Source organism: Sceloporus occidentalis, unplaced genomic scaffold (assembly GCF_023333645.1).
Source record: "Sceloporus occidentalis isolate IW3139 unplaced genomic scaffold, rSceOcc1.0.p SCAF_1, whole genome shotgun sequence".
In the NCBI taxonomy this organism is placed as follows: Eukaryota; Metazoa; Chordata; class Lepidosauria; order Squamata; family Phrynosomatidae; genus Sceloporus; species Sceloporus occidentalis.
The window spans coordinates 69,232,032-70,385,464 of NW_028316981.1; the positions used below are offsets into that span (position 1 = coordinate 69,232,032).

Below are 1,153,433 nucleotides of genomic sequence, written 5' to 3' on the forward strand. Positions count from 1 at the left end.
TTCCATTAATCTGAAAGTCCGCTTTTGAACCATGTTCGTATTTGGTGTGCTTGTTCATAATGCAGGATCAGCAACAACTGAATGATATCTGAAACATCCATCATTCATCAAGCACTTAGTCTTGCAGTCAACTTCTGTTCATGTAATCCTCTCCTCTTCTTCATTCCATTCTTGGAGGTTGTCCAAATATATTCTAGAGGGTCTGCCCAAACTTCCAGAAACAGTTTTGCACCAGGGAGGAATCTGTTCTATCAGTTCAGTTGGTGGAGGTACATCCCCAATATTTATCTTGTCATACACAATAATTTAAATGGAGGCTATGCCTTCAGGTGCTAGTGTGGCAAGACCAAATGAGAAGTTACCTTGCATAAGCTTCAAAACACAAAAGTATCCTGGAGTAATGTTACTTTTCCATTGCAAACTCCACAGGCCTTTTCACACAACATAGTTACAGCACTATGATTCTATACTTTAAATGGCTGCATCCTATAGAATCGTAAGATTTGAGAGGTTGCTGGCAGAGAATTCAAAATACCCCTTCATAAAATCAGGGATATAGCTGGGAAGAGAAATCAGTGCATTTCTCCAAATAAAAATTCGGCTCTCCAGTGCAATTTTCCCTTCAGTCCCCAAATTTCTAGAGTTGGAATAATTTAAAACTTCAGTTGGGTATTTACAAATAGCTTTATCCATTCAAAGAAAAGTGGCCAGCAGTAACCATGGAAATGCAAACACAGCAATGTCAGAGTTCTAGGTATGGATGGCTTTCACTCCCTCACTCACTGCAATGCTAAGAATTTAGGGACTAAAGGAGAATTTCATGGGATGGGGGTAGAATTTGGGGACAATGCTCTCACTACCTTCATATACCTACACAACTGTCTGAACTCCCAAATCCCAGAATTCCATAGCATGGAATCATAGTGCATTTTGTATTTTGAAAGGACCCTCACATTATATTTTGTATATAATACTGTATATTATAATTAAATGTATTTATTAACAAACACTTTAAAGCTGAAACTTTTTCTTTTGCCTACAGTATATATAATGTGAAGTCGAAGGTTTTCATGGCCAGCATCCATAGATTTTTGTGGGTTTTTCAGGCTATGTAGCCATTTTCTAGAAGAGTTTATTCCTGATGTTTTGCTAGCATCTGTGGCTGGCATCTTCAGAGAATGCTATATATATGAAGGGGTATCCAAAAATTTTAATTATCACCTGAAATAAAAAACATACAATAGTCACTTGCAGTGGTCAAAGTTAGTTCTTCTCCACATAGTCTCCCTGCAGAGTCATACATTTTTGCTAGCGTTTCTTCACCTGTTTCAAGCCCTCTTTGTAGAAGTCGTCTGCTTTGCTCAAAAACCAATGTTCCACTTTGAAAAGGATCTTCTCTGTCATCAAATCACCAACCACGAAGTGGTTTCTTCATCTCGGTAAAGAGGAAGAAGTCGCTTGGTGCAAGGTCAGATGAATAAGGTGGATGCTGCAAAAGTTCATAGCCTAACTGGTGGGCGGCGATAATGGATGCTTGGGCCGTATGGACGGATGCATTGTCGGCCAGGAGATGGCCGCCTTTGGTGATCATGCCACGATGTTTTGTTCATCATGCAGGTTGATGTCTTCTACAGCCTGTGGAAAGAAAACTACTTTAGACAAAGATTTGATATTTGCACAAGTATGCATGGCAATGACACTGATTATGCACATAAAGTTTCATGCAAATATCTCTATAACTTCTTTATGATAATTAAAACTTTTGGATACCCCCTCACTCTCCATGGCCACAATGAGAATTTAAAACAGGCTTTATATGTGTATGATCAATCCCTGGCAACTCTCAGATAGAGCGAGATAGAGCTATTATCACAGGTCAATAAGGGTTGACACATGTTGTAACGAGTTCATAGGGAAAGTTCAGTTTTCTCCTATGTGGCAAATACTCATCGTTGGTATCTGAACCTGCTATTTGAGATGAACTAGAACATACTTTTTGCATGGCTTAATACTTCATTTTATTTATCTATTTTATTTGTATGCAGCCTTTCTCCCAGTGAGAGACCCAAGGTGTTCACAGATTAAGTAATTATAAAAATTTACAATAAAAATGTGGAAACAATTAAAATTATCATGCTAAAACCATATAAAATCACATAAAACAAACAAAAGTTAAAAAGATACAGCACACACCATGTATAAAAACCTCCCTGACAACAATTATAAAGTTGGCCCTCCATTTTTGCGGGAGATTTGTTCTGGACCCCCCTGCAAAAACGGAGACTCACATAGGCTTGAATGGAGTGCGCGTCCACAAGTGCCCATGGGGGCATGCCCCATTGAGAATAATGGAGGTCACCTCTCCGTGAATAGTCAAGAGTACGGATTTCAAGTCCGTGAGAAAGGAGGGTGACTATATATTGAAAGCCTGTTTGACTAAAACGTTTTTGCCTACTTATGAAAGGAAAACAGGAAGAGAGCCATCCTAGCCTACCCTGGAAGGGAGTTCCAGAGGGTGGGAGCAGCCACCAAGAGGGCCCTCTCTCATGTCTTCACCAGGAAAATCTGTGTTGATGGCGGGACCAGAGACCTGTAGACGTTAGGACCCTTGCTGGTTGGTATGGGGAGGCATGGCCTTTCAGATAGTCTGGATCTAAGCTGTATAGGGCTTTATAGGTCATGACCAGCACTTTGACTGCAATTGCAATGCTTCAGTGATAAACAGTAGATAGTAAAAAGTCAATGAGACATCCTTTATCCATATCTATTGTTCCTGTAAGATAAAAGCATTCTGCAGGTGAAAACAGAATGTCAAAATCATAGAAGCGATTTTCAAGCTGCAATCTCCATGCCACAAACAAACAACACTAAATATAGAGACTGTGTACTGAAACTATTTCCATGGAGCCTTTGAAATATGTTTCATTGCCTTTTCTTTCCTTGGTTGGTGTGTGTGCATGAGGACCCATCATTCATAACTCAGACACAAAGCAACACACTGGGTTGATTTTCAGTTTACTAATACAGGAATGATCTGGCAGAATTTTATCTTCTACTACATAACAAGATAAATATTGGCTCTCGGGTATTGATATGCCTTCATTATATGCCTCAACACAGTGGATACTTCATCATCAGATATATTACACAGATCAATGCAATGCATACAAATATCCCACTTTACCATTACAGCTATAATTCATTGAGAGAAAACTGTTATTAGTAAACACAAAACAGACTAGTGATATATCCTCTCTCAAAAGCAGGAACAACTAACTACTCCTGGCACAAATATAGACTGTATTTTATATCTCTTTGCCTATTATGGAGGATGCAATCCAACTTTAGCCCCAACTAGAGTCAAAGACTTACTTAATGGTACTGTTAGTCTCCACTTCTGCAGTTCCAATTATTTCAATTATCTAATCAAGTTTGGTCTAAAAAAATGAATTTAGCTCACATCATGCTATATAGAAATATTTTAGGTTTTAAAAGGCTGAAGTACCTAAGACAACAAAGTGGAAGTTTTTCTGCAAGTATTAAAAACTAAATATGAGAGAAGACTACTTGACTGTGTAGGAACTGAAAAATGATGACAAGACCCCAATGCTTTATGGACAATTTCTGTTGCAAGGAAATGTCAACAAACTGAGCATCAAAATCTCAACATAAATTAATGAAACAGTAAACATGCCATCCTTTATTTATCAAAATATTTCTTATCTGCCCTATATTAAGAGATTTCAGGGCTGGATATAATCAGTATTATTATTATTATTATTATTATTATTATTTCCCATCCTTTCCCCAAAACTGGGGCTGAGGGTGGCTCACAACATTAAAATCCAGCTGAACTAAAAGCATACAAAAATGGTACATTAAAATAGAATTGGATTATTACAATATTAAAACAAATGCATGTTAAAAGAATAAAATACAGTTAAAAGGATAAAAAATTAAAAATACTTTAAAACAATACAACACCCCAGCCCATCCTTTAAAAGCTTTGTTTTAAATGCCTGTCTAAACAGCTAGGTATTAGCCTGCCAGCAGAAAGCCAACAAGGAAGAAGGCCATTCTGTTCTTCCTGGGAAGGGAGTTCCAGAGTCCAGGGGCAGCCACGGAAAAGCCCCTTTCTCGTGTCCCCACCAGCTGGGCTTGTGATGGTGGTGGGACTGAGAGAAGGGCCTCTTCTGAGGATCACAGATCCTAGGCCGGTTTTTAAAGGGAGATATGGTCTGCCAAATAGCCTGGACCTGAGCCATATAGGTCCTCACCAACACATAGAATTGTGCCTAGAAAGCAAAATGACAGCCAGTGCAGCTGTTTCAACAGGGGTGTTGTGTGATCTCTATGATCTGCCCCTATTAACAACCTGGCTGCAGCTCTTTGGGACAGCTGAAGTTTCCAAACACTCTTCAAAGGCAGGCCCAAGTCCACTGCATTACAGTAGTCCAAATGGGATGTAACCAAGGCATGTACTCAACCAGGTTGAAACAATTCACCCTGATAACATGCATGAGCCCTTTGCCTAATCTAATCATAGAGCTAGAAGAGACCCCAATTCTAGAGCAGATCATTAACTGAATTCTCAAAAATCAAAAAGGTCTATCTCTGCCCCCCCCCCCACTTGTTCACCCACACTCATTTGGGATAAGGTGGGGCTCAGTCTTTTCAGCTGTGGAAGCCACATATGATTTGATCATTGCTTGTAGATAGGGTTGGCATAAGTGAAGACCTCCTAACTGGGATAAATGTAGGACAACATATCAAAATGTAGGACTTTTTTTTTTAAACTCCTACATTTTGATATGTAGGCCTCGCCAGGGCCTGGGAGGGAGCGTCTCCGCGACCAGAGCTCCAACTGCGGAGAGCCCTCTCAGGCCTCAGCGAGGCCATGGAGCACCCTGCGGCCGGAGCTCTGGCCGTGGAGCTGCCTCCAAGGCCTCGCCAGGGCCCGGGAGGGAGCGTCTCCGCAGCCGGAGCTCCGACTGCGGAGAGCCCTCTCAGGCCTCAGCGAGGCCTTGGAGCACCCCGCAGCCAGAGCTCCGGACGTGGAGCCGCCTCCAAGGCCTCGCCGGGGCCTGGGAGGGAGCGTCTCCGCGGCCGGAGATCTGACTGCGGAGAGCCCTCTCAGGCCTCACCGAGGCCTTGGAGCACTCCGCGGCCGGAGCTCCGGCCGTGGAGCCGCCTCCAAGGCCTCGCCGGGACCTGGGAGGGCTCTCCGCGGTCCGAACTCCAGGCTTGGAGGACCCCGCGGCCAGAGCTCGGACCACGGAGAACCCTCCCAGGCCTCAGAGAGGCCTTGGAGGACCCCGCGGCCACAAAGAAGGTGCACGCGGGGGTGGAGGTGGCCGCGGGCGGGGCAGTCCCGGTTTTGGCGCGAAACCGGACCGGGACCGGGCCGGCACCGCCAAAAGCGGGATTGCCCCACCTACAGGCAGGATATGGCATCCCTACTTGTAGATCATGTATAATTTACATCCCATTTTTCTTCCAGTATGGAGACCAAGACAGATATCAGTTTGAATTGAAGCAAATTACAGTTAAAATGATGTAGTACAAAAGTTGTTTAAAAAACCAACAGTTAAACCAGCAATCACATTAAGAACAATTTATTTAAATTAGTTTTTAAAGGGCAGGTAAGATATAAATAAAATAATGATAAAAATACAAGTACAACACACCCTAATTAAAAGATCTTCTGCATTTGCCCTGGAAAAACAGAAAGGGCCTTGTCTGTCAGTGGCAAGCAAGCAGAAAGGGGTCCAATCTAGTGTTCTGTGGGAGGGAGTTCCACAGTCTGACAGCTGTCACCAAGAAGGTTCTCTCCCATAACTTTACCAAGCATGCCTGTAATGGTGGTGGACCTTAATTTTAATTGAGAATTTTAAACAATAGCCTGGCTCATTTTAGTTCTTTACTTACTAGAAGGGAATAGATAGCCTACTCGTACTCTCCATCTCCTGCCTTGGCAATCTTAATACAAATTATTCTTTCACCAGTTAGCAACAGTATGAAATCTGGAAGGGCATTTGGTAGCAGAGGCTAAGGAGTCAGGCCATCTGTGTATGGTGTGTGTGCATTTAATTCCTTAATAGTGGAAAGACAAACTACACATTCCTTCTCTAGAATTTAGCAATTAAACTTCTATGAAGCCCACATTATGAGCCATGAAGAATTATAGGATGATGAAGATGGATATGTTTACTGGCTGTAGCAAGAGACATCCCCTCTATCTTTCCAGGAGATGCCACCTTAGGAATTTGCTTAATTATGGTGTGCAGGCAGTTAGCAATATTATTGAATTGCAATAGTAGGAGTGCCTTTACTTTCATGAACATGGTAAAGATGCTGATTAAAATCAATATATTGAAGAGCCCAGCCCTTTACAATTCAGCAGAGTACAAAGGGATGCATCAGAGCAGATTCAGCAACTTAAACTTTGTTGGAGTCTGCATACATCCATGCAGCACTCATTTGCACTTACTTGTGAGTAGACAGGCACTTGGTAAATGAAATATATGTGTTCCTGAGTACAGTCATCCCTCCTTTTTTGTGGGGGATCTGTTCTGGACTCCTCTGCGAAACCAGAGTTTTGCTTATGTTCAAGCCCCATTGGCTTGAATATAGGAACTTCTCTGCAGACACATGCCTCATTGTTTCCCCCTCCGTTCATCCCTCACACATAGGTGAGGGAGGCGAGTCTCAAGACATTGAGAACAGAGGGAGGATTGTATAACAAGGAGCCCTGATGCAGGGACATAGCCAGGATTTTGAGAAGGGAGGGGACCAGACTAAGTGGCACCATTATAATGGGGCTTGGGTGCAGTGGTGCAGCGGTGCACACCATTCATTGTATGTAACAGAAGGGGGGTCCAGTCCCCATGGACACCCCCCCTTGGCTACATCCCTGGTGGCACAGTGGTCAACTGCCATTCCTGCAGCCACAAGGTTGTAAGTTTGATCCCAGGAAGGGCTCCAAGATCCACTCAGCCTTCCATCCTTTCGTAGGTCGCTAAAATGAGTACCGAGCTTGTTGGGGGCAATTGACTTTCACACTGTAAACAGGGAGTACCAGTTCACTGGTAAGCTGTATAGAAATGTACTTGCTCTTGCTATAACTTCAGTCCAAAAAATACTGCAGAATTTCAGACTGCTTTAACTGCCCTGGCTCAGAGCTAGGGAATCCTGGGAATTGTAATTTATTGTGGCCCCAGAGTGCTCTATCAGAGAAGGCTAAATGTCTCACAAAACTACAGTTCCCAGCATCCCCTAGCACTGAGCCAGGATGATTAAAGTGGTCTCAAACTGGATTATTTCTGTAGTGTGTTTTGGACCTTCTCTACCAGAAAAGAAATAACAAACACAAGTAATATGGAAAGAATACAAATATGTTCCTGTGCCACACACACAAAAAAGAAGTTCAACATGTTTTAGCAAGCTTTTTTATTTACCCAAAACAAACACTATGTACATGCAAAATGAGACAAACAGATCAGATAACTCTAAAACCTTTTAAAAACCTTTTAGGAGCAACCTGAAGGTTTTTTCCAAAATGCATCCAGAGATGACATTTTCTCTCCCCAGCCTCCATTTTCCTCTTACTATCATTTGGTCAACTTTACAAATCTATCCCTTTTTTGTATACTAGGTTAGATGGTGAGACAGGTTATTTCATCTCACCTTTTCTCTCAGTTTTCTGTTCACATTTGTTTGTAAGGGATTGTGGAGGCAGCTGCTGTTTTCCTTGCCTGTTGTAGGCAAGCACAGATGGAGCCACCGGAGAAGAATCCTATACTGTCCCAGCTCAAGCTTTATTATGTTGTTTACTACAAACACATGGCTGAAACCTTACACCACAGAAAGTCTTTGTTTCTTCAGCTCTCTCACCGTCTTCCCAATGCTGATGCCGTTAACGAAACACCTGCGAGACAGAAAGTGAGGAGGAAAGAGGGCTGGATGAGCACAAAGAGACTGTGCAAAAAGGGGCTTCACTGTCAGAAGCTTTGTTAACGGAGGCTGCATCCAAACTGCAGCAATAATATTTAAAGCTACCAGGTATGAAAATACATTTTCCTTATCATGTCAATGCGAATGGCCCAATCTGCAGAAGCCCCAGATCTGAGCTGCAGAAACCTTGTCTGATAAACACCTTTGACACCTCTGTAACTGCCATGACATAATGCTATGGGATCCTAGGAATTATAGCTTGATGTGACACCAGAGCACACTAATAGAGAAGGCTAAATGTCTCACAAAACTGCAAATCCCAGGACTTAATTAAGCCATGGTAGTCAAAGTGGTGACATCTGGGATGATTTCTGCAGTGTGGATGCTGCCTGAGATTTACCTGTCTAGGATAGTTTCCCCACTTACAGATGTGGTCTGGGAATAAAATAAAAACCATTGAAAGCCAGCTTTCAGTGTAGTTCTTCCTATAAGTTTTCAGAAGTTGAACAGGTGGCCACAAGAGAGCAGTCTCTGAGTTTCTTTTTTCTCCATTCAGCCTTAAGGAGATTGGTATACAATACAGTGACTTTTTCCATCCTCTTTCTTTTCAGGGCCTAAAGGTAGAACAGAAGAAAAGAAAAACCAGGCTTTTTGAACCTGGCCCTGTCTATCCGAAAGTTGTGATGAGGTAAAGAGGCTCAGAAGAAAGATACCTCTTATGGTGAAGAAATAATAATAATAATAATAATAATAATAATAATAAGTTTTATTTATATTTCCTGCCTCTCCCGATGGATCGAGGCAAGATTACAACCATAAAACAGCAGTAACATCTAGACTGCATGCAATAAAACAATACATCACTCAAAAATTACAGTTTAAAACAATAAAAACATAATCTAAAATGCACAATTACAGCCAGAAGTGGGATTTTTTCTTAGGTTCTTTATAAAAGACCGGATGGGTAGGCCTGCCAGAAGAGATCCATCTTAAGTGCTTTCTTGAAGGCATCTAAGGTGGTACAGTCAGCCCTTCTTATACACGGATTTTTTATACACGGATTCAAGCATACACGGTTTGAAAATATTCCAAAAAAAGTATAAATTTACCTTGATTTTCCATTTTTTATAAGGGACACCATTTTGCTATGTCATTATATCTAATGGGACTTGAGCATACACGGATTTTGTTATACACGGAGGATCTTGGAACCAAACCCCAGCGTATGACAAGGGTCCACTGTAATAAGACGGATCTCTTCTGGCAAGTTGTTCCATAACTTGGGGGCTATAGCTGTATATGCTCTATGGAAAGTTGATGTTAACCTGGTCTTTGAGTACTCTAATAAATTCTTCCCAGATATTCTGAGAGTGTGGAGCGGATTGTGTAGGGAGAGGCATTCCCTGAAGTAACTCGGGCCCAAGCCATATAGGGCTTTAAAGGTAATGACCAACACAATGTATTGCGCCAGGAAGCTAATTGGCAGCCAATGAAGAGATTTCAGCACTGGTGTTATATGGTCTGACCTGGATGTTCCAGTGATCAATCTGGCTGCTGCATTTTGAACCAACTGAAGCTTCCCAACTTGGTACAGAGGTAGCCCCATGTAGAGCGCCTTGCAGAAATCTAAATGAGAGATTACCAGTGCAAGTACCACTGCTGCAAGGTCCTTTTGGTCCAGGTAGGGGTTTGAGGAAATTTAGCCCATTAGATGGTAAAAGCATGGAAATAAGAGTAATAGAAGAAGAGACGTAGAGAAGAGGAGGGTTAGAAGAAGAAAGAAGAAGGGGAAATCTCCTGGTCCTAAGGAACTAAATGAAATGTACCAAACGAACCAATCTCATTTAGCCCCCATACAGAGAACAAATATGGAAATTGGGTTTGTTTTGTTTTACAAATAGAATTTGTTGTTTGAGGGTTATCTCCTCTGCATAAAAAACAAGGATCAACAAAAGACTGAGGCCATATAATGAAAACAACAGTTTATATAGAATTCGTTTATTTATAATAGATCTAAGAAGATATAGAACACACACAAAAAAAAAATACAGAAAGGAAGTGTATAAAGTAATGAGGATTTAAATGTAAACCGCTATTTTGTCACATTGGAAATTGATATTTTTTTTAAAATTGTAAATAAAAAAATAAATAGCTAAAGCCCACAAATTCAATAGGGCTTACTCCCAGGTACCTTTGGCTCTTGTTACCCTATTCATGGGGAAAGAAAGGCAGGTAAGAAATGATGATGATGATGATGATGAGTCTTCAAGTCATTTCTGATTTATGGCAACCCTAAGAGGGGCCTAGCATCATTGGGTTTTTCTTGGCCGGTTTCTTTCAGAAGGGGTTTGCCATTGCCATTCTCTGAGGCTGAGAGAGTGTGACTTGCCTAATGTCACCCAGTGGGTTTCCATAGGCAAGCAGGGATTCGAACCCTGGGCTCCAGAGCCATAGTCCACACAATTTGTCCTCCATTTTGGACAGAAGGTTCAAATGGAGGACGTCTGATACTTGACCATCATTTGATCACTCCTTACTGGTTACTCGACATCTCCGCTTCTTTCTGTCTTGGTTGTTTTAACTAATGGTTTTAATGATTTATTTTATATTTTATCATTGTTATATTTATGTATTTTGTTATATATGTAAAGAGGGGGGAACATTTATATTGCATTGTATGGTATTAGAGTTGTATTGCATTGTATGTGTGTATCGGTTTTTATTATTGTATTACTGTGTGGTGTTTTACTGTGTTTGTAAGCCGCCTTCATCCTACAAGAAAGGGCGGGGTATAAAGAAGATTTATTATTATTATTATTATTATGAGGAGGAAGAGGAGGAGGACTGAGGTCCGAAACACTGTGTGCAGAAATAATCCAGTTTGAAACCGCTTTAAGTGCCCTGGCTCAGTGCTGGGGAATTCTGGGAACTGTGGTCTCCTGACAGAACTCAAGAGAGATCTTGTGGCGCCTCTGAGACTCACTGAAAGGAAGACATTGGCAGCATGAGCTTTCCTAGGCTTCAGTCTACTTCTCAGAGGCATCTGAGGGGGAAGTAGATAGACTGAAGTCTGGCAGAGCTCATGCTGCCAATGTCCTCCTTTCAGCGATTCTCAGAGGCGCCACAAGATCTCTCTGGGTAGTTTTTGTGAGATATTAACCTTTCTCTGTCGGAGCCACAATAAACTACAATTCCCAGGATTCCCTAGCGCTGAACCTAGACAGCTATAGCGGTCCCCGAAGTGGATGATCCCTACTGAGAGAGTGTTCTGCCCCTCATTCCCCTCAGAAGAAGGCCCCGCCCCTTCCCCTTGGGCCCCGCCCCCTCCGAGGTCTCCTCTTTGGCCCAATCCGCGCGGGGCGACGTCGCTGGGCGGCAGTGAGTGACGCATGCGCGGCGCGCGAGGGCCCCTCCCCCTCCAGGAAGCGGAGCAGAGCAGAGCAGGAGGCGAGGCGCCCCTGGCTCCCCTGCCTCCCTCCCCTCCCCTCCCTCCCTCCCTCCCTCCCCCCAGGCGCCATGGGGGGCTCCCTGGTGGCCCCTAATGGCTCCCTGCCCCTGACGCCCGGAGGGGCAGCCTCCGCCGCCTCCGCCTCGTCTTCGGGGGCCGGTCCAGGCTCCCGTGGCTGCGAGAACGGGGCCTTCATGGACAGCTTCGGCATCTTCCTGCAGGGGCTGCTCGGGGTGGTGGCCTTCAGCCTCCTCATGCGTGAGTCCCTCCCTTTCTCTGGAACCCCGGGGGCTTCCCTGCCGATGGGGATCCTGGGATTTGTAGTCTCACAAAAGCTGTGTGGGATCCTGGGACCTGTGGTTTCCCCAGGGCTTTGGGGTCTTCCCTGCCTATGGCATCCTGGCATTTGTACTTTCACCAACTCCTTGGCCTTCCCGGACTATGGGATCCTGGGATCTGTAGTTTCACGGGGGTGGGTTGGGTGCCTCTACGCTGTAGAGAGAGTGCGGCTTTAAGTGCTGTAGGTCCATCTTGCAGAAGCCTGGGACTTGTACTTTCACAAAGGCTTTAGGCCTTGGGTGCCTCTAGCCTACACTGTAGAAGTAGAGCAGTTTTGACGCCTCTTTAGGTGCAGTAGTTGCATCCTGTGGCATCCTGGGAGTTGTACTTTCACGAGGCTTTTGGCCTCCTCTGCCAAAGCGGTGCTGGTGCATCGGCAAACTGCACATCCCAGAGGTTTTGTGAGGCACCAGCACTCTTTGGGAGAGAAGGCTGAAACTACAAATCCCAGGATTCAGAAGGACGGAGCCAGGGCAGCTAAAGCGGTCTCAAACAACAGGGAATGAGATTCCACCCAAGCATTAGGAAGAACTTCCTGACAGTAAGATCTGTTCAGCACAGAAGATTCTGATTTGGGGAGTGGTGGAGTCCTTCTTCTTCAAGCAGAGGCAGGATGGCCATCTGTCAGGGGGGCTGTGATTGTGTATTCCTGCATGGCAGAGGGTTGGCCTGGATGGCCCTTCTAGGGGTCTTTTCCAACTCTACCATTCTATGAAATTGCATTATTTGTGCAGGGTGGATGCACCCCAGAACTCTCCACCTGGGTCCTGCTGCCCCTTCCTTGCCTGCCAGAGCAGGGGGCTGACACACAAAAACACACACAATGATATAGTCGGCCAAGAGAGGAGAAAGTGGCCCCCATGTTCTGTTGCCTTGTGTTCCATTGTGAGGAATATCTGGGCCCATACAGACAGGCCAAAATAAAGCTGCTTTGAGTCACTTTGGAGATATGCTGTTTAAGTGATGCATGCGTCCTAAAAGACCAGAAGCTGTGCCAAAGCCATGCTCCAGTCCTATCATTTATACAGCATACCTCCAAAGTGACCCAAAGCAGCTTTATTTTGGCCTGTCTGTATGGGGCCTCTGTTAATGTTTTAAAGACACAGAATATGGGCAGGGAGCAATAGGAGATACATCTGACAGGTTGATGATGGCTAGTACAAGTTAATGAGACATATTCAGGGCTTGCCAGGTGGGTCATATAGCAAAGCACAACAATGTCCAAAATCCACAAAACAGTGACAGCTTTACAGGGCCTAAGGTGCATTTTGGATAAAGTTGTAAAAAGTTAAGGAAGTTGTAAGAGGGCAGAATCCTTTCCATTTCCAATAAGCCTGAGAAAACACCTGTCCAGCGTGAATGTTATTTAAGCAGCAGGCAGTGCAAACAAGTGACAAAGAAATAAACCAGGGGATCAGCCCACTTGGTGATAAGGCCTTTCTCGCTCTTCTCTTATCTCTCTCTCTCTTAGACTTTTCACTCCCTCCTCCTGGTACTTGAGCAGGTCCCATACTTGAACCCCAGAAAGCAAGGCTTCTCCAGTTCCCTTCTCCCTTGCTCTCTCTTGTCAGCCCCCTTCCTTTTGTTTCCCTGATTCGGTTGCCTTGGCTCTTTGTCAGCTGCTCCCTTGACTGCCTTCATCTAACCCCTTTCTCTTTTCAGCTCCTCCTTAGTTTGGAGAAAAGCTGGGATGTACCTGATAACGTTCCCTCTCTTTGCCAGAGAAATTGCTGAGCCATTGAGAGTATCTTTGTGCAAAGATGTTTTTGTTACATGGTGGTGTATTATACTTTTAAGATAATGAGTATTAGCTTATATAGGTGTATTTTTTTCAAAAAAAACCCTGCTTTTCCTGGGTCTTCCTAATTTCCCTATGTACAGTTGGCCTTCTCCATCCACAGATTCCTTATTCACAAATTTAACTATCTATGGCTTGAAAATAGTCTTTTTTAAATTATTTTTTGGCTTGAAAATATTATATACACACTCTCTCTCTCTCTCTCTCTCTCTCTCTCTCTCTCTCTCACACCAAAAAGCGAAACTTCTTTTGCCTTTTTATGTATGGGACACCATTTTACTGTGCCATTGCATTAATTGGAACATGAGAATTCACAGATTTTGGTATCCATGGGAGGTCCTGGAACCAAAAACCAGTGGATACCAAGGGCCTTCTGTATTCAAAGGATCCTTTTGATATTTCTTATTGGGTACATAATGTCTGTAGCAAGTTTGCTTACTCCCTTGAATATTTTGTTGGATGTGGAAATGGAGTTAAGCTTGTGCCAACTGTTCACTATCTTCCCATGAGAGATTCTCTATTTTGCACCAGACATTTTAACCCTGTCCTGTTGTCTGCCACCACTTATTCCAGTTGACACACTTGCACGTATTCACTGTTCATACTTTCTTATTAATCATGGCTGTCATTTTCCAGAGTAAACTACTCAAGATAATATTATGTTCTTCTTGGTTATAGTTAAACAAATTCTTATGGGATATGTGAAGTTGAAGGCTTTCATGGCCGGCATCCATACTTTTTTGTGGGTTTTTTGGGCTATGTGGCCATGTTCTAGAAGAGTTTCTTCCTGACGTTTCACCAGCATCTGTGGCTGGCATCTTCAGAGAATGCTTGCCTGGAAAGGATTTGGGTATATATATTGTGTGACCTGGAATATACATGCAAATCACTCCTACCTTTCCAGGTCACACAATATATATACCCGTCCTTTCCAGGCAAGCATTCTCTGAAGATGCCAGCCACAGTTGCTGGCAAAACATCAGGAAGAAACTTCTGATTGTATTAGGCAACCCTTGTTAAATGGTAATGATGAGCATATTTGTGGGGATCCGTTCCTGACCCCCCCCCCCCCCATGAACATGAAAATTTGAAAATATTCAAGCCCCATTGGCTTGAATGGCCACACACGCCATGGGTGCACATGCCATTTTAAGCCTCCCTGATTGCTGGTCTGCGAAGGACTGAGATGGCAGACTTGAAGTCCGCGAAAATGGAGGAATGACTGTATTTTGGACCTTGGAATTCCAGATAAGGGATACTCAGACTCTAGTGTGTATGTTGGCTGTTTAAAATCTGTGAAAAGCTTTTCAAAAATAACATCTGTTTTAGTATTTATTTCACAAGGATACGTGTATGAACTGGCAGACTTCTTTGAAAGATGTAGTTATAATAGTCTGTTTTCTCACTGTCTTATGTCGCTAGCTGAAACATCTTGATCTATTTTGATATTTCAAATACTACAAATCCAGTCCAGTGATTCATGTTGGTTCAAAAGTAAACTCTCCATCTTGAGAATTAAACATATGGTTAGGTAACTTTTTTTCTGATGATATTTAAAAACCTCATTCTCCAGTTCATAATTCTCAAGATAAAGAGTTTAATTTTGTACTGGAGTGGGGGACCTTGAATTTATGCGCTTTTTAATCGGTTTGTTTTGTTAGAATCCCAGAGTCCATTGAATAGAGTTGGTCACTTAAAGAGCCATACACTTTGTAAAAACAAAAAACAAAATCCAGTTTCAGGCTGCATATATGTTACTTGGGAGTGTTGCTTGGAAAGCATGTTGTTGCACTCATAGCCTGTTTTTGAAATTCCCATGAGCATCTTGTTGGTCATTAACAAAATATTACACTCGTTAGACTTCTGTTCTAATTTCTTCAGATGTTCTTATGAGCTCCGTAGATCTTAATGCAATAGAACCGCACAAAGAACTGGACAAAGGCAACCAATTATTTCTCATAATTTACACATAAACAATACTAAGGCTTATGAACACTAGGTCAATCATGCCACTTTTCACTTTTCAGAAGCACTTGCCATTCAGTTTTACTATTATTTCCTGAATTATATGATGTTGTAAATGCTTGAAGAGCTAGTGCACATCATTAAGAAATCTAGTACTAAATACTGATCTACCTTCTGCCTTCTCTTAAATTACCTTAGTGCACACTCAGTCCTCTTGACACTTTTCAGACCCATTGGTGATACTAATTTTTGTTGTCCAATAATTACATTCAGTCCTCTTGTTTTTCTTGTGCAAAATACAGTGTTAACCCAGTCTTTTGAACAACAGTACTTAAAAGATCCATGTGTTGGCTGCTGAACATATGATTAGCAGGAAAAATGGAGACACAGCTCAAGGTGTTCAGTGGATGAATTATTTATTGATAAAAAGCCTAACACATTTTAGCCTGTTCATACTCTCAAAGGTACTGTATAAAAGAAAGTGAAACAACACATAAATACATAATAAAACAATGCATTTTGCAATATATGGAAGAATTATTATATTTGTACATGGTCCTATAGCCTGTACATACCTATTTGAAATTTAACTTCAGAAATTTCTAGAGTCGAAACTCTTATACCATTTATTGGACAAAATGAAGAAATGTGAACTGAGGCTAAAGTTATGTTTTTAATGTCAGCAGATAGTTACAAAAAAAGTGATTGCTAGTTAACATTCAAGGATACTTGGATATAACAGGGTGAAGGAAAGGGAACCATAAAAATGGTGCCAGTTATGGATTCCTTTTGAATACTCTGTTCCATGCTTTGTCTCCAGAAGTCTGCCACATCTTATGGTAATCGAGCATGTTCAGTTCTCTTTGACCTATGGTGTCCCGTCCCCCCCCCCCCCCCCCGCGCACTTCTCCTTGTAGCATTTCCTTTCCTGGACATCTACCTCCTTCTAGTGCAGTGATGGTGAATCTTTTACAGACCGAGTGCCCAAACTGCAACCCAAACTCCACTTATTTATTGCAAAGTGTCACATCCCTCTGGCTTTCTAGTAAGAAACTCTGGCAAACTCTGTGTTAAGGCGACAGCATGTGTGCCCACAGAGAGGGCTCTGAGTGCCACCTCTGGCACGCATGCCATAGGTTCGCCATCACTGTTCTAGTGCAAGGTGTGTAGGCTGCAACATCTTCCATTTCTGCAGATGGTCCTGCGCTTTTTCATTGCTTCAGGTTTTTCAAAAAAGGCTATTTTGAGTCCAGTCCCCCCAAATAAAAGGTATTAAAACTTCAAAAATAGCCTTGTTGTAGAATTGTGGAGTCTGTCTGTTGTTGTTGTTTGCCTTCAAGTGGTTTCTGACTTATGGTGACCCAAAGATAAACCTATCCTGAGGTTTTCTTGGCAGGGTTCTTCAGAGGGGATTTGCCATCGCCATCCTCTCAGACTTAGGCTGCCTCCACATTGCAGAAATAACCCAATTTGAGACCACTTTTACTGTCATGGCTCCTTGCTATGGAATTCTGGGAACTGTAGTTTGGTGAGACATTTAGTCTTCCCTGTCAGCGCACTCTGGTTCCACAACATACTACTGTTACCAGAATTCCATAGCACTGAGCCATGGCAGTTAAAGTGGTGTCAAACCTGATTATTTCTGTAGTGTGGATACAGCCTGAGAGAGTTTGACTTGCCCAAGGTCATCCAGTGAGTTTACATGGTGAAACCAGGATTCAAACCCTGGTCTCCATAACAATGTATAAATTCTCATTTTGGAGTTGAATTTTCTTTCTTTCTTTCTTTAAAAAAACCCCCCAATATCATGCTTTGAGGGGTGGCTTTAAAGGACTTACACTGCACAATTCCTACCCCTTCTCTAGAGCATAAATGGTACTGTTTTTGTCAGAGAATTGGGATTCCTGTTAACAATTCTTGCTGTTTTGCCAATTTTTCAGTTGCCCTGAGTCTGCCTATACTTCCTTCTTATACATGACTTTGCCTATAGAGGTGATAGTACTCACAGAACTGGATTGGAACTAGAATAGAATTAGATTCCTAACTGCCAAGACTCAATTATGCAAATAATGTTCCTCCTTGAAATTCTATTAAACTTCCTGCTTTTAGCAGTATAAGAAATTTAACATAGTAAAACTCCTTGTGGGGTATTTACCATGAATGTAATACTTCTGTGATTTGATAGTGATGCAAAGCAGTAATATAGGTTGAGTAATGAAATTTCTTGATACTGAGCTTTGTGAATGTAGTAGTTAGCATTTTTAAAATGTAACACGAAGTACTGTACTGCAGTTGATTCTTCTATTTTACTGGGGGTGGGTAGATAATCTTTTGTAATACATGATTGCACTTTTCTTCTACTTAGTCCAAATGATGTTGGTTCAAAAGGCTTTTAAAGTGTCATTTGAGGACCATGGACAGTTCTTACAATGAGAACCAAGAGTTTCTGTTGTAATGGAAGGTGTCAGGGAAGGGAAAGCTGGTGCAAAGCATGATTTGGGAGTTCCTGGACTGCCGCTCCCATTCGTTACAGCTATGCTGGCTAGTATTTATGAAAGTTGCCATCCCAAGAACAGGTGGACCAGGTCATGCCATCTCTACTCCAATTTAAAGGACACTGCAACTTGCTTGTTCAGAAAGCATCAGTTAAGTGTAAAACACAAACACTATGTAAGCGTACATATTACTTTAGGCTGTGTAGTGCAGACACACTGAAGTCATGTTTGCCAGCAGAGTATTTTTGGTGGTTGGGCTGTCCTAGCACACAGCCACTGGAACCATGTGCCCTATAATGCATTAGAATCCTCTGCTCTGTGACTGATGTTATCATTTACTATAGGTCCACTGAATCTTTATTTGTAGGGACATGGCAAAAAGCTACCAAATTCCAGCAGGGTTGTACCCCATAAGGTCAGCAACTTCCAACTTTGTTTTGCCCTCATTGGAGAAAATTAAGTTTTGTGTTGGGGAAAGTGAGAAATGTGATATTCTCTCTCTCTCTCTCTCTCTCTCTGCCACTGTGCTGTATAGCTGTGAGGGACCTCCATTGTGGTGCATGATCACTTCAATGCTATATGGCAGGGTTCAGAAGAAGATAGACAGGGAGCTACTAGTAGATCTCTGGATGACCTGGAGTAGATCAGCAAGGATTTCTGGCTTCCATATTTTTAGTAGGAACAAGGACAAAAGGCTTTACCCTCTCCCTTCCCCCCCCCCCTCAAATTGGGCTGCTATAATCAAGAAAACAGAGATACCAGTATGTTGTGTGGAATGATCCGAGTGTGAGCTTCTCTACTGGTACTGCTAACAAATTCCATAGCTGAATATGTACTCAGAGGCATCTTTGTTGCTAGCTTCCATGTCTGCCCTTCTCAAGCCACAGTCATTACATTTGTAGATTGTGAGGAACAACAAAGATTTTGTAAGTCTGCCTATCTCTGGTATATTGCAAGGATTGGAGGAGGGATGGAAAGTGGAAAGGTATCCATTTTTGTCACAGAATCATAGAGTTGGAAGTGGTCTGATGGGCCACTGAGTCCAACCTCCTGCTCCATGTAGGATTTCCAGTTAAAGGACCCTCCAGCTAAAGGATCCTCAGCCTTGTTTTGGAGACATCTAGAGAAGGAGACCCCCACCACCTCTTTAGACAATTCTGTTGTCTAATCTGCTTTTACCATCAAGTTCCTTCTAATGTTCCTCCTATACCTTCAAAGCATTAGATCTTGTCCTAGCCTCTGGGGGAGCAGAGAACAAATCAGCTCCCTCCTCTCTGTGACAGCCCTTATTATTATTATTATTATTATTATTATTATTATTAACCTTTATTTATAAAGTGCTGAGTAAAATCACACCACACTGCATTCTTCTTTTTACCAATCTGAACAAGCCCAGCTCCTTCATACCTCTTACCCTCCTTGTTGCCCTCTTCTCTGAAATCTGCTCCAACTTGTCTAAATCCTGCTTAATGAGGCAACCAGAATTCAACATACTACTACAGATGAGGCCTGACCAGAATATAGTGGGACTATCTCCTTCTTTGGAGGTTTTTAAGCAGAGGCTAGTTGGCTATCTGTCAGGGGTCCTTTGATTGTGAGTTCCTGCATAACGGGGTGCGACTGGATGACCCTTGAGATCTCTTCCAGTTCTATGAGTCTACATCCCATGACCTGGAAATTATGCTTCTACTAATGCAGGCTACAATAGCATTCACTTTCTTTGTTGCCGCGTCATACTGCTGGCTCATGTTCAACATGATGAACAATAATTGCAAGGCCCTTTCATATGTAGTGCCTTTGAGCCATGTGTTCCCAATCCTATATCTGCACATTTGGTTTTTTTGTGACTTAAATGTAGAATTTTGCATTTGTCTCTATTGAATTTCTGCCCGATTTTCTTGTTTTGAATTCTTTTGCTATCTTCCACTGTTTTAGCCTCTGCTCCTAGTTTTATTTCGTATCATCTGAAAAACTTGATAAGGAATCCCTCCACCGTGTCATCTAAGTCATTGATTAAAATGTTGAAGACTAATGGGACCTAGAACAGAAACATGAGGCACTCCACTTGAGGCCTCCTTCCAGTTTGAAGCTCAGCCTTTGAGCATGATTTTCCAACCAATTACGGATCTATCTGATGATGATTCTATCTATTTCATATTTAATCAGTTTGCTAATCAAAATATCATGTGGTGCTTTACCAGATTCTTTGCTGAAATCCAGATGAATATCATCCATCCATCTACTAAGCAAATTATTTGTTTTTTGTTTTTTTGAAAAAAGATACGTTTGGCAGGATTTGTTCTTGACAAACCTTTGCTGGCTCCTACTAATCACTACTAAGATGCTTGCAGACAGAGTATTGTATAATTCATCCAAATAATTTTTCTGGTATTGAAGTCAGACTGACTGCTCTGTAATTTCCTGGGAGGGACAATGTTTGCTTGTCTCCAGTTCTCTGGCACCTCACCCATTCTCCAAGATTTCTCAAAAATGATGGCAAGTAATTATGTGAGTACATCAGGAAGTTCCTTCAATATTCTAGGATGCAGTTCATCTGGCCTTAGAGATCTGAACTCATACTTCTTACTAATCTTGATTTTCAATCCAGATTCCTTGTAAAGTCTCTGCTGTGCACAATCCTCTGTAAAAACTGAAGCAAACTTGGTATTGAACAGATATTTGCTTTTTCATTGTGATCTTTTCAGCATTTTATCACCCTTGTTGAGCAGCAGTCCCACCATTTCTTTTGTCATTTCTTAGCTTCAAAAATATGTTAAAAGACCCTTCTTGTTGCTCCTTGCTTGCCTAGCCAGACTCAGCTCATTTTGAATTTTAGCTTTCCATACACTATTAGCTTTCCATACACTATTAGCTTTCCATACACTGTGCATGCTTGGGCTACACATTCTTCCTTGGTGACTTGTCCTTCCTTCCATTTTTTATACATACTCTTTTTTTTCTATTCACTTCCTCCTCATGTTTACTGTGCAGCCACATTGGTTTTTTCAGATTTCCCATTTTTTCATCTTCTTCCATGGAATTGTTTGTGATTGTACTTTTAGAACTCCTTCTTCCTGTAGTCCCACCCATGCTGGGTGTCTTTTTCCTTTAGCATCTGTGGCCATGGATTCTACCCAATATTTACCTAAACTTGATAAAATCAGCTTTCTTAAAATCCAAGGTTCATGTTTACTATACTTTTACTTGGCCTGTCTCACAACCACAAAGTGTAGCAATACATCATTTGTTCCCTCTAAAGTACTGTGTCCTTTGAAAATCCATCAGTGATACATTTATTGGCCAACTGAAATGCACAATATACTTGTTGCAACTTTCGAAGCTCCATGGGCTTCTTCATCAGACAAGGTGTTACAAACGAAACAGGAGGAAAAAAAATTGGAGATGTTAGTCAAATGAGTTTATGTTGTTTCAGTCTTTAGTAAAGATGGCATGCTGGGGAGGTGTTTGTGCCAGTTTCTTCCAACTGTGAATTTAATTGATAGATTTGACAGTGGGCTTATATTTCAATGTGAACTGCCTGGAATACGAGTCTGAAAAAGTGTGGTGCAAATAACTGTAATAAGCAAAGTCTTAGCCTAGTATTTTGCTCTTGTTGTGTGCCTTCAAGTCATTTCCAACTTATGGCAACCCTAAGATTTTCTTGGCAGGTTTCTTCAGAGGGGGTTTGTCACTGTCATCCTCTGAGTATTGATTGTCCTTGTAGGTCTGAACACACATATGTAAAAGATTTTGATGCTTTTATTTAGTTCCTTCTATATGACAAGCTATGTGGTGCGTATGCTTTGCATAGTCTGCATGGAAGATGGAGGAAATGATACAGATGGTACACAAAAGGATGTACACAATCCTTATCTACAATCTGATTGTAAAGGGACGATTCTTAAAGGATTCTTTTATGCACCAGTTTCTGTGCTATTTTGTTGGGTTTTGTTTGTGTGTACGTGTGCGTGCACATTCACCGGGATGTTCAGATAGTTGTTATCTAGGCATGTGTAAATGGCAATGTAGTTTCACTCTGTGTGAAAAAGGTCTGTCCTACCTATGTTATGAACCAGAAATAACTGAGGAGCAGTATGTACCTCTCCACACTAATTATTAAACTCAAGCTCTAAATGGTATCTTGAATGTTCTGTTCTATATATACTGTTTAGCAATGATGTGGAATCTCCAGCCTATAGAATGATTGTGTAGTGGTGACTTAATAGAGGATTTTTACTTGTGCTTCATTGTCTTCCTCTTGGGACATGAAGAGATCCACTCTAGTTTTGGATTACATCATTAATGAAGGCACTCCTAGGACTGAAGCCAAGGTGCTCTTATTCAGTTTTGGCTGGCTTCCACAGAGTTGTCTTTCCTTGAAAGGGACAACCAAGATGATCAAGGAACTGGAGTGACTCCACTAGGATGAAAGGTTAAAAGGTATAGGGCTCTTCAGCTTAGAAAAAGGTGAGCAAGCTGAGATATGACTGAAGTGTGTAAAATTATACAACAAGCTTTTTGCCATTTTTCATGAATTATATCCTAGGTTTTCTCTGAAACAAAACAATGGCAAGTTTAGAAGATTGAAAGGGAAATACTTCAAACAGCAAATCGTTTAGTTGCAAGGAAACATAGTATGGACAGTTTTGTTTTTAACCTGTTCTGAAGTACAGTGTAGCAACCATGCCTGGCACTACCATGAAGGATAGGTGAGTGCTTTCCCAAGGCAAGCTCATCTTCCACAATTGTTCTGTCCCTGGTGTGTTTATATCTGGTGAATGGAGTAAATTGGCTACAAATCATCCCAATTAGTCATGTGTTACAAAATTTATAATCTGTCTAAGAAGATTATGTTCAAGCGTCAAATTCCGGAGTGAATGTCCCTGTGCCTTTCTGGGCATGCAGAAGATAGAGAGGACATGCTGAAGAATCCCAGAGATTAAAAGGGTGGCACAGCAGTGGAAAAAAAGTGTTTGAGACTGCTGCTTTTTTAAAGTTAATGCTTCCCCTGTTGTTCTGGTTGTAGCAAGGTGTGGCGATCCACCTGAGGAGCTGAGGTGTCCCGCATGCCTGAGGGGCAGTTTCCACCAGAAGGAGGCCCCAGGGCTGCTGGAGGTCACCAAGTCTCCAAATCCAGAGCTGGTGGGTTGTGGGAGCACAAGGGAGGGGCAAGAGAGAGAGGTGGAGGAAGAATGCTGATTGGTGGAGAGGGAGAGGCCTGTGGGGCCAAAGCAGGTTAAAAGCAAGGGTCAGGCAGACCTGGGAGGAGGACTGAGAGAGTGGGGCAGATATGTGTCAGGAACAAGGGAGAGTGTGAGGCAGAGCCACCCAGAATGCTAAGGGCTGACCACAGGTCTGCTTCACGCTGGGGCTGGAAGAGGTCTGATGATGGGGAGCAGGATAGGAGAGGACCCTGACCAGGAGAGGGATGAGGACAGTGCTAGTTATCTCTGAAGTGAGGGCTGGAGAACCCTCCCTTCAAGGGTGTCTTTTGACTAACTGGACTATGAGGGGGTGTGGTGGGACACCAGAGGTTGATGCTGAAAAGTCAGGTGAAGCCCTGCTCCTGTAGAGAAGCCCGACTGGGTATTCTTGGAGAAGGGAACTTGGTTGGGATGTGCGGCCCTGGAGCAAAGCATCTCAGAAGAGAGTGATATAGAGAGAAGCCTGAAGACTTAAGGTCGCCAGGCCTGTTGGCTGTCATTTACTTTTGTTCGGTGAGGGTATATTCCTTTGTTGGCAGTTCCAAATAAAGACAGAGGTGGGTTACAGACCACCGAAAAGCGGCGGCCTGCACCCACCCCTTTCCCAGCTGGATCAGGGCCTCAGTGGTCAGAGTGGCAGCCGCTGAGGCCCCGATCCGCCGCTTTCCAGGCTGCGGGGAAGTGGCAAAAGGCCCCTTCCCCGCAACCTGGAAAGGGGTGTCCTTGGGGCTTCAAGCCCCAAGGACACCCCGCAGCAGCAGGGAGGAGGAGAAAGGGGCCGCTTGGCCCTTTTCTCCTCTGCGTTGTTGGGCGCAGCCATCTGAAGGCTGCGCCCAGCAACGCAAACAGCAAAAGGAGCTCCGTTTTGGAGCTCCTTTTGCGGTCGGGGAAGGGGTGCACTATACGCCCTGGCACGGTGTGACGACGTCACGTCTGCGCTGCCCCGTATAGAGGCGGCGCGGTCGTGATGTCGTAATGGTGGCGGCCGTGTGGAACGGCCGCCGCCATTTTGTGTGCGCTCCGCGCATGCTAGGGTTGGGGGCATCCGGAAAGGATGCCCCTTTCTAACCCTAGCACGCGCGGAGTGCGCGCTTTTAGGCCCGTTTGTAACGGGCTCGAGTTAACTTATTGAGCATCCAAACCCGCTTCCACGTCTTCTTTTGGGCATGGAGTCTCTCCGGCAAGCCATGCCACACCCTACTGCGGAAAGGGGCAGGGCCACACAAGGGTATTTTATATGTGGAATAAATGAGGATCATGGAGGGTAATACCAAGCTTATGAAGAATTGAACTTCTAAATGTTTCTGTCTTTATGGCAGGCTCTACAGTGGCCAGGCTGGATGCAGAACAATTTAGGGTTAGTGACAAAGCAGTAATTATATCCTTAGACAAACTGAAACCAACAAATCTAGTTTATAATGGTTTGCTGGAAAGTACTAAATTTGATTTTATTGAAGTTAGAAATGAGTGGAATAAATAAATAGTTCTCTATAAATCAGCTAATGGAAAACTGCCCTAGTTTCCATTCCTAAACATTTCTTTCAACCTAAAACTACATTTGTTTTGGCAAAAATTGGTCTTTCACATACTGTATATTGGACACCATTGCAGCTCTTTAGAAAGAAACTGTCTGTTTCAATTATATATCTGTAATAATGCTTCCCTGTGGCATATGTTATAGATGTGTTCCATGTTTACCTGTTTGTGGTTGGATTAGGGTTACCCATTCAGAATTATCCCAGATGAATGACCCAAAATCAAGGTAAAGTTGGTGATGTAACTATTATGAATTCAGTATGAACTACACCCACTTACAGCTTGTAATTCAAACACACACACAAGGAGAACATATTTTCTTATTTGGAAATAGACAGAAGTCTTAGCTAAAAGGGCTGTTTCCAGATCATGGTGAAATGAAGGGGTTATTCCTTCTCACTTACTTAGGAAGATAGGATAAGGAACATTTAATCTTGCCTACTTGCTTCTAGTGAGGTAGTGAATGCAGAACAGAGGGTGAGCTCTGGTGCTCCAGTGACTGATGGTAAAAGAGGATTATAGCTGTAAATCATAGATCCAAGGAGAGTCTTCGATAATTAAGCCTTGTAGATTTTTACATGCAGCTGCTGTACTAGCTAGACTGGAGATTTGCACAGAGGCATTTCTTCCTGCCAGGAGCTAAGCCCATCAAAACTGGAGAATTTGCATCTTCAACTGCTGTCTGGAGATGACCCCTAAAAAATTGGCAACTCAGGGTCATGTCCTGAGATCTAGCAGCTCTAGATCGGATGGATATATTACAACTTACTGATTTTGCATTAGAAAAAAATCTTTGATATTTGTACATAGACGCACATGTGGGGAAAATTGTAGACAGAGCAGAACTCCTCTGTTACTATCTTTGATATAGAGCAATCCAAAAATGAATGGAGCTTCTATAAACTGCACTGCCCATGCTCAACTCAGACAGCTTCTTCACAAGAATCCTATAATCAGTAGTATCAAAAGCTGCTGAGAAGTCCTAGAGAATCAACAGTGTTGCAGTCCCCCTATGTCCCCTCCCCAAAAAGTGTCTCACAAGGCAAACCATACTGAAATTGATCTACAAAATTTGTTTCATCCAAGACTGATTGGATCTGATTTGACACACTGTTGTTTCTTCTTTAGCAAAAATGCACATACAATTAGTTTTATCCCTGATGGTACTGCAGATTTAGCACTTGGCAGAACGTTATTCTGAAAACATCTTATTGGAGAAACTGATAGGATGCTATTTTCTATGGAGAGGGCTTATATTATATGCTTTCAAGGTAATAAAAGCCAATCAGGCACAGTATAATTTAACAGTCTCTTAAAAGTACCTGTGCCCACTGAGGCACATTGGAGCTTATTAGGTAAGTGGGAAACCATAGATCTTTGAAGCCCTTATATAGTATAAGGGAAGAATTAAATGTATGTAGTGACTCCCAGTACAAGGAAAGTATTATTGAAGCTAGATAACAAAAACAGTAATAGAGTAGGGAAAATATTTCTACTAATTTCTAGCTGCTTTCTAGTTGTAAAATCAGTGTGGATCAGCAGAGTTACTCAAAAAAATTACTTAAAAAAGATATTTTGGCTTAAATGAAGACATATTTGTAGAAAATTTAAAATTATTGAAGCATACTTAACTGGATTCTTACCAGCTGATTGAACAGATCACTGTTAAAATTGGCTTTGTTGTTCATTTAAGAATGCATGGCATACAAAGTTTGATAACTATAAGCTATTATTAGACCTGTTTTGTGTTCTTATTTATCATACGATGAGCTACTAATCATTTTCAGGGGCCACTTTTGACCAGAAGGTTATAAATGTTAAATTATAATGACAATCAATTTTCCATAGTAAACTGTTTTGAAACAATAGAGGCTATCTGTGTTGCCTGCTAGGTAAATTTCCTAATTAAGCTTCTTATTTCTTGGAATAACATTTTGGAAAACTTATTTGGTACTTTAGTCCAATGGTTAGTTGGAGTAGTATGGTTCAGTTTATGGCAGCTTCACTGGCTATTGAATTATTTATATCACTTGAGATCGGTTTCCTTGTTGGGCCACCTTCTCCCATGCAAGCCTGCCTGAGTGATTTTCCAGTGAGGCTCTTCTCTCATTCTTGTCATTATCTGAAAACTCCTTAGGAGGGACAGAAGAGAAGACCTTCTCAGCAGCTGAACCTTAGCTTTGGGAAGACATGAAAGAGTTCCAAAGTTCAGCCCTTTCCTTGCCCTTTTTCAATGAAGTTATACTAGCTGACATAGGCTGGAGAGTTATGTTAGAGACTGGTCTTTTTTACTATTTATGATTATTTAATTGGTGGTTAGCTGGTGTTATTATTTTTACTTTGCTTTTTGATTAATTTTACCTGCTTTTCAATTTATATATTATGTACTTTTATATTTATTGTGGTTTCTTTTTTCTGTTGGTCACTCTCCATGTCACATGTTGAAAGGGAAGGTATAAATAAAAACTTTGAAATAAAAACAAAACTGTAATCTGTCAAAAAGATCACCTCCTTAGAGATTTTAGCCTCACTTATTCTACATGAAATTTCTGGATTTCCATAATCTCTAGGCCAATTGTGAAACCTTTTCAAAGTACAGTTACTATTTTTTCAAGAATGTTCTGCAAATCAAAGGGTATTTGAATTTTGAAGATCCTTTCCATGTTCTCCCACAGAGTATCACTCTCACTATTGGGAAGGCTCCACTTTTTCTTCCACTACTGTGATCACCAGATATGGGTGTTTTCCAACCCTCATCCCTCCAACTGTGCGATTTACACTTCAGCCATCCCATCTGTGCCACCATCTTGAGAATTCCTCTCAGGCAATCCCACCACTGGCTGAATGCCCTCAGGGTACCTATTATGCACCGTCTATCCACAATGGGTACCAACCCGCTGTCTTCAGTGCTGCCACCTTGTCTGAATCCAAGCTTTCAGAGAGATAGATCTAATCTGCCCTGCAGAATTAATGTGATTTGATGCTGCTTTAACTGCCATGGCTCCATCCTGTGGAACCCTGGGTTTTGTTGTGGCACTGAACTCTCTGACAGAGAAGGCTAAATATCACACAAAACTACCAATTCCAAATTCTGTAGCATTGAGCCAGGGCAGTTAAAGCGGTGTCAGACTGCATTCTTTCTGCAGTGCAGATTAGCCCATAGTGTTTCTGGGGGCCAAAAGTTTATAAAGACATAAATCTTTATTAACCAAAGGTAAACATAACACAAGGGATGTGGTGGCTTAGTGGTTAAGACATCAATTCTGACAATCAGAAGATTGGAAGGTTGGCAATTCAAAGGCTGAGTACTGCATGATGGAGTGAGCTTCTGTCACTAGTCCCAGCTTCTGCCAGCCTAACAGTTCACAAGCAAGCAAATGTGAGCAGATAAATAGGTACCACTTTGGGGAAAAGGTAATAGCATTTAGTGCAGCCATGCTGGCCACATGACCACCAGAGCAGTCCTTGGACAACACTGGCTCTTTGGCTTTGTGACAGAGATGAGCACTGCCCCCTACAATCAGTTATGACTAAACATGTCAAGGGACTACTTTTACCTTTACCTTTTAAATGTGATATAGGAGATTATTTATTTATTACATCTAAAATACTACATTCTTGTCACGTGCATTCAACTTAGGTTAATGCAGACCCTTACTCATAACTCAAGCTCCCTTCTCTCAATCCAACTCTAGTCTGACTCAAACTGTTTTCTAACTATGCTTTACTCAAGCCCTATGCTAATTGATTCCCCACTCAAACTGAAAACTCCCAGCTGTGATTCATCTGTTTTATGCAGTTTCCCCAGACATTCCACCAATCAGCATTCCCTTCACCTTTCCATTTCTGGCATTTCTCTCCCTTTCCTCATGCTCTAATATACATGTAATAAATAAAATACATATAAAGCATGACATCCTTCCAGCAAACATCAGACAAACTTGTATAGAGAAGGATGCTCCTTCAAGTGCCAGGGTCCCATAGCAGTTTATGGTGTTGAATGTCATCACCAACACTCTGGATTCAGATCAGAAGTATGGCAGCCAGCTGGCTGTAACTTCCAAGAGGAGCCTCATAAAATAAATTTTAGTGATTTGAAAATGAAGCAGTTGTGTTTTAAAAATTAAGCCTAGGTGGCCAGTGCATTTGAGTAGATTAATACTTAATAAAAATTAAAAGTAAATTATCTCAATCTGTTTCTGTCATAAATATATTTTAAACTTGAAACTTTCAGGGAAGAATTCAGTTATCACGATTTAGATACCTATGCCAGGAAGACCTTGCCAAGCTCCTCAAAGTCCCACTTCCATCTATTGCAGTCTGTGAGCTGTTTTATGTGAGAAAAGCTGGTCCTTCAAATAACCTAATCCAGAGTCATTTAGGACTCTATATAAAATGTATGATAGCAAATGATGCCAAATATGTGGTGGGAACCTCCCCCCTCCCTGCTCTCCTATCCTTGTTACTATTATAGAGGCATTTCTTCCTGAGCTTGTGATCTCAGCTTCATGCTAGAAGTCTTGTAAAGATGATGTCTCTTCAAATGGCTTTTTGTAATTTTCTTGGATTATTAGTCTGACAAGACCAATGAAGCAGCATTAGAGAATTGGAATAGTTTCAGAGCTTTCCCCCCCAAGAAAACAGCAGATTCCTTTCCAGCTCTCATATTTTATTTTCTAATCTGTTTCCAGCTGGCAGCTTACACTTCGCCTGTTGGCAGGTCTCAACTTCATTTTACTGCTTTGAAGAATTCTAATAATGTGTATGCAAACAACATTTTGGGGAGCATCTGCCAGTTGATTGATATCTATCTATAAACCAGCAAAGGTTTTTGTTTTTAAAAGATCCAAATCCACATTGTCAAGATACTCTCTGTACATGCAAGGTAGTATTTCCAGTTTAATGACTGTGTGGGCAGTGCTACTTTTTAGGCAGAATCCAATGGACCTATTGCAGTATTCCTTAATTAGTTTTTTTTTTCAAGCATCCCCCTTTCTTTGAGCCTCTTATATCATCTGGCAAGCTGTCCCCCCAAGTTAGAAGACTCTTGGTGCCCTTCCATAACACTTCAGAGGGTGCTAACAGAAAAAAGGATCACATAAACCCTTTTTATGTATGTGCAAATGTCTTTGAATCCCAGTCCATGACTTTATTTAACAAATTTGTGTGACAGCAGGCCTACTTTGAAGAAATTACTTTGAAGTGAGATCTATTAGGAAACTATGCAAACAGTGGTAAATAAATCTGGAAGGGTTCCTTTAGTTAACAGGCTTTTGAATTTTGAGGGAGATACTTTTATGTCAAGGTTGTGCAGCAGAAATTTTGAGGAAAAGAAACTGAATTCTAACTGAATTCTATCTTCAATCGCTCTCTCTCTACAGGCTCCTTCCCTTTGGACTTCAAACATGCTCTCATTTCCCCAATTCTGAAAAAAACCTTCTCTCGACCCCTCCTCTTTGTCTAGCTATCGTCCGATTTCTCTTCTTCCTTTTCTTTCTAAGGTTTTGGAACGGGTTGTTTATTCTCGCTGTCTTGAGTTTCTTGAAGCCAACTCCATCCTCGATCCCTTTCAGTCTGGTTTCCGCCCAAGGCATTCTACTGAGACAGCTCTCACTAAGATTTTGAATGACCTTTTACAGGCCAAGGCTAATGGCCTTTACTCTGTTCTCATCCTTCTTGATTTGTCTGCTGCCTTTGACACTGTTGATCACTGTCTTCTAGTTGATATACTTTCTGACCTTGGGTTCTCAGGCTCTGTTCTTGACTGGTTTAGATCTTACTTGTCTGGCAGATCTTTTGCAGTAGTTGCAGGGGGCCAGACTTCTTCTCCTGTTCCCTTATCTGTTGGAGTTCCCCAGGGCTCTGTTCTGGGTCCCCTTCTGTTTTCTCTCTACACACTGTCCTTAGGAAAACTCATTAGCGCTCTTGGCTTTTCCTACCATCTGTATGCCGATGACACCCAGCTGTATCTTTCCACCCCTGACCTTTCTCCAAGGCTTGAACAGCAAGTTTCGTCTTGCCTCACAGCTGTTTCGCAGTGGATGTGCCATCGGCGTTTGAAGCTCAACATGTCCAAGACTGAGCTTCTTGTCTTTCCTCCTAAGTCCACCCTTCAACACTCCTTTTCTGTCTCTGTGGACAACATTTCTATTCAACCCGTCCAGCAAGCCCGCAGTCTTGGTTTTATCTTTGATTCTTCTCTGTCGTGTATCCCTCAGATCCAGACCACAGCCAAGGCTTGTAGATTCTTTTTGTACAATATTGCCAAAATCCAACCATATCTCTCTGCCTCTACTGCCAAGATCCTGGTCCATGCCCTAGTGATCTCACGACTTGATTACTGTAACGTCCTCCTGGCTGGGCTTCCTCTTTCTCACCTCCGTCCTTTAATCTCTGTCCAGCATTCAGCTGCACGCATTATCACTTCCACCCACCGCTCTGACCACATCTCTCCTGTGTTGGCATCCCTTCACTGGCTCCCCCTCCCTTTCCGCATTCAGTATAAGCTCCTGCTGTCGACATTTAAAGCCCTCCATGGGCTGGCCCCCCCTTACTTATCAGACCTTATTTCTCCTCACCTTCCCACTAGGGCTTTCCGTTCTGGTAGTCAAGGTCTGCTGTCACAGCCCAGGATTTCCTCTGCCCCATCCCGGATTCGCCCCTTTTCACTTGCTGCCCCTCACTCCTGGAACCTTCTTCCCCCACAAGCAAGAGCCATCACTTCTTTAACCAGCTTCAAAACGGAGTTGAAAACCATCCTGTTCAGAGAAGCCTTCCCAGGCATTGCATAATTGCTGCTTACTATTTGATGTTCTTTTGGTGCCTGTTTATCAAACCATTTCCTGTATTGCTATGTACTGTATATGCATTATCCTACTTGAGAGTATGTATTTTCCCTGGAAGATTAACCATCCATTATGAAGCCAAGCCCTCCCTGCAGTCCATCTGCCTTGGTCCAGGCCTTGGAGGTAGAGAGGAACTGCTGGACCTCTTACCCTTTCCCTCCACCACTCCCTTCTCCTTCTGTGTCATGTCTTTTTAGATTGTAAGCCCGAGGGCAGGGATCCGTCTAGCTAAAAAGATTGCATGTACAGCGCTGTGTAAATTTACAGCGCTTCATAAATAAAGGATAATAATAATAATAATAATAATAATAATAATACATTTTTCTTAGGTCCAAAACACACTGCACAAATAAACCAGTTTGAGACCGCTTTAACTGCCCTAGCTCATTGCTAGGGAATCCTCAGAACTGTAGTTTATTGTGGTACCAGAGCTCTCTGAGAGAGAAGGCTAAATGTCTCACAGATTTACAGTTCCCAGAATTTCCTAGCTTTGAGCCAGGGCATTTAAAGTGGTCTGAAACTGGATTATTTCTGCAGTGTGTTTTGGACCTTAGGTACCTAATAGCTTTACTCATGTAGCTCTTTCCAAAACTTAGCAAATACCTCAGCAATTGCACAGAGTTTCCCATTTTGTTTTATAGCTGAGAGAAACTATGTGTGCAGCTTGGAGGTGGGATAATATCAAACTACACTGTAATAGCGCTATTATTCCACTTTAACTGCTATTGCTGCCTCCTGTGGAATCCTGGGATTTTAGGGAGAGACATTTAGAATTTTTAGCCAGAGAGCTCTTAGGCCTCACTGAACTATAAACCGCAAATTTCCACTGGAGGTAGCCATAGCAGTTAAAATGGAATGATAGCACTATAACAGTATAGTATGGTATTGTCTCTTTGGGAAGCTGAAAAGTCCTGATTCATTTAATAACTTCCATTTCTTCTAAGCACAAGGGTAATAGCCTCAATCTCATTGTATGAAGTGTTGTATGAGCTTTGAAAGAGCATGACAGTTTTTTCATTCTGGTTAGGTAGCCCAAATGATCAAACAACTGCATAAATTCCATGTTACCTTAAAGGGTAATAATCTTCAGGTGGATGCTGGCTTGAGAAGTCAGCTGATGTGAAGGTCTAGGTGCATTGAGACATGGTTAGAGAAGGCTTTTCTACAAGAATGGGACTTGGAAGTATGGGAACAAACATTACATAAAAGGTGGATGATGTTCCTTAATTAGTCCTCAGCTGTATCCTGTGTCTTATAAATATTAATACAGTAGTTGTTATAAAATTGTTGTTACTAAGACAAACATACTTAATACAGTACTTAAGATCTGCCATTGACTGAAAATAAACTTTTCGTCTATTAGAAATAGTAATAATTGAAAAATGTTCTCACTAATATGGGCACACAAATGAAGGAATAGTATCTAATGTTATATCCCGAGTTGTTCCATTTTTAAAATACCATGTCAACAGGTGGTTGGTTCACAAGGGCTATACCAAAGTACAACTCGGTGTTCTCCTTTTTGTGGCATCTGTACACATATTTGGGCCTAATTACAGACTGTTCTAGACATTTGGAGCATGAACCTTCCATTCTGTAAGATAACATTTATTTGATTTTTCCAACATCCAAAGTTTAAAAATTCATACAAAACAACTGACAGGGTGAACCAATAACTACACAAAAAAATAAACACAACTAATAAAGAGAAGCAAAAACATTTATTTACTTCCTTACCTACAATATTTAGTTTGAAAGCATATTGTCTCTTTCATGAAATATTCCTGCTTTATTCTACTACCACTACCTGTATTCCCCCCTTCTTAATCCTGCTATTAGTAAATAAGAAATACCGTATGTATTGGACTATGAGTCGATCACATGTATAAGTCAAGGGCAAGTTTTGGGGCCAAAGTAATGGATTTTGGAATGAACTGTGGATAGGTCAAGGGTAAAACCTTGAGGTTCCTCAGGTCCATGGTGGCTCTATAGCATTTCCCTGGCAGTGGACAGAGGCTGTTTCTCTGCCACAGTGAGGAAACCCCAAGGAGCCCTGGTTGCAGCCCTTTATTCCTTGGAGTTGGATTTAAACAGTCACAGGTGCCCTCTGCCCCTTCAATCCCTCCAAGAAACCTAATTTTACAGTAGACTTTCCCCGTAATGGAAGCTCTTTATTGCTGGCCCATCCACAGTTGTCTGCAGCGGCCGCCTTGTCTTCTCAAAGAGGATGAGGAGGAGGCAGGGGTGAAGAGTCCATTGGGGCAGAGCCAAACATAAGGCAGGCTAAGGCAGGCAGGGAGAGAAACTGTGTGTGTGCTGGACTAGAGAAAGTGGGGAGGAAGGTGTGTGTGTTTGTGATCAGCTGTTGCTCTGTGAGAAATAAAAATCACCCTGCACTCCCTTTGCTTCCAGCAGCCCAGGCAGATAAGGAAAGTGGGGAGGAAGGTGTGTGTCTGTGTCACCGAATGAGCTGACATCATCAACATTGCCATTTTGATACGTATACAAGTCAACCCAGGAATTTGGGGTCAATTTCTGGGCATGAATATCTCGACTTATAGACAAATATATACGGTACCTTTGTCCCTCTTCTTCTTAATTTCTTAATCCTGAACTCCCACAGTTGCCATATCTCTTCATTTTTTATTCAAGTAGCTAATCACACTATTCCAGTATTTCTTAAATTACTTCAGGTCTCCATCACAAATCTGCCTAGATAATCTGTCCATTTCAGCCATATACATTTTCAAGAACCAGTCTTCAGTTGTGGGAATCTTCTCTTTCCTCCACATCCTGGCATATAAATGTCTTGCAGCCGTTATCATATAAAACAAAACTCGCCCATGTTTTTTTCTGGGTCCTCATCTGGCATGTTTAGCAAAAATAAATCTGGTTTCAAGAACTTATTAATTTGTAAAATATCATTTATCAGCTTTAGTATTTACAGCCAATACTTTTTTACTTTGGGACAGGACTACCACATAGGGTAGAAGGTGCCTGTCTCTTTTAAACATTTCCAACAATGATTATTTGTCCCTTTGTACATTTTAGGGTCAAATGTCAAGATAACCTTGAGAAAAATCTAATCTGTCATAACCGGTGACCAATCTAGCTGCCACGTATTGAACTAATTGAAGCTTCTGAACTTGGTACAAAGGTAGCCCCATGTAGAGCACATTGCAGAAATCTAAACGAGAGATTACCAGTGCAAGTACCACTGCTGCAAGGTCCTTTTGGTTCAGGTAAGGGCGTAACAGCCGAAGTTGGTACCAAGCACTCCTAGCCGTCACTTCTACTTGAGATGACAACTGTAGAGACAGATCCAGGAGTACTCCCAAACTGCGAAATTCATTCTTTAGGGGAAGTGTGACCCCGTCCAGGACAGGTTGACAAAATTCCTTGCCTGGGCCAGGGGTTCCTATTGCAAGTACCTCCGTTTTCTCTGGATTCAACCTGAGTTTGTTTTCCCTCATCCAGCCCATTTAGAGGAGAGATGCCATCCTTGGTCACTGCAATAGTCGGAGGCATAGAGAAATAAATTTGAGTGTCATCAGCGTACTGATAACACTGCGCCCCATGCCTCTGGAAACAACTAAAACTTTACAACAAAAATTTTAAAAATGCCCATTGCCTTTGTTTCTGTGTTACTGTAGAATATTTCAAGTGTTTAATATTAACATGCCTTTTCTGAATGTTGCATAGACATCCTTATTTACAGACTTTTTTCTGCTTTTCAGCATTCATCTCTCTGTGTAACTCAAATAAATCATTTTCACCAGCATTCCCCCTGCAAATCTCTTTCTTGGCTTCTGATGTTGTTTTACAACTTTCTTACCCTCTCCATAATTTACATTGAAGGAATGTGATGAATGTAAATCAGCTAGATTACTGTACTGTCTAGACCAGGGGTAGGCAACCTGCGGCCCGCGGGCCGGATGCGGGCCGGATGCGGCCCGGCAAGGCCTTGGGACCGGCCCCAGCCCAGTCCTGCCACTGATTGCCGCCGGGGCCTTTGGCCTCTCGCGCGCAGGGGCAAGGGGGGCAATTGTCTATAGATGCCTCAGAAACATGCATTTATATTAACATTTTTTTAAAAATCAGCAATTTTTTTTGCGTGTCCTCCACTTTTTTTAAAAAAAAAGTGTCCCCCATTTGAAAATGTTGTCCTACATTTGTCCCAGTTTATTTATTTATTTAATTTTTAAAAATTTATTCATTTATTTATTTATTGGCTTTGGCCCCCCCAGTTGTTTGAGGGTCAGCAACCCGGCCCCCAGCTCAAAAAGATTGCCTACCCCTGGTCTAGACTATAAAGTTTAATACTGCTATGTGACGTTTAGGCAGGTAACTAACTATAACTTGTATGTAAAGTCGAAGGCTTATGTGCTTATATAAACTGGCATTTCAATCTTATTTCTAAGTTAGTGAAAAATAGCATTAAGAGAATCTGCCTTCCCTCCAGGGCTTTGCAGTTGTAGATCAGGTTGAGAGCTTTTCTCTAATTTTCATACTAGTTTAAGCTACAACCATAAAGAGTATGTCTCACCAGTATTCAGGCTGTTTCAATTACCACATTCTCAGTCGGCATCATATTAACTTTTTCAGGGTGACCTTTCAATTTCTTTCTTACTAAGTAAGCTACCTTAAATTTTGCTTCCCCTTGTTTTTATTATATAAACATTTCTTCATTTGTGTTTAACAGAATGGGCAGATTCAGTAGTTTTGCACCATGCTAAATGTAAAAGAGAACACTGGATTTAAAGTGTTCAAATTATAAATAGATTGCACACCAAAAGTCTTGAATTAAGGGCTAGTGCAAAGTAAAGTGTGCTGTATTAATAATAAAATATCAAAAATTCCAGGTATATTGGATTATAGTGTTGATTATTCCTAACCATTAGTCATGATGTTTAGCACTGATTGGAATTGTAGTTCAGATCATCTAGAAGGAGCTAGGCTGCCTATCCTTGAGCTGAAAGATAATTACTGACAAAGAACCTTTGTACTGAAAGCTTGAGTAATTCCTAGAATACCACTATAATGCTCTTCATAAGTATTCAATTGCAGTTTACTCTGAAATAATAGATGGCATTTCAGAAGATAAAAATTGGGGAAATTCCTAATTCAGATGAGCAGAGTATGTAGTTAAGTTGGTGTAACTGGCAGTCTGCTGATTATCCTTAATTCTCTTTCAGTGAAACGCTTTAGAGAACCAAAACATGAAAGACGTCCATGGAGGATTTGGTAAGAGTGTTAAGTATAATTCCTAGACTATATTCCTCTTTCCTAGATGGTTATCTTTGTAGACTTTGGGTAATATAGTACAAAAGGTGGGTAATTGCAACCTGATTAGTGCTTTTCAGATTGTATGTGCATAGAAGCAGAGATGTCCATGGATATGAACTCTTGATTCTGATGTTGCCCAACAAACTTTGGGTGGCTAATTCAAAATATGAGGCACTGTAGTAGATTTAGAAATTTTAAATCCCCCCCCCCAAAAAAAATCACCTTTTTAGAGCAAAAATATAATAGGCAATATGGATTCTTTTTTCCCCTTTTTTTATCTTACCATAGTTTGCTAGACATTCTGAAGTAAATCCCTTGTCCTAATTAGAGATTGGTTTTGCTTTCAAAGCCTATTATAAGCTTTGTTAGCTTCAGTAATGCACTCCTACTGTCAAACCTAAAGCTGCTAGCCTCTTCCTATAATCAAATTATGGTTGTGAAGAACCCAGCATTTTAAGAAGACTACCAAGCACTGGCTCTCTAGAATTCTCAGTGTGGCCCATGCCATCTCATCCACATTCTATAAAAATTATTTGCATCATCTTCAAGGCTGTAAAGCTGATGCCTTAATAGAGCTGTATTTTACACTACTTGATATTACTTTTCTCAGTGTCTCTTGGCATTCTCTTCAGGTGAGCAGTAGAGGTGTCAGGGAGGGTAGAAAGTAATAGAGAATCATCACAGTATGTGTGTCTTTACTAGCTATTAAGCTAAAAATCTAAGGAATAGGTGGTGGTAGCATCATGTAGAGACTTGGATATCAGTAATTTGGGTAAAAATATCTAGGGCTAGCCATGTTAGCCATATAGCAAATCCAATAACATCAAAACCATGATACCTTTATTGGGCTAACCAAAAATCTGCCAGTGACCACATGGCCAAAGGGGGAGATGCCAGCCTGCAGATAGCCCTCCCTACCATCTGAACTAAGACCAGAAAAAGAAAATACAGTACAGGCCTATGACTAACATCTTCAATTTCTTTCTCCTGTTTGCCTGATGAAGAAGCCAATATGATTTTGAAAGCTTGCAGCATGTAATTGTGCATTTTGTTTGTTCTAATAAAGGCATCATTATTTGGATGTTATAGTAATTTGGGTAGAATTTGAAAGAAGTCTCTGACATCTGCATTTGAATAACAGGAAGCATATCATTGGTATATGTAAAGTTCAGCTTCCCTGCTAATTGGCCTTATGAATATGAGGTATTTATATGTTTTTTTTTCTTTCCTTCAGTTAGATAAGTAAATTTGAAAATCCAGTAGTAAGGTAGATAGCCAGGCATGGAGAAACAGAATTTAATTTTTTTTTCAAACATCTTTTGTTGATGTATTGTCTTTCTAAACCTTACAATATTCTAGTGAAGAATTCTGTGCCATTAATGTTTAATGTGATTTTCCCCTTTTAATCTTTCTGTAGGTTTTTGGATACTTCTAAACAAGCCATAGGGATGTTATTCATCCACTTTGCCAATGTTTATTTATCAGACCTTACTAAAGAAGACCCTTGTTCACTGTAAGTAATATATTTTTGAGTGAACAATCTTACCTCAAGTTCAGTTGATAAAGATGCAAAAATCTGTGTTGACGGTTTTTCATAATAAGTAGCTGCACATCTTGCATTACTTATGCTGTTTTTTCTATTGTAAGTAATGGTTGGACATACTTCAGGAATGAAAATGCCTACCAACCTCTGGTGTGGAGCAATTGGGGCCATAGAGGGAGGTTTTTTTGTTTTTGCTTTTTAAACACACCAAATATATGGATAATGCTTTCCCCAAAATACACAAATTTAGAACCCTAAGTTAATTTTTTATTGTCAAGTTCTGTATTCCACAAGGTGGAGCAGTTCTACAGTATAAATTGAGAAACAGACACGGGCAATCAGAAGTATAAGAGTTACACAGCTTGATATTTATCAAGCTAAGATTGCCCTCTGGTGGAGTCTTTTATAATAACTACACACCTAAACCCATCAGTACTCTATCACTTCTTGTTGTGTGCCTTCAACACATTTCTGACTTATGGTGACCTATCATGGGTTTACTTGGCAAGATTTGTTCAGAAGTGGGTTTACCTTTGCTTCCCACTGAGGCTGAAAGAGTGTGACGTGCTCACAGTCACCCAGTGGGTTTCCATGCCTCAGTGGGGATTTGTACTCTGGTATACAGAGTCATAGTCCAATTCTCAAACCACTATGCTACATTGGCTCTCTATCACAATATGCCTGGGTGTGCCAGTATTTGCTATACTGGCATGATCATAGGAAGGAGGCAGTAACCAAGAACACTGGCAACACAGCCAAATGAAACACCCATCATGCTCATTAAGTTGAGGAGACAGAACATTCCTAAGCATCCAATTGCACTAATACCATATACATAACCAAACTGAATTTTGCCAGTCAGTAATAGGGTGGCACCAAAGACTGGTATTAATCTTTTAAAAAGTTGTAAGTCAGAAATGTCTTAAAGCAGAGCTGAATTCATCAGGCTTAAAATCCATTAATCTAATCATTAATTGACCAAAGGTTTCAGCCTTTACCCTCACAATGAGAAATAATACATTTCACTTTTGCATAGGTTACATAGAAGTTAAAACTCTTACATCAAAGAGGAAGTGTAGAGAGCCTGTGGTCCACTTTTTCTTTCAGTTTTTCCCTACCTGTTTTGGGTTTGTTTGTTTTTGCTATTGTGTCCTAGTCTTGGTTGAGAAGGTAAATAGTAAAGTGGTTTAGAGCCGTTATATTGCATAGTGGGTGAGGTCAAAAAGAACATGCAATACAAGGATATATTCATATTGTACACTGACATTGCTGTTCATTTGTATCTGGAAGGTGTTATAGCCTAGATGTTAGATTTTGTGTTACATTGCTGTTAATTATGTAAACTGCTGAGCATTAAGGCTAAAAATATAGAAGCACTTTCAAGGGCTTAGTAAAGATGATGGGTGGTAGTAATAAGGGTAGTTATTTTGATTTTTACCATTACATAACTAAAGTATGTCCATCCTTAGGTGCCTTTTGTTTTTGTTTTTTTCATCATCTTAGGTACCTTATCAACTTTCTGTTGGATGCCACTTTAGGAATGCTGCTAATTTATGCTGGAATACGGGCAGTAAGCAGCATTGTTGAATGGCAACAGTGGGAGTCTCTTCGCTTTGGTGAATATGGTAAGGATTTTAATTCTTAGCATGCTTTATGCCATTTAGTCACATCATTAGAAATTATGCAACATGGCTTTTTCCAAAGATGCAGATAATAGATGACTTCAAATGGCCAAAATATGGTCTTGTTTTGCTATACAGATTTCCAGAAAACCTATATAGCATACTTTGTGCTTTAGATAGCAGCACCGCAATGTAATAGGAGTGGGGTTTTTTAAAGCTTTGAAACATAGATTTTGAATCATAGGTGCAGTAGAGACCGCCGAAAAACAGCGGCCTGCCAGCACCTATTTTTTTGCCGGAGGGAAGCTGCAGCTGCCAAACCGTGCGGCTTCCCTCTGGCGGAAAAAGAACCCATGAAAAGTGGGTTCTTTTTACGCCGCAAGGGTGGCATAACGAGTGCGCCACTGGCGCACTCGTTACATAAGTGCCGTGTGGTGCTTACATAACAGTGGTGACGCCCATGTATACAGAGCGTCTCAATTATTATGCCCTCATCACATGCTAGGTTTGCAGGGTGTGTGGGCGCTCCGCCCCTAGGCAACCCTAGCACGTGACAAGGGCGTCACTGGGGCTCGTTTGTACCAGGCCATAGCCTCCTTTTCAGTGGCTGCCACCTGGGTTTGGAACTCTCTTTCAAGGGAAGCTACATTGGTTTCTCTAGCAGATGAAAACCTTTTCTGTTCAGATGGGGTTTGGCAATTGAAATTACTCCAGAGTAGAAGTCTCATATCCTCAACTTTTTGAGACTTTTAAAAACAAATTTTGAAAATTTACTAAGAGTAATTCAACACATCTTTTTTGATCTGAGAGAGATTAATATGTTTAAAACAAGTCCACATAAAGGGGGGAAAAGAATAAAATAGAGAGGAAACCAAATATAACTTCAATATTTTGAATATTGCTACTTTTGAAAAGCTACTTGTTGAAAAGGCTCTGACCTAAATCCAGTAGCAGTGGGATTTTCATCTCCTCTTCCTAAATACAGTGTAGTTCTTAAACCTTTTTGAAAAGCTGCTACCCTTTAAGAAGCTTGCCATTTTTTTCTTCATTCAAAAATATCTGCCTTTATATTAAATATACACTATGTTTTGAGACATATTCCAGTTTTTTCGGTTGCAACTATATGTGTATTTGCTTGGCAGTAGATGCTGCTTAACACAGAATGGTTATGCTTAAATGCCCAGGGTTGCACTGCTGCTGGCTTTTTTGAAAATCACTTTAGAGTTTCTCTTCTCATTGTAGGGTTACCACTTAAAGTACCTGAGTACAGTTTGTTTTTCAAAGGCTGCTCTAGAACTTGGAAATGTTACTTTTTTGGACTACATCTTACAGAATCCCTCTGCCAATGTGACCATTAATAATACTGCCTCAAAGACTATATAATCCAAAAAATAATAACTTTTCTAGCTCTGCCATCATCTATATTTCTAACTACTGTACACCAGGTAATACAGGTTAGTAATTACATCCTTTTCAGCATGCTGTGAGCTAATCTGAGCTAATCAATACTATTGGTATTCCCATTGGCCTGAGCCATATAGAAGTAGCTATTGTTGGTAATACCAAAGCAGGCACTCAGGAGTATTTATATCAATAACCCTTCACACCACACCATTTCATTGTGAAATTAGAATTGCCAGTTATTTCCATCAGAAAATCCTCCAGTGCATTCAAGAATTCATCAGATTTCAGTTGCACTGGCTGCTAGAGCTGAAATAACTTTGTCTTGAAGTCGTGACATATTGAGTATATTTGCAGAGGTAAACTAAATTAGACTGCTGCCCAATGGAGAATATTTTCATAAGTGCCTATAAATAATAAAATGAGCATTCTCTACTCCCTGATTTTACTAATGATACAAATATTGACCTTCCATTTTCATATTGTCATCTATGAGATAATCTGCTATTCTAGACATAGAAATGGATCCCTAGTGATTCATTGTTTCATGTTATTTGTGTTGGACACTCACTCAGTTCTTACGTAGAAAGCCTTTCTTAGACAGGGATTTAGTATGCATTAAGAAAACTGATACTACAATATACGGGAAAAAACTGCTGGCAATACAAGGAAAGTGGAGGAGTCTGAGACTAGCAAGTATCTTGTGTTCACAGTTGTCTTAAATATAGAGAATATTATTTTGGTAGAGAAAAGGGCAATCTGGAAAGAACCAGTAAACTACTACTGTTTATTTGTTGTCCCATTGTAGATGTAATGCTACTGATCTGTCAAGAGAACGACCAGGAGCAGGTTAAGCGCTTCCAAACTTCATAACCTATCCCATGAAAATCAAGGCCTTCCTTGTTTTGCCAGTATTAATTATGTGGTTTCATATCTTCATGAATGTTAAGGCAGTATCACTCTTCAAATACAGCTGGAAACTAGTTAATATTTAACTAGTAGGTAGGCCTATACTATATAAGACTTCATTTCATCTGATGCTGACCAGGGATTGAAGATCACAACAGGCAGTCCTCTAGCCTCCTCCTAATTTTTCAGGCAGTTTTAGTAGTGTTTTATCTTCATAATGCCCTGTCATCTTTGCTTTGACCTAAGAAGCAGTTTCACAAGGACTTAGTCAGTGCTTTCTATTGCTGGGTTACCTCATTCAGCAGGTAATGGCAACTATATTTGGGTAGTATAAAATGTATGTCATTGCAAACTATTAATTTTTTAAAAAATAAAACAAAACTGTGTCTATTATATGTGTTTCAGCAGATAATCTAATTATTTACCATGCCCTTTCAGTCCTAGAAGTAAATTGTACATTTGAAAATACTACTGTTTGAACTTGAAATAAGTAGTATAATTACTGATTTATATTTAGTGCTTGTCCACAGTTCTGCCCATTTATTATTATTAGAATTTATTTATTTATTTAGCACCATCAATATACCTGTGCATATAAATAATAAAGGAAGGTGAGCATGTAATTGAAGGGTAGATGCCAATATAAGAATCTAATCCTTCTTTTGGATTAGCCTAGTGATGGAGGAATTCTAACAGTGAATGGGTTATATAGCATAGAAGAAAAAATTAGCCTTATGTGTTGATCCCCCTGATGTTACATGCAATTATGTTTATTTTTAATAGTCAAATAGGCTTATAAATAATTAAAAGATATTTATTTCAGCTTTTTCATAACTAATTTAATATGCTTAAACTTAATAAATTCCAAGGTGTTATACAGTAGAAAACAGAATAGAAAACAGAACCTTGCCAGCAGGCTAGCAGTGTAAATAAACAGAAGGTAAGGGATAAGGGAATATAATAACTATGACTTGGTTTCAGAATCCCATCTGTAATGTTGATCTCTGCCAAAGTAAAGAGTAGAAACTTGTTTTTTCTTTTTTTTTAATCAGAACCAAAAATCCCTGTAATTTATAAGTTGCCAAAATGTATCTTCAGACAGAGGAAGAAAAAGAAGAGAAAGAAAGACATTAGAGTACGAGAGATGCTAATTTTTCCCCTTCTTGCTGTACACATTGTATGACATCCAGGTAGGAGGTGAGGGTGAAATGCCTTAGTTTTTCTGAAGATTCTGTCAAAAATAGTGCTACATTTAGTTAGTCCCCAGGACGTTGACTCCACAACCCTGTATATGTACTTGAAAATAAATCCCACTGAGTTCAGTGGGATTAGCAACAGGAAAATACATGAAAGATGGCAGTTGGAAAACCTTCCACCATCTCTATAATAATAATAGCAAGCAATACTTCAAATGTTAAACAGCAAAAAAAAAAAAAAAAAGCTACTGATAAAATAAATGGGAAGGTATCCAGAGGATTAGGAAAACTGTGAGGTTTACAGCCAGAAGGAGGGGAAACCCAAAAAAGTACCTATGAGGACAAAAGTCCAAAAAGGCATCGGGTGAGGACTGGCCATCTTCACTGGCCTCCAACAATCATGGAATGTTGAGGATCAGTTGGAAAAGAGAAACAGAGGACAAGAGTGAATTAGCTTCAAGTGTTTAAGAGGAGAGTGTGGCTGAAACCCTGAATGGCAATATTCTTATTAAGTGCTGAGGATATACTGCAATATTCTGTAAAAGATCTCATTGCAATGTTTCTGTCCTGCTAGCTAGTTCTCTACCCAGAAAAGCAGAGAATGATACAAATGGAAACATAGACTACAATGATAAAAATAGTCAAAAGGACATAAAACATGAAATACATCAACATTAAAATGTATATCAGGTGCAGAGAAGGCATTAAACGCATGTTGAAAGTAACATATATGATAGCCCTGTTTAAGTATTTGAAAAGGTGTCATATTGAGGATAGGGCAAGCTTGTATTCTGCTGCTCCAGAGAATAGGACCCGAAACAGTGGGTGCAAGCTACAAGAAAGAGGTTCCACCTCAACCTTAGGAGGAAGGAACTTCCTGACAGTGATAGCTGTTTGACAGTGGAATACACTGCCTCAGAAAGTGGTGAAATCTCCTTCTTTGGAGGGTTTTTAAATAGAGGCTGGATGGCCATCTGTCAGGGATGCTTTGATTGTGAGTTCCTGCATGGCAGGGGGTTAGCCTGGATGACCCTTGTGGTCTCTTCCAACTCTGTGATTCTATGATTCTGTGTTAATGTTCTCTGGAAAAAAACTCTTGAAGAGAATTCCTGGAGGATCTTGATTTGGAGAGTATGCTGTAGAGCTACTGTACTAACACAGGGAATGTTGTATTTCTTGAATTCTCTCTGTAGAAAATAGAAGCTATGTTGCCTCTAGCTGAGAAATGAGAGTACTGAGGGCCACTTGTACAGATATTCTCTAAATTATAAAGTTGAAGTTTTCCTAGTAAAGAAAAAGTCATAACCTTTAATATACACAAAATAAGTCATAGAAGGTAAGCCTACAAAATAGTTAACGCTTCAGACTCCATACTGAACAAAAAGAAAAAAGAAATGATCCCAATATAACATTTCAAAATCTGTATTGGAATAGCTAGACTTGAAGTTTTATTGCTGATTTTTAAAAATGATTTATAATTAACTTTTTACCCTGAATCCCTAGACAGAATTAAGTGCGAGTCCTTCAATATTTTTTCTTTAAGGAATGTCAAGACTTCCTGTTGAGTATGCAAGTGTCTATAGCACTGACATAAAAATATCATAAACATTGAGACCAGCAAGTAAAATATCTGGTATATGTCTTTCAAAGCTTTGCCAGAAAAGGAAATGGCCAGGGTTTATTTCACATTACAGCTGTTTAAAGGTATTTGAGTTTCCATTGCACAGTTCTCAGGCTCAGCTGTTAGTCTATATTTGAAGATACCGTAAAACTAACTTGAAAGTAAAGGATAAAGAATAGCTGTGTCTTAGAAGAGCTGACACTGCATATTAAAAACCATATAGCAAAGTGATCTGTGTTTACAAGCTTTTAAAAATTCATCTTATTTCTGGGACTTAGTTCCGTGCTCCAACTCTCTAATAACCAGGAACTTTGAACCAGTGTTCTTCTTAGCATGTTTTAGGCAGTCCAGGTCTACCTTCAGATAAATAAGCAATTTCATTTGCATGTAATTAAAAAATCCTACAGTGACTTCAGTTCTGTCATTTTAATAGCTTTCCTGTTCATTTAATTATTGTAGTAAAATATTTTGAGAATTTATCTTCTTTGGAGGCTAGAAAAACATGGATACAGTGTGCATCTTAAAAGAACATGACTGTTCTTTTAGTTTGCTTTCTGTACCTGGGAAGAAGCTGAAAGCCAACTTGAATTTGTTGTTGTTGTATGCCTTCAAGTCATTTCCAATTTATGGCAACTCTAAGACGAACCTATCATGGGGTTTTCTTGTCAATATTTATTCAGAGGTAGTTTGCCATTGCCTTCCCCTGAGGCTGAGAAAGTGTGACTTGCCCAAGGTTACCCAGTGGTTTTCATGGCCACACAGGGAAATATGAATGCATAGAACAACTTTAGTAATAGTGCAAATTAATTCAGACCTAATATCAAATTAATTTGCTGGAAGTACTGATTAGTCTATAAAGAGGTTCGGTGAGGCATTTGGTTTAATCCTGAATGGCATCCAACCTGCAAGGCAGCTGAAGAAAGATGGACTTGTTAAACCTTAATGAATCATGTGTACAGCTGACATAATACAGTGGATCCTTGGTATCTGCTGGGATTTGATTCCAGGATATCCTCACCCCATGCATACCAAAATCTGGGAATGCTCAAATCCCATTATATACAGTGGTGAAGTAAAGTAGTGTCTCTTATACAAAATGGCAAAACAAAGGTTTGTTTTTTGGATATTTTTTTAAAGATATTTTCAAGCCATGGGTGGTTGAAACAGAGACTGTAGTTCCTTCTCTGAAATGAAGAAGGGCCTAACAATGCCTTTGTGAAGTCCACAAGGAGAATATTAGGGCAGTATTAGTACTCTTCTGCTCATGTTTACTGTTAGCTTCTGTCATCTGACAAGAAAATAGAATATCTTGTCCTACAGTGATTTAGAGATATAATACCTCTGATACTGGAGATATGTAGATGTTGTGATTAGTAGACATTGATAGTCTTGTCCTCCATTAATTGTCTAACTTCTCATTAATGTATTTAGGTTGGTGGCATCATATATCTTGCAGAAGCCAATATCGTCATTTTATGCTGTGTGAGATGAGGAACTACTTGTGTCCTGAATTTCAGCAGGGAGAAATGTAAGGTAGAAAAATTAGGCAGAAACACAGATATAGGATGGGGGGACACCTGGACTGACAACAATGCAGGTGAAAAGGATCTAGGAGTCCTAGTAGACCACAAGTTGAACATGAATCAACAGTGGGATGCTGCAGCTAAAAAGGCCAATGTGATTCTAGGCTGCATCAATAGAAGTATAGTATCTAGATTGAGGGTAGTAATAATGCCATTCAACTTAAGGCAACTACAGTGGTACCCCGGGATACGAATTCACCGCGTTACGAAATTTCCGGGGTACGAAAAAGTTACATTGGAAAAAACTGTTCCGGGTTACGAAGGATTTTTCGGGTTACGAAATTAATTCCGGCGCGAAATTCAAATCGGAAGCCGCGGCTAGCGGCTTTCCAGCGCCTTTTCGGGTTGCGAAATGTATCGGGTTACGAACGGCGCCGCAGAACGAATTAAATTCGTAACCCGAGGTACCACTGTATCCAAATCCCCCCCAGGGGTGGAGGACCTATTAGGATGGTCCACCGTCGAAGGCTGATGGAACCCAAAAGGTTCCAAGAAGCCTTAGAGGGGTAAATGGTTGAATCTGACAGCGATTCTGTTGATGCCCTGACTAACATCTGGGATAATGATCTCTCCAGGGCTATACACAGTATCGCTCCTTTCCGACCCGCTTCTAATAAGAAACCCTAGTATACGGAAGATCTTCAGGAAATGAAGTGGGCTGCGCAACGACTAGAGCGCAGCTGGTGGAGACACCAGCGCTTATCCAACAAGACACTCCATGAGGCTCTTTTGAAGTCTTATGGAGTGGCAATAAGTGCAGCAAAGAACTCTTTCTATGCTGCAGGTATTGCATCTGCAGAGTCACATCCAGCAGAGCTGTTCAGGGTGGTTAGGGAGCTGACTCAGCTTCCTCCCACTCTGAACCCTATTTTAGAACCAATTAAGGCCTGCTGTGACGATTTTAACAACTTCTTTGCAGATAAAATCTCTCAATATAAGGGCTGACCTCGACGCTGGCATTTCAACTGAGACAATAGAAGAGGTGTCCAGAGCTTCCGTGGACTCCATTAAACTGGATCACTTTGAGTTTGTTGATACCAATGAAGTGAACAAGCTTCTTGGAAGTGTTAGGAGGACGACGTGTTCTCTCGATCCCTGTCCCTTCTGGCTGACCGCCCAGGGTGGTGATGCTGTAACATCATTATTGCAATGCATAATCAATGCATCATTCAGGGAGGGTAAATTTCCATCTAGTTTAAAATTGGCAACAGTTAAACCGTTGCTCAAAAAACCCTCCCTGGACCCCCTGGTGAGAAATAACTATAGACCGGTCTCATTATTGCCATTTTTAGGTAAGATGATCGAGAGGGCAGTTGCCTTCCAACTCCAAGCAGTCTTGGATGAAGCCGATTATCTGGACCCATTTCAAACTGGCTTCAGATCGGGATATGGAGTTGAGACTGCCATGGTCGCCTTAGTCGATGATCTCCGTCTGGGCATCGACAGGGGAAGTGTGACCTTGTTGGTGCTTTTGGACATCTCAGCGGCTTTCGATACCATTGACCACGCTGTCCTTCTGGAATGCCTGAGAGAGTTAGGTATCGAGGGCACTGCGCTCCAGTGGTTCCGTTCCTACCTCTCGGGTAGATTCCAGATGGTGCAGTTGGGGGACACTTGCTCCTCTAAGAGGGAACTGACATCTGGTGTCCCTCAGGGAGCTATTCTGTCCCCCACTTTGTTTAACATTTACATGAAACCGCTGGGAGAGATCATCCGGAGACATGGGGCGCGGTGTTATCAGTACGCTGATGACACCCAAATATATTTCTCTGTGTCTCCAACTGATGCAGTGACTAAGGATGGCGTCTCTCCTCTGAATGCCTTCCTGGAGTTGGTAATGGACTGGATGAGGGAAAACAAACTCAGTCTGAATCCAGAGAAAACGGAAGTACTGGTGATAGGTTCCCCAGGCCTGGGGAAGGAAATTTATCCACCTGTCCTGAATGGGGTCACACTTCCCCTGAAGGACGAAGTTCGCAGTTGAGGAGTACTTCTGGACTTGTCCCTGCAGTTGACATCTCAAGTGGATGCGACGGTCAGAAGTGCTTGCTATCAACTTTGGTTGATACGCCAACTGCGACCCTACCTGGGCCAAAGGGACCTTGAAACTGTGGTACATGCTCTGGTAACCTCTCGCTTAGATTTCTGTAATGCACTCTACATGGGGCTACCCTTGTACCAAGCTCGGAAGCTACAGTTAGTACAAAATATGGCAGCCAGACTGGTCACTGGGGCATCTAGGTTTGACCATATAACGCCTATTTTGAAAAATCTTCCCTGGCTGCCCATGCGCTTCCGAGTGCAATACAAGGTGTTGGTTATTACCTATAAAGCCCTATATGGCTTGGGCCCGAGTTACTTGAGGGACCACGTCCCCCCATATAATCCGCCCCACACACTCAGAACATCCGGGAAGAATCTGTTGGAAGTCCCTTCATCCAAATATGTCTCCACTTACCAAAAGTGGAATGATCTTCCTGAGGAGCTCCGTCTGACGACCCCCCTAGAAACATTTAAAAGGCGATTGAAAACCCTTCTCTTTTGTCAAGCCTTCCCCCCTGAAGAATGAAGTTGTGTATTCTGTTGCCATCGATTCTCTGTTTTACCCTTTGAATGATTGTGTTGGAGTTTTTAGTGTTATATATTGTATATTTACAATATGGATTTTTATGAGATGTGTTGTACTTGGTTTTATCGACTGTAAACCGCCTTGATCTTTGGAAAAGCGGTATACAAATTATTATTATTATTATTATTATTATTATTATTATTCTGCTTTGGTCAGGCCTCACCTGGAATACTATGTCCAGTTCTGGGCACTACAATTCAAAAAGGATGTTGAGAAGCGTGTGTCCAGAGGAGGGCGACCAAAATAGTGATGGGTCTGGAAACCATGCCTTATGGAGGCAAGGGAGCTGGGTGTGTTTAGCCTAGAGAAGAGAAGGTTAAGGGGTGATATGATACTCTTATTTAAATATTTGAAGGAGTATCACATTGAGGATAGAGCAAGCTTGTTTTCTGCTGCTCCAGAGAATAGGTCCTGGAACAATGGATTCAAACTACAGGAAAAGAGATTCCACCTAAACATTAGAAAGAACTTTCTGACAGAGCTGTTCCAAGAGCCTGGTGGAGTCTCCTCCTTAGGAGGTATTTAAACAGAGGCTGGATGGTCAACCAGCTTTGATTGTATATTGCTGCATGGCAGGGGTGGAATTTGATGGCTCGTGAGGTCTCCTCCAACTCTATGATTCTATGATTGTCCTCATGGGTTCTAGTATTCTATGGGAGGAAGAAAAAACATATCTATTTCCTCCATACCATGTACAATTTTTTAAACTTTCACAGTTCTCCTTTTTACTTTTTCCTAAATTGAAATAATACCAACATCATAGTTTTTCTGAGCCTAAAGTGATTAACCTTATGTTAATCAACATTCAAACTTGCTATGCAAAGTTATGTTTTGTGAATTGCTCAAATATAGTAAGTATACGTATATAACTGACATCTGTGGTAACCATCCTTTTTCTTTTTTCCTTTTTTTTTTTTTGTAGGTGACCCACTGCAGTGCAGCGCTTGGGTAGGCCAGTGTGCGTTGTACATTGTAATCATGATGTTTGAGAAAACCATCATTATTATAGTTCTTCTAATACCTCAGTGGAAAGAGGTATGAGCCTTTCAAAAATCTCATTAATATGCCAGATATTTCCAGTGTTTCAGTTTAACAAGATTAGGGCAGTGTGATGGCAAACAATAAAAATATTAATTGCTTATACTTTAATTGTTACCTTTAAAAACAAGGTAGTGGTTTATTATTAGGGTATGTTTAATCTTGTGTGCTAGACTTACTATATAACATTAAAAGTAGACATTTGCAGGTAATTGTTAAGGTTTGATGCTAGTTTTATTTTTGTTAATTGTTGTTCATTGTTTAGTAACTTGACTTCAACTGAAGGAACAGTTGATTCTGTTAGAACTACGAAAGGGGACATTTCTTTCCTCTTCACTGCTTCCCCCAAACTAACTCTACAGGGCTCAGAAATCCTCTAAAGATGGTTTTGAGAATGCATATTTTCCAGCGATGGAGAGAAGGCATCCTTGATGTATGGGTTAGACCCTGTGGCTCGCTCTAGGTCAGGCAGGAAGTAGACAAAACTTTAGAGGCGTGTCCACAGGATAGGACTAACCCCCAAAGCAAGTTTCAGTTTCGTTTCTGCCTCTGCTCTGGTCAGACGCTTTCAGATCAGCTCTGCTGCTTTTCCTCCTCTATTTCTTTCAACAACAAAAACAACAACAACAACTTTATTTCTCTCCTGTTCCTTTTGCCTCTGCCTCCTATCTGTCCCCTCTCCTGTCTCTTTGGACTGCCAGGGGACCAACAACGATGTCAGGGGCTGGGGATCAGGAGGACAGCCCAGGCATGTCCTGTGATTCCCTAAACTTGGCTAGGGAGCAACCCAGTCACTCTCTCAGCCCCTATGAAGACAAAGAGCCTGCTGCTAGGACTGCCAGGGACAGGTTGGAGGAGGGAGAACCCTCGTCTCCGAACCTACAGGGGCCCCACTGCACCCTCCAGCAAAAGGACTGGACCCAGGCCACATTGGAGGACTCAGAACAGGGTGTGAGTACTACCCCCACCCAACTGGCCCCCCAGCTGCAAGCATTGCCACCGGAGCTCTCCTCCATAATTGCTTCCCTCATCTCCTTCCAAGCTGCAGCTTTATCTGGCCAACAGCCCTGTCCTGCAGCCCTTCCCCTCTCTCTGGGGATGACTGGCACCATTTCAGACCACAGGAGACAGCCTTCCCTCCCTACCTCTCAGCCAGCTCCAGCCCAGTGCATCCCTGCCTCTGCCCAGAGAGCCCCAACCAGGACAAGGTCTTCCTCTTCCTCCTCTCCAGTTGCCCGCTCTTCCCTGGATTCCATCCCTCCCTCTGAAAGGGGAAAATTCACCCCCAGGGAAACTGCCCTCAAGCCTCACAAAAAGGGCGGGAAAAGTCTCCCGGGCTCCTCTGCAGCTGCTGCTAAGACAAAAACTAAGCGACCAGCGCCACCTACTGGCCAACAACACAAATCAAAAAAGCCCAAAGCCTCCATTATTCTGCATTCTTCTGATGATGTGGATGATGCAGAGGACCTTTCAAACAAATTATCTCACAGTGAAGAGGGCTTACTCACCCTTGACGAATTATCTGTTGATGATGATGATGGAGAAGATCCCACACCCTCCTCCAGCAGACTTTTCCCCCAAGAGGACTTTCAAATCCTGTTGAAAAAAGCAATAAAAACTCTTGAGTTGCCTATAAATGCCACCATCCCTCAAACTCAAGACACAGACCTTCCCCAGGGAAAGGGCGACTCCTTCCCACAACCTGGGCCCCCTTCTATCGAGGTCCCCTTTACTTCAGATTTTATGAAGGTTATTAGGGAAGAGTGGTCTAAGCCAGCCACAGCCAGACCAAATCCTCAATCATTCAAAAATTTTTATAACCTTCCCCAATCGGTCATGTCAAAGCTCCAAGTCCCCTTGGTTGATGCTCCCGTTGCAGCTTTGACCACGTCCGCGGTCTACTGCAAAGATGGAGACGATGCCCTAAAAAACCACGAAGACAAAAGAGCCGATTCGGCCTTAAGAAAATCATTTGATGCCTCCTCCACAGCCATCAGGGCTGCATCTACTGTCTCCATTCTCTCCAGGGCCGCTTTTACTTGGGCTAGAGACCTTATCCAAAAAATACCTAAGGGCAACATTAAATTACGCCAGGGCATCAATAAACTTCTCAAGGTGTTGGCTTTTTCTTCTGATGCTTCTCTTGACATCATGCAACTAAGTGCCAGGGCTCAAGCAGCATCTGTCCCAGTAAGGAGACAGATTTGGCTAAAAAATTGGACGGTTGATGCCAAGTCCAAACAAAACCTCACCATGGCCCCCTTCAGCGGACAAAAACTATTTGGAGACGCACTCGAACCCGTCCTCATAGAAACCAAGGACAAGAAAAAAGCCTTACCTTCACTACCCAAAAGAGATGAAAAGCGATCCTTTCGCCAGGGACAGGGTTCCTTTCGCTCATACAAAAACAATCAATCTTCCTTTCGTTCCAGAGACCCTAGGTCCAACAAAAATCAGTGGTCTGACCGAAAGCCATATGGCCGACAACAATACCACTCCCGAGGATTCGGAAGGCCTAACAACTCTTCCAACCAACAACAGGGGCCATCTATCTCCAAACAAAACCGTAATTCCCCCAGAGAATGACTGGCCGCCACACCTAGTGGGCGGCAGACTTCTACACTTCGCCCACATTTGGGAAGCCTCAACTGCAGACAAATGGGTTCTCACCACACTGAGACACGGTTATCTGATAGACTTTTACAACCTTCCTCACGACCACTTTGTTCCATCACCGATGTCTCAACGTCACAAAAAACACAAGTTGATGTTACAAGCCATAGATCACCTACTACAAATTGGAGCGATAGAACAAGTTCCATCTTCAGAAATATACAAAGGTTGCTACTCTATTTTGTTCATTGTGCCAAAAAAGGACGGGTCATGGAGGGCTGTACTGGACCTAAAATGGGTCAACAAATTTGTCAGAAAACGTCGTTTCCGTATGGAAACTCTAAAGACCATCCTAGAGGCCATCAGACCTCACGACTTTCTTTGTTCTCTAGATTTAACTCAAGCCTACCTTCATGTTCCTGTTCACCCTCTCCACCGCCGATTTCTGAGATTCTCCTACCACCACAACCATTACCAATACAAGGCCCTTCCATTTGGCCTCTCATCAGCTCCTCGGGTTTTTACAAAGATCATGATATCGCTGGTGGCCCATTGGAGATTACAGGGAATCCACGTCCATCCTTATTTGGACGACATCTTAATTCGCTCACCATCACTCCAACAAGGCCGTCAGGATGTCCATCTGGTCCTATCCTCATTGACAAGACATGGTTTTCTGGTCAATCGTGGAAAGAGCCACCTAGAGCCTTGCCAACATATTCTCCACCTCGGGGCGATCATCGATACCCTACACGGCAAGGTATACCTCTCACCAGAAAGAATAAACAAACTTCGTCAGACCATCAACCTCGTGTCCCGCTCTCACTCGACAAACCTTTTACTCCTGGCGAGATTACAAGGCTTAATGATATCAACGATAGACTGCACACCCTGGGCCCGATTTCACTCAAGGCCTCTTCAGTGGTTTCTCCTTCCTCACCAAAAACACATATCCTCAAAGGTCAACAAACGACTGATACTTCCTCACAGAGTCAGACGCTCCCTCCTTTGGTGGACTTCTCCCAATCTCAAAACAGGTCGGCCACTCTGGCCTCCTCAAGAACTACAACTGACGACAGATGCCAGTCTGCGGGGCTGGGGAGCCACACTCAACAACTCCTATACACAGGGAAGATGGTCCGTCCAAGAACAAAGCCACAACATAAATCTCCTAGAACTCAGAGCGGTGCGCCTGGCTCTTCTACAATTCTCATCCCTGGTCAAAGGACAACCAGTGTTGATTCAGACAGACAACATGTCAACAAAAGCCCACATAAATCGACAAGGAGGCACAAGATCAAAGTCTCTAATGAGCGAGACAGAGCTTCTTTTCAAGTGGTCACAAACAAATCTCCTCTCGATAAGATCAGAACACATCAAGGGGACTCTAAATCCGAGAGCCGACTGGCTCAGCAGACAGGACATAGACCAGTCAGAGTGGCAGCTACATCCCCAAGTCTTTCACATGGTGACACACAAGCTCAGAACGCCCCTGGTAGATCTCTTCGCATCGCCCATAAACAATCAACTGCCACGCTTCTTCTCTCGGTTCCTAACTCAAGGAGCGGAACAAATGGACGCTCTACATGCCCCATGGCCAGACGGGATTCTATATGCCTTCCCTCCAACGTCCATGATCAACAAGTGCCTAAAAAAGGCAAGAAAAGAAAGAGCGACAATAATTCTAATAGCCCCATACTGGCCAAGAAGACCATGGTTCTCAGAGATCCTGACAATGGCTCAAGAGTCTCTCAAGCTCCCGCTTCACCCAGACCTTCTATCCCAGGGTCAGTTTCACCATCCAGATCCAGCCTGGCTCAACCTTCACGCTTGGAGGTTGAACGCCAAAATATGATAAAACAAGGGCTCACGTCTAGGGTGATAGACACCATCATCAATGCTAGACGACCTTCCACCAGACGAATATACGAATATTCTTTCAGATCATTTGCCCGTTGGTGTAAGCTAAACAAACTTAACCCACTCAAGGCATCTGTGAGCTCTCTACTTTCTTACCTCCAAGAAGGACTTGATAAAGGTCTTAAGCCCAACACTCTCAAAAGACAGGTCTCTGCCATCACGTCTGCTTTTCCTCAAAAACACGCTAACAAACTGTCCAACAACTACTATGTCAGAAGGTTTCTTCGAGCAGCCACTGTCATCCGACCTCCCACAGTACACAGATACCCTAACTGGGACCTACACAAGGTACTTTCGGCTCTTACCAAAGCTCCGTTTGAACCACTAAAAGACATAGACTTAAAATTCCTTACCTGGAAGGTTCTATTCCTCACAGCCATCACCTCGGCCAAGAGAGTCTCAGAACTTGGCGCCCTGTCCATACGCAAAGAGCTCTGCGTGTTCAGAGAAGACTCTGTGTTGCTAAGACTAGATCCAACGTTTATAACCAAGATAAACTCTACATTCCACAGGTCCCAAGATATCATCCTACCTTCTTTTTGCCCTCAACCCAAAAAAGACTTGGAAAAGACCTGGCATACACTGGATGTTCGGAGGGCTCTCCGCACTTATATTAATAGAACTAAAAGGTTCCGTTTGACTGACAGCCTTTTTATCTCGTTCCACAAAAATTCCATGGGAAAAAAGGTGTCCGTTTCTACACTTTCTCGATGGATCAGGTCCTGCATATCCATGTGTTATACAGATTCTACAAGGCCTCTTCCTGGAACTGTTTTCGCTCATTCTACACGTAGTGCTTCAACCTCGGCGTCACTCTCCACTAATGCTTCTCTAGAAGAGATCTGCAGGGCAGCTACATGGTCCTCGACATCTACCTTTGTCCGACATTACCGCCTGGACTCCTTCCAGTCATCTGAGGCGGCTTTTGGAAGAAGGGTACTACAGGCTGTAGTACCTCATTAACTCAATCTCCTTCTACCCACCCTTATTTTTGGGGAGCTATGCCATATCCCATACATCAAGGATGCCTTCTCTCCATCGCTGGAAAAATAAACATTGGCTTACCTGGTGAGATGTTTGTTTTAAGCGATGGAGACGAAGGCATCCTCCCCTCCCTCTGATTGGTCTTGATCTCCTGGCACCCAGTTTTTGAGGTCAACCATTAGTGTTTTTTCTCGTCACATTGGACGTTTACAGTTTTTTGGTTACTGGGTCTTTTTCAGATGCCCTAAAATTTGGTTCTTAGTTGTTTGAGAGTTCTTAGAAACTTTCCTTCTCTAGGCTGTTACATTAACTGAAACTTGCTTTGGGGGTTAGTCCTATCCTGTGGACACGCCTCTAAAGTTTTGTCTACTTCCTGCCTGACCTAGAGCGAGCCACAGGGTCTAACCCATACATCAAGGATGCCTTCGTCTCCATCGCTTAAAACAAACATCTCACCAGGTAAGCCAATGTTTATATTTGCTGCAGGGGAGAGTGAAAAAGAAGGAGATCCCAAAAACTTCCTCCAGTTTCACGCATTCTTTAAACTGAGTTGCCACTGGCTGTCACATTGTCCCAAATAAGTATCAAATGTCAACATATGGATTTTCTTCTGTAGCCTCCCAAAATTGTAAGGAACAGCTATGCCTTTAATATTGTCATTGTACTGTTATGATGGAAGATGTATGAAATTGGCAAGAAATCCTTTTAGCTTTTAAAATACCTTTAGCACAGAACCCCTGACGTGATTCCATGTGTTCAGGTATACCTCAGCAATGTCTATTCATGCATAATTTCCAGATTGATAATGGTTGTGCTAATTTAGGATGAGAGGCAGAGGAGAGAGGTAAATGCATAGAAGGAAACACTCCATACTAAAAGATTTGTCAACATAAGGGTTGGTGGTAGATTCCAGATAGTGAGTAGGGTCTGATGACAGGCCTGAGGTTGTACAGAGCAAATAAACTTGAAAACTTAGTTGATAGGTGATACTAAATACCAAAACCAGAAGTGCTGTAAATCATTTGCATGTATTCTGCTTTCATATACTGTATATACTCATGTATAAGTCTAGACTTTTTTTGCCAAAAAATGGAGTCAAAAAACCTGGGTCACCTTATCCATCCAACATAAATACTGTACCTAAACTTTTATCAAAATAGGAACCTTCCCCTTCTCTGAGTAGAGTTGCAAAAAGCAAGAGTTTAGCCCAACTTAAAAGAAGCACCTGCCCTCTCTATACTACGGTGATGTTTCTGCCCTTTTTAAATGTTTGGGTGGGCAAATAGTGGCATGTTTTGGTAACATTTTTGTTTCCTTTATCCTTTAGATACTTTGTTGCATGCCTCTTAAGTTTGGGTCATATCAAAATCCATAATTTTGGCCACAAAACCTGCCCTTGACTAATACAGTCGGCCCGCCCCTTACGTTGCGGTTCTGTTTCAGACCCCTCCTCCTCACATAAGGGGAATTGAGCATATGCTCAAATCCCATTAAGAATATTGGGCACGTGCTCCTATGGTGTGCTGCAGTGCGTGCACCGCGGTTGCGTACCCCATTGTTTCTATCGGGACTTGCCTTCCACGTGAAGGCAAGCCCGCTTAAGGAGCAGGCCAGCTGTACATGAGGTCAATCTACAGTTGAGTAGTTCAGACACCTGGCTGAATGAAACTACATGTGAAAGGGATCTAGGAGTCCAAGTAGACCACAAGTTGAACATGAGTGAACAGTGTGATGCGGCAGCTAAAAAGGCCAATGCAATTTTAGGCTGCATCAATAAAAGTATAGTGTCTAGATCAAGAGAAGTAATAGTGCCACTGTATTCTGCTTTGGTCAGGCCCCACCTGGAATATTGTGTCCAGTTCTGGGTGCCACAATTCAGAAAGGACATTGAGAAACTGGAGTGTGTCCAAAGGAGGGCGACTAAAATGGTGAAGGGTCTGGAAACCATGTCCTATGAGGAACGACTTAGGGAGCTGGGGATGTTTAGCCTGGAGAAAAGAAGGTTAAGAGGTGATATGATAGCCCTGTTTAAATATTTGAAGGGATGTCATGTTGAGGAGGGAGCAAGCTTATTTTCTGCTGCTCCAGAGAGCAGAACCCGGAACAATGGATGCAAGCTACAGGAAAAGAGATTCCACCTCAACATTAGGAGGAACTTTCTGACAGTAAGGGCTGTTCAACAGTGGAACGCACTCCTTTGGAGGGTGATAGAGTCTCCTTCCTTGGAGGTCTTTAAACAGAGGCTGGATGGCCATCTGTCGGGGATGCTTTGATTGTGATTTCCTGCATGGCAGGGGGTTGGACTGGATGGCCCTAGTGGTCTCTTTCAACTCTACGATTCTATGATTCTATGATATACAGTAACTCATCTTTTTTTTCAGTATATTGAGCACAGCTTCTATGCAACTGACAGGAAAATAACAAGGCCAATACACTGCTAGTCTGCTTCCTCTGATGAAGTTTCAAGAGCAGAAATCTCTTGACAGTTGGGCCTGTACTGTTTTCAGCTTTGAACATCACCCATACTATATTAACACCTGCCCATTACTGATGACACAGGGCTATGTAATCATTTTGAGTTAAACTATAGTGTTTATCATTCAGGTCATTTTTAAAATCCCTAGCTGAGTAGAGTGTATACTTTATGTGTTTCTTAGCTTTGCATTTCCACTTACATAGCCCTATCATTATATTTGTATAAAACAATGTTCTGTCCCTACAACAATTTCCAATGCTACTAACTGTCTACCTGATATTGTGTATTGTGTAAATAGGAACAATGGAAGTCATAGTCATGCATACAATTCCATGATATTAATATGTTGCTGTTTTTCTTTTTCTAGGTAGCTTTATTGAACCCAATAGAGAATCCTCAGCTAGAGCTGGCAATTGTCATGCTGATCGTCCCCTTCTTTGTAAATGTTAGTATAAATGAGCATCTTTTTTATCCCCTGTGTTTTAAAATGATAATACTTGGGATTGGATCCAGACGTAGGTGTGTGTTATTGAGCTGGTGGAAGGGGCATTCTTAGTGGCACTGGTTCCCCATTCAACTATTCACCAGGCTTGATCTGCTTAGTTTCCAAGTTCAAGCAAGATCTCGTGCCTCCAGGTTCTTAATACTTGACAAATATTTGACGAGACAGATAACCAACTCGAGAAACTTCTTTCTAAGAAGCCTTTATACAGGCATCGTAAATTCAGAATTATGTCAGGCACAAATGTAATTTTTTTGGTGGGGACAATCCCTGGTAAATGCTCTGCTGCACCAACCTGGCACCATCTGGATGTGTTAGGACTACAATTCCCATTATTCCCAGAAGCATGGTTAATGGTCATGGGAAATGTTCTGCTACACCAACCTAGCGCCTTCTAGATGTGTTAGGACTACAACTCCCATTATTTCCAGTGCATGGTCAATGATCATTTTGGGAGCAAATGCACTGCACATTTCCTTTTGTGAACTTGAGAAATAACTGACTGAAATGAATTGCAGTTTAAAATATTTCTCCCTTAGTGGACCATATAACTTTGTATATTTATATGACTTTTTGATGCCCTATTGGGGCACTATGCTAGCAGAAAAAATCTTTACACTTTCTCAGTGGTTGCATATGTGCAACCTAGTGCAGCCAGTCACTGCAAGCCCATCCCCAGTGATCTCTCTCACTTTGGACTTTGGAGGTGTACATGGAATCAGCTGTTGCACAATGGATGAGTTCTAGGCCATGAAGCTCGCAGTCAGTTGTGCAATTGTAAGGGCCAGCATTATTGCACTCGTGTGTGTGTGTGCGCACGTGCACACGCACACACGCATGTTTATATATACTAATGATATTTAGGATCTTGTCCTAAATTATAAGTCATTAAATCTTACTTGTGTCCTATAGTATGAGTGATCTGTAGAACTTAACATTGGCTTCTCCTTTGTTGCAGGCATTAATGTTCTGGGTAGTTGATAACTTTCTTATGAAGAAAGGGAAAACAAAAGCTAAACTTGAAGAGAAAGAGCTAGGGCAGGATTCAAGGAATGGAAGCAAAGTACGATACAGAAGAGCAGCATCACATGAGGAATCTGAATCAGAGGCAAGTTTTGTATTTACAGTTTATTTAGTTCACTCCACTGCTTACTGCTGTGTATTTTTTTTTTTTTTTTGCATTTTTGGTCTGCAGCATTAATATTTTCCTGAGTTGTTCCTGTTAAGCATGGTGATTCAGTTGGATCCCCTACTTTAGCTAAATCAACTGAATTGGCCCAATGTACAGTATTACCTCAGAGGGCTCTACTCCTGTGATTCCCTACCTTCTAGCCTGCTATGACCCCCCCCCCCCAAATACTCCACCTTTCCTAGAAGATGGGGAGCAAATTTGCCATCTTTTTGCTGTCTACTGGGATGTTTTGGGCCCAGGAAAAGCTTTTTTAATCAAGAAGCTAACTTGCAACAGTTAATTTCCTATTTAAATGAAGGCCTCTACAAGGCCTGAAACAGCTTAGGGGGGGGTCAACAATGGTGTATAGGTGTTTTCTAGGTGTGTTTTTAAAAATTTCTGCCAGTATGGAGGGCTATGGTGTCCTTCCAGGCTACATGTAGTCCACAGATGACCATTTTCCCCCACACATCTTAAGATCTTCAGAGTTATCTAGTGGAATAAAATTAAGCACTGTCTGTTTTGTCAATTGTGATTTAATGCTGAGAGATGGAAATCCAAATAAAAGTATCAGCATTTATTCATAGTTAAGTACTGAGCTAGTAAGTGCAGAAGTTAGCAGGGATATGGCTGCATTTAGTAAAAGTGAGAGGTTGCAGAACTTAAATGCTGTGTCTTTGGAAATGTTAAGAAACCATAGACAGTTCCCACAAATAATCTATGTACCTTCTAGGCAGTCAAAGATAGTAACTATTCTGAAGTATTTCATGCCATAATATAATGACATTCATTCAGATCATAGTATGTACTGCTTCAAGATATACTGGTGAAAGAAAATATTATATTAATAGTTTAAATGGTTATATATTATTTCTTTAGCTATCAAGTTCCTTTTTAAAAGAAGTATGAGCTTGAAGATACTTCTGGTAGAGAGAAGGAAAAAGTTTTATCTAATCATATATCACTTTGTTTGTAGATCCTGATTTCAGCAGATGATGAAATGGAAGAATCAGATGTTGAAGAGGATCTCCGTAGATTAACTAATTTAAAGTCTGTTAAAAAAAAGAAGCATCGTTTTGGTTTGCCTGTATGACACAGATTCTGTGGCCTGTACATTTGCAGGTTTATGACAAAACTGGCCAGGGTCAGTGGTTTTTTACTTGGGAACACTATGCCTGTTGCCTGGAAATTGTGACTCGAATGGAATGCAGGCAGTTGGAAAAGCTACCTGTTCAATTGCACTATCATAACACTGACCAAATATGCAAGAGTATCCTCTTATCATGTGTGCAAAAATTGTTGTCACCAAGGAGATTTGATGTGATCCTTCAGAAGATAGGCCATAGGATATCATCATTGCAACAATGGTTCCTGAATGATATTCTGACAGAGACATCAGGATTAACAGAATTTGAATCAGTATGTTTTGTTACTAAAATTGACTTTTGCAGCATATTCCTACAGCAGAATAGTTTTATGGTTACAAATTGTAACTTAACATTCTTATGTCAGTTTACTACTTAAGGGTACCTATGGGACTAATAGGATGAACAAAGTTTTTTTTCCTTCCAAATTCCTGTTACCTGATTGAACTTTTGTATTTAAGTTATATTTTCATACTGGGATATTTATGGATTCTCTTTGTGAAAGATTATGCTTTTACTTTTTGCAAGTGGCAGAAAGGTCAAACTTCAACAAAGTTATTGTCATGGTCTCTGTTTCATATAGGAGGGTTACATGGTTGCAAAGGGAAATGATGGGCAAGTACTGGTAGTTCCTACAGCGCCTCACATTAAAGTGTTGCCCAAACCTGAATCATAGTGTGCTTGAATGGCAACAGTACTTGGTGGGTTTCACCACTGCTCACCTCTGTAATTTGGGTACTACTCTGTGTATGTGCAGTCCTGTGCACTTTAATATAAAAAAACAAACATTTACAATGATTTCTTCTGTACATCAGTTGGACACTGAAGAGACATTTAATAATGTTGGCTTCTTAAGTACTTGCAAGTACTCATCTGATACTGCTTCTCAACTAGTTCAAAACTGAATCAATGTTCTTTTTAAAACAATATTTTCTTCAAAAGATTATAGCCTCATGGGAATCAATAGCTCTCAACGCTATTGTAAGAGGTCCTCTGAAGAGCATTTTTGCTAATCCTCTTTATTACTCAGTTGGCTACTCTAAAGTTGAGTTATCATCACTTAGCAGTTTTCCCAAAAGTGCGGGGGGAAACCTGTCTGTCTCATTTAAGCTGGAACAGAATATAGCATGACAAATATATGCATCCATTAGTTTTAAGGAACATACTCCTTTCTGTCTGCAGTCCTGTGGTTACTGAAAAATTCTCACAATGGAATACTTTTCTATGTAATTTCAGCTACTCCATTCTCCATGTTTTTTGCATCTTCTGATTGTTACAAAATAGCAAAAGTAATTTCAGAAAAAATGCAAATTTACAGTGTCTGGATATCACACTGTATTTCAAGCCTTAAAATACATTAACTGGCAAGAGCTCAAAACTTTTCAGATATATTTTTTTACAGTTTTTATATGTGTAGTCTGCCTTAAACGTGGTTAGCTACACAGGTTGCTGGTTTTATGGGGGAAGCAGGGGGGATGATTAGGCCTTAGAAGACAAAGTCCATGGCACCATTGCTACTTTTATGGCTATTTGAATAGCAGTAGTTGTGTGGTAAGCATTGTCCACCTCACTCACTCTGCTGCCCTTAAGAGCAGGGCCAGCCTTGCCATTAGGCAGAGTGGGGCAGGGTGTGGATGGGAGGCAGCAACAAGTTGTTGGATGAAAGCGCTGAGTCACTTCCCTGTATCCCTTGAGACAGTCTGCTGCCTGCAAGTATGGTGGAGAACACAGTCCCATTTCTAGTGTTGGGGGGAAAAAGACTAACTACCAGTCTGGTAATATTTTAAACATGGAGTAGGAGAGTGTGCCACCTTGTTCTTTTCCTTGGATGGTAGATGTTTTGGGTCAGCCCTACATAAGGGTCATGTTACTGGACCATTCATTTTTGGAGTTACATAGTGGTCAGGGCTATCTTGCACTGCATCATACTTGCAATACATTGTTACTTGTGGGTGTTCAGGTTAAAAAGAAAGGGAAACAAACATTTAACTAAATAGAAAACTAAGCGGGGAGGACTCTATTATGAAGTAGAGGAATGCCCTTGATCAGTGTTGACTTCTAACTTTTTATATTAACATACATTTCTAAAGCTCTCGATTACTGTTCTTTTGAGCATTGTACCCTAAATCAGTTTTTGTCATATCTGTGTGATATTTCTTGGGTGCACGTGATAAATACATTTTTATCAATTCAAGCAGATACTAACAGACATCAGTTTAGTGATATAGTGATACTAAGAATTAGAAAACTGACTTGTTTTTGAGGTAATGAAACAAGTAGAGATAAACACCGGCTGTGTACCATTTATTTTTCATGCTAATAACATCCAACTAAATTGAAAAGCTTCACTTTATTTGTTTTCTCCTGTGGCTTCTGTTCAGTAAATTGTCTATTGAAACAGTGTTGGGTTGGGGAGTTCTTAACAAACCCAAAGCCTTAATTGTATTTGAGTAGTCTAATGTTAAGCAGACCTCAGATATTTATCATTTTCATTCAGTAGCATTAGGCAAAACAGAACAGCTTAACTCAAAGATGTAAAAAAGGAGATTCTGTACTGCTGATTTTTCCTTATTTTTTCTGTATTTCAAGAGTGTGTTTCACATGCATTTGACATCATGACAGAAGGAAGCACTATGGACCAAAGGTATAATTTAAAATGTCAAATGTAAATAAATGTGCATTGACTGTGCTTAGGAACATTAGGCATTATGTTAATGAATGACATGTCCTGTTTCTAGCAGAGCAGTCAGCCTCTATGGCAGTGTGGATAACCTCCTGGGTCCACATTTGCCCCATCCAGGACCTCAGAGGGCCATTCCTCCCTTCCATATACACCCCAAAACAGCCAGTTGTGCCCCCACTAGGAAATATGCTAGGGCATCTCACTCTTTTCCCTCCTGCAATAACAACAACAAAAAGACCCACCCAAGATTGAACAGTCACTTCTGGTTTTGAAAAAGGGCCCCATCAGCCTAAACAGATCAAGGAGGGGGAATGAGCCCAAGTGTCTATGTAGTATCAAGCGCAGATGAACAGTTATTTTTATCCCCCTCCAATGTGGGGGTTTGGGCAGGCAGAGACCACTGTGGAGCACTTTGCTCATCCCTACAGTTGTATGAGGTACGTTTCACTCAGCCCTACTCAGCTGTCAGGCAGGGCATGACATTGATAGCTTTCTCTTAAGTCCCCATCCCCATGTATTTTAAAATATACTATTTCTGTGGAGCTATCCATGTAACTATCAGTAACTGATAGGCATTGGTAGATTCATTCTAAAATTGTCTGAATTCTTTGAAAAAAACACTATTAAGTTGCCACACATTGTGGTATTGAATTCATAGGCACTGCACAGTGAACAAAATCAAGTGTTATGTGAGCAGGCTTCTATTCATGTAACAATTTATATTCCGCTCTCCATACTGCCTTTCTCATGTTCCCCCAAACTGCCTCCCTCAGAGGAGATTTGAGGGACCGCAAGAGGGAGCAAGAGTTCAGTCTGCCATAAATGTCAGTTCCACTAGTGGAAGGCTATAACTCTGTGGAGAAACTGAAGGATAAGTTTAAATTTTGCTCTGAGTTCTTCTGTCAAGTATTAAATTTGTTCTATTACACTTTGTTCCTCTCCACCACCACTCCCACACCCCAAAAACCTGCAGAAGTACATATTAGTTTAATTTGAACAAATGGCTTATTTTTTAAAGTTATAAACAAACACATATACACAGACCAGATACTAGTGCTTTATTTTGTCTTGCATTCAAATGGGTTTGACTGTATTGGTTTATTCTTCAGTGAGTTGTGAAAGTCTGGAGATGACAGACAAAGGCCTGATACAGACAGGCCAAAATAAAGCTGCTTTGAGTCACTTTGGAGGTATGCTGTTTAAATGATACATGCATCCTAAGAGTTCAGAAGCCACACCAAAGCCATGCTCCAGTCCTAAGGACTGGAGTGCAGCTTTGCTGCAGCTTCCAGACTCTTAGGACGCATGCATCATTGAAACACCATACCTCCAAAGTGACCTGAAGCAGCTTTATTTTGGCCTGTCTGTATAGGGCCAAAGCAAGCAAGATGTAAATTGTTCTTCAGTAGTTGTGCTCACTTTATCGGCCAATGTGCTCTTTTATTTGTTAAAGTTGCCGATAGGATTACTGTGACTTATTCAATTCATTTTATACTTATAAATGAATGGCACACTACTAAAATTGAAGAACAACTAGTAGCTTCTTGCAAAGCTGATAAGAAACAGCAATGAAACAGGTTGGGTTTGCATCACTGGCTATTCATGACATCAGGAGTCCAACATAATTATTTTGGAAATCCTATCATTATCCTGTAAGTCTTCATTGTTTTTTTATTTGTTATTTTAATATATTACTGTCTCCCTGATTTCGATAAAATAATGTATATTAATAATGCTGACAAAACATGTTAAAAGCTTCTTTTCAGGGAAAAGACCTTATACTCGTTGAATTATGAACCCAACTCAAGCAATGCAAAGTGTTCTGTAGGCATTCCCTCATAACTGTGTTCCAGATGTGCTTTTCTGTAAAGGAAGTGAGGGAGGGGAAAGAGTGGTGATCAACTTCAAAAATTCCTTGTTTGACATCTGAACATCAGTGCCCCATGTGCATAGCTAATTGCACCTCTGCAGCTGTTATACAAAAGGAGTGGTAGCCACTTAGAAATCTGACTGCATCAAATCATAGGAGACTTGCACTGCACCCAAACGTCTAAAATTTGAAGTTAAATGAGGGAAATTCACTATTTATTTTCAAGTAAAACTGCAGTATCTTTTTTTTAAGGGAGACTTTTTCGTTTGGACCCAGATTTGTCCTCTATGAATGGGAGGATTCTTGTAGAGGGAAACTGGGATCCAGCAGTGGTTCCCCACTGGAGAAAGCATGGAAACGTGATCACCAGTTCCCTCTTTCTCCAGTGTCACCTTCCACACCTCCAGAAGATCATCCTCTCCTCCAGAGCAGACTCCTAAGGGGCATAAGTCTTCAGAATGAAGAAGGAATTGCTGAACATCAATCACCACCTCAAACCTTTATTCCATTGTGAGTAAAACTCCATGGAGCACAAATCTGGATCTATCCCTTTGTATTCAGGGTTTTATATGCTTTGAGGATGGGTGGGTTTCGAAATGAAGATGTAAGTTAGCCTGTGAGGTTAAAAATGTGAACCATTATGCTCTTTAGATCATGTTTAATGAATGGTATTTCAGTAAAAAGGAAGGGATATGTGTTGTACCTAAATAATGGTTTACAATAAAGTTTTGGAAATGTTCATTAAACACTTCTTGTCTTCAGCTAATGACCTGGGTACTTTTGGAATACTTTTAATTTGTAATAGACAGTTAAAATAGCTGTAGCTTTGGAAATTCAGGGAAAAGCAGCTTAACAGCCTTATGTCTAGTAGTCATGTACCATTTGCTGAATCTTTGGAGCCCTGGAAATTCCCAAAAACTGCTCCCTTTGCCTGACTACTTCCCCGGAGCAGAAAAGGGGTAAAGGTGTGTAGTCCATTTCAGCTGTATCTCTGTCTGATCTGTTGCAGCAGTGCACCAGGGCCTTCCAATGCAAGTATAACCCTTGGTTATGCCGCCATATATCACCATCAGGGTGCCAGTGTTTTTTGGGGGAGGGCTTATGAATCTAATGCACAGTTGGCCCTCTATTTTCATGGGGGATTCATTCCAGCCCCCCCAAAAAAGGAGGCTCGCACATATCCAAGACCCATAGACTTGAATGGGGTGCACACTGCGGGGGGGGGGTGCCCCACTGGAAATAAGGGAGGTTGCCCCTCCGTAAGTATTCAAGGTTGCGGATCTGAGATCTGCAAGTTAGGAGGGGTGACTATTTGCATAAGGGAGGAATATGAAAGGCTGACAGTGAACAAAACCCCACCTCTGGTGGCTGTTTTCACAAGTCATTTGGCATATACAATGGGAATTGGGTTCTGGAGAAGTAATTTGCCTAAGAATGGCCATATTGGGCCAGACCATGAAATCCAAAATGTTGTTAACAGTGCCAATCAGTTGTCCACAAATAGCCTGCCAGGAGGGCAGAAAGGGCAGCTGCATCCTCCATCACCCATTTGTCAACGACTGACACACAAAAGGTCTTTGTTGTTAATTACAGTCACAACACTTGCAACTTATGATAACCCTATGAATGAGAGAGCTTCAGGACAGCCTGTTGACAACCCTGTTGAGATCTTGCATACACTGGGCCATGGCTTCCTTGATGGAATCAAATAGGGTTGCCATTAGTCAGGGCCTCCAAACCGGGACAAATGTAGGACAAAATTTTTAAATGTAGGACCTATTTTTTGGGGGGGGGTTCCTACATTTGAAAAAGAGCCTCACTGAGGAGAGGATTCCTTCTCCGCTTGGGCTCCGTTCACGGAGCCCAAGCGGAGAAGGAATCCGCCCCCAGGGAGGCATTCTTTTCCCCTTGGTCTCCGTTTTTGCCAACGGAGCCCAAGGGGAAAAGAATCCCTCCGCTCAGCGAGGATTCCTTCTCCGCTTGGGCTCCGTTCACGGAGCCCAAGCGGAGAAGGAATCCGCTCCCTTTCCCGGCCTCTGTGGAGGCTTGGCCTTCACAGAGGCCTGGAAAGAGGGAAGAGAGCCAGGCCACCTCCCTCGGCGGCGGAGGCCAAGCAGGGAAGGGGCCTCGCTCATGCAAAGCTCCTTTCCCTGCCTGGCGTCCGTTGCAGGGGGGGTGTCCTGGGGGCGGGGCCAAACCGGGGCGGGACCGTGCGGACCCGCCCCAAACTGGGAAAGTCCCGCCCCCAGCCGGGATATGGCATCCCTAGAATCAAACCACCTGTACTGGGGTTTTCCTTTTTCCACTGCCGTCCTCTGTGCTTACCAAGCATTATAGTATTTTCTAGTGAGTCATGTTAACTTGTCATAAACATTTCTCTACCATTACCCAAGATCCTTTTTATTGGTCAGTCACTACCAGATTAGTCCCCATCAGTGCATTAGAGAGTGGTTTGAGCATTGGGACTATGACTCTGGAGACCAGGATTCAAATCCCTGCATGGCCCTGAAACCCACTGGGTGACCTTGGGCATGTGACATGCTTTCAGATTTGGGGAAAGCAATGGCAAACACAAACCCCTGCTGAACAAAGCTTGCCAAGACAACCCCATGATAGGTTCACCTTAGGGTCACCATACATTGGAAATGACTTGAAGATACACAACAACAACAATATATACATTATTGTAACTTTCCTGTGTTCAGCCTCCTTTGCCAATTTCTTGTCCATTTCCAGTTTGATGAGATCCTTTTGAAGTGTTTTAGACTTCCCACCACTCTAAATAATTCAATGTCATTGGTAAATTCTGTCACATACTACTCAACCTTTACTCCAGATCATTCATGAAGAGGTTAAAATGCAGCAATCCCAGGGTGGATGACCGTGGGTCCCTATTATTGGCTTCCTTTCCTTGCAAGAGCTGGCCATTTATTCCTCCTTTCCGTTTCCTGTTCTTTAGTCAGTTTTCAATCCAAAAGTGGCTAGAGGTGTGGGATTTACCCAAAGCCCTCTGGAAGTCTAACTGGCATGGCTCAATGCTATGGAATTCTGAGAATTGTAGTTTTGTAAGACATTTAGCCTTCTCTGTCAGAAAGCTCTGGTGTGACAACAAACTACAAATTCCAGAATTCCCTAGTACTGAGCCACAGCAGTTAAATCAGTGTCAAACTGGATTAACTGCAGTGCAAATGAGCCCTGTCCAAATGTATATCAACACTTTCAGAGAACACAAAAGTTAGTGAGGAAGGACTTAACATTTGCAGAAGTCATGGTGATGCATAGCTTGCCTTTCTATTTGTTTGGGAATTTTATCCTTTCCATCAGCTTCAATAGAACAGGTGATAAGACAACCGGCCTTCATTTGCTAGATCCAGGGGCCTTTCTATCTGTGGAACTTTTAAATTGCCTATTTTAAAAATCAAGTCCTGGAAAACAAATGCTTGGATTCACAAAGTATTTTATACAGTGACTTCTCAGAAGTAAAGTTATTTCCACACTTGTCTTCTACTCTGCTTCCTAGTCTTTTGCCAGTTTTCCATCTATAAGAGGATTTACCCTCTTAACCCATGACTGCTAAATCCACACCAGGAGAACCCCTGGCAAAAAATTGCATTTGGTTCTTCGGGGAGAGGGAACTCCATCCAGGACAGGCTGAATTCTTCCATCCAAATTAGAAATTTGTGCAGCCAACAGCGTTTCCATCTCATTGAGGTTGTTCCAGTTTGTTTTCCCTTATCCAAGTGCCTTCTGCCCCTGTACTTACCACCGCAAGCTGGGCCTCTTTTGTTGCAGAGTCCAGCTATTGGGGAGGATGGTTCAGCTTAAAAATGGTGGAGGATACTTTGCAAAAACCAAAGGACAAAGATGAAGTTAGGACTTTATTTTATTTTATTTTACTTGCCACACTACGCATCATATAGTATTGCAGACTGAATACTCACCATATTCTCAATGCATATTGTTAACTGCATATCTGCCCAATCTTCCCAGTGATTTTACATATTTTCCCCAGTGTTGCCATTCTGAAGAAAACGGGTGTTGGGATTCCTGATGCCGCTGATACTTGATTCTGCCTTATCTGATTTTCAGTGGGTTTGACATACAGGGGCTTAGTACTGCAGCCTAGAAGACGGATCAGTAACACAAAGCATTGCCCTTTAAAGCTATAAATAGAGTCTTGGAGGGTTCCCTTGGAAGAAGGACTTTTTCAAGCAGGGAGGGTGAATTCTGCTTTCCCAGCTGTCTTCTCTTGTCACTTGTGAAGTTCTTCTCACTCTGGTCATCCTCTTCAATAAATGCTACAAACTTCAGTCACTGCTAAGAATAAACCTTTCAGCATCAAGGCTGTGTCAACCCCAAACACTCCAGGAACTACATTGGGAAGATGACCCACTAGAATGACCTCACTCAGGAGTCTATATAAGTTAGAGTAAGCAGGCTGCTGTGGAATTGGAACGTTGATGAAGGAGTCTACTAATTCTGTGCTCGGTTAAGTGCTGCCACCATGTCACAGGTATGATTTGTTTTCTCGGTTTACTGCAATTATAACTCCTGTTTTTTATTTATCAGGAATTCTGGTGGCTCTGCAGCCGTTAGTTATGAATTAAATGTACAGCATATTTGTGGCTACTGAATTCCATTCTTTCCTTTTTGTATGTTATCCTGTGCAACTGTTTTATCTTAGGTTTAGCAATTAATCTGTTCTGTGAGAGACATCACTTGGTAGTCATTCTAAATCAGAGTATGCTTTGGAGACTGATGCAAATGTAACATACCTTTTGCTTCTCCCTGATTTTTGTACCATATCAGTGTACATGTATCCAACACATTTAAGGCTATAGACATTTGCTAACCTCATGCTTTGATATAGGTAGAATAATTCAGCTTTGTTTGCAGAATGTCAGGAATGCTACTAAAAATGTTACTTGCTCTTGCTTGGGCTTCCCATTACTCAGATGTATATTTTGGCTACCAAGAAGTCTAAATGACTAGGAACATAAGTGTCTCCTAACTTTAAACAATAGGATAAAGATCATTGTTGAAAAAAAATCTCTAATAATATTCAAAGTAACTATCTGACCAAATAACTCCAACTGCTCTGGTTTTCTCCTGTCTCCTTCCTTGCATGCTCTCTCTCTTTCTCTTTGTCTCCATCCGTGTGTGTGTGTCGGTATTATCCTAACATGGACTTAGAATAGAACTATGCCTTGCTTGAACAAATACAGCTTTCTTCATAAGAGGGTATATAAGAAAATTCCAGTTTCCTAATGGGAACAACTATATTATAGCTAGAAATGGAGACCACAGCAGCTATTCAGAAGCTGTTCGAAGCGGCTGTGTAGAGGAATTTGGTTCTGCTTCTTTTCTATTCAAAGTCATAGCTAAAGGCAATACTGGAGCTCTTATAAACAAGCACTCTCTTCTCCTGTCACAGTTGCAGATAAATTGTTGGATAGATGGTTGTGCCTGTAAGCATAGGAATGTTTTCTTGGCAAAAACCATGCCTGTGACTAAACTTGTCACTTCAATAACACTGGAAATAATGCTGCTGTCTGGCAGGAATCATATTTTGGTCTTGGTGCCAGCAGGCCTCTTTCCAAATACGATCCACTCTTAACTATTGACTGCTTTGCTAGGTAAATCTAGTGTTGCGGGAGGGGGGGGGGGAATAATGAAGAGTGGACTAAATCTGCAGGTTGTCCTACCATATACAAATTATTTTAAACCATCTTCATGATATTATTGGCCATTTTGGCTTGCCATCTAACCAAGGAGATTAGCTCTGTCAACACAAATAATTAAATGTTGGCTGATGGTTGGAAAAAGTACCTCAAACCTAGTGAATCTTTCTCTAACAAGGGTGTGTCATATGATAACATTTTCCCTATGGAGTGCATTTACATTTGTGTATGGCAACACAACGTAAAATATTATATTCTGATTATATTATAAACTTCTTTGAGATTTTTTAATTCAAAAGTAGCATAAAAATTCTGTAAAATGAAGAAAACCAAATTGTTTCTCATCCAGCATTTGCCCTCACAGTATGACTGCCTTATTCTGTGGCTATAAAATATACCACGGAATGTTTACTCAGTGGCTGTTGGTCAATTATGGGAAAGCATTGGTTTTCAGTTTCCATGTTCTTTGGCTGGCTGTGTTTCTTGCTTCCCTTGGGATCTAAGATGTACTTTTTGTTCCCACAATGAGCTGAAAGCAAAATATTCCCATGCAGTCATTAAATATGTAGCTCTGTTTCTGTGCTCTACATAACCGGTTCAAAATTATCCTGCAAGCCATTTGCTATAACATGCATAGGATTTTGTATATATAACAAACCATGTCTCTCTTGAGACAAGGGCACCAGTCATAGTGTTACCTTCACCAAAACAGTATTACATTGGACAGTATTACATTAAATGTTTTTACTGTATATTGAGGATGGAGAAAGTCTCAAAGTGGAGGCAAACAATTAATATCCAAATTAAACAAAAGCTGTAATGCCATACTTCCAAAGCTGTGTGCACAGTGGTGTGGGGAGAGAAAGAATATTTAAAGACTCAAGAAAAATGAATGAAAAGGAGGCTTCTCACATGTTTTAAGAAAACCCAATGAAGCAAATACTGTTCCCAAAAGCACACCCCCTAATGAGAAGTCCCTACTGAGACACTGAATATTCAGTCCCAAAATACTATTCCTCACCCCTTACAGACTCACCATTTTCTTGCCTGTCCCCCTCCTCAGACAGTGGTGGTCAGGTAAGGGCAAGGGACAGATGAGAAACATCTGAGCACTTCTGACAGCTGGTGCATGATGATGCTTTTGCAGTCATTCTCCAGACTTCCTGCAGGATCTCCTGGCAGACCCTCAAGATTTCTCTGGATGAGGCCATCACCATGCATCCAGCTATCAGACCATAGCTGGACAATCTTCGGCTGTCCCCCATCTTGCCCAGGCCACACGCTGGTGTGTGTGTGTGTGTGTGTGTGTGTGTGTGTGTTTGGAAATGGTGAGCCTGAGAATGAGAAGACTTTCTCCTTACTATGAAAACATTTTCAGAAACTTCACAGCTTTCAAAGATGTTCTGGCAGCGGGAAGAAAATTGAATCCATTTCACATTCTCCCCGACAAGAACACATTTAAGGAAGAATCACGTACGTGGGGATATGACTCAATAGTCCCACTCCCATTTTTTATTAAAATTTCACTAGATGGAGTTGCTTTGAGAAAAGCTACAATGAAGCACATTTCCTTTTATACTGGTTGACAGCTAATCCAACATTGTGTCTAAGCTGCAGGTACCTAGGAAGAGACAGAGCAACAGCTATTCCCATGCTTTATTATCATCCTCATCTTTACTTAGAACTGAACCATCAGTTTCTAAAGTCTTTTACGGTAACATAAAGATCCTTGCCCCAAGCATCTTAAATTTTAATTTCACTGAGGAGAAGAAGAGAGAAAAAGCAAAGGTGGGATAAGAGTAAGTAAGGTAGACTACATGTATATATAAGTATTCTAGTTGAGGATATGACATTTTCAGAGGTGGTAGGGGGGATCCTTGGCATGTTGACATTGCTGTTTTTAACTGTCATCAAGTCGACTTCAGTGTATGGTGACTCTATGGATGAGAGACCTCCAAGTCGCCCTATCATCAACAGCCCTGCTCAAGTCTTGCAGACTCAGGGCTATGGCTTCCTTGATTGAGTCCATCCATCTGGAATGCTACCTTCCTGTTTTCCTACTGTCTTCTACCTTACCAAGTGTTATTGGTTTTTGGGGTGGGGGTTGTTTTTTTAGTGAGTCATGTCTTCTTATGAATCGCCAAAGTACAACAGTTTCAGTTTAGTCATCTTGGCTTTTAGGGAGAGTTCGGCCATGATTTGCTCTTGTGTGGGTGTGTTCTGTGCCTTCAAGTTGTTTCAAATTTATGCGATCCTAAGGCGAACCTATCATGGGGTTTTCTTGGCAAGATTTATTCAGAAGAGGTTTGCCCTTGCCTTCCTCTGAGGCTGAGAGATATGGCTTGCCCAAGGTCACCCAGTGGGTTTCATGGCTAAGCTGGGAGTTGAACCCTGGTCTCCAGAGTTGTAGTACAACACTCAAACCACTATGCCACACTGACTCTCATATGATTTGCTCTGGGATCCATTTATTTGTCTTTTAACAGTACACGATATTCATAGAATTCTTTTCCCACAACATATTTCAAATGAGTTGATTTTCTGCCTAGCAGCTTTCTTCATTGTCCAGCTTTCACAACCATACATAGAAATTGGAAACATGATGGCATAGACCACCCTCTTTAGTATTCAGTGATGTATCTTCACACTTCAGGATCTTGTCTAATTCCTTCATAGCTGTCCTTCCAAGCTGTCCTTCCCTAGTGTTCGTCTGATTTCTTGACCACAATCTCCATTCTGATTAATGACTGAACCAAGATGCTATTTCAGTGTCTTTATCTTTATTGTCTACTTTAAAGTTATGTAAATTATCTGTGGCCATTCTTTTTGTTTTCTTAATGTTCAGCTCCCCTTTCCCTTTCTTCTTTGGCTTTTTTTCAGGATTTGTTCCAAGTTTTTGCTATATTCTGCTATTAGCTTGGTGTTATCTGCTTATCGTAACCTGTTATGTTTCTCCCTCTTTTATTCATGCCTCCTTTCTCTAATCCTGCTTTATGTATGATATGTTCAGCATACAAGTTAAACAGATAGTTTGATAAAATGCAGCCTTGCCTGACCCCTTTGCCAACTGAAAACCATTCCACTTCTCCATATTCTGTCTTAATAATAGCCACTTTTTAAAATACAGGTTATGCATCAGGACATTCCAATGTTGTGGCATATCCAAAGAGCAATCCATAGTTTTTCATTATCTACACAGTCAAATGCTTTGGTATAATTTATAAAGCACAGCCTCATTTTCTTCTTAAATTCTTTGGTGTGCTCCATTATCCAATGTATGTTTGTAATATGATCCCTAATGCCTCTTCCTTTCCTAAACCCAGCTTGGATATCTGTCATTTCCCGCTCCATATACAGTAAAAGTCTTTGTTGTGGAATTTTGAGCATCACTTTGATTTCATGAGAAATTAATGCAATGGACTTCTGGTTACTGCAATTCTCAGTGCGCCCTTTCTTAGGGATTGAAATGTATACTGAGTGTTTCCAAACACTGGGCTATTTTGGTTGTTGTTGTTTTGCCATATTTGTTGACAGATTTTAGTTAGAACTAGAGTAGAGTAGTGTCTGTATCTTGAAGCAACTCTATTGGTATGTTGTCTGTTCCTAGTGATCTATTTGTTCCAAGTGCTCTGAGTACAGCTTCCACTTGATTTTCTAAAATTGTAGGTTCATTTTCAAATAGTTCTTCCTTGAATTTATCTGCCATCCTTTCATCTTTTTTATATAGTTCTTCAGTGTATTGTTTCCATGGTCTTTTTGTTTCTACTTGGTCATGTAATGTGTTTCCTTGCTGGTCCCTTCCCACTCTTGGTTTAAATTAGTCTTTGATTTCTTGGATCTTGTGGAAGAGGTTTCTTGTTCTTTCTTTCTTTCTTTCTTTCTTTCTCTCTCTCTCTCTCTCTCTTATTCTCATCTTTATTTCTCTACATTGGCTATTATAGTAAATCTCCTTTCCCTGAGCTCAAGTCATTGAATAGTTGCATTCAGTAGCAGGCTGACATGCTAGTTCAAATTATGCAGGTGGGAGACAGAATATTGTAGTGATGTGAATGTTGGACTAAGATTCTAGGAGACCAAGGTTCAAATGCCCAATCAGCCATGGGAATCCAATGGGGGACCTTGAGGAAACCATATACTCTCTCAGTTAGAAAGCTGTGGTAAACCTCCTCTAAATAAATCTTGCCAATAAAACCTTAGGAACTAGTTACTGTAGACTGGAGTCAATTTGAAGGCACATAACACCTATAAGAAGAAAGAAGCATGTTAGGTTAGGGGGAAAATAGGCCAGGGCACAATAGAGTTGCATAAACTTCACATGAATGACAGAACAGTTTTTTTCCCTGACATAATATGAAAATCTGGGTTCATACAATGAAATGTAGCTGTGGAAAATTCAGGACAAACTAAAGGAAGTACTTCCTCATATAACACACAGTTAACTATGAGATTTGCTACTGCAAAGTATAGTAATGGCCACCAACATAGATGGCTTTTATAGGGGATTAGAACCATCCATGGAGGATAAAGTTAACAGTGATTCCTATTCACTGTATACATTTTACTCCCTCCAGTACCAGATGTATTATGCTTCTGGATTTCAATTTTAGGCAATACAGGTAAGAAGATGCTGTAGTTCTCTTGTTCTGTTCAGCACTTCTCATAGGCAACTGGTTGATTATTGTTGGGAACAGAATGCTGGAACAGAAGGCTCTTGGTCAGACCTGGCATGGCTCTTTTTATGTTCTTTCACTTTTAATGTCCCCTTCAATTAATTCCAAGAGGGATTAACTTTAATCATCACTGATGACTTGAATGTCTCACTTTGTATAACATTTGGTTGTTGAAAACCTAAAGAGCACAGATCACTATTCCCACACTTACTTTCTCCCTTCCAAGGCTATATGCAAACACAGTATCAAGGTGGAGATCATTAGACCAATTACTTATGTGCCTGTGTTTAGAGAGCTGAATCCAGACTTAGTGATACTTAGAACAGGATCATCCTCAGATTAGATCCACTGAAACTGGTGACACTTAAGGAAGTCATTACTAAATTCAAGTTCCTTTCATTTCAGTCAACTCACTAGTTAACTCTAGTGTTTTATGTTACTTTGGCACCCTCTTGAGCATAAACAGAAAATCTCCATATTGCATTTGGGTGTAAATTTGGATGGGTGTAGTTCAGCCCACACTTTTGTAGCCCCCAAAGCCTTCCCTCAGTCCAATTGGGGGGGGGGGGGGATCTGTAATTTTCAGGCAATTTTTGTCTGAAGTCAAATAGAAATCCCCACAAAAGTATGAAGACATGCAAAAATATACTCACACCCCAAGTGCCCCAGTATTCACTGTATGTTATAATACAACCTTTTTAAAAATAAAATAAAATGAGAAACTGCTGGATTTTGCAGCATCAGACATATATACTTGTATATTAGTCAGTAATCTAAAATTCAATTGTTCATTTATTAATTCATTCATAATACAAACTTGTATCTCCCTTTTTAACAAAAATATTTATTGGTCAATCAATAAATCAATCCTTTCATTTATAGCCAGCTCCTGTTAAAAAGAAACGTCCTCCAGTGAAAGAGGAAGATCTCAAAGGAGCTAGAGGAAAACTCTCTAGCAACCAGGAAATCAAATCCAAAACCTACCAAGTCATGAAGCAGTGTGGTGAGTATGTTTCTCTATTCTGAGAGGAGTAGTTGTCATCTTGAAATATAACTTTAGAACTGAATGTTATGAGAATCTCTGGCTGTGGCAGCAAGCTCTTTAAAATAGCAGGTTATCCAATATCCAGATATGAGGACCACATGTTTCTAAACCTTTTTTCCAGTCAGGAAGAGTAGCCTCACAACAGTTGTTGGACAATAATTCTTGGCATCCCACCCATAGGACTAGTGAGAGCTGCAGTCGAACAAAATGTATGGAGGTCCACTTTTTCCCTCACCAATGTTTTAACATGTGTTCAAGCAAAACTTCATGACTGTCTACATACAATGGACAGAATGTAACCTGTGGACTGAGAGCTGCTTCTCGAGCTTACATCTAAAATGAACCATAGGACCTTATGTGATGGACTGTATCAGTTCTGCTTGGCTGTTCAGTTATAAGTGAGATTACAGTGGCATGAGATATGCAGGGGGTGGATATACTGAAGTAAAATATCAAAATGTTTGATTACAAGTTAGCCTGCCAATGAGGCACCATATGTACCAAAGCCTCCCTATGCTTGCATTGGTCTTTGGGTCTATCAACCAATACAGGCATTTAGAGATGAAAAGGTGAATTTCAGCCACACTTATAAGGTGAGAGCCATGGCCAGAAACTAACTCTGAAATAGGTTCTTGCCAAAGAGAACAAGGGGTCGGGTCTACACTGGCCAGAATGCTCAAAGCTGCTCCTGGAATATTCTGGCCCCAAAGCTGCCCTGAATTCCCCCCATTTCAGAACTATCCTGTGCAGCTGTCTGCACACACATCCCACAGTGCCGCCCACCACCACTGATGTGAATCACTCCCTCTGAGGTCAAAAATAAGGTGCCCAACATCCATCACATGGCTGGGTACCTCACTTTGACCACAGAAGGAGAAACTTGTGCCAGTGGTAGTAGGTGGCACAATAGGGTGCTATGTAAAAAGCCACCCAGAATTGCCCCAGAGCGCTCCAGATTTTCTTGGACGATCCAGAGTAAAAGGTAGGCTCTTAAAATATGGTCCAGATGGTAAAAACAGTGCACTACTGAACTGGGTCTTTGGTTTTGTGTTGTGAAGACAGGGCAATGCAAAGGTGGGGGAAAACTGGTTCATTTGGCATGTGTAGATATGCCCCAGTTCTTTCTAATAGATTATTCTCCTCTGATGGCAGCTTCTTATCCTTTCCCTTTTCTCTCTTTTTCTGGACAGGAATAGAGTTTTTAAAAAACCCTAAAAATCAGTGGATGTCTGAGCACCTGTTTTCTTTTGTATAAACAAAACAAAACCCTATAAGGTTACCTTTTCTCATGTCACACTATACTGTCGTGTCCAGAAAGCTACCTTCTCTCCTGTTTGTAAAAAATCTGAGTTCCCCGAATATACTGCTTCTTCTTATCCCCAAAGGCATGCTCTGCCATCCTCATTGAGGCAAGATTGCGCTTTCCCTTTAGGTTTATAGTGTGATCATTAGTTTTGGACAGTGCTGTTGTATCACTAAACAGGTAATCTCTACTGTCATAATTCACTGTCATGGAGCCACCTAACTTTAAACCCTAAATGATTAAAGATCATAGAATTTTATTTTTATTTTTTTAAGGAAAGAGTCTTCCAAACTGAGGAGGAAGGTGACACATTTTATACTCATGTAATTGTGCAGTTTTTAAAAACCATCTGCCTATGAGCTCCAGCATCCAACAGTTCTGTGCCTATTAAACCCTGGGACATGTGAGGAGCAGCTTCTTTTAAGCATACATGGTGGGCAGTTCAATGGAATGTGTGTCTTGCGTTCCACAGCTACCGCTGCATGCGAATCACTCCTGCTGAGGTATTAATTGACTTCTTTTTCTCTTTCCAGAGCAAGCTGGCTCTGCTGCGCCATCCGTATTCAGCCGAGATCGCACAGGAGGGGAAACGGTCTTTGATAAGCCCAAAGAAGAGCCTCCAAAGAGTGTCTTTGGCTGACTGCCAAGTTCAAGATCTGTGATGAATACTCATGGCCTCCTTCACCCCTCCTTTTGCTTTCACATACTCCAGTCTTACTACTGCACTGTTAACTTAATTCCTTTAATTATTAACTAACCCAAGAAACTGCATTGAAAGATGCCACTTCTTTTTTATATATATACTCACAGAGAGACATGTTATGGACTTTTTTTTACCCCTCAGCTGTGGATGATGGTGACAGGGTGCAGGCTGGTAGCATAATGACCAACTTTGTTACACTCATACATGATTCTTCTCTTTAAATATATGTTCCAGAACGGTATCCCAGTTCCAATTGTGTTGATATTTTTGTGATTTAAACCAATAAAAACATGGTGGTTTTGATCTTTGCTGACATTTCCCCTCCCTCCAAGAAAAGCAACTTTCATTATATAACTACTTTCTCATAGAGACAATTATGGAAATTTCAGTTTAAGCCCAAGAGATTAATATCATGAAGACTGTCTACTGTCCCCATGTTTCTATTTACTGTTAATAAAGGGCAGGCACCCAATACTGTTGTGCACAGCAGCCTACTGCTAGTTAATGACAGCTTATATATAGTCCCTGATCCTCCCAGGAGTCAATATTTCCAGTCTGCTGTCCAGAAAGAAGAGAGTTTTCCCCTTAGGCAGGAATACATCCAGAGATTACGCTATTCTTGACTGGCTGAGCAATGGGAATAGTAATGTTGAAACAGAAGCAAAAAAGAGGTATTGAATCTTCACTGTTGCAAAGTAGCCAGATTAGTGCTATCCATACTTGTGGAGAAGATGGACATCTAAAATTAATGGGGGGGGGGGGGAAGCAGTGGGAAATCAGAGGGTTACAAATGAATGATAATGCCATCTGAACTCTTCCTTCATTCAGTCTGCATGAACAACATATGGCAATTCCATTCTAAAGGCGTGTGTGGAAGGAGACACAGCTGCCACCACACTGCAGAATTCATGCAGTTTGACACCACTTTAACTGTCATTGCTCCATTCTATGGGATCTTTGGATTTGTAGTTTGTTGTAGCACCAGAACTCTCTGAAGGAGTATGCTAAATATCTTATAAAACTGCAAATCTCAAAATGCCATTGCATTGAGCCATGGCAGTTAACATGGTGTCAGACGGCATTATTTTTGCAGTGCAGATGCCACCCCAGTCTACCCTCTGCATGATAATTTTCCAGGATCTGATTTCACACTGTGGGGCATTCACAACAATACAATTGTTTCAGTGCTTCTCTCTGTCCCACCTCCCTCACATTTACATCTGATGGGAACACAGAAGTGGGCATTCTCGGCAGTTGTTCCCAAGCATTGGAACTCCTTACTCAGACAATTAAGACTGGCACCCTCCCTACTTACTTTTTGCACACAAAGACTTTACTATTCCAACACGCATTTGAGGAATGATTATACAAGGTCCATCTTATACAATGCACTGGATATTGTTAATTGTTGTGCTGGTATGAATGTGTGTGTGTGTGTGTGTGTGTTTTAATGATAAATGTTTTAACTTGGTTTTATTTTTTCTAATTGTTTGATTGTGTTTTAACTTTTGTATCCTGTTGATTTTTAACATTTTTAAAAATTATTATAAGCTGCTTTTACCCTACTACCATATATGGATGTGAGAGCTGGCCAAATAAGAAACAAAACAGGAAGAAAATCAGTTCATTTGAAATGTGATGCTGGAGAAGAGTGCTGAGGATTCCATGGAAGGCCAGAAAGACAAGCAAACAGGTCCTAGAGCAGATCAAGATAGAAATCTCCCTGGAAGCCAAAATGACAAAACTTAGGCTGTCGTATTTTGGATATATCATGAGAAGACATGACTCATTGGAAAAAACAATAATATGAAGTCAAAAGCTTTCATGGCCAACATCCATAGTTTTTTGTGGGTTTTTCAGGCTATGAGGCTGTGTTCTAGAAGAGTTTATTCCTGATGTTTTGCCAGCAGCTGTGGCTGGCATCTTCAGAGAAATCTTCTTTGAAGATGCCAGGCACAGCTGCTGGCGAAATGTCAGAAAAAAACTCTTCTAGAACTCTGCCCCATAGCCCAAAAATCCCACAAAAACTATAAAAACAATAATGCTGGGAAAAGTAGAGGGAAGTAGAAAGAGAGGAAGACCACATGCTCAATGGATGGACTCTATTAAGGAGGTCATGGATATGAATTTGTAGGAACTAAGCAGAGCAATGAAGAACAGGTATTCTTGGAGATGTCTCATCCACAGGGTCACCATGGGTCGAGATCGACTTGAGGGCAGTTAACAAGAACAACAAAGCTGCTTTCAATCCCAATCTGGGGAAAAGGTAGGATAGAAATAAATATAATAACAATAATTTCACCCACCTGCAATCTAAAGTGGCACAGTCTCAGTCTGTGAAATCTTTCCCATCACATTTTGCAGCATGTGCAATTCAAAAACTCCTGAGTCAATGGAAAACGGTCCTTATTGTAATTTATTTAGATGTTAACAGAAGGTGGGGCTATTGCACTGCTTTACCTGAGCTGTAAAGTATCAAACAGGAGAAATGTAAAGTAAGAGAGACATGACCATGGACTTTTTCACATAGGGAAAATTGGAAGGTTAAACTGGCCACAATGCAGGGTCATCCAGGGCATTAGGGACAATTTCCCAGTTGCTTTTCAAACAACACTGCGCACAAACTGGTCAGACTCCAGACAGAAAGTGAGGTGAATCAGGAAATACTGTATATACTCATGTATAAGTCTAGAATGTTGGTTAAAAAATCGACCCCAAAAAAACTGAGTCGACTTATCCATGGGTCAATGTAAGTACTGTGCTTTAAGTCAGATACAGTGGACCATTGTTATACGCTGGGGTTTGGTTCCAAGATCCCCCGTGGATAACAAAATCCGTGGATGCTCAAGTCCCATTAAATATAATGACATAGCAAAATGGCGTCCCTTATAAAAAATGGAAAATCAAGGTTTGATATTTGAAATTTATAGGGGTTTTTTTTTTTAACCTTTTCAAACTGTGGATGCTTAAATCCATGTATAAAAAAATCTGTGTATAAGAAGGGCCAGCTGTATATATAAACTAGACCCTGGTGAAAGACAATAATTTTATCTGCCCTGGAAGGACTGAGCCCATTCTACTCTCTCATTCATCCAGCCTTTAGTATCAGCAGGAATAATTATGCCTGCTGGAATTTTGTAAGCTCTTTGGCATTGTTTTCCTTTGCCTCATCCTTTACATCATTACATGCCTCCAAGTTTTACCCTCGACTTATCCATGGGTTATATCAAAATCTATAATTTTAGCCCTCAAACCTGTCCTCAACTTATACATGAGGTCGACTTATATGGTAAGCACTTTTGCAAAAATACTGTGTTTTCATGTCCTTTTCATTTGCAAATCTGCTCTCTTCATGTAATTGCAGCAGTGTGATAACCATGTCTCCGATTCTCCCTGTTCCCAGATTTCTTAGGGTTCCTTGCTGTGCCAAGGAGAGGGATAAAGCCTTGTTCTTAAAGGGATACACACACACACACACACACACACACACACACACCTATCTCTTTCCCTCGCTCGGCTGGTCTCCTCCTCTAATGGATCCTCTAAGCAACCTCTAAGGGAACAGCTGGTGGAAGAAGGTAGATAGAGAGGATATTTTGAAATTCCTCCTGTAGAAGAGGGAGAAATGGAGGATATGTCCTGGAAAAGGATGAAATCTGGGAGTTTTGACCATCGCTGAAATCAGGCAAGTTTATTGACCAGCCACCTCATCTTTCTTTCTAGTGTGTGTGTGTGTGGTTTTATGGGAGATTACAAAGGGAAACCTCAGCCTTCCTTCCTCTGAAACAGCTTCTGGGACAAAGAGGATTTTCCTCTCCAGTTTCCTTCCGTCTCTGGAGCATGTGTGGGTATGGACTTGTGCATGCGCAAAAAAGGTATTTCCAAGCTAGCAACGGGATTTGTCCTCATCTGTCTGAAACCCAAATTTGCTTTCGACCCACTTTCTTGGCCAAGTAATGTGCTTTTCACCCCTTGTTGTGCTCTGTGTGTGAGAAGCATTGGTGAATTTGCTTGCTTTTCCAATATGTCAACACTTTGACCATTTTCGGGATGGAATCACATAGGTTTCTGTGCGAAAAAGTCCCAGAGAGGCTTAAGGTTAACTGGATTTCAAAGTCTATAATATTCCCCAACGAAAGGCAGCAAACAAATCAGGGGAAATGGAGTCATTACATATTATGATGATCTCAAGTTTGCCAAGACAGAGTTTGGTAGTAATCATGGTTTTTAAATTTCTGAAGCAAATTTTTGAGCAATAGTAAACTTGTAGCCATTTTAGAAAAAGACACCATGAGGCTATGCTGTGATTTAGTAGAGCTGCTTAGGATTGCTCACCTGGAGATGCCTGCTGTCCCTTTAATGGCTGCACAGAAGCACTCCACTCAATTACTCAATCATGCAACCAGCAACATCTTGTGAAATTCCCACTTCTACAAGGAGACAGGAGACATCTCTAGTTTTCACCCGTTTTTTAATTGTAGATGCCTGGAGGTGCCAACATCTTTCAAATGCAAGGTGCCCTTAAAGGAGCTGGGCACTGGGCAGTTGGCCTAGGCCTGCCTCCCACATGGAGGGGGCACATCAATGCTGATATGGCTGCACTGTTGCCAGCTCCTTGCTTTCAGAATCCAAGTAACTTCAACTCTATAAATGGGCCAGTTGAGTGGGAATGATCATAGAAAATAAACTCTACAGGCTATAGTGTCATTTTGTAATGGCAGCATGAACTAGATGATTACAGACAGTGGTAGTGCTAATAGTAATGGCTCAAACCAACTAAAGTGTGACATTTTTATTACCATACCATACCATAACCTTTATTAGGCATCTCAATAAAAAAAAATCATACAAAGTTAAAATTTTAAACTAAAATTATTAACATAAATACTATAAAATTCCGTCCGTATAACATGTAATTCTATGAATTACATTTGTTCAATTTATACCAAATTTTTGTTGCCTCCATTAGAAAATTTGCCATCACTCATGTAATCTGCTCATTACAATCCTCCAATAAATGCACTAAAGTTATATCCATTACACAGAAGTTCATTTCCATTAGTTTCTTTATCAAATTCTTTCTCGGTTTTTGATATAATGGGCAAAGAAAAACAATATGTTGGAGGGTGTCTGGAACTGCCTCACATATACAAAGACGATTGACAAATGGAATTTTCATATATCTCCCCTTAGTAACACATGACGGATGGATGTTCAGCCTTGCAAAAAGGAAGGCTTTCCTCGCAGCCTGAAGGGACAACGATTGAAAATATTTTGGTATCTCACCACAACAGGGGGGAATGCCAAATACAAAAGGGGAGCATACTCTGGGAGAGGTAGAATAAATTTCCTTATGTTCCCAACTCAGCAAACAATCCTTAATTGTCTTGAAGCATTCGTGCTCCGTCAAAAGGAGTAAAGAGTCCAGATTTAAACCCATTAATTTTAGATTGTCTTCAAAGGCTTTTGACCAACTAGTATAATAATTATCAGATAAAAGAAACCCAATTAAACTAGATCTATTTGGTCTATAATGAATTTTAAGCCAATATTTATATGCCATCAACCAGGCAGTGGTCTCAAGTGTAACCAAACCAAGCTCGTCATATAGCGTTAAATAATGAACACATGGCGGAATAGATAGCAATTTCCTACAAAACCGAGATTGTAAATTTTCAACCTCCTTGTTGAAAGCTGTTACCCATACAGATATACTATATAATATTTGAGGTCTAATTTTGGTTTTATAGATTTTCAAGGCTGCAAGGACATCTTGATTTCCCTTCTTATAATAAAAGGATTGTAACATTGCCAACGCTCTTTTCCCAGAATGTATAACCTTTTCTCTCTGCTTTACCCAAAGACCATTGTAATGGAATAGAACTCCCAAATATGTATACATTTTTACCTGTTCTATAGATTGATTATTCATCTTCCATTTCCTTGGAGTGAATCCTTTTGAAAATACCAAGACCTTTGATTTGTTAACATTAGTCTGTAGGTGAAACCTAACACAATATTCACTAAATCTATTCAGGGCTCTCTTTAAGCCCACCTGAGTCCGCGACAATAATACAGTGTCATCAGCATATTGTAACACTAAAAGTGGGTGATTTCCTAACATAGGAGGATGGGTGTCAACTGATGACATGAAATTTGGAAGATCTGCTACAAATAAATTAAATAGATGAGGAGCTAGGACACAGCCTTGCCTTACTCCTATTCCTGAATAGATTGGGTCCGTTAAATGACCACTTTCAGTAAATTTTACCCTACAGCGATTGTTGGTATGAATTTGGCTCAACAAAAACAGGAGTCTTGAATCTATACTTAAACTATCCAATTTACTCCAAAGTGTAGGTCGATGAATAAGATCAAATGCCGCTTTTAGATCAATAAACGCAGCATATAATTTCCCTTTAGGACGGGAAATATATTTATTAATTAGAAATGAAATAACAGTAATATGATCAGTGGTAGACATGTGACCTCTAAAGCCCGCTTGTTCAGGTCCCAGGATGGCTTGAGTGGTCATCCAGCTTTGCAGTTTCTTTGCCAAATAGCTGTCATATAGTTTACCTACAATAGAAAGCAAGCTTATCGGGCGATAATTTGCTGGCTCATGCTTATCGCCTTTTTTAAAGATAGGAATAATTATTGAATCCTTCCAGCTTGTTGGAATCACCCCCGTGTTGTTTACCAGGGTGAATAAATTTGCCAAAGCTTTGGACCATAATTCTGGACAATGTTTCAAAACCTCTGCCGTAATAGTATCATAACCCAGCGATTTAGCAGATTTTAGTTTAAGAATTAATTGATATACTTCATCTGGTGAAACAGGACTCCAAATAATAGAGGGGTTTGCAATCACTACAATATTATCAATTGATTTAGTTTGCTTCTTATTAGTAAAATACGGTACCCATATTTGGGGCTGAATGCCAGGACTAGATAAATTCAGGTTGTTATTCAAATGCCTCCTTACTGCTATCCAGAATGTTTTGGTATCATTTGAATTCAGATCTCTATCTAGATCGGCCCAATTTTGCTGATAAAAAGCTTTCTTTTTATCTTCGATATACTTATAGAATTCTGCCCGGGCCTTTAGGTAAGGTCTGAAATTTTCCTCAGGGCTGTCTAAAGCAAGTTGGAAAATTTGTCTAAGGTTCTTTTTCTCTATAAGGCAACTTTTGTCAAACCACGAGTTCCTCCCTCTAATTGGATTTATATAAGTAGCTGTTTTATTACTCACAATAGATATTACTTTCCCATAATTTACCAGTGCATTTTCTATTGTAGTACTATTAGCTAGGTCATTTATTACTGTTAAGGCACAGGCTTCTTTAAGGATTTCACTGACTGCCTCTATTGTTCTAGAGTTCCAATAAATTCGTTTTAATCTTTCGTAACTAACAAATATCTCAGAATTTATGGAAGATGGAATAGCTAATCTGGGTAATACCATAGAGACTACTAGTGGCATATGATCACTTTCTATTCTATGGCAGACCTCAAAAGCTGTAATCAGATTCATCAGGACTGGACTAGATAATACATAATCAATAGAGCTTCTCCCTCCTGCAGCCATAAAAGTGAAACCATTTGTATTTGGAAAATACTCCGAACCATTTAGAATAAGTAAATTATGGGTGATACAGAAATTTGCCATCAATATCCCATTGTTGTTAGTAACTGAATCCAACCCAACCCGGGGGAGATTCAGTGGAAAGGGAGGCATATTAACATCGAGCATACACTGCTCACAAAGATAGTCATTAGAGGGGCCAATTCTAGCATTAAAGTCCCCCATCAATAAGCACCCTATAGGATCAGGTTTGTTAGTAAACTCATCAATATAATTAGATAGGTGGTCCCAATAAATTGAACTTGTTAAATTATTGTTAGATGCTGGTATATAAATGTTAACTAATATTACTTTAACCGACTCAAATTGGAGAAGAATTGCCTGAGCAATTTCCTCACAAGGGGTTAATATTACATGCTTAAGGCCACTAATTATTTTTATCATAATAGCTAATCCTCCCTTATATCGACCCCTTATACCGGTTCTTACTGCCGGGACACAAAAAGATGTATATCCATGTAAGCAAATGTCATAAGGACTCCATGTCTCCTGTAAACAAACAATGTCAAACTTATTGATATAATCAGTGAAATCAACATCCCCACTTTTCCTTCCCCAACCCGCAATATTCCATGAAAGTAGCGTAAAACTTGGGGAACTCTTAGGAGCACCCTCCGGCAGTCACTGGAAAGGATCAGGCACAATTGACGATGTAATTTGATCATCTAACTGGATACAGCCATTCCAGTTAGGATTAGACATTTTTATTTATTTCCTCCTCCTCCGGCTGCCACACTGTAATGTTTATAGCCCCCCTTCTTTCCCCTCAGGAACCTAAAACAGCTTACCCCCTACTCTCCCATCTGGGATATGAACTCATCCACAGGAGGGCGCCATGATGATGCAAGCATGGTGTAGCAACTGCATGTTGCGACACCATGCTTGCGTCACTGACGCACAATAGTGTACCACACGCGGGTTCTTTTTGCTGCAGAGGGAGGCCGCGCAGTTTGGCTGCTGCAGCCTCACTCAGGAACAAAAATGGGCACAGTCTGTCGAGCTCCCATATTTCCTGAGCCACAGTTCCACATTTTAACCCAGTGATTCTTAACCTGTTCTTTGCCATGATTCCCTTTAAATATCTTTTGTTGCCACGGAGCACCAAGACTTAATTCAATATTTAAAAGCCTAAAGTGCAGCAAATGTTTATTCAAAGTTGCGCATCATGGTTCTTCCAATTTGGAGAGAAGGGAGAAATAAGTAAATGTGCATATTCCTATTACAATATTTTTGTTTGCTGGGCATGCAGATGCCCATGCATGAGATCTGGAAGGATCAAGATTATTTTTCATTCTTCTCTCCTATGTGTTGTGTTGATGTGCAGGAGGAAGTTTTCTGAAAGCAGAGACACTCATATAAGCATGAGCACGTATACACAGGCCTAATACACTCCCTCACTCACAGATATCCACAGAATGGTTCCCTCTGCTCTAGTATGGCTACTCCTGCTGCTGCTTCTGTCACTCTGGTTACGCCAGCCAGCCTGCCTGCCTGCCTGCCCGCCTACCTACATTTCTCTGTTTCCCTCCATATCCAATTCTGTGCACACCAGCAGCCCCTAAACCTGTGTGCTGTACAACCCAGTTTTTTTACCCTGGCGAAAGAAAACAGGTGGGAGGGAAGGGAAGGAGCCATACAGACAGTGAGTAAGGGGGGGGGGGTGCCCAGCTGAGACCGTGAAGACCTTTTTTTTGGGGGGGGGGGGCAAAAGTGTCTTTGCTGAGAGGTATTTTCTTGCCCTTTTGGAGTTCCTGGAGGAACCAGACAAGAAATGGCTAAAGAGAGGAGGTCTGGGAAAGCAGAGAGATGAGAAGGAAAGAGAGCGAGGGCAGGGAGGCACAGCCATGCTGCTACTGCTTGGAAGAGCAGGAGAGGTGAGGCTCTCTCTCTTCTCCTCGCCCTCCTCTACCTCTCTTTCACTGTTCTTTTCAGCATGGGGTTGAACCCAACAGGGCTTGAGAAGGCAAAGGGAGGAGAATTGTCCTTTGCTGTGTTCCTATGGGGACATTGCAGCTTCCTGGGGTTCTGTGGGTCACAGGTTAAGAACTGCTGACTTTTGAACTGGAGAGAAAAGTGCATGTGTACCAGATGAGCCACAGAGAGAAAAGTGCATGTGTACAGAGGTTGTGGATTAGGAATGAGAGTGTTGTCTTTGACTTTCACCTGGTTCTATTTCTCCAGGAGGAGACATTGGGCAATGGTGGGACTTGCATTGCCAGAAAATTAGACTGTCATTTCCTCTTCCACCTACACTTGTGCAGTCATCATATTCTGCCTGCCATAGAGAAACAGCCTACAGAACCAACACTGAGGAAAACTATATTTGCCATTACATGATAGTTACAGGTTGGTCCACTGCTGGAACATTTCAGACAAACATCTGTTAAGATAGTAAAAACTAGTACAAATTCCCAGTTCCACCCCCACAAATCATTTATTTTCCTCTGGAAGTTCCAGTAAGGTCAGTGGCTGCTGGGTCAAAAGATGGCATCCATGCCACAGGATGTAAGCCTTGCCAAAGTGACACATTTATCTCAAGAGGTAAATTTCAACTGGACATTTGTGAAAGTGGCTTACAAAATGGGTCAAACAAAATGTTCTACCAATGTTCTACCAATAGTACCTATCTCCCGATAAAATCTCGAAAATATATAAAACTAATAATAATCTGTGTTGGAAATGTCGTAAGGAGATAGGTTCTTTCTACCATTGTTGGTAGACATGTAAGCGGGCTAAGGATTATTGGCTAATGGTCAAAATTCTATTAGTGAAATCTTGAATGTTAAAATTCAGCTAAAACCAGAGTTTTTCCTTTTGGGAATATTTGATGATACAATTAGTAAAGAACAAGAAAAAATTGTGTTTTATATGGTCTCTCTAGCACGGGTATGCTATGCTCAAAAATGGAAATGTAAAGAATCCCCGTGAAAGAAGATTGGTGGTTAAAATTGTACGATGGAATCATGTTGGACAAACTAACACAAGCACTGAGAGACAAACCAGAAGAACAATTTCTGAGTGAATGAAACAAAGTAATTAATTTCTTAGAAAATAACAGGAGAAAATGATAGTAAGATGATGATGTTTCCTTGCTGCTTTCCTCCCCCCTTTTTGTGAGATAGGATCCACTGTGTAGAAACAAATTAAGGAAGCCACTTACCCATGATTTAGTTAACTATTGGTAGGAAAAAAGTTAGTGTGTATGTGTTTAGGATGAGTTGGCTCGAGTGAATTTGTGTCTGAAGATGTGAAGATGTGAGATGGTAGAAGTATATGGAAGAAATTTGTATGATTAGTGATTAGTGTAATAATATGTATATTGAAGACTGTATTGTATTTAAGTTAGGGAAGGTTATGTAATGATGTAATTATGTGTTGTGGTCTATATGTTTTATGTATATTTGTTTTTTGTCCTAATAAAGTATTTTAATAAAAACATTAAAAAAGGGCCAAACAGCAAATTACAATCACACAAAACCTTTACAGAAGTAAATGCAATAAAACAGCAACCTAAGTAGCCTTAAAACAACGAGTAGAAATAAAATGGCACAACTTGAAGCTCCCAAGAAGCAGAGACTTTTATAAAATGGCTCTCACCCCACAGCATAGACTAATAAGGGAGATAGAAGACCTCTGGTCAAAAGGCCTTGGCTGAGGTGGGATTCAAACCTTGGTCTCCAGGGTCATAGTCCAATGCTCAAACCACTACACCATGCTATCAAATCTGTTAGTCAGTCTTAAACATGCCACCAGATTCTCTTTCCCCTCTTCAGTTCTTTGTTTATACAGTAGGACCTCCTCCGTGGATACCAAAATCCATGGCTGCTCAAGTCCCATTGTCCTCAAAGGTGGCACATGCATGTGGCTGCACCACCATTAGGGCCAATGGGACTTCAGGCTGCATGCACTTGCCACCACTGAGGACAACAGGGGCTGTTCCCTAATAGGAGTGCAGTCGTGTGCACATGCCACCATTAGAGACAATGCGGGCTTGCCATTCGTGGATGCTCAAATCCACGAATGGCAAGTCTGCAGATACTGAGGTCCCACTGTATACTGAAGTAGACTGGTCTCTTTGAAAATTGCTAACATCTAAGATTAAAATGAAACATTCTAGAGTATCTCTGAAAGGTTTACTGATATATTTGGAGATTGTCCACTCACTTGCTCAACCATGTTGAGAGATGGCCAGAAATGTTCTGATCCAATTGGTAAATATTAGGCTTATTCATCCTCTGTACGGTTGAGCAAGTGTGTGGGAGGTCAGAGTCCCACTGTGTCTCTGACCTTTTCATAGCTACTCTAGAAAGTTTAAGCTCTCTTATGTCAGCAGTTTTCAAAAGTAAATTGTAGTCTACTTCAGTATATAAAGAAGGGAACTGAGGACGGGGAAAGGAGTCTTGTGGCATGCTTAAAGTTGACTTATTTATTTTTAAACACTCCCTCTACTTTTCTTCTGTGGATTTGACACTCACAAAATGGAAGGACATTTTTTTGTTTTGTGGCTGATGTTTTCCTCACTGAAAGGTTTAGCAGAACCAGCTGTACCCAAGGTATTTGCTTTTTATTCTCAAACATCTCCCTCCTCCCCTTTCCCTCTCCTTTCTTTCTTTTAGAATATATACATATTTTATACTGCCAAAATATACATTTACAATGTTTAGTCATTAAATAGAACTTATTGTAATGTTGGAATTTGGGTAAATATACCACACAAATTGAAAAGGCATTTCTTACTTTTGAAACCTGAGATGGGATTTTCCATGGGCTTTGTTTGCCAGTGGACTCCTCAAAAGAACTGAAAATCCAAGAAAAATGGAGGCAATACTGAACTGCACATACATGTTCTTATATACAATCAAGTGTTTTTTAAAACTTTGAAATTTACTGCAATTCTCAATTTAAACTTACAATGTTGAATTAAGACTGCAATTTCTGGAAATACTGCCAGGAGATGAACTGCTGTTTTAATGTATAATCTAAGAGCCATAGCTCAAGGATAAAGTATTTGTTTTACATGCAAATGGTTACAGATTGAGTTTTGGGCCAGTCATGGCTGGGTTTAAAGGTCAGAGAATATAAATATTATTTTGGACTTTAAGCCAGCTTGGCCTTCTCTGTGGTCCAGCCTCCCTTCTTCCCATTTTTCAAAGCTCTGGGAAAGTCTTCTGCTTGAAAGCTTCAGGAGGTGCTATCAGCTTATATATATAACACAGAACAAAATAAGCCAGTGTTAAGAATTGTTAGAAGCCCCGTTGTTTTTTATGTTCCTATAAATAACAAATATTTATATTTGTTCAAAATAAAATGTGAGAGAAAAATCTCTCCCTAGTCTTAGCTTTGTTTCACTTCTGCTTGTACAAATCAAACCTGGAGGCTGCATGATATTTTGATTTAAACCAGTGATCACAAATAATGAGTTAAAATGATGCAGTTACAGTGGACCTTAGTAGTTTCCAGGACCTCCCATGGATACCAAAATCTGTGGATGCTCAAGTTCCAATGGAGGGACTTTATTACAGTGGTATAATAAAATGGAGTCCTTTATATAAAATGGCAAAATCAAGGTTTGCCTTTTGGGAAAAAATGTTTTGGGATAATATTTTCAAGCTGTGGATGGTTGAATCATTGGATGCAGAATACATGGATACGGAATCCATGGTACTTGATTCAACTGTATCAACATCCAGTACAATCAGAGACTTTTATACCAGTTCCCCAGGATGGTTTATTCTAATCAAATATAAAATTAGAAAGAAGAGGAACAAAATCTGGAACCTTTCAGTCAGTCAGTATGCACCCAACAGCAGGTTCTAGCAATATATTATGTATTCTAGTTACTTTTTCTATTTGCTTTTAAGAGCATATTAAAAAGATGTTTTAAAGATATTTAACCAGAAACTGATCATGTTTTATGCTTTTCATTATTGAAATAGTTAATTGTTGGAGGTAAGAAAGTATATAATCAATTTCATTCTGATGGGCAACAAATAGTTGTGTTATTTTTCTCCCCACTATAAAAAAAGTGTCTCTCAAACCTCAAGATTTTGGTTTTTCTTTTTTTAGTGGGGTTGTGGGTGTGCAAAACTGCATGTTGTTTCTCACAGAAATGTTGTTTTATATGGTAGAACTATTCTTTTCTGAATAGAAAACCATGTTTTCTACAGAGGAAACATGCTTTTTGCATTTTTGGCACAAAAATGTGAATTTTCACCAAGAATAAGTCCCGAACTGTGAAGTTTCCCAGCCAGCATTCTCCTCAGAAGGATCTCCTGATACTCAAGAACCCTATTTTTCATCTGTCATTTGAATAGTATTTTAGAATATTTATTTCATCCTTAGTCTGAAGGGTGATTGAACAGAACAAGCATGCTGATTTAGATTTCTGAACTAATTAGTTCTCAGTCTTGCTTGCCAATTGTGTTTCTCCAGTGAAGTAATCTTATGCAGCAAATTTTGATCCTTCAGCTCCTTATAAAAGTTCTCACACTCCATGATACAATTTTGTGAAGGAAGAGGGTTAGCAACCACAATTTCAAATGGAGATCTTCAAATCATTTTTGCAACATCACAGGGCATTTCCCTTGAAAATGGGACAAAGTCGACATTTATATTAAAACAGCAGGTCTGGAAATATGAAAAAATGGTACTGTCTTGTTTAAAATGGTATGTATGGTCAGCCTGCAAAATTCTGACTCTGCAAGAAAATCAGACCTCAGGTAGGAAAGCCATGGGAGCTGCTACCATATCCTATAAGTGTGCAGAGTCAGTATTATCCTGATATGTTATTCCAAAATGACTGTTATGTACGGTAAGTATACCCTTTGGACATCCATTTTTCTCTATACATTTAAAAGTTCCACAAGGAGAAAGTCCATAGTTGTTTGGTCAAAGAAAATGTTACTCCCCCAGTTTGTTAATGCAGCCAAATGTTGCAGGCAAGTAGCAGGAAGGATACACTAAGGTCTAACCTGCACTGCAGAATTAATGAAACTTGACATCACTTTCACTGCCATGGGTCAATGCTATGAAATTCTGGGTTTTGTATTCTGTAAAAAACAAAGCTTAAAAAACTACAAATCTCAGGATTCCATAGCACTGAGTTGTGACAATTAAAACAATGTCAAACTACTTTATTTCTGCAGTGCAGATTAGAACTAAGATTTACAGAATTCATGGGTCTATGCTGAACTAGCCTTTTCATTGCCAGTCAAACCTTCAACTGCTTTTTAAAAACATCTTAGAAAATAACATTTTGGTTTTTCCATTAATTTGACTTTTCTGATTGTTATAGCTCTGCGATCCCTCCTTCACCCATGTAAGAGCTAGACTGAATGGAATCCAGTTCAGTTGGATTCAGCTGTCCTTTTCTTCCCATAGAATGGCATTGAAATCTACAGCCTGCATGTGGACTGCAAAGTGACATCACGGTTTGCTCACACAGTCATCACCAGCAAAGTTGTCAACCGAGCAGAAGAGTCCCAGGAAGCTCTTTTTGAAGTGGAGTTACCCAAGACTGCTTTCATCACAAACTTTAGCATGTAAGCAGGGAAGGAAATCTTTGCTTATAGCATTCTTGGGGAGAGTTGAAGGGAAGAAAACACAGTGAAATGCTGGAAAATGAGAGATTCACTCCCGTGTTTTGTGGAACAAAACATTGTTAAGCTATGCTGTTGTTTAAAAAGGCTTTGATTTGTCCTGCTGATGCGTTTTAGAAAAACTCTTCTTCCCAAGCTGATTCTTTTGTTCTCTTTTTTTGTAGCCAGAGTTTTTAATGTTAAAATTTAATGCAGGATGAAGAAAAGTATTTTTTAACAACAGCATGGCTTAACAACATTTTGTTCCATGAAAACACCGAAGTACGTCTCCCATTTTCCATTCTATCATTCTTGCAAACAGGGACAAATTATTTCAAAGCTTTTATCCCTTATGGGTGAAACTGAGCAAGTTTTTCTACAATTTTCCAAGAGGTTTTCACTTCACGATTCTTTTTGTGAGAAATCTGCTTGTGTACAGAATATACCATTTTTGCACAAAATACACTGCAAAAACATTTGCGCTCAGAAAACTTATGTACCAAAATGTGGGTGTTTTTTTTTTTTACACAAATAATTCCTTTTGGACATAAACAAGGATGTTACAAACACTTTTTGTGCATTTAAAAAAAGACCTAAATAGTTGTTGAATGTGATAAATCTCATAGTAGCTGACTATTTTGTACAACTCAGGAAACAGTTTTCTTATTTGTATATATCTGAAAATGAAAAAGAGCTAAGTTTTCAGCATAGCTTTTTATAGACCTAATTTTTATTCAAAAGTGCAAATCTAAAATAACAATAACAGCAAGAGGTATAACACATCCTTAAATTAAATCACTTGACTATTTTTATTGATTGATTGATTGATTTTGCTGGGATGCTTTGGTGGGTTGAGACACTCTTTTCCACTGGAGATGGGGGGGAGTGTAAGTGGTTTGTTTTTGTTTTGTTTTTTTGCCTTCCTACATATAAACTCATCTCTTTGGGATATTTTAAAAGCCAGGGAGGGAGTGAATGGGTTTTGTTCTGGCAGTACAAATGTGAGGGCTTCCTTTTAATGACCCACTGAGAGGGATTAACTGGCTTGAAAGACAAAACAGCTTTGCAGGAACTGTTCATTGTCTTACAGAGTTAAAGTACAGGAATGTATATATTTGTTGTTGTGTCACTTCAAATTATTTCTGACTTACGACAACCTTAAGTTATCATGGGGTTTTCTTGGCAAGGTTTATTCAGAGGAGGTATGCCAAATATATACAGTGATAAAGCCTAGAATTAAATGTTGCTTGATCCCTTGGTTTTGTCATTTCTTCTAAAACCTGGACAATTAAAATGCAGAGGAAGTCATACTGATGAAATATAGGCTTTAGTTTTCTTTTACTTCATTATGCCAATGAATTTAGACCCCTGTGTGAGTTCTAACCCCTGTCTGAACTTTTATATGCACCTCTTCCTAATGACTGGAACCATTTGAAATAATCTTTTTAAAGGACCATAGATGGAAAAACATATCCTGGAATAATTAAAGAGAAGGAATCGGCACAAGTTCAGTATGATGATGCTGTTTCACGAGGGCAAAGTGCTGGATTGGTCAAGTAAGCAGCAAAGTTTTTTTCAAATTAGTTCCTTTCTTGGATAGAATAACAGCATAGAGAATCTATATATGAAGAGAACCTTTTAACAATGCATACATGTTGGTTGAAAAGCAACTGACTCGAAGTCAGAGCTTGGGAAAGTTACTTTCATGGACAACATTTCTGAGATTTCCCCAGCCACCAGGGTCAATGAGTGAAATGCACAAATCAGGTAGAGGATCTTTATGTGAACACACCTCCTCTTTGACAATAGTTCTTCCTTGAGAGCCTGTGGCCTCTAGAAAAGCCTGACAAAGTTGCAATGGGAGGTAGGTAGGTAGGTAGGTAGGTAGGTAGGTAGGTGTGTGTGTGTGTGTGTGTAGGAGCAGAGTGGAGAAGATTAATTGCCCTGGCTCATATAGTTTGAGATCTGACCCAATATATTTGATCAGATGATAGCCAGTCTAGTCTAAAATACTCTGCATATCTAATCAAGGAGACCTAGTGAGGGCCACAGATGCCATACCAAAAGCTCAGTGGTATTGGGTCACTGAAGTTCAAGATTTGCCTGGATTGGAATGTAAACTTCACAGATGACAATGCTCAATTGTATCACAAACTGAGCGCTATTACTCTCAAAAGTTCTTGTCTAGATCAGAACTTGGAAATGCTAATGTATTGGCTCATGTATTCTGAGATCTGTAATTCAAAGAGTAGTTCTTCCAAGCTCTTGTGAAGATCGATAAGGATCCAGTAGCTAATATCCCAGAGGACAGAATCAAAATTCAAAATGACCTTAATAAACTAGACAGCTGGGCCAAAACTAACAAAATGAAATTCAGCAGAGAGAAATGTAAGATACTGAACTCAGGTAGAAAAAATGAAATGCATAAATATAGGATGGGGGACATCTGGCTGAATGAGATGACGTGAAAGGGATCTAGGAGTCCTAGTAGACCACAAGTTGAACATGAGTCAACAGTGTGATGTGGCAGCTAAAAAAGCCAATGCGATTTTAGGCTGCATCAATAGAAGTATAGTGTCTAGATCTAGAGAAGTAATAGTGCCATTGTATTCTGCTTTAGTCAGGCCTCACCTGGAATATTGTGTCCACTTCTGGGCACCACAATTTAAAAAGGATGTTGAGAAACTTGAGTGTGTCCAAAGGAGGGTAACCAAAATGGTGAAGAGCCTGGAAACCATGCCTTATGAGGAAAGACTTAGGCAGCTGGGCATGTTTAGCCTGGAGAACAGAAGCCTGGAAAAGAGGCAGCTAAGAGGTGATATGATAGCCCTGTTTAAATATTTGAAGGGATGTCATATTGAGGAGGGAACAAGCTTGTTTTCTGCTGCTCCAGAGAACAGGACCCGGAACAATGGATGCAAGCTACAGGAAAAAAAATTCCACCTCAACATTAGGAGGAACTTCCTGACTATAAGGGCTGTTTGACAGTGGAACAAACTCCCTTGGAGAGTAATGGAGTCTCCTTCCTCTAGAGGTCTTTAAGCAGAGGCTGGATGGCCATCTGTTTGGGATGCTTGATTGAGAGTTCCTTCACAGCAGAATGCGGTTGGACTGGATGGCCCTTGCGGTCTCTTCCAGGTCTATGTTTCTATGATTCTTGGATCCCAAAATAGTCAGAAAGCATACATTGCATTCTTCTGCAGCCTGTTTGCCAGTGCTGCAGAACTCCTTTGCTCTGTACAGCTGCCTGACTTTTAATGTGTATTTTAGAGGCATTTGTGGCTGTAGCAATGGTACCACAATCATAAAAGTGAATATCAAACAGTTAGGGGGCTGTACGTCTAGATAATGACATCATAACTGCCCAATGTTTCTTGCCCACACAAATGTGAAGGTGAGCTGCCATATATATATATATATATATATATATATATATATATGCACCTAAATAAAGCCTAAATTATAGTTTCTTATTTCCAGATCAACTGGAAGAAAACTTGAACAGTTTCATGTTAAAGTCAACGTTGCAGCGGCTGCTAAGGTTACCTTTGAGCTGGTCTATGAAGAGTTACTAAAACGCAAACTAGGAAAGTATGAGCTGCTGATTAAAGTCAAGCCCAAACAGCTGGTTAATCACTTTCAGGTAAATCCTGGATAGTTTTGGTCACTGAGATAACTGCCTACTGATACTATTTTGCAGCTGAAAAACACAACTCTCCTGTACGCTTCTTTATTTCTCTCCAGATTGATACCCACATCTTTGAACCGCAGGGTATAAATTTCTTAGAGACTGAAAGCACTTTCATGACCAATGAACTGAATGATGCCCTCACAAAGGTGCAGGATGAGACCAAGGTAAACTCCATGACCAAAGTGTTCTTAATGGTCTTGAAACACCAACTCTTCTTCTTCAGTGTCAGATTAACTAATTGTTTTATCTGTGCCTCTAACTTTCAGGCTCATATTTCATTTAAACCAACTCTAAGTCAACAAAGAAAAAGCCCCGAACTGGAGGAAACGCTGCTGGATGGAGATTTTCTTATCCGTTACGATGTTAAAAGGAGTGTCACTGCAGGAGACATACAGGTAAAAGACAACTCTCTGATGGATATCATTTCATTAAATTCAAGAGAAACCTTGGAGGAAAAGGCCATTGACAAATTGTATGACCTCAGGTTTATGTACTGATTCCAGAACCATTCAGCATACTGAAGTGTGAAACCTTTAGGTGAAACACTAATGCTTTGTTTTGTTATGTATGCATGCATGGGTGTATTATTTGATTAATATTACATTTTAGTCCTGAAACTTTCAAAACAAGTGAAAAATGAAATACAATAAGGTTTAAACAAGTCAGAGATTCCATTTTAATAAAATAACCTATTATGGCTAACATACATGCAGGAACAAGAAAAAGAAAAGGAACAAGCTTAGTCTTCTTTGTAAAACATACAAAAGTAGTTTTGCTTACAATATTTGTTCATAATTAAATACAATGGACCCTTGTTATACGTTGGGATTTGGTTCCAAGATCCCTCGTGGATAACAAAATCTGTGGATGCTCAAGTCCCATTAAATATAATGACATAGCAAAATGGCGTCCCTTATAAAAATTGGAAAATCAAGGTTTGATATTTGAAATACACACACACACACACACACACACACACACTAACATTTTCAAACCGTGGATGCTTGAATCCGTGTATAAAAAAATCTGTGTATAAGAAGGGCCGACTGTACATGGTCTAATGGAGGAGAGAGAGTGAAGAAAAAATGGTTGCAGGTTAGAGTGATGCAGGAAGATGCAGGGTATGGAAAAAACAAAATCCAGGACATGATTATAAATATATGCTGTATCTAAACTCCTATAGAGTGAAATGCAAACTAGCAGTTAGTGGGTGTAGACATGTCAAGGTTGCTAACTAACAAATTTATGCAATTCTCTCGAGGGATACAATTCAACAATGTTCAAGTAAGACTTTGGTCTCTAGATTGATAGTACTGTTAAATGTTTTGGTCACTTTGATTTCAAACAGGGTGGTTGTATTTTTCATATGGTAGACTTTTGTCTGGCAGTATGTAAAAAAAAGCAACCTTTTAATGTAAATCCCATCATGGGAAATGTAACATCTTTGTATATGCAAGTTAATATTAGGCCTTGTCTGCACTGGCCAGGATACTTGGGGACAGCCTGGAGTATTCTGGTCCCCCAGCTGCCCCTATCTGCCCCCTTTACCTGGCTTTCTCTGTTCCTGTACCATGGCAGCTGTTGCTGCAACATGGCCCACTGAGTCTCCCAGCACATTTGCCACTGTCACAGGTGGCTCACTTCTGACTGAGGCACCCAATGGTGATCACATGCAGGGGACCTCATTCTGGCCTCAAAACAAGTGATCCATGGTGGCGGTAGATATGGTAGCTAGCTGAGTAGGATGGCTGTGCAGACAGCCGCCGTGGCATGGGAATAGAATTTACTCCCAGAAGATCTGGAGTTACAGTAACTTTTTAAAATCGGTGTTAAGGGAGGTGTAGCTCACTTCTGGTGTGAAACATGCTGGCTGTCATCTGGACTGCTCACATCAGAACCATGTTTGGGACATGTGTTCTCTGAACAGGAAAATGCCAGGATAGAGGGGAAATAAACCATTCAACTCATCCAGACAAGGCCTTACTCCCATGAATTGTTGTTCCCTGTACTGTTGCGCCTTCTTTTTCACAGGGGATCCATTCTGGATCCCCTTGCGAAAATGGAGTTTCACTTATATTCATGCCCCATTGGCTTGAATATAAGCGCAGGTACACAGCGGCATGCAGGGGTGCATCATGGATGCACACCCCATTCATCCCCCCTCCATTCGTCCCTCACACATAAGCAAGGGAAGCGAGTCTGAAGACCATGAGAATGGAGGGAGGACTGTACTGTTTCTTCTGATATTTTCAATGAATAATTCATCACTACTACTTTTGTTGTTTCAGATTGTGAATGGATATTTTGTGCATTATTTTGCTCCCAACCAACTACCGTCATTTCCTCTAAACATCATCTTTGTTATAGATCAAAGTGGGTCCATGGGTGGCATGAAAATTCAGCAGGTAATTTGTCACAAAAGAGAACACCCCCCCCCTTTTTTTTTTCAATTTCCTCATATTTGTGCCATACTAAGCTTGTGCCATATTCTTATAACCACAAGAATGTCTCTCTTTTTAAGTAATCATAGTGCAGCCTAGTTTATTAGCTATCCTTCAGCTCGTCCCACCCTCCTCCATCACTGATACCACAGAATCAGGAGAGCACTGTATGTGTCTAGAAGAGATGGAAAAATATTTTAAAATATTTCAAAATTGTTGACAAATGTATTTCTTGAACGTCCTAATGAGAAGAATCCTGGCCCAATTTTACCCACTGCAAACACATATATGAAACATGGAAAAATTATGTTGTTTTTAAATACATAAACCATATTCACTGTATCACAGCCCAGCTTAACAAGCCAACATGAACCAGGCTTGTGTTCCTGTGTGTTGTGTGTTGCCCCATGGTTTCTTCTGTCTGAGTGGGAGCAAACAAATGAAAATATTAGTTTCCCATTTTGTCCCAACCATAAAAATGTGGCTAATATATTAAATGTTATTACATAACTTATTTATTAATTAAATTATAATTATATAATTATAATTGTAAATATATAAATATATAATTATAATTAAGTTATAATTAAATAACAATTAATAAATGACATATTTATTTAATGGTTATCCTTCCTATCTCCTAACAGGGGATTCAAGATGGCTTACAACAAACCTAAAATTTAAAAACCCAATGATACAGAAGTTTTAAAAATAATTATACTAGCTACTTTTTTAAAAAGCCCATAACTTACAGCACTATTTTAAAAAATCATTTGAGAACCAGTGTTGATGTAGTGGTTTGAATGTTGGGCTGTGACTCTGGAAATCAGGGTTCAGTTCCCTGCTTGGCCATGAAACAGGTCACACTCTCTCAGCCTCAGATGAAAGCAATGGCAAACGTCCTCTGAATTAATATTTCCAAGAAAACTCCAGGATAGGGTTGGCGTAGGATTGTCGTAAGTCAGAACTGACTTGAAGGCACACAACAACAAAATCATTTAAAAGAAATAAAAATAGACATAAAATGCACCACACTCACTCACTGAAAAATGCCTTTTACTTACCAAGAAGAAGGAGGGAAAGGAAAAGAAGGACAAGGTACATGGAGGAGGGTATAAAGGAAGTGAAAAGGTAAGAGTAAGTGGATATTGGAACACATGGATACAAGGCTTAAAACAAGAAATATAATACAAGGAGATAGAAATAAAAGGATGATAACAAAAAAAGGGAGAGAAAGACTGGATTAGACTAAGATGAAGGAATGAAGGAAAGGATGGTTAGGGACAGAAATTAAAGGGAAAATTTGAGAAGAGGGAAAATGCTGAAGGCAATGAAAGGATAAAAATTAGAGGGTTTTGTAATTAACAATAGATATTGTAGGAATCAAGGAGATAATAGGAGTCAAGGAGACAATCAAGAAATAAATATGATATCTACAGACAAAAGAACTGAGGTGCAACAACATGTTCTGATGTCATAAACAATGTAACAATCATGTAATAACATGGGTAAAATAACATAATGCTAAAGGATTGTAAATAAGAAAGTGTAAAATAAAGATTTATTGAAAGAGGTAGAAAAAGAAAAAGATTTTCTATTTACCCAGTTAATCTCTAAATATTTGTATAAATAGAAAGGACATTAGCTACTGGCAAAGGGGGAGCAAGGATGGGGCCAGTATAACCTCTCATGGGAGGGTATTCCACAAGCTGGGAGTAGCCACTGAGAAGGCCCTCTCATGTATCCTCACCAGAACTCCATAAGGATCTCAAGATCCAGACAGTGAGATACAGGGCCCTTTCACACTACACAATTACAGTGCTATGATTCCACTTTAACTAACATAACCGCATCCTATGGAATCCTGTGATCTATAGTTTGTGGAGGCAATAGCGCTTTATGGCTGAGAATTCTCAATATCCTGCTGCCAAAATTGCAAATCCCAGGATTCCATAGGTGGGAGCTATAGCAGTTAAAGTGGAATCATAGTGCTATAACCAGATAATGTGAAAGGACCCAAAGGCTTTCAGATAATCTGAACCTAATCTGCATTGTTCGGAACAACCCCTCATTTGAAATGGTCTTAATATCCCAATTTCCAGAGCTTTTCGCTATAATTTGCTCACTCAGATGAAACAAGAAACTATACTAATGGAAGACATCTTAGTTAATTTGTTGTTGTTGTATGCCTTCAAGTCGTTTCTGATTTATGGAAAACCTATCATGGGGGTTTCTTGTTCCATCAGAGGGCGTTACCATGGTCATCCTCTGAGGCTGAGTGTAGCATGCCTAAGGTCACACATTGGGTTTCCATTGGGTTTAACAGCCACTGAAAAATGAAGAGAGAATGAACTGTATGCACAGCCTAAAGGTTCTTTCATATCTCTGCCTATTAGTCCATAATATGATCCTCTGAATCCTGTCATGTACGCTGCAGAAAACTTTAATGGAATGTAAATCTAATTTCCTACTTCATGATCTGACCATAACCATGAGCTAGAAAATTATATGCCGCTTTTCTCATTTTTACAGACAAGAGAGGCCCTGCAAAAGATTTTAGATGACCTGACTCCTGAAGATCATTTTAACCTGGTTGTCTTTAGTGGAAGTATTTCTGTGTGGAGTTTGTCAATGTTGAAAGCGACAGAAGAGAATGTGGAACTGGCTAAACAATATGTTAAGACCATTTTGGCTAATGGAGGTAAATCAGTTGATTAAGTCAGCATGTCAAGATTATCCACAGAGTTTTGAGCAGAAATGCAAAAAACAGATTTCAGCCCCTTATTTCATTCCCCCCCCCATTCAGTTACTCAGTGACTATTTCTATGCAAACATGCCACCTTCGTTCCTTTAAAAAATGTCCTTTCTGCATGAAATTTTAAATTTTGCTTATAATCATTAAGTATTTTCATTCATACCTGCATAAATTTTCAGTTTATATTTTGATTTCTATACTTTATATAAGGTATATGTTCCAACTTTTACTTTATTTTACTTGGGTTTTTTTTAGGTTATTTTCATTTCTTAAGCCATTGATTTCAACTTCTATAATTTATTTACATACATTTTCTTCTGCCTTTCCAAATGCCCTGCTGATATCTAATTTATTTGATCCTTTAGGGCTTCAATATTTATCTTTCCCCATAACTTTGAAGATTCCTCTGTATATATTGTTGATGAACAGCTTAATTCCATTATAAAATTCATTGTCATGATTTATTTCCTTTTACAGTAACCGATATAAATGGTGCACTGCTGACTGCAATAAATGTACTGGACAAAGCCACTTTTGCTGAATTATTGCCAGAGCAAAGTATTTCAATGATCATGTTGCTGACAGATGGTCAACCTACTACTGGTAAATTAGGAATTCTTTTGTAAACTCATTTTGCTTCTGTTTTCATTTAAATATATAATTTGTTAATACACATGGATCAGCAATGCATTTAGCTTCATTAAAAACAATATGAATTATTTTCTCCCTACTCTTTCACTTCAATAGTCTGCATTGTCAAAACTTTCCTGAAAGTTTCTCCTGCTAAAAAAAATCCAGAATATTTTTAAAGGCCCTTCAAGTCATTCACTATTCATATATCCATATACCTGAGAGAGATTCAATTAAGCAGAAAAGACTGAATTAGATAAAAAGGAGCAAAGAGAGGGAGAAAAAAAGAAAGGAAGGAAGAGCAAACTGATTCTCTACAGTTGCCTTCTTATTCTTTGTATATGTCCACTGATTTCTTCACAGATTATCGTTCATATATTTATTTGTACATGTTCTTTTTTTCTTTGGTTGGCAGTTTCCTTAATAGCCATGTGTCTATGGCTGGATCCACACTAACAAAAAAAGTCTGTACCCACCTTGATTCCTGTTCTTTTGGAACACATGACCACTTTTATAGTGAAAGCTCTTCTTCTTCTTCTTCTTCTTCTTCTTTTGGCTTTAATGTAATTTAGAAAAAATCACTTTTTACTCCACAATTCTGAGAGGAAAAAAACTTTTTTTCCTGTCCCCCCCCCCCCCCCCCGAATGAGTATCCTACTGGATTGGTGTGGCATTGAGGATGGGTGGGACAGATTGGTGGGTGGCATCTTCTATCTGGCAAATGTTTTGCCATGTTTTGCTCTTCTGCAGTGGATCCACCCAAGGAACAAATCCAGCCCTTGCTCTCCTACAGGCACAAATTCAAACTGAAAGTTTGTTTCCATCTCACATCAAAGCCCAGGGGTTGCATTCTCTGTTTCTGAAGAGTTCTGGCATCGGAAACACTTGGAAAGGGGAGGGTGGAGAACGAAGGGGATGGGAGAAGTAGTGCCAGCCAAGCATAAAGAGAAGAAGAGGCTTGTTCTGTAGACACTGGTTTTAATTCAATTAAGGATTCAGGATGGAAAGGAAGTGAGGAAAGAAACATTTTTTCTTTCTTTCTTTCTCCTTCTCCATGGGACTGTCTGGCTTGGGAGACATTTAAACTTCTCCCACTTACTCACGGGAGCATGAAGGGGGGAAGAGAACTGGATGCAAGAGCCATCCAGTGAGAGCGCAAAGTGGGAGGAAAGAGAGATTTTTAAAAAGACCAAGGAAGGCTATTAGCTGTGAAGGAAAAGAAAGGGAAGAAACATTGTACTGATTGTACAGGTTAAAATTGAAATTGTACCAATTAGAATTCAGCTGGGGGAAATGTGTGTGTATCAATACAGTATGAGTCTGGATTATGATGGGCCATTGTGGTGTAAATGGAGTGAAATCTGGGCAATCTGGATCTGGATTATTTTGCTGCTGTGCATTCAACTGCCCCTTCTGTTCATACAGAATTTGCCTTTTAAAAAGCAATTCATCTTTTCTGATCCAACCCAGGCATTCTTCTTTTAAATTCAAAGAGATTAACACTTTATTTTAATAGTAGTAGTAGTAGTAGTAGTAGTAATATAATTTATTTATATTCCACCTTTTCCCGAGGGGATCAAGGGGGATTACAAAAGACAGAATAACAATAAAATATAATAGAAATAAAATTTCACAATTATAAACAGTCCCCTATCCCAACCCTCCCCCGCTCATAAAAACAATGGCTAAAAAGCAATTAAGATAAAAATTAAACAACAAAATGGATTAAAATTTTTAAGATACAAATTTTCTCAAAATTAGAGGTAGATTTGCAGCGAGAAAAATAGCCTTTTTAAAGGCTTCAAGAGTAGTAATATGACAGATCTTCCGGCAGGTTGTTCCATAGCCTAGGAGCAGCAGATGAAAAGGTTCTCTAGGTCACTACAGCCAATCTGGTCTTCTTAGGTTGCAGCAAATTCTTCCTCGAGGACCTGAGTGTGTGGGGTGGGTTATGTGGAGGAAGGCACAAGTAGTCTGGGCCCAAGCCATGTAGGGCTTTAAAGGTTATGACCACACCTTCTACTGTGCCCAGAAACTAATGTGCAGCCAATGGAGAGATTTTAAGACTGGAGTAATATGGTCGGCTCTGGATGTTCCGGCAACCAGTCTGGCTGCCATATTTCGTACCTATTGAAGTTTCTGAACTTGGCACAAAGGTAGTCCCATGTAGAGCACATTGCAGAAGTCGAGAGGTTACCAGCGTATGTACCACTCTTTCTCGGTCACCCGGAACGGTAATAGTAATGTTGTGTTTGTGGAGAAAAGATGGATTAGCCTAGCAACAGCGGCTAATGAGATGCTAGCAAGGAGAGATTAGAAGTTCCATGGTGGCAGTTAAGAACTTCAGATAGGGTTTGGTTTTCAGAGCGAGAGGGTCTTGCTACATCCAGAGAGGGACAGTTATACTTAAAGTCCAGAAGTGAGGGACATATAGGGGTAGAGTCCAGTGTTGAGGGACTCCTTATGCACACAGAGCTTCAAGAGAGGGAGTTGCTGTGGGGTCATATCCTGAGGGATATTTCGCCTTGGTGGCTGGTATAGGTTTAGGAAAGGAACATAAAGATAAGGATGATGTGAGGGTCCTGGATATAAGTTTGTTAATTACAGGAGAGAGTGTGGAGGTGAACTAAATCTATAACTGAATAAAGCTAAGAAAACAATATCTGAAGGTAACAAATATATATACCATATCAATAAGCAAAATACTGTTTAAACCTTTTTATAAATAAAGTTTTATTCCTGGTTCAAATAGAGGCTTGTTTGACACCTGAATATTAAACTATGCTACCAAACTTTGGACAGAAAGGTGTTGTCCATCATAGGAGATACTTGTGGGTTTACATCACATAAATTGGTGGCAGTGGTGGGATGATAAGGCCCAGGGTGCTGTCATCAATTATACTTAGTGGTAGGACATAAAAAGTGTGTTCACATAAATTGGTGGCAGCGGTGGGATAAGCAGTCCCACGTGCATGCCATCATGGAAAAGGATAGTGGTGTGTGTCACATATTTTGGTGGCAGCAGTGGGATAAGCAATCCCAGGTGCCTGCCATCATAGAAAAGGATTGTGCGTGCTCGTCACAGTGCTATTCTACAATATACTTGTATTCTAGTATTTGTCATGTTATTGACCCTAATTGCCAAGGTATGCCAAAGTTGTTTCTTAAGTCATTGCTCTTATAAATTACTTGCAAAGTAGAGATATTTGGAGAAAGAAATCCAAAGCCCTTCCAGTTGCCACACAACCCACCCACCCCCGACATACATACACATTTAGCCTGAAGCTGTGCCTAAATTCCTTCTCATCGGTTGCACATTAATCAAATGAGAACAGGGAGCAAAACCGTTACATTCCTTCCATGCTACTTTTGTGAACCCAACAGGATTGTGGATGACATGTTCATTCACTTGACAATCTCCCCATTACAGTCCATAAAAAATTCTCCTTGTTTTTTTACACACACATATAGCTTGGAGTAAATCTCAATGAACTCAGTTGGATTTATTTCTGAGTAAATAGGCCTAGGATTACACTGTTAGTTGTTAGTCATTCGCTAGGAGTTGGTTGTTAATTGTGCTTGTTAGTCACAACTAAATTACTTGTTAGGTAGGACTAATGTTCAATTTAGGCCTTGTGTTACATTGGCTATGTTTGTATTTTTTTAAAAAATGTTACAGGTGAAGAAAATGTAGACAGGATTCAAGAAAATATAAAGAAGGCTAATAATGGAAAGTACTTCCTCTACTGCCTTGGCTTCGGTTTCGATGTCAGCTATGCATTTCTGGAGAAAATGGCCTTAGAAAATGGAGGAGTTGCTCGCCGTATATATGAGGACTCGGATGCAGCCTTGCAGCTTCAAGTAGGAAAGCCAATAATAAAAACCTAGTGTTATAATTAGTTGTATATAATGTCTAAAACATTTATTCAGCTATGCTTAAAAATCTGTCAATGTAGAGCTAGATTTAGCTCTTTATATCTACACTCTACACGCTTATGATTGATTGATTAATTGGTTAACTATATGCCTATATTACCTACACCTTTAATTATACACCTATTATCTTTTCATATTTTCCTGACTGGGAAATTAGATTTCTTCCTATGGTTATCTCTTCTGTCTGTCTCATAAAAGGGCTTTTACCGTGAGATTGCTACTCCCATCCTGAAGGAAATTGAAATGAAGTACCCAGACAATGCCGCTCTCGAGATCACTCAGAATAGTTTCAAGTTGCTCTTTGATGGCTCTGAAATTGTAGTAGCTGGAAAGCTTGGCAATGACATTGATGTTCTTCCTGTGGAAATTAAAGCTCAAGCAGTAAGTATTATGTGAAGCATAGCTTCTTTGCATGAAGACAAATCCATAGCTCCGGAGGTTTCTTTTAAATTGAGGACTTGAGGGCCTCCATGAAAGGGGCACAAAAAAGTCTTATCTCTGTGACCAAGATCCAGTGATGTACTTCCTTGTCCACCAACAGTGGAATTGGGAGTTTCTTCCTCCAGCTTTCTATTGTGTCCCCCCTTATCACCTGTAAGGAGATACAGAAGGATTTCTAGCTCTACAGAGCAGATTTGTAGAGTGTGTATGTGTACTTGGAGCTGCAGAAGGAAGGGGTGGATGGCTGATTCCGGCAGATCCAGACCTCCAGCAGAAGTATACAAATGGATTTTGACCAAAGGTGCTGGGAGCTCATAAGTCCATGGCTCTATGCCCTATATATATATATATATATATATATATATATATATATATATATATCATTGTTATCCATTTTATTTAGAAGCACATATGTTTCTGTTTTCCTGAAGAATTTACCAAGCATACCCTTTTTCATTTTTACAGGGGCTCATTTTTTCCCCAGGCAAATAGATATTTGAATACTGAACGTCACCATGTTAACAGAAAAACATGCTGAATTGAAAAAGTTAATGTATTCATTGAAAAGGCCATTTGACCCATTAGTAAGAGTCATACATTCAGAACTTGGTGGGAGTGTCATCTTAATTCTTTGTCTTTATGATTCAGTCAATAGATGTCTATTCTTTTCATGTTCTTAAAGATCTGTTCGAAAGAGATCTTTGAATTTTAGTTAAACCAACTTCACGTTTTGCTTATGGCCTAACTATAGTGTTGCCTTTGTGGATATTTGGTAGAACAAGATTTACCCCCACCCCCCGCCTATGACAGTACCCTTGCATAGTGCCCTCAAATTTGTTTTGGAGTATTCCTCAGGTTTTGATAGGGAGAAGTATTACCCTTTCTGGTTCTGCCGATGGAAGCAGCTATATCAGCAGAACAACAACACTATTATCTTCTATGTTCAGATCGGGTGTTACCATGAATAATCCACACTTCCTTTCCTTGCAGCATTCCAGTGACCTGACTGTTAAAGAAGATGCCAATGTAACAGAAAAGGAACAAGTATTTCAACATCAGAAATACATATTTGGAGATTTCATTGAAAGATTGTGGGCCTACTTAACAATTCAACAACTATTAGAAAAATCGTAAGAAAGAATATGTAATATTAACACTTTGCAAAATTATGTGACAAGAATTGATCGGAGCATGCAGGCTTCTCAAATGTACACACTAGCCTTTACTTTCAAAGTAAGGGTTATATGCTCTCAGTTTATTGGTGGCAGTTTCAAAACAGAGGTAAACCAATGTTGTGGTTTGGGCAATTAATTCCAATTCTCATTGTTCCATTGAAAGTGAGCGAATATTCTTAACACAAAATCAGGACTTTGAAGCATGTTATTCTCTGCTATCTGTTTATCTGAATGTTAAACTTGGCAGTCCCCTAGGAATGAGCCTTTCCCCCTCGTACAGGAAGATATCTAAAACATACATGTCTCAGCAATCAGACTTCCAAATTAAGCTGAAGACAAAATATGTAGGTGGGAAAAACCAACTACTATGTCAAACAGAGATATCTTTCACCACATGGAGGATCGCCATTGCCAAAAAACAAGAAAAATATATAATTTAGTTCAATCCTTGAATTATATATTAAGCGAAGTTGAATGCTTTCATGGCCAGCATCCATAGTTTTTTGTGGGTTTTTCGGGCTATGTGGTCATGTTTTATAAGAGTTTATTCTTGATGTTTCATTAGCCACAGATGCTGGCGAAATGTCAGGAATAAACTCTTATAGAACATGGCCACATAGCCCGAAAAACCCACAAAAAACTATATATTAAGCTCCTGTTTAATGAATGTTAAAGAAAGATATCTATAATCAAATAGTGCCTATGTTCTATTTTAGTGTTTTAGCTGAAGGACAAGAGCAGAAAGACCTGGAAAGCAAAGCTTTGAACCTCTCCTTGAAATTTAGCTTTGTTACACCCCTCACTTCCATGGTGGTCACCAAACCTGAATCTGAAGAGGTGGCAAATAAACCTACAGAGGCAGGTAAATGAGCACAAAATGTTTTGGTGTCAACAGAGAGGAAACGCAACTGATGGTAGCACGTTCCTTTCTCTTGAAAAGTATTCAGTTGATGTGACAGAAGAATGAATCAGGGGTGTCCTCTGTGTGTATATATACGTCTGTGTATGTGGGGTTGGGAGGAGTGGGTCAATAGTTCTGAATTGTGAAAACAAAAATAAAAGCCTTATCACATGACAAAAGAAAGCTGAGAGACAGCAAGAGAGAAGCACCTTTCTCTATGCCTCTTCCATTTTCTTCCCAAGGGAAATGGTCATAAAAGTGTGCCTTTTGTAGTATTGGAAAAATCCATCTGGCAAAAGGTACATACACTTTTACTACCATCTCTCTCTGGAAGGAGAACAGAAGTGCTATAGCAGCATGTGAAGAGGGAAAAAGAAAGCTACTTCTCTCGCGCCGCCTCTCGATTTTTTTTGGCATGTGATAAGGCTCTGAGTCTAAATGTCTTTCATATCTGATAAAGAGGAATGACGTCACTCTCAACACCAACATTTTATTGGTGTTGCACACATCTCTCAATTGACAAACAATTGCAGTGAAATAATGAAGCAGTTGGCAGGACAAGGAATTTATGTGAGGAGGATGAATGTGCAAAAATCAGCTGCCTCAATTTGCATGAGCTTTCCACTAAGGTGAATAAACCATGATATAGATGGTTTTAGAAAAAAGGCACCGTCACAAAGGTTGTTATAATTGTGGATTATGCTATATATTGAGTTTCTGAGATAGTTTTTAAAAATTATACATGGGAAGTTGGTCTTCAGTTCACTGTGTGTTGACGGGATATTTGTGCCATGTCTCATGCCTAGGTCACACTGAAAGATAGCTTGGTAAAGTGAGATGCAGTGGCTAGAATGGAAAACTTGTAGTAACTGGCCTATTTTGCCTGATCCTTGGCATTTGTTCAGGCCTCTGGCATGTACTCTTCTCCTTCACCCACCACTCCTTATTACAGACTGCCTCAGAGGGAATGCAAGTCTTGACAGAAAAAAGATCACCCTAACAATGCATTGCCCATTGATTCAGTGGGATTTAGAGTCAAATAATTTTTCATTTATTGGGTGATTTTGGTCCACCACTTTCTATCAGCCTGTTTCATAGTACTGATGTTGAAAGATAGGGATGGACCAAAGTAACCCAATCAGCAATATGGCTTAACAGGAGTTGTTATTGTTGTGTGTGTGTGTGTGGAAAAAAAAGAGAGAAAGAGAGTTAAATGGAAGTGTGGTGATCAAACACATCATCCTGAACTCTTTCAGGAAGGAAGGCATTGCATTGTAATGAAGCAGTCAGGAATTATTATTATTATTAAAGTCCTGTTAAACATTTGCGGTAGGTCAAAATAGTGAATTTAGTAGATTTCATTTCCTTTAGCAAGGGACTATGAGATCATCATGTGGATGAAAATGGGTATGTAACGATTCCCCACCACCTCACAATTCTTTCCTTCATTTCTTTCCAACACCCCTGTGGGGTTTTGAAGGGCAGTAGTGTGGATAGATTTTAAAATACAGACCAAGTGGATGTTTCAACTAGAATAAAAGTTTATTTTACAACAGAATAGGCAAAGGTAACTTTTGCGGGTTATAGACCACCCATTTGGGGTGGTCTGGACCCGCCCCTTTCCCCGGAGTATCGGGGCTTCAGCGGCTACACCAGCAGCCGCTGAGGCCCCGATCCGCCGCTTTTCAGGCTGCGGGGAAGCAGCAAAACGCCGCTTCCCTGCAGCCTGAAAAGGGGTGTCCTTGGGGCTTCAAGCCCCAAGGACACCCCGCGGCAGCAGGGAGGGGGAGAAAGGGGCCGCTTGGCCCCTTTCTCCCTTGCTTCGCTGGGCGCAGCCGTCTGAAGGCTGCGCCCAGCGAAGCAAAGCGGCGCCGCGGACCAGGAAGGAGCTCCGAAACGCAGCTCCTTCCTGGTCCGCGGAAAGGGCGCCCTAGGCACCCTGCCGCGGATTGAGGACGTCACGTCCGCGCCGCCCTGTCTAGAGGCGGCACGGCCGTGACGTCCTCACGGCGGCGGCCGTATGGAAGGGCCGCTGCCGTTTAGTGCGTGATGAGCATGCACTAGGGTTAGGGCGGTGCGGAAGCACCGCCCTTTTGTAACCGGCCCTAGACATTAAGTGGTTACTATGTCTTCTTTAGTTACATATATACAGGTCTGGTTTTAACTCTCTAATAATAACTCCGCCACACAGGCTATACTAGCACTCAAGAAATTATGTAACCCAAATCCCTCTTCCTGAGTCTGGCTACACTGAGTCTTTCCTCTCTAGACTCTCCAGAATGAATACTGTCCCTCTCTGGACAAAACAGTTCCTTAAGTAACTTATTCCCTTAGGAACTATGGGAACCCAGTCCTCTCTTGGACTCTACCGTTCCCTCTCTCTTTAATCCTAACTATCTCCCCAACTCCACTCCAGCCTTATCCCTCAGGATTCCAAACCCTAACTAACTCCACCCAACTGCCAAGCGTAATCTTCAAACTCCTCAGCCAGCACCTGATTGGCTTAGGATCTCTGGCTTCTGATTGGCTGGTTTGTAAGTCAGTTCGTCACAGAAGATGAGCAGTAGGACTGCACTAAAATAAAGTTGACATTAATTTTGTCACTGTTTCTTTGTCCAGATAATGAGAATTTCAGGAGCAGCATAATTCCAAGTTATGGTATGTAATCTCCATTAGCAATCTAATACCAACAGTTTATTCCTAACAATTCATGCTGTCAGAAAATTGTCTAACTCTAAGAATTTCTCACAGGGGGAATAGGAGGTTTTGTAGTGGCGGCTTTGAAACCACCAATTGATCCTGTTATTCCTGGACACAGTGGTAATGTTATTCCAAATATCCTTATTTTTTCTTTCTAAATCTTAAATGTAAATTTGATGAAATGTAGAAATACCTTTCTGCTCTAAAGCAGACCAGTCTGAGGGTGCATGTTTTGTTTTCTTAAAACATCTATAATGAATAGCATCTCAAAACTATTTCAAAGCTAAGAGTATTTTGAAGAGAGAATGGGGGTTGGGTGGTTGGGTTGAAGGAATGTCAGTTGTGATTTTCAGAACTGAAGGCATATAAATAACTACCTAAAGGCTGCTTGCATCTCATAAGACCTTTCAGTCTAATAGCTAAAATTACACCGACTTGAGCTGTGTATGCATATGGCGCTGTGGCTTTAATTCAGCCTTTTGTGCTTCTGCTCCTCATGCATCTAGGAAGCTCTCCTACAATTAAAACTCAAAAGGTATTGTGTGCCTATTTCACCTTCTATCATTAACGGTTTTTCTGAGGTGAGAAAAAGCTGAAAGAAGCTGTGGGACAACACAAGAAGGCTGTAGGAGGGAGAGGAGGAAAAAAGCTGGACTACCTGTAAAATGCCAGGATTGGAAGAGTGTGAAAGCAAAGTAAAAGCTTCACCTGAAAGCACTCTATCGAGAAGAGCCGCTTAATAACCACTCATTAAAGGAATAGTAGCAAGATCAACAGACAAAGTCAGGATGCTTTTAGAAGGAGAGCTCGCAGTGGTTACCAATCAAAAGCCATTGTGCATCCACACCATCATTTCCCTCTTAATGAACTTTCTGTGGCAAATACAAGGAAAAAAGATAAAAGTGATGGGGAAATATCAGAGAATTACTAATATGTATGTATGTCTGCATCTGCACTGCAGAAATAATCCAGCTTGATACCATGCCATAGTTCATTGTTATGGGATTCTGGGAATTGTAGTTTTGTGAGATATTTAGCCTTCTCTGTCTGAAACCATTATTAACTATAAAGTGCATCTATTTATTTGCACAATTTATTCTGCTTCTGCAGCTAACTGAGAAACCCCGTGAAGTGCCCCATTTTCTAATTTTGGTCTTGTTTTAGAAGCCTTATCGGCTTCCATACTTGGGATATATTTTCACCTGAGAATGTAGTCTTGATTTTAGCAATCAAAGGACCAGAGTCCCCGAGACTTCAGTGTATACTTCTGTTCTGTGAAAGGAACCTATGTTGCTTTGTTTCCTTAAACAAAAACACACACCCCAAAACAGCATACGGGCTCTTCTATGCTACTGCAAAGAAATGAGAGCATTCAAGACATAGATTTCCACTTATTACTAGTTGGTGTCTCATCATGTTGCTTCCAGACTCAGTCTGGTTTTAGTTCCTGTAAAGTCTACAGACATTGCTGGCACCTTTGCCAATCATCATTCATTTCTCATGAAATTGTAGGCTACTTGGCCAAATTTCAGCATGCAGATCTCTCATGGGCCTTTGCACTGAGCCCCAGTTTTCTTCTTTTAGAGAAACAGTGTTCTGAAAATCTTAATCAAATTGTAAGGATGTCCATTTTGCCACCCCCACCCCATGGCAGTGAGGAAAGACTAAGGAACACAGTACGAACCACAAGTATAGAACCATACAGCCCCTTTAGTGTTGAACACATGGAGTAAATGTTACTGTTGACAGTTGTATTTGTTGTTTTAATTCTTTGGGCTTTTTAAAAAGCAGACAATGTTTCTGTTGTCCTGGATCATTTGTACTATCCCAGTACAGGCAGAAACATTAAAAAAAAAAAAAAAACTAGGATACATCACAACCCCCCCAAAAATAAAACAAAATCCAAAGAGCTATACTTTACTTTACTTACAATAAACTTAGAAGAACATCAACTTCCAGCTTCATCTACCCTCTGTGCATGGTGTCACCTAAAGCAGGTTGCGTCACCTGCTGCGTAGATGGGGGAAGTTCCTATTTGACCAATGTATCATTTTTCCTGGGCAACTTCAACAGTGATGTTATATTTTTTTTCATTGTCTTTGTAATGAAGGTCTCTGAGAAGTTCAGTGTTATGTGATCTTCAACATGTATACCTTAACACTTTAAACACTGAGAAAATAATTGAATAACAATGAGCATTTCTTCTAGTTGTTTCTCGTCTTCTTGGTCTTACTGGTCCTCCTGATAATCCTTTAAAGAAAAGCTGTTGCAGGGGCTCTGGTACATCTTTTCACTTGAGGCTGGTAAATCGCAATAACAGTGGGACAATAGCATCTGTGGACGGTAATTATCACACAACATTATGTACCTGTTGCTGCTTTGCATTGCAATTATTGGTGGAGTGCACCTTTTCAGTGATGAGGAAAACCTGTCAATGGTTCCCAATATTGTTGCTTTTCCACTACTGCCTCTGGTTCTGATATTTCGGCAGTCGTGTTGATTGGACGTGATTTGTCTCCTCTTCGACTCCCTCTCACTATCACTATTACCAAGCAGGCTGAGGATGGTTTTACTTAGTTTTGCTTTCCTTTTCTATTTTTTAAATTTTATCATTTTACTGTAATTGCTCAATTATGGCAAATAAATTAATAAATCAATAAATCAAAAGGTAAGTATGTGAAGGCAAGTATGTGATGGATAGGACATACACAGAGAGGAAGGTGGAATTAACGAGGCAGTGTGGAATAGTGAGTGCAGGAAAGCAATATAATAGCAAGATTCCAGAGAAGTGCAATAGTGAGTGTTTTCCCACCAGAATATTCCCTTTGCAACATGATTGCTGAGAGACAACAGGCTGGTGCAATAAAGTCCTATTCGTTATTTTAATGGTTTATTAGGAAAAAAAGAACACAGACAAAAAATGTCCTGATATAAATCCTCCCTCCTCTTAGCTAGAAAGTGGCATTATAGACCCTTAGCTACTTTAAAGAAAATCTCATTTTGATTTTATAAAAATTAAATTCTAATGAGATCTGAAAGCACTGATTCATTTTGGGTTTTTTTTCATTTGATATCAACATCACATTATATTCCAAAAGAATACAGGGGAAACCATTGTGGTTTTGTAGTTTACAGTGTGAGGCCAGGATTTGGGAATTTGAGGTCTTCACTATGTAAGGAAATCTCATTAGGTAGCCTTGAATGGCTCACTCTCTTTCAGCCTGACCTACTTCACAGGGATGTTGTGGTGTGGATAAAGTGGGAAAGAGGAAAGCTATGTCTGCCACCTTGAACTCCATGGAGGAAAGGTGGCATACAATTGTAACTAGTAAACAAAAAAGGTTTTGGTCGGCAAGATCTGTCAGCTGCTGGGCTTGGTGTCCCCCTGCCCCATACCAACTTTAGGTGATATAGTCCACCATCTAGGAGTGTAGATCATATAGTTTAAGCCATCATAAGAGCAATTGTCTCATGCTAAGCACATCTATGGACATGTGCAATCTGGAGACCAGAGGCTTCCTAGTTAGCTATTTCCTGTTGCTTATCATGGTGATGGCCTTTGTTCCTTGTGAAGGAGAAATGCTGGGTTTTGTTGCATTTAAAGAAAGCCTTTGTTGCATTTAAAGAAAACTAGTAAGCCTTTGGTAATCATGACCATGATCCATGAGTTTTTTCCCTCCTCTTCTCTCCCCACTTGTTACCACAGAATGCTAGAGCTGGAAGAGACTCCCAGGAGCCATCCAATCCAACCCCATTCTGCCATGCAGGAATACATCGAATCCTAGATTTGGACAGGATTGTTGATATTGTTGTGCGCCTTAAAGTCGTTTCTGATTTATGGTGACCCTAAGGTCTATCATAGGAGTTTCTTGGCAAGACTGGTTCAGAGGAGATTAGCCATTGCTTTCCCCTGAGGCTGAAAGTATGACTTGCTCAAGGTCATACAGTGGGTTTACATGGCTGAGCTGGGATTCGAACCCTGGTCTCCAGAGTGCACATCTCCATAGATGTCCTTAGCATAAGACAACTGCTTAAAATATAAGTTTATAGCCACCTTGAGTCCCTATACTGGGAGCCAGCATGGTGTAGCATGGTTTGAGCACTGGACTATGACTCGGGAGACCAGGGTTTGAATGCCAGCTCAGCCATGTAAACCTACTGAGTGACCATGGGCAAGTCACATGCTCTCAGTCTCAGAGGATGGCAGTGGCAACCCCCCCCCCCCCCAAAGAAACTTGCCAAGAAAACCCCATGATAGGTCTGCCTTAGGGTCACCATAAATCAGAAATGACTTGAAGGCACACAGCAAAAACAACAAAGGGATATTAAATGAATAAAAACATAAATTGTAACTTTAAAAGGCTTTCGTTAAATGCAACAAGCCCCAGAATTTTCCCCTTTGCAAGCAGTAGGGCCATCATCATGACAAAGCAACAGGAAATAGACAACTAGTAAGCCTTTCTAGTAAGACCCTCTGGTAACACCCAGTCTGAATGGTTGCTTATATAAAATACAATCCTGCCCATTGAAATCTCCTTTCAAAGGTCTCATCCCTTTACTTCATTTGAAAATGATTTTCTTTAAAAAAAAATCTATCCCTTGGTCAAGAAGCTGCATGTTTTACAGCTTGTTAAAGAGCTTATGGAAGTATCGAGTAATCAATATCTTGTATGTTTAATGAATAGTGATGAGAATTCTTTACATCCCTACTGGAAACAAACTAAAGGATCTTGACATGATAACTTAGGGCCAAACTTTATGAGATGATGAATGTTTTATAATAAAGTATGTCAGAGTTTAAAATATTTTAATAAGAGGCATAGATCCTGTCTTCACTGGCCAGGATACTTTGGGGGTGCCCAAAGTATCCTGGCCCTGACCTCCCCCCGGTTACCTCAAGCCTCACGTTATCTCAAGTTCTGACACCAGGCAGATGTTCTTACATGTGTCCCAATGTGCTGCCTGATGGTGCATTACTTGTTCTGAGATCAGAACGAGTTGCCCAGTGTCAGTCACATGGCTGAGTACTTCGATTTGACCTGAGAGCAACTGATGTGCCATGGTGGTAGCTATGCAAGGTGGCACAGCAGGATATATTTAATTCAGCCACCCAGCATCAGAATGAAGGGCTCCAAATCTTCCCGGAAGATCTGGACCAAACTGATTTATTTTACTCCATATTAAGAGAGGTATACCCTGGGTTTGGTGCAGAATGGGCCAGACATCATCTGAAATATTCATGCCAGTCTTGGGGTTTGGGCCTTGCATCAACCAGACTTCTTACTGAGAGGACACAGGGAGACTGATTCATTTGGCCTATGCAGATAGGGCCATAGCAGTAGGTGGCTAGGGAAACACTGCCTTCATCTACACCTTTCTTTTTTAAGAAGAAAATCTAATATATTTTCTAAGTATGCATTCAGCATCATGCATAGTTTGTCCCATAGAATCCAAGCACAGTGTGCAAAAGTACATCTGTCAATTGTCACCTTAGCATTATTTTCATTTTTTTTTGCAAACATAGCAACCATTACTACAGTATTATATTAACTTTTAGAAATTTAAGATAATGCTATGTATAGTTTGTACATGTTACTTTTCCCAACTATTTATATTAGTAGATGTTGCTGCTCTGGAATAAGTAAAAGGAGATCTGATTATAGGTAAAATGTTTTTTCTTCTTTTTTCCAGCCAATTCATCATTTCCACAGATCATTTTGCAACTGCCTAGTGAAAATGATACCCTTTGTTTAATCATCAATGGACAACCAGAAACACATATAAACTTGTTATCTGATCCTGAAAAAGGTATGCTTGATGAACCTTCTACCTCATCCTCTTTTACTATGAGGTAGCTTTTGGGGGAATGTCCTTCTTCACATCTTTATGAAACCCTTTTCTTGGTCAGAATAAAAAATTTGAATGTTATGCCCTTCTAAGGCTGCATCTGCACTGTAGAATTAATGCAGTTCAACACTGCTTTAACTGCTATGGTTCAATGCTATGAAAGTCTGGGTTTGTAGTTTTGCAAGATATTTAGCCTTCTCTGCCAGAGAGCTCTGGTACCACAACAAACAGGATTCCATAATATTGAGCTGTAACAGTTAAAGCACTCTGAAACTGCATTAATTTTGCAGTATGGCAGCAGTCTAAATCTTTTTTCCACTTTGAATTAATGTTTGTTTGTAAGATGTGTTGATATGCTAATATTCCCAATGCATTTGGCTTGGTTGTCCAGAATACTTGAATCTGAATGTTGCAGAATTCCCAGGATTCCCTAGCATTGAGCCATGGCAGTAAAAGCAGTATGAAACTGCATTTATTCTGCAGTGTGGCAGCAACCCTACTGATGAAATTTAGGCTTTAGTTTTCTTTCACTTTATTATGCCATTGAATGCTATTCTTCCAGCCATACAATGCTTTTATATATAATTTTTAAAGAAACAACCAAGGAGCAACCCATAGTTATCCTTACTCTGTTTTTGGCATTTCAGGAATTCAGGTGACTGGCAAGCTTGGGAAAAGAAGACTATTTGTGCAGTTTGAAATAGCCTTTCAGAAACCTGATATACGAATCAACATCTCAAAACAAGATATTGTTGTGAATCTACATGGGAATGCAACCATGCTTCCATGGACAATGAGCACAACTTTCACAGTCGTGGGGTAAAACCTACTCTTCTTTTGGCAAATAGTTGGTCTGACTTTGAATCTGACATTGACTTATAATTTATACATCTATTTATATTTCTTTTATATATCTATTGCATATTTCTCTCTTGCTCCCTTTCCCTTGTTATTATAATTATGTAATTACATTATAATTATTACAATTTTATACAATTATATAATCTATGTATAGATTAGATAGATAGATTGCTTTCCATTCATCATAGCACATTAGTCTTGCAGTCATTTCTCCAATATTTTCAGGTGTAAAGGTTTTTATTTATTTTATTTAATTATTTTTAGTAAAGCTTATTAATCATTTAAAAACTTATACATTGACTTTAAAATGTCCTAATTGATACGTGTGAGTTTTTTGGGAAGGGGAAAGGCGTTATTACAATTTTTTTAAAAAATGCAGATAGCAGCTATGATTATTTATAAAAGTTGCAGATGATAAGTACAATCTTAAAAGATACCTGTTCCTGTTTATTACAGTGACTGCTTTTTCTATGATGCCCTTTATGATATGTATGTGTATAATTAAAAAATAAAGCTTGCTTTTCACTCCAGTAGTATTGTTTGTACTAATACACAGACTGACTTTTTAAATCCACTGATTGATTAATTAATTAAAAGTCATAATAATGCGATTAAGATAACTAAAAGTGAATTGCAGCCCTGTTTTTGAGACTGCATGCATGTGAATAGTGCTTGTTGTATATTTTTGTATGGAACCCAGGCATTTTAGGTGCTGTATAAAGTGTTCTGAGCTTTATTTTCAGGCTGAACATTATAGTTGAAGTTGAAGAAGAAAAGAGTCTATTGTTAAGAGTGGACAACATCACAATGAAGATATCACTTGTGAAGTTTCCTGAAGATTTTCTTGGGTTATACATCGTTGATAGCAATTTTTCTGAACACGTCACTGGACCTCTTGGTATGTCATAAATTAGAAGTGTGTAGGGGCATTTACACGCTGTCTGAAAAGCAGGTTTTCAGGGAAGATTCAACGGGGAGAGACTCATGCAAAATACACAACTCTAATCATATTACAAGAAGCATTAAAAATGCCCAATATAAAGAGATTTGAGCTGGAGTTCATTAAAAGGCCTGGGAAAATACAAAGGCCATAACTTGCTGCTCACCTTATTGACATTTTGTTGGCAGATGAGCTTTCCTTGAGAAGGTATTTCATAATTAGATGCAAGTGTTGAAAATGCCCTTGTCCCTAAAACCACTTTCCAAATCTCATTTAGGGATAACACTGAAAAGAGAACCTGACAAGTGGATGTTAAGGTCTGGGCACATATATGTGAAGGCAGGTGATCCTTTGCGTACTCTAGTCTCAAACTACAAAGTCCCATAATGTTCAAAGTCAGCACTTTGAATCAGACCCCAGGTGCAACAGGTTGAGAGGTTCCGAAGACATGGATAACTGAAGCCAGTGTATATTTGTTTAGGTAGAATTGTAGCTGGTGCACCAGCCCATGTTGATAAAAGGCACAATAAAATTGGACCAAAGGGCATCACCAGAAAGTGTTTTTGACCCTTTAGGAGGAATGCAACCCCACACACAAACACACACAAGCCAAACACTATTAACTGGGGAAGATAAATAACCTAATAACAATGTCTCAGTTTTGTCCACATCAAGCATGGATGTATTGGTCTTTATCTCATCTATGCCCAAGCACTGACTTAATACCCTGTCAATATATTTGATGTCAAGGAGAGAGATATTTGGTTGTCATCTATCTACTGATAACACCTCACCAGTGTGGCACAGTGGTTTCAGTGTCAGACTGTCACTCTGGAGGCCAGTGTCTGATTCCTCACTCAGCCATAGAAACCCACTGGGCGAGTCATATGTTCTTACCTTCAGGGGAAGGCAATGGCACCCCCACCCCTGCAACAAATTTTGCCATGAAAACCCCATGATAGGTTTACCTTATGGTTACCATAAGTCAGAAATGACTTGTAGGGCACAACAACAACTCCAAACCTAGTTCAGTATTTTCATATCAGCATTAAGCGCAAGAGTCAAAAGTCAAACTGTGGAATCCTGAAACATATGTGCCAAGAAATAAACAGAAAAATGGTAATGCCTTGGTAATCCCCAGTACAGTCCTCTGGAACTGTCCATCTGAACAGGAACGCAATGCTTGCAAAGCAGTATTTCCAGTTCCTAGCTGAGACAGCTTGTCCAGAAAGATACCAGAGCTGCTGATATTGAAAGGGAATTGAAGGGCAAGAAGAATTCCCCTATCTTTTTGCCAGCCAGAGCAAGGAAAGTGTGCCCATAATTAATCACCTTTTCTCAGTTATTTTGTTATATTGGTGCATAAAAGCGTACGTCTGGTCAGAATTAATCATTCACTTTTGAAGATTAACTTTTGCACCAGCAACCCTTAGAGCCTCTAGGTGGTCCCAGCAGCGTCCAGGGTACTCTAGAGGAAGAAACCATACCTTCCCTTGTGGCATGCTCAACCTCTTTGGAAAGTTAATAAGAGAGAAATAAAAGTACTCATTGCCTTGTAAGACAAATAAAGTAAGCACAGGAAAGAGCAAGAAGGGAAGGCTGGAGCGAGAAAGCATGGAGGCAAGTGGCAGCAAATGGGGAGGGGAAAATGGGAGAAATTAGAGGATAGAGTACTTAGGAATTTGTGTGGCCCCAGAAGGTGTATTGCCCAAAATCCTCCCAGTGCCTTTATTGATGAACCATATACATCAATTTAAAAACCAAATATCCCTATAAAATGCAGATAGCAACAAGGACCTAACTGTTATCTAGGGTGAGGCAGGAAATAGTCTGTCATTGAGGTTTAGCAGCTATTCCAGCAGAATGTCCAATCAAGTAATTTCTCTCCCCCCCCCCCACCTTTGCTTTTGTTCTGCAGGTCAGTTTTTCTTTAACACACATTTTGAAGGAGGATCACAAAACAAGAGAAGGAAAAAAATAATTGTTCAGGGGCAAAGGTATAATACCCTCAGGTAAAAGACATCAATAATCCCTTTCTTTGGAGCATTTTTTAATCTTGCACTAGCCTTGTACTCATTTGCAACAATGCCAAGATCTTTTTAACCTCTCTTGTATCATGTGCTCTAACATCTTCATATAATTGGGGTTTGTTCACCTAACGCATGGATACCTGGTCTGGTAAGCTGGATACATGGTCTAGTAAACAGTATCAAAATTAATAATTCTTAAGGTATTAAGTTGACCATAACAATATTTTTCACAGTGAGTTCCGTATTTCTACCATATGCTAAAGAGATGTAAAAATTAGACTGTGCCTGGAACAAAGTTGGTGACATATTTCCCCATAGCATGGGGTTACACACCTTATTTCAGTTTTTGGACATTTCACAAGGAGATAGTCACTAACCCTGGGCTGCTTCTAAGCCCTGGGAGTCCTGCCATGGCAACTTAACTAGCCATTGGGGGCAGGGGGAGGTATGAGTTGAGACTGCTTTCCTGGGTTACCTGGATCTCTAGTGATTTCTGACAAGGTAACCTCAGTTCTCTTCTCTGGTTGCAGAACTGTAGCCAGATGTTATCCTTGTCACCTGAGTAAGGGAGGGGTCTTTTCCGGATTGGAGTGCTTTTCCTGCTTTTTTCCAAAGGGGCTTTCAGATTTCACAGTTCCACATATTTTTAATGTATCTTGAAAATGTTTAAAAGTTGCAGTTTTCAGTCATTGTAAACTTAAAAAACTAAACCAAAAGGGGGTAAACTAAACAAAATCTTCTCTCTCTATAGCAACAGAATGAAGCCAGGATCTAGGTCTGGAGCAACACGGACTTTATCACATGGAGAGAATTGGGGAAAATGAGAGGTTTAAACAGTCATTTTCCCAGGAAAGTCGTGCAATAGTGGGAAATCCTGTGAATGAATTGTTGCTGGTTATACCCTGGTTATTCCTGGGATAAGTCCTCTGTAATCGCGGTGTGTGTGAAAATCTTCAACACAATCATGCAACTTTCCCAGGAAAATTACTGTTTAAACCCCCGATTTTCCCCCCATGTGATAAACTCCAAAAACAGCTTTGAAATGCCAGTTAGGGCCATGTGTATTGCTATATTTGAGTACAAATTTAAGAAATCCAATTTCACTGATGTGATAAATGAGGTTTTTGTCTTGGCTCTCCGCTATGAGTCACCAAACCAGGGAATTTATAACAAAATATAGACAAAAAAGAGTAAATCATGGATTGACACAATCATGACAATATTTTTGTGCACAAAAGAAAAGGTACATTTCATTCTACTAAGTGAATTCTCTTTTTCATGTGTCTCTGCTATAACTTGGCCTTATCTTGATTGCTAGTGACAGTGAAATCACAATGAAGACATAAAGACCTGAACTTGAGAAATCTAAATCTCATGTATATAAATCTATTCTTGGAAAGGTTTTCCTGTTTGTGTCAAAAAGCTCTGTGCATCCTGTGAGAACAGAATCATAGAGCTGGAAATTATGCCAAGGGCCACCTGTCCACTCCCTTCCCATGCAGAAATACACAGTTGAAGCACTCCCAAAAGATAGTCATCCAACCACTGTTTAAAGACCTCATAGAGTTTAGGTGGAATCTGTTTTCTTGTAATTTGAATCCACTGGTTTATGTCCCACTCTCTGGAGTGGCAAACAAAGAGGAGACAAGCTCCACATGCTCTAGGATCATCAGCTGTTTATTCAGTGTTTACAAAGCCCAACACTAAGCCTTTCTCAGGGGCTGCAAACAAATGTAAATACACTTAATATATCATATTAAAAAGATAGGACAACACTCGCCAAACAGTGATATTATATGAATATTTTGTTGACCATCTTAGAGCATATGGAGCTTGTCTCCTCTTAGTTTGCTGCTTGGCTACATGCTTTCAGTTCCTTACTTATATCAATCTCTGGAGCAGCCAAACACAAGTTTGCTCTTTCTTCTACATGACATCTCTTCAAATATTTACAGATGGCTATCACATCACCTCTCAGTCTTCTCTCCTCTGTAAGTGGATAGACTTATATTGTAAAGACTAAATAAGTGAATAGATTATGTATATAACTCTGTATAAGTGTATAGAGTTCCCTGTTTGCTGGCCATGGACATCCTTTTACATTCATTGGCTGGTATTTTGGTGGACTTTCTGTTTTGTGTACTATGCAGCCACAGATGTGAGGATATTTTAGATGGATTTAATTATAAAAAATCAAAAGATTAGGATATGAAGATTTTGGCTATTAGAGTTATTACCTTTGTTTGTTTCTTTTTCAGACAAAATAAGACAGACTACAGGACAGAGTCCCTTGGAGATGTTATTTCGTGTCGGACCCTGAATCTCAATTCTTGAGTAGTTTTCCAGCACTAAAAGTCCTGGAATTTAAAATACCACCTTGTGTATTAATTGTGCCAATGATTTAATTTTCTTAAACTTTATTTTTTAAATGTTTCAATATTTTTAAATGTTCCATGAGAATTTCAGATGTGTAGTTTATTAAGTTCCTAAACCAGAGCACTGAGGAACAAAAAGGCTACACAGAACCCAAACATGTGATATGGCTAATAAAGTGATTTCTCAGATCTGTTATTGATTTCTTGAATCTATAGTCCATATTTTTGCTTATTTCACAATAAGTTGAATCCTTCAATTGCTCTGCAACCCAAAATCCAATCAACAGCATGCAATTGAAATCAAGCATTTGCAGTGCAAATGTTACACATGTCTACTCAAGAATAAACCCAGTTATGTTCAATGGGATTTACACTATGGTGAGTATATATTGCAGAGGAGGGGGATCTCCAGCCCATGTGTCTAGCTGCAAATTTGGGGCTTGCAAATGGTCTGGATGCAGACCACAAGAGATAAGGCTTTTCTTCCTCCCCCAGATTTTGCTCCTTCCCCAGTTCAATCCCAGCATGTATCTCACTGTCCATTCCTCCACAGAACACTCCTACTCTCTCTTACAAATTCAAGTGGGGTTAGAAGAAATCCCACTGATATCTCAAATCTCACATGGGAAATAGCACCAGGATTTTCTTCCATCTCTCCACACACATATTACCTGCTGGGAATATAAACAGGGTGGAGGAGGGATACCTCTATTATCTCAGGTCTTTGATTGAAAACAGGACCAATGGAGGGGGACACCAATACAAATTACTGAGATTCAGTGGTCTGGAAGAAGGTCCAGAAGTACATTGCATAGGATTTTATCACATGACCCATGTTTTTGTCACAGTTGCGTTAATGAAAGGAAGGGCATACATTCAGTTTGGGAGCACTCCCTACTGCATATATATATATATATATATATATATGGAAGTAAAACAAAACAAAACAGGCTCTTCTGGAGTAACAAAGGAAAGGGGGGATATGGGAGTGAAGGAGACACTGACACTGCATGACTACCCAGTCTCAAAACTGCCATAGGAATAACTTACCACACTCAAGGGCAGGTGCTAACCCAGGGCAATTGGGAGCTTATTGATGGTCTTTCCTCATCAGAAGCAAAGTGCAAGCTAACCATCCTTGGAGGACAAGGCAGAGACGAGATGGAGACTACATCATATGATAACTATCACCAAAGGCACAATTATCAAACTTTTATCGTGGTTTAAAAGCTGCATGTGATAAAGTCCTTTGCCTTTCCTGGTAGTGTCATCATTTGTCAATTATTTTTGATAGCCATTATAAAATTTCAAAGATCAAAGTTCAATAATCAAAATTTAAATTCCATGCAATGGTTGTTACATGGTGCTCTGGGAGCTCAAAACTATAACCAGGCCAAGAAAGGAACCTAGACTCCTTGGGAGCCACTCCTGCAACCACCAGGCAAAGTGGCCTGACTGTGGGGACAAAAAGTGGAAAGTCCTCTTGCCTCCAGCCGATCCAGGCTCCAGACTACCCAGGCATTAGAGACTGTCTCCCATTCCTCAATGCCACCAGATTTGGTAGCTTCAGAGCATCTTTTGTGCCACCATCCTCTTTAGGAGCAGCCCATAACTTTTGTGATCTATGCAAAGGCTATAAAGCACATGCTGATTTTCTTCTGGAATTCCTTGGTATGCTCCATTCTCCATTGTATGTCTACAATGGGGTCCCTAGTGCCTCTTCCTTTCCTGAACCTCACTTGGACTTCTGGGATTTCACTCTCCATATATGGCTGGAGTCTGAAGAATTTTTAGCATAATATATACTTTTATAAAAAGTATTTGTACTTTTGGAATAGAGCTGCCTTTCTGCAAAATATCAGCACTTCTCAGGCAGCTACAACTTGATATATTGCATTTGGTCTCTTGCTCTCTTTTTCTCTCTCCTTCCTGCTCTCCTCCCCTTGCTGCTTTAACATATAATGTTCAAAATAATAAGAACCATACCTGTCCTAACAGCTGCAAAATAAATAAATAATAAATAAAATAAAACCCAACTTTAGCCAGCTAGCTGATCATAAAGCCAAAGTGCATTCAAACTATATAAGTTGATGACAGGGCTCACACAAATGAAAACAATCTTAAATAGAAGTAATTCAAAGCGTGCAAGGGAAAACAGGGTTGCAAAGAGCAGCAAATGAAAGTAGAGGACGATCAAAGATAGTTTTTCTGTTCTCGCTGTCCAATCATTGAACAAATGAGATCCAGAATCATTTTCCATTCTGGTCAAGCTTCTTCAAAAGAGATGGTTACACACACACACACACACACACACAGTGCTTCCACACCTGCACTCTGGTCTCATCCCTCTCTTTTTCCTTTGGAAATACACCTCCATTTAGACATAGATGGACATTATCTATCACTCTCCCCCCACACGGAGAAGTGTTCCTGCCCAGCCAGCTTACTAGAGCAATTCCAGCCAGTAAGTGTTTGACAGTCACTTAAAGAAGAAGAGAAAGGGGCTGGGAATGGCACACACATACACACTCACTCACCCCTCCTTTACTGCCTTAGCTACCTTCTTGGTGGAGAGAACTATGGCAGTGGAAAAGGGCACATGCTCATGTGCACATCTCTTTCCCCCGCTGCCTTGGCTTTCTTGGCTATGAGAGTCACAGCAGCAGGAAGGAAGGGGCAGGTGTAGGCAGCAGCACTGCATACACATGCCCTGAAGCAGGAGGACAGCCAGACCAGGTGTCAGCTGCCTTCTGAGGTGTCAGTGAGTGTGGTCCAGACTCCCTGCATCCCTGTAGTGATGCCGCTGTTTTTTTACTAAAGCCACCAAAGCAAACAGACTCAAAATGCCTGGCTGAAAACATTATTGAAAATTGAGAACAAATGGAAATAAGTACTTGCCCCAGAACCCTCTCATATCTAGCCCTTTTGCCATTGTACTGTTATAAAGATAACTCATCACCTTTCAGTAAATGGAAAAGCCATAATATACTGTTTATACAGTACAGTGTAGGATCTATTGAAAATGGCTATGCCCAACAAACCAGAGGAACTGATTACATAGGTTGCATCAAGGACAGTTAATTGGCTTCAGCTACTTGAAATACCATCCTTTACTTCTAACATGGTCACAAAGGGAAATACCCAGATCTCCGACAATCTTTGAAAAAATGTGCAACAAATCCAAAAATATACATCAGGGTCAGGCCTCTCTGATTTATACATTCCTAATTCAGCATAAATATGATAGCAGCTGAGTTTCCAGATGTGACTAGGAGTTGTAACTAAACTTGAAAATATTAGATAATGAATGGAATCAAATATCAACCTCCACTCACCTCAAATCTAGGTCAGCCCTAATAGAAGAAAATATCTGATGATTTACACAAATGCTATTTAACCCCAAACAAACTATCCAGATTGGCCAAAAATGTCACTTCTAAATGTTGGGGATGGTGTGATTTTAACAGTACATTTACTCACTTTCGGCTTGTTTATCTAAAGATAAATAATGTTTGGCACCTTATTCTCCAAAACAGTTTCTGAAATCACTGGCCAAAGATTTTGGTTTTGCTCTGGTGTGCTACTTTTATCTCTCTTTTTGCACAACAAGAAGAATCTAAAATACAAAAAGCTAATTGGGTTCTTTATTGCAGATCCCCTCATGGAAATAGGGGGGAAATGGAAAACGGGTGATATTCTTTTTAGAAACGTGCTGGGAAAGAATATGGGAGTATTTAGTAGTCAAATAAGGAAAGAAGGACTTTGGTTTCCATTTATTGATTACATCAACTCAAAAACATTACGTGAGAGCTCCTGAACATCATCTTCATCTCTGGATCTCTTGATCTTTTTTTAAAAAAGGGAACACAGATGACCCTAGCAAGGTATCCGCAGATTGGAAATGTGTTGGAAAAGAATATGGGACTATTGGGTGATGGAAAAATAATCAGATAATGTTCATGTCTTTTGGGGTCAAATAAGGGAAGAAGGGTTTTGGCTTCCATTTATTGACTACATCCACTCAAAAACATATCATGTGAGACCTCCCGAACATCATATTGATCTTTGGATCTTTAAAAATGTGGAGGGGTGGAGAGGGTCTTCTGTATCTGGACACAATGACCCTAGGAAGGTATTCTCAGATTCTTTCACAGTGCTTTAACTTCTTTGACAGATACGAAGCAAGCTTGTCTCATGCTGCATCTGCATTGCAGAATTAATGCAATTTGACACTTTAACTGCTATGGATCAATGTTATAGAATTCTGGGGTTTCTGCTTTTCATAATTTCATCTACACAGTTAAAATTATCCTGTTAAAACAGTATAAAATCATTGGCAGCCAATTTGTAACAGTGTCAAAGATATTGTCTTTACGGTCAAAAATGTACCCACTAACCCCCTTAAGATTGGGAACCCTCTTCTGCACCATTACTCAATCCTTTAAAATTAGAGACTGAAGTAACATTTCAAGAAAATAGCCTCCCAGTAGTAAGCAGCATTATACATGCAATGTGACATGCTTTTCTTAAAACTACTCTTCACTTTCTTGTATTCAGAATTACAGTAATTAGAATAGTGATTTTCAGTTATAGCTAACCTATCATGGAAAGGTCACCTAAACAATGAGGCCACACATACTTTCATACACTCCAACATTTCACAGATGAAAACCAGGACACATGTGGCCATGAAACATCAGAGTGTGATCCAGATGAAAAAAGCCATAATGAGGAAGAATACACAAGAAGCAAAGGCAAATTCCATCTATTCCTCTGTTGCATCTGAAAGTAACTGTTAGTTTAGACAGTTTAAAAACACCATCAGATAGTAAAACAAAACAAACAAACAACAAAACCGCTGGTGCAAACCATTTCTTCTACAGGGATAATGAAGCAGAATCTGACTTCATTGCTTTGTCCACAGCAGACCATCTGCTATTTTTAATCATATTTTCCTAATTAATATTGAAAGGAAAAATATATATTTTAATAATTTTAAATCAGGTTGAGTTATAAACTGAAACGGGGGTAGGACAAATCATAAGGAGATCAAGGGGAATGGAGAAGCCTTTAAAGATCAGAATAGAACAGAACAGAACAAAAAAGAAGATACTTTGGCTAGGAAACTTTTAGGCAAAGTCAGAGATATGTGTTGATCCCCTCATGGGCTTCCATCCATTTTGCCTTGCTGATTTAGTCCACTGCTTCTGTCAGAAGCAAAGTATGCCGTCCCAAACACTTTTGCCAGATTTTAAATGTCACATTCAGGCTTTCTCTGGAAAAGAGGGGGTACTTGTGAGTAAATATGCTTCTGCTTCCTTTGCTCAGCTGCTGGTCTCTTGCAGATGTTGGTTTGACAGTTCCTTTGGGACCAAAAAAGAAGTGTGGGATGGCTGCAGACTTGGTCCTTCCTTTTTTTATATTTTTTTAAAAAGGGGAAAGCGAGAGGGTGGGATTAGCCACCTTATCCAGGGAAGTCTGCTTTCTCTGGTGATCAGGGTTAGCTGAAAGCAACTTGGGGAAGAGACTGCAAGCTATCCCCCTTTCCTTCCATATCTTGGAAAACTGGCTAGCATGGTGGCAGCTCAGACATTAGGCCTTGACCCCATCAGCTCCCCACAACCAATGCTTGATAATGTAGACTCCACTGTGCACTGTTATTGACAGAACAGTTACACAAATATTTGGTAGTTTTCTCGAGCTACTTATTAACATTTTGCAAACTGCATTATAAGACTGCATTGCTAACTGTTTTTGTGCTTATTCTTCGACCATGGGGAACCAATTTCTGTTTTTTGCTCTGTTGGTGCTGATTCCTGCACTTGGATCATCTGATTTTTTTATAAATAATATCAGAAACATCAAGGTAAGTGTGCAAAAAAGTCATACCAACAGTATGTTTCATATCTATAATGCCATAGAATCATAATACTGCCTAAAGTCAACGCACTTCCAACTTTTAACATCCTTATTTATTTATTTATTTATTTATTTATTTATTTATTTATTTATTTTAGAATGATCAAATATTCCTGATAGTAAAAGGGAAATTATTTATGAATCATTCCTTCTGGAAATAAAACATAATCTTAATCATATGGAAAGAGTCTGCTTTTTCCTTTGGGCTACCAAGGTTCCTGTGTGGTGAATATGTCCATTGAAGCTGGTAGCTTGTATTGTATAAAACTATGAATATTTCCAGATTCTTCCAGTAATAATTGTAAGATAATGGTGCATTTTCTCTCTTTTTTCTTTACAGAAAAGAAATGCTGCAGATGCTGTAAGTACCATACCATTTATGTACAGCACATTTTCTGTTAAACTCAGTGGGGAAACTTTTAACTTCATCCTTTTGGTTTTGTGCTTACTCTTAGCACACACACACCATCTTCTTTCAAGATATACTAAACTGTCACATGAGAGCCATATAATCTGACTATATGGTGCCCCCCATTTAGTTTTAAAGCAACATAGAACAAAGAGAAGAAGAGGTGGTCTCCTGGCTCAGGCAGTTTTGACCTTGACAAAATGAGAGCCTTGATTCTTCACATTCTCTGGAAATTTTCCCTGAGATGGTAGTAGATGAAAAAATGACTCCACAACTTAGGTCTAATTCACACACAGTGATCCAGGGTTTCCAAACATAGCATACAACTTCCAAAGGTACAACTACACTTTGACTCCCCTCTCACCCCCCCCCCAGGCCCCTCTGTCTATCTGCCACCCTCCCCTCATTCAATGGCAATTCAGCTGATGGTGTAAAATGTGTGGGAGATCAGGGCAGAGTCCCCACAGCCAGACACAGGCCAAGGGAGATCCCCTGGGGTCTTCTGGGGGTCTTGATGGATGGTGTCATCAGTCTGCACCTGCCTACAAGAACACAGACAGATACTTCTCTGATTCTCACCACTCTTCCCCATGTTGGAAGTGCAATAATAAATAAATAAATAATAAATAAAATTTTTATTTATAGGCCGCCCTTCCTTCGATCAGGGCGGCTTACAGCAATAAAACATACAATTTAAATACATTTCAATAAAAACAATACACAAACATATACCCAACAATAAAAAGCCCCATAGCCCAACCTCTTGGCCACGAAAGAGGAGGGAGGCCCACAGGATATCTATTCGGGGAATGCCTGTTGGAATAGGAAGGTTTTAAGGTCCTTCCTAAATTGGGCCAGGGTGGTAGACGAGCGGAGCTTAGCACTGAAGAGTCAAGAATGAATTGAGAGTCAAGGATGAATAATGCTTAGCACTGAAGAGTCAAGTCGGTAGTAGTAATAGGTTTGGATAATTTGAGGGTGCCCTTTCTCTTTGTCCCTCCTGTGATGTAAACTGATACTCTTAGGGATGCTTCCACCTCATCTCCTTTCCAGACTTCTCTCCCCAAGAGAGTAGCTGGATTAGATTAGCACCCTGACAAACTTCCCTATCTTTAGAGTGGAGTTCCTGTAATAAAGCTTTACCTTTTGTTCCTCTCTAAGCCATTGGTGCCTTTCCTCCTTAGTTAGGAGCAAACTGACTGCCCCCACTCTCTACAGAGAATGAATAACCATGGAGAGGCAGCTATTGCAGTGAAATGGTAAGTTTGGGGGTGGGGGGGTGGGAGTTGGTTATTCTGGTGGGAAGGTGACAATACCACCTAATGCAATGACCAACACCACAAATATCACACTACACTGTTATAGCATTATTATTCCACTTTATCTGCTATGGCTGCCTCCTGTGGAATCTTGGGATTTGCAGTTTAGGGAGGGGCAATTAGAATTCTCATCCAGAAATTTTGGATTTGGCTCTTAGGTGTCACTAAATTACAAACCCCAGAATGCTACAAGAGGCAGCCATGGCAATTAAAGTGGAATAATAGCACTATAACAGTGTAGTGTGATGTTGACCCCAAAAAAGTATATATGTGGGTGTACACTGCACTTGTGCATGTATAAATCACAAACAGGATGGCGGCCATTACGTTTTTGTTTGAACACCTAAGAGCTTTGAAGGGTATCATTTAAAACGTAAATGAAGAATATGACAAACCCATGTATGCATACTTGTGTATCATCCTATTACCTTCGTTCAGGGATGTAAGAGGGGTGGTGTTTTTGACTGATTTTCATACTGCCTCCATGGTGGATATTTCCCAGTCTTGTTGAGCCAGTGGTGATGATTTTCCAATTTCCTTCTTTCCAGAACAGTGATGGTATAGATATCTACAGCATGAAAGTGGACTGTAAAGTTACCTCCCGATTTTCCCATAATGTCATCACGAGTAGAGCTGTCAACAGGGCCAATGTATCCAAGGAAGCCTTCTTTGATGTCGAGCTCCCCAAGACCGCCTTCATCACCAATTTTACCATGTGTGTAAAACTTATTTTCTGAACCATTGTGATGTGAATGCTCAAGTCACTCTTTGTGGGAACTAGTAGAGCTGGAATGAGCAAGCTGTTTTGCCCAATGAGAATATTTTCATACGTCTGCATAAAATTTCAGATATCTGTCTTTTCTCCTACAGGACAATTGATGGGGTCACCTATCCTGGAACTATAAAAGAAAAAGAAGCTGCTCAACAGCAATATCAACAGGCAGTTGCAAAAGGACAGACAGCAGGCCTAGTCAAGTGAGTATTAGATTTTTTTCATATTCTGATAGTTTATTTGTGAAGAAAAAAAGATAGAAATTTGTGGGCAGATATATGGATCTAAGTGAGATTTGGCAAGTCTATGTTATGTTGATCATTAGTCAACCTTGTGGACAACCTCTGATGGGCAGTGATAATGTAGCTCTGTTATCATGAGGATGTGATCTAGGAGTCAAGGCATCATATTTACACAGCATGTATGCTCAAGAACAGGATTGCATACAACATTTAAAAAAAAAAAAAGACCTGAAAAAGCTTTGTTTCTCATAGCTAGAAAATGTCTCTAGTTTCTTCATTCTGTACAATTACATCACTTTAATATCACTTTAATGACCATGGGTGCATCCTATGGCATCTTGGGATTTGTAGTTTGATTAGATACTAGGAATTGTCTCAGAACATTTGAAATTCCTCATGAAATGACAAATTCTAGAATTTCATAGGATAGAGACATAGGAGTCAAAGTGGTAGCAACGTGTTAATGATGCAGTGTGAAAGAGATTGCTTTTCCCACCTTCTTGCCTTCATAACCAAAACAAATGAAGCACTGGTAGAAGCAGCCAATTTTTGTCTTCCCTCTCTAACCACTTACATTTCCAGCAGGCAGTACCTGCATACAAAAAGGAAGCCAAAGATGGTGTATTGCACTTCTGTTTTCATTTTCCTGAAAGGCATGTGAAGGGAATGTCCGTGTCTTGGTTTGTTCCAGTCTACGCTCCTTGTTTACAAGGTCCAAAGGGGTTGCAGTGCCATTCAGTGAAAGGAGAGGTCTCTAGGAATTTACTGTGGCTTGCCAACAGTATCCTGGCTTCCTTGCTGACTCCGGAGGGTGGACCATGTCCTTCCCAGGAACTACAGTTTCCAAGAGACCTGGTCAATCCATGGACAGGCATGGCAGTACACACCAGAAGGCAGTCTCTTCCCACAAGCGCACCAAGTGACACACCCTTGGAGGTGTCACACAGTGTGATCTGAAAGCATCACCATATAGACACACATAAACCTAGAAATGATCCTGTACTGGAGAGCTCCTTGGAACAGGTCCTTTACAGTTCAGACTAAATCCTGGAACATATTTTCCACTCTACTGGGAGCCATAATCTTCAACAGCATTTTCTTATGATGAGCACACTCACATTATGGAATAAACATTTTGTTTTAATCTTGAAAGGACTGAAAAACAGGTTTGGCAGATTCATTAGAGAGAACTACTGAAGAAGAAAAAGATTTAAAACATCCAGATCAGATACTTCATCACAATGTTACCCCCAACCCAGTTGATTCATTTTGTTGTTGTTGTATGCTTTCAAGTTATTTCTGATTTATGACAACCTTAAGGGGGAATGTGTCCCAGGGTTTTCTCAGCAAGATTTATTCAGAGGAGGTTTGCCATTGCCTTCCTCTGAGGCTGAGAAAGTGTGGCTTGCACACAGTCATCTAGTGAGTTTCTAGGGCTGATAAGAGATTCAAAACCTGGTTTCTTTGAGTCCTAGTCCAACACTCAGACCATCATACCATGCTGGCTATGCCAGCTATACCTATTTGTTCTTCTAATTAAACTATTCAACTATATTTTAAACCCTGTCATCTTTGACATCTCTCCACTCTTTTCAAAGTCCAGTTAATTTTCTCTTGTTTTTTAAATCAGAAGACTAGATAGACAGACAGACAGATAGATAGATAGATAGATAGATAGATAGATAGATAGATAGATAGATAGATAATCCAGACTGTGTTACTTAACTGCAGCCAAAGCATGTATTTTCTTGACATAAAATATTAATTTTCTCTTGTTCTTTAAAAGAGTGGACTAGATAGATATATAGGCCTGAGACAAATGGGCCAAAAGCTCCATCTTGCCACAGAAACTAGAGTTCCATAGAGCATGGCAACTGCACGTTCCAGAACTCTAATACGTGCGGGTGGCTGCCTGATGGGGCCTCCCGTCCACAAGGGGTCCTCCATCTTTATGTAAGCGATGCACAGTGACCACATGTCATTGCACGTCTCTTATGCACCAGTGGTGCATTCACGACGTAACTCAGGCACCGCAAAAAGAACCCAGGAGAACCGGGTTCTTTTTAATCTGGAGGGACGTCACGCGATATGGCGGCTGCAGTGTCCCTCTGGAGTTAAAACAGGCACCTGCAGATTTCCATTTTCGGGTGGTCTGTCTCGGCCCATAGCAAGGTCACTTGACACCTAGATACAGGGTGTATCTCCTTTATCCAAAGTGGTTGGGACAAGAAGTGGTTTGGATTTCATTTTTTAAAAAATTTAAGAACACCTGTATTTGCACACACACACACACACACACACATGCACCTGCGCCATACGCAGGTGTGCCATACATGGCTTTAACCTTATGTGGAAGGCAAGCCCCAGAAGCAATAATGGTGTGTGCGCATGCAGTGCACACACCATGGCACATGCAGGAGCATGCGGACATTGTTTTAAATGGGGCTTGAGCATACACATTTTTTCCTTTACTCAGACCCCTCACATATGGAAAGGACCCACTGTGTGTGTGTACAGTACTCCCTTCCCTTACGTGGGGGGTCCGTTCTGGACAGACAGACACACACACACCATGTAAGGGGAAAACCACATATGTTCATGCCCCATTCATTAGATTGTACCGCAGCTTCAGTGTATACAGAAAGCCAGGAAAGGGAAGCTCACATATGGCGCAGGCTGACTATATGAGATATCTTGCAGATGGTACTCAAATCTTAACACAAAATTCATTTATGTTTCATGTACACATTATACACATAGCCTGGAGGTAATTTTATTCACAATATTTTTAAATATTTTGTGCATGAAACAAAGGTGCCTTACAGACAGGCCTAAGTGGCGCCGTCGTTGCGCCAGGAATACGCGTGAGGGGCGGCGCTTCCAGACGCGCCTTGCCCCTCGCGCGTATTCCGTATGGCAAGATGGCAGCGCCCTATACAGACGGGCGCGGCCATCTTGACATAACGGACGCACAGCGTCCGGACGTCTAAACCCGGAAGAGCCGTCGCGAGTGTGCGCTTTGGCACTTGCGGCGGCTCTTCCGGGTTGCCGGAAGGAGTGCGATTTCTGCACTCCTTTTTTGCAGCGCGGAGGAATCGCGCGGTTTGGCTGCTGCGGCTCCTCCGCGCTGCAACCGGCAGCAGCCCAAGACCGCCCCTTTTGGGCAGTCTGTAACGGGCCAAAGTTTCTACACATTGAACCATCAGAAAGCAAAGGTGTCAATATCTCAACCATGCATGAAAAAAAACTTTGGGCTTTGGAATATTTCAGAATTCTGGATAAAGGAGAATCGACCTGTAGCTAGAAGATGAGAGAGAGTGAGAGGGATGCCCAGATTGTGTTAATTTGCTGCAGGCACATCATATGTTTGGTTTTTTTGTTTTGGTTTTTTAACAGAAAATGCTTTCTGGTGCTTTGTAAGCTCACATTTCTCCTGGTTTTATCACAATAACATTATGAAACATCAAACTGACTCTGAGATGTCATTATGTCTCTCCCTTTCCCTTGCTTTATTTGATGCCCTGTTACTCCTATTAATATCTTTTCCTACCAGATGCAAATGTCAAAACATATGTCTGCTATGACATTGAAGAAAGGAGAGAAGGTAGTGCCATGTTAGTAGAGTTCATTCTAACTTACTATGTGGTTAAAATAAGCCATGGTTAAAATAAAAGTCTTGTTGGTAAATTGTACTATGACAAACTCAGATAAGAAACAAGAGTTTCTTCTTTACTTTTCCAAACTAAATGCTTTCATTTACAAAGAATAAGTCAACTGAATTTTATCTTTGTAAGAAAGTATGTACAATCTGGGAGAATGAGACATTTGCAGCCCCATTTTTCATATTCTCTAACAAATATTTTTGTAACTTCAAAGGGCTTCTGGAAGGAAAACTGAAAAGTTCAGTGTTTCAGTCAACATTGCTGCAGCCAGCAAAGTAACTTTTGAGCTGACCTATGAGGAATTACTGAAAAGACGGTTTGGAAAATATGAGCTGTTTCTAAAAGTAAACCCAAAGCAACTTGTCAACCACTTCGAGGTAATGTAACTCTAATATTAAAGAAATTGCGTTGTTGTAAAGCTTGCTGTAGTTCACAATGAAGGTGCTTCCAGACAGAAGAATCTTAGTGACATCAGTCAAAAAGCATTGTGCATTGACTTCCTCATGTCCTCTGCAATCCATTTTTTTTCTGATAAGGAAAATGATTTATGAAGCAGTAGAAAAACACAGGAGTTGTACAAATGGAAAACAAAGTCATCTGGATCCTTCATAATTCTGTGTTTCAGGAAGGGCAATTGTATGGAAGCATCTAGTAGGTCACAGAAAAGAGGTGTTCTGTCAGGTATAAAACATCGTGTTTTTGTTATTTGTGGTTTTTCCACATTCACGGGGGTCCTGTACCCCTAACCCCAGTGAATGTGGAGGGATGAGTGTACAGAGGAGGCTGCTCTCCACCTGGTTGTATGTCTCATCTCATATACTTTATTGCTTTTGGCCAATGGCCATTGCAAAATGAAAGTAATAGAACAATACACATAAAAATTCCATAAAAACAATATACCCGCCTCTGCCCGCCCCCAAGGACTGTGTTGCTGCTGCTGGGGCCACCGCTGTGCCGCTGGACGGCCCTCCGTGTTTGGAGGACACTGCGCTGCTGCGCACCCACGCGGAGGAGCCGCCCAGGACTTACCATCTGCGGCTCCCCAGAGAGCAAGCGCCCATCCCGGGGGGCCAGGAACACCTGGAGGAAGGCGGAGGAGGGGGCGTGTTGGTGAGAGCGACCTAGATAAATCCAACGCGTCTGGTCCTCCTCCTCCGTCCCGCCTCTGCCCGCCCCCAAGGACTGTGTTGCTGCTGCTGGGGCCACCGCTGTGCCGCTGGACGGCCCTCCGTGTTTGGAGGACACTGCGCTGCTGCGCACCCACGCGGAGGAGCCGCCCAGGACTTACCATCTGCGGCTCCCCAGAGAGCAAGCGCCCATCCCGGGGGCCAGGAACACCTGGAGGAAGGCGGAGGAGGGGGCGTGTCGGTGAGAGCGACCTAGATAAATCCAACGCGTCTGGCCCTCCTCCTCCGTCCCGCCTCTGCCCGCCCCCAAGGACTGTGTTGCTGCTGCTGGGGCCACCGCTGTGCCGCTGGACGGCCCTCCGTGTTTGGAGGACACTGCGCTGCTGCGCACCCACGCGGAGGAGCCGCCCAGGACTTACCATCTGCGGCTCCCCAGAGAGCAAGCGCCCATCCCGGGGGCCAGGAACACCTGGAGGAAGGCGGAGGAGGGGGCGTGTCGGTGAGAGCGACCTAGATAAATCCAACGCGTCTGGCCCTCCTCCTCCGTCCCGCCTCTGCCCGCCCCCAAGGACTGTGTTGCTGCTGCTGGGGCCACCGCTGTGCCGCTGGACGGCCCTCCGTGTTTGGAGGACACTGCGCTGCTGCGCACCCACGCGGAGGAGCCGCCCAGGACTTACCATCTGCGGCTCCCCAGAGAGCAAGCGCCCATCCCGGGGGCCAGGAACACCTGGAGGAAGGCGGAGGAGGGGGCGTGTCGGTGAGAGCGACCTAGATAAATCCAACGCGTCTGGCCCTCCTCCTCCGTCCCGCCTCTGCCCGCCCCCAAGGACTGTGTTGCTGCTGCTGGGGCCACCGCTGTGCCGCTGGACGGCCCTCCGTGTTTGGAGGACACTGCGCTGCTGCGCACCCACGCGGAGGAGCCGCCCAGGACTTACCATCTGCGGCTCCCCAGAGAGCAAGCGCCCATCCCGGGGGCCAGGAACACCTGGAGGAAGGCGGAGGAGGGGGCGTGTCGGTGAGAGCGACCTAGATAAATCCAACGCGTCTGGCCCTCCTCCTCCGTCCCGCCTCTGCCCGCCCCCAAGGACTGTGTTGCTGCTGCTGGGGCCACCGCTGTGCCGCTGGACGGCCCTCCGTGTTTGGAGGACACTGCGCTGCTGCGCACCCACGCGGAGGAGCCGCCCAGGACTTACCATCTGCGGCTCCCCAGAGAGCAAGCGCGCAGCTGCGCAACTGCGCAGCTGCGTTTTTTAGGTGGGTTAGGGAGGCTGGGTTCGAGCCCTTAGAGCAGGGGATGCCTGGGGTGGCTAAACCCCTGCTCTTTATATTGCCACGGTGGGATGGGGGGAGGAACTGGTGGCGGGGAATGCACAGGCTGGGGAGGGAAGGGATAACATCGTGCTGAGCGGAGCTCCTATTGAGGTAGTGTGGGGCAAGGGGAGGTATGGCGGTGGGAGAAGGGGCTTACGTTCCAGGGGAAGGAGGGATCGATGCATCATATCTATCCCTCCTTCCGGCCCCCCTCCCAACCAAAGGAACCTGAGGGTCGCTCCAACCGTGCCACAAACCCTGTCACTGCTCCTGTGCAATGCCAGGTCTATCAATAACAAGACCCACATCCTCCACGACCTTGTGGAGGACTCAAAATGTGACCTGGCTTGCATTACCGAGACCTGGCTAGGGCCTGAAGGGGATGCTGTGTGGGCTCAGGCCCTGCCTGCTGGGTTCTCGGTGAAGGACCAGCGCAGGTTAGGTGGGCGGGGGGGGGGTGTGGCCTTGATACATAGGAACACCGTGTCCCTCATCAGGAACCACATCCGACAGACGTCCCATATTGAGTGTATCTACCTGACCCTAAAGGCTAGGGACAGTCTAGGGATTCTGTTAGTGTATCGGCCACCCCGTGCATTAGCGGACTCCCTTAACGAGCTGACACAGTTGGTCGCAGAGCTGATGTTGGAGACGCCCAGGCTTCTTGTCCTGGGCGACCTCAACATCCCTCTTGCGGCCAGCTATGTTCCATCCGGTGCGGCTCGGGAATTCATGGAAACCATGGCAGCCATGGGCCTGTCCCAGCTGATACAGGGTCCCACACATTGTGCAGGTAATACTCTCGATTTGGTCTTCTGTTCGGATGCGGAAAATCCGTGGGCGGAAATAGTTAATATTTCCCCCTTGTCATGGACGGATCATTTCCTGGTAGAGGCAAAAATCAAGGTCTCTACCCAGATCCCCCCCGGGGGTGGTGGACCTATTCGGATGGTCCACCCTCGAAGGCTGATGGAACCTGGAAGGTTCCAAGAGGCCTTAGAGGGGCTCATGGTTGGTAGCGACGGCGATTCTGTTGATGCCCTCACCGGTATCTGGAATACCGGTCTTTCAAGGGCTATACACAGTATCGCCCCGAAGCGCCCTCTCAGGCCCGCTTCCAAATGTAAGCCTTGGTATACGGAAGACCTCCGGGCTAGGAAGCGGGCACTGCGACGGCTAGAGTACCGTTGGCGGAAATACCTTTGCTTAGACGACAAGGCTCTCCTAGACCAACTGTTAGAGGACTACGGAGAGGCAATACGAGCAACAAAGAATTCGTTCTATGCTGCTCGCATTGCGTCCGCAGAGTCGCGTCCAGCAGAGTTGTTCAGGGTGGTCAGGGAGCTAACTCAGCTCCCCCCCTCCCTGAACCAGATCCTTGAACCTTCTAAGGCCTGCTGTGACCAATTTAACGACTTTTTTGCGGATAAAACCTCTCGGATAAGCGAAGGTCTTAACGCCGACATTCAAGCAAAACCTAGGGTAGAGGTGTCCAGAGCCTCCGTGGACTTTATTGTACTGGATCGATTTGAGTTGGTGAGTACCGATGATGTGGACAAGCTCCTCGGAAGAGTCCGGAAGACGACCTGCTCTCTCGATCCCTGTCCCTCGTGGCTAGCGGCCCAGGGGGGACCGGCGGTAACTTCGTTGTTACGCCGGATTATTAATACATCTTTGAGGGAGGGCCAATTTCCATCAGAACTCAAATTGGCCATTGTAAAACCTATTCTGAAAAAGCCCTCCCTCGACCCCCTGGTATATAATAATTATCGGCCAGTTTCGCTGCTGCCATTTTTGGGGAAGGTGATCGAGAGGGCGGTTGCAATCCAACTTCAGACGGTCTTGGATGAAACGGATTATCTAGACCCATTTCAAACTGGCTTCCGGGCGGGTTACGGGGTTGAGACGGCCATGGTCGCCTTGGTCGATGATCTCCGTCTGGGTATCGACAGGGGAAGCGTGTCCCTGCTGGTGCTCTTGGACATCTCAGCGGCTTTCGATACCATAGACCATGGTATCCTTCTGGGGCGCCTAGCGGAGGTGGGAATCGGGGGCACTGCGCTCCAGTGGTTCCGGTCCTACCTCTCTGGGAGGTCCCAGATGGTGCAGCTGGGAGACGTATGCTCCGACGAGAGGCCCCTTAAAACCGGGGTCCCTCAAGGGGCCATTCTGTCTCCCATGCTATTTAACATTTACATGAAACCGCTGGGAGAGGTCATCCGGAGACATGGGGCGCGGGGTTATCAGTACGCTGATGACACCCAAATTATTTTCTCTATGTCTCCGACTGATGCAGTGACTGGGGATGGTGTCTCTCCTCTTGTGGCCTGTCTGGAGTCAGTAATGGGCTGGATGAGGGAAAACCGACTCAAGCTGAATCCAGAGAAAACGGAGGTACTAGTGATAGGTTCCCCTGGTCCTGGAATGGTGGTGGTTCCACCTGTCCTGAACGGGGTCACGCTCCCTGTGAAGGACTCCGTGCGCAGTCTGGGGGTGCTTCTGGATTCGTCGCTTCACCTGACTGCTCAGGTGAGTGCGACGGTCAGGAGCACATGTTATCAGCTTCGGCTGATTCGCCAGCTGCGCCCATACCTGGCCCAGAGGGACCTTGAAACGATCGTACATGCTCTGGTAACCTCAAGATTGGATTTTTGCAATGTACTCTACATGGGGCAACCCTTATACCAAACTCGGAAGCTACAATTGGTGCAGAATATGGCAGCCCGGCTGGTCACTGGTGCTCCCAGGACCAGCCATATAACACCGATTTTAAAAGATCTTCACTGGCTGCCTATTCGCTTCCGAGCTCAATATAAGGCGTTGGTAATTACCTATAAAGCCCTAAATGGCTTGGGTCCAGGATACCTGAAGGACCGCCTCTCCCCATATATTCCGTCCCGCACCCTCAGAACATCTGGGCAGCAACTCCTGAAGGTGCCAGGGGCTAGGCTTTCTTCCGTCACTAAGCGGACGTTTTCCATCGCCGCCCCGGCCCTCTGGAATACGCTGCCCGCTGAGCTCCGCTCGACTACCTCCCTGGCCCAATTTAAGAAGGATTTAAAGACCTTCTTATTTCATCAAGCATTCCCCCCATGAACATCTTTTTAGGGCCTCCCTCCTCTTCCGTGGCCATGAGGAAGGGCTAATTGGGGTTTTATCCTTTTTATTGTTTTTATTGTTTCTTTGATGCACTGTTTGCGCGCGATTTGTTGATTTATGTATTTTTCACTGTTGTAAACCGCCCTGATCTATGGAAGGTTGCGGTATATAAATAAAACTTTTATTATTTATTTTATTATTATACAACAAATTGTATCAGATAACAAAAGTTTAACATTAACAATTGTGGACAGCTTAGATAACATGAATATGTTAAAATTCACAGTTGGACCCATTTAGATCAAGTTATCCCCATTACAGAGAACAGCAATCTCTGCTATGTATTTCTTCCTAGTCTTTTTAGCAGCAAGAGCAAACAACGCTAAGCACCAGGTCACATATTTATTTGTGTCCATAAGGACACCCGGTCGTATGTCTATCTAGCACTTGTTATTGCCCACTCCAGCAGGAGCTATGCAGGCTCTCAGACAGGAAAGAGTCTGATGGTAAACCATTGATGATCCCTCCCACAGCTGCAAAAATGTTGTAATTTCACATTTAACAGTGTCTAGTGTCCGGTCTAACGTTTCCCATCCATGGGAAGCAGGGGAAGTTTCTGCCAGAAATTTAACCATACAGGTTAACCAGACGCTTGACTCCTTACTGACACATCTGGAATGTATACATATATATTATATTTTATGTTTATATATCTAAAATATTTTATATATATTTATATATACATATTATCAAAGAAGTTGCAAAACCGATTATAATACACAGGAAATTTTTTTTGACAGTAACTAAAAGCTCACCATATCCCCAAAATAATAATGCAGTTAGTATCGTACAAGCAGCGTGGGATGGCTTTGGGGGTCATGAAGAACCAACAAATGTTTTCAGAGAGAAGAGGATTCCACAAGCATTTCTGAAGAGGCTCTTTTCCCTCGTCAATATCTCCGAAATAGACGGGGGAAAGAATATTATAACTGGAGGAAATTTGGAGAACTCATAATTTAACACTGGCCTTTTTTTTTTTTTGGGGGGGGGGGGTCAGGCTATGTGGCCATTTTCGAGAAAAGTTTCTTCCTGATGTTTCACCAGCATCTGTGGCTGGCATCTTCAGAGAATGCTTGGCTGAAAAGGAGTTGGGTATATATACTGTGTGACCTGGGAAGGCAAGAGTGATTTGCATGTGGATTGTTCTGTTGCTAATGGCAGGCTTCAGGGTGGGAGAGTATGCAAAAGAGGATTAATGTCTGCTTAATTAGTGCTCATTGTCTGCTGGGAATCCCCTGACTCTGGGAGATTTCTCATTTGCATTTGTTGAGTTTTTTTCAGGACTGGTAGCCAAACCTTGTTTACTTTAAGGGTTTCCTCTTTGCTGTTGAAATTGTCGAGGTGTTTGTGGGTTTCAATGGCTTCCCTGTGCATCCTGACATGGTAGTGGATGGCATGGTCCAGAATTTCAGTGTTTTCAAGGTCACACAGTATATATACCCAAGTCCTTTCCAGCCAAGAAACTCTTCTAGAACATAGCTACATAACCTGAAAAACCCACAAAAAACTATGGATGCCGGCCATGAAAGCCTTCGACTTCACATAACACTGGTCTCTTTTTGCCAACTAGGTGGCTTACTAAGGGCTGTGCTACAAATTGCTTGGTCCCCGGGGATGAGTCATTTCCTCAAAGTGGCATCCCATAATTCTGTTTGGCACATGGAAGTTCAACATAAGAGAGAGAGTTAACACCATGTGGCTGAATCACAAGAGTTTTGGCCTTAAATGCAGAATCTCTTCATGCATCTCAGTTTTTTTCCTCCACTGGGGGTTTCCCTGTTGAAAGGCTGGTAGATATCAGGAGTGGAGAATTACCAGAGAGAGAAATCACTTCCTATATGGATCAACTTGGTGCCCTCTCAACAGATTGGGATTATTATTTTTCCAAAAAAATCACCCAGCTGTATGAGCTACACTGTCTGTGGAAGATGGGAATTGTGGTCCAGCACACCAGGTCAGGTTGGGATAATGGGCTTAAAAAGCCAAAGAGCTGCAGGGGGAATGTTTGGCAAACTGAATACAGTTATAATTGGTAGAGTTTTAATAAGTACCTAGCTGACTATGATCCTTACCTCCATCAAATTGCTGGAAGAGAATATGAGAGTGGCTTGTATGCTATCAACCAAAGCCAAAAAAATAAACATTTTGTGCTAGCTGGAGCACAGTTGTAAGCATCATCATCCAGCTATAACCAGATGTTGCCTCTTCCCTTCCATTGCTGTAGCAATGACTTCAAACAGTGCCACTTTAGCCTGCATAAAGGCATTAAGCATCACACTGAAATGGCCCTTGTTCTCAAAGAGCTCTTGAAGTCTCCCTCATCCTTGTGCCACTAGATGTGATGGACTTTGCCTCCTCAAATTTTCCCAGAAAATATAGCCTGCTGGGAGATTCTGTTACCTGGAGTCCATCACATCTGGCAAACACCAGGCTGGAGCAAAGTGTGAGAAAAGTTATGTTACATAGCCTTCCAAAGCAACCCACAACAATGTTACATTAGTGGCAGGGAACAAGTCCATTTTTCCTTCCAGCCCTAGCCAGTAATGTGTTAAATCCTATTCTTAGTTCCACATAAGAGTAAACCCAATGAATCGACTAGATTTATGTATGTACTGACTCATTCATCAAGAACTGATTCAATGGGTCTACTCTGTTTTGAACTAACCAACAAGATTTTATCCCAAAGAGCGCAAACATCCAACCTGGGATACTGCAAGTGAATCCTCCAAGAGAGAGAAGGACCAGGACGTAGAAAAATCCCCACCAAGTACCAGGGGACAGTTTATTGGCTTGGGCTGGTTTGGGCTAAAAAGACAGGCAGAACTCTGTGTCCACCCTCCGGTGTGGCTGTCCCATGATGTCTTCAAGTATTGAATCTCTTCCGCCTTTCTTTCCCAAAGACACATGCTTTTCCAGCCCATGGCAAGGAAGCTAGCCTCTGCTTAAAGCTGCAGCTTTTTGTTTTTAGGAAAACAACAAGCCCCTGACAGCACTGCATTGCCACCTCCCTAGAAATGCCCCTAAGTGACAGCATTATTTCAATTATCATTTCAGATTGATGCAAACATCTTTGAACCTCAGGGTATCAGCTATCTGGAAGCCGAAGGCTCATTCATCACCAATGACTTGTTACCACTTATACACAAATCTTTCTCAGGAAAAAAGGTATGTCCGGTAATCACCTTAGCATAAAATGAGGGTCTTATGTTCTTTTTTACAATGATATGTGAAGATAATCAGAAATTACTAAACAAAAAAAAAAGGAAAAAAGAAAGAAAGGAAAAGAAAACCCATACCATTGCACCCAAGAGAGCAATGATAATTTGGAAGTTTGGGCTGGCTTGTCGCATAGTAAGTTATTCACAGATCTGATTGAATACAGAGTGATAATTATTAAAATCTATACTGATGGCATCTTTTGCTTTCAGGGCCATGTGTCGTTCAAGCCAACCATTGACCAACAACGAAGCTGCCAAAATTGTCCAACAACACAACTGAATGGCGATTTTCTCATAACATATGATGTGAACAGAGAATCTCCAGGTGATCTACAGGTAAACAGAACTGATCTGGTCTGGTGTCTCGATGGAATTGCTGTTAATATCATGACACACACACTGTTTTCTTCTTGTTTTTCAGATTGTCAATGGGTATTTTGTGCACTTCTTTGCACCAAAAAACATTTCACGTTTATCTAAGAACATTATTTTTATAATTGATGTCAGTATTTCAATGTCTGGAAGAAAACTACAGCAGGTAACCAAATATTTTAAAATCAACTTTAAGTGTAACTAGCAGTTAAACTAGCAGAAAGGAGGATGCCTTCTGAGCAGTTCTTAGCTACATTTCTTGCAGATTCTGCTGATACTTTCAGTCAATAAGCAGCTAGAGCTTAGATGTCCCATATGGGAACATGTCCTGTACTGGCTACATTGGGTTATATACTGGGGTCCCATACCAGGAGAAAGATGGGATATAATAAGAATGAATGACTAAATATATTATATTATATTATATTATATTATATTATATTATATTATATTATATTAATATCCCAGTGTTTTCCCAAAACTGTGAGTCAGGGTGGCTCACAATATTAAAAAAACAATACAAATAAAGGCATACAAAAATAGGACATTAAAATAGAATTAAATTATTACAACATTAAAACAAGTTACAGTTTAAAAGAATAAAATACAATTAAGTAGATTAACATTTTTTTAAAAAATTAAAACATTATAACATCATTCCCTGCTTTAAAAACGTTCTGATTTAAAAGCCTGTCTAAACAGGTAGGTCTTAGCCTGCCAGTGGAAGGATAACAAGGAAGGGGCCATTCTGGCCTTCCTGGGCAGGGTGTTCCACCATCTAGGGGCAGCCACTGAAAGGGCCTTCTCTCCTGTCACCACCAACTGTACTTGTGATGGGGGTGGGACTGAGAGAAGGGCCTCTCACAAGGATCGCAGAGCCCAGGCTGGTTCATACACGGGGATATGGTCTGTCAAATAGCCTGGACCTGAGCCATATAGGGCTTTATACATCATAACCAGCACTTTGAATTGTTTAATTATGTTATTGCCTTGAAGCTCAGTACCTGCTGCAAGTTTTGGGAATTCCTTGTGGGAAATATTTTCCATGAGGCCTCCTGTTCCTCTCTGCTAAGACTCACTCACTCTTCCCATTTCCTCTGACCCTACATTCCCACAAGACCTGAAGGAAAAGTCAGAGAGCAAGCAAAGGTGGCTTTTGTTCATTCCATTCCTTTGCTTGCTTTCACTCTCCCTTCCAAGTCACAGAGATCTAGAGAAGATGAGGAGATGGCAATGGCAAGGATGTTGAGCAGCAGATGCAGAGAATCCGACTCAACGGCAGTGATCCACCCCCAATAAATCTCACCCTTCCATGTGAGGCCAGCAATGGCAGCTCCTCATGCTGTCCTAGCTGATACATATATTTTTTTTTCTGTCATTTTTCCTGCTGCTGTTTTTCCATTGTGTAACACTACCACATGTTGGAAGGCATGGCTTAGATGTCTTCTTATCTTTTCTGGGTCTCTTTTTATGTATGAAATTATCACATGAGCCTAAAAAAATGGAATTTCAACAGAATAAAAGCAGTTTTGTCCAGTACTTGTCAATGATGTCGTGTCTATCCTGCGATTGCCACCTTGCATTCCATTTGCTATTCTTGTACACCTTTTCATTGATGGGTAAAACCCATCAATAGGCTCTCAATATCACCACTAAGCCATTTCTACTTTGGTGCAGTAGGTCTTTTCCACTGGAGTTCTCCTTCTCAGGCAGTCATGTGGTATGAGTGGACATGATGCTGCTCCTCTCCCCATCCCCTTTGCATTGATGGCAGCTACCAGTACTTTTCTCAAGCCAGCTGATGTGTGCACATTCAGGAAGGTGTTGGCAGCTGGGAGCACTTGTCCCCCATGCTTTGAGAGCAGAGGGGAGGGGAAGGGAGGAGCAACACTTTCTCAGCCTCAATTCTACTGCCTGATCTCTCTTCTCCTCCGCTGCCCAATTTCTCTTCCCCATTCCCTCCGTGGCCATTCAAAGTCTCTTCTAAAGTATGGCAATAACTGGGAGGAAGCATAAGTAGATTAACAATAAAGATTGCTTCAATACCAGTATGTTTCTTCATGCTTCAAAAACACAATTGCTGCACTGTAGAAGCCTAGTGTGGTAATCTCCATAGAATCTTCAAACTTTGCATCCCTCCACACCTGCCATATGGCTGTAGGTACCACATTGCTTAGAATGTATGAAAGAGACTCAAAGGCTTTTTAGTAATGTGTATGTGAAAATTCCTGTCACTATCTAATGGTCCTGTTTCTACAGAAGGAATCGTCTGAGTCTGCGTTGCTCAGAAAATGCAAAACTGTAGGGAGAAATTCCATATCCCAGTGCCCAAGCTGAGGTTCTGTGTACAAAGCCATTTAAAGTAAAAAGTAAAAAAAGCCAACTTAATTCTTACGAGACAGATAGTTATTCCCCTTCTTCATCAAAATGTTAGTCGCTGTGATGTTACCTTGTTTTAAAGAGTATCTGTGCATGGTTTCTGTGCAGTCAGTACATTATGAAAATTGTTGTTGTTGTTGTTGTTGTTAAATGCCCTCAAATCAACTTTAATTTATAGCAGCCCTATGAATGAGAGACCTCCAAGTCACCCTATGATAAACAGCCCTTCTCAGGTCTGGCAGACTCTGAACCAAGCCTTCCAAATATGTATAATTTTCCATTTCGTAGCTGAACATTCCCTTTGGGATATGTTCTTGCAGCACCTTTTCTTGACATGTGGCACTGGGGAATCACCCTTGAGCATATATGTACATGCAAGAAAGTTACTGTTATGCATAGACATAGTTTAAGCTCAGAATAATAATTCTAAGTCTATTATTGCTACAGTCATCCAAAATGGCTGCTCTTTACATTTGTATATATCCTTATGTGTACAGACTTTCCTACAGATGATTGTTGAGACACGTCAAACCAATAAAAGGTTTTCTGTGTGGGGAAATCATGTTCTGGAAATCAGCCTTAAACTACAGCTTTCGCATCAGTGCTCTGTCTTTAGATGTTTGACTCCACATTTATTTTATTTTAGACAAAAGATGCACTGCTAAAAATACTGGAAGATATAAAAGAAGATGACTATCTGAATTTTGTATTGTTTGGTAATGAAGTGCATAAATGGAAAGATACTTTAATCAAAGCCACTCCTGAGAACCTGGATGAAGCAAGACGTTATGTTCAAAACATTGGCATAGCTGGATGTAAGCTTCCAAGGGAAATGCGACGAATAGCCAGAATCTTGTTGGGCCACCGTGTGCCCATAAGTGGACTTGCATCCGTGGAAAATAGATTTGCAAACATGCACAATGCTCACATTCAATAGAGGGCTGCTGTTCTGTAACTACATAGCATAGCCAACAAAAAGGGACCAATGAGCAACAGGACTGAAGAGAATCAGAACTGATGTGGTACTACATATCAAGACTGCTTAACTTCGAAAACCTCTTATTCCAATTTATCCCTGTTCTAAGTGGTTTGAGTCTTGTGACTCAAGCCTTGTAATTCTCCAGCTTTAAGAGAGTAATAAGAAGGAGGAGAACAAGGCTTGGGTGAAGAAACAACTGGGCAATGTATAAGGTTTTTGGTTGGTTCACAGTGTGAACCATTTAATTAATTAATAACGTAAAGAATAACGTAATTCTGTAGAAATATTTATGCTGAAATTCTAAAGTAAGTTAACATCTTTGGTTAAAAAAAACAAGTGGAATTAAGTAACTCCTCTTCATTTACAAATTTCCAACTCTAATTCATAGCTTTATTGATATTAATTAGTTATTTCTTATTAGTGCTTAGGAACTAATTATCATTCATAGAAAGACTTGCAGATTTCACTAACTATTTTTTCCACTCCATTTGCAAGTAGTGAAAATATGTAGATTTTAGTAATTTTTCAGGACATAGAACCAAGTGGATTTTGTGACCAAATGCTGTTCTACTCACTCTTTATTTTTAAATTTTGTTTTTCTTTCTGTGCCAGGGACAAATCTTCATGGTGGCTTAATGACTGGAATTGAAATGCTCAACGAAGCTCATAAAAAGGGTTCTCTCCCTGAAAGAAGTGCTTCCTTGATTATCATGTTAACAGATGGTCGTCCCACTAAAGGTATATTTCCTGACTGGGCAAATTAATCTTCTCATTCAACAAGAAGTTGAAGGGGAAAGTCAGATGTTCACAAATGTGCTGTAAGATCTGAAGAGAGACCCAAACTCACTGAAGGAAGGTATAAGGAAATGTTAACAAAATGGGAAAGATTTAGTGGTGAAGCAGATGAGCATGATGGAGTGGGCATAGGCCACTCTGCCCCCAATTGGGCTGGGACCACAGTGACTGCATGGCCTGCTCCTGAAGTGGGCCGTGGCGGCAGTCCTAAATGGGCCACCAGCAGGAGCAGATTGAATCCACTCCTGAAAAATCTGGCTCCTCAGCGCTGCTTCGGAGGGGCTTCTGGCTGTTTTGGAGGCATGTGCCATCGGAACACCAAAGTGGCCAGGAGCCACTTCTTTTGGCCTACCTGTTTCAGGCCTTACTGCCCCAAGGCCTGGCTTTTTTCTCTCTGTGTGTGAGAGAGAAGCACTTTAGTTCTCTTCAGGTTGTAAAAGTGTGGGAGAGGGTTGTAAAAATGTCATAAAAGTGTCCCTTTTGCCAAGCTGGAGAAATCTGTTTGGCAAAAGTGATGCTTTTACCACCCTTTCCCATGCTTTTACAACCTGAAGAGAATGAACATCATGCGGAAAGAGAAAATGAAAAGCTTATCTATCTATTTGCCTGCCAGGTATATTTGAAGAGGACTGGAGCGTAGCTTTGGCGTGGCTTCTGGCTTCTTAGGATGCATGCATCATTTAAACAGCATACCTCCAAAGTGACCTGAAGCAGCTTTATTTCGGCCGGTCTGTACAGGCCCTATAGTTTGCTTTGTTTGTCCCAACAGGTAGACTGTGGTCAACAGCTTCAAAACAAGCCAAGATATTCAGCCAGCTCCCAAAACTGCCTCCATTTCCTGACTTTTTTCAAAGCTGTTGTCTAGAATGTCAGTTTGGACCAGGGGTAGTAATGAAGCTGGCTAGGGCTAGGGCTTCTGGGACTTGCAGTTCAACAACACTAGCATCTGGAGGACCACATGATTCCCATCCTTGCTTTGGATGAAACAACAGATGGTAGACCTCCTGCTTTGTTCACTCTTTATGTGAAGTCTGGAACAGAAGGGCAGCATCTGTAGCCAAAGGCCAATATAAGGCTAATATATGATCATCTGAAAGTAATCAGTGTGTAGAACAAATAAGTAGGGCAATTATATCAGCACCATGAGACAGAATCACTTGTCACCTGAAAAGTATTGACTGGGGTGGGGGGGCTCTTTGAGTAGCCACAATGAATTCTTGTTCCCAAAGTAAATGATTGCCCAAAATCTGCACTCAGTTTTATCATTTGTGGAAAGTGGAAGAAAAGCTGCTAAAATTGGTCCACAACACAATACATAAATAATCCAGTTTATGACCACTTTAACTGTCCTGGCTCAGTGCTAGGGAATTCTGGGAACTGTAGTTTTGTGAAACACTTAGCCTTTTCTGTCAGAAAGCCCTGGTGTCACAATGAATTACAATTCCCAGGATTCCCTAGCACTGAGCCTGGACAGTTAAAGTGATCTCAAACGGAATTATTTCTGCAGTGTGTTTTGAACCATTGAAGCAAATGCAAATTTCTGTTTTTGTTTTGTTCTTTTAAATGAGATATCCAAGAAAAAAATCAAGACTAATTCTTTTGTGTGTTCTCATGCAGGTGAAAGAAACACCCAAATAATTATATCTGATGTCAAAAATGCAATTCAAGGAAAATACCCTTTATATAATCTTGGGTTTGGTTATGATCTCGACTACGCTTCTTTAGAAAGAATGGCAGCTGATAATAACGGGTTGGCTCGTCGAATTTATGAGGATTCTGATTCAGCCTTACAATTACAGGTAAGAAAAAAAAGAGTTAATATCAAAGTGGCATCAATATTTAAGTGGATTTATTTTTTTTAATTTTAATGATCACTACTTGATGTGCATGGTCTGGGGCAGAATATGTAGCTCTGAAGGAAGAGCGAAGGACTTAATAACATAGTTCTCCCTGTCTTGCTTGCAAAAGCGGCCTCTTCTTAGTGTATTCTCTGTTCAATTGTGTAGATTTGCCAGGTGTTACAGCTTAGTGCTGATTTGGAGTTTATTATTTTGCAAAATTTAAGTCACTCGGGCCTGAACAGCATGATTGTAAAGTATAATGGTAATATAAGATCTAAAGTATAAATTATAAAGCAGAAATATTTGTGTGCAATACTAATAAAATAAGCACTGACCAATTCCAGGCAAGAGGCCAACTTAACAGTAAACAATAAGCCTGGGAGAGAAGATAAACAAATGGCTGAGTTATAATGAACTTGAGAAAGGTAGTGCATGAAAGGGTTATTGGCAGAAGGAAAGCAGCCATGAACTGATGGTTACCAAGTGTTATATCACAAAGTAAAGACCAGTAAAGAGTTAGCATCTCTGGTCTGATTGGAGAAGAACATTGTTTACATAGGCGGGGACCAGTAAAGACCTCTGAATTGATTGGAGGCTAAGAAGGATATAAAATAAGCTCAAGAGAGATAGAAGCCAGACTGACCTGCACCTCAATCTCTCATGTATGGTGACAAATGTATAACAGCTTTGATGCTGCTAATTCTACTCTGAGCTGATAACTACCTAGACTGATAAGAGAGAATCTCTGTTCTTGAGTGGACTAGATATTATTCTTATCTATGGCCATTATGAATATACTGAATGACTATTATGGAGGAGTGTGTATGTGTGTGAGAGTGTTCACACACACATATAATGCAATAATTAGGTTGCACTGCCCACAAAATATTATTATCTTCCTTGGCCTGTGTGTTTCCTCCTCAGATGTTAAGTTGACATTCCTCTATGTGTTATGTTTAGAGATGCCTGGTTAGGGAAAAGGAGAAGACATAAAGGTTCAGTCCTTACAATACCTTAAATGTAACATATCAGAATGTAATGTGCCTAGACACTGAAAAGTCTATGTTCCTCACCAAGGGGAGTATAGATTTGTATATGTATGGAATATACAAGCTTTGATTGTGTGGGAGTTGGACTGGATGGCCTTTGTGGTCTCTTCCAACTCTATGACTCTAAGATCATTATGTGACTATTTTATTTATTTACAGTCAGTCCCCGAAATCTGTAGATTCTTCATCCACAGATTCAACCATACATGGCTTGAAAATATTCCAAAAAATATAAATTCCAAAAAACAAACAAACCTTGATTTTGCCATTTTACATGATGGACACCATTTCACTGTGACATTGTATTTAATGGGACTTGAGCATCCACATATTTTGGTATCCACAGGGGTCCTGGAACCAAACTCCAGCCAATACCTAGGGCCAGTTGAACTTACTTATAAAATATTTCCAGGCAAATTGACAGGCAAAATCATCTCAAGAGAGCCAACAACTGTATAATATTCATATAGTTCAATTTAAAATACAAATGCATTGGTCTATGACTGTAAATAAATATATTCTATACACAATTAAAATGCCACAATCTCAAATAGGTCAAAAATCTTAAAAAGCATCACAGCAAGCATTTAGTTTCAACTCATTTGGTTTAGACCTGTGTCTGGAAGTGAAATGTCTCAATGGAAAAGTAGTTGAAATAAATGAGTTTGAAAGGCCCCCATGAAATGTTAAAACTGGTGAGGGATACTGTATATCCCTTGGGAGGAGAATCTAAAGAGCAAGACCTACCACTGAGAAATCTGATTGATTTTAATAGTGTAGTCTAATGAGCTGGGTTCAATAATGATCTTAAGCAGTGAGTAGGTACATTAATTTTTGCTTTATTTTTGCTCTTTTCAAAAGCATTAGAAACTGCACAGAGGTTTGCAGGGACAGAGTAGAAGTTACATCTTGAAAAGTAAGTCTTTGACATCATGATGCTTAAGTGTTCATGATCTGCTTGTTTTTCTGATTTTTTAAAAAAGGGGTTTTATGATGAGGTAGCCAACCCTTTACTCACAGAAGTAGAGTTAAAGTACCCAGAAAATGCCATCTCCGATCTGACACAAAATCATTTTAAGCACTACTATGATGGTTCTGAACTTGTTGTGGCTGGACGTATTACAGACAATGACCTCAACAGTATTATTGCTGAGGTGAAAGCTCATGGGGTAAGTGTTTAGATAGTTCTGCCTGTTCTAAATGACGTTCTAAATGTTCTAAATGTTCACTAAAACATTTGATGCTCTGTTTAATAAAACATTTGACACTGATTTATACTAACCACAAGTAGTGCATATTCGCCAGCTTGATCTTATGGCTCTCTATTATGAAAAGTCTATATTCCGATATTTTGGAACCAGGAAGGTAACAGAGCCAGCTCTAGCTGGTTGAGAGGTATGATACTTTATCCAAAACCATTTGTCAAGATTTCTACCTGGCCTGGCTGAATTATTTTCTTAGGCAAGGAATCCTCAGAGGTGGTTTTGCCAGTCCCTTCCTCTGAAATATAGTTTATAGCAGCAAATATTCATTGGTGGTTTGCCATCCAAGTACTAACCATGGCTGGCCCTGCTTAGCTTTCAAGATCAGCTGGGATCTGGTGCCTTTAAGGTATTTTGGCAGGTTATGAAATTCATCCCTTACTGGTCAGAAGTTCATTTTTCAAGTACAGCACATGAAATTGTGCAACATTCATTCAGCCCTGATTGGCTCTTCATTTCCTGCCATTTTTAACATTGTTTAGTCTGAGAACATTTGCTGGTTTAAAAAGCAGGGCTCTAGCTCAGTCAGTTCATATTCAGTTAGGAACTTCTGGCTTGTATTTGGAAGATGTCATCCATTTTCATGCAGCTGTAGGAATGTTCCTAGAATTCCTCCTGCAATCTTGTTAAATATTAAGATCAAGTGGGGATTAGGGTTTTTTGCTTGGTCCCAACATTTTTCACAGGTACCGTTGGTGAGGATGCTTTTTTATAGGAGATAATAATACCTCCATAAATTCCAGAGGGGAGAAATAAGTGTATTGGTTATGAAATACAAAGGAATTTTTTATTTTTATTTTTATGATGGTAGTCCATTTGTTTAGGTTTCACAAAACAAGAAATAAAGCACTTCCTGCACTATCTCCACCTGGAAAGCTTGGGGATTTACTTTCTTAAAATAGTAAATTGCAATTATAGTCTTATGAGACTTCCTTGGTCTGCCTCTCCCAATTAGTTATTGTTATGATTGCAATTTTTTTTCCCAAAAAATCAGTCTTTACTTTCATGTTTCTCAAAGGTAACTTGTTTCTTTTTAGTGGTTTTAAAAAATCTCTATGATATAAGCTGAAGCTGAATATCCTATTATTTCTTAGATTGTACGCCATAGTCAGGTTCTTAGATTGTATGCCATAGGCAGGTTTACTCTTTTATATTTATTGTTTTTATGTACAGCGCTGTGCAAATCTACAGTGCTATATAAAATAATAATAATAATAATAATAATAATAATAATAATAATAATAATAATAATAAGGGCCAGCATGGTGGAATGGTTTGAACATTGGACTATGATTCTGGAGGCCAGGACTCAAATCCCAGTTTGGCCATGGAAACCCATTGGGTGACCCTGGATAAGTCACAGTTAGAGGAAGGCAAAGGTGACCAAATCTTGCCAAAAAAGCCCCTGTAATGGGGCTGCCTTAGGGTTGCCATAAATTGGAAGCAAGTTGAAAGCACATAGCAACAACAATAATGCTATAAGATGCTGATCTGTGATAAAAACACTCTCCTCTGGACTATGAGGTCACCGCAATGTCCACAACACAACATGAAGGTAGCAGCATGAGGTGCAGCATTAATCAGCACACAAAGCATGCCATATTTCTCCATTCTCCTGTTTAGTGAGATAATACCCACATTGGTATAAAAATAACTTATAAGTTACAGTTATGACACAAAAGAAGTGGAGAGATCCCTCACTAATGGTTATAATTATGTAATTACAATTTACAATTATAGCTTATATCATTATGATGTAACTTAGTTGGTGCAGTGGTTAAATGCTGGTGCTGCAGCTATAGCATTGCAATTGTTTGACTCTAGAGGAAAAGTGAAACAATGATGTCACTATCTATTGCTTTGCCTCAGAAGAAATGCTTTTTGTTGCTTTACTAGCAAGAAAGTAAAAAGATGTAGTGTGTGGTTGAATTAATTTAATTTTTTTTAAAAAAAATTCTTTTGAAAAATGTCTAACAGGCAGAAGACAATGTGACAATTACCGAACAAGCAGATGTTGAAGGAACAGCTAAAGGTTTTGAGGACCAACAGTACATCTTTGGGGATTATATTGAGAGACTCTGGGCATATCTCACCATTCAACAGCTTCTGGAAAAACGGTAATGAAGAATACTTTCTGCTGTCATGAGTGAGTTCAAAAAATTGTAGAGAACTATCCTACTGCCACTGCTATAAGGCTTCTAAGCACAACAGTATAGGAATTCCATTGAATGCAGTGTGGTTGTATTGTAAATATGTAGGATTACTTTTTGCTATCATGGCATGTTAAAAGCTTTCTGTGTTCACTCAAGATTCCAACTGTCAGAAATCTGCAGTCCTCAACAGATATGTTGTTTAAGCAATATGTATGTAGTATGGTTTGCCCCGCTTAGGGTATCTGAGCAACCATATTCTCCAATATTTTGAAATTTTCAGGGAAGGTCCTTCTTTCTGTCTCAATACCATCACAGGTACCTCTTGTGGGAACACAGGAGAGGGCCTTCATTTGGCAATCAGATTATTCTACTCTTCCAAGATGAAGCTCCAGTTATTATGGTTAATAGGCACTGACAAGCCTGTCTCTCCTGTATGTCTTTAAACATATGGTGATCAGCCAGAGAACTGACCGATAATTTATTTGGTTTTGTTCTTTCATCCAGGAATGCAGCAAAAGGAGATGAAAAGGCAAATCTTACTGCTCAAGCCCTGGAAATGTCTTTAAAATATAAATTTGTGACTCCTTTGACATCCATGATAGTCACAAAACCAGAAGACAATGAGGATAAGGCCGCACTTGCAGACAAACCTCTAGAAGGTACAAATACAATATTATTTTTTAAAGTGTCCTCCAGGTGAGAAGCGGTCCCAACTAACTGCCCATGTAGTTGGTGAATGTTAAGACAAAATTTAAAATACAACTGGGGACAGTGATGATTGGATTTCATTCAGTACTAAAAGGTGCTCTGAACTTGGCCAATACTTGGTAAACTTGGGCGCGTTACAGACTGCCCCTTTGAGGTGGCCTGTACCCGCCCCTTTCCCCGGGGTATCGGGGCCTCAGCGGCCAGAACGGCAGCCACTGAGGCCTCGATCCACTGCTTTCCAGGCTGTGGGGAAGCGGCAAAAGGCCGCTTCCCTGCAGCCTGGAAAGGGGTGTCCTTGGGGCTTCAAGCCCCAAGGACACCCCGCAGCAACGGGGAGGAGGAGAAAGGGGCTGCTTGGCCCCCTTCTCCTTTGTGTCGCTGGGTGCAGCCATGTGAAGGCTGCGCCCAGCTGTGCAAACCAGGAAGGAGCTCTGAAACATAGCTCCTTCCTGCTCTGCGCAAAGGGCGCACTAAGCGCCCTGGCGCAGAGTGACAACGTCACGTCCACGCCGCCCCGTATAGAGGCGGCGCGGTCGTGATGTCGTCATGGCGGCCCCCATGTAGATGGGGCGCTGCCATTTTGTACGGACTCAGTCCGTACTAGGGTTAGGGGGGTGCGGAAACACCGCACCTTCCTAACCCTAATACGGACTGACTACGTACTTTCATGGCGGTCTGTAACCCACCTTGGTGACATATTTATTAATCTTCATAACAGGCAGCTAAAGCTTACATTGACATGTGTCATGAATGCCAAGACGGGGATCATTAGATGGACTTCAAGCCACAGATGCTGGAGCCGTTGCCCCAAGATGGTCAAAAGTTCCCCAGGGCTCATGTAGGCAATGACAGGGCAATTATCTTGGGATAATACTTATTGAGTTATATTAAGGTGATTCATGTGGCATGACTCTTCCTCCTATATATCTATCCTAGAGGAGTCACACTGTCACTGTGAAGCAAAGAGAACATTATATGAGCACTTGATCTAATCGATGCCCATTTTTAAGAATGGCATAATTCCTTCTGTTCACAGATGTAGAATTTTTTATTCAACAATCTCTCTAAAGCTGTGTGTCTGGTCCCTTATGCTTATCCAAACTGCACTTTATTCACAGTGAACTTAATCACACCACCCCCTTCTCACCACAATGGTGTTAATGAAGGGAAGTGCATACATACCAGTTTGGGAGCACTCTTTACCCCATATTCCTTCATTAGTTCAACAAGCTGTTGCTAACCCCTTGCATTCTCCTCTGCCTTGCCCTTAATCCCTATGCCCTACCCAGCATGCCCATCATTTGTGTGTGGGGATATTTCTTTTTCTGGAGTTATGCTGCTCTGTACTCAAAGGTGCTATTATTGAACTTTTATGATGGTTTAGAAGCCTTGTGTGATAAAGTCTAATGTTTAAAAACAAAAAGTATATCAGAATGGCTGTTCATAAAAATTGTAACTCTTTTTGTTATTATTCTTTTCTTACTGACTGTTGGAAACAGCTGAGGGTAAGTTTAACTTCATTATTTTACCTATAAACAACATTTTCATTGAATTACTGCATCACTGCCCACAGAACAGGTACCATATGAGAACCATTGCTCCCAATGTGCAAGTCATTTGTTTGTGACAGTTGGTCATGGGGACAGCACAAAGCATTTTTGGGGATTCTTTAGCCTAAGTCTAGTCAAATGCAGAAGGTATGGAGAATCAGTGGGAATTTATGTAACTTGTGTTTGTTCTAGTTTGGACTAACATTTGGATTTAGACTTTTGTGATGTGTATACCCGAAGACCTGCAGAAAAAGTCCCCAGTTTCAACCATTGTTTTGAACCAGATGACTAAGTAAATATTATCTGCAGTTGCTTTCATCGGTACTTCCAATTATATGTCAACATAATCCATACTTATATTAATAATTTTTAAAAAAAACAGAATGTGGAAATTTAATTTAAGGCATACGACTGACATGCTGGCTGGAACATTCTTGGAGATATACTCCAAAATGTAGTTTTTTCCAAGCTCTAAATAAAAAACATTTACCGTAAAACTGTAAAATAACAGTAAGTTCACTGAAATCTCATTCATGCTTGTTCAAACCACTACACATAGAATCAAAGTACTGGAAGGGGCTTCATGGGCCATTGAATCCAGTCCTTTGCTCAGTGCAGAATCTCCAGCTATAACAGTTTTGCTGCCACATTCATATATATTCTAATCAATTTTTCTAACATAATACCTCATCATAAAGTTCATCTACATCTACGCAGCGGAGTTTCCAGCAAGTAGATAACTTGATAAGGATTCCTTTTACCTCATCATCTTAAGGGGTTGAAAACACAGGCAGAATATCACGGGCCAACCCTATAGGATCCTGCCAGTGGTTCTGGCCCATTCCTGCCCCTGGCACTTATCTGCTCCAGTGTGGTGAAAGGCAGGTGTTCAAACACCTACCCTCACTGCACTGTGGAGAACAGCACTCCCTTACCTACTGCCATCACTATCAACACATTTCCTGTGAAGAGCCCTGCCATTGCCTATAAGGGTGGAAACGGGGCACCTAGCTTCACTTATAGGGTCAGATGCCCCCTTCCAATGCCACAGGCCATGACAGGGGCCATCACAGGGGACATAGCTGTGGCAGGTAAGGGGGAGAGTGGCCATGTGGTCTGCTGACTGTCGCAGTGGAGTTTCCAGCAAAATCTGCCATAAACAGCCAGTTATCAAAGACCATGCTAATGCCTTTTTGGGCCAAGGTCAGGCTGAAAGTGCCTGATCGGCATCTGGTCTGTCTGATCCTAGCCTGGGGCTGTTTGCTTAAGTTGTCTTAAAAGGGTGACATCAGGCTCGGGGAGATCACAGGCCTTTTGCCCCATGTACAACCCGAATGTTTTTGATAAAATGTTAAGGAGTAATGACCCTAGGAAAGAACCTTTAGGCACTCCACTCAAGACCTCCCATTGGCATTCTATATATTTTTTTACTTTAGCGTAATGATTTATCTTTCTTTCTATATAGCATCAGCATCACCTGTTATTCCATCATACAGTAGTCCAGCCACCAGTCACATGTACACTAGTGGTGAGTTTTGTTTCAAATTGTTATCATTGGAGGGCAGAGTCTGAACTCAAAAGATTTAAGCTTTATAGTCTCTTTTATTATGGCCAAGTGTATCATAAGTCAGAGATACATTTCTTCTTCTTCTTCTTCTTCTTCTTCTTCTTCTTCTTCTTCTTCTTCTTCTTCTTGTATCCTCTTTTCCCAGAACTGGGACTCAGAGTGGCTGCATATCCCAAGCTCCACTGCTAAACATGGAGAATCTTTTCTGTGAATGTGGAATGATCTATTTATTTATGTAGAACAATGTTACACTGTCCATAATCTTATATCAACATAATATAAACAATAAATCTTAAGCATAGTTTCATATTTTTGCTGTTGTTATGTGTTGTCAGGTCATCTTTAATTTATGGCAAAGCTATGAATGAGAGGCTTCCAAGACCCCCTGTTATTACCAGTCCTGCTCAGATCTTGCAAATTCAGGGCCATGGCTCCTTTGAGTCAATCCACTTGTAATGTAGTCTTCCTCTTTCTGTCTTCACCTTTACCAAGCATTATCATTTTTTCAATTTATTCACATTTTTACATTAAGTTAACATTGTTATTAAGCGTATCTTGGATGGGGGCGGGGGGGAGAGAGAGAGAAACTATGGCTAAATCAGATATTTGCCTCCAGTATCTGATTAGTGGAATGCAGTGGCTTAGTGGTTAAGTCACCAGTTCTGAAGATCAGGAGGTAGGCAGTTCGAGGCCCAAGTGCTGCATGATGGGGTGAGCTCCTGTCACTAGTCCCAGCTTCTGCCAACCTAGCACTTTGAAAGCATGCAAATGCAAGTAGATAGACAGGTACCACTTCTCAGTGGGAAGGTAACAGTGTTCAGTGCAGTCATTCTGGCCACATGATCACCAGAGCAGTCCTCGGACAACCCTGGCTCTTCGGCTTATAAACAGAGATGAGCACCACCTCCTACAGCTGGTTATGGCTAGACATTCATGTCAAGGGACTACCTTTATCTTTTATCTGATTAGTAATCCTGAATGCAGAAGATTTGATCATGGCTATATACAGGCTATAAGGCAGATGTTCAGACTTCATACACATAATAATGTATATGTGGCTAGCATTCTATTCGGTAATAAAGTCATTATAAGGTGGTTTATGACATCATAGTTATTCCAGTTCGCATTTACAGGCCTTGTACAATCACAGTGATGAAAAGTGCTCACTTTGAAGCCTCTCACACAGCTATTTCAGAGACACTGGAGAGTAGGGCAGTGCACAATGATGTGTCCAGCCCTCTCCTTGTTGGATGTACAGAGGCAGATATCTTCAACAGATATCTTCAACTGGATCACAAAAGAAAGCAGGGATCTCTGCAGCTATCTGACTCAATTCTCCCTATGGCTGGGAAAGGACTAGATACATTGCTCATTGCCTTGCTCCCCAGCACATCAGAAATGGATGGGCTGGGGGCTGGGAAATGCAAAGTTTCTAGAACTGGGAGAGGTTGTAGAACTGGGAGAATGTGCAGGCAGGGGTAGTGCTTCACCCTTTTACAACCCTTTCACACATTTTCAAAACTTGACACCAAGTCAGATAATGCATAATGTCTGCAGAGAGCTTTGAACAATAAACAGAATGATCTAAATGGAAATCTGTATTTGCAGTTGATGGAGATCCACACTTCATTATAGATGTGCCCCTTAAAGAAGATGCTCTTTGCTTTAACATTAATGAGGATCCAGGTGTAGTATTAAACCTCATTAGAGACCCATCTACAGGTAAGCAGAATGCAGACATGGGCTTCCCATCTTATCTCCTTTAGAATTAAGGACTGGAATTCAGCATGGGAATGTTTTCATAAGTGGACTTATGTTTCTGGGAAACAGAATTGAGTAGTTTCACAACAGAGTGATTGATGTGCCACCGCCCCAGTGTGCACCAATGTGCATCAGAAGTACACAGTGCATCAGCAGTGCCCAGTGTACATCAGGAGTGCCCAATGCCCATCAGAAACATCCAATGTGCATTGGAACACACTTGCCAATGTCCAAATGCACATCTTTATAATTCACTAACAAGATTTCATTACATTTCCACAATGTATCTACAGATTCATAAAGTTATGAAATATAGACTATGATGTAGAATCTCAGCCCATGTTATTTCTCTTTAAAACTGTTATTTTATTTATGTGTATACTGCTTATTTTCTATAATACATTTTTAGACTGCTTCTTGAATTAGAAAGGTTAATTTCCCCCAGTATTTTTCTTTAATTGTGTTTCTTTCTCCGCTACAACCTTCATATCTCTCTATATCACTAGGTATTACTGTAAATGGGCAGCTTGTGGGAGACAAGCAGAGCAGTAATGATGCCGGTCCACACAATACTTACATTGGAAGACTTGGGATTCTAAACACGCAATTGAACATGAAACTTGAAATCACTCCTGAGAAAATTACTCTCCAAAACGGCACAAAGCAGATGAGTTTCACATGGCTTGATGAAGTCACCTTACGACATCCAGGGTAACATTCACTCCAGCCCACTAAACATGAAAATCATTTCTGACACTGACAGCCATTGCATTCATTGATCCATACTCTATTTTCTAATCAACTAGCTTGACTTTAAAAATTATCCGGAAAAAAAGTTTGGAAGTTTCAATGGGAGATGGAGCGACGTTTGTAGTGGTTTTGCATCAGGTCTGGAGAAAACATGCGACACATGGAGATTTTCTGGGGTTCTATACAATTGACAGTCACAAGTTGTCTGAATATACCCATGGCTTATTAGGTATGAATTCAATGAAGTTTTATTAGATAGATAGATAGATAGATAGATAGATAGATAGATAGATAGATGATAGATAGATATGCACAGCAAAAGAAGTTACAGTTGGCCTCCACATTTGCAGCTTTGACTTTTACAGCTTTTATTATTTGTGGGTTTGATTAATATGTTCTCTCTAGGAATCTCTAGGTCCTCCAGCACAATTCTGCTGGAGGTTTACCATAGAGTTGTACTGTACTGCAGAACCTAGAAGTTCTCTAGGTTCTCTAGGCATTTGTAGGTCCTCCAGCATGATTCTATGATCAACTTTTGGAAGATGTTGCACTGGAGGACCTGGGGATTCCTAGAGAGGTATTTGCTTAGGTAAAAAGTATAGTGGTTTTTATTTATGGTTTTTCCATATTCATGGGGGTCCTTCACCCCTAACCCCAGCAAATGTGGAAGGACCACTGCATTTGTTTTCCTGCGATATGGAAGCACTTGGCTCACATTGAGAGTCAGTCTTTGCTTTTGGTAAAGCATTGCATTTTTGCAAACCTTCCAACAAAGTATTGGAGAACAGCAAGCAAATGCTGTGGTTGCAATAGGGTGGACGACACTTGCACATTTGTGTTTTGGACTTTCAGCTGGGTCATGCAGTTCCCATTGGACCAGATAGCACTTTGTTCTGAAAAAACTTTAACAAAATCAGGCTACACTTCCGTTCATCGGAGGCCTGTAAAATAGGTCCTAATTTTTGAACCCAATGCATCTTCTGGATATATAAACAGAAATAACACAGTCCCTCCCTCCCGTTTTGCTTGTACACATTTAATTTTATTTTGTTAGCTACGAGAAAAGGGCTTTCACATTTTTTATGTCTATTTTGTTTCATAACTAATTTTTTATCATATTGTCCATATAGCTGTATGTTCCTTGGACAAATCTCACATCAAAGGAAAAATATAGGTGTCTATATACCTATGTATATTCTGTCCATCATAATACAGCTACCACATGCATTCCTGACCTAGTTGTTCAGACCCCAGGTTGTTTCTGCTTTAGTCATTTTCCCCCAGAATGGAAATATTTAATTTACTCAGTTTTTACCCCCCAAAAAATCCAGATGAGATTACTACCAAATAATTTTATTCTTATGTTTTCCTTGTTGTTCTCCTGTCTTTCTTTAAGATATCACTCTGCTTGATGATGATCTTTAAAATCCTAAAATGCAATTGAAGAATCAATCTTTTAGCAAAGTGCTAATGAGATTACCTTTTGTATTAGGAATTTAATTTTTAACTTCAGTTCCCATATTGGATCCAGAACAGGTTTCCTGTTACATTGATCCTTAACAGATTGTGGAGCAGAGAAGATATTGTAAAGCTCCATCAGGAAGGATGAAGGTACTTGTCTTGTCTCACTTTCTGAACCCCAGCTTTCAGCTGCAGCTATGTCCTCCCAACATGACTATTGCTTTGCCAGTGGAGGCATTAGGAGGGGCACAGAAACGTACCCAGGTCTTTTATTGTTGCTGGCTCCCTCATGTCCTCCATCACACCTCCATTGGTAGCTGTGTTGACAAAGAATGGTTGTGGCTGAAAGTTGAGGCTTGGAAGGTAAAGGAGGACAGATACATTTTCCCTGCTTGGTGGAGCTTTATGGCATGCGTCATGCTCCTAGCTCCATTACAAGAGACAGGTCTATTGTCAGCAACTCTACTGTTGACCCGTGGTGACCATGATGTTCATTCATGCAGCGCAACATTTCATCAGGTCTGGAGACTTTTAAGGAGGCACATATTTACTGTATTTTTTCTTTATAAGTTTATTTGAATGTAAATTGTTAATCTGTTAGGATCTTGTCTATACAGGCAGCCTTTTTGAGACTGGGAAATTTAACATTTTTCTATGTATTATCCACACAGTATACATCTTTTTAATCTTAGTTTCAGCTGACTGCAGAAGTAATCCAAAACAGTAGTAATAATTGATTTTCTCTTTTTAAAAACCTTTAGGGCAGTTTTTCCATCCAATTGACTTTAGCATACTTGAAGTACATCCTGGGTCTGATCCTAAGAAACCAGATGCTACCATGATAGTGAAAAATAACCAGCTGACAGTGACTAGGTAAGCAGTAATCCAGACATTTAGGCATCCATCTTTCTGTTTAAGCATTTTCAACCAGTTGAAGGATGAGCAGAAACACAGAGATGTGTTTCCCTCAGTTGTGAATATTCCAACTTTTTTTTTAAGAAGTTGTATGTTAAATTGGTATCATTCACTTTACACAACCCACCCCACAAAAACCCATTGCAAATTCATAAACAATAACAAAACTAAAAATAAGGTGTAATGGAATGTAATAGCAAAATACGTGAAAATGGTGTCTATATCCAATGAGAAAAGTCCTATCAACATAAATGCCAGCATACACAATTTGCAACAAGAAAGTACACATACATGTAACACTACCTAAAGTTATTTCACAAACTATTACCAAAATGGCAACATGCACACAGCACACTACCTAAAGATATAGTATAACAAGAAAAGTTGGCCCAAAATAAATAAAGTCTGAAACACTTTGTAATCTGTAGCTTCTTAAATTAATGGCAAACCAGGTTGACTACAATAAGAGTACACTCTGTAGCTGTTTGCAGAAATTTTGTAGTCCTTTCAAGAGCTCTCCAGTAAGATATTTTCAAACGTTTAGTCTGCCTGTTAACAACAATGGATGAGTTTCCCAAAGGTAACATACTCCAGTGTGGTAGCATTTTCCAAAAGGAAGCACAGACAAATTCCCTTTGTTCCCACAATGTATGGTTTCTGATCTTTTACACGTTCTTTCAATTGTTTTGTTTCCTTCAAAGTGGAGTGGTTAGGGATATTACCTTCCACTATCAATATTGCCCACCCCTTCCTACAATTTCAGGTCTATATGATGCCTTATTAGCCTGATGTAATCCTCTTTTTGCCAACAGTCTCAAGAACTTGATCAGGAGGGCTTTAAACTGAGTTCCATGGGGAAGGGAGACAATATTAAGGAAGGCGAAAGGGCTGGAGAAAATAGTCAAACAGACATAGAGGAAACAAGAAAAAAAGTGCAAGGACCCAACAGTGGGAGGCAAATAAACTTGCACAAGCAAAAAGTAAATGGGACCCGTGGTCTGCGATGCCTCTACACTAATGCACAGAGCATGGGAAATAAACAAAATGAACTTGAACTCCTAGTAGAGCAAAGCAAATATGATATAATAGGCATCACTGAAACCTGGTGGGATGAGTCTCATGATTGGAATGTGGAAATAGAGAGCTATAACCTTTTTAAGAGAAATAGGCCAAACAGGAAAGGAGGAGGAATAGCACTATATGTCAGAGATATTTACACCAGTGAAGAGATCCAGGACATCAATCCTGGAAGCCAAGTGGAGAGCATCGGGATAAGAATCAAAGGGGAGGGAAACAACAAGGATGTTACGGTGGGAGTCTACTACAGACCCCCAAGTCAGACTGAGGAATTGGATGATATCTTTCTAGAACAGATGACCACACATTCAGAAAGGAGAGATGTAGTAGTGATGGGTGACTTCAACTATCCTGATATTTGCTGGAAGTCAAACTCAGCCAAATCCACAAGGTCTAGCAAATTCCTCACTTGCCTGGAAGACTATTTCATGGTCCAAAAGGTAGAAGAGGCAACAAGGGGGTCATCTATTTTGGATCTGATCCTAACCAACAAGGATGACTTGGTTAATAGGGTGCAAGTGGTGGGATCCTTAGGTGGAAGTGACCATGTTCTCCTGGAGTATGTTATACAATGGAAAGGAGAAGCCAGGCATAGTCAAACACGCATCCTAGACTTTAGGAGAGCGGATTTCAGTAAACTTGGAGAAGGATTGAGGGTCATCCCATGCTCAGAAATACTAAAAGAGATGGGAGTTCAGGATGGATGGGAGTTCCTCAAAAGAGAGATATAAGAAATGGAAAAAGGGGGAAATCACGAAAAAGGAATTCAAAGAAATAGCAGGCATGTGTAGGGGTAAAGTCAGAAAAGCTAAAGTGCAGAATGAACTCAGGCTTGCTAGAGAGGTTAAGAACAACAAAAAGGGCTTTTTTGGATATGTCTGCAGCAAAAGGAAGAAGAAGGAAACGGTAGGGCCACTGCGTGGAGAAGATGGCAAAATGCTAACAGGAGACAGAGAAAAGGCAGAATTACTTAACACCTTCTTTGCCTCAGTCTTCTCAGAAAAGGCAAAGGGAACTCAACCTGTGGATAACGGAGCAGAGGACAGAATAGAGGAATTTCAGCACAGAATAAGTAAAGAGATAGTAGAGGAATACCTCGTTAATCTAAATGAATTTAAGTCTCCAGGACCAGATGAACTACATCCAAGGGTACTAAAAGAACTGGCAAACGTAATATTGGAGCCATTGGCAATCATATTTGAAAACTCCTGGAAAACAGGAGAAATCCCAGCAGACTGGAGGAGGGCAAACGTTGTCCCGATCTTCAAAAAGGGGAAAAAAGAGGATCCCAACAATTATCATCCAGTTAGTCTGACATCAATACCAGGAAAGATTCTAGAGCAGATAATTAAACAGAGAGTCTGTGAACATCTAGAAGGCAATGCCATAATCACAAAAAGTCAACATGGGTTTCAGAGAAACAAGTCATGCCAGACAAATCTTATCTCTTTCTTTGATAAAATTACCAGCTTGGTAGATGAAGGGAATGCTGTGGATATAGTATATCTTGATTTCAGTAAGGCCTTTGACAAGGTTTCCCATGACATTCTTGCAAACAAGCTTGTAAAATGTGGGCTAGACAAAGTAACTGTTAAATGAATCTGTAATTGGTTGACCGGCCGAACCCAAAGGGTGCTCAACAATGGCTCTTTTTCATCCTGGAGAGAAGTGACCAGTGGGGTCCCACAGGGCTCTGTCCTGGGCCCAGTGCTATTCAACATCTTTATCAATGACCTGGATGACAGAATTGGGAGCATACTTATCAGATTTGCAGATGACACCAAATTAGGAGGAATAGCTAATACTCCAGAGGACAGGATCAACATTCAAAATGATCTGAATAGACTAGAAAGCTGGGCCAAAGCTAACAAAATGAACTTCAACAGGGAGAAATGTAAGGTACTGCACTTAGGGCAGAAAAATGAAATGCACAGATATAGGATGGGAGACACATTGCTGAATGAAAGCACATGTGAAAGGGATCTAGGAGTCCAAGTAGACCATAAGTTTAACATGAGTCAACAGTGCGATGCGGCAACTATAAAAGTCAATGCAATTTTAGGCTGCATCAATAAAAGTATAGTGTCTAGATCAAGAGAAGCAATAGTGCCACTGTATTCTGCTCTGGTCAGGCCCCACCTGGAATATTGTGTCCAGTTCTGGGCACCACAATTCAAAAAGGACATTGAGAAACTGGAGCGTGTCCAGAGGAGGGCGACTAAAATGGTGAAAGGTCTGGAAACCATGCCCTATGAGGAACGACTCAGGGAGCTGGGGATGTTTAGCCTGGAGAAGAGAAGGTTAAGAGGTGATATGATAGCCCTGTTTAAATATTTGAAAGGATGTCATATTGAGGAGGGAGCAGGCTTGTTTTCTGCTGCTTCAGAGAACAGGACCAGGAACAATGGATCCAAGCTGCAGGAAAAGAGATTCCACCTGAACATTAGGAGGAACTTCCTGACAGTAAGGGCTGTTCAACAGTAGAACACACTCCCTTGGAGTGTAGTGGAGTCTCCTTCCTTGGAGGTCTTTAAGCAGAGGCTGGATGGCCATCTGTTGGGGATACTTTGATTTGGATTTCCTGCATGGCAGGGGGTTGGACTGGATGGCCCGTGCGGTCTCTTCCAACTCTATGATTCTATGGTTCTGTGATTCTTTATTTAGAATAACATCTTCCTTTGCATATCTCTCTATTAGCTCTTGTTGGCACACTGATTGTTTGGATCCATTTTCCCCCAATAAGAGAAGAGGGGGAAATGGGTTTGCATCAGCTTATCACTGGGGAGTTTATCAGACAAGGCAAATTGGAAGTATAATCCAATGGCAATCCGAACACAATCATGGGGTTTAATGTTATTGTGTGATAGGCTACCACAAGCAATTTCGGGCAATGGGAAGTCAGTCCGAACGCAACCATGGGGTTTTGCATTATTATGTGATAGACTACCACACGCAAATTCGGGTAATGGCATGCTATTTTTGGGCAATGGGAAGCCAGTTCAAATGCAATTCAAATTCACGTAAATTCGCTGAACTAGCGAATTCACATGAATGCTTTCTGGGCCCACTTTCTTTTCATTTGAAATTAAGAGAAATTCCTCCCATGTGATAAACTCCTCTATTTTCCTTAGGGAAAAGGAGCTAGAAGGAATAGGAGCTCTTGGTTAGTTAGACCTCCAGTCTTCCTCTAGGTGTTCCTCTGCTCTGTCAAACTAAAAGGGCTGCCTTTTCCCCCTCACAGTTGCAAATGTGCTGTTGCAGAAACTACTTCCCACTCCATTCCTGGAAGGGAACAGCTTATATCTCCTTCTTCTGCCAAAGAACTAAAGAAATGTGTGCATGCAGCTATTCAGCTTTCCTGTTTTGCCTTCTAGAATCCAGCCAGAGAGCTTAGGCACCTCCCAAAGGGATTGGTTCCTACAGAAGATTAATGGGGAATGGAGGAGAGAAACTGCTCCTCTTGACCAGGAAACTTCAGTCCACTTGCATGTGATGAATTACGCTGCAGTTCACAAAAGTTTGTCAAAATGAAACTCTTCAAGCTTTGATGCATCACAAGGCACAGTTTTCTTAGAAGGAAAGAGCCATTTGTGTGGGGGATCTTATTCCCTTGTAAATGTGCCTCTAGCTGTCACCCCAAATTGACTGGAGAATAAACCTCCATATACTTCAGTGGGTCTTTACTTTTGAGAAAATGCACCATGAGATTTGGTTTGAAGTCAGTCCAAGTTGATCTTTAACCCTCCCACTGCTAGATTCTGCCAGAAAGAAAGGATTGGGACAGATTTTGTCCCTTGCTTCTATAGTTTGCATCTTCTAACATGCTCCCCCTTCTTTCTCATGGAGACACTTCCATGCATAGCTAAGGTGACATTCACCTCTTTTGGACTCACCTGAAGCAAAAACATTGGAAGGGGGAGAGTAATAGCTTTGTTCTCCTCTAATGGCCCCATCCTCCTTCATGTGTGTTCTTGCAATGTCACTCTGTTTGTGTCCACATAGAAGTTCTCAATTCAATTCTGAGTGATTTTCCAGGTTTCAAAACTGTGGAGAACCTCCACACCTGCAGAAGGCTCTATGCTTTAGACTGTTACTCTCCATGTGAAGAGAGACACATTGGAGTGGGTCAGGGCTGCAATGCTTCCTCTCCCCTCTCCTCATGCGTTTACTTCTACTATTGGAGAGCACCCCAGTCCCAGTATTTTATCTGCCTGAAGAAGTCTGAACTTTGCATTTCTTTGATATTGTGCTTTTTTGTTTGTTTGTTTGTTTTCTCTTTTAGGGGCTGGCAGAAAGACTACACCGAAGATTCAAAGCATGGCACAAATGTCCCCTGTTGGTTTATTCACAACAATGGAGAAGGGCTAATTGATGGCACATACACTGATTATGTTGTTTCCAGCCTGTTTTAGCACAAGGAGATGTCCCTCTCAGCTACAGCACTTTGAAATGATAGAATGCAACTATTCTACATCACCAGTATTTACTGAATATAAATTTCAGAACAGATCACTGTTCTGTGTTTCCTACTTTAGTACAATACTGCTGTCTATCCTTGCAATATGTCATGTAGCTAGAACTTGTCTCTTGCAATACAATGGGTTGTTATCACCTCATATTCCTCACATTAAATACAATTATTTCTTTTATGGACATTGACAGAATGCTTGTGCTACTGTCTCTAAGGAATTCATGGGTAGCTGAGGGCAAGCAAAGAATGCATGGTATCCTTTTCTGGCATTCCTCCTTTTCTGGCATTCCGAGGTGAGGAATTAATTAATTTATTTATTTTTATTATTATTATTATTATTACATGTGTATGAGGCATTCTGGGGTGGCAAGGAGGGAGGATGCAGAGATGGCATTAGATTGCATTTTGGGTTTGAAAACGGGGCCAAGGGAAGATCCATAACCTGCAGTGACCCAAATACCCACAACACACACACAGAGGAGGTTTTTAAATTTGACAAAATCTGCACATATTGGAGCCTGTTTTTTTTTAAAGGAGAGGGGAAGCACACTTCCGATTGCCCAATGGGTGCAGGAAACGTCACCTATGACAAACGTGGGACTAAATTTGATTGACAGCAAAGGTGCCTTCATTTTAAACTGATTTCTCTGAGAGGGCATTCAGGGTTAAAATACCCTGATGAGGTAGTGAGCACTTGTTTCCGGAGGGATTCGCGGGGGGGGGGGGGGGGGGGACCTGAATCTTCCCAGTTCCTTCCAGCACAAAAAGGTCAGTATGAATGGGGCCCCTTTTCTCCAGAGTCATAGTTCAACACTCAAGCCACTACACCACACATATGATTCTACTGTTTCTGTAACCTAAATTAATGTGGCTACAAAAAGATTCAAATGAAGTTAAAGAGTCAGAGCACACCATCTTGTGTAATTATCTCATCTACTTTCTTTGGGAGCTACACTGGGTCCTGCTCTGGGAGAAAGGTATCATCACCATCATCATCATCATCGTCATCATCATCACCATCATCTTTTAAGGTCTTTCAGTGAGCATGTGTGTACTATAGCATCAAGTAGGAAAACATCATGTAGGCAGTCCCTCGCTGTTTTTCATACTGGCTACATTCATACACCCTGATGAGCCATAGTTCAATGCAATATGAGTCTAGGGCTTACTCTAACTCATTTCAGTTTGTGTATGTTGCACTAAACTGTGATTAATCAGTCCATATGCTCTATTATCCCACTGTTTTAGGTAAAAATGCTGCTCACAGCAGCTTCCACATACAATTAATATAAAAACATATTTTGGAATACAACTCCCCCAGTCCACCTCTCACCAAACACCATGCTGGCTGGCTGAGGAACACAGAATCCTCTGGTCTTATTCCACATTAACCCACTCTTAGGGGTCATTCCCACTTAAGTTTTACATCGTGATTAAATACACCGATATCAATAAAACCGGTGTAAAATACCACGCTGTTTACCCCGCGTTCCGATTCGTTGTTTTTTTCGTTCCCGTTTATCCATTTGATCCAGTTTTAATGTTCCCGATCGTTCCCATTTAAGAAATATATCGATATATATAGAAGCCGAATTTGCATATAAACCGGTTTTGTTGCTGTCAATCAATATTCGTCATTGATGACGTAGTATTAACCCGTGCTAACATACCCCGATGTATGTTCTATCTTTGTTCCCATTTATCTGACCGTTATCAAATTCTTTTTTTTTCTTTTTTTTGGCATTTTTTTTAATGGACCAATAAGGCGGCGCTTAAGCTGTGAAACGTCATGAGCGCTTCTGCCTTTAAAAGCCCGCCTGCTGCAGTTCCCCCTCCCTCTTGTGCTATTGCTTCCTTTAATGCCTACAGCCATGGACCCTCGAGGCGACCCACAACATATTTTTACTGTGATTAGCATGCTGATACATAACTTGATGGAGCAATGCACAATATTGATGTGTCTTTTTGACAACAGTGAGCATGACGCAGAAATGAGTGCATATCATCTGTCATCTCGGCCTCAGAGGGAGTGATCAGGGAGACCCAGCAACATCAGGGACTGCCTGAAGGAAGAGGCCCCTCCCTCCTCAACTGTCATCTTGGCCTCAGAGGGAGCCATCAGGCAGACCCAGCAACATCTTGGACTGCCTGAAGGAAGAGGCCCCTCCCTCCTCAACTGTCATCTCGGCCTCAGAGGGAGTGATCAGGGAGACCCAGCAACATCAGGGACTGCCTGAAGGAAGAGGCCCCTCCCTCCTCAACTGTCATCTCGGCCTAAGAGGGAGCCAGCAGGCAGACCAGCAACATCTTGGACTGCCTGAAGGATGAGACTTCTCCCTCCTTTAACTGTATTTTTATTGTATTAACGATTTTACTGTACACCGCTATGATCATCGCGGAATAGCGGTCTATAAATAAAACATATTATTATTATTATTATTATATCTGGAAGATCTTAATGGTATGCTTCGTTTCTACGCACAAACCTCCCAGTTGAGCATGCAGCCGATGTGTAGAAGGTGGTGGATATACCCCAAAACTGATGTTCACTGGAACGTTTATGCCAGAACTGTCTGGTCTGATGCGATGTGGAAACAGCACTTCAGAATGCCACACGCGATTTTTAATATGCTTGTGAAGGAGCTGCATCCTCATCTTACCCGGAGAGACACAAGGCTGTGTAAGGCTGTCCCTGTAGAAAAGCAAATAGCCATGGCCATCATGTACCTGGCCCATAAAGGCTCCTATGCCACAGTTGCTACTTTTTTTGGAGTTGGCAAGTCAACAGCGTACAAGGCGATAATTCAAGTGTTCCTTTGCATAGAGATGGTTCTACTCCGTAGAGCTGTCTACCTTGGAGACTACAGACAGGTGGGTTAGCTTTCTTGCATTTTCCTTTACATCCAATATATATAGATGACTTATTAAGTATTTCTTTAGTTTATCAAATTGCACTATTGTTATCATTACATTACTGTTGACAAAGTAAATACTGTTCCAGTGTTCCATATATATACACATACATACATACATCTATTTGGAAGTCTTTCAAATAGTTTTGTTAGCTTGCCATATTATAGTATTACACTATTATTATAATCCTGTTAACATATATATATATATATACACACACACACACACACACACACATACATACACATACACACACACACGCATATGTCTGGATATCTTGAACAATAATTTTGTTACCTTGATAAATTGTTCTAGATGTTAATACTGTTCTTGTGTTACACACACACATATATATATGTATATATATATGCCACATATATATATATATATATATATATATATATATTCCACCGATCCCATCATCCACTGCCTTCTCCTAGGCCCTTGTGTCAAGTCATACTCTCTCAGCATCACAGGGTGGAAATGGTGAACCCCATGTGAACAATCCTCCCACAACTAGCATGTGCATGCATATATATATATATATATATATATCATGTATATGCACATGCTAGTTATATATATAGATCGATGTATCATTACTGACTGCCACCGATCCCATCATCCAATGCCTTTCCCCAGGGGTCATCCATTCCGGCCCATTCCTCTTTCCTGCACGGACACCTAGGAGGCTGACAACGCAAGGGGCCCCTGGGGGTCATCCACTTGCAAATTCAAATGGGCATGCGTTCACATACATGTATTCGAGTATAGATATAGATATAGATGTAGATATATATATATATATATATATATATATATATATATATATACACACACACACACACACACACACACACATACATATATGTTAATATTTACTTATAATCAGAGATAGATAGATAGATGTGTGTGAAAATCACCCCTGTGGGGGAGTTGGGGGGGGGGGTTGCCTCAGCCATAGGGAGTTGTGAGGAAGGTGTGAGAGAGATAGAGGGAGGGACAGAGGAGGGAAAGAAGCCCACCTGCCTCCAAAGCAGTCTTTGGAGAGAAAAGAGAGAGGGGTGTAGTAGGGCTAGGCAGTGTTTGCTGTGCTCCATGTGGGGGGCCGGAGGAAGACAAGCTTGTGAGGGGCTGGTTGGAGAGAGAGAATCAAATAAGCTGGAGAACAAGTGTTGGGTTTTGTTGCTGCTGGTGCCAAAGCAGCCTTCCTCACATTTTGCTTTGGGGCGCCTGGCAGGGAAGGTTTCTTGTTTGGCACCAGATATGTGGATATCTGAAACCCTCCCAGAGAAAGCTATTCCCCCTCCCCAAAGCAAAAAAGGCCAACAAAATCTCCAAGGTGCATGTGCAAATATCCAAAGCTTGAGTCTGATAAACCCCTATATCTTCACCAATTTTTTTTCTAATAATATATCTAGGAAACTATCCATATATTTCTCTATCTTGTAATCGTTTAACGATCATTGACACAATATCTTCTCATGTTTCAAACCTAGGTAATGGCTGGTTTTGAGGAGCTAGGATTTCCACAGGTGGTTGGAGCAATAGACGGCTGCCACATTTCAATAATTGCACCTGCTCATGAGGGAGCGCAGTACATCAATCGGAAACAAGAGCACTCCATGATTCTGCAGGCAACATGTGACCATAAAGGAACATTTTTAGATTTTTTCACGGGGTTTGCTGGTGCAAACCACGACTCATTTGTACTTAAAGACTCCCCAATTTTCCACGCACTTAAGGCTGGAATTTATGTACCCGGGTGTCCGACTGTGACAATCGCGGGAAAACAAGTGGGCCCTATTCTGCTGGGAGACGGTGGTTACCCAATAAAACCTTTTTTTGCTTATCCCTTTCCAGGTGAGACATAACAGAAGGGAGGGGGTGTACAACAGAAGACTGTCAAAAGCGCGTTGTGTTGTGGAGAGGAGCTTCGGTCGATTGAAATCCAGATTTCGCGCCCTCCAGTGTGGGCTCGATCTCTCCGTGGAAAACATCCCGTCAGCGATTCTAGCCTGTTGCATTCTGCATAACATTATTGAAACCAATGGAGAGGTTCTAAATGGACGGAACACCTCTCCGGAAACATTTATCATTGACCCACGACGTTACCTCAGTGATGATGAGGAGAAGAGATTGGAGGAGGAGATAAGGGATGCCTTTGTGGAGTATTTTAATTCATAAATTTATCATGACCTAATAATTCTTTTATTCTTAGCTATTACAGAATAACATGACTTCAAAAAATGAAATCATTTATGTTTTCATGCGGAATATGTTTTAATAAAATGTTTTTCAAACAGCTGCAGTATCTCTTTTCTATGTATCAGATAAATTGATTAATCATTACTTTTCATTTTTTGATTTACCTTTCATTGTTAATTCATTATGATGTCTAATGTTGCAATCTGAAAGCAATTACGTCCCATGTGCATGCTTGTTTTCACTATCACTAATTTTTAATTGTATTTGCCTTACAATTATTCAAAACACTCCAATGAAAACCAAATCCTACATCTCCAGACAACTGCCAAGTAGCAATGTAATGTAATGCATTCATGATGGAGCCCTGGTGGCGCAGTGGTTAAATGCCTGTACTGCAGCCATTCATTCAAAACCACAATATATATATTTATATATATAATTATATGTTTCCATTTACATTGTATTGCTCTTTGCCCAGACCTAGAGCAGCCTATCCTATTGGCTAGTATGAGATTGCTACTTTTTATGTGACTAATTCAATCTGCTACTGATCCTCCATTCTGTGAACTGCTACTTTTCCAGTGACTAGGCTGCATCCTCACAGCAGAAATAATCCAGTTAGGCACCACATTAAAAGCCATGCCTCGGTGCTATGGAATTCTGGAAACTTTAGTTTTGTGAGTGAGACATTTAGTCTTCCCTGTCAACAAGCTCTGGTGCCACAACAAACTACTTATCCCAGTAATCCATAGGATGGAGCCATGGCACTGAAAGTGATTTAAATTGAATTATTTCTGCAGTGTGGATGCAGCCAAACATTATGCTCTTGATCTCCAAAGTATGAATTTTATTTGTCAGTGACTGTGGTTATTTCTGGTACTGTGCTTCAAACTGTAATCTACACAGAAATGCTACTTATTTGAGCTTCAAACTGTAATTAACACAGAAATGCTACTTCTTTCAGTGACCTGTGATTGTTTCTGCTACTGAGCTTCAAACTGTAGCTATCTTTCAAGACATCTCCTTCAAACCTAAAGAAACACCTGATGCGCAAACATCAAACTGTTCTAGTGTAATGATAACATTAACCACAGAAAATCACAGTTTCTAAACACAGAGATTTTCATATTACAGCAGTAAAAGTTTTCACTAATATCTGTAAACAACAGTTATTCCGTTCTACAGGAGCAGCCTCTTACATCACACAGGCGGTGCTAATCTCCCATTTTTTGCATTGAGCGGCAATTTTAAAAATGAACCTCCCCCATCTTGACAGACCATCCTTGCACAATTTCATTACTGGCGCTCTTGTGCTTTGGGCGCTTTTTCTTCGTTTCAATTTTGCGCCATCTATATATATATATATATATATGCATTCAAACATATATACATAGGTGAGGATTGCAAAACGACCCCTTCGCCTATGGATGACCTTCCTAGCAACATTGTTTCTAACATTGTCATTAACCTGTGGAAAGGAATACTTATATACATAGGTGGGGTTTTGCTAAACAACTATTAAGTACCCTATTGAAGATATAAACAGCAACATTATTTCAAATCTTTTCTTTTACACTTTGGGAAAGGTATAAAAGAGGAGCCATGAGGCTCTTGGGCTCTGTGGGTTGCGGAGATGGCAGAGGAAGAGGTACAGCGATACATGTACTGGAGGACCGATGAGGTAGAGATTATGCTGGGCATAATCCCCCAGCTTATGCAGAGCACGCCGCGGAAGAATTGTCATATTTTCCGCCGCGTGGCAGCTGAACTGAGAGCAAGTGGCTACCCCCGCTCATGGCAGATGACAAGGAGGAAATTTAAGTGCTTAAAAAGTGCTTTTTATAATCTGGTACAGCGTTGTGGCCCCAACCCATCCCCCTCTGAGATCGATAAGGTGCCACATTTTGCCATTCTGAAGCAGATGTGGGTGATTGCTGGTTCTCCCCATTCGAATGAACGTTTTCCAGCGGGTAAGTTTGAAAGCAGTTATAGTAATAATAATAATATAGCTAAAAATAAAGCCATATTAAAGTTTCTTAATTAAATGTTTCTATAATCATGATTGGTTCTCCAGTTCCATCATTACAAAAATTTTGCAAGTGTAGTGCAGCAATACAACAGTAGTCTTACTGTTTTGAAAGAATAAAAGCACCACTGTCACCAGGACATTTAAATATTCCATGGACAACAAGACTGCAATAAGAGTTAGTCAGTTAGAAAAGTGCAAACATAGTCCAAAAGTTCAATAAAAAATAAAATGGAAATATAATTGAGTTAGAGTCCTGTTGCTGAAGAAATATTCAAAGTAGTGACTCAATACATACCAAGGAACTGATATAAAAGCACATTTTGGAGGGGAATATGGAATATTTGGTTTTGATTATTGTAGGTGAAGTACCTGACACTTGTTGTGTCTTAGTCGGCATGGCATGCCAGCATTTTCAAAATGTTTTTATATACTTTGGATAGAAGGCTTACATTTTATAATGAATTGATTTGCTTGCTTTAGGCTTATCTATCTAAAAAGCTTAGAATGGGCAGAACAAGTTCAAGCCAAGCTGGATCCCTGCAATCACAAAGAAGTCCTGTCCAACATCCTTTGGGAGACCAGGTAGAACTAAGAGGGCAGCGCGATGGACATCACAATGTGTTAGAATTTGAGAACGCTCACACAGGTTCCAATTCTTATAGAGAAGTGTCGGATCTGGAGCCAGACAGCAGACTTTTGTTGCATCAGAGTTTATATCCAATTGCACCATTCTCTGCTTCCACTGCAAATAATTCCAGCTGGGATAGCAACTTTCCTAGAGATCCAGCCTCCAATGCTCACCAGAGAGGGAAGCCACGTTGCATGAATTTAACCTTTGCTAGGAGTACTCTTCAGCCAAATTCATACCAAAACTTTCCAGATCATTATTCGCCATGTACTGATGAGAGGAAGGGGAAAAACCTACACGCCTCTGAAAATCCTTCTGGATCCTGCTACCAACACCCACCACATAGATGTACTGTTTCAGAGCATCAATCCCTTGCCAGGCATGGCAAGCATCAGAACTTCTTAGGGCACAGAAGTTTTTCACTCCAGCAGCCAGTAAACAAAGGAGTTTCAACTTTGGATCTCAGACAGATTTGTACAGAGAAAATCCCTAGCAACTATGTTTCTGATAATTCAGGGTAAGGATGCAGATTAATTAAACATTGTTAAAAGAGGCAAAGAATTAGTGAAAGCAGATGGTATATTCACAGCCACATAAAAGTCTTTTAAGTGCTCTTTTAATTTAGGCCTCCAGAATTGATCTAAGACCTGCGTCAGCTTTGGGACAGAAATAACTGTCTTTAATGGCACTACTTTCAATAAACTGTGATCTCTCCCCCAAACAATAGTTTTTAAAAAGACTTGAAATATCACAATGTGCTAAAACATGTTAGACAACACTTTTGTCTTCTTTAATAGAAGACAAATCCCAGGGTTAAGGAAAAGGCATGATATCAATAGTAATATTAGCAGTGATTGTCTGTGATATCTGAATGGAACCTCCATGTACAGAGGCTGTCTATCACTAGGCATCAAATGAATAGGACAAGCAACAGTGAAAAAGTGTTTATGTATTGCAGTACATCTATAACAATATTGATTTTTATAACCTTTGACACCCGTAACCACATCTGGAAAGCTGCAGTTGCCAACCCTAGAAGCATTCTGGGAAAACATTCCTACATAAGAGGCAGCAAAAGGAGTTGGAAAAAAGGCTGGTGCAATGAAAATTCACAAGTTGGGATGTGCTTGGATTGTGCAGGAGAAACAGAAGGTCACAGATAGGGATGTGTAGTGAGATCCCTCCTGTAAAAGGATAATAATAATAATAATAATAATAATAATAATAATAATAATAATAATTTTATTTATATACCACCCTTCTATAAACCAGGGCGGTGTACAACATTCATAAAATACATAATATATCATATACATACACAATATCCATTAAAACCGTTCCAGCCAGCTTGCCACTACTGACGTAGAGGAGAGGGAGAGTTAGTCAGGGCTTACATCAGGGAATGCTTGCTTAAATAAAAAGGTCTTCAGCCCCTTTTTGAATTGGGCCAGGGAGGTGGCCGAGCGGAGCTCAATGGGCAGGGAATTCCAGAGGGTAGGGGCCGAGATGGAAAAAGTCCTCTTAGAAGTAGAGACTAATCTAGCCCCTGGAACCCTCAATAGCTGCTGCCCAGATGTTCTGAGAGTGCGGGGCGGATTGTATGGGGAGAGGCGGTCCTTGAGGTGTCCTGGGCCCAAGCCATTTAGGGCTTTATAGGTTATAACCAACACCTTGTATTGCGCCCGGAAGCGAATAGGCAGCCAGTGCAAATCTTTAAGCACTGGTGTTATATGACTGGCTCTGGGTATGCCAGTAACCAGTCGGGCTGCCATATTCTGCACTAATTGTAGCTTCCGGGTATGGTACAAGGGTTGCCCCATGTAGAGTGCGTTGCAGAAATCCAAACGAGAGGTTACCAGAGCATGTACTATCGTTTCAAGGTCCCTCTGGCCCAGGTAGGGACGCAGCTGGCGTATCAGCCGAAGCTGATAACAGGTGCTCCTGACCGTCGCATCCACCTGAGATGTAAGGTGGAGCGATGAATCAAGGAGCACCCCCAGACTGCGTACCGAGTCCTTCACAGGAAGCGTGATCCCGTTCAGGACAGGTGGAACCACCGCCATCTCCGGGCCAGGAGAGCCTATCACGAGCACCTCCGTTTTCTCTGGATTCAGAATGAGTCGGTTTTCCCTCATCCAGCCCATTACCGACTCCAGACAGGCCACGAGAGGAGAGATGCCATCCCCAGTCACTGCATCAGTCGGAGACATAGAGAAGACTATTTGGGTGTCATCAGCATATTGATAACCCCGCGCCTCATGTCTCCGGATGATCTCTCCCAGCAGTTTCATGTAAATGTTGAAAAGCATGGGAGACAGAATGGCTCCTTGAGGGACCCCAGAGGGCCCTCTTATCGGAGCACACGTCTCCCAGCTGCACCATCTGGAACCTCCCAGAGAGGTAGGATCGGAACCACTGGAGCGCAGTGCCCCCGATTCCCACCTCCGCTAGGCGCTCCAGAAGGATACCATGGTCTATGGTATCGAAAGCCGCTGAGATGTCTAAGAGCACTAACAGGGACACGCTTTCCCTGTCAATGCCCAGACGGAGATCATCGACCAAGGCGACCATGGCAGTCTCAACCCCGTAGCCCGCCCGAAGTTGGTTTGAAATGGGTCCAGATAATCCGTTTCATCCAAGATCGATTGAAGCTGGATTGCAACCGCCCTCTCGATCACCTTCCCCAAAAATGGCAATAGCGAAACTGGCCGATAATTATTATGCATCAGGGGGTCGAGGGAGGGCTTTTTAAGCAACGGTTTTACTATGGCCAATTTTAAGCTTGATGGGAATTGCCCATCCCTCAGAGATGTATTTATAATCCGGTGGAACAATGAAGTTACCACCGGTCCCCCCTGAGCCACTAGCCATGAGGGACAGGGATCGAGAGAGCAGGTTGTCTTCCGAACACTTCTAAGGATCTTGTCCACATCATCGGTACTAACGGACTCAAACTGATCCAGTTTAATGGAGTCCACGGAGGCTCTGGATACCTCTACTCTAGGTTCTGCCCTAATGCCGGCGTTAAGACCTTCGCTTATCCGAGAGGTTTTATCCGCGAAGAAGTTGTTAAATTGGTCACAGCAGGCCTTAGAAGGTTCAAGGATCTGGTTCGGGGCAGGAGGGAGCTGAGTTAGTAAGGAGGGACAAGAAGCAGACTGCAAAACACAGAAGGGATGTAAAGGTCTAAGGCAATGATTCCCAAACTTTGGCCTTCCAGATGTTTTGCACTTCAACTCCCAGAAGCCCCAGACAGCTTTGCCAACAGTCAGGAATTCTGGGCGCTGGAGTCAAAAATATCTGGAGGACCAAAGTTTGGGAACTATTGCCTAAGGCCTTGTTTGCATGGACCAAAAGGCCTGCTTTCCCCACCTCCTGTTCTGGTATCATCCTGTTTGGACGACCCATGGCCCAAACTCCGGTTGTGGTGAGGGCAGTCTGGATGACATCTGGCATGGTCCATAGCAGAACTGGGGCATAACAATGTTAACACAGAGAGGGGGAAATTACCTGTTGTTCTGGATCTTCCAGGAAGATCCAGAGTGCTCTGTTTTCATGCTGTAGCAGCTGTCTGCATGGGTGGCATGTCCACCACTGCTGCAGGTTACTCATTCTGAGGTCAGAACAAAGTGCCCAGCATGTGACCATCACTGGACACTTTGTTCCAACTTCAGAAGCAGGAACAAGAGGGCAGGAGATGCGCTGGGCAGCCCAGTGGGCCACTCATGCAAACAGCCACCACAGCATGGAAATGGTGGCAGGGGCAGGTCATGGCAGCTGCCCTTGGAGTTTCCTAGCCAGTATAGACAAGACCTAAGCCACATGGCCAGAATGACCAGAGGAATGAATAATGTGGTCAGCAGAGTGATGGATGGATGTGGTGGACAAAGAGCTGTTAATGTGACCAGTTGGGTGGCTCCAAAAATGATTTCTGTCTTTGTTGTCTATTTTTGTTGCTTTGTTTGCTGTTGTTTCTTGAGGCCATCCCAGTCACTTGCTCACGTCCTGATGGAAGACCCCTCTCCAACCGCGCAGCTCATCCAGTTGGCAGAGCAGCATCACCGAGAAATCTCTCAACTGGCAGATGCTCATCTCACTGGAAGCCAGTCTGCTAGCATGTTTCCACACACTGTAAAGAGGGGGGAGAGCGACTCACGGCCCAACATGGAGAGCTACGACGAAAGCCAACCGGGTCTGAGCCACAGCAATTCTGAAAGCCACTTGCTTCAGATGGGAAAGCAGAAGAAAAGGAAGGAAAAAGAAAATAGGAAGGTAAGCTGGGAGAACATCATACAGATCACAGGTGGGCAGAGGGTGAGCCTGGATCTACTGCTAGAATGGCTGAAGGACATGCAGGAAATCAACATGTTTAAGGACAACAATGCCAGCCTCTAAATTAGGCTATTGGGACCTGTCTGATAGTAACTTCAGTGTAAATTTGAAGTTGTTGTATATAGTATGAAGTTGTATAGAGGACATCCCAGTTGTAGGACTTCTGGAGTCCAATAAATAGTGAAGCCTCCATTTTACACATGGCTGGGATTAGCGGATGTTAAGGTGTTTGTTCAAAAAAAAGGGAGGGGGGGAAACCAAAATAAGTCCCACGAACTCACAGTATGCTTGCAGTAGAAACTGAATTTTTAGCCTTACTTCTGAAGTGCTGGTGCAGCCATTCTTCAAAAACCACAGTTTTCAGAGGCTATTTCCAATTCGCAAGAAATTCTTCACAAAATTGGTTGTTTCGCTCAGAAAACAGCATATTTTCCTATGTGAAAAATAATGCAGTTTTCTGTGCAAAAATCCAGTAATCCAGTTTACAGTCTTGTGACTATTGAAGAGGATGCCAGCCAGCATTTGGAGAGAAGGGAGAGAGATCTGTTAACCAATTAGTTGAGGGCAATCTGTTTTTAAAACAAAATGAATCTAACCAATTGATCAATTAGACATTGCAACCCTGGGGCCGGCCCCATAAAGAGACATATGATCTTGGAAAGCATTAGGAGAGAAGGGATTAAGGACTAACAATGAAGCCGATACAGCCGGGAGCAGAAGGCGGGAGAGATGTATTTCATTGCTAGTAGTAACTATTCTGACCAACTCATTTAACTAGAATCTGTCCTATGGAAAATGCAGGCAGGTTTTGTTTCTCCTTTAAGCTGCTTCATTTGAAAAGTGATTTCAAATATAACCATTTATATACATTAGCAGGGAGCCAGGTCACAAGTCTGAATGAGCAACTCCTCCTGTCCTGCCAATTTGGGTCATGAAATCAAATCCTCCCCCTCCAGATTTCCAAAGAACTCTACTATAGTAGGCCATTGAATGATCTGAACCTCGAAGTACAAATATTCTTATCCTTCTACCACCTGATGTAACTTGGGTTCACTTTCTCAAAGCTTTTCTCTTGGGCTCTTAAAACAGTGCATCCAGCTTATATACAGAAAGTCTATTATGCCGGTGCAATAGAATGGCTTGAGATACAGCTCCGTGCCCCCATGACCAATCCAAATGTTTTAAGAAATTAGCTTCTGGCCTCAAAACAGACAGATTAAACTGGAATAATTGTCACTGTGCACTGACTCAGTGGCTGTTTGTGGATTGCCGCATGACTACCCTTTAGAAGGAATTAGCTGGATTAGAGTTGTAACTGCAGGGTAGATTTCCTTCCCTTTCTCCCCTCCGTATGTTCCAAGTATTATCCTTGTCCTTTTTGCCGTGGGAGCAGTCAGGAATAATGGTTTTAACATGTCGCTTTCTGAAGACTTTCCCAGAGACATCTTTGAAGGCCACAACTTGGAAGAGTGTCCCCTACTTCATCTCAGCCTCATACACGCCAGTGTGGCCTCCAGGAGAGCTATAAGGGTTAAAATGGCCCCCATCCACTTTGCAACTGCCAACCCCTGTTCTATAGTAACACCCCACAGAAAGTCCAGAAGGCTGTTTTTATCTAAAATCATTTCTAATCATTTCTACCAGGAGCGGCGGGTCTACCTGTAGCTAATTCTTTCTTGGTTTTGTTTTATTTTTGTTGGTTTTTCCTTAAATATTCTTGTAACAATCTTTGCTGTTGGTACAAGAAACCAAACTTCATTTTCACTCTCTATTTAGGGCTCTAGGACAAAAGGGTACATGAAGATGGATGTGAAGCTTGGAGGCCTTGGAGCTGACTATGAGACAATCAAGGAGAAAGTAAGCATAATGTGCGGCATGGTTCTTTTGGGGATGGAAAAGCTACACTATCTATCTATCTATCTATCTATCTATCTATCTATCTATCTATCATCTATCTATCTTGTTGTCATGTGCCTCTCCTAGGGTCTTCTTGGCAAGATTTATCTAGAGAGGGTTTGCCATTGCCCTCCTGCCAGGTGCTGTAGTGTGTATTTCCAGGGAAGGAACTGGCAAAATCAACTCTGAGTATTCATTTCTTAAGAAAACCCCATGGGTTTTATGGGGTCACCCAAAATCATCAGGTGACTTAAAGGCACATACAACCCCCCCCCCTAAGATCTTTCCCCAGAGAGCATCTCCCAAATGGAATGCCCTTCACAGGTTCTCCAGTTGCTATTCTTCTATCCGCAAAATATGAGAGGAAGCACTCCAAGAAAGAATTAAATAATTAGAAGCCTATATCCTAGGATCTCAGGATGGCATACAGATATCAGGCAGTCTTAGGGATCAGTCAAACTGGGCCCCAGCTTAGAAAAGGTTTATGTTTTCTTAAGACTACAACTCCCAAACCTGCACAGCCAATGTCATGGTTAATTCTAGGAGTTCTAGTCCTAAAATGTATTTTTTCCAAGCTGTGAACTGAATCGCCTTCCACTCCATTTCCATCTCCCTGCCTCTGTGTTTTCATGACATAAATAAATGTGTACCAAGCACATTCAGAACAGATCACATTTTCAAGCCATGGTTTACTTTTGCCCCTCAGCAAAAGGTATCCATTAGCTGATACTCACCTGCAGATAATTCCAATTGCAGATAAGTACACCCAAGTTTATTCTCCTCTGGCTCGTTCAAGTGTGCATTACTTTCCTGCAGTTGAGCTGCCCCTATGAATTCAGATGGCCTGGCTTTACCTCAGAAGGGAAAATATGAAAGTAAACACAGCCGAGCAAATGCAGCTGCCGAGGAGCTGAATGCCCATTATGCCCTGTTAAGAAACATCAGGTATTACTGGACCCAAATGGAAGATGAAGCCAATCATCCAAGAAAGACTCAGAAGGAAACCTCCTCTCATCCCCACTGTACTGAGTGCGATTTTGCAAAATACACCAAGCAGATGTATGGGAGACCATAAACTGGGCTGCCCTTCCACTTTACCCTGTTATGACAACACCAATATAAAATGTATAGCCTAGCAAAAGTTTCACTTCTAAAACAGCACAACGGTTATTTTTTCCAGAGCTGTTTAAAAGTTGCTTTGATTTCTTTGCCCTTGGCAGTGAAGTGGGATAGCTTGGTTGGCTGACATTGGAATAAATAGATGCCTGGCTATGAACTAGTCTCCACAAAGCCTGAAATGTGTCTCCCTCTGCATACAAAATAGGTTCAGCACCTTGAATAGCTCCTATAGAGCTTGGAATTGTTGTTGTGTGCCTTCAGGTCGACATTAAGATGAACCTATCAGAAGATTTGTTCAGAGGAGGTTTGCCCTTGCTTTTCTCTGAGGTTGAGAGAGTGTGACTTGCTCAACGTCACCTAGTAGGTTTCCATGGCCACACAGGGATTCGAACTAAAACCTGAATTCAATATCCTACTTACGTGGAAGCCCCCCAGCCCAAACTTTTCCTTACCGCAGCCTTGTGGAGTAGAGTAGGCCAAAAAGAGAGAAAGAGAAAGACTTAAAAATTGCTACCCATAGTGAGTTCCATACTGCTGAACAATGATTGTAAACACTGAATCCCTGGTTATCAGTCTGTCCACTATGCCTCTCTCTAAATTTATTGTCAGGCCTCATACAGGTGTCGAAGCTGTTACCCAGCTGTCCTTTGACCCCTGTTGTTTCTCTCTTGACAGAATGAAAAGATGAAGCAGAAGAAGATATATGCCAAGCAAGTTAAGGAACACAACTTGAGGAACATCACAAGTGCACGGAAACCAGTGGCAAAACCAGAAAACAAATCGTCTGTGTTGAGGAAGAAGGTAAAACAATAAGCAATTATTGGCAGAGCAAAGAGGAGTCTTGAAAGTGGGAGAGAGAAAATGAGTTGTTGTTTGTTTGTTTTTGTTGCATGCCTTCAAATCATTTCTGACTATTGCAGCCCTAAGGCTTAATTAACCTGGGGGCTTCTTGGCAAGATTTGTTCGGAGCCTTTCCCAAGCCAAAAGTTTATGTCCCAAGACCGTCGGAACCAGAGCCCAAAGATGAGAGAATCCTGGCCCAGACTTTAAATGGAGAGAATCTTCCTTCCATTTCAACTCTGGAATCGCTGCAGAACAGGCATGAGAAGGAGAAGCAAGTTGTAGCTGCATTCAAGGCCCTTCATATCGTATGAGGAACTCAGTACTTCAGGCTGCATTGCCCTGCCAGGCAGCGGAAGGCTGGACTTTTGATCTGCGTATGGTTCTCCTTCAGATGATGGCCTGGCATGTTGAAAGAGAGTTGTTTAATTATATGTTTAATGAACTTTCAAGATGTGAAATATTTCCCACATTGTTCACTTAACCTCACTTATTTTTGTCAGATTTTATTGTTGATAATTAAAGAGTTGGATATATAGAATGTTCCAGAACTGTCTGACTCCATTTTTAGGGAGACTGACATCACAAATTAGGAATGTCCATCAACCCAAGGGCCAAATTTAATCTCTGTGAAGTTTTCAGGGATCACAATAAAGTGGCAAGTGAGGCTGAAGGCCAAAGGGGTAGGACTCAGAAGACCAGCATGTGCCCATAACCAAGCCTTGGAAGAGGATGTTCAGACTTTTGGAAAAGGAAAAATGGATATATAAAAGCTGGGAAACTACCAAACAATAACAATTTGGAGAAGACCAGAGCATCAAGGGTCCTTCCACGCTACAAAGTTACAGCACTATTTGTTGTTGTGTGCCTTCAAGTCATTTCCAACTTATGGTGACTCTAAGGTGAACCAAGACACCATGAAACCCACTGGGTGACCTTGGGCAAATCACACTCTCTCAGCCTCAGGGGAAGGCAATGGCAACCCCTCTCTGAAAAAACATGCCAAGAAAACCCCATGATAGGGTCTCCTTGGGGTCTCTATAAGTCAGAAATGATTCAAAGGTACATAAGAACAACAACTGATCTTGGAAGCTGAGCAGGGTTAGTATTTGGCTGGGACACCACCAACAAATACCAGGTGCTGCAGAAACTGGCAAAACCTCCTCTGAGCAGAACTTGCCTAAGAAAAGCCCCTGAACTTCATAGGTTTGCCATAAGTCAACTGGCACTTTTGGAGGCACATACACATATTCCCTTATTCTCCTCAGCTCTTCCGGATGCATCCTTTAAATCTGCAACATACGGATGCATCCATATTGCATCCATTAAGAACTGTTTCTCCTGCAGATAAAAAAGCCACCAAAATTTTAACACTTTGAAGCGTTTCTGATTACGGTTCTAAACTTGTTGTTCCTCTGATTAAAAGTGATAATCCCCCCTAATACAAAGCTTGAGAACCTATGTTTAATGAAACCTTTAGAGGGATATCAAAGAACTATTTGCTCGCATTTAATATTTTAATTAGATTATATTTTCAATTTAACCCATTACACACACACAGAGAGAGAAGAGGGGGCCGCACATGCCCTTTGATGGGCTGCATGTCTAGTGTTTAGCCCCAGATGCTAGAGGTAATGAATGCCGGACCTTTTTGGTTTAATGAGTGTTTCTGCCTTTCCAGTCTGACTCGCTTTGTATCTTTTTTTTTATATTGTTGTTATTATTTTCCCGAGCCATAGAATTTGGTTAATTGAAGGAGTCTCTTACCACCACACATTAAAGGCTCTAAATTAGCATCTCTTTTCTGACTAGGAAATGCAAGCGGACATTTTTGCTTTGATCTGAGGATTTAGTTGAAGGAGGCTATGGTCCCCTGAAAATGAGCTGATGGCCTGATTACTAGGATAAAATGCAAATGCAAGCCATGTGTTGGAAGATGCTTAATGTCTTAATTGATCACCCTTCTGCACCATCTCTGCCTTCCTTGCGCCTTCCGTATCATTGAAAACAAGGGCAACTTTGAAAAAGACATATGCAGCCTCTGCTTTACATTGTGCCAAATAATACAGGCAGAGATGTTTATCACACTATACTCTTAAAGTGCTACTATTCCACTTTGACTGCTCTAGCTGCCTCCTGTTGCATTCTGGGATTGGCAGTTTTAAGGAGGGGTATTTAGAATTCTCAGGCAGAGAAGTTCTCTGCCTGAGAATTCTAAATACAACTCGTTAAAACTGCAATTCCCAGAATGCAACAGGAGGCAGCTAGAGCAGTCAAAGTGGAATAGTAGCACTTTAAGAGTATAGTGTGATAAACATAAGAGAGAAAGATAGACGAGGAACTTTGACTATGGTTTCTCTTAGCAGGCAGCTTCGACAACCAAGCTGCCATAAATTCACCTGTTGCCAAGGAACAGTCAGCTATTGAAGATGGTAGTGATGGTGGTGGTGATGTGCCTTCAAGCCATTTCTGGTTTATAGCACACCTATCGCAGGACGTTTTGGGTCTAGGACTGTGTGATTTGTCCAAGGTCACCCAGTGGGTTTCTATAGCTTAAGTGGGAATTCAAACTCTGGTCTCAAGTTGTAGTCTGATGCGCAAACCACCACTTCAAAACATATTGTCCGGTAATGAACTTAATGTCCTCTAAAAATTCAGCTGCTAAAAAGCACTAAAGTATTAAAGGTGAGAAAACCCATCCTAAACTATTATTATTATTATTATTATTATTATTATTATTATTATTATATCCACAACTGCCATCTGCCGACCTGAAAGGGAGTTCGCCAGGCAAGTCCAGCTCCATCAGGACTAAGCCTGAGAGGAAGGAGACTCCGCCCTCCACAACTGCCACCTGCCGGCCTGAGAGGAAGGAGACTCCGCCCTCCACAACTGCCGTCTGCTGGCCTGAGAGGAAGGAGACTCCGCCCTCCACAACTGCCGTCTGCTGGCCTGAGAGGAAGGAGACTCCGCCCTCCACAACTGCCACCTGCCGGCCTGAGAGGAAGGAGACTCCGCCCTCCACAACTGCCGTCTGCTGGCCTGAGAGGAAGGAGACTCCGCCCTCCACAACTGCCGTCTGCCGGCCTGAGAGGAAGGAGACTCCGCCCTCCACAACTGCCACCTGCCAGCCTGAGAGGAAGGAGACTCCGCCCTCCACAACTGCCATCTGCCAGCCTGAGAGGGAGTTCACCAGGCAAGTCCAGCTCCATTAGGACTAGCCTGGAAGAAGAAAGAGCCCTCCCTCCAATCCATCTGCCTTGGTCCAGGCCTTAGAGGGAGAGAAGAACCACTGGACCTCATCCCCTTTCCCTTCATCATTCCTTTCTCCTTTTGTTTCGTGTCTTTTAGATTGTAAGCCTGATGGCAGGGAACTGTCTGATTAAAAATAATATTGTAAGCCGCCCTGAGAGCCATTAGGGCTGAAGGGCGGGATATAAATACCTAAATAAATAAATATAAATAAATAAATAAATTATTATTTTGATCTGTTGCAATTCTTAGCCAGTACTCTGCATCAACTACTTATGTACACTTAACTTAGTAACTTCTCCTGGACCAACGCACCCTCCATTTGTGCTCCAATCACCAGCAGAATAAACTTCCTCCCCATGCAGCTGAGATCATGTTGTTGTTGTTGCTGCTGTGTTCTTTCAAGTTATTCCTGACTTACATGATCTTAAGATTGATTTTTCTTGGGAGAATTTGTTCCAAGGGAATTGGCCCTTTTCTTCTTCTAAAGCTGAGAAAGTGTGACTTACCCAAGGTACCCAGTAGGTTTCCATGGCAAAGGGGGGATTCGAACCCTAGTCTACCAGTGTCCTAGTTCAGCACTCAAACCACTGCACTACACTGACTAAGTAGCACTTGTGAATATCAAACTGTTACCTAGGCTTAGTCATTCATATACTACACGGGTTACTTAAATAAGTAGCTGATTTATAATACTGGCCAAAATTTTCAGGATCCATAAAACCACAAAGTGGGCTTACATTACAAGGGGCAGTTCATTCATTCATTGCAGGTCACCTTCTTCCTTGTACAGAGTTGCTTCGAAGCACTACAATTTCCCTGTAGGTAAATCCAATGGGAGTCCAATGGGGCTTACTCCTAACTGGTTAGTGTTAACGTAATCCAGGCTAGAAAGATAAGATGACAGGGATGATATACCGAGGCTAAACAAGGGTTAACCAAGAGTTAACATGAATGCCAGCACAGTTGTCAGGTTGTGTGTGTGCATGCGTGTTTTACTTATATTGTGAACCGCTTTGAGGACTTAGATTTCGTTTTCAAGTGAAATACCCATCCTTGACCCACTACCAATCCTACCATGTTATGACTGTGCTTATATCCTTCATTAAATGGTTTCTTTTTTTCTGAATGATTGGGTTTAGCCATCCTATCATTAGAGCGAAAGATAGAGGACATTCAATCAAGCTTGTTATTTAAGAGCGCAGGTCAGTTTGCCCTTTTCATGCTGATGCAATTTTCTTTCTATGCAGGAAGGCAGATGGACAACGTCTCCTTCTCCAAAGTGCATGGGTTTTATGATCTACCCCAGATATGCCTAAACTTGACAACAAGGGTTTTTCAAAGACTGTTCCAGGGAAACCTGAGCTCTCCTTGGATGCTAACCATGAATTCCTCAACTTAATTATCCACAAAGTCACACAAACTTCCCTTCTATGACTTTTTCCATCGGGGTCCAGCTGCATGGTATTATAGGTTATGCCCTATGTGTTGCATTCTCAGGGTGCATACAGAGAGGGACACTTTGAGCCAATGTTGCATTTGCATTGATTGTATTTGTGTTGAGATTTACAGTCCTCCTTCTGGCATCAAAGAGTGCTGCATGATTTAACCTGACTGTATGCAAGTGAGCCATTGCCCAGAACAAGTGATGCCATGAACCCACCCCTCACCCCTTTGTAAAAATGTTGGAATGGATGTGAGCTTGGTCCTGTAAAGGAATTTTTCATCATTACAAATATACTGTATATATAATTGTGCAAGCCAAAAGACTATTACACCAGTCAAAGCTCCGGATGGTACACCTGTCAGCCATAGGAAGAAGGTGGATGACAGCTGGTATAAGAAATCAAAATACAGAATCATTGCTATCATGGCCACTCATACCAGGAAATAAATGCAATTGAATTCAATGGGAATTGCTTTGGAATAGACTTGTAATAACAATTTGGTTTTTTATGCACGCTTAGTGTAAGTGGAGTATTGGTGAACAAGATCTGGTCAGTTTGCCAAAGGCTACACAAAAACTGGCAAGGCATATAAGGCGAAGGTGTTCCAGAGGGCAGAATGACTGAATACCATGGGATTTAAACTTCTAGCTAGTTTAATTGACCCAAAACACCTGAGTCAACTTATCCATGGTTTAATAATGTAAGTACTGTACTTTAACTGATTATTACCTGCTCATTTCAAGGCAGACTCTAATTTACAGCCACAATTGTGTTGCTTTTGAAAGAGGGAGGGAGGGAGGGAGGGAGGGAGGGAGAGGATGGGGAAGGGGATGAAGAAGGAGGGAAGGAAGGATTTCCATAGTTGTACGCAACTTGAGACTCTTTGCCACTTCACACAGTTTGGTCTCCTTTTTCCTTTTAATAAGGTTTTATTGATTGATTTTCAATAAAGTTGGAATCCCCATCCCATGAATACTTCCGTAGGTGGGAGTTCCTTCCTAGCTCTTCTTTTTACCTCAATATGTTGCTTTTTTCCTGGCTGCTTCCAGGAAAAAAGCAACATATTGGATCCAATATGTTGTATTGCTGCACTACACTTGCAACATATGTATCTTTGCATTTACTACCTAATATTGATATTGCAATAACACACTTTGAATGTTATCTACATTGGAGATGCTTACAATAATGATTCTGCACTTTAAAAAACATATTTACCATATTAAGCCTGAACAGCAAAGAATTATACACAGATCATTCAGTGCCAATAGCAGAATTCCACTGGAAAATAGCTGCACTTCCAATCCATAATTTGCACAACTTGAAATGGAATGTAGCACTTTAACTTGCCCTATGACATGCTGCCCATAAGGGATAGTTGCAGCTACCTCAGTTAGCCAATGTTTGTTGTTGTCCCGCTTTTCTGTTGGTTTTCCAAGGTTTTGTGTCAATCTGTTATTTGTATCTGTTATTTGCGTTCTATTAAGAATAGAAATGGTTTTTATTAATAAATAAATGTTGTATTTCATATTGTTTAGAAATAATAACTCTTTATTGTTCACAGCATAATTCCATTTCTGCCTGTAGATTGTTATCTCAACAAAAAAGAATTAGGTCAAATATTTGGCAGATGTACATAAGCACTACTCTAGAGTTTACAAAATGTGATACTATTGTAAGACTACATTTCGCATACATTGTTAAGGGTTACTTATTAGCCCTTTTCCTTATTGATATTATTTAACACATATCTGTTCTTAACCCTATCTTTACTGCTGAATATTATGGACAAAAGGGAACTGGTTTCCGAATAATTCTTTGTGACCTTACTTTGGACGCTGGTACCATAATGGTACTAGTACCTGGGTCATCCACATCAATGCGCACCAAACATTCTTTATCACCAGGATCAATCGCATCCTGCTTATCAGGAATGATTTGGTGCTTTTGATGTTTCTCTCTGTTTTGCACATCACCAATTGGCTTTCTCTTAATGCATTTGACTACCCTGATTTCTTTATTTTGCAATTTTGAACAAGACTCCTTATAGGTTGACGAGAAATCTTTCAAAACAGAAATAAGCTCCATAAAATTTGAATTAGTTTTATCAAAAAACATCTCCTTCCACTGCATCTCTTTCCTCAGTCGATCATTGCTGTTTTCAATCATGAGTTTCACATTATTTTTTGAGCACTCAATCAATTGTTCACACATTTTCTCACAAGTAGTCTTCTCACGCTTTTTCTTAATCATTGCTAATCTTTCCACAGGTGTTAAAGATGCAATTTGCTGAAATAAGGGGGGGAAATTCTTTAGACAGTGATTTCATGCATGTTATTTTGTTAATTTGCTCAAGTGTGATGTATGAACCCAATCATACATTACGCATACCAAAGTTTATATAAAGTCAAAAAGTCGGGGGTGAACAAGAGGGACTCATATAAAGTATTAACAGTAGAAAAACCCTTTCAATGGTTTACGGGAAAGTCGTATGCAAACAATTTGCGAAAGAAATAGACTATAGGCTGATAACATATGAAAGGCAGTGTACAATCAATTTGTAGCACAAAACATCACAGTAAAAGCAATAGTCAGTGGGTTTAATGGCTGGCAGAAATAGCATGAGACTGGAAATTAAGTTCAATGAGTTCAATGAGCTAACAACATAGGCTCTGAATACAGTCCGATGCATTGCTACATTGTATCAGAGGTCCAGGAGAGGGCTGAGGGCTCGTCTGTGGCTGCAAAAACAGGAACGGCTTGCTTCTGTCCAGGCTCTGGATACATCCCTCAGGGCTGGCACCGGCTTGGCAGTGGGCGTTACTGCACCCTTGCAAAGTGTCACTAGAGAGGGAATTCCTGCATGGAAGATCAGACATGTCCTCAAACAAAAACATGTTGGTTACTGTGCTGGGCGTTCCGAATGGCAAGGCCAATTCAAAGGCAGATGTTTGAAAGTTGCCGTGAACACTGTCATTAGATGAGGAGTTCCTGCATTCTAAGGTCACACACTATAAGCGGGTCCCCTGGGGTGGCTAGACTGCTGACCCTGAAAGGCTTGCCATTCCTTCCTTTTGTCCTGCAGGAAGTAGGGCATGGCAAATTGCAAGGCACCTGCCCAACTGCTCCCTTGCAAAGTGTCACTAGAGAGGGAATTCCTGCATGGAAGATCATGCATGCCTCTAACAAAAACATGTTGGTTTATCTGCTGGGCGTCCTAGAGGGAGTTGGGCCATCATGGAGGCATGTACTACTTCAACCTTGCTATAGTGATGGAGGTATTCCAAATAGAGTGGCCATTTAGGTAACCATACAGTGATGGTTTATTCCCCTTGTCATGGCAAATTTAAAGGCAGATGCAAAATGCCACTAGAGAGGTAATTCATGCATGGAAATATCACACACTCATAGCATAAGGAACAGTATGTTATGTTGCCTGGAATGTATTTACCACTACATGGGATCACTCATGTCATTGTAGCCTAATCCATCTTTATTTCTTCCCTTACATGGCAACAAGCTATAAAAAAAAGTAAGATGTAACATCGCAAACTAATGTACATGTGGGATGAGACAGGGAGCAAGAGACAGAGCATATACTCACCGCTAGGTTTAACTGGTTGAAGATTGGGAAATTCACAAGCATTCTGTTCCTCATCAGAAGACATGGGAACATCTGTGCTATCCTTCTGCCGCTCGTTGCCATTGTTGTTATCTTCATTATCTTCATCAGGTAGAATTTGAGTCATGTCATCATCCTCTGGAACAGCTGTCAAGTTCAGCACAAATGTCCCTGGTTGTGCCTCTGCATAATGCACAACAGGGTAAAAAAAATATTAAAATTTATCTACAACTTAGTGAAAATAAGGATTTTATACCAGTAGAAACCCTTAAATTTATTATGTAAACATTTACTTTACATAATGGAAAGTTGCATTATCTTTTTAAAAGTAAATTAATTACTAGGCGGAACATAAAATGATTCATGTACACAAGTAACATAAACAAATTACCTTGTGAAAATAAATCTTCAGATCCAGCACTAGGGGTGAAATCCTCAGATAACTGGGTCTGGGGTGGCATTTCCAATGGTTCCTCTGTGTCCTCAAGATGCCTGAACTCTAGACCGTTCCCTCCAGCTGGTCTTTTGGGCTCCACAGATGCGTCTCCAGCAAAAATTTCCTGCAGCTCTCTAAAAAAAGGGATATTTATCGCCCCCATTCCGCTAGTTCTGGATAGCTGTAATGCTCGTTTATAAGATCTTTTCAAAGATTTCGCTTTTGTTCTACATTCTACAGAAGTTCGATTATAACCTCGCTTCCCGAGCTGGCATGCAATTTTTTCATAAACACATATGTTTCTATGGTTCTTATTTAGTTGCATCTGTATTGCCTGTTCCCCCCAAATTGCAATCAAATCCCTAGTCTCATCTGTTTTCCAACTACATCCTCTCCCGCCAATTTTAGAGAAGTCCTTCATTGCTGGTTATTAAATTTAAAAGTGGTGTAGCCAAAAGATGCTGCATGTGCTAACTCAAGCGGCAAGTCACCAGAGGTGTTTTTAAAAAAATGGCTCTCTCTGGAGGGCGAAGGGGAAATGGGGGGAGGGATCAAAGGTGTGGTATACAAGAAAGGTTACTTTTCCACACCTTTGAGGCCATCCTAAAACATGTATCCATGGCAACTGGCGATATCCCTTTTCCTGTCCTTTGTTCTTGCAGTAGCCAAATGGAGAAACAAAAGGATGCTGCAGACCCAAACACCCACCCCATGCCCTCCCCCACCCCACCCCGGGCCCACAGCCATGGTAGGGGTACAGCCATAGAAGGAGGTAACTACCAACAGAACCAATATTAATAACATTAGATTTGAAATATGTATTTAGGAAAACCTCTCTCTCATTCACACACACACACATATATGAAGTTTACATAGATATATATTTATTCATATATATATATATATATATATATATATATATATATATGACAGGTTTCTCTTGATATAATTTCCATCCCCTATCATCTTAGATTTGAAATATGTATCTAGGAAAACCTATCTTTCATTCATATATCCCCTCAAGACAAGGATCTATCTATCTATCTATCTATCTATCTATCTATCTATCTATCTATCTATCTAGGAATATATGTGTGTGTGTGTGTCTGTATGTAGGGAAAACCTCACATATATATATATATATATATATGTGGAAACCTCTCTCTCTCACACACACAAACACACACACACACACATATGAGGTTTCACTATGTGTGTGTGTGTGTGTATATATATATATACACACACATACATATATATATGAGGTTTCCCTAGATACATATGCCCACCCTCAGAAGAAAAGGCTAGATAGATGTGTGTATGTGTGTGTGTGTGTGTGTGTGTGTGTATATATGTACACATACATACATACATACATACTGGCTTTTCTTTAGGGGTGGGGGTGGAAATATGTATCCAGGGAAATCTCATACATGTGCCATCTGTGAAGCTCACTGGGCAAGTCACACTCTCTCAGCCTCAAGGGAAGGCCATGTTCAGCCCCCCTGTGAACAAATCTTGCCAGAACCAGTGACAGAGGAGGCACACAACAAAAAGGCACGAAAACGCTTCGCTCCTCAGACCTCTTGTGCCACGTTCAGAATGGATAAATAATCTGGTGCCACTTGAACTGCCATGGCTCCTGACTATGGAATTCTGGGAACGGTAGCTTGTTGCGGAACCCGCAGCCTCGGTCCAAATAATCCACTTGAGGCACGAAAACGCTTCGCTCCTCAGACCTCTTGTGCTGCGTTCAGAATGGATAAATAATCTGGCGCCACTTGAACTGCCATGGCTCATGACTATGGAATTCTGGGAACGGTAGCTTGTTGCGGAACCAGCAGCCTCGGTCCAAATAATCCACTTGAGACTGCTTCAACTGCCCTGGCTCAGTGCTAGGGAATCCTGGGAAAAGTACTTTATTGTGGCACCAGAAATGTCATACAAAAACAGAGTTCCCAGAATTCCATAGCACTGAACAGGGGCAGTTAAAGCAGTCTCAAAATTAATTATTTCTGCAGTGTGTTTTGGACACTGATGATGTAACTGCAAAGACATCACAAAATGTAGGACACCTGAGCAAAATTCAAGACATTACCAAACAAAACCATACAACACATGTTTCTTGGCCCTGCTCAAAATGGAGGACATTTTGGAATTCCTCCTGGACAGAAGGTCAAAAATGCCTAGGAATAGGCAATTTGTGTATAAGATAGACACTCTCCCAGAAAATAAACCCACAACAGCCCAGCAGGGAGGGCTGAGATGCAAATAAACATGAAAAAACTATAGATGAAACACCATAACAACGACAAATAAATTAAACACATGAAAAAGAAATGGTCCCGTATTGTGTTCAACTTCTTATTAGAACAACAGCAGGACAATAAAACGTGCAGTTCTCGTGAATAACAGTTGAAAAATTTTGCCCGTGAAGATGCAGGCGCCTCAGCTATGGCGAAATAATGCGCATATCACGCTGGATAGATTAAGCGCCAGAAACCCATTTGTAAATTTAAAAAAAAATTATTTCCTTACCTTCGGACCACAATCTCCGCGGACAAAGGGGCGATGGGGGGGAAAAAAGATGGCGATGGCCACGACGGATGGTGACAAGACACGGCGACTCCCCCGAGCCAGCCCCTCGCACTCAGCTCCTCCCATACAGGTAATCCGATTCGCTGAAAATTGTTCCCATTTAGAAATACTCTGATTCCTATCCCGGATCAAGGGAAAGTAGTAGGGTCGACCCTTCTATTTTTTTAAACCGGTTCATAGGCATTTAACGTGGTTTAGAAAAAAAACGATTTACGAATTGATTTCAAATGGGAACGCATGCGGGGTACTCTAGAACAGTTCTAGATTTAAATTGGGTTCAAATTGGAACGCTATACCCTGAATTCGACTCGTAAACCGGGGTATACGCCAGTGGGAACGACCCCTTAGTCAACCAAAGTTTAGGCTAGGAGGCCACATTAGCCCCTCAGTAGATCTTGGAGGCCTGCACTGTATCTGATCCTATGAAAAGTCAATATTTGTCCTCACATGCTCTCTGGGGAACAAGGAGGCAATTTCATCATCTTTTGAGGAGGTGGGGTGTCCCCTGAGCCTTTTAGACCCAGAAGAAGTCTTTTTTTTAACAAGATGAGAACAGAGATGATTTCCTGTTCATATCCTAGTTCAAAAAAGACCTTTCATGGTCATAATTTAGCTTGGGAGGGGGACAAAATGTGGTGGAAATGCCACACACACTGAAGATAGGGCATTTGGGAGCAAAAATATATTTCTGGGGGGAAATGCAAAAAAGGTTTTTGACCCCTGACATTCTCAGTTTCTAAATATGGTGGAAATACTCTCCACATATCCCTAGAGGTCATTCTGGGACATTTTGGAGGGAATTTAATTTTTTATTGCTGGAGGCCCCTTGGGGCCCATAAAAACAGCACATTTTGCTCACCAGCAGTTTAAAACAGTATGAATTATACTAAAAATCCCATAAGTGTTGGCTGGAATTCTGTATACACTATGTTGCTAGGTAATCATCATAGTTATGGTGTGCTGTAGTGAATCCCAACCCAGTCCCCACTTATAGCAGCCACTGCAGTTGACAGGGGTCTGGTCCAGTTTCACTCAGGAAGTGGCTGACTAGCATTGCCACACACTTTCTTGAATGATCTCCATCGAAACAGGCAGAAACATGGTCCCTGCCACAATCCCCCCTCACAACAGAGATTGCTTATATGTGAGGTGCTGAGAAAATCAGTCAGCTGCTCCCCGGGTGACAGGGAAACAGATTCCCACCATGCTTCCTGGTAAATGTACATTGGGTGACTTTCAGAGCACTTAAAAGGAGGGGATAAGTAGGGATCGTGAATATGAAGCAGATCTTTAAACCACCAGGATGCTGACCTGAACCAAGATAAACAGAGATATAGCCATGTTAGACTGGAATATCATATGCAAAGGGACCTTAATGTAGCATGTTTGAGACTAACTGTGCAAAAGAAATTGTAACATATTCTTTTCTAAACATGCCCTACTTCCACAGATGCAAGATGCATATGAGAAAGTAGACCAAACCTTGTGATCAAACTTTTTTTGCACAGTTAGTCTCAAAGATGCTACAAGATCCCTTTGCCAAGCTAAACAGAGACCAAGGTTACCTTGTGCCAGGACTGAGCCAGCAACAGCCTTAGCTATGAGCTTTGTGAGATCCATATCCTGCAACATTACACAGATTAATGCTTGGACACACATGGTTGACCAATATCAGATTGTAGTCAAGAGGGAAAAATGAGTATTAATCAGGAAAAATATACAAACTAGGAGAGGTTGCAGCAGTTTGCTTTTGCCTGAGTCTACTGTGTACAGCAAGATTCCACCTCCTCCTCGCCTCTCTTCTCCACACTGCTAAATTAATTGAATGCCAAATGGGACCACCTGACTCACTGGGCCAGTCCAGTTGCTGTGGTGTGGTGGAGTGGGTCCCCTGTGGGGCATATGCCACATCAGTAAGAGCCACCAGGGCCTGTGCAGCAGCAGGCAGGTTCACAGTGCTTTCAGGCACAGGGCTGGATTCCAACTCCCAGGTGTCCTGGGAGCAGAAGTGCAGCACTATTGGGCAGATGGGTCACTTCCGGTCTAGGGCCCAGACTGCAACTCCCAGGTTGCACTGGAAGCAGAAGTGGCCTGCTATTGGTGGGTGATGGGCTGTGAGCCCCAGGATTGGCTGGGAGGCATGGAGGGGTGGTCCTTCCCCTGCCTCCTGACCTCTGATTGGCTGGCAGGCCTTTATAGGGCCATGTGGCACCGACGCTCGGTGCCATTTTGAATCAGCTCCCCACCCTCCCTCCCTCCAGGGTTGGTGTTGTACTGTCACAACTTTCCAGTGTCAGTGGTAGCATAAGTCTCACATCTGATGGGCGTGGTTTCCTGTGCTGTGGAGCACTGCATCCCAATGGGGACCCGGGGGTGCTGAGAGAGTGGCAATGTCACCAATGTGGGGGCAACATCGATTCAGCGTACCCCAGTGACAAGGGGTGGAGATGTGCATATGTGCATAACTGGCACCTGATGTGGTGAACACACATTCTGCCGGTTACTCATGTCATCCCGAAGCCTGGGTGTGACTAGGCAATTTGGTTCATTGACCAACACAGGTTGGTGGATGACAGATCCAATCCTCTCACTCACTGGCTGTTTTCAACAAAGTTGTGGCCTTTTTTCTGCCAATTGGGTGTCTGTTGTCATCTGTACCTCCCCCCCCCTTTTTTTTTCCACGGCAACTGCTTTTACACTTTGAACTCACTTTGCAGGAACTGAAGCAAGCTGAGGAAAAGAGGAAAGTGGAAAGACAACAGAAATTGGAGCATTTTAAAAGAAAGTGGGATGACAGAGGCTTAATTAGAACTATTCCTGCCAAGTCAGGACAGTTGGAGGATATGGAGATCCATCAAAATATGTACTTAATTGACACCCAAGTAAGGCTTTTGCAATTATGTAGCCTGTCTCCATTCAATTTCTCATCACAATTGGGGTAGTCACCTGTGAACTACATGTGCCTAAAGGTCATTTTTATGAAGTATCGTCCCAATTTTTTAAATTCTGAAATTGGAGCAACATGCCCTCACAATCCTCTGGGACTGTAGCTGGCCATTTCAGGCTGTTTTAGGATTGGGAAGCTCTTTTCAAAACTGGGAGTAGAAAACGTCCCTCCAGGCCTTAACCAGGCCCAGACCCTGCCCCCAGAGGCATCAACACGTTTGGATTTTTGGTTTCCCTCTGAGGTCTTATGCACCCTAGAAGTGACTTGCCTTCAGGCCTACTACCACCAAGGAATTTCTCAATCTATTCCTGAATAGATGTAAGTGAATAAAGTGAGAAAGTAGTTGAGGGATGCTAGGCATGGAAGTGTTCAGCGCTCTTCACTTGTATACACTTTTCAAGCTCAGAAAAGCTCTACATGCCCCAACATTATACCTACAGAAATGGAAAGTATACTTGGTTATACATATGTGTCTATTCCAGTCTGGTCTTCATTTAGCCCCAGATGTGTTACACAGAACAGGTAAGTCCCACTGTACCCAGTGATTCTTACTTTCAGGTAAGCATGCACAGGATTTTATCCTAAAATATGTCTCAATGGGCCCGAACAGACAGGCCAAAATAAAGCTGCTTCGGGTCACTTTGGAGATATGCAATTTAAATGATGCATGCATCCTAAGAGGCCAGAAGCCATGCTAAAGACATGCTTCAGTCCTAAGGATTGGAGTGTGGCTTTGGCACAGCTTCTGGCCTCTTCAGATGCATGTGGCATTTAAACAGCATACTTCCAAAGTGATCCGAAGCAGCTTTATTTTGGCCTGTCTGTTTGGGCCCAATGATAGCATATTATTTCAAGAGTTACTAGACTTTCAGTCACTATTTAGACATAAATGTTAAGGAGTTTGAGACTATAAGTGGTCCATTGGTAGGGAAGTATCAGGTTTATTCTTGAAATTAAATTTGTATGCCTTTATTGTCTTGCAATAAAGTAAGATAAACAGCTGTTTTTCATGAGGAAGAGGTCATTATAATAGGCCATAAAGTATTTCAGTTGCTGACAGGAACATACAGTACAAATTGTTCTAGGTTATAATTGATATTGTGAACATACTGTATCAGGAAAAATATTTTCATCACACAGACATCAAAATATGCTGGGAACAATGTAGTCTGTATGCACACCATCAATAAGACCTTCTCCATTGTTGTGAATAAACCAACAAGGCACAGCAATGCCATGCCGAGCATCTTCTGTGTAATCCTTCTGCCAGCCCCTAAAAGGGAAGAACCAAAGTGGTGAACTCTGAGCATCCATTACATGCAGGCACATTAGGGTCATTTTAAAACTCTGATTCTGCTTACCTTGTTACTGTCAACCGGTTATTTTTCACAATCATTGTGGCATCTGGTTTCGCTGGGTCAGATCCAGGATGGACTTCAATTATATCAAAGTCAATGGGGTGAAAAAATTGCCCTTAAAAAGAAATAACAACAGCAAAAATTATTACTAAACATTTTCTGGTAACTGATACTGTCTCTCATGTTTATTTCATGTTTGATTCCAGGAGCAGAAAGACATCCATCATTACTATCCTGCCACACATCACATTGATATCCCAGTTCCATTCTTCATATTATGTATTAACTGTATATGTTATAATTCACTGCTATCCTGTATGCTGCTTTACATCAGTTTGAAGAATATTTATTGCCAGGTGGGGGGAAAAAGTGACCTTAGGGCCACATTTGGCCTAATTTGATGTAGGCCTCAGCATTATCAACTTTCTGGATGCCACAGGCCCACTCTTGCTTTCTGGAAGGCCCCTTCTTTGGAAATAACATCCTCTTCTGCTTTGTATGAACAGTATTGATGTAAGGAATATTTTCTGAATTTCTTGCCCTTGACAAAAAAGGATGTCTCAACATGTCAGGACACACTATCCAAAAAACTGGTAACTGCCATGATGTTTGTTGCCTGCTGAATGAAAGTGAAATGATAAGTGGTTTTGCCTTTGTCAATTTCTCCACGATTTGTGTAAAAAGCCTCTCTGAAAAATTAGTCTCTTTCTCCTTTGTTAAGCAACAAACACAGGAACAAAGGCTTATTGGTGAAAAAGAAACAAAGAACCTATCCAGTGATTATGATTTCTAAAAGTTCATGCATGCAACAAGGTGGCAACAATAATAATCTCTTTAAAAATCATGGGACAGTTTGTGAAAAAGAAGATGATGAAAACCCAGACCTCTCTATTTCACCCAGAATGGAGAAAAATGTTGAGAGATTTTCTTCTCTTACATATGCATGAGGTAAGCAAGAATTTGCATCCTTGCTTGGACATGTTTGAGAAAGACAGAGAAGGGAAGGGGTGAAAAAGAAAGAGCTGTGGAACCTTCCAAGGCAGCAAGCAAAGCAGTGAACTCCAACACTTCTGGTTGTCTCTACTGCCAGCAATGGCTTTGCTCACTATTTGGCAGCTCCCTCTAATGATTCCTCCCACAGTCAATGATAGCCCTGTGTAGGAAAAAAGGCTCACATCCCTAGGTTCAGTATCATCTAGATTACGTTTACAAGGAGAAAGCCACAGTGTTCAGTTGGAAGTGGAAATAATGTTCTTATCATGTACAGTACATGATAAGCAGATATCTAGAGATGTAATCTTAGTAGTTATTTACAAGAACCAATCACTCACATGATTTTGTCCTGCACTGCAAGAGACTCCCCAAAAACCGCTCAGTTTCTGAAAAAATATTTGCTGGTCAGGATTTACTCTGTGCAAGAAAATTGGTTTTTTATAGAAAAATGGGAGTTGGAGAGAAAATGGCCAAAAGCAATAAAGTATATGAGACTCCCTTAACCTATTGCTTTATACCTGTCCTTTTATATAAGGAATAGTGTTTCAGAGAGAGTTGTTCAATGTAGGTCTTGTAAATGAAAAATGCAAAACGTCCTTAGAATAGTATATATGTTTTTGTAAATTGTTACCTAGCAATCCATGAGTTTGCTCAGACAGTCTGTGACTATCCAGTGTGTAAAATCCCAGGAAATCCCGGTGTAGTGGATGTTTCTTCCACACTTGGTGCAGAATAATAACAAATTTTGCTCCATTATCCATTGAAACCTCCACACTCTTTTTTCGTTTGATTACCAGAGTCAGACTAGACAGGGAAAGAAAGAACAAGCTAAATAGAGAAATGTGGTCTTTATTTTGAACAATAAAAAGCTTGCAATGGGGGTAACTACTTTGATGGGTAAAAGGACAAGGCATTGGATATTGTAGAGGGGTGGGATATAAATAATAATAATTATCATTTGGAAAAGAAGAATATTTTTTAAGGAATGTCAATATTTTAGGTAAACTTTTACAGTCAAATTGTAGTCTCATTAAATTCTGGCTCCAGTCCACATTAAACGGTAAGGCACATTCTGTCCACGTGTAAAATAAGCCTTGAAGTTCTTCCTCTTTAACTGAGGTAATCATTAGCTTTGATTCGTTCCAAATCACCACCTGATTACCTGGTTGTTAATGTATATTCCAATGTCATTTATTGTATCATTTTAAGAGACGTCTTTAATTTTATTTTACATTAATTTTACATTAATTTTACCTTTATTGTCTGTTTAGTATTTATACAGCACTGTATAAATAAACTTTAATAATAATGATAATAATAATAATAATTCTGTAGTCTTTGTATATTTGTATTAATGATGTTAATTTCTGTACAATGCTTGGTTAGGCTGTAGTCCTAAAAGATAACTAACATTACTTTAAGTAAATTAATGCTGACCATTGGCTCCACTTGTTCTGATATGTTTCAGCAAGGGTACCGATCAGCATAAATCAGGGGTCGGCAACCTATGGCCCGCGGGCTGCATGTGACCCGCCGAGGCCTAGGGACTGGCCCCAGCCCAGCCCTGCCGCAGATTGTCGCCGGGGCCTTTGGTCTCTGGCGCAGGCGCGCGGGGCCTCTGGCGCGGGGCAGGCGGTGGGCAAGGGGAGCAAGGAGGAGCAAGTGGGGGCAAGGGGGGCAAGGGGGAGCAAGTGGGGGCAAGTGGGAGCAAGGGGGGCAAGTGGGAGCAGGGGGGGGCAATTGTCTATAGAAGCCTCAGAAACATGCATTTATATTAACATTTTTTAAAAATCAGCAGGGTTTTTTTGTGTGTCCTCCATTTTAATTTTTTGTCCTACATTTGTCCCGGTTTATTTATTTATTTAATTTTTTAAAATTATTTAATTATTTTTTTGGCTTCGGCCCCCCAAGTTGTCTGAGGGACAGCAACCTGGGCCCCGGGTCAAAAAGGTTGCCTACCCCTGGCATAAATGCTGAATGCAGAACAATTTTGGGCTTCACTTCATTAGCTTGAGTGCCCAGTACTCAACTAGCAAATTAGAGGCTGTGCAGATTGCTCCTGAAGGGGCAGCCTGCAACCACCTCTATTTTCCCTGGATTGGGGCTGCAGCAACCGCACGCCATGGCCCCAATCTGGCCTTTCCAGGGCACAATAGCTGTGGCACCACAGCTTTAAGGTGCTCCTTTGGCACTATTTCATGCGGTCGCAGCACCAGAGGAGCACTGAGATGCCACACACCATGTGGAGTGGTGCGCAGTGTCACGCCACCCTGGGGGCAGAGTCAGGGCATGCATCATGTGGATACCATGCCCCGTCTCTACTCGCAGGCCGGATTTTATGGCCAGTGTGCATAGCCACTTAGTCCACATCCAGAAACCTGCTTATACATAGGGGAAAGCTTTCAGTGATCAGAATACCTAAGTATGACTATACAAGCATTACCTGGTCCTGCATTTCTAGCATGAAACAGAATAAAATGAATTGGTCTCAGTTCACATTCTACCTTCTTACTTAGGAAGGCCACAGGAAAAGTAACATTACAGTTAAATGTATCATTAAGTTTCCTTGGCAAATATTTATATTAAATATAGGTCACATATCTCTGAATCTTGGTTTTGAACTGATACCAAAACCAGTGTAGTGTAATGATTTGACTGCTGGACTAGGACTATAGGAGACCATGGTTCCCCACTCAGCCATGGAAACTCACTGGGTGACTTTGGCCAAATTGCACTCTTTCCTCCTTAGATGAAGGCAATAGTAAACTTCCCCTAAATTAATCTTGGCAAGAAAACTCTGAAAGGTTGCCATAAGCTGAGGTCGACCTGAAGGCGTACAACAACAAATTGATACTCAATAGTACTAATAGAATCATAGAACCATAGAATTGGAAGGGACTCCATAGCCCACTGAGTCCAACGTCTGCTCTATGCAGGAACTCCAGATAGAGCATTCATAACAGGTAGCTGTCCAAACTCTTTTTGAAGATGTACAGAAAAGGAGACCACACCACATCTCTAGGCAATTGGTTCCACTGCCCAACTCCTCTTACCTTTAAGAAATTCATTCTATAATCAATAATCTGCTTTCCTGTAACTTAAAACCAATAGACTTGGTCCCACCTACTGGAGCAGCAGAAAAAAAGCTGTACCCTTTTCACTGTGACAGCCCTTCAGACATTTAAAGAATGTAACCATGTCACCCCTTAGTCTTCTCTTCACCAGGCTGAACATGCCCAATTCCCTCAACTTTTCCTCACATGCTTTGTTCTCGATACCTCTTACCATCCTTGTTGTACTTCTCTGAACCTGCTTCAGCTTGTCCATATCCTTCTTAAAGTAAGGTGCCCAGAACTGAATGCATTACTCTAGATGAGGCCTGATTAGTGCAGAATATAGTGAAACTATACTTTCCTTGACTTGAATTGCATAAAATTGAACTTTGATATTTAATAGTATTTTGTACCTGGTATGCAATAGTCTTTAATATTTCACAGTAACTGATATTTGACATAAGGGCATAAGTCCCCACAAGGACTATGTCCTAAGAATTTACCTGGGTTGTTGCAAGGTAACTTCATCAAGCCAACTGAATGTTGTCTGTTTTATACCATCATGAAGAATGATTTGTTCAGTGGTTATCTCAATTCTTAAATTCTGGTGCATCTTGGCAATTCCAAGTTTTCCAAAATATGTATTGTGTTGTCCTACATCATTGTTGCTCTTCTTCTCACCAATAAGCTCTCCATTGACTACAATACCTGAAGGCAAATGACGTTAAGTAATGGCATACATATTAAAAAATAACATATTTGTAAATTCAGTGTCCCAGACCTTAAATCTAATCCTGGTTTGTTACTAGTCCCAGCTTCTGCCAATTTAGCAGTTTGAAAGCATGCAAATGCAAGTAGATAGAAAGATACCACTTCAGTGGGAAGGTAACAACATTTGGTGCAGTCACAATGGCTCTTCAGCTTAGTAATGGAGATGAGCACCGACCCCTACAATCAATTACAACTAGGCATTCATTTCAAGGGATTACCTTTATCTTTACCTTTACAATACACATAGTTGAGTGTGAGATTGTTGACAGTGAGATTAGAGGGGGGATTAAATTCAGAAAGTACAAAGAGGTGCTAACAGTGACAAATTACCTCATGTATACTGACGCTTCAGAAAACTACTACTGATGCTATCAGGCATCTGTAACTGAAGCTGTGAATAGCATGTCATGCATCCAATCATGTGTGTTTCAGTGCATAAATGCTCATGCTAGAATGAATGTATTAGTTTTTAAGGTGCCACATGACTTTGTCATGTTTGTTGCATTGGAGTAGCATGGATAAACCTTTGTGAACTGGATGCAATGCTTTCTAACATTCATAAATTAACTGGAGTAATGCAGGAAAGTCCACAGATCATACCAAATTAATTAAACCCTAACATTTTTAAAAGTCAAGGTTTATTAGAAAGGCCAGGTTTGTTAGAATCTTTTGGACCAAGTATAGGTATCCCCACTTTCCCTGGCAGGTTTTCTATTGTGTGTCATGGAAGGCTAGAATAGTTGGCCTGTGGCCTTCAATAAATACAGAGTAATAATGCCTGCATCTTTTAAGATCTGAGGGACTTACATTCTTACTTCTACTTCAGTCCCCTAAACACACACACACACACACACACACACACACACTTTGAAAGTTTTTTTTTCTGATTGAGATGATCAGGCAATAGAATGAGATATGAAAACTCATACATGCTGAAACAAACAAAAGAAAAGTGTAACTTCAGATACACAATACTGTTGTCTACAATAAAGATGGTAAATGTGTGGCCTTCCATATATTTGAACTGAAACTCCTCCTATCCCTCATCATTGGATGTTAGCTATGGTTGATGGGAGAGGCAGTCCTAATAAAATCTGGAGTGACCCATATTCTCTACCCTGGTCTTTAAATTAAACAATTGCTCCAAGTTAGCAATTGAACTCAAAATGGAGCTTATCGCTCCCTGAAATCCTGCCAGGAGAGACATTGGATCTAAAAGATGAAAACAGGTATTATCATACATACCCGTGCCCAGGCTGTAGTCAGCTCATATCCTCCCAGGCAGCCCATCTGCAACCTCAACTTCTGCTGTGGTTTTTCCAAGTACAATATTTTCCCATTCTTAAAAAAGCCACGGCAGAAGTCCAGGTTGCAGACAGGCTACCTGGGAGGATACAGGCTGCCTACAGCCTGGGCACGGGTAAGTATGATAATACTCGTTTTCACCTTTTAGATCCTTCATCTCTCCTGGCAGGATTTAAGGATGAGATAATCTCCATAGTCAATGCAGTATGCTGCTGTAGTGAAAATACAAATTTGGCATTAGGAATTATGTTGAAACAAAGAGAACAAGTCTCAAAAATGACAAGATAAAATCTATTGTGCCTGTGTACAGGTTTGGCTGCTCTGTGATAAGAAGGAAAACTGATCTCAAGAAAGAATCAAAAGAATCAAAGGTGGTTGTTGAGTCTGATCCCACAAGGCCTTTCTGATATGTAACTACCAGTTATTCCTTGAAATTTAGAATCACAATTTCCTAAAGTCCATATTAATAATCCCTTGTTCAGAGAGAAAAGACTTACCTGTAACTGGGTCTCTTATTAAATTTAAGATTGCTCCTGGGTCTTCATTAATATTGAAACAAAGGGCATCTTCTTTTTGAGGTACTGCTATAATGAAGTGTGGATCTCCATCAACTGCAAGGAAGGATTAACATCAACACATTGCTGCTATTTTTGATATAGGTGCTGAGATTTTATCTTACTGCACAACAATATGCTCTTGCTCGAGGGACCTTCAGAATTACATTACTGTCACTTTGGTCCTTGTAATTCAGCATGGATGGCCTGGAAACTATAGAATGCAGGGTTGGGCAAAAGTGTGACCCATGACCTAAGTGCAGGCCTGATGCTCCCAGGTGCAACCTTTTTAGAGAAAATGCAGATGATTTTTCACTCCCAACCCCACTCAAAATGGGCCCAAACTGCTGCAAAATGCAGTATCCCCCCCTCAACTGCCCAAGTTCTCAAGCCATTTCCTTTAGTGTCAGTGAATCCCATCCCGTAAGATGGGTTATACAGTACATTAAAATAAATGAATAGCCCCATACTAGTTAGGAGTAAATAGATCAGTCCAAGCAGATAGAAATTGAACTTTCTTTTAAAATAGGAAGGAAATGTATTTAATATATTGGAGAAAGAAGTGAATTAAAAATCACCAGTAGTGTTATGGTGTCATACTTTCAGGATCCAGATCTGACTGTATCCAACAGAAAAAAAGACTTCATGGACAGTAATGGCTTAAAAGCCCTGGGTTGAATCTGTCAGGCTCCCGATTGTAGCCCCCCTCTTCCAACAAAAGTCTTTTCTGTTGTATGTATCTCTTTTTCCAATAAAGCTGTTACTTTTACTAGTCAGCTTCAATGTTGTAATTGAGGACTATAATGGGGAGTCTGACAGAATCCAGATTTAGTCATACATTTTGAAATCAATGGAACTTTATTTATCAGTGACTAACTTACATCTTACTAAGTCACTCAGCATATGCCTAAATCTGGATCCTAGACCTGATGTCTTAAACTGTAAAGAACTGGGGAAATGGCATAAGGAAAGAGCATTTCCTTTCCCACTCCATGGTCCTGATCAAAATCCCCCCTTACTTCTGAAGAACAGATGAGTGATCAATTCTAAGCATTTTAAACATTTTTAAAAATGTGTGCCTAATGTAGCATGTAGTTTATTCCTTGAGTGTCTTTTGTCTTTTGATGCCTGTGCTTTGAAAGAGAAGCCAAATTTCATTATGAAATCTTTAGCTGAAAATACTATACATCTCTGTGATTTTTAAAAAGTGAGAGTCGTCAAGCAAATCATGACACTAATATAAGGCTGTTTCGTTTTTAGGTCAATGCCACATCAACCCCAGAGGCCTAACAACTTCTTTTGAGTTGGTTTCTTTTTTCCTCCGCTTAGAAATATTAAAACAAAAGGACTTGAGAACTCTGTCACAACAAGATCATAACAAAATACTCTTAATTAGTTCTTCAGACCCAGAACAAAGACACCCACAGTCATTTTGGCTGAAATTAATCATTGTCCTTTGACATACTCTGAGCTATTTTAGCTTTTCTTTACAGATTTTTAAAAGAAACTCACCACTAGAATAATGATAAGGAGTTGATGGAGCACTGTAGTGCATAGGGAAAGACTGACTTTTTGCTGTTTGAAAAGAAAGAAACTATTGTTAAACTTAAATAAAAATTGACTGCCTGCACACTCTGCCAATACCACCATGCAGAGGCCATATCCTGTTCTTAGTATGATGATTTAGTACTGCTTTATGTGCAGAAATAACCTGCTAAATATGGCAGTCCTCATCTGCACAGGCCTGAGGAGAAAGATTCCGATGAATCTTCATATCCAGTCAACCAAGAGATACAATATTGCTAAATTAAAACAAAACAAAACAAAACAAAATAAACCTTCCCAAATGAAGAAAGCAATTGTTGTAATTTATATTTAATTACATCCTCCTCCACCACCACTTCTTGTTATTGTTCTTATCATGTCTAATTTGTCTTTTTCCCAGCCCTAAATCTCAAACTGGTTTACAAGGTTGAAACAGATACAGCTAAAAATACACATTGTGCCAAAGTTAAAACAGAATTAAACTATCAACAGAATTAAAAGCAACTGAAAGCATGTCAATTGAAAAGAAAAACAAGTAAAGACAATAAAGCAACCCAGGCTTCTCTTGCAGCTTTTCAAGCACGGGATGCAGGACAAGCCTAGAGTTTGGGTTGCATACTGCCCAGCGATGGGGAATGCGGTAAGATCCACCTTAAGAAAGTTGCATCCCGGGATAAGATGGTTCACGGTGGGAAGGCCTGGGAAAAGAAAAACGTCTTCAAGCTCTTTTTAAAAAGAGCTAGAGATGTGGCAAAGCGGAGCTCGTCTGGGAGGTTATTCCAAGTTTTAGGGGCCACGATGGAAAAAGCCCTCTGTGAGGTCCTCGCATAGCGTGACATAGGGACCTCCAACAATTTCATCCCTGTTGACCGGAGTGTGCGGGGCGGATTGTATGGGAAGAGGCGGTCCTCCAAGTACCCTGGGCCCAAGCCATTTAGGACTTTATAGGTTAATACCAACACCTTGTATTGGGCCCGGAAGCGAATAGGCAGCCAATGAAGATCTTTCAAAATAGGTGTTATATGATCAGACCTGGAAGCACCAGCGACCAGTCTTGCTGCCATATTCTGCACTAACTGTAGCTTCCGGGTTTGGTACAAGGGTTGCCCCATGTGGAGCGCATTACAGAAGTCCAATTGAGAGGTTACCAGAGCATGTACAACAGTTTCAAGGTCCCTCTGGTCCAAGTAAGGGCGCAGCTGGCGTATCAGTCGAAGCTGATAGCAAGCGCTCCTCACCACCGCATCCACCTGAGAAGACAACTGGAGCGAAGAGTCTAGGAGCACTCCCAAGCTGCGCACCGAGTCCTTCAAGAGGAGAGTGACCCCATTCAGGACTGGATGGCAAATCTCAACACCCGGACCTGGGGAACCTATCACCAGTACTTCCGTTTTCCCTGGATTCACACTGAGTTTGTTTTCCCTCATCCAGCCCATTACCGACTCCAAGCAGGCATTTAGAAGAGAGATGCCATCCTTAGTTACTGCACCAGTCGGAGACACAGAGAAACATATTTGGGTATCATCAGCGTACTGATAACACCGCGCCCCGTGTCTCCGGATGATCTCTCCCAGCGGTTTCATGTAAATGTTGAGTAGCATGGGGGACAGAATGGCTCCTTGAGGGACACCAGATGTAAGGGCCCTCTTATTGGAGCACACGTCCCCCAGCTGCACCATCTGGAATCTACCCGAGAGGTAGGAGCGGAACCACTGGAGTACAGTGCCCCCGATACCTAACTTCCCCAGGCATTCCAGAAGGATACCATGGTCGATGGTATCGAAAGCCGCTGAGATGTCCAAAAGCACTAACAGGGACACGCTTCCACTGTCCATGCCCAGACGGAGATCATCAACTAAGGCGACCATGGCAGTCTCAACTCCATAGCCCGCCCAAAAGCCGGTTTGAAATGGGTCCAGAAAATCCGTTTCATCCAAGATTGATTGAAACTGGAAGGCCACCGCTCTCCCGATCACCTTCCCCAGAAATGGCAACAATGATATAGGCCGGTAGTTATTGTAAATCAGGGGGTCTAAAGAGGGTTTTTTAGCAGGGGTTTAACCACAGCTAATTTTAATTTGGATGGAAACTGTCCCTCTCTTAGAGATGTGTTAATGATGCGGTGCAACATAGTTAGGACCGCATCCCCCCCCGAGCCGCCAGCCATGAGGGACAGGGATCAAGAGAGCATGTCGTCTTCCTAACACTTCGAAGGATCTTGTCCACTTCCTCGGTACTAACAAACGCAAAGTGATCCAGTATAACAGGGGCCACAGAAGCTCTGGACACCTCTACTCTAGAATCGGAGCTAATACTGGCGTCGAGATCAGACCTTATCCGAGAGATTTTATCCGCGAAGAAGTTGTTAAACTCGTCACAGCAGGCCTTAGATGGTACCAAAATAGGGTTCAGGGGAGGAGGGAGCTGAGTAAGCTCCCTCACTACCCTGAACAGCTCTGCAGGACGCGACTCCACGGACGCAATGCATGCAGTATAGAACAAATTTTTTGCTGCACTCATTGCCACTCTGTAGGCCTTCAAGTGAGAGCCCAGGAGTGTCTTGTCGGCTAAGTTCTGGTGTCTTCGCCATTTGCGCTGTAAACGTCGCAGAACCCGCTTCCTTCCCCTGGGATCTTCCGTATACCAGGGATGTTTCTTGGAAGCAGGCCTGAGAGGACGCTTGGGAGCGATACTGTGTATAGCCCTGGAGAGATCGACATCCCAGATGTTTGTCAGGGCATCAACAGAGTCGCCGTCAGCTCCAGCCATATACCCCTCTAGGGCTTCTTGGAACCTTTTGGGTTCCATCAGTCTTCGAGGGTGGACCATCCTAGTAGGTCTGCCACCTCCGGGGGGGCTAATGGTAGAAGCCTTGATACGAGCCTCAACCAGGAAATGATCCGTCCATGACAAGGGAGAGATATTAAAGATCTCTGCCCACGGAAACTCCATGTCCGTACTGAAGATCACATCGAGGGTATTACCAGCGCAATGCGTTGGCCCTGAGACTAATTGAGACAGGCCCATGGCTGTCATGGTAGCCATGAACTCCCAAGCTGCACCTGTTGGACCATGACTGACCTCGAAGAGGATGTTGAGGTCCCCCAGGACAAGAAGCCTAGGGGACTCCAACACCACCTCCGAGGCCAGCTGTGTCAGCTCGGCCAGGGAGTCTGTTAGCGCACGGGGTGGCTGGTAGACCAACAGAATCCCCAGACTGTCTCTGGCCTTCAGGGTCAGGTAAATACACTCTATGTGATCCATTTTCCGGACAAGGTTCCTGGTTAAGGAAAGGGTGTTTTTATAGATCAAGGCAACACCGCTCCCCTGCCCACCTAACCTGATCTGGTCCATAACTGAGAACCCAGCTGGGAGGGCCTGTGCCCACACAGCCTCACTCTCAGGCCCAAGCCAGGTCTCAGTAATGCATGCCAGGTCGTTACTCAGCTTTACCTATAAATGGTTTATTTAAATATTCCTCTGCTATAGCCACATCCTGCTTAGGTTGCTCATAAAGGCCTTGTCTGCACTGGCCAGGATACTCTGTGGTCAGCTCGGAGTATTCTACCCCATAATTGCCCCGATCTCCCCTCATTAACTGGCCCTCTGTTCTTGCACCATGGTGATTGTCTGCATAACCATCATGCTGAGCCTCTTGGTGTGTCTGCCACCACTGTCATGGGTCACTCACTTCTGAGGCAGAACGAGGTGCCCAGTGACAAACACATGTCTGGCACCTCATTCTGACCCCAGAATGAGCGACCTGCAGTGGATGTGCTGGGCAGTTCAGTAGGACAGACAGCTGTCACAGCACAGGAACAGATGGTTTCTGATCTTCACAGAAGATGCAGAGTAACAGGAATATTTTCAATGCGTCTCAAGGGTTATATACTCTGGTTCTGGTGGGAAATGTAATAATAATAATAATAATAATAATAATAATAATAATAATGATGTTTATTTCTATCCCGCTTTTCCAATTTGATCAAAGCGGCGTACAAAATTCATATAAAATACATAATAATCAGTACAATCAATAAAACAATATATAAAAACTGCATATAAAAAACTAATACTCAGCCAGCTGAGTGGGGGAATCCAGAAACATGTCACAGTCGATACCAAGATAGAGGGGGGAATACCAGATGTCATCTGGACTGTTTGAGCTAGAACTGGGTTTGGGGATGTGCATCATCCAAACAGGATACCAGAACAGAATGGGGATGAGTGGGAAACGTGCCTTTTGGCCCATGAAGATAAGGCCAAAGACAGAAGAACTTAATTAAAACTAAGTTAAACCATAGATATGAGATTCCAAGGCCTTAGATTAGAGCTATGCTTGCTTAGAAGATGTTTTTCATAAGCTGACAGGTTTTTTAGCTTTTTTATTAATCAAATGCTAAAAATAAAAATAAAACGGTCCAATAAAATCAACCACATATCTCCCCTCCCCACAAATAAGCAGAAATATAGAGTTGAACTTACCATCAGCTTTTTTCAAGGAAGTTTAAGAAAATGAGAAAGAAAAAACAGATTAATGTTCATTTCAATTTGTTCTGATTATAAAGCATTTTCACAGCATAATATCCTTAACAAACACAAAAAGGGATGGTATACATAAGCTCACTGACAAGTCTCTAGGTAAATATAGGGCTGAAGCACATGGCCTGGAAGAAGCAATCTCCAGCTAGCCTGGCTGCAATTGCTCTGAGAGCATAGTGACCACACGGCCTGCTCCTGAAGCTGGCCACCACCATTATCCCCAACACGCTGCTGGGAGGAGTGGATTTTTTCCACTCCTTTTTGGTGCGGCTTTTCAGCCCCTAGCATGACCTTGGCGTGGCTTCCAGCTGCTTCAGGGGCATGCGTCATCAAAACGTCATGTCCCCAAGAGGCCAGGAGCCACTTTATTTGGCCGTGTGTTTGGGGCTATAGTTATTTATTGTTTCTAAAACTAGTTCAAGCAAACCAATATTCTCTCTTAATCAGCACTCCATGACTTGTTCAGAGTGCTTACTCCAGGTTCTTCAAAGGAAGACTCACCCTTCATTTTCCTATTTGTTCAGGATGTGCAGTCATAGGGCAAATGGATACTAGAAAGCATAATTATCCACCACCTGTCCCCAGATAGTGTTCATTTTCCCTTCCACTAATCCAAATATTTCATTTTATTTTGCTGGTTTTGAATTTCATGGAAAGGTTCTAGTTACAATGAGCTGGATACAACAGTTACTCATAGAATCATAGCATTGGAAGAGACCACAAGGGCCATCCAGTCCAACCCCCTGCCATGCAGGAAATCCAAATCAAAGCATCCCCAACAGATGGCCATCCAGCCTCTGCTTAAAGACCTCCAAGGAAGGAGACTCCACCACACTCAAAGATTATATATTTCACTGTCAGACAGCCCTTACTGCCAAGAAGTTCTTCCTAATGTTGACATGGAATCTCTTTTCCTGTAGCTTGCATCCATTGTTCCGGGTCCTGTTCTCTGGAGCAGCAGAAAACGAGCTTGCTCCCTCCTCAATATGACATCCCTTCAAATGTTTAAACAGGGCTGTCATGTCACCTCTTCACCTTCTCTTCTCCAGGCTAAACATCCCCAGCTCCCTAAGTCGTTCCTTGTAGGGCATGGCTTCCAGACCCTTCACCATTTTAGTCGCTCTCCTTTGGACATGCTCCAGTTTATCCATATCCTTTTAAAATTGTGGTGCCCAGAACTGGACACAATATTCCAGGTGGGGCCTGACCAGAGCAGAATAGAGTGGCACTATTATTTCCCTTGATCTAGACCAGAGGTAGGCAACCTTTTTGAGCCGGGGCCCAGGTTGCTGTCCCTCACACAATTGGGGGGCCTGAAGCAGGGGGTGGAGCTTCCACCCTCCGGGGGTGGAGCCGCATGCTGGGGGTGGAGCTTCCACCCTCTGGGGCGGAGCCGCACACCAGGGGCGGAGCTTCCACCAAAGCCCTGCGAGGAGGAGGAGGAGGAGGAGGAGGAGGAGGAGGAGGAGGTATGTGCTGACTGATATCATCATCATCATCACCACTATCATAGTTACAGCAGACCTTTCAGCAATAAATGCACCAAAAATACACAGAAATGCACTTTGGAAAGTCACAGTGTCTCACCTTCAGAAAGAGTGAGTGTATGTCTCATAAACTGACTGATATTATCATCATCATCACCACTATCACTGTTACAGCAGACCTTTGTTACAGCACTTTGGAAAGTCACACTGTCTCACCTTCAGAAATAATAAAAATAATGAAATAAAATAAAATGCAATAATAAAAATAATGAAATGAAATAAAAAGCAATAATAAAAATAATGAAATAAAAAAACAAAAATAAGTATTGCATATTTTTAAAAATTTAAAAAAAACAACCCAAGGCAGATCTGAAATGACTCACCTTTCCACCTCCTCCTCTTTCTCATCCTCCTCTTTCTCATCCTCCTCCTCCTCCTCAAATAAGGGAGAAGCCTGGGGCCGCAAGAGCCCTGGGGGGAGCCCGCGGAGGCGGCAGGCCGCCTCCTCACCTCCCCCGCGCGCTTCTCCTCGGCCTCAGCGGAGCCAGGGCTCCACGGAGGCCAAGGAGGAAGCATGCGCGCGCTTCTCCTCAGCCTCCGTGGAGCCATGGCCCCACGGAGGCCAAGGAGGAAGCCAGCGGCCCCGCGTGCTTCTCCTCAGCCTCCGCAGAGCCAGGGCCCCACGGAGGCCGAGGAGGAAGCCAGCGGCCCCGTGCGCTTCTCCTCGACCTCCGCGGAGCCAGGGCCCCACGGAGGCCAAGGAGGAATCCAGCGGCCCCGGACACTTCTCCTCGGCCTCCGCGAAGGGCGGGGGGAGGGAGCAGGCTGCCGGCGGCAATTGGTGGCAGGGCCGGCCTGGGGCCGGTCCCACGGTCTCCACGGGCCAGATCCGGCCCGCGGGCCGTAGGTTGCCGACCCCGATCTAGACACTATACTTTTATTGATGCAGCCTAAAATTGCATTGGCCCTTTTAGCTGCTGCGTCGCACTGTTGACTCATGTTCAGCTTGTGGTCTACTTGGACTCCCAGATCCCTTTCACATGTAGTTTCATTCAGCCAGGTGTCGCCCATCCTATATCTGTGCATTTCATTTTTCTGCCCTAAGTGCAGTATCTTACATTTTTCTGTGTTGAATTTCATTTTGTTAGCTTTGGCCCAGCTTTCTAGTCTATTCAGGTCATCTTGAATTTTGATCCTGTCCTCTGGGGTATTAGCTACCCCCCCTAGTTTGGTGTCATCTGCAAATTTGATAAGTATGCCCCCAATTTTGTCCTCCAAGTCATTGATAAAGATGTTGAATACTGTTTCCTTGGTGTGTCTGGCAGGGTAGGATGGGGAATGGATGAAAACAGCAGGCCTTTTGGGCTTAGCATTCAGAGTTAGGAATCTAAGGGTTAAATTTCTTATGCTTATTGACTTTAGGATTTCTGAAAACCATGAGGCAAATATAGGCACGTTCCCCGCAAATGGAAATTAAGTTTGCCCCACTGCTGCCATTAGCCCAACTACTGGACTATATTGCCTCTCACAAAACAGGTACAAGTGTGGCTTGCTAATCTTATTTTAGGGAACGTAAAGGTTGCTGGAATTTCAAGATCTTGGGCAGCTTTTGACCATTAGACTGTACGCCTATGGACAGGGCACCATCAAATTAATAATTTTTAAGTTGCTCTGGGAGTTATTTTCAATGTAGAATGGGAAATAAAGGCAATAAATAAATGAATGAATGAATAAATAAATAGTTTGCCACGTGTCGAAAGACATCTTGGAGGTCATGTCTTCCTGTATCTGAAGTTTTTTTCTGATAGATATAACTGAGCATACAAAACCATTCCTATGGCCAAAAACAAACAAACAAACAAACAAACATACTTTCCTGTTTTTAATTTGCAGGAAAATTTTTAGTTAGGTTAGCTATTGCTCCTGCACAGATAAAAAGATGTGAAACAAAATACATGTTTGGAACTGTCCAGGCATGTTCAATCACTTTCTTTGCAGGGCCATTCCAGAATCTGATGAGACCCCATAGGAAGTAGAGGGACCTATTAAGAGTCCTAATGTTTACAGGGGTCAAGAGAAATTGGAGGACGCTGGTAGTCCTGGGGAGCAGTGCTCATTTTAGGATATAGCAATGTAGAAAGAAATAAAGTGCCTCCACAACATCACCCATAAAAATTCTCAGTGGGAGTCTAGCCATTGCTGAAACCATATTTCTCTTGCTCTGTCTCCTGCTGGATGACTTCCACACTAACCAAAACATCCTTATCTTGGACTCACAGAATTGCTCCTCCAATGGGAGGACTGGTAGGAATGAAGTATACTGCATTTCTCCATAACAAAGAGAAGCTACTAAAAGCGTCACATAAAAAATCATTTCTTCACATAAAAAATCTCTACCTTCTACCGGTTTGTCAGCAACATCTTCACTGTCTTCTGGCTTTGTGACCACCATAGATGTCAAAGGCGTCACAAACTTGTACTTCAGAGACATCTCCAAGGCTTCAGCAGTAAGGTTTTCCTTTTCATCGCCCTTTGCTACAGAACTAAGTGGAAGAACATTACAGAAGCATTAATAATTCTAATTATAGTTAAATAGTTAAGAGCAAAATCAAGAGCAGATTCACTACTCCATTGCCATATGCCATCACATAGCCACTGGGAAGTTACTGTCCTGCTTCCCTGGAGGAACTGCAGAGCAAGAAAAATAGCCTGGCCACATTCTTTGGCCAGAGAAGAAAGAGACAAAGAGATCTACACAAGAACAACATTAGGGCGCGTTACCCCTTTGAGGTGGCCTGTAGGCTGCCTATCAGCTTCCGGGCCCAGTACAAGGTGTTGGTTATCACCTTTAAAGCCCTAAATGGCTTGGGTCCAAGCTATCTTAGGGACCGCCTCCTCCCGTACAATCCTCCCCGCACTCTCCGGTCCTCTGGGAGGAACTTACTGCAGCCTCTAAAATCTAGGCTTGCGGCGACCTCCCAGAGGGCGTTCTCTGCTGTCGCCCCCAAACTCTGGAACGACCTGCCAGATGAGATCCGTCAGATAACATCATTAGACAGCTTTAAAAAAGCGGTCAAGACAGATCTCTTCCGGCAGGCCTTTCCAGATTAACCATCCCGGCCCATGTTCCCTGGTTCCCTGATTCCCTCATTCCTCCCGTGGCCCCATCTTAGTGATGGTTGAGGATCAACAGAGGGATATCAGGGTTTTTAGTTTTAATTGCTGTTTTTATGCTTGATATTGTGTTTTTAATATGTTATACTATTTAATACTGTCTTAAGGGGGGGAGGGATAAAGGGTTTTTAATTGTCATATTTTATATTTTACTGTTGTTAACCGCCCGGATTGGTTTGCCAGAGGGCGGTATACAAATAAATATTATTATTATTATTATTATTATTAGGCACTGCTTTCCCCGGTGTATCGGGGCCTCATCTGCCAGACCGGCAGCCTCCGAGGCCCTGATCCGCCGCTTTCCAGGCTGCGGGGAAGTGGCAAAAGGCCCCTTCCCCGCAGCCTGGAAAGGGGTGTCCTTGGGGCTTCAAGCCCCCAGGATACCCTGCGGCGGCGGGGAGGAGGAGAAAGGGGCCGCTTTCTAAAGGCTGCGCCCAGCGATGCAAACTAGGAAGGAGCTCCGAAATGGAGCTCCTTCCTGCTCCGTGGAAAGCACCCTGGCGCGGATGTCCTGTATAGAGGCGGCGCGGTCGTGACGTCGTCATGGCGGCCTCCATGTGGAAGGGGTGCCGTCATTTTGTACGGACTCAGTCCGTATTAGGGTTAGGGGCGTCCAGAAGTGACGCCCCATTTTAACCCTAGTACGGACTGAGTCCAGGTTTCATTTGGTAGTAGCTCTGGGACAGTGGGTTGAAAAGAAAACATACACTGGCCTCTGTTTGCTATCAGCCAGAGAATAAAAGGCTTGTGTATAAATATGGAAGAAGGAGGAAGAGAGGGAGGGAAGGAAAGGAAGTTACTAAAACCTGTTGTTACAAATTGCTTTGAGAATTATTTGGCTCACAGTTACAATATACAAAATAAATGGATACAGTCAGTCTCCTGTATCCACAGATTCAACTATCCACTGATTCAACAATCCATGGCTAGAAAAATATTTTTTAAAAATTCCAACAGCAAACCCAGATTTTGCCATTTTATATAAGGGACACCATTTTACTAGCGCATTGTATATAACCTGTTGGGCATCCATGGATTTTGGTATCCACCAGGGGTAGGACTGGGGGCTGGATCCAAACCTCAGCTGATAACAAGGGCCCATGATATGCATTATTTTTTTATTTTGGAAAGGTCCTTCATTACCGTTTATCTAGAAGTTGCTGTATTGTGAGATAAGCCCAGAGTCTTTCAATATAATCTCCAAATATGTATTTTTGTTCCTCAAGAGCTTTGGCTGTTTCCTCAATATCTGCTTGTTCAGAAAAAGTCAGATCATCAAGTGCCTGGGACAGAAAAAAATAATTACATTCAAAAAGTATATTTATTGGTACAATAATTTTTCAGCAATATATACATGACAGGACAGGACAAGTTAGTTTGTACCTTAGTGTGGATTCTACTGGGTTTTCCTTCACAGGTAAAAGAACTACTATCCTCTTACAAGACTCTCATTAACACTGTTTCTTAACTTCTATTTAGTTCTTTCATGCAATCTAAACAAGAGATGCCTAGATTTATTATTACAAATACACTGGCTCTAAGAACATGCATTGCTGCTAATTTTCTGCATAAGTTGGTATGGGTCATACCAAGTAGCCACTTCAAGACCTGCTATCTAGTGCAGTTCTACTTTATTATTAACTTCTCATTTGTTCATTGACTAATTTGTAGGTGAAGTATGAACACCATGGTGAGATGAGCAACCTACAGTTTTGTCTTTTAATGTGGTAGGGATATTTCAATTTGCTTAAAATGGCTAATATTCCCTCCCCCATCGCATTTAAATTCTCAGCATTACTTTGGGAATTATGGGGCTATACAGACAGCCCCTTTAGGGTGGTCTGCAGCTGCCCCTTTTCGCTTTGGATAGAGGCCATGGCAACTGCACAGGGCTTCTTTTTGCGTCCCGGAAGGGGAGGCATAGGTGTATTTGCGCACCAGGATGATGCCCCTTGTGCACAGCACCGTTTAGGTGCTGTGCACAAAGAGTGTCATCATAGCACGTGCCGTATGGATGGGCATGAGCCAAGATGGCACCCGGGTAGCGCGGTGAGGGCTTTGAGCGTCTGAACGCTCAGCCCTCACCGCACCTACAAAATGCCGGTCTGTAGAGCCCCTATGTTTCTTGCATTCAACTTGAACTTGGATTCAACTTGAACTTGTTATCACTCATGGGGTATTTTTCTTACACTCTTAAACTATCAGATCAGACTAATACTCACCCCATGAGCTTTCACCTCTGCAGTAATACTGTTCAGGTCATTGTCTGTAATTCGTCCAGCCACAACAATTTCAGAGCCATCATAATAATGTTTAAAATTATTTTGAGTCAGGTCAGAGATGACATTTTCTGGGTATTCTAATGCTATCTCTGTAAGCAAAGGATTGGCTACTTCATCATAAAAACCCTAGAAACAAAACATTTATTAGAATAACAAACGACTGTAATATGACATGCATCTGTTGAGAGCAAAATCAGTGCTGGAGTATTGATGCTTGGAAATTTTATTCAAAAAAGCAGTGTCTTATTCCCTAGTGAGATGTTTTGCTCTATTTTACTCCTAGCAAGTAACATAAGGACTTGACTCCTTAGGGTCCCAACTGGAGTAGGTTCTTTCAGGCAATCAATGAGTGATGAGTAGATTCTTATATAGAATAAATCACATGAGTAAATTACACAAGTAATTTGCACAAATGATTCAATATCAGTATCAATAATATTGATTCAGCAGCTCTGTCAAAAAATCTGAGAAACTAAAGCCAAGTTCAAACTGAGAGCAGGGATGCTCTATGGAGAAAAAAAGAACATTATACAAGAACAAGAAGAAATTAAAAAGATGCTGGAAGCAATACACAGAAGAATTATACAAAAGAGATGAGGGAATGAATTATATTTGGAAAGAGGAGCCATATGAAGACGAACCCCAAATTCTAAGAAGTGAAGTAGAATCTGCAATAAAGGAAATGGGGAAAAATAAATCAGCAGGAACAGATGATATCCCAATTAAACTGCTATAGTGCCTACTGACAGATGAAACTTTAGTGCTAACTGAAATATGCCTAACAAATATGGAAAACAAAGCAGTGGCCAACAGACTGGAAACACTCAATATACTGTACATACCAATCCACAAGAAAGGAGCTACAAAAGACTGCAGCAACTATAGGACAATAGAACTAATCTCACAGGCAAGCAAAATAATGCTCAAAATTCTGCATCATAGACTCCAACCATACATGGAGAGAGAAATTCCAGAGGTGCAAGCAGGATTCAGAAAAGGAAGGGGCACTAGGAACCACATTGCAAACATGCAATGGCTAATGAAGCGCACCAAAGAATTCCAAAAAAGAATCAGTATGTATTTTATACACTAAGCAAAGTATTTGATTGTATAGATCATAAAAAGCTATGGGATGCAGGAACAGAACATTTAATGAGAGAATTTAAGGAATTTGAAGAATATGCAGGAATGAAAATAAATAAAGATAAAACTTGGATACTAACCAAAAATATAGAGGAAGAAGAGAAGAAATTGATAAAAGGAAAAACTGGCTGCAAAATAGTAAATAAAGTTAAGTATTTAGGGATTTGGTTTACAAATAATAATTTAGATCTAGTTGATAATAACTATAAAAAAACTATGAAGCAATTACAAAAAGAATTAATAAGTTGGAATAAGTTCAAACCATCAATACTGGGAAGAATCTCATTAATAAAGATGTCTTATCTCCCAAAAATACTATTTTTATTGTCTAATCTCCCAATTTTGTGTAAAGAAGATTTTATAAAACAATGCACTAAAGACATGAAACAATTTATCTGGAAAGGTGGAAGACCGAGAATCAAATGGGAGGTGTTAAAGGATATCAAAGAGAGGGGAGGTTATGGAGTGCCGGATTTAAAACTCTACACATGGGCATGTAATCTTGTATGGATACAAGAATGGATAAAATTAAATAATACAGAATTGTTAAATCGAGAGGGTTACGGACTTAAATATGGTTGGCATGCATATCTAATATATGAACGCCAAAAAGTGGATAAAAACTTTGATATGCATCCCATAAGGAAAGCTTTGCTGAAGACATGGATAAAAATTAAAAAAATATTTTATAATAAAATTCCATGCTGGACATCTGTACAAGAAGCCTTTTTTGGTAAACAAATACAAGATCAAAAATGGCAAACATATGAAGATTTACTTAAAAAAGGGACTAAAGGGGATAGAATATTAAAACTGAGAGAAGAATTAGCTAAAGAAGGGAAACATCTCAACTGGTTCGCGTATGAACAAATAAAAGGAAAATTGAAAGATGACTTAAAAAATACAGGAATAGAAGTAGTTAATAATGAATTGGATGAAATTTGGTGGAAAGAAGACAAAAAGAAAATATCAAAAATCTATAAAATAATGTTAAATAGGGAACTAGAATCAGAAACAATAAAAGAAAATATGGTGAGATGGGCACAAGATATAGGGCACCCCCTAAATTATGAAAATTGGCAAAAAACATGGAAACAAACTAATAAATTTACAGCATCACAGGATCTGAAGGAGAACTTCATGAAAATTGCAAATAGGTGGTACCTTACTCCAAGGAAACTGAAACATATATATAAACTCTCAGAAGATAAATGTTGGAGATGCAACAAAAGTTGTGGTTCTCTTTTTCACATGTGGTGGAATTGTAAAAAAATTAAAAAATTCTGGTCTAAAATACATTCAAATATTTTAAAAATGTTAAATATACAATATGAGATGCAACCAGAATTATATTTATTAAATATGGTATCAATATTAAAAAAGAAAGAAGAGGAAAGGAAATATTGGAGACTCCTATTATATCTTATAACTGCAGCAAGAATAGTAATAGCTAAAAAATGGAAAAACAAAGAAACACCCACAATTGAAGAATGGATAATTAAGCTGCAGGAACTAAAAGAAATGGATAGACTGACATGCTTGATAAATAACAAATCAAAAAACAGACTTATAGAAGATTGGCTCCCAATGTTAAAATACTGGGAAGAAAACTGGGGGATTAAAAGAGATCTAATGATCTAAAAGTAAACAAAGTTGGTATATAGATTTAGACCTACAGTTTTAAAATCATGTATAAATATGTTGGATAAGAATTGAAATGTAACCAAGTCCTATAAAGGAAAAAGGGGGAAAATGTACAAGAGATGATAATCGCATAATATGTTTATTGATTTGTATATTGCTGTATATAATATTAATAAAAATACTTTTGCAAAAAAAAAAAAAAAAGCTATGGGATGCACTCAAAGACATGGGTGTGCCACTACTGATGAGGAATCTGTACCAAAAACAGGAGGCCACCGTCAGAACATAATTTGGGGAGTGGTTCCCAATAGGAAAAGGGGTCAGCCTGCATCCTATCATCTTACTTGTATAATTTATATGCTGAAAAATCATAAGAAAAGCAGAATTAGAATCAGAAAAAGGAGGAGTGAAGATAGGAGGAAGCAACATTAACAACTTAAGATATGCAGACGACACCATAATATTAACAGAAGACATCCAGGAATTTGAACAGTTAATAAGGAAGGCCAAAGCTGAAAGTGCAAAGGCAGGTCTGATGGTGAACATAAAGAAAACAAAAATAATGACCACAAAAAAAAAAAAAAAAAAAAAAAAACCAAAAAAAAAAAACCACCACAAATTATTTCTAGACAATGAGTAAATTGAAAGTTAAAGTATTCCCATATCTAGGATCAAACACTGACCATAATGGAGGATAGGCAACACCTGGCTGAACGAGACTACATGTGAAAAAGATCTGGGAGTCCAAGTAGACCACAAGTTGATCATGAGTCAACAGTGTAATGTGGTAGCTAAAAAGGCCAATGCAATTTAGGCTGCATCAACAGAAGTATAGTGTCTACATCAAGGGAAGTAACAGTGCCACTCTATTCTGCTTTGGTCAGGCCCCACCTGGAATATTGTGTCCAGTTCTGGATACCACAACTCAAAAAGGATGTGGAGAAACTGGAGCATGTCCAAAGGAGGGCGACTAAAATGATGAAGGGTCTGGAAACCATGCCCTATGAGGAACGACTTAGGGAGCTGGGGATGTTTAGCCTGGAGGACAGAAGGTTAAGAGGCGATATGATAGCCCTGTTTAAATACTTAAAGGGATGCCATATTGAGGAGGGAGCAAGATTGTTTTCTGCTGCTCCAGAGACTAGGACCAGGAACAATGGATGCAAGCTCGAGGAAAAGGGATTCCACCTCAACATTAGGAGGAACTTCTTGGCAGTAAGGGCTGTTCAACAGTGGAAAACACTCCCTCGGAGTGTGGTGGAGTCTCCCTCCTTGGAGGTCTTCAAGCAGAGGCTGGATGGCCATCTGTCAGGGATGCTTTGATTGAGATTTATGCTTTGATTCCTGCATGGCAGGAGGTTGGACTGGATGGCCCTTGTGGTCTCTTCCAACTCTATGGTTCTATGATTCTAAGAAAAGTAGGAATGGGAAGGGACATTATGGCCCTTTACAGACTGGCCTGAAAGGCCGGCCTGGGGGCAGAGTCAGGGCATAGCATCCTCACGGCGCATGTCTGACCCCTCCCCCCAGGGCACCCTGATGCTGTGCGCCACTGTGTCCAGATGACACAGCACTGAGGGAGCACCATATAGCCATACTGCCATGGCAATGGCACCCTTTCGAGGGCGCAAAAAGGAGCTGCTTCTCGCAGCTCCTTTCTGTGCCCTTGAAAGGCTGGATCGGGGCTGTGGTGTGAGCTTGCCACATCCCCAATCTGTCTAGGAAATGGGCAGCCTGTCAAGCACCTAAGAAAGAACTATAAAAGGTACTGAAGAGCAAAGACATACAACTGAGCACTAAATTCAGAATCGTTCAGGTCATTGTGTTTCTAGTTACTATGTACGGATGTGAGAGCTGGACAGTGAATGAAGCAGACAAAGAAAATCAACTCATCTGAAATGTGCTGAAGAAGAGTACTTAAGATACCATGGACAGCCAAGAAGACAAACAAATGGGTCCTTGAACAGATCAGACCAGGGCTCTCCTTGGAAGCAAAGATGATCAAGTTGAGACTATCATACTTTGGCCACATAATGAGAAGCCACGGGTCACTAAAAAGAACAATAATGCTAGGAAAGGTAGAGGGTAGAAGAAAGAGGAATATCACAAACCAGTTGGATAGACTCAATCAGGGGTGTTGTGGGCAAGAGCTTGCAGGATATGGGCAGGACAGTGGAGGATAGTGATTCTTGGAGAATCTTATCCACAGGGTCGCCATGAGTCAGAATTGACTTGAGGGCAGCTAACAACAACAATATGAAGCTGCGCCACTTCATACTGCCCGCCAATCATCTGTGTATCAGCAGTAACACAAACAGCAGCCCAGGCAGCCCAGCTTGGGGACTCATGGGAGGAGGATTTCCTCAGAGGAGGTTTGCCCTTCTCTTCTCCTGAGGCTAAGAGAGTGTGGACCCCCTCAAGCTCACCTCCTGGTGGTCAGAAGTGAAGAAGGAGCCACCCCTTTGGGTTTCCCCAAAAAGAGGCAGAGGAGGCAGAGGGAAAATGCTCCTGTGCTTGTCAAGGCACCCTCCTTCTCCACTGACCCAATCCTTCCTCCTCCTTCTCCTTCTCCTCAGGAAGACGAGGGCCCTTCCTGTCCATATGTCGCATCCAACTCCTCTGGCAAACATGGGCTGCAACAGCCCTTGGGAAAGTAGCTGCTTGGTTGGACCCACAGCATGAGGTGGGGAGGAGGAGGGGGGCCGGTTGGAGAAGGGCCAGGAGCGACAGGCAGAGGCAGGGGAAGTGGGATGGCACTGGGCTAGCACTCTGTCGTTTTCTGTGGAAAAGGAGGAGGAGGAGGAGGTGGAGGGCGAGGAGGAATTGAAAGCAAGGCAAACCGTTGTTTTTTTTTAATTGATCGTAAAATCGATAGAACGATTTCACGATTTAGCAATTCAATTGTTGTGAAATCACTCTATCAATTTATCGATTAATTTCTATTTTTTTAAAAGTAAAAAGACAGCACTGGGGGTGTGTGAAATCTCCCACCCACCCGTTCATTTGTCCCTCCCACTCCCCAAATGATGCAATTCTGATCTGTTGTTCCCACTTGTTGAACCCGCTGCAGAATCATGTTTTTTTTTAAAAAAAAAAAAGACTGCTAAAGAACTGCTCTTTGAATAATGCAGGGTTTTTTCATTTGCCTCACATCGTCGCTGTTGCAGTCAATCATGCCAGAATCAGAAACGGTTTCAAATGGGAACTAGGGTCATATAATTTGCTCTCTGGTGCGATTTTTTTTTTTTTTTTTTTTTTTTGCTATGGGAATGACCCCTAAGAATATTCTGGCTCCTGCTGCTGCTCCTGCTGTTGTTATTACCTGCAATTGTAAGGCTGCATCAGAGTCTTCATAAATACGACGAGCCAGACCATTATTCTCTTTGGACAACCTTTCCAAAAATGCATAGTCAAGATTATAACCAAAACCAAGATTGTACAAAGGATATCTTCCTTGGATTGCATTTTTAGCATTCTCCTGAATCATGCTTTTATCTGAGACACCTGAATGGAAAGGATTATATAAATTAAGCTTTACATTTCACTGTGACAAAAAATGAGGAAGGAAAACCCTGCCAACATATTTTAAATGTTCGGTGATATTTTTAACATTAGCATCTGGAAATCAATAACAGGGGAAAGTACTTAAAATATAAAAAATAAGATTACATTTCTCTTTCCAGACTCTAGAAAAACAGTCATTCTTTAACTGTCCCCACTGGGAAGGACAACATTGAAACAAGACATATTTTGTTGTTGTGTGCCTTCAAGTCATTTCTGATTTATGGCAACCCTAAGGTAATCCTATTCACAGAGTTTTCTTGGCAGAATAGGTTCAGAGGGGTTTCCCCTTGCCTTTCTGTACAGCTGAGAATGTGTGACTTGTCCATGCTCATACAATGGGATTCCATGGCTGAGCGCAGAGTTGAACCCTGGTCTCCCAGAAGTAGCATCTCTAGGGCTTGGCATCACCCAATGTTCTGACTTTTGGTGTCCTCCCCCACACATTAACCTCTCCCCATGCCACACCATACAGAATCCTTAGTAATGTTTTTTGTACTAATGTTACTCACAAATCATAATTCCTGTATATCACTGAATATAATGGTAATAGCTGTGACATAAACAAATAGCAAAATTAAAATTACATTAGTATTTGCAAAATTAATTACAATAGCATACGCACAGCATAAATGTATTTACATGTACAAAGTTTCATGTAAAGTGAAAATTTTGTAAGATATGAAGTTTTTAAAGAAAATTTTAAAATGATAAAAATATTTTTTAAATCACAAATTAAATTTTATTTTTTTAATTTTCATTTCATTTTTAAAAAATTCCTAGGGCCTCTACTTTATTATTAATAATTCCTAGAGCCAGTGTTGTATGGTGATTTGAACAGATTAGCACACTACAGTCTTAAAGTGTTGCTATTTCACTTTAACTGCTCTGGCTGCCTCCTGTTGCATTCTAGGATCTGCAGTTTAGGGAGAGGCATTTAGAATATTCAGCCTCAATGTTAAAGTAAGATGTTCAAGGCAGCTCAGATCAAAAATTAAATGCTTAATATAATAGACAAGGATCAGAAAATAAAGAACAAATTCCATGGAGAAGAGAGTTGGGCATAATAATAGACTGACAAAACAGCTCCTTATATGGCTTGGGTCCGAGTTACTTACGGGACTGCCTCTCCCCATACAATCCGCCCCACACCACCCTTAGAACATCGGGTAAGAATTTATTGGAAACTAAGAACCCCAAATATGCTTCCACTTCACAAAGAGCCTTTCCAATACAGGCTCCGAGATTGTGGAATAGCCTTCCTGAGGACATCCATTCAGCATCCTCATTGGAGATATTCAGGAAAGCAGTTAAAACTGAACTATTTTGCCAAGCATACCCAGATACGATGTAAGATAATGACTGACATGCCCCTTGAATAAGATGCTGCTTATTTCCCCATTATATTGTATTGAGTATTGCATTGATGTTTGTAATTAGTAGTTCACATGCTGGATTTTAATGTTAATAATTGAGTCGGAGAATTTTAATGTATACACTGTGATTTTATTTAGTCTGTAACCCCGCTTCGATCCAACCGGGAGAGGCGGAGAAACATAAATAAAATTTTTATTATTTATTATTATTATAAATAATAATAATAATAATAATAATAATAATAATAATATTTCCCCGCCTCTCCCTTCCGGATCAAGGCGGGGTTACAACCAAATAAAAACATACAAAATCCATTAAAATGCATCATCTCAGCAATAATAACATCAGTTAAGACTAGTTTGTCATGATACAGAAGTTTTATAACAGTGGAATTACACAGAATAAATGGCTGCTTCAAAGGCCCAAAGTACATATCATCACTGCTGATCCTGATAGTACTCTCTCTGACTGTGTAGGGCCTCTAAATACTAATCCTAATACTATGCCTACCAGCCCCCTATGCTTCTGTCAGATTAATCATAGAATTATAGAATTAGAAGAGACTACAAGGGCTATCCATACTGGTTGGGATTCTGCTGGTTTATGTAACTGGAGGTTACACACTCAGATGTTTTTTTTGGGGGGATGATTTTTTGGGGGAAATGATTTTCAGCCAAATTCTAGCAGTAGATATGATATTATTTCTAGTTGTATCAGGAGTGATGGTGCACTTCACAATGCATCATGGGAGGGAATGACCACTACACCTTGCCCACCCCGTCATACAGCATCAGTGAGTTAAATATGTTAAGGTATTCTTGTAGTACCTCTTTATTTATTCTGTGCTGTATTTCCCCTATTGTGTCCTCTGGTCTATTTTCCTCAGTTTGAGCACCCTTTTCTTTTTGTGAGAAGACCAAGGCACAAAAGGTGTTGAGTAGTTCTGCCTTTTCTCAGTCCCCTGTTAGCATTTCTCCATCTTCTCCATACAGTGGCCCTACCATTTCCTTCTGTGGTGGAAATTCCTTGTTGAAATAAAAAGCTATAGAAAGATGGAGTCACCTTTGTCAGCCAGAGAGATGGTTTTTGAAATAAAGGCTTGGAGTTTAGAAAAACTAGAGCAAAGGAATAATGAGTGCATCTTGACCTGGATGGAAGCTGGCACCAGTAAAAAGACATAACATAAACTACTGAGATAAGGATACATAGTTGACATTCAGAAGCAAGGTTAGGAGGAAAGCTACTAAATTCCTACAGGAGGGGGTAAGGAGTGATGATGCAGTTTTAATGTATGCATGTATTTCTGTTCTGATTGTAAGAATTCTGTATGCTTAAATTGTAATTAGCCAATCAGGTGTATTGAAGAAGCTTCTTTGTCTTGAATAATATAAAAAGAGCCATTTTGTCTTGTTCGGGGCCTCAGTTTTTTGGAACTTGAATTCCACTGAGTTCAATGTTTTCCTTTGTCGACAATTGGAAATAAACTTATGGATTTTCAATTACTAGGTCCTCTTGCGAATTCCTTGCTCTGCCAATCCTAGATTTTTAAGTTTCCTGAAATTTCTGTTACACTTCTTCTTCCTTTTGCTGAGGAAATACCCCCCCCCCAGCCTTTTTTATTGCTCTTAACTGCTATCAAGTCTGAGCTCATTCTGGGCTTTTCCTTTTCTGACTTTACCCCTACATGTACTAGCTATTTTTTAAATTCTTCTTTAGTGATTTCCCCTTTTTCCATTTCTTATACATATTCTCTTTACAACTTTCCTTAGTTGAAAGTTCTTTAGTCATCGATCCTGCTTTCTTGAAACACCTCCCATTTTTCCTCCACATTGGAACTGTTTGAAATTGTGCCTTCAGTATCTGCCTTTTGATAAACTCCCATCTGTCCTATCTATACTCACTGCTCTTTTAATATTTATGATGATGGGATCACCCCCACTATTTCCCTAAGTTTACTGAAGTCAGCTCTCCTAAAGTCTAGAATACATGTCTGACTATGCCTTGTTTCTCCTTTCCACTGTATAACAAGCTCCAGGAGAACATAATCACTCCCACCACTTGCACCCCATTAACCAGGTCATCCCTTTTGGTTAGGATCAGATCTAAAATAGCTTGTTGCCTCTTCCACCTTTTGGACAATGAAACTGTCTCCGAGGAAAGTGAAGAATTTGCTACACTTTAAAGTTTTGGCTGAGTTTGAGTTCCAGCAAATATGTACTCATCTCTGTGAGATGTTGGTTTTCAGCGATGAAAGGCGGGGCCATCCTGTGAACGGGTTGGCTTCCTCTTCTCGCTCTGTCAGGCAGGATATGCTATAAACTTGCATATAGCCACCACTAGAGGAAGCCAACCCCCTTCGGAGGCTTCAGTTGATAAAACAGCCTATGAACTAGACATAAACTTGTAACCATAATCAGAGGTAAGGCCAACACTGAAGGAACTAGATAGCATAACCGTTTGACAAAAACAAAACAGTGTAAATAGTGTGAACACAGGGAGAACTAGACCAGACCAGGGGAGGGAAGGATGTTCCTGCCTTTCATTGCTGAAAACCAACATCTCATGAAGGTGAGTCAATGTACATTTTTCCAGCGATGGAAGGCGGGGCCAACCTGTGAACGGGATGCACTACAGCTCCCCTAATCCTGGGTGGGCAATAAGAAAACCTGGCTATCACGTTACTACAGCCTGTAGTACCCTTCTTCCGAATGCAGCTTCAGAAGACTGAGTAGAGTCTAATCTGTAGTGCCGGACAAAAGTAGATACCGACGACCATGTAGCAGCTCTACATATCTCAGCTAAAGATGCATTAGTGGACAATGCAGCAAAGGTGGAAGCACTCCTTGTGGAGTGGGCATAAACTGGACCCGTTGGGGAAGATCCCACTAAAGAATGATATGTCAAAATGCAGGAGCGAATCCACTTTGAGAGCATAGAGGAGGAAACCTTTTTTCCTCTTTTTATGGAAAGCAATGAACAGACTGTCGGACAAACGAAAATCTTGAGTTCTCTTTATGTATATATATATAGGGCACAGCGAACATCAAGTGTATGCCATGTTTTTTCTAAGGCTTTTTTGGGATGAGGGCAGAAGGAGGGTAGTATGATGTCCTGAGTCCTATGAAAAGTGGAGTTCACGTTGGTGATGAACAAAGGATCCAATCGTAAAACGACGGAGTCTTGTCTGAAAATGCACAGCTCCTGCCGAATGGACAGCACTCCCATCTCTGACACTCTTTTGGCGGATGTGATTGCAACAAGAAAACCACCTTCCAGGTGAGGTATTTTATGTCTGTGGGTTTTAGAGGTTCGAATGGAGGTTTGGTGAGAGCCGACAGGACTGTATGAAGGTCCCAATTGGGATAACAATGAACCATAGGTGGCTTGATGAGGATAGCGGCCCTCAAGAACCTTCTGATGTAGTAGTTGGTAGAGAGCTTGGCAGACTGCTTTTGAGGCAGAACCGAAGATATGGCTGAAACCTGTCTCTTTAGAGTGTTTGGTTTGAGACCTTTGTTGAGACCGTCTTGTAGATATGACAACAGGGAATTGACTGTAGGAATGTGGGAAGGCATCTTTTTGATCCTACACCAATGGACAAAAGCCCTGTATGAATATTCATAGGTCCTTGTGGTCGAAGGTCGTCTAGCCTTGATGATGGTCTCAGCCACCTCTGATGGTAAGCCGTCATGTATCATGTTTTGGCATTTAATTTCCCCGTGTGAAGATTGAGCCACTGAGGGTCTGGATGATAAATTTGGTCTTGTGATAGAAGGTCTGGATGGCTTGGCAGTTTGAGGACTCTTTGAGCCATGGATATGAGTTCGGAGAACAATGGTCTTTGTGGCCAATGTGGTGCTATTAGGATCAAGGTTGATTTTTCTTTTCTTGCCTTTTTTAGGCACCTGTTGATCATGGATGTTGGTGGAAAGGCATATAGGACTTCTCTTGGCCATGGGACATGGAGAGCGTCTATCTGTTCTGCTCCTTGTGTTTGAAAGCAGGAGTAGAAGCGAGGAACCTGGTTGTTTATTGGAGACGTGAACAGGTCTATCTGTGGGGTTCCGAACCTGAGTGTTATCCACCTGAACACCTGGGATGAAGACACCACTCTGACTGGCCTATATCTTGTCTGCTGAGCCAGTCGGCCCTTGTATTTAGAGATCCTTTGATGTGTTCTGCCCTGATGGACAGGAGATGTCTTTTTGAACATTGTAGAAGTAATTGGGATTCTCTAATTAGAGAACTGGACTTTGTTCCTCCTTGTCGGTTGATGTGTGCTTTGGCGGACATGTTGTCCGTCCTGACCAGAATCGGGTTGTCCTTGACTTGAGGGGCAAAGGAGATCAGAGCCAAGCGTATCGCTCTGAGTTCCAGAAAGTTTATACTGTGCTCGTTCTTGAACATTACATTTTCCTTGAGCAACCGAGTTGTGTAATGTCGCTCCCCAGTCCCTCAGGCTGGCATCTGTTGTCAGTTGAATTTCCTGGGTAGGCCAGAGCATTCGACCTTTGAGGAGATTGTGGGACATCCACCATTGAAAAGACTGCCTTACTGTCAATGGTAGTGTCAGTCTCTTGTTGACTTTGTGAATAATGTGTCTCTGGTAAGGTAGCAAGAACCACTGGAGTTCTCTGGAGTGGAAGCAAGCCCATGGGACACAGTCTATGGAGGCAATCATTAGACCCTGAATCCTTGCCAGAAGGAGGAGGTTTGTGGAGCAGTATTGTAGGGCCAGACTGATGGCCTGATGGATTGATCTGAGTCTTTCTGGGATTAGGGACACCCTTCCCTGATTTGTATCGATGACCGCTCCCAGGTGAGTGATCAGTTGTGACGGTTCTAGGTGGCTCTTCCCATGACTGACCTGAAAACCATGTCTTGCTAATGAAGTAAGAATCTGTTGTGTGTGTTGTTTGGCTTGATTGTAAGATGAGGTGTGTAGGAGAAGATTGTCCAAGTAGGGATGGATGTGTATTCCAAAGATTCTCCATTATGCCACCAGGCCTATCATGATCTTTGTAAACACTCGTGGTGCGGAAGAAAGTCCGAACGGAAGGGCCTTGTATTGAAAGTGATTGTGGTGGTAGCAGAACCGCAGGAAGCGACGGTGTGATGGGTGTATTGGAATGTGAAGATAGGCTTCTGTAAGATCTAGAGAAACCAGAAAGTCGTGGTGTCTTAGCGTCTCTAGGATGGACCTGAGGGTCTCCATGAGGAATCAGCACTTGGTGATGAACTTGTTTACCCATTTTAGGTCCAGGACTGCTCGCCATGATCCGTCTTTCTTGGGCACTGTGAAAAGCATTGAATAACAGCCCTTGAAGATATCTGAAGAGGGCACCGGTTCATTGCTCCTATCTCTAAGTGGTGTTGTATTGCTTTTAGCATCAGTTGGTGTTTTCTTGGCCGAGGGGACCTGGGTGAAGGAACAAAATGGTCGTGAGGAATTCTGTAGAACTCTATCAGATAACCCTGTTGTATGGTGGAAAGGACCCACTTGTCTGAGGTTGAGGCTTCCCAAGCGTGAGAAAACTAGAGACGTTGACCGCCCACTTTGTGGGACGACCAGTCATGGTCTTGGAGAGTTAGGATTGTGTTTGAAGGATGCAGATCCTTGGCCTTGGTTGTTGGTGTTATTGGATTTTCCGAATCCTCGGTTGTTGTATTGTTGTCGACCATATGGTTTGCGGTCGGACCATTGGGACTTGTTGGATCTGGAGTCTCTGGGCCGAAAAGATGAGTTGTTTTTGTATGGACGAAAGGAGCCTTGGCCTTGGTGAAAGGACCGCTTGTCATCTTTCTTTGGTAAGGAGGGAAGAGCTTTTTTCTTGTCTTTGGTTTCAACGAGAACTGGTTCCAGAGTGTCGCCAAATAACTTTTGACCGCTAAAGGGAGCCATGGTGAGGTTTTGTTTTGATTTAGCATCAACTAACCAGTTCTTTAACCATATCTGTCTTCTAACAGGAATGGATGCTGCTTGAGCCCTGGAGCTCAGTTGGATGATATCCAGAGACGCATCAGCCAAGAAGGCAAGGACTTTGAGCAGCTTGTTTATGCCCTGTCGGAGTTTGGTATTGCCTCTGGGTATTTCTTGTATGATGTCTTTGGCCCAAGTGAAACCTGCTCTAGTCAGGATCGAAATTGTCGAAGAGGCTCTAATGGCCAGGGAGAAGGCTTTGAATGATTTTCTGAGTGATGAATCTGCCCTCTTGTCTTCAGGGTTTTTAGAACATTGTCACCATCTTTAGAATATATTGCAGATGATACCAGTTGAGATACGGGAGCATCAACAACTGGGACCTGAAGTTTAGCCATCACATGTTGAGGTAAGTTGTAAAATCTTTTAAAAGCTTGTGGACTAGGCCTGGCAGTAGCTGGCTTTGACCATTCCTCTCTAACTACCTGCATGAAGTCTGCTGTGAAGGGAACTTCAGGGGTGGAAGGACCTGGCTTAGGGAATGAGTCTCCTTTTCCCTGTGGTAGATCGGTGTCCTGGGGTTGAGGGTTTGGAGTAGGTTCAGAGAGTTCTAGGGCTCTGATGGCTTTTTAAATCAATATCTGGAAGTCATCTGGAGTGAACAATTTGGCAGAAGATGGTGCCAGGAGGTCATCCCCTCGGGCTTCATCGGATAGTTCATCTGGGGATATGTCATCATCATCTCCTTGTTGGGAGAGGGAATCAATAATATCTACAACATCCTCCTCGAGAGAGGAGTGAGAAGGCAGAGCTATTTTGTGTTTTTTGGCTTTGGCTGATTGGGCAGCAGAGGGCGCTGGACGCTTGCCTTTATGGTTAGAAGAAGACCTTTTTGAATTTTTCCTGCCTTTGGGCGGTTGGCACCTAAAAGATGTTGATCTTGAAACAAATTTACCCCTTTCGGAGGGGGGGGGGATGGAATCCAGGGAGGAACGGGGGGCGGGAGAGGGAGGAGTAGACCCTGTTTTGGAAGGTGCACCCAGGGCTGCTGAAGGAGGATGGCAGGAAAGGTCTCCCTGGGACAAAGATAGGGTGCCTGAGGAGACCGGGGCCCCTTGTTGTTGGCCTGATAACGCCACCGCTTGCATGGAAATAAAGGAGGCAATGAGGGTTCTCCCTCCTCCGACCTGGCCCTTTTGTCCCTGGGATGGCTGGTCTCCTCGTCATCCAGGCTGGAAGAGTGGATGGAGCATTTGCATGCCATTTCCAGGGACTCCCCAGACATGCCTGGGCTGTCCTCTCTGGTCCCTGCCCCAGACATGGCCAGTCTCTCAGTAGCTCAAGCAGAAGAGCAAGGGAGGATAAGAGGGGAGAGGGATAGCAAGGGAGAGAGGACAGAAAGAAAGGTTGTTTTTTTTTAAAGAAAGGCAGGAGGCTTGAAAAAGACGTCTGAACAGAGCAAGGCAGGAAATGAAACTGAAGCCTCCGAAGGAGGTTGGCTCCCTCTAGTGGTGGCTATATGCAAGTTTATAGCATATCCTGCCTGACAGAGTGAGAAGAGGAAGCCGACCTGTTCACAGGATGGCCCCCCCTTTCATCGCTGGAAAAACAGTGTGTCCGGGTCATACACAGGCATGCCTTACATGGCTTCCAGCATATGGAAGTTGCAGCACTGCATACCACCACGGGCACAAGCATCTGCATTTTTGAATATCCACGTTTTTCCCTTACATGTTTTTCCCCTTATGCGGGGGGGGGGGGGGGGGGTCTGGAACGGATCCCCTGCGAAAGGGAAGGGATGACTGTATCAGGATAGCTGAAGTCACCCATCACTACTATATCTCACCTTTCTGAGTGTGTGGTCATCTGTTCTGGAAAAGGCATCATCCAATTCCTCAATCTGACTTGGAGGTCTGTAGTAGACTCCCACAATAATATTCCTGTTGTTTCTCTCCCCTTTCATTTTTATCCAGATGCTCTCCACCTGGCTTCCAGGATTTAAGTCCTGGATCTCTTCACATCCCTGACATCCCTCCTTTCCTTTTTGGCCTATTTCCCCCTCTATTACTACATTCCAATCATAAGACTCATCCCACCAGGTTTTAGCAATGCCCATTATATTGTATTTGTTTTGTTGTGCTAGGAGTTCACGTTCATCTTGTTTATTTCCCATGCTCTGTGCATTAGTGTAAAGACATCTAAGACCATGGGTCCTCCCCACTAGCTGCTTGTGTAAACTTTTTTCCCCTCCCACTGTTAGGTCCTTGCTCTATTTGCTTTGTTCACTCTATGACAGCTTGACTACTATCTCCAGCCCTTGATGTATCCCTGCCTTCCAAAATACTGTCTCCCTCCCCCACATAACTCAGTTTCAAGTCCTCCTGATCAAATTTTTGGACTATTGGCAAAATGTTTCTGCCAACTTGTGTGAGATGCAACTCATCCCTTGCCAGAAGTCCCCCTTCATGGAACCGCAGCCCATGATCCAAGAATCCAAATAGTTCTTGGTGGCACCATTTGAGGAGCTATTTCATTTCATTTATATGCCGCCTTTCTCTCCAAGTGGGACCCAGCACTCCAGGTTCAGATACCAATCATTTGTCAGTGTGTTCATAGAAACACCTGTGTATTAGATGATTCCTATTTTGCTTCCCTGAGTATTGCTATAATCCTGGAAAATATCCTAGACTGGAGGGCTACAATAATTTTTACATTTAATCAGAATGCATGGAAGCGTACACGGAATTTTAAGATGATTCATGTGAACATGAGTCTTAATACCACAGTGAAATTATTTCACCTGTTATTCAAACACTTACCCACATTGGGTTCACCATCTGTTAACATGATAACCAAGGAGGCACTTCGTAGAGGCACAGAATTTGAATCATGGGCTGTATTCAGCATCTCAATTCCAGTCAGTAAACCATCATTAAGATTTGTTACTGCAACATGGAAACAGTGGCTTAGTTTGTACTATGGAGAATGAAAAGAAACAAACACCTGTATGTTCCACGTAAACCTGTCACCCCCTCCTCTTCCAGAGTCTGCAAAGGCAAGCATTTCACAAAGAAATAAATAAGATAACCATCTACTCTCCTTCTAGTATCCATGCCAAGTTTCAGCTGCCAGGCTTCACATCCTTAGGCATATTGTATAGAAACAAACACACTTCCTCCTTACAAATGGGGAATTATGATAGCAGTATTTCAATTCATTTTCTGCAATGGTCCTACCCCTTTGGTTCTCAACATTCCTGGGCATAGTTCAGCTGTCCATCTGAGAAAAAGTTTCCCAACCATGCCCTAAACTTCTGAATTTAGAGGTTTTTTTCTAAAGTCAGCCCTGTGAGTTTGCGACATATTTCTTTTAGGGATAATAAGATGGTGATAAAATAAACTACTGGTAACATCAATACTTGTTTGATGTATCACTGGGTATGTGGATGTAATACGATCAGTCTCACATTAGTGGCATCAGTCCCACATTGGTAGCATCCAATGGAACTCTCCATGAATGAATATAGCTTAATTAATACATGGAGAGAGCTGTATATCCAGGAGATAGAGAAAATACTTTTAACATTCTGATCCACCATAACTGTTTCAGATTAGATTATTTTTTAATTGCTGTGTCTTTGGCTAGAAATAAAAAATGCAAAATTGAATTCTTGACAATATGAGATCATACTCCAGTTTGTCTAGAACTACATTTTTCTAATATGCATAAATCAGTGATAGTGAACCTTTTAGGGTCTGAATGCCCAAACGCAAAGGCATCCAAGGGTGGAATTTCTGGGGGGGTGGAGGGACTTCCAGAGTTGGAACCTCTGCCGTCTGGGGTGGGACATCTGTCCTCTGGGGGCAGGACTTCTACCTTCTGGGAGTGGGGCATCCCTGGATACAGCTAAAGGCCTGGGAGGGCAAGGGGGAGAAGAGGAAGAGGTGCACGCCTGCTCCTCCTCTTCCCTTCAAGCCTCCTGGGCCTTCAGCTGCCTCTCCTCCTCTTTCCCTGCCCTCCTGTCTCTCCACATGTCCTCCAAAATGGCTTTGCATGCCAGAGAGGTTCACCACCATGGGCCTAAACCCTTTAGTCTCTGGTGTTTTAATGTTTCACTATTCAGTGATGAACAACTTAGTGCTCAAATGTCAGTAGATTTGGTGGAATATTTTAAAATGAATGACGGCTCTGTGGGTTCATACACTCTTGAAAAGAAAGCATGGAAAGCCTATATTTAGGGTAGAATTGTTGCTGATTTTTCTTATAAACAAGACTTTAAAATGAAAAAAAAATGAATAACTGAACTTGCTGTTTCTTGCTGTATCAACTTGCTGTTTCTCTGTCTGAACAACTTTATCAAGAAATGTAAAAAGGTAAATATGAATTGAATAATAATCTCTCACAACAAACAGAGCTGGCTTTTACATGTCTACAGCAAACAAATCAGGGAAATGGGGAACATCCCAATTGAACTGATTGGAGATCATATGGGAGATTTCTAAAGGGATTTTTGACTAAGCTGATTATTCTTCTTTTAATAAAGACATTGTTACTGACTTAATACTTTGGCTAGGCAGCCCAGGAAAAGATTTGGTGAAGGGATTTTGCATCTTGCTGTTTTTAAGTTTTTTGTCTGTCTGCATTTCTGCTTCTCATACACTTCAGAATTGATATTTCTGCCCAATAGTATCAATCTGCACTCATGCTTTGTATAAGTGTCTGCCTTGACTGTTTGGATATAAAGCTTCATGCTCCAATTAGCAAGGAGGAATTGGGCCTTTGTCTGGAATAGATAAGATGCTTCCTAGCACTGAAGTAGTTTATCTGGGGGATACTCAAGTGGCTTGTAGTGATGGCTTCAAAAAAAAAAAAAAAAAAAAAAAAAAAAGATTGCTAGCAGATGAAATTATAAATTTGGAGTAAGCAAATAATCAGAATCTTCTCATCTCTTTATTCTAGTGTTAATGGCAGTCTGCATTATCCATTCTCACAAAAGGAGGCATCCAATACCTCCTTATAAAGCAGTTTTACTCAACAGCTTAATAGATGCTATGTGGGATCAGCTCTGCCCCCAACCTCAACTGATACTGACTTGTCATTGCTGTGCACTGAGATTAGATCCCTTGTGTGACTTTCAGCCAGGTAATCTGCCTTCCTCCTCTCTCACCACCATTTGTAAGTATGCTGGCGGAAATTTACACTTCATCAGTGTCAAACTGACTCCTGAGCACGGAAATTAGGGAGAGTCAAGGCAATAAAAAAGTAAAAGTAAATACCTTAAGAAATTTTTTTGACTAATTCATGTCTAGTACTCACGTCCGTCTACGTCAATTTTTGCAATGAATTCCTTTGCTTCAGTCACATTCTCAGGAGTAGCTTTAATTAAGGCATCTTTCCATTCAAAGATGGAACTCTCAAACAGTATGATATTGAAGTGATCATCTTCCCTTAAATCTTCAACTATCTTTACCAATGCTTCCTTTGCCTATAATAAAAATTAAATTGGGATGTGAAGTGTTAAAAAGGCCTGTATTTAGAAGTTATTGTTCCCAGTGTCTCTTCCTGCTTGAAAGGGCTCCTTTCTTAGGGGGCACTTACTCACTCCCTGTACACCCTATTATGCAATTGATGCTTCCCTTTCTCTCCCTCTTCCTATAATCTGTTACTATTGTTGTCTTCCACATGCTAACTCCAACCCCAACCCCAACCCACAACTTCACACAGCTTGAAATGAACAATTGTAGCCTGAGCCTGCCAGCTCAGCAGACAGCTAAAGCCAAGATCTACTCACAAACATACTCTTAAGACTGCCATTTAAAGGGTAAACTAGGGTGCTTTTCTTCAAGCAATTACTGTGCTTCTGTCAATTTTGTGATTTACCACATTGGAATTGTACAAATGTTATAATTATCAAAAAATTAGTTGGAATTAAATTTTTGCTCATCCATATGAGCAAAAAGTAGAAATAGCTTTCACTTTCATCCATATTTGAAATTTGGAAAATCTAATAGATTCTGTTCAAAAATGAAATGAAATCTTCACCCATCCCTACCTTGGCCTAGTACTTAAGAAGTATGTATAAATATACGAATAAAACTAACACATCTGAATGAAGGTTCGGATGGTACTCTGTGAATTTCATATGCATTTTGTTAAACCGAAAGTTTAAACCATGGAAACAACATTCACATACACAAACTTTAACTATATTCTGAAATGACAGTGAAAACACTGTGTTGTTGTTATTGTGGTGTGCCTTCATTTCAAACTTATAGCAATAATAAGGCAAACCTATCATGGGGTTTTCTTACCAGTTTTTATTCAGAGAAGGTTTGCCATTGCCTCCCTCTGAGAGTGAGAGAGTGTGACTTGCCCAAGGTCAAGCAACTGGTTCCCATGGGCAAGCAGGGATTTGTCCCTTGATTTCCCAGTGTCTTAGTCCAACATTGCAACCACTACATCACACTTGACTCTCCATGAAGAAGTGCCATGTAAAAAGTTACAAATATTTTCTCTGGGTATAAGTGTACAGGGCACAATCTTTTCTGCTATGCAACAGGCCTTATGAAGAGATTACTAGGAGTTGTTTCACAATAATAGGTTACCTGATGAAGTTTCTGTCCACTCATGGAGCCACTGATATCTATTACAAAGGCAACATTCTTTGGCAAATGTGCAAGATTTTTTGGTGCAAAAAAGTGTACAAAGTATCCATTGACAACCTGAAAAACAAGGATAAGATGTAGAAATAGCATTATTATGAACTAGACCTCCTGGTGTGTAATTCCAAATGACAAAAAGGTGTATTTACCTGTAAGTTACTAGGTGAATCTCTGTTCACATCATATTTTATGAGAAAATCTCCTTGCAGCAGAGAGGTTGTGCAGTTGTCGCAGGTTCGTTGTTGATCAATAGTGGGACTGAATAACACATGGCCCTAAAATAAGAGTAAACATCTTCATTTTAGATTTCAGCAAATGAATTAAAAATATAAAAATATAAAATATAAGAGAAGATTTAACTTCATTCAGAGAACCTGTTTCCCTTATTTACTGTTATTCTTTAATACAATTTACATTCAGAGACATATAATGACAACACACTTCACCAGGAGAGGAGGAACACATGACCCCTTGTGATTCAAGAAAGTGGCCTGGCAATTAGTTCTCATAGCAATAACATTATAATATTGCTAAGTTATTAACACTTTTTTTTTGTCAACCGCAAGGCTCCATCTATCTTCAAGTACATATACATTACATACAGTTGAGGACTGGATGTAGACAGACAGGTGAGTGCAAATTTAAATGCAGAATTATTACCAGTCACAACCACCTTAGCATAAATATCCTACAGTGCTGGGCCTCTGGACTTCTCACTTGGAGATGAGGGATGAGCATAATATTATTCACTGCTGAGTGTATTCCCCATGAGAAACTGTAGCTTTAGAATTGAATTGAATTATAGAATTGTATTGTAAAGTTGGAAGAGACCACAAGGGCCATTCAGTCCAACCCCCTGCCATGCAGGAAATCACAATCAAAGTATCCCCGACAGATGGCCACCCAGCCTCTTTTTAAAGACCTCCAAGGAAGGAGACACCACCACTTTCTGATGGAGTGTGTAAGTTACCAGTGAGGAAAAGACCAGCAGTTTCTCTGCTTTTTTTTTTTTTAACAAGTCGATTCATGAAGTTTCAGACTGAGATCACTAAATGTTCTGACATCCCTGAACTTTAACTGTAACCGCTGACTGGTCTTCTTTTGCTCCTTTCACACTGCCTTGGCTTTTTCAGCTCTACCTCCTCATGGAAATGTTAGAGACATTGGCTTGAATCCTTCTGGTTAGTCCATACCATACCATAACCTTTATTAGGCATCTCAATAAAAAAAAACATCATACAAAAGTTAAAATTTTAAACTAAAATTATTAACATAAATACTATAAAATTCCATCCGTATAACATGTAATTCTATGGATTACAGTTGTTGAATTTATACCAAATTTTTGTTGCCTCCATTAGAAAATTTGCCATCACTCGTGTAATCTGCTCATTACAATCCTCCAATAAATGCACTAAAGTTATATCCATTACACAGAAGTTCATTTCCATTAGTTTCTTTATCAAATTCTTTCTCGGTTTTTGATATAATGGGCAAAGAAAAACAATATGTTGGAGGGTGTCTGGAACTGCCTCACATATACAAAGACGATTGACAAATGGAATTTTCATATATCTCCCCTTAGTAACACATGACGGATAGATGTTCAGCCTTGCAAAAAGGAAGGCTTTCCTCGCAGCCTGAAGGGACAACGATTGAAAATATTTTGGTATCTCACCACAACAGGGGGGAATGCCAAATACAAAAGGGGAGCATACTCTGGGAGAGGTAGAATAAATTTCCTTATGTTCCCAACTCAGCAAACAATCCTTAATTGTCTTGAAGCACTCGTGCTCCGTCAAAAGGAGTAAAGAGTCCAGATTTAAACCCTTTAATTTTAGATTGTCTTCAAAGGCTTTTAATAATAATAATAATAAAATTTTTATTTATATACCGCCCTTCCAACAGATCAGGGCGGTTTACAGCAGGTTAAAAACAGTACAATAATCAATAAACAATAAAACCATACAGCGGTTCCGTAAAAAAGACAAAGACAAAAAGCCCCGGGTTAGCCGATCCCGTTGCCAGTGCGGAGGAAGGAGGCCTAAAGGACTTTAGTCAGGGAATGCAATCCCAAACAATCCCTTTTGACCAACTAGTATAATAATTATCAGATAAAAGAAACCCAATTAAACTAGATCTATTTGGTCTATAATGAATTTTAAGCCAATATTTATATGCCATCAACCAGGCAGTGGTCTCAAGTGTAACCAAACTAAGCTCGTCATATAGCGTTAAATAATGAACACATGGCGGAATAGATAGCAATTTCCTACAAAACCGAGATTGTAAATTCTCAACCTCCTTATTGAAAGCTGTTACCCATACAGATATACTATATAATATTTGAGGTCTAATTTTGGTTTTATAGATTTTCAAGGCTGCAAGGACATCTTGATTTCCCTTCTTATAATAAAAGGATTGTAACATTGCCAACGCTCTTTTCCCAGAATGTATAACCTTTTCTCTCTGCTTTACCCAAAGACCATTGTAATGGAATAGAACTCCCAAATATGTATATATTTTTACCTGTTCTATAGATTGATTATTCATCTTCCATTTCCTTGGAGTGAATCCTTTTGAAAATACCAAGACCTTTGATTTGTTAACATTAATCTGTAGGTGAAACCTAACACAATATTCACTAAATCTATTCAGGGCTCTCTTTAAGCCCACCTGAGTCCGCGACAATAATACAGTGTCATCAGCATATTGTAACACTAAAAGTGGGCGATTTCCTAACATAGGAGGATGGGTGTCAAAACTAGGGTAGACCAATTGAATCAAATGTTGAAAAGTGACTCAGCATATGAGATTCATCCTATTGGTTCAGTAGGTCTGCTTTACTTGGGACATAATAAAATTTAGACCAGGGATCCATGATTCCCAACAGCCATTAGATAAGTGTTAAAAATACTGTTTTTATGTCCAGATACAGATCATACTGCATGTGCATGGCCATGATAAAAAGCTGATGATACTGTTGTTCTCCTTCACTTTTATGAAATCATGCTAGTTCCATGATATCTCAAACATGACTATTAGTGCTGCTCACATGTGACTTAACTATAGAACTATATTTCCACAGTCCTTTCCATACATGACAACAATGATTTTAGACAAACTACTTTGACTTTTATCTACTCTAGGATGCCTTCTACCATTCCAACAATATTTCCTAACCAATGACGATTTTAAGACCTACCTTTTTCCCTGAGTAGGACTTTTGCACAACTGGTAACAACTCATTTGTGAGGAATGTTCCTTCTACTTCAAGATCACTGATACCTTGAGGTTCAAAGATGTTTGCCTCAATCTGTAATGTTAATTGAAATTAGGAATCAACAAGTACAGAAAAGTAAATGAAACGGTAGGAAAATGCTTTAAAAAAAAAAAAAGGAACTTTTTTCCACCAATGGTGGACCTGTACTAAGATGAAGAAATTTTGGGGTTCTATACATCAATTAATTGAAAAAATTCTAAAGATAAAATTAAAATTGAAACCAGAATTGTATATGTTTGGAATGATTGATGATGGAATTGATAATCAAAATGGTAAATTTTTACACTATATATTACACTAATAGCTCAGAAAGGAAAGAAAATTCAACTACGACATCACAAGATTGGCTATTAAAATTATTAGATATGGACGAGTTAGATAAATTAACATGTCTGTTAAAAGAAGGAAAATTACAAGATTGTTATAGAGGTGGGTTGATGTTTTTATAATTTGACTTTTGTCTTAGTTGTTTTTTTATGTTTTAATATAATAAAAAAAGAATTACTGCTAGTTTCATAAATTCATCTCTGAGGTATTTTTCTGCAGCTGCCCAATGTAGCACTGAATAAACAGATCCCAATGCATACAGGAACTTTTAAACCAGAACTTGAGAGCAGTGACAATATCACAGGGCAGTACTTTGGGGGCAGAAGCCAAGAGGCCCATTCAGAATAATGAGCAGGAGTGCCCTCAAACACCATGCAAATATACATATTCTCAAAGAGCAGAAGGGAGAGCACAGCCCTGTTAGGTCTCCTTGACAAAGTAAAGCCATGTTTTGGAACACCAAGAGCTGCACACAACCTGGGGTGCCATTTTGGCAGTCCAGAAGTGCCATTTTGTTATTTTCAGCCACCTTTAGACCCCAATTAAGGCTGTTTTGAGTTAGGAATCATCCTCCAAAAGCTTAGGCGGCCTAATCTGGCACCAATGAATTGTTTCAGGAAAACAATCTATTATCTTTGCCAAATTTTTCCAGGTAGGATCAAGAGGTTGTGGGTCTAAAGGACAAGGGAGATTTCCCCATAAGGTCAAATGCAACCCACAGGCTGCACAGTTATCAGTCATGTCGATGACTCTGAAATCCATTTACTGGGATATTCTATTAGTATCTAGCATCATATCGCAGTGGCTCTAGTTTTTCTCAAAATAACATATCCAGATGGTGCTGGGGGACTCCACCTCTTCCCTATGGTCATTGGCATTTGGGGTGTCTCGGTTTTCTATTTTGTCCCTCCTACTTATTTAATATTTCCCAGAAGTCATTGTGGAAAATCATTTGGAGATTTGGACTAAACTGTCATTCAGCTGTCCTCACTTGTTGATGACAATTCAATTTTTGCCAGCTAGTCTAAGGAAAGTGGTGGTGGAGACTCTAAACAGGTTCCAGGAGGCAGTATGGGTACAGACGAGGACAAATAAATTAAGGCTTCATACATATAAGACAGAAGTGCTGTGGGGAGTGAACTCTACCAACCATTGTGAAGGTTAGACTAATGTTGGACACACTGGCCTTCCCAAAAAAAAAGAAAGACCAAATGTATAACTTGGACATTTTTCTGGACTCAGTCCTGTCTAGGGAAGTGTAGGTGATATCATTTATCAGTAATGCCTTTAATCAGCTTTGGCTGATTTCCAGTTGTGATCCTATCTGGGGAAAGCAGTTGCTGTTGTTGTACATATATGCCCTAGCCACTGTCAGTAATTGTTGTAGTTCTGGGCCTTCAAGTCATTTCCAACTTATGGCGATCCCAAGGAGAACCCATCATGGGGTTTTCTTGGCAAAACTTGGTCATAGGAGATTTGCCAATGCCTTCCCCTTGCCTAAGGTCACCCAGTGGGTTTCGTGGCCAAGCTAGGAATCGAACCCTGGTCTCCAGAATCATATTCCAACACTCAAACCACTACACCACCGTGGTTCTAGTGATTGTCAATAATATTTCACTTCAATAATGAGATCTATGTGTGGTTGTTTTGAAACTTCAGCTGATGTAGCCACCTGGGGCTCTTCCACACATTAATTCCACTTTATAGCATGATTTCATCCTGTAGAATCCTGGACTGTGTGGTTGGGACGCACTAGAGCTCTCTGGATGAAATTCCAAAGCATGTTGCCATGGCAGTTAAATCCTAAAGCTATAATAGTGTAGCATGAAAGGACCTCAGTTGTTTCTGGGGACTTAGCAATTAGAACATATAACATTAATTCTGCACCAGCTAAACACTGCCTGTGCACTTCAAGACTTGATTTAAAATGCTGGTGACTTTCTTCAAAGTTCTAGACAATCAAATTTTGTTTTTTGAAGGATTTCCTGCATCCATGGAAACTGGCCACAGAGGCACAGAGCACACATTCATTGGTTAGATCTGTTAGATACATGTGCACAGGAGACTGAGCCTTTCCTCTGGTAGCCCCAAATAATGATCTTCTTCAGGTTATGTGGATGCTTATTTCCATATTCTACAGGAACACTGAAAACCTGCTTGGTCTTGGCTGCTTTTAATTGAATGGAGATCCATTTTTTATATAGTAAAAACAGTGGTTATTTTAAATATTTTGTGTCATTTTTATTAACTGTATTTCCCCCCTTTTTCAGCCACCTTGCAGAAGGTTTGCCTTCAAAGTCAGTGCAGAAATATTTCAAATAAATCAGTATTTCCATTTCATGAAAAATATTCCAGATACTTTACTATTAGCTGCACACAGAATATAGTTTACTTACTATAAGGCAGCAGCATTACTGGATATCAGGGAAATGATTGTGGAAGTTACCTCAAATTTATTGACAAGCTGTTTGGGGTTTACTTTTATGAACAATTCATATTTTCCAAAGCTTCGCTTCAAGAGTTCCTCATAGGTCAACTCAAAAGTCACTTTGCTGGCTGCTGCAATGTTGACAGAAACACTGAACTTTTCTGTTTTTCTTCCAGAAGCCCTTTACATGTTGAAAGAAGTGCACACAAATAAAGCCACAAGTATGTTACTTCATGAGATTTTTTTTGAAAATGTGTCATTTTTCCACTGTGAAATCTGTACATCAGCACCAATAATTCATATATATGAAATTATAACATAACCCAAGAAATCAGTTTATATAACCATCAAATAAACAAACAGCACCAGCTTAAATTTATTTTATTTATTCATTTAGAGTATTAATATATTGTTTTTTGTGGGGTTTTCGGGTTATGTGGCCATGTTCTAGAAGAGTTTCTTCCTGACGTTTTGCCAGCATCTGTGGCTAGCAGATGCCAGCCACAGATGCTAGCGAAACGTTAGGAAGAAACTCTTCTAGAACATGGCCACATAGCCCAAAAAAGCCACAAAAAACTATGGATGCTGGCCATGAAAGCCTTCGACTTCATATTAATGTATCACTTCCCAGTTCTCAAGGGCTCCCAAGGCATTGATCAAATAAAAACCAATAAACCAATACAAAGGAAAAAAATTGAAAAACACACTAAGTTGGCCTTTAAAAAATTCTTAAAAATAGTCTGATAATCCTAGAATTCTATTTTAAAACAGTTAAAAACATTTCAAACACTGAATGCCATGCAGAACAGCATTGTTTTAGCTGCCCACCAGAAGCTTAAGAGAGATAGGAGCAGCCAAATGTCTCTGGGTAGGGAATTCCACAGTTGAGGTGCAAATACAGAGAAAGCCCTGCTTACCTACCTAACCTAGCCTCCTACCTAACTTCATAAAGTGTTGGGGCATACAACAGGGACTGCTCTAAAGATTTCAGATTTCTGGCAGGTTCATATGGGAAGCGGTGATATTTCAAATATCTTGTCTCCAAGTCATTTAGGGCATTGTAGGTCATCACCAGCACCTTAAGCAAACTGGAAGCCAGTGCAGTTCTTGCAAGATTGGTGATATATGGTTTCTAAAATGTACACCTGACACCAGTCTGGCTGCTGCATTTTGCACTAGCTGCAGCTTCTGAACACTTTTCCAGGGTAGCCATACATAGAGTGCATTACAGTAGTTTAATGATACATTATCATTTCTTCAGTAATGAAAAAAACAAAAGCAAGATCACAAACTAGTCATTACAATTCTTGGTCAAAAGAACAGTTTCAACCTGAACCTGAATTATGGTAATGTAAATGCCTCCAACAGAACATAGAAAATTTAATTTTAAATCTCAAAGTTATGTATTTTCTAAGAGTAATGTTCCACATTGTTATTGGCATGTCAGTTTTTAAAAAACAAAACAAAATCAGTTAATAATATTAAAGTGTCTCCAAATTTGCAAACCTCTTCCCCAAACAACAAATTAAAGTAGCAATAAACGTTACTCAAAAATGAGATGTTGGTGTTGTTTTAATGCTGAAAGTAACAATATGGCACTACCTCTTTCAAAAAGTAATGAGGGATTATATTACTTTCATCCTCTGCCTCCCTTGATTGTCTGGGCTGGATGTTCATAAACAAGGTTCCGCCACATAAAATATCCTGTCCTCAGATACTTCTCATTCACTTCTAAAGGCAGAACCACTTGAAGAAGGGTCTTTATTATGGATGTTAATGACTGGATTGGACTGGTTCATAAAGAAACCTGTATTTATAATCTCCATCAACTGAATTGTCTGACATAAAGAAAATTTAAAACCACCAGATTTGAGTTCTGTAGCTTTTATGAAAGCTGCCAAAATAATGTGTGGATCGGACACACTGCTGGTTACAAGTTCATATTTCTAAAATATGAACAGTAGAGGAGATAATGGTGGTGAGTATTAGGCACTAAAGGAACCAAAGTAAAGGATAATACAAAATCCAAAAATCCATCTTGGGGCGATACCTTTATCAGACCAACCAATAGGTCCAAAATACATCATGCTAGCTTTTGAAGCTCACAAGATTCTTCCAAGATGGATTTTGATTGTTACTGTTGTTTTCTTTTATTTTATGGTTAACACCACTACTTCTGCAATGGTAAGGTAGATACGCTAAAATCAGCAATTCAATAGGGACTTGAGTGTAGAAACCAATGCTCTACCAATCACCTAAAAAGCAGTAGGGTTAGAGTGTGATTTGCAGGGCAAAGAAACATTATGTGAAAAATAGGTGCATAACTTCACATTAACTGCATTCCCATCACCTAGACGCTGTATCCAGATAGGGTTTCAAAGGCATGCTGGAAGAAAAGCTACTTGGTGAGGTGAGTTCATGGGAAAAGTGGTACACAGGGAAAAGGTTAAGCATCATTCCTCTGTTCTGTTTCCCCCATACAAATCATGTCCACCTGTAATCATTTTAAGATACTTAGTAGAGATTTCCAATGTGATTTTATAATGGTTTTACCAAGGATGAGTAAGATGAACAGAATGTCATACCCTATGTGGTAATGACCAATAAATCGCAAGGGAAGCTCAAGGGCTTACACAGTCAAGGGGCACTGAATTTAAATGTTTGTAATTAGGAAGTCAATATACAATGGTGCCCATTCCAAGTAACTGGATGCATGTAAACACACCCATTCCCTGTTCAAGCAAGAATCTCTTTTACATTGCTTTTCAAGTTTAAAAATCTAGATTGGTTATACAGTACAATGGGCCCATGATATTTGCTGGGGTTTGGTTCCAGGACCCCCTATGGATACCAAAAATCCGTGCTCAAGTCCCATTGTGTACAGTGGCATAGTAAAATGGTGGCTCTTGTATAAAATTCCAAAATCAAGGTTTGCTTTGGAGGATTTATATATTTTAAAAATATTTTCAAGCTGTGGGTGGTTGAATCCGTGGATAAGGAATCCATTTATATGGAGGGCTGACTGTATCACACATACATATATTTTGGCTTTTGTTGTTGTTGTTGTTAACCACCTTCAAGTCAATCTGGATTCATGGCGACCTTGTGGATAAGAAATCTACAAAACTCCCTGTCCTCCAGTGCTCTGCTTAGGTCTAGTAAATTCATACCTATGACTTCCCTAATACAGTCTATCCCTCTAGCATGCAGATAAGATGACATAGCATTGTAGACCAAGTCCTACTAAAAGATATGTGTGTTAAAATGATGAATAAACTCCATCTCATTGCATACAGTGACTTTAATCCTACCTTCTTTTTTTTACTTATAAGCAGGTTTTATTTATAAGTAGATTTAGATTCCAAGTAGGTAGGCCTAGACTAACTTTGAATATACTGTGCCCATAGTAAATAACATTTCAGTTAGATGCTCTGTTGAATATTGGAAGCATCTGTCAACATTTTTTTAGATCTCTTCATTAAAAATAAATGTTTGGGACTAGGCATGAAATAACAAATTTAATTGTAAGGTCTCACACTTACTTCACAAGACCAGCAGTCTGTCCACTTGAAACTGCTTGTTGATATTGTTTTTGGGCAACTTCTTTTTCCTTAATGGTGCCAGGATAGGTGACACCATCAATTGTCCTGTTGAACAGTACATATGCAGATATGAACATATTTTTATTAGTAATTCTCTTTGATACCCTGGCACCCATTCATTAGACTGCATGTACTTAGGGCATTTGGGATAGTTAATATTCTAGAATGCCTGAGATGGAATTGCTGAGATACAATCTGATTTTAGGGGATGAGCATCAGTTTTGTATCACTATCAAAGTTCTGCAATTAGGAATAAGAGAAAAAAGAAGCATCAAACATATAGGATGGGTAAATTTTACTTTGGCAGCAGTATATGTAAAAAGAATCTTGGGAAGAGCTTGGGAAAGCTTCAAAATTGTTTCAATTATAATTTCACAGGTCGCAAAGTTAGTTAGTTCTAACCAACATTACAGTATCTCTGTCATTCCCTGTTTATTGAAAGTAACTAAAATAGCTACTTGACTGATTACCGTAACGAACTGTATGAGTATAGTGTGAGCCAGCACTTGAACCATGCAATATTCTTTCTCTGCCATTTAACGAGGCCACACACCTCATAACTATAAAAATTGTTAAAAAGTCATAGTCAAAAATACAGTTATCCCTGAAATCATAGAATAACATAGTTAAACTTTTGTTATTGGGGGAAAGAACACATTGTAAGGAAGTCATTATTTGTAACCAGATATTTTCAAAATCGTATTTCAAGACTCAGCATAATGTGAATGTGTGCAGTAATGCACAGGAAAAAAGGAAGGGAAGGAGGGAGGGAAGGAGTCAATTCAATTTTATTACAGAACCATAGTTATTGAGGTCCTGGATGAAATAATTATATTTTATTCTGCACTAGTCAGACTTCATCTGGACTGTTATGATGACATGTGGGCTTCCCATTCTAAGAGGGATCATGTAGACAGATTGGAACCAGTTCAGAGAAGGTCAGTGAGGATTGCTGGTGATAACAGGCTTTGTGGATAAAGCTTGAACAGACTGGGTATGTTTACTCTAGCAAAGGAAAAATTCACGGGAAATATGATAGCTTAGTTCAAATAACCAAAGGTCTGCCTTATCAGATGGAAGAGGACAAAAACTTCTCTTTTACTGCCAAGGAAAGGACAAATTTGCATTAAGTTACAAAGGGGTAGATTTGGGGTGAATGTTGGGAGAACTGTTTTGCTCCAAAGAGTAGTTTCTTGACTGACATCAAGAGTAAGTGTAGGGAAGTAGCAATATGTCTTACATACATGGTAAAGTTGGTAATGAAGGCTGTTTTTGGAAGTTCCACATCAAAGAAGGCTTCCTTGGACACATTAGCACGATTGACAGCTCGGCTAGTGATGACATTACGGGAAAACCGGGATGTAACACTGCAATCAATGTTCACCCAGTAAATTTCTATGCCTTTGGGATGCTGGAAAACGAAAGTGATAGGTACTTCTTGTACTTTATAGGGTAATAGATACTTTAAGCAGAACAGTTAAGACAGAATGAAGACCTCTCTACTGAGACAACCATGGAATTTATTTGGAAGTAATCACAAGTTCTGCTGTAACACATTTTTACAGTGCAAATTGGCAATGACAGAATTAGGTCCAAAACAGATGGACCAGATAGAGCGGCTTCCACCGCTTCGGAGGTGTGACATGCAGATGATGCATGTCCCTACAGTGGCCAGACATTGCACCGAGGCCACCTAATGCAGCCCAAAGTTGCCGGCAAAAGGAGCAGTAAAAAAATGTTCCTGCCAGTGGCTTGTTTAGGACTGTGGAGGTGGCCCACTTCAAGAGCAGCTGTCTGGTTGCCGTGGTCCCAGGCAGATCAAGGCCTGATCGTGGCTGGAGCAGCCAGAGGCCATTCCTAGCCACCTAGTTAAAAGGAATGCAATTTGCAGAACACAAACTATTAATTGGCTATAGCATGATTCTATTTTGAGCATTCGCATTGATGCCTCTCAGCAGTTGACCATATTCCACTTCTTAAAATCTGGGCACCTAATTTTTATATTATATAAATATTCTAATTATGAAAACCACTCTAATTTACATTCTAATTATGCAAATTCAGCACATTAATAGTTGAACTTTTTCTTCCACTATCTTTAACTTTCATTATAACTGATCTGACAGTAACAGTACAGACCAATGTTAAAATGCTGGCCTGGCTTCAGATTCCTAAACAAAAATTGCATCCCAAGAGCACTTCAGGTAAACCTCCAACCCAGCCAGAAACTCTCAGCAACTTTTGTGTCTACAGCTCCTTATTCAAACTGCAGTTTCTTTTTTTATTCATGCATAAATGAATAAAATTACTTGAATGAATTACTTGACCCTTGGTGAACTCTACACCCCATAGAGAAAGACTCCACCTTTTACACAGCAGTCCATAAAACATACTCCAGAATTGATCATTTTAAAGTCTCCAAGTCCCTATTAGACAAAACTTTAAATTCCACAATTGATCCAATTCTATATTAAGGCCATTCACCAGTAATACTAGATTGGGCACTGGAAGGACATTCCCAGACTTCAAAATCTTGGTGGTTTAGTCCAGCACTCCTAATGCATGACCCTTTTAAAAATACCATAGAAAAAGCCATATAAACTTTTTTGAGATGAAAAAGCTGTTGTTCAGGCACCAGACAAATCTGAGCATACTAGGCTCTTGTTTGGTCATTAACTTTGTTTTTGCAAAACCAAATAAAGTTTTGTTCCTGTTTTAAAATCCTCTGGCTTCTTGTTCAGTTTTTTGGCTAACATACTGGGCAGGAAGACATATCTGCATTTTTGCAGCCCGATTACAATCTGAAAGCACCACTGAAGCACTACTGTGGGACACACTGAACGTCTGCTTATACAGGAAGGCTCTAAACAAAAGAAAATTAAAGAAAAGAAATGCCAGGGATTGATTAAAGAAATCAAACTCTTGTTGAACTCTCACAAGAAGACCCAAACCTCAGACATACTATAAACTTTATTGGGGAAAAAAGGCTCAAATTGAAGAATTAGACCTACACTCAATCCAAACTAAATTGCAATACATGGAAGCCTACTACTATGAAAGCAACAATAGGAACTCTAAATTATTAGCTAGATTAGTAAAACAGAAAGCAGAAAAAAGAATTATTGCAGCCATCACCTCCCCAAATGGCAATGTCAAAACCTCTCAAGTTGATATAATAGAGGGATTCTGAGACTTCTACTCTGAACTCTACGCTGAACTATCAGGGGCCCCCAGACAAATTTAATTCATTCCCTGATTCTCTCAAAATTTTGAAAAGAAAGGAATCACACACCGCTCTACTCAAGTAGGCCATCTAGTTAGAAGAAATCAAACAGGCAATCCAAAGCCTTAAACCTGGGAAATCTCCTAGATTAGAGGGACTGACAGGAGAATTTAACAAGTTATGACAACATGATCATTTTCCTAAAACAACCCAAACAATCTTTCCTTAATTTAGGTACCATATTAAATTCCTTTGAAATGTTTACAGGTTTCCAAATTAACTATTCAAAGTCTAAACTGATGTGTCTTAACATCGCTTATGAAGACCAATTAGACATTTAAAAAACTACTAATCTCCAGTTAAACCTTCAGGATTTACTTACCTGGGAATCACCATTACAAAAGATCTCAAACAGTTAATCCTCAGAAACTACAACAAAATAACTAAATGCTTAGTCTCTAAAACATTGGAGTAGAAGAGCCTGAAACTCTCTATTCTAGGCAGAATAGGCCTTATTAAAATGTTTATTGGCAAATTCTCATCTATACCTTTGCTTTTAACTATAGGTAATCCATACAACACCTCTCCTCTTAAAAAAAAAAAGGGGGGGGGGCTAGCATTGCCTGATCTTGAACTATATTTTGCAGTATTCCAACTTAGTCAAATCCCTCATTTAATTAAAACAAGTCAGAGCATACACTGGATTAACATGGAAATGAATGGCCCACCATCAGTTGATTTTACTTTGATATTTAACAAACCCACCCAGCAAATAATTGAAAACATTAAAAATCAATGGCTACAAACATCAGTAAAGATGTGGTCAAGATGGAAGCAAATTCTAGCACCAGATCCCTTTCCTGTTTCTTCCTTCCTTGTCCACAAGTCTTTCTATTCTCCTGATAAATTCAATCGGTTCCAGGGATTTGAACAACATGTATATTATGTCCGAGACCTTTTTTGTAATGGCAGACCAAAAACAATTGAGAACTAACTTCAGACATAGAGCCATTAAAGGCTAGCTGGTTTGATCTTCATTAAATGATTGCTTTTACACACAAATTAAAGGGCGGACTGTATTTGACTCCAGTGAAGCTAGCCAGAACGGTTAAAAATGTTTCCTCCAAATGTTGACATGGTTATAATAATAATGGCACATTTCTACACATGTGGCTAGACTGCCCCAAAATCAACATATTTTGGCAATTGGTACTTGAATAAATTTCATTGATTACCAACCAAGAAGTAAAATTATGTCCAGAAATGCTCTTGTTATCAGTATATGTAGGCACAAAGTCAAATCTGAAACATAAAAATCTCATAGATTTCTTCACTACAGCAACCTGTATAGAAATTGTTGGGAAACAGGAGAGGTGTCTCTGGGTAAGTGGTGGAAAAAGGTATGGGACCTATGGTTACTTGAATAACTGTCTAATAGAATGGCAAGTTACGTAGGATGACCAAAATCAGGATTTTTCATGGAAAAATGGTTCCCACTCATTGACTTTGTAAATAAAGATAAAACAAGAGAAGACAACCTCCACCCCATCTGGTTGGACATTTTGGACTAGATTTACACAAAGACAGCAGTGGACTTTAAAATTACTGCTTACATTGAGCAGAACCCAAGGAGGAGACCCGCAACGTAATTCCAAGTTGTGAGATGAATTATTTTATTTTGTTTTGTTGTTGTGTCATGTTTTGTACATAGCTGTTTACTTACAATAATAACAATAGAAATGTTAAAAAATGAAGATTTGGGATGGGGGAAGAAAGTAATTCAGTTTGCAACTGTTATCTGACTGCACTGTAGCTTTGTAAGGGAAAATATGAACATACAAAACATAAGTTTATGACAAAATATTGCATAATTGTATCTCATACACACACACACACACACACACATTTTATGTTCCTCAAGTAACAAAATAATTTTCAATTTGCAAAGTAACGCAGTGATTGCCAGTCTGTCTTTTTACAACAATTTCTACTTTTTGCCTTGGCTTCAACATTTTTACAAATAAGTCCAGCATTCTAAATAAAATGGGAAAACTACTTACTCCATCAATCGTGTCTCGCTTCTGCAAAGAAAGAGGTACAGTAAAAACGTTAAGCATATAAGAACAGAGAGGTTGTATTACATACCTTATGGTATATAAGAGCTGTACATCAATAAACATCTTGGCCTCATTCCCACTTAAAAATAAATCAGTTTACGATCCGAATCGAAGGATCAGTTGAACAGCAGAGTGTAGTTCACACTACATTTGCCCCGACTGCATTTTCTTGTTGTAAAATAACCCACTTGTAGTTCATTGACTGATTAATTGATTCAAAATAGACCCTCTTCAGAGGGTCGTGGGTCGCTGATCATGTCATAGGAAATCAATTCGGATCTGCATCTTGTTCACACTTGCACTGAATCGATTTATTGCAAAAGACGCAGAAAAAACTAGCATCAAAAAGATAAGTGTTAAATGGGCCTAGCGCAGGGCCCTTTCACCAAACTGTGTCAGCGATTTGGCTCAAATGCAAATAAGGGTCATTTCAACCACTTCAAAACGGTTAGCAAACTGGTTTATAATGTAGTGGGAATGAGGCCCTTCACTCCATCATCTGTGGGGACTTCACTCTATCAGCTTCCATCACATAAAAATTCAGAATAGGGCTCAAAATGTTCAGTTCTCCATGTTGCTGTGGTATAATCCTTCATGCCAGCAACCACAGTAGATTAACCCAGGCATTACTGTGGGCCATAAATAGGTTGTAAAAGCAGAAAATGATTATGCCCCAGATGCTTATAGTCTATGGAATATATTCAAATAACCTCCTAAAAAGTCCAGAATAAAGGATTGTCCTCTGGAGGGTTCAGGAAGTTAAAAAGTGGTGAAGAATAAATCTCATTGGGTGAATCATGGAAATCTGTTTGTGTAACTTTGGATTTAGCTATTATGTGACATCTAACCAATATGACAGAAAAAAATATTCCTTACTCTAACCTGTATATGAAAACCAAACCCATTTCTGAGATATGCCAAGAAAATATTTTCCATACTTATACAAATCCCCTACTACTACTACTACTCAACTGATATAACTACTCTAGTTCTCAGATTCTTCATAGCAAGAGATGTTCTAGATTAATTTGTTATCCATATTCCTTGGATATGAGGCTCCCTTTAATTACCCTAACATTAAATAGAAAATTGCTCATTACAGTTTTGCATGGAGTGGAAGAAATAGTTGAAAATTTCTATCACGTTGAGTCTTTATGGATCTTCGTTAGAAAATAAAGATTGCTAATAAATATTCTTTCTCATGTATATTTCTGCCTTTCTATGCCTATTTTGCACTAAAACCAGCAGTCTCTCCTCTAAATAAAACTTTATGCAGCTGGATTGTGTAGTAATCCACAAAAGAATTTATTCCTTTCTTGGTAATCTTGGAAAGTAATCTATGATTTATGCCCTTCTTGATATGTTTAAGATATGGCCTGATTGAACTTACTTCCAAATAAAAACATGGAGCGAGGCATCACAGCATTTGACAAGCCATGGAAAGATTAAACTGCTGTGTATCTGTGGTTGATGCTAAGGCCAGAAAGAATAATTGTTCTGCAAAACAGAAGGCTAATTTATAAAGCTCAGCTACATACCTTAATGTTCCTGAGTTGTTCTATAAAAAAATCTGAAGTTACAAGAGCAGGGATAAGTGTCAACCAAATGTAAAATGGCAGACGTCTTTCCATGTTGAAGGAAAATTAGTAAGTCAGTGTGGAGGAACATATATTTGCAATAACATTTTGTAAGATGTCAATCAATGACTAGATGGATAATACAGAATTGACATATGAAAATGAGGGAAACATCAAATATTTGTATTTGGAGAGAGAGGTTTCAGAGAAAAGAACTTACGAAATATTATTGTGAAAGCCATAAGAGTCCAATGTCAAAAGATCTAATCATTATTTCTAATCTGGCTTTCTGTAGCTAATAGTTATCAAAGGCCCGATACATAGGTGCATGGTGTGCCATGCTCATGCTGATTTTAAGGTTGGGACCGGATAGCAACCGCACTGTCCCTAACCCTAACATGGCGCAGCACCGTAACAATGGCAGCGTCCCATGTACACGGCGCCGCCATTGTTATGTAAGAGGCGTGCGGCATCCGCACACCGCCATGTGGCGCTTATATAACGAGTGCACCATTGGCACACTTGTTACGTAGGCCATGCGGTGCAAAAAGAGCCTGGTTTTTCCAGGTTCTTTTTCCTCTGGAGGGAAGCCGTACGGTTTGGTGGCTGCAGCTTTCTTCCAGAGGAAATTAGGCCGCCGGCAGGCTGCCCTTTTTGGGTGGTCTGTCCCTCGACAAACACAGTTTTTCCAATCTACATGTCTTAACATAGACTGTCTGTATCAGACAAATGTAAAAAATAAAATAAAAAAACTTCTAAAGATTAGCTGGCCATTGGTTGTCTCTGAACCAACTCTGATCCCTAGTTTGGCCCAAATATGCCCATGTTATCTCTGTGTTAGTGTTAAATCAAGGAAATGTCACCATTGAGTTGAGTGATAAATTCAACAGACAAATAAAATTGCAAGAACGATGGAGGGAAAGACTTGGTAAACTTTACCTCTAAAAAAAATCACCTTTCCTTTGGAGCTATAAAGCCCCTGTGAATTAAAGGAATCTATTCAGATTGCACTACATTGTTCTCAAAAATAGAGGTGCCTCCATTTTAAATTGATGCAGTGGCAAATGTGAATGGCACCAGGGTTAAAATGGCACAGAGAGACTTGATCACGGTAAATGTAGTGGGAACACAGAACCAATTCTGAATCGGTTCTGAAGCTGCATGGAGAGTGGAGACGCAAATCTCTTCATTCAAAAAGTAAGTGTGAATGACCCCTTGGTTAAAAATCAGGGACAAGACCCTGTTATAAAACAAGATAACAACTCTTTCCCCATAACTACCCTGGAAGCAGCAATGCCCCTCCACACTCTCCAGTACATCAATAGGATAGCCTCTAAGCAAGAGGGGAAATGGCCATAGATTTGGCATAATCAGAAAGCATTCAACATTCCTGGAAATTTTAGTCCTTGACTTACAGGTAACTTTTCCTGTGGGGGAGGGAAAGGAAAATGGAGGAAAGGGACTACTACTGAATCAGTCAGGTATGCTTTGATTGAGAGTTCCTGCATGGCAGGAGGTTGGACTGGATGGCCCTTGTGGTCTCTTCCAGCTCTATGATTCTCACTGGGATATACTAACAGAGAAATGGTTTCTTGGCACATTCTGGTATTAATATACAGGTATATATCAGTTATATGCGTAACAAAAGAATTCACCTAAGAAAATTTTCTTAGACCAAGGCAATAGACCTTTTGATAATCAGATGTTATTGCTTTCACACTAACTTTCAGGACTAACAGACCAGCCACTTGGCAGATCTGTACCATCTTTCACAACTCACTGAAGGTTTATGGTCAGCAGCCTCACAGTGTAGTATCTTTCTGTATCCTATTGCACATCCTATCCCATCCCCACAACTATGTCATTGTGCTCAAGAAATCTCTGTGGCTTTAGTGTTGTACACCATCTGAGTGTCTGAAGGAGAGGACTGAAATCCCCGGAAGCTCATGCTGAAATAATTCAGTCTTAAAGGTGCCCTTAGCCACCCCCACACCCCAGTTTAGGTTGTAACAGACTAAAAGCTTATTTGTTTGAATGCAGAAGTGTGACTCTTTATGCAATCAAAACACCATCCTTGAGTGCGCATAAAGAAGAGAAAGCCAACAAATATTTGACCAGGACAAAGGCGCAATAAGGGTAGAGAAAACCCAAACCATCCAGTGTGGTTTGAGTATTCTCAGTGGCATGGAGAGCCAGCCCTGGCAAAGAAGCACATGATGGTGGGATGGGATCTCCAAGGCAAAGGCATGGCAGGAGGGCTTCACGCTGGGAAATTTGGTGTCTATAAGAATTTAGGTCTAGAAGTTAAAAGTAGTTGCAAAGATACAATGGATAATGAAGTGCCCCAGATCATTCGAAAAGGAAATCTCCATGCATTTTATTGATGGCAGCAAAGTCTTTGACTGCATAGATCAAGGAAAGCTAAGGAATGCCCTCAAAGAAATGGGAGTCGTGTCACTATATTTGACTGTCCTGATGCATAACCTGCACTCGGGACGCGAGGCTGCTGTCAGAAAGGAGTACGGAGGAGAAACAGAACGGTTGCCAACTGGCAAAGGATGCACTGTTGTTGCTGTGTGCCTTTCAGTCATTGGCTGCTCAGTGCTAGGGATTCTGATTGAGAGTTCCTGCATGGCAGAATGGGGTTGGACTGGGTGGCCCTTTTTGGGGTCTCTCCCAACTCTAGGATTCTAAGATATCTCTATGTCTCCTCATAAGAATGCCCATAACTAACATGGCGGCCATAAATCAGTCGTCAGCGTGAGGTTCAAACGAAAGAGAAATTGCCCTCATCCAAGATGGCGGCCGAAGCGACCGTGAGAGGGATCCTAGAGCGGAGGCCTTCTTTATCCCCGCTCCTGCAGGCGGTGCTCTCCGTCTAGAGGCCTCCTCCTCCTCCTCCTCCTCCTCCTCCTCCTCAGTCTCTATGGCACCGGCCCTTGCGGCGCCCTTGCGGTGGGCCCGAGGGGGCCAAGGGAACCCGGGCGAGGGCTCCCCGGGGGCGGCGTGAGGCGGAGGCCATGCCCCTGGGGGAGTACGCCTTCGTCAGGGCGGTGGGGAAGGGCAGCTACGGGGAGGTCAGCCTCGCCAAGCACCGCAGGGACAGCAAACAGGTACAGCTAGGCCTGGGGCTGCATCCACACTGGGGAAATAACCCGGTTTGGCGGCGCTTTAACTTGTTGTCTGGCTCTTTGCTATGGAATTCTGGGAGCTCCCAGAATTCCATAGCAAGCTGCACTGTGTTTTTCCAGAGGGGTTTGTCGTTGCTTCCCGCTGAAGCTGAGAGAGTGTGACCTGCCCAAGGTTACCCAGTGGGTTTCCATGGCGGATCTGGGATTCGAACCCAGGTCTCCCAAAGGCATAGTCCAATGCTGAAACCACTACACCACACTGGCTCTCAAAGAAGTCATTATCCTCTGGGAAAAACAAAGACCTACTCACTGGGTGGCCATGGATGAGTCACACTCTCTCAGCCCCAGAGGATGGCATTGGCAACCCCCCTCTGAAGAAACTTAGCAAGGAAACCCCATGACAGGTTCACCTCAGGGTCGCCATAAGTCTGAAACAACTTGAAGGTGCGCAACACAGAAATAAAGAGGGTCGATTCCCTTGCAGCCCTTCCTGATTGAACTTCAGAATTGACGCTATCCCCGTTCTGCTGTTTCTTTTTTGATTCACCCATTAATGCATGTTGGGTGTGTCTCCATTGTAGAAATAATGGAGTTTGACGCCACTTTAACAGCCATGGCTGGCCATCTTATAGCATCCTGGGATCTGCAGTTTTGAGAGGCACCAGCACCCTTTCTCAGAGGAGGCTAAAAACTTGTAAAACTACATATCACATGATTTGTGCAACAGGTGCAATAGAAGCATACCATCTTAAACCTTAATCTAGATGAATTTAGCTGTGTTTAAGGCTTGAATCCAGTCCACACTTGCCTGAGTCTAAGAGCTATTGAATTTAGTATGATTTTCCTCCTATACATGTATGCAAAATTCTGTGGATTGAAGCCAGAATGAGGATACAGGTTGAGTCTCCGATATCCAAAATGCTTTGGGCCGGAAGTGTTTTGGTTTTCAGAATTTGGAATATTTGCACATACACAATGAGCAATCTTGGAAATGGGGCCCTAGTCTAAACATGAAATTCATTTATGTTCCATATACAGTTTATACATGTAGCCTGAAGGTAATTTTATCCAATATTTTTAGTAATGTTGTGCATGAAACAAAGTTAGCGTACATTAAACCATCAGAAAGCAAAGGGGTCACTATTTCGTGTGGACAGCTTTGGATTTTGGAGTATTTCAGAATTCTGGATGAGAGAGACTCAACCTATAAATATTTCATTGGAATGAATTGCACTGCCTCATAATAGCCCCTGTCCTGATTTTTAGATTTTATGAATATGGCCATTTAATACCCTTGGTTTTTAAAAAAGTTACAGAACTTTCCCCCCTATATCTCTCCAGTATGTTATCAAAAGGCTGAACCTTAAACATGCGTCGCGCCGTGAGAGGAAAGCAGCAGAACAAGAAGCCCAGTTGCTGTCTCAGCTGAAGCATCCTAATATAGTCACTTACAGAGAGTCCTGGGAAGGGGAAGATGGTTTCCTATACATTGTCATGGGCTTCTGTGAAGGAGGAGACATGTATCACAAGCTGAAAGAACAGAAGGGTCAACTTTTGCCAGAAAGTCAGGTGGTGGAATGGTTTGTTCAAATCGCTATGGCATTGCAGGTAACATGCTTTTACATTTTCTACTTTAAAAGGAGTATGTCTCATTGAATTAACATTGTTTCCTAGAACTATACCATGATGGAATCTGTTTTAGATCCTAATCCTAGCAATTTTGGTGATTCATCCTTACATTATAATTTGGCAGAGAAATGTATGGCTGTAGACATGTTTCCGGTCAATAAACTGGCCTTCTTGAACTGTGATACATGAGAACAAATTTTAGTGACTACTATCCAGTATCATTAAGTTGTTCCGATCCATTTGGATACATTAATTTAAATGTGTTCCATTCTTCTCTCCAAGACACACATTTAAATGAACAGTGTTAGAATGACTGTTACATTATGGAGTTTTGCCAGTTTTGGTAATGTGCAATTCTTCATGATGATGATGTTTCATCATTTCCCGTTCTTGAGAAAAACTCATTTTGCGCAAGCAATAATCATGTCAAATAGAGATTTGTAAATATTATTTTCTTATTTTTCAGTATTTGCATGAAAAACATATTCTGCACAGAGATCTCAAAACCCAGAATGTTTTCCTGACACGTTCAAATATCATCAAAGTGGGAGATCTGGGAATAGCTAGAGTACTGGAAAATCAGTATGACATGGCTAGTACTCTGATTGGCACTCCATACTATATGAGCCCTGAGTTGTTTTCTAACAAGCCTTACAATTATAAGGTAAAGTATGCCATATAAGTAGCAAATCCAGTCTCAAAGTGTCTGTCTATCTGTGTGCAGCCAAAATACCACGACCCATGAACAACAGGGAGGTATAGACACAGTTGGGGAGGGGGTGACTTCCAAGGGGCAGAATCCTGTAGTTTTAACTGTAGAAGCAACTGTGTGTTATCTGAGGGCTTTCGGATCATATTTCTAAAATGTTTTCTTTGCTTTTGTTTTCACAGTCTGATGTTTGGGCTTTGGGTTGCTGTGCCTATGAAATGGCCACTTTGAAGCATGCTTTCAATGCTAAAGACATGAATTCCTTAGTTTATCGAATCATTGAAGGAAAGGTAAACTTTCTGTATAATTTTTACTTGGCTAGCTGTAGGCATTCATCCAAACTCCATATGGACTAAAAGCACATGCTGGCTTCACATGTGCAGACAGTCCCTTCTCTTTTTTCTCTGTTCCCTTCTCCTTTCTCTGTATGTTGGCCCTTGAGGTCTCTTCTAGCTCTATGATTCTATAAATAGTTATTTTGTTATCTAAGAATGCACCAGAAATATTAAACAGTGCACTTCAGGATGTAAATCTGTAATTCCTGGCCACAGTCTTGAGATCTGCATCTCTGCTTTGGCTTTTTCATGAACAGAAATTTCTAAATTTGGCTCATGCAATCTCTCCACCACATATGATGCTAGATTCTTAGTAATTGGACAGGCTTACTATACTACTCAAAGCTACAAATCACCAATAATAATTCTGGTGAGAGAATAGTCACACAGGAAAATAGCGTCAGGGCCAGAATTTGGTTAATCAAGGCCCGAAACAGACAGACAGGAAAGAGTGGCTTCTGGCTGCTTTGGACAGATGACACAAGCATCTGAAATCTGCTCCATGGCCACCTAAGGTGGCCCAAAGCCAGCCAAAAAAAGACTACTAAAAAGTCCTGCACCAATTGGGGCTGGATCGACCAGAGTCTGCTCCAAGCTGTCAGGTTGCTTCACCCCCAATAAAATAAAACTGCCATCTCTAGCCTATATTGTGGTGTACTGAGTGACGTAACATTGGCTTATGAAAATAACCTACTGTAGGCTTGGGGAAAATTTGGTTCTCCAGATGACCTGTCTTAGAATATTTTAGGAAACTGTTTAATTTATTATTAATTTCTCAGAATTAAACATGATAAATAAATAAACATGATGTAACAAAACAAGACCATATTCCAGATAATAACAGGGTTCAAGTAATCTTTCTCATTGAAATTAATAAAGAATAGCTCTATATAGAAATGATGTACAACATAAGGACTCCATAGGGGATGAGAGGAGTTATTTATGGCTGTATCAGTTGGTCTGCTGCACTGGTGCATCTGTTATATTCAGGCTGATTGACGTATTTGCATGGTGTCCTGTATGTATAGAGTCCAACTTGCACAATGTGTTCTGTCTGCTTCAGTTCTTCAGTGTACACATTGCACAGTTCACTCTGTCATGCCTATGAGATTACATGTTTTGCGATGGAGTAAGGCAATAGGCAGTTACAATCTCACTCTCAGTGTCATTAGAATGCAGGGCTAGCTAGAAAGCTCTCTGGGATTTAGTACAGAAATTTAAGGTAGGTACAGTAGTAACTGTTCTTGAAGAGAGTATAACTATTCTTAAGAAAGCATCAGGACAACAAAGACTGAATTCTGGAGGTCAGAGATGTGACATGGAGCACATGAGACAAGTGAAGACTTGAGCTTGGATCTTCCAAATTCTAGTTTAACCACTATACCACAGTCAGACCTATGCTGCACACATTTGGAAAGTTCTAACAATGCTTTTGAATCTGCTCTAGGAATCTGATCATCCTCTCTCAAGAAACAGTTTCTTCAGAAAAGCAAACTCAAGGCTCCAGATATGTACAGTGGGTCCTCAAAATCTGCCGGGGTTTGTTTCTAGGATCCCCTGTGAATACCAGTATCTATGGATGCTCGTTCCATTATATACATTGGAGTAGTAAAATGGTGTCTTTTATATAAAATAGAGAATAGCTCAAGGATTTGTTTTTTGCATTTTTGAGCTGTGGTTGGTTGAATCCATGGATGAAGAATCCATGGGTACAAACAGCTGACTGTATGTACGAACACATGAAATACATGGGTGCTTAAAGCTTTAGAATTCCCATTTGATACTGTCTGACAGAATGGCAAGTTACACAGGATGACCAAAATCAGGACTTTTCATGTATAAATGGCTCCCACTCATTGACTTTGTAAATAAAGATAGAAACAAGAGAAGACAACCTCCATCCCATCTGAACCTTTAGTTGGACATTCTGGACTAGATTTACATAAAGACAGCACTGGACTTTAAAATAACTGCTTACATTGAGCAGAACCCAAGAAAGAGAGCCACAACATAATTCAAAGTAGTGAGATGAATTGTTTTATTTTGCTTTATTGTTTTGTCATGTTTTATACATAGTTGTTTACTTACAATAATAATAAAATGTTTTTTTAAAAAAAATTCCTATTTGATGTCCATTTTTTCCTTTAACAGCTGCCCCCAATGCCAAAAGATTACAGCCTTCAGTTGAAAGAGCTGATAAGAACTATGCTTAGTAAAAAGCCAGAGGAGAGACCCAGTGTGAGAAGCATACTGAGACAACCGTACATCAAGCACCAAATTTCTCTGTTTTTGGAAGCTACAAAGGCGTAAGACACATTTAAATGAGCAACAGTGATTTGCACAATGTTGAATGTAGTTACCGGAACCATTATTTTACTCATTATAATGTGATGATATGATTCTATCATTTTCTCCTTTAATTAAATTGGGTTTAATTCAAAGACAAAATCTCTCAGTGTTTACTAGTAATATGCAGATAGTCCAGGAAAAGGTAAGGCCAAGCTTATTTGGCATCTGCAAATCACCTTTTCCAGCAGTCCTAGTCTAGCACTTCTATCCCACACTGACTTGATAATTTACAGAAACCTTTTTGTGCTGTCTATGCACTTGTGCAATTTATTTATTGCAATAGAATTTATTTTTTGAATGGATGAATTCGTTAAATCTATCTGTAACCTGCAGCTGCAGTCGGGGCTGAGATTGTCCCTAGATGGGTCCATGTACTCTTTCCTTCTGCAGAGCCCTCAGATTTTTCAAACATTTAAGAGAAAAATGTGGGGAAGAGATGTCCTGTGATACATTCCATATGACTAGCCTCTTATGTGGCTCAGCATAGATGATCTCTTAATCCCCCAAGGCAATTCTTTTTTCTTAAGAGTGGCTACAAATGTCTATCTTACTGTACTGAATGCTTTGGCGCATGGCAAGAGACATAGGTTACCCAATGTTTGTTGCATGTACCATGCTTTCAGAATGCATTACAAACCTTTAGGTAAAGAGCTAAGATAATCTTATTTTGATAAAACATAATATTTCCAAACCCCCCAAAACCCAAACCCTTAAATACCTTAATATTTGTACTGTCATGCTTTCATCTTGAAGGAAAACATCAAAAAATCATAAGAAAATTTCTCAACACAATCCCGAGAATTCCTCAGCGAAGGATGAAGTGCAAAATGGAAATATAATAGCTGAAAAGTTTCCCAGTGAACATTCCCTGAAAGCTAAAGAGGTAATTTCTATTTCAGCTCTGTAGTCACAATATTTGTGAACATAAAGAGGCTGTAATCAATTTTGATGACATAAAAATCATTCTTGTTTCTAATTAAGGAGAAGGAACACAGTTAATTGGCCATGCTGCACTCTATCTTTTTTCCCCTGTGATAATACAGTATATATTGCAGTTCTCTATAACTGTATGTTAAGTGTGAGCTCAAATACTAATAGTTCCATTACATGAAGCCACAGCATTACAACTCTTCAAAGTGGCTATCAGCACTAATGGTTTATGATCCACAACAATTAGACAATAGAGTAAACATTCTTTGCCGCACATGTGGGAATACAGTGTATTTAGCCAGGTTCTTGATGGTTATCAGATGAATATCTGGTGCTGTAATAAATTGGCAGTAATAAAATAAAATAAAACAAATGTTGCAGAGCAGCCGTATTCTAGATCACAGATACACCTATGGCTGCACCTTTAGCTTGTATATCACATGTAGTACTTATTCAAGTTGGAATGGAAAGAAAGAGACTCCAGAGTGGAAAAACCAAAAGTGGTGAACAAAATGAATTGTTCATGGCTGGAGCCCCTATGCAGATGGATGTAGCTCCATGCTTTTGCTATAGTATTGTCACATTGTGGCCAGGCTGCACCCTCCCACTGGCAGAACACATACACTACCCATACAGCACAACATTACCATTTGTTTATCTTCCTCTCTACCAATTCCAACCTAAAGATGTCAGAAACACAATGTATGCAAGAATAACTTTTGGTAAGACAGAAAATCTCAGGAAGACACAGCATTTAACCCTGTGCCTTTCTCCTTTCCATCCTATCTCCCATTCTTCAATATGCCCCAGCTCACTACCTCATGCACCCTAGCAGCAGCACTACCTCTTTAATTGACCCTGCAGCCCCATCCATCCCTAGTCCAAGAATGAGCAAAGACTGGAAGGGCTGCTGTCCTGAGCTTTCTGTCTACAGCTTCTTAGCTCCAACTTGAAGCTCCATCATGCTTGGGGTGGTCTTCAAGGATATCTACTTGCTTGTCTAGGGTGTTGCTGGTGTCACTGTATTTTGACTATAGGTATCACAGATGAGTTATGTCTTATTCTAACTGACTCAGCTAGTGGAAAACTGAATAAGGATTGCACTGTTAGATGCCAAGAGCAGTGAGTGAAAGGAAAGCAGTGCTGGCATGTGAAATATTGTCATTGGTAGATTCCCCTTACAAAAAAGCTTGTGTTGATGAAAAACAACCTTGGATTTAGTGTCTTTATTAAAATGGTGCTCTCAAGAGAATCATTGCTGAAAGAAACCTCCCTTCTATAATAATTAATAATTAATAATTAATAATAATTTTTATTTTTACCCCGCCTTTCCAAAGGCATGATCAAGGCGGCTTACAAAAATGAAGGATAATAAAATACAATTAAAAACATCACAATATAAAAATTTTAAAAACATCATTACAAGGGATATGAATGGGAATCTATACAAATCACATTCACCAGGGGCAAGAAAAAAGGACAATGTTTACAATAGTCTGGGGTCAAAGAAAACAGAGAAACAAGGGGCAGAGAAGAAACACTATTAACTAAAGTGAAAAAGCCAACTGAAATAGATATGTTTTTAATTGTTTCTTGAAAGAAACTAATGATGCGGAGGAACGGAGCTCTACAGGAAGCTTATTCCACGATGAGGGGGCGACGATAGTAAAAGCCCTCTGTGAGGTCCTCACCAGATGAGATTTAGGGACCTCCAACAGATTTGTCCCAGATGTTCTGAGTGTGCGGGGCGGATTATATGGGGAGAGGCGGTCCTTCAAGTACCCTGGACCCAAGCCATTTAGGGCTTTATAGGTCAAAACCAACACCTTGTATTGAGCTATGAATGAAAGGCATCTTCTTAATGCAGAAGTACATCTCTGGGCCCAGTCTGACTATGTATTTTTTTTGCTATAAGATACCTTGTGCTTATATTTAAATTAAAGTTGCTGATGGAATCAGTGGGCTAGTTCTACTTATGTATGTGTTTTCTAAATTACAGAATGAAGAGAGGCGTTTAATCAATAATAAAACCTTTGAAGTTTCTTCCTCAGAAAAACTGGCCCCTGAGCCCGAAAAAAGTGCAAACAAGAATGGTTTGAACAGTACAGATATATCTATGGCAACCATGAGCAAAGTGGACATAGTTATAATTCCAGTGGAAAAGAAGAACTGTAGAATTGAACATTTAGTAGATGATAAAAAAGTCAACCATTTATATCCTTCCACTAAAGCAAAGTCTGAAACCACAATAACTGGTCTATACCCTACTGAAGAGTTACTGCAGAAAGTCAGAAAGCCATGCCTGAAAATGGACAATGTAGATAGTAAAGAGACAGTTGTTGGTGCCACAAATGATAATGACGACATCATGAAACTTCTGCAGCCTGTTTCTCAAGCTGGAAACGTAAATGATAGAGTAAATATTTTATTTTTTATATAGTGGAATTTAATTGAAGGTGTAAAGCTGATGAAAATGGAACTGGGATGTTCCAATACTGTACCAGCACATAGTGGCACTGAGCTTGTTATATAAACTGATACCAGACCTTGCTACATTGTGCACACTTAGTTGGCATTGTTGTTCTGGTGCCTCTGCCACTGATAAAGTAGTGTGCTGCTGTTCTCAGAAATCATGTGTTGTGTAGCTAGATCTTTTTCCCCCTTTGAATTTTATTTTACAGTAAGGGACACTTATTTTTTATTTTGCTAAGGTTTACAATGTATATGTGTCTTCAAGTCACCTATTGGCTTAAGGCAAACCCATGAATTTCATTGGGTTTTCTTATGTAAGGAATCCTCAAAGGTGGTTTTGCCAGATCCTTCCTCTGAAAAGTAGCCTACAGCATCTGATATTAATTGGCGGTCTCCCATCCAAGTACTGTGCAGGGCTGACCCTGCTTAGTTTCCAGACAGGATCTGGTGCCTTTACAATACACTTCACTTAATAGAGAGATTGGTGAAATCACAGCAAACTCTCTTTTCAGAGTCTGGATTCTACTGAGAAACTACTAATACCATTTGTTCCTGTAGAAATTATGGTAAGTGTTCAAAGTTTATATTTCTGCAAGGCATGTGAAGTTAACTCTTTCGCTTCCTACAAGAAACAAATGAACTTTAGATCTGGTGCCTTTACAATACACTTGGGTTGTTTGTGTCCCCTAGACAACCACAATGATATTATCCCCCTTTCTTAGATGGCATAAGTTTGGACCATTAATAACCGGCCTCCTTTTAGATGCCTCCCTTTAGATAAAAAAGAGAACAGGCAAAGCAAGCAAAATTGAGACTCGGGGAGTAACACAACAGGCAGTGCCTATTTGCTGTTACAATTTGCCTTCATTTCCAATGTACCAGCTCTTGTTAACCAGCCTTGAGTCGATCTTGACTCATGGTGACCTTGTGGATGAAACATTTCCAAGACCCTCTATCCTCCACTACTCTTCCCAGTTTCTGCAGATTCATACCTGTGACCTCCTTAATTGAGTCCATCCATCTAATAATAATAATAATAAAGTTTATTTTTATTTCCCGCCTCTCCAAAGATCGAGGCGGGATTACAACAATAAAATAATACAAGATAATACAAATCATACAAATTCTAATACAATCAATAAAACACTAATATTGAATTTACCAATTCCTATTCTCTAAAATCAATTTATCAGTAGTCAGTGATAATAGTCGAGAGTGGAATATTGTCATAGATTTTTATATAGAGTCTGATGGGTAAGCCCTCTGGAAGAGATCTAACGTGGTCTTCCTCTCTTTCTAATTCTTTCCACTTTCCCCAACATTATTGTCTTTTCTAATGAGTCGTATCTTCTCATGATGTCACCAAAGTATGACAGCCTCAGTTTAGTCATCTTTGCCTCCAGGGAAATTTCAGGCTCTAGGACTCACTATTTATTCTTTTTACTGTCCATGGTATCCTCAGCACTTTTCTCCAGCACCACATCTCAAATGAATTTACTTTCTTTGGCGGGATACAAACCGCCGCTTTGCGGCGTTCCCCCGCCGGCGCCATTTGCTCCACGCGGGAGCTGCAGCAGCCAAACCGCGTGGCTCCCGCGCGGAGCAAAAAAGAAGCTCCATTTCGGAGCTTGTTTTCGCGGCGCACTGATGACGTCGTGAGGCACCGCTGGCACATTCGCGATGTCATAGGCACCGCGACACGTCTGGACACTATGCGTCCAGTACGTAAAGATGGCGGCGTTCATGTGGAAGGGGTGCCGCCATCTTGTACGTATTGTATACGTACTAGGGTTAGGGGGGTGCGGAAGCACCGCCCCTTTCTAACCCTAGTACGTATACAATACGTACTATATGGCGGTGTGTATCCCGCCTTTTTGTCCATTTTCTTAATTGTCCAACTCTTGCATCCATACATGGTAATGGAGAATACAATTGCATGTACAATTCTGACTTTTGTGCTTAGTTGTTTATCTTTGCTCTTTAGGACCTTTTCTAGTTCTTTCATAGCTGCCTTCCCCATTCTTAGTCTTCTTCTGTTTTCTTGACTGCAGTCCCTGTTCTGATCTATGTTTGATCATAGGTATAGGAACTCTTTTGCTATTTCTATTTCCTCATTGTCTATGCTGAACTTGTGAAGATACTCTGTGGTCATTATTTTTGTTTTCTTTATGTTCAACAGTAAGCCTGCCTTTGTACTTTCTTCCTTGATCTTTCTCAGTAGTTGCTCTAAGACGCAATACAGACCGGCACAAAGCACCATGCTGGGGCCGATTTTAGGGCTCAGTAGGCGTCCATATGCACCCAGCCCTACTACCAGCGCCCATGAGCCATCTTGCCGCGGCTCTGCCCACACGGGGCGCATGATGCCTGTCTGTATCCCCCCCTAAGTCTGCTAATAGTATGGTGTTGTCTGCATATCTTAGATTACAGTGCGCCCTTTCCTTATTCGGGGATTCGTTCAGGATCCCCCCCCACCCCCACCCCCACCCCGCGCAAGGGAAAAAACATGTATTCTTGAGCCCCATCGGAAGTAATGGGGCTCGTTCCGCGGCACGTGCTTCTGGGGCGCACCAGGGTTTTTTCTGGTGCGGCTTCCAGCGTATGCCATGTAAGGCACGTCAGCATATAACACGGGCGCACTGTATTGACGTTCCTTCCTCCTATTTTCACTCCTCCTTCTTCTGTGTCCAAGCCTTTTCTTCATATAATATAATCTACATACAAGTTGAAAAGATGGGGTGAAAAGATACATCCTTGTCGGATTCCTTTGCCAATTGAGAACCATTCTGTTTCACCATGTTGTGTTATAACGTTAGCCTATTGTCCAGAGTACAGATTCCTCATCAGGACTATCAGATGTGTTGGCACTCCCATGTCTTTAAGGGCGTCCCATAGCCTTTTCATGATTTATGCAGTCAAAGGCTTTGCTATAGTGCACATGCTGATTTTCTTTTGGAATTCCTTGGAGCATTCCATTAGATATCGTATGTTTGCAATGTGGTCCCTAGTGCTTTTTCCTCTTCTGAACTTCACTTGGACCTTTGAGATTTCTCTCTATATGTATGGTTGGAATCTTTGTTGCAGAATTTTGAGCATGATTTTACTTGCGTGGGAGATTACCGCTATAGTCCTATAGTTGCTGCAGTCTTTTGTGTCTCCTTTTTTGTCAGTGGGGATGCAAATTGATCATTTCCAATCGATTGACCACTGTTTTGTTTTCCACATCTGTTGACATATGTTGGTTAAGATGGGCGTTGATACCATCAGTATGAGTTGTAGTTGTTCGATTGGAATGTCATCTGTTCCTCGTGATTTGTTTTTCTCCCTTTCTCTTATTGCAGCTTCTACACTTATTAGAATATGTTGTTCATATGGCTCTTCAGTTCATGCATCCTTCATTTTTTCATCTCTTTTGTATAGCTTTTCTGTGTATTGCCTCCAAGGTTTTTTTATTCCCTTCTGATCTTGAATTATGTTATTTGTGTCATCATAAAGCATCCCGGTCCCTTTAATTTATTGGCTCTCATAGAAAAGGTTTCTCATTCTTCCTTTTTTGTTATTGTCTTCTGTTTCCTTGCGTTGGTCATTGTAGTAATTGTCCTTGTCTTTTCTCACTAGGCTTTGTACTGTTACATTCATGGTTCTGACATTGTTCCTTTCTCCCTTTTGTTTTGCTTCTCTTCTTTCTCTTACTGTTTGAAGTGTTTTATCTGTCATCCATTGTATCTTCTCTTTCTTTCTGACTACTGTAAGTGTCTATCTGCATTCATCATTTATTGCGTCCCTGGCTTCTGCCCATAGTTCCTCTGGTTCTCGGTCAATTATGCTTAATAGTGCAACTCTCTTCCTTATATTGTCTTTGAGATATTGTACCAGCTCTAGTCAAACATAAATGATACTTTCCTAGATTCCACAGCTCAAGTTCATGTTATCTGAAGGACTACATTCTTTCTCCCTTTCCCTACCCAATCTCTCCTTGGGCAGCCCAATGAGAGATCGAGGAGGCGAAGGCGGGAGGTGATTCCTCCCCCCGCCGAAGACCCTTTCCCTTCCCAATCCTCTCCTTCAGCTGCCCAGGGACGGGATGGGGGGGGGAGGAAGAAGGGTCTCGAAGGGGCCAAGGCACCTCTTGCCTTCTCCTCCCCAATCCTCTCCTTGGGCTGCCCAGGGAAAAGATGGGGGGGAGAAGGGTCTCGGAGGGGCCAAGTCACATTATTATTATTATTATTAAGCTTTATTTATATAGCGCTGTAAATTTACACAGCACAGTACATACAATCTTTTAATTAGACGGTTCCCTGCCCTCAGGCTTACAATCTAAGAAGACATGACACAAAAGGGGAAGGGAGTGGAGGATGGAGCCTTCTCCTCCCTGATACTCTCCTTGGACTGCCTAGGGAAAGGATGGGTGGAGAAGGGTCTTGAAGGGGCCACAGCACTGCTTGCCTTCTCTTCCCCATCCTTTCTTTGAGATGCCCAAGGAGAGGATTGGGGAGGAGAAGGGGCAGGGAGCCAATTAAAGGGACAGGAGGGTGGGGTAAAAAGGAGCGCTTAGCCCTGCTCCTCTTCGCCCACTCACCCTTCCCTTTAAGTGGCCTCTGAGTGGGGAGTGGAGTTATTCACAATTTTTCCATATTCCTGGGGGTCTCATTCCCCTAACCCCCATGAATATGGAGGGAGGACTGTAGATAATTTAATAAATGTAATTAGAATTTCATAACTCGTATAATAAAAGAACTGTTACACAGGTGAGAACCATCGCCATTTAGTGGCCTATAAATCAAGAAATTCTTCGTTCAAATCCTGATCTCATTGATTTTGTACATTGCATTTTGAAAAGATTTCAGTTTGTACATGGTTTTCTTATAGGGTACTGCCTGCAGAAATGCATGGTGTAATCTTGCTTTTGATAATGATAAAAAAGATAATAATTATGCGTCCTTGATAGTGTAATGTGTTCAAACATCATAAAGGTTTTGTATTTACTCTAGGATGAAGGTCCCGGTGAAAATCCAGACAAAGATAAAGATAAAATTCAGAATGAAAGCACTTACTTTAAACCTCAAGGATCAGTTCATGAACCTTCTCTATCCCGGCAACGATGGCAGAAAAAAAGAGACCAGTTACAGGCGTGTTCAGAGAATGTAAAAATAATTTTCACATTATTTTTTATATGCAGTAATGATTTATATGGCATTTGAAATTTGGCTTTATCATATGTTTTAGGAGAACGTATATGTTGAGCTATATACATTACATTTTCAAAATACAAAGAAGTGTTTTTAAAGGTGTTGCATAAATAGTTGGTTGATTTACATTGATAATACATGATGTTTCTTTAATTAGAGAACATACATGTTGTGCTTCTTGTTTTCATTGTGGAGTTGAATTAGCTGTTTATTTGTGTTAACAACAAGGACTCCTTACATCTAGCCTTGAAGAAAACTTCAGGATTGGTTTTTGGCAGAAGAAACAATCTTTTTACAAAAGTTTGATATCTCCCTTTAAGGTTCCTCGAAGGCTGCCTTCTCCTCCCAGTGAGAAAACAAAGACAAAAGAAGACAACATAGACAAACAGAATGCTCCAGGTCCAAGGGCACTAAGCAGATCTAGAAGCATTGATGAAGCAGTTTTTAAGGTTTGTTCTGGACATCTCTAGAGTCTGCTTTGAAGTTCCCTGGTTGATATCATTTCATCCTATTGAATTAGCAAAACTGTATAGATTGGCTCAGTTAATATGGGGTTAGCTTACTTGTTTTTTAGCTGGTAGGTGGTAGTGGTGATTCCCTGTAGAACCCTAGTACTTCCATGAAACTGCTGGAAGAAATTGTCTGGAGGTTTGGCATTTGGTGTTATCAGTATACAGATGACACCCAACTCTATATATGAAGGAGCTCTGGTGGTACAGTGGTTAAATATCAGTAGTGCAGCCACAATGTTATAAGTTCGATCCTAGAGAGGGCTCCAAGGTCCACTCAGCCTTCCATCCTTTTGTAGGTTGGTAAAACAAGTAGCCAGCTTGTTGGGGAAATTGGCTTACCGATTATAAATTGCTTAGGGAGTGCTAGTTCACTGATAAGTGGTATAGGAATGTTCTTGCTATTGCAATTGTCATTATGAGCCTTGGAGCCTGTCAACCACAAAAAAGTAGTGTGCTATTAAGAATTTTGGAAACGTTAGTTTTCAGTTTTAGTAGTGGTGTTGTTGTGTGCCTTCAAGTTGCTTCCAGTTTATGGCAACCCAAGGTGAATCTATTACAGTATTTTCTTAACAAGATTTGTTCAGAGAGGGCTTGTCTTTGACGTCCTCTGAGGCTGAGAGTGTTTGTCCAAGGTCAACCCATGACTGAGTGGCGATTCGAACCCTGATATCCGGAGTTGTAGTTCAACACTCACACCATTGCACCACACTGGCTCCTTTGGTAGTGTTCCCTTTTGAAAAGTGCCTTCTGACTAAATATGATTATAAAGCTACAGATTTTATTGCTGATGTTACCTTTCCTTATTTTAAAGGATCGGCCATTATCAGCACGAGAGAGGAGGAGACTAAAGCAATCCCGAGAAGACAAACTTCTTTCTGGTAACTTGCTTTTTTGCCCCATGTTCCTTTCTTAATGTACAGTGTAATTATGTAAACATTTTAAATTGTAATTGTTTCCTAAGGAGTTTTAATAATACAGTATTAACAGTGAAGTGATTGACACATACATTATCAGTTTTTGAGTATGCTTTCCTTTTGAGTTTGTAAATAACTTGTACAAACAAGCTTAGCTAACTAATAGCAATAGCTAGTACATTTCTATACCGCTTATCAGTACACTTAAGCACTCCCTAAGCGATTTACAAAGTGTAAGCTAGTTGTCCCAACAGTCTGGGTACTCATTTTAGCAACCTCGGAAGGATGCAAGCCTAAGTCAAGCTTGAGCCCTCTGGCTGAGACTGAACTCGCAACCTTATGGTTTGTAAGTGAGTGGCTGCAGTACTGAATAATTGAGACTTATTCAGAGGTAGTCGTGTTGGCCATGCTACAATTTTTTAAAATGGTGTATTTATTTAAAAATCTTTATTGGAGCAGTTAAAAAGCATGTAATGTGAGCTTTCAAAGCTACACTGGTTTCTTCATTAGACAAACATGTTAAAAATCATATAGGAGAAGAAATGTGTTGAAGTTGCAGTCATCAGCCTACATACTCTCTCAAATGTTACTTCTGTTGTCAGTTAAGACAACTGAGTGTCATTTTGGACATTTCATTAGACTCAATGGAAAAGATGATAAAACTTGATAAAGGGGAAGCTAGTAGAAAAAGAGGAGACTGCATCACAAATGGATTGAGTCAATCAAGGAAGACACAGGCTTGAGCTTGCAGGACTTAAGCAGGTCAATTAATGATGGAATCTTGGAGGTCTCTCAATCTTAGGGTCACCATAAGTCTAAGTCAACATGATGGCAAATAACAGAAAGGCAAACAGCAGTGATTTTTAAAATTTGTTACATTTTTATCCAAATTTTCCTCCAGTGAAATACATGGCTGTCATCTTTCCAACTTTTACTCACCACTAAGATAGTCCAGCCTGTGAAGCTGATTGGACTTGAATATGGATCTTTCAGATCTCAATCAGGAAGCCTGAACTAAATCAAACAGTCTGCTGAAGGCGTGTGTGGAATATTCTTCCCTTCTTTTCCTTCTTCTGTGTCTTCTGAGAAATTTCTCTAGAGGCTTTTCCACTCCTCCAGATGTGGTTGGTTGGTGCATGGAAGGGGGAGGGGTGTAGTGATGAGAGGGGATTGCTAATTCCCAGGTTCTACTGAATTTACATGTTGTACCAGAGGAAGCCAGCTAACTCCTACATTATACTGGCTCTGTCTTTAAAAAATCTCAGATCTGGGCTTTCTGGTAGGTTCTCAACATGACACTCAGATAATTTTTTACATTTTTAAAAATATTTTGGTAAAGAAGTATAGAATAAGACTTTAAGACATTTTTATTCTACCAAGGTTCTGGAAATTCATAGAATCATAGAATCGTAGAGTTGGAAGAGACCACAAGGGCCATCCAGTTGTTGGTTTGGGACTTTGTATTTTACTGTGATTATGCTTGATGTCAATTGTGGTTAAGTCAGCTTTTATGAGTGAGAGACCTCCAAGTCCCCCATCAGCAGCAGCTCTGCTCAGGTCTTGCAGACTCAAGGTCATGGCTTCCTTGATTGAATCTATCCATTTGGAATACTATGTTTCTCTTTTTCTACTGTCTTCTACCTTACCAATCATTATTGTCTTTTCTAGTCAGCTATACCTTCTCATAATATGGCCAAAATAAGACAGTCTCAATTTACTCATCTTGGGTGCGTTACAGACCGCCTAAAAGCGGCAGTCTGTTGGCGGCGCCGGTTGCTGCGTCTGGGAACCTCAGCGGCCAAACTGCGCGATTCCCGGCCGCAGCCGAAAAGAAGCGCCAAAATGGCGTTTCTTTTTGTGCCCCGGAAGTGGCGCCACGAGGTGCTAGTCGCGCACTTGCGGCATCACTTTCACCGTGCGACATCCAGACGCTACATGTCCACGACATCAACATGGCGGCCTCTGTGTGGATGGGAGCCGCCATTTTGTACAGACCCAGTCCGTACTAGGGTTGAGGGGCGTCTAGAATAGATGCCTCTTTTTAACCCCAGCACGCCCCTTCCTAACCCTAACACATACTTTCGGCGTGTGTGTAACACGCCTCGGTTTCTAGGGAGAGTTCAGGCTTTATTTGATCAAGGACGCATTTATTTGTATTTTTGGCAGTCCATAGTACCTGCAAAACTCTCTTCCAGCACCACATTTCAAATGGATCGATTCTCTAGCAGCTTTTATTGCTATCCAACTTTCATAACCATACATAGAAATTTGAAATATAATGGCATAGAGTATCCTGACTTTGGTGCTCAATGATATATCTTTACACTTCAGGATTTTGTTTAGTTCCTTCATAGCTGGCCTTCCTAGTCTTCTGATTTCTTGACTGCGGTCCCTATTTTAATAACTGAGCCAAGGTATAGGAAAACTCTAAACTCTCCCAATATCTTCATTGTCTGCTTTAAAGTTATGTAAATAATCTGTGATCATTATTTTTCTTTTCTTAATATTCATCTGTAAACCTGCCTTTGTACTTTCTTAGCATGTTATTTGGTTTTGTTGTTGTTAACTGTCTTCGAGCCAATCTCAACTCATGGTGATCCTATGGATGAGATATCTCCAAGACTCCCCTGACTTCCACTGTCCTGCTTAATTCCTGCAACCCCATACCGTGACCTCCTTAATAGAGTCCATCCATCTGCCATGTGGCCTTCCTCTCTTCCCACTTCCCTCCACCTTTCTGAAGTATGACAGCCTCAGTTTGGTCATCTTGGCTTCCAAAGAGGTTTCCTGCTTGATCTGTTCTAGGACCCATTTGTTTGTCCTTTTGGCTGTCCATGGGATCCCCAGCATTCTTCTCCAGCGCCGCATCTCAAATGAATTGATTTTCTTCCTATCATCTTTCTTAACTGTCCAGCTCTCACATCTCCAAATCTTTGCTATTTACTGCTAGTAGTATGCTACCTGTATATCTTAGATTGTTGATTTTCCTTCCTTATTTTCCCACCTCCTTCCTCGGAGGCTAGTTTATCTTTGCATATGATATATTCAGCATACAAGTTAAACAGATAAAGTAATAAAATGCAGCCTTACTTAACCCCCTCGCCAAATGGAAAGGGTTTCTTCATATTCTGCCCTAATAATGGCTTCTCACCCTGAATACAGGTTACAAATGAAGATAATCAAATGTTGTGGCACACCCATTTCTTTAAGAGCAATCCATATCTGTTCATGATCTATATGAGCAAAGCCTTTTCTATAATTTATAAAGTACAGGCTGTTTTTCCTCTGAAATTTTTGGGTGCAAAAACATATGTTTGCAACATGACCCCTAGTGCCTCTTGCTTTCCTTAACCCAGCTTGGATATCTGGCATTTCTTGCTCCATATATGGTAAAAGTCTTTGTTATAGAATTTTGAACATCACTTTGCTGGCATGGGAGAGGTTACTGCAATCCCTGGTGTTACTGCCATTAACTCTGGCAGATCCTCCACCAATGTCACCCTTCCCATGCTTCTCTCCAGTAGAGTTTTTTTTGGCATGTTTAGTCAGGCTCTTCAACAAAAGCCTGTCTGACATGGGAGACCTTATTAGCAGCACTGCTTCCATCAGTCTAGTATCTTGCCATACAAAAGCACACAATCCCACAACCACAGAAAGATTATATTACTGCTATATTATTGTAGCTTTTGTTTTTTGCCTTTCATTATAAACCACATAGACTGCATTGGCAAAAGTTTGGTATATACATGCAACAAATTGTAATGTTGAGCTCTTAAGTGAACAGAAGAAGATTCATCTCTTCTGTTCTCAAGATTTTTTCAGATAGATACTGCTATAATGATCAGTTTGAGTAGCCAAAAAGAATAGATTATTCATACTTTTAATTTGTCCCTTTCTAGGGCTTGCTATCAGACGAGCATCTCACTGTATATCTACAGAAACAAAATTTTCACAGGAAGATTGTCATGATCAAATTGCTCTGTTTCCTTCAGAATCCAAGGTACGCAAAAGCTATGTGCTTGAAATAAGCGAAAGCAAAAAACTTTTAATGTTGTGAAGAGTAAAAGGGGGACTGGCTTCATTGTCTAGGTGCTAAAAATACCCTCTTTACATCATTACAGTGCATTCTCCTTAGATATGTAACTGAAGAGAATGAATTGATCAAGAAATATTGGTCACCATTTCTTCATTAATGGCAGCTCCCATAATCTTTTACAATTGGCTACACTGACCAGGGCATTTGGAGGCCCACAGTTGCCTAGTCCTGATCTGTGGCTGTTAAATGAGTTTTGAATTTCTATTGCCATTAATTGCTGTCAAATTCACTTCTTCAAAACATGGACAAAAAACTCCTGACACTGCACTGAGATGTGTAAATGTGACCTGAGGCACAATTTCACATGTGAAAGGATGATTCAAGGCAATTAAGGAGGGGAGGGGTAGAACTTTAATTAGTTGGTATTGTGAAATTAGACTGGCAGGAAACCTTTGGCATTATCATGATGTTTCAACAAGATTTTGAACTAATTCCAAATGTTGCTTTTTGCAAATGTGTAATTCAATAAACAGCTAAAATTTGGTCAAATTTGCACTTCCCCTTCAGTTCAAAATAGCAGCATTGCCAAAGGATGTCCAAGTCAGTGAGATGTGATCAAGAAGTTTTCCAGATGGATTATGACTACGTTGTCTTTTGTCTTTATTTTCTTGTGTTGGAAGTGTCTCATTTTTCTTCAACAGAAAAAGAACTTGCCTAACTGTTCTATGGAGGATGAACTAAGCTCTTCCACCAGCTCTACTGAGAGATCTGATGGAGATTGTAAAGAAGGGTAAACGTTGTTTTGTTTGATGCAGTGCATTTGTGTATTTTTATAGAATCATAGAATAGTAGAGTTGGAAGAGACCTCAAGGGCCATCCAGTCCAACCCCCCTGCCATGCAGGAACTCTCAATCAAAGCATCCTTGACAGATGGCCATCAAGTCTCTGTTTAAAGACCCCCAAGGAAGGAGACTCCACCACACTTTGAGGGACTGTGTTCCACTGTCGAACAGCCCTTACTGTCACAAAGTTCCTCCTAATGTTGAGGTGGAATCTCTTTTCCTGTAACTTACATCCATTGTTCCGGGACCTGTTCTCTGGAGCAGCAGAAAATAAGCTTGTTCCCTCCTCAATATGACATCCCTTCAAATATTTAAACAGGGCTATTGTATCACCTCTTAACCTTTTCTTCTCCAGGCTAAACATCCCCAGCTCCTTAAGTCGTTCCTCATAGGACATGGTTTCCAAACCCTTCACCACTTTAATCGCCCTCCTTTGGACAGGCTCCAGTTTCTCAATGTCCTTTATGAATTGTGGTGCCCAGGACTGGACACAATATTCCAGATGGGGCCTGACCAGAGCAGAATAGAGTAGCACAGTTACTTCCCTTGATCTAGACACTATACGTTTATTGATGCAGCCTAAAATTGCATTGGCCTTGTTAGCTGCTGCATCACACTGTTGACTCATGTTCAACTTGTGGTCTACTTGGACTCCCAGATCCCTTTCACACGTAGTCTCGTTCAGCCAGGTGTCCCCCATCCTATATCTATGCATTTCATTTTCCCACCCTAAGTGCAGTACCTTACATCTCTCCACATTGAAATTCATTTTGTTAGCTTTGGCTCAGCTTTCCAATCTGTTAAGGTCATTTTGAATTTTGATCCTGTCCTCTGGGGTATTAGCTACTCTTCCTAGTTTGGTATCATCTGCAAATTTGATAAGTATAAATATGTTGATAAAGATGTTGAATAGCACTGGGCCCAAGACAGAGCCCTGTGGGACCCCACTGGTCACTTCTCTGCAGGATGAAAAGAAGCCATTGTTGAACACCCTTTGGGTTCGGCCAGTCAACCAATTACAAATCCATGTAACAGATACCTTGTCAAGCTTGTTTGCAAGAATGTCATGGGAAACCTTGTCAAAGGCCTTACTGAAATCAAGATATACTATATCCACAGCATTCCCTTCATCTACCAAGCTGGTAATTTTATCAAAGAAAGAGATTAGATTTGTCTGGCATGACTTGTTTCTCTGAAACCCATGTTGACTTTTTTGTGATTATGGAATTGCCTTCTAGATGTTCACAGACTCTCTGTTTAATGATCTGCTCTAGAATCTTGCCTGGTATTGATGTCAGGCTAACTGGATGGTAATTGTTGGGATCCTCTTTTCCCCCCTTTTTTTAAGATGGGGACAACGTTTGCTCTCCTCCAATCCACTGGTACTTCTCCTGTTCTCCAGGAGTTCCAAAAGATTATTGTCACTGGCTCCGATATTACATTTGCCAGTTCTTTTAATGCTCTTGGATGTAGTTCATCTGGTCCTGGAGACTTATATTCATTTAGATTAACAAGGTACTCCTGTACTATCTCTTTGCTTATTCTGTGCTGAAATTCCCCTATTCTCTGCTCCAGTATCCTCAGGTTGAGCACCCTTTTCCTTTTCTGAGAACACAGAGGCAAAGAAGGTGTTGAGTAATTCTGCCTTTTCTTTGTCTTCTGTTAGCATTTTGCCATCTTCTCCACGCAGTGGCTCTACTATTTCCTTTTTCTTCCTTTTGCTGTAAACATATCCAAAAAAGCCCTTTTTGTTGTTCTTAACCTCTCTAGCAAGCCTGAGTTCATTCTGTGCTTTAGCTTTTCTGACTTTACCCCTACACAGGCTAGCTAGTTGTTTGAATTCCCCTTTGGAGATTTCCCCATGTTTCCATTTCTTATACGTGTTCCGTTTAAAAGTTAGCTCAGTTGATCTTTATAGCAGTTATGGTATCACTGTGCCCCCAATTGAAACTCTACTAAAGGATTTCTTGGACATCTAGTTTCAAGGAATATTTACATGGTCTTCTGGTTTCATTTTTTAAAAATGTTTTTAATTTCTTATTTCTTAAGATGTATGCTATGTATTTACATGCAACTTTCATTTCACTATTTTGCCAGTCCCACCCAGGAACCAATCTGAACAATGAGCTTCCAGCAATGATATGCTGAGGGGAGATGGAATGATAAAAAAAAGCTGTAGTATTGTTTAATATAATTGGTATATGAAAACTGAATAAAGAAAATCCAGATTTTAAAATGATTTTAATTGCAGTTTTTTGCTTTGTTGTAAAGCTAGGTGCCTTTTTGTTCCTGACCAATAGTTTAATTTACATTATAAAAGCTGCTGAATGAAACAGGTACAAAATCACTTTTTTGAGAAAATTGGTTTAATTGTCCTAGGCTCACACAATACTTGTAGTTTTTTCCTTCAGTGTGGCTTTTACTATGTGACTTCCAAAGAAGCAGTGTTTATTTACCATGAATGCCCATTGATCTAAGCACAGAGGTACAAGCTATTGATTGTGTGTGTAGTTTATTTGAATGTATTGCCTTGCACCACCTTAGACTTTACAGTATACCCCCTGAAATGTAGGGAAAAGTGAGTTATAAGTATCTTGATTTCCATTAATTTCTGTGGGTGACTGAGCCAGGAAATGAGAAGATTAAGAATAGTGAGAGCGGCTATGAAAGAAGTAGAAAATATCCTAAAATGAAAAAATATGCAATTGAGCACAAAAGTTAGAATTATACAAACCACTGTATTCCCTATTACTATGTATGGATGTGGGAGCTGGACAGTTAAGAAACAAAATAGGAAGAAAATCAGTTCATTTGAGATGTGGTGCTGAAGAAGAGTGTTGAGGATGCAATGAACAGCCAAAAAGATGAATAAATGAGTCCTAGTGCAGATCAAGCCAGAAATCTCCCTGGAAACCAAAATGACAAAATGTAGGCTGTCATATTTTTAGACATATCATGAGAAGATTCATTAGGAAAAACAATAATGCTAGGAAAGATGGAGGGAAGTAGAAGAGAGGAAGGTTGCATGCTAGATAGATGGACTCTATTAGGGAGGTCATGAGTATTAGTTTACAGGAACTAAGCAGAGCAGTGGAAGACAGGGAGTCTTGGAGATCTGTTATCCACAGCGTTGCCATGGGTTGAGATCAACCAATAACTATACTTAGCAACAACTATTAAGTATGACTCTACAGTTCTCCCTCTGTTTTTGCAGACTTTGAGTCCACTGTCTCGGCCTTTTGCAGACCGGCAAGTGGGGAGGGTTAAAATGGTGCATGTGTCCATTCAAGCCATTTGGGCTTGAATACGTGCAAATTTCCATTTTTGTGGGGTGTGTGTGTCTGGAACGGATCGCTGTGAAAATGGAGGGACGACTGTATACTGTGTCATTGTAGTCTGTTTAAAATACTATCTGGATTCAAAGATCTAGTTGTAGATCATAGAATCATAGAGATGGAAGAGATAACAAGGGCCATCAAGTCCAACTTCCTGCCATGCAGGAACGCTGCCAACACAGACTTTGGGTTTGTGTTTTTTTAAACAGCAGTCTGGTTTTTTCTGTTGTGCACATATTGCTGCAACTTCAAAGCTGATGTCATCAGTTTGATGTGGAATTTTAAAAGGAAGTGTTTATCAAGAAACAGGTGTGGGAAATAAGAACAGTTAAAGCAGGTGTGGGCAACTGCCAAAAATGCTTAATAATACTAACCCACAAGTGAGTAAAAGTCGAGTTCTAGTTTTGAGAAAGCCCTCTATAGTATTAAAACAACAAAAAGGACCCTGTAGTCAATTTAAAAGAACTGCCTCTCCTAAAGGCTTTCAGAAGCACTTCACCCTGTACTTTTTTCTTTAAACAAGAACAGTATGGATGGAGTTTGGAGGGTTCAAATTTCACAATAAACAGGCTTGAAGAGGCTTTTGTGAAGGAAAAGACTGGAAAAGATCAAGAAGAAATAACCTTATTGAAATTAAGATTGACACTAGAACTAGTCACGACCACTGCAATATTAAGAGTGCTCTTTATTGTAAAAGTGGACATTTGTTTGATTCTAATTTGCATGATTCTCTGTCCCTCTTATTAATTCTACGGCAAAGGGGTGATGTGAGATTTTCCAAACATTAGGATCCAAGCCATTGCACAGTACAGCTCTGCACATTAAATGCTAAATAGTTCATTGCTTTTTAAATCTCAAATTATGAACTAAAGGTGAGATTTGAATGTTTTATTCCTTTTGCAGGAAAACAAATGAGATGAATGACTTGGTACAGGTGATGACACGAACACTGAAAATGGACAATAAAGAAAATTGTTCACAATCTGCAATACCTGAATCTCAATTTAGAGTTAATAGGAAGTACAGGGACACCTTGATTTTACATGGGAAAGCATCAGAACCAGATGAATTTCCATTTCAAGAACTTCCCACAGGTCTGTATCATGTTTGAAAGCAGTGATATGCAAATAAAGATTTGTGCTGTCCTATTAATGGACAAGGCTAGTAATACTGTTAAGATCATGTTCCCTTTTAAGGGAAGAAAAATGCCATATGCTCTGTCACTCCAGCATAGGAATATTCTTTTGCTGATCTCGCATTTTAGAAGCAAAAAATGATCAAGACAACAAACTCCAAAGTTAATTTTGTGGGAATACTGATGCTTGACTGATGTACGTAGCTATGAATAATAGCAAGAGATAGCAAGGGAAATATAGTTTGGAAAGGTTCTTAAAAGCATATTGATCAGTGCTAACAATGAAATAGAAAATGTTCTACTATGAGTTTTACCATCATAATTTATCTTAATTGCTGGAAATCTAATAGAACTCAAAGTATCTTAACAGTGATGACATTTTTTATTCTAGATGTTCTGTCTGGACCTGAAAAGATTAAGAGATTGGTTGAAATTCTAAGAGCAGATGTAGTTCAGGGACTTGGAGTGGCATTGCTGGAGAAGGTGTATGATGTCCTGGAGGAAGACGATGAACATAAGAGAGAGGTGTGTAATTCTTTCTACAGCAATGTGGCAGTTTTTCTTTTCTGTAATATGAGTGGAAACTGAACTGCAGTTTCAAGTAATCCTAACCAGCTGTTCCACTTCTGGAAAGTCTCAGTCCCCATCCCTGCTTCTTCTAGACAAACCCAATTACATGACACTGTCCACAGTGTTTAATACCACAGTTAAACTTGAGAACTCATACATTTTAAATCAGCAGCCATACTGAAAAATTGCTGTCACAATTTTGCAGAAATATGTACAATCTAGCTTTGGGATACTTTGCCCTACATCTATATCTGTTTCTTGAGATTTATTGCCATTTAATAGGATTATATGTATCTATAAAATTGTAGGCACACAGTTATAGTTTATGGCCAATATCAAGGGTCACATAAAGAAGATTATTTATGCAGGTGATCTTTCTTATTTCCTCAAATTTTGCATCAGAAAATTCATGAACTAAACAGAGCAGACTGAACATGGAAGAAGAGCAGCCTGCGTCACTGTGAGATATTATTCTATCAGCATACATGTACATTCGTCCCTTCACATTCGCTGGGATTAGGACCCTGTGAATGTGGAAAAACCGCAAATAACAAAAAACCTATGTTTTTACCTGAGAGAATGCCTCTCTAGGAATCTCTAGGTCCTCCAGTGCAACTTTGTGGTCAACATCTGCCAGACATTGACCATAGAATTGTGCTGGAGGAGCTACAAATGCCTAGTGGAGCACTCTCTGTATGAATCTCTGGGTCCTTCAGTGTGATTTTTAGTTTTTTAGATTTTTAGATTTAGAGTTGTGCTGGAGGACCTAGATATTCCTAGAGAAAACATAATAAAATCTGTGAATAATCAAATTTGCAAAAGTCAAAGCCGTCTGAAGGGACGAGTGCAACTTGATTACTCCCTAAAAGTCCACATGCTAGATTTGCTAGAAATATGAATTACAAGGTATCTAATTTTCAAACATATTTTTAACAGCTGTATCTGCGGGAGCTCATGGGAGAAAAGTACACATCTTACAGTATGAAGGCCCGTCATTTAAAGTTCTTAGAAGAGAATGTGAAGCTTTAACAAATATCTCATTTGAGTCACTCCTTAAAAGAACAAAACTTTATTCCATTGTTTATAGCTGACTGGACTATACACATTAATCTGCGGAGTACAATTTTTACTGTACTGTTTTTTTAAATTAATTGTTGAGCTTGTTTGGTTTATCAATAGCAATGTATTTGACAAAGGTAATAAAAGATATAGATAGTATTTCTGCAGTGGTTTGCTTTCTTTTTCTTTTTGTCTTGAAGTATCTCCTTAAATCTCAAAACGTTTCAAAGATCACTTTTCAGGATGCAGTCTTGCACACAGTCACAACTAACTCCACTGCATTTCTCTGAGTTGTGCATACTGAACAGGATGGGGAATTGCAATCAAAGCTCAAAACTGCCACTAAAAATAATGCAAAAGTTGTACTAAAATAAGGAAAATGCAAAAAACAAACAAATCAAAACACTTCCGTCAAAACCAGAGATCTTACAGTCTGATGCTATAGCATTCTAGACTTTCAAACAGCCAATAAGAGAATCAATTTTTATATATAGATATTAGAAAAAATAATTATTACTACTGCCTTAAAACTGAATAATACAAAAACTTAACTTCTAGAGCTGCAATAATTTCTATGCATTCTTCTAAAAAAAGTATGGGATTGTTGTAGTTTTTTTAAAGCCTAGACCCTTTCTGGTCTTAGTGTTCAATAAAGGATTCCCTTTCAATTAATACTTTAAAAACTAGGAAAGGCAATAAATCAAATACAGTGTATACAGCATACTGTTAACACTCTGCAGCTTTTATACTATTTCTCCAGGATATAATAAGGTGTATTGAAATTAACCCAATTTAAGTTGTAATTGTTGCAAAAGTTTATAAAATGAAGAAAAATAAATTATAAGAGGTTCTTCCACCTTGAAAATCTTGCTTGCTTTTTCCTGTGCTAGCTTAATTCAGATTTATGAGAAGAAATAACTCATCCTTTGGGACCAGTATGGCAAAACTGCTCAGATGCTTTTGATGGGTTGGATCCTCTGTTAAATTCTTCTGGTGGTAGTGGTGCAGAGTTCTCCTCAAAATGTTCTTACTAGCTTCACATTTGGCAACTCGCTTTGTACAGAGCCAAATTTCTGAATACTGTTAATCCCTCCACAGTAGGATAATAAATAAAAGAACTGAAGCAATAAATTTTAGAGCAAATTTAATGACAGAAAAAGATACAAGATACACTGCTTTTCAGTTTTTAGGGTGCCTTTTTACTTTTCTGTCTGCTGGCTTCTTATCGTCTGTTGCCACTTCCTGAACTGGGAGCCACTTCAGAGGATTACGACGGTATATGGGCCATGGAGGGAGTGTAAGCTGTAATATATTTCCAAGAAAGTTCAATACTGTACCTTGAGTGACATCAACCTTTAACAATTTATGCAAAGCCAATGAAAACTAAAAAATATTTCTGTATCTTTCCATGTTTTTACAGGCTGAGCATCCCTTATCCAAAATGCTTGGGACAAGAAGCATTCTGTATTTTGGAATACCTGTACAGGCAGCCCTCCATATTTATGGTTTAACATTCACAGATTTGATTATTTGCACATTTGCTTGTGCACTCTTGGCAAGAGGGGGTGGGGGGAAGCCAAGTCCAGGACCGAAGCAGCTTGGAAGGGTCCACACCTCCTGTCCTGAGGTTTTTCTCCTCCCAACAGGAGGGGCGAAAGCCAAGCCCAGGACCAGAGCAGTTTGGAAGGGTGTGCACACTCCTCTTCTGTCTTGGGCTTTTAACATTCACATTTTTTTCACATTTGTGAAGGTCTTGCATCCCTAACCCCCATGAATGTCAAGGGCAGACTGCATTGGAATATACATAATGAAACATAATGAGTCTGGAGAGAAACTAAGGATCCGTGAAATGGCAGGAGATGTAATTTCTGCCATTTCTTAGATCTTCGTGTTACTCTCCAGCCAGATCTCTTGCCAGCTTCAAATACAGTACAGCTATGTATTACACTACTTGTGTTGTAGCTCAGAAAGTTTTGGATTTTGGAATTCTGGATGAGAGATGCTCAAGTATATGCAGAATAAGAGCAGGATAATGACCAACACAGAGAATTTAAAAAAAACAAACCCAAAGCTAAAATAGTAATATGAAGACCAAAGATAAAGATTCAAATGCCTTGTATTATCTTATTGTGGGATGTGCTGTATTACAACCAATCTGCAGCCTTTACAGGACTCACTATTTTGATTACATTGCATATATTGTTTGCTACAGAAAGTAATATTCTTACCAGGCATGATAAAGCAAATCCAGCCATTACTATGTAAACTGTCCAGCCAAATTGTTCAGTGATGTATCCACAAATAAAGCCAATTACCTGCAACAAAATTAAAATATATCAAAGAAAATTCCAGGCTACTCTCCAGACCCATGTAAGAGAATGTAAAAGGCACTGCATTAGATATAAACCTGATTAGGTTATGATTGAGTTTAACAGGATAGTTTCAAACTTTTACGGATAATCAATTTATACCTTTAGCTCCCATGGATCAAGGGATACCACAATATAGACATGGGTTGGGTCCAAATTGCCCCTTCTGATGATGGAAGGGCCCCTTCCATTTACAGAATAGCTTGAGCAGACATTAGCAGGTAAAGCAAAAGTAAGGAAAATCAGAATGTTACGATAAAGGAGGTTCTAATATATATTGAAAGAAGGGACTATGAAAAATTTATTATTGGGAAGGCAAGATGAAAAAAAAAGGAAGGGAATGAGGAGACAACATTTAACACGACCAATAATCTCCTATCTCATGACTCCTGCCTCTGGACTCTCCTCATATGACTGTGGACTATTCCTATTCCTCTGCACCATAGAAAATAGCCTTTCCATTCACAGAAAGGAGGGACATCTGGCAAAGGCTTCTGCTTCCTAACTTTCCCTCTTCTACTTCCCACAATCCCAGTCCCCCATGCCCTTAGAAGCAGCTTTTCATGGTGGTGCAGGGAAGAGATGAATCTGAATTGCCTCTACCTCTTCCTCCAGCAGAAACAACCTGCAATCAGAATTTCAGTTTATGCGTCACTTTCTGTAGATGTAGATGACATTTTTGTTTTGTTATACTTACGGCAGAGAAAAGAATTATTCCCTGAAAAATCTGCTCTGCTAGTTTCTGTCCTTTGTAGTCCTGTGGAAAGAATGAAAGAAAACAAGATTTGCTAGCACCAGTACTTTTCTGATAGTGTGATAGGTATGTCATGAATACCCTGACAAGTATTCATTTATAACAAATGTGAGTAGTCATATGTGGAGAGAGTATGTATTTCTGTCAAATGTAAAAGAAAAGGTAAAGAGGCGAGGAATAACAATGGAGAATCAAGTTTGCTGCCAGATGCCACAGAGTGTTGCTAATATAGTTCAGTGCCAGTTTCAGGATCTTCCTGAGTCTTTAGTGTGCTGCTACAGTTGCTACACTACCCAGCTGCCTGTTGTGCAGCATACAAATGTTAGGCAATACAGTTAGGCAGAAACAGCTGGAAGAAGAATACAATCACATCTCTGCTAATCCTTTTGTGATGTTTTTAGCATCACCTGGCTGTAGATCTTCCTACAAATGGTATACACCTAGTTACTGCAGGTTTTAACAGTAGTTAGTTATCTTGCAAAGAACAGAGCGGGGTGGTTATGCTCTTGATGATAGGAGAAAAATTCTCCTCCACCTCAATGTGCTATTAATGTACTTCTTCTCTAGTGCTCTCTAGATTTTAAACCAATCAGTCCCAGCTAGAAGGCCTATTGTCAGGAATGCTAGGAGCTGCAGTCCAAAATATGTGGAAGATGCCACATTAGAATATAGTTTCACATCACAAACTAGACTGCAAATTATTAAACATCAACACGAAACTATATTCTTTAACTGTGTTCAGAAAGTGCTATGAATATGAACTGCATGTAAAGTAATGACAAAGAAAGTACAAGGTGTGTGAAAACTATCTAAAATTTCAATTCTATATACAACTGAAATTGTAAAGATAGTTTTTGGACACTATGTACAATATGGTAAAGATAAATGATAGTAACTAAACACACAAACATTTAGGCAAATGAAGTAACCTCAAAAGGAGAATGGACAAGGTCAATCTACAATACATGAAACTACGTCACATTGAATCACTCTGAGGATTTATTTCTGGGAAAACAGGGTAACACTATACATAATGTTGTCGTGTGTCTTCAAGTTGTTTTTCACTAATGGAGACCCTGAGGTGAATTTATCCTGGGGTTTTGCTCTTGTGCAGAGGAGGTTTGCCATTGCCTTCCCCTGAGGCTGAGAGGGTGTGACTTCTTGCCCAGGGTCACCCAGGGGGATTCATGGCCAAGCTGGGAATCGAACCCTGGTCTCCAGAGTCACAGTCCAACCCTCAAACCACGACACCAGGCTGGCCCATCAGCTTCATCACAAGGCTGCCATCCAGAGCAATCTTGAGCTAATCTGGAAGTACTTCTTTCTATAGGAATCCCGCACTGGAACCATGCTTCAGAAGGAAGTATGTTTCCATAAGCACCTACTTGCAGTCTGTTTACAAACAGATTCTCTTACCCATGTTTCTCCTCAATCTGAAGTATATAACATTTTGGTCTTGGAAACAATATTTTAGCATCAATGGAACATCTCTAATAAATTTTACATGTTTAAAAGATATTTCACGGTTGAAACTAGTAACTGATCTGCAGGTGGATTGTGGCTGACTGGCTCCCCTTTCTGGGACTGTTTTAGGTGTTAAATGGCCTTTTCTTTTAGCCACTTTCTTATTCATTACAAACCACTTCGTAGGAGGCATTGAAATCTTTTGTTTTATGGACTTAATCCAAGAAAGCTCATGCTAAAGGTGTCTCTAAAGTGTCACAAGGCTCTTCCCCCTTCTCCATTTTGATGAGATGAACATGTCTCTTCCTCAAAAATTACTGGCTGTTCTTTTATTCTTGCACCTGGATTTCAATGGTGAAACCTATGCTTTTGGTCTTACTTTAAACTTATTTAATTTGCTTATAGAATGACTAATAAATATTCACCGCTTGACTAGATATAAGTAAAGTCCCATTTTTATTGTTCTGTATTTAAAAAAATCAATAATGAAGATTTAAAAAACCCATAAGTATTGTAAAGTCTCATTAAAATAAATGGGACTTACCTTCAATACAAATGTCTGGGGTCTGGACTTTATATTTTTTTAAGTTTGCATTATTTTATAAATGTATTTAAACTGTATTTTTAAATTGTAATTTTTTTAAAATTTGGTGTTAACTGCTGTGAGTCCCTGTGCTGGAGAAAGAGGGAAGATAGTCATCTAAACTTCTGAAGACAGATATCGGAAGGGCTGAGGATGAGACGGTGTGAGCGCTGCTTCTTCTTCCTCCTGTGCCCACAGTCGCCTTGGCTGAACAGGAGGAGAGCTGCTTCCTGAGGCCCCGTCTGCTGCTGCACATGACCCTGAACCCAGGGCCAGCTCTGCTTAGGACACGTCTGCTTTGCAGCCCCAACCGGCAAGGCCACTGACTTCCTGCCCTGCAGTAATGAATGCCTGAGCGCTTCCTCCCTCTCGGCAACAGAGAGAAGCAGTGCTCAGCGAGTGGCAATACTTCCTCTCCCTACCGCCTTGCTTTTAGCCCCATTAACTGACTGCCAGGATGCTGCAGCCACCCATGAAGACCATGCCTAGCCACAATACAGGAGTTGGGACTTCCTGGCCGACCTCCAGCTCGGCCTTCCGCCCTGCAGCCCTGGGTCTGGGTCCTGTGAGGAGGTGGCAATGCTCCGGGCGCCGAAGGATGGCCAGGAAGCACATGCAGCAAGGCAAGGGCATTAACGCAGTCTGAGCCCGCTTTAAGGGGACTCTGGGGCCTGCGGCGTTTGTGAGACACCTGGCCTCCTCTGTCTCCACAGGCCCTTCGGGGCGCAGACATGGCTAGTATACCTTTCACCCTTACCATCTGCGTGGGGATGGCGCGGAACACGCCGAGCATGGCGCCCCTGATGCTGCTGCTGCTGCTGCTGCTGCTCTCACGGGCCAAACCTGGGCGCCCCTGGCTCCCTTCAGCGACGCCCGGGGCCACAGCGGCAGGCCGCGATGGGGGTGATGGTGGCGCCGGCTGGCTTGGCTCGGACTCGGAGGGGGCTTCCGGCTGTTTGGCGGCGGCAAAGGAGGAGGCGCCTCGGAGGCGGAGGGAGGGCAGAGGCACCGCGCTCACCGGAAGCTGCCCTTCTTTCTTCTTCCCCCCCATCGCGCCCTGACTTCCGGAGGAAGCAAAGACTGCTTCGCCTCCTCGGCCGCTGAGCAAACCCTTTGTGGCCTTTATGGAATGTTAGGCCGCGTCTCCATGGCAACGGGCGCTCCACGCGCGCTAGGACCCCCCTCCCCAGTCATTGAGCGTGAAAGGGGGGCCGTAGCTAACCTAGGTGTCTAGCATATTGCCTGCGCTTATTATTGTGGTTAGAAAGCGCGTTCGGACACGGACGAGCCTCTCGAAGTGAATGCGCCACGGTACGGCACGGCGCTGTAATTTATAGTGCCTGTTTCCGTCTTTTTTTAAGTGGAAGTCTTTGACAGGCACTGGGGAAGACAGCCCTGGGGTCGTCTCCAGCTGTTGGCCACTTTGCGCTGCTGCTGCTGCTGCTGTTGAGTTGGCATTTGGTCCTCAGCTGCCGAAGGAGGAGGAGGGTCTTTCTCTCTCTCTCTGTGGCTGCCTTTAAGGGGCAAAGGAGGCAAGTAAGGCTCAAACACCCCTTTCAGGCGCTTGTGTCATCAGAGCACCCCCTTTTTTTCTTCCATAGTCAGCCCAGTCTCTTGTCCCTCCTCTCCTTTTTGTACAGGGAGAGCATCTTAGCCTTTCAAATTCATATTGTAATAATGTGGTTTTTTTAAATCTTGTGAGCCGCCTTGGGTCCCTTTCTGGAGAAAGGCGGCATAAAAATAAAATGAATAAAGAATCTACGGATCGAGGCAGGTTACAACAAACAGAATAATAATAATAATAAGTGGCTAACTTTTCCCAGCTGGTGGCTAATAGGGTAGCATCTCCTGCTGCTTCCTTTTGGAGGGCATGGTGACTGGTTTTTAACGGGGTGTGTGTGTGTCAAACTAAGCCTGTGTTCAGACTGCAGAAATGATCCGTTTTGACACCGCTTTTACTGTCCTGGCTCAAGGCTATGGGATTCTGGGATTTGTAGTTTGTTGTGGCACCAGAGTGGAGTGGAGTTCTTCTCTGGGCCCACTACAATTCCCAGAATTCCACAGCCTTGAGCCAGGGTAGTTAAAGCAGTGTCAGACCGGACTATTTCTGCAGTGTGAACGCAGTCCAAGTAACAAGGTGTGGCTGCAACTTTTTGGAAAAAGAGAGGGCAGAAGAAATGGATAGTGGAAAGACTGAGAGACTCAGTAAGATAAAGTTTGAAAACATGCATTTGTCATCCACTGGGGGGACAAGCAGGTTTTTTTTTTGTTGTTGTGTGCCTTCCAAGTTCTTTCTGACACATGGCGATCCTAAAGCAACCCTTAAGGTAAAGGTTTCCCCTTTGTCAAAGATGACTCCATGGTCATGTGGCCAGTATGACTAAATGACGAGGCGCACACAACGCTGTTACCTTCCCACCAAAGTGGCACCTATTTATCTACTTGCACTTTTACATGCTTTTGAACTGCTAGGTTGGCAGACCTTGGGACTAGTGATGAGAGCTCACTCTGTTACACAGCACTTGGATCTCGAACTGCCAACTTGCTGATCTTGCAATCAACAGAATCAGCATCTTAACCACTTGAGCCACCGTGTCCCATCCCTATCGCAGGGTTTTCTTGGTAAGTTTCTTCAGAGGCTTTTTTTCCATTGCCATCTTCTGAGACTGAGAGAGTGTGACTTGCCCAAGGTCACCCAGTGGCTTTCCATGGCTTGGCAGGGAGTTGAACCCTGGTCTCTCAGATCCAACACTGCAGAAATATCTAGTTTGAGACTGCTTTAGCTGCCTTGGCTCAATGCTAAGGAATTCTGGGAACTGTAGTTTTGTGAGACATCTAGCCTTCTCTGTCAGAGAGTTCTGGTGCCACAATAAACTACAATTGCCAGGTTTTCCCTAGCACTGAGTCAGGGCAGTTAAAGTGGTCTGAAACTGGATTATTTCTGCAGTGTGTCCTGGACCTCAGTGTTTTAGACCAGCACTCAAAGCATTATGCTACAGTGTCATTCTAAAACCAGGTTATGGAATATGGAAAGAATGGTGGCCATGTAGATAAGTGAATCAAACTGAACTACAGCTGAACTGAACTACAGCTGGCCCTCTGTATCCATAGATTGTTTTTATCCACACATTCAATCACCCACAGTTTGAAAATATTCAACAATACTATACATTCCAAAAAGCACACCTTGTTTTTGCCATTTTATATATGGGATATCATTTTACTATGCCATTGTATTTTATGGGACTTGAATGTCCATTTAATTAATTATTAATATAAAATATTATTAAATTTGAAGAATGAAGTGTTCAATAAATATCCAAACCCCAGTGGATACCAAGGGCACCCTGCCTAATGACAGACTACATCAGGCTATTGCATGCCTGCTGGAGAAGGGTCTCTGCTTCACTTATATCTCATTGTGATACTTGGATGGTAATTATCAAAGTGGACATTTGCTTGTTTGATGAACGGTGAAGTTGTGTTCCAACATGAATTTGACTGAGGCAGCATGCAGGTTGAATATAGTCTGGCCTGCCACCAAGATAAATACAGTTGTCCCTCCATATTCGCTAGGGTTAGGGGAACAAACCCCTCGTGAATATGGAAAAACCGCAAATAACAAAAACACTATTTTTACCCGAGGACACCTCTCTAGGAATCTCTAGGTCCTCCACTGCAACTCTGTGGTCAATGTCCAACATACACTGACCATAGAATGGCACTGGAGTAGCTACAAATGGTCTTTCTATGCAACTTTTAGTTAAAGTTGACCACAGAGTTGCACTAGAGGACCTAGACAGTCCTAGAGAGAACATATTAATGAAATCCGTGAATAGTCAAATCCGCAAATATCAAAGCCGCAAATATGGAGGGATGACTGTATTGATATTTTATAAAGTGTGCTGTGAATAAAAGTATAGATTTAGTTGCCATTGCTAGGCAACCTGCTTAGGAGCAGGTTCATTCAAACAATTGCTGTTGCCCTAGATTGTACATATATACATACTTGCCAGATTGTACATAATGATCTATGGCAAATATTGATTAACTACTCAGCATGACATATATACCACGTTTTCATCCCAAAGTATTTAGCATCTATAATTATGTACTCTTTATAATCCTGTAGTTTGTCATCTGACAAAATGTTGTGAATTTATGTATCAATTACTGCTTTTGACCTATCAAAAGACCTATATCACACTAACTCTAACCTTTTGAAATTAAGCAACAATAGATTGACTTGGATCTGTTGGAAAGTTGGTCATAGGAGTCTTCTGCAAGCTCCTATCTCTTGATTTATAGATTAGCAAAAGTGGGAATATAGGCCACCAGAATGCAGGTGTGTGCTCAGTTCACATGAAACTAACAGGTTTTAATGTATGTCTTAAGGAAGATATGATAGTAGCAGCCATGAGGAATCTTATGTCTGTTTCTGGAACAAAAATCATGCAGTGAAGGAATCTAATTAGTTGAAGGGATCTAATTAAACCAGCCCAATTGCTCTGAACCTTGAAGTTGCCACCACCTAATCAGACTGCAGTTTCCTTTACAGACAGAATTGTTTTTTTTATTTTTACCATTTGAAGGTAGATGGTTTAACTATAGAAAGAGAAATGATACCTAAGAACCAGGCCTTTCCCCCATTTCTGTCCTTGTGAGGAAACCTGTCTTTGTTGACTTGCTCAAAATGACCCCTTTTCTTTATTGTGCACTTTGTTGATGGATATTTACTTGAACTCTTTTTTCTTCAAAGTTAATATTTTATATTAATTATATCCAATTATGGTATATTTTATATTAAAATATACCCTTGGTCAAATAATGTATTTTTGCATTTTTATGGAATAGTTTTCTGTTGTGTTTCCATATTGTAGATTTTGTTTGAAGAGGATCAGTTTTTAATCCAGAGCAATCAGAAAAAATGACATTCAGAAAAGGTATTTTACTCCTAATGGTATTATTTTTTAAAAAAACTAAAATAAAACTAGAGTAATTCAAGTTATATTTACCCATAGTTATGGTAACCATCTTTTCCTTTCTTCTATTTCAGTAAATATTTTCATTCTAGTACTTCTTGTTGTCGTATTTTTGCTAGTGCTACATCACAACATACTTGGGCTCAGTGATCTCTTGAAAAGAGAATTATCAGGTATGATTCCTTTTCCTCTAGGAACTCTGTGTTAGAATAATGTTGTTTATTTGATAGGAAACAAATCAGGATATTTAATTACCTATACAACTCTTTTTTTCCTGTAAGAAATGCCTGTTTTGTAGCAGGCCCCTTTGATGCACCCTTACTCTAGTTTGATTCCCTATTTGACTGAAAATCTTCACTTCACTAGATCCTGCCAGTTATCTATTGTTTTTATTGCTACTTAATGTGTCTAACTAAATGTTAATAAAAGAAGTCCCTCAACCCATGGGAGGCCGTACAGTTCTGGTGTAAGGATGCTTCCATTATTTGTACCCTCGGGGCCAAATTTTCCACTGAATTACCAAAAACAAGCAATTTCTTTACCAAAACCAAGCTTTTTTCTTAGCAAAATAAACTGCATGGGAGAGCATGCATCTTGTTTTAAAGCTGATTCCTGGTCTTAGATACCTCCAGTGCAGTCAGCTTTAAAATAAGGTGTGCTCCCTCCAGGCTTTGCATGACCAAGCATGACCTATTCACGGTCTCTGGGAAAAGCTGCAGAATGCGGACCCAGTAGGTTCAATGCACTTGAAGAAGTAACCACTTATGATTTAAAGTATAGGTAGCTTTTTAATCATTCTGCAGGCTTGATTTTAATCATTCTGTAGGTCCCTTTCTGTAGTAACTTGAACCTCATCAGCACATAATTAAGAAGTGATAAAGTGTTCAGTTTTAAAGTCTGTTCAAGTAGTCTTTCTGATAACCTGCTAGATTTAATTGGAAAGAGTAAGAACATGTGTAAAATTATATTCCATATGATCCAGTAAAGTTCTTTCATATCTTATCAGTTTACATAGGAAAACATTAAACATGCATTTACTTTTCTATCTGAAATCAGCAGGCCTGAAGCATGCTAGACACTTGATGGCTCTCAATATCAATTGCAAGGGAAGATATATGGAAAGGTGCTGTTGCAGACGTGTTCTGTTATGGGCCTCCCATGGACATTTCATTGGCTTCTGTGTAAATAGAATGCTGGGCTAAATAGGTCTTTGGTTTGGTTTAGCATGTGCTTTATAGACTATAGCAAGGCCTTTTACTGCATAGATCACAAGGGACTATGGAACATCCTTAAAGACATGGGAATGCCAACACATCTGATAGTCCTAATAAGGAATCTTTACTCAGGACAGGAGGCCACTGTCAGGACAGAACACAGAGAAACAGAATGGTTCCCAATTGGCAAAAGGGTCAGACAAGGCTGCATCCTGTCACACTATCTGTTCAACTTGTATGCAGAACATATACGAAAAGCAGAATTGGACACAGAAGGAGGAGGAGTGAAAATAGGAGGAAGGAATATCAACAATCTAAGATACACAAACAACACCATACTATGAGCTGAAAACATCACAGACTTGGAACAGCTACTAAGGAAGATCAAGGAGGAAAGTGCAGAGGCAGGCTTATTGTTGAACATAAGGAAGATAAAAATAATGACCACAGAAAATTTACACAGATTCAGCTTAGACATTGAGGAAATAGAAATAGTAATTTTCATAGCTGGGATCAAATATTGATCAGAGTGGGTACTGCAGTCAGGAAATCATAACAAGACTAAGAATGGGGAGGGCAGCTATGATATAACTAGAAAAATATCCAAAAATGTAAAGACAAACAATTGAGCACAAAAGTTAGATCATGAAAGCCATTGTATTCCCTATTACCATGTACGGATGCGAGAGCTGGACAGTTAAGGAAGTGGATAGGAAGAGAATTAGTTCATTTGAAATGTGGTTCTGGAGAAGAGTGCTGAGGCTACCATGGACAACCAAGAAGTCAAACAAATAGGTCCTAGAGCAGATCAAACCAGAAATCTCTCTGGGAGCCAAGATGACAAGACTGAGGCTGTCGTACTTTGGCCACATCATGAGGAGGCACGACTCACTGGAAAAAAACAATAATGCTAGGAAAGTTGGAGAGAAGCAGAAAAAGAGAAAAGACACATGCTAAATGGGTGGACTCTATTAAGGAGGTCATGGGTATGAATTCTCAGGACCTGAGCAGAGCAGTGGAACATAGGGAGTCTTGGAGATGTCTCATCTACAGGTTCACCATGGGTTAAGATCGACTCAAGGGTGGATAACAACAACAAAGCATGAGTTTTATGCCTCTAATAATATTCTTTTATATTCTTATAATCATATGTGAGTTTTCAAGACCTGAGGAGGACTGTTAATAACACAATGACTTGTTGTTCTCCCATTTATAGAGGTGCCATAAATTGAAGTTAACTTGATGGCAATTAACAACAAAACAATAAGTGTTGTTCTGCAATGTTGTGTAATGTTGTTTGTTCTGCTGTTCTGTTGCCTTGCAGATTCAAGTCCATTAGGTCTCCAACCGGTAGATTTCATACCTGAAGCTCCTCAAAGGTGGACAGAGGGTCAAAATGAAATTCCTGTGGTCATTACAGCATCTGACGATAGGCTTGGTGGTGTAATTGCAGCTGTGAACAGTATTCAGCAAAACACCAAGTCCAATGTAGCATTCCATATTGTTACTCTGAATGATACTGTAGACCACTTGAGGTAGTGCCTCTTGAATTTTGTTGCTGATCAGTATCTTTCAGTGCTGGATTCTCTTTGAGAAGTAATGACAGATAATCAAACAATTGCTTATCAAAGGAAACAAGGTTCATTGCCTTGCTTAATAGTAGTTATAAGTACCACATAGCATGACTTGAATATTGACTATAAATAATAAGCCAGTAAAGACTCTAGAGTCATAAAGATGACACAGTTCAGACAATTACTTTTGTGAACACTGCTTACTGTTATTGTATTTCAGGATCTGACTGAAAGTTAAATAAGGCGCGGTACAGACTGCCATAAAGCAGTGTACTCACGCCGATCCTAGGGTTAGGGAGTATGCATCATCCGCACGCTCCCTAACCCTAGTACGGGACTCTGCCGGCATCATGGTGGCCTTCCATCTACACGGGGGCCGCCATGATGCTGGCGCCGCCGCTGAGCACCCAAATGTGGCACACAGGAAGCGGTGTCATAACGGCACCACTTCCTGGTTGCGGCGCTGCAAGTTTCGTTCCCATGCGGCAATCAGATGGCCACAAGAACGAAGCCATGGGAGGAAGGAGCCTAGCGGCCCCTTTCTCCCATGGCTGTGCCTGTCGGGGTGTCCTGCAGCATGAAGCCCCAAGGACACCCCTTTTTCGGGGCCACGGTGAGGCTGCCCTGGCACCAATCCAGCAAGAAAAGGGGCGGGTGCAGGCCACCCCTGAAGGGGTGGTCTGTACTGTGCCATATTCTTCATTCATGGCTTATGTATGTTTAACTGGGAAGGAAAAAAATCACTTAATCTCTGCTTTTGCATAAAAATGAAAGGTGTTGCCACAGTATTAGAATGGAATAGAAAATTCTATTAAATGTATTTATTACAATCATATAATTGGAAAAGACCCCAAGGGTCATCCACTCCAACCCCCTGCTATGCAGGAAGACACAATCAAAACTCTCCTGATAGATGGCCATCTAGCCTCTGTTTGAAAAGCTCCAAAGAAGGAGACTCCACCATACGCTGAGGCAGCATATCCCACTGTTGAACAGCTCTTAGTTAGGACATTCTTCCTAGTGTTTAGGTGGAATTTGTTTATGTATTCCTGTACAGCAGGAATTTGGACTGGATGGCCCTTGTGGTCTCTTCCAATTCTATGATGTTTATCACACTATACTCTTATAGTGCTACTACAGTAGACTCTTGTTATACGCTGGGCTTTGGTTCCAAGATCCCCCGTGTATAACAAAAACCGTGTATGCTCAAGTCCCATTAAATATAATGACATAGCAAAATGGTGTCCCTTTTAAAAAAATGGAAAATCAAGCTTTGATATTTGAAATTTATACTTTTTTTGGAACATTTTCAAACTGTGTATGCTTGAATCCGTGTATAAAAAATCCGTGTATAAGAAGGGCTAACTGTATTCCACTTTGACTGCTCTAGCTGCCTCTTGTTGCATTCTGGTATTGGCAGTTTTAAGGAGAGGTATTTAGAATTCTCAGGCAGAAAAGTTCTCTGCCTGAGAATTCTAAATACCCCTCCTTAAAACTGTAAATCCCAGAATGCAACAGGAGGCAGCTAGAGCAGTGAAAGTGGAATAGTAGCACTATAAGAGTATAGTGTGACAAACACCTATGATTCTGTATACTCGCCAACCTGGCCTGTTTGAATAATGATGCGACAGGACCACTGCTAAAGAGCTCTGATTCTGAGAAGGCTCCTATAAAAAGAGGTGCTCTTTCAGATGTGTTGTTCAGCTTGGAAATAAATTGGAAGCCAATGCCTTTGGTTCAAGACAGATGACACATAGTGTCTAAAGTGTATGCCAGACAACTATCTTCCACATTTTGCCCCAGCTGTACTTTCCAGACTCTTTTCAGGGGGAGCTTTAAAGTGAATTATGATGGTCTAATTAAGATGTAAGTAAAATATAGATCACTGTGACCAACTTTGCCCTCTCTAGAAAGGGCCTAGCTATGATGGATTCGAGAGCTGAAAGCCTGTGCTCCAGGCAGTGTGCAGCCCTATGCAGAATGGGTTGTGATTCCATTCACAGACCTGATTTTCTGCTGACCAACAACTGCTTTCTTTGTCTGAGTTGTGCCTTAATTTGATCACTCAGTCCTTCACTGAATCCAGATTATTCAGGATTTCCATAAATTCTTTGGCATCAGATGCAGGAGAGAGATCTGAGTATCATCAAGATTGTAGTCACACCTAAGTCCAAATGACCTGCTCCAATGACTTTGTGTAAATGATAAAAAGCAAAAGGGTCAGTACTGAGCCCAGGGAATTTCATAAGCTAATGGCCATAAGGCAAACAGCAGCCCACTAGTAGTGTTTTCTGGGTGTGTTCAGTGGATGGTATTGAAACTGCTGCAAAGTAGTGCCCCCAGTCTCATGTTGGCTTAACAGACTTGTGATGGTTCCTCTTGCGAGCAATGCCCTGTGCGTGGCCCTTACTCTCAGGGAGCCCCTTAAAAGAACTATTTTTCCGCTGCCCCCACTCAGTGAATTGTCAATGAACTATATTTCCCAAGCACACACTGAGACTTGCTTGGGAGAGAGATCTAGTCTCCTTTCTTGCTAACCCAGAGCAATCAGTAACCGAGTTAAGGCACGTGTACAGGAGCAAAGAGATAGCAGATGCTTTTAAAAGAAAGAGTTTATTTTAAAGAAATAATATAGAATAGGAAGGTATCACTCATGCCAGGCCTCCTTGCCTTGCAGGTCAGAAAACACAGTTACAAAGATATTCATTTCAGGCAAGCTATTAGATAAACATAACAAAAAGACCTAGACGTACTGACTAACACTGTTCCTGAGCTACTCACACAATGATGGGATTTGTAGTCCTTGTGGAGTTCTTGGAATCAGGGAGCTGGCTCCTTGCCAACTCTACCTGCATTCCTGAGTCTGTGTCCCCCCAGACTCCAAGAGACATCATCTGGTTCCCCCTCAGGAGCCCCCAGTCTCATGTTGGCTTAACAGACTAGAAAGATGTAATGATCTTGAAGGATATTGTAAAGGATATTGAATGCTGATTCATTGTTCCCAAAACCAACAGGGATGCACGCTCTTGTACAATTCACAGCATAGATCACCCACTGAGATTGTTTATGTTCCAAAACTAGGTCTGCACCAATTTAGAATGCATCCATATGATCAGCTTCATCTAAGAAAGATTGCTATTGTGTTGTCATCATTCACAAAGACCTTACTTTAAAAGGGGAGAGTGGAAAACTGAGTGATAGTTATCTAGGGTGATTATCTTTGCTGCTGGTGGAAAAACAATAAGGAGGGAGCCAGCCTACTTTCCCCTAGCAGAGAGTTCCAGTAACTTGTTTGCATTATTCTTTTCTTTATGTAGATCATGGATTAGTAAAACTAGTCTGAAAAATGTAAAATACCAAATTTTGGATTTTGACCCTCATATACTGGATGGAAAAGTGAAGATTGACTCAGAAATGCCAGACTCCATAAAACCTGTAAGTACTAATACTAATTTATCTTACTGTAAGCATACCTTGCTGTAGATCACTGGCAATCTAACAATAAATGTATGCCTAAATATTAGTATATGGAAAAATCAGTCTCACAACTCCTTGCTATCATTAGAATTCTTGATCCTATAGTATTCATCTAAAAGTCTGTCCGGCTCTGATTGTCACTTAGAGACTTGGAAATTCTACCAACAACTTAATTTTAGCCAATTGTTCTACTGCATTTTTGTTAGTGAATGTATAGATATTATCAAGAGAGGCTATGATCAAGGCTCAGGGGGACCTTGAAACAGTAGTAGGCGCACTGGTAACCTCTCGTTTAGATTTCTGTAATGTGCTCTACATAGGGCTACCTTTGTACCAAGTTCGGAAGCTCCAACTGATTCAGAATGCTGCAGCCAGACTGATCACCAGGACACCAAGATCAGATCACATTACACCGGTGTTGAAATCTCTACATTGGCTGCTGATTAGCTTCTGGGCGCAATACAAAGTGTCGGTTATTACCTAGAAAGCCCTACATGGCCTGGGCCCGAGTTACTTAAGGGAACGCCTCTCCCTACATAATCCGCCCTGCACTCTCAGAACATCTGGCACAAAAATATTAGAACATCCCAAAACCAGGTTGAAAACTACCTCTTGTAAAACATTTTCTGCGATGGCCCCTAGACTTTGGAACAACTTACCGGAAGAGATCCGTCTTATATCTTCTTTAGAAGTCTTCAAGAGGGCACTGAAGACGGATTTCTTCCAGCGGGCCTATCCAATGGATCTCCTCTAATCTGATTTTGAGTATCTGAATACAATAACTCGATTCTTACGACTGTGAGCAATACTGTAACAACTCTTCCCTTTTTATTTCTGGTTGAAATATTTTGTATTCTCTATGTATTTTATGATGTTTTTATTGCTGTAATCCCGCTTTGATCCGAAGGGAGAAGTGGGAGATATAAATAATAATAATAATAATAATAATAATAATTATTATTATTATTATTAGAAAATGAATGCTTGCAAGTTCAGCTTCTTTCTTTCTTTTCATTTTGTTTGCATCTACCTAGTTAACTTTTGCAAGATTCTATCTGCCTAATTGGGTCCCTAATGCAGAAAAGGCCATTTATTTGGATGATGATGTGATTGTGCAAGGTAAGGAATTTTTTTCCCTGCAAGTACTTCAGACATAGAAATGTGTCTCTGTGTACACAATCTTGCCTCAAAAATAAAATGTTATTCTGCCTCAAATAGTTTTGACAATTCCTGTAAGTTGTAACAACAACTTTCACAGCAAGAGTGGACAAAGTATTGCCCTGGGACACATATAGATTTCTAGGACTGTTTTGGTGATCTTCACCCCACTCCCCAGTTGGCCTTTTTTCTGGCAAAAAAGGTGAATCACATCTCCTGGAAGATACACCTTTTAATTAGATTGTGGAATCCCTCTGATACATGAGCTGTCTAATAATTGAGTGGCACATGACAGCAACAAAAAACTCTACACGTAATAGTGAACCATGGTCTAGTGCTGGGGTGACAAGGACCAGAGGCCCATTTCCTATCTCTTGGACCTTCTAGTAGCCACACTGACCACCCCTCCCCATGCAAAAGAAAAAGAAATGGCCAGAACTCAACCTCTACTTTTGCTGAGGGGGTGTGCCTTGGGGAGTGGGGGCAGGCTGGTCCTGGGAGCTATATATGGTCCATGGACTACATGATTCCTACTTTGGCTTAGTGCTACATGCATAAAGAGAAAAGAATTCAAGCAAAGTCTTTGGCTGATGGACTTTCCTTTCTTCCTGTCACACAGCTGAAGTAAAGCAGATTTCCATTGTGCTGTCCCTGATTTTAGTCTTGTTGAAATATGCAACAAGGAATTGTTTAAAATAAACTCTAGTCAATATTAAACCAAGCCAACTTGAACACATTTGAAAAGCTGGCTTGTTTGACAGTCCCAGTTTATTTGAAATTGCAACTCCTGGTTTTGACAAGCCAGGAATAGCCTAAAGAGAAATCTCAGAAGTGAAAATGTGGGGAATGGGGTCTTTTTTCAGGCTTTTCTGTTCATGCTGTGCAGAATTGTGCTTTAGTGTTATATGGAAATACAATCAGTATGGTTTGAGTGCTGGACTACTGCTCCTAAGAGCAGGATTTGAATTTGCTCTGCCCTGGAAACCCACTGGATGATCTTGGGCAAGTCATACTTTCTCAGCCTCAGAGGAGAGAGCTGACAAACCCCCTATGAACAAATCTTTCTGTGATATGGTTGTCTTAGGGTCACCATATGTTGGAAATAACTTGAGGGCACATGACAACAACAAAGTATGCAAAGAGCTCTTGTAGTACCTTTGAGACTGTGAAAGAAATTGTACCTATGTCTCTGAATTCTATAACAACAAAGATTATGTAACTACAAGTTATACAAATTAAAAAGCATGAGTTATGTTTTAAGGGTGTTTTACTGGCTTTGCATACAGATACAATTAGATCTGGGAATTAGTAGTACAATATTTTTCATAGACGTGTAAGTACAGAAAATTTCACATAATTAATTTTATTTTAAATAGGTGCAGCAGTTCATTCCCTAAGTTGAAATGTGAAATTGACTTATGCGCACCATGTCTTCATTTGAGCTCTCAGTAATATTAATTACAGATATCTGCATGAGATACTGAGAAAAGATTCATTTAGAGTATGTATGTATGAATTAACATCACTGACATTAAGGTAATATATTTCCAGCTGAAATAAAACATAGAGCTAACACCATTTGTTTATCCCAACTGCAGTGGAACCATTGAGTTAACAGGACTTGTTTAATCAATCATGAGTCTTATTGATTCTGTCAATCTGCTCTAGTTGGGACTGACAATTAGATGTAGCTCAGTTTTTTGTAGTCTAGTTTGTACAGTGTTTTTCACTATTGTACGTTCACTATTGTACACTATTGAGAATAAGCCACATTTTGAATAAAATTGATTATAGAATTATTCTACTATTATAGAATGGTTGGGATCCAAAGAGCTACTTTTTCTGTACTCAGCATATGGTATATAGGATTCTTGATACTCTTCTTTGCACACTTCATAACTGTTATACCACGAACTGTTTTAGAAATAGTCTTCCATTTTAGCAGTTGTTTGCTGCATGGCACAGGAAGCTCTTGTTCAAGGAGTTCTTGTCCAGATCTATCATGGGCAGGTGGAAGTAGTTTGATCCTGATTCATTGTTAAATTTAATGATTTTGAATAGGATTAATTTCCTACATGTCTGTCTGAGTAATGAGAATGGTTGTGCACAATTATTATTATTGTTGTTGTTGTTGTTATTATTATTATTAACCTTTATTTATAAAGCGCTGTAAATTTACACAGCACTGTACATACAATCTTTTAATTAGGTGGTTCCCTGCCCTCAGGCTTACAATCTAAAAAGACATGACACAAAAGGAGAAAGGAGTGGTGGAAGGGAAGGGGATGAGGGTCAGCAGTTCTTCCCTACCTCCGAGGCCTGGACCAAGGCTGATGGACTGGAGGGAGGGCTTGGCTTCTTAATGGATGGGTAAACCTCTTCCAGGGAGGCCTGTTGGAGTTAGCCTGCCTCTCTAGTAGGATAATACATATAAAATACAGGAAATGATTCAATAAAACAGGCAACAAAAGAACATCAAATAGCAAGTGACAGTTATGCAATGCCTGGGAACACTTCTCTGAACAGGATGGTCTTCAACTCCGTTTTGAAGCTGGATAAAGAAGTGATGGCTCTTGTTTACGGGGAAAGAAGGTTCCAGGAGTGAGGGGCAGCGAGTGAAAAGGGGCGAATCCGAGATGGGGCAGAGGAAATCCTGGGCTGGGACAGCAGACCTTGACTACCAGAATGGAGGGCCCTGGTGGGAAGGTGAGGAGAAAGAAGGTCTGATAAGTAAGGAGGGGCCAGTCCATGGAGGGCTTTAAATATCGACAGCAGGAGCTTATACTGAATGCGGAAAGGGAGGGGGAGCCAGTGAAGGGATGCCAACACAGGAGAGATGTGGTCAGAGCGGTGGGTGGAAGTGATAATACGTGCAGCTGAATGCTGGACAGAGATTAAAGGGTGGAGGTGAGAAAGAGGAAGCCCAGTCAGGAGGACGTTACAGTAATCAAGTTGTGAAATCACTAGGGCATGGACCAGGATCTTGGCATTAGATGCGGAGAGATATGGTCGGATTTTGGCAATATTTTATCTCTCCTAAAAGAACACTGGCAGAACACAAGGTTTTATTGTTTTTCATTATAAGTTTTTCTTTGCTTGGATTACAATTTCAGATGATATCCTTGAACTTTACAACACTCCACTGCAACCAGGCCATGCAGCTGCTTTCTCAGATGACTGTGACTCTACTTCAAACAAATTTGCGGTCCGTGGAGCCGGCAACCAGGTGCCAACAGTTGTAAAACAGCATGAATGCTGTAGATGTTCATGTTACATAATGTGATGCTACTCCACTTTTGTGGTTACCTTCTTATCTTCAAAGTTTTACAGGAATGCGCCAAGATTGTGGCTTTCCAAAACATTGCATGAAGCTAAGCACTCAAATTTCACTTGGGTTTTAGATTTGCTAGGACCTTAATTTCTTGTCGGCGTATTTTATAATCCCAGTACAGTAGAAGTTTCTAATTCTTTACATGAAATGGCTACAGTATTCAGAGTACCTTGAACTATTATTGTGACATCAGGATCTGTGGCACGTGTCCGGAGGAGTTCCATTTCTACATTATCGTCTTTGGAAGCTATGCTTCAGTCTCCAGTTCACCACGAGTAAGGAGGTTCATTCTGTTGAGTAAATTGTTTCCTTGCATACTGAACAGTCAGAAGTGGGAAGAAGACTTTGGCGTGTTATAAACGGGCCTTTAATACGCCCCGTCACGTGCTAGGGGTTGGCCGAGGACCTAGCGTCCACACCGGCCTCACCCCTAGCACGTGACGAGGGCGTAAAGATGGCGGCGCCCTATACACACGGGCGCCGCCATCTTTACGTGCTGGATGCGTTGCGTCCGCATGTGTCGCCCCGGAAATGACGCTGCAAATGCACCCCTTGCGCTTTGCAGCGCCTCTTCCGGGGCCTCAGAAGGAGCGCGATTTCCACGCTCCTTCTCGGCAGCGTCCGGAAGCCACGACGTTTAAAGGCTGCAGCTCCCAGACGGTACAAGCGGTGGCGGCAGCAGACCGCCGCAATCCGGCGGTCTGTAACGCGCCTTTGAGTAAATGTAACTTCCTCACTTCCTAGAACTTGCATGCTGGATAGACTTTGATCTTTTCTTAGACTTAGATCCACAATCCATTTTTTTGGACCAGGAGGACTTCTCTCACAGATGTTTCCATCTGATTTGTAAAGATTCAGCAGGTTCTCCCAGCCTTCAATTTCAGAGCAGGCTCACTACATTTGGGAACATTAGGGTGAAGCTTTTTAGTTTATGGGTTCTCTTTTCTTCTTCTGATAGTGGTGCTGAAGACATTCATCAAGCACTGTACAGAGATGTGGGCATGTGACAAAGGCAATCTTTTGGGGATTGTGTCTCTGTGTTTGGAGTTGAATTTGAGCCTCAATTTCTGTTTCTTTTCAGTATAATTACATTGGATTTCTTGATTATAAAAAGGAAACAGTTCGGAAGCTGTCCATGAAAGCAAGCACTTGTTCTTTCAATCCGGGTGTCTTTGTTGCAAATCTAACTGAATGGAAACTTCAGAACATCACCAAGCAATTGGAGAAATGGATGGTACTTAATGTTGTGTGAGTATGTCCAGATGGTACTCTGATATATGGGGACTAAGGCTATAGGAGAGTTTGTAGGGTGGTCAGAATGACAAATCAACCAACTTATTGTAAAATTCTTTCTGCTATGTTGCTGCTAACATTTCAGTTACTCTCTTTGGTTTTATTGAATGCAATGGATAAAAATGAGGTATTTTGTTGCCCTGAGGGTCCAAAAAGTGTTCTGGTTTCCTAAAAATGCTTTCGCCCCCAAATGTTCTCTGGAAGGATTGGGAGCAAATTGGACTTGTCCCCCTCCCACCTGCCTATCCATTTTAGGCTCAAAAGACACCTTTTTCCAAACATGAACTATTTAAACTTGGCAAAATTGTCATATCCTCCCCACCCGCAACCCTAGTGGGTGTGGGGGGAATTTGTTTCTCAATTTTCTTTTGCGAGAAGTCTGGACCATTGAAGTCTCTTCAGGTGTTAGTGTGTCCCCTTAATCCTTAACAGTTACCCATCTTGATATAAAGGCTTTTCACTGATGTAATGAGTTAAATTGACACCCCCCCCCCCGGGTTTACCTACATTATTTTTCTTTTACCTTCATTATTATTAGTACTGTTTTTCTAGTTTATAGCCAATAATTCCTCTTCATGCTATGTAATGCCTGACTCCTTTGGGAATAATTAGTATTAAAAACAATTGTGCCACAACTATTGATTAATAGAATGAATTGTCAGAAGTGGAATTCCTTCCCTGTGATAAACAGCTTTTTAAATAGATGTTCATCTATATTAAAAGTTCAGCTACTGTTTTCAGCTAGTTAATTTTTCTTTCTTTTTTCTTGACTAGAGAGGAAATATACAGTAGGACTCTGGCAGGCAGTATCACAACACCCCCTCTGCTTATTGTATTTTATAAACGACATTCAAACATTGATCCTATGTGGAATGTGCGTCATCTTGGTAAGTGTGTGTGTGGGGAAATAACACAACGTTAGTTGTTAATGGTGGATTTGAACTTGTATAATTGACACTGAAATGGTTGGGATTATCTATTTTCTCTTTTACCACCACTGTTGTGGGTGGAGGTCAGCTCTGAACCCGGTTAGATATTATGAAGTGTGACTGATATAAAATGGCATGCTTGAAAAGATTGATTGTTTCAGTTTAAATGTAAACAGAGCAGGGCATTCAGGACTCCATACTGTGATCTGCCTCAGTTGTCAACGGGTAGGGACTGTGATAATTATAAATCAGACTATTCAACTTGCTGAAACTGTTTGCTAAGTTTTAAATTAGATTCAACTATGAATATTGACCATATAACATTTCATATAACTCCTCTGAGCTTTTGAGGGAAGGCTGGATAGCAACTAAACTCACTGATATTTGTTCTTTGATTCAAAGGTTCAAGTGCAGGCAAAAGATACTCGCCACAGTTCGTGAAAGCTGCCAAACTACTCCATTGGAATGGACATTTCAAACCTTGGGGAAGGACAGCATCCTATGCAGATGTCTGGGAAAAATGGTATATTCCTGATCCTAGTGGCAAATTCAGTTTAATTCGGAGGCACACCGATATCTATGAGGCAAAATAAGATGGATTCACCACTTGTGTATTATCTCAGGAAACATAAAGAGACCACAGAGTGAAATCAGTGATTCTCTGTACATTGTTCATATTAAAACAGAGAAAAACTTAAGTGCTTGAAGCAGCATGATAAAGGAGGTGGTACCTTCCTATTTTCCAGTGAAGATGAAAACTTCCATGAACTAGTATATTGAACTGCACAAACTCTTCAAGAATGGTCTTCTAGGACTGAAATATGTTACAAAATATATCACAAAACCTCATGCAGGAATGCACCAGATGGGTGACTGCCATATGTCTTGCAACTTACTCTGTTAAAGAGATGCTGCCCCTTTTTTCAGTTGCTTAACCTGTGACTATAAGCTTTTGTGTTAGATCTTTTTCTATTGCTTGAAATTTCATCCTGGTTCTCAGTGGTGGATTTCATTTGTATCTTCTCAAAACTATTAGATAAAATGTTTGTTTTAAAGAAAAGTGTGCTTCAACACTAAAGGAATCAATTAAAAAATATGCAGGAAGCTATTCATGAATTTGATGTATTAAGATGAATCTGACATGACACTTCTGCTACAAAGGGTACCTTGCATTTCATAAGATATCATTCCCTTTAATAAACTCCACTGGTTTTCTTTTCTTTCTGTCTTAAAAATATTTATACCCCACCCTATATCAAAAAAGATCTCAGGGTGGCTTACTAAATGAAAACAATAATATAATATAAAATAAAAACATACTACCGTACATATAATTAAAAACAGTTTAAAACTGTGTACATTAGTATGGAAGAAATCAACAAGTCCCAAAGGCTTCAATAAATAGCTAAGCTTTTTCTTGGCACCTAATGGTACCAGTCTCCAAGCGGAGGGCTTTCCACAACTGGGGTGCCACAGCTGAGAAGGCACTCTCCCATGTTGCTGTATAGACCTCACTGGTAAAACAGAGGAGCCCCCTTCTTGCCACATAGCAGACCTCAGTCTTCAGGCAGGCACATACAAGAAGGATCCAGATCCTAAGACATTTGGGGCTTTAAATGAATATAAGTATTGATGTATTTAAATTATTGTGATTAATTAAATTACATTATTTTTGGGACGAGGCTAGTTGAGCTGGGGAACTACATCTAAGTTTGTACTAGTGATCAACAACCATTGTATAACCACCTTTGAGGAAGTTGCTCCAAGACCTATGCCATCTGCACTTACAATATGTATACCCCTGCCCTAAATGCTCTCAGAACGGCTTACAATTATTGTTTTTAATTAGACAATTCCCTGCCCTCAGGCTTACAATCTAAAAAGACACAACACAAAAGAAGGGAATGATGGTGGTTGGGAAGGGGATCAGGTCCATCAGTTCTCTCCCTCCAAGGCCTGGACCAAGGCAGATGGACTGGAGGGAGGGCTCTGTTTCTTGGAAGGCAGAGGTCCAAGTAGCAGTAGAACCAGAAGCTTCTTCCCCCTGGTCCCAGGTGGTCATTGTGGTCCTCTCATTCTCTCTGCTGGAGTGTTTTACGCTCTTCTCTCATCCACAGCAGTGGCAGTTGGAATAGAGGGAGGATGCCTCACCAGCTGCTGGGACTGCCAGCGATGGCTCTTCTCTCCCATTGTTTAGCCTGTCTTACTGTGTAGATGTCTTCTGTATATGAATTTTAGGCTCAATGACACTGGATTTGACACTTCCTATTGCACCTTTACTAAAATCTTTTCATTTCTGCATTGTTAGTGTAGTTCTTACCTGCAGCCAGGATTCACTCCGCCCCCTAGGACCAAAAGTCAGATCATGCAAACTATATGAGTCTGTTCTTTAAGGCTGCCATCTTATGTATGCATAACGGAATACAGTGCGCCCATGCCATATGCGGGCACGCCATACACGGCGTTGAGCATATGTGCTCAAGCCACGGCGCGCACGCGGGGTGGGAGGGGCGGCGCGTCCCATTCAATTGAATGGGCGCTTGCGCCCCGCCCGCGCCGCCGCACACGAGCCCCATTGTTTCCAATGGGGCTCGAGCATAGGCGGAATTTGCCTTACGCGGAGGGATCCGGAACGGATCCCCGCATAAGGCGAGGACGGACTGTAATATCCATTAAATCCAGTGAGACTTGTTTGAGTAAACATGCACAGAGCTGCACTGTACAAGTATGGGTTTGATAATGGACTTTTAGTAGGTTGGTGTCTTTTATTCCTTTCCCACCTAATCCAGAGAACCCTGGAAACACTATAAGTAGCGCTCAAACTTTTTACCATTGAGACACCCCTTTACTTCTACACATGCAGTTGTTATGCCCACCATTTGACATTGTATATGAATAAAAATATTTTATTTAGTGTGCATATTTTCATTCACACATTAATGTATATTCATATTTTAACACTTTATAAAGAAATGTTTAAATTAGAACAGTTTTAAGTAAATGCAGTATTTAATGCAATGCATGTGTAAATTTTACACATAAAAGTTTGGGAGGAAGAGAAGGGACCAGGGCCTCCCCCCTTTTTGGGGGTCCTGTCCTGTTTGAGAATGGCTGCCCTACAGTGTTCCTGTGCCAAGCAGAATGTAGCCTAGAGTAGGGAACCAATGAGCAAATGTACTGCAACAGTTCATTGCAGATAAAAATGATCTTAACACGATGCTTGAAAATGAAAGCATTCAGTTGTACTTTTTTTACAAGGTTAAACAAAGGTTCTGACCAAAAGTGAGTTATTTTGCCTATGTTTAGTCAACATGTAATCCAAGCTCAAATTGTTTTAGAACTAGTCATCGTTAATAGTTAACTTTTGGAATGAATCAGATTTGTTTCACTATCAAGGCTTGCTTAAAAATTTTTTCAAGTGATTCATAATTTCAGTTGGAAGCCAGGCAAGGGCATGGCCATGGAACATGCTGCTACTGGCCCTAAACACACCCTGTGATGGTCATGGAGCTTTTCATTTTCCTTTGACCTGTATATACATTTTCATTTTACTCTGCCTGATTTATAATTTATAACTGCTAATCCTTTCAAGCCTTGGTTTCTGCCAAGACACAATTCTGGCTATATATGCAAGTAGTAAAATAGCAGTTCCCTGGGTTTAGTTTGCAAGCAGGCCTCTATGCTGCTAGTTTGCATCTAGATTCCCTCAGTAACCAGCACTGCCACCACATTTCCAGGTGACTACTGAGCCCATTCCTATTCCTTCAGTTGGAAGCAAGCCTCATAGTTGGCAAGTATCACTATTAGCAAGGCCTCAGATCTATTCACCACTCTCGCCTTTGTTTCCCTAGCTCTTCTATGTATGCATGAGTGTATGTGTGCTTGTGTTAATTCCCTTAATAAAAAATACAAAAATCTATTTGAATTTGTCCCTGGAGTCCTGTGTGATTCAGACATGGTATAGTAGGGCTGCTATCCTATGACTGTTGCCCCAGCCAAACTACATCTCATTTGAGCCAATACTACAATTCCTGTAATACTAGATTAATTGTGGGAATCCTTCCCGGATGCCAGCAATTTGGGTAACACTTAGTCAGAATTCAGAAATGAGTTGTATAAACAGCATTAATTAAACCATTCTGTTTGACACCTGATTTACCTGCAGATTAAATGACCAAATCTTAGCTTTCACAGGCAGTTTTAACAATTACAAATGCATCACTAAAGTGAGTTTTGTCCAATAGAGGTAACTTGCTGACGCCCAAGTCTAGTTTCTTCTAAAAGGTTTTGCTTCTTGTACAAGTATGGGTTCAACTGATAATGGAAAAAAGATATTCTCTGGAAACACAGATGAAGGGGAATGCTTAGTAAACAGAGTAACTAAATCCAGCTTAACACTAACACATAATGGGTTATATCCATTTTTTTTAACTTGGAGGAGCACTCTGGGGGCCCCTCCAGGTAAAATACAAGTCACTGTAGTGACATTCTTCATTCTGCCAGTGGAGTCTCCCTCCTAACTGGATTAGATACCTCCCATAGACTGAACCATTTCATCTATAAAAAGCTTTAGGCTGGATTAAAACCAGGGGTGAGTAATTTGTGACCGCGTACAAGTGGTTAGATTGCAACTCTCATCAGCTTAGTTTAGAAGAGCTTCAGAACATCTTATTTGCAGGTTGCCATCCAGGCACAGGAATACCAAAGCTCACACTTTGAATGGTTGCCTCAATCATTATTGTTTATTGGGGGGGGGGGGGGGGGAGGCATGTGCTCCTTCACATAACATTGGACTCCAAGTCTCATCAGCAGTAGGCAACAAAGCCAATGGTGAGGAACCCTGGAAGTGTGAGTCCAAGCAACATCAAGTGGTGCATGATTTCCTCCTTGATATGCATCAATGAAAAACCCTTTGGAAATAATACTAATACTAATAATAATATGTTTTATTTATAAACCGCTATTCCAAATAGATCATAGCGGTGTACAAGAAAATTATAAAACAGTACAAGAAAAATCTACAATTAAGATACACTGTATCTTCAGGCTAGCCCCTGATGATGCTGGGCCAGCCTGTTCTCTCCCTCAACGGCCGAAAGATGAGTTATGGAGGGAGGGCACTCAGTCTTCAGGCTAGCCCCTGATGACGCTGGGCCAGCCTGTTCTTTCCCTCAATGGCTGAAAGATGACAGTTATGGAGGGAGGGCACTCAGTCTTCAGGCTAGCCTCTGATGACGCTGGGCCAGCCTGTTCTCTCCCTCAACGGCCGAAAGATGACAGTTATGGAGGGAGGGCACTCAGTCTTCAGGCTAGCCCCTGATGACGCTGGGCCAGCCTGTTCTCTCCCTCAACGGCCGAAAGATGAGTTATGGAGGGAGGGCACTCAGTCTTCAGGCTAGCCCCTGATGACGCTGGGCCAGCCTGTTCTCTCCCTCAACGGCCGAAAGATGACAGATAAATGTCTTACTACTCTTTGTTTTAATTTATTTTTACAGAACAGGTGCGGCTAAGACAACAGTATGTTACTCTTTTTCAATATAATTTACAATTATTTGCTTCTAGGTAACTCTTCTGTATTCACCATTGTGTACAATATTTACATGTGCCAGTTGTTTAGTAACTGGGGGGGGGGGGGGGGAGTCTCTCTATAGGAATTCAGTCTCTACGGGGTCCTCGTTAGATCTCTGAAAGCTAAAGAACACTCAGAAACTTCAGGTATTTTCTTTATATATAATCCGTATTGAAATCATATGCATCATCCTGTTCAGCAGTCAACTTGTCTATGTCAACTTGTTTACCTTGAAAAGAAAAGGAGAATGTCAGACTAACATAAATCACTTGGTCTATTTAAGAAGGTTGAATTAAATCTTGATGAAATTCATAAGTTTATTAGTACCTGTAGACAGTTCACCCAAGTTTGCATTCTTTGTTTCCAGCTCTTCAGCTGTGGTTCTGCCACTCATTATTTTATCACTTCCCTTAAAAAACAAAAAAGAGAATAATTTCAAGATGCCAACATGGCAGTGCTATTGTACAAAATTGGGGGGAGAGGAAAGACTAATACATGTGCATTCTTTCCAATAAATAATTTGCATATTTAGCAACTCATAAAAAACCCACAATATGGTTGATAATTACTTTTGCTTTATAAGAGAATTAAACACTGAATGATGTGATTGTCCAACTTAGTATGAATCTATGGTAGGACAACAATACAGGTCTGAAAGTCCTCCCTTTTTCTCTCTTTGCTGAGAATCCATAACATATTATGTCATGACCACTGACTTGGTCTAACTCTTGGTTTCTCAGGTTCACTGATTTACCTCTTCAATGTCTTCAGTATCACTTTCTCTTTCACCCCCCTCATCTTCTCCTTCCATGAAGTCCTCATCTTCATCTTCATTTTCTTCTATGTTATCTGGTTCTAATACCTCTTCTGGCAGTTCTCCGTCATCTGTTATGCCAACCGTGAAGCCAGAAGACTGAAAGACAATACTGCTTGCTGGATTTGGGTATTTGCTAGCTGTAGAAAAATGTTCATGAACCGATTAAGATGAACAGAATCACTAAGTTTGTCAATGTTTACTTGCTAATTAGCTTACTTGCTGTTCACCGCATGATCTTTGGAATAGTGGTATATAAATAAATAAAAAAACAAAAACAAATGTTGTTTGCTAGCTTTTCATTGGCCAAAAACATTTATGAAACAATTTTAAAATGGCTTTGAACAAGCTTTTTTTTTTACTCAGGGGAAATTAGGAACTCAAGTGTTTTGCTTGGAATGCTCCTAGTGGAAGAAGATAATAGAATCAGAGCTGGAAGAGACCTCAAGGGCCATCCAGTCCAATCCCCTGCCATCCAGGAACACACAATCAAAACACCCCCAACAGATGGCCATTCAGCCTCCAAAAAAGACTCTATCATATTCTGTTGAATATGTTTCCCTGTTGAATAGCTCTTACTGTGAGGAAGTTCTCTCTAATAAAGACAAGAGCTGATAGCCTTCATCAAGTCCCCACTCCCTCTACAGCCCCCAGTATTATATACACACACATACACAACTGTCCAAGGCTTTCCCCAATACTCAGGAATAGATTTGGGTGGCATAGGGCTTTGCAAGGGTATGGAGGAAATAGATCAATATCCTGTCCACGATGCAACCCACTGTCCATACGTTATGCCCAGGAATATTTAATAAAAGTACTGTGCTTATACACAATGGCTCTGAGACAGATATTTTCAAACACAGGCCACCACTGTAAACTTGTTAAGTAGAAGCCCACTGCAACTCAACCCCCTGAAGGGCCACAAGTCCCGTCCCCATCTTATACTGAAGAGTTCTTATGTATGTAAACTTTACCTTTTATGGTACTTCTGTTATCTTCTTCCAAATCATGAACCTTAAATTCCTGCTGTGCTGCTACAACAGTTTGCTCGGAAAGGTGAGGCGGCAGGTTCCATGCTGCAGGTGGTTGTGAGTGGTAACTAACTCTAGCTCTAGAAAGGAACGAGTATTGCTTACAATGGTCTCACGATCCTCATTCTCAAATGAGAACACACACACACAAATCATCCAGATATATTTTAACACAGCTCATGTCTTCCAGTTTTTGGGCTTGGTGATATTAACTACAGGTTGTCTCCCTTATCCAAAATAGTTGAGAACAGAAGTGTTTTGGATTAGAATCTTAACTCTGATTTTAAACCAGTTAAATCAATGGTTTAAATCAATGAGATGTGCTATTTGTTCATGAATTATATCCACTCATTCAATTTACATATACTGTATTTTCTGGAGTATAAGACTACTTTTTAACCCAGAAAAATCTTATCAAAAGTTGGGGGTTGTCTTATACGCTGGGTGTTGTCTTATTGTACAAGCACAGTAGAAGAAAATTCACTCACAAGGATTTGTGGAAAGAAGTGTCTTAACGCGGTCCCAATGACAAGGTGAGGGGGCGCCTCACCAGGAAGGTGTAAGTGAAGGGCGGAGCAAGCTGCAGGCGTCCGGGACGCCCAGGGTATGGAAAAAAAGAGCCGTGTTTGCGCTACCGCTCTGATAGTCTTAGAGACAGGGAGGGCTGGGCAGGCAGGGAGAGCTGACCAATCCAAGCAGTCTGTGTATACAAGTTTTCCTGCTAAGTACCTGCATGTCATAAGCATTTGAATTAAAAGTACCATTTTGAAATCAAATTTGATGTTTTTTAAATTTTTATTTGGTGTGCGTTGGAAGAGGGGTAGTCTTATACGGTGAGTATATCCCAAACTCTATATTTTAACTAGAAAAGTTGGGGGTCGTCTTATATGCCGGAAAATACGGTATTAAATTGCTTGCCACCCCTCTGCCTCCTTGTTTCATAAAATAGCTGCCTAATATTGTTCACTTGGTTCCTTCAACAGTTTCTCTTCCTTAGCCGCAATGTGGTCTACTTCATTCCAAGCAAATGGTAAATAAAGTTAAATAAGTACTTACCCTGTCCAATCAGAGAGAAATAATTTAGCTGCACTCTCTGTGTCAGCAAGACCACCCTTTTTGAGCATTCCCCTCTTCCGAGCAAGTAGAGTTAAAAATTCCAAAGTGTTTCTGTAATCTGGCATGTTGTAGTGTAGCATTATCTGGGAACGAAAAGAGCAAAACCTCAAAGAAAGAGTATCAGATTCTCAGATGTCCTGGTAAATAAATTTGTACTTTTCTAGTCCAGGGCCTTCTACAAAAAGAAAAGCATGCTTTTATTCTAGTTTACATATCTGGAGCCATTATTGTTCTGCGATGACAAAAATCAGAGTTCGAGCAGAAATCCTTTGAAAGCACCATTAAGCACAGAGCAAGATCAGAGTTGGATCTGATGTCTTCATTGAACATTAAGACATGACATGTATCCTCATTTCTCACTTTGTTAATATGGCAACAAGCACAAATCCATTCAGTTTAATGACAAGACAGATAAAAATGCTGCATTTACTTGTGTAACTTAAAGACAGATTTCAATTCCATGAACTACCGTATATACTTGTGTATAAGCTGACCTCATATATAAGTAAAGGAACAAAATTTTGATATGACTCACGGATAAGTTGAAGATAAAACCTAGGGATATGTGAAAAAGGATGTAAAGGAGGAAACAGAGGAAAATGATACCAAATAACTTACAAAATTCTGGCAGGCATAACCATTTGTGTTCACCCTAAAGGTGGATGGATGGGGAGGGAACTATGGTAAATCATGACTATGATGTGGGGAGAGGCGACCCTAGGTGCGCACCTGTCAAAAAGTATGTAAAGACTAAGCAAAGAAAATTGTGACTACATTAGCAGTGTTTACAGCCTTTAATTTTAATGTGGTAACTTTGCCTGATTTTAATCCAGAAAAGCATACACAAATGTCTCATTCAAATTCTAAAAGCCGGATTATTCATTGCTGGAGCCCTCTTCCCTGAGTAGAATAGCAAAAGGTGAGGGCTTAGTCCTTCCCAGGAGAACCTAAAAGAAGCACTGTACCCTTTTAGTGTCTCAGCACTCCTTTGAGAGGAACAACCAATGAGTTTTCGCTGCTGCCATTTTCCCATTCAGGCATTCAGAAAGGCTGGTGACAGCCACGAGGTCAGAGCTTCTTTTAGGTTCTTCTGGAATAGACTAAGCTCTCACCTTTTGCCACTCTACTCAGAGAAGAGGATGGTTCCTTTTTTGATAAGAGTTAATGTACAGTATTTACACTGACCCATGGGTAAGTCAACTCAGTTTTTTTAGGCCATTTTTTTTACTTATACACAAGTATATAGGTTAGATAACTGGTCATGGCAACAGCATTTTATTTGGGCTGCTGCCCAGAGCTGACTAGACAGCAAAATTTAATACACCAGAGGCCAAAAATGTATTAGCATCTACAAATTAGTTTTACCTGCTGCTTGCTGCAGTGCTTCAGAATAGCATCGATGGAATTAACTAAGTTTTCACCATCATAGTCTGTAGTACTTCTCAGTGCCAGCACAAGAGCCGAGTTGGAAGGTGCTGCGATAATACATGGACTATCTAACATCTTGATATTTTTGTCAATGTGAACGATTTGCATATATCTTCAAGAAAACATAAATATAATGAAAAGCAGGCATTCACCCATCACCACAAAGTACTTATTGGGTCAATAAGCATATCATAAAGAAACAAGATGTCCAGGTTGACTAAGTAGAGATGACCCAGCAAGTCAACTGCAAGACTGTCATTGACAGTATAATTGAAACTATAATCCTGGTAGGCATTGGGATACCTGAGCTGTAGTCTCCATGTCACTGATGCGCTTTACTTTTTCTTCTATAAAAAAGTGAGACCAAGTACACTTAAACCTATGTTTCACAACTAGCAGTACTTTTCCTTTGACAACCTTCAATCAAGGGATATCACCCTCCTCCCACTTTTTAAGGAATATTATTTTCAATATTTTTCATTAGCAATACAAACTGGATATGCTATGGGAATGATTCTTAAATATTACAGGTGCTATAAAACAACTTCATAATACATCTCCCTAATGTATACTGCTGAAATGCATCCATTTTATCTAAAAACAAAGATTAGAACACCAAAAATTAGATGACTGTACAGTTTTACAGAAGGGGGAGGTAAAACTAGAGGAAAGGCAAGTAATTAAACATATTGTTTCATAAAAGCAAACTAACTTAGTGAGGCCTCTATCTGGTCCCACGTTGCAGGCACGCATTTCTTTCAAGCTATTGATTATACTGCTTTTTCCCACATTAGGGAAGCCTGTGATACAAACACAAAAGAATAAAGATGCATTAGTTAAACTGATATATAAATATCTGAAGGGAAATATTTTGAACAGGAAAATATTTAGGAAACACATCTGGGAGAATGAATGACATCTTCCTTATATTACATACCAGGAAGATGAGGAAAGGCGAGGAAGGTTATGCTATAAATTCAATCCCCTCTTTTCTTCCTTTGCCTGCCCCTTGCAATATTACGAGGATGCAAAGCAGTCAGTATGACGCTGCTATCTCAATTTTTTTTGGCAACAACTTGTTTAAAAATATTTTAACATGTGTGTTTTGAATATTAGCTCTACTTTTTTAAACACTGTCCACAAAGTGAGATCAGAGTTGGATCTGAAGTCTTCACAATAATAAGACAAAAATGTGTATCCTCATTTCTCACTTCAGTAATACAACAGGATATATATCACCCACACCTAAAGGATCCAGGTGTTTCAGGCTGACACCCTAGCAGTGCCATTAAAACTTAAATTGAGGCTTTAGATTAAACAGGGGACTGTTAAATATGTGATACCACACTGCTGATGAAAATGAGTTACAGCTGTCAAGCATGTATAAAAATCAAGCGAGCGTTGGCACAGAGAAGAGTGTGTACTTACCTACCACACCAACTTGTATAGCTTTCTCTTTAGTTGTACTATGCTCTTGAAGTAGTTTTAGAAGGCATTCACTTCCAAAGCACAAGCTTCCTCTTGTTAACTCAGTATAGGCATTATGTCTTTTGGTGTGTTTTTTTTCTCGCTGCAAATTTAAATTAAGATTTTAAAAGCTGTATCAATGAATATGAATTCTACAAGTAAACGTGACTTAACAGAATTCAAGTTACATGCTGAGCTCATGCAGCAATTGAACAAGTACTTTCACCCCAGTTTTTTCTTGTACAGTGCCCCCCATGCAAAAATACATGGACTATCGCACTGCATGTTATTAAATGTCAGTGTGAAAGCTCACGTTTCAGCATATGCACATTCATGTCACCACCACTGGATATGGGGTGTGGCAATCTGCAGGCAGTAAAAATAAAGGATGAGAATATGGATATTCAGGCGGGCCTACTGTATAATAATTCCATTCCATCTTCGCTTATACTTGCTGAGTACTTGTCTCATACTCAAGCACAAAGGTCTTAACTAAACTGTAGATTAAACTGTAAATGCTGATTGACTGGTTGACATGTTTGGCATTACTAAGGAGCTCTATAATATTAATCTACCTGTATAAATACAGGGTTACTCCACACATTTCAGAAATATGATTGGTGATAGTTCTCAACTAGGTATATATACAGGAAGAGGCCAGACAGACAAATAAATACGAGATGACAGGATGCCTTTACCACAGTTTTATCTTTTAGCTGAATTGCAGATTTAAAAGCAACAGTTGGAAATTCCTTATTCAAGTAAATCAGCCATTTCTCCAAGTTCTCTTTGGGTACCAGATCTGGGGGAAAAATAGAAATTAGCTGTTGTTCACATTGTGGTGATGATGTCAATATTTCATAAAATAAAAGCACTACTTCTGCAATAAAACTACCATTAAAGGTTAAAAAAAACCCACCCAGAAACAATTTCTTACTGCAGGGAACTGTGAGCTCAGAGTTGGATCTGACAGTCTTCAGAGGCATGTCAGTATGTTCTTGCATTTTCCTCATAGCTCACCTTCACTAGAAAATGATCAGCATTTACAATGTAATCTACAGTTTAGTTAAGACTTTTGTGCTTGAGTATGAGACAAGCAAGTTCTAGTGAAATCTTATCAACGGCATCTCAATCCCAACACTCATTAACTTGAAACTAAGTATCATTGTTTTGTAATTAATGTATTTCTAAGCAAGAACTTCTACAGAAGACCTGAACACTTTTGAACACTTAAAGTTACTGAACACAACATGGCTTCCACCAAAGTAAACACACACAGACCACCATTCAATTCAGCTATATGTAGCTCTAGCCTTTGTGTGTTTTTATAGAGGCAATAAATACTTGGGTTCCAGAGTCTATTAATAGAACTGTTAAGTATCTATAAAGTTTAAAAAATTACCAATTTTATTTAAAAGCAACAGTAGTTTCTTCTTTCCATCTGTCTGAATAATAAGTTGTTCCACTTGGGGGCATCTACAGCCTAAAGGATCTCTAGCATCCAAGACTTCCAACACTATATCAGAAGCCTCAATCACCTGGAAAATAACAGGGAAGATGCATATTTCAGACTACTGATTTAAATTCATACAAATGTGCTTCTACAATCATAAAATCTACACTGTTATTTTGATGTGACAATCATTTTGGATAACAGTAATGCACTTATTAAAAGGACACACTTTCCAGCACAGCTCAGTCTAGTATCACTTGCAAAGCATGACTTTTACCATTTTCTACAACATATAAAACTGGCAACCATTTTCTGCTGTGGTGAAAAGAGACAGATATCACAATTTTCAACACAAGTTGCGCTCAGTTAAAAACAGGGGAATACTGAGACCCAATGAAATATTATACATTACAGCAGAAATAAAGCATGGGTAGTTTTCTCAGATGGGACCCAACTGGGAAACCTATGTAAAATCCAAGTTATAATCAACAAAAATTATATAATAAACAACCATTTGAATTTTAAAAAGGCTGCACACCTCAAATGTATACAATACCATGCTTGCATCTAAAAAGCTATCTATGTACTATGTACCAAAGGGAAACAAGTATCAGACCTCAGAAAAAGAAGGCTAAGTATTCTTACCTTTTTAAGTTCTTGGCAAAAGGATTTCTTTGAATTTTTAGCAACCTGCTGGTTTGACTTTGTTTTTTGTTTTTTGGTTGATTTCTAAATTAGATAAGGATATAATAAAATTCAGAAACTAGGAACTTATAACCAAAATGATAGAAGTAGCAAAAAATTATCCAAGTAACTATTGTGTAGAATCATTTTTAGTCCAATAACATGTCAGTTATTAAAATGAAAATTTTTTTAAAATTATTGGTTGTTATCCAAAACCATACATGTTTATGATGAAAGCAAACTAGCTATTTTGGGGAGAAATAAAGGAAGCACCACTGACAGGTTAACCCCTTGAGGCAAGATAATGCAAAGCAGGGATGGAGCATGCTGACTTCATGTATACCAGCTAAAGTAGGAAATTTGTGAGCGCAGATTCATTTCTTCCTCCCTCAGAGCTGAAGCCAGCTGCTTATTCCTCATCTGAACTGCCACTCATTTCTTCTCCTCCCCACCAATAAGCAGCAACAGGGGCCATTCCCAGGGTTTGATATCAACTGGGACAGGGAGAGGACACAGGTGGAGCATTACACTGGCCAGTGTAGGCTCTGAGTTACTATGCCCTGTTGTATCCTGAAGTGTGTAGAATGAGAAGTTGTGGATGAACATCCAAACTGAATACTTTGTTTATTACTGGCTCACTAGGGAAACCCAGGTGTTAACCTGAAAATGAGGAGAACTGCAGACACCCCGCCTAGTACAGATGTATGAGCTCTAATGCCACTATACCAAAAATAACAAGATTTTACAACTTAATGGAACACCTTTGTTTTATCATCTCAGTTTCTGCCTGAAATGCAGTCTCTGAATGCATACCTTTTCACCAGGTTTTATTTCACAAGCATCCTTTTTATTTTTTTCTTGTTTACGTTTCTTTTCTAGCTCCTTCTGCCGATCAAGTTTTTGCTTTTGCTTCAGTTCTTCACGCTGTTCACACCGGGGGAAAAAACCACACATACACAATTATACACAGAAAGGATTTCTTTCCACACTTAGCAAGGCACCAGCTGCAACTAATTACTCAGAATTTTACTGCAGTATTATGTATTGTTGGCACACCACAATGGGAACCAAGAAAAATAAAGCATGTAGCCAGTCAGTGGTAATGCTACAAACTATGAAAAATGGAGGAGAAAATATCTGATGGCGTTAGAAGTAAAAGAGAGAATTTCATCATACCTGGGAAACATGAAACACAGAAGTTGTAAGGGAGCATAAACGACATGCTTACAAATACTTAATGACTGTTGCACTGATGCTGCAACAGAAAAAAAATGCAAAACTCAGTCCACATTCATCAGATTTTACTATTCAACCCAAAACTCATTCAACTTATTAATTAAATTTTTTAAGTTTAAGTAAGCCATACTTTCTAGACAGTTGCTAGCACAACCACTGATAGCAAATGGGATTCAATAGTGAATGGAATTTCCATAACAACATAATGTGGAGCCATCTGTTTTACCCTTTGCTTCCTTTGCTCAGCTTCTCGAAGAACCTCTTCTTTAAAAGGCGCAGCATTGGGAATTCCTAGATCTTTCTTTGGCTTTTTGTGCCCACGCTTCTTGGCTTCCTTCCTGAGTTTTCTCTTGTGTTCTCGTACCTATAATCAATAACAACACACTGTTGCTAATAAAATTGCTTTCCTGGCAACTCTCAGCATAAAATGTCACAGTTTCTTTATGAGGACAACTTTTCAATTAATTTTAAGTAGAAAAACCAGAAACTCTGGGAAATACCGGGAAACAAAAACTCAGGTTTTATGGTTCAGAATCAGAAAACTCCTTTTCATGACATGATTTTACTGACTCAAAAAACCAGGAACATGTGAATTATCTTGCCATACATATGCAAGAATTTAATCCAAGATGGATTTCTGAATCTAACAGATGCTATCATTTTCAAGAAAGGAGCATACCACGGACATGCTTGAGCAAATTCAACCATGTGTATGTGTGCCTCTTGACATATGGCAACCCCATGAATTTTTCATAAGTGTTTTCTTACTCAGAAGTGGTTTTGCCTTCATATAAAAAATGCTACTTTGCAACTCCTAAATATTTTTTCAGTTATATTTTATTGCATCATTCAGTCTGCAACATATATTAACAAAGACATACAATACCAGACTAACATCACATCCATCCAATACATTATAAAAGACATATAACATAAATATTTTAACTTCCCTTCATCGATTCCACCGTGTTCCTTATACATGATCTATCTTATATATGTATAGATTTGTATAATTCTACTTAAGTCTCCAATTGGGTTTTAAATATATAGATTTAATTAGTTCCTCTAAATCAAATATATAATTGTGCCAATCTATTTGTTAAGTATTTCTTTAACTACTAATAATGGTGTCTTTCCAGTGTTTTTTCAAGTAACTATTTCCCGTGCTGGTTTTCTATTGCTTCCTCAGTTATTCCCAATAGAAAAACGTCAGTGGAAAGGCTGTATCTATTTGAAGATCTTTCGTTATTATATTATGAACTTCCATCCAAATATTTTTTTGCTTTGGGACATGTCCACCATAGGCGGTAATACGAATATACTATATGGGAGCAATTCCAGCAATTAGTTTTAGTACCTTTGTATATTTGAGCAATTCTTCGTGGCAACAAATGCCACGTATATATCATTTTGTAATTGTTCTCTCAAGTCTAGGCACTTACTATATTTCATTCTGATTCCATATTTTCCCCCACTGATGGTATTTTATATTATGCCCTATTTTTGTGTCCATTTAATCATGCTGTTCTTGATTATCTCCTCTTCCATATCCCATGGTAATAATAACTTTTATCATTCTGAAATCATGTTTATTTCCTGACTTTGCTATTTTATCCCATCCTGATTTTTTAGTTTGTATTCTGTCTTGTTTTATGTCCATTTTATACCTCTCTTTAAATAACGTCTATACAAATACCAATGGCATCTTATATCTGTATGGTTTAATTCTTCCTGTGATTTTATTTCTAAGTCTAACTCGTATAGAGTATAATGAGAACTTGGGGCAATATAATATAGTATATTTGCAATTTTGCTTTTATAAAATTAAGGATTTTCTGTTTTAAAATTTCATCAATATTCAAAACAGTACAATTTTGTATCCTAACTAAGTTATAAAGGAAACTTTTTGTGTTGCTATAGCAGTAAAATACATTTTAGTTTGTTAAGAAAATCAATTTTGCATGTTGACTTGGAGATGTTTATCTTACCTCAAATTTCCATTTTCTTCTCCCAAATTTTCACAAAGACTTTTTTGATGACTTTAACATTTCTTTAATTTCCCCTTCCTCCCATTCAGAGAAACAGTAATTAATGCAACAGGTCATATCTACCTTTTTCTGTATTTTATAACGTTTGTGACAGGTCATGCGCTTACTGGCTTTCTTCAGCTCTGAAAAACAGTAAAATTAACGGTTAAACCAGGGGTTGGCAACCTAAGGCCCATGGGCCGGATCCGGCCCGGTGAGGCCTCGGGACCGGCCTCAGCCTGGTCCTGCCGCCGATTGCCACCCCCGCCGCAGCTTCCGCGCCGCTCCGGGCGCCATTTTGAGTTTGGCCCCCCTAGTTGTCTCAGGGACAGCAACCCGGCCCCTGGCTCAAAAAGGTTGCCTACCCCTGGGTTAAATCAATTGCAGACAGTGCCTGTAACAAGTTAAACGACCTGTCACAACCTACTCCTCCAAAACATAGTCCATGGTCCAAAACCTGGTCTGTCCATGGAAGACACAGGATAGTTAAAAATTCAGTGCATATAACAAATAGAACTTAACCAAACCTAAATATGTGTTCACAAACATAAGCTCCAGAGAATCCACTAAGCCTTCTGATATCTACATTTGGGTTTGCAGCCTTGCTTGTACAAATTTACTCAGATATTAAATCCCAGTGAGTTTACTGGGATGCTTGTGGACAAGTATAGGTTCACAGCCACAAGTGTCTGATTAAGCAAGAGCAGAGTCTGGAAACCATACAACCGACAGTTAAAAATTGTTGCCTGGAAATCCTTGTTCCAGGTGCAGCTACACTGTAGAAATAATGCACTTTGACACGACTTTAACTTCCATGGCTCCATCCTACAGAACCATGGGATTTGTAGTTTGGTGAGGCATCCACACTCTGTCAGAGAAGGCGAAAGGCCTTGTAAAACTGCAAACCCCAGGGTTTCATAGGTGGAGCTAATTGTGTCAAACTGCATTAATCCTACCCAGATGTACCCAAGGCTAAAAGCCACTAAAAACTACAGATCCCAGGATCTCTATAGGGTGGGCCTACAGCACTTACGGCTGGGATCACACAGCATTGTTCCTACAGGGTAGACGCACCCAAGGCTAAGGACCTCGTAAAACTACAGATCCTGGGATCCCAAAGGACAGAGCTACAGCGCTTAAAAGCAGTGTCATTTCTAGAGTGTAGATGCATCCTCTGACTTGAAGGGGTGTCACACTGAGGAGGGAGCAATCTTGTTTTCTGCTGCTCCAGAGAACAGGACATGATGTCACAATGGATGCAAGCTCCAGGAAAAGAGATCCCAACTCTTATGATTGTAGGGGGTTTGGACTTCAGCTCCCAGGATTCCTGGCTGTTGGCCGATCTGCCTGGGGCTTCTGGGAGTTGAAATCTAACCAGATTCCTGCACTAGACTCTTACAGTGCTGCTCTGGATGCTGCCTCCTGCTGCTGCATTCTGGGATTTGCAGTTTAAGGAGGGGCCTTTAGACTCCTCAGCCAGAGAGGTCTTGGGCCTCACTGAACTACAGATCCCAGGATGCAACAGGAGGCAGCCAGAGCAGTCGAAGTGGGATAGAAGCGCTATAAGAGTATAGTGCGGTCATGTGGCAGAGTGGCAAGGGCGCCTGGAGGACCAGGGTCTGGGAGTCTCTCCTTCTCGGCCCAAGGCTGCTCTCAGGGCCTCAGCCCCCTTCACGACCGAGGAGAGGCCCACATGGAGGAAGGCTCCTTGGGCCCCAGCCTGGCCTGGGAAGGGCCCCCCGGGGGTCTTCGTCGCAAAATGGAGAACAAAAGGGAGGAAGGGCCAAAGGACTCCCAGGAATGTCCATTCACGCTTCTGAGTCTGCCTCAAAATGGAGGGCCTTCGAGGAAAATGGAGGACGGGGCAAAGGAACGGCAGCTCAAAGCGTCCCTAGGAATCCCTAGAAGCCTCCCTCCCTGAGAGGAACCCCGTCCCTCCCCTCCCCTCCCCTCCCCTCCCTCTCCCCGCGGAGGCTGCTCACTCGGCCGCTTCATGGCGATGGCTGCTGCTGCGCTCCCTCCTCTTCTTCCTGCGGCTGCTCCACGTGGAATGAGGATAGAAAGGAAGGAAGGAAGGAAGGAAGGAGGCGCTCGAGGGAGCGCTGCCGTAAAGCGCCGCCCTCTCGCTCGCTCGCCCGCCCGCTCTCCTTCCCTCCCCCTCCCCTGTCGCACGCACAGCCTCGCTTGGCGGCCGAGGCTCCCTTTTGCGACAGCGGCGGCTAGAAGACGGCGGGCTCGTCGCCTGTAAGCGGCAACAGTGGCGGCGGCGGTGAGAGCGCGAGGGGCGGCCGCGGCGGCTGCGGCTGCGGCGGCGACGGTGGCCGAGAAGGGCCGCGGCTGCAGGAGCCGGAGGATCGCCCTCGGAGCAGCAGCAGCAGCAGCAGCAGCAGGAGGAGGAGGAGGAGGAGGGGCTGGCTGGGTAAGGAAAGGAGGAGGCTCGGCCAGGCAGGAGGCCGCAGGGGGATCCCTTTGTGTCTGCAGCTGCATCCACACTGGGGAGATAACCCGCTTTGGGGCCGCTTTAACTCTGGCTGGCTGAAGGCTATGGAATTCTGGGAGTTGGAGTTTGTTGTGGGGCCCAGAGCGGAGCTCCGCTCCGCTCTGGGCCCCACATCAAACTCCCAGAATTCCATAGCAAAGACTCCGACAACAAGTTAAAGCGGTACCAAACCGGGTTATCCTTCCAGTGTGGATGCAACCTCTGCCAGAGAGAGAGAGAGAGAGAGAGCGCTCTGGTGCCACACAATAAACTACAATTCCCAGGATTCCCCAGCACTGAGCCACACATAAAAAGAGGTGTCAAACTGGATTGTTTCTGCACAGTGTGGATGCAGCCCCAGTCTTTGGGCCTGAAATTCCTTAGACCCACACTGCAGAAATAATCCAGTTTGACACCACTTTAACTGCCATGGCTGAAATGCTATGGAATTCTGGGAGTTGTAGTATTCTGGGAGAGAGCTCTCTGGTGTCACAACAAACCCACTGAGAAGCCTTGGGGAAGTCACACTTTCTCAGCCTCAGAGGATAGCAGTAGCAAAGCCCTGCTGCCAAAACGTGCCAAGAAACCCCTGTGATTGGGTTGCCTTAGGCCACCATAAGTTGGAAACAACTTGAAGGCACACAACAACAACAACAACAACAACAAAGTGATAGTCCATTGTCAAGTTCTCAGCAAATTACATCCTATCTCCTGAGCAGTTTAATTTCTAGCAATAATTGTAGATATTTTCAGTCAGAATCAAATAATGATCAATAGCAAGTGTTTTAGGAGAAATGTCCCTATATCCCCTGCTACATAGGCGCCATCTGCACTGCAGAAATAATGCAGTTTGACACCGCTTTAACTTTCATGGCTCACCTCACAAAGCTACGGATCCCAGAATTCCATAGTATCAAGTTATGGCCATTAAAGCACTGCCAAAGTGTGTTATTTCTGCTGCGTAGAAGGAGCCATAACAGTTGCTGGGTTTCTTGTAGGATTCATAGAAGTGACATTTGTTCTACATGTAGCGTAAAAGGGTTTTGGTTGCTCATATGAATGTGTTGATTCAGGTTTTGTAATAACATCTAGATCTGTATTTCAGTGTGTTAATAAAATGAGTAATAGGGAGCCTTGACTTTCTTATTTGAAAGCTTGGAAAAATTAAAAATTAGAGGGTTTTTTTAAAAAAAAATAACATTTTCAAGCTCTGAAATAAGATTTTGCTCCAAATACTGATTTTGTCACCAATATGGATTCTGGGAGCTGTAAATAGAAAAGGCACTCAAAGCTCTGATATATTTATTCATTATTTTGAAATATATTGGCCACTTTATCATTTCAAGTACAAAAAGCATTATACAGTATAACAATGATATTTAACTCTTGAAACAAGCAATTCTCTTAATGTAAAACAAGAGTCAGCATACCAGTTGTTCTGTTTCTTTTAGTCAACCTTTATTAGGCATACAACAACAACATACATTTACAATAAAACTTCAGGGTCATTATTAAAATTTAAGCCATTATCTTGTTGCCTCCACCAGAAAATTGGCCATTGGCCTGGTAATACACGGCTTCTGATCATACAATCATAGAGTTGGAAGAGACCACAAGGGCCATCCAGTCCAACCCCCTGCCATGCAGGAAATCCAGATCAAAGCACCCCCGACAGATGGCCATCCAGCCTCCGTTTGAAGACTTCCAAGGAGGGAGACTCCATCACCCTCCGAGGAAGTGCATTCCACTGTCGAACAGCCCTTACTGTCAGGAAGTTCCTCTTAATGTTCAGGTGGAATCTCTTTTCCTGCAGCTTGGATCCATTGTTCCTGGTCCTGTTCACTGGAGCAGCAGAAAACAAGCTTGCTCCCTCTTCAACGTGACATCCTTTCAAATATCTAAACAGGGCTATCATATCACCTCTTAACCTTCTTTTCTCCAGGCTAAACATCCCCAGCTCCCTGAGTTGTTCCTCATAGGACATGGTTTCCAGACCCTTCACCATTTTAGTTGTCCTCCTTTGGACACGCTCCAGTTTCTCAATGTCCTTTTTGAATTGTGGCGCCCAGAACTGGACACAATATTCCAGGTGGGGCCTGACCAGAGCAGAATATAGTGGCACTATTACTTCCCTGGATCTAGACACTATACTTCTATTGATGCAGCCTAAAATCGCATTGGCCTTGTTAGCTGCCACATCGCACTGTTGACTCATGTTCAATTTGTGGTCTACTTGGACTCCTACATCCCTTTCACATGTTGTCTCCTTAAGCCAGGTGTTCCCCATCCTATATCTGTGCATTTCATTTTTTCACCCTAAATGCAGTACCTTACATTTCTCCCTGTTGAAGTTCATTTTGTTAGCTTTGGCCCAGCTTTCTAGTCTATTCAGGTCATTTTGAATTTTGATCCTGTCCTCTGGAGTATTAGCTATTCCTCCTAATTTGGTGTCATCTGCAAATTTGATAGGTATTCCCCCAATTTTTTCCTCCAAGTCATTAATAAAGATGTTGAACAGTACTAGGCCCAGGACAGAGCCCTGTGGGACCTCACTGGTCACTTCCCTCCAGGGTGAAAAGGTGCCATTGTTGAGCACTCTTTGCATTCGGCCGGTCAACCAATTACAAATCCATGTAACAGTCGCCTTGTCTAGCCCACATTTTACAAGCTTGTTTGCAAGAATGTCATGGGGAACTTTGTCAAAGGCCTTACTGAAATCAAGATATACTATATCCACAGCATTCCCTTCATCTACCAAGCTGGTAATTTTATCAGAAAAAGAGATCGGGTTAGTCTGGCATGACTTGTTTCTCTGAAACCCATGTTGACTTTTTGTGATTATGGCATTGCTTTCTAGATGTTCACAGACTCTCTGTTTAATGATCTGCTCTAGAATCTTTCCTGGTATTGATGTCAGACTAACTGGACGATAATTGTTGGGATCCTCTTTCTTCCCCTTTTTGAAGATAGGGACAACGTTTGCCCTCCTCCAGTCTGCTGGGACTTCTCCTGTTCTCCAGGAGTTTTCAAAGATTATTGTCAATGGCTCCGATATTACATTTGCCAGTTCTTTTAATACTCTTGGATGTAGTTCATCTGGTCCTGGAGACTTAAATTCATTTAGGTTAAACAGGTATTCCTGTACTATCTCTTTACTTATTCTGTGCTGAAATTCCCCTATTCTGTCCTTTGCTCCATTATCCTCAGGTTGAGCACCCTTTGCCTTTTCTGAAAAGACTGAGGCAAAGAAAGTGTTGAGTAATTCTGCCTTTTCTCTGTCTTCTGTTAGCATTTTGCCATCTTCTCCACGCAGTGGCCCTATCGTTTCCTTCTTCTTCCTTTTGCTGCGGACCTATCCAAAAAAAGCCCTTTTTGTTGTTCTTAACCTCTCTAGCAAGCCTGAGTTCATTCTGTGCTTCAGCTTTTCTGACCTTATCTCTACACTTGCTAGCTATTTGTTTGAATTCCTCTTTGGTGATTTCCCTATTTTTCCATTTCTTATACATGTTCCTTTTAAAATTTAGCTGAGCTGAAAGTTCCTTTGTCATCCATCCTGGGTTCTCGCAACACCTCCCATTTTTCTTTCTCACTGGAACTGTTTTAATTTGTGCCTTCAGTATCTCCCTTTTGAGAAACTCCCATCCATCTTGAACTCCCTTCTCCTTTAGTAATCCTGACCATGGGATCACCCCCAATATTTCTCTAAGTTTACTGAAATCCGCTCTCCTAAAGTCTAGGATGCGTGTCTGGCTATGCCTGGCTTCTCCTTTCCACTGTATAACAAACTCCAGGAGAACATGGTCACTTCCACCTAAGGATCCCATCTTAGGATCTTCAAATAGGTATTCCACTGATAACCCATCCAAACAGATATTCATTTCCAACAACCTTCTAAGCAATTTTCCTCAGAATTATATACAATGGACAAAGCAATACAATATGATGGAGAACATCTGGAGCTTGATCACAGTGACACACACGATTCAAAAATGGGGTCTACAAAGTCCCTGGTCACATTTGAGGGATGTACAACATTCAATCTTGCAAACAAAAAGGCCAGTTGTTATTTTTTAAATTCACAGTCATTGGATGTATATACGGTGAAGGCTATTAAAACCAAAAAGAGCGTATTTAAACACAAAAGGTATTTAGTTTTGTGCAAAAAAATTAGTCCAAGATATGTTTGGAGGCAAGCTGTTATAGAGATTAGATACACGTTCCTAAGATGCAGCGTGGTCTAGGGGTTTGAGCATTGGACTGGGACTCTGGAGGCCAGGGTTCGATTCCCAGCGTGGTGGCCATGAAATCCCACTGGCTGACCTGGGACAAGTCACATGCTCTCAGCCTCCTCAGGGGAAGCCAATGGCACACCTCCTCTGAACAAACCTTTCCAGGAAAACCCTATGATAGGTTTGCCTTATGGTGGCTGTAAGTGGGAAATGACTTGGAGGCACACAACAACAGGTTCCTATTAGATTATTAGGCAAAAAAATAAGTATTTCTTTTAAGGTGTCTCAATTCCGACCTTCAGATTCTCCATGTCCTTGGAAGCATCTCCCTGCACCATTTCCCCTGCAGAAAATTGACCTTAAATATGCTACATGCAGAATATAGAAGCAGATAGGAGGGAGGGTTATTTGGCAAGTGGCTGAGGGAGGTCCACAGGAAGCCACACCTAGACAATATTGTAAGAATTCGTTCTTCAGATTACTGATGCATGGATAACAGTAAAAATATGCTTATTGCCATGAAGCTGTAGGCTCACAAAATTACCAGCTAGAGCAGGGTTGAGTATGATGCAGTCCTGCAGATGTCGTTGGACTGCAGTTCCTAGTGTCCCTTGCAACTGGCTATGTTAACAAGGGCTGCTGGGGCCTGCAGCCCAGAACAACAGAAAGGCCCCATGATTCCTCAACCTTTCACTAGAGAAACAGAAACAGGATCCCTTTATTAGAGAATCAAGCTCTAGTCCAGAGGTGGGAACATTGCTGCCTGCCTGCAGACCACAGATCGCCTCCGGGGCCATTCTTGTGAACCCCAGGAACCCCCAAAGGTTGCCCCCAAATGCACTCTAGGAGGTGTGGAGGGTATTTCCACCACATTGAGAGGTCACAAATTACAGTTGGTTTTTTAAAAAAATGTTTTGCCCCAAAACGTCTTCTGGAAGCATGGGATACATTTCCACCATAGTTTGCATCCCCCTATGCTGATTTAGGCCCAGTAGAGGCCTTTTTTGAAGCAGGAAGTGAACAGCAAACAATGTCTGTTGTTGTTGTTTGTTTGTTTAACAAAGGCCCAGGAAGACACCGAAGCATGGTGAAAATGCTCTCCATACCATCACAGGGTGTTTAGGGGCAAAAATTGTGATTGGGGGGTAGGAGTAGGTGAAGAGAAACAACTCTCCTTGAACTCCTGGCGTGCTAACCCCCTAGGCCTTCTTGGCTGCCACCCCTGCTCTGGTCCTGTACTAATGAATCTAGGAGTAAGTTCCATTGAACTCATTGAGGCTATATGTCTTAGTAGACATACATGGCAGTACACTTAGGCCCAAAACAGATGGGCCAAATAGAGTAGCTTCCGACCGCTTCAAGGATGTGGGTTTTGAGGATGCACAGCCCCAAAGTGGCTAGAAGCCGCTCTGAGGTGGCCCATTTGGGATTGTGGCGGCGGCCCACTTCAGGAGTGGGCTGTCTGGTTGCTGTGGTCCTAGAACGATCATGGCTGGAGCAGCCGGAGATCACTCCTTCATGCCCGTCTGCTTGATCTCTAAATAATAGTAGAAACTACAATGTGCCCATGTCATATGCGGCTTCCAGCATACTCTGGGAGCCATGCTGGAAAGGCTTCTCCCACGCCCCGGAAGAAACAATGGGGCACGCCAGGTGCGTGCTGCGGGAACGAGCCCCATTGTTTCTAAAGGGGCTTGACTTTACACGGAATTTCTCTTACGCGGCGGGGTCCAGAACAGATCCCCCACATAAAGGAAGGGCCAACTGTAATTCAGGTTACTGTTTGGAAAAACAAGGGTATCCCCAAATACTTTGACAACACTTTGAAGGTGTGACATAAACAGATGAAACCCACCCTTCCCAGATCATTTTAATTTTAAGTCTAAAGAATCAGTACCTCTATCTTGCCTGCATTTTTAATTTTAGTTTTATTTAAATTTATTATTGTTGTTATTATTTTTGGTCATTCTCCAGTCCATTACTTCACATGGAGTCAACTTCATTGACTCAGGGAATTTACTGCTCTTCTTAAATCAAATATAAACTTTTTTTAAAAAGAGCATTGTGTGCTAACTACATATTTAAGAAGCATTAAAAACACTCTCAGCAGCTGTATGTAGATGATAAGAAGATTATATATGCTTGCTTAATTAATTTGCTGGTTTTCTAAGTATGGCTGTTGATCGTATGTTTAAACTTTAATGTATTTTCTCAATGATGTGGACATTGACCAGCCTTTGCTATTTATGAAAACTTTGAACTGCACTTGTCCCTCCACATTCTCTGGGATTAGGGGCCCCGGACCCCAGTGAATGTGGAGAAAAGGCAAATAACAAAAACACTATTCTTTTTACCTGAGAGCACACCTCTCTAGGAATCTCTAGGTCCTCTAGTGCCACTCTGTGGTCAATATCTGTTAGACGTCGACCATAGAATTGTACTGGAAGAGCTACAAATGCCTAGTGGAGTGTTCTCTCTAGGAATCTCATACGTCCTTCAGTGCGGCCTTTGATTAAAGTTGACCATAGAGTTGTGCTTGAGGACCTAGATATTCCTAGAGAGAACATATTAATGAAATCCGTGAATAATCAGATCCACAAAAGTCAACGCCATAAATGTGGAGGGACAAGTGTATTCTTTGTTGGTACACTTTAATTGTCAATCAGTAACTTGTATTTAAGCTATTTTAAACTGTGAACTCTATATACTAAATGGCTAATGGATTTTTTCTTAGAATTATATAAATGTAATGAATGCTTTTCCTGTCCAATGTAAATCAAGAGTCTGCTGTTGAATAAATAGTAATAGTATTATTGCACCCTTTGCTTACACTTTCAAAGAATGTGCTTTAAACCTAGCATTAGTCCTACCCAGCATAGTCCCATTGCAACCAGTGAGATTCAGGAGACTAACCAATCCCATTCATTTCAGTGGGTCTGCTCTAGATGGGACTGATGTTGGATTTAGATAATTATTTTGAAGTGTTTTTTTTTGTTTTTGTTTTTTTGTGGAATGTCATTTAACCTAGTATCGCTGTTCCTGCTTTTCTTTTCTTTTTTACTGTTTTGCAGTAGATTGTTTCTTCCAAATTCCTTGATTTACCTGTTCTTCCCTTTGTTCCCGTGTTTTTCTTTCCTTTTGTTGTCTTCTCTTTCAGTTTTGGCTGTACTAATACTACTGCTGACTTGGTGCTTTAAGGATTTGCCTTTTCTCAATTTCTTTACTTGCCTATCAGACATAATGAGGAGACTGGCTTTTCGTGGTGCTGGTTGTACTCTGGTAAATCTGGTAATTTACAGATAATGTGTGTGTGCTGTTTTGTCCCTCTCTTCCACACATCTCAGCTGTTTGTTTTATATTTAGCTTAACAGCCCATGCTTCTTCATTTATCTCATTCATGAGTTCTTAATTAATCCAGTTCTCTGAATATTAAATGCAGACATTCCAACCCAATCTTTGGTTTAATTTCACTGTGCCAGTTTCTTCTTTTAGTCTACACTTGTTTTGAGACAATTCTATATGCTGAGGTCTTCAGCTTTTGTGTACAGTTTAGGTCAATTAGTTCTATATGCATTTTCTACTTAGGGGCTGTGCATATCACCCCTGAAGGGGCGGCCTGTAGCCGCTTCCATCTTCCCCAGATCAGCGCTGCGGCAACAGCTCCTTTTTGCACCCTGAAAATGGTGCAATACCTGCAGTGCCAAGGCTTTAAGGTGCTCCTTTGGCACTGCGTTGTGTAAACATAGCGCCAGAGGTGCACCTTGATGCTGTGCACTGTGTGGAGCAGCATGCGGCATCATGCTGCCATGAGGACAGAGTGGGGGTGTGCATCGTATGGATACCACGCCTTGAGACTGCCTTCAGGTCGGCCTTAATGGCTGGTCTGCACAGACCCTTCGTGTAATTAGGTGACAATAAAAATAGTTAAATAGCAGCTTATGTTCTGTTTAAACTTGGAGAAGGTTCCTTCAGTTTCAGCTGTAATCTCTTCATTTTTGTTTCAGTGTTAATCAGTTTTTTAAAGTGTTTGAGAAAAACCCAAAAGTTTAAATTGAGGAGCCCTTTAAACATTGGTTTCAGCATAAAATCACAGTAGTTTATTTCTAAATTAATATTTTAAGATGGTTGGGCAACACAAATACACTTCAGGAAACTTCAGTTTGATATGATTTTCTGTGGAATGTCCATATACAGCATAGACAAATGCATGCTTTCTTGACATAATGGTCTCCAGAGAGAGTCAGTGATACTTAAGTTCTGTTGAAATCAATAATACAAGGTGATTATGAGACGCCTATGAACAACTAAATATCTTTAGATAGGAGTTATGTGTTATTTAGGCTTGCTTTGCTGAGGCATCTTTCATTGAGAAATATTTAGATGTATTTTACTACTTGAAACAGCACCTTCATTTTCTGTATTTCACAACATGCCAGGGTTGGTTGGTTTAACCATATGACTTACAAAAAGCATTCCTGTTTTTTAAAATTGATTATTCACATACACACACACACACACACACTCTCTCTCTCTCTCTCTAAAGTCTGGCTATTATGACTATTTTCTAACCTTACTGGAACAACAGTGACTGTTTGAATTAAAATATTTTAACTTTAACAGTTGATTGACAGTTGTTCATTGTTAGACTAGTCTCAAGTGTCATTTGCTTCTTTGTAATCACTTTATTTTATATAGTCTCCCCTCCATTTTTGTGGGGAATCTATGCCGCCCCCCCCCCCACAAAAATAAAAATTTGCACATATTTAAGCCCCACTGGCTTGAATGGCTGTGCACACACCATGGGCGCATATGCCATTTTAACCCTCCCCGCTTGGTGGTCCACGAAGGACTGAGACCACAAACTCAAAGTCCGCAAAAAGGGAGGGAAGACTGTAGTGCAAGAAATTCCATTGAGAAGGAAATCATTCAATTAACGCAAGTTCAATCAGAACAACTTGCTTTAAAAGAACACTTTTTAAATAACAATTTGATTTTTTAAATTAGTTTCCCCCCCAACCTTGCAATATGTTCATATAATTGGCTGTCTTTGGGAAAGGCTTGCAATGGCAGGACATGCTACATCATGTAACAAGGGGGCTGAGCAAGTGGACCAGGAAAGCTAATCCTGTGCTCTCCTGGCCTGCTCCTAACCTGGGTTGGACCCTGGGCAAGTGTGGGGATGGGCAGGTTTTTACATTCACACACACTACCATGCCACAGACCCACCACCACTGCTTACCCCTTATTTTCCTCTGCTAGTGAGAAGACCCCCATTGCCACATCTGAAACAGGGCATCTGATTGCACCCATGTGGCCAGGTGCCCCATTTCTACATCAGATGTGGCAACAAGGGTCTTCTCACTAGCTGCAATGGCAGAAGAAGGTAAGGCGGGGCAGTGCCCGGATACTGTGGCAAACAGCGGGTCGTTTTAACCTGTTCTAAGGCTCATTTGTATCAGGGTTGGACTGGGAACACCAGATTAGCATCTGTTTTGCCTGGTTCTGGCTGGTTTACCTGGTCTTGGGGTAGAGGCTGGGAGGAACACAAGCCTTTTGGCCTGTGCAGACAGGCTCAAGCACTCCTAGACATTACAGAAGGGATGGAGAATGTGTGGTGGAGCTAGTTTTGGAGACATTTCTGTGGCTAATTACTTTGTAATCCCATTAACTAGAGGAATCAAAATGTGTTACTGTTTTCTTTTGTTTTGAGAGACATTCCTAGAAGTAATAAGGAGTAAATCCAGTGTTTTCTGAGTGAAATTTTGCATTTATTTATTTATTTATTTATTTATATAGCACTGTAGATTTGCACAGCGCTGTACATAAAAACAACAAATCTAAAAGAGTAAATTGCCCCCTTTTCTTTGTCTCTTGCACTGCCTCTCTCAGATCTGAAGGACAGATCTGTTGTACAGAATGAATTCTGAATGTGCGTAGTTCTGTCAGCTGGAGCAGCCATTAATTAGATACTACTCAGCTGAAGTAATAAAAACAATATTCTTGAATTAATTTTACTTTTTCTGATCTTTTGCTGCTTCATAGCAGAGCTGCATAAATTCTGCCGCTCCAGACAGTACAGTCTACTGTGATCTTGAGGAAATGCATTCTCACCACCTTCCTGAGCTTTTGCAAAAATAGGTGGTCCTTCAAACACCTGACAGGCCAAAATGCATAACTGTCATGTCACAAATTGTTCATGCCCACTTCATAGCCACATTTGCCATAATCAGATACTTTTTTAAAAATGTCTAGAACTGAATTGTTGTGGTTGTGTATTGATCATACTTTGTCTAAATGTTCTTTAGAAATACTTTATTTCTCCCTAATAAAGATAGATCAGAATTCTTTTATCATTACTATTGACTAACTGTCTAAGAAGAGAACAGTTTCATGGTTGCCTCTATTTTAAAGCTATATTTTACTATGAATGCATCTTGTGGCAGAAAGAGGCTAAACAAATACTTCAGATACATAAAGTGAGCCATTGGAACTATGTTTGTTGGCCAAGATGCTCAATTGCAAGAAAAACAGCTTAATTGTGACAGAAACTGCAATTGAATTTAGTCTTGTTTGAACTGTGGACCAAAGTTGAATGAAATATAAGCCTGTAAAATAGATGAATGACCCTAAATATCCCAAAGATAGCAGATTCTAAGCAGGATCAGCCCTGGTTAATACTCAAATGAGAGACTGCCAATAAATACCATGTGCTGTAGGTATATTTCAAAAGGAGGAATTGGCAAAAATCATCTGTTGAGTATTCGTTGCCTAAGAAAACCCTGTTACATTCATGGGGTCACCATAAGGTAACAGGTAACTTAAAGGCACATACACACAGAACACATGAATGCTTAACCTATGGTCCTGGTTAAACTTATCAGCCATCTGTGCAAGATAAGATTTCTTAAATAGATTTCTTAAATAGAGCACTAGAAGTATACCAGGATTGTAGCTTTTGTCCTAAAAGCCTTTCAAGACAGGTTTTCCTACCAGCGTTAGTCCTGATAATAATGCTCATTTCATTGTGTTTTTGTCATCCATGTAAAAAGAACACTCTAATATGAATTATTTTATTGGGCAAGTATACAGACGTTTGGGTAAGATTTTATGTATGTGCTATCAAAACATTCCTATGAACTGCTCCATCTATCAAAAGAACTGCAAATTTAATGTCTTGTTATCCTTTGAGATATTAGTGGGAAGGTCTGAAGTTTAAGAGCATTTTTCTTTATTATAGAAGAAGTTGGATTCCATGGGCTCAAAGCGCCGAAGGGCTACTTCTCCTTCCAGCAGTGCCAGTGGAGGTGATTTTGATGATGGCCACCATTCCTCAAACACACCAGGTCCAAGCAGGAAGAGAAGAAGACTTGCCAACCTCCCAACCGTTGATCCTGTAAATACATTTTACCATTTGAATTTTCCAGGCTATTTTATGATATATCAGCTTTTGATTTTCACAGAAAAAGCTTAGCATCCAAAGTATGAGTGTTTGGGGCTGTTAAGCTTGCTTCCAGAATTGTCACATCAGAATGATATGCTACATACTTGGTGGGAATGAAGTGCTGTTATTGTAAAGGCATGTTGAATGCACCTGAGTTTTCAAGTTCACTGAAGGAAGACGAATTATAGCTCTTTTAGGATTAGATGCGTATAGGACTATCCAGTATGCTCTTGTGTGGGTGTTTAGAAAAGAAATTGTGTTTACCTTTAAAGTGGAATAATAAGACAGAATTAAAACATCCAGGGATAAATGGGATAGTATTAGGTTTTTTCTTTTCTTCTGGCTATCATTACTTTAATTGAGACATGACTTTGTTGATGTGTTTGTTTTATACAAAGTTAAACTCTCAGATGATCTTTGTAAAAAAATACACAGGATGTATGATAGATACTTTGTGAACAAGAAGTTATGGTTTAATCCTACTCCTTTCTAGTCTAGCCAAGATTTCATGGTTTCACAACAGTACTCCACTCTAATGGTAAATTAGTGAGATAGCTAGAAACTACCAGGTTCAAATCTCAGTTCAGATATAATTTTACTAGCTGTAATCTTGTTTTTTGTTCTCATCTGTAAATTGTAAAATGTAATGCTAGCTCTTCATAAAGTAATCTTGTAAAGGAACAGAGAATATTTCAGGAATAAGGATTGTATAACAGTGTTTAATATTTTCCCTGTTGGCTTTATATTTTAGATTGCGGTATGCCATGAATTATACAATACAATCAGAGATTACAAAGATGAACAAGGGAGGCTTCTGTGTGAGCTTTTCATTCGGGCCCCCAAGAGAAGGTAAGGGAGCAACATTAATCGGAAATTTCTGCTAAGGCTGCTGGTGCAAAAATTAATTTAGCTAATGCTGTGAACAAAAAAGTTCATAGTCAGAATTTCCACTTACCTCACCTCCTTTGCCTTACATACAGTTATTTGGGAGGGCTTCTGACCCTCAGAAAAGCCTTTGAGATGCATGAATGGGCAATGGGAAAAAGAGGTGAAGAATCCTCCTTTTGAAAATTCTCTTGAATTAGTGATGCACTTTGTTCAACAAATGTGTTCTCAAAAATAGTCACTTTTTAAAAGTTTAATATAAAGGGCAAAATCCACGGACATTTTTCTGCTGGTGGGACTGCCCTTGTCAGCAGAACTGGTGGCGGTGGGGAAACAACAAATATGCCATTGTGTTCCCTCCCATCCCTTAGTCCCAGGCATGCCCTCAAAATCTGCCCTGGGAAATTGGGGGACTTCTGAAACAGATTTGTCATGTGATGGTTTGGGGACGAAGAGGGAGGAGAAGAGAAGATCTCAGCCTATCTGGTACTGGATTCTTCCTATATTTTTGAAAAATTTTGTCAGATATTTATTTGATGTAACCAAAATAGCATAAGTTAGTGTTTTCACCAGCACAAATAACAGGAAATTTTACCAGCTTCACTGTTTTTTGCTTTGGTGCAATATTTGTCAGTGTTTGTGAAAGGAACAGATTTCTAAGGCTCTAAGCAGATGGTCCAGGAAAACACGGGCTGTGCCTGTGTTGTTCTGACCTGGGTACTCACCTAGAACAGGTGTGCGGACGTGCAGGTGTTTACATGCCTGTCCCCACTCCGGCCCAGGGTGTTCTGTACCTTTCTGCACTGTAGCACCATGCTTGATGCAGAAACAGAGCACCTGACTATACCCACATGGTCAGGTGCCCCATTTATATATCAGATATGAGTGACTGTGCAGAAGAGTAAGGAGCATGTGGGACTGTTTAAACAGCTGGGGTTTGTCATGAAGTTTCCAGGAACCTGATGCAAGCCCCAAGTCAAATAGACCCATGTTAAGGGCTGTTTACCCCAGGAATGGGCTGGATCCACCAGATCCGTGTTTGGTCTTCCAGGATACTGCCCAATCCTGGCCCCAGTGTTTTGGTCTGTGTCATCCAAACAGGTTAACACGATGCCAGAAGGAACATGGGCTGTGCAGATAGCCCCTTGGGTGCTTTCTTAGCCTTTTTTTCCTTGGAAGCCTCAGTAGACCCGATCACTTTTGGTTTTTTGCACCTGATGTGTCTGATCTGAGACTGTCCAATTGCTCTTGACATCATGTGTCTCATTTGTATCGTATTTCTTCTGGCTATTCTTGTACTCTGCCTATACAAAATCAGTGGATTGATGGGGGTTTCTCTGGGATGGGAATGCAGATTTGTATTTTACATTCAAAAACTGAAAGATTTTGCTGTCTGTACCTGTGTAGCACCAGCCATAGCTTAGATAGATGTTTCCCAATGGGTTAAAAATTGATCTTCATGATGGCAGCAGCAACTCCCTCAGAGGCAACTCCAGTGGTGAAGAGACTATTTATTTGTATTGTTTTTTAGCATGTGTTACAGAGAAATGCTTACACCTTTTGCTGTGTGTTTTCAAACTTTTCACTGAACAAGAATTTAAACTTTCTTTTTTTTTCTCACATAGTATTTTAACATTACAGCAATTGAAATATTTTCATAAAAATTAGACGCAAAAAATATAGTGTAATTGAAATGTTATCCTGAAGAAGTGAATGCAGTTCTTGTGACTGCGTCTTACAAGGCGTAAAGTTCTAGTTTATAGAATGATAGAATATACCATCTTATGTTTTGTCAGTATTGTAAGGTTTGCTTACATTAACGGCATTTTCAATAATTTATTATTACAACAGAAATCAGCCAGATTACTATGAAGTAGTTTCTCAACCTATTGATTTAATGAAAATCCAGCAGAAGCTAAAAATGGAAGAATATGATGATGTGAACGTGTTAACTGCTGACTTCCAGCTGCTATTTAATAATGCAAAATCCTATTATAAGGTGACAAAATCTTCTGTTTTAGAAACCCATCATTTGCTTGTTCTGTCAGTCAGTTTTATTTGTATTTACAGAAGTGGGAGGACCTCACTCATCTATCTTAAATGCAGTATTAAAGTTTTCAGTTTTCATAGTATGCAGTATACATTGAGAGGGAGAATTTGTTTTATATTCTACCTTTATTCTCCTTTGCAGTGTAATTGCAGTAAATTAAATTGTTCTTTTATTAGTACAAATTATACCTGGGGGATTTATAGCTCTGTCACTTTTATTTCTAAGCAATTGAATGTTTGAAATGATTGAGTAGAAAATAGTTTAGTAACAAACTGGTCTCTTGGTTCTTTTACACAGCCAGATTCTCCTGAATACAAAGCTGCCTGTAAATTGTGGGATTTATATCTACGCACAAAAAATGAATTTGTTCAGAAAGGAGATCCTGATGATGAAGATGAGGATGATGAGGGCCATGACAATCAAGGGGCAATTTCTGAAATAGTGAGTGTGAATTTTCCCCTGCTTTTCAAGAGCCAATGAAGAATTCTTAGTGAGAAGCTGTTTGTTTATATATCCTCTGTTAAAATATGTTGCAAAAATAGTTCTTATGCATGCACATAGATACAGAACTAAAAACATTAGAAGTACACACATTCTTAATCCTGATAATGTATTTTGTAGTATTTTTGCCTGTCCTGAAATGTATACACCCATGAATCTAGCTAACACATTCTTGTTTATCCTTATTTGTAAGACAGGAAAATCTGTGTTTAATAGCTGAAATAAATAACATAAAAAGAGCACTCATTTCCTGAAAACAATACTATTTTATTCCTACTAGTCTTCTCCAGGTCGCTTAAAAGAAATTCTTGAACAGCTTCTTGAGGCAGTAGTTGTAGCAACAAACCCATTGGGCCGCCTCATTAGTGAGCTTTTTCAGAAGCTTCCCTCTAAAGTGGTGAGTAATAATGTTGGTCTTTAAATGTAAATCCAAACTTTTTACCATAAAGGCAACATTGAAATTGACAGAAACTGGACAGCTACTGCTTTAGTTTGCATCATCAAGTTAAGTTAATGATGTTTATATGTTATTTGTATGTACAGTGTATCGGCGGGCTAGCAATCCATGGATTTGACTGCGAGCAGATTGCCATGCCCCATATTATTCAAGAGTAGTGTGGACATGCACAATTCACCCACCATCCTTGAATAATATGATACTTGAGCCATCTCATTTTTCCCCAGCCACGGGGGTCCCTGAACTGAACCCTGGTGGATGGGAACAATTCACTGCACTATTTGTAAGACATTATGTGAACAAAACTAGTGTAATATACAAGCAACTCATAATATTTGGAGCAGTGTATAGTTATTGTACCAAAGCTATATATCTCAAATACAGTAACTTGTAAGAAAGATTTACTGGGCTTCCAAGTAAATGTGCTGAGAACAGATAAAAAACACACATGTTAACTATTATGTTTAAATACCGCAGCCTGGTGCCCAGGAATGCTTTTCAACTCATGTAATAGACACTGTATGTGTCTGTATCATATTTAGAATCATAATAAAATAAATAAAAACTTTATTTATATACCGCCCTTCGAAACATCAGGGCGGTTAACAACAATAACAATAACAACATACATCCAATATAGATTAAAAACAATGCAATTAAAACAATAAAAGAACTTGTGCCAAATCACAAACTATTAACAGAGGGGGGGGAGAGGGGGCTCTCAGGGCAAAGAATCAGGGGTAAGCCTGCTTGAAGAAGAACGTTTTCAGCCCATTCTTAAATTGGACCAGGGGGGTTGCTGAACGGAGTTCAATGGGCAGCGAGTTCCAGAGGGTAGGGGCCGAGGTGGAAAAGGCCCTTCTGGTGGTATTAACTAATCTAGCCTCCGAAACTCTTAACAAGTGCTGCCCGATGGATCTGAGTGTGCGGGGCGGATTGTACAGAGAGAGGCGGTCCTTTAAGTACTCTGGGCCCAAGCTATTTCTTACAATGCATTCTAAGCCTCTTTGCTCAAAACTATATGCTTGACAGCCTATGGAATTTAATTTCTTTCAAGTGTCTTCAAAATTGTAATCTTACATTACATCTTTGAACTGACAGCATGATTGCTGGTAGATTATTGTTATAGTTACATCAAATGAATTTGTGTGGACTCATAATCTTTCTGTTTTTTAGCAATATCCTGACTATTATGCAATAATTAAAGAGCCCATAGACCTGAAGACAGTTGCGCAGCGAATACAGGTGCAGTATTATTTATGGGGCATTGTGTTAAACACAGATTAAATGTATCTGTATGTCTTGAATATAACCTTTATAACAGTTTTTCAGTAATTTTAAAAGCATTTTAAAAGCAAATATTTATGATAATGAATTTTAAATCTGTGTTGTGCTTGTCAAGAGGCAAAGACTAATTAGGTGAAGCATAGGGAATTGTGTGTTACAATGTGTGAATTTTGAAAATGGTTTAAATTGTTGATTTGATATTTAATTGTATGTGTTTTATGTATAGAATGGAAGCTATAAGAGCATTCATGCAATGGCCAAGGACATAGATCTATTAGTTAAGAATGCCAAAACCTACAATGAACCTGGATCTCAAGTATTCAAGGTTAGTTAAAAGTGTTTGTTAAAAAATGAAATTAGATTTTTTTTTAAACACAACTCCAATAACCTGATAGGAAATAAATGAAATTAATTTTTTTGAGGTTTCCTAAGACGAGATATGTCTCGTCCACGCAAAGGGCATTTTCTACCTCAGCCCCTCAGATTTGGAACTCGCTTCCCGAAGAGCTCCGCTCTGTCTCCTCTGTAGATCTATTCAGGAAAAATCTCAAGACCTTCCTTTTCCGACAAGCTTTCCCTCATGTGTCCTAATTCCATCTTGTTCTCCCCCCAATACACAGCTGTTTCTATCCAGCTAATTTTGTTGTCTTGTAAATAGTAATGTTTTTAACGATGTGTTGTATAGTATGGGTATTTTGGTATGGGGATATTTGTTGTTGGGGATATGTATTATCTTTTTTATTGTATTAATGTTGTTAACCGCTATGATCTAATGTTGGAATAGCGGTATACAAATAATTTTTATTATTATTATTATTATTATTATTAATTAAGTTATGCATAAATTTGATTTTTGCTAGGGAAGAGGGGCAACAGTTCAATTTCCAGGATAAGCATATATCCATATATATCCAGATGTAAGCTATTCAAGTTATTGATTAAATAAACCATAGTGTTAAAAAGACAACAAGTTTTACATAATCCAGTTAGTTCTTAAGGTCTGGCTCTCTTGCAGTTTTGCAAAATAGCAATAATGTGGGGGTGCGGGAATTACCATGTTTAGTTCCAAGTAGTAAAGACATCGTAAAAGGAGAGGTGATTTTTTTTTATACAGAGGGCCCTCCTGTGTTCTGTACATGGGGCCAATACACCTGTCTCTCCACATTCGCTAGGGTTAGGGGCACAGGACTCCTGTGAATGTGGAAAAACCCCAAATAACAAAATCACTATGTTTTTATCTAGGGAGAACACCTCTCTATGAATCTCTATGTCCTCCAGTGCAACTCTGTGGTCAACATCTGCCAGACATTAACCATAGAATTGTGCTGGAGGAGCTACAAATTCCTAGTGGAGTGTTCCCTCTAGGAATCTCTAGATCCTTCAGGGCGACTTTTGGTTAAAGTTGACCATAGAGTTGCAATAGAGAACCTAGATATTCCTAGAGAGAATATATTAATAAAATCCGTGAATCATCAAATCCGCAATAGTCAAAGCTGCAAATGTGGAGGGACAAGTGTATAAAAACTCCTTATCTGTCCCAGGAAACTAAATTGTGAAATTCCTAACCCTTGGGATTTTACTGGGATCCACGGTGGGAATCGGTAAACTAAAGAAAGTGGGTCATTAAAGAAATGAGATTGTAAAAGTGGGAGAAAGAGAAACCAAGAAAAAATGGAGTTGGAGAGGTGAACTTTCAAAGACGTACAGCTGCTTATATCTGAGAAGCTTTCAAACTGGATATAGGAACAAGGAGGAGTAAAACTATGGATAGGATTTTTCACCTTCATTTGGGTAGTAATGTGAATTTAAACTCCAATTTAAAATTAACTCCCTTTCAATGTAATTGCAATCAGGTTACATTTTTTTAAAAGGCTAATAATGATTAAGTCAACACGTTAACCATTTTCTGTCAGCTTTGCAGTCTCTGGCTATGGGTGATGGCAGCTCCAGTCCAGCAATACCTAGAACTACATATTCTCCCCATTCCTCCTAACGAGTTGTGATTGTTTCATCTTTGGATTTTTAAATTGAATAAAATGTTTTCTTTGTTTCCGATAACAGGATGCAAATGCAATTAAAAAAGTATTTAATATGAAAAAGGCAGAAATTGAACATACAGAACTGGCTAAATCAAGTCTCCGAGTCAGGTACAGTAAGAAAAATAAAATTATATAAAGTTACTGATACTTTATACTCTGCAGAATCTTCTGCGATATAATAGCTGATCTCTTACATAATCCAGCTGAAATATGTACTTTTATACTGAGTTATGGAGAGACAAGGACTTTACATGCATACACCCCATTTCTTTAAATATGCTAGGATATAATGATTTTTCTCAGTGGTCTTTTGACAGGATTCAGGTTAGATTTCAGTAAGTAGATGTGGCACCATTTGCCTTTAATAATCTGATTTAGATCTACCATATGTGCTCGACTATAAGTCGACCTCATGTATGTCGAGGGCAGGTTTGGGACCAAAATTATGGATTTTGCCATGCCCCGTGGATAAGTCAAGGGTAAAATGTGGAGGCTCCTTCAGTTTTAAGTGCATCTGTATCTCCTCTTATTTATTTATTTTTAACAAGTTTCATCATTCCCTAGTCAACTCTGTGTGTGTGTGTGTGTGCAGCGAGAGGGACTAATTGAGGCTTTTTACTTCAGCATTTCAGCATTTGTTTCATCCTTCACTCCCCAGACAGTTACAGAGCAGGTGAGAGAGGGACTCTGTTTGTTTAAAAGCAATCAGTCACCCAAGACTATTTCTGTTTGGCTAAACTGTTTTTCCTACGGCATGGGGAAATCTGAAAAAGCTGCTATCACATTACCATACTGACCCCCAAATAAGTCAATCTGGGATTTGGGGGTCGATTTTGAGGCATAAATTTCTCGACTTATAGACGAGTATATACAGTACCTCTTGTATTAGTTTAGGACTTTGTTCCTTTTATTTGCCACTGAAGGTTGTTATTGGGAAGCACTGAGTTTTAAGTGCATCTGTATCTCCTCTTATTTATTTATTTTTAATAAGTTTCATCATTCCCTAGTCAACTATGTGTAGCCTGGCCTATTCTTTCAAGGGTAATAGCAATTCAACTTGTGTCTCCTAGAGGCAGCTTCAGCTTGACCTGATTCACTGGGGCTGAACGCACGAGCCAAAAGGCCGTTTCCCCCAGCCTGGCATCCTGTTTAGACAACGCAAGCCAACAGCTCCAGGCTGGGATCAGGGAGACTGGATGTCATTCCAGTGGATCTGGCTCATCCCTGTCCAAACTAGTCCTTGGCCCTGTCTAAAAAAATTCTATCTGTCTGTGATAAGAGTTTCCCAGAAATTGCTGCAATATCCAGCAGTACAGGCAGCCATGCACCCCCTTACCTGCCACCACTGTTCTCTGTGCAGGCCCCAGTCACAGCCTGTAATCTTGGAAAAGGATGCCCAGCCATGAGGTTGTTTCTGCCTTTACAGGCTACAGTGTGGCCTTTATGGAGAACAGTAGCTGTTGCAATGGGTGAGTCATCGTCATTGGCACCTCCATGGTGCAGAAGTGAGTAGGCATCTGAATGCCAGTTGCTGTGCCAGACCAGATAACTGCTAGGATTGTGGTCAGGCCGGATCCATAGTCAGGATACAATGGGATTCAGTGTCTCTGTGACATTAGATTAGTTCAGCTACTCGTAGTTTCTATTAGGATGCCATCAGCACTGTAAAAAAACAACAACACCTTATGCCAGAGAACAGGAATAGGGAACTTTGGATGTTAGGGGGCACATTTTGGATGTCTCCTTAGACTTTGGCAAGATGTGCTCCCCCTTCCGCTCCTCTCCAAACTGCTCACCCCTATATTTGTGTCCCATAGATTGCACCCCTATAAGTCTCTCAGTGAAGCATAGTTTGCTGTTTTTGTTTTGCAATTTAACACGTAAGCATAGTTCACTCCCTGAGGCCTTTTTAAGACCTAAAGATTTGGTCTCTTAAAAAAAGCTTTTCATGGCCTAAATAAGCCTGTGGGGAAAGTGTATTTAAATAGCAAATGGTAGCTTTTTCACGGGGAGGGGGAATGGAGGGAGGATTTGGTGATAATCGGGAAAGGATTTACCCACTCCTATAGATGGATGTGTAGATAAGTTTTACAAAACAAAGGTGCAACTTTGTGTATTTTTGGGAGACATCAAATGAAGTAAAGACAATGTAACTTGACCATATTTTGCTGTTGAGCTGTGCGTGTATTCCTTGAAAATTTCCCAATTTTTCTAGACACATTTTCCTTTCTCTCTGTCTCCTTTTAAAATAGATTTCACTGCTTAATTTTGTGATAAATATTTTAGCTACTTTAGTGCATTTTTAAAAAATCTCTGAAATAGCAATTTGCTTTTGCTATCTTTCTACTACACAATTTGCTTGGAAACTGACATGCTTTTAAATGCATCTTCTGCCTGTAACAGCACAGTAAAAATATCCACATGTGCTTTTGTTTGATAATAAATGGATGTGCAATTCCTCTCAATTCGATAAAAATCAGTAACATTTAAAATCCAGTCTTCCATCACAATGCAGTGTGGCAGAGCCCTTTCTAACTTGCCTTTCAAAACGTACTCTGTAAAAGAGCTGCATTCTAACTTTATATTGTCTTGGCTGTCTGGTGGATTTCCTATTCTCACTTTCTGTGGCTTGTTCGTGCTTCATGAAGGACTCCAAATTTGGCTGCTTCCAAGCTGACAGGTCCTTCCTCACAGGGTAAAGGCAGTGTTGTCGATGAGAGAAATTCTGCTAATAAATATTACCGGTGAGTCCTTAATCTCTGGTTGTTATTCAGTCTATTCATTTTTAGAATGAGCGTCTTCTGTTTGTGCTTCCAAATTTTCTGCTTCCTTTGCATATGAGAGAGAGTTTTAAAAATTCATTAAAAGAAATAACCCAAAGACCAAACAGCTTGTCTGCTTGCTGGAAATATTAGAGTGTTTTTTTGTTTTGTTTTTTCTGAAACTGGATTACCTAGAATATATATTGTATATGGGCATTTTAAAAATACAGTTCCATATGTCATAACAGTTTTTTAGTTTCCTTGGTATAAGATAAGACAACTTTATGTGTGACAGCTTTGATATGTACATAGAACATTTTCCTTTGCTCAGCAATGCAGTACTAATGCAATACAAAAGACAAAGGTGAGTACATCTGGTTGATATAAGTACAGTAGATGTCATTCCCTCTATAGTTTTTCATGGATTGAGGCCCTTTTTCTTACTAAAATTTGTTTTCTTGGGTTCTTTTGTTTGTTAATCTCTTTGCTTTCTATGCATTGGGTATTGATTAACTTAAGCTTTCATTTTCTTGTTAAATGGGATATGGGAATTTGACAGCATATAAGAGAAGTTTTTAAGAATTAATTCCACCACACATCCCAAAATGCTTTGGACAAATCCTCTGCATTGGCAAAAGGACCTTTCCTGGCCAGGCGAGGGCATGAACATTATATATGTATCCCTAGAGCTCCCATCTCCATTCTTCCCCTTTGCTATAATCCTTTTGTAAATCTTTTTTTTCAAAACAACTATTCTATTTCCTGAATGTTTTAAATCATAATAGATGATGTAGTTTTCAGGGGGGAAAACCATGATATAAAATATAAAACATAGCTGCTTTGACTGATGTTTAGGAGGAAACAGAGTTTAGATTGTTGTAATAATCAGTGGCATTACCAGTTTGATATAAAATACATGTGGACTGTTGTCGTCTTTCTCAGTTATAATAGGTTCTTCAGGTTGGAATGTACTTCTACTATCTCTGTAGGGAGAAGGCACCAGCTTTCACCATAACTCAGTGATTAACACCTACATCACGTTAACAGAAGACACATTCCTGCCCACTTCTACAGCGGGGCACATTCACTGGAGAACCAGTCACTTCAGAAGCCCTTTCAACAATTCTACCAATTTCTGAGATCTTTGAGGCCACCGCCTCATTTTCAGCAGTTGCATTAGCATAGTTCTACAAGTGAATGTGTGTTCCTCCTCATGGGTCTTTGTAATTTGATAGAATGTTATAAAACATACCCATTTCAGCCACATCCTGTTAGGCGATGCTAGTTTAGGTTATCAGAGAGTTCTGTCTTATAGACTGACTGTCAATAAAAAAAAAAGGAACACTGGCACTTGCTTGAATTCTGTGGCTGTTCTTCCTTCTTCGTTTTTCAAAATATTCTGCAGATAATCAGACATTCCCCAATGAGTCTCGCCTCTTTTTTCTACCATTTCTGATCAATGGCTATTTTTGGTTTAGCCTGATTTCTCCCATAATTTTGGCCACGTTTAAGAACTGGGGGAGGCTTTATCCAGGGAGATATACATATCTTAGGGGCGAAACAGATGCCTTCTGTGGTGGCTTCCCAGCAGCTTGGGGGCATTGTTGTTGAGAGGATGCATGACCCCAAGCCGGCAGGAAGATGCCGTGAAGCTGCCTGCTCACGCAGAGGGCAGCTTTGCATTACTCCGGTGCCACAGTGCTTAGATATTACATGCCACAGGAGCGGAGTAAAGCTGCCGTCACCACGGAAAAGCCAGCATTTTGCCAGCTCAGAAAGGAGTGGTTTTCTGCCGCTTCTTTGTACGCTGGCAAACATCCGGGTTGGGGGCATGGTCTGCAGTTGCCATGGCCCCAACCCAGCGTTCAAGCCGCCCCTTTAGGGCTGTCTGTTTCAGCCCAAAGTTTACTTATCACAGTCACTATTTCTGGATCTAGTAGGCCAAGCAAGCCCAACACAGAGAACTTTCACATACTCCCAATAAAGAGGGAGCCTTCACAGTAAATACTAATATCCCTGAGTACTTATTTGATACCATTTGCATAAGCATTAATATTTTCTATGTAGATTTCTTTTTTTTTCTTTTTTTTTTTGTTTACAGTTATATACTATTTTCTCTCAAATTAACAGTAACAAAAGAGCTGTCCAGGGGGATCGTTTATCAGCAATAACAATGGCGCTTCAGTATGGATCTGAAAGTGATGAAGATGCTGTTCTGGCTGGTAGGAATTACAATAGAATTGCCAAGATCTGCAAAGAAATTGTTTATCATCCAATTCTATATTTACTCCCTTTAGGCTTACAAATTGTTAAAAAAAACAAATATCTGTTAAGGTGTAGATAATAGGCTAAATAATTCCATATCCTTCTTAAACAGTTCATTCCTTGCTAAAATAAGTTTTGCATTTTTTTTAACAAATACCTGTGATCACGCTCTGGCATAAAAGAAACATAAGAGGAGTTCAGTGGCTGTGCCTCTTAATCAGTTTAGAACAGGATTTCTAAACTGTGGTTCCCTAGAACCGTAGAGTTCTGCAAGAGATCACTATGAGTTTCATAAAAGATTGTGATTAGTAAAAAAGTAAACTTAATTTTAAACTGTACAGTGGACGCTGGGGTTTGGTTCCAAGATCCCCCGTGGATAACAAAATCCGTGTATGCTCAAGTCCCATTAAATATAATGGCACAGCAAAATGAAAAATGGGAAATCAAGGTTTGGTATTTGAAATTTATACTTTTTTTGAACATTTTCAAACCGGGTTTGCTTGAATCTGTGTATAAAAAATCCGAGTATAAGAAGGGCCGACTATAAAATAATTTTTATACAAGGGTTCTCTAAGACCTGAAAATTATTTCAAGATTTTATCCAGGGTAAAAAGATTGAGAAAGGCTTGTTTAGAGTATGTTATCTCTTTCATTTCCCCACCCTCTATTGAGGTGTTCTCATCTCTAATACTGATATATTTTACAGCTTCGAAAAGCTAAAATATAAGTGATTAGGAGTTTGGAATGGAGATGAAAAAAGAGAGTAAAAATAAAGATACTAGTAGATCAAAAAAAAATTTTTGAGAGGGAGAGAAAGAAAGAAATCCCTGAGGTACAAGCAGGATTCAAGAAAGGAAGAGGCACTAGGGACCACACAGCAAACATACGATGGATAATGGTGCGTACTAAGGAATTCCAGAAGAAAATCAGTATATGCTTTATAGATTATAGCAAAGCCTTTGACTAAATAGATCATGAAAAGCTATGGAACGCTCTCTAAGAAATGAGAATGCCACTCCATTTGATAGACCTGATGATGTGTTTAGGACAAGAAGCTACTGTAAGAACAAACTATAGAGAAACAGGATGGTTCCCAATCAGCAAGAGGGTCAGGCAGAGCTGCATTTTATCATCCTATCTGTTCAACTGGTATGTTGAAAATATCATACAAAGAGCAGGCTTATAATCAGTAGAAGGAGGAGTGATGATAGGAAGAAGGAACATCAACAATTTAAGATATGGAGATGACACCATACTACCACCAGAAAGCATCAGAGACTTGAAACAATTACTAAAGAAAGTCAAAGAAGAAAGTGCAAAGGCAGGCCTACTGTGGAACATAAAGAAAAGGAGGATTTACATAAATTCAACGTAGATAATATGGAACTTGAAGTAGCTAAAGATTTCCCATACCTTGAATCAAACATAGATCAGAACAGAGATTGCAGTGAAGAAATCAGAAGATTGGGAATGGGAAGGACAGCTGTGAAAGAATTTGATAAAATCCTAAAGTTTAAAGATATACAGCTGAACACTAAAGTCAGAATTTGAAGTCGAAGGCTTTCATGGCCGGCATCTATAGTTTTTTGTGGGTTTTTCGGGCACGAGGACTCAGCGAATGCAAATGGGAAACCACTCAGAGTCAGGGGCTTTCCCAGCAGATAATGGTCACCAATTAATAGACACTAACCCTCTTTTTACATTAGCTTCCCAGCCTGAGGCCTCCCATCAGCACAGAACAATACACATGCAAATCACTCCTGCATTCCCAGGCTCGCACAGTATATATACCCACTTTTTCCAGGCAAACATTCTCTGAAGATGCCAGCCGCAGATGCTGGTGAAACGTCAGGAAGAAACTGTTCTAGAACATGTCCACGTAGCCTGAAAACGCCACAAAAAACTAAAGTCAGAATTGTTCAAGCAATCGTATTTCTCATTACCATGTATGGATGTGAGAACAGTGATGAAAGCAGATGGGAAGAAAATTTGAGGTGTGGTGCTAGAGGAGAGTGCTAAGGATACCTTGGGCAACCATAAATACAAACAATTGGATCCTAGAAAAAATGAAGCTTGGAATCTCCTTGGAAATCAAAGTGACTAAATTGGGGCTGTTGTACTTTGGCCACATCATGAGAAGATATGACTACGTAATTAGAAAGGACAATGATGCTGGGAAAGGTAGAGGGAAATAGAAAGAGAGGAAGACTGCACACTAGATGGCTAGACTCAATCAGGGAGGTCACAGGTCTGAATTTACAAGATCTTACATTGAGGTTGAGAACAGAAGGTCATGGATATGTCAAATTAGTTAAATTAAGATCATGGAAGATAGCACAAAAGTAACTAGTTATTAGATTGTTTATAATATTGCCTTTACCTCGGAATAGCCAACTGCTGTGGTCACACTGGTTCTTCTGCAGGATTTCAGAGAGCCACATGCTTCAGCTTTGACCACCCCTGCAGAGAAGTAAAGCTACACTTAAGTCTTTTTAACTGATGTTGTTTGCCCGTTAATTGTTGTTCTCTGCCTCTCCATGGGGAGAGGCAAGTAAGACATAATAATAATAATAATAATAATAATAATAATAATAGCAGCAGCAACAACAACAACAATTTTATCCTCGTGTGCAAGAATTACTAATTCCCATTTTTCTCTCCTTTGAGCAAGATTACAAGAGTACACTTGTACCCGCTAGGGTTAGGGGCACAAGACCCCCATGAATATGGAAAAAACGCAAATAACAAAAACATGTTTTTACCTGAGAGGACACCTCTCTAGGAATCTCTAGGTCCTCCAGTGCAACTCTATGGTCAACAGCTGAGACACTGACCATAGAACTGCGCTGGAGGAGCTACAAATGCCTAGTGGAGTGTTCTCTCTAGGAATCTCTAGGACTTTCAGCGCAACTTTTAGTTAAAGTTGGCCATAGAGTTGCACTGGAGGATCTAGATATTCCTAGAGAGAACATATTAATCAAATCTGTGAATAATCAAATCTGCAGATATCAAAGCCGCAAATATGGAGAGATGAGTGTATTTGTTCATTTTTTTAAAGGATTTTTCATATTTGGGCACCTTTTAATGAAAAAATCATTTGTGCAAAAACCAGGACTTAGATTCCCCTTTTACCTCTGTGGTCCTTTGAGGCAAATGTTTTCACTTTTACTATTTAAAACAGAAAATGATGCTAACATTGTAAAATTGTTGTTTCCTTATTTCTAGCTGCTGCCCGCTATGAAGAAGGAGAGTCTGAAGCTGAGAGCATTACTTCCTTTATGGATACTTCCAATCCTCTCTATCAGCTTTATGACACAGTTAGGAACTGCCGAAACAACCAGGGCCAACTTATATCGGAACCTTTTTTCCATTTGCCCTCAAAGAAGAAATATCCTGATTATTATCAGCAAATTAAGCTGCCTATTTCATTACAGCAAATAAGGTAAAATAGCTTTAACATTCTCTCAGATTGTGAACGGTTTCAAGAATAACCTGTCTTACTGCAAGTCAATTTTTCTGAAGATGTGTGTTTTCTGTTAGGGATAAATTTTAAATTCCTGGTTTTTAAAACTGAGTTATGATTCCTGTAACATGTTACGATATTATTGGAATACCACCATAATATCATAAGAACACTAATTGGACAATTGTGTGAGGGACTGGGGGCCAATTCCTTCTAACCCCCCTGCAGCTGCAAACCCCCCCCCCCAAGTGCATGTGTTAGGACTATATCTTCTATTAGTACTATATCCTGGCCAAAACACTTCCAGGCGTTATTTGGGATACAATACAGTTCCAAAGGAAGGCATTTGGGGGTATGGGAAGGTGTTGTTGTATTGTGTGTGTGTGTGTGTTCAGGGAACAGTTGAAAAGCAAAGGAAAATCATTAAATAAACAATAAAAAAAATGAGGGCTACAAAAGTGAGGGCTCCTTGGAGCCCCCAGGCTGCACTTTATCCACCGACACTTTAACTGATCCAAATAAGGCTAGACAGATAATTCTTTTTTCTTTACATGCTCTTTCATTTTAAGCTTCATTCATGTGATCATCAGCCAGTGAAATTCCAAACATTTGATAACTACAGCACTTCCAGAATAATAAATGTTTGCTTTTTCAATGTGTTAACAGTAAGATCTGACAATTATTTTCACATAATAATAATAATAATAATAATAATAATAATTTTTATTTCTATCTTCCCACCTCTCCCCATGGATCGAAGCGGGATCACAACAAGGTTAAAATCACAAAGTTAAAAATTACAACAGCATTAAAACCACAATAAAAACATGAAACAGTGGTATCTATTTAAGAATTTAAACTGACCTCTTTGTTAAGTCCTTTAATTCTAAAATATATTTCAGCTCTGCTAGTTGAGATCTGAAAGATCTATATTGTGATTGGAAGATAATCCAAATCATAGGAAGGATTCATATATCCACTGTGTGCCCTTCTTTACAAACTCCTAATTGGGGAAGAGGGGGCAGGTAATCTTCTTCTGGGAGGGTCAGTACTTTAAAGGGAGGAAAGGAGGTTCAGTGCTTTAAAGTAAAACATTTTGGTTTACAAAAAAGTACCTCTGATTACTACAGTAATGAAATAAGATTGTCTCTTTTACAGAACAAAATTAAAGAATAATGAATATGAAACGCTTGACCATTTGGAATGTGATTTAAATTTGATGTTTGAAAATGCGAAACGTTACAATGTTCCACATTCAGCCATTTATAAGAGAGTATTGAAAATGCAGCAGGTTATGCAGGTAAAATTTCACACTCTCTAGCTGTTTCTCTAGCTGTTTGTTTTTGTACGAGCAAGTGTTTGGTGCATTTCTATCTGCATTGGCACAGTGGCTTGTGATATTAATTCTCAGTAAATGCACGTGCTGTGTTTCCATTCTGAACAGTGTCCCTGATGCTTTCCAAACAGGGGGTCCTTGGATAATGGCATGGTAGACATCAAAAAATTAATATTCTGGATGAAGAATGAAACTAGTTGCTAAATTATGTTTGTTTTCTATGTTTTCTATCTGAAACCAGGCTTCTGAAAAGGAAATTGTATGAGAGACTCTGTAGATTTGCGAATGAATTACAACTACTATGTTAGTAACTGGAATCTTGTAAGACATTTTCCAGTGGGGACTCAGATGCAGGCTCTCAGATAAATTTGCTATCTTAAAACAAACTTATTTGGATGTATTTAGGTGTTTCATGTCCAATATTTATTTTCCCTTTTTATACAATATCTTGAATAGCTGAAGATGTTTCATTTATAGCTTAACATAGATACAAGATATATACTATTGCTGCATGTGTACCTTTCAAAGTGAACCTGATCTATGCAGCTGTTCAATATTCATGCATTCTGGAGACATTCAGCAGACTGAATCTGACTCCAGGGATTCTTTTCTGTTTCAGGCAAAGAAAAAGGAGCTAGCTAGAAGAGATGAAATTGAGGACGGAGACAGTATGATCTCTTCTGCTACGTCTGATGCTGGAAGTTCAAAAAGAAAAAGGTATGCTCTTGCATATTGCTATTTTCTGATTTGCGGCTGCTGATAAGTAATAATTCAATCTGAATTTTAGTGATTCTGAATTAGATGTCAGTTGTGGCATTACTGACAAGATTATTGATTAGTATGCGAATCTATTGTTGGCAGAAATATTAATACTCTGGTCCACATGCTATGAACTTTCAAATGTAGTACTAGACATCCTATTTATTTTTAATCTGTAGTTCCTTATTTTTACTGAGACAATGCTATTACATATAGTTGGGGGGAAACCTACAAAATCCAGAAGCAATTCTCAGTTTCCCAGATATGCTTGCTTTTTTAAAGTTAAGCCTTTTTTGATATATTTTTTAAAATTTAAAAGATTGTACTTTCCTGTAAAATTATGAAAATTTCAGGACATAAGTGTTTATTCTTTTTTATATATTTGAACAAACTCAGGTTTGAAAAATTCCCGTATTTTAAAAATCTACTTTTTAGAAATGTTGAAAGGGGTTTATAGTCTTTGGTGATCATTTATTTTGTTGTTTTTGTTGTTGTTGTGTTCCGTCAAGTCATGTCCGTCTTATGGTGACCCTAAGGCAAACCTATCATGGAGTTTACTTGACCATATTTGTTCACAGGAGGTTTGTCATTACCTTCCCCTGAGACAAAGAGGCAACCCAGTGGGTTACATGGCTGAGCTGGGAAGTGAACACTGGTCTCCAGAGTCATAGTCATAGTCCAACACCCAAACCACCACACCACACTGATTCTTGAATATTTATCTACACCCACACCAGGGTTTTAAGATATTTGTCAGGGATTTTGTATCTCTCATTACATGCATGTGGTAGATAGATTTAACATTTATTATTAAATAATACTTGCTTTTGATGGTTATGTGAAAATACCAAAACCATTCTTCTGACTTTTGGTCTTTGTGCTGGCTGAAGAAATGACACCACCTCTTCACCTTGGATTCAGCAGCACTGTCAGGTGAAGCAGGCAGTAGATAGTGAGAGCAAGGATAGAGGAAAGGAATGGAAACTCAGGATTATAGCACAGTGGTTTGTGTTTTCGTTTTCTTTTGTTTCTTTTTTGCATAAAGTTGTTTTTATGTTTAATCATAAAAGTTGAGACTCTTTTGTGTAGATTCTCTATCTACTTGGGTGCTTTTGGCAGTGTAGACACCTTAATTTTGTTGCTTTAACCCCTTAACATCCTTTGAGTCTGTATTACAGTTGGCTCTCTGTATCTACAGATTCTTTATCTACAGATTCTACTATTCATGGCTTGAAAATATTCTCATATATATATATATATATATATATATATATATATATATTCCCAAAAGCAAACCTTGATTTTGCTATTTTATATAAGGTATGCCATTTTACTGTACCACTCTACATAATGAGACTTGAGCATCCATGGATTTTGGTATCTATGGGGGGGTCTTGGAACCAAACTCCAGCAGATACCAAGGGCCCATTATATTTGAGTTATCTGGTACACCGTTAATTAAGCATATTCTTTATATGTACTGTATATTTTGAAGGTAGGCAATGTTGAGTTTATTCATCAGATTTGTTCTGAAGTTATGCATGCAGCTTTGTAAGAAAAAATGAGTTCGGTGGGCTTTTTAAAAACCTTTTCCTGATTTCTGTTTGCCATGTGTGCCCTTTCATATTTTTTCACTTGATTATTCTTTCTCCCTGCCCTTGCAATCAGGTTCTGCTTATAGTTTGAAATCTGATTAGACTGTCATCCTAGCATGGTTTGCCTTCTATAGCTCTTAGTGCTCAGCTGCCAGTGGCTTGAATAGCCATGAAATCAGTAATTACTCTTTGAGAAGCCATTGTATCACAGCCCACTGGCAATAGCCACAGCACTCCAGAATGCAAGGGATAATATTCTATACAGGGATGCTGCAGGGATTATGGTGGTAATTTATGTTAAGAGTATGAGATACCCTACGGATGGTTATATCCAGTATGCTTTTATTTGCATAACAACAAGACATTGTCAGTGATGTTAAACATAGAGTAAAATGCAGTTTTAGATGCATATATCCAAGTTGAAGTAGTCATTTTCTCTCTTCCAATCTGACAGCAAAAAGAATTTTAAAAAACAGCGAATGAAAATTTTATACAATGTTGTTCTTGAGGCACGAGAACCTGGAACTAACCGAAGACTCTGTGAGCTATTTATGGTGAAACCTTCCAAAAAAGATTATCCGGATTATTACAAAATCATCTTGGAGCCAATGGATTTAAAAATAATAGAGCATAATATCCGCAGCGACAAATACTCTGGAGAGGAAGCTATGATAGAAGATATGAGGTTAATGTTTCGGAATGCAAGGCATTATAATGAAGAAGGCTCACAGGTACATCTGTAGGAGTGATGGGCTGGATTTATATAGCCGTCACTTTTCTCTGGGTAGCATTTCATTAAAAGAATCATGCTATTTCCCCCTGAAAGTGGGGTTTGCAGTTTCTTTGTAGTTATTTGTATTTCTTCTACATACTTGCCTTTTACTTTGTATGTATATCTACATGCCAAAGAATAGAAGTTCATAGTGGCATTTAAGACTCAATGGGGCAATCTGTTTTCAAAAAGTTCTTACACTGACTTTTGGTGGCAGAGGGACAAATCCAGATAGGTAACTGTACATAATTTGTAAACTACAGCTTAGCAATTTCCAAATTATATGTCATGCACATTTTTCTGGATACTGTATATACTCATGTATAAGTCTAGAAATTTTAGTCAAAACGTTGACCCAAAACCCCTAAGTCGACTTATCCATGGGTTATTGCAATTACTGTACTTTAACTCTTATTAAAAAGGAACTATCCTGAGGTGAAAGGCAAGAATATAATCTCTTTTGGAACCACTGACTTACCTTCAGCTCTCTCATGCATCCAGCCTTTAGGGTGAGCAGAAATAGTTATGCTTGCTGGAATTTTGTGAGTTCTTTGGCACTGTTTTCCTTTCCTTTATCCTTTAGATCCCTTGTTACATGCCTCTAGATTTTACTCTCGATTTATCCATGGGTTATATCAAAATCCATAATTTTGGCCCCAAAACGTGCCCTCGGCTTACATATGAGGTCTACTTATAGTTGAGTATATACGGTAGTTTCTCTGGGATGCAGAGCAGATGATGCTGTGAAAATAAAATACAGTGGGCCCTTGCCTTACATGGGGAATCCGTTTCGGACCCCCCGCGTAAGGCGAATTCCTCCTATGCTCAGGCCCCATTCATTTGAATGGGGCTCGTGCGCAGCGGTGCGGGGCGCCACGGGCGCACACCCCATTCATTGAGCATACGCTCAAGTCTGCGTAAAGCGTGCCTGCGTATAACGTGGGCGCACTGTAGCAAAGGCTAATAGCATGATATTTTATGCTATTTGCTATTTGGTTTAGCTGCTAGCAAGAATAGAATTAGCTTTCTTGATCGGAATGACGGCTTGATCCATTCTAGTTTTATGGTTCTATTGTTTATTATTTATGATGTATTATTGGTTTTTTGTTGATGGATCTCTTTTATTAACTTTACTATGTTGTTTTTGGTGATTTTTATGCTTTGGTGTTTTTTTTTAAACACTGTTTTTGTATTTACTGTTTGGATATGGTTCGTACTGCTAGATTCTTAACCTCACTTAAGAAGAGGCCCTTCATAATTAAACATGCCAGAAATGTTCACTTCTTACCTTGCTTGTAGTTCTTTTGATTATTACATGGTGATGTCTTTCCATCCACTAGGGGAGGGAAAAGCAAATGAATTTTGCCCATTTAAAAGATGGAAAGATAGATGGAACTAGGAGGCTGTAAGTAGCTTCAACCTAATGTAAAGATTTATTTTTGGATTCATAAATCTGGTCCACAGATTACATGCTCAGAAGTCTAAGAGTCCCTTGTACAGAGGGATAATTTCTTGTATATAAATGAAACTTTCCTTGCTATTGTTGCAAATATGTAAACTCAGAATTTGATTTGGAAGATTACTTAAGGTTAAATAATTTCCCCCCCTAATCTTAGAATAAAAGTAAAGTTGTTGTTTTAAAAAATATTTTGGCGATGAATAGGTATACAATGATGCTCATATCTTGGAGAAGATTCTTAAAGAGAAGAGGAAAGAGCTGGGACCTCCACATGAAGATGAAGAAGTTGCTTCCCCTAAACTGAAATTAAGTAAGGCTTTCTTGAGAAGTTCTCTGCCTGATAAATGCTTCTTTGAAATTTAAAAAAATGTTTATATGTGGTAGTCCAGTGGTTCTTAAACTGTGGAGTAAGATCCAAGGGTTGGGCAGAAGAGTTGCTGAAGGGTTGTGTGAAACTTGGAGGTCCTCTTCCTCATCTGCTTCTCAAACTTTGCAAATGAATCACTTACTGCAAACTGCTGGAGCAGATCACATGTCTGGGCCCACCACTGTCCTACACCACCATCTCCAACCTAACCCACACCCTATACTACATTGAGGGTGTGTGTGGTCTTCTCATGTAGCTGTAAAGGGCATCACAAGGGTAAAATGCTTGTGAATCACTGGTAGTCAGTTTTATTTGTTTTTGGTGCTTTACTGAAATCTGCAAGACAAACAGGATTTTATTAAATAGTAATTGTTTGGTAATAATATTTAATTAACTGAACATCCTGAACAAAGAAGTGTGTCCCAGCATTTGTGACAAATGGTAAAAGAAATCTTTCATAACAGTAGGAACTAGATATTCAGACATGAACAGGTTACAAGTATTAAACAAGTGTGTGCTAGATAGACCTTTTGGACTTCTAGTCTCTGAAATGCTTTTAGGTTAAGAGAACAGCAGGAAGGATTGAGAATATATTTTGCTTTTGTAATTTAACTGCATTCTCCCCACCCCACCCAGGACTCATTTTCTCGAATGAAATTGAGACTAATAGATGTAAAGTACTTTTTGACCCTCAAGCAAAAAATTGTGTCAAAATATTGACTTAATATGGAGCATGCACAAATATAATGAGAAAAATTGGCAATGTGAAACTAATTCCAAATTGTACATCTTTCTCATCACGTTTTCAGGACATCACTTGAATAACTGACACACAAATAATGATACTTGCTTTCTGTATATAGCTTTCTTTCTTTTCTTTTCTTTTTTTGTCTAGGTCGGAAAACTGGTGTCTCACCTAAAAAATCAAAATACATGACTCCAATGCAACAGAAACTTAATGAGGTATATGAAGCAGTGAAGAACTACACAGATAAGCGAGGAAGACGACTGAGTGCTATTTTCCTGCGGCTTCCATCTCGGTCAGAGCTTCCTGATTACTACCTGACCATTAAAAGACCAGTTGATATGGAAAAGATCAGAAGTCACATGATGGCCAATAAATACCAGGACATTGATGCCATGGTGGAAGATTTTGTTATGATGTTCAATAATGCCTGCACTTATAATGAACCAGAATCCTTGATTTACAAAGATGCACTGGTGCTCCATAAAGTTTTGCTTGAAACAAGAAGAGACATAGAAGGAGATGAAGACTCTCATGTCCCAAATGTAACCCTGCTGATCCAGGAACTTATACATAATCTTTTTGTTTCTGTCATGAGTCATCAAGATGATGAGGGCAGGTGCTATAGTGACTCCTTAGCTGAAATACCTGGTGTAGATCCCAACTTCCCAAACAAACCATCTCTGACTTTTGATATCATACGAAAAAATGTCGAAAATAACCGTTACAGGAGATTGGACTTATTTCAAGAGCACATGTATGAAGTGTTAGAGCGGGCAAGAAGGATGAACCGGTAAGTAAATTTTTAATTAGTCTCTACCTTTATTCTCCTCTTTGTGAAGCTTCACTCTGATACTGTATCTTGCTGCAGTGGAGACTGGGGGGAAAAAAGGTCAGCTGCTTTCATATAAAAAGGAAATGATTTCCTACCTGTGATGGGAACTCCAGTACCTGATTCATAAAAAACTTTAAAGATCTGCTTCCTTCTTGTGCCAGAGTGAAATTCATTAGCTTTCCTCTTAGCAATACGAAATACAGTCTCCCTCCCTCCATATTCGTGGGGGTGAGGGGAACAAGACCCCTATGAATGTGGAAAAACCGCAAATAAGGTGATCCCCTTCCATCTCCCCTCTGATGCCTGGGACAGCTGGCCAAGGCATGAGAGGGGCCAGAGGGAGCTCACCTGGCTCTTCCCCCACCCGTTAAAATTAAAGAGAGCTACTTAAAGGCAGGGGACAAGTGGGAAAAGGAACAGGTATACGCCTGCTCTGCTCTTTCCCTGCCCTCCCTGTGCCTTCAACTGGCTTCAGGAAGCCAGTTAAAGAGACAGGAGGGAAGGGGGGAAGAGGCAGAAGCATGCGCTCTTCCTGGTTGCTCCCTCCTTACTGGGCTTTTTCCCCCATGGAAAAAAGCCTGAGGAAGAGGAGGAGTGCGTGCCAGCAGGCTTAATGTTAGCAAATAATCAAAACCGCGAATGTTAACTCTGCGACTGTGGAGGGACGACTATATAGGCACTTGAAGAGTTATATATTTGGTTCTAGTTGTTCATTACTTACCTTCATTATGGATGGAAAAATGTTAACAACGACTGTATTCCATTTCCTACTGCAATATTGGCTTCCTGAAATTTCAGAAACCTGGTTAGGAAGAATAACAATAAATTTGCACATTTTTTCTCCTGGGGTTTGTACATTCCTAAGTATTTCATGAAATTATTCTGCCCAGAAATACACATTTCTTGAGTGGGAAGTGTGGGTTTTTTAAAAAATGTATGTTTGTGCATAGATCCATATACAAATAATGTTGTATTTTTTTGCATAAAACCCTACAATTTAAAACAAAAAAGTGTATTTCTTTGCAGAATAATTTCCAAAAGTATTTGGGATATGTGAATATCCCAAAAAGGGAAAACACTGCAGAAATACTCCTTTTTCCCACAAAAGGGAGAAAACTCAAAAGCATTTGTCTTCACATGTGATTGTGAAATAATCAAATATTTTCATCCACTATTGTTGTTAACTGCTTTCGAGTTGTCCTTGACTCATGACGACCTTGTAGTGAGACATTTCCAAGACCCCCTATTCTCTACCTCTGCTCAGGTCCTGCAGGTTTAGGCCTGTGACCTCTAGCCATTTAGCATGTGGTCTTCTTCTCTTTTTACTGCTTTCTATCTTTTCCAGCATTATTGTCTCTTTTAGTTTTGCCTTCTCATGATATGGCCAATTTAAAACAACCTTAGTTTCATCATCTTGGTTTTTCCAGGGAGAGTTGAGGCTTGATTTGTTCTAGGACCCATTTCTTTATTGTTTTGGTCGTCCATTATATCCTCAGCACACTTCTCCAGCACCACATCTCAAATGAATTGATCTTCTTTTTGTCCACTTTCTTCATTTTGCATATTTTGCATCTGTAGATGTGAGATGGCTTGGATGATTCTGACTTTAGTAGTCAGTTGTATACCTTTACACTTTAAGATCTTGTTGAGTTCTTTAATAGCTGCCCTTCTCATTCCTAGTCTTCTTCTTATTTCTGCATTCTCTGTTCTGATTAGTGTTTCATCCAAGATACGGGAAAATCTTTAAATGAAATTTCTTCATTATCTAGGTTGAATTTATGTAAATCTTCTGTGGTCAATATTTTTGTTTTCTTTATGTTTAGCAGTAGGCCTGCCTTTGCACTTTCTTCTTTAACTTTCCTTAGCAATTGTTCCAAGTCTGTGATTTCCATAATGTCCATTCAACTTTGTTTTGTTTTGTTTTAAAGAAGAAGTTTCAACTGTTAGTATTTTAGAGCTTATTTCATATTCCCAAACTGGATGGAGAACTGATCTGTCAATGATGCTGTTTGGCAGTGAACTGTATCTTTTGTTATCTTTGCGATGAAAAATAACAAAAGCTATAATAAATTATGCCATCCCTTCAATAATCTGAAAAAGACACCTTCATCAATTTTTTCAGTATGTAAACATATTTCATTCAGTTAAAATCTTATCTTCTAAAAATGCTGATTTAAATGCTGATCTTCTAAAAATGCTAATCTAAAAATTAATTTTAAAGAAATGTAAACACTGACATTCCACTGCATTACATCGAACAGCAGGTTTTGACATAACATATTGACATTTTGGTTTAACTAAGTTATGATGCTGAGCTGGTAATCAGCCCAAAATTAAGCATTATGCTCACATGCTTCCTCCTTGCAGCTCCCTTTCTCTCCTTCTCACATGCCTGGTTCAGCATTTCTATGTTGGATTGTTATACCACAGTTTCCCATGAGACCTGTATTGACATCATGGGGGGAAATCAGTTACAAATAATAACATTTCAGATATTTCATGGTACTCAGACAACTGTTACCTTGTGTACATTGTTATTTTATACAGCTGTTCTTTCCCTTAAAGGACTGATTCAGAGATTTATGAGGATGCAGTAGAACTTCAACAATTCTTTATTAAAATTCGTGATGAACTTTGCAAGAATGGTGAAATTCTATTATCACCAGCTCTCAGCTATACTACCAAACATCTCCATAATGATGTTGAAAAAGAGAAAAAGGAAAAACTCCCAAAGGAAATGGAGGAAGATAAGCTCAAAAGAGAAGAAGAGAAGAGAGGTAATTGTATTTACTAAACATAGCTATATATTGTGACTATCTTCTATTGTGTGTTCATTCAGAGTAGGAGATAGCTAGACTTATATCCAGTATAATCAGTATTAACTTATGGGCCTGGTGACTGTGAGAGTGAGCAGGTGATTTGTACAGTTTTGGGACCCAGCATTTTTGTTTGTTTTGTTTTTAAAGACCATAGTTCTCCCTTAGGCTTCTTGTTTGCCTTCACAGTCTCTGACTGTAGACAAGAATTCAAAGAAAACAGTTTGAAGTGTATAACAAGAAACAATATACCAAAAGACAAATAGTACTGCAAGCAAAACTGTCTGATCAATCTTTCTGTACCAGCTTCCCACAAGAGATACAGCATAGTACAGTGTAGTAACACACATTTGTATTTTTAAGCAGGTCCTGAATTAAGACAATCCTCAGCTGTTGCTAGCTTCCTTTCTCAAAGGGTGGCATTGATAAATCTGCTTCTGCAAACTAATTTTGGCAAACTTGAAATGGGCACCATACTAACATTATTTAGTTGTTGATTACTTCTACATAGTTTCTCTGCATTTCTTATTTAGATGCCATTAAGATAAACACCCCAGACTTAAAGTTCAGACTTGGGTTTTCCAAGTAGGTTTTCATACTGAGGTAAATATATGAATGATTGTATATGCAGAGAAGATAAAGGAGAGGGGGCAGAAGATAAATGAGCCTCAGACAGGCATGGGAACAAAATTAGCAGGTTATTGCTTCATAAGATGTCTTTTGCCTGGTAGTTTGTACTGCTCATGAGATTGGTTCTGGTGTAAAGCATACAATCATGTCAACCCTCAGTCTTCTCTTCGCCAAGGTGAAAATACATGACCAGCTCCTTCAACCTCTCCTCATATATTCTGTTCTCCATAGCTCTTACCATCCCCATTGCTTTTCTCTGAACTTGCTCCAACTTGTCTATATGCTCCTTAAAATGAGGCACCCAGAATTGAACAGTACTCCAGATGAGGCCTGGCCAGCACAGAATATAGGGGGGGATTATTACTTCCCTCGACTTGGAAAGTATGCTGCTATTAATGCAGGCTAAGATAACATTTGTCTTGTTTGCTGCAGCATCACACTTCTAGCTCATGTTTAACTTATGATCAGCAATAACCCTAAGGTCCTTTTTGCATGTAGTATTGCTGATCCAAGCGTCCCTCATCCTATTTTACTTTTGTGGCCTAAATGTAGAATGTTTGCATTTTTCTTTTTTGAATTTCATTTTATTAATTTCATCCCAGTTTTCTAGTTTATCAGTGTCCTTTTGATTTTTGTGTGTGTCTTATGATGTACAGTAACATACAAAATCTACAAACAAATGGACTACATACATGTCGCAAGATTCCAAAGCGCCACTGGCTTCTTCATCAGGCCAAATTGTTAAAAATAATACAGGAGGATTTTTTTTGATGATGTTAGTCTTAGGCCTTCATTTTGTCAAGATGTTGTTGTTGGAAGAGTATTTATGCAGGCAAGCCCCTCCTCCTTCTGGTCATGTGGGTACTGGAAGATTCTTAAAGTCCCAGAAATAAAATTTAAATTCACTTATCAAAGCAAAAAGATGGAGACAAAGTGGATCTCAAAGGGAGTATCTTTTTGTCTTGCTTTTGTCATGCCACGCGTACAGTGTGCCTATAGTGATTTTACTAGTGACACAGGTAGTTTAATCACTGCAGGTCCCTTGCTATATAGATGCAGTGACAGTTTCAATATGTTTTCTTTATGCTGTGCTCTCCTCTCTTCCTAGGAGTGCATTCTACCTACAATCAGTTAAAACACCTTCCTCCCTGACATAGTAAGACCAGGCCTTTTGATCTCATTACATGGGCATAGGCATGTTGCTTGAGATGGCTGGTGTCAGTAAAGCCCCAAGAGGAAATATGCAAAATAGGCCCTTTGTATGCACAGTTGTACATACCATGGAGGCTTTAAATTGAATGTAAACTCTATCTTTTGTTTTTTTCTCTTGCATTGAATAAGAAGCTGAAAAGAGTGAAGATACTTCTGTTGGATCAGGGCTATCTAGTTTACACAGGACATATAGTCAAGACTGCAGCTTTAAGAATAGCATGTATCATGTTGGAGATTACGTTTATGTTGAACCCGCAGAAGCCAATTTACAACCTCATATAGTCTGTATTGAACGACTGTGGGAAGATTCAGCTGGTAAGAAAGAAAGTCTTCTTAATTTTGGGTGATTTTTTAAAAAATGCCTTTTAAAAATATGTACAACAGGGTGTGTGTCTGTGTGTTGTGGTTTCAGAAAGGGACCTAGAACTCATGCCAGAAGAACTACAGTTAGCCCTCAGCTTTTGTGAGTTTAACCTTCGCAGATTTGATTATTCATGAGTTTGTATCTGCTGCTTAACTAGTTTGTCCTCCTCATATCAATCTCCTTTCCATTCAGCAGTCTTGGTCCATTACTCCCTTGGCCGTCTTGGCCCCATGATACCTCCGCCTCGCTCCAAGTCTCCTCCCCTCTACCTTCTAGGACAATGATACTGAAATACATTTTTGCAGCACCTACCTCTCTGTCATCTCCTTCAGTGTTGTTATCTGAGGTGGAGGGAGGAAGGCTTGGAGACCAGCAGAGATGATGGAGACCTGGACAAGGCAGCCTTGGAGTGAGGCATAAATAGTAATGAGTTGGGGATAATGGCAGGAAAGGAGTTGGAAAGGAGTAGGAGGAAGGTAAGTTGCTGCTGCCGCCAAGCTAACCCTTCCACAGCTGCCATAAAAATCTCCTTCAGTAATTCTGTCCTTCTCTTCCTTCTCATGATCATCATTAAGATGTTTATAGTGCAAGCCAAAGGCCTTGACAAAAAGCTTAAAATACTCAAAACATTTAAGATCAAAAGTTTAAAAAGGCTGAAGGTGATTTTTGTAGCAGCAGCTGGGAATTGTAGTCTGTAACAAGCGTGTTGAGGGAGTAAGGGCATCTAGAGATATTCACAGGTTTTGCACTTTCGTGAGGGTCGTGTGCCTAATCCACACAAAAATTGAGGGCAGACTGTATAGGTCCATAGATCCTTACAGTAATTCCTAATGAGGGAATAGTTAGTGAATAGTGTGTAGTTCAGGGGTCGGCAACCTACGGCCCGCAGGCCGCATCCGGCCTGCTGAGGCCTAGGATCCGGCCCCAGCCCGGCCCTGCTGCAGATTGCCGCCGGGGCCTTTTGTAGTTTATTTTGGCATCAGAGCTCTCTGACAGAGAAGGCTCAGTGTCTCACAAAACTACAGCTCCCAAAACTCCCTGGCATTGAGCCAGGGGAGTTAAAGCGGGTTACAAACCGGATTATTTCTGCAGTGTGTTTTGGACCTTTGATTCTTTAAATGAGATCGGTGGCTGTTACTTCTTCAGTGTAATATCAGTAATGGTATTTAACATTTCCCTACCTCCATGTCTACTGTGAGTAGGTCAAGTCCAGTGCTCAAGCATCCATTTACTTCTTACAGAAAAATTGCATTCCAGGTTCCCCCGACTGCTCCAGTAATTTGTGTCCTTGACTTTAAAAACAGATAATTAAATAAACCAAAAAGTTGTTTTACTTCAGTTGCTATGTAACTTACCCTTCCCCCAGTATAAAGTTTCAGGCATCAGTACTTTCAATTGACATATTTCTTTATTTATTAAATATCCCATTAGAATTCTTAAAATTAGTTTATCGCTACTTAAGAATGTTTTCCATTATACAGTTATAAAATACTGAAAATAAACTGTCTTCTTTTTAGGGGAGAAATGGCTGTATGGTTGCTGGTTTTACAGACCAAATGAAACATTCCATCTTGCTACGAGAAAGTTTTTGGAGAAGGAAGTCTTTAAAAGTGATTATTACAACAAGGTTCCTGTGAGCAAAATTTTAGGAAAATGTGTTGTCATGTTTGTTAAGGTAAGAAGAAACTAAATGTACTATTAAGCTGAAATTGATTTTAAGCTGTAATCATTATTTGTAAAAGTTTATGATTGAAAAGACTATGTTGAGCACAAAAAGATTAATATTATATTGCCATAGATGTCTTGTTTGATATTTTATTATATTCCTCCCAACATGCCTTAAAATAGTGTGCTTAAGTGGTCAAATGCTTATTTCACTTTGGAAGTGAAATGACCCCACCCATCTCACAAATAGGAGAATGTTCTCTATATTGTTTGGGTACCATATATACTCGACTATAAATCAACCTCATGTATAAGTTGAGAGCACATTTTGGTTTTCGATATGACTCATGGATAAGTTCCTTGTACTACAAAGGGATACAGATTGAGTATCTTTGTCTGGAATTTCAAAATCCAAAATACTCCAAAATCGCCACATGCGTGGCTGAAATAGTGACCCCCTTTGTCTTCTAATGTTCAGTGCACACAGACTTTGTTTCAAACACAACATTATTAAAAATATTATGTATAAAATTAGCTTCAGGCTATGCATATAATGTGTATACAAAACATAAATGAATTTCATGTTTATACTTGGTTTCCCATGTCCAAGATATCTCATTATGTGTATGCAAATATTCCAAAATGCAAAACTCTCCCCAGGCATTTCAGATAAAAGAGACTTGACCTGTATTTCCGAAGTAGTGAAAAGGGAAAAGTTTTGGAAGAAACAGGGCCTGCTGCTAGAAGAAGGTCTTTGGATCTTGGTCATTGTGTCCTTCAAAGTGTAGCTAATGAACGGGTAAAGGCATGTAATCATTATAATTAAAACGGGTTTTGTTCCATCAAATGCCAAACAATGATTTATGTGTTTATGTGGTTCAGAGACTAATCATCAAATGGTTATTTCATTCTGCTGAACAGGAGTATTTTAAGCTATGTCCAGAAAACTTTAGAGATGAAGATGTCTATGTTTGTGAATCACGTTATTCTGCGAAAACAAAGTCCTTTAAGAAGATTAAATTATGGACCATGCCAATTAGTTCTGTACGATTTGTCCCGCGAGATGTACCCTTGCCTGTGGTTCGTGTTGCATCAGTATTTGCTAATACTGACAAAATTGATGAAGAAAAACACATTGAAACATCCGAAGAAATCAAAGTGGGTGACAGTGTCCTTAGTCTTGAAAAGGTATATGAAGTTCCAGAGTTGCCTATTAGTCATTCCTTTGACTTTTGTTTTCATGTTTAGATAGGTTAGTAAGGTTTTAAAACTGTTTTATTGGTTTAGAAATGGATAGCTGCTGCTTCTATCTCATCAAAGATAAGAGAGTCTGATTTCTACGTGAATCTCCCATATGCATAGATTGTCATATTAATTACAATGACAACACTCTGCCTCACTCAAAACCAAAGGAAAATTCTGCATGTGCTGGAGTCACATAGAAGTCTGTGAGTCTGTAGGTATACATGAGTTCCAGCATACTCAAGTATCTTCTTGAGTTACACCAAGCATATGGGTTTTTTGGGTGGTTTTTTTGTTAATAAATGAAATACTGTAGTTTTCTTTAATTGTAATGCATAACTTTTCCTGATTCTGAAATTTGCATTTCTTCGCAGGATAAAGAAGATGTTCCAGTAGAAATGCCAAATGGAGAACCAGGTTGCCACTATTATGAGCAGCTTTGTTACAATGATATGTGGCTGAAGGTTGGGGATTGTGTCTTCATAAAATCACATGGTTTAGTCCGACCACGAGTTGGCAGGTATGGTGTGTGAGTATGTGTGAGAAAGAGAGATGCAAGAAAATGTATAACTGTAGTTATGCTTCCATATGTTATGCAACTATAAGTTCAGTAGCTGTCTCAAAACTTTCAAGTATAAAAGCAGATGATGAATAAAACCATAATAGAATAAAATAATTGAAGCTAAATGTTAATATTTGGACTCATACCTTGCCTTGCCATACTTGGAAGCAATTATTTGTCTTGTGTTTTTCAGAATAGAAAAAATGTGGGTAAGAGATGGAGCTGCCTATTTCTTTGGTCCAATCTTTATACACCCAGAGGAAACTGAACATGAACCAACTAAAATGTTCTACAAGAAGGAAGTATTTTTGAGTAATCTGGAAGAAACCTGCCCCATGACATGCATTTTGGGTAACAACAATGTTGATCTCATTCGCTGTTTTCTGTATTTTGAGTTCTAAATTTAAAATGTCATACACTTTATTTTTGTATCCTTACTCTTTTAATGATTTATCTTTTTTTATCTTAAAAGTTGAAGTACTGTATATACTCAACTATAAGTGGAGAAATTTATGCCCCAAAATTCACCCTAAAATTTTGGGTAGACTTATGTTAGGGTCAATACGTAAGTAGTGCTTAGGTCCTAAAGCAAGCAAGCATGATGCCCCAATCTCCATTGAACACCAGTTCCTTCCCCCTCCAGTCCATTTTGCTTCCTATCAGAAAAACTCCCCATTTAAATCCACTTGCTTCTCTCTCTGGTCCGTTTTGCAAGACCTGGCTTCCTATCAAAAAACCTCTCCATTTAAAATAATCTCTCCAGTCCCTTTTGCAAGACCTTGCTTCCTATGAAAAAAACTCTCCATTTAAAACCATTTCCTTCTGTCTCCAGTCCATTTTACAAGACCTTGCTTCCTATGGAAACAACTCTCCATATAAATCCACTTGCTTCCTTTCTCAATCCGGCATTAAAACACCTCCTCCAGCATATTAGAATCGGTTGGGAGAGGTCCAGAGAAGGAGAAGGAGGGGACCCCCCCATGTAAGGCGAAAAACATGTATGCTCGAGCCCCATTGAATATAATGGGGCTTGTGCTTGCAGCACGGACAGAGTGTGTGCTGCGGGTGCGTGCACCATTCATTCTTTTTTTGTGCGGCTTCAGCATAAGCTGAAAGCCACGTGTAGTATGCCCGCATATGGCGTGGGCACACTGTATATTGAACTGGTGAATTGATTTCATTCATATGGAATGAAGTCATTTGTGAAAAATGAACCTATATTTGTCATAGAAATTATTGTTGTCCCAATATGTGTAGCAGATGTGATTTGTATCAGTGTCAGACCATTCCATTTGGCGTTCACTGAACTTGATATACAGTAGGTATTTGCTGATTTTCATAGAGATTGTATGTTCCCTTTAGAAGCCTGTAATCATGCAACATACAGGATCATTGCTTGAATGGGGCTCATGGGCATCAGTGTTTGTATGTAATGGGTCAGTATTTTGTTGTGAACATTTTTAAAAACTTAAATCTGGAGTCTTGTAAAATTTCTTGGTAAAGTGAAGAAAATGCAACTGTCTATTCTTTTCTCCTGCAGGAAAATGTGCGGTTCTGTCTTTCAAAGACTTCCTTTCCTGTAGACCAACAGAGATTCATGAAAATGATGTTCTCCTCTGTGAAAGTCGCTATAATGAAAGTGACAAACAGATGAAGAAATTTAAGGGGCTAAAACGATTTTCCCTGTCCGCAAAAGTAGTAGATGATGAAATTTATTATTTTAGGTAAAGTATGTTTTGAGTTTGAAAAACACTTTTAAAAAATCAAAAATCACAGAAATGTCCATTTGAACTGATAATAGGGAGGGGGGAATCCCTTTTTAAAAATTTGATAGTACACCTGTCCCTCCATATTTGCTAGGTTTAGGGGCACAAGACCCCTGTGAATATGGAAAAACCGCAAATAACAAAAACACCACGTTTTTACCTGAGAGGACCTTCTAGTAATCTCTAGGTCCTCCAGTGCAACTCTGTGGTCAATGTCTGACAGACACTGACCATAGAACTGCACCGGAGGAGCTACACATTCTCTCTAGGAATCTCTAGGTCTTTCAGTGCAACTTTTAGTTAACGTTGACCACAGGGTTGCACTGGAGGACCTAGATATTCCTAGAGAGAACATATTAATCAAATCCGCAAATAATCAAATCCACAAATATGGAGGGATGAGTATATTAACTGCTACATCCTCCAGTCCTTTGAAATCTGTTTTCTAAGCCTAAAGTTATTAAAAGGTACTGTATCCTCAAAGAATCATCTTGAACTTTCAGAAGTAGCAGTTTTGTACTTAAGGTTATGGCATATATGTCAATATTATTTTATAAATAATGTAACAAATCATATCATTAGTTCATCAGTCTAAGTGTGGTGCTTTTGGAATGGCAGTGATTTTCCAGGACTACAATTTCCCAGCTCTAGCAGAGATCTGTTAACTGAAAATGCAGGGATTGAACTTGAGTCTTCGGGCATATAATCCATGTGCCTTGTTATTGGACCACCACTTTATGTTTTATATATAAAATAATTAAGATAAAGACAGCAACAGATTTTTCATTTCGAGCAAGATGTTTTCATTGACCACATATAATTGTAAGTTTTGATAATTCAGGTTTATGAACAAAGGAACTTGCAAAGAAAGAGAGAATCATATAATAGAAAACCACTTGGAGGGGGATACAAGATTTTTTTACATGGCTGAAAGAATAGATTTCTCTGAGATAGCTTAAGCAAGGAGCTGACGAGAATGACATCCCACTTTTGAAAATATTTATGTTTCTTATCATTAGATAAATTAATTTTTGCACTAATCATATTTAGATGTAGTTCTGAGCTCTGTAAAGCCATTCCATTCTGTTCAGTCTATAACAGTATGAAAAACTATTACGGCTCAAAAACCCAGAGTGTCTTGTAGCACCTTAAAACATCATTTATTTTTTACTATTTATTAGGGTGTGGACTACAGCCTTTGCTTACACAAAAATGGTATATGTGAGGAAGCTTAACTGTGAAGTCAGAGGAAAATGGAAAAGCAAAAGTACTGTAATAGATAGCTTCAATTATGTAATTAAAACCCCACTTACTCCAAAATAAATATAATGTGTCATGACATTTGCATTTTAGGAAGCCCATAGTTCCTCAGAAGGAGCCATCTCCACTTCTAGAAAAAAAGATTCAGCAGCTAGAAGCAAAATTTGCTGAATTAGAAGGAGGCGAGGAGGAGATAGAAGAGATTGGGGAAGAGGAAGGTGAAGTCATAGAAACACCAGCAATGCCACAGCTTCCAACTCCACTCACTAATGAACTGGATATAATGCCATATACTCCACCCCAGGTAACATTATTTCCATATTTACATTGGTAATACTTTCCTCCTCTTCATTTTTCTTTGTGTAATATATGAATTATTTTCACTACAGCAAACATATGTGTATTAACTCCACATGCTATCAGTGATGTAGGTTTTCTGGAAAAAAATCTAAGTGGGAATTTTTCCAATGTTCTAAATAATGTTTTCTGATTTACTATGAATAGTTTAAATATGTTCAAATGCATTCAAACATTTGGCAATTATTTTATTGGAATATTGGATCTAGATAATGCATCCCACACAGAAACCCCTGAAGCTGGGAGGCCACCACCTGATCCAGAATCTTGCCCAAGAATGGAATATTAGAGACTGGCTGATAGTTATCTAGAATGGTGGCATCCAGGGAGGTCTTTTTCAGTAACAGCATCACCACAGCTTGCTTTAGGCAGGACGGAAATCTGCCTTGTTGCAGTGAAGGATTCACCACTCCCTTTACCCACTCAACCAATCCCCCTGGCTGCAATCATAGAATCATAGAGTTGGAAGAGATCACAAGGGCTGTCCAGTCCAACCCCCTTCCATGCAGGAAATTACAAGAAGCCAGGAAGGGCAAGGATCTAGTATGCACACTGTGGCCCTCACTTCTCCAAAAATCCTGTCCACATCCTCAGGCTGCACAAATTGAAACGTATCCAATAACACAGGCAAGCAGGTGCCAAGATTACATCCATTGGACCTGTGTCAACAAAAGCATCCAAGTCAGAATGGATCTGAGTGATTTTTTCTGTAAAGTGTCTTGCAAATTCTTCACAGCGAGCTGTTGAGTAGTCTTCAAATTCTTCTTGTAGGCCAGAGTGTAAAAGGCCCCTGGCTACTCAAGACAGCTCTGCTGGACGACACTGTGCAGACACAGTGGTGGCAGAGAAGTATAGTTTCTCCGCTGCCACCATCGCCATGGTATAGACCTTCCAATGGGCTTTAGCTCGTGTTTGGTTGGACTCGCTCTGAGTCTTCTGCCATCATCACTCTAGTCTCCATCCTACACATTGTATCACCGCCAGCTCCCTAGTGAACTAGGGGGCATGTTTGGCTCCACTTTATTTGAGGGGATGCTTAGGGGCAATCGTGTTCACCACCCTGACTGTTTCTCTATGTGTAGTTCGGGACATGCATGTACTCCTAGCTGCTTCCCCCAGAAGCCAAAGAAACATGCACACAACAGCACATGCATCCCCATTTGGCAATGGCTGCTTCCTCTGGAACTGTCTATGCTAACTAACAAAACTATTGAATCTGTTTGTACTGAAATAGATCCTCCTTCTGCCTCTGACCTTACAATAGCTGAGACATTGGAATCTAGTTTTCATTCAGCAACAATTAGAAATAGAAGATTTAGTCTCAGAAGGAACTACTGATGCCGAGTATTTTGAGGGGCTATGGAACAGGAGATAGGAGCCAGTCCTGACAGGACTGCTTCCCCTCCTAATCAACCAGTCCGTGCTGCAGCAATAGTAGCTCCAGTTTCTTTCACAGTGCTCTCAAACCCAAGAGAGAATGCATATGTACTACAACCTCTTGCAGTGCCATTTTGAAAACCATGTTATGGCTTTCATAAGTCTGGTGCAGTGCCTTTTTCTATGCCCATGCCCTTGTTTGATCAGAATATGTGGCTTCAGCAGATTTTCTCTATGGTGGCATAGGAGCCGAAAGGAATAAACCAACCTCCTCCCATTGGTCATAGTGCCTGTAAAAGTCTCAAACATGATCCAGCCCTCTTCTCAGCAGTAGAAAAATGGCTAACAAGCAGATAAACAGCCTGCCCTATCAGTACAGTCTTTGGTAGCTGAGAACTTATCTGATGAGAACTCAGCCTCTTTACCTGGAGCAAGCACTTTACACTCTTGTGCTATTCAGGATTCAAAGGATGTCTTCTCCTCTGGCTGAGACTGGCACATTGGAGGACTTACCATGAAGGTCATACTTGCCTGGGAGGAAGAGCCATCAGCCTCACCTTGGGTGGCAAGACCTTAATTCCTTTCACGAATATGGGGAGTCTATTCTTTCCTGTGTCTTGGCTTGTAAAGGAACTGAAGCAGGAGGAGATCAAGACCCTTGGAGGTTCATTTTAAGTAATGAGATATCTTGCTTAGCCTGAACAGTGACAGGAATTAACCCAGTAATGGATGGTTCCTTCTCTTTGTCAAGAATGGATCTTCACGGTAGGCCCTCCAATGTGCCAGTCTTCATTTTTTAACTTCCTATGTATTTATGACTATAATATCTTATATAAACAAATGTTTATTCCTCTGTTGACCGCAACATCATATCTTTTCCCCCCAAAGTCCACTCCAAAGTCTTCTAAAAGCAGCGTAAAGAAGGAAGGATCAAAAAGGAAGATCAATATGAGTGGTTATATTCTATTTAGTAGTGAGATGAGAGCTGTTATTAAAGCTCAGCACCCAGACTATTCTTTTGGAGAGCTCAGCAGACTTGTTGGAACAGAGTGGAGAAACTTGGAAGCCACCAAGAAAGCAGAATATGAAGGTAAACCAAAACTGGAATTGTGTAAAGCCTTTCCACTTTTTCCTTACAGAAAAGATCCTATGTCCTTTGGGAACTAGTGAATTGCATTTCTGACTTGAAAGCTTCAGATATCTGAGTGATCATATCCTGGATTCTGTCTTGTAGCACACTAAGCAAATTGCTGTCGCAGGTCAAGTCTGTGGCAGCAATTAGTTGAGGTCTAGGAAAGAAGGAGGCAGGGCCCTGGAAGGATGGTAAACTAAAGGAGTCAAATAGGAAGGTTGGAAGAGGAATAAACTGAGAAGACCAAAGATGAAGTGAAAAAACAAGGAGAATAGCAAGGAGGGACGGTGAACATAACCAATTATTGCAGGGAGGGTAAAGTATAAAGCCCATACCTTCATTTGAAGTAACCAGCTGAAATATAGAAGGCCTCTATTAAATGTAAAAAGAATAAATCAATTCAGCATTACTAAATTATTACAATAGATAGTGAAGAGGAAAAATGGGGTGTCTGTAGAGTGAAAAAACTGAGAAAGTTCAAGGGGAAATTGGAGAAAGATTAATGAAGAGCCAGAAAAAGCACCTTAGCTTATTTTTATTTTACATTTATAACCTGCTTTTTACTGAAATATGCCCATGATATCTAGCTTCAGTATTTAACTACCTAATAAGCTGAAATACATTTCTGCTGAGCAGTTACAAATATTTTTATTTATTACATAAAACTGGATTTCGGCTTGGTGAAATTCAACCTTGTGTTTCATTTACTGAGTGTTGGGGCATATCCATTTCTGTTTCCTCATACAGAATAAACACAGTTATCCCGTTCAAATAGTGTAAGAATAGTGTAAGTTTATTTTTAACCATTGGTATCTTTAATATGAACTTGATGCATTTTTATTAAAACATGCAGGTATTATAGGAATCTTATTTCTGACAATATATTTTCCTAATTCTGTGTGCTAATTTCAAGATTTATTGTTGTTGCAACAACAGAAGAGCAATTTTAGGAGTAAATATTAAATCTGATGATGAAACCAAGTCATTTTAAAATACGTTTATGGCCAGGTTGAACACTGTCATTAGGTCTGTCATTTCATCCCCCCCCCCTTTTTTTTTTTTTTTTTTACTGCAGCCTTAAAATAACTCTATATTTTTATTTTTATTTTTGATCCTGGAATTTGGTTCATTTGGTATTTTTTTCACATAGTTTTTTCCTTTGTTTAATAAAAGTAAAGACAATGTGTCTTTGACATGTTTCAGTGGCATAAATATTGGTTTCCACCCAAACATTCTGAAGTATATTCATATCCATTGTGATTATGGCTTTTTTCTTTCCCTTGAGAATATGCTATAGTATTGTAATACTGCACATAAAATAACATATGACAGTTAACATTTTTATATATTACATTGTGGTTTAACTTGATTACACCCTTGTAGTGAATGCTTGGATTATCCCTCCATGCTATCCATAGAATTGATTGGATCCAGATTTAGACATACCTAAAATTGAGCAATAGCAATAAATAGCTAACAGAAATTCCACTGATTTCATTGGGCATACTCAAACTATGGAGATTATCAGATGGGGAAAAGCCAGGAGTAAAAGACATACTCACAGCATAATTGTATGATCGTGCTGAAGACTTTCAGTTGATGTCACACTCATCCAGGACTTATCCCATGAAGATCCAGGAATGCTCCAGCAACAAACCATTCACGGGGAAGTCCCTGGAATGGTTTAGTTGCAGGAACATGCCTGGATCTTTACAGGATAAGTCCTGGATGAGCACAATGTGTCTGAAAATTGTCTGCACAATTATGCCAGGAGTATGCCTTTTACTCCCTGCACTGCCCCATCTGATAATCTCTTATGACTAAGCCCAGATCCTGCCCTATATTCTCAAACTGACGTTTTTTTCAGCCATATATACCATATATACTTGTGTAAAATTTTAGAAATTTTAGCCAAAAGAATTAACCCCAAAAACCAGGGTCAACTTCTCCTCGAGTCAGTGTAAATACATAAAAAAGTTTGGGAAGAGGAAGAGCAGGAAGGATGAGAGCCTTCAAGTCTTGTGCCCCTCTTGAGCACCTTTTGCACAAGACACCCCAGGGATCCAACCCCACCATTTGAGAACCACTGGAATCAGACATTTCTGTGTCTTTGTCAGCTTTTCTGGGTTAAAATCAGATAAAGTTACCATGTTAAAGTTAAAGGTTGTAACCACTGAGGTCGATATATACACGGGTTTGTACAGAAACTGTTTGGATGCTGATGGTAGGCCAAGTCTTTGTTTTATGCCTTTTATACGAATAGAATTGTTTATAGAAACGAAACCATTTCATGTAAAGCTGCATTAAAATGGGAATTCATTATCTTTTCTTAAATGATTTCAATGATGAAGGGACTGAATACTATAGAAGTCAAGCATCAGTAAGTGTTTTATATTTTAGTAAGTAATAAGCTATGAACATGGATTTTGATAAATTATTGAATCTTAACAACTGATAATTCAGAAATCTGAGTCCTTTTGTGTAAAGTACTATACAGACATGTGCTGTGTTTGACAAACGTTGCTGCTAAGCAGATTAATTAGAGTATATATAATATATCCAAGATGAGAGTGTGTTAATCTTTATTATATGAACCTGTTGATACGGAAGTTAAGGTTCATTATGTCTTTAACATTTCACTCTAACCAGGCTCTGGTCTTACGTATTTGGATTGGATTTGCTGAATTTAACAGTGAAACTGCAAGGCTCAGCTCCTGGGTCTACTCACTGTTCTTGAATTGTTCTGTTAATATAGTATGTTTTTGTCCAGTTGTCTGCTATCTAGCACAAACCTTGTATAGTGAAATCATTGCTCAAATGTTGGCTATTCTTTTGCCATACACCAAATTCAGTTCTTCAGAATTCACATGGTAAAAGAAAATTGAGTGAGAATATTATAAGAGTTGCTTAAGTGTAGAGTTTTATTTTAAACCTATCATTAAATAATAAAGAAGCAGACTTTCTTAATTTTTCATACTTAAAATAGCAGATGATAGCTTTTTAGGCTTCTTGTTTTTTTTAGGATATTCTGTTCTGACACCAATTAAATATTGTATACCTAAAACAACAGAGAAAGAAGAATCTTTAATCTATTTTAAATAGGTAATTGTAGATTATTCCTTGTTTCGTATGTTTTTTCTGCCTATGAAGGTTTCATAACTGGGTGATTTTTTTTCTCCTGTTAGGCCTGGCACAGACCGCCCCAGAAGGGCGGTCTGCCGGCGCCTGGTTTTCCACCGGGGGGAAACACAGCAGACAAACCGTGTGGCTTCCCAATGGCAGAAAAAGAACCTGCAAAAAGCAGGTTCTTTTTGTGCTGCGTTTGTGACGCCCGAGTGCGCCAATGGAGCATTCGTGACGTCACAAGCGCAGAGTGATGTGTAGACGCTATGCGTCCATCATGTCGTAATGGCAACACCCGTGTAGACAGGGTGTCGCCATTTTGCTGCCACCAGTACGTACTAAGTTTAGGGAGTGTGTGCATGGTGCGTGCTCTCTAACCCTACTGATGACGATGCCACGCCACATTTTGCCCGTCTGTACCAGGCCATACTTAGTCCTGCCTATAATTTCATATACCCTGAAAGATGAGATTTTGTTGCTATCATAAATCAGAAAAAATGCAGAGAAAACTCCAAACCTTTTCTTTTTTGTGTGTAATATAGAAACAGTACTTTCAGTAATTTAGGACATTTTGAAATTATTTATTTAAAAAAAGTTCTCTGCTAGGACGTGCATTTTTCATCTATTATCTTTGAATTAACAGACTAGGGTGTTGTATTTGCTGCATAGTTTTTTCCTAAGAGTTTTGGATGAGACAGAGTAAAATGAAATATAACAGCTAGCATCCTGAACAGGCATTTTTAGTAATACCTTTATAGATACAGATATTGCTGTCTGTCAGATTTGTTAACATTTAACACTAACCTTAGTTTCATGGTAATCATTAGAAGCTCATTTAGGACTTTAGAAATTATGAAATGAATGAAAGGCTGTTATATGAAATGCTTTGGACCAGCAGTGTTTTGGATGTGGGAGATTTTCAGATTTTGGAAAGTGTGTGTACATCAGAAATCAACAGCATCACTATCTCAGCTACCTATGTGGAATGTTTTGGATTTTTGAGTATTTCGGCTTTTTGGAATTGAGGAATTATTTTATATTATATTAAATATGTGGATAATGCTGTTTCAGGTCACTTATCCCTGGAAGGCCTATGAATTTACACAGAATGAATCTAGAACTAATAGGTTTTTGGTTGCTGCTTTGAGGTTTAGTGTCATTTACCTTAATATCTTGTATTACTGCCATAAATGTAATGGACAACAAACACAAGAGAAAATATGCCAATTTGGTCTGGTATTGCTTTAGTGCTTAAGAGTTACTGTTTGTTTGGTAGTGCTGGTGTTGCATGTGTGTTTGTGTGTACATATAAATTTATCATTTGTGATCTCAGAAATAGACTTTGACATACCCACACTCACTTACTGTGCTACAGAAAAGTTTCTTTAATTTGAGGCATCAGCTCCTTGAGCCTCTGCATCCCACCCTATGCCATTCAGGAGAGTCCTGTGATCCTCTGGAGAAACATTTGGAGGCTGCAGAAAGCTGCTGGGGTAAGAAAGGGACAAGAAAGTCTTCTGTGAGCTTACTTCCTCTCATGGTTCTTTGGATCCAAGCTCATATTTCTTCAAATCTTTAAATCATATTTAACTTTTTTTGTTGAGAGTCACATAAAAATCAAAATTGTATGCTGTGTTAATTAAAAATTGCCTGAAGTTTTTTTTTAAATCCCACATTAGCCTAAATTTGTGCCGTGGTTTGACTAGTCCTTTTTCATTGATCAGAGGTTAAAAAAAGAGAACTGAACGTCTAAAATACTTTTGCAGAGCGGGCAGCTAAGGTTGCTGAGCAGCAGGAGAGAGAACGAGCAGCACAGCAACAGCAGCAGAATTCCTCCCCCCGGGCAGGCACTCCTGTTGGGGCTCTTATGGGGGTGGTGCCGCCACCAACACCAATGGGGATGCTCAACCCGCAGTTGACACCTGTTGCAGGTAAAAACAAACAGGGATTCTGACCATTTCCCCCCTTCATCTATTTTAACAGCCTCTTTCATAATTCTAAACACTATACTTGGGTCAGTTTTTGTCATAATCTCTTAATCCCAGTCTATGAAACATTACTTCATTAAGTTCAACTTCAAAACGCCTTGATTTTGAGGACAGATTATGCCCTCTTCAGTAGAGATAACATCCCTTAATCATAAGCATTCCACCTTATCCTAATTAAGCCTCTGGCAGCATCTTTCCTATTCAGCCAATTTATACGAAGTTTGCCTTGTATTTTATTTGTTAACTATGCTTCCTTTGAATGCTTCAAAATCAACAAACCTTGAAAAGACTGAGTGACTGTGCACCTGATGTAGTTGCCTCTAATATGACAAAATTTATGCCATAACTAATTTTGTTAGTCTTTAACATAACATTGCACAAGACATTTGATTTTCTCATGTGGCATACCAACAGAATTGTCAGGCTCTTGTATCATGCTCATATATTTTTGGTGACTAATTAATACTGTAAGAAAAAGTAATAAAAACACCTTAATTTGAGGCTAAGTTTGTAGAATTTACACTTAGGAAAACTGGTCTTAGTTATTAGTTGAATTGATCCAAGAACTGAAATGCAATGTCATTGGCTGTCCTATCCCAAGAGGACTGGTGTTCAACAGCACCCCCTCCTTATCATGTTGCAAACTACTTTTGTAACTATTTTAACATTTCAAAAAGGAACAATGTGGTTCAAACATAATCCTAAATGATGGCTTAGTATTGCATGTGCAAGTCCAAAGTTGGGTATTCAACTTTCCATTTCAAGCATATTTTGAAGAAAGAGTTTAATTTAGAAATTTTCACTTCCATTTTATTTAACTATGATTTATCACAGTATGTAAGTTGTGAAACTGTGGATAATATTAATTATGATTTAGGGCAACTTGCCAACTGCAAACTGTGACTTAGAATTTTTACTTTTTCAGTGAAAGATCCACAATTTGTCCTAAAGCTGGATTTAATAATAAGCCAGAGATGTTTCTGATCAGCTTGTCACAACTATGCCACAACTATGCCATAAGCAAAGAATGATGGGGAATTTGTCAGCCTAGGAGTTTGTTCTGGAAAACCATTGCAATGTTATGATCAAATAAGGCCAATATGTGTTATGACCTCTTGGTCTTTTGTTTAAAAGACAATTTCTTTGAAAATCTAAGCCTTGCATGTGGCTTAAGCATTTTTTGCATCCAGCCACTCTGTACTGAAACTTCCATGAAGCCATTTTTTTAGGATAAGAATTATCTAGGTGATCGTGACATAAACTGAATTTTCAGTTAGCATTCCCCTCTCTTAAAAATATCCAACTTAATTTTTTGTGTTCTGCTTTCTCAACATGTGTTGTAAAACCATTCCTTTCATAACACCTATCTGAAGAATATCTCATTTCAAGAAAAGTGTTTTTTGGGTCCATTTCTTTATGCTCTGACTGGTCTCTTGGTTCTTGAGATCTATATAGTAAAATCTCTCTAAGTGCACTTTGAAAACCATACTATATGTATACTGTTTTTGTGGGAAGTCATCAACTGATGTGGGTCAGAAAGCAAAATTTAAAATTATGTTCTTTTACACGCATAACTAAAATATAATTCTTATATTTCAGTAGGCCTGTCATTTCCTTTTGTTTTTGTCACATAATCTTAAAAAATAGAAATCTTCAGTTCTAATAGAAATTTTTTTCTTGTTTGGAAGCATCTACATTTTAAAGTAAAAGTCAACAACTAGTCTTGCAGATTTATTTGCACCATATCTGAACATGCAAATAATGTTAGGAAAGCAGGGAAAAACATGTTTTGTTAGTTCCAGAGTTCTGAAGATTAAGTTCTCTGGAATACAGCACTTGCAAATTTTAACTTCACTCATCCCTTCCATGCATGACTGCAGGAACATGTACTATATATACGCACATACAGCTACTCCAGAGAGTTGAGAGACCACCTGAAACATCATGGGAAGTGGTGCAAAGTGATTAAAGGGAGGAGGAGATAAACGGACAAACTCTCCCTTCCTCTGTAGAGATATCATTTTAAGATCCAACATTCTCTCTTTAATTGTGATGGAAATTGGTTTCATTAATTAGTGTGATATGATAAACTAGTGGGTAAACATATTTCATGCAGCCAGTTCTGTCCTTTGATCAGCTGTTTTTTGGCTAAGAGAGTGAACTGAGAGTCGAAATCACCAGTTCAGATCTGCTGCCAACCATAAAGTCAGAGGGTGGCCGTTGGCAAGCCATGAGCCTATTCTGCATATGTACATAATAATATTAGCCTAGTGTTCAGAGCTCCTCTAAAGATTACTGATGCATTTGTGACATGCCTTGAACACTAGAAAGGTAAAACCTCAATATAATATCATGGTTGGCATCATCATGGCAATGTTGATCACAAAAATCACAATGTTATTTCCTGATAGTTCAGTGTGAGACATAATTTACAGTAGAATATACGCAATTAAATTAATGTATTTTAAACAGCCTGACACTTTGGTTGTTGTTGAACATTTGAACTTGGGTTTGTCAGGACTATTGAGTAATCTATCCCAATAAATTTAATTGTGTTATAGCTGCTTCATTTGTGAGGGTTATTTCCCAATTTTTTAAAAGGCAAATTTTATCTTTATAGTTTAACGTATATAATCAACTATAAGTCGACCTCACATATAAGCTGAGGTCAGGTTTTGGGGCCAAAATTATGGATTTTGCCATGACCCATGGATTTGTTGAGGGTAAAGCTTGGAGGCTCCTTTAGTGTGTGTATGTGTGCATACAGCAAGGGAGACTCTAATTGAGGCTGTTTGTTTCACTTTTGGTTTCAGCCTTGACCCAGACAGGGAGGGCCAGTGGAGGCAGGAGAGGGTCTCTGTTTGTTTGTTTAAAAGCAATTAATCACTCAGGACTCTTTCTGCTTGGCTCAAGAGAAATAGAAACTCTTTTCCTATCTCATGAGGAAATCTGAAAGAACTGTTAGCACATTACCATACTGACCCATAAATAAGTCAACCTGGGATTTTGGAGTCAAATTTTGGGCAAAAACTTTTAGACTTCTAGATGACTATATACTGTATGTAGAATCCAGATGCCTGCTTTGCCATAAAAAGAACGCGAGAAGTAATTCTATGCCCTATAAGAAAGCAGTAGCGTTTTACTGACATATAATTTTATAGTATAACCCTGTGCTTGTCCCATAATGTCTACACCTGGCTACGGAATCAGTTTAGCTGGGGTCTTTTTCACACTATGCTTATATTGAATTCACATAGCTAGCTTAAAATCATAGCAAACACACAATAAATTTACCCATTCCAGGCTTGTTTTCCTCCGATAGGTATGTCAAAATCGGTAAAAAATAGTTGCCCAAAGTGATCCATGATACTGATTGCAGTCATGGAGATGATAATTGTAACTGTCATGTAGTTAATAGAATAATATGTTTGATTTCTGACCCCCATTTGAAGCCATGAAAGCATCGTTTGAACACAGCTCCCCCCTCTCAATTTCTCTTAAGACACTGTCTTTAGTTCTCCATTATTCCTCTTACTGCATTATTCCACTTCCTCCATTATTCCTCTTCTCTTAACCAGCCTGGAAGACAATAATCCTCATATTCTTTGTAGGAATCCATAGAGGCAGTCCCTGTTCTATTCCCCTTCTATCATATCTCCCAGTATATTCTTTGTGATAATTATTTCCTGTTAATTATTTCTCTACCCCACCTAACCATATTTGTTATTCCACTTGTGTACCTATTGTACTTTTTCTTCCTTTTAGCATTTTTTATATACCCTAATACTTTCCATTCTGTTCAGGTTAACCCTTCTCCTTACACCAATCCCCATTTTCTTGTCACCTCCCTTTCCCTTCAAGAGTCATCCCATCATTGTACATTTATTCCCTCAACATCAGGGCTGTAGAGACTCCTCTATTTTCCTACTTGCTGACTCCAACTTTTTCATAAATGGTAAATATATATTACTTAGTAATAATAAATCTATTGTAGTAAAATGGTAACACAAGGTATTTTATCATTGCTATGTGGATCAACAGGCTACTCAGTTTAATAGAATATAAAATATATTTTATTAAATTTATGAACAAGAAAACTTTCCTAAATTAAGTTTTTATTTGGAAACCTACAAAGAGTCAGTACATTTATACCAATGCTGACTGCACCCAAAATTGCTTCTCATTCCACATCCCACCTCAAAATACCCCCAAACCTTCCCCCACACAAATCCTTATTTTCTTTTCAGGCAACTGTTCTTTATCCCCTTGTTCAAGAGATATACCCACTTTGTTTTTTACCTAAAAAAATGTGTGATAATTTGTTTAATTCCTATAATTTGTAAAAATAATCACCCTTTGAAGAAAGTGAATTGTACTGTGAACAACACAGCTTTTTGGCATTGTTTATATAACAGCATAATAACTTACTGATAATTTTAGAAAACTGTAAGAAATTATAATTGTGCACTTCATTTTCTTTGCTGAAAACATTAGTGTCATACATAAAATGAAATTTATGTGTTATAATAGTCTGGTATTAATGAGAAGTGAGGCAGAATAATGATTGCATTAATTTCCCTTGAATAAGTTTAGTAGAAATAATTAAACAAATCGAATGTTTCATTTTTTAAAAAATAATATTTTGTGTTAGGTTACATTACTGTTCTACAACTTTGAATGTGCATGTTAACAATGTCATATAAGTTCATATGACTGACAACATTTTGCATTTGCTTGCAGTAATAACCATTGAATGATGCCAAATGTCCAATTTGTTTCCTCCTAAAAAATGCCAACAGTCTAAATACTAATCTGTTCCAAATGCACTATTTGGCATTTTTACAACACACTAATGTGTATGGCAATATTTGAAAATGCTTATGTGTGGATAGTGCATGTCATTACTATTTTGATCATTTTGCATGTCATTGATGCATGTTTGAAATTTGTTGTGTTCTTCAAGGCATGATAGGTGGCTATCCACCAGTGCTGCCACCTTTACAGGGCCCAGTTGATGGCATTGTTAGCATGGGTAGCATGCCACCACTTCACCCTGGGGTGCCTCCACCCCATCAACTTCCACCAGGCATGCCAGGCATCCCAACGCCGGGTAAGAATGACCTCCTCATTCATTCATTCATTCATTCATTCATTCATTCATTCATTCATTCATTATCTTGCCTTTCTTATCTCTTTCTCCATTTAACCAAATACTATAAGAAAGAATTGCATCTTGTGTATTAGTAGCTTAATTTCTTGACTTATCCTGAACGCCTCAGGTATGGCTAGCTATTTTAATATGCAGGAGTGCATGGAGAAACCAAACATACTGGCATATTAAATATGTTGGCAAAGCAACCAGTATAGTCAATCCAGCAGCAAAGGTGTTGACTAATAAAACATAAGAATGTCTTTTTTAAAAATGTGTCAAATGGACTTAAGTTGCCCATTGATGTGGAATACTGAAGACATGTACTGTCCAGTCTTTCTGGAAATATAGAAAGTCATGTTATTTATTTAAACTGAACTCTGTCTGAAAATAACTCACTCCTGCATGCAAGTCTGAATCTTTACATCACTATGCTCTTTCTTTCAAACCTTATACACTATTAGTTCAAGTGTATATGCCCTGATTACAAATGGCTTTGTTTGACAGCAGATCATTTAAAAATTACAGCTAAATGTATGATTAAAATGACAAAAGTATTTTAAACTAAAGTGTCAGTCAAGATCAGGGGTAGGCAATCTTTTTGAGCCGGGGGCCGGGTTGCTGTCCCTCAAACAACTGGGGGGCCGAAGCCAAAAAATAAATAATTAAATAATTTTTTTAAAAATTAAATATATAAATAAACCAGGACAAATGTAGGACAAAATTTTCAAATGGAAGACACTTTTTTTAAAAAAATGGAGGACACGCAAAAAAAATTGCTGATTTTTTAAAAAATGTTAATATAAATGCATGTTTCTGAGGCTTCTATAGACAATTGCCCCCCAAAGGCCCCGGCGGCAATCGGCGGCAGGACCGGGCTGGGGCGGGTCCCAAGGCCTCGCCGTGCCGCATCCGGCCCGCGGGCCGCAGGTAGCCTACCCCTGGTCAAGATAATATGGGTTAGTAGAATGTTTTAAGGCTTATTCTTTAATGTTGAGATCAAAGTCCAGTTTTCAGTTGTTTTCTGGACTTAGAATAAGCCCACATAGTTAAAATTAATGTGTGTCTTGAGATATGCTTCCATATGACTACAGTGGACAGAACATTAATCAGTTACATCTGATTATTTCATATACATGTTTGCTTCTAATTCTTGAAAAATCCTTTTTATAAAAGGTTGTTTAAAAAACCCCACTTATTACTATCTATTAAAATCTGTTATACTGATGCTAATATTTTTCCTCTTTTACATAAAATACTCCTTTTCCGCATTGATTGGATAAGTTCAACTTTGGACTGAAGCTGCTATAGTGTGCCTGGTCTTTTTCAGAATACGCATTCCAGAAAGGGTTTCCCTGAAATCCTATTGAACATGAGCAATTGTATGCAATTTGTTTTAACAAAAGCCTGTTCCATAACTGCTTCTTACTTTGTAATCAAGAAGAACCAATTGATTACTGGTAACTGGTTGTTCAAGTGATCGTTTGTGAACTTACACATATCAAGTGCTTCAGCAGAACCTGTAGGAAGCTTCTAAGAGCTAAGTACAGTAACATCCAAAACCCATAAAACATCAGTTTCTTTATTGGGCCAACCAAAATGCACAAAATACATGAAGCAAGTTTTCAAAGCTTCACTGGCTTATTCGTCAGGAAAAGGTGTTAAAAATCATACAGAAGTAAAAATATGATGATGTTACAGTCACATTTTGTCATCTTGTTGTTGTTCTCAGGTTAAGATGGTATGGCAGGGAGACTCCCAGAGTCCACATGGCCAGAAGGAATGGCCCCCACCTGCATGGATATGTCTTCCATATCATTTTAACCTGATGCTTTGTGTTGCTAAGGAATTGAGGGAAAGAGTGAGTACCCCAACACATGTGCATTCTACCCTTGTCTAGAAGTTTCTGACAGGTTTTGTGCAGGCACAAAATGAGCTATATGTGTGAATCACAGATGCCACAAGGAGGATTCTGACTGTATGTAATGGGATATAGATTATATTCCCTGCTAAGGGCAGTTTGTATATTAAATACAAATTCTCTAAAACCACACACCAGACTCAACGAAGGAGATCATGGCCCTAAGCTTCCAGAATGGTTGGCGACAGAAAAGTTTGGCGATGTCTCATTTATCCGGTTACCATGAGTCAAGGTCGACTCAAAGGCAGCTGACAGCATCTAAAGCATACCAAAATTTAATGTTTAAAATGTAATTAATACCAATGCCCTATTAAAAGCCCTTTAAAACAACAACAACATTCCATTCTTGCAAGCATGATTTAATAATAATAATAATAATAACAACAACAACAACAACAACAACAATAATGCTTGTCAAAAAAGACAGCAAGGCAGAGCCTATTCTAGTCTCTCCATGAAGGGACAGCTGCTGTGCTTCACATTGAATTTGAACACCCATAACTTACTGATGGCTTTCCATTACCTTTGCCAGGTTCCATCTAGTTTAAAGGGATCCCTTGTTTCAGAGAACCATTATTGAATGATCTGATTTAGTGCTTGATATTAAAAGTGAGGCCTTAGAACAGAATCCTTCTGAAGGTGTCTACATTAGTGCTGGATAAAATGTGAAAGTGAATAAACAGGCACCACCAGACACAGCATGAAAGGCTGTTACACAACTTCCACTGGTTTCCAAAGGGTTATTTGGGGCATGCGCACAGATTTAATTACAGCTGTGTTTGGGGATTGAAAGAAAGAGATGTGTGAAAAAGATGCTATTACTCAGTGAAATAGCATCAGATGGAATGTCAGCCTAACCACACACTTGAGTTTTTTTTAAAATATTTTTTAAATTTTATTTTTAAAACAGTAACAAATATAAACTCATTGTTTACAAACAGTTCATCACAACATAGCAGTCAAACACAATTAAAATCATATTTAGAAGCATCCTGATTACCTTTAGTAATGCTACTTAGAGAAACATACATACATCCAATGAATACTAGTACTTTCAAATGGCACAGGAACATCTCTCTGTGATCTAGGCTTTCAAATGCAAAATGCTTTTGTGTCATTGAGTGGAAATAATATCTCAGTTTTGTTTATATTTTAAAACACAGGTGTTATAGGTCAAAGTGTTTCCTCCATGGTAGGAGCACCAGCACCAGGAAGTCCATTTGGACAGCAGGTAAGTGGATTAGATAGGTGCAGGAAAACCCTATAAATTGTGTGCTTAGATTTTGCTTTTTGAAAAACCTGTACTTCAGTGATCTTGTGGGTGTGTTTAATTTCTTAAATGCGAACAGTGTTCCCTTATCCAATCTTGTCAAGCCTGGGATTTAATGAGGTAGCAGTTGAAGTATATAAACTGCATCAACAGAAGTTTAATGGACATATTTCAGAAATGCTTCAGTTGTGTTTCCCTGCATGACATGCAGTTGGACTACATGGCCCTTCATGGCCCTTCTACCCCCAAGCTCTTATGTTTTTATAATTCTATCCAAAATGGCTCCCTGAGGTCCAGTATCAAATGGATTCCCAGATGTCAGAAGAGCTTAGCAAGGCAATAAGGAAGCTAGGACCAAGGGGGGCGGGGAAGAATAGCAATATTCTGAACAGTTTATTGTTCATTGTTGATTTCTAGCCTTGGTCTCTATCTCCCTGTATCCAGACAAATCCTTGGAACCTGTGAAAAATATTTTTATATAATAAAATTCCAGGTTCTGTTAAACAAAATCTAGGACTCCAGATAGGAAAAAAAGTTTAATTATATTTGTTTTCAGCAAAGTAGCTGCGGTAGTCTGTTGTAACATAAAAAAGGAAAAAGGGAAGGGGAAGGAAAAAGGAAATCTGACAGCAACTTTAAGACGACTAACTGGTTTATGTTTTAGGCTGAGCTTTTGTGGCTGCTACAGTTGCCTCAGAAAATTCACTATTTCTGTTTATATTTACCAAAGCTTATACTAAACAAGAAATCAGTTAAAGTACTACTAGATTCCTTGCCTCCTACTCTTGTCCTTTTTAATGTAATTATATGACACATATACATGTAGTTTTTTTTAATGAATCTGGCAGTAACTTTCCCAGTACATAAGAATGGAACATCCTGGAACTTGGGTTGCTCCTCCCATATCACCCCTAGTAGGGACTTCCCTTGTAGCCAAGTGTGGAGTAACCCCCTATGATATCTAGTCTTTTTTCTGCCTACCACTCCTATAGGACACATTTCTAGAAGCTCCATACTCATTGCAGCCCACATGGAGAAACCTTTCTTTAACCTCCCCCCTCCCTCCCTCATTCTTCTTCTTTTTTTAAAAAAAAAAAGAACTTATTTCCCTGTTTTCCCTTCTGCCTTTCCTCTCTGACCATTGCTGCTGCTTCATCTTCCAACTTTTGACCTCTCTTTCCTCACTCCACAACCTTGTGGGAGCATGAAGTAGCAGAAAGAAATTTGTCTCAACGTGATGCAAAGAAGAGAGGGAAACAAAGCCACAGTGACCAACGGCTCTCCTCCCCCCACCAGACTTTTCCCCACCTGCCATGGGAACGAGACAGGCCTCTATGGAGAGCAACAGCCCAGCAGAGAGGGAGCTGGGCCACAGCTGCGGGAGGGGAATCCCCCCTCCCATACCTTTGTGACAGCTCAGTGCTTTTGTCCAGCCCACGATGGGTTTGGCAGTGCAGACGTCCAGCCCATGATAGGTCTGCCAGCGAAATCGTGAGTAGTGAGGGGCTCTTTCCCTTTTCCCAGGGAAGCCTAGCAGAAGGAAGCTGGCAGCCTAGATACAGTACTTAGGTCCAAAACACACTGCAGAAATAATCCAGTTTGAGCCTGCCTTAACTGCCCTGTCTTAATGCTAGGGAATTCTGGGAACTGTAGTTTTATGAGACAGTTAACCTTTTCTGTCAAAGAGCTCTGATGCCACAATAAACTACAGTTCCCAAAATTCCCAGCACTGAGCTAGGGCAGTTAAGGTGGTCTCAAACTGGATTATTTCTGCAGTGTTTTGGACCTTAGTATTGAAGGAGGCCGCAACTGCCGCCGTTACCACCACAACCGTGGCAGCTGTGCACAACCACTCCAGTCACCCTGGGAGGGATGAGAAAGGAGGACAACCCCACATGGTCATTCACCCCTCACCCCCCAGAGCCAGTAGACCATGCAAGGTGGAGAGAGTTTTGCATCCATGGAGGAAAGTGGCAGCAACACGAGGGGCCAGTCGGAATCCAGCACAGCTGGCTGCCATCTTCATCACATGAAAAAGGGAGATCCTTAGTACCAGACAACAACCAGGGAGGAGGAGGCTTTGGCCTCAGACGTAGGAGGCAACCAGGTGGCCAGGTCCAGTGACCATAAGGAACTAGCCCAATCCTCCTTGGCAACACTGGATATTCCTTTGGGCAGTAACCTGTTCCAACAATTTCCCCAGCAACCCTAAAGATGCCCTACCTTGCAAATGTAATGCAGGTAGTGAGAGAAGAATGGAGTAAGCCAGCTGGAAACAGGTCCTCACCAGGCCCAGCCAAGAATCTCATATGGCTCTTGGGCCACTTGTGGCCCACCAAAGGATTTTGGGAGGACCATGAGGATGTGGAACAACTTCAGCATTCCTGTGCTGCTCAGCCTTCTCTCAAGGAGAGGGCCAGGCAGAGGAGGAGGAGAACAGAGTTAATGAAAACCTATCTGCATCCCGAAGAAGATTAACTTGTTTTTATTTTGGCACCTACCTACTGCCAGGTTGTGCAGATTTACTCTGTACTCTGCCACAGAAAGAAGGAGAAAAACACTTGAGACGGGTATTTTTTTAAAAAACTTGATGGCCCAGTTCTTTGAAGACCCAAGCCCAGCTTTTCAGGCCAGGTACTACAAACCCTATAAGCAGGAGTGGTGGAACCTGAGATTCCCAAGCAGACACCCAAACTCCACCCTTGGTGGGAGATGGCACCACCACCACCACAACAACAGCAAGAGGCGACTAAAGACTCAACATCAGTTCCTGCATTTTGCATATGAAACCCCACACTTTCAATACGGGATGCTACCATTCAGGCTACCTTCAGGAGCCCGAGTCTTCACCAAGATCCTGGTGGCGCTAGTAGTTTATTGTGGCATTGGAAGAGCTCACGACTCCACATTTATCCCTACTTGGACAGCCTACTAATACCCTCACCATCCAGGATGAAGTGGCTACAGAATATACTGAGCTCCTCAGCTCACTGGATCAGCATGGCTTTCTGGTGAATCGGGTGAAGAGTTCCCTGGTATCCTTCCAATAGATTCAGCATCTCGGTAAATGAATTGACACACTTCTGGGGATGGTCATACTGCCCCAGGAACATATCAATGCAATTGCCAAAGCCATAGGCAACATCAGGCATTCATTGACCGCAAGTCTGATTTTCCTGGCACACCTTCAGGGGCTGATGATTTTCATAACAGAGTGCCTTCCATGGCCATGGTTCCATGCCCAACCACTCCAGTGGTTGCTGTTACTACATCAGGAGGCCATTGCAGCCAGGACTTTAAGCCCTGTTACAGTTCCGCAGATTGTGGTCACCAGCCATTAACCAAGGGGCATAGGCAGCATAGACACTCAGACATCAGATAGGCAGTAACCCATCTGGAAACCAGAGAGAATCCAGATAACTACAGATGCCAGCCTGAGGAACTGGGGTGCTGACTTTGGCCCCTATTTGGCCCAGGGCAGATGGAGCCAGGAGGAGCAGACATACAGCATCAACTGGCTGGAGCTCAGGGTAATCAGACCGACACCTCTGGCCTTCACAGACCTGGTCCATGGGAAGGCAGTTATGAACAGAACAGACACCACCACCACAAGCCCACAAACTTCAAAAGGTGTGTGTGTGAAATCACACTCCCTGATGGCAGGAGCCCAGACTTTGCTGGCATGGGAAGAAGAGGACACTCTATCCTTGGGAGTGGAACACCTGCCGGGGACCCTGGATTTGAGGGCCAACTCGTTGAGCTATACTGATATCATCCAAGAAGAGTGATGTCTTCACCAGAAGGTGTTTGTCTTGATTAGCAATACCCTAGGCTAACCCAAGGCAGACCATTTCAATGGCAAATTGCCAAGCTGGACAAGGTTCATGTCAGGGTACCAGATGGAAGGGGCAGAAGCCATGAACATGCTCACCCACCTTCAGTGGATGACTAGCCTCCTGTATGCCTTCTCACCATACCCTCATTTTCCCAAGGTACTAGTGAAGATCAGACAGGAGAGGGCCACAGTGATTCTGGTGGCACCAATATGGCTGAGGAGGGCATGGTTTTCAGAAATCATCACCCTGGCCTCGGACTACCTACACCTGCTGGTACACCTGGATCTCCTCTTCCAGGGTCAGGTGTGCCACCCCAACCCAGCATGACTACAGCTTCATGCCTGGAAATTGAGCAGAGCATACTGAGTGCCAAGGATTATTCTAACAAGGTCACAAGCATTGTGCTAGTGGCCAGAAGACCATCCACCATCAGAATATACAGTGGGACCTAGGTGTCTGCGGAAGATCCGTTCCAAACCCCTCTGGGGATACCAAAATCTACAGATGCTCAAGCCTACATTGTCCCCAATAGCCGTACGTCTCCGCGGCTGTGCCGCCATTAGGGACAACAGAACTTCAGGTAAACCTCCATTGTCTCCAGTGGTGGCACATGCACACAGCCATGCCTCCATTAAGGATGGTAGGATTTCAAGTGAAGTACCATTGTCCCCAATGGCAGTGTAGCCATGTGCATGTGCTGCCACTGGGGACAAACCGGACTTGCTATCTGCGGATGCTTGATAGCAAGTCCGCGGACACCAAGGTCCCGCAGTATGAGTAAATCTTCAGAGTTTTCCGCTGCTGACACAAGCAGAAACATCTGGACTTCAGGCACTTCTCAGTTGCATCAGTGCTGGAGTTCCTACAGGAGGGAACAGATCGCAGCCACAGGCTGAACACTATCAAGAGACAGCTAGCAGTGATTGCCTCCATTCTACTTCAAATTGATCTGCCAAGGTGACCTCACACCCAGATGTCTGAATCTTCATGAAAGGTCTAACCAACCTAGCCCCACAGACAGCCCATTTCCCCTCCTGCGACCTGCACACTGTTCTCAAGGCATTGACAATGGCGGTTTACAGATCGCCCCTTTGGGGCAGCCTGTACCCACCACTTTCCCCGCTGGATCAGGGCCTCAGCTGCCACAGTAGCAGCCTCTGAGGCCCCAATCCACCGCATTCCAGGCCACAGGGAAGCGGCAAAAGGCCGCTTCCTTGCGGCCTGGAAAGGGGTATCCTTGGGGCTTCATGCCCCAAGGACACCCGACGGCGGCGGGGACAAAAAGAAAGGGACAACTTGGCCCCTTTCTGCTTTGCATCGCTGGTGCAGCTGTCTAAAGGCTGTGCCCAGCAACGCAAAGCTGGAAGGAGCTCCGTTTTGGAGCTCCTTCCGGTGCCGTGGAAAGGGCGCCCCAGGCGTCCTCGCTCGGCGCCAGCACGTCACCGTTTGAAGGCGGCGCAGTCATGACGTCCCAATGGTGGTGCCCATGTAGAATGGGTGCCGCCATTTTGTACGTACTAGTACGTACTTTGCACGCGTCTGGAGCGCGCCAATGTCTCCCTTTGAGCCTCTTATGAGTGGTATCCCTGAAACACCTCACTTGGAAGGCACTGCTACTCACAGCCATAGAGTCTCAGAGCTAGAGTGCTATCAATCAGAAAGGACCTTTTGTGAGATTAGGCAGGATTCAGTGGTGCTAGATCTGTATCTAACAGTCATTCCCAAGGTCAACTCTACTTTCCACAGGTCACAAGAAGTGATCCTGCCATCATTCTGCCCTTGCCAGACAAGTGAGCAAGAGAAGATATAGCACAACCTTGATATATGATGGGCCATTAGGATATACTTGAAGAGGACCAGAGGCACTAGCATTTCATTTCAGCCACATGATATGGTAAAAAAGTATCCACACCTACTCTGAACAGGCAGATAATGGCATGCATTGTAGCATCTACAAATCCATGAAGGCTCTAGTTCCCACTGGTATTGTGGCCCATTCCACTAGAACAGGGGTAAGCAAACTTTTTGAGCCGGGGGCCGGGTTGCTGTCCCTCAGACAACTGGGGGGCCGAAGCCAAAAAAAATAAATAATTAAATAATTTTTAAAAAATTAAATAGATAAATAATCCAGGACAAAAATTTCAAATGGAGGACACTTTTTTAAAAAAATGGAGGACACACAAAAAAATTTGCTGATTTTTTAAAAATGTTAATATAAATGCTTGTTTGAGGCTTCTATAGACAATTGCCCCCCTTGCCCGCCGCTTGCCCCCCCTTGCCCGCCTCCTCCTGATAGGCCAAAGGCTTCACGCCCTCACGCGAGAGGCCAAAGGCTCCGGCAGCAATCGGCGGCAGGACCGGGCTGGGGCTGGTCCCAAGGCCTTGCCGGGCCGCATCCGGCCCGCGGGCCGTAGGTTGCCTAACCCTGCACTAGAAGAGCAGTGGCCATAGCAGCTTTGTTAAGGTATTGAAAATGGAAAATGTAGAAAAGCAGGTTTTTGATGTTGTGGACAGATGTAAGGCATTTTGATTTCAAAACTGCCTACCTGAATGCAAAGCTTGAGGAAGAGGCCTCCTCTCCGCAGCTACAGCCAGGGGAAAGGCCGGGTGCTGCTCCTGGACGCCTCCAGGAGCAGCACCCAGCCTTTCCCCCAGCAATGGCGGCGGTGGAGAGGAGGAGGAGGAGGACAAGCGCCTGGGGCCTCTTCAGCCTCCTCTCCGCCGCCGGCGCCAGCACCTCGATGCAGGGGCCGAGTGGCGGACTGGAGGCCAAGAGGCCTCCAGCCCACCACCCGGCCCTTGCACAGAGGTGCTGGCGGCGGCGGCGGAGAGGAGGCCAAAGAGGCCTCTGCCATTGGTCCTCCGCTGCCACCGCCGCCACCACAGAAGGGCCGGGTGGCAAGCTGGAGGCTTCTTTGCCTCCAAAACCCCCACCCGGCCTTGCCCCCTGCTACGGCTGAGGTGGCGGCGGCAGCAGCGACGTGGCACCGGGGAGAAAAGGTAAGTAGGTAGGGAGGGAGGGAGGGAAGGAAGGAAGGAAGGAAGGAAGGAAGGAAGGAAGGAAGGAAAGAAAGAAAGAAAGAAAGAGTTGGGGGGAGGAGAGGGGAGGGAGGGAAGTTGTCCCCAATGGTGTCGTGCGTGGATGTGTGCCGCCATTGGGGACAACAGGACTTGAGCATACGCGGATTTTGGTATACGCGGGGGGGTCCGGAACAGATCCCCCCCGTATACCAAGGACCGACTGTATCAAACATCCTACCCATCAGTGGAGTGCTTGATGGCAGGCCAAAGAGGCTGTATGCAATAAGTCTACAATCCGAGGGACATGGCTTTCCACTTCCTTGAGGGGGTCTATACATGAACCCCTATCCTATTGTGTCACCCTTATCACCTGTTGGTTGTTTCCTATCTTTCTTCTAGCATGTTTGTCTTCTCACCAAGGTTATATCATTGGGCTATGCAAGCAACTAGATATCAGAGGGCTTGTTCCCACACGTGGCTACAGGGGGAGGTCCCTTTTTGAGCTCTGTTCTGCCTACAAGGAGCAATATAGAAGGAGCAACCCAAGTTCCAGGATGTTCCATCCTTATCTACTGGAAATGAACGTCTCACAAAGTAAGATCCACTTTATATAAAGGATCTGAGTTATTATTTGATCAAACCCTGGAAAAGCGGATTACAAATAAATCATATTATTATTTATTATTATCTTGGTATAAGATTTGAAATACTTGGGGGGATTGGTCATTTCACTGTCTTTTGCTAAATGTGATATTGAAATCTTCAAACGTTTTTGACCTAAGTTATCAAATGTGTTCTTTGTGTTAACTTTTATTATTCTAGATGGGTATCCTTGGTTCTCCAGGGCAGCAGGCTCCACCTCCCTATCCTGGTCAGAATTCAGCAACTCAGCAAGTTATGCAACAGCCTACAACTCCTATGTTTGTCTCTCCTCCACCAAAGACACAGAGGCTTCTTCACTCAGAAGCTTATCTGAAATACATTGAGGGTCTTAGTGCTGATTCAAATAGTATTAGTAAGTGGGACCAGACCCTTTCAGGTAAGACCACTTGGATTATATGCACTCTAGAGAAAAAACTTTGGAGACTACTTTTTTTTAATTTTGCTATTGCTTTGCTATGCAAAAGGAGGTTTTCAATGGCTGTATCACAATTACACAACTTCTTCCTCATAGACCAGGGTGGGGAAACAGTTTGCCGCTCAGACACAAAGAAATGAAGATTTCTGATGCATTTCAAAAGTGCTGTAAGCTGTTTTCATATGGGCTTAGTAGAAATTGCACATACGATGTGTGGTGATTATAGTCTATGATTTTGTTTGATTTTAAAAGATTTTCTACATTATACTTTCTATTTGGTACATAACAAATGTAAGCCAAAAATAACAACTTGTCTTATATTAAACTAGTTAAGAGTGTGGCCTAAATCCAGCCGCTAGTCCCAGCTAAAATAGATCTCTTGAATCAATTGCTGAATGGTAAGTCAGCAAATTCTGTTGCTTCAGACAGTATAGTTGAAACTAGCATTTAGGCTTTATCTTAAACAGTGCACCAGTACAAAATTGTGCCAGTAGTAGTTGAAGTTCTTACAATATGCTCATATTCCAAACATAATAGATTTGCATTATCTATATATTTTAACATTGACTTTATCACTAGTTGTTACAATTGTCTCAGAAAAATCTCTACCCATTTTTATTTACTGAAACAGGTATAGTTCCCCACCCCTGTCTCTTGGACTGAGAGATCCCTTCCCACATAACAGCTAATTCTGGATTCTGTCTGAGGGCACCTTTATCAAGTTCTGGTCACCAACTAATGATGGCTCATTTCATGATGGTAGCTAAACCAGGCAGGCATAGTTAACATCAGTATTCCACTTAAGCATCCTTAAGTATTGGAAATTGAAGATATTTATATAGGAAATGAATAGATATGTCTGAGTGCTTAAGCTTCATTTTATTCCATTACATGTATGGCATTACATTATTTATTTATTTAGAGTATTTATAGCCCACTCTTAGAGTGGCTTACAGATTGTTTTGACATTTGACATTACATCATATAATATGTTCACTTTCATAAAGACTTGCATAGTACCTTATCACTCTATTCAGCTCTGTAATATACTTGGGAATATTAACTGTTAAACATAGCCTTTTATCCATCGTTAACTACAGCAGCAGCAGCAGCTTCTTCCATAATTTTATAGTTTTCCATATTGTTTGCTAAGGTATCTCAGAGGCTTTCACTTATACAGAATATTGTCCCTTGTATCATATTCATAATTTTTAAACTATATAACTTAAGTCAGTCATCCATGACAGAATACTATATCATCTGTTGGGGAATTACACATCGCTAAAGAGGCATCTGTGACCACACAGGCATTCAAGGGTTAATCTCCTTGGTAAATCATAACAAGATTCATTACTATGGTATAAAAGACACCGCAGAAATAATCCAGTTTGAGACCTCTTTAGCAGCCCTGGCTCAGTGCAAGGGAATTTTTGGAACTGTAGTTTTGTGGGACATTTAGCCTTCTCTGTCAGAGAGCTCTGGCACCACAATAAACTATAATTCCCAGGATTTCCTAGCACTGAGCCAGGACAGTTAAAATAGTCTCAAACTGGATTATTTCTGCAGTGTGTTTTGGACCTACATAATTATATCTGTTCTTTCCAAATCAGCATTAATAATAATAATTTATTTATTTATTTATACCCTGGGAGCCACAGAATTGGCCCACTTTGCCCACTATAATATAACATTTTTAAAACTAGGTAAGTATATATAATCTCTATATTTGCCACCAGATTCTTAAGTTTATATGTGTTGTTTAGCAGGACTGTCCAATTTCTTGATTTAGGAGTGGTATATGCAGACTTCAGTCCCACTAAGTAAAGGACAGGAAAGCCAACTGAGCTTTGCTGATTCTTCCTGTAGTCTGTTACAGCCTTTGGAATTCTGTTATGGTGTGTTGGGGAGCCTCTAAGCCATGCTGAGGACTGCAGGGTAGATGGAGACTAGGTAGCATTACCTTTTCACCAGTAATATTAAAGGTATCCCAAAAAAAGAAGAAGAGTTCCTTCATGGAAATCTTTTGAAGTCTGTATCCAGCTTTTATTTTTAAATGTACTACATTTATATCCCTAATGACTATATAGAAATTATTTAAGTAAAGGGACTATATAACTTTGTCACTTTTATTCTTTCAGCGCGAAGACGTGATGTCCATCTCTCAAAAGAACAAGAGAGCCGTCTTCCTACACACTGGTTGAAAAGCAAAGGAGCCCATACCACAATGGCAGATGCACTATGGCGCCTTCGAGACTTGATGTTGAGAGATACTCTTAATATTCGTCAGGCATACAACATAGAAAATGTTTAACCTTTCAGTACCAACATATAAAAATTTTGTGGAACAATAGCTGTTTTAGTTATTGGTGGGTGAGGGCAAACTGTTTTTACTGCATCTTACTGTACATTACAAGATTGTTTTTTTATATATGGACACTTTTAATAAGCATATTTCACTTTTTGTTATATTATGTTGACTTTTCTTAAATATACAGACTTGTGCATATGGTTCTTTGACTCGGAAGATGATCTCATACTTGGTTATAAAAGGAAAACAAAGTTGCATCCTTTTTCTTCACATGGAAGTTCTGAGGCCATCAATGTTTTTCAAGTAGCAAGAACATTTACAGTTTATTTGGGAAATGAAAAAATACTTCTGCATTACATCTTAGCAGCATGAACATCCCTGTGTTTATATGGTAGTTACTTCGGATAAATGCATCAAATGATCTTAAAATGATATACTGGGGCAGGGAGTGGATGGAATCAATCTGGTAAATGTCAGATCTTGAGTATTCAGTCATTCGAAGGGTTACAGAATGTTGTAAGAGAAAAGAACTATTGAGCAAGGCAGTACTGGGCCATCTTTTGGCATTTTTCCAAATTTCAAGTCTGGTTTGTGTTGCTCAGACTGGTCTATATGAAGAGCTCTACGAATATGAAGGGTTGTAAGTGCTGGCAGTAGACACTGACTGCGTGAGAGCGTACAGCATCTCCTTTATTTGTCCACAGTGAGACCTGAGTTTATCATCACAGCAGATTATCTGAGAGGTGATTCTGGAGGAAACATAATTATAAAAGATGAAAATATTTCTTCTACTTTAATATCTAACATGGTTCAGTTTTTGACAGGGTTTATTAACGCCTCAAGTCATTAGTAACAAGATCTAGGATTCTTTGGTATTTCTGTCACTGGAAGAAAAACTGGACATGGTTTTCTGTTTAGCTTTAAATTATTACTGCAAATTTACTACTGTGATCTTTGAAGGTAAGTGGCAGGGCATACACTTGCATAGTTACCATCTTGAAATATATGTTCTTTTAGTAACTCCACATTGATTAATAAGTTGGCTTTTTAAAAAAAAAATACATATATTCTGTCATGAAAGTATTGTAGTCCATCTGTCCAGAATGTCAACACAGTTGATGAGGTTGTTGACAGTAGTGGAGTTGCACCCTAATTATGCATTATTTGTTGAGAAAGTCATCTAAATTTTAAAATAAATTCTAAATCCAAGTCACACACTCTCAACCTCAGAGGAATGTAATGGTAAATCCCCTCTGAAGAAACTTGACAAGAAAACCCCATAATAAATTGGAATGAGTCAGAAGTGACTTAAAGGAACACAGCAACAAACATCCAAATCATGTGGAGTCATTGTTTTAAGGTACCTCTAATCTGAGTAATTCCTTTAAGCATATAAAATGTCCAGAGTTAAGGTACTTTAATTTTTTAAAAATCATTTAAACAAAATTCCTCTCATTCCTGCATTTAGTTGTGTAATTATCTGGTTTTCTGCCTAATTACATAGTATAATTTCCTGGTTTCAAAGCTTTCCTCTGTTCAGGAAATGGCTTCCAAGCATATTCTTCACTTGTAAAGTTAAGTATAATTTTAGGGAGAAACCACAGCTTTGAATTGTAACAAATGTTGGCGAGACTTGGGGATAGAATACATTTTTTTTTTAAACCAAACATGGATTCAAAGAAAGAATTTAAAAAGAATTGTACCAACCAATAAGATAAAACATTTATGAATGAATTAAAAGGCATGTTTTAGATGCCTTGCTTAATTACAAGGTTATCAGATGAAGTATTGTTCTGATAACTTCAGACCGTAAACAATTCACTAGAAAAACAAGTTTATTCTGGAAATGTTAAGTTTTTTTGGTTATAGTTATATCACAGCACTTATTTCAGTGCAAATCCAGAAAATGTGAACTTGATGGCTCTGGATCTTTTCAAATTCTACTGTACATTGTGATAGCAAAATGTAGCCTGTGCAAGTATAAGCAAAACATTTAGATTTCAGGTGTTTTGATACGGTACTAATGTAAAATACAGTTTGATCAACATTACGTAGGGAAATGTTTTGCATCCTTAGCATTCTGCAGTCTGTGGTACACATGTTTGGCCCTTTGCTATATTTGAAAAACTCACAGAAGTGCTGCTATCCCCATTTCTTCATTTTTACCCAGGGAGTTGTCTTAGCTGACTTTGCAGCAATGCCCGATGCTAAACTGGGCTGTGCTGGGAACTGTTTAGGTGAATCCATGAGTGCTCTTGTGGATCATGGCCAGTGTAAATTACCTCAGATACTGCAACGTTCAAAAAAGTCAAAAGTAGGCAGCAGGTGTTATTTTTTTAATGTACTTTGAGCCACCATAGACTTTTACTAATACAATCATTTTTTAAGGTATTACTAAAATTATACCAAAGAACCTACAATTTATTTATTTATTTTTATTTATTTTTTAAAAATATATTTGTCAAGAACAGGATAAGACAATTGCCTCACCTTGGCTCAGATGTTGTGTACTTTCAGAAGGATCTGTGCTGAATGATTTGCAGCATTGTATTTCCCAGCCATTTAAGTCTAAGGCAGCTTCACAACTCCTAATAGTCCAGGAGTAAACAATCAGAACTGTATAAAAGGCCTTTCTAGTGCAGAGCACTCCTAGACCATTAGGCTGGTCCTAATTATTTTAAATGTTATTTATTCCAAAATCATGTGACTGTGTAGAGACCATTTCAGTAATGTATTGGTTAAGATTTGATCGCTATAATCCAATACTGCACAACTAGTTGACTGAAGTGTAACTAAATAGATGAACTGAAAAACAAACCATGTCCTATTTTGGCCATTTGATCCCATTATTGTTTTACATAGTAAAATACAATATTAAAATAAAATTATGGGAGATGGTTGCCCCTGGTAAGTGGGGAAATGCATCAATTCCAAATCAGTTCGGAAGTGATTAGCAATTCATAGTCTATTCCTTATTCCCCCTTCTTTTCTAAAAGAGCAAATGTGTATAATATTCAAATTCATGTTTAAATTTTCAGCATAGATACCTTTGGACCTGGTTAATCCATCCCTAATTTTTGCTCCTGGTTGTACTCACTAGTGAGTAAAGTAATTACTAGCCAATCTGCATGTACTATCAATTTGATTTTTGGAGCCTTTTTAATTTAAAAAAAAAATAGTTTGCAATTTGGATTAACCAGGTTTGATCGACAGGGATCCCCCCCCCCCCCCGGGTAAATCTTGACATCTGTAAAGAAATCATAACAAGGTGTACATATTTCCTATGACAGAAGGACAGTGTCAACTCACTTTATATTTTTCTCTTTGGGAGTGAGGAAATTTTTTTAAGTGATACCTTAAATTACATTTTTACTCTTAAAGGGTATTTTAACAGTGTCCAGCGTCTCAAAATCATTTCTTTTGTAAATAATGAAATCTAGATTAATTTTTCAGCATGATTTTGGTTTTGTTACACGGCCTATTGTGTCTTCTATGGAACATATTGTCCTATCCTATTGTGTGGAAGTCCTCTGTTGACCTGTGATAATTTTTCCTGAGACAGTGGCTTAGAATTTCAAGACTAAGCTGCAGCAAAGCTGGGGATGGGGGAGTCCAGTCTCTTCTGCCAACTGTTGGGATACATCCAAACCACACAATGTCATGACAAAAGTGTTCTCTTTAATTATAGAAACAATATAGTAAGTGGTGGTTGCATAAACAGCTTATTTTTACAAAGTGATGAATAAATAAACCAAGAAGTAAATGTCTCGGTTAACAGTTACTGTTTCTAAAGTACCTTGTAAGTAACCAGTTGTCATCATCTTTATCTCCTAAGTAATTCTAGTCAAACCAGAGAGAGCAGTATCACTTTCTGTTGCCAGGCCTAGTTGCAAAAATGCATTCCACAGGATGAGATATAGTCAGCTTGGAGAACAATTTGTGGGATTTATCCTCTGGGAGAGGCAGAATATAAATAAATGTATTTTAACTCAATGGAAGTCTTGTAGGATTTAGCACTCCAAAGTTCATATCATATAGCCATAAAGGGTGAAGTTCATCTTTCTTCCAAACTTTCATGCTGTCTCTCCGACTTCTTTCTGCGGTAAACATCATCTGTAAAACATTTTGTAATTATTTCTGAAGATGCTGTGAGGAAGTTTCCTCTAAATAAATATAAAGTAGGTTATTTAGACAGCTAGCTTCCATTTGTACATGGTTCAGGTTTGGGATAATCAATTGAATTCATGCAGACAATCATATTTAGAAAATTACTGTGGCAGCAGGTGAATAAATATTGAAGTCAGGTTCTTCCTGTCTAAAGGATTAAGTATGCTCTGTCAACCCTAATAAGTTTTCCTATCTATTTCAAAGACTCATTAGATTTTGCTTAGTGTGAGACCTCTCAATTGATGTGAGGTCATTTGAACTGATTGCAATCTCCCTGAAATGGAGGGTGTTTTTGGCTTCATAGGGACAGAGCACTTCTTCAAAAGTGGGGAAACCTAGATCAGAAAAGCCTACTGGCTGAAGGTGATGAGTTTGTTCACAGAGAACATTGACCTCTGCTTGAAAAATCTAAACGTGAATTCCCTACTCAGTGATCAGTCCTGTGTAACTGTTCCACGAGTGAGGGAGATAATTCATCTCATAGGTGCCCAGAAATTTCTATTGCTGTGTGCCAACACTTTCTAAGATGCCCATCTTACCCATTTTGTCAAAATCCTGAAATTCACTGACATTTTCACTGAAACTTATTATACCTTTCTAAAAATCAGGAAGGGCAATTGAATCCAACCGATTCTGCTAGAGGGCTCAGTGATGTTTGATAACATTTACCATGAAGATGTTTGAACCATGCACTTAAAGTGGTTGCTCATTACCTTTCCTATTTCACTCGTTTAACAAAAGCTGTCTTAAAACAAAAGAATGAAGAAACAAGTTGTTTCTTCAGATATTATTTTATCAATTTTATACTTTTAAAAGCAAGAATTAAGCAAAGTGAAGAACAAGTGTAATCTTTTTAACAACATTGTAAAATACTGGAGAAAACAAGTCAAGGCATATTTCTTACAATACTTACAAAAAGTCTCTTTGCCAATACGAACATTGATCATAAACCATTCCATAGCACCTCCAAGGACAAAGAAGAAAGGGAGAAATCTATAAACACCAAAGCGCTGCTTTCCAGGCACCATATACAATAGCCGCTTTATTTTATGCCTGATGAGCATTTTAAGAGGACTTTAGGATTCTTGGACAAGAGGGAAGCTGATCCTGGAGGGGGAGAAACAGTTAAGAGTAGCTAGCCAACACTATTGAGTGTATGATTGCCATGATCTTTCATTGTTCCACATATGGTCAGAAAAACTTCCTTCTTTTTTTGTCCTCATCCCTGGTACTGAACTGCCCATTTGCTTTTAGAGAACAGACATTCCTACATTTTTACATTGAGCTAACTAGTTTCACAGTCGCAGCACAGTTGCAGTGACAATATGTCCCTGGTACCTCTAGATGCTATGTGTGTACATGCCAAGATGCCTGTTGACTTACATTGATCCTATGAATTTCATAGGGCTTTCTGAATCAAGGAATACTCAAGAGGTGGTTTTGTCAGTTCCTTTCTCTGAAATATAGACTACAAGCATCTGGTATTCATAGACTCCCATCCAAGTACTAACCAGAGTTGGCCCTGCTTAGCTTCCAGGATTAAACAGGATCTGGTACCTTTAGGATATTTCAGCATCCTCCAGGTTACATCTCTTTAATTTTAGATATATGCATCTTACCTCAGAAATGCATTCTGGTGACATTCCAAATTTGCCTATGGATACAGTTGGCTCTCCTTATCCACAAACTTTCTATGCACAGATTCAGCAATCCACAGCTTGAAAATATTCAAAATATATTCCCCCCAAAAATAAACCTTGCCATTTTATATAAGGGGAACCATTCTACTATGCCATTGTATTTATTGGAACTTCAGCATCCACAGATTTTGTTATCCACAGGGGGAGTCCTGGAACCAAACCCCAACGGATATCAAGGGCCTACTGTACAGTATGGGACATATATCATATTGCTGAGTGTTGGAGTAGGACTCTGGAGACCAGTGCTCAGATTCCAGCTCAGCCATGGAAACCTGCTGGGTGGTCTTGGATATAAATCATATTCAGCATTAAGAGGAATGCAATGGCAAACTTGAACTGAAAATTTTGCCACAAAACCTATGATAATCAAGAGTCAACTTGAAGGTATATAACATCATCATATTCTGTATGTATAGAATATTACACCCTCTACTATTTCATAAAAGGGAACAGATACAGTTGAAGACATTGTTGGCACTCTTCCTCTCTCATTGCACACTTCTGTATTTATCGATACAATATGCTCTCCTGCACTGACTTCTAAACTAAAAAGCCAATTAGGTTTATGTTTGCATGTTTTAGCTGACATTTTTAAAATACAGTCATCCCTCCATATTTGCGGCTTTGATATTTGCAGATTTTTAGTATGTTCTCTCTAGGAATATCTAGGTCCTCCAGTGCAACTTTATGGTCAACTTTAACTAAATTTGGCACTGAAAGACCTAGAGATTCCTAGAGAGAATACTCTACTAGGCATTTGTAGCTCCTCCAGTGCAGTTCTATGCTAAGTGTCTGTCTGACATTGACCACAGAGTTGCACTGGAGGATCTAGAGATTCCTAGAGAAGTGTTCTCTCAGCTAAAAACATGGTGTTTTTGTGATTTGCGAGTTTCCCCATATTCACAGGGGTCTTGTGCCCCTAATCATAGCAAATATGGAGGGACAAGTGTACTCTGTTTTTAGTTTGATCCTATTTGGAGGGAGGGACAATCAAAACAGGCATTATTGGGATGGGTGGACAAATAGAAGGTAGTTTTGCAGGTTCTAGTATTTAATGTTACAGTGAATCCTGGCCATATCATGCAACACATTGTGCAGCTCAACACGTTCAGCTGTCTAATCTCTAAATAAGCATATGGGAGTAATGGAAGGGAAATAACATACTGACAGTTGAATACATGCAAAACCATTAGGGACAATTTCCCAAATGCCCTTTAAAGCAGTTTCTTTAGTGGGACGGCCAAAACAACACAACAAATAAGGTCACTGACTGACAAGGACAAGATAATATGGAATAGTCCAGATAGTCATTGGAATTGTTGGAGATTATGACAAAATATTAAAATGTTTAATCACAATTAAAAGCCCACCGAGACCTAAAGTATTTTTAAGAGGCTAGACAGCTACCTGCTGGGAATGCTTTAGCTCCAAAACACCAGAAATAATCCAGTTTCAGACCACTTTAGCTGCCCTGACTCACTGCTAGGGGATTTTGGGAACTGTAGTTCTGTGGGACATTTAGTCTTCTCTGTCAGAGAACTCTGGTGCCACAATAAACTACAACTCCCAGGATTCCCTAGCACTGAGCCAGGGCAGTTAAAGCAGTCTCAAACTGGATTATTTCTACAGAGTGTTTTGGACCATAGCTGGAGCTCTTGCATTGAGGAGGGCCCACGAGGCCTCTTCCGACTCTCTGACGCTATCTAAAAAGAAACCAGTATCTTTACAATTCTCAAGGGGCACACTTTTAACTATTTGCAGAATGTGTTCATAAAACACACATGTCGAAGGCAGGCACACACAGCTACACAGGTCCAAAACACACTGCAGAAATAATCCAGCTTCAGGCAGCTTTAACTGTCCTGGCAATCTTGGGAACTGCAATATTGTGGCACCAGAGCTCTCTGACAGAGAAAGCTAAATGTCTCACAGAGCTACAGTTCCCAGAACTCCCTAGCATCGAACCAGAGCAGTTAAAGCGGTCTCAAACTGGATTATCTCTATAGTGTGTTTTGGAACTCAGTCATGCTCCAAATGGAGGATTCCTCCCGGAAAGAATAATGGAATGGAGGGCATGTCCTGGAAAAGGAGGAGGACCTCTGGCCAACTTGGACCTGAGATGCTAGCCCAGCTGGGTAGCTGTGTGTGCCTGCCTTCAACAGGCAAAGTAAATAGTTCCTTCAAGATCCCTGCTTTGCAAGCATGAACAGCAAAATAGAAAGACAAGGGGAGAGCAGATAAGCTCCCCTTCCCAGTCACCACCAGTATGTTAGCTAGCTCTCATGAGTAAAGACTAGAATATAGCTCTCTGGTCCAGTTCAGTACTCTAAGCCTGGGAAACCAGGGCCAAAGGGGGTATTGCTGTGTCATACCCACTTTGGCCCTGGCTTCCCAGGCTTAGAGTATATTTATTTGTATTTGTGTGTGTGTGTGTGTGTGTGTGTGTGATATATATATCCACTTTGGCCCTGGTTTCTCAGGCTTAGTGTGTGTGTATGTGTGTGTTATATATATACCCACTTTGGCCCTAGTTTCTCAGGCTGAGTGTGTGTGTGTGTGTGTATTATATTTGTGTGTGTGTGTGTGTGTTATATATATACCCACTTTGGCCCTAGTTTCTCAGGCTGAGTGTGTGTGTGTGTGTGTGTATTATATTTGTGTGTGTGTGTGTGTGTGTTATATATATACCCACTTTGGCCCTAGTTTCTCAGGCTGAGTGTGTGTGTGTGTGTGTGTATTATATTTGTGTGTGTGTGTGTGTGTGTTATATATATACCCACTTTGGCCCTAGTTTCTCAGGCTGAGTGTGTGTGTGTGTGTGTGTGTATTATATTTGTGTGTGTGTGTGTGTGTGTTATATATATACCCACTTTGGCCCTAGTTTCTCAGGCTGAGTGTGTGTGTGTGTGTGTATTATATTTGTGTGTGTGTGTGTGTGTGTTATATATATACCCACTTTGGCCCTGGTTTCTCAGGCTTAGAGTGTGTGTGTGTATGTGTGTATGATATTTGTGTGTGTGTGTATGTGTGTATATATATATACATATTTGACATGGTAATACCTATTACTTACATAGTAATACCCTTAGAGAGAGAGAGAGAGAGTGTGTGTGTGTGTGTATTCGTATATATATTTGACATAGTATTACCATAGTAATACCTACTTTGGCCCTGATTTCCCAGGCTTAGAGTGTGTGTGTGTGTGTATACACACATACATATTTGTGTATATATAAATTTGACATAGTAATACCCACTATATATAATAATAATACCCACTTTGGCCCTGGTTTCCCAAGTTTAGAGTTCACACACACATAATTATATACATAGATGAAAGCCCCTAGCAGGCCTTATTGAGGGAGACTGGAAGGCAGAGGGGTCCCCATTACTCCTGGCGCTCAACGCTCATAAGGGCGGCCACTCCTCACTCTCAGCCCCTCCTTACTCGGGGTTTCCGAACTCAGCCAATCACGTGCCGCCACAGAGGGCGCGAGCCCACCTCCCCCTCCTCACCTCAGAAAAGGTTAAAGGAGGAAGACAAACGGAGAACAGCCACCGCCGACCCAGGCGCCACGGGAGAAGCCGTTGCCCCGCCCACCCAGCCCTTGCGTCACGGAAACAACCTGATTTGATTGGCTCCTGCGCTGGAGGCGTGGTCTCGGCGGGAGGGCTCTCGTCGTGAGGCTGCTGCTCTTCTTCGTGGGGAAATAGCCCCGGTTTGGCACTGCTTCGTTGTGTGGCTCAAGACTATGGGATTCTGGGAGTTGGAGTTTGTTGTGGGGCCCAGAGCGGAGCAGAGCAAATGCCTTTGCGTATTGCTTTTCTGGACTAACGCAGCTATACCTTTGAACAACGAGAAGCTAGAGACAGCCATCCCTTCTCCTTTCATTGCCTCCAAGAGTAGCCAAACACAGTTACTCATTGGGCTGGTTACTCAAGTGCCTGGGCACAGTATGTGGAGAGAGAGGTCTTGTAGCACCTTTGAGACTCATTGGAAGAGAGAAAGTGGCAGCATGGGCTTTCCTAGACTCAAGTCTGCTTCCTCAGATGCATATGCCTACAAAGCTCATGCTGCCCACTTCTTTCTTTAGTCTCAGAGATGCCACAAGATCTCTCTAGATACTGTTTCTACAGACTAACGTGGCTATGTCTTTGAACTGGGCACAGAGTTTCTTTCTAAAGCATCTCTTTGAATGCATGGAGCTGAGGCTGCCCGTCTCTTGTCTGCCTTCAAGGCATTTCCGACTTACGGTGGCCCTCAGGTGTTTTCTTGGCCAGATTGGTTCCCGGTTGCCTTCTCTGAGGCAATGGTTTCTTCTATTAAAACCCAGTTCTTGAAGCAGACTAGAAAAACAACAATGGATGGAGCTAATTGCAACGTTGTAAATTACAACCTGCTTTAAATCCTGATCATGGTGCCATAAATCTGTCCGTGAAACAATGGTGGACTGCGGTCTTGGGGCAGGAAATACCACAACCGCAAACGGCCTAAAGACAAACGGCACAAAGAACTGAACTTATTATTCTTTGAACTGTGGGCCAAAGCTAAATGAAAAGCAAGCAGATAAAATGGATGAGTGGGCCTACATGTCCTCAGAGGCTCCAGATCCCATCTGATCTTGGAAACTGAATAGCCAGCCCTCTTAGCATTTCAGTGGGAGACCACCAAGTATTCCCATATGCTGAGGGCTAAATTTCAGAATAAGGATCTGGGGAAATAAAAACACCTCTGAGGAATCCTTGCCCAAGAAAACCCCATGAAACTCAGGGTGTCGGCGTAAGTCGTCAAGCCGCTTGAAGAAGACGCATGACATGAACACAAATGTTTAAATACCTCTAATGAGGCATAGAAGGGGGTTTCTGGGAATGTTATTATGATGTGAGAGTGCTGAAGATACTGAACAAATATTTCCCACATTGCTTCAAAATAATTTCTCTACATTATTCCCTTTTTAAAAACACAACCTTGATTCCACACGTTAATGTTAATCGCCGTTTGCTGTATTTCTTTACACCGATCTTGTATTGGCAGATCTCCCTGATATTCCCACTGTTTTTTGCTATAATTAACCTTGCTGCTGTTAACAGATTGGTAATTCAGTCCTTCATGGCCTGGGTGCAGTTGATCTGATGGCCTTTCCCCCTTCTCCCCCCCCCCCCCCAATTCCCTTCCCCTTTTGTGCCTTGTCTCTTTAGATTGTAAGCCTGAGGGCAGGGAAATGTCCAATTAACGATTTGTAAGCCGCTCTGATAGCCTTTTGGATGAAGAGCACAGTATAAATAAGTAAATTAATTATTATTATTATTATTATTATTATTATGCTATCTTTGGATAAATCCCTGCTTCTTAGCCACGCTCAGAATGGAGGACATTCTCGGACAGGAGGCTGAAATGTAGGACGGGTCCTGGGAAAGGAGGACAGAGCAGTGGGTGACGGGGGGCCTTGGGAGTGCCTCCTCCTCCTCAGGGGCGCCATTAACCAGCTCTAATGCTAGGAGCCCCCAAAAGACTACACCTCCCAAGGGGCGACGGGGGCGGCTGCTCGCGCGCTAGGAGAAGCCCCTCCCACCCGCCTCGCTGAGGCGCCAGTGATTGGCTGGCTTTGCTCGGCTCGCGTTCCCATTGGCTGAGCGCTCATGAGGGGAGCTGGCGGCCAGGAGAGACGCGCCTCAGTCAGGCTTTGGCAACGGAGGAGAGCGGAGCTCTCTCGGGGGGAGGGGGCAGTCTGCGGCGATGGGGTAGTAGCCAGCGGAGACGCGCGGCTACTGTGAGAAGCCATGGCTGCCGCGGGGCTCAAGGCGGCGGGCAGCGGCGTGTGGAAGGGCGGCGGAGCAGCCTCCTTCCAGCTGGTGGCCGCCGTCTCCAGCCCAAGGAAAGGAGGCGTCGGCGTCGGGGGTCAGCCAAAGACCCACCAGCACCAGCCCGCTGCCAGGTATTCCCAGCCGCCATCGTCTGTCGGAGGCCGGGCCGGTCGTGCAGGAGCGCCAGCATCAGCTTCTCCCCCTTTAGGAAGCCCCGTCGAAGGCATCGATACCAAGAGCTACCTCTGGGCCAGATACCACGAGATGAAAAAGCTGGTCCACGGTAAATAAACAAACACATAAACTAACAGAAGGAGAGAAAGACAGTAGGGCTGCGTCCATACTGGAGGAATAACCCGGTTTGGCAGCGCTTTAAACGTGTCTTGGCTCAAGGCTATGGAATTCTGGGAGTTGGAGTGTGCTTTTTTAGGCTTTGCTGCCTGAATCCCCAGCCAAGTGCAGGCGAGGAGCTGGAATGCTTCCTCCACCGACCCAAATGCTGGTCTAGTTCAAGCCCTGGCCCTGGGAAGGAAGGAAGGAAGGAAGGAAGGAAGGAAGGAAGGAAGGAAGGCTCATGTCAGATTAAGACAGGCAGCAGCTGAACGTGGCAAAGGTCCATGCAGGGATTAGCCTAAGTCTGAAGTTTACAAGAGAACCATGTGCCCCAAACACTGCCAGACTTGTTCAACATCTTTGGTGAGCTGTTCGCTCCCCAGCCCTTGCAGTTTGAAGCTTTGCCATGTTGCCACAGTCCCTGACAACAAATAGCTTTCTGCTCAGGCAAGAGGGACATGAAGCCTAGGTCGTCGGCCCAAAAGGTCAAATTCTGATGTGAAATTAATAGCAAATCCCACTTGTTTCTATTTAGAAGCAAGTTCATTTCCATCAGACTTACTACACAAAAAGGGTGTGGACAAACTGGAGCGTGTCCAAAAGAGGGCCACCAAAATAGTGAAGGGCCTGGAAACCATGCCTTATGAGGAGAGACTTAGGGCGCTGGATATGTTTAGCCTGGAATAGAAATGGTAAAGAGGTGCTATGATAGCCCTGTTTAAACATTTGAAGGGATGTCATATTGAGGAGGGAGCAAGCTTGTTTTCTGCTGCTCCAGAGACTAGAACGTGGAACAATGGATGCAAGCTCCAGGAAAAGAGATTCCACCTCAACATTAGGAGGAACTTCCTGACAGTGAGGGCTGTTCGACAGTGGAACAAACTCCCTCGGAGTGTAGTGGAGTCTCTCTCCTTGGAGGTCTTTAAACAGAGGCTGGATGGCCATCTGTCGGGGATGCTTTGATTAGATTTCCTGCATGGCAGAATGGGGTTGGACTGGCTGGCCCTTGTGGTCTCTTCCAACTCTGTGGTGCTATTAAATAATGGTGTACTGTATAGGAATACAGTCAGAATGCAGGGAATTATTTTTTACATTTTACCATTAGTTAACTGTGATACTGAAATTAAATTGTGGACTAAATTATAAGGTTTCCATTAACATACTCCAAGGACCTTGTGTATCTGAAGTGAGTTGGTGCTTTTAGAGATGAAATATCCACATTGCAAAGCAGTGAACAGTACTAGCTAGTTGGCCTCTGCAAGGTACGTTAAAAAGTAATGCTTTGGAAACGAATGAAGGCTGCAAGATTAAAATAGCAAACATTATTTGCAGGCCAGATTCTTTGAATCTAAAATCCAGCGATTCAGGGTGATGAATGCGCCACTGCTTTATTTTTCCAAGGAATGTTCTGTTTTTAAATAACACTGTTTCATAAATTAACATAGCAATAGCAGCTTCAATATAATGAGTAGATACAATACCACTCAGGTAGGCAATTTCAAAATTATAATTCACTTTTTTCAGGTGAACAACCACAAGGAATAAATTTATATGATGTAATGTGTGCTCAAAGCAGACTGCTCTTCAGATTGCTAAAATTAGTTTGTTTACTGTGATAGAGAAGCAATAGTGAGCCGTTGGGTTGGTGTCCTTAGGGCTTAGAGGCACTGTGCAGCTGATGGCACCTGGCTCTGGTTTTTTCTCCTCTTTTCAGCTAACCCAGAACAGGCAGTGGGTTTCTTGAACTACTGTACAGTTAGACCTACATATCCACAGGGAAGCTGTTACAGACCCCATCATGGATATGAAAAAGCATGGCATCTCAAGTCCTGTTGTCCCTAATGCCACCATTAGGGACAGTGGAGCTCACTGCCTGCAGATGCTCAAGTCCACAGATAGCAAGCCTGAGGATGGTGAGGTCTCACTATATGTAGCCTAGAAACTATAGTCAAAAAATTGGCCCAAAAAACCTGAGTCATCTTACCCACAGGTCAATGTAAGTGCTGTACTTTAACGCTTATTAAAAGAAGGAACCTTCCCCTGGTGAAAGGCAAGAGTGTAATCTGTCCTGGAAGCAGTGATCCCCTTCTGTTATCTCATCCATCTGACCTTTAGTGTGAACAAAAACAATGATATGTCTGCTGGAACTTCATAAGTTTTTTGGCACTGTTTTCCTTTCAGTCATCCTTCAGATCCTTTGTTATATATCCCTAAATTTTACCCTCAACTTATCCATGGGTCATATCAAAATCCATAATTTTGGCCCCAAAACCTGCCCTCAATTGATACTTGAGGTCCATTTACAGTTAGTGATGAGATGGATGAGTTCAAAATAATTTGAAAGCTGTTAAGACTAGCTAATGAATATCTTCATTCCTCTGTTAATGTGTTCATACATTTCTGTCATGTCTTATAGCTTTCGTGGGTAAGGTGTAAGTAGTGACTGTATCCAGGAGCACTTTCTCCTAAACTGTGTAGAAATGTTTAATGTATATTTGCTATAAATATTTTTTTACTGTAAAAGTTGAATGTGTAATAGATTGGGGTGTGTGTGTGTGTGTGTGTGTGTGTGTGTGTGGACTCTCCATCTTTGAAAATCTTTAATCAAAGATTGGATGGGCATCTTTCAGGTGTGCTTTAGTTGCATGGCAGGGGATCGGACTAAATGACCCTTGTGGTCCATTCCAGTTCTGTGATTCTGCGTTACAGTGGCCAACTAACTGGTACAGATTATTTTTTTGTAAAGTGAATATTTCAGAGATTACTACACATTGCTTTTAAACTGCAATTACATCCAGAAAAAAGGCACCTTTGGTGATTTTTATCACACATTGCCACCTATGGCCCCAAAGTGGTTAGGGCATTCCTTTTCTTGACAGGGAAAATCTCTGCCAAGTTCTCAGAGCTAGGAAGTCTTGGGGTGGCATCTTTTTTCACTTTCATGTTCTTTTAGATTAATTGCTGAAACATACTCTACATCACATTGCTCTTTAGCTTTTGTGAACTTCAGCTGAACTGTGCTAATAATGTGGCAGCCAGGTTATTGGCTAGTGTGAGGTATAGGAATATAACATCCATTTTGAAATGGTTCAGCTAGTTCCCATTTGATTTGATCTGGAGATTCAGCTCAAGCTGTTGGCACTGACCTTTAAAGCTCTAAATGGTTTGCACTTGGACTGTCTTTGTTGTTGTTGTGTGCCTTCAAGTCATTTCTGACTTATGGTGACCCTAAGGTGATCCTATCATGTGGTTGTCTTGGCAAGATAAGGACTGCTTAATATAAATGAATCCAGTGTCACCTTTTTGATTAACTGGGGAAAAGAAATTTCTGACATAAGCTTTTCTGGACAGATTACTGTGGCAATCCCTTTGAATACTCCATAAAGACTGCTGTCTGCTGTCTTTTTGCATGAGAACCCCTGGTGTAATTCTTTGTGTTCACATCTTCAGAAGAGAGTGGCTTACAGACTGTAAACTACTTAGGGAGTGCTAGACATATAAAGCAGACATATAAAGGAAGTATCATATGACCCAAGCTGCCAGTGTGGTGTAGTGGTTTGAGTGTTGGACTGTGACTCTGGAGACCAGAGTTTGATTCCCAGCTTGGCCATAGAAACCCACTGGGTGGCTTTGGGCAAGTCACACCCTCTCAGCCTCAGGGGAAGTCAATGGTAAACCTCCTCTGAACAAATTTTGCTGAGAAAACTCCACAATAGGGTTGCCATGAGTCGGAAATGACTTGAAGGCACACAACAACAAAAGTAATTTGACCTACCATACCAAGATGACAAAACTGAGGCTGTCATACTTTGGTCACTCTGAGAAGGCATGACTCACTGGAAAAGGTGGAGGGCAGCAGAAGGAGAGGAAGGCCACATGCCAGATGGGTAGACTTAATCAGAGAGGTCACGGACATGAATTTACAGGACCTAAACAGTGCAGTGGAAGACAGGGAGGCTTGGAGATAGCTCATCTACAAGGTTGCCATGAGCTAGGGAGACTGGACAACTGCTTTTCTGGTGATGAGTCACTTGAATTGTGCTGCTTGGACTGTTTGGCTGATTGCTTCTGGGAAGCAGAGCTGTGTATGGAGGAGCTGAATCAGCTACATCCCTGATATATAGCTATATCCCTGGGGGCATTTTGGGACACTGTGTGAAGATTTTCTTAAATGTTAACTCTAATTAGTTTTCTTCTCTCCATTCTTATTCTGCTTGCATAAATTTGCAGTCATGGTTATGGGGAAAAGAAATGAGATCCGAATCTAGGACAGTTGGTGACTGACAAGTGAGAGTGCTGGAAAAGGAGTTTCAATCTTTAGTGTAACTTGTTTCCCATTTGACAACTAGATCAGTATCTAGGATATCTTTATAAATGCTTTTAACTTTCAAGGCTAAGGTCCATTGTAAAGCCCAGTAGGTACCTAGCTCCATAGTTGGAGAAAAAGCTTGGCAGAACTTAAAAGCCTTATAATAATGTTGCAGCATCTCTGAAAAGGGTAGTGGAAAGAACTTTGTAATTCAGAATAGAATTAAGTTTGGATAGAATTGTTAGGCTTGGATCTCAACAAAGCTTTTCTGAAGAGCTTCTGCTCAGGAACAAGGCTAAGGTCAAGCAGAAGATCCATGTGGTGGAAGTATGGGAAAGGACTGCAGTGTGAAGGGCGAATGTGTGAGTCACCTTACCCACGTCCTTTGCCACTCCCCTCTATTAAGAACATTCTGTGAATGGAGTCCCCTGGTCCTGCTAACAAGAACTCACCTCAGGATTGCCGCCAATATGTTTGGGCTCACAAAATGGAAATTCAGTTATTTTATATTGTGGTAGAAATAGGAATATACATGTTATCTCAAAGATGAATCTAGTACAACTGACCCATCAGTGATACCTTTATTGACCAACTGTATACTTGTTGTATACTTGTTACAAGCTTTCAAAGCTCCATGGGCTTCTTCATCAGGCAAGATGTTACAAACCAAACAGGAGGGGGAAAAAACAATCGGAGATGTTAGTCAGATGCCTACATGTTGTTTCAGTCCTTAGTAAAGATGTTATGATGAGGAGGATATCTTTTGCAGGCAGGCTCCTCCTCCTTCTGGCAATAGAGAGATTTTCAAAGTCCAAGACATTTAAAGTCTATTTGCATCTCAACAGGGACCCCTCTTTTGCAATCCAATATGTCTCCGTTCCAGTGAGGTCACAGGCCTCTTTGTAGTTCAACTGAAAATTTCACACGGAGCATTTCACAAGTATTATTTAATAGCATTCAGTTGCTTCTAGTTAAAGAGGAGAGTGAACCTTTCTTTCTTTCTTTCTTTCTTTCTTGTAATGTAACAGCCTCCCAACGCCTTGTGGCATCTGACCAGTTATATTTCTATTGCCTTTTTCTAGATCTCCTTCCACCAGGGGTCTGTAGTCTTCTCAATCCAGCGGCTATCTACGCAAATAATGAGATCAGCCTGGGAGATGTGGAGATCTATGGCTTTGATTATGATTACACATTAGCACAGTATTCAAATTTGTTGCACTCTATGATATTCAACACTGCCAGAGACATGCTGATTGAACAGTATAAGGTAATAGTAAAATTTGTATTTTTGTTTGTTTGTTGTTTCCAAGTTATGAACTGATGCATTTCTCTTTGTACACTGCTTAATCCATAATGGATCAGGGAAGTATAGTGCTGAGATGGTCTTGGATAAAATGTGAACATAAATCTCTAGTCATATACTTTGGTCCTATAGTGCATCTTGCAAGAAAAGAACATGTACTTTTATTTATTTAATTTATTTATGTGTTAAGAGCCCAGTGTGGGTTAATACAATATCCCAAGTGGCCATCCTCAAGGAGATCAGAAATATTTGTTTCGGATCTTTTCAACTAATCATGATTTGCTGTTAAACTGAACTGGGACAACCTATCTTATGCTGTAACTTCTTTCACACAGCTAATCTCAAAGATGCTACATGATCTGTTTGTATGGGACAACTTATGGTTAGTGTTGCTTACAATGTATTGAAACAATGTTTATAATCTTCTTGGAACTATAGTGAGGGAAAAGAAGTTAGAATCCATGGACCTGAGGTTGATGCACATATCACTACACCATATCTGAGGAACATCTGCCCTCCTACTGTGATGAACTATAGTTTCCATCATCCCACACCACTGGCTATGCTGACCTGAGGACATGAACATTGAAATTCAACATCTGGGGAGCCACATGTTCTCCCTCCCTACATTAAAATGTAGTTTAGCATTGTATACAAACATAGCCATTGGATCAGTGTTATGAAAACAAGTCTCAGACATCTCTTTCTTTTGGTGTGGTATGGCCAAAAGGAGGCGTTCAGAAGCTTTGCTTCCTCTTTTGTTTATGAACTTTGTTACAGTTTCTGTAAGAGGACAGTTTTAGTTAATAGAACCATAGTAACTTCAAAACATAAGCAATTAAGCAAAACCACCGTTGATTTAAAATCTTCAGATCTGTTCATTGTAGCCATGCTGGAGTTGTAAGGGAGAGTCAGTGAGCCTGAGATTTCATATCAAACCATGGTACCATTTGCATCCAAATTCAACTCTTAATGTTAATCTGCCTTTAGTTTTAATCTATTTTTTTCTTTGAAGTTTTCCTGCTTACAGCAGACATTCCAAAAAAGGAGCATAAAGTTGCTTTATGGCCCTTTGGTTAAGATTAAATGCAGTGTCTGTTCCTATGTTTAGTACTGTATTTGATATATCCCCCTGCTTGATGTCTGCAAACCAAAAGGATTTTTAGAACTGGTTTAGTGTTGCTCTAACTTTCTTCATCAGGATTTTGGCATATAAACATCTTTTTATGAGTTATAATTATGGGTGGTTTCTTTCTTTCTTTCTTTCTTTCTTTCTTTCCTTTCTTTCTTTCTTTCTTTTTTTACTGTATTATATATTTTAATGTTTCAATTACTTTTGTTTTTATTTGATTTTATCACTGTTAGCTGCCTTGAGTGCCATTTGTTGGAAGAAAGGTGGGCTATAAATTTAATTTGTGTGCTTTTGTAGTTGTGCATAAGGAGTCGAACAGTAGGCTAATAACTGGCTAGCTTAATCCTTGCTTACTACATTTAGTTTTAGGAGTGTTTTGATTTAGTTTGCTGTACATTGTTGTTGCTTTTTAATGGGAGAACTTTACGTTCTTTCTCTAACTTCTTGCTTTTGTGGTTGTAGAGTTAAATGTGAAAATGTAGTGTGTGTTCAAAGGCTCCAACCTTGCAAAACCCATATGAGATAGAAAGCAAGAAGTCATGTATGGATTTCTTCACTGATCAGTGTCCGAAACTAACATACTATCCACTACATTCATTGCCAGCCTGCTTCACTTGTCTTCTAGGATGGTTGAGGTCTTTGAAGGAAATTAATGTCAGTTGTACCTTCGTGTGACAAAATATTTGCTTTCTAACTCAATGTTTTGCAGTACCCAGAGGGACTAAAGAAGTATGAATACATTCCTGGATTTGCTATAAGAGGACTTCACTATGATGTGCACAAAGTAAGTTTATACAAATTGTTCATGTGTTCATATCAATTTTCACTGTATTCATGGAATTGAGTAATTCAGCCTGTGGGTTATGTGTATCTGGATATTTTCTAAGAAAGCAGAGGCACCTTTGGAGGAAGAAATGTCATTCACTAGGTCTTTGAGTGTGCGGGTCCTAGAAGAGAAAATGGAATGTTTACACAGGAGCTTCTTCCTTTGCAAGCCCAATAGAACTACAATTTAGAAAGAAAACAATAGTTAACCATAAAGGGTTATAGTAAAGGTATGGATAGTCCTGACAGATTGTTCACGTTTTCCTGGATCAAGAAGCATTTTTCTGTGTACTGAGTGAGAGAAGAGAAGGAGGAACTTGCTTTACATAAAAAGCCACAAGGACATGTTTGAAAAATAGGAGCTGTGACACTCACTAAAGTAAGAAAGTATTGCTGTTTTTTCATCATACAGATGTGTTCAGCAGTGATCTATGTAAACAAATTTAGTGTCCTATATATTACAACAGATAAACAATTTTATGAAATTTAAATATATCCCTACTACATATTCTCAAGGTATGGTTCTTTTGTTAGAGACAGAAGAACTAACTACCGTGCCGTAGGCCGCTGCATATGTTATGCAGGAAATGGTATTGCTAAGAAGCCAACAGTAAGTTTCTAAAGCCTCCATAAGTAGCAAAAACGTACATGGTAAGAAGACACTTGGCTACCCGTGGACACAGCTATAAGCCAGTGCTGTAGAGAAGCCCAATTCACACCCTGTTGGTATCATTCTGGTGACAAGTAAAAACATGTTTGGTTTTTTCTTTTAAAATCTTGCTAATTGCTTCCGTCCACATTAACACATGGTTTCATGTTGTTTAAACCCATTTTAACTAGTTTTAATGTGTGGTTTTTAGCTTATGTAGTATGCTTTTAGTCTGCTTAAGTTATCTTTATTATCTAAAATCATTTTATTTATAATAAAAATGATTTTATTATACACTGCCCTGAGATCACATAAGTATTTTCAAATAAATAAATTAAATAGGAGCTAGTGTGACATAATGATTTGAGTGTTGGACTAGGACTTTGGGAGCCCAAAGTTTAAAATCCCTGCTCGACCTTGGAAACCCAGTGGTTGAGCTTGGGCAAGTCACTCTCTCTCAGACTTAGAGAAAGGCAAATCTTTATGAGAAAACCTCATGATAGCCTGGACTTGACATAAGTCAGAAACTACTTGAAGACACACAACAAACAAAGAAACCACAGTCTTTCTGTCTGGTTGCTTTAAAGTATTGTCTGGACCTGAAATTCTGGCTCGCTTCTGTACTAGCCAAAATCCTAAACCAAGAACAAGCCCCAACTTCAGTTCTGACCTGTTAAGCTAGAGTTGCATATCACATCAAATAAACATGGACAAAGAACTAATGGTTTTTCTAGCCACTTCACCTTGTAGGAGAAGTCAAGCAGAATTAATTAGGTAGAATGCAGTACTGTGGTGTTCGTTACCAAGAAAGCTAGAGTCTTCAAGGCCCAGTATTATTGCTTCTGAACACAGCTGCAGAATTTGTTACATCACCTTGAAGATTTTCAGTAGCATTCCTGTGGTGTGTGTATCCTATTGTAGGGCTTGTGACAGTAACAGATGATGACTCTACATATGTACACATATGTACAGTGCGCCTGCGCCTTGCACGGACACATTTTACGCAGCTTCCAGCCGCTTGGCGAGGGAAACAATGGCATGTGCACCTGTGGTGCATGCGTGCCGCTCTGCTACATGCACAAGCCCCATTATTTCCTATGGGGATCGAGCATAGGCGGATTTTCCCTTACGCGGGGGGATCCAGAATGGATCTCCCCACATAAGGACAGGGCCCACTGTACTGAAAAAAATATTCAACTACTTTTGTCAAGTCAAATATAAGAAATCAGTTACTTGAAACTGGGGCTTTTTTGCTGCAGATAGAATGGACTTCTGACCCATTTCTGCTGACAGAATTTGGAAAGCAGGCAGTCTTTACTGATTCTCCTTTTACGCTGCTATCCCTTATACCTCAAAAATATACTCTGGAAGGTTAAGGGGATTCCACTGGCACAGCAGTGCTTAAGAACTGATGAGGCAGAGAAAATCAGTGAAGAACACCTCTCTGTCTTTCCTACAGCCAGACTCTCTTGACAGGAACTTTGCTTAGAGTGTGATCTTAAAGGTATGACAAAACCTGGATCCAATCCAGTATGTTTTAGTCTTTGATGTAGTAGAATGTGAAGCATGACCGTCTGTATAGATGTTTAGGTTCTTCTGTCGAAACAATTATGGGCTAGGTTCTAGAGTGTAATTCTGCTGATTGAGGTTGAGGACCCTCTGTCATACTCAAAATCTGCTCTGAAGGTCTTGGAGAGAGAAGAGAAAATCTCATTGTACTACATCCTAGCAGCTAAAAGAAGTAAATGCTAGTACTGTATCATGTTGGATTTAACCATGCAGTATTTTCACGGTGCAGACCTGACTATCTTTCAGAGCCTTCTGATGAAGATTGATGCTTTTCACTATGTTCAGTTGGGTACTGCATATCAGTGAGTTATATCTCATATCTTTAAAAAGTCATTGCTGTCATTGTCATCTTCATGAAAAGTCTTAACACTTTACATCTGTGTTTTATTTCTGAATTCCTTCATCTTTATACAGATTGTTGATTTTATGAAGCATTTATTGGTCAGGTTGAATGAAAAGTAAGTTATGTTTTGTGTACAAGATCACTTTTAAGACTGAGTTCTGAATCTGTGACTGGGCCACTACAATCTGATTACACTGGGCTCTCTGTATTCATGGATTCTTTCTCCATGGATTCAACCACCCAAGGCTTGAAAATATTCAAAAAATATATAAATTCCTGAAGCAAACTTTTATTTTGCCAATAGATATAGTAGCCACAATCTTACTACAGCATTGTATTTAATGGGACTTGGGAATCCATGGATTTTGGAATACATTGGGGATTCTGGAACCAAATCCCAGTGGATACCAAGAGCCCATTCTATACTGATAACAGTCACTGAAGTCAGCCAAATTGTATTAATCATCTCTCACGAATTTGTTAAAAAGATTGTCTTTTGAGTGGTTGATATGGGCCAAGGGAGATTGACAAGTATAGATGTCAGTGTAAGTATGTACAGGGGTGGTGTCTCCCATTCAGATGAATGGGGTGTGCACCTGTGGTGCATGCCGCCGCTCGCATGAGCTCCATTCAAATGAATGGGGCTTGAGCATAGGCAGAATTTGCCTTACGTGGGGGATTCCAGAACGGATCCCCCGTGTAAGGCAAGGGTCCATTGTATGTATATATGTACTTCACTGGTATTAAAAATTTCACAGGACAGATTATGGCAATTGGTTGAGGCAGCTGGATGATGCAATGTCTGGAAAGGTTGCAACATGGTGGAGTGTTATCGTCACACTACTTGGAGGACATGGTTGGGATGACTCAACAGGTTGATGCAAAGGACAGTTGCAGGGACCTGTGTGGGGAGATCATGCCATGGACAGCGTGGGTTATTATTGACTAGTGGCTGGTTGGTTGGAGAGTTGTTGTCATGTATATAGTGCTGTATATACTTAGTAGTAAAGTTCTGTAAGTAGAACTTGGAAACTGAGTATTTCTTCAGCACTTTGTGCAGTTGTAGATGCTGGTAGCACTGCAAATCCCAGCAGAGAAAGGCCACTAGTCGTGCACAGCTGAAAAGGGGGAAGGTGGCTTTGTAATCAGATAGCTATGTAGAGGTGTCAGTGACTGAAGTTGTTTCCTGAGAACAGAAATATTCTACTTGCAACTGATTAAGAACTCAAAAAATCAAAAGAATATGTTTGAATAGATCCTGAAAAAGGGAATAATTATTGTGAGTTTTAGGGTGAATTATTTTTAAAATTTGCTTGTGGTTTTGGTAAATATTTAAGTTTCTTGTTGTACATACAGTATTGCATGTTAATGTTAATAACTTTACTTCCTGAATATTATTTCTAATGTTCAGATGTAAGATAGATTCAGGTGGCACCTGCTGGGCTATATTGAAACAATAATTGAATAGATAGTTCTACTTTCAAAGGCAACTACTGTTGATTCATCAGTTCTTTTGTCATTCACTTTCTCTTTCATTACAGCTATGTGGAATCTTATTAATTTCCCTAGTTGTCTTGACTATATACCAGTTCAGTTATATACTATCTTAAAATACAACACCAAAAACACTAACTCTTTAGAGCGGTTTTAATTAGTCTCTTACCTTATAATTCCATTATTTTTGGATGCACGTGTCTGTTATAGACAACCATTATTTTGTTGATAGCCATAAAATGTAATGTATCTGCCTTCCAAGGTTGGCTGTTCTCTTTGCTTTCAGTAAATTGTCTTTGGCAATGCCAATTTGAAGAGGATGTAACAAAATTTTCCACCAGAATACTATGTATATAAAGGCCTCTTGTTTTCCTTTCTTTATGCTTGATAATATCCAGCTTAGAAAGGTATTTAGTTGGCTATTTAAAGAAGCTTATGTCACTGGAGTGCTACTGAAATATCTGAAATTTTAACAAAAATGAGTACCTTGAGTCATATGACATTTTATGAACTCAAGTCATGATTATTTATTGTCACACCTAAAATGTAATGCCATACACACACTGTAATATTTTTTGTTTAAAAAAAATTGACAGGATAACAAGCCAGGAATCTATTTTCCTTGAAGTGAACACAGCTGGTTACCAATTAATAAATGAAAAGTTTTAAGCACTAATGACTCATGGTTTAAATAAAAGACCATGATGTATTAGAAATTAATTTAGTGTGAGGGTCAGTTCTTGCCCCCCCCCCCCCCCAGCTATATAAAGTTCTATCACTCTTTTCTCCTCTTTGACTTTTATTTTAATTGAATTTGACATTTACTGGAAGTTCTTGTAATTTGTTTTTAGAGGGCTGAAACCAGTGCCTGATGAAGAGGTGATTGAGATGTATGGTGGAACTCAGCATATCCCCTTATACCAAATGAGTGATTTTTATGGCAAGGTACAGTATACATTTTTATGGAATATTTAATTAACCTTGCCAACCAAGAAATTCAAGATATGTGAATTACTGAGAATGTCTGTGACTTCTTGCGAGTTTGGAGAATGGCATTTGCCAATTTAAATGTATTGCTGAAGGAAAAACCCACCTCGCTATAATTTTGCCTCAGCTCCTCTCATGAAGCTGGAGGAAAAATTATAAAATCAATGGGGTTACTCCTACTGTGCCAAAATTTGTTTGAGCCAATAGTTAATAATAAGGATACAGGCACATGTTTTTAGAACTATATCCCTGTTTCCAGTCTGAGTAAGACATTGGAAATGCGGCATGGAATGCCAAAGATTCTCAGGAATTTAGATGGCATTGCTTCTAGAGGGTGAAAGGATATATGCAGCTGTGAGTTGTATCACTTTACTTTGGTTTTCCAGATCATCTCAACTCTTTTAACAGTTATTTGGTAAAAGAAAGTAGTTGGTTCTTGTTTTCTTTTTTGAGGCCTTGCATTAAAAGATTCAAACTACAGGAAAGGAGATTCCACCTCAACATTAGAAAGAACTTCCTGACAGTAAGAGCTGTTTAACAGTGGAACAGGCTGCCTCAGAGAGTGATAGAGTCTCCTTCTTTGAAGGTTTTTAAGGAGGGTCTGGATTGCTATTTGTCAGGAGTGCTTTGATTGTATATTCCTGCAGGCCAGGGGGTAGGATTGGATGGTCCTTGTGGTCTCTTCCAACTGTATGATTCTATGACATGCAGAAATAATGTTCTTCTTGAAGTCTGTTCAGATATTGTTCAGATTATCTCCCTGAACCTGTGTGCACAGCAAGATCATAAGCAGAGCACTTGGGTCATGAACCCACTTTTTCTTGTCAGTCTGCAAATCCCATTTGATTTGGAGGTTTGCAATACACAAGATGGAACAGAAGAAATACTTGTGTGTATCATGTTACATGTCAGTAGACACCACTTTTACAAACAATCCTATTACTGCAGTATAGCATTTTAGTAAGCTCTGAGTGGCTTTATCCATTTTCATTTGTAGTTGACAATTTAACAAGCCCACACCAGAATATTTTTTAAATAGTTCACTTCTGGTGGGTTGACCCCATGACTAGTACAAGCAGTATGGTGAGAATGCATTGAATGGGTGAAAGCAGCTGCTTTGAGAAATTGTCCTCTTTGTTCTTCTTGCCTAACTGTTACATATTTATATATTTAAATATACACACCTACCTTCCCAAAGTTTTGAGAAAGGAGAAGGGGAGATCTTGCAAATTTAAGAGCTGATAAGCTATCTCTCTCCCAATACATTTTTGACTAGCTCTCTTTAATATTTGATGAATTAAAAAACACCAACAACACAGTCTCAGACCTTTTGGAGCTGCTTAGGAGGACTGGTAAAAAGAATGCTATTGTATTTCTTCCTTTAGCAGTCTTACAATATACAATTGGTCATGCAACTCACACAGACATGAAATTAGCAGATCTGTTTGAGTAACAATTTTCCCATAAGTCACTATGTGCTTCAGGTTGATCTGTGTTTCTTTTTCTACAGCTGTTTTTCTAACTTGGTATTATAGGCTTTTTAAATGCAATCATGCTTTTGCTATGCCTCAGAATTGGCTTTCCTTGACTTCTCTAGGCAGTGGAAATGCAGAAGTCTGCATGTGTCTTGAACTGTTAATGTTTTACATGTTTGTATAGTTTTGCAGGAATAGAATTTTGTTCAGTTCTATTCCCATATTCATAGCATTTGAGCAGAAGATGTGTAAGAAAAAAATATCTTGTATCTAGTGCATAATTCTGGACTTTCTAATCCTTTCATTTAAAAATATTTAATTTTTAAGATGCTTACAAATAAGAACTATGCTTTTAAAAGTCTTAGGGAAAAATCAAGACAAAGAGTAGACTTTCAGTAGAGATGGTTTTGTGCTTTGTGTGTCTCTTTATACCCACCTTCCTGCCAATCCCATAATAAGCACTTGTGATAAGAACATTTTAGAAAGAATTATTTATTCTAGGATATTCCAGGGTATAAAATAGTTCTGCTGCATCCAAGTTAAATAGTCTGTCTCCTGCACCACGCTGGTATCACGAATACTTGTCCAGTACATGTAATAATGGAAATAAAAAGAAAAGTCTATTTGAATACTTGAAAGAATGTGCACTAAGAAATTATATTTATTTTTTAAAATCAATTTTATAAATGTTAGAAACTCCTTTGTACTTGATCCCAGAGCACTGTCTTCCCCCTCTGTGTTGTTTCCTTTCTCTCTTCCCAACTCCTCCATTTCTTTTCTTTCTCAGGATGGCAGGTGGAGCAATCCACCATGTATAGGCTTATCCCGATGTGCCAACCTAACAAGGCAGGAGTCAAGAGTTCTTTGTGTTTGGTTAGTCTTTCCATCTTCCCACTCCTCTTCCGGTAGCTGGATCTTCTCTCTATCTCTCTCTCTCAAACACACACCCCTACCTACCTGCTTAAAGAGGTTGGGGACCTTGCAGAGAGAGGTACCCTCTGTACAACTACTTAGATCTCAAGTCTCTCTCCAGCTTTATCATTGGTGGCTAGGAAATGTTAATATGTCTTCCTCCTAGTGACCGAAGATGGTATAGCAGGCTACAGGCAAATTATACCAATTAATTAGAATTGATCCATTTTTTAAAAATAAATAAACCTGAGGCATACTCCCCTAGGTCCACATGCACTTTCCCAATGCCATGTTTGAGTCCCCAAATGACCTAGCTTCTCTCCAAATATGGGGGAGATGCTTATATTTTTTGCAACCTACCATGTTTTTGTCGCCCCATCTAGCTTCTTTAGGCCTAGGAAAAACCTTTTTATAATCCAAAGGTAAACCGAAAATAATTTCTCAATGTATTCTCTGGTTCAAAATAGGCCTCTGTTGGGCTTACAACTGATAAGATGGCAGCAAGTTATGGTGAAATTGCCATTCCCTCACACATCCTGGAAGATACAGGAGAGCATTTTAATATTTTTTGGAAAAAAAAACCAAATTGGAGGTGAGGGGCACAACTGGGAGGGTGGCTCTCCAAGATCTGGAGTCGGGTGAATGCAGTCCCTTGGACCTCATGTAGTTTCCTACCTTTTCTCCTAGGATCTTAGTATCCATGACAACTCTCAGATGTTTGAGTTTCATGGCCTTGGAGGCCATTTTTTCCCTCCCCTAGTGGCTTTCGTGTAAGCTGGAAGCCGCGTAAAATGCGCCTGCATGGTGCGGGCGCACTGTAGTTAGGAAGAGAGAGTACTGAAAGGATTTACTGAGCTTTACTCCCATTATTGATGTTCTAAGGCGAATGGTAGTGTTTGTAACATATTCTGTTTCTTTATTTAAAATCTAGTTTTATTCTGATTAAAAATCAAAAACTGTCAGGATGGTATTAAGAACCACCAATGGCAAGAGCTCCTCTTTATAGTAAATGCATATAAAAGAGTTTGGTTGCTTCTTTCAGTCACTCACTTTTCCTTTCAAATCTGTAACTTTGGAATAATGAGTTACTTTTTAGATTATTATTGTCAGATACAAGGAGAAATGTTAATTATGGTATGTCTCTGAGTTTCTTGAAGATGCTTTTGATTACTTAGTCTATGACCCTGAACATGAATAGTGCCCAAGGCCATCAAAAGGCATGCTTAGCTTTACTCACTCTCTCATATATAAATTGTTTTCTAACCTGCTAAGAGTTAGAGCAAGGAGTGTATGTGACTCTACATATTTTATCTATCTATTTATTTATTCATTTGCACGCTGCCTCAGGAAATCCTTATGCTAAAATTTTTTTAAAAGGCAACTTAATGTATATTCTTGAAATCTGTGTTTTCTGTAGGCTTTTTAGTGCAAGGGGCTTACAAAACATATTATGACAAACTTTAGAATGTCTCAGATATGGCGAACCAAAGAAAATGGGGGGGAAACGATCTAAAATAATAGCAGTTCGTTAGGCATCATATAGCCATTTTTGTTGTTATGTGCTTTCAGGTCATTTCCAATTTATGGGGACCCTAAGGCATTCAACAAGATTTGTTTAGAAGAGATTTGCTTTTTTCTTTCTTCTGAAGCTGAAAGAGTATGACTTTCCCAAGGTCACCCAGTAGGTTTCCATGGCTGAGCAGGGATTCAAACCCTGCTCTCTTGAGTCAAACCACTACACCAAATTGGCTCTCCTATAGTCGTGCTGTGAATAAAAAGAGAAGGGGAAGTAATGGTTAATACAGCCACTGATGACATTATGAGTAACTGACAATACAAATAAAATCTTCTCCAACTCAGTTTAGGAATAATCTGTTTATGCAATTATAAGTGGAAGGTTTGTTCTTTTTAATGAGTTCTTGACTGTTTAAGATCATTATGGTCATCTGGCAGTCTTATTCCACCAGCAAAGGCAGAAACCCTTCTCTACAATCTGTAGCTGTTTTCTGATAAGAAAACACTGCTTGCCATTATTTATGATAGAACAGATTGTTCCTTCCTCAGATGAAAGGGCAGAACATATTTTAGTAGTTCTTGGCTGCTATGTGCTGCTGTGTCTGACCCTAATTTATAGTCCAGGCTTCTCTGGTTGTTTTTTGTTTTGTACTGTTTAGCTGTTCAGAAAGATATAATCCTAATTCCTCTGTTTTTATTTTCCTAAGACATTTCTAGACTCTTATTTCCTTAAATAGGCCTGGAAAATATTGGAGTCAAATTACATAATGGGATTATTCTGTTCATTAATATTTTTCCACTTGAGAGTACAAGCATTATTTTATTACATCGTCATACAATAATTCTGCTTTAAGTGATGGTAGTTGGTTTTTTTATTATTATTTTAAATTACTGTATATACTCATGTATAAGTCTCAAAGTTTTAGCCAAGATTGACCTAAAACACCTAGAACAACGTATCCATAGGTCAATGTAAGTACTGTACTTTAACTCTTATCAAAAAAGGCCTATCCCCTTCTTGAAGCAGAGTTGCAAAAGCTGAGAGCTTAGTCCATCCTGGGAGCACCTAAAAGAAAGACTGACCCATTCTACTCTGTCTGCTGTGGTGCTGCTTCTGCCTTTTTTTGAAAGCCTGAATGGTGACAGTGGCAGCTCTTTGTCACTTCCCTCTCAAAGGAGCGCTGACAGGAATCACACTTGGAAGGATCTGAATAAGACTTTCATGTACATTTGTCAGCTTTTCAGGCTTAAAATTAGTCAAGTAATAATAAAGTTATTACATTAAAGTTAAAAGCTATAATCATTGCTAACATAGGTGTCATTTTCTTTGCTTTGCCTTTTGATCCTTTTTCACATGTGTCCCCCGCGGATACCAAAATCTGTGGTTGCACAAGCCTGCATTGTCCCAAGTGATGGTGCATGCATGTAGCTGTGCTGCCATTAGGGACAGCCCCCATTGTCCCATGGCGGCGCATGCACAAACAAACAAACAGCTTCATTTATATACCGCTTCATACTGAACTAACAGTGTCTAAGCGGTTTACAACTATAAGCTAATTGCCCCCAACAGTCTCGGTACTCACTTTAGCAACCTCGGAAGGATGCACGCCTGTGTCAAGGTTGAGCCCTATTGCTCGTATTGAACTCACAACCTTATGGTTTTGAGTGAGTGGCTGCAGTACAGGCATTTAACCACTGAGCCACGCTGCCATTGGAGACAACAGAACTTAATGACAGCACATACATGCACCATCATTGGGGGAAATGTGGGCTTGTCATCCGCGGATGCTTGGATCCATGGGTGAGAAGTCCGTTGATATCGAGGACCAACTAGTTCTCTCCTGATCCAGCCAGCCTTTAGAGTGAGCACAAATAGTTATGCCTGTTGGAATTTTGTAAGTTCTTTGGCATTGTTTTTCTTTGCTTCATCCAATACATCCTTTAATACATGCCTCTTAAGTTGTATCCTTGACTTATCTGTGGGTCATAGCAAAATCCATAATTTTGGCCCCAAAACCTGCCTCGATTTATACATGAGGTCAATTTATAATTGAGTGTTGGCAAGAAATAATCATATGTATGGGTTATTGCTAGAGAGGCTAGGCATCAAAATGGGTAAAGAGCCACCCAGTGATTAACCCACCTGCCAGCCATTGTAGTACATGTCACCCAACCCATCTGCTAAGTGTATCTGGAATGATAGTCGTGGGAGGCCTCCTGAGTAGAAGCCTCTGCATGGTTCTCATGCCACCTAGGATTGGGATTGAGTCCTGCCCCTGATTTGAACATGACCCATTTACCCAGTGCCCAAGGGTCTCGTAAGAACACCTCCAACTGGGTATTTTGGGAATCCATATGCTGCCTTCCCCACACTGAATCCAGATACCATACCAAAACACCAAAGTTGCGAAAGGTTAAACAGATTAAAAGTGAATTTTAATATATTGACATAATATCAAATAAAATGTGTAGGTTGGTCAAAGCTCTGATCAAACTGAAGCAGGAAGTGGCGAACCCTTGACTTGAATAGGCAGATATAAGAATAGAGTGAAGCCTTCATTTGGCTTCATTAAGACCAGCCCGCAAGCTGACCTGGCAGCATCCCTTTGGCTGTTTGCCCTTTTTCAGAGGCTGTGAAAAGTACATCGGCTTTTGGGAAGGGGAAGGAGGCTGTGGCTCAGGAGAAGATGCCACTGTGAGCCTCAAATGTTGGTCTTAGTAAATTAGAAAAGACACAACTATGATGCTAAAATAATGTGTTGATTAGTATAATGTGTTGATTAGGATCTCTTCCGGCAGGGTTATTTAACGGATCTTCTCTAATCTGATTTTGAACATCTGAATATGATGACTCGATTCTTACGACAGTGAGCAATACTGTAACATCTCTTCCCCTTTTTATTTTTGATTGATGTATTTTATATGTATTTTATGATGTTTTTACTGTTGTAATCCCGCTTCGATCCGAAGGGAGAAGTGGGAGATATTATTATTATTATTATTATTATTATTATTATTATTATTATTATTATTATATCTGAAGGCCTCCATGGGAGGCGAGAGATTGGATGAGTGCTAACCGGTTAATTCTCTTCAGCACCATCAATACTGTTGACCAGAACTTCTTGCTAAATCTACTCCTTGTGTTGGGAGTTGGAGTCAGTTTTTTGCACTGTTTTAGAGGTGATACAAAGTACCGACATTGGAGTGTTTCTACTCAAATGCATGACATTTGTCCTAAAATGACGTGGTCAAACTTGAAGGATTGCTTTTCCCCAGTAACTAACTGAAGATAACTGGGAAGACTGTTCTGGTGGTGCTCCAGGGGAATGTGGCATGTAGTACTAATATACAAAGAAGAATGTTTTTGGTGGAAGCTGCCCTGTTACAGAATACACTCCTTATAGATATGTGACACATACTCCTCCCCAGTTTTCATGTGGATATCATATAAAACAGTTTTTTTCCAGCTGGCTTTCAGAGCATTGGTATATATTTTATACTAGTATACTTCTGCTAGTTGATGCTATTATATTATCTTAGGTTGTAACTTATTTGTGTTCGTAGGACTAGTTTTATTGTTTTATTTCATTGAAATTGTTTACAGGCCACTCTTTCAGGAAGAAGAACATGAAAGTGCAGGCATGATTAGTGAAGACATAATACTTATTTTAATTTCTTTAAACTTTGTTTTAATACAGCTTCATATAGATAACTTTGTGGAAGGCTGTATTACCTTGTTTGGCTTTTGTGCCATAGAATCTGCATAGAAATTCTTGACTATACGCATACTTTTGTCAGTGGACCTAGTTTGTTCCCACGCAGATCAAAAGCCAAATGACTGAACACTCAGCTATAATTTCCCAGAGGAATGGAGCAAGTTTCTTTTGTGTCTGACAGCATCTGAAAAAGATGCAGTCATGTATGCCCTTTCACATGCTGACAAATTTGCTGTGCTGACAGATATGTGAACTGTTCATAAGCCAAGCAAGCCTATGTTCAGTGGCTCAGTTATTCATGGTAAATCAGTAAATTCAGTTTGACCAGTAAAGAAATGCTGAATTTAGTGCACAATGTGATTTTAGCAAAGTCGATATACTAAAATCCAAACCCAGACTGGAATATAATTTGTAGAGCAGAAGTTAAATGGATAAAGTTTCTTTGAAGAGGTGAATTAACATTTTAAAGTCTGTGGATATTATTATTATTTTGTTGTTGTTAATGTTAATTGACCTCAAGTTGACCCTGATTCATGGCAACCCAATTCATGGATGAGACATCTCCAAGACCCCCTCTCCTCCACTACTCTGCTTCGATCCTGCAGATTTAGGCCTGTGACCTCCTTGACTGATACCATCCATCTGACATGCAGTCTGCCTCTCTTTCTACTACCTTCTACCTTTCCTAGGATTATTGTCTTTTCTAATGAGTCATGCCTTCTCATGAGTTGATTTTCTTCCTCTCTGCTTTCTTCACTGTCCAGCTCTCACATCCATACATGGTGATGGGGAATACAGTGGCTTGGATGATTCTAACTTTAGTGCTCAGTTGTTTATCTTTACACTTTAGGATATTGTCCTGATTCCAGATCCTGCCCTGCGAATTGGAAATATTGCCGATATTCAAGCCCTATTGGTTATAATTGTGGCATGCTCCTGCACACACACCAATTTGTTCCTCCTTTCTTGCTGTCCGCGAAGAACCAAGACCGTAGACTGCAAGTCTGCAAACAGGGAGGGACAAGTGTATTTTCAATAGTGTTTATATTGCTAAGATGTTCATGAGCATGACACTTGAGTTTTTATTTAAGAATGTAACACTATATTAATGCTACCAATTTAAAATATATAGCAATATTATTTTGCATGTGGACAGGATATACTGTGTTTGCTTCCTATGTGCATTATTTATTTTAATAGCAATTTTCCTCCCCCATCCCATCCATCCACTGAATCAGCATCCCTTTCTTTTTACAATAGTACATTTCTTCCTTTGGACAGGGACCATCAATTAAACAATTTATGGACATCTTCTCTCTTCCTGAAATGACATTGCTTTCATCAGTGACTGATTATTTCATGACTCACAACATTGAGTATGACCAAGTTCATCTTTACAAGGATATCAGCGTGAGTACAAGTTTTAGGGCATATTTGAGGGCAATCTTTTCTATGATGTCTTGTGTCTTATCCTGAGCTTTTGAAGATAGGATATCATTGCTACTGTAAAAATATGTAATGTACTGTAATTAATTAACAAATGATATCACTTATATGAAACATATTTTACTTGGGAAATTATTTTCAGCTTTCAATTTACCTTCAGAGAGGTTTAGCCCTGTTGTTTTAGCATGGGAGTTTTGTATGTGTTTGTGTGAGAGAGAAAGTGTCGTAAAAATTTCATCCTTTGAAGTTTGATGTTTTATTTCATTTGCTTTAGAACATGCCCTTGTAAATCATACTCCAATATGTCATATGGTTGGTTAGATCAAATAGTGATTTAACTATGCTATGCAAAAGTGTGAATTGTCATAACCTATTGATTAAACTGCTGCAGTCAATCTGATCTTTCAGAGTTTGGACCTTTAGGATGGACGGCATCTAACAGCATGTTAAGATCTGGAGATACAGATCATGATGCTGTGGAATAGGGTCTGTGTCCGTAGTACAAGGAGAGTGATACAAATTATAGTAGTATTCAGATACTACAATGCAGGGTTATGGGACAAAAGGCATTGTGTGCTGGCATACAAGAAGGCTTTACTTGATAATACAAGCCTAGATCTAGACCCATAAAGTGAAGTTTGTGTGAATTTAGACTTTGCCACTACTCCTATATTGTTTCCCCGTCTTGGGGAAAAAGCAGGATACAATAATGATGATAACAAATATTTCCGCCCTGTCATGGACGGACCATTTCCTGGTGGAGGCTGAAATTAAGGCATCTAAACAGATCCCTCCCGGGGGTGGCGGACCTATTAGAATGGTCCACCCTCGAAGGCTGATGGAACCCAAAAGGTTCCAAGAAGCCCTAGAGGGGTATATGGTTGGATGTGACGGCGATTCTGTTGATGCCCTGACTACCATCTGGGACACCGATCTCTCCAGGGCTATACACAGTATCGCTCCCAAGCGTCCTCTCAGGCCTGCTTCCAAAAAACAGCCCTGATACACGGAAGATCTCCGGGCAAGGAAGCGGGCCCTGCGACGACTAGAGTGCAAATGGTGGAGACACCAGCGCTTAGCCGACAAGGCACTCCTGGCCTCTCTTTTGAAGGACTATGGAGTGGTGATGGACGCAGCAAAGAACTCGCTCTATGCTGCGCGTATCGCGTCCGCGGAGTCACGTCCAGCAGAGCTGTTCAGAGTAGTGAGGGAGCTCACACAGCTTCCCTCCTCTCTGAACCCTATTTTGGAACCATCCAAGGCCTGCTGTGACCGATTTAACAACTTCTTCGCGGATAAAACCTCTCGGATAAGAGCTGATCTTGACACCATTATTGGGACAGAAACCAGAGTAGAGGCCTCCGGAGCTTCCGTGGACTCAGTTATACTGGATCATTTTGAGTCTGTAAGTACTGAGGATGTGGACAAGATCCTTAGAAGTGTTAGGAAGACAACTTGCTCTCTCGATCCCTGTCCGTCGTGGCTAGCGGCTCAGGGGTGTGTGTGTGTAACCACCTTGTTACACCGAATTGTCAATACATCACTCAGGGATGGGCAATTTCCAACCAGCTTAAAATTGGCCATTGTGAAACCGCTGCTCAAAAAGCCCTCCCTTGACTCCCTGATGCATAATAATTACCGGCCTGTTTCGCTGTTGCCATTTCTGGGGAAGGTGATCGAGAGGGCGGTTGCACTCCAGCTTCAATCTATCTTGGATGATACTGATTATCTAGACCCATTTCAAACTGGGTTCCGGGCAGGCTATGGGGTTGAGACTTCCATGGTCGCCTTGGTCGATGATCTTCGTCTGGGCATGGACAGGGGTAGCGTGTCCCTATTAGTGCTCTTGGACATCTCGGCGGCTTTCGATACCATCGACCATGGTATCCTTCTGGATCGCCTGAGAGAGTTAGGAATGGGGGCACTGCGCTCCAGTGGTTCCGTTCCTACCTCTCGAGTAGGTTCCAGATGGTGCAGCTGGGAGACGTGTGCTCCGATAAGAGGGCGCTTACATCTGGTGTCCCTCAAGGAGCCGTTCTGTCTCCCATGCTATTCAACATTTACATGAAACCGCTGGGAGAGATCATCCGGAGACACGGGGCGTGGTGTTATCAGTACGCTGATGACACCCAAATAGTTTTCTCTGTGTCTCCAACTGATGCAGTGACCAGGGATGGCATCTCTCCTCTAGATGCCTGTCTGGAGTCAGTAATGGGCTGGATGAGGGAAAACAGACTCAGACTGAATCCAGAGAAAACAGAAGTACTTGTGATAGGTTCCCCGGGTCCAGGTTTGGAGATTTGTCCACTTGTCGTAGACGGGGTCACGCTTCCCCTGAAGGACTCTGTTCACAGTCTGGGGGTGCTCCTGGACTCGTCGTTCCACCTTACATCTCAGGTGGATGCGACGGTCAGGAGCGCCTGTTATCAGCTTCGGCTGATACACCAGCTGCGACCCTTCCTGGGCTGGGGGGACCTTGAAACAGTGCTTCATGCTCTGGTAACCTCTCATTTGGATTTCTGTAATGCACTCTATATGGGGCAACCCTTGTAACAAACCCGGAAGCTGCAATTGGTTCAGAATATGGCAGCAAGACTGGTCACTGGATCTTCCAGAGCCAGCCATATAACACCGGTACTTAAAGATCTACACTGGCTGCCTATTCGCTTCCGGGCGCAATACAAGGTGCTGGTTGTTACCTATAAAGCCCTAAATGGCTTGGGCCCAGGTTACTTAGAGGACCGCCTCTCTCCATATAATCCGCCCCGCACTCGCAGATCGGGTGAAAGACATCTTCTAAGAGCTCCAGGTGCGAGATGAGCCATCACTACACAAAAGGCCTTCTCCACCTCGGCCCCTAAGCTCTGGAACTCGCTCCCCGATGAGCTCCGCTCGACCCCCTCCCTAGACCAATTTAAAAGAAGGTTGAAAACACATCTTTTTCAACAGGCATACCCCCAATAGCCCTGTTGTGATTCCTCTCCCCCTCACCATTGTTATAACTGTGGTTATATTGATATTACATCTGGCTAGTTTGGAATTGTTATTGTTATTGTTATAGTCATTTTTATACTGTGTATTTGTGATTTTGTGACTAATGTTTTTATTGAAATTTGTGTGTTGTTGGATTGTAAAATTCACCACTGTAACCCGCCTTGATCTTTGGAAAGGCGAGCTAGAAATAAAGCTATTATTATTATTATTATTATTATTATAGTGTTAATTAAAAAAACCAAACCCTTGAGCAAAGTAAAAGGGAGACTTGGGAAAGCTTAAGCAATTAAATCATCACTCCATACACTTGCAACTGTCATCCTTATAAATGATCACTCTCACTTCAGAGATGTTGATATTACTTTTAAAAAAACACTCTGAATTTCCTCTGCCATAGAGAGCCAAGGTGGCCATTTAGTTTAGGCTGCGTCTTAAGTGTTTGTTTCATTCCACGTTGTTAGTGGGCAGCTGCTGGCACTTAAAATGTTCATGGTGATCTTAAGAGTTTCATGAGAAGGGGAACATGTGTGCGCACTGTACTTGGGAAAGGATTAAAATTAACTCTGGTTACTTGAGGCCAATATTATAATGCTAATATCAGTAGTATGACCACATTTGGAACACAGTGCACAATCCTGATTGCTGCGTTTCAGAATGAATAGTATAGAGATGCAAGAGATCAAAGCTGGAGTAACTCCCATAAGGAAAAGTGTGGCTGTTTAGTTTAGAAAGGCAAGTAAATTCTGGGAGGGGGGAACATGGTAGAGGCTTAAAAAATATGTTTCTCTCACGCATGATTGTCCAGTGAATCTGAACAATGGGAGATTCCAGGTAAAGTATTTATTCACACAGTGCATAATTAGATTTTGGAAATTAGTTCTGCCAGATGTTGTAATGAAAGCCAACCTAGTGAGGAAAAAGGAGATTCATGGAAGATAAAGCTCCAGTTGTTGGAGGTGATATGCTTCTGAATATCAGTCAGTAGAAAATTACAGTGGAATAGGGCTTCATCCTTGTGGACATCCTTGTGGACATGGGCATCTGGCTAGCCAGTCTAGAGAATAGAATGCTGGCCTAGCTGGACCTTTTTCTGGGTTAGCTCCAGCAAGGGATTATCTCATGTTCTTACTTAGTATATTTGTTATATCTCTGTATATCCCCTTCAAAAGCAATGAATAGACATGCAAAGTTCTAGTTTGCTCTTTGACCTTGACTAATGTCACTGTTTATCCTAGTTCTGTTTCTACAACTTTGTGGATGGAAATAAATTTGCTTTTTAGTTAATTTAGCCTACAATTATCTAAATACCCCTGTAGATATAATTGTACAATGTATTTAGTGGGTTTATGGACAAAGAGATCATTTTCTGGTTTACCTTCAGACTACAAATATACTGACCTATGTGTGTGATTTTCATAGGAAACTGCAGGAAAAGATCTAATCACAGATCTCCTATATCATTTGTCAACCTCTGTTTCTTGTTACCCTGTAAAATGTCATATATGAGGCTTAAGACTGATACGTAACTATCCTTTCCTGTTATAGGATGCCATTAAAGACGTCCATGTGAAAGGAATGATGTACAAATGGATTGAAAAGGATATGGGTCAGTTAACCCCTGAAGTCTGCTTCAGAATTTTGAATAGTAGTGCATGCTGTCTGGCATCCTAGGCTCTAAATCAGGAGGAGGGAACTTCTGAAGGGCCAGGTCGCAGCAGTCAGTGGAACCAAAACAATACAGAGCCACTACCACCCCCTCTACACTAAGATCACCTTTCCTGTGCAGCATTTAGATTTGGAGAAAAAAAGCTTCTGGTTGTCTAGGGCAGGAAAGTTTCTTTAAAACCTAATTAGAAGGGGCTGTTTCTGGGGGAAGTGCTCATATTCAGGGAATAGCTGTGAACCTCATCTCCCCCCCCCCCCCGCCCCAAGTTAATTTGCACTTAAATACTGATACATGAAAAAGTCGCATTTCATTGGTTTCATGAGGATATGCTTTTCAAGCCTAATTTATGGAGGGGATGGGGCAAAAAAGTGGGGGGCATGGATTCATTGACATGGCCATGTTTGCTTCCCTCCCAAACTTTAGATTAATAGTTTTATATTGCCAAGATAAAGTTTGCATAGGAGTTTTCTATATTTTCCACTGTATTTCCCCCCCGCTTTCTGTGTTTATACCTTAGCTTCTTCTGTTTCTTGCAGAAAAATATATTCTTCATGGAGATGAAACTTATGCTGTCCTAAATCGCCTGGTTAACCACAACAAAAAACTCTTTCTTATCACAAACAGTCCCTTTACCTTTGTGTGAGTATATTCTCTTTATACATACATTTTGATACATTTATCTTTCAGTGTAGACAAACTTTGTTTCATGCACAAAAGTATTTTAAAATTTTGTGTAAAAAATTACCTCCAGGCTATGTATATAAGGTATATGTGAAGCATAAATGAATTTCATGTTTAGACTTGGGTCCCCTCTCCAAGATATCTTGTTGTGTATATGCAAATATTCCAGAATCTGAAAAAATCCAAAACATTTCTGGTTCCAAGGATTTCAAATATGGAAGACTCAATTTGTAGTGAATTCTGTGTTTAACGTTTCTTAATTGTGAAAAGAGTGGGCTTTTGATGCTATGGAACTGTGAAAGCTGCAGCTATCAGAACTAGATGTTAGTAGCAGATCAATCAATGCAAAAATGCATTTGAAAACTGATAGTAACCTTACATAAGTGCAGAATGCTTCCCTTCCCAAGACACAGCTTTGTTTCTTTTGTTGTTCAAGCTTGGTATGTACAGAAGCAGTGTGCAAGACACTTATTAGGAAATGGGAGGTTTGTGTCCCAAGCATAGTGTCAGTATCAAACTGCTGAGTGCATGTAAGTGCATTGAAGCCTTCAGATTCATAATTTGCTTCTTTTGTAGCCTTTGGTGATGGGAAAAGATATCCATCCCTACCTGCACAGGATCTGAAGACGTTGCTTTGTTGCTATTGATCTAGGTTGGAAGAGTCTCATCTCTCCTTTTGGAGAGTCCTTTATCCTGCAAATTGGCTAAGAGCACCACTTAAGATACTTCAAGAAGTGCCAGCAAAAAAAGTGCTAAAAGCCTGTTCATATGTAATTTGGTGACAAATGCATGTTGACCATCACATGTACATTCAAGGACCAGCAGCCAATGCTGGCTCCCTGGTCTCCCAGGTTGGTGGTAGTGATGATGAGAGTATGTTTTAAGTTGAAAAGACAGACAGGTGCATATCCCTGATGTCACTTTGAGCTTCAGATGTGCTCAGACTCCATTAGAAGACACTCTGTTTTCTAAGTCCTTCTAAAGTCCAGCATAATATAAACAATGAGATCCTATCTTTTTCCTTAGCATGGAGAAGAACACAGGCTTCCCCTTCACCTTGACCACAGCTTTGGAGGCAAGTAAGCAAAGGCTTGCTGTTTTCAGTTGCTTTCCAAACTGATCATGTCATGGAGGTGGCCCGACTCCTCCACCAATTGCCCCATCACTAGTTTTGTTGGAAGCTTTCATTGGCTATTAAAGCTATCCAAACTTAATAGACTCCTGCTCCCTGGTCTGTGTATTTACATAATCCATAGAACTGGAAACATGCACCTGCTCTGTGTTTATGGCCTGACTGGCAAAAAGTGTGATGTTTGAAGCAGCCCTGAAAACAGGTGGTTTGATTTTCTTTTTAGAGTAACTTCACCGGAGGGAAAGGATGGTGGAATTAGTCTGTTGTAATGGAGAGTCCCATGCCAAATTTTATTTGGCACAGACATTTATGGACTCCAACTCACTTCATCAAATGCAAATGTAGATCCCATGCCTCATGGAAGCTTAGGCTAAATACAGCTTGTTAACTGTTGCCACAACATTCTGTTATTTTTGAGACAAGCTTATCTGTACTGAGTGATGTTATGTAACTTAGGTTTGTGCTATCAAGTTTATAGTAACATCTCTTTTATTCAGTAGCCTTGATTGCTTCTATAATTTAAAGCATTGTTTGCCCTGCTGTTTGAGTTGGTGTGGACTAACAACCGTCTTTAACATGATGTAAACATTCAAAGTTGTATGAAATATTTACATAAAATTCCTGTCTTTCATGAGATCCAAAATAAATTTAGATTTCTTGAAGATGTGAGAACTGGCCTCCTGGATTCCTTGGAGCAAATGGAAATGTTACACTAAGCATAAAATCTCTCTTCTTGAGGAGAACATTGTCCTACCTCATACAACTGAATTTTTTCTGAAAGTGACAGGGTCTCCCTTGGATATAATCCTCTTTTTTACCTCCTGTGGTAAATAGTTATTTACCTGACCAAAGGTACTGCATTCCTGTACACTAAGACACTAATCAATAGTAGGAATTTCTAGTGTTTAGTATGTTTCAGGGTTAGTGTTCTGCAGGCATTTCCCATTTGGTTTGTGAGCGTCTCTGATCCTCTTGTGTACTAGCACTTTCAGAAGCTGGTCCTGCTTCCTCAGGTTGATGAGAGGGATAAATGGAAGGAAAGGGACTGTCCTGTTACTCTCCTCAAAGAGAGAAATTTATAGAATATGTAAATGTGCCACTTTCCTCCTATTTTGCCTGCAGTGATAAAGGAATGAAGTACATGGTTGGCAAGAACTGGAGGGACCTTTTTGACATGGTCATTGTTCAAGCAGACAAACCCAACTTCTTCACTGACAGACGCAAGTATGTTTTTTGATGTTATTACAGTAAGAGTCCAGTGGTGGGCTTCTGTTGGTGAAATGGCAGAATCGAACAGAACTAGGAGAGAAGACAATTCCCATTCCCGGGAATAATATATATAGATCAAGGGAAGTAGTAGTTCCATTCTGTTCTGCTATGGTTAGACCTTATCTAGAATACTGTGTTCTGTTCTGGGCACCATGGTTCAAAAGGGATATTAACAAGCTGGAACATGTCCAGAGAAGAGTGACCAAGATAATCAGAGATCTGGAAACCAAGCCTTATGAGAAACATCTTAGGGAGCAGGTTATGTTTAGCTTGGAGAAGAGACTTGACAGGTGATATGGTAGTTATCAAAATATCTTAAGGGATGTCATGTAGACGATGGAGCCATCTTATTTTCTAATACTCCAGATTAAATCTCACCACTGTGATGAAATCTCACCACTGTCGCTATGTGTTAACTGATTTTAATTTGTTATTGTGATCTGTATTTATATATGGTTTTATTGTGGTAATTTTATTCAGGGAGGGAGGGTGAGGGGAGTCGGGGGGTTGCATTGTTTGATTATTTTGTATTATATTAACTTCTGTTGTTACCCGCCTCGATCTCCAAAAGGGAAGAGGCAGGATATAAATAGATGATGATGATGATGATGATGATGATGATGATGATGATGATGATTTACTCCAGAGACTAGAATACAAATCAGTGGATTCAAGTGACATGAAAAGAGGTTCCACTGATTAGGAAGAACTTTTTTTATTGTAGGGGTTGTTCAACAGTGGAACAGACTGGCTCACAAGGTGGTGAACTCTCCATCTTTAGAGGTCTTTAAGGAGAGACTGGATGAGCAGTTTTTAAGAGTGCTGTAATTATTTGTGCATGGCAGGGCATTGGACTAGATGACTGTTATAGTATTATTATTAACCTTTATTTATAAAGCGCTGTAAATTTACACCTAGTAAATTATAGTACCTAACAAATCTAAAATTCTGTGGTAAACAGAGTGCTAACAACAAAATAAGGAAACTTTAGGATAAAAATAACCTGAAGTCATTACTAAAGTTGTTTAGCTGAAACTTACTTAAAGTTTTTTTGTCAAGAGTCACTAAGAACATGCAGGAATGTTTTTGACTTGTAGACCTTTCAGAAAAATGGATGAGGAAGGGTCACTTCATTGGGACAAAATAAACAAACTGGAAAAAGGAAAAATCTACAAACAGGTAAAAGTATTAAAAATACCTTAATTTTATGATTTTCAGCCTGGATGCTTGACTTTACAGGATTTGCTTTGAAGCATGAAAAATAGTCTTGGTTGCTTCTTTTTTAAAAACTTTGTTCGGTGGGCTCTTCATTCTCAATTTATTAAACCACTTCTTTTAAACAACTAGGGTACAAATATGCCCTAAAATAAAGGCTAATATTGAGTAGTCTCTGATGAGAGATGTAATTATTCTTCCTCTTGATGTTCTCCATGAGTTCTCTAGATTTCTTTTTTTTAAATTCTGAGGCAGAGTACTGGTCCAAACCTAGCTCTGAGTCTTGTAAGATCAAAGTATGTTGTTGCCGTTCATTGCTAAGTTAAAGAGCATGATTTTGAGCATAGCAATTTTATGCCAATTATGTACAATCAGCTATTATTCTGTCCATTGAAATAAGTAAAACAAATTAATCATGACTAATCTTTGTCAGATTGTTTTTAGTGGATCTACTGTAAGTATGACTAAATCTGGATTCAACCCACTGGCAGTTGTGTCATCCAAGTATATTACATAGCCAAAATATGAATAAATGCCTCCAGGGTTTGCTTATAGAATGCTGTGGGAATGAGTCTGGGAAAATGAGTTTATAGATTTATAACACATGTTTTAATACGCATGCTACATATTACAGATGATCTAGTTGGGAATTATTTTGACCTGCAGCTCCCTTACTTGTATTGCTTCCAACTGTCTGTATTGCAAAACCTTGACCTGGAAATCAGCAAGCTAAAATTTTCCTAGTTTCAGTATGCGCACTAAATCATTGGCTAGCAGGGTTGTGTGGTTGATTTCAAATTTCCATTGAACCTTGTTCTTCTTATAAGGCATGCCACTGTGGTGAAAGTTTCCTAAAGTTTGAATCTACTTTTAAACGGGAAAAGGTAGTAATGTTATATTAGAAGTGAGAAACTGGATGGGTCTTGGGGCTAATTCTCTGTCCCAGGCGTCTTCACAAACTGGAAATGGCCAGGAGGTCCCTGCAACCCATTTAAAAGAATTCCCAGTCCTGGAGGCTTCTAAGGCTGCATCTTCACTGTAGAAATAATGCAGTTTGACACCATTTTAACTGCCATTTTGCAGTGCTATGGCATTTTGGGAATGGTAATTTGTTGTGGCACCAGAGCTCTCCTGACACAAAACCACAGTTCCCAGAATTCCATAGCACTGAGCCATGGCAGTTCAGGTGGTGTCAAAATAGGTTATTTCTGCAGTGTGGTTGCAACCAATGAGAGGAAATTCAGTTTCTCTCTCTTTTTTGGCTAGAAGAAGGCTGGTTGAAGGATTTTACAGGGGACAAGGTTGGCAAAAACAGCCATATTTTGCCCTTCACATCTACCTTACATCTTAGCCACCTTGGGTTCTGTGCCAAGAGAAAGGCAGGTTATAAATTATATAAATAAAATTAAATGAATAAGTATTTGAGTGTTTTGATCTTGGATTTATGACAGTAACCATAGAAGTCTAGTTCTTGCTGAGGTTTGTTAGGCAGCTCAGTCTCTCTCTCTCACACACACTTCCTGCTCTTCAGCTCCACTGTGAAAATTAGAGCTTACTTGTTTCCTAAACCATTACTGGACAAAAAGCAGAGGTCAACCAGCCCTCTCTACTATGTGGTGGAAATATCCAAGGGGTGGCTTGTAGTGTAATGAAAACTTTGACCCAAGGTAAGGGGTTCCAGGAATAGTCCCCAAGAAATATCTGTGCCTTCTTTAGTATTCTGGAAGTACTGTGTTAGGTTTGGACTTAAAATATCCAGGTTTATATTGCAAGTTCAGTGCAATTTAAATGCAGGGCAAATCTGTCATTGCAGATTTACAACTGTAGTGTGAGGAAGCAGTAGTCTGTCTTGCAAGGTTATTGTCAGAGTGAAGAAGATAAGCAGGCTGCTCTGTAAATCTACCCATTTATGACCAAGGCAAAAGATAATATATGAATTTGTATAACTAATGGGATTACAAATTTGGCTTTGAAAAGTTCAGTTTTTTCTAATATGACAAAGTTCCCGTGAGAACCTTAAGCCTCTAGCCATGGATTTAAAAAAAAAAATAAGTAGCTTACTATGAACAAATATTTTCCTTTTGTGTCTTTGGCTCACTAGAAAAATCAAAGTACTGAGAGACTTATTTTTTTGACCTTTTTAAGGAAGGCGTGTGGTGTTTTTTCTTGCAAAAAGAAATTGGATATTTAGATTATTCTCATGTTCTTTTGTTTTTTCCTACATTTTAGGGCAATCTGTTTGACTTCTTGAGGCTAACAGGTTGGCGTGGGTCCAAGGTCCTTTATTTTGGTGACCATTTGTACAGTGACCTTGCAGTAAGTACTGCATGGAATTTTGTGCTGCTCTTTATGTCTTTGCTTCTTAGTGTTCCCTGCCTGCTACCAGAATCCAAGGAGGGCTTCCTTTTTTTCTTGATCAGCTGAATTATTTCTGAGGACTAATAAACTTATTTTACTTTTTAAAATAAAAAAGGCACAGGATAAACAAAAGTAAAGTGAAAAGAAGAGAGGGCAAACAAGTATCTCACGATTGCCAGTTTATATATAGTATATTCTCTTATGCCTGACAGAAGGAGATTGTATTCTTAGCCTGAATAGTGACAGCATAATGCCAGATTCAGAGCCAAAATGTCCTATATAATTATTGTTCTAATTCAGACTTGTAACTCAATAAAAGAATTACCATAGTTACTGTGCTTCAAAATCCCTCTCATACTTTAGCAAGTTTATAAAATCATTTCCCTACCTGTCATGGATTGTAGAAATTGCTTCATGTGAACAGGCATGTGATTTTGTAGACTGAATGAGCATGTGTATATATTTTCCTCCTTTTGTGCTGCTGATTGATTCATATCAATATGAAAGTGAAATGGGTTAGTAAATTATGCCCAAGATACTGCAGCAGGAGACAGAACTGCTTCCTCTGTAGATGCCAGCTCCATCAGCTACAAGTAAAGAGCTGGACAAGTCTCCACTCTCCAGCAACATGAGATGGCCATGTTGGGGTAGGATTGAGGAGACCTTTGGTCATTGTATGATTGGAGGAGATTTCAACCTGCACAATTAATATAAATGTGAATTGTGACACTGTGAAATTTGCACCATCAAAATTTGTGAGTAGGATGCCAACCATAACTGGAAGTTTCTTTCTTTGGCTCTACAGTGTTTTGTACCATTAACTAATCTACTGCCTTTCCCACCCTCTTAGGATCTCATGCTCCGTCATGGTTGGAGGACAGGAGCCATTGTTCCAGAATTAGAAACTGAAATCCGGATCATTAACACAGAGCAGTACATGCACTCTTTGACTTGGCAGCAAGCTCTAACAGGACTTCTGGAGAGGATGCAGGTAAAATAGACTGTGTTCATAGGCTAGATTTATCAATGGCCTACATCTAATCTGGCTGTTGTGATTACATTTTCTTTTATTTTAAACTATGGAAATTTTGTTTGTATATTTTTCTCTATGGATAGAACGAGAGATATAAAACTGAAGCTACTATCTATCTAAACATGTATTTATAATTACAATAAACTGACCTTTTGCACAGTTACATTTAAAATTAAATCATTATGACTTTTAATTTTTTTTTTAGATGTATCAAGATGAGGAATCTAAGCAGGTGCTTCTAGAGTGGATGAAAGAGCGACAAGAAATTAGGTAATTTTTTTGGAAAATCTACATTTGTGTCTTAGAAAATAATTGTGTGTCTCTGTGTGTATCTTCAAACTGATTTATGGCAATATAATAGGATTTTCTTAGACAATAAATACTCAGATGGTTTGCCACTGCCTTCCTTTGAAATTCAGCCTACAGCACTTGGCATTCCTTGGCAGTACCCCATCCAAGTACTATCCAGGCCTGACTGCTTAGCTTCCAAGATCAGACAGGATCTGGTGACTTCAGGATATTTAGGCTGTAACAAGATTTAATTTGGAACTAGTTGTGACTGGCCAAATTTCCTGTTGTAGAAATCATCTCGCCCTCAATATTACATTCTTCCTCTTTAAACTTACCACAGTTTACCTTTCAATAGGGTTGAATAGATGCAGGTAGGAGCTTCAATGCTAAAGGAAGCCAAGCGAACACAATGCCAGGCATTTTCCATCTCCACCATCCCCCATCATTCTACCTCTGCAAAAATTCAGAGGATATTAAAGAACGGTGCCAAGTGTTTCTTTTTAATTGACAAACCTAATACTGGACCAAACGTGAGATTTATGTTCACAATACCAAATTCTTTCCTTCAGGTCACTTTCAAAGAACCTATTTAACCCACAATTTGGAAGCATCTTTCGTACTTTTCACAATCCAACCTACTTTTCTCGAAGACTGATTCGCTTCTCTGACATCTACATGGCATCCATCAGTTGCCTGCTGAATTATGATGTGAATTTTACCTTTTACCCTCGGCGAACTCCTCTACAACATGAAGCACCTCTCTGGATGGATCAGCTCTGTACTGGTTGCATGAAGACACCATTCTTAGAGGAAATGGTGCACATCCGTTAAAAGGCATCAGAAAGTGTATGTTAAAAAAATAACTGTTGTGTGTGATGGGCACAGCTGCTCAATCATGGACTGCAACTTGGTTACTATGTGACCATTGCTGTACTTTGCCTCCCAGTAGTTCCTGTAGAACAGAAGCAAGGTGAATTAATTCAAAGGTTATATGAATTATGTCTTTGAAATACTACACGGCAAGAAATAAGGCTGGATTAAGGGTTCTTTTATTAGATAAGAGTATTATGTTTTCTGTCTCTAAATAAACTTTTAAGTGCAGATTCCACCTAAAATTCTCCCCTTAAAAATTGGCTATAGGTTCTTTGAAAATGAGTAGTAATTTCAGAAACTGCATATGATACATAAGCCTGTTGGGCAATATCTGTATTTAAATTGAGATGTACTGTAGCTGTAATAGTAATAGCAAATATAATATAAATTGTTCACCCTTTTGTAGGAATAACTCCAAAAATAAGACCTTGGCCATCTTGTTTAGCAACCAGATCAGTTTCACTATACAAACTACATAATGCACTAGAATTGTTGCAAACGTCACTGCAGCTTTGTAAGTTTCAGTCAACTCACAATTAACTTGATAAACATTAGATGAATTTGAAAGTGCTGACTTGCCCATTTTTAAAGAATTGAGCATGGTACAATAAAGTATATAGGATTAAGACACTTTGTTGTTGTTGTGTGCCTTCAAGTTGTTTCCAATTTATGGCAAACCAAGGCACTGAGTTGATCTTATTCTCAGCTTGATTGGCCTTTATCTATCATGCTGACTGTCTCACATGACTGATTTATAGCTGCTACTGAAAATTTAATGATACTCACCACTAAGCAGCATGCATTTCTGCTGGGCTGTGGACTGTAAACTACATGTGCTACAGGGTTACACTTGATGTTTCAGCAAACTGTATGAATTGACCAGAGGAAAACAATGTGTTTGTGATAACATCAGCTAATGTGGTGTTAGCTTTGTAATGATATCACTTGACTGTGCACTTAGCAAGTAATCTGCAAGTAATGTGTGTGTCACCATTATATGCTTTGATGAAAAGCACATTTTAAAAAAAATGGGATGGTATAAGAGGCTTCAGCTGAAAAAACATTTTTAACCTGTTCATTTCCATATTTATATTGTATTATTCTAAGCATCCAAGAACAAATAGACAAATGTTCATTCTTTATTATGTTAGTTCTTGGCATAATAATGAAAGACACAATCTGGCCTTCCTCCCTGTGTAGGTGTGTATGTAAAGAAATTGTCATAGGTTTGGTTTAGCCCTTGTTCATCCTTTCTGTACTTGTATCTGTGGTCACAATGTGTTTTACTTCTGCAGATACAAACCTGATGCAATTTACTGTCACAGTCTCATTATGTGGTGCTCTAGTGTTTGAGTTGACTTATTGTTGTCTTTTAAGCTCATTTATGATGTTACTTTTTTAAATCTATGAAAAGCTTACATTTTGGGCCCAACCAAATTTTGGCATTGTCCTCCTTTTGCCACCCAATCCCAATTTTAAACCAACAGTACCCAGTTTGAAAGGCCCTTTTCACTCTATATGATTCTAGCATGTGATTCAACCTTAATTCATAGAATCATAAAATCGTAGAGTTGGAAGAGACCACAAGGGCCATCCAGTCCAATCCCCTGCCATGCAGGAAATCACAATCAAAGCATCCCCGACAGATGGCCATCGAGCCTCTGTTTGAAGACCTCTAAGGAAGGAGACTCCACTACACTCCGAGGGAGTTGTCTGCCAACCATACAATTCCATACATCCATGGCAGTTAAAGTGGTATCAAATTACTATAATTGTGTAGAGTAAAATGGGCTTCCAGATAGCATGCGCAAATTAAAATTTGTTCATTCACATATTCATTGTGGAATTCCTTTTCACTGGAGACTTGTCAATTCTCATTGGGGCTGGATTTAGGGAGCTTAAGCTAGGGAGAGGGATTTCCTATTTCAAACTGACTGAACTGTGCAATGCTGCTTTAGCCAGCTATACTCATCAATATTGCTTTAAACTTAATCATGAACAAATAAAGCTGCCCAAACTGATTCCAGAACCATTAAAGAAATCATGATGGTAGGCAATATGGTACAATAGGCCTTACAGCTGAACAGTGCATTGAGTAGGGTAAATAAATTGACCAAATCTTGAAATCCTAATATACCAAAGAAGCCATACTGCCAGCTTATAGTACTTACTATGGTCACAATTTGTGATTTCTGACCGGATCATATTTAGGTTTTTTTTCTGTACAGTTTGTTCCATGATGATAGGAGTGGGAAACCAGCCTTTGTGTACTGTATGTTTTGTTATATTCGTTTAAGAGATATTAGAGTTCTGTCTGCAGTTCTAAAACATGGAATTCTGTTTAAAAATGCATTTTGGTAGAGGTGTCCCATTGAAGCAATGCTGTGTTTCAGAAGCAGCAAACACCAATTAGATTCATTGCCCCCAACAAGTAGGAACTTTTACACAAATGACTTTCCTGCTTAGAACTTATATCACTGCAGGAAAACATGTTTTGAGGAGCATGTCCTCCCTGGAATTATCTATGCAGGCGCACACACTGTGAACAGTTTCTTGTGTTTCCAGTTTACACGAGATGCTGCACTGCTATACCAACTCCTAAAACCAAACCTCTTCCTAAGTGGATCAAGGCCACTTACAAAGGTGTGCAGCCAAAACCATGGGAATAGAAAGGAGGCAAGTGTGGGAGACTATGGTTTGAATCTCCAGTTGGCCATGGAAATCCACTGGGTGACCTTGGACAAGTCACACTCTCTCAGCCTCATAGAAGGACAAGGGTAAACAACCTCTGAACAAATTTGTGCCAAGAAAACTTGGTGTTAGGGTCTTTGTGAGTCAGAAATGATTTGAAGGCACCGAACAGCAACAAATCAGGCTTCAAGTGAGAAAGACTTTAAAGTGCATGTCCTTTGTTGATGAGACCACTGAGGTATCCAGTATGCAACCATCCAGTCCTTTTGTGCAAAATAAAAAAGTCCCAAATCTTCAAACCTACATTCGCTGAACCCTTGTAACAAAGAACTGGTGAATAGCAAAGTAAGGCCCAGGACAGACGGCACAGAAGCACGCTCCCAAGCCCCAGTTCATATGGATGGTGCCATTTTGAAGGCACACCGTCCATACACCATGCGCAATGATGGCGTCGTGCATGTGCTGCTTCGACATAGACCAGTGCATGCGTGACGTTACCGCACCACTGCAGGGCACTTGGGGCACCCTTTCAGCGTTGCAGGAAGAAGCTCCAAAATGGAACTCCTTTTGTGCGCACGCATCACTGGTGTGGCCTCTACATGGCCACGCCAGCAATACAAATGAGAAAAGGGCTGGGTGGCCCCTTTCTCCTCTTTGCCACACCTGTCAGGGTGTCTGGGGGCATGAAGCCCCATGGACACCTCTTTCCAGGCCATGGAGAAGCAGCATTTTGCTGCTTCTCCGTGGCCTGGGAAAGCACCAGGTTGAGGCCTCTGGTCTGTCGGTGAGGCTGCCCTGCCCCCAACCCGGCGCAGAAAAGGGCGCCTGCAAACCGCCCCTTTTCCGCGGTCTGTTCCGCGCCTTAGTTTACCATTTCCCAAGTCTATAGATTTTTACCTGCAAGCATCTGAAGGCATTTTTCTCCCCCAGCTAGAGCTCTGCATAGGAAAAATGTTTAAAAACGGGATGATGGATTTCCTAAGTGGAATCTGTGGATAAGGAAAGTGTTAAGTATTCTTTTTTTCATAAGTTCCGTACACCTGATATGTTAGAAAGTCTGTGTTTGCCCATAATCTCTGCTTTGAGCAAAAGTAGATACATCACTATTTACATTAAATAGGTTTTTATTTATTAAAATGATTATTCTAGAAAGTCTAAGTGCACTAAGCATGAATGAAACTTAATCTCATCTCATCTATCTCTAAAACTACCTATTTTAAATGTGCCAAGTATATGCTGTGCAGAATTAATAGAGTAAGATAGCAGGACAATATTAAAACCTGTCTCTTAAAACTATTTTTGGCATAGCTTTCCAACATCAACTGAATTGTTACATCATTCTTTTAAAAAAACAACTGGGCTCAAACAGCCACTTTTGCTATCATAGTTTGGCTTGTCATTTATAGGGTAGCTGACACTAACACATGAATATATTGTTTATGTTTTCAATTTGAAATGGCTGAGCTACCAGTTTAAATACTCCGCTAGTACAAGAGTTCTCCTAGTACTACCATCTTTGAACTTCAGGCTAAGGCAAGATCTCAAAGAACTGGGATAATAAGCTGATAAATTTTCAGAACTGACTAGAGTAGTTAGTTCTGATTCAAGTATTTTGTGTGTATCCACAACAGTATGTGTGCAGCCATTCTTGTTTTGTTTTCTTGGATACGATAGAGTATTAATTAAACATATTCTACAGGATTTGTGTTCAGTGTCATTGAAAATTGAGAATGTTTCTGTTGGTTACTATGTTGAATGACATTTACTATTTTTACAAAAATAAAGTGTTTCACTGTGGAATAATACTCCTTCTTTACATGATTAACATGGAGTGATTCCTTATGTGGAGTATGGAGAAGTGGAGCATAAATCATACGGCCAGTATTTAATCATAAGATATAGCACATATTTTAAATGTCCTTACCATGACCAGTTGAGAATTAAATATACTGATCTGTAGACTGAAACTAATCAGAAGTTTAATTCAGGCTGGCAAGACTTGCTTGCCTTTTCTGTTTTACAAACATTTGAAATTCTCAAAACAGTACATATAATCAGTAAGATTACAAACCAGGCTCCGCCTATACTTTCAGGTAGCATAATCATTTCAGTTATTTAAAGTAACATTAAAAAGTATCAACAGAAGGCTCAGTAGTGCAGTTTCAGAGTAAAATTATAGAACTTTCTACTTCTGAACTTAAGGTTTTATTGGCCCACTGAAGATCCCCACATTATCCACTGTCCAAAACACATTCATGAGTCTTGATGTTCCCTAAGTATAAACTTGTAGTTTTGTAGGCACGATCCAAAGGAGCATGTGTATACAACATGACTTTTCATCAGGCCTTTCCCCTTTCTATTGAAGCTTCATCTGAAAAGTCATTTCTTTGGCTTCCAAAACACACATGAGAGGGTGCATTCAGAGTAGAAAAATGCAAATGTCCCCTGACAAGTGCAGGAGGCTCTTGGGATCCTGATTCCCCATTTGTGAATTTAAAAGGAAGACTGGGACTGAGGTATCTGTAACCTTTTTTTCAATTAATCCAAAAACCACATCTCAATTTCTCTCCACTGCATGGAAAAACAAGACAATTTAGCAGTCTATAAGAACCAATGATTACGCTTGGTTCCTTCTGCACAGCCAAGCTTCTAGAACAGTGTTTCCTGCTTTTATAGTGCAGCCCAGAACAGGATCCTTAGTAATGGCCAAGAATTCCATGAGTATCTGAAAGGTCTTCTGCTTGAAGCGAATCCTGAAACCAAAGCAGAAATATATCTTAGTCCTATTAATCCACCAAGTCTCTAAATAAGCTGGAGTCCTACATCATTGTAGTATGGGAAAGCCAGTAATTTTGTTATTAACTATCATCAAGTCAACTTCTATTTATGGCAACCCTGTGAGAGACCTCCAAGTCACCCTAGAGACCTCCAAGTCATCCTGTCATCAACAACCCTGCTCAGGTCTGGCAGACAGGGCCATGGCTTCCTTCATTGAATCTATTCAGTCTATTCATTGAGTAATGCAGTCTTCCTCTTTTACTATTGCCTTCTAACTTCTAGTATTACTGTCTTTTCTACTGAATCCTGCCTTCTTATGATATGGCCAAAGTACAACAGCCTCAGTTTAGTCGTCTTCTAGGGAATGTTCAGGCCTGATTTCTTCTAGGACCCATTTATGTGTCTTTTTTGGCAATCTGAGGTATCTGCAGAACTCTTCTCCAGTACCACATTTCAAATGAATTTATTTTCTTCCTATCTTCTTTCTTCACTGTCTCTTTCACAGCCATACTAAGAAATGGGAAATATGATGGCATGGATCATCCTAAATTTAGTATTCAATGATAAACCTTGACATTTCAAGATCTTGTCTAGTTCTTTCATTGTTGCCCTTCCAACTACTTCCAACTACTAATCTGATTCCTAAACTGCAGTCTCCATTCTGATTAATGGCAGAGCTAAGGTATGAAAAATCTTGAACTTACATGAGCCAGTAATATGGTATACTAATTGTTTGTAGTTTGCACATTAGCAGAGATGCCACAGGGACAATACAGTGCCTAAGTGCATGCACATCAACCAGTTTATCAGTAGTTTTGTTTCCATATAGACCCCACATGTACAAAATGACTGATATTTTGGGGAACCTCTGCTTTCCTAAATTTTAATAGAAATCATCCATACTTTTGACAAATATTTCAACATAATGTGACTTTCAGGTATTTTACCTCAAATGGCTCATAGATTGAGCTGTCTGTCCCATAAATAGGATTTGGAATGGAAACCAAGTGTGGACTCCTTTCCTCCCAAGAAGGCTCTTCATCCTCCAGCTCAGCCTGCAAGCAAACAGATGAAAAGCACATCCTTAAACTTAAAGGAGGACTTTCAACTCATATTTTCAACTTCCATCTGGAGACTTTCAACTCATACAGTTGACTACTGTACTATTAAAGCTAAAATGTGAATCAGTAAGACTGAATTGCGCAACTTCTTTGAGGGCAGGGAGACTGGCCTTCTTTATGTTGCTGAAGTATAGCACCCTGACAAGATTGGAGCCCACCGACATGTTAAAAATCTTGCTGGGCTTGTGTCAGTATGGTGGGAGAGAAGAGGGGTGTTTGCTGTTCTCCTCCTGGATGTTCTGATTAGTTGCTTTTTGCTCTGAGAGGGAAATTATTTAAATCAGCTCTAGGTCTAATGTAAATGTCCTACATTGTGGTAAAGGCCTGCGAGGGCCTCGGATTGTGTGCATTCAGAACTTCACCCACTCATCAACACTCGGTCCCAGTTCTCCCTGTTTTCTCTTTGTATGATAGCAGAGTCAGGCGTGTAGGATTTGATGTTGGATCTTTGAAATAAGTATCTTTTTCTAATCTTCAAGCTGAGTTTCTGATGGAGCCTGCCCCAATGGTCCATGATATTCTATAATATTACGCTTTTGACTTGAATTTCACTCTGTCATTCTAATCCTGGCTAGCATTTATCTTGACTACTTTGCTCAATGAACTGAAGTGCATGTTTATCAGTGTTCTGTGTTTTCATGGGCTTTCCTTTCCTGCATCTATGTTAGTGATATAATTATTGAGTTTAATCAGACTTTGGGGAGCAGAAGTATCATGCCCAACTCTTTCTACCCCCACCCCATAGCCTCTGACAGTTTTGAGTTATCCTAATACAAGTATTACTACAGTTTAGCCCACTCCTGTTGTTAATCTTGACTAGAGTAGATCCATTGAATCAATGGAGATTATTGATTTGTTGACTTGTCATTCAACAATTGATTTGATAGATCAACTCCAATTAGGACTCGCCAGTAGGGTTCCACTCTTTCTCTATCCCCCCCACCCCCAAACCTGTAATTGCACTGTTCTGTACTAGTGGAATACTTTATGCCATGTCCATGTCGACTGGATATGACAATTTTTTGACCAACACATCTGGAGAGCTCCTTGTAGGAGGAGTGTGCTCCAAGGTAAGTGTCTTAAGATGATAATAATAATAATACTTATTTGTATTCCGCTTTTTCACAAAGGAATAAAAGCGGGTTGCAACAATATAAAGAAAACATCAAGCAATTAAAAATTAAAATGTAAACCCCCCCAAACCCCAACCCTCCCCCCCAATCATAAAAAGAGTGATCAACCCATAAAAAGAGATCAAGGAAATGTTTGCTAGAGATACAACATTGCAGTTCCAGTGCCCACAAGTTTAAATACTGTATACTGTATGCAATGATATGGCAGAAATTTTCTCATATGAGCCATCTGGCATTGAAAGCAAAATATTGTTGACATTTTATAGAAAAACAAAATCTGTGTTTTTCCCTGTAAATGCACTGTACAGATACCTTAAAGTAGCGAAACTGGAATCTTTGGTTCGTTCTTTTGAGGTAATAGTAGGACACTACAGCGATAGCTGCACATAGCACCACTACGGCAACAATGCTCACACCAATTGTCACAGCACCAGATGGTTTTACAGGACTCGTAACCTGCGAAAAGCAGCATTCTTGTATTTATATGGCAAGATGTTATGATCAGAGAGCTGCCTTAAAGCATTTAAACCTGTTTAACCAGCTGTCTTTAAACTTAGCTTAGAAATGACTCCTTAACTTTAAATTTAAATTTAGACCCAATTCAAAACCAAACATACATACATACATAATTTTGGAGGATTCTATAGTACCCTACACAATCACCTCTATAACTCAAGATAGTAAACACATCTCCAAATCAAGAGGGTGATAGAAGATGTTTTCCTCTGCTTTTAATGTTTGCAACTTGTCACTGAACTTTTTAAAATCCTAATATGTTGTTAGTTGTGTGGCTCAAAGAAACAGTTCAGTAGGAAAATAATCCCAGGGGTTTTTTTGTTTTTTTTTGGGAGGGGGTGTTCTGAAAGAAAACTCTGGAAGGGTATTTAAATATATATCACTGGATCACTTTTCACTAGCTTTCTTTTTTTTTTTTACTCAAGTATGTCTGGAGAGCAATGGATCTCCTCCAGGTTGCTCCCTCAGAAAAGGGACCTGTCATCTCCTTTGCCCTCCCTCAGTTTAGTAAGTGGGCTCTAAGTTTACTTTAACACTGGATAAGCAGATGCAGGTTGTGTTGGGTTCAAAATGGTACAACATTTTAACCATTTAAATAAAAGGCTTCCATAGATAGTATAACAAAACAACAGAGGCTTATTGATTAACAGAAAGGCCAAATGTTTAGCCAAGTAGTATACAGACTTTACCCTTGGGACTCTCCTTACATGTGGACATTGTGCTCCTCCCTATTTGATGTAGTATATGAACAAAAATATTTTGTTTATTTAGTGTGCAAATTTTCATTTTCACATTCATGTATATTCATATTTTAACATCTTATAAGGAAATTTAGCATCTTATAAGGATATAACAAAAATTGGATCAGTTTTATGTAAGTAAATTCAATATTTAACTCAACATGTGTAAATTTTACACAAAGTCTGGGGGGAAGAGAGGAGGGATCACATCCACCAAGTCCCATATTTCCCTGTAACAATTAACTTAGAATCAAAGTAGCAAATTCTCCGAGCTCTTTAGTCAGCTTTGCTACACTCAGCTCCTACAAATCTCTTTTCCATATGACCCACTCCTATCTCTGGCCCTGTCTTGTTCCTATCTTGAACGTACCCATTCCTATCTGCTCCCTGTCCCTGTGAGTTGAACAGTCTAACCTATGTGAAGTCGAAGGCTTTCATGGCCAGCATCCATAGTTTTTTGTGGAGTTTTTGGGCTATGTGGCCATGTTCTAGAAGAGTTTCTTCCTGATGTTTCGCCAGCATCTCCAGAGAACCTATCTTTATATACTCTTTCCCCTTAGCCCTCTCTCTCCTTAGCATTCCCACAAGTCATTATTGCCTGGAAGCTAATAATTTAACTCTTTTGCACTAGGAGGATTGTTTAAAAATCCCCTTTGCCTGGACATAAAAGCAACCCAATGGGCAGAATGTCAACCAGGCTGTGACTATATTGTCATCCCAGATTGTTTGCCTATCATTTTGTATTTTCCCACAGAGGCCTGGATCCAGTCGTGTTTTATGCCAATTGAAGGGTACTTTTATTCATGCAAGCTGATCTGCTCCAAACTGCCAATTCTTCCAGCCCACTGATGCTCCCTGGATGCCATCCCACACCATTCACAAAGCACAAACTATATGCCATAAATCAGAGGAAAGGAATACAAAATGGATTAAATGCATGCTGGGCACTTCTGAGAGGCAATGTAACAATGGCGAACCTGCTTGGGCAGCTGACGTTGAAGAGGTACCATCAAAGGTGTCTCAATAGCATGAATAATTCCATTGGAGGCCAGAATATCCCATTCAACTATCACTGTATTATTTACCATCTTAGAATCCTGAAGCAGCAACAGTGAAAACAACAATTGCATTCATGGTTAATAAAAATGTACTACAATCCAAAGAGTTTAAAAACTATCAAGCAAATTTAATGCAGAAAAGGGGATTGCCCAAAGAACAGTGCCAAGGGCTTCCTGGATAAATGGAACAGAGCTTCTGTCCAGTTATACATAGATACTTACAGGGAATTTGGTGTTGTTCACAGAATCTGTGATGGAAAGGTTAAATCCTGCTTGAGAAGGTATAATGGTGCCAGCCGTGAGATTGACACTCCAGAGGAACATATCACTTGCAGATACATGAAGTTTCAAGTCGGACAGTGTTAAAGACTGGTAAAAAAACAGGTTTACATTCCATTCAAAGTTATTGATCAGAAAAAGGGAGAGAAAAAAATATATCCAACTGCATTCTAGCCATCCATTCAGCCCTATGCACCACAAAACTATTTACAACCTATGCATGCATAATTGGAGCAGACCTCTTAGTAGAGACTAAACATAGTGTTCCTATAGCTTTTGTATAATCTGTGACTTGTGGAATAGTAGCCATTAGATCACATGGAAGGTTAAAGGGAAAAAGTCTCGTGCAGGAAAAAAGTGGCAATCTCAATGTAAACATTAAGAGGTTGTTGATTTGTTGTGTGCCTTTGATAATTTCTGATTTAAGGCGATCCTAGGGCAAACTTATCATGGAGTTTTCTTGGCAAGATTTGTTCAGAGGGGATTTTCTATTTCTTTCCTCTGAGGCTGAGAGTGTGTGACGTCCCCAAGGTTGCCCAGTGGCTTTCTGTGGCTGAATGGGGACTGGTCTCCAGAGTCCTAATACAACACTCAAAACTCCACACCTTACTACTGCAAGGATAAGCTTGATAAAGAAAAGAGACCAGATGGTTGGCAAACAAAGAGCTTACTGATAGAAAGTCATGCAAGGGCAGTTTAATTTTGTATCCACATACTGAGTGTGTGGCTTTTGACTAGAATGAAGCCCAGCATACAGCTAGTGACATGTTCTCACTGTTTGGACAACCCTAGTACTGAAGTGTGTGTCTTCTTGTACTAGGCACACTCTGTGTCTTGGACTATCAGTGAATTCTAATCACATTCTAAAACTAAAAGCACACACATGTTATGTTTGTTCAACCCCACCTTGAAAAAAATTTCCACAGTCAGAACAAAGGGTCAGTTTTCAAAGGCAGAAGATTATTTTAAGTACATGTCTTTGGCAAAAGAGTTCTGGAACTCAAGTAGATATATGTTTAGTTATCCTCTTCAAATCTATTCCATGGCAGATCTATTACTGGTATTTGAAAGGTACACAAACAGGGGCTGGATGCTAAACTAATGTCTCAGGCTTTCTTTGGGAATGGAATAGAAAAGAGTCTACCCTGAGGCTGAATATCCCTCTTTGGAAATTCACTAGCAACAGAAAAAATTGTCTAATTCACATAGTTTGTCATGAATTTCTCTGAAGAATCATAATTACTGTTTAGCAAGAGTACTGAGTATTCCTGCAGTTACAGATCTCAACTCCCCTCCAGAACTTTAAGTCCCAGATTTCCATGAGGAAAGGTAATAAATATTAAAACCATTACATTTCTTCTAGACTTCATTCTCTTTAAGAGAATCTGAATTAGTGTGTGTGTTTTGGTGATAATGTCAGATGTCCAGACTGGCAAACTCATATTTGAAAATTTCTAATTTTCATATAATAGTAATAATAATAATAATAATAATAATTAGTTATAAACCATAAAACTTTCCACCCTCCTCAAGATTAAACTTGGTGCAAGGCTATGATGCAGAAACACTACAGTCCATTGTCTGTTCTATAGTTCTTACTGTATTGTCCCTGAAGCCAGAGTTCATGGGCACAAAAACTGTTTTGTAAGTGCTATCTGTGGACAGAAAAGCAACAAAATCGGCTCCATCCTCAGTCGAATTAGCATAATCCAGTAACATCTGAAACAGAGAAAGGAACTTCATGGTTAATTTAAAAGAGGAGGGGACAAAGGCCCCAAAGTGTAACCCTTGAAATCTCCCCCAACCCTCAGGACTCTCCCAATATTTTCCCACTGATTTTCCCCCTTCTCAAAATGGATCAAAATGGTTGCAAAATGCAGTGATTTTGCCTTCCCAACCTCCAAACCTTTGGAAAATGGAGGAAGGAAATCAGACAAAATGAAACAAAGTGATTTGATGTTACAAAACACTGCTCCTGCCCGCTCCACAATTGCCCACCTAGAAAAGTATAGGTGTATCCAACAGAAATTACACCCAACAAAAGGAATATCTATAAGCAGGTCCTAAAAGGTAGAATAAATATACAGTACATACAATTTTCTTCCCCCAAATGTTTACAGCACCTTGCCAACAAGAATAAAGAGGCTGCTAGCCATGGGGTGCTTCTTCCAGTGTGAGAGAGCGTAATCCTCGCCCTCCTGTAGCCCTCTGCCCTTTATGCCCTAGTATGCCCTGCTCTGGCAGGTTTCCTGGAGCAGCTGAGACCCTCAGGAGGAAGGGGAAGCAGAAGAAAGGCCCACTCCTCTGTCAGGGCAATATGCCATGGGAGGGCACAGGAGAGGGATTTTGCTGCTATGGCACCCCAGTGATGGAGCACTCTCCTTTTGTATGCCAATTAGTGCCAACACTGCTGTCATTCCAGCACCAAGTGATAACATGATAGTGCAATAATTTGTTTCATACAAACCTTTGGATGTCTTTTTAACTCATTCAGTTTTTATAGTGTTCTAGCCTTTTAAATTTGTTTTTTTTAAATTATCATTTACATTGTTTTAAATTTGTCAGATTGGTTTTATTGCATGCTGTCGGGATGTAAATATTATAATAAATAAAAATAAAACAAATAATGGTACTGGATTGGGATGGCACCAATATCTATGCCCATGAAAAGCAGCACTTATTCCAGTTCACTAGTCAGTCTCTAGGTCCTACGTAGCTTAGAGTCTCAGACATACAAAGCAACTAGACTACAGATGTTGCCCATCCTTGCTATAGAAGCATGAATATGAAATTACCACTTACAGAATAGTAGAGTGAGAAATTTGCATACTGGCCCAGCACAGCCAAAAGATTCCCTATGCAGGTATAGCCATCTCCAATAAATCCATTTCTACAGCTACAGCTCACATCTGACATGGAAAACAACAAGAGTTAGATGCAGTAACATTTGGGTGTGAGACATTTATTTTTTTTATTTATTTGCATTTTTATGCTGTTTTTCTCCCAAGGGTCCGAAGGTGGCTCATAAATAGTACAAGACATGTACTAGTCTGTTGAGAGGGGTTATACTTGGAAAGCATAAGTGGAATGGAGTTCAAACAGATGAGCCTTTTGTGTAGCTTCACCTTTCTGTTCCACCACCTCTGACCTGAATACAGGGTTACTATATTTAGCACTCCCATGTTGCAGAAATTAGCATGTCACTGTAAATATTGTTATTTACAGTAACTTGTATTTAAGTTCCTCACCTTGAGCTCTGTAGCAGTAGGCATCCCACTTCTCAGTGATGTTATTTCGAAAACCATAATTCACAATCCCCACATGTTGCCCACCACACTTCTTACTTGGGTACACTATTGGGTAGCCTGCAGTTCTGTTATAAAGCCAACCTACTATGCACAGATGGAAACCCATCTAAAGGGAGGGATGGGGATGGAGAGAGAAAGGGCACTTTGGTTAATGTCCTGTATTTCAATCTGCCCATAGCTTAAACAGTTTTTTTCATCACAATTCATCTTTGTGAATATAAATTAAGCTGTTATGCATTGTGTGGCCTGGAGAAGGCAGTATTTCATTTCCTTTGTATGCCATCTGCATGGTGTCATCACTCTTGTGCCAGAGACTGTGTAGAAAACAAGTTCCATTGCTCTTAGATGCAGGCTTATTCAAAATAGACCAACATTCATAATAGGGTCACATTCTGAAATATTCGTACATTTGGATCCTAGAAGTGAGATAACTGGTTGCAAGTGGGGTGGATGGGTGGCACCCAAAAGGAATACTTCTTGAGGCAAGTGAGCGAGAGGTTGATCAAGGAGGGAAAAACATAAACTCTGTGTTTCTTAGCAAAAAGCTAAAACAGAGAAAAGTTTTGAGGGAAGAGTCAAATTCCTCAAGTCAAGGCAAATGAAACTCAAGCCAAGGCAAAATGAAGCAGAGCTTGGAAAAGCTACTTTTTTTTTCTGTTACAGGTCTCAAAACTCCACAGCCAGCACAGCCACTGCCCAGGGCTTTCTGGAAGGTAATTTTTAAAGCTGTGAAAGGAACCCAAAAGCCACTGAGCAAGAGCCTGGTTGCCTTGTTACCTGCTGTGCAGCTGACAGCTGCTGAAGAGTGGCCACAGTAGCTTCCTCAGCTGTACAGCCAGCTTCAGCCTCTTGATATGTGAAGCTGTATTTTCCTTTTGGAGACTGCAGATGGAAGACACCAACGGTTTTGTCTAGAGAGTGAGAAACAATATTGGGTCATTCTAGTCATTATTTCATTTGCAGGTGCAGATCAAATCTGGGGGAGAGGGACACACAGTTTGACTCATACAACACAAATAAGTATGGCTTCATCAATGCAGGAAAGTTATTTGGACCTTTGAGCTAATACCTCCCACTCTCAACCATCTGTAAATTTCTTCTGTCAGTCCCAAATACTTTATGCACACTGGGACACATCTACAAATGTTTAGCTGAATTGCAGTATTTATTCTGACTGCAGGGCCTTTATTTTTTTTAAAAAAAAACCCTCTAAAATGTGATGTATTGTGACAGACTCAGGAGTGACAAAACAAAAGGAAGCCAAAGGAGTAGGTAAGGAGTAGGGACAATGTGCCCACACAGCATTGAACATTGGCTTAAAAGATGTTGATTATGAGCAGGTGCCAGTCTGCTTCACATGGGAATGAAAGAGCACTTCAACCCGAGCTTTAATTACCAGGTAGGGTAGACTGGCACCTGCCCACAATCACCAGTCTGTAACACTATTTATAGAATAAGAGAATCATAGAATTAGAAGGGGCCCCAAGGTCCATCTCATTCAATCTCTTGCCATGTAGGAATACACAACTAAAGGACTCCTGTTTAAAGACTTTTAGAGAAAGAGAGTACACAACCACCCTCTAAGGCAGTGCTTCTCAATTATTTTCTGTCATGCCCCCCCTAGGAAGAAGAAAACATTTCGCGCCCCCCGCGCGACTGTAAATAGTATCATTTGTCTATAAAATTGTTATAAGTACACCTCTGCATAACAGAGCCTCGCGCCCCCCTTTACGGAGCCTCACGCCCCCCCTGGGGGGCCCGCCCCACTATTTGAGAAAGGCTGCTCTAAGGCAATCTATTCCACTGCTGAACAGCTCTTACAATAAAGAAAGTGTGATCTCTTTTCTTGTAATTTGAATCTATTGGTTTGTATTCTAGTTTCTGGAGCAGCAGAAAACAAGATCACTCCATCCTTTACATGATATCTATTCAGAAATTTAAACATGACTACCATGTCACCTCTCAGTCTTCTCTAAGCTAGACATACCTGGCCTTGTAAAATTGTTGCTCACTGGGCTTGGTTTCCAGACCTCTTCCCAATACTGTGTGAGCATACCCCCTTAGTACGAATTAGTCTCTGTGAATCCTCATGCCAGCCAGAGAAACCCTATCAAATAGTAAGTCATCATCTCCACCCATACTGTAGGCTAAAGTGTGGTATAAGACAAGGCAAGGTACCCTAAAACAATTTTCTTCTTGAAAATTGGCATCTCCCTTCTCAAATTCACCTGTACTGTACCCTAGGCCTGACAAAATAAATTGTTTTCTGTTATTTGAGGTGGCTCCCTCATTTCCCCTAATGATAGGGTCAGCCCTGAAAGAAGAACTGTCTTATGGAAGCATGAAAAGTTACATGACAGGAGACACTGCTTATACCATGGAAATGCAGGTCAGTACAAACAGCTTCAGAGTGACACTGCCCGTTCTCTTCCAAGCAACGATCTATGGGAGGGATGGCTTCCTCTAAGCACTGGATTCCGTTGCCAACATAACCTGGCTTGCACTCACACCGTCGGGAATTCTGCAAGGCCAAAGAACACATGCATCATGCCAAAGAGTGAAAGGGGCATAAGCTTTCAACAAAAGCATGCAGAAGTCAAACACCACCTTTCAAAAAGGATTTAACATCAAGCACAAAAAGCACATCACAAAGCACCCCAGTCTCTTGAGTTCTTTTACATCAGGGATTGGAATGATGTGGACCACCAGATGCTTTTGGCAGCAATTCCCAGCATTCCTCAACACTGGCTATACTGACCAGGATTGCTAATGGAAGCATTCAGTCAACATCTGGAGGGCCATATAATTATTACCCTTGCTTAACATGGTTGGAGACAGACAGAGTTCTTAATCCTATCAGAGGATTAAATACAACCATATTCTCAAATATATGAGGATACAAAGATACAAAATGTATGTGTGTTATATTGAATACATATTTCCATGGGCTCGTGGCCTCTTTGCAGTCTTTTTCAGAAAGTTAGGGGCTTGACAGATGGGCAGCTCTGCACCACCCATCTTTGCCCTAAGTTGGTGCTGCAGCAGCCACACACTGCAGCACCAATGCACTACCAAAAAGAAGCTTCCTAGAGCGGCTTTTTTGTGGTGCCAAAAGGGTGCCTGCCAGTGATGTCTGGACACTACGTAGTGTTTGTGTCATCATGGCGGCCCCTGTGTGGACTGAAGATCGCCAAGATGGCGCTGCCGTTCCATATTAGGGTTTGGAAGTGTGCAGTTGCTAAAACCCTAATTTTGGCCTGAGGATGGCACTTTCTGCCCATATGTACCAGGCCTTATAGACCAGGGATAGCTTCCTTGCTCTCTCCAAAACTATTAAAGAGTCTGAAATGATCCAAGTATTCTATCCTTCCTTTCCCTTGCTGAAAGAGATGTTGAGGGGAGCCTACATGCAGCACAAGGGAGGATTGTGATGGGCCAATGAAGGCTCTCTTTCACCACTGTTTGCTGCACTTCCTTTTACTTAAAGCTTTGAAGGAGAGAAACTGCTAGTTTTGGCAAAACACAGAATGTGAGATGTCATATTAAATAGTGGGTTTAGAAAAATGCAGTTACATGCAGCTACAGACTATTTTGGTGCTGCAAAAGGTTGTCCCAAATACTGTTATACTGTAGATTATGTGGAGTGCACATCAAGGATTTGCATGTAACAGTTAAGAGGAAATCCTTTTACTGCATCATCTCTCCACCATCTCATCCCAAGAAAGGCCGTCTTAATGAGGGCACACCATGAATCCACAGGAATTAGACAGGAGTTACTTGAGGTACCCCAGCATTCCTCCAGTCATCATCCAGTTTCAATTCCAACATGGTTTTCACCCATGATGACCCCAGTGCATCAGGGATCTTCCCAAAGGCAAAAGCATACTTACGGGACCAGTGCTGATACATGTGGCATGCTCACTGCAGTCTCCATTATTTCCATCTGCACATCTGTCAATAGGGCTGCAGACATAGCCATCACCCTCATAGTCTGAGAAGCAGCTGCAGGAAACACTAGTTCCAATCTGGGTGCAATTGGCATAGTCACTGCAGCCACCCTTGTCCTTCCCACACTGGTCGATCACTAGAGCAGAAAAGGCATTTCAGTAAAGTGTCACCTTTTGACTTGGCACCTGTTGCTTGAGGAATTGGGGCAACATATCACTTTGCAGCCATCCATCATGGCACTCCAATCAATCACACAACTGGGGCAACTGCCCCTATTGTGCTCTCTTCCTGAATACTTCCTCAACCTCATCTCCCTGCCTTTCTCTATCCAACATGCCTTTAGGGACTTGCTTTTGTTTTGCTTTGTTTTTATTTCCCTATTTTTCCTTCATGATTTTGGAGCTCCGCTGTCTCAGTGAATTTTTTTAAATAAAGAAAATAGATAGGAAGAAAATGGTAACCAGGGTGCTTCAGAAATCGAGGGGGATAGAGGACACGGGGAGGAGAGGACACTGTGATGTCACATGACTGGCAATCCCACAACTGCTCTGGAGCGACACTTTGCACCTGAGGATTTGCATGATTACCTGATCATTCACGGAGGCAGAGCAGATATGGGTTGGAGGCATTGTCGTGCAATGAGCAACGCCAAAGCCGCTTCCTTCCCAGTGTTCTCACAATTTAATATCTGTGTGCGGTAAAGTCTTCTGAAACTGGTCAGAAAGAAATGAGTGATCACTGTCAGTAAACTGTTCATGGTGGCAATTACTAAGGAGAGGTTTGGGAATTTTAGAGTAGACTAGACTAGATTTAGACTAGAGTGTCTGTTTCAGAAACCATTCTCCATAGCAGTTCTGCTTCTGTTAATCTGGAGTGATAATTTGTCTCACTGAAGTGCTCCATCAAAGAATGAGATTGTAAAACCACAGATCTCATGACAACCTGGTTTAAATTTCACATTTTCTTCCCCATAGGAAAATTTGAGAGGATTCTAATAATTGTGTGGTAGTAATCCTTAGCTACCCCCCACCCCCACTATAAAGCAAAACTATCTATAGATGAAAGTTGTGATATATAAGACAGCATCTCTTGCATCAGTGCACTGATGAACAACAGTGTAATTCCCTGCCCCCCCCCCGCCCCACCAAATGCACATGCTTACGACAGAGTAGTCATGTGCAGGCAATGAAACTAAATAATATGGTAAGTAAGAAGCCAGACGACACTAGTCCTTGTCTTGTTTTTAGTGATATTATAATTAATAATTGCCTTTTGAATCTATCCAACATGGTAAAACTCCTAATTATTCTTTTTAATATTTCTTTATTAATTATTTCCACAATCATACATTCTTATCTCACGTATTGTACTAATGCAAAATAATAATACTAAATTTTCTTTCTTCATCCTTCTCTTCTTCTTTTCCCTTGTATTTACCATATCAAATGTCCTTTATATGTTACTTATCTCATTTTCTTCTTGATTCTTGCTGTCATTATATAAAACTCCTAATGATTAAGCATAGCTTTATATGTTGGGTTCATCACCTGTTATTCCAGTCATACCTGTACACGTCATTCCATCTCCCTCGTAGTACAGTTTGCACTCACAGATATTATTAGCTCGGCAGACAGCATTAGGATGACAGGATGGAGAACATGTAGGCACCTCAGCTAGACATGAAAGAACTCAGAGAAATCAGGCAACTCATTTCCATAGTCAGACAAATACATGTGTCTGTATGTGCCTTTAAAACACCTGTCGTTTATGGCAACCCCATTAATTTCCTAGGTTTTCTTAAGCAAGGAATCCTGAGAGATTGGTTTGGCCAGTACCTTCTTCTGAAATATAGCCTACAGCACCCAGTATTCATTTTCAGTCTTCCATCCCTGGAAACCATGCCCTTAGATAAGGAACGACTTAGGGAGCTGGGGATATTTAGCCTGAAGAGGAGAAGGTTAAGAAGTGATATGATAGCCCTGTTTAAATATTTGAAGGGATGTCATATTGAGGAGGGAACAAGCTTGTTTTCTGCTGCTCCAGTGAACAGGACCAGGAACAATGGATGCAAGCTGCAGGAAAAGAGATTCCACCTCAACATTAGGAGGAACTTCCTGACAGTAAGGGCTGTTCGACAGTGGAATACACTCCATCGGAGAGTGGTGGAGTCTCCTTCCTTGGAGGTCTTTAAGCAGAGGCTGGATGGCCATCTGTCGGGTATGCTATGATTGGCAGGGGGTTGAACTGGATGGCCTTTGTGGTGTCTTCCAACTCAATGGCCTGTTACAGACTGCCAAAATAAAGCTGCTTCAGGTCTCTTTGGAGGTATGCTATTTAAATGATGCATGGGTCCTAAGAGTCCGGAGGTCGCGCCAAAGCCACACTCCATTCCTAAGCACTGGAGTGCAGCTTTGGTGCAGCTTTCGGATTCTTAGGATGCATGCATCATTTAAACAGCATACCTCCAAAGAGACCCGAAGCAGCTTTATTGTGGCAGTCTGTAACAGGCCTATGATTCTATGATTCTATGATTCTATCCAAGTATTAGTCAGAGCTGATTCTGCTTAGATTCCAACATCAGATTGAATCTAATGCCTGTACATCCGGGGCCTATGATGGGGAAAGACCCAATAAAAGAAAATGGTCCTGGGGCCATTTTTGGGAAATGATCCTATTGGTGAAAATTTCTCATGGGGACTAAAGGTTTTAGTTACCTATAGCAAACACGATCATAGTTGTTGCTGCTGTTGTTGTTGTAGGCCTTCAAGTTGGTTCTGACATATGGTGACCCTAAGGTGAACCTATCATGGCATTGTCTTGGCAAGATTTGTTCAGAGGAGATTTGTTATCACCTTCCCTCTAGCCTGAATAACAAAGTACAGTTCATACTTTTGGGGGGCAATATCCTATGCTAATTTCAATGGAGAAAAAACATTTTATTTCACAAAGCAAGCCATCAATGTGTACTGTTAGCTGCTTCCACCCTACCGCTACCTTCAATAATCTCTTGTTAATTTTTATACATCAGAGCTTGTACCACAACTGGGTGAGGTACAGTGGCCAGTAGGTTGGTTTTGGGTACTGGAAACTGAGATTCGGTTTCTCACTTGGAGCAAGTAACCTATCCCTCAGGACTAAACCTTAAATTTATCTTAAATATGCTAAATACCTAAAAAAGAAAAAGAACAACAGAATTCCTGTAAAATAGTACCAGAGATGTTAGTCGAGGAAACAAAGGGATGAAAGGGGTTACTTGGAGACATTTCCCATATGCCAAACCTTCAGATTTGTTTATTTCAAGACATACTAGTATTAGCCTTCCACTCTGTTGTCACTCAAGTATCACATTCCTGAACTGATATAATTATTTGGGAATCTCGTTGTTTATTTTTTAACTTTGTAAAAAGAACTTTACCAGTTTGATGTCAGAGGGGTTCGTGTCCTTGACTAAGTGAGAAAAAGGCTAGATGGGAATTTGGAAGGCTTCCTATTCCCTATATTTGCCTACATATGTAGCAGGTGGGGAGAAGAGGGCTCTCTATTTGGCAGCCCAAATAAACTTTCAAATTATTAAGATCTTAGTGCATAAGATCCTAAAAGTAAACTATTTCGAAAAGATGAAGGTATGAGATGTAGGGGAATGTATGAGAGACATAGTTGATTATGGTGTGCACATTTTTTGTCCCTGCATTATTTAAAAAACATTTTATACGTTTCTGAAATGCTGCTTGCAAAACCTTAGAATGGAGGTAACAGTGGGATGAGAAGATTACAAAAATTAGGAAAACAATCAGTACCTTGTAAAACATGTTACTTGATATGATTAAAAAACATGGGGTCTTTACCTAATTCTGTTTCACAGTGTTCTCCTGTCCATCCTGCAGTGCAGAAGCAGAAGCCATCTCCATGAAGCCCTTCATTGCATATCCCATTCTCTGTACAATGGCACTCTGTAAAAGAAAGAAAGTAACCAGAATCATCTTGGCTTATCGAAGAGGATGCTGACAACTGTAAATCATAATTCCCACACAGGTTGATAGGCAAGCTGCATGTAGACTAAGGTTTAATGTCAGTCACTTTTTATATCTGTTTTAAAAATTCAATGTACTAATTACTCAATTAATGTAGATATTAATGGTATTGTAAGACTGCTTAATGAAATAAATTATATTTTCCCCCCAATTAAATATAGATATTGAATCTAGAGAGTAGTTTTTAAATATATGTTTAGGGGAGAAAGAGAAAGCCACCAAGACAGTCTCCAAATACAATAGCCAAGAGAGTTGCATGTCGATTTTTTAAAAAGCCATAAATACATTTGAAGCAAGACAAAAGTACTATATATGACACATGAGTATGTCAGATACTTCATACGGCTGCCTCTCTTCATGGCAAGTCAATTAACTTGGAACTGGTTGTGGTCAAACTGTATCTGGTAGATCCAAGGTATGGGTTTCTTAGATTATCGACAATACTGTGTTACCTTTGCACTCTGGCCCATAGCGGCCAGGGGTGCAGTGCTCACAAGATGTCCCAATGAAAGCTGCACTGCACTTGCACTGCCCAGAGCCTCCCTGCCCGTCGTCACATGTACCACGATTACTGCACGGAGCCTCAAGCCCTCCAGGACACACTGAAAAGGCAGAACCATAGAAAGTGAGCCAAGCAAATGCATTCCTAAGGAGCCCCACATACTACTATTTTTAATAGAAGATTTGTTGTCACAAAGTGAAGAACTAAGCCTAATTCATTAATTAGTTGCATCTTCTTATTGGTTTTACAGTCATAGTAGAACTGTAGGGTTGTGAGTTGAAGCAGACCTTCTTCCGGTTTACTTCCTTTTCCATGCCTGTATGTAGACAGTAAGCTTGCAACATGCAGGGCCCATGTGACCATGAATCGTTCTAAAGTGATTAAGAATCAGTTTTTTGTGGGTTTTTAAACTATGAGGCCATGTTCTAGAAGAGTTTATTCCTGACATTTTGCCAGCACTTGTGGCTGGCATCTTCTGAGAATGTTGGCATGGAAGAGAGTGGGGTATATACAGTGCACCCACCCCATCTGTGGGCTTGCCATCCGCAGACTCAAGCTCACATGGATGGCAAGCTTTGGGCATTAAAATGTCACATGTGCCAATGGAATGCGCACAACACTGTGCGCAGGAGCACATGGCCACAGCAAACAATGGGACTCCAGGTCCCATATTTTTCCCATACACGGGGAGTGAGGGTGGGGTTTCCAGAACAGATCCCCTGCGTATACAAAGGGACCAATAATAATAATAATAATAGAGATCTTTCCATTGTTTGAAGCAGATACCATGAGTAGGAATGTCAGGTCTTCCTAGGTTCACTTTATAACCATTTGATACACATTCCCATTTGGAGTGATACTAGGTTGGGAGGAAGCGATTTACATGTTAATCGGTGTATTGTTCCGTTGTAGAATGGCAAGGCCTCAGAGTGTCTATTAAATTAATGACTCATTGTCGGCTGGGAATCCCCCCTCACCTTGGGTGATTGTCATTTGCATGGGCTTGGTTCTTGATTTTGGTGTTTTTCAGGACTGGTAGCCAAACTTTGTTTAATTTGAAGGCTTCTTCCTTCCTGTTGAAGTTGTCCAGGTGTTTATTGATTTCAGTGGCTTCCCCGTGCCTTCTGACCTGATAGTTGTTGGCATGGTCCAGAATTTCAGTGTTTTCAAACAGCATTTTATGCTCAGGATGGTTTATAACAAGTTCTGCTACTGCAAATGAAAACCATCCAGAGTGAAGGGGGTTTCCCAGCAGACAATGGATCGTTAATTTGACACCCTGAGGCCTTGCCATCCAACAACAGAACAATGCACAGATTAACATGTAAATCGCTTCCTCTCAACCAACAGTATACCCCACTCTCTAGCCCAAAAATCCCACAAAAAACTATGGATGCCAGCCGTGAAAGCCTTCAAAATCATATTGATTAAGAATTATTTCGGTCACTAAGATTTTTTTTTAAAATTTTCATTATTTAGTCCTATCATTTGCCAGAAAATGCATCACCTAGTATTACTCCAAATGGGAATATGTATCAAATGGTTATAAAGTGAACCTAGGAAGAACTGACATTCCTACTCATGGTATCTGCTTCAAACAATGGAAGGATCTCTATTATTATTATTATTATTATTATTATTATTATTATTATTATTATCATCATCTTTATTTATATCTCACCTTTTCTCCAAAACCTGGACAGAAGGTGGCTTTTCAACAAGTCCTTGTTGTAACTTTCTGATTGTCACCTTCGAGAAATGTTTCATAAAGTAAAGGATGGGTGAGATGGGCTTAATTTGAGCTGTCCCATCTGAAGCATGCACAGTAGGGCAGGAGTGGAGAACTGGACTGGGATACTGGGTTAGATCCCAAACCTACTGGACTCCTGTGGAGGATATCGCAGCCTGATATCACTACCTTCTTGGCTGAAGCACCATCTGGAGCTTCCATCTGATGTTTTAACAAAGGAAGCCACTTCACTCTCCTGTCTCCTTCCACACAGAGAAATAGTATGGGGCGAATAAAGTCAGCTCTCTGAGATTGAGCCTTAAGATTCAGCCAGCTCTCAAAGTGACATCCAAGGGAACTTTACTCCTTGTTTACTTTCCCTGTGTGATGAAAACAAATGGACAGTGAAGCCAAGCTCTTTTCAGATGGTGCTTCAAAGGTAAATAGGGAGTAAGTTCCATGGAACTGAGGTTTACATCTGAGTATATATGTCCTGCAGATCATGCAGCACAAAATCCCCCAAACTCTGTCCTCTAGGTGTTTGTCTGGCTTGCACATAAATCTAGTTGTTTATTTAACTGATTCAAAGCAATCCAACATTCATGTGTGGTTGTCCAGATGGCAATTGGGGAAATCTACCAGAAATTGTTGGTTGACTTTTTGAGCATGCCATCACCATGGCTAAGGGGAATGACAACTTCACTAATGCAAGAGGATAACTATAACTTGAAAAAAAAGAAGAAAGACTATTCAAGATGCATAAATATATTAGAAGGCATATATATAAAATAATTTGTTAGTGTGTGTATTTTTATTTGCACACTCGTATATTCATATTTTAACATTTTATAAGGAAATAACATTGTTCAAATTAGAATAGTTTTATTTATGTAAATTCAATATGTAACTCAACAAATGTGTAAATTTTGCACATTACAATGTTTGGGAAGAGGAAGAGGGATCAGGGTCTTCCCTTGAACAACTCTCATGCTTCCCCTGGGGTCCCACCCCACCGTTTGAGGACCACTAGTCTATTAATATGCTATTCTTATTGGCTATAACTTTCATAACCACCACAGTCAAGTCAAGAAGAAGCAAAACCTAGGTGAAGTTAATTTCTGTGTAAAGATATGAAAATGATCCTTTACCATGGCAATTTCTTCCATAGTGGTTTGCACAGCACTGGGGAACCCACTTGGTGGCAAAGCATGTTCTCTTGCATCCCTTTATCAAAGACCTTTTCAGAGGCTTCCATCTGTACCTCTGAAATCCACCAGATGCAAGCCGCCTTTGCGAAGATGGTATTGGGAAATAGCTGCTTTCAAAATGATTATACCGTGGACCGCTAAACACTGGATCTCCAAAATACAAACAACTCTGGCTTTCTCCCTACAAGGAAAACAAAAATAAAAACCAAGGCTATTTTTGACTTCTCCTTTGGAACCTGTAAGTCAACATGAGCAAGGAGTGATTTGCAGGAGGGAAAGCAATGGTCTTTCCCATCTGTCATTTATATTTCTGATTCCATTCACCCAGTTGCATTATTCCCATTAAAGTTCCAGAGTACAGCCCTCCCTTCAGCCACCATCTGGGAGAGAGAGGCAGGTGAGCTCCAACTGCCTTCCTCGAAGAGGACCAGCCCTCCCTTCAGCCACCATCTGGGAGAGAGAGGCAGGCGAGCTCCACCAGGCCTGCCTGGAAGAAGCAGAGCCCTCCCTCCGGTCCTTCTGCCTTGGTCCAGGCCTCAGAGGGAGAGAAGAATGCTGGACCTGATCCCTTCCCTCCTCACCATTCCCTTCTCCTTTTGTGTCGTGTCTTTTAGATTGTAAGCCTGCGGGCAGGGAACTGTCTGGTTAAAAATAATAATAAATGTAAGCCGCCCTGATAGCCATTAGGGCTGAAGGGCGGGATATAAATACCTAAATAAAAAACAAAATTAAAAAAAAACAAAAATAAAAACCAAGGCTATTTTTGACTTCTCCTTTGGAACCTGTAAGTCAACATGAGCAAGGAGTGATTTGCAGGAGGGAAAGCAATGGTCTTTCCCATCTGTCATTTATATTTCTGATTCCATTCACCCAGTTGCATTATTCCCATTAAAGTTCCAGAGTACAGTCCCAGCTATAGTAGAGCCACTGAATCCATTACTGAATCTGTAATCCGTCACATATGTAAATCCTAGGTTGTACACGTATTTTGCTAGTTACCTTGAACCCTCCTGTATCTCCTTATTGGGCATACATAATTCCTGCATTTCCATCTTTCCCTCTCCTAATTCTATAGAACTAATCATGTCCTCAAAGGCATGAGAAAGATAATCAGATATGCTGCTGATAGAGGTTATGCTCTGTTAGTGTCAACTTGGCACATTCATTAATCTCTGTTTTGTAACAGCCCTTTCCCTCAACTTTGGTCTGTCTGATATCTATGGTTACTTTCTCCTAGTTTTAAAGGCATCCTCCTTATGGTGTGATTTTTGTCCCACCAATGCTCCACAATAGTGGATATGTGGCATGGTTACATATATACACCCATATACTTTCAAAAGTGGTAAAAATGCACATTAACATCTCACATTTATTTACTATGATACAGCTCAGGAAAAATCCTCTAAAGAAATTCGTGTTTTCCTCTTGTTAGCCCCACTAGATAGCTACACTGATTAATAAATTATTTATTTTTTTAAAATAACAGAGCCTCAATGTGAAGCTTACCGCCTCAACTGATCCAGGAGGACAAGGATGCTCAAAGCCACAGGCTCCACACAAAGCATTCTGGGAATAGAAGGAGAAAGAGCAGAGACACAATATAACTAAGAATTACAGTTTTAACGCCACTAAATAGAACTTGCATTACCTGTAAAGATTGTAGCTCTGTTTAGTCATCATAGCTCTTTCCAATATTGCACAAAAACATGTCTTTGAGAAAAAGTTTAACCACGCCATGGTCTAATCTGCACTACAGAAATAATGCAGTTTCACACTGCTATTAACTTGCATGACTCCATCCTATGGAATACTGTATGTAGCTTTTTGTTGCACCAGACCTCCCTGACTGAGAAAGCTACATATCTCACAAAACTACAAATCCCAGAATTCCATAGCATTGAGCCATGGCAGTTAAAGCAGTGTCAAACCACATTAATTCTATAGTGCAGATTAAACTGTTGCCTCAGCAAATGTTTATTTCCAAATCCCTCACCTGATGAGGTAACAAGTTTGTAGGGCAGGAATGGAAAACATGTGCCTTTCCAAATGTTGTAAAACTGTAGCTCCTGTCATTCCCCACAAGCCTAGCTAATGGTGAGAGGTGGCTAGAATTGCCTTTTGGAGGATCTTCTTCATCCCTGGTGTAGGACGACATTTGTAGGGGGAAATTAGAGGGTCAAAGGAGGGAAAATTTAATCCTTCACACACCTCGCCATTTCCCATTCTCCCATCTTCCCGCAGGTAGCCTTAGAGCCCAGCTGAGTGCATACAGGAGGCAAGCTAAAAATGGCCCGCAGGAACATTTACAGGGGACAACTGCAAGCAAAGGGTTCAATGTGTGCGAATGTGCCTTCAAGTCACCCATCGACTTATGGTGACCCCCTGAATTTCATAGGGTTTTCTTAGGCAAGGAGCATCCAGAAGTGGTTTCGCCAGCTCCTTCCTCTGAAACATAGCTTACAGCACCTGGCATTTGTTGGTGGTTTTCCATCTAAGTACTGACCCTGCCTAGCTCCCAAGATCAGATGGTATTTGGTACCATGTTTTGGGGCCCAAAAGGTTCAATACCCAGGGTTTAATTTCCAGCTGCAAATGTCCCCTTCTAGATGTTTTCAGCTTATGGTGACCTTAAGGCAAACCTATCATGAGGTTTTCTTGGCAAAATGTGTTCAGAGGAGGTTTGCCATGGCTTTCTCCTCAGTTTGAGAGGGAGTGGTTTGCCCAAGGTCACCCACTGGGTTTCCACGGATGAGCTAGGAATTGAACCCTGATCTCCAGTCATAGCCAGTCATATGTGTGTATGTGTGTATGTGTGTGTCTGTCTATCTATCTATCTATCTATCTATCTATCTATCTATCTATCTATCTATTTTCCAACCCTGGGCTTTGGATGCAGTCTCTCTCCACTGAAACAGTAGGTTTTATATTTGTGTGTGTATAGGTGTGTATATCTATATCTATATATATTTTCCAACCCTGGACTTTGGATGCAGAGTCTCTCTCCACTGAAACAGTAGGTTGTGTGTGTGTGTGTGTGTGTGTATGTGTATCTCCCCCAACCCTGGGCTTTGGATGCAGAGTCTCTCTCCACTGAAACAGTAGGTTTTATATTTGTGTGTGTGTGTGTGTGTGTGTTATATTTCTAAAGTAAATTAGAAAGTAACAACTTTTTTAACATCTGTAGTTAAAAACCCACTGTAGAAATAATACAGTTTGAGACCCCTTAACCTGCCCTGGCTCAGTACTAAGGAATTATGGGAACTGTTGTGTTTGTGAGACATTTATCCTCCTCTGACAGAGAGTGCTGGTGCCATAATAAACTACCATTCCCAAGATTCCCTAGCACTGAGTTATGGCAGTTAATATGGGGAGACACACAAGAGCCTCGGATGGGGAGACACAACAGAAGAGTCTTGGATGCAGACGATTTTCATTGGCTGCCCCCCCCCCAAAAAAAACCCAAGACTTGTGACGTCTAAGCCTAAGTGCTTGATTGACAGCTTGCAGACACAAATGGGAACGGGGAGCAAATTAATCCGCTTTAAAATAAAGCAATGTAAAATAAATGGGAACGAAAACAGGGTCTAAATGAATCAAGGTAATTTGCCCCTTTTCATAATGGAAACGATGGAAAAAATGTGAATTATTCACAGAACATAATCCGAATCAGAATCATGCCAATATAATCCATTTTATCTGCCAAGTGGGAGATAAAACTTTTTCAAGCTCTGATCTTTGTTTTCTGCTGTACAATTCCATCCTCAGGACTTGAATATTTTCATTTGCTCTCTGCATGGTGAGGGGAGGGACAACTCTATGCTGATCTATAGATCTTTTCTGTAGTATATTCCATCCAGTGATTGCTCAAACCCTTAAGTTTTTAGTATTAGTTAGCACAGTGGTTCTCAAACTTTTTACCCTTGTGAACCTCTTTACATCTACATGTAGACATTGCACATAACCCCTGCTCGACATAGCATATGGATAAATATATTCTTTTTGTTTGTTTGTATATTTTTGTTCGCACATTCATGCATATACATTTTATAAGGAAATAACATTGTTCAAATTAGAACAGTTTTATTTCAATAAATTTAATTCTTAATACATGTAAATGTTGCACATTCTATCTCTCACACAACCACACTCAAACAAGCCAATGCTCACAGATATGTACACTCAGTCATGCCCCTTCATTCCTTCTTTCAAGCACATACTCATTTACCCTCTCACATACACAGTCACACAAAAACATTTATACAGTGCATATGCAAGTGTATAAAAAAGATGAAGAATGAGACAGAATTTGTGTGTGAAATTATGTGTGAATGAATGTCAGAAACGTCAGAAAAAGAGTATGTACGAGAGAGAATTAGTGTGTGAAAGTCACTCGGACACCGAGAGAGGTACTGAGAGTGTGTGAGAGAATTAATGTATGTGTGACTGTAAGAAAGACTGTCACAATGTGTGAGAAAGAATTTGCATGTGAAAGCGTTTGAGAATGAGTGTGAATCAGAGTCTGTGAGGGAGGGAGACCATCACCTGAGAGTGTGTGTGTAAGAATTAACTTTCTAAGAAGCTGTGAGGGCAAGAAAGAAAACACATGCAGTGAGACTTGTGTATGTTACCAACAAAAAGATAAATGAACCTTGTGTAGCACCTTTTGAGAGAGAAAGAGATGCCTCTCAGACAAATGGGTCAGCAGGTCAGAGAATTAGTGTGAATGAACACCTGCAGGACTGAGTGTGTGAAGGAAAAAGAGTGAGAGAAACAGTGTGACTGAGTGTGAAAGATAGCAAGTGTGCATGTAAGATCTCCTGGGGAGGCAGAGAAACAGGGCCTGTTGGAAGCTGGTTCTGCTGGCCCTCCACATCTTTCACTACTCCCAACAGGACACGCAAAGGCCTCTGTTTATTTCTCCTCTCCTTGAGCCCTGACCAGTCCCTACCCTGCCCACCTGCCTAACTGGACCAGACACACAGCTTGTCATGTCCCTCTGCCTGAGAGTGGGAGTCCTCAGCTGACTGGCCGAGAGGGTGGAGGTGGCAGCATAGAGAAGCGGTGAACCAAGGCACAAGTTCTGTTCCAATGATCCACAGGAATATGCTAGCTCGGTGGTTCTCAAATGTGTGCTTGAACCTCTCCTCCTCAGCCAGCCAGTTTGACATGCCATTTATTCAAGAGCAGAGCACTGAGGCCTCTTCACTTCTGCCCCCAAGCCCAGCCTATGACAGGTGATGATGGCAGCCACAAGCAAGAGGCACCACTGGCTTTTGCCACCACCAAGGGTCATTGCAGACTCTGGCTCTCCTTCGGCCACTGTGCACGTAGGGCAGACTGAATTGAGTGGGTGCGCTGATTCAGGCTGCAGAAGTGTCTTGTCTTGGGAACCAGGGAAATGAAAGGATGGGTGGGGGAATAAGAAACAGCCTTTTGGGATGGGCATTGCCCAAGGCTGTGATCCAGAGAGTTTCCATGCTCTCCTCCTCCTCCTCCTCCAGACAAAGGCATCTGCTCCAAGGCTCCTTCTTGCCTTTCTTTTCCCCTCTAGGACAGAAAAAGTTTGGGAAGAAGAGGAGGAGCGAGAGGGATCGGGGTCTCCAAGTTTTGTGCCTCTCATGCCCCACCGGAGGTCTTGTTTCACCATTTGAGAACCACCAAGCTAGCACATTATAAGAGCTCTAAAGAGAGCTCCTTGAGTTATTTTGTACTTCATTAATTTCATACAGTACAGAAAATTTCTCTACCACCTAAAGTTAAACAAATTAAATTTTAATTATTTTTTAGACATTCATTGAATGAGAATGATCAATCAACAACGGAGAGCTATGAAAATCAATACGTGTGTATCTAAAAAAACCAAATACTCACTAAAATTTCAACAGTATGAAATTCATCACAACGGGATCCTAAGTCAGGAGGTTCCAGTAGCTTATCAACACCATAAGCAATGCCGACATTAAACTGCATATACCTCTGTACAATTCTTGCATTGCCATTGTCCACTAGAATGTCTCCCTGCAAGAGATGCCAGAAGACAAACACCTGTTTAGGTTTGTTTAAATCAAACATTCAGCTTTGCCAGCCAGTTGTTCTTGATCCTTATTGACCTTTTGCACTTGCCGGACCATTACTACCACTATTACTGCTTTTATTTCTTGAATGACCTATTTCCGGGGCTCTAAGTAAATAAAACATGCAAGAATTAAACAAAAACATTATACAACATAAAGCAATACCTCCTGACCCCCCACCCCCCAAAGTATTCTAAAGATAATGTTGACATACCAGCCAATCATGTCCCATCAAGCCTAGGAGTAGAGAAATGTCTTAATTTGGTGCCAAAAAGATACAAAATTTTGGGGAGAATATTCCACTGAATTTGAACTTTCCACATCCTTAAAGATTGTCAGTAAAAAAAAAAAAAAAAAAAAGCAACCACCAAAATTCTCTTCCAAAAGGTTCTGTTCTAAATATGAATGAGCATTCATACAGAATCATAGAATCACAATTGGAAGAGACCACAAGGCCATCCAGTCCAATCGTCTGCCATGCAGGAACACACAAAGCACTCCCACCAGATGACCATCCAGCCTCTGTTCAAAAACTTCCAAAGAAGGAGGCCCCACCACACTCTGAGGAAGCATATTCCAATTTCAAACAGCTCTTACTGTCAGGAAGTTCTTCCTAATGATTAGGAGGAAGATCTCTTCCTGTAGCTTGAATCCCTTGCTCCATGTCCTAGTCTCTGGAGCAGCAGAAAGCAAGTGTCTTCCTTTTTTAATATGACTTCCTCCAAGGTTTAGATTTCTGATCTATCAACCCTTATGCCCAATAGCTCCCCAACCCACTGTCCTCTGCTCTAGTTTTTTCATTACTTTCTTTCAATATTGCACAGCCTCCCATGTCCAGTTCCTCCTTTAATGCCTTTCTGTGCCTTTATCATGTATTATTTAGGACAAACTTTCCCTTCCATAGCCTGGCCTTTGGCATCAGTTCAGCCAATCTGTTTCAGAGGCCTCATCAACACAAAATGATACTATACAGATAGAGGTGGGGGAAGTGCAGACCACAGGCCACACATGATCAAGAAAACTGTTTTAGTATCCCCTTGGTCCCCACAGCTTTTTTTTAAAAAAAATCACCCAACACTTCCCTACTTCCCCTAGGAGTAATTTTGCCATATGCCGCCAGCTATCTTAGAGCCAGGAGAAGCCTTATTCTCAACAGTACGTGACCTAGGAATTAATCTTCCAGTCAGTTTCCATTGACAAAAAGGTCTTTCCAGAACTGTAAACAGCTGGGGGTGGAGTGGAGGAACACTGCAAGATTGCTCAAATCCCCCGGAGGAGCAATATATTTTATTTGAATGCAGGGAAGGTGAGGTGGCAGAAGGATGGTGGCCTCTCAAAGTCCACCCACTAAAACTGTAGACTTATATTTGAGTATATACAGTATATAAAATGAAATAAATGCACAAATATGATGATAATTGTGTATTTATTCCATTTTATATGCTGTATATAGTCAAATATAAGTCTACAATTTCAGTCAAAAAATTGATCCCAAAAACCTTGGTTGATTTATCCACAGGTCATTATAAGTACTGTATTTTAACTCTTAAAAAAAAGGAACCATCCCCTGCTCTGAGTAGAGTGCAAAAGGTGTCCATAATGGGAAAACTTAAAAGAAACACTAGTTTCTCCTCCCTGGCACTACTACTGACCTGTAGACATTTGTGTATGTTTGTCAGCTTTTCTGAGTTAAAACTAGGCAAAGTTATCACATTAAAGTTAAAGGTATAATCACTGTTAACATTGTCACCATTTTCTTTGCTTTCCCTTTTTATCCTCTTTATAATGGGTGTATGTTTTCTTTGACCCACTTCTGCCTGGTCGCCTTCGCCACACATTGTACAGCCACAATTTACCATAATTTCCTCCTCAACCATCCAAATTTTAGAGTGAGCATGAACAGTTATGCCTGCCATACTTTTTGTAAGACCTCTGGCATCATTTCCCTTTGCTTCATCCTTTCCATCCTTTGTTACATGCCCCTAAATTTTACCCTCAATTTATTCATGTATCACATAAAAACCCATAATTCTGGCCTCAAAATCTGCCCTTGATTTATACATGAGGTCAACTTACAGTTGAGTATATACAGCATACCCAATTTTTTAACTAAAGAAGGTATTTCCCACCCCCATCTCCCAAAGAAATGATTACTTACTGCATTTGTTTTGCTGCAGACAAATGAGATTGTTGAGCCATGAAGAGTCCTCAAAGGAGGCGATTCTGTTAGCCTGGAAGCTAATGCCTAGCATCACACAAAAATAAAACAGCACTCAGGTAGGTTAAAAATTTATACCCAAACTATCTGGAGTGATTCTAGATTTGCATCACGTAAAGCTGGGGTGGAGGAGTTAACTCTCTCTCTCTCTCTCTCTCATATATATATATACACACACACACACATATATATATATACACACACATATATATATATAATATGTGCACATGAGAGAAAGTGTGATAACTCACCCTTTAACTTGTACCTTTCATTCTGCACAAAAAAAAAATTCCTGTGAACATGGGGCATTTTAATACCTTGCAATACCCTGCAGTGCTTTTTGTCATCAGAAAAAGAAGGTATTCGGTGGACGTTTCTTTGATATTATTTTCAATATGCCTAGATGAGGGACAAATCAAATACAGCTGGGGATCTGGTATAGAATAAATGTTAATGTGAATGGTATAATGTCCATCCAAGGCAACTCTTCTGTTAGTTTGATACAGGCAGTGCACTGATTTATAGCTTGCAAAATTTAAGACCCAGATATGTAAACAGCATGTTCATAAAGCATAAAATTCAAAGCCAAGAGCTCTTTGTATTATGGAATATGTGTGTATGTCACCAAGAGCCTAGTTCCAGGCATGAAGCCAACCTAACTATCAACAATAAACTCTTATGAGAGCAGTGAATTGACCTATAATGAACACAAGATGGGTGCCATGTTAAAAAGTAGCCACTGATGCAATTAAATGGCTGATGTAATATGATGAAAAGCAGGCAAGAGCCAAGTGTACCATATGTGTTACATCATCTCTAAGGAGGAGACTAAAGAGCTTATCGCTTGGTGTTTTAAATCAGCTCCTGTCTCCTGGGATGCAGCTGGGATGTGGGATGGAGGTGGGGATTATTGCACACTAAATTGCTGTCAAATCGCCAGCTGCCATCAACCTGGGTCCCAGACAGGTCCAAGCCACACTCCATCTGCATTATTTTGAAGTCGGAAAGCTTTCTGACTTCTAAAAAGTTCTGGCGGAGTACGGTTTAGACCCGGGCTGATGGCAGCTGGCGATTCAGTGATTTAGTGTGCGATAAGCCCCACCACCATCCTGCAACCTGGGAGGCTGGAGCCGATTTAAAATGCCAAGCAATAAGCTCCTAATTGTTTATATACACAGGGACATGTAAACCTCTTTTATTTTACTGAATGAAATCTGTCAGGGTAGGAAAGATATAAACAGGCTGAGAAGAGATAGAAGAGAAGCAACATGGGCACCAGTCTCCATCATAAATAAGGTTGCCATGCAGCCTCTAAGCTACACTATTACTAGCTGATATGCCCAAATCATGCTGATAAAGATAGACCATGATGGTAAGAGAGAATCTCTACCCTTAATCTCGGCTGTGCTAAATAGATACTTCCCATTTTGAATGTAACGGTTGCCCAAGAATTAACTCTCTGGAAGCCTGTGAGTCCAGCCACAGATGTGAAACTTATGTTTCTCCATATGTTAACTATAGATATCTGCTATGGAGAGGCAGAAAATATAAAGATTCATTCTCTATGAAGGTGTAACAACTTACCTGCCATATAATGTAATGTAATGTAAAGTATGATGCCTAGCATGCAATGTAATGTAATGACATTGAAATATCTATGTTTCTCCTTAAAGGAAGTGTGTATAATCTTTACCTGCAATTAAAAATAGCTTAAAAGACTAACAGAGAGCCTACTCATTCTCCCATAGAAATATCCTGAGTCTCCAATATCTAAGAATGCTTAAGTGGAGTGTTTATGCTAACTCTATCTGAATTTTACTGTTGGTCACAAGTTGGACAGGATGGAGAAACAGGCCTGTTTCAAGATTCCCTATAAAATAGAATCATAGAATCATAGAATCATAGAGGTGGAAGAGACCGCACGGGCCATCCAGTCCAACCCCCTGCCATGCAGGAAATCCATACCAAAGCATACCCGACAGATGGCCATCCAGCCTCTGTTTAAAGACCTCCAAGGAAGGAGACTCCACTACACTCTGAAGGAGTGTGTTCCACTGTCAAACAGCCCTTACTGTCAGGAAGTTCTTCCTAATGTTGAGGTGGAATCTCTTTCCCTATAGCTTGCATCCATTGTTCCGGGCCCTGTTCTCTGGAGCAGCAGAAAACAAGCTTGCTCCCTCCTCAATATGACATCCTTTCAAATATTTAAACAGGGCTATCATATCACCTCTTAACCTTCTTTTCTCCAGGCTAAACATCCCCAGCAACCTGAGTCGTTCCTCATAGGGCATGGTTTCCAGACCTTTCACCATTTTAGTCGCCCTCCTCTGGACACGCTCCAGTTTCTCAATGTCCTTTTTGAATTGTGGTGCCCAGAACTGGACACAATATTCCAGGTGGGGTCTGACCAGAGCAGAATACAGTGGCACTATTACTTCTCTTGATCTAGACACTATACTTTTATTGATGCAGCCTAAAATTGCATTGGCCTTTTTAGCTGTCGCATCACACTGTTCACTCATGTTCAACTTGTGTTCTACTTGGACTCCCACATCCCTTTCACACGTAGTTTCATTCATTCATTCATTCTGTAGACCATAGCATTTTTTTAAAAAAAGACAGTCAGAAAAAATCCTCCCCTTCCAACGCTCTGTTTACCTGCATATCCCTGATCATGTGCCCTTTAAGATAAGCAACCAGCTTGCTCTGGTGTTCTTTATGATACAGCCATTTTTGCATATTGGTAGGAAGGGAATTAAATGCAGTATCCGTAGGCCACAACATGGTGAAGGGCTGATGAAAGGTGTTGTTCACCACACTAAGGAGTCCTGTTTCCTGTACAGAGACATACAACAAATGTGAATGAGCAGATAAAATTGCAGCAAAACGCCATAATGACTCTCACATGTTATCTCAATCATAAATCAGTTACGCACAACTGGCCTAGAAGAGGAAAAACAAGAACATAATATTTAAAATGTAAGAAACCTGCAGTACAATCCTATCTGTTTTCACTGAATCCATGGTATTCAATGTGACTTATCTCAGAAATATATTAAGTATATTTAATGCTGCAGCCTTAGTCATGTATTGCATGCCTCCAAAGATCTAGTCTCTGCCATCTGCTTTGAAGGCCATATGAGTGAAGGGATTCAAATTTTATTCCAACTTTTTAAAAAGAAGCACTGCAGCTGAAAAAGAATGTAAATTACCTTTAGAAGCTTACTGTACATTTTGTATCCATAAGCCTCTGCAACCTCTGTGATGGATTTCTGGAAACAAACGAGCAGCCATTAGAAATAGAATTTCTATCACTTTTGAAAAAGAAAGCCAAATGCATAGTCCTGCCCAAGTGGTCTTTCTCAGGTCTACTACACTCACAAGATTACATAGAATACAAGTGTCTACTCTAGCTGGCATTCCCATCTGGAACAATCTATTTGGGACAGCTCAATTCTGAACATGTCTAGTCAGAGGAAAGTCCAACTGAGACTTGTTCATTAAATCTTCATTAAGGCTTGTGCTCAGGTAAGAGTGAGTAAAATTCAAACTGTAACTGATCCCTTCTCCCATTTATGAGCATTGTACAATAAAGATAAAAAAGCAGACAATGCACTGGTTCTAGAGCTTAGCACACAGAAAAATAAAGTGACTTAACGCTCTCGAATTCAAGCCAAATTTGGGCTGCTCCCTGGTATTATTGCATGGCTTTTGACCCCAAAACTGCCACCTGGGTAAAGCTCGGCTCCAATACTGGTCCCTGAACTCGCTTCGGCAGCCATTTTTCAAAGCATTGGAGTGAGGCTGTACCCGGATGGTGGTTTTGGGGACAAAAGCCATGCAATAACACCAGAGGGCAGCCCAAATTTAGCTTGAATTTGGGAGCAGTAAGTCACTTTATTTTGCTGTGCACTAAGCTCCTCTGTCTCCTCTCCTCTTTCTAAGCTTCAACACATATATATGATTTGAGAGAGAGGGAGAGATGCAACCTACATAAGTAGGCACCATTTTAAATGATGGATTCTAAAACAAAACTGTCTTATCAGCCAGGACAATTGGCTAGCTATTAGTGGTTCATGAATCCAATTCATAATGGAGCATAAAAGTCAATGAGCCATTTAAAAAACTTTATTAGTTTAGGCTTACCTCTGATAAATTGGATGAAATGTTGTAATTCTGTAGGTTATATGGCATTAAGATCTTGTCAATAAAATGTATAACACCATTTTTTCCAGTAATGTCACTTTCAATTATCTTTGCATCATCATTTAGATACACACTGTTCTAAGAAAGAAGGGATATAATACACAATCCTTATGAGATGCACTTTCTGAGAAACATGGTATTATAGAAGAACTTTTTATTCTTGAATCACCAAAAGGTCTGGTTTTTCTTCTTCTTCTTCTTCTTCTTCTTCTTCTTCTTCTTCTTCTTGACTATTTTTAGCTGATTGTTTGTTTTTAATTTTGGTGGAAAGAGTTTTAAAAAGGGGGTTGGAAATTTCTTTGTCCGTGTTGAGTACCTTTAAATCCACCAAAACAGTTGGGAGAGTATGAAGCTGGGAGCAACATTCAAGAGTCTGAGGCGGTCACATGTGGCTAATGGCCTCCTGTTGACCCACTAATGACTTGTTGGTTAGTGGTCTTCACATAATTATAATACCAGCTATATGAGATATACTACACACAAACATATGCCTGGAACAATTTTAAAATGTTTTCTTTTACATTTTTATTTTTTGCATAAATTTCCTATGGGAAACATTTTAGTCTGTTGTGGCAAAAACAACAAAAAGTGATGTGGGATCATAAATACTAATAGGTTTATGCTGGCATATGATTTTGTGGACTAAAACTTACATCTATGTATCCATGCTGAAGTAGACTGGAGTTCACAAAACCTATGACAAATAAAACCTGCTCATCTTTAAAATGCTCTAAGATTCCTTGAGGGCCTAAACACTGCAAAGGCAGCACATTCTGTCTTATCTTCAAAGTTAAGCAGGGTCAGCCTTGGTTTGTACTTGGATAGGAGACTACCAATGAATATCAGGTGCTGTAAGCTATATTTCAGGGGAAGGCAATTCCAAAACCACCACTGAGTATTCCTTGCCTAAGAAAACCCTACGAAATTTATGAGGTCACCATAACTTGACAGGTGATTATTTAAGGTGTGTGTGTGTGTGTGTGGACACACACACAATTCTTTGTCAGGTTTGGTATGGTAAAGAAAATGAGTGCATGCCCACCTATCTGCATAGGCCCTGTAGTTTGTAGGAAAGAAATGAATAATAACTACTACCAGCCCTTGGATGTCAATGTCACTGCTTCAAAGACTTTTTCTTTTTTTCTTTTTGCTAAAAACCTATGTTTGGACACTATACCTTCTGCAGAATTTATGAGAAAGATTTAGTGAGGGGTTAAAAATGAGCAAATAAAAACCTCTCACCTCTGATGCAGGATTGAGGTTAATGTCACTGTAGCCATGTAGGAGAAATCAATCCCATGGTTTTGCAGAAATAAATAAGTAAAATCTTAACAAAGTTCAGGAAATAATCCATTAAAATTAACTCACAGCCCCCCTTGCGTCAAAATTGTTAACACTGAGGTTAAAATTCATTATTTTATTGGTTAAAATGCCACTAGCATCACTGTTTTGACTAATAATTAACATTTCAGATTCATTTAACGTTTTACTATTGGGGAGATGATCATTTTGGTGCTATTTAATGGATTTCTGTAAAAAAATTCTATACAAAACCCTAACATATTAATAACACATTAATAATATCAATCTATGAATAAATTTTGCTAGTTTTCTTCAGCAATTTGATATGGATGGCTTAGTTAGCTAGTGTTAACATACCAATTAGGACTAATGTTTGCAAGCTCTTGTAGATATCCAAACCTTGTTTGTTCTGCTTTCTCTGCCATGAAATATATGAACTAATTCAGTGAGCCCAGGGCCAAAAATGGTGGTGGGGTGGTGGGAAGAAAAGAATCCTGAGGGGGCTGGATGATAGTTTTCAGGGAGGATGGCTGCAGCCTATTTGAAAGATGAACAGCCTATTTGAAAGACTCGTCTAGCAATTCATCTTTTTGTGGCTGGAAAACAAATTGGAAGGAGCAGGGTGCCTGAAGGCCTAAGACTTGTGAAGGTGGCTCTGGGAGACTGTGTGTGGCCTCCAGTTTGTATTCTGGGTTAGAGACAGATAAAAGGATTGGCAGGTACATGGAAGGGATACATGGAGGGGGTACAGAATGTGAAACTAAAGCAGGAGATACAGGGTTACATACCTCTCTCATCGAAACCTTTATTGTGAGTCCTGATAAAGCTGTAATCGAATTTTGTGACTCCAGGTCATAAGATTGTAGAAGCTGGCAGGTGACTACATGATAACGAAGCAAATCTTGGATGGTCCCTTTCCTCGTCCATTCTGAAAGCTATAGACAATATGGCTGCATAAGCCAGATGGCCGTTCAGCTCTTTCCCACTTCACTAAAACCAGGTCAGAAGCCATAATAAAATATTATTTTGACACTTCAGCCTAAATCCAAATGTTGTTCTCAGCTTTAAGTAGACCCTCCAAATCAAACACCCAATGATCATTCAACAATTATGTAAATCCCACTGATTTCATGAGTCATGGAACAAGAAACTGGATTTAGGCATTTATTTACTGCTGAAACCTGGTACTTGTAATAAAAAAAGGAAGAAGAAAAAAGAAAAAAGTAAAGAGTGAAAAATTAAAGAGGTATTTTACATGAAAGAAAATGTAGACAGAAAATGTAGAATCCTAGAGTAGGAAAGAGCCTTGAAGATGATCTAGTCCAACTCTACTCAGTTCAAGTTGTGCAGTGCAGCTTTTGGCTTCAGCACCTCTCATAGATGGATATTAAACTCCTCTTTACTTATTTCTAGTGAGATATTTCAAAAATTGGAAAAAAATAGTATCAGCGCTAATAAACTGCATTAGTCATCACATCACCACCACCACCACCAGTCAAAGGAAACTGAGCCAAAGCTATATATATATAAATTATGCTCAAATGTACTCATTTAACATCTAGAAGCAAACACAGGGCAGCTTGTGCTTAAAGAAAGGTATGGGTTTATTTTGATCCCCTCAAATTCCTCTTTTTGGTAAACTGACTCTAAAGAAGATCATAGATCATCATTACGTGGTCTGACTAGCAGAACCAGGTTGTCAGAGGCAGTCTCGGAAGGGCTACTTACTGTAGTGCTGTTCTGCAGGTAGTCAGCATGGGGGACAAAAACAGTGTACGGTCCAGATCCCATCACCTCGGTAATATCGTGGGTCTATGTCACAAAGAAATGATTAAAAAATATTAGAACACACACAGACATAATTTCTGTTTAAACAAGAAAACAAAAACACCAGCTGATGGATTTAGAGAGGTTCCAAGAGAGCTCCCTTCAATAGTATGGACACTTTTTACTTCCCTGACTGGTGCAGAACTGTGTAGAATCTGTAGCAAGAGATCGGGAGGGAAATGAGGAAAAAGCCATAGGCCCTCCTTCATGTGAGTGGAAGTGGAAAGGACATCCCTCTGGATCTCAACTTGGCTAGTTTTTTGTTTCAGTTCATTTTTGTCAAGAGAACAGCTATCATGTTTCATACTTACTTTCATATATGAAAAGAATTCTGATGCACCTTCTCTCGCAACAAGTTCCTAAGGAAAGAACAAAAATCTAACATTAATGGCACAGAAAGAAAGGTTATTTATAGCCTGTTTCTCATGTTGGAATTTTTAGATATGGCTATTGCTTGTGAAAATGCTCTCACTGGGTTAACAGGGAAAGTAGATTAAGGAAAAATGCTTGCGCCATGCATTTCAGGTTTGAATTTTCTTTTGGATGTGAATGCTAAGAGGGTGTTGCCAGATGAGGCTTGGGGGAAAAAAACTGCCCTGGCTCATTCACAGAATTTGACAGTATGTGTATGTTTTGATGTCATGAGAAGATTACAAGAGCCATGCTGGCCAGATCAGATTTAAGACCGATCTAGTACAGTATTCTTTTTCCACAGTGGCCAATCAGTTGTTTATGGGACATCCACCAAAAAGGCAGAAATGCAACTGCACTTTCCAAAGTCTTCACTTTTTTTCTATAGTCTTCTATTCCCCCTCCCCTTTCTACAATACAAAATTATTTTAAAAGATATACTAGAACAGTTGCACAGTGTCTTTTGACTGGTAGTCTAGGAACCTTTTACCTGGTAACATGCTTAGCCATAGCTTGTGACTATTGTTACCAGCATTGGTGCCTTAAAATCCTAAATGTGTATGACTTTTCTTCTGATGACCCTATGCAGAGTGCCTGATGGGATACCTGACGTAGAGTTCTCCATCACTGCAAGATGGACAGGTCACGTAGGCTATTGAAACATAGATCAAAGAGGCCCAGATAGGAGTTGCCAACAGAAAAGAGTCATTTACACCTTTGAGGCAGAATTATGGCCAGGATGCCTTGCCAGGCCAGAACCATTCTCACCTTGAAGACTTCTATAGATCAAGCAATCTTTAATATGTAGATTTGGCTTTGCTTTGAAATGTGGAAACAACTCTTCGCCTGAGGCAAGATTTTGTCTATTTAGGGTCCCTCAAATCTTTTGTCTATGTTCCATGTTAGAATTCAGACAGGCTTCATGTCAGTCTGAGTCCTGATATAGTTCCAATCCACTCCCCCTTCCTTCCTTCCCCTCCGTGTTGCTGAGTCTTCATCAATCTGGACCTGGAGCACCGCCAATACAGGTGAATATTCCATTAGAAAGCCTCATGTTATCTATCCAACACTAACTTACTATATTCCTGAGTTCTTGGATGATTGTGTGAGTGTATGATTGTCTTATGTGTGAATGAATAATAAACAGTATTCAGTTTTCATAAAACTTGTCTCTGTTGACCTATTTACCTTGGCTACCTTCGTATACATAGGATAGAGACCGCTCCTCTGTTTGAGCTAATGATAAATTCCCCAGACCAAGGTCTCTTTATTTACACTATAGACATCCAGAAAACTAAAACTGTAAGGAGAAATTAACTGTCCTAAAGTGAAATTATTCTCAGAAACACAGGAGATTCCCCACTATCCCTGCTTGCAAACCCAAAGAGACAAATTCATCACCTCCCTGAAACACTGAAGCCTTTGAACAGTGATTATAGTGGAAGCATTTGAACAGTTCTAGATGGCACCTGTCTTTTAACAGTGAACTCTACAGACAAAAACACAGGGGGGATGTTTTTCTTTGATTTCCTTCAAAAACCTGTTCAGCTACCTTGCACCCATTACAGAAATCTCGGGGTTGCTAAATTTCACGGGTGTAGTTTTTACCACTTTCTCACTTCCACTGTAAAATCTTTTAAGCACTTTTTCATCTTTAGGTTGCTTCTTTGAAAGAGAAAGAAATGTTGTGCTAGCATAAGAACAAATTTTGGATATAGTCTATCATTAAAAATATAGATGTTACTTTGCACTGAAAGGCATTATGACAAACTCTATCTATCTATCTATCTATCTATCTATCTATCTATCTATCTTACCTGCCAGACAGTCCGTGTGCATGTAAATCCATCTCCGCTACCCCACAAACAGATGCAGGTTCGATTCCCAGCACGGGTTTTAAGACAGACAGCCAGTGGACTGCAGCCTCCATTGTTCTATCAAGGAGAAGCAAAAACACAGTAGTCCTATCATTGCAGCTGCTCCCCTTTCCCTCTCTACTTCTTGAACTTCCCAAATATTTATCTTGGAAAAGGGACAGCAAGGAGCTAGATGTGAGATCCTACAAACCATCTCTTCAAGACGGACTGAAAACATTTTGCACTGGGATTGTAAGGATTAAGGAGCCAGCCTTGGTTTGAGAGCTGGATTAGGATTCTGAGACCAGGGCTCAAATCTCCACTTAGCCATGGAAACCCACTGGGTGCATTTGGGTAAATCACATTCTTTTGGCCTCGAGAAGGCAATGGTAAACCCTATCTTGAACAAATCTTCCCAAGAAAATCCCATGATACATATTCTTTAGGATCTCCATAAATTGGAAATGACTTAAAGACACTCATCAACAAACTGTAAGGATTAACTACATTTTCATTATCCCAAATAGGGGATTATTGGCCTGAATCCTGTTGTTAGTCCAAAGTACAGCAGACCCATTGAACCAATGGGATATACCCACAGGTTGATTCACCATTTAAAAGCTAATTTAATCTTTGGACTAACCAATAAGGTTCAAATTTAAGTCTGGGGCTGAGTAGCTTTTCTAAGGCTAAGGGTGGCGCTAAGGAGATCCTTGAAGTGAAAGCATTTCAAAACTCTGAGACCTAACCTAAAATCACACACACACAGCAAGTCTGAAGATAACTGTATGCTTTTCACAATATAGTTCTACTCAACTTTATCTCACAATGGTTTGTATAGAAAGCATACTATAAAGTAACATTCAGAGATATAGCCGGATTAGTCTGGAATATCCATATGCAAAGGCATCTTGCAGTATCTTTGAGACTAACTGTGTGAAACAAGTTGTAGCATGAGCTTTCGTAGACTTGGTCTCCATGCAACTGAGGAAGTAGACTGAGAGACTTAGCACATTGCAAACAGATCGCACAGGCAACAAAAGAGAAACATTTTTTTCTATTTCTGTTATCACCTGATTTTGAAGCATGTCCATTCTCTTCTGGTCATAAAAGTGTGGGAAAGAATTGTAAAAGTGTCCCTTTTGCCAAACGGATTTTTCCATCTTGGCAAAAGGGATGTGTTTACAGCTTCCTGCCATGTTTTTATGACCAGAAGAGAATGAATGTACTTCAAAGTCATGCAGAAATGGATATTTAAAAAAACCCACTTCTCTTTTGCTGCCTGCTAGATTTATTTGCAATGCGATAAGTCTCTCAGGCTACCTCCTCACTTGCATGGAGACTAAGTCTACGAAAGCTCATTCTACAACTTCTTTCTCATAGTTAGTCTCAATAGTGCTGCAAGATCTCTTTGCATATAAAACAGACTGTTAGTGAACATTGGCCTGTTACAGACTGCCAAAATAAAGCTGCTTCGGGTCTCTTTGGAGGTATGCTGTTTAAATGATGCATGCATCCTAAGAATCCAGAAGCTGCACCAAAGCTGCACCCCAGCGCTTAGGAATGGAGTGTGGCTTTGGCGCGACCTCCGGACTCTTAGGACCCATGCTTCATTTAAATAGCATACCTCCAAAGAGACCCGAAGCAGTTTTATTTTGGCAGTCTGTAACAGGCCTAAAACGTGTATCAGATCAATGGTAACAAACCTCCTTGCAAGGATTAATGGGTTCACATTCTGTACCATTGCCACTGTACTTGGGAAGGCAGTTACAGGAAACCTGTTTCAGATAATAAAATAGTAACAATAACACACACACAAAAAAAATCAGCACAAGTACACACAGGAACAACAGACTCTACTCAAAAATAAAAACAAAAAAGTTATAATGTTAAAACATCATTTACCAAATTATAATATTACAATGTAATGAAGTTAAAAACAGATTTAAAACACAGGGAATAAAAATGGAGTACCAGCCCTTTCCTTAGGACCAGCCAGCCAGTTGCCACACACCTGCCTGCCTGCATAGGAAGGTCTTTGCCTCCAACAGAAAGATAAGATGGCCAGTCTGACCTCCCTTGGAAGGGAGTTTCAGAATTTGAGAACAGTTATTGAGAAAATCCTCACTTGTGTCCTCACCAGACATGAGTTTCAGGATGGCAGGACCAAGAGAAGATCTTAGATCATGTGTGCATTAGTGGATATGCATACATACATCCCTTTAAGAAAAATAAGTGGTGTTTTCATAAGAGATCTGTTGTTGTGATTAGGCTTTTCTCTGTTTGGGATTGAAATCTATGTGTATTCACAAGATGCTTCCCAGTTTTTCCATGCTTGTTCTCTTCTTTCCAGTAAGAGGGCAGAGGGATGCCTTCTGAGTGCAAAAGCGAGGAGGACTAATTAACATAAGGGAATTCCTGTATTTTTCTAGGAAAGCATTTCCACAGGGCTCCTTTCCTCTTGGGGAAATAAGAGTAATGAGTAAAGTGAAGCAAACTTACTTTTCCCTGTCCTTTCACCTGGTGAAAAATGCACACGGGAGTGGTGGGGGAGTGGTGGGGTTTAATAGAGAGGTATGTATAGGTAGGGGTTTATTTTAATAAGGAGAATATAATCAGTCTATTAAGGCATTGTATAGCTTGAATATCATGGTAATTTGGGGGCAAAGGGGTGGGCAACATCAACAATGGCACATTCACAGCATCATCACATAGTCCCTAATCAGCTACATAAATAGAACCAAAGCAACTGCAACCACATGTAAATTAGAGGCCATATGTGACAGAAATGAAAGGAACTCTTCTAATAATTAGTATGAATTGCTACAACATCATAATATGAATCAGAACACCACAAATTAAGAAAATGAGAACATTCGCAACCAAGAGAAGTATATGTTTGTCACTCAACTGCTATTAATCAGTAACCTGGGTTGATAAGCCCACATGCCTCTGTCCCACTCTTATTTGAAGTAGTGCAATGAATATAACCTTGCAACAATGTGGCCTCACTTGTGGGGCAGACTGGAAGACCACCTTTCAAATGCTCCATATTTGCACCTGCACAGTGATGCAATTTGGAGCTCCTAACCTCTTGATTAGGATTGTAAATACAATCCTTTACCCACTAACCCCACTGATCTTGATGAAATAGTTATATTTCTAAATGATCATGTTCAAGATTACAGTATGAGACTCATAACTGCTATCATGGGAGTATGAAGAAAAGCCAGGGGAAATGCAAATTTACTTATACCCTATTTTCTCTCATAAATTACTTGGCTCCCTGCACTATGTGCACATAATAAATACTTTAAAATATTCTTAATCTAGAAGGAGGAGGAAGAGGACAATCAGTAGCAGCAAAGGTGCAATCATAATGGCTGTAGTAATCATTAACAGCTCAAACCTTAGGAGATGTGAAAAGGCTTACCTCAAGTTCTTTTTTTGGCAAATTCAGTCTGCATCTTTTAATATCATTTTTCAAATTTATTATGATTTCCCTATGCTTCAAATGGAGAGTGTATTACTGTATATACTTGTCTATAAGTAAAAAAAAAGTATGCCAAAATTGGCCCCAAAATTTTGGTTTGACCCATATATGGGTCAATGTAATAATACCGCTCAGAAAAATGGTGGTGACAGCTCTTTAGGCTTTCGAAGGCCCGTTACAGACCGCCCAAAAGGGGTGGTCTTGGGCCGCTGCCGGTTGCAGCGCGGAGGAGCCGCAGCAGCCAAACCACGCGACTCCTCTGCGCTGCAAAAAAGGAGTGCAGAAATCACACTCCTTCCGGCAACCCGGAAGAGCCGCCACAAGTACCAAAGCACGCACTCGCGACGGCTCTTCTGGGTTTAGACGTCCGGACGCTGCGCGTCCGTTACGTCAAGATGGCCACGCCCGTCTGTATAGGACGCCGCCATCTTGCCGTACGGAATACACGCGAGGGGCAAGGCGCGTCCGGAAGCACCGCCCCTCGCGCGTATTCCTGGCATAACGACGGCGCCGCTTAGGCCCATCTGTAAGGCGCCGTAGAGACATAGAGTTGATCATGCAGGAAGACATAATCAAAGCATCCCATAAGAGATGCCCATCCAGCCTGTTTAAAAACCTCCAAAGAAAGAGACACCATTACACTCTGGGGCAGTGTATTCCACTGTTGAACAGCTCTTATCTGTACTTTGATTTCTCTGCCATAGTGAGGATAGCAGACGGTGTCCTAAAAGAAGTACAACCTCACTCTCCCTGTCTTGCCAGTGAAGTTCAAAACAGCCACAGCTGAGGCAGAGAGAATGGATGGGTGGAGAGTGATTGGCACTTCTTTTACTGTCTAATTTATGGAAAGTTATCCAGTTATAGGCATCATTGCCATCATTTTCCTTTGCTTGCTCTTTTACATCCTTTGTTACATGCTCCTAAATTGTACCCTCAACTTATCCACAGGCCATATCAAAATCCATAATTTTGGCTCTAAAACTTTCCCTCAACTGATATCTGAGATGGACTTTTACACAAGTATATACAGTACATAAACCAAATGCGGCAAGCTGAAGAAAAGAAAGAAAACTCAGTATCAATATGTACCATCAGATACTGAGGTAACTGTGTACTGGAAAACCTTTTTAGCCAAACAGCTCAAGGAAATCTAATACTCTCATTAGATATTAAGATGGAGTTAAAGAGTATATTTGTATGACAAACTGGATTTTCAAATCCTGGATATATGACAATTTGAGTAGCCAGATAAGATGGGAAGTCCTACTTTTACCCTTAGACAAATATAGTGATTGAGTCCCAAAAGAAAATGTGGAAACAGTTTGCTTACCAAACCTGGACCCGTTTTAACACATTCTGCATATTGATGACATCCTCCATTATTCTCTAGACACCGATCAATTTCTGTATGTAGATAAGAAATATGCATTGCCAAGATACCATATAACTAAATTTTCAGGGTGTTTCCACCAAAATTTATTTGCTTAAAAACAACAACCAACAAACGAAAATATGTCATTGGGATAGTTGTAAACATGGTCACTGAACAAGAGTGAATCAGGAAAAGTGTGGAGTTTAACAAAGATTTTTGCTGCCAAACCCACGCCCATTTCATGCCAAAATATTTCCACTAAGAATCAGATTCAGTCTTGTTCCTGATTGGTACATCTCTATAGAAGTAACTTCTATGACCTCTATTGGAACAGGATTTACCTTCTAGAATGAAACACTCATATCTGGTATGAGGAATTTAGGGCCTTCTAGATGAGAGAGCCAGTGTGGCATAGTGGTTTGAGTGTTGGACTATGGTCCTTATCACATGGGGGAAATTGGAAGGTCAATGCAGTGTGATCCCGGGATACAATCATGCAGATTCACATTATTGCGCGAGAGGTTATCACACACTAGGTCAATACGAACCCAATCCAGGGTCAACTGAGAGATGTGTAAATTCGGGGAAATACAGAATTTACAAATCCTGTTCCACTCCAAAGTTGCATTCAATTCCAATTTGGCAGGTATGGAATGCATGTCTTGGTCGCCCTTGGATTGCCTTCAAATCAGACTACAATTTCCAAGCTCCTTTGCTGGCTGCAATTTTCCCTCCCTCCCTCCCTCCCAGAGGGGTGTGGGGGACTTTTCTCTCAGCCTCTCGGAGTACTTCTGGAGCTGTTTTGGGGATGAAGCAGCCCGCCCTCCCCACAGAGACACACACACTGCCTCCCTCCCTCCTCTCAGCCCTTTCCAGCTCTTTCCCTTTGCAAAACTCATCCTCTCCAACTGGAGGGAAGGGATTGGTCAGGGCTCTCTCTTTCTCGCAACCCTGTCATGGGGTTTTCTTGGCAGGTTTATGCAGATGGGGTTTGCCATTGCCATTTTCTGAGGAGGCTGAGAGAGTGTGACTTGCACCAGGTCACCCAGTGGGATTCCATCCCTGCCTTGTAGAGTCATAGCCCAATGCTCAAACCAGGTACAAGGTTGCTTTGGACTGGTTTTGAATTGGTGAATTGCCTCCATAATGTGAAATAAGGAGTAATGAATGCACAAATAACATGAAATAAAGGGTAATGAATGCACAAATAACGTGAATTGCATAAATAACATGAAATAAAGGGTAATGAATAAATAAATAATATGAAACAAGGCAAAACCACGGGAACCAGAGGCAAGCCCCGTGGGAAGTGTAAAAAGGTCATGATCTGATTCTGCCCTCACTGCACATGTGCAGGGATGCTAATTCGAATTCTAGACTACAAAGGGTACGTACTCATATGATAACTTCTTTTGCATTCGCACTACTTTGGCTTTGGGATGGGCACTTGTTCTTCCGTGCATTTGATAACCATCCACATAATAGTGTTCATTTTCGAATTGCTTTCTTTTCTTTCAAAATTGAGAGACATTCCTCCCATGTAATAACATCCTATGACTCTAAAGACCAGGGTTTGATTCCCAGCTTGGCCATGAAATCCACTGGGCGACCTAGGGCAAATCACATGCTCTCAGCCTCAGGTAAAGGCAAGCGAAACATTCTCTGAACAAATATTGTCAAGAAAATCCCATGAAAGGTTCACTTTAGGGTTGCTATAAGGCAAAACGACTTTCAGGCACTCAACAACAGCATAAGATGTTGCTGAACTGCAGCTCCCATCAGCCCTGGCCAGCACAGTCTATGGTGAGAGGAGCTTCAGCCCAACAAAATCTGGAGAACTAGAAGTTGCCAAATCCTATGTTACACAATATTTAAATAAGCCTAACTCATCTAGGAGACAAAACTTGAACTCATTCCAATTGCAAACCCTGTAGGCAATCCTAGTACCAGCTAGATAGGCAACCTCATCCACTGCATAACAATTACAATCACTTACTCTGCCCCTCAGCCTGACCTACAAGTGAAAGAGCAGTCAGTTGTTTAGGAGAATTGGTGTGATGCAGGGACAGAATCAGAGTTTGGTGAAGTAACTTTTTATACCATAATTCATAGAATCCCCAAGCTAGCTGTCTGTCTGTCTCCAAAATGTTTGTATCCAAAATGGGATACAAGGCCATACCTGGGGGGGATAAAAGGGTGTCAAATACCAGGCCTGCAAGTGGCACAGGGAGACTTACCGATTTCATTTATTATCTTGCCATGAATATATAATTCCATTTTGAACACCCTCTAATGTATCCTCTTATGCGTCTACAGATATCTTGCCCTTTTCAGTTAAAATCAGAGCTATCCACTATTTCAAGTTCTTCAAACAGCATGATGCTCACCCCGGCACACAGTTCCATCTCCAGCATAGCCATCTTGACAACTGCAGGTTCTTTCCCCAGGCCCGACTTTATTACAGTTGGCATATGCAGAGCAGCCACCATTACCCATTTCACAGGGGTCTATTTCTGTTTTTCAGAATGAAAGAAATCAGGTTATTTTACAGAACGGCATCACAAACATATAGCACAAAAACTTCAAAAACATCTTCCAGTCCAAGACTATGGCTTGCATACTAAATTTCATTTTATGACTGGAACACTCACAGAGCATTTGCCCTTAGAAATCAGGACCCCCCCTAGGGAATGGTGTGAAATATGGTGCAGGAGGCTGAAAATGAAGGTGAGAACTGAAAGAAACCCCACACTCACATAAATATGGGGTCAGTCAAGATTCCAACCAATGCTTTGCTCATGCAGCATAACATTTGCCAACTACTCTTTATCAGACCCACATTTTAGAAGCTGGAACTTCTCTTCCTTGTGGAAGATGGACAGCAATACTATATCTAGACTTTCAGTCCTGTGTTCTGACCCTCTGAGGTATTCCCATAGAATTTCCTTTGTTTGGGACAAGTTGATATGACTCCCACCCTTAATTTAGAACAAACAAATTAAAATAATCCTTTCCAGTTTAAAACAAGAAAACCTGTTACCTTAGAGGAATTTTGAATATTAGATCAACTACTGAACATCATCAAAGCAGCTTGACAATCATGCATGGTATGTCACTATATCTTATAGCTGTATCAGGTAGCATTGCAAATATCAGTGAGCCAATTCTTTTATTTGGCCATGGGCAAGTATGTGTGCACTGTGTGAGAAAATATGGGCCAGTCATCTGTAATTGAGCCTCCTTAGAGGAAGCTGAGTCCAACCTGGACACCTTGGTTTCATTTGCCTCCAGGACCAGCTGTGGCTTCCATATTAGTTGGGTGGCTTAAATGTCAGATCAAAATCCAGAGGAGACTCACCCACCCACTGAAACAGAAGTCTCCAGCTACTTATTTGGCTCCAGTTTCATCAGCCTGGTTCTAGCACCAAGCTTAATTGATCTGAGCAAGGCAGCATGTATTTTATATAGGTTGAGACTCCCTTATTTGAAATGCTTGGAACCAGAAGTGTTTTGGATTTTGGATTAAAAACAAAACAAAAAAACCTCTAGCATACCTATAATTACATGTATGTATAAACCATATATACTCATCTATAAGTCAAAAATATATGCCCAAAAACTGACCCCAAAGTCCCAGGTCAACTTATTTATGGGTCAGTATGGTTACGTGATAGCAGCTCTTTCAGATTTCCCCATGCAGTAAGGAGAGCAGTTTCTTTCTCTCTTGAGCCAAGCAGAAATAGTCTCGCACTGCTGCTGTTTGTGGAGTGAAGGCTGAAATGAAGGCTGAGATGATGATGCAAAAAGCCTCAATTAGAGTCCCTCTTGCCATGCACACATACACACACACACACACAGAAGGAGTCTCCAAGTTTTACCCTTGACTTATCATGGGTCATGGCAAAATCTATAATTTGGCTCCAAAACCTGCCCTTGACTTATACATGAGGTCAACTTATAATCAAGTATATAATATCTTAGAGATGGGACCCAAGTTTAAACACAAAGTTCATTTATGTTCCATATGCAACTTACACACATAACCTGAAAGTAATTTTATACAATATTTTTAATATTTTTGTGCATGAAACACAGTTTGTGTACACTGAACCATCAGAAAGCAAAGGTATCACTATCTCAGCCACCTATGTAAAAGGTTTTGAGTTTTGGAGTATTTCATATTTTGGAATTCTGGATAAAGGAGACTCAACTTGTATTGTTAGTTTTGTCACACAAAACACTAAATCCCTATTAGAAAAACATTTAGGTAGTGTGAATATGCAGATACTTAACAAAATTTTCCTCAGGCTGAAATTCTGGTTAGACTTCATAATCTGAATCTGTTCATCTTCTGGTTGAGTGCTTTCAAAAACCAATTTTATGCAAAACAAGTATGTCTGATTAAAATAGGCTTGTCTCATTTATTCTGATAATTAGGGAAGATTCTAAAGAGAATGATAACTGAAGAGGAGCTATTTAAGATGTTCTGCATCAAGATGGCATAATAATTTGATCATCTTGGCACTAACTATTTGAAATACGTGCTATTTGCATAATTACCAATCATGACTGGAAGAGGAATAAAGAGGGTAGGTGGAAAGCAGAGTTGTTTTGTTGTATCCTTACTCTGAATTTGGTCTTTTCGTTTGTCAGTGAATTTGTATTTGGACTTTATCCTTTGCAATGCAGAGAACATTTTAATCTCTGTTGTGAAGGTGTCAATGTGACATAAATAATGTATCTATACTGCACAGCATTTCTTAAGAAACAGAAAGGAGAACATTCTGTTTAATCGAAATATCTATATTCTAGGACTTACTGTGGCATTAGAATCATAGAATCATAGAATAATAGAGTTGGAAGAGACCACAAGGGCCATCCAGTCCAACCCCCTGCCATGCAGGAAATCCAAATCAAAGCATCCCCGACAGATGGCCATCCAGCCTCTGTTTGAAGACCTCCAAGGAGGGAGACTCCACTACACTCCGAGGGAGTTTGTTCCACTGTTGGACAGCCCTTACTGTCAGGAAGTTCCTCCTAATGTTGAGGTGGAATCTCTTTTCCTGCAGCTTGCATCCATTGCTCCATGTTCTAGTCTCTGGAGCAGCAGAAAACAAGCTTGCTCCCTCCTCAGTATGACATCCCTTCAAATATTTAAACAGGGCTATCATATCACCTCTTAACCTTCTTTTCTCCAGGCTAAACATCCCCAGCTCCCTAAGTCATTCCTCATAGGACATGGTTTCCAGACCCTTCACCATTTTAGTCACCCTCCTTTGGACACGCTCCATTTTCTCAATGTCCTTTTTTAATTGTGGTGCCCAGAACTGGACACAATATTCCAGGTGGGGCCTGACCAAAGCAGAATAGAGTGGCACTATTACTTCCCTTGATCTAGACACTATATTTCTATTGATGCAGCCTAAAATCGCATTGGCCTTGTTAGCTGCTGCATTGCACTGTTGACTCATGTCCATTTTACCATGAATGATTCATACATGGAAAGCACTAGCCAGCAATACCTGTACAATAGGTTCCATTCCCAGTATATCCCGCTGAACAGAAGCAAGTGGGTCGGGAAACAGTAGAGTCATTGATGCAACTGAAATGAAGCAAGAAAGAGTTGAGACCAAAGATGAAACCAAATTCATTCAGTAAGATGTGAATATGATAAAATGGCCAATTCTATTTCTCAGAGACTTGGAAGGCATTATTATTTGGGGGGCAACATTAGGCTTTTTTAGAACCTCTACCCAAAATTTGGGTAACAAATCTCCTGCTAGTGATACAGCGGTAGTCAATAGGGCCAACATCCATAATTGTTATAATTATATAATTCCATAATCACAAAAAGTCAACATGGTTTTCAGAGAAACAAGTCATGCCAGACAAATCTTATCTCTTACTTTGATAAAATTACCAGCTTGGTAGATGAAGGGAATGCTGTGGATATAGTATATCTTGATTTCAGTAAGGCCTTTGACAAGGTTTCCCATGACATTCTTGCAAACAAGCTTGTAAAATATGGGCAAGACAACATAACTGTTACATGGATTTTTAATTGGTTGACCGGCCGAACCCAAAGGGTGCTCAACAATGGCTCCATTTCATCCTGGAGAGAAGTGACCAGTGGGGTTCCACAGGGCTTGGTCCTGGGCCCAGGAGGGTACAGGAGTTTGGCGGGGAGGAAAGCAGTGCCCGCCAAGTAATTCAGCTCTAGAATTCCATTTGGGTCTCTGCGCAGACATGAAAACTCATTGTGTGAAGTATAAGGATCACAAAGAAGAAGCCATATCTCTATATATGTTTGCATTTGAAGGATATTATTATTATTATTATTATTATTATTATTATTAACCTGCTCTTTTTCCCGAACTGGGACCCAGAGCGGCTCACAACACTAAAAGAACATACAGTTAAAAACACAGAAAGTGATACATTAAAACAGAATTAAATTGTTACAATATTAGAACAGATTACTTATTAAAAGAATAAAAATACAGTTAGAAAGATAAAATTTTAAAACACTTAAAATGATACTATACCCTAAGCCGGTCCTTTAAGAACTTTCTGCTTTTAAAACCCTGCCAGCAGAAGAAGGTTTTAACTTGCCAGCAAAAGGCCAATAAGGAGGGGGCCATAATGGCTTCCCTGGGAAATGAGTTCCAGAGTCTAGGGGCAGCCATGGAAAAGGCCCTCTCTTGTGTCCCCACCAGCCCTGTGTTTGTGATGGTGGTGGGATGGAAAGAAGGGCATCTCCTGAGGATTATAGAGCCCTGGATGGTTCATACACAGAGATACAGTCTGCCAAATAGCCTAGACCTGAGCCGTATAGGACTTAATAAGTCATAACCAGCACTTGTGCCTGGAAACAAGCAGGCAACTGGTCAATAGGGGCACTGTGTGATCTCTATAACCTGCCCCTGTTAACAGCCTGGCTGCAGCTCTTTGGACCAGCTGAAGTTTCTAAACACTCTTCAAAGGCAGTGCCAAGTAGAGCTTGTTACAGTAGTCCAAATGGGATGTAACCGAGGCATATAAATTTAAATTTACAGCGCTTTATAAATAAAGGTTAATAATAATAATAATAATAATAATAATAATAATAATAATAATAATATACCACTGAGGCCAGATCTGGCCTCTTATGCACAAACTATGTGTGAGGGCATTTTAGTAGGTTGCAAAGTGACTTTAAAAGAGGGAACAATTAAAAATGTGGAAAGCCAGTTCCCACCTTTTCCTATTTTAATAAAATAAAATATGTACATGTTTTATTGGGTGCCCTGGAATTGTACTTACTTGGCATGCTCATCACATGTGTGATTACAGAGATCAGTTCCAATTTCTGCAAGAGAGCATTTTGTTCAAATATTATTTTCTCAACAAAAATCTGTTGCAGACCATTTTTAGTGTACTTATATCTAGAAATTAGAATAAAATTAGGGATTTAAGCACTGTCAAAATGCCTGTACCATATCACAGAATGAATTTAAGTATATGTTTGTGTGCTGTCTGTCTGTCTGTCTGTCTGTCTGTCTGTCTGTCTGTCTGTCTGTCTGTCTGTCCATCCGTCCATCCATCCATCCATCCATCCATCTAAACAGATCATTTGCATGGGCTGCAAACTATGGGCAGAATGCAAGAGGGCATCATTTTTGCATTTTCCTCTAATTTTGTAATAATAATAAATACAGCAAAAATCAGCAGCAACAACAGAAAGAACCTTGACTTTGAACTATATAAGCTAATTCTAATTTTAACTTCAGGTGTTCTATCTGAATCATAATCAAACTTCATGACAAATTTAGGGCATTTTTTGAAGAGGTGCTAGCTCAAGTGGTGAAAGATAGCTTTTTAAAAACATGTTTGGGCTTTATTTCCAAGTCTGACTGCTGAGGCATACATCTCTGAGGAAATCCCATTACAAGAGAAAAAATATGTTTATGGTAGAGACTACGCATTCCTTTAATTCAGGAGTGAGAGTTGTGTGGCCATCCAGAGGTTGTTGAACTATACTTTCCAGCATTCCTTCTGCTTAGGACTTCTGGGACTGCAGTTTAACAACATCTGAAGGGCCAAGCAATTCCCATCCCTGCCTAAATATATAGTTTGACTCAGAAACTGCTTCAATGTGAGATCCAAAATCCAAACAAAAATCATGATTGTTGAGGAAACAAATTAAAAAAAGAATCCCATATACTTGTGAGCTCACTAATTCAGTGCCTTCTGAATTTTCTAATATTCTTCTCTGACAGTGAACATTGAATGAACTCTGACAGTGAACACTGAGCTATAAGGAGAATCCATTATAGAAATGAATGGAAATGAAATGAATAGAAAAGATAAACACTAAAGGTACTGAGATAACATTACTACTACTAAAACTTAGTCTAGTTGTTTGGCACTTAAAAATATGCGAACGTTCAGAATAGCGAGACAATATATGATAGGGATAACAATTGTCCTAAGTCTAATATTTAAAAATTGGCCAGTCACCTACCACAAAATGCCTGGGAGCAGAAAAATGCCTTAGCATAGTACTAAAAAGTAAATGTGAGGACCATGAGACTTTCTGGAGTTGGGGATTAAAACTAAAAAGACCCTTTCCTGGTCACCACTCAATAAGACTCTCTCAGGGGAAGTTCATGAAAGAAAGCCTCAAGTCTAGATCTCAGTATATATACAGATTCATAGAAGTGTTCTATCAAATATAGGGCACTAAAGCTATGTAGGGCTTTATAGATGAAAACATGGTTTCTAGTTATGTGTGAACTGGGCCTGACTCTGACTGTTACAAACCTGGGATACTTTAAACAGTAGTTCTTAGAACACAGGCTTAATCCTAGACTTGATGCTGTACCAAACAATAATATTTCAACAACTGCTTAGCTTGTCCCCTGTACCTGCCTTTTGCACTTGTGACACTCCATTTATATTTTGTTACTCTGGTTTATCCTCTAGGATATCTCACTGGATATATCCATAATCCTCCTATTTTGTCATCCTATTTGATTTTCCCAAATAAATCAAGAACTGCCTGGGAACTGCTTTGGTAGCTATCTTGGTAGCTGTGTATCTTAAAAGTTAAGCATGTCCAGGGACCAATTTTCCCTCCCTGAAACCCACTGCAGGCTGCTCCGTCCATAAAAATTAAACTGTAAATGGTGAGAAATCCCCTTCTTACTTTTAAACAAAACAAGTTGTTGGGAGGGGAATGTTCTGCTAAAACAAACAATATAAAAAGATATTACAGTTAGGCTTCTGAAGGCTCTGGAGGACTTGAAAATCAGACAGTGTGGTGGTGAATGTAGCCCACTTGCCAGAAGTTGCTGACCCCTACTTTCTAGTTACCACAGAATTTATTTGTGTCTCTCTGTGTGTCTAATTTGTTGCAACATGATAATATGGCATGGCTGCTTTTCTTTAATGTGTCTCATAACTTTTTAGAATTCACTCTGGTTTGGTAACATGATGATTTCACATCCACAAAGACTGTCAGCTCTGTACACCCAACAGATTAATTCACTCACCTTGATCACAACTGGGCCCCTTAAAGCCATGATCACATATGCAGCTTCCATTGCCCAGCAACCCATCATTGCATTTCCCATGCTTGCAGCTGCATTCTGTGAAGAAAGAAACATTCTGTCATCTATCAGACCTGTGGATACATGGCTAAGATTAAGGCATCCTGAATTTTCCCCAGCTTCATAACCAGCAGAACCCCCTTTCTAGCTGAAGATGACAACTTCTTTCCTACGGAGCTTAAGAGAACAATAGAGATAATTATTTCACAAAACATTCGCAACAACAAATAGTACTCCAGCTGCAAAAGCAATACAGAATTTCATTACAAGAATCCAGCCATCCTTACCTAATGTGCAGTTAGCTCCATATCTCCCTGGCTGACACATCTCACAGGCAGTGCCATGGTAACCTTCTTGGCACTGGCATTCTCCACTGCCATCAAGCCCATCCTGACATACTCCACTTCCAGAACACCAGTTGCCTGGTTCTCCTGGACACATCTCACACATATGTCCATAGTAGCCTGGGCAGCAGACAGAGATCTTGGGAAATAAACAGACTATTGTCAGACGCCTGAGACTAGGAAAATGCAGATTGCTATATAGCCTAGAAATAATTTTTAAAATTGGATTAAAAATGTTTTCAAGATGGCATCATAACTGCATGACACTGCCTAGTATGACGACAGCATTTGGATACATTTGTTAAGTGTATAATATTGTGTGGTGGGTGAAGGATGCCATTAGATCAGCACTAACAGTGACAGCATGAGCTATGTTATTCTTATAAAGACAATGGATACTTAGGAGCTTATTGCACAGCTTTAAAAACTGATTTACTGCTCCCAAATTGAATTTTAATTTGGGCTGCATTCGCATCCTGTCACATGGATTTTTGCCGCTGAATCCACCAGGTGGGTGCAGCACATGTAACTTCCAGATAGAATGCAAGTTCAGCCGGCTGATTTGCAAAGCCGGAAGTTTCCCGGTTTTGCACATCAGCCAGCTGAACTCAGATTCTATCCGGAAGTTACATGGGCTGCACCCTCCCAGCGGAGTTGGCGGCAGAAATCCATGCAATAGGATCAGTATGCAACCTGAATTAGGATTCAATTTGGGAGCAGTAAGTTGATTTTTATAGCTGTGCGATAAGCCCCTTAGTCACTGTGCCTGAAAACACCAGACATACAAACACATATAGAATAAATATACAGACAGGTAGCAGTAGCACTGACAGTGGTAGCATAATGAATAATCAGTAGGTCTAGAGGCACAAATCCTTCCCTGAGCTTTGGTCCTGAAGTGATTTTTTATTCCATTACATATCTTTCAGGTCCTTCAACCCAGAGCAGCAAGTGAGGATGTCACAGTTGGAAAAAGATCCCTACTTCCTACACAACTTGTGGGTTATTCACACAGTAAAAATAATCCAAGATGAATCAGGCTTAAATTCCCATTGTTCACATTCATCCTGAATGCATCTGATTAAGTTGTGTGTGTGTGTGTCAAAAACACCATTTAATCAAGGATAATCGATATTGGGTCCCCCCAAGCTTTTTTTTTTAAAAGATGTACATCGTCAGTAGTGTGAATAACCAATGCAAATAGTTCTGAATAGACCCAGGATAAAATGTTGTATGCCTTACACATGTTCCAAATGCATGTGAATCATCAACTCCATCTTTATTCCAAGGCTTGCACATGTAAGCAACTGAACATGCAGAGATGTGCATCAATGCAGTTCCATAGTGTGAATAACAAACCCAGAATATGTAAGATGATTCCCATCAATGCACTGAAAACAACAACATCTGAATGACCTCTTAATGTGTATCCACACTGCAGAATTAAAGCAGTTTGATACCCCTTTAACTGCCATGACTCTATCCTACAGAATCCTGGGATTTTTAGTTTGGTAAGGCACCAAAGCTCTCTGACAGACCCAGTTGAATATCTTACGAAACTATAAATCCCAGAATTCTGGTAGTTAAATTGGTATCAAGCTGATTTAACTATGCAGTGTAGAATCACCTTTAAATAAAGAAAATCTATTCACCACATACTTGCCTGTAGAAATTGGCTTTCATTGTTCAAGTGCAAGGGAAGGAACAGTTTCCGCACCTCATGTGAAATTCATATTAATTTTATTGTGGCTGGCCTCAAATGGATTGGTTATGCAATATGCATATAGTCATTATGTATTTATATACATATATAATAAAGCTTGCTTGCTTACTAATGAAACTTTGACGCAAGTGAAGTGACAGCCAACTAATTTCATGGTTCCAGACTTGTACTGACAGTGAGGAAGAGTACCTTTCCCTGGTGTTTCCTGTCAGTTAAAAAAGAATATTGAACTCAATCAGTGCATAAACAAATACATATTCCCAACTGGAATGATCAAGAAACACTTAATTTTTTAGAACAAACATATTTTATTTACACTCCTGTGAAGACCCAGGTTGGCACTTGTTACCAGTCTTTTTCCAGGAAAAAAAAATCAAAGTGCGAGTTATGACCTGCAAAGCTTTATACAGCTTGAGCCTGGGCTATCTAAAAGGCAGAATTCTCCCATACAAACCCAGGCATTCAGATCAGCAAAAAAGACCATTCTCTCCTCTCACATTCAGAGATGTCTTTGGTGAGAACGTGAAAGAAGGCTTGGTTGTTGCTTCCTAGCTGTGGAACTCCTTTCTAAGGGAGGCTAGATTGGTTCTCTCCCTGCTGACCTTCCAAAAGCAGGCATATATCTTTTTATTTATGTGTTTTAAATTTTTTTTTACACCCAATTGTATTTTAATATGTGAAATTATTTTCTGCTTTAATCTAAATGTTTATTAGTCTTACTGAAAGCTGTCTGGAGTCCCATTCTGGAACATAGAAAGATAGTTTTTGAGCTGCCTCTCAGTAAAACCACTAGAGGCTAAAGAACTTATACCTTCAAACAGGGCCACTTTGTGGCTTGGCCAACATGTGAGCAGCAAATCCAACCTTGATTTTACTGCTGCTCCACTCACAGGTACTCTGAGTTGATGGGAGCTCAGCCTGTAAGTCCAGTATCAGCAGACCTCCTGATATTCAGCTTGATGCAGATGGAGGAGGTATAACCCAGAGATAGTCAAAGAAAATGTTAAGTTTTTGTAAAAGCTTGCATAAAATCCTTTGGTAATCTCCATGCTGTCTTTGTTGAGGATGGAAAGAGTGAGAGGATTCCTCCTCCCCCCTTTGAAAAATAACAGTATATTTTTGAAAACAAAAAAACCTGGGCAAACAAATTAACATGGTTTCAGTTTCCATTATCTTGTGAAGTGAGAGCTCTGAAGCAAAGCAAAACTTACTGCAAGCACTGATCCTGCTGGGCACTTGATCTTTCTGTCACACTTAGCACACCTGGACTAGAACACAGAAAGAAAAGGGGGGCGGGGAGAAAGTCAGTATGACAAGAAGAGACTAGGGGGATTATCACACCACTTTTCCGCCCAGCCCCAGCAGATAATGATCCCCAATTAGCAGGCATTAATCCTCTTTTGCATTAGCCTCCCAGCCTGAGGCTGGCCATCAGCACAAAACAATACACATGCAAATCACTCCTGCATTCCCAGGCTCACACAGTATATATACACCCAACTTTTTCCAGGCAAAGCATTCTCTGAAGATGCCAGCCACAGATGCTGCCAAACGTCAGGAAGAAAATCTTCCAGAACATGGCCACATCGCTCGAAAAACCATGGATGCCGGACATGAAAGCCTTCAACTTCACAATAATGATTTCTACTACATAAGTGGCCAGCAGATCATAAGAGGGCAGGATTCCAAAGGCATTATAAATTATTATTTTTAAAAAGCTGTGATGATGACTGACAATTGTTGGCCCTCTATATCCAGATTCCTTATCCATGGATTCAACCATCCACGGCTTGAAAATATTCCAAAGAGATATAAATTCCAAAAAGCAAACCTTGATTTTGCCATTTTTTAAAAGGCCACCATTTTGCTATTCCATTGTATATAATGGCTCTTATATATCCACAGATTTTTTGGTATCTACAAGGGTTCTTGAAGCCAAACCCCAGCAGATACCAAGAGCCCACTGTATGGTCTCAATGTCATTGGCCATATTTTTAAATTGTAGTGTAGAGACACCTGTTATTCCTGCTCCATTCCCTGTACACAGAACTACTATCCCCTCCCTCACAAGCTACTTCCACCCATGTGCTAATTCCTCTTCACTCAAGCATTTTATAAAGGATGTCAAAAATCACTCACTTTCCATTTTGTTCCATTTTTAGAAACCCTCTCTAAATTCTTCTCCTATTATTATTTTAGCTTTTTTCTACTTGCAGAGAATTCATGCATTCAAAGTATGTTTTTTGTAAACATTTTAAAAGGTGTGCATTTTATATACAATTTTCATGTTAATTAAAATATGTGTGCACACATTTTTCAAATATGTGCTTTGTTTGTCGTTCACATCTTTAAAATGTATGCTTTGCATATTTTATTTTAGTGGAACAGGCCATAAATATTGCAAATGTATGAGTTTTGGAAGCAGGATGTACTTTTCTTACAATGAGAGGTATGAAATGCAAATTTTGCAAGAAATACAAACTCAATGAAATTCTTCCCCATGCCTGCTTTTTCCTAAATGGTTTCAGGTTTTTTTGTGGCATCCATGGTTTAGCAATGTATGGATCTCTAGATCCCTAATGAACACCCAAGTTTGCACATATAAGAATATTCACTTTTGAATGTTGCAGAATATCTGTGATCAGCAGTAATAGGCTGATTCTCAATGAATTGGTTGAAACGCCACTATTTGGAGTTCTCAGCTATCCTGTTTTGTACAGAACATCCCCTATCTGGGATCCCAAAATCTCACCCCATATCAGGGTGATAGAGGATAGTTGAAATCCTGTATCTGACTGTAGGTGCCAGCCACACTCCTACCAGACTGGCCCCCAGCAATTTAGTATGCATTCAGCAACCAGGCCTTAAATATCAAATGTCAGAGCTCTGTTTACTGTGATTATGGCTGGCATGGCACCACTCTTCTTCCTCCCCAGCCATCTGTGCTGATGTTGAGTAGCTCGTAAAGGCTGGCCTGCCATCATGAGATTTATATGGGTTTTACGGCTTCTGTGAGATTTGAAATCTCTTGGGAGACCTGAAATGTCATGAAAAACACTCCTCTCAAGTGGCCTGCTTCACAATCCAACTAATATTTCAAGAGTGTAAACTCAGGTTTAGCCACAAGGAATTAACTGTGTAATACTGTAATACCAGTAAGCTTAGAACAAAGACGAAATGACAGATTTCTAATGCTTTACCTTTTGTATTGTTGTGGTATTTGTATTACAACGATTTTTCTGAATTTGTAGAACTTGAGAAATGCTAATCAAAATCCCATTTCTTGTTTCAAGAAACTGGCCATTCAAGAAGACCTTGTTTACATATGCCTGCAAGAAGAAGGGACAACAAACAACAAGGCCTACATAAAACACAAAGAAAGAGCCATGGCTTCAGCATTGTCCGACAGGTAGGACACAAAGAAAGAACAGTTTGCATTAACGTGCCAGCATTAGAAAACATGGAAGAATATCGTTCTATAATCTACAATCATATACCAAATTCCAGTGGGCTACAACCAATGTAACTGGCAGCACTGACATTTTTGCATTTGTAGTTGCCAACATATTAAATATTAGAGACTGATTTTCCAATTGATTTCACACAATTTGACCAGATTGTTGAAGAGTACAGTGCAACTGCATTTTACGTAGGCGTGCCATATGTGGGTTTCAGCATATGCTGAAAGCTACGCCGGAAGAGCCTGTCGCACACCCTGGAAGAACTAATGGGGTGTGCACCTGTGGCGCATGTGCACTGCCATGCGCGTGACCCCCATTACTTCCTATGGGGCTTTAGCATACGCTGAATTTCCCTCTACCTGGAGGGATCCAGAACGGATCCCCACGTAAGGGGAGGACGCACTGTAAGTGATTAAATGGTTACAGTTGCAGTCTACAAGAAACACCATGAAAAATGGTGTCAGTCTTCTATTACCACTTTCGTTGTTTGTCTGATCACACGTTGTGCAATGGAAGCATAATTTGTCAGTCATTCTCACCTCAGTTGTGTTCTTGTAAAACATCAGCCAATAGGACATTCCTAACATGGTGGGTTTGTGAATTCCACTTTTCAGGTTTTGGGGTAACAGTTTCTCTCCAAGTATGATATGATACTGTATGGTCTCATTATCCTAGAAATTAAGACCCATAGTAAATAAGACATTAGTTCATTTGTTTTAAAAAGATCAAATTCAAAGAGGCAACAATTGCAAATATGGACACAAAAAAGTAGTAGATAAGCAGTAATTCATACTGATAACCAAACCTGTGTCTAGCTGTATTTAAATAAATGGCTGTTGGGTCATTGGTTTGCTCAAATACACCTTTTGCAAGGATCTTTTTACTAATTATTATTTGTTTAAAATTATAATAGAAAAGGAATTACAGGCTTCAGCACAATCTCATTACAATCACAAGACGTAAAAAAAAAATGTACTCCCATTCAACAAGTTGAGGTATATTGTCAGAAACAAAATGCTTTTCTCAACCTATCCGTGTAAATTTTTGGTGTAGGGATTTGCAATTCACATTGATCAACACACACTGGCTGGACTATATGAATGTGCATAGAATGTCAGAATAAGGAAAGATAATTCCAAGGCTCTCTTTAAGCTATATATGAAAGCAATCTTTTGTAAATGACTGAGGAACAGTGAGATATTTACATATATTAAAATAACTCAAATTTAAAAGGATTTCAACTATTTGTTCCATAAACAGTACACAGTTACTTGTAGCCACAATGCAGTTCTAGATCAGGCCGTGTGTGGCTGGAGAGGGACCATGTTATTGTCATTTTTTTAGCAGAAAATTTACTTTGGGGTGAAGTTTTGTGTTGTGATGCTTCTTCAGCCTCACCCTTCTTCAAAATAAGTGAAAACCACCCTCATTAGAACATCAGTGGGATGCAGGGAATGGAAAATAATCTCCAGACCCTTTGCATATGCCTACACCCTGCATTATATGCCAGTTTGTTTTATAGCTTTGCAAATTATAAAACATCTAAACAGAAGAGAGATCTCTGCAAATCTGGATATCAGTTGTTCCTCCTGATTTCACTTCACTTCTCTCCTAGGAAGTTACAGTGAAATAATGCAACTACCCATCATACAGTTACTCATATTTAAAATTCATTAGACACAAAGTGGAAAGCACAAAATGACCCTTGCCAATTAATTAAAAACATGATTTCACAAGACTGAAACCAAAATCTGCTTTAATGATGTAGCATCACCCACAAAAAATGACAAGTCAACAACAGTAAGTAACATGTCAACTCAAATGCAAGTTCTAATGAATTCAGTAGAATTTATCCCTCAGCACAGAAATGTGATCTAAGTGTATGTGTTGTTGTTGTTTTCCTGAGGAAGGGCGGAACTTACCAGTCGTGTAATATTAGATGCCTGGCAATATTTCTCAATTGTACTATTTCCTGGGACAAAAATAGTATATTTTTCAGATGATTCAATCTGTCCAATCAACTGGTATTGCTGAAAGTTTCACAAAATTATAATTAGTAAGCAAATGTGGTCAGTAAAGTTTACAGAGTAAGCAAAAACAAAAGCCTACCAGAAACACTTAGAAACATCTAGAAACATGTGGAGCATTTCAAAAGAAATTGATTCAGTCTGAAAAGCATCTATGGGCTTTGCTATACCCTCCAACATTTCACAGAGGAAAACTGTGATACAAGTGGTCAAGCAACATCGCAGTGTGGTCATAAACGCAAAAATTATTAATTATTAAATATCAATACACAAGCTAAGAAGGGCTGCAGCAGTTTGCTTTTGTCTGAGCCTACAGGGAAAGGCAAGATTCTGCCCCCTCCTCTCTTTCTCTCCTGCTGAATTAATGGAATGGAAACTACATTTGGACTTTGAACTTCACTCGCATCAATTGAAATAAGCCAATGACAAAAGGGGGAAAGTGGGAGTAGCAGGGACAAACTGGCATATTTTTAAAAAAGTGGGACAACAGAGGATTAATCAGGACTGGCCCTGCCAATTTGGGACAGTTGAAGGATATCAAAATAATGTTTCATGGTATCCTTAAGAGTGCAATTAGAAATATCCACATTTTGCAGATAAATAGAAACCTTTTTTTAAGCCAGGCATAGGAAACCTCTGTCCCTTTAGATATTTCAGATGACAACTCCACAATCTCTCTCATTATCAGAACTGGGGCGGGGGGGGGGGGAGGAAGGGAGGGGACTGGTAGGAGATGTAAGCAAAAACATTAAGAGAGCCATTTCTTTTCTAAGCCTACAAAATATGACCTGGGCAGATGTTGAAAACTCTTTTTAACAAAGAAAGCACTATCAAATCATTGCTTTCCCAATGTAAATGACAATTAGAATTATAAAGGATGTCACACATATTTCTGCTCTTTTGGTGTGTTCTTTGGTATTTTTTGTTCGTATCACTGGGAGTAGCACATAACTGGGTGTGTGGGAAAAGATATTTCCTCCTCATTTCTCTGATACACATGGAGGTGCTCCCCTGCTCTCTGTTCTAAGGAAGAAAATATGGGAAATAGGAATATCCTCTAGCTCCTTTTCCCATTTTACCTTCCTTTAGTCGATGCTTTGAAGGACAGTTCTATTCCTTCCTGGATCTGATAAGTTCAGTTTATGAACCCCACAGCCCCCTTCCTTTTCTTTCTTGTTTCATTTCAAAACAAACTTGGGGCTTGCTACTGGTGCTTCTACACTCCTTCCCTTCCCCAGTAGGAACCAACACAGTGCCCTCAAAAATAATAAACCACAGAGCAGCTCTACTCCCCAAGTGCACTAAAGGACTTGTCTTTTCTCTGCATTTTTAACTCATAGCAGCTTTAAAAGGAATGAAAAGAAAACCCTAACCTTTTCTCATTAAAGGAAGCTGTGTCACAAAACTGACTTCATTGCAGACTGGCAAATGAATGGATTGTGATGCCTTGTGAAGCCTCCTTGAAAAATCACCACATGCAACCAAATGAGGATGCTATAAAAGCTTTATCTGGAATTGCCTTGAGAGACTTCCAGGTTTCACTTCCTAGGATCTGTCTAAAAATGTTATCTTTATTCCTTGCATTCATCCAGACAGACTTGTAGAATAGTTAGTAAGTTCAAATTATTTAAAAGTTACATTTATATTTCATCTAGAGGAAGCCTTTACCTCTAGTAGCTCTTTGAACCTACTGAAGGAAGGTACCGTGCTAAGTTGCTGCTGTAGACTAGGAGCACTTGGTGGGATGTCAACTGATGGTAATAAAACCTGTATACAGGAAAATGGGAAAACCAAGTTCAGGCTATTGCTGCTTTGTGTGCCATCATTGAAAATGTTGGAAGTAAAGAAGCATCAATGCATATGTAAAATGGTTAGGGGGAGAGGGAAGCTTAGATAATGTCTATTCTTTGTTTCCCCTCTCTTGGACTATATACTCAACCTTTTTGCTTCCTCCTTACCTATTGAGGTTACTCTCCCTTTCCTCAAGAGGTTAGTCACTCCTTTTGTTCCCTATGTCTTGGAAGGGAGCAGCCATGGGGCTCAAATCCTAACAATGGGAGCTGGTTAACCCCCCCCCCCCCGCGCAATACATTACAGTCAGCTTTTAGGGGCTCTTGTCAGCAAGTATAGGTCAGTCTTTTGTCTATCTCCTTTTCTATCTCAAAATGGATTTACTAAGACAATAAATCTTTGCTTTCTTTTTACCTTTTCTTTCTTTTAAAAAGAGCATTTTAATTACTTGGTCTTTAGAAGCCAAGGAATGGATTCCTCTCTACAACTTGTTGGAATTGTTGACATCTCTGCTTAACAAAGGTCTCTCTGGACAATGCTCAATATCAATATCATATTTTGGAAAAAAGAGTCTTTCTAAACCCTACACATCTCTCAACCACCAGAACAGAAAGGGACATATACCCAGTGCACTCTAATCAATGTACCTTATCAATGATATAAATAGTGCTGTTGATAGCAGGGATGCCACCCCATATAATGCTTGCATTCTGAATTTTGACATCCTGGAAAGCAAATAGAATTAAAGTTAATGATTGTTATTAGTCTGGAAAGAATTAAAGTATCCTTCATGAAGTGTACATAAAAATGTCTTGGCAGACATGAATCTTTAAATTGCACAACATCTGACTCTTCTACTTCACAATGTATACGTAATGCCAAGAAAGCTTTTTCTTTAGCCAAACTTTTATATTCAATTACCATGAAGCTTCCTGTTCCCCTTGCAGAAAAACAACCCAAACCCCATTTTCCCTACACAGCTGATTTTCTAGTTTTCACATCAGAGGTCCACTAATATAAATTGCTACCAATAAACAAACCACTGGGAGGAAAGATGTCAGCATAGATACGTTTTAGCAACAGTCTTTCTAACCTCTCTAGCACAAATTTTTTCAGAGTAGTGGTGGTGAGGATTTTTGCATGACTATATCAGACCCTGGCATCTGGCATTCTGCCTGTTCAAAAGCATAAACAAAGGACACAAACAGGCAGACACTTTCCCTATTGCATTGTGGAGGATTTTATTGATTGGCTGTATCCATCATATTGTGGGATTACCTCTTAGATATGTCATTAGAAGGTTAGAGGGGTCAAGCTAATAAGCTTATGGCTTTGATCAGATAAACATCACAGCCTTGAAAAGTTACTTTGGGGGACTTACCAACATGGCCACTAGCTTGTGGATGCTGGCTACTCTAGCTTGGGCTTTAGGGAGTTGTGGTTCAAAGCAGTAACTTCCCCAAGGTCTGCTAAATATTCTGTTTTGATTTTTGACACCCATGGCTTGCTTGTTCTCATGTTATAATTCAGAGAAAAGTAATGCATAGAGAAAAGATATTTGTCTGTAGGTTGACTAGATTTCCTTGTACCTCTGACTAGGCTGACTGTATTTCAAACCCTTCTAGTTTCTCCAGTTTATACTTGTATTGTGTATCCTTAAAGTGAAATTATTTAAAATCCTTTTTGGTAGTGGTGCCCAATGTAAATATAATAATATTGGGCCTACACAAACCAGGCACTTTGTGCTGGCCCATGGGCAGAGTTAGGGTGCAGTGTCCGCACATTGGATGCCCCAACCCCAGGGCACCATTTTGGCACATGCCAGTCTATACAGCGCACACCCTCTGGTGTTACATCCACATGATGCAGCACTGAAGGGGAGTCATAAAGCCATACCGCCACGGCTATAGCACCCCTTGGAGAGCCCAAAAAGGAGCTGATTTTTGCGGCTCCCTTTTGCACTCTCCAGAGGCTGGATCAGGGCCGCAGCGTGAGGTGGCCACAGCCCCAATCCAGCCAGTAAAGGGGTGGTCTGTATAGCCCCATTGTTAGTATTATTGTTTTAAAATCTCTTACCCCATTTCTATTGTTTATCATCCACTTGATCCGTGGATTAAGAGTAGATAGTTTCTGGCCCACATAATTCTTGAGTTTCTCAGTAGCAAAAGAGCCCTGGAGAAAGTGGGATCTACAATAAAGTAAGGACATAATTTTTAAATTCTTCTACAGTTACATTTTTAGATCTTTTCTTTCCATCTAACCCAGACCAGAAGTTCTCAGTTCTCCAATGAGTCCAGTAACTCAATGAATGCATCTGCTCCTCCATCAAAGACTGACAGATAGTGGGTGCAAAGGAAGACTGGACTTTTTTAGTACTAAGAGCGGTTCCACACTGTGCAGCAGATTTTTCTGTATGCATAACTGCATTTCCTGCAACAAATATGTTAGGATAGCATTCGTATCCATATATGCATCTGGATATTCTGGCTCAATCATGATTCTCAGGCATACATGTTTTCTGTGTTTTCATCTGCAAGAAATGCCAATGTAACACTAGTATATAGCAATAATTCTGTATATTAAACAATTTGCATGCAGTTTACATACATTTTCATGCTAGAGGGTGTTGCATGATACTGGGTCAGACCAAAAGTCCACCCAGTTCAATGTCATCTATATGCCTTTGCAGCACCTCCCTAGGCTTTCAGTCCAATCTGGAGATACCAGGGAGCTTTGGCATGCGAAGACCGAAGACACCCTATTCAGCCTAATCCTCAATAATTAAAATGGCCGAGGGTAAATCTGTACGCCAGATTCCAACCCTGGTAAGTGTGCCAGAGCTGCTCCATCTCCTTCTATAAGCTCTTCTTTTCCTTACGTTTCTTCTTGCCTTCCTTCCTCGTTGGCCTCGAACAGACAGGGCAAAATGAATGGCCAGTATGCATACTGTGTGACCCTTGACTGGGAGGAAGTGATTTATATGTTAATCTATGTCCTATGTGAGGACAGTAGAGACCTTCTCACGGCCTCAGGACTTTACCACATACCGTGCAGCTGCAGACAAGTCTAAATAGGGACCACCAAACACAGTGTTCAAACATGAATCATGGAATACAAGAGACACTGCAGACTGGGTCAGCCAGAAAAATCTTTTCAAAAGAAAAGAAAAAGAAAAAGAAAAGAAAAGAAAAAGACAAAGGAAAAAAAAAGAAAGAGAAAAGAAAGAAAGAAAGAAAGAAAGAAAGAAAGAAAGAAAGGAAGGAAGGAAGGAAGGAAAGGTGAAATGTTTGTAGGGGTGAATGAAGATTGAATTGTTGGTCTTCCATAGGACACTTCTCAAGAAGCAGAGTTCAGGGTATATGTTTTGAATGCCTGTGTCTTCTCAGGCCTTCAAAAGACTAGGATTGTTTTCTTAATCAATACATTTCTACAAATGTCTTGGTTCCCTTTAAGGCTATAGGATAAACTGCATTAACCTTTAAAAATACACCTTCAAGAGCAGCAGAATCTTGCTCTTGTGAAATTGTGGTTCTTTGTAACCAGAGGAATATATTGAAAACTGCTCTGTTCCATTCTGAAACACCTGGAGCATTCACAGCAAATCCATGACTATGATATTTTCTAAGCATATTATGTGAAGAGAATATTCACACACATACACAAGATTTCTGAGAAGTAAGCAGTGAGCTAATGATACCTGACTAGAGATGGTAGCATGTCGGGTTTTAACCAGAAATCTTTTTCAGCCTTGCTCAGATTTTGGATGGCTTCTTTCAGTGGCACTAGAACAGTGACATTGCCTCCTTCTGGGATGCTGAAGAGGGATTTCTTTTGTCAAAAAAAGGCAACAGAAATATGCATTATTGTTTGTTAAACATCTTTCACAACTTATATGAAAAAGTAAATGATGGATTATCACTGCATTTATCACCATGATGATTCTGTCTTGCAGAGGTTGATATCTCCTGGAGGCCCATCCCAGCTACATATTTTAGTAGCAAAATGGACTATAAACCATCTTTAAGGTGATGATGCAAATTTCAGTATGGAGGCCATAAAACTGAAGTACCAGTCATGTCAAACTGAAAACATAATCACTTCAAACATCAACACATGAGGGTAAAACAGTATTCATGGGAGACAGATTTCAGTTCTGAAACACTATAGACCACAGGAGAGCCAGCACTGTAGTTCAAGGCAATGCCTATCCACAAGACTGTGCAGAGGGAAATCCTCAACAGTCTATGAACATGGCTGACCCTACCATTAGGCATTGTGTGGTGTAAGCATCTCACGCAGCAGATGTTGTTATACTGCAAACGATATTGGAGAAGACACCTCTGTGCAGAGAGACCTGTTCATACTACAGTAGGCTTAAGTTCCTTGTATGAGCTGTGTACAAGTTGCCTGTCAACTTATGGTGATCCCGTGGGTTTCATAGGGTATTTTAAGGCAAAGAATACTGTGAGATCATTTTGCCAGTTTCTTCCTCTGAAATATAGTCTACAGCACCTGGTATTAGTTGACAGTCTCCCATCCAAGTACTAACCAGGGCTGACCCTGCTTAGCTTCCAAGATCAGACAGGATTTGGTGCCTTTAGGGCAGTGGTTCTCAAACGGTGGGGTGGGCCCCTCAGGGGGGGGAATGAGACTTAGAGGCTCTGATCTCCCCACCTCTTCCTCTTCCCAATGTTTTTATGTGTAAAATTTACATATACATTGAGTTAAATATATAATTTATTGTTCTAATTTGAACAACATTATTTCCTTATAAAATGTATCAATATACATGAATGTGAGAATGAAAATATGCACACTACGTAAACAAAATATTTTTATTGATATACCATGTCAAGTGGGGGGCAATATCTGTATGTAAATGTAATGGGGGGGGGGGGTCCTAAGAGTAAAAAAATTTAGTATGATTGCTTTAGGGTATTTAAGTCCCTTAAGTCCCTTGTTGTTATTGTGTGCCTTCAAGTCATTTCCGACTTATGGCAACTTTAAGGCAAACCTATCGTGGTGTTTTCTTGGTAAGATGTACCGGCAAGGTTTACTGTTTACCAGCAAGGTTTACCGTTGCCTTCCTTTGAGGCTGAGAATGTGTGACTTGCCCAAGGCCATCCAGTGGGTTTAATAACCAAGCTGGGAATCAAGCCCTGTTCTCCAGATTCATAGTCCAACACTCAAATCACTACATAACACTGACTCTCCTTACGTCCCTCACATTTCCTAATTTTAGTTTGTGTCCTAATTTTGCTTACATCAAAACAAAAGAGAAGGAAAAAGCAAGATCAGTGACTCTGAATGCAACACCTCTCACCTGAATCCACTCCAAGAATGTAGAAAAGTGATAGTTCCTTGCTAACTCCTGGAAAGAATATAACAACAGATTTATAAACTGGTCCAAAGACTTCAAGTTTTTAAACAAAAATATATAGAAAATATGTGGAACATTTGCAGTTATGAAAAAAAGTATAATCTCCCCAAGCTCTGCTGTTGACAGACCTGTCCAAGAAAGTGATGTTGAATCCTTTTTAAAAGGAAAGCCATTTATGCTAATGGTTGTCATTACCAACTGGAGCAAGTGAATTCCAAAGGATATCGAATTACCATAGAATTTCCCAAATTTCCATGATTTTTTTCTTTAAGCCAAGCCCATTGTTTAAAAAAATCATTTAAACTTGCTAATGTAAAATGTTTCTACTCTGGTAATATGACTTAGAGTGCATCTACACCTTAGAAATGATGCAGTTTGACACAACTGCCATTGCTCTATCCTACAGAATCCTGGGATTTGTAGTTTTGTGAGGCAGCAGCACTCTTTGACAGGGAAGGCTAAAAGACTTTGTAAAACTACAAATTCCATGATTCCATAGGTTGGAGCTACAACACTTAAAGTGGTCTCAAACTGTATTATTTCTACAGTGTAGATGCATCCTAAGATAAATATCACAAAATTGCAATACACATAGTTGCATTTTGCAGTGGACTGGGCAGGTAGGATAAAAGGAGTGCTCTTACTATTTCCTTTTTCTATTTCTCCTTTTCTCTTTCCTTCTGAGGAAATTTCATTTCCTTTTCTTTTCTCTTTCCTTAGTTGCCCTCTTCCTTCTCCATTATAATACCACACTTCTATCTCTACAATAACATCTTCTCTTTACTATAATCACTCTTCAAGCTAGGCAAGTTTTCATGAGATTTTCATTTATGATTGGTTGGTTTCCCCTTTAGACTACGCACTAAAGTATTTTGGTTACTGTGTCATCTATGGGGACAACAAATAATCCATAAAAAGAAGCATACAATAATTGGGAAGTGTACAGTACATTAAAATATATAGTAGAGGAGGTGCTGGACTGTAAGCTACTCTCTAACTGTGCTTGCTCATTAGCTGCTGGCTATCAGCTGTGTAGCAATCAGCCACTGAGTTTGGGACAGTATGACAGCAAGGCCCTATGATTCTTTGAGAAGCCTCTTATGGCAAATCATCAGGGCTCACACAGAATCACAGTTGCTGAGGTTTTCCAGGTTGGGATGAGAAAGGTGTGGAGAAAGTGTCTGCATTTCTTCCTTTTAATGGGGAAGCTATCGGTAGCCTCTTTTTTTCCCCTTACCAAAATGTTCCTTGTGAAATTGCTGCTTTCTCCTGCTCTTTTAGTGACAGAAATTACAAGAAAACTGGAGCGGAACACTGTTTAGGAATGGAAGTTCTACTACTGCTGTGCAACACAGGAACCTAGCTCAATTGCTGTCTCAGTGAGTGGCAGCAGCTCTTCAGGGTTTCTGGCAGGTACCTTTCCTAGGGATTAAAGCCTCCATGTGCAAAGCATGTGCTCTCTAAAACTGTGCTATAGTCCTTCCTCTCCATGAAATCAGTTTACTTTGTCCTTTTGGAATACCATAGAAATAAGACTTTTTACCTTCATTATATCACCATAACAGAGAATTCCATTTCCCATGTATCCTTCAGAGCACTGGCAAACCTTCCCTCCAGTACTGAGAGTCTGACACACAGCCTGTTGGGAATCAAATCAAATAAAAATAAGAACAGCAGCAGCACACAAGCTTAGCAGAGCACAGCTCCGAGTTGTCCACATGGGATGCTTGTAGCTAAGGAATGATCTAAATACTGGACTTTGATGCTAATAACTGTTGGATGCTAATCAATGATTTTGTTGTATTTTTTAAGGCAGAGGTGGTTTTGCCTGTCCCTTCCTCTGTAATGTTGTCTACAGCACCTGGGATTCCTTGACTGTCTTCCATCCAAATACTAACCAGAGCTGACCCTGTTTAACTTCCATGTTTAGATGGAATCTGGTACTTTTAGGGTATTTAGGGCTCTGTACACAAGCTAAATTGTCTAAACTTGTTTCCTGCCACCAAACCGTAAGTCTGAGGACAAAAGATACGTGACGTATCTGTCTCTGTCAGCCTCCACAGGCATAGCAGAAATCACTATGCATCTTTAAAAAACAAAACAAAAAACCAAAAGTGAGATATGCTGATCTTGGAAATGTTCCAGTGGCCATGCAGGTTGAGGGAATTCTGGAAGCTGCAGTTCAAAAAACAGTATCTGGAAGCTTTTGAAGAGAAAGAGCAAACTGAGAGCATGAGAAGGGATTATCAAAATAGTTGTGCCATAATTACCAATATTCTGTCAATGCAAATTTGAACATGTTAGTACTCTGGAGAAGGAGGCACAAATAAACCAATTCTGAATATACTTTACCATGAAAACTCTATGATGGCACAATCCAAAATGAAGCAAGAAATAGTGCTGCAAGATGAGACTCCCAGGTTGGAAGGTGGTCAACCAATTACTGGGATAGAGCAAGGGATGCCTATGAGTAGTGTGTGTCTGAAGACACAACTGAACTCAAGCTGAAAGCACATTAAGCTGATGATGTGCTCAGAGGTTTAAAGAAAAGTCCGAAGCTGTATAACACATATTAAAGGAACATGGAAAATGAAAAGCACGTATCAGGGGCAGCCGAACATAGTAAAACAAGAAATGGAATGTGTAAACATTGCAATTCTCAGGGTTAGTGAGCTAAAGTGGATAGAATTGGAACTTTTCATTCCAATAATTACACGGTGTTTCACTCAGAAAATGAAAATCTAAGAAGAGATGGAGTTATATTAAAGAGAAATAGAAAAAGCAATCAAACGATATAATGCAAAGACAGATTGAATACAGTGCACCTGGATCATACGCGGCTTTCAGCATACGCTGAAAGCTGCACGCAGAGAAGGGGTGGCACATTCCATAGGGAACAATGGGGCGTGTACCCATGGCGTTTAAATGGGGCATGAGCATAGATGGAATTCACTTTACGTGGAGGAGTCCGGAACAGATCCCCGCGTAAAAAAAGGGCGCACTGTAATATCAATAAGACTTCAGGGAAAATTCATCTGTACAACCATAATCCACATTTATGCTCAAACTACAGAGGTAGAAAAAGAAGAAAATGAAAGATCCCATGCTGGAATCCAGGAGGAAATTGATTACACACCCAAACAAGACTTTGGCGGGTTACAGACCGCCAAAAAATACGTATGGAATACGTATTAGGGTTAGGAAGGGGCGGTGCTTCCGCACCCCCCTAACCCTAGTACGTATTCCATACGTACAACATGGCGGCGCCCCTTCCACATGGGGGCCGCCATGTTTACGTATCGGACGCATAGCATCCAGACATGTCACGGCGCCTATGACGTCGCGAATGCGCCAGCGGCACCTCGCGACGTCATAGAGGCGCCGCAAGAAGGAGCTCCATTTTGGAGCTCCTTTTTTGCTCCGCGCGGGAGCCGCGTGGTGTGGCTGCTACGGCTCCCTCACGGAGCAAGCGGCGGTGGTGGCAGATCACCGCAAAGCGGCGGTCTGTAACCCACCTTTGTTAATGATAGGCATCTGGAATGCAAAAGTAGGCAACAGAGCAGAATCAAAGATTGTATGAGTATTTGGCTTAGGATCTACAAATAAGCAGAAGACTAAATGACTGATTTTGCAAGGCTAACAGTTTGTTCATCACAAACATATTCTTCAAACAACAGTTGGTGACTGTATAAATGAACTGATGGCCAGTTCAGAAATCAAATAAACTACAAAATTGGAAGCAGAAGATGGAGAAGCTTTGTTCTCTGTGCAAAATCAAGACCAGGGTGGATTGTGGCAAAGACCATGAAGTGTTGCTATCAAAAATTAAAGTAAATCTAAGAACATTAAACCAACTATTGTGCTAAATTCACTCTGAAGAACATCCTTATAGAGTTTAATGCTAATATAGAAATAGTTTTTGCATATTAAGCCTAATTGATTGGAAACCAGAAGAACTCTGGTCTGAAGCCAGGAACGTTGTCAGCAGGAATGTAAAAAGAACCTACCTACAGTCAAAAAGAAAGAGAAACCTCAATGGATGACAGATGAAACTCTTCAAACAGTTAAGGGCAGATTAGAAGCAAAAGTAAAAAGAGACAGAAATAGGGTGAAAACCCTGAATGGAATTGTTCTGCGACTTGTGTGCAGGGACAAAGAGAACGACTATAATAAGCAATGCAGAGAAATTGATGATGGCAACAAAAAAAAGAGGAACAAATAATGTCTTCCACAAGAACTGAGAAATCAAAGGGAAATGTAAGCGAAGAGTGGAAATGTGCTATAACCAGTAGAGGAACATGTTACATGTACAGGTAAAACACCAATAGAAACAGTACACTAAAGAGCCATATAAAAGGGATGAAAGGATAACAGATTCTTTCAAGGAAGAACAATTTGAAAATCAACATGTTTTAGAAAGTGAAGCTGCACTAAAAACAAAGTCAAAGGATTTCATGGCTGGCATCCATAGTTTTTTGTGGGTTTTTCAGGCTATGTGGCAATGTTCTAGAAGAGCTTATTCCTGACATTTCACCAGCAGCTGTGGCTGGCATCTTTAGAGAAGGGAAGCTTTGAAGGAACTAGACAATATTTTTTGTGGATTTTTCAGGCTATGTGGCCATGTTCTAGAAGAGTTTGTTCCTGGCGATTCACCAGCAGCTCTGGCTAGACAATATCTTGATGTCTAAAAATTGAATATATAGTGAAGATAGTCCATGCTACTGCATTGTTGTGAAAATTGAACAGTGAGATAAGCTGGTAGGAAGAAAATCAACTGATTTGAAAAGTGGTGCTGGAGAAGAATGCTACAGATACCATGGACTGCTAAAAAGACAAATAAATAGACCCTCAAGTAAATAAAATCTGAACTGTCTCTAGAAGCCAAGATTACTAAATTGAAACTGTCATATTTTGGACATATCACGAGAAGATGTGTGTGTCTGTGTGTGTATATGTGTGTAGTGTGCCTTCAAGTTGTTTCTGATTTATGACAAACCTAAGGCAAACCTATCATGGGGTTTTCTTGGCAAGATTTCTTCAGAGGAGGTTTGCCATTGCCTTCCCATGAGGTTGAGAGACTATGACTTGCTCAAGGTCACCTAGTGGATTTTATGGTCCAGCAGGAATTGAACCCTGGTTTCCAGAGTTGTAGTCCAACATTCACTAGAAAAGATAAGGTAGAAGGCAATAGAAAAAGAACAAGACTACATTCTAGATGGATAGACCCAATCAAGAAAGCCACAGCCCCAACTCTCTCCAAGATATGAGCACAACTGTTGATAAGGTGACTTGGAGGTCTCTCATTCATTGGGTCAATGACACTTACAACCAGCCTACTCCCCCAAAAGTGATCACTTTGTATATGGCTTAAATAAAATCCCTGGTGCAGAGATGTAAATATTTTACTATTTCATCCTTGAATGAGAGAAAGAATAATTTCTGTAGTCTTCTCCTTGCTATGGGAAAACACACACACACACACACACACACACACACACACACACACACACTAACCTGTTCTTGTCTAATACATACACATCCCAAAGTACTTTGAGAGATTAATCTATGCAAAAATATATGTCTGAATTTTAGCACGAAACTGTTGGTGTGTGTGTGTGTGTGTAATGCATGTTTTCTGAACAAATGTTTCCAGGTATCCACAAAAACCCCCAAAGAAAACATGTGGCCATTTGGAAACTTTTTTTAAAAATGAGAAATCTGTATTTCGTGCAAAACCAGTGTTTCCAGCTGCATGGTTTTGTTGTTGCTGCTGCAAAATAGCCATTTTCCACACAAAACTCAGTAATTATAATACAAAAAATAATACAATGCTTTTGCTAAAAAAAAAAACAACTGTAATTTTCATGCAAAAAACCAAAACAAAAAAAAAAACACCAAAAAAAAACCCAAAGCCCACACATATTTCTGTGCAGAATAATTTCCTGAAACACTTCAGCATCTGTGAATACTGGGTGAAAGCTGCACAAAATCCTCTCCACTGTTATTCTTCCTTGAATTTCCCAAGAATGAAGAAACCATTTTTTTGTCCAGGTAACAAATAACAGCAAATGTTTTTTCCATCCATAAATTGGCATGAGTCACTGGACCCAATCTGCTAAAGATGGAGTACTGCCACAACCTGTCTTCACTCATTTACATTAGACTGAAGGCAGCTAATAATTTTTTCAGAAAGCTGAAAGATATACCTGTGCTGTGAAGTCATCCCACTTTCATGTCTGGTCTAATATTATTAACCATAAACATAATTGGAGAAGGAGTAGTAGTAGTGGTACTGTTTCTGAAACTTACAAAAATAGTTGATCAGAAGAAGCACCAGGAAAAAGGAATCTATGTGGATACAGTAAGTATAAGTGACTACTTTTGTTCTCAAAAACTCTACTTTCGACATCCAGCTTTCTGAAGTGCACACGGGTTGTACAGAATGGTGGTCCATCTCCAGTAGGTAACAACTTGTTTTCACAAGGCAGCATGACACCTCAATTTTCTTACCAATTCATGGCAGCCACCATTGTTCTTTGCGCAAGGATCAAAGGGGTCACAGGTGTAGCCATCCCCCGCATAACCTCTCTTGCATATACAACTGCTCTGAAAGTAGAAACAGCAGAAACTATGGTTATTAGTTGATTGAAAACTTCTTTACCTAAATGCCATTCTAATGTTTGTTCATTTAATGCCCTAAAATAGTTTTTTCCAATGTCTCCTTGAAATTTGAAAGCAAAAACAAATGCTTTGAGTACTGGAACATTTGGATCTTGCAATACTGAATTTAATGAGGGCAGGCAGACTCTGTTTGTCAAATGCAACTTGAAAGTGCAGTGCCACCATGCCTGCATGAAGAGGGCAATAGTGATGAAAAGCATTCCCCTTTCTAATTCTGTCTGATCCGTGTCCTCTTGACTTGAACAAATATCCTAAGGATAACTTCATTTCCTTCTTCCTCAGTTCCACTTTCTCTCTTCCACACCAGTAGATACCAGTAACATCTCAAGCTTATCTGCCTATCTCTTGTTGTTGTTGTGTGCCTTCAAGTCATTTCCAACTAATGGTGACCCTAAGGCAAGCCTATCATAGGGTTTTCTTGCCAGGTTTGTCATTGCCATCCTCTGAGGCTGAGAGAGTGTGACTTGCCAATGGTCACCCAGTGGGTTTCCATGGACAAGCCAGGATTTGAACCTGGGTCTCCCAGTGTCTTATTGCAACACTGAAACCATTACACCACTCTGGCCCTCATACTCCCTATTTCTAGGCACTACTAAATAGACAGAATTATTACATTGTGAAATTTTAATTCTGATCCTTAATTCCATGCAGAGACTGAAAACTGCATGTAATAGTAGCAGAACCCCTGCATGAAAAGGCAGGTTACGGAGGTCAGAGGTGAGGACAGAGGTAGAATCCTGCAGATACTCTAAACATGTGATGCCCCATTGTAGAAGCACTGTGTGAAGGAGGTTTATGGCAAAGCCTTCTCATTGTGCAAAGTGCCAAAGTTTCCATAGACATTTTTCAACAAGATACGAGAAATTAATAATATTACCTGTCCGGGGCCAATATAGTTACAGTCAGCATTAATGTGGCAGCCTCCCCTGGTCTCCAGTACGCAGTAATCTATGGCAACACAGGCCTTTCCATCCCCACTCCAACCCCTGTTACACTGGCACGTTGCTGTGCCAGGACCTGTACTGGTACAAATGGCCTGGCAAGAAACAGAAAATGAATAAATTAAGTAGGAAGGGCAATATCTTTATAAACAGAAAACAGGAAAGATAATTCCTTTTCATTGTAAGGTAGAATACAGATTGAGTCTCTGGAGATTAACACACAGAGACAGGAGAGGGAAGGGATCACTGCCCTGTCCTTATCCTATCATTAATCCATCCATGACTGCGATAATGCTAAAGGCTTTCAAATCGTACAGCTGATCCCACCATTATCCCATCATTAAAGTGGCATTGCAATAATGCAAACTTCCATTAATGCAAAATGCCAGCCAATGTCGCTTTAATGACAGGTTAATGAAGGGTTAATGGCGGGATCTGTACAACGTCATCTGAAAGTCTTTTGTGTGATTGCGATCAATCGAGCTTTTTGGACAGGTTAATGACGGGATCTGTGCGACATCGTCTGAAAGTTCTTCTCATGATCCGGAGGGAAGGATGGACAGAATGGGACAAAGACAGGATAACCTCTGTGTGATAATCTCCTCCCTTATCCAAAATGCTTGGGACTAGAAGTGTTTTGGATTTAGGAGTTTTCCAGATTTTTGAATATTTCCATATACATAATGAGATTTCTTTGGAGATGGGACCCAAATCTAAAAAAGAAATTCATTTACGTTTATACCTTATACATATAGCCTAAAAGTAATTTTATACACAATATTTTAAAAATAATTTTGTGCATGAAATAAAGTTTGTATACACTGAACCATCAGAAAGCAAAGGTGTCACTATCTCAGCCATCTATGTGCAATTTTTTTTGGTGTGTGTGGAGTATTTGGGATATCAGAATTCTGGATAAGAGAGACTCAACCAGTATAACGTTTTGTACTGGAACACCATTTTTTACTCAACAGAACCAGAGTAGTAGTGTTGTTATTAATTCTGTTATTTTTCCTTATAAAACTATATAAATCAATCAATAATATTTTCTGTACAGAAAAATGTAGTTTACTGTGCACAGCAACAATGTGCAAATTTTGCACATAACAAGTGCAACTATATAGCATTTTCCGTACCAGAAGCATCATATACTGTGCAAATAGTATCTCTATGCAGAAATAACTTTTTAATTCTGCTTCATAAATAGATTGACACTGAAGTCAACACCCTTTGGAATATAACACCAAGAATCCCCCAGCCAGAATGACCAATAGCTGTGCAGGATGTGGGATTCTGGAAGCTGTCACCCAAAAAAGTATTTTTTTCCTCAAGCTGAGCAGTAAGATTCAATCTAGATAAAAGCCCAGATAATCTTTTTTGTCGGCTGCAGCCACTAGTGGTTCATCCCCCTGCCCCCAATAAACCCCTGAGAAGAATCAGGTTAGAAACAATCAGGGTCAAATTAGACTACTATTCCTTCCAATTAATCCATTTTCATCTAAGGAAGAGGTTTCCTTGGAGGTACATGTTTCAGCAGTAAGACTTGCAAATTAAGTGTTGTCAGAATTCCAAGAACCACCACAAACCACAGTAAGCTGAATGCAAGATACATAGTTGAGGAAAATCATGCACCATGACAGACAGACACCTTTCACCATTTAAGGAGCATGACTTCTAAAAGCATGCTAAATGTAGTATCTTGTTTGACTACCAGTCAATAGACAGTGAAAACATGTTTTAGCCACATACATTTTCTGAACAGCCTCCCCGTTCTGGCTTGCTGCAGGCATCAATGGGCTTGCAAGAAAACCCATCCCCTTCATATCCATCAACACAAATGCACCTTGGAGATAAACAGAGAGACCTGTTAATCCACAAACAGGAAACAAATCTGCAAAGCAATATCCTTCCACCCCACCACCACCTCCACTAATACTTTGTCATTGGGTTTAAGAAATTATTATTTAGGGTTCACGGGGATTTGCATCAAAAAAAGATAAGTGTGCATCTAGAAATGCTGTGTACGTGTGTCTAGTTTTGCAGCATCAACCAGTTTACATACACATGTTCCTCTGTTATATTCCTCTCCTTTTCAGTCTGTTCCAAAACTGATTTTCCAAGGACAGAAGAAAGGAATAACTGTTTATTACATTTTCACATCATAAAAATTCCAGAATCTTCTTTCCACGGAAAGAGATCAAGATCTGATCAGCTATGGCCACAACACAGGATAGGCCCTACCAATGGGCAAAGTTACATAGCTGCCTGACACAGCAGGTGTGTAGTGTTCAGAAAGGGCAGCAAACTGATAGTTATTTAATCTGTTTTATTGCTGGGAGGTGAGCTGCTTGTGAAATTTTCAGTCTCACATGGCTTGATTTGGCTGAGTTGTAAGAGGTTTGTGTGTGTTGTTTGCTGTTCTATCCCAAGCACCAAACTGTTGGGTAGCAAGCCATGCCACAGAAAGACCTACAATAGTGAAAGGGCAACTCACCTTGCAGTGTCATTCAGGCTGCAAACTGCATTCACATGACAGGACAAGGAGGCACCAAACGTACCACAGTTCAGATTACTCTTGTCACAGAACTCCCCTGTGTATCCAGCCTTACATGTCCCAGTCTGGCACACTCCCTTGCTTCCTGGTCTGTTGTCACAAATCCCATGGACACAGCCACAATCTGCCAAGCAGTTAGAGAAGAAATATTAAGCTAAAGTAATATGAAAAAAAATTGCTTTCATTTATTCCACCACATAACGAGATAGGTGTTGGTCAAGATGACTTCTCAGGATTATACACGCCCCCACCCAATCAAGCAAACCTGACAGAAAAATATTCAAGCACTTTAAAGGTAGTCCTTAAAGAGGCCAAGATGAGCTGGGCAAATTTGGGTGGGTAACCTGACAGCTTTCCATCCCTGTCCCTTGACAAGGAGTTGGCCACTGATTGCTCTGGAAGCACTCTTATCTCTCCCATTCCCATCTGTGGTGAAAGATGATAATGTAAAAAGACAACAAAGATGTTACAGATTGGAGGTAGATTGGAAAAGAACAAGGAAAGCACAGGCTGAGACACAGAGCTATATGGAAATTTGACAGGGGAGCAAGGGAACAGTGAGTCATCTACTGAGATGTTAACTCTGTGAAGCTAGGCTCATCCAGTATATTTGTAAATAAATGCAAATATTACAAAATACCAACATGTCTCCTGGTACTTCATTAGAAGGAAACCAAACCCCAGAGTAAGTTCTGGAATTTATGGAAACTCACTAGAACTGTTTGCATAAATACCTAATCAGCTAAAAGAATTATGTCACATCACGTTGGTTCCACATGCTTGGTACAGTACTCTCAAGACTGATCTACACTAAAGGCACCAGGGAACCAGGGTCAATGAACATACAGAAACATATTACAACCAAGCCTTGTCGTTCATGCAAACTTCCATTCCAAACAGGACCATTTTTTAGCTATCCATTCCAGACAAGTGTGGAAAGCAACGTGAGTGTCAATTTAAGATGGCAAAAGTTATTAATGACAATGAACACATAAAGTAGTTTGTTTTGCCAGAGTCTACTAGGAAAAGTAAGATTCTGACCCCTCCCCTCTTCTTTCCTTGCTGAGTTCATTGATCTGTTATGGCTCTTCTCATGGTGATATGTCCATATTCCTAAAAGAATCTGGCTGGCTTCTAAATTATGGGACATATTTTTGCATCCCTGTTACTTATGTATCACAGCACTTACTTTGGAACTATCCTACAATATGCAGGTAAATATTCTGTCTCTAATAACTCTGATAAGAGCCAGTATGGTATAGTGGTTTTAGTGTTGGACTACCACTCTGAAGACCAGGGTTCAAAATCCCTGCTTGGCCACGGAAATCCACTAGGTGATCTTGGGCAAACCACACACTCTCAGGCTCAGAGGAAGGCAATGGCAAATCTCCTCTGAACAAAACCTTTCTGAGAAAACTCTGTGATATGGTTACCCTAGGGTTGCCATAAATCAAAATCAACTTGAAGGCACACAACAACAGCAGTTCTAATGATTCCTACCAATATTATTTGTAATGCCTGTCATTTGGGCACTTATCCTTTTCCCCCCTTAAAGTCCCAATTATTGTCTTAACTCTACCCAACACTAATTTATCTTGCCTGGGAGTTCCTTCCTATAGCCACTAGGCCTGTAGATTCAGTTACACACCTTCATCACAGTTCTCTCCATGCTTGTTTGGGTTTGTACAGATGTGGCAGGCAACCCCTTTAAAATTCTCAGAGCAGAGACACTGGCCATTCCCTCGAATCCCATCAGAACACTGAAAAAGAAAAAAGAGCATTTAGCACAAGAAAATGGAATACTGTATTATGCCTCAAGACAAAGTTCAAAATGTTTCAACAGAAGAGCAATAAAGAATAGGCAGCCTACAGTCTTTCTTGTGTGGTTGAAGTCCACCTCCCAGCAGCCACAGTAGCATGGCTAATTGTCAGGGATGATAAGTGATGTAGTCCAACATTACAAGGAAGGCAACTTATCCCCACACCTGATCTACAGCTGTAACTTCATTTTTCCTGTCCATGGTGGCATCTCCAACTCCCTAGCTACATGCTGAACTCATTTCAGTGTTCACTTCCAAAGGAATGACTGCAAAGCCCATTAGTCATATTGCACACCATTAGGTCAATTAAAAAGAAAAATATCATTCTGGACAGTACACTAAGAGATAATTTTGATAATGGTCTAGTCCAGTGATTCTCAAACTTTGGTCCTCCAAATGCTTTGGGCTTCAAGTCTCAGAAGCCCCAGCCATCTTGACCAACAATTAGGAATTCTCAGAGTTGAAGCCCAAAACATCTGGATGATCAAAGTTTGGAAACCACTGGTCTAGTCATTTTGGGGAAAATTTGTGTATTAGAGTACTGGCCTATACAGTCCACCCTTGATATCTGTGGGGGATGTGTTCCAGATCCCCCCTCCACTGCATGAAGGAAAACGTGAAACCTCGAGTCCCATTGATTTCACTGCCAGGTGTGACGTGCACCCCCATTGAAAGCAATGGAGCTTGCTGTCCACAGATGGTTAAATCCGTAGTTGGCAAGCCTGTGGATATCATAGAATCATAGAGTTGGAAGAGACCGCAAGGGCCATCCAGTCCAACCCCCTGCCATGCAGGAAATCCAGATCAAAGCATCACCGACAGATGGCCATCCAGCCTCCGTTTGAAGACCTCCAAGGAGGGAGACTCCACTACCCTCCGAGGAAGTGTGTTCCACTGTCGAACAGCCCTTACTGTCAGGAAATTCCTCCTAATGTTGAGGTGGAATCTCTTTTCCTGCAGCTTGCATCCATTGCTCCAGGTCCTAGTCTCTGGAGCAGCAGAAAACAAGCTTGCTCCCTCCTTAATATGACATCCCTTCAAGTATTTAAATAGGGCTATCATATCACCTCTTAACCTTCTCTTCTCCAGGCTAAACATCCCCAGCTCCCTGAGTCGTTCCTCATAGGGCAAGGTTTCCAGACCTTTCACCATTTTAGTCGCCCTCCTTTGGACACGCTCCAGTTTCTCAATGTCCTTTTTGAATTGTGGCGCCCAGAACTGGACACAATATTCCAGGTGGGGCCTGACCAGAGCAGAATATAGTGGCACTATTACTTCCCTGGATCTAGATTCGATACCTCTATTGATGCAGCCTAAAATCGCATTGGCCTTGTTAGCTGCCGCATCGCACTGTTGACTCATGTTCAGCTTGTGGTCTACTTGGACTCCTAGATCCCTTTCACGTGTTGTCTCCTTAAGCCAGGTGTCCCCCATCCTATATCTGTGCATTTCATTTTTTCACCCTAAGTGCAGTACCTTACATTTCTCCCTGTTGTAGTTCATTCTGTTAGCTCTGGCCCAGCTTTCTAGTCTATTCAGGTCATTTTGAATTTTGATCCTGTCCTCTGGAGTATTAGCTATTCCTCCTAATTTGGTGTCATCTGCAAATTTGATAAGTATTCCCCCAATTTTTTCCTCCAAGTCATTGATAAAGATGTTGAACAGTACTGGGCCAAGGACAGAGCCCTGTGGGACCCCACTGGTCGCTTCTCTCCAGGATGAAAAGGTGCCATTGTTGAGCACCCTTTGGGTTCGGCTGGTCAACCAATTACAAATCCACTTAACAGTTGCCTTGTCCAGCCCACGTTTTACAAGCTTGTTTGTGAGAATGTCATGGGGAACCATGTCAAAAGCCTTACTGAAATCAAGATATACTATATCCACAGCATTCCCTTCATCTACCAAGCTGGTAATTTTATCAAAGAAAGAGATTAGATTTGTCTGGCATGACTTGTTTCTCTGAAACCCATGTTGACTTTTTGTGATTATGGCATTGCCTTCTAGATGTTCACAGACTCTCTGTTTAATGATCTGCTCCAGAATCTTTCCTGGGATTGATGTCAGACTAACTGGACGATAATTGTTGGGATCCTCTTTCTTCCCCTTTTTGAAGATGGGGACAACGTTTGCCCTCCTCCAGTCTGCTGGGACTTCTCCTGTTCTCCAGGAGTTCTCAAAGATTATTGCCAATGGCTCCGATATTACATTTGCCAGTTCTTTTAATACCCTTGGATGTAGCTCATCTAGTCCTGGAGACTTAAATTCATTTAGGTTAAACAGGTATTCCTGTACTATCTCTTTACTTATTTTGTGCTGAAATTCCCCTATTCTGTCCTCTGCTCCATTATCCTCAGGTTGAGTTCCCTTTTCCTTTTCTGAGAAGACTGAGGCAAAAAAAGTGTTGAGTAATTCTGCCTTTTCTCTTTCTTCTGTTAGCATTTTGCCATCTTCTCCACGCAGTGGCCCTACCGTTTCCTTCTTCTTCCTTTTGCTGCGGACATATCCAAAAAAGCCCTTTTCGTTGTTCTTAACCTCTCTAGCAAGCCTGAGTTCATTCTGTGCTTTGGCTTTTCTGACCTTATCTCTACACTTGCTAGCTATTTGTTTGAATTCCTCTTTGGTGATTTCCCATTTTTCCATTTCTTATACATGTTCTGTTTAAAATTTAGCTGAGCTGAAAGTTCCTTTGTCATCCATCCTGGGTTCTCGCAACACCTCCCATTTTTCTTTCTAACTGGAACTGTTTTAATTTGTGCCTTCAGTATCTCCCTTTTGAGAAACTCCCATCCATCTTGAACTCCCTTCTCTTTTAGTATTCCTGACCATGGGATCACCCCCAGTATTTCTCTAAGTTTACTGAAATCCGCTCTCCTAAAGTCTAGGATGCGTGTCTGACTGTGCCTGGCTTCTCCTTTCCATTGTATAACAAACTCCAGGAGAACATGGTCGCTTCCACCTAAGGATCCCATCACTTGCACTTCATTAACCAAGTCATCCTTGTTGGTTAGGATCAGATCTAAAATAGCTGATCCCCTTGTTGCCTCTTCCACCTTTTGGACCATGAAATTGTCTCCAAGGCAAGTGAGGAATTTACTAGACCTTGAGGATCTGGCTGAGTTTGACTGTATATACAGTCAGCCCTCCATATCCATGGATTCTTTATCCATGGATTCAACTATCCACAGTTTGAAAATATTCCAAAATTATTTAAGTTCCAAAAAGCAAACCTTGATTTTACTATTTTATATACGGGACACCATATCTCTAACTTTAATTTCTTGTGGCAATTCAGTAACATTGCTGCTTAATCAACATTCATTAAAGGTATGGCTCATGATATTGGAAAGATCCAGAGCTTCCAACAATAGATCAGTGGTTTTGTAAAATGTATGAATATATAGAAATGGATAACCTTACGTTGCGACTAAAAGGGAAATCAAAGAATGAATTATACAGAACTTGGGAACCATTTATATGCTATATGGATAATAAGAAGGGGAAGTTTTCAACTATTGTATTTGAAGGATATAAGGAATAATAACATATCTGTAAAAGAGTATAAAAGAGAGAGAACTTTGTATCCATCATAAGGAGGAATTTAACAAGAGAATTTCTATTAATGAAAGGTACTGGACGATTTATGCTCAAAGTATACCATCATGAGAAAGATATATAAAGAGGGTTAGGAAGCTGACAAAATTAATTAAGAGAGATTAACTACTGAAGAGATAGAATAAGGAAGTATTATATTACAGATAGTATAAAGATCATACTTTTTTTAGTAAGTGAAGACCTTAGAGAAATGGTATAATAATGACAATGTATGACAATGTAAAATATGTGTCTTTTTAATTTTATTTTGTTTTACTCTTTTTTTATAAAATTAATAAAAAAATATTTTTTAAAAAATCACTAAAGGTATGGCTCAAATATACATCCCTTTGCAAAAACATTTAGGTGGTGTCATTAGTAAGGTATGTGCTCTCCGTTTAAAATGAATGCTTTCACATTTCTCCCCTAAGTGCCCAACAGGTTTTTTTGCTACTTTACTTACATTTCCTCTGCCATAGCAAGGATTGGTAAATCCACCAGGACATGGAGTGCAAGAGAGACCAAAGAAGCCTTTGCAGCAACCAGGCGTCTAAAAAGACATGAAATTTATTATTTGGGATAACATCATCAGATTCTGGTATCCTATCCTTCCACATCACTGCAGCTCCAGTGTTTCATCCCTTGTTTTATTGTAATGTCAGCGAGCTATCATGAAGTGCCTTTGCCACTTCCCTTTTTTAAAAAAGAAGAATCTGTAGGGATTCGTCTATAGGCAACAGGGACTAGGAAAAGGAAGGCTTTTCCTAGTACTAGTCCCTGTTCTTCAGAGAGTCTCACTTCATGCCATTCGTCTTGAGATGCCATTCTTTATCTCTTGTCTTACAGACATAGATTGCATCTGCACTGCAGAATTAATGCAGTTTAACACATCCTCAACTGCCATGACTCAGTGGTATGGAATTCTGGGATTTGTGGCACCAGAGTACTGTGAGAGAGCAGGCTAAATGTCTAACAAAATCACACACCCCAGAATTCCATAGCACTGAACCATGGCAGTGTCAAACTACATTAATTTTGCAGCATGGCAGCAGTCATAGGGCTCAGAAAGGTTACTTATTGAATTTGAAACATTGTAGTCACTAGCTATGTTACCAAGGGAATCTGGGAGCTGTAGTCCAAACAAATAACTTTTCCAAGTGCTCAGTGAAGAAAGATTCAGACATATAGTCACAGATAGCTAGATAACAGTGCAGACGTCCCAAGAAAACTAGCTCTCCCTCCATGATAGGGAAGGAGAGAAAGCACTCTTGGCTTTTGCCTTTGTTTACTGTCTCATAAAGAGGCCTGTGTCCCCTGTCAAATGGGTGCATAAATGATGAAGGAAAATCTTTGTCTGGGTCACACCACAGAGCACAGCACGCAAGAAAACATTATGTGCGGTGCCCACAAAGTACCCTCTGATGCACATTGCATCTGTGGACTGGCGTCAAGCATCGTTAACATAATTGGCAAAATGGAAGGCACCCTTCTCAGTCTCTTTGGCACCATCTGATAATAGAATTGGAGGCCTTCCTGGAATGTCACAACAATTCTCTATTGTTATTTTTTTTGCTATCAAATCAATTTCCAAGTACATGTGGGCATTTGTTTCAAAGGAGCTCAAATTCCAGTCATGTGTCTGTGTCCCAACAGATGTTGTTGGGCTATATAATTCAGCATTCCTCATCCCCACTGGCTATGCTTGTTAGATGAGAGCTGTGGCCCAACATCAGCAAGAGGGCCATGTTATATATGCTATATGCTATATACTCACAGTTAACCCATTCTTCAAGGGTGGAACCTTAATATAATGATAATAGTTGTGACATATGTGACTAGCAAAATGAAAACTATATCTTTAAATTACAATATCATACACATAGTCTAAATGTATTTACCATGTACATAGTTTCATGTGGTTAAAGTCAAAATTTGGTAAGATGTGATGTTTCAAAAGAAAAATAATAATAAAAATACTTAAAAATAAATTTAATTTTTTTATTTCAAATGTTCATCTTTTTCTTTAAAAAAAAACCCAAGCCCTCTCCTTTCTCCTCCCACTGAGCTTCAACACCATCTCTTTAGCATTTTAAAGGGATACAGAGAAACACCACATCCCATTTCTGCCCAAAGGCAGATGTTTGGAGAGTAGTGGTGCAACTTCTCCACACCCTGCACATTGTGACATTTCATTACAGGACCCATTTGTAAATAATATAATAAATAAGGCATAACATCCCCAGGAAGATAGCCATATTAATTTGTTCCCACAAGAACAACAATAAGTCTTGTGGCTCTTTAAAAGAATAGATACATTTTTTTGGGAGAAGCTTGCATAGTGTGCCACCCTCTCAGGTAACAATTTCTGCACTGATCAGCATGGGCTCATTATCTTTTTAGCATTAAGCAGTGACCTGAACACACCACATAAGACCGCCTGCCTTGGCCAGGCTCATTGGTAAGTCTGTCTCACATTTCTTTAACCACTCTTCTAAATGGTAACCAGATGGTTTACAGACATCAAGGGCTATCACACATCTGGGTTAGACAATGTTTTTGCCAAGGATCTGTGTCACCAGAGCCAATTTTCCATGCCTTCAGTTATATCCACACCGACAGTGTTTACCAGCTGGTGCAAGAAATCTCACTGCCTCAAAGTTCTAGCTCACAGAGTTAGTTCTCCTTAAAGCTGATACAGCTGACAGGGACCCTGGAATTATTTTTCGGGTGAGGGCTCAAGGTAGATAGGCAGAAGACTATGAATTTTGCATACTTGCATATATATTTACAAACAAAAAAAGACAGAATGATGACAACCACAACAACAACATTGACTAAAGCTGTTATCAATGTGATTACTATGAAGACAATGAAAAAATTGTTTAATGCATAAAATTAATATATCAAGGAATGGGAAAAATATATAAGACAATTTCTAAGCAAACACAAAGATGTGTATAAACTTGTGACTGATAGTTCCTCAACTATCCTGATCTTTGGTGGGGGCTTGGGCCTCCTGCCCCCCCCCCCGCCCCACCAATACAGGATTGATGACAGCTGAGAAGGGTGGGTAGGAAATTCACCCTAGGGAGACTATTCTCACAGCCTGTACTGTTGGAACAATGTTCCTTTAAATTGTTGTAAAATATTTTGAGTGACAGGGATTGCATCATGCTGAGTAGCACCAGCTGATGACTCTTAGGAGTTTATCACACGGGAGGAATTTCTCTTAATTTCGAATGAAAAGAAAGTGGGACCAGAAAGCATTCACGTGAATTCACTAGTTCAGCGAATTTACGTGAATTTGAATTATGTTCAAACTGACTTTCCATTGCCCGAAAATAGCTTGCCATTGCCCGAAATTGCACATGATCACCTCTCACGCAATAACATGAAACCCCATGCGTTCAGACCGACTTCCCATGGCCTGAAATTGCATGTGATAGTCTATCACGCAATAATGTTAAAGCCCATGATTGCGTTCAGATAGCCATTTGATTATACTTCCAATTTCCCTTGTCTGATAAGCTCCTTAGCCAACTCTGTATATAAGTGCACTGAGAGTCAAGGCACCTATGGGTTGATGTTGGTGGACTGTTATTAGTGGGTTGGAGTTGGTTGAACTGTTGGTGAGTTGGTCAGATAGCGTATGTTGATGGGAGTCACGAGGAGAGTTTGTAAATATCTGTATATATTGCAACTGATGATAAAGTACCTTCAAGGACATGGAAAATATCAACAAGTGTCTGAGTTTATTCAAGTAGTTAGTGCATTGCCAATACTTAAACTGAACTGGTGCTGCTACTGTTAGCTACTTCTGAGAGTGTTTACCTCAGACAGTGGCGTAAGTTGGCATCTCTGGTGGGTCTACAGTTTTTGTTTTTGTTTCTGTACATCAGCAGGACATAGAAGAGAGCCAACAAGTACTGCTTAAATGAGATTTCCATTGTTGTTGTGTGCCTTCAAGTACTTTCTGATTTATGGCAACCCTATCATGGATTTTCCTGGCAAGATTTGTTCAGATGGGGTTTGTCTTTGCCTTCCTTGGAGATGAGAAATTGTGACTTGCCCAAGGTCACCCAGTGGGTTTCCACCTCTGAGCAGGGATTCAAACCCTGGCCTTCAGAGCCACAGTACAATATTCAAACTACTACACTGGATTTTTTTTTAACATATATATAGTTTACATATATATAGTGAATGTTCACCAATAGTGTGTTTGTCCAAGGACACATTTCAGAAAAACCTAATGGGAGAGTAGTTTGTTTGGGGGAATGGTGGATCTGTCAGATGCTCATGGGATCAAAAATAAAGTCCAAACAAATACCGTAGTTGTAAGTACCTTCTACTTACCACAATAGTTTGGTTGCATTTCTTGTTGCAACCTTTCTTCATCATGTTCAAACCTAAGGGATCATGGATGTAAACACAGTCCCCTGGAAAGACCTCATGAGCCTTTGGAAAGAAAATGCCTTGTGAGTACAAAACAAACTTCTCACAGAACATCCCAAGTATGTCCATAATATCTTGCTAGCCAGAACTAGTTCTCCTGAAGAGCTGAAGAAAGCTGAGCTGTTAATATGACATTTAGGAAGTATGTCTGTCAAGAAAAGCCACCAACCCCGCTCTTTTTCTCTCAATGGCCATTACAGATGCTCTTTCATGTTCACCTAAAAAAAAAAAAAGCAGAACAATGAAAATGTCACAGAGACAATGGAGATTATCACATGGAGGTTTACCGTCCTTAAAACATGGCTAGATTTTCCCTAAAGCGTAAGAGTGTGGTTGCCAGTCGTACTTCTCTCCCATGATGAAATTGTCATGGAGGCGTCCCATCATTAAAGCATTCATGGAGCTGTCATTTTTTTCATAAAGGGAACTTCCATTATGCAGAGAAATGGTGGCTCCATTAATGCTTTAATGATGGAATGCCTCCATGACAATTTCATCATGGGAGACAAGCACAACTGGCAACCACACCCTCAAACTTTAGGGACAATCTAGCCACATTTTAAGGACGGTTAACCTCCGTGTGATAATCCCCACTGTCTCTGCAACATTTTCATTGCTCTGTGATAATCTATGTTACAAACATATGTAGCAGTTAGAAAAAGAAGAGCTGAAACTAAATATGTAAGTAGCTTTTCATGAGATTTGGGGAACCAGTTCCATGATGCTCAATGGCCAAGACTTCATCTATTGTGGCAAAACCAACCAAGACTTTGAAACCTTTTGTTGGCCATACTTTTTAAAATTCCTGTGAAGTGTGTATGTGCCTTTGGCTGTGTTTATGTGTATTCATGACAGTCTCTTTCTAACAGAGAGGACTCCAACTAAGCATCCATTAAGATTGGTCTTCTGGCATAAGCTTGGAACAACCAGAATTCTTAACAAATCTGCCCTCCTGCTTCAACCTTTTCAGCTCACATTCCACATGCATCTGAGAGGCACAGTTGTAAAGTAAAAGTATGTGTGTGTGTATGCATGTATGTATGGAAAGAAAGAAAGAAAGAAAGAAAGAAAGAAAGAAAGAAAGAGGTAAGAAGCCACTGTCTCAATTACTTTAGTCAATCTGAAATTTTACAAATTAAAAGAGAAACTAATGGAAAAGTTGTCAAGGAGACAGAACCCAAAGAGATTTCTGAAATGTAACACAAGCTATAAACTAGACCTGTTTCAGTGTCAGTGAGGCAATACTGCTTTCAGATATGCTCCAAGTAATTTTACTTACTCCACTCTACTACAGCCAATGTGGACTCAACTGGTGAGCCTATAGTTGTACTCCATTAATGTCAGAATCTCTACATAAAAGATTCCCAATGCAAAGATGGGCATGAAATTTTGATTCTGCCCATTATTAGTTTAGAGGGCCTGAATTTCTATTTATTTATTGCAGAACATCTGATGAACTTCCATTGTCCAACAAATTTTAGATTCTAGAAGCCTGGTTTTAGGGCCAAAGTAGACAAAATTCTTTACAGGGATAGCCAGCTGCTATGTTTTTGTCCTTCTCCATCATGGAGCCTTCAAGATTGTGTTGAACTCTCAGTTGCTCCATGAATTGGACAACAAATTTCACAGAAAATCTTAGTTTTTACTGGAATGTGTTTATGTGACTGAAAACATTTTTATTCAAATCTTCCATTTATTTTGCAAAGAAAATTTGACTACCCCCAAACCACAATAAACAAACAAACAAAAATTAATCACCACAACTTGGCTCTGAGGTGGGCAAACACTAGTATTAAGGGCATCGCAGTCCACACAAGATCCCTGAAATAAAAAACAAGAATAATTTTTTTTAGTTCATTAAAACTTGTGTTGTCAAACATACACAAAACCGAAGTTCATTGTCATCACAGGTACTGGATTAAGGAGAAATACTATGCAAACTACAAGGCTAAAACTCTGCCTATTTAAACAAATTAGATATTTAAACAAGAATAAGGATACTGCATTAATTTTCCTTCTGCATTACCTGTATTACTGAAGCAAAGCAACATATTACTCAGTGAACACACACAGCCTGTCCCATTCACTGGTGAACACTTGGGAGACTCAGCACTTCCAGAAATACCTCCTCTCCTTCTCCAACACCACTATGGCAATCTTTTTCTCTGCTTCATAGTAAACATGTATCTGGGAATGCTAGCTGGAAATAAATCTACAGAAGCAGGGATTTCCACAATTCAAATCACCCTACTGTCGTGTTCCAGAGAAGGTGCAACTAAAGTTTCCAAACCTCATGTTTACTATTGAGTGTGCCAATTTTTTTTCTACTTGCTTCCTGAAAGATTTCATCTGTGTTAACTGTCTGGAAAACAATCAACCCAGTATTCCATCAGCTTTTTATTCAGATGTCCTACTCTTGCTTGTTCATCTAAATACCCTAAAGGCACCAGATCCCATGTGATCTGGGAAGCTAAGCAGATTCTGTCAGGATTTGAAGGGTTAAAACACAGCACACAGGGAAATGCTTGATGTGTGTGTGTGTTTGGCCATGAGCATTCAGCACAGTGGCAAGGCTGATCATCCACAGCTGATGCTCATTGGGCCAAGGACACTTCAATGTCCAAGTGCACGTAGCCATGGATGATGAAACATGTGTCTGGATTGCAGAGGAGACACATGGCATGGCTACACACCTGAACTCACTGGGTTTGTGAGACCACATGGTCTGGAGTCTATATAAACCCAGGGGTTGCAAGGGTGTGGTGTGGGTTTGAAGTAGGAGTTTGGATTGGTATGTTTTGGAGTTTTAGAGATCTAGTTTTGTATTATAGCACTGTTAATAAAGAGCACTTTGGAGACTTTTGTTTCTCTGGTGGTTTATCAGACGAGGCTACAGCATCGGTTTGCTGTGTGTCCCTGGAGGCTCCTGCATTGCTGCAGTTCCTGGAAGACATCCAGTTGTTGTCATCCCAGTTGGGCTCTGGGAGCCACGCTTCGGCTTCTGGAAATATGCCAGCTCTGCTCCAAGGGTCTGATTTAACCCCAGGACTCGTTTGAGTTGCTGACAAGGGTTGTTGGACCCCAGCAGTTGCGCTGACAGATTCAACCCTGATAAGTACTTGAATGGGAGACCACTAACAAATGCCAACTGCTGTAGGCTATATTTCAGAGGAACGAACTGGCCAAATCTACTCTGAATATATCTTGCCTAAGAAAACAATATGAAATTAATGGGGTTGCCATACGTTGACAGGTGACTTGAAGGCACATACACACATATATACACATCTATCCTAGCTACTTCCACCAAGCCCAGTTACCCCCTTACAGAAAGGCAGAATAACAATCTTATGATTTTGTAAGTTTGTATTGTTAAATTGCTTTTATGTTGTACTTATAACTTTAATTTGAAAAGTTGTTATTATTTTAAAAGGAGGGTTTTATCTTGTTCACAACTGTCGGGAACTGTCTCTGTGGGCTAGTACACATCAGGAATGGCATTAACACCACACTCAGAGCTAACCCAAGACAACTGGCTGTCTAAAGTAGATTGGCAAATGCCATCTTTCCTCTTCCCAGCAACCACCATAACACTAAATGGTCAAGTTATGTGGGTATATGAGGAGAAAATTCCACAAATGCCTAACAAGCAAATACAACAACAGTAAAGCAGATAACTAACAGTGTGCTGTTCTTTCGTGACATACAACTCCAGCTGCCACAAACACCTGCTTCACACTGCTTCATAGCAGGCCTGACATAAAAAGCTTTCCCACTGTTTCTGGATATGAGGTTGGTTGTCTTCTATAGGTTGACCTCTATAAGGTGACTTGCCCAAAACAGCTGCTGAGGAGCAGAACAAGTGAAAATGATCCCTTTAGAGAATGTGGGGTAGTATTTTGAGGGCTTAACACCAATTTAAAATCAATTTAAAAATTTAGGTGGTGGGGATAATAGCCTTCTGAGGTCCTGTGGGAGTTTCCTGTACCTAATGATGATAATGATGATAATAATAATAACAATAATAATAATATGAATTATTTATATTCCCGCCTCTCCCTGCCACAGAGGATGCAAGAATCTTCTATCCTTTTAAAGGTTAAATGAGAAACAGTGGCATTAACTGTGCAATGATCTAATGTGTCATTTTTTTAAAAATGGCAATTTTAATTGTATTTTAATTTTATCACTATATTTCAGCTTATTTTGTTTTGTTATTTGTGAACCAGCTTGGGTCCCACACTGGAAAAAAGTGACATACAAATGCAACCAACCAACCAACCAACCAATCAAATAATTTATTTTCATTGTGTTACAGTTACAGAGGAAATGTTTCTCAAGACTAAAGACTGTTCAAGACGTTTCAAAAGATAATGTATTATCTATTCTCTCTCTAGAAGGTGACTTGTCATTTTACAACTTGATGACACAGTAGCAGTAGTAGCAGAAACAGCAGTATTTATTTAGTATACGGTAAGTTTATATTCCCCCTTTTTCCAATGAATTCAGTTGCCTCTTCCATTCTTCCCCTTATCTCCAGACTTATGCTGTGAGATAAGCTAGATAAAGCAAAAGTAACTAGTTCAAGGTTACCCATTGACTTTTAAAGGTGATTTGAACCTGGATTTTCCAAGTCCCAGTCCAGTGCTCTAATAACTTTACCGTATGGTGGTGACAACAATAACTGATGCAATCGTGTCCCTAATAAGCATACATTATCACAGTCTCTATGTGCTGCCAGAGTAGTAGCAAATGTCTGTGAAAGTCTACTCTCCCTGTGGAGGTTGTATACAAAGCCAGAGGAGAACTTCTCAGATGGAGTTGATTTTCAAATAAATAAAATGCTGGTGATAAGAAGCCCATTTTGAAGCATCTGCTTGCGTGTGTAGCTGCTGTGACGATAGCAGTGACCAGTTAATCTCTGTGCCAAGAAGTTCTGTCTACCTCTCCATCTAAGCAACAGGAAGCAGATGTTCACACTGAGGTGATGAAACAGTCCCAGACCAATTGGTAGGGGCTGCATCAACAGGAAAGGCCAGCTCTCGGAGGAATTGCAATAGTGTGGCCTCTGAAGAGCCAAGCGGCCTTTCTGACTCATAAATATTATGGGTATAATGTAGAAGCATAAAAATTGCATGCACAACCAAAAATGTGACTCTAAGAGTCATGTCAAAAAAGCAGAATTCACTGGGGAAAACAGTTGACTTAGCAGAAAAGCTGCCCTGAGGAAATGGTCAACCACAAGACAATCATTCTCTGCTGGAGTTCACATTGAGAGGATGCAGCATGCTTTCCCATCAGAACAGAATTTTCCAAAACAGAGGGGAACATGTCAGGAAAAGGAGAGAGATCGGAGAGATTTGACTTACCTCTACAATTTTGTAACTTTGTTCATTGCACCTATGTGGCAAAATAGGGACTATCGATGGTGGGATGAATATGCCATCCAAGGTGTGAATGATACCATTTGATGCCAAGATGTTCCTTTTATTTATCGCAACTTCTGAGTCACCCATCAGAATTCTTCCCTGATGTAAAAGAAATCATTGTTTCAGGGTTGTGTTCATTGTGCAGCTAGAAGTAAAAGAACTGTGGAAGGCAGCGCTATGGGTAAACAGACCTTGGGCAATTTACCTCTTTGATGGAAAAGCTGAAACATCCAGTCATTGCTGAATTCACACATACAAGAAGCTATGTGTGAAAAATCAACAATTTTGTTTTACATAAATATGCTTTAGTGCCAGCCAAGATTAGGTCAAACATTTCCCTAAGTTTTTTAGCCAAATGTTTTAGACATTCTGTTAATTGCAGTTGGAGGAACAACAGAACAAGGGACTTACATCCTCACTGACATGGATTTTCAGGATCTGATTCGCCATTGTCAGAATATGAGGCATCCCTATCAGTACTCCCACTTGTACCTGGAAAATAGAGTGTACATTGCATTATTATAGCCAGGAGATGAAATCCTGAACCAACACTTTCTGCTTATGAGCCACTTCTGTTTAGCACCCATAACCCTTGGCTTTCTGGACTGACATAGCTGTGGGTGTTTCCAGTTCCATGCTGGAGAAAGGCAGGCTAAAAATAAAATAAAATAAAATAAAAACACCTTTTATTTTGTAACTGCCTTGTCTGCCATTGCCTACCGTTTATAACCTTTTAGCATTTTTTCAACATTTATTACAAAAAAAAAATTCTTGCCACAAACATTAAGGAGACAAAACTGGAATAGTTGTACAACTCCTTTCCCCTGGTAGATCTATTCTAGGAACTATCTGCCTAGAACACCCTAAGCTTTAAAGTTGATAGCAAAATGGGAACAAGAAGGTGAGAGGAAGCTTCTCTAGATCCTTCTAGGCAGGATCCTATAGTGACAAATCTCTTACATAATGGTTTGTTACACAATGAATTGACACTACATATTCGTGCAGGGTGGCTGTGGTTACAAAAAGGAAAGAAGCAAAAAGAGGAAGCAGTTGCTCCTGTTCTGCACCAAGTATTCTTGGACTGCCTGGCTTCAAAGGGTCCTCAAAGACAAAGTACGATGGGAGAGACAGATTGTAAAACTGAATCCTTTCCCCCACTGTAGCTATCACCTCCATTTTCTTCTTTTCCCCACTGTCACTGCAGCCTTTTCCTTCTTTTCCTTGCCATCAGCCCTCTTTTCTCCTCTTCCTTGCATTGAACTACACCAGAGGAAGTCTAAGATCTTGGTTCATATGCCTTTCTTCCATTGCCTAATTCTGCTCCATTTCACCATTTATTTCTCTTTATAATTTTTACTCCTTTAGACAGATCTGTTGGCTTTAGAGTTTAGAGGGCTGACAAACATTAGATCTGAAATTTGGAAATTACAATACTCCCATAGTTCAAAACATTGTACTTGCTACTAAGAATATCTGAAAACAAAGGGTTTGTAATCTTCTCCATTACAGGAAGGTAAGGGATGACAAGTTGCTTAAAGCAGTACTTTCACACTATCCAGAAAGCTGAAAAGCTCCAAAACATTCTGATTACCAGAATATTTTGATCATGGGATATCTGTATATCTCACTTTAGTTTTTAAAAATGAGATTTATATCTCCATCACAAATGGCTGAGGTGCTTTAAAATTAGCTTGAAGGCTGAAATTTGATGTAGTTCAGTATAGCAATAATGAAGACTAAAATACAGCTGATACTTCCCATGTAAGAATTAGATTTAGAGCAGGTTGGCCTGCAGGAAATCCCTTGGGCACAAAACAGTCACGCTGCTGTACAAGGAGGTGCTGAAAAATTCTCAGCCTGGCCCATTTCACAAAATCTGAGTGTAATTTTGTCACTGTCACTTGAAACAGTGGGTTTTTTAAATTGTAAACTGCCAATTTGCAGTATCATAGCTCTTAATTTCTGGTTTTTTTCCAGATCATTGATAGAACCATGTCAACAAAAAGTGTGGAATTTTCAAGAGTAAGGAGCAGGGAGCAGACCCTAGGCCCAAAGTGATATGGAAAACCTTGCTGGAAGATGCCAGGTAAAGGAACAATAATTTAAATTACTATTATTACCTATTATTACCTATTATTAGTGAATTGTTTCTTATTGACTAGATAGATGGACTGTCAGTCAGGAACAAGTCAGAGAACAGATGCTGTGTACAATTCATATTACTACAACTTTAATTTGCAATGTTAATTATTTAATTTGCAGTATGCAAATTTTGCATTGCAAATTAAATAATTAATATTGCAAATTAAGTTCATATTTACAAACCCAGTTTGAAATCAAATTGGCCACAAAGCAGACCCATTAAATATGTTCGCAGCAAACTGTGATGGCACCTGGACAGCATTTTGTACAGTAAAATCAGATCATAATAGACAAGTCTGCATTGAGCAAATAGACTGCTCAATGTGTGTATATTTGTGTGTATAGCATTTAAAAAACCTTCACAATTCTATTATTCAAATTGCAATATGGCCCTCCCCACAACTGTTTTGATTTTTCAAAAAGCAGAACCCAAAATAAAACATGAGATATCATCTTCAGGGATCTCTCACATCACATCTCATTTGGCCCTAAGACTGTATTTCTTTGAGCACTGACATTGGAGTTTACCCTACTGATATCAGTATGACTTACTTTTGAGTAAACACAGAGAGGATGAAAATTAAAGGAAACCATAAACCACTTCCTAGTCATGTGGCAGCAAATCTTATATAAGTGGTTAGGATGTGACACATACTGCCAGGCCAAATGTTACACAACTCATGGTATTTCACCCCTTATGGAAGCAGATATGCCAATGCAAATGTTAATGATCAAGGGCATGATTCAAATTCCAAAGAGTAAACCTTGATGTTACCATTTTATATAAGGGATGCCATTTTACTATGCCATTATAATGGGACTTGAGGAGCCACGGGGAGTCCTGGAACTAAACCCAAGCAAATACCAAGGGCCTAATGTACAATAAGCTGCCTCATTATTAATGGGGCAAAGTTCCAAATAAGCATGTGCTCAGTGGGAAATTACATGTAAACATGTATAGGAACTGACTACAATATGACCATAGCTCCATTCCAATAGAACATTGCATATGGTGGGTTTGCACTAGTGATCTGGGAACATCCACCAGATGGGAGGGCACTACAAGTCCCTTTTAAGATCAGGATATTAAAGGACTTTTTGTGGTTTTAAAAGAAAATTTGGATGTAAGTGATGGCAGAAATAACCACTTCCTTTTAAGTTCATTTATTTATTTAAAAAACTGTGTTAGCTGTTTAGCAGTTTTAAAAAACTGTTTAGCTGGTATGTATTAAAATGCTTTTTTGCTTCGCCTGTTGTTGTATTTTCATTTTGCTAGCCATACAGGGAACCTTAAGGACGGAAGGCATTTCAGGAAAACCAATCCATTTATCCTCTTTGATACCCAAAGAGTTTTTAATAAGGTACAGATTGTTTGCAAATGTGTTGAAATGAAGCAGGAAAAAAAAGGTGGAAATGAGGGCGCCTTACCGCTGCTGTTGAGTAGATATGGTGTTTCACAAGTTCCTGAAGCTTGTTTATTCCCTGGAGCAGGAAGAAAGCAATTAGATCATTCCAGACACATTTTGCATAACTACAATAATGAGTGCTGATTGCTAATATAAATGCCAAATGCTTGGGTATGCAAATTATACTTCAAATGGCTTATTTCAAAATCAGAATTCCTTCCTGAAGTATCAAAGGAAGGACAACATAGTTTTTACAAATGTGCTGAGAATAATTTTTGCACCCTAAGAAGTTCAACTTTTATATACCAGGAAACAGAATGTTTGTGTATTTATCAGTGTTCTAAGCAGACAGTCTTTTAACATACTTGTATGTGCAAAATCAGAGTATTCAGAAAGACTACGGTATCAAAGGGCATGGAAGGAAGGTGCTGGTCAGCAAAGGAAAAAGGACAGGATGTCACTCTAGGAGAGAAGGAAATGTGTTGGACACAGAAGATTTACTTCTTGACCTCTGAAGATGTTGCCTGTATAAGCATTTCTCCACAGCCAGGCAAGCTAGAATCAGGCTTTCTGCTAAAAAAAAAAATTAATTAAAAAATGAAAACAGAAAGCCATATTTGGTGCTAATTTTCATATTCCAGTCTACATGTCATAACAGTAGCTGGACTTTGAGAGTTTACAGTTGACCAAGATGCCATGTAATATGTTAACATGTGAAATCCTTGCAAAATACTGTATTTTATTAACATGGATCATTGCAGATGTGGACTGCATGTAGCAAAAGTAAACAAAATTAAAAAACTGTGTGTTGAATCATGACTTATATAACCTTTGTGTGAAGCTGACTCCTATGGGGAGATGCATTCTCTAGACAATTTGTAGATTGTGACTGTCAAGGAGTCATTCCTATGATTTATTTTCTTCCTTGTGAAGTATCTGAAAGTGGTTCAGACAGGAACAATAGGCTACATCAACCTTCCCCAGCTTGGTGCCTTACAGATATGTTGAATGGCTATGGTGGTCAGGCATAATGGCAGCTAGAGTCCAACACATCTGGGAGGGACAAATCATATATCCTTGAAGTAATTGTAAAGCTACAGCATTATTTTGAGATTGGTAATGCAGACAGTCTCACCTCTGTGAAGAGATAAATTAGCCTTCCATCTCTCAGTTTATCCACAGCTTCATTACTTGGTACAAACACAGTGAAAGGTCCAGGGCCTTCTAAAATTGAGGGCAGACCACAATTCTGCAAAATATTAGGAACCATCACCATGGATATTACAATAGAAAATGATTAGCAAAATTAATGACTTTCAGTGTATACTGTAATGAACTGGCTCACAGAAGTGAGTAACAGATGATGACAATTTTGTCCCAGGATTTTGCTAGGTTTGTGTGTTTACGTGTTTTCACATTGCCTTACGGCAAACCCAGTTTATAAAGTTCTTATGCAAGAAGTACTTGGGGGTGGTTGCCATTGCCTTCCTCTGAAATATAGCCTACAGCACCTGGTATTCCTTGACAGTCTCTCATCCAAGCAGTATTTTAAAAATTAATATTCAGTTATATTCCATATATAACTCGTAATCTGACTAAAGTCCTATTGAGATGCTACAAATTAGCTATAGTTAATTTAAGACCAATTGATTTCAACAGGATTTTGTGACACTGTTTCATTGGATAAGAACCAATGTATGTAAGAGAAAAGTTACATGCCTTCAGATGGTCCCGGGTGAAGTGAATAAGTTCTGTAAATAGACAAAAGGATAAGATGACTTGACATCTGAAGACTGGAAACTCATCTCTTGAAACTATTTCAGTGGACATCAGAAAGAGGAATTAGGCAATGCTGGAAAGCATTTAAACCATCATTATTTGACAGGTACTCCTTTCTTGTTGTTGCTGCCTATATGAAAAGTGTGGATGAATTCCATGCAGACTTCAAAATTATAGCTCTGTAATCTGGTCAAAAATCCATATGATCAACCGAGTTGGAGAACTGGAATTGGAGCATTTAAGGCCCAAAACAGACGGGCCAAAAGAAGTGGCTTACAGTTGCTTTGGAGGCGTGGTGTTCAGGAGATGCATACACTCAAAGTGACCAAAAGCCTCTCCGAAGCCACTTTGAGGTGGCAGGTGCCAGACTTTTCAGGAGCAGATTTAATTCACTCCTGCTGGCAGTCCATTTGGGATTGTGGTGGTGGGCTGCTTCGTGAGCGGGCTGTGCAGTTGCCATGGTACTAGCCCAATTGGGGCTGTCTGCTTCAGCCCTAAGTTAGACTGTGCACAATACACAAGAAAGGTCATGTGCCTAAACTTCATAAAGTGATTCCATTATCCCTGAGTGAAATATATTTTTATGTAAGGGATATGGTTCTCTTGCCACAAACACGTATTATAAAATTGTTTTTAATTGCTGTAAGGCCAACTTTGACTTATGGTGACCTTATGAATAAGAGACCTCCAAGTCACCCTGTTGTCAGCAGCCCCAATCAGGTATTGCAAACTCATTTTACAAAATGCATGTTACAAAAAGAAATACATCTGATAATTTGAAAATGTTGGTTGATTTTGTGAAGCAATTGCTTGAAATAGTTAATTTCATTTTCCTCCTACATCTTTTCAGTACAAGTTGGAACATCCCAACACAAGGGTAACTCTACTGAAATCAACAGGTCTTAAATATGCTTTCTACTGGATTATAACCTTGCTTTGTCTGTCTAGGTGAAACTACACATTAGGTGGTGGTGGTGGTGGTGCACATTCCCTGAGATTAACATTCTCTTTCCAAAACTGCATTTCATCAGAAATACATTGTTCAGTAATTAAAACTTTAAATAAATCCAATGTTTATTTCCAATAATGAGTCACATAAGAAAGCTAATGCAAGATGTGTAGGTGAGGAAATGCAAGTGATATGACAAACAGACATCTTCCACAATTTGAAGAAGCATATGTTCTAAATATTTGCTGATCTAGTTTGATGCTTCTAGAGACATATTCCCAAAAGATTATTCTGAGAAGAAGAAAAAAATATTGAAATCTCATAACCCAGACCAACAACTATATTACCAAACTGCCTTCTGTGACTCTCCTTGACAGGAATAAGCTCCCGAGTCTTACTTTTTTTAATTGAGAACTCCATTAGTTCCCTCTCTTTTTTCTTGTTAATCAAGAACCCTTTTCTAGCCTCTTAAATAAAAACATTCATATAAAAATTAAAAATATATATTTCTAAGAAAATACTACAGCAACCCAGTGCTTATTTTACTGACTGTAAGGTGTTTAGATGAGGAAGATAGCCTTACTTCCAAAATAGTTTGAAATCGGCTGGCAATCTCCATTGAAGCTAGAATCTCTGTAACTGTTTTCTGGGGGGAAGGAAAGAGAAAGACATGAGATGAAGATATGATAGATGCTAGGTATTTCCAGATGAGGCTTTTCCTGTGCAACCACATTGCCTCCTTTACAGAATATTACAGGAAGTGCAAACATTACTATTTTCCATTTGAGGGCAAGAATGTGGGAAAGAACAACAGCATTTACCTCCTCCTTTACCCCATGCTAGCAGATTTTGTACAACAGCAGCTCTCAGCTAGCAGTACAGTCACAGGAATGCTTACTGTGAGGTCCACTGAGTTCAATGAGATTTATTTTGTAGGATTCTGTGTTTAGGATCACATTTGTTATATTACACTTGATCTTAGCCAAAAGGCCAAGAAGCGATAATGTTATTTTATGTCTATATGCCAGCCTTCTTCAACATGGCATCTGCAAACATTTTTGACTAAAGCTTCTGCCATCCCTGGCCATTGGCTATTCTGACTGGGGCTAATGAGAATTGTACAGTGGGCCCTTGGTATCCACTGGGGTTTGGTTCCAGGACACCCCCCCCCCATGGATACCAAAATCTATGTATATTCAAGTCCCATTAAATACAGTGACATAATAATACGCTGTCCCGGATATGAAAGGCAAAATTTCAAGCCATGGATGGTTGAATCTGTGAATAAAGAATCCTTGGATAGAGAGAGCTGACTGTAGCTAAAAACACCAGGAGGCCACCAAATTGGGGAAGTCAGATGACATTATTTGAAATATGTTAATCATATGTATCTTTCAAGGTAACATTCAAAGTAGGCATAATACCATGTGTGCTATATTGTGTCACAAGGAAGCAAATGCAAACGATGTAGTGATGATGGACCAAACACGGCATGTTGTAAAACATTGTATGCTACCAGCTTGTAAATCTCTCTGCATTTACATCAAACAAAATTTACTTCCAGTAAATCGAAATAAATAGTATTTCTTAGATGAGATGCTGCTCCCAAGCTGTGGAATTCCCTTTCATGGAAAGCTAGCTTTGGTCCTTCGCTGTTCTCTGTCTATCAGCAGGCAAACTTTTTTTTTTATTTAGGCAGGCCTTTAGCAATGAACTAGTTTTTTCACGTGGGTCTTTAATGGTGTGTATCTATGTACTATGCTTGTATGTTTCTTACTTTGTTTTAAATGCTCTTTGACTATTAAATTAAGGCTTTTAATAGGATTCTTTAATTTTAAAAAAACCTTTATGGAAAAGTTAGACATCATGCTTTATCAAATATAATCAGAAAGTCCTTCAAGAGTTCCTCCAACTAAGATTAAGGCAAGTTGCTCTTTGTCTAAAGAGATTTTGGGAGAGACAAGATGAGGGGTATATTTAAATTAGGACTCAGAAAAAGTGATTTAAGTTTCCTATGTTTTTCATAGAAAAAGTGATTCTAATGAAATTTAAGAAATTATCACATGCGCCTATTCCTGATGGGATAGATGCACGTTTAACCCATCAACGACAGCCTGTATGCAACCCGAATTTATCCCGTGGCTTTTCAAGAACAGGAATTTCCATTTCTTGAAAAAGCCACGGGATGAGCATAAGCTGCATATGGGCTGTCAACTGGGAATGCGGTAAGATCCATCATTGATGGGTTAAACGCATGTCTATCCCAACTAGCATAGGAGTGTGCAATAATCTCCATCGAATCAATTTTTCTGAGTTCTGCTTTAAATATAGTGCTGATCAGCTTTTCCCTGAGTCCTACTGTATATACTTGACTATAAGCTGACCTCATGCATAAGTTGAGGGCAAGTTTTGGGGCCATAATTATGGATTTTGATAGGATCTCTGGGTAAGTTGAGGGCAAAACTTAGGGGCATATAATAAAGGATCTAATGGATGAAACAAATGAAAACAATGCCAAAGAACTTACAAAATCCCAGTAGGCATAACTGTTTGCACTCACACTAAAGGCTGAATGGGTGGGGACAAGGGGAGTAAGTGCTTCCAGAACAGATTACACTCTTGCCTTTCACCACGGGATGGTTCCTTTTAAAAATAAGAGTTAAAAGCACAATACCTTCATTGAACAGTGGATAAATTGACTCAAGTTTTTTGGGTCAACGTTTTGACTAAAATTTCTAGACTTATACATTAGTATATACAGCAATTCAAATATAGTACTGTACAGTTTAGTTACAACTGTAACTGTGGGGATATGAGGGGAACATTTTATTTTATGGCAACTTCTTTCTAGGCGCACCTTATATTTATACTTCAGGATTTGTAGGGAACATGAATCATGTTGTCAGATCACTCTTAGAAGATGTCTGGGGGTTCACTGAACACTGCTAATGGTAGAACTGAGCAGTGTACTCTGAAGAAGAAATCTAGAAGATACTTTCTCACAATCCCCATCATCTGCCAATCATCTGCCCTCCTCTCATTTTCAACAAGGGGTATTCCTATTATTATTATTATTATTATTATTATTATTATTATTATCCTTTATTTATATAACACTGTAAATTTACACATACCTCTGAGCTTCCAATCTCTTCCATGGGTTTTTTCCTGAAGGTATTAACAATGTGTATAATCCCATTAGCAGCTGGAACGTTTGGCTTTTTGATGGTATACAACTCTCCTGGGATATCTGAATATCTGAAAGTGTTGAATCCACTGGATCGTAACCTCTAGTGGGGGGGAAAGGATTATTCTGAGATGGAAATTTAAGTACAGTAGATAACTGACAGAATGAGACATCTGTCCTCAATGGCCACAAGATGTGACAATTTCGTTTCCACCACACCACCCTATTTTTCTGTTCTTGAAAGTACCTTTCTAAGCTTTGACTTTGCTGGAATCTTCCAGTAACGACACTAATCAAAACCCACTGTGTCCTCCACATGCCTCATCCCCATATCTATCTCAGCAGCTAAACCAGCTGTTGTTTTTAGGCCTAGTTTCCACTTTAATGTTCGTTTTATTAGTTACATTTATGCCCTGCCTCTTCTCCAGTAAGCTCACATTTGTGTACATGTTTCTTTTCCTCTTCACTTTATCCTTGCAACAACTCTTTGTGAGAAAGTGACTGGCCCAAGGTCACCCAGCGAGTTTCAAGTGAAATCCATGAGAAATGGCAACAATACTAAGCAGAATATACAATTAAACCTTGAGAATTTTGGAGAAAAGCATTGGGCAACTCTTTGTATGATATTTAATACTAAACATGAGACTTCAGAGTACAATGAAAGAGGAGAATCGGGGGGGGGGGGGGAGAGCTGAAGCTGCTTCAAAGTAGATTTATATCCCCATTTTAATTATCTCAAGCCAGGTATATAGAAATAAAATGATCATTTTACCTCATCATTGAAGGTTACTTTATGGCCAGACAATGTCCACAGCTCTTTGGTTTTGGTCATATCACTCAACAAATGTTGTCCAGGTATTATGTGCATTTTGCATAAATTCTGTGCATATGTAACCTTTCCAGAGAAAAAATATGATGTCCGAGACCAGAAGTGTTAATATATTTTCTTCACATTCTAATTCAACAATACAAATGTTTGCTCATATAGCAATAATATCAGCTTGGATAATGCAAGATATTATTAAAATTAGGAATCAGTTTTAATTTTTACTGGGGCAGGAACTGAAACAGCTTATGTTCATGTTCACAAACTGGGTTGCTTTCACACTAACTAATTTCTCTGGAATTAGTTGATTCTCTAACTGTTTAACAAAACTATCAGATGTATCAGATTTAACAGGACTATCCACTTCTGAGCTTCCTTCAGAGATTGAACATCTCACCACCATGTCTTTCCATTATCTCAACAAGAATGTGTCATCACCATCCTAAATTTATTATGGCAATGACAGAACCTACTCACCCCACCCCCCCAAAAAAAAAATCCCCTTTATAACATTATACATTTCCCATCCCATCTGAAGGAAGCACAGAGTTCTGGCTTTGTCTGACTTGCCTTTGTCCTTTGTTCCTCATATTGAGCCTGTAGCAAAGTCATGTCAGTTTTTCCTTTATAGCGTCACTAAAATTAGACATTTCCCCTCTGCTTCCTCCATCAAGACTTTAATCCATGTTTTAGCACTCATTTCCCAACTCGATTATGGTAATCTTCTTTTGACTGGTCTTCTGTTATTTTACCTTAGTCCTTTGGTTTTCATTCTTCATTCTGCTGCTAAGATTATCTTTTTGGCCCATCATGTTGATGTAATTTTTCATGTTACCCCACTTTTTATATCCTTTCATTGGCTACCCATTCCCTCTAAGATTCGGTATAAGTTGTTCTGTCATTCAAGGCCCTACATATCCTAGCTCCTCTTTATCTTGCAGCTCTCATCTCCTTTTACCAGTCTATTAGAAATCTGCGCTCTGGGAATACTGGGCTTCTTACCCAGCCAACCGTTTCCTCTTCCTTGGCTCAGCTTTATCCTTTCTCTCTTGCCACCTCCTATTCCTGGAATCACCTCCCTGTAAACCTGTGAACTGCTCCTTCTCTTGCTGTTTTTAAATCCAAATTGAAAACTTTTTTGTTTTCTAAAACTTTTGGAATCTCAGATTGTTTTATATTTTTACTATAATTGATTACCTGTTTTTGACTGTACTTTGTGTTTGTGTATGTAGCTTTTTTGCATTGCAAGTAGTTCTAAATGTTTTATTCTGTGGTAAAGCACCTTATACATTGATGGTGCTTTATAAACAAGTAATAAACAGATGGCATCATTGTCAGCCTGTGGCATTCCAGTGTTCTGTGTGTTGTCCACCCATTTTATTCAAATCTGATATGTGACCACATTTTTAATAAACTATCAATATGGTATGGGACTTGGAAAGGTAGCTATGAAGGAACTAGACAAGAACCTGAAGTATCAACATATATCATCATATATATAGTATTCAATGATATATGTTGACACTTCAGGTTCTTGTCAGTTTCTATGTATGGTTGTGAAAGCTGGACAGTGAAGAAAGTGAATAGATAATTTAAAATGTGGTGCTGGAGAAGAGTTCTACAGATACTATAGACTTCTAAAAAGACAAATGTCTTGAGCAAATCAAGCCTGAATTTTCTGTAGATGCCAAGATGACTAAACAGACTGTTGTACTTTGGACAGATCACCAGAAGAAATGACTCACTAGAAAAGACACTAATGCTTAGCAAAGTAGGAAAAGGGGAAGACCACATTTCAGATGGATAAACTCAGTGAAGGAAGCCACAATCCTGAGTCTGCAAGACCTGAGCAGGCTCTTGAAGTCTCTCATTCACATTTGTTGCCATACGTCTAAGCTAACTTGATGGCAGTTAACAACAACAAATTGTATGGACAAAGTGCTACTAAGAAAGCAAGCTTGTATATGTCACCTTAGTAATAAATCTTACTGAGTTCCACGGCACTTACTGTCATGTATATAGGATTGCAGACTATAGGATTTTAAGGGTTTCATGACTTTAATTAAATATTTTTTTTGCAGGTTTGCTTTCTTATGATATAGATACAGTGCAGAAATAGATAGTTAATTAATTATCCCAGTGTTGAGTTATGACATATCTTATGTGTCAAGGGCCCAAAACTGATGGCCCAAAAGGGCCACCATCAGGCCGATCCAGGAGTGGGTGTGTGCATGACGCACAATGCAGGATAGTGCAGAAGCTGTGCTTGGGGCCCCTAAGGTGGCCCAATCCCGGACACAAAAGGAGTGGAATGAAATTGCTCTTTTGCCACGGCCCATTCAGGACCAGAGGCTGCTCCAAGTTGCTTGTCTGCTTAATCCCATTATTAGTTTAATACAGAAAATAAAACAGTTTATAGCATGAAATTAATTACAAATGTGATTGATTTGATCAAACAAGGGAAAAATTAAACTAAAAATTCCTTATATTGACAAAGGAAGTATCTGGCTGAGTGAAGTGGTTGTATCAGGTCTCTATTATAGATCAACTACAGTTTGGTCCAAATTTAAAACAATGTAAATATAAGAGCAAACAGATTTCAGGCTTGTCAAATCTACTACTATTGATTGGATCCATCAACCAGAGCCATGGTGCTTTTGAATATATTATGCCTTTGTTTTCCAGATCAAAACTGAATTGACAGGCCTTTCACACAAATGTTTAGTTACCTTAAGCTTTCTTCATTTCTGCAGACTGATTCAGGTGGAAAACATAATATTATTGTTGCCAGTGAAAAGAATTTGAAGACAAAACATTTGTCAATCTAGTGGAAACCATTCAGTTAACCCAGACTACTTTAGCCCACCAACAATGATGTGGGTTTTCTAGAAAAAGCAGAACTGGAAAGTACTATAAATATTGTTATCGGATCTTGCACATTTGGTTTAAATGTAATATACAAACACATTCAAAATTTTATGTGCATATTATTTTATTAGATCATTTGTAATAATGTAAAAAATAGCCTATCCTTTCCTTATATATAATAAAAATGAATACACCTCAAAGAATACTGTCTTTTTTAAGGACACATACATAAAGAGCACCAAACTTGATATATCTTATATCAACAGCTGTATAGCTGTAATATTTTCAACCTCACTCACTCTTCACTGCTTATTAGTTCCATTTGAAGTTGAGAAAAGATTGCTTCAGTGCAATTACCGTAGTTGAACTTTCTGTTTTACTCAAGATTGACTGAAGTATGCTATGAATAAATGTGGAGGTAGAGAGAGAGAGAGAGAGAGAGAGGAGAGAGAGAGATACAGATACAGATGTTGCGAAAAATTTATATGGAAATATATAGCATCAGAAATATTTTTGGAAAACTTTCTATCCCACATCTGTGACCAGCCGTTCAGAAAGGGGAAACATTTAGCATTTGTGACTGACTGCTGAATGAGATTTAATTTTAAATAAACATTAAAGGAGGATTTGAGCCAGGAGAAAAAATACACTACATTAAGTGTTTGTGCTCAACTTCTGTTTGAATTCAATTGTGAAAAACAAAGATATTTTACATTAAGGAGCTCTAGTGAGGAAGCAACTATTATTCCTTTCTGGAGAGAACAGTGGATATCTTCAAATGATTTCTTTTGCCATTATTTCCCTTTCTTCTTCTTATATATTAGCAACTACCTATGGAGATTCCATAAAACTGTCTTGAAAGTAAGTCAGTTTACTTTCAAAGTAACAGTTACCCTCAGAACTATCAGAGATTATTGTGGTTATCTTTTCAGATTTCTGTAAGAGAGGTGGAGAGATTCAGCAAAGGTGAAATGTATAACTCACTCTCAAACTGTTAGCATATCCTATACCCGTCACTGAATATGTGGTTTCATATTCTCATATCTAGCATCAGAAATGTTTTTAAAAGGTTATGTTGACCCTTGGAACACTAGGAAGTTACACATGTGAGAAGGCATGCTGGCCTGAGAACATGTGGGAGACTCAGATAGCACTAAATTAAAGTTAAATGTGTTTGCTGCTTACTTTGTCCTCTCCCAAGCTTTCTGCATATCTTCTTGCAATGGAGACTCACAGTGAGTCCCATCGCAAAGCAGTTATTGAGTATACTTCCACTTCACCCCAGGCTGGGTCCCTATTCACCCTTCCTGTCCAACTCAAATGCAATCAATGTTTTGTCGCTCTAGAGTTAAAACCAACAGCTGTTCCGAAGTCCTTTTGTCAGTTCCATGGGAAAACCACTAAGCCTTTGTTACACCAATGGATAGTATCAAGGTACTCTTTGAGGCTATGAAATTGAATATAAATATCAGCCCCAGACATAGTCCCCATGTGCTCACGGTCTGCCTGTGGACCCTGTGTGCACCTAAAATCCCTCACTCTCACTGTCTCTTCAGGACTAGTAATTATTAACCTCTCTAATCCCCAGGTTCTAGCTATCTAGTCTTCCATTCTTTCCTTTCTCTTAGCCTTTATGGCTCTTCAGGTGCATTGATTTTGAGTTGTGTGTACCTTTACACATTTCTCAATAAAACTTTTATTCATTGAATCCAGATTCTCTCTGCAGTTGGTACCTTAGTTACCCCTCTCTCCCAGGTCTGCCTTTGAGCTATCAATTCCCCAAACACCAAGGAGATGCTGATACTGTTGGTGAGGATCCCAAGTCCCCTCCTACTTTCTAGGGTAACAAAACACACTGATCAGTTATCATCTAACAATAGTAGATAGCAACAAACAGTTATTTTGGGGCAAATAACTACTATAAAAGCTCATTTCATTACTCATACCAATAATCTCAATATACAAAACAAGTGAGTAGCTAAAATTGTAGGTTACTTCAATGTGGATAAAAATATCTAGTCTAAAACAGTATGGACGAGGTCAAATGGCCTAAAACTAACTCTTAGTCCTACATAAACTAGACTCATTGAGTCAATGGGAAATTTTAAGTTCCACTGACTCAGTCAGTCTACTATAGTTGGGCTAACAGTTGAACTGAGACCACTGTTCTTCCTTTCCCACTTTCCCACAATACAAATTTCAGAAGCAGGAAGTTACCAAGTGTGTTTACACGATATACAAAGAATACTTACATTGAAATTGATTTTACTTTCAAAACGAAGAAGGGATGGCACAAACACTGTAAAAGGTCCATATTTTTCCAGGAATACTGAACAACCCAACTCTATTGAAAGACAAGGAAAAATTCAGTGAATATATAGATAATGATACATTTGATAGGATTTATTACTTTCCTTTGCAATAACTTTGCAATATCTACTGTCCTATCTTCAGGCAGAAGGAAATAATTAAACTTTTTTGGGGCAGTCAAAAAGAGACATTTGATTGTGGACTTCTTCATATTTATATCCTTTTAAAAATGTAGCTAACTCTGCTGCTTTCCTAAACTATACGATGGAAGATAACTCTTTCCTTTGTGTTATTTCCCTGATTTAAGTTTTGTTTGTATTTATTTTAATCCCCTCATCCTTAAAGTGCTCAAGGTGCAATATATGTATTAGAAATGAAATAAAGATGAATTACTTATCTATATTAAAAAACAGAAAAATACATTGCCTCATCCAGCCAATGGGGCTTGAATATATGTGCATTTCCATTTTTGCGGGGGGGGGGGGGGGGGGGCAGAACAAATTCCCTGTGAAAATGGAGGGGCAACTGTATTCACATAAATGATTGTTAGCATTTGTTTCATCACATGTATAGTCTGTATTATATTTAACTGTATTCTTCCAATATTCTTGTGACATTAGGTGCTATTACCAAAAACCCTAGGGTCCCAGGAGGGTACCCACAAATTGTATTAAATGGGGAAATTAATTTAGCCCAATAGGAAGCAGCGAGAGGGCCAGGGTAACTCTAGCCAGGACTTTCAGCCTATGTCTATAGGTTCCAAGCCCAAAGAACTCCAGAAGCAGGCTCCAAATTAGTTTAGCTTATTCATAAAATGGGGAATATAAAGCACTCACTCAGATTCACACATGAACTAAAATATATAAAAAGGTGATAGCAGATAGCAATTTAAAAGGATTACAATGGGAAATGTGTGAATCTTATTTCTGAACCAGTTCTTGTGTGTTTGAGTACCCCTTTGGATATTTCTAAATAAAAACATGTTATTTTCTGGAGTTTCTTGTGATTAGTAGTACTGATATAAATAAGTGTAAAAGATCCTAGGAAGTTACCCACTCTTGCATGCCTCCTTTTGAGCTAATTAATTCCCTAACATTCAACAGACACATTGACACAGATGGTGGGGACCCCAGATCCCCAACTACCTTTTTGGATAACAAAGCCAAGATGACTAAACCAAGACTGTGCTCCAGTCCTTAGGAGTGGAGCGTGGCTTCTGGTCTCTTAGGATGCATGCATCATTTAAACAGCATACTTTCAAAGTGACCTGAAGCAGCTTTATTTTGGCCTGTCTGTATGGGCTCAATGCTTGGTAAAATAGAACACAGTAGGAAAAAAGGAAGAACTGATTCTAGATGGATAGACTCAGTCAAGGAAGCCATGGCCCTGAGTGCAAGATCTGAGCAGGGCTGTTGATGATAGAGTGACTTAAAGATCTCTCATTCATAGGGTTCTCATATGTCAAAATCAACTTGACAGCAGTCAGGGACGTAGTCAGGATTTTGGGAAGTGAGGGGTCCAGAATAAGTGCCACCATTATAATGGGGCTTGGGTGCGATGGTGCAGCAGCACACACCATTAATTGTATCTAATGGAAGGGGGGTCCAGACCCCTTGACTACATCCCTGCAGCAGTTAATAACATACAGCAGGTGCCTAATCAAACAAACTCTGAAGAATGTTACCAAACATGCTCTTTGCACTTTTTAGTGTCCCCAAAAGATATCCTTGTGTGTCCAACTTTGTGATTTGCTTCAAGATGGTTCCAAAACAAGAGGTGCCATCTCCAATCTCTCCATCTTGACAGACACATCTGAATAATAACAGAGTAGAATGATAATTATTTTTGAAAACTATTTGTTGAGGTAACAACTGAGTTTGCTCAGGTAGCAACAGGCTCTGAGCTTGCAAAAGTTACCCTTTGGACTATAACTTCCACAAACCATGATGGCTGCAGAATTTTAGAAGCTGTAGTCCAAATAGTAGACTTTCCAATGTTCAGATGTAGATTTAGTAAAAACAACAACACATAGTCACAGTTCCAGGAATGCCAGAGATTCATACGGCATGAGAAAGGCACCAGGAAATTTGATGTGAAGTTCTTTAATTAAAATATTTCTATTCATGGCAAAAATATTTCACTCTTCAGTTCTCATCATGATGAATGTATATCATATACAAAAATAAGTGAGAAACAGGTAACTATCAAACATAACCACAAGCAGAAGGATTAACCACTCTCAAAGCAGTGGCTAAAAAGGCTGTCTCAAGTACAAATCTCACTTCTGTCAAAAAGTTACTTGGTGATCTTAGACAAACTTCTTTCTCCCTTTCAGCTTCAGTTCCTCTACCTGTAAAATGGGGGAATAATAATACTGATTTACCTATCTGAAGGACTACAATAAGATAATATAAGTGATGCAGCATTCTGAATACTTGAAAATGCTTTACAAAGGTTAGGCCTAAATATTACAAAATGCTTCAAAGGGCCAAGTAGCTTTTGTGTGTGTGTGTGTCTTCAAATCACCTGTGAATTTATGGTGACCCCAAGTTTTTTTGGGCAAGGAATACTCACCGGTGGGTTTGTCAGTTCCTTCCTCTGAAATATAAACTTAAACATTTGTATTTCTTGGTGATCTCCATCCAAGTTCTAAACAGAGTTGGCCTTGCATGGTTTCCAAGAGTAGGTGGGATCTGGTGCCTTTAGATATTTGGCATCTGCCTAAAATTTCCCAGGATGGGATGATGGTAGTGAACCACCTCTACTGAGAAAGTAATCCATATTATTTCTGCTTTTTAATTTTTCCCCCCAAGAACAGTATATGACTTGTTTTACATAGGAGAAACATATGCCGTAGAGCTACTAAGAGGCTAAAATGCTTTCTAATGGCCAAAATGGATGCAAGATGAAAGATGTGAGCTCACAAATCTTCTTATTTCAAATTCTCAGGCCTCTGTGAAAGGCTGATCATTCAATCAGGGAATCAGTGCTGAGGGGAAAGGTCAATTAATTCTTTACTCCCACAATATTTTCTGGATGTAGGTTTTGTTCACTTGGCCCACCAGTATCTGCACTTAGCATTATGGGATCCTCCTCTCTTTTCCCTATCTGATTTGAGTTTTTTGAAAGAATGATAAGATTTTTAAAACAAGAACGATCTGTTATAGAAAGTGTTACTGAAACAGTTACATTTAGGACACACAAATTTGCTCCATGTTTCATCAGTTATCTTAAATAAATCTGGTACTGATCCCACATCTCTGAATTTGTGGATCAGTTCTGGATCCAGTGCCATGGCAAAAGATATACTGTAGGTACAGAACTCTGCTTACCCCACAATTTTAATTAATTGGGACATTTCTGAGCAGTTTACCTGGGCATCCCGTCAGGGCCTATTTCACATGTGGAAGAACTGTGACAGTAGTGTGTTTGGCATGCATTGGATAAGCAACCCATTCCTCTGTTCAATTCCATTCTCTTCCTAGACATTCCAGGTTTACACTCACACCGTGCCTACAAAAATTGAAATCAGATTAGCAGTGCTCTGCCTGCACAATAGCTTTTAGGCCAAAACTGGAAAAGCTATCTTTTGGGACTACAGCTCACAGAATCTATTGCCAGTGGCCCATGAAGGCTGGAGAGGATAGAATCATAGAATCATAGAGTTGGAAGAGATCACAAGGGCTATCCAGTCCAACCCCCTGCCATGCAGGAAATCTCAATCAAAGCATACCCGACAGATGGCCATCCAGCCTCTGTTTAAAGACCTTTAAGGAAGGAGACTCCACCACACTCCAAGGGAGTGTGTTCCACTGTGAAACAGCCCTTACTGTCAGGAAGTTCCTCCTAATGTTGAGGTGGAATCTCTTTTCCTGTAGCTTGCATCCATTGCTCCAGGTCCTGTTCTCTGGAGCAGCAAAAAACAAGCTTGTTCCCTCCTCAATATAACATCCCTTCAAGTATTTAAACAGGGCTATCATATCACCTCTTAACCTCTTCTCCAGGCCAAACATCCCCAGCTCCCTCAGTCGCTCATCATAGGACATGGTTTCCAGACCCTTCAACATTTTAGTCACCCTCCTTTGGACACACTCTAGTTTCTCAATGTCCTTTTTGAATTGTGCCCAGAACTGGACACAATATTCCAGCTGGGGCCTGATCAAAGCAGAATAGAGTGGGACTATTACTTCTCTTGATCTAGACACTATACTTTTATTGATGCAGCTTAAAATCGCATTGGCCTTGTTAGTTGCCGCATCACACTGTTGACTCATGTTCAATTTGTGGTCTACTTGGACTCCTAGATCCCTTTCACACATAGTTTCATTCGGCCAGGTTCCCCCATCCTATCTCTGTGCATTTCATTTTTCCTCCCTAAGTGCAGTACCTTACATTTCTCCGTGTTGCATTACATTTTGTTAGCTTTGGCCCAGCTTTCTAGTCTATTCAGGCCATTTGGAATGTTGATCCTGTCCTCTGGGGTGTTAGCCACTCCTCCTAGTTTGGTGTCATCTGCAAATTTGATAAGTATGCCCCCGATTCTTTCATCCAAGTCATTGTATATTGTGTTATTGGTTTTATCTATTTTATGATGTTTTTGTAACTGGTTTTAAATTTTGTGTACACCGTTTTGATCTGGAAAAGCGGTATAAAAATAAAATTTATTGTTGTTGTTGTTGTTATTATTATTATTATTATTATTATTATGAAAGATGTTGAATAGCACTAGGCCCAGGACAGAACCCTGTGGGACCCCACTGGTCACTTCTCTCCAGGATGAAAAGGAACCATTGTTGAGCACCCTTTGGGTTTGGCCAGTCAACCAATTACAAATCCATGTAACAGTTACGTTGTCTAGCCCACAGTTCACTAGCTTGTTTGCAAGAATGTCATGGGGAACCCTGTCAAAAGCCTTACTGAAATCAAGATATACTGGGCAGTATAGTCCAGTTGTGGAGGAAAAATTATTAATCACCCAGACATTACATAGCTCCTATCTTGCCCCTTACTCACTGAAAATAAACAACATAAAGATGATCAGTTCCATTTGGCTGGGTGAAAGTATAATATCTAAGATTCATTTTATTCAATCATTATACTACAACTGTATGTCAGTCAGTTAATAGTTTGTCATAATCTATTTGAAATAAACTTCAGCTGCTCTCTGAAACACAGAATGTCTATGATGTTCTTATTAATGGCAAATTTATGCATAGAAGCCTATCTTTATAAATGCCAACAATGGTAATGACAAAAGCATGAAATGGACTGATTTGAATTTTTTAAAGAAATACACCCAGAAGTGTTCTCTAATCTTAACTCTACCTTCCCCTGGAGTTTGGACATTATCTGGAACCCTGGATTGAGATGTATCATTTTAGGAGACCAAAATGCACATCTTGGTCACAGATAATAATTTAATCCTGAGGAAATCCATGATCTGTTACTTATATTGTTTGTTGATAATATATATTTCAATGTTTGTATGTTTATTCCTCCAAGCAGTGGTAGATCATAGAATCATAGAATTATAGAGTTGGAAGAGACTACAAGGGCCATCCAGTCCAACCCCCTGCCATGCAAGAACTCTCAATCAAAGCATCCCCAACAGATAGCTATCCAGCCTCTGTTTGAAGACCTCTAAGGAAGGAGACTCCACTACACTCCGAGGAAGGAGTGTGTTCCACAGTCGAACAGCCCTTACTGTCAGAAAGCTCTTCCTAATGTTGAGGTGGAATCTCTTTTCCTGTAGCTTGCATCCATTGTTCCGCGTTCTAGTCTCTGGAGCAGCCGAAAACAAGCTTGCTCTCTCCTCAATATGACATCCCTTCAAATTGTTAAACAGGGCTATCATATCACCTCTTAACCTTCTCTTCACCATGATGGCTTCTATCCCCCACCTTTCCAGTAGGGGCCCTCTAGAGACATGTCAAATGCCTTCTGGAAAACAGCATACAGGGAAATCCTTTTTAAAGGGAGAACAATGTGGCTGAGCCCGTGATGTCCAGATTTGGTCAAAATATCTAGCTGTTGCATGTGAAATGTGGACATTATGAGCAAAGCATACTGCAGTTGCTAGCTTACCTTTCCTATACTATCAAACCTACATATAGTGGAATTTGCAGGGCAGCCTCCATTATCAATGAAACAGGGATTAATAGCTTGGCACACTCTCCCATTTCCATGATACCCCTTCATGCAAGTACATTCATATTTGGTTGGTCCAAGAGTCTTGCAAACAGCCAGTGAGGAGCATGGGGAGGAGCTGCAGGGATTCTGGGCTGGAAATAAAATAAAGGACAAATATTAGGAGACATGTAAGCTAAACACCTGGACATAATGATTGTGCAGTAAAATTATCAGCAATAAATGCAATAAAGGGTGAAGGAACTGCTAAATTTTGATGCAGTTCTAAAGCTGAAAGCTTAAAACTGAACATTAATTTCAATGGCAGTTTCTCTAGCATCCTGCATCTAGAGCAGCGATGGGGAATTGGTTTGGGATAACATGCTGGTACCATCCCCCTGACAACTCATGCCTCAGAATATGGCACATGGTATAAACATTGCCCTGACAGTGTTGCAGTTATTTGCCATTTAGTCAGCTTCAACCTATGATGACATTATGAATGAGAGGCTGCCAAGATCCCCAGGCATCAAGACCTCTTGGAAATTCAGGGCTGTGGTTTCCTTGGTTAAACCAGTCCTTCAGTAATATGGTCTTCCTCTTTTCCGCTTCTGCTTAACCAATCATTATCATTTTTTCTAATTAGTCATGTTATCTCATGATGTCTCCAAAGTAGAACAACCTCATTTTGGTATTTTTGGGTTCTATAGAGAGTTCAGGTTTGATTCATTCTTGAGCCCATTTACTGGACTTTTTGGCAGTCTGGTGTTTGTAAATCTCTCCTCCAGCACCACATTGCAAATGGACTTCGGCCCTGACATTGGGATAAATCAGCCTATGGTCATCAAGCCTGTAGACAAAACATTGTTAGAGTAATATGCCTTTAACTATTTTGATTGACAGATGACATGTATTCTGTGAGACAACCACAGAGAGAGACTTGGAAGAGAGACTTGAGAGAGAAGAAAGAGTCATGAGCACACAGCATGATGCAAGGTTGCTACAGGATTGCATCATGCTATGTGGCACTGAATGATGACTCTATGAAGTTTATCGCATGGGGCATAAACCGTTCCCCAGCGTGTTCTAATGGGGACGAGCGTGGGCGCGCATGGAGCGCGATGGGCACCGGATGGGGCCCAAAACGGGACTTTATCGCACGGGGGAACGCCGCCGCCGCCGCGCGTTCCCATTGCGTCCCAATTCTGTTCCAGAGGGCGCCATTTCTGGGGACTGTTTCAAAGCGTCCCCAGAAATGGCGCCCTCTGGAACAGAATTGAAACGCAATGGGAATGCGCGGCGGCGGCGGCGGCGTTCCCCCGTGCGATAAAGTCAAGTTTTGAGCCCCATTCGGTGCCCATCGCGCTCCATGCGCACCCACGCTCGTCCCCGTTAGAACGGGGACGTTAGAAAAGGAGCCCTAGTGGCGCAGTGGTTAAATGCCTGTACTGCAGCCATTCACTCAAAACCACAAGGTTGTGAGTTCAAGACCAGCAAAAGGGCCCAAGCTCGACTCAGGCTTGCATCCTTCCGAGGTCGCTAAAATGAGTACCCAGACTGTTGGGGGCAAATTAGCTTACTTGCTAATTTGCTTACTTGCTGTTCACCGCTATGATCTTTGGAATAGCGGTATATAAATAAAAAAAAAAAAACGTGCTGGGGAACGGTTTATGCCCCATGCGATAAACTTATATATCAGACCTGCACAACCTGGCAGTAGGAAGGGGCCAAAATTAAAATAGGCTAACTTCTTTGGGCTGCGGACAGGTTTTAATTAAATATTAATTATTATTAATATTAATTCCACCCTCCTTCTCCTCTGCCTGGGCCTTTCCTCAAGAGAAAGCCAAGTAGTGAAGGAACCTTGTAGGACAAATATTTGCCTGTCCTCCTCTTCTGCCCGTTGTCCTCCTCAGGAGAAAACCAGATGGTGGAGGAGCCTTGCTCGGCAAGCTTTTGCCCATCCTCCTCCTCTGGTGCCTGGCCTTCTCCTCAAGAGAAGGCTAAGTAGTGGAGAAGATTTGAGGTCGATCCACATCCTTGCGGACCACCCCAAATCCTTTAGTGGGCCGTATGCGGCCCCCAGGCTGTATGTTGTGCAGGCCTGCTCTGTATAAATGGATCAGGAGACTGGTCACATGTTCTGTTTCAGCTGTGAGATGAGAGTTGTTATTGAAGCAGCAGGTTGTTGCTGTGAGCTAGTGTGGATCAGTTTGGAGCTGGAGAGCAGATGTTGGAATTGATTAGAAGTCGGAGAGGAGTGTGTATATCGGTACTGTATAATATTGTACACTTTGCCACTAGCTTCTCGAACTTTGGGTAAATCAACTGTCTTTGAGTTTTCTTTTAAGTTTGAAAAGTGGTCAGTGCACTGCCAATACCAATAGATACAGGTTTTGTTTTTGTACTCTGCTGTATATATTGTTTTGGCTGTAGCTAGGTGATTTCCCCCCAGACTGCACTGTGATTTAGGCCTTTATCCCACCTATATAGGCTGCCTCTCCCTGTCCTTCTCTTCTTCCCATTTCTGGACAAACATCAAGTGCAGATTTGCCATTGAGGAGAGATATAGGCAGAATGGTATGTTCGGGGCAGCCAATCGGCATTAGGCTGGAAGAAAGGTGGGGGCCTGCCTGATGGGCAGTTATAAAAAGGAGGAGATGCTGTTAAGAGGAGTGGAGTGTGTCAAGAACTGCTGGGAGCAGTTAGAGGGGCAGATAAGAGTTTAGCCCTAGCAGGAGTCAGATTCCTATAAAAGGGAGGAAAGCTTTGAAAGGAATTCCAGTGATATTAGAGTTGAGTGTGTCAAGCCTGTTGAGGCAGAAAGGTGTTTTAGAACTGCCAGGAGGTGCAGTTAGGAATAGGAGTTGGGCAGCTGGATGGGATTCAGTTTCCCAGTTCAGTGAAAGGAATGTTTAAAGGACAAGAGAAGTCCAGTATATTAGGGGTATTAAAAACATATGTTCTGTGTGAACTAAGTCAGTGAGGGAACGTAAACATAGTAAACTTTTAACAGCTGAAGTAATTTGTATACTGTAACAACAAGCTTGAGAACAAAATATTAATAACAAACTCTTCTAGAACATGGCCCCATAGCCTGAAAACCCCACAAAACACTATGGATGCTAGCTATGAAAATTTTCGATTTCACAAGTTTGAGAACTGTCCACTAAGAAAGATACAATCATACATTCTTAATGCAAATAAAAGTTTAAATAGGGTCATATATGCATATGTGGTGGCAATGTAAATATGTACAAAATTTTTGGGAAAAAGTGCTATTAGAAATAGAAGATGTTATGAATATAAAAATAGATAGAAGACCGAGTATTGTTTTGTTATCGTTATATAATTCAGAGAAATGGAAAAAAGAAGAAAAAGATTTGGTAACAAATTTGCTTACAGCAGCAAGATTAATAATAGCAAGGTGTCGGAAAACAAAAATAGATATACAAGTGGAGGATTGGTACAAAGAGGTATGGAAATTAGCTATTAATGATAAGTTGACATGTAAACTGAAAGTAAAAAAAGGACTATGGAAAAGAAATGACTTTGAGGGGATTTGGAAAGAATTTATTGAGAAAGTACTGAGAAAAGAAGATGGAAGATTACCTCCAGAAGATGAACTGAAATGGATGGAATATAAGGATGGAAAGGGCTCCGGGGAAGGGGGGCACTGAGGGGTATATAAAATAATATGTTAAAATGTAATAGAATGTAGGAGATATTTGTTTATGGAAATATTATAAAAAATTAAATAAAAAACAAATAAAAGTTATTTTCTTTGTGTTCACCAAGGAGTGGTATGAAGTAATTTTCCAGATAACAACAAACACGCTACCAATAATAATAAGAACAATTAATAACAGAGATACTTTAGTTAGTGAGCGGGTTGTCATCACAGCCACCTTGTGTTTTGACCTAGAATCAGGCATAATCTCCTTTGTGGGCCTCTAAATTTTGGGATGAACAATATGAAGTTCACTCAGCCCAGGATCCCATGGCCTTTTTGAGAGCATCAGTTGAGAGAAAGTAGGATTACTCCCCTTGAGCTTTTCCACATGGCAAAAGGGGAGGGGGTGATTTGCTCTCAGTTAGCATTTGCAAGAGTTGTCTGAATCTTGGACTGCAATTACACCAAAAGGTTAGCAATAGAAAACAAAAATCCAGATGCTTGAAAACATACAAGAGCAACATAGAATGAAGATGGTGTAAATAATATAAGTTTTTAAAAAATCAATATACTGCATATAAATTTAACAAAAATAACACAAAGCAAATGCAAAGAAAATGAAAAATACAGAAAATATTACATAAAGCATTAGAATACACACCACGTGTAATAACATGAAATGCGTTACCAAAATGAAAATGGATGACAATATTGATTCTTGGAAAATTCCCAGTTACCTTTCACAAGAGATGGGCAATAAACACCAGGGAGTTCCTTGAAAGCACCACTATTATCTCTGACAGGAGATAGTCAATCCTATGCACTAATAGGGACTCCTCTCTCTCCCTCTGGAAAGGGCAGGACTGCTAGGCAACTTCCTAAGCCTGAATTCCAACCCTTGGTGGCTGAATTAGGTCTGTGAACTAGAGGAAGGTTGAGGAGCCTGGGACCTGCCTCCTGTGATTTGCCAAGTGTTCTTGGACTCCAGCTCCATTCATTTCTGACATTCGATGTGCTGGGTGGGTCTGATGGGTTTGGCAGTTTGGATGATCACAGGTTCATCACCCATGAACTAGAGCAAGAATTTAGAACTACCATCAATGGTTTGGCTAGTGTTTCCTGCACTGATCCCCTGATCCCCCTTCCCCTGACGTGAGGCTCATTTGTTCACATCTGACATGTGTAGATGCTTTCTCTGGAACCATTCAGTGTTTATATGGAGTGACTTTACTAGTCTGATGCTGGATATACAGGGAACATTGTGAGAGTCAGGTCTGTATCAAAATTGTTGAGTTTTAAGAACCACAATGCTACTTCCTTTGAAGTCCTTTTAGGAAATTCCTTCAAGTCTTAATGATTTATTTTACTGAGAATTCTCTCTGTGTGTCTCTCACTCTATTCCTTCATCCTTAGATGGGTAAACAATCTATGAAGCAGAGAAAGCTAAAAGAATGCTCGTTTCCCTGCCTTGACCAAATCCTGTGGTCTTCCCTCTAGTTTAACATAGCATTTTCACACACAGCAGTCTATTTACTTTGGCCATTCATTAGCTCTCAGTTATGCATGAATAAGGAGTCGAGGGAAGTCTTCAGGCACTGGGCCCACACATGTGGAAGAACAAACAAGTAGAGCCCATGCTGCAGTGTGGCTACAAAAGACCATTCAAGGGTCACTCATGCACCTTGAAATTCAGTTTATCATACAAGGCAGGGGGAGGATAGGAAAGGTGTTTTACATGTTTTCATTTTCTGATTCTAAAATCAGACCAAAACACCCAGCGTTTGGGAGTATTACAGATCCTGCAGATGCATGTTAGTCTGGTTTGGGATTGCACATTCCTATGGCTCCAGGGATGGACGCTCAGAACATGGAAACTTTTATTGCTGGACTACATACAACCCCCTCAAACCAGGATTCAAGGTCCAAAGAAAGCAATTTTTCCAAGTCCTAATGGATGACCTACACCACGAGACAGACAAGAGGAGGGTGACCTGGTTAATTCTCTTGGCCCTGCCACTGGTTTTACGTACCAATGAACACTCCTTTTTGCCCATCTGCATGATCCCATAGTTATCCTAAGAAACACAGTGCAATAAAGCCTACTAATGCTTAATGGGGTGGCCTAAATACTCTAAAGGCACCAGATCACGTCTGATATTTTATGCTAGGCAGGGTCAACTCTGGCTCAAACTTGAATAGGAGACCACCAATAAATACAGGTACTATAGGCTACAGGAAGGATGTAGCTAAACCACCTCTGAATATTCCTTACCTTAGAAACCCTATGAAATTTATGGGGTCACCATAAGTCAACAGGCGACTTGAAGCAACACACACACGCGCACAATGTCAAATGAATAATAAAGTTAATTTTTAACAAAATATATATTTGATGTTTTGTTGCTAATTGATGTAACCACCACAAAGTGATTCCTATTCTTCAAATTATAAGATAAGAGATTTCATCTAAGCATTAAGAAGAACCTTTTTACTGTAGGACCTATTTGACAGTGGAAGAGATTGCCTTGGAGGGTGGCACATCCTTCAGGAGTGCTTTAGTTGTGTATTTCTGCATGGCAGGGGATTGGACTAGTCGGTGCTCCCTTCCCACTCTACGATTTTATGATTCAATGTTTAGTGCTGACTGGTGGTTGTGGAGTGGGAGAAAAATAGATGGAGAAAACTAGGTTGGAGATGAAATAGAATTGAGTGTCTTGGGAGAGTGTACAGCGGGATGGTGGTAGTTCTGGTCTTTAACCCTGAAAAGAAGCATTCAGCACCATAATATTTTGTTACAGCTTACACTTATGTGAATAAAGATTAAAAATGGTCTATCAGACAAGGCTGTTGTCAGTTTTATCACCCTCATCCCCAAGCATTTGGATAATTTGATCTCTCTGAAGTGCAGTACAAATGCTATGTGTTTCTGCTCACCTTGACAGTGAGGCCCATTTTTCCTGTAGCCTGGGATACATTCACACTTTGCCTGCCCATCTTTCACTACACAAAGGGAATTGGCTTCACAGCTTCCAGCTCCACAATCAGGAAGTTCTGAAACCATAAAACAGGAAGTTTAGGTTAAATATCCAGATAAAATACGAAAAACAGAGCCACAGATTTACTTAAGAGCAAGTCCCAGTGTTTGCTGGAGCTTACCCCCAAGTAATTGTGTCAAGATCCTTGCCTTTAATCATTTTGATTGTTTCCTTGTGGCTTGTTCAGTTCAAACGTATTTTCCCCAACTCCCAGATTGAGCCTTTTAAAAAGAATGTGAAATATGTATGCACAAACAAATACAATAATTCTGAGGTAGAATGGGAGCAAGGTGCTGATGTTTTATTAGCAAGAGTACTCAGTGAAAGGGGGAAATATGTGCTTCACCCTCCATATCATAGAAGAAACTGATGATACCTATAATGAGTGAATGGGCATGCACCATCCCAGAAATAAAACAAAGTAAGAAAAGATTGTGATAGTGATGAAAGAAGCAGGCCAGTGGATAAATAACAATATAATTTTGGCCTAAATCCCATTGTTACTCCTGGCTGAAATAGTAAGCCCATTTCATCAATTAGATTTACCTTATCATTCCACAACTGATTCAGCAGGTTTAATTTACTTTGGACTGACAAGATTTCACCCCATATCTTAGTATAACATTACAAAAAACTAAACCAGTATTTCTTGAACAGGGAACTAACTTACACTGTCAAGCCAAGCTATGTGACAAACATCAGTGATGCATAAGCCACACTGGTGATATTTCTAAGCAAAAATCACCATCATTATCAAGTGAGTATGTTTTTAACAAGAAATGCAGCACAGGATGGCCATCATAAGACCCAGATGGGGAACACTGCCCCAGCTATAGCAGTAACTACAGCAGCTTTCCTGGGACATATGCCTTGAAAAAAGTTGCTAGTGGAATCTGAAGAGAAGGGAGGCACTGGAAGTATCTATACCCTGGTCGCACTTTCGTCCAGTGTAGTTGGGAAAGCAAGTACAGCTTCCATCCCCAGAGGGTCCATGGTTGCAGGTTCCGTGCTGGCACTCACATTCTGGGGTAGAGAAAAGAGGACAAAATCCATACATTTCAGTGGTTCTCAAACTTTTTACTCTTCCCACCTCCCCACTTGACATAATATATGAATAAAAATATTTTGTTTGTTTAGTGTGCATACTTTCATTCACACATTTGTGTATAGTCATATTTTAACATTTTATAAGGAAACAGCCTTCTCCTCCTCCTCCTCCTCCTCCTCCTCCTCCTCCCTCAGACAGAGGATCCAAACACCTTTCTTGCTTTTCTCTTCCCCTCCAGGACGGAAAAGGTTTGGGAAGTGGAGGAGGAGGAGGAGGAGGAGGAAGGATCAGGGTCTCCATGTTGCCCCCTTGAGCAACTCTTGTGTTGCCTCCCCTCCGGTTCCCCCTTACAGTTTGAGAACCACTGATAAATTTGCTTTTGTTCTAGTAAACCATTCCTTACATACATTGGTGTTTTTGGCCTAATTCTCCTTAGAGTTTAAACACATTACTTTTTTAAACACGATTGCCCAAACCCCCAGCCACATTCGACAACTGAGAACTGCTCTTCCATTATAGTTCAATGATTTAACTTCAGTAACAAGCTTTCCCTAAGAAACTTACCAGATTGACAATCAGGCCCAAAATGATTCTCATCTCGGCATTCTTGGCATGCGTAGCCACCATAGTTCCTCTAAAGTAATACAAAAAGGGACAATTTTTTAACAATAGCATCTCTGTCTTCCATACAATGCAACTGGCCTCTTTTGTCACCTAAATGTGATGAGTTAAAGTTATTTTGGGATCATAATACAACATGAAAAATGAGTGAGAGATTCTATCCACACACATCATCAGTCACCTGCTTGTGGCATATATCTGGTTTTTCCAAAGGATGTACTATTATTAATAGGTTTTTCTTGGGTCTGTGACAGGCAGTTGAGTCTAACTAGAGGCAGAGCAGACTGATTTATCTCAAAGCAATGTAAATAATGAACAAACTGATATAAATCATTATGTTAAACTAGGCTTTCTGTTAGAGAGCCAGTGTAGTGTAATGATTTGAGCATTGGAATACGACTCTGGAGAGAGTCCAGGGTTCAAATCCTCACTCAGCCATGAAAACCCACCAGTACTTTGAGCAAATCACATTCTCTCATCCTTAGAGCAAAGCAAAGGCAAACCCCCTCTGAACAAATCTTGCCATGAAAACCCTCTGATAGATTTGCTCATAGGGTCACCATAAGTCAAAAATGTTTTGGAGGCACATAACAACAACAAGCTTTCTGTTTCTGTGCCAAAGATTATATGTACCAAAGTACAAAAATTGTCATTGTTCAATATGGCCAATAAATTTATTGAGATATGCAACAAAGTAGAGTCTTTCTAGTATACACAAGTCCTCAGCTATATGTCTTTGATTAAAAAAAAAACAAATTGGATTTTTGATTTCAAAGTATGCCCTTCTATTGTTCTCACAGTGTGGTTTCAGATAAGCAGACACTGGACTTTATGGTTGCTTCAGATAACATTGTCTTTCATTGTCCTTCCTTGTTTTTCCCTCACTTCCTTCATCTTTTTATTGGAGAAAATTTGTGATGAAGAAAAAGAAAGAATAGCAGCACCATGCCTTCTAACTGCTAGTATAAGAATCCCCCCATCTGGACCTTAAAACCCATTTTGGAAGAAAGGCAGGATATAAATCCAATAAATAAATAAATAAAGGTGCTCTATATGTTAATGGACACCAATTCCCACTGGCCTTAGCAAGTTTACATAAGATGAGAGATGATGCAGTTTTAATTTCACAACACCTGGAGGGTCAAATGTTCCCCATCCCTGCCAGATACACATATTAAATAACTGGCTAACCCAGATACAGTAATTTACTTTTCTATAGGAAAAGTGATGAAGAGAAGAGAAGGTTAAGAGGTGACATGATAGCTATGAAGACACACCCAACTAAAGGTGGTGGCAGGTTTGGGTGTGCAACGCCAGTACCCTGGTGAGAACAAACCGTGATACCCAAAAAGATCTGAAACTAGATGTAAAGTTCAAAAAGGGGGGAAATTTAATTTAAAGGACAAAAATAAAAGGTCTTCTCCTCCCCAGCTCTAAACCAAAGATACTTTACAGTTCAGCTTTCTTCCAGACGACATCTTTCTGGGTCCGATGTAGTTTGTTCTCCTTACTCAATGGAGCTGGTGCAGGGTCTTTCAGCTCCTAAATTCTTCTATTTTCTATGCTAATGGTAACTGATTTGGCTAAGTGATGTAAGAAATGCCCTTTCCGGCTGCCTGGGCCTGCTTGCCACCAAAGACAGCTCTCTGCTAGCTCTCAGAGAAACTGCTCCAACTAAAAACCTCTAGCTACAGCACAGCCTGCTGGGAAAGGGCAAACCAAACCTAGAAATGAAGCAGGGGAAACCTACAGCTCCTCCCATAAACTAATACAAAGAACTTTTCTACACTAAAATAATCTATGGCCTGAACCAACACAAAGGAAAATGAAGGGGGAAATTTAAACAGTCCTGGCAGGACATCACACTCCCCGCTCAAAATTTCAACGAAATTTTGCAACCTTATGACCTATCCTATCCATTTATACATTAGATCAAAAGTTCTACCTAACACTGAACAAGGAAACTAAATCAGTCAAAGGTCTTTGATACTTGACCACTTTGCCTTCACTTATAGTTCTTACGGTGGCCTTTCAGGGTAGTGTCTAATTACCAAAAGAGCGACATGTCTATCTGCAGTCTTTTTTAGACAGTAATTGGCTACCGCTGGGCTGGGAGTATTCCCGAAAACATGTACTCTCATACGGAACTCAGTGATATCTTCCAAGGTTTCCGTGTTCTGGAACCACAGGAACTTTAGGAAGCGGCGATGTTCTGGCTTAACCAAGAAAGCATAGAACATTTTGTGTATGTCGGCTGTCACAGCTATTTTCCTTTCTCTAAACTTTAGAAGTGCTCCTAGTAAACTGTTAAGCAAGTCTGGTCCTTTAAGAAGAACATCATTAAGTGAGATGTTTTGTACCTTTGCACTTGAGTCGAAAACTATTCTCACCTTTTCTGGCTTTTGTGGGTGAGTTACCTTATGGTATGGCAAGAACCAATGCTCTTGGGGTTTACTGCACAAAGGAACTCTTTCAGCATAGTTGCTTGCAAACAGATCTTCAATGAACTGTACAATTTGTTCCTTCAAAGTGGGATCTTTGAGCATTCTATTTCTCAAAGCAAAAAGCCTTTTTTCCGCAAGATGACGGTTGTTAGGCAAAATTGGTCGGTCTTCTCTAAAGGGAAGAGGTGCCATCCAGCTCCCTTCACTATCTTGGACTGTCTCTAAATTCATTATGTCCAGGAACTTTCTTTCCTCACGGGAAAAGGCTATGTCTTCATCTCTTGCTGAAGTTTCAAAAATGGAGCCGTAGTCTGGGATAATACCAAGGCAACACACCTTAATGTGGCTTAAGCAACTTTGTAGTTGTGTGGGTCGTGAATTTGGAAATTGGCTATTTCCTGTAAGATTTAACGCTGCTGGCGGGCTCTTGCTATGGACGCACACAGGTCCAATAACTGTCCATCCAAGTGGCAGTTTTTGTGCTATTGGTGCACCTGGAGGTCCACTTACTTGTTTCAAGACCTGGAACAGCTCTGGGCAATCTGAGCCTATCAGTAGGGAAATTTCAGCATCTTTGTCCAATGCAGGAATTTCTTTTGCTATAGCTTTTAGGTGTGCATGGCTTTCAGCTACAGCCTTGGTTGCTATTTGGTTCTTGTTCCTAGGGATAGAAGAGCACTCTATTAAAGGAGGCAGTTTAATGTACCCTTTGCCATTGCAAGGCGAAATCATGAACTCCGTTGCCACTCTACCCTGCATTTGTTGCTGTCCAGTGCAGGTAGATATGGTATATTCAAGAATCTTGGCTTTGACCGCAAAGGTACTGAAGAACTCTGGTGTGGCCAAGGATGCGTCACTCTGTGAGTCTAGGGCAATATAAAGTCTTTTTCTAAAGTGAGGTTTGTCTTCTGGGAAAACTTCAGCTAGACAAATCGGATGGCATATCCTAATCTGCGTTGAGTCCTGGCATAGCTTTGTACATGCCACAACTGACTCTGCTTCTGAAGTAGGTTTAGCTGCCTTTTCTGAAGCCTCACTTTTAGGACCCTCTGATTTCTTCTTAAGTTTAGGTGACACTGAAGGTGATTTGAAATGGTGCATTGCTGAGCAATGACGCGGGCTACCGCATTCAGCACATTTTACTTCTATTTTGCAGTTTCTAGCAAAGTGAACCTTTGAACCACAGCATCGAAAGCAGACTTTTGCTTTAGCTGCTATCTCCAGCCTTTCGTTGTAAGGCCTTTTTGAGAACTCTTTACAATCTGCAAGGCTATGTGGTTTATTATGAATGGGACATGGAATTTCTTTAGTCTCTTGTGTTTTATTCGACTTAAACTGAGTGACCTCAGTGGATTTAACTACAACTGTGGCCTTCCCCATTTCCTTGATAGGAATTTTGTCTTCCTTTACAGTCTTCTCTGAGCGCATGTTTTGGTAAAGGGTTGGGAACCCAGTCTGCGGGTCATTCCTTTCCTTAGCAGCTCTTGTCACAAAGTTCACAAGGTAACTGAAGGGTGGGTAGCATTGCATGTTGAGTTCCTTATAAGAAAACACCTCTCTTCCCCACCTCTCCTGGAGCTGAAAGGGTAGTTTTTGGAGCACCTGTCGCTGTGTGATGTATTGATCTAAACAGGCTAGACCAGGTAACTCTGGATTACATTTCGCAGACTGAAGTTCAACTAAAAGATCACTTAAGTCCCAAAGTTGACGGTAGTCCTTTGACTTGAGGATTGGGAACTTATAAAGCCGATTTAGTAATGATGCTTCTATTTCTGTTGATGCACCATATCGCTCTTCTAATCTATTCCACGCTGTCTGCAACGCCTTAACTGGATCTGACACGTAGGCCGCGTAGATTCTCTGGACCTGAAGGGATGAGTTGGGGCCCAACCATGCCATGAGTAAGGTGAGCTCCTCATCTGCTTGCAGTTTCAAATCTCTAATGGCTCTCTGAAAAATTACCTTCCATAAGATAAAGTCTTCAGGAAGGTCTGAGAATTTCTGGACTCCCTTGTCTCTAAGGTCCTTCCTGGGAGTTTTAAGCATGAATGGTGAACAAGACTCCATGAAGGTGGGAATCATCTCTGCAGGCTGGAAGAAGTGTGGACTCCCTTTAGTTGGCAAATCAGCTTGACTGGCAGGCAAGTCCGTAGATTCTCTAGGCCTGTAAGTCTTGGGGGCTTCAGCAGCCGGGGCTTGCTGAAAGGCCACACTAGCATGGCTGGGAATTTGGCTCCCCGCCATGGGCTTCTGGTCTCCAAAGGGTTCATTGAGTGCCATATTTATAGGTAGACAGTCACAATGGATGATCTTTTCTTTGTAGACAGAATTTTCCGTAGGCTGAGGCCATGGAGCGGCAAGCAATTGTGTCTTGCTAGCATCTAAGTTAGGAGGTGACTTGACCACAGGGTCTTGTGGGGAGCTCTCATCCACAAGGAACAAGGTAGATATCCTGTCTCTAGGCTCCTGTGTAGGAAGCAACCTCACATTTTCTTCACTGAGATCATCCTGGAAGCTCTTGGCTAAAATCCTGGCCTTTATGGACAGTTTTGAAGCCTCCTTAGCCTTGAGAAGAAGTTTCTTTTCATTTTGAATAGCAAGTTTTTGCCTTTCCTGTTCTGCTTTGAGGGCAGCTTCTTGCTCTTCTAAATCAACCTCTTGATGAAAAAGGGTCAGTTCTTTACTGGCCATTGCTGCCTCTGCTTCGGCATGCAATATTTCAGCCTTTAATTTCATCCTTTCTATTTTGAATTGTTGGGCTACCATAGACGAACTCCAGCTAGCATGGGAGGAAGAACTGCCACTACCACTTTTACTGGAGCGGGAACTATGCCTGTGGGAAGAAGACCTGCTGGTGTGACAGGTTTTTGAGCTCTTTGTACTTTGAGGCTTCCCTGGGTATATTCCTCTGCTGGACTTAGCACTGCCGGCAGGGGACCTTTCACTCTCATTATTAAGCTCTAAGCTCTGCAGCCGGAACTTGACTGTGTCCAAAACTGCACTATATTCTTTTTCTTTGTCCGCGACTTCTTCCAGGAACTGTTTTAGTCTGGATTCTGCATCGGGATTGTTCATGGTTTGAAGTGTTTGGATCCTTTTATTCACCACTTCTTTCCACTTTAGGAAACTGGATTGCTGGGCAAGCTCTCTTCTTTGCAAGTCTTCTGAGTCGCAGACTGCTGACAGCAAGGACATGGCATGTTGCAAACTCTTCCAAGCTTTCAGTTCTTTCACGCTTAAGTGTATTTCCTCTTTTAACAGCAGTTCTAAGGCCTTTTCAGTCGGGTGTCTGTCCCTAAGAGAACGAGTGTCGTGTGTGTGTCCATGTGCTAGTTCTTCAGAAAGCCTATCCATTCTGGCTGGTCCTAGTTGCCAACGCAACAACTCAGCAAGGATGAAGAGGACAAACGGTGTAGTGCTGATTTTACTTACAGCCTGCTACTGCTCCGCTTTCCTACTGTCACCACTCTTATGCTACTTCAACACAGCCAGACCTGGAGTCGGTTAAAGAGTCTTCTAGCTCCTTTCTTCAGGCTTGCAACGTGAACAAACATAAAACACACATTAATCTCTTCATAAAACTCTATCCATATACTTGAATGGAAAAAGTTCTCTCTAAAATGGCTGCTGATAATGTGCTCAGAACTCTGCAAGAAGAAGTAGAACTAAAATGGCCTCCGACCATGTGCTCAAAACTCTGCAGGAAGAAATAGCTCCAAAATGGCCGCCCACCATGTGCTCAGGACTCTGCAAGAAGAAATGGCTCCAAAATGGCCGCCCACCATGTGCTCAGGACTCTGCAAGAAGAAATGGCTCCAAAATGGCCACCAACCTTTTCCCCTTTTATAACCACAGAGTCTTCTTCTCCTTCTATGCAAATCTTGGGATCTTGCTTCAATGCAGGGCCTTGCACTTGGACTCTCTTTGACAGGCCGGAAGCGGCAATGGCCGCCAGGATTTCTTACACTATGAAGACACACCCAACTAAAGGTGGTGGCAGGTTTGGGTGTGCAACGCCAGTACCCTGGTGAGAACAAACCGTGATACCCAAAAAGATCTGAAACTAGATGTAAAGTTCAAAAAGGGGGGAAATTTAATTTAAAGGACAAAAATAAAAGGTCTTCTCCTCCCCAGCTCTAAACCAAAGATACTTTACAGTTCAGCTTTCTTCCAGACGACATCTTTCTGGGTCCGATGTAGTTTGTTCTCCTTACTCAATGGAGCTGGTGCAGGGTCTTTCAGCTCCTAAATTCTTCTATTTTCTATGCTAATGGTAACTGATTTGGCTAAGTGATGTAAGAAATGCCCTTTCCGGCTGCCTGGGCCTGCTTGCCACCAAAGACAGCTCTCTGCTAGCTCTCAGAGAAACTGCTCCAACTAAAAACCTCTAGCTACAGCACAGCCTGCTGGGAAAGGGCAAACCAAACCTAGAAATGAAGCAGGGGAAACCTACAGCTCCTCCCATAAACTAATACAAAGAACTTTTCTACACTAAAATAATCTATGGCCTGAACCAACACAAAGGAAAATGAAGGGGGAAATTTAAACAGTCCTGGCAGGACATCACAATAGCTATGTTTAAATATTTGAAGGGATGTTATATTGAGGATGGAGGAAGTTTGTTTTCTGTGGCTCCAGAAAGTAGGATACAGAGCAATTGATTCAGGAAAGGAAATTCCCCCTAAACATTAGGAAGAATTTCCTGACAGTAAGAGCTGTTGGACAGTGGAATATGCTTCCTTGGAGTGTTGTGGAGACTTCTTTTTCGGAAGATTTCACACAGAGGCTGTTTAACTTGTATTGTTTTAAATATATTAGCTGCCTTGAGTCTCATTATCAGGAGAAAGGCAGGATATAAATATTTAAAATAAATAAATAAAATAAATTTAGTCTTCACAGTTTCTAAATGTTGTTGAATATGTTAAACGATGACTATTATGTTAAGTAAGAGTTAAATTATGACTTTACTTTAAACTAAGATTTTTCAAAAATAACAGAAAGATCTGACCAATATATACTTTTTGAAAAGTTAGTTACATCTATTATTTCTATCCTCCCCAAGAGAATTCTTTTATGAACAAACCAGCGTCTCCAAGACTCCAACTTTGGCCATGCACTTAGTTATCCATTAAATAGGATTTTAAAAAAAATTAAATTAAATTAAAAACTCTTGTCTTTTAGTCTCTCTGTTGTTTCTGCGATGATGAGAATTGCCATGAGCAACTATGGAACAGTAGTATAAAATATTTTATACAAACTAATAAATACAAATTAACATGGGGGAGTTAAAAAGGCAAATCTTGTCTCGGAAACTAGTGTTTCTCCTGAAGCAAGCAGAAATAGATAACTTATGCTCTTCTAGAAGGAAGTACATTTTTGTTTCCACATAAATAAAGCATGATTCATACACTCCATTTTGGGTTTGTTTTCAAATTTAACATTTCAACTTTGAAATGGTTTCTTGCTCATGTACAATATCCTTCTACACATCCTGGAACTCCTGGCTTAGCATGTTGATTAGTGAACAAATTTATACATGGTATCAGTGAGGAGAAAAATAAGTCTGATATAAAAGGAAGCCCAAGGGTAAACTATTTTAAACTATTCTTCTTTGGGTTCTCAATATGCGGTGACATGTGTATCTGTCATGTGAACATTATATGGCCACATACTGCTAGAATGCTGTATCATTAAAATTGAAGGCAAACCGTTTCCTTTTGTGAAGAATTGATTTCCTTTTTAATATACATATGAGATGACATTTCCTAACTGGAAAAATACATATGGTGTGCTTTAAGGTTGACTTAAGGAATGTGTGGCCTTCTGGATGTGGCTGGACTGCAGTTCCCATTACTGATCACCAGTGTCTAGAGCTGAAACAAGCTGAGTGATTTACGCTTGGCCGTTCTGCCTTTTGGGGTGGGAACATAGATTCTGTTAGCTGCTGACTTTGTGCCAGCTGACTCTTCTTCTCCCCAGGGTGCTGAGCATTTTTGTGGCCCCAGATCTGGCAGGATGTATCAGCCAACTGATTCAAATTATGATTTGGGTCCCATTGGCTGATAGACCTGCCTAGATCCTCCATGAATTTCCAGATGTTGTTCCCACTCCAGTTGCGGGGATGGATTTATGCTGGTTGCCAGCCAGTTTTTCCTTGAGCGTTGCCTGCCCCTCTCACTCAGTGTTCTAGTTAGTCACAGTATTGCATATGCTTTGTACTTAATAATAATAATAATGATAATGATAATAATAATAGGTTTTATTTATATACCGCCCAATCACTGGGAATCCGAGCGGTTTACAACAGAGGGGAAAATAGACAGTTCCCTGCCCTCAGGCTTACAATCTAAAAGACACGACACAAAAAGAGAAGGGAATGGTGAGGGGGGAGAGGATCAGGTCCAGCATTCTTCTCTCCCTCTGAGGCCTGGACCAAGGCAGATGGACCAGAGGGAGGGCTCTTGTTCTTCAGGCTAGCCCTGGTGGAACTGGGCCAGCCTATTCTCTCCCTCACAGGCCAGAAGATGACAGTTATGTAGGGAGGGCGCTCTATATTCAGGCTAGCCCCTGATGACGCTGGGCCAGCCTATTCTCTCCCTCACCGGCCAAAAGATGACAGTTATGGAGGGAGGGCACTCTGTCTTGGTTTTCTTACTTATGCTTTGTTTGTATATTATTAGTATTAGGATTAGGATTATTAGTATCCCACTCTTCTTCCAGAACTGGGACCCAGAGTGGCTTACAATATTAAAAGAACAGTTACAATTAAAAACATAGAAAAGTGGTACAGTAAAACACAATTAAATTATTGCAGTATCAAAATAGATTGCTTGTTAAAGGAATAAAATACAGTTTAAAAAGATAAAACTGTTTAAAACACTTTAAAACAATACAACACTCCAGCCTGTTCTTTAAAAACTTTGGCGGGGGCGGGCTGCACCCGCCCCTTTCCCCGGTGTATCGGGGCCTCAGTGTGTAGAGCGGCAGCCACTGAGGCCCCGATCCGCCGCTTTTCAGGCTGTGGGGAAGCAGCAAAACGCCGCTTCCCCACAGCCTGAAAAGGGGTGTCCCTGGGGCTTCAAGCCCCAAGGACACCCTGCGGCGGCGGGGAGAAGGAGAAAGGGGCCGCTTGGCCCCTTTCTCTTTTAGTCCGCTGGGCACAGCCGTCTGAAGGCTGCGCCCAGCGGACTAAACCAGGAAGGAGCTCCGAAACGGAGCTCCTTCCTGCTCCGTGTTCAGGGCGCACTAAGCACCCTGGCGCGGAGCAAGGATGTCACGTCCGCGCCGCCCCGTCTAGAGGCGGTGCGGCCGTGATGTCCTCACTGCGGCGGCCGTATGGAAGGGCCGCCGCCGTTTAGTGCGTGATGAGCACGCACTAGGGTTAGGGCGGTTCAGAAGCACCGCCCTTTTGTAACCCTAGTGCGTGCTCGTTACGCACTAAAGTGCCGGTCTGTAACCGGCCTTTCTGTTTTAAAAGCCTGTCTGCATAAGAAGGTTTTAACCTGTCGGTAGAAGGACAACAAGGAAAGGGCCATTCTGACCTACCCAGGAAGGGAGTTCCACAGTCTAGGGGCAGTCACTGAGAAGGCCCTCTATATATCATGTATCTATCCTGTTTTGTCACAACTATTGGTGGTTGGTATGCGTAGTAACTCTGGGATTTCTATTGCTGTGCCTTCCTGGCAAGGTTAACATATGGGGATCCCCTTAGGGAGGTCCAGGGGGTGTAGCTGTGGGAAACTGTATTGTTCAGGTGGAGTAAGCACATCTCTGGCACCCCCTGAGGAGCAACGGGATTATGTGGGGCTTTGGGCTCACAGTGGATCCTTACCTGTTTTCTATCCAGGAGTCCTGGTGCCACAGTGGTTAAATGCCTGTACTGCAGCCACTCACTCACAAACCACAAGGTTGTGAGTTCAATACCAGCCAGGGGCTCAGGGTCAACTCAGCCTGGCATCCTTCTGAGGTGGCTAAAATAAGTACCCAGCTTGTTGGGGGCAATTAGCTTACATATTGTAAACCACTTAGGGAGTGCTTAAGTGCACTAATAAGCAGTATAGAAATGTACTTCCTACTGTTATTGCTATAGCTATTATTATTATTATTATTATTATTAACCTTTATTTATGAAGCGCTGTAAATTTACACAGCGCTGTACATGCAATCTTTTTAGTTAGATGGTTCCCTGCCCTCGGGCTTACAATCTAAAAAGACATGACACAGAAGGAGAAGGGAGTGGTGGCGGGAAAGGGTAAGAGGTCCAGCAGTTCCTCTCTACCTCCGAGGCCTGGACCAAGGCAGATGGACTGGAGGGAGGGCTTGGCTTCAAAATGGAAGGTTAATCTTCATCCAGGGTAAATACATACTCTCAAGTAGGATAATACATATACAATACATAGCAATACAGGAAATGGTTCGATAAACAGGCAACAAAAGAACATCAGATAGTAAGCGACAATTATGCAATGCCTGGGAAGGCTTCTCTGAACAGGATGGTTTTCAACTCCATTTTGAAGCTAGTTAAAGAAGTGATGGCTCTTGCTTGTGGGGGAAGAAGGTTCCAGGAGTGAGGGGCAGCAAATGAAAAGGGGCGAATCCGGGATGGGGCAGAGGAAATCCTGGGCTGAGACAGGAACCCTTGACTACCAGAACGGAGGGCCCGAGTGGGAAGGTGAGGAGAAAGAAGGCTATCACTATCCAGTTCTAATGTGAGCCAGAGGGTTGGGCTCATGGTTCAGCAAGTGGGCTGATTGATGCCTGGATCCACTCCCATGCATGTGCCAATCCATCGACAGCTGTAATAAAAAACAGTTGTAGCCCATTTCTTCCATCTAATTTGTTGTTGTTTTTTTCCTGCACAGAGACTCATTTGCCCCTGAACATAGAAGCAGTTCTGTTACCATGTTCTACATGCCTGCAGTAAGGCAGCCACAGAAGCTGTGGAATGGAGTAATCACAAATCTTAAAGGAAATTTTAAGAGGCTAGGCATACTTCAGGGATTACTTCATTCAAGTGAATGTCATTATGCTTCAATTGTTGGAAAAGATAAAATGCATCACCTGCTACAGTATTAGATCCATAAACTGATATGAGATGCAAGCATTATCAAAGTTCTCTGTAACATGAATAGCCCACTATCATCAGCATGCAATTTGGGATGGCAGCCATGGCCAAATGTTAGGGATTTGGGAGTCTGAAGCCCAAATAGGGAAACCACTGGTCTAGACCATGTGAAAGTGATGCCAGTATTTCTCCAATGCTATATTCACCCATGACATAATATATGCATGAAACTGAATAGTGACCGTATTGCTAGACATAGACCATGTTTCTGCTGCGTGGTGGTGGTGGGGAACATAAAGAAGGAATCAGGGCCTGCATTTTGAATTTGCACTATTCTTTACAGTTTCCTCTTTTTAGAAGGAGGAGAAGAAGAAGGAGGAGGAGAAGAAACAACTTACATTGTGCAAAAAGCTCTCTACCCCCTCCATCCCCATTATATTTGAATCGTCCTTATTGGCATAATGATCTATCAGCTCTAGTTAGTGTGCTTTGACATTTCTTTTCTCAAAGGCAACTTTTTTTAGCTGAATAACAGGAAGGAAATGCAACCTAGCTGTGAGGAAGTCAAATGTCCAATAAAGACAATATGGAACGGCTGTGCTCATGCAGGAATTCTAAGCAGCTGTAGTGTTCATTAGATGGAGACATTTTTTTTCTGGAGGACCAGCTACTGATGGTCTGCAGTAAAGATAGCCCCTTTAAAATCAGGAAGGCCTGGCAAATTTAAAGAGAGCCTTTGATCTGCAAGATTTTGCAGCTTTGTATCTTTGCCAAAATGTCCATTACTTGCCCATCTATCAGGTGAAGCCCTTTGAAGTACATTCTTATATTTGCCTTAGCTATGTTCTTTTCTACTTTGTGAAGTCAACAGTGCAGATCTTATACAGAAGACCTTGCTGAGTTTACAGCAATATTACATGGCAAGATGTTGTGGATTGTCAGTAAGCCACCTTACCTCACAGATGCAAGTTCCGTTCTGTGCCATGCCATCTAAACACACCCCATGACCATTGCATATATTTTGAGAACCACCAGGGCATTCTGCCAATAGAGAAAGAAAGAGAAAGAAAAATAACTCACAAGTGTCTAGAAGAATAAAATCAATATCAATATTTCTTGTCATCCTTTATTTTTAAATTTGCTATATAAACTCTCTTTCTTCTGTTAAAACAACAATCAGTGGTGTTGCCTACTTTAATTTACACAAACAATGTGGGCTCAGTTCTCCTTTGTGCACAGAAATAGTGGGCATCCATCACTCAGGTTATGGAAAAGTTATAACAGAATCTCTGAGAAAGTGTGTGGGGCTAGTGCTTGAGAATCATCCAACAAGTAACTGCCAACAAAACAAAACAAGGCACAAAACGCTGATTCTTCAAAACTACTTGTGGCCATGGCAGACATACCAAAACTGGGTCTGAACAGGAGAGGAAAAGCAGGAAGCAGGGGAAGGAGGAGAAGCAAGGTTGTACTATGATCTGTTGAGACTCTAAAGCATGTCAAGTTGAAGATATCTGAAAGAGTTATCCTCACCCCAAATACTGTGTGTGGGGGTAGTGCTTGGGAGTATTTATCATTTTAGGTCAGGGGTCGGCAAATTACACCCCAAAGGTTACATGTGGACCCCAGGTCTGCATTAGGACCCCTGGGCACCCCAGGGGCCCTAACGGAAATGTCTAAAAATGATTTCTTGGGTATGTGGAGGACACTTCTATCATAGTTGGAGCCCCCTGGACCTCCCTACAGATCAAAAGAATATTTTGCTATATATATCCATATATGCCTCAAAATGGCCTAAGAAACCTGCCCCGATTTTCCCTAGAGACTGTTTTGGAACACCACATGTGCACATTTTGTGAGAGCAGGTTCAGTGGGGATGCAGCCCTCCAAGGTTTCCTGCAGGCATAATGCAATCTTTCACAGCTGCCCATCCCCATCATAAGGGGAGGACCTAGACTGTAGTTTAGTTAACATATGTGTGCAAATCAAGGAATGGTGTGAGCATGTTTAGTGCTAGTGCTCTTTTTCTGAACAGGCAGTCTGACTCCCATAGTTTTCATGCTACTTGCTGCCAATCAAAGGGGCCAATGTTTTATATTTCTCTTTCAACCTGTGCTTGGTAAGGACTGCAACATATCCACTAACTATCCTGGGCCCCATTCCCATTGGGCTATAAAACGAATCAAGAATTGGATTATAGGGACATCATTCCCATTTGAACTTGCGTTTGATCCTTATTTAAGGAAAATTGTTTCCAAAGATGCAAATGGGAACGAGGAACAAAAATAGCCCGCGTCAAAATGCATCGAAGCAACTAACGTCATTGTGATGTCTAATCACCTAAGCACTTGATTGACAGCTTAAAAAGGAAAAACTGGTTCCAGACAGGCAATGGGAATGGGGAACAAAAAAGTCCATGACAAACTACAACGCAGAAATATCAATGGGAACGAGAACATGGGTCAAGAAAAACTGAGTCTGTTTGCTCCCTTTTGTAATGGGAACTATGGATGCGATTCAAATATGACTCGGGAACTCGCTCCAAGTCTGACTCACAGCAAGATTCTTTGCTTTATAGCCCAGTGGGAATGGGGCCTTCATCTGTCAGGGACAATCCTGATTAATCCTCTGCTGTCCTACTTTTTCAGCTGCTTTTAAAACATCCCAGTTTCTCTCTTCTCCTCCCTAATACTCTTCTGCACTGGATTTAAAACTTACCATAGCATTCAAAACCCCAGAATCCAGGACAGCATTGTTTCTCTTCAGTTTCTTTTATACACACAAGATTGCAACCTTCTAGTGAAAGAATATTCTCGTCCAGTTTTACTATGTATCTGAAATTTTTAAAAACATACTTTAGGTCAATGATCATAAAAGCAACAAGGTACTCCAACCTAGGGCTTGGAAAAGTTAATTCTGGAATTCCACATAAGGAAGACTCAACCTTGCACTATCACCATCAGCAACTTTCAGCTGGAGCTGATTTTGTTATAGTAGCAGAACTCTCTGACAGGGAAGGTTAAATATTTCACAAAACTGCAAATCCCAGCATTCCATAGCATCAGGTCATGGCAGTTAAGGTAGTGTTAAGTTGCTTTATTTCTCATAGTGTGCCAAGAGCCCTAGAGACTTGTAGAATGAATAGATAGGGCCAGTTAGGAAGAAGGGGATGGAAGAGATCTAAACAGGGTTTGGGGATGCAGAGATTGTGGAGAGAGTTCAAGGAAAATTGTCATTTTGTTTGAAGCTGAGGTGTTACTGTGTATGGTGTAGTGAACCAGCCAAACATTTTATCTTACATGATAAATCTTTACTTTTTATTTTTTACATCTCTATTTGGATGTTTTGATTTAATAATTAACAAGGAAAATCGACCACACTTTCCCACACTGACTCCACTGATCAACATGGCCACTTGTCCAATGTAGTGGTTCCCTTGAAGTCTGAGATCCATGGAAGGATCTTAAGGGTAAAAGGGCAATGTGAGAGAGAGGAGCTCAAGGATTGGAGCTGTGGAGCCAGCACAGTCTGCAATTAACATGCAATTAACAGAGCAAAAGAAATGGAATTTAAAAAAATAAATAATCAACATTAAACATCATTAGATTCATTCTGACTTGGCTGTATTTTAGTGATTTCATATTGTGTGTCTTTTAAAAAATATATTATTAAATTCACTATTTACAGATACACAGAGCTTGGCCATTGGATGGTCCAGTCCTCATGTGTGTGTATTCATAGAATCTTAGACCTAGAAGGGACCACAGGCCCCATCTATTCTAGTCCCGCTGCCATGCAGGAACAAACAACGAAAGCACAGTTGAAAGATGCCCATTCAACTTCAAAAGACCTCCAAAGATGGAGAGTCCAACATCCTCTGAAGCATTCTGTTCAACTTTTGAACACCTTTCATAATAAAAAAAGGTTCTTAATGTTTAGATGGAATCTCCTTTCATGTAATTTCTTGTAATCTACTGGTTTGTGTTCTAGATCTTCAGATATTTAAAGATGACTATCATGTCACTGTAAGCCAGCATGTCTAGAGGTTTGAGTGCTGGACTAGGATTCTGGAGACCAGGGTTTGATTCCCAGCTCGGCCATGAAACCTACTGGGTGACCTTGGGCAAGTCACATGCTCTCAGCCTCAAGGGAAGGCAATGACAACCCTCTTCTGAACAAATCTTGCCAAGAAAACCCCATGAAAGGTTCAACTTATGGTTGCTACATGACAGAAATGACTTGAAAGCATACAAGAAGAAGAACAACAAACCATGCCACCTCTCAGTCCTGTTTTCTCCAAGATAAACATAACCTGCTCCCTAATTTTTTCCTCATAAGGGTTGATTTCCAAACCTGGTTGCCCTTCTTTGACCATGTACCTACTTGCCAATATCCTCCTTGAACTGTGGTGCCCAGAAGTGGACACACTATTTCAGATGAGATCTGAATACAATGGCACTGTTACATCACTTGATCTGAACACTATAATCCTGATGATGCAGCCCAGAATTGCACTGGGTTTTTTGGCTGCTGCATCACACTGTTGACTCATGTTTAGCTTGTGGTCTACTTAAACCCCCTAGATATGCATGTACTGCTTTCAAGCCAGGTGTCACACATCCTAAGTTTGTGTATTTCGTTTTTCCTGCCAGGATGTAATACCTTACATTTATACTTATTGAAATTCATTTTTAGTTTTGGCCCAGCTGTCGAACTAGTTATAGTTCAAAAATGTAGTTTTTCCAAACTCCGTCATATCTAACAGTGAAGACTGGACCACTTAGAGGCAGAAATAAATGCTCCCCCCACCCCACAGCACAGCCAGATGAAATATTTCATGTTTTCCTATATTAATAAACACCCGTACTGTCTATACTGAAGAGAATAATGCATACACTAAATGGCATCATTAGGAATTGAGATTGAAGCTCTGCTACCTCATCTTGATAAACTTAGCCATTTAGATACAAGCCTCCCTTCCCTATCTGCATAAACCTACCCACTTTTTTTTTAGTCCTAAAGCTGAAAATATCAACATTTCAACCTGAAATGGGAGTGGGGACGTTAATATCAAAAAAGAAGGCATACCTGCACTTCTCTTTATTCTGGAGTGGTTTTTGCCAGCCAGTTGGGCATGGCACCTTGTCTGCTAACATGCAAGAGGTACAAGGTGTTTTCTGCATAAACTTAACTTTCCGGTCACATCGCATAGACTTTATCTAGAAAACAGAAAGGAAATACAAGTTGGTGCAATTCATTCCATGATAAAAAGAAATCAATTAGACTCACCTGGTTTTTGACCACAGTGCTAAATTCCCACCCCCAATCCAGAAATTAAGCAAAATGGGGGGATATACAGAAGCAGTGACATCAATAGTAAGGAACCACTCATGATTTTATGTAGACAAATTTCCTGCTAAAGCTTCTGTTTTGAATTTATAAAATGTGGTCAGAAAGACAGATGCAGGCATCATGACCTATCCCAGTACATTCTAACTGAAACCAGTATGCCATGCTGTATTGTTTCACATCCCCACAACTCAGACTAAGATATTGAGGCACAGGGGCAAGATGAGGCAGAAGGGCAAAAGAGTGAGACAGAATGCCATGCTAGTAAAGCAGATGGCCAGGAAGGCATGGCAGTTTCTGAACAGCCAGACACAGAGCTAACTGCTAACAGATCTTCCATAGGGGAACAAAGTAGAGAAAAGGAGGAGCTGCAGAGACTGGAACATTTAACAACTAGAGAACAACTGCATGCTGACAACAGACCATAAATTTGGAAATGATTTAAAGGCATACAACATACCCACCCACCAAACAGTTCTTAACCAAATAATGAGACCAATTGGTCTTCTTTTTGTTGTGTGCCTTCAAGTTGTTTTTGGCTTATGGCAACCCTAAGGTGAACCTATTGCAGGGTTTTCTAGGGGTGAGACCACCTGACTCACCCAAAGTCACCCAGTGACCCAGTGGCTGAGTGGGAAATCAAACCCTGGTCTCCAGAGTTGTAGTCCAGTGCTCAAACCACTATATCATGCTGGCTGATCTAAGGAAGAATACAAAGGGATCTTTCTCTCTGTGTGTGTAGGAAGCTAGTGGCATCTTTAGGACTAGCTAATTTATTTTACCATGAATTTAATCCATTTCTTCAAAAGTATTGATGGAAGCGATTTGATGTCAGTGGATTGATTCAAGTGGATAGTAATGCACAAAGGTTCATCCTCAAATAAACCTGTTCGTCTTAGAAGTTTGAGTTCTTGTTGAATTTTGCTGCTTGTTAATCCTTTGTCTCCTCTTGTTCCATGCTTTTGCAAGGCTGTTCGTGCCAAGTTTTTGGATCTACACTAGAGCTCTTCCAATGGTTTTGCAAACTTTGGGCATGGCTTGCTAAGATGGTACTATTGTTGAATGACAAATTTTCTTATCTGATTTAAAGCAGTATAGGTTTATAGTGCAAAAGTGGATGTATTAGAAAAAAAAAAATAAAGTGAGAAATGAAGGAGATTATTTTATTCTGGAGAAAAAAAGGAGGATATTTTTATGTTCTCACAATTAAAAAGAAGCCCACATGGGAATAATAAAATGTTGTTGCAAGGGCTGGGAACTGCCATAAAATTGTCCAAAACAACAGAAACATCAATAGGCTGTTTTTAAAAACCCTGAGAAATACAGGAACAAATACTATAACCACTAGACAAATTTACCTTGAATGGAGGGTGCTTAGTACACCTTTTTCCTGGGATAGCCATTTATTTATTTATTTATTTATTTATTTATTTGCTGCCTTTCTCCTGCAAAGGGACCCAAGGCAGCTCACATATAAAAACAATTAAAAACTTTACAATCAAAATTTAAAAAACAATTAAAATCATTTCAATAAAACAATATAAAATTACATGAAATACCGAAGTTAAAAAACATGAATAAAACACCCATCCTCTATAAAAGCCTCCCTGACAATGATTATAAGTTAAAAGCCTGCTTGAACAAAAAGGTTTCTTCCTGCCGACAAAAGAAAAGTAGGGAGGGGTTCAGCCTAGCTTTCTGTGGAAGAGAGTTCCAAAGGGGGGGAGCAACCACTGAGAAGGCTCTCTCTCGTGTTTTCACTGTGTCAGCAAAGCACATCTGAAAACATGAATATTGTTTTACCAATTCAGCATTGGATCTATAATCCTATTCAAGTATTATTTTTAAGAAGTATATAGAAGTAACCGGGACTTGTGCTGTAAACTCACTATCCCCCACTCTCAACCTTCCCTTTGTTGATGGGAAGGTTTGGAAAGGAGCTCTAACTGCATTTGGCAGAAGGAAGTTGCAGAAGTCCATGTGACTGGAAGCATTGATGAGGATCCTTAATGGCACAGAGTTTTATAACTGTGTTATAAGGTGCAAGATCAAGGTCAAATCTTTGTAGTTCATTTAATATGAGCCTGTCTATATTTATTATTTATTTATTGTCCCTAAATCCTGGACAGATTTTTATGTTTCATTTGATAGGTCCTGTCCATATTTATCATTGATTTATTGCCTTTATATGCTGCCTTTCTCCTGGTGTGGGAGAAAGGTGGTTCCCAAACCCAAGGTGGTTCACAAACAATATAACAAAATTAGTAAAAAAACATAACAACAAAATTAAAACAAAATTACAAATCATTAGATTGAAACCATACATTAAACAATATAAAATAATTTTGAAGATACAAACGTTAAAACTACATTACCCACCTGCTCTCCAAAGAAGGCTTGCTACAAGAAATTATTCATTAAAAGCCATACTTCAACAAGGTCTTTGCCTGCTAGTGAAAGGAGAGCAGAGAGGGGGCCACCCTAGCCTTCCATGGAAGGGAATTCCAGGCACAGCTTTATCCAAAATGCTTGGGACCATAGTTTTGTTCATGAAGCAAAGTGGGTGTACATTGAACTGTCAAAAAGCAAAGGTGTCACGATCTCATCCAGCCATGTGGATTATTTGGGAGTATTTCAGATTTTGGAATTCTGGATAAGAGATACTCAACCTGTAGGAGTAGCAGCCATTGACAAGGCTCTCTCCTGTGCCCCCATCAACTGGACCTGGGCTGATGGCAGGATTATGAGAAAGCCTTCTCCCAAGTATTTTAAGACTAGCAGGTTCATGTAGGGAAATACAGTCATTCATGTAGTCTTTCACACGAACCTGCCCAGCCTGTGAGGAGAGGCCTTTCTCTCAGGCCCACCACTTTCACGGAGGTGGTTGGGAAGGACACGAGAGGGCTTTCTGTCCCCTAGACCTTGCAATGACCTTCCTGGGGAGCTTAATGTGGGCCCTTTCTTGCTGCCTTTTCCCAGGAGGGTAAATACTTTTTTATTATTATTCAGACAGGCTTTTAGAAAGGAAGGCTTTATTATTTTAAATTGTATCATTTACCTTTTAAAAATTGACTTTTACTCAGAAACGCTTTTGGAATGGAATGATTTTAAATACATGTCTGTAGGAGCTGTATTGTTTTAAATTGTATTGTTTAAAAATCTTTAGTAAATGTGTATGTTTTTAATATGATTAATAATTTAATTTCTTGTATGTTTTTAATTGTAATCTTTAAAAAATGTTTTGAAATGGGATTTATATCCCACCTTTCTCTCAAATTGGGATTCAATGAAATGAAACAAGGCATGTTTAAGATAAATTACTATATTTATTTATATTCCACCTTTTTCACAAAACTATTATTATTATTATTATTATTATTAACAATATTAATAATTTTAAATATGGTAAATGGGATATATAGAGATCACAAACATACAATCCCCATGAAATAAAAACATGGCCAGAATCTAAACTCCACAAGTGTAATTTTTGAAACGTTCTTCTTCGTGGTGCCTAAAACCTGCTCTAGAAAGCTTTCTTGCCCCCTCAAACTATTTTGGGGGTGCCCAAGAGACTATGGGAGAATTGTCCCTTCCTAGCTCCACCAACAGACCTCCACTGTTGAATCCTGCCCTATAGGCATGTAGCATGTATACACAACCCCCACTATATCAATCAGATTCATGTATCTCTGCCATTGTCCAATGATAATTTTTCAGTCATCTGCTCACCGACATTGATTCTTAACTTGAGGCAGTAAACAGACTAGAAAATAAGCATTTCTAACATAATTCTTCACAATATTTGTATTTAGTGGTGTCCTGCTATCAGCAGAAGAGATTCAGTGGATGCACTGATTACTACCCACCCCTCCCAGATCTGCTCCTCAAGACTGGAGGACTCTATATCATGGGGGGGGGGGGACTGCAGGAGGAAGATGGGAATGGACATCTCCTTCAGTTGTATGGAGATGCATTTAGATAATGTTGGATTTAGATGAATGACCCATCTATCCTTCATGAATTTGTAGATTCCTTATTTGAATTGAGTATGCAGTGGTTTGACCACTGGACTATGACTCTAGAGCCCAGAGTTTGAATCCCCACTCAGCCACAGAATCCCACTGGGTGACTTCAGGCCAGTCACACACTCTCTGCCTCAGAAGGTGGCAAAGTCAACCCCCTCGGAACAAATCCTACCAAGAAAACCCTGTGATAACCTATAGTTTTTTGTGGGTTTTTCGGGCTATGTGGCCATGTTCCAGAAAAGTTTCTTCCTGACGTTTCGCCAGTTGGGAAGAAACTTTTCTGGAACATGGCCACATAGCCCGAAAAACCCACAAAAAACTATGGATGCTGGCCATGAAAGCCTTCGACTTTATACCTGTGATAACCTTTTGTGTCATCATAAATCAGAAATGACTTGAAGGCACACAATAACACAAAGTCATTATTATTGACAAACACTAACAGATTTTAAACTAGTGTACTTTTAATAATTAATAGCTAGTCTGAGGTGTGTTTTGGGGAATGTTATTATGGTAGATTATGGAGTTCATTATTATGATGGAGTACATGTTAGTGTATTTACACTATAATAAACGTGTAGAATATTTTGGGCAGTAACTATTAACCAAATTTTAAACCATCTATCATTTTTACACAACCACAGTTGCCCCTTCTTTCTTACGAAGTTGGGATCTGCATTCTTAAATATGCGCAGAGGGGCAACCTCCATTATCATCAATGGGGTGTGCTCGCAGGGCCATGCCCCATTCAAGCCTATGGGGCTTGAATACTTGCGACTCTCCGTTTTCACAGGGGGGGGGAGTCTGGAACAGATCCCCCGCGAAAACAGAGGGTCAACTGGATGTGCAAACTTAATACAGACATGAAGACATAGAAAAGCATACAGTGGGTGGCAGAAGGTAGGTCTGGATCCAGTGACAGATCTCTCAGTAATCTGGAGTAAATTGGCAAACCAATTTTTAAAAATATGGTAGCAACAAAAGGAGTCCCTCACCCCCAAATCATATTTCAGAAAAGAAAAAAGCTTGGGATAAGCAAGACTGAAGTTTTGTTATGAATGGCCTATATGCTCCCTTCATTTCTAGTACTCAATACACATTACTGGGTTCTGAATTCTTTCATTCTAATAACATATCTTTTGCACTAAGCTCCTGTTATTAGAACTCAGGACTCTTGTCCTCCTTAAGGGAGAGCCTGCAAGCCTCAAGTCTGCCTATCCTTAATGAGTGATATAGATGTGTGGTATCACACAGCATCGGCAAAGTGCCTTCTCTCCAATGAATGAGGAAGAGATGCTTCTTTAAGACAGTGCCACCTTGAGACTCCCTTATTAGGAATTCTGAAATCCAAAATCCAAAATTACCTACATGCACGACTGAGATATTGATAACTTTGCTATCTGAGGGTTCTGTGTACATAAACTTTATTTTATGCACAAAATCATTAAAAAATATTGTACATAAAGTTACTTTTAGGCTATGTGCATAAGGTGTATATGAAACATAAACTATTCTCATGTTTAGACTTGGGTCCCATCTCATTTCGTATATGCAAATGCATTGAGCCCTCCATATCCACAGATTCCTTATCAACGGATTCAATCATCCACAGCTTGAAAATATTCCAAAAAATATAGATTCTGAAAAGCAAACCATTTTATATAAGGATATTTTTATATTTGGAATGTAAATTCTAAAAAGCAAACAATTTTACACCATTTTATGTAAATGTAATAAAAATCACTTTATTATACTATTGTATTTAATGGGGCTTGAGCATGCATAGATTTTGATATCTCCGGGTGGATATTATTATTATTATTATTATTATTATTATTATTATTATTATTGAGCTTTATTTATATAGCGTTGTAAATTTACACAGTGCTGTACATACAATTTTTATGTTCTCAGGATTACAATCTAATCATTGATATCAGCCCAGCAAATACCAAAATCCAAAAAAATTCTGAAATCCAAAACATTTCTAGTCCCAAGCATTTCAGATAAGGGAGACTCAACCTGTACAACCCCCCCCCCCAAGATATTCTAAACAAATTGTCAACAGGATGGGGCATTTTGAGATCAAAACTACATAACTGATTAATCTTATCCATCGAGTAAACATTGCAGCCCTAAACATCCATAAAACATCCCCAGTTAGACAGCATCCATAATGCCTGACTATCCTCATGTTAATGATTTCAAAACTTAAATAAAATTCCAGAGTGGCCTAATTGCTATTTGAAACATGCTGATTGTTTTTAACATGCTGGCCAACACCATGTTCATTGAGAAGAAAGCAAACTTCCCCAGTGAGTTCGATGGAGCATACTTCCAAGTTTCCTGTATATGTATGTACAGTTTCATATATCACTGCGGCTTTCAACACTCAAGAAAATTGTTCCGCTTACCTGTTGGCCTTCAGCTGGAGACATGAAGTATGCTGCAAAGATGAAAAATTGTAAGCCAAGAGCTCTCATTGTCATGCACCTCTGCTGAGGAGGCATCTCAGCTTAAAGAGATGTGAAGGATGCAGATGCTGTTTATGTAAGATAACACCGCCTACTAGGAACCAGTTCCAAGAAACTCAGAAGTGAAACCAAGACAGAGAAAAAAGCATATTGCATGCTGTGAATTTCTTATTCCAAACTATGCAAAAGCAGGCTCACTTTGACTAAGCCTGAACTGTCAGCAGATCCGTTAAAAGGAAAAAGCAGAGAGGTAATAAAAATGACCCTCAGAAAGAAAAGTGTGTGTGTGGAGGAGTTACTCAAAACAGGAACATCAAGAGATTTCCTCTCTCGTATCAGTTCAAAACAGATGGAAGGAAATCCTTTATTTTTCACTGGCATGGTATTTTAATCATATATATTTAACTGTGAAGTAAAGCTGGCGGGTGAACTGGAATTGATATTGACCCAGATGGCAAATTCATACAGTGTCATTAAATTGTTTTAGGGGATTGCTTTGGTAGTTCTTTTTCTTTCTGGCATTTACTTGTGGTTTTACTATAGGTTAACAGTTGCTCACTGTTTGAACTATAAGAGCAAATTACATACAATATTTCAAAAGTGGTTATTTCACTGAGATGTGAAGAAATCCTTATTAAAATAGTATTACAAGAGTATTCCATCGAAACGCTTTATTTTCAGGATATGCTAGGGGCATGCCAGTGATCCCTCCCTCCCAATGCTCTCTCTGGAATAATAAAAATGTTACTCTTGGGCCCACTTTGCTACAGTCTTTGTTGCCAAAAGCACCACAAATGCACACGTAACAATCCATCCTTAAAAATACCATAAATTTTTGGGGTATTTCATCTCTTTCAACAAGGGTTCAGATTGTTTCATCGTAGAAGGAAATTATATTTTTAGAAGACAATTAGTAAGTAAAATAATAGTATGTTTAAACTATCCAGGCAGAGGCACACATCATGAATATAACAGGAAAGAATAACCCCACCTCCCCACCAAACTTCCATAGACGATTTTGAATGAACATGTTTCTTTTTGAACAACAGTACCACCTACATCCTGAATGATCTTTGAAATGACAGTCTGGACTTCAGAAGCAGTTTATGGTATAAACACGTGGGCCTGCTGTCCACAGAAACAATAATGAAAAACCATGATGATGTTTTATTTCCCACATTCCCTCCACTGTAGCACTCAAGCAACACAGCAAGGAACAAATTCTCATAGGTTTTCTTTGGACAGGGAAAATGGGACTCTTAGTTCATAAGCATCTGGTGGGCCACAGATTTCTCACCCAAATTTCATGGACTGTAAATATGCTATATATGTATTCCTAGCTCAGTCCAAGATTTTGATAATGGATAGATATGGTGACTTGAAGGTTCTTCCAATTCTATGATTCATAGTCGGAAGATCTGTGCAAATCAGCAAAGCACATTTGTATGGCAAGCCAGTACTGCTCTGTAGAGCCAGCATCACAAGAAACAGTTATCAGTGTGAAGTTGAAGACTTTCAGGGTCGGCATCCATAGTTTTTTGTTGGTTTTTCATGCTATGTGGTCATGTTCTGGAAGAGTTTATTCCTGACGTTTCACCAGCATCTGTGGCTAGCATCTTCTCTGATGCACAGATGCAGGCAAAACATCAGGAATAAACTCTTGCAGAACATGACCACATAGCATGAAAAACCCACAAAAAACAATAGTTATCAGTGTTAATACATGCTTCTGTCTAGTAGACAGTAGACATTAACACAAGGTTTTGCATTACTTGGGCAATGTTTCACCGAAGTCCTAATCTGTCACCGTGCTTCTGTAGTTCCATTAATTTATTTCTAATGGTTCTCTACCAAGCAGACTAGGTACAAGGGAGATACTGAGGTCTCCAGAAAATATAGAAGAGCCAACATTTCACTTTCCACATACAAGTGGACAGTTGTTTGCCAGTGCTGCCACAAACCTCACTGCCAAAGAGATAAGCTGCTTTTCAGTTAACAGTGGTTCTCTCTTTAGCAGCAGAAACGGTAGTAGCAATAAAATAAAATAGATGCAAAACTCTGGCTTCACATGCTTTTCTCTCCCATGCTTGCATATAAGTTTCTGCTGGATCCTGGTACTCTCTTTCCTCCACATAAAATCTCCTTTATTTTTCAAATGCATGGTGAAAGTGCCGAGCCACACAGCAATTCTTTTATGAAGCATTTACAATCCTCATTCAGCTTAGGCAGTTTCCTGCAATTGAAATCTTGTGTTTATGCAGCCTTGACAAAAACTAAAAACTGCCAAAGCTTATGGTATACTGTAAAATATAAATTATTCTGTGTGGGTTTTCTGAGGTCTACAAATTCCAAGGGACAATTAAAAAAAGAAAGAAAAACATCCCAATTTGAAATCTCAGAAAGAAACATGTTTATCTATTTTGTTCATTAAGTTGGCTGCCTAAGTTATCTGAGGCAGAAGGGCATAATTAAGAACAATGAACCAACAAAATTATAGCTCAACCCTGTTAGTTTTTTGAAATGCCTTCTCGGGAAAGATATTTCCTTGTTTTGCGTTGTGTGTTTCTGCACGTGATTTTTTTCAGTTCTTGAGCCAATAAACATCTAAAATGTGCTTAGGACAGCAAAAGAGTCAAATTTTTGCTTAAGAGAAGATTTTCAATTGACCACATCCAGAACAGTTCTTCATTCTTTGTGACTTTGGGAGAGAAGTGATCCTTTCAACTAGTTGCAAATCAGTGAAGATAATAAATCTACTGCAGCCAAATTCTATTGTTTGTAGCCAATAACAACAAAAATTTCTCCATATAAGTATGTGTATTAACAGTTATTCCAAACAAATTAACATAAAATTTCAGAAATGCCAAGTAATTAAGCATCTTATTAAACATAGCCCTTGCTACTAATGTAAACAAAACTACCCTATAAATATCTATACTAACAAGAAACCACCTCTCATTTTAAAATCAGACAGACCTAATATTCTTTTATAATAAAAAAGAAACCTAATATTACATGAATTATATATGGAAAATGTAGTGCTCAGTCTCTTCAATTTGCCCTATGACATATTACGTGATTATTTACCCTACCAGTTTTTTAAAAAATACAGACATTTTATGGAAGTTTGACATTTGCTTTAGGTAAAAGAGGAAGCTAGTTTAATTTCAATATACCAAATATAGGAAGGATGAGTTCTTCTCCATTTATCCAAATCTCTGCTGAAATCCTATTTAAAACTATTTTGCAGGTCAGATACATGATCTACAGAACATATACAACCCAACATGATATTGCAGAGAAAACTATTGGGAAGAAACTATTGTGTAATACAAGTAGTATTCACCAATACTCTCTTTCGCGGCACTCCTGACTTTGAGCAAACTGACCCAGGACTACCCTGAAGCTGGATTTCATTATGGGAATTGCTATTTTTCCTTGGTCACAAGGCCTCTCAGCCTTGTTTATGTGCTTTGAGATTAGGGTATACATAGTGAGGGATTCTACCATAATTTGCACTGGAGTAGAAATATTTGTTTTAGAATCATTTGCTTACAATTGAAAACTGTAAGGAACGATCAGCCAGGTCTCAAGCATTTGGAACTGAAGAGCTAAATTTCCCCATTCTACTTACAGTAGCCCCTAGGTATCTGCTGGGGTTTGGTTCCAGGACCCCCCCCCCCCTTTTCCCCATGGTTTCAAGCCGTGGATTTTGAATCTATGGATAAAGAATCAGTTGATACTGAAGAATCAGTGATAATGCTTCAGGACTTTAATAATTTGACATGTTTTCTTTAGCATTTTTAAATTATCCCTTTAAGTTCTACACAAAGTTGATGATTTGTAACACAGAAACCTATCACATGCCTGCATTGGGATTGGAGGACATGCACTGAAAAACAACCAGAGCCAGTAATATAACCATGTCAACTTTCAGTTTATTTGTATTAAGATGGCAACAGAAACACAGCGCTCTGAACTATAAGTGTCCCATTATTAGCTGGCAACAAGGCAGTTATCAATCCAGGATGAGTGTTATGTCTGCAATGGTAGATAGAAATTGGTTAACTTGCTGAAACCATTGTATACTGTATGCCCACTAGATGTAAAAGCAGCTTTTGGTTATAGGTGAATTTTGCTATCATGTTCATGATCTGAAAACAAAATTATTTGACATATCATAAAAAGACAATGCAAAAATTATCAGAAGAATAATTAAATAATTATCAGCATAGGCAATAAAATACATCTTGTACAAATAATACTGCACTTGAACATAGCACAAGCAGCTTTTGTTACCATTATGTACACATAGTTTGTATAGAACTGCAAGACTGATATATATATATATTATATATATATATATATATATATACACACACACAGACACACAACACACAGTGGAAATTAACAGCCCTAAATTAAAGTATGCCAAGTTGACTCCTTTTGTTCCATACAGTTGCCTTGGATGCTTAGTTGGAAATTCTGAATATGTAAGGTTACATAAAAATAGAGTTTAGAAAATTCCAGTTCATCATTTCAGCAGAGTATGTTGTACTATTAAAACCTCCATTGCACAAGAAATGGTAGTTGTAACACAGAAGTAAGGTTCAATGTCCTGTGAAGAGTGTGTCTTTCCCTGTTTTTATTCAGTTGATACTGTGCTTTAATTCAACATCTTCAGCCTGATTCCTTTGGTCTGCAATAACTAAAATATTTGAACATTTTAAAAAATGTAAACGCTTAAACTACCCAGTGAGCTCCAAAGGCAGCTCTCGGCCACATAAAATCTCCCACTGCCTAGCAAGCAAGGAGATCAGTTTCTCACGACTGTCTGGACTTGGGATAAAGACACACCACAGGACCTCTTGACTGCTGTTGCCCTCAATGGTAACCTGCTCTTTAGGGAAACTGAGAACGTTGCCAAAGTGATCAAAGGTCATATTCTGCATGAGGTCTTGATTCTGAATATCATCAAACACAAATGTGAGAGCCTGAGGGTATGTCTGGTAGCCCATAAGCACTCGATCTAAGTCTCGTATCCTTCTTCCATCTGCAAGTTGATATTTGTCTTTCTTTGGTGGTTCCTTAGCAAATTCAGGTAGCGGGTAACTGATGTAATCTTCATTGAACAGAAACAGATCTGAACTGGTTAAGATAAGTGTTTTAGGTTGAAGTGAGCTGGTTGACTGAGCAGTCCCTCCTGCAGAATTGACTTGAAATGCCAACACATAGAGGAGTATATTCAGAGATTGGATACTAATCACATTGTTCATCTTCTCTGCTACTAGAAAAGCAAGATCCCCAATTTCTTCTTCACTGGGATATATAAATTTCACTCGGCTAGAATGAATCATTTCATAATTCTCCATTTTTCCTGCAAACATAAATATGCATAACTTAAACTTTGCACTTGTTATGTAAAACACTGCTACTGAAGAAACAACTAAAATCAGGATTAAGGCACTTTATACTGTATATTTTTACCTGAAAATTAAAATGAAGCTCTTTACTGGGCAAGCCAAAAGGAGGACTATCAAATTACCTCTTTACCTAATAAACACAAACCAGAACTGACAGAGCACTGCAGAAATTAAACTATGAACTGGAAGTCACCACTTCAAATTTCACTTCTGCCATAAACCTGTTAGGGGGCCTTACCCAAATCATTTGCACTTAGCCTTAGACCATTCCACCCTAGTGCCCTGCAAATATGTGAGCATGTAAGGTAGGTCAGTGTCAAATTAGGGATTACTGAAATAATATACACAAAGCACTTTGAAAAGTCTAAACATCATCACATTTAGTACATTGTCCCAAGGAATTTAGGCTGAGAAACATAACTGTGCCTCTAAATATTTTACAGAAACTGAACCATCTCTGTGCAAACACAGACTTTATACTGCCTTCTGGTGTATGTTTTATAGGTCATATTACACCAATCTAATATTGCCTTCCAATATGTTTCCCAGTTCAATTCAAGGTGCTGGTCCTCATCTACAAAACTCAAAGGTTTTGAGGCCAGAATATTTGAAAAATATCTGATATGAACTTTCTCACAGTTTAAAATTTTCTTCAGATTATGTTGGTGGGAATGCAGAACAGCCTTTTTTTCTGGCAGCAGCCTGATCTTGGAAGTCCCTACCCATGGGAAGCTAGACTGGTCCACTCTTCCTCATTTTTAGGTGAACAGTGCAAACATTTCTGCTCTGTTCAAAGTTTTAAATGATTCTATCCTCTGGCTGTTTATTGTAAGCTGTTGTGCACACTCTCTTAGGGGCCCAGAAAGGGCATAAATTCGGTTTATAAATATTTACATAAATATGTTAAGGCTGTGAAGGAGCCTACACTAAGACAGTAGTTGGCCCAAATCATCTAATGAGTTTCATAATCGAGCAGGGATTTGAATTGGGGTTGTCCCAAGCCTAGTCAAAAGGTAGTCAAAAATTATTTTGTTCTTTTCTTCTGTACACCTACAAACTTGGGGAGTAGACAGGAGGAGAGCAAGAATTTAAAAAACAAACATGCATACATGTAATAGAAATAAAATGTCTGAAATGTTTCTAAATTGTTTTACCTGTATTTTTCTTTCCAAATTCAGAGTAGAAGTCCTTATCCACTGGCTCTGGTGATGGTGTCCTTGCCAGTAGTGAGAGCACTGCCATGAGGTGCTGGATAAAGTCATGAGTACTGTAACTATCTCTGGTGAGGCAAGTTAATATATGTTCCGCTGAACGACCTGAAATAGAGACAGAACCAAAGTTTTTTGTGGGTTTTTTGGGCTATGTGGCCATGTTCTAGAAGATTTTCTTCCTGACATTTTGCCAGCATCTGTGGCTGGCATCTTCAGAGAATGCTTGCCTGGAAAAAATGGGAAAAAGTGAGCCTGGGAATGTGTATTGTTCTGTGCTGATGGCAGGCCTCAGGCTGGGAGGCTAATGTAAAAGAAGATTAATTGGTGATCATTATCTGCTGGGAAAGCCCCTGACGCTGAATGGTTTCCCATTTGCATTTGCTGAGTCCTTATTTTGCTATTCCTCAGGACTGGTAGCCAAATCCATATTCAGCAGATTCCAGATCTGAGGCTACATCTATATTAAAGAACACTGAAGTAGTATTTTGAAAACTTGTAGTAAGGAAAAACAATTGGATTAGTGTCTAGTATTATAAAATATATAAATATAAAGCACTATCAAGTATATTTTACTTAACTCTATAGGTAGCACTGAATAAATAAATTGATCCAAGAAATAATGATGTTAAAAGGGAAACAGATGATAGAAAAGGAGGGGGAAAGTAACACCTATTTACTTACCAGCAAGTCGAAAATATTGATCAAAAAGTCCAATGTTTACTGAGTGCAGATCATTCAATTTCAGAACTAAGCAGCAAGAGAGGTAGAAAGAACTGAATTCACAATCCAAGAGACCTTTGTTCCAAAGACCTATTGAATGGAGAATATTTGCATAAAATTATTTGCTTCAAGAGATCTGAGAGCTGTTTTCAGATCTCAGAAAGTCACAATTCATCATCATATTCTCTCACTTAATTCAAAAGCTCCTGCTAAAGGCAGAACAAGTTACATGTTAATCTATTTGATAAGGGCTCACAAGCCTCTATTTGCTGAGATAAAACTTTACTAGAGAGATGATTCTCCATGGGGAGAATCAGCAGGAAAGAGGAAAAGGTGGTCCATTTGCAATCCCCACTGTCTTTTCCAGACCTGTTTCCACTTATTTCTGTTTGGGGGGGAATGTTTGATCAGCCATACGGGTAGGGTTATGTGAGAATTAAGAACTCTGCCCTTATCTGCCAATTCTCTCTTGGATGTGACTTCTCATTCTTGTGTTAATGCTATGATGAAAATGTAAGGTTCCCAAGTCATGTTGCCACATAATAGCAGTGGTTCTGCTATAAAAATGATATTAATAATCTATTCAACATTGCAACAGGTAATCCCTGTGTTTTAAAGTCTTCTGCACCCAATACCATTTTCTGTGCTTCCACAAATTCATAATACACATCAGAAGTGATTTGTTTTAGTGAGCACTGTTTATTCTCTTCATAACTGTGGATCTTTTTACAATGTATGACAACATACATTCTAGGCTAGGAATATAAGCTGTGGAGGAGGAAAAGTTGTAGCCCCCCCCCACCGTTCTGAGCAAATAACATCTTTATCAGACTGCACAAATGTTATTAAAAGCCATGAATCAACCTATTCTCATCTTACCTAACTGATGCTCATTAGAATGACTCACAGAATCATCCAACAAGAAGTAAATAGCTTTAGTTGAAAGTAGCACACAAGCTGTCACTTCCACATCAGGTGCTTTATAAAACAGAACAGATGACCACATGAGATATCTTAGCTCTTCATTTTCCACCTATAATATAGACAATGGAATTAATCAGCTATTTAAGCATAGCCTTAGATTTCTTCCTCATCTGTGGCTTGCCCCTGTTATAATGTAGAATCATAGAGTTGGAAGAGACCACAAGGGCCATCCAGTCCAACCCCCCCGCCATGCAGGAACTCATAATCAAAGCATCCCCAATAGATGGCCATCCAGCCTCTGCTTAAAGACCTCCAAAGGAGGAGACTGCACCACACTCTGAGGGAGTGCGTTCCACTGTCAAACAGCTCTTACTGTCAGAAATTAAATGTAATTTACTCCTCACATTTTTACATAACTGTGTCCCATATTTAGATTCTTCACATAATCAGGAATTTATCTTTTGAAAATACTGATGTTTTTGTGATCCGTAAAGTGTCATACTTATTTATCATAGTAATTATATGAGTATACAAAACTGCTTACCTTTACTAGTAATTAAAAAAAATATCGTACACTTATTCCCAACAAGGGCATTTTTTCATTTATCTGTCCTATAATTTTTGTCCAACTAAAAACAGTCTAGTGCAGCAGCATCCTTTCGTACTATTAATAGCAAAATAAGAAATTATCAGTATAATTTTCCCTTTCTCCCCTCTCAAAAATTGTTATGTAGAATAGCATTAAGAGGGGGGAAAAACGTATCTTGAACCCATATTGCTTAAGAAAGTTCATGCCATAATAAATGTGTTAGCTTTAATGGTGGACAGGATGACATCTACGTTTTGCTTAAAACAAACATGGCTACTTTTCTGGAATCTTGGGCATCAAGAAATCTCACCCTATTTATTATACAATACCTCAGCAATGCTGTTATGGAAAAATTCCATAATGGATTTTCCCTTTAGCCCAGCCACATATTGGAGACATGAGGAAAATGGAAGGTGCACAGGTATCTGGTTCTCTTCAGTAATCTTCTTCAGCAAAAATTCAGATGGATACACAGATGAGAAGGGCAAATGAGACTTACAAAAGCTGGAAAAGAGATGAATTCATATTATCAGCAGGAAACACAAATGAAACATAAGTGAAAGCCACACATGAAATAACAAGCACCTGTATTTCATTCAAGCTTTGTTAACACATTTTTGTACTTTTTATATTTTTTATGTGTCTGTGTTAAGTTGTTTCTGACTCATGGTGACCCTAAGGTAACCTATTATGGGGATCTCTTGGCAAGATTTGTTCAGAGGTGCTTTGCCATTGCTTTCCATTGAGTCTGAGAGCATGTGATTTGCCCAAGGTCACCCAGTGGGTTTTATGGCTGAGCTGGGAATCAAACCCTAGTCTCCAGAGTCATAGTCCAATATTTGAACCGCTAGGCCATGCTGACTCTCACATATTTCTATAAATGACTCATATTACCTTTACGTTCTCATAAATCTTAACTGAGATATTTTTGAGCAGAACCTGCTCCTGTAGCTACAGTTTCCTTAGTAAGATGGGACAGCATGATGCAAGGAAAGCAAAAGCATTAAGCTCAAAATGTAAAGACTATGCTGTTGCTCTATTCGCAGTTCACCAAAAGCACCTGTCACATACAAGAAGCATTCACTGTCACTGCATGCTTTCACAAGTTAGCTTAAAAATGCATATCCTCACCTTGAAGTCTGGCTGTGCCTTGTGGAGACTATGAGGGAATTTCTTGTTGGCTCTACATTGGTGGACGCTTTGAAAATAATGATGGTTTTGATGTCTTGCAGAAGTGTCCTCAGGAGACTATAGACTCTTAGAAAATGGAATTTCTCATGAGGTAGGACAAATACGGCTGTGACCAATCTATGACCAATGAGCAATTCCAGCACATGCCCATCTGAAAATGAACCATCCTGTTGGACAGAATGACTGGTGGGGTGCAAAAGAACTGAAGCCAGTGGAATCCTGCTCAGTTTGAAAATGCTCCTTGCATTTTCAGAGTCAATGTATTTTCCTGGTAGTACATTAAAATCAACTTGAACTATATGTAGGTGCTGAGGTGTTAGAAATATCCAACAGGGATGGAACATGCAGTGGCTCTCACCAGCAAATTTATGAAATACAGAATAAAGTGCAGAACCTGCATTATGTTTAGAACATGTTTTGTCATTACTGGGCAAGTCTGGCTGGCACAAGACTTTCTGAGCATCAGCTTTATTATGGCAGAAAATATATGCTGGAAAACAACCTTTTATTTCTGTGTTTTCAGATGAAATGTGATAAAACCCCATCAGCTGGTAAACAAATTCCTGCAAACTTGCTTTACCACAATAAAGCAGAGAACTTGCTAAAGTGGGTCTGGAGCACTGAGAGCAAGACCTATATAAACAGGAATAGAAATCTTGCAAGTTTTGAGAGTCCGAGACCACAAACAAACTTGTGTCGCCATTATTTACCTTGAGTGTCAAACATATTTCTGGTATCAAGAATCCAAATTCTGTAAGATCAGAATATGGAAAACAGTGCACTAGTTTCAGAGCAGAAAGAATATGTTGGCAGTTCCCTTTTGAATCTTGGGGAATTTCAAATACAGCTACCACACTACTAGCCAAAACCAAACAGGAAGCAAACTGCCTGAGTCCTTTATGAACCTGAATACAAAAACTCCACAGGACTTTGATTATGTCATCTTGCTCTGTTTTTGTGCTATCCAAAGTTACTGGCCCTATGTCTGGAGTAGGGATGAACTCAAACACATGGTCTCCTTCATGAAGTCCCATTTCAAAATAGCCGTCTTCTGTATCTGCAGCTCTGGAATCATTCAAAAGGTTCCCTGCATTTTGAGTCTGAGTTTCCATTGAAAAAGAAGGTGCGTTTTCCACAGCTTCTGCTATCAATGCAGAGAGATGCTGCACAAAATCCTGATTTGTGGCAGTGTATGACATACAAATGAAAGGTAGGATCACAGTATTAAGGTGGTTATGCAAGGCATCAGGCTCTTCATCAGAACGGTCCAAACTTAGAAATGAAAAAAGAAAGAAAGGAAGATTATGCTACCCAGTTTAAAAATAACGACCCTCATTTCAAAGCCTCATACTGGTATCACTTTGTATTGCTGTAGCTGGGATACATAGCCACCTTCATATTAGATGCTCATATTAGGCCTATGCTTTATAGGCCTAAATACAATGCAGATCACTGAAATGAATGAGCATAAACCTGCCTATCTGTGCACTGGAATTAAGTCTATATTTTAAACATCTGACCTAAAGATATTTATGTATCTATTCGGCTCATAAGGCTTTTACAATCAATGCACATCCTGCACTGAGCATATCCTGATCTCCATTTGCTCTACTCTTTTGGTGGGATTTGCTTCCTGAACTTCCTGATGAACACAGAATAAGTAGCAGGAAGCACAGAGAGGCCCCCTAACCAAATATCCATCTTAGTCATCGCACAACACATGCTTAAACAAAATTCTCTCTCCTCTTTAAATAACAAAACACTTAACATCTCTGGAAGCTGCATGTTTTAAATAAATGTCTTTTTCTCAGATAAAAAAGGTATATAAAAATAAAACATCTCTCTCACCACATATGAGGGGCATCATCATATTCACCAGACAACTCCAATTGTGAAGCAGGTACCTTGAAAGAAAAGAATCTCATGATAGCTAAGTCTCAACAGGCTTGACTAGAACTTGGAGAATTACTTTTTAAAAGTAATTCATTCCCTTTACCATGTCAAAAGTAAACCAATACCATTACTCACTGGAATGTTAGAAAAGTAATTCACTTGTTATGCTGTTACTTTTCCATTGTTTTCCATTAACTTGTTTAAACAGAGTATCAAAAGGTGGATGGAAAATTCTGACAAAGTATCTCCAAAATGCCTTTTAAAAATAACAGTCATTTCAAGTACTCAGTGGTTGCCCTTAATCATTATTCTGTGCCTCTAAATGTCATGTATAGGTTTGATTCAGTAGTGATGAATAACTGTAAAGAGATGCACTCCCCAGCGGCTTCCATTGGTAATGGAGTGGATAAATTTTAGTTTACATATCATATAGCCTGTATTTCAGAGGAAAGAATACTCTGAAACCATCTTTGAGTATTCCTTACTAAGAAAACCCTATGAAAATCATGTGGTCACCCTAAGTAAAAAAGTAACATGAAGCACCTGATAAACAGCAGCCAGCACTCTGGCTTATTTCTCCCCAAGCAGGACATAGAAATAATGTATGGTTTCATTTCATCAATGGTTTCTTTCTCTTGCATTATGGATAGTTAAACAAATAGCATGCTGATTAGATCCAACAAGCCAGGGCTCCTGCAGTTTCCTGGCTTGTTACTATGCTTAAACATGACTAGTAAATTCAGTTTGAATTAAGACATGGCAGTAAAAGGAAAAGGAAGAACATGATTCATTTTTCATTAATTATCCTAGACTTTTCTTCATCCCATCCCTGCATCCATGTTTTTCACTTCTACATACAATATGGCAAAATCTGTACATCTGAGATGTCACCCAGCTTATGAAAAGATGTATTAAATTTCCCTACCTACTCAAGATATTCTTTGGAAATCTCACCCCTCTCTCCACTGACCTAGCATTCAGTGAATTATGCAGCTTCAAACTAAACTCACATGATCTCACAAAATCCATCCTAAAAAAGCCAGGCAGAATACCATTCAATTGAAATATTTTTAGATTGTAAGCCTGAGGGCAGGGAACCGTCTAACTAAAAGTTTGTATGTGTAAATTTACAGCGCTTTATAAATAAAGGTTAATAATAATATTACCTGATTTCTACTTCTTGGGTCTGATGTCTCAGAGCATCTTTGGGTAACTGTATGGCTTTTAGGAGTCGAACTACTTGATGAAAAACTGCTGGCTAGGGCTGTTTTCCTACAAGTTATTTCTGGAATAGACAGAAACAGTTCTTGAACACCACTGATGTAAAACCAAACAAATATAACTTGACATTTAAATTACATCTAATGTGAATGTTGACTCGAGTAGACACATGTAAATAAATGGGACTTCTTACGTCATCACTTACATAAGGTGCCATACATTTTATTGCATCTATTATATTCTAGACAAGCATTTAGCCCCTACTAAGCAGTATTACCTTTCAAACAGTCCAAGGAAATGATAAATTAGAGACTGCAGCATAATCTAGGTTCTATCTTGTCCATCCTATGCTTACGTTACTGGAAATATGTAGTAAACAGTACTCAAATTAGTTGTGATTCACTTAACATTAAGTCTAAACATTATGTTTTAGCTCATTTACCATCATTTAAAGCAATATTCACAGACCTGGCTGTGAAACTTTCAAAGGAAAAAAAACAACTGTGCAAATATGTTACTGAGTTGCACTTTGATGGAAAAATAAAAAGCAGCTGGATGATAACTCTGTAATAGGAGGGAAGGATCTCTGCAGGTGAGAGTCTGATAAGACATCAGTTGGTGACAGTTGAAAGAGACTATGTGGAGTGGATGTGTGTGGCTGATGCTGAGTGAATGAAGAGAAGGTGGTCTGATAATTCCTGAACTGAACTCTGTTATCTGTGTGGAACTATACAACGGAACTGGTTAAAGCATCAAATAGTCTGCATCATTTAATAAACAAAACTGAACTGTTTGATAATCTAGAACATATGCAGGGGTAGCTGTGTTTGCCATTTAGCAAATTTTTATTTGTGTTTGATAATCTGTTAAGCCAGTTTCAGATTGGCTTGCTTCACCCTAATTCAAGGGCTGGTCACACTTACCATTAAAGAAGCCACTTTTAAACAAACTGGTCCACACTAAGGTCATCTGAAAGCCTAGGACCCAAATCCAAGGGAAGGGTGAGAGTGGCAAGCTATCAAGGCTAGGAACTATCAGCCCAGGCTTGGATAGGACAATGTCACAATAATTTTGATGCCAAGTGGTGGGATCTGATTGAAAAGGATCTGAGTTTGTGAGAATATATGAGAAGAATGTAGATTGAATGATCCAGTAAGGACTCCTCTTCCCGAGGAGCTCCGTCTCATTACCTCCCTTGAACTGTTTAAAAAGAGACTTAAAACCTTTCTCTTTAACTAAGCATTCCCCCATGTACACTGAAGTTATGTTTGATCCCCTTTTCTCCCTCTCACTTACATACACCTATGAATTGGATTTTAATTGTATATTGTAATTAATGTAATGTGGTTTTAATTTTATGTTGTTTTAATAATTTTACTATGTACACCGCTTTGATCACTGTGGAAAAGTGGTATAGAAATAATAATAATAATAATAATAATAATAATAATAATAATAATTTGGTTGGGGGGGGGGGAGAAAAAAAGCCACATTGGTGTGTGGACAGTTGGGGGAACTGAACCAGAAATGGTGTGGTACAGATAGACAAGGGTAATCCCTGAGATAAAAAGTTTTAGTAATGTAGGGGAATTACCAAGAAGTTGGGAAAAGACTCAAACCAAGTACCTAAGAAAGAGGTGGTATAAAACATAAACAAGGAAAAGAAACAAATACAGTATGACCTCTGAGGTAAACGCTGTAGTAAAGTAGGGGAAATATGAACAGAAACAGGTATTTATGGTACTCATAAGGCGAGAAGTGACCAAAAACCCCTAGGCCCTGATTCAAAGGCTACCAATTGTGAAAAGTTGCAGAAACTGGCAGTTCTCAGATAATAGGGCACCAGAGGTAAAAGTCTGCAAATCCTGGCTAATAATACGCTCTAGAGAAATGAAGAAATATCTAATGCAAGCCCAAACCACAGAATAACAATGGAAAGCAAAACATGTTTTTTAAGTGTGAGAATGTGGGACGTTTTCAGTATAACTGCCTAGATCCAAACAAGAAAAATATGTATGTCCAGAGTCCCATGGTAGTTCACATTGTGAGAAATATTCAAGCGAAGGAGTTAAATACTGTACGTAAGAAAGGATTGAGGAGCACAACCTGACAACTAGGTGGTTTGCCATGGAGAGCAAGGCTTCCCATGAGCTCACATATTACCTGTTGAGCAGACTAAGGCCTGTTACAGACTGCCAAAATAAAGCTGCTTCGGGTCTCTTTGGAGGTATGCTGTTTAAATGATGCATGGGTCCTAAGAGTCTGGAGGTCATGCCAAAGCCACACTCCATTCCTAAGCACTGGAGTGCAGCTTTGGTGCAGCTTCTGGATTCTTCAGATGCATGCATCATTTAAACAGCATACCTCCAAAGAGACCCGAAGCAGCTTTATTTTGGCAGTCTGTAACAGGCCTAAGTTTTTTTCTGTTGCTTACTTTAGATTCAGACCTGAGTGGGGATTCTGAACAGAAAATGGACATAAACAGATATCAGACATGGGCTTTGAAAGATGTAGGAGAAATGTACTCAGCTGTGTATAGTAAAACACCACCCCATAACTCAACCTCACATAGTACTAGGAAAAGAGGTTCTTCTGAAAGGTCTATGAGGTCCTGCTTTTTCTGTACCAGTGGCCAAAGTGAATGTGAGGTACAAAGACTGGCAGGGAAACTGGCATATTGCTGTGTACAGACATCCCTGTGCCCTTTTTGATTGGCAACAATTTAGCCAAATATGTGGCACAAATTTGTGCCAGAGACATTTGCAGTGTAGTAGGAAAAGAGGTCCTGTAACAAATGGTAAAGAGAAAAAAGATGAGTCAAAAGCTTTGGAGGATTTTTGATTGTATTTTGGAGGTTGTATTTTACTGCTCCTAGGCTGGTGTGTGACCATAATAAATAAATAAATGAACAAACAACTACCTATCTATCTACGTTAATCATATGGTTAACCAAAGGAACAGAAGATATTGTAGAATTTTGATATTGTAATTATGATTTACTAAACGTCAAGGTGTCATATCTCATAATTCCCAACTGAGACTTACTGAAGCCTCAATAGAGCAATAACTTCTCAAGTAGGGAGGTATAAAACTGTCATGGGGGGAAAAAAAGGAAGAAGTTGCAAATATGTTATGGAATTGTACTGGTAATTCTTAGATTTATCATTCCCTGTCTAGGCTTCCACAGATATGTTCAAAAGAGGAACTATCTATACACCTGTGCAGATCCACATCCTCCACCAAAATAAATGGAAAGGCTCGCACAGCTAAATGCTTTGTATACACATAAACACACAAATGATTTAGAATGGAATGTGAATGATTTCAGAATGACCATCTTAAGAATTTCATGTCACTCAGCACAAAAGGGGGGTATCTAGTTTGCTGCATTCCATAGTCACTTACTCTGGATACTGCAAAAGCATGTGGTTTGATAGCTCCACATGCCTATATCCTACCATTTCCTCCAATGGGAAGGAATCACAGTGTCAGCTCTGGAGCTGATACATATTTTGTTATCTCTTTAGCAGTTTATTCAAACTAGGATCTTCTGGAAGGTTAGTTACTCCTAATTGTTGTATTATGCCTCAGTGTTGGGGAGCAATAGTGGGGGGAAAAAGGTCTATCACAATTCAAAGAACTCAATGGGTAAATATCCTGCTTCCACTCCTCACACATTGAGGGCTGTAGAATCTCACAGTCCTTGGAATAGCTTCCAACAGATTCTGAAGCCTAACTGGATTTATATCTTGCTTTTCTGTCCTCCTATATAAATGAAAATCCCCCAAAACTCAAATACAAGAAACACAGAACTTCTTAAAATTAGAAACTAGTTTTAGCTAACCATGTTTTTATAAGAACTGTAGCTAAATGACTACATGGAATTATGCTTCATAACAAGAGATTAAAAATAGGCCTTTTCTGATCACATTTACTCAGGAATTTGGTAGACTCACATGGCAGACTGCACAATCATATGCATTTTCACTTGGAAACAAATTCTACTTTATTCAGTAGGGCTTATTTTCTAGGAAGCATGTTTAGAATTGCACTAATAAAGTTTTGCACATTACTGTATATATAATTTGGTTCTGGATTTAAAAATATTCTGTTATTAACATGCGGCTAAAATAAGTATTTAATTTTTAAAGGGCTTGAAAATGTATAATCATGATACATTGGTAATTCTTCAACAGAAGCAGCTTGTAACTTCTCGTAACCTGCTGAAAGTTCACTGAGGAAGTTGAAGAATTATTTGTACTTCCTATCTCCTGTAAAAATATTTAAATCTTCCCATTAAAAAATCTCCATTGCAATTTGATATGACTAATATTTTATTGAAACAGATGTCATAATTTTAAAAACCCAGTTCTTTATGAAAATAAAATACTGTAATTTATGTCCCATTTTCAGACATTTCAAGCTCTGAAAATATAGTATATGCCTCTTTAGGCTTAAATTAGATAAGGTTCTGAAGTACTTTTAAAAAAACAACCTCTCTTCTCTTCTTACTCATCTGAAGAAAACCTGAAAGACATTTTCTATACAGCTGATTCCAGAACCGGGAAAAGTTATTATTTGGGATTAAAAAATCTCAGAAACCCCCAGCCAATATGGACAGTTACCTACAAGTTAGAACCTGTGTGCCCTCTCACAGTGGCTTTGGAGGTATTTATACATGGAACATTTTCACAGCTTGTTGCTAAGGAGACATCAGGTACGTGGGACTGTACACACATAATATACACGGGCTCTGCCTCTGGTTCCCTTTCAAATGTTAAAAGCTTTATGGTTCCATTTCTGCAATCTTCAACATGGCTTGAATTCTGGCCGTATCAGTAGTTGGAAAACTGTATATAAAAGCTAACCACATTAAAAAGAAAAGTGTTTAATTTAGGGAGAATATTATTTTGCTGGTAAATGACAGAAAGCAAAGAATAAAAAGTGAGAAGTAGCAACTTAAAGAGCAAAAGGTCACCTTTCCATATGAAATGTCTTTCACAAATAATCAACATCTGAACAATCTTTCTAAAACAAAATGTGTAGCAACAACCTTCAGCTTTGGTATAAGAGACTACAACTTCTTGTCATTTCCCAAATAAAGATCACATATTCTGGATAGTTCCAACTTCTTATCACAACCTTTACAGTGTTTGAAAAAGAGAACAGAAATCTTAGTCAAATATTCCAATCCGTTTACGATACCTTATCTCACCTATCTCATAGACTGTGAGGACAGGCGATGGACAGGGAATTATGCAGACTGTATGAGGTCTTGAGGCAAGGGTCCAATGTGGCCTTTGTGAACTTCTCTAAGCCCCCAGAACTTCCCCAATTTTTTCAGTTTTTTAAGTTTTAAAACTTCACAACCACCAAAACAACAACAACCTTTAAAATCAACCTGAAGGCTGGCTAAGAGTGAAACAGTGTTGATTTTGCTCATCCCAAATGGCTACTACAAAGTTGCTCTGTAGCCCTTGACAGTTCTGCATGTACTGAAAATCAGGTGGCACAGTGTTCTGGGCTCCGGAGTGCACTCACCTCTGACACACAACAATCCTCATATAAGGGACAGCTGATTTTTTTTTTTTTATGAAGAAGAGACTGGCATATTAGCAATGCACATTCCCACCACTTAAACCCACATAAGACACAGCTATGTGTTATTATTTTTACCTTTTCATTTTTAACACCTTTCCTGTAGCTACTTTTTAACATCATGTTATTGCTTTAAATTCCGCTTTTTAGACAAGATCCATATAAACAATCAACTTGGAAATATACTTAAGAAGCATAGTGTGTTAAATCTTTTTTAAAAAATGGGAAGGGAATGGGGCTCACAGCCACTTGGAAGCAAAAGGCTTTCTCAGGAGGACAGCCAGAGCTCTGCTTTCCACCCAGTATTTCATGAGGACCTTTCCCAAACCTTGAAGATATGAATATACATATAAACATGAACAGAATAATTTAATCATATAATTATACATATAAGTATATCTGTTTGTATAGAGAGCTACAGGCTGGTGTAAAAAAAGAAAAGAAGCCAACCATTTATTTCTGTGCTCCCAAGAAATTTGCTAAACCCCATTTCCATGTAGAGAAGTTCATGTATATCAATGCAGCCTACAAGGGCAGAACCAAGAGGCCCAGCCCAGCAGCATGATACATACATGATTACCTTGACTGGAGCTGACAGGACGAGGCAGAGAAGGAGAGGAAGGATGTACAGAAAGAGAAGAACAGTTTGATTTTGAACTGGCAGCAGAAAGCTTGGAATCTTCAGTGATCTGAGAAATAAAAACGGAAGGGCTAGGAACAAAGGTCACAAAGCATCTCTATCCTGAATGGAAAAAGAGGAGATTTATTTTCAAAAAGAGGGTTGTCTGTACACTAGTATAGGGGTTGTTTTGAAATTCTCTAGTGTCTTGTTATACAACTTATTTTGAAGGGATGAAATACTGCCAATATTGCATAGTTTCTGCCTAAGAAAAATATAACAGATCAGATATATGAATCAATGTTTTAATTGACTTCAGTATAAAAAATAAGGTACGTGGAAAACATTTTAAAAATAAAATAAAGGTCAAATTAAAAATTACATAATTGCTTCATTGTGTGTCCAACATTCAACAAAAGTTGCAAACATGTATGTCGACCATATTTTACTAAGTTGTTAACTGTATTTTCATAGGCCTGCTTCAGATGTAATGCAAGAACTGTTTGATAGTGGAACAGGCTCCCTCGGAGTGTGGGGAGTCTTCTTCTCTGGATGTTTTTAAACAGAGGCTGGATGGCCATCTGTCAAGGGGTGCTCTGACTGTAAGTTCCTGCATGGCAGGGGGGTTGGAATGGATGGCCCTTGTGGTCTCTTCCAACACTATGATTCTATAATTATAGTCTTAACTCATACTTTACTTGAGAGTTAGTCTGCACACTAGGCTTCCACATTTCCCCTCACCCCACCCTCTGATGCTAGGGGTTTGAAAACAGTTTTAAATTAGCCACAGATTCCAGTGATATCTGTATCTGGACAAACTGATTTTAATCTAAATTGTATTTTAGGATTTGCTTACATGGCATGCTAAACTGTGTAATTTAAAACAGAAGTTTCCAAACATCTTTTTACAGTAGCACCTCATTAGGAGAAGGGAGTGTGCAAACACAAGGTGAGGCTAGAATATTAAACCATGCCTCAGCCTGAATTTCTCATGCCTCAGAAATTCAGGATTACACCTGAATGAAGCCAATCAAAGTAAAAGTGTGAAAATTACTTTGTGTAAATGGGCATTTTCAGAGACACTACACCCAGCGAGCTTAAACTTTCCTCGTGACTAAATAATGGGCTAACTTAACCTGCTGAAGTGGTCTTAGACATTCATTTACTTATTCACTTAAGTTTTCACCTTCTTGTCAGAGTTATTCATTTTGTATTTCACATCCTTTGCTTTTTGTATAGCCTTCAGCACTTCCACAGTGTCAAGTTCTTTTTCAGTAGTTACAGTATTATCCAAACAGACCTGAAAAACAGCAAGAAATCAACCAAAATCAGTCCTGAAGAGAACAAAGCAGAATCTCATCAACTCAACCAGAAAATATTAGTCAATGCAAGAACTGAAACAATGCAGTAATTAAAGATTAACCATGTATTTAGAACTTGCACGAAAAGGCATTTCAACATACTGTATATACTTGGGTATAAATTGACCCCATGTATAAGTTCAGCACAGATTTAGAGGTAAAAATTATGGATTTTGCTCTGACCCATGGATAAAACAAAGGAAAACATTAGGGACATGTAATAGGGTAAAAAAAAGATGGGGTGGGTGCTGTCACCTTAAGGGGAGTCCTTCTCTTTTTGAGTGTGGACCAGACACAGATATGAATTGTTTCACAGATCTTGTACGGGAGAATGACTAAAGGATGCCTTTGAACATGCGCAGAATGTTTCTGGTCTCCTCTGCTCACCTTCCTCCCAGTCTACCCTCTCTGCAGTTGTCTTTGCAGTGAGTCACTGACTGAGCTGGGCTGAGGCAGTGGCGGCAGTGGCAGGACCAGCAGCAAACTAAGTGTGAGTGACCATTTAAGTGTGGGATTATAACAGGTCTCCCCCCACATGGCTCCCTATTCCTGGTCATACTTCTGGCAGGTTTACCCCCTTAAAGCTGCCTGCCTGCCTACCTCTTACCCTCACTAGAGAGAAACCAGAAACTCGATCCATTTCTGCCTTGCAAAGAAACAAGCAGAAGTGCTGCAGGTGGGTGGCCAGCATGCTACCTGGAGGCAGGAGAGAATTAAGAACTGGTGTGCCATTGAGCATTTTGTGGCAGAAAAGAGCACATAAGCTGATGTGGCGAGGAGAGGCTGGGACAGGATTTGACCCTGCAGAGTTAAAAGCTTGGTGGAAGCAAACCCCACCTGCTTTTTCCAGCTCCTGGCTGCAGCACTTCTGCTTCCTCCTCCACAAGGTAGAAGTGGATAGGGGCAGGATCTGGTTCCTCACTGAAGACAGTGAGAGGCAGACAGGCAAAGGGGGCAAGTCAGCCAGACCCACAAACAGGAAAAGGGAGACATGGGGGAGGCGGGGGGGGGGGGGAGAAGAGACCTATTTTAATCCCACACTGAAAAGGACATTCATGCTCAGTTCGCTGCTGCTGCTCCCACAGCCGCCGCCTCAGCCCAGGTCCATCAGTGACTCACTGCTAATGAAACTGCAGAGGGGGTAGGCTGGGAGGAGGGCATGGAAGAGAGAGCATGGGGCGTTCTGCGCATGTTTAAAGACATCCACTAGTAATTCTACTGTCCAAGGCCACGAGCCTTAGAAACAAGATTGGTTCCTTGATATGTGAAACATGGTGTAACTACATCTGGTCCAACCCCAAACAAGAAAGGCTCCCTGAGAGGAGAAAAGCAAGTACTCATCAGGCCATCCCAATGTGCAGTCCATCTCCCCCCGCCTTCTCTGTGGATTGACCCATGAATACTCGATCCAGGTTTTGGGGGTCAATTTTTTGTCTGAAATTTCTAGACTTACATGCAAGTATATATGGTAAAATCAATGTTTGCCAAGTGAACCAATATATACTGACAAATTAGTTTTTGAACAAGAATAGCTGCACTTTGTATAAGAGAAAAAACATGGGGTCTGCCATTAAGCTAAGGCCCCATCCATTTTAAATACACTGTTTCAAAAAACAAACAAACAAACAAAAAAAAACAACCCTGCTCTATTGACATAGTGTGTTATACATGGAAGTGAAATGCTACAATATAAATAGGTATCAAATACATGTCTAAGCTTTACCTCTGAGGCTCTGTCACCAAACTGAGCTAGCACTTTGGTCCTGTAATCAGGAATAATACTCAAAGGATTGTTGGATAAGACAACCTTTTCTAAGCAGGGAAGGCCTCCAATATTTCTTATTTCATCAATCTGAAAAACATAGTAATAATAATAAATAATAATAATAAAATTTATTTATATCCTGCCTCTCTACAAAATGCAATTGAGGCGGCTTACAAGATTAAAATATACAGTCCGAACCCTCAACCCCCCCCTTAAAATACAATTAAACCATGTAGAATTTAAAACATAAACCATACTTAAAAACAATACAACAACTGTGGTGAAGTCAGAGGTCAGCAGTTAGATTTTCCTTCTGATAGCCGGAGAAATATTCAGGAAAGGCCTGCCAGAAGGGATCCGTCTTTATAGCTCTTTTAAAGCTGTTTAGAGTGGTAATATGACGGATCTCATCCGGCAGGCCATTCCACAATCTGGGCGCAGTAGCTGAGAAGGTCCTCTGGGAGGTTGTAGACAGCCTTGTTTTGCAAGGCTATAACAAATTTTCCCCTGAGGATCTAAGTGTGCGGGGAGGATTATATAGGCATACACCGATTATCAGTCTCAAAGAAGAAAATGTATTTTGGTTTGTTATTATGTGCCTTCAAATTTACTCTGATTTTTGGCAAACCTATAATGGGATTTTCCTGGCATGATTTATTCAGAAGAGGTCTACCTTCTGAGACTGAGAATGTAGGACTTTTCTAAAATCACCCAGTGGTTTTCCATGGCTGAAGAAGGATTTGAATCCCTGGTCTCCTAGAGTTGTAGTTCAATATACCAATATACCATGGTGGGTCATACACGCCACTTGGTACTATCTCTCAAAGATGCTTTAGAATTCTGTATTAAATCCTCTGTTCTGCAGTAAAAAAACACACACTGTATAAGAAGGAAAGAAATGTTTTTCTGCATCTCCTAATCCTTTTTTAGATACCTTACCACTCTCAAATTAGCGTAAAGTACTAAACACACAACAGAAATGGGGGAATGTAGGACTGAAGTTTCCATTCAGACAAGCTGAGCTTTTAGGAAATAGATGTATTTTTTTTAACCAAACAACAGCACATAATTAGCAACCCCAAAGGGAAGCCAAAATAGTCAAGAGCCTAAGGAATGAACAGAAACCAGATTATACAATCAGCAGTATAAGGCCATGCTGATTTTCAATGTCTGATTTTAAGCACACCTGTTTCCAAGCATATTGAGTAAAGTTTACTTTCTTTTTCATTTACAAATACGAAGGCTGAACTCTAAAATGAACACACTGAAATGTACTTCTAAGTAACAGAATTGTACTGTATTAATACCTGGTCTATTTTGTTGTTGCTAAGATCGAGGTTAACTAATGAGTAGAGTTTGTTGAGGCCACAAAGCTTTTCCAAATGATTCCCTGCTAAATTCAGAGTTTTGATGTTCCCAATTCTTGTATGAATGCCTTCCAATGTTGCAAGTTTATTGTAGGACAGATCCAGATGAATGAGGTTGTAGAGATGCTATAATGGAATAGAAATCAAATTATTTATCAATAAACATACCATGCATCTCACTGACAGTTTTTTAAAGTTGTACTTTACAGATTGAGATACCACTATGATTTTAAAACTGCATAGTGAGATTTTGTGCTCCTGAATCTTTAAAAGCATTCTTGGGCATACTAAATGTGTCAGTCTGACAGCAGAACAGATTTGTTCTTTGTCATGCAAAAAAGTACCATTCAAATCTTCTCCAAAGGGAAACTTGGAAGCAGACTGATGTGTATATGAGGGGGGAGAAGTTGAAGCTTCGTTACAATAGATATATCTACCATATAAAAAAGTTATTACCTCATGAACTTTGTCTGAAAATTCACCATGAATACCATATGCCTTATGTGTTTCGGTTACTTGACTCTTATATAATATAATATTTATTTATTTATTTATTCATTCATTCATTCCATTCCTATGAGAGCTGTCACCATTTTTTCCTATCTCAGGCAAACGTTTGCAGGTTAATGTATGTATCCAACTCTTTCCCGAATCTGAAGAACTCTTCAGGTATTCTGAAACATGTAGGAAGGGCAGAGGTGTAACAGTAAAACCAGAAGTGCAGGTACTTAGACTAACGGTCCTCATAGCTACACATCTGCAGGCTGCACACCTGCAACCCAGACTTCGGCAGCCTTTGCCCTGAATCAACAAACCACATTGTGCATTTTTCATATGTATTTTTCACAGGTCTTTTATAAAACTAGGAGGTCTTAATTCAAGACCAAGCCCCCAGCTCCCAATAGTTTGTATATCAATGGAGACGGCTCACACTATTCTTTTTCCCTCCTGCTCCTGTAACAAATCCAGATCAGCTCAGAGGGAACAGGGAATCCCGAAAGGGAGACAGCTGACATTATCACTCCTACTAACCAAAAATAACCAGTCTTTTGACCCTATGAGCACTGACTTCACTGCTGGATAGCAGTTGGGGATGTGAATGCTCCCCCTCACTCTATCACTGAACTCCTCGTGTTGGCAGGAAACATCTGTAATGAGGTGGTAACTGTGCAATGGAATACAGTTAAGAGCTACTGTATCTATGTCTTACCCTTGCTCTGTTTACCTTCTATTTTATCTTGGACGAGTCTCACATTTCTTAGAATATGATTTACCATATATTATCACTTTTTAACATTCTCACACTGCCTTCATCTTTTTCCAAATACATCCATTCTCCTATCTGACTTCACACAACCTTCTCCAAAACTTTATCTCAAAGGCCTCCGCATTTCTTAACTATTTTACTGAACATCCATACTTCACACCCATACAAAGCTCTACTTATACTTCATTTCTGATGTAAGCTTTGTTTTGCCTGCTCTGCTAATTACTGCTCTAGATGTTCTGTTTTCTTACCATGCTTCCCCAACATTAAATTTTTAAAAATTCTATTTAAAACCCAATGGAATTTTTTTGCTCACATACTGTTCACAATATAAAAACTAAGAACCATTTTACAAATACTTCTAACTTAGAAAAATAAACTAAATATTAAGAAGAGAAAGTATACAATGTGACTTGTATGGTAGGAGTGGTAAGTTAGGAGTGGTAAGTTATGAAAAAAAAATGCTCTTTATAGATTAAGAGTCTATTTTTTTCCCAAAAACTCACCATTTCAGTGAGTGGTCTTGAAAAATTCCTGCATCACTTTTCCATCTCATTATTTTTGTGCATGTGTGCACATGTTTAAACACTGTACATTTTTTTTAAAAAAATCTGACTATGCCAGCCTCCAGTAGTTAGGCTATCTTTGTTAAGTTTTGTTTTTGTCTTTTAAACATTCAGAAAATTAACTCACTGGCATAAGAGATCTTAGTACAAAGATAAAAGAGTCTTAGCAGAACTGGAATTGGTAATTTGGTAATCCAATTATCCTTTTATCCTCAAAATGAGCCTCTTTTATCTAACACTCAAAGGGTATTGTACCCTTCACCCTTAAGCAGGTGGGGAGGGAACCAGTCATGGGTGTGGTCCTGAATTCAAGATCCTTGCCTTTCTCTGGGCAGTGAAAAAAGCTGATAGGAAGAAAAACAAATCATTTGAAATGTGCTGGAGAAGAGTTCTATTTTTTATTTACTGGATTTATCCTGCTTTTCTCCCAAAATGGAATTCAAGGTGGCTTACAATAATGTTAAAAGGATACAACTAAAACATTAATTACAAAATTTAAAATAGGAATTCAGTATTAGTATTAAAACAACTAAAACACAACATAGATAAAACCATTTCAATAAAAACAACACTAAAGCATTAAAACAGCTCTCCAATTACATACACATATCCACTACATAGGTAAAATTCACACCACAAAAGCTTAATCTATGTAAGAATGTCTTCACTTGCTAGTGAAAAGAGAGCACAGAGGGGTTATTCTATGGATACCATGGACTGCTAAAAAGACAATTATGAGGCTGTACAGACCGCCAGTAAGTGCCAGCATCAGGGCGGCATGGAGGTGTGGTGTTTGGATGATGCACACCCCGACACCATCCCGATGCTTGCGTCAAGCTGGCTGCCTGCCCACACAGCAATGGCATTATGGCATTCCTTTGGCACAGCGTTCATATGCTGCACACCAAAAGGAGTGCCAAAAAGAGCTGCAGTGGCAGCAAGAGTGCCCTTTTTCTGGGCCACGGTGTGCAGTTGCCACGGCCCCGATCTGGCACTCAAAGGGGTGGCACAGAGACACTTTTTCAGGTAGAAGGAACTAGGAAAAGCGTCAGACAGCATTTCAGATGGATAGACTCAATCAAGGAAGCCATGGCCCTGAATCTGCAGGACAGTAGTAGGGCTGTTGATAATAGGGTGACTAGGAGGTCTCTCATTCATGGGGTCACCATTAGTCAAAATTAACTTGATGGCAGTTAACAACAACAACCTTTCCCTCCACAATTTAAACATTGCTTTTATGCAACACATATTTCTAATTTCTCATCTCAAAAACTCTTTATGACAGCCACTGCACAATAAAGTCAAGAACCTGGTGAACAACAGGAAACATTTTTGAAAATCATGTTGAATTCAACTCTTTCCTCCTCTGAACTAATAGAGTGAATAGATAATTTTTAGTCAACATGCAGACCAAAATTGCTTAATGATCTGTTGGCAATGAAATATATTATAGTCTCAGACAATCTCATAAGGCAAAAAGACAATGCAGACAACTGAAAGAGATTCCACCTTATCATTTTCAGAGATCATCAAGACAATTACTGCTAGTGACAATAGCAAGAGAAGAGGTCTTAAAACCTGGGACCTTTTCCAAGTGAATGACAACAGCAATCTGAAAACATAAGCAATAAGTTTAAGATGATAGAAATATACACACAATTCCATCAACCAATATGCAAAGCAAACCTGTAAATTCTCCATTAGAGGTACATCATTGTGGCTTAAATCCAGAAATTCAATCTTCGGCATTAGTCTCTAAAACAGAGGGAGAGTAATCGATTAGTCTGACCCAACAGGCTGGTCATAACTCAATTTATTATGTGGCTAATACTGTAAAGTAATTTGATCGTTGCACATTTCCTATAGGAAGCCAGAGGCCTGCAATGCAAACCTGTTCTGAAAAATCTTCAGATATAATCATTAACAGAAATGTTCAAAATACTTGATATGTTCATAGAATCATCAGTAACTAAAATAAATACCACATCCCAATTCAAAACCTGTTTTAAGGCATTTTTATGAGATCTTACCACAGAGTCGTCAATTCGAGCTATACTATTGTGACTCATATCTAAGGTTGTTAAAGTTCTCCATGTTGGAATAACTGCTGTCACAGGATAACTTGAAGGTGCACCCTCTGGCTCCCATTGGTCAAATTCATAAGCCTCAGGAACTAGGACCTCCTGTTCAAACCATACACAGGAAAATTGTGAAATTATCTTTTCCCTCTCCCCACATAATTTTTCAGTCTCTAAACCTCTCTTCCTAAATAATTATTATATGCAGAAATAAATTTAATATCTAATATCAGCTAAGTCCCATTAACTGCAGAGGGCCTTCCAAGCATCATCACACTCTTCCAGGCCTATTATTGCTCAGTTTTCAGGATCTGACAGAATCTGGTGCCTTTAGGGTAATTCTTGATATTTTTTCCTAGATTTTAAATTTTATTTAGATTTTAGAGTTTAATTTTTTTTTGAAAAGAGTAATAATTTTCTAATTGTATCTATAATTTGTATTAGCTATAATTCCATCAAGTCTATCCCAAACTTCCCCCCTGCCACAAGCCACTTCCCCCTTTTCCCTATAGACTCCTGCTTCCAACAGCTTATGTCCTTCCTCCCATCCTTGCTATCAAAACTCTTCCATGCTGGGTAGAATCAAGTAACTGTAAACTAGCTTCATGGAGCCAGTAGATACCTGGTCACATTTCAGCATGACAAAGAGACAGTACTCTATGAACTACCTTTCTTATACACTTTCATCATTTATCACTATCTTTATATAACTCAGGTAATTATACTTGCAAATAATTAACATTTCAATCTTACCATCATGGATGTTGCTGAAAACTGAACACTCAATGTGGCTAAAGTGTGCTTTGAAGATGTCAGCCCTTTAATAAGCTTTGCACCACAGTGATTTATCTGTTTTGAAGAAGTAACAAACTAAAATGAGCAGCAATACTGGAAAGCATAATTTCTATTCAGATTCCATCCCAGCAGATGACAGAACTACGGTTACAAGATAGGCAATTTTACAGACTTGTCAGTTAATGAATTGAGAAAAACATCTGTGAATTTCAGGCACCTGTTATATACTTTTTTATGACTGACAAAAAACTTGAGACAAAAACTGTTCCAGGAATTCTTTTACATTTGTTTGGTTGCTCTTTTTTTCACTGGCACACAAAGAGAGCTGACATTTACGTATTGTGAAATACCACTGCTCCTGCACCCACAAACACTCCTGCGAACATGAAGCATTTTTATATTACATAATACATTGGAATTCTCAATGGCATTTGAAAATACTCCAGATTAAGGCACTTGATGGAATTTTAAAAAATCTTCCTAGATGAGGGTTAATATAACTAGTGCCACACTATTCTTCCAGGATAAAGTCTTTGTAACATTTCAGTAAAATCTCCTTCTGTGAAATATTATGCCTAGAAAGAACATACAATAGATCCCATTATGAACAACAGCAACATATGAAATATGAGACAAAGACAAAGCTGAAGTATAATTTATGAAGTGGGCAGGATTTTTTTTAAAAAAAATCCTCAAGTTCTTGGAAAATATATAAAGATAATGGTTTTAATTCCAACAGAAGGGTTCATTCTCTGCGTGAAAGGGCCTCCTCTTCCATTGGGAGGAAGATAACTTCTGCCAATCCTTCCCTGACTTTGCCATAGCATATCGCAACCCTCAGCTTTTTAAAGGGCTGAAGTAGAAGGGGGAATTAATAAAAACTGCCTCCCTACACTTTCATCCACAGGGACATCCCAAGAGCAGTTCTCCACTCATAGTCAGCCTGGATGCAAGGTGAAGTAATGTGCAATTCTGTGTGCTGTTTCAAGTGTTTATTTTTTAAAAAGTTATAATGTTTTAAAAGTAGCGCTTTAATTGAACATTTGGTTTAATAATTTTAACCCCAATCTTATTTCAGATGTTCTGTGTTTGTCTATATAGGAAGATATTTTGAGTCCCATTTGGGTGGGATATAAATCATATAAACACACAAACAGATAGATAGGTAGATAGACAGACAGACAGACAACAATTGTGCTTTAGAAAATAATAAAATGGGAACTACAGCTGCATTAAAAATCATGTGAAAAGCTCCAGGTTCAATCCCTAACACATCTGGTTAAAAGAATCTCATGAGGAAAGCTGAAAAAGACCACTGCTAGAGTTCTTGGAGAACTCCTGTAACCACAATAGACACAGATTGTGGTGATACATCAGTCTGTGGATCACAATGTCCTGCACGTAGAGCTCCATGCTCCTCTTTCCACCAGAAGGTAGCTTTCAAGCCTTGATGACTCTGTCATGCCTCTTTATTCCACCAACTCACTTGAGATCTGGGGCAGCAACCTCAGATTACTTCTCCCAGCAGCAGAACTGTGGTAAGGAAAGTGGCTATCTGCTCCCACCTCCTCACCCCAGCTAATAAATGACTGTGTGAACTATGAGGTTTGCCTTGTGGGGTTGTTTGGATACTGAATATAAGGTACTGAATACCGCTTTGGTCAACATCAAGAAAAAAAGACATGCACACAACCTTCAGTTATGCATGCAGGTCATCAACAGATTCTAGTCAGTGAGGAATTTGAAGAATAACCATTGGAAAGAGCACCATGGCAACTTTACATATTCACATGATATTGGAAATGCATGCTAAGTATAAAGCAAAATATTTGTAGTATCTGTACTGGAATAATTTATAGAAAATTATATGCAAAACTCTTCTTCAAATATACCTGTATCTGATGAAGAGATTTAAATATTGATAGGTCAAAAGGTAAAAGATGTTCCTGAATGTTACTGGTTCCAAAAGGTCCACCTGTGCCAGTTACCTGAGAACAAACATTAAGAAAGCATTAAATACACAGGAGTGCTAAATACACAGAAACAACATCTGTTTAGCAACTGAATACATTATCCCGTTAAGATCCAGATGAGGTTAGAATTTCTTTCCTGGCAAATAAAAAAGAAGACTTTTTTTTACTAGTTACAGTAGCTATACACAATGTAATACAGAGTTTGAAAGCACAGTTGTAAAGATGCAGTCCACTTAAGCAACTAAATTGAGGCTGCCACCTTGTGCGTACATATTGAATCACAGGGCATTAAAGATTTTAAAAGCTGTCAGGTTTTTTTTTAATTTTGAATTATCTTGAGGTATACAGATAATACATAATTATTCCACAAATTAATACATGAGCTGAATAAAAAAAAGCCTTCTTTAGGATTTTCTTGGTAAATGGAGATTTTAAATCCACTAATCCTAAAAGCCAACTCTTATGTATGATAGTCCTCCTGGTACCAGTAAGGGCTGTTTGACAGTGGAACACACTCCCTCAGAGAGTGGTGGAGTCTCCCTCCTTGGAGGTCTTTAAGCAGAAGCTGGATGGCCATCTGTCAGGGATGCTTTGATTGAGAGTTCCTGCATGGCAGGGGCTGGACTGGATGGCCCTTGTGGTCTCTTCCAACTCTATGATTCTACCACTTATATGTAACTCATCTCCCTGGGGTAGTGAGTGTTTTCCAGCAAATGTCTCCACATGTATCAATTAAAGCAGAATATTTGGATTTGGTCCTACAAGTTCAACTACACTGAAGCAAACAAGCACCTAACACATCAGAAATAAACAAAATAGGAGCCTCTGTTAGCAGACAAAGAAAGAACCATGTGGGACATTTATATAATCTCTTTGAAAAACTAGAGAGCAGAGAGACAGTTCTTTTAATACAACAGCTCCTTTAACAAAAATCTTTTAATCACCAGACTACAGTTGAAAAGATGAAGAAGGAATGAAGGGAAGTCATTAACATAGGAATGAAAGCAGTGAAAGGAAGAGTTCTCAGTAACAACAATATACCAAGCCATTTTGAATGATAATACTCTTAACAGGCAACTAAGGGCTGGGACAGATGGCTCAAATGTGGCGTGGTGGCGGCAATAGTAGGGTTCCGGACCGCACAGTAACTGCACGGTCCGGAACCCTACAACATGTGGACACAGCCTAATGGCCGCCTCCTGTCCACATGGGGGCAGCCATCTTGGCATAAGCGACGCGCAGCATCCGCACGTTGCTTACGGCACAAGTTCACCATTGGCTCACTGGCGACGTAACCTGGGAAGCGCAAAAAGAACCTGGAAGAACCGGGTTCTTTTTACTGCAGAGGGATGCCACGCTGTTTGGCAGCTGCGGCCTCCCTCTGGAGGTAAAGTAGGCACCTGCAGATCGCCATTTTTTGGCAGTATGTACCTTGTCTAAGTCTATCTTTTCCAGTGATAGCTAAAACAATCTTCTATACTAGACTAGGGATGTGGCTTGTTTACTACATCTTCCTAACTTTACTCACTACTGGTTATTCTGGCTAGGACTGTGCAAGTTTCAGATCAACCACATCATGATTCTTCATCCCCAGAATCCATCTGAATGAATTGACCTTAAATATTTTTCTTAAGGCATCTTTAAGGTTTCCCTTTTCTTTCCTCTCTAGTACTACCAAGCAACTAAAATATTTACATTAAAGAATGTTACCTTTAAATATTTGAGTCTACATGCAAAATCAAGAATGTGTCCAAGATCACTTTTGGCATCTCCATTTGCACATGTTGGCTTTCCCTGACACAGCTGCTGAGTAATGGCATATAACTGCAAAGGTCTAATATTGAAGACCTCACCAGCCATAAGCAACTGCTCTCCTGAAAAACAAGCAATACAGTTTGGGCAAGCATTCACCAATATTACTGAGAGAAAATTAGGCAGAGAAGTCATCATTGAGCTTTATAAATAACTGAAACATTAAGGCAAACAAAATTCTAAAAAGAATTTGAGAAGTTGAACTGGGAAATTTGACTAACATTTCCTTCATATCAGTCTGTCTACCTACTGCACTAGGGATGTAATTTTAGGCAAATTTCAACATTTCAAATTATCCCCTTGAAAATTTTCTGTTTTTCAACAAAAGCCACCATCCCTTTATCAGAGCTGCTCCTAACATTGTATTTCACACCAATTAATATGCTACGTGATGTGCATACTGCCATATATTGAGCATCACTGAATACATCCAAGGATATATTTGATTTAATTAGCTACATCTCTAGCAATACACATTAACTCTATACATGCAAGTAAGTCACAATTAATTCAACAAAACTGATTACTAGGCTAGTGTAAGACTGCATCTTAAATTCCTTACAGATTTGTGGGAAACTGTTACAGATACTAAGAATTCAATCCCACCCATCTTGCAGTAGCAGCCCTTCCACAACCAGGCAGGGTACAAGGAAATACATGGAGAGATAGGACTGAGGTGCTGATCTATTAATTCTGCTCAGAAGCCAGCATCAACAAACTTCTCCTTTCCCTCAACTTCAAGCACTGAAGCCTGAGCTTGCTCCCCCACCTTTGTTGACTATCACTTTTCCCTTTTGTGATTCATCTCTTAGACTGTAAGTTTGTGGGCAAGGACTGTCATGTATGTTACTGGCCTCAGATAAAAGGATCTGCAGGGGCAGAACAACATCAGTAATGGAGTGGGGAGGCAAGGCTTCTTGGGCATCAGCTTATCAGGGCTGCTGGATACCACCGTCCCTGACACCCTGTCCCCCACCACAGAAGACAGAAGAGGCAAGAATAACGACCATCTTTAGCAGCTCTCATGTACTGAAGAAGAAAGAGGTGCAGAGCCCGGCTATTTTTTTAATGCTTGCTGGAGCACAGTGGGAGAGGCAATCAGAAAAACTGCAGAGCAGATGATTTTCTTACTCCCACAACTGTCTAGCTCCAGCAAGCATTTGTTTTAATTGGTGGGGTTCTGCATTATCCCACCCCCTTCACTCCTGGGAAGGTGCAGTTAGGGCTGCATGAACTGTTGCTACCATCACACTTCTTCCCTTTCTCCTTCTTCCCTGGAAGTGAGGGAGCATGGGCAGGTAGGTGTGCATACACTGAAAGGAGTTATCAGTACTGAAGAGCAGCCATAACAGCTTCTCCTTTATTAAGAAAAGGGGTGGCCCTCATGAGGTGGTAATGCAGCCAGCAAATGAAGGGCCCATTTCTGCCTCTTGGCCTTTGGCCGCTGACTGGTAATCTACATTGCTGCCACTCTGGGCATCTTTTCAACTGAACAGCACAGCACAGCGAAAATGCTTTAAATAAACATAAAAAGCATGTGATGTCTGTATGCATTTCATTACCTTTATGAAAGAGTTCTTCAGCTAGTGCAGCTGTGATTCCAATGATTTCCTGCAAACAAGGCACAGAAACAAAAATTTCTATACAACTACTTTTTCAAGATATAAAACAATATTCAACATCACGTTTTGTAGAAGAATTCAGTCGCAACATATGACACAAAATTAAAAGGTGCCAAAATACAGAAATTACAGAGTTGGGGAAGGGATGATGGTTATTCATGTTGATGTGCTGTTCATCCGCTGTGTAGTTATTGGTGAATTTTGACTAAATGCTGAGATCTAACCCACTTGGTCTAGTCAGAAATAGAGACCTCTGAGTAGGCTGGTTCCCGTATAACATGAACTGAGAACTCTACAACAACATGCTCCCTTGATACCTGCCCATCATGGCTGGCCATCCAGGGGGGTGATGCCTTGATGGCACTTATCAAAAATGTCACCAATGCATCCCTTAGGAAAGGCTATGTTCCAAGATTTTTAAAGGAAGTGGTCGTTAGGCCGCTCCTGAAAAGGCCTTCCCTGGACCCACTGGATTTGAAAAACTATAGGCCTGTATCATATCTGCCATTTTTGAGCAAGGTGATCGAATGAGCTGTCGCCCTTCAATTCCAAGTGATCTTGGATGAAACTGATTATCTAGATCCATTTCAAACCGGCTTTCGGGTGGAGATTGCCGTGGTTGCTCTGGCTGATGACCTTCGTCTAGGCATCGACAGAGGAATCATCGAATCATAAGGTTGGAAGACACTGCAAGAGCCATCCAGTCCAACCCCCTGCCATGCAGGAAATCTAAATCAAAGCATCCCCGACAGATGGCTATCTAGCCTCTGTTTATGACATCCTCTTGGATCGCCTGAGAGAGTTAGGAATTGGAGGCACTGCATTACAGTGGTTCCATTCCTTCCTCTCAGGCAGATTCCAGAGGGTGATGCTCGGGGACTGCTGCTCCTCAAAAACAGAGCTTAATTGTGGCTTCCCTTAGGGCATCATCCTGTCCCTGATGCTATTCAATATTTATATGAAGCCGCTGGGGAAAACCATCCGTAAACATGGGGCAGGGTATTATCAATACGCTGATGACACCCAAATATATTTCTCCATGTCTCGGTCAGCATCCATAATGACAGATGACATTTCTCCCCTCAATCAGTGTCTTGAAGTGGTAAAGGACTGGATAAGAAAAAAAAAATGACAAATTGGAGGTACTTACAGTAGGGGCCCCCAAACCAGGTAGTGGGTTGCAACCTCCAGTCCTGGATGGGGGCACGCTCTCCTTTAAGGACTGTGTTCACAGTCTGGGGGTGCTCCTAGACTCGTTGCTTCACATGATAAATCAGGTGAATGCGATAGTCAGTAGTGCCTGTTATCAGCTCTGGCTGATACGCCAGCTGCGCCCTTTCCTGGAATTAAGGGACCTTGAAACTGTAGTACATGCACTGGTAACCTCACGACTCGATTTCTGCAATGCACTCTACATAGGGCTTCCCTTGTACCTAGTCCGGTAACTACAGTTAGTACAAAACTAACTGTAGTTTCCGGCTGATCAGCCAGGCTGATCACTGGTACAACTAGAAGTGATCATATTACACCTATTCTGAAATCTCTTCACTGGCTCCCTATTGGTTTCCGGATGCAGTACAAGATGTTGGTGATTACCTTTAAAGCCCTACATGGCTTGGGTGTAAGATATATAAGGGATAGTCTACTTCCATACAATCTGCCCTGCACCCTCAGGTCCTCTGGGAGGAATTTATTGCAACCCATAAAAACCAGATTAACAGCAACCTCCCAGAGGATTTCTCCGCTGCTTCTCCCAGACTGCCTTGCCGGAAGAGATCCATCAAATAACCAGCCTAGGCAGCTTCAAAAAAGCTGTCAAGACGGATCTCTTCCAGAAGGCCTTCCCAGAATAGTTCAATCTAATTTCTGTACTCTCCCTACTTTATGTAACCACTGCCTCTACTAGAAAATTGCTGTCATTTTAACAGGTTGAATATTTAAACTGTATTGTATTTAATCCCGTTTTAAAAGGGGGGGGGTTCAATTTATTTATTGAGAGTATGTATTATTCCAATATATTCTAATCATGTAAGCCACCTTGATTGCTGCAGCAGAAAGATGGGGCATAAGAATAAAGTTTATTATTTATTTATTTATTTTACCTGTGCTTCTGGAGTGGTTAATAAGAAGAACAAATTCTGCACAAGAGCTCTAGATGTTCACGTGTATTTTAGGATACTTGCACATGAAGATTGAATTTCTCTTGACTAAAACAATGGGTATACCATCACAGATGGTGGGCACCCAAGACCTCAATGCCTTGCGTGATTTGCAGAAAGGGAGCCAGGAAGGGCATCCAGGAAACTGTCCTAAGGCACACAAACTGATGCCCAAAAGTGTCTGGCTTCTGATGTAGGGAAGGAATATTCTGAAGTCTGATATTTTTTGCTTCTATCTCCTAGTCCATAAATTTTGCCAAGTCTGCCTTATCTCTATGTCTGTGAACCTGAAAATATTAATTTTGTCCCAAGCCACTGGCCTAAGTATTATGATAAAATTTATTCATACTCTGTTGGCTGTTTTAAGAACACACATCAGTTTATCAGATGATCTACCAATGAGTAAAATGAATTTGAAATTATTTCCCAATAAAAATGAAGGTAGTAAATTAGTGTCCTTTTTCTTCTGTTTTTCTTTTTAACAAACCAGGATTAGAAAAACAAACAAAACCATTGGGTTTTTAAATTATTTTAATTGCAATTATGCTTACACAATAACAGGTTTGCTTTTCACTGGTACTGCCTTTGATACTACAGTAATGAAGCAGAACTGAATGAAGCATGTATTCTACTAGAAAGAGCAAACCGATTCCAAAATAAAAAGGTCAATAGTTCCTTCAACTTTTCCTCTATATAGAGAAGGAGAGAGGAAGCCAAGCCTACATTTCCATTGCTCCATTGGAAAATCCTCCTTAGAATTTGTCATGTCTGAGTTTCCATGTTATAAGAAAATGCCATAACATATTAAACCCCTCAAGAAGGCTGTATGATTATAAAAAGTCAGAATATACTTCAAATTTATATGAAATGGTTATTTTATATACAAAATATATAACTTAATCATTTAGCATCCATCCATTAAGGAGGACACTTTTCTCAAAAGGCTTTAATAGTATGTTGTCTTTAAAAAAACAACATTTGTTGCAGAATGTTTACATCACTTAACAAAACATACCAGAAATGTAGTGTAAAAAAGAAGAGACATTTCCACACACCCTTACTTTTCATGCTTTGTGGCTCCTCCACAAAGCATTACGAAGCTATTTTTTTCCTTTTTGTACATGCTTGCATTTTACTCAAAAGCCTCCTTCCTCCTTAGTGGGGAGGGGATTGGGAAGGGACCATTTAGTATTTTATTGCAATGTATTTTTACTGTTGCAACCTGCCTGGATTCCTAGTAATTGGGCGGGCTGTAAAAATTATTATTATTATTATTATTATTATTATTATTATTCATATCCCACCCCTTATTATTATTATTATTATTATTGAGCGAAAAGCAGGTACTGTATATACTTATGTATAAATCTAGAAATTTAGGTCAAAAAATTGACCCAAAAAACCTGCATCGACTCATCCATGGGTCAATATAGATACTGTACTTTGACTCTCATTTTTTAAAAAGGGAACTATCTTCCAGTGAAAGGAAAGAGTGCAATTTGTCCTGGAAGCACTGACCTCTATTCTCTTATCCATCCAGCCTTTAAAAGGAGTACAGAGTTATGTCTGCTGGAATTTTGTAAGTTCTTTGGCATTGTTTTTCTTTGCTTCATCATTTAGATCCTTTGTTACATGCCCCTAAGTTTTACCCTTGACTTATCCACGGGTCATGTAAAAATCCATAATTTTGGCTCCCAAGCTTGCACTCGACTTATACATGAGGTCGACGTATAGTCGAGTATATACGGTAATTAATTTTCTTTTTAAACAGGGTTCTGATTCTGGATGGTGTAGTGGGTTTGGCTTCTGCCACTAGGCAGAAGGGTTCTGGAATCATTGTTAGCACTTAAATTGTATGAATGACTTGCTAGATAATTTTTATATTACCTTGGCAATTCAAGGTTGTAAAAAAAGAGGAGACTAAGAAAGGACTGGAAGAATGATTTTTTCTCTGTTAATAACCTGTTTGCACAGTTCTTGTAGCTATCAACTGGGGGGGGGGGGAGCCACATTTGTACACTTTGATTTTCTTTGTTTGCTTCTGTACTATATAACCACCTTCCAATAGACTCCCTTGGGGGAGATGCACCCCAGCTAAGGGGCTTCCCATAGTGAGCTACAGGGAATTGGACTGCCAGTCAGAGAGAGTCTAGGTAGAATGTGTTGTTTAGGGGCCCAAATCTACCTCTGGCTACAAGGAGATGCTGGATCTCATCAGCAAAATGTGACCACCAGTCGTCTTTGGACAACACTGGCTCTTTGGCTTAATAACGGAGATGAGCACCATCCTCTACAGTAGGTTACACCTGGACATTCATGTCAAGGGAAAACCTTTACCTTTAAGAACATATATACCACCATGCTGGATCAGACCAAAGGCAACAGTGTACTATTGCCAGAGTAGCCATTCACTGTTTGACTCCCTTCACAGAATTAAGAAATATCTTGTATGATGTTCTGAAAATACTAAATTTAAAAACTAAAAGCACAACAGCATTATGCTAGAAGGACGACTGTAACTACAAAGGAAACACTTGTGGGCAGTCAGAGAAATAGCCCACCATTCCATTTAATACAAAAATGAGAACAGCTATGAACTCAAAATGTCTGAAAATTGCACCATGGCACTATTGAATATACTTACATATAAGTGAAAGTGTAAAAACTGAGACAACACCTTGGGTGCAGCTAAGGGAAATGTGACAAGGAGAGTCTGTAGATATACTTCCAAGTCCTTTTGTCTTTTTTCCACCAAGCTTTTGGAATTTTTGCCAATAATCTTCTTGGGAGGCAGTAGATTTTTATCTATTTTCTTTTCTGAAACAAGCTGTAAAAGACAAACATGAGTCCATGACTGAATCAGAGTATTAACTTTTGTGAAGACACTCATACACTGAATTACCTCCCAAAAATGGGCAGGCAATTCAGTTTTTCAATTCATAAAAATATCTCTGTACAATCTAACCAGCAGGTCTTGCTTTCTGACAGTTATGGACCGCTTCACATGAACAAAAAACAAATAGATAAAATTGTAGAAAATGTAAGTGCTATGTTGTATAGTATGTGTGTCTAGCATTATTATTGTTATTATTATTAACCTTTATTTATAAAGCGCTGTAAATTTACACAGCGCTGTACATACAATCTTTTTAATTAGACGGTTCCCTGCCCTCAGGTTTACAATCTAAAAAGACATGACATAAAAGGAGAAAGGAAAGGTGATGGGGGTAGTAGGCTAATACATATAAAGTACGTAGCAATACAGAAAATGGTTCGATAAAACAGGCATCAAAAGAATATCAAATAGCAAGCGACAATTATGCAATGCCTGAGAACGCTTCTCTGAACAGGATGGTCTTCAACTCTGTTTTGAAGCTGGTTATAGAAGTGATGGCTCTTGCTCGCGGGGGAAGAAGGTTCCAGGAGTGCGGGGCAGCAAGTGAAAAGGGGCGAATACGGAATGGGGCAGAGGAAATCCTGGGCTGAGACAGCAGACCTTGACTACCAGAACGGAGGGCCCTGGTGGGAAGGTGAGGAGAAAGAAGGTCTGATAAGTAAGGAGGGGCCAGCCCATGGAGGGCTTTAAACGTCGACAGCAGGAGGGGGAGCCAGTGAAGGGATGTCAACCCAGGAGAGATGTGGTCAGAGTGGTGGGCGGATGTGATAATGCGTGCAGCTGAATGCTGGACAGAGATTAAAGGACGGAGGTGAGAAAGAGGAAGCCCAGCCAGGAGGACGTTACAGTAATCAAGTCGTGAAATCACTAGGGCATGGACCAGGATCTTGGCAGTAGAGGCGGAGAGATATGGTCGGATTTTGGCAATATTGTACAAAAGGAATCTACAAGCCTTGGCTGTGGTCTGGATCTGAGGGATACACGACAGAGAAGAATCAAAGATGAAACCAAGACTGCGGGCTTGCTGGACTGGTTGAATAGAAATGTTGTCCACAGAGACAGAAAAGGAGTGTTGAAGGGTGGGCTTATCTAATTTGCCTTCAAGGCAGAATTGCTCCAGGTAGTAGTCTGAAGACTTCTCAACCTGAATCAGATGGGGATTGTACTTAAGAAGCATCCTGTAGTTTTTTCTTTTTTTTCATTACATGAAGCATGTCAGCATTTTGGGTCAAAGCAGAACATTCACTACAACAGAACTATCCAAATGACTACCATTCAGCCAAAGATGTTCATTTTAGGATATTTACCTTTTCGTGCAGGTCATGGAAGTCACTGTATCGATGTTTGACTATCCACTGATGACTCCCAACACTCACTTGAATTATATATACCTAAATGAAAACACAACTCTTTAGCTGATCAAGAAACCCAAGATAGCCATTTTGTGCATACCCAAAGGAAAATGCAAGATCTCTTCAGTGTTCAGGACACTGCACAAATTAAATGAAATCTACCAAGACTACAGGATATCTACTTTCACACTTCTGAGGTTGACACAACCACAAGATGACAAAATGACAAGTACAAACAAAACCAAGGCCAGTTTCTAGTTATACTTAGCCACCACTTTTTGTCATTATTTGAATTATCCATTTTCTTTCACTTGCAGAAGAAAATTTTGTTTGAAGCCCATAGTCATCCAGCCAACAACACAACAACACTCCAATATTAAACCAGTGTGGAAGTAACTATGATAAGTGCACTCATGTAAAAGGGGAATGGGGAGTAGAACAAGCTATCTACACCTTCCAGCAAGATTCTGTATCAAGGCTTACTACATATGTATTTATTGAATTTCTCTCACATCTTTTCCCTGGACAGGCCAAGGCAACATTCATCTGCCCCTTTGTAACCTCATGACTTAACAAGCATACTACAACAGGTGAACTAACAATGTACTGTACATCATTGCCGCTTAATTGCAGCATACTGAGAATCTCAGACAATACTGTACTGCAATAGGGTTTGGCTGGACATGTGGGAGTTGGTACTATTGTGCTAATCCTTCCATGTCCATGAAGATACCTCATTCTATGCATTGGAGACAGGGAAGGAGGTGATTTTTGCCAATTATCCTATCCTTGTTGTCCCTTAAGAACACCATAAATCTTCTCTCCAGGGGTTGAGGGAGCCTTTGGGCTATGCTATCCAAGGCATGGTGCTGAAATGCTGAAAACCTACTTCCTTGCTGGGATGGGTATTCTGAGAAAAATTCTACTTAGAGACCGATTCCACAGGAGGAGAGACAGTTGAATCTAATTCATTATGTCAGAGAGAATCTGTCTCTTAAAAAAGATTTCACCTAGCTATAATGCTGCTGGAGTCTCTTTTTGATTCAAGTGCAATCTGAGGTAATTTGGCTCATATACCAGAGCAGGTCAAGAATAAATATCAGTAGAAGAATCACAATGCCTCAAGCAAGTCAGAGATATGGAAAACACACCGGATATTCAGGGTAATACCAGCTTCCCCCTAGGTATTTTAAGATGATAACACATCCACCATCCTAATGCATCCCACACTTTCTTTTATTACTCATCTTTAAAAACTACTGAGAACAATCAATCAAAGTTGGATTTCTCAGAGAAGAAGCGGGCAAGTTATTATAACTGTATTTTAAAGAAACAGATAAAGAGGCTACCCTGTAACAATGGAACTAAAATTTCCCCGAGTTAAGCTTCTAAAACCAAAACATATTATTCATATTGAGAATCTTTCATGAGGCAAAACAGCTTCTTGGAAAGAGATCAAGTCATCTGACATAGACGAAATTGCAAAAAGTCATAGGGCATGTGACCCTAACAATTGGTTACACTGTGATACTATGGTATTTGCAGCTTAGGCCTCATTGGTCTGATACATGTCAGAGTAAAAGCCTGTATTTATCACTAGCTATGAGATACATCAATCCCACAGAACAGGAATCAGTGAGAAAGCTTTTATGGCGGCGGCGGGGGGGATGATCATATCCACAATGCCTGAGACAAGATTTTAAATTATACAAATCTTCATAAAAGTGAATGGTCAGAAAACATGTCAAGGTTTTAATATCAGTTTTAAACATTATTTCAGTGTCTTACACACTGCCATGGCAATGCATAAAATTGGACTATACAGGCAGACCTCAGCTAGCAAAGCCTCTAACAAAGACATCCCTTTTTCAAAGTGTTTTAATGGCTTCAGGGCCACTTGGGGGTGTGGTGTTTCCATCAGCAAAATCTAATACATAAGCCTCAGCTTCTAGACCAGTGGTTCTCAACCTGTGGGTGTCAACCCCTTTGGGGGTCAAATGACCCTTTCAGAGGGGTTGCCTAAGACCATCGGAAAACATGTATTTCTGATGGACTTAGGAACTGAGACCATTGGTTGGGACTCACCACAACATGAGGAACTGTATTAAAGGGTCGCGGGATTAGGAAGGTTGAAAACCTAGACAATAGCAAAACGCCTCAGTAAATTCTACATTGAATTCTTTCCCAGTGACATTTGCCTGTTGAGTTTTGTTGTTCAGTATCCATATTTTCTTAAATAAATTTTTAGAACACTCTTTTAAGGACGTGTGACAAGGCCATGTGCTCATTTTGCGACAGCAGCTCTACTCTCTTCTGTTCTCCCCACCTAATCTTAGCCATGACTAAATACACTATCAGTATGGACACAGTCACAGTTAACATCAAACAATGTCCACATTTAACCAGAACCTGAAACTAATTAGAAGACCAGCTTTAAAAGAAACACAATGGTGTATCAATGTTGAATACCATCACAGAGACATGCTCAAATTTGTAACTCATAATTTATGAACAGTGCTGCAAACACACATGCACACAAACTGATTTCTCTTATAAGCAATGAATAACATGGGTGCAGAGGTACAGCGAACTGCCTGTTTTCAGATAGTAGACAGCTATCGAATTAATTGCTACAACAACATCTTTGTTCCTCTTTCTCTGCACGTAAGCATGATTGCATGGCCATTCCCATCTACACTGAAACTTACACAAAACCATCCTACTGAATTCTTTTAATTTACCTTTACAATGATATTGTCAAGTGGCTACATAATGCCATGTCTTCACCACTTTCATAATGTGATCCATGACTCGCTAGGAAACAGCAGCCAGGCAGAAGGGATGCATGCAAGTCGTTTCTGATTTGTGGTGACCCTAAGGCGAACCTAAGGCTTTCTTAACAAGTTTTATTCAAGAGAAGTTTTGCCTGTGCCTTCTTATGAGGCTGAGAGGATAGGACTCGTCCAAGGTCTCACAGTAGGTTTCTGTGGCTGAGCAGTGATTCGAATCCTGGTCTCTAGAGTCACAGTCCAATGTTCAAACAACTACGTTATGATGGCTCTCTTTTACATATTACTTGGAGAAATTCTAGAGGTATGTCCCACTGAACAGACAGAAGTGTTGCTTGAATGCACATATATAGAACAGCATTCGTGTTCATATATGATTACTGCTCCAAATATTTCACTGCAAACATTTTAACTTACACAGTTAACAATATATACAGAATGGAAAAGCATGGGTATGTGTTTGCTTCTGCTACCCAAAGTACATTCCATTTTGCACTTATTTCTAAGGAATCATAGTAATGAAGAATTATCAGCAACACAGACATAGATAGTAGCTGCAGTCTACAGAGGTTGTACATGGGCGGCAGGGGGGGATGTACACAGCTGGAAGCATCTTTGAAGTTTTCACCGCAGCAGCTTCAAGTACCACTGAAGCAGCAAGCTGTTTTGCAAACTGAGCACTAAGAAAAATACTGCAATAATGATTTCAAAGAAAGCTCAGGCTACACACTCAGTTTTCTCCTGGGCTCACCTTACTCTGGACTGTGACCCTAGAATCACTGCTATAATCTCTATTTCCTACTGAAATACAATAAAAATAAAATAAAAATACATAAAACAAAAAATAGACTTTTTAAACACTTCACATTAAAGAAATGTGTTTCTAACTCTGAAACTTCATAGTATGCGCATTGTCACCAGAAGTGACACACCTATCCTGCTTTTGCTTTGTGTGACTTGATTATAATGGGAATATCTAGAAAGGCTAATGTTTACAATCCATATTGCCAGGCAAGCTGTTTTGGCCTTGCAGGCTTTATCAGAGGCACAGCTGAAAGGATAAATCCTAAATACATCAGAACAGACAAGTATTTGCAACACCCCTTATAAAACAAATCCACATGCTCTTTTACTGTTGCTGTTGTGTGCCTTCAAGTTGTTTCCAACCCTAAGAAGAAACTATCACAATGTTTTCTTGGCATGGTTTGTTCAAAGGGAGTTTGCCACTGCCTTCCTCTGAGGCTGAAACAGTGACACTTTCAGAAGGTCACCTAGTGGATCGTCATGGCTGAGTGGGGACACACAATAACTCAGAGAATCCTGTGAACAACCAACATGTTCATCCACACAACTTGATAATTCTTGCTTGGACCCTCAAACCAATGAGAGCATCTAAACTAGGCAGGACTTGAATGTTTACTATATTGTATGAACCACAGCTCCTGGCTTGAGCTGCAACAGGAACTGCAAACCACATTTTGTTCTTGTTTTACTAACCCTGGCTTGTTTGGGATTCCTAGCTTGTTTCTCTCAGTTAATACAATCCACTAAACCTTTAATGTGCGGGCTTTTCAGTTCATTCTCATCTGCAAAAGAAGCCAAGCAAGAATAAATGGGTCACACACACCAGCATGCAACTTATCAATAGGCCAGCTTTTCCCATACTTTTGGACTTATTGTTGCATGCCATGACAGCCAATTGATGAAGCATATAAATACTGGAAAACTGCAAGTCCATGATTTTACAAAGATTGAGGCTTGCCATTCTTATGCTATATCTCATGGGTGTGAAATTCCATATAAGAATCAGGAGTGTGTATTAGCCTGTTCTGTAAACATACCATGTAACTATTGTTTTCCTTTTCTTAAGATGCTGCTTTTGTAGGCAGCCTCATATTTATCTATTTTATGCTGACTGGAGCCACAGTGTTGCAACCATATTGTGGTCATACCTTTTTTAGGGCAACTCAAAAGGCAAAAAATTCTGTGCCTGCAAATCTCTTCAACAGGCACAACGTTCGTAAAAGCTAGGAAGAGAGAAAAGAGAAAGGGTGGGTGGTGGCCGGGGAGGGAAAACCTGACATTAAAAAATAATGATCTCTGCATGTTATCTCTAGGATGGAATGTGGAGAAAGTTTGCAGACACAGGACTTTGAAACCACAGTATGATATTTTGTAACCAAAGTTATTCAGTAATTATGGGCAGGGACAAAAGGCAACTGGATTGATAACTGAATTTTCCTTCAGTGCAACAATATCCTCTACCTGGTCTAAAAGAAGGACAGATTTATAAAAGGGTATAAGGCAGGTTGTCTTCCCCCAACACCCAGCTTGTGCCTCCTAAGGCATCTGCCTGGCTTTGACTAATGACAGAGCTTGCTTTTCTTCTCTTTTCAATTGCTTGCTTTTCTTCTCTTTTCTATTACCTACACTACATACTCAAAGCAAGGAAATGTTTCCAAAAATCATCAAACTGCATTTCTATCTCCTCTAAGTGTCTCACAAATACTCCTAACACTCTGTAAAGCATTGTCAGAGCACTCTGATTTCCAACACTTTATATGCAAATGTCAGTGAAATCAATGTCGCCTACTTTAATTCAATACAGGTATAGAACTGTAATGTAAGTACCACTTTTAAATGGATGTGCTACAGCCCTTCATACTTTTTAAAAAAAATAGCATCAGAATAGATACAAGAAATATGCATCAATTCACTACATTCCCTGTAGAAAATGGCTTAGGTAACTGGAAAACGCATCCATTTTCAGTTATGTAACAGTTGTTTGAGATGTTTAAATTCTGGGCGTGTGGGTAGGCTCACTCCTAAAATGGGAGTGTTGGGTAACTAATATACTGCTGTAGATAGACAATTCTGTATAAAATGACAGAAGAAACGTACAACTGCTGCGCTTCCCATCAAAGCATCTTGTTTTCCTTCCTCTCCCCCATTCAAAAAGATTAGGTATCTGAGGGTATTTCAGGAGCTGTGCCAGTGGTTCATACACTGAATTTGATTCAAGATGTAAAAGGTCCCCAGCCCACAATTCACGCCCTTTCCACATTTTGATTTAACAGATATACTCATACCCAAACATATTAAATGCTTATTAAATTTTCAATCCACTTTGCTCTATATTATGGATGGAAAGGCAGGATTACCTTGAGGGCCTTTTCAGCAAGTCAGCATCACAACTTGGGGGCCTGAGATTTGAAATGACCATCTCAAAGGGCAAATATGCGAAATATAAACCCTGAGTGGAAGGAGACCTGCATACACTCTCATGGGAGTCTTAATTTTCCCTCTGGGAGTTCCTGGTCTCCTGCATGGAGAGGAATCTCCAGCCCAAGGAAGGGCTCCATGGAACTGGGAAACCCAAGGAGCTAGCATTCAAGTACCAAGGGAGGTTGGCAGACACCTCCAGAGGATCCCCTCCAGCTCTGTCCCTTTGACATGGGTGGCCTCCTTTTCCAGGACCTGTCCTACATTCCCACCTTCTGTCCAGGAGGAATTCCACAGTGTCATCCATACTGAGGCTCACTAAGGCTGCCTCCACACTGCAGAAATAATCCGGTTTGACACAGCTTTAACTGCCCTGGCTCAATACTATGGGATTCTGGAATGTGTACCTTTGTGAGACATCTAGCCTTCTCTGTCAGAGAGCTCTGGTGTCACCATAAACCACAATTCCCAGGATTCCCAGGGCAGTTAAAGGAGTCCCAAACTGGATTATTTCCGCAGTGCGCTTTGGAACTAAGGCTGCCTCCACACTGCAGAAATAATCCAGTTTGATAATGCTTTAACTGCCCTGGCTCGGTGCTAGGGGATGCTGGGAATTGTAGCTTGTTGCAGCAACAGAGCCCTCTGACAGAGAAGGCTCGATGTCTCACAAAGCTAGTTCCCAGAATTCCCTGGCTCAATGCTCTGGAATTCTGGTAAGTGCATCTTTGCTCTGGCGCCATAACAAACTGCAGTTCCCAGAATTCCATAGCATTGGGGCAGGGCAGTTAAAGAGGTGCAGTGTGGAGGAAGCCTAAGAGGCAGGGACTGACATTTCTATGCGTGTTTCCAGCTTCTATTTTGCAACGCCCTCCATTTTGGGCAGGACTGTGAAGCACGGGCTGACATTCCCATGAGTGCTTTTAAGCTTCCCCTTTGGTCCTGCTGCCCCTAAGCTTTCCCTGTCCTCTCCCATCCCCAGCCTCAGGAAAGCCCCAGAGAGCCTCACCGTGTAGGTCTCCACCAGCTCCGAGCCGAGGACGCGGACCCCTTTCGGCGGGTCTTCCTCGCCTTCTTCCCCGGGTCCCACCGCCTCCATGGCGCTGACCACCAGCGGGGCGCTCACTCTTGGGCCTCCCTCCTCCTCAGGCCAGCAGCTGCTGCTGCGCCGCCTCCTTCTGCCACCTCAGCCAGCCACTCCAGCACCGCCGCCATCTTAGATTCCCCTCAGCCTCCTCTGAGGGGAGGAGACAAGGGAAGCCCCGCCCACCGCTACAACATTATGCGCCGCTGCCGCCATCTTAGTTCCCCTTTAGCCTCCTCTGAGGGGAGGAGACAGGGGAAGCCCCGCCCACCGCCACAATATTATGAATCCTCGGGGGCGGGGCTAAGGACTCCAGAAAGGGGACGGGTGGGACGTACCATCGAAACTGAGAGGGGGAGGAGGAAAGATGTTGTTTTCATGATCGTGATGGGAGTTGGTTCGTCTGCTGCGCTCATTTATTTCTCCCCCCACCCATGGATAAGTGGATCTGCCCCTGGAAAATAAGGCCCTTTGAGGCAGAAATGAGGGGAAAGTCTTCGTCAGAAGCAGTTCTAGTCCTTCTGGCCTCCCACCCCCTCAAATCCTATTTATTTATTTATTTATTTATTTATTTCACTTTTATTTATGCAGGCTTTCTCCCAGGAAGGGACTCAAGGCGGCTCACAAGATCATTATTTTTTTAAAAAAACCACACTTTTTTTGCAATAATTTTATTAACTTCTATCACAAATAAACTTTAACACACTTACAAAATTGTACATATATATACATTCCTTGTGTTGTTGATTTTAATGAATTCCTTTTAATGTATATACGATTTTAATTGTTAAATCGTATTTCATTATGTATTAGTTTGTTTTTACTGTAAGCTGCCTCGATCTTATTCGGAGTAGGCGGGATACAAATAAAGTTATTATTGTTGTTATTATTATTATTATTACAATACTTTCTACTTCCTCACATCTTTTTCAATTCCGTATTATAGACATTAATTCCTGACTTTTTATTTTCCATTAATAATTTTCAACATTACGTGGTAAATAACAAAGACTACATATATATATATATATATATATATACACACACACACACACACACACACACACATATACACATATACATATACACACACACATTATTAAAATGTCACAATAAAAGTTTTAAAATGGTTAAAATCATCTTGTTAAAAAGATATAAAATCAATTAAAACGGCAGACACAGTGTGATCTGTTCAACTTGTATGTGGAAAATTTCATAGCAAAAATTTAATTTGTTGCCTGCTATATATTATTGTTTGAATGCTTTCTCTGCCTGAGAATTCTAAATACCCCTCCTTAAAACTGCAAATCCCAGAATGCAACAGGAGGCAGCTAGAGCAGTGAAAGTGGAATAGTAGCACTATAAGAGTATAGTGTGATAAACATCAAAGAGTGGAAAGGTCAGCCAGGAAAGAGCTAGAAAAGATCATAAAGAGCAAAGACGGACAACTGAGCTCAAACGTTAGATTTGTATAAACCATTGTATTCCTCATCGCCACGTACAGATGTGAGAGCTGGACAATTAAGAAAGCGGATAAGAAGAAAATCAACTTATTTGGGATGTGGTGCTGGAGAACAGTGCTGAGGATAGCATGGGCTGCTAAAAAGGCAAACAAATGGGTCCTTGATCAGATCAAGCCTGAACGCTCCCTGGAAGCCAAGGTGTCAAAACTGAGGTTGTCATACTTTGGCTACATCATGAGAAAGCATGACTCATTGGGAAGGACAATAATGCTAGGAAAGGTAGAAGGCAGTAGAAAGAAAGGAAGACCGCACACCAGATGGATAGACTCAATTAGGTCACAAGAATGAATTTGCAGGACCTAAACAGAGCAGTGGAGGACAGGGGGTCTTGGAGGTGTCTCATCCACAGGGTTGCCATGAGTCAGGGTCAACTTGATGGCAGTTATCAACACAGTACAGTAAAAAAAGAAGAAGAAAAGACTGGGTTCCATATTTCAGCTATTTCCTCTTTGGCAATACTCTGGTCCCTAAACTGTTGAATAGACGAGGGACAGCCAGAAATTAATATGCTTTGTGCCTTAGGTCATAGCACCTACAAAAAGTCCCACTAAAGCTGCTGAAAGGTCAGCCTGGTGAGCTTACCCACATGACCTTGTGTAAAAAACACCTCCAGACCATTGTACGAATCTACTGCCATTTGATGAGTTAGTTTTAAGAATAATTGTATTATTTTTATTGATGTATTTTATATGTATTTTATTATTGATGTATGGGTTTTAACAGACTGTAATCGATCCACCTGGGAGAGGCAGGAAAATATAAATAAAATTATTATTATTATTATTATTATTATTATTAATTTGCCCTGTAGTCAGTGACCAGATGCTACGCACTACGGTCAGTCCACAAACAGAACAGGGGCTGCAGCACCCTCCTGTTCATGTTCCCCAATTGCAATCCCTGTATAGATAAACTTGTTGTGTCAGGTACTGGTAGTAATAAGTAGTAGCCCACATAACCGGACCTTCCATGAATATATATCCTTGTTATCTCCCCTTGGGTGGATTTTGACTCATGGTGACCCTACAAGTTGAGGAATTGTATACGCCCAATGGTCTTGCTTTAGCAGGGCCAATCTCTATTAGCTCTCTGCTGTTCCATTTTTCAATTGCTTTTAAAATGTTCCTATATCTCCTCCCACTTTCCTCCTTTGTCCTCAGCTTATTTCATTTGCTGGAAACCAGTGTCATACCGAGGCTGGAGCAAGCTTGGCTTGCGGCGACCTCCCAGAGGGCGTTCTCTGCTGTCGCCCCCAAACTCTGGAACGACCTGCCGGATGAGATCCGTCAGATAACATCATTAGACAGCTTTAAAAAAGCGGTCAAGACGGATCTCTTCCGACAGGCCTTTCCAGATTAACCATCCCGGCCCAGGTTCCCTGATTCCCTCATTCCTCCCGTGGCCCCATCTTAGTGATGGTTGAGGATTAACAGAGGGACATGAGGGTTTTTAGTTTTTAATTGTTTTTATGCTTTGATATTGTGTTTTAATATGTTATACTGTTTAATATTGTCTTAAGGGGGGGAGGGATAAAGTGTTTTTAATTGTCATATTTTATATTTTACTGTTGTTAACCGCCCGGATTGGTTTGCCAGAGGGTGGTATACAAATAATAATAATAATAATAATTATTATTATTATTATTATTATTAAGCTTGTTTTCTGCTGCTTCAGAGAACAGGACCCAGAACAGTGGATGCAAGCTACAGGAAAAGAGATTCCACCTCAACATTATTAGGAGGAACTTCCTGACAGTAAAGGCTGTTCGACAGTGGAACACTCTTCCTTGGAGTCCAGTGGAGTCTCCTTCTTTGGAGGTCTTTAAACAGACGCTGGATGGTCATCATATTGATTCACCAGATGACAATGGATTCAGTGGGTCTACTCGGTTTAGGACTATAGGATTCACGTTTGAAGCAGATGTTTTGAGCTTTGCTTATTGAAAGTACGTATTATTAAAGACTTGTTGCAACTCTGATATATTGTTCAAAAAAGAAAGCATATCTGAACCAAGCTGCTCCTTGACTCCATAGGTTCCACCACTCTAAACAGGTACTAGTTAGTGGCGCAAAGGCTATGAGGGAGCACTATGCTGATTTGCTGCCATCTTTCCATATGATTCTGCCCAACACCGAGATACTCAAGCATGTGGGGCTTCTTTCAGTCCCATGATTTTCACAGATCCATTTGGTGGGGACACAAAGTAGGGATTTCTCAGTGTCTGTCCCTACTAGGGCTCTGGAATTACCTCCTTATGAAGGCTAGAATGGCCCCATTCTTACCACCCTTCCAGTGGTCGGCAAAGACTTCCAACAGGCTTTTAGAACTGAAAGTTTTTAAGGAAAAGGCTTGCCAGAAAGTTCTGTATTGTTTTAAACTGTACTTTTAAGCTGCTTTTTCATCCTTTTTACATGCATGTTTTAAATTGTTTTGCTATTGTTAATATTTAATCCTGTTTTAATGTTGACTTTTTATATGTTTTAAGCTATATTGTAACCATTTTAATTTTTAAGCCACTTTGACTCCAAGTCTTGGGGAAAAGGCTTGGTATAAATAAAGATAAGCTCCACCACCACCACTATCTGCTACTACAAGATAGTTTAGATCATTCATACCTGTTGGTTGAGCACTGACAGTCAGCTGGTGACAGACTGCCTTTCCTTTTTGTTTCGTCCCCTGTCACCTCTGTTCCAGCATTACAATGAGGCCAGTGAAATCCTGGTTGAGGCACCAGGCATAGTTCATTTTCCCTTTTCGCTACTGCAAATTGTGGTCCCGTTGCCATTTCTGCATCTGATGCTGCTATATTCCAGCTATGTGTGATGATGTTTGTTACTCTCCCTTCCCTCATTGGCAGCATTTAGTTTGAGTGTTTCTGCTGCAGATTCTGCAGGAGAGTCTTTATCCATAGGATTTTAGCAGTTTGGGTGGTCTTGTGGGTCTCATGGGTTGAGACAGTTTAAGAAGTGTTCTCATGCTCATAGAATCATACCTGTGGCACTGTTGGCTCTAGAGGTCCCTGCAGTAATCTACCCACACAAAGCAGAAAGGGAGAGCCCTTTTTCTGACATTGCTAGATCAATACAAGTAAACAGTAAGTGTGGTGCTATTTGAATGGCAACTGATGTCACTAGTAACAAAGAATGGTCAGGAGTCCCACACAGACTGGCTCTCCATCTGGGTGGCTTATGACCTCCATGGCATGGCAAATTTGGTCTTGATTTTAAACTGAACCTTAAAGGATCTATCTAAGGTGCTGGATGCTACCTCCAAACCCAAACTAAATACCCCCTATTGACATGAAAGCCACCAGTGGCTGCTAGTCTTCACCATAAGGTGTATAATAAACTTGCCGTACTTCCTGCTCCTGTTGCTATGCAGAACCATCATCTGCCCAAGAGGACACACTGCAGTTCTCCTGGACCATTAACTCTTGCTTCTTGTGTACAGTGTTTTGTTGCCACAGGGAAGAAGAAGCTGCTGCTGTTGTTAGCCAGGATTTTAAATTATCCTGGATAATAGATCTTCTTTAGCATTAACATGCTCCTGTACCTCTTCTGTATCATCTTTAAGCTATATAGGTCATTCTGCAGCACTCTTGCTTATGCTGCAGCAGTCTGCTGCTCTAATCTACTGGTGATGTTTAACCAGCAAAAGAGTATACTATTGCTATTCTGCCTGTCATGTGATCTCCCTTTGCATATAGAATTATGGACTCTTAGAATATGAAACATCAGAGCATTTTTTAAATGGATTATCCTGCCCCCAAAATAAGAAAATAATTGGAGAGAGTAAGTACAAAAAGGTACTAATAAAAACCACGGTGGAGCCCTTGATTTATTTAGGTGTTGAGGAAGAAGAATTTAGAATACCACCTCTTCTCTGTCACATTGAAAGCATAAAGAGAGGAAAAACTTCCTTTCAGCTGAAAGAGGGTTAAAATTTGTTAATGATTTATTATTGTTCTTGTAGATCTTCAGGTAGCCTCCCAGGTTGACGAGTAGGATACAATGAGTCAATATAAATAAGGGGAAACAAATCCATGGGGACTGCTGGCTAGAAAATTCTTGGAGTTGGCCAAACAAAGTAATTTCCCAGATCTCTGGCATGTACCTGTGCTCATTTTTAAAACATGCACACATTCTATGCATAAATACCTTTCTGATTGATTTTGTTTTAATTTGGCAAGCTTTCCCGTGTTGTGTGCAACTCATTTGGACAGAGGAGGGAGCTCTGAATCAATGGAGGGAGAAAAGTCCTCTTGTAACATGGAACATACTTTGAATAGGAAAACCCCTCACTGAATGATGCAAAAGTGTATGGCAATGTGCATTGTTTCATTAGAGACAGGAATTTAGCCACCTTACAATGATGCTTGCAGAAAACATTATTATTATTATTATTATTATTAATGTTTATTTATATAGTGCCATAAATTTGCATGGCACTTTACAGGCATCATCAAAACAGCATATAACCTGCCAATGGCATACAATCTAAAAGTCATAAAATATAAACTATACAAAAATAAGCAAGTTATGCAGTGAAAATACAAATTGTTAAAACAACTAATACATATAATCAAATATATAATTATTTAAAACAATATTAAAATACAGTTCCTAATGCTTTAGAGAACAAGAAGGTCTTTAATAAGGATTTAAAACTAGCAAGAGAAGTGATAGTCTGTAGATGTTCAGGGAGGCAGTTCCAGGAGTACGGTGCAGCAAATGAAAAAAGGAGCCAAGGAAGAAGAAACCCTTGGCTTAGTGAGAAGCCCCGAGTGCCTGGACCACAAATCTTGAACAGGATGGTGAAATCAAATAAAGACTGACAGATAAGGGGGAGCTAGGTTCTGTAAAGCTTTAAAAATTAAGAGAAGAAGCTTGTACTGAATCCTAAAAGGAATGGGTAACCAGTGAAAAGATGCCGGATCAAAGAGACGAACTAAAAATATCATCTTAGTAGCAGAATGTTGAATGTAAATCAGAGGACTAAGATGGGACAATGGGAGCCCTGTCAAAAGAAGATTGCAGTGGTCCAGGTGGGAGATAACTAGGGCATGAACTGAGGTCTTAGCAGAAGAAGCCGATAGAAAAGGTCTAATTTTAGCAATATTATAAATAAAAAATCAGCATGTCCTGGCTATAGCCTGAATCTGAGGTGTGAAGGACAAAGAAGAATGAAAAATAAAGCCGAGGCTACATGCTTCCTTCACAGGATGAATGGGAACATTATTGGCCCTGAAAGAAAATGTATATTGTAAAGTAGGTTTTGGAGGAAAGATGAGTAGACATGGTAAGAATAAGTTCAGACATTTAGATAATGAGAAGTTACAGCCTTCCATATGAAGACAAAATTTCAAAATGAATGTTTGGAAGCATTTCCATGCTTTCACTTATCTCCCTGAGGAATCAGCTCTCTCAGTGAGATGCTGAGTTCAACAAATAACCCTCTAAAAGCAGCCTGGGGTAATTCTATTGCCTGGGGGATTGTGCCATAAATCTGCTTCTGCTGCTTCAGTGGAGGTTATCACACAGGGTAAGGAGGGATCCCATCCTTACCCTGTCCTGAAGTCATCCTTATCGCATCCCATCCTTCTCCCGTCAGTGGCACCCGTCATTGTATTAACTGGAGGTTCCATTAATACTAAGTGACGGGGCCATACCACTTCAGTGACTGGAGAAAGATGGAAAGATGTCATTGAGATCATGCAATAAGGATGACTGCAGGACAGGATAATGACAGATGTCGTCTGAAAATTTTCGCACGATCACGTCATAAGGATGGGGTAAGGACAAGAGTGTTCCATCATTTACCCCCAGTGTGCATGGACAAGGTGACCAGATGTCTTACTTTTCCATGACCTTTTGTCCAGGAGGAATTTCAAAATGTCCTCCATCTTGAGCATGACACGTGAATTTACATTTATATGAGTGTTTTTAGCTTTTATTTGGTCATGTACATTTTTCTTGACTGTCCTAAATTTTGCGGTGCCTTATAGTCCTTCATAATTATGACATTTGGTCACCTTGTGCATGTGTCCAAGGGTAGGCCCAGGTTCCTGTCCTTGTAATCATGGGAAATCTTGGGAAGTGTTCCTTTAAAATGGATGGTTCTACAGCAGGACATTTTGACATTTCTGCTGGTCAAAAATCAGCTGTGCATACTACACCACATGCACTGGGTTTGCTATCATTCCCCTCGGTCATGTGAATGGATGATGGGAAAAGCAGAACCCAAGCCCACAGACAGCAGATGTGGACCATAAGATCCAACATTTTACCCATGTGCCATCTGATTCCTGAAATAAGCATAAATATAGTAAGGATCAGGTTCTCCTTCAGTTCTGTGTCCACTGAAGTAAATACAAAACAAAGCTATCAGTGGAATCAGGATCTGGCTTTAGAAATGTCAGCCGTAACAAACTTTGCATACCTCCCCTTAAGACAGGGTGAAGAGTCATGCTTGGAATGGATAGCATGGCCTTTTGTGGGTGTCTGTAAGCTGTGCTGAGAGGTGATCAGCCCTCCTGATGGACACATTTAGGGCTGACAGCCTGCTATATAAGCAGAGATTCCAGGGAGAAAAAGCTGGCAGAGGTTGGGGATTTGTCTGTACAGTTTGTCATCTAAGCCCAGCTTCAGAGTCTCCCTGACCAGCAATAATTAAACATGGATGATATTTATAAAGCAGCAGTAAGTACCATTTTCATGCATAATACTATAAATCTGGGGCTGGGACTTGTTTCTAACTCTATTAACAAGGGGCAGTGAGTGTTAATATTCAGACTGATGTCAGAAATGCTGTGTAGTGATAACATTTTTATGCTTGTTAAATGTAATAACAAATTTTGACATTTTTTTTAGTTTGCTGCAGAGATTTTTTATAAAGCATAGGCCCCTCTTTGAAGCAATTTTTTGTATAAAAGTGTCACATTATTATTATTATTATTATTATTATTATTTTAATGAAGTCCTACTCTCTTGTGTGTTTTTCCTGAAAGTTCAGGTTTGTACTATTGCTCAGTCCTGTACAGTGACAGATGTGTTTAATCTTATTGTTGTGATGGGCTTAAGCCTGCTTTATTCTGTATAGGATTTAGCGCTTAAAATATAATTTAAAATGTATATTGCATTTGTATTATTGTAGCCAATACAGCTATTCCTTCATTAAATATTGGCAATGCACAGTTTTTCAAAGGTCTCCTGAGAAGATGAAAAATGTCTTCTGGAATCTATCTGTAATTTAACCTTTTCCTAAATTTAATTAACAGTTATCCAAGAGACAGTACCATTGTTGTGTACCCATGGCTTTTCAATCGCTATTATTTTGTTTTAAAAATCAATTATAAAATAAAAAATTCAGTATGTTGTAAAGTTACACGTTCAGTACATTTATACTGAAAAGGAAAGGACCTTCCATTTCAGTTGCCAAACTTCAGCAGATCTAGACTAAACTGAGTTAAGTTTAGAAAGTAGGTAAAAGGAGTCATTGGATAAATATATGGTAGTAATAGAACCTCTAATAAATTTTTTTGAAGGAAGAATAATAAAGGTTTTCAATTTGATGTTCTTCTGTGGTTGAGAAATCTTAGTAAGACAGACGGGAGAAGGATGATTCCTGTATATGAGTGTGAGGTCTTGGGTCCCAGAAGTAGGTTTAAACATCAGGTAAATGAGCCTGAAGATACAAGATCCCATCTGATCTTGGAAGCTAAGCAGGGTCAGCCCTCATTAACACTTTGATGGGAGACAACCAATGAATGGCAAAATCAGCTCTGTGTATTTCTTGCCTAAGAAATTCATGGGGTCACTATAAGTCTACAGGTGACTTGAAAGCACATATACACACATATATGTGTTGTAAATAATCCACCAAAGAAAAGTAATATTTGGGCTGTGGACACACAGTGGTTTCAATTACAGAATATTTTTTTTAAAAAATAAAGGAATATTGAAGACAATACTTTAAAACTTAGTGGTTTGATTCTTTTTGCTTTCATTTGCATACCCTGAGAAGAGGATTCTTCTTCTCTTTCTTCTAAATCTCACAATGGGAGGGGTAGATAATGGAATAATATTATAAATCTGCTGCACCCCTTACTTGCATGCAGTGGGCCCAATTCATAAAAGGATGTTGTTTACTGACTTGCAAATAAAAATGTGACTTTGTTCTGGGCTACCTAAAGGACCACACTAGCTTGCCTTTGAGTACTTTGGAAAAGATGTTTCCTTTGGTTCTTCCTGTGTTTCAAAGACACAGCTGTTAAGGATATGAAAGAGGGGCACTTTTGTGGTCAATCCTAGTCTGTGGAGCTCCTTTCTAAAGGAGGCTAGCCTAATCAGCTCTCTGTTGATCCTCCTTTCCGCAAGCAAAATACTTAATTATTCAGGTGGATTTGGGGCAAGTCATTGCATGCTAGAGAAAGAGCATTTACCCGATTGGCCTTGTACTTCTTTATTGATTTTTTTTTAAAAAAAAACAAACTTATGTTCAAATCCACAGATGGCAAGTCCATGTATAAGGAGGGCCCACTGTAATAGGTCTTAGCACCATGTTGTATGATATTGGGAACCTAGTGTCCCCAACAACACCCATAAACCCCAGCTATTAAGGCCTATTTTTGTGTTCTGACCATTTTTGTCTAGTAACATATAGAGCGTCACTTTTGCTTCCTGTCATCCCAGTGAGAATTAATTCCAAGCAGTTCATGCTGTCATGTGGTTCCTTAAAAAAAATAAAGATTTGTAAGTAAATCTTATACAAAGGCATAAATTCGATTGTATTTCCAACTAGAGTAGTTCCAAAGGAGGGTGACTAAAATGGCGAAGACTCTTGAAACCATGCCCTATGAGGAACGTCTTAGGGAGCTAGGGATGTTTAGTCTGAAGAGAAAGTTAAGAGGTGATATGATAGCCCTGTTTAAATACTTGAAGGGATGTCATATTGAGGAGGGAGCAAGCTTGTTTTCTGCTGTTCCAGAGAATAGAACCCAGAACAATGGATACAAACTGCAGGAAAAGAGATTCCACCTCAATATTAGGAGGAACCCCCTGACAGTAAGAGCTGTTCGACAGTGGAACAAACTCCCCCGGAGTGTAGTGGAGTCTCCTTCTTTGGAGATCTTTAAGCAGAGGCTGGATGGCCATCTGTCGGGGATCCTTTGATTTAAATTTCCTGCATGGCAGTGGGTTGGACTAGATGGCCCTTGCGGTCTCTTCCAACTCTACAATTCTATGATTCTATGAAATTGTATTTTAGCACCATCTGTTTATTTAATATCACAACTTTTGTATTTTTATTACAGTGTTATGTGTTTCATTATAACTTATTTGGAGCTCCATTGAGTCTCAATTTTGGAAGAAGTCAAATAAATAAGTAAAAACTCCTTGTAGTCTGCATATGTAATGCAATATCTTTAATCCTAAAATGGTGGCCATGGTATTGCAGTGTCTATTTTCAAGGGCATTATTATTATTATTATTATTATTATTATTACTACTATATTTTCTTGTATCATGTCTATGTCCCAATATAGGGACTCAAGGCAGTGTAACATTACTAAGGATGAGCTCATAATTACTTTGAGGGAAATTATGTTTTAAAAAACAATTACAGTATTTAATACTGTAAAATGCATTTATAGCCCCTATCTGTCCATCCAATATTTGTGTGTGTGTGTGTGTGTGTGTGTGTACACTTATGTGCATTTTCATGTTGGCTGTCCACTTGTGGCAATCCCATTAACTTCCTAGAGTTTTCTTTGGCAAGGAATACTCAGAAGTGATTTTGCCAGTTCCTTTCTCTGAAATATAGGCTACAGAACCCAGTATTTGTTGGTGATCTCCCACTCGAGTACTAACCAGAGCCAACCCAGCTTAGCTTCCAATATCAGATGGGATCTGGTGCCTGTAATGTATTTTGGGCATTATTCCAGTATTACAGGATGAGAATTAAAGCCATGAAGTGAATTTAATTCTTTCCAGTAATAGCGGAAGTAAAATTCTTGCATTGTCTGTTTTGGGCGTCTCTTGGTACACAATGTCCTGAAGAGATGGCTCCTATGTAGCCCCAGATTTCACTTTTGTGGCCCCAAAGGCCTGTTCCAGACCCCTACAATTTTAAATCATTTATATAATTTTTTATGTGAATTTTGGTTGAAAACTACACCAAACCCCCAAATTTGCAAAAGCACACAACAATCTCCCACACAAGCAGCTCCTCAAGGGCCTCCGCTTCAATACTTCCTTTTCTGGCAGTATCTCATGGAAGTTGTGTAAAGCAAGCATGCTTATTTGGCTCATGTTCAGTCTGAAAAAGAAGGTATGGGGTGGATGTCAGAGGAAACGTGGCCCCTGACCCACTCACAGTTTCTCATCACTGCATGGTTTGCCTTGGCCTTGAGTGAAGCCTAATACATTTTAAATTATTTTACAATATTTGTATTCCACTCTTTCCCCAAAGAGCTGAGATTATTTCCTTCATTTGACTTTCACAACAGTCTTGTCAGCTAGGCCAAGCTGACTGATGTGGCTTGGTGAAGATCACACAATGAGGCTGATGGCTGAAGGAGGATTTCAAACCAGGATAATAGACTTGTCAAAAACTCTAAATTAAAAGACAGTAATCAGAGAGCTTGGCCGGAGAAGAAGGAGGAACGTTATGTTATGCATTCCTTTTTATTGCAAAGTTGATTACACATTGAAATGTGTACTGAATGACATATCCAAGCATTTCTGCAGCGAATTTCTCACCTTGCCCACTCACATCTTTTACACAGAGCTAAGTTTAGAACAGTTTCCAGATGCTAGTGAACAGTACAGAGAGAGAACATTGCCAGGGATGTGTATCTAGATAAAAGTCTCCAGGGATAAATACCATGTCACTCACAGTTTCAGGAACAATCAGGTGTGCTATCTTTCTTCCCAGCACTCTAGTCACTCACTGGTACATAAAAATAGCCGGGATGCCAAAATAGTCAAGTTATGTGGGACACATGCAGAAGTGACAAGAGGCATTTGTTCGCTGCCTTCAGAGTCTCCAGCTATCCCAGATTATTGCTGTTTTGTTTTTGGTTTTTTGCTATTACAGTGAAAGAGCATATCACAGCTGCTCCACTTCCATCACAGCGGCTTAGATAAATGGATTCAGATTTCACTACAAAATTTTGCACAGAGGTTTTGATGCTATTGTTATCTGTTTCCAATATAGTCAGCCCCCCCCCCCCTTCTGTCATTATTTTCTGAAGCCTTCCAGTTCTCTTGAAATGGATTTCTAGCATTCTAGCATGATTACCTCCATAATGCTTTTCTGGCTCCACAAACAACTTGAGAGGGGCAAAAGATTTCACACTAGTTATCTGCAAGTGTGAGCTATTCTGAAGGATGATCAGAAGAGAACACACACCAATGTTTCTGCTGATCAGAAATAAGGAACAATGGGGTCATAAAACTGTTTCTTTCCAGTAGCAGGAAAACTGCTAATGCTAGATACAGTATTTCTAGTATTTCGAATCAGCCACATGGAAGGGGTTGTACAAAATACAGTACAGAGTTGTATGGTCATTTTCCAGACACTGGACAATTCAGATCAACATTTGTTCAGATGAAGAGCATACCTTCCAATTGTCCAGTTTGACAGGGACAGGCCCAGTTAATCCTCTGAGAAAGTCCAGTTTTCTCAGCTGCTTTAAAAATGTCCCAGTAACTATCTCCCACTTTCCCACTTTGTCCTGATCTTACTTCACCTGCTGCAAACTGATTCTGAAGTGCAAAAGTAATTTCCCCTCAATTAACTCATCAGTAGGAAGAAAAGAGGGGGTGAGTCTTCCCCTTGTTAAACACAATACATAAATTCCAGGATTTCTCTGCTTAAAATAGTTGTTTTATATGTTTTTCCTCTTTTGCCTTCTTATTTCCTGTCCACACCCTTTTGACCACACTCTGATGTGGCTCAGCCATATGTCCCTTTTTCATCTATGAAATGTTGGATGATACTGAAGAGTCAGGTGGCAGTGTATCAATGTAAAAGCTAAAGTTGGGTTGTTTCAGAAATAGGCGATGATGAAAGACGTTGGAGATTGTCGCACACAAAATCTGTGCTGGAATAGATGCGGGTTGTAACCGTGAGCAATGGATCTTATTGCATTGCCTATTGCCCAGGTAGTAGGCAGCCCATAGCCAACCTGGATTTCTCCGGCAGCTTTTCATGAATGGGATTTTCCTGTTCTTGAAAAGCTGCTGGAGAAGCCTGGGTTGGACATGGGCTGCCTATTGCCTGGTCACGGGGCAATGTGATAAGATCCATGACTCATGGTTACAACCTGTGGCTTTCCTAGTACAGATTCCGTGTGTGATAATCCCTCCTCAAAGAAATAAATAGAAATATTATACTAAGTAGAGAAAAAAGATGGCTATTTTGAGCACAGAGTACAGCAGAGGTAAAGTGCTAGAAAAGGAAATAGGACAAGGGAGAAATGTAACCAGGAGACAATAGGTTACAGTAGCCCCACCGTATCTATGGACTTGCCATCCGTGGATTTCAGCATCCACAGACAGAAAACCCACATGGGGGGGGCAGAGGAGGAGAAGGAAGAGGAACAGGAGGAGGAAGAGGCATAGGTGGTGGTGGTGTTGAGAAGATGAAGAAGAAGAGAAGGAGGAAGGGGCAGCAGTGGCAGGGAAGAGGAGGAGGAGGAGGAAGGAAAAGGAGGAGGAGGAAGGAGGGAGGGAGAAGGGGGTGACGGTGGCAGGAGGAGGAGGAGGAGGAGGCAGCCCCCTGCCACCCACCATGGTGAGAGTGGTGAGGTGGGCCGCGCCACCATTGAAGACAATGGCACTTGAGCATCTGCAGATTTTGGTATCCGCAGGGGGATCCAGAACAGATCCCACGCAGACACCAAGGGCCAACTATATTAATAGAACCAGAATGTAGGAATATACAAGAAAATAAGGAAAACATTGCTGGGCCAGAGAAAGGCCCATCTTACCTGGCACCATTTTCTCTCCCAGCAGCCAGCTAGAGGCCTCTGGAAAGTCCCCAAACAGAATATGAAGGCAGCAACACTCACCCATTACTTCCCGGTGTGTTGGAGTACAGTACTCCTGTGCCAATCACAGACTTGCCATCCACTGTTTGAGCTTCCGTGGATGGTAAGCCCCAGCTTTTTCAATGGGCACATGTACACATGGCAGCACAAGCAGAAGCATGCACCCATTGAAAAGAGCGGGAGTTTTTTTTTATTGATTAAAAACATATATCCATACATTTTACAGAAAACAAAGACATTAAACCAAAACTAAGCAATAACAAAACAAACCAAAAAGAACAACAGGAAAAAAAATAAAAAATAAACAAAAAACAAACTTTCTACTTCTACAACCTAACACTAATACATTTAAAATCACTTCCCATCCTTTGAATTGAAGATAGCTTATTTTTTGTACTTTCCCTTACTATCCTTCTTTACATTGTTACATTCATTTAATCAAGTCCTTTCACCGTTATCCATATTAATACAATTGTATCCATAAGTCTTATACTTCTATTCTCTAATGAATATACTGCATGTCGATTTATATCTCCAAATGTTACAGTCATTTCCTGTATACTATCGGTTCCATTTTATTTTGAACACTCCATATATCCCTATGTTACATTTCCTTTATATAACATCAACCATTACCTCATTATCACCTATCACTTGTTTCGACATATAATTGAGCACTCTGCTAATTATTGGTTTCTCATTCCTCAGCTCATCCTCTTTCCTTTTTAGTTTCTATTTTGGTGCTTTCTTTATTTGTACTTTAAGATATTCTATGATGGATGCCCATATATCCTCCCACCTTACTTCTTCTCCATCCCGCAATTGTGAGCCTATCAGATTCCATCATATCAAATAGTTTCAGATACCAATCTTTTATCAACAGATTGTCTTTACTTTTCCATCATTATGCTGTCACCATTCTTGCAGCTGTTATCATGTAAAAGATAATCTTTCCATAGATATTTTCCAATTTAGAGTCCTTTACCAATCAATAATCAATAAAAAGAAAAGAAAAGAGCAGGAGTTAGTCCTGCATTTTTTGCTATCTGCATGGGGATCTGGAACCGATAGCAAGGGCACGCTGTATTGCCTTTCAGTCTTGAAGTTTTGCATTATCTGTCATGACTAATAGCCCCTACAGAACTAGCCTTTTCCATTGGGAAGAGTGCTGGGTGGTGTGTGTGAAGAAAGCATGGCAGTCCGCTGGGTATTCTGCCTGAGTTCTCCAACCATTGTCCTCTGTTAGGGGACAGTGGTGATTGTGTTAGTGCCCTGCCCTGTATTTTTCTATTCTAGCATGCTGCCCTCTGGTGTAATGGTACATATTGTCCCGTTGCCCTGATTCAATATCTTGCCTGGACAGTTTCTGTTTGTGCAATGGGAAGAAATGCCATCATTTGCCTTAATTATTACAAGCTGGTGACAGATTTACATTTCCTATGAATTTATCTAATCCTGTTTTGAAATCTCCATATCTTGTGGCATCAAATCTCATCAATAACTCTGTTGCATGCAGAAGTACTGTATTTTACCTCTCTTTACCTCTACAGTTAATAAATTTCATTGGATGCAATGGCCTCACTAGGGTTGGCATCACTCAGTGTGGTAACTCATGGTGGCACTTCTCCACTGACCTCTTCCCATGCCACACCACACAGTATCATAGTATCATAAAAGAAAAAAAGAAAGAAAGAAAGAAAGAAAGAGATTTCAAAAGAGGAAGGTGAAGAGTAGAAGGGTGAATGCCCTATCACACTGCATTGTTACAATGCTATATTCCACTTTAACTGCCATAGCAACATCCTGTGGAATTCTGGGTATTGGAGTTTAGTGAGACCCAAGGGCTCTCTGGTTGAGAAGTCTAAGTGCCTCTTCCAAACTGTAAATCCCAGGATTCCATAGGATGTTGCCATGGCAGTCAAAGTGGAATATAGCGCTATAACAGTATAGTGTGATAGGGCACTGAATATTGAAGATACCGAGACAAAGGATGTAAAAAATGTCAACTGAATTTTATGGTTGTGTTCTTCTGAGATGGGACAATGCCAAAATCAATATAGGCAAAAGTAGTTCCGGGAGTTCCATGGCTTTTGGTTCTGGGAGCTCCTTTATTTATGAGGTGTCATGTAGGTAGTTTTGTAACTAGCAGCTGACCAAGCCTTTGCAATTTGAGGTACCTGCCTCTGTTGGGACTGGAGAGCTACTTCTGCCTCTAACTGAGAGCAGGGGCGATATGTATCTTGAGGGAAAAGTTCAACTGCCATCTCCTTCGGGACCCAGGGTGCCCCTGATGTGCTGCAGAGCCTCCTTGACACAGGCTGGTTTTCTGTGATGTTTGACATTGGGGCCCCAGATCATCCTCCAAAGAAGATTCCTTCGATGGGGTATGCCAACTATAGAGATATAGATAGATTGTTCATAAAGAAATGTGACTTTACTAGAAGTCAAGAACTGTATTGTCATGGCTCCCCTCAGCAAGTCAGGTGTGGATCCTAAAGAGGAGAAGGCCTTATGTCTCATCCAAATACATTATGGGGTGACCAGATGCCCTCCTTTCCCTACATTTCAACCTTCTGTCCAGGAGGAATTTGAAAATGTCCTCCATTATGAGTACTGTATGACTAAGAAGCATGAATTTACATTTATATTAGTGTTTTCTGCTTTAATTTTTTATTGCCCTTATTTAATTTTTTGTTGAATGCCTTACATTTTGTGGGGCCTTATCCTCCTTTGCAAGTATGACATCAGGTCACCCTGCCTGGTTACCAATGAGGAGCAGGGTGCTATGCAGGACTAGGGGATGGGTGAGAAATTGAATTCATATTTTTATACAAGCGTACACAGTTTTCAAATATAATCTGTGGTTAGAAACCAATAGATTTTTGAGATTGTCATGTAATTTGTGCAAAATAGATAAATAAACAGCATTTGAAAAAAAATCAGAAATTAGGTTATATTGTTACCAACACAAAACTGCTTCAGTTCAAATCATTGGCAGAAGAAAAGGGAGATGAAGTCTAAAGCATCATCTCCAGTTATTTGAGAGGCCTCTGTTTTTATAGCTGCATCATCAATTTTTTAAAAATAATATGTTAAGGAGAATTCTAAATCAGGAACTTTGGTCCTTCAGATGAAAACACTTCTAACCCTTTCCAGTTGGCTAGGGCTTCTAAGGACTAAAGTCCAAAAGATCAGGTGACCAAACTTTCCCTACCCTGCTACAAATAATGAAATGAGGATTCTCTACCATGATTTCTCCATAAACTGGCAAGATTCACAAACGAGTAAAAGTGTCTTTGTTCATTTGTTTGGCCATTCTTCAATGCATGCATCATAATTTTTTACAAAATTTCTTATAGTCATTTTAAGTTCAACTGTAGCCTTATTTCCAGCCTTTAAAACATAGGACAAGGAGGGCCTAAGATCTAAAAATATCAGGGTGCATCCACTTGGCACTTGTTGATATCTGTATGAGTTGCCTTTATAAAGAATTCACAGTTCTTATTAATAGAGAGATGTCATTAAATTTCACCACTCTGGAACACCCAAAATTACAAACTCTACCAATTATTTTTAATGTATGTAATTTATGACCAGCGCACAGCCAATAAATGGTATGAAGCAGCTTTTTTTATCATTATAAGAGATAATGACAAAATATCACTGTGGGACTGAATAATATGATGTTAGCCTATAATATGCATACTGTGTGATGAATCAATACTAAACTGGATTTTTATTTTAATAACAGGTTGAGCAGTTGACTGAAGAACAGAAAAATGGTGCGTAAATGTCATACCAGCTCGCTTATTTCACAAAGGGACAGTTTGACAAACTGTCATTTTAACTTGTAATGAAAATGTTATGTTGTGAAAGGAGAGCCATTGGAAAAGTTCTGAATCAATATATAATTAGAATAATTTTTATGCCAGTAAAAATATATCCCATGCTTTTCTTTATAAAATAAGTTCAAGACTGGTAATGTGTGTATAAAACACAGTGAAACTGTTGAAATTGTTAAATTCAGTTTCATACCCAGCAATTCAGCATAAAAAGAAGGAGCAAAAATTTAACCTATGATTAAAATGCTGGTGAAATAAAAAGGCCTGGGCAACTCCCCTGCAGGTTAAGAGAGAGATAATCAAATGGATGTTTCTATGGAACAAGTTGCGCAATGTGTGTGTGTGGGGGGGTCACAACGGAAAATGATATGTTTGTGCTGTAACGTACTGTGTTTCTCAGCATGCTGGGGTGTTCAACAGGTCTTCAATGAATACTGACTTGTCAGTCCTTTAAAGGAAAATATTTAAGGTTGGAATCTTTGTCAGGCTGTTTGATTATGTTGCACACTGCTTAAGGCCAACATCATGGTTTTTTCATAGATAATTTTGAGCCTTTAGAATGTATCTTCACTGTAGAAATAAAGCAGTTTGACGCCCCTTTAGGTGCTGTAGTTCCAACATATGGAATCTTGGGCTCTGTAGTTTTATGTACAGTGCTGTGTAAATTTACAGTGCTATATAAATAAAGCTTAATAATAATATAATAATGTAGTTTTATGAGGTCTTTTGCCTTCTCTGTCCAAGAGTGGTTGTGTCTCAGAAAACAACAAATTCCAGCATCCTGTAGGATAGAGCTGTGGAAGTTAAAATGGTGTCAAACTGCATTCTTTTTACAGTGTAGATGCACCCTGTCTCCCCTCCATACCCAGGGATATAGCATCTAGGCAGGGGAGAAGGGACAAATCTTGATAGCTAATGATCTACTGTATTTATCAGTGGCATAAGCGCAAACATCCAGAACCATCACAATAATCAAACATGTCACTATTGCTGTTGCTAGGGTATGGACTGTATTCAAAGTCTGAGAAAATGTTTCAGTTTCTCTTTAGTTATATTCAACTACAAAACTAACATTGTTACAAGTTCCTACCTGTATTGGTAAGGACACTGGGTTGGGAAAAGTTGTTTACCAGTGCAATGGATCACTTTGGAAGCTGGTGCATTCTCCTTTGAAGTTTTTGAACAGAGATTGGGTGGCCATTTCTCAAGGATGTTTGTCCTGGGCTCTTGAACTACCAGGAGTTTCACCTCCAACTCTTTGATTCAGGTATAAAGCAAGTCCTGTATATATTCAATCCCCATTCCAGGTTTGCAGTACTGAAACGTTATAGAAGCACAGAAATTGTAAATCTTGGAAAATCTGAGCACTTTTAGAAAACAAGTTCCAGAATCCTACTGTAATCCCATGCCAGATGGAAGATTATGAGAACTGTTGTGCAAACAGCTCTAGAAAATATTTGGCTATTAGTTTCCGCTGCCCCAAATTGTCTTAACCAGTCATCAAATGATGATATCCAATGTTTTGTTTAAAGCCATTCTGAGAAACATATTCATTTAGTCTTCTGTGCTTGGCTGGTCCCAGTTATAGTTGACAGACAATCAATTTGACATCATCTGAAGGGAAAAAAAAATAGAAAGGTGCTGGATCTTTTTGGTCAATTGTGCTTGGAATCTTTAGGTCACAATAGATTAACTGTCAAGCTTTTTCACTGTTAAATTTAACACCATAAATCACTGGTTTGCTTTCCCCCACTCTCTTCAGAATTCAAGGCTGCTTTTGACATCTTTGTCCTGGGTGCAGAGGATGGATGTATCAGCACAAAAGAGCTGGGGAAGGTGATGAGAATGCTGGGGCAGAATCCTACTCCTGAGGAGCTACAGGAAATGATTGATGAAGTAGATGAAGATGGTGAGGATTATCAACAATTTGGGAAGAATGGGGATACATTTTGTATGTGTGAATGGAGTATAGAGGAGGAATGGAGAAGGGGAATTGAACATGATCTCCTTACACACATTTCTACTTCTTGGTACCTTGAATGCCTCAATTCAAGCAGTGAACAAAATACTATCTGCCTGGACAGGAAGGCCTTGGTTAGGGGGCCTGAACAGGGTTGAACTAGATCTCCTTACACACATTTCTACTTCTTGTTTCCTTGAATATGTACATTCAAGGGGTGAATGAAATTATCTGCCTGAACAGGAAGGCCTTGGTTAGGAGCTTTTTATCCACCCTTTGTATGAGCTTCTCAATGCCAGATGCAGCACAGGTCCTATCACAGCATAGAATGAGGATTTTGAGATTGTTGGCTCAGACTTAAAGCAGATCTGGTGCACTACAAAAGATAGCAAAATGTTAGTTATTTCATTTGTTATTTTGTTGCCAAAGATGGAAAGAGCTGTTTGTGGGATTTTCTGATTCTTGTGCCAAAATAATACAAAAGCTCTGAGTTCTCTGCACACTGCAAACTTATGATGGTTAACAGAGCATACACATGTATTCCAGAAAAAAATTAGCATGTGCTTTATACTCTATTTGACTGCATAGATCATGAAAAACTATGAATGCTTCTTAAGGACATGGGAATGCCACTACATATAGTCCTGATGAGAAATCTGTACTTAGGACAAGAAGCTACAATTAGAACAGAAAAGAATGGCTCCCAATTGGCAAAGGAGTCAGGCAAGGCTGTATTCTATCATCTTATTTGTTCAACTGGTATGCAGAAAATATCATATGAAGAGCAGGCTTAGACTCGGAAAAAGGAGGAATAAAGATAGGAGGAAGGAATATCAACACTCTAAGATATGCGGATGACACCATACTACCAGTAGTAAACATCACAAACTTGGAACAATTATTAAAGAAGGTCAGAGAAAAAAGTGCAAAGGCAGGTTTAATGCTGAATATAAAGAAAACAAAAATAATGACCACAGAGGACCTAGATACATTCAACACAGACAACGAGGAAATAAAAATAGTAAGAGTTCCCATACCTTGGATCAAATATTGTTCAGAATGGAGACTGCAGTCAGGAAATCATAAGAAGGCTAGGAGTGGGAAGGACAGCCGTGAAAGAGCTAGAAACGATCCTAGAGAATAAAGGTACACTACTGAGCACTAATGTTAGAATAATCTACACTATTGAATTTCTAATTATCATGTAAGGATGCAAGAGCTGGACAGTGAAGAAAGTGAATAGGAAGAAAATCAATGCATCTGAGATATGGTGCTGGAGAAGAGTGCCGAGAATACCATGGGCAGCCAAAAAAGACAGTGAAATGGGTTCTTCAGCAAATCAGGCAATAAATACCTCTTGAGGTCAAGATGATTAAACTGATTGGCTACTTCATGAGATGGCATGCCTGTGGGGTGATTTTTTTAATAATAATAATAATAATAATAATAATAATAGTAATAATTCCGCTTAATCTCTAGGAATCCAAGCGGATTACAACAGTAAAGCAAAATACAGTTAAAAGATAATACATTAAGATTTCCAAGATCCCCATCCCTCCCCCCAGTCATAAAAACATAATTAAATGCTAAAAGGAGATTAAACCAAGAAAAGAAATTAAAAACATTAATATACAATAATGATTAAAATGAAATAAGAGTTTCAAGCGGGGTCTGGATAGAATAAAGATAAAGATGGGGGATAATAGGACAAAAAGGAGGGAGGAGGTGGGTCAGCAAGGATGTTCTAGTCTGGAAAGGCCTGCCAGAAGAGATCCGTCTTAATAGCCTTCTTAAAGGTTTCCAAGGTGGTAATCTGACAGATCTCGTCTGGCAAGTTGTTCCAGAGTCTAGGAGCAGCTGCTGAAAAGGAATGCTGGGTCACTGCAGAGAGTTTAGGTTTCCTAAGGCTTCAGCCTTTGCTAAGAAAACAAAAATTGAATATCAAGAATGTCAAAGCCAAGCCTGTTAGGGGCTAACTTTAAATGAGCAGAGTAGCAGAAATGTCCAACTATGCTTTCCTAAGAACTGAGACTGACTCCAAAACACAATAAACACGTAGTTTGTAGTTTAAAACAAAAGTTTGCTAATGGCTTTAATCTATATTTACATAGAAGTTATACCATAATCTAGCTAGTGAATAGTTCAGGTAAAAGAAATATTTATCTCACCATCTTTCCAAAGAAAGTTGAGAGAGCAGGAAGATGGAAACACAACAGCTCAGCTGAAAATATTTTGAGAGAATGTCTGTTAGTCCCAAAGGGAAAGTGTCCTAAACCACATGGTTAGTTTGAACGTATTAGCCCGTGTATTAGCCCACCACTCTGTCCTCGTCATACTGTATATATTTTCTTTTCTTTTTTAAATTCTGTTTTAATAGGTATTTTAATTGTAACATGTTTAATCCTGTTTTAAGGGGGGGAATTTGGGACACAATGTTGTAAATGTGGATTTTAATATGTTGTGAGCTGCTTTGATTGTCCAGTTACAGAAAAGCGGGATACAAATAAAAGTTTTATTATTTATTTTATTATTAAAGAGGAGAGTTTGCATGCAGGAAATCTCTATCTATTTAAGGAGGAGGAAAGAGAATGCAAAAATCTTCCAACAATAACTCATTAGAAAAGACAATAATGCTAGGAAAGATGGAGGGAAGTAGAAAGAGAGAAAGGCTGCACACTAGATGGATAAACTCTATTAGGGAGATCATGGGTATGAATTTACAGGACCTAAGCAGAACAGTAGAGGATAGGGGGACTTGGAGTTGTCTCATCCACAGGGTTGCCATGAGTCAAGATCAGCAGGAAGGTAGTTAAAAACAACATTTATCCATCCAGCCGAGTGAGAGGTGCCATTTGCTACTCTGCTTTAGATCCCAAAATGTTTTCATATGGCTTTAGATAGGGATAACAATCTATATACAGTGGGGCCTTATTATCTGCAGACTTGCCATCTGTGGATTTAGGCATCTACGGGTGTCAAGCCTCATTGTCCCCAATGGCGGTGCTTGCATGTGGCTATGCTAGTAGGAACGCACACACGTCATCCCACCATTAGGGACAATGAGACTTGAGGTCCCATGTTTTTTGGTATCTGCGGGGGGGGGGGCAAAATGGATCCTCCATGGATACCAAGGTCTAGTTGTAATTGTCCTTTGGATACAGCACAGAATAGAGAAATTTTAATAAATAATATAAATTATGAGGCAAATTCTAACCTCATACCAGCTACTTCAGCATCTTGCAATGTTTCAAGTGGTTTTCATTTTAAAGTCTAAAAGCAATATTTCTGGGAAAATATTCAAGTTGACAGATAATTTACCTTGGTTGTTTTCCTTCCTCCCCCACATAGGCAGTGGCACTGTAGATTTTGATGAGTTCTTAGTTATGATGGTCCGGTGTATGAAAGATGACAGTAAAGGAAAATCCGAAGAAGAACTTTCAGATCTCTTCAGAATGTTTGATAAGTAAGTGACTTGCATTTGCCACAGGAATGGGATAGGACTAAAGCCATCCAGAGGTTGTTTAACTGCAAATTTCACGATCCCTCCCCATTAGCTATGTTGGCTAGGGCTGATGGATTTGCAGTCTAACAACCTTGGGGTGTTATCACATTGAGCAAACATGCCATGACAATCTCTTGGCAGTGTATTAAAAAACCAAGAAAAGGTTAGAAATGACTTCTTCACATATGGCATATAATTACATCCAGGTAGAGAAGTGATGAGAGCCAACATGGTGTAGTGGACTGAGTATTGGACTAGGGTTCCAGAGGCCAGGGCTCAAAGTCCTGCTCGACCATGGAAACTCACTGGGTGACTTTAGGCAAATTTCACTCTCTCTGCCTCAGAGGAAGCCAGGGGCAACCCTCCTCTCCCATCTTGTGTGTTCTTCCTCATTAATAATGTTTGCCATCTTGATCATATGCTAATGTTATGTGGCCACACGTCTCAGTTTTCATCAGTGAAATGTTGGAGGGTATGAATCATGGAGGATGGAAGCTAAATGACGGCATTCCCCATTATAAGCATTCTGGCCCCTGAAGGAAATTTCCATCAGTCCCAAATTTCTAATATTGAAGTAACATAACACTTAAGCATTTAGAAATACAGTTTAATCTTCCAAACAAAAGAGGCAGGCAAATTTATCAAGGGAATGAGAACACAGCAAATGTAAAAGTTCTGTGTGTGAATTTCTGTCCGTATTTCATTTTCCACAATGCAGAAGGAAAAATTTCATTTGCAGGGGCAGAATTCCTACTGCCTTCATCTTGCCCACTCCTCAGCTACTGGGAACAATTTGTGACCCACAATATGTTGCTGGATTGCAATTCTCATTATCCTTAGCCACCACAACCAATGGCAAGGGATGATATGAACTGCAGTCTGAAACACAATATATTGTTCAGCTGTCATAGTAGAACTAATAAACCTTACATGCATTTGGGAAATTATCTTCTTCTGACTTGGGTCCCTGTCCAAGACCTGTTAGGCAGATTAGCATATTTAAGGAGAAATTATGCCTTTTGGCTAAATTTCATGATGTACTAGAGGGAATGTTATGTTTGAATAGATACATTACTGTATATATGTGCCCTTCTGAGCATTTGGATTCAAGTACCAGAAGGTCCAGCTAGCATAATTAATGATAAGGGGGATTTATTGGAGCCATTCTTCAAAATGTCTGGAGGGTTACAAAAGGCCCACCCTGTTGTAACACAAGCTTTGGTCAGAATTCCCTAAGCAATTCCTGTGAACACAATTTCTCCCTTTTTTGAGCTCTTCCATCCTTTCACAGAAATGCAGATGGATACATTGACTTGGATGAATTAAAACTCATGCTAAAGGCTACAGGAGAAACCATAACCGAAGATGACATTGAAGAACTAATGAAGGATGGAGACAAAAATAATGATGGCAAAATCGACTATGATGGTAAATGGCTATGGTGTATGGCTTGTTCTACATAAATAGCACAGCAAAATGATGGAAATTTCAGATAGTATTATGTAAAAAAAGCAGACTACATATTTAATATAGTTGTAAAGTACAAAACTTCAAAAGCCACATAATCTTTAAGATTAAAAATACTCCTTCCAGTTAAATAAGGTCTTCAGGTGTGCTACCTGCATGCACAGGATTCTCCATTAAAACACAATCGTTTTGCATGGCTACTACCTTTCTGTGTCACTTTCCAGTGGTTCATATTTAATCTGTTGATGCAATTTTCCATTTATGCAATTACCATCTGATGATCCTTCCAGAAAGAGGAACAAAAACAGTTGGCTAAACCCAATGCTAGTCCCATCTAAAGTAGACTCAGTGAAATGAATAGGACTTATTAGTACATCTTATATAAGTCCTATTGCTTTCGCTAGTTCTGCTCTAGTTGAAACTAATTTTAGATTAGGTTATTACATACCATATCAGTAAAGACACAATCTAAGAAATTGCTATTCATGCTTTTGTTTAATGACGTCAGTGGGGCCAGGTCTGCTTAACTCTATATTGGGTTTTAGTTTTCTTGAGAATTTGACTTTAGGAATGATGATAGGCTGAGCTTGTCCTAGGAAAAGCATTAAATTGTACAGAGTAAAGGCATAATAAGCCTAAATCTAATTATGAATCCTAACAAGAGTAGACCCTCTAAATCAATTACAGATATGAAAGACAACTCTTCTGTAAATCCCACTGATTCAAATGATCTATAGTATTTGGGATTAGCACGTGGGTTTATGTTATAACCCATAATTTGTTCATGGATTGTGATACATATATTTTTCATCAGCACACTTCACTTTATGAGGGAGGAGGACAGTAGGAGAAGGGAGCGGTAGTGGAAGGAGCAGCAAAGACAGGATAGGGAAGGGAATGGCAAAAACTGGATTATCATCTCTTCTTCCAATGTTATTTCATTGTGTAAATATATTTGATTTTCTTTCTTTGGCAGAATTCCTGGAGTTTATGAAAGGCGTTGAGTAAGCCTGTGACTTTTGGAAGAGCAGTCTCAAAAGTGAACAACTCCAGTTGTTGCGCCATTTTCATCAGTTCTGTTTCCCTTACTACATATGAAGTCTTGTACTGAACATGGTGTACATCAGGAAAACAATGCATCTCTTAAGTGCCTCATAATGGTCATCGTATGGCTATTTATTGAGCTGGGTTGTTGTAATCATTTTATTGATATTAGCGGCATTGTTCATAAAGTGTTTCTTAATGTGTAAGAATTATGACTGTTTGAGACATTTAAGAATTCACCCAGAATTCTGATCTGTGGAGTATGATATCCCTTCCTCTATCTCACCCCCAGCCATTGTCAATGATATGTAAAAATAGAGAGTGTACCAATAAGAAATATTTGTTTTTGAGATGCTAATAAAATTATTTGGAAAACCATTGTGCTTGTCATTGATTTTGCAGAGGCCAACTGCCTAAGAGCTACCATTCATGCTTATAAAAATAAATTCATTTCAAGTTTAGACGTATGCTACAGCCTACTTATGAGGGACTTATGATGTACAAAACTGCATTCCTGAGGCAGTTTTTGTGGCATCTCTGTTTAAGTACAGTTAATGGAAGTAGTAAATACATCCAAGTAATCTGGCAGCATTAGCTGGGATTTTCAGGATGCTGAGTTCCTCATACTCTGTATAGAAATCTATTTCAAACAAAAACAATAAACACAGATTTAGAAAATACACAGTTGAAAAGTCTATACTAAATAAGAACAGCTTAGATGCAAAGACAGACAAACCAACAAACCACTATTATTTATTTATTTATTTATTTATTTCATTTCATTTCATTTCATTTCATTTTATGCTTCATTTCTCACAGAAAGGGGCCCAGGGGCTACTGAATGGATTCTTGTGGAAGAACATAGATCAGAAATTATGGTCCCATGGCAATGCAGAGTAACTCAGCTCATACTTTCCTGTGCATAATCTTCAGTGATAGAAAGTAATTAAATTAAGTTTAAGTTATCAATTAAGTTAGAAATTTTCTAACAAAGAGGCAACAAAGTTATTTTTGACACGGGGTGCATCTACACTGTAGATATAATGACATTTGACACCAGTTTAACTGCCATGGCTCCATTTTAGAGAAACTTGGGATTGTTAGTTTTGTGAGGCACCAGCATCCTTTGGCAGAGAAGGCTATCAACTTCATAAAACTACAAATCTCAGGATTCCATAGGATGGAACTACAGCACTTAAAGAGGTGTCAAACTGCATTATTTCTACAGTATAGATGCACCAGTGATTGATTCAATCTGAAATGTAGTTCAAAAAAATTAAAATTTCAATTAAGTATTGTATTAATTAAATTCACATTTCCTAGCTAGTTCTTTAATCAATACAAATGATTATAGAGATCTTTGTTTATTCTTGTTCATGATTAAATTATATTAGTTTAGTTTATTAAATTGAAAAGTGCAAAGGCTAGTTTGGAAGGGGTGTTCTCTTTTTGCATCCATGCGGTCTTCCTATATTCTACACTAGATACCACACGGAGGCTCTTCATCTGTCCCAGTAAACTGACTTTTGAAGCTCTTAATTCTGGGACGTTTGATGAGATCCACCATGGGAATCAGTAAACTAAAGAAAAGGAGAGGTTAAAGATATGAGATTAAAGGGAGGGAGAAAAAGAAACAAAAGCACTTTGGGTAGAGTAGATGAAAAATGGGATTTTCAAAAACTCATGCAGTTATTCTCTTCTTTCCCATGTCTAAGAGAGGAACAAAGGAGAAGTGATGATGCACAGAATAAAAGCATGGATGGAATCTTTTCTACTTTCTTATTTCTAGAATTACATGATTATGCTTTTTATACACAATTCATATATATTTCAGGTTTGCCACCCATCAACTTCTCTCCCAACACTTGAATATAATTCAAAGATCAACATTGTATCTTCTTTCAAAACAAAAGTTAGTTTGGAGAAAAAGAAGACAGACTGAAAGGTTGCTGCATACCACCTATTTCCAAGTCTCCAAGAAGGCTGCATAACATGATTATCCAAGCACTAAGACTCTCATTGACTTCAAATGAACTCACAGTTATTCATCAGTATTAGAGGCTAGGTCCTAAATGGCACAGAGCACTAAAGATTAGATTCCCATTCATGCTACATTGCCAGAGATGTTTGATGAATAAAAACAAACCTGTTTCCAGAGCAATCGCAAACGTGTCTTTATTCCTTTGGCTTCAAGGCTTTTAAATTTATTACACCTCCCTTTTCTATGAATAAAACTGGATGCAAAAGATAAGGATAACATATTACTGTATCTGTTAAACAGTGTCTATTGTAAGAGACATAATAGGAGAATTATGAGAGATTATTATCCTTTCAACAGACGTCACTTCATGCAAACAAAATGGAATGATGAATCATTCTCTGTTTTCTTCCAATGTTTCAACTTTTCTTGGGTCCAGTGCAACGTGTAACTTCACTACCTGCTTGGATCAGGCCAAAGAGAAGAAATACAAGTTTGTTCTGGGAGTGTTCATGATTTTTTGTATGCTCCTTGGCATCTGGTTCAATGGCATCATCATTATACTAACAATCAGACACAAATTTCTGAGGATTCCTATTAATTATGCTATGGTGAACCTGTCAGTTGCAGACATGTTCAGCATAGTTATTGGACTCTGTCCCACCATGGATGCTAATCTGAAAGGATATTACTTCCAAAGCAAGTCATTCTGCACCTTCCAGGGCTTCTGTATTACTCTATTTGGTAAGTATTTCCCCATCTTGATTTAGATTTCTGTGTGCTGTTGCTAATAATATCTGTGCTGCCAGTTAATATGTGTATGTACATTTCAAAATGCAACCTCCTTCCCATTGCATGTATGAACAGAAAGCAATGTACAAGACATGCATAAGCCAATCTATATGTGCCTATAATGATGTACAGACAGGACTAAAATAATTGCTCATATTCATAGTGCAAAAGAACAATGGCTACAAACAGTTTACTAGCCTTTATTCCAAGTACAGGATTGCCATCAATCTCAATTTTGACATGTGACACTCAAAGCTAGAATTCCCAGAATGTATGTATAGGTGGATCATCCCTTATCAGAATTCCAAAATGCAATATACTCCAAAATCCAAAATTGACCACATGGGTGGCTGAGATAGTAGCACCTTTGCTTTCTCATGGTTCAGTGTAGACAAACTTTGTTTCATACACAAAATTATTAAGAAAACATTATGTGTAAAATTACCTTCAGGCTATGTGTATAGGATGTATACAAATCATAAATAGTTTCATATTTAGACTTGGGTCCCATCTCCAAGATACCTTGTTATGTAAATGCAAATATTCTAAAATCTAAAAAATAAAATAAAAACAAATCCAAAATCCAAAACACTTCTGATCCCGAGCAGAATAAGGGAGACTCAACCTGTAATTCTTTTGCTAAGAACTAATACCTTCTGGGTTATTTGAACTTAGCTCCCACGTTCCATGAACAACTGAAAGATATCAGATGAGGCAAAGTATTCTAGTGTAAATGATAACACAGTAACTAAACTGTATAGCATATATTTATGGATAATTCTTAACCTCAATGTGAATGCCACACTTGAATTTTCATTGTCTGTTGTATCAAAATTTCTATGGTATTTCCTTCTAGGTAAATGTTATGAACAGTAGTCAGGAACTGTGAAAAAGGGAAAAGGTTTTTAAATTAGTTATCAGAGGGACAAGAGAGACATAACAAATCTCATGGCACGGTATTCCACCTTCAGCAGCTACCTCCTGGATATGTCTGCTATTATGTACTCTATGGCCAGTTCAGAAATTGAAAAAATCCTCCATTGATGGCTAGAATGGAAAAGAATAGTGAATTTCATCCACTGAGTAGATAATATCAGGCCTAGTGAAAGATTTCTGGGGATGGGGTAAGGATAAGGCTGACTTCTAATGTAAGTGTAGTAGGAACCCATTCTGGTTTTAGTTCAAAGTTTAAAGAAACTATCCAAAGTGCTGAATTCCCCCATACATCCAGTACCTCGGAGAGCTCCTTTCAGTCTAAATCCCACTGCCTTGCAAGCCACCTGCAGCCACAGGAGTAAGTGACAGAGTGGGCTGATCCAGTGACCAGTCAATTGATCGGAAAAGTCATGCTGGAAGGCCTAGAGTTTAATACCCCCTTCCCCCAAAGCTTTGAGCAAACTGACATTCAGCATCAACCCTGATTCATCTATGCTACTGAATGTGGTTCACTCACTTGACTCCAATAGACACCACACCTTGTATAGGACAGTGACCTGAAATATGGACATCCATCAATACTGAGATCTCATTTCTGCCATCAGCCTTTTCAGGCAGTCTTAGCCTGGGGTAGGAATCAAACAAATGTGGATGGACTGTTGTTCCAAGTATTTCTCACCATTGGCTCTGCTATCTGGGGAAACTGGGAACTGCAATGGAATCCCATTGGTAGGCTACATGATTTTCACCCCTGACTGGCAAACCTCCTTTTCTCAACACCTCTTGTGCAGTATCAACCTCTGATCTTCAAGCATCTTCCTTTTATGAAGGACAACTGTAATAATACAGTGAAACCATCTTTAACTGAGCCATGGCAGGATGAAAATGTAGGTTTTACAGCCTATGCTTAATCCTAGGACTTCTCTCAGCTGCATATGGCTTCAGCGTGTTACTATAGTCATTTTCATGAAAAGAAATTTCCCATGTCCTGGCATGAGCAGGAGAGGGGGAACAATATAAAACCCTGTATCCATAATTATGCCAATTAATTGTCTTTTCTTTTATTACTTCGTGGGGCCATCATAATTGGGGTTCTAGTTAAGCTTTACCATAAGAACAATGCGTCTGACTTCTTCCCCTTCCTGCTGTAGGGCTGGTGGCCCTTTGGTCGGTTGTGGTGTGTGCTGTGGAGAGGTACCTGGTGGTGTGCAGGCCGTTCAAAGCTCTCCACTTTGGGAAGAGACATGCTGTGCTGGCTCTCCTATTTATCTGGCTGTGGTCTGTGATGTGGACTATCCCACCACTTTTTGGCTGGAGTAGCTACGATCTGGAAAGTATTGCCTCAAACTGTGCCCTGGCATGGCACAGGAAAGACTGGAAGAGCCGCAGTTACCACTTGTCTCTCTTCTTTTGCTCTTTTCTGGTTCCCTTTATCCTTATTTCCTTGTCTTATGGCAAGCTCATCTTCACCCTCAGAAAGGTAAGTCTGCCGTTCCATTTTTTATCGGAGACAATATCCATCTAATTCTCTTAAGAATAATTTCTGATCCTACAGAAGTTGCTGAATTGCAAATCCCATGATTTCTCACCAGTGGCCACTGTGGTTAGACCTGATGGTGTTTGTGGGCCAGACACATCTGCAAAGCCACAACTTACCCAGTCCTGTCCTAAGAGTTTGGAGTATATTTTCTGAGAGGATTCTTGCAGTTGATTTCCCAGATGGCTAAACTGAGGCCTACAAGCCTCTCAGATCATCTGGGACAAATCTGTTAGAGGTCCCTAAGTCTCATTTGGTAAGGACCTCCCAGAGGGCTTTTACTGTCGTTGCCCCTTCATTGTGGAATGAGCTTCCCATAGAGCTCCGCTCCTCTGCATCACTAGTTTCTTTTAAGAAACAATTAAAAACATACTTATTTCAGCTGGCTTTTTCACTTTAGCTAACTGAGTTTTTTTTTTTTGTTCTGCCCCTTGCTCTCTGTTTTTGACCCCACATTTTGTAATATTGTTGTTTATTTAGCCCCTGATGAATGTGATATGTTTCATTTCCTGTTTCGTTTCATGTTTCACCCCCTGTTTATATCCCCTTGTAATGTCTTTTAAAAATTTTATATACTGATGTTTTAACTGTATCTTGTACGCCGCTTTGATCACTTTTGTGGAAAGGCGGGATAGAAATAAAGATTATTATTATTATTATTACAAGTAAACAAAGAATTAAGATGATAAATGCAATTCATAGAACACCAGGCTAGTCTTTGTGATTTTTCATTTGACTTTCACACTGAACTCAGTGATGCAAAGACCTAGTGAAATTCTGTTTTGTATATATCCAAGCACTTGATAACTGCTGCAAATTAAGAAAAGATATGTGTTTATAATATTTATTTAATGACTGCTATCCCCTAACAGAAGTGCTTGAAACAGCTTACAGAAAGAGATAAATGATATGTAAAAAGTTAAGCCATAAAACTTAAGTCCAGCATTAAATCTACTAGTGAAGGATTAAACAAATACATTAGGATGACGCATAGTAGTCTGAGAAATTCCACAAATCTTAAAAGTCTGTAAATATGATAAGATTTATAGATCATGAAGGCTGCAAATACACTGCAGAAATAATTCAGTTTCTCAACACTTTAGCTCAGTGGCTTCACTAGGATTGGTTTCACCCAGTGAAGTAACTCATGGTGTCACCTCCCCCCCACCAATTGGCCTCTTCCCATTTCACACCATACAAAATCCTTAGTAATGCTTTTTTGTATTAATGTTACTTGTAAATCATAATTCCCATATACACCAGGCCCTTCCCTTACACACATAAGGGGAAATCCGCATATGTTCACGCCCCATTAAAAATGGAGTGTGTGCTTGCGGCTTGGGGGTACCACATGCCCCACGGGCACACATGCCATTGCTTTAATTGGGGTGCGGCTTTGGCATAAGCTGGAAGCTGCATATAGCATGCACGTGTATGGTATGGGCACACTGTGCCAGTGAATGTAATGGTAATAGTTGTGACATAAACAACTAGCAAAATTAAAATTGTACTTTCAAATTACAATATCATATGCACACCCCAAATATATTTACATATGCACAGTGAAGATTTGGTTAAAATGTGATCTTTTTAAAGAAAATTTCAAAAGAATTTAATTTTTTAAATTAAAAATTAAAATTTTGAAATTTGAAATTTTATATTAAAAAATTCTGGAGCCTCTCCTTTCTCCTCCCACTGAGCTTCACCCCACTCCCACCATCTCTTAAAGCAGGTAGGTGTTTGAGGAGCAATGGTGTCACAGATACCCTTAGGGTGTCACCTGGTTCAGTGTGAACTCCCTGCACTCCCCTAGTGACACCACTGCTTTAACTGTCATGGCCCAGTGCTATGGGATTCTGGTAAATTGTCATTTTGTGAGACATTTAGCCTTCTCTGTCAGGGAGCTATGGTGCCATAAGAAATTACAATTTCCAGAATTCCATAGCATAGAGCCATGGCAGTTAAAGTGGTATCAAAATGGATTATTTCTGCAGTGTGGATGCAATCTAAGAGAACAAATTTAAAAACTAAAAGGGTTGGGAAAATAAAAATGTCTCCACCTGACTCCAGAAAGAGCAGAAGATGTGGTGCTCCTTCCATGACACAAAAATCCTCATTCACTAATTCTTCTTGTTAAAACCCATCAAAGAGGACTTCATATTTGCTTTTCAGGTAGCAATCCATGAACCAAGCTGCAGCCTATGAAAGCTTCTGCCATATAAGCATACCTTAATCAAGAAAGCCTTTGATAAAGAAGCTTCTTTTTACAAAGTTTTTTTTTCATAGATACCAGCACCACAGTCCCCCTTTTACTTGTCTTCATCTAGGTAGACATTTTTGTGTAGCAATGGTACTGGGAGGATGATAAAGGAAGGCAGGCAAAGGACAAACTTTTGGTGTTGAGTTGCAGCAAAGTGTCTTTAGTAAACAATGTAATAAGGTTTGACCTGGGAAAGAATGGGATTCTACTCTAAATGATCTTATTGTAGCTGTTTATGCTTACATACAGCAGGTAAGATAAACAGCTGACTTCATAAGCATTTGCTGGCCATGTGTAAAGAGAAAAACATGAGAGAGAAAAAGCAGATTAGTTTACCTCACCAGCTACCCTGGCATGTTGACAAATCATAGATTGACAAGTTTTGCCACCAGCATTGTTTCCATACTGCAGAATTAATGCAGCTTGATATCACATTAATTGTCATGTCTCCATCCTATGGGAACCTGGGATTTGTAGTTTATTGTGACACCAGAGCTCACTGACAGAGAAGGCTAAATATTTCACAAAACTACAGATCCCATAGCATTGAACCATGCTGTCAGACTGCATTAATTCTACAGCATAGATGTTCCCCAAAACAGAAATCATAAGAAAAGTGGAGGCTGTTGAAAGGAGAAAAATCACCCCAAGATACATCCTGGAAGAAGCTTTCAAGTGGTAACTAGAAGATCCAAAATCTAGGCTGCATTTAAGCTGCATTTCATGATTTTTCTGGCTGATGTTTAACCAAAGAGAAGGGGGGAAATTTACCAAAGACTAAACACCAACTATGCAGCCTTGGAGAGCTGACATATTCCTAGGCGACAGAGACAACTGTCTGATCATAATTAAAACATTTGAGAGTGATGTGTCATCTACAGGACTGTGGCTTGCAGCTATTTATAGGCACATTATTGCAGGGGATCCTGGGAATACTTGGGTGCAGCTGCCATTGTCCTAGCAGCTGTCACAAGCATCCATCCTTTGTTGTTGCCCTCTGAGTTCCTTCTCTGACTCATTTGCATCCACAGCACACTGTCATAGTTTAAATTGAAACCCTTGTAAATGGGAGTGAGGGACAGTCATGCTGTTATAATGGTGACAAAAGGCAAGAAAGCAACATACAGTCAACCCTCCATTTCGATGGATTTTTTTATCCATGGATTCAAGCATCCACGGCATGAAAATTATATATATATATATATATATATATATATGCGCAAACCTTGATTTTGTTGTTTTATATAAGTGACGCCATTTCACTAGACCATTGAATTTAATGGGATTTGAGCATCCAAGAATTTTGGTAGCCATAGGGGGTCCTGGAACCAAACCCCAGCGGATATCAAGAGTCCACTGTATCAGTTCTCAAGCCATTTGTATCTCAAGCTGCAGTCTTGAGATACAAACAATAGTTGTTTCCCAGAAGCTGAAAAGAAAGGATCTTTCATTAGTACATCCCAAGCTGTGGCCCTAAGTAATCTGCATAAAGGAAACCCCCAGTTTACATCGCCTCCATTTATTTCTTGAGAAATTCTAGATTTGGCATTAGCGGACTGAATGTCATAATGCATCTCAGTACTAAGTTGCATCTGAAAGTGACAGAGCTATGTATAATAAAGTGTGAATTCAGATGGATTTAAAGGGTCATAGCAATGTGATATAGTGGTTTGAGCTTTGAACTATGACTCTGGAGAGCAGGGTTCAAATCCCCACTTGGCCATGAAAATCCACTAGGTGACCTTGGGCAAGTCACATACTCTAAGTCTCAGGGGAAGGCTATGACAAACCTCCTCTGAAGAAACTTGCCAAGGAAACCCCATGATAGAATCTATAGAGCTGAGGTCAATATAGAGCCTTAGGATCACCATAGGTCAGAAACAACTTGAAGGCAAACAACACACACATACAGTTATGAGTGGGGGTATGCTGAATCTTCTTTCTATCAGCTGCAGATATTATCCTTTCAATGACCCCCCCCCCCCCCAAGATCCTTTCTCCCTCAACTTGGCTTTGGTATGACAAGTGAACCCAAGTGGGAAAATATCACTGGAGAATGGTTTTGGCTGTACTGGTTATACAGAGTGAAAGGTGGCAGAGAAAGGAGAATACAGCAACCATGCACCTATGGGATTCTGGAGGAAAATCTAGCTCCACTTAAATCACATATTTATCACTACCTGACATCATCAAGACAGTTGTATGGGGTGCCTCATTCACATGACATTTGAACTACAGGTGTTCTCCCTATTTTGGGCTCAAATCAAACATCACTCACATTAGTCCTTATCACACGTGGTCCAAACATCATGAAAACGTTGTAGAAATGTTGTGGAAGTGCCAGGGATGTGATAATCCATGGTGCTTCTAAAGTGTAATTGAGGCTTCCTGCTATGTTCCCATCATGGAATTGTTTGCGGGGAACACAAACACCAGAAAATGGCTCCTCCTGGCTTCCCAACAAACAAGTCTACGACGGGAACATAGCACAGAGTCTCAACTACCCTTTAGAAGTGCCATGGATGATCACATCCCTGGCACTTCCGTAATGTTTCTACTGTACAGTGTTTCCATAATGCTTGCATGATGTTTCGCCCTGCGTGTGATAAGGTTCAATTGTCTTGTTCCATCTGGCAACTTTATGTTCAAGAAAAAGTGTAAAGGTTATGGCATCTGATGATGTGTAGAGGGTCATCTTCCACTAAAAACAAAGATAACCCAGCCTCATGCCAGGGGTCTCATTTTAGGAAGCAAGTAGGAACATGCCAGGCCAGCCAACTGACTTCTCCAAGGTCAGTTCAAGGAGATCATTTATCTTCCATTATAGTAATACTGTATTCGTTTAAATATCTTGCACCTTGAGTCCTAGGGTTGTAGAAAAGGTATGATATAAATGAAACCACCACCACCCTGCAAGCAGAACACCTTGTCTGCACATTTTCAAACAGTATAGGAGAAACCTGGAGAGATGAGGTAGCTGCCACAGGCAGCTGACATTCAGTATCATGAAAGGGCTGGCAACTGTCAATTATAAAAACATGTTATTTTTTAAATTTGAGGGTTTGCTGCCAGGAAGGGGAAGAAGTGCTTGTGGAATTTTCTACCTTGCAGACCTGCCAATGAATATCAGACACTGTAGATGCTATATATTTCAGAGGAAGGTACTGGCAAAACCACCCCTGAATATTCCTTGCCTAAGAAAAACCTATGAAACTCATGGGGATCCCCTAGACAGACAGGCAACTTGAAGGCACAAACACCAAAACGGCTTGAAAAATACACAAACACCCCCCCCCCAAAAAAAAAAGTTAGCTGGCACTGAGTATTACAATTGGCTGCTGGTGGATGCCATTTGTTCCCTCCTTCAAGTAGGACATCATTAAAAAGTGCTATCTCTCATCTGCAACCAAAGGTGACATTGTCCACTCTAACACCTCAGTATTGTACCTCCTACATGTGCAGAAACACAGCCTGAGTTGTAAGGCAGCCATTTCTGAGAATTGAAATGGGTGGTAAAGGATTTCTTCAATGCCTTATGGGTGAAAATAAAGCACCTGCATTACACAGATCAAGACGGATCTGCGCCAGAGAATTATTTAGATGTGCCAGAGAATGAATGTGGAGCTGTCAGTTTGCAAAGCCTATGTTCTGCTAACTGAGCTCCACCATCTCCTTAAGGATACTGGCATGAAAAAGAAAACTCATGGTAATCAGCATGGAGGTTTCAACTCATTTAAGCATGCTGTGGGTAAAGGTCAAAGTCATTGCCCTTGAATGAAATAAGCAGAGAAACCAGGAAAGAATACTTCACATTCTTTTGTGACTGATTTTCTTGTCTCTTTTTAGGTGGCTAAAAGTGGCTTGGTCCAAAGTAATTCAACTCAGAGAGCAGAGTCCCAGGTGACCAAGACAGCTGCCATTATGATCCTAGCCTTTCTTCTCAGCTGGATGCCTTATGCAGTCTTTGCTCTGACCAATGTGATGAAACCAGAAGTGACTATGGATCCCAAAACTCAGAGCATTCCTCTATTCATGGCTAAAACAGGAACCGTATACAACCCAGTGATTTATGTCTGTCTGAACAAACAGGTAAATGTCCTCTTGGCTGTCCTGGGGTATTGAATTCTTCTTTACTTTTGGCATGTGGGCTTTCCCATTCACTCAAGAAGAACAGACACTGATCTCATCTGCCAAACTGAGGGCCCACATCTCAGCTCTTCCAGCCAGGCAGGAGACCAGGGATAATATTTCATTGTATAACTTGGGAAAGTGAAATAATTTGATTCAGATAAGTGTATATTTCTCGAAGGCTTCTGAAAACAGAACTCAATAACAAGTTGATTTTCAATTTGTGTTCTAACTTCCTGAGTTAGAGTACTGTATTACTGTTCTGTATTAAAGTAGAAGTAGAAAAGCCTCAGAGAATGACAATGGCAAATCCCCTCTGAAGAAACTTACCAAGAAAACCCTATGATAGCTTTGCCTTAGGGTCACTATAAATTAGAAATTACTTGAAGGCACACAATAATAACAAGCATTGCTTTGGAAACTCAATGATTTCAAGGGTTTTTATTCTGTCACATTCTTTATCTGTCCCCTAAAAGGTGGCCTCAAATACCATCATGAAAGTATAAGCAATCTCCGGGGCCTTACTATAGGTCAGCTGTTGAGACAAGGTGTGTTCAAGGAACCCTGGTGGTGCAGTGGTTAAATGCCTGTACTGCAGCCATTCACTCCAAACCATAAGGTTGCGAGTTCAATACCAGCGAAAAGGCTCAAGCTCGACTCAGGCTTGCATCCTTCCAAAGTCGCTAAAGTGAGTACCTAGATTGTTGGGGGCAATTAGCTTACAATGTAGAGTCGAAGGCTTTCATGACTGGCATCCATAGTTTTTTGTGGGGTTTTCAAGCTATGTGGCCATGTTCTAGAATAATTTCTTTCTGACATTTCACCAGAATCTGTGGCTGGCATCTTCAGAGAATTCTCTGAGGCTTTGCTACCTCATCTTTAATACAGAATAGTAATATAGTACTCTAACTCAGGAAGTTAGAACACAAATTGAAAATCAACTTCTTATTGATTTCTGTTTTCAGAAGCCTCTGAGAAATATGCACTTTTCTGAATCAAATTATTTCACTCTCCCAAATTATACACTGAGGCTGCCTCTCTTCTAGGACATGGCTACATAGCCCGAAAACCCCACGAAAAACAATTAGCTTACACTTTGTACAATAGTTTATTTACATATAATTAAAATACTAACACTGGGAAAGATAGTAGCCCTGAAGGCAAGGTGGAAAAATGTTGGCCCTCACAAAAACCCCAGCCAGCAAGATTGCAAGTGTTGAACTCCAAAAGACCTGGAGGGTCAAAGATTCCTCAGCCAAGACAGTGTAAACTAATAATACTTTAGCAAATCAAAATGTCCCTGTGTTGCCCCTTGAGATTCAGTATATGTTTCTAAGGCTCCCTTTGTTTCTACTCCTTACTTTTCAGTATCGAGAACAAGTTGCAGCCTCCTTGCAATGCCTACAGAAATGTTGGATCATGCCCAGTAGGCACCAGGGGCCAAATGCTTTGACTCTTGCTCTGAAGAGACTACAAAATAAACAGCTCAGCTCCAATACAAACAGAATAGCCCCTGAGAACAAATTGAACATCAGCAAGAACCTCCTCTTGCCAAACATGACCTACTCTGATGATGAGTCGTCCTCGCAATAATACAAAATGCTACAGTTAACATCTGGCTCAATGTGGCTGTCTCTCTTCACTGATCCACAGCAAAATGGGTACCACATACAGAGAATAATCACCTTCCAGCAGAGGGTGCAGCTAGTGAATTACTACCAAGATGAAAGGTGACCAATCACACTTTCAACTGATGGAATACACTCAGTCTATGAAAGCTTATGCTACAACCTTCTTTCTGTCAGTTAGACTCAAAAGTGCACATTGATCCAGACTAATGTGGATATATCTTTTAATTCAATCACACTTATGGACAACTTATGCATATAACTGCATGATATTAATATGGGATATTATGTATAGCATAAATTATGCATATTTTGATGTAGGGATAAATCATGATTATGGATTCCATAGCTACTAATAAGAGGAAGCATTTAAAACCTTCATTTTGTTGTACTTTTCTGGATGTTTGGAATGTAACAATGGGGAGATATAAACTGCTGTTCAGTCCTAGATTGGGGTGTGTGCCTGTATTTGACTCACATATATCAGAATAACTAGCAGAGTGCCCTTGATTCAAAGGGAGTTGAAATTCTGTTCTCATGCCAAGGCTATTTCTATGAGGTAGAGGCAAACCTGATACCTTTTTCCACCCAAAGCTAACCAGCCCCCACCTCTTCTCACACAATGAAGCCCCGGCTTTAGAGTACATTATTCCATCTTGCATTGTGTCACTTGGGGCTATTTCGAGCTGGAAGCTCCCGAGGCCATATTTGGGAAACTCTTGCATGGGTGGATAGTGCTGAAGGTCAATGATGATAAAAGGCTTTGAACAAAGGCAGAATTTCTCAATTGCCCCTGGAAAGCGAGGACACAAAAGTAATTGCATTTCACTATACATTTTTGAGTTTCTTCTCTCTTCAGGCAAACAGCCCACTCTGGTTTAATTGAAAATTCTGTCAAAAATGTTCAAGTGGAGGAAAAAGAAGGACTGAACCTTCATGTGTGTTTTGTTCACATTAATGGTAAGATTTTCAGTGTCCAGGTTGAATTGAATCCAAGCAAACTCACTCCTTATCTTTTTACACCAGCAGTATATTTTTAGCACAGGGTTTACGTGGCCTAGGATGCATCTCAATGAGGATGACAAGAAACAGATTTGAAAGGCACTTCAGTTCAGACTGAGGGATTTCCAATGTACATAGTAATGGTACTACCAGTGGAGGGTTTCACAATATTAGTAGCTGTGTTGGAAAGGAATGTGCAGCACAAAAGTACTAGTAGCAGTCAGGGGACATGATCAACACATAAACCTGCCTGAAAATTGAAATCCTTAGCAAAGGCCTTGTTTTGCATCACATCACTCTGAGAGATTAGGGCGAAGATTACACACAACAGAACTTTTTCTGTCATACCACTTCAGCTGTCCTATCAATGGCACTACCTTTCCATGGTGCTGGAATTGTATGCTCCTGTGAGGCAAGAGGCCATACTGAGGGCAACAGTGCTGCTGGTAGGATCTTCAATGTCAGACAGGCTTTTACTGAAGAGCCAGACAAAATATGCCAAGCAGCTGCTCAGCAGCAGCAATAGTGAGAATGGGGTGGGGTGATACTGGCAGAGGATCTCTAAAAAACAATAGCAGTGGCACCATAGCTAACACTTGTTAGGTGCAGAAGGAGGCATGGCAAACCCTCTTGAATGTATTTTACCATGAAGCCTCTATGATGAGACAATCCAAAATGAAACAAGAGATAGTGCCAGAACATGAGACTTCCAGGTCAGAGAACACTCAGTTAGGTAGCAGGGTAGAGCACAGAACAAGTATGAGTAGCACTGTGGCTAATGACACAGATGGACTCAAGCCAAAAGGACTTTCAGCTGTTGACGTGGTGAAAGGAAAGTCCAAAGCTGCACAACACTATTATAGGAAGATGGAATGTGAGAAGAATGAATCAAGGGAAGCTAAACATAATTTAAAAAGAAAGAAAAAGAAAGAAAATGGAAGTTATAAACATTGCAGTACTTGGGATGAGTGAGCTAAAGTAGACAGGAATGGGACATTTTGATTCACAAAATTGCATGGTGTTTTATTCAGGAAATGAAAATCTTAGAAGAAATGGGGTTGCATTAATAGTGAAGAAAGATGCAGCAAAAGCAGTCAAAGGATATAATGCAAAGTCTGACTAAATAATATCAATAAGACTTTGGGGAAACCCCATCAATATAAACATAATTCAAGTTAATGCTCCAGTTACTGAGGCAGAAAAAGAAAAAATTGAAAGATTCTGTGCTGGGGTCCAGGAGGAAAGTGATCACACACCAAAAACCAGGAGTTCTTGTTAATTGTAAGTGACTGGAATGCAAAAGTAAGAAACAGAGCAGAATTAGATTGTACAAATTTTTTGCCTAGGATCAAGAAATGAAACAGGAGAGTGACTGACTGAATTTTTGAGGCCATCAGTTTGTTTATTGCAAACTCATTCTTCCAGTAACGAAAGAGATGACAGTATACATAGATATCACCTGATGGTCAATACAGAGATCAAATAGACTACATAATCTGAAGCAGAAGACAGAAGAGCACTGTTTTCTCTGTAAAACAAGACTAGAAGCAGATTGTGGTACAAACCATAAATTGCTAATATCAGGAATTACAGTAAAGGTAAAGAAGAACTCTAAACCAACCATTGCACCAAAATAAAACCTGAAGAACATCCCCATAGAATGCAAAGATAATGTAAAAAAATAGAATTGACCTTTAAACCTTATTGACCGGCAAGCAAAAGAACTCTGGACTGAAGCCAGGAACAATATGAGGGAAGAATGCAAAAATGCAATATCAGCAGCCAAAAGAAAGTGGAGGATTGAAGAAACTCTTCAAGCCATAAGACAGATGAGAAGCAAAAGTGATAGGTGACAGAAATAGGGTGAAAACCCTGAATGGAACTATTTTGGAACTTATGGACTGGGGCAAAGATAATTACTATAATAATCATTGCAGAAAAAAGAGACAAGAAAAAATAAAGAACAAGATACCTCTTCCACAAGATCCAAGAAATCTAGGGGAAGCTTAAACTAAGAGTGGGGATGCACTATGACCCACAGGGGAACACATTACAGAGTAAAAATGAAAAGCTGAATTAAAAACCACATAAGAGAGATTAAAGAATGATAAATTTATTCAAGGAAGAGCCATTTGAAGATGAACTTAAAATTTTAAAAAGTGAAGTGGAAGCTACACTAGTCAGAACACTTGGGAGAAATATATAATCAGAAACAGATAACATACCAATAGAGCTGTTTCAAGCTACAGAGACAGGATAAAATCTGTCAACAAATATGGAAAAGAAAACAATGGCCCACAGACTGGAAATTATCAAAATACTTTCCAGGCCTCAAGAAAGAGGACACCAGGGACTGCAGTAATCACAAGACCATTACATTAACTTCCCATGCGAGTAACAACATATCTACATACAAGTAAAAGTCTATCTACAACATAGATGACTATTTATGGAGTGAGAAATGCCAGATGCCCAAGTTGGGTTCAGGAAAGGAAGAGGCACTAAATATCATATTGAAAACATATGTTGGATAATAGAGAAGAAATTCAGCATGCGTGTTATCTTCTCTGATTGTGAAGATCATGCAAAACTATGGGCCATGCTTAAAGGAATGGGTGTGCCACAACATTTGATTGCCCCAATGCATAACTTGTATTCAGGACAAGAAGCTACCATCCAGAGAGAATATGAAGAAATTGAATGGTTTTCATTTGGCAAGGGGGTTAGGTAAGGCTGCATTTTATCATCTATGTGATTAATTTATATGCTGAACATATCATATGAAAAGCAGGATTAGACTGAGAGGGAAGATTCATGAAAAATGGAGGAAGGAATATCAGCAATTTAAGATATGCAGGTGACTCCATACTACTAGCAGAAAATAGCAAAAACTTGGAATGATTACCGGAGAAAGTCAAGGAAAAAAGTGAAAAGACAGATTTAAAGTTGAACATTGAGAAAATGACCATAGATGATTTAGATAACTTTAAAATAGACAATGAAGATATTGAAATAATTCAAGACTTCATCCATTAATTAGAATGGAGACTGAAGTGAAGAAATCAGAAGACTAGGAGTTAGAAGGGCAGCTATGGAACGAGGAACTAGATAAGATCCTGAAGTGTAAAGATATATAACTGAATACTAAAGTTATGGCATTGTATTTCCTATTTCTATGCATGGTTGTGAAAGCTGGATGGCAAAGAAACATTGATGGGAACAATATCAATTCTTTGAAATGTGGCACTGAAGAAGACCTCTACATATAAACATAGCCTGCTGAAAAGACAAATCACTAGAGCAAATCAAGCCTGAAGTCAAGGTGACTAAAATGAGCCTGTCGTACTTTGGACACATCATGAGAAGACAATGACTCACTAGAAAAGACAATAATGCTTGGTAAGGTAGAAGGCAGCAGGAAAAGAAGAAGACTGCATTCCAGATAGATGGACTCAAGCAAGCAAGCCATGACCCTGAGTCTGGAAGATAGGGGTGATTCGAAAATCTCTCATTCATAGGGATGCCATATGTCAAGGTTAACAGCAAAGCCTCAGCTGTGGAAGTCATGCTAGTTTCCATTAGGATTTCTGGCAGGCCCCCAACATTGTATTGTTTTGGTGGTCTTTGGTCCTAAAAAAAGGTGGCTCTTCCATTATTTTTTTAAAGAATGCCATTTATTAAAATAATTGTTTCGCTTTGTTTTTCATGATATCTTGGGCTTTTTTTTTTAACCTGCTGGACTTTTCCCCAGAAGCCTTTGGGGGGGGGGGGCTGGAAAACCAGTGTTTTCCAAACTGTGGTCCTCCAAATGTTTTGTACTACAGTTCCCAGAATTCCTGATTGCTGCCCAAACTGGGTAGGGCATTTGGGAGTTGAAGTCCATAACATCTGCAGGATCAAAGTTTGGGAAACCCTGTGATAAACAAATACTTAAAGCACTGGCCTTATTCAAAGATACTGCTGTATTGTATTTTAGCATGTATGCATGAATCTGGAGCCTGCACCTTCTTTCTTTTGTGCCACATGACAAAAATTGATGGGCACAGGGCTTTTTCATAATGCAAAACTCTGGAGTTATATCTGAATCAATCCAATATTTTGAAATTCAATTCAGCACAAATTATAAAACAGCTGTGGCATTTACACACATCTATTCCAATTCATACTGAATAAAAAAATCTTGTCAAGGGAAAACCTTTACCTTTTCCTTTTAATCTGAAGAGCCTTCACTAGTGCCACTAAAAGAATGGCAAAACAGGATACAATAAACTAAAATCAATCAACATGGGGTCTTGTTTGTTGTTGTGTACCCTCATGTTGTTTCATCTTATGGTGACCGTAAGGTGAACATATCACAGGGTTTTCTTGGCAAGTTTCTTCAGAATAGTTTTGCCATTGCCATCCTCTGAGGCTGAGAGTGTGTGACTTACCGAAGGTCACCCAGTGGGTTTACATGGCTGAACTAGGTTTCGAACCCTGGTCTTCAGAGTCATAGTCCAATGCTCTAACCACTACACCGTACTGCGGGACTTGTTTACTGCATGCAATCATTTTAGGAGCAAATTCATTTACAATGACATTTTGGAGAACACATAATAAGCACTATTATATGGCTTTTATCAACAGTTTGTGTGTGAGGCACTTTCTGCAAACCCACTAACAGGCCCCACTGGAAATACATCCCACATAATTCCTAATGGCCTTCCAACTTGCAAGTACACAGGGAAAACTTATTTCTTCTCAGAAGAAAAGCTAGAAGCCAAGCCTTTGTCTTTCTTAGACCAAATTACACACAGTCAGCATTCCCCATATTATATTTCAGACACAGGGAATGACTTTAGCGTTACTTCTGCAGAAAAATCATGTGGAGTCACCATTCTGAAACAGCAGCTGCCTTTAGAGCCTAGAAAATAGTAGTGAGTTTAAGTTGCTATCATACAACAGAACTGGTTGTACAAAATCAGTATAGCCTAGGCCCAGAATAGACAGGCCTTTCGTGATGCCCTCATCACGTGCTAGGGTTGCCTTGGGGAGGCGCGCCCACACGACCCTTAACCCTAGCACGTCACAAGGGCGCAACAATGGCGGCTCCCTGTATACATGCCACCATTGTTATGTAAGTGCTGTGCGGCGTCCGCACGGTGCCACACAGTACTTATGCAATGAGTGTGCCAGTGGTGCACTTGTTATGCCACCATGGCATAAAAAGAACCTGCTTTTAGCAGGTTCTTTTTCCACTGGTGGGAAGCCGCATGGTTTGGTGGCTATGGCTTCCCTCCGGCAGAAAAACAGGCTCCGGAAGGCCACCTTTTTGGGTGCTCTGTACCGTACCCTAATTTGGCAAAGCTACTGAAAAGGTAACTAAGGCCCACTACACGTGGGCGGCAGAATGCCATTTCTCTTTGCTACACAGCTGTGCAGCAGTATCCACATGCGGCTGCACAGATGCACACTCAAAAAGGAGCCGCTCTAGGCAGCTCCATTTTTGTGGCGTCATAAGGGCCACAATGCAGCCCTATGACGCCCCTTCTGTGGACAGGCATTTGTATGTTGCTGCACAGCTATGGCGCCCATGTGGGTGGGAGTGCGCATGTGCAGCACTAGTAGGGCTGGGTGTGTCTGGACGCCCAACCCCATCTAGCCCTAATTTTGGCCCCAGGGCGCCACAAAACGCCTGTCCATACTGGCCCTAAAACATTTACTTGAAACCCTGCCAAAATGGTTTTGTTTACATCAGAAACAAAAAGACAGGATAGTGGGAGGATGCTTGCTGGCAGAATGTTCAAGAAAGACAAGCTTTTTCCTCACACAAGAAATTGACTACGTACTAAGTAGCAATAGCTACTTAGCCCCTTTCACACTAGACAATTATGTTGTATGACTCTCCATTAATTGTCATGGGATCTTGGGGTTAGCCATCTGGTGAGACATTAGTGCTCTCTGACAGGTAATTCTAAGTTAAACTCCCCAAACTACCAATTTCAGGTTTTCATAGGATGGAACCACAGCAATAAAAGCACCGTCAACAAGAACTGTTGCAGTTTGAGCATTGGACTATGACTCTGGAGACCAGAGTTTGAATCCATGGTCAACCCCATGGGTGACCATAGACAAACCACCCTCTCTCAACCCCAGAGGAAGGCAGAGGCAACCCCCCTCTGATCTAATCTTGCCAAGAAAGCCATGATAGGTTCACCTTGGTTTGCTGTATTAGGGTTCTTGTATATTTATTTTTTCTACTCTGAATGTTATTTGACTGTTGCTCTTGCAAGCCTTACCTGGTATAAATAAGGGTGAGCAATATTGGAGTTGGAACACTGTACGGAAGGGTCACTAAGTCAGAACAACATGTAGGCACACAACATATTATATGTACATAGTGTGAATGGGGGTTAACAGAGACTTCTTCAATACCTGATCAGCCAAGGTATCCACATGATATCCGCGTATTCAGAACCAGTATTTTTTCTGAACACTAGTGCTTGAAACCAACAGAAAAATGTTTCAGCTGTCAAAGCCTGCAAGCCTTACCTGGTATAGCTAAAGGTGAGCAATACTGGGGTCGAAATGCAGCATCTGAAATATCACGTTGCCCATCCCTGATCTGTAAGCAGCTAAGCATATATATTCTTCAGGTTATCAACTTCTCTTTCACACTGCACAATTCCAACAGTTTGATATCATAGGGTTTTTTGTGGGTTTTTCGGGCTGTGGCCAAGTTCTAGAAGTCTTTATTACAGAAGATGCCAGCCAGAGATGCTGCCGAAACATTAGAAATAAAACTTTTGTAGAACATAGCCACATAGCCCAAAAAAACCACAAAAGCTCTGACTTCACAGCTTGATATCACTATAATAACATTAGCTGAATCCCAGAATCCTGGGATTTGTAGTTTGGTGAGTCACAAGAACTGTCTGGCAGAGAATTCCAAATCCTTCATGAAAGTACAAATCCCAGGATTCCATAGGATAGAACCATGGGAGTTAAAGTGGTAACAAAGTGCTACAATTGTGTGAAAGAAATTTGTATTGTAATCTTAAAATTGTTCCCCAAGATTTCCACCAGAAATTCTCATCTGTTAGATGAACAGCACTGCTAGCGTGCAGAAGACACCACCTTCTGGGCAAATGAGATTATAGCAATATGCACTGTAATAAGTTTACAGCCCTATGGAACACTGGAAAATCTTCTAATGTAAAAGGAAACTGCTTTAAATGAAAATGCTTTAATAGGAACAAACACATCTTGCTAGCATTTTCTTCTAGGTTACCTACTAGTGAAGCAACATGACAAATATCAACACTGCATCTTTTTATTGTTCTGTAACTTAGTGTAATGTAGTGGCTTGAGCACTGCATGACTCTGGAGTTGCTGTGTGCTTTCTTAGCGACCCTAAGACCAACCTGTCATGGGATCTTCTTGGCAGGATATGTTCAGAGGAGGTTTGCCACTGCTTTCCTGAGGCCAAGTGTGTGACTTGCCCAAGGTAACCCAGTGGGCTTCATGGCCAAGCTGAGAATCGAACACTAGTCTTCTGAGTTGTAGTCCAACACTCAAACCATTGTCACACTGGCTTACAGACCAGGGTCCAAATTCCCTCAGGCATGGAAACTCACTGGGAGACTTTGGGCAAGTCACTCTCTCTCAGCCCAAGGGAGGAAAAGGCAAAACAAGAGTAGAATGGAACCGCTTGTGCAATGTTACACTACAGCAACTTGGCTTGCTTGAACATAATCAGGATATGACTCTTGCAGTGTCCATTTATGTCACCAGTTTTATTTTTATACACATATACACAACCTCACAACTGAATCTAGCATCTTACTTTGGGGACTAGTTTATAAGAAATCTTTGGATTGTCAGGAGGCACAAAGTTTGTTTTTGCAGGCCAACAAAGTGACTTTATCGAGCACCTTTCCTTAATCCAGCACCATTCATCCTGTTCTGGGAGGTGCATCCTCCTGAACCTGTGCTAATTTTATTCTTATAAACATTTCTGACCTGCTGTGTTGGGATTACCTCTCAACAGCTCTACAGGACTGAGGCTTTCCATTTTCCAAAACATATCCTTACCTGGGCTCCATACCTTCAGGATTTCCCTTTTATCTCCTCTGCAATTCTGCGTCACCTTGGCTGATCCTGTACACACAGTGTACCACACTGTAAGTAGCAACACCTGCCCCTAAACCCGACCAATTTTATTGTGGGATGAGGAAGTGAGATACTGTCACACTTTCTCATCCCATAATAGAAGAAATTGCTAAGTAGAACTGACAAGAGTAGCTTCATTGCCACAACAGACACTCTTTCAAAAGATGTTCTTGAAGAGTAGTGGTGTGTCATGTGGCCCTTTAAATCACGGCTGGAGTGCTAGTCTGTAAGCCCTTGGCTTCCAATCCATGACAAGTTTCTAAGAGGAGATACAAAGTCACAGCTAATGAAACAAACATGTTGTTGATTCTTGGAACACTGGGGGTGGGGGGTTTGCTGGTCCACTATACCAGAACTTGAGAAACACTGCTTTATACATTTTAAGACAGCAACTCCCATCATTCTTCACCAACGGCTTTGCAGGCTAAGGCTGATGGGACTTGTAGATTCAAAACAGAAAACATGACATTTACATATGTACATCACACTCAGTTTTATTTAAACAAAATGCTTTGAGTGAAAATGAAGAGAAAGAGGAAAAACTGCTGATCCAAGTTCCTAGCAAGTCAGTCCCTTTTGCTGTTCAAAGATGAGTTGGTTACTTGGCATTTTTAGCATTATTGGCTCGCATTTTTTTCAGCCCCTTCTTGTTGTGTTTTTTTGCAAAGCGCATGTTCCTCAAGAACTTGGGATCAACCTAAAAGGAGGAATAAATTAAATATCATTAGTCTAGCAATTCACCTATTTGGCTGCAGGTATTTTACTATTTATAAGAGTGAGTAAACAACAGGATGGGCTCTGTACATTTACAAGATGAAGCCTGGCTCCTTAACAAGGTCTTTGACGACAATAAGTGATGCAACTCTTGATTCTATGAGCAACAGAAACACACAAGACAACTTTTGACTAGTCCCTCTCTCACATCCTGATCTGCCTCACAAGTCTGTTGTGAGAATAAAGTGGGAAGGAAGGCAGCCATTTACCCCACCTTGAGCTCACTAGAGAAAAATTAATAAAAAGTTTGCAAAAACTCTTTCACTTTGAAACCCCTTCCACTGCATTAAGAAACTGATCTCATCAGTTACACTGATCCACATAAAGAATTTTAAAATCAGTGTTGGGAATATAGGATGCTAGATAAAAGAAGTATGTGAAGAACACATTATAACAAAGTGCTGGACAAGTTCACATTTAACCAAGTTAATGTAAACATACAAAGTGCAGATTATGTTCTGCAGGATCCATATGTGATTCTACAGTCTCTGTGATGGCTAATGTTAGGCTCTGTGGTCTTGCATTCCTGACTATGGCTACATCATGATTTTAAACACCTGCCCATGAATACAGCCAGCATGCAAGGCCTCCCTAAACCAACTGTCAAGGAGAAAAAAAAATACATACCCCTTTTAGAGATTCGTATCTATTTGACCTGGGCTTCTTAATGCCATTTCTGTGCCACTTGCGAGCTGTTTGGAGTTAACACCATTAAGAGATTTAGAATAAAGATTGTGGACAATTACACATGGACAATATTACCCAATCAACCAACCACCTCAAAAGCACCATTCTATTTTCACAACACTCTTGCAGGCTTTTAAATCATTGTGAGCTTGTCTCATGTTAAATCATGAATTTATAAAGGACCTTCTAGATAGCCTGAGAGAAAACATGTCATCTTCTTTGTAAGGGCACAATGTACCTGACAAGTTCCATAGTTCTGCCCATGACTCAGCACAGGGACCCTCCTTGCTTTGGTGAGGATGACAAGGCAGTTTCCCCACCTTCCCATTCTTGATACTTAGAGCTGCAAGGCTCTCAGTTGCTCCCTATCCAGCACTAGCCAGTGGTGAGCATGACCCTGTGCTTCCTTCCTTCCTAGCACTTCGGCTGCTATCCTCCACTAGCTCCACAATCAAAAAGAGGAAAGGGAATCTTCACAGGGGTCCTTTCCAACTGCAGAAAATAGACAATTTCCTGCCCTTCTCCTGTGTTTGTGGAAGCCAACATCTTTGAATTTGCTTTGTGCTTTAGATGTGCATTTCTCTCTAATGCTCACTACAACAAAGATCTTATTCCTCCAAAGCAGTTGCAACACACATTTTAACTAGTAACCAAGGGAAATGGTAATGAACTCGTGACATGAACAGCAACAGAAATGCTATTGTTGTTAATAACTGAAAAACTCATGCTTTTCCTTCGTATCTCACCCACCATGCAGATACAGTAGACAACATGGAGATTGCTAATATTTATTCAGTCACCCTCACCTGTGAATCCTACCAGCACTCTGATGGGTGCAAACACATCTTGTTTCTTTGGTACATGTGCTGGCTGCTATAGCCAACACAATATAATACTTTCTAAGCACGTCTGCTGATTTCTCATTGTTCAGGGGTACATCCTAAAATTTCTCTCTAGCCACAAGTGAGCCTTTTACTCTTGACCAGTTTTACAGGAAACAAAATTTATTTAATTAATTTATTTATATACCCCTTTTCTTCTAGCATGGTATTCAAAGTAGCTATACACATAAACCCAAATTTGACAATGCTTGCATGGATGCATTCCTATTGTGTCTTTCCATACAACGTTATGCAAAATGGATTTCATGTCATTTGGCCCAATGCTATTTGGAAGGCATGTCTGTATGTTGCTGTTAAAGAGACCCTATGGCACTCCAGAGATGGCTTCTGTTGTTGTCTGCCTTCAAGTTGATTGTAACATAGGTTGACACTAAGATAAACCTATCATGAGGTTTTCTTGGTAAGATTTGTTCAGAGGGGCTTGCTTTTGCCTTCCTCTGTGGCTGAGAGTATAGTTTGCTCAAGATCACCCAGTATTTTTTTCATGGCCAAGCAGAAATTTGAACCCTGGTCTCCCAGTCCTAGTGAAGATTTATGTGGGGTCCTAAAAAGGCCTGAAATGCAATCATCATGGTTGTTATGATCAGCATAAAAATGTCAGTAACAATACACTTCAATGTTTACCCCACCTTGAATCTCATTTTGGGAGAAAGGCAGGATATAAACCCAACCAATTAATCAATATGCTTCCTACAAGGTCAGGAGGACCTTTCCTCCCCGTGTGCCTTTAGTGTGTGTACACTAACATTCTTTTGATCACACCAATTCTCCAAATTACAGACACACAAAAGCGTAGCATAGGGATGCCCAATCATCTGGAATTGTTGGTAAACATTTCCATGGACTTAAAGCAATTTTGCACTTTCAAATTTAGAATGTGTTGGGAACAATTAAATGGATTTTGACAACAATTTACCAAAAAATAAAAAATCATACTGACCAATATTCATACAAACTTACACTGATTATGTGTGGTGTGGTTCTTGGACTTGGCCATGGCTTAAACCTGTTGAAAGAAATAGCAATTTAGAATTATGCATTAAAGCAGTCAACAATGGAACAATGGATGCAAGCTACAGGAAAAGAGATTCCACCTGAACATTAGGAGGAACTTCCTGACAGTAAGGGCTGTTCGACAGTGGAATGCACTCCCTCGGAGAGTGATAGAGTCTCCTTCCTTGGAGGTCTTTAAACAGAGGCTGGATGGCCATCTGTCAGGGATGCTTTGATCTGGATTTCCTGCATGGCAGGGGGTTGGACTGGATGGCCCTTGTGGTCTCTTCCAACTCTACGATTCTATGATTCTATGATTTGCCTTGGGGAAGTTACAAGGAAAAGGTAAGTTCCGATAAACCCAGTGGGGGTCGTTCCCAACTAAAAACGCACAGAACTGCACTGTCAGGAGTCTAGAGCTTTTGAGGACAATGGTTCCTTTAAGACTACGAGTCACACATAAACAGGAAAGCTACTGTTGACAAAAAACATATAATAGTTCTTATTACCTGTTCTTCAAAATGTCATTGCATATCAATTTGCTACTGAAATGATTGCATACAGTGAACAAGGCCCCCAGGTTGGTGTAATGCTTTGAGCATTGGACTGTGACTTTGGAGACTGATTCCCAGCTTCGCCATGAAAGCCACTGGGTGACCCTGGGCAAGTCACATGCTCTCAGCCTCAGGGGAAAGCAATGGCAAACCTCTTCTGAAGTAATCTGCCAAGAAAACCCCATGATAGGTTCACCTTGCATTCAGGTAGTTTCCAATTTATAGAGACCCTAAGAAGAGCCTGTCATGGTTTTTCCCGCCGGCAAGATTTGTTCAGAGGAGGTTTGCCATTGCCTTCCCCCGAGGCTGAGAGCATGTGACTCGCCCAAGGTTTGCCTGAGGGTTGCCATAAGTTAAACAACTTGAAGACATGCAACAACAACAATAATCCAGTTTGAGACTGCCTTAACTGCCTTATCTAAATGCTATGGAATCCTGGGAGTTGTAGTTTGTTGTGGCCCCACAGCTGCCTGACAGAGAAGGCCAAAGGTCCCACAAATCTACAGATCCCACAGTCCCATAGCATGGAGCCGTGGCAGTTAAAGCAGTGTCAAACTGGGTTATTTCTGCAGTGTGGATACAGCCCTAGGCAGCCTCCAAACTGCCACGCTCCATTCATTCCCAGAGCCAGGAAAAGTGCTACTTGGAATACAACTTCCAAGCATTTCCAGCCAACATGGACCACAAGGACCGGGGGATTCTGGGAGTTATATATAACACGCACACACACATATACATACGTACATACATACATATATATATAAACATATAAAACAGTGAATATCTATCTATAGTAAAACAGCACTTTTAAAACAATTAAAATAACCCAATTAGAACAGTAATACATTTTAAACATATATACAATGTAAAATAATCCATCTTGAGACCGCTTTGACTGCCCTGGCTGTGCTAGGGAATCCTGGGAATTGTAGTTTACTGTGGCCCCAGAGCTCTCTGACAGAGAGAGCTAAAAGTCTCCCAAGACTACAGTTCCCAGAATTCCCTAGCACTGAGCCAGGGCAGCTAAGGCAGTCTCAGACTGGACTAGTTCTGCAGTGTATCTGGGACCCTAGTCATCCCTAGTGCCAGTGCCACCCAGCAAGCCAGTCAGCCAGCCATCCTTCTCTCCTTCCCTCCCTTTCCCTGTACTGCCTCCCGATCAGAAATGGCAGCCTTCCTCCTTCGGCCTCAGCACCCGGCGGCGGCAATGAGGCTCTCCTGGGGGAGGATGGAGGCGGATTGCGAGAGGAAGACTCACCTCGACCTCCGCTACGGCTCAGGAACCCAACCGGAAGAGAAGTAGCCCTCGCAAGGCATGCCGGGAAATCAGAAACCTCGGGCGTAGAGGAGGGCGGACCTAAAAAGAAAGAGCACCGGGAGGTACGACACTCTTTAGTGTCCGGCTGGAAACGCGAGCTGCAGTCGAAAAGGTTCCGCCGGGGATGAAGAGCTGATAGTAATCTTTTACAACTGTGTAAAAGAAACATATAGCCAGTGTAGCCGTGTTGGTCATGTTGTTGTTGTTGTTGTTGTTTGTCGTCATTTCTTTTCTTTGTTCCCTGTTTGATTGATTTATTTGGATAATTAGTTAATTAACATGACAGAGAAATCCAAATAACACAATTATTCCAGTCACCAAGGTTATAAGCAGAGATAGTTTAGATACATCAATGAATCCAAAGAGGCAGATAAGGAAAAGGCAGTAAGAGTTTTCAGTATCCCATTTCAGGAACAAAAACTAATAAAGTATGACAAGCTGGTGCCTTATGCTTGCCTGATATTCAAGCAGCAGCTTGTAAGATAACCGTCATTTTTGAACTGTGGGAAACCCATCTCAGGGTTTTCTTAATAAATAATAATTATAATAATAAAAACATTTTATTTTTTATCCCGCCTCTCCAATACGATCAAGGCAGTTTACAACAACATCAACAATAATAACATTTATTTATATCCTGCCTCTCTGTCAATGAAAGTCGAGGCGACTTACAGTTAAAACATCCATACATAGGAGCCCTGGTGGCGCAGTGGTTAAATGCCTGTACTGCAGCCATTCACTCAAAACCACAAGGTTGCGAGTTCAAGACCAGCAAAAGGGCCCAAGCTCGACTCAGGCTTGCATCCTTCCGAGGTCGCTAAAATGAGTACCCAGACTGTTGGGGGCAAATTAGCTTACTTGCTGTTCACCGCTATGATCTTTGGAATAGCGGTATATAAATAAATAAAACAAATTATACAAACCCCATATCGCAATAATTCCCACTCTCCCCTAAAATATCAAACAATTAAAATCACACATTAAAATATACAATATAATAATAACATTCATACGATATAAAAATAAGTCCCATTATCCCTTTCCTCCATTAGACAAACAAAATAGTAAGTCCCACATAACAATAATAAAATACTATTAAGCATTAAAACAACCAGAGACAGGAGAATGGGCATCTTGGGACAATCAGCATGATGGCCCATGTCAGTGGGTGTCTGAGTGCATTGTTCAGAGAAGGCCTGTCTTGGCAAAGTTTCTTGGCAAGGTTTATTCAGAAGGGGTTTGCCATTGCCTTCCTCTGAGGCTGAGAAAGTGTGGCTCACCCAAGGTTGGTCATGCAGCAAAATGCGCACATATCACTGTTTTGTGGATTTTGGATGTTAACTGGATGTTTAAAGTCACAGCTGAGTGTATTGTGTCTCTTTTTAGACTGTAAGCTTGAGGGCAGGAAACCGTCTAATTAACCATTTTGTAAGCTGGTCCGAGAGCCTTTGTGGCTGAAGAGCGGGATATAAATACTCTAAACAAACAAACAAACAAACAAATAAAAACATTGTGGTTTGAGATAACAGGATAACAACAGTAGTGGTAGAATTCAAAGATACAGCTGTGTTAGCCTGTGGAATCAGTACGTAGAGAGATCCTGTAGCATCTTTGAGACCAACTGAAAGAAAGAAGTTGGTAGCATGAGCTTTCATACACTACGGTCTACTTCTTCACATATTTTTGGTGGAGTGGAAACAACAAAAGCAACAATAACAGCAACAACAACAGTAAAATTTTCTTTCCCACATCTCCTCAAAGCTTGAAGCAGGGCGCAACATTTTAAAAAACAAAACACAATGAAAAACACATAAAACCCAACAGTTAAAATACAGTACAAAAAAACCATTAAATACATTCATATAATACATTCTTCAAAATATGCCAATTAAAAAAAATCATGATTTAAAATCGAATGGGTAGGCCTGCCAGAACGTCTTTAGTGCTGTTTTAAAAGCAGTCAGCATTTTTAGCTTTCATATCTCTTCCAGCAGGTCATTCCATGGTCTGGGGGCAGCAGACCATTGCTAGTCTAGTCCTGGCTAGATGGAACAAATGGATCTAAGCATATGGAGTGGGATGTTATGAGTATGCTGATGACTCCTAAATATACTTCTCAGGTCTGTTTGCTTCTCCACTGTCTCCACCTCGTAATAGCGTGATGTTAACCTGATGACGACATTGCTGTTCTAGCAGTAATGACACTCAGGTCGTTCATAACTAGGCTTGCCATATCCCACCTGGGGGCGGGACTTTCCCGGTTTGGGGCGGGGCCACATGGTCCCACCCAGTTTAGCCCCTCCCATGGGACCTCCCCCCCAGCAAGGCCCTGGAGGCAGCTCCACCCCTCCCCATGGCTGTGGGCCACTCCCCACCTCCCTGCCTGACTTAAGCCTAGAGAGCAGGTCTTCAAGACATCTGCCACTCAGAGCTATTGCCAGCCCACTTGGTATATATACCCTGCAAGAGGCATTACTTTCAGGTTACAGTGAGGAAAAAAAAGGCCATAAATCGTTCATGTTTCACTGGGAGTCTAAATGCCTCATCTTTTAAATGTATACCGCATCATTATTCTTGTAATTCTTTATCACAGGATCGTTTTTGAGGCCCTAAACACCTTTACTTGTAATATGCAAATTTCTCCCGAAGCTGACCAATGGGAAAGAAGCAATCAGCCCTCCACTTGGGTTGGTTTTCAATGGCTTGGAAGGAAGAGATTTTGCCTTGCTTGTAAATAGGAAGGGCTTTGGGATAGCAAAAGGCTGCAGAAATAGTTTGACCCCCCCTTAAACATCCATGGCTCAGTGCTATGGGATTCTGGGAATTGTAGTTTCTTGTGGCACCAGAGCTCTTTTGACAAAAGGAAGCTGAATGGTCCACAGAGGAGGCGTTGCCTGGGGGCAGAGCGGTGGAAGAGAGGAAGCTGCGATGATGAGGAAAAGCAGGGGCTCCTCCGCATGGCACTTCCCTTGGCTCCCTCCCTCCTCCTCCTCCTTCTCCTCTTCCTCTCAGAGCTCATTCACACTCCCTGGCTTTTCTCTCCCCCCCCCCCCTGCACTTTGAGACCCCTTTAACTGCCAAAGCTCAATGCTCTGGAATTCTGGTGTCTGTGAAGCATTTGGCCTTCTCTGTCAGAGAGCTCTGGTGCCACAATCAACTACAATTCCCAGGATTCCATAGCACTGAGCCCTGGCAGTCCAAGCAGTGTGTTTTGGACACAGAGATCCTCCAAATGAATCCAGTCCCTAGCTTTTATATCTCTCTCACACACTGCAGGAATAATAACCCACTTTGAGACTGCTTTAACTCAGTGCTAGGGAATCCTGGGAATGCTAGTGTTTGGGAGACAGTGATGGCTCTGAGGCCACAATAGACTACAATTCCCAGGATTCCCCAGCACTGAGCAGTCTCAAACTGGACCATTTCCTCAGTGTGGATGCACCTGGGGAGGAATTCTGGGCACTGCAGTTCAACTACGTTTGGAGGGTTATGGGACTCCCTGTCAGAGATAGCTCTGGGGCCACAGTGTACTACAATTCCCAGCATTCCCCAGCACTAACCCAGGACAGTTAAGTCAGTCTCAAACTGGATTATTTCCTCAGTGTGGATGCAGCTTTGGTGAGGAACTCTGGGCATTTCAGTCCAGCATTGTTTTATTTCTGCAGTGTATTTTGGACCAGAGACAAGGTGACCAGGCATCCTCCTCCTTTTCCAGGACATGTCCTCTTCTGTCAAATTTCAAAATGTCCTCCATTTGGATCATGGCTAAGAAGCATAGATTTATAATTACATGGGTGTTTTTAGCTTTTATCTTTGGCCATTGGGTGCCCTACATTTTGGGGTGAGGGCATTGGTCACCTTGGTCAGAGAGCTTTCCAGGGGTTAACTGCCATTCTGCTGTGGTGCTGGAACAGACCACCATTCCCAGAATTCCATAGCATTCAGCCAAGACAGTTAAAGTGGTCTGAAACCAGATTATTTCTCCAGTGTAGATGCAGCCCAAGCCTTTTGCCTCTCTTATGCCTGAGATTTCAAAGCCCAGCCTTGGCACCACAACAAACTACAAATCCCAGGATTCCATAGGATGGAGTGATGAGAGTGAAAGCAGTGTGGCAGCAGCCTAAGTGTGCTTAATGCAGTTCTTAACATGGTGCACCTCTTGCCTACAGAGTCTCACAAGACGTTTTTGTTTAACAACTTGTACCCATTAACTCCATTTCATGTCTCCTTTATTTAGTGGGGAGGAATACAGACAAAACAAGTCAAAATGAAGAAAAACCAAAGTCTCTTGACCAAAGGGTTTGGTTGTGGAATAAGCCTCTGAAATATGCAAGAGGCAATGTTAAAATAAAGCCATGATCAATGCTCAAATGTGCTGTTTGGAATGGGGAGAGGGGGGCGGCCAGAAAGGGAAGTACATTTCCGTGATCTGTCTACGAATAATGTCAAAATGTCCTCCATTTTGATCATGCCTAAGAAACATGCATTTATATTAACATTTCTAAAAAAGCCTCATTTTTTTTGCGTGTCCTCCATTTTTTAAAATGTGTCCTACATTTGAAAATGTTGTCCTGCATTTGCCCTACATTTGTCCTGGTTTGGAGGTCCTCACTTATGGCAACCCTATTCATAACGTGTCTCTTTTTTGCTATGAGATTTCTAGTACTGCACCCCCCCTGTTTTGGTTGCGACCATGCATTGTTTTTTCTGGTTAATATAGTGTGAATTAAAAAAAATTGTAACAATGGGAAAAAATACTTGTGTCACCCTCTTCTTCTCATGACCAGAAAAAGAGTAGCGTTTGGGGATGTTCTAGGATGGGAGGGGAGGACATAGTCCCAACCAATCGGAACACAAGGATGCATTGAAACCTTTAGGATTATTGTGCATACATCACCTGGAATAGTCCAAAAGCAATCATGTCAGCTATGAACGGAATTTTCCCGTTTTTGACCAGATGAAAACTGAATGAGAATGGAGCTGTGCGATAACATTCGTTCAGGTTACATCCTGTGCCTAGCTCATTAAGAAAATGCTGTGCAATAATCTCCTTAAAATCATAGAATCGTAGAGTTGGAAGAGACCACAAGGGCCATTCAGTCCAACTTGAGGGAGAGAAGGAACCTACAGCAATGCAGAGGATAAATTACAACTTCCATCATACCTGGCTAGTTGCAGCTCATGGGAACTGGAGTCTGATGGGTACATCAGAAACCTCTTCTTCCCTCCTCTTTATCAGCGTTATCCCTTGTTTTATTTTTATTTTATTTCTCAGGCAACATTGACACTGCAGAAATAATGCCATTTGACACCACTTTGACTGCCAAGGCTCCATCGTACAGAATCCTGGCATTTGTAGCTTTGTGAGGCACCAGCATACTTTGTGAGAGAAGGTTAAAGACTCTGTAAAACTACAAATCCCAGGTTTCCATGGGATGGAGCTACAACACTTAAAATGGTGTCAAACTGCATTATTTCTGCAGTGAACATGCAGCCGCAGTTGGTCCTCATAAAAATATAATTCTAATACATTTTTTGAACAAGACATTAATCTTTTGTTCATCTTCCAACTTGTAATGCAGGCTCGATGATCATCCCCTGAGCCTCTCCCAGGGGTAATATTTATCCATACCCTAATATTCAGAGGTACACTGCCTCTCCAAATAAGCCTAACCTCCTTTCTACATTTATTGCCTCACCACTCCTATTTCCTTCAGACACATTCTAAGCCATGCCCTTCTGTGGCAGCCTCATATCCTGATAGTCTGGGCTGCCCCATTAACTCTCCATTACAAGGACCTGAGCTCTCCTTCTGCCTTGTCTTCCACACATGTGGCTGCCCACCCACAGCCACATATTTCACCCACATGTGTGCTGCTTCCTGTGTTCATTTCTCCTCTGACCCCAGCATGCTGATACCATTAGCCCTTTTTCTGAGGGGGAGAAGCACATAAGATTGCCTCCCTGCTTCTTTGTTCGCTTCAAGCCTTCGTGGACCTCCCTGTGAAGACATCGCACTGCCTTGGAGGGTCTGCAGTCCGCGGACCACATGTAAACAATCACAGAGAAAAGGGATATCAACAGTCAGCATTAGTGATAGCAAAACAGAATGTTCAAATACAATATACTTTGTAAGTTTGGAGTGCTGTATTCAGTGACTTTTTGTGTCTCTCCCAGTCCAGTAATTTTATGAACCTAAGAGTGAGCTTTTGACAATGGTTTGTTGCAACTGGACCTGGCAGAGACTGCCATTTTCTTCTCATGTTATGATGTGTTATATAGGTCCGAAACACACTGCAGAAATAATCCAGTTTGAGACCACTTTAACTGCTCTAGCTCAGTGCTAGGGAATCCTGGGAATTTGTAGTTTATTGTGGCACCAGGGCTCTTTGATAAAGGATTAATGTCTCACAAAACTACAGTTCCCAGAATTCCCTAGCATTGAGCCAGATCACTTAAAGCAGTCTCAAACTGGATTATTTCTGCAGTGTGTTTTGTAAGATGGCCCAAGAAGGCAACGCCATGGATGAAAATAATTTATCCTCTCCTTCTCTTCCCAGGCCAGGATTCAAGCTTAAATAGTAAGCTTCCGGTGACCTCTTCAAAAAAGGCAAAGTAGTCCCTAAATGCCAAAAGCAACGGGAAGGGTAACAATAACTTTCATTTCTAGATGATGAGGATAACAAGTGGAATGTCCAGTGCTGTAATATCTAGTATTTGAACCTTCTAGGTGTGTTTGGGTAGTAGTATTAGACAAACCTCCAGTGTGGCCCAATAAGGCAATTTGTATGCTCTTATTGGCTCCCCTTGAAATGTCATAATCAGTGGAATACCAGCCTAAACTAAAGGCTTGTAAATCATTTTAGTTTATAAATGGTCTCAGATCATACATGCAGAAACAGAAGTGGGAGTGTGCACGCTTGATGCAGTTGGTGTGTGTAAATGTTTGCAGAACTGTGGGAGGCTTGAGGAAAGTGTTCGTTAGTATCGTTTACAAAGCACTTTGTGGAAGACTGTGGATTGAACATACACTATTGTGAGGATCACTGAGAAGCATCTTTCTTGTTGACAGTTTACAAATTTGTGCTGAATCCCCCCCCCCCCCATCACATTGCACTGCGAAGTTGTCTGAGGCATTTGTCAACTGCAAATTAGTTGTTTGAGGCATTGGTCAAGAGCATAGACATCAGTGTTTCATGCTGCCTCAAACTTTTCTGGTGTGGAATAAGTACTACTGAGTGAAACGGATTGCAAAGAATAATTTGGACAACCCAATGGGATGTGAGAACAAGGCAGTCTGAGTTTATTGTGTGCGTGTATTGCAAATCTGTCTCTACTGTTGCCTTAAAAATGTGATAGTTTATTGCTTGATCATATTGCTAATTACTTTCTATTTAAAATTGTTGTATCTTGCTTTTGGGTGCCTTGCTTTTGGTATGCAGAATTTTCAAAAGGCTAATGCAACTGGTTTATCAACATGAAATCAACACTATCAAACAAAATAAGATTCTCTGTCCATGGAATATGATTGTAAGAAACCAAAGGCATTATCTCAGAATTTCTCTATATGAATGTGGCATGTATGTGATCTTGTCTCTTTTTCACATAGTAATCTAGGCTTCTTTGTGGCAGAAAGAAGGGAAGAGAAACAAATTCAGCAGCTCCACTTTAACAGCACAGGCAGCGTTTAAGATTCCAGTTCTTTCAATGTACCAGAATCCAGCAGAGATTGAAATGTGGGGGTGGTGGGCAAACATAAGAAGACTTTGTAAAAAGGTGCTTGTTTGTCAGAGGCTTTGTTAACTGAAGTATACTTGTATTTGGCAAAGATAAACATTATGCTACACTGGGGCATGTTCTCTATGTGCTCTAATCCTAATCATTTGCATGAAAAATTTTGGTATTTCAAGGAAGTCCCATTCTTGTGTAATTATGGCTGCACCCACACTGCAGAAATAATCTAATTTGACATAACTTTATCTGCCATGGCTCCATCTTATTGAATTCTGGGATTTGTAGTTTGTTGTGGCACCAGAGGTCTAAATAGTTCACAAAACTACAAATCCCAGAATTCCATAGCATTGAGCCATAGCAATTAAAGCGGTGTCAAACTGCATTAGTTCTGCAATGTGGATGCAGCCTATGATTAATGTTTATAGCCTTTCACAAAGACAACATTATGGAAGTTAATTCCAGCTTCATATCACTTATGCTGTAGTTTTTCTCTGTGAGGTAAAAGTAGTAGCAGAAGCCAGAGGTTGGTGATGTACCATCACCATGGATAATGATCTGTTTGTTGATACGTAACAGATTTCTCTCATTATTAATGTCATGTTTTGCAGATATAATCACAGATACACAATCATTTGGAAACACAGGATTGTGTCTGTTGCACAAGTAAAGGAGACAGCTTTTGCAATCTAACTTTCCCCACAACTACTACTGGTTCCCTATACCTCTCCATCCTCTCACCAGATGGTTGAGGGTCCACCTGAAGAGTATTGGTGAGATCTGGACTAGCCAGTGTGGCGTAGTGGTTTGGGTGCTGGACTAGGACTCTGGAGACAAGGGGCCAAATCACTACGGCCTTTATCATGTCTAAGTCTTATGTGCTTCCATCCCAAAAAGGTTAAAGTGGTGGCATTCCAGAAAAGCAATCCCATTTGCTATTGGTTATCACACACAGAGCACAATAAGGGGTTAAAAGCACATTAAGGTGGGCCCAATGCGAATTTGGTTATCAAAAGGAGACAAACAAATCCCTATTGCAAGCTTATAAATACCTTTTCTGAGCATGCTCAAAACTGTCATTTCCACAAGTGCGCGCGTACACACACACACACATGCTCTGGGGAGGGAGGGGCCTGGGCTGAGCGAGCGAGCCCTTCCCACCTTTTCTGAAGCCGCTCTCCGGTGCAGCTGGGCAGGCTTTCCCTATTGCTGGCTCCCTCCATCACAGTCCCTGCTAAAGACCTGGCCAGGAGTTGGAGGAGGAGGAGGAAGGCTCATATTGGAGTAGCAGGTAGCTGCATCTCTGCTCCTGGATTGCAGCTTCCCTTCTCTTCCCTTCCTTTCGATCCCAGCATTTTCCTCATTCTCCCTCCTGCCCAGGAAAGGATGCTTGGATTGGATCTTTCGCTTCCCCAGGCTCCAAATGCCAGGGCCAGGGAGCCTAAAGAGGGAAGTATGAGTGTATCCCTTTAAGGGACCAGAGCATTCTCCCTCCCTTCCAGCAAGGCACTAAGACTAAGGCCTGTTACAGACTGCCAAAATAAAGCTGCTTTGCGTCTCTTTGGAGGTATGCTATTTAAATGATGCATGGGTCCTAAGAGTCCGGAGGTCGCATCAAAGCCACACTCCATTCCTAAGCACCGGAGTGCAGCTTTTGGTGCAGCTTTTGGATTCTTAGGATGCATGCATCATTTAAATAGCATACCTCTAAAGAGACCCGAAGCAGCTTTATTTTGACAGTCTGTAACAGGCCTAAGTCATTTTCCACACAGCAGCCATTAGGTGAAGAGAGTCAATTAGCAAGCAAAATGGAAACATAAATCTGGTAGTTTTGTGAATTTACTTATTTCTTTATTGACCTCACATTTACTCTAGATTCTCTTCTGATTGCCTGCAGCATCATGTGAAAAGTAGCTGTGAATTTATCCTTAAACCTTGGATGACCCTGCATTGGCCCCACTTTAAACTTCCAATTTTGCCCCATGTGATAACACGTGCTTATGGAAACCAACTGGCCGACCTTGGGCAAATCACACTTTCCCAGCCACAGAGGAAGGCAATTGTAAGCCCCTTATGAACAAATATTGCCAGGAAAACCCTGTGATAGTTTTGCCAAGGAAATCTGAAGGCACACAACAACAACAAAAACAACAACAGTGTATAGGTGGAAAATCCTGAAGTCAAATGGAGGGATTATACTGCAGTATGAATTTCATGGGCACAAGATCCTTGTACTGAAAATCAAGTTATTTCATCTCCTCACAATGCAGCTCTGCACAATCCATCCTTCACCATTCAAGAGGGACCCCTGATCTGCTGAAAAGGATTATTATTATTATTATTATTATTATTACAACAGCAACAGGGACAGGTAACTGTGGTAGGGAGGAGGAAAGTGGGCCGCTTAGCTGTGCTCAATATCTTCCACTCACACAACCATTGAGTACAACCTATAATTTCAAAAGAAAATATAAAGAAGAGTTTAAGGACTATGTCAATATTATCCCTTTCAGCTTTTGAAAAGGCTTCATTTTGGGGTGGAAAATCTGTTTTATGTTGTTTTGTCAGACATGAACAAAAAAAGAACTGAGAGGATTTGACTGACTGACTATAGGAAGGAGCAGTGGATATGTTAAAATATAGGCTGAACACTTTGAACTGCAGGCACACATTTCCCCCTTTTACTCTCTCTCAATTATAGTTATTTTAGGTGTTATTTGTAACTGTAAGAGGTGTGAACTTTCCAGAGGGTGATTTTTTTGTTGATGCCCTTTCTTTGGAGCTTTGTCTTCAGGTGTGTAATCCAGACAGGGGTTAGTGCAGTCTCCACAAGGAATGTATCAATATTGGGGCATTTTTCATATCTGTAATTTAAATTTAATTAAATGTATGCAAGATTTAAAATTGTCTCTTTTCTGCTTGCTGTTTCACATTACTGGTGTCCACAACAGATACATTCTGGATAAAAAGAGATTTTAAGCATCCAAATCCTTTCCTCAAAACACTCAGATGTCATACTGTGCTTATTTCTAAAGGACTTTCACCATTTAAAAATAAAAGGTCTATCAATTGCAGTTCTCATGGATACCCTTATATGTGTTGCTTAAAGTTTTTCATTCTGAACTGCACCATGCTTATTTACACTTTATCTTTCATTCCATTCGTGCATCTTTCTCATAGGTTGGAGCAAGTCAGTATTGGTATAATTACTATGTGGATTTATCTGTTTGTAATGTCCTTATGAGAGCCAGCATAGCATAGTGGTTTGAGTGTTGGACTACAACTCTGGGGACCTGGATTTGATTCCCTGCTCAGCCATGAAACCTACTGGGTGACCTTGGGCAAATCACATGCTCTCAGCCTCAGGGGAATGCAATGGCAAATATCCTTTGAACAAATTTTGTCAAGAAAACCGCATGAAGCCTTAGGGTTGCCATAAGTCAGAAATGACTTGAAGGCACACAACAGCAATAAAATATCTCCACAAAGCCCATGGCTTCTAATACCAACAGAACAAGAATTAATATTCTGTGGACAAATATATATTGATTGATTGATTGATTGATTGATTGATTGATTTACAATTGCCTGGGAGGCCGCCGCAATGAAACACAAAAGGCAAAAGCTGGAAGAAAGGCCACAACTTTATTTAGCAAGCAGCAAAATTGGTAGGGTTGGCCCAAAGCATGATGTCAGCATCTGTAATATCGAACAACCCCCGGTTGTTCAATAAGCCGCTTGCCTGGTGACTGCCAGGCATTGGGATGACCTAGGGGCTAAGGAACGCTATCTCACACTCATGCCACCAGTTGATTGCGTGTTCTCTAAGCCCCTAGTAACCGAGAGGCACTCCTGCATTGTGGCCCCTGAAATGGCCACAACACATGCCCTTAGCGCCCCTGGGTCCTGAATGACTCCCGTACCAGTGCTCTGTAGCCCTGATACCACACCCACCAGATCCATGACCTATGCTGCCACCCCTGACATTGTGACAAAAACCACAGACCCTAGGGAGGGAGGGTGAGAGAGCTGAGTATAAAATGGCGCCAGGGCCTGGGCGCATGGCCTTTTTATAGGCCCAGCCCCGGCAGCCTCATGGCCTTGGTGGCTCCTCCCACAGAGCAGCCCAGCCAATGGGCTGCCCTGGAGGAGCGGAGCACCAACAAGAGGTCCTCCTGCCTCCTAGAGAGGCAACCGGAGGCGGAAGGACCTCCCCACCTGCCCCATGCCAGCCAATGGGGGCAAAGCTCACCCCAGCAAGGCATGCTGGGGTGAGCTGAAGCACGCTGGGCAGCTCCTGGTGGCAAAGCGGCCTGCCCAGTGAGGCGGGCGGCCACTCCTTATGTATAGAATATTCTCAGGAAGTGCTAATACCCTTTCATTGCTCATAGTACTACAACTACAAAGATGTAGTAGCCACAGGGGATGCAAAGCAGAGGACAAATCAAGGTCCCAGTTCATCCCCAAACAAATACTAAATAAGAGCCAAAAGTTACTCCTGGTTGACACTTGACTGCATAAGTGCATCTTTACATCTGGCTCAACTCCCTGAACAAACAATTCCTTTTATTTCTAAATACCTGGAGGTGATAAGCAGGCAATCTTACATAAAAGAAATGCCCTGTGTTGCATAAGATACTTAAGAAGATTAACATACTTTTGAAATGTTGGCCTTTTTGTCATGTGTCCAACAACATATTTTTAAGGACACTGGATTTTCTGTCTTGTGGAATGGTCCATATCTGATTCCTTAGCCTGAACTTCTAACTCTGGGATTTCATCTCTGTACAGTATTTTTGAAATAGGAAAGCAACCATGGCTAACCTTCATTACGGTTTTGTTTAGCAAATCAACACATATAAATATCAGTATAAAATAATTTTAATATTTTCATAAATATTCAGTTCTGTGAGTAATATAACCAGTGTTTTAAGACTCCATACCTACCTAGGGGGAAAAGGCTTCCCTCATCTATGCCTTAAATTTCATCCAATAACAAATATGGTTTTACTGTATCTTGGACTCTGATATTGCAATCTATAAAAGAAAACCCATCAATGTATTTGTTGGTCTCTACCATACCTCCCACCCTAACTGTGAAACCTAGGCACTTGAACCTTGACTTGGTGTTATGAACACTCTGGGAGTATGCATCTCAGGATTATATTGCTGATGTTTTTTAAATGATGAATTAATTTTGGTTACTTCCAGAATTGTTTATTTTTGTTAACTTTTGTAATATAAGATTTTGGCTGAACTTTGTTTTAAATTGTAAGCTCATTTGGTTTGCATGCTGGGAGAAAGGTGGGCTATAAAATAAATAACAGGCAAGTTTAATTTTTAAATAAACCAATTATTCTGCTGGCTTTTTTGGCTAATGCTTACCAAATTAATTTACTTAATCATATAGACCAATGTTTTCATTGCTTCTTATTAAACAGAGAGTTAGATTTCTTCCAGTTGTAGCACTAACCATAGGGACTGCTGCTGATATCTGCACTATTAACTCCCTTGCTGGAAACTGTTGGTTGACATATGCTGGCATAATCTCCTGTTATGACAGTGTATCTCCCTTTGGTGGTTGCAGAAGGAAGTGTCTAGTAGCAATAGTATTTAGCAATAGCATTTACATTTCTATACCACATAATAGTGAATTCAGCACTCTCTAAGCAGTTTACAGTCTGTATGCCAATTGCCCCATAAACTGGGTACTCATTTTACCGACTTTCGAAAGGATAGTCAGCTGAGTCAATGTGGGAGCCCTGGCATCGAACTTACAACCTTGTGGCTGCAGTACTGTCCCTCTCTCCATGTTCAACCCCAGTTTGGCCCTCAACTCCATCCTGCATTGAACTGCATTGACCCCATCCCTCTTTTTGACAAATAAAATTCTTTGTTTGGGCTTAACTTGGAGAGGAGCTGACAGTCTATGTCCAGAAGGGAATCTCACTATCCTAGGTCCAAAACACACTGCAGAAATAATCCAGTTTGAGGCTACTTTAACTTTCCTGGCTCAATGCTAGGGAATTCTGGGAACTGTAGTTTTGTGAGACATTAACCCTTCTTTTTCAAATAGCTCTGGTGCCACAATTAATTACAATTCCCAGGATTCCCTGGCACAGCTGGGGGCAGTTACAATGGTCTCAAACTGGATTATTTCTGCAGTGTGTTTTGGACCATAGTGACACCTAACTTCTTTCATTCACCATAGTTCTACTACTGCTTCCAAATATTTATTTAAGATCTTAAAATTTAAAGCTTCTTTCAGTAGGTAATACTATTGTTCCATTTCTCAGGCAGTAAGCAGAGTTTTCCCGTAATATTTAATGTAGTGGCTCCTCTCCAAGTTAAACCCGTTGCCTCCTGCCCTTTCTTTTCCAGCAAGCAATGTTATAGGGATTTCCCTTCCTCTCTCAGAGTCTTTAGAAATGTGAAGTTTTTTCTTATGTCTCACTTTAATCTTCTCCTGCCCTCCAACACACTTCTGGTCTGAACTTAATGTGTATGCTACCTCCGAGAGTGATAGTGTCTCCTTCTTTGGAGGTTTTTAAACAGAGGCTGGATGGGCATCTGTCGGGGGTGCTTTGATGGTGCCTTCCTGCATGGCATGGTCTCCTTGTGGTCTCTTTCAACTCTAGGAGTCTATGATTTTAACATGTTGAAGCAAATAAATCTTATTATTATTATTAAGAGAAGAGGAAGGAAGAAGAAATTATTGGTGAAGTGAAACTTGTGTTTAAGATACATTAAATTATTGTAGTGAGTGTGGTCAGTCCTTTGCTTTTATCACAGACTCTGTGAGACGCCAAGAGCTCAATCTTGTTTTACATTTACACTGGCTCTTGCACTGGAAGATCCTGAAGGTGCATTGGAGTTGGGGATCTAAGCTAATATAGCCCCTTGTTTACTAAGGTTTAAAATTCTGCCAGTGTAAATGCCAACAATAGTGGTATAGATCTGCCAGTGTGAGGGCCAAAGATGGGTAGCACCAAGGCATGTGGTGAGGAGACAAGTGGGGCACTGAATCTTATGTTAATCTTATATAAGGGGGGGGGGGGAGTCAGTTTATTTATTGAGAGTATGTATTATTCCAATATATTCTAGTCATGTGAGCCGCCTTGATTGCTGCAGCAGAAAGGCAGGGTATAAGAATAAAGTTTATTTATTTATTCTTTATTTATATTCAGCCAGAAGCTATCCTAGTGAGAGCATAGCATCACACTTTTAAAAGATAGTGGTGCAAGTTAAAACAGCAGTGGGAGATGGTGGCTCCTATAGTGCGGCGGTGGCGAGTCTACTCCAGGTTTTAAGGAACTATCCAAAGTGCTGAATTCTAGTCCTAGACTGGCCCAGCACATAACCTAGCTATAACCTGGAACAGTTTTACTACCCCACTGATTTGAAATGGATTTGTTGGCCCATTGACTTGGGAGCCAAGCTGCTGATGTAAAAGAACCCTGGTGAACTTGGTGGCATGACCATTAGGCCATGGGTGAGAATCATGTAGCCTTCCAGATGTTGTGGGGCTGTAGTTCCCAGCAGGCCTAGCCAGCCAAGGCGATTGAGCAGGAGTGTTAGTAGCTGCAGTCCTGCAACATCTGGAGGCATGCCCATGTCACACCCTGCTTTAGGCAAAGTGTGGTAACTACTTCAAGCAGCAGAATTTGGATATCATGAAAAGCACAGTAATTTATTCTCCCCCCCTCTCTTATTTGTATGGCCAGGGGAGAGGTATTTGTTAGGGTTGGAGAGGTATTTGTTAGGTTTTCTGCCTCATGTACCAAAGTAATCTAGCTGGCTGTAGATATTATGGAACTGAGGTGAGGCTGGGAGTTTGAGATATCATTTGCTGTTTGGCCTCAGGCAGCAAAATGTCTTGGGTTGTCCCTGCTCAACAGAAAGACGTAAACCATCACATTTTCCATTTCCTATCCATCTCCATGGCTGAATGTGCAACAGACAATAGGATTTTGACCCATTCTGCAGATGGGAGTTTTCCATTGCACCCTTTTTGGAAATCTTTTTTTAGGTGGGCTTGGATTGGTGGGTTTTTCAGAACTCTTCCTGCTAGCTGGCTCCATATCCGTCAAAGCTGAAAGAAAACAGATTAGCAGAACAAAAAGAAACATACTGATAAAGCATCCTGCCGATTTCCAGTAACAACTCTCTCCCTCCTTTCGGGAGTATTGCTTGCTTTGTTTCAGTTATATGGATTTTTGCTACTTAAGGTTAATCACAAGCTATTATCTGTTATACGTGATTTCATAACCATCTGTCTGCATTTCTTTGCCTGACACGCCCCTAGACTTCTCTCTTAGACCTTGCTGTGGCAGTTTGCAATCATCTGTATTACACTTTAATTACGGCAATTTGCAGGCTTCTCAATGGTATATTCTCCTCTGTGTTTGGAGAGTTACACACTCACTAAATATTACATAAAGCCAAGCTGTTGAACAGATTTATTCTCAGCTGCATTTTAACAGAGAAAAAGATGACACATTAGATTTTTTTTAAAATTAACACATTGGACACACACATACACACCTTGGAATGCCTTAATATCTAACAACGCTGTTGGCCTCCTAAATCTCCTATCAGCCTTAGCTAGTATTAGCATAGCTAATGGTGAACAATAGTGGGAGTTTTAGTTCAACAACATCTGGAAGGGCACATGACTCTCAACCCTGATTTATAACCCCTTTCTGCTATCTTTTATACATATAGTGCTGTGCACCACATGCCTGCACTATATAAAAATAGTACAGGCAAGGTTCTCATGCATAATTTGCATAATAGTGTGGTGAAACAACAGTCACAAACCTAGACTGCACCCTAATCTACCAGCTTCAGAGAATAGGGTTCAAGCAACATGTCAATGTACTGTGTGATGTGCCTGTGGCAGACCTGAGAGCTGAAACTAGTAGCCCAAGATACAATAAATTCTGCCTGAGCCATCTGTTATGGAGCTGGAAAACACTTGGTTCAACCTGATACAGGGAGGTACTTTGTTCTGCAGGTGTTACTGTAGCTGGCACCTTGTTGGTGTCCTATATGTGCATTAATTCCCCTTGAGAAGTTACTGGATTTTTTGTACCATGGATGTGTTTGGGTCAAGGTTGTGAAAGTGAAGTTGCACATAGAGTGTCATTGTGCCTGGATGCACAGTGCTCAATATGAATGGATGGACATGCACATTTGGTGTTTCAGTTAACTAATGGAGTGATGTGGGATAAGTTTCTCAGTATAAATTTATATCAGTCATTCATTTCAATAATTTATTAAGGTTTCTATACCTATCTTTTTTTAATATCCACTCCTAAGATGTATTATTTTATGAGATTTGTATGTCATTGTGTGGTGTAGTGGTTTGCGGATTAGATTATGATTCTGGAGAACAGGTTTCAAAACCCTGTCAGCCATGGAAACCCAGTGGGCAACCTTGGGTAAGTCACACCCTTTCAGTCTCAGAGGAAACCAAACCCCCCTCTGAACAAATCGTGCCAAGAAAACCCCATGATAGGTATGTCTTAGGTCGCCATAAGTTAAAAATAACTTGGAAAACACACTTGAACAACAACTATCCTCCACGTGGTACCAAGTATCAGGCAAAGAGTTCCTCCTCTTCATTTTTTATCCTCACAACAACCTTGTGAGATAGGATAACTGAGAGATCATGACTGGCTCAAGATCACTAAACAAGTTTCATGACTGAGGGGGGGGGGGGGAGGTTTGAACCCATGTCTCCCAGACCAAGTTTAACACAGTAACCATCACACTAGATTAGTATAATATTGCATGCTATGATAGCAATAAAAAAACATAGCATCACCTTTAAAAACAGATTAAACCATATTTTTAAAGGACTGAGAAACTGAAAAGGTCATTGAGTGGTGTCAAGAGCTGTACTGTAGATCTGAACATGTCTGGAGCTTTTATCATAGAATGACAGCCTTATGGAAGCTTAATTTGGACAGTTCTTGGTAACACTGTACCATTCAGGGAGGGAGCCCTGGTGGTGCCATGGCTAAATGCTTGTACAGCATGTCACAAGGTTGTGAGTTTGATCCCAGGAGCTTCAAGGTCCACACAGCCTTGCATCCTTCCATAGGTCACCCAGTCCATTGTGGGCAATTGGCTTACATGTTGTAAACCACTCAGGGAGTGCTTAGTTCACTGAAAAGCAGTATAGAAATGTACTTGCTATTGCTATTGCTATTGTTCATTCTTGATGTTTTTCATCACAAAACAATGAACTCATAGATGGACCATATTGTCAAGGGCCATGTTGTCTTAAACCATCTGATGTGGGACACTGGCAGTACCCCCCTCCCCCATCCCAGGGGTAGGTATTATATTTATACTACTGGCTACCACTGTTTTTTTTTCTTCCAAAAAACCTCTCCAGGGACTACCAGCCAATGGCTCAGGGACCAGCACTGGTCTATGTACCACCACTTTCCTGTAGTACTGTTCCAGGGTTTTCTGATGGTATTTTGGGGGATGCTGGTGATGATGGCATTAGGAAGGAATATTCTGAAAGAGCTCCCCCCAGGGGGTAATATCAACCGCAGTAAAAATAAGATACTGTTTTTTCCCCCAAGAGGTCATAGGAATGCATGGTCAGCTGTATCCAGGCTGAAGAAACACTGTCCCAAGTCATGCTCATGCTAACTGTTTCAGTTCCAGCCAAATTTCAACCTACAGCAAGTCTGCTGGCTTTCAATTTCTTGGTCGTATGGGGAAATTACCTGGTCATTGTGCTCTTCCTTGTATTTTTGGTTCCCAAACCTGCTTTGTACATGTCAGTCTCTGATTTTTCAGCATCATCTTTGTGGTGCTGGCTGCATACAACAGTTACGCGGATCAACATTTCACCAAATCTAATATGGCATTCTGCAGTCTGATGCTCTACAGATGTGTTGCATCACAACTTCCAGAATCCATTGACTGGCTGGGGATGCTGGGAGTTGTAGTACAACTCATATAGTGGGCACCAGACTGAGTAAGGATCATCTGGTGGAAATCCATAATTTCAGCATGGGATACTCTGCAGGCTCAAAACGGACACAGCACACTGACATGTTGCAAAATACACTGGAGAGAAAAACAAACAAAGTAAAATAGAACAACAAAAAGACCAAAAGAAAAACAACATACATAGACACACAGCAGTCAATCAAAGCGAGTCTTGATAGGTTAAGTAGGCACGTAAACTGCCACTAGGAGGAGTTCTTGTATAGTGGATACAGAAAATGTTTGAAAATTTGGAGAAACCCAGTGGAATCTCCCCCCGCCATGTTTTCCTAGTGTTTTTATTGTACATTGCTTCAGGCACTCTTTTGTAGTGAAGAGGCAACTCATAAATACAACACATGGATTTAAGAGATCTGTCATATACATTTGATTTCCCAAGGAAAAGGAAGTCTGTACAGTTGCTTTACAGGAGTTGCTGACAAGACAGAAATATCTGAAAGGTTTGCTTATCATTTCTTAATTTATCAGTTTATTGATTATTAGTAAAACTAACCCACATGTGTTCATTTTTCACAATGGCAGTAACTGCATTTGGGAGGTGCATCTTATTTGGAAAATTTCTTCTTTATTTTTGCATGTCACACATTCTCAGATTTTCACATTCTCCAGAGGCAGCCCAAACTGTTCTGGCCACCCTAAGAGGCTCCTCACTTTTAACACTCATATATGGCAGGTAGGTACAATATGTTCCTCTCCTTACAAGGAACAGCTCCATGATCTACTGACTTATCCAGTACAGATTGATGGAATTTTGCATTTCAGCTCATTTTGGAAGAATTTATCAAATTTCACAAATCACACATTCTAAATAGATAAGGTTTTAATAAATGTGACTTTTTATTTCTGAGTACAAATTATGAACACATATCTAGAAATTCTCATAAACATGTAAACGTAGACACAGGTATGGCACTAGTCTGTGAAGTTTAGTTTATTCACACTTTGCAGAGGGTAAGTGACATCTGTGTCCATTTTGTATGAAATACTGTTTACAAACAGCTCTCTTTGTGGTATCTCCGGGACACCAAATGAAGGGAGCTCATGTCAGAGCAGTTTTGAAATCTGCCCATATAGTTCTGAAGTCTTGCTCAGTCTCTGACCTTTTAGTACCATTGGCTGACTACTCAAATGCTGAAGCAATCCTGGCAGTTCATCTGACCCAGATTGATTGGATCATTTACGTTTTGCACTGCAACTCCCAGAATTTCCCAATATGGTCATCAGTCATACTTTTTGGACTGCAACTCCCAGAATTTCCCAATATGGTCATAAGTCAATATACCTGGATCAGTGGCCACTATGGCCACTGGTCCAGCTATATTGGTTATGGGATTCTGGGAGCTGTAGTCCAAATTAACTTTCCAAACTCTGAGCTCATTCAAAGGCCACTTCCTGAGTTTAGGAGTGAGACTAGACTTGGAATAAAGTTGTTGTTTTTTTTAACTCAGATCAGGCCAGACAGTTAGGCAGTACTTTACCTCACCTACATAATACCACACAGTTCAAGAATTTAACATAACAGTTGTCAAAGTAATATAGGTTGAGAGCCAAGGTGGAATATGTATATTTATCAACAAGCAATGCCAGATTTTTTAATGGCCAAAATCCTCCTGCAATACATATTAGCAAGTACATTCCATTCAACAAAGTTCCCCTGGAATGTTGATTAGCAGCTTCTTCCTTGCAGAACAGACCCTTCTATTGCTTCCTGTCCAAACCTTATGACATTGTTTTGCTATAAAAGAAAGAGAAAGGGGAGAAAATGAAAGGGAAACAGTAATTAAAACAGCCCCATCTCCACCAACAGCAAGGTACAAAAGCAGATAATCTCTAATCAATTCTACAGGCACAATGAGTAGAATAAAAAACCTAAAAGGCATGCAACTTGAAAGAAGGTAGTTTTTAACTAAAGAACCATCAATCCTTAAATATTCAATAGCACTCTGGCTCTCTGTGCTGCACTGTTATGCATTTTATAACCCATTTCCCCAAAACACTGGAATACAGTGATCTAGTAACATTATCTGGATTCTCCATCAACATTTTCCACAGCTCTCTATCATTAGTGAGGATTAGCTTTTGTATATGTCTAATGTCTGCAAACAAGTGTAGAACAGTCAGTAGCAGGGACGTAGCCAAGGGGGGGGGTTCTTGGGGTCCGGACCCCCCTTCCATTAGAAAAATGAATGGTGCGTGCTGCTGCGCCGCCGCGCCCAAGCCCCATTATAATGGTGGCACTTAGTCTGGACCCCCCCTTCCTAAAATCCTGGCTACGTCCCTGTCAGTATCCTCATACACTCCATGCCTCTGTGGGAAAGAACTGTGGAATATAGCTTTGAGGCAGTGTGGTGTAGTGATTGGAGCACTGGACTATGACTCTGAAGACCTCAGTTCAGATCCCCACATAACCATGGAAACCCATTGTGTGATCTTGGGCAAGCCACATTCTCAGCCTCAGAGGAAGGCAAAGGCAAACCCCATCTAAACAAATACGGTATCGACAAGAATCATAGAATCATAGAATCGTAGAGTTGGAAGAGACCACTAGGGCTAGAAAACCCCCGTGACGGGTTATAACCTAGGAACAACCTGAAGGGACACAACAACAAATACAGTTCTATTTCAGAGGAAGGAACTGGCAAAACTTCCTCTGAGTATTTCTTGCCAAAGAAGACCCAACAGTCTCCTGTGGGTTGCCATAGGTTGACAGGCAACTTGAAGGTGCACGCGTGAGCGCACACATACACATACACACAAAATGTGTGGACAGAACAGAAGTAAGGTACAGTGAGCCTTTAGTATCTGCTGGGATTTGGTTCCAGCACCTTTCGTGGATGCCAAAATCTGTGGATGCACAAGTCCCATTAAATATAGTGGCATAGTAAAATGGTGCCCCTTATATAAAATGACAAAATCAAGGTTTGCTTTTTGGATATGGAGGACTGACTGTATGGACTCCAGGATACGTCTTACAGAAGGAGATCTACCATTGTACTCTGCTCTTATTTGTATAAGCACAGTCAATAGCTGCAAATCTAAGTATGCTCTGAACTGAAGTACCTCCCACTGAAATTTATAAATAAGTTTATCACTTCTAAGCTTGCAATGCCAGCTGCTTTTTCCAGGATCACATAAAATGGGTGTAAGAGGGCTCATGCACAGGCATAATCTCATGTCTCTCAAGTTTCTGTCTTCATTTATAAAACCATTCTTGTTGTCTTTTTACTGTCAAACACTCCCTGCCTGAAAGCCCCTCTTGAAGGCCCCTGACAAATTGTAGTCTGTTGATATTGGGGAAATCTGGAAAGAATTCATTGCAAAAGAATGTATCACCATCAAAGGAGACCAATGCTCAGACTGGATCTTTGTTTGCCAAGACTTCTAAGAACAATCCCTTAATTAGGCAGCCCTTTCCTGACCTCTCAAACAGCTGCAGAAGGGATTCCAAAGGAGAACCATTGACCAAAGCAGGAAATGTCCAGAAAAGAAGCAATAGAAAAATCCTAGATTACTAGCTTTAGCAGCTTAGTTGCCACCCACAGACCTCTGTGTATCATGACCAACCCATATATGTACCCCCAGTGCTGAATTTCTTGTAGTTGCAGGAAAGGCAGTAGAAAACCATCAGAGAGAAATAACATATATTGTTGTGAGTCTTCAAGTTATAGTAACTCTACCACAGGGTTTTATTGCCAAGAGTTATTCTGAGGAGACTTGCCATTGCCTTGTCTGTGGCTGAGAGATTGTGATTTGCTAAAGGTCACCCACTGAGTTTCCATGGCTGATCAGGTATTTGAATCCTGGTTTCCTGAAGTCCTAGTCCATTACACAAATGACTACAATTTCTCTAAACATTTAGGACTCTAGAGGTTTTGTATCTCATGAACTCTCACCAGCTAATAAAGAATCGGCCTGCTGATTATATGGGGCTATTATCCTGTTTAGATATTGTAGAAATATGATCAGGTTTTCAGAAAAGATGCCCTAGTCATTGTACAATCACTATACATCTAGTGATGGCAACCTGGAACTAAGTTTAGAATTTTGGCAGCCCAAAGACAGGGCTGGAAACTGCTTCTCTAGTATTTGCATTTGGATCACACTTCTCTGTAGGGTCTAAATTTGGCATCATCAGTGGCAGCATGCTCAGTTAGCAGCAGGGCTGATTGCTTGCAGTTTAATTTATGATAAGGAGCTGTGCTCAGAGTGGGTTTCAGGTTTTACCTTTCAAGGCTGACAGTACCTCACATTCTGGACTGTCCTTCTTGCCTGTCTGCACGCCTGGGTGCTTCAGCTGTCTGGCGATAGGATTTGAGAGCCTCTGCTGCAGTGCTGCTGCACGTGGCAGACTTTGAGTTCCTCTCATCATTATCTCCTTTTGGGCAGGTGCCAAATGCAGATTGAGACTCTGCGGTATAGGTTTTTCAAGGATAAACCTCCTGTGTGTGCCCAAGCGTACAGAGAAATTCCTTTGGTTTTTGTGCAGTTCTCTGGCTGGAAGTAAAACAAGGCTCATGTAGACTGTCTGTTTGGAACTGATGCTCTCTTGTGCATGTGTATACATGTATGTGTATGTGTAAGCTTTGCACCAAGTCCTCGGCTTTGGGGTACCATATATCAACCTTCAGCTGATCACACTGCTGTTTGGCTTCGACATACATACTTGGGTTCTCTGTTTTTCATGTCCACATGTCCCAATATTAGCTGGCCTGACTGGGGGCCCTTTCAGACAACACAATTTTAGTGCTATGACCTTCCTTTAACTACCATAGTCCCATTCTCTAGAATCTTGGGATCTGTAGTTTAGGGAAGGGTATTTAGGATTCTCAGCCAGAATTCTAATTTGCCTCTGAGCAAACTATGAGCCATGGGATTTCATAGGCTGTTGCCATGACAATTAAAGTGGGATCAGAACAGTAGAACTGTGGGATGTCAAAGAGCTCTGGCTAAGGTATCTGGACCTCACAGAAAACAGGTGTTCACACCCAATTCATGGGTCTGACCATCCCTTTAGACTGACCACATAGGTGTGTGTGTGTCTGTACTGAATCCCTCTTGACCTCTCCCAGTACCATCATTCTCAAAACCTGTCATGAGGTATATATGTGGCTGACTTAGATTGGGGTTATATGGAAAAGAGGTCTTAATTATTGGCCCATGAGCCAAATCCCAAATTTAGTTCGCCACCCTAATGTGTTAATCTCTGTGTGTGTGTGTGTGTGTGTGTGTGTGCGTGTGCGTGTGCGTAGGTTCCACCTGTATCACTTCTCTTTTGCAGCTTTCAGCAGCTCTGGGGGATGTATGTGATTTGATGTGATACAGAAGGATTGGGCTGAACCACCCTTTTCTCCTTCCATGTTGCAGCCCTGATCCAAATCAGTTCTTTTTTGCAGGTGAAAATGACACTGGGGATTCTAAGCATGGAATAGCAATAGCAAGTACATTTTTATACTGCTTATCAGTGAACTAAGCACTCCCTAAGTGGTTTACAGTGTGTAAGCTAACGAGCTGGGTATTCATTTTAGCGACCTATGGAAGGATGCCAGGTTGAGTTGACCCTGAGTCCCTGGCTGGTATTGAACTCACAACCTTGTGGTTTGTGAATGAGTGACTGCAGTACTGGCATTTAACCACTGTGCCACCAGGACTCCTGGATTTCCAGGATTCTGTGCAGCTTGCCCTTTACGTAAAGGGCCTGATGTGCTGACTCACATTCTTCCAGATTTGTGCAATGCCTGTATCCCTATATGTCACCTTACCCCCAAGTTTATATTTTCTGAACGTTATAATCCCCTTAATATTTGCATTTCAAATAAGTTTTTCATCCCATTTTTTTCTTATATAAGACACAAAAGATTGCATTGAAACAATATAAAAAAATCCTGATAGTAAGAAGTGTTCAGCAGTGGAACAGATTATCTTGGAAGATGGTAGACTCGCCTTTGGAGATCTTTAAACAGAGGTTGGATGGCCATCTCTTAGGACTGCTTTAGTTCCAGCTCTATGATTCTATAATCCAATACAAATTTATTCATTTTACTTATACAGTGTGCTCGTGTCATACATGGGCACCTTTTATGCAGCTTTCAGCTTATGCTGAAAGCTGCACGATGGAAGATGTAATGGTGTGCGTGCCTATGGTGCATGTGCAACCTGTGTGTCATGCACAAGCCCCATTATTTTCAATGCGGCTTGAGCATACGCACTATTTGCCTTATGTGGAGGGGTCCGGAATGGATCCCTGCATAAGGCAAGGGCACACTGTATCCTCCTTTTCTTCCAGTATGGGAACTAAGGTGATTCACAACACAGATACAGCAAAATGCAGCTGAAAACCAATCATAATAGTAAAAAAGAAAAAAAGAAAAAAAGTTTAAAACCCATTACATTGCTATCCTTTTTTTAAAAAAAGTACTACATTAAAAGCATTTGAATGTTAGCACACTTCCCATGTCACCAAGAATACACATTCATCCCACAGAATAAAATGTAAGTAAGCCTCAGTCTTAGCATGTTATTGTTATTTTTCTGCCCAACAATTTTAATCGCTAACTTTTGTAGGAAGTCATTCTTGTTCTTATTTGCAGAAAATGGACTGAAAATGAAAAGGTCCAATTTGTCAAAGAAAAAATGGACATACTCAAAAGCTAGTTGTGCTTTTGTTCATCTATGGAGGGCAGTCTTGAGTTTTAAAAAGATTGTAGTAATAATTGATGATTTTGGTATGGTACAGACCTCCAGAAAGAGGCAGCTGGGAGCCACCTCTTTTTTTTGCGTAGCTGCACTGCAGCAACCAAATTCGTGGTTGCGCAAAAAAGGAGCGCTGAAAAGCGGCTCCTTTTTATGCTGCCGTAAACAGCTGGCAGCGGCGTGAGCACGTCGCTGCTGCGCGGCTCCATCTGGACGGTGCGCAGCAGTGACGTCATAGCTGTGCGTGCTGTCTGGACGGTGCTGCACAGCTATGGTGTCATGGCAACGTGCTAGGGTTGTGGGGCATGTGCACGTTGCAATGACGCCGCAAAGGGCCCATTTGTACAAGGCCAAAGCTATGCAGCTTTCTGATTTCCCCACCCTCTCATTTCTAAATAATTCAATATGATGATAAATATTGCTATGAATTATGATTATGATAGTATACAACCCCCCCCTTCTGAGTTTTAATATTGTATGGTCATTCATCAGGGAACAATGAAAGAATTTGGAAAGGTTTTGTTTTGGTGTAAAACCACCTTGTAAGAAACCCTAAGTACATGAGAGCTAAAACTGTTTTTCCAGTTTCATTGAGGACAGCTGACAATCAGCTGGTTTTAGATTTGGCTAGCAAAATGGATTTGGGATTTTCCTCATGAAACCCGCAAGACCTGAGTAGGGATTTGCTTTTGCATCTCATAACTAGGGTTACTATGTAGATTTCAGGCCTAGCTCTTACTCTCGGGACCTTCTCCCTTTTCACTGGTACTCAGGGCATTAGGAAGGAATCTCAGAGTGAGAATGCTGTCATAAAAAGTGTGTGTGTGTGTGATTTATTGCACTTAAAAATGTATTGTACAACTCAAAGGGCTCATTCACACTATGATTGAAAGTGAGTTGCTGATTGGTTTATATGATTGTCATTCCCATTTGAAACCGGTTCTGATCCTAGTGTGATCAGTTTCAATCACGATGAACTGAGGCAAACAAAAACAACCCAGTCTTTCCTGACACTAGTTCTTTGCTGGTTCTTTTGGAAAGAATTGATTCTGGAATGTGTTCAACAAATGGGAATGACGAATCTAAATTGCATCATTCTGGAGGAGAGGGACAAATGGCAGAGAGGTGTTCACCATCCCTCCTCAGTTCTTGGTAGACCCCCCCCCCCCCAGTGCTGCCTTTATGCTTGTGGTGTGACTTAACATTTTTTTTGAAAAATAAAATTCATAGAAGATTCGATTCATTGATTTTGCAACTACTTGCAAAGGCAAATAGTTGCAAAACCAATTAATCGAATCTTCAATCAATTAATTTTTTTAAAAAAAATCTATAAATGCCATGGACTTCTTTGAGGGTTTTAGCACTTTGCTCCTGAGCACCTCTTTGGCAAAAGCACCTCCTGAGTGATGCCGAGCCAAGAGGCCCAGTGCCTGTCAGCACCCTCTCCCCACCCAGAGCCCGGGCTGCCGCTTATGTCACAGTCTCGAGATCCCTTACTTCCAGAAAAGGGCGCAGCTGGCGTATCAGCCAAAGCTGATAACAGGCGCTCCTGACAGTTGCATTCACCTGATTTGTCATCAGGAGCGACAAGTCAAGGAGCACCCCCAGACTGCAAACACAGTCACTGGAGGAGAGTGTGATACCATCCAGGACCGGTGGTTGCAACCCAATTCTTGGTTTCGGGGCCACTACCGTGAGCACCTCCGTCTTGTTCGGATTCAGCTTCAATCTGTTTTTCCTCATCCAGCCCATTACCTCCCGAAGACATTCATTGAGAGAAGAGATGCCATTAGAATTCAAGGCCGACAAACGAAACATGGAGAAATAGATTTGGGTGTCATCAGCGTACTGATAGCACCCAGCACCATAACTCCGTATAATCTCACCCAGCGGCTTCATATAGATGTTAAACAACATTGGGGACAAAATAGCTCCCCGAGGGACCCCACAAAGGAGCTCCCTCTTTCTTGAGCTACTGTCCCCGAGCAGCACCCTCTGGGATCTGCCTGAGACGAAGGACCGGAACCACTGCAATGCAGTGCCTCCGATACCTAATCCCCCCAAGCGGTCCAGGAGGATGCCGTGATCTATCGTATCGAAAGCCGCTGAGAGGTCTAAGAGCACCAACTGGGTCACGCTACCCCTGTCGATGCTGAGACGCAGATCGTCAGTCAAGGCAACCATGGCAGTCTCAACCCCAAAGCCTGTCCTGAAGCCGGTTTGAAATGGCTCTAGATAATCGTTTTCATCCAAGCCACAATGATTTTTACAGGAGCATGTGCCACAATTTGGCAAGCAGAGGCCTGTTACAGACTGCCAAAATAAAGCTGCTTCGGGTCTCTTTGGAGGTATGCTATTTAAATGGTGCATGGGTCCTAAGAGTCCAGAGGTCGCACCAAAGCCACACTCCATTCCTAAGCACTGGAATGCAGCTTTGGTGCAGCTTCTGGATTCTTAGGATTCATGCATCATTTAAACAGCATACCTCCAAAGAGACTTGAAGCAGCTTTATTTTGGCAGTCTGTAACAGGCCAGAGAAAAGTTTCCAGGGTGACAGTGCTTACTTGGAAGGTCATCACTGGAAATTTGCTGGTGTTGAATGTTTACCTTTAATTTACAATTATACAGGTCACAGCTTAAGCATCCCATCAGTCAGCCAGAGTCACCTGTTCCTGCCTTAAGACACTAGAGTGACAGTCAACACAAAAACATTCAGTTAGCTTACCGAGTTCTCCATAGTCAGATGCTTGACCCTGATGTAAAGCTTAAATTAAAGGCTTCTTTTGTTTCCTTTTACAGTCACACTTAGGGTCCTTTCACAATATAAAGCTATGATTCCATTTTAGCTGCCATGATTCCATCCTATGGAATCCTGGGATTTGCAGTTTAGGGAACATGAGTCAACGTTGCGATGCGGCAGCTAACAAGGCCAATACGATTTTAGGCTGCATCAATAAAAGTATAGTGTCCAGATCAAGGGAAGTAACAGTGCCACTCTCTTCTGTTCTAGTCAGGCCCCACCTGGAATACTGTGTCTAGTTCTGGGAAGCACAATTCAAAAAGGACATTGAGAAACTGGAGCATGTCCAAAGGAGGGTGACTAAAATGGTGAAGGGTCTGGAAACCATGTCCTATGAGGAATGACTCAGGGAGCTGGGGATGTTTAGTCTGGAGAAGAGATGGTTAAGTGCTGATATGATAGCCCTGTTTCAATATTTGAAGGGATGTCATACTGAGGAGGGAGCAAGGTTGTTTTCTACTGTTCCAGAGACTAGGACCCAGAGCAATGGAAAAGAGATTTTACCTCAACATTAGGAGGAAAATCCTGACAGTAAGGGCTGTTCGACAGTGGAACACACTCCTTCCTTGGAGTGTAGTGGAATCTCCTTCCTTAGAAGTCTTTAAACAGAGGCTGGATGGCCATCTGTCGGGGATGCTTTGATTTAGATTTCCTGCATGGCAGGGAGTTGGACTGGATGGCCCCTGTGGTCTCTTCCAACTCTGTGATTCTATGATTCTATGATTCTATGATTCTATGGAATTCTCAGTCAGAGAGTTCCTCTAGTGGCTCTGAGCAAACTACAAACAAAGATTCCATAGGTTTTTGCCTTTGTGGTTATATGTCAAGACCCCCCCCCCCCCCCCGACACACACACTTTCCAAGTTCAGAGAACCAGCCATCTATATTTCACTCAACAAAAACGTTATTCCAGTAACCATAGGTGTCAGCAGGAAGATGTTTGTAGATGGAACTGCCATCATCCACAGACATTCGCATAAAATTAACAGTGTCCCGCACTAACATTTTGCGGACTTTAATTTGTTTACAAATTTAAACATACCTGTCCTCTCCAACCATATTTGCCCAGTCTGCCTGGTCCTTCATAACTTTCAATCTTGTCTCTGTTTCCCATTTCCCTGAGAAAATTTTGATGAAAGAAAACCTCCCCCAGACTCCTGCAAATTCTAGTGCCAGGCAACAATCTTTCCTTTGCACCACTACTAAGTGTCTAAACCAGCACAATGCCTCTCATAATTCCCCCAACACCCAAAGTTATACACACAAAAACTTTCAAACTACTACATCAATCAGGACAACAAATTAATACATACATACAATTTATGACAGATTTAGTTAGATTCATATAACTTATGACAGATTTGGCTAGATACTGACATTACAGTGGAATCATAGTGCTATAACTGTGTAATGTGAAAGGCAGCTTTTGCTGGGAATGGCAGGTTCAGTGGCTAGAGTAAAGGACATGTTTAGTTGTTTCTTATTTGGAATGTTCCCTTGCGTGATCCCATATGAAAAAGCAACTGGTTAATTACTGGCAAGAGTTCCCCAGCAGTATCCCTAACAAAGACTGAGCTTGACCATACCTGCCCAGCAGGTTCAGCCATTAACCTTTTAACACTTAGACCTCACATCATACAGTACAGGGTTGTGGGCCTTGGCAGTGTAATTATTAACTCCCCTCCCCGTCCCGATGTACAAAACCTGGCAGTAATGAAAAGAGTTAAATTTATTTTTCAAATGCTACTTTGATACACACACACACACACACACACACACACACACACACACACTTTATTTCAGTGGAGGAGGGATAAAATTCATTATTTGCCTTGTAAAGAGATTGGAACATCTTGAGGAGAAAATATATAGCTGAAAAGCAGGATTGTGAGCATCCAGGAAATGACCGTAAATAAATGGAACTGTGCTGTCATTTCTAAAATTATTTTTCCAGCTGTAGCCAGAAGGTAATAACATCTGCAATCTTTCCTGTTGCCTTTTCCTGTTACACCAATTGTTTTTTAGGGTCCTCCAGGCTCCCCTCTCCCTTGCTAATCATTGTTCACTCACTAGAAAACTACCAGGGATTACTTTGGTTAGTCTCTTTCTTGTCCTGATGTCTCCCCTTGTGCATAGGCTTTCTGGATCATCCATGTACTCTACAAATTATGTTTGCTTTTAATTATGTGTGGATAATTCAGTTAAGCACATTCTTGGGGAGGGGTGTTTGAAATTTGAGCTGAAGAGTGTGTGAAATTTGAGATGTATAATTATAATTAATTGTCATTTTGGGGTGGTTGTATTGTTTTTCTGAAGTGCTTCAAACAAAACTTTATTACCAAATAGATTTTTCTTCTATAGCAAATATCCATCCATCTCTCACTTTATTTGAACCCTGTCTTTTCCCCAATGTGGAACTAAATATTCCAGTGAAATACTCTTTCTCAACTAAGCATCCTTGAAAAACTTGCCCCTTCTCTCTTCCCTCCTCCCTCTTTCATAGAAGGACATTACAGCTTGTTATGTTGACATCTACACCAAGGAGCTCTTCCACTGCACAGTGTATAATATTGTTCGTATGTCTCAAGACAGAGATGCAGCTTTCCCCACTCCAGTGAAGTTAAGTGAGGAAAATACATCAAAAAGTGGCCAGGGAAGGCATAAATAGCACATTGTTTTCTTTCCCATTGCTACAATGGAGTACATGTGTGTGCACTCAGGCACATGTGTCAGAATGTACTCCCTGGTTTGACCCACCATGGACAATTTGTGTGTCATTAGATTTTGCTCTTGCTAAAACATACACAAAAGTGACATCTCTTGGGAAAGCAATCGCGATTTCCAGCAAACAAACCTCCCGACTCCTAATCCTTGTGTCTTTATCACACTTTCCCTTTGTTGTAGGCAATTTGGTCAAAGGCTTGTCTTTCCTCTCCTTTGGGAGAGCTGAGTTAGTTTCATGCATAACACAGAGAATCTAATTGTGTGTTGCTGCAGACTGCTGGACTGTTCATTTAAGTGATCAGATTCCTGTTCACTGTCTGTTCCTTAGCTGCTGCATTGTTCTCCAGTCAGCTATGACTAAAGGAATAGAAGCACAGAGTTGGAAGAGACCACAAGGACCATCCAGTCCATACAGAACATTTCTCATAATTAAAAACATACGAAAATTAATATGTAACTATACTTTCCAAGAATCCTCATCTGGCAGGATCAGTCCCAATTAATCCTCTGTCACTCCACTTTTCCAGCTGTTTTAAAAATGTCCCAGTTTCTCTCTCCATCTCCCACTTTCTCCCTTTTGTCCTTAGCTTATTTCATTTGGTGGAAATTGAGTTCAAAGTGAAAAAGTAGTTTGCATTCAATTAGCTCAGCAGTTGGGCAGGCACAGAATCTTATCTATTACTGCTTAAACATGTCTTATTTTCCAAATGTACAGGTTTAACACTCAATTTTTTCTTCAAATTAAAGGGGTAGCGATGGGGAGCCCGGCAGCTCCAAGTATTGCCAACTTGTATATGGCTCATTTAGAATCTACATATATTACTAATCCAGATAACAATCTTTTTCACAAATATTTTCAATATTATGGAAGATATATAGATGATATTTTTGTGTTTTTTTCTGATAGTTCAAAAGTCGGTGATTTCTTTACCTGGATTAACTCTGTGAGTCAGCATATTAAATTTTCATGCCAGTCCAATATCCAGCATATCTCTTTTTTAGATGTTGAGGTTTATATTCATAAACATAAGATTGGAGTCCGTAATTTCCACAAGGCAACGGACCGTAATTCTATGCTACATTTCTCTAGTTGTCACCCCCACCATTTGAAAAAAAACTTACCATACTCTCAATTCTTAAGATTAAAAAGGAATTCTTCCATCAACACCCATTATGAATGGCAGCTGACCAGTATCAATTAGATTTACAGGATAGAGCTTTTCCTCCTCGTGTAATTCAACATGCTAGAAACAGAGCTTCCCTCAAGGATCGTTCCACATTGTTTCTTCCCTCGAACAGAACAACTGATAACAGGATTATAGGCTCCTTCACCTTCACTCACGCTGCCCATCACATCAAACATATCATACAAAAACATTGGCATATAGTTCAGAATATTCCAGGCTGTTTACAGAAACCCATTATAGCCTTTCGAAGAACTAGAAATCTCAAGGACTCTTTAGTACATACAGATTTTTATGAACAGGCTCAAGAGACATTTCATGTTAGAGGACATCACAGATGTGGCCGTTGTAGCTGTTGCAAACAATCTTTGAACATAAAATCCTTTATCCATCCCACATCTAAGGAATGTTATGAATTAAGATCATTTACTAATTGTAACTCGCTAAATGTCATTTATGTGATTTTATGCCCTTGTCAGAAGATTTATGTAGGACAAACTTCGAGACCACTGAGGACTAGAATATCCGAGCATAAAAGTACCATCCAGAATAAAAGTTTGGATACCCCATTGGTTACACATTGGTCACAATTACATCATTCCCCAGAATCCCTCAAATTCTTTGTAATTGAACAAGTCAGGTTTGGTCCTTTTTATAATGGTAATAAACACACTAAACTATTACAAAGAGAATCATTTTGGATTCATAAGTTAGCATCGTATATACCCAAGGGTCTAAATGAACATTTAGATTTGAGTTCCTTTTTATGAAATTTAATTGTTTAAATTTAATTGTTAAATTGTACTTCATACACCAGAAACAGTTGTTAATATGGGAAGGAGGCCAGGTAAATAGCATATAGCTATACTGTGCTTGTAATGTATCTGTAATGTGACAGAAATAGTTGTTTACCTTATAATTATTATACGTGTTATGGTATTTGTATATATAACATTAAGATTCAGTACATTCAGCTGTGTTTCAAGCTTACTTTATGGAAAACTAAGCATATTATATTTCTAGAAGATATACCTTTAAGGAAATTGAATGGAGCAGGCAATCACCTGCAGCCCATTGCTTAGGTAGAGTATATTATAACAATAATAATAACTTTATTACGGCCAATTGGCCAACACGATTATAACATACTATTCCTGTAAACTGGTACTAGTATTCTTATTATTGAAGTCAAGTTGTTGAATGTTGTGGGTAAGCTACATTGGTTTAATCCTGGAATTTTATTTTATAATTGTATTCTATGGTGTATCTTGTTATTGATGGTAATTAATGTATTAATTATTGTTAACTTTGTGTATTTAGAAGAATGGAACGCATAACTTACAATATTAATCCGGCAAAATAACTCAAAAATGCTGATGAAGACTTCTGAAGAGTCGAAACGGCCACAGAGTACTCCAGAGGTAGCCGTCTTAATACTGTGAATACTGAATACAACTGGAATACCACCAGTAAAGAACTGTGCTACCAGTAAAACTACAGGTTCCAACTTCATGTATTGTTTCTTCAAGTACCATCTATGAGTGCTTTTTAGACTGTGAATTATTCATGGTGTTGATGCAGTAGAAATACATTCACTGCCAACACTGTAGACATTGTTCACATGGACTTCGATTACCCTGATTTGTCATATGCACATTGTTGATTGTAGTTTACCATTGTATCTTGTCATTTTGTATATAGTATTGTACATTTGGAAAATAAGACATGTTTAAGCAGTAATAGATATCATTTGTTGTTCCTCTTTTTTCTATACGGTTGAAGTGTAAGCTTGCTGCTCGTTTTTTGGTGAGGCACAGAATCTTGCCTTTCCCAGTAGACTCAGACAAAAGCAAACGTTGCCTGTCTCTCCTAACTTGTTTTTTTATTAATCATTAATAGCTTTTGCCTTCCTGACCATGCTCTCTGTTGTTGCTTTGCCACGTGTCCCAGTTTTCACCTGGGAGATGTTGGAGAGCATGTATAATTAATCTGTAAATAGAATTAAAAGCAATTTAAAAGCATACCCATCAAAACTAAAAAACAAATACAGACAATGCAGCACATTATCACTGTACAGCACTGTCTTCCCAAACAGCAGTTAGTTCCCAAAAGGTCTTTGCCTGCTGGTGGAAACACGCCATGGAGGGCACCAGTCTAGCGATAAAATACACCTTGGGTGGGTTGAGTGGGATGGCTCTATTTACTATTCTCCTCAGGCAGGAAAATATCTTAAATAATAATAATAATAATAATAATAATAATAATAATAAACATTTATTTATATCCCACCCCTTTGAGATCAATCATATGGCTCTGCTCCATTCTCTATTCAGCGCTTCGTTTAAATCAGCCACAGCTCAGGATACAGTGCTTCTGTCTCAGAGCCAGCTCTGCTATTAGGCAGAAGCAGTCACCTGAGCTTGGAGAGGGACATTGTATCAGATTATTGGAGGACAGCATTATGTATAGTATGCAACCTGCTTTGCACCTCCCCTAAGCTATCCTACTTCTCTCACATGCAATATAAAATGCTGCCTCATTGCCATGGTAGAAATTGTATTTAATTGCCAGTTCAGTCAACATATATGCATAGAATGGGGATGTGGCACCATCTTTCTCTTCACTTTAGGCAGCAAAATGTCTTGTTCTGGACTTGTTCTGTCTGCATCTTATAGCAAAGGTGCTGACCAAAATATCTAATTACATCTGGGATGCTGTTCCTCATTAGGAGAGAGGAGCACCGGTGACTGAGTATGGAAATATTTAAAATGCACATTGACTGCCAAAGCTTAAGCAGTAGTATCACCCTGGTCCTTTCTATCAGGGTAGCTTGAAACATGAACTTAGTGAAAGAGTAGAAGATATGTGGCTATCTTTGAAAGCAGAGAGATGCCAAAGTGTAGCAAATCAGTTTGAAAAGAGCAGGCTCCAGCATATGGACCAATTCAAGGCTCTATGCTCTTAATCTGAATCCAATGAAAACATGAAATCACGTATGTGGCTGACTGGTAGTCTTCTGTTATCAGGCTTAAGTTGTTTGTTGGCACATACACTTCTGATGTAGCCACAAAGATGTAATTGAGTTTTAATTTTAAGTTTGTACATCGTCAGTATCAGCATTTTGCCTGAGTTGACTGTGTAAGAGCAGCAGAGAAGTATTTAAAAATGTATGTCCTTAATATAGGACTGTTTGTGGAATTTCCTTTTTCCTGGAGCCATGATATTAACCAGGCTTCTAAGACAGACAGTCTTAATTTACAGTTACTCCTACAGTATTTATGATGTATACAGATATGGAGCTGCATTTGTGGTTTTGACAAAGTTATGATGGCATAATTAATGTGACCTTTTGAAAAGTTTCTGGTGGGGAAAAAAATCCCAGAAGTCAATACTGTGCTCCCTTTTTGTAAAACCCAGGAAAGCAATGGATGTTATTTTGCCTCATTTATCAAACTGCTTACTATAGAGACCATTGGAGTAAGTACAGACTGAAGGATTAGCCAGTAAGAAAGAAGAGTGGATGAGTTTTTTGTGGTGGTTTTGGGCTATGTGGCTGTCTTCTAGAAGAATTTATTCCTGATGTTCACCAGCATCTATGGCTGGCATCTTCAGAGAATGTTGGCATGGGAGTGAGTGGGGTATATATATATACTGTGTGACCCTTGGTTAAGAGGAAGTGATTTACATGTTAATCCCTGTGTTGAGCTGTTGTGGAACGGGAAGGCCTCAGAGTGTCAATTTAATTAATGACTCATTGTCTGTTGGGAAATCCCACTGACCCTGGATGGTTTTCATTTGCACTTGCTGGGTCTTGAGTTTTTTTGAGTTTTTGCTGAGTGGGTGTTTTTCAGTGTGCTGTTTCAAACCTTCCTAACTTGTCAAGAGGCTGAACATGACATTAAAATGAATGCCACCATAAGAAGCTTCATTATTATTACTGGTGAGGCACAATGGGACAAGAAAAGCACTGGAAAAATATGGAGAATAAGGTCAAGCCAGGGATGGCTCAAGATGTTTTGCTGCTTCAGGCAGGAAGATGCTGCTTTCCCTCCCATGCAATGTATAAAACCAGCCCCGGAGAACAGCAGGCTGACAAGATTCCCAGATCAGACCTTGTGGCTCATGCAACAGCTTGGGCCCCTGGTGCCTTTCCATTGATCCCCTTTATGTAGCATCTGTTGCTCAGGGTGGCAGCCTCACTCTCCCCATTGGCAGGGCTGGCCTCTGGCACAGCAGAGTCTAGTCAAGCTTCCTTTGGGAGTATGTACATATCCTGGAATTCCCTGTCAGCATGGTCTGAGTACTTTTGGAAATACTGAATTTATGACACTTACAATATGACACTTAGAATAATATCTTTTAAAAGCAATTTGTTACTCATTGTTCCCTCCCCCAAAAGTAACACCTTAACATAATTCATTATTAAAGAGCAATACATTACTAACATATTAATGGTAGACACAGGTCCATGAAACCTTATGCTACCAGCTTCTTTCTTTCAGAAAGAGCCTTATCACATTACAAAATTGCAATAAGGAAGAAGTGGTTTCTGCTTACATCTCTGCATGATGTCATAATACTTGCAAAAGCATGCTCTTTGCCAAATGGATTTTCCCAGCATGACAAAAAGCACACTCTTATGACTGTCTGGAGAATGGAAGTGCTTCAAGAGCATGCAGAGAAGTAAGCAGAAAGTCACTTCTCTATTGCTGCATTTTGGCTTTCTTTTGTAACGCAATATGGCTGTTAGTCTCAAAAATGCTACAAAATCCTGTTACATATTATCACTGCCAGCCCTCCATATTCACAGATTCTGTATCTACGGATTCAACCATTCACAACTTGAAAATATTTTTAAAATATATAAATTTCAAAACACAAACTTTGATGTTACCATTTTATATAAGGGACACCATTTTACTTTGCTATTGTACATAATGAGACTTGAGCACCCACAGATTTTGGTATCCACAAGGGGTCCTGAAACTACCGTATATACGCGACTATAAGTCAAAAAATTTATGCCTCAAAATGGGCTTCAAAATCCTGGGGTAGACGTAAATAAGGGTCAATATGGTAATCCCCCTTTCCAAGGCTGGGATCGCCAAAACTGGGAGAAAAAGAGAGTCAAAAGCTCCTTTGCAAGGCTGGGGTCGGAGGAAGGCAGGGAGAAAGAAATGGGGAGAGATGAGCCTTGCATCCCAAAGCTCCTTTGCAAGGCTGGGAGAAAGAGAAATAGGGGGAATCATGGAAAAGTAGAGTTGGAAGAGACCTCAAGTGCCATCCAGTCCAACCCCCCTGCCATGCAGGAACTCTCAATCAAAGCATACCCGACAGATAATCATCCAGCCTCTGTTAAAAAACCTCCAAAGGAGGAGGCTCCACCACACTTCGAAGGAGTGTGTTCCACATCTAACAGCTTTTACTGTCAGGAAGTTTCCCCTAAAGTTGAAGTGGAATCTCTTTTCCTGTAGCTGTCATATAGAGGTATGGAAGTACTCAGGATATTTGGAAACTACACTCAGTATTTCATTTCAGCAAGTATCATTGATCTCTTAAACTCACCAGATCAGCCTTCTATCTCAAACCTCCTTTGCAAGGCTTTTTTCTGACAAAAGCTGAAGGAATGGCAAGAGAAACAGAGAGGTGATAGGGGTTTGTTTAATAGTTAAAGATACCCTGGTGGGACACTCCAACCTTCTTGCTGAAGAATTCTCTGTTCTATTGCAATGCCTGACAGTAAAAAAACCAGCTCCGGCAGTGGCTTTTTTGGTACTTCCCTTCCTTGGCAGACAGTGGCCGCTTCTCTGCTGCACCAGGAAAGCCTCAAAGGGCCACTGTAATTCCTTTTTTCCATCCAGGCATTGCAAAAGGCCTCCAGAGAGAGTAGAGTGTTGGTGCTACTTCTGTGTTCTCTTCAGAGGGACAAAGATCTTACCTCTCTCTGCTGTACTTCTTTCACCACTGTACCTCTAGTACAGAAAGGCAGGCTTTTCCTTACTTTATTATATGTGTGTGGTATTGCAATAAATCCAAGCAAAAGTCTCCCATCCATCCCACTGTTAAAACAGTAGGTACTTCAAAATAGGAAAATTAGCTTTTGCTCTCTACAAAATGAGTTGTGCAAAGAAAATGAGAGCTTCTGACACAGCATCATTCAAGCTAAAAGTGATTGAATATACAAAGGAAATTTATGGAAAGTTATAAAGTTACAGAAATTAATCACTGCTAGTTCTCTGGCACTGTTTTCTTTTGTTTCATCTTTTAGATCCTTTGTTACACATCCCTAAGTTTTACCCTCGACTTATCTAAGGGTCATATCAAAATCCAAGATTTTGGCCCCAAACCTGCCCTCGACTTATACATGAGGTCGACTTATACATGAGTATATATGGTAATCCTCAGTAGATACCAAAGGCCAACTGTTCTGTGTTATCTTAAAAGTACTTTTAATTACTTTAAAAACCACTGAACAATAGAAAAATGTACACAAATCCTATAAAATGACCCTCCATAAGCATCTTTTTAGGAGAAATAGGTATGCCTTTAAAAGTTGTTGTGTTGCTTGTTGAAAAATAAAAGAAATGCAGCCCTTGTCCAAGCTCTGGATGCAGTTTGCAATTTTGCTGTTTGAAGAAGGTCAGACATGAATGTTGTCTTCTGCTGTCATGCTGCTGCTGTGATTAGGTCAGATGCATAAGCAGGGTTTTGTGGGAGTCAGCTAGCTACAAAAATATTCATACCAGCTCATAAAATCAGTGAAATCGGTGGCACACATCAGAAGACAAAGACAACCATATGACATTATTAACGATGGAGGAAAGTATTGGAAATTGGTTTCTTGGCTGCGTTATGTAACCTTGGAGATGAGCCCGACACCAAAGTCATGGCAAGAAGCTACCTGTTTACATACCTGTTTGAGAAATGTTTACAGAGGGGATATTAAACATGGTTGCTTCTGCCCAGATATAACCTCTATTTGGGCATTATTATCAAGGAGGGTCAATCACAACCAAAGTAAACAAGGGAGCTAATTTTATAAAATGGGACACTAATTGAGAACACATTCCACAAGGGCTCTAGTTTGCTCCGAGGGCTTTCTTACTGGTCTCAGAAATTTTAAATGTGTGTGTGAAGACTGTACATCACAGCCTTCCTTCATTATCATAGCAAGTAGAATTATATCAGCTTTGCTTAAGCTGAATTGTGAGTGTTCTGCATTTACTGGAAGCTGAGTGATATCATATGATCATTATTTTAATGGAACTTTAAATTTTAGAGCTTTATGAAGTAATTAAAGAGTCATTCCCAACAGTACTTTTGCTTCTAATACTGCATTTGTGGTTGAGAAGCGGCCTGAAATGTTCTGTGGCATCTTCTACACTTACAGCATGGGATAACTAGGTGCATGGAGCAGCATCATTTCTGTTCCTTTTCTCTCCCACTATCTTTTACAATGATGGTTTTGTTTTCTTTTGTTGCTAAATGTGTTCAAGCTACCAATACATTTACATCGGGTGCAATAGAATGCTTAGAAGTTGGAGGCTAAAATGCTAATAAATGTAATTTCTCAGAGGTAATTCCATTGATTTTCAGTTTCTAATACTTTGTGGTGAAAGTGGTTCAGAAGAAAGAAAACTATCACTTTGTTGCTCCCCTTGTTACTAACGTGGCTGCAGTTTGATTTTTCTTGACACAACAAAATTCATAGGATGATAAAAATACAATCATCTCTCATATCCATGGAAATGGAAGATGATTTTACTTGTTGAGATAAGTAAAGACTTTGGATTGGATAAAATCTGAATAACCCAGATTTAAGGGTATTTGGATTCAAGTTCTGAATAAAAACTACTTCTTCCTTGTTCTGTGGAGAATTATTTTGATGCTATAACTTAATTGTTCATCAACAGAAAAATGGAAAACATAGGGAAAGGAGGTACTAGTCATAACCCAGGGGGAAGTGTGAGATGTATGAGCCAGCTGAGAGCAATAAAACGGATCTGAACAGATTTGCATATCCTTTGTTCATATTCTGATATAATAATAATAATAATAATAATAATAATAATTTTATTTATATTTTCCCGCCTCTCCCAGTGGATCGAGGCAGGATTACAATCATAAAACCACATACAATACAATGGTATCTAAAATACATATTATAATCAGTTAAAACTTGAGTCAACAATACTAATAAAAACGTCAGTTACAATGTGCTGTTATGACCAGAAGTGGGATTTCTTCCATTTCTTTACAGAAGGTTGGGTGGGTATGCCTGCCGGAAGAGGTCCGTCTTTAGTGTCGCCTCCTCCTCCTTCCCTCCCTTCCCACAGCTGCCTGACAGCCGCGGGGGAGGGAAGGAAGGGGGTGGGGGACGCCTCCTGCCCTTTCCCTCCCTTCCCACGGCTGCCTGACAGCCGTGGGGAGGGCAGGAAGGGGGCAGGGGTCCTCCTCCTCCTTCCCTTTCCGCAGCTGCACGACAGCCGCGGGCAGGGAAGGAAGGGGGCGGGGGAAGAGAAGGAGGAGGGAGGAAGGAAGGAGCAGGAGGAGGAGGAAGGAAGGAAGGAAGGAAGGAGGAGGAAGAGGAGGAGGGAGGGAGGGAGGAAGGAGGAGGAAGGAGGAAGAGGAGGAGGGAGGGAGGAGGAAGGAGGAGGAGGAGGGAGGAAGGAAGGAGCAGGAGGAGGAAGAAGAAGAAGAGTAGCAGGAGGAGGATTTCCATTCCATTTGTACAGGTCTGCTTTGTTTTAACAATGATAGTGATGATGATGATGATGATATCAGTAAGTTTCTGAGACATGCACTCACTCTTTCTGAAGGTGAGACAGTGTGACTTTCCAAAGTGCATTTCTGTGTATTTTTGGTGCTTTTAATGCTAAAAGGTCTGCTTTAACAATGATAGTGATGCTGATGCTGATGATGCTGATGGTGATATTGATATCAGCCAGCTTCTGAGGCCCAAATGTCCTCCATTTTGATCATGCCTAAGAAACATGCATTTATATTAACATTTTTTAAAAATCATCAAATTTTTTCGCATGTCATCCATTTTTAAAAAATGTGTGCTACATTTGAAAATGTTGTCCTATATTATTTATTTATTTATTGGCTTCGGCCCCCCCAGTTGTCTGAGGGACAGCAACCCGGCCCCCGGCTCAAAAAGGTTGCCTACCCCTGAGCTAACATAAAATGAAGTGGGCAGAGTGTTCTCTGGACTCACTTTCCAGAGCTTGTTACTGCAACATTATGTAATTTTCATTATGTGCCTCCCATAGGACTACCAATGCCTGGGACGTCACCCCTCTTCTCTGGTCCTCAGGCAAGAATCTCAGGGCAAGAATACTTCTCTGAAAGAGTGTGTGTGTGTGTGTGTGTGTGTGTGTGTGTGTGTGTGTGTGTTCCACATTTGCTGAATTTGGTCTGGCATCCTGTTAGTACATTACAAAGGGGTAAGTTCCATTCATGCCATTGTAACTCACTGTTTTGATGTGGAAGCTGGAATTCTGTACTGGGTGCAACAACCAACCCCCTCCTCCCAATTTCCTCTAAAATTCCTTTTAAAAAGTAACTTTCCTAGTCTACCTTCATTATCCTGAACTATTAAAAACCACCAATGTCCTTTTGTCAAATCCCACACTATATGTAGGTTTTGCTTTTCCATCTGCAGTCATCAGACAGCAATCTCAGAAGAGTTGCAAAAAGCCCTTACATTCATGCAAACAGCAAATGCTTGTTAAAGGAGGTGGCAATTAGACTAGAAAAAGACTTCTCCTTCCTCCCCTCTCAAAATACTGACATCATGTATACCAATAAAAGTTACTTGGTTAGGAGGATTCAAAGGAGAAAAACATCTCTCGTACCAGATGGACTGCTTCTTTCCCAAGAAGAACAGATTGCTTTGCTTTGCTTCTCCTTCATCCAGTCAAAAGTACATGCTACCAAAGCCATTCCCCTTCAATTAGGATGAAAACATGATTGCAGAATGATAGGGAACCTACAATTCACTCTGAGAGCCAAAGATGTTGGTTCTGAACTTTGTTTTGATGTAGCCTCTTTGTAAACTTGACTATAAGATGTAGGCCATTAGTACCTGGTGGGGAAATAAAAAAAAGCCTGGCCTGAAAATTCACCTCAAATTCAAAAGGAATTTTCCCCATGTTAGTCATTTCATTTTGTTCATGCCCTTTCTTTCTATAGCTTGGGGTGTGTTATGGTGTAGTTACAGAGCTTTGGAAAGTTGCTTTTTGGACTGCAGTTCCCAAATCCCCTGGCGCTTGGAATTTATGGGACTTGCTATCCCAAAAGTAAAATTTCCAAGCTCTGTATAACAATGTTCCTACATATTCACCAATATGCTAAAAGCAAAATAGACCCTAAAACCCAGGAGCCCTTGATTCTTAATCCTGGCTGTGTGTTTGTGGGTATATGCCTTCAAGTCTCCTGTCAACTTATGGTGACCCCATGAATTTCATAAGGTTTTCTTAGGCAAGGAGTATTCAGAGGTGGTTTTGTCAGTTCCTTCCTTAGAAATAAAGCCCACTGCACCTGGCATTCATTTGACAGTTTCCCATTCAGGTACTTATCAGGGCTGACCCTGCTTAGCTTTCAAGATCAGACAGTGCTTTTAGGATGCCTTTAGGGTAAATGAAAAAGCCTTACAAAGTTCACAGCATGAAAAATGTTCATGTTTCAGTTTTATTGAATCCCTGGAGGTAGGGAATTCCACAGTTGTGAGGCAGCCACCAAGGATGCCTTTCTGTCTATTGTCATTGTTCTCTGGATTTGACACATGGAGAGAATAATCAAAAGGACAGAATAATTCAGTGATCTACACGCAGTAGCTGCTCTTAGATACCTCAGTAACATGGTGTACTCTTATCTGCACCTGGCTAGCAGTTGCACTACCAAGGGACATGCTTTGAATGTAGGCAGGTTTTGATTTTTTTCAAAACGGAAATCTCTTGCTGGTTCTGTATTTGTGAATCATCTCAGTTATGCAGTTGTCTTTCTTGATATAGATGTTCTCACATAAGGCCCAGTGCAGGAAAAAAAATCCTGTTAGAATCTGCTTCAGATTTGGACCACTTCAGACTTTGGACCTATCTACACCAGCAAAATGACTGACTCTTGTTTCGCAGTATTGCATCACCCCCCCCTCCCCCAGATATAATCTGAATGCACATGTGGGTCACACATTTCCTTCTGCCAAAGTCACATTGGTACAAAAGGGTGCCCCCTATCGTGTCCATATGATCACTATATCTGATTACTGTCTGCAGCGACTGTGCTCCCTCCCTTTCCAGCATGCATGATAATTATCAACCAATAGCCTTTTTTGTTTTTCTGTCAGTTTTACCATCCGTGTTGCACTCTCATTGGCTGGCTCCCCCATCCAATCCTCTTTCTTCCTTCACACACCATTGTGAAGTGAGGGAACTTTAAATGTCTCCTGACACAGGTAGCTCTAAGGAGAAAGAAATATAAAAAATAAAATGTTTCTTCTCTTGCTCCCCTTTCAACTCTGAACCCCCAATTCAATTAAGATTGTTGTTTACAGAAGAAGCTCCTTCTTTTCAAGGTTTTGTATGATGTTTGGCTGATCTCTCCTCTATTCCCTTGCCTTCCCTTTCCAAGTGCTTCCCGTAGCCAGGACTTTTCAGAAGCAGGTAAAGCAATTCCTGAGCTTCGATAAGAAAAAAACAATTCTTCAAGCCTCCCTCCCCATTCTGCAATCAGTGAAGGAGACATTCTTCATGAGTAGGGATCACAGTCAGGGTGGACATAAATAATATCAGAACAACACTCCTCATAACAGTGATAATGTACACTGAATATTAAAAATAAAATGGCGACAACATGCTTATGGATGCCCCACCAATCTGGCAGGACACATGTGGCAAAAAAACCCAGGAAACACAATATCGCCCTTGGAAACTGCAGGGTAAAAAGCGAGTCTTTCTAAATTGCATTAAAGCCTAAAAGAAGCACTTTCATCGTGAAAATGATTGTACCCCATGTCTTCCAACAGCACTGGAATCGAGGTGTGTACAGATTTTTTTTTTTGCTAGCATGGATCTAGTCAAGATCAGATCTAAAGGAAAGCCCCATGGATTTTTTAATGGACTATCATAGGGAGATAGACAAAGGCTTGTAATTGTTTTATTGTTCGGTAGAATTAGATGAAATATGCATGCATTGTAGCTGCTTCTGAGATGAAAAGGTTTGCCAAAGTTCATAGAGATAAGCACAGGACTTCTTTGTGCTAAGTACTTTAAATTTGGGGAGGATCAATCTGGCTACATTGAGTCTCCTGCAGCTTAAATTTTGCCATCCTCTTGTTTCAACCCTAAAGGACTGGATGGCACTTTATACTGAAATTTGGGTGTGTAATGTAATGCATGTGCACCCTTTAACAATGTGTGTTAAAACAGGACAGTGCTTGAAAGTTGCATGTAATTAATTCCTTTTCTCAACAATTAAAGAACAGCTATATCACATTGCAATGGTAACATAACAAGCAATAACTTCATACCTTTTGCAGTATATCTAGAACTTTAAAGCTATTTTTGTAATTACAAGGACGAGGCCTCCTAAATTGTAGAGAACAGATAACACATACAGTAGTTCAGTGTTGGCTCGTATTGTGCCTCCTCTCTGTACCTCTCTTTTGGGTGTTGAAGATAACAGATGCATGGAAATCTCAATTGCATTAAGTTTTTGTGAATTCCCACCCGTATTTCCCCTGTATCGATGGCGCTTTACAGACCGCCCAAAAAGGGTGGTCTGCCGGTGCAGCTGGTTGCTGCATCCGGGAACTGCAGCGGACAAACTGCACGATTCCCGGACGCAACAAAAAAGAAGCTGCAAAATGCAGCTTCTTCTTGCGGCGTGGAAATGGCACCGCAACTCACCAATGACGCACTTGCGGCGTTATTTCCATTGCACGATGTGCGGACGCTAGGCGTCTGCGGCGTCAAAATGGTGGCGTCCATGTAGAACGGGAGCTGCCATTTTGTACGCGCCAAGCGTGTACTAGAGTTTCTAACCCTAGTACATGCACGGCATGTACTTTCTGCCCGTGCGGAATGGGCCCTTGTTTCATATCAGGTTGCTTTTGTGCTGCATATCTATGCACCACCACCAGAAATCACACCATTTGCACAGCCAGGTGGCATTTTGTAACACTATAAACCTGTAGGAGATGCTACAGTTCCCATGTGCAGCTTCAGATTTGGTTTAAAGAAAAAACTAAAAACTTTTAGAAGCAATAAAAGGGGTAGTAATGGTGTGTGTGTGTGTGTGTGTGAATATACCTTGTAATGAGTTAGCTGTGAAACTCCTGCAAAAGGGATCTAGGAGTCTGAACATCAGTCAGGGTGAACACCAGTCAGCAATGTCATGCAGCAGCTAAGAAAGCCGATCCAATGCTAGGCTGCATCAATAGGAGTATAGTGTCTTGATTGAGGGAAGTAATGGTACTACTGTATTCTACTTTGGCCAGACTTCACCTCGGTTATTGAGTCCAGTTCTGGGCACCACAATTTGAGAAGGATATTAACAAGCTGGACAACGACTAAACTGGTGAAAGTTCTGGAAATCATGTCCTATGAGGATCGGCTTAGGGAGCTTGGTATGTTTAGGCAAGAGAAGGTTAAGGGGTGACATGATAGCCCTGTTTAAATATTTGAAAGGATGTCATATTGAGGATAGAGCAAGCTTGTTTTCTGCTGCTCCAGAGACTACATCACGGAGCAATAGATTCCAAGAAAAAGAGATCCTACCTCAACATTAAGAAGAACTTCCTGACCGTAAGAGCTGTTTGACAGTGGAACACACTCCCTGGGAGAGCGATGGAGTCTCCTTTGAAGGTTTTTAAACAGAGGTTGGATGGCCATCTGTTGGGGGTGCTTTGATTGTGAGTTCCTGCATGACAGAGGTTTGGACTGGATAGCCCTGGTAATCTGTCTTCCAAAGCTATCATTCTATGATTCTTTGATTCCTGGCCCATGTTCTGTTACTTGACTGATAGGGAGTGACAGTGACTGCTGAAAGTAATTTGTTTCAAATATTTAATTACATTGTACTATACTAGTTCATGCTCTGCTAAAGTAGCGTCTGTCGTTACTATTATGAAATAAAAAAACAAATAATAATTATTTTATAAAGGTAAAGGTAAAGGTTTTCCCTTTGACAAGATTGTCAAGTCATGTCCAACTGTAGGGGGTGGTGCTTATCTCCATTACTAAGCTGAGGGGATCCAGCATTGTCAAAGACTACTCTGTGGTCATGTGGCCAGCATGACTGCACAGAATGTTGTTACTTTCCCACTGTTATCAAGTATGGTTTTATATAAATTTTGGGTGCCATGTGGTCTGAAGCCATGACCCCTGACTGACCCCATCGCTAGCCGCCATTATCCCAAAAGTGAGCAGACCATGTAGACAGCAAGCCTTGCAAAGGCATGGTCTCAGGAAAAAGGTAGAATTAAACCTTTCAGAGGAAGTCTTTGGGAGTTGCTAGACCAGACTTGCAAGCTACCTATTCACGGAGGACAATAGCTATGGCTCCCTCCTTAATGAGCCAGTGATTAAATTAATGGCTCGACCATCAAGATACTTGCTCCCCTGAAAAAGGGCCAGACCTATGCTTTGTGTATCCATTGTGCAAGTTTCAGTTTAGGCAAAGATAAGCCATCAAGCCTTTTGTCCGCCAGGCTGCTGTCGCCTGAGGATACGTTTAGCAGTATATAAGGACCCCACTTTTCGCCCTTCAGTGGGCTTGTCGAACAGTAAGTTCCGAGCCTGATTTCCAAGCTGGGCTTGTAGAGCAGACGTTCTGAGCCTGAGTTCCTAGAGCAACTTGCTCTGCTGAAATCACTTGAGCGAAGCCAAGCTCACTGTCACCAGGCCTCGTTAGCTTTGCCCGCCAGAACTCAGCTCCTAAGCCACCATGGCCACTCTCTCCTTTCTCCCATGGCCGTGTCTCACTATCCACCCTACCTCTCATCTGGTTCCTTGGAGAAGACGTCTAAGGTAAATATCCCCAATGGTGACTTTCTCTTGCTTCCTTTACTCCCCAAACTCATCCCTCCCTTGCTATAGCATTGAATGTGTGTGTGTGTGATCCCTTTTGTTGTGTGGCTTTAATAAATGTTCATATTTTAATTGCACCGCCTTTGGCATCCTAGTCTCTTTCTCCCTGGGGTTGGACTAGATGACCTCTAGTATACACATAGGGACACGATCCCGCTGTGTGCGTTGTTAGGACACACCTCTCATATAATTCCCCTAATTTGATCCTTCCTAACACCACCAAAGTGGTACCTGTTAATCTACTTGCTTTTTAACATGCTTTTGAACTAAGTTGGCAGAAGCTGGGACTAGTCACGGGAGCTCATCCCAACATGTAGCACTTGAGTCTCAAACTGCCGACCTGCTGATCTTGCAGTCAACAGAATCAGCTTCTTAACCGCTGAGCCATCACTTTCCACTAAAATAGGAACTCTTTTCTAAAACTAGTGTGGTGTAGTGGTTTGAGTGTTGGACTATGACTCTGGAGACCTTGGTCTGATTCCCTGCTCAGCCGTGGAAAGTAAGCCATGGAAACCTTGGGCAAGTCACACACTCTCAACCTTAAGAGAAGGACAAAGGCAAAACCTGCTTTGAACAAAGCTTGTCAAGAAAACCTTGTGATAGGTTCACCTTGGGGTTGCCATAATTCATAAATGACTTAAAGCATACAACATCAATTTTCTGGGCCATTCTACAATAAATATAAGTCATTACACTTGCAATTTAGTTTTCTGAGCACTGCGTTAAGATGGTTTTAGATGGATGGCTCCTAACATTAACAATGAAAAGGAATTGTGTAACCACTCTATTTTTCTTTCAGAATGTATGGGGGAGGGAGGAGAAAAAAGACATAAGAATCAGTGAGAAAAAACGGAAGGGTAACTAATTGGCAGTCTCTTCCCAAATAAATTGCTGACATTCTGTGAATAAACTATGGCAATTGCAGAATGAAAGACACATCTGGAAGTACCCTTATTTAACAATCCTAGTAGCAATCCTTCGAAGACATAGCTGTGTTAGTCTGAAAGATCACTATGCAAAAGGGTGTTGTAGCAGTACCTTTGAGACTAACTGAAAGAAAGAAGCTGGTAGCATGGGCTTTCATAGACTTTAGCCTTCTTCCTCAAATGCATGTTAGCAAGGAGCAGGAGTAAGGGTGAGAATTAGGATGCAAACTATTCAGTTTTAGGAAATGTTTGCTTTGGCTTAGGATAAGAAAATCACATAAGTGAACCATAGCCATCATCATCAGGTGCACAAACATTTAACATTTTTGTTCCTAGAAGTGATAATTTCCCTGCCAAAAAGCTCAAAAAATACTGAAATAATTTCTGAAATGCACTGAGATTGGTAAAGTCATTTTGCGACTGAGAGCAAAGATGTAACCATGAAGCGACATCCCCCCCTTTTCCTCCACCCTCCCCATCATTTTTTTAAAAAATGGATGGATTGAGGGAGCTTCAGAAAAGCATCAATTGGCCAGGAGGAACCAACCTTTTGAAGCTTCAAGACCAGCCTGCTTCTCTTTGGAAAATGACTTGCTTCTCTTTAGAGGAAGCCACAGTAACGGTGCAGTATTTAGGTGCAGTTTGTGAAATGCAATAGTCAGGTTTCATCCAAAGCTAATGCTCACTGCTACTGTATACTATACTTTCTCCTGTGTGAAAGCTTCCTATTTATGAATAACATCATACCCTCCAAAATTTCATAGATGAAAACTGGGACAGATATGTCCAGGTAATATCAGAGTATGGTTAAATGCCAAAATGGATAAACAAGAAAGTACAGACAAGCTAGGAGGAGGCTTTGCTCATTTGCTTTTGCCTGAGCCTTCTAGGACAGGCAAGATTCTGCCCCCTCCACTCATTCCCCCTTGTGTTGAGAATGATACTTGAGCAAGTTACTTTGGTACTTTGAACTCTGTTTGTAGCAATTTAAGCAAGGACAAGGCAAACAGGGAAAGTGGGAGGAAGAGAAACTGGGACATTTTTAAAGCAGCTGAAAAAGTGGGTACAAATTAAATGGGACTGTCCCTGCCAAATCAGCATTGTTGGAAGGTATGTCACATCAGTGGTTCTTAATATTTTGATGTGAATGTGAAAAAAAAGCTGTGGATTCCCTCTCTCCCAGAAAAAGACACAAAATACAAGCAATTTTGCATACTATTTATTTTATTGCATTACAAATTGACTAGTTAATCTGGCATGAAAAAATTACAGTTAATGTTAGAAAAGACTAATTTTTTACCTTGGCATTCATTATTAAGTAACATGAAAAGTAACGTGAAGGAAATTAAGGGGGTGGGGAAACTATTTTTTCTTCATATCCTTTGGCAGTTTACAATATAAATTAGTTAAATATAAATATAAAGCCATTAAAACAAGTTGGGGATGCAGTGGCTTAGTGGTTAAGATGCCAGTTCTGACAATCAGAAGATCGGAAGGTTGGCAGTTCAAGACCCAAGTGCTGCATTATGGGGTGAGCTCCTGTCACTTAGTCCCAGCTTCTGCCAACCTAGCAGTTTGAAAGCATGCAAATGCAAGTAGATAAATAGGTACCACTTTGGTGGGAAGGTAGCAGCGTTCAGTGCAGCCATATTGGCTACATGACCAGCAGAGCAGTCCTCAGACAATGCTGGCTCCTTGGCTTAGTAATGGAGATGAGCACCGGCCCCTACAGTTGGTTACAACTAGACATTCATGTCAAGGGGCTACCTTTACCTACCTTTTAAGACAAGGTAGAATAAAAAGTTAAAATAATTAAACAAACAGTTATATTAAAAAGCACTCATTTTAAAGCATAAAGATGACAATAAAAGATACAGTGTTACTAAGGGGGTGCAGACTGTGCCAGGTGATACCTTAAGGGTGTCACCACTGCTCCCCAAACATCTGTCTTTGGGTAGAAACAGGCAGTGGAGTTCACTGGTGCCCTTTTAAAATGCTGAAGAGATGGTGTGACTGGGGTTAGTGGGAAGGGGAAATAGAGCTCCCATTTTTTAAAAAAATTAAAATTTCTTTTTAACAAATTATTCTTTTAACCTTTTCTTTAAAAACATCAAATTTTACCAAATGTTCACTTTAAGCACATCAAATTATATATATGTAAATACATTTAGGCTGTGTGTATGATATTGTAATTTAAAGGTATAATTTTGATTTTGTGAGTTGTCTATGTCAAAATGACTACCATTACATTCAGTGATACATAGGAATTAAGATGTATGAATAACATGAGTACAAAAATATTACTAAGGATTTTGTATGGTGTGATATGGGAGGAGGTGAATGGGGTGTGTGTGATGCCATGAGTTACCACAGTGGGTGACGTTAACCCTAATGATGCCACTGCAGCACACCCCAGTTAAAAGGCCTTCTGCAGAGGTCAGTTAACAGCCAAAGCCTGGGTTAACAAAGGACAAACAAAGATCTTTGCCTATCTGAGATAAGTCCAACCCAGCCTCCCACAGGAGTGAGAAGGCTCTCTCCTGTGTCCTCTCCAAATGTCCCTATGATGGTGGGAGAACTGAGGCCACATCTGCACTGCAGAATTAATGCAGATTGACACAACTTTAACTGCCATGGCTCAATGCTACAAAATTCTGTGATTTGTTGTTTTGTGAGATATCTAGCCTTCTCTCTCAAAGAGCTCTGGTGCCACAACAAATCTCAGAATACCCCAGCATTGAGCCATGGCAGTTGAAGTGGTGTCAAACAGCTTTATTTCTGCAGTGCAGATGCAGCCTGAGAGAAAGCCCTCCCCTGAGGATCTTAAAATTCAGTGCATCTACACTGTAGAAATAATGTAGTTTGACACTACTTTAACTATCATGGCTGCATCATACAAAATCTTGTGATTTGTAATTTTGTGAGGTACCAGCACCCTGGCAGAGAAGACTAAAGACTTAATAAAACTACAGATCTGTTTCTACTACTGCATTTTGTATGAAAAGGTAATAAATGCTTCTTTATTTACTTTTACTGTCACTGAATATTGACTATGTTGTCGAGATATACTTATGAGATTTTTTTTACTCATGTGCCAAGCAAATGCCTTGGGGGCATTTGTTCTGTACAATATCTTGGGCTGATTCTGCAGGGTGAAAAGTGCTTAAGGTCCCCATACCCTCCAACTGTTCCAATTTGGTAGAAGGGATCCAATTAATCCTTTGCCGTCCTACCTTTTCTGCTGCTTTTAAAATATCCTAGTTTCTCTCTCCTCCTTCCACTTTGCCCTTTGTCTGTTGCTTACTTCAGTTGCTGAAAACTGAATTTAAAGCGCAAAGGCTGTTTGTCCAGGAGGGCAGGAGTGGATGGGGGGGGGACGAATCTTGCCTTTCCCAGTAGGCACTGGAAAAAGCAAACTGCTGCAGTATCTCTTAGTTTGTTTGTTCTCCCCCATTAATAATGTTTGCTTCCTTGACCACACTCTGATGTTGCTTGACCAAACGTTGGAAGGTATGGGTCACAGTCGAACACTCGTAACAATGAGAGGGCAGGCGTTTGCAAAGCCTTCCTGTCTCTTGGCTTCTTTTCGTCCATCTTTCCTCCCTCCCTCCTACTCTGCCTGGTGCTGATCTAATATTTAGAGCTTCTGACAGCTCAGGTGTGGGGCCTGTTGGGTGAAAAATCACTGAAAATCCAACATAGCATGGACCCCCTGCTAGTACCTGTGGGGCATATTGGAAGAGGCAGAGGGAAGTCCGAAACACTTTTATGCTAGCTGAAGCCTGCCCTGCATCAAGGAGGTAGCAAAGATACCATAGTGACCTGGAAACTAAAGGCTTGTCACTATTTATCCGAATTGAGAATTTGCCTAGGTCAGTGGCTACAGCTCTATAGCTATGAGTGTATGTATCATCCTTGAGCTTGCTGAAGCATAAGATGCAGACAATGTGTGGAGGGAATGACAAGGGAATGGGGAGAGAGGAGAAGGAGAAAGAAAGAGAGATCATACACAAAGGCTGCCTTGCATCTCATGATCTATATCCTTTTAAAAATATATCTTCCAGGCCTTTTGTGAGTCTCCTCTTAAAAGGTTGTCATAGCAACAGCTGTGCGTGCTCGTGAGGCTCACGTTTTTTTCTGAGCACAGGCAGCGTGAGCGCCTTAGTACAGACACAACAACTGTTCGGGGATTTCAAGCTGAAGGATCTCCCGAATGCAGGCTATGTGGCTGCGGCCTCATGGATCCCCAAGCCTTTCAGCATTTCGCTCCTCTCCTTTTAAACAACGTGTCACCAATCAGTATTTCAAAACTCTAAAAGGAGACAGAACCAATGTGGTTTTGCAGGGTTGCCAGAGTGAAAACTGGAGATAGCTCCTACATTTTTAATGGTTGTGTAGGAGAGGGGACTTCAGCAGGTATTGCTTGTTACTTGGTTGCATGACAACCAACACCTGCTGAAATTTCCTCTTCAACACAACATTAAAGATGCAAGAGCCATCCAGATAGTTGTCCGATGCTGAACTAGGATTCTAGAGACCAGGGTTCACATCTCTGCTCAGCTAGGGAAAACCACTGGATGGTCCTTGGAAGAGACTTTCTTTCAACCTTAGAGGAAGGCAGTGGCAAGCCTGCTCTGAAGAATCCCATGAGAGCGTTGTAGTCAACTTGAAGGCAAACAAGAGAACCAAGGGCTTGGGCCTGGTTCTCTTTGGGACTGCCTAACATGTTACAAGTTTGTTCTAATACTAAAATCTTCCAGAGGTGCTCTCTTGAGAAAATGTTATCACATGTGGAAGCCCACCTCAACATTCGAAAATACATGAGAGAATTATATGGGAGAGGGACTTCTTCTATGTGGCTTTCAGACCCAGCTGAATTCTGCACAGTTCCCATTCTTTCTGTTATGAGGAAAGGTGTAAGACAGAGCTTGGAAAATTACCCTTTTGGATTATAGAGCCCAGAATCTCCTAGTCAGCACTGTCTGTGGCCATGTTGCCAAAAGGATTCTGGGAGCTGCAATCCAAATGGTAATTTTTCCAAGCTCTAATGGGATGATACAGATTTTCAATCTGGCCTCTAAACTGTTTTCATTTTTATAATAATTTAAATGGTGTTTACTGTTTATTTTTTGTTTTTGTTCCTTGTTACCCAGTTTGAGTTCTATTTTGTGGTGTAAAAATAGGACAAAAATGCAATAATGATGACACTGAGGATGAGGATAAGAAAAAGAGGAGGAAGAAGAGGGTAAGAAGGAGGGTGAGGAAAAAGAAGAATGTGAAGAAAAAGAAAAGGAAGAGGAGATGAAAGAGGAAGAGAAAGAAGAAGAGAAAGGAAGGGCAGCAGGAGTACTACTATGACTCTTGTTTCATCAAATAGTCCTGGCAGTAAAAATACATACAAAGGTGTGTGTGTGTGTGTGTGTGTGTATGTGTATGTGTATGTGTATATATATATATATATATATATATATATATATATATATATATATATATAAAAATGGGCCCTTCATATTGGCAGGCTGACAGTCGTAGAGTGCCACTCCTCATATTATTCAGTGGTGGCGTGTCCATGAAGATATACTGATGTGTCTGCATTGCCACCATTAAATAATATGAAATCATCTGCAATTTTTGCCATCGCCAGAGAGCAGGGGGCGGAATCAAACCCTCATGGATGGGAAGGGTCCACTTGAGGGAAACGGGTGCCTTTTAGGAAGTATATTACATAAAAACTTACTACTTACTTACTAAGAGTTTGATATACTTGGAACAGCAATCATGTTTAGGCAATGGATTAGGCAAAATTGCTTGCAATTTGTAATATGTATATTAGAAGAAATGTGCATAAATGTGGAGAAACCTTGAGGCAAATTTTAAAAAAATATAGCAAAGGGATGCAAAAATGAGATGAGACGAAATGGACTCAAGTTTGTGGGGAAACTGAGAAATGGAGTGAACTCAAAGTTGACAAATCATCTCTATTTATCTCTGTCTCTCCATTTCTCTCAACCGTGCTTTTTATCTTTAGATTTACCCTTTCTACTGCTACCTCCTTCAGTCACCCTTTCCTCCTCCTCCTGCTGCTGTATGTCACTGGCTACTGATGTGAGAGAGAGACACTGGATCTCAAGCTGTATGAAAATACTTCTACTCCACAAATTAGCCTACTGCCATGCACACAAGGGAAAGCAGCTATTGGGCTTTTCTTACATATGTTTGCTATCTTTTCCAAAAGTCTCTCCCCTAAACTGTCAACAACACCCACTACACATGGCTTGAATCAAAAAACACAGCCTTTGCCATATGGTGTGCAGGACACACTTGCAGTCTCCAGCTACAACAATAATGTTCCCATTGCATCATGATTAAGAGCTCCTAAATATTTTTAAAAGGCTGTTTACCACTCCCCAACTATGTAAGTTACCCAGAGCTTGGAAAAGTTACTTTGAGGGAGTTCTCAGAGTGAGAGACTGGGTAGGTAGCTGCTTCAGGGAGGTCCTTCTCGCCTTCCCTGGCCACTCTCTTCCTTGCTGTTTAGAGCAACAGGAGAACAAAGCCTGCGTGGGGTCTTCAGAGTGTTTGTGATGCAACCTCACTGAGGCAGTAAGAGAAGGGCTCCCAGCAGTGTGTGTCTCTCTGTGTGAACAGTTCAACACTCCTTTTAGTCTATTGCCAGAATATTCCTGCTGTCTAGGTAAAACCCAGCCATAACCCTCATTTGGCTGGGTTTTACCTAGATTCTAGACATGCCACCTAATGTCCATTTGGACTGTCATTTGGTCTGGATTCTAAGCTTTTTTTCCTTCTTTTTTTTAAAAGAGGAGGTACTGAGATATGTGGCAAAAGGTGTGAAACTGTTATGGGAGCAACAGGTTTGCTCCTGACTTTCAGGTAAGGAAGACTGAATGGTGTGAGTAGCAGAATTCAAGATTCAAGAAGCGCACATTGCAAGGGTTCAAGGTGAAGTGAGAGAAGGAGTAGGAGGAAAGGCAGAGTACTGCATATTTTGTTGTTGTGTCCTTTCATGTTGTTTCTGACTTATGGGGACTCTAAGGTGAACCTATCATAGGGTTTGCTTGGCAAGTTTCTTCAGAATGGGTTTGTCTTTGCCATCATCTGAAGCTGAGAAAGTGTGACTTGCCCAAAGTCACCCAGTGCATTTCATGACTGATCCAGGATTCAAACTCAGGGCTTGAGAGTACTAGTCCAATACCAAAACCACTACACCACACTAACTCTGAGTACTGTATATACTATACTCATGTATAAGTCTATAAATTTTAGTCTAATAATTGACCTCAAAAACTGAATTTATTTATTCATGGATCAATGTAAGTAGTGTACTTTAACTTTTATTTAAAAAGGAACCAACCCCCAGTGAAAGGCAAGAGTGTAATCTAGCCAGGAAACACTGATCCCCTATACTCTCACCCATCCAGCCTTTAGGGTGAGCACAAACAGTTATACCTGTTGGAATTTTGTAACTTTGAGCCCATACAGACTGACAGGCCAAAATAAAGCTGCTTTGGGTCACTTTGGAGGTATGCTGTTTAAATGACAGACACATCTTAAGAGGCCAGAAGCTGCGGCAAAGCTGCGCTCCAGTCCTTAGGGCTGGAGCGTGGCTTTGGTGCAGCTTCTGGCTTCTTAGGACTCTTAGGACACATGCAGCATTTTAACAGCATACCTCCTAAGTGATCCAAAGTGGTCTGTTCAGGACCTATATACAGTAAGTGGTGCAGGTAGCAGAGTACAAAAAACCAGGGGACTGCTAAACAGCTTTTCTGAGAGACAGTAATGGCCTAAAGTCACATGGTAAATTCCATGACCAAAAGAGGTTTGAAATTGGGTGTCTCCATTCCAAGTCCAAGTCCAGCACCTGAAACATTATTCTATATTGATTCTCTCAGATCAGCTGTAACTGAAGGAAATGGTATGAAGATTGAAACATAGTGGAAGAAAAAACAGACCCATTAATGTGCATAATTACAATGCAAAATAGACTTATAAAATAATTCACATAATAATGATGTGCCCAAATTTGTGTAAGTAGAATATTTCATCTATAGCTAAGATGGAAAATTTATCTTGCATCATGGGACTGCTGGTCCTAACACAACTTCATCCTCATTTGCTGTGCAGCCTGATTTTCTGAGCTGTATTGTTCTTTGTAACTTGAAAATACGCATTATGCTTTCCCATCCCAACTTCCTCCCACCCCATGTATTGGGTTGCAACTGCCATCATCTGCTGGTGATGATGGGAGTTGTAGTCCAACACATCTGGAGAGTTGGAAGTCAGAGATGGCTAGTACATTAAGTTAACCAAAGTTATTTCAGTTAAAACATCCACAGTAATTCATTTCAGTTTCAAGAAATGCCAATAGCTCAGATGAAAAGTAAAGTAAAGATGTGTTATATGTCATCCTACAGTTCATGCTGTTTTGTTATATGAAGTTACTTCATATTGTATGTGTGTAAAGAAAACTGGTTGCATGAAAGCTGAAATAACGAGAGCATTGCTGTATATAAAAAGCATACTTTTCTCGGCACATATATCATTTGTGTACTGTGCAGACTATAGCAATGACAGCAAGACTGGCATCTTTCCTGAATTCTCATGTTCTCTCTTTATTTAGCAGTTACTCAAGGCAAGGGTTTTCAGTGTCAGAAATTTGTTGTCATAAAAGTAAGAGCTGGTGTGGAGTTCTCAAACATCAAAACAAGTTTTGCTCCCAAGCGAATGCCCCTTCAGATTTCACAAGGTAGCACCTAGCCGTAAGCACTCTCTCACATCTGTGTTCCTTTTTGCACAGACTCCTTTGATTTAAACATTTTTGACTATAAATATCAAAATAGGCTGGGGAAGGATCATTGCCACTTGGATCTTCATAGCAGAGTTACAAACCTAGCCAGGAAGAAGTTTCAAGGCGATAGTATGTCCTTTGAAGAGAAAAACAGTGCTTTTGTTCGTTTAAAACAATATCCTAGCAAAGTGGCACCAGAGGCTTGATCAGATAAGCGAGAGAGCAAGGAGCAGGAGAATAAAAGAAATGATGCCCTTGTGTGAAAGGCAAGGGGATCTTAAGGGCCATGGGGTTCAGCAAAAGCCGCCTCTCCAGCATTTTCTTCACCCCCATCTGTTTTCATTTCCCATTAATTTAAGAGGGAGGCCCAGCAGTTCTTCTGCTGGTTATCACTTCGGTGCTTTCCATCCCTTTGGTATGAAATTTTCAAGCATCCTTATTATTTGTATTATATTTTATTTATATCCTGCCTTTCTCTTTGTACAGGATCCAAGCTGGCTTACAAGAAGTTAAAAAACAGGATACAGCTAAAGAATTATTTGTACAAATGTTAAAAAAATAAACAACAGTTCGGTTAAAAACATAAAGTTAAGACAATATGAACCGTAATGAAAACATACTCTGTCAAGAGCCATATCTGCCTCATGAGTTATAATAAGCCAAAGCCCTGTCTGAATAAATAGGTCTTTGCCTGCTGGCCAGTGTTGCCAATCACCCTTGAAGGACCCCCCGCTGAAAAGCCCCGAAACACCCCCAAATTCCCCAGGGCATATGGATCGGGGTGGGACATCCGGGTCAGGGGGTGGGACTTCTGGGTCAAGGGACCGCAAAGCACTATGGGAAGGCAAAAGGGGGCGGGGACTTCTGGGTCGACCATTTTTAGGGGCAGGAAAGGCATTTTCGGCCATTTTGTGGGGGCGGGAAGTGAAATAATTCCCTATAAACAGAAAGGCTTTTAATTCCCCAACTGAAAGGTTTAATTCCCTGGAAATTCCCCATAAATTTTTAATACCCAAAAATTCCCTGGAAAGGCTTTTTATTACCCAGAAATCGGGGAATTCCCTGGAAATTGGCAACTTTTCATTGATGGGAAAACCCATTGATATGCAGCCAATCATGCTGCAACCCCATAAATCCATAGGAGTGATAGTGACAATCTGCAGCAGTCCCAGTATTAGGCAGTCTTGTGGTGTGAGTCTCTTTCTTTCCCCCTCTTTGTTATGTTTTCTTTTCTCCCCCCTCTTCCCCACTTACTTACTTCCTCCTTTTCTTTTTACTTTTTGCTTTCCTATAACTCTTGAATTGCATTACCAATAAAAAGTAAAAAGTAAAAAGCAAGGCATGCTGGGTAGGGCATAGGGTAGGGAGCCAGGTTGAGGAGGAATGAGGAAGAGGGTGCGCAGGGGCCATCAATGACACAAAAAGCCCTCATTGCACTATTGAAGAGAGGTGTGGTAATAAAAGCTCCAAAACTGGTATATTTTTGTTCTCTTTTAATGATGTCATTGCGATATAGAATCATAGAGTTGGAAGAGACCACAAGGGCCATCCAATCCAACCCCCTGCCATGCAGGAACTCTCAATCAAAGCATCCCCGACAGATGGCTATCCAGCCTCTGCTTAAAGACCTCCAGGGAAGGAGACTCCATTACACTCTGAGGAAGGAGTGTGTTCCACTGTCGAACAGCCATTACTGCCAGAAAGTTCCTCCTAATGTTGAGCTGGAATCTCTTTTCCTGCAGCTTGCATCCATTGTTCCAGGTCCTAGTCTCTGGAGCAGCAGAAAACAAGCTTGCTCCCTCCTCAATGTGACATCCCTTCAAGTATTTTAAACAGGGCTATCATATCACCACTTAACCTTCTCTTCTCCAGGCCAAACATCCCCAGCTCCCTAAGTCGTTCCTCCTAGGACATGGTTTCCGGACCCTTCACCATTTTAGTTGCCCTCCTTTGGACATGCTCCAGTTTCTCAATGTCCTTTTTGAATTGTGGTGCCACTGGATATGACCAAGGTGAGACTGAGGCTTGTATGATAAAGTCCTAAGTCTTATTTAAATCAACTGGCATGTGGGTATGTACTATTTGCAAGGCTCTTGAATAAATTAGCAGCCTTTGAAAAGGCACAAGAGAGAGCAGGAAATGTAACCTTATATTTCAGATGCTATGTACACCCCACCTGCCCATGCACCCAACATTCCAAGGAATATCTCAGAGCCAGTTTGTAACTATTTATTTATTTGTTAGATTTGCTCCCACATTTTAATTGAAGATTTAAGATCTCTGCCTTCAATAGACATGATAATAAAAACAATTAAACAAAACAACAACAAAATGTAGAAAAAGGAGGAACATAAAAGCAATTAAATTTATGGATTATCTAAATTACTGAATTCAAAATTTATTTAATAGATTCACTGGTTTTCTTTAACAAAGTAGTTGTCTTTATTTTAATAAACATCACGTGGGCTTAAATCCCATTGTTAATGCTAACTAGAATAGACCCTTTGGATCAAGCAGGTATACCTATGTGTTGATTCACCAATTCACAATTCATTCAGTGGGTTTACTCTCATTGAGAGTGAACCACAGGAAATCGGCTATGCTTATACATTATTATTATTATTATTATTATTATTATTATTATTTTAAAAAAGCATTCCTCAAAAGGCCAAACAGGATGAAAGTAGGGAAGATGATTTGCAAGGGACAAGGAGAGAAAAATATCAAGTGTCTTCAGTAAGTACAGCAGTGTTGTTCTGGATGGGCCTCGGTCCTTGAAATGACTGTTTCAACTGTTTGGCTTCCAGTTATTTTGAAGGAGTATGTTTATGTTTTTATCTATGTGTTATTTTAAATGGTTTTATTCACTGTGCATAATCTTGAGAGCCTTGGGGGCCCTGGTGGGCTGAGAGGTGATACATAAATGCCAAAAATATGCAAATTTATTAACAAGCAAGCAAATAAATTGATACTCTTTACTGTTCTCTAGTTCAATCTTCCGAAAATGGAAGTCCTCCACATGTATTGGTCTGCACTCCCATTATCTCCAACCAGTGTCTATATTGCCTGGAAATAACGGATGCTGATCCAGGTAACTAGATGTGATGTGACACATCTTGAGAGCAGCAGATTAGAGAAGGATGCTGTATTTACTCCTGATTTTTCAGGTACAAATAAGAGGAAAATGGCAGGTTCAGCTCCTATTATTCATTCTTCTTTTTTTGCCACATCCAACCTGAAGTTACCCTGGTGAAATATGTCTCACGCCCCTTGGAAAAGTCTCATTTAAGTTAGGGTACACTGTGCTTCTGATCCACCAATGCTGTTTACAGGAAGTTCCATCTGAAAGCATGGAATTAGAATGACCACAAGGAAGTGAGAGATTATGTACTGGGAATTAAAGGACAGAGAAAAACCACAAGATAAATCAGTCAGGCTGAGGGAACAGTAGTGGTTATTTTTGATTTGCAGATGCTGGCACTTGCACTCCACTGTGTGTTGCAAGAGGAAAGGAATTTGACATTTATTCTGCTCCTCGATGCTTTGCTACTAGATCCAGTGCTGCAACGAGCACAGCATTTCTTCTGACAGTGTTCTTCTGTATGGATTCATTGCTTTCCTTGCCAGGTCCTGGAAATAAAGAAAAACTACCATGTTTGTATACTCACTGAGTAAGCTGCTCTGCTTCTCTGTTTCAGCTCTGTTTGTTAAAACTTTTGTAAATTTCCTTGAGTCCCAAACTGGGAAAAACGCAGGCTAAAAAAAATCAACAACATTGATAGTCACTTCATTTTATGGATTTCTAGCCCACCTCTCAAATTTTGCAAACCAACTCACACTGCCATAAGTATCCAGTGGCAGTAAGCAAAAACCATTAAGCAAATGTTGCAACATTGGTTGACTATGCTGCTGCCTCTTTGTACCCATCAGGTGCCCTTCTGCCATCAGAGACAATGGGTACATTCAAAACTGTTACTCTGATGCGTGTTATGGAAGAGTTGGCCATCTTTTGTTTAAATGGGTGAGTTGCATGGAGCTGGATGATCTGCTGATATTTCTTCTGCAGGTATGTAGAGACAACATGGCATAGTGGTTTGAGTGTTGGACTAGGGTTCAAATCCCAGCTCAGCCATATTAACCCACTGGATGACCTTGGGCAAGTCACACTCTGTTAGCCTCAGAGGAGGGCAATGACAAACCTCCTCTGAACAAATCTTGTCAAGAAAAACCCCATGACAGGTTCACCTTAGGGTCATCATAACCTAGAAATGACCTGAAGGCACACAACAACAATAAAAAGGGGCGAGGAATAGGAAGCCTTCTAAATGTTACTGGAGTGCAACTCCCACTAGCCATCACTAGCATAGCCAATGGTGAAGGTTGAGGGACACTGCAGTCCAGAAGCACTAGAGAACGCCAAAGTAGCCCATCCCCCATTCTTTGAGAATGAATGGATAGACATCCGACCTTAGTGGACCCATCCCTCCCCCCGTTGTGGGCACAGGAAGGGGAGGCTTGGGGCCACGTGAGTCCAAGAAAAAAATGCATTTTACTACACCCAGCGCCAAGCTGTTCCCATTCAGGACTGAGGCGCGTCCTTTGGCTTGAACTGAAGTCTTCTGACTGAAGCAAAGGACGCGCCTCAGTCTTGAATGGGAACGGCGATGGAATGGGGCCATTTTGAGGACACTTTGAGGTGCAGTAAAATGTGTTTTTTCTTGGACTCACATGGCCCTGAGCATCCCCTTCCCGTGCCCATAAAGGGGGCGGGGAATGAGTCCGATAAGGTTCATCATCTTGAAAGGCATTGTATCTGCAGCGTACAGTCTAAGGGCTAGTCTATATTTTAAAATACTCTTCATTCCAGTCTAATAAAATATGATCGGGTCACATGCAGTATGTAGGAGTTTGGGTTTTTTGTGGGCTCTCCCCTGAAATAACTCCTTTAAAAAAACTCTGGTGTTTTTACCAGAGTGTCTATGGGAATCTGCAGCAATTTGCAGAATACACTTATGTGTAGACTAGTATTTGCTGGGTGGTGGGATGAGGGAGCAAAAAAGTTGTCCTGGAAGATACGAAAGATGGGGGGAGGTTTTCCATGGGTTTGGCTGAATGGGTACAATCATCTGTACTGGTTTCAGTACTAGGTGTAATACAAGACATCTGGAGAATGCTAGGTTTGGGAAGGCTAGCTCAGGCTATACCTGGGATTGGCCCCAAATGCAGTGAGAGATGGAGTTAGATGATGACTAGGAAAAGGAGGAGCTCATCTAGGGACAACCTGCCATCTTCTGCTAGGCATGGAAGAGTCTATCCATTTCACCTTCTTCCATATTTGGACTTCCTTAATCCAAAGCTATGAATATTTTTTTTAAAATTGGTGATTTCTTAAATTCTCACTTGTTCCTAGTTTTGATTCATTACATGTGGGGGAAAAAACAGGGCAGTTAATCAAGGGCCAACTAGAAGTCACATTAAATATGTCATACAATGTTTTACTTTTCCCCCTTAATTAATATCAGAAATCCCCCCCCCCCCCATTTTATTGGAAATCTCTGATCCTTTTCTTCCTTCCACAATATCTCCTTTCCCCAAATTGTGAGGGAGAAATGGGTTAGATCTTCCATCTTCATCTTCTGCCCAAAGTGTATGAACTCATTTTAATGACAAAATGATAAAAATCAGGAAATAAAAAGTCAGTGATCTGACAACTTTTCTTTTGTTAAAAGGATAAACATAGCTGTAAGTTTGCCTGCCCCACCATCAACCATGTACAGTAATTTTTCTTTTATTAATGGCATGCAAATTCTGCATCTGTCTGGCAAAAGCAAAGGAGAGGGGCCTATGAAAAGCTGCAGCAGGGAGATGCGATTGATGTATTGTAAGAAGGAGTCAACGTAGAATGCCCCCTGGTCCTGGAGAGAGCTTTCTGTTCCAATTCCTGGCCAAATCTTTTCAGCTACACTTAATATCTATATGTGTAGACTGGGGGAGCTGGCTATTAGTGCCTGTCCCATTCATGTGCTTTGGGAGAGAAAAAAAGGGAAGGAGAGATTCTCCAGCTGGTGGTGTGGCAGCTGACCTGAATTGAATTCATTGTTTTCTTGATTCCTGCATAATGAATGGGGGAAGTGAAGGAAGGCCACATGATTCTTTACAGCAGGAAAGTTCTTGGAATGATTCCTAACCTCATTATGAGAGCAAGCAAGCCACGCCATTTGCGACAGCAAGGTTGTTCAGCTGCAGACAACTTGGCTTAATCGAAACTGGGTCAAACTAGTCCAGCCTTGCAGGGTTTTTCATTTAAACTGCAGATCTGAGGTGTGATTAGAAGCATGAAAAGTTTACTGAGTCTAGATAGGAATAGGATAATACCCAATTTATTATTTCCTTAATATCTTCCTCATCCAAAAGAAGGTTTCACTTAAATAATGGGATGATGATTCTGATTAATTATATTTTCAAACAAACACCTGAGGCCTGGTCCAATATATGTAGATGTGTTTAGTAATCAAGTTACAGTAGTTCCCTACCAGACCTTTTGTATTGTTCCCTCTGCTCATTTTCCCCCTGTCTGACAACAGAGTATACCAATTTCTATAACCCTCTTCAGAAATTTTCTTGGTACACAGGAAGAGACTTGTGGGAATATGTGCAGCTAAACATGTCTCTGTGATAATACACACAGGCCATTACGTCCCACCTGGTTAGGCATGCTTAACTCTTTCTGATAGGATACACCTTCTATATCAGTTGTTCTCAACCTCTGGTCCTCCAGATGTTTTTGACTTAATCTCCCAGATTCCCTCATCGTTGGCCATGCTGGCAAAGGCTTCTGGGTGCTGAAGTCCAAAACAGCTGGAGGATCAAAGGTTGAGAACCTCTGTTCTATATACAAAAGGACAGGGACCCAGATTTACCAGAGGACAGCCATGTGTTGGCTGTGAAATATAGCTGACACACATTCTTTTGGGAAGATGGAGTTCATCTTTGGTATTCATGTATACCAAACACGTGAAGAGAACTTGTTCCATAGGAAACATAATGTTCTGGCAATGGACTATGAATGTGCAAATAGTCTCTGAATGTGGAAAAGCACTACATAGCTGAGCCTAAATTCAATTCCCATTCCCAAATGGGGCACACCCAGTTAATAATTAATTGTTGAATAGCAAATCAATCTTTATGTTGCTTCATTAGGTCTATTCTAGTTGGAACTAGCAATTATTTCCAATTGATTTGTCTATTTACATTTTTTGTTTGTTTCATTTTGGTGTTGCTCTTTAATATATTCTTTATGTTTCCAGTTAAAGGACTGGGAAATAATAACCCTTCCTGAGAATTGCACTAGACCATACTGGTATTAAACGAGGTGACCTAGATAATCTTAACCACTGCCAGACAGAGTCACTCATACTGCACTTGCATGGACTGGGAAGTGATATGTCCTCTTGATCAGTGGTTCTCAAACTTTTTATTCTTGTGACCCCCTTCACATCTATGTGCAGATGTCACAGCATCTCTCCCCACTTGCCAGAGTATATGAATACAAATATTTTGTTTGTTTAGTGTGCATATTTTTCTTTACATATTCAAGTATATTCATATTTTAACATTTTATAAGGCAATAGCTCTCCACGACCTCCCACAGGAAGAGCTCCAAGTGCCCTTCTTGCCTTTCTCTCCCCCTCCAGGAGGGAAAAAAAAAGATTTGGGAAGAAGTGGAGAAGGTATCAGGGCCTCCAAGTCTTGTGCTTCCCTTTAGCAAGTCATGCATCATCCTGGGGTCCCACACCACAGTTTGAGAAGCACTGCTCTTGATAACTCCATCACGGAAATTAGAGGAGGGTAAGTGTAATGTTGTAGCTTATGTCTGATTAGTTGGCACAAGAGACATGGATGCACAGACCATAACTGTGGTGTGATAGAACACACATCAGTAGGGCTGTGAGTCCACTCCATGTTTTGGTCTGAACTTTAAATTTATATGCTGTGCCTATTGGATGATAGGGAGAAACACCTTGGAAAGTTCCTTCAAAGATGAATCCCAGAGTGGATTCATCATCCCACTGAAATGACACCAACCCCCACTGGCACATGTCCATTTAGGGGTGGGTAAGGGGCAGCCCTAGGACCCCATGCAGAGAATGTTTTTGTGGCCTTTTACATCTCCAGAATCCCCAGACTGGTAAAAAATAAGGTGGATTGTTCCTTCTGGAAGCCTCCAGGTTCTATCATTTGTCTTTTAAATACAGTTGGCCCTCCACATTTGTGGCTTTGACTTTTGCAGATTTGATTATTCACAGATTTGATTAATATGTTCTCTCCAGGAATCTCTAGATACTCTAGTGCTCCATATTTTCCCACTTTCATGCTTTTGAGCAAATAATGCAAGTCAAAAGGCCTAGAATTGCATGGTTGCTGTCTGGATATATCAGCAATTGAATCAATGTAACATAGGAAATGATCGTTTTGTGCATGTGCCATTTCCATTTTAAATTTCCTGGGTTGGCCAGTGAGAAGCCATTTAAATTTTAAATAGCATTGGCTGCTGCCCACAGCTGTTTGTAAATAAAAAAAAAGTCCCCTGACCAGTCCTCTAGCCATTTAAACTGTAAATAGCCCTGGCTGCTGCCTACAGCCACTTGTAAATCCCGGCTGGTCCTGTAGCCATTTGAAGTTTAGTCCTGTCCGTTCAAAATGCCCAGATTGCTTTCCCATTACCATGAATGAAGTGTGATTGCCTTTCACACACTTGCAATCATGCTTCTATTGCAGTATTGCCAAGGCTATTCATGGGATATCTCATGAATGGTTTGTTTCTCTTCAGTTACTGGTTCTTCTCGGTCTTCTCAGTGTCCCCCAGACCTGTTGCAGTGGCCCATCCCTGCTTTAAATCATGTCAAATCTTAAAGATTTTCAATTGAGTACTTACTTTAAAACTTAGTTAAGAGTCAGGTGTATCGGCTAGAGAAGAGAAAAGTCCAAAAGAAACCTTTCTGACCTAGGCAACTGTTATTGATGTGTGAGCAGGTTATGAGAGCATGGTAGAAATACTAATAAAGCATAATTTGGACAGGATATTAGTAATGTGATGGTATTAGGCCTGCAGTTTAATTGATGTCTTATGCTACTTACACATTTTGTACTGTGTGTGAAATTAAAAATAAATATCACATCTTCTTAATCCACAGTATAATAAATGGTGGGAAAAGTATGTTTCCTGTTGGCTTAGTAAAAACTTTAAGAAGTCACACATTGGTACTTGTATTCACTGGCAACCAGCTTTAAAATGTGAGTTGTTTTTTTAAAAAAAATCTCTGATCTTTCCTACCTGAATGGCACAACTGGAGGTGGGAAAGTGGTTGAAGTGTTTTAGCCACAATCCAATAGGGCCCTAAGCACATGTAAGCTAATGGAGGTTAATAAGCTTAAATATGTTTAAGTTTGCTTTGGTTTCTAGCCTTTATATATAAGCTTTTTGTATAGTTATTGACCTGCCCCCCATCAATATCCTTGATTTTTACACAAAGCAGGGTTCACATTTATGGAATTTCTTTCTAAAAGAATTAACCTTTTCTATCAGGAAAATGTGCTCTTGGGCTGCAAATTATGTATATCTAGTTTTGCTTTTTGTGTTGGCCCACCACTGTTATTTTCTGGGTGAATTTTTAAGCAGAACATTTCTCCATGCATTAGCCATACACAAAAGCCTTGGGATGGGCTGAGTCTATATTTATTGCTACAGCAAGAGATGGCAACCAGAAAAAATATACAGTATGGTGGAGTTATCTGGCTTCAAAAGGCAGATCACCTGTCTTGCTATACAAGCGAGCATGAATGGCTCAGAGCTGATACATTGCAAGACCATAAAAGGAGCTTAAATCATGAATTATAGTATATTTCACTATTTTCTTTAAGGTTAATTTATGGAGGAAGACACCCTGAATATCATAGACGTGTATGTTATTGGTCCATAGTGTTGCAATTTCAGGTTCGACTCTGAGGTTTCCTAGCCAAAACCGAACACTTAAAGTCAGTCCCTGGTGATATCACTAAGGGGCTCAACAAACTGCCCCTTTTAGCACTAGATTGGGGCCATGGCAACTACATGCCACAGCCCTGATCTTGCCTTTCCGTGGCACAAAAAAGGAGCTGCAAAAAGCTAGTTGACTAACCAACCAGATTCTGCCCATAGATTCTGCTACAGTCCTATTAGTAGCAGGGGAATGATGCTATGGATGATGTTTGCAAACCATGCAGTTAAAACTACCTACCACCAGCCTTTAAAGGAATCATCCCTCCATCAGCTCATCTTTCTCTGCCTCCTCCATTTTATTTACATTCCAAAGTTTGTAGATTCAGTCTTCACTGCTGTCCTTTCCTCTTCAGGTCTCACAGGAGCATCAGCCACCCACTCCCAATTAACTTGGACGGACAACTCGGAAAGCATGGCTCACCTCAGTTTACCTTGGCTGCCATCCACACAACCTACTTCCACATTATAACATCATGGCAAGGATGACCAAACCTATAATTGCCGAGAATAGGAAATACACAGGGAAAGCACTCACTCAGAAATAACTACTTAACTAAGGAGCTGAAACAATGGAAGATGTTATTGGGTCATAGGCTTGGAAGCTGTAAAATACCCATTAGAAAAGACTGGATTGTCACCCTGTTTGCTATATCCCAGGGCTGAATGAGATTCAAGGTTTCAAACTGATTAATCATCTGGCTTTTAAATAACTATACTTGCATATATTTATATATTATATTTGCATATAATTAAAACCTTACAATATGTTGTTTTATCTCTTCAAGACATTTCCAACTTAGGGTGATCCTCAAGCAAGCATATCATTGGATTTGTCTTCGCAAGATTTGTTCTAAAGGGGTTTGCCGTTGTCATTCTGTGAGGCTGAGAGTGTGTAATTTGCCCAAGGCCAGCCAGTGGCTTTCCATAGCTCACCGGGCATTTGAACCCTGGTGTCTCACTTTGGAAGGAGGTGAGTTTTATTATTCCCATGATGCAGATGGTAGCTGTGGCCAGAACAGAGGAGAAAAAATAAGACACTGGCTTACTAGAGAACACACTAGAATTTTTTGAGGTGGGTGGGTGGGTACAGCTCTGTTGGGAATAACAGGAGTGATGTTATTTATAAGTAGTTGAATGTATGGCCCTTTAAGAATGCTGTCACATCTCAGAAGAGAGGTGGCCTATAGAGGGAGAGCTCAGCTGAAATGATCATGTAGCAGAAAAGTAAGGGATGCTCATTAAACCAGAGAGGAAATATGAATGGGAAGAATAGTTGAATGAAGGAAGAAAGCTATGAATGAATGAATGAATGAATGAATGAATGAATGAATATTACATTGATTCATTTCTATTAGACTCACATTTTATATCCTATGTGAAACAGATGAAGGGATAGAAATACAGCACGTTGACAGAAATACAGCACTGGGAAATATTAGACTATGAATTATACTGCCAGATTGCCTATGCTGTTCCTTCTTTTGCAAAGAGATTTTTAAAAAACAGAACAAAACACAAACAAACCAGGGCTTCAGTTAAAAACAAAACACCTCTGTAAATATCCCATTAATCAAATTTCTGTTATACTGAGGCTTGTTACAGTGCCAGGTACCTTGTAATTTCCATGGCAACTGCCTCTCTCATCCATCACCAGACTTTGCTTAACCTTTGCCACTTAACCTGTCACATCAATTCATCATTCAACAGCCATGTAGTGTGATCCCGAGTGGTGTTACTTTGGGTTAAATGCTTACCAACAAGAAATGGGTTTTTAAAAAAGAAAAGAAAACCGACATAGGTCTCGATCTAATGAGGCTCTCTGAATTCAGTGGGCGTCCTTCCAGATGTTGGGTGTGGAAAACAACAATTGAAAATGGCAATAGATGGTTCTGTAATAGCCACCTGCAGCAGAAGCATGGGCTGCAAATGTATTTTTCTTTCAAGGCACACCCACACAGTTCTAATTTAGGGGCTTGGATGTACTCTTTAAGTGCATTGGATCCTTCTAGGCAGCTTCATGCTGTTTCCCTGCTTGTTCACGTGGAAAAGGCCTGAACAACTTGTGATACATCAAGCTGGGTTCAGCCTGCTTTTCATGACTTGTGCCTGCTTGAAACTCTCCTAATTTCTTCAGCCAAAGACAGGTCATGAAGCTGTTGAGTCCTTGGTGGGTCACCATCCTTACAGATCCTCCATAGATTGGAAAGTGACTTTTAAAAAGAAAAGTAATCCATTATGGAATTCAATATAAAGTTTCCCCATTGTTATGTGTTGTTGTTGTTGTTGTTGTTGTTGTGTGCCTTCAAGTTGACTCTGACTTAACGTGATTCTATACTAGGATTTTCTTGGCAAGATGTATTCAGGAGAGGTTTGCCATGGCTTTCTTTTAAGGCTGAGAGAGTGTGACTTGCCCAAGGACACCCAGTAGCTTTCCATAGCTGAGCAGCCATTGAACCCTAGTGTCTTGGAATCCTAGTCCAACACTCAAAAAACTGTTCCATGCTGTCTTGTCTTTAAAGTTACAATTTTTTTTTTTTAAAAAGGTTGCATTGTTTGTTTTTTTCCCCTTTGGGGAGAAAAAGATTGATAAGAGCATGGCATAAAACTTGAAAATGTCTCTAAAATGACCTTAATAAATAACTTTTAAGTGACACTTCCAAGTTGCTTGCTGCCTCACCATGTCATTCCCACTTACTGTGTTGCTTTTGAAGTGTAACTGTGTCACATAGTCGTTTGGGTGTTAGACTAGAACTCTGGGAGACCAGGGTTCAAATTCCTACTCTGCCATGGAAACCCACTGGGTAAGCTTGGGCAAGTCACACTCTCTCAGCTCAGAGAAAGGTAAAAGCAAACCCCTCTGAACAAATTTGTTTTGATTGTAATTTTGGGTTTTTTTTTAGTTCAAAGGGAGTGATTTCCCTGTGACTGAGGATAAGTACATATGTCTGCCTCATTGCTCCCAACATACTTACTGAAGCAAACTTTGGGGTTATTCAGATGGTAAAAATAATCTTGGTAGAATGTGGGCTGAGTTTCTGTTGTTCGCATGAATTTTGATGCAACTATTTAAGTTGGTGCCGGGCAGTGGCTATCAACTCCCTCAAAACCCAGGATAATAGAGCTTGGGACCCCCCAATTGAGTTTTCCTGCAAGATTTGCATTGTCAGCTGTGTGAATAACTGATGTGGATAGACCTGGGATAAACAGGTATAAAACTCTGCATATTTTGAATGTGTTTTGAATACACCTGCATCATTGACTCCATCTTTATTTGCAGTGCTGCCACATGTAGAGCAGAGCTAGCAGAGATGTGTAGAGATGCAGTTCTGATTAAAAAAAAATAGTGTGAAGAACAAATTGAGAATGCGTGAGTGAGATTATTCACCAAAAATATCTGAATAACCCTAAAAGTAGTTTAGGCATGAAGCAGGATTATCTTAAGCGCCAGGGTATTCCCACTTACCCTATTTCAACCAACTATATACCCAACAGAGTCTATAAAACTGTTTTTAAGGTGAGGAAGGTGTGCTCAAATTTAGCAGCAGACTGTGACTAATTTTGCCTACCTGCAGATACTTTTCCAATCTGCTGATATTTAAATGTCCTTAAATATAAAGACTTGTGCAAGCACTACCAAAGGCAATGGCAAACATGTACTGTAGGTAGAAGGGCCCTTCTCGTGTTCAGTGTTGCCTAATTTGAAATAAGTGGGCACAAGATAGATTTTAGGCAGTCCTTGTTATGAGGGCCAGCAGTCTAGGTCTGAGCATGGTCTGAGCATTAGACTAGGCTACTGGGAGACCAGGATTCAAATCTTAGCCATGGAAATCCACTGGGTGACCTTGGACAAGTCATATTTTCTCAGTCTCAGAGGATGGCAATTGCAAGCCCCTTCTGAAGAAACTTGCCAAGAAAACCCTATGATAGCTTCTCCTTAGAGTTGCCATAAGTTGGAAGGCACACAGCAACAGCAGTGTGTTATAGTGGTTTGAGTGTTGGACTATGACTCTGGAGATTAGGGTTCAAATCCCTACTGGGTGAGCTTGGACAAGTCACACCCTCTCAGCCTCAGAGGAAGGCAAAGGCAAAACTCCTCTGGACAAATCTTGCTAAGAAACCACCATGATAGGTTCTCCTTAGGGTCACCATAACATGGAAACAAAGCACACAAAAAACAGTAGCCTTTATTATTCCTGGAAGGTTTCAACCACAATTGCTTCCTGGTAGGTTTCAACCACAAATATTAAGACAGTATATCATAGAATCATAGAATCATGATTCTATGATATGCTGTATCAATATTTTTAATGCTTGATCATTTAGTACACTTCTGACTGATAATGTATGAGGAGGCTCAACTACCTAGGAGTCTTATGGTCCAATTTTGCCAAATTATTTCAGGAGTGCTTAGCACCTCTCTGTCTAATCCTAAGGAATTCGAACATCCCCTGTTCTAAGGGCCATGACATCCAGAGGGATTATTTTGCTTTAGCAAACCCAGAAAAAACGATTCACCCAAAGAGACCCAGGATCCATAAATATGGGAGATGTGTGTCCTGGTGTGAGTTGCGCTTCTCTATGTTCAGTCATTTTGTTACATTTGTTAGAGAGGTAAGAAAGCACCCAAGCTCTATGAAGAGAAGAGCAAGGTTCTCCGCTTTCATATTTACTATTTAACCAAATTTATTGTTGGTCCTAGAGTCCTTAATAATGGCTTAGTTTCCATTCAGTCTCCACATCAGCACCAGAACTGTATTGTCCAAGGCCTGGTACAGACGGGCCTGAAGGGGCGGGCTGGGGTGGTTTTTGTTGCTGCGCAGCAGCGCCACAGCAACCAAATTGTGCAGCACTGCTGCTCAGCAAAAAAAGGCGTGCTAAAAAGTGGCTCCTTCTTGCGTTGCTGCAAGCAGCCTGCAGCGGCACAAACACATCGCTACTGCACTGCTCCATTTGGACGCAGCACAGCAGTGATGTCATCGCTACACGTGATGTCTATATGACGCTGCACAGTGATGACGCCCTAGTCATGTGCTAGGGTTGTGGGATGTGTGGGCACTCTGCCCCGAGGCAACCCTAGCACGTGACGAGGGCGTCATTCAGGGCCCGTCTGTACTGGGCCCAAATTATCTTTCTGTCTCCCCCCCCCCCCTCCCTGATAACTCATTCCTCAAAGGTGCCACAAGCCATTCCCCTGGCAGTTTATTGATAATTCAGTCTTCCAGCACCTATTTACAGCAACTGCTAGATAGTTTGATGGAGGAGCTTGATGACTGAGAATTCTAAGTACTCCTCTCTAAACTACAAATCCCAGGATCCCATAGAATGGAGCCGTGGTAGTTAAAGTAGAATCATAGTGCTCTAACTTTGTAGTATGAAAGGGCTCTTCACTGCTTTGCCTCTTATGATGGAGTTGGAAGATGAGGCTCAGGTAGGCATCTTCCTGTGTTCTGTCCCACAGATGTTGTGTTATATGAGCTTCTCTTTCCCAATGACTAATGCAACACCAGCCCTCCCACTTTGCTGTGGTTTTGCTTTTTTGGAATTTGGGTCTCAGCTTCTTCAGCCCACGCAGATGCTATTTCAAAAACTTTTAAAAAGCACAACTTGGTTTCTGCTGCAATTTATTCTCTGCTTTGACCCTCAGTTCAATGTTTTCCATGCATTTCCATTGTGTTCTTCCTCCTAGTCAGGCAAAACAATCTGGGTGGGTAGCAGCTTTGAGACATAAAGCAGAGTCTATAGATGCACAGTCACTGGGGATCCTATGGCAGACTTGTTTCTGGAGCTTGCCTTTTCATGATCTTCTGGAGGCAGCACTCTAAAACCAACTTTAGACTGGTGCGCAGCAACAAAAACCAAATCCCTCCAACTTGTCATTTATTGGTCTTTCTCCCTTTTTAACATGTCACATGTTTCTTACTGATTTTTTATTAGCTTTCATTGCTATTTATTAAAATTGCTTTCTAACATAAAGCTAACTCTGGGAACAGCTGTCCTTTCACTATTTACATCAGTGGAAAGGACTACAACTCCCAGAATCCCCCAGCCAGCATGCCCAATGTTCACATTTGAAGATGTAGATGTGTCTAATATACTCTGACTTTATTCACAAATAACTTGGTCATTATTCATGTATTATGTGATCAACCAAGACTTGGACACCTGAACTCTGGAAAATTAAAGCCAATCTGGATCAGACAGTGACAGACTCAAAAACATTATTTCATGTATATGCCTCTTTTCTTTTCTTTCTTTTTTTAAAAAAAGAAAACCAGCTTTAGGAAGCAACAACTGTGAGTGAAAAAGAGACAAGGGAAGGGGTTGCTTTTCTCTTCTCCTTCTAGTTGTGACACCCAGTAAAGAGAAGTGTGTTGGATTTCTAGACCTAGAGATGGAAATAGACTTCATGAAGATTGAACTAACTGAACTTTAATCAAGTTCTGACAGTTGTGCTCCTGGTCAGGAATTAAAAAGAAATAAAATTGCATTAGTGACATTAGTGTTAACAACTCTTGGTGGTCCCAGCCAGGTTTTTACCCCATTTTTAAAAAATTCAAAGTTACAGCTTATTACAGTGTAACTTCTCTTATTACAGAGAAGTGAAAGTGTTTCTCTATAATTACATTGCAAAAAACATTAAGACAAGTTTAAAAAAGAAAAGGAATGCAAGTCTGCTGTTATAATTATTACTCATTCATCTATTTTTCTTATTATCATGTATTGCTTAGTCCCAGTTTATCCATATCCTGAAAAAAGCAGCATCGTAGATCTAAATAGAAAAGCCTCCTGGTCTTACATTATTAATAACTCTTCCTTCATTCACACTTCTTGTAATATGCTCACACTTCTTGATGGTACATGACAGCCCTCCAAAAATGTTTATGGTCATTGGGTGATCTCCAATTTGTTGAATTTATATTAATAAATGCAATAAAAGGAAACCATGTTGGATATCACGTGAAAGATGAAGGAACCTTGTTTTGTAGTGCTTCAGAGACTAGTACATGAACCAATGGATTCAAATTACACCAGATTCTACCTAAATGTTAAGATGTTCTTGGCTGTAAGAGCTGTTTGAGAGTGGAGTATATTGCCTCAGACAATAGTACACTCTCCTTTGGAGAGTTTAAAGTATTTTTAAAGTAGAGATTGGATTAGAGTTGTGTATTCCTGCCTGGCAAGGAAGTTGGACTAGGTGACCCTTTCAGTACCTTCCAAGTCTATGATTCTGTGAATCATATTTTTTTAAAATGTGTCATTGTCCATTATTCCTTTAAACAGTCTAATTGTATGTTAGTTTTCCACACAAGGCTATGCTCTAAATCTAGTGAAACCATGCATTTGTACAAAGTCCCTTTATGCCTTTCCAACCTAGTACTATTTCTAGTTTAGCTGTCACCAACAAGATTGATATTAAGTCTTGATAAAATTTACTTGGAACCTCAAATATCAAAGGAGCAGTTGTTTATGAGAGTCTGTTATTTGATTAGATATTTCACTTATATCTTTAATCACTCCCTCCCAGTTGTTTTTAAATTTTGAGCATTCAGTCCACATGGATACATAAGAACCTACCTGGCCTTCTGCAACATATTTTCCATGCTTTACCTGTTATTAAAAATAGTTTACTTGGTGTGAGATAGCACCTGTAGAGAATTTGGAGGGCTGTTTCCTTATGTTTAACTGACACTGATTTATAAGACAATTTTGATCCTAACCTTTCCCATCCTGAATCATAATTTTGTTTCCTCTGTCATTTTCCCTTGTTAGCTTTAGATCTGTAGTGATTATATTACTGTATATTTTTGAAGCTAGCCCCTCCAATCCCCTTCTGTGTCTAGACACCCATCTTAATTCTGACTGATTGTTCTTTGTCCATTCTGAGAACTGTTACTTTTTTCTAGGAGAAATTTCATTTTACTTTTTCCTAGACAGTTCATTTTTATCAGATTCAAAAATGCTACCTGTGTTAAGCTCTATGGGGTTCTTTTTTATTATTAAATCAGTGATTTGAAATAACTTTTAAATTTCTGTTCTTTTATAATGTTTAAGTTTCTCTGCATTGTATAAGAAGGGATTGTGCAGTAGGAGACACGGGGGAAGGGGAGGTGCTAATATTTTTTGACTAGTCATTCTGTGACTTATATGGAACTTCAAAAAAGAGATTATTAATTTTTCATGTTTCTTGGTGTTTGAGTAGTGGAAAAGAAAATGTATAATGCAGATTTGTTTGACTTCTATTTTCTATATCTGTCCATGAGGTGTTTCTATTTTATTTCTATAATGAAAACTGGAATCCTGTATGGGAGTTCCATCTTCATAAGTGCACTTACATATGAGGGAATTAGAATTAGGCCATGTATACACAGTGATCTGAAAGGGGCGTCACGTCCTCGTGACACACACCTTACTCTGCCCCGCCAGGGTGCCCTGACACCACGCAAGACTCCACATGGCATGCGGCATCATGACACGCCTCTGGCGTTGAGTCCATATGACACAGCACTGAAGGAACACTATATAGCCACTTTTTGTGGCTCCTTTTTACGCCCTCGAAAGGATGGATCAGGGCTATGTGAGGTTGCCATGGCACCGATTCGGATAGGAAAGGGGTGCCCCTTAGGGGCTGTATGTACAGCCCCTTAGTCAATTTTGTAATGCACATATCCAGCAGAGGGTTGCTGTAGCAATGCTGGCAATGAGTACGCTGATGACACCCAAATAGTCTTCTCTATGTCTCCGACTGATGCAGTGACCGGGGATGGCATCTCTCCTCTCGTGGCCTGTCTGGAGTCGGTAATGGGCTGGATGAGGGAAAACAGACTCAGCTTGAATCCAGAGAAAACGGAAGTACTCGTGATAGGTTCTCTCGGTCCGGGAATGGCGGTGGTTCCACCTGTCCTAAACGGGATCACGCTTCCTGTGAAGGACTCGATACGCAGTTTGGGGGTGCTCCTTGACTCGTCGCTTCACCTTACATCTCAGGTGAGTGCGACGGTCAGGAGCACCTGTTATCAGCTTCGGCTGATACGCCAACTGCGTCCCTACCTGGGCCGGGCTGACCTAGAAACGGTGGTACATGCTCTGGTAACCTCTCGCTTGGACTTCTGCAATGCGCTCTATATGGGGCAACCCTTGTACCATACCCGGAAGCTACAATTAGTACAGAACATGGCAGCAAGGCTGGTTACTAATACACCTAGAACCAGCCATATAACACCAGTCTTAAAAGACCTCCATTGGCTGCCTATTCGCTTCCGGCCGCAATACAAGGTGTTGGTTGTTACCTATAAAGCCCTAAATGGCTTGGGCCCAGGGTACTTAGAGGACCTCCTCTCCCCGTACAATCCGCCCCGCACACTCAGATCAACTGGGCAGCAATTGTTAAGGGTTCCAGAGGCCAGATTAGTTGCCACCACTAAGAGGGCCTTCTCCATCTCGGCCCCCAGCCTCTGGAACGCGCTGCCCTTTGAGCTCCGCTCAGCCGCCTCCCTTACCCAGTTCAGGAAGGGGTTAAAGACATTCTTGTTCGAGCAAGCTTACCCCTGACTCCCTGACCCCTAAAGTATTCTCTCCTCGCCCCCTTCGTCAGCATGTCAAGCTGGCACGAATTGTGGTGCTTATTGTTTTATTGTAAAAGGTTTTTAATGCTATGTTTTGATGTTTTTATATTGCTGTATTGTTGTATGTATGTTGGAAACCGCCTTGGTCTTATAAAGGAGGTATATAAATAAACTTTTACTTACTTACTTACTTACAATACTTATAGTCCATCAATTCACGTTTCACTGTGCACCAATGTACACCACTGTCATGTACTGGCCTACTTCAGTTCTGATACATACCATATATACTTGACTATAAGTTGACTTCATGTATAAGCTGAGGACAGGTTTTGGGGCCAAAATTATGGATTTTTGCATGATCCACGGATAAGTCTAGGGTAAAATTTAGAAGCACGTAACAAAGGATCTAAAGGATGAAACAAAGGAAAACAATGCCAGAAAACTCACAAAATTCCAGCAGGCATGTTTGTGCTCATACTAAAGGCTGGATGGATGAGTGAATAGAGTGGGGTCAGTGCTTCCAGGATAGATTGCATTCTTGCCTATCACCAGGGGATGATTACTTTTTAAAATAAGCTTTAAAGTACAGTACTTACATTGACTCATGGATAAGTCGACTTGGGTTTTTTGGGTCATTTTTTTTGACTAAGATTTCTAGACTTATACATGAGTATATACAGTAAGTTTCACTAAAAGAGAAAGCTAACAGTCCTTTTCTTTTACCTGTTGTAATACATTTTTTTCACAAATGTGAATCCTTACTTTTCTTGCCATTCCTATTCATTTATCTATTTGATTTATATCCTGCTTTTCTCCCAAATGGGACTCAGAGCATTTTATAATATGAATTAAAACTGAATATTTAAAACATTACGGAATGTCTCAAACCATATTTGTAGTAGGTTATAGGGACACTGTATAACATGTAGAACTCCCTTGGCATTAGAAGTAAATAGCTCATTGCAAAGGTATTGTTTACCCCCCCCCCCCCAATGGATTGCTAAACACTTTTTATCTCACAATAGTTGGAGCTATTTCAGTTATCAGTTTTGACCAACACAGCTGCTTCCATCTATAATAGTGCCTATAGTTTTGTAAGGTCTCTCATGTTGCTGTGCACCAACAAGTCTCTCAAATTCTTTCTGTATCACAGGAATTTGTTCGAACCCAGAAGTTTCTTGTTAGTTGCTCTTGAGTCAGTTCTGCATTAAACTGTGGATGAGACATCTCCAAGAATCGCTATCCTCCACTGCCCTGCCCAGATCCTGCAAGCCCTTGCCCATAACCCCCCTGATTGAGGCTATCTGTCTGGTTTGTGGTCTTCCTCTCTTTCTTCTACCCTCTGCCTTTCCTAGCATTATTGTTTTTTTCTAGTGATCCATGCCTTCTCATTATGTGGCCAAAGTACGATAGTCTCAACTTGACCATCTTTGCTTCCAAGAAGAGCCCTGGTCTGATCTGTTCAAGAACCCATTTGTTTGTCTTCTTGGCTGTCCATGGTATCCTAAGTACTCTTCTCCAGCACCACATTTTAAATGAGTTGGTTTTCTTTTTGTCTGCTTCCTTCACTGTCCAGTTCTCACATCCGTACATGGTAATTGGGAATACAATGGCCTGAACAATTCTGACTTTAGTGCTCAGTTGTATGTCTTTGCTCTTCAGTATCTTTTCCATTTTTTTCATAGCTGCCCTTCCCATTCCTAGTCTTCTTCTTATTCCTTGACTACAGTCTCCATTCTGGTCAGTGTTTGATCCTAGGTATCGAATTCTTTAACTATTTCAATTTCCTCATTGTCTAGATTGAATTTGTGTATTTCTTCTGTGGTCATTATTTTTGTTTTCTTTATGTTCAGCATCAGACTTGCCTTTGCACTTTCTTCTTTGACCTTCCTTATTACAGAATATCTTCTGCTAATATTATGGTGTCGTCTGCATATATTAGATTGTTAATGTTGCTTCCTATCTTAACTCATCCTTTTTCTGATTTTAATTCTGCTTTTCTTATTATGTTTTCAGCATATAAATTAAACAAGTAAGATGACAGGATGCAGCCTTGCCTGACCCCTTTTCCTATTGGGAGCCACTCTGTTTTCCCGAATTCTGTTCTGACAGTGGCCTCCTGTCCTTGGTACATATTCCTCATCAGGACTATCAGATGTAGTGGCACTCCCATGTCTCTGAGTGCATTCATAGTTTTTCATAATCTATACAGTCAAATGCTTTGCTGTAGTCTATGAAACACATGCTGTTATTTGGGGGGAATTGTTTGGTGCACTCCATTAGCCATTACATGTTTGCAATGTGGTCCCTAGTTCCCCTTCCTTTTCTGAATCCTGCTTGCACCTCTGGAATTTCTCTCTCCATGTATGGTTGGAGTCTATGCTGCAAAATTTTGAGCATTATTTTGCTTGCATGTGAGATTAGTTCTATTGTCCTATAGTTGTTGAAGTCTTTTGTAGCTCCTTTCTTGTGGATTGATATGTATATCGAACATTTCCAGTAGTAGCCTCCAACAAAAACCTGCATTTGTATATGATATCTCTAACTTGAATAGTATGTATGTGATAGATTAAAAATATGACCACTCTGTGTACTCAGGCATCCCTTTAAAAAGATATTATCTAGTTTAGATTTTATATAGATTTTATCTGTCATATCTATTTATTCTGGCTATCTTGCACATAGCCTTCTTGAAAGCATTATCAAACTACATGGATTATATATTTAATATAGGTCACTGACTGTTTATGTGGGTTTATTGGAAATTGGCCTTTTAAATTTATTTATAATATATACATATAACATTATACTCATTTCCTAACTCTGTTGGTACGTTACTTAGCTACCATTTGTTCTCATTGGGAATCTTAATAAAAATTTCTGTCTGTTTGTTTGTTACCACATCTGATGAAAACAGCTGGATGGATTTTTTTACCACATTTGGAGCCTATGTTTGGGCTATATGATTTAAAATATGTGTGTGCACAGAATTTATTCTACAGTAGTCTAGGAGGCACTTCAGTTGTTTTTTCCTTGCTATGGAATAGTGTGTTTGCCAGACAATCAGGAAAGGAACTTTCTTGAGGTCAAATGAGTGCAATATGAAGAATGTTTGAACACCCAAACATCTTCCATAGCAGATGAAACCAATTGATCATTAACACTGGTTTCTATTTGTCCAAAGCAATACTGGGTACTGCAGCTTAGACTTCTGCCACGCTGTACAATTAATGCAGTTTGACACTACTTTAACTGTCATAGCTCCATCCTGTTGAATCCTTGGATCTGAAGATTGTTGTGGCACCAGAGCTCCCTGACCAAGAAGACTAAATATTTCACAAATCCCAGAATTTCATACCACTGAGCCATGCCAGTTAAAGCAGTTTCAAACTGTATTAATTCTGCAGTGTAGATGCAGCCTAGTAGTCAGCCCTCTGTATTCACAGATTTTTTTTATCTGTGGATCGAGTTGGAAAATATTTTTTAAAATGTATAAATTCCAAATAGCAAACCCTGATTTTGCCACTATCCCATTGTCTTTAATTGGACTTGTGCATTCACGGATTTTAGTAACCATTGGGGGGGGGGGGGGGCTGGAACCAAACCGCAGTGAATACCAAGAGTCCACTGTAAACAATAACACCAAGCTTGGTAATATTGGGAAAGTCACCACTGGTGATTGGATGTGGTGGTTGTGGGGGACAGTAAGGCATGTCAGTGTCTTCTAAGCACAGAGTCAGAAGCCCCCCTTCAAACAACTGTTTACATTGGAAACTGTGATATGACAGGAACAGAAGACATGACTATTAGGAGAACATTAAATAAGACTGGAGACAACAACTGACATCTTTTCATTAGTATAGCTTGTTTGTTCCTTTTCGTTTTGTACAGTAGACCATTAGAGTTGGCACAATCCTGTAATGAACTATAACACTATAACAAATTTTTAATAGGCCATAATGGAAGATGCGTATGAGAGCTAAAATTTGATCATCTTTGTTGCCTACCTACAGGCCCAGCTTTTTAAAAATGCTTCATAGAAAACAATGAAAACTCAGTATATACAGTGGCCTTCTAAAACTCAGGGAAATATGAGCCATAGTGAAACTTTTTGAAATAGAGAAAATATATTTAAAAAAGCAGGAGATGCTACTGATTTGGGCTGAGATCAGACTTGACACTAGGAGAGCAAAGGAGCAAGGGGAGAAAAGACTGGTCTGTTATGCAGGATTGGCTGCAGCATTTGTTGCAACACAGGCACACCTTCCTGAAAGGGCAACTTCTGCTTGTGTAACAAGGTTTGGGGTACCTCAGTGTGTGAGTGTCAAGAATGCCAAACCATTTGTGCTCTGATCCATTATGCCAGCAATTTGTCATAACAGGTTTCTGTTTATTGAGAGATGTTGAGGGGTGGGGGTTACAAAGAAGAGATTAGCTGGAGACTTCCCCATCCCCATGCCTTAATTTTTTAATATGAAGAGCACAACCTAAACAGAAGGTTTTAGTCACCTGATAAGGCTCAAGGAGCAGACAGGTCTTGTGTATAATAAGCACATGCCCAAATTCAGACAACTTACTGTGTGGTGTGTGGACTATTCATTACTTATGGAGAATACACTGTTTGAGACCTCCTTTCTCCACTGCATTCACTTCTCTTAATTAATACATCAATAATTTATTTCATAAAAAGTAGTTAATTCCCTTTCCTTCAATATATATTTTGTTTGGCTTAGTTTCCACCCTGAAGAAGAGATCTAAAAAACACTACATGTTGTTGGAGTCCAATTCTTATCAGTTCAGCAGCCTGGCCAGTGTTGAAAGAGGTAAGTAGTAGCTAAAGCCAAAGTATTCTTTATTGAATAAGTCTCCAGAGCATTTCAAAGTAGCAAAAGCAAACAAACAGCTAAAATAATAAAATACCAGGAATTACATACAATTTAAACAAATACTCATAAAAAGGTCATTCATTTCCTCTGTGCAAGAAAAAGCTAGGTAAATATTTTTTCTACTTCTTGCTTCCTCAGGGTAGCTGCTTTGACAGCAAAAAGGGCAACCCTATGAGAGGCAAGTAGTAGTACTTCACTGATATCTAAAGGGTATTCCCCTTCTTTAGGTGATTCTGATGAAGGCATTGAGATCCAACATGATGCAACAGTTTGAGGTTTGACCTAAGACTCTAGAACAGTTTGTATCCACACTCAGTAATGGAAAGCCACTGGATGGCCTTGGGAGGGTTACATTTTCTCAGCCTCCACAGAAGGCAATGACAAATCCATCTGAACAAACCTTACACAGAAAACCTGATGATAGGTTCACCAGAGAGTTGCTGAAATGCTCAGAAACAACTTGAGGAAAAACAATAACGGTGTTACTCTAAAGTGTAATGACATACCAGGGAACAAGCAACTCCTTTGCAGAGATAGCTTCACTGGCTACTGGTTTGTTTCCAGGCACAATTCAAAGTGCTGGTCAGGATCTATAAAGCCCAATAAGGGTTAGATCAGGACAATTTGAATGACCAGAAGTCCTCCTATAAACCTGTGTGAGTTTTAAGATCCTCTGAAGAGGTCTCTTTCTCACTCCCACAACCTTGTCAGGTACATTTGATGAGGACATGTGAGAGGGCCTTCTCAGTGGCTGCTCCCAGACTGTGAAATTCCCTCCCATGGGAGACTAGACTGTCTCCCTGCAACTCTCTTTTTGCCAGCAGCTGAAGACTTTTTTTTTTATTATTGGAACAAGATTTTGGTTGACTAACTGGCTATTCAATAAAATCTTCTCATAGCGTGTCTGTGCTGTACTTTTCTTGAACTGTCATGTTTTCAAATTATGCTTGTTGTTGTTTTTGTTGTTGTTAACTGCCCTTGAGTCAACTTCAACTCATGGCAAACATGTGGATGATATGCTTGCAGCCCCCCCCCCCCCCCCGGTCCTCAACTGATCTTGCAGGCTCAGGGCCATGGCTTCCTTGATTGAATGTATCTGTTGAATATGCGGCCTTTCTCTCTTTCTACTACTCTCCACTTTGCCAAGTATTATTGTCTTTTCCATTTGAGTCATGCCTTCTCATGGTGTAGCCAAAGTATGACAGCCTCAGTTTGGTCGCCTTGGCTTTTAGGGAAAGCTCAGGCCTGATCTCTCTAGTACCCATTTGTTTGACTTTCTGGTTGTAATAATGATGTTATATTATTTTAAACATGGTTGTTCATTTAATTGTGTTTTTAACAACCCTCTTTTTCAGACTAAAACCCAGGGCAAATGCACCATTCCATTGGGAAGGGAGCTACCAGTCTTCACCGATCTTCACTGTAATGTGCAGTGATGGTCTGAGGGAGGCATACAGTAAATTATGCACACCTTTATTATTTTGTTTTATGTTACTGTTTTATTTACTTTTTAAAAAGTCAAAGGCTTTCACAGCCTGCATCCATAGTTTTTATAGGTTTGGGGAGCTATGTGGTCGTGTTCTGGAAGACTTTATTCCTGATGTTTCACCTGCAACTGTGGCTGGCATCTTCAGATACTTTAAAAAAGTATTGGGAGGTAGTCACTAAAGTGGGGAGGGCGGACCTAAGAATGCTGTTCAAACACCAATTGCTATTGTTGTTGTTGGGTGCCTTCATGGAGATTATCATATGGAAAAACAGATGCGGGTTACATGTGACTTGTATTTTCCTGTTGCATACAGGCTCCCTACTGCCTGGGCATGGGGCAGTGCGGTAAGATCTGTTGGAGACAGATACAAACCGCATGTAACCCATGCCTGATTTCCCGTGCAATAATCTCCAATGTCATTTCCAGTTTATAGCAACTCTAAGGCAAGGGAAGCTGAGGCCTGAAGGCTCCCAGAGACCAGCACCCATCATCCACCAGCCCCACCCTTCTGCTATGTTTTAAAAACCTAGACCCGTCTGCCCCTGATGGTCTTACTCCATTGCATGATTTTTTGTTTTATAACTAGTACAACTATTTTAAGTATGTAATTGTATTGATTGTTACTTTGCTGTCGGGGGAGAATTGGGGATTGTCTTATCAATTATTATGCTATGTTATGTTTTGATTATTTGCTATGCTATGTATTTTTAACTTTTGTGTAACTACTTTAACTGTTATTGTGTTTTACTACTACATAATGGCGGGGGGTGTAAAGGGATAGCATAATGTATTGTATTTTTATTCCTGTATTTTATTGTTTATTCTTGTTTTGTAATCCGCCTTGATTCCTTTGGAGAAAGGTGGAATATAAATAAATTATGTTATTATTATTAAGGCTAACCTATCATGGGATTTTCTTGGCCAGATTTGTTTGGAGTGGATTTTCTTTTGCTTTCCTCTGAGGCTGAAAGTGTGTGACTTGCCCAAGTTTCCATGGATTTCCATAGCTGAGTGGGGATTCAAACCATCCCCAAAATTGTAATCCAATGCTTAAACAACTATTTAATGCTACCAAAGACTACCAAAATGACAAATAAATAACAGTGAGACTAAAGCTGAACTCTCCCTAGAAGCTTATTAACTATACTGGTCCCATTGTACTCTGGAATACTATGAGATGGCATGACTATTGCAAAACACAATAATATACAATAGATCTGTTGACATGATGACAAATAATAATGGGTCATTAGGAAACATGGAAATGCTTGTTAGTTAATAAAAAAGGATGATGAGATGTGATTTAATCATGAGGCAATGATTATGGGGTCTAGCCACTACATGAACATTTTAGTCATGCAGCAGAAAAGAAAGGTCTGTGTGTATTTGAATTTGCAGGGGATGGTGGGGAAAGAACCTATGATCTGCTTAATGTTATTGCACAATGGCCCATTAGAAACAATAACTAAACTCTGCCTCACAGGTCGCAGTGATTAGTAATGAGATTAATATGAGCTTTCATAAGCTCCCTGCTTCCTCTTTCCCACCTAGGATGCCAGCACTTCTTACAAACCCAAACCAAAGAACAATAATGGAAAGCCACTCAAAAATGCAGCGCAGCCCATCTATTTCATCCTTTGACTCTCAAGGAAATAGTTATTGGGTTGAGTGCCAGGCCAGCAGAATATTTTGAGCTTTCCCCTTCCATGATCAAGAGCCAACTTCTGTTTTGAATGTAGAAAATGTTCCACTAGCAGACTGTTTCTGGTGGATGGGTGGGTGAGGGGGATAAAGGATAAACAACTTAGGGTCACCTGCCCCAACCTTGGATCCTCCAGATGCATTGTCCATGCTGGTTGTGATGATTATAGAATCACAGAATCATAAAAGATTATCACATGCCCAAATAAACTGTCCTTTCCTTGAAGGGATAAGGTCACCTTATGGGTTGTTATTAGGTGTTATCACACACCAAAATGCTGCTGACGCCACCAGGTGATTGCAACCCACAGACAGCCCAACCACCAGTCACGCTTAGCCCACCAATTTTGAAATACAGAAGCTTTCCATACTTCATAATTGACGGGTTAAGCATTGCTAGGGGATGGGTCGTAGTTGACTGGCAGCATTGGCAATGTTTTGGTGTGCAATAACACCCGATAGCAATTTGTAAGGTGACCTAATCTTGTCAGAGAGCTTGTCTAACAGCTCTTACTGCAAGGAAGTTCTTCCTAATGTTGAGGTGGAACCTCTTTTCCTGTAGTTTGAAACCATTGTTCTGGGTCCTGTTCTCTAGAGCTGCAGAAAATAAGCTTGATCCATCTTCAGTATGGCATCCCTTCAAATATTTAAACAGGGCTTTTATGTTACCTCTTAACCTTCTCTTCTCTAGGCTAAATATACCCAGCCCCTATGTTGCTCCTTAGAGGGCATGGTTCCCAGACCCTTCACCATTTAGTCACCCTCCTTTAGACAGGCTCCAGATTGTCAACATCCTTTTTGAATTGTGGTACCCAAAACTGGACACAAGTGAGGACTGACCAAAGCAGAATAGGATGGTAATATTACTTCCCATGATCTAGACACTATACTTCTATTGATGCAGCTTAGAATTGCATTGGCCTTTTTAGCTGCCACATCACACTTTTGACTCATGTTCACCTTGTGGTCTACTTTGACTCCCAGATCCCTTTCACATGCACTGTTGTCAAGCTAGGTGTCCCCCATCCTATATCTGTGCAGTACCTCACATTTCTCCATATTGAAATTCATTTTGTTAGTTTTGGCCCAGGTTTCTAATCTATTAAGGTCATTTTAAATTTTGATCCTGTCCTCTGGGGTATTAGCAACTCCTCTTAATCTGGAGTCATCTGCAAATTTGATATCCATGTCTTCTATTCCTTCATTCAAGTAATTAATAAAGATGGTGAATAGCACTGGGCCCAGGACAAAACCCTGTGGCATCCCACTGGTCATTTCTCTACTTGATGAAGAGGAGTCATTGATGAGCATCCTTTGGATTTGGCTGGTCAACCAGTTACTAATCCACCTAACAGTTGCATTGAGTAGCCCACATTGTATAGTACTAGCTTGTTTGCAAGAATATTATGGAGGACCTTATCAAAGGCCTTACTGAAATGAAGATATGGTACATCCACAGCATTCCCTTCATCTACCAAGCTGGTAATTTTACAAAAAAGAAAGAAAGAAAGAGAGAGAGAGAGAGGGAGGGAGAGAGAGAGAGAGAGAGAGAAAAAATTGGCCTGGCATTACTTGTTTTGAGAAACCCATGTTGACTTTTTGCTATTATGGGATTCTTTTCTGATGATGATGCATTCATTTATATTCCACTTTTCTTCCAATAATGGGAGTCAAGACAGCTTAAAAAATTAAAAAGTAAAAAAAAAAGTTAGAAGAACTTACAGTCTTATTGCATGAGAAAAGAAAGCTGAAACATAATGGGAGAGTAGTGGCTTTCTCCATGCCTCTCTGCATGACACTGTAGCACTTCCATTCTCTCCTGAGGGTGATGGTCATAAAAGCATCTTTTTCATGCTGGAAAATTTTATTTGATGAAAGGCATGTGTTTACAACTGTTTCCCTTTGGATGAGAATGGAAATACTACAACAGAATCTGGAGAGATATAGAGAAACCACTACTCTCCCACTCTGTTTCGGTTTTCTTTTCTCATGCTATAAGGCTCTAACAGAAACAAATATAAAATACATATACAATGTTGTTAAAATGCAGTTAAATTATCCACAGAATTATAGCCATTAAAACAAAACCATTAAAATATAAAAGAAGGCAAAACAGGATATTATTAAAATTCCTCCCAGTCAATTTTCGAAAGTTTGTTGAAACAGAAAAGTTTTCACTTGCTGGTGGAAGGAAAGCAAACCTGGACACAGAAGTTCCAAATCTTGGAAGCAGCCACCAAGAAGCCCTTCACCTGTGTTTGCACTAAACATGGCTGGGAAGAGGGTGGGACTGAGAAGGATCTCCTCTGAACATTTAAGAGCCCAACCAGGCTTATATAGGAAGATAAAAATCCTTCAGATAGCCTAGAGTTGAACAGTATAAAGATTTATAGGTCAAAATCAGCACTTTGAATTGTCTGTTGAAATGAACCAGCAGCCAGTGGAACTGTGGCAACAAGACAGATGTGCTCTCTTTGTAGCCTTTGTAGCCTTGGGCCAAATGAAGTTTCTGCATACATTTTAAAGGCAACCAGTGTAGAGACTATAATCAAAACAACACAATGGGAGTCCAACACATCTGGGGAGTATGAGGTAGGAGAAAGGAGCTGTCTGCCTTCATGTAGCTGTACCATAATGCTAACTTCTTCCCTTCCACTAAAGAAATGCTTGCTACAGGATAAAACTTGTTGAACATAACAATGCAATTTCTTCTTACACATGCAAGGAACTACTTTCAGACATGCTCTATAAAATATTCAAGCCAGCCTTTCCTACTGTGATTTCCTCCAGATATGCTTGACTACATGATACAGTATTACCCAACATATCTCAACTGTGCAGAAGAGCTCTTAGTGTATAGTGCATAGATTATGAAAGACTACAGATCGCCCTTAAGGACATGGGAATGACAACACATCTGATACTCCTGATGAGAAATCTGTACTCAGGGCAAGAGGCTTACTGTCAGAACAGTACATGGAGAGATAGAATGGCTCCCTATTGGTAAAGGGGTCAGACAAGGCTGTATACTTTCACCCTGTCTGTTCAGTTTGTATGCAGAACATATTATAAGAAAAGCAGGCCTGGACACAGAAGAAGGTGGCGTGAAAATAGGAGGAAGAAATATCAACAATCTAAGATATGCAGATGACACCATAGTACTAGCAAAAAACCTCAGAGCCCTGGAACACCTACTAAGGAAGATCAAGGAAGAATGTGCAAAGGTAGGCCTACTGCTGAACATAAAGAAAACAAAAAGAATGGCCATGATGAATCTACACAAATTTAACCTAGACAATGAGGAAATAGTAAAAGAATTCTCATACCTGGGATCAAACATTAATAGGAACAGGGACTGCAGCCAAGAAATCAGAAGGAGATTAAGAATGGGGAGGGCAACTATGAAAGAATTAGAAAAGATCCTAAAATGAAAAGATATACAACTTAGCACAAAAGTTAGAATCATACAAGTCATCGTATTCCCTAGTACCATGTAAGGATGTGATTGCTGGACAGTTAAGAAACAAGATAGGAAGAACATCCATTCATTTTAGTTGTGGTGCTGGAGAAGAGTATTGAAGATCTTGTGAGCAGCCCAAAAGACAAATAAATGGGTCCTAGAGCAGATCAAGCTGGAAATCTCCCTGGAAGCCAAGAAAAAGCTTGTTTTCTGCTGCCCCAGAAACTAGGACATGGAACAATGGATGCAAGCTATAGGTAAAGAGATTCCACCTAAATATTAGGAAGAACCTCCATTCCAAACCTCCGGATCCGTTCCGGACCTCCCAGAGAAAATGGGCATACGGCCACGGGAGTACACATGTATGCACCTTGGCCACGTATCCCATTATTTCCCCCTCCGTTTGTCCCTCACGCATAAGTACGAGGTACGAAAACCATGAAAACAAAGGGAAGACTGTAATTTTAAAGGAGCTATCCAAGGTGCTGAACTATATCCCCCAAACATTGATATACTGCATCTAGACCATTTTAACTGACAATAGAAGTAACATCTGAGACAGAATGTATGCTTTTGGTCCAGACTATCTGAAAGATTATATTATTTATTTATTATTTATTTCATTTCTTCATATCTCTGTACAAAGGTTTTCAGGTCTATGTGGGAAGACTTTCTCTTGGTCCTGCCACAATCATAGGCTTACTTAGTGAGGGCACAAGAGAGAGCCTGCTCCCACACTCTGGATTTCACTTCCACAGGAGGCCAGGATGGCCCCCTCTTTGCTTTCATTTCACCAGCAGGCAAAAATATTTTTATTCAAGCAGGTTTTTAATATATAATTGAGGCTTTTATATAGGGTGTGTGCTCTATTTATGTTTTTAACTTTTGTGTGCTTTATGTGATTTTATTTGGTTTTAGCAAGATTATGTTAATTGTTTTCGAATTTTAATTGTAAAGTTTTAAACCTATTTTATCTGTGAGCCACTCTGGATCCCTTTCCAGGGGAAAAGCAGCACAATCAATCAATCAATCAATCAGATGTAGGCCTGTGACTCTAACATGGTTATTTTTCTTCTCCTGTATGATTGTTAACATCTTTGCCTAATGAAGAAGCCACTGAAGCTTTGAAAGTTTTCATAATATATTTTGTAGATTTTAATAGGTCCTGTAAAGGTATCTCTCTTTTGTGGATTCTTGATTTTTTTGTAGTTTGCTGAATAGTCAACATGGCTATCCCTGAGTATCTTTCTTGGACAATTTGTTTAAAGCTTGGATTGACACACAGGGCAGATTCGTCATCCCACTGATGTGGGGGCCATCAACCACTACTAGCTTCCACAATGCTGAATGCATGAAGATTCCTCTTGAAAGCAGTAGAATTGAAGTTAGTGGGATTAAAGATGCAATCCAAAGGACACACCCTTTAAAGCCTGTCTTGTTGAACGAAGCAGAGCTTCCTTCTGCATAAATCCATCAACATAGACCATATGTCCTAGCCTTTCAATGGAATGAACAGGTTGACTATATGTGCTCCCAGATTTATTCCTAAGTGACAGTCAGCACAAGAAAACCCTATGATAGGGTTGCCTCAAGGTCATCATAAGTGAGAAATGACATGAAAGCACACAACAACAAAATAAGATATAACTATATGAACTTTTGTTGGCTAGCACATGGGAAAAAATGGAACTGTGAATGAGAAAATTATGAGCCCAAATTTTTATCATTTCCAAAGATAAAAAAAACATGGCCCAGTCATTTTATTTGGGGGTATAATTTCACCTATCCAAGTGAATAAGACAAGTCAAAAGAGGCAACTGTGCATGCAGTGTGTGATTCCTTATATTCTCTTTTTAAAAAGGTAATTACCATAAAATCCAAACAATTATCCTTAAAGCTCTACAGAACAATGAGCATGACCCCAGCATTTAATCATATTGCAGTTCTGCATGGATCTCTTGTTATACTTAGAAAAATATTTCCAGTAATAAGGAATAAGATTCTCTGCTGATCTGTAGCTTATCTCATGTATACAAGAGCGAGATTCATTTTACACAGTGTGCAGTTCAGCGTACAATGGATAGAACAATATACAAGATAAAGGAGAATCAAATGCTTGGCCACTTAGAGCCTTTCTGGCCCTCCTGGTATATCTGGCATCTTTTTTAAGAAAGGGAAAATTAAACTCTTGCTTATGCACAGATTCTCCTAGTCTTCTGTGGATAATCTGATTGCAGCTGCACCGACAGTAAAATACATGTTCTTGGATCTGCCCGTGGTCATGCGTCTGCTGACTGGGCAAAGAGGAACAGAGATGAAGTGCAGTAATTCCGAATGCATTTAAGACATTTGAACCCATTCCGGTTCACAACATAAATACAATAACCTGCAGGGAAATCAATGTGAGGAGCTATTTGCAGGGCCTAAAATAATTGCAATTAATGTGTTAAGTTATCAAGTGAGTGTTCCACATATTGTTGTTAATGTGCCTATGATCATTACAATTGCATAAACAATATTGAAAATGCATTTGCATAAAAGCTAGTTAAGGTTAAATTCTATAATCAAGTACACTAGTAATAATTTTAAAAACATTTATGATACTAGCTGATATTAATTGGGTTAATAAAGAATTTCATGCCAGCAATTCATGTCTTTGCCTCTCAGAATCACTGATACACAGGTCTTTCAAGATGGCTATTTCATCACAGATGAAATCCAGAAAAAGAAAAATATAGCCTATAAATAATGCTATAGATAGATAGATAGATAGATAGATAGATAGATAGATAGATAGATAGATAGATAGATAATCTGTATTGGAAACAGAACCCTGAGTCCTGGATGCAAGATCTCATGTTTGATGGTACCATCAAACCTCTGAGTGATGGAAGCAGTAAGGAGTGATAGCTTAGCCCATGCTACACATTTGTTTTCTCTGTTTTATTGAAGACTGAGGTTTATTTGATCTCATATGTCTTTCTACCCATGAAGTGAAGACACTCTTGACAGCTTAAAATAACCTTTTCTCCAATACACATTTCTGCCAGGATGAAAGTTATATCTTTGCCATTTCTAACTGTAATATCACAGTTAAAAGCCTAGGAACCATGCCAGGGAAAAAGGTGGTAATCTGTGCTGGGTCAAGACTCTTGTTCACTGCCCATGGAAGCAGGGGATGAGGGCTGGCAGTGAAGGAAACTGCCAATAGATGTCTAGTTTAAAACCCCCCAAAACAATACAGTTTTTTGAAAGCTCTATGGAGCTATCAAACCCATGAATAAAACATTCCTGTTAAAGCAAAGAAACCATTCTGAGCCCTCCATTTCCAATAGCAGCATGTAGCTGTCAATGGTAGGAATGGAGATCCATTCACCTCTGCTATGAAAATAAAAGCATTTTCATAGAATGAGAGCATTTCATTTTGTGGATTTTTTTTGGCCCTGGCAGGATCAGAGAGATTTTCTCAAGAATTAATTAAGCTTTCATGAATTATCTAGTGATAACATTTTCTACAAAGTTTGCTAACTGTGTTGTTGAGCAGAGGAAACTGAACTCATTTTGGAAACAAAGCCCACTTCAATCTCCTTGCCTACTCAAACCTTTCCAGCCCAGTAAACTTTCTCTGTTAATAAGAACACATCTTCCAATGCCACAATATGGATACTGTCTATTATAATCCACTCTCTCACTGTTTTCCACTGAACTGGTTTTTTCACACACACTCTCTCTCTCTTTAGAATTTCCTTGCAAATTATTATCTGTACTCTTCCAAACTTGTGGCTCCCTGGAGCTTGTAGATCCTTCTCTCTTGTGTGTAGATAGTGGCATTTGGATCCCATTAGGATCCCACACTCATTTTACATTACATAATTATAGCACTGTGGCTCTACTTGAACTCCCTCTGGTACACCAGGGTTTGTAGTTTTGTGAAGTGCTGGAAATCTCTGGCTGACAAGTTTAAACCTAAACCTAAACTGGGATTCCATAGCAAGGGACCATGACAGTTAAAGTGAAAATGAAGTGCTATAATTGTGTAGTGTGAAAGGGCCCTCAGAGCATTGAGTTTACTATCAGTATATACAAGGAACGATCGGATTTTCTACTCCAGTGAAGACAGGCCTTCATTCTATTGAATGGATATTCCATTCTTCTTCCACAGAGCTCAAAAATTTGATTACTCACCCCTACAACCCTTGTGAATGCCATATTCAAGCTCAACAAGAATCTTGAGATGAATTTTCCATGCTCATGTGCCCAGCGATTTATCTGTTGAGCTGCATTGGCTCTCAGCATCTTCTCTCTAATAACTTTTGTTTGCAAAACACAACACAAATCATACCATACTGTCTAATAAGTGTAGGCCTCAGTTGGTGGTTGAATGTGTTACATTTCTCTGGAGAGAATTAGAATGACAGTGCTAATACAAAATGATGCTTCATGAGCTGTTACTGATTTGTTAGTACATCTATAACCCATCTTTCCTCCAGTGAGTTCAAGATACCTGGCATAGGTATCCTACTCTCCAGCTTACTCAGAGAAGTAGGGCAGGCTGGCAGAGAGAGAGAGAGAGAGAGAGAGAGAGAGAGAGAGTAACTGGGACAAACTCACCACTGAGTTTCAGGGCTCAATGTGGACCAGGATCTCCTAAGTCCCAGTTCAATACTCTTACTACAATACTGCATGTTCTGTTCATAAATACTGAGCTTTTGGTTATATCTTTTGTTTTGGTTATACTTTTGGTTATATCTGATTTCACTTAGAAAAGAAAAACTGCCCATGTAAGTTACTTCAAGGAATGAGATGGCTTTTCACAAGGATAAAAACAAAGACCAGCTGAATTGTTGTGCCTGATGATACTAAAATGATGATACTTTGATGATACATCAAAGCTGGTAGATAAGTGCAAAAGTGAGCAGAAGTTAAAATTGGCTTTACTCTACTCATAGATCTTTGGGAGACTTGGCAAGGATTTCTGACTCCTGAAGGCTTATTAACAACAACAGCAACAAAATGAGTCCCACACTCCTTGTGCTAAGGAAGGGTGGGAGTGATTCAGCCCTCCAGATGTTCTGAAACTGCAAGTCCCAAGCATTCCTCACCACTGGCTGCAGTGGCTAAGGGTGCTGAGAGCTGCAGTCCAATGACATTTGGAGGACCACATGTTTCTGATCCCTGCCCTGAAGTATCCTGTTGAAATGAAGGAAGCGGAAGGTAACCTTTTCTGTAGTGAAGAAGGCGCAGATACAATCAACACTGGAGAATAATATCAACATCAGCAGTGGGAAAAGGGACACTTGCCAGATGTGAAGATTGCAAATCTCAGTGTTCATTAGCTGTGATGACAACAGCTGATGGGAGTTGCAATCCAACATCACCTGGAGGATCTCACTTGACTCATCTTTGGTCCAGTTTCATTTCTTAATCCAGCTCTGATTACACTATTGATCAGTGGTATTCTCCATTATTGCTTTCTCATATTCAAGACATTCTACTTATACAATATTTAAAAATCTTGGAGACTTTACAAAGTTGGGGTGTGTGTGTGTGTAGAAAATAAGGGTCAGTAGGTTGCAAAGTCTTCATATTATTTAATTCCCCATTCCCTGGATGGACATTGTGTTCCAGGCCAGGCCCACACTTAGCTGGATAATATACAACAAACCCCTTAGTGTGCAACACCCCACTAAAGACAAAGCAGCCATTGGGATCCTGATGGGATATTTATTGAAAATAACTGTGGGAAAGGGATAAACGTATTAATTGCTGACCCAGCAGCAGAATCCCCCTTACACCCAATAAAATGTTCTACTTAACATAGCAGATTTGAATGAGTGCAAAGATTTCCCATTAGAGCAAACAAGATAATCAGCCTGAGGTTTATGCCCTTGTAGAAGCAGAAAGCTTTTAAGAGCCATTAACACTTTAATTCACACTTCCTTATCCTCCATATAAGCTTTGATTAATTACTCAATCCACCTTGATCCTCCTGGGAAATGGCAGTTCAGTAGAAGGAGGCCTAGCTTCAGCTTGAGAAGGCTTTCCTCTGAAATGTTGCACTGCAGAGAGAACTGTTTAGGAGAGCGGGCCTGCCCAAATTCTGACCCACCTAACCAAATCATAGCCCACCAGCAAGGGTTCCTTGCCCCGAACTACAAAGATTAGGCTGTTTAGTACCTAGCACAATATCATGTGGTATGTTTCTCTCTCTCTGCATCTTTGTAGGACAAGGAGGGGAAAATGCATTGCCCTCAAGACACCATTAGATGGCAGCTTTCACAATCTCTCACCATTGGCTGTGCTGGCCAAGACTTAAGGCTTAGAGTACTAGGTATAAAAATTAATTTGATAATGTTATACATTAGAAAGTGGTTTCATTAACATCAAAACTAATTACTGAATTTGTTTAATTGGTTAAATAATCATTAATTAACCAGCTACTGAAAACATTAGTCTTAGATCCTAGGGGCACTTTTCTTTAGTGACACCTATAAAATGCTTTTCCCCCCTCCCCTTAAAGTTGCCTTCTTCAAAGGGGAGGAAGGAATTTTTTTACTTTGTGCAATACACAATAGTATATTTAAAAAACCCGAAAACAAAACTCAGAATAGAAGCTATAGAGAAACAACTGAACAAGTACCATATTATCTAAAAAGAAAGGAAGGAGGCAGGGCAGGGCAGGGCAGGGCAGGGCGGGAGACAACGTACTGACCCATTTAAGCCTAAAGGACCTGGCACTCTTCAAGTATCATAACTACTTTGGAGGCTAAGCAAATAAATCAGTCCCTGACCTTACAGTTCCATTCATCCCAATTACGAAATAAGTGCTTCCCATTTATTTTTTTGCTGAAGTTTTCCAGAACTTTAGCTACCTCACTATACAAATAGCAATGATACAACAAACAGGGTTGCCTCCCTAGCAGCAGACCTATGTTATGCATTTCCTCAAATCCCAATCCTCTTGTAACAGTAGCCTTGTCTAGCCCACATTTTACACGCTTCTTTGCAAGAATGTCATGGGGAACCTTGTCACATGCCTTATTAAAATCAAGATATACTATATCCACAGCATTCCCTTCATCTTCCAGGCTGGTAATTTTTATCAAAAAAAGAGATCAGATTTGTCTGGCATGACTTCTTTCTCTGAAACCCATGTTGACTTTTTGTGATTATGGCATTGCCTTCTAGATGTTCACAGACTCTCTGTTTAATGATCTGCTCTAGAATCTTTCCTGGTATTGATGTCATAGATGTTTATCACACTATGCTCTTAAAGTGCTACTATTCCACTTTGACTGCTCTAGCTGCCTCCTGTTGCATTCTGGGATTGGCAGTTTTAAGGAGGGGTATTTAGAATTCTCAGGCAGAGAACTTCCCTGCCTGAGAATTCTAAATACCCCTCCTTAAAACTGCCAATCCCAGAATGCAACAGGAGGCAGCTAGAGGAGTCAAAGTGGAATAGTAGCACTTTAAGAGTATAGTGTGATAAACATCATAGACTAACTGGACGATAATTGTTGGGATCCTCTTTTCCCCCCTTTTTGAAGATGGGAACAACGTTTGCCCTCCTCCAATCTGCTGGGACTTCTCCTATTTTCCAGGAATTTTCAAATATGATTGCCAATGGCTCTGATATTACATTTGCCAGTTCTTTTAGTACCCTTGGATGTAGTTCATCTGGTCCTGGAGACTTAAATTCATTTAGATTAACAAGGTATTCCTGTACTATCTCTTCACTTCTTCTGTGCTGAAATTCCCCTATACTGTCCTCTGCTCCATTTTCCTCAGGTTGAGCACCCTTTTTCTTTTCTGAGAACATTGAGGCAAAGAAGGTGTTAAGTAAGTCTGCCTTTTCTCTGTCCCCTGTTAGCATTTTGCCATCTTCTCCACATAGTGGTCCTACCATTTCCTTCTTTTTACTTTTGCTGCGGACATATATAAAAAAAGCCCTTTTTATTGTTCTTAACCGCTATAGCAAGTCTGAGTTCTTTCTGCAGTTTAGCTTTTCTGACTTTACCCCTACACATGCTAGCTATTTGTTTGAATTCTTTGGCAATTTCCCCATTTTTCCATTTCTTATACATGTTCCATTTAAAACATAGCTCAGTTGAAAGTTCCTTAGTCATCCATCCTGGTTTCTTGAGACATCTCCTATTTTTCTTCCTCATTGGAACTGTTTGAAATTGTGTCTTCAGTATCTCCCTTTTGAGAAACTCCCATCCGCCCTGAACTCCCTTCTCCTTTAGTATTTCTGACCATGGGACCCCCTCCAGTATTTCTCTAAGTTTACTAAAATCCGCTCTCCTAAAGTCTAGGATGCGTGTCTGACTATGCCTGGCTTCTCCTTTCCACTGTATAACAAACTCCAGGAGAACATGGTCACTTCCACCTAAGGAACCCACCATTTGCATCCCATTAACTAGGTCATCCTTGTTGGTTAGGATCAGATCTAAAATAGCCAACCCTCTTTCACCTTCTGGACAATGAAACTGTCTTCCAGGCAAGTGAAGAATTTGCTAGGCCTTGAGGATTTTGCTGAGTTTGATTTCCAGGAAATATCAGGATAGTTGAAGTCACCCATCACTACTACATCTCTCCTATCTGTCCTAGAAAGGCATCATCCAATTCCTCCATCTGACTTAGAGGTCTTTAATAGACTCCCATCATAACACCCCTGTTGTTTCCCTCCCCTTTAATTTTTATCCAGATGCTCTCCACTTGGCTTCCAGAATTGATGTCCTGGATTTCTTCACTGGTGTAAATATCCCTGACATATAATGATTCCTCCTCCTTTCCTGTTTGGCCTATTTCTCTTGAAAGATTATACCTTTCTAATCCTACATTCCAATCATGTGACTCATCCCACCAGGTTTCAGTGATGCCTATTATATCATATTTGCTTTGTTGTACTAGGAGTTCAAGTTCATCTTGCTTATTTCCCATGTTCTGTGCATTAGTGTAGAGACATCGCAGACCATGGGTCCCCTTTACTTGCTGCCTGTGCAAGTTTTTTTGCCTTCCACTTTTGGGTCCTTGCACTGTTTGCCTTGTTCCCTCCATCCATGACAGTTTGACTGTTTTCTCCAGCCCTTTTGCCTTTCAGAATACTGTCTCCCTCCCTCACATAACTCAGTTTAAAGCCCTCCTGATCAAATTTTTGAGACTATTGTCAAAAACATTTTTGCCAACTGGTGTGAGATGCAACCCATCCCTTGCCAGAAGTCCCTCCTCATGGAACCGCAGCCCATAATCCAAGAATCCAAACCGTTCTTGGCAACACCATCTACAGAGCCAGTTGTTTACATCCTCTATTTTCCTCTTCCTTCCTGGACCATGCCCTTTGACTGAGAGAAGAGATGAGATGACAACCTGTGCATCCATCTCTTTCAGCTTCCTACCCAGAGCTTCATAATCCCTTATGATATTCTGAAGGCTGTGCCTTGCAGTATCATTGGTTCCCACATGAACCAAAAGAAAGGGGTAATGGTCAGTAGGCTTGACAAATCTTGTCAGCCTCTCTGTCACATCACTCCTCCTTTTTCTACTACTTGAATACCTATGTTTGAAAGATTACACCTAAAAATAATAAACTATTTTTAAAAAATGTTTAAAACAACAACAACAACAACAACACTCAAGTAACTTGATTCTCTATTGAATCTCATGTTTTCTTTGCACCTCCTCCTCTTCTCTCTTAGTCCATCCCTCCCTTGCTGCAGAAGACCTCATCAGGAAGAAGACACCCACTGAGCCCATGTGTTAACTTGCAACTGTTCCAGCGTGTAGTCTGCATGTGACACAATGTGATGTGAAAAGTTGTGACATCTTTTTCTGTATTAGTGATTGATGTCTCTGTACTTCCTGAAAGTTATATGAAAGTAGAACCAATTGACATGATTCTTGAGGCTTAGATTTTTATAGCAGTGTTCTCGAGGACTCTACTACATCTGCAAACTATGATCAAGATTGATTGATTGATTGATTTGAGACCCAAGATAGACTCAACTTCTAAAGATCTTCTTCTGTATCCACTTCCTACAGAATTGTGACTTTATTTCCTTTCTCCTACCACTGCAGTTCAAAACCTGCTCCAACCTTCCTGGAGCAAGCTGTAGGGTACATGGGAGAGGTTGCTCCAGTGTGGAAAGGGATTACTGGCTCTGGGGAAGACTGTGGAAAAGGTCTAGTGAATGTTGAAAACAAAGTGTGTGCGTGTGCGTGTGCGTGTGTGTGTGTGGAGGGGAGGGGAGGGGACTTACTTGGTTGTGGCTTGAAAGAATTACAGTCTCTCCACTGGCATCTGGCCCCTAATGCCTTTTCAGCTGCAGGTAGAAATCTTATTCTGTGAGATTTTTTTTTTAAAAAAGATAGATTTTGTACTACTGTTTTATTTTTGTTTTGCATTTATAAATATGAAAGACCTGGGGGATGTTATTTTGAAGGGATGTGTACAAAGTCATTAAATAAATAAAATAAATGAGTCAGAGAATTGATGGCAGCCACTGTGCTGCAAGTGTCTTGTGAACTGGCCCCAAGTGTCTCTGTTTAATGGTGGTTATTATCTCTCCAAATAAATGGCACCATTTGGCTGGTGACAGGAGATTTGCTGGGTAAGCAACAAGAATTGTACAGGTACAGTGCGTTGTCCCTTGGAGCAAACAATTGATTTCTTTTAGACGATAACAGTGTTGCACGAACTACTGGGGTGGGGGAAATTCCTAGCTAAGAAATCAGACTTACTGCTGAGATCCTTCCTTGGGAAATTTCATCAAAAGAGCAGCCTGTTCTTATGTCATTGCCATTTAAACAGATAATTGCTGGAAATGTTGCTTTGTAGAAACTCACACACATATGTGCAACTATCTCTGTTCCTGACTGGCTTTGTGCAGTTATTTTTCACTGGGCAGAAGGGTTTTTTCTCCCAGGTAAATTTGCAGAGTTGTAATTTCTTGTTCTTTTGGAACCCATGGAAACCTACAATCATTCCATAGCATCTGAAACCAAGGATTTAAAAATGAACAGCCATATCCTCCTGTACAGGTCTGTTCAGAAATAAGTCCTTTTGAGCTGCTTGAGGTTTACTTCTGAATAGCAATAACAATAGCAGCAACATTTCTATACTGCTTCATATTGTACTAACCAGTCTCTAAGCAGTTTATAACGTATAAGCTAATTGCACCCAACAAGCTGGGTATTCATTTTAGTGACCTTGGAAAGATGCCAGGCTGAGTTAACCCTGGAGCCCCTGGCTAGAATCTAACTCACAACTTTGTGACTGTGAATGTGTGGCTGCAGTACTGGCATTTAACCACTACGCCACCAGGGCTCCCTGGGGAATAGCAATAGCATGTACATTTCTATAACACTTCCTAGTGAACTCAGCACTCCTCAAGTGGTTTACAATCTGTAAGCCAATTGCATCCAAAAAGCTGGGTATTCCTTTTACAAAGCTACAAAAGAATGGAAGGCTGAGAAAATTATTGCACTTCATTTTTCGCCTGATCCAGGCCCAGGCTGGTAATGGTCTTGAACAGGTGAAAATAGGTGTTATTGCACAGCAAAATCCTGGTGATGCCGCTGGGAGACTACAAGCTGTCCCCCAGCTGCGCTCAGCCCGCTGATTTTGAAACATGGAAGCTTTCCATCCTTGCAAAATAGGCAGGCCAAGCACGACTGGTAAACAGCTTGTAGTCTCCTGGCAGCATCGGCAATGTTTTGCTGTGTGATAATACCCATTTTCACCCTTTCAAGCCTGTTTCCAGCCCGTGCCCAAATCAGGTGAAAAATGAAGTGCTATAATATCTGGAGTCAACTTTGGAGCCCTGAGATTGAATTTACAATATTATGGCTGCAGTACCAGCATTTAACCACTGCACCACCAGGGCTCCTCGGTACCCTGTAGCTCCTGAACAGAAATGTATAAGATTGGTTGTTAGATACACTAATAAATAATCATTATAAAATTATTATTTTTGACCAGGAAGTGGTTAATATAAGAGCCAGGAGATCTGCAGTATATGCTAAGATTCAGTGTGTGCCCCCCATGCTGCTGTACTACAACTCTCATCAGCTCTCACTTATTGGTTATAGTGACTGCAGCTGATGGTCACTGCAGTTCAGTAAATATCTTGAATGCTGTCGATTCTACATCCCTGGAATATAGCACCTGGGTGCATGATACAAGCAAACCCTACACTAACCCCAAAGAGCGTAAAGTTTAAAATGGACCATGGAAGAAAATAACAGAGGGACAAGATAAGAAGGAGAGAAAATACAAGATAAGAAGGAGAGAAGGAGGATGATAGGATTTGTAAGACTATTAAGCACAGAAAAGAGGCTTTGGGGAAAGTACCAATGGGTGCAATTAATTGATTATTCCTTCCTGTGCATGCCTTGTGCAATGAAGCAATGGCCAAATAAACAGAGAGAGGCTGAGGAATAAATGAATGAAAGAAACGGCTGCTTTCATGACAGTAGGTTTTAGTAGGTTTTTGGAGATGATGTCTAGGCAGGAGACTTGATAATAGCAGCTCCAGGGAGGAGAATTGGCAGGAGTGAGTGTAGCTTAAAGAAGCATCCGGTTTCTGGAAACATTAGGAGAAACAATTTTTAAAGAACTGAAGTGACTGCATAGAAACCCCTGAGTGTCTATGCCAGCTTGGCTTATGATCACGAGTGCTCTAAAAAAGCAGAAAGTATTGCAATACCTTAAGATGCTACAGGTGAGGAACACATTTTAACACAAATAAAAAGAAAAACTAGATTTTTTTTAATTGTTACAAGATATAAAGCACCTATATGAGTACTAAGTGACCAGATGCAAGAGTCAAGAGCACCTCTGTCTTGAATTAGTTTAATTCTGTGAGGGTTCACTAGTCAAAAAGTCAGAGCCAGTACCCTTTCTATGGGCAGACCAGAAATTTAGCTGTAGGAGCCTCAGTGATGCCGTGGTTAAATGCCTGTACTGCAGCCACTCACTCACAAACCATAAGGTTGTGAATTTTATCCCAGCCAAGGGCTCAGGATCAACTCAGGCTTGCATCCTTCCGCGGTCGCTAAAATGAGTACCCAGCTTGTTGGGGGCAATTTGCTTACAGTTGTAAACCACTTAGAGACTGCATAGTGCAGTATGAAGTGGTATATAAATGAAGCTACTATTGCAATCCTCCTTTATTTCCATTTTAATTCAAGTGCTTTCTAGACATTTGTTCCATGTATAGAAGAGTGCCTGTGTATGTTGTGGGTTGAACCTTCCACTCCCATTCACATTCTAGATGTGGTATGAACATCCAAAAAAAGGATTTCAGCATTGTTGTTCTTCAGACCACACTAAGTTCCTATGACTTTGTTTAAAATTATAAATGATGTTATAGGGTGGGGACTGAGCCAAAATTAATGAAGTGGGGAGATCCATTTGGTAGAATGCTATAAGTGTTGGAGAATATTATTAAAATGCCTGGATTACAAATAGCCCATCTGGCTTCTTATTAAAAGCCTAATTAGGTTGGCTGTTACTCCACACATTTTGAACTGTGGTATACTTCTCAGTGGAACTTCCCTGAGTGATACTTGGACATGTTGAATATGTGTAGTTAGGCTCAGTTTCACAAAGTAATTGTTGGGGTTGTATCCGTCACAGCACTTTATTTTAATTGACTATTTTATCCCATGGCATTATGTAGATGTATGGTCAGAGCCAGGTGTTTTCTTTAGGGATGCAAAGAAACATCTGTGAGGTGTGGTTTTGGTGATTTACGAAAATAATGTTGAAAAGTTCGGAAATGTTTGTCAATTGTCAAATTACACGTCATCACTCAGTATTTTCTTCCACTGACTACTGAGGTCAGTAAACCAACATCAGTCCAAATCTTTGGATAGTTTATTTTTTAAAACACATAACAACTCCCACTGCAGGTTATTTGGGCACAGGCAGACAATGAGAGACATACAGTATATATTTGACTATAAGTCGACATGTATAAATCAAGGGCAGGCTTTGGGGTGAAAATTGTGGATTTTGATATGACCTGAGGGTAAGACTTAGGGGCATGTAACAAAGGATGTAAAGCAAAGGAAAGCAATGTCAAAGAACTTACAAAATTCCAGTAGGCATAACTGTATGTGCTCATGCTAAAGACTGAATGGATGAGAGCATAGAGGGAGGCCAGTGCTTCCAGGACAGATTACACTCTTTCTTACCCCGCCTTTCACCAGCGGACGGTTCCTTTTTACATAAGAGTCAAAGTAGAGTACTTACATTGATGCATGGATAAGCCAACTTAGTTTTCTGAGTCAATTTTTGACTAAAATTTCTAGACTTATACATGAATATATACAGTAATTTTGAATAACCCATTTGCATGCACAATGGTTTAATTCTACAGTAAGATACATAGGTACCCTGCCAGGAAGGAAGATGACAGCCCAAACTGGGAGTTGTTTGGAGCCAGTGACTGAATGCATGGAGACCCCTGATAATATTCAGGCAGTGTGAGGTGTGTTGGTATGTGTGTAGAGGGAATGGATACTTTGTAGAGGATTTTATATACCTGTTCTCTTTTTAAGTACTATTCACCCTGAAAGATAGTTTGATAAAGGCTTGTGAAGCTGCTCACACAGTATTTACTCTGTCAAAGTACTCTATTGAATATCTGTTTATATGTATAAACATATAAACAGTGTGTCAGTGTGATGAAGTGGTTTAAGCATTGGACTATGACTTTGGAGACCGGGGTTCAAATCTTCACTTGTCCATGGAAACCCACTGGGCAAGTCACACTTTCTCAACCTCAGAGGAAGGCAAAGGCAAACCAACTCTGAAAACATCTTGCCAAGAAAACCCCATGATAGGTTCACTTTAGAGTCAGCATAGGCTGGAAACAACTTGAAGACACACAGCAACAGCAATATATTTTACACGTATCAATTTGTTTAAATATTTCTACACTTCCTTTGAGAATGCAGTACTAAATGTAGTTGTTAGTTCCAACTTCCCACTAAATAAGATCCATCAAACCAATTGGGTTAACATAAGGGTTGACTTTACAAGATCCATTCTGTCACAGGGCCTATTTTATTTGGGTCTCACAATTAGATTTAGCCCATCAGACTATCCCCCTCAGTTTCACCAGACTTGTTTTCTATGAGACTCTAATGCAAGGTGATTTGTCCAAATTGAACTGGATTATGCCCTCTCTTCAGCATGAGCTCTGACCAATCTAGCTCTACTTTGCACTTCAAATCAGATTTTTAATATCTGGAAATAGTTTATATGGCTTTGTCATTTGAAAACCAGAACCCCCTTTCACAGCATTCTGGCACTTACCATTTTAGAAAAGAAGAGAGGGGGGATAAGGGGTGGTGGTGAAGATTAACATATTGTTTGAGCAAATTGGGCACATTTTAACATGTTTTTTATTTTTGAGGGTCTGTGCTATAGTGGCTTGAGCATGGGATTATGATTCTAGAGATCAGGGTTTGAATCCCTACTCAGCCATGGAAACCCATTGGGTGACCTTGGGAGTGTCACAGTCTCTCAGCGTCAGAGGAAGGCAAAGGCAAACCCACTCTGAACACATCTTGCCAAGAAAATCCCATAGTAGGTTAGCCTTAGGGTTGCCATAAGTTGGAAACAACTTGAAGGTACACAAGAACAGTAACAACTGGTGTTTGAACAGCACTCTTAGGTTCCATTCTCAGTAGCTACCTACCAATACATTTTAAAAAGTAAATAAAACAGTAACAACATAAAACAAAATAATAAAGGTTAGCACAATTTACTGTATGCCTCCCTCAGACCATCACTGGGCATTGAAGAGGAAAGCATGAAGGTTGGTGGTCCCCCTCTCAGAATAATGAGTCTGGTCTGGGTTTTAGTCTAGAAAAAGAGGCGTTTCCCCCTTCTTGGAGTCAGGAGAGGAATCTTGGTTGGGAGACAAAAGCTCACAATTTATTTATTTATATCCCAGCTTTTTCCTGGCATGAGGCCCAAGGCTGCTCACACTGTGAATTAAAACAAGGTATGTCGGAAAAACCTAATGGCAAAATTTTAAAAGACAATTAAATAAGCAGCCCTTTTAAAACATCAGTACTTTAAAACAATGTAGCATCATTTGAAAACATGACAATTAGAAGAAAAGTACAGAACAGACACCCCAACAGAAGACCTTATTGCACAGTTAGTAAAACAATATACTCATTCCAATGGACTTTACCTTCTGCCAAAAGTAGAGGCGGACAGTCTAGTCTCCCATGGATTGAAGGAACCTTATTGTTACATCTCACTCTCATTTGCCAGTGCTTTTGTTGCCTGCCATACAGTAAACTTACTGGAATGATCTATAATGTTCCTGAGTTTCCTTTGATTATGCCACTTCAAGATCTGCAATAACTTTTTCTGACATTGTTTTCTCTATCAGTGGTTCCCAACCTTCCTAATGCCGCAACCCTTTAACATAGTTCCTCATGCTGTGGTGACCCAAACCCATGAAATTATTTTCATTGCTACTTCATAACTGTAATTAAATAGGTGTTTTCCGATGGTCTTAGGCGACCCCCCATGAAAGGGCCATTCGACCCCCAAAGGGGTCCCGACCCACAGGTTGGGAACCACTGCTCTAGATGGAGTGGGCTGAACCCCATTATCCCTAGCCAACAATGGCCAAACTGGGAATGATCAGAGTTGTGGCCCAATACATCTGAACAGGATGATGAATTTGGAAATGGGGTCTGCAACATTTGAGGTAACCTTTGGCTGTTCATATATTTTGGATTTCAACAATTAGAAGCCCTTGCCTATGTGCTAATGGTAAAGGATTGCAGATATTGTAGTCTAAAACATTTGAAACAAAAGGTTCACACTGTACAAGGTTAGGGAGCAAATTTTATTTGTTTGTGAAGTCGAAGGTTTTTTATTTGTTTGTTTTTTTATTGCATTCATATGCAGCCTTTCTTGTCATAGGGCCCAAGGCAGCTCACAAACAATAAAGCAAAAGCAGCTAATAACATAAGCATGAAATTAAAACACAATTAAAAGTTTGACTTTTTAAAACCATACATTAAACAGTATAAAATCATTTACAAACATATAATAAAAGCCAGAATTTAAATGCAGAAAAATAGGAGAGATAAAATCAGGAGAACTAATATGGTAATCCATGAAAATCAATTTCATGGTTGGAAGGCCTACCTTAGTTGGTGCTAGAAAGAGATCACATTTAGTGCCAGGCAAGCCTCCTTGTAGAAGGTATTCCAGATACACATTGGCACAGCGGGATGGGGGAAATGCCTCCTTTCATTCACATGCTTTCTTAGTAGTGGTGGAAACTTGGAAGAGGGTTTTTAGTGAAGAACCTGAGATTCCAGTAAGTATAAGGAAATTTTTAGTCTGGATTTTCCTGAAAATAAAAAGTGGCAAGATTTTGCCGCTTTATTCACAGGATAATTGTGCAATAATGATGACATCACATGATGTTATGTGGAAAGTGTCAGGTTATTACGTGATATTTATGAGATATTGGCAGGAGCATAGCGTTAATATCCCATTTCTTTTTCCAGTGTGATAAACTCCTATGTTAGGGAACACGGCACACAAAATACATTTTTCAAGAAAACGTGTGTACAATGTATATGTTAGGAAATGTGTATGAAAATAGCTGCAGAGGCCTGTGGATTAGAAAATAAAATGGTAAATGAGTGTAGAAACTGGCTAGAGCAAATGCATGCAAAATTAATAAGGTGTTATGCATCCATCCTTATGGGCTGAGACTCATATGGGACAAAGTGATCCTCAGATCTTACCGTTTATGTCTTTAGGCTTTTATTGGTCCAAAACACACTGCAAAAATAATCCAATTTGAGACTGCTTTAACTGCCCTGGTTCAGTGCTAGGGAATGCTGGGGACTGTAGTTTTGTGAGACATTGAGCCTTCTCTGTCAGAGAGCTCTGGTGCCACAACAAACTGCAAATTCCCTTGATTCCCTAGCTCTGAACCAGGGTAGTATAATTACAGCGCTTTAGAAATAAAGTTTAATAATTAATAATAATAATAATAATAATAATAATAATAGTTAAAGTGGTCTCAAACTGGATTTTTTTCTGCAGTATATTTTGGACCATTGTCATTTTTAATTTTAGTAAGATAGAGGAAGGCAAGATACATGTTAAAATAAACACATCAGATAAAGTTTATGATTTGGGGAGCTGATGCTTATTGTTTTATTTGAACTATACATTCATGATAAGAAGCGCCACTTTAATTTTCAAACATTAATGCAACACAGGGAATCACATGTGAACAAAAATGCTGTAAAAGATCTGTCCACTTTTCTAACTTAAATAATGGCATGGGGTGTGCAAATACCTTAAATACAAAACAGCCTTGGAGGAATTTGAAAGAAATGATGTCCTCCTCCATTTTAAAATTTCTCATACACCACTGTTTTAATTAATAAACCTGCCACTTTTTTTTAGTGTTTAAACAAAGGCACAGAAGGACAACATATTCTAGTCATGCTGGCACCTAGGGAAATGAGGCAATTGCTTTAATGTTTAGAGGCCTAATTATGAAGTTTTCAGAAATTGTTCTCTGCTAGGAATTAGACGAACTGTTACCTCAGGAGGTCACTTTGAAGCTGGGATAAAATGATATTTAAAGCAAAGAATCAAAAACTTTTTTTAAAAAAATAATTGCTTAAAAACGCTAATGTCCTGAGTGAGCTGGTTCTTCTGGATTTAACATCTTCCACCTTTCAGGGGCCAATTGCTAAAATTGCCTGTTGATCTGAGAGATGTCACAAAATCTATTTAGGTGCCAGGCCCAAACCATCCTTTGAGAACTACCAAGCAGAAGCTTAGCGGGACTGTATACAATCTCTCCACATTTTTCTAGAACAACCACCTGGGGCTCATTATGGTAAAGAGATTATTTTAGGTGAATCCAGTGGTTCTCAAACTTTTTACCATTGTGACCCCACTTTACATCTACATCTAGATGTTGTGCATCCCCTCCACTCAAGGAAATATGTGAATAAAATACTTAGTTTAGTGTGTGCATTTTCATTTGCACATTCATGCAAATTAATTTTTTTAACATTTTATAATAAAATAAAATCATCCAAATTAGAGCAGTTTTATTTAAATAAATCCAATACCTAACTCAACATGTGTACATTTTACATGTATTGTCTCACACCCACCCACACTTACATATGCAAATGCTCACAGATATGTGCACACTCAGTCATTCTTTCATTCTTTCTTTAACTCACAAACATACTCATCTATTTTCACATACTCACATTCATTCCCTTGTGCGTATGTGAGTGTGCACAAGTGAGTATATAAGCATGTAAAAAAAAGAAGAGCAATGTGTCTGACAGTGGAGATGATCAGATGGGGGGAGGGAATGACTGGAGAAGGATGGGAGCATTATGCTTTGCGATTGCACAAAGATTATCAGACGATGTCACAATTATCCCATGATTATCCCGTCAATGAAGAGGAATTGTCCCATCATTTACCTCCATTTATTAATAATGGGATAATCTATTAATACTGAAGTGATGGGACAATTCCTCTTCATTGATGGGATAATCACAGGATAAGTCTGATAATCTTTGCGTGATCATGCAAGAAGGATTTGGGCATGGCACTTCATTTCTGTCCTTCTCCTGTCATTACCTGCCATCTGATAATCTCGTGTGTGTGTGTGTGTGTGTGTGTGTGTGTGTGTGAAAGAAAATTTGTGTGTGAGATTGTGTATCAATGAACATATCTGAGGAAGAGAGAGGCAGAAAAGCACCCTGCTCATCCTTGTCTTCTGCTCCAGGATGGAAAAATTTGGAAAGAGGAGGAGGTGGTGGTGGTGGTGGTGGAGGAGGAGGAGGAAAAAGAGAGGGACTCAGGGCCTCCAAGTCTTGTGCCCTCTTCAGCAACTCTCACAACCCCTTGGGAATGCCATACCACAGTCCCAGAATACATTGCCTCCCCATGTTAACTCTGCTCCCCAAATGAAATCTATTTTGCTCCCTAAATTTCTAGCATTTTGGTAACTTAAAACTTAATTTTTTCATTTAGAAATACAGTTTTGGCATCCAAAGAAAAGGGACAGGAAAGGTTACCAAGGGAATGTAAATCCAGCAAATAAAAGAGCTCTGGTGTGATGAGAGCAATAGCAATAGCATTTATATTTCTATACCGCTTATCAGTGAATTCAGCACTCTTTAAGCAGTTTACAATCTGTAAGCCAATTGCCCCCAACAAACTGGGTACTCATTTTACTGACCTACAAAAGGATGGAAGACTGAGGCAATCTTGGAGCCCTGGGTTCGAACTTAGAACCTTGTGGCAGCAGTACAGGCTTTTAACCACTGCGCCACCAGGAGTCCTGGAGAGCTAGTGTGGTGTAGATGGGAATCCCTGCTTGGTCATGAAATCCACTAGGTGGCCCTGGGCAAGTCACATTCTCTCAGCCTCAGAGGATGACAATGGCAAACCCCCTCTGAACAAAAGTGGCAAGAAAACCCTGTGATGGGTTTGCCTTAGGGTCACCATAAATTGGAAATTGTTTGAAGCACAATGAGAAGGTGTGATGCATTTTCAAAGTTTCACTCCCTCCAATACTAGAGATTTGAGGAATTAAGGAAATTTTTCACTTAAACAATGCCCTCATTTTATCCCCCCCCCCCCAAAGCTGCACTCCTGCAATAGTAATGAATTCTCAATCACTATTTATGCCAGTAGAAACCACTAGTAATTCCAACAGACCTTGCAAACATAGCACATGCTGCCTGAACAGCATACACACAGTCACCACATTCTACAACTGCGTAAGTGGAACAAATAAAATCAGTTACCGGAAGTGTGTTGCTGCTGTAATTTTCATCTTTAAGTTACTCACCGAAACAGCCTCTTTTACTTTTTGGGTGGCAGACTTTCTGTTTCAGAGTTGCCTTTCTTGATGGCCCAAGCAACTTGATGGTAAACATAGACTTCGCACACAGTTTGGTCACTTACAGACTTATTATTATTTTGGCAAGATATCTTTGCCCGCTCACTAAGAAATAAAAAGTCAAGGCATTCATGAGGGGTTGAAATAGATTTCACCTAAACATTTGTAAGAACTTCCTGCTGTTCGACAGCAAAATATGCTGCCTTGGTGTTTGGTGGAGTCTCCTTCTTTGGAGGGTTTTAAACAGAAACTGGATGGTCATCTGTCGGGGATGCTTTGATAATGTATTCCCACATGGCAAGAGGTTGGACTGGATGGCCCTTGGGCCAACTTCACGATTCTATGAAATAGGACCACTATTAACTGTTAAAATTATGGCCTAAAGCAGAGGCATGCAGGGTTGTGCAAGATAAGTGTTCCATTCAGCATTCAGGTGGGTATACCACTCCCAGTGCCAGTCCCAAATCATTTATTTATGCCCTGCCACCTCCTATCAAGGGATGGTACCTTTTCCCTCCTGCTTTCTTTCAAGTCCCATGACTCAGAAGAGTGTGGATATGAGATTCAACCCCATCCCTTCCTCACCCCCAGACCCCAGGGCCTTAGGTGTTCAGTAATTCTGAGTGTTATTTTCACGTGTTACCTCCCTGTCTTGATCATATATGTAAGGTGACCCTGCCCTGTTCACTCATCCCCATAGGTATAAGGTAGGTACCTAACTAACTAACTAACTAACTAACTAAATAAAGCCCAGTCCTCTCTTTTTCTAGTGCTGTAAACCAGGGTCATGCTGCTCAAAATTCCTGCTTATCCTCAGCAACATTAAACTTGCACTGATCAGTAAGGAGGGAAGATTGGTGAGTGTTTAAGGATTAAGATGCTGATTGGGATAGGATGGGAGTCCATTCCCCTTAATACCAGCCTGAGTCTTGTTTTTTTTTAGCTAATCCCTGCTGAATGGAAGTTAGTTATTGTTCTGTCCTTAGCCATGTAAATGTATTTGTTTCTTAGCCATTTTCTGACCCACATTTTGAGCTACTGGGCTACATATATGCCTGCATCACACCATACAAAATTCTGGATGTTGAAGCTGTGTACAATCTTCATTTGACAGCTTCCTTTGACTAGCATTAACTGTTTATCCATAGTGACAACCTTGTATAGTAGAAAATATTGCATATCCTCCAACTGTCCCAATTTGGCCAGGGAGATTATTGCATGCAAAATCCTCATCGGGATAGATGTGGGTTGTAACCGTCACCAAAGCATCTTATTGCACTGCCCTGTGCCCAGACAGTAGGCAGCCTGTATCTAACCTGGGCTTCTCCCACAGCCTTCATGAATGGGAAAATCTTGTTCCTTCACAGCCAGGTATTGTCTATTCTGGCATAGATTTGATGTGCAATAATCTCCACTGATAATCTCTTATCTTTTCACTTATTCAGCTGCTTTTAAAATATCCCAGACTTTTTCTCATCTCCACCTTTTCTCTTTGTCCCTGGTTTACTTCAATTATTGTAAACTAAACAGACTGCAGAAATAATCCATTTTGAAAATGCTTTAACTGCCCTGGCTCAATGCTAGAGATTTCTGGGAACCCTAGTTTTGTGAGACATTTTAGAGAGTTCTGATGCCACAACAAACTACAGTTCCCAAAATTCCCTAGCACTGAGCCAGGGCAGTTAAAGCAGTTTCATGCTGGATTATTTCTGCAGTCTATTTCAGCCCTTAGTTCAAAGTGTAAAAGTAATTTGCATTGAATTAACTCAGCAATAGGGAGAGGAGATGAAGGGGCAAATACTTGTTCTTTCCTGAAAGATCATGTGAAAGCAACTGCTTTATCCTCTCCCAGCTTGTCTGTTTTTACTCAGTAACCTTTTCCACCTTGACCACACTCTTAACTTGCTTGGCTACATGTGTCCTGGTTTTCATCTGTGCAAAGTAGGAGGGCATATTATGGCACAGCAACATTGGTACAAACACCTTATGGGGTGACCTTGTCTCTTTGATAGTTCAGCATCAAAGTGAATAACCAAAATTGAGAACTATGGTCTGTTACAGACAGCCAAAATAAAGCTGCTTCGAGTCACAGTGGAGGTATGGTGTTTCAATGATGCATGCGTCCTAAGAGTCCAGAAGTCGCACCAAAGCCACACTTCAGCCCTAAGGACTGGAACGTGGCTTTGGTGTGGCTTCTGGACTCTTAGGACGCATGCATCGTTGAAACACCATACTTCCACTGTGACTCGAAGCAGCTTTATTTTGGCTGTCTGTAACAGGCCTATATTTATTATTTTGAAGTCAGTAACACTTAGGCTCCAGAAGTGTTGACAGTGGCATACCGTGAAATATTTTGCAAAGATCTTCCAGTGAATAGGGAAATACAGTCCTGTTGTTGAGAAATGTGAGCAATAGTACTGGATCTCTTAATCAGAGTAATGAAATTTGCAACAGCAGAGTAATCAAATTGGTGAAACAGAAGCTGAACAACAACAGGTGCAATGTCCACCCGCACACAGGATCTAGCTGATAAAAGAAACATATTTAGTCTGCTTGATAAAACAAATAAAGGCACCTCTATTTACAAATTACTTTTGTGTAGTTGAATACATAACCTAATAAAGGAGAGAGTGAGAAATAATGACAGAAGATTAAAGTGAAGAAGGAAGAGGGTGTGGTTAAAAAAAAGCAAACAATAAGCCACCATAATGCAAACTAGCAATTAGAGAGTATAGACATTAAAAAAGGATGCTAATACTAACATATGAAAAAATACTTGATTGAGAATGGCCATTAAGTTTGGACACTTGCTGAGATGAAAGCTGCTTTGTATAATTTGCTAATGAAATTGGGGTCATAATGAACCCTAAAGCCAGACCAGTATGTTTGACCTACAGTGATAAATGTCGTAGTGAGTAACAGTTCTGCTACGTAAGATTCAAAGTGGAGTGCATATATAAATATAAATATATAGGTTTCAAAATGTTTTTGGTAAACCTATAGAGTGCTGTAGATCCCTGATCTCAAAGAACCAATGGATCGTATCATATGACTCTGGGAACCAGGTTGCAATTCCCGCTTGGCCACAAAACCCACTGGGTGACCATGGACAAATCACATGCTCTCAGCCTCAGGGGAAGGCGATGGCAAATTGTCCTCTGAACAAATCTTGCAGCGAAATCCTGGGATAGGTTCATCTTAGTGTTGCCAGAAGTCAGAAATGACTTGAGGGCACAGAACACACACAAGACGCAGATCCCTGATGCTTTTGTAGTAGTGTTAAGGGAACTGACTTTTTTCTTTAATGACAATAGACTAAACATTCCTTTTCCCCCTGCCATGCTCCTTTCCCACGAGAGATGGAAAGAACAGGTTCTGGGCTAAGTATCTGCATACAGAACTTGCAAACTTTAACAGTACTTTGACACCTAGCACCTCTGTGCATTTTTTCCCTTTCTCACTCATTCCAACAGGAACTGACCCACCTTCAAGCAAAACCATATTTCCCCCACTAAATTAAGGAGTGGTTGTGCTGAAACTCTACCAGTAATTCAGAGCTCATCACACTTGAGGATTCAATGGAATTTGATGTTGTGGAAAACTGCCACAGCTTTCCAGGGTACATTTGACACACATACACACATGATTCATCTGTTGACAGAGTGTTGAGACTAGATTAAAAGATTATATTAATGTTGTGAACGCAGTTATCCTATGAAAGCCAATTTGTCTGAAAAATCCACCATGAAGTGGCTGTCCTCATCATTGGCTCCTGAGGTGAGCCTTGTAAAACACCAACATTGACTAAATAACAAATCCCCATTGACTGTTTTCTGATCTGATCCATTCCTGTGATGTTTTTGTACAGCTCTAGAAGAGACATGGAGGCTGCATGGAAAGACTATGAAGATGGATCTGCTCATTGATTCCAGCTGTTCACACAGGAAACTTTTGAAGTTGCTATAAAATCAAGGGAAGGGCTGGGAAGATTGGCATTTTCAAGATGGGAAAGAGAGAGATCACTTTCTACACTTCTGGCTTTATGTGAACACAAATAACTGGCTATGAAGGAAGCTGCCATGCAAGTTTGTATCTTAAAGGTGCAAACCAAACCCAGTAACCTCAAAGTGGACTTTGAACATCTTGAAAAGAAAGCAGTAGCAGTTACAATTACTTGCTGTCTCAGCTGTGGCAATTCTGAACATGCAAAGTAACTTTTCCATGCATTAAGTTAATTTCTGTTATTGTTATAATTTTAACATTAACAACTTACTTTTCTGTTATGCAAAAGTCATGAAATAGTTATTTAACGTTACTTTTTAAAAAGAAAACACTGGTATACTTATCCAGGGATAACTGTATTGGCCATATAGCAAAGAATAATAACATTCAATAATAATAATTTAAAAAACCCTACTGGAATGCTGTGAGACATTAGTCTGTGTTGCAAACACACCTAGGTGGTGAGGCCACATACTCCTGTAACTATAAAAGCAACTAAAGCCATTTATAGCACAAAAAGAGTGAGGTTATTAATTTATTTTATTAATTTATATTCCATCTTTCTCCCAAAAATGGAATTCAAGACAGTTTACAACTTATTAAAAGCACAGACAAAAACGATATAACATCAATAAAATATACAAATATGATATATTTTTAAAAATAGTGAAACAATTTATAACATTAAAAACCATTAAAATTCATTAAAAGACTATATACACATCTATATGCACCATTAAAAGCTCACTCTTGTCCGTTTCTAAAAGGCTGACAGAATAAGAATGTTTTGACTTTCTGGTGGAAGGAGAGCAATGAAGGAGTGATGGAGGCTTCCAAAGTCTAGGAGCAGACACCAAGAAGACTCTACCCTTTGTTCTCACCAAACAAACCTGAGAAGGTGGTGGAACATAGAGAAAGGCCTCTTCAGAATATTTTGGCACTCTAATGGGCTCATAAAGGGAGATACAGTACAGCCGCCCCTCCTAACTCACGGATCTGGGATCCGCACCCTCGAATATCCATGGAGGGCGACCGCTGCTATCTCCAATGGTGTGCATGCTCAGGCCACTCGCCTGGGGTGCACCCCATTCAAGCCTATGAGGCTTGAATATGTACGAGCCTCCTTTTGCACGGGTGTGCGTGTTCCGGAACAAATCCCCCACGAAAACGGAGGGCCAACTGTACTTCAAATGGCCTCAACCAAAGTTGTATAGATTTTTATAGATTATCCCTCCTTGCATCACAACAATGCAACCTACTTGTACAACAAACAAATAAGTAAATAAATAAATAAATAAATAAATAAATAAAGTAATCACAAGCAACTCAACATTTGTAACTAATTACTCAGCAAGAGGGTAAGGGTAAAACTACATATAAAATACACACATTTTAAGAAAATGGAAATTGCACCAAACTAGGTTTTTGTTACTTTGGGACTTCACCTGCTTTTCTATGTGTGTGTTTAAATATTCCCTGTTGTGGCTGCTCTTGTAAAGCCAGATTAGATGTGAGGCTAATTGTCTCACTTGCACTTGAGCATGGATTTTTGTTGTTGTTGTTCTTAGCAGGAGCACATGGCAGGCAATTTTAGTTGTGTGGGACAAGGGTGGATGTTAATGCTTCTCCTCTTTTTGCATCCTTTATTTCTGATGAAATTCCCTGCAGGTTTCCACAAGTTCTGGAAAGGAAACTTCCATGATTGCCAATTCCACCTAGGGATGACAGCAGCTTATTAGGGATTACTATTAGGATCACCCTAGTGGAACAAAGCACTTTCCCTCCTTCCTCTTCTTACAGACTGTGGTTTTGCTTAGTAGAAACTGATCTATTGGGGAAGTGGGGCATTGCCCCCACATCAGGCTTATGCTAACCATCCTGCTTCAGCCTGCCTCTTTACTGGAGGCTGCAGGTCATGGCCACATCTATGTTCCCACCCCTCTTACATTCATTGAGCTGGTGTGTGTGCATGTGTGTGATTGAGTTGGCAAGTGGAATAAGGGACTGGGCTTTTATCCCTTTAATGGTTGTGTAGTAGAGCAAATGTCAGCAGGTGCTGCTTGCATGACAACTACATCTGCTGAAATTCCTTGAATGAATGGGGAGAGGTTAAGCAGAATATAAATGGCTCTATATATGTGTAAATTCTTGCTGTACTTTCTGCCTGCCTGACTCCCTCCCTATAGGAATGGAAAGAATATTCACCACTATTTATTTCCTAGTCCAAAAAAGGGGTTCCTGACACTCAGAAGGTTTGCCTTAACATCACCATAAGTCAGAAACTACTTGAAGGCACACAACAACAAAGCAGCAAGAGAATCTCTTTAAGTCAGGCTGCTTTGACCCATTGGAATGAAGAAAGACTAGTACTAGCAACAAATCATGTCAAGAAAACTCCATGATAGGTTCACATTAGGGTCGCCATAAATCGGAAATGACTTGAAGTTATGCAACAACAAATACTAAAGCCACTGTTTCTAGTCCACTACATGTAGATTCTTTAAGGGGGGCAAGATTCCTCCTTTCTGTGCAAAACAGCAATAATACACAACAAAAATTTTACATGCAAAAAAAAAGCAAAAATAGAACTGTTGCACACACATACAAAAAAGCCACATAGTTTTACTCTCTCTGAATTTGCATGTGTGTTTATAGATGCCTATTTTCACCTGTTTCTTCCTGTCACCCCTGGCTCCAGTCATCCCAGGTTGGCAGTTGCACTTCCTTATGACTCACAGCCTCAATGAATACCATCCACCACTAATCTTAATGTAAATCATCCCCTGGGTTGGCTATGAACGGTTTAAAAAAATAAATCAGCTGCCAACAGTTTTTAGTTTCAGTCACAGATGCCAATATTTTGGGCATGGAGAAGATAGACCGGGGTTAGAAAATAGACCAAAAGAAAAATAAGCTAGTTTTTTATAGTGCCATTGTAGCAGTTATAGCTGCTACAATGTGCCATTGTAGCATTGTAGCAGTTACCACAGACAAGGAAATAAATATCTGAAGTTGTCATTTACACCAGTAAAACTGATTCTGAAATGTGATTCATAACTTAATCATGAAAAAATACTCTGCCAACGTAAGTACCAATTCTCAGACTGTCAGTGTTAATGTATTGCTGAATGCTGAACTATCAAGCATGAGGAGTGCTTTCATATCTCCTGCCATCAACCGGTGTCAGGGGAAGACATTACTGCATGAGCGGTATGTCAAAACTGTCATGTGGCTTATGCTGCTATGGTTTTGTTGGACAGCTCATGCAAAATAGACATTTGCCATGTTTGCAAGTCAGTTGTAAGTGCAACTCTTGAATACATGTTCAGATGAGAGAAAAAAAAAAATGCAAGGGCCCTTAGGAAAAGGTTGCTGAAATGCTCTCAGAAAAATTCACTAGCCTGTAAGACATTTCTCAAACAGATATATTTCCAGTTTTGCTCTCTGCATTATCAATTAAATCCCAGGCTGTTTTTTTAAAAGGGCAAAACAGCAGCTCAGCTTTCATCCTTATTCATACTCTTATTTCAGTTGTGTAAGACTGGCCCAAGTTATTTTGCTGTGTCAAACAGAGTGTAAACCTTGAAAATATCTTGCTATATCATTTAGACATTCCCAAAGGTTGAGTTTATGTCCCCAGCCCCAGTGGAATCATGGCAGGGTCAGTTCCAAACTGCTGGGTGTATAATGCTTTGCAAAAATGACAGTGCTTCAGTGAGTCACTTTCCTGGAAGGATAAACATTGTATGGTTGTGAATCAAACAGAATGGCCTGAGTCCTATTGGCGAGTCCCAATTAGATGAATTAATCTACTGGATTAATTTTTGCAGTGGTGAGTCAACACATAGGTAACCCCCATTAATTCAATGGGACTATGCTAATTGAAAGCCATTGTAGTGTAGTGGTTGAATGTTGGACTAGGACTCTGGAAGACTAGGGTATATGTCCTGTCTTGGCTGTTGGCCAGGGCAAGGAATTCTGTAGGGTTGTAAAGATACCATACCAGAGCTTCAAGCCCAGCATTTAGAGTTCTCAGAATCAAGCCAATCCAGGTCAGCAGGGGAAGGCAATCAATCGATGCATCAAATCCAAAGATGTATCATTAGCAAGGTCAGACCACAAAGCAGGGTCCAAAGGTCTTGGGATAACATCAGCTGAGAGTCAAAAGCAAAGTGGGTGGCAACTTCCAGCAATGGTTGTCAGCAATGACCTTTGGAGGCAAAGCTGGGATATTTATGTTCTAGTAGACTCTCACAAATGTTGTCTGAATTCAATGCATTTTCTATAAATATATTCTGATCAACATAAGCCCTCCCCTTCTTGTCTGTGTTTACTTGGGGTGGGTATTATCTGGCTTGTATTTGTTATGGCTTCTGGGGGTACCCTGTTTGTCTTCTGCATTGCATGTCCCTCTGCTCTGCCTCAGATGCTGAGAGCTAGGTCTGCCTATTTTTCTGACTTGCTATTTGTGTCATACTCCATACCTGGGTCTGGGAAGGCGACATGAATAATAATAATAATAATAATAATAATAATAATAATAATAAAATTTTATTTATATACCGCCTTTCCGGAGATCAAGGCGGTTAACAGAATCTCTCCTCAAGCATGGAAATGCACTGGGTGGCTTTGGAGAAGTCATACTCTCTTAGTCATAGAGAAAGGTGATAGCCAACTTCCTCTGAATTATCCTTGCTGAGAAGACTCAATAAGAGGGTTGCCATAAGCCAGAAAACACTTGAAAGCACACAACAGCAGCAGCAGCTGCTGCTACTACTACTACTACTACTCCTCTAATTGGGACTAACAATAAGATTCAGACCAGTGTTTAGGTACAATCATTTTTGCAGTCCTCCTTATTCTTATTTTTTAAACCTTAAGTTCATACATTTCAGTAAATTCTGCAAAAATAAACTGAAATTTCACCAGGCAAATTTATTAAGTGTTCATGAATCTTAGGGTGTTCACCTGTTACAGTGACCTTATATTCATACTATATGTGCACATGTTCAGATGTTTGTGAGGAGGTCTGTACCTGTATTCATTTCAACTTTATTCCTGGTACAGGAATTTTCTCAAACTGGGCACACAGATCAAGTTTACAGCTATATTTAGGGACAAACAAATCTGTCAGTTTTGATTCCTCTTGCATTCACATTCAAGTTCTTTTTGGGCTGGATGTGTGATTTGTGAATGTTGCTAAATTCTTTGAAAATGAACTGAACTGAAATGAAAATTTCAACAGTCTCCAGTGGCTGAATTCAATAGCTAAAGCTGTTCCCCAGTATAAAGAGGACCATGTTGTATCTGCCTGCTATATGTGTCAGAAAGCAAGGAATCACTCTCTCAAAAAAGGTGGCACACCTGATTTAGTGCTAGCATAGTTGAATACATGAAGATTCAACCCCAGACTTTTAAGAGTCAGGTGCATAAAGCTCTGGGTCTACATGAACAAATCTGTCACTTTCATTTTGCTTTTGTCTGACCACACCTGGAATATTGTGTCCAGTTCTGGGTATCACAGTTTAAGAAGGATATTGACAAACTAGAGGATATCTAGAGGAGGGCAACCAAAATGGTGAAAGAACTGAAATGCCCTATGAGGAGCAATTTAGGGAGTTGGCTGTTTATACCTTGGAGAAGAGAAGGTTAAGAGGTAACATGACAGCCATGTTTAAACTGCTTTGATCTAATTTGGAAAAGCGGTATACAAATAAACATTATTATTATTATTATTATTATTATTATTATTATTAAATATCTGAAGGGATGTCATAATGAGGATGGAGCAAGCTTGTTTTCTGTTGCTCCAGAGACTAGGGTGTTTATCACATGGAGGTTTTTGCAGCTCTAATCCGGATCCACAGCAGATCCAATGATGCAAATTCAAGTGATAACGTGATGTATTATCACACATGATTGCTTTCTATGAGGGGTCATTCCGAGGCACTTCCACAGTCAATCCAAAGTGATTCCTCATTTTGCTGAATTTGGTAACAAGCAAATTCACAAAAATTGCTTCTAAGCTCACTTCGATTGTGTATTCCTGCATGGCCAGGGCTTGGTCTGGAGGGTCCTTATGGTAACTTCCAACTGTATGATTTTATTATTTTCTCCCACATCTCCTTTTCTTAAATTTCATGTTCTTTACATCCCAACTGTAAAGGGAGCTCAACAATGACTCCTTTTCATCCTGGAGAGAAGTGACCAGTGGGGTCTCACAGTGCTTTGTTCTGGGACCAGTGTTATTCAACATCTTTATCAATGACCTGGATGAAAGAATTGGGAGCATATTTATCAAATTTGCAGATGACACCAAACTAGGAGGAATAGCTAATATCCCAGAGGACAGGATCAAAATTCCAAATGGCCTGAATAGACTAGAAAGCTGGGCCAAAGCTAACAAAATGTATTTCAACATGGAGAAATGTAAGGTACTGCACTTAGAGAGGAAAAATGAAATGCCCAGGGATAGGATGAGGGACACCTGGCTGAATGAAACTATGTGTGAAAGGGATCTAGCAGTCCAAGTAGACCATAAATTGAACATGAGTCAACAGTGTGATGCAGCAGCTAACAAGGCCAATGCGATTCTAGTCTGCGTCAATAGACATATAGTGTCTAGATCAAGGGAAGTAATAGTACCACTCTATTCTCCTCTGGTCAGGCCCCACCTGGAATATTGTGTCCAGTTCTCGGCACCGCAATTTAAAAAGGACATTGGGAAACTGGAGCGTGTCCAAAGGAGGGCGACTAAAATGGTGAAGGGTCTGGAAACCATGTCCTATGAGGAACGACTTAGGTAGCTGGGGATGTTTAGCCTGGAGAAGAGAAGGTTAAGAGGTGATATGAAAGCCCTGTTTAAATATTTGAAGGGATGTCACATTAAGGAGGGAGCTAGCTTGTTTTCTGCTGCTCCAGAGAACAGTACTCAGAGCAATGGATGCAAGCTCCAGGAAAAGAGATTCCAGCTCAACATTAGGAGGAACTTCCTGACAGTGAGGGCTGTTTGACAGTGGAACACACTCCTTCCACGGAGGGTGATAGAGTCTCCTTCCTTGGAGGTCTTTAAACCAAGGCTGGATGGCCATCTGTCGGGGATGCTTTGATTTAGATTTCCTGCATGACAGGGTGTTGGACTGGATGGCCCTTGCGGTCTCTTCAAACTCTATGATTCTATGAATTAATGTGAGGATAGTTTAATGCATTCTTTGCTTTGTTGCTGCCTTGTTCTACAGGTTGATACATATTGATAGAATGTGTCTGCTTGTGCTACATTTCCCTTTCGTTTGCTTGCTGCTGACACGGCACATCGCTTTGCAAGTGGCATTTAAAAAAAAATTGTGTGTGTGTGTGACAGAATAAGTGAATGTTTGTGTTTCCTTTTAAATTTAGCAAATTGATACAATGTGTGAATGTTTTTGCTACATATGTGCATATAAGGAGAGATGGCATTCTGGAGTGGCAATCGGAGGGAAAGAAAAGAAAGAGAATGCAGAGATGGCATTCTGGGGTGGCAATTGGAAGGAAAGCAAAGAAAGAGGATGCAGAGATGGCATTCTGGGGTGGCAATCGGAAGGAAAGGAAAGAAATAGGATGCAGAGATGGCATTCTGGGGTGGCAATTGGAAGGAAAGCAAAGAAAGAGGATGCAGAGATGGCATTCTGGGGTGGCAATCGGAGGGAAAGAAAAGAAAGAGAATGCAGAGATGGCATTCTGGGGTGGCAATTGGAAGGAAAGCAAAGAAAGAGGATGCAGAGATGGCATTCTGGGGTGGCAATCGGAAGGAAAGGAAAGAAATAGGATGCAGAGATGGCATTCTGGGGTGGCAATTGGAAGGAAAGCAAAGAAAGAGGATGCAGAGATGGCATTCTGGGGTGGCAATCGGAGGGAAAGAAAAGAAAGAGAATGCAGAGATGGCATTCTGGGGTGGCAATTGGAAGGAAAGCAAAGAAAGAGGATGCAGAGATGGCATTCTGGGGTGGCAATCGGAAGGAAAGGAAAGAAATAGGATGCAGAGATGGCATTCTGGGATGGCAATCGGAGGGAAAGCAAAGAAAGAGGATGCAGAGATGCCATTCTGGGGTGGCAAGTGGAAGGAAAGGAAAGAAATAGGATGCAGAGATGGCATTCTGGGGTGGCAAAGAAATAGGATGCAGAGATGGCATTCTGAGGCGAGGTATTATTATTGTGACAGATTATACGCATACTTTGGGTTGGAAGGGAAGAGGACGGCATCGGGGGGGGGGGGCAAGGGCTTCGGAAGTGGCATTGGGCTTGAAGGGAAGGGAAGGGAAGGGAAGAGGTGCCAAAGAGGAGGAAATGCTGGGCTGGAAGTAAAGGGGAAGCTAGAGGCTGGCATTCAGAGGGAAGGCTGTGGAAACCCATGACTTTGGGGGAGTCACACTCTCTCAGCCTCAGGGGAAAGGCAATGGCAAATCTCCTAGGAACCAATCTTGCCAAGAAAACCCCAGGATGGGATTGTTTTAGGGTTGCCATAATCTGTAATGACCCAAATACACACAACACACACACCCCTGGAGGTTTTTAAATTTGACAAGTTGACAGAATATGCACATACTGCCGCCAGTTTTTTTTAAAAAGGAGGAGGGAAAGAACCAATTCTGTTGGCCAATGATTGTAGGATATGTCACCTTTGATGAAAGTGTAGTGAATTTGATTGACAACAAAGGAGTCTCCATTTTAAAGCGCTACTGCAAATGTGAACTTCAGAGGGGTAAATTGCATTGATCAAGGTAAAGGACAATCAGAACTTTTTTCCTGGGGGGATTCGGTATGGGGGCAACTGGATCTGCCCTGTTTTATCCAGTGCAAATGGGCTAGTGAGAATGGGGCCTGAGTGAATTGTGAGCGTTTTAGACACTTGAAAAACAAATAGTTCTGTTTTCTTAGTTATCAAACCTGTTTTATTTATTTGTAACCCACATTACAGCCTCATTACACCTTGTGATTTCACCAGAAGGAAAACAGGCCATTTAGGATGTTTGGGTATATTACAAAGAATTCATAAGGAAGAAAGCAATAGAAAGAATCAAGAGATGGAGACATTTGTTCCTAGGTCCCACTAATGTGGATGTTTTGCAAACAAAAATAGCAAAGAATGAAACATGTCCATTAGCTTTTATATATTTCTGAGGTGACTTTCTAAAAAAATAATGTGGTTTCTTTGTGAGTGCTACCAAATGAGGTCTGAAGGTCCCATGCCAATGTCAGAGTTTGTGTTAACAAGGTTCTGTATCATGCCTGAGGGGAATGGTCATAAAAATAAAAACAAAACTACAGGCTAGAATTTCTCTAATTGTGCGAAAGAAAGGGCTGTATTTTGATTTTTAGGTTTTTTCTTTCAGTTTATGAAAGTGTGTTCATGTGCCTTCAAGTCACCCTGCTGACTTATGGTGACCCCAAGAATTTCATAGGGTTTTCTTAGGCAAGGAATACTCAGAGATGGTTTGGCTAGTTCCTTCCTCTTTAATATATCCTACAGCAACTGGCATTTATTGGCAATCTGTCATTCAGGTCCTAACCAAGGCTGACCCTGCTTATCTTCCACTATCAGACAGGATCTGGTGTCTTGAGGCTATTTAGGATAAACTGAATAATAATAATAATAATAATAATAATAATAATAATAATAGTTTATTTTACCCCGCCTCTTTGAAGCATCGAGGTGGTTTACATCACTAAAACTTCTGACAATGTAAGAATGTGTGGTGCTACACCCATGTTGCTGTTTAGCACAGCTTGCACAAGCAGATATCATGTATACTCATGTAAAAATCTAGAAATTTTGCTTAAAATTGACTTAAAAAACTTGAGTCATCTTATCTGTGGGTCAATGTAAGTAATGTACTTATTTAAAAAGGAACCATCCCCTGGTGAAAGGCAAGAACATAATCTGTCCTTGAAGCCCTGACACCCCCCTCTCTCATCCATCCAACCTTTAATGTGAACACAAACAGTTATGCCTGCTAGAATTTAGTACATTTTTAAGACATTGTTTTCTTTTGCTTCATCCTTTAGATCCTTGGTTGCATGCCCCTAAGTTTTACCCTCGACTTACCCACGGGTCATATTAAAATCCATAATTTTGGCCCCCAAACCTACCCTCAACTTATACATGAGGTCGACTTATAGTTGAATATATACGGTAATTGATCTACACCTGTGAGCATTGAGAACACATGAAGTTTAAAGGAATGGCATCAGCTTTGGGGAGGATGACTGTGGGACAGAATGACAATTTCTTACAGACTCCTATATCATCACTTTCTTCATTAGGGCCCCCACTGGGGAACTGACATAGTGTTTTCTGCAAAGGAACCTTTGATAGTAATAGGAGAAATACACATGCCTGCTTAACACAGTCTATTTCTGGTTTTGCTGATCACTCATACAGTGATCCGGATTATTGAAAGGCCAATGTAGATCCATTACACCCAGGTGGAAAAGAGCTCCCTGACACAAAAACTCTGTGGAGGAAATGGCGTAGGGGGTTCTGTCCTGGAATCCAGGTTTCTCAGAAGCAGCTGAAAATACACCTCCAGAAAAATTTCCAGACCCAGCAGAAGGAGAACACATTTCAGAATGGAAATCATCTCCCCTGTTTGAATTGAAGCTAAAATGATCTCAAAAATGAGTCATCTTATGTACTTTTTCATGTTTTCTTGTGTGATCTTCTGCCTATCTCATTATGTATTTATTTATTTATTTAAATTATTTCTGTATTGCCTCCAAGTCCACAAGGACTCTTGCGGCAATGAACAATAAAAAATAATTAAAACAATACAAAGATAAAAACATTTAAAAAACACATTAAAACTTTATTTAAAAACTCCCAAACGCAACAGTAGTCTTAGTCAATGATGAGCAGAATTTAGAGCACTGACAAATTACTTAGCACTTTTTTTTGGTCTATGTCACTCCATGTCTTCTCTACTTTTTTCTCTCACCTGGATGCACACACATATGATACTGAGGGCAGCATGAAGTTAGATTGGAAGTTGTATGCGGTGGCCTCTGGGGCATAGGCTCCACAGCCAAGATGTGGAGGTACCACCAATTCATCTAGTGAGTGCCTCCACAGAAAGTTCAGTGAATTGCAAACTTGCTGACAACCCTGTCCATCCCATAGGGTTGTGGCAGCCAGAATGAGTCATCCAGAGAGAGCTCTCAAATGACCCCTTCTGGACCATCATCAGTCCTGTGTCCTCCAGAAATTTCTTGGAAGAGCTCTTCATGGCTGGTGGTTGACAGAATCATCAAAATCAAGAACCTGTCAAGGCCCACTGCCAATGTAGGTAACCTCCACTGAAGGTACCTTCTGTACACAGACTAAACAGTCAGTAGATCAGAAACCATCAAGCATCCTGTTCTCTGTTTCTCTCTAAGACAAATGGTCCAGAGGGACAAACAAGCAAATAGACAATGGTGAAAGCAAAATGGTTTCACCACTCAGACAAGGGTGAGCATTTTAACCAAGTGCCTTCTAAAGTTTGGAATTACAGCAGGGCCCAAAGGATCCCCAGGTATTACTTAAGCTTTGACGCTGACAACCAGGGTTGTAAGGGCCATCCTGTCAAGAAAACGGGTTTTAAAAGATCACTGTATTTCTTTCACACTGCACAATTACAGTACTTTAATGTCCATGGCCACATCCCACATCTGATGAGACACTAGAAGTTTCTGGTATTCTGAATATCTTATAAAACTACAAACCCCAAGTTTCCATAGAATGCAGCCATAGCATTTAAAGTGGTATCAAAATGCTATAATTGTGTAGTGTGAAAGATACTTTTTCTAAGTAGATTGGCACACTCATTGTACTGTTCCTAGTTATGTCATCTCAGCTATATATTCACATGTATATTTCCTAGTGATTAAAATAATCAGTTTTAGACATCCTTTATTCTATATTATTCTATATGTCCCTAATATTACCCCTTAGAGAATAAATTGGCAGCTTTCGTAAGGGACTGCAATTTAGCTTTGGTAAATGATAGCCTTTCTCTTTTCCAAAGCCACTTCAGAGCTGCAGCTATGTGAGAGCTAATTAGGTAGGCAAAACAAAATGGATTTTATTTTTTATTCATTTGATTTCTACCCCACCTTTCTCCCAGTGTGGGATTAAAGGAGCCTTACATTATTTAAAAATTAGTACAACTAAGGAACTATAATGTAAAAGTTAAAACACAGTTAAAACAGATGTCTCTTTAAAAGACAAGTTAAAAAAATGCAAACTGAAAACAATTTTTAAAAGACACATTTAAAAAATAATAAAATAAAAACATGACACTCTTCATTAAAACTTCCATCTGTCACAACATATTAAAAACAAAATACCTCCTCAAATAAAAAAGTTTTTACTTGCCAAGAGAAAGATAGCAGGGCAAGGGCCAACTGGATCTCCTGAGGAATGGACTTTGAGAGGTTGGGAGCAGTCACTGCGAAGGCTGTGTCCCTTGCCTTCATCAAAATTGCCTGTGATGGTGATGGGCCTGAGATAATGCCTTCTCCCACAGATATTAATGCTAGGACAGGCTTATATGAACAAATAAACAAGCAAACAAATAGAAGTAGCAGGTGTCCTACCCTTGTGTTTAGTTGGGTCCTTAGATGGTGAAGGGACCATGACAGCATAGAAATGCAAGTCATATTTAGCCCTCTAGGTTTTCAAATGTTTGAGTGACTACAGATGTGAATTTCATGCCATTAGATGTCAAACAGAAATTTGAAAATTAGCAGTCTCTGTCATGGTGGAAGCCATTTCTTGTGACTTATGAAAAGCAGCATGGAAGGGGGCTCTGAAGAATGAAGGTTCAAATAAAACTGATCTGTGAAGATGGTACATGTATGCAAGATTGATTTTCAGCTTTTTAAAGGTTGTTTTGAAAAACATGCCTTCCCCACCATGCAGTGAATGAGCTGCTTAAATTTGTCAGATGTATAGATCTTTTCAATCTAATGATCTACAGATGTTAGAATGGAGCCATCTGTAAGTATTCAGATAGCTCAGATGGCTGCCCTTTTGTATCTGGAGGTGTTGACCATTAGGGGAAAAAAGATCTATAGGACACAGTGCAGAGCTGCTTTAGCAAATCTGGAGATTCACAAGACAAATTTCCTCCCTCCGTAAAAAGGAGTGTAGATAAATTTCAGATAATTGGGGATGACTAAACCATTCCATTTGAGCCCAGCACACACTGTTCACCTGTCATTCACACCTGGATCACCATTTGTAAAGATGACCACGTGATGCAAGGTGTAAGTTTATACACAAACACTAAAGTATTAGGGAAGAAACTTTTGTTCAATAGCATTATTTGTTTTTGCATTACAGAAGCAAGATCAGTATCTCATTGCAGCCACACTATATGATGATGACAACGCAAAAAATGCATTTTACTAATGTTAATATAATCATAATTTCAATTACAAAATAGGTAATAGCAACCAGATATTGGCTGCAGTCCTGTTGCTTAGCCCTAACTAGAACAAACCCATTCAGTCATTGAATTGTAAGTCAACACATAGGTAAAGTCCACTGATTCAGTGAGTCTACTCTTGTTAGGACTAGAAACAGAATTCAAGCCATTGCTACTGCTTATTATATGTAATAAGCAAGAGCCAAAGACATTAACATTGCAAAGAGGTTTGTATCTTAAGGGCTGTACACACAACCCCTAAGGAATGGTGTGATGCCACCCCTTTCCTAGCTAGATCAGGACTGCGGCAACTGCACACTGTGGCCCCGATCTGGCCTTTCCAGGGTGCAAAAAGCAGCTCCTTTAGTGCTGCGTTGTGCTGACACAGCGCTGGAGGAGCGCCGTGATGCCGCATGTCATGTGGAGCGGCGTGCGGCATCACAGTGCTCTGGGGGCAGAGTCGGAGCATGCATCATGTGGACGTGATGCCCTGACTCTGCCCCCAGGCCAGCCTTAATAGCTGGTCTGAAGGGCCCCTTAGTGACTTACTTAGGCCCATTTAACTAGTCATAACGATAATTCCTGGAGTGCATAGAAACAACTCACAACACAAGTTATGTTTGTCAGAAATATTGTCTAAGGAACAAATACGTGGTCCAAAACATAGCACCCATCCCACCAATGATGTATATGATGACAATTAGGGACAGGGAAATAGTATTTGCATATGAATGGCAGTGGCATGGACCTAGGGCTTACAGGGTCAAAACTGTGGGACTTTCTGAATATTAGGGACTATGATACTATCTGCCAGCCAGCACCATTGGACTCCCCTGTGTGAGTATAACTACAACCCTCACTGTAGTTGGAGGGGGAATGGATTTTCCCTGCAGTCTTTATTAATTTATCCCTGTTGTAACCCAAAATATTGGGGGTTGGCTTTATGAAAGGCCTGTTCCTGCTACAGATGAGATGATAGCACTTGTTTTGGAGCAACACAGTTGCCAGCGTTTTTATATTGTCAGGGGATGTTGCTTAGAGGTTGTCCTAATGAGAGCCTGTAGTTCAAGTTTGACCATTACACCACTGCCTAGGACATTCATTTGATCTCCAGGATTACCTTGCTTTGAAGACTTCACAGATTCCATTGATCATTTATGCTATTGGGACTGGACCACTATTTTCTGAAGCAGCTTGTAGAGGACACAGATTGAAGAATAAAAATAAAGTCATTTGGGATTTATTCTTTTATATTTGTATCTTTCACAGTGGTGCTCCTTAAGCTATATCATGTGGGAAGATGATCATTCCTCCTCCAGTGTGTCAGGAATTTGTACCATATTTGTGTCCATTGGCTGCAATTGTTTCTTTCCTGGAAATGCTCCAGTGACGATCAGCTGATGGCTCATGGACTAACACCAAATCATGGACCTTCACTTTCAGTTGCACTGTTTTAGAGGTCATGACATGTAATGCATGGTGAATACATGGCAAATGCGTGAATACAAAATAATATTTATAAAGTTGGGACTTACAGTGATAATAATACACTGGGCAACTGACCATTTATACCATCTGCTAAAATACTCAAATACAGCTTGCTTGACCAGGCTTAGTTTCATGATAAAATCCTCTCCATCACAGGAGGAGATACCACAGGGATTACTTCCTCACTCTAGTGAATTACCAATTGGTTAGTGATTATCAAACCTTACCATTACAAAGCCAGCATGATACAGTGGTCTGAGTGTTGAGTTAGGACTAGGTTTTGAATCCCTGCTCAGTCATGGGAATTCATGGAGTGACCTTGGGTGAATCACACTTGCTCAGCCTCAGAGGAAGACAATAACAAAACTCTTTTGAGTACTCTGTATCTTGTCAAGAAAACCCTATGTGCTCAACCTGAAGGTGCATACAGCCAGAAAAACCCTTACCACTAATGCCTTCAGCACTAACAAATAGCTGAACTCATATTTTGTGTCACCCTACTGTGTAGGATGGTATATCATTATGGGACACCTCTGAGCCCAAGCTTCGCTCTGCCTTTGCCTCTCCTTTGCCCCTCTGTGATGTTATATATTTCTGTCTTTTTAAATTTGAAAATATCTGATTTTCTGGATATTGCAGAGGTGGGGGACTATAAAAGCAGATACAAATGTAAAGAAATTCAAGAGGGAATTCCATATCAGACTTTATTTGTCTTATTTATCTCCTGTTGCCTGCTGAGAAAATAATTAAACTTGATCTGAGTCTGATTTCAGTGGCATTAACCTTCACGTAGGGACACTTAGGATTGCTCCTAAGAAGCACTCTTTGATTATTGCTGTTTTGAGAGATCAATCTTTGATGGATGTTTTGAGTATTCCATTTAATTTTGTAGATAATGATCAGATCTTCAGAACAGCTTGTTCACATTCCCTCATTATCATGAACTGATGTTACAGAATATTTAATACACTTAAGCATTGTTTTCAGAGACGATGGCTGTTTGCTGTGAGCAAAATCACTCAATTTTTACTTGGCCAATACAAATGAGTTTGCAGAATTTTTAGAAAAACACTGTCTGTAAATTCATTTAAATGTGTGAACACACATTTAAGTCCTATTCTGAGAAGTTGCAACATTAATAAGAGAAAAACACACTCTCTAAATCTGTTACAAGTGAGAACAGAGTTAATGTCTGATGAAGTACAAATCCTGAAGACAAAAAAAAACAAAAACAAAACACAAATTGTGTCAGCATTAGAGATTGCATGGACAACTGATGAACTTGTGGAGGTGCTGATATGGAACTATAAATGGCAGACAAATGAAAACTGGCACACATATTCAGTCTTGGATTCAAGAGTAATACTCAGGGCTACCCAGTTGTGAAACTCTTTACAAACTCAGAAGAATAAAAGTAAAGAATTCAGAGAATGGCTATGAAATGGTGGCATTGTGCCATTTCACTGTAATTTCTGCACAGCTTACAAATAAAAGACAGAGTTGCCTTCATTTTAATTACCTCCACTCATATAATTAAGAGAGGAAAAGAGCAGCGCTGCTTCTTGGATGTATCACCCCCGACTTTCTCCCCTGCCCTCCGATGAAGGATAATTTAATTTGGGATCAGTTGATTGCAGTGACTGTGTGGATATGTCAGTGAGTGCTTCATTACCCTTTGGCATTTGTTCTGTCACATTGCTCTGATGGGGTTCTGTTTATTACCAAAGTAGAGTGACATGGATAGGTTTAATGGCCATTATGAGCTGCTGGAGCTAATTGCTTTAGTGGTCAAGATACCAGGTTTTTATGATCAACTTGATTTGCTTTAGAGAAGCATGCATAGGAGCTCTTGTAGCCCAATATTAATTGGAATGGCTTGATCATTCACATGATTTCGAATACTTGAGGTAACAGATTTTACCCTCTCAAACAAGGACTTCAGCCTGATCTTCCTTTGCAGTACAAAGGTCTTCTGAGAACTAAGCTCCATAGAGGCCAACAAGACTTAGAATAATAGCATCATAGAGCTGGAATTGATCACAAGGGCCATCCAGTTCAACCCCCTGCCATGCAGGAGTACTCAATCAAAGCATACCCAACAGATGGCCATCCAGCCTCTGCTTAAAGACCTCCAAGGAAGGAGACTCTACCACACTCCGAGGAAGGAGTGTGTTCCACTGTCTGACAGCCCTTACTGTCAGGAAGTTCTTCCTAGTGTTGAGGTGGAATCTCTTCCTGCAGCTTGCATCCATTGTTCCAGGTCCTACTCTCTGCAGCAGCAGAAAACAAGCTTGACCCATCATCAATATGACATCCCTTCAAATATATAAACAAGGCTATCATTTCACCTCTTAACCTTCTCTTCTCCAGGCTAAACTTACCCAGCTCCTTAAGGAGTTTATCCCATGGTTAAATAAATCGATTTACCTCTACCCAGCTTAAATGTTAATTTGGATTACATCCTGATATTAGCACAAGATTCTTGCTGCCTAATTTGCCACCAAATACAGCCCGTGTCCATCCCTGCTTGCAGGAGCACTCCTCCCAGCTCTTTTTGGATCTGGGAGTTTTCTGGGTTAAGAAAATAGCCACTCGCAAAACCTTGCGATAATATCAGGATGCTGCCCGAATTAAGATGGGTAGAGGTAAATCGATTTAATAAGCCATGGGATAAGCTCCTATGTCTCTCCTAATAGGCATGGCTTCCAGACCTTTCACCATTTTAGTCACCCTCCTCTGGACAGCCCCAGGTAACTTCCTAAGCACCTAGCCTCAAAGGAAGTGAGTCAGAGACTATGCTTGGGGAGGAGCTAGCAGTCAATAGCTCTCTATCTAGCTATAGCCCCAGTCTCTTGAGCTTGGTGAAGTCAACAGAGGTGTTTTATGGGGAGATTTTGAGGGGGAAGCCCAGAGTTCTGTTTCAGGGCCTACTTAAGACTACTGAACATGGACAGTGAGGGAGCTGCTGCAGTCACCTGTACCAGCTGTAGTATGTTTGTATTTTTGTTAATGGAAGTGAGTAACTTCATCTGCACCAAGTGCAAGTAGGAATGTGAAATGACATAATAATTCTTCTTGTGGCTAAAGAATGGTTGACAATAAAATTACTGTTCTCCCTGCATGTGAAGTGTGAGATAATTACAATGTTTCATCTCTCACAAGGGGCAGATATCATTCATTCCAATCAGGGGTGGGAAATTCCTTTTGAAATTCATTGTTTTGAAAGTTTTATTGTTTAAAGAGCAGGGGTGCAAGATGTGGACAGGAGGTCGCCATTACGCCACTGCCGTGATGTGCTAGGGTTAGGAAGCATGCGGTTGGTGCATGCTACCTAACCCTAGAATTGCTGCCAGGACGCCGCTTCCTGCTGGTATGTACCGGGCCTTAGTCCCCGCAAAAGAACAGTTCTCTCTATGGAAAGATGTCTTGGGTGGGATCTATTTCTCCACCACTTTGGTGTCTGCTTTTACAGCCAAGTCATCTTGTAATCAGTAGTCTTGAGGAAGCATAGCATTTAAATAAGAGTGCTTTTACATTTTCATAGGCCAATAAAACAAAATAAAAACAAAGCTCTGAGTATAATTCTTAGAATGCTCTGCCTAGCATGGATGAGAGGCATTGTATGAATTTTAGGCTGATAAAGAAACCCCCAAAACTAAGGAGGAAAAGAACATTTCCAGCTTCTGGCCTGGATACACTGCAAATGACCATTTGCATATGTCAAAGGACAAGCAAATAAAATGGCCAAAGCCTTCCAGGATAGAAGCAATGACATCTCTGGGAGTCATACATATTCAGTCTCAGTATATGATGCCAAAAGAGTTGATGCAAAGTGTTCAATTTCTGTTCAATTAGAGTATGTATGTATGTATGTATGTATGTATAAATAAATAAATAAATAAATAAATAAATAGAATTGACCCTTTCTGCCAAGTGGCCAAGAATCTACTGAGCCCCCAAGACAAGACTGTTCCATTTTGGTGAGGCCATGATTTCTCTAGAGCAGGGGAAACTATTGCCATGATCCATGGCCATGTTTTGGCTTAGAAGATCCCATGTGGACTGTGCCAAAAACAGATATGCTTGGAAATAAAGGAAAAAAATTACAAAGAGGGAAGTGGGGGGAAATAGAAAAAGCAGAACCTGCAAAAGATACTTTCCCCAAAGATTGTTTCCAAAACCCTCCAGCTAGAGCTTCTAAAATTTAGGCGGGATACAGACGGGCAAAAAGGTGTGTTCATGACGTCATGAAGGTAGAGCCTTCAGACGGCCCTTACCTGAATGCCGCCATGAACACGCTGCCCGCACGCCCCAAGCGGGAAGAAGCGGCATTAAAAAGGTGCTGCTTTTCCCCTCTTCTTTTCTGTATGATGCGCAGCTGCGCATCCGCCAGCCGGCAAAAGAAAAAAAAGCCCCGTTTTTGGCCGCCTGTGAGGAAGCTGCCTCTCTCTTTGCAGCGTCCTCCGAGGCGGTGGTTTGGAAACTGCGGGTCAGAAACGGCCCCAGGTGAGGCGTCTTCACTGCCCCCCATGTGGAAGCCCCATCACCTGAGCCACGCCCCCGGGGCAGGCGGTCTGGAGGCTCCGTATTCAGCAGAATACACCTCCAAGACGTCTTCCCCTGCCCGTCTGTACCCCGCCTTAGATTTGCTTTCTCCTGTCCCTTCATAGTTAGACAGGGATGCCCCCTCTCTTTCTTGTTCTAACTGTCATTTGACTTTGGTCACTGACTCTTGGAGGCAGTTTAACAACTTTCTCCTGAGATTCGAAAACTGATTCAAGCAGTCAGTTAGTGTCCCATCTTTCTGCTATATAAAATATGATGAGATTTATTCTCTTTACTGAAACCATCACCAGTGGCTGCATGGGAGTAGCCAAGCCACCCTTCTGTCCATCCTCTGCAAAATTTCTGCTGTGAATCTAGGAGTGATCCATGGAATACTGCTTGATTGGATCAAAGAAACCAAAAAGTCATTTCTGGCTATCTCCTCTGTCTCCAGTTGTTCTCCCAAAACAGCTCTTTGGGGAAAAGACATTTGCTTCTCATATAGACTTATGATCTCTGGGATGGGCACACTCCAGAACAAGGCATGCATGAATGGCATGCAGAGAGAATCCCAGTACTTGTCACTGTACCTTGTCCAGCTGGGACTCTTACAATCCTCTGAAGTCAATAAGGCACCTTGAGTTTGCTGCACAAGCTGGACATTTTCTCTGTCATCATCAAGTATATGGATGAACTGCCAGGCAGGACACACTGGGCATCTGATCTCATTTCAGCTCATTGAGAATGAATAAAAGGGTCCAAAGATGGGATGAGGGTGGAAAGAGAAGAATGGATCAGTACCAGGGTCCCATCTGGCCCTGATACAACAGGAAGGGGCATGTGGCAGAAGCTAATGTTTCTATCACTAGGCAGAGACCCTCCCTGCTTTGGAGACACTCCTGACTGAAAGGAGCTCCAACTCTTGCCTGAAAGTAATCTTATCTAAGGAGGCAGTTGAGACTTGAAGGATGCAGCCCATCTCTTCAATAGGGCACAATGAAGGTTACTGATGTGTCTTCATCGCAAGCCAGGTCCAAAGAGTCTCTCCTTAACAGTGGCATCACTGGGGGCGGGGCGGTTTGTGGGGATGCAAACTGCACCAGGTGACACCTAAGTGGAAGGTGATACCACTGCTCCTCAGACATCTGCATTGTGGCAGAAATGGGCTGTGGCATTCACCTGTATCTCTTTAAAATGCTGAAAGGAGGAGAAAGGAGAGGCTCCAGGTTTTTTTTTTAAAATAAAATTTCAATTTTTAATTTTTTAAAAAAATTAAATTTTAAAAATTTTCTTTACAAACATGAAATTTTACCAAATTTTCACTTTAACCACATGAAACTACATATATGTAAACACATTTATTCTCTGTGTATGATATAGTAATTTAAAGCTATACATTTAATTTTGCTAGTTGTTACTGTCACAACTATTATCATTACATTCAGTGATATATGGGAATTACAATTTATAAGAAATTAGTACAAAAACATTACTAAGGATTTGTATGGCATGGTATGGGAGGAGGTCGGGGGGGGGGAGTGACACTATTAGTTACTGCACCGGGTGACACCAACCCTAGTGATGCTACTGCCCCTTTGTGATCCCTGGCTGAGCTCAAGAGCCAATCATCCAGGAGGTTGCAATCCCTCAGGGCTGCTTACTTCTGATTAAATCTATGCTAGTTCCAATAACCTTTGATTAGGCCAAAAGCATAATCTTATGCTTCTTTACTCTGAAATAAGGCCCACTGTGTTCAGTGGGGCTTTGTCTTACAGATTTGTGCCTACAGTTGTCATCTTGGGTGTCATACCATAAAGATTGGCCTTAGTTCAGATTAGTTTTAGCAGATTCAAAAACACCACATAGAAATGGATGTAAGAAAAGGCCCAATCCCCCTTTCCTTCTGGGGGAAAAGTGACAGTACCCTTTGGCAACCACAGTGTGGCCAAGGCCCTATTCTCACTGGCACTTTTGCGCTGGAGGGAACTGGGAAGCTTCGGTTTCTCCCTCCCTGAATCCTTCCGGAAGCAAGTGCTGACTACCAATCAGGGGCATTTTAACCTGAATGCCCTCTTGGGAGAAATTGGGTTTAAGGTGAAGGTGCCTGGCTGTCAATCAAATTTAGTTCTGTGATGGTCATAGGTGATGTTTGAAGCACTCATTGGGGCATCAGAAGTGTGCTTTCCACCCCTCCTTTTTTTTAAAGGACCAGGCACCACTTGTCAAATTAAAAAACCTCTGGGGTGTGTGTGTGTGTGTGTGTGTGTGCTGTGGGTATTTGGGTCAGTGCAGGTTATGATCTGCCCTTGGTCCCATTTTCAACCCCCAAATGCAAGCTAGTGCCATCTCTGTATCCTGTACCCTTGCCACCCCAGAATGCCTCATACACATGCAATAATAATAATAATAATAATAGTAATAATAATAATAATAATTCCTCACCTCAGAATGCCAGAAAAGGATGCATTTTTTTTGTTTTTGCTTTCTCTAGGCTACCCCTGAAATCATTGAGACAGTAGCAAAAGCTGTATCAATTTGCCAATTTGCCTAATTGGAAAGAGAAACATTAACATTCCAATTGTAGCATTCATTTGCATTGCAGCATTCATTCCAAAGGAAAAAAAGGTTTTTTGCAAAGTACTCTTCTTGCAAAGGGCTCCTTTCAGTGAGGAAGCCAGATGTAAATATAGATCTACCCATTGCAAAAAATATGCATATAGACAGAGAAAAATAATTTTTAAAAAAGGGGAGAGGTCCCTGCTGGAGAGCAGAGGCTGGGCTTGCTCTGGCTCCCTGACCTGCCCTGAATTGACCCTTCCTCCTGCTCACATTCTATCTATATATCTATTGTAAAAAACATGCACATTTTTTGCCAAAAATAATTAAAAAAATAAAAACCAAAGGGAAAAGTTTCCTGCTGGAGAGCAGAGGCCTGGCTTGCTCTGGCCCCCTGCCCTGCCCTGAATTGACCCCGTCAGTCACCCCCTTTTTGCCTCCTGTCACCCTTTTGCCTCCTGTCAGATTCCCCCTTTTTGCATCTTCCTTCTCCTCTTCCTCCTCCTCCGATGAAGGGGAGGGAATGCTCTGCCCTTTGCCTTCCCTCTGACCTAAATCCCTCCCTGAACTTGCCCCAATCATGATTGGGGGCATGTTCATATTTAGCAGAACCCGTTTTTTTGGGAAAAAGACGGATTTTACCCCGATTCTGGATACCCCACGCTAAGGGGCATTTCCTCGTGCATGCCTCAAAACGGATTGTGACAGAATTGGGCCCAATATGAACTTCACGTGGAAGAATTGAATCCTGAACTGGGTTAAAGTGTAGTATGAATGGGCCCCAAGATTCATTTTTTCAGACTCCCTCTCTGTGAAGTTCCCCAAACCAATATAAACACTGCCTATGCTAATGGGAGCATAGTGGCAGTTGCAGTCAAAAAAAGAACATTCCTGTGCTGCAGCCCACTAAATGAGTTGTAAATCTGGGAAAGAATTGCAGGAGATGCAGGTGGACATAAACAGACAAAATGCTTCCCAAACTCTAGAAAAGGATCAAGAATTTCTCTGACCACCACATACTTTTCCCTCTTTGGTCCCTGGGTCCCCAGGTCATCCTTCCTCCCTTTCTTTTAGTATATTTACCAGGCTTGAGATTTAGAGAATAGGGGTGGGGGGTGGGGGACAGTTGGGAGAAAGTCAAAATCTCCCAAACTTAAATATTAAGACTCTTACAACAAAAAATGTATTTATAAGTCACCTCTATGTGTTCAATGTAACTTATGTCCAAGTAAACATATCCAGAGATGGCCGTGTTGGCCAAGTAGCAAAGTACAATAACATCCAACATCCACAAAACAGTGATACATTTCTAGGAACAATCAAAATGCACAAAATACGTGTTGCAAGCTTTTGAAGTGCCACTGGCTTTTTCATCAAGCAAATGTATTAAAAACCGTACAGGAAAAAACAACAACATTATGACAGTGTTAGTCACAAGCCTGCATTTTGTCAAGATGTAGCTGTTCTCAGTTCAGGTGGTGTGGAGGGACATTCATGGAGGCCAGACCCTCCTCCCTCTGGCCATATGGGTACTCCTGGAAATAAACTTTTACGTAGGCTCTTTGCCTAACAAAGGAGCTTGTAGCTAACTACAAAGGATGGAGGCAACTTGGATCTCAAGAGGAGCATCTTTTTTTTTTTTTGTTTGGGCTCCATGCCTTTAGCTTCAAGATTTTAACAGCCTGGTTTGATTTCAAGCTGAAACTGAGTATTAATCTTTTTCTAATAAAGGAAGATCATTTGAGATGTTAAGGTATGGTTCTCCATATGGGTTTGTGAATGCAGAACCTGGACTGTGCAATCTGATAGGCTGTTTGAGTGTCAAGTTGCTTCCAGACTGAGGATTCATGATCAAAAGGCATCATTCTGTCTGAATTTAAAATAGGATTGAAGACCAGTCTGTTCTGGTAGGCTTAGCCAGACAATTTTTAAATTGTGAATTTTAAATAATCAATTTTAAATGTGTATCATTTTAACATGTATAGGTGTTATTTGTCATTTTAAATTGATCTGGATTTTAACTGATGTGTTTTAACTGATGTTTTTCTGTTCATTGTTGTTGTTCCCCACCTTGATCAATTATTATTATTATTGTTATTATTATTCAGCTATTCCTTTTTTTTTTGGTCTTAGCAGATTCCCCACTCAGAAAAAAAGAGACAGAAGAATGGCAAAGAAAACAGGGGAGGCCTACAATTGAACACAATATTATCTTGACGCCTTTCTCCTATCCACAAAAACAACAACAACAAAGGAAGCAGTGTGATTCCAAAATAAAAACTTGGTTTAGATTCTAGAAGCACCCTCAGGCATTTCTCCTCTCTCCTTTGCCATTTTTTTTAATTTTTGGTGCCAATGCCTTGCTGGGTGTTGTGAAGATATAACATATCATTAACAGTCTTGTCAGCAGGGAAAGTAGGCAGAGTTGTGCAACAGAAGGTAGGTGGAACTGGGCACAGAAACAAACAACAGTTACAAGTGAGTGCATCTGTTTCCTCCATTATAAATAACCTCTAAGCAGCAGCAGTATCTATGGCTGACTACAATATTTTACCTAAAGGAGGTGCTTGTATTTATAAAATATATCCATGTATTTATGTATAAAAGCCTTCCAATGTTTCAGGACATCCATTGGGGATGTAGGTACAGGGTTGGAAAAATGACGGCAATCTCATGCCCCAGAAAGAACTCTGACCCTCAAATAAATAGAGGAAGAAGAAGGGGGAGGAAGAGGAGGAAAAGAATGAGGATGAGGAAGAGGAGGATAAGAAATAGAAATAATGTGATAGAATCTGAAACAGACAGATTTGTCCATCAAGTAAAGCAGAGATGACAACTTTGTTGGTTACAGCAGCTATAAGCCTTAGTTTATTCATCAGGAACAGATTAAGCCATCACATGGCCTATCGTTTGATAAACTCCCCTCATGCCTGGTGAGATGAGCAAAGCAGCATGAGAAGTCATGGGATTCGAGATGAGTACAAGCCACTACCTGGGCCCCATTGCTTGTTAGGTTGAAGCTGGACCAATATTGTCCCCCAAGCCGGGTGGGCTTTTGAAGGCCTTGAGCCAAATCCTTCCTAAGGGGATCCTCAAACATGGGGGAGATCTGTTTCCCTTAAAATGGATCCAACTCAGTGTCTCAATTACTGATAAAATTGTGATAATGAGAAATGAGCCTAATGAGAAAATGGCCCTAAAGCATCATACAAATAATGAACATACCATGGTTCTAATGTAGTAACGGTCCAGTGTAGTATAGGGGTTTGAGTGTTGGACTATAACTCTGGAGACCAGGGTTTGAATCCCTGCTTGTGCACAGTGACCTTGGGCAAGTCATAATCTCTCAGACTCAGAGGATAGCAATGACAAAGACACTCACTAAGAATACCCATAAGTTGGAAATGACTTGAAGACATACAACAACAACGGATATTACATCAATAACAATGTAGGAACAATAAACTCAGAAGGGAAGGAAGGCAGAGAAGCAGACTGCAAGTTGAATGCTGTAGCAGCTCACCAATTTTATGTTCACCCAGTGCATCAGGGGGAAGATTTCTTTTAATATCTGCCCCAAGGTCCACCTCCTGACTGAGCCAACAACGACTCAGATTGTCAGGGTTGGCTTTGAAGGAAGAAAGGCTAGACATAGAGTGTGCTGACTTTTTTTTTACTACTGCCACATAGCTGGGAGAAGTGGTTCCCCAGTTCTCTACTTGCAGTAGGATGCCTGCTCTGTATTAAGCCTTCTTTCTGTACTTCAGCCATCACACCAGTGGTATCTGCAATATGCTTTCATAACACAAAAGTGAGGTGGGTTTCCATTACTAAACAGTTTTTCTCCTTTAAAGTGAAGAAAATTGTTACAGTCGTTTTCACAAAAGTGTGGATCTTTAAGAACAAGATAAATGTGACAAGGAGACATCTCTTTTGTGATTCTTGGATTAGACCTGCAGCCATCTTATCAGCAGTGGATAAAAATAGATACCAGGATCTTCTAAGGAAGGGACACTTAATGGTCTCGTTGGCTGCTTGATGAATAATGAATGATGCCTCATTTAACAGTGAAGTTCCAACTAAGGCCTTAAGAGAGAATCTTCCTATAGTAGTGAAAAAGCTGCTCTCTAGCACTAGGCCTTCAAATCAAGGCAATACATGCTGATCTGTGTAAATCAACATCATTAAAAATATATATCTAGAGAGAAAAGCACTGGGATAAATTGGTGCACTAAATAAAGCAGGGAGAATGGTACTTGGCTTTAGAAGTTTGAGCACTCTGTTAAAAATGTAGTCATGGTAAGAAGCCTTTCTAAAATTAAGGCCTCGTGTCAAATCCACTGGAGATTCAGCAGTGATGCAGAACTTGGGAAAAGTACTTTTTTGAACTACAACCTCCCTCCCCTCCATGGTAATTTTTCTAAGCTTTGCCCTTGTACATGGCAGAAACTCCATTTTTATTAACAGCTTGCTTTCTCTATATATTTTTGTTCTCTCTCCTGTGGTGCACATACATGGACATGCCAATCTGTTTGAGGGAGAAGAGAGGTTTATGCACACCCTCCATACTCCACCCAGATGTCCATGTTTGGCTTGGTAAAAGAACACAGAAGATATGAGGAGAATGGGACTATTAGAGGCATGGGTAAACTTACCATTTCTCCTGACAGAACAGTACTTGCTTGCATCTTCTCGTGTAGGTCCTGTTGAGGAAAAGTGAGCATAGGGTTCTAGGACATATGTGGCCAAGTAACATCAGAATGTAGCCAAGATGACAAAGGTTATTAATGAGGAAGAACACACAAGGTAGGAGTGATTGCAGCACTTTGCTTTTGCTTCAGCCTACAGGCAGGATGACCAGACATCCTTCTTTTCCAGGACATGTCCTACATTCCAACCTTCTGTCCAGGAGGAATTTCAAAATGTTCTCCATTTTGAGCCTTACTAAGAAACATGAATTTACATTTATATGAGTGTTTTAGCTTATATTTGGTAATGTTCTATTTTTCTCTTGAATGCCTTCTATTTTGTGGTGCCTTATCCTCCTTTGCAGTTATGACACCTAGTCACTCTGCCTATTGGGAATGGCAAGACTCAATCCCTTCCTCTCCTTTTCTTTCCCTCTGCTGAGTTAATAGAGTGCAAACTACTTTTGAACACTGATGGGCACAGTAGCCACTTTGGGTCCCAATCTTGGGAGGAAAGCAGGATAAAATATAATAATAATAATAATAATAATAATAATAATAATAGTTTGCATACAGTAGTTTGCATTCTGAACTCAGTTTGAAGCAACTCAAGTAAGCCAAGCACAAAGGGAGAGGAGGAGAGAGAAACTGGGGCATTTAAAAAGCAGCTGAAACAGTGAAATGACAGAAGATCAACTGGGATTATGCCTGCCAAACTGGGAAACTTGGATGAGATGGGGCTCCCCTTAGCATCTTTTTACATGTGGGTGATGGAAACTAACCCATCCCTAGTCTACTGCTCCACTGGTAGGAGATTATCGCATTACAAAAAAATGCTTCTTATTCCCAACAGGATGCAGTCGCATTTCGATTGCAAGTGGATATTATCGCATTCAAAATGCCTCAGCTGCCACTGGGTGACTACAACCCACATGCAGCCTGGGTCCCAGCTATGTTTAGCCACACAATTTTGAAAGATGGGAGCTTCCCGTGTTTGAAAATCAGTCAGGCTGCATGCAGGTTGCAGTTGCCCAGGGGCTGCGATTATGTTTTTGAGTGTGATAATATCTGCTTGAAATCCGAAATGCGACTATATCCCATCAGGAATAAGAAGCATTTTTTTCTGTAATATGATAATCTCTGTAGAGTAGCAGGTGCAGGTATAAATTAGCTAATTCTGCTTTTCATCAGGCCTCTACAGGGACGGAGTGGGTACCATGAAGAAAAGAAAGCAGGGATAACAGAGATATTTGTCTTCTAGGAGGGTGGTAGAGAATTGAATTTCCTACAGACATATACTTCCCCCATCATGTGCCACAGACTGTTACTACATTTGTGCCCATTGGCTACCATTGTTTGTTTCTTTCCTAGTAGCTGACCAGGGACCAGCAGCTCATGGAGTAGCACTGGGCTGATGGACCACCAATTTGAACGGCACTGTCCCAGAGAACTACATTGCCTATCCAGAGCTTTTTTTATATCTTGCCTTTCTCCTAATACAGACGACCTCCTCTTCCTTCTTAAGAAATGTGATGATAAAGAGCTGGAATGAGTTTTCACAGCTGTTCTGGGCTCAGAGCCAGGCTGGGGTTAGAACTGCCATCGGGAAAAGAAACCAAAGGCTTGGTGTTTGTGGTCTGAGCCTAGGAGAATCATACCCACCCTGTAGATCGAAGACATTGTAAGACATTAGAGTCTGGGAGTATCTTGTTGCAGATTCTGCAAACCCATTAGCAAGATGCAGGCTGGTTTTAACCTCAGGACTGTTACTCATCACCTCTTATTCCCTGGTCTGCATTCAGGAGAAGATTTCCCTCAGTGTTTACAGATGCCCATCGTTATGCAAATATATTATTCAAATTGTTATACCAATTATTGGGGAGACTCAGTTTTCTAACTACTCAGTGGGAATTGGAATATTTCTCGCAGGCAATAAGATATGATTCCACTCCCCCGCTAAAAAGCCTGTTATTTGCAACAGCTGTTGCTAAGCTGTGTCAGAAATGTTTAGACATTAACACTGTGGGATCGTGATGGGAGATAAAATTGTTAACAACTAGTTGTTCTGAACTGCACAGAGATTGTTATAATCTTTGATTTGTTTGAACACTAAAAGATATGAGTAACCGGTTGCCTCTGCAGCAACAATTGCATGAAATTAGCCATGTGACCATGGAAGCTGGTTTAGCCCTACTGTTTATCAGAATGAGGCAGTGGACAACAAGGAAGCAAAGGGGTGACAATTTGATTTATTGTTCCTGTCTTTTTACTGCTATGAAAGAGGGGAAGTTCTACTTCAGGGGAACAAATAATTTGACTGGCCTTGGGGACATGGATTGAGGAGTGAAGGAGGGGGAGTCCAGTGGCACTTGTGTTTATGTTTAAAGTGGGAATGTATTTGGGGATATCCCTTTTAGGCATACTAATCTAGCAGTCCTCAGTAAAAACATTTTCATCATCCCTATCCCTGAAACACACTGAGGTGGGAAATCTGGATCAGAACTTGCTTCAGTTAGGGGAAATACAAAGCAGCTGGAGGCCCAGGTAGCTACACTTCAGCATCATAGGGAGAAAGAGGTTTTCCTGACTGGAACAAACCAGACGGTCCTGAATGGGAAACACACAGAGGAGGTTGCTGGGGAGGAGGAGGTCACTTCACATACAACAGAAGTAGATAGTTGGAGGAAAGTCACACACAGAAGTAGGGAAACCAGGGAATGTTCTGTGAGCTTGCATCTGCAGAAACAATTTTAATCTCTCTCTATTATCAAGGATGAAGAGGAACAGCAGCAGGGAAAGACTTTGGGGACAGAGCAGGGGACCCTGAGAGTACCACCAAAGGGAAAAGCCACTGCTAAGCCTCGGAGGAGGTGTGTGGTGGTTGTGGGGGACTCCTTGCTGAGAGGCACTGAACCAGTTGTTTGTGGGCCTGACAAGATGTCTCGAGAGGTGTGCAATAACCTCCTAGATTCCACCAAATCAGTAACATTGTGTGATCTCTCTGGCTTTGCTTCGCGAACGAAGATTCAGGAAATTGTGTGATGCAGTGAAGACATTTTTAAAACCAAATATTCTCACTCAGTGATGTTATGGCAACTGTGCAGGCCCTCCCAAGGACAGTCTACCTAGTGATAGTCCCATGCAACAACCAAAAATGCAGCCAGCTGTATTGATTTAAAACAATTGATTGGTATTTTCATCTCCACCAGAAGCAGGCTTTTGTAAAGCTCATGACAAAGCCATCCTCAAATATTCTAGATTTCAAGAGGACTAGCTCACAACCAGTGATGTCACTAGGGGGGTCAGAGTGTGTGGCCTGCACCAAGTGACACCCAAGAAGAAAAGTGACACCTGGTTGGTCCCTCCTCCCACTGACGGGTGAGAAGGGCCAAGTGGTTCTCTCCTGACTTCACTGTGGTAGCGCCAGTCTCCTCATTAGGAGGCTAGCACTGCAGCAGCAATGGAGCAGGCCAAGCACGCCCATTTGGGTGCTCTCCCTGGCCACCCCCTAGCAGTCCTCCTGGCAGTCTTCCCCCCCCCCCCCCGCGACACCAGGGGTGCTCACAACAGCATTGTTGCTCACAATAACTTTGTTGGGAAAATACATTTCAACTACTGTGGAAATGGCAGCTAAACTCAGAAGGAACTGGGGAATTCCAGGGTGGTGGCAGATGATATCATAGAGCTGGACCAGACCTCAAGGGCCATCATAGCACAGTCCATACTAATCAGAAAATTTTGGGACCACTGTTCCAACATGATTAGATATCCTGCTTGCCTCTCTCTCTCTCTCTCTTGGGGAGGAGAAAAGGAAGGGAGGGAAGGAGAATCAAGAGAATACTCTCTCTCCAGATACTTTCAATCCTCTGTTGTTGTTGTATGCTTTCAAGTCATTTCCAAGTTATGGTGACTCTCAGATGAAACTGTAATGTAGTTTTCTGGGGCTTAGAGTGTATGACTTGCCCAAGGTCACTGAGCCAGCTTCCATGCCCAAGTGGGGAATCAAATCCTGATCTCCAGGGTTGTAGTCCAGTGCTCAAACCACTGCAGTATGCTGGCTCTAAACAAACAAAAATGCCATGAGATGAGGTTGACCAGAAATTTTCTTGGGGTTCTTACATTTCTCATGGCTCTTTGATGTTTGTATTTCGCACTATTTCTATTACTCCTTCAATATGCCTCTTTATGTGGTTCCACGTACAACTGTGAAAGTGTTTATTGCCAGTGTGTTTCAAAGGAAATATGAACAATACAATCAATGATTTCTCTTGGCTTTCTTCTTTTGCTGTTCATAATTGGAGGTCCACTTCGTCCCCTTTAAACATGGCCTCTCTCAATAACATTATTTCTCACAAGTTAGCTTTCATTTAGGCGTCCACCCTCCTCAGCTGTATGTCTTGCAATTTTTCAAGTATAGTTTGCTTTTTTTTTGTCACAATGTGTATTTTATTTCAGTTGCCTAATACAGTGAAATATTTTGATTTCTAGTAATAGTTGATCCTGCTGTCCCATTTTTTTTCTTGTTTTGCCTTTCCAGCAACTGCTATACATTTCATGGATGTTACTTAAGATACATTGGGTTCAATCTCAGCTTAATGATGCTTAGAATAGACTCATAGATTTCAGTTGGACTTCAGTTAGTCCCATTTGGTTAAATTAAGGGTGGGACCTCTGTGGCCCTCCAGATGGAGTTCACCTATAACTTCCAATTGCCATAGGAATGCTGGAAGTGGCCATTCAAAAACACCTGGAGAGTTGCTCAATTCCCACTACTGGGCTAAATCCAGTTATCACTATCTATACTCATGTATAAGTCCAGAAATTATAGTAAAAATTAATGCAAAAAACCTGGGTTGACTTATCCACGGGTCAGTGTAAGTGCTGTACCTTAACTCTTATCAAAAAAGGAGCCACCTCTTTCTCTGACTAGAGCGTTTAAAGGCTAAAGCTCAGTCCATTCAAGGAGTACCTAAAAGAAGCACCGGCCCTCTAATCTCTCTGCCACTTCGGGCCTTTCTGAATTCCTAGGAGAGAAAATGGTGGCGGCGGCGGCTCTTTTATGCTTCTCCTCAAATGAATGCTGATAGGAATCAGGCTACGAAGAATTTGAATAAGACATTTGTGTATGTTTGTCAACTTTTCTGGATTAAATATTTTCTTAGCCTTGCCTGTGCTTATCTACTTTCTCCACACAGCCACCATTTACTGTAGTTCCCTCCTCATCCTTCCAGCCTTTAGGGTGACAACAGTGACACCTGCTAGAATTTTCTAAGTTCTTTGACATCATTTTCCTTTGCTTAGTCCTTCATATCTTTTACTACATGTCCTAAGTTTTACCCTTCTCATATCCAAGGGTCATGGCAAAATCCATAATTTTGTCCCCCCCCCCTCCAAATCTGCCCTTGGAGTTTATCACACAGGAGGAATTTCTCTTAATTTTGAATGAAAAGAAAGTGGGGCCAGAATGCATTCACATGAATTTGCTAGTTCAGCAAATTTACGTGAATTTGAATTGTGTTCTAACTCACTTCCCACTGCCTGAAAATAGCTTGCCATTGCTCAAAATTGTATGTGGTAGTCTATCACGCAATAACGTTAAACCCCATGATTGCGTTCGGATTGCCATTGGATTATACTTCCAATTTCCCTTGTCTGATAAACTCCATCGACTTATACATGAGGTTGACTTATACAATCAAACTAGATTATTTCTGCAGTGTGGATGCAGCCTAGGAGAGTTTTTCCTCTGTAGCTGAAAGCACTGCAAAAGCATTTCTATTGACCTGGGGAACAGAGACGAAAAGTCCCAGAGAACCACATGATAGCTGGGAGCACTTATTGCAGAATGGCCCACCTCCTGCTGCATGCCAGAGGCAGATATAGTGTTCTCAATTCCTACATCCAGACCACCTGCTGCTATCTACTGGCTGGAGTTTTCATTGCAATGTACCTTAATCACTGCCACAAGATTTGTGGCAATACTCTTGAACACATCTCTTTTTTGAAACCCCCATACAGGGGGTCCTAAATGCTAGATTCATTCCTGGACTAACTGTAAGTCAGCACTGAAAAACAAAGATTTCCTTTAGCACTTTTGTATCTGAGGACAAGATGGGAAACTCTGAAATAGTAGGTATCTGTAATAGTTTCTATGTTTTACCTTTTAGTCTCTTGCTGGTTGTAAACTGGCATTGGTTCTTAGATTTCCAGACTGGTGTCCCAGCCTATTGGGTAAACCAGAGTTTGAATAACCCTTAGAGACTGAAGCTGGTCCTGTGTATGACCAAATAATTACATATATTCATATATAAACCCACAGTGACAGTAATTTGCTGAAAAGCAAGAATGATGGCAAATAATGGCTTTATTGCATGGGAGAGGGGCTACAACTAAAAAGTCTCCATTTTCGGTTACTACGTAGCCTCACATTCCTGAATGGAAGATATGAAGCTCTCTTTGTAATCTTATAAAACACATAGACCAATTTTGGGAGATGTGTTTCCCAAGGTATGCAAGGTTTAGATTATTCCTTCTCAGAATGTGAGACCCAGTATTTGGCAGGCTTGCTGATGATGGGAGGTGTGAATTTACAATTAAATATTCCTGAATTTGGAGGCCATCCATGACTTTTGTAGGCTCATTTCCTCACCCCATTGCAAAGATTTGGCCCACAGCCCAGTTGCTGCGACCTCACTTTGTTCACCACTGATTTTAATTAACAGGAATGGTCATGTGCAGTTCTCCCAATAAATTAATGACAAAATATTGGTCTCTGGCAGATTCTCCATCCTGCCAGAGGCACCATTTCTTCAGCTTCTTGATCTCTGTTTCCAGGAAATCTTTATGAAATGTAGACTATATTCCTGAGTGAGAAACAAATGCTTCAGTCAACGGAAGTTCTTTATCCAGCCTTTATTATTTTTGCAAAAGTTGAAGGGGAGGAGAATGAAATCTTAACTGCTGATGTTTTTCAATACCTTTAATGGGGGCTACAGCTGTGACTGCATTTAAGATAGATTTATTCTGTTCTCCCACTTGAGATTTTAAATGTGCTCCCCCCCACCATCCCCTTGAAATAAAAAAGGAGCCATGTAATAGCTTTTCTTGGATCAGCTTTTAGCTAGCTTTCAAATGAGATGAACCTTTACTTCACGCACAACAGAGGGATAACAAAGGGTCAAAGTACATGTTACAAAAAGAGAGCCCTATTTGAATTTTCCCTGAATTGATGAACAATTAAGGGAACAAGGATGTAACTATTGGGGGGGGGGGGGATGAGGGCTTCATCCCCAAACAATAATTCTGCTTCCCCCAATGAAATTTTCTTTCAGTTCCCAAATTTCTAGCATTGAAGAGAATGAGATACTGAAAACTGTTCACACTGACAAGTCTTACGTTCCCACTCCCGTGATCACCTTTTTGTTGTTAACTGCCTTTGAGTCAGTCTCAACTCATGGTGACCCTATGAATGAGACATCTTCAAGACTCCCTGTCCTCCACTGCTCTGTTTAATTCCTGCAACCCCATAAAACCCATGACCTTCATGGGTCCGAAGTATGACAACCTCAGTTTGGTTATCTTGGCTTCCAGGGAGGTTTCCGGCTTGATCTGCTCTAAGAACAATTTGTTTGTCCTTTTGGCTGTCCATGGGATTCTCAGCACTCTTCTCCAGCATCACATCTCTAATGAATTGATTTTCTTCCTATCATGTTTCTCAACTGTCCAGCTCCTGACCATTTTCGTTGGATGTCTAAACTGTATTTCTAACTGCTCAACTGAAGTTTTAAGTTACTGCAAATATGGGGAATGCATGAAATATTTCATTTGGGGTGGCTGAATTCTTATTTTTTGAGGTGGGTGGGCATGCTCTCATTTTGCCTGCTGGTAGCTACCCCTGGCATGGTGTAATTGTTTGAGTGTTAGACTACAACCTTGGAGAACAGGGTCTGATTCCCAACTCAGCCATGGAAACCCACTGGATGACCTTGGGTAAGTCACACATTCTCAGCCCCAGAAAACCCCACGACAAATTTGCCTTAGAGTCACCATAGGTTGGAAATGACTTGAAAGCACACAACAAGAACAACAAGAAGCTACACCCCTAAGAGACAAGGGGTATATGCCTACTAGTCCATCATGCACCCTGGCAGCCATGTTGAGGTTCCACACATTGAAAAGCATACATGTAAGCCACTTTGAGTTCCAACCTTGGGGACGGGGAAGCAGGATACAAATAAATATAATAATAATAATAATTTACATTTTGTTAAGAGCTTGGGAGAGTTCTTTTTTCTTTACTACAACTCCAGAGGCATTGGGGAGATTCTCAGGGAACTGTGCCATGAAATTCTGGGAATTTCAGTCACCAAAAGTAATATTTCTAAGCTCTAGTTTTAGGTGCACAGGCTGTATCTACTATCAGAGCTCTACCTCATAGAAGGAGAATCTGTATGCCAGGCTCCCATCTTCAAGCATGTGCTGCTGCTCAGCTGTGGACAGCAGGGGGCAAGATTGCCATCAAGGTAACAGCAGAGAGGGAGTCAAGATAAGAAGGACAGGACTAGTGGATACTTGTATATCCTCACTATACCCTGTAATAAGCCTTTTGTTTATCACACATATGCCCAAGTGGGAGCTATTATTGGCCTTAATTTCTTGGGATGGGCAGATATGATTTTGAAATGTGTTTTTAAGTAAAAAGTTTGCAGCTGTTTCTATCTGCTTCCATTCATGTAGCTTTTAGTATTCAAAGAGAAAATACATTTAATCAGCAGGGAATTACAGACTGCTCTAATAACTCTAATAATAATTAAAACAATTATAGTTAATAGGAGGTTGTACATGCACAGTCTTGCTAATTAGGAGGATTAATGAATGTCACACAGCTATAATGATTACATGGAGAACTCTTCCAGTCTGACTGTACATTATACATATATCTATGTTCACCATATATTGCTCTTAATACCAATGTTAGTTTAGTTCCATTATACTTAAAAGAGTTCCTGGAGCTTGGAAGAGTTACCTTTTTGGACTACAGCTCCCTCTTAGCCAGCATTGCTAGTAAGCATGTTAGCTGGGGGATTCTGGAAACTACAGTCTTAAAAAGTAACTTTTCCAAACTTTGGGAGCGATTTACACCCAGTAGATGGTGTTGTTGTTGTTGTGTGCCTTCAAGCTGTTTCTGATTTATGGTGAACCTGTCACTGAGTTTTCTGGGGCTGAGAGTGGCAATAGGACTGTTTTAAACTTGGTATTAGCATATCTGTGCTGATAGTGTGATACTTACTGCAAATTGGTTACTACTTAGCAGAACACCACCAGAACATGCAGTTAAGTTGCATTTCTTAAGATTTATCATAACAAAGTTATATGAAACTGATACAACTCTGCAGTGGAGATACTATTCCACCCTTCTTTCCTTTTAAAATGAATTCTGGGAGCCAGGCCACCTGAAGACACAAACAGACACAAATTTGCATGGCAAGAATTCAAATAAAACCAAGTCAGCTAGGCAATACTAAACTCTACCTTCCTCTCTTGTTCTTTTCCACAGTTTTCCTTCCATCCTCACTGCTCTTTTTCAGCCTTTGCCTTTTTTCCTCACACAGCAGGAATTCGCATTCTCACTCTAAGGGTACATTCACACTCACTTTTTTGTCCCAAGGAGATTCGGATTGCTGTGCTGATACAATACCAGATTGCTGTTCCCATTATGTTTTGGGTTTGGAAACCAGTTTAAAAGGTGGTTGTTCATACTTGCACCCATTTTTCCTGACCTGAATTTCCTGAATTTCAGCAAGGCTGGCACAAATCCCCCTTAACCCAGTGCTTTTGAAACCAAGGCATCTTCTGTGTCTTTTCAAAGCATCAGTTTTTTTTAAGGAGCAGTCAATGGGAATGTGCTTCCAATCCTATTTGGGGCACCGAGAAGAGAGGGGCAATGGGCAGAGGGTGGGCAGAGGGGCAGAACATACCCATCCCATCACACAGGCCTTGTCTTGGTGGCAAACTGCCAGTTTCAGAGTCATGTCATTCTCAGCACTCACACTTGGTGGGTGAAGATACCGGCTCTTTAAATCCAGTGGATTAAAATTTCCTGCACTGTCAAGTGGTCCCTTTAAACCACCATTAATTAGTCCCTTATCTGCACCAATACCTGATGCCCAGATGTCGCCAAAGTAACCTAACATTTCAGGGGGAGTGTAACACAGGCCGAATCCCTGTTCCCAGATCTGCCTCCCAACTGACCTGAAGCACCTCTGTCTTGTCTGGATTAAATTTCAATTTATTTGTCCTCATCCAATCCATTACCAGCATTGGTTTAGCATGGAGAAAGACATTGGCTCAGCACAGAGAAAACCTCTTTGGAATTGGATTGAAAGGTAAGATAGAGCTGGGTGTCACCAGCATATTAGTGGCATCCAACTCCAAAACTCTGGATAACTTCTACCACAAGTTCCATATAGATGTTAAACAGCATTGGGGGCCTCACAGTCCAAGTGACCATAGAGTTAAACAGGAATCCCTCAGTGCCACCTTTTGAGTTTGCCCCTCTAAAAAGAACTGAAACCACTGAAGAACAGTGCCCCCAGGTTCCATCCCAAAGAGGCAGCTCAGAAAGATTGTATGGTCAATGGTACTGAAAATCCCAGAAAGGTCCAGGAGAACCAACAGAGACACACTCCCCCTGACCGGTTCCCTGTATATGTCATCCACAATCTGTCTCTGTCCCATAGGTAGGCTTGAAGCCAGAATGAAATGGATCTAGATTATATGTTTTATCCAGGAACCGCTGGAGCTGGGAAGTCACAACATGCTCTAGAACCTTGTCCAGAAAAGGAATATTGGAGACTGGTCAGCAGTTATCAAGTGTAGTCAGGCTCAGAAAAAGGTTTTTTTTAAAAGTAGGTGCCTCATCATACTTCCTTGGAGTGTGGTGGAGTCTCCTTCTTTGGAGGTCTTTAAGCAGAGGCTAGATGGCCATCTGTTGGGGATGCTTTGATTGTGAGTTCCTGCATGGCATGGGGTTGGACTGGATGGCCCTTATGGTCTCTTCCAACTCTATGATTCTATGCGGCAGTACAGACCACCCCGAAATGATGGTCTTTACTCACCCGTTTTAACTGCGGAAGGACATTGCAGCTGCCAAACCGCACAGCATCCCTCTGCAGTAAAAAGAACCTGGTTCTTCCGGGTTCTTTTTTTGGCGCGTTGTATAAGTCACGAGTGCGCCATTGTCACACTCATGATGTACACAACATGCAGTTATGTGCAGATGCTGTGCACATGGCATCATCCCACAACAACTTCCCACAAAGCATTTACTGTCACGGCCCCCAAATTGTGGAACAATCTACCGAAAGAGAGCCGTCTTAATACCACCTTGGAAGCTTTCAATAGGGCACTTAAGACGGATCTCTTCCAGTGGGCCTACCCACCTGACCTATTATGACGACCCCAAAAGAACTCCACCCAACTATAATAAGATGGAAAAGATGACAAGCTAGTTTTTAGTAACTGTAGGAATATTGTGATATTGAGATTTTATTGAATATGTTGTAACGTGTATGCTTTTTTATGTTGTGATCCTGCCTTGATCTGCAGGGAGAGGCAGGAAAATAAAAATATTTTTTTAATATTATTATTATTTTTATGACACCCGTATGGACTAGGATTCTGGAGCGTTGTTGTGCGCTTTGCAACCCTAGTTTTTGTGCCAGCACACCGCTTTTGGGCGGTGTGTCTCATGCCTATGATTCTTTTAGACAAGATGGAACCCTGCTATGCTGCAATGAAGCATTAACTGTTCCTGTTATCCACTCAGCCAGCCCTACTAGAACTGCTTTTATATGCCAAGATGGGCAAGGATCCAGTGCACATGTAGTGGCTCTCACCTCTCCAAGGATCCTGTCCACATCCTCAGTCTGAACAAATTGAAATGTATCCATCAACCTAAGACAAGCAAGAGCCAAACCTATGTCTGCTGGACCTGTATTAATGACAGAGTTGAAGTCACAGCAGATCAAAATGATTTTATCTGCTAAGTGTTGTGCAAACTCTTCACAGCAGGCTTTTCAGTGGTCTACATGATGCTCCTGTGGGACAGAATGTAAAAAAATCTAGGACCACTCAAGACAGCTTTACTGGATGATGTTGTGCAGATGCAATGGTGGAATGCAAGGAATGCAAAATAGCACTCTCTGCCAGTGGTTTGTTGTCGACTGCAGTGGTGGCTGGCCTCAGGACCATGGCATCTGGTTGTTGCGGTCCCGCGCCACTTGGGGTGCACTTGTGGTTGGAGTAGCTGTAAACCACTCCAAGCTGCCCGTCTGCTTGAGGCCTAAACTACATTTGAGTCATTGCAGTGCTAGAAATGTGGGGGACTAAAGAAAAAATTCACGGGGAGCAGATTTTTCTTTTGGAGGGGCAATGTCTTCATGGGAGCTCACTCAGCTCCCTCCTGCCCTGAACCAGATCCTTGAACCTTCTAAGGCCTGCTGTGACTTATTTAACGACTTTTTCGTGGATAAAACTTCTCGGATAAGCGAAGGTCTTAACGCCGACATTCAGGCAGAACCTAGCGTAGAGGCGTCCAGGGCTTCCGTGGACTTAGTTAAGCTGGATCAGTTTGAGTTGGTTAGTACCGAGGATGTGGACAAGATCCTTGGAAGTGTTCGGAAGACAACCTGCTCTCTCGATCCCTGTCCCTCGTGGCTAGCAGCCCAGGGGGGACCGGCCGTAACCTCATTGTTACGCCGGATAATTAATACATCTCTGAGGGAAGGGCAATTTCCATCTGTTCTTAAATTGGCCCTAGTAAGACCTTTATTAAAAAAGCCCTCGCTCGACCCCCTGGTGTATAATAATTATCGGCCAGTTTCACTGCTGCCATTTTTGGGGAAGGTGATCGAGAGGGCGGTTGCAATCCAGCTTCAGGGGGTCTTGGATGAAACGGATTATCTGGACCCATTTCAAACTGGCTTTCGGGCGGGTTATGGGGTTGAGTCAGCCATGGTCGCCTTGGTCGATGATCTCCGTCTGGGCATCGACAGGGGAAGCGTGTCCCTGTTGGTGCTCTTGGACATCTCAGCGGCTTTCGATACCATAGACCATGGTATCCTTCTGGGGCGCCTAGCAGAGGTGGGAATCGGGGGCACTGCGCTCCAGTGGTTCCGGTCCTACCTCTCTGGGAGGTCCCAGATGGTGCAGCTGGGAGACGTGTGCTCCAATGAGAGGGCCCTTAAAACTGGGGTCCCTCAAGGAGCCATTCTGTCTCCCATGCTATTTAACATTTACATGAAACCGCTGGGAGAGATCATCCGGAGACATGGGGCGCGGGGTTATCAGTACGCTGATGACACCCAAATAATCTTCTCTATGTCTCCGACTGATGCAGTGACTGAGGATGGCGTCTCTCCTCTCGTGGCCTGTCTGGAGTCAGTAATGGGCTGGTTGAGGGAAAACCGACTCAAGCTGAATCCAGAGAAAACGGAGGTACTCGTGATAGGTTCCCCTGGTCCAGGAATGACGGTGGTTCCACCTGTCCTGAACGGGGTCACGCTCTCTGTGAAGGACTCCGTGCGCAGTCTGGGGGTGCTTCTTGACTCGTCCCTTCGCCTGACTGCTCAGGTGAATGTGACGGTCAAGAGCACCTGCTATCAGCTTCGGCTCATTCGCCAGCTGCGCCCATACCTGGCCCAGAGGGACCTTGAAACTGTGGTACATGCCCTGGTAACCTCGAGACTGGATTTCTGCAATGGACTCTACATGGGACAGCCCTTGTACCAAACCCGGAAGCTTCAAATGGTGCAGAACATGGCAGCTAGGCTGGTCACTGGCACGTCCAGGGCCAGCCATATAACACCGGTTTTAAAAAACCTCCATTGGCTGCCCATTCGCTTCCGGGCGCAATACAAGGTGCTGGTGATGACCTATAAAGTCCTAAATGGCTTGGGCCCAGGATACCTGAAGGACCGCCTCTCCCCGTACATTCCGCCTCGCACCCTCAGAACATCTGGGCAGCAACTCCTTAGGGTCCCCGGGGCGAGGTTATCCTCCACTTCTAGGAGGTCTTTTTCCATCGCCGCCCCGGCCCTTTGGAATACGCTGCCCATAGAGCTCTGCTCAGTTACCTCCCTGGCCCAATTCAAACGGGAGCTGAAGACCTACCTGTTTCAAATTGCATTCCCCGATTAAGTCCCTATAGGCCCCCCCGCCGCACAGGCCGCACAGGCAATGGTTTGGCTAACCCGGGGGCATTTGTTGTTGTTTTTATTCTGTTTTTTGCTTATGTGTAATGTATTTATGTAATTTTAGTTATGGTTTTTAACGGAACTTTGTGTATTTTTAAATGCTGTAAACCGCCCTGATCTTACGGAAGGGTGGTATACAAATAAAACGTTTATTATTATTATTATTTATGTTGCTCTTTCCCTCTATAGCTACAATCCTAGGACTGTGACAGGCTGACTTCTCTATGGTTACTCTAGTAGTTTGGAATTCATTCCCCAAGAGTGAAGGATTTTCAAAGCAGCAACCACAAAAAGGGCTTCAAGTCAGCAAGGATTCATATGTAACATTTAATGAATGGACATCATAATGGAAAAAGACATCACATGAACTACATTCTTGTATGCAGTTTCCAAGGTGATCACTGAGGATTCAAAGAGCCAAATGTGATGCACAGTTCCATAACAAATAACTAGATAAGGATGACTGGCAAGTAATAATCACACTCAAATTCAAAATAAATGAAATAATTAAAAAAAAAAAACAGCCGAGGAGCTTGTTTTTAAAAAATACTCAGGCAACCTTTAAAGATTGATTGTTGGGACAGATTTGAATTAAGCTGCATTTCTGAACCAGTTGGTTTATTTTGACAGTACTGTGATTGTATTAGGTATTTTTTTTAAAAAAAAAATTGTTCCCTTATAGCTGTAAATTATTTTGTTAGCTGCCTCAGGCATTTGTATGGAAACACAGACCATTTATTTGATAAATCAAGAGATGTGGTGTAGAATTAGGTGGGAGAAGATGGGAGAGAACATTTTGTTTTCAGCTGCATAAATGTACCTTTGTTATTATAATTTAACATCAAGTTGACTTTGACTTAATGTTGAACCTATGAATGAGAGACGTCCAAGGTACCCTGTTATCAACAAATCTGCTCAGGTCAGAGTCATGGCTTCCTTCAATGAGTCTACCTACCTCTAATGCTGTCTTCCTATTGTCTTCCTATTGTTTTTTCTAATGGTTTTTGTGGTCTTATGCTACGTCCAAAGTACAGCAGTTTCAGCCATTATGGCTTTGAGGGAGAGCTCATGTTTGATTTGTCTAGGATCCATTTAATTGTGTTTTTTGGCCCTCCATGAGATCTCAAATGTTCCTCTAGGACCACATTTAGGTATGTTGATTCTGCTCCTGTCAGGTTTCTTTGCTGTTCAGCTTTCATGACCACATATCTGTCATCCCTGGAGTCTTCTCTTTCTTTTCTTTTCGTATGGTTGCAGATAGTGTCTTTTTACATGCTTTTTTATATTCTTCCCTCACAATGTCCCTGGCTTTGGTGTGGGGTTCTTCTGACTCCCAGTTAATTAGACTTAGTAGTGCAAATCTGTTTACATGTCTTGAACTTCTTGATGTTGGTGAACTTTAACTTTAACTTTACCCTAACATTTTTACATTAGCAATTCTTATTCTTTAGCCATAATCTGTTCTGGGTCTTTTTTTGCAGAGGGAGTGGAGATTCTCCATCTTCTTTCAATTATGTAGCCTATTTGATTTCTGTGTATAGTCATCTTCTGGGTTTCCTGAAGAATGAGCTTGTAATGTTGCTATTGTATTACTTGCTGTTTTAGTACTCGTATTGCACTATAATTTTTTGCTGCCAGGGAGAGTCGGATATTGTTAGTTAGATTAATATGTCATGTTATACCTAATTATTATTAAGTTATGTATCTTGGGATTTGTATTTTACATTGCTATGTTTGTATTTTGATTATTCTCGTTGTATTTTTATATTTATTTTGTTTAATTATTATAGGAGTATATTTTGTATTTAATTTTTATATTTATTTGACTTGTGTTGTATTCTTTCACTGTTATAACCCACCCTGATTCTATGTGATTGGGTGGGCTATAAATAAATTGTTATTATTATTATTAATGAGCAAACTGTTGGTGTCACAAAATTTAGTCACTCACTCTCCTTCTTCATTTTTATCCTAGGATAATTCTCCAACAGTGTTTGGTTCTGCATTGCTGCTCACATTCAAATTTTAATCATTAAGAATAATAATAATGATAATAATAATTTATTTATAGCCCACCCAATCACAAGGAATCTGGGCAGGTTACAGCAATAAAAATACAGAGAATACAATAAAATATGATAAAAGACAGTGATGTAAGTCACAGAGTTTACAGCTAGACCTGATGGAACTGGGCCTGTCTTTTTCACTCCCTCCCAGATCTGATGATGAGAGTAGGTACGGAGGGAGGGTTCTTCTTCTTGGGGCAAGAATTTTATTTTAAAATTTTATTTATGGTTATCGACATATCCTGTATGATGCATGATCAATTTCCTCCTGGATTCCACCACAGAATCTTTTAGTTCTTTCCTCTTCTGCCTCTGTAGTTGGAGCATAAACTTGGATTGTGGTTAAACTGATGCATTTTCTCTGATGCTTTATTGACATTATTCAGTCAGACTTTGCATTATATCCTTTGACTGCTTTTGCTACATCCTTTCTCACTATTAATGCCATTCCATTTCTTCTTAGACTTTCATTTCTTGAGTAATTACTGTGTAATTACCTGACTAAAACTCTATCATCCATGTCTTCTATAGCTAGCTTATCCTACGTACTGCAATGTTTATACATTCAATCTCTTGTTTTACAAGTCTAGATTCCCATGATTCATGTTTCACACATTCCATGTTCCTATACTATGTATTGTACAGCTTCAGACTTTCTTTTAAAATCTGAGTGTGAATGTCCTTTCAGCTTAAGTCCAGTGTGCCATTAGATGCATACTACTCATGCCTGTCCTCTGCTCTTCTCTAGTAGCTTGTTGAGTGCTCTCTAACCTGCGAGTTTCAACTGCCGGCAGAATTGTTTGCTTCATTTTGAACTAGGTCATCATAGGGTTTACAAGGTGAAAAACATTCAGAGTTGGTTTACTGGTGCCTCTCTGCCCCCTCTCCCCCAAGAAGAGTTAGCTATGGTTCCTCTACTGTTATCTCTAAAAGATATTCAGCATGTTCTAAGGACCCCGGGACATATATACACTACTGCAAATGTCTAGTAGTGGTTTTTTGGAGGTTACATTTTGTTTGGCTCCTCAGCAAAAGCCTGTCTGACATGGAATTTTCTACCAGCAGCATAGCCTCTTGCCTCAAATGAGCATGCAATCCACCACCACAGAAAGATTGTGTCACAGTGTAACCCTAGTCAAAGCCCATAGGATTATGCAAGATTGTCAAATAAACCATCAGAACTATCACATTAAAGCATGAAATTGCCTAGAAAAAGGCTTCTAAAGTGATCTGATGTGATAGGTTGGCAATTCCCCTTCCCCATTTCAGGGACTAATATTACATTTATGTCATATGATTATTGTTATTGTATTGGCATAGTTTTTGGGAAATATGGTTTACAGACCAGCCCTTTGAGTACCACTGGCCTAAAGGTAAAGGTATTTCCCATTGACAAACTTGGCAAATTGTGTTTGACCATAGGGGGCGGTGCTCATCTCCATTACTAAGCTGAAGAGCCAGCGCTATCTGAAACTACTCTGTGATCATGTGGCCAGCATGATTGCACAGAATGCTGTTTACCTTCCCACTGATGTGGTACCTATTTATCTACTTGCATTTGCATGCTTTCGAACTGCTAGGTTGGCAGAAGCTGGGACTAGTGATGGGAGCTCATCCCATCATGCAGCACCCAGCCCTCTAATGGCAGTCAATAGAGCCATTGTCTTAACCACTTGAGTCATCACACTGGCCTAGACAACTTAATATACATGTAGTGGATATGTTATAATGGTGCTAAACTGTCACAAGAGTCTCAAAGGTGCTTCTGTTTAATTATATTTATAGATTCATTGCCCAGCAGAGGATTCACATTTGCAGAAACAATTCAAACAAGGTGTAGAGAAAAAGTAAAGTTTATTTCTGCAGCAGTAATAAGATGCACACTCTAGATGTCCAGAGGGAGATGACTGAATGGTCTTCAGAGTCCAGCTTATATAACCAAACTTGTAAAAAAATAGTTGAACATTAACATCTTTGATCAAAGCACATCCTCTCTGTTTACTGTTCATCAAAACCTTTGGGCTGTCCTGGAGATAGTTATGTTTGTTCTTATCTGTTTATCAAAGCAAATAGTATCTGAAATTCAGTCAACAAGAACTTTGGATGTTTATGCTTGAATATACACAATTTTCCATTTTTGTGGTTCAGGTAGCAACCTGAATTGTGACTGTATCCTGTTGGGGAGGAGTTGCTTTATTTGTCAATGCGATAATCTCATTGAGTCTCCTTCCTTGGAGGTCTTTAAACAGAGGCTGAATGGCCATCTGTCGGAGACGCTTTGATTTGAGAGTTCCTGCATGGTAGGGGGTTGGACTGGATGGCCCTTGTGGTCTCTTCCAACTCTATGATACACAAACACACACACACACACACCCTCCCTTTCATACAAGACAAAGCTCAACAAGAGTGCTTTGTTTTGGTAGCACTGGTGGATGTAATACTGGTGGATGTAATGCAAGTGGTCCCAGTTAGGAGCCAATGGGCCAGCAAAGGAGTGAGTGTGGATTTACTGGCACTATCATATTCCCTTTGGAGATCTAAAACTATAGGCTAGGGGGAGAGATAGCTGAGTGGGTCAGACTGGATATATATACTCACAGCAGGTAAATACCTTTTTTGTTTAACCAGTGTTTTTGGTTGTTCTGGCTGGCAGAATGTTTTTTAACTGGGGGTATACTGTATATTTTAATCATCATAATTTTAACTACTTTTTATATTGTAAATTAATGTTTTTAATCTATTTCCATATATAATTCCTTTTTAGCTTTGTATTATGCCTTGTTTTTAACTCTATTCTGTTTTAACTTATCTTGTAAACCTCCTCAGGTCCCATACTGGGAAAAAGGTGGGATATAAATTTAATAAAATAAATTTTAAAAAATTAAAAGTCCTGGAAATAATATAATATAATTCTGGGCTTTTGGGGGGCTTCCCCCCCCCTTTTTTTTTTGTATGCTGACTGATTTTGTATCAGTTTGAGTTGTTCTGTTCCTCTGATTCTTATTTTATCATTGCTGCACATTTGCTAAATTGTTGTTTCTTTTAACATTGTAAGCTGACTTGAAGTCTCAGTGGTGTGGCTATAAATGTTAAGTCTAAGTGAATGAAGAATTAAATATATTCAAAACACAAGGAACAGGAGTGATAGCCCAGACTGTGAGATGTATTTGTGCTAATTGTTTTCTTCCTAGAGGAGTGACTGGAGGCCTGAGTTCACTAATTCTTTTCAACCTTCAACACACTAATTTTTTCAGCTTTGTTGCTCCCAATTAAGTCCATCAGGCTAAACATCAGTTTGCCCTTAATGTGACAAACTGCTGACTAGCTTTGGGGCAGACTCTTGGCATTACTTCTTTTACAGATTCTGGTTAGAGTAAGTTCTTAAGTTATCCCCACAGCAGAGGAACTGCTTTAGCGCTGCTCTTTCCTGAGCAAAGAACTAGGTTCGTATTCTGTTAGACTGTTAAATTATCCAGCTCAGATTGCACCAGGGTAAGGCTTAATAGTTGCCTAAAAAGAAGATACTGAACTGAAAAGAACGTGCATCTGTTTAATTATATTTATAGATCTATGGTTATCAGATTTAGTCAAAGCAGGGCATGCTGGGACCTTTTCATTAGCAGGGATAAAAATCTCATCTGCCAACACCACTGCAGTGTTCCTCTTCACTTTGAATTTGACCAAAATCTTCACAATCTCTGGAGTTGACATGGCAACATTATATTGTGAGTTGTACCTGTTGCTGCACAGTTATGGGAAGGTTGGCTGTTGAATGGCAGTTAAGACACATGAGCTTAAAAAAAAGGAGAGATACCTCCTCCTAGTAGAGATAAAGAGTGCTAGAAGATAGCACTTTCATTCTTTGAGATATCATTGGATATATGAAGTTGCATAGTAATTATTTAAATAACAAATAAATAGAACTGGATTGTTAACATGGATTAAGAGAGCTACTTCCATTTGTAGATTTCCCCAGAGACATTGCTGCTTTTCACACTGTGGACTCTTTCACACAGCAACCTATGTGCTCCCATCTCGAAAAAGGGTAAATTGCTGCCATCTGAGAAAAGCAAGTCCATTAGTGAATGGTCATCACACACACACCCATCAAGAATTGCAAACCCTATTAAAGTAGGGCCAATGTGCAGGTAGGGTTCAGATGGAGGAGGACAAATTCCCATTGCCAGCTGGCGACATATCTTTGCTGCGCATGCGCATGCTCCAGCTGTCATTTCCACAAGGCTGAGAGAGTGTGATTGTGTGTGGTGGCGGGCAGCTTGGCTGGGAAAGGGGAAGCCGGAGGAGGAGAAGAAGGAGGAGGTGGAGGCAGAGGAGGAACATGGGTATTGAAGGCAATCCAGGGGTGATCTTCACAAGAAGCCACATGCAAATTTAATACAAATTTGCATTACAACAGGATTTGTAAATTCCTAATCTACTGAATTTACTATTTTTTGGCTTGACTCTCCATTGCGTTTGGATCAGCATTAGATTCCCTTCTATCTCATTTGGAAAGTACGTGAGTATTAATGTGAAACCCATGGATTACTGTGGATTGCATTCGCTATTGGTTTGAACATCTCATGTGAATTAATGTTAAACCCTCATTTCCCCTGGGATAACCTTCCAATTTTTGCCTGTGTGAAAACGTCCTGTGTCTCACTGGCAGGACAGAGAGAGTTGTGCTTAACTGTTCAGTGCCTTGGGACACCTTTGCTTGGTGCGGCTGCCTAGCTTCTAGGGGGGTTTGGAAGGGGTTGGATCAGGAGATGTAGCTAAAACAATGGAATTACTTCATTATAGATATGCAAAGGGATCTTGTAGCACCTTTGAGACTAACTGAAAGAAAGAAGATGGTAGCATGAGCTTTCATAGAGTTGAGCCTACATTCTCAGATGCATGGGGTCGAGACTAAGGAAGCAGCCATTTGAGTAAGTAGGCTCAAGTCTACAAAAGCTCATGCTACCAGCTTCTTTCTTTCAGTTAATCTCAAAGGTGCTACAAGATCCCTTTGCATACTGATTTTCCAAACTAACATGGCTATATCTGTGAATTCATCATCGATATGTCTAACAATGTAGGATCTCACCCAAAATTTATCCCCATAGATGGATTTTGTTCCTGGTCAACCTGTGGCCCAAAGCAGACCATCATTCAAAGAAAGCCCATATTATTGCCATTTGTAAAACAGGACCCATCTTTGTCACATCTCAGGCACTTTGGAGAAAGGAGACTGGGCTTGTGAAAGTTTATGCTACAATATATTTCATTCAAGAGCCTTTTGCATATAGGACCCACATAGTGATTCTAAGCCTGCCAATTTAGCTAACTTTTGTTACTCTGATTAGAAAAACAGGACTGAGCTAGAAATCATCACCAGTTTCTATAAATTGTTACCTAAGGCGTGATCCAGACCGGTGCTTTGCACCAGCCTGGCCACATACTAGGGTTGCCCAGGGTCGGAGCGTCCGCACGCCCAGCAACCCTAGTAAGTGGCAGCACCATAATCATGGTGGCCTCCCATCTACACAGGGGATGCCATGATTGCATCACGCATGCACCACATCCAAATGGCATGGCATGTGTGCAACATCTGCGCCGCCCCACGCTGCTTATAGCAGCCTGGCTCTGGCGTGAGAAGGAGCTCCAAAATGGAGCTCATCCTGGGTGCACAGCTCGTTCCTGCAGCCACCAAACAGCTGCGGGAACGACGCTGGGGAGAAAGGGGCTGGGTGGCCCCTTTCTCCCATGGCTGCAGCTCCCAGGGTGTCTAGGGGCATGAAGCCCCAAGGACACCCCTTTTCTGCACCATGGAGAAGCAACATTTTGCTGCTTCTCCATGGTCTGAAAAAACTCTGGATTGGGGCTGCAGGGCTGCCGGTGAGGCTGTCCTGCCCCCAACCTGGAGCTAAAAGGGACGGGTGCAGGCTGCCCCAAAGGGGTGGTATGTACAGCGACTAAGATTACTTTAACTGAAGATATTAGGGGTTGAACCAGAGGTTTCCTACATACAAAATATGCTCTCTCTTGACATGGAACTCTGCTCCACCAGCATATCAATGTGAGCTGAATGTTCAGGATCTCATGAGAGAAAGAAGAGCTACAGTGGAGACAAAAAGAAGACACTTCTCACCCCAAACATGAATTCTGTCTCCTCCCCCCCCCATGAAATTTTCCTTGACTCTCCAAATTTTTATTATTGCAGTAACATAAAGTTTCAGTTAAGCATTTGCAGCCATAGAAAAGAGGCAGGTAAAGTTACCAAGGGAATGTGAATGCATCAACTATAAGAGCTAGACATGAACAATTTTCACTGTCTCACTCTCTGTGGTTCTAGAAATTTGGGGAAATTTCATTTGGAGGTACAAAAATCTGTTGTTCCTCTCCTGGACACTATTTTTGATGCTGGGTTGCAAAACCAACCCTACCATGAAGGAAAATAAAACAGATTGATTCAAGTGACAGGATTTAGAGAGACAAATGAAGGCTGGAATCAGTGTCTGACATCTGCCAGATGCAGAGATAGCAAGGCTAGGTGAGCCTTAGCAACTAGCAGGCAAAGGTAGCCACTTGGTCCATACTATGGGCTAAGGACAGAGTTGTAGTATGGATTCCCTCTGGAATGTCACACAGTGCTGTATTTTGTTATTACCTCTATGTGCCTTTAAATCAACTCTGACCTATGGCAACTCTATCCTATGGTGTACTTGGTAAGAATGATTCAGAGGAGGTTCACCATTGCTTCCCTCCCCTTAAACTGAGGACTTTATCACATGAGGAAGATTGGGGGTTTAAACAGGCATTTTCTGGAAACAGTCACATGATCGTGGTGAAGATTTTCACACAACGTCACGATTAGAGAGGACTTATTCCTTAGAGCTCTTCAAACAGAGGCTGGATGGCCATCTGGCGGGGATGCTTTGATTGTGATTTCCTGCATGGCAGGGGGTTGGACTGGATGGCCCTTGTGGTCTCTTTCAACTCTACAATTCTATGATTCTATGATTCTATTCGGGGAAGAACCAAGAATGTTCCAGCAAGAAATCATTCATGGGAAAATCCCTTAAGAGAGAGTATGACTTGCCTAAGATCACCCAATGGGTTTCCCTGCTGGAGTGGGGATTTGAACCCTGGTCTCCTGGATTCCTTGTACAGCATTCAAGGTACATCACCACACATTGAGAAAGTGTGATATAGTAGTTTGAGTGTTGGACTGCAACTCTGGAGACCAGGGTTTAAATCCCTGCTCAGCCATGGGGGGGAAATACACTGAGAAACCTTGGGCAAGTTGCATTCTCTCAGCCTCAGAGGAAGGCAAGTGCAAACACTCTCTCAACAAATCTTGCCAAGAAAACCCTGTTGCATGTGCCTGAATGCTGATTCAACCAAAGTCAATATCAGTTTTGAAAAAAAGTTGATGTCCTTTTAGTGATAAATGGAGTTGGAAAACCACAAAACATATGGGGGGGGGGCTCCTTGTTTAAATCAGGCAATTCTTTTCTAATAAGCTTGTTTTGGGGACCTCAGAGGGTTTTAGAAAAACTCCTACCAGAGTACAGTATATTACAGAAAATTACATGGGAGTGATGAAGTGGTTACTGAAAGACAAAACCATGCTGCAGAACCAAGAAAATGTAGATGGAAGGGAGGTGTGGGAAGCTTGTTATCTGTCTCCTCCTATACAACTATACAAGCCAAATTCCATTGAAAATGGATGATCAGTTCTGAATGGCTCCCATAGACACAGAGAGACTTGAAATCAGGCCCTTGACAGCAATAAAATGGAAAGGAAATGCGTCAGACCGAGACCTCTTCTCATTGTGACATTCCTCTTTAGTTGCAGTCAGCATTATAATTTTGGAAGTTAATACCTACTAAAGAATTTTATAAAAATAGCAGGAATCCCCTGCGAGACACTAAGCATGGAAAAGAGCTGGAACAGCATGAGGCTTTAATTAGTGCCAAGTGAGGTTCAGAACATGTGGGAGGAAGGGCTTATCTCCCCTGGAAGTCCAAAGGCAGCAGAGCCTGGAGCTGAACCCATAGGTAGACATTGCTGGTGAGCAAAACCACTTAGTAGTCCCAGCTGAGGGCACCCCAGTGACTTCTGAGGCAGTTCAAGAGTGCAGTTTACATTTTTTTTTGTGTGCGGACACTGCGCGGCACTTACGTAACCACGGTGACACCCATGTAAACAGGGCGCCGCCATTGTTATGCCCTCTTCACATGCGAGGATTGCGGGGCATGTGGTCGCTCTGCCCCTCAGGCAAACCTCGCACATGATGAGGACCTTCAGAATATCATAAGGGATTATGAAGCTTTAGGTAGGAAGTTGAAAGAGATAGATGCACAGGTTGTCATCTCATCTCTTCTCCCAGTTGAAGGGCATGGTCCAGAAAGGGAGAGGAAAATAGCAGAGGTGAATAACTGGCTCCGCAGATGGTGCCGCCAGGAATTATTTGGATTTTTGGATAATGGTCTGAGGTTCCCTGAGGAGGGATTTCTGGCAAGGGATGGGTTGCATCTCATGCCAGTTGGAAGAAATGTTTTTGACAATAGTCTCAAAAATTTGATCAGGAGGGCTTTAAACTAATTTATGTGGAGGAGGGAGACAGTATTCTGGAAGGCAAAAGGGCTGGAGAAAATAGTCAAACTCTCAAAGAGAGAACAAGACAAACAGTGCAAGGACCCAAAAGTGGGTGGCAAAAAATCTTGCACAGGCAGCAAGTAAAGGGGACCCATGGTCTGCGATGTCTCTACACTAATGCACAGAGCATGGGAAATAAGCAAGATGAACTTGAACTCCTAGCACAACAAAGCAGATATGATATAAAAGGCATCACTGAAACCTGTTGGGATGAGTCACGTGATTGGAATGTAGGAACACAGGGGTATAACCTTTCCAAGAGAAACAGGCCATACAGGAAAGGAAGAGGAATAGCATTAAGTGTCAGGGACATTTACACCAGTGAAGAGATCCAGGAAGCCAGGTGGAGTGCATCTGTATAAAAATTAAAGGGGAGGGAAACAACGGGGATGTTATTGTGGGAGTCTACTACAGAACCCCAACTCAGATGGAGGAACTGGATGATGCCTTTCTAGAACAGATGACCACACACTCAGAAAGGAGAGATGTAATAGTGATGGGTGACTTCAACTATCCTAATATTTGCTGGAAGTCAAACTCAGCGAAATCCTCAAGGTCTAGCAAATTCCTCACTTGCCTTGGAGACAATTTCATTGTCCAAAAAGTGGAAGAGGCAATAAGGGGATCAGCTATTTTGGAGCTGATCCTAACCAACCGGGATGACCTAGTTAATGGAGTGCAAGTGGTGGGATCCTTAGGTGGAAGTGACCAAGTTCTCCTGGAATTTGTTATACAATGGAAAATAGAAGCCAGGCGTAGTCAGACATGCATTCTAGATTTTAAGAGAGCTGATTTTAGTAAATTTAGAGAAATACTGGGGGTAATCCCATGGTCAGGAATACTAAAAGAGAAGGGAGTTCAAGATGGATGGGAGTTTCTCAAGTGGGAGATACTGAAGGCACAAATTAAAACAGTTCCAATGAGGAAGAAAAATGGGAGATGTCTCAAGAAACCAGGATGGATGACAAAGGAACTTTCAAATGAGCTAAGTTTTAAATGGAATATGTATAACAAATGGAAAAATGGGGAAATCGCCAAAGGAGAATTCAAACAAATAGTTAGCATGTGTAGGGGTAAAGTCAGAAAAGCTAAAGCTTGTTTCGATGTATATGATATTTTGTCTTTTTGTTTTTTCTGTGTAATGAGGGGAGGGGATGATATTGGGAAGGGGTGATGTTAAATGTATGTATTGTATTGTTTTTATGTACTGTGGTATTAGGTTGTAACTGTACAAATATGATGTTATGTTTATATAATGTATTGTTGGTTTTTAAGAAATAAAATTTTATTATATATATATATATATATATATATATATATATATATATATATAAGCTAAAGCACAGAAGAACTCAGGCTTGCTAGAGAGGTTAAGAACAACAAAAGGGACTTTTTTTGGATATGTCTTCAGCAAAAGGAAGAAGAAGGAAACGGTAGGGCCACTGCATGGAAAAGATGACAAAATGCTAACAGAAGACAGAGAAAAGGTAGAATTACTCAACACCTTCTTTGCTTCAGCGTTCTCAGAAAAGGAAAAGGGTGCTCAACCTGAGGAAAATGGAGCAGAGGACAGAATAGGGGAATTTCTGCACAGAATACATAAAGAGATAGTACAGGAATATCTTGTTAATCTAAAGGAATATAAGTCTCCAGGACCAGATGAACTACATCCAAGGGTACTAAAAGAACTGGCAAATGTAATATCGGAGCCAGTGACAATAATCCTTTGGAACTCCTGGAGAACAGGAGAAGTCCCAGCGGGCTGGAGGAAGGCAAACGTTGTCCCCATCTTCAAACAGGGGAAAAAAGAGGATCCCAACAATTATCGTCCAGTTAGTCTGACATCTATACCAGGAAAGATTCTAGAGCAGATCATTAAAAAGAGAGTCTGTGAACATCTAGAAGGCAATGCCATAATCACAAAAAGTCAACATGGGTTTCAGAGAAAGAAGTCATGCCTGACAAATCTGATCTCTTTCTTTGATAAAATTACCAGCTTGGTAGATGAAGGGAATGCTGTGGATATAGTATATCTTGATTTCAGTAAGGTCTTTGACAAGGTTCCCCATGACATTCTTGCAAACAAGCTAGTGAAATGTGGGCTAGACAAAGTAACTGTTACATGGATTTGTAATTAGTTGAACTGGCCGAACCCAAAGGGTGCTCAGCAATGGCTCCTTTTCATCCTGGAAAGAAGTGACCAGTGGGGTCCCACAGGGGTCTGTCCTAGGTCCAGTGCTATTCAACATCTTTATCAATGACTTGGATGACAAAATTGGAGACATACTTATCAAATTTGCAGATGACACCAAACTAGGAGGAGTAGCTAATATCCCAGAGGACAGGATCAAAATCCAAAATGACCTTAATAGCTTGGAAAGCTGGGCCGAAGCTAACAAAATGAATTTCAACACGGAGAAATGTAAGGTACTGCACTTAGGGCGGAAAAATGAAATGGACAGATATAGGATGGGTGACACCTCGCTTAATGAGACTACATGTGAAAGGGATCTAGGAGTCCAAGTAGACCACAAATTGAACATGAGTCAACAGTGCGATGCAGCATCTAACAAGGCCTATCCAATTTTAGGCTGCATCAATAGAAGTATAGTGTCTAGATCAAGGGAAGTAATAGTGCCACTCTATTCTCCTCTATTATCCCACCTGGAATATTGTGTCCAGTTCTGGGCACCACAATTTTTAAAAAAGAATTGGGAAACTGGAGCGTGTCCAAAGGAGGGTGACTAAAATGGTGAAGGGTCTGGAAACCATGTCCTATGAGGAACAACTTAGGGAGCTGGGGATGTTCAGCCTGGAGAAGAGAAGATTAAGAGGTGATATGGTAGCCCTATTGAAATACTTGAAGGGATGTCACATCGGGGAGGGAGCAATGGATGCAAGCTACAGGAAAGAGATTCCATCTCAACATTAGGAGGAACCTCCTGACAGTAAGGTCTGTTTGACAGTGGAACACACTCCCTCGGAGTGTTGTGGCGTCTCCTTCCCAGGAGGTCTTTAAACAGAGGCTGGATGGCCATTTGTCAGGGATCCTTTGACTGAGATTTCCTGCATGGCAGGATGGCCCTTGTGGTCTCTTCCAACTCTATGATTTTATAATCACTTCATTACATAAACCTGCTGCCCCTATTAGTTGTTGTGTGCCTCCAACTTGTTTTTGACTTACAGTGACCCTATGGTGAACCTATCATGGGGGTTTCTTGGCAAGCTTTGTTCAGAGAGGATTGCCCTTGCCTTTCTCTGAGGCTGGGAGAGTGTGGCTTGCCCAAAGTCACACAGTAGGTTTCCACGGTCAAGCAGGAATTCAAGTCTCCCAGAGTCATAGTCAAATGATCAAACCACTACACCACAGTGGAGATTATCACACTACACTCTTAAAGCATTGCTATTCCATTTTAATGGCTCTGGCTACATCCTGTTGCATTCTGGGATTTACAATTTAGGGAGGGGCATTAAGAATTTTCAGCAGGAGACCTCTTAGGCCTCACTGAACTGTAAACTCCAGAATGCAACAGGAGGCAGTCAGAGCAGTTAAAATGGAATAGCAACACTTTAAGAGTGTAGTGTATTAATCTCCAATTGACTCTATGCTGCCACTGCATGATAAGGGAATCAGATAGAGACAGGACAGGGCAGGTGGCATTCACTATTCTGTCCCCCCCACCCCCCCCCACACACACACCTGCCTCCTGCATTTGCTGCTTGAGGAGGCTAGTTTAGGAGATTATTGCACCTGCAAATCCTGCCAAGATAGATGAGAGATTGAAAAAATGGCAAGATCCAGTTTTTGAAAAGCAGCTGGATAAGCATGGCTGGGGTCTGGGCTGCAGATGGGTTGCACTCTCCCAGCTTCGACTGTGTGCGATAACACCCGGTTTTGACTTCTCAATTCTGTGTCTATCCTGGTGGGATTTGCAGGTGTGATAATCTCCTTACTTTGCCTAATGACATGCTGAACCTGGAAATGGAACTGAGAATGACAGCAGAGAGGAATGGGTGGCTTTGTATGATATCTTATATGGCACCAAATGCTGCTTTGTTTGATACTGCCATTCCATGAAATGGAAATCTGCCAAGAGCTAATGCACTATAATGTATGACCTGGAAAGTGAGCCAACAAAAATCTGACATTATAACAAAGCCATCAAGGATCATTAAAAGGTGCCCTTTCTTCTAAATCATTGCATACTTCCAAAGCAGTGAGAAGTTGCAGATGTGCTGCTGTTTGGAGTTTGGATTTCTGTTGTGTGAGAACACTAGAGATTTAAAGTGTTTTTGTAATATCTGATTTCTTTATATATGTGTAAGCCACCATGGTGTATTGGTTTGAACATTGGACTATGACTCTGGAAACCAGGGTCTGAATCCCCTCTTGGCCACAGAAACCCATTGAATCTACTTGGGCAAGTCACATTGTCATGCTACTTGGCAAGTCATGCTACTTGGACAAGACACATTGTCTCAGCCTCAGAGGAAGGCAAAGGCAAACCCCCTCTGAATAAATCTGGCCCAGAAAACTCCTTCAAGGATGTGAAGGCACACAAAAACAACAACAGTGTAAGCAGAGCATAAATAAACGCAAATAGAAGGCTCTCCCACATGACAGTGCAGCAGATCTTCACCCATACATCAGTTCACCAGAAAGAGAAAAATATACTGCATTTTGCCTTCCGCTGACTTATCTGCCCTCCTCTCTGGTTCTGACTCCATTTGTTCTCATGTTACAGACTTCTGATTCCATCTCAGGCCTGAGGGCAGGGAACTGTCTAATTAAAAATAATAATTGTAAGCCGCTCTGATAGCCATTAGGGTTAAAGGATGGGGTATAAATAATACAAATTAATTAATTAATTAATTAATTAATTAATTAATCTCTCTTTCTCTCTGTCTCTGTCTCTGTCTCTGTCTCTGTCTCTGTCTCTGTCTCTCTCTCTCTCTCTCTCTCTCTCACACACACACACACATAGAGATAGATAGATAGAGAGAGACCTACCACTCTTTCTCAACTTATACCCCAGGAGACATTGAGACTCCACTGCAGAACCCAAGTTTTTTTTGCCCCTGACTGCCATGATTTTAGGCTCCCTGTCCCCTTTTAGATCAAGGAGAGGTTTTTCTGAACAAGATGGAGTGAACAGAAGTCACTTTGCAGTCACTTTGCATTCACGTCCTGTCTTTTAAAAACTTCCTGAGATCCTAGAAGTCACGGGGGGGGGGGGGGGGGGAATGTTTGACTCTTGTGGTTGTTGTGGGCAAAAAATATATCCCAAAAATTTGAGGGTGCAATTTATCCCCTCAACTTGTACCCTACCTACCTGTCTTTGTCTCACACACATGTGTTTTTTCCCCTCCATAATTTAGTAGCATACCACAAGTGAAGATATTTGTAGGACATTACTTTCTGTGACAACAAGAACACAACAAGGTTCAGATTTTGCTGTTAATGCTAACATGTTTCAGGGTATAATGAGTAATGGCTGCTTGTTATGTCAAAAGCATTACTTTAAAGGGTCATGGGAGGGATTTTAACTGTTTTCCATTTTAAAGTAGTTTTTAAAATTAAAACAAAATTTAAAATAATGTGTAAGTAACATTTTACTAATGTGTTGCCCCCTCCCGTTGTGACTAATGTGAACAAATATTAAATGTTTACAGTAACAGCTAATGCTAATATGTTAGTAGGTATTTTCCACCAATGCTTCAATTGCTCTGCTCAGCAGGAAGTGTATTCCATTTCCTGAACTGATGGTTCCCTCTGTCAAAATGCTTGAAAGATATCTCTAAGTATCAGTGGACTTCCTCCCAGCCCTTTCTCTTCCATGATGATACACCATCTGACCATTTGGCCTGATAAAGGTATACTGATATTTCAGACTAATATGGCTATGGCGTGGTACATACTGCCCCAAAAAGGTGGGCTGGAGGCGCCCAGTTTTCCTCTGGAGAGATGCCGCAGCAGCCAAACTGTGCGGTGTCCCTCCAGACCAAAAAGAACCTGGAAAAACTGGGTTCTTCTTGGCGTGCGTGGATGCTCCATTTTGAAGCTGGTTAAAGAAGTGATGGCCCTTGCTTGCAAGGGAAGAAGGTTCCAGGAGTGAGGGGCAGCAAGTGAAAAGGGGCGAATCCGAAATGGGGCAGAGGAAATCCTGGGCTGGGACAGCTGACTTTGACTACCAGAATGGAGGCCCCTAGTGGGAAGGTGAGGAGAAAGAAGGTCTCATAAATAAGGGGGGCCAGCCCATGGAGGGCTTTAAACGTCGCCAGCAGGAGCTTGTACTGAATACGGAAAAGGAGGGGGAGCCAGTGAAGGGATGCCAGCAAAGGAGAGATGTGATCAGAGCGGTGGGCGGATGTGATAATGCGTGCAGCTGAATGCTGGACAGAAATTGAAGGACGGAGGAGAGAAAGAGAAAGCCCAGCCAGGAGGATGTTACAGTAATCAAGTCGTGAGACCACTAGGGCATGGACCAGGATTTTGGCATCACAAACTGGCAGCCTGTACTGGGCCTATGTTTCTAAATTCTCCATAGTCTGGAATATCAGTATGCAGAGGGATCTTGTAGCACCTTTGGAACTAAGTGCATGAAAGATGTTATAGGACAAACTTTCTCAGATTTGGTCTACTTCCTCAGATGCATGGAATGAAGCCCAGGAAGCAGCTTTATAATCAGATTGTATGAATAGCCATAGAAATGCAAAATTTGTAGATATGGTGATGTGGTGACAACTTCAGTTTTAACTATGGTTGTTGAGGAAGAAAGGTAGGAGGAAAGATGTTTCCTAAAACCAAGGTGAGTACTCAAGGATGATGAGTCGAATTATTGGGATGTGGTGTGTACAGGCTGGGCATTGGAAAGGAGATATGAGGATCTGGCCAAGAGTGTCCTTGTGAGGTTGGGTGTGTTAACCAGTATTATAATATGTGTAGTGTGTTAGGAAGCCATTGCCTCTGTTCAACCCAATATTGATAGAGTGGAGTTTGTGGATACATTCTACTAATATTCTATTAATGGGGTAATAACAAGAATAAGTGTACATTTTTAGAAATTCTGACATAGCAAAGAGAATGCAGCAAAGAGAATGCAGGGAAGAAGCACTCTACTAATATTCTATTCTCTCTCTGGCTTTGTTTCGTGAACGAAGATTCAGGAAGGTCTCATCCCGCGCTTTGTACAAGCACGTTGGTGACTAAAAAGGCCAATCTGGGATAAACAGGTCCGGTTGCAGAAAGCACAGCGGAAAGTCTCCTTGGGTGATGTTTCCGGGTTGTGGTTCTTTCTGTGTTGTCGTTTCTCTTTGAGATTCGTTCAGCATGAGCTTTCGAAAAAGGCTGCAGCATCGTGGATAGTGCGTCTCCATGCCTCCCGATGTGATGCCAGGGTGGACCATTGTTGGTGATCAATTTGGTCAAGCCTGAGATGTTGTTTCAGGGAGTCCTTGTATCTCTTCTTTGGGGCGCCCCTCTTATGCTGACCCGTGGTGAGTTCACCGTAGAATGCTATTTTGGGGAGGTGATGGTCCTTCATCCTAGAAACGTGTCCTGCCCAGCACAGCTGCATCCTCAATAGCATGGCCTCAATGCTGGTGATCCCTGCTTGCTCAAGGACAGCAACATTTGTCACATAGTCAGTCCAGTGTATATTTAGAATTGTGCGTAAACAGCGCTGATGAAGGAGTCGTAGGTGTTGGTGGTAGGTGACCCATGTGTCAGACCCATAGAGGAGAATAGACAGTACAATGGCTCTATACACACTGATTATTGTGCTTCGCCTCAAGTGTTTGTTACTCCAGACTCTTGTGAAGCCTTCCGAATGCACTATATGCCTTTGCCAGTCTGTAATCGATCTCTTTATCAGTCTTGGCATCTGAGGAGATTATGCTTCCCAGGTAGGTGAACTGCTGGACGGGCTTAAGCACAGATGTGCCTACAGTGATGTGGGGATGGTAGTGTTCTTCCTGAGGTGCCAGCTGGTAGAGAACTTCCATTTTCTTCAGGCTGACTTCCAGTCCAAAGAGCTCTGCAGCTGTTGCAAAACAAGATGTTAGGCGCTGCAGAGCTGCTTCTGTATGGGCAACGAGGGCAGCATTGTCAGCAAAAAGCAGCTCACGGACTAAATAGTTTAGAGTCTTAGTGCAGGCCCTCAGGCGGCATAAGTTAAACAGGCTACCATCAGTACGGTAGCGTATATAAATGCCGTCTTCTTCTTTGAGATCTGCCATAGCCCTTTGGAGCATCATGCTGAAGAAGATTGTAAATAGAGTTGGAGCGAGATCACAACCTTGTTTCACACCATTAGTTATTAGAAAGGGTTCCGAGAGAGCATCGCCATATCTGACTACTAATATTCTATTAATGGGGTAATAACAAGAATAAGTGTACTTTTAAAAGAAATTTTGACATAGCAAAGAGAATTCAGGGAAGAAGGTACATGGAAACTAGGGCCTTCAACAGCCTACTAGATGGAATGGCTATATACTACCTCTAATATCAGAGGCAGAATATCAGTTCCTGGGAAACATGAGATGTTGCACTCAGGTCCTACTTGTGGGCTTGCCACAGGCAACTGATTGGCCACTGCGGAAACAGAATGCTGGACTAGGGGAGCCTTTGGCTTGAGCCAACAAGGCTCTTCTTATGTTATTTTATTTGATCTGCTTTATACCCTATCCTTCCATATAAGAGCTCTATGTTCTTAAGACCAAAAGTGCTGGAATGGTGTATAGACCCCACATTTTCTGCCCAGAAAACTTCTTCTAGCATTGTGCATAAATGATACCACTGGAACTAGACTTTGTCCTTTCCCCCCCTGGAAAGGCTAGGAGCATGCTTTTTAAAAGCTATGAAACCTGTGATTGTTATGATGTGTTATATTCATCAGATCACACTAATGCCTATATTGGGAAATATTCACGGATCTGATTTCTTTTCTGAGGCAATCAACCTTCCTCTTATTAAATTTAATTTGATTATATAATTTAATTTAATTTCCCCCAACACTAGGATTGAAGGTAGAACAAAGTATGATTAAAAACAGATACAGTCAGCCCTTCTTATACACTGATTTTTTTAATACATGGATTCAAGTATCCACGGTTTGAAAATGTTAAAAAAAGTATAAATTTCAAATATCAAACCTTGATTTTCCATTTTTATAAGGGACACCATTTTGCTTTGTCATTATATTTAATGGGACTTGAGCATCCACAGATTTTGTTATCCATGGGGGATCTTGGAACCAAACCCCAGCGTATAACAAGGGTCCACTGTACAACTAAAGAACACAATTACACACAAGTAAACAGGTTGTAAAAGGGAGGAAGGGGGGAAGAATGTGGTAGCACCTTTAAGACTAAGTGGTGCCTTCAAGTCATTTTCAACCTATGGCAATCCTAAAGCAAACCTATCATGAGGTTTTCTTGGGAGTTTTGTTCAGGGGGTAGTTGGCCTTTGCCTTCCACTGAAGCTGAGCGTGTGACTTGCCCAGGTCATCTAGTGGATTTCCATGGCCAAGTGGGGATTTGAAACCTGGTCTCCATTCGCAGTCCAATGCTGAAACCATGATAGCATTTAGCATTTACATTTCTATACCACTTCATAGTGAACTAAGAACTCTATAAACTGTCTGTAAGCCAATTGCCCCCAACAAGTTGGGTACTCACTTAACTGACCTATGAAAGAATGAGTCAGCCTGGAGCCCTCTGGGATTGAGCTCACAACATTGTGGCAGCAATACCATGCTGACTCTCAGCTGAAGTTTAGGAAGAATCAAGAGACATTTACAATTCTCTGCAAGAGCCTCCAGTACCTCACTAACTGCAAGCCCTAGGATTCCATAGAATGTAGCCATGGCAATTGAAGTGAAACCATAGTGCTATAACTGAACAGTGTGAAAGGTCTTGCCAGTTTGCAAAAGCTTGAATACAAGACCTGAACAAAGATGGCCTTTGCCTTTGGCAGGAGGATAAATGGGAGGGTGTAAGCCTGGCCTTCTTTGGCCTCATAGCTTGGAAGCAGCCTCTGAGAAGACTGGCTCACATTCCTCACATTGATTTTATCCTGCCTCCTTCATTTTTAAAAGATCCTGGCAGTGATCATATACACCCTTGTCCAGGAGCAATGCTCTGGTGCTTCTGGAAAACTCCAGTAATTTATATTGGAGCATGTATAAAAGCTAGCAGTGCATGCTGAGATATTGTGCATGTGGCTAATATCTGTATTAGAAAAGTATTGCTAATCCATGTTTGGAACACTGGAGCCTCCTGTGCACTTTCTAGAAATTACTCACCCCAGTAGTCACGAACTTAATCAAAGCTGAGGCTTAAGAAGAATCAAGAAATAAATCAATGTCTGCGGGAAGCTCTTTTATTGTTTCAGCTTTATGGGGAGAATATGCCTATAGATGGATATTTTGAGCCTCTAAAACAGGGCAGATGTTAATGAAAGCATTTAAAATCTGAATTTGCATGCTGATGTACATGCTGTTTTGCAAAGGTCCTGCCTGTCAGCTGAGATAAAGAATCTATTAAGCAGTTCAAAAGCCACTGGTGTGTGCGCGTTGATATCTGCATGCAGGGATGTGCATTCCTGCACCTATATTTCTGATGATTTATCTGTAGAGGCATAAGAGTTAGGGATATCCTATGCATTTACAAAAAATAACCATGGTGATTCAATGCATGTTATAGTCTTTATATAGCTCGCCTTGTGGCAGCAGTCTTGATGGCATTGCTACTGTTCCCACATAGCACTGAAACAGAGAGTGCATATGCTTTGCACATGAATCAAGGGGAACATTGAAGGTCTTTGTTTTCTTAAAGTCTATCAGAACAATGATTGCCCTAAGTGGCCAAGTATCTAAGTACAGTCAACCAGAAGTCCAGACGGAGAAGCAAGTCTTCCTGGATTGAAGGGATCGTATTTCATAATCCAGCATAGTCAGCTCTATGGCAGGGGTTGGCAAAGTGCAGCACATGGGCCACAGTGCAAGGCCATATTTGAGGTCAGAAGGCCCCCAGTTCTTTGGGGGGGGGGGTGTGAACTTTTAAAAACTAAAATGATTATTTTTGGTTTATTTCCTGCTTTAAAATAGGCCTTTACTGGGCTTAAAACACCAGGGAGGGGAATTGCCCCATATCACCTAGAAGGCATATGACCATTTTGATTCCCCCCCCAAAAAAAAGTTTAAAAGGGGGAAAAGCCCTTTGAGGGGGGCAATACATCCCCCAACCTCTGTCAGTTTTCCTCCTGTGGAAAGCTGAAGAACTTAAAGAGGGGAAATAGTCCTTCAGCTCTTGGACCTAAATTCAACTCCTAGTCCTAGTTCGAGTAGACTCACTGATTCAATTATGAATAGTAAAACACATACGTAAACTCCACTGATTCAATGGCTCTATTCAAGTTGAGACTAGTAACTGGATTATGGCCTTGGTTCCCCAGAATTTAAGACCGATAGTCATAAGGTCAAGATATATAATCTCTATATACACAGATAATGAAATATCTTGGAGATGGGACCCAAGTTTAAACACAAAATTCATTTATGTTTCATATACATCTTATCTACATAGCCTTAAGGTATTTTTATAAATTATTTTTATTTATTTTTTAACTTCTTTGCATATTTGAGGCTAACTTTTCCCTTTCACCCCTCTCAGATGATTCAGTTGTGGTGCTCAAGCACAGCAGAAAAGTCATCTGGCTCAGGTCACCTTAGCCAGTGACTGACAATTTATTTTATTTTATTCTCTGGGAACTGCTCAGGCCCCATAGAAAAAGTTACATTCTGTCTCTTAGGTTTTCTTTTTGTCTTCACATGGATAGTGAAGGGACAAGACCAACCACATAATAATAATAATAATAATAATAATAATAATAATAATGATTTATTTATAGCCTGCCCAATCACAAGGAATCAGGGCAAATTACAACAATAAAGAAAGTACAAAGCAAATAAACAATAACAATAAAATAACAAAGCAATTCACAATAGCAATAAACAGCAAAAAATACAAAGCAATTCACAGCAGCAATAAAAGTAACAAAACAAATTACATAGCAATAAACAAACAAAACAAGTAAAATAGGAAATAATCCCCCATCCCAATCCTGAAAACAATATAAACGATACACAGTGTTAAAACATTACAATCTAGGACCATAGGGGGAAAGAAAAAAAACCCAACAACAACAACAGCTGGGTTCCTGTGCCTCCAGAGTCTCCCTGCTGGTCCCTGGTGTTTCTGGGAGAGGCGGGTGATGATGACATCTAATTCAGAGACACCAAGGGGTCTCTTTCACTATTTGAAAACACTGAAGTTCTGGACCATGCCAACAACTATGAGGCCAGAATGCACAGGGAAGCCACTGAAATGCACAAACACCTGGACAACTTCAACAGGAAAGAAGAAATAGTTTTTCTGGGTTTTATGGGCTATGTGGCTGTGTTCTGGAAGAGTTTATTCCCGACGTTTTGCTTGCATCTGTGGCTAGCATCAGAGAATGGTGGCATGGAGGCCCTGAGGCCTGGCTATTCACCAACAAGCCAACACAGAGATTAATATGTAAATAACTTCCTCTCAATCAAGGTTCACACAGTGTGTATACCCCGCACACCTCCATGCCACCATTCTCTGAAGAGAATGCAGGGGAAATGTCAGGAATAAATTCTTCCAGAACATGGCTACATAACCCAAAAAAGCCACAAAAAACTATAGGTATAATGTTGTTAGATAGCCTCTCAAACAAAAGAAAAGTGTGCCTTTGGTGTACCAAGGAAAGTATAAGAAATTACAAGCCAATGTGCTAATTTTGCAGTGCGCTTTTGCACTGCAATGTGCTGCAGTGCAGTGCCAAAACTAAAAAGTCTATTACTCTACAGCAACTGGGTATTCTCTTGCAAGAAGAAATATTGTTCCACAGTATTTTATGTGTGCAGTTTTAACATTAGAATGCCCAACAGAAAACTGTGATGGCATTCCAGACAGATTGAAATGAATGGGCAAATTACAGAGGAGGACAAAGTGTCAAGCTAGACAACACCTGACTTCTAATTTAGATTCTTTTGTCCTCACTTAACCCCCCCCCCCCCCCCCCCAATTTGGAGACTTTAAAAGGTGCAGCAGAATAGCATTTAAATTAACAGTGAGGAGTGTATGACAGCTCATTGTGCAGCCCCTGATTTCCCATAAAACTCCTAGACCCTGAAAATGCAGAAACAGCTTTAAAATGGCTACACAACATGTCACCCCCAACCCCTGAGTTCCTCATACAGCTTAAAAACCTTAAAGAACATTCCCAATTGGCTGAAAATTGTCAAAAGAGAGAGAAAGAGGGAGGGAGGGGGAGAGTAAATAGTAACGTGAAATCATTTCTGATTATATTAGACACACTGTTGGAGCCCTGGAATGTGTTCTCTATAGTTGCCCATCCTCATTTAAATGGTGAATCATGCACACTTGGAGAGATAATTCTCTATTTATAGCCCTAAATTCTCTTCCATCATGAGCAGGGAGGTTTAGGGCCTATCTGTATACAAATCACCCCAAATGGGCTGTACAATCCCACACCTGCTCTAGTGGCATATTCACAAGTGTCACTGTGAACATTTGAATCACTTTCTAGATGTGCATCTAAGTGCTTGCAGATGTCCAGACCCCCAGTTCTTGTTGTGGGCAATTCCCCCTAGGGAAACCCCCTAGCTGGTCTGCCTTGCCTGCAGTCACCTCTGATTTTGAGTCATTTAAAAAAACAACAAAAAACAAAAACACTGTATTGATCTTCATGTTCCTGCCAAACTGAGCTTCCAGTCATTTACTCTTTCAGGAGCTGCTTTCTAAGCCTTGGTTCCTTATCTCATGCCTTTACATCTGGCTCATGGTCTCTCTGAAGGTGCAGATCATTTGCCCTAACTTTTAAAATTTGTTCCTCACCCCAGCTTTAAATCAGGTTGTATGGCAAACAGATTAAATATGAACAGGATCCAGTAAAACACATTACCATTTGGAGGTGTTGTGTTGAAAGGCCCTTAAAAGTTTATAGTTTAAAGAAGGAAGAATGATATGGTCCTCCAGAGCTTTTCAACTGCAAGTCTCAGCAGACCTGGCCAGTATAGACAATGGTGAAGAATGCTGGAAGCTGCAGGCTAACCACATATGGAGGACTGTATGATTCTTGCCCTGGTCTAAAAACAGGAGCTAGCAGATCACTACTCATGGAAGATTCAACTGCAAAATGTATAGAAATCTTACAAATCAATTTGGTGAAAAATATTCAGTGGTTTGGAATTTGGTGGTTTTCCTTTTTTTCTGACATGGCTAAGAACATCTTATATTTTTACATATTCTCATTTTAGCTTGCTTGTCATGATTTCTCAGTAGCAAGAAATAAAATGTAGTTCTCTAAATACAGCAAAGGCCTGACGTGGGGACCCAATAAGTTTGCACATTGCTTTCCAGTTTCATTTTTCTCTTCGTATTCCAGAAGTAAGACTTTGCCAAATGACTTTGGTCTTCTCACTTCCTCCATCTCCACCTTGATTCTCTCACTCTGCTTTTTTCCACAAGTGTGATGATCCCTCTGTGGTCTAAGCAGCCAAACAGCAAGCCTGCCTTGGCTCTTCGTCCCAGCAGATCCTTATCTTTACCCTGAGTCTCCTGGTCTATGTTCCTACTCCTTTCTGAGTTGAAGATGACCCCTGAAGATCCTCAAATGATGCTGCTACCACCCAGTGAATTCGTAATGGATTTCCCTTAACATACACTGGGACTTGTTAAGGACTTCTAGTTCTACTTCTTTGCTAATCTTCTCCAGCATCAACCGAGCTGGGACACGTGTAAAGGAGTGTTGAAGTAGCAGATACTTTCAAGGAAGTATTTATTATAATTAAACAAAACAGAACAAAAAGATATAAATCATGCAAGACTTAAGGGCCTTGCAGGTACAATATGTGTAATTCTAAAAGTATTCATTTCATGCAAGCAACCAGAAAAATAATAAATAAGGCCTAAACATTCTAATCTGACACTTTCTTGCCTAACTGATATATTGATGTAATATACCAGCCTTGATGGATTGGAAATATAGGTGGGATACAGACCGCCCAAAAAGGGTGGTCTCCCGTCGCCCTGGTTTGCTCTGTGAGGGAGCTGTAGCGGTCAAACCGTGCGGCTCTGTCGCGGAACAAAAAGAACCCGCAAAAAGTGGGTTCTTCTTGTGGCGCACTTGTGACACCACAAAGCACCAATGGCGCACTTGTGACATCACAAGCGCGCCGGGATGTGTGGACACTAGACGTCTGTCACATCAAAATGGCGGCACCCATGTAGACAGGGTACCGCCATTTTTCGCTCCTTGTACGTACTAGGGTTAGCCTAGTATGTACTAGGATTAGGGAGCATGTCAATGGTGCACGCTCCCTAAACCTACTGCCGCCACCACGCTACAAAATGGAGGTATGTATCCCGCCATAGTTGAAGGTCTTATCTTAGCATAGACTATCTGCCTGAATTATGCCTTCTTGCTATAGTTACAACACTACAGTTTTCCTAACCTGTAAGACTAACTCAAGGGAGACATTCCCACCTCGAATTCTCACTGTGGAAACCACTAACTGCTAAGACTCTCTCTCTGCCTTTCTCTAAGTGTCAGTCTCCAACTCTCAAGAACATTTGGAGAAGGCAATCTGGAGGAGAAAAGCAGGATGAAATGTTGTGAAATGTGGGGCTATAGCATAGATATTAGAACTATTTGAAGTAAAGTATCCAACTTTGAATCCTTGGTTGAATGTTGGGATAAAACACAAAAGATTATTAAACAAACAAACAAGAAACATAACAACCAGATGTGGACATAGATGTGTGATCTATTGGGATTTCTTTCCCAGGGCCCAGCTGCATTAATACAAATTAGCTTTGTGTCTATTTTATTGATGTTCAAAAAAACCTGATGTTGGTTAGTGATGATAACCAGATTGATACCAACCATTGGTTCTTTATGAATTCCAAGAGGAGAATGTTTCCATTTGAGCCAACAGTGCTGTTTCCCTGGTGGCTAGGGTTTCATTTTAAGCTTTCTTTTTTCCCTTCTATTTCAGAAACCAGTCTTGATATTTTTAATGCAGTCATGAGTGATAGCAGAAAGAAATTTAACAGCATACCAAAAGGAAACTGAAGGTGGCAAATGGCATCCTTGTTGTTGCCTTATCCTTTTACCTTTCATGAATAAAGAGGAATGGCATTTCCAGGACCTTAGAGGTAGAAGTCTATATGCCCCAAACTGAACAAGACAGGGAGTTGTTTTATGGAAAGGAAATAGCTAAGTTGTGGTATAATCATGTACCATTTAACCAGTGGCAGCTGGTAGCTTCCAACTCAGTGGGGTGGTGAACTTGTTCAGTCTTTATAGGAACTGTAGGTTTTAGTCTTTATTGGACTAAAGTTCCTATAGAGGAACTATAGAACCCAACCCCAAAATTAAACCCAGAAGAGGTTCAGCACCCTAGTGATATGAGTAAGACCTACTGAGCTCAATGGACTTAGTGTTGCTCCAAAGACATGGCTTCTTCAGCTGTGGATCTGTGAGAAGAGGAAGTAGGGGCCACTTCAAAAAGAGGAACAGAAAAAACAACAACTAGGAAACCTGTCAGGGCAGTTGTGCTGTTACAACTAGGGCCAATTAATTGGGTACTCCTCATTTTGCAACTGTTAGAAATTATAACAGTTGTTGCACCAAACTGATCAAATATTACCTATTATTGTGTAGAATGTAAAGGAGCACATCATGCCCAAAAATGTGATTGCAAATGTCAGTGAGAGAAATTGTTTTATTACCTTAAAATACCATTCATGAAACTCTGTTGTTCATGGAGAAGAATGTGGCTTTGTAGGAATGTCAATAAGTGCTGCAGGCCACTTCCTGCTTCTCACGCTGTGAAGGAACTCTGTCATATAGATTGCTTCCTTGCACAGTCTGTATTTCAATCATCAGTGCCTAGAAAGACTGATAGTATCTGTTTCGAGAGCCTCCAAGGGCATGGGAAGTACTCACCATCACATTACCAAGCAGCACATGGATGTTAGCATTCTATGACCTCTTTCTACACCTCAGTTTCCTTATGTATCAAACAGGCTACTGTGCTAGCTGTGGCATGTGGGAAAATTCATTCTAAAAAGACTGGACTAACAAAATATCTGCTGTGTTGATCAAGCACAGTCTTATTTGTTCTTTTCCATTGATGTAAGTGTTTTAACAGGTTAATGTGTTGTTAACTGATATTATGGTTTTGATAGACGTTTCTCTGTTTTGTGTCGATCTGTTGTTGTGCCCTGCCTCAAACCATGGGGGGAGACAGATAAGAAATAATAATAATAATAATAATAATAATAATAATAATAATAATAATAATAGACATTGTGCATTTAGCCTGATCGGTGACGTAGTTATAGAGCTGACCAAAGAGAGTCTTCTTTGTTTCATATTTGGCCCAATTCATAAGATATGTGAACCATATGTGTAAGCCACTATATCCCAACTTTTGTGGTTGCTATATGTCTTGGAGATACAGTAAGAACAATGTCAGTAGCAGGTAGACCTGGAAGGTCGGGGCAGGATGAAGAAGAATGATCACGACTGGCAGTTCCTAACATTTCATTTTGCTCTGTTAGAGGAGGGTTGAGGGAGCCAGATGAGTAATGTTGCCAGATAAACTCTCAGAGCATATTTCTGAGGTCATATATGTCTGAGTATATATACATTTAAAGAAGCTTCAGGCCTTGGCACTAATGCATCTCAGGAAGACTGGACCTGATGAACTGCTTCTGCACAGAGCTACAATGAGGAGAAATCAAAAATCAAAATGTACACTATGGCGGGATACAAACCGCCATATAGTACGTATTGTATATGTACTAGGGTTAGGAAGGGGCGGTGCTTCCGCACCCCCCTAACCCTAGTACGTATACAATACGTACAAGATGGCGGCGCCCCTTCCACATGGGCGCCACCATCTTTACGTACTGGACGCATAGCGTCCAGACATGTCGCGGTGCTAATGACGTCACGAATGCGCCCTTGGCGCTTCACTACGTCATCAGTGCGCCGCGGAAAGAAGCTCCGAAATTGAGCTTCTTTTTTGCTCCGCGCGGGAGCCGCGCGGTTTGGCTGCTGCAGCTCCCGCGTGGAGCAAATGGCGCCGGTGGGGGAACGCCGGAAAGCGGCGGTTTGTATCCCGCCAGTGATTGTATTAGAGGAATAGCACACATTATGATAGAGGTTTATTACTGCCAAACAATAAGGGGATAATGCAAAAATAATAAAGCACAATTGCATCAGAATGAGAAAATATTACTCCAAATGAGAAAACTCACAAAGCTATGATGATTTTATTGTCATTGCTAATGACACCTTCAGGCTGGGTTATGCTTGAAGAAAAGGGTTGGATTTAAATTATAGGAGGTGGCAGAGATTAAGGCTAAAAAAATGAATTTTAAAGTTGCTAAGGAAGGAAGGAAGGAAGGCTGGCTTAAAAGTGCGGTGGGAGCAATAAAAATCTTTCCTTAATAATACACACTCACAAATAAAGGGAGTAGTTGGGGGAATCTTGGAAAGTTGTTGTTCTATGCCTTCATGTTATTTCTGACTTCTGGTGACCCTAAGGTGAACCTATCACAGGGTTTTCTTGGCAAAATTTATTCAGAAGAACCATACCTTTGCTTTCCTCTGAGGCTAAGAGAGTGTGACTTGCTCAAGGTCACCAAATGACCTTGAGCAATGACCAATAAAGAAATCTTGGCAGACAAACTAAGCAAAGATCCTCTGTGACAGAATCAGGCGGGATACAAATAATAATAATAATAATAATAATAATAATAATAATAATAATAGAAAGAGATAACAAGCTAATGTGATTCTCTACCTAAATCCTGGAATGACATACAGAGAAAGAGATTTCACAAACATTGAGCTCCAGACTTACTAGATTTCATCTTAATAGGAGTTAGGCAAAACCTAGGCACCGATTTTAGCAAGAAAACACAAACAACAAAGGGAAGAAAGCTTCTTCCCAAGAATCAGAATTCTTTGTCAAAGTTGAAAAGAGCAAGCAATCCCTTATTCCAGAAAGATGATCTTGACATACATCCTCTCTTTTATGAGGATTTTGGGATGTGGTAAAACCACTTCCATTTAGACAAATTCTCTAAAACCAACCAACCAACCAACCAACCAACCAACCAACCAACCAACCAACCAACCAACCAACCAATAGGACACCTGGTTGCCAAATTGGCTTTTGAGAGAGATGTTATGTTCTACATGGAGAATAACTTCTCAAATAAGGAAGAAGAAGATGAAAGCCAAGACAACAGGCGCCAGTTGGAGCCAGAGGAAGCTGACTATTCTGCTCTGGAATTATTGGAAGCAGATCCCAGCCCATTTCATTCATCTCCTGAAGGCAGGAGTTTGATGCTGAGCAACTTCACTCTTCTGAGCACCATAGTCTTATGATCACAACAGCTGGAAAAGATTTAGTTTACCTTAAAAAGAATAAGCTAAGATTATTAGGTCAGCTATATTGATTTACAGTTAGCTATAAATTAGCAGTGCCATTGTGATTTTTATTATTTATTTATTTATTTATTTATTTATTTATTTATTTATTGTTGCTGCAAGGAACTCCTGCAAAATATGTGGCATTTCTTGCTCTGTTGGTTTCCAGACTTTGGCTTGTTCTTTGGAGTATTATCTTTAGTTCCTCCAAGACTGGCGTTGAACCTTACTTAGAAAGCCTTCCATTCTTAGAACTTGGATTGCTTCAACCATACTTTTGCTCTTGCTTACACTTTGTGTATGACCTTAGATGATCATTGCACCTGCAGATCCCACCAGGATAGCCGCGGGGTTGAAAAATCCAAACCGGGTGTTATCATATGCATTTGAGGCTGGGGGAGTGCACTCATCTGCACCCTGGACCCCAGCCATGCTTACCCAGGAACTTTTCAAAAACTGGAGCTTGCCATTTTTGAAAAGCTCCTGGATAAGCATGGCTGGGGTCTGGGCTGCAGACGGGTTGCACTCGCCTGGCCTTGGCGATAACACCTATTTTTGACTTTTCAATCTCGCATCTATCCTGGCATGATTTGCAGGTGCAATAATCTCCATAGACTGGTTTGGTCCTTTTGTGTTCGTCTAGACTGTAGATGTACTCATTTGGGCACTTGCACTCCTTAAATAGGTCACCAGGCACTTGATTTAATTAAAAGATAATAATGTCTGAGACAGGCACTCACTTGAGAGAGACAGTACAGAGTACTTGACCTGGCAATCACCATGTCAGTATGGCTGTTGCCCAGATACAGCATGTCCAGCTGTACGTAAATAACTTTGCTTATGAGATGTTCATTCTTGATTTTTACTCCCTATATCCTGACATTACAACATTGAATAATTACTATTGTTTAGGAGTTATATTTTCATACAACTGTCATCTTGGCCTCAGAGGGAGCGATCAGGCAGACCCAGCAACATCAGGGACAGCCTGAAGGAAGAGGCCCCTCCCTCCTTAACTGTCATCTTGGCCTCAGAGGGAGCGATCAGGCAGACCCGATGTCATGGCCAGCCAAGATCAGCTCTCGGAGGATGAGGAGGAGGATGAGCCTCCTCCAGAGCAAGGGCTGATTGAGGCAACGCCAGGTGTTAGTTCTGCTCTGCCAGGTCCCAGCTGTGATCCTCCAGCCCCAGAGCAGGAGATTCAACCAGGTCCTAGTGCCGAAGAAAGGCTTTCTAGGGTGCCACAGCCTAGTGGTGATTCAGGAGACGAGGCGTGCCTGCAAGTGCCTTCTTATCAAGAGAGAAGGGCCGAGAGTGCTTGCAGGCGCAGATCCAGGAGGATTGCAGAAAGACAATCGGCAAACCAGCCTCAGGTGGCTCGAGGGAGAGCTTCCCTGATTTAAGTGGGAGAGAGGCTTGAGTTTGTTGCTAGAGTTTATTGCATGAGCCCTTGGTGTGATTGCTGTCGCTCTAGCTCCTGACATCTTGTTACCTTGCTACCTTGACCTCGGACCGGACCTTTGTTATCTCTTGGCTATTGTGACCTCGGACTGTTTTGACCACGCTGCTTCCTGGCTTCCTGACTTCGGCTCGTCTTTCGGCACACTTGACTTTCTGCAACCCCGACACTGGCTTGTTTTCTCGGCTTGCTCCTTGACTGCTTCTCCACAAGGTTTGTTTTGCCTACACGTGTTGGTTGCAGGCCTGGTTATCAGCATAAGTCAGAGATTGCTGGCAGCAATCCCGGACACCCAGCAACATCAGGGACTGTCTGAAGGAAGAGGCCCCTCCCTCCTTAACTGTCATCTTGGCCTCAGAGGGAGCGATCAGGCAGACCCAGCAACATCAGGGACTGTCTGAAGGAAGAGGCCCCTCCCTCCTTAACTGTCCTCTCGGCCTCAGAGGGAGCGATCAGGCAGACCCAGCAACATCAGGGACAGCCTGAAGGAAGAGGCCCCTTCCCCTTAACTGTCATCTCGGCCTCAGAGGGAGCGATCAGGCAGACCCAGCAACATCAGGGATTGTCTGAAGGAAGAGGCCCCTCCCTCCTTAACTGTCATCTTGGCCTCAGAGGGAGCGATCAGGCAGACCCAGCAACATCAGGGACAGCCTGAAGGACGAAGCCCCTCCCTCCTTTAACTGTCACTGTGTATTTTGTATTGTATTCTATTGCAATTTTTACTGTACACCGCTATGATCATTGCGGAATAGTGGTCTATAAATAAAACGTATTATTATTATTATATTTCTGTTATTTCCCCTTAAAGACTAGAGGGGGGAGGGAGAGGGAAACATCTCTCAATCACTGTTTTAACATTTTTTTATCTGTGCCAGACAAGATTTTAATTTAACTCACATTTTAGCAGATATTTCTGCAGATATGATGTACAGGCAATTTGGAATCTACAATTGGCCCTCCACATTTGCAGCTTTGACTTTTGCAGATTTGATTTTTTGCGGTTTTGATTAATATGTTTTCTCTAGGAATCTCTAGGTCTTTCAGCACAACTCTGCCAAACGGTGACCACAGAGTTGTGCTGGAGAACCTAGACATTATTGGAGAAAAACTTCTCTAGGCATTTGTAGGTCCTCTAGCATGATTCTATGATCAACCTCTGATAGATGTTGACCATAGAGTTGCACTGGGGGGGGGGGGGGGGGCTGGAGATTCCTAAAGAGGTGTTCTCTCAGGTTAAAAGAATAGTGTCTTTTTATCTGTGGTTGTTCCACATTCACAGGGGTCCTTTAACCCTAATCACAGCAAATGTGGAGAGACCATTGTATTAGTCTAGTTAGAAAACATTGCCCTTTCTAAATCTTTTTTTAAACTCACCCTGCTTTGGCCCATTGGAATGAAGAAAGACTAATGTTAGCATTGAGATTTGGTATTCTTTGGGGGGCTATTAATTTTGATTTTTCTCTTTTGATTATTTCATTGTCATATTGACCACATCTTATATTTCTTGCATTGCTATTGTTATATTTGAATTCATTAATGGTTTGCAAAATATATTTTCCTCTTTCACCCTGAATGTTATGTATTTTTGCCAAGTAATGTTTGTTCTGAGCTTCTTGGGGCACCAGTGGCTGTTGAAAATTGACTTATAAACATATAAACTAACTAAAAAATCAATTAATCAACTATTTATGGCTTGGTTCTCATTCATAATCCTAAGTAGAATAGACCAACTGACTCTATGGAATTCATATGGGCATTGATTCACTACTCAACAAATGACTGGGCTCACTTTAGATGGGGCAATTGATATGATCCAAATCTTTATCTACTTCCCATGCTCTTCCAGTGATGTGTAGTATATGGTGATTGGAGCCATGACTGATATAGTCTTTCCCTATATCATAGCATTAAGATATGTTATGAATTGGTCCTTTGTCAAAAGCTCTAGTCAAACATTTACTTGCATGTGTGCACAACTAAATCATGATGGGGACATAGGCACAAATGTAAACCCCACCCCAGCAGTGTCTTAGACCAGAGATACTCAAATGGTGGTCTATGGACCCATGTTGGTCCACAAGACATCAGCTGCTGGTTCCTGGAGAATTGTCAAGAAACAGAGAAGTAGTTGTAGCCAGTGGGCACACAAATGATATCAGTCCCTAGCATACGGTGGAGGGAATTGCTGGTTCTTCACATTAAATGATTTAAGAAGCATCTTAAATCTTCACGTATTGGTCGGAAAAGCTCCCTGTAATCAAGTTTGGATGCAGCTACACCAAATCTCCTGATTTATCAGGACTCCTAGGGTGTATCTACACTGCAGAAATAAAGTAGTTTAATACCACTTTAACTCCCATGGCTCAATACTATGGAATTCTGGGATTTGCAGTGAGAAATTTAACCTTCTCTGACAGAGAGCTCTGCTGCCACACCAAACTACAAATCTTTGAATCCCATAATACTGAACCATGGAAATTAAAGTGATGTCAAACTGCTTTATTTCTGCAGTGTGGCAGCATCAACTGCCTTCCTCAAAGAGGACCAGCCCTCCCTTCAGCCACCATCTGGAAGGGGAGAGAGAGGCAGGCGAGCTCCAACTGCCTTGCCTGGAAGAAGACAAGCCCTCCCTCCGGTCCATCTGCCTTGGTCCAGGCCTCAGAGGGAGAGAAGAATGCTGGACCTGATCCCCTCCCCCCTCACCATTCCCTTCTCCTTTTGTGTCGTGTCTTTTAGATTGTAAGCCTGCGGGCAGGGAACTGTCTGGTTAAAAAATAATAAATGTAAGCCGCCTTGGAAGCCATTAGGGCTGAAGGGCGGGATATAAATACCTAAATAAATAAATAAATAAATCATAGGAATTCTGCCACCACTTTCAGCCAAGTCTGACTATGGAGATAATTGCACAGAAATTGCACAGATAGAAGCACATTTAACCATTCCCACCAGATCTTGCTGCACTGCCCTGTGGTTGGGCTGTAAGCAGCCCATATACAACCTGGGCTTGTCTCGTACCTTTTCAAGAACGGGAAAATCCCATTTTTGAAAAGCTATGGGTGAAGTCCGGCTTGCATATGGGCTGCCTACGGCCCGAACACAGTGCAGTGCAGTAAGATCTGGCAGGGGATGGTTAAACACATGTCTATGCTGTTGGGAATATTCACAGAAAATTCACAGAAGATTTTGAACACAGCCAGCCAGCCTGATACTAAAGTCTGACATAGGCTTGTTCTCCACTGATAGATGGTTCATAAAACTTTTAATTAATATATACCTGTAAGAACAAATCTAAATGGTTTTGGTGGAATCCTGTAACTTTTCTAGACCTTTCTTTTGGGAAGCCCCCAAAAGAACTCTCTGGAAAAGCTGAAGAGACACTTTTCCAAGCCACACTTTATGAGAGAAGCAGGAAGGCAGCCAAAGCTGAAAAGAGTAGTTTTAAGCATGCTGTAGGATGTCAATTTGAAGTAACTATCTTACTGAGCCCACTCAATTTATTATGGTTATTTAAAGTATGGTTATTTTCATTTATGAACTTTCATTGCCAAGGCCCAACATAAATGGGTATAGAGATTAAATTTCAGAGAGCCCCACAGAGCACTGATGTGTTTTCAGTGCCTTCAAATATACAAAGGTAAGCATTTAAAGCAGAAGAAGTAGTGTAGAAGGATATATATTCCTTCACACTAAAGGCACAGTAGTAGCAGTAGTGGTTTATATTTAAGCTTGCGGTTGAAAACCACTAGGGGATACGGGGAGTCCAGAGTGCACCAGGTGACACCTCAAAAGAGGAGTGACACCTGGTTGGGCCCTCCTCCAACTGTGGGGTGAGAATGGGCAAATGCATCCCTTCCAGCTTCACCACAAAGGTGGCTCCCTTCTGAGGAGGAAGCTGTTATAGCAGCAAAGGAGACAGAAGATGGGGCTCTTCCAGGCTTTGCTGCTGCAGTGGCTCCCTCCTCAAGTGGAAGCTGCAGCCACAGCGAAGACACTCCTTTAGTCTTGGCCACTGTGGCAGCTCTCTTCTTGAGGAGGCCACTGCTGCAGTGAAGGGTGCTGCCATAGCAAAGGAGAAGGATGAGTGCATCCCTTCTTTCCCCTTTTGTTGCTTCACTTGGGGTTTTTGGCCACCACTGTCCCCAACAGCCCCCCACCCCCGCATCAGGTGACATCAGGTCTGGGGACACCACTGGTTGCAAGAGAAAGGAGAAGAGACATTTGATTATGGTATTTGACTGACCTAAGGCTTGGTCTTAGTTGTACTCAGAGCCCAGCATTCAAGTGGAATTGCATCAACTATCAAGTCCTTTTTCTGAGGGTAAATGAATGGTAGCAGTGCCTACCATTTTGTGCTGCCTTGTGTTTTTTTTTTTATAAGGAAGGGGAGAGAAAAGTTTCATTATTTTCTTCTTGCATACCTGGCAGCATTAATGGGATGGTGGAAATGGGTACCTGTATTTTATATTGGTCCATATCCAATTACTATTTCCAAATAGAGTAGTCCCACTGATTCAATGGTAACTTGGTGAGTCAACACACTAATATTAGATCCATTGGGGGTTTTTTTTTGGGGGGGGGGGGTTTGGGCTATGTGGCCTATGTAGCTGCAAAAATCCCTTAAAAAACTATTGATGCCGGCCATGAAAGCCTGACTTCACTTTAGATCCATTGACTGGGACTCACAGTAAGATTTGGGGCTTTTTACCAGAGTAGGGAGTAAATGTGTACAAATGTGTTTCTTTGTGCCTTTGTGCTGGGTATTCTTGCCTCCTCACTCTCTCTACTGCACAACTCTAATTCAAAATGTACGCTTGCCTACTTCAAATATACTATATTTTATTCCCAAATAGTATATCCTTAATAGCTATAGTTTTGCATCTATTCCTGGGATTAAAAAGCAGCTAAAATGGTTTCTTTTCATAGCCAGGCAAGTACATTTGAGATAGAAGACAGGCACAAGTAAGCAATGGATGGCTCCAATTCCTACAATAGTTACTCAAACATCATTTCTGATGAAATCTGTGGCATTTACTTTTAAGTAGATATATTTGGAAGTAGAACCTGAGAGAAAAGCAGATGGCCGTTGTTTGAAGAAGTTTCTACAGGAAAGGCAGATATGTATGGAGCAGACATACATAAGCTCTATCCAGAACCATAAAACAAGGCAAGGATTAGAGTTTTCCACACTCCCACGTTACATTACTGGAACTCAATAGGAGGGGGTTAAAAACCACAGGCTCCAAAATAATTCAGACTGGGATGATTCAAGAGCCACAAAAAACGTGCTATAATAGAGTTATGTGGTTCTGCAGGCTGGCAGTACATAAATTGCTGAAAACATAGACAATAAGAATCTAAACCACAGACACATTTTCTGCAACCATTATGGACAGGGAGGGAGAGCGTGCCAGCCATAGAATCCACAGCATCTCTACTGAGAGAGTTCACAATGGTAGAACTATAGCTATCTTTTCTTAGATCAGGGTTCATTGATGGGCTTCGGCATATCCTCCAACATTTCACTGATGATGATAGAGACACGTGGGCTAGTAACACTAGAGTGTGTCCCAGATAGAAAAAGTTATTGAAGAGGAAGAACACACAAGCTGGCTGTAGCAGTTTGCTTTTGCCTAGGCCTACTGGAAAAGGCTTTTTTCCCTCCCTTCCCTCCTCTTCCTTGTGTTAAGTTAATCGAATACACATTTAATTTTGCATTTTTAACTCAGGAGCAACTGAAGCAAACTGAGGACAAAAAGGGAAACTGGGATGTTGCTAAAAAAAGTGGGACAACAGATGATTAATTGGGAATGTTCCTGACAAATAGGGACAGTTGAAGGGTATGCTTCAGTGCGACTATGGACCTGGTACAAAGAAAGAGAGTACCTCCCCTTTATTTCCTTCTTGTTATTATGAAAATTATGTTAAACTACATTTTTCTAGGAAGAGGATCCATCAGATTGGTTGATTACCCTTAATCCATCTTTTTTTGCATCTGCCCTCCTGATGTGCTGGACTACAATCCCCATAATCTCCAGACAGCATGGGGATAATGATACTGTATGGGGATCATGGGGGTGGTACCATCATACTACACTGAACATGCCCAATCTTCTCTAACTTGAGAAGCTGAGTAAAGATAGGCCTAATTGATATTTGGATGGGAGACCATCAAAGGAAACCAAGGATCTTCAGACAGAAATAGAAAAGAATGTTGTCCCAAACCCCGGAGAACCATTGTCAACCCAATGCGACAATACTGAGCTAAACAGACAAATGATCAGACTTGGTCATAGCTAGGTTTGTATGTTTCATGAGAGCTGTAGCCCTACACAACTGGAGAGCAACAGGGTGGCCTTGGTTGTAATCATGCAGGGACCAGTTGCTTCTGAACTGCTGACAATAGAAAATAGAGAATTTACATTTGTTTCTGTCACACTCTGTGTACCTTTTATTCTAATAACAAAAATAATATATACCATTCCAGCTCTGAACAGCAAATGCCACTGTGCAACATTAATCTTGGATATTCCAAGTTTTTAACCAGAGAGTTAGGATCAGGATCCTTGAAGAACAGAAGTCAACATACTCCACTAGTAGCTAGCAGTGGGTAACTCCCAGGGACAAGATGATACCACCACATAAATTGTGTTATGCTGTGAAGATCTCACCAAAATCACTGATACTCCCTGTCAGCAGACCTTAAATAGGGTCACAGCCCAAACTTGAGAAACACTGAAACTGCATCTCACAAGATTTCTGGCTATGAAATCTCACAACACCAAACATTGTGAGATCTGTGGGAAAGGTTGCAATATCAGCATGAGCCGCTCTGTCCCTTCTGCTTCTAGTTAAGCCAGAGAGGGAACTCCCCTGTTGAGTGTCAGGGGAAACAGAAAACTATATGGTGGCAGTCAAAAGTAAAAAATAGTTATCATAGCAAAAGATCATGACTGGCTAGCATAATGGGAACATTGAACAGGAACACTCCAGTATGAAATAAATAAGGGCAGGATAATGAATGGTTCAGTCGGTGCAATTGCTACAGCTTCTCAATGGTCAGGGGCCCAGTGCTGAAGGAAAGTGGTGTCTTATTTCCTCTTCTTTCTCCAGTTGCTTTCCAGATGTTTCTCCTGAACATTTCCTGATGTTTTTCTTACAATCCTAATCTGGGTGTTACTTGAGCATTTGAGTAACAAATGCACAGGGTTCAGGATGTTGGACTCATCCAAGTTACAAGATGAAAACAGGTTCAAGTGTGAAGAGTTTTATGCTGCTTTCTCTTCTGCTGTGCAACAGATATTTTGCTTATTTATCTCCTTTCTTCACCACCCACCATGTGGCATAAAGAGGGCTCAATTTTTGGAACTGCTCCAGGACACCAACCACTTAAACCCAGCCTTTGTTGCTGGCTCCACATTGTCTATTGACCAAACTCATTTCTATCCTGCTTTTCTGTCTCAATAAGAAGCAGCCTGTGACGTGATGACACCAAAATGAAAACTGTAACTCACTACAACATACAAACTAATAACTAATCCCTCCCCAAGCTAAAAGATGGGTGATTTTATCAACAAAGTAGCAGCACATGAACCTGGGAGAATAATCAGGAATCCTTTCAGTTACACTGATGCCATTAGTTCCTACAAAGTAACTTTAAGCACTCTAATTGAAAGCAATCCCAATTTAATTCAGAAGCAAGATTTTTCTGCCACCAGCTCCATTGTTTTCATTTAGTTGTGTCAGTGAACAGAATCCCATTTTCTATGCCTCTTTTCTTTCTCCCTTTTTGAAAGGAGGCCTCCACAGCACTCCTTGTTGTTCCAGTAGGAACAGTTGTGAAATGAGCCCTTGAGCCCTTCGTCTGACCTCTGCTCTGCTCCCAGGCCTTTTGTATGTGTCTGCCAAGCATTTGTGCTCTGTTCCCGCCGAGTCTCTGATTGAAGGAAACGCGGCTGGAGTCTGGACTTGCGGCTGCTTGCCACTGTGAATGGTGGTGTCCCCTGGTGCCATCATTGTCTCAAGGTGTTTGAGCGCAATGCTCTGCTATAATTGTGAGATGTGGAGGGGGGGATGGAATCTTTTGCTGTGGGCCAGCTCTGCATGGAGGAGGCAAATCTTCAGGTGCCTGCATTTATCTTTCAGCTGAATTTATTCATTTCATACCAATCCCAGATTACTCCTTGTAGTCAGAAGAAAAGCACCAAGGATAAAGACACAGTTGTCTACATTCTCAGCCTTTCACCAGGCTCCTGGTGGTATCTTTGGTAGGTGATTCAGTTTCCCATTCTCTTTGTAAATGGTAGACGGATTCTCTTTAAATCCAAAGGAAAAGAAAAGATGAGCTTTCATAATTTCTGTCACTGGGAGGCAAAAGAGGATTTGCTAGCTATATAGTAAGATTATGCATTACTACTGCTAAATCTTCCCTACAGACCCCAGATCCTAACAGCCATGTATGAGCTTGCTTCCTCTGTTTTCCCACATATTGTGGTGGGTAGGTTTTCCAAAAAGCAATGCTACTCACCACCTCACAGTCTCTGTAGAAGACAAGAAGAAGCTTTATGAATAGTCACTAATTAAACACTTCAGCAGAATGGAACTTAAAGAATGGAGAGACAAGAGTCCATCTGGTCCCAGTATGAAAAAGATTAGGAACTGGATTTGTTATATGTTACACGTTAGTTTATTGTGAGAACTTAGTATGTTATTTGGTGAGCTTTGTTTGATGTATTTAAATTTAAATATATAAATTCAGTATATTTAGCTTATTATTATTATTATTATTATTATTATTATTATTATTATTATTATTGTTGCTATTATCATAATTATTAATATGACAACTAGTATCATGATCATGATCATTACTTTACTTAGGTGTTAGTAAGTTATGAGTTGTTTGTAGAAAAAGTTGTTTGCATGAAAGCTCATTTGAGACTTTTTGTAATAACTATGTGGTCAAAAGTAAAATAAAAATAATTTAAAAACAAAAATAATTAAAAAAACAAACAAACACCAAAAAGCAATCTTGCAGGGCAAATTTCCAAGTGTAGGTTTTGTTGTTGTTCACTTGCTTTTATAATAAGACAAAAGTGGTGCTTCAGTGTACTTTCACTCACCAAACCCACACAGACTTAGTGAGGACAATGGGAAGATTTCAGCTGATGGCAAAGGACACAAAGTAGGCAATCTGGTTCACTTAAGCCAGGATCAGAACTTAGATGCTGCTGCTTGTGCACTAAATTCAAAGCTCAGAAAAGTTACTTTATGAAAGTGGTGCATTTCATGATCTGTTATAAACTTTACCAGTAATGTGTGGATGTTACTTGTTACAGTGGTTAAAAATAACTTGTTGCATTACTTGCTGCTTTCAGTGGTGGCTGCTGATTCCCATGTCAGTGGAGCAGCAAATCCACTCAAGATTTTTATCCAGTTGCTGTCCAAGGTTCTGAACTTATTATAGGGATAAGGTTCAACAGCTTGGATATTGCCTAAAACCAGAGTGAATTCATAGTCAAGCTACAACTGGTTATGTGTTAGTTTTCATCATTACTGACCACAACAACCAAGCTGAGCATGGCAACAAACAAACAAACCTTGAGAAATTCCTGTCAAACAGCCACTATAAATGCTGTCTACTTTTACAAGTATCAAGATAAACTACACTGGCGACAATGTAGCTTGAAAGCAGCTGAGTGCATCCCCAAGATAATCAGAAAGGGAAAGGGAGGTGTTGTTGCACAAGGAGATACGGGATATCTCATTCCTCAAGTGTTTACACTTGTGTAATGGCAAGTCATCAACAGGTTTCCAGGCCTAGAAACAAGAACAGGAGTCTGCCTAGAAACAGCCTTAGGGCTGTTCAGCATTTTGCAAAGTTAAAGCCACTATCTCTGTGTAGACTGTAGACTGTGATATATCACAATGCTCATCCAAAACTTGCTGAAGTGGCCCCATGTATATTTTGACAGGAATGAGTGTGCCACCTAGGTCCACAGTGCTATGTGTAGCATAACTGCAGTTGGGTCAAGGCTTGAGGATATGAAGATATAGGTTTTTTCCCCCTTTTCTTTCATTTTTCTCCCTGGTAAAACAGTTTGTTATTGTTAGTTGCTTCCAAGCTGGTTCTGACTTATGGCAGCCTCTGTGAAGGAAGATATACAAAACATTCTGTCATTAACTGCCCTGCTCAGTTCTTGGAAACTCATGGCTATGGCTTCCAGAGATTAAAAATAGAAATACACAAAAACTAGCTGCAAAACACTTCCGTCTTTCTGGACATTCTATCTCAGACTTCTGAACATCAGTCCTTGAACAAAAACAAAATGAAACAAAACAAAAAAAGATTGGCAAGAGAATCAGCAGAATTGAAATTTCAATCCATCGGCAATGGCTTGAACAGAGACAATGGTTTTCTGGCACAATACACACATAACACAACTTAACAACCCAGCCGCATGAGAGCTCTCTTGGCCAGTTTATCACATTACCTTTCTGGTTTCCAGCTAGCATCACACTACATTCCAATAATTCTCACCACCATCTCTATGGTTACTACTCACCTTGGTTTTAGGCAACATCTTTCCTTCCATGTTTGTCCTACAAGGACCATAATTAAAACTCAACTTGTCACCTTATCATCATACCCACATGTTTTGCATTTCTGTTGTCAATCACACATACAACCAGCTCATTCATAGCTATAAAGGTCTGTTGCTAAGAACTTCACACCATGCATCTGATGAAGAAGACTTAAGGAGATTATCACATGTCATTTCCTGCCTGATTCAGGCATGGGCTGGGGACAGGCTTCAATGGATGAGAATGGGCAAAGCGTGGCTGGGGGGTGGCTTGTAGTCTTCCAGCGGCATCAGTGGCATTTTCCTGTGCGATAATACCCATTCTCACCCGTTCGAGCCTGTTTCCAGCCCATGCTCAGATCAGGTGAAAAATGACATGTGATAGTCTCCTAAATCTATGAAAGCATATGCTACCAACGTCTTTCTTTCTCTCCCTATCTCAAAGGTGATACAAGATCCTTTTCTATACTGATCCAGGGAAGTATGGCTATCCATTGGTTCTTTTTCTTCAACTTTCTTCACTGTCTAGCCATCAACCTCATTCACAGAAATAAAAAAGTGACATTAAATGTGTGACTAACAGAATATTCTAGTATTAAAAGAAGAACTAAAAGAAGAGCCATAAGAACTATGGGGCATTTTTGACCTCAAAAATGTCCTATAAGCCATATGAAACCATATGCTGCATGTTTTCCAGACTCCGCTTATAACTTCTAAGTGATTGGTTCCCTGACTCCAGGCCTAATCACAGGTTGGAATGCCTTGAAATTCTGAGAGTTGAAGACCAACAATATCGGAGGGCCCAAGTTTGGGAGTAGTTGGTCTCAGCAGTACTAGAGCAAAAGCTCTTCAAAGTCATCTCCCCTCAACAGCAGTCATCAAATTTATAAATATAAAATATATCCCAGTGGCCTTTTCCAGACCATTTTATTCCAACCTTAACATTCTTTATGGTTTGAACACAAAACGTCCTAATACTGTATATGCTGCCACATTCTGCAAGATTCCTTCAAATGCAGGCATTCTGCTGCCTGCCAAACCATACTAAAAATAACAGCATTGTTTCTGTTTCCAATGGAGTGGCTATCTTTTATAAAGATGGTATGTCAATTTGGGAAATGTTGTAGTATCTTTTAAATCTTTTATCCACATTTCATGAGTGATGCAGTCGTCATTCACCTAGAGATAAGTGATTAACTTTTGAAGAAAATATTGCTATGCAGGAAAAATGGATACACCGACTTATGCAACTTAGCATAAATATATTTTGCTATTAATGGATAACAAAATAAATGAAGCAGACTTCTTCTTTTTTCTTTGTCTATCACACTTCCTGCAAAAAGAACTCAGTGGGATTTATAAGCCCTGTTAAGGCCAAATTACATAAGATGCAAAATTTCCAACTCCATCAAGTCTCTCTCTCTCTCTCTCTCTTTGTGTGTGTGTGTGTGTGTGTGTACGTGTGTGCTTGCACATACATCTACCAGGTGTGGATGGTGCAGCCACTCACTCACAAACCAAAGGTTGTGAGTTCAATACTAGCCAAGGGCTCAGGCTCGACTCAGGCCTGCATCCTTCCAAGGTCGCTGGAATGAGTACCCAGCTTGTTGGGGGCAATTAGCTTACAATTGTAAACCACTTAGAGACTGCTTAGGTGGTATTAAGTGGTATATAAATGAAGCTGCTGTTGCTTTGCTAAAGCAGATATGCTTCCAAAAATGACATGAAATACTCAGTTGTGCTCCTAGGGGTACTGCTGGCATTTTTCCAGAGGCAAAAAGATGGTTTTAGAACTGGATTAATGTGACCCCAAAGGCCTTGGAGCCATCTGTGGATGACGTTTGCCAATCGCTGAATTAATAATACCACACCCTTGCAAAACTAACTAAACTAAGGGTTACAGTTAGCAAGTAAATCATTACCTTCAGTTATTTATTTTCAAGTTGTGTCTTGTGGCTTTGTGTTCCTGGAGTGGAACGCCTTTCAGACTTCCACTGCCCAGTCTCTCAACTGGTGTGTGCCAAAGTTGCTATTTTTCCACTGCACCTAGTGAATTCAAGATATCACATTTTAATCATGGATCTCTTCTAACAGTAATTTGGCACTTAAAATGATACTCTTTCATTTCTTCTTTATTGCCACTGGGTAGGTCTAGGAGGAGAAAAGGGGAGCTACACAGGTGTTTTACACAATAAACACATGCAGTAATAAAGATTTAACAACCTGGGCAGTCGTTTGGCAAAGACAGATATATTGACTCCATGTGTACATGTGAGGGGAAGTGTGCCCCTGTTAAATATATACAGTAGAGAATCCACCAAAACATTTCCCCACTGCTAAGGAGGCTATCACATGGGGGAAAATGTGGAGTTTAAACAGTGATTAACCTGTGAAAACTGTGCAATTGACATTAAAACCTGATGAAATTAAGCCAAGAGCCATTATCCTGTGAATAACCAGGGAATAACCAGGCAATAAACAGCAAAAAGTCGTTCAAAGGAAAATCCCATGAATGAGTTTTTGCTGTTTCCTGCCTGGTTATTCGCGGGATAATTTCACTTTAATCATGTTTCATCTTGATGTTGTGTGAAAACCATTAGCGCAATTGCAGGATTATCACGGGTTGTTGTTGTTGTTGTTAATTGCCCTTGAGTCGATCTTGACCCATGGTGACCCTGCTGATGAGGCATCTCCAAGACCCTCTGTCCTCCACTGCTCTGCTCACCTCCCGCAAACTCATACTCATGATCTCTTTCATAGAGTCCATCCATCTTGCATACATCCTTCCTCTTTCTACTTCCCTCTACCTTCCCTAGCATTACTGTTTTTTCTAATGATTCATGCCTTCTCAGGATGTGTCCAAAGTATGACAACCTGAGTTTTGTCATCTTGGCTTCTAGGTAGATTTCTGGCTTGATCTGTTCCAGGACCCATTTGTTGTCTTTTTGGATGTCCATGGAATCCTTAGCACTCTTCACCAGCACCGCATTTTGAATGAATTGATTTTCTTCCTATCCTCCTTAACTGTCCAGTTCTCCTATCCATATTGGCAATAGGGAATACAATGGTTTGCACGATTCTAGCTTTTGTGCTCAGTTGTATATCCTTGCATTTAAGGATCTTCTTTAGTTCTTTCATAGCTGTCTTTCCCATTCTTAATCTTCTTCCAATTTCCTGGCTGCAATCTCCATTTCTATTAATGTTTGCTCCTAAGTATGAGAATTCTTTTAATATTTCTATTTCATTGTTGTCTATTTCAAATTTGTGTAGGTTCTCTGTGGTCATTATTTTTGTTTCCTTTATGTTCAAAAATAGGCCTGCCCTTTTCTTAGTAATTGTTCGAGGTCTTTGAGGTTTTCTGCAAGTATTATGGTATTATCTCCGTATCTCAAATTGTTGATATTCCTTCCTCCTATTTTCACTCCTCCTTCTGTGTCCAAGCCTGCTTTTCTTACAATATGTTCTTCATATAAGTTGGAAAAATTGGGTGATAACATGCAGCCTTATCTGACTCCTTTTCCAACTGGGAACCATTCTGTTTATCCATGTTCTGTTCTGACAGTAGCCTCTTGTCCTGAGTACAGATTCCTCATCAAGACTATCAGATGGGTTGGCACTCCCATGTCTTTAAGGGCATTCCATAGTCTTTCATAATCTATACAGTCAAAGGCTTTGCTGTAGTCTATAAAGCACATGCTGATTTTCTTTTTAAATTCCCTGTTGTGCTCCATTAGCCAGTGTATGTTTGCATTGTGGTCCCTTGTGCCTCTTCCTTTCCTGAACCCTGCTTGGAGCTCTAGTATTTCTCTCCCCATGTACGGTTCGAGTCTATGTTGTAGAATTTTGAACATAATTTTGCTTGCATGGGATATTAGTGCTATGGCCCTATAGTTGCTTATTCATGGGATAATAGTGCTTTGAACACAACATCATGTGAAAACCATTAGCACAATAAATTAAGATAATGCTAGTTTTAATGTGATGGTCTAGATCCTTTGTAAAACAGGTAGCGCATACTGCTCTGCCCATACAGTCCCCTGTCTGTCACTGTATCTCTCTGGCTTTTCTTCGCGAACGAAGATTCAGGAATGACTCATCCTGTGCTTTCTACAACTACGTTGATGACTAAAAAGGCCAATCTGAGATTAACAAGTCCGGTTGCAGAAAGCACAGCAGAAAGTCTCCTAAGGTAGTGTTTCCGGGTTGTGGTTCTGTCTGCGCTGTCATTTCTCTTCGAGACTTGTTCGGCGTGAGCTTTCAAGAAAGGCTGCAGCATCGTGGATAGTGTGTCTCCATGCCTCCCAATGCGAGGCCAGGGCGAACCATTGTTGGTGATCAATTTGGCTGAGCCTGAGATGTTGTTTCAGGGAGTCCTTGTATCTCTTCTTTGGAGTGCCCCTCTTACACTGACCCGTGGTGAGTTCACCATAGAATACTATTTTTGGGAGGCGATGGTCCTTCATCCTAGAAATGTGTCCTGCCCAGCACAGCTGCGTCCTCAGTAGCATGGCCTCAATGCTAGTGATCCCTGCTTGCTCAAGGACAGCAACATTTGTCACATAGTCAGTCCAGTGTATATTTAGAATTGTGTGTAAACAGCACTGATGGAAGCATTCGAGATGTCGTAGGTGTTGGCGATAGGTGACCCATGTTTCAGACCCATAAAGGAGAATAGACAGCTCTATACACACTGATTATTGTGCTTCCCCTCAAGTGTTTGTTACTCCAGACTATTTTGTGAAGCCTTCCAAATGCACTATATGCCTTTGCTAATCTGTGATCGATCTCTTTATCAACCTTGGCATCTGAGGAGATGATGCTTCCCAGGTAGGTGAACTGCTGGATGGACTTAAGTACAGATGTGCCTACAGTGATGTGGGGATGGTAGTGTTTTTCCTGTGGTGCAGGCTGGTAGAGAATTTACGTTTTCTTCAGACTGACTTCCAGCCCAAAGAGCTCTGCATCTGTAGCAAAATAAGATGTTAGGCGCTGCAGAGCTGCTTTCGTATGGGCAATGAGGGCAGCATCGTCAGCAAAAAGCAGCTCATGGACTGGACAGTTTAGAGTCTTAGTGCGAGCCCTGAAACAGCTTAAGTTAAACAGGCTACCATTAGTATGGTAGCATATATAAATGCCGTTTTCTTCTTTGAGATCTACCGTAGCCCTTTGGAGCATCATGCTGAAGAAGATTGTAAATAAAGCTGGACCGAGAACACAACCTTGTTTCACACCATTACTTATTAGAAAGGGCTCCGATAGAGCGTTGCCATATCTGACTTGACCTTGATGGCCTTCATGTAGCATGATGATCATTTTGAGGAATTTGAGGGGGCATAGTAGTCATTCCAGGATCTGCCACAGACCTTTTCTACTCAGTGTCAAAGGCTTTGGTGAGGTTGACAAATGTTACCATTGAGTCCTTTGTTCTGCTCTCTACATTTCTCTTGCAGTTGTCTAAGGGCAAATACCATATCTGGAGTGCTCCTATTAGCTCTAAAGCTGCATTGGCTTTCAGGAAGAAGTTCCTCTGCAATAGCAGGAACTAATCTGTTCAGGAGTATCCTTGCAAGGATTTTCCAGAGATGGAGAGCAGTGTTATACCTTGATAGTTTGAGCAATCCGATTTTGCTCCTTTTTTTCTTATACAGGGTGATGATAACTGCATCTCGGAGATCTGATGGCAGTTCACCTTTTTCCCAGCAACTCACAAGGAGCTCATGGAATTTAGCATGGAGTACATGACCTCCATGTTTCCAAGCTTCAGGTGGAATTCCATCAATCCCGGCTGCCTTACCTTTTTTCATCTGCTGTATGGCCTTAAGGGTTTCTTCCAAAGTGGGGGCTATGTCCAATCCATTTTTCATCGGTTGTTGTGTCATATGTTGAATAGCTGAGTCTTGGACTACTTGGTTGGCACTAAAGGGGCTTTGGAAATGTTCAGCCCATTGGTTCAGAATGGAAGCTTTATCTGTAATTAGTGTTTGACCATCTGTACTGTATAGGGAGCTTTGGACCTGATATGTAGGTCCAAACACTGCTTTAAAAGCTTTGTAAAATCCTCTGGAATCACCCAGATCTGCACAACGTTGTGTCTTTTCTGCTAAATTGATCCATCACTTGTTCTGAATGTCTCTGAGTTTTTGTTGGAGTTGACTACATGCAAGGCGAAAGGCTGCTTTTTTTACATGGCAGGATGGCTGGGCAAGGTGTGCCTGGTGAGCAGTTCTCTTCTTTGCCGACAGCTCCTGGATCTCTTGGTTGTTTTCATCAAACCAGTGTTGATTTTTCTTGAGGGAGAATCCTAAGGATTCTTCCGCAGATTGCAGGATGCTGTTTTTGATATGTTGCCAAAGCGCTGTAGGAGAAGAGTCTACAGGATGGTCTTCAAGTTTTGTTTGCAAATTTGCCTGGAAGTTGTCTCTCATGGCAGCTTGTTAATAATAATAAATAATAATAATACTGTTTATAATAGTATATAAACATCATAAAAACATTCCAAAATTAAAAACACAATAAAACCACAGAGAATAAAAACCATGGCCAAAAGACAGAACTAGCAGGAAAGCAGCGTATATGATGGGGAACAGATGTCAAGACACATGGGGGAAAGCCTGTTGGAAGAGATAGGTCTTAAGTTTCTTCCTAAACAGGTCAAGGGAGGTAACAGAGCAGAGCTCGTCGGGAAGAGAGATTGTTGACTTGGAATCTCCTCTTTAGGATGCCACCCCTCTTAGGTTTAAACTTAAAATTAAGATTTAGTTTACATCTTATGAGGCGATGATCTGTTTGACATTCTGCACTGGGCATCACTCGGGTATGACAGACATCGCAAATATTTCTCTGGTGCACTAGGATATGCTCAATGAGGTGCCAGTGCTCGGATCTGGGATGCATCCAGGTTGTCTTCAAACTATATTTCTGCTGAAAGATAGTGTTTGTAATATTCAACTGCTGTTTTGCACAAAACTTTAGCAGGAGGCGTCCATTATCCTTACAGTCTCCAACATCATGCTTGCCTAAGGCGCATTACAGACGGCCCAGAAGGGACAGTCTTGCGCCGCTGCTGGTTGCTGCATCCGGGAACCGCAGCATCCAAACTGCGCGGTTCCCAGATGCAGCAAAGAAGGAGCGCAAAAATCGCGCTCCTTCCTGGGCCCCGGAAGAGATGCCGTGAGGCGCTAGTCATGCACTCGCGGTGTCACTTCCGCCGCGTGACGTGCGGATGCAGAGTGTCCGCTACATTAAAATGGCGGCGCCCATCTGTATGCGGCGCCGCCATTTTGACGTAGTCATTACACGTGAGGGGCAAGGAGTGTCAGGAAGCGCCGCCCCTCGCGCGTGATGACGGCGCCTCATGGGCCTGTCTGTAACGCGCCTAAAACACCTTTCCAGGCTTCAAAGTTCTTTCCTACTCTGGCATTGAAGTCACCAAGGATAATGATTTTGTCTTCTGCAGGGACTTTCTGTATAAGGTGGTGTAGGTCTGAGTAGAATTTGTCTTTCTCCACAGGGTCGGCTTGCATAGTTGGGGCATATATACTGAAGAGAACAAAGTGGGAGACGTAAGGAGATAATGCGATCAGAGTGTCCTGTTGGCAAGGTTTCAAGTTTGGAGGCAATGGAATTTTTCATCATAAAGCCTACATCTGAAATATGTTTTTCAGTTTTGGGTTTACCTGACCAATAGAATGTGTAGCCAGCACCGTGTTCTTTAAGGCTGCCTTCCTTGTGGAGACGAACTTCACTAAGAGCAGCGATGTCAATGTTAAGTCGTGACAGTTCATGGGCTATTAAAGCAGACGTCCACTGTCTGCAGAATCTTGCATAGTTCTGATGTTCCAGCATGCAAGCGTTAGTCTATTTGCACCTTTGGAGGCTGGTGTGTGCCTTTGTCTCTTTGTCTTTGTTTGACCGCATCAGAAGATGCCCGTTGGCCGCGGCTAGCCAACCGGGTTGTTGGGTATGAGCTTTCTTTAGGCCACCTTTTCTAGGCCCCTCTCCATATGGAGCAAGCAGTGCTCTCCTTAAAAAGGCTGCTTGGTCATTCAGGATGCTGCCGAACAAGACTGTCATCCCCAGTCAGTCTCAAGCGACCAAAGTCCTGAACCGCCTGCATGCAAGGTTGGGTCTGCGGCTTCCAGTGCATCTTTACACCTGCCGTTTCATCCCTTGCCTATCGCTACAGGGCTTTTTCGGAAGTTGGATGTATCCTTCGAGCCTGTGCAATGGATTTTTCTGGTGGAGCGCAGCATGCACAGAACTGGCCTCACCCTTTAAACCAGAGGTTCGTCTGCTGAGGCCTTGACAAGCATGGATGGTAGCAGCGAGGTCCTCGGGTCGTAGGTTTGATTGGAGTTTCCTTCTCTTAGATGGTTGACCTTACAGGGTTAGATGAGCACCATCTGCCCAGGTTTGGGATTAGAGTTTTCCTTCTCCTAGGATGGTTGCCATAAGGCTAGAGAGCCCATCCTGCCCTTTGGCGCTCTTGGTCAGACCCTTCAGTTGTGACCTGTCTGGCATGGGAGGCCCTATCGGTGGCTATTATACCACCGCCAGCATAGCTCACAATTTCATTAGGGTACGCAAGCCTCTCCCCCACGACAAGGGGGCGTCAATGGAGAGGGTCATTGTATATTTCTATGGATAAAGCACATAAGGGGATAACCTCTAGTCCTTTGTGTCCCATCCAAATCTTTTAAGACCTTGGAGGATTTGCTGCTGCTGCTTCTTACTGGTGGAGAAGGAAGGAAGTGACAAGTCAGACAGGGAAGTACCAGTTTGTCGTGACTCAGAGGGGGAAGGAAATGGGAGTATGCTCACAGATAACGTGCACCCTCCAATCCTGTTCCTTCAGAGTTATATTGTCTGAACTGCATCCCCTCATTCTTCTTCTCATTTGAGAAGACCTTATAAAGAGCAGCAGATACTTCTAGTGCTTGACTGCTATGGCAGGGGTGGAGTGACGTTTTGGAGGTTGCTACAGAAAAGCACTTTATGCTTAATCAAAAAAGAGACATACTTGTGGCATACTTATGCATATGTATGTCACTCACAGGAATCTGGCTACTGACTCCAATTTGTATGTGGTGTGTCCTTTAAATATGCACACTACAGAAACCATCCATACATTTCACCATTGGTAACAGAACATTGGTTTAGATAAAGTTTTCCCTCGCTTCAGGCAACTGGGCAATGAGGAGATCAAAGCCTGTTCTACAGGCTTGGCAGGTTTGTTGTTGTAAATGTCAAGGTCATGAGGAAAATATGCTTTATCATTCATGATCTTTGCAACTCATGTTGGTGATTAGAACAACTAATCTTCTCATCAGTTGCTGAACAATTAAGGTTTTGTTTCCTACCTTGTTGAACAAGTACATCTACATGGCACATAATTCACCTCCAGCACATAAACAAGTGATAATGATTTTGCAGTTCATGGTTTTATTGCCACAAAAATGAGCATCTTCTGAAGTTAGTTGAGTCATGAATCAGGATAGAGTCTTCCATTGTTGTAGCCCAGATCTGATCATACATACCAGGTTTGTTCCAAAATGTCCATGGACAAGATTTTAACAGTTTTAATCTTTTGAACTGTTTTTAACTTGCTAAAAAATTTAATATGCTTTTCACTGGTGTCCAATGTGCTCCCAAGCTCATTTAAAAGTGATGGTGTTGACTTACATAGCCCTAAACAACTTGGGATCAGAATATCTAAAAGACTGTCCTCTCCCATATGAATCTGCCAAAATTTAACATCTTCAGAGTAGGTCCTGTTGTGTGTCCCAACACCTCATAAAATTACACTGGACTGTACACATAACAGGGCCTTCTCTGTAGCAGTACCTCAACCATGGAAGTCTCTACCCAAGGAAGTTAAGCTGGCTCAATCTCTTTAAGCTTCTGGTGGGCAGCCAAAACAGTGCTGTTTCAGCTGTTTCAGAACTGGATTCTGAAACTGGGTTGTTTTTAGACTGCTTTTAGGGTTTTTAGAGTATGTATGTGTGTGTGGAGGAGTTGCAAACACCTCACATACGTAATAGAAAGGCTATATGTGTTGTCAATGTAAGCAGAGTACAAAAACACAAGATACATTTGTGTGGAAATACACTTTTGAGAGTAGTTAAAAAAAACTAGAAAGAGTTGGTTCTTATAGAAGGGGGGCAGGGAGAAGGGAGTGCCTCAAAAGCAAACAGGCCTATGTGACTTTCTCAAGGGCAACAAATGAGACCAAAGCTAGCTGTTATGTCTCACAACCCTTTCACACAACACAGTTAGGACATTACAATTTCATGTTAATTGCCATGGCTGCACCCTATAGAATCCTGGGATTTTTAGTTTACTGATGCAGTAGAGGAGCTCTCTGGTTGATAATTCTAAATTTACCTCCTAAAACTGTCAATCCATGACTCCATAGGATGAAACCATGTCAACTGAAGTGGAATCATAGTGCTATAATTGTGTAGTGCGACTCTCAGACTGGTCGTCACATGTATTGTGAGTGCAAGAGAGGCTATCGGCTGCTTAGCACAAACAGAAGTAGAAAAGGAAATTTAGGATGGGGAGTGCCACTCCCAGAATACCACAGCCAAAAAGTAACTTTTCCAAACTCTGGACATAAGGGATTGCAAAATATTTATTAAGAACAAAACCCTCTCCTCTTCACCCCTCCCTGCAAGTGCAAAGTAATTGGAACAATGCATTTCACAATTAGATACTGATTATATCCGGAAGTAATATTCCATTTTGAGCAATCAGAGAGCAGGCATGCTGTCCCTGCTTCTATTAAACACATCTCTACTGCTGCACTTTCACGCTTCATTATCAATGCTATTTTAAAATCTGGTTTGCAGTGTGTTTGATTTTCACAGAAAATTAAGCTTGAACCCCAAAGGAAGGTTATTACATTGCCCTTGGTTGTAGCTGCCCTGTTATTAGAGTTTAGTAATAGTAATCACCCCATACCTCCCTTGTATGGGGATAAAATAGATTTATTTTATGCATAAAGCATCATGAATAAGTTTTCAAGGGCTGCTAATTGGAGCCCATTGCCTTCTGTCAGCATAGTAATGAGTAACCACACTAGCCACTACTGAGCATACACAGGTCACTTCCACACCTAAGGCATTTAGTGCTTGCAGAGCCCTTACTTTTCTACAATCAGCTGAAAGTAAAGTTAAAGCAGTGGTTCTGTATAGGGCTTTATATGGTGCCATATTTATCCAGTAAAGGCCAAGATCTTCTAATAACATGTACTCAAGAGATCAGTCTTATTCAGCAATGTCCCCCTGCCACATGAATTTGAAACTTCCTCCATGGCATTTTCCTTTCTGATAACAAGTTACTAATACATTGCTCACTTAAGCCAGTTCCGTACAGGAGAAGGAGCTCAAATAGCTTTCTTGCAATACTTTCCCACTTTTTAATGCAAAATACAGGTTGAGTCTCCCTTCTCCAGAATTCTGAAATCCAAAATATTCCAAAATCCAAAACTTTTTTCATGGGTGGCTGAGATAGTGACACCTTGTTCAGCACACCCCAACTCTGTTTCATGCACAAAATTATTTAAAATTATTATGTATAAAATTACACTCAAGCTATGTGTATAAGGTGTATATGAAACATAGATGAATTTCATGTCTAGACTTGGGTCCCATCTCCAAGATATTTCATTATGTACATATATGACAATACAGGCATTCTAAAATAAAACACACATGCACACATCAAAAACCCCAACCAAAAACCTCTGGTGCCAAGCATTTTGGCCTGTATTGCAAAACATTAATGCAGTTGTAATGCAATGTGGGCTAAGTCATTCCTTTCCCGGTATAACTGTATTTTTAAAAATTATTTTGGCTGTTGAAGAGGGGAAAAGATATTGGAAGATGAATGCAAGTGCTGAAGGAAGGTGGGTTAGCCTCCCTAATCTCAACTTCTACCAATGGAGTGAAATCACAACATTTTGCCTGCACTGCGTATATGGAGGAGAAGGTTAAAGACAACTTGTGGTTTTCATATCAATGGATAATGAATTCATATCACATTTTACAATGGCTCCCTCACATTCGTTGGGGTTAGGGGTGAAGACACCCGTGAATGTGTAAAAATTTCAAATTAAAAAAAAAACCCTATTATTTTTATCTGGGAGAAAACTTCTATAGAAATCTCCAGGTTCTTCAGTGCATGGTCAACATCTGCCAGAAGATGATCATAGAATCATGCTGGAGGACCTAAAAATACCTAGAGAAGTGTTTTCTCTAGGAACATCTAGGCTCTCCAGCACAACTCTGTGGTTAACATCTGGTAGAGTTGTGATGGAGGAGCTAGAGATTCCTGGAGATAACATATCAATCAAAAAAGCAGATAATCAAATCCGCAAGAGTCAAATCCACAAATGTGGAGGGTCAACTATAGGGTGAACTTTAAAAGAGCTATCCAAAATGATGAAACTATTTCCAGAAACTAATGTGTATATTTAAAAAACAAAACTTGTGTGTGTGTTTATGAGAGAGAGAGAGAGAGAGAGAGAGAGAAAAGAAGGAAGGGAGTTAGACTGTGAAATTGGAACTGGAAGTTGCTTTGTCTTCAGGCAAACAATACATTCTATGCCTGTCTACACAGGAGTAAGCATCACTGAACATAATGATACTTCTGTCTGAGTAGACACATATAGGATTGCATTGTCTCTGGTCATTTAAACATAAATTAACTTTATGTAAAAGACTGGTACTGAAATATCATCTTAAAACAAGACAATTCAGGAGGATTTTTATAAACATTTGGGGCTGAAAATAAACTATGAGAAATTTAAGTTATTTTCCATCAAAACCTCAAAAGCAGAATGGAAGCAAACCCAATCTAGATCAGGTTGCTTTTAAATAATTACTCAAGCCGCCAAACTCTTAATTGCTTTTAAAATAATAATAATAATAATAATAATAATAATAATAATTTCTTACCTACCTCTCCCCATGGATCGAGGTGGTGAACAACAACAATGTACAGATAAAACACATCAGTTAAATTACACATCAGTTTTAAATGACAAATAGTATATACACGTATTAAAACAACTCATAGTTAAAATTTATAATTTTAAATTCACAATTTAAAAATCATTTGGATAAACCTGCCAGAAGAGACTGGTCTTCAGTGCTGCTGTTTTAAATTTGGGCAGCATATTCAGCTGTCAAATCTCTTCCAGTAGGTCATTCCACAGTCTAGTGGCAGCTGAAGAAAAAGTCTTCTGGCTGACAGTTGCCAACATAGTCTTGGCTGACTGGAGTAAATGTTCACCAGAGGACCTGAGTGTATGGAGTGGATTGTATGGGAGGAAGTGATCCTCTAGATAACCTGGACTCAAACCATGTAGGGTGATTTTAATATTGGAGTAACATGATCACTCCTGGATGTCCCGGTAATTAATTTGGCTGCCATGTTTTGAACTAGCAGAAGTTTCTGAACTTGGTACAGAGCCCAGTGTACATCAAATTGCAAAAGTATAACCTTGAGGTTACCAGTACATGCACTACCATCTTTATGTCCTCCAGCTTTAGGTAGGGGTGCAGCTGTCATATCAGTTGAAGTTGATATTAAGCACTCCTGGCTGTCGCATCAACCTGTCATGGTCATGTTCAGTCATGGAAACCCACTGGGTGATCTTAGGAGAGTCACACATTCTCTGCCCCAGAAAACCCTATGATAGGTTTGCCTTAGGGTTGCCATAAGTCGGAAATGATATGAAGCTGCACAACAACAGCTCCATAAAAAAAGAGGGGAAAAAAAAAACCAAAGGGCCCAAACAGAATTAAAAGAATGTCAGTAAAAATGATTGTCAAGTGGGGCACAGTATAATGTACTATCAAAAGATGTGTAGAGAAACACAACAGTAGTTGGAAAAATAACTTTGCACACTTTACATAAAAGAAGATTCAACATCTTCCCCCTCCCACCCCTTAGTTGAGTTGCTGGGCTATTATCCATAACCTGTCAACATTACAGACATATTACACTTTTCCAGGAAAAGGAAAAAGAAAAAAGAAAGAAAGAAAGGCAAGCTGTAATGAGTTCTTGCTCACAGATGTAAAAGATCTGAAACACCCACAGAACAGAGAGAGGAGGGACTTCTGGAATACATTGGCTAAAATACAGCATAGGCTTGTTTAATGTCCAAGGGAACGGCGTGTACCCTGGGGTCTTACAGTGGTCAGGGCGATGCATTCCCTTTCATAAGAGTGCCTGGACACTAGGTTTGGATTTTGTCTGTAGAGTTGCATAATGTCTTTTCCATTTTTAGTTGGCTGATTCTAGGTTTGTGGAGAGGTCTGGAGACCACATATTTTACTGTGAAAACTTTGGCTCATATAACATTGCAAAACCTTATTTCCTGCCACAATACTGTATTTTAACAGATGGGAGGGGAGCTGCTTTTTTTAAAAAAAGAAAAAATTAACTCCTTTTTCATTTTTCCATATATTCTCCCAAACTGGCAGTTTAACCCCCTCAAAGAACAGTGGAATGTTCATTTACGGGAAGGCCCTGTGAATCAGGAGCACTCTATAAATCCTTTCCAGAAATAATGTGAAAGCTGGTTAAACAATAATACCAAGGGACCCGACACCCCCCAACTCCCCCACTCCCATTCAGCCATGGAATGTATTCTTGGATCCTTAATCCATACAGAGCAAATGAAAATATTTAACGCATAACCTGATCATAAAACAAAGATTCACTTTTGCTGTGACCTTAGGCTCCAGCTGGAACAGATCAAATGAAAGTCAGTTTTGAGGCCTAATTTAAGAAATAGTGGAAGCACTAAATTGGAATTTGAGAAGTTAATGGGGATCATCAAGGTTTGATAGGATGGATAAGTGACTTGGTCTTCAATGGACCTGGGTTCTCTTCATGTAATACACACAGATTTCTAGAGCAGTATTGGCCTTAGTTGAAAATTGTGGTTACTACATCATTGTTTCTGTTATGAATATTACAGAGATAAAATCCATACATGATTTCAGCCCTCTGCTGGGCATGGCTGACCATACCATTAGGCAGTAGTGTTACTCTTCTCCTTAGGGTGTCACTTGGTGAGGTCCACATCCCTCACGCCCCCTAATGAGCCCCCCATCCATCTCAGATCATGTGGAGCTTGTCTCCTTACTGTTTTCTGTCACACAAAGCCAACAACTTCCATGGAAAGGGACCTATGGGATCTTTTTGTCCTGCATGCCAAAATAATTTGGCCAGTGTTGGCTACTATGACTAATATCCAACTGTGAGATTCTGCTAGCACAAAGAACAATTCATCCACATACCCTTTATTCCAGATTATGCACAAAAGGAGGCAATTCTGAGCAGTTTCCAGTTGTAGAAGCAGTTCTGCAATGCAGTGTTAAAGTTCACAAAATATGCAAATTGTGTAAGTTTTCCAGTTCCCCAAAACTCTACATCAGGCTAAATGATACCCTCCAACATTTCATAGATGAAAACTAGGATATGTGTGGTCAAACAACATCAGTAGTCAAGATGGTAAGATATATTCATGACGAAGAATATACTCAATAGAAACTGTCTGCTTTTGCCCAAGCCTACTGAAAAGATATGGGATTTTGCCCCATCCTTGCCCCATTCCTTGCTACTATTACTATTTATTACTTTACTATTTAATCTGATGAAATGATCTGGGGAACCTTGCACAATTTGTAACTCTATAGTTACAAATTTATACAAACATATTGCTCACCTGAGTGTTTAGGATAAGCATGGGCAACTGCATGGGGAGCATTGCCCCCTAGCTCCCCATCTGGCTGTATTCCCTAGTAAGCCCCCAAACCTCCATGTTTTGGACGGTGTGGAACCCACCATTATATCCAACCAATCTGAGAGGGAGTGTTCATAACCAGACTGAGAAAGATGAAATGTGTTCCAAGGAGGGTAATCCACTTTTCTGGTCCTCAGGGTGAGGGTACCCCAGGGTAAGATTACTGCCTTAAAAAATATGCGTACATGTAGTTTACAATGTTAGACTTGTATTTTATTTTAATGTTGTACTTGTAGCTATAATTGATGCTTGATGCACCATTACTTGATCACATCACAAGGGGTCATCTCTAGATCTCACATTTTGGCCCTGAAATTTCAGGACCTGGTATAGTCCTGATCTGGCAACCCTAACCATGTATGAGAATATACATACCAACAATAAAGAGCATGCACAGGTATTTAGTATCTGATAAATCGTGAGTAATGCCAGTTATTGTTTGAAGCTACCAGTTTATAAAATGTCATACTGAAATTATCAATGAATGCCAACAAGTCTAAAAACATTTGAATTGTAAGTTTGAAATTCTACATTCAAAATGCAAATTTGCCTATTGCATTGAAATGTGTTTCTTGTCAATTTAAATGTCACATCTGGAAATTTCAAATGTGTGCAGAATTTCAGGTGTCTGCAGGTTTTAATTCCAGCTGTCCTTTTCAGGTACTGTTCTACTCAGTTTGACTATGACTATTTTCTATGTTGCTGGGCTCTTTTCACCAGTCACAAGATTTTCATCAGCTGGGATAAAATTCTATCCATGGAGGGGAGGTGGCGATGCAGACTTGGCTGAAAAGGGTCACATGTGATTAGAAAGCCTGCTCCACCAACAGGCTACTGATAACTTGCATTTATATATTTAGCAATAACATTTACATTTGTATACCGCTTCATACTGAACTAAGTAGTCTCTAAATGCTTTACAGCAGGCGTGGGCAGCCCCCGGCCCGCGGGCCATATGCGGCCCACGGAGGCAGCAAGACCAGCCCCAGCCCGGTCCTGCCATCGCCGCTGCCGCCGCATCCTCCTCCTCCTCCTCTGGGCCTCCAAGCTCCCCTTGGCCTTTAAGTGCAGCGGTGAGGAGGAGGAGGAGGCCTGGCTTCATCCTCCTCCTCGCCGCCACCCTTAAAGGGCCAAAGGCAGCTTGGAGGCCCAGAGGCCTCCAGGCTGCCCCCTGCCCTTCCTCCATGGCGGTGGGGGCGAGGAGGATGAGGGCAAGCCTCGTCCTCCTCACCCCCGCTGCTCTTAAAGGTCGGGGCAGCTTGGAAGCCAAGAGGCCTCCAGGCTGCCCCTGGGCCTTAAGAGCAGCGGCAGCGAGGAGGACGAGGCCTGGCTTCATCTTACTCCTCCCCGCTGCTCTTAAAGGGCCAGGGGCAGCCTGGAGCCCTCTTGGCTTCCAAGCTGCCCCTGGCCCTTTAAGAGCAGCGGAGAGGAGGAGGACCAGCCCGGTCCTGCCGCTGCTGCCAAGAGGGCAAGGAAGCCTTTCCATGGAGAGGCTTCCCTGCCCTCTTGGGCTCCCAGGGTGGCCTGGGCCCCTGGCTGGAGCCCAAGAGGGGCAAGAAAGCCTTTCCATGGAGAGGCTTCCCTGCCCTCTTGGGCTCCGAGGGCTCCTCCTTTCCCTTTTCCTCCTCCTCTTCTTCCTCTCTTCCTCCTCTTCTTCCCCTCATGTCTTCCTGCTCTTCTTTCTCCTCTTCTTCTTCTTCCTCCTCCTTTCCCTCTTCCCCTTCTTTCTCTTTCTCTCTTCTCTTCTTCTCCCCCTCTTGTCTTCCTCCTCCTTCCTCTTTGCCGCCTCTTCTTCTTCTTCTTCTTCTTCTTCTTCTTCTTCTTTTTCTTTTTCTTCTTCTTCCTTCCCCTCTTCCTCCTCTTCCTCCTCTTCCTCCTTTTCTTCTTCCTCTCTTCCTCCTCCCCTTCTTCCTCTCTTCCTCTTCCTCTTCTTCTTCCTCTCTTCCTCCTCCTCTTCCTCTTCCCTTCTTGTCTTCTTCCTCCTCTTCTTCTTCTCTTCCTCCTCCTCTTCTTTTCCTCCTTCTTTTCATCTTCCTCTCTTCCTCCACTTTTCCCCCTCTTCCTCCTCTTCTTTTTCCGGAGGGAGGCCTGGGGCCACAAGGGCCAAAAAGGAGCCCGCGGAAGCGGCCTGCCGCTTCCATGGGCTCCCCACAGGGCCCTTGCGGCCCCAGGCCTCTCTCTCCGGAGGGAGGCCTGGGGCCGCACGGGCCGAAATGGAGCCCGCGGAAGCGGCCTGCTGCCTCCGTGGGCTCCCCCACAGCCCTTGCGGCCCCAGGCCTCTCTCTCACTGGAGGGAGGCCTAGGACTGCACGGGCAGAGAAGGGGCCCGCAAAAGCAGCCTGCCACCTCCGCGAGCTCCCCCACGGCCCTTGCGGCCCCAGGCCTCTCTCTGGAGGGAGGCCTGGGGCTGCACGGGCCGAGAAGGGGGCCACAAAAACAGCCTGCTGCCTCCTTGGAGCCCTTTCGGCCAAAGCGAAGGGCCTGGGATGGGTGCCCAAGCCCTTCCCTTTGGCCTCCCTCCCCTTCAGCCGAAAGGGCCCCTTGGAGCCCATTCAGCCGAGGGAAGGGACCAAGGAGGAGAGGGCGGACACACGCCTCCTCTTCCCCATGGGGCTTCGGTGGAAGCTCCGCCCCCGGCGTGCGGCTCTGCCCCCAGAGGGTGGAAGCTCCACCCCTGGCACACGGCCCCGCCCCCGGAGGGTGGAAGCTCCAGCTCCCCGGCTTTGGCCCCCCAGTTGTCTGAGGGACAGCAACCCAGCCCCTGGCTCAAAAAGGTTGCCTACCCCTGCTTTACAGTGTGTAAGCCAATTGCCCCCAACAAGCTGGGTACTCATTTTAGTGACCTATGGAAGGATGCAAGGCTGAGTCAACCCTGGAGCCCTGAGATGGAACTCACAACCTTGTGGCTGCAGTCCTAGCATTTAACCATTGCACCACCAGGGCTCCATAATATAATATATTTATTAAGAACTGAGCATCAGTTGCTTCAAAGCATCTTTTTAACTTGTTTTGAAAGCATTTCCTATTTGAATATTACCATTTTTTTGTGAACATGACAAAGAAATGGATCTTATGAAATACATCATCTTGCAATATATACTTGTTAGCAATTCTGTCTGCAGAGTCTCAAAATCTCTCAATATGTCAGAATCAAACGGGTCCAGCCCGACCATTAGTCAAGATGAGGCAGCTGCCTGAGGCAGCAGATATTTGGTGTCAGGAAAGGGCAGCAAATTATTATTTCATTTCTTATTAGTGTATTTTTTAAAAACAACTTTTAGAGATTCGTGAGAGGACCTACAGGATTTCTGATTCTTGTGCCAAACTGTATTGGCTGGTGTGAAGTTGAAGGCTTTCATGGACGGCATCCATAGTTTTTGTGGGTTTTTCGGGCTATGTGGCCATGTTCTAGAAGAGTATATTGGCTGGCTTTTGACTCAATGGCCTTTGACAAGTGTGTGTGTGTGTGTGCATGTGTGCACATGTATGTATGTATGTATGTATGTATGTATGTATATGTGCATTTGCTCATGTAAAAGAGTCATTCCTATTCCATCTGAAAATAGCCTAAATACAGTGCGTCCGCATTATATGCGGGCGTGCTGTATGCGGCTTTGAGCATATGCTCAAAGCCGTACAGGAGCATGTAGGTCGCAAGGGGCAGCGCATCCCATTCACATGAATGGAGCGCGCTCTTGTGGTGTGCGCCCCATGCACCACTACGTTTGAATGGGGCTTGAGCATCTGCATTTTTCTCTTACGCGGGGGGTCCGGAATGGATCCCCTGTGTAAGAGAAGGGTGGACTGTACTCAAGGCACCAGATCCTTTCTGATCTTGTAGGCTATTTTTCAGGAAAAGGTATTCTCAAAACTAGTAAGAAAACCCTTGCATAAGAAAAACTAAGAAAACACATGAACTCCATGGAGTTGCCATAACAGGCAACTTTAAGGCACATACACACATATTCCTCCTGAGGCAACAAAATGACTTTGGCCAGTCCTAGTGAGAAAGAAATTCTGTGGTATTCATAATGGTCCCTCTTTATGCCTTTTTGAAGCAACCAAATAGACAAAGAAAGCATGATAAAACCATTGTTCACCAGAACTTACAGCTTGGGTTTTATTTAGACTTGCTTGTCCCATTATAATCAGTAGACCTTTTCTTATATTTATATCTTATATTTATATTGAACCTCAAAATCACAATGCCTACCTTTTCATGGATCAGTACTATATATTCAGCAAAACCCCCTCTACCCAAGAAGTCTGGCTTTTGCAGACGTCTAAAATTCCACCTATATGAGAAGCTGCTTATAAGGTGGCATTATGTAATTTTTGTACCAGGTTTTATATTGAAACCACAGTCATTTCTAGGAACACTGTCTTTTTAAATAACCCTGGAACAGCCTCTTTCTATAATGGCTTGCCTTGATTTAAAGCACATCATTGGAAACCTGGAACAGATTGAATTGTTTATGATCTTTCCTTAAAGCAAAAACTAGGTGATTTGCTGGGAGCTATACAATAGGCAAATAATTTTTAGGAGAGCATACTCTCTTGACACCATCTATTACTTTGGTCCAGGAGCATGAGCAACAGTTAATGCACTTTACTGAAGAGTTGCAGTTGTTTGCCAGAAAGCCAAAATTAGTTATTAAAATATAATAAATCAATTTTTCAGAGGCATATTATCTGTAATGCAGCAATTTCGGTCTAGCAGCATCACTGCTAGGAAAGTTTTAACCAAACTAAAAGAAAAATAATACCTATAAATATCCTATTTGGATACAGTTTTTGTTTTTTTGAATTGTTGTAAGGTTAGTGCTAAGCCACAATTTTGCAATCTTTTTTGATCCTGTATGAAATCCTGCCCCAAGTGTGGGGTTGTCCAATATTCGAATAACTTCACCATGCTGGCTCTTGTGAGATAAGGTATAGGAAATCTTTAATGATTTCAATATCTTCATTGCCCACTTTGAAGTTATGTAAATCATCTTTGGTAATTATTTTCATTTTAATATTCACCCATAACCCTGCTTTTGTACTTTCTTCTTTAACTTTCACCAGAAGTAATTCCAATGGGATTATCACACGGAGGCACTTACCGTTGTTAAAAAATGCCAGCAAAACGTTTCTGAAGCATTTCTGAAGTGCAAAGGTGTCGTGCTTCTGAATTGTCATTGAGGCGCCTCGCTTCTCTCCCATTGTCAAAGTGTTTGCGGAGCAGCCATTTCTTGAATAACAGAACTTCCCGTTATTCAAGAAATGGCTGCCCTGCGAACGCTTTGACAACAGGAGAGAATCAGTATACCTCAATGACAATGTAGAAGCACAACTGTCTATCACATCGTCACACTTCAGGAATGCTTCAGAAATGTTTTGCTGATGGTAAGCCTCCGTGTTTTTGCAATTATTTGCAAGTAATATGGCATCATTTTAGTTATTTGTAATTGTTGATGTTCCTTACCCCAATTTTCACCCCTCCTTCCTCTGACTCTAATCCTCCCAGTAAGCATTCTTTAGAGCCAACCTGATGTCAGTGCATTTATACGTACACACAAAGGTGCACACTTTCCAGGAAGAAGCAGAAAAATCCAGTTCCTTTTTAGTCTGGATTTAGCATGGCTTGGGTATTCTTTCCAGCTGGCTTCAAGGCTTGCGTCATCTAAATGTCCCACCTTGAAGCTGGTCAGAAACTTGCTTATTTTGACTGTCTGTTTTGCCCCATTGGCCTGGTACATACTTCCAGGACATGACGTCCTGGTGGCGATAGTAGGGCTCCGGACCACACACCATTGCTATGGCAACGCTGCGGACCAAAAACTGGCACCTACAGACCACTCTGAAAGGGGTGGTCTGTACTGCCCCTAAGTTTGGAAGTAACATCACAGACTGAAAGTCCATAAGAAACAGGACTCAGAGGGCTTGACAAGGTGTGAAACATTTCTTTTGAAATGTGTGGCATTACTTCCCCTGCCTCCTTGACATCTTTCTCTCCACTATTATTCAAAACTGTTCAGTAAACTTTCAAGTTAAGGGAAAGGAACTATAAAATCTCCTCCCATTGTAGCATTCAAAGAAAGGCTAAATAATGTATGTGCTTGGAGGAATGTTGGGAGGAAGGACCAGACTAAATGACTCATACATTCTCATTTGTTTTGATCCTTTATCCTTTAAAGAGATCATATCTAGAGATGAATCCAAAAGCATCAGCTTTGACAGATGCAAGCAACGATAACAAATTCCCACAAACAGTGTGTGTGTGTGTGTGTGTGTGTGTTTTTTCCTTTGTATGAGTCACTCCATCATCTGTTTTAATTCCATTGTGTAATAGAGACAGTTTGGGGGGATGGTTTGCATAATAATCAGCACTAAGTCACTGACAGACCCAAATACATATATTCCAAAATTATAACTATTAGAACTTTATCGCACTCATTTTTTAGCCCATTATGGATACGAAAAGAGGATGCTCATGTGCGCACATGACTGCCCCAAAACAGACTTTACTGCATGGCAAAGCGTCCCCCCAAAGGCCCCATTCTGTTCCATTGTGGCAATCCGTCTCTGTTCAGTGCTGACGAGTGCCATTTTGCTCGGTCGGAAGACTTCTGACCAGAACATTTCATGCGCCTCAGCACTGAACGGGGATGGATTGCTGCAATGGAACAGAACAGGGCCTTTTGGGAGACACTGCTTTGCAGTAAAATCTGTTTTGGGGTGGTCGCATGCACATATGAGCGTCCTCTTTTCGTACCCGTAACGGGCCAAAAAACGGGTGCGATAAAGTCCTTAGTCTGTTCATTAAAATCCTTGTAGTTGTGTGCATACTCTATTTACCTATGACAAATTAAAAGGTTAAAAAACATATCTCACTTAACTTTGAATAATTCATTTTAAACACAAATTTCTATTACAGAAATCACGACCTCTTTACAATTTGTTTAAATTAATAAAACCATGGACAATAGCAAGGAACCAATTGTCCTTATACTGAAATGTTAATATTTGTTTTGTAGCATATGCTTCATGATATGGCTCTCAAATGAAGGTGCTAGAAAAGATTTCCATATAGTTACTGTACATTTTCCAGCTAAGTAAAGTATTTTATAGCCTTTTATATTTCTGACAGTTTCATTCAGATAATATGATCCAAAGCATTCTGTATTTCATAATAAATTTAACGGCTGCTTTCGCAATTATATTTCCAATAAAACATGTGATTGCTCTCCAGAAAAACATTATTTTGGGACTGTGCTTTAAAATTTATGGTAGAGGATTTCATGTCCACATTCTATTCAACAATCCCTGGTTGGCTCTTATTTCATTTTACATAATCTTGATTGACTGATGTATGCAATTTTGAACTGAATTTCAGATTTCAGGCCATAGCTGAACAGACAGGCCAAAATAAAGCTGCTTCAGGTCACTTCAGAGGTATGCTGTTTAAATGATGCATGCGTCTTAAGAGACCAGAAACCATGCCAAAGCCACGCTCCAGTTCCAAGGACCAGTGTGTAGCTTTGGCATAGCTTCTGGCCTCTTAGGACGCATGCAACATTTAAACAGCATACCTCCAAAGTGACCCAAAGCAGCTTTATTTTGGCCTGTCTGTTTGGACCCATAGTCAATATTCAGTATTCAACACCCAAAGACTATTGATAGTCCTGGAACAAACCCTTTGATTTAATGGTATTTATATAAGTGTTGACTCACCATCCCCCAGTTGATTGAATGGGTCTGTTCTGGCCAAAACAGCAATCAAGGTAGGCATCAAATAAAAGAAAAAGAAAAAGAAAAAGTCTTCTTTTTCAGAGAAAACACTTAAACAGGAAATTGATGGATTTCATTAGGAAAAAATCCCCTCAAAATTACAGCCTTGACACCTTCAAAGAAAAGGCCCTGTCTATCCCCACACATTGCAAGATAGTCCTGATAGTAAGGTCTTTAAGATTATTCTAAATTCTGAACCCGATTTGATCTATTCCAGTGGGAAAAACCTGCAGCAAACACCAACCGTGTGGGATTTCCTGACAGTTCATTGTTTGCAGTACTTTCCCAAAGAATCGATTCTGAAGTGAGGCAAATAAGTGGGAACGCCATCTCAGAATCGATTCTTCCTGAGGGGAGGGGAAAATGGCAGAGAAAAACCTCATCCATTTTTGACAGCTCCCCCCTCCTCCCCATCAGTGCTGTCTTTGTACTTTTTTTCTAAAGAGAGATTAATCAATTGAATGATTTTGCAACTATTTCTCTTTTGTTTTGTTAAATAAACACCCTCTCTTCTCAATCTTGCCTTCCTCCTCTTCCTGCTGGGTTTCCCGACCTTGCCTTGCTGCCATTGCTGTTGCTTGCCCAGTGCAGGCCAGGCTCCTGGCGCTGCCCTTGCACTGTCGCCACAGCTGCATGCCTGGGCTCTAAGCACTGCTGCTGCCACTTCGCCGCTTGCTCGGTGCAGGCCGGGCACTCAGCGCTGCTGCTGAACTGCTGCCACAGCCACCTGACCGGTGCAGGCCAGCCCCCTGTGCTGTCCTTGCACTGCCGTCACAGCCACTTGCCTGGGCTCCCAGTGCTGCTGCTGCTGCACTGCCACTTGCCCAGTGTAGGCTGGGCTCCCTGCACTACCGCTTGCTGCTGCCACAACCACTTGCCTGGGTTCCCAGCACTGCTCCTACCACACCACCACTTGTTCGGTGCATGCTGGGCTCTTGGCGCTGCTGCTACTGCTGCCACAGCTGCTTGTCCAGTCCCTGGCCAGGCTCCTGCACTGCCAGATGCTGCGACAGGTGGGGTCTTTCATGGGAGAAGGATGGACCCAGGTAGGAAAGAGGGAAGGAAGGAAGGAAGGAAGGAAGGAAGGAAGGAAGGAAGGAAAAAGAGGGGATGGGGAGGGGAGGAAGAGAGAACGGAAAGAGAGAGAGAAAGGACAGGGGTTGGGGGGTGACTGGCTCACCTAATGGGAATGACAAGCATTCCCAGCCCTCCAAAAAAGCGATGTCAAAAGTTCCCTTTTCATAGTGAGAATGAGGGACCTTTTGAAATCACTTCACACAGTGGAACAGAACCGGAATGGAACGCTGGTTATTCCCCAAGTGGGAATGACCCCATGGATTCAGCAACAGGGAATGGCATTGATCTCCCAAGTTCTGCAGAAAGAATGGCTATTTAAAAATGGCAAATATTAATTTACATTTGCCACTTTCCCATAGCATAAATTTGTTTAATGCTCACATTTTCTTGCAAATAGAAATGTACACAGTGACAACAACCAATTTAGAGATGAAACTCCACTAATCATAGAATCATAGAATCTGGGAGTTTGAAGGGACCACAAGGGCCATCTCGTCCAACCCCCTTCCATGCAAGAAGACACAATTAAGCACTCTTTGAAAAAATGCCTATCCAACCCTTGCTGAAAGACCTCTAAAGCTTTTACCATTAGAAAGTTCTTCTCAATGTTTAGGTGGAATCTCTTTTCATTTAATTTGATTCATGCTTCATGTCTCTTCAGAAGCAGAAAACAAGCTTGCATTATATTCTACATGATATCCCTTTAAATATTCAAAGATAGCCATCATGTCAGCATAATGATTACTCTTATTCCTGTTGCACAAACAGATGATTCTGGTGATAACTCTTTTGTTGATTCAGTTGTGACTGTAATGTGTGCATTAACATGCATTACTCTGCCTGAGAATTTGAATATGAACAGCGGCTTTATAGTTTATTCTGCTTGTTGTTTAAAGTGTATGATGGTGTTCAGTGATACTGGACTTTCTGTGGACAAGAGAGGCATGTATGATCATTTCACCTTCCTACCTCTCAGGCAGATTCCAGATGGTGATGCTGGGGGACAGCTGCTCTTCTAAAAGAGAGCTGACATTCTGTCCCCCATGCTGTTCAACATTTACATGAAGCTGCTGGGAGAGATCATCCAGAGACATGGGGCGCTGTGTTATCAGTACGCTGATGACACCCAAATATGGTTCTCTATGTCTCAGACTGCTGCAGTGACTAAGGATGGCATCTCTCCTCTGAATGCCTGCCTTGAGTTGGTAATGGGCTGGATGAGGGAAAACAAACTCAGGCTGAATCCAGAGAAAACGGAGGTACTAGTGATAGGAACCCCAGGAAAAGTGAAAATAAAAATCTAGCTGTTTTGCTCCCTTTTGGCTGTTCTCCCACCACTTCCATCAAGCAATTTTTAACCATTCTCTTCTAGTGACAGCAGGAAAGCACCTCCAAGGTGACACCTAGAGCCTTATTGCTTGACAAAAAAATTCAAAATGAAGCCTTAGAATAGCTAATTTCTCTGTGCCTTATCACATGCCATCATAGTGTTTCAGTTCCTTTCCCACCAAATACAGTAATCAAAATGAGTCTTTTTTTAATAGCCATAAAAATCTGTTCAACAAAAACTCACTTTGATAACTGTCTTCCATGGAAAGACAATTGAAGTGCTATAATGACATGTGGTAAGCCGTGGAGAAAGCTGCTACTCTCCAGATCTGTTTTGACTTTGTTTTCTAGTGTGATAAGGCTCCTAGTTAGTATATATATTTCATACTACTTTTGTCAACTGTGTGTGGTTTCTTTGCTACCATCTTGGGGCCCCTATTTTTTGCCATTGTTAATAGATACCTAGCAATTTAAGTGGCAGACCCACCATCAATGAAATCAGGGCTCTTCAGGTAGTTTGTTAGGCAAAATTTCTCCAAAATTTGGCTGTCCCTACATCTGATCAGTTGGTATTGGCATTTGTGTGCTTGGAGAGCAAATGGCATCCAGCATTTGTGTTGCTCCACTGTGGTCAATAAAATCTTCCTGAGAACGGGCGACTTGATAAATAATCCATAGTGAGACAGACTGTGAGATATTAACAGATGGAGGTTCATCTAAAAAGGCAGGAAGGAGTGGTGTTTTTTTTTTTGGTTAGGCCTCCAATCTGCAATTTGGAAGATATTCCACATTAGAAGCATGGTGGGTTTCATGGTATGCTTTCTGCAGATAGCCTTTCACTTGATCGAATTGGCAGATATGTGGTTTTATGTACTCTCTTCTAATTACACCTACATTAATAAAAGGCAAACCATCTAGTAATTGATCTCTGAAATGAAAACAAATCAGACCCCAATACATACGCTGCCAGAAGACCTGGAACCTACAGTTGCTCTTCCTATCTGAGTCACTAAGCACACACCCCTCACCACCATCACACTGTGTTATTTCTTTTTGTTCACTCAGCTGACAAATACCAACTTCTGGATGCTTGGCCTCAGCCACAACAGCAGCCTGCATACTGAAGCCGAGACTTTCTGCTAAATGTGGTCAGGAGATATAATTAAAACCATATGGACTAGGAAATTTCTGGGGTCCTGCCTGCCAATTTGCTTGAATAGCCCATAGTGTAATAAGGTCTCCCTCTCCTTGGTGGGAGGCAATGCCAAAAATAGCAAACCAGGAATTTGCTTGTGTTATTTCTAGGATTACACCATGGATTGACAGCAGAAGAGCAGAGAGAAACAAAGGAGGCCAACACTGTGGATTGGATGGGTGGTGAAGTTCCAAACTGTGTATTACATGTTCTTTTATAATAGCCCAACACAGCTGCCAAATGAAAAGAGAAATGCTTTTGAAATAATAATAATAATAATAATAATAATAATAATAATAATCCCATCTCAGATAAAAACACAAAAGTGACGAAAGGTATTTCCAAGGGAGCCACTCATGTATCTTTCCAGCAATGGGAATAGAATTGTTCTGGTATTTCCCAGAGTGGCCTGGTAGATGCAAATGTATACTCACAACAGTTGGAGATTAAGGTGAAATATGATCATTTATTGAAGGCTCTTGGAGTTGCTTTTAAAAAAATCTCAATATTTTAAATGTAGAACCGCACAAGAAGGGCTTTTTGGGGGCCATTACTAATGTATCTTGCTAAATATGACATTTGCTAGTAAAAATATGAAAAGGATAGCATTTGACCATACAGAGTGTATTTGTGCTTGTTTGTTTAAAACAATTAGCAGTTATGTGGGGCCATGTCATCACTTAATGATATTTGAAGATGATATTTAATCATTAGCTGAAGGCAGTGCAGTGCAATCCTAAACTCAGAAATGACAGCTGCTGTCTTCAGTGAGCCTGATCCTCAGTTAAATGTGCACAGGATTGTGCCTTCAGTTAGCACTGACATCTAGCATTAGATGTCACAATCCTTTAACATTTCCCTGCTAACCTCTTTAGCCTAATGTTAAGAATTAATGAACATTCCAAAGTTTACTGGCTTTTCACATATAAATGTGTGTGAATAGAAAAGCAGTGACAAAAATACTATACATTTTTCCTTATATAAAATCTTTGTCAAAGGTGGGCAAGATTAGCACACAATGTAGAAACACTTTTTGAAATCTGCAGTGAGCCATGTGACTAGTTCACATGCTTTACAAACAGTGGAGGGGGGGAATCTGTGTATTTTTAATTTTAAAAAATGAAGACGACATTGTTCCATTCACAGTCGAAAAATCTGCTGAATCCTAAACTAAACTAGGATGCAATGTTGATAATATCTGTGTTGCATGTGAAGTGTCACTTTTGACTAAAGATTGGACCAGAGAACTCATCACACAGTACAATTGAGGGGGTAGCAACGAACTAGAAGAGGCCCAACAATATGGTGAAGGGATGTACAAAAAAGACTGCTATTAGGGACCACTCATGGATAGTTGTTAACCACTGAGCTGCCTGGTAAGGCTTCCTTGCTTGAGGTGCTGTAACCTTTCCTGAACTTAGGAGTTCATATTCTGCTGATTTTATGACCTAACAGCCTTTCATTTAATGGTTCTGTTGCGATGACCCTCCTGGCAAACTTTTATATTCTTATGTGAAGTCAAAGGTTTTCATGGCCAGCCTCCATAGTTTTTTGTGGGGTTTTCAGGCTATGTGGCCATGTTCTAAAAGAGTTTGTTCCTGGCATTTGTCCAGAATCTGTGGCTGGCATCTTCAGAGAATGCTGGCATGGAAGTGAGTGAGTGAGTATTTATATACTATGTGACTCTGGGTTGGGAGGAGTGATTTCCATTTTAATCTATATATTGTTTTGTTGTTGAATGGCAAGGCCTCAGGGTGGAAGGCTATGCAAAGACGATTTGTGTCTGTTTACTTATAGATCCATTGTCTGCTGGGAAAACCCACCCTGGATAGTTTTCATTTGCATTTGCAGGGTCTTGATTTTATGCTGGCAAAACATCAGGAACAAACTTGTCTAGAACATGGCAGCCTCCAAAACCCACAAAAATTATTTTATATTCTTCTTGACAGAAAATGTGCTAGACACCTGGCAGGACAGTGAAACATAATGAGTGGACTTCCCTTGTTAAGCTAACCATTTTATTAAAATCAGCTACTGTACATAGCACTTTAAGGTTCCACAAAAAATATTTCATCAGCTCTTACAACAGCCCTGAAAGGGAAGCTGGCATTTTTACTCTTGACTGAACAATATGAAGATGAAGAATGTGACAGAAAGAATCATGGATTGCTAACTCAGACAGAGTTAAACAGAGCTCCACTATGATTCCATCCTATAGTTTGTAGTTTGAGGAGACACCTAAGCATTCTGGTGGAGAATTCTAAGTACTTCTCTCTAAATTGCCAATCTGAGAATTCCATAGATTGGAACCATGGCAGTTAAACTGGAACAATAATGCTTTAATTCTGTGGTGTGAATGAACTCCAGGTAATTTGATTCCTGCTAAAAGAATCTATCGAATTCATGTCCACGTTACCAATGCAGCATACTCTTTCTTCTTCCTTCCCTCCACTTTCTAACATTTTTTTTCTTTGGTACTGTCTAGGAAAAATACCCTCTAACCCAAAATATATCATTCTGTTAGTACACCATCTTATTTATCTCCTCATTTATTTGTGCAAATGAAAAGCAAATGGCTAAAACTGGGCAGGAATCCTACGTATTAGACCTGGAAAAAAAGAGAAGCATGTAAAGATCACCATGGTGATCACTCTGGGTAAATATTCCATATCCTTCTCCAAAATGGTTTTCCTGCTTAGGCCAGGCTGCTTATGTCTAAAGACATAATTCTGTGTCCTCTTCTTTAAGAGCAACTTGCCATACTAATCAGGCTATTCTTCTTTTCTAACTGATTTAATCACAAGGTGATGCATGAAAATAAGCTAAACTCAAGGTACATGGAGAGAACAGATGGCCACCTGATAGCTACCACAAGGGTAAAATCAGTGGAATTAGAATTTGGTAAGAGTGGCAATTATAACCAGATGTGAATAGCTGCAAATAATACCCAGGAAATCTTGGCAGGGGAAAGGTGCATTGTGTCTTCATATTCAAGTTAAAGTGTCCTCATCAGAGCCATTCTATAAATATTTCTTTCCAGGAGGATGCAAACAAGTGTTGTGTTACCAGAATTTGTATTTATCATGCATGACTCCCTCTCTCTCTCTGTGCTGAATTGGTTCAGCCATTAGGTAAGCAGAAATGAACTTAATTAAATTCAAGGCTTCTCTAAGGCCTGAAAGACCTCGAAGCAGGCACTCTTAAACTTTCTGGAGTCATGGGGCACCAAGAGATTCTGATTAGAACTGTGGAACCTCTCCCCTAAAAAATCCACGTAAACACAATTTTCAAGACTACACAATATTCTTGAAAACACAATCGTAGGAAGGAAATTGAAAGGGGAATCTTTTTGTGCCCAGTTAATGGTCCCCACAAAGCCCATCCTTGTTTGCCTAGAATTCAAAATTCTTGGGATCCATGGACCACATATTAAGAACCTCTGCCTTAAAAACATTGAAAAGTGAAAGAATCATGTTTAGAAGGGATGGAAGATTTGTTAAATGCCTTAGAAGCAGTTGTGTCTGTTCTTCCATCTGGTTTGTCATCCAGCCTACAGATTCCTGACTGTGTTTCTGACGTTACATCAGCTCATAAAACACTGTGATCTTGTGTCGTGATATCCAGTTCATAATGGGTTAATAAAATAACCAGGTTTATGTCAGGGATTAGAAGGGTTAAAACACAGCACACAGGGAAATGCTTGATGTGTGTGTGTTTGGCCATGAGCATTCAGCAGAGTGGCAAGGCTGATCAGCACAGCTGAAGCTCATTGGCTCAAGGACACTTCAGTGTCCAAGTGCATGTAGCCATGGATGATGAAACATGTGTCTAGATTGCACAGGAGACACATGACATGGTTACACACCTGAACTCACTGGGTTTGGGAGACCACATGGTCTGGAGACTATATAAGCCAAGGGGTTGCAAGGGTGTGGTGTGGGTTTGAAGTAGGAGTTGGATTGGTATGTTTTGGAGTTTTAGAGATCTAGTTTTGTATAATAGCACTGTGAATAAAGAGCACTTTGGGAGACTTTGTTTCTCTGGTGGTTTATCAAAAGAAGCTACAGCATCGGTTTGCTGTGTGTCCCCGGAGGTTCCTGCATTGCTGCAGTTCCTGGAAGACATCCAGTTGCTGTCATCCCAAATTGGACTTTGGAGCCACGCTTCGGCTTCTGGAAATTTGCCAGCTCTGCTCCAAGGGTCTGATTTAACCCCAGGACTTGTTTGAGTTGCTGACAGTGGCTGTTGGACCCCAGCAGTTGCGCTGACAGTTTATGTTGCTTAAATTCAGTTGAGGAGGATGGAGGAATCAATCTGGTCAAATTATTTGAAGTACAGCAGCAGCCTTTAAATACAGTACTGGGATAGGAGGAGGAATAGATTATACACATGTGATAGATTATACATTTACCATAGTGTTTGCTAGTCAGACTGAAGCTGAGTAGGTGGGTGAGGTAACAAGAATTCCATTGTAATTAATAGATCTCCATCTTAGAAGACTTAAAGACTGATAAGCTTAGCAGAAATGGAAAACCCATAATAGTAGCTTCCCACTGAAGATAGCTGGAGATGGAATGCTCTGTCAGGTTTTCAGTCACTAGAACTGGCAATCTTGCAAAAACTGTGGCTGATATGTGAAAAGGGAGAGATGACCCAGGCAGCTGACACAGTCCTTAATACACCTCCTTGATACAAGTCCTTAATATCTTCTCTTGAGATGTAGATCATAGACTCCTTGGTCTTCTGAGGTGCATTCATCAGTCAAGTGCCTGAGCAGACAATTAGAGCCACGCTGGAAAAAAAACAACCCAGGCTGAATACAAACAAATGTGCATCAGCATCCATTTTAAGGTCCACCCGATGGCAGTGAGGGCATAAAAGGCATACATTTCTACTCTTCTACCCTTGCATGAGCATAGTTTTAGTTGTCCCTTGGAATTGTTTTGGATGATGCTGTTATTTTACTGAAGAGCAGCCTTTCAAAAACTGCTGTAACATATTTGCAAAACATTTCATTGCTCAATTGTCTCTCATCTCCTCAGATTTAAAGATGTCACAAGTAATGCACATATGACAACAAAACTCTTGCATTTTGTAGGTCCTGGCTTCTGGTTCTGTGTCTGTACAATTCAAGATGACCTTGAAAGCTATGAAGCCTTAAATGGTTTGGAGACAGGATTTCTGAAGGTCTGTCTCCATCCATATGCACTTGCCTGAAATTTGCAGTAACCAGCAGACCTTCTGTTCTGTTTCACATTAGTCAATGGGTACTCAAGATAGGGCTTTTTTGACAGCAGTAGTATGTCCCAATGGTTTTGTTCTATTGGAATTTTAATGCGGGGCACCATTGCACGTTATCACACAAAGGAGGCAAGCATCATTAAGACATGATTAAAACGTGGCAATAGCATGATGGGGGGAAGATTATCACACCCCCACATGCTTCTCCCATTTGTGTAAACAGTAATGGATGTGTCATTGGGTAATAACAGGAGTTTCCGTTATTACCCATTACAGTTTACGCATGGGACATGAACAGGAGAAGCACGTGGAAGTGTGATAACCTTCCCCTGATTGCACTATTATCATGTTTTAATCACATTTTAATTATGCTTGCTCCCATGTGATAGAGCCCATTGTCTTATTTGACTCTTAAATTTTAACATTGCTGTCAGGTTTTTTTTTTGGGGGGGGGGGATTGTATGGTATGTTTTTGCTCCTGTGTTTCTTGGCTTTATGTTAATGTTTTATGATATTTTTTATTGTATTTCAAGCCTGGTTCTAGCAGTCAGTGGGTTACTAGAGAGATGTACAAAGTAAAATAATCAGACAAACAAACATGTTGATTTTTTTTCCGCTAGAGAAAGCAAAATTTTGTATTCATATCAGGGCAATTTGTCCCAAGTCTAATGAAGGAATAGTTTTTCCTGTTCTAGAATGATGCTGTATTAATTAGACTGTTACTGCCCACACAGTAGTAGTTCTGTGGGGAAAGAAGAGGGTTTGTGCATTTGAGAGTTCTCAGTCTGTGTCTTTCCAATGATACTAAACTCTCTTTGAAGTTTTAAAAAATACCCTCAGGATGAAGATGGTGGTGCTAGAAGGGTGGCAAGGAAGAATTGTAACTCGGAAAAGACTATATGAGAGATAATGTTTTTCAGTCAATCCTTGGCTCATCTTATACTAGATGTTTTAATGTGGACATACTTTGTTTGACTTAGTAATTCCCATCTGTTGTCAGTACTTTACAGCTCCTAAATAAATATGTTTACACTGAGGGAATTTCAGTCTTTTTGGATTGGCAGCTACCATCCTCCAGTGTCCCAAACTCTATTACATTTTATTGTTTGTTGGGTTTTTCATTGAGTGACTTTATTGTTATTTTACTGATGACACTGTTGTTCCCTGTCTCAGTCTGAAAGGGGGGTTTGAATGTCTCTGAGAAAACAATTTTCAGAGAGCCCTTCTATAGCAGATTTATAGGCACAGCACATGGGTTGCATCAAAAATATATTCAGGAGAACAACCTATCAATTCTTCTTGTTCACTGTAGTATCTTAACATTAGACCATCACTTCATCTGCCTTAGGAAATTCTTTTTGATTGATCATACTATTTCCTTTGATTTGTTGACCTGAGTGGCAAACACCCATTCATTATTCTACTTGTCTTGTTTTCTGCTTGCGTACTCTTTGCATAATACAGCCAGTGATGGCTGGATCCAAACAGCACATCTTGATTTTACCATTTTATATACCATTTTACTCTGCCATTGTATTTAATGGGATTTGAGCAGCCATGGATTTTGGTATCCACAGGGGGTCCTGGAACCAAACCCCAGTGGATAGCAAGAGCCTACTGTATTTGGAAGAAACTACAAGAGGCAGATTCTTTTGTTTTTTCCCCCCTGTATGAATTATATGAAAATAAACACACACAATTCAAAACATGTATCATTGAAAAATACACAGAAATACACAGATCAATGAGGAAAAAATCATACAAAATGCATACACAGAGGGGCCGGTCACACTTATATTTTTTGCATGGAGAGATTCACATCTGTGAATCGATTCAATATCAATTCATCATTATCACTATGTTTTAAGGCAGAAAATCTCTCCATGGCATTTAAATCTGTTCTGGGGTTCCCATTTGCCACCGTTCTGGATCAAAATGGAGGCACCTCCATTGCCTGAATGGTGGCTGCACGATCCAAATTGATCTGATAGCTTACTCACACTATTGAAAATGTGGATCATTGATGATTTTTAAAAAAAGAACCAATAAGGGATCTGGTGCCTAATATACCAGTTTAAATGGGCTTTTTATTTGCCCTTCCCACAAACTGCACTGAGTAGAATCGGTGCAAGTCTAAACTACAGGAAAATAACCTGGTTTCCAAACTGGGTTATTTTTAGTGTGAATGGGGCCTAAGCTGACTGGATTTGGTGAAATGTGACAAAATGGAGCTAAGCAACTAGAAAAAGAACTAGACTAGAAGAAGCAAGTAGAAAAAGAACCAAGGGTTACAAAGCAGAACAATACAACAATCATTTACAGTGGCAAGGTGGATAAGACAATCCAAATGCCTGGCAAAAATGAAATGTCTTGAACATTTGCCTGTCAGCAGTAAAGAAAACAGGGAGAACTTTCAATTTCTTTATTATTTTGTTTATTTATTTTATTTGGTAGGCAAAGGAACAGGGAGTGAGACCACAAATGATAATCATAAAAGAAACCAGACTTTATATGGGTAAAGTTGGACTTCAAAATAAACTTTGAAATAAATTTGACCCCCAAACCATTTAGGGCTATATGTGTAAACACAAACACCATACCTTGCACTGTGCTTGGAAACTTACAGAAAGCTAGTGTGCATAACCACAGAATGAGATACATGAAGTGGATCTCAGGTTACAACCTGGTTTCCTCATTTTGCACTACTTGAGTTTCCAAACACATTTCAAGAGCAATCCCAGGCAGAGTGAATTACAGTAGTCCTAGATGTCCCAAGGCAAGTACAACTGAAACCAGACCTACTTTTTCAAGGAAATGTTTCAGGAGATACAGTGGCTGACACTGTAGAAGGGCACTTCTGGCCATAGCAGCAAGCTTAGTATCCTGGAGGAAAGTCAGGTTATGGTGCAGCCCCAGACTACAGACCTTATCCTCCAAGGGAAATGAAGTCTTACTCAGACTCTACTGTATGTCTGTTTAGCTTCATGGGGAGCATATTTTTGTTTTGCTCACATCCATTCAACAGTGGAGTACAAGCAAGCATGCTAGACTGCTATAGCTTCTCTGACACTAGATGAAAAGAGGAGATTGAACTGGATTTTATCATCATTTTAGTGGAAGGAAACTTGGCATCCTTGGATATCCTATTCCATATATTTTGTATATGGCTTTTGCCAATATTGGATTGAATTTTAATGACATTAAGCCACCACTTAATGATTATGATTAATTAAACATAAACCATTCAATTTTTTGAGTGTACTGTGATTTTTCTTGTACATGTGACCAAGAGTTAGCCTGCATTTAAGTATGATATATGAATTGGTGTGCATTTTTGCACATTTGCATTGACAGTTAATTGTCTTCACTTTCCTGCATGAATGTGCATCTAGTCACATCTGTTCAACCTCCCTTCACCAAAAATACACAACCATCTGAATGCATGCAAAACAGATGGGCAGCCACATGTGCAATAATGCATATTTCTGCAAATTTCAACAGATACTTCGGTAAAAACTACAAAGCCTTTTCATGCAGAATTTAAGGAGTTTTTCAGGACATGGCACAAAAAGCCTGAACTCCTGCTGGGTTACATTTATTCAACTGGAATGAGGAGTATTTTAAATGTGTAGACTAGCCTCAAGATTTGGACACTGGAATATGGACTGTCGTATTAAGAGTTAAACCCCTATTTCTAAATGGATCTGTTTGGTGAGCAAGTATTATTTTGTTCCTTGGAGAACAGGCTTTACAAAAATCATCAGAGTCACAGTGCCTTCCTTCTTTGCATTAGCCTCAGTCTTTGTAGATATAGTCTGGATCTTGTTACCAAATGCTGAAATTTCTCAGGTTCCATCCACATAGGTGTAACTGAGCATTTGGAATAGAGCCAGCACATCCATTAACATTCCCTTGGCAAACCAATTCATGTGCATGGCTCTTGAGCACCACTTCTACCTTTACAAGAAGTCAATGCACATGAAAGTAATCAGGGGGCTCAGTTATTACAGGATATGACTTTGGAAAGATATGATTCCATTGAATTTTAGATACACTGCATGCTTTTAGTGATGTTATCTATGCTATTTTATTCTCTCATGCTATCATTGTCAGAATTGGTAGACATTGTGGACTGTCCTGTGATTATTATGGTTTGTATGTTTCTTCATTTATTAACTGTATCACTATAAAAACAAGGTGCCCTAACTGAAATTAAACAGGCCACAACCTTCTTCACATAACCCATAACACAATATAAAGGTGAGGAAGAGAATGTGGTAGCTTGGCTAGCATGGTATGTACCATCTAAGAATTTAAGATCTACATATAAAGGATTATTGGCAGTTCTGCCAATGTGTATGGCTCTATCAAGATTGTGAGCCTTTCAGGATCTGCTCCACATTTGTGGAACTATCTTCCATTGCACCTCTGGCTGGAAGAGGATCTTACGCACTTTCATAAAGGGTTGAAGACCTTCTTCTTTGATTCACTGGATTGAGTTGCTGGTACCTGAGTGGCCAAGATGTGACAGATGATTTTGTTTTTAGTATATTATTTTAGTATTTTAGCAATTGATAAGGTTGTGTTTTATTATCTGTTTTTGATTATATAAATCTGATATTTTGCCGTTAGGTGGAAAGGGTGTTATAAATAAATGTAGTAGTTGTTGTTGTTATCCATATGTGCTCCAGCTGCCCTTTAACACTGGATCAATTTACCCCTGGGTTCAGTTTGAGACAAATTTTGCCAGATTATGGGAAATGGTGAGAGGTGCCATCTCTCTGTTGCTCAAGTCTATAAGGACCCCTGTAGGATGTCCTCCATTCTCCTGCACCCATGTTGCCAAACTCCCTTTAGTATATTTGTCTCCACTCACTCACTTAATCCCCACCAGTAGTGACATAGCACAAGCACAAAATCCCTCCAGGGAAAGCCAAAATGTGCCATAATGATACACAAAATGCCTTCCCTTCCAACCCCATCAGGTCATGAGCAAATGCTTAGGAAAGACTGAAAAGAAGTGGACGCAGGTGGGTGCTGGATGACTGGCAGCAAAAGAGGCAGGGCAGCTCAGTACAGACCTGTTTAGAGGTCACTTGAGAGCCTGCAAGTGGTGGACCTTTTGCAAGTTTTCCAAGTTTTGGGAGACTAAAACATTTTGCAAGAATGGCACCCACTGAGATCTTGAGATGGCTGCCGTTTACAGCCATTGTAACATTTACCACAACCCTACAGGTTTGGCTAATCAGGCAGTTTAGCCAAAGGTAGGTTGCAGGTAAGGTTTGCTGCAACAGGCACTCCTCACATAGGTTCATCCAGTATATGTTACCAGGTTACCAGTCAGTTTCATGGGCCAATACGGTCTAGAAATTCAATTTCCCAAACCTAGTTCCACACTTTGATGATTATACCCCACTGCTGTTTAAAATGTCACATTGCCCATAATCTAGCCAAAGGAGTCTCAGCAGATTTGTTTGTCTCTCTGACTGATTGATTAATTGACTGATTGATTGACTGATTGAAGGCATTTGTCTAGCACTGCTCAACCACTCTGGGCCTCCAAAGTGGTATGCAGCAGGTAAATTAATAAATGATTTGCAGAACAGCTGTGACACTTACAACAAAACCATCAAAGAGTTTTGTTGCACCTTAAAGAGAAACACATTTATTGTGGCATACACATTCCTGGACTAGACTCTGCTTCATGAAAGGTGTGTGCTTTTATCTACATTTGACAAGTAAATATACATGAGGACAACAGTATATGTCTCCCTAGAATTTGTCACTCATCTAAAAGTTGATATCCAAGAGATATTTAAATTTCAAAGGGAAATGGCTGAATTGGAACTAACAGCAAAGTTTCATTTCTGTTCCTTTGGTTCTGAATGAGAGATAATGTCCCGCTACAGATGTTAACTCACTTAGCCATGCTAAGATGATTATCTGTCCTTGCACCCATGATTGCTATTGAGAATGGTCGCTCTGCTGGTAACAGATTGTACTTTTTGCATTCCCATTACCATTCTTACCCCAGTTATTTCCATTCTTGCCTCTACAATTTTTTTATGCTTGCCAACTAAAGATAACATTTTGTGCATTTGATTAAAGAAAAGAGATTCCAACAAAACATTAGGAAACCCCTCTTTACTATAAGAAATGTTAGGCAGTGGAATAGACTCCTTTGAGTGTGAGGTACTCTGCATTACCAAAGGTGTGTTCATCTTTGGAGGTCTTTAGAGCTTTGGTTGATACGCCAACTGCATCCCTACCTGGACCGAAAGGACCTTGAAGCAGTGGTACTTGGACTGGTAATCTCTTGCTTAGATTTCTGTAATACTTGGGGCTACCCATGTACCAAGTTCAGAAGCTTCAATTGGTTCAAAATGCAGCAGCCAGATTGGTCACTGGGACATCTAGGTTTGACCATATAATACTAGTATTGAAATCTCTTCACTAGCTGCCAATTAGCTGCTGGGCGCAATACAAGGTGTTGGTTATTACCTTTAAAGCCCTACATGGCTTGGTCCTGAGTTATTTGTGGGAATGCCTCTCACTACATAATCCGCCCCGCACTCTTAGAACATCTGGGAAGTTTTTATTAGGACATCTTAATACCAGGTTAATGACAACCTCCCATAGGGCGTTCACTGCCACAGTCCCATCACTACCTTAGAGGCCTTTAAGAAGGTACTCAAGACGGATCTCTTCTGGCAGACTTATACACTGGACTCCATATAAAAGGTTATGATGATTGCCCCACTCTTGACTATGATTGTTGGCTAATTGTTAAATTGTTATTTTAGAGAACTAATAGGAATGTTGGTGAATTCAGTATTAGTGTTTTATTGATTGTATTTTCTACTATGTATCGTTTTAATGATGTAATCTCACCTTGATCCATGGGAGAGGTGGGAAATATAAATAAACTTTATTATTATTGTGATTATTATTTAAACAAGTCAGATGGGCCCCATTCAAGAGTGCTTTAGTTGTGTATTGCTGGCATGAGAGGGGGTTGGATAAGACGGGCCTTGTAGATCTTTCTAAGATTCTGTAGTTCTACGAAATTGACATAGTGTGAACACTTATGCCACAATATATTGGTTAGCCTTTCAGACTAAACAGATTCATATATTTTTTAGAAAAACCCTAAATAACCAGAAGTTCCTCTTGTAGTGTTTGTGGAGCACTAGCAGGGTGAATATTACTGGGGCAAAGGAGTAACTAGGCTACACATGGCATCACTACCTGCCCTCTAACCTCTAGGTTCTGGTAATGCCCATAGTTCTTACACCTACAAACAGTGGCAGACAGTGTGCTCTGAAGCACTATTTTCTGGAATGACAAATAGTAAGTAATGGGAAGTGCTCTATTCTATAATGGGAAGCTGTTTATTCTTGTCATCAGAATTTACAGGATTCATCCTGGGGGTTTTGTTTTGTTTTGTGCTTAAATAAGCCTACCAGCTGGAACACCAAATCCAGTCATCAGTTTCAGTGTTGAGAACATTTGTCTTGACTTGAAGTGTGGAGAGGGGAAGCCAAAGAGCTCCAGTTCAGGAAAAGAAAAAATAGCACAAGCAGAAACACATGCAAAACATTTAAACACACATACACACACACACACACACCAGGCAATCAAGGACACAGTAAATTTTAAAGCAACTTGGTTACTAACCCCTAGTAACCTCTGAGTAAGCTACTCAATTTCAAGACCATATAAGTACTTTAGCAATTGTGATGTCCATTGTATAAGTTGTTTGCATTACCCATTGGTGCTTGACTACATAAATGCAACATTAGTTTTTCTGCCTTCATTCCACCCAGCCCACACTCCTGTTCCTCAAGATAGGAGAAGAAATGACTCCAAGAATGTCTATGGCAGGCATGCAGACTTCTAGGAAAGTTTTAAGGTATGGTGGACAGTGATGGAGAATTCAGAGGTCAAGCAGTTCTCATACCACCCCTTCCAATGCCTATGGACTGCTCCTAATGTTTTCCCAAGGAACAAAGAGTGGGTTTTTGGTCCCAAACAATATGCAATGGGGAATTTATTTTAGGCTGGAACTGAGCCCCACCAGGAACCAATGATTCTGGAAGCATGAATCTCCTATATGGATATTTTAAAATTCTTATTCTTATTCTTATTAATTGGCTTGCTGGTTTGGTCTGGAGGGATCACTGGATGAGTCCAGGAGGCATTCAGAGCAGGGATGACTCCATGAAGCACCATGCTGCCCAAGGGCTGCACAATTTCTGACACTGTTCTTCATTCAAAAAAACATGCTTAGAAGCCGACATGCAGTGAGCCACCATCAAGGAGACATTTTCTTGATGCTATAGCAAGAATGATATGAGGTGTATTTTGCAACCTTAAATGGCACTTTCAACATACCTTCTGATTATTGGCCTTACACAGTAGAATCCCAGTGCTGGGAGGATTTATCTTCCAGTGAGCATAGCCACCTGATGTGGTATAAAACACATGTATCCACCTCTTTGATCAGGATTAGAATATCTTTATCCTACTGTGGCTTTTTGATACTTTGTTTTTAATTGCTAAGTGCTTATGCATTTTATTGTTGTGTTTTGTATCTATATTTTTATACTAGGTTGTAATCCTGCCTCGAACCACCTGGGAGAGGCAGGAAAATATAAATAATTTTTTTATTATTTATTATTTACTAAAGCATGGCACTCAAGGAATTTCTCATGCATTAAATTAAGTGGATGATAACATTAGGAATGGACAAAGCAGTCTGTTCCTTGTCTGTGATTACATACCCTCCAACTGTCCAATATGGCAGGGCCAGTCCCAGTTAATTCCATGTCCTCCCACTTTTTCAGCTGCTTTTAAAACAGCACATTTTCTCTCTCATCCTCCCACTTTCCTCCTTTCTTCTCATCTTACTTCAAGTGCTGTAAACTGAGTTCAAGGTGCAAATGTAATTTGTACTCAATTTAGGAGGGGGAGAGGAGGGAGTAGAATCTTGCTCCTCCTCCTAGTCTTGGGCAAAATCAAACTGCTGCAGCCTCTCCAACCCCTTGGACTTTATCACACCTGAGGAATTTCTCTTAATTTCGAATGAAAAAAAAGTGGGGCCAGAACGCATTCACATGAATTCACTAGTTCAGTGAATTTACGTGAATGTGAATTGCATTCGAACTGGCTTCCCATTGCCCGAAAATAGCATGCCATTGCCCGAAATTGCATGTGGTAGTCTATCACGCAATAACATGAAACCTCATGATTGTGTTCAGATTGCCATTGGATTATACTTCCAATTTCCCTTTTCTGATAAACTCCATTGTGTCTTCTTTTTATTCTCATTAGTATCTTGTGCCATCTGGACCACATTCTGATGTTGTTTGGCCACATGTGTTCTAGCTTTCTTCTGTGAAATGTCAGAGGGCATGTGTTTAGACTATTCTGTTCAATTTCCTCATGATGCCGCAAGTATTTCTTTTTTCTGTTAAAAAGTGTTCAATTTCCACTAACTTTCCATATGCATATTTTAAAAAGGTTTTTTTTTTTTTTAAAAAAAAAAAATCAGAACATTACCTCTTTTTCTGTTATACTTTCTCCCTCCCCTGAAATCATCCTTTTCCAATTTCTAACCTTTGAAGTGTCTTTTCTGAGCAGAGGACTCTCCCACCCAAAGTTAGGGTGGTACACAATCTGAAGGATAAAGTGATCTGCATGCTACGTTTGGAAGTGCAAATTAGATTGGTTCACTTAAAAGGCCAGACAAAAAGTATTGTCCCTCCATTTCTGGGTAATCTATACATTTCAAACAGTAGTTCAAAAAGAAAAAAGCAGACAGTAAAGTTTGTCATGAATGGCTGTTTTTAAAATTATGCATTCACAAACCAGCCTTCCTTTGAAGGCCCACCAAGGAACCTCAGTGGCTCAAAGGGGAACACACACACGTGTGTGTGTGGTATGTGTGTGCTGGTGAGTTATTTGAACTCTGTTGCTTTCTTGTATATCTCTGTGCTCTTGTCATGTGGACTTCAGGTATTAATATCGACTGCAGAATTTGGCCATATGATTTCTCCATTATAGTAAATCCCTCACTTCCTTTGACAAAAGTCATAAAAAGCCAGACAAGGAAACTTCTTGGGCTGTGCTATTTAGCCCATTAACTTTCCCCATCCATCTCCCCAGTGTACTCTCTCCAGTGTTTTGCTAAGACCTGTGTTAAATTACTGAAGCAATAGGTTTTCCATCGCCCTTTTCAGAAAGGCAAGTAAAAACCATTTGGCTTCTCGTTCTAAGGTATCACTCTTACATTCGGTCCTCGTTGTTTTGCCAATTCACTTCAGTTTTCCTACCGTAGAGATATTTTCCAAATAATTATCTTTATTCATCTGTTCACATAACACACAGTCCACATTTATATAATCTTCAAATTTCACTGTGAGGGTCAAACTGGATGTTACATTAAAGATATGACATGCAATTGCCCCCTACTTTTTCTTTGCTGTTGTTGTGTCCATTCAAGTTATTTCTGACTTATGGCATCGCTAAGGCAGTTCCTAACATAGGATTTCCTTGGAAAATTTCTTCAGAGGGACTTCTCCATTGAAATCCTCTGAGGACAAGAGAGTGTAACTTGCCCAAGGTCTTCCAGTGAGTTTCCATGGCTAAGCCAGGATTTCAGTCCTGGTCTCCCAGTGAGTCAAGTGCTCAGACCACAGTGTGACCTTTTCCCTTACTTACAAGTAAACATTTGCACCTCTGTGTAGAGATGACAGGACAGTCAGGTTTAAATTTCCTTCCCAGTTCCTTCTTGATAATCTGCTTCATGGTCATTTTTGTTAAAGAACCACACAGTCGGCCCTCCAGATTCATGGTTTTTTTAATCCATGGATTCAACTATCCACAGCTTGAAAATATTTTCCCCAGAAAGTACTTGATTTTGCCATTTTACCTAAGGGAAACAATTGCACTATGCCATTATATTTAATGGGACTTGAACAACCACGGATTTTGGTATCCATGGGGTGGTGGTGGTCCTGGAACTAAAACCTAGGAAATAAAGGGCCCACTGTATTTACCCCAAAGGAACATGCCTCAGTTTTTAGATTTTCAGAAGGTTGTGTTTTTCTTGCAATTCCTGCAGAGAGGATAGGAATAAAATAAAATCCTCTGTTCGTCTGTGACTATGTACAGTGGTCCCTACCTGGGTCAGGATCTTCCACATTCATTTATGACTAGTTGGGCCCAGCACACATGGGCCAGAAACGGCATGGTGCTGCCAATACTAGGGTTCGGGAACGCGCAGTAACCACATGTTCCCAAAGCCTGTTATGTACAGACACTGGCATCATGGCGGCCTCCAATCCATATGGAGGCCACCATGATGCCGCCACTGCTACCATACAGCGAACAGACCCAGCTTCTCTGGCTTATCCAACATCTTTTCATGAATGGGATTTTCCCATTCTTGAAAAGCTGCAGCAGACACCTGGCTTGCATACGGGCTGCCTACTGCCCAGTAATCGGTGAATGCAATAAGATCTGTCTTCTTAAAGAGACATCCTGTATCTATGCTGGGAGCAAAGGTAATGCAATAATATCCTAAGACTCTGGAGATAAAGATTCAATTTCCTGCTTGGCTTTGGAAACCCATTGGATGACCTTGGGTGAGTCATACACTCCGAGCCCCAGAAAATCCTGTGATAGGCTCACCTTAGGGTCATCATATGTTGGAAATAACTTGAGGGCACACAACAACAACAACAACAACAACAACAACTTTCAAATCCCAGGATTCCATTGGATGTTTCTGTGACAGTTAAAGCCAAATATAGTACTATATTTGCATGGTGGGAATGGCTCCTCAGTTGTGTTTATATTGTTGCTGATATACATAAGCATTAAGAATCCATGGTCAGAATGTCTACTTAATGTCCTATTTGCAACAGCCCATGTTTCCACACCAAAACATGGGAAGAAGAGTCTGCAGCAAAGTTTTCTTCCTTCTGTCCATTGTCAAGAGCTTGGTTTGTTTGTTTCTGCCTAAGAGAGGCCACTCAATGGAATGAATGAATGAATGAATGAATTTATTTATTTATTTATTTATTTATTTAATCTCGCTCTTTTCCCAGAACTGGGACTCAGAGCAGCTTCACAACATTAAAAATAGTACATTTAAAAACATAGAAAAAAGTACATTAAAAAGGAATTAAAAATTGTCAAGAGCTTGGTTTGTTTGTTTTTGCCTAAGACAGCCCACCCAATGGAAATAATAATAATAATAATAATAATAATAATAATAATAATTATTATTATTATTATTATTATTATTATTATTATTTATATCCTACTCTTTCCCCAGAACTGGGACTCAGAGCGGCTTCACAACAATAAAAATAGTACAATTAAAAACATAGAAAAAGGTACATTAAAAAGGAAATGATCTGGTTGTGCGACAAGATGGAGTGCCTTCATCTTATCGACGGGATCCAGCATTAGATGCAGACCAGGCCTGCCTATGCAATGCACTTCACCACTCGCATAAGTTTAGAGGGGCTATTTCAGTTTTTCTATAACTGCTGAAATCCTAGCCTCTTTGCTAAGGCTATTATCCCAGCTGCCAATTAGTAGCTAATGCACACTCAAGTCCACTGGGAATTATAATGTCCATTATCGTTGTTTCTATTACAGTGAATTTGAAAAGATCAAGAGTAAATAAGAGTTGGCTGTGCTAGGCAGGCACTGGATGGGCAAGTCATAACAAGACAGAGGGGCTCATCATTGAGTTAGAGATATAAAGTGGCAAGAAGCACTGGAAGATGCTTGAATTAGTCCATCCTGCCCCATGTAAGCTTGACCTTTGCCCATCCTGGCTGGTAAGATTTAGAAGAGGTAGATTGATCAGATCTGTTTAGGGATTGGCCCATGCCTTTGAAGGAGGTGTCTGCTGCCTTGAAGGAGATTGCAATGTGTTTCTCTGAAGAGGCCCCTTCAGGACCCAGAAGTAAGTTGGAACTACTGTCCTACTGCTAATATCCCCTATTGGGGCAAGGCACTTGAATGTATGGAGCTGGTCAACTTGAGACATTCTTGAAAAAAAAAGATTATTTGGACCTGTTTTAGTCTGTTTCAGGTCATGGTACGTACTGAAACAACCTTAGATGTTTATCACACTATACTCTTATAGTGCTACTATTCCACTTTAACTGCTCTAGCTGCCTCCTGTTGCATTCTGGGATTGGCAGTTTTAAGGAGGGGTATTTAGAATTCTCAGAATTCTAAATACCCCTCCTTAAAACTGCAAATCCCAGAATGCAACAGGAGGCAGCTAGAGCAGTTAAAGTGGAATAGTAGCACTATAAGAGTGTAGTGTGATAAACACCTTAGTCACTCTGCCTGATAAACAACTCCAGAGGGAATGCTACACTGTTGATCTCCCTGGATATCTCAGCAGCTTTTGATACTACTGACTACAGCATCTTCTTGGACCAACTCAATGGCATGGGAGAAGTAGGCACTGTGTTATAGTGTTCTGCTCTTATCTATGGGATCAATTCCAGAGAGTAGCATTGGGAAACTTCTGTGCAGGGCTACAGCATAACAGCTCTGGGATTCCACAGGGTCCTATCTTCTTTCCCTTGATGATCAATATCTTATGAAGTTATTGAGTGCGGTCATTAGGCATTTAAAGGTTGAGTGTCATCAGTTCAGCTCCATTTCTCTTTGCCATTGGAGCCAGCTGGGCTGTTCAGGTGCTGGACCAGTGCCTGGATCCTGTGATGGACTGGATAAGGGAAAATAAACTTAAGGTGAATGCTGATAAGAAGCAGGCTCTGTGGATTAGTAGTTCCTGGGTCCAGGAACAGGATAAGCAACCTGTTCTGGATGGAGTTGCTCCCGTCTCACTCCCCCCCCCCCCCAAATGCAGGTGTATAGGTTGGAAATACTCCTAGATCCATCACTGGAGACCTAGCTGGACTCTATAACTCTGACTGCTTGGCCAAAGTTTGCCCTACCAAACTGTCCTTACCTGGAGAGAGATAACTTAGCTTCAGTACTTCATGCAATGGTAACTTCATCCTTAGAATACTGCAGTGTGCTGTACATGGAACTCCCTTTGAAAGCATCAGCTAGTACAAAATGCAGCAAGTAGACAGTTTACCAGAATAGCTTTACAGAAAACACATACAGAAAATATGCAAATTTTCAAGAAGCATTTGGGCCGACATGTATGTGAGGTTTTAAATTGTTTTAAAGTATTTTAACTGATTTTTAATCTATCTTCTTTTAACTTTGTAAACTTATTTGTAAAACATTTTTTAGCTCTCTAAAATCTTTATTTTTTACTATTTACATTGTTTTAAATTGATCATGTTGTTTTATTGAACACTGCCCCGAGAAAGAGGGCAAGCATATAATATTTTAACAATTTTTTTTAAATGGTCTTTATTTTGGTAGGTTTACTCAGAAGTAAGCTCCGCTGACTTCACTGCAACTTATCCCAGGTTGATGCATAAAGGGATTGCATTTTCAATTTTATTCTTAGCGACTAATTAGAAGTGAACCCTGCTGTGCAGGATGACACACACATTGATTTCAGCGCCAAATTGACAAAAAATTTATCATAACAGCAGATCTTCTCCTTGAAAAAGGAGAACCAGAAGATGTGGCTGACAATGGCCCTTATCACACGTGAAACTGGAACTCCAGTCCGAAGCCCTTCCGTAGCGAGGGGGAAGCAGAGTCACTTCGAATCCATGGCAATTCACGTGATGAATTATCACATGTGAAGAATGAAATTGTGGTCATTCCTTAGTCAAAGCGGAGCGAGTGCACATTAAGTTATCACGCCGGTACATACCATGTGGATCCAACAATTTGAATTGGTACCCTTGTGCATGCACAGTGGGGCTCTGAATGCATCGTGAACCTTTCGGGGGGAAGAAGGGGCCACTTCCTTGTTCGACTTTCATGTGAATGCTAGCCTCACATGAATTGTTCCTGTCATCTCTCCCTACCCCCTCCATTCCTGTCACCTCTCTCCCCAGCCTCAGATCGTCCCCTCGTTGCTCCCATCTCTCCCTCCAGCCTCCAATCGCCCCCTCTGTTGCTCCCAGAATTCCATAGCCTTGAGCCAAAGAAAGAGTTATAGCGGTGCCAAACCGGGTTATTCCTCTCCCTGTCCCTGCCCCTCTCCCTGTTTCACTTTCATGTGAATGCAGCGCTCACGTGAATTGTTCCTGTCACCTCTCCCTCCAGCCTCCAATTGCCCCCTCCCTTGCTCCCATCTCTCCCCCAAGCCACCGTTTCATTCCTTGTCAGCTACATCCAAATGTGCCCTCTGTTCTTGAAAGAGCACTGGAAGCAAATGGAGCAAGATTGCAGAGTCATTTCATGGGAAATTTGCCACCTTGGAGGTTTGGCGGGGGTGTGTGTACCAGGACAGAAGCAAAGTTGCATTCCACACCAGACCAATTCAGATTGAAATCTAAGTGAGCTTGGAAACAATGGCGCCTTACACACGTGCCGAAAGTACGTGTTAGGGTTAGGAAGGGGCGTGCTAGGGTTAGAAAGGGGTGTCACTTCCTGATGCCCCTCAACCCTAGTACGGACTGGGTCCGTACAAAATGGCGGCACCCGTCCACATGGGGGCTGCCATCTTGACATCACGGACGCAAAGCGTCCGGACGTCGCAACCCGGAAGTGACGCCGCAAGTGTGCGACTAGCGCCTTGCGGCGCCACTTCCGGGGCACAAAAAGAAGCGCCATTTTGGTGCTTCTTTTCAGCTGCGCCTGGGAATCACGCAGTTTGGCTGCTGCAGTTCCCAGACGCAGCAACCGGCGCCGCCAGCAGACCACCGCTTTTAGGCGGTCTGTAACACACCAATTTTTGTGAATTTTCTTGTTTCTGAATTCACCAAAATCAGGAGTCACTTTGGGTTGACTTTGAATCTGCCTCGGAATGACCCCCCATAGAAAGCAATCACGTGTGATAATACATCACATTTTAATGTGAATTTGCATGGCTGGACCCGCAGTGGCTTTGGATCTGAGCTGCAAAACCCTCCATGTGATAAGGGCCAATGTGTCCAGGGGAATGAGAGGAAATGGTTTTATGAATGAGGCAGGACACCACCAGTATGGGAAAGGAATAAAAGAAGTGGGCACAGCAAAACATACATCCCAAATATGTGACAGAGGCTGCTTCCAATCTGAAGACAAAGCAGATACTGGTGGCATTAGACCATAAAAATGATAACCAATGATTTCAGATGAGGGTGAATTGCAAATTTAAATGCAGGAACACCAGGGCACTATCATGTACAGGTACAGTAACTGTGGACCCATTTGAATCCCCCCATAGCCTGAGTTTGGATCTCTATGTATTCAGTCAGGGTCATTTTTTGCTGTCGAGGCAAGGTCACCACCTCCCTTGCCTCCAGTTCTTTATGGAAACAAATGTACCTCTTGCATTTGGCTGGTGCATATAGGTTGTAATTTTTCGGGGTTCATATTTTGATAAGAACTTATTGGAAATCAGCAGATTTCTTTGGAAAATGAATGGAAGAAACATGAGGTTTTAAAAATTCAAAGGCAGGAGACAGCACATCTGACAGTTTCATACATCCACTTGTAAGACAGATTCATCTGTCCCTTGAACCAACCACCTAAAAAGGAAGTGCCAGATTTATGAACAGACACAGACATTCCACAGCCTTCACTGTGAACCATGCAAACAGTCTCCAAAGGGGAGGACTGATATAAAAATACACTAAGGTTTCCAAATCCAAACTGCTTAGCCATCCACTGCTTACAGTTGGAACATATGTTTTGTAGCTCATGGAGAGAACTAGGACTGCCTCACCAGCACACCTTTGGCAGCAAGGGTTTCAACAGAAAGAAAGGGAGTTGGTGCTCCTGTTCTCTGTCAGGTGTCTAACTCCCTCTTCAAGCCTTCTCTCTAAATGAACACTACTTTTGAGGTTTCATAGCTCATTCTGGGATATCCAGAACAGGAATCTCAAGGTGGTGGTCTAACTTGGGGGATCTCAACTACCAGACTCAAGCTGCCTTCATTGGAGCAGCTTAGATTGTCCATGTTAGGATAGCTACTGTGACAATCATGGGGTTATCCTAACATGCTCCTGGCTGAGCAAGGATGGCAGAACACATCTGCAGCTGGTTTTACAATGGATGCAAGCTACAGGAAAAGAGATTCCACCTCAACATTAGGAGGAACCTCCTGACAGTAAGGGCTGTTCGACAGTGGAACACACTCCCTTGGAGAGTGGTGGAGTTTCCTTCTTTGGTGGTCTTTAATTAGAGGCTGGATGGCCATCTGTCGGATATGTTTTGATGGAGATGTCCTGCATGGCAGGGAGTTGGACTGGATGGCCCTTGTGGTCTCTTCCAGCTCTATTATTCTATGATTCTATGATTCTCATCTAGGGAGATATATAGTACGCTCATTGTGCAAGACATTGTTCTATTGAAAGGTATAGCTACAATTGTTATGGTTGGGTCTTCTCTACCTGAGGTTTAAGGGGAGAGTAGCTATACCTTTCTAAAGAGATTGGGAGTGCATAAACATAGTTGGGGAACTAAAGACACAAGATTCTGTCTGATCTTGGAACTAAGGAGGTCCAGCTCTGGTTAGTATTTGGATGGGAGACTGTCAACAAATACCAAGTGCTGTAGACTATATTTTAGAGGAAGAAACTGACAAAACCACCTCTGAGGATTCCTTGTCTAAAAAAACTTTAGGAAATTAATGGGGTTACCATAAGTCAATAGACATCTTATGGTAACTGGGTTGCCTGTGGGATGTCCTGTGCCAAGAGAAAGGCAGGGTATTCTAACCATCTGATTCTCTTGGACTTTGCAACTGTTTTCTATAACACTGACCATGGTATTCCTCAGGATTTGGCATCCAGTGGGAATTAGAGGCACTATCTTAATGATGGTTCAGTTCTTACCTGGATGATTCATTCCACCAGGTGGTGCTAGGGACCACTGCTTGACTATTTGGCAATTTACACTATGGTGTCCTATGGTGTTCAGCCTAGTTCTTACACCTTAACCTCTACATCAGCGCTACTAAAATTGGTGGTCCATTGGTTGCCAGTCTCTGGTAAGTTTCCAGAAAAGAAAGAAACAATTTTATCCAAGGAAGACAAAATATGATACCAGTTCCTGGCACAGTAAAAAAAAAAAAAAGTTGGTCATCCATATCAGATAGCTTGAGATGCTCTTGTCCACACAAAAAAAAATCCTGAATGAGATTCATTTGGACCCTTGTGGTGGGACCCTAGCCCTGCATGGGTGACGTGCAGCTTTTCTGTTTTTCCTCTCATTAGGTTAGGCAGTAGAACCTGTAATGAGCAAAATAATAGACTATGTAAATGTACAGAATAATCTGATGCCCTGTTCAGATATGATGGAGATGTTGATAACATGTAGATGGTTCACTTGAATAATTATAATAGGTACATGGTTCACACAGACAGGTGAATTATAATCCTCTTCTTTTGGATAGACTATGATGGAACAGGCCCAAGGTTTTTGTTGCTGTTGCTGTTGTTGTTTTGCATGGTCCAGAAAAGATGCCATCTGCATTCACAGCAGATGAACAACCCAAATGCACTCAAATAGCTTACCAAATAAAGTGAGGATCTTTCTGTTGTAATTGTGGCTGGCTTTGAAATGTGAAATATAGTTTTAAAAATGTGCAAAAAGTCATAAACAGCAGCGGGGGGGGGGCTTTCTAAAATTGTTCATTCTCATATCCCACATTCTCATGAAATCATGCCCTCCAACATTTCACAAATGAAAACTGGAATTGAATGCAAACTGCTTTTGGACTTTTAATTCATTTTCATCAATTGATAAACAAAGGGAGGAAAGGAGAGGAAGAGGGAAAAGCAGAGATATTTTAAAAGCATCTGGAAAAGTGGGATGACAAAGGATTGATGGGGACTGCCCCTGCTAAATCTGGATAGTTGGAAAGTATGCACCTTTCCTCCTAATGCAAGGACTCTAGCATATGAAAGCAAACACAATATAGCTAAAAGCCTCCCCTTTTAAAATTAGTTCTTTAAAGTTTGTCATAATGAAAGTCTTTGACAGCTGATGAAACAACAACAAAAAGGGGGCCGTTCTCTTCTCACTAGAGAGTGAGTTCCAGGGCCTAGGAGCAGCAATCAAGAATGCCCTGCGATGTGCCCCATCAGATATACTTGATAAGATATACTTGTGAACATGATAAGATTGAGAGAGGGGCATATCTTAGGGGCCCAGACTGGTTTATTTGCCAACTAGCCTAGAATTAATCCATTCTGGGGTTTACGGGTTATTTGTGCCTGGAAAGAGACTAGAAGTGAGCTGTTGAAAAGGGAGTTATGCCTTCCAATTAACAATCTGTCTGCATCCCTTTCCATGAAATTTAGAATTCCAATCTTTCCCCAACAGCCAGAAGCCTATGCATGTAGCACTGCACACATGTATGCTTCTCCTGTGTGAGGCTTTAATGCTCAATATGTGGCCATGGAGAGTGTGAACAGGGCACCACCATTTCGTACGTACTCCGTACATACTAGGGTTGCAGGCGTCTAAAAGAGACGCCCCCAGGCAACCCTAGTACATACAGAGTACGTACAAAATGGCCCATCTGGACAGGGCCTTTATTAGACTAACCAGTTCGACCATTGCTGGTTGAATTGCAGTTTTTAAACAGCTATTTTCTTCCTGTCCCTTCTGTCTCACTTCTTGATTTACCCAATATTTTAGCTATCTCCTTTGTTCTCCTCTCTTCATCTGTCCTCCTGCCTCTCTTCAGGAGCTTGTCTGCTCTAAATATCACATTTGTCTTTGTTCTTCCCTAAAATTCTATGCTCTTCCCTTGATTTTGATATCCACAACACCATTGGAACCAATATTAGGCTACATGATGAACCACCCAAACTTCTCCCATTGTCTCTGCAAATAAGGAAAGAATCACATTGTGCCACTTCCTGTGCATCTATGAAAACCTTCTCTCCACTCTTTCCCTATGAAGAAAAGAATTAGCACCACTGTCCTGTGTAGTTAGTTCTTGTTGAACCTTGCCACCATTTCAGTGCACTTAGTTATACAAATGACTTTCACCAGAGAGTTCTTCAAAGTGCTGTTCCCTTGTACAGTATTAGAGATGAATTTTTTAAATTGTTGTTGTTATTGTTGTGTGCCTCCATGTCATTTTGATTTATGGCAACCCTAAGGTGAACATATCATGAGGTTTAAAATGTTTAGGTATCAGAAAATTCTTCTGCAGGGCTATTAAGACACATTGTCTTAAAGGACCCACACATTAAAACCCACTTCCTTAAAGGAACATGGCCAACTAGAATGGGATTACGCTCATAGGCTCAGCACTGGAATTATGTCCCCTCAATTGGCCTCAGAGCCATCCCAAGAAAAGGTGCAACCTGAAGCAAAGCATAAGATAGTGCAATTGGCTGGACTGGTACCTGAATTTTACTTTGGTGATGGGATGGGATGTTGCCCATCACAGCTAAAGGTGTAGGCAAGCTTATAGGGTACAGTATAGGATGGGTAGGCCAAAAGACCCTCCAACACTTTGCTGTCACCTACCAGCATCTGCTGCCTTAGGCTGCCTCAATTTTCCTAATGGTATATTAGTTCTGTTAGCTTTTCCTAAATAATTGGAAATGAAGTCCAAATATGGGCAGTTAGAATATGAGCTTGGGGTGCCTATCCATATTACTTCTCAAAGTGGGTTATTGTGGGAGGGGGTGTTGGATGGTTATTGTGGAGCATTTTTCTATTTTTCAATATTGTTTTTAAAATTAATTGAAAAGTGACACATTAGAAACATATAACTGATAAAGTAATGCACAGCAAGACCAGCACATTACTTTGAAAGTAATGCTAATGCAAATTACAGCTGTCCAGATGCTGTTGGATTTCAGATCCCATTGACCCTATCCAGCATATCCAGTAGTGAAAACTCAATAGTAATTGCAGCTCACTACAGTCTGGTGGCACATTGCCCAGCCCTGTGTGAACATGTAAGCTGTTTTAAAAGAACGTTCCAGCCTCTGAAGAAGTGGTAGTAAAACTATGATGGATTTACACAAAGATATTTCCTATCCCCTGATCCCTAGATCGTCACATTCCACTGGAAATGCAATAGAAGACTGAAACTAAAAGTGCCAAAGTACAGCCAATTTTCTTAGGCTCATGTTCACTGATACTCTACTGCTGTAGGACGGCATATGGAAAATTTAATAAAGTTCATTTCCCCCCAGAGATAAACTTTAAAAGCCCCACAAATATTACAAGAAAGTAGCTATTATAATCAGATGCAACCTTGTTCTGTTTGGAAGCTCCTTTCCCCTTTAGCTTTGGGAATTTTCTTGAGGCCCCCATTGCTATTCTGCTGGCTAAAGTTAAGAGAGCCAGCCCCTGAACACTGTGGGAGATTGCCTAGAAATCTTATGTAAAGTGTTTAGGTGGATGGAACAGTTTCAAACTGTAATAGGTCACATAATCCTGCAATAGCCACCTTGAACTATTAGAGAGGCCCAGCTGTTGCCAGATTTGGAGAGATGTGTGGCAGATTTGCACAAAGTAAAAGGCTGCTTCACCACTTGCTAGGAGGAGGCTCTTTCTCTCCTGACAAATCTCTTCACTGCTGTTCCTGGTGCTTACAATTTTCCATCACTGAATTATTGATCAAGCCCTTTCACACATTGCACAGTTATAGAATTATTATTATTATTATTATTATTATTATTATTATTATTATTATTAACTTTTATTTATAAAAGTTAATAATGGTTCCATTGTAATTGCCATGGTCCTATCTTATTGAATTCTGAGACTGGCAGTGTAGGGAGAATTCTCATTCTGAGAGCCCTAGTGCCTCCCCAAGCTACAAACCCCAGGATTTCATAGGATGCAGCCATGACAGTTAAAGTGTGATACTAACTGATTTATGTTTGCTCCTCCTCAAGTATATGATGCTGGTTGATCTTGCCAGCATCATATATTTATCTCAAAGATTAAGCCACACATATCCAACTGCAGACAAAAAGATTCTATAAGATATTGCCATGACCCTAAAAGTGGAATCATAGTGCTATAATTGTACAGGATGAAAGGATCCTCAGATACACATTTTGTTATTGATAAGACACATTGTAAATTGTCTTCTTGTCTTCCTTGGTAGCTCTGTATTGTAGACATTTTTTTAAAAAAATGTTTCTTTGCTACTCCATTTCTGAAAACCTCCTCTTCCTTCTGACAAACCCATCACAGGGTTTCCTTGGCAAGATTTGTTCAGAGGAGGTGCATCTTCACCTATCTCTGAGGCTGGGAGAGTGTGACTTGCCCAAGGTCACCCAATCGGTTTCCATGACCAAGCAAAGCTTTGAACCCTGGTCTTGCAGAGTCCTAGTTCAACACCTAAATTGCTATATCACAGTGACTCTGAGATCATGCATTCAGATAAACAGTTTGGAGAACCATAACATCAGAATTAAAGCATTAGGAACTATCACTCCCAGAAATCCCAGTGAGCATGGCCAATGGAAACTGCAGTCCAAGAAAGGTAACCTTTTCAGCCATGCCTCCAATTATCCTGATTTGGCAGGGACAGTTCCAATTAATCCTCTCTCATTCTACTTTTTCAGCTGCTTTTAAAATATCCCAGTATCTCTCTTTTTCTCTCCCTTTCTCCCTTCATCCTCAGAAAACTTCAATTTCTGCAAACCATGTTCAAAGTCCAAAAAGTGTATTCACTTGATTAGCTCAGCAGATGGGAGAGAAGAGAAGGAGTAGAATGTTGCATGTCCCTGTACAGTCGTGCCTCCATTTTTGTGGGGGATCTGTTCCAGACCTCCCTCCCATGAAAATGGAGACTCACTGATATTCAAGCCTGATATTCAAGCTCATGTGGGGTGTGCGCCATGGGGACGTGCCCCACTGAAATTAACGGAGGTTGCCCCTCTGTAAATATTCAAGACCATGAAGGGGCAACTGTATACTCAAGCAGACACAAACTGCTGCAGCTTCTCCTAGTTTATGTGATCTTTCTCATTAATACCTTTTGCCAATTTGACCACACTCTGATGTTGCTTCAGCACATGTGTCCTGGTTTTGGTCTGTGAAATGTTGAAGAACATGCATCTACATTTCCAGCCTTTATTATATTTTTCCTCAGAGACTCAGCATATAAAGTATATAAAGTTACATTTACAAACTCAGTTCTCCCTTGTAACATCACAGCAGCTTCTTGGACACAAGCATCTAAACTATTCTACCAGTGAGTGATCAGTGGTGAATGCCAGGGCTCCTCACAGCTTTCATTGGACCTATCTTGTTCTCCAGACAGATTACACAGCAATAGCCCCATTATTTTTGATGGAAGCAAGATTGATTGGCTATTATAGCATTAGTTCTGGAGGGAGGGGAAAAAACTTTTGGCTAATCACTAACTAAGAAGAATTTCTTTTTCTTCCCTGAACTACAACTTATACTTTTGTTCTTTGGGCTGCTACAGCATCTGGAAGTGACACAATGTTCCCTGATTGAAGTAGTGAATGTTGATTGTGTGCATTTTGCCCTCCTGTCAAAACGGGTCATTGTTCTTCTGATCACTTTCTTTTAGAAGCAGTAGGTGGAACACAATAATGAAACTGCCTTGGCTGAATAGCCCTTCTGTGTGAGCACTCTCTACAGTGGGCAGCCATTAATCATGGAATACTCTAGGCTGCTATTGTGTTCATAACATGTTATTATGCACAGGGAAAAAGGAGGGAGCTCAGCAATGTTTTGGATTACAGAGGCGTTGTTTTTCATGGATCCAGGCTTGCAGAGATACATTAAGCTGCAATCATTTACACATTTACCTGGGAGTAAGTCCAGTTGAACTCCATGGGATTTATTTCTGAATAGAGCAAGGGCAGGATTGCATTATTACATGTATATACAAATGATACAAAGAATTCCTTAACATATATTAATTAAGAGCAATCTCATTTTCTAACCTGAGGTCTGAGATCTCTGAAGTCCAACCCTTTCATAGAAAGGTTATGATGGTCACATTAGGAGACAGATATTAGGTGGTATGCAGAAGGCAACAATGGCAACAACCCTTCGCTATTTTTCTGTGTTGGATAACAGACCAATGTGTTCCAGAAAGTGTGGGAAAATTAGTCTTCTATATAACAACTTAAAATACTCTAACCAGGATGGGAGTGGCAGGGCACGCAACAGCTCCGTCCTTTTAGACCCAATTTCAGGCCCATCTTGGTTGCCTCCACAGAGGCTATGAAGTAAAGCAGGAAGATATTATCAGCTCATGTGATATGGATTCCTTAGCAGCAGATAACGCAACCATGTAGTCTTGTTGACTGAAATGAGCTAATGTGCTGCTTCTGGATATCACTGCATCCCATGAAAATTTGAAGATGGTGACACAGCAGCATTGCCATGTTCAGCAGGGGCAACAACATAAAGGTTCTCCACTTGTGTCACTATGAGGAATGGAAATAGCAGAACTGAACCAGGAATTTCAGGGGCACACTGAACAATGTATTTACTATACAGTCGCCCCTCCTAATGCACAGATCTGGGATCTGCACCCTTGAATATACGTGGAGGGGCGAGCTCTGCTACTTGCAATGGCATGCACACCCAGCATGCACACCCTTGCTGCACGCACAGGGGCATGCTCCATTCAAGCCTATGGGGCTTGAATAAGCGCAAGCCTCTGTTTTCGTGGGAGGGTAGTGTCCAGAACAGATTCCCATGAAAACGGAGGACCAACTGTATACCCCTCAAAGTGAAATATGTCTATTCACATTCAGCTGGGGATGCCATTTTAGTCTGTTGCAGCAAAAGCAACAATCTTATGGCACTCAGGAGCAAAACCTGAGACCTGGGGATGACCCCTGGTGATGTTATAAAAGAGAGCTTTGGTGATGTCATTGAGCATGATACATTAACCATTAACTACAGTTGCACAGAGCATGCCATTCAAGTAAAAAGCACCAAGTCTAATCACTGAGGAAGTATAGATCCACACACTTTTTGGGGCTGTGCACTCACCCAGAGAGCCTTCCCCTTCACCCAGAGAATTGGAGAAGAGGAGCCAGGTCCTGTGATCTGGGACCCTGATGATTAAAACCTAAATGTCCAGGCTAATAAAAGTATTAAAATCAATTCCCAGCAATTACAGCTAAAACCCTTTTCCTATAGCAACCCAATCAAACCAATTAAGGAGAAAGTCATTAAACAAATGCATCTTTAAGGTAATTATCTTTAAGCAAGTCCTGCTTTAGAGAAGACGGGCTTCAATTTGGTCAAGTCTTCTCCACTATAGTCAGATGTACAATGCATTTCCATTTCAAACAGAGCAATCATTTCTAAATGTTATAATTATAATACCTTTTATAGTTATGATATCAATTAGCACAGAAAGGTGTTATGCAAATTAGTGTTCTCTTTTGTCCTTTTTCAGAGTGGTGATGTGTAAGTGGGTACACTGCTTTAAGGCACATTAGTTCTGGCATATTTATGCACACATGCATACCCTGGAATGGTGGTGCATTCACAGACATAGGGTGATTGTTCAAAAGACCAGATAGGCTAGTACTGGAAAAAACAAACTTTGAAAAAGCCCCACATACATGTCCTCTACTCCATGCTACCAATAAACATGCTTAGAAAGACAGGTCACATGCTGGAGGTTAATTGCCAAGGCAATCTGAAAGTCTGATTTTTGAACAGGGCACAGTTGTTATTACAAGGCAGTTTCATGGCAGCTGAAGCAGGTTTGTGTGTTCCTGCATAGCAAGGGGTAGGGGTAGGACTGGTTGACCCTTATGGTCTCTTCCAGCTCTATGATTCTGTGATTCCTCTATAAAGATGGTTATCCTCCTTTGTACAGTATAGATATTGTGTATACCTGGGTTTTAAAGAGCTGCTCACAATAAAAGTGTAAACAGTACAAATATTCAATGTGAAGCCTAAGATTTTCATGGTTGGTATCCATAGTTTTTTGTGTTTTTTTTGGGCTATGAGGCCGTGTTCTAGAAGAGCTTTTTCCTGATGTTTCATGGCCTCAGGAGTTTACTGCATACTGTGCAGGTGCAGACAAGTCTACGTAGGGACTATCAAACCCAGTGTTCAAACACAAATCAAATAACACAAGAGACACTGCAGACTGTGCCAGCTAGCAAAATCAGCAGAAGCAGAACATTTTATAAACCATCTGGGGCATAAAATGCTGTTTGAAAACACTGAAATTCTGGACCATGCCAACAACTATCAAGTCAAAATACACAGGGAAGCCATAAAAATACATAAACACCTGGATAACTTCAACAGGAAAGAAGAAACCCTCAAAGTAAACAAAGTTTGGCTACCAATCCTGAAAAACACCAAAATCAAGATCCAGCCCAAGCAAATGAAAAGCACCCAGGGTGAGGGGCATTTCCCAGTAGACAATGGATCATTAATTAAATAGACAACCTGAGGCCCTGGCATTCAACAGAACAATACACAGATTAACATGCAAATCACCTCCTCTCAACCAATAGTATGTACACACTCCACTCTCTTCCATTCCAACATTCTCTGCCAGCCATAGCTGCAGTGAAATATCAGGAAAAAAAACTCTTCTACAACACAGGCCCATAGCCCAAAAAACTCACAAAAAGCTATAGTACAAATATCAGCAGAATGCACTGTTTCAATGATATGTTATTTACTTATTTATGGGCAGAATCATTTGTCATGATCTATGTTGCACACATTTATATATACCTAGCTCTGCAGCAGATGAGCAAAGAATTGCAAAGATGCATAACAGGACACAGGTGAGAGTCTTCTGATGTGCATCAGGCTTTACCGATGCACACTGGCACTCCCTAGCTGGTATCTTGATGTACATAAGTCCCAATGAGCATTGAACCCAATGCACATTGGTCACTTTATACCCCCCCCCCCCCCATGTAGTAACCTAACAGCAGCCTCTTACTGGATATGGATGTAACAGATCTACCCAATTCTTATTCCAGCAGCCATAAATCCATTTATGAAGACTTAAATTGTCCACTGGATTCTGGCCAATATCTTTAAATAAAACAATGTTTTTGGTGCAATCTACATTTTATAAAAATGACAATCCCCAGCACTTTTCCTGCCTCCAGATATGGAGAATAGCTCATGTTTAAAAAGTTAATCAATTGTGGTGAATAGAGCAATGGATTAGATCTTAGAAGACCCAGGTTCAAGTCTCCACTGACCCTTGAAACTCATTCACATTTGGGCTTATCACTTACTCTTAACCTGGGTCCCATTCACATCACACAGTTATAATGCTATTATTCCATTTTAACTGTCATGTTTTCATCCTATGGAATCATTTGAGTTGTAGGTTAGGGTGGGCCATCATAGAATTCCATGCTAGAGATCTTCTTCAATGGCTCTCTAAGCTACAAACCTCAGGATTCCATAAGATGTTGTCAAGGCAGTTGCACCATTGTCTACTCATTGGAGGAAAGTTGAGATATGAAAGTAATAACTAAAGACAGATATTCTCCTGGAACATAAATAGTCAAACATGAATATGAGTTCAAACTGACTGCAAATGCACAGACTATGGAAAGGAAATGGCTTCCATGTGCTTTAGTACATTTATTTATTAGTTTCCCTTCAAGCCCCATCTTTCCCACAAAGAGTTCGAGATATATTTTTATTTATTATTTTTATTTATTAGAGTACTTATACCCCGCCCTTCCGCCCTAAAGGCTATCAGAGCGGCTTACAATTATTATTTTTAATTAGATGGTTCCCTGCCCTCAAGCTTATAATCTAAAAAGATATGACACAAAAGGAGAAGGGAATGGTGGTAGGGAAGGGGATCAAGTCCAGCAGTTTTTCTCTCCCTCTGAGGCCTGGACCAAGGCAGATGGACTTATATAGCCAGTGCTGTGGCAGACCACCTTTCCCACAAAATGTCTCACGCCACAGCCCCTCCTCCCAACATGCACTCGTAGTCTATTCCACTGAGAATAATATGAGAGACCCCTGTCTCTCAACCGAATCTCTCAATCAGAGTTTGGAAAGATTATTTCTGAAGTTAATATTTTAGGGTTTTTCTTTTTCTTTTAAAAAAAGCATGTTGCTGTTTTCTTCATGTAAAAGGTAATACCACTGCATGATTCATTAATATGTTGCTAACAAATTGAGAGCTAGTGTGGTGAACTGGTTGGAACAATGGGCTACAATACTGGAGACCAGAGTTTGAATTCCCACCTGGCCATGGAAACCCATTGGGTGACCTTGAGCAAGTCATACTCTCTCAGCTTCAGTGGAAGGCTGAGGCAACCCCCTCTGAACAAATCTTGCCAAGAACACTTTATGATAGATTTGCCTTAGGGTCAGCATGTGTAGGACGTGACTTGAAATTACTTGAACGCACACAATAACAACAACAACAACAACTTTTAGACTAAATTGTTAAAAAATAAATTGGAAATACTGACCATGTCCATCACAAATGACTCCCCAAATCAGTGGCAGCAACCAGTAGTTCCCAGGTCAACTGGGACAGTGAATCTGCTCTAGATTTTAGTCCAAACTTTAAAAGCACTATCCAAGGTGCAAGTCTGTTTTGAGTACAGTTGCCGCTGCCCTGAATGTCATAAAGTTGCCAGTAACATTACTCACACTATTAACACTGGTGATGATGTAATGTTATCAGCATGGACATGCCCTGCTCCAAAATGTTACAAGTAACTTCTTTGAATGTATTACTTCCAAATCTGTCTGGAATAAGGCTGCTGGAATATTATTTTTAAATCATTAATTGTCATAAAAAGTGGACTGAAATAGATGAATCCATAGAGTCATCTTTGCAGTTTCCTTTATAAGACTTGTCTGCCTTCCTTCTTGAATTCCATTATGTTATATTTTTTAAAAAAAGAAAAAGAAAATAAAGCATTACATCCCTGTTTGCAATAATGGAAGAATCTGGAGACTCTGTATTGTTGGTCACGGAACAAGCTGCAACTCGGGTGGTCATGCCAGCATTGTTCCTACAATCCCTCTAGACCACAAATATTCACCCAAAGTCATCTCTGTATATTATCTTCGTTCCACAGTGTGTGAGAAATGTAAGTGTCAAGGCTCTCAGGATTTTCCAACATGTTACAAGCACCTGACTTGTCTCGGAAACTACATTAACTGTGTTGCACATTAGGCAACTGCTGTCCCAGTTCTGATGTGGCCTGGAGACAAAACATACATTTTTTTAAAAAAAGGAAAGCTGCTGATAAAAAGCAGTTTTGTGTATGAGTACGTATGAATCAGAACTGTTGACTCCATTGTGTAGTGGTAGACTGAAGGTGAATACAGGACCGGAGTCATCCTTTTTGGAAGATGAGTAGGCAGGAAGACATGGCTTTTCCTTATTCCTGAAGCAAGGCTAGAGGTGAATAAGGATGTGCTTGTTTAAATTATGCATTCATGCAGAGGAGAATGAGTAATTTAAACAATTTTCTGCCCACTGCATGAACATGTTCAAAAACTGTACAGTTTTGGAAGACATTTTACAGGCAGGAATGTAGTCTTTGAGCTTATTCAAAGATGGTGGGAAAATGAGAAAGGGGCTTGAGAAATATTCTCCTCCAAAAGGTTACTAAATAGGATGCCCATTTCTTGCCACCCGACAGGATTCTTCTGATAACCTTTCCCTTCCTAGAGGGGAGCTGCCTTATCATGGCAGCTGATGTCACTCTTGGAAACTGGGCCTTTTCAGAAAGAGACACAGCTGAATGTCACTGGAAACAGCACTTGGGGCCTGCCCTGTGTGAATGAGGGTTTAGCTAACCCATCACCAATTCCTTTGCTTACATGTAAGGGTTCAGCTTCCTTGAAGTGTTGCTCAGACAACATGTTATACTTAATAATAATACCAAGACATCTGGCTTCCAAAGGAATATCTATTTGTCTATTGACTGATACAGATACAACATTACAAAAAAGAAATGGTCAGTTCTCTCCTCACCACTGCAGGCCTTCTGTATAGTACTAAAGCCCCATATGTGAGAATTCATTACACCTCTCATTTGCATGAACCCCAAAGTTTGTTTTTCCTCTAAGCTGCACAATCCAAGTAGTCTGGCTGTAGTGGACTACAAACCAGGAGGGGGGAATATGTTCTCAGCCTACAGCTCTTATAACCTTCACCTCTGGCTATGCAAGTTAGGGCTCGTGGGAGCTGTAGTCCAATAGCATCTGGAGGTCCATCTCTGCCATTAAAGATCCTAACAAGTTCAGGGCTTTTGTTTGGGTATGGGTCTGTATTAAGAAAAAGAAAAAGAAAACATTCAAAGGGGGATATTAATCATTAGTAACAAGGAGGGGAAATGCTACATTTCATACTATTTCACACAAATAAGTAAATTACTTTAGTGGTGTAAAATGTACATTTATTTTCCTTTTTAGAGACAGCATGGTGCAGTGGTTTGAGCAATGGACTATGACTCTGCAGATCAAGGCTTGATTCCTTGCTCAGCCATGGAAACCCTTTGGGTGATTTTGGGCAAGTCACATGCTCTCAGACCCAGAAAAACCTGTGATAAGATCACCTTAGGGTCACCATAAGTCAGAAATAACTTGTAAGCACAAAACAACAACAATCTTCCTTTCCAGCGGTTTAACAGACATCTGGATTTCTCTTGGGTAGCTTAGGTTTTATTAGGTCACTTTTTTCCTACTCCAGGACTGAAAGAGAATAAGTCTAGAGTGACAAAATTTTCAACCAGAGTCATCACTGAGACTAAGAACCAATGCAAGAGTTATGAGGGGGGGGGGGCATATTGTCCAACAGCTGTCATATAATTGTGCACACACCAGCCTGCTTACATGTACATTTCGTGACCATTACTTTGGGAGAAAGCTCCTCCGTTTTAAGAATGTCCTTACTAGAGCTGTGTAGGAGGATCCTTTTAACATGTGGAATGCTTACTGCATACCAAAAGCAAGAGATTCTGCAGACATGGGGATTCTCTCCCCCCCCCCCCTCTTCTTCTTTTTAAAAAGCTCCAACTATTTCTCAACCACATATGGTGTCTGTGGGTTTCCTTGTGCCAGTTCACATGGCAACACATAAACATACACAACACTTGGCTAGTTTGCTAGAAAATATACAACTTCTCAGAGTCGTAAAGAAAGGTCTTTTTACTGCATATTGTCAATTGCGTATGGCTGGAGTGGCTGCTGTGAAGAATTGATGCCTTTGGCTTGGAGGAGACTGTTGGCTGGGACAGCATGCCACGGCTTATGAGTCATTCCCATCTCCTGCCACCCCTTTAGCTTTCCAGGAAGACAAGTTTCAAATTTAGCAATCTGAAGAACATTGTAGGGAAATGATGAAGGGGTCTATGAAAGGTTATCAGCTTCTTCAAGTTCTGGATGCTTCCACTGGGGAAGCTGCCAAGCACACTGGCATGGAAGACCAAGCCTACCGCATTATGTCAAGGGCAGCAGGGCCAAGGTGGACCAAGATCAGGCTGCCCAGGCATCCTCTTTTTCCAGGACATGTCCTACATTTCAGACTTCTGTTCAGGAGGAATTTCAAAATGTCCTCCATTTTGAGCATGGCTGAGAAGCATGAATTTAAAATTATATGATTGTTTAGAGCTTTTATTTAGTCATGTCCTACATTTTCTTGAATGCCTTACATTTTATGGTGCCTTATCTTCCTTTGCGGTTATGATATCTGGTCACCCTGACCAAGAAAGGGCTATTAAGGTCAAATGGGCTGATGAAAAACAAGTTATGATGGTGAGATGCAGAAGGACAAGGTCTGGAGAAATGAATTGGCTCTGAACCAGTAAAAGCACAGAAATACATGTGAAGGTGAGTTACTGTTTCATACAGAAGAAATAGCTTGTTTCCTACATAATTTAGTTGGGTCAAACATTGTTTTTTGTAAATGCACAAGATATGCTTTCCTATCTCCTCAGCCCTGCAAAATCTCAGAAGCCATTGTTTTTGAACTGCAGCTCATTATGGTTACTCTTTGGGATTCCCTATTGTTAAGATTCTAATGTATTGCTGGACATATTTTATACAAAAGTTGTGTTGGCTTTTTTTAAAAAATGCTATAAGATAAAATATAATTTGATCCTAAAAATGAAGCGATTGTCATAAATGTGCCTATGAATGCCACGATACAATCTTTGAGACTAACTAAATATCCCCTTTCAGTGACTAATGCATCTCAAAGGTGCTACAAGATCTCTCTACATGCTGATTCTACAATTATCCAGAGGGGTATATCTTTGCATTCTACCACAAGATAATCTTGTGAGCCTTCCCCCAGTTTCAGTCACATGACAACACATTATTCTGGAGTTACATATTCAAAAATGTTTGGGCTTCTGCTGTAGTAAAAATAGCTCTAAACTACATTATACAACAGAGGTGGGCAAGTGCCAGGGATTGAGGGCTGCACTGTCCCAAGGGCACTGTGTACACACACACACACACACACACACACACACACACCTCACAATTCCACTTTTTTTATAAAAATGAGCAAGAGTTTTCAGTATACAATAAGCTGTAGACTAAAGCTTCACTTGCAGATGTTCATTGGCATGCACTGCAAGACCAACATGATATAATTGCTATAGTGCATGGGTCATCACACTGATGTCAATGTCTGTCTTGAGTGTATTTACCCTTACATTTGGTAATTTTAAAATAAGTGACATAAATATTTTATGTTGACCCTGATCCAAGTTGATGTGACATTTTGGTCTCCCAAGGTCCCATTTTGTTGCAGAAATCACACTGAACTAGACCTATCTTGAAGAGGTGGAAAAAGTGTTGCACACTTTCAAACATTTGACATGTACAGGGAAGTGTGTGTGTGTGTGTGTGTGTGTGTGTGTGTGTGTGTACAATTAAAACAATAGTATTTTTAAAAACAGAGACTCAGTTGCTTATAGTATTTTAAAAAATAAGAGCACCAACCGTTATTCAAAACAAAAGTTCCTCCTGCAGATGTAGTTTGTTTGGTTCTGTATATTTGGACACTCTGTGGAATAACCTTGATTCTGCACTCACAAATGCAGAAAATACCATACAATACAGTATACTATACAATACAATAGAATATATGGGGTAAAAGAATACCCCAGCTTAATTCATTTAATGTAAGTTTTCTGTTTGCTTATCTGTCTGGATAAAGGCTTTAAAAGTTTTGACAAGTATAAAATTTGAAGTATGTCAAGCAATATACTGTATGTTCTGCAATCTACAGACAAGTCATGCTGTTGTGATGGTTAACAGATAGTTTTTAAAAAATCACTGGATGTTAATATATATGGAGTCTTTTTCAATAATAGTTATTGAACAGGAACTGAAACAGATTAATACTTTGGTTCTTGTGTAATATTGACATGGTTCTGTATTCCATAACACATATCACTGCCATTCAACCAGTTGACATCTGTATTTCAATATGTACTGCAAAATGTTATTAAACACAAAGTGATTTAACTAGATGTTTTAAAAATATTTCTAAACATTGTATGGGATTTCTAAGGCAATAACATTCCTCCTAAAACCATCTGCCTCCTCTCTGTATTTTATTTTAACAGCAACAACAACAATCTACAAAGTCTCCAAGACTTTTTTTTCTTGTCAAGGTATGCACGACACATTTCAATGGGCCAGAGATTTCCCATCCCTAGTTCAATGCTACTTGAAATCGCTCCCATTTTTCCCTTGGTTACACTGGGCAATTGCCCAGTGTATATCCCCTTTCAGTGACTAATGCATCTACATTCAGTCTGATAAAACCACTGCCATGGATTGCCTGGTATACAGCTTAGTGCCCAATTTAGAATGATAGAGGGACTGACAATGATCTGGGATAAAGACTTATTGATTGATACAGATAAAATTAAAATTTAGCTACAAGAAAATGTTAACATTAACAACAAATGAAAATGATTGGAAAATGGTATAGGACACCATATCAATTAGCATTCATAAACGACAAATTTCAATCAAACTGCTGGCATGGCTGTGGAGTTAAGGGAATCTATATACATATGTGGTGGGAATGCCCATTTGTTCAAGAATTTTGGACAGAGGTTAAGAAACAGATGAATATAATAACAGGGATAGAGATACAATTAAGTAAAGAAAATTGCTTAACTCACAATTTAGGAGAATTAGGAGTGAACAATAATCAAAAATATGTAATAAAACAATTTCTAAAAGCAGCTTATGCAGTGATTGTGTATGGATGGAAAAACAAATCAAGTTGGAATAAGTCTTATTTATTTAAATATGTAAAAGAATATATATTATTTGACTTCCTTAAGGAAAGAAGACTTAAATATATTGGAGAAAGCAATAAAGAATCCTGGAAAGATAAATGGGAAATTGTGATTAAAAATGTGAAAGGTAAAACAGGGTATGAAGAAGTAAAAAATATAATCAGCGATATTTTCCACATCTCCGAAAATGACTGTTAATTTGATTGGATTGTAATTTCCTCTACACTGTTTTCTTTTTTGGGAGGGGGGTGAGGGGAGAAAATTATAATATGAAATACAATTGTACAATCTGTATTATGCACTGTGTAATAATTTTTTTTGAATTTTTTTTAAAAAAGCTTAGTGCCCAGTACCAGACAATTATCCAGATTCTCAGATAAAACTCCAGCTCTAAATCTGAGAAATTTAGGGCTTAAGGAAAGAAAACCAACACATCATTTGGGTCTGCAATTTTGTTCTGTGCATGAGCAAATTCCCCTGTAACCAGAGGAACCATGTTTCTCTATCAGAAGGCTGCTTTCTGTCTCTCTTCAGGATATAAACAAAGTGGAACAGGTCCAGAGGTGAGCAAACAGATGATAAAGGGCTTACAATCTATTCAGCTAAGCTAAAGAATTCAGCCTGTTTTGCTTGCAGGAAAAGATATGGGGATTGTGAGAGTGCAATGAAGGGTTTTCAAGAAGGGCATGCCTTTTCACATTACCTAGGACCACTAATGAAACAACAAGAAGGAAGATATACCTGTGCTAGAGATCTAACCTAACAGTCAGACAGTTGCTGGGATGAAACTCAGATGATAGGATCAGAGGAAATTGCCTAATACTAAACCAGATCCTTGGTCCACTTAGCCCAGGATTGTCAACTCTGATTGTCAACGCTGACTCTCCAGGGTTTCAACAGGATTCTCTTCCAGTCCTTACTGGAGATCACTGGTGTACTCTGTTAGTCTCATTCTCCCCCCCCCCCCCCCAAATAACAGTCCCAATTTGGCTGGGGTAATACTGATTAATCCGTGTTGTCCCACTTTTGCAGCTACTTCTAAAATGTCCCAATTTTTCACTCCTCTTCTCACTTTCCCCCTGAATTCACAGTTTCCTTCAAACTGAGTTCAAAGGAGCCAGAATCTCACTCTTCTCAATACTCTTAAGCAAAAGCAAAAGTGCTGTAGCCTCTCTTAACTTGTGCGCTCTTCCTCATTAGTAACTTTTGTCATCTTGACCACACACTGATGATGTTGCTTCACTGCACATGTAATAATATAATAATTTTTATTTATGGCCCCAGACAGACAGGCCAAAATAAAGCTGCTTCGGGTCACTTTGGAGGTATGCATGCGTCCTAAGAGTCCAGAAGTTTCACCAAAGCCAAGATCCAGTCCTAAGGACTGGTGCACAGCTTTGGTGCAGCTTCTGGACTCTTAGGACGCATGCATCATTTAAACAGCATACCTCCAAAGTGTCCAGAAGCAGCTTTATTTTGGCAGTCTGTATGGGGTCATTTCCCACCTCTCCCTGCGGATCGAGGCGGGATTACAGCAATAAAACAATTCCATATAAAATGCATTAATTAAAACAATGACATTACTATTAATTCACTAAAATAATGGATCATCAACTAACATTCACACTGATATTCATGCAATCAGATCAGAAGCAGAGTATTTAAGATCTCTTATAAAAGATCAGATGGGTAGGCCCGCCGGAAGAGTTCCGTCTTCAGTGCCATCTTGAAGGCATCTAAGGTGGTGATAAGACGGATCTCTTCCAGCAAGCTGTTCCACAATCTGGTGGCAGTGGTGGTGAATGTTCTGTAAAAAGTTGTTGTTAGCCTAGTTTTGGAGTACTCCAATAGGTTCTTTCCAAATGTTCTGAGAGTGCAGGACGGATTGTGTAGGGAGAGGCATTCCCTCAAGTAACCCATGAAGGGCTTTAAAGGTAATAACCAACACTTTGTATTGCACCCGGATCCCAGTTTTTATCTGCAAAATGTACCAGGGTATGCAGTCTTCCATTCTTAAGCAGACTCAAATGTACACAGCTTCCAAAATCAGATGAGTTAGGGTGTGTTCAGAGTGATACGGTTCTAGGACTGCAGCACTTAAATCTGATCCCACAGTTCTACATGTAATAATAATATAATAATAATTTGTATCCCGCCTCTCCCTGTATTGGTGCCTGTTCCCCCTCCCAATGTCCTCCTTATTTCCTACAGATTTTTCTTGGACCACAACTTCCAGAATCCCCCAGAAAGCATGGCCTCATCGAAGTAATGTCCCTGAAGCACTTTCCTTTCTTTGATGTTACTAGCAGTATGGAAAGAACTGCCTGCATCAGGGTTGTTTAAAGAGGGTGTGGGGAAAAAGCTCCACTGGGACCTATGTGTATGTGGGTGCAAATGGGTATATATGTGTCTGTGCATCCTTGCACAGTCCGTGACTCCAAGCCAGCATCACATGTTAATAAATTATTCTGAGGACCAATGCTTGGAAGACAACTGTGGCAAAATGTTGGGCTCTTAGCAGAGGGTCTGGTTGAGCACAACCCCTTAAGTGAAAGGTAGCCTCCAGTATTTTTGATCAGACCAGAGCCTTTAGCAAGTCTGAGATTCTCTCAAGGTGCCTTCTAATGGCCACCTTTGTTTCTTGTTTGATGACCATGAGCTTTATTTGACTCTCCAACTGATTTAATTTTGTTTCACATTATTTGAGTGAAGGGCATCCCCCCTCCCCATAAACCAAAATAAATTCACTTGAAAAAAGATTCCTTCCATTCCCAGTTTCAGTATATTTATAATGTTGACAGGCTTAAAATATGCAAACATCCCCCTTCTCTTTCCTGTTGCCACTATTGTTTATTGACACTCCATTCAACCTATCCCGAGCCCTTCCAATTATGTTTACAAGGTAAATTCAGAAATTGTCTTTGGTACAGGCAGCTGAACAGAGCAGACCCTCATATGCCAACATTTACTGCCACCATGACAGCTAAGAGTAGCAAATGAACTAAGTCACAGCAAATGCATGATTAATTAAGTGAGACTCTGAAGATAAGAGCATACTAATCTGTTTTTAGATAAGAGTTCTCCTTCTGCCAAGATGATGAATCTATATTCCAAATGGGTGGCATAGTTTCAGAGATTGCTAGGTTTTAAAAAGCCAAGAATAATCACTTATGTATCAGCACAATCCTGTCCTATATTAGCATATCTTGGCTGCTCTGAGCTATGTTTATATCAGAAACAAACTCTTCCAAAGGCAGTTTTGATCAATGGCAACTGCCCCTATCTGCAGGGGCAAAATTGGAGATCTAGTGAGATATTTGAACCAGGAATGCAATTCTTCAATAAGCTTTGTCTGAAAAGTAGCAATGAGTAATTTCAGCAATATTCTTCCTGATGCAAGAAGGTCTTTGAGAAACACTCAGCTTTTGAAGGTTACTTACAGTTCAGAACTTATTCCATGCAAAAATTGCACGTGGTTGTTTTGTGCAGAAAACAGCATTTTCTGCATGAAAAAAAATCAATATAGAAATATTAATTCCTATGCAGAAACGTTGTTTTCTGTGCAGAAAACAAACAAACAAACAAACCTGTAATTGGATATTTGTTCTGCACAAAATTCACACATGGTTTATTTGTTGGGGCATGTAGAGAGACGAGCTGTGTTCTTTACAATCACACACAGAGTTGGTGCACGTAGGTAGGATGCCTAGAAGAAGGTCTCCAAAGAGCGAAGGTTCTGCAAAGCCTCTGAGCTGCACAGCAAATTTCCTCCCATACACAGGCTGCAGACTTGAGTTCCCACCTTGAGGAAGTTAATCTCCGGACAGAGAGACTTCACTCAACATGACGGCTTTTAAGCTTTGTTGCAAGCTATTTACAAAGATTACGCTGAGTACCACACAGCCGTGTTGAATACCCACTACTATACAGACCAACAAAGTGCTTCGCCAACCACCAACCACATCAACCCAACAACGGAGATAGTCACCTTCTCCCTTATACAGGTGGTCTTCTGTGAAGTCATGTGACAGCCATGCCACCATTGAAACCTGGCTAGTTTCATACCCAGTACCTGTTGCATCAGAATACTACACATGATGCACTGCGGGGTGGCTTCATCCACTGTGCATGTTGCATCAGACTTCGCATCATGCACAGCTCATCAAATGCTGACTCATGCACCTGCCACGTGAACTGTGGTAACCTCTACTCCAGTTCCACCCAGTGGCCACATGTATTTCATTTTCAGACCAGTGTGCCACATGGTCCTGACATGATTTGCATAGGAAACAGTGTTTTCTATGTGGAAAAATAATATTTCATTTCCGCACAGAAAATATTTTCTGCCCAAAACAACCATGTGCATTATTTTTTTCAGTATTATCGGAGGATCTAAGCTAGAGACTGAAAATTGGTGCCTAGACTCACAGTAGTTGCACACCCCTGTGTTAGAATCTGGTCTCACCTGGAAAGTGGTAGGGCATGGCAGGTGTCATCAATATACAAAGTGTACCCCACTCTGTATATACTTTTCACTATAGTCTAATGATGCAGTGCAGGTACTAAATCAGTGCTTCACCAAAGAAGTGGACTGAATGAGATCCAGTAAACTGAGACTCAATCTCTACAAAACACAGGAACTGTGGATAGATGGGACTGGTATTCATCTTATGCTAGACAGGGTTGCTTTCCCTGTGAGCTCTTGTGGTCTCTTCCAACTCTCTGATTCTTATGATTAATAAGTGGAACCTGATTCTATAGCACAGGGTATCACTGGCTGCTTGCCTATCACTGGGGTTCTTCAGGTGGTCATCTGTGAAATCACACCTGTCTGAGTCAGATTTGCTTGAAGCTTCCAGAGCTGAGCAGTCATTTGTGTAGTAGCCTTACACTGTCCCTCAGTGTGCCTGTCTCTCTCTCTCTCTCTCTCTCTCTCTTTCATTCATTTATACCCTGACTTTAGCAGCACAGGGATCAGAACACTGGAGATTGAGGGCGCATGCTGGCTGTATGAGTTGATAGAAGACCACTTGAACAGCCAGAGCTACAGATAAGCAACTCCTCCTCCTTCTCCTTCTTGTTCTCTGTGATTCATACATATGGAAGACTAGTAAACTACTCTCCAGAGAAAGAAGAGCCATCATGTAATCAATGATATCAACACACAAACACACACACACACCACCACTAAAGGTGGCATCTTCTCTTCTAGCATACAGTCTATAGCATCCTGTGTGTGTGTGGAAGGCTGGGATCAAGGTGCTGCTCAACCTGATCAGGATATCCAGAAAAGCAACATTCTTGAAGAAAGTTGTATAAGCAGACACAAACTACAATTTGGCTTTAATGTATATAGCAGCAGTTCTCAACCTGTTCTCATGACCCCTTTGGGGGCTGAACGACCCTTTCACAGGGGTCGCCTAAGACCATTGGAAAACACATATTTCCGATGGTCTTAGGAACCGAATTGAAATTTTTTTTATGGTTGGGGGTCACCAGAACATGAGGAACTGTATTAAAGGGTCATGGCATTAGGAAGGTTGAGAACCACTGTTTTATATAGGAAATGGCCTGTTGACCATTTGATCAGCCTGAGTAATTGCAGTTCTTACCCACCAGGAGAATATCTGAGAGAAGATGTAGAAATCAGTGGTGCAACTAATGTTGGAAGCCAGAAACCATTGGACATCACTACCAAGCCTGCCATGTGTGCAATCCAGACCAACGATTAAGTATGTGAAGTAATTACAAGTAGTTGTCTTGGAACCCAAAAATCTAAATTGTGTGTAGTGTTTGCAGGATCCACTCACCATGTTAGCAACCACTGAACTGACTGTAGAACATTTAGAGGCTTGCTGAAGCTTTCAGGGACAGCGCTGCATATGCCTCATGCCCCCAAATGGTGTGACTGACATAGTCAGTGACATGAATTCCAGAGTACTGGGTTGCCTGCAAATTTGACTTTTCTTTCTTTCTTTCTTTCTTTCTTTCTTTCTTTCTTTCTCCCTAATCCTATATTGGCACGTTACAGACCGCCCATTTGGGGCAGCCTGTATCCGGCCCTTTCCCCGATGGATCAGGACCTCAGCTGCCACAGTGGCAGCCTCTGAGCCCCGATCAGCTGCTTTCCATGCCGCGGCCGCTTCATGCCTCAAGGACACCCGACGGCGGCGGGGAGGAGGAGAAAGGGGCCACTCAGCCCCTTTCTGCCTTGCATTGCTGTGCCAGCAATGCAAATCCTAGAAGGAGCTCCATTTTGGAGCTCATTCCAGGGCTGCGGAAAGAGTGCCCTAAGCACCCTCGCACGGTGCGAGGACATCACGTCTGCGCCGCCCAGTTTGGAGGCAGGTGTTCATGATGTCCTAATGGCAGTGCCCATCTAGAATGGGTGTCGCCATTTTGTATGTACCATGTATGTACTAGGGTTGGGGGCGTCTGGAAGAGACGCCCCTGGGCAACCCTAGTACATACACAGTACGTACTTTAGGCGCGTCTGTAATGCGCCATAGTCTAGAAGGGACAGATTTAGACAAAGGCCTTGTAAAATTGCTTTTGAAAGAGCCACAACTAGCCAGTTTATTATGTAAGGATACACAACTAGCTTGAGTTTTAGGCATGTTGCCACCACCACCATGTGAATACTCTGAGGGTCACAGAAAACACTAATAGAAGACATGGACATAAAACTGGCAATACTCACTTTCTTCATCAAATTGAAGACAGTGATGATGGACTGACATGACTATTGCATGAAAGAAGGTGTCCATCAAGTTTTTATTGGAAAACCAATTCCACTTCTCAAGACATGGTAGGATTGAAGAAAGAGTTTATATTTTAACTTCTTCACTGTCGTACAAATGTGAGCTTCTCAGAAGGTGAGGAAAGAGCAAAGACTACCATCTTTTTTTAGCACTGTGAAATATCAAGGAAGAGGAGGATAAGGAGATAGTCATAACAGTAATGGTACTGGCTCTATCACTTTCTTGGTGAGGAGAGTGAGAACCTCTTCTTCAAGCCTCTGTGATGGCAAACAGATGCAGATCATTCATGAGGTGAAGGGTTTAGAATTTGATTGTGTAGCATTTCATATGATGTCTGTTATCCAGCAACCCGATGTTATAGACTGCTACACTTTTTTCTGTTGTTAAATGAGATCACAATCTTTAGTGGTTTGGCATCTGGAAAGAAGTGAAAGGAGTCAAAGATGACCTGTCCCAGAACTGGTTTGTCTTTTCTCAAGTGAGGAACATCTTTATATAAACACAAGATAAAACTTCTTTGATGATTCAGAGCCTTTTGAAAAGGTTTGGTGCTACCTGGTCAAAGGTGATTATGACAATGGTCTGAAAGGTGCTTATGCAGGCCACAAGGATCTGGATTTTGAATCTCATACTTCTTTGCTGTGGTCCTAATTTTGTAGATTTGCTCAATTTTTCATCTTTTGAGACACTGAATAGGCTGGCTTCATCAAAAGAAAGTGGTCAGTCAGTAGTGGTAATGATGCAGTGAACTGTAAGCAGGACAATACTTGTTTCCAGTATAGAGGCTAGCTGGCAGATACTAATCCTAGGTTTGTAAAGGGGAGAAAGAGTAAGTGAGTGCAGCTCCCAGTAAAATTAACTCTGGAAAGATTGTTTCTATATCCAAGTAACTCACAGGTTACAATAGTGGATTCTGCTAGTGTGTTTTTGTCTGATGGTTTGTGGTATTTAAATCAAAGTCTCTCTGAACTGACTGTTCTCCCATTTTAATTCAAGAATTTAAGGGAACACTGTTTGGCCTGTCTTCCATATTAGTGGGCACAGTCACCCTCCCCACTCCCTGATAATTTCTAAAGAGCTATGAAGCAAAGGAATTTGTTAAAAATGAGACCTTTGGTATGACCCCTTTCTGTACAGATTTTTACTTATAATTTACTTTGTAATATGCTGAGATATTTCAGGTGTTGTAACATTTTTGTGGTGGTGATTAAGTCTTTGGCAGTGGTATTCAGTTAACTCCACAACAATCAAATGTTGGAGAGATTTGAAATGTCCCTGAATGCCATTGGGTGTGTTATTCAAATGCCAAAGGACACTGATTACTATTGGATGAGCTGTACTAGCATTGGCTGTAAGCATAGAGCAGCAGAAAATCTTAGAGAAATGAGGCACAATTAAGAAAAAAGAAAGATACAAATAGATCAAATCACAAGAATCAAGCTATGAAGAAAACACTGACAAATTTGATCTACCCACTTGTCTGAACAATTTTGGGCTTAGTTTCTTAAGCTTCACCAAAAGCCCAGGGAAGGGCATCCCAGTTTTAAGTCTCCCTGGCTGTTCACCTGAGGAGACCTCTCACTCCTGGGAAGCCGTTACTCCCAAACAAATCTGCAGAGGAGTGAAGCATTCCTGTCATCATCTAACTAGGCCTGTGCTTCTTTCAGCATGGCTCCCTTGGTGTGGGAGGATGTGCAGCCTCCTTGTCTTGACCACACTGCCTTCCAGTCATACAAACTACTGTTCCCCTGAGGGTCTGGGGTCCACAGCAGCAGATGCTTTCTCACGCTCCTTAGACTTGGGGGTTCACACTTGTCATAATTGGGAAAAAAAGTCTTCCATGAGAGGCATGGGAGGCAATTGTTACAAGCCTGTGTGGATTTGGTTGTGAAAACTGAGGTCTGGAATTGTAAATAATGGGTTCATAGCATATTCATAGCACCTATAAAGTATTTAAACTATAATGCAGAAATGTATTGTGAAATGTGTGTGTGTTACCAAGAGCCTAGAGAGACAGCTTAGTTCTAGGTAGAGTGTCAACACAAGTATAAGCAAGATACAATAATACTGAGAATGTGACTTGACAGATAATAGACTCACAGCAGGTGCCATACAGACAGCTGATGCAATCAGATGGCTGATGTAATCTGATAGGAATTAAGTATATCTGGTGTGTTTATGTTACCTCCAAGAATGTGATTGGAGGAGAGCAATACTTGATATAAATCGAGGACACTAAGTGTCCCTTACTTTGATTGGACAAGATATATAATAATAATAAATAAAATTTTCATTTATAGCCCGCCTTTCCATAGATCAAGCCAAGAGGAAAGAGAAGCGAGGTGACTGGAGTCCACATCCAACATAGTACTATATTATAATCCACACTGTACACTCAGGTCCTCTGGGGGACATTTGCTCTAGTCAGCCAAGACTAGGCTGGCAACTATCATCCAGAGGACTTTTTCTTCAATCATCTCCAGATTTCTGGAAGAGATTTGACAGCTGGATGTGCTGTTTGAATTTAAAACAGCACTAAAGACTAGTCTCTTTCAATAAGCTTATCCAAATAATTTTTCTAAATGTTTAAATTATGAATTTTAAAGTATAAAATAAATAAATAAATAAAAGCTTTATTTTTATCCCACCTTTCCACAGATCAAGGCGGCGCACAACAGTGGGGTTGCGTCCCCAGAACAGACAAATAGCAGTAAAACAGTAAAAACAACAGCATCAATATACAGTAACATTTCCAAACCAATTCAATATAAAATATACAATTCATAAAATTCATAAAATTCATGCCGGCAGAACAATGCTGACCACAAAAGGGGGGGGGGGGAGGAAGCATTCTGGGGCAGAGGTCAGGGGTAGGCCTGCTCAGATAAGTAGGTTTTTAGCCCCTTCTTAAATTGGGCTAGGGAGGTGGTTGAGCGGAGCTCAAAGGGCAGCGAGTTCCAGAGGTTGGGGGCCGAGATGGAAAAGGCCCTCCTAGAGGTGGAAATATATTTCCCCTCTGGAACTCTTAGCAGTTGATGCCCTGATGATCTGAGTGTGCGGGGCGGATTGTGCGGGGAGAGGCGGTCCTCCAGGTACCCTGGGCCCAAGCCATTTAGGGCTTTATAGGTAATAACCAACACCTTGTATTGCGCCCGGAAGCGAATAGGCAGCCAATGTAGGTCTTTAAGAACTGGTGTAATATGACTGGCCCTGGCAGTGCCAGTGACCAGTCGGGCTGCCATATTCTGCACAAGTTGCAGCTTCCGGGTATGGTACAAGGGTTGCCCCATGTAGAGCGCATTGCAGAAATCCAAACGAGAGGTTACCAGGGCATGTACAACAGTTTCAAGGTTCCTCCGGTCAAGGTAGGGTCGCAGCTGGCGTATCAGCCGAAGCTGATAGCAGGTGCTCCTGACCGTCGCATGCACCTGAGATGTAAGGTGGAGGGACGAGTCAAGGAGCACCCCCAGACTGCATACCGAGTCCTTCACGGAAAGCGTGATTCCGTTCAGGACGGGTGGAACCACCGCCAACCCTGAACCGGGAGAACCTATCACAAGTACTTCCGTCTTCTCTGGATTCAGGCTGAGTCTGTTGTCCCTCATCCATCCCATTACCGACTCCAGACAGGCCACGAGAGAAGAGACGCCAACCCCAGTCACTGCATCAGTCGGAGACATAGAGAAAACTATGTGGGTGTCATCAGCGTACTGATAACCCCTCGCCCCATGTCTCCGGATGATCTCTCCCAGCGGTTTCATGTAAATGTTAAAAAGCATGGGAGACAGGATGGCTCCTTGAGGGACCCCAGATGTAAGGGCCCTCTTATTGGAGCACACGTCTCCCAGCTGCACCATCTGGAACCTCCCGGAGAGGTAGGAACGGAACCACTGGAGCGCAGTGCCCCCAATTCCCACCTCCGCCAGGCACTCCAGAAGGATACCATGGTCTATGGTATCGAAAGCCGCTGAGATGTCCAAGAGCACTAACAGGGACACGCTACCCCTGTCCATGCCCAGACGGAGATCATCGACCAAGGCGACCATAGCAGTCTCAACCCCGTAACCCGCCCGAAAGCCGGTTTGAAATGGGTTTAGATAATCCGTCTCATCCAAAACCGATTGAAGCTGGATTGCAACCGCCCACTCGATCACCTTCCCCAAAAATGGCAGTAGCGAGATTGGCCGATAATTATTATGCAACAGGGGGTCGAGGGAGGGCTTTTTTAGTAGAGGTTTTACTGTGGCCAATTTCAAAGAAGATGGAAATTGCCCTTCCCTCAGAAACTGTATGGATTGATTGGTTTACTATGTATGTAATATATATTGGTTACATAGGTTCTTTTAACTGATGGCATGGATTTTTAACTGATTTATATATTTAACTAGTTAATATGTTTTAAACTGATGTCATGGGTTGTATTTTAATCTGTTGTTGTTCCCCACCTCAATCCTTAGGGAGAGATGGGTAACAAATAAATGCTGGTTTTGTTGTTGTTGTTCAATGGGTGTGTGTGTGTGGAGAATATATATATATGTCTCGGTGGGCATATATATATATATATGTGGCTGGCCAGATTCCTAGCCAATGGGTTCCAAACCTGATATACCCCTGTATTAGAACAACATCAAGGAACTTTATGAGGCAGTATTTATCTTGTCTGTGGTTAGCTGCAGATGAGTTAACAAGCAAAACCAAGATACATTTCAAAGAGAGGAGACAGTAGGAGAAGAGAAGCCATTCTTCTGGAACTAGCATCATATCATTACAAGTAATTGCAGCTTCACTAGTTAAAGGATTAACAAGACAAAATGCCCATGGCTAATTACAGAACAAGCTTTAATTCAGATGAACACAAGTGATGTTTAACAGGTCACTGCACTCTTTTGTACCCATGTATGTGGCTTCTAGAATTATGCCCTCAGTAACTATATAGTAATTATTTTAGGTTATACAATGTGGTTTTCCTTGAAAAGAGAGGCTATAGATGTCATTAAGTTGCCTTTGCTTTTCTGTTTTTACACCTACAATTTCTGGGCAGGTAGGTCTCAATATAGTTTGACCATAATGAAATAGAGTGTTGAAACTGTTTTGTATGGATTTCATATACACATTACATAAATAAATAATCTAGTTATTTGCCAGCCGAGAACATCATCTAATGAAGTATATAATAAAGGTTGATATTTGCTAACATTTTGGTAGCATTCACAGAGTTCACATAATTTTAATTTACTCTAGATTTACAAAGAGAACATCAAAACACACTGAAGACAACATGAAGAAAATTGCCAGTGTCCTCTAAGTAGCAAATCATTACCTTCTAGAGCAAAGTGGGGAGGAGAATGAAATTACTGTGGCAAAGATTGTATACCTCTTCTTGACAGAGTAAGGCAGTGAGGGAGAGAATGAATAGGCAGGGCTGTCCCTACTATTAAGGAAAATGGGATGGCTACTAGAGACATCAGACTGACAGTGTGATGAAAAGGCAGCAAATTGTTAGTTGTAAACTTACAGCGCTTTTAATTCTATTTTACCAAACCTTGACTGGGAGGACACCATTTGCTGTTCTGCTTCAGGCAGCAAAACATCTTGGGTCAGCCCTGTGAATGTATATATGCAGGTACTTTCATAGCTGTATAGCTTACACACAGAGCATTAATAATTACAAGTCTTGTGAACGAAGACGAGCCTCTCCAGACATATATAATGAAAAGTTTTCACTTCTTGTTTAACAACCAAGGTCTGGAGAGGAGTTCTACCAACCATGAAACAGTATTAGGATACCCCAATATGTTCATAATTCTGCCCACCACCTTGCAGATACTTCAAATTCATGTTGGGCATTTTTGAAATCTGTAACTTAGGCCAAGGAAATTGATATAATAACCAGTTTGTGGAAAGCCGAAGTAAATTTGGATCTCAAATGAGGGATCATTAAGAGGAGCATTGTCAAAAAAAGATCTTCGTTCTGGTGCATGTGGTAGACCTACATGATGATTACATCTTCTAACTTTGGGTTTCAGATGCTGAATATGGGCTTCTCGTGGTTAAATGAATGAGACATGGCCATGAAACAAACACCAGCTTTATAAGGAAAAGGAGGAAACCAGATTTTTCTTCTTTTCCTCACTATCTCCTCAGTCACATGGTTCCAGCACCAGCAGGTACCAACTACAAACTGATAGCTGTGTGATATGAGTGTAAGGGAATCTCTATGGACTTTTGGAACAAAAACATTTGAGTAGACAATAGACAATAGCACTGGATAATGTATGAAATCTGATGTAATGGTATCCAGATATCCATATAGTATTTTTCTAACTTAAAGACTTCCTTTCTTTTAAAGAAAAAAACTTCCAAATGTGTAGTTTTTTCCAATATATGTTTGCTAAATTGTTTATTCTAATAATTTTTTTAGATTTTGATTGCACTAAAATTAGATCTACAAGGGAAGGAATATCCTCATGCCCATTGATTATGATATCTGAAAGTGAAGGGTCCAAACCAGTTGTTAGTTCTAACTAGAGTAGGCCCACTAAATCAGTGATCCCCCAACTTTGTTCCTCCAGGTGTTCTGGACATCCGCTCCCAGAAGCCCTAGCCAGTTTGGCCAATAGTCAGGGATCCTGGGAGCTGAAGTCCAAAACATCTGGAAGACCAAGGTTTGGGAATCACTGGACTAAATCAATGGCAACTTGGAAAATCAACACCTATGTAAATTCCAATAATTCAAAGGTTGTGCTCTTCCTGGGACTATCACTGATAGTTATGTGTATAGCAGGAGTGGTCAGAATCATTTTTATGGTGATGGCCAAATTCATTAAGAAACGGACTTTGGGATGTTGCATATCAGAGATAGGTAAAGCCAGAGTCAACACTGGGTGGGATGAAAGCCAGACCTCGGCAGAATCAGGGATGGCACTAGGTGTGACAGCTCTTTCTTTCTGTCCCCAGCTGTTCTCTCTTCCACCTACTTCTCTTTTTCTTCTTCCCTGCTTATCGTTTTTCTTTATGTATTCATTGGGCTTAAGAAAAAGGGCCCATTCATGCAAATGGAACCGTGTTCCCGGAGTCTAAATATATGGAGATAAGAGGAAAGTAGTAATTTACAGGGAGCTTTAACTCTTCACTACTCATTTACCCTCTCATGTAAAATTTCTACTCCACTTATACCAGCATCCCCATCTAGTATTCCTCTTTGTTCATTTCTACAATGTGAGTTCAAAGTGTAAAAGTAGTGGACTCAGTTAACTCAGCAGGGAGGAGAAGAGTATTAGTATACTTGACATCCCCCACACTGTACATGGGGCTTCATATTTTCATAACTGGAGCCAGGCGTGTTTTAAGAGGTCACAATAACAAATATAACACCAGGAAGCTTTCCCCTGAGAAGGGCACGTTGACCCAAAGACATGTGAAGGAGCTAGATAATACAAGAATAAAGGTTAAATGGGTTTTCTCATTATTCCGCTCTCCCTGCAGGCTTTCTGCATATCCTCTTGCGCTAGAGACAAAAGTGGCCCTGTTATAATAAGACAAATAAGTTTATATCACCCACCTAACCCCTGCTATGTTCCCAGTAATCTTCCTTATCCATCTGTCTTGGGATTGTCCTACATACAATCACTGTTTTGTTAATCTGAAGTTAAGACCATCAACTGCGATTGCCCTTTTTGTTGACTCCATCAGAAAGCATTTAAACTCTTTTTACTACATGTAGGAATGGGCACCATACAGTATATAAATATCTACCCTAAACATGACCAGTTTGTAAATACAATTGCAGTGAGCAGCCACTGGAACCCTGTCCAACAGTCCACATCTGCCTCTTCTTGTATTGCCCTCAGATGCCATCTGAGCCACACCCTGCTTTCCATGGATTTCTCTTCAGGGCTGGTAAATATCACTCCCTCTATAACCCTAAGCCTCTGATATCCAGTTTCCATACCTCTGTTTTGGTTAGCCTTATACAATGTTTCTGCTTTAATTGCTATTTGTTTGATTGCACTCACATATTTCTAAATAAAAATCTTTACTCATTAAACTTGGTGTCCTCCCACAGTTAGTACTGTTATACATGTGTGGAAAGAGTCCCTTAGATTACCCAACCTTTTACAGGCCTCCTCTGAGCCAAGCAATTCCCCCACTGTTTAAAGAGATGCTGACATAGTAAGTGGGTATCCCCAGTCCCCCCAACATTTTGGGTAACGGAGGAAGGGGTAGAATCTTGCCCTTCTCAGTAGATTCAGGCAAAAGCAAACTGATGCATCCTCTCCTAGTCTGAGTACATTTCCCCATTAATAGCTTTTGCCAACTTGGCCACACTTTAATGTTGTTTTCATCTGTGAAATGTTGGTGAATATGCTGTATCATAGGAGATTATGGCATTGTATTTGAAGTGATTTATCCCAGATGAGATGCAGTCACATTTAATTTAAAACCAGGTGTTATTGCATGCAGCCATGACCAGGCAAGTGCAACCCGTATACAGCCCAGATCCCAGCCGTGTTTATCCAGTGGCTTTTCAAAAATGGGTGCTTGCGTATGGGTTGCACTCACCCAGCCACGGCTGCATGCAATAATACCTGTTTTTAAAATTAAAGATGACTGTATCCTGTTGGGGATAAGTCGCTTTAAATGCAATGCAAGGTAAACAGCATTCAGTGCAGTCATGCTGGCCACATGACCACCAGAGCAGTCCTCAGACAACGCTGGCTCTTTGGCTTAGAAATGGAGATGAGCACCGCCCTCTACAGTTGGTTATGACTAGATATTCATGTCAAAGGACTACCTTTAACTTTTAATAAGCTCCTTATACAGGCACATTCTCAGTTGATGCTTGTCAAAAGATTTACACTTACTACTGGACCCTGGTCACAACTCTAGGAAGACTCTAAGGAGTCCAACTCAGATGGTCTTAGCTTTCCCCTTCTTTTGGTGGTTTCCTCTAGTACTGTGCTAACACTACACATATATTACTGTATTACTTTAATTGAGAGCACACAGTCAATATCCAGCTCTCATGAGACTCTTATATCATCCTTCTGTGACCCACTGCTGCATTTTTCTGAATGCTGGAGTGCTTTATCTTTCTCTGAGGTTTAAGATATGTCCTCCTATGCCACATTAACCTGCCATAGTCTCTGGTCTCTTTCTCAAAAATAAGAGTAAATCATCCATACCTTTCATATTTAATCTCTCAGGTATAAGAAACATGGAATAAAGAGGGCTGGAGCTTTTTTGCAGATTTATCCAGTGGCCAAATCATATTCTCGAGAGAAAAATGATGGAGTAAGGCCAGCTAGAGTGTCATGGTTCCCTCTCTGAGCAAGGAAGTAAAAGCTTTCTATGCTCAGGGAAGGATTAAAAGGCAGGTTTAATCTTCACTTCCACTAAATCTTACCACCACCTGAGATCTTGATAATAATCTCTCCATCTCCTAGTGTGCCATTAAGAACATGAAAAACTTCATACATTTTGGTTGGGGGAGAGGTAATAGCCAATAGCTGCACAAGCAACACAGAGTGGCCAAGGATATTAACAATGGCAAAACAGTTGTTTGGATTTTTGTTTAAATTATAATTTATTTAATTATAATTAATTATAACTGTAATTAATCTGATCTAGCTTTCAGATTATAAATACTTACAATATATATCTGAAAGTAATATTAAGAACAGTGACAGAAACAATATCATCACTACCACAAACATACAATATATAATATTCCACATTGAGCTATTGGAGGAAAACCAGGACAGAGGTGCAATAAATCAATAAATTAATATGAAGATCCTCCCCACAAGATGATTAGTGACAGCTGGCCTGGGGCCAGAGAGAAAGGTCCTTTGAGGTCTTCTTTGTCCCCTTCTATTTTTTTCTGATCCTTCCATCAGGATTTATTCCAACCGTCTCTATAGGTGTGGCACCCAGGACCTGCACTTTGTGGTATATCCATAATGGCTGACACCACTGTATGTGTGTGTGTGAGAGAGAGAGGAGATGTTGGCCTCTGTGTATAACCCTGTGTGAGAACACTTTTGCTAGGGAAGAAATATAGGCTGGACATGTTCCAAATTAATAAATACAGCATTAACTACATTTAATTATGCATCTTTTATCTTACACATGAACCAGCAATTGACAGATTGCTGTGAACTCAGCAAGGTAGAGTTGCTGAAATGTCTTCTCTGATTTCTCCCATCCTAGTTCTGGATTCTCTGCTGAGCCATGGAAACCTACTGGGTGACCTTGGGCAAGTTACATGCTCTTAGACTCAGGAGCTTATTGCACATACATTTAACTCAAATGCACCCTAACGGGATGCAGCTGGGATGCAGAATGCAAGTGGGAATTATCACAGGTAATTTGCCACTGATTCCGCTGGCCGAATACAGCCTGGCTGCATCCTGATTTCCAGGTGTGTTTTGACTGCTCCTTTTCCAAGTTGGAAAGCTCCTGGCTTTGAAAAGTGGCTTCCGAAGTGTTCCTGGGAGCCGGGACGCAGCCGAGCTGTACTCAACCAGCAGACTTAGCAGCGAATTTCATATGCTACTGTAATTGCCACCTTCATCCCTTGTTCTGACTGCATCCCATTAGGGTGCAGTTGGGTTAAATGTACGTGTGATAAGCTCCTCAGGGGAAGGCAATGGCAAACCTCCTCTGAACAAATCTTGCCAAGAAAACCCCATAATAGATTTGCCTTAGGGTCACCATAAGTTGGAAATGACTTGAAGTCACACAACAGCAACAACAAAGTTCAGGAAAGCAACTGGTCAAATGCTTGTTTGCAGCTGATGCCCGAAGGGCTCCCTCACCTGCTTAGTATTCAGAATATTTCACAAGTCAAAAGGGAGATGCACAAAGTTAAGCCATGCTGAATTATACATATCATTGCACCAGTGACCTTTTACATTCAGCCCTCTCATAACTGGAATTCAGAGGAGTCAAAGGAAATCTGTCTTTGTTTCTGGCATGCTTATACTTTGAAAAAAATCAATATGCTCCCTAATACCTTAATATTTTAGCAGCACAGTCTTTGCATCGTTCACAGGGTGAAGAGTCATGATGAATGAAATCTCTTCTTAGGGCTTGCCAGGCTGCTCTGAAGCAAAGAAGCCATTTCTTGGTACTGCATGTCTTATCTGTCATTCATTCAACCTGTGAATGGGGATCAGCCCCTCATTCATATGAAACTAGATCTTGTTTTCTTGAATAAAAAGGAGAGAGGGAGGTTGGGGGGAAACTCCCTTGACTGTGCCTCTTCAGCAATTTGTCATTCCAGTCTGTGCCTGACTAGATAACTCTACTCCTCTGGATTTGCTGTATTTTTATGAATATGTAGAGGGGAATTCTTTCATGTTTAAAATAAAAGACAGGGATATATAGCCCCTTAAAAGAGAGCACAAGTGAGTGAGAGGGAGAGAGAGAGAAAGAGAAGGAGAGTGCATAGCTAGGCTGAATAACAACAACTCTAAAATGAAGCTATCGTTTGCAAAGAGATCAGATCTTAATTAAGGTAAACTACATTTCAGACCAACATGGGCTGCAGTCTATACTAAAGAGGGCTGAGATGAATCATGGCTTTCATATTTCCATGACAAAGGAAAGGGAAGGGGGTTAAAATGAGGGCAAGATGTGAAAAAGACACTTTTCAGCTTAAAGAGGGGAAAAGAAATCCTCAGTCATGGAGTTCTCCTTTTTTCCTGTGTTGGAAGATACATGGGTTACTCTCTCTCTCTCTCTCTCTCTCTCTCTCTCTCTCTCTCTCTCTCTCTATATATATATATATATATATATATATATATATATATATATAAAACATTCAAAGATATAGTCATGTTAGTCTGAAAAATCAGAATGGAAAGGGACCTTGTAGGAGTTTTTTTTTTTTGGCCACCTAAAACCAGCCTAAAACCCGGCTCCCAGACATGCTCAGCTAGCCTATTTGCAAAGCTGGGAAGCTCCCAATTTTGCAAATCAGCCAGCTGAGCGCTGCTGGGAGCCAGGATTTAGGGGTATTCTAGGTGGGAGATGGCATCAGCGGCAAAATGCAAGCGATAATACCTGGCTGAATCTCAGCAGAAGATTCAAACAGGGAAAGTTAAGCTGGGTTTTTTAGCTGTGCAAAAAAACTCCTGTCTCTACTAGCAGTTAGTCTCAAAAGTGTTATAAAATTCCTTTTCATAGATGTATAGTGTGTTTTTCTGACTAGATCTGAAAATTTTAAATAATATAAGTTGTGCTTATTGTGAAGCACTTTTGTTCTGATAAAGTGACTGAGTTAGGGGCTTATCACATGAACTTTAAAACCGTCTCAAGCATCCCGGGCTGCAGCTGGGACACGGGATGGAAGCGGGGATTATCGCGTGCTAAATCATCATCTAATTGCCACCCACCATCAACCCAGGTCCAAGCTGGGTCCCAGCTGTGCTCCGCCAGCACTTTTTCAAAGTTGGAAGCTTTCTGGCTTTGAAAAAGAGCTGGCGGAGCATGGCTGGGGCCCGGGCTGATGGCGGGCAGTGATTAGGCAGCAATTTAGCATGTGATGACCCCACCTCCAACCTGTGTCCCGGCTGCAGCCCAGGATGCTGTGATAAGCTCCTTAGAGCAGGCATGAGCAAACACATCCCACCTAGAATCCCATTTTGAAAGAAAGGTGGGATATAAATTCAGTAATAAATAAATAAATAAATAAATAAGCAAGCAAGCAAGCACTGGTAGTGCTAAATAAATATATAAATAATGACTACATGTGTTATTTGTACAAGCAGAACTTTCTTTATGCATAAATTTGCAAGATGGCTGAAAATCAGTGTTTTGTGAATTTTATGTCTGAATTTTAATTGTTAGATTTCTAATAAAATGTCAATTATTAGACTCAGAATCCACAAGTAAGATTTCCAAAATAATTCAGCCCAATGCTGAGTGAGATCATTGACCAGTTTTGCGTATGGGGGTCATCAATATCATGATATCCCAATCTGTTTTTCTCTCCATGTCCAGATGCTGTCAAATGCTTTTTGAGGATGATCATACAGAGAATCCAAACAAAACAGATTAGAAGAAGGTTGGAGAGCTCCTCAACTGGCCTTCTTTTTTCATTCACAGGTGACAGCTACAGCCAGGAATGCCTTTTAGCTGCTCCCACTGGGGTGACTTTGGCCAGTCACCACTTCTCAGTCTAATGTACCTTACACAGTTGTAAGGAGAGATTTGGTAGCAGGGAGGCAATTATGCCACCTTGAGCTCCCAGAGGAAAGGTGAATATAAACCAAGTCAGAAATCCTAATGGGGGGAGAACTGATCCCCCTTTTCTCCAGGGGCAGTTGGTGGTTTTCATGTCAGTCAGCTGGAGAGTCTGCTTAGTTCATACTTAAAATGCTGGGTCTATTATGGGAGAATAATAGTAATAATAATAATAAAATTTATTTATCTTTTCCCGCCTCTCTCAGGTGGATCGAGGCGGGTTCACAACCTAATTTGGGGTACAATACAGAATAAAACACAACAATTCAATAAAATACATAACAATTAGCTATTAAAATCTGAAGACAAGGTGACACTGAAGTTCAAGGAGGTGGATTCATGTCTTATATAAAATCAGATGGGTATGTTCACCAGAAGAGCTCTGTCTTAACTGCCCTCCTGAAGGTTTCCAGGGAGGTAGTAAGATGGATCTCTTCCGGGAGACTATTCCACAATCTTGGAGCAGCTATTGTGAAAGCTCCTTGGGAAGTTGAAACATATTTGGTAGTTGTTACTTCCAGCAGATTCTTCCCTGTTGTTCTGAGAGTGTGGGGTGGATTGTATAGGGAGATGCATTCCCATAAGTAACTTAGGCCCAGACTATATAGGGCTTTAAAGGTAATAACCAACACCTTGTATTGCTCCCGGAAGCAAATTGGGAGCCAATGGAGATCTTTTAAGATTGGTGTTATGTGGTCAAACCTTGAAGAACTGGTGACCAATCTGGCTGCCATATTTTCCACTAGTTGAAGCTTCTGAACTTGGTACAAGGGTAGTTCCATGTAGAGCGCATTACAGAAATCAAGACGAGAGGTTACCAGAGCATGTACCACCGTCTCAAGGTCCTTTCGGTCTAGGTAGAGACGTAGTTGGCATATCAACTAAAGTTGATAACAAGCACTTCTGGCTGTCTCATCTAAAGATGACAACTGTACAGACAGATCCAGATTTTGCTTCTAGGAGGGCAGCTTTTTAAAGAAAGGGTTTTTCAGAGAGGGTGTATTGTTTTAGTTGTACTGTTTTTAATTTGCTTTTAATCATTTGAAGTGCATGTTTTACATATTCATAATACAGTGGACCCTTGTCTTGCACAGGGGATCCATTCTAGACCCCCCTGCCTAAGGCAGATAATGTGTATGCTCAAGCCCCATTGAATATAATGGGGTTTGGGTGCGCTGACACGGTAGCTCATGTGTCCCATTCATTATGCTGCAGCACAGATTCAGCGTAAGCTGAAAGCCGCATATAGTGTGCCCACGTATGGCGCGGGTGCAGTGTAGTTTCATTCTGCTTTAATTTTGGTCTTTTGTATATTTTACCCATAATGTACTCATTTTAATTCATAGACTACTTTTGCGTTTTGGGGAAAACATGAGGAACAATTAAAGGTAAGATTAAGTATATATTTGCACTGTAGAAATAATGCAATTTGACACCACTTTAAGTGCTGTAGCTCCATCCTATGGAATCCTGGGATGTGTGGTTTCATTGCCTTCTCTTCAAAAGCATGATGGTGCCTCACAAAACTACAAATCCCAGAAGAAACTATAATTCAAGAATGCTCGGGTTGTAAAGTTGTGAAAAAATGTAAATATCTTGGTATTTGGATAACCAATAGGAACACTGAACTCTTTGAAAACAACTATAAACCTGTGTGGAAGAAAAGCAAGACTTGCTGAAATGGTCGAAATTAAAGCTATCCTTCTCCGGAAGAATAGCAGCAGTTAAAATGGCCATATTACCAAAACTCAATTACCTATTACCTATTTACAAATATTCCAATAATCTTCAATCAGAAGATAATAGAAACCTGGAATAAAGAATTAAGAAAGTTTGTATGGGCCGGGAGAAAGCCGAGGGTAAAATAGAAAACCCTAATTGATACTAATATTAACAGCAGATGCAACCTACCAGACCTTCATACAGCCAACACACTACTCTGGGCGAAAGAATGGATAAACCTGACAGATAATAAGTTCTTAACGTTGGAAGGTCTTAACATCAGATATGGATGGCATGCGTACCTGTGGTATGACAAGGACAAAATTAATAGAGACTTTAAGGAGCACTTTGTTTGGAATGCCATCCTAACATCCTGGTTAAAGGTAAAATCAATGTTTTATAGAAAAATACCAGGATGGGTCTTGCTGCATGAAGCATTATTTGGAAGATCGCAAATGACTACCTGGCTGAGATACGAAGACTTACTGGTTAAAAAGTCTGCAGGTAACTATATTTTAAAAAAGATTGAAGACATAACACCTATTGAGGCCCCAAAACACTGGTTTCTATATTCACAACTGACAAATAGATTCAAAGTGGATGAAGAAAAGGAAAACTTCGAAACAGAGTATTCTGAACTAGATATCACATTATTGAAAGGTAAGAGCAAACTGACATCCAAACTCTATAAAATATTACTACAAAGGAAACTGGAGCAAGATGTGGTGAAGAACTCCATGATTCAGTGGGCCAAAGATATCAGCAGAGCTATTGAATTGGAGAGTTGGCAATATGCTACGAAAACAACACTGAAATTCTCCGCCTGTCAAAATCTCCACGAAAACTTCAAGAAAATGGAATTTCGATGGCATTTAACAGCAACAATTGCAGAAACAGCAACAATTGCTAAAATTCATAAAGGTCAAAGTAATCAATGCTGGAAATGTGTAAAAGCTAAAGGAACTTGGTTCCATGTATGGTGAGAATGCTCAAAGGTAAGGAAATATTGGCAGCAAATTCACTCGGTGATAACTAAAATTTTTGGCATAAACTTTGAACAAACCCCCGAAGTATATCTTTTAAACACGACGAATAAGATTCCAAGGAAAATTGAAGCTATCCACTGGTGGAAAATTCTATATATGGTAACGGCGGCAAGATTACTCTTGGCACAACATTGGAAATCAAATGAGGTACCTGCAATTGATGAATGGCTAGTGAAATTGTATGATATGATGGAAATGGACCAATTGACAAGAATGTTTCATGGGAAAGATGAGAGAAAGATAGATAAAGAATGGGACTCTGTAAAGATTTTTTGTGGTAAACATTGGGAAGAGATTGGAAATACTAAGAGTGTAGACTCGGAAGTATAAAATCTCTTTTACAAGGATAAGGATAGGGAGATGTAAATTACTAATGAGTAATGAATACTGAAGTTATAGAAAAATAAAAAATATCGATAATATAAGGTGACAATTACAATGCAGTAATAATCAAACAAAATGAGTGTTATACTACGGAAGTACTGATATAATTTTATGGTGTTATTCTCTTTGTTAGAGTCTGTGTGGATGTGGATGTGTATTTATAAAGAGGAGACAGGAAATAACTATATGCCTACAATAATGGAAGGATTGTTAATTGTTGTGTGTATCGATATGTTAATATATAATAAAGTTTATTTTAAAAACTACAAATCCCAGGACTCTATAGGATGGAGCCTTGACAGTTAAAGTGGTGTCAAACTACATTACAGTATTTCTACAGTGCAGGTGCACTTTCAGACTAATAACGTACTGCTCCTGTATGGATGGGATACCATCAGAGGCTGTGGCTTGAGAGCTGGGTGGAACTTTTTTACCTGGTGCTTTAGTTGGAGACTGTGCTTTAGTTGGGAACTTGACTTAGTTCCTCCTTCCTTACTTCACATGTGAGAGGGGAAAGAAGAGCAAAATGCTCTCAGACATGGCTTTGCAGTAGCTTCAAGTGTCAGCTGAGTGTGGGGCTGGCTTTGGTCCACCTATGTACAACAGTGTCAGCCAGATACTGCAAACACCAGCTGAATAGTGGGGCAGCCCTTCTAATGCCCCACTTGCCATCCCCACTGGGATTGTAAGAAGGCTGAGGCTCTGTCTTCCTAGCACCTTATCTTTTGGGCTTGAATATTCAACATGCTAGCTATGCCACCTGTCCTATGTTCATCATATTATTGGAGGGAAACACATTCTCCTGCATCAACTCCCTCATACAAAAGGATTATTTGGAGACTGTGTATTTTGGGCTTCCTTCTTTCTAGAAAGTTAAACTGGAAAATCTTTCTCTAACATGGTTCCTGTGTTTAGGAATATGTCCTCCCAAAAGTTTTGTCAGGTCACAACCTTTTTGGAATTCATATGTGAGTGAAAACTCATTTGTTTCAGCAGACTCTAAATAACTAGGGTTAAATTTTGCCTCTGCTATCCTGACTACTTGACTGTGGCATTTGGGGTGGTTGGTGTTGTTTTTGTCATTGGCTAATTCATTGTTATGAGTTTCTTTTATGGTTTGTATAAAATGGCTTTTATGGTTTGTATAAAATGCCCTGCATTAGAAATCCACAATTGCTTCATATCCAGTAAGACAACACCACATAGACTTACTATAAGACTATGTAAGTGACCCCCCCAGCCTGCCTTAAATACAAGCAGCTACATTGGGCAAAGGAGGTTTTTTCAGCTTCTGACTGGGCTGCAAGGAGAAGGATGTTTCCACCCCTCTGCCTCTAGTAAGTAATGAAGCTAGTAAGTAAGTGAGGTTACAGCAAGGACTTGTGACAGTTTCTTGTTTCTGATTGTCGCAGTCTTGCTCACTGGTGAGATAGGAATGGAAACATCCTCCTTCTGCAACCTGATCACCAGCTGGTCAACCTCCTTTGCCCAATGAGTCAACTGGCTAACATGGTTGGGTGAGGTCAGGCCAAGACACTACTTAGAGCTAGTCTACACATAAATATACTATGTAAATTGGTGCACATTTTTGCACATTTACATTAATGGTTTATTGTCTTCACTCCCTGTGCAAATTTGCATCTGTCCACATCTATTCACTCTCCCTCTGCCAAAAATAAATAGCCATCTGAACACGTGCAAAGCAGACAGATGGCCATACATGTAATAATGTGCATTTCTACATATTTCAGCAGGTACTTCAGTAAAAATTGCAAAGAATTTGCCTGTTGAGTTTAAGGGGGTTTTTTTTGGGGGGGGGGGGCACAAAAAACCTGAACTCTGGTGAATCACATGTGGCTGGATCACATTCTATTCAATTGGAATGAGGAATATTTTATTTTTATTTTTAATAGTTTTTTTTATTAAAGTATGAATCTTATCCAAAACTTTTCTATTATATCAAGTTATACATATATGGAATGAGGAATATTTTAAATGTGTAGACTCACTCCTAGTTTTGCTTACATACCTAAGTAGCCAATGTAAAATATCAGTGAATTGTTGCTCTTGTTCTTGCTGTTATTTTCAAGTTACTGGCCCTTTTCACTGTAGAAAAAAGAATCATAAAATCAAGAGTTGGATTAGGCTGGTTGACACTAACTGTACAACAGCTCAGAGTTTATTAAAATTTCTTGCATTTGATTTTTTTATGTGTACCCAAAGTTAAGTTCAGCTCAGTTCAACTTGCTTATGGCCAAGTAATTATGCAAAGGATTTCAACGCAAGTCACTAGTAAAAAACAAACTCTAGGTTATGAATCTCTAACTGCAATATAGAATGCCAGCCAATAATAATAATAAACAACAACAATATAGAAGGCAGCAGGTGAGACTGTGTAAAGGCCAAATTACATATAAAATATGGGAATCATTGTTCTTGTGGTGAAATTACTAACATGAAGAACACAGAATAATCTACCCTTAGTTCAGTTCTTACCTAATATGAACCAATCATTTACCTCTAATTAGTTTTTCAAGATTAAGATTAATGATCATCTGATTACATTTTTATTAGACTCCCTGTAAACAGCTAGATACTTAGAAGAAGAGGAGTATGAAAGTAGTTTCTCCTCCAAAAGGGACTTTTAGCATCTTCCTGCCACAGCTGTCTCCTTTCCATAGACATCAGCTGCCTCTAAATAGACAGTGGGGGCTCAGCTGGTACTTCTAGAAGGCTGTAGTTGTCCCTGGAGCCTTCACATCTTAGAATACTTTGATTTCATTTGTGATTTGCTCCAATTCAGACTATGGAGTTCCTGGTAAGAAACAATGAATTTCTTTTCTGTTCCTTTAGTTTTTGAACTGCAGAAGAGAGCATTGTTGGGGCAGATTATAAAGGTTTCAGTGAGTTTGGATCATAAAGGGATGTGGTAACTGAGTATGAGTTATCTCTAGGAAGTGAAGCATATATTTCTACAATAGATTCAACAGCACTTATAGGTATATTTATTTATTTCATTTGTATGCTGGCTTTTTCCCAGAGTGGAACCCAAGGCTGCTCTCAGAGAAAGTCAAATAAAAAAGCTTTACAATAAAAATTTAAAAACAATTCAAAATACCACAAAAACAGTATAAAAAATGTAAAAGGCATACAAAAGTGTAAATAAAGCATCCCAATAGGAAGTTCCCCTGCTTATCCAGTAAAGCCTGGTTAAACAAATAGATCATTACCTGCCACTGAAAGGAAAGCAAGGAGGAGGCCAGCTTAGCCTCCCTTGGAAGGGAATTTCAGGAAGTGGGAACAGCCACTGAAAAGTAGTAACAACTCCTGTAACTATGGTTTAAATGCCACGTAGAATGGTATATAGGCAATTTATATAAACAGAGAAAACAAAGATATATAACTGTTAAAATGTTAATGTAAAATGAAATTATTAGACTGATGAAAACAAGTAATAATAAGAGTAAGAATGGTACATATTCTCAATTTTGATAGACATATAGATTTTCAAAAACTGTCAACAATACTATGGGGCAAGGTGATCTGTAGATAGTCAAATCCGTAGATCACCAGCCTGCCAATACAAAGGGGTTCACTGTATATGTCATCCAGATATATTATTTAAGGGTAGAACCAGATCTAATAGTTTGAATTTGATTGAACATTACAAGCAATGTCTTAGAAAGTTGGTGGGGTCTCCATCTTTGGATGCCTTTGGAGTTTATCTCATTCAAGAATAAAGCATTTTACCGCTGCCATTTTCAATCCTAATTCAGGATGCAGTTGGATATTATTGCAGGGAAAATGTTGCCGTTGCCACCACCCAACTACATCCCACCTAAAACTCAGCTACAAGCCACGCTCAGCTGGCCGATTTGCAAAGTCGGGAGCTTTGAATTGAAATAATTGAAATAATCAAAACAATAGTGTCAATTTATGCATTATTCAGACAAATGACAACAATAGAAAATATTACTATTATTGGTAGATGGAATTCACTAAGGTAGTTATGAATGCATAACCACTGTAGTTGCCTAGCTACATAGTGCCTCCCAGTCTGACTCCCCAATCTTCATTTACTAGATAGCAGCAGCTGCTGCAATTGACAAGGGTCTGTCTACCTGTCAATCAGTGAGCAGCTGACTGATGTTCCCACTCTCTCCCATGAGTGATCTTCAATGCAACAGTTAGAAATTAGCCTTCACATTGGAGATTGCTCAAACAAGGGTGGGAACATCCATCAGCTGCCTCCTAATTGATAGGGGAACAGACCCCTGCCAATCAAAGTTGCTCTTGCCTGATAAGAGGGTATTGGGAGATTTTCATGGTCCCAACTAGGTAATATGTAGAGACTGTGAATACAAATCTCTTCACTTTATTCATTTGCACCTGCTGTAGTGAGTTCCAGCCAACATCTTACATATATCCCCCTTTTCCAAAACAAGAACCCCAGGTAGCTTACAAATTAGAATAAGTAAAATACAGTTAAAAGATAAAAATGACTGGAATTAAAATGGAATGAAATGAGTAAAAAGATTTTAAAAAATTAAACATACATTTAAAAATGATAAAAAGCCTTCTAAGAACAGTAGAATCAAAACTATACAGTGTCCTTTTAAAAGCTCTTTCTTAAAAAAACTTTTCATTCTAAAAGCCTGACAGAATAAAAAGTCTTTGCCTGGCCATAGAAGCACATCAAGAAGTGAGCTATTCTAGCCTCTTTGGAATAGAAGTTGGCCTGTGTGGGACTGCAACTCCTTCGATCACTCATCATCAGCTATGCTGGACAGAACTGATGGAAATTGCAGTCCAGTAACGACAGGAGGATCATAGATGTTGAAAGATTCAGCAGCTTCTGAAGCCTTTCTCACTATTCTCTTGTCCACCGGAGATAAGATTACCACACAAGGCTTCTACAATGCAATAGTTACATTTTTAAAGCACATGGAAACATACCAGTATTGAAGCAATCTTTATCACATTTCCACCTCAGGACTGATATAGTCCTGCACTGTATGGTGCACCAATATCTGCACTGCCCCACTTCTGATTCCTCCTTGTTATTGTCCTACTTTGGACATGCAGACTGGTTTGGTGGACGGTGGGATGGAGAAAGATCAGGTGACAGGGAGTACATGGTAGAGAGATTGGGCAGTGGAGGAGGTGGGGAAAGAGAGACAACAAGGTTGGGATCAGTAGGGTACTGGCAGCAAAGGCCTCCTCCCCCCACCTCTTGAAGTGTGGGGCTCTTGTGTACACATTCACACAGCAGCTCCATGCTTTGGGAGGAAGCTTGCTGCTGTGTGAATGTGCACACAGCGGCTGGCTATAGGAAGGTATTGACAATCACTACTACTGTAAGCAGATGGGAAAAGAAGAGAGGAACACAATCATGCTCTCTCACACCATGTGGCTGCCTGAGAAGTGGAAATGCAGTGGAAGGGACCTACTGCGCCAAGGGAGAAATGGAATAGCAGCAAGATTGAGAGCCTATGGATGGGTTGTGTCCATCAATAAAAAGATGCAGAAGAGTAACAAATGGAATCCAAGGCAGCATCAGGATGTGCACAACATTGTGTGAAAAGTACCAGCCAAAAAACAAAAAACACTTTGATTCATGAGTGATAATCTCTTTAGACAGAGAAGGATTGGGAACTTGACCTTTCTTTTCCTGGCTGCTTGTTTCCTCTGTCTGGAACCTATCCCAAAGCATTATGAGCTGATTACATCATCTGGTTCACCTAGGGTTATTCAAATCATTACCATTCTTTTTACAAAAAAGGAACTATCCTGAGACTGACCCCTCCCCTTTTTTCTATCCTCTGCCATGTTCTCTCTCTCTCTCTCTCTCTCTCTTCATGGGGGAGGAGATGCTAGAGCATGTCTGCCTACTACTTTTACTCTTCTAGAATAGCTCATTGGGGATCAGGCTGTTCTAGCTAAAAATGGATTTCTGTAATAAATATTTCTTCTGTTGAGTATCCTGGAACCTTTTTTCTGCCTCCATTTAGTCCTTTCAAACTCATCCTCCTAAGGTGAGCCCTTTTGCGCTTGCTGGAGAAAAGGCTCTAACAGGCCTTTCTTTGCAATAAGAATCTATCTGGTCATCAAGAACTTCTTGATGATACAAGTTGTTTGAAAGTGGAAAATTCTGTGTTCTGGGTGGGGATAGGTGACCTTTACTGCCCCTTTAAACACATATCTTGCAATATCAGTGGGCTAGACTACTTAATACTTCAATGAGAAAGTTCTGGTATTTGTTGGATTTGACCATGACATTTAGTTGAACATACTAAATAAAGGATTACTCACCCCTTGTATAATGTCACTGAATCACTAAATAGCTTTATCACATATGGTGCTTTAAAGTGCCTTACAGGTGACTAGAATATTCTTTGTCTTGTCTGTACAATTATGTCCAGAGATTTACCTGGCATTATGTAGGATTATTGCAGAATCATTTTCTGCAATTAAAGCCTTCCTCTACTGATGATTATACAATATTTTTCATTTGGGGGAATATATGGCAATTTCTTACCTCTGCCATGACTTTCCTCAGGGTGCAAATGAAGACAATTGGCTTCTGTGAATCTTTAAACAAATTGAGAAAATCTAACTTGTTAAAGCAAAACAGAGGAACTCATACACTTTTAACTCTGCAGTGATTTGCTCCATGCTGAAAGATCTACTGCTTTTCTTGGCGGCAAGGCAAAATAAAAACAGTGTTGAATTCTCATTACATTTTTGACCTAGCACTCTTATCTTAGGACTTCCCAAGCCCTATCCAAAATATGTTCACCAGATTCTGTGATCCAAGATGCAAAATAAAATACATGGCTAAATTTCTTCAGCAGATATCAAGATATTAGTGTTGACAGCAGGGCTCTTTCTCAGTACACAGGTATAGCATTATGATTCCACTTTAACTCCCATGGCAACTTCCTGTGGAATCTTGAGATTTACCCTTTAGGATGGGTGTTTAGAATTCACAGCCAGAGAGCTCTAGTGCCTTACCAGAAAGTGAAGGGAAAATGAAGTTTTACCAAAGAAAGGCCTTTTGGACACTTCTTAAAAACTGTTTAAGAACTCTGTCACCAGATTTCAGACATAAGCAACTGTGTGAGCAACAATGCTTGCTGGGAGATGTCAAGTGTACCTAGAGAACCATTTAAATATCTGTGTTACCATAGATTTTAACCTACATCTGATTTGGGAAGGAAATTAATGTCTCCCATTTAAGAAACTGGTGCTCCCAGGATTGTTTGGTTGTCTCAGCTCCCAGTCAGAAAGTTGAAGAAGTTACAAGGAAAATCTGATAAATGAGCTTAGAGGGCAGTATAAAAATAACCAAACCCTGATAGCTGGCAGTGTGTTGAAAGAGAAATTGCTACTTCTGCCATGAACCCATCTCTCTTTTGCTCCGGTAAACTGATGATTACTTTTTTTTTTTTTTTTTTGCAGTTGTGTGTGCATGCTTTCAACCCCACCTCCCAACCCTGTGAAACTTGTTTCATCAAAGGAAAAAAATACAACAAAATAAAACCACATGTGTACATGGAAACTAATGCCACTCTAAAACCAATTTCAGTTCTCTCCCAAATTATTTTCTTCAGAAGTTAGTATCTGTCAGTTTGTTTTTATAGGTTTTCTCAGAATCCTACTGGCATTCTTGTCCTATTTCTATATTGGGTCACAGGATGTTTTCTCCTCTCTGAGATTTTTGTAACTGACTACACTGGGTGCTGGGCACATTTTTGTAGGTATGGTTGATTATATGCACATTTTTCCCTCGGTGAAATGCAGTAGCATCACTGGGGGGATGCAGGGGGTGCAGACCACACCAGGTGACACCAGAGAAGGGGGGGGGGGTGGAACCTGGTGAGTGCCTCCCCACCTCCCTGCCAAATGCCATGGCACACAGCAGGGAGGGAGGGCGCCTGGAGCCCCCCTTAGTCCCTGTCCCACACGGCTTTATTGCAAACTAAAGCTACATGTGGCAGAGAGGGAGAGGGCCCGGTTCCCCCCCGTCCCTGTCCCGCATGGCTTTACTCTGAAGTAAAGCCACACGGGGCAGAGAGTTGGGAGCAGGTCCTTCTGACTCCACCGGAAGTCCCAACCCCACCCCAGAAACCCCTCCCATCCCCTGAAGCAACCCCTCCCATCCTGGGTGACACCCTGGTGCAGGATGCTGCTGGTGAAATGCAAGTCTTAAAATATATAATTTTCCAAGGTGCTTCACTGCCTTGTGAATCTAAGGCCCGGTATAGATGGGCGGAAAGCGCCGTAACCAGGCCGAAACTTGGGTTCTGGAGCGTGCATGTCACAGACATGAAGTGATGTCATTGTGGCGCCCTTCCCTGTTTGTGGTGCTCACAAAAAGAAGCCACTCTAGGCAGCTTCTTTTTGCCGGTGTGACAGTGCTGCAGTGTGCAGCTGCTGCAACACTGACTCAGGGCAAAGATGGGCAATAAGGAGCTGCCCGTCTGTCAAGTCCCTAAGAGATGCAAAATAGGATATATATATATATATATATATATATATATATATATATATGTAGAGAGAGAGAGAGTAAGGGAATGTGAATGCAGTAAATTTCTTTTCCATCCCTATAATCTGTCTAATGCCAAATTGGTAGATAGGCGTGGAATACATGGCAAAAGACAAATGCAATTAGAATTGGCATTTTAATGAAATAAGGTAACTTGCAGTATAGGTAGGCCCTTGTTGCCTTCAAAAAGATACTGTTCTATCTTTCTGCTGAGATAAAATGGTTCTTCCAATTATGGTGAAAGCCTTTCAGCTTCAGTTTCCATAATAACAACTCATAATAGTCACTGAAATGTCCCAGATTTATTGCTTTCTTTCACCCTGACTTGGTGCCCTCTTTGAAACCAAGATGTGGTGATTATCCATTATAAATTACTAATGAAGTTATCCCTGACAGACATCTCCCCACCATCACCACATGCCCCCAATCTCTCCCTCTCTCCAGACCGAAACAGCAAGACAATCTGTGAGGCAGACATCATTCAATCATCAGAGCAGAAGCACTTTGAAGAAAAGTACAACAAATTGCAGACAATTTGCTCTCTGCTTTTAAAATATTATGTAGTGGGGGAGGGAGAAATTTCAAGCACAGAAAGGCTGCAGGGCAGATGCTGGTGCTTCTGTTCAAAAGATGCATTACAGATAACACTCTCTGCAGAGGCAATTCAAAGAAGAGCGTTTCTGCCTGATGACTCCATAGGTGCTCCCCAAACAGCAGCTTCGTTGTACTCTTTCCCCAGTCTCTTTTAAAATTACCATAAGGATTGTTTTGCTATCATAATAGCCATAATTCCACTTGAGCTGGCTCAAACTTCAGGATTTATGGAGGACGTTTGGTGAGTGTATAGGAGAGACATGCTTTCCAACTGTCCCAGTTTGGAAAGGTAGGAGATTATCAGACGGGGGGAATTCAGGTAAGAAAAAGGCATGCTCTTGGCAAAATTGCGCAATCATGCTGAAGATTTTCAGACAACATTTCACTTATCCAAGGACTTATCCCATGAAGATCCAGGAATGCGCCAGCAACAAACCATTCTCAGAACTTCCCCATGGAACATTATTGGATCTTCATGGATAAGTCCTGGATAAGTACAATGTGTTTGAAAATTTTCTGCACCATCCCGCAACTTTGCCGGGAGTATGCCTCCCCCCCATCTGATAATTTCCAAGGTCAGAGTAAAAACTGAAGACAGTGATGGTGTAGCAGGAGCCATTTCAACATGTGTTATCTCATTGCATGAAAAGCTGCTGCTGAAATTCATTATTTTTCTCAGTTACTTTAAAAATGTCCCAGTTTCTCTTTCCCTTTCCCACCTTCTTCCTTGTTCCTCAACCTGCTGCAAATAAAGTCCTGAACACAAATGAAATTGGCATTCCATTAACTCAGCAGGGAGGAGAGGAGAAAAGATCCTGTCTTTCCCAGTAAATTCAGGCAAAGACAAATCACTGCAGCTTCTGCCAGCTTTTCTGTTCTTCCTCATGAATAACTTTTGCCATCTTGAACACACTCTGATGTTGCTTGGTCACACATGTCCTGTTTTTCATCTGTGAAACGCTGGAGGGTATGGAGAGAACCTTTGCAGTGGCTGCTCTGAGGTTGCGGAATTCCCTCTCATGGGAGGTTCAGCCAGCCTCCTCTCTGTTCTCTTTCTACCATCAGGCAAAGACATTTTATTTAGGCAAGCTTTTGGTTCTTAACTCAAGTGGCAGAAGGGTCTTTTAATGGGGTGAGCTTTTTATGTTTTAAATGACGGATGGGTTAAATATTTTTCTGTGAAGTGATAGCCACATTACTGTCTGCTCACCTTTTAAAATAGAGCTGGCCAAGTTTGCCCATTATAGACTGCAGCTCCTCTCACCTCTCTCTACTGGCTATATTACCTAGGGCTGATGGGAACTGTAGGGCAACAACATCTGAAGGACTAATTTGTGTACACTCTAACAATTCCAACAACAAGAACAGTTTCAATTACAATAAAATCCCAATATCTGTGAAACTGATACCTGCATTTTCACGTACTCACAGTCTATGACTACCACTGGTGGCCAGCACCTTCCTCACCTTTTCTTCCTGTGAGGTGGCAAGAGAGGGAGGGAAGCAGTGCCACCACCTGGCTCTCCTTCCTTCTTCCCTTCCGCCAGTGCTTGCTGAGCTCCCTGCATGCCCCTCTCCATCCTTGCCAGTCACAGAATGAGGAAGATGGGGGGGGGGCTGCCCCTCACTGCTGCTGGTACCTGAAGCTATGCATCTCTCTTAATGTTGGATAGAATCATAGAATCATAGAGTTGGAAGAGGCCACAAGGGCCATCAAGTCCAACCCCCTGCCATGCAGGAACTCAAAAGGTGCTCAACAACGGCTCCTTTTCATCCTAGAAAGAAGTGACCAGTGGGGTGCCTCAGGGGTCTGTCCTGGGCCCAGTGCTATTCAACATCTTTATCAATGACTTGGATGACATAATTGGGAACATACTTATCAAATTTGGAGATGACACCAAATTAGGAAGAGTAGCTAACACCCCAGAGGATAGGATCAAAATTCAAAATGACCTGAATAGATTAGAAAGCTGGGCCAAAGCTAACAAAATGAAATTCACTGTGGAGAAATGTAAGGTACTGCACTTAGGGCGGAAAAATGAAATGCATAGATATAGGATGGGGGACACTTGGCTGAAAGAAACTACGTGTAAAAGGGATCTAGGAGTCCAAGTAGATCACAAGTTGAACATGAGTCAACAGTGCGATCCATCAGCTAAAAAGGCCAATGCAATTTTAGGTTGCATCAAACTCTCATAGTTCAGCTTTCTCAGACCTCCAGACCCTCCAGTTTTCAGACTCTCCAGAAGACCCTCTACCCTCCAGTCATTGCCACACTATATGTGGATGATGGGAACTGTAGTCCAACATGGTTACAGAAATGCAGTGGGAAAGACTTGCTTTAAGCACCTTAATTTTTTCCAGTCTCATATGTGCTCATAGGGTGGTTGATTTTTCTGAGGTTGCTTAGCTTTACCCATGTCCTTCAATTTCTTTTTAAAAACCATCAATCAAGTAGAGGAGACATGGGCTTTATTGCTGTCCCTAGAACAGTAACTTCACCTCAGTCATTGCTGAACACTTCTTTGGGTTGCACTGATGAAAATAATGATAAGCGGGCCTTATTTTGTGTGCCTATGGCGTTTATCACACTGAGGTTATTGGAGCTAAGATCAGGGGTGACTGCGGGTCGAATGATGCAAATTGACGTTATAACGTGACTGTTTTATCACACCTGGTTGCCCTTCCGTTGCCCTTCCAAATCGAGGGAGAGTCAAATCCAAGGCAAGTCACGTGATGCGGATTCAGGCAAAATGGAGTGAGTGCAAATTGTATTTCCACAGCGGTGCATACCATGGGGATTCAACGATTCGAATTGGGACCCTTGCACATGCTCAGTGGGGCTCTGGATGCATCCTGAACCTTTGCACTTCCGGGGTGAAGAAGGGAACCTGGTTCCACTTTCACGTGAATGACAGCTTCACCGTTCTTCCACCCTTCTATTTTCCCATCCCTGGCAGCCAAATTCAAACGGGTCTTCCGTGTCAGAGCCCCCTTCCATTTCAGCCATATCGACATCTATGCTCTTGTCCTCATATTATTCTCCTCATCTATTTCATTTACATCTCTCCTTCCCTTTGTAACAGTTGCTTTCTCTAATGTTGCATCCACATTGGGGAGATAATCTGGTTTAACTCCACTTTAAGTGTCCTGGCTGAATGCTATGGAATTCTGGGAATGGTAGTGTCCTGAGACATTGAGTCTTCTCTGCCAGATAGCTTTGGTGCCTCAGCAAACTAATAACTTAAATTATTATTATTATTATTATTATTATTATTATTATTATTAAATAATAATAATAATAATAATAATAATAATAATAATAATTGGAGTTTGTTGTGGGGTCCCTGGCTCGAGGCTACGGAATTCTGGGAGTACTATCTTTCTCTCCTGCCTCCTGTTTCTTTCCATTCAGATCTGTCATCTGGATTGAAATCTACCTCCCATTCCCTTCCAGTTTCATGTGAATGCTAGCCTTTGCATCTGAACTGGGGAAATAATCTGGTTTGATTTCACTTTAACTTTCCTGGCTCAATGCTATGGAATTCTGGGAACTGTAGTGTCCTGAGACATTGAGCCTTCTCTGCCAGAGAGCTCTGGTGCCTCAGCAAACAGAAGCAAATGGGGCAAAATTGCAGCACGGCATCATGGGAAATTTGCAACTCGGAGGTTTTGCGGTGGTGTACCAGAGCACAAGCAAACTGGAATTCCACACCAGCCCAATCAGCAGTGAATTCAAACCGAGCCTCAATGCGAATCCTGTCAATGCACTTATTTAGAGAACTCCCCAAAATGAGGAGCCAGTAAGGATTCAGTTCGGAACCCCTGCGGAAGCACCACACAAACAGCTCCCATTGAAAGGAACCAGGTGTGAAAATACATCAGCGTTATGACGTGAATTCTCATTGCTCGATTCGCACTCGCCCTGGATCTGAGCTGGAAAAACCCCGTTTGATAAACACCTATGTCTCCATTATGGAGATGGGCTTGTGTCATTCAAGGTTTCTGCTGCAGTGATTCATGGGCTCCCACTTATAATCCCCTCATGAACAGTAAATGAAAGCCAAGAATAATAACACATTTAATAGCTCTGTGTCCTGTCCTTTCAAACCCCCCAAAGAATATTCAGTTTCCTCCAGCTTGGCTGTCTCAGTGCTTTAAATGATAGTGCAAACATTTTTTTAAAAAAACAGGGGGGAAAAAGTGAGTTAGGGAATGTAACTTCTACAATTCCCTGTGACTACCTAGAGTTTAGCAAATTAAAGCCAAGCTTTCAGAAACATCTAGAGAGACATCTCCACTTCCCCTGTCCCAACAGGGCTGATTTTCTTTACTTTACTTTACTTCAAGTTTTTTCTCTCTCTTTTTTAACCAAATCAATTGCTATGACTGCCAATTGAAAAAAAAAAACCCAAAGGCATGCTGGGAAGGGCATAGGGCAGCAAAGTAGGCTTATGATTCATGAAGGCCAGTGTGCAAAAGACAAGAGCTCAAGATTATAGCAGCTCCATTGCACTTTTTGAAGAACTGTGGGAAAATGACTGTCCCCAAACCAATACAGTATTTGCATTTCCTACACTAATGCAGTTGTGGTGTCTTAGCAGCCTAGTGTGATAAAGTCTAAAAGCATAGTAGTTAAAATGGATTAATTGTGCTATAATTCTGTAGTGTGAATTCTGGTGCCTAATGCTGAATCTTCAGAAGCCCATCACTGTCCAGTATTGATTAACTTTCCTGTTCCAGGCATAGCTGTTGACATTTGTTTTGTATAGATTTTATGGTATCTACTGCATATACAAATTGAAAGCCTTATAAAAAATAATTCAGTCGTTTTTTGTTTTTAGGAGACGGTTGCTGCATTTGCACTTCAGAAATAACACAGCTTGACTCTGCTTTAATTGCCATGATGCCATCCTGTGGAATCCTAGGATCTGTAGTTTGGTCAGACACCAGAACTCTCTGAGAGGAAAAACTAAATAGCTCACAAAACTACAACACCCTGAGTTCCATAGCATTGCCATGGTATTTATAGCAGTGTCAAACTGCATTATAGGAGGAATAGCTAATACTCCAGAGGACAAGATCAAAATTCAAAATGACCTGAATAGACCTGAAAGCTGGGTCGAAGCTAACAAAATGAAATTCAATATGGAGAAATGTAAGGCGTGCATCCTTCCGAGGTTGCTAAAATGAGTACCCAGACTGTTGGGGCTAATTAGCTTACTTGCTAATTAGCTTACTTGCTGTTCACCACTATGATCTCTGGAATAGCGGTATAAAAAAGGTACTGCACTTAGGGCAGGAAAATGAAATGCATAGATATAGGATGGGGGACACCTGGCTGAATGAAACTATGTGTGAAAGGGATCTAGGAGTCCAAGTGGACCACAAATTGAACATGAGTCAACAGTGCAATGCAGCAGCTAAAAAGGCCAATGCAATTTTAGGTTGCATCAATAAAAGTATAGTGTCCAGATCAAGAGAAGTAATAGTGCCACTATATTCTGCTTTGGTCAGGCCCCACCTGGAATATTGTGTCCAGTTCTGGGCACCACAATTTAAAAAGGATGTGGAGAAACTGGAGCGTGTCCAAAGAAGGGCAACTAAAATGGTGAAGGGTCTGAAAACCATGTCCTATGAGGAACCACTTAGGGAGCTGGGGATGTTTAGCCTGGAGAAAAGAAGGTTAAGAGGTGATATGATAGCCCTTTTTAAATATTTGAAGGGATGTCATATCGAGGAGGGAACAAGCTTGTTTTCTGCTGCTCCAGAGACTAGGACCCGGAACAATGGATGCAAACTCCAGGAAAAGAGATTCCACCTCAACATTAGGAGGAACTTCCTGACAGGAAGGGCTGTTCGACAGTGGAACAAACTCCCTCGAAGTGTAGTGGAGTCTCCTTCCTTGGAGATCTTTAAGCAGAGGCTAGATGGCCATCTGTCGGTGATGCTTTGATTTGGATTTTCCTGCATGGCAGGGAGTTGGACTGGATGGCCCTTGCGGTCTCTTCCAACTCTATGAGTCTATGATTTTATGATTATTGCTGTAGAAGCAGCCACAGACTGATATATATAGAGATGAAATGAAATAACACTGGCAAGCATGAACATTAGCTTGGCTGAAAAATTTCAGCTATACCTCTCAGATAGCCACAATCCTGGGTGCCATGACTGGAACTATGGTTCTGGAAGAGTATACAGGAATGCCAAGAGCAGACAAGGGAGAAGTCGACATGAAACAAGTAATAATTATAGACATAAAAATTCCAGACCTTTTTAAGGTTTGAAGGTGGGGGGAGTGCAGTGTGTTTCCAGAAAGAAACTGCAGGGAAAATATAATATTAGCACCCTTTACAATTTGAAAGTCACGGCTACTTTAGGAACGTAAAATGCATTATGTATAACTTGGCTTCCATAGGATTATCATTCTTGATATATTAAAGGTGCAGTTTATTCAAGAAATCATTACATATTGCACTTAGGACTTTATCAGACTAGCAAAAAAGATGGGACCATAGTGGTATGCTCCCATCAATATCTCACAATAACACGAAGGTTATCACATGACATTGTATGATATCGCTTTTATCCCCAGATTACATCAACGTCGTGTGATAATCATCACCAGCCTGATAAGGTACTTACTTCAAAAGTCCTTACTTTTTAAAAATATGATTGTTACAAATGGAGCTACAAAATCCTGAACTGTGAAAAAACAAAAACAAAAAAACCCTAAGCAACCCAACAAACAAACAAACACTTGAACTATAAGGAACCTCTTTTCTCTGGCCAATTTGTGAGGACTTAGCTAAATAAATAAATAAATATAAAAAATAGGAGAAACCATAAAAATTCATAAAAGAAAGAAAATTATTTTGCTTCCACTGTGCCTCCATAGAGCCAAGCAGTCATAAAGCACTCCTTCCCTTAAAAAGAACTGAGAAAAGGAAACCAAGACCAGGAATTATGAGGTAATATACTGTACATATTCTTATATAAATGTCTATCTACTATATAGATTTTAGAAATAATGTGAGGAAAGTAGATATATGGACACCTTTTCTACCATATTTTATTCATCATTCTAAAAGAAAAAAACCCTCATAATCCATTTCCCCCAATTTTCCCAGGGAAAAAAGTGGAAAAGAAATGGGAGTGGAAAATAAAATAAAAGTTTTCCCTTGAATTTTTCTAGGATGAAGATGGGTTTCAGAAAAGTACCAAAAATCATAAACCAAAAAAAGTTTTTACTTGAATTTTACGGAGGATTTAAACTTCTAACAGAAACATTATCTGGATATTTAAATAAATTAGACCAAAGCTGTCTGAAAAACTATTTGGGGCTCTTTTTAACTCTCTGTACCAGATGTCCCAATGAAAGCCTGCTATGGTAGGATGAGGTTGTTCCACTTGAAACAGGAATTTAAAAAAAGTGTAAAGTATGGGAAGGAAACCAAAAACCCTTTAGTTACAAAGCATGCATGCCCATAGCATGAGATGATCAATGGTACTGCCCAAAGGGATCTTCTGGCAAGATAAAGACCTCAATATTAGTAATGGTCACATCATGAGTTATTTGAGAATTGAGCATTTGATCTTATAATTAGTTTCAGTTTAGAACTTATCTAAGCAAGATAATGGGATGTGAAGTCACTAGTGATTTTAAGCAGGCCATTATGTCTCTAGTTTGTTCATCTGTCTGGGGATGGTAGCATTGCTGGAAAGGTTAGGAACAATAATTGCAATGTGTTTTGAGTATTTGAAAGTGCTGCAGAGTGACTCAGTGGGACCAGATAATATGGGATAGGCAGCCTTCCCTCAAGCTGGTGCCCACCAGATGCATTAGACTGCACCAACTGTAATCCAAAACTTTGGGAGGGCACCAGCTTCATGGGGCATTGCCACACAATATAAATGAAATGGAGATATCCAAATTTAAAGAGGAGGAGGAGGAGGAGGAGGAGGAGGAGGAGGAGGAGGAGGAGGAGACAACTATGGCTGAATGTGCTCTCCAGAAATAATGCAGTTTGACATTGCTTTAACTGCCATAGCTCCATCCTATGAAATGCTGGGATTTGTAGTTTGTTGTGGCACCAGAGATCTCTGATATGAAAGGCTAAATATCTTACAAAACTACAAATCTCAAAATTCCATAGAATTGGGCCATGACCATTAAACAGTATTAAGCTGCTTTATTTTTGCAGTGAAGATTCAACCTATATGATAACATTAGCCTTTTGTATGTTAACAGTCTGGAATTGTTCTGGCCTGTAGGACAGAAGAGTGACCTATTTGGTTACTCTCTTTACATTCTACAGTTGTCATCCTTTTCCCCAGCAAACCTCCAGTGCTTTCAGGATTCTGTTGCAGAAGCAGAAACCCAGCTAAATGAAGCTTTGCCTCTAGAGCTGTACAATAGCATCTGACTCTCGTGTTGAATTTGTGCTTGCTACCTACAACAGCCAGAATGGTGGACTATGACTCTGTAGACCAGGGTTCAAATTCTGGCTCAGCCACCACTGGATGACCTTGGGCAAGTCACACTATCTTAGCCTCAGAGGATGGCGATGCAAACCCTTTTCTGATGAAACTTGCCAAGAAAACCCAATGATAGGTTCGCTTTAGGGCTGGAAAAAATTTGAAGGCACACAACAACAACCTAGTTATTAAAGAAATGCTAATCCTCCAGAAAAGGGTAATAATAACACAAAGCCAGAGCTCCAATGACAATTTGATTACATATACAAAATAATTTACATATTGCCAAGAGCATTGAGACACTGAGATCCTCTCTCTCTCTCTCTCTCTCTCTCTCTCTCTCTCTCTCTGTGTGTGTGTGTGTGTGTGTGTGTGTGTGTGTGTGTGTGTGAAAGGGGAAACTAGTCTGAGAATGAGTAAGTACTATGATGCAAGCTATGCATGGGAACAGAACCATATCTCATGGCTCATCTCACTTTGGCCAGGTCCTCAAGGTCCTTTGTTGCTCGCCACTTCTGCCACTTCCATTAATGATTCCACAAAGGTATCCTATGTATTTCTATGGAAACTGTTCAACTTTGGAAAGAGTAGTTTCTTCAGTGCAGAACTTGAAAAAATCTTTTTAAGAAGAATGAATATAATGACATGTTGAAGTCATCCATAACTGAGCAGGAGTAGTAGGCAAATGCCCTGGGACCCATCCCACCCCTGTTCAGTTATGAATGGCTTCATTCTTCTTAAAAACATATTTCCAAGCTCTCCCTTAGTGTCTGGAGAACATAAAGAATGTGGAAGCCAAAAAGGAAAAGAACAATTTATGACTAATGATTTGGGACTTTGTCTAGTAAGCTCTTGAGATACGTACCTTGTTAACATTCCATCTAAACTAACTCATTGCTCTTCCCTTCCATCATCCTCTCCCCCTCCCTCCTGTTTACTTTCCAGTTGTAGATACGCACACACATATTATACATTCCTTCTCCGACACAGTGTACACAAGGCCTCCTCCCAGACTGAATAAAACAAACTCACCCCACATGCAAACAACCCTGTTAGAATGTCAGCAGGAACTGTAGAGCTAAATAAGGGCTTGTGCAGGAATGCTTGGATATAGGCTTGTCAGGAGTCAGAAGGAATCAGTTTATCTTGATCCTTTTCCTCCTTGAACTCTCAACACAGTCAACACAGAAAGAGATGCCAGGCCTCGTTCCTTCTGCTTAGTATGGTGAGCCAATGAATTCATGATTGCAATCTACAACTACTACAAGCAACCTACAAAATGGTGATCTAGTGTTGACTGTTTGTCCTAGTGATTGGTCATTCAATTGAGCTTGATTAGGAATTACCAAGAGTTTTGATAAGTTACCTTTTTGTGGTCACTGGCCTTGCTGTCTAGGGATTCTTGAGAAGTGTAGTCCAAAAAGGTTTCTTTTGCAAGTTCTGGGCATGTTTTCCCTTGAAGCCATCTTCTGATCTAGTCCAAAGCAACAAGTACTTCCAGAAGAAGACACCATGGAAGAAAAAGGGTTATAACAGACACATGGACTCATATCTCTCTAATTTCCAGAGCAGTAAAAGGTTTTAGAGAAGTCATTTACTGTATCTATTTATTTAAAAGAAAGGAGATTTTGACTGCTCATTAGGAAGAACTTACTAATTGTATGAGCCATTATGCAGTACAACTAAAAGTCTCATAAGGTGAGTTTCCTTTGATAGAGATTTTCATGAAGAGACTGGCTGGATCATCTCTCGGGGATACTGTAGCAGTGGATTTCCTGAATCAATAAGAAGTTGATATAGAGGACCTTTGAGAATCTTTCCAAATCTATTATTCAATTCCGTTGTATCACAACCTTCAACAAGTTCCCAGGTCGCTTGCTGATCAAATTTACAGTAACAGATAAAAACTTGAAAACACAATTTAGAAAAGTATCATGATATTGTTGAGAGAAATAACACAACTGAGATTAAAAGGTATGAGTTTTTTTTTTAAAAAAAACCCAACAACCTGTCTTGTATCAGTATGTCAACGTGTGTGTGTCCCTTCAAGTCACCTGTCAACATTACTACCCCATGAATTTCTTTCTTTTTTTTATTAAAGATTTATAAAAAAAAGAATAAAAGATACAGTTAAACAAACATAAACACTTTAAATTACAGAGGGTTTCATTCCACATATTGGAAAAAGAATTCCCCCTTTGAAGTTTTAGTACAAATAACTTCCTCCTCCCCTTGAGTGACCTACACGAAACGATAAAATTTCAACATTGATTCTTCATGTACGATAATATCATTCCCTAGGATTTATCCTCAAGAAGCTTATTCTACATAGTCATTTTACTTCTAAGTACTTTACACAGTAAAAATGGATTCCTGCTCTTATTTCCATCTTTCCTTACAGAATTCAGCTATTTTCAACCATTCATTTGTAACCTTCTCCATGTCCTTATGTCTTAAGCATGCCACCAATTTGTCAATTTCTTTCATGTCTGTTAATTTTAAATAACCATTCATCTATTTGTGGTGTTTCTGAACTTTTCCAGTATTGAGCTATTGTTAATCTTGCAGCAGTAATTAAATATAAAAGAACTCTCCAATGCTTTCTTTCAATATTAGGGAATACCTTATTTAACATATTCAACAAATATATTTCTGGCCGCATTTCATACTTAATCTGTAACATCTTTTCTATTAAAATATTAACTTGTTTCCAATATTTAACCAACTTTGGACATCTCTACCATACATGGATCCATGTCCCTTGTGTCTTGTGACATTTCCAGCAGGAGTCTGAGGTTTTAGGGTAAATTTTTGCTGATCTGTTTGGAGTTAAATGCCAACATTGCTCCATTTTCCAATAGTTTTCTCATAAATTCTGGGATTGTGTGAATCTCTTTGTTTTATTTCTTGCATATTGCCAGCTTTCTAAATCAATAGTCTGTCCACAATCAGATGCCCATTTTATCATAACCTCAGAAATGTTGTCTTGTTCTTTATCATAGTCTCGTAAACATTTGTATATCTTTGATATCTTTTTTGGTTGGCTAAATGCCTGTACTGCAGCCACTCATTCACAAACCATAAGGTTGCGAGCTCAATACCAGCGAAAGGGCTCAAGCGTGACTCAGGCTTGCATCCTTCCAAGGTGGCTAAAATGGGGGTAATTAGCTTACACTTTGTAAACCGCTTAGGGTGTGCTTAAGTGCACTCATAAGCAGTATAGAAATGCATTTGCTATTGCTATTGCTATTGCTCTTTCTGCCGCATCAGTCTTGGCTTTAAACAAACAAATCTCCCTCTCCTGGGTCGTCCTGGCTGACCCTTCCCCAGTCCTCTTTCCACCGTGTCTTTCTTGATGTTTTAAATGTTTTAAATGCCCTTCATTTTCTCCAAAGTGTCCTCAATGACCTTCCTCCATCCTCCTTCCATTGAATCTTTCTTTTGCTGCTTCTCTCTCCTCTCAATGAATTCCTCTCCTAAGCTCTGCATCTAGTAAGTGCCATTTTCTTCTCTCCAAATGTCCTGTCTCTTTCTTCCCGCTTAAGTCCCTTCTCTCTCCACTTTCTGCCTTTTTTCCCTTAGATTCTTCCCGTGCCTTTAAAAGTAATCACCTCCCTCTTTTATTTTTATATAACACAAGAGAAAAAAATCTAAAAAGTAAAGGAAACCTCAAGTTTGGTTTAAGTTGTTGCTTATAGGCTTTAGGTTGTAGTTAAAACTTAATAATGACATCACCAAAGTTAGGCAATCACCATTTTCTTGTTACTGTTGCTGCCGATTTTCTACACCTTTTACACCTCCCCCCCTTTTTATTGTGTTAATAATTCTTTATGTTCTGGATCCGTGGCAAGATTAAATGTAACCTGATTAGGTCAATATCAGAAATGCTTCGCAAAGTCCCCTTTTCCCACAGCTCATAAAAGCCTCCCCCTCCCGGTGAGAGCTGTCCTCAAAAAAGCAAAGGGAACTGCTTATGATGAGCAAGATGCCATTCTATCCTAGGCAATTTCACAGTCTACAAAATATTAAAGGCACTCAAAAAAAGTGGGGGGGTCTAAATATTTGTTATATGAAACAGACAGCTTAGAAAAAAGAAAATAAACAGGGTTAAGAAGCGGCTGGTTGGGCTTAATGCCAAGAATGGTGGCCAAGATAAGATTGGCTGCTCTATGGACCTGCACCCTCTGGCAGGGAAATTGCAGCTGCAAATCCCTACCCGAATTCTTACAGTGTCCTCCTTTAAGCCCCGAATCTCAGCTTCTTCTCTGATGCTGATTCAACAGGGATACTATGTCCCTGTACTCTTGTTTTGGTGATCGCTAGCATGAGCCTCGCAAACTAGCAACCTAGCACTCTTCTATCACCCCTGGAAGTCCACATTCCATGAATTTCATATGATTTTCTTAGGCAATGAATCCTCAGAGGTGGTTTTGCCAGGTCATTCCTCTGAAATATAGTCTCCAACATCTTATATTAGTTGGTGGTCTTCCATCCAAGTACTAACCAGACATGACCTCCCTTAACTTCCAAGATCAGACAGGGCATGGTGCCTTTAGGATGTTTAGGCTCTATGACAGGGAGGTAGGCACCAAACACTGCAAATGTCCGTGGTGGAAGATTAGAATATGAGTCCATGCCATAGTCAAAGATATACCACTAGCAAGTACCTTGACCCAGTAACTATCTGATATATAACATATAAAAGGCAGGAACAAAACTAGGAAAAGCTATACCACAGCTCCAAGAGCCTTTCAGTAATCATGGGCAGTGATGATGCTGGTTGGGGTGTTATTGGAACTGTAATCCAAAAAATGCCTTTGTCAAGCTGTAGTCGGGAGCATATGGTGCTTCACAGACGCTTTGCAGAAATAGGCATGTTTCTGCACATACACAAAATGCATAAAAATGAAAATGTTTTGAGCAGAAAAGTGTTTACTGTTTGAAGAAAAACCACGTATGTGTCTGTGTAGATAATTCCCTGGAATTCTTCCCAAAGTACAAATACCAAAAGTGGGTTCTACAGAAATCTTAATTCTCTCCCACACTAGCAGAGAAACAATTGGAATTATTTGTCTTTTCAGGAGAGGAAGGTAGAGGCAAAGATGTACTTTCCTACTCCAAACACAACATATTGCCAGCCAGAAGGAATTACATTTTGGTGGGTGCTGTACCCATAGCATTGCCACAATGTGCCTTTCATGAGGAGGTCTTTAGTGGAAATAATGTGAAAAGGTGGCATCTACTTGAATACATAACTGCATTTACATATGATTACATACGACCCAAGCACTATGGCTCTAGATGATAAGAATTTCTTCTTCCTCCAACTAATGTAGTTTGGTTTCCTTTATTGATGTATAACTCTTTTTTCAATCACTGATTTTATGTTGCAGAAACAAATTTTCAAATTCATATTGAATGACTTGTTTGTCATTTAAAGGGAAATCCACTTTGCTCAATAGGTTTTACTATATAGCAATTTAATTTCCTGATTGAGATCTCAGCAAGGTGCTGGTCAGAATAGAAAGAGTTTCCTGGAGGAACATTAAATAGTGCTGTAAACATACTCCCTGGTGAGTCAAAATCTCTCTCTTTCCCTCTCTCAGCTTCTGCAATTTGAATATGAGCAAAGAGAGAACAATCTGCTGTTTGCCAGAAAGACTACAAAGAGGACTTTCACTTGCAAAGGTGACCCTGATTACTTAAAAACTAGAATTGTCTCTGTGAATGCTTACTTGCCATTTGCTCACTATATATAATTCAAAAAGTTACACAGTTCTCTCCTCACACTGATATCACCCTAATAATAATAATAAATAATAAACAATTTATTTGTATCCTGCTTTTCCTAGAGATCAAAGCGGCTAACAACAATCAAATTATGACCGAAGCCATAGTACAATATAAACAGTTAAAAATACAATTACAAACACACTAAAAAACAAAACAAAAAAACCCCGAGTACTCCCACCGGCTCCTCCTCCTCCCCTTCAGAAGGGGAGCTGCAAAAACAGAGTCTTGCCGCTCTCTGGGCGCAGTCCCTGGTGTTGTGGGGGGTGGCTCTGGCATCCCCTACTGCACAAGTGTGCCACTGCTCAACGGCAGTGCTGTAGATGGTCCAGCAGGGAGTCCTCCAAACTGCAGAGTTGCGCAGGACACAACAACCAAGTCAGCAGAGGTACAGCCCAGCAAACAGCACAGTCCAGGGGCCTTTCCTTGGTGGCGTGGACGAGGAGGGAGCCAGCAAGCCGGTTAATATGCGCCGCTCTCACCGGACACACACCCCTAGTTGGTTGTTCATTCCTACATCCAATTCAAAGTGTTGTTTTTGATCTCCAAAGTCCTTCATGGCTTGGATCCAGCACAGCTGAAGAATCTTCTGTTTCCCTGTGTACCTTTATTAAACATTAAGGTCTTAGGCTTGTTCCTCTATGTAAAGATAGAGAGAGTACCATCTGTGGGCCACAAGGGCCCCACAAACTCACTTTTGCAGATGCCAAAGAGTCTTCTGAAGCCCATGGAACTCCAAGTTTGTAATTTTTCTTCTCATGTGCTTTTCAGGCAATTTTGTGCCCCAAACTGTCCCAAATGCACTGAACTGCACACAGGTACAACATATTTCTCCAACCCTCCAAATGCTTTGTTTTGGTAGAAAATCTCCAAAAAATGGCAATCAGAAGTGATGTGACATTACACCTGGTGTGCTGCAACATGTCAGTGTTGCCCCTAGGGGCAAAGGAGGCAAAACTTTTCTCATCCATGCAGTTTGTTGTTGTTAACTGCCTTTGAGTTGATCTTGAACCATGAACCATGGTTGATGAGACATCGCCAAGAATCTCTGTCCTCTACTGCTCTGTTTAGTTCTTGTAAACTCAGACTCTTAGCACACCTAAAATGTAAGACATGTCCTTGTATACTTACCACTAATTCAGAACACAGTTTACCCAGCTCACCAAATGCGGAGATATGAAAGCTCTATTTTTATTGCAACTCATAAGAATAAAAAACATAGGAGACTATCACATGGGGAAAATCAGGGGATTAAAAGGGCACTTTCCTAGAAAAGTTGCACTATTGTGGCAAAAATTTTCACATACATTGTGATCTGAGTGGACTCATTCCAAGAAGAACCAGGAATGCTCCAGCAACAAACAGTCCACAGGATTTCCCCGTGAATCTTCATTCTCTGAAGATGCCAGCCACAGATGCTGGCGAAACATCTGGAAGAAACTCTGCTAGAACATGGCCACATAGCCTGAAAACCCCACAAAAACAATCCCCGTGAATGGTTTGTTGCTGCAGCATTCTTAGTTCTCTCTGGGAAAAGTCCTCTCTGATCACAAAGTGTGTGAAAATCTTTGTCGCAATCTCACTACTTCCCCTGGAAAATGTCTTTTTAATCCTGTTTTCCCCCTATGTGATAGTCTCCATACTTACACTTCCAGTTTGCCCTGGTTCCCTAATTAGTAATTATTATTTACAAAAGTTCAGTGGGAACTAGGGGTGAGTACTCCAGCCCCATTCCCCACCACCCTTCATTGACAGAGAAGATCAGTAAAGGAGTTGTAACTGCTCAACTGATTGTGGCTAAGGAGCATCATCTCATTGTGAAGCCAAGTAAAGTGGTGTAATCAGTTGACTTTTTCAATGAAATCCATTTTTGATGAGATAAGGAGGGAGGAGGGCACTTCAGCAAGAAACCATTCAAGTGGCAAAAGGAGGCAGCCAGATTTGTCTTGTTCTTGCACTAGCATAGCAATTTTCAAAACACTTCAAACTTTTGTTTTTTAAAAAGGAATACATTGTGCTTCCTTTGGGGTTTATAGTTAAGGACATTCATGACGTGAACACCAATCTCTGGTTCCCTTCTTGATGAAGTGAGGTTGGGAATGGAGTTGTTTCAGAATTCCTGCCACAGAGTATTTCAAGCTTCTCACTCACTTACTCATTTGTGACCACCATCGTCCACTTCTGCATTGTTTTGTATAGTAACGATTTCTGAGATTAGATCGTGCCTGGAAGTCAGCATCCCCTTGTGCCACTGATTGCAGACAGTGAATAGTATTGTTGCAGCAGTGACAGCCCCACAGGCAACATATATCTGAGGCATTTTGAAAAGTTTAAGATAACCTCAAGTTATGTTTAGGAAAATTCTCATCATTATAGCACAAAGCTTCATGTTCTAAAATAAAATTAGTAGGAACCAAAAGAACAGACCTTCTCCAGAACCCACTCCTATTTGATAGCTAATGGGCAAAGGTGTGTGTTTTTGTATTGCGGGTGTGTTGTTTCATGAATGTTCCCTCCTCAGGTGCTCAACCAATGAGCTCATCTGATGCCACCGCTACCATGAGTGGAGAGAGAGATGGGGAGGAGTAGAGAGCATTGCTTTGGCTGTCTTTTCCCTTCTTCCCTTCCCGTCAGCATCAAGAATAGACAGGACAGGAGAAGATTGTGGAAGCCAGTGTCTCTCCCAGCTCTGATGCTGCTGCTAGGAAGGAGGAAGCAGCTGCCAACTGGGACCTTCACATATGGCTTACCTCTCACATTTGGCCATAATGCTAGCTTCTTCTCTTTTAATTAAACAGCAGCAGCAGCAGCTTAATGTTGGTTTTTAGAAGGTCAAGTAAAAGGAAACTTTATTTACTTATTTCTCCCAGGCTGGGATTCAAGGAGGCTTACAAATACAATAAAACATACAAAATTCAGATTAAAAATTAGAACAGTTTTAAATAATCACAGAATGAATGCAGTATTAAAATAACAACATAATTAAAATCCATCAAAATGTTACTTTAAAACAGATGAGAACATGGCTACCATAGTGATTCTTGAGCAGATGAAGAAAGTGAGGAGCAGTAATGTGACGAGAAATCCACCAGTCCGCAGTGCCTTCCACCTTTTTGTCTCTTCCACTTAGAAGAAAATTCTGTCTTACTAGTTTCAGTGAGATGCCAAATAGTTAAACAAGGCCTAGGATAGTGCAGGAAAAAGGCTTGATTATTGACCTCTTGGGAGAACAAAGGGTTTTTTTTTGTCCAAGATTACCTCCAGCCCACCGTGACCCCAGAATGTTCTGTTTGGGGGTTACCACTGGTGGAAACACTGCTGGTAGTAGATCTGTACCCATATAGTGTTCTGTAATTGTTTATTCAGATGGTGAAAATAATCCCAGTAGAATGTGGGTTGAATCTTTGTTGTCCACATGCATTTCAAATGCAGCCAAGTAAGTTTGAGGGGACGTGTGCAAAAAACAAAACAAAAACAAATCTTCTTAATCCAAGATAATTGATAGCTGGGGGGGGGGGGGTGTTTTAATTTTAATTTTCCTAAAAGATTTGCATTGTTTGCTGTGAGAATAACCAATCCAAATACAACTGGGATAAACCAGGACAAAACTCTGTATGCCTTGAATGTTTTTAAAATACATCTGCATCATTGACTCCATCTTTATTCAAGTGCTGACATGAGTGAGCAACAGAACTCAGAGATGTCCATAGATCCCATTCTGATAAAAAAAAATAGTGTGATCAACAAATCTGGAATGTTTCAGTGAGATTATTTAGATAGCAGCACTAAAAAACCCAATGTCTGAAGAACCTCCAAGAGGCATGAGAGTGCACATGTCCCTTGCTGGAGAAGTCCGTTCTTCCTGGTGGGACACTTCTGTCCCATCCTAATTTCAATCAGCCAGTGGGTCTGGTGGTTAGGTTTGTTCTGTTACTTTCTAGCTGAAAATGAGAATTTACAAAGAGGATTACAAAAATAAAAGAAGAAATATGTAGTGTAGAAAGAACTGATGTAGACATTTTGAATTTATAAAAACATTGTTCTTGTCATTATTCTCAACAATATCTTCATAAGCAGAGCTCATATCTAGTTATTATTTAAAACTCACCAGAGACACAGATGAGTGTGCACATATCACACCCACAAAGCAAATTGCAAATTGCCTCCCTGGGAAAGCGTGGTATTACAGGTGTAGGAAATCTGGGGCCCTCCCAATGTTGGATGCAACTTGCAGTACAAAAACCTCTGGAGGGTCACTAATATCCCCACTTCTGTCTTAACAAGCTGATAGCCTAATAAACATCATGTATCTTTTCCCAACCAGACCTACTTTGAGAATGTATGCTGTTTTCTGACAATTAGAAGAGAGCAAGAGATAAGACAATCAGTTCTTCTAAATGTTAAGCACAGCCAAATGGTACAGCCAAATGTCAGATGAATCAAAATATTATTGGAATGAATGTAACATGTTCAACTTGTAACTAAATTCTTTCTATTTGAATTGAGATGTAAGTAGACCTGTCTCTAGATTACAACAGTGGAAAGAACCCTCACTTTCTGATATTGTATCTTTTACCCTATAGTCCATCTAGACATACTGAAGTGCACAGTCTGCATGCTAACACTGAGGGAAGTTCAGTGTCCAACATATTATTTATTCTTACTGTTATTGTTATTTTATTCATTTTTTATCCCACCTTCCCTTCAATAATGAGACTAACTAATAATGAGAACTAAGCTTCTGGAGTTCTTTTTGCATTCTTTGAGCGCTTACTGGCACTAGCTTCCAAATGGCTGAGCATTATGAGGAAACATGTTTGCTTATTGTAAGACCAAAGAGAACAAGAGTCTCTTTCAGGGCTTCTTTTTCCTGCTGTACTTTAGGATGAGATTGACAGGCAATGTAACCTGAATCTGTGGAATGTAAAGAGGGACAGACATTTCCAAGTTTATAGAAAGGAAGTTCTGTCTTCCATCCAAAAACTGAGAGATGCACCAGAGTGGAGTTGTGCTTATCTTGACAGGTGCATTTCAGTCTAAGGAGTGGCCAGATAGACCATGCGTTTCATTCCACTTCCTTGTTCAGCAAAGGCTAAGCCCAAATTTCTCCCAATAATAAATATGCTCTTTACAGCTGACAACACTAATGGCAACAGTAATGACTTCCATTTACTGTGCACTTCATTGTGAAGGATGATGAAGCACTTTGTTGTCTGTTTGTACATCTGTAATTATTTTCTATATCACATGCATGGCTTGTACCACTAGAGCTGGCAGAAGGATTTCAAGTCAAGGGTGCGTTAGATGGGTGGCTGGTGAGGAGCAAAATGACTTGATGGCATTTTAATTTTGGGTATGTGTTGTTTTTAGCTTTGTGCAAAAGGTTAATATGCTTGTCTGCTTAGAGACTGGTTTTTCAGTACCAAAAAAACAGTGCAGCAGAAACTTTATTTTTACCTTAAAAGGCCATTTTGACCCTAAAAAAGAGAAACTACATCTCCATTAATTTGTTGTGTAGAAATCATTGGAAACTACCGTATATTTGTACATTCTCCATCAAATAAAGGAGAATTACATTTGAGTGCAGCTGAAAGGTAGGATGGATGGGCACCTTGGAAATTTGCTGATGACCAAGAGATCCTCCTGTAGGTGGAAAATCCACAGAAGCAAGAAAGGATAACTTCTATGAGCAGCTAAATGAGCAAAAGGGAATCTAATTAATTCACTGAAAACAAATATGTTATGTATATTTCCATGTTCCCAGGCTCTGCCTCACTGTAAACCAGAGCTTAGAAAAGTTACTTAGGCCCGGTACATACCATCAATAATCGGCATACCAGGGCTGATTCTAGGACTAGGGACCGTGTGGCAACCACATGGTCCCTAACCCTAGAACATAATGGCGGCATAACAAAGGCAGCAACCTGTATACATGGGTGCCGCCATTGTTATGTAAGCGCTGTGCAGTGTCCGCACGTTGCCACACAGTGCTTACATAATGAGTGTGCCTGTGGCGCACTTGTTACGTCATCCCTCCAGCTTTAAAAGAACCTGCTTTTTGCAGGTTCTTTTTTCACCGGAGGGAAGCCGTGCGGTTTGGTGGCTGCAGCTTCCCTTGGGAGGAAAAACAGGGGCCGGCACATTTCCATTTTTCAGTTGTCTGTACTGCGCCTTACATAGACTACAGTCCTTCAGCAATGCTGGTCAGGGGATTCTAGGAGTTGTCATTCAAAAAGAGAAACTTTCTTCAACTTTGCTTTGAACCTTTTTCTTTCACCTTAACCAGAACATATCCTGTAGTTCTAATGAAGGATCAGGATCAGAACAAGAGAAGATGCTAAGTTCCACACTGTTTCCTCTAAACATACACAGATTAGTTCTTGATCTGCATGTTTATGAATAAATACATTTATTTAAAATATGTATACACTATTTATATTTTCTTCTTATATTTTTTATATTTTTCTTCTGGACCATGTCAACAGCTATCAGGTCAGAATGCACAGGGAAGCCATTGTAATCCACAAACTGGACAACTGAATTAAGAAACCCTTAAAATGAATGAAGGACCTGAACAGACAGGCCAAAATAAAACTGCTTTGGGTCACTTTGGAGGCATGCTGTTTAAATGACGCATGCGTCCTAAGAGGCTGGAGGCTGCGCCACAGTCACGCTCCAGTCCTAAGGACTGGAGTACAGCTTTAGTGCAGTTTCTGGCCTCTTAAGATGTGTGTGTCATTTAAGCAGCATATTTCCAAAGTGACTCGAAGCAGCTTTATTTTGGCTTGTCTGTTCAGGCCAAAAGTTTGGCTACCAGTCCTGAAAAACAGCAAAATCAGGACTCAGCAAATGCAAATGAGAAACCACCCAGAGTCAAGGTTTTTCCCAGCAGAAAGTAATTAAACAGACACAAATCCTCTTTGCAATATCCTCCCATCCCGAAGCCTTGCCATCAACAACAGAACAATACACAGAGTAACATGGGAATCACCCCCCCACTACCTGGGGTCACACAGTGTGTGTGTGTGTGTGTGTGTGTGTGTGTATAGTCAACTCTCTTCCATGCCACCATTCTCTGAAGATGTCAGCCACAGACGCCAGTGAAACATCAGGAACAAACTGTTCTAGAATATGGCCACATAGCCCGAAAAACCCACAAAAACTATATTTTCTTCTATTTCAACACTCTTCAATGACAATACCACTGGAGTGAAGCTATGTTGTGACACAGCATTGTTCCTAATGGCCCAGTGGGGCTGGTGGATCTACGTTGGCAGGGAATCCATTGTTGGGTTTACAGCCACTCCTCCCTTAGCTGTGGCAAGTTGAATGGAAGCTCTCCTGGTGCTAGACTCTAACCCAACAGAGCTTCAGCAGTTGCAGATTACAAGTCAGAACACTTGCTAGGGGAACAGCCATAATGAATTCACTGTTCCTGCAGCAATGGATTTACCAACTTTCCCTGGTTTGGATATGAACCCTGTTGGTGTCAACAATGATATCATACTAGAGCTGCCTGAGCCATTTTAGTGCCTAAAGCAAAGATGATGCCTCTTCCCTCCCTATTTTGTGTACAGAAATTCCACACATAGTACTGACTGTGTAATAAACTAGTTTCCCAAAACAGAGAAAGTGTGCAGTCCTCCAGATACTGTTGGACTGCAGCTCCCATAATTCTTCAACTTTGGCTATGCTGGATAGAGTTGCTGGGAATATTACTCAGACAACATTTGCATTCTATTTATATCATATCATATTAAATGTTTAATTATGATGGCTCAGCATTTCTGAGAGAGAGATTGGTATTTTTTTAGAGGTTTGGACTGACCTTAGAACAGGAGGAGGAGCAGAAAGCAGAGGATCATTATTTATACCCAGCCTTCTCCCCAAGATTGGATAGGATCACCAATTAAAATGGTTAGAATATAGTTAAACATCTACAAAAAGTCAACATTAAAATAGAATTAAATCACTGACAATATTAAAACATTTCAAAGTCACATGCTTAAAATGATAAAAGCAGTCTTGAAAAAGCCCCACAGTACAATGTAGTGTTTACAACTGACAATTTACATATACATTAAAGGAATACATTATGACAGCTTGTGGTTTTCTATTTGGGAGAAAAATTAAGAAAGCAAGGCTACCTAATCCTTATGCTACACCCACCATTATAAAAACATTTCTTTGGCCATATGTTTCAACATCAGATTTAAAAATAAAATTAAATAGAGCAGATCCACCAATACCGTCACTATCACACCACCTGTCATTAAAGGAGACTACTCCTCTTCACCATAAAGAAAAGAAAAACAAGGCTCCCTTTCTCATTCATTCTACTATTCAGTTTGACAAGCTAGTGAAACAGAATGAGGACTGCGGCTGGAGTGAATGGGAGATATTTCCATGGCTCTGCAGAGATAATCATCTGTACATAGCCACTGAGATTAAAGAAAAGAATGCTGCATGAGGCTCTTTTTGACTTGGCCTTGGGTTTTAGATAAGATGCATTCAAGTTCAGATTTGCTGAATTTGAAATATAAACGAGGTAGAGGCTTTTCCTCAGAGGGCTTCTGTGAAATTACTGGCTAGACATATTTATGTTCCAATCTAAAACTCACCAAAAAGAGTGACACACAGAACTCCATAGGTTCATATATTGGGATCAGCAGCTATAATTCCGAAAGTCTCTTTGCTTCAGTAATGTGATCCTAGAAAATTATCACTGTATCACTGAGAAAGATCTTCCACTGTGTCCAGCATCATCAAACAAACAAACAAACAAACAAACAAACAAATGTATAACCAGCACTATGCAACCCCCGTGCACAATAGCAACATTGTACAACGCATGACAATTACTGAGTGTCATTGTGTAATGGTCAATCTGTGATGTGCAACTTCACTGTGCAATGCACAATCACAATATACGGTGCACAATTTCACCACACAAATGTACAGAAGATTCAGTACAGATTCAGTTTCCCTTATCCAAATTGCCTGGGACTAGAAGTATTTTATATTTTGGATTTTTTTTTAAATTTTGGAATATTTGCATATAATGAGGAGTTTTGAAAATGGGACCCAAGTGTAAACATGAAATTAATGTATGTGTCTTATACACCTTATATAGATAGACTGAAGGTAATTTTATAGGTAATATTTTTAATTTTTGCATGAAATAAAGTTTTATCACAGGCCTGCATAACATAGGGCCTGGGGGCCACATGCGGCCCACCAAAGGATTTTGGGCAGCCCACAAGGATGTGGAATTACTTTAAGGCTGAGGAGAAAGTCATGTGGAGGAGAAGGAGGAGGAGAAAGCCACCCCTCAAGGCTCCTCTGCTTCCTTGCTTTCTCCCAATGTGGCAGAGGAGGAGGATAGGCAAGCAGTTGCCCTTCAAGGCTTCTCCGCTGCCCAGATTTTTCCTGAAGAGATGTACAGGTAGAGGAGAAGGGCGGACAGTGGAGAAGGAGTAGGGAATTAATATTAGTAATATTAATAATTGTTAATTAAAACCTATCTGCAGCCCAAAGAAATTTAGCCTATTTTAATTTTGGCCCCTATCTACTGTCAAGTTGTGCAAGTCTGCTTTATCAGAAAGCAAAGCACTATCTCAGCTATCCATGTGGACAATTATTAAATCTGGTGTATTATGGATTTCCGAATTCTGAATAAGCAAGACTCAACCTGTATCCCACGGTGCTTTTGTGAGTGTTGCATCTATTGCTTTTGACACTTCAGCTGCTGATGTCAACCATAGTGAACCCTATTAAAAAGAAGTGCTTCAATGTTTGATTGCTTTTTTCTCAAACATGGCCTTTTAGATGTAGACATAAGCTTGACTGAGCACATGAAGCAAATGAATTTTTAAAACCTCTCACAATTGTGGTTTAAAAATGGCTTTTAGTGCACACAGACATCTGGGAAGATACACCAAATTATTATTTTTATTTTTAATAGCAGAAGAATGCTCTTTGGAAAACAGGTAACGGCAGAATTGTGTGGGCAGTATACTCTGTAATGAGTGGCAGGGTCAACCCTATCTTCAAGCAAAATGAAGCAGCCGCCACAGGCAGCCAAAGCTGTGTGGCTGGGAGGTTCAGTTATGCATGTGATTGGTCTGTCTGCATCTGCTAAGTTAGCCTCCTGCTCTTAGGTAAGGTGGAGGACATTGCCCCATTGCAGTGTTGTAGTCATTCACCTAGCATTGCAGTCAGTTTCTGTAAATGGGAGGGCAGAAAATGTCATTTTGTCCTTAGACTAAGGTAGCAAAATGTCTTGGATGGTTGGTCACCAGTCATAGGTATTAGCAAACTTATCAACTACAGTAAATTGCATAATAACACTTAAACTATAGCAAATGGATATTTCACCTAATTAACACTTGGTAGACTGCCAAAATGATCAATAAAGGAGTCCAAGAACAGCTCAAGTCTGAACTTTCCCTAGAAGCAAAATAATCCAACTGAGGCTATCATAATTTGGCCATATCATGAGAGGACATGATTCACTAGGAAAGACAATAATGCTTGGTAAGATAGAAGGCAGTAAGAAAAGAGAGAGATCATATTCCCGACGGATAGACTCAGTTAAGGAAGCAGTGCTTAGTGAAATGGGAGGAAGTAAGAAAAGAGGAAGATAGCAACACAGGTGGACTCCATCAAGGAAGCAACAGCCCAAATTTTGCAAGACCTGAGCAGGGCTGTTAATGACAGGGTGTCCTGGAAGTCACTCATAGCATTGCCATAAGTTGAAGCTGATTTAATGACAATTTACATAAACAAGACTGGTATGAAGCAAAATGAATGCAATGGGGATTTTTTCCCAAACAAATCCAGCATCTATTAAATAGGTAAATGCCCAAACTGAGATACAATCAGATGGATTCTCTTTGTCTCTTCCTTTGTTTAGCATAGGGCAAAAGAAAATTGCTGTTTCAAAGGTTAACTCTCATATCTGGTGTTTGGTCAATGGATAGCATAGCCATCTGTTCTGAAAACACCAGTTAAAAGAAATTCTAAAAGAATAGGTTCATTGACAGTATAACCAATTACTGGAGAAAATATGATACAGTTGCTCTTCCTGTTTTTCAGTGATCTTTTGGACACATAGGCCTCAATTTCCTAGATTCTCTCATCATATTGAAGGCACAGGAGGGCTGATCATGACAGTCACTTCAACATACATATTGAACATGCATATGTACAAGGGAAGGACATGTATGGAAGCAAGGGAGAAGCGGCACTGTACCTATCAGGCACGAGCTTTGCCAAGCATGTCCATGTGTCTCCTTTCTCCACCCTTTTGCACTGTACAGAACAATGGCAAGGTGGACTTCCATCAGTAACCGTTTTACAAACATTGCCAAAGCCCTGAAGTGTCAAAAGGAATGGTCTGATATGGAACATCAGCTGAGAGTCCAAAGTGCCAGAAAGGCAGACAATGCTGGAAATGGCTCTTTTCATTAGTTATTGCGCCCTGAAACGGAAATGTGCAAAAAGTCACAAGAGGAGGTTTATGGACTTGTTGACATTCATGATATGTTCATCAATTTTAGATGCTAGAAAAACTAGCCTGAACTTGAATGTGAAGAATAGTCCAGTGATACCAAATTTAAAATTATTGGAATACAACTTGTTTGAGTCCTTTGTACAAAGTTGTCTACTTGCAAAATTCTGCCTGTCATCTCTCCCTGGATGAATACAATATTTGTTAATATTTTTTTCCAGTCTCCCACACCTTGTTCATATCGCCACAGGCAATAATATTTCGTATCCACACTGATGCTATTTTTTTCAAGACTGAATTGGTCAGTTTTTGCCTTGACAAAAAGGAAAAAAGAAAAGAAAAGAGGAAGTGGAAGTGAAAAATCCACTGCTTCCTTAGATTTTGTTTTCTTACTTGAATGCTTACAAGCACAAATATCCACATTGAGAGGTGGGGAAGTGAGGACATTGTTTAAGATTTTCCTTCTCCTACTCCTTCTTAGAAAAATGCTCCACTCCTAGAAAAACATGACACCATTCAGCACACATAGGACAGGATACACATATTCCTGTATACCATTGCAATCTCAGTACTATGCATGTTTACTCATTATTCATTCATTAATTTATTAATTCATTTTATATGAGAACTTTATCCCCAAATTGGATCCAAAGCGGCTCACAAAAGATGCTTAAAAAGCAGTAGTTTTAAAACACAATTAAAACATCACATTAATATAAGTAACAAATGTAAAATCCTTAAAAAAAACTAGGTTAAAAATATAAAACCATTAAAAACATACCAACATACTCCAATAAGAAGCCTCCCTGGGAGCAATTAAATGTTAAAAGCCTGCTGGAAAAGAAAAGGTTTTGCCTGACAGTGAAAGAGTTTCATAGGTGTGGTACAAACCGCCTGAAAAGGGTGGCCTGCTGGTGGCCTAATTTCCTCTGGAGAGAAGCCACAGCTGCCAAACCGTTTGGCTTCCCTCTGGAGGAAAAAGAACCCGGGAAAATCAGGTTCTTTTTCTGCTGCTATAGTTACATTGCAAGTGTGCCAATGGTGCACTCATGATGTAACTGGTGTGGTGCGGTATGCAGATGCTATGCGTCCGTTACATCATAATGGTGTTGCCCATGTACACAGGGAGCTGCCATTGTAGCACCACCAGTACATGCTAGGGGTAGGGACCATGCAGTTGCTGTGCAGTCCCTAACCCTAGTTGTGCCGCCGCCATGCCACAAAGGCCCCATCTGTCCCAGGCCATAGAATCATATGGAAGAGACCTCAAGGACCATCCAGTGCAACTCCCTGCCATGTAGGAATACAAAATCAAAGCATCCCGACAGATGGCCATCCAGTCTTTGTTTAGAAACTTCCAAAGAAGGAGACTCCACCACACTCCAAGAGAATATGTTCCACTGTCAAACAGCTCTTACTGTCAATAAGTTCTTCCTGATGTTGAGGTTAAATCTCTTTTTGTGTAGTTTGAATCCATTGCTCCAGGAAGGGGGCAGTCTAGACTCCCATGGAATGGAGTTCCAAAGGTTGGGAGCAGCCACTGAGAAGGCTCTCTTTTTCTCTCTTTCTTGTGTCCTCACCAAATGAGCCTATGCTGGTTGTGGGAACAAGAAAAAGCATTTCCCTGAAGACCTTACAGTTCTGGCAGACTCATATAGAGAAATACAGCCTTTCAAATAGCCTGGAGCAAGCTGTATACAGCTTTTATAAGTCATGTTGTTGTTGTTGTTGTTAATGGCCCTTGAGTCAAGTTTGATTCATGGCAGTTAGGTGGATGAGACATCTCCAAGACCCCTTGTCCAAAACTTCTCTGCTCAGGTCCTGCAGACACAGGCTTGTGTCCTCCCTCATTTAGTCTAACCATCTGGGCTGTGGTTTTCCTCTCTTTCTACTAACTTCCACTTTTCCTAGGATCATTACCTTTTGTAATGATTTATTTTTCTTCCTGATGTGGCCAAAGTATGACAGCCTCACTGTAGTCATCTTGGCTTCCAGAGCAAGTTCAGGCTTGATCTGTTCTAGAAGCCATTTGTTTTTCTTCATGGCCTTCTATGACATTCTCAGCATTTTTCTCTAGCACCCTATCTCAAAAGAGTCATGACTAACACACAGAATCTGCCAGCCAGACAAAGCACAGCTCTGTGGCATGTGTGTCCACTTAAGGCTGATGAATCTTAATTCAATGAGATGATAAATGTGTTCTGGATTTCAGTCTGAATCTAAAGGAGATATCCAAGATTCTGGGGGACAGAATTCAGCACCTTGGTTAGAGCCTTCAAAATTTAGAGTAAAATTCAGAGCAGATTCTCTGCCCCACAGCTTTTGGACCCACCAGCACCTGCCTATTCACAAGAAAAACACACACTAATATTTTTAAAATGAAAGCAATTCTTCCCCCGTATCAAGGTAGCACTAGTTATATGCATACTACATAGTTAGTCTGACATCAGTACCAGGAAGGATTCTAGAGCAGATCAATAAACAGAGAGTCTGAGAACATTTAGAAGGGAATACCATAATCACAAAAAGTCAACATGGGTTTCTGAAAAACAAGTCATGCCAGACTAATCTGATCTCTTCTTTTGATAAAATTGCCAACTTGGTAGATGAACATTGTGGGTGTTGCATATCTTGATTTCAGTAAGGCCCCCATGATATTCTTACAAACAAGCTAGTAAAATGTGGGTTAGACAATGCAACTGTTAAATGGATTTGTAATTGCTTGACTGGCCAAAACCAAAGGGTGCTCAGTAATGACTCCTCTTCATCCTGGAGAGAAGTGACCAGTGGGGCCTCACAGGGTTCTATCCTGGGCCCAGTGCTATTTGACATCTTTATCAATTACTTAGATGAAAGAATTGGGGGCATACTTATCAAATTTGCAGATGACACCAAATTAGAAGGAATAGCTAATACCCCCAGAGGACACGATCAAAATTCAAAATGACCTTAAGAGATCAGAAAGCTGAGCCAAAGATAAAATTAATTTCACCACAGAGAAATGTAAGGTACTGCACTTAAGGCAAAATAAATAAATAATGAAATGCATAGATATAGGATAGAGGACAACTGGCTTAAGGAGACTACATGTGAAAGGGATCTAGAAGTCATAGTAGACCACAAGTTCAATATGAGTCAACAGTGCGATGTAGCAACTAAAAAGGCCAATGCAATTCTAGGCTGCATCAACAGAAGTATAGATTGAGGGAAGTAATAGAACCACCCTATTCTGCTTTGGTCAGACCTCACCTGGAATATTGTGTCTAGTGCTGGGCACCAAAATTCAAGAATTGACAGGCTGGAGCATGTTCAGAAGAGGGCAACCAAAATGGTGAATGGTCTGGAAACCTCCCTATGAGGAGTGACTTAGGGAGCTAGGTATGTTTAGCTTGGAGAAGAGAAGGTTAAGAGGCGATATGATAGCCTTGTTTAAATATTTGAAGGGAGGTCATATTGAGGATGGAGCAAGCTTGTTTTCTGCTGCTCCAGAGAATACGACTCAGACCATTGGATGCAAACTACAGGAAAAGAGATTCCATCTCAATATTAGGAGGAACTTTCTAAGAGTAAGAGCTGTTCAATAATGCAACATTCTTCATCAGGGAATGGTACAGTCTCCTTCTTTGGAGGTTTTAAAACAGAGGCTGGATGGCCATCTGTGGGGGATGCTTTGAGTAAGAGTTCTGCATGGCAGGGGGTTGGACTGGATGGCCCTCGTGGTCTCTTGTAACTCTATGATTCTATGATTCTACAGTATATAATATGAAACAGTATAATTTTAAATACTGTATATATTTGACTATAAATTGACCTCATACATAAGTCGAGGACAGGTTTTGGGGCCAACATTATTAATTTTGACATGACCCTTGTATAAGTCATGGGTAAAAGATGGGAGCATGTAACAAAAGAAGCATAGGAAAATGATACCAAAAGACCTACAAAATTCCATAACTGTTTGTGCTCACACTAAAGATTGGCTAGATGAAAGAGTAGAATGGGTCAGTTCTTTTAGCGCAGATTACACTCTTGCCTTTCACCAAGGAATAGTTTCCTTTTTTATTTTTAATAAGAATTAACACACAGTGCTTACATTGACCCCTGGATAAGTCAACTCAGGGTTTTGGAGTCAATTTTTGGACTAAAATTTCTAGACTTATACATGTATATATACTGTATATTATATGCATGTGTACATGTAAACATATTTTAGAGCACTGTGAGCACAAAAGCCCCAGGTCTGTGAAATTTTACATGTATAATCAATTCCTAATTGGTTACTATGCTTGCGTCCTATATTAGCCAAAGAGAATGAGAGAGAGAGAATAGCAATTTTTGTATTTTTTTTTCTACAATGGTCATTGAGAAGTATGGACCTTTGGATTTCCAAATCTATACTTGAATTTGGTACTCTAACTTGAAGCTGATCATTTCTGAGTACCAACTCAGAAGCTGTCCATTTTCTGAAGTAGTAATCTGGGACTAAACCAATAAATGGGGTGGTCTGTGCACAATCCAACTTTGTAGGGGCCCAACTCAGTATTTCAAAACTCCAAGCAGACAAAAACACAGACAGGAAACCATCTTTCCCTCTTCACCTTAAAAACAGAAGAGCTTTACAGAGCTTTAGTCATGTCCAAGCAAGCTGAAAAAACTCTGATCCCAGACTTACTTGGTCAGGCTTGTTTGCCAGTCTGAGGGGTATTGAGGCATGGTATGGAGTCTTGTTCTTCTTCCTTCCTCATGCCAGCCTCCTTTCCAGAGACCAATTAAGTAGCTAGCAGGCACATGGCAGCAGGACATCCCCCCAGCAGATGCGGGGGCCTCTTAGGTCTGCCCTTGAGATATAAAAGGCATCTCGTTTTGACTGCCACTCATCATCAGTTTTATTATTTGCTTTCCCCTTTCACAACTTTGGCACCTTTGGGCTGGATACAGATTGTGTGTGTCGGGGCCTGCATGTTCCTTCGTCCTCTGATGAGGGATCTTAAAGGGAGGGATCAGGAACAGATGGGCATGCTACATTCCTAGATGTCCAGGAAGCACACAGTGGCTTTGTGGTTGCATGGACTCTACATAGACCTGTCTAGATATCCTTCCATCGAGCAGGGTAAGGGAGGGTGTTCATAGATAACAAACAGTTCATCCGAGCTCTGTATCCATAGTTCGTGCTAGGCCAGTGCTACACAGCAGCAAATAATAAAATTGCAGCCTTTTGATCTTTGGTTAGTGTAGGTGTGCCACACACCAACCATTCACTGCTAGACTTAGAAGTATCATTTCATCCCACTTTTTCCTTTTTCCTCAGAACACCTTTTTGATTTAGTGGTACTTAGACATGACTGAACATGTAAAAAAGAAAGCCAAATAGCCTTCTATTGGTGGCTGGAGTTATTCAGAAAGACCAGACTGAAGATTATCTGATATAATGGGAATATGGTGTTTTCCCTCCATGTGTTCCAGCCTACCTGAGGTTATTTAGAAATGGATGTTAGCTTCCAAATAGAGACCATGAGCACCAGAATGTGTGGCAGAAGAACAACTTTCTGAGCCACAAATGTATCTTAAGAAAGAGGAAAAAAACAACATAGGCAACCATTAAAGAACAGACAATAAATTAGATATGATGTTGGGAAAGGGGCATAGCCACCCTAGATAACCAGTGGTCCTTTCACACTACACATATAGTACTTCGGTTCAGTATTAAGTACCATGGTTCCATTCTATGGCATCCAGAGACTTGAAGTTTATGAGAAGGCATTTATAATTCTCAGCCAGCAAATTCCTCTAGTGACTGACCAAACTACCAATCCCAGCATTCCACAGGATGAAGCTAAGGCAATTAAAGTGGAATGATAGTGCTATAATGGTGTAGTGTGAAAAAGCACCAGATTGGAGAGTTCTTTGGGTCAGATTTCATCCTTAGATTAAAGGTTCTCTATCTTTACCATAGGGCAGTGTAACTATCACTTTTACAGCAATGAAGTCTGTAAGCTTCAGAGGGTGGCAATGGCAAACTCTCTCTAAAGAAACTTGCCAAAAAAAAAAAAAAAAACCCCATGATAGATTTGCCTTAGGGTCCCCATAAATCAGAAATGACTTGAAGGCACACAACAATCAAAGAAGCCACATCTGTGGAACTTCTGTCTTCTTCAGTGCACTTCAAGGGACAAGGGAATTTATTGCATGCACTTTTCAGCATGATCCAGGCATTGGACGGGATTGGGCTGGAACAGGGGGAAATGGGTTTTATTGCACACAAAATTGCTGCTGCGGTGCCACCCGACCATTACCCATCCCTCAGTTGTGCTCTGCTGGCTGATTTTGGTGGTACAGAAAGTTTCCATACCACCAAAATCACCGAGAGAAGTGCAGCTGGGGGATGGGGGATGGTCAGGCAGCAACGCAGCAGCAATTTTGTGTGCAATAAAACCCATTTCCCTCCATTCCAGTCTGATCCCATTCCATGCCCAGATCGGGCTGAAAAGTGCATGCAGTAAACTCCAAGATCTCTTTCCTTGCTGGTACTGTACATGCTAAGAAGTGAATTTCAAGAGATGTACACAGCAGAGTCCCTCTTCGGTAAAGATCCCCTCAAGATTTCTTATCTATTTTTCTCCATGCAGAAATGTCCATCTCTAGCTGAAATTTCACTTCAGGCAAAATTCACTGACAACTCTGTCTTGATTGATAATGCATATACAATAACACATATTTAGTTAATACATAGTTCTTTATGATTGCTATCACCTGCAACTGCAAAATACCAGGTAAGAGGGATTTCATGCTGAATTTCCTCACTCCAAACAAGTAGAGTGTGAGTGTGGGAGTTTCCAGTAATCTGCCAAGCCTGATGACTACCAGTATTACCCAATCACAGCAAAGCAGCAACTGTATGCCTAAACATAATTTCAATAATATACCATCCCCTCATAAATCAATAGTAAATAACAGGGTTCCAATAAGAAATCCATCAAAAAGGAAAACAAGGAAAGGATGTCTGCATTCCAATTGTGACGAATAATATCATTCAGACACCTAAAATCAACATGAAATGAAACAACAAATCCACCCCTGAAGGGAAAGAGCAGAAAAGTCATTTATTCTCTACGGATTTCCAAGCCATGTAAAAATAAATGTGTTTTTGGTTTTATTTAAATTGTGAGGTTTTCCCTGCTGTGTTAAGTTGCTCAAAAGACATTTGTGGTGAGAAATAGCCTCCATTCATATATCTGGTTTCATTCCAGATTTGAGCCAAATTCCTGCATTAGTGGATAGGTCTTTCCCATTTCTAATTAAATGCAAAGGAAAATGTTTTGACTGCTGTGAATGATTCTTATTCTCTTTATCTTTGAAACACCTTTTGGATATATATAAAAACATATTCAAAGAGCGGCAAGCTTCCAATCAACTTTATGGGACTGGTCAAAATCATCTGTTTCTTTTCTTTCCTCCCCCTCCCCTTTATTTTATTTTATTTATTTTATTTTATTTTTGCTTTGTTTTCACTATATCCCTGGTTAGCCTGATGGATAAAACTAGACCACCTGAAACTTTGTGACTTTTCCATCATAGCCAAGATAACACCCTTGCATAACTAGAAAGAGAGAAGAATCCTGCTCAGCTGCACTTTTCTGTTTCATAGTGGAAACTGGTTCCCACTGATTTCTATGGCAGATGCTTTCTATGCTAGAAATACTGCTGAGATGGTGATCAAATGTATATTTCTATCAAGTATTGGGGGGGGGGGAGGTAAAGCAGAAGCAGTCCCACTTCTAGTTAAGTCATTTGCTCCTTCTCAGTCCAGTACTGCATAGGGAAATGCAGCACTCATGAAGCCTAGATCAAAGTCATGCTGCACACTTGAGATTTACTGTAAACACAATGAAGGATCAAGGAGTAGTAATGTAATTGCACCATGTACCCAATCCTACTAGGTTACATAATGACATATTCGAGAGAAAAGAAGCCCCTCCCTTACTTGGCTGAGTGGGGGATTGACTAAGGGGGTCAAAGGGTGAGAAAGGCTTGGCAGAAGGAGGTTTGCTTTGCTTTGCTTTTTGCTGAAGCAGATCTCCTTAGACCAAGAAATACGTGAGAACTATGATCCCATTGCTAATATCTTCTTATGCTTCACATTTTTGGAAATAACAGATTAACTAGATTTGCTTACATATGGTGAAAGGAGAGAGGCCTCTCTCCTTTCACCAAGAGTAGGTCATTGATCAGGGAAACCAAGGTTATTTTGGTAACGCATGTTGGCCTGAAACTAGATGTTAGGTAGGACCTGACCAATAGAACCTGGCCTCTAGAGCCATCTCTGTCCCCGGTGGCCTTATGGTCCAGATGGGTAGATATGGGGTCACAGGTCTGGGTCTAGCTCTGATCAATTCACCAGCTACAACCTTTCCATGACAGGGATAACATGACCTCAGTATTTTGTGCACTGGAAACTTCCTAATTAGACTACTGCATACTACATGGGGCAGCCTTTGCAAATAACTCTATAAAATGTTTCTAGTGACATGTTATCATAGAAACCATATGACATCAGCTTTGATGGATTTACAGTAGCTGCCATTATTATTTTTTTAATCTGCATTTCAAAAGTTGGTGATGACACTTAAAGCCTGGGACCTTGATACTTGAAGGATCACCTTTACCTTTCTCTATGTATTTGGCTGACTGAGGATTGAGATCTGCTAGGGCTATTTCATTCTTCTTCTTTTTGTGTGCCTTCCAATCATTTCTGATTTATGGCTATTCTATGGCTAACCTATAATGGGTTTTTCTGCGGCTGAAAGCCTGTGACTTGCACATAGTCACTCAGTGGGTTTCCATAGCCAAGCACAGAATCAAACCCTGACCTTCAGAGTTGTAAATGAACACTCAAACACTGAATTGATGTGAAGTTTAAACATGGCTTTTTATTAAACTCCTTAGAGTCTAGTGATTTTTTTTCCAATTTGTACAGGTGCACGGCTTTAACCACTTAACCTTGTTTTAATTCATTTAATGTGCTCTTAATTTGTTTAGGTTATGCCTTATTGTTTTCAGTTTTCAAATAGTTTTAAATAGCTCTGAACATTTTCCAGCTCAAGCTTCACATACTAATTACATGACTAGATGCTCATGACTACTTGGTACAAAATATGGGTTGGGATACATATTCAAAAGCACATCTGCATGTGTGATCCATGTGCCACCTTTAAACTGTAATGACATTTTCTTTTCTTATGTGCATCCTCATCTACATTTTGCTTCAGCTAGTCAAGTGGGCACAATTGAACTAGTTAGGGTTCAGCCAACCCCATCAAGGACAGATGTCTGTATATATTTTTCTACCCTTCAGTTGTCTGTATATATTTTTCTACCTTTAAACAAAAGGATTGAAAAATCATCTTTTGTGCAGGGCAAATGGGTTTGCAAAATGCTGTGTCATTTTGTTTTTGCTCTATTGACAATCCCAAGTTTACTTCATTCACAGTCCACCCATGATTTAAAATTTACAATGCAAAGATATCAGGAGATTAGGAAACAATTGAGTCTAATATTTCCTTGTCACCTGGAATCTCTGCACTTTCCTTGCTGATAGGCATATTCAGTAAACTCTCAACACAGTGTGACAGTTATACTGCCATTTAATCTGCTCTGTAACCCCAGAGCATTTCTTCCTCTAGAAATCCCAGTCCCATTCAGAACTGCGACAGCACAGTTAACCTCTTTTGAAAGCTCCCTTCCTCTTGCACATGCTATCTCTAACCCCACCATCATTTAGTTTTCTTTTAATTGGGCACATGTCCCCTGGCATTGCTGAGCTGTCTTCCACCAAAATGAGATCAACAGAAATGGTCAAATCCACTTCAGGTATAGTGACTGGTTCGAAAAACATGGAATCCAACATATCTTGAGAAATAAAAAAACCTCCCAGGATTGCTTTAGCTTACATTATAATAGCAACCAAAATATCTGCTATGGTACTAGAAACCAAAGGTATGTCCCCAGGAGTCTCATATACATATTTGTCCTACATTTTGGGAGGTTTTTAAAAAGCTTCATCTCACATTGTTTTTTAATCATTTGATTTTTGAGAGTTTTGTGTTTTTTTTAAAAAACAGACAAATGTCTTTCATTCTGGTTTCATCTACTTTTTCTACTTCAAGCATCATTTGCCCTGTTGTAGAATTCCAGGAAATGGAGCCCTATAGGGAGGGCTAAGAATTTTTAACATATAATTCTCAGAAATCTCAGCCAATTGTAATTGGCAAGAACCTTTAGAGAAAATCCAGACAACAATGGAGACAAAGGTCTACATCAGTGGTAGGGTAATATAACCCGCTAGAGGTTGCTAGGCTGCAATTCCTAACCAGCATAGCCTGTGTGGAAGGATGGTGGCAGATGGAGTCAAACCGCATCAGCAGGTAATACGTTTGTAACTCCATGCTCTGTCTCAGGCTTTCACTAAATGGTTGCCAGACTAAAATTTATAATTGAGTTGATACTATGGAGATACTTTGATTTGGTGACACGTAAGAGAACTAGAGGCAGGCATACTGCCATCTGAGGTTTTTATATATATGCATTTTATAATCTTGCCTGTTATCTCAGTGCTTGGGATATGTGGCACTGAAGAATCTGGAAATCTTGAGTCAGTTAAGTCATAATCTACTTACTGTATCAAAGCTGGGCAAAATGTGATCTGTACTGATTGTGTGGTCTCTGTGGCTATTTTTCCAGTCTGTGACACATATCCCAAAATTGGGGGAGGGGGGAATTTTTTGCTCCAAAATGGCAAATAGGGGCTCCATTTTGTCATGTTTTGAAATGCTTTTGTGGCCTGCTCACAATGTTTAGGCCTCTATAAGGTTTCCTTTCACTTTCCTTGAAACCAGGAAATGATCAGACTTGTTGCTCTGGCTACATCCCATTTTGAAGAAAGTTTTGTGTAGGCTGAAGATGGCTAAAAAAAAGTGAGCCAAAACTGTGAGATGGAGAAGAACACACCTTGTAAGGACACAGGCAAGTGCTCTTTAACATTTAGGTGCAACAACAACAACAACAGCAACAATAATAATAGAATTTGCACAATACAACATAGAATATTCCTGAACCAGAGTGCTTATGACTTAGGAGATGAGGTGTTTGCTGTGAGCAACAGAAAAGTGTAATGGGGAATGTAGGACAAAGATCTCAGTAGTGTCCATTATGGTCTTGGATAGGAACAATCCACCTGAAAAGGAACAGAAGTGAACTGAACTAAAATAACAGCATGTTCTTTGGGAGCTGCTATATGAGAAAACAAAAGTAAAATAAAATAATCTAATAAAAGAAACATTACCAAGGGCAGCAGTCAGACATGACCTGGTAGTTAAGACTGATTCTGTTTCTTAGCTTTGCTTTTATTCGCTGATCACCATCTCATTCCATTCTCTTGTCTACTTGAAATGTCTTGGAGGAAAACAGCCTGTGTTTCTCCCTATAAATCCACACAGTACCTAACATGGTGGGTTATATTGCCTGTAGGAGCTGCTGTAACACAAACAATACTTAATCTTGTGAATGACAAATGGAGAAAGCTCAGTGAGGATGGATTATGAGGTGATTTGTTTTCTCTGGTTTGCCAACCTCCCATCCAGAAAACTGTTCAGACTGTGCTCTCTCTGAGAGAAAGAGAAAGAGAGTGGGAGGGAGAGAACGTGAGGAGAGAAGGAGAAACAATTTAAGATTTGCTGCCCCAATACATGCCAAACAGCAAACACTTTGGATTCCTGTCTGATCTGGCTACCAGCCCAAATGGAAGTCATTCCTTGCCGACAGTGATGTCCTGCCAGCTCCACTATCTCACATCAGGAAAACATGCTGTGTCTAAAGAAAACTAGTGGGTTAGTGCTTGTACTTGCAAAAGCTTCCTTTCGGAAGACTGGCTCTGAAGAATCCTATGTCATGGCCTGAACTTTGGACTACATCAGTCCAGAAAAGGAAGTGACATTGTTTACGGCCATTGCTGGAGGGCCAGGACGCCTTCCTTCTTGGTGTGCCTCCTTGTGTTTGTGTACTGCTGGGCTTTGTTTAAGGAGCATGACCAAACAAGGTGTGCCTTCAGCCAGCAAAGAGGTTAAGTGTGCCCTGCATGTGTTGCCACCTGAAAGCCAAGTCATGGTGCCTTGTGCCTGACTTTTAACCCTCACACTTCCACCTGACTTCCACCTCACTCATTCATCTGCCATCTAGCATTAGATGAACCACCTGCGGAAATCAATGAGCTGTTATGATGGAAAGTGACAGATGCATTCAGGTGCACAGCAGGAATGTTCCACCCAGAGTTTGCAGCAAAGGCATGATTTGTTTCTAAGGGTGAACACTTGAGAAATTTATCATATGGGCGAGAAAGTCTTTGTAACTTTTATTACAGCACAAACAACAGAGATGACTTGCTCCAAAGAGCCAGTATTGATGAGCAAACATTACGCACCCATTCTTTATTTGAATTGTGGCACAACAGCTACCGTGCCCAGATGACTTTTTCTCTGTTGGAGGCATGGGCATGGGTGGGACATAATAAGTTCTTACTGAACAGAATGCAATAATTATTTTTGGGGGGAGTGGAGTCTTGTCCAGCATGTAAAGAAGCATTTTCTTTCCTATTAAATAGGAACTCATTTTTCAAGATGAAAACTTGTTCCAGAGCACACTGTCTAAGGCAGTTGATCCTACCCCTAGGGAAAGCAAAGCTATCTCTGGTGGCAGGCCTTGGGAGGTGGCTGCAAGAAGCTGTGGGAAAGAGTGATATGATAAACAGGCTGTCTTGAGCCCCCTAAGAAAGCATCACCTTTGTTGATGAAACCCAGATGCAGATAGTGATGGATGGACAAGACCATGACACCGCCATGCTACTCACCTACAGGATGGTAAATGTAGTAGCAACAACAGTAAAAAGGTTGCTCTTGTTGCTACCATTACCATCTTCTAGGTGAACAGTTTGATGGTTTGATGGTGATTGGCATGGTCTAATCTGTTGGTATCTGACCACAGCCTTGTTGCCTGTTCTTGAAGGATGTGCCCACACACACACACACACACACACACCAGAACTAAGTGGCAATGGGTGAAGAATGATTCAACTGCTAGACCATTTGACATTTCTGCATGTAACAAGAAAGAGTCAGCATATGGGCATGTATGTGTGTTTACCGTAGACATTAAATTGATTGAGCTTGGAGGTAATCGGTTATTTTGTGGGGTTACCAAGACAAAAAAGATGCTATTTAAAAAAACAAAAAAACAAACCCATAGCCACTGGTAACACCATTACTCTTTTTTTGCATAATGGGTGACATTTACTCATTGCTCCTGAAACATTGCTTTGGGTGACATCGTGGGGGATTTGGCACTATTCTTGTATTTTTAGGAATAATTTTTAAAACAACATAAAAACCACACTTTAGTAATACATCAGTAATGTGTAACTTTTTAAATAATTAATATGAATATGTTATACATTTTTTAAAAGAAGAGTAACAAGTTGTGAATTACCTTTTAAACATAAGGTCCCAGTCTCTGGGATGGCCATGGCTTCTAATGCTTGATAAAAGAAAACTAACAACTCTGAGAGAATTATAATTGATTATCTGAATAAAGGGCATTCTGCTCCCCCCCCCCCCCCAATAAAAGTGGCTGGCTGAGACGACCTGTACATTGGTCCTAAATCTATGGTGATGGATAAATCATTAGACATGCAAACCCCACCACCCATTTAATTCAAAAAGTCATAAAGGGCAGATTAAGAGTCACTGAAACCATATTTCCAGGATTTCCATGTGTGGAATTTATCATCCTTTTAATGAGAACGTATTTCTTTTAATGAGAGACTAACTTTCAATAGATTTTCATTAGAAGTATTGCACTACTCCTCTGTGTCAATATGAGGAAGTATTTTCATGTGCCATTGGCACCAACATCTTGCAGAAGTTCCAATAGCAAGAAGTACATTCATTAGCTAATGTACACATGCAGCCTTGAAATATGGCATTGATTTTGTTTTACAACAGACTATTGAGGACTGCATGGTAAGAGGTTGGACCTAATGGCCCTTGAAGGCTTTTCCACCTCTATGATTCTATGAATAGCACTGGTTTATGGACCACCAGTTAGAGTAGCTCTGCTGTGTAATTCTTTCCCTTTCTTACTGAATCTTCCATTTTTCCCTTTCAGTGTTCAATCAGCATTTAATGGGTGCTGAATACACTCGTTCCTCATTTACTAATGAAATTCAAAACATCATCAAAACATCATCATCTGCTTCTCAGCACTCTAGAGCCCTCTCACCCCATATTTAGAGGTAAGGATATAAGCTGGCACTAATTTCATTATCAAAGGAACTGGTTTTGTTCTCCAATGAAATTCCTCCATCAGCTGCTGTGAGTTGAATGGGATCTCTGTTGCTGCTAAACCAGGGTCCACTGATCATCCCTGGGAGTGATGCAAATAATTTTCATGCTACTATGAGCAAGTCCTTGAAATTTTGCAATTTTCAAAAACTATTTGCAGTTTGTTTGTTTTCTGCACATACACACACACACACACACACACACTCATTCACACACACACAAACATACACATACACACACACACAACCCATTGGAGTTTCTTTGGGAAAATGTACCAACTTAAAAAGACTCTCAATGGGGATGTTCCCACTTGAGATTTGAAACGATTTAAAATATAACGTTTTTAATAAAACTGATTCAAAATAACCCTGGTCTTATCCCGCGTTCCGAATCGCTTTTATTCTTCTTTCCCATCTGGTTTTTTAAATCGAAGTTTTTACCTGCAAGCGTTGCTACTTGGCATGAAATCGGTGTTTAAATAAAGCGATTCTTCTCCTCCATACCTTATTTGGAGCTGTCAATCAATAGTACGTCAGAATGACGTAACGTTAATCCGGAATATTTGGAAGCGATTTATCTTTTGGCATCGTTTCCATTTCATTGACTGTTTGTGAATTTAGTGAATTTAGGAAAGCGAATTTAGGAAACCCAAGCTCTTTCCAGAGGAACTATGGGATAGGTTTTCCATGACAGCATCCCCTCTTCATGTCTCCCAAGACAGCCAGGGAGAATCCCTTCAGAGAGCACAGAGATCAATGGGGGAGGCTTCTGGCAAAGCGAATTTAGGAAACCCAAGCTCTTTCCAGAGGAACTATGGGATAGGTTTTCCATGACAGCATCCCCTCTTCATGTCTCCCAAGACAGCCAGGGAGAATCCCTTCAGAGAGCACAGAGATCAATGGGGGAGGCTTCTGGCAAAGCGAATTTAGGAAACTCAAGCTCTTTCCAGAGGAACTATGGGATAGGTTTTGCATGACAGCATCCCCTCTTCATGTCTCCCAAGACAGCCAGGGAGAATCCCTTCAGAGAGCACAGAGATCAATGGGGGAGGCTTCTGGCAAAGCGAATTTAGGAAACTCAAGCTCTTTCCAGAGGAACTATGGGATAGGTTTTGCATGACAGGATCCCCTCTTCATGTCTCCCAAAAGACAGCCAGGGAGAATCCCTTCAGAGAGCACAGAGATCAATGAAGGAGGCTGCTGGAAAAGCAGGGAGGGAGCACTCTTCCCAAAGATTCTCTTTCCAGGGTTGGAGGAGAAGGCAGATTCCGTTTGAGAAAGGGAGGGAGAAAGGCTCTATCCCCCCCCCCCCATTGATCAGAGCCCTTCCCTGCCTGGGCGAGATCAGATGCCTCCTCGCGAGGAGCCTTCCCTTCCCTGTCTGGGCGAGATCAGAGCCCAAGCGGGCAGGGAATGCCTCTTCGAGAGGAGCCTTCCCTTCCTGCCTCTCCTCTGTTAGAAATGGGCTCTCCCCACACAGAGGGGAGGTTGCAATCCACCGGCAGATGCAGGCGCTTGAGCAGCCGGGACTTCAGGCGCTTAAAGCGCTGAAGAGATTAAGCGCCTGTAAACCATTAAAATAAAAAATAAAAATAATCCTTATCTCTTATTGAAAGACCACAGTGGACAAAGGGGTGAGGGAAGCAAAAATGGCGACAGCCATGACGGATGGGGACAGAAAGGGCAACTCCCCCAAGGCCAGCCCCATCGCACTCGGCTCCTCCCATCCATCTAACCCGATTTCAAAGGTTGTCGTTCCTATTTAAATGCTCCGGTTCCTAACTCGAATCAAGGGAAAAACGAAGGTCAGACCCTTCGTCTTTTTTAACGCGCGTTAAATGACGAAAAATCGATTCAAAATTTTAAACCGCTCTACGATTCGATTTGTAGTGGGGACGATTGCGGGTTGCTCTAGAACCGTTCTAGGTTTAAATCGGATCCTAATAGGAACGCCACTCCTTGGATTCGATTCAGAACGCAGGGTTTCACCTAATGGGAACATCCCCAATGTAAAGGAATTCTATTCTCCAGGGTTTTATGATACACAAGAAATCCCTTTGTCAAGACCTGAGCACGGAGATGAAGTGAACCCCAACAGCTACTTTGTTTTTCTAGCAAAATTTGTTCAAAGTTTAACAAGGCTCCAAGTCATCTTGGTTCTTCTATAATTGCCACCCTTGCTTTCATAATTGTCATCTTGTTCATTATTCCAGTACCTGTATTTCATGGATTGCCCAGAAACTGGAAGTAGCCCATTACAGTGATTAGTTACAAATAACCAGCTATCTAAAATGAATTTTCCCAGCAACTAATGTGTAACTACGATACAGCAGTCTCTCAAGAGGGCAGGGGGCCTCAGTGCTCCAGAGTGCCTGGCTACAGTCACAGAAGTCAGAGCCAAGGTTAGGATTGAGGGAACTGCCATCACCACGGTCAGATTTGTGTCAGTTGTTGGCCCAGTAAGATGGCACAAGTGGGCATAAGCTCTTTTATGGGGAAAGACTGAGAAAGGACAGGCTGATGGCCCCCTCTGGCTCATGGCCCAAGGGCTCTGTTCCTATCAGTCCAGCATAGTCGCAGCCATGGTGTCTGAACCATGTCTGAACAAGATTCAGGATGAAGAATGGGACAATCTCTTAGTTTCATTTTAGTACTTTAAAAACAAAACAAAAAACCCTTTACTTCTTTCCTTTCAGATATGAAGAAAATTTGTACCAGCTAAATCCACTCAGTACAACTTTTCCTAGCTTTCTTTTATTCATTTGGGATGTAGTATTAGTGAAGGGTGCTGAGAATACCATGGACATACCCTTCCAGAAAAAGAAACAAATGGATCCTTGAACAAGTTAAGCTTTATCTCTCTCTGGAAGCCAAAATGATTGAACTGAGGTTATTGTACTTTGGCCACATCATAAGAAGGCATGGCTCACTATAATAGACAATAATGCTATGAAATTTAGAAGGTTATAGAAAGAGAGCAAGACTGCATGCCACATGGTCAGACTCAATCAGAGAGGGCACTGGCCTGAATTTGTAGGATCTTAGCAGAGCAGTGGAGGACAGGGCATCAGGATGGATTCAAGGGTGGTTAACAACAGCAACAAACAGCTTTTCTCAGCATGAAAAGCACAGAAAAAGAGAGGGGGAAGGAAGGAAGGAAGGATGGAAGGAAGGAAGGAAGGAAGGAAGGAAGGAAGGAAGGAAGGAGAGAGAGAGAGAGAAAGAAAGAAAGAAAGAAAGAAAGAAAGAAAGAAAGCCAAGTTAGTCCATTTTTACAGAAAAGGCAAAATGGGAGCTTAGTCGGCAGTAGGCTAGTGATGTGTGGAACAGTCCATTAATAACAGACGGTTGATTTCAGCTGTTTGCAAAATGAGATTACAATGGGCTTTTTGTAAATAAATGTATGCACGGTACACTGAAAACAAGTAAATGTTTTGCTGTCTCCCAGTATGCACCGCAAAAGCCACGGCAGCACTTCCTTGCCTCTTTATAAATAAGGCTTCTCATGGACATGGTGTTCTCGCAAAGCAATTAAGGACAGTCAGATGTCATTGAAACAAACCTAAACAACCCTACCTGGTGGGTAAGATGACCACAAGAAGTCAAACATGCTTCTTTGTATGTTAGTCTCTCAGCTTTAAATGAACATCCTCACTTGCATTATTGGTAACATCCCCCACTAACAGAAAATACATACACACAAACACACACACACCTACCTCCAGTGTAGGAGAGTGCTGTAACATCATGGCTGCGAGCTTCCATATAAGCCTGTAAATCTGAACTGACCTCTCAATTCAGACAGCAGCCTTAGACTTAATGGTATCTCTCAGCCATAGTTCTCACTGTTTAAGGCAAAATAGTGTGGTGGAACCAAAGCTTTCAGGGTCAAAATGGTACTTATTGATTAGCCGGATGAAGATAGTATTTAGCAATACCATATACCGCTTCACAGTGAACTCAGCACTCTCTAAGCAGTTTACAATTGGCAAGCCAATTGCCTTCAACAAGCTGGGTACTTATTTTACTGACCTACGAAAGGATAGAAGGCTAAGTGAACCTTGGAGCCCCGAAATTGAATTCACAACCTTATGACTGCAGTACATGCATTTAACCACTGTGTCACCAGGGTTCTCATGAAAATAACAATATATCACGTACATTTCTATACCACTTTTCAGTGCACTTAAGCACTTCCTAAGTGGGAGTGTAAGCTAATTGTTTCCAACAAGCTGGAAACTCATTTTAGTGCCCTTGGAAGGATACAAAACTGAGTCAACCCTGAGCCCTTGGCTGGTATCGAATTCACAACCTTGCAACTGTAAGTGAGTAGCTGTAGTACCAGCATTTAACCACTGCAGCACCAGGGCTCCTAATGGCTCATGAAGATGTCATACAACCCCTCAATTCCCTGTTGCTTCTGATCTTAGTAGTACACACAGTCGCTGGGAGTGGGATGGATTTTTTATGCAACAGTGTGGCTATCATGCTAACACTCTTGTAATTCAATGCATTTGGGGTGGCTTGGCCTTCTATAGGTAATCAAGAACCATTAATTTTACAAATGAACTGTTCCTGCTGGAAGCCTGATGGGTAATATGTCACTGATAAGGATCAAGACAGCTGCCTGAGGCCATGGCTATGGGGCTTATCTTGATGAATACCTGCAGTCTCAAATTTATCCCTATATCACTGGTAATAATCCTAGCCTACTTTATAGGACAGATATTATAAAGGCACCAAATCCCTTCAGACCTTGGAAGCGAAATAGGGTGAACCCTGGTTAGGATTTGGATGGGAGATCTCCAACAAATACCAAGTGCTGTAGACTATATTTCAGAGAAGGTACTGGCAAAAACCCCTTTGAGTATTCCCTGCCTAAGAAAATCTTATGAAATTTATGGGGTCACCATAATCACTTGAAGGTGTGTAGGTGCACACACAGAGACACACATACACACACTTGCAATCCCCATGAGGACAAAGAACACTTTCTCCACACTTTTAAAAACAATTCTTGTTTCTCAAGACTTGTATGACGTTTCTAGTATGGGGGGGGGGGCAATCTAGTGCTGGCAAATGAGTATACAAAGGATCCATGAAATCTAATGGTGATAACATTTGAAGCAAGTTAAGTAGACGCGAAAAATGCATAGTCTCTATTATTTAAGAGAAGAACTGACAGGAAAATGCAAGCTGTTCTAAACTGACTCCTGATGACCACCAGGCCCTAGTCTGTATAAAAGAACTTCTACCAGTCTATCTTCACAAACCAGTCTGTTGACATCCATGGCTACAAACTTTGCTGGAGAGAATTTTTCCCCTCTCCTTTTAAAGTCAGATTGTCTTTGTTGCTCTTTCCTGTATTTACATTTTGCTGCAGGAGAGTTTTCATTTGTGGTCTCTTAATTATGTTATAGAATCCCCATCAACATTCCTTGCGGGTCTTTTCTGTTGTTTCAGAATCAGAGCTGAGATTCCTTACAGCAAACATCAGGGCAGATGCTGGTGCTTCCTGTAACACTAGGTAACCCTTGTTGTCTAAGCTATAGGATCAAATGTCTTGGGTGACCTTTAGAGCGTCCATTTGACCCTTGGCTCATATTACCTGGGATCTAAGCCAGACAAACTGATCTCTGTTTCTGCAAGGAGGCCATTCAGGAATGGCACAATAAGAACAGTCATGCGTGACCTCAAGGAGAGCTTCTCTCACCCCTTTTGTCTTTTCATGTAATAAATTATGAAGAACGACAGCAGTTGCACATGCATTTCATTGGGAACATCCCCATTAAAGCCAAGGTGTAAGAATGGTAGCCTACTGCTTTTTGTTGTCATGACAGGAGATGAGTTCAATATAAGGCTGTCCATATATCCCATAATAATTGCTACCAAATATATTTTCTCTATATGTAGTGCAGTCAAACAGCATATGTGGTGAATCCCCAATTTAATTATGTTGACTACTAGATTGCCTCTCATCTCAACCTGAATTTCCTATGCTTTCTGGTAGGAGGGAGAGCTATTGAATTCCATCTCCTTTCAGAGCATAGGCCAGCACTTGAACTCATTACTTTTTTCTACCATAGTTCCCAGAATCCCCCAGGCTAGTGTGAACTATAGCTCAACAAATTATCATGACCCAGCTTTGAAATTGACACAGTCCATTATCAGCAAGACCTAAATTATTCTTTGTATCACTACAGGAAGCCTCCACTTACCCAGTGGGTTAGGGGCTGCAGCGCTGTCAGAAACTGGAACTGTCTGAAAGGCAGAACCAATGTGAGGAGCATGAGGGAATTATGGTGGCTTGCTTGAAACTGTGCATGTGCCTGTGTGTCCTTGCACCCACACTGCTTGCAAATTGTCTAAGGCAGCTTGGTGCCTTTTCCTCACTCTCTACTCACTCACTGCAGTCAGGGGAAGGGAAAATATATCTACAGCAGTAGGGAAGAGGGATCTGAGGTTGGATCTTCCCCTCTGCTATTTAAGAATAATGCTGTGAAGTACTCGTGACCACATTGCAGAGCAATTACGTCACAAACTGGATAATTCAAGCTATGACCACCGTCACCACCCACTACCACTGAATCATAGAATTGGACATGACTCCTCAACTAGTCTACTGCAAGCACCAGCCAAAACAGAAAACCCACTACTAAAGCATGCCTGGCTATCCAACCTCTGTTCAAAAACAAATAAATTTCCATCACCCTCTGGGGTAGTCTGTTTTACTGATGTTGTCATGCCTCCAGAGCATCTTTGATGCTCTTGAGACATATATTTAGTTGAGATTATATTAGACTTTCTATGTATTAGTTTAGGAGAGAAAATAGCGATCTACAGCTTTAAGAAAGACAAGGATTGTGGGAAATCCCAGGGTCTTATACTGTCTCCCTCTAGTTAAGTTTCAGTGGTGTAGTAAGATTTTAGCCAAGTCAGACCTGGAGAGAGTATTTTCCTTTGAAAAAGATTTAAGTCCACAGAAGAAGAAAGAAAAGTCCACAGAAGAAGAAAGATAAAACCCACGAAGAAGAAAGAGCAAGGTATTTAAGAAGGACTATTGAGAAAAAGGAGATCAGGTTCATGTTTTTGTTTTTATAACCAGTAAAGCCTTTAAAAACTTAAGAAATTTGTGGACAAGTCTTTTGTTCAGGCTGTGTTCCTAGGAGCCAGAGGCCTTACTACACCCACAGTCTATAGCATTGCTCTTGGGACAAAACAGATGCCATCAGGATGTGTTTCTAATGGAGTCAATCTCCTTTCCTGCAATGTCAATTTCTTGGCTAAAGCCCTATTCTCTGGAGCAGCACAAAGCAAACTCATGTTATTTTCCACATGGTAGATCATCACATACCTGAAGACATATCAGCTATGATTTCCCCCCCTCTCCAAACTAAACAATCCTGCTTCTTTATCCATTCCTCAAAAACCTCAGTTGACGAATTCCAGATTGTCAATATCGTTCTTCAACTGTGATAGACTTGACAGAGTGCTCTAAGCAGGTGCTCCAAGACAGTATACATTGTACTATTATTTCCCATGATCCAGACACCATACATCAGTTGATGCACCTTAGAATTGAATCTGCTACATCACACTGTTGGCTCATGTTTGGCTAGGGGCCATTCTAACCTGAGATCCTTTTCTCATGTACTGTTGCATGCTACCAAGCTAAGTTTCATTTACTGATGATGACAATGACAACAACAACACTTTTCAACAAAGCACCAAACACAAAATTCAATTAAATATATGTTCAATAGAACAATTTTTGGAAATCAAATCAGATAGCACAGTTAAAGCCAAAGCACTCCAATAAGTTACTTTGACTGAATATTCAGCTCCCAGAATCCCCTCAGCCCACATGGCTGCTTATCTTTTTAATAGCTGTATTTTAAAATTGTTTATAATGCAAAAGAGAGTTTAATTGCTTTTTAACGATAACTTTTTGTTTGTTTTTACCAATGTGTGTATTTAGCTATATCCTTTTTCTCTTTTTAGAAGCTGCCTTGTGTCTCAGTTCTGGAGGAAATCTGGAGTGTGTGTGTGTGTGTGTGTGTGTGTGTGTGTGTGTGTGTGTGTATTAAAGTTCACTGATTCAGCTGGTCTTTCTAACTTAGGGCCATGTTTCTCAGGTAAGCCATACATAAACTATTGTGTGATTCCTTCATCCTCTTGACCTAGAGCACACCACATTGCTAAAAGAGTTTAAAGCTGTCTCAGTACAGTTACTAAGAAGGAAGTCCCACTGAGCGTAATGGAATACACTTTTGCATAAACCTGTGTAGGATTGTACAGTATAAGACTAGCATCTGTCTCTCCTGAAATCCCATGGTCTTCCTCCACAAATTTACTAACATACATTTTTAGTGCTCCACTTAATTTATAGTGATGGCTGGGTGACAGAATAAGAAAACAAAGATCCATGTGCGCACTCTCACTCTCACTCTCTCTCTCTCTCTCTCTGCCTCTCTCTCTCCCTCTTTTAATGTAATGTCGAAAGAATAACCATACATTTGGGTGGATTTTTAGATTTAAAAACTTAAACAATAAAACTAAGTTTATGTGCATTTCATCTTAAAAAGAAATTCAAACCCTCTCAACCAACAAGGAATCCAAACAGAACAAGCCTAAAGCAGGATTATATTGATGTTACTTAACCCTGACAGATATGACTCAGAGCTGACTCAGCATGTGGCAGATAACAGGCACATTTAGAAACAGATTCCAAAGGTTTAAAAACTTTCAAAACCTCCTACTGGGTGGATTCAAGGAAAAGCAGATGGTTGTTGTCAGACTTCTCATCAGCAGAGAACAGACTAGGAAATGATGGATTCTAGACAGAATGCAAAAATATTATTAAGACTATTATGTGTGCACATGTGTACATTCACCCACCCACATGCCCACCTACACCTCAGTCCATATGGCATTACATCTGTGCTATCTTATGAGATGAATGGAGAAGAATGTTTGGGTGTGATGTCTATGAATGACACCTCAAGGGTCAGGTTGTACTATGTGACTCAAACAGCAAAGTCTCATGCAGTCATTATCTAGCATACCTCCCAACTGTCCTGACTTGGCATTGACAGTCCTGATTAATCCTCTATCATTTCACTTTTTGAGCTTCTTTGAATTTTTGCAATGTTTTTAAAATGACTTAGGGGCTGTACAGACCACCCCTAGGGAATGGCCTACAGTCCCCTTCAGCTGTGCTGGAATGGGGCCGCGGCAACTGCATGCTGCCACCTTGATCTGGCCTTTCCAGGGTGCAAAAAGGAGCTGCAAAAAACAGTTCCTTTTTGCACCCTGGAAAGGGTGTGATTGCAAAGGGGGCATGGCTTTAAGGCACTCCTTTAGTGCTAGATCATGTGAACGCAGCACCAGAGGAGTGCCATGATAGTCATGGGGCCACAGCTATGCAGCGCCAGAGGAGCATCATGATGCCATGTGCTGTGTGGAGCAGCATGCCATGTCACACCGCCCTGGGGGAGGAGTCGGGGCATGCATCATGTGGACACCATGCCCCAACTCTGTCCCCAGGCCCGCCTTCATGGCCGGTCTGCACAGCCCCTTAGTTTCTCTCTCCTCCTCCTCCTTTCCTCCTTTGTCCTTAACTTATTTCAGATGCTTCAAACTGAGTTCAAACTGCAGAAGTAGTTTGTACTTAATTAACTCACTGGGGAGATGACTGGAGGGTGCAAAATTGTGCCCTTCTCTGTAAACCCAGGTAAAAGCAAATTATTGATGCCTCTCCCTCTTTATGTCTTCTTCATTAATAACTTTTGCCACCTGGACTTCAATCTATGATGTTGTTTGACCCAAGTGTCTCAATTTTCATCTAAAAAATGAGAAGTATTGGAGAGTATGATCTAGGTGTTCCACCAAAGGCACTAACTTTCTGTGGTGGTGGGATTGTGTGATCCTGTAGGCAGAAAGCTATGATGAGGGCAGCAGTGCTGCTGGTTTCCCACATCAGAAAGAGTTCTGCTGAGAAGCCAGATTAAATGTGCAAACATCTACTGGGCTGCAGCAGTAGGGATCCATCAGTGTGGTTGATGACACTGGTGGAAGATCTCCCAGAGACAATGACAGTGGCACCATAGCTAACACGTGTTAGTACTGCACAGAAGGTATGATGAGACAATCCAAAATGAAATAAGAGATAGTGCCAGAAGATGAAAATTGGCACTCAACAAACTACTGGGGTAGAGCAGAGGACAACTACAAGTAGTGCCATGGCTAATTACACAACCAGACCCAAGATGAAAGGACAGTCAGCTGTTGATGTGCTTAGAGGTGAAAAAGAAATCTGAAGCTGCATAGCATGCATTATAGGAACATGGAATGAGAGAAGCATGTATCAGAGGAATCTAGACATAGTAAACAAGAAATGAAACATATAAACATTGCAGTACTTGCGGTGAGAAGGGGACAGTAATGAGGCATTTTGAGTCAGAGAATTGCATTGTGTTTTACATAGGAAATGAAAATCTAAGAAGGAATGAGGTTGCATTAATAGTGAAGAGAGATGTTGCAGAAACATACAAAGGATATAATACAAAGTCTGACTGAATAATACCAACAACAGCAATTCTTTATTACAGTCAACAAACCATTAGGCAATACACCAAATAATAATAATAGCTGACTGAATAATATCAATAAGACTTCAGAGAAAACCTATTAACATAACCATAATCCAGGTTCATACTTCAACTACAGTAGCAGCAGAAGAAGAAATTGAAAGATTTTATGCAGGGGTCCAGGAAGAAATTGATCATACATCTAGAAAAGACTTTTTCTTAATCATAGATTGGCTCGTTACAGACCGCCCAAAAGGGGCGGTCTTGGGCCGCTGCCGGTTGCAGCGCGGAGGAGTCACAGCAGCCAAACCGCGCAACTCCTCCGCGCTGCAAAGAAGGAGCATGAAAATCGCGCTCCTTTCGGCAACCCGGAAGAGACGCCACAAGTGCCAAAGCGCACACTCGCAGCGTCACTTCCACCACACGACGTGCGGACGTCGAGCGTCTGTTACGTCAAAATGGCAGCGGCCGTGTGGAACGGCCGCCGCCATTTGTTATGGACTCTGTTCGTAACAGGGTCCTTTTTCAAACTGGGACGTCCTGAGGACATCTGAAATGGCAGTCTGTAACCCGCCACAGGGATGCAAACAGAACAGAATCAAACATTGTGTGAAAAGTTGGCCTAGCATAAAGAAATGAAGCAAGAGAGCAACTGATTGAATTTTGATAGGCCAACAGTTCATTAATCACAAACACATTCTTCAAACAACCAAAGAGGCAACTGTATACATGGGCATCACCTGATGGCCAATACAGAAATCAAATAGATTATATTGTTGGAAGATTTTATCACCCTATCTGTTTAACTTGTGTTGAATGTATCATACATAAAGCAGGATTACACTTGGAGGAAGGAGGCATGAGAATTGGAGGAAGGAACATAAACAATTTAAGATATGCATATAACACCATACAATTAGCATAAAATAGCAAAGGGAATAATTACCGTATATACTCATGTATAAGTCAAGGGCAGTTTTTGAGGCCAAAATCATGGATTTTGATATGACCCGTGGATAAGTCGAGGGCATGTTACAAAAGATCTAAAGGGGGAAACAAAGCACCGCTTCCCACTCTACATCTCCTTCTCTGAACCTCTCTCAAGGGTCACAGTATCAGCATGGGGAAACAAGTCTGGGTGCATACATACCCCCCCCCACACACACACACACCTCTTTGCATCAACATTTCCAGACTCAAGGCTTGCAGAAAAAAAAAGAAGACACCAGCCTTGCCTTTAACCCCAGCATTTCCAGGCTCATGGCTTCCAGGGAAAAAAAGGAGGACCCCAGCCTTGCCTTTAACCCCAGCATTTCCAGACCCATGGCTTGGAGGGGGGAAAAGGAGGACCCCAGCCTTGCCTTTAACCCCAGCATTTCCAGACCCATGGCTTGGAGGGGGAAAAAGGAGGACCCCAGCCTTGCCTTTAACCCCAGCATTTCCAGACCCTTGGCTTGCAGGGGAGAAAAGGAGGACCCCAGCCTTGCCTTTAACCCCAGCATTTCCAGATCCATGGCTTGGAGGGGGGGAAAGGAAGACCCCAGCCTTGCCTTTACCCCCAGCATTTCCAGACCCATGGCTTGCAGGGGGAAAAAGGAGGACCCCAGGCTTGCCTTTAACCCCAGCATTTCCAGACCCACGGCTTGCGGGGGGGGGGGCGGGAAAGGAGGACCCCAGGCTTGCCTTTAACCCCAGCATTTCCAGACCCATGGTTTGCAAAACAGGGTCCAAGCCTGGGCATGCTCCCTCTCTCTGCATCCTTCTCCCTTCCCTCAGTAGCTGTTCCAGCTGCGAGGGAGGGCTGAAGGTTCTCACACACACACACTCTCTCTCTCTCTCTCTCTCTCTCTCTCATGGAGAGAGGAGAGGCTGCCGGCACCGGGACTCAAATGGGGACTGTTTACTTGGCTACAGAGGAAGGTGGGCACTTTTTTTTAATGAACTTTATCAGCTGTAGTAACCTATTGACCCTTCCCTAAGTCGATCCTTGATTTTGGAGTCCATTTTGGGGCATAAATTTCTCGACTTATAGTTGAGTATATACGGTACTGAAAAAAGCTTAGGAAGAAAGTGCAAAGGCAGGTTTACAGCTGCACATTAAGAAAACAGAAATAATGACAATAGATGATTTACATAACTTTAAAGTAGATGATGAAGACATTAAAAAAGCTCAAATGTTCCATACTTTGGCTTAATCATTAATCAGAATGAAGATTGAAAAGTCAGAAAAAGACTAGGACTTGGCAGATCAGCTATGAAGGTACTAGACAAGATCTTGAAGTATAAAGGTATATAATTGAATCCTAAAGATAGGATTTTATGTGCCATCGTATTTCCAGTTTCTACATATAGTTGTAAAAAGTGGACAGTGAAAAAAGCTGATAGGAAGAAAATCAGTTCATTTGAAATGTGGTTCTGGAGATGGATAGTGTGGACCACTAAAAAGACAAATGAACTCATCCTAGAAGCCAAGATAACTGAATGGAGGCTGCCATACTTTGGGCATATCATAAGACAAGTGTCACTAGGAAAGGCAATAATGCTTGGTAAGGTAGAAGGCAATAGGAAAAGAGGAAAATCATATTCCAGATGGATAGATTCAGTCAAGGAAGCCATGGCCCAAAGTCTGCAAGACCTTAATGATAGGGTGACCTGGTGGTCTCTCATTCTTAGGCCCACCATAAGTCAAAGTCTGTGATGACAATTAACAACAACAATGATCCATGTGTGCTCTATCAACACATGAAGTGCCCAGCACACTAATGTTCTGCCCCCAGTTCTGTTGTTCTCCCAATATTGAAACCACTGAGTCTGAAGAAGAGAGTTTCCTTAAGCATGGATGCTCTCTCCATGAAACTGGACTCTCAGATTTGTATTTATTTTATTTTTGCTGTTATAGTTGCTGCTGCTGTTCTTGTTATCATTATTCTTGTTATTTATTCTTGGTTGTCAGGGAGATCATTCACATGGAGAAAAAGCTCTCCTGTTTTCATACTCTTCACTGTCTGTTTGAAGACTAGGTTGTAACTCGGGAAAAGGGAATAGTGGGGCTAGCCTGCTTCTTTCTTTCTTTGTTGATTGAATGTACTTAAGATAGTGATTGCATAGAGATCACTTAATGTGAGCATGAAGTAATACTATGACTGGAAAGAATTACTGAAACACTGATATCTATCGGAAATGAGTATCTAGCTCTAGGACAAGTCCCACAGTACCTATTCAGAAAGTGGTCTTCAAGCCTGGGTATGTTTTTGTGACTCAGACCAATGTGACTGAATAGTAATCTGTGGATTCATTCAAAATCAGGGCAAGGAGGGGGATTCAAATCCTTGAGGAGACAAAAGACCACCTGACTGAGTGAGTAATGACCGAGTTTCATGATGTGACCTGCCTACAGGAGTTTATCATCATTGCTGAAAGTTGCCATCAAAATGGATGTTGACGTGGGCAGCTTTTAAAAAGGATTAGGCAAATTCACAAAGATTGAGTGTTATCTGTGACTATTTGAGTTACATACTGTTCATATCAGGTGCAGTATGTCTCTCTATATCATCTACTGAGGAAAGTGAGATGGAGGGTGCTCTTGTACTCATGTCCTACTTTTGGGTTTCACATAGATGGCCACGGTGGAAGGACGATGCCAGATGAGAGCAGCCTTTGGTTTAATCCAGCAAGGCTGTTATGTTCTTAATATGAAAAGCAAGAGCAGTAGTTTGGCAACTGAAGCTTTGGAACTGAGGATGCAACTCAACATTTACATGGTAGTAACTACACTTTTTATAGTAGGACTTGCTTTGACGTAATCGTGCCTAGTGCCTTATTGTATGTTTTAACTGTTTTGGATTTTATTGTATGTATCTTTTTGCTGTAAAACCGCCTTGATTTCTTTAGAAAGGTGGTATAGAAATAAAATTTTATTATTATTATTATTAGTGCTGTTTATATTCCAGTGCATGGAGATTAAAGCTTCAGGCTTCCTTAAAATTTGAATATACATACCATTTTGCAATATCCATGTTAGCCCCTAATCCCACATCGCATCCCTCTTCCACTAACCCTGAAGGTCACTTCACATATTAGTAAAATTCCAGTAATTTTATAGATTGAAGGCAATTTCATGGGGTCAGGGGCCAATTTCTTCCCACATTCTCCTCATGGGCTGCCCCAGCCCACCCCAATAAGCCCAAATACCTTGGTTTTCTTATGTAGTCCTTCCAAAAGTAGTGACTGGAAGTGATGTTAGCATAGTCACTATTTTTAGGGAACAGAAGAAAATTGAGGTTTGGAGGTAAAGAGTATGATGTGGGAAAGGTGCGGGTGTTTGTGCATGTTTTCACACATTTGGGAATTTTCTTCATGGTCTTCAGGGGAAATTGACCCAAAGTCTTGCCAATTTTTTCTTAAAATGTCTGAATACTGTACTCTGACTAACAGGACAACAGACCTTTGTCACTCTCAGGTGTTGCTGCCTGATAAAACAGAATTGGGAGGGTTAGCCATGAGATGCTACTTAGTTAAGTATACTAATTACTTGATCTAAGATTTCAGATTTATTTTGTATATTTTTACTCTATTTCAGTATGTTTATGTCTCCACCATGTGTTATGTGTTACATGCTTGGTATGTGCACATGCTCTATGACTCATTCTTTTCACCCTTTGAAGTGACAAAACTATGTGCATATATATCATGTTATATATATCATCATAGCTAGCTTATGTACAACTATACTCTGCCCTATGCATAGCATTTCTAGTTTCATCAACATGTCAAACAAGTATGTGCAGAAAATGTACAAAACTCTAAATTCTATAATAATGACACAGCTATTAGTTGAGCAATCTCTTAGTAGAGGGGCTGTCTTCCCTTTCACATAATGTAGGAACCCTTCCAGGACTAAATGGACAAAGAATAGCTCTACTATAGCACAGCAGATGCTACCAGTCACTCCAATTCCCTGGGGTATATTTATTCTGTCAGTTTTAATGACATTTGGCTTGTTGATGGATCTTCAAATAGGCAATCTAAGCAGTGTAAGGCCACATATATACTGTTGTTAATGTGAATGAGGGCTACATTTTTGTTAAGACTTTATTTTACCCTTTGTGTAAAATGAATGAAACAAGTGGAATTTAATTTTAGTGATGCAACTCATATTTTGGTCCCAAGACTAGGATTCAAGTTTAGTCCCAAATTTTACCACATTCGCCATTTAGAAACACTGAGATAATTGTGAACTGGTAGAGATTTTATGAAATCCACATCTTGCTCTCCCACCTCAAGCTTAATTAACATCAGAAGTGCAGATTCACAAAAGATTGCAAAGGCTATGTCTTGATTTAAAAAAATAATAATAATGTTTTTAATCATGAAAATAGCCCCTGCAATCTTCACCCTCTTAGCTTCCCATTTTTAGACATGACAGTGCTCAGATTGCAGTTTTCCTGCTGTGGAATTGCAAACACACCATAGGAATTCATGGCCTGAGGCACTGACCTTACAAAGCAAGGATGAGGACACCTAACTGATCTTGAAGCTGCTGCAAGTTCAGCTTCTGAACCCATCAATCTGACTTCAGTGTCTACTTCAGAGCAACTTCCTCACCTTGCAGAAAACCACTGAATTGAGCTTCCAAAAACTTATGCAAATAGCTGGGCCTTCAGTTTTTTCTTTGACTAATGGAATGACCAGAAGGGTGGCTCTGCATCATTTGAAAATACAAGTCAACTGCTTCTCATCTAACTAGACACCAGCCTAGCTCAGGGCCCTGAACAAATGCCTTGCCCTATAGGCAGCAACAGATTTTGGAGTTCAGAAGGTGGGGGCACCCTAATTCTTCTCCTACCCTCCATCAATTTGGTCCATGAGCCACAATTGCCCGTAGCTAATGTTGACACTATAAGAAATGTAATGACAACTTCTATACTGAGAAGAGGGGGAAACTGAAACCATTGTGCCATGCTGCAGACAGAGTGAGAGTAGCAAGACATGGACACACCACTTGGGTCTCTCTGATCTGAAGAGCACTGCTCATCCTGTCCCTCATTCTTCCAGGTTTGCCCTCTTTTCTTCACTTCATGTCAGTTGCATTTGCTGCCTGCTCTGCTCCCAGAGGCCTAACTCTCACTCCGCAATTACCCTGAAGGCCAACTCAGTATGGCCTCTGAACTGCTGCAGCATAACATGGCAAGTCCTCTGTTGTAGTAATGCTCTGTGTAACATGGTTGTATCCAAAGTTTTTTAGTTTGCAGAGGGAGGTGACTATGCAAGGAAATGATAGAAGTATGTGACTTTATGCATTGTATGGAGAAAGTGGATAAGGGGACAGTTTTGTCCAAAAATATCAAAACTTGGGTTCATCCAATGAAGCTAAATGGTGGGAGGTTTGTGAAAGATAAAGAGAAGTAATTTTCCACACAACAAATAAGTGAACTATAGAATTCACTACCACAAGATACAATGATGGCTGACAACTTGTATGGATTTAAAGGTACCTGGATCAATTCAGATTTATCCAATCAATGGCTATTACAGGTATACTTCAGCTAGTAAAACCTCTGACAAAGCAATTTCTTTTTACAGCCTTTTTTACATCCACTCAACTCCTTCCCCATTTCCTTCTCATCCTCTGTCTAACTGGAAGTGTTTTTGTTTTTGTTTTTGCAGCATTGGCATTGTGAGGCTAGTGAAGAATTGGAGAAACAGGTTTTTGGTTTTTTGTGGGTTTTTTGGGCTATGTGGCCATGTTCTAGAAAAAAATACAAATGTGGGATGATTTTCAGATGCATTTCTCCCAAACAGAAATAACATGAAAATAAAGCGAATTGAAAGTGGACAAAATTGACACCTTTTTACTTTTGGGAAGTTCCCAAAAAGTAAAAAGCTTTCATTTTTGTCCATTTTCCATTTGCTTTATTTTCGCATTATTCCTGTTTGGGAGAAAGGTCATCTGAAAAACCTCCTGCAATTGTGGGGTTTTTTCTGCTTTTAAATCTCATTTCTGAGTGGGATTTGTCTAGTGTGATAAGATCCATAGAACACTTGGCTACCAATCACCAGATGACTGTGCTCTGAGCAGGGGTGGCCTCATCCCAGACACTCTGGGATGATATGCTCCTCTTTCTCAAACTATAAACTGTCTCTGCTATAGACCTGACAAGGGTCTCTCTATCCTACATAAATTGTGCATTTCACCACTTAAATGTGTGCTGGCTATGCTGACTAGGAAGGGGTTGAGTTGTGGGAAATCTGAAAAAGTAACTTTTGCAAGAACTGAACCCATTTATTAAACATCTGTTTCTCCACTATTGCCAGTAGCTGATGATTCTACATAGGGGAATTTTTTCATAAAACAGTCACTCAACCTTCCTCCTCTTCCTGCTCCCTCTCTTGCCAGATGAGTGGCTGGTGACCAGCAAACATCCATTTCCATAAAGCCTTCACCATCAACATCTATGTATTATTAAAACAATGACAATCCAAATTTCACAAGAGAAGAATCCTCACTGAGTCACTGTGCCTAACCGTGTGTATGTCAATGAAATTATCTGCTCCAGTAGGCCAATCCTTTCTGATGGATTAAATAAGGAAAGCCACAAATACAAGCTCTTCTCACTTCACTGAACAAATGAGCTCAACTGCTACAACAGTGGGTCTTCCAAAGAGAAGTCCCATGGTCTGGAAGTACCACTGACAATCCTTCCCTACATGGTCACAGTGGTTACACAGATAATAACCAGCAATTCAATTTACACCCAGATGTGCATTGCCAGTATTTGTCTGTTAAAATAAGGTGTGCAGGGAGTGTATATCTTCTTTACAAACTGATTAGTAGTTCCAAGAGGCTTCCAGGAGGGTGAATTACTTGTATTTAGGAAAATGTTTCCCCCACACTGCTGCCAGCACTGCCAAATGACATAGGGGTGGGTTGTTGATGCATGATGGAGATTGCACAACCAAGTGGGAGCATATGTCACACCACATTTTGCCCTCCTCGGTTGCTATGTATTGTGGCCACCAATTTGGCCACCACTCTCTCACTAGTTCAAGAGTGAGATAGTTTTTCGGATTTTTATAATAACATATTGGTTCAGTACAAATCTCATCAGCATGATCAAGTGATATTTGTACTTTTGTGGTATTCTGTTCTCATCAAGACTGGCAGTCTCTCCAGTACTCTCTAGTATGCTTAAATCCCTGTCCTCCAGAGTTCAAGTGTCTTCTGCTCTACAATATTCTTCAACTGCTAGTTGTACAAAGCCTTCATTCTGCTACAGTCCAGCAATCTGCCCCAGGACCAATTCTAATTTAAGGATAGCTACCCATCAATTGTCTTCTTCATTTACTCGGCCAGATAAAAAATTGTAAAAAACTTTCTTCTGAATGTGTCATTCATTCATCTTGTTCCAATATGACCAGCCTAATGGCCTGGACTTCAGATCACAGTGAGACCCACCTCATCTCATAGTTTTGTCCTTGAACAAGTTTCATGAATGACCCATTTTGGTATTACATTGCCATGTGTATACTTCCAAAGGAATCGTTCCAAAAGCTGTCTGGTCAATGTAGAATGTTGCACTTGAAATGGTTCCCAGACTCTGATTTTGGCTCACCTCTCCAAGCCCTTTCAACAGGCAGTGGGCTGTTTGTGTTTTTGGCCATTGATGTTTCTGGCAACCCTGACCCTGTTGAGACTAAAAGGCTGGGCACTGGTCCTGCAAAGGTTACTCACATCCCAACCAGTTGAGCTATAGTTTGTGTAGACAGATAAAGATTTCAGGTTTAAAAGAGAGGTTGAAAAAAATTATTTTTTGATTACAAATTTCCAGAATCCAAAGCCAGCATCACCACTGGTATTTAAACTCCCCAAAGTAATGTTTTTAAACTCTGATTTATAGCAATCCATACTGGAACCTACTATTTTCATAGGTATCTTTATGTGCTTTGCCTAGCAGCCATCAAAATAAAAATGGCTCTACTGAAGATAAGCTTTTATCCTCAAACAGTAATGAGAATCACTTTAAGATTACATATTGACACAAAGAATGATATTGGTGGCATGATTTAGAAATCCTTTCCCAGACTTTCTACAAAATGCAATGGCGGCTGCTATCTCACACACACAAAAAAACCAGTTTTCCTTTTAATTTCTTCATTTCCCCCCTTACCCTATCTCTTTCTCTTTCTCACCTCCATGCTGTGTGTGACATATATTTCTCTGATAGGCTACAAATGCTGTAGAAAGCCTTCACGAAGCTCTTCAAAAGTACTAATGATGTAATTCCTAGTGTGCTTTATACAGATATAGCTGTAGAACATCTTAGAACTATAGCACAAGAGGGCTCGAGAAAGTACTATAGGGTACTTTACAGTGCTAGAGCACTCTTGAGCTATAGCTCTCTGAAAGGTCCATGGGGAAATTAAATCATTAGCATTTCCAGGAGGCTTCTCAGAGCACTTGAAGGCTTTCAGAGAACGCATATACATGCACATGGATTGAATCTGGGTTAAAAGAGAAATAAATAAAAGATTTAACTATGCTTAAGTGGAAGGTTAGTGTGAAGAGAATCTGGGCAATTCTAGGTAGAGCTCATGGAATGCTAGGGTGGGTTGGGGGGGTTGCTGGGAATGCAATCTGAAAACTGGAGGCATGTCTGTAAAAGGGTTAGATAGGGCTGGTGAGAAATAGAGGTAGGTCTTGGTTGTTGTTGTTAACAACCTTCAAGTCAATCCTGACTTATGGCAACCTTGTGGATGAGGTACCTCCAAGACTACCTATCCTCCACTTCTTTGCTTAGGTGCTGTAAATTTATACCCATGATTTCCCTAATACAGTCTATCCATCTAGTGTATGGTCTTCTTCTTTTTCTATATCCCTCTATCTTTCCCAACATTATTGTCTTTTCTAGTGAGTCTCATCCTTTCTCATGATGTGGCTAAAGTACAACAGCCTCAGTTTGATCATCTTGGCTTCCAGGGAGATTTCAGGCTTACTCAGTTCAAGGACCCATTTGTTCGTCTTTTTGGCTGTCCATGGTATCCTCACTACTCTTCTCCCGAGTCCCACACCACATCTCAAATGAATTGATTTTCTTCTTAACTGCTTTCTTTGCTGTTCAGTTCCTGCATGTGTTCATACTGATAGGTATACAATGGCTTGTACAATTCTAACTTTAGTGCTCAGTTGTATATCTCTGACAGATCTGTTATCCAGACCCTGCAGGTCCCACCTTTGGGCTCCTATCACTCATCTTCCTCTTTACTCTTAAGATGCCTCCACTGTACTGGGCAAGTGGATGTGTTGGTAGTTAAGTTTAGTATAATAAAGCATGACCAGTTGTTGTTGTTGCCATGTTGATTTTGACTTATGGTGACCCTATGAATGAGAGACCTCCAAGTCACCCTGAATTCTGTTCAGGTCTTGCAGATTCAGGGCTGTGACTTCCTTAAGTGAGTCCATCCACCTACTGTCTTCTACCTTAACAAGCATTATTATTTTTTCAAATGGTAGTTTTCAGGAGTATGCCCTGGTTGTCACTACATGGGAGGCATCTGAAGCCTTGGCATTTTTGTGAGAAAAAGAACCATGTTGTACTCTTATTTTTTCATTAAAGTACTGTGTTGCAGTAATATTACTTGTAATGTATTATTTCCAGACGTTAGTAGAATTAGCTTGGAATATATTTTAGAAAGTCAAGCATTTATAGCTATAAAATGAGACAAAGTATCCACTATTAAAACTGAATACTGAAAGTATGGGAAATATGCTGAAAATGGTACTGCCAAAAAACTACATTTAAATAATAGAACAGAAGACAGTGATTATTCCAGTAATTGAAAACTGTGGTTTCTCTTCAGATCATATAAATCTATTTTAAATGTGTAAATCAGAAACAGAATTTGGATACTGATTAAAAGAATATTGATTGATTGAATGAATTTACATCCCGCCTTTTTCCCAGAATGTGATTCAAGGCAGCTATAAAATAATAAGCCAAATTAATAAATTTACATTGGGGTCAGATTGGGCAATCTTTGTTCTAGATTTGGAAACATTAGTTAGTTCAAAACCTAGCAGCCACATTGATCGCTGGTACATCTTGGAGTGTTCATATCACACCAATATTAAAATCACTCCAGTGGCTGCCAGTTAGTTTCCAGGCAAAGCACAGCGTTGGTTATCAAACCCCTACATGGTTTGGGCCCAGGTTACCTATAGGAGCACCTCCTCCTGCATAATCCACCTCATACGCTCAGGTCCTCTTGGAACATTTACTTCAAATGGCCATGACTAGATTGGCAATTGTCACCCAGAGGACAATTTTCTTCAGCTCTCCCTAGACTGTGGAATGGCCTGCTGAGAGAGATTTAACATCTAATATATGCTGCCTGCATTTAGAAGAGTATTAAAAGACCTATCTCTTCAGGCAGGCTTACTCGGTTTTAAACTATGAATTTTAAATTAGGATATTTTAATTTATGAAGTCAAAGACTTCATGACCAGCACCCATGAAACTCCTTTCCAGGCAAGCATTCTCTGAAGATGCCAACCACAGATGCTGGCGAAACATCAGGAATAAACTCTTCTTGAACATGGCCACATAGCCTGAAAAACTCACAAAAAACTATTTTAATTCATGTTGGATAATGTTAAGGTGTCTTATGTTGTGTTTTAAAAATATTTTAACAGTGTTTTTGTAGTGTTTAAAGAATTTTATGTGTTTTAATCTATGTTGTACTTTACGTCAAGCCTTGGGGAGAGGAGGGTAAGAAATAACATTATTATTATTATTATTATTATTATTATTATTAGGTGATATTTAAAGGCTCGATATATTTTACAAATACAGTAGAATGAATATTTTGGAAGTATTTATACTATACTATAGTGAGTTTTTTTTTTCTAAAGTATTGATACATTGGTAATATCACCTAATTTATTTACCGGTCTTATTAAATATTATTGGGCCCAAAGGGTGCTCAATAATGGCTCCTTTTCATCCTGGAGAGAAGTGACCAGTGGGGTCCCACAGGGTTCTGTCCTAGGCCCAGTGTTATTCAACATCTTTATCAATGCCTTGGAAGACAAAATTGGGGGCAAACTCATCAAATTTGCAGATGACAACAAATTAGGAGGAATAGCTAATACTCCAGAGGACAGGATCAAAATTCAAAATGACCTGAATAGACTAGAAAGCAAAGCTAACAAAATGAAACTCAACACGGAGAAATGTAAGGTACTGCACTTAGGGCAGAAAAATCAAATGTGCAGATATAGGATGGGGGACACCCGGCTGAATGAAACTATGGTGCGTTACAGACGGGCCTAAGAGGCACCGTCCTTGTGCCGTGATTACGTGCGAGGGGTGGCGCTTCCAGACACGCCTTGCCCCTCGCGCGTAACCGATACATCAAGATAGCGGCACCCTATACAGATGGGCGCCACCATCTTGACGTAGCGGACGCTCTGCGTCCGCACATCCCAACCCAGAAGAGACATCGCGAGTGCGCGCTTTGGCACTTGCGACGTCTCTTCCGGGTTGCTGGAAGGAGTGCGATTTTCGCGCTCCTTTTTTGCAGCGCGGAGGAGTCACGCGGTTTGGCTGCTGCGGCTCCTCCACGCTGCAACCGGCAGCGGCCTGAGACCGCCCCTTTTGGGCGGTCTGTAACGGGCCTATGTGTGAAAGGGATCTGGGAGTCCAAGCAGACCACAAGTTGAAATAAATAAATAAATAAATAAATAAATAAATAAATAAATAGAACATGAGTCAACAGTGTGATGTGGCAGCTAACAAGGCCAATGCAATTTTAGGCTGCATCAATAAAAGTATAGTCTCTAGATCAAGAGAAGTAATAGTGCCACTATATTCTGCTTTGGTCAGGCCCCACCTGGAATATTGTGTCCAGTTCTGGGCACCACAATTTAAAAAGGATGTGGAGAAACTGGAGCGTGTCCAAAGAAGGGCAACTAAAATGGTGAAGGGTCTGAAAACCATGTCCTATGAGGAATGACTTAGGGAGCTGGGGATGTTTAGCCTGGAGAAGAGAAGGTTAAGAGGTGCTATGATAGCCCTGTTTAAACCTTTGAAGGGATGTCATATTGAGGAGGGAACAAGCTTGTTTTCTGCTGCTCCAGCGAACAGGACCCGGAACAATGGATGCAAGCTCCAGGAAAAGAGATTCCACCTCAACATTAGGAGGAACTCCCTGACAGTAAGGGCTGTTTGACACTGGAACAAACTCCCTCGGAGTGTAGTGGAGTCTCCTTCCCTGGAGGTCTCCAAGCAGAGGCTGGATGGCCATCTGTTGGGGATGCTTTGATTTGGATTTCCTGCATGGCAGGGGGTTGGACTGGATGGCCCTTGTGGTCTCTTCCAACTCTATGATTGTATGATTCTGTGATCTATACAAAATGTATACCCTGTCGATGCAATTATTTTCACCACCACCTGCATCAATACTTGATCTTTAATTTCTTTGTGCAAGTTTCTTTGAAAGAAATGAGATTGTGAAATGAGCAATATGTATTTGTATTTTGGAATGGTTTTTTTTTTAAAAGGAAGGAAGAAAGAAAAGTTTTATCCATGACTTTGAACAGCTATGGTACAGAAATCACAAATGATTCATCAAGGAAGTGATTTTTCTCTACACTGTTTTAAAGTGTCATCTGAAGCTTCAATTTCAGGAAAACAACCAATTCCTTTTTTCTTCACACTTGGACTTTCCCAGTCATTCACAGGAGAATGATCTGTCTAACAGAGTATGGTAAAGACTGATTGAAGATTTCAAAAGCCGAGGAGAGCTGAGCACAAACAGAACCTTTGAAACACATGAGTGGCACTTAAGGATGACACAGCTTTTGACAAACATGGGTGTGTTGTAAAGAAGAGTTACCATTATGCCTCTGAGGAGGAATATTTCCTAGAATTTTTATGAACTGAATAACTCTCACATAGAAAAAAAGACCTGCTCCCTGTGCTGTGTTTCAGTACAGCGCATCTGTGTTATTTTAACAATAATATAATAAAATAAAAATACAATTGATTCTTGTCTCACCTTTCACCCAGTATTAGGACCCAGTCAATGATATGTATTTGTTCATCACTCTGTGAGTGCATATGGGTGGGAGGGAGTAAATGGGGTATTCACACAAATTGGGCGATGAGTCCACTTCATTGGAACTGTCAGGAGAAGACTGGATGACATAGTTTCATTAGGTAGACATGAAATTTAAAGCAAAATTTTGGAATGTGAAAATGCTGTTAAGCCAGAAGACATATTTACAGGTAGAAACTCTTCTATGGTTCTGTTCATAAGGTATTCCCCCCACGTCTACAAAGGATGTGTAGAGTGAAAGAGGGGCTACATATGTCGGTCATACTCTGCATAACTCCATCTCCAATCACTCCTTTGCTACCTTTCACATGTTGAATGGAATGACCTGGTCTTTGCTTTCAATTCCCTAGGAATCCTATGGCCCATTCCCACTGGTGGAATACCCCACGTTCCAATTCGGCTCTGTCTCACTATAAAAATCAATTCCAAAAGGTCCCTCATTCTCACTATGAAAAGGGATCCTTTTGGAATTGATTTTTATCTGTTGGAACCCTTGTCATTCCCACTGGGGCCGGGGGAGGCAGAGCAACCCTTCAGCCCTTTGGCTGGTCACTCCCACCCCGGAACCCCTTTGCACCAGTGAGCTTTACTTTCTTCTGATCAAGTTCTATCCTTTGTAAGATTCAGGTGACTGCAGCCCCGACCAAACCCTTTACCATTCCCTTTACCGAGAAGTCCCCGGCTTGAGCCCTCCTCCCTTCCTTTCTGCCTCTCACCACTGAACTCTTGACCATTTGAATCCAGATGTAACTCCCCTGCTCAGTGTCCTGCAGGTGTCCCGGTATTGTCTGTGCGACCTCGGGGAGGGACGGAAGGGTGGCACCCGCCAACCAGCCAGGGTGCCTCGCCTTGCCGCTCTGGAGGTCATCTTGGGCCGTGGTAGCTGGCCTTCCCCCCCCCCCCAGGCCCCCTTGGACACGCTGTACCCGATGGACCTGGACCTGGGGTTGGGATGGGAGAAGGACAGGGGCAACTCGCAGACTGAGGGGTGACCCTCTGACGCACCCTCTCCATTCACAGGTGGGGGATGGCAGAGCGGCACGCCTGGAGGGTTTCCAACACCTGAGGAGTGTGTGTGTGTGAGTGCCTTCCCCGGGACCTCAGGGATGGCGGCGGAACAGGCAAGGAAGAAGAGGGAGCACAGAGGCTGGGGAAGGTAGCAGAGATGAGGAGATAGAAGTGGAGAAGGAGGTGGTGGGCCAGAAGGAGGACAGGACTGGAGGAGATGGAGGCAAGGCCAGGTGACCCAGGAGGAGGTGGATGCCCCCCTTTCTTTCTTTCTTTCTTATCAAAACATTGCTAGATTGCTAAAGCAACCACTTTGCAAGTGGCTGCTTCAGCAATATAGTGATTTTTCGATGACATTTTTTAAACAACAACAACCAAAAAAAAAAAAAAAACCAGCACCAGGAGTGTCTCTGGGGAGGGATGGTGACAGCTCTCTGCCACTTGTCCCTCCCGCAGAAACAGAATAGATTCTGATGGCATTCCCACCTGTTGGAATCATGTCAGAATTGATTCCTTGGGGAAAAAACCTTGAAAACTCAGCTACCCAAATACCCCTGGCTTTTTGCATTTGCTCCATTTTTTTCCCATTGGAATCAATCACATGAGGATCAGTATTGATTTCCAGTGGAAACTATGAACATAAAGCTCGAATCAGGATTCACAGCTTTTCACAGTGGGAATGCAGCCCTAATTACATAAAGGATTCTAAGCACATACAGCTGAATGCATGAAAAGTTCTCCAGCAGATCTGTCTGGGGTGAAGATTATGGGGATACTAGGAGTGAGGACAGCACACAGCACAGCTCCACTCTTTTCCCATTCATTCTTTGAACAGGAAAGTAGGAAGACAAGTGCCCCAGATTTTTGATGATCTGCTTTTCAATGACCTGCTCTTTCTGCTCTTTTTAATTATAAACAGGACTCATACTTGCAGTCTTTTTCATCAAGTTTCCACAACCATCCAAATGCTTTTGCAGGTGAGACAGTGTGTTCTTTACATTTTTGTGTTATATGGTTGTGTATTTACATTATATAGTGTGTTATTTATAATTTTTGACAGGCAAAATGCATTTCCAAACTAAAACAAGACTGGTTTTCCACAGTGCTTTGGTCTCTAACTTGTTGAATAAGGAAGGAATGCATAGGGATCTGCCTTATATTATGATTATGATCTGTTCAGCCTGGTATTGCCAATTCTGAATGGCTGTGGCTTCCCATGGTCTCAAGAAGAATTCTTTCCTAGTCCTACATGGAAATCTCTTGTATTTACTGGCCGTCTCCCTTCCAAGTACTAATCAGATCTGACCCTACTTAGCTCTTTAAACCAGATGAAGTTGGTTGGGTTCAGGGTGCTGTGATGGAGAAATAACTTTAGAAATGGGTTTGTATAAGAATAGAAACAGCTCCATGGCAGAAACCAAAGATAAGTCATTAAGACAGAAGTTATCCAGATTTTCCGTGGTTTCCCTTGTTCTTTAAAGGCCACAAAATTTACCCGCAAGGCTCCAGAAGCATCAAAGACTGAAAGATCACACTGCAAACTACAAATGCATCATGTGAGATACATGAGGGGTCTATTAATCAGTGAGGAAGGTCATAAATCAGGACCCAGTCTTTGAACTGATTCATCAATAAAAGACTGTGAAATTAGGGTTGGATGCACACCAAGCCACATACACACAAAATATTCATTAGACCTACTCATGACTAAGAGCAGATGTAGAGAAAGGGTGAAGAGGTGCACCATTTCTAAATGAGCAGAGCATACTGGCTGAGGGTCTGGATTTGTGCCTGTGGTTGAGAAGCAGAATAAGCAACCATATGGTCTGTGAGTTCAGCATGGTATTTCTCTACATATCAGCAGCTGAAGACCTCTACATTAACCAAGATGCTAAGGTTTTATTCACCCAGGCAGCCAAAAAAAGGCTTCTGACTATATGTCAGTTAGTGAAGTAGATATGTTCCTGGGCATTACAGTATTTCTAATAGAAAATTTGGCACCAGAGACAGAAATGACATGGAATGAATAAGTGATAAGTTCCTGCATCACCAAAATAAATAAATAAATAAATAAAGGGGAGGGGAGGGGAGCAGTTCGATGTGTTTCAGCATACTTTGCACTATGAACTAACACTATGCACATGTGAAATGAAACAACCTGGTGAGGCTAGCCTTGCATAAGTAAAGAAAAACATTTTGAAACCTTGAGAGACCACTTGAAAATGTCTTCCAAAATGCATCCAACAATGATTTGTTTTCTTTCGTTAGCCTCCCCTTCTTATGATTTTCATTTTGGTGGCCAAACTTATATAGTTCTAGGTTTCTTTAAACTGATGGGGGCAGCTGGTGAGACAGACTTATCTACTTTCCTCTTTTCTCTCTCTTTTGATTTTCATCATGCTCCATAAGGGACTCTGGAACTGCCGTTTGCTTTGTCTGTTATAAACTGCCATGCACAGCTACAAGAGGATCTGCTAAAGCAGAATCCCATTGTTACCCAGCTTTTATTGTATTGTTTACTGCAGACACATTCCTGCAACCTGACACTTAAAGACTATATTTCTTCATCCTCTCAATGCCAATGTTATTAAAAACCTCCAAGAGACATCAAAAACCTTTCTAAAACCTTTCTAAAAAGGTTCTTCTTTGTCAGAGGCTTTGTTAACTGAGGCATGCCTTTATACTGAGCAGAAAAACATATGGTTGTCCAATTTTTTTCACATGGATCCATTACAATGTATTTGTGAACTGTTTAGAAATATACTCAATGCCTTTTTTTTCATTTTCTCATATGTGAACATGCTGTTGAACATATTTTTTCTTTCTCTCCCCCCCCCCTCCCTTTCCCTCTTTCTCTTTCTCTTCTTTGCTTAGAATGCACTGCAAGTCTAGAAATGTATGGTCCACAAACTGCATATAGTTCTACACTGAGTGCAATCTAGCAGGTTGTATAGAAATTTACTGGAAATAATTTTTCACACAGTCTGTTCCCCACCAGCTGGTACTGATCGGCAAGCTGTCTCTAAATCTGAGAATCATATTTAACCATTGTAATTCATACTATTGTTTGTTGTTCTTTGTTGTTATTTGCCATCAACTCAGCTTCAATTCAATTTGCTATTAACTCAGCTTCAGTTTATAGCAACCCTATGAATGAGACCTCAGGTCTTTCAAGGCTTTCAAGGTAATGTGATCATACCCTCCACTTTAGGAAGTACAGCTCGCTCACCCCAACTGTGGGCTTGTCCTCCACAGATTTGAGCATCTGCAGATAACAATAGCAATAACCTTTACATTTCTGTATCTCTTCATAGTGAACTAAGTACTCTCTAAGCAGTTTACCATCTGTAAGCCAGTTGCCCCGAACAAGCTGGGCACTCATTTTACTGACCTACAAAAGGATGGAAGGATGGATCAACCTGGAGCCATCTGGGACTGAACTCACAATGTGTGGCTGCAGTACCATCGTTTAACCATTGTGCCACCAGGGCAGATGGCAAGACCTATAGGCACTAATGGCAGTGTGTGCTTGTGGCCATGGATGCACTACCATTAAGAATCACAGAGCTTGAGGTCCTGCAGTTTTTGACATCTTCAACAGGGTCTGGAACAGGACCACTGTGGGTACTAAGGGCTGACTGTATTATTATCTTTTCCAATAAGTCATGTAGTTTCATGGGGTGTCCAAAGTAAGATATCCTAATTTTAGTCATTTTGGCTTCTAGGAAGAATTCAAGTTTGATTTGCTCTCAGACTCAGTTGGCAATCCTATTATCCACAGGATTTGCAGCACTACATTTCAAATTAATTAATTTTCTTACTGTCAACTTTCTTCACTGTCCTGCTTTCACAACCATTTGTAGAAATCAGAAAGAATGATCAGGAAGAGAAATGATTATGACTTTAGAATGTAACAATGCATGTTTATACTTGATGATCTTATGTAGTTCCTTCATAGCTGTCTTTCCAAGTTTGAGGGCTTTTCTAACATTGGCCAAATAAAACAGTCTCACCTTGTCTTCACAGGGAGCTGTCCACAATATGTATAGGATGATTCAGGCTGAATCTGGGCCTTTTCATCGTCTCAGAGGAAAAAACTGGGGATTTGAGTGGAAAATCTGGATATTCATATGTGTGTGTGTGTGTGTGGCCTGCACTCCATAGTGACACTGGTGTGGGGCTGGAGGAGAAGGAGTTTGGTGGGACTGCTAGACCTCTCTGACAAAGAAGGCAAAATATCTCACAAAAGTACAGAATTCCATAACATTTCTAATTAATTAATTTTCTTACTGTCAGCTTTCTTCATTGCCTTGCTTTCACAACCATTCATAGAAATGGATGTTAAAGAGGTGTCAAGCTGCATTATATCTGCACTGCAGATTAGGGATATGTGCACAAAGTTCAAGAAAATCTTTAAAAACTCACGGAAACTGTTTTTTGTTCCCTTTCTGTCCTTTGTAGTTTTCATTGTCTGCAATTTGATTGGAGTTTGAGAAGGACAGTGAGGGCAGTTTAGATGGATGAATGAATGAATGGGTGTGTGAGGCTATGATAAAAAAACAGCAAAAGAAGAGAGAAGGGGGAGTGTTTAAAGGAAGAGTGTGTGATGTACATGCTATTGTTATTATTATTGGCTTTCACTCTGTCCACTGCTGGCATACAGCCACTAAGACATTAATTATGAGGACACATAGCTCTTGGATCAGACCCTTTTTTGATGTACCCTGTTTAAAACACTGGAGTCCCTCCTTCAATGGAATGGAGTAATGATAATGAGGGCTGCATCATAAAACAAAACAAAGAATGCCTTTAACTGGCAGCACAATGGCAGTTGGCTGTCCACATTTGTGCCTTGGACTTTTGTGTATTTGATTATTAATGGATTTGATTATGTTGGATATTGACTATAGAGTCACAATGGAGGACCTAGATATTCCAAGAGAAAATACGTCTCTGGGCTTTTATAGGTCCTCCAGTGTGATTTTATGGTCAAGGTCTGCTGGATGTTGACCACAGAGGTGCACTGGAGGACGTAGGGATTCTTAGAAAGGTCATAGAATCATAGAATCATAGAGTTGGAAGAGACCGCAAGGGCCATCCAGTCCAACCCCCTGCCATGCAGGAAATCCAAATCAAAGCATCCCCGACAGATGGCCATCCAGCCTCTGTTTAAAGACCTCCAAGGAGGGAGATTCCACTACACCCCTAGGAGGTGTCCTCTCAGCCCCCTCCAAATTGTAGTATTTTATTTGTGTTTTTCTCACATTCATGGGGGCCCTGTTACAGCAAGAGCCAACCAAGAATATGACTATGATTAATGGAACTCCACAATTGCCATAGAGCCAGAGAAAGCTGCTTTATACTAAGTGAAGCACCAGTTCTTCTACCTTTGTATTGTTCACACTGACTTACAGGGACTCTCTGAGGCTTCAGAGCAGAGAGGAGATGCCAGATACTGAACCTAGGACTAGGGACGTAGCTAGGATTTTAGGAAGGGGGGGGGGGTTCCAGACTAAGTGCCACCATTATAATGGGGCTTGGGTGTGGCGGTGCAGCAGCACACACCATTCATTTTTCTAAAGGAAAGGGAGGTCCGGACCCCGAGAACCCCCCCCCTTGGCTACATCCCTGCTAGGACCTTTCCCACAGAAAGCATGTAGCTCACCACTGAGATGTGGCTCTGCCTCAATTCCATCTCCTGCTGTTTTCCTCTATAGGTCTCACTGTTGCATTTAGTTCTCACTCTCTTCATTATCCCCATCTTTTCTTTTCCTCAAAGTAGCTCCTTAATCATTTGTTACTGAAGGATGCAATTGTAGTGGGCAGAGCTTTGAAAAGTTACTTTCTGAACTACAACACCCCAAAATCTGTGAGTTATAATCTGGCAATTGGCTTATGAAACAGTAAGAGATGATTTTCTTCTTGTTTAATTGTTTATTATAGCATTAATTAAGATCTTGAAATTTAGCATAGTGTATGGTTTAAGGGTTGAACTAGGACTCTGGAGACTAGAGTTTAAAATCACACTCAGTCATGGAAACCCCAGGTGACCTTGAGCAAGGCACACTCTTTTGGCCTCAGAAGAAAGCTAAGGCAAAAAATCAAAACAAAACTTCCTCTGAACAAATCTTGCCAAGAAAATTGAATGATAGGCTTGCCTTAGGGTCACCATAAGAGGGAAACAACTTGAAGGCAACAGCAACAAAAATGAAAATTTTACTTTTTTCATAGTAATGACACTAACCAAACTTTCATATCTAAATAAATGTAATGTGTAAAGTGTCAGCCACTCTGTGTTAATAGAAACCCATTTAATTACACAAAACACAGCAAGATAAGAAAAGAAACTGAAATGTAAGACCTGACACACAGGACTGACAATCAATAAACCAACAAAGAGCTTGACAGACAAACAAACAAGCTTCATTTATATACCGCTTCATACCGCCTAAGCAGTGTCTAAGCAGTTTACAACTGTAAGCTAATTTGCCCCCAACAATCTGGGTACTCATTTTAGCGGCCTCGGAAGGATGCAGGCCTGAGTCAAGTTTGAGCCATTTAGCTGGTCTTGAACTCGCAACCTTGTGGTTTTGAGTGAGTGGCTGCAGTACAGGCATTTAACCACTGCGCCACCAGGGCTCCTGGCTAAAAAGGCCAGCATCAGTGCAGAGTGGGGGCATAGTGTCTTCATGATGCATGCCCTGACTCTGCCCCCATGCCGGCGTGATGCCGCACTCCCTGTCACATGGCGGATACCTTGGGGTCTGGACCCCCCTTCTGTTAGATACAATGAATGGTGCGTGCTGCCGCACCACTGCACCCAAGCCCCATTATAATGTTGGCACTTAGTCTGGACCCCCCCTTCCCAAAATCCTGACTACGTCCCTGGGCGCTTCCACACCTCCTTTTGATAACCTTTTTGTCCCATTTGGCTTTAAATGACTGGTATTGCCATTTTTACTGGCTCCTAGACCAGATGCCTTAAGGTTGTTGTGTTAAATTGTTAATTACAGGTTCAGTTGCATGATACTATACATTTTTAAATTGTCTATCTTTTGTGTGTGATTGTTTGTGTGTGTGTACTGCTTCAGGAAAAGAAATAATATTTTTAAAAGTGGTGGTGGTGGTGGGCTGTGTGTCATAACAAAATGAAAAATAAATAACTGAGGTATTCAGCTTATCAGTGAATTTCTTTTCGTATGATAAAATATTTATCTCTCTAAACTGATCCTAGTCAATTTTGAAGAGAGTTCATATTGCTGGCCACTCTGATTTTAGTGATACTGTTGGTAGTTTTGCCACTTCCTTCTTCTGAAATACAGCCTACATTGGGGTCTCCTATCCAAGTACTAACCAAGGCTGACCCTGCTTAGCTTCACAAGATTAGACAGGATCTTGTGCTTTTGGTTTATTTAGGCCCCGTAAATAAATAATTAAATAAATAAATCTTGAAATCAGCCTTGAAACAGGTGGCAGGTAGCTATTGCATTTCATATGGAATTCAGTTTGAAAGCACTAAGTCCTGTCCCTGGCCCAAATTAACTCATTTCCTCCTTACAGCTCAATGAGACAGGAGAAATCAGATATGAAAAGAGAAAGATTAATTAGAATGGACCCGGCACATGTCTTGAGCCTCTGACTCTGTGTGTTTGCTCATACATGCCACATTAAAACAACATCAGTTGTTTTCCTTGCTCAGGTTAATGCATTTTGGACTACTCTGGCTCTCCCTAATGGGAGTTTCCATAACCTGAAGGTAACTGCTAGAGAAATGAGTCATGTTCCCCCTTCCTCCTTTCCTCTATCCTTGACGCCCTTCTCTGTGTCAGTTTGCTGAGAGCTTTCTTTGGATAATGAGCCTATGAGTTGGTTGAATGATTCATGGAACCTGCACTAACCAGCTCAGCCTTGGCAGCCTCTTGTCTTTCCACTTTTAGAATGGCAGGTTAATGTTTGATCAGGCAGTAGAATGGATTAGGCTTTAACTCTGCTTGCTTTTTTTTTAATAGTCCTGAAAATATTTCTAGTGTGAATTCTCATAAAAAAACCAAAAACAAAACTGGACTTTTTCATGTAGTGATAATTACCAGACACACACTGTCTCAGCTTACGTTGGTCAAACTGCTGGAAGTGAGAAAGAAAAAGAATTAAATAAACATACATTTTCATATAAGTGACATTCAGTTGTTTTCAAAACTCTTTCCCTCTTTCTGTGCTTAGATCAGGGCCACAAGGTGAGGCTGCCATGGCCCTAATCCGGCCAGTAAAGGAGTGGCTATATGCCGCCCATCTGTACAGTCCCTAGTCTACTTTATCCAGAATGTTGAAATCCAAAATATTCCAAAATCCAAAATTGTCTACATGGGTTGTTGAGATACTGACACCTTTGCTTTTTGATGGTCGAGTGTACACAAACTTTGTTTCATGCACAAAATTATTTAAAATATTGTGTATAAAGTTACCTTCAGGCTATGTGTACAAGGTGTATAGACAATATAAATGTGTTTCATATTTAGACTTGGGTCCCATCTCTAAGATATCTCCTTACATGTGTGCAAATATTCCAAAATATGGGAAGAAAACCCAGAAATCCCAGCCACTTCTTGTCCCAAACATTTTGGATAAGGAACACAACCTGTATAGCTTTTTCTGGACAGAAGATCTTAGCCACAGTAATCTACACAATGTTCTAATATCCTAAAGGCCACAGATCCCATCTGATCTTGAAATTGAAGCAGGGTCAGACCTAGTTAATACCTGAATGGGAGAATGCCAGTGAACATAAGGTGCTGCAGGCTGTATTTCAGGGAAGGAACTGGCAAAGCCACCTCTGAGCATTCCTTGCCTAAGAAAATCCTATAAAATGTATGGAGTCACCATAAGTTGACAGGCAGCTTGAAGGCGCACACACTGTGCTCTCTACATGGGGATGCCCTTGAATATGACTCAGAACCTACCACCAGTGCAAAACGCAGCACCAAAAGTGCTGACCAGTATGCCATTTAAAGACAACAGATAACACTAGTCTATGAGAGGTACTGGCTACCAGTATGCTACTGGTCTGGATTCAAGGTGCTGGTGTGCACATTCCAAGCCCTAAATATCTTGAGACCTTGCTACCCAAGTAAGGGCTTTCCCTGCCCAAGGCCTACTGTGTGCAGGCGGGACCCTCCTTTTTTGCGTCCCATCAGCATGGGTAATATGGTGTGGAGGACATGGGAAAGGGCCTTTCCAGTTTTTGTGTCCCAGTTGTGAAATGCCTTCCTCTTTGAGATCTGATTGGTTTCTTTTCACTCCCAAGTCAAGACTGCATTTTATTTGAGATTCAATTTGCTTTTTAATGTATATGGTTTTGTTTTTGTTATTATTGTTGTTGCTATTGTATGCCTTCAAGTTTTTTGTGACTCTGAACACTGATAGCTTTTCCATGAATGTCATTGGTTCTGTGGTGTTCTGAAATAAAGCTCAAACACTACATTCTGTGTCACCATGACATTTTAATATCAGGGATGTGCTCCACTAAAATAGCAGCCTTCTGGTAGTCATCTGGACACTATTTTCATACTAATGCTCTTTTACCAGTTTTGTAATAAGGAGAGAGAGAAAAATCCAAATCCACAAATCACATTCTTTCCTTCATCCTTGTGCAAGCCTGTTCCCTGATGACATATTTTGGTTAAGCAGCAAACTACATCTTTTATGTAACATTACAAACACAAAACCATTAGGTAAGCAGAAATAATTGGGTTTAGATCACTTTTCTAGTGATGGGGAGAATTCACTTTACTGATTCCTTTATTAGTTTTGCCATTTTTCCCCTGGCTGTGCATACTTCTGATTAGCTGTAGGCCACTGAACACAGTTCCTACTATAATTTACATTTTTTTTCTTTTTTTAAAGGCTCCTGCTTGAATGTTTGTATGATTATCTATTCATATGGCATTCTCTGAAGATGCCAGCCACAGATGCTGGCGAAACGTCAGAAAGAAACTCTGCTAGAACATGGCCACATAGCCCGAAAAACCCACAAAAACCTATCATATGGCATTTTTAAAAAAACATAATATATTTGAATGGCTCTGGAGAGAGGTGTTGTCAGCCAATGGACTTTATCCACAGTTGACTGTGCTGCAGAACCCTCTAAACAAGTTTTTGTTGTGCCAGTTCATCAGTCAACAGTGCAGTGAACATGCTTTCAGACAGTAAAGCAATGACTGTTGCCTCTGTATAGCTGCAAGTACCAGTAAAAGTGCCTGACTTCAGCTATATGGAAACCAAAAACTTTTGCAGTGGGATCCTATGCATGTCTACTCAGAATCAAACTGCACTTAGTTGAATAGGTAAATGTGGATAGGATTTCAGCCTGGTTTAAGAAAGAAAGAAAGAAAGAAAGAAAGAAAGAAAGAAGTCAACATCCCATGCCTGAAGACCCACAAAATACCTTCATTCAAGAAATCTGAAAGATAACTGTGGGGCTGTGCAGACCGGCACTTTGGGCCAGCTTGGGGGCATAATTGGGGTGTAGCATCTACACGCTGCATGTTCTGGCTCTGCCCCCAGGACGGCATGACACTGCACGCTGCACCACATGGTGTGTGGAGTCATGGCACTCCTCCAGCTCTGCATACATATGATGCAGCACTGAATGAGCGGCGCCATCCAGAGCAACATGGCTATCGCACCCTGCAAAGGCCAGATCAGGGACATTGTGTGTGTGGTTGCTGCAGCCCCAATTTAGCTGTAACAGGAATGGCTGGAGGCCTCTCCTTTGGGGCTGTGTGCACAACCCCTGTGTTATTCCACACATGATTGATTTAGGGGGTCCATTTGCTTCAAATGCTCAAGCATCATTAATCCAGAGGTGAAAGCCATGCAGTATCTGTATCCACATCTACAGTTTGTGCACATTTCCATCATGATTTTCCATTTAAATGTGAGCCTCTTGTTCAAATCATCTAACAAAAGAGAAGTGATGAACATTTGGCTTACTGGTACCCTCTGAGTACAGTAGGCCCTTAGTATCTGCTGGAGATATCAAAATCTGTGAATGCTCAAGTTCCAATAAATACCATGGATAGTAAAAAAGTGTTCCTTGTATAAAATGGCAAAATTCAGGTTTACTTTTTGGAATTTATATTTTTTTTGAAAATTTTCAAGCCATGGATGATTGAATCTGTGGCTATGGAAGGACACCTGTATTACACCTTCAGTAAGACTGTGCTAAACAAGGGAGGGGAACAAGACATACAAGGCATCCCATGCACATGCACATAAAACACATATGTGAGCTATACATATGCTTCTGGCATCTCCTTCTCACATTCAGGTATAAGAAGGTGGGTTGCATTTCAAGGTTTTGCCATTGAATGAGTAGTGGGTGAATTGAAAGCTATCTGTAAGTCAGATCACACCCAACTTGTCTTATTGGCCTAACAAGCCATGGCCCTGCTTACCCTCACCAATAATTTATTTGTTATGTACTTATTTAAAGCATATATATATATACTTTCCATTTCAAGTTCAGGTCTGCCTTTCCATTCCAGTGGTGGGAACATCAGCAATCAATTAAAACATCCATATTATAAAAGCAATTACACAGAGACAGACAGATAAAATCAGCTTCATGATTGAGCCAAGTAACAAGTTCAAGCACTTGTCAGACTGAAGGCCTGTCAGAACAACAACAACAACAAACTTTGTAGCTGGTAATCAGAACTGGAAGGGAAAGATATTTTGGGCATGATGGCCAAGGTATTCTGGGTACTATAATCCAAAAAAGTAGCAAGCTCTACAAGTAGGGCTCAGACAGAGTTTGGGGATAGGGAGATCCACAGCCTAGATGGTAGAACAAAGGAAGCACACAGATATTCTTGCAGATGTGATTCACCTTCATTATTTCCAGTCTTCACACTTTTTAACTGGAGGATAGAAACACAGCCAACCCATATACAATCATATACAAATGTACATGGTTGAGCTTCTTACTAACTGACTTGGCACCCTGAAAAGTAGACCCCCTAACTGCACAGACCAAACATGATGCATATATAAGCCCTGTTTCATTGTTCCATTGTTTTTGCACCTCGTAGAATCTTTGGGGAAATTATTTTATGCAAAGATACATGGTGTTGGGTTTTTTGCATAAAACTTCTTTTTGTGTGTGCAGAAAACTGCCACCTGTGTAAAACATGTCTCTTGTGGGGGAAAAAACATTTTCAGTGCAGAGAGAGAGGGGGAGGGAGAGAGAGAGAGAGAGAGAGAGAGAGAGAGAGAGAGAGAGAGAGCAGTCTTTCTTTGCAAAAATTGTGTTTAGGAAAAAATACGTATTTTTGTGCAGAAACAACATTTTTGTGCAGAAACATTCCTCAAATTTGCTGCTGTGTTTTTCTTTTTGCAGGTTTTTTTTTCTTTTGAGCTGTGGGAAAACAATAACAAGTATTTCCTTTTCCATTCCTATTGTTCACACACAAGCTTTGGGTTGGATGAGCCAATAAAGACATTAAGACGGAGACAAGGGATAGCATCATCTCACACGCCCCCACTCCATGCATCAAAAGCATGTGTGAAATCTATAGAAAATGGGTGATATGCTACATAGAAGTTGTGCCTTTTCTCTAATAATGGAATACATTATAAAGTGTGATCTTGCTGACAAATTCAGTGACCTTTTAGTGAACTGCCAAGAGGATTATTTTCTTTCTTGTGCCTTTTGATAAGGGCATCATAACTGTGAAGATAAGGTCTGTTCCCATGACGATGACGAGAACAGAAGTGTGTTAATCACAATTCCTAGAGCAGCTTCTTGTGGCATATTTTGTCATTAGATTCTGATGTCAAATCCCAAGACATGATCTGCATGATAAAACATCAGAGATTGTGAGCCTTTTGCTCTTCAGCACTTCCTTTCACTAATAGAGCCTATTAACATTGGGAGATTCTTGGAGGTTCAGTAATGGGGTAGGGAAAGCACTGAAATGGAGTTGCTGACATCAAATACCAGTGTGCCAGATGCATGAATCTTTCCCCCCAAACTTCAGATACAAAAGGAAAGACAAGACCATCTGGAGTTAGTCCCCGGGAATATCCTGTTGTTATCCCTCCATACTTTGCACTATTAACCCAGCCTCCTTTCAAAAGAATATATAGTAAATAAATATTATATATCACTCACATTGTATTCAATCTGAGACTCAAGGCAGCAAAAACTCTAAATTCTAAGATAATATTCTAAGAAAATAAATAGAAGAAGAAGATTCCCCACCATAACCTTCATAATGTAAAGTAATGGAAGATGTTACTGTAACGGAGAGCACTCCCAGCTGTCCAATCAGAAGGCAGCTGAGGGCCAGCCAATAGCCTGTAGGCTGGAACTTTTGAAGATTCCGAACTGACAGTTGGGGAGTCAGTTGGAACCGGGACAGTTTAGAACAGCAGTTAGGGTTTAGAATCTTGGGGAGAGAGGACTGAGGTCCAGGAGTTCCTGCGGGAATGTGTTAGTTAGGGGCTGGAATCCTGAGAGGGAGGGTTCCAGGGCTCGAGAAGGACGGTTAGGGGTAGAGTCTGTGTAGAAAGGGCTCCCTACCGTTGCACTGCCAGACCTCTAGGAGAGGGAGGGACTGGAGTGTAATATCCTGCGGGATATGGTTAGCCTTGGTGGCTGAGTTAAGAGAACGAACGGTCTAAAGAGAGGCAGGAAAGTCTCTAGGTGATAGAGGGATATCTAGGGAAAAGTAAAGTGACAGTAGCCGAGTCAAATACAAGTGTAACTAAGTAACCTGTGCCTGAACTAGCAGTTACATAATATCATTCAGTTCAAGAAAGAGATGTTCAACCATTCTGTTTAATAAAGTTTATATTTTGGTTTACATAAAAGCTTGTCAGTCATACATATCAGCTCCACGCTACTATATTAAATAAGGTGAACCTGCCAGAGGGAAGGGGGTTCATATTACAGAATTGGGTGACAGCGGTGGGATAACAGAAGTCCCAGGTACTTGCCATAAAAAAAGAAGGCTTGTGGTTTGGACATCCGGTACATAAATGGTGGCAGCGTAATTAGGTGGCAGCGGTGGGATAAGTAAAGCCCAAGCGCCTGCCATCTTTAAGAGGGGGTCCATTACAGTTACTATCTTTAATTGTTACTATCTTAGAGTGTACGCCTTGGGCAGGCTTTTATATACTCTTTAATTTTACCGACTTTGTACAGCGCTGTGTATAATTACAGCGCTTTAGAAATAAAGTTTAATAATAATAATAAATAATAATTTAATGAAGTCGAAGGATTTCACGGCTGGAATCCATAGTTTTTTGTGGGTTTTTTGGGCTGTATGGCCATGTTCTGGAAGAGTATATTCCTGATGTTTCACCAGCATCTGTGTAGCAGAACGCATTATAAACCATCCTGGGCATAAAATGCTATTCGAAAAAACTGAAATTCTGGACCATTCCAACAACTGTCAGGTCAGAGTGCACAGGGAGGCCATTGAAATCAATAAACACCTGGACAACTTCAACAGGAAAAAAGAAACAAAGTTTGGCTACCAGTCCTGAAAAGCACCAAAATCAAGACCCAGCAAATGCAAATGAAAACCACTCAGGGTGAGGGGGATTTCCCAGCAGACAATGCATCATTAATTAAATAGACACCCCAAGGCCTTGCCATTCAACAACAGATCAACACAGAGATTACCATGTTTACCACTTCCTCTGAACCATGTTTTTCCCTGAAAACTGTGAACTAGAAAGTGAGTTTTTCTAAGTTGTATTAAAGTCTAAAAGAAGTGCTTTCACTGTGAAAACAGTTGTACTTCATGTGTTCCAACAGCACTGGAATCGAGATGTGGATGTTTTTGCTAGTGAAGACCCAGCCAAAGACAAATTACCAAGGGAATGCCAAAATAGCAAATAAAAGAATTCTACGTATAAACAGTTTTCAGTCTCTCACTCTGCAATACTAGAAATTAGGGTACTGAAGGAAAATTTTCTTCAAGAGAATTCTTATTTGGAGGGAGAGATCATCTGGAGACATGGGGCGCGGTGTTATCAGTACACTGATGACAACAAAGTCTATCTCTCAGTGTCTCCGACTGCTGCAGTGACCAAGGATGGCATCTCTCCTCTAAATGCCTGTCTTGAGTCGGTAATGGGCTGGATGAGGGAAAACAAACTCAAGTTGAATCCAGAGAAAACAGAGGTGCTTGCGATAGGTAGATAGGTACCCCTGGTCCAGGGATGGAGATCTGCCAACCTGTCCAGGGTCACACTTCCCCTAAAGGACAAAGTTCACAGTTTGGGAGTGCTCCTGGACTCGTCTCTACAATTGTCATCCCAGGTGGAGGTGGTGGCCAGGAGTGCTTGGTACCAGCTTTGGCTGATATGCCAACTGCGCCCCTACCTGGCTCAGAGGGACCTTGAAGCAGTGGTACATGCACTGGTAACCTCTTGTTTAGATTTCTGTAATGTACTCTACATGGGGCAACCTTTGTACCAAGTTTGGAAGCATCAATTGATCCAAAATGCCGCAGCCAGATTGGTCACAGGAACATCGAGATCGGACCATGTCACTCCAATACTAAAATCTTTGCATTGGCTGCCAATCAGCTTCCGGGCACAATACAAAGTGTTGGTCATTACCTTTAAAGCCCTATATGGCTCGGGCCCAAGTTACTTAAGGGAATGCCTCTCCCTACACAATCCGCCCTGCACTCTCAGAATATCTGGGAAGAAATTACTGGAATATACGAAAACTAGATTGGTCACTACTTCCCACAAAGCATTTACAGCCGTGGCCCCTAAATTATGGAATAACTTACCGGAAGAGATCCGTCTTATTACCACATTAGAAGCCTTTAAGAAGGCACTAAAGACGGATCTCTTCCAGCGGGCATACCCATCTGATCTTCTATAGCTGATTCCAAAGAACACTCCCACTTCTGATTTGATAGCATGGAAAACAGACAACGACTTGGATATTTTAACTCACTGGTAGTAATATTGCTGGCCCTATTGTTGCATTTTAGATAATATTGTTTTTTTATTTTGTATTTTGCACTGTTGATTTTTGTTGTGATCCCATCTCAATCTGCAGGGAGAGGCAGGAAATACAAATAAAATTTATTATTATTATTATTATTATTATTATTATTAACAATGTTAGTGTCAATCCATTTATTTATTGTTTTGTTGTTTAAATAATAGGAAGGAGGAGGAGGAGCAGCAGCAGCAGCAGCAGCAGAGATGGTGGGGTATTGATAGACAACCATTTCTGTCTGTCTGTCTATTTCTGTCCATTTCTGTCCCTGTTGAAATCTGTTTCTGAGGTACTAAGGTTTTCACATCAAAACTGAGGAGTAGGTGGGCCCTTGATCAAGAAATCAGGGTAGGCAGATTGCATCAAGATTTTTTCTCTCCTTTGGTGATGTCCCAAGAAAAAAAAATGCCATGTCCATATAAGTAGACACACCTCTGTTTGTCTGTATATGAACTGTGAAAACACATTTTCATGGGCTGTCCTTGAATTGCTGAATTGAACAGATATACGAATAAATGCCATGGAGACTGTCAAAATGTATGAACCAGCTGTGCATTTTGGGAGCCATCTGTGAGGATGGCAAAGACAGAAAAAACAGCTGGTTAACGGCCAAAAGCAAGCCTTTGAATTGAAAAGGTACAGATTCTCTTTCCTGGTTTATTGCCATCCCTGTATGAACAGGAAATTGGAGTTTTTAGAACACACTAGTCTCATCATGCCATGTCCCATAGCTTTGTCTAGAAGAACATCTTATTTACTTCAAGGTTGCAATATAATAATGTCTTTGGGTAGGGAGTCCATCGTCTGGCAATGCTTTAAAACTGGATAGAATTGTTCATAAATTACTATCATACAAATGCTTCACCTCACAATTAAGATATTAAGCACCACCAGCACTGCAAACCACAAAGTAAAGCAGAAGAAAATGGCAGGTTTGTAAGTACCAGTGGTGCCACTGAGGGGGAGGAGGAGCAGGATGTGGGGGGGTTGCGGACTGCACCAGGTGGCACCCTAAAAGGGGATGACACCACTGTTCCCCAAACACCTGCATTTTGGCAGAAACAGGCTGTGGCATTCATCTGCTTCCCTTTAAAATGCTTTAAGAGGTGGTGGGAATGCAGGGGGGGGGGAGCTCAGTGGGAAGAGAAATGACTGGCCCCAGAATTTTTTTAAATTAAAATTTCAAATTTCAAATTTTTATTTTTTTAAAAAAATGATTTTTTTTTTGAATTTTTATTCTTTTTATTTTTTAAATAACATCATGTTTTAACCACATCTTCACTGTGTATATGTAAATACATTTAGGTTGTGCGTATGATATTATAATTTGAAAGTATAATTTTAATTTTGCTAGTTATTTATGTCAGAACTACAAGCATTACATTTAGTGGTACACTATATGGGAATTACAATACCATTAGTACAAAAACTTATTAGTAAGGATTCTATATGGTGTGAAATGGGAGGTGGTCAAGGGGTGTGTGTGACACCATGAGTTACTGCACCAGGTGACACCAACCCTAGTGATGCCACTGGTGAGTACTCTCATGATTCAAACAGGAACTCATTCCAGATAGCATCAAATGACAGGCAGCTATTATCCAAACCATATTGCTACTGTATAATCAGAATTGCCTTTCTTGTAATTTGAATCAATTGCGTAATTGAATTGTTATATAGTTCAACAGAATTAAGTTGTTGGATTTTGTTGTGGATTTTGTTTTTCTGAACTGTGCAGCTCATATGCTGTTGTCATCATCACCATCATCATTATTATAGTTTACCTTCACTCATTTCTTTTGCCTTGTTACTGTATGCTGCTTTGAGGCACTTACCCTCCTTTAATTGGTGTTATGTGTCCAGTCTGTTGTTGTATTTTAATCTGTTTTTGTTCTCTGCTTTAACCCATAGGGAGAGGTGGGTAGTAATAATAATAACAACAAGGCACACATATATATTGATGAATGAATGGGAGTGCATATAGAATCAAAGTATCATAGAGCTGGAAGAGACCACAAGGGCCATCCAGTCCAACCCCCTGCCATGCAGGAATACACAGTCACAGCACTTCTGACCATCAAAACCCAAAAAATGAGAGTCTACCACACTCCACGGATGTGTGTTCCACTGTTGAACATGTCTTAACATCAGGAAGTTCTTCCTAATGTTTAGGTGGAATCTCTTTTCCTGTGATTTGGACCCATTGCTCCATGTTCTAGTCTCTGGAGTAGCAGAAAACAATCTTGATCCATCTTCAATATGACAGCCCTTCAAATAGTCAAGTGTGTCTATCATGACACCCCTTAACCATATCTTCTCCAAGCTAAACTGCTAAACAAGCTAAACACAGCTACCTAAGCTCCTTATTGGGCATGGTTTATTGACCTTTCACCATTTTGGTTGCCCTCCTCTAGACACACTCCAGCTTGTCAATATCTTTCTTGAATTGTGATGCCCAGAACTGGACACAATGTTCTAGGTAAGGTCTAGCCAAAGCAAAATAGAGTGGTACTATTATTTCCCTTGATCAAGATGCCATACTATTGATGCATGAAAAATTGAAAGGCTGCTGGGATTGATGGAATTCCACCTGAAGATTGGAAACATGGAGGTCATGTACTCCATGCTAAACTCCACGAGCTCCTTGTGAGTTGCTGGGAAAAAGGCAACTGCCATCAGATCTCTGAGATGCAGTCATCATCACCCTGTACAAGAAAAAAGGAGCAAAATCGGATTGCTCAAACTATTGAGGTATAACACTGCTCTCCATTGCTGGAAAAATCCTTGCAAGGATACTGCTGAACAGATTAGTCCCTGCTATTGCAGAAGAGCTTCTCCCTGAAAGCCAATGTGGCTTTAGAGCTAATAGGAGCACTACAGACATGGTATTTGCCCTTAGACAACTGCAAGAGAAATGTATAGAGCAGAACAAAGGACTCTATGTAACATTTGTCGACCTCACCAAAGCCTTTGACACTGTGAGTAGAAAAGGTCTGTGGCAGATCCTGGAACGACTAGGATGCCCCCCCAAATTTCTCCAAATGATCATCCTGCTACATGAAGGCCAGCAAGGTCAAGTCAGATATGGCGACGCTCTCTCGGACCCTTTCTAATAACTAATGGTGTGAAACAAGGTTGTATTCTCGCTCCAACTCTATTTACAATCTTCTTCAGCATGATGCTCCAAAGGGCTACGGAAGATCTCAAAGAAGAAGATGGCATTTATATACGCTACCGTACTGATGGTAGCCTGTTTAACTTAAGCCACCTGAGGGCCCACACTAAGACTCTAAACTATCTAGTCCGTGAGGTGCTTTTTGCTGACGATGCTGCCATCGTTGCCCATACAGAAGCAGCTCTGCAGTGCCTAACATCTTGTTTTGCAACAGCTGCAGAGCTCTTTGGACTGGAAGTCAGCCTGAAGAAAACAGAAGTTCTCTACCAGCCGGCACCACAGGAAGAACACTACCATCCCAACATCACCGTAGGCACATCTGTGCTTAAGTCTGTCCAGCAGTTCACCTACCTGGGAAGCATCATCTCCTCAGATGCCAAGATTGATAAAGAGATCGATCACAGACTGGCAAAGGCATATAGTGCATTCGGAAGGCTTCACAAAAGAGTCTGGAGTAACAAACACTTGAGGCAAAGCACAAAAATCAGTGTGTATAGAGCCATTGTACTGTCTATTCTCCTCTACGGGTCTGAAACATGGGTCACCTATCGCTAGCACCTACAACTCCTTGAATGCTTTCATCAGCACTGTTTACGCACAATTCTAAACATACACTGGACTGACTATGTGACAAATGTTGCTGTCCTTGAGCAAGCGGGGTTCACCAGCATTGAGGCCATACTATTGAGGACGCAGTTGCGCTGGGCAGGACACGTTTCTAGGATGAAGGACCATCGCCTCCCAAAAATAGTATTTTACGGTGAACTCGCCACGGGTCAGCGTAAGAGGGGCACCTCAAAGAAGAGATACAAGGACTCCCTGAAACAATATCTCAGGCTTGGCCAAATTGATCACCAACAATGGTCTGCCCTGGCCTCGCACCAGGAGGCATGGAGACGCACTATCCACGATGCTGCAGCCTTTTTCGAAAGCTCACACCGAATGAATCTTGAAGAGAAATGACAACGCAGAAAGAACCGCAACCCGGAAACATCACCCAAGGAGACTTTCCACTGTGCTTTCTGCAACCGGACCTGTTTATCCCAGATTGGCCTTTGTAGTCACCAACGCGCTTGTACAAAGTGTGGGATGAATCTTTCCTGAATCTTCGTTCGCGAAGCAAAGCCAGAGACAGAGAGACTATTGATGCAGCCTAGAATTGCATTGGCTTTCTTAGCTGCTGCATCACACTGTTGATTCATGTTCAGTTTGTGAGTCACTAAAATTCCTACATCCCCTTTGCATGTACTGTCTTCAAGCCAAGTGTCACCCATTCCTTTATCTGTGCATTTGATTTTTATTGCCCAAGTGTAGCATCCTACATTTCTCCCTATTAAATTCATTTTATTAGTTACACCTGTTTAGTGGTATGTTCAGCAGAGGGTAAAAAACTAACAGGTTTCTTCTTTGAGTCAGCTGTTTAAGAATATCAACTAAGACTTATTTATATGGGAGCTATTGGTGGGTTACACACTGCCATTTAGTACGTGCTCCATGTGCCCTAGGGTTAGGAATGGGCGTGCTAGGGTTAGGAAGGTTCTCACCTTCCTAACTGCCTCTCTCCCTAGGATGCGCGGAGCGCGTACTAAATGACAGCACCCGTCCACATGGGCGCTGCCATATTTACATCTTGGACGCACAGCGTCCAGACGTGGCACGGCGGAAGTGAAGCCGCGAGTGCGCGCCTCGTGCCTCACGGCACCACTTCCGGGGGCCAAAAAGGAGCGCCATTTCGGCGCTCCATTTTAGCTGCACCGGGAAGCCTTGCGGTCTGGCCACTGGGGCTTCGCGGCGTAGCCAATGGAGCTGGCGCCAGACCGCCCACTTTTGGGCGGTCTGTAATGCACCTCTGAATAGCTCAAGTGTACTATTTTATAAAGTAGAAAATATTTTCAAAAATCTTCTTTCAAGAGCCAGAGTCCCAGTACTGAAAAGATTAACAGTTGTGTAAACAAAAAAAATATACATATGTGCATCATGTTTCTATGCACATGGGATATGTGGGCCTTGTCTATAGTCCTGTCAGTGCTTCCAGTTCTGGGGATTTTGTTGTTATTGTTACACCATCATCATCATAATTGATTTTATGGCATTCTGCTTGGTACATATGTCTTTGTAAATGGGCTTACATGTGTGCCAGATTGAACTGACCACTTTAGCAATGTCTATATTTGTCTAGGTGTTCCTTTGATGTTACAACATATATGTCCTCATTAGCTAGTGGAGTGACTTATGTACCATGGTGTGATGCACAATGAGCATGAATGCACATTCAGGCACCCCAATGTGCATATAAACACTGGTTAAGAAATGCTGGAGCACAACAGGAGAGCCCAATGTGCATCATAAGTGCCAGATGCGTATTGGAGCACTCTTGCCGGTGCCCGGATATGCATCTTTGTAATTCACTAACAGGATTTCATTGTGTTTCTGCCACATAGCTACAGATTCTTTAAGTTACAAAATGTAGACTATGATATAGAAACTCAGCCATTGTTGCTGTTGTTCTTGTTGGTGTTACTTTTACTTTGTATCCTATGTTTTCTCCAGACCTGGGACTTAAGGTTGCTTATACATCTTCCTATCTTCCTTCCTTCCTTCCTTCCTTCCTTCCTTCCTTCCTTCAAAGTATTTTTGTTTCACCTCCCAGCCCACAAGTGTTCCCAAGGTGATGAACAAATAAAAAACAATTAATACAGCACAAAGATGAAAACATTTTAAAAACACATTAAAATATTCTTTAAAAACTCCTGAAAGTAGTCTAAAAACAATTCCAGAAACCACTTTTAACAGTAATGTCAAACACTGAATGCCATGAGGACCAGTCCTGACTTGGCTTCCTGCCAAAGGCTTAAGAGAGCTGAGGCCAGCCTAACATCTTTGGGTAGGGAGTTCTACAGTTGAAGCACTGCTACAAAGAAGCCCTATTAGATGTACCAACCTAACTTCATGTATTGGGACATGAGACAGGGCCTCCTTTGAAGATCTCCAATTTTTGACAGGTTCATATGGGAGGAAGCAGTCTTGCAGATATCCTGGCCCTAAGTTGCTTTGGACATTGTAGATGAATGCTAAGGTATGAACCATTGGGGCCAGATCTGCCTTCCCCAAGAATGTTAAAATAATATAGCTAAAAGTGCACATCAGGTATAATTTAAAATATAATTAAACTCACAATAGAATTAAAAGCAATTGAAAACATGCCCATTAAAAAGGAAAAACATATATTGGCGCGTTACAGACCGCCGAATTGCGGCGGTCTGCTGCCGGCGCTGCTTGCAGCATCTGGGAGCCGCAGCTTCTAAACCGCGGAACTCCCGGATACTGCGAGGAAGGAACTCAGAAATCGCGCTCCTTCCTGGGCCCCAGAAGTGGCGCCGCAAAGCACAAGGTGCGCTTTCCGGAGTCACCTCCGCAGCGACACATCTGGATGCTAGGCGTCCAAGACGTCAAAATGGCGGCGGCCGTGTGGAACGACCGCCACCATTTGTTACGGACAGAGTCCGTAACAGGAGTAGGGGCGTCTAGAAGAGACGCCCCTTTTTTAAACTGGGACGTCCTAAGGACATCCCAAATGGCGGTCTGTAACCCGCCAAAGAGAACACAGCTCTTTATTAAAGGCCCTTTCCTCTGAGTAAATAGTCCTCAAAAGACCTGTAGAAAGAAAAAAAAATCTTCACTTGTCTACAGCAAGAGACCATGGAGAGCACCTGTCTATACTCTCTAGGAAGCAAATTCCAGAGCATAGGAGCAGCCACCAAGAAGGCCCTCTCCTGTGTTCCTACCAGATTTACTTGCAAGGATGGTGGAAAAGAGAGAAATTTTATGATTTAAGAAATTGTGGGTGGGGTTTAAAGAAAAAAAGAAAAAGTTTTAAAGACCTCCCAAAGGGGAAATAGTTTATTTGATCCATGTGGAAGAGTGGATTTGTTAGAAGGGGTGGGGGCATGTTCTTTTTTAAAAACAACAACAACAACAACAACAACAACAACATTGAGACAACAATAGACAACCTTGCCAAATTTCTGAAACCCACTCAGCAATCTTGGGTCACTCTCTCTCTATCTCTCTCAGACTGATTTTACATAACCAAAGGGAGGGGTAGAGCAAGACAGAACTTTAACTAATCAATCAACTAAATAAAATTAGATTGGGAAATTAACAGCCATTTGGCGGTTCAACTTATGCTTAACATTTGTGCTCATTCTTCTGCAAAATATAATATCACTAAGGCCCTGGCTGCACCTTTTCCATGCAGATGGAAATGTAATTGCTATTCTAATCTTCAAACATTATTCACTCCTACACAGGTGCCCCTTCCTATTACTGGGGGTAATTTTCTTGTCTGGATTGCAAATCACAAAACTATATGTAGGGCTAATTGTGATCTTTATTCTGTTTCCTTCTGTTTCTCTCCCACAAACTCTTTCTGATGGCTGGGTTGTTTCTTTTTTTTTTTTTTTAAAGAAACAAAAATCACCCTAACGTGACATATCTGAAATATTTATAGTGCCGGCTGAAGTTCCAATTTGGATCTTACAAGGTTATGTGGGAGAACATTTCCTAGCAAAGTTGTGCTAAAGCAATTTGCAACTCTGGCACCGCATCCAAAATGAGCAGTCCGTAGCAGGAAGAGCATTAAAGAAGCCATAGAAATATGTGTGTTCAAGATTTGTTTACGGCATGCAGCTCAAGAGAGTGGCCACCTCCCCTCCTTTCATGCTTCCTACGTTTACATAGTTCTCAATCTCTCCAACTGGCAGCTTGGATTAGAAAAAAGGGAGAGGAAACGCTTCACACTAGGCTGCATTGTTTGAAAGGATTGCATACAGCTTGATGGAGCTAGTTTATGGTTAGCTTCAGATTTCATGTAGCAGCAAAACATGTACCAGGGCTGTCTGTAGGCTATGGTTTTGTGCGAGTGTAGAATGTGAATTGGACACAGTCAGGAGGAATGGTCATGTTCAAATCATTTCAGTTTTTTGTACTTTTAAAAGGGGCAAGTTTCTAAGCCATATGGTAGTGGGCAATGAGGCTGCAATTTCAAAAGCTGGAAAGGTAGCCAAACAGGATTGCACTTGGCTCCAGGAGGAGGAACGTGGTTTAGTGAGCTACCTGCCTTCTTGCACCTCCTCAGTGCTACTAAAGAATCAGAATAGATGATACCAAATAGTAAAAACTGGCAGAATCAGTCCTGCAAAATATTATGTAAGCATTTATTATTTTTAAAACACCCATCCACAAAATCTACTTTTTCCTCGTGTAGAAATCAAAGTGCCTTCATACAGAATGTCCAGTTTTTTAAGAATGTCATATCAGAGCTTGGAGATGTTCGTTTTTTGGACTACAATTCCCAAAATCATTCAAGACAGCAGTGAATGGAGGGATCATCCATACTGAAAAAACACATGATGCAATTTTGTGATCCATGTGAGATCTTTCCACCACTGGTTGGGAGCAACCTGAGTTCGTTTGGCTATCATTTCTGAGGCAAGGAAGACTTGCAAAGTTAATTTGACTGCCCCACTGTAAATAAGAGGTTGTCCAAGATTTCATGAACAGCTCTTTGAAATCAATGGGTTGCAGAAATTCAGACCTGGAAATTTAATTGCTTCCTGCTTCCTAACCATTCTGTGCTGTTGTTATGTGCCTTCAAATTGACTTGTAGCAATTTGCAGGATATGGATTATTGCCTAAGAGGGAAGCCACCGCGGACAAAAGCGATAAACAGCGATTGGAGGTAAAAAGGCCACAACTTTATTAACAGAACAGAACAGAACAGCAACCATAACGTAGGGTTGGCTCCAATGCAAGAGGTCTGGATCTGTCACCCATCAGCCCAGTACTGAATGGATGAACCAAAGTGCTTGGTCTCGGCCAAGCTTCAGGATGGCAAGGGATTATCGGCTAACACCCACACTCCATCGATCGCTCAAGCGATTGATCACATATCCGCATAATCACATCTCTATCCCTTGTCAACGGGGGACGCTGTACCGATGATGCCCCCGCAATGGCAACACCGCATCGCTTGCAACACCCCCGTGTACAAAAGGACTCCCAATCCAGCGCTACAAAGCCCTGGAAACCATGCTCACCAGATCGAAGACCTTTAAACATTGATGGAGAGCAGGTGTGGGAATCCTGCAGCCTTCCAGATATTGTCAGTCTCCAACTCCTGTGAACCATGGCTAGCCTAACCAGTGGTAAGGAATGCTAGGAGCTGCAGACCAAGAAAATCTGATGAGCATAATATTCCCATCCCAGTAGAGGACAAGGAGATACAGTATGTAGCCCATGGACTGTATCTCTCCCCTGTGGCCATTTCTGTGTACACTCTCCCCCTTCCCAATTTGCCACCTTTATTATATGCTGTACAGATCATGTCCAGATTATGTTAAGGACCATATTCTCCCATAAGAACCTACTTGTCCATTGAGATCTTCTTGGGAGGTACACTTATAGGTACATTCAGTGGGAACACAGTGGGAGTCTTCACAGGTATATTTAGAAATTTCTTAATAGTTGTTCCAAGCCTCTCTTCCTAGAGAGGACAGGCTGGCACCTTCCTTGTTATTCTTCTGTATGCAGGTAAAAAAATTATTTGTTTTGACAGATATTTGAGGGCTGGGTGCTCAATGAGAAAAGGCTTGTGCTGTATTGCTTATATATTTTTTCTTTTAATGCTCATGCTTTTAACTGCTTTTAATTGTATGGATAGTTAGCATACAGTGGGCTATTGGCATCCACCGGGTTTAGTTCTAGGACCCCCCGTGGATACCAAAATTAATGGATGCTCAAGTCCCATTAAATACGGTGACATAGTAAAATGGTGTTCCTTATATAAAATGACAATATGATGTGATTGTTTTTTTACAAAAAGTTGCATCTGTTTTAGAAGATTATCGCACCGGGGTAAAAACATTCCCCAGTGCGTTCTCACAGGCGCGAGCACAGAGCGTGATGGGAACCCGATGGGGCCCAGAACGCTAGTTTACTGCATGGGGGAACGCCGCTGTCGCCGCCGGGCGTTCCCATCGGGTTCCCAATGTGTTCCAGGAGACGCCATTTCTGGGGTCAGTTTCAAAGCATTCCCAGATATGGCGTCTCCTGGAACACATTGGGAACCCGATGGGAACGCCCAGCGGCGACAGTGGCATTCCGCCATGCAGTAAACTAGCGTTCTGGGCCCCATCGGGTTCCCAACGCGCTCCATGCTCGCGCTCGTGAAAACGCACTGGGGAACGTTTTTACCCCAGTGCGATAATCTCCTTAGATAACGTAAGGTGTCTTGTGTTCTGAACTGGTAAAAAGGTTGGATATTCTTGATTGTTGTAATCATCATTGAGGGTGTAGCTGGGAGCAAAATGAGGGTATCCCCTCTGAATGATTTTTTCATTGGAGGATTTTCTAGAAATATGGAGACTGAAGGAAAATTGACCTCTTGGTAGCTATACTCCTGTATGTAACTTATCTGTTTATTTAAAACATTTTTAACTACCCTTCATCCTTTCAGATACCAGGGCAGTATACCAAGGTCATAGCCAAAGTAATCAACCTAAAAATAAAATACAATAAAACCAGAACTATACAGTGAAACAAATTTCAAAACAGTTGCAATTTCAAATCAGCTGGACAGTGTGTAATTTGATGTTTCAGTTCCTCTCTGACTCAAGTATTAAATTGTTTCACACAGGAATAGACACCATCAGTGGAGCCAGTCTTGCGTATGTAGTCACCAACCTTTAGATTACAATTTCCTTTATTTAAGAGAAAAGTTGTAACTACTTCAGTATCTGTGACCATTATGGGCCGGATAGAACTGCAGCATGACCTTCAACATTTCACAGATGAAAACTGGGACACTTGCGGCTAAGTAACCACAGTATGGTCAAGATGGCAAAAGTTATAAATGAGGAAGAAGACACACACAGGCTAGCAGAAACTGCAGTAGTTTACTTTTGCCTGGTCCTACAAGGGAGGGCAAGCCTCTGCGCCACCATGCTCCCCACCCCCCCATTAAATTAATTGAATATCAAGTACTTTTTCTCAGTTTGCAGCAACTGAAATAAGATGACAACAAAAGAGGAAAGTGGGAGGACAAAGTAGGACAACAGAGGATCAATCAGGACTTTTCCATCTAAACTGGGACAACTGGAGGGCATGTCACTAGAAGTGGTGTAGTGGGACCACTGCTTGCAAAATGGACTTTTAACCTGAGGGATTATGATATTATTTGCTGCCATTCCTTTGGATTCTCTTCTTCCCCCTGTGTTCAGCTGTTATCCCCACTGTAGCTGGAAGGGGAATGGATTTTCACAGCAATGATGGATAATTGTGAGCTAACCCTGTTGTAATCCAAAGTATTGGGCCACTGCTCCTGGAAGAGATGGAAGTAGATCAACACAGCCTTCTAAACTTTCAGATTCTCGAGGGAGATGTTGCTGTGGGTAGATGAAGGTCTGCACATCAAGATTTACTACAATACTAGTCATTGCATATGTTGTTGCAACCTCAGAGAACTGACTTCAAGGATGTGGTGAGAGATTGTGAAGATCTCTTTCTCCCACTCTCACACCCCCTCAATTTCCTGGCTGGTCTGCTCACCCGTTGTTGATATCTCTTTGAGCAATACTAAAACCCACTTACCACATTAAGGAGGAATGGAAGAGAAGAAGAATACCAATTCTGACAAAAGATTTGTGCAATCTCCTGGTACTTCATGTTAAAAGCTTAAAGTCAAGTCAAGTTCTAGGGGTTGCAACAAGGTAAGACTCTCACCCTACAGCCTCAGCATTGATGAGTGGCTTCCAGGCCACTGTCATACTTTCTCTAAGAGGTTTACTACAGTCAGCTTTTAAAATGCAATTACAATCAGAAAATAGCACTTTTGGTGATAGTTATTGCACAACATTGCATCCAACCTATAGCTGCTATGTTTCCAAGCATGGTTAGGATGTCCCTTTTCACTGACAGGGGAAACCTGTCAATAAGCCCACAATTATGTTTCTTTTTTGTTACCCCACAGATGCAAAATGTTGCTGCCATGGCAGTTCTGATATTGGCAATCATGTAGTAACAGTGTTTCTTCCTCTCTCCCTGTTGTTGGTATACCCTGCATACCTCATGTTAGAATAGGGGTTTCCATGTTTTCATATTTTCATATCTGGAGCTAGCATGTTCTTAAGAGGTTATGATGACCTTTGGAACACCAGGCAGATTTCCCTTGAGAAAGGAGTGCAGACTCAAGGACATGTGTAAGACCCAGTTAATGCTGCAAACAAAGCTAAATGGATATACCAATTGCTCCTTCCTCCCATAGGCCCTCTGCATTTTCTCTTGCACTGATAGACAAAGGAAGTCTCATTGCGCCGAAGCATTAAGCCAATGCTTCTTATCTACCCCCTGCCATGTTCCCAGCCAACTTAGAATTATAGAATAATAGAGTTGGAAGAGACCACAAGGGCCATCCAGTCCAACCCCCTGCCATTCAGGAAATCTCAATCAAAGCATCCCCAACATATGACCATCAACTAGTCCAGAATGCCATTGACAGTGCCTGGGAGGATCATCAGATCTTTGTTACCTTGCAAGATAGCACACCCCTTGGGGCTAGGATTTCAGATATAAATACTGGTCCCAAAACCTAGTATTTCCATTCACAGTAAATACTGTTTGCACAAAGAGATTCTGCCACATCATGTGTCTCCTTCAGACCCTAGTCCAAGCCACTCTCACTTTCTGTATTATACTGTTTTGATAGGTAATGTTCACCCCTCTGCACCCCTCAAACTCCACTATCCAATTTCCATAATTCTATTTTGGTTAGCTCTGGATGCTGTCTCTGTCTGAATTACTATCATGCATTTGATTGCACCCTTGCATATGTCTAAATAAAACCTTTTAATTCACTCAACCCAGGAATCCTCTCACATTGGTACTGGTATACACAGGTGCAAACAACCCTAAAGTTACTCAGCCTCTTGCAAAGCTGAAGCTAATTTCCACAACATTTAAAGTGAAACTGATACAGTTAGTGGGGACCCCCCAGCCCCACCGCCTTTCTTTGTGTAACACTGTCCCCCTTTCCGTCTGATTCCCAAGCAGACTTATTTCCTTTGTTATTATTTTTTTCTATTTCTATTTCTTTTCTTTCTTTCTTTCTTTCTTTCTTTCTTTCTTTCTTTCTTTCTTTTTAAAAAAACAACTTAAATTGTATTAACATAACTTTGGAATTGCATCAAAAAGTAAAAAAATGGCAATAAAAACCTAAAAGTCATGGACAGGGAGGCAGGGTTAAGGAGGAAGGCCAAAGAAAGCACAATGGTAGAAACAGCCCCAATTATGTAGTAATAGCTGCTCTCAAACTGATATGTTTCCATTTTTATTAATTAATGCAATTGTGCTGAGAATTGTGTGGCTTGTGTGGGACAGTCCTAAGTACAACTGAATATAGAGCTTAGGAAAGGTACTTTTTCTTCCTGGACTGCATCTCCTGAAAGTAACATAGACATGCTGGCTGTGAAATTTTCTTGGAGTTGTAGTCCTAGCCAGCTGGTGTCTTCCATGTTCACAGGGCAGTGAATCTCTTCTGGGTTTTTCAGTATAAACTTGAAAGACCTACCCAAGGCTCTATTCTGTGAATACAGTCCAACAGCTTGTATATCTCCCTTTAAATTAAAACTAAAGCCCAGATTCACCTCCTCATTGGGTGGTTTGGAAGGTACCAGATGGCACTGGTTGCCATTCATTCAGGGATGGCATAAAGGATCAATCCACACTCATCCAAGGAAGGATAGTAGGTAGGGATAGGTAAATAGCAGAGGTGTAGCTTGATAATAAAACTGGTTGGGAAGGACAGGGGTTCAACGGAATTAACAGAAGGAAGGAAAAAAAGGTTGACTCCTGCAGACCTGGTTGGCACATGAGGAGAACCCTCTCTTCTGCTCTTTCTCTTTCTCTCCATCTTTCCTAGCATTATGGTCTGTTCTAATGAGTCATGTCTTCTCATGACATGGCCAGAGTATGACAGCCTGTTTGATAATCTTGGCTTTCAGGGAGATCTCAGGTCTGATCTGTTCTAGGACCCATTTATTTGTGTTTTGGCTGTCCACAGTAACCTCAGCACTCTTCCCCAGCACCGCATCTTGAATGAATTTATTTTCTTTTTGTCCATTTTCTTAATTGTCCAGCTCTCGCATCCATACATGGTAATGGGGAACACAATTGCTTGTACAATTCTGACTTTCTAGCAATACCCATAAATGACAGGGCCTTTTCAGTAACTGCTCTTAGACTGTATTAGCCTGTAACGACTGTCTGTCTCCTCTTGTTCCATCAGCAGGAAAAGACTTTTATTGCAACAGTCTTTCAAAAACTAAATGATTTTAAAGAAATTGATTTTAATAGGGTGCTGGATTGCTTTTAGAACGCCACCATGGTGTAGTAGTTTGAGATTTGGACTAGGAGCCTGGGAGACCAGGATTTAAATCTCTGCTTATCCACAGAAACCCATTGGATAACCTTGGGCAAGTCACACTCTTTGAGCCTTAGAGGAAGACCATGGAAACCCTCCTCTGAACAAATCTTATCAAGAAAACCCCATGGTAGGTTCACCTTAGGCTTCAAGGCAGACAACAACAATTGCTTTCAATTGTACTATTTTAACCTGCTTTTTTATTATTTTTAACTATGTGCTTAAAACTATGTGCTTCAAATAATATTGGCATGTCATCCTTGGCAAGGGCCATGCTAACTTTCTCTGTATCATTCCAATTTTAGTACAGTCAGCCCTTCTTATACATGGATTTTTTATACACAAATTCAAGCATCCATGGTTTGAAAATGTTTTAAAAAAGTATAAATTTCAAATATCAAACCTTGATTTTCCATTTTTTATAAGGGACGCCATTTTGCTATGTCATTATATTTAATGGGACTTGAGCATCCACAGATTTTGTTATACGCAGGGGATCTTGGAAACAAACCCAGCGTATAACAAAGGTCCACTTTATATGTGTTACCAAAGCAATTTAATGCCATTTTCATATTAACGTTTTGTATCCTTTAGCTATATTATCTGTTTTAATTTGTAAGCCATCTTAAATCCAAGATATAGGATATAGGGCCCATACACTTTATCCATACAGACAGGCCAAAATAAAGCTGCTTCGAGTCACTTTGGAAGTATGCTGTTTAAATGACACACACATCTTTTCAGAGACATTCTTTGTTGCATTTAAAGCACACAGACCATTTAACATGAAAGACATTCTCTTTCATGCAACAGATTCATTTCAAAGGGGAATGCATGGGAATATTTCCCTCTAGAATGGATGCCTTATCAGCCAGCCATTTAATTGTGAGATGGACTGGAGCATGGCTTTGGCATGGCTTGTGGCCTCTTAGGATGCATGAATCATTTAAACAGCATACCTCCAAAGTGACCCGAAGCAGCCTGTCTGTATGGGCCCATAGATAAAGTTAACAACAACAATATAAATACACAAAATGAGCCTTTCTGCCATCTCACAATTAAATAGCTGCCTGACAAGGCATCCATTCTAGAGGGAAATATTCCCATACAATCCCCTTTGAAATGAGTCTGTTGCATGAAAGAGAATGTCTTTCTAAATTAGGACCAAATGTCAATTTTGTTTCTTTTACTATAGACAGGATCACTAAAAATGAGCATTTTTATAGAGGAAAGATTTTGGAATTTGTATTTCATGTTCCATCAGTTTGCTTAAGTCAAACTAAATGAATGAACTGTTTCCCTGATGTTTCATTTCCCCCCTCCTTCCACCATTGCTCACACACACATTTTCCAATTTTCGTTTCAGTTTGGAGATATAACAGTAATTCTATTTTCAGAGACATTCTTTGTTGCATTTAAAGCACAGACCACTTAACATTTACAAGTAATGTTATTGTTCCACTGTTGGTATCAACACCATCTGCAGTGCTAAAAATACAGTGCCTTCTCAGATATGTAATCAGAAGAAAGCCTGATACAAGTAGCTGTCTTGTACTGAAGAAGGCCAGTGGCCTATTAAGTAATGTCTACTGGTGCCAAACACAACCCTACAGAACCTTGGGGAGATGGCCTTCCTCTACTTGATATACTTTGATTAGAGATGTCAAAGCCCAAATATTAAATACCACCCAGAGGGGTGACCTAAGTAGCAAGGTGTCCAAAATACAAATAAACTTGAAAAAGGAATGACTTTGTGGTCCTTACTTGTATACAGATAGAATGAATGGGCCAGAGGAAAAAGTTTGAACTGTAGAGTTGGAAGGATTCCAGGGATCGTGTAGTCCAGTCCCTTGCCAGTGTGGGAAATAGACTCCTACAGCATCACTGATAGGTAGCCATCCAGCCACTCTTTGCTTAAGAGCCTCTAACAAAAGGAACTCTACTACCATCCAGTAATGTATTCAAGTCTTTTGCTAAGTCTCAAGTCAAGTCTCAGGTCTCTATCTTCAACTCTCAAAATAAGTCTTAAGTCCTTGCAAGATACTTTAAAGTCAAGTCACATGTCAAGTCTGGGAGCTAGCTTTAACAGAAAAAAGGAGGTGGTGGTGGTATGTGTGTCTGTGTGATGGGGTTGGAGCTACAGTATCTAAAAAATCAAGAGAATATATACAAACTTAGGCCCGCTACAAACGGGCAGGAAAGTACGTGCAGTGCGCGTACTAGGGTTAGAAAGGGGCGGTACTTCCACACACCCCTAACCCTAGTGCGCGCTCTGCACGCACAAAATGGCGGCGGCCATTCCACACGGCTGCCGCCATGAGGACGTCATGACCGCGCCACCTCTATACGGGGTGGCGCGGACGTGACGTCCTCGCTCCACGCCAGGGCGCTTAGTGCGCTCTTAGCGTGGAGCAGGAAGGAGCTCCGTTTCGGAGCTCTTTCCTGGTTTGGTCCGCTGGGCGCAGCCTTCACACGGCTGTGCCCAGCGGACCAAAGGAGAAAGGGGCCAAGCGACCCCTTTCTCCTCCTCCCCACCGCCGCGGGATGTCCTTGGGGCTTGAAGCCCCATGGACACCCCTTTTCAGGCTGCGGGGAAGCGGCCTTTTGCCGCTTCCCCACAGCCTGGAAAGTGGCGGATCGGGGCCTCAGCAGCTGCCGGTCTAGCCGCTGAGGCCCTGATACACCGGGGAAAGGGGCGGGTGCAGCCCGCCCCAAACAGGCGGTCTGTAACCCGCCTTAGGTGAAAAAAATAAGTCTTGGAGGAAAACAGCAAATGAGCTTGGGGCTAAAGGATCCTTCTAATGTTTATCAAAAGCTTTGGAAGACTCCTCCAATGGCCAGCAGGGACAGGCTGCTGAGTAGACCTCAACTTCCCATTTAAGCCCATCACCTAACACATTTAGTGTTTCTGGATGAAGTTAGACCAGCAATTCAGGGATGAAGCAGACAGGCATGAAAGAGCAGCTTCTGGCTGCTCCACCTCCAATCGGCCCACGATTGACAAGACCGCAGCAACTGCATGGCCCACTCTGAAAGTGGGCCGCCATGGCGGTCCCAAATGATCTGGCAGGAGGAGCAGTTTTTCTTTGCTCCTTTCTCTAGTAGCTTTGGGTTGCCTTTAGTGGCCTCAGAGTGACGTTTGGCCAATCCAGGGGCATGTGTCATCTGCACACCATGCCCCCAAAGTGGCTGGAAGCCGCTCTTTTTGGACCATGTGTTTCAGGCATCTGTCATTAAAAATATACAAGTCTTGAGTACAATAGATTTGGGTGCGTAATTTATTGGTGGGTCAAGTCCAAGTTGAGTCATTGAAGCAACTTGACGGCAAGTCAGGTCCAAGTCAATTGACTCAAGCCTACATCACTTCCACCTTCTGTTCCCTTGTCTAACTATCTTGAAATTCTTTAAATGCAGAACTTTACATTTATCTGCAGTAACTTCCATCCTATCTGTTTTTGCCCAGTTCCCCACCCTGCCAATATCCCTTTGAATCCTGATGCTCTTTTTTAAGGTTTTAAAAGATGTCAAAGCATAGGGGGGAAAGATAATATCTCAGCACATCATATTACAAATAACTTTCCGTTACATAAATTAAGAGCCAAAGACCTGCCTAAATAAAGAGCATTTTCCAGTTCTTATATGTGTATAAAACCTATGTAAATGATATGCTAAACGCATGCAAGTGAGAGGTGGGATCAGGCAAGCATGATGCTTCCCCTTCCATGTACCTGATACTTTAAATACAAATAACATCTAAAAGGAATAGCATCTTCACTATGAATTCTAAACACAAATAACACCTTTGGTATCTTTACATCATTCAGCACTGCAAACTCAAGAAGTGCTTGGAGTGAAACGCCAACACTCTGAGTTACAAATAAGACCAAACTGGATAATGAATGAGCAGAACAGCTAAATTCTTTCTCATTGGTATTTAGCCTAGAGTCGCTTCTTTGACATCATTTCAAAAATGTTACTCAATACTGGCATATATGCCAGAGGTTTAATGCTTTTTGTTTGCTATAAGCAACAATCTGTCTGATGCTACTCACCAGATGATTGCCCATATATATATGGGGGGGGGGGGGGGAGAGAGAGAGAGAGAGAGAGTTTGAAATAGCAGAATTTCCATTTGAACGGTTTGAGTCTAACTTCAGGGAGGGGAGGACCTGCTTTGAAAGTCATGCAATTACTCTAACCTGGTGGTTGGCATGAGCTGAGACTTGCTTTGGGAGTAGAAACAAAATCAGTTTCATGCTTCTTTGGGCAGAAAGCTCAAGAGAGGCCTTATATCTTGCAGTATCCTGTCTGCAAGTATGTCTGTATTCAAAATCAAATATGTATGTGTGTGTGTAATCACAACCAAGATCCTTTAAAAGCTCTCAGGGTTTTTTTATCGGTCTGCTAGAACATTTCTGTGCATTACAACATTTCTAGGCACGTTATAATCAAACAGCTGCTCTTCTTTTCATCCTTAGGTAAAGGGATATCTGCTTTTGATATGTATATCCAGCACACTATAGACATAGAACTATTGAGTAGGCCAGGAAGATATATGATCCTGAAAACATATGATCTCAAATACATGTGCCTATGGTGGCCCTTCCTAAATGGTTCCACCTAAATTGGAGGGACCAGACATTCAGAAACTGTCCCATTCCCTCATACATCAGACCTACAGTATGCACCAAATACTCAGGATATATCCCCACACTTGGAATCTATGGAGTGGTTGGAAACATTAGTCTGAAAGCTGATTTGTTAGTGTTAGCACTAATGTTGAAATTAAATCATTAATGTTTAAACATTTTGGTGAAGAATTATTGTTGTTGCATTAATTATTAATATTATGTTAGCAGCACATTCATTTAACATTTCAAGATCATCAGTTAATATGGTCCAAAATGACTAGCCTCAAAAATTATTTCCCAAACATTATATATTAATGTGAAATATTAACCATTATTCACTCCTTTAAAGATGCTAAATTAATAATTTCATAATTGCCAACTGTCCCAATTTGTTAGGGAAAGTCCCAATTAATTCTCAGTCATTTCACCTTTCCATTTGCTTTGAAAATTCCCCAGTTTCTCCTCTTGCCACTTTTGTCCCTTCATTGAGAGTTCCTGCATGGCAGGGGGTTGGACTGGATGGCCCTTGTGGTCTCTTCCAGCTCTACGATTCTATGATTCTACGATTCATCTTGGCTTCTTCAGCCCCTCAAAGTGTGTACAAAGTTCAAAAGCAATAAAAGGGGGAAAGGACAGGAAGGGACAGAATGCTGCCTTCCCTAGAAGGCTTAGGCAAAAGCAAACTGCTACAGTCTCCCATAGCTTGTGTGATTTTCCTCATTAATAACTTTTGCCTTCTTGACCACAATCTGATGTTGCCTGTCTACACATGTACCACTTCCAGTACACATGTTCCAGTTTTCATCTGTGAAAAGTTGGAGCATAAGTAGTTTAAATAATTACTGTAAAGACTTCCAAAATGTAAACAATTTAGGGGTAGCAAATTCACTTTAACACATTCTTTCCAAGCTCTGAACAGCCATTTTATTCACACAAATAAAAAAAAAATTTGGACCCAAGCAGGATATCATTATCAAACATTGATAATGAGGGAGTATATAAATGAGGAGCCCTGGTGGGGTAGTGGTTAAATGCCTGTACTGCAGCCATTTACTCGAAACCACAAGGTTGCGAGTTCAAGACCAGCAAAAGGGCCCAAGCTCAACTCAGGCTTGCATCCTTCCGAGGTCGCTAAAATGAGTACCCAGAATGTTGGGGGCAAATTAGCTTACTTGCTAATTAGCTTACTTGCTGTTCACCGCTATGATCTTTGGAATAGCGGTATATAAATAAAACAAATTATTATTATTATTATTATTATTATTATTATTATTATTATTATAAAAAAGAGTGACAAAAGACAACAACCATCTAGGCCTAAGGTACCAAGGTCCTCTCAATTCTTTTTGTTCTTTCCAATAGCTTTTACTCAATGACAAATCTCTTCAATCCTCTGCTGTTGCTTCCTTCTGCTAATGACTGTTTTTAAGTTCCTATGGCCTCATTCCCACTACCTTTTAAATCAGATCATGAATCGATTTGATCCAGTTCAAACGACCCTGGTTCCCACTTAATCCGAATCACTTAAGTGATTGTGGGGGGAGGGCATGTGCTAGACCCATTTAACCTGCATCTTTTTGACACTGATTTTTTTCGCTTCTTTTCCCATAAATCAAATCTGCGCAAGTGAGAACCACATTCAGATCGGAATCAATTTAAATTTCCCCTTCAGTCATCTGGAACCGAATCATTTTGAATCGATTTATTCATGAATGGGAACCACAAGTGGGTTTTTTTAGAGGGGAAAATGTGATTGGGACAAATGTAGTGGGAGAAAATGCGATCAGAGCAAATGTAGTGGGAACCACGGTCCGCTGTCGAATCGATCCATTGATTCGGATCGCACACCAATTTACAGTGCACTCGCACTATAGGTGGGTGCCCCATATGCAGCTTCCTGCTTATGCGGAAGCTGCGCGATGGGAGAATGAATGGTGCATGTGCCCGCAGCACACATGCTCTCCCACACTGCAAGCAAGAGCCCAATTCAATCGAATGGAACTTGAGTTTATGCATTATTCGGCTTACACAGGAAGGGGGTTCAGAACGGATTCCCCGTGTAAGCCAAGGGACCACTGTATCTGTAAGTGAGAATGGGGCCTATGATATCACACTTCCCCTCTATCCCCCAAAATGGGAAGCAAAAACACTAGGCCTTATATTGTTGCATGGGGTTATATGTGTTGAGGAACAAAACACCCCCAGGTTTATATTATCAACATTCCACTAGTCAACAAACATATATCACCATAGGAGCCATGGACCTGTTGTCTGCATATTCTCACTGCTGTGTGGGATTTCCAGGTCAGGAGAATTCAAGACCCAAACTGGATGCCTAGGGATTACCCCTTGAGGGCCCTCATGGTATTTCAAGGGGCAGCCCGTCAGGATGGCCTTAAGCCTGATACCTTAAGTGTCGACCAGACTTGCACAGAATATGTCATTCAAAATTTTAAATCATCAGGTTTGATAAATGAGGAAAACACACACAATATTTAAAGCAGTGATCTTGCCCTGAGATTCCTGCCACTCTCAGACTACTAGAGAAGAGGGGCCAAACCCTGAGATTTGGCAATTGTATTTGTTACAAGTGGTGTAGAATGAAGTTAGGTTTTCTATCTACTTTTGTTATCTTTCCCACTGAAAAGCCCAAGGCCTCTTTCTGACAGTCAGAGAAGGAAATGGTGCTTCAGTATTCCCATTACAGAATAACCCAATGTGGAAACTGGCTTATTTTGTGACCAAATCTCTCTGGAGCCTTTACTCCTCTTTTACTCCCCTTTGTTGTTCACACTTGAGGAAGAACAGCTGCCATGGAGAGAGGAGGAGGAGGAAAGAAAAGGCAAACCCCTTCACAAACCTTGCCAAGAAAAGTGCATGACAAACTTGAAGCACACAACAACAACAACAATAAAAACAGAAGAGGGGTGGTGGCATGGCGGGAAGGCTTGGACCCCAGCAGTTCCTTCTTCGCCTCCTACAGATGGGTGCCTTCCAGTGTGCTCCTTGCCTCACTACTGCTCGCCAGAACCTTCCGGGGGACCCTCTCCATCCATCGCAGTGGCAGCAGCAGCGGCACTCCATCTCCTTCTCCTGCTCCTTCCCCTGTCAGCTCTCGCAAGCCAGCCTGGGACCTCCTAGCCCTGGCCCTATTTCGGCCCCAGAGATCACATCAGGGATGGAGGGAGGGGAGGAGCCAGGAAGAGAATGTCCAACTGGAGCTGATCCAACTGAGGAGGTCTGAATTTTAGAGTGTGGCTGCCAGGCTAGAGAGGTCTTGCATCCAGCTCTCTCCCTCTGGGCCGCTGTCCTCCATGATCACAGCAGCCCTAAAGCCAAGTCCCTAAAAGCAGGACCCTGCTATAGAAGGTGAGGGCTTGCAAGGCCAAGGCAGCCCAGCTCACCACCCTCAACTTCAGGCAAGATGTGAATCAGATCTGTCATTCCCACTGTTAGAACACTCCCCTGAATCAATTTCTTACAAAAGAACCACCAAAAAACTAGTGTCTGAAAAAAGCTTTTTCTTTTTTCTTTTTGTTCTTTTTTGGATTTGTCTTGCTTTAATGTGAATCCAACTGAATGCAGTCGTGTCTGAAATGGTTCCCAGTGCAAACAACACACATATAAATCAATCAGGAAATTGATTCATACTCTAGTGAGAACGAGCCCTAACCCAAGTTAAGGTACCTACATCAGGGGTATTTCAAGGGTGGTGGTTGGGATACAGCCTGCACTGGGTGACAGCTCAGAGAGGTGTCTGCCTTCCAATGTGGAGTATACCATTGCACCTCTCTGCAGGTAGACTGGAATGCCCAGAGACCGAACATCCTGAGAAAGACTGGATCCACCCACCCAAAGGCGCAGCATGGTGGCCGGCTGAGATGCTGCCAGCATCCCACAGTGAACTCCCGGAGGCCTCCCCTCTTGCCAAATTGCACCTGGACTCCTTTGGGATTTGTAAACAAGGTGGGTAGACTGGGACAACCCAGGAGACAGACAGTGCCATATCAGCCTGATTTACTCCTGTGGGATCATTGGCCTGGCTCCTCCAAGCTTCGGGGTGACAGCATGAATTACTGCAGTGGGGTGACACCACCAGTCCTAGTGATACCACTGACCTAAAGGCAGACAATTCCTTCCTTCCTTCCTTCCTTCCTTCCTTCCTTCCTTCCTTCCTTCCTTAATTCCTTCCTTCCTTTTTCTTTCTTTCTTTTGGCAGAGAATCCCTCTACCACCCTTCCTGCACAAATAAAATAATGACAAATGGAATAACAAGTAATTTACTGCCCTTTCATGAAATGTGTACTCTGTTATCTGACCCTATTGCCTCACTCTAATTAATGGTACAGTCAGCCCTGACTCCATTTCTGGTGCAAAACTGGTCAAAGAATAGTGTGCACAACTTCCTTAAGTTCAAGAAAATGTGAAGCAATTTAGAGCCATATGTAAAGTCGAAGGCTTTCATGGCCAGCATCCATAGTTTTTTGTGGGTTTTCCGCGCTATGTGGCTATGTTCTAGCAGAGTTTCTCTCTGACGTTTTGCCAGCATCTGTGGCTGGCATCTTCAGAGAATGCTTTGCCTGGAAAAATTGGGTGTATATATACTGTGTGAGCCTGGGAATGCAGGAGTGATTAGCAGACATTAATCCTCTTTTGCATTCTCTGAAGATGCCAGCCACAGATGCTGGCAAAACGTCAGAAAGAAACTCTGCTAGAACACGGCCACATAGCCCGAAAAACCCACAAAAAACTTAGAGCCGTATGTTTGTTGTCTGAGAAGAAATGAGGCTGCTTGCAGCTAAATATTCCCACAAGTGGAAATCTGGTACCCATAGAGCCAGACCTTGGAAAATTGACTTTATGGACTAAAATTCCCAGAAGCCCCCTGAGTGCATGCCATAGTACAACTTCCACAGAATGTTTACTTCCCCCCCCCCCCCATTTCTTTATTCTGTTGTACTTTTCTCAAGTGTAGCAGCAAAGACCAAAGACTAAGGTTTAGGTTCAGGACAGACAGCATGGAGAACAGGGCAAAAAGGGAGCACAGCAGCTTCACTTCTTAAAGTTGTACAGAGCAGAGAATAAACTGGACAGCCTCTGCAAGTCATAGATGGGATGTTTTGTCGTTATGTGACAAGTAATTTCCAACTTATGAGGTTTTCCTTGGCAAGATTTATTTCAGGGGAGGCTTGCCATTGCCTTCCTTCGAGGCTGAGAAAGTGTTACTTGCCCAAAGTCCTCCTGTGGGATTGCACAACTGAGTGGGAATTTGAACTCAGATCTCCCAGAGTCCTAGTCCAATGCTTTGACCATTACACCATGTAAGTTCACATCCCTCACTACCACCGCTCACACACATAGTGTGCTTTGTGAGATCATGACTGCACAGAGATAGAGAAAGTTTGCCTCGCCCATTATGTGTATAAGGAGTGCTCTAAATTAAATAGGCCTTTGGTCTAATCCAACATGATTTGTGTCCAAATGACTACCTTCAAAAGTTGGGGACACTGGCTCCCCATACAAGCCATACAGATAGGCAATGATGGCACGTCCTAGAGATACACAAAATGAGACTCACAGGCAATATTAACACATAAGGGACTCTTCTGAGTCACATCTTTTTCATCCCCCCCCCCCCCCCCGGCATTTAGCTTGCCAAAAGTACAGCTGCTTGTTGTCACACAATATTTTTTCTTACTCCCGAGGGAACCATGTAAGACATACCCAGTCTCTGTAGAAGCCAGTTAGTGATTTGCTCTAATGATTGACTATTTAGGTAATCATTTTCCATGAACTGCAGAAATAAAGTCTAATCAGTGACTGACTGCGGAAGTGACCTTGTCTGATCTATGGTGCAAGAAAGGAAATGGCAAAGAAATAACCTTTTCACAACTGACTTCCAACGAAGAACAGAAATGAATGAATCAGCACTTTGGATTAAGGGAAAGACTGTGCACCAGATATGAACCAGGCTCCCAAACCTGCTACATTCTGTCAGGGCATCTGAAGAAATAGATTTGTGATCCATAAAAGCTTTGCTGAAATAGATCTGTTAATCTTAAAGGTGCTGCTAGATTTCTCTCTCTCCCATTCCCATAGTTTCTTTTTTTAAAAAAACAGAGAAATATTCATTTAATGGTTTTATAGTATTATATTTTAACTGTGGGTTTATGTGTCTTTTATTGCACTTGGATTTTAACATGCTGTACCCCACCTCAAGCCTTGTGGAGAGGCAGGAAATAAATAATATATTATTATTTAATTTCATTTTCCTAATTTAGATTGTTTCCACAATTTGGTCCAACCTCCTGTGCCCCCCCCCCCCACACACACACAACTTAACATTGCTCATTATAACTTTTAAAAGTCACAACTTATCATTACTCATTATACTTAAACGAAAGTACAATGACCTTACTGATCATCACATTATTTTTTCAAAGACTTGTTATGCCCTAGTTGCCTCAAAAAGTAATGCAATGGAGGTAACATAAGGCTGCATGTGCACTACAGAATTAATGCAGATTGACACTGCTTTAACTGCCATGGCCCAATGCTATGGAATTCTGGAATTTGAGACATTTAGCCTTTTCTGTCATAGAGCTTTGGTGCCACAACACACTACAAATCTCAGGATCCCATAAGATGGGGCCTTGGCAGTTAAAGTGGTGTTAAAGTATATAAATTCTGCACTGTGGCAGCAGCCTAAGAGTGCTAAGCTAACAGTGAACTAAGCTAGTACAGTTGGCCCTTCTTATACATGGATTTTTTATACATGGATTCAAGCATGCACAGTTTGAAAATGCTCAAAAAAGTATAAATTTCAAATAAACCTTGATTTTCCATTTTTTATAAGAGACACCATTTTGCTATGTCATTATATTTAATGGGACTTGAGCATACATGGATTTTGTTCTACACAGGGGGATCTTGGAACCAAACCCCAGCATATAACAAGGGTCCACTGTATCATCTTTTTGGAGGTGAAGGAATGAGGAGTAGGAAGAGAAGAAGTGGAATGATCCTTAAGAGTATCAGTTGAGAATTCAAAAAGTTTAGGATAAATATAAAAGGGATTAAGGACACTGGAAACTATTTAAACGTATCACTACTGCTCTCTGTAAGGCATTTTTAACTCTCCAAGTGCTGAGTATTGTTGAATTTCCAGCATTCTAAATGTGTGTTATTTCATATATTCAATTAGTAATTCAATGACTGTATAGTAGAACAATGAAATTGGGTTTTTTCAAAGGCATATTTAGCCCCCCCCCCCCCCAGTTTATTATAAGTATCTTGGATAGTTCTCTGGGTGTTCTAAATGGATATGTTAACAATGTTAAATCCTAGAGTTCCCTACTCAGCCTGCCCCAAAGCATCTGTTGCTGGTGCAGTTCCCCATATCTTCCATGACTCCCTATAGCCATTGCAATGACTAAAAATTATGAGTAGACCTGTCTTCCTTAAATTTGGCTATTTTTGTTTTTAAATTATTGAAGCAGATGGTCATCAACACGTCTTGTGACACTAAATTCCATACATAAGCACTATCCCTCACACTTAAAAAGATACTCAAGGTTTCTCCTCTCAGATCTTTTAACTCCTCCCCCTGAATGTCCTTTTTTGTGAAAAATATTTTAACTAGGATGATCTTTTTCTCTGATTTTTATAAAAAAGTAGTCTTTTTCAGGCATCAGCTCCAAACAGTTTGAAAGTAAATATGCCATTAGCAAAACAAAATAATGTTTGACTCAGGAAAAACAAGGAAAAACTAAAGCAAAAGTGGAATCTTTCTCTCTATGCATAATCATGTATGTATATACTGTGCATGGCCAAAGTGCCTAGCATAGTAAAGGTCTGAGAGTGTGCGTGTCTGTGTGTCCTTAGGACCCACGTTTTCTTTTTGGGGGGGGGGGGGTATCTTCTTTTGTTTCTTTGGTAGTTCATCAATTAATGTATATCAGTTTTTAAAAATACCTACAATTGTGCAGTAATAAATGATTGCCATTGAAAAGCATCATGAAGCGCAAAACAGTGTAAAGTGTGTGTGCAGGCCAGGAGAAGCAAGAGAGAGAATTATCCTTATCTCTAAGGTGTAAGCTTGATGCCCAGCTTCTTGAATTTGGTCTGTTATCCTGATCATAGAGTGCAGAAATTTGCCATGTTCAAATCTGCTACAAGTTTAAGGTAAGTTAATGATTGATTGATTTCATTTATATGCTGCCTTTGTCCCCGGCAGGACCCAAGGCAACTCACAGAAGATATTGTGGTCCAGGTCAGCCTTGCCACTGCCAACATCTATTCATTTAACATGGTCTATTGTGAAGATAATAATAATAATAATAATAATAATAATAATAATAATAACAACAACAACAACAACAACAACTTTATTTTTAGCCCGCCTTTCCAGAGATCAAGGCGGGTTACAGCATATAGACCATACAATCCAAATTACAATAAAAGCATCAAGCAATAAAACATCAATTAAAACATACTACAGAACAATAACTTTCCAAACTAGCACAATAGTGCAACAGTGAAGGGAAAGAAGGAGTTACTTCGGGGGTATTAGGGGTATGCCTGCTGGAAGAGGTATGTTTTAAGCCCCTTTTTAAATTGGTCCAGGGAGGTGGCCGAGCAGAGCTCGCCGGGAAGCAAGTTCCAGAGCTTGGGGGCCAAGGTGGAAAAGGCCCTCTGTGTAGTGGTAGAATATCTTGCCTCCGGAACTCGAAGCAATTGCTTCCCGGCCAACCTGAGTGTGTGGGGCGGATTGTACAGAGAGAGGCGGTCCTCCAAGTACCCTGGGCCCAAGCCATTTATCACCTTTGCCCACTTTTCAGGGGAGGAAGATTCAAGAGCTGGTTTAAGTATTCTGAGTGCAGCAATGTTGTGTGTGTGTACACACACACACACACACACACACACACACATACAGACTGTTGGCTATACTTCTGTCCTTTCACTCCCATTCAGAGGCCTTGTTCCAGTATTCCATTCAGACAGCAACTAGACTCCCCACCCCTCAGTCACTGGTCAGACTTCTAACATCCAATGGGTGGTACAGACAGTACAGCCCTCATCTGATATCATTCTGATGTCTTTCTATCATCATATAGCTGCATCTGATTAGCTACATAGTATTGTGACATCTCCACATCCACAATTCTAGATGGTGCTTCCGAATTAAGGATTTATCTGCCAAAATGAGCTATGAATGAAATTGCTGTGGACTCAGCCAGCATGGTGTAGTGGTATGAGCAGTGGACTACAACTCTGGAGATCAGGGTTCAATTCCCTGCTCAAGCATAAAACCCCCGCCAGGTGACCTTTGGCAAATCCCTCTCAGCCTCAGAGGACGGCAATGGCAAACCCACTCTGAAGAAATCTCCCAAGAAAACCCTATGATAAGATCAACTTTGTTGTTGTTAGCTACGCTCGAGTCAGCTCCAGCTCATGGCGACCCTGTGGATAAGACATCTCCAAGAATCCCTATCTTCCACTGCCTTAGGGTCACCATAAATAAAAAAAATGACTTGGAAGCGCATAACAACAACTCCTTCTTACTGTTTGGAAAAATTACAGTTAAATGCCATTCTCGTCTCTCCACACTAGTATTTGGAGAATGGCAAGATGCAGCCAGATCCAATACCCACTCAACAATGAAAATCCAAGGTCTTGGCCCAGACATTCTCTCTCAGCTTGACTACTTCACGGGGCTGTTGTTAGGATAAAAGTATGCATGAAGAGAAGGAGAGCCACATATGCCACCTTGATCTCACTGGACTCATGGCAGGACATAAATCTACCAAAAAATAAATAAAATAATACAGGCCTCCTACAAGCATTGCTTTTATGTTGACAGTGCTTCTGTGCAAAAAATCATTGTATCACTAGTTCTCAATAGCTGTATCACCCTACCAAGTAAGATGTAGAAGACATATCCCCTCAAGTGATGAAAGACATCTGTTTATCATAAAATGTGCTTTTCTTCACTGTTGTGCATATTGCATTTAGTGTGGTTTGTTTTGTGATTTGTCATTGAAAGGTAAATGAGCATTTAATTTGACAGTATGGTACTTGAAGCATATATCTCAGAAGAACTTATATTGTACGTGTGGAAACAGATTAATCACAGATGATCCACATGCTGTTGAGCATGTAGCTTGACCCTCAGTCTGAGTATTGTAGGTCTGACCTAACATTTTGTGCTGCTCTGTGTCTGATAATACCTCACTGCCATTCTTCTTACACTGCCAGGTATAACGGTCACAGTTTGTTGACATGCAACCGGATAGGTTGAAGACATTGTCTAATTTCCAAAGGGATGCAATAGTTATCCCTTAAGTGAGGATTAGCTTAATAACATGCTTGCTTTATGTCAGGGCTTGTAAGAAGCAGTGACTAATCCTTGCTCTTGGCGATTAACAATGTTTGATGGAGAATATCTGCCAAACCTTTCAACTGTATCATGTCTTACACACAGGACTTTTATACTGAAGCAATTGTTTTATTGTTGGCAGATGCTGTTTACCAAGCACAGGGAGAAGGACAATATTTTGTCTTTTACATCTCCTTTTCCTTGAAGACAATCTTTATAGCAAAACACAAGAAATTTACCAGATGGCACTTATATTTACAAATGTACAGGCAACACTGGTATTGGGGATGAAAACAGGTGGCTGCCATGTAGGGGAGTCACCATAATGAAGACCAAGATGCATAGTATTGGAAGGAAAAGGCTACAGTTCTATTGACATTTAGCAGCTGAAAAGTAGGATTGGCCCACAAAGCATGAGGTCTGGATCTGGCATCAATCAACCCCTGGTTGGTCAATTAACCCAATTTGCTTGGTCACAGCCAAGCTTCGGGATGACATAGGGGTCACTGGTTAAATGCCCTTTAGCAACTCAGGTAACTGGCTTTTCGCATGTTCACATGTTCGCATGTTTATCTGCCCCTAGTCACCAAGAGATACTGAATTGGTGCTGCCCCCACAATGGAAACACCACACACTCCCAGCCCTCCTGGGTCCCCAAAGGACTCCTGATCCAACGCTATGCAACCCTGGAAACCATGCCCACTAGATCCAAGACCTTCTGGGAAATGAAGACCCAGTGCCAAGGACAGGAAGTGCCTCCCCTTCCTCGCCATGCAGCTAATCATGATCCTTAATTTATTTCAGCATACACTTTCATGAATTCCAACCCACCACTGGAGTCGCCAAAAAGTTGATACTAAAACAAATAAGGTAGTCTTACTGGATCCACAAGATTCCTTCCTTCTTTTAATACAGAAACAGACTAGCACTACTATCTCTCTGAAAACTTCCCAATCACATCTGTCAAGTCTTGTGATGTTTGAGAAACATTGAATGGGAAGGGCTATAGCTTAGCGGAATAGCACATACTTTGCATGTAGAGGGTGTCAGGTCCTGTACTTAGCATTTCCCCCAGTGAGGAAGAGGTTGTGGCTGAAAAAGACCTGAGGTCCAGGCTCAGACTGATGTTCTTTCTGTATTACTGTCAAATATTTATATTTTGCGGCCTGTATTGGTTTGCATATTGTATAGGTCACCTCTACCCCGTGATGCAGACCATCAATGGACTATTGATTGAAGTTTGCATTCTTGTTTTATTATTCCGACTTATTTTTTCTGTTACCTTTTCTGCTGGAAACTTTAAAAGATGGATTTTTTAAAAAGAGCATGGGGTATGTAAGGGATGGACAGCCTGTGGCCCTAGGTCTTGGCCTAATTTTGTGCCGCTCTCAGTTTAATTTCATATGTCTTCAGCAAGCAATCAAGTCAGCCATCTGGCAAGAGTTGTTTGTCTTTTCCAAGACAAGCAGCTGCCTAGGAAATGTAGGGGCAGTGGGGTGAGAGAAAGGGGTGGAAAAAGAAGAAAGAGAAAATGTGTGGCCTGCCTACTTTTGGTCTCTGTCCCTCTTGCAAAGCGCTTTCAAGGTTAGCCCTGGCTTTTGCCAAGACAGACCTTGCTATGTATTCTTTTGAAGTAGGAAAATAACTATTACAGATGAATGAGCAATCACAGCTGTTTATTAGCTTTTAAAACAATGTTCCACACTGTGTAACCTTGACCTCATACCAATTTCACAGCAGAAATCAGATTATCATGTAAAGGTGCTTTGCCTTTGCCCTGGACAACTACAGAGCTTCCAGAATGTTTTCGTTTCCAGAAGTGTTTCCTTACAAAGTTAGATGATACCAGGTTAGTGAAGGTACCAAGCTAGTGAAATGTGTGGCTAATTGGGGCAGGAAGGGAAGCACCTATTGGTTCTGTTACCTCCTATTAACTTGTGAGATTTTTGCCTTAGGAAATAATGGCAGAATAAAGATAGCTGTAAAAGTAGAGCTTCTCAGTAAAATATGCTCTGAGAAATACATAAATTTCTTTCTAACGGGAGACAAATGGAAAGCACACAAACAAAAAAGGAAAGCTTCTGACTTTCTCAAGGCTCCTACTACATAAATATCAACGTTGACTCCTCATGCTCAATTTATGTTGCTTCTGTTTATGCAGGTTCTGTGCAGAAGGCCTGTATCTTTGAACTGTCCCAATTTGGCAGGTACAATCCCAACCAATCCTCTGTCCTCCCATTTTTGTAGCTGCTTCTAACAAGTCCCAGTTTCTCATGCCTCCTCCTCCCAAATTTTCCTTTCAGCTTCAGTTTAGTTCAGATGCTGCAAACTGAGTTCAAGGTGCAAAAGTAGTTGGTATTCAGTTAACACAGATGAGGAAATCTTGGCTTGAAAGAGTGGCAGGCAGGACAGCTCAGACAGGATAGTTAAATCTTCTGAGCCACCTGGATTGGCTCAGGTCACTTTCTTCTCAGAAAAGGAAACATTAGTGGGAAAGGGTTAACATGTTAAACGAATTCTTAATATACTGAAAAAGTGTAAATTGATGACATATTTAATGATAAATTAAAAAGGGAAACATTTAAAATGATAGGTCAATTTTAAATTGGCACTTAAATGGAGCGAGAAGGAAACGGCCTCATGAATTTTTCAAAACCCCATTTCTCTTCAACACCACATGCTTTCTCTTGCTTCCACTTTCTCCTTCTCTTATAATCTCATATCCTTACCCCATGCCATTTTTAACTTACTGATTTCCAGGTGGGTTTGAGCAAAATATCAGGGTTAAGGCATTAGAATTTAGTTTCCTGGGAGAGATAAGAAGCCTCTATGCAGTCCAGTGCAGAATGCAAAAGGAACATTTGAATGAAAAAAGGGCCAAGTCCCCTTCCAAGTTATTCTTGCTATTTCTGATCCAAACAGTGTAATTCCCTACCCTGAAGGAATTTTTAAAAAGTCAGGAATTATTTTACAAAAATCAAAGGGAACTAGGCTTTGGGTAAACAAATGGATAACAAAAAATTGTTGGCTCTTTAGCACTGTGGCTGCTTTGATTAGTTAATAACTGAATTCTGAATAAACGATACTGAAATTTTGAGAACTAGATCCCTTTTATTTAAAAAAGGTTGCCTTTTCTTTGGCAAATTTTCAACTTAATTAATCATTTAATTGATTTTAATTTGTCAGTTCCTATCTCTTTTCCTGCCCAATGGGGGAGGAGAGGAACTCAGGACAATCTAGGGAGAGGCTTGGATGATTGAGTCACTTCTGTTATTCATGCATACAGGATCTGAGACAACACATTGCTTAAGAGTACACTATGAGCAAGTAAGTGGGCTGCATGTTGTTTGGGACTTGGAGCAAGTAGTTCACATTAGTTGATATCCACTTCTGAGCCTAACCCACCTCTCAGGCTTCTTGCAACACAGGATTTTATCACACAAGACAGTAATTTGTAATTAGAGCAGAATAATCATGACTTTGGCTGGAGATTATCACATGACATTGGTCCTATTCATTATTCTTCAGGTGATAGACCAGTTGGAAAATGTTTATTTTCATTAATGTAAAAACTTGGTTAACGGCCCCCTTTCTTGCTACAGTTGTGCCTCATAGTGTGACAGTTCAATTTTGCTTCAATGCTGATCTTAAGTGGTAAGGGGGTGATCAGTGGGTGTGCTTTGGGTGTAGGTGCTCCAGTGATAAGGTCAGAAGGAGAAAGGATTGAAGACAAATTTTTGGTCACCACGCTCCCACATACCCCCCTTTCCAGCCCTGTTCCAGAGTGTGTGCGTGTGCAAATATCTCTCTCTCTCTCACACACACACACACACACACACTCTCTCTCTCTCTCTCTCTCTCTCTCTCTCTCGGCTTCTATATATAATGGAAATAGTTTATTTTTTTAATGTCCAGAACGTCCTCTAGTGTGAAGCTTTGCAGGGTCTAACAGTGGCCAAAGGACCACCACAAAGGCCTGCAGTTTAGAGGATTCCCATTCTTGGAATAAAGCAGTGGGGTTTATAGACTTGCAGAGTCTTGTCATCTTGGTCCATGAAGAACTTTCAGATATGATTCAAATATTTAAAGCATGAATTGATTAGGAGTGAAAGAAAAAAGAGAAAGAAGTGCTTTAACTACAAAATGTGCTAATCACTAGAAAACCACACACCCCAATCTCTCCTAGAAGTGTTGCAGGGCACCCATCTATATCACACCTGTAACTGCCCTGGGAGACTGTTGGGTACTTGTGTCACTGTCATAAGTCATGATTTCTTGTGAGCTCCCAAGTTTGCCTCCAGAGCTACCTCATGACCAAATTACACATTCTCTTAAATCAGGGCTGGCCTGAGACATCTTGTGGCTTGAAAGAACAAGACAGCACTCCTACTTGTACTCCACACATAGATGGGATCCCCTATTGAATCTTGTTTCTCTGCTGTTGATAAATCTTTGTCTTCCACCTTTCCTAATGGCGGAAGACTAGTTTAGAGGATCTGGGCTCTTTTACACTCCACAATCATAATGCTGATTTCACTTTAGCCTCCATGGCTGCACCCTATGGAATCCTGGAGTTTGTAATCTGATGACGAGCTCTCTGGCTCAGAATTATAAATGCCCCTCTCTACTCTGCAAGTCCCAGGATTTGATAGGACAGAACCATGTCTGGTAAAATAGAATCATAGCACTATAACTTTGTAGTATGAAAGGACCCCTGGATAGCTCTGTTCTACAGCAATGGGGATTCAGAAAAAAATGAATCCCATAGGGCCTACTGCACATATGGATTAACACACACATATCTGGTGCTTGAAAGAGTTCCTTAACACTGCTGAATGGCTGGGCCACCTGGACCTTAAATGTGTTGTTACATGTAGAGTGCAGATATTTTTTAATACAGATAGCATCAGCTCTGTGGATAGCTGGGGATCACAGCTGACATGGAAGGTAGACTGAAACTTTACTTTTTTGGTAAATGCAATCTCTCCTTTTATGCTGCAAGTTCCATGGGGAGGAATTCTCCACTGAACCAATATGGGAATTCACCACTTACCACCAAGACAGGTATCCTTCCAGTATAGTATAATCTAGGCAAACAAAGGCACTTTTCAGCCTGGAATATTTCACCCAGAAGCACTTGGGACTGAATTTACTGTGTCATGGAATGAAGAGTCTATATTTTAATATTAAATATCCTTGATTGTGTTTTGTTTTCCCTCATATTTTGCCTTCATATTGGGAATTGGAACTTTTTTAAAAAAAAAAAGTAGATGATTTCTTGGTGTTGTTATGAGCTTCGTAAAACTTCTCAAAGAAAAAGCGGAATATTCATCTTTTTCTTTGGAAAATTACCTGGTGTAAGGCCATAAGAAAGCATGATGCAGGATCAAATCAAGCAGGGCTGATAAAAGCTGAGGAATCCAGGAGAGATTCCAAAAGCTGGCCCTGAGCCCAGTCTTGTTGCAGATATTGTTGTCTTTCTTAGACATACCATTGTTTTCTGCATCCATATGGTGAGTTTCAAAGAAAATAATAATGATATACAACATGTGACTCACTCTGTGTGTGTGTGTGTGTGTGTATTTAGTCTTCCAGCAGCTTCAACCACATGCACCAAGAAAGGGAGGTGGACTCCGTGGGAGTCACTCTCACAGTCACCAAGTAGAGAGAGCCAGACTCCAGGTTGTTCCTGGTGCCAGAACCCTCCCTCATTTTTCCAGCCCACTGCAAGAGCCAGTGTGGTGTAGTAGTTTGAGCACTGGACTACAACCCTGGAGATCAGGGTTTGCTCTCCCACTTGGCCATGGAAACCCAGTGGGTGACCTTGGGCAAGTCACACTCTCCAGGCTCAGAGAAAGACAAGGGCAAATTCCCTTTAAATAAACCTGCTAAGAAAACCTTATCATAGGCTCACCCTAAGGTCACCATAAGTCAAAAATGACTTGGTGGCACACAACTAGAAACACCAAATAGCTGCCTCACTTCCCCATCTGCCCAACGAGTTTCCTTGATGCTTTGCTCACTGTGAGGTCTTCCCCAGCAGGGGGGGTCTCTGGAGTCTCTTTCAAGCCTGAAGGAAGCCAGGGAAGTAGGAAGGGGAGCAGGAGAATTGAACCCCTCCCTTTGATACACAGTTGGAAGACACTTTCCTGCTTAGCATAGAGCTACCATTCCATCACAGAAGAGCTTATCTGGCTGTAAGGCCAGCCCTTGGTCACCTACCAACATCCCCAAATCTGTCTAGCAGCTGTTATGTGTGCCTGGGGTTGGGTGGGTGGGGGGTTATCCACTGGGGCCTGAAATCATTCTTGGTGACCTAAGCCAAAGATGTGATAACATTCATTTAGGGATTGCTACTTCTTGGCAGGAAACACTCTGGGAGATCAAAATAGGAGAGGTTGGCAGGCAGAAAGAAGGAGGCATTCTAAGATTGAAGGAACTTGGGCAGAAGATCTCTGAAAGGGAAGGAATATTAAAGATGCATAGAACCTGAAAAAGAGAACATTTTATCAAAGACTCTCTAGACCTCTGTTAAATAAAACAGCAATCTGGTCCATCTAGTTCAAGGACTTTGAGAAGTTACTTTTTTAGGCTTCAACTCCCAGAATTCTCCAGTCAGCATGGCCAGCGTCCTGTTATGCATGAACATGGAGATGTTACTTTGTGGTCTATAGCTCTACAACTCCCCCTGCCAGTTTGGCCACTAATTGTGCTGCCAAGGAGATTCTGGAAGTTGTAATCCAAAGAATAAATTTCCAAGCTCTGTTCAGTTTGAAAAAGTCAGTCTTTGGACTACTATAACAGAATCAAACAGCCAGCATGAGCTTGGAAAGGGGAAAGGTTCCAGAAACTGTAATGGGGGTGGGGTGGGAGAGACATGTTTAGGCTCTGATTATTTATTTCTCTAATTTCCAAAATCTGAATTCAGATAGGATCACAGCACTGTGATCACTTCCAAATTGTTATTTTAAATGTGGTGGCTGGGAGGATGTTAAAAGTGTGCATTGGAGGAACCAAAAACAGATGATGGAAAGAAGGGAAGGAAACATGAGACAGATGGCCCAAGAAGGATAAAGTACTATTTTGAGAGGAAACTGTTGAAACAGTATTTCCACTGTACATGAAAGAGCTCCTAATCAAATGCTATCTTGATAGAGATAGAGCAGTCTGGATGCTTGCACATAGTTGGAGGGGAGGAATTGTAAACAATGAGGTTAAAGGTAAATGAAATGCAGAAGTACAGACTATGATAAGAATTATTTGTGAATTATAATTATACACAGGAACCATTCACAAAAAGGGTTTGGGTGATGACTCAGGCATCCTGGCAGTGGTAAGCTAAGGGACATCTTGGCAGAGACCCTCCACGGATGGATCTGGAAGAGCATTAAGTTCTCCTTGGCATAGTTGTGACACTCTCTCCCCCTCTTCCCAGGCATGCCACCTACATCTCACTATCTGGGCACTCACTCTCATGGCCATGTAAAAACTGGGGGAGGGTGGATTGCAGCCAGGCAGCATCCATCTGTGTTTCTGCAGCCAGATGCATGAAGACAGCATCCTCCTGGAAGTCCCAGGAGTCCTCCAAAGTCCCCCAGACAGTCTTGGAGGATGCCTGCTTCTTCATGAATCTAACTGGAAGGACACCGCCAGATGCTTCCTAGGTCGCAAAGGCTGCAGGGCATTGTGGACAGGGGTATCAGACATCTCCATCTGCACTGTAAATTTGCAATTATGTCTCCATATGTCACCAACAAGAGGCCTAAGTACTCTAAAAGCACCAGATCCTGTCTGGTCTTGGGAGCTAAACCAAGGTCAGACCTGTTTAGTACTTGGATGGGAAACTGGTAATGGTTTTCTTCTTTATATGTATCTCCATTTTTTCTGAGGATTTTATAGGGTGCTTCCCAGTTTTTGATTCCTCTGTGTTTATATAAAATCTTTATCTTGATTCAATCCACAAGTGATGGAAATTGAAATCTGTATGAATTTAAATACAAAAATTTCACATTGAAGTCTGCTCTTGAAGTTCACTTGTTTAAGGATGTCAACCCTGAGATGTTGAATAACTCATTAATCATAACTTCATTAATCTAATGAAGTGGATTTTAGCCCATGAATGCTTGTGTCATAATAAATGTTTTAATCTTTAAACTGCCACAAGATTTGATTATATAAAATATTCTTCTAAGAAGTGCCATTGAGTGTTTCAGGCCTTTTCATGGAATGAAGAACCACAAAGGAAAATGGAATGTGAGATACATAGGAGAGTCAGCAAGAGAGTGACTCAGTCTCCACTTCCAAAGAATTCAGTAGTACTTGCTCATAAGTGGAAAAAATAACTGACAGACAAGGCAAGGGACTCATATTCTTTATGAGTCAGAGGTGTAAGTGTAAAGGAGAGCTTCATTATCCTCTTTTTTTAGGGCTCTTCCCCACAAGAACTATTTTGTTCCAACTTGAAGTTCTTCTGTGGAACATATCACTTGGCTTTTAAATTCAACTTACCTCTGTCTGATTGAAAGCTTAATTTGGGTGGCATCCTGATGTTATTGGAAGGTTTTTGTTGCTGAATTTGCCACCTAAATACATCCCAGGCCCATCCCCACTTCCAGGAGAACTCCTCATGGATCTTTTCAGATCCAGGAATTTTACGGCTTAAGAAAATGGCTGCAGTAGCACCTTTGAGATTAAGGAGATTATCGCACCTTTTCCTCCTGAGCTGGGGATGGGCTGGGCATGGATGTAAACTGCTTAAAAACTGATGTTTTCACACACCTCTCTGCCCAGCTTGGAGGCATCGTGTACCTGATCCAGACTTCACAAAGAACAGGACTTTCCTATTCTTTGCGAAATCTGGGAGAAGTCTGGACTGGATATGTGATGCCTCTGAGCTGGGCACAAAGGTGTGTGAAAACAGCCATTTTTAAGCAGTTTATGCCCATGCCCAGACCGTGCCCAGCTCGGGAGAAAAGTATGTGCAATAATCCCCTAACAGAAAGAAAGAAGTTGGCAGCATGAACTTTCATAAACTTACCAGTAAGTCTAGTTCCTCAGATGCATTTGATCCAAACTCATGCTGACAATTTTTTTTATTTCAATTAGTCTCAAAGGTGCTATAAGATCTCTCTAGATATCCATTCCCCAAAGTGTGGATCTTTATATATGGAATCTCAAAGTCTACTCATAAGAAGGAAGTGTCAGGAGGCTTGGGGAGACCCCTAGGGCGTGTTACAGACCGCTGAGAAGCAGCGGTCTGGCTCTGCCTCCGCTTGCAGCATCCGGGAACTGCAGCCTTTAAACGGTGTGGCTCCCGGACACTGCAGAGAAGGAGCGCGGAAATCGCACTCCTTCTCAGGCCCCGGAAGAGGCGCCACGAGTGCCAAAGGGCGCACTCACGGCGTCACTTCCAGTGCACCATGTGCGGATGCAGAGCGTCCGCTGCGTAAAAATGGCGGTGCCCGTATGAACAGGGCGCCGCCATTTTGTACGGACTGAGTCCGTGATAGGGTAAGGGGCGTCTAGAAGAGACGCCCCTTTTTCAAACTGGGACGTCCTCAGGATGTCCCTAATGGCGGTTTGTAACCCGCCATGGATTTACACAAATGCTGCTTTACTTTTATTTTATTTTATTTTATTTCACACAGGAGTTTATCACATGGGAGGAAGTTCTCTTAATTTTGAATGAAAAGAAAATGGGGCCAGAACACATTCATGTGAATTTGCTAGTTAAGCAAATTTACGTGAATTCGAATTGTGTTCGAACTGACTCCCCATTGCCCAAAATTGCATGTGGTAGTCTATCATGTAATAACGTGAAACCCCATGATTGCATTCGGACTGACTTCTCATTGCCCAAAATTGTGTTTGGTAGTCTATCACGCAATAACATTAAACCCCATGATTGCATTCGGATTGCCATTGGATTTTACTTCCAATTTCACTTGTCTGATAAACTCCATATAGTCACCTAATATTGCCCAGAGAGGACTGAGGACTGAAAAGCTGGCTGACTGGAGAATAAAATGAAAATGAGGTGGGAGGAGGAATGGAAAGGTATATTCTCAAGGGAGAGGTTTCTGACTGGCTAGAGCAACTGAAAAGGAACATTCTAGGTGGCAACATTTTGCTGTTGGCCATCATCCTCATTCGTTTGTCTCAGAGCTTGGAAATTTAATTTTTTTGTATCACAGCACCCAGTATCCTCTAGCCAGCATGATTATTGGCTAGACTGGCTGGCAGATTCTGGAAGTCATAGGTTTGTTTGTTTTTTAAAGTAATATTCCACGTTCTGTTTTGTCTTCACGGGGGGGGGGGGGGGGGGAGAGATTTACAAGCCCTTTTCTATGGATTTTGCCCCAGAGGAATTCTACCATCATGTTTAACAATGATTGGGCTCTGAGCCCTAGTGCTGTTTTCATGAGATGTGCTGGGTTGTGTTGCAACACTGGCCATGGTAAGTCATTGATTTAAAATTTGCTGTCATTCTTCCTCTCCTCCCATCCTCCAGAATTGCCCTGTTTGTGCTAACTCACATTTTTTAAAAAGTGCCAACACATACATGCATCACACATATAAACGATCAATGTTGTTGCCTGCCAACACAAGCAACGAAGAAACTAACTTCCAGTGTGAGAAGAGGGAAAGGTTATCTGTTTGACTGCAATTCCCTGTGCTTGGTTACAAAGTCTATGATTACAAAGTTCTTTCAGACTTGGCCTTTTCCATTACATAACATAAAACAGGGCTAGAAGGTACACTGTCAACAGATGGACTGACTTCTTCAAGGTGCTGTATAACCGTTTGCAAAGTTTTCAGTTTGGAATATCTGGAACATTGAATCCTGTTGCTTAATTCTAGTTTTAACTTTGGCACAATGTGAACTTTTAAAGGTATCGTTTTTTTAATTTTGTAAGCTGACCTGAGTCCTAGACTGGGAAGAAGGCAGGATAACAGCAGCCGCATCTGCCAATATTCTACACTGGGCTACAAAGTTACGAATGCATAACTAAGTAATGTCTCCTGACTGGACACACACACCCCAGCCCATCTTTACAGCTAGGAGCTGGTCTGAATGCTGGAAGTCTGTTCAGAATTTTTAATAAAGTTTATATACCATCAGAAAGCAAAGGTGTCACTATCTCAGCCACTCATGAAAACAGTTTTGGGTTTTGGAATATTATGGATTTTGGAATTCAAGATAAAGGATACTCAACCTGTGTCACTTTGTGCCTTAAGGTTACTTAACACATGGAGTCGGGCGTTCTGGTACTGTCTAAAATGATTGGACTGCTCATCCAAACTATCTCTCTCTCACACACACACATACTTTTTTGGCTTAGTAGAATGCTAAGACAGCAGTCCTGTGCAACTTTACTTCTCACACAATGGGTCATGCTTCTGAATAAACAACCAATGAGTTGTGCTATTAACTGGTCATGAGCAAACTCAGTCTGCTCTCTTCCTCCTGCACACAGGGATGGGTTGTTAGCTCAGTGGTGTAAAGGGTTACTTGCATTCAGAAGATCTCAAGTTCTCTGGGGTGGGCAAGTGTGCCAGGTCTGAAGTCTAGTTCTCTGGCCTGGCACTCTCTGGGGACCACAAGGATTGTCAGAAATGGAACAGGAACAAAAACCATGGAAGTGGTCAAAAGCAGGTATTCAGGAGAGGTAAGTAATAGTGTAGTAGCTTGAGTGTTGGACTACAACTCTGGAGACCAGGATTCAATTTGCTGCTCAGCCATGAAACCCACTGGGTGACCTTGGGCAAGGCACATGCTCTCAGCCTCAGAAGAAGGGAAAGCTAAAACCTCTTCTGAAAAAAGCCTGCCAAGCAAGGTCGCCATAGGTCAGAAATGACTATAAGGCACACAGTTACAAATACTAGCTAATTTACCTTTCATCTGAAAAGCAAAATTGTGGTAGTGGTAGGACAACTAGATATCGAGAAGAGTTTCATAAATGGGGTTGCCACCACAAGAAAACCCTGCTACTTTGAAAGTCAGTGAAGCCAGAGCCTGAAATTCTGTGCAGTTTGGGAGATTACATTATGGCACTGTTCTTTTTCTCTCTTACTGCAAACCTACCCACTTTTCCCCCACACTTCCACTAGAAGTCAATATTTTGGCTCCTGTTTCACATTTTAAAAATGATCCCTAGATCTTGGAAGGGAATGGAATACCACTCTTCCCATTGCCAAACACAATACGTAAATTCATTGCAATAGTTCCCCAACTATAACACTAAATGGAAACCATACAGCCCGTGTGTGTGTGTGTGTGTGTGTGTGTGTGTGTGTGTGTGTTTGTATTCCATTTAGCTGTACTGTTTCCATTTAGCTTTATTGTTGGGAATCTATTTCAATACACACACACACACATCCCTCAAAAAAGAAAGAAAGAAAATTAAAAATGAGTCTGCCCATTTGAAACAGACCAGGTGGCAACTTTATGCCTGGATTATGTCCCCTCTTATCAGGAGGACCTAGATGGCATGGTGCAGTTGGCACTTTTCCCTAGCACTTTGCCTCTTTCCCTTCATGCACTGTTTGTTCAAGTCACTTTCTCAACACTCATACCAAGATGATAAAGGTCAGTGCAATGCAAAAGGCAGAAAGAAATCCCACAAAGCTGCTGTGCTTGGCAATGAAAGGCAAGGGGTCTGCCAGGAAAAGTAATAATTGGGAATCTGTAATGCAGTTAATATGAAAAAAGAAGTGAGATTAACAGCTTGAGGCTATCTTCTGCTCTGTGTGGTTGGAGCAGAAGGGAGCACACACGTCTCTGTGTGGCTGGCTCAACACAGTCAGCTGCTGTTTTGTTCACCAGACAACTGCACAAGATCCAAAGTACATTTATGCCAGCCAGGTCTTGCTGAAACATATCCCAGTTATGTTGGGCAAAGCCAAACTCAACAGCAAAGAGGGCATGGCTGGGGCTTAGCTTGAAAAGGTTACTCCAGAACCCCTGATCTGCCTCAGCAATGGTGGTGTGAACTGGAGGAGTCTGGGAGGTGCAGTCCAAATGTTTCCAAGGCCCTTATCACACATGAAATTGGAACTCCAGTCCAAAGCCATTCCAAAGGGAAGGGGAAGAAGAGTCAATTTGAATCCAAGGCAATTCACCTGATTAATTATCACACATGAAGAACAAAATTGTGGTCATTCCTGAGGCAAAGTGGAGCGAGTGCAAAATAAGTTATCACACTAGGACATATCATGTGGGTTCACCAATTCGAACTGGCACCCTTGCGCATGCTCAGTGGGGCTCTGAACACATCGTGAACCTTTGCACTTCCAGGATGAAGAAGGGGGCCACTTCCTGGTTCCAGTTTCATGTGAATGCTAGCCACACGTTAATGACAGCTTCACATTTCCTCTTCCAGCACTGTAAAGTTTACTCCTTGCAATTCCCTCTCTGTGTGTCTGTCTTCTGTGTGTGTGCTGGTGTGTTTTCTTTGCTTTCTCCTTTCTCCTCTTAAGTAAAGTAAACCCTGATGCAGGGCTCTAAGGTTGACTCTTTGCAATGCACTCACTCACATACACTCTGTCTCACACATACACCCCATCCTCTTTCCCTGCCTCTTTTCCGGAGTTCTCCAGCTCAGACCTGGGACTTGGAGATGGGGGTCTGTCTACCTGGGCATCCTTATCCCCTCTCCTCCAAGGAGAAAAAAAACCAAGCCTGATCCTGCCCTCCTCCCCACCCCTGCCTGGCTATCTGGTGGTCAGGATCCCCCCTTCCCCAGGCCTCTCCTTTCCCTTCCCAGTATCATCACATCTAGGAGCTATCCAGCAGCGATCCTCCTCCTCACCCCTCAGTTTCTCAAGCTTCGTTTTCCTTTGTCTTGGAAGAGGGATTAAAATGGCTAGGTACTCTCTGGCTCGAGGAAAAAATGGGATCCCTGCCTCGGAGGGACTTTTCCAGGAGCCCAGCATACAAAGGGAAGCCAAGTTAAAGGTGGCGTGGCTGGGGAAGGGAAGGGGAGGGGGGGGGTGTCAGGCAGGTTGATCCTGACTTGGGGGGATGAAATCGGGGCTGCCTTGCTTGGACTGGGTCTCTCTCCGGGGTCCATCAAGTCAGGTTTGGTTGTCTCTATCCCCCCCCCCCCCCCCGCCAAGAAGAGAGAGATCTCCATGATCCACCCTTTTCCATCCCTCACACAACATCCAAACGTGTCCTCCATGTCAGTGCCCGTGTCCCCATCCCTCACACAGAATGTGTCCTCCTCTCAGCCACATCCAAACGTGTCCTCCGTGACAGTCCCCCATCCCTCACAACAACATCCAAATGTGTCCTCCGTGTCAGTGCCCCCATCCCTCACAGCAACATCCAAACATGTCCTCTGTTCTTGAAGGAGTACTGGAAGCAAATGGAACAAAATTGCAGTGCCACATCATGGGAAATATGGCACCATGGAGGTTGAGGGGGCAATGAACCAGAACTGACGCAAAGTTGCATTCCACACTAAGACCAATTCGATTTGAATTTGAATTGACCTTGGTGAAAATTTTTTGAATTCGCTAGTTAATCGAATTCACCTACATCAGGAGTGACCTTGGATTGACTTAGGATCGGTCTCGGAATCACTCCCCATAGAAAGCAATCATGTGTGATAATCTATCACATTATAATGTGAATTCTCATGGTTGGCCCCGGAATGGCTTCAGACTGGAGTTGCAAAAACTGTTGTGTGATAAGATCCCAAGAGGATGTCAGAAAGGGAATGATAGAGCTAGCCAGGAAAGGGAATAATAAAGAGATGGGCAAGGAAATGATACAATGGTTGCCATGGAAAGGAAGGATAGAGTGGAAGGGAATAGGCAAGAAAAGGACAGAGAGATAGGCAGTGAAATAATAAAGAAGTGGATAAAGAAGAGAAGGATAGAGATACAACCAGTGGAATGATAGATCAGTGGAATAATAGCAAGGTGGCCAGAGAAGGGAATGACAGAGAAGTGGACAGGGAAGGTAATGATAAAGAGGTAGCCACAGAAGGAAGGCTAGAGAGGTGAGCAATGGAATAACAGAAAGGTGGCTAGAAAAAGTAATGATAGAGAGGTGGGCAATGAAGTGATGGAGAGGGCCAGGAAAGGGAATAATAGAGCGATGGACAACGGAATGATAGGTGGCCAGAGAAGGGAACAATATAGTGGTGGCCACAAAAAGGAAGGATAAAGTGGTGAGCAGTGGAATGATAGACAGGTGGCCAAAGAAAGGAATGATGGAGGGGAGGAATGGAATGATAGAGAGGTGATCACAGAAGGGAAATATAGAGAATGTGCAGTGGAATGGTAGACAGGTGGCCAGGGAAAGGAATGATAGAGATGTGGCCACAGAAGGGAAGGATAGAGAGGTGAGCAGTGGAATGCTAGAAAGGTGACCAGAGAAGAAAAAGATGGAGAGATGGGCAATGGAATGATAGAGATGGTCAGGGAAGGGCACAATAGAGAGGTGGACAAGGGAATGATAGAGTGGTGGCCACAGAAGGGAACAATAAAGTGGTGGCCACAGGTGGGAAGGATAGAGAGGTGAGCATTAGAATGATAGAAAGCTGGCCATAGAAGGTAATGTTGGAGACTTGGGCAATGAAATGATAGAGTAGTGGCCACAGAAAGGAAGAACAGAGTGGTGAGCAGTGGAATGAGAGACAGGCGTACAGGGATGAGAATGAAAGAGATGCAGTCAGGCTCCCTGGCATTCCATTTGCTGTTTTAAGTTCAAAATTATCTTTTGAACCACTCAGGTGCTGTGCTGTGTACAGAACACTTGTATGAGGTCAAAAGATTCCACCATCCCCCATTCTGGATTTTCTGTGTACATGTATGATAAAGGCCACAGAGAAGTTAATCACATTGTGGGATGTTTTTCAAACGACTTTTGCGCGAAATAGAAATAAGGCAAAAATAACCCATATGCAAAGTTGTCAAAACCAGCTCCTTTTTACTTTCCCTAAATTCCAAAAGTACAAAGGAGCTTTCCATTCAGATTATTTTCATGTTATTTCTCTTTCACATCAACGCATCTGACAAACAATACCTGGATTTTAAAATGCACGGGATTTTACCAATTCACTCTCTGTGTGATAAACTAGAGAGTCTTTTTAGATAGTGCCGAACAGTAGTTCCAGTAGTTTACTGGAAAGACAATAGTGTATCTTCAGGAATGCCATTTCAAGCTGAGTTATCCTTCCTTGCCTACTCTAGCCTAGCAACTACTACTGGAGGTAGCTCTCCTAGGGTGAAGCAAGATCTTTCCAACTCAGTCACCTCAGAACCTTTTAACCAGAGGCTTGGAGAATGAAATCAAATGCTTTTACATTCCAAGTGAACTGAGCAGAGCAATGAGTCCTTCCCAAGTGCTCTTAACTTAATGGTGTATAACAATAACCTTGGGAAGACTGAGCTGTTTTGTAATTGTTGAGCCCCATCTTCCTCTACAGCAGTCACCACCCAATCTAACTTTCCATAATATCCCAGAGCAACACTATGCTGGATGTCTGAGGCAGTGTAGGAAACTGAATTGGCTGCCTGCCCCTGAAAAGTAAGCTTGCACCTGGGGCCCAAAGCAAGTGGATTCTGTCAGGGTTCAGGAGCAGCTGGTGGAGAGACCAGGGATTTGAGTGCTATTTGCAGGTGTGCATTTTCTCTAGAATCTAGAATTTTAGTAATGAAGCCAAGGATATCCATGTCACAACCCCTTATCTGTGGGATGAAATCCATAGAAGGTGAATAATCACAACAGGGATTCTAGAATAATAATAATAATAATAATAATAATAATAATAATAATAATAATAATAAATTATTAAATACATAATAATAAATTATTATTATTATTTTCTGTTTGTTTTTGTTGTTATTGTGTGCCTTCAAGTTTATTTCTGACTTATGGCGAGCCTAGGGTGTTTTCTTGGCAAGATTTGTTCAGAAGTGCTTTGCCATTGCCTTCCATTGAGTCTGAGAGCATGTGACTTGCCCAAGGTCACCCAGTGGGTTTCACGGCTGAGCTCGGAATCAAAGCCTAGTCTCCAGAGTCGTAATCCAACACTCAGTCCACACTGGATACAACATATTAAATTACAAAACACAATTTAAAATCCATAAACCTACAGTTAAAATACAATACTACAAAACCACTAAAACATACTCATAAGAGTACTTATACAGTTAAAAAGTTATGATGGAAAAGATATGCATTTAATCCTGTTTTAAATGAAGTCAACATTTTCAACTGTCAAATCTCTTTTGCCCAGCCATTCCACGGTCTGGGAGCAGCAGACAAAAAGATCAGCTGGGAAATGGTGAATTGTACAGAAGATCATCCTGTTAAAATCTTTGGCATTTATATGTCATGACAAAGGCTATATCTTTATATACTTAGTCTACAATAAATGACACCTTCATGGAAAAGAAGAATTTGCCAAAATAGCCACAGGTCTGCCAGTAGCAAGTGTAGATTCTGGTATTTTAGATACACATACCATTCCTCACAATAAAAAATTGCTTCCTAGAGCTACTGGGAATTATAGTCCAACAATTCCTGGAGGATGATGCTATTTGTGAGGTGGTTTGATATGTTTGAGTAATTGTGCCAGGTTTCCTGCCAGGTTTGTTCTTGAATGTAGTAGACTTTAGCACTGTACTCTGTTTTTAACTTGTCTCTCATTGTTAAACTTTGACTGACAACATGACTAGAAGAATTACTTGCTTTTTATAGCCATAAAATTGGACATATCAAGCCATTCATTCAAATAAAATATTCTGAACAGAGCATTTTTTTTAAAATGAGGTGCTTAATGAAAAAGCTTAATTGCTTCAGTTTATTACTTGGTTACCATAAACATAAGCTCAATGTCAGGTATACAGTCAAGACAAAAAAAGCATTAGCCAAGGGACTACTCCAGGGAGACTGTGACACTGAGCATGCTAAGCCATTGCTTCCAATCATAAAAATAAACATGGTTCAGAAATGTTACTGATGCTGATGTGGGCCTCGTTTCCACTAACTTTTAAATAAGATCACAAAATAGTTTGAACCTGTTTAAATGATCCTGGTTCTCACTTGAACCAAATCTTTGAAGCGATTCGGAGAGGGAGCACCATGCACTAGACCCACTTTACCAGCATCTTTTTGACGCTGATTTTTTTCGCATCTTTTTGGATAAACCAATTCTGGGCAAGTGTGTACCAGATACAGATTGGAATTGATTTATATTTGCCCTTTAGCTGGCTGGAGAGGGTCCGTTTTGAATCAGTTCATTCATCAATGCAAACCACAAGAGGGTTATTTTATTTTATTTTGCAGCAAGAAAATGCGATTGGGGCAAATGTAGTGTGAACCACACTCCACTGCCAAACCGATCCAATGATTTGGATCGCAAAGCAATTTATTAGTAAGTGGAAATGAGACCGTGGTATGGGTTATAACTACAAGATGACAAAATGCGGGCATTGTCTCCCCCATAAGAATTCAGCTTATCCAATGAAATTTGCCTTCAGTCCCCAAATTTCTGGCATTGTAGGAACTTAAAACTTCACTTTAGAAACATAGTCTAGACATCCAAAGAAAAGGGGCAGTCAAGGTTTCTAAGGGAGTGTAGAGGCAGCTAATATGAATTCTTGGTGTAAACTTAATTCAACATCTCACTCTTTGTGATGCTATAAATATGGAAACTGAAGGCAAATTTGGAGGGCAGAATTCTCATTTGGAGGAGTGATACCTTCATTTTGTCCCCCTCCCTCATAGCCACACCTTGGAATCAAACCCCAGCGTATAACAAGGGACCACTGTACTCCTGAAAGATCCCCACCCAAATTGTGTTTAAAGACCTCCAGAGATGGAAAGTTTCCCCACCCCCAAGGCATTCTACAGTAAACAGGTTCCTCCTAAAGTTTAGGTAGAATATTTAGGTAATCTGAATCCCTTGGTTCATGTTCTAGAACAGCAGAAAACAAGCTTTCTCCATCTTCTACATGACATCCCTTTGGATATTTAAAGATGGCTACCACATAACATCTCAGTGTTCTCTTCTCTGAACTAAATATACTCACTTTCCTAAATTGTTCCTCATAAAGCTTGGTTTCCAGACCTCTGAGAATCTTGGCCAATATTGGATATGTTCCAGCTTGCCAATATCTTTCTTGAACTGTGGTACCCAGAACTGGGCACTATTCCAGGTGAGGTCTGACCAAAGCAGAATGGACTGGCACTACTACTTCCATTGATCTGAATACTATACTCCTGTTGATGTATCCCAGAATTATACTGGCTTTTTTTGGCTACAGTATCACACTGTTGATTCACGTTTAGCTTATGGTTTACTAAGACCCTAGCTCCTAGATACATGTTCTTGGGTCTAATCTCCTGGTGATTGTGCCAGGTGGCCTAGCCATGAGTAAAAAAAAAGAGGTTTGGCACCTAAAATACGAACCATGTTGTAATCATCAAGCTGTTGTAATGTTCTTCAGCCTCTCTTTATAGGCCAGCCAAGCAACTTCTAGGCATGTTGTACTACCATTCCCCTCATCCCCAGACCCCCTAGTTGGAGAGATGCAGGTTATAGCCCAACATACATGGAAAGTGGTCAGGTGTGGAAGGCTGTCTGAAATGTTTCTGTGGCTGATCTCTCTTAGATCTACATTTTTTGACCGGGCAGATTGTCACTGCAACCAGCTTCCTGAAAACATGTTAATTACATCATGCCACTATAAATCCTGTGTGGAAATAGGTGGGACAGATTTATGGAGGGTATGTTAACTCTAACTATGATTCACAGCCTGTTAAACTCTCCAATATGTTTTGCCGGGAGGAGATAAAATATTCCTTGGTAGATCATTGATAGATCTCTGGCAGCTTCAATTTCCTGTGCCATGAACAGTCATACTGAAAGTGAATCTAACTCCTTAAAGTCCAGGAACCTTATCGAACCTATTTCCCCCGTTATGTGCAAGGAAAGGGGCCGCTTGGGGCCAAGAGAGTCTGAGAAAAAATGCATTTTACTGCACCTCAAAGTGTCCTCAAAATGGCCCCATTCCATCGCCCGGCACCAAGCCGTTCCCATTCAGGACTGAGGCACGTCCTTTGCTTCAGTATTTATAAAGACAAGTATCTACTTGTATTTGCATGCTTTCAAAATGCTAGGTTGGCAGAAGCTGGGACTAGTGACAGGAGCTCACCCCATCATGCAGCATCCAGGGCTCGAACTGCCAACCTTCTGAACTTACAATCATCAGAACTGGGATCTTAACACTAAGTTACCACATAGCATACCCACCAACATTTCATAAATGAAAACCAGGACATGTGTGGCCAAGCAACACCACTATGTGGTCAGGATAACAGAAATTATTAATGAGAAAGAAGACACAAGCTAGGAGACATTGCAATAGTTTGCTTTCACCTGAGCCTACTGGGAGAAGCAAAATTCTGCCCCTCTTCTCTTTTCCCCTTCCCCACTGCCATTCCCTTCTCTTTTTGTGTGATGTCTTTTTAGATTGTAAACCTGAGAGCAAGGAATAGTCGAATTACCAATCTATAAACCGCTTTGAGAGTCTTTGTGGCTGAAAAGTGTGGTATAAATACTCTCAATCAATCAATCAATTTCCCCCCCCCCCCAACTGAGTTATCTGGGTGCATGCTACTTTTGCATTTTGAACTCAGTTTACAGCCATTAAAATAATAAGGATAAAGGAGGGAAATGGGAGGGAGAGAGAGAAAATAGAACATTTTAAAATGAGCTGAAATGTGGGATGACAGCGGATTAATTGGGACTGTCCCTCCTAAACAGGAACAGTTGAAGGATATGCATGTAGCACTATCCTTTCCCTGCGTTTCTTCAAGAAGATGAGCCTATATTGATTATGCACAGGTATACTTTTATATAAGGTAAATGTAAAGGTATTCCCCGTTGACAAGGTTGTCAAGTCGTGTCTGACCATAGGGGGTGGTGCTCACCTCTGTTTCTAAGCCAAAGAGCCAGTGTTGTCAGGGACGGCCAGCGTGTTTGCACAGAATGCTGTTTACCTTCCCACCACAGTGGTAACTATTTATCTACTTGCATTTACATGTTTTTGAACTGCTAGGTTGGCAGAAGCTGGGACTAGTGATGGGAGGTCACCCCTTAATGGGGCATCCAGGCCTTGAACTGCCAGCCTGCTGATCTTGAAATCAATAGAGTCAGTGTGTTAACCACTTGAGCCAAAGGTATCTCATAAAAAGACAAAGTTTAATTTCTTTCTCTATGGCACCCTGTGGATGGAGTGGCATAGTAAACTATTCTAAATATGTTTTCATTGTTTCAAGCATGTTTTAAAATTTACATTTACATTTAATTCTTTTTTTAACTTTCATAGAACAGGATTTTTAATGAACCATAATAATGCTTTATATTTTTGTAAGCTGCCTTGGACCCCATATTCGTAGAAAGATAGGGTATAAATTCAATAAATCTCTCTCTGGCTTTTCTTCATGAACGAAGATTCAGGAAGGACTCATCACGTGCTTTCTACAAGCGCGGTGGTGACTAAAAAGGCCAATCTGAGATAAACAAGTCCGGTTGCAGAAAGCACAGTGGAAAGTCTCTTTGGGTGATGTTTCTAGGTTGTGGTTCTTTCTGCATTGTCGTTTCTCTTCAAGACTCATTCGGCATGAGCTTTCAAAAAAGTCTGCAGCATCGTGGATAGTGTGTCTCCATGCCTCCCGATGCGAGGCCAGGGAGGACCATTGTTGGTGATCAATTTGGCCGAGCCTGAGATGTTGTTTCAGGGAGTCCTTGTATCTCTTCTTTGAGGCGCCCCTCTTACACTGACCCGTGGTGAGTTCACCGTAAAATACTATTTTTGGGAGGCGATGGTCCTTCATCCTAGAAACGTGTCCTGCCCAGCACAGCTGCGTCCTCAATAGCATGGCCTCAATGCTAGTGATCCCTGCTTGCTCAAGGACAGCAACATTTGTCACACAGTCAGTCCAGTGTATATTTAGAATTGTGTGTAAACAGCGCTGATGAAAGCGTTCAAGGAGTCGTAGGTGTTGGCGGTAGGTGACCCATGTTTCAGACCCATAAAGGAGAATAGACAGTACAATGGCTCTATACACACTGATTTTTGTGCTTCGCCTCAGGTGTTTGTTACTCCAGACTCTTTTGTGAAGCCTTCCGAATGCACTTTATGCCTTTGCTAGTTTGTGATCGATCTCTTTATCATGAACAAAAATAAAAGTGCCCATCTTCTCTTTAGTGCATTAATTACTCTGCTTAAGAGAGCTACTAATATCTCTCTTGTTTCCCAACATAAATAACTTGGGGAGGCGTGACTTTGACCAGGAAAACAGCATTTGGTTACCGCTGCCTCTCCACCACTCGACACCAGATGTTCAAAGACATTTCAATATTTATTTATTTATTTATTTATTTATTTATTTGGATTTAGAACCCACCTTTCTTCCAAAATGGAAAACACCCTTCCCAGCAGTTTTAAACTCCAAGGTGTTTATAAGTCATACCTTGATGATCCATTTACTTCCTTGAGAAATACTTATGAATGAGTTTAAGGAACTGAGGTCTGTGACTAAGGCTGCCTAAGGAGTTTATCGCATTCTCTTTGCTCCTGCGATAGACATGAGATGTAACATCTCTGGGCTCCTACCGCATCTTTTCAAGGATGGGAAGCCTGGGTTGCAAATGGGCTGTGTACTCCCCAGCAACAGGGACATGCAATAAGATTTGCCTTCTTAACGTTACATCCCACCTGTATTGTGGGAGGAAAACCAACGTGAAAAACTCCTTAATTCAACATTTCAAGAAAGAATGTGGGGGTGGTTAAGCTGAAACTTCTTCCCAGAACTTGGAAAAGTTACCTTTTCAGACTAGATCTTCCCAGAATCCTTTGCCAATATAGCTAGTGGTTACCATGCTGCCTTGGATGTGTGTGTGTGTGATTTGTAAACTAATACATTTTTTAAAATAAGATGTCTTTCTTCCCACAATGCTGTAACAACAGAGGAGCAACAACCAATGCAACTTGACCCCCCCCAAAAAAAATATCTGGCTAAGGATGAGTGAATGCACGGCATGGTTCCTCAAACTGAAACCACCCACATGAGCTCATTTTTATGTTTCCAGAACAGCTTCTGAATAAGCCACAAGGAAACATCTCTTCTATCCCACCCCTCATATATGTTAACCCTCTTGACAAGAACAGTCTGTATTACTGCCATCCAGATTTTGGACCGTGTCTCCACAAGATTCCTATATTGCTGTATATATATCCAACCAAATGAAGCTAAAGCCAATTATGAGGGATCTCTAGATATAATTTTTAAGAAAACAACACCTTTCTCTTAACTGGAATTCTGTTGGGGAGTTACAAATGTGTAGCCACTGCTACACAGTGATTCCCTTCCTGATCCCCACAATCCCCACTTACCAGGCAGTACCAAAAGTGATCAATGGGGGTCTCTTCGCATGTTGATCAGGAAGCAGCTGACTGACATTCCCACTCCCTCCCGTGACAGGCAGACTCATGACCCCTGCTGCAATTCCCCCTCTTGCTGAAAATTGCTTGTGGAAGAAGCAGCATCACTAGGGGATGAGGGGGTGCAGGCCACATTGGGTGATACCTCCAAGGAGGCATGACACCCAATCAGGCCTTCCTCCTGCTCCTCCTGCCTCCTCTGGTGCTGTGCCTCCTTCGGACAATGGAGCCAAGGCACTGGAGAAGGAGGGTTGAGTAAGCGAGCATGTGCCCATCCTGCCTTCTCCAGTGCCATGGCTTACTCAGAGGAGGCAGCCAAGGCCCTGGAGGAGGACAGGAAGCACAAGCCCCTTCTGTCCTCTCCCATTGCTTCACTTGCCTGTCCAGCTCCCAGAAGCCAGTGGCATCACCAAGTTTGATGTCACCCAGTGTGGTAACTCATTGTATCACCCTCCCTTGAGCTCCTCCCATCCCATCTCATCCAGAATCCTAAGTAATGTTTTTCGTACTAATGTTACTTGTAATTCCCACATATCACTGAATGTAATGGTAATAGTTGCGATGTAAAGCAACTAGCACAATTAAAATTATACTTTTAAATTACAATATTATATGTACAGCCTAAATGTATTTACATATATGTAGTTTCATGTGCTTAAAGTGAAAAATTTGGTAAAATGTGATTTTTAACCAAAAAAAAAGAAAATATTTTTTAATTTTTTAAATTTATTTTTTTTAAATTTGAAATTTTATCTTAAAAAAAGAAACCTGTGACCCCTCCTTTCTCCTCCCACTGAGCCTCACACCTCTCACACCAACTCTTCAGCCTTTCAATGGGGCACAGATAAATTCCACAGGTGATGCCAACATTAGGGATGCCACTCTATGGAGATGGTGGAAACAGCCAGTTGCTTCCTAATCCATAATGAAACAGATCATGGTCCATCACAGTGACTACTGCCTGGTAAGTGGAGATTGGGGTGCCTTCTGTGTGGCCAAACACCCTGTGCATCCCCTAAACTAGAATATGAAATAGTCAAGAGTGCATAAGTCTAAGTTACATGCAATTTTATTCCCTTTACCCAACAGGATTTCAGTCATCCTTAGATTAATACATATTTTTGGTAATGCTATTGGGCCTCTCAAACATGACAGGGAGCCTCAGCATGACTGGCTTGCTCATTGGATCTTGTGTTCTCTGCTGTGCATTTTTGCAAGCTATCAGATGATCAGCTGTCATTCTGCAAAACCTCAATGTTCTCACGACTTTTCTGCCTTATGCAACAGAAGGAGGAAGTGCCTTCTGGCCTTCTGTGTGGCCAAACCCCCAAACAGGACATCATTGTTCCAAGCTTTTCCAGGAACCATTTCCAATATTCCATATAACTCTAAGCATTATTAATCATCTTTGTTTTGTTACTATGCCTTATTCAACATGAGTCATATCCCGTTCTGCCTGTGGCCCCCATCTTAAATTCACTTGCCTGTAAGTTCCCCTAGGTTAGAATCTCAGTTTACAACTGCTCTTTAGTTTGTGACTACAGCTTGTGTGTAACACATCAGTTTCATTAATAAAAACCAACAAACCCCATATTGCTAAAATGCTATTTCAGCATCTTGTAGCATGGGAAAGATTAAATTGTATTAAATTTGGATAAGATAAGATAAGATATGACACAAAGCCCGAGATGAACAATAATTTTATTCCTTGTTTCCCAACTTTCTCTCAATAATGAGACTCAAGGTGGCTTACAACACAGGAGAAAACAATAAACAATTTAAAATATTCAAAATAAATCAATAAAAATATAAATTGAAAAGTTTTTTTTAATAGACAATTGAACAATTTATGAAGTTAAATACATTAAATGACTGCATGTAAGCCATAAAACAGAACAGTACACTATTAAAAGCCCATTCCAGCCAGTTTCTGAAAGCCCAATGGCATAAGAATGTTTTGATTTGCTGGCAGAAGGAGAGCAAGAAGGGAGCCATTCTGGCTTCCCTAGTGAAGGAGTTCCAAAGTCTGGGAGAAGCCACCAAGAAGGCCTTCTCCCTTGTTCCCAGCAAAGAAGGCTGAAATATGACTGTCAGGTGCCAAACACTGATTGGCATCCTGTTAAAGACATCTGTATGTACAAGTTTCCCTTATGAATGCAAATGTATTTAGGGAGATGTTGTGGTAGTCGGTATTTGTTTCTTCCCTCTGTAGCCCCCAAACCCTGTCCCCCCCTTTACTGAAGAACCTATGAAAACATCCCATATAATCATTCCCTACTTTCTGGCAAGCAGGCAGCATTGCAGAAACAGCTAGATGCATCCTCACAGCCAGACAAGAAATGATGATATCAGCAGTGAGATTTCTGTAGTCCTCCTGGGAGCAGGATCTCAGCGTGTAATCATTTTGTCTCTGGCTATGCTGCCAGATGCTTCTGCAACCTTGCTCACTCCTCACAAAACAGGAAAGCCTGTGCAGGAGAGCATTCAGGGGCATTTCAGTAAGTTTTAATTAGTTGTAAGTTTATTTGAGTCCCATACCAGGACAAAGGCAATTTACAAATTAAATAAAGAATTAGAATCAGAGAAGGGAGGAGTGAAGATAGGAGGAATCAACATTACCAACCTGAGATATGTGGATGGCACCATAATATTAGCAGAAGACATTCAGGAATTGGAACAGTTAATAAGAAAGGTCAAAGATGAAAGTGCAAAGGCAGGTCTGATGCTGATGCTGAACACTACCTCTCCTGGTAGTGATATATGATGTAACAGACAGTGGTAGAGATACACGCTGGGTCCTGCCATAGCTCCCTGTCTCATCATGCCCTGCTTTTGGGAAGGGGCTGGACTCATCCTTGCTCACTATTCCACACTTCATCACCTCACTAATTCCTCTGTTGTAGTGTCTGTGCATGGCTTAAAAGATTTTGGCATGGAGGGGCATTTTTACCATAAAAGTGGATTTGTATAATTACAGTGTTGTAAATCAGGATTATGACATCATAATTCTTGGATGCCAGCCCTGGTTTTTGTTAATTAAATGACAAATATTTGTATAACTTTGAGTTTTTTTAAGCTAACAAGACCCAAGGGTCTTAATGTGACATTTTATCTTTGTGGCTGGTCTTTTCTTCATGTAATCATGCCTCTTTGGGGATAAAGCAACTAGAACTGCATAAGGGATAAAATGAGGCAGGCTGGGGTCTTGAGATAGCTGTAACAGTTGGAACATGAGAAAAATCACAATAGTGAGCTTTTCCCAACTGGTGTTAAGAAGCGAGAGCTCTTGCAACAGACCTTCTTGCTTTTTGCCAGCTATTGGGATCAGTTGTGGTCTCCACATCCATTTATAGCCAAAGCAATCCAGCAAGCTCTGTGGGGCCACTGCTCAGGCTATAAAATATGAAGGGAGAAGGGAAGCAGTGGTAACTGTCTGTCCTCCTCTTGTAGTTTGCAAGGGCAAGATGAATAATTACATCCAGGGCCATTTTCACCAGTTTTCCTCTGCACCCACGTCATCCTGTCCACACAACGCTGGGCCAAATCCTCATTGGACTGTGGACTGTCTTCATAAGAAAAAGCCAGTTCCACATTGAATCTGGGCCATTCCAGCCTAAAACTGCATTTTAAAAAAGCAACACAGTTCACTTCAGATCTTTCAGGAAAATCCAGAGCACTCCAGAGCAACGCTAGCAGCTGTTTACATGTGCATCCTTCTGTGGTGACACGGGTGTGAATAGGTTCTCCTGAGGTCACAATGAAGTGATCAACACTGGGTGCCTAGTTTTCAACCTCAGGGGTGATGGCAGCCAGGGGTGCTGGCAGCTCAACTGGATGTATGTGTACACAGCTACCCAGCATTTCTTTATAGTGCCCAGGTACTGGGCAGATTCAGGGCAGTTTCAGGGCAAAATAATCCAGAAGCAGCACTGTCCAATGGAAACGTGCCCCTATACATTAACTTCAGGAGAGCCAATCACTTCCTCCTACCACCACCATAGAAGTGAGGAGGAGGAATGGCCAAAAAACCCATTAGAGACCATGATGTATCCCAGATTTTGTTTTTAAACCACTCTGGGTGGGATAAAATTCAGCTTCTGGTGCCAGAAATTGCCAGCAAATAGTCTGGGACAATAGAAACATCATGTGGTTACTTAAAACAAAACCAATAGCTACAAAATACTGTAGCCTCCAGTAACATTTGCCCTGTTTGGGAGGATACCACAATGTCTGGAATTCACTGCAGAAGTTGTGGATTATCATAAGGGGCACAGTTGAATATGATGATGATGATGATGATGATGATGATGATGATGATGATGATGATGATGATAACAACAACATTTATTTATGTTTCCCCACCTCTCCCGGTGGATCCTGTTGTACACCGCTTTGATCTAATTTGGAAAAGCGGTATATAAATAAACATTATTATTATTATTATTATTATTATTATTATTATTATTATTACCGAAGCGAGGTTACAGACTAAAAAAGCACAGTGTTTACATAAAAATTCAATTAAAAGCAGCTAAAAGCAATAAAATATACAACATCATACAGTAACAATAGCATCAACAAACAAGGCAGGGATCATACACAGACAGGGCAAGTCATTCATATCAGGGGGTATTCATATCACGTGGGGTATGCTCGGCTAAAAAGCTCGGTTTTAATCACTTTTCTAAACATTTCTAACGAGGTCACCAAGCGGATCTCCTCAGGGAGACTGTTCCAAAGTCTCGGAGCTGATGTTGAAAATGCTCTTTGTGAAGTAGCAACATACTTAGAGGTTGCTATCTCCAATAGGTTCTTACCCGATGTTCTAAGAGTGCGGCGTAGATTATATAGGGAGATGCGGTCCCGTAAGTAACTCGGGCCCAAGCCATGTAGGGCTTTATAGGTAAAAACCAACACCTTGTACTTTGCCCGGAAGCAGATAGGAAGCCAGTGAAGATCTTTTAAGATAGGTGTAATATGGTCAAACCTTGATGAGCTGGTGACCAATCTGGCTGCCGTATTTTGCACTAACTGAAGCTTCCGAACTTGGTACAAGGGTAGCCCCACGTAAAGCGCATTACAGAAATCTAGACGAGAGGTTACCAGAGCGTGTACCACCATTTCAAGGTCCCTTCAACCTAGGTAGGGTCACAGTTGGCGTATCAACCGAAGTTGATAGCAAGCACTTCTGGCCGTCGCATCTACTTGAAATGTCAATTGCAGGGACGAGTCCAGAAGTACTCCTAAACTGCGAACTTCGTCCTTCAGGGGAAGTGTGACCCCGTCCAGGACAGGTTGACAAATTTCCTTCTTTAGGCCCGAGGAACCTATCACAAGTACTTCCATTTTCTCTGGATTCAGTCTGAGTTTGTTTTCCCTCATCCAGCCCATTACCGACTCCAGGCAGGCATTCAGAGAAGAGATGCCATCCTTAGTCACTGCCTCAGTCAGAGACATAGAGAAACATATTTGGGTGTTGTCAGCGTACTGACAACACCGCGCCCCATGTCTCCGGATGATCTCTCCCAGCAGTTTCATGTAAATGTTGAACAGCATGGGGTACAGAATAGCTCCTTGAGGGACACCAGATGTCAATTCCCTCTTAGAGAAGCAAGTGTCCCCCAGCTTCACCATCTGGAATCTGCCTGAGAGGTAGGATCGGAACCACTGGAGCGCAGTGCCCCCGATGCCCAGCTCCCTCAGGCGCTCCGGAAGGATACCGTGGTCAATGGTATCGAAAGCCGCTGAGATGTCCAAGAGCATCAACAAGGTCACACTTCCCCTGTTGATGCCCAGATGGAGATCATCGACTAAAGCGACCATGGAAGTCTCAACTCCATATCTTGCCCTGAAGCCGGTTTGAAATGGGTCCAGATAATCAGTTTCATCCAAGACAGCTTGGAGTTGGAAGGCAACCGCTCTCTCGGTTCCCAAAGAATTGTTGACCAAGGACACAGAATACATCCCAGTCTGCATCTGATAATTGTGGGCGATACAAGGTGTGTGCACTTTTAGCAAACCCTTTGAAAGTTGCAGTCATGCATCACCGCAGACACTGGACTAAAAATGTCAAAAGCTCTTATCTGACATTTGTTAAGGGTGTGAGTATGTGTCCCATGGAATGCTGATATCTTCCATGGGTACAGGCGGTCGATGATAGGTTGGAATGCCAAGAACTACTGGAGGCCTCAGTACATTCCAGATCTTGGCCTTTTCTTCAAAGACCAGAGCTGCTGAGTCATATCTGAGCACCAATTCTTTTTCTCAGGAGCAGATAATAACTTCTAGGAATAAACAAGCTCTTGGCAAGCTCAAGCTGTTCATGCCTCGCTCCCAGAACATGTTGGCTTCATTCATCTTCATGTTCCTGTTCTTCTGTGATCTTTGTGGGTCCATGGTAGAAGTTTGCTGATCAGATGTATATGCTGATCATGCACATTAGCACTAATCAGTTATGTAGCAATGCTGTCATTCTTACCCTGTCTGTATATGCTACTGATGTAAAGAAAAACAACAAAATCAGAATAAAGGGTTCAATAACTTTAAAACTCCTGTGGCAGAGAAAAACCAATAAGATTGTTCAATCTTAATATACCATTTGAGTGCAGAAAGGCTCATTCAAGCCATAAAAGGGGTTGTTGTGTGCCTTCAAGTCATTTCTGATGTATGGAGACTGTAAGCTGAACCTATCATGGTGTTTTCCTGGCAAGTTTCTTCAGAGATGGTTTGCCATTGCCATCCTCTGAGGCTGAGAGAATGTGATTTGCCCAAGGTCACCCAGTAGGTTTCCATGGCCAACCCTGGTCTCTAGAGTCATAATCCAGTACTCAAACCATTATACCACACTGGTCCACCATAAAGGGGGAAAGACTTTGTTTATACATACATACGATACACAGTAATAAAATATTTGAGTGGTTTGCCCATTTAATTTAATATAAAATTCAATACAGCACAGTTTTTAAACTATTGAAAAGATACTAAATATTTTAAACACTGTAACAACATAAAAAGAGCATTTATCATCAGCAGGAATAATAATAATAATAATAATAATAATAATAATAATAATAATAATAACAACAACAACAACAACAATAACAATAACAATTTATTATTTCTATTTTCTGCCTCTCCCAATGGATGGAAGCAGGTTCACAACAGATAAAATACATACAAAGCATACAATTTACAATATTAAAACTTCATGAAGTAACCCTCAAATTACAAAAAGTACAAATTAAAATAATGTAAATACCAGTCAAATACAATAGCTGAGCCAGAGTTAGGGTTCGTATCTTGTGTAGTCAGAGATAGGGAGAAGGTAGGTATGTTGTTCATGTCGGCTCTGGTGGAAAGGCCCGCTGGAAGAGATCCGTTTTAATGGTTTTCTTAAAAGCATCCAGGTGGTAATATGTTGGATCTCTTCCAGTAGGTCATTTCAGAGTTTTGAAGCAATCAAAGTGAAAGACTTCTGGGAGGCAGATGTTAATCTAGTTTTTTGTGTCTGTAATAAAAGCTTCCCAAACATTCTGAGAGTGCAGGACAGACTATATGGGGAGAGGCATTCCTGCAGGTAACCTGGGCCCAAGCCATGTAGGGCTTTAAAGGTAATAACCAACGCCTTGTACTGCACCTGGAAGCTAATTAGCAGCCAGTGAACATTTTTTAATACAGGTGTTATGCGGTCAGTCCTAGGAGTACCGGTGACCAATCTGGCTGCCATGTTTTGGATCAACTGAAGCTCCCGAACTTTGCCCAAGGGTAGCCCCATATAGAGCACATTGCAGAAATCAAGATGAGAGGTTACCAGAGCATGTATCAATGCTTCAAGATCTCCCTGGTCCAGGTAGGGTCACAGCTGGCAAATCAACCGAAGTTGATAACAAGCACTCCTGACTGTCACTTCCACCTGAGATGTCAGGAGGGACGAGTCCAGGAGTACTCCCAGACTGCAAACACAGTCCTTTAGGGGAAGTGTGAGCCCGTCCAGAACCGGTTGATAAATCTCCTTCGCTGGACCTGGGTTTCCTATCACAAGTACCTCCATTTTCCATGGATTCAACTTGAGTTTGTTTTTCTCATCCAGTCCATTACCGACCCAAGACCCAATTCAGAGGAGAGATGCCATCCTTAGTCACTGCAGCAGTCAGGGACATAGACAAACATATTTGGGTGTCATCAGCATACTGATAACACCATACCCCATGTCTCCAGATGATCTCGCCCAGCGGCTTCACGTAAATGTTAAACAGCATTGGGGACAGAATAGCACCCTGAGGGACATCCGACTTGAGCTCCCTCTTGGATAAATAACTGTTCCCAAGCGATAGCACCTGGAACCTGCCCGAGAGGTAGGACCAGAACCACTGCAAAGCACTGCCTCCAAGTCCTAACTCTCTCAAGCGTTCGAGAAGGATACCATGGTCAATGGTATCAAAGGCTGCTGAGAGGTCCAAGAGCACCAGCAGGGTCACACTTCCCCTGCCGATGCCCAGACGGAGATCATCGACTATGGCGTATCCTGCCCTGAAGCCGGTTTGAAAGATGGCCACAGTCTCCATCTCTCTGACTATGTGCCCCGGTTGTCTTGGACAGAGGGGCGGAATATAAATAAAAAAATATTATTTATTTATTATGTGGGGAAGTGTACCTGAGTGCTGTGTCACCACTGAAAAGTCCCTGCCTTTATGATATTATGCAATGGCATGCCATTGATTGTGGAACAACTAGTAAGACCTTTTTGGAATCTCTTAAGATTTAACTGGGCACTGGGCAAGCAAAGTGATTACTCTGCAAAGAACCTTTTCTTTCTTCAAGATTCACAAAAACATAAGACTAAGAGATAAGAAATGGAATAAAAAGAAAAATGAAAGCACACTACTGTATTTATTTCCCTGGGAAATAAATGATTTGGGGGGCAGGCTTTTACTGCTAAATTCTTTTAGGAGGAACCAGTACTGCTTCCTCATTCTGCTAATTTCAGTTTTTGTGTATGCAAGTTGAACAGAGGCAGAAAGCAACCAGTGAGACAGTCTTAGTTTTTACTTAGTTTTTAAAGTGGCATCTCTTTTCCCCAAATGAAAGAATGTACCCTTTGAACCCCACCCCACAGCTGCTTCTTGCCATTCGGCTGCAAAACTCATTTCTCCTTCCAAAACGACTTTTCCCCAGGTCCTACCCAAGCCAGTGTAGAGTGTTCAGTACCTGTAAGCTACTATGCAGCAGAATTCACTGATTTTCATTTAAGCACACATTTCATATTTTAAAGAAAAATGGAGCACAAGCATGCAGTCACTAACTGTCTGAACTCGTTTTATCAGATCTTGGAAAAGTTTACTTTTGAGAATCACAACTGCAGGTAGCCATGCTGGTTGGGGGATTCTGGGAGCTGTTGTCCAAAGTGAATGTACCATTTATGAACTCTGGTATTGACTATATAGGATGACTCAAAGTGGTGATCTGAGATTGGCACCAGTCCCTGAGTCATTGGCTCCCAACCAATCAGGGAGGCCACCGGCGAAGACGGGATGGGACTTCTGGCCACAACGGCTGCTGGGGCTTGCAGCCCCGTCCTTGTCGCTTCTACCCACGGGTGCCTGACACCCGTGGGGAGAAGCGGATAAGGAGGCGGCGGCCCCGGCCCTTCCCCCTTCTCCTCGCGGGTGCCATCAACAGCACCTGCGGGGAGAAGCGGAGGAGGAGGAGGAGGCCCTGGCCCTTCCCCTTCTCCTTGCGGGTGCCTTCGATGGCACGCGTGAGAAGAAGGGAAGAGGATGAGGCAGCCCCGGCCCCTTGTCCTCGCAGTTGCCGGTGATAGCGCCAGCACCCACAGGGAAAAAGGGAGGAGAGGGAGGCAGGGGGGAATCCCAACCTGGCAACCCCCAAGAAAAGGTCGAGCAACACCCAAAGGGGTCGTGACCCCCAGGTTGGGAACCCCTGACCTACACTGAATAAGATGCAAAAGGACCAACTGAACGTAACTCTTACGAAAGAAGAAATTATGGAGGCGATACAATCAAGTAAAGAAGGTAACACTACTGGATCAGACGGTTTTCCAGCAATTTTCTATAAAACATTCAAAGAGGAACTAAGTACACCATTACTCAGAACAATAGAGAGAATAAAAGAAGAAGGAATTCCAGATTCATGGAGAGAAGCTAATATAACACTAATCCCCAAAGAAAATAAAGACTTAGAAAACCTGACAAATTATAGACCCATATCGCTTCTCAATGTCGGCTATAAAAATTTTATATCGATTTTAGCTAAGAGATTAAAAAACTGCTTAAATAGACAAATAGGGGAAGATCAAAGAGGTTTTTTACCGGGGTGGCATATAAAAGATAATATTAAGTATGTAATAAATTTAATTGAATATTATGAAAAATATAATAGTAAAAAATTAGGATTGATTTTCTTTGATTTAGAAAAGGCCTTTGATTTGATTAACTGGATTACATTGGGGGAAATTGTAAATAAAATGGAATTAGGAGAAACATTTCAAATTTGGATCAAAGAAATTTATAAAAATCAGAGGACACACCTTCCGATCAATGAGGGAAAAACAAAAGTTGTTTCAATAGCCAGAGGGACCAGGCAATGGAAATGTAAAGAAGCATCTGGAACCTTCTTCCATTTTTGGTGGAACAGCAACAAAATATTGGAGTATTGGTGCAGCAATAAAATATTGGAGTATGATTAATAAAACAATAAATGAAATGTTAGGTATAAAAATAGAATTGAAACCAGAGATATTTTTATTAGGAATTCTGGATGATGATTTGGGAAAAAATATGGGAAATATTATTTTATTTGTTAACCATAGCAAGAATTGTCTTTGCCCAAAACTGGAAAAAAGAATTAATACCTACAAAAGAGGAGTGGATCTGGAAAATATATGATATTATGGAAGCAGATAAGTTAACCTAATTATTAAAAGACAATACATTAGAAATTTTTTATAAGGATTGGAATAAAGTGATCAAATTCTTAAAAGAGCAATGGGGAGAAATAGCTACTTTAGGCCTAAACAATTAAAGTTAAAGAATAAACCTGGAGTAGACTGTTGGGGTCAGCTTATTTTAATAAACTAATAGATCAAAATATAAATAAGGGATACGGGAGGAGAATCTGAATGAAGTCTGTCAAAGTGGGTTAGAATAAGATTTAAACTGGTATTATAGAACATGCTGAAAGTATGAACTTTAAGTAGTAGCAAAATCATAGGAGAAAAATATATTAATAAAAGGAAGAAAAAGGGAAAAAAAGAAAAGGCTAAATAAAGGGGGCATCATAAGAGTTTACAAAGATTGAATTATTTAGAAGCAAGGAAGTTCAACAAAAATGTTTTGTGTTTCGTGGGGTTTTTTGGTACTGTCTTACTATGTTTGTTTTTGTCTATATGTTTGTTTTTTCTTTTCTTATGTGTTTTGAACGAATGTTGGTAAAGTATGAAAAAACAGAAAAGGTATAAAGGTTGACCATGATGTGTGTCAATAGGGTGATATGTTGATTTTTTTTTTTATATTTTTGTATATTTGTTTGTTTAGAAATAAAAATTTCAAAAAATAAAATGATTTTAATTTGCAACTATCTGGAATATTTAAAAGAAAAGAATGATAACATATATCACTGAAATATCCGCTGAAAACTAACAAAAGAAAAAGAGAATGCAAAATGTGTCAGGAGCCCACACTGACATTTTCCCATTAACAAGGAAACACTGCTGCCTTGCAAATAAGCCATACAATTTACAAGGAAACCCTGTGTACTTCTGTGTTGTTGTTGTTGTTTTTTAAAACATCTTCATTAAGAGTTCAGTTTAATTATGGATGCTTTATGTAGAAATAAGATCCACTGAACACAGTGGGACTCCTCTCTGAGCAAATATGTATAGTGCATTGCAAATTTTGTAAAACTGATGATGGAGTATTCGAATGAAGTTTGTACATTCCAGAGTCTCAGAGTAAGCATATCATCCAGAAATAATACTTTATTCATCCCCAGCATGTGAGCTGGGGACTTTGCAAACCACTTAGTACAGCGGTAAGTGGTATAGAAATGTATTTGCTATTGCTATTGCTAGCTTGGGATAACAATTTGAGACTGCATCTCTTAAGCTTTGGATGCTGCTGAGTCTTAGAATAAAGCAAGCTTTCCTGATGTAAGCACAGCTTTCCTGGTGCATTGGGATGTTTCTAGGGCTGGGTAAAAATGGCCAGAGGTTGGAGGGCCACATTGTTTCCACATGGGACCCTGTATGGGCCACACACAAACCATTCACCATTGAACCTCTACCCACTTTTCTGGCTTTTATGGGTCCAAATGTCTCCTGTAAGGTTGCCAGAATGAAAGCTGAGGAGGGCTGACTACAAGAGGACATTTCAGCAGGTGTTGCTTGTTACCTGGTTGTGGGACCAGCCAGACCTGTTGAAATTCTCTTTTCTACACAACCTTTAAAAATACAGAAGGTCTCTCTGGTTGTCCTAGCCCCTAACCATTAGCGAAACATAATATGCATGTTTTATGTAATTTTAGTTATGTCAGGGGTAGAGGGAATTGTCGTTTTTGTGTTAAATGTCAAATGTTCTTTTATGGTGTAATGTTGTCATGTTACGATGGTTTGGTGTTTGTAAAGAAATGAAAAAAAAGTAATTAAAAAGTAACTACTGTAATTGCTTGTGATCATAACATTGTGCAGGACTGAGGGTTTGATGGTTCAGGCTGCGTATGGAAGAGCACTAAAGCATTTTGCCTCCATGGCTGACTCTTAGGAAATATGGAAAGAAGCCAAGGTTTCACTATGGCCTTTCAAAAAAGATTGCATCAGACTTTAGCAAACACCACAGATTTTCTACTAATTTCTGAGCAGAATTCAGAGACACATTTTTATTGCTTTATTAGCACTGAGTTCACGTTGGTTGCATTTTTAAATTCCCTGTTGATCATCTCTCACCACATTTATCCCAGGAGTAGTACTGTATATAAAGTGAGCCTATGTGGTATTTTTCATTGGTTCAATATCTGTTGTGGTTAACACACAAAGAATTTATATGGCTTTAGGGAACTTGACTTCCAGCTAAACTTACTGAATGGAAATCATTGCCTTACGTATATTATCAGAGTTCCAATTGACTAAATACTGGACCAGTGTAAAAGAGAAATGGAGGCATGGAAGGATCTAGCAGCACCTTTGATAGTGATATATTTCAGCATAAGCCTTCTGTATCTAATGAAGTAGAATGGAGTCATTAAAGTATATCCTAAAATATATCAGGTGAGGCCCTTTCACATCATACAGCTGTAGCAGTATGATCCCATTTTGTCTGTTGTGGCTGCATTCTATGGAATTTTCACTTTAGGAAAGTTTACTTCAAATACTCAGCCAGAGAGCTCTAGTATGTCACCAAGCTACCCTATAAACCTCAGGATTCCAAGGATGGAGCCATGGCAGCTGAAGAAGAATGATAGTGCTATCACTGTGTAGTGTGAAAGGGCCCTTAATTTCAAGGGTACTAGTAGATCCTACCTCCTCACCCCTTTTCCTTCTTATGCTTAAACAGACTAACAAGGGAAGTAATAGTGCCACTCTATTCTGCTCTGGTCAGGCCCCACCTGGAATATTGTGTCCAGTTCTGGGCACCACAATTCAAAAAGGACATTGAGAAACTGGAGTGTGTCCAAAGGAGGGCAACTAAAATGGTGAGGGGTCTGGAAACCATGCCCTATGAGGAAAGACTCAGGGAGCTGGGGATGTTTAGTCTGGAGAAGAGAAGGTTAACAGGTGATATGATAGCCCTGTTTAAATATTTGAAGGGATGTCATATTGAGGAGGGAGCAAGCTTGTTTTCTGCTGCTCCAGAGACTAGGACCCACAGCAATGGATGCAAGCTATAGGAAAAGAGATTCCACCTCAACATTAGGAGGAACTTCCTGACAGTAAGGGCTGTTCGACAGTGGAACACACTCCCTTGGAGTGTAGTGGAGTCTCCCTCCTTGGAGGTCTTTAAGCAGAGGCTGGATGGCAATCTGTCAGGGATGCTTTGATTTAGATTTCCTGCATGGCAGAATGGGGTTGGACTGGCTGGCCCTTGTGGTGTCTTCCAACTCTATGATTCTATGAGTCATCTAGCAGTGATATAAAGAGAGAGGGCTTCTGACAGAATTGACTAAGATCAATTCTCTCCATCCCTGCTACCCAAAGGAATGATATCAATAATTAGATGGAATGTACAGCCAGGTGCATGTTTGGGCATTGTACTTTGGCAGGGAGGTCACACATAATGAACATACTTCATGCTTCGAATGCAGCCTACAACGATTCTTGGCTGACACCAGATACAGTTTCTCTCCATTTCCAATCCAAAACACACCTCACGTGTTCACTGCATATTCTTTAGTTCTATCCACTGAAGTAAAGCAGCAATGGCTGCTGCATTGCCACCCCACTCCTCTTTTTCTGCCTAGTATATCTGGTACACTGACCAGTGCTGACTTACCTGGAGTCATCTTGCCCTATGATCCAAATGGATGGCTCTAGCTGACTATATTTTTTTTTTCCCTTTGAAACCTGACAAGAAGATATGAACATGGTGCTGCTATTTGGTGCTGTCCTATTCATTTGCATGTTTCACATTAAAACACTTTGGCAAAGCTACTTTCTCACTGACCAGTTGAAACAAGACATAAGCTCTACCAGTCATCAATACTTCAGTTTTATCTGGATTCACCTTAAATCCACTCACCTGTAGTCAGCCCCCAAACATGGATTAAGCTATGTTTTGCTAAGACACACAGATACATCATTAGCCTGGAATGGCAAGTTAGTAATTTTACGTAAATAATAACATGTGGTCTAGAGTAAAACCAAGCCCAAACTAGTGGTTTTTAGGAGCTTTGATCTGGGTTAAAGGAGTTGTTTGACCCTGTAAGCCAAAGTAAATTCAAAGCTTTCTGAAACCACACAAAGACTAATAAACCAAGCAGTGTGTGAGGAGTCTCACAAACCAAAGTCACCTGGAAATAAGCACCAGTGCTGGGAATTCACATTTCAGTGTTCACAGACATGTTCAGAAGCAACAGTCTATTCTGGGTAACCTTAGTATGTAATAATTTGGCTGCAGCATCTCATATTCCCTGTTCCAGCCTGTTTCAGTATCTGCTTTAAACGAAGAGCGCAAAATGTTGGTATTTTAGTATTAACTGGAAAGCATTCTGCCTTTCGACAGTTTTAATCAAAATGTCAAACTTTAGACAGTTGTTGACAGTTGTCAAAAATTACACACAAATATGCTCACCAGAACCCTATTCCATACCATGGTTCATAGTAATAACTTTCTAAAGTTTGACATCTCTTGGAGGAATCTGACTTCCTCCATAACTGGCCTTTGAATTAATTTCCTTTGAAATTTTCACTTTTTGCTGTAAGTTTCAGGTTCTCCTGGATTTGAAAAATAAGCTTAACTATATAAAATGATAACATTATGCAACCTAAATAGTTTTGAGATTTTCAATCTGTTGCAGAACAATATTTAGAATTAACCTGGAACACTAACAAGGGATAATTACAGAATATATTTAGATATGTTGAAAGTAGATCCATTTGGCTGTCTTAGTTCTTCCATACAAAGTTTTATTGTACAATCACCTCTCATTCACAGAATTTTATAATGGATCCAAACATTGTCATCTTGCATCCTTCTCCCATGTTTACCCACAACTTCTTACATAGTTCTACAGAAAACGCATTAAGGAGGAAATGAGAGAAGTGACTGCCAATTAGCTACTGAACCAGGTTCAAGGTCTAACTCTTTGTTTATAAGGCTCTAAACAATTCAGGAACATATTAACTGACAGACTGCCTTCTTCCTTATAGACTGCCAGTCTATAAGTCTGTATGGTGGCAGGAGGGGGCTGCTTTTTATATTGTGGGTCAATAAAGTTCTTTTTTGTTGTGGTGGTGGTGCAGAGGAGGGCCTTCTCTGTTGTGGCACCCACCATATGGAACAATTTCCCCAGTAACAGCAGGCCACCTCCAAGTGCTGGGTGTTTCTATTGCCAGATGAACACTTGTTTGACTAGGCATCACTATCAATCTACACTGTAAAAATAATGCTGTTTGACACTGCATTAATTGTAATGGTTCAATGCTATGGATTTTTTGGATTTATAGTTTAGTGAAATATTTAATTACTCTGACAGACAGCTTTGATGCCCCACCAAACAACAAATCCCAGAATTCCATAGCATTGCACCATTGTAGTTAAAATTGTGTCAAACTACATTATTTTTGCAATACAAATTGGACCCAATGCATTTAATGATATATTTCATTGTTTTACCACTGTTTGGTAAATTTATATTACAGTGCACCCACATCATACACAAGCACACCATACGTGGCTTTCAGCATATGTTGAAAGCCGCATGCTGGAAGAGGCAATGGCGTGCAGGTGCCACACACGCAAGCCCCACTGTTTTCAATGGGGCTCCACCATACGTGACATTTCCCTTACATGGGGGGGGGGGGGGTCCAGAACAGATTGCCTGCATAAGGGACGGACACACTGTATAATAATAATAGTATTACTTCACACACGCCATGTGTGTGAAAATACAGTATATAATATCAAGATCACACACACACACAGAGAGAGAGAGAGAGAGAGAGAGAGATGCCTTTTGAGGGCTTTAGTATTGCACTAAGTTAAACTGTGTTGGAATTTTTGGAATAAAAAGCACAATAGAAAGGTCTAAATAAATGTATCAATAAAGAAAATGTCTCTCAATTGACAGAATTGGGAACAACTTGGTTTTTGATGCACTTGCATGTTGACTGGTTTCACTGACAAAAAGGACCACTGTTGTGGCAGTGTCAAGCATCCACAGCTTGAAAATATTTTAAAACTATTCTTTTTTAAAAAAAAAAAAAAACCCTAATAAATTCAAAAAAGCAAACCCTGATTTTGCCATTTTATATATGGAGCCGCACTTTACTACACCATTGTATTTAATGGGACTTGACCATCCATGGATTTTTGTGTCCACAGGCAGGTCCTGGAGGCAAACCCCACTGGATCTCAAGGGACCACATCAGTGTGGGTGGTCAGGTAGCTTCAAAGGAGTTCAGAGACTTGAAGATGTGTCTTTGGCCATGATTTACCAGAAGTTTCTTTAGCTAAAGCAAAGCATTCCATGTTTGGTTTGGTCATCTGAGCAAATTGTGAGCTTGGCTCCTAAAAGAACCAACACACCTCACTTCTGACTTGGGCACCTCCATGCCCCTTGAAAAGCCTCACCAATATGGAATGGAAACTATATGAGTTTCCTTACATTATCTTAGCATCCAAGCCAGATGGAGGATAATCTCCGCACGCACACACCCTCCCAGCAGCTCCTGTGCTTCCCGAGGAGCCATGGGCACCGTCCTCGGCTTCTCAGAGAGGCTTTTCAGGGGGCACATGCAGGAGAGAACTTTCCTTCTTTGACCATTCCTTCCATGAGTTTCTTTCAGTTAACATAGGATCCAAGCCCTATGATCTAAATATTAAAGATTGAAAGAGCAGAAAACATATCCATCCCTTGCTGACTCTTTGGCTACTCTGAATACAAGAAGTAGTTAGATCACACAAAGTGGAACTGATCTGGGGATAATACTCTTGTGTTATGTGATATTGGACATCCAATTAGGACTATCTATAGTTTAATTCAGACTGGCAGTATCTGCATCCAGGCTTTTCAGAATTGCCACATATTTACTAACTACAGAATGGTTCCCAATTGGCAAAGGAGTCAGGCAAGGCTGCATTCTATCATCTTATTTGGTCAACTTGTACACAGAGAATATCATAAGAACAGCAGGGTTACACTCAGAAGAATGAGGAGTAAAGATAGGAGAAAGGAACATCAACAGTCTAAGATATAATCTTAGATTTGGAACAATTACTAAAGAAGGTTCAGAAGAAAGTGCAAAGGCAGATTTAATGCTGAGCATAAAGAAAACAAAACTAATGACTATAGAGGAATCACATAAATTCAACCTAGACAATGAGGAAATTATAATAGATAAAGAATTCCCATACCTTGGATCAAACACTGAGCAGAAAGACTATAGTCAAGAAATCAGAAGACTAGGGATGGGAAGGGCAGCCATGAAAGAACTAGACAAGAACCTAAAGTGCAAAGATATTCCACTGAACACTAAAGGTAGAATTGTCCAATTCATTGTTTTCCCTATCACTATGTACAGATGTGAAAGCTAGACAGTGAAGAAGGGAGACATGAGAAACATTTGTTAGTATATTGCAGGTGTAAATGTTCAGCTGTGGCAATGGCTGCAGAAGCCTAAATTGGCTACATCTGGAGTCTAGAGCAGCAGCTGGATGTTCAAGGTCAACTGAACAGCACTAAATGTAAATATGCTATGTCTTCAGTCTGAAGATGGATTGGTGTCTGTGGTGCATAGCAACTTGCATATGAAGAGGCTGGACTTAGTGGTCGCCTCATGGTAATACTGTATATAAGGAAAACGCTGTTCTGGTGGATTGTGGAAGTTTGAGATAGTGTGGTGTGACAGTAAGAGTTTTTGTATAGTAGTGACTAGCTCGTGTTTATTTGAAATAAAGTAATAAAGCCCTCTAAGGAGTGAACTGCTAGAGAGTGATTCTTTGTTCCACCAAGCTGAAAGCTTGTACAGTGGGCCCTCGCCTTACGCTGGGATCCGTTCCGGATCCCGTTGCATAAGGTGAATTCCACCTATGCTCAAGCCCCATTGTAAACAATGGGGCTCGTGCACGGCGGCATGGCGGCACACGGGGCGCAACGGGTGCGCACGTCCATTCAATTGAATG

At 40.7% G+C, this 1,153,433-nt stretch overlaps 16 protein-coding genes, 2 long non-coding RNA genes, 3 other non-coding genes and 1 pseudogene across 41 annotated transcripts; 10 read left to right on the forward strand and 12 right to left on the reverse strand.

Annotated features, from left to right (window-relative positions):
- Positions 1–11,467: 11,467 nt before the first annotated feature.
- STIMATE (STIM activating enhancer) lies at positions 11,468–61,892 on the forward strand. Its single transcript, XM_089524032.1, has 8 exons — positions 11,468–11,659; positions 36,779–36,827; positions 38,287–38,382; positions 39,916–40,037; positions 50,296–50,408; positions 58,772–58,849; positions 59,865–60,014; positions 61,054–61,892. Exons 1-8 carry the CDS (start codon positions 11,470–11,472, stop codon positions 61,168–61,170), a joined length of 915 nt encoding a protein of 304 aa, XP_089380158.1. The 5' UTR covers positions 11,468–11,469; the 3' UTR covers positions 61,171–61,892.
- An 8,268-nt stretch (positions 61,893–70,160) lies between these two features.
- MUSTN1 (musculoskeletal, embryonic nuclear protein 1) lies at positions 70,161–79,480 on the forward strand. Its single transcript, XM_089524045.1, has 3 exons — positions 70,161–70,288; positions 77,009–77,129; positions 79,008–79,480. Exons 1-3 carry the CDS (start codon positions 70,280–70,282, stop codon positions 79,112–79,114), a joined length of 237 nt encoding a protein of 78 aa, XP_089380171.1. The 5' UTR covers positions 70,161–70,279; the 3' UTR covers positions 79,115–79,480.
- An 11,805-nt stretch (positions 79,481–91,285) lies between these two features.
- On the forward strand, positions 91,286–125,311 carry LOC149321544 (inter-alpha-trypsin inhibitor heavy chain H4-like). Its single transcript, XM_089524060.1, has 21 exons — positions 91,286–91,375; positions 94,203–94,363; positions 95,851–95,955; positions 97,880–98,042; positions 98,144–98,254; positions 98,357–98,485; positions 100,379–100,495; positions 103,064–103,232; positions 103,764–103,889; positions 107,596–107,777; positions 108,051–108,233; positions 109,284–109,423; positions 110,185–110,330; positions 112,989–113,027; positions 113,121–113,189; positions 115,278–115,412; positions 118,761–118,877; positions 119,564–119,735; positions 120,521–120,675; positions 122,636–122,729; positions 125,006–125,311. Exons 1-21 carry the CDS (start codon positions 91,301–91,303, stop codon positions 125,079–125,081), a joined length of 2,664 nt encoding a protein of 887 aa, XP_089380186.1. The 5' UTR covers positions 91,286–91,300; the 3' UTR covers positions 125,082–125,311.
- Positions 125,312–130,895: 5,584 nt separating this feature from the next.
- On the forward strand, positions 130,896–171,534 carry LOC149321545 (inter-alpha-trypsin inhibitor heavy chain H3-like). Its single transcript, XM_089513995.1, has 20 exons — positions 130,896–130,988; positions 131,382–131,402; positions 133,318–133,484; positions 133,640–133,744; positions 137,660–137,822; positions 146,097–146,207; positions 146,471–146,596; positions 146,682–146,798; positions 149,658–149,826; positions 150,603–150,728; positions 152,403–152,584; positions 154,659–154,844; positions 156,915–157,054; positions 157,595–157,786; positions 160,734–160,876; positions 162,524–162,637; positions 163,183–163,387; positions 163,483–163,655; positions 165,649–165,760; positions 171,162–171,534. The coding sequence occupies exons 1-20, from the start codon at positions 130,896–130,898 to the stop codon at positions 171,289–171,291; spliced, it is 2,775 nt and encodes a 924-aa protein (XP_089370121.1). The 3' UTR covers positions 171,292–171,534.
- Positions 171,535–179,004: 7,470 nt separating this feature from the next.
- On the forward strand, positions 179,005–187,629 carry LOC149321546 (jhy protein-like). Its single transcript, XM_089514280.1, is given in 5 exon segments — positions 179,005–179,645; positions 183,109–183,400; positions 185,237–185,317; positions 187,151–187,313; positions 187,445–187,629. Coding segments are annotated over 5 exon segments (1,362 nt in total).
- Positions 187,630–193,948: 6,319 nt separating this feature from the next.
- Positions 193,949–262,194, reverse strand: LOC149321547 (inter-alpha-trypsin inhibitor heavy chain H3-like). The gene is made up of 25 exons (XM_089524175.1): positions 262,031–262,194; positions 259,508–259,592; positions 257,913–257,933; positions 253,874–254,040; positions 252,570–252,674; positions 249,046–249,208; positions 246,195–246,305; positions 243,139–243,264; positions 242,933–243,049; positions 241,644–241,812; positions 239,147–239,272; positions 228,792–228,973; positions 222,623–222,808; positions 221,544–221,683; positions 219,609–219,769; positions 211,165–211,227; positions 209,596–209,709; positions 207,526–207,730; positions 204,601–204,773; positions 202,980–203,091; positions 202,729–202,891; positions 198,612–198,754; positions 196,029–196,207; positions 195,620–195,820; positions 193,949–194,304 (listed from the first exon to the last, which is right to left on the reverse strand). Exons 1-21 carry the CDS (start codon positions 262,177–262,179, stop codon positions 202,762–202,764), a joined length of 2,805 nt encoding a protein of 934 aa, XP_089380301.1. The 5' UTR covers positions 262,180–262,194; the 3' UTR covers positions 193,949–194,304; positions 195,620–195,820; positions 196,029–196,207; positions 198,612–198,754; positions 202,729–202,761.
- Positions 262,195–262,271: 77 nt separating this feature from the next.
- NEK4 (NIMA related kinase 4) lies at positions 262,272–288,852 on the forward strand. Of its 6 annotated transcripts, none has more exons than XM_089524091.1 (16): positions 262,272–262,659; positions 264,019–264,285; positions 264,773–264,970; positions 265,198–265,305; positions 267,502–267,656; positions 268,453–268,582; positions 270,629–271,045; positions 271,614–271,667; positions 276,093–276,230; positions 276,611–276,739; positions 277,614–277,680; positions 281,616–281,716; positions 282,454–282,542; positions 286,833–287,023; positions 287,456–287,589; positions 288,571–288,852. In XM_089524091.1, exons 1-16 carry the CDS (start codon positions 262,567–262,569, stop codon positions 288,661–288,663), a joined length of 2,364 nt encoding a protein of 787 aa, XP_089380217.1. In that variant the 5' UTR covers positions 262,272–262,566; the 3' UTR covers positions 288,664–288,852. The 6 variants fall into 6 exon arrangements, with proteins under 6 accessions (XP_089380217.1, XP_089380199.1, XP_089380208.1 ...); XM_089524073.1 differs by having other exon boundaries at positions 262,273–262,659; positions 276,093–276,245; XM_089524082.1 differs by having other exon boundaries at positions 262,273–262,659; positions 270,629–271,033; positions 276,093–276,245.
- Positions 288,853–289,820: 968 nt separating this feature from the next.
- On the reverse strand, positions 289,821–295,010 carry SPCS1 (signal peptidase complex subunit 1). The gene is made up of 4 exons (XM_089524159.1): positions 294,621–295,010; positions 291,760–291,819; positions 290,922–291,008; positions 289,821–289,995 (listed from the first exon to the last, which is right to left on the reverse strand). The coding sequence occupies exons 1-4, from the start codon at positions 294,912–294,914 to the stop codon at positions 289,873–289,875; spliced, it is 564 nt and encodes a 187-aa protein (XP_089380285.1). The 5' UTR covers positions 294,915–295,010; the 3' UTR covers positions 289,821–289,872.
- Positions 294,792–314,689, forward strand: GLT8D1 (glycosyltransferase 8 domain containing 1). Its single transcript, XM_089524146.1, has 11 exons — positions 294,792–295,174; positions 296,336–296,485; positions 298,744–298,806; positions 298,920–299,018; positions 301,384–301,594; positions 304,951–305,068; positions 306,145–306,229; positions 309,382–309,494; positions 310,681–310,847; positions 311,667–311,779; positions 312,224–314,689. Exons 3-11 carry the CDS (start codon positions 298,791–298,793, stop codon positions 312,412–312,414), a joined length of 1,113 nt encoding a protein of 370 aa, XP_089380272.1. The 5' UTR covers positions 294,792–295,174; positions 296,336–296,485; positions 298,744–298,790; the 3' UTR covers positions 312,415–314,689.
- Positions 314,690–316,577: 1,888 nt separating this feature from the next.
- GNL3 (G protein nucleolar 3) lies at positions 316,578–330,711 on the reverse strand. The gene is made up of 15 exons (XM_089524133.1): positions 330,632–330,711; positions 328,734–328,792; positions 326,849–326,986; positions 326,200–326,310; positions 325,348–325,431; positions 324,652–324,787; positions 323,948–324,051; positions 323,211–323,352; positions 322,495–322,582; positions 321,720–321,894; positions 320,295–320,437; positions 319,182–319,318; positions 318,145–318,344; positions 317,718–317,799; positions 316,578–317,619 (listed from the first exon to the last, which is right to left on the reverse strand). The coding sequence occupies exons 1-15, from the start codon at positions 330,642–330,644 to the stop codon at positions 317,546–317,548; spliced, it is 1,686 nt and encodes a 561-aa protein (XP_089380259.1). The 5' UTR covers positions 330,645–330,711; the 3' UTR covers positions 316,578–317,545.
- LOC149321552 (small nucleolar RNA SNORD19) lies at positions 320,640–320,712 on the reverse strand. The gene has a single exon (XR_016279601.1). It is a non-coding gene; the product is annotated as a small nucleolar RNA SNORD19 (small nucleolar RNA).
- Positions 322,920–322,991, reverse strand: LOC149321553 (small nucleolar RNA SNORD19). The gene has a single exon (XR_016279600.1). It is a non-coding gene; the product is annotated as a small nucleolar RNA SNORD19 (small nucleolar RNA).
- LOC149321554 (small nucleolar RNA SNORD19) lies at positions 324,191–324,267 on the reverse strand. The gene has a single exon (XR_016279599.1). It is a non-coding gene; the product is annotated as a small nucleolar RNA SNORD19 (small nucleolar RNA).
- Positions 330,712–330,967: 256 nt separating the features above from the next.
- On the forward strand, positions 330,968–408,565 carry PBRM1 (polybromo 1). 12 transcript variants are annotated; one of them, XM_089524289.1, is made up of 31 exons: positions 330,968–331,068; positions 342,595–342,750; positions 343,550–343,647; positions 345,535–345,682; positions 346,031–346,174; positions 346,515–346,631; positions 347,868–347,936; positions 348,205–348,303; positions 350,040–350,125; positions 352,666–352,761; positions 354,910–355,001; positions 358,270–358,486; positions 359,666–359,807; positions 360,463–360,560; positions 362,652–362,928; positions 364,633–364,738; positions 365,691–366,333; positions 368,941–369,152; positions 371,163–371,348; positions 372,915–373,072; positions 373,984–374,250; positions 374,679–374,824; positions 375,060–375,217; positions 376,407–376,590; positions 377,986–378,196; positions 380,515–380,716; positions 385,648–385,812; positions 390,833–390,979; positions 394,103–394,170; positions 401,889–402,105; positions 404,283–408,565. In XM_089524289.1, the coding sequence occupies exons 2-31, from the start codon at positions 342,610–342,612 to the stop codon at positions 404,453–404,455; spliced, it is 5,067 nt and encodes a 1,688-aa protein (XP_089380415.1). In that variant the 5' UTR covers positions 330,968–331,068; positions 342,595–342,609; the 3' UTR covers positions 404,456–408,565. The 12 variants fall into 12 exon arrangements, with proteins under 12 accessions (XP_089380415.1, XP_089380334.1, XP_089380406.1 ...); XM_089524208.1 differs by having other exon boundaries at positions 331,054–331,068; positions 342,598–342,750; XM_089524280.1 differs by lacking the exon at positions 330,968–331,068 and adding an exon at positions 338,485–338,636.
- Positions 408,111–413,906, reverse strand: UQCC5 (ubiquinol-cytochrome c reductase complex assembly factor 5). Of its 3 annotated transcripts, none has more exons than XM_089524303.1 (3): positions 413,836–413,906; positions 409,533–409,726; positions 408,111–408,565 (listed from the first exon to the last, which is right to left on the reverse strand). In XM_089524303.1, the coding sequence occupies exons 2-3, from the start codon at positions 409,681–409,683 to the stop codon at positions 408,507–408,509; spliced, it is 210 nt and encodes a 69-aa protein (XP_089380429.1). In that variant the 5' UTR covers positions 409,684–409,726; positions 413,836–413,906; the 3' UTR covers positions 408,111–408,506. The 3 variants fall into 3 exon arrangements, with proteins under 3 accessions (XP_089380429.1, XP_089380448.1, XP_089380439.1); XM_089524322.1 differs by having other exon boundaries at positions 413,768–413,856; XM_089524313.1 differs by lacking the exon at positions 413,836–413,906 and adding an exon at positions 413,599–413,756.
- Positions 413,907–416,014: 2,108 nt separating this feature from the next.
- Positions 416,015–455,242, forward strand: NT5DC2 (5'-nucleotidase domain containing 2). Of its 2 annotated transcripts, XM_089524334.1 has the most exons (14): positions 416,015–416,407; positions 421,849–422,033; positions 423,911–423,985; positions 426,491–426,546; positions 428,933–429,026; positions 437,971–438,099; positions 442,675–442,735; positions 443,332–443,434; positions 445,731–445,832; positions 446,975–447,056; positions 449,322–449,408; positions 450,301–450,441; positions 450,689–450,753; positions 451,344–455,242. In XM_089524334.1, the coding sequence occupies exons 1-14, from the start codon at positions 416,101–416,103 to the stop codon at positions 451,603–451,605; spliced, it is 1,749 nt and encodes a 582-aa protein (XP_089380460.1). In that variant the 5' UTR covers positions 416,015–416,100; the 3' UTR covers positions 451,606–455,242. The 2 variants fall into 2 exon arrangements, with proteins under 2 accessions (XP_089380460.1, XP_089380469.1); XM_089524343.1 differs by lacking the exons at positions 426,491–426,546; positions 428,933–429,026.
- Positions 455,243–456,295: 1,053 nt separating this feature from the next.
- STAB1 (stabilin 1) lies at positions 456,296–602,585 on the reverse strand. The gene is made up of 69 exons (XM_089524356.1): positions 602,502–602,585; positions 595,799–595,929; positions 593,429–593,544; positions 591,666–591,751; positions 579,146–579,215; positions 578,461–578,556; positions 577,433–577,549; positions 570,784–570,980; positions 568,073–568,212; positions 566,384–566,511; positions 564,642–564,733; positions 559,468–559,590; positions 558,643–558,798; positions 556,092–556,154; positions 553,916–554,029; positions 552,803–552,856; positions 549,644–549,724; positions 549,173–549,331; positions 545,562–545,624; positions 543,705–543,806; positions 539,815–539,901; positions 535,589–535,700; positions 533,881–534,064; positions 533,136–533,229; positions 531,323–531,481; positions 530,275–530,370; positions 525,308–525,403; positions 523,708–523,755; positions 522,082–522,212; positions 520,461–520,572; positions 519,032–519,109; positions 518,262–518,360; positions 516,489–516,596; positions 515,106–515,237; positions 514,306–514,434; positions 512,317–512,373; positions 511,215–511,310; positions 509,326–509,521; positions 508,982–509,077; positions 506,751–506,796; positions 504,971–505,050; positions 501,836–501,961; positions 499,407–499,480; positions 496,290–496,361; positions 494,545–494,661; positions 492,628–492,675; positions 492,218–492,301; positions 491,278–491,424; positions 489,128–489,265; positions 488,194–488,253; positions 487,640–487,816; positions 484,922–485,008; positions 482,561–482,707; positions 478,196–478,255; positions 476,630–476,870; positions 473,703–473,852; positions 473,065–473,169; positions 470,785–470,892; positions 469,162–469,355; positions 467,648–467,792; positions 466,049–466,182; positions 465,212–465,377; positions 464,766–464,872; positions 463,563–463,682; positions 461,907–462,053; positions 461,604–461,723; positions 459,683–459,826; positions 458,064–458,171; positions 456,296–457,091 (listed from the first exon to the last, which is right to left on the reverse strand). The coding sequence occupies exons 1-69, from the start codon at positions 602,574–602,576 to the stop codon at positions 457,035–457,037; spliced, it is 7,782 nt and encodes a 2,593-aa protein (XP_089380482.1). The 5' UTR covers positions 602,577–602,585; the 3' UTR covers positions 456,296–457,034.
- Positions 602,586–606,479: 3,894 nt separating this feature from the next.
- Positions 606,480–650,223, reverse strand: NISCH (nischarin). The gene is made up of 21 exons (XM_089524370.1): positions 649,981–650,223; positions 642,919–643,002; positions 641,360–641,542; positions 636,497–636,545; positions 634,833–634,996; positions 633,042–633,137; positions 631,108–631,203; positions 630,307–630,459; positions 629,963–630,031; positions 626,384–626,569; positions 625,035–625,163; positions 623,137–623,250; positions 621,912–622,020; positions 615,679–615,797; positions 614,468–614,523; positions 612,560–613,891; positions 611,758–611,932; positions 610,795–610,948; positions 609,877–610,005; positions 609,139–609,300; positions 606,480–607,938 (listed from the first exon to the last, which is right to left on the reverse strand). The coding sequence occupies exons 1-21, from the start codon at positions 650,068–650,070 to the stop codon at positions 607,310–607,312; spliced, it is 4,278 nt and encodes a 1,425-aa protein (XP_089380496.1). The 5' UTR covers positions 650,071–650,223; the 3' UTR covers positions 606,480–607,309.
- Positions 650,224–658,164: 7,941 nt separating this feature from the next.
- Positions 658,165–676,819, forward strand: TNNC1 (troponin C1, slow skeletal and cardiac type). Its single transcript, XM_089499310.1, has 6 exons — positions 658,165–658,276; positions 668,381–668,411; positions 670,234–670,380; positions 673,780–673,894; positions 675,225–675,361; positions 676,377–676,819. The coding sequence occupies exons 1-6, from the start codon at positions 658,253–658,255 to the stop codon at positions 676,406–676,408; spliced, it is 486 nt and encodes a 161-aa protein (XP_089355436.1). The 5' UTR covers positions 658,165–658,252; the 3' UTR covers positions 676,409–676,819.
- Positions 676,820–699,332: 22,513 nt separating this feature from the next.
- LOC149321561 (uncharacterized) lies at positions 699,333–704,103 on the reverse strand. Its single transcript, XR_016281241.1, has 4 exons — positions 704,025–704,103; positions 702,180–702,225; positions 700,258–700,322; positions 699,333–699,553 (listed from the first exon to the last, which is right to left on the reverse strand). It is a non-coding gene; the product is annotated as an uncharacterized LOC149321561 (long non-coding RNA).
- A 313,248-nt stretch (positions 704,104–1,017,351) lies between these two features.
- On the reverse strand, positions 1,017,352–1,021,734 carry LOC149321562 (uncharacterized). Of its 2 annotated transcripts, none has more exons than XR_016278052.1 (3): positions 1,021,642–1,021,734; positions 1,019,425–1,019,506; positions 1,017,352–1,017,754 (listed from the first exon to the last, which is right to left on the reverse strand). It is a non-coding gene; the product is annotated as an uncharacterized LOC149321562 (long non-coding RNA). The 2 variants fall into 2 exon arrangements; XR_016278051.1 differs by having other exon boundaries at positions 1,019,389–1,019,506.
- A 74,593-nt stretch (positions 1,021,735–1,096,327) lies between these two features.
- On the reverse strand, positions 1,096,328–1,096,427 carry LOC149321563 (U6 spliceosomal RNA; annotated as a pseudogene).
- Between the last annotated feature and the right edge of the window lie 57,006 nt (positions 1,096,428–1,153,433).

Excerpts from the sequence above, each read along its gene's own strand:
- STAB1 (XM_089524356.1), bottom strand. The coding sequence starts at position 602,576 with ATGACAATGAGAGCTCTTGGCTTACAATTTTTCATCTTTGCAGCATAC. Across the intron at positions 494,662-496,289 it reads CCATTAATCCTTGCAAGGAG|AACAATGGAGGCTGCAGTCC; the intron begins GTTTGTTACCAT and ends TCTCCTTGATAG. Across the intron at positions 461,724-461,906 it reads TGAACAACACCAAATTCCCT|GATTCTAAGATGGTAAATAA; the intron begins GTAAGTATCTAT and ends TTGCTGCTTCAG.
- LOC149321545 (XM_089513995.1), top strand. The coding sequence starts at position 130,896 with ATGGGGAACCAATTTCTGTTTTTTGCTCTGTTGGTGCTGATTCCTGCA. Across the intron at positions 150,729-152,402 it reads AGATGGTCGTCCCACTAAAG|GTGAAAGAAACACCCAAATA; the intron begins GTATATTTCCTG and ends GTTCTCATGCAG. Across the intron at positions 163,388-163,482 it reads GTCACCTTACGACATCCAGG|CTTGACTTTAAAAATTATCC; the intron begins GTAACATTCACT and ends CTAATCAACTAG.
- UQCC5 (XM_089524303.1), bottom strand. The coding sequence starts at position 409,683 with ATGCTCATCAGGCATAAAATAAAGCGGCTATTGTATATGGTGCCTGGA. Across the intron at positions 408,566-409,532 it reads TATTGGCAAAGAGACTTTTT|ATGATGTTTACCGCAGAAAG; the intron begins GTAAGTATTGTA and ends AATGTTTTACAG.
- STIMATE (XM_089524032.1), top strand. The coding sequence starts at position 11,470 with ATGGGGGGCTCCCTGGTGGCCCCTAATGGCTCCCTGCCCCTGACGCCC. Across the intron at positions 40,038-50,295 it reads TCTTCGCTTTGGTGAATATG|GTGACCCACTGCAGTGCAGC; the intron begins GTAAGGATTTTA and ends TTTTTTTTGTAG. Across the intron at positions 60,015-61,053 it reads ATGAGGAATCTGAATCAGAG|ATCCTGATTTCAGCAGATGA; the intron begins GCAAGTTTTGTA and ends CTTTGTTTGTAG.
- NEK4 (XM_089524073.1), top strand. The coding sequence starts at position 262,567 with ATGCCCCTGGGGGAGTACGCCTTCGTCAGGGCGGTGGGGAAGGGCAGC. Across the intron at positions 271,046-271,613 it reads CTGGAAACGTAAATGATAGA|AGTCTGGATTCTACTGAGAA; the intron begins GTAAATATTTTA and ends CTCTCTTTTCAG. Across the intron at positions 277,681-281,615 it reads AGAAGACAAACTTCTTTCTG|GGCTTGCTATCAGACGAGCA; the intron begins GTAACTTGCTTT and ends GTCCCTTTCTAG.
- NT5DC2 (XM_089524334.1), top strand. The coding sequence starts at position 416,101 with ATGGCTGCCGCGGGGCTCAAGGCGGCGGGCAGCGGCGTGTGGAAGGGC. Across the intron at positions 442,736-443,331 it reads ATGGATTGAAAAGGATATGG|AAAAATATATTCTTCATGGA; the intron begins GTCAGTTAACCC and ends TGTTTCTTGCAG. Across the intron at positions 445,833-446,974 it reads TTCTTCACTGACAGACGCAA|ACCTTTCAGAAAAATGGATG; the intron begins GTATGTTTTTTG and ends TTTGACTTGTAG.
- GNL3 (XM_089524133.1), bottom strand. Across the intron at positions 326,987-328,733 it reads GTTATAAAATACAGAAAAAG|GTACGAGAACACAAGAGAAA; the intron begins GTAGATATGACC and ends TATTGATTATAG. Across the intron at positions 325,432-326,199 it reads AAATAAAACCTGGTGAAAAG|AAATCAACCAAAAAACAAAA; the intron begins GTATGCATTCAG and ends TATCTAATTTAG.
- LOC149321547 (XM_089524175.1), bottom strand. The coding sequence starts at position 262,179 with ATGCAGGAACTCTCAATCAGAATCCCTAGCACTGAGCAGCCAATGACT. Across the intron at positions 243,265-246,194 it reads AGTCCTACTCAGGGAAAAAG|GGCCATGTGTTATTCAGTCC; the intron begins GTAGGTCTTAAA and ends CTCTTATTTTAG. Across the intron at positions 221,684-222,622 it reads CAGAGGTGAAAGCTCATGGG|GCACTTGATGATCTGACTTT; the intron begins GTGAGTATTAGT and ends TTTCTGTCCCAG.
- LOC149321544 (XM_089524060.1), top strand. The coding sequence starts at position 91,301 with ATGGAAGGACATTTTTTTGTTTTGTGGCTGATGTTTTCCTCACTGAAA. Across the intron at positions 103,233-103,763 it reads GACCATTTTGGCTAATGGAG|TAACCGATATAAATGGTGCA; the intron begins GTAAATCAGTTG and ends TTCCTTTTACAG. Across the intron at positions 113,190-115,277 it reads TGTTATTCCTGGACACAGTG|TTGTTTCTCGTCTTCTTGGT; the intron begins GTAATGTTATTC and ends CATTTCTTCTAG.
- GLT8D1 (XM_089524146.1), top strand. Across the intron at positions 305,069-306,144 it reads TGCCAGACTCCATAAAACCT|TTAACTTTTGCAAGATTCTA; the intron begins GTAAGTACTAAT and ends GCATCTACCTAG. Across the intron at positions 306,230-309,381 it reads TGATGATGTGATTGTGCAAG|ATGATATCCTTGAACTTTAC; the intron begins GTAAGGAATTTT and ends TTACAATTTCAG.
- PBRM1 (XM_089524280.1), top strand. The coding sequence starts at position 338,598 with ATGAGGAGACTGGCTTTTCGTGGTGCTGGTTGTACTCTG. Across the intron at positions 374,251-374,678 it reads GTGTCCTTAGTCTTGAAAAG|GATAAAGAAGATGTTCCAGT; the intron begins GTATATGAAGTT and ends ATTTCTTCGCAG. Across the intron at positions 375,218-376,406 it reads CCCCATGACATGCATTTTGG|GAAAATGTGCGGTTCTGTCT; the intron begins GTAACAACAATG and ends TTTCTCCTGCAG.
- NISCH (XM_089524370.1), bottom strand. The coding sequence starts at position 650,070 with ATGGAGGCGGTGGGACCCGGGGAAGAAGGCGAGGAAGACCCGCCGAAA. Across the intron at positions 641,543-642,918 it reads TCCATGACCTGCACGAAAAG|CTTGTTTCAGAAAAGAAAAT; the intron begins GTAAATATCCTA and ends TGTCTTTTACAG. Across the intron at positions 611,933-612,559 it reads AGGCACAGCCAGACTTCAAG|CTTTTGTAAGTCTCATTTGC; the intron begins GTGAGGATATGC and ends TCTCTTTTCCAG.
- MUSTN1 (XM_089524045.1), top strand. Across the intron at positions 77,130-79,007 it reads CCAAGTCATGAAGCAGTGTG|AGCAAGCTGGCTCTGCTGCG; the intron begins GTGAGTATGTTT and ends TTCTCTTTCCAG.
- TNNC1 (XM_089499310.1), top strand. The coding sequence starts at position 658,253 with ATGGATGATATTTATAAAGCAGCA. Across the intron at positions 668,412-670,233 it reads GACTGAAGAACAGAAAAATG|AATTCAAGGCTGCTTTTGAC; the intron begins GTGCGTAAATGT and ends CACTCTCTTCAG. Across the intron at positions 673,895-675,224 it reads CTCTTCAGAATGTTTGATAA|AAATGCAGATGGATACATTG; the intron begins GTAAGTGACTTG and ends ATCCTTTCACAG.
- SPCS1 (XM_089524159.1), bottom strand. The coding sequence starts at position 294,914 with ATGGGGGGGAAGAAGAAAGAAGGGCAGCTTCCGGTGAGCGCGGTGCCT. Across the intron at positions 291,820-294,620 it reads GCGCCATCCCCACGCAGATG|GACTACAAAGGACAGAAACT; the intron begins GTAAGGGTGAAA and ends TTCTTTCCACAG. Across the intron at positions 289,996-290,921 it reads GATTTGCTTTATCATGCCTG|CTTACACTCCCTCCATGGCC; the intron begins GTAAGAATATTA and ends AATATATTACAG.